The following is a 1,153,433-nucleotide window of genomic DNA, read 5'->3' as shown; positions in this document are numbered from 1 at the left end:
AGTGCAATATTTAGTTTGAAATGAAAAGCGTGCTACAAGCACTGCCAAGCAGTCGCAGCAATCAAATCAGTGGCTAGTGTCGGGCTATAAGATTGCTAAATGTGCGACGTCTCCGATAGAGACATACAGACTTATATTTACTATATAGACTTCGATGTGAATAGGCACATAAATCCTTGTCTACCCGGAGGAATGCATGGGTGATGCGAAGAGTCGCTCAGTGGGGGGATTTCCATAGTTTTTGTATGGGATCCTCCAGTTCAAGGGCAGACCTACTGTGAAGAATACTTCGAAACTTTAAATTTGGACTGCTTAGGACTAAATTCAGATTGTTTCATCCATTTGTAAGTGATAGTTCCAGATCTAATATCCTGCTGTTGTTGTTGAAGCGATGCCCATCTTCAGATATTTCTTTAAAATGCTATCGAGTTTACAGTCCTTGACCGAATAAAAACGGCGGATCCATTTTGGATACGCGAGAAATACTGTCGTGAGTACGATTCGGACCTATTGTATGTTAATGCTTTCTGCCGAGTGTAACGGTCCAATATTTATTTGGACGACGGTTCGCCGTTGAGGAAAACACTTATGATTTATGAGGTCCGATTTGAACCTATAAGTCAACCTTCCTTCCAATTTCCTTCTGAAATTTTCTGATTAAAATTTGTTTCCAAATATACTGATCAACTGACTGAACTATCGAGAAAAATGTATATTGCCAACTTCGGAGTATAAGTTCTGAGACCATTGAGATCTCATAAGGAAACTGTACTAAACAGAGGATGAGGTCTTAGACCGTTGAGATCTCAAAAGGAAACTGTACTAAACAGAGTATGAGGTCTGAGACCATTGAGATCTGATAAGGAAACTGTAATAAACGGTGTATGAGGTTTTATACCGTTGAGATCTCATAAGGGAACTGTACTAAACAGAGTGTGAGGTCTGATACCGTTGAGAGCTCATAAGGAAACTTTACTAATCAGAGTATGAAGTCTGAGACCGTTGAGATCTCATAAGGAAACTGTACTAAACGGAGTATGAGGTTTTATACCGTTGAGATCTCACAAGGAAACTACTAAACGGAGTATGGGGTCTGTTACCGCTGAGATCTCATAAAGAAACTGTACTAAATAATGTAGGACAGAGATTTCATAAGAGAACTGGCTGAAGATATGTAGTAAGTTATCTGATGACTGGCGAACCGTAAGATTTCACAAGATAACTAAAGAAAATAATGGACATTCAGGTCTATAGTCACTACTGCTGCGATCTCATAAGAGAACTGGAAGAAATCTGAGTCCGGTGATTGTTATGGCTGTGTTTTACGGTGGATATGGCTTAAATAAAGTACTGGAAATATCTGATGTTCTGTTTCACATCTCTCACCATTCCTAAAGCTTCATCCACAAGTTGGTACATTCAGTGCACTCGAACCACTTCGACATCCCCTAAATCCAGCACGTCTCTGCATTTAGATGCCGAGAATTACTCGGAAAACTACTTTACATATCGAGGTATACATTTGCGGTTAGCAGTTAAATGCCGACCACTGCTTTGCGTCTGGAATCAAGGATAATAATGCTGTTGTGTCGTTGGCACGAGCGGCACGGAGGAACTCCTGCTTATGATATTATAGCCGAGCTGAAAGCAGTCCAACGTACATATAGACAAGCAAGCATTGTAGGAGCTTGCGATTGAATCAACGCCACACAACTAAATCTGTATGTCTGCTTCACTCTCAGCTGAGCTGAGCTGAGTTGAGCATATAAATTTGTATAAATGCAAGGCATTACAAGTGCTGGCTTGGGTACTTTTTGTTTTAACAAACTGACGATGAAGTCCAATGTGCAACTACTGAACCGGAGCTAACGTTGTCAGTTGAAATGTGAATTCATTGAATGCATGAGTGGACGCAAAACAAGCGGCTTCAAAGGGAAATTAACATAAACGATGAGAGGGAGGGTGTAGTGTAAGTAACAAGGAAGAGAGTGTGATGAGAAGAGGCATGAGACGGGGCAGCCAGCTAAGGAGCTCGACGCAAGCAGCTGGTTTGCTATGCAAATAAAAGAGGATGAAAGGGCGCAAGGGCCAACAGCAGCCAAGCAAGTAAGTAAATGAAGAGTTTGGCCTGTGTGTTGGCGGCAATAACAGTTTGGTGAGCAACAGAAGGCGGTAAACGCCTAACGCCAGCATTGATGAGCTTATGCTACACTTTATCTACGTTATGAACCCCCAGCCGTAGTAGTAGTAAGTGTAATGATGAAGATTGCTTACAATTGTGTGAGTATGAGACTGACTATGAGTAGGAGTATGAGTGTGTGTGTGTGTTACTGTAAACTGTTTCAGTTAATAACTGAGTTACTTGCAACAACAACAACAATCTGAGCATAGCAGTACGCTTGTGTGTGTTAAAGTTGAATTCAATGAATGGCTGCTGCGGCGCTGTCACAAACACACAAATCCATATGCAAATCACACATATACAAGCATGTAAAGGAGGACACACGTGGGTACATTAGATTGCTGAGAAAAAGGCTATGCGGCATCGGTTTATTAAGTCACAGGAAGTGTATGTAAATAAAGTGAAAAGAAAACTTTATGCTATTGTGCCACATGGAAAATAACTTGCTCCATTCCTTTCCTCATACCAGTATATGCGCTACATATGCTACTACTCAGCTCACACACAAGCTTTCAGGAGGCAATCTGCTTATGCGTGTGTTTGTTGCTGTAAATTGTGGGCATCACTTCAAATGAACCAATGAACCGGTATGTTTGTGTGCACAAAGTGATTACTTATTAAAGGATTTGCGTACATTATTGTTTTACCATCGTTCGTTGGGCACGTGCGCTCACGCTCAGCAGGGTTGCCAGCAGACACACTTAAATCGTTCAATTTGTAATGCAATGAATTTTGAAGAGAAAACAATTGTGTAGGGACTTATGAATGGTAGTGGATCTTCGGTGGGTGCTTCCGCAGGCATCTTCAGTCATTTAGGGAGTGCGTTTTGATATTATTTAAGGAATTTGAGGGTTTCAGTTGCCTTGGCTTGGTTTTTTATTAGTTTTGGGTTTTTATAAGAAGCTTTTTCATTACAGAAATGAAATCGAAGCTTTGTTATCTCTGAGACAGGGTTTATCCAGGGTCCAAAACTAGCTTTATTCGGTTCTAATGGTATTCGAAGCGACAACTGAGTCTGTGTCACTAACATACTGAAGGCAGTCATCTAAAGCTGATACTTTTTTCTCTCCAAAATCGGAGTACTAGCTAAGACAAGTCATCTTAGGCCAAAACAGGAATCAAAGGGAAAAAAACATTTAAATCGTAGAGAATTTTGATCTTCTATAGTGGACTTTGAACTAGGTACCATTAGAAAGCTATATATATATAGGGAAGACCCATTTCGTGCCAAATACTGTAGATTATCGACGTAGAATAAGTTTTTACCAAAATCAGCTGAATAAGGGACTAATAGAAAGTCAGGACCGCCATCTATTATTATTGAACTTGAGGAACGGGTACTGGTTTCCGTTTTTATTGAACTTGTGGAACGGCTGCTTGCTCCAAAAAGTGATTATCTCAAAAACTGGTTCTCATAAATTTTATGGGGGATCTTTTGTAGTGGATTTTGTCTAGTAACCAATTTTTTCATTTTGTGGAATGGTTACTGGCTTCTGAGTTTATTGAATTTGTCTAACGGCTGCCGCAAAAATAATGTTTCTCAAAAATTTGGCTTTAAAAATTGTACTTGGGGATCTACTGTAGTAGATTTGGCCCTAGGTAACCATTCCTTTATTCAGATCACATTCGTCCAAAAAAAAAAAAAACAGTTTTATATGAGACTGATAGAGAGCTAGGTACACTATCTTTTGTTATTGAACTTGTGGAACGATTGCTGGGTTCTGGGTTTATTGAAATTGTGAAACGGCTGCTACCCCCTTTTCAAAAATTGGGTGTTATAAATTGTATAGGGATCTTCTGTACCCTTCTGTAGGGATCTTAGGTACCCATTCTTTTATTTAAGAAAATCACATTCGCTGGAAGGAGAGCTAATTCACTATCTTTTATTATTGAACTTGTGGGACAGTTGATGGTTTCTGGGCTTATTGAATTTTTGGAACGAATGGTAGCCCCAGAAATTTGCTATTGTCAAAAACTGTTTGGATTTGGAATTAGATACTCATTAATTTCTTAAGGAAAAGGACAACGCGACGATCACATTCGTCCAAAACAAAAATTTGCTTAGTAGAGGACTGATGGAAAGTTAGAACTGACATCTTTTGTTGTTGAACTTGTGGAACAGTTAATAGGTCCAGTGTTTTTGAACATGTGGGACTGTTTTTTGTATCAAAAATCTCTGTTTTTTTAGAAAAAATTATAGGGATACCGAATATTGTATGCTCCATGCAAAATATAGTGGCTTTCCTTGATATCGCAAGTATATTTATCATTCTCTCAGTATTATTAGATTTTTGTCTCTATTAAATTAGAACTTTAAAGTTGTTGTGGAGGGTTTTGCCGGAGTTTTACTCTAATCCTACTAAGCTACGATGCTTTGTAAGACATTGTATAGTATTTTACGATACAAATATCTCTCCCTACACCTTCTTATTTATTCTTCAGTTTAATGTAAACCAAATTTTTTTTTATTATGGCAACTCTATGCATTTGTGGTTACCCAACCAATTTATGCTTTCGTTGCTGTTAATTATCGGTCACCGCTTTGTCATTTTTTCCCATCAACTAACACTTTATGCAATCCAATATGCGCTCATTTACTTACGGGCATGTAGAAAAAGTATATGCTTAGGTCCAGCATATATGTATGACAACGTGTTACCCACACACTTTCATATTTAGAATTTGTACACATGGTGTCTATGGTCATTAAGCAGCTATATACACATAACTGTCCCCATTTAGTCCACTACATAAATGTATGTATGTGTGATTTTTTATATATTTTTAACCATAGTGCCTGGCACAGCAGGCGCATAACGGTAAGTAGATGAGCGAAATTAACGCTTTGTTGTTCAATGAATATGAAAGATGCTTTGAATTTTTTATGTCACTATATATATAGTATACATATACATTCTCTTTAAATAAACCCCGTTTGCTGATAATTACAATGACCATACTCCGCGCGTCGCTCGCAGCCACATCGCGTTCAACATTCTTTGAGTGCCCAAAGAAATGTAAAATAATCTGTAGCAAGTGCTCACTCCCTTCATGTGGCAACGGTATACACTAGATTTACTACCACTTTTTTAATTTAGCTGCCGCTGCGCACGCCCCACAACTTTACTATTCATGGCGGCTTCATTATGTCACTGCTTTCAGTTTTTTTAACATTTTTTTGTGATTTTGTCGTCGCCGCAAATTTCTATCTCCTCCATTTTTTTTGTGTGTTTTTGTTGTCAGTTCATGATCCTTCCCTTTATTATTATTTTTATTTCTCCACTTTTCTGTCGCTTTGCTTGGTCAATTGAATTGGCAGACAGGTCACTTCATCCGTCAGTTTTTTTTTGTGTTGGTGACGCGCCGGGCACAGCAGCGACACAAGGCTCACTTCATTGGCTTGTCGCCGCAGCGCCTTCTGGCAAATGTTGGTAATATATTTTTTTTCTTCATATTTATTGTTATCTATGGCAACTTTTTATTTTTTTATGCCATTTTATCACATTTTATTATATTTATTTTCTTTTTTTTTTTGCTTTGCCTAATGTGTGTAGGTGTCTGCTCACATATCCTTCAGTGGCTTGGCAGTCTTTCATTGCTACGCAAATAGCCATCTCTGTGGCAAGTTTAATTTTATTTAATATTCTAATGAATATCCATTTTTCCATTGCATTGCACACGAATGAATTTTAATTGAATTATATCTGCTTAAAGGGTCAAAAAGGAGTTGCCAATAAAGTGTCGGTATTTTTGTATTGAGAATTTAACGATTCAATTAAAGTTTAGTGTTGAGTTTACCTCGCTTGTCACTGATATAGCTTGTCATGAAGATATAGCATATTTATAGGAATCTACAAGAACAGTGGTTGAACGTAAAACTTGTGTTGAAGGAAATAAGAGCATAGTCTTCGAGTTGAGATTCCCATTGTATTTATACATATAGAAGAAACACGCTAGACCTCTCACTAAAGCTTATAGTTTAGGGATAATCGAATAATAATCAGACCCACATTTATAGCGACCCAAGGGTTTCTTATAGTATACTAATACTTTTCAATCAGTTTCAAGCCAAGATTGTTCCATCTCAAGTACATTTCGAACATTTACTTAGTTGAAAAGTTTGATGCTGGTAGATCATTTATCTGGTAATCGACTATATGAGGTATTTCCTAACATGACTAGTATCTTTCATACTGAATGTAAAGTCTTAATTGAAATCCTTTTAGAAGTTATAAGGAAATGAAAAATATTATAAGGAAAAATCGATTGAGAATCATGGAATTGTTTAAAGAAGACATAGCTCTTAAATCAAACAATCTATAGAAACTTATAAACGGTAGAAGAAGGTAAATAGATACGATAAATATAAAAAATACTTATGCTCGAAGAATGTCTGAACTATGGATCTGGGTTGAGATGGAAACCAAAGAGGCAGTTTTATACTATAAGAAGTTTTAAACGGAATTTATTGTATTATTATCCATTCAGTCAGTTTTGTCAAGGAAGAAAGTAACTTCATCTATCTTAAAACCAGCTTAATATCAGAATTACCGGTTGTATGGGAATATAGTTATTCTAGTTACTTTAAACCGTGTAAGATACTGAGAAGTCAAATCCTCTACCCATGAATTCTTAAAGTTCGTATTATGATCCATTCAGTCAGTTAACGACAAGGAAGAAAGTAACTTCATCTATCTTAAATCCAGCTTACTATCCGAACTACCGGTTGTCTGGGACTATAATTATTCTTGCAAAACTTGTTACTTTAAACCGTGTAAGATACTGAGAAGTCAGAACCCCTACCCATGAATTCATAAAGATTATATTATGATCTATTCAGTCAGCTTTGACAAGGAAGAAAGTAACTTCATCTATCTGAAAACCAGCTTAATATCGGAACTACCGGTTGTCTGGGAATATAACTATTCTCGCAAAACTAGTTACTTTAAACCGTGTAAGGTACTGAGAAGTCAGATCCTCTACCCATGAATTCATAAAGATCGTCCAAGGAGTAGAAACGTGAACGATAACGGCTGGACAGACAGAAAAGGAGAGCTTCATTGAATGGGAGATTTCACTAAATATATGATTGATTAATAACAGAAATGAAGAGTCTGATAAGATTAGTTATCGCGACCAACCCTTTAGCCTTTTCTAGCCATTCAAAGATACAAAGGTCTCATTTTATAAAAGGTCTTTTTAACCTCAATTACCCCCATTTAATACTACAAATCCTCCACTGTCCAAAATCTATGTAACTGTCCATTAAGTAGCGCAAACTACTGTCAGTGACATTATCTCTTACTCCAACATCTCTGTAAGTGAATTAGTGCAGAGAGTTAAAAATAAATTTGCCATTTAGTTGAGTGCAGTTGAATGAAATTTGGTTACATTTGCAGAAATTGATTTGAAACGAATTGAAATGGTATTGAAGTTATAAGTAGCTTCCCACACAATACCAGATAATGCTTTCCAGAACACTACTGCCACACTACTTCATCTCAAACTGGTTTTTGTACATATATACAAACACAATGTATTTTTTGCTTTACCGAACTATGGAAATTTGTTGTTTTTTACTGAAAATGTTTCTTTAGTTTTTGTTGCTGGTTTTTGTGCAAATAAAATGGAGAAAACTTCTTTTGTCCTCCAGCTCTTTTCATGCAACTTCCAATACTGTTGTGTGCTTTTAAAGCTGACCTGTCTGCAGCCTGTGCACTTTTCTGATAAGTTTGTGGACACACACACACACACACACACACACGCAGACATTTCACTTTTCGTTTACTTTACTGTTTGCATTTTTGCATATTCGTATGGTAATTGTCCTGCTCTCTTTCAATTTCTACCACATTTTGGTTATAAATTGGCTTAAAAGAAGTTGCTGTCTAGCTGCCTGTTTTAAACCGCAACAGGACACGACAGGGGTGTGGTGCGGAAATAAATTCGAGAATTTTATGTTGACGAGTACTAGTAAATGAAACTTACAAAGTTGTCGGTTTATATGGATTTTTTATTTACTGAAGTATGAAGAGGAAAGACAGAAATCAGTCTTTCGAAGCAAGGTGATGGAATGTTTGGAGTTTTGTGATGGATTGTGGAGTAGAAATCTGGCGTTAAAGGTTTTGTATTTAAATTCTGAGCATTTGTTAAATGCATAGTGGAGGCTGTAAGAAATTTTGAGTTTAGCAAGCTTAAAGCTCTCTTTTATATCAGAAAAGCTCTCAAAAGTTTGAGAATCCCCGTTATTTTATTGGTATTTCTTAATAACCTGGCTAGACCTCGACCGTCTTCCAGCTTATGCCTTCAAAAGCTCATAATTTGTCGTAAAAAATCTCAAAGCTTCTTTAAGAAACACTAAAAGTATTGTCTGATCTTGTATACAGATGACGCTGAGACTCTTCATCTCTTAAAAAGCATCAATTTGAGATTTTTCAAAGGTTAAATCATATAATTCCAATAATAATTAATCACTTAACAAACTGACTCTTAATTATTACGATTCTTGAACTTTATTTCACCTAAAAATCAATGTTTACCCAAAATTACACACTTCCACATAGCATACAATTAGGCGCACACACAAAGATATCGATACTTTAAGGAGTATTTCAATAGTTGCTATGAGAGATAGCATTCCAATACTATTAAATACGTTAACGTTTAAGGCAATCTGATATTCACGTTATTTAGGAAGCATTGAGAAATTCAAGCCAACAACCACACCACTCACACCAAAAAATATGTTACATATAGCTATTGGAAATGTGCGATGAACCTGATACTTTACGCTGAATGGGAAATCAAATTAGTGAACGATATAAATAGGCGTAAATGCGCAGCAATACACCGTTATAATATGCGCCTAGGCTATAAGTACACCCACAGTGAAGTGTGTACAAGGCATATTGTGTTTATGAAAATGACTGATAGCGCGTGTTGCAACTCCTACAGCACCGCAGGGCTGTGACAATTGTGAGCTTATGTCGAGTTTGTGCGACAAATATATTTTCCAGCGAATTGAATGTGTTGCTGTTGTGATTGAGTGAGAAGTTCCGTGTAGTTATTGACGCTGGGAACTAATTAGATACAAGTATGAATAGGTAATTTAGAGTGGTAAATGGTATAGTGAAAAGCTTATGAGGTTATAGTGGAGTTAGTGGTTATATATAGCCAGAAATTATACGATTATTTAGTTTTGTAAGTTTCCGTATAGAAAATAATATGGATTAAGGGATTATACGGTCGGTCATCCGGCAACTGACAGTGACTATCTGACAGTGGTGCTTTGACAGCAGATATCTAAAAGTAGGCATTCGGCACCAGGCATCTGACAGTAGATTTCTGACAGTAGTATTTTGACATTAGTCATCTGACAGCAGTGTTTTGACAGTAGCCACCTGATAGAAATCATCTGACAGTAGCTCTCAGACAGTAGTCATCTGACAGTAGTATTTTGACATTAGTTATCTGGCAGCTGACATTTGAGCAGTTATCTGTCAGTAGTCATCTGACAATATTCTTTTGATAGTAGTATTTCAGCAGCAATAATCTGACAAGAGATATCTGGTATTGTTTTGACATCTGACAGCTGACATCTGACAGTAGCTATCTGAAACCAGTTATCTGTCAGTAGTCATCTGACAATACATTTCTGACAGTAATATTTTGACATTAGTTATCTGACAGCTGACATCTGACAGTAGCTATCTGATAGCAGATATCCGTTAGTAGTCAGCAGTGTTTTGACAGTAGCCACCTGATAGAAATCATCTGACAGTAGCTCTCAGACAGTAGTCATCTGTCAGTAGTATTTTGACATTAGTTATCTGACAGCTGACGTTTGAGCAGTTATCTGTCAGTAGTCATCTGATAATATTCTTTTGATAGTAGTATTTGAGCAGTAATCATCTGACAAGAGACATCTGGTATTGTTTTGATATCTGACAGCTGACATCTGACAGTAGCTATCTGAAAGTAGTTATCTGTCAGTAGTCATCTGACATTACTTTTCTGACAGTAGTATTTTGACATTATTTATCTGACAGCTGACATCTGACAGTAGCTATCTGATAGCAGTTAACCGTCAGTAGTCATCTGACAATATTCTATTGATAGTAGTATTTGAGTAGTAATCATCTGACAAGAGACATCTGGTATTGTTTTGACATTAGTGATCTGACAGTAGCTATCAGACAGTTGTCATATTACAGCAGGATTTTCCTCAACGTATATTTGACAGTCACTTATTTGAAAATACATAAATGTATTGGCATGCATTGGGTGTTAGATGAGCTGTTTCAACATATCTAAAGGTGATCTTTGAAAGAGACTGGCTTCTAAGCATTTCTGAATGGAAGAGTTCACAGCATTTTCGGGTCTAACAAGGACTTTCGTGTTTACTAATGTAAGGACATCAACTAATCGAGTGCTAATTTACTCTCTCCACTTCGTAGACATATCCTGAGTCTCTAACTCATCTGTAGTAAATTAAGTCTTTATAAGACACTATATATCATTATAAAGGTTGATTTTTTAAGAGCTTGATAACTTTTTTAAAAAAAAAAACGCATAAAATTTGCAAAATCTCATCGGTTCTTTATTTGAAACGTTAGATTTGTTCATGACATTTACTTTTTGAAGATAATTTCATTTAAATGTTGACCGCGGCTGCGTCTTAGGTGGTCCATTCGGAAAGTCCAATTTTGTCATCGGTTCTTTATTTGAAACGTTAGATTTGTTCATGACATTTACTTTTTGAAGATAATTTCATTTAAATGTTGACCGCGGCTGTTGACCGCGGCTGCGTCCACAAAAAATAGTCTAAAGGCGTTAAATCGCATGATCTTGGTGGCCAACTTACGGGTCCATTTCTTGAGATGAATTGTTCTCCGAAGTTTTCCCTCAAAATGGCCATAGAATCGCGAGCTGTGTGGCATGTAGCGCCATCTTGTTGAAACCACATGTCAACCAAGTTCAGTTCTTCCATTTTTGGCAACAAAAAGTTTGTTAGCATCGAACGATAGCGATCGCCATTCACCGTAACGTTGCGTCCAACAGCATCTTTGAAAAAATACGGTCCAATGATTCCACCAGCGTACAAACCACACCAAACAGTGCATTTTTCGGGATGCATGGGCAGTTCTTGAACGGCTTCTGGTTGCTCTTCACCCCAAATGCGGCAATTTTGCTTATTTACGTAGCCATTCAACCAGAAATGAGCCTCATCGCTGAACAAAATTTGTCGATAAAAAAGCGGATTTCACATTTCGAACCGAACACTGATTTTGGTAATAAAATTCAATGATTTGCAAGCGTTGCTCGTTAGTAAGTCTATTCATGATGAAATGTCAAAGCATACTGAGCATCTTTCTCTTTGACACCATGTCTGAAATCCCACGTGATCTGTCAAATACTAATGCATGAAAATCCTAACCTCAAAAAAATCACCCGTTACCTAGCAGTTTAATACAGTGCTGAATATAAAAATATGCTCAAGCACGCGGATTCTTAGAAAATCACATTCAATAAAACAGCTAAATTCAAACTCAACAGTTTCCACCCACGGATTTTATATGCAATCTTTTTAGACGCAGAACACTCGTAAAAATGCTTTGCTTACTTACACATTCCTTCACACATTTTTATTTGCCATGTTTGCGCGTTATTTTTATTTATTCATTAACTGTCGCACATAAATTCCCATATATTTCGCTTAACTCTTTTCAAATGCTATATACATACATACATACATATATACGAGTATGTTTGTACTTGTGTATTTGCTTATACATTTTTCAAAAATGTATGCGTTTTCTTTCTGCCACGCTTCTGTTTCATATTCCATGCTTATATGCACACACACACTCAGCGCTTGCAGCAGTCAAGTCGCGTTCGTAAGACTTTCCTTTCAAAGGCCGTCGGGGCGTATGAGTGTTATTTTGTTGCCAGCAAAGCACGTGAATGTTGCATGTTAATGTGCAAAAACGCCAGCAGATAATGTTATAAGCATAAGTGTTAATATATTTAAAGCAATATACATGTGTTGGAAATTGTTTTTTCAGCGCGCAGAAATGCGGCTGTATGCTTAAGATTATATATGTAGACATGCTTATATAATGTAATGTGTTTTTAAATGCCAAGTGGAGGACATTAGGTAGAGATGTGTCACGTAGAAGAGGCACAATCGATTTTTTTAAGCATGCAAATTTTTTAATTTAATATTTTTTTGATAGAAAATTAAAGTTTAGAAAGTGAAACAAAAAAACTTGTTTATCAAAAGTGTGGACCTACCATAAATAATTTAACCCTGTAAGCAAAAAATTATAAAAAAAATTTGATGTTTTTTGAATATTTAAATCATAATATTATCTTAGGGATCAAGAAGTACGTTTTTAAAGTGAAATGTATAATAATCCTGAACTTTTATATTGGATAAGAACTATTTTTCGTATCAAATTATCCAATTTTGTTATATGTTTATTCGTAAAGCTTTCGCTAGATGGCGCTGTGGTAGATATTTTGATATTTTTTATGATTTTCGTCGAAAAATAGTTCTATTGTGATTTCTGAGAGAATAGAGAGAGATTCCTACTAAAAGTGATGGGTATACCAGTAATAAAGTAAGTTTAGCGTAATATTCGGAGCGGAAATTTAGTTAAAAAATCATTTAAACTTCATATTCTATACTATAAATATAAAGATTTATATTAAAACATCTTACAAATGCTCATAAACACTTGAAATATTTAAGGGAATATCCCCACCGGTATCAATGTATAGTGTCATCACGGGTTATAGCGATTTCGTCCGGTATATAGTAAAGGTCTCGAGAAGAAATATTTCTGTGTATGTTATTATATTAGGTTGTCAAATATGCGCTTTTTTGCTCTTTATTCAATGCTTTAAAAAAGTGTTACAGTGATCGGATTTAGCTCGTCGTTATATCCATCTAGACGGCAACTTCATAATACTCTCCTTGTAGAAGCCCCCCTTCTTATTTGCGAAGAACTCGGACAACCACTTTTCACAAGCCTCTAATGAGTTCAACTATACACCAATAAGGGCGTTCGCCATGGACAGGAACAGGTGGTAACCACTTGGCGGGCTATGTTCGGGCTATATGGTGGATGCGGTACAACCTCCCATCCGAGCTCCCGTAGCTTCTGACGAGTCATCAACGAAGTGTGGGATCTGGCGTTGTCCTGGTGGAACACTACACCCCTCCTGTTGGTCAATTCTGGACGCTTCTACCTGCTGCAAGCGGTCCAGTTGTTCGCAGTAGATGGTAGATTTAAGCGTCTGGCCATATGGGAGCAGCTCATAGTGAATGATTCCCTTCCAATCCCACCAAACACACATCAAAACCTTCCTGGCCGTCAATCCCGGCTTGGCCACTGTTTGGCAAGATTCACCGACCTTCGACCACGACCGCTTTCGCTTCGTCACCTTGTTACCAACCGCTTCAAAATGGGTCGAGTTTCAGCAGTTGATTCCCAAACCCAAAACCCAAACATCTAGCTTTTTTTTGTATCCAGCCTTCTGCAGATGGTTTAACTAACTCCCAACTCCTGGGCGATGTCACGAGATGCCACATGCCGGTCTAACTCGATGTTTTCTATGATTTAATCGATATTCGTCGTCACAGGTCTTTCGCCAGCTGGCTTATCCATGGTCTCGTTTTCACCCGCTCTGAATTGTCGAAACCATTCTTCCCAGGTCGAAGTGATAGAGTATCATCCCCCAAAATACCATTAATCTTACGTAACGTTTCCCTAGTGGATTTGCTTTTAACGAAGGAAAACTTTAAAATAGCGCGAATTTCGGGGTTAGTGAACTCCATGTGTACACGTCTTATAACTGTTGAACGCAATATCCAAACTAATAATGCATATCGTCGTTTTGTAGGTTATGTCAAGACCTTTCAAAGTTGTATAGTATTGCTAGACACGAGCTCTGTAGCACTTTATACATAATTTCCTGGGATATATGGGTACTGTAATCCAGGTTGTCCAGCCGTACGTCCAAGAAACGGTCTTGCAATGAGGTCACATATACTTCAGATTGATTTAGTGATAAGAGACACGTCAAACAGAAGACTTGTGTATAAAAGCTTATTAAATAGTATGGTTAGATAGGATTTTAAGAAACTAGACTATTTCTTCTATAGTGTTTACCAAAATGCTGAAAACCTAATTATGTAATTAGGCTTAATTGCTCGAAAAAGAAGTTGCTCAGACTACCGTAGTATAATTCATGAAAGATATAAGTATGAAAATAGCAATTAGAACCGAGTAAAAGATAATTACTACAGCGGTTAGTTCTTCATATCAGTATTTCACTCCAATTTATTCGTCTTCTAGAGATCGAGATTATTAAAAAGAAGGGCCTTACTATATGATAGAATTCTACAAACAGTTATGTAGAAGTATATCTTGATGACGAGATTCTTTCCATATAATTAGCTCCTAGGCGTCTCATTAACTTGATAGTTGCCTCTACATATAAATACCCAATCTTCAATAACCAACTAATTACTAACCAATATTGTCCATAGTTGTGACAGCTGTCAATTCAGAGACTTGACTACCTAAATGATATTTATATATCGAGAGCTTTGTGAGCTCAACACAAGAAATGAGCATTCATTTAACAACAAAAGACCCCGAAGATAGTTTGCATTCGACTGTTTTGACATTAATGTCGCATAGTCATGTCAAAACGTATGTCAGCTCTTATGGAATATTGTCTCTTACAGCAATACAAGCGTGAATATCAATAACGGTGCGTGCTCCACAAAACTGACAATTGCAAATTTCATTACGTGGACTTGTGCGCGCGCGGAAAGTGTCAAGTGTCAAGCGTCAAGAGCGAATTGTATGCAGCCGCGTCATGTCATGTCACAGCATACGGCTGTCAGCAATAGTCATATGTCATATGCATTTGAATGGTAATAAGTATATGAAACAAGTTGGGCAACTAAAGAAAATTTTATTTATAAATACATAGTAGTCAGCACAGTCAAGGTGCCAGTCATACTCTACAAGCTAAATTTAGCTATTAGTGCTCTGGTGGGTGCTTGAGTCCTATATAATTCATGTGCTAAAGTTGTTTTTTGCTGGTCATTATGACAGTCATTGCTCGCACCTCACAATGTAGTCAGTGTGGTGTCTTTGGATGATTTAAGCGTTGGATATGTGTGTGTATTTTTAGTTTTTTTCTTCATCTTCTTTGCTGTCGTGCATACATCAGTCATTCATTCATTGTGTGCTCTACAGTAGACGTAAGCATAAAGTACATCAGTCACACAGTCAGCTTTCAAATTTACTCATACATCAGTCATTCAGTCTTTCAGTTATTCAATCAGCACACACCGACTGCCAGGCATTCAGCGCAAGTTTTTAGTTTATTTTCCTTTTTTTTACTTTTTTAACCCGTCATTTGAGATGCCAGCAACCATGCATCTGCATATTCCTTACACATATCCTTTTTCATACTGCTCCTGTCACCGATACACCCACACACACAGACAATTCGCATTTAATTAAATACACGCAATTCGTATTTTCATTTCGAATTCTCTCGCTCGAGTGATACTATATTCGTTTACCAAACACAACGTAAAAGTACTTCGGCTTACATATCAGCTTCTGGTTGGCGACACGTCTGCCAGAATATCAGTGTATCAGCCATGATGATGATGAGTTGTATAAACCACGTTTCCTGTTTTTATTTACGCGTTGTTGTTTGTATTGTTGTTATTGTACAAAAAAGTGCTATTTTCTGTTTGTTATTGTTTTTGTTATTGTCTTCGAACATTCATAGTACATTACCGTTTTAATGGCAACAGCTCAAGTTTTATGAGAAAAGTTTGTCGTTTACTTTTGGGGCGCGCAGCAGCTCCACAACAAAATGCATTACAATGTAGGTGTATGTATGTATTATCGAGAGTGTGTGAAAGGTTCTCATATACATGAAACTGTTGTGGCTTCTGGTATTAATGAACTGCGCTTAAAAGAGTGTCGGAAAAAAATCTATAGTCTACTTCGTAGTGATTTTGATCCTTGGTTAGTGCTTTTTGAGCTACTTCTATAATTTGATATCAGTCTAGTAATTTAGTGTTAAGCTTCCTCTGCATTTTTGAAGCTTAATATGATACTAAAGCAAATAGGACTTACAAGTCTAATAGAAGTTAGCTGAAGCTAAAGCTAATAGAAGTTAAAGTCTGCGAGCTTTCACTGATCCCTTTTTTGGGTTTTAATAAAAATCACCATCGATTTAAGGCTGGCTTGTCTGGACATTTTTCCATAAATGTTATCTCTCGAGCTGTTCTACAGCTTATACGATACCTGTAACAGAGCATTTCACTCTCTCATTCTTTGTAAAAAATCAGAGAGGCAAGGGAAATATCGACTTGAACTTTAATGATTCGGATGGATTGTAGTTAGATTTCTAGAACAGAAGCTAATCGAAATTATTTTTAGCTAATAACTGCTTCATTGATTGGTTTACCTAGAGACTCTGTATTGTTGAAGAATGAACCGCAAGTAACATATGAGAAATTTGAACATTTTTATTAAAATCGTATACAATTTCACTTGTTCTCGTTTTAGTGATTTCACTATGAATTTATATATATTCTATACTTTCTGATTAGAATCAACTTTTTTATAATTCAAGATCAAATCAAAAAGAAGTGCAGAGAAATACATGGATAAATATATATTTTACTCTAATTCGTATACAATTTCACTAGTTCGGTGATTTCACTATGAATTTAAATGGATTATAGACTTTATGATTAGAATCAATTCCTTACAATATAAGATCAAATCCAGTAGGAATGTAAAGAAACACAAAGAGATCAAAATCGAGTGCAATTTCACTTGATGATTTCACTTGATCACGATGATGATTTCACTTTTCGATAATGTAAGCAACAGTTTAAAAGGTGAAAGCTTAATTAACGGATACTGGAAGGACAATTTTTATGACAGCAATATTCAGTTCAGTATTGAATTTTCAAAGAAATTTTAGACAAAAATTAATGATGAAAGCTCACACCTTAATACTTAAGGGGCCTATACCAGTGTGAGATTTTCAAAAAATCGATTTCTTTATTTTTTGCTTATTCGATAGTTTATACTTTCAAAAATATCGTGTGAAGGCGGTAAGGTCGTATCTTGAATAGTTTATGAATGGCAGCTTTCTAAATGGCGACCGCTTGTCGAAACTTTAAATTAGTTTTGCTCGAAACGATTTTTTTCAAAATTGCACTGGTCACTTATTACACTGATAAAGCTCTTAAGGGGTTAGGGGTAGTCAGAGAGACGAAAAAATTAAAAATTCAGAAATAAAGACTGACTTTATTTTTCCGTGAGCTTCCATAAAAGCTTTCGAATATCGACGATAATTATGAGTTCAAAATTCATTCAAATTCAAAGGGTTTGTTCTTTGAAACACAAAATATTTCTCCCTTATTCCAATCACATATTATTTCTCCATAAGAGAGACTTGAGTGATGAGAGGAGTTATGAAGCATTATTTAGGAACGATAGCAGTATAGCGAAAACTACCATATATAATATTAAGTTATCATTTGACTAGTATCTCCCATGATAGTATTCAACAGCTCGTTAAACTTGCTGAATTAGCATTATGAATCTTCTCTAGTCTGGACTCTTGGCCACAGAGATATAATAGGTAATATGAAATACATACAAATGATTATAGGTTTATCTCTTCATACTGAGAGAAACATATAAAATGCATTGTTCTTCACAAACTATACAGAGGCTAAGGATTAGAATTATTCAAAGTATTATTATTAGTTTAGTTACAGTTTGCGAAAAATTGATATTCCAAAGATTATTTTCGATTGTGCTTGTGTTTTCAGACGGGTACAGGAATTGGACACAGTTCATTATAAGAATATCAGAAATTGTACCAATGTATAATAAACACTTGTGGCCTGAATCTAAATGTCTCTAATGAAAATATTGCAAAACTGAGAAATAAAAAAAATGTCTGCATCAAATCGTTATTACCTCATAGAAAATGAATTAATTTACAGTTACGAGTATTACATTCCTTACCAATAAACCAAAATATACAAAAGCATTTAAGTGCAATATATTCTATATACCAGGTTATGTAAATTAAATTTGCATGCACACTAGTTTTAATGAATTTAAATGAAAAAATTGCTATTTCCATTGAAATTCGAAGCTAAAACCACATTTTGCTGTAACTTTGTAAATTTTTACATACTAGTATATTCTATTATTTAACATTTTTATGCAGAAATTCTCAACCGAATTTTAATAATTTCATTTCTCTTGCACTTGGCCATTTGTGGTAAGTGCGCTTTTTCAATTATGCTGCAGTTTGGCAGGTATTTCGTATGCCTTTTAGTTTCATACATACAGAGTTAGTTTCATACTGGCTGAAAAATGCACATGCTAAGCTTCTTACAAATTATTCAATTTCCACTCAAGTGTGGTATGTAATATACATATGTAAATAGAAGAATGTTGTGGTTTAGTTGGATTATTTGGTATGAAAAATTTTATAAAAATAAAAAATAAAAAAATAAAAGGAAGTGCTCTTTGACTTTTTGTTGATATCATTCTACTGAACAGATAAGTTTAGTTGAAGTTCGACAGCAAAGAATATGGTTTACCCTGTTAGTGCGTTGTCGCATACTTATATTAGCCGCTTTCGATTCGCCACTACTCTGCTAGCTTCATTTGAGTTCTATTCTCTTTTATTTATACTGAAAATATACAGAATAATCAATATTTCCCCCCCTTATGTATGTCAGTTTATTGCATTTATACCAGTTGTCTGTTCGATTCGTCACTTACGAATTTTTGACGGTTTATTTCATTTACTTAACTAAATTTCTAAATAAAGTCGTTCATTTTCATTTTGTTCATAACAATATATTATCAATTTGTTCATAACAATATATTATCAAACACCTACCTTATCTTTCCCTCTTATTCCTGGATTTTTCTAATTCAAAATTTCAATAGAAGATTTGGTGAAATTCCAAGTTGAAACTCTAAAAAAATGGAAAAAGAAGGTCAGTAACTATCGATAAATGAGATGATGGGATTTCTTTTCATGTATAAAAAAGCTCGAAAAAATAAAATAATACAAAATACTCGGACATCGATGGAAAAACTTAATATTTTCGAACCAGAAAAGGCTTTGAAAGTTTTATAAAAAATCTACAGGTTTCGTGAAATTTTTTATAAAGATATCCGTACAAGAGTGCAATATGGATAATAGCCTTTTCGCACATCAAAATTAATTAATCAATAAAAATTTTAATTGAGCAATCAGTTTTTGCCCTTTCGCACTGCCGGCTATACGATATATACGACAAACGATCAGCTGTTATAAATTTTTGTTTTTGCTCTTCATAAGAAGTTGGTAAGTTTCATCAGCTGATTGATATTTTATCAATAACCACAGCATTTATTTCCAGGAGTGACATCTACCGTCGAGTTGTATTATCGCTATTTTATTAATAAATACAGCCAAATTTCAAGCGTGAACAACAATTTACAATGTTGCATTCCATTTTCAACTCGATTATAATTCGATTAGAAATTATGAGAAATTATGAAAAAAATGAGATTTTTACTTAGTATAGTAAATCGATATAAATCAGCGCTTTAATCGAGCAGTGGTCGGTTAATTGATCAATTAACTTCTGTGCGAATAGGCTATACATTTTTACAAATACCTGAACAGATTTGACAGTTTTGGACTTTTCTTTTCGTTTAAAGAATAATCGGACTGCGATTTATTTTGGCACATGGCCGATGTGTTTATTAGATTATCCCTTCTATGCTTGCTATCTCTTCCGTATATGAGAATACTTCCAGTTCTTAAGTTTCCTGGTACTAGAGAACTAGTATTTGGTGGCCTAATACAATACAATTTATTCTGAGCCATATTAAAGGAATTCTATATTAATTGCTTTGAATATGTTGAATTCTATCGTAATTGATTTCAGCCTATCCAGATTCTTTCATTTTGTGATAACAAAAGGACAATGACTCGAACAAGGAGATAAACAACTACTGAGAACAATTATCTGTTAACTGTTTCAACGAGAGTTAAATATCTCTCTTCCGCCTTTTTGTCTTTTGAATTTCGCGGCTATGTATAAAGCGCTACAGAGCTCGTATCTGACAATACTATGTCTTGACATAACCTACAAAACAACACTCTGCATGATTAGTTTGGATATTGCGCTCAACTCTTATAGTCGTGTAAACATGGAGTTCCTTCCTTCGTTATCACTTCGAACTGCGGAATGGTTTCGACGATACAGAGTGGGACACCATAGATAAGCCAGCCGGCGGAAGACCTGTGACGACGAATACCAATCAATTCATAGAAAATCAGGAGATGTGAGTTAGTCACCAAACCATTTTAAACCATCTGCAGAAGGCTGGATACAAAATAAGCTTGATGTTTGGGTGCCGCATGATTTGACGCAAGAAAACATTCTGGACCGATACAACGACTGCGAAATGCTGCTGAAACGGAACGAACCCGACCCATTTTTAAAGCAGATGATGACTGGCGACGAAAAATGAATATATCAGGCAAAACTGGTCGTGGTCGAAGGCCGGTGAATCGTCCCAAACAGTGGCCAAGCCGGATTGACGGCCAGGAAAGTTTTCCTGTGCGTTTGGTGGGATTGGATCAGAAGAGAATCGTCCAGCCAGACGCTTAATTCTACCATCTACTGAGAGCAACTGCACCGCTTGAAGCAGGCGATCGACCAGAAGCGTGCAGAATTTGCCAACAGGAAGAGTGTAGTGTTCCACCAGGACAACGCCAGACCACACACTTCGTTGATGACTCTTCAGAAGATACGAGAGCTCGGATGGAAGGTTTTATCGCATCCACCATATAGCCCGAACATAGCCCGCCAAGTTATTACCACCTGTTCCTGTCCATGGCGAACGCACTTGGTGGTGTAAAGTTGAACTCAAAAGAGGCTTGTGAAAAGTTGCTGTCCGAATTCTTCGCGAATAAGGAGGGGGGCTTATGTGAGAGGGCATTATGAAGTTGTCGTCTATATGGAAACAGATTATCGAACGAAACGGCCGGTCCGATCACTGTAACACTTTCTATAAAGCATTGAATAAAGAGCAAAAAAGCGGAAGGGACATACATAGCGACCCAATATAAAAATCGCGCCGATTAAAAGGTTTAATTAAGATATTTGTATTCCCAGAATATGAAGGAAATGCACAAAATTTCAATCAATAACTGTTAGTGTTATCTATATTAACAACGAATAGGAAATACGCGCAATAGAGAAGTACAACGCCTTAAAGTATGCAACGGCAACAGTTATAAATGATTTTTTAAAATACTTTTAGGGTGAGTGAGTAAATAAATTGATACATTTTTTATGATGTCGAACAAAAAGTGTATTAAATTGCTACATCATAACACGACTAAGCCGGGGAATCTATTTTTTTAGACATAATTCTACTAAGTACCATTAATGCTGCGAATTATCGAACTATATTAAAAATCAAATATGTACAAATTCAGTACATTTACTACATAAATTGTACGAATTATACGCAAAATATTCAATAGACCCAAAAAGCGCTGCGGAATTCAAACATAAATTATGTGAAAAGCAAGCAACCAACAACTTCTTGCTTAAGTAGCAAACAGAAACTTATGGCATTAATAATTCATGTCGATAAATATCGCTTTAGAAGTTAAGACCATGCAAACATATTGCTTATGTTTATTTATTTATACCCAAATATATATATTTAATTTTTTGTCTATCGCAGAAAACGTGCGGCATTAGCATCCTTATCAATGCTTAAATGCCGAATAAGTCAAGCGTATGAAGGGGCCAAAAAAAATAGTAGAAGAAGAAGAAATATGCGTGGAAAATAAGAACAAAAAAAAAAAAATAAAAACAAAAACAAAGCGCCAAGTCGGAGTGGTGTACTAAAAATAAAATGGTGAGGGGCAAAAAAAAAGCAAATCAAATTAAAAAGCATATCAAATACGCGAAAAGCGCAAAAATCAATAGCGAAAAAATGTGCAGGAATTTCTTTTATATACTTATACTTTTTTTTTAGATTTATTTGCTTAAAGGAAATATTTCAATTTTATGAAAAAGCAGCGCGAATAAGGAGGCAAAAAAAGGCGGGTGCGATGATATTTTTGTTAAGGTTTTTTGTTGCTTCCTTGTTGTTTTTTTTCGATATTTTGTTTTTTTTTTGTTGTTTTTTATTTTTTTTCGATTTTTTGTTGCTTTTTTCGTTTTTATTTTTTGTTTTTTATTTTTTTTATTTCTTTTTTTTTTTTGCTTTTTTTGCTTTTTTTGTTATTTTTTCTTTTTGTTTTTTACTGTTTATTTAAAAGCAAGCATACAAAATCAGCAGCAGCTTAGCGCCGAAAAGCTGCGCGCACAAAAGGGAAAGAGCATAAAAGCAAATTGAAGAAAGTCCGAGGAAAGTAGCTTAAAAGGCTTTAAAAAAGACAGCAAAGGCTGGAAGTTGGGGTGATGAGCCTAAAAAAGCGCAGCAATTTTATTACTAACGATGGAACTCACGCGAAAGCCTAGGTATATACATATATTTTTGTATAGATGTATATACAAGGTGTGTTCAAAAAATAACGGGAATTTTTAAATAAATTTTTTTTTGTATTTTTTTGTTTACTTTGTCTGTAACAGTCGCTCAAATTAGACATCTTTTTATGAGCTTAGCGATTTTCGTTTGTTAAAAACTCACACGTCGTTGCTTGTTCGGGAATTTTTTTGCCCAAAAACAACATTCTAACGATGCCCCAGCCTCCATATACTCAGACATGAGGCCGTGTGATTTCTTTCTATTTCCCAAAAAAAAAGAGAACCTTGAAGGACCGTCGTTTTACAAGAAAGCGAGAAATCGTTGAAAGAGTCAAGGCTATTCCAAAAATTGAGTCTGAGAAGTGTTTCGAGGATTGAAAGAAACGCTGGCATAAGTGCATAATAACGAATAGGGTCTACTTTGAAGACGACAACATTAATGTAGATGAAAGGAAAAAAAATTTTGAAGAAAAAAATTAAAATTCCCGTTATTTTTTGAACACACCTCATGTAGTATGTATGTATGTTTGTATGTTTGTATGTCTGTATGCAAGTATCCAAAAGCACAGCTGAGTGCTGTCGAGTATTGGGCAAACAGCAACAGCGAAAAAGGCAAATAACCAGGCAATGAAACAGCTGAGGAAAAATAAAAGAAATTTCCTTGTATATGTGTATGTGTATGTGTGAGTGTAAATGCGTCTGTGTGTGCCAAATAAAATAGAATAAAATTTGTGTACAAAAGAAGAAACATCAAAAAGTTTTTAATACAATTTGAAGCGAGCAAAATGCTCAACTCCTTCAACCCCGACAGCGAGCATACACACAGAGACACTTAAATACAAACAAGTTAAAGCAAAAGTAACAACACAAAGACACACAGCCACCCAGTTAGCTGTAAATAAATATTGATGCGAATATAATCTTCAATATTATACACACAGACACACACACAAATACATTGAAGTGTACACAGAAATTAGTGTGATTGTATGTATGTATGTGTGTGTAAAAGTGCTCTCCTTGTATTGTTTGGCAAATCAGTAAATGACATTCAAATTGAAAAGGAAGATAGCGCTGCACAGCAGGAGTTGATTGGCGTCGGCAAGCAGCAAACAGCAAATACATCAAATACACAACAAAATACAATTGGTGTACTCAAAATAGCACAGTGAAATGCAAAAGCAAAAGCAAAAGAAGCCAACGAAATCAAATAAAGAAATAGAAGCGAAGACGACGCACTTTGGCCGCAGCTTACGGTGTCGGCGCCAGCGTAAGTGTATGTAAAAGGAAGCAGTCAACACTCGAGAACAAGTAACAGTAAAGGCAACAACAAAAACCAAAATGATTTACAATAACAATTACAACAACAAAACCAACAACAATTATAACAACAACATTCAATATAAGCCAGCAATAACAAGCAGTCTTCGATGTTGTTGTTACGTCAGTCACTACTGTCACAACGTCACCCCTCGTCAGCCGTGTGAGTGTCCTGGCTGCGCTGCCATCACCCCAACTGTAGTGCCTAACTGTAGTCCTCACTACGACCGCCAACGCTGTAAATTTCTTCATTTAGTCCCCCACCTCCATTGCTTTAGAGTTGTCTAGTCGCATCAGCCGCTGCTTGTCAGCCAACTAGTAGATTCTTTCTCCTACCACCGCGCGCTTTCATCTTTATCCCCAAATTCAGCAACAGATTTTCGTTTATCCAACCGCCGATGTTACGCAATAATCTTAATGGTGGCAGCAATAGCAATAGCAATAGCAATATAACAATAGCAACAACAACAATAATAGCGACAGCCGGTAACAACAAAGTGTTCCAATTCAAATCCCAATTTCCGAAATATTGAAATCTGTGTGTAAATAATTTAATTTGGTGAAATTTAAGCGCATAAACACAATTACAGTGAGACTAAATATATAGGAGCGCATGCCCTGTAGGAAATTTTTTTAGTAGTAATGCTAAGACAGCTTTATTAGAAGCTTGTTTGGTCAGAAATATAGTCAATGTTAGACTTGACTCAATCGTTTATAACTAGTACTTAACTGGTTGTATTTGGACCATATATATAATATCCCTAACCATAAATTATCCACACCCACGTAATAATTAGAAGATTATTCTAGAATGAAGTTAACCTCAATGAATGAATGAATTTTACGAATCCTTCCCGATCCAACATTTTAAAAAAATTTAATCAAGAAGAAGACACAGTTTATCTGACCTGAATTCCGAAATGTCTTTAAAAGAATGAAATAAATATATGTCAGATATATCAGTGTAGTCTCGAAATTGAGGACTGGTTTCCCACTTAACAAGGTTCAGGCTGTATAAATTATCATCGGTTCTGCGTGGTTACAATCACATACTCAAGCCTGGGACTAGTTGTTCTGAGAGAAAGCGCTAGGTGGGCCTGCACCCAAACAAACAGGCCCATCAACTTTTTTGTGGATAGCCAAGCCGCAATTAAGGCTATCCGCTGCGCCAATACGAAGTCTCAATGTGTCAGATCATGCAAAAAGGCAATCAATAGACTAGTGGGAGAAAACTCAGTTAGAATTATCTGGGTACCCGGTCATATAGGTATAGAAGGAAACGAAAAGGCAGATGAGTTGTCTTGCTGGGAACACAGTTTCCTTAAACTGCCCCAAACCTTTCAACTCTCTCAAGCGCTGTCTAAAGCAATGGATGCTGGGGGAACATCTCAGGTCCTGGAAATGTGCTACACGGGTTGTACCACAAAACTACTATGGGGTAGTGTTGACACTGGACAGACCAAAAAACTTCTTACTTTAAGCAAACGAGAATTAAGCTGATACAGCGGTCAGATACAGAGGTCATCACGGGGTACCTACCTATAAGAGGCCACCTGCAGAGACTTGGCATAGTTGAATCGGCTGAATGCAGGGCATGCGCGGAAGATGATGAGACACTAAAGCATTATCTCTGCGAATGCCCGGCCTTCTGTCGCTTAAGAAGAGATACCTTCCAAGGCTCCCATTACTCTAATCTAAGTTGTTCAGGTGACGCTTATCAGGGTACCTTCGGGGAGCACAATTGAGCACAGATCTAACCTCGACGAATTAAGAGTGGTAAATAATTACCGACTTTGGATTAGATACTTCAAGGAAACTGCACTTTTGAGAAGCTTTTGAAGACATGTTGGATGCCGCATAGAACTAAAATATAGAGCTCTTAATAATATTGCAGCTGGCTGGATTAACAAATATATCTTCTTAGCGATCTTTGGAAATAGATGTTTGATTTAGCTTTGTAAAAGACTTCGAACTAAGCCCCCGGATTAAAGTAACATACGAATAACATAGGATAAGAAAGGAATTTATAGAAAAACCGAAAAACCTTTGAAAGTTATAATATAATAAGACACTCTTCAGATTATTTTATACTCTAGCACGAAAGCGTCGACCAAATTACGTCAAATCCCTATTGATTAACCATGTGTGTAGAGAATAAGTTCTTTCCAAATCTCAATTCAATCAAATATTACTTCTGAAGAAGTTCTATTTACTCATCCACCAAAAAGCTCTCCGAAGCAGCTTCCTCGTTTTAAGCTTACTAGAACTCTTAAGTCGTTGATCTCACTGTCAATATACTCTATCTTAAATACTTTACATTTTCTGTAGCTGCATCTATTCATAGAACTAATTGAGTAAATTGAGACAACCTGATTAGATGAACAACGACCTTAGTTCAACAAACCTGTAAAAGACTCTTTTAAATTCCCAGAAAGAGGCATCTGCGAAAGCTTTGGACAAATACTTTAGTTCAGCACTACTTTAAAGTAATCCTTAGAAGTACAAGAATGACTAATCTGCGAAAGCTTGAAATAGCTGCTTAGCCATTTAACTTCTTTAGGGTCTCATCTAACAGAAGTTTAGTGGTAATTGTGATAACTCCCGACTTGATAATTACAAAGTTTCCGAAGCAAGCAAAATATGCCAAAATGTAATTTACAAAAGGTTTAGAAATGAATAGTTCGAAATATAAGTGTGGTTCTTCACATCATCTAGCTACCGAACGCCACATCAATCGATGAACTACGCCATGTTCGATACCATGAGATTCATGAGAAAACTTTTACACCGCCATTAGTTTAATTTGGAAGCCACACTCCTCGCACGCAAACGCCGAACTTCCAAACTTCATTTTATATGCGACTACATGAAATCGAGTTCGCCAACTCAGTTTCGCCTAGCTAACAACCTTTTAAGAAAACATTTTCCAAAGCACTTATAGTTTAATTTGTGAGTCGATATAGCGTTGGCATTGTTGTTGTCCCCGTTGTTGGCAAACACACGCAAAAACGGAAGACTCAATATGTCCGGACAAGCGTGCGCTTTTTTCCAACTGCGAGCACGAGCTGCAGTACTATCCAGTAATGCTTGACATACAAACCGCTTATGCCGCTACGTGCAATTGTTGGTAGCAATTGGTTTGGAAGGCCGGCTGAAAAACGTCAACGGGGTTGAGATTCTGATTTCAGCAGCAAATGCAGCGACAAATGACAACCAAACCGCTGCGAATAAACTAAGACCGCAGAAGCGCACTGAATTGCAGCACATTGCTTGCTTTGGCTGCTTCCTGTGCGCCTGCCAACTTATGCGGTTCCATAGCATGGCGGTCGTCCTACTTTCGCGACTGGTTGCAAAGTTTCCACTTGCACCGCCACACCGTCATAACAGTACGTGTATCCAGAAGCAACACATTGTACGCGTCGTACCACGACGACACAGCACGTCCGTAGACTCTACGAACGCACACGGTACTCCAATAAGTACCGTTACATTGTGTGCGCCTACATGTGTCTCGCACAGCACTGTTTGTCGCTGCTGCCAAGTGACGTTTGTTGTGCTACAGCGCGTCAGTAACTGCCAAGCACCGTTATGGCAAACCGACGCGTCCCTGCGCCACTTACCGCAATCTACTCCCAGAGAGACAGAGCGGCTACCAGAGATTTCACGACACCATTACCAAATTACGCCGTAGGGTACTAGTGGCGAGACGACGACTAACTTTTCCCAAACCCAGCCAACGCGACAGAAACTCTGGCGAAAGCAGTAGCAGCAAAAAACTCAAGCGAGGTAACCAAGAAAAAGAGAGAAAAACGAAGGAAGCAGAAAGCAGTGAGGGAAAAAAGCAAATTTTTAAAAAGCAAAAATGGTAGCGCAGCAAAAACCAAGCGACCGTACCGACGGCTGCGGCTGTGGGCTCTGACTGTGGTTCTGGCTGAGGCAGTCGTTGTATCACTTCATGGGCTGCCGCTGCACCGCAAGCGTCGCGAACGTGCCGTGTCGTGGGCGAGTGAAAGAAATAGTGAAAAAAGTGTATCCAAATAGTCATTTGAGCAGATAATTTTCAATGATTATGTGAAAATTTGTTCCTTTTTTGCACCAATTACACCGCACTGCCGCCTACACGAGTCACGAGTCGACTTCACAACGGCACGACGACATCAACGGACGCGTAAATGGCATGGTTGGCGTTCGTGCGACGGTGTGTGTTCGATTTCGGAAACGAGCCTGAGTGGAATTTGAAATGGCGTGAAAAGCGTTCGAGCGCTGTCAACAGTTTACATGGCCGTTTACAGTCGTGCGGAATGGGCACATTGTTGCTCAGCGCTCAGCTCTCGGCGCTCGACGTCGCGTTGGCCGTGGGTGGTTTCAATAGTAGATTTGCGATAAGCAAAAATTCACTTGGCAGCTGAAGAAAGGGTAACAAAATTAGGGATTACTGTTGGATTTATTATCATTTTATTTTAATATTTTATGGTTTAAGGGGAAAAGTTTATTGAAAGTTTTTGCGGACGGCGTTCGCTGGAGATGAGAGATGGATTTATTAAAATTTTGGTGTGGGTTAATAAAATTTGCTTAAGTTTATAAATGTGGATTTAATTTTTTTGATGAGAAGTTGAAGTTGATATGTGTTGTGAAGGAGTTGCTCATTAGAAATTAAATTTATTTCTATGGAACTTGACAGGACTAGAAAGACTATAGCTGCAAGATGGTAGTTAATCACTGGTTTACTGGATGCAGCGAATAGTTGTTATTGGAGACTTAAGTCACACGGGCTGATTTAAGAGTTTCAGCTAAAGAATCATAAAAGGTCTGTATGATCATCGCGTAACAGTCGTGTCGCTAATGGACTTCGGCCTTGTATCAATTGGGTTAGTATATAAACACGTTCTATGTGAACTCAGGTTCCCACGGTTCGGGCACCTGCAAAGGCTTTGGGCTCTACAAAAAACATTGATGTCATAGAAAGTCTGTATGGTCATCGCGTAACACTCGTGTCGATAATGGACTTAGGCTTTGTATCAATTGGGTTAGAGTATAAATAAGTTCTATGTGAACTCAGGTTGACATGGTTCGGACTTCTGCAAAGGCTTTTGGCTCTACAAAAAATTTTGGCCTCTAAACCCTATTTTAAGGTAAACATTTATCCTGCAATCGGAGATACTTTGGACCTTGGATTCGGTTGGATGTCGGAATGTTAGAGTTGGAGGGACATTACCTCCCCTTCAAAACACGTGGATTCAATCTCACGTTTTAACCAAGCTTTGCTGAAAGTTTCCGACCTAGGAATGACAAACCCAACTCCGAGGCCGTTCCTACTAAAGTTGGATCTGAGGAACAACATTACCTAATAGACAAAGCTTTGATATGAAGAAGTCTTTCTCCCAATGACCGTCAGCAGAGAGTCGTTGAGGGTGAAGATTAGATCCAGCAGTCGATCTGATAAAGCATTCCCACACATAGAATTGGCAGAGAAGGGGTTTTGAGAGATGAAAACATTACTCAGCCGGCCAGACTTTTCGAGTTCCATGGACTAGTCGAGAACCTTAAAGCCCTCAAGAGTGTAAGATATCCCTCAATGGAGCAGATGTTTCGGACAGTTGTTTCCGTCCGCCTTGCCGACTCTTTGCGAAGCTCGAAGCAGACACTACAGACACCCACACTCCTCTCATTCCTCTCCACACCCCTTTCTCATCTCATCATTTTCAACATCTCTTCTCTTTTTGGATAAACGCATTTAACACACCCGTTTACCCACATTAACGCACAAATTAAATTGTGTTAAGTGAATATTTTAAAACTTCCACCAATGACAGCGACAAGTGCAACAACACCAACTACATGGGCATACTTTTGTGTGAAACAAGCCCGGCGCTGTGTGTGCTGAAAAAAAGCAACAATAATGAACTTGTGGAAAACTCAGTGTTGTAACAGCAGTCAACTCAAGTACAACAGTAAACGCATATATATGTACATAGCTGATAATAGGCATAGCACTCATAGCAACAACAACGAGGACAATCCAAATTGTTGCGACAAGTCCTTGCAGAGAGAGAGATAGAGAGAGAGCGGGAAAAAGTGGGAAAAAATTTGTACTCACAATTGCCACAGTCAGTTTCGCAGTACCCTTATCAGCGATGATGTGATAACAAGAAGTGACAGCACTCAGCTGCATTCTGTTGAATAGTTTAGACTGACCAAAGTGGTTAGTAGGAATTTTTTGATTTCTAATGAAAATTTCTAGTTTCGCTGGACTTTCGTATGCACGATGATTAGGGAAATTTGTCGAAAAATTGAAGGATGACCTTCAAGACTCTTCCAACTGACTTTCGGATTTTTCGATTTTCCATAAGACCAGAAGAAATACCAGAATCCAGAACCAGACCATACAGAAATAAACACACGGATTTGGCTCTCTCTTGTTATAACTGGTGTTAGAGAGAGTTGTTATTTTTGTTGTTGTGGCAGAAAATACAACAAATAATTTAGAAGCCTGCTGCTGAGTTGACAGAGTTTGATCGTATCAAAATTCGGATCCGTTGAGGTTACTTAGATCAGACTATTGTGGAAACGGTAGGAGTCTTAGATTTTACTTTAGCCGCTTAGTTTATTTAAATGTTTGATTTGAATTCAAAAGCTTTAAAATATATTTATATTAACCGTCTGAGAAGTATAGGAACCTGGTTTATATGACGAACGAAATCATCGATTACGGTTAGAAATATGAATTAGAAATAAGACTGCGAATAAGCGAAACAATTTAGACTTTTCATTAGTTTCGATAACGGAAGGGAAAATTAAGGTCTTCGATATTGTTACAGTTATCTTCTTCAGAACATTTAGATCTCAAGTGGTCTGTAAGCTTATGAGTTATTAATATATGACAAGAATTTATATTTTTTCTTCACAAATTCAGCAAAATTTCAACCGGAGCTTAGAAAACTCGTTCCCTGTGACTTATTGGGTGCAATTACAACAACAACTTCTTCAATTACAACAACAATTTTTTTGGCATGAAACACCAAAAATTGCGACAAAACACTTGTACAATAAAGCAAAACGAGAAAAAAACACACAAAAAAATAGCAACAACAACAATGCCAAGTGACAAATTCAACAACAATACATTTGAATTTGCCGATAAATGTGTTATAAAGCAACACAGCACAGACTACAGAGACCATGCTTTTGTGCCTGTGTCAGACGCATAGACGAAATATATATTGAGTTTGTAGTTGTTGTTATTGCTAGCAATTGTCCTGCCTTCAAAAGCAGAGGCGCTTTCGAGGAAAGCCACTCATAGTGGGTATATATACAGAGAGACACATACAAAATTGGGCACTAGCACATAGAAGAGTACAAGGACACACACACTCTTAAGAGTGAAAGGACTCACATATATAGAAGAATACGATAACACATATATATATATATATATACATACATATATCGAAGCATACACGAGCACTCCACCTAAACACTTAGTCACTGTGCCACTTCACTTTGCATTCGACATAAACGTTTAACAGCCTAAAAGCATGCATAGATTTTTGAGTGCGAACACACCAATACACACGCATACATATACACTAATTTACTCGGCTTTGCGCCTAGAAGCATACATTCAAATTTTCCGCTAGACATTTTTGGTAGCTTTAACTGTATACCTTCTTGCGCTCACACTCTCTCACACACTTGTCTGTATGTCTATACCTGCGTGGGCACAATAATAAATGTCAGACACATTGCTTTTTGGTAAATGCCTTTAATACCTTTTGTATTCAATTCACCGACATAATCAAGTATTGGCAGCTTTTGTGTGCGTCTGCATTTGCCAGTGACAGCAACAGTACTTTACATACACCTACATACATATGTAAGCATGTAGCTGACTATAAGTGCTTGCGCGTAGCTGAGTGTTGTTGGAAGTGGCTGCCGCCTACGTTAAGTGTGAACGTAATAACTGCTAAAGTGCTGAAGTTAAAAGCTTGTCTGTATGTATGTGTATTTGTGCCAGCGCTGCTTTGATGCAGGTGTGCGTCGCTGTCTAGTGCAGGCAACAGCTCCCTTGACACTACGATTCGTTTAGCCAGTCGCCAAAAAGTAAAGTAGTAATTGAATTTTGATTTTGGATCCTTTGATTTTCCAAAAAACGCTGTAAATTTCCACAGTACCGTTTGACACACTAAAACACTTTCGACGGTGTGTGTGTGTGTGTGTGAATGTGTTTAACAAGATTTGATTGACAGCGCTCACTCACTCACATGCACCACCAACGCACACGTGGAGACTTAGCAGTCGACATCAAAGCGAAGGCGTGTTATACACTAACACGCTTGATAAAGTGTTTCGTAATTAATTTTTGACTAAAATTTACACCTTGGGTAAATCAATATGAAAGCTTAAGAGTTTATTTTTGGTATAAGAAACTTTTAAGACCGCTCAAAGACATTTTTTTTGACACGCCCCTTTTTATGAAAACTTAATTTTATAGCCTTTGATTTAAGTACACCAATTCTAGATGGTTGTTTTTGTTATATTTGTTGTTATTAGCATAATATCATTTCTCTCACACCCCTCCCTGGTATTCTGTACTTTTTCTCCATTATATTAATTGGTGTTTCTACTTCATTGATTCCAGTCTCGTTAAATGGCTGAGAGCCCAAATTCTAGATTTCTGCTTTTGTAAAATTTGTTGGATTTAGTCCTTTTTATCCATCCGAAGTTTTCTCTTCGATTTCTGCTTCATCTTGATTGGTGCCATATTTCATTAATCGAATCAGACCCCGTTAAATCTCTTCAATGAAGTCCCTTTCGAGATCGTATAGGTTCTCTCACTCAGGTTGGGGTGCACCAAAATTATATGGAACCCAATTTCAAGGTCGGACGTGAAGTCCGAAGTTATATGATACATAGTGTATGCCAATCCTCTTCTTGAATATAGATATTACCGTAGAGCGACTTGGTGAGCAGATTTGAATAATTTCGTTTATTCGAGATTTTTCAATTTGTCCGGAATTCAAATCCTCTTCTAGTCTTATGTTAAAGATTCCTATAATTGGTTTCGTATATATTAATTATTAAATATCAAGAAACATAGTCTTGAGGTCCATTGCACTGAAATTTCTCTCTCTTTTTCTTCTTCTTGACCGGCGTAGACAACGCTTACGCGGTTATAGCCGAGTCCACAACAGCGCGCCACGCATCTCTCCTTTTGGCAGTTTGGCGCCAATTATACCATGTGAAAACAGGTCATTCGCCATCTGGTCCTTCCATCGGAGTGGAGGCCTCCCTCTTCCTCGGCTTCCACCAGCGGGAACTGCATCGAACACTTTCAAAGCTAGTTCCCCAGCTCGTCCATTCGAACAACATGACCTAGCCCGCGTAGCCGCTGTCTTTTTATTCGCTGAACTATGTCAATATCGTCGTAAAGCTCACAGTTCCATCGTCTGCGATATTCGCCGACCATACATTTCCTGAGGACCATAAATCTTACGCAAAATGTTCCTCTCGAAAACTCCTAGTGTCATCGAATGTTGACATCGTCCACGCTTCTGCACCATAAAGCAGGACGGGAATGATAAGCGACTTGTAGAGTTTGGTTTTGGTTCGTCGAGAGAGGACTTTACTTTTCAATTGCTTAGTCCGTCGAATTAGCACGTGTTAGCAAGAGTGATTCAGCGCTAGATTTCGAGGCTGACATTGTTGGTGTAGGTTCCTAAGTACACGAAATTATATACGATTTCAAAGTTATTAATGCCAAGAGTGTCGTGGCCAAAAGTTAGTTTTAAAAAATATTCCCTTAATTCCTTAATATTCTTTCTTTAGTAGAACCAGCGCCATTTCAGAACTGCAGTATCAATTTCTATACAGTTCGAACCACTCCAAACTCAAGAAATATCTGAGTTCTAGAACAAAAGACTACATAAAGCTCTATTGAAACATAATCTGTGGTTCCGGCTGTTTATTTCTCTTTCCCAAATTTCGAATTTCTTTTCTATTTGAGATGAAGCCGAAGGAAGACCACGACTAGTACCTAAAACTTTGTCTAATTTCTTCCTCGTCAATTTCGACGAAATTTGGGATAACCTTTACTTTGTCCTTCCAATAAGTTCTAGATTTCACTATGGATCTTGAAAGAAGCATTTTCCATAAATTACCCCACCAAAAGACGCCGCATTTGTTTACAGAAAGATAAGGATCTCTACGACCTAGCGTCGTAACCTTTGGGTTAAACGTTACATTATACTATAAAACCCAACCAAAATGCTAATTCCCATCTAAAAACAGTTGGCAATGTCACCTTTACTACATCGCCCTCCCATCATTTAGCCATTTGTGTGTAGGAAATGTCTCACAGATTCTTATCAACTGTTTGTTGATTCAGTTTTGGTTGCCTTGCCTTGCCTTCTACATTTATTCCTTTCCTCGTTCCTTCTCCGTTGCTTCTCATTTCTTTGTGCTACTATGTTTTTAAATATTGTGCAGTGAACTTTTTTTCTTGCCACTAATTGTCGAGATTTTTTACCTTTGACCTGCTGTGTAAGCCGTCTTTTAAATAATCGCGCAACGCTTCTTTCCGCAACGTCTCGGTCAACAGCCACAAAGTGACCATAAAAATGTACTTCACCTTAAGTCTAATTTAATTTAATCTCTTGCAAAAGTAGTTTTTGCGTTCTTTCCTCTCTCTTCTTCTGCTGTTGTTTGTGTGAACTTTGTAGAGAGGTATGTATAAATATATATGCAGGTAGGACATTTTTTGGTCACTTTACAGCAGATTCAAGGGTGTTGATTAAGATAAAGTGAAATTATGGCAGGTGAAATCTGTATTTCATTAAATTAGTGACTTTAACATTGGCGAAAGGTAGAAAATGAGAAAAAATGTAGTTGGATTCAAATATAAATGTAACATATATTCGGAATATAGGCTGCTCAATATCCAACATGGATGGTTTCAGTTGACTCAAGCGCTTTAGAAACAGAGATCATGACAACTTTATAAAACCCTTCGTTAACTTAAAAAAGTTGACTGTCGTGAGTTTCACATCAACTCGCTTTGCATTGGAGGCGGATATATCTGCTTTTCCAGTATTAAAAGTCAAGAAAGAAAGATTATCTTGCATGTCGGAACTGTAGGCTAAAAGGTATTAAGCTGCCGATGGTTAATCTGAAATTTGGTTTATTAGTCCGGAGTTCTGAGACAACATCTATACAGATAGTGACTGAGTGTCCTCATATAAGGTAAAAGGTGGTCTTATGACGAAGAGAAACTTACTAATAGATAATCCCTATAAATATTTGCTAGTAACATTCACACATATTTACTTGAGATTATTTTCAATGAGTTTAAGGTAGTCAGAACTCTCTTTCCGACCTCTTTTTACGATTGAAAGTAGGGCCTTTATAAATATTATGACATCCAGTACATTAACGAGAAGAGTTTTAATATATTAAGGTTGAAATATGTAAAAGTCCAAAATAATAAATTTGTCTTCATTTAGCCGTCTCGTTCGACATTCTATTGTCACCGTCTATGCTATCATATGTCAGCTGTCAAAGTGACAGTTTCTTTCCATTGAAAATCTTGACAAAGGAAGACTTTATAATATAGTGTAAGGGGATTAATTGGGGTTCCTTTTCCTTCTCACTTTAGAATTACTCTCCTCTCTCGGCGAACAAAAATTAACTCTACAAGTCCCTCATCATTTCCGTCCTACTTTAAGGTGCAGAAGCGTGGACGATGTCAACATCCGGAGTTTTCGAGAGAAAGGTTTTGCGGAAGATTTATGGTCCCTTAAACATTGGCAACGGCGAATACCGCAGGCGATGGAACGATGAGCTGTATGATTTATACGACGACATTGACATAGTTAGGCGAATAAAAAGACAGCGGCTACTCTGGCTATGTCATGTTGTCCGAATGGACGAAAACACTCCAGCTCTGAAAATGCTCGATGCAGTACCCGCTGGTGGAAGCCGAGGAAGAGGGAGACCAGTTTTCATAATTGTTTATAGAAATCTTAAGGAGTGAACACTACTCGAAATCAAAGTGTAACTAAAATGATATTTTTAGTGGAAAGGAGCTTCTCTCTAACAAAGAAAGGCATGTTATTGTAGGGTTTCATAGCAAGTACTGCCATCCTGGTATAAGTTATTCACTACTCTCTAACGCTGGGCGAATCGAAGACAACTATTACTGTAGGAGTTCAAGGTTCATATTTTTCTTGCAACATTGAAGGTTGTGGCAATCGCTGATACTCTGACTACTGACAATTTTAGAAAATTTTCCTGTCAATACCTCTAACGATATCTAACAATCTTAAGACTTCAACTGAGGCATTTAGTACGCCAAAAATAATATTTACTGTGAAAATAAGTGAATACCCTACTCTCCTCTGAAATTTCCTTTTAACAAAACTTCACATAATATTTTGCCAACAACTTGACGCTTTCGCAGAAAAAGCTGCCATTTCATTTCAAGCAACACAATAAAATGGCAATTTCGACGGAAAATGAAATTAAACTAATAAATATATAAACTTTATATTGCAGCAGTTGACGCCCGCAAGCACGCACGCACGCCACGGTCGAAGTAGTGAAAAGTGGCCAAAAATACAAATTTCCTGTTAACTGCCATACAAACGACGACGAGCGCCAATGACACGAACGTGAGGTCAAGTGGCGACGTCAATTTCATGGCGCGCGTTATGGTTGCGCCAGCACCACCACCACTAACAACCAACCACTAAGAGGCATATTTCGACTTTACCCCTTCTCTTTTTAACCCCTTCAAGTGGGAGCGTAGAGAAATTAGAAAATTTACCAAGTACGCGTAATAGAGACGAAGCAACTTGATTGCGACAACGTGGACGGTTGAAGCTCGTAATTAGAATGTCTCTACGCTACGGCATGTGCCGTTATATGTAGCAATGCGACGGTGTGAATTACCTAGAGTAAAAGGTAAGACACTTGAGGAGCTACAACTAGCAATAGCATACACAGACATATACAAACTATGAAGCGCCGCTATGGCAGTGAGGTTAGGTTAGAAATTTGCATGTCGGAGGTTGTCGTGCCGACCGCAGGAAGCGCTTAATTAGGGAAAATTCAATCTGTATTTCTTGTTATGCACACTAATTCAAAATTTCGGTTGTTTACCAATGAATTTTGACTTACAGCGCGGTGAAGAGAAGCGGTGAAAAGTCGCGGGCAACATCATGCCGTGGCATATTTAGGGTTAAGGTGAAAAAGCGGTGACTTGTTGACTTAGTTATTTTCTATGCGTGTTGTAATTTAGACAAGGTAATGTGAAGCGCGCAAATTTTCAATTAAAGTCGGTGGAATATAATATATGCAAGGCAACAACATAGGCGATTTGTAAACTCATATTATTTTAGCATTTTGGCGTTTAGCGTGAAATTTTTGAAGCATTCCAACTTTGCGGTTAACTTTATGGGCGCCAGCACACACCTTCACTCCCACAAGGTGTATGTAAGACTCACATACAGGTATGTATATAGATGCTGCAATTTACTGTTATCAAATATGTTTGCATTGCTGCCGCTGCGGTCGTTGCCATGCCCATGTTGCGCATCTAAAATTTCTTTATTGTGGTTTTTTACCGCTCGCACTTTTTTCTTGCGCCACTTGCTACTTGTAATTATAAATTAAATATTAAAATTGTTCTGCGTATTCATACACACCGGAATTTTTAAGGTGCTCAAACACAAAGGAAATTCATTAAATTCTCTTCATATGCAAAAACAACATTTTTTTCGGTAATTACTGAAAGTGTGGAGGTGATAGAAGCTACTCAGTCTTAAGATAATGCCAAATGTAATCCTTTAACTACCAAATATTCCATTTAAGAACAAGTAGAATAGAGATGTTTAGTGGAAATACAAGTCTTATATAGGCTTTATTATTCTTCTCTGTGGAAATCTAAAACGAACTACTGAACTTACATATAAACTTTTACTAAGCTCTTCCAGCTTTTGAAGTGGAAGTACAACGAGAGAGCAATCATCCATTAAAATAGTGATGCAGCAATACTGGCGCCCAACGGCAGGTTCCAGCCTTCAAAAAATTGATGTTGTTAAGCTCACTGATCGATACAATTCTACATCTCTGATCTCTAAGCTTGAAAGCTAAGGATTGAGAATGATCTTTTAATGAACCGAAGATCATACTTCTTTATTTAGATATATTAGAATTAAGAAATCAACTCTATATCTTTCATACGTATTCGGTTAAGGTTCAATTCAGATGAGATTGCTGTCTCGCGACTGTATGAGGAAGCGGTACATTTCATGACGTAGTAATCGGTTCCATAGCATAGCTGTGATTTCTTCAGTTTCAAAAGTCTCGGTGACCCCCATCTATCCATCTCTAGTCAGTGAGATCTTGGGATCTGGCATATATTAAAGCCAGCTCAACTGGTTCTACTATTATCTATCTAGGAACAGAAAACAAAAATAGTCAGAGGAACTTTAAAATGGCAGCAAGAGGAAGAACGATTTGATAAGTACTTCGTAAAGTGTACACAGGATCACCATCATGTGAAATATTCATTTAACTTTAATAAAAAACATGTTTCGAAACATGGTTGCATCACCGTATCAATCTACCAGTAGAAGACAGAAACTAATAACTTTTTCTCCACGAAGATGGTGTGTTCAAAAAGTAACGGGACTTTATTTATTGAATAATTTGTCGCCATTAATTTTACCGCCTTCCCATATATTGCAAATATTTTGCACTTATGCCAGCACTTCTTCCAAACGTCGAAACCCTTCTCAAACTCAATTTTTGGTATAACCTTTGGCTCTTTCAGCGATTTCTCGCATGCTTGCAAAACGATGGCCCTCTCTTTATTTGTGGAAATCTAAAAACCCTATTATATATGGTCAGTTTCTTTTCAAAAAGGACTGAACGAAAGGTCTCATTGGCAAGGAAGACATGTAAATAGAAAGCTAAATAATTTTCTTAAATTTTTCTAATAAACTTTAACCACAATATCGACATTTTTTTTTATTAAACTATTCCAGCAATTCTGGCGTTAATATGGTCAGCGACACACACCAGAGTTCAAATTTATTGAGCTTTAAACTTGGTGGACGAACAATTCAATGACTCTGATGACTGGCTCATTTGTTAAATAGAAAAAATCAGAGTTTTTGAATTTATTCTGAAGTCTTCTAGACCCCTATCTTAGACGTCATGTGACCAGAATTGTGATTTTGTTGGGTCGACGTTCAGCTACTTAGTAAAAATGTCATAAGAACTCAATAAAGCTTTGAGCCTTTGCTATCATATCCTTCAATCCACCCATCCTTACCATCTACAGTCAAACCAAACACAGTTAAGAAATAAGAAATAAGTTATAAGGAAGGGCTAAGTTCGTGTGTAATCGAACATTTTACACTCTCGCAATTTATTTATTCAATTCGTAATATATATGATATAAAGTCAAATGAAATTTGGAAACCCTAATATTAGGTATATGGGAGCTGGGTGAATTTATGATTTTCGGTAAAAAATTTATTAGAAAAACTGAGATCCTATGTTCGACATATGGGGCCTTGGAAACATATAATCGGATTTCGATGATTTTTAGAAGATCAATGTCATACTATTATTGCAGTATTTGTGTTCCGTTCCAATATCTTCACTAGTGCTTACTTTGTATATTGTAAAGTAAACGACTCAGATCGACTTCAAAGTTCTGGTATATGGAAAGTTGGCGTAGTTATGAATTAATATTGCTCATTTTCAAAACATATCACTGGGATGGCAGGAAAATGTCATGAACCGAACCGAATTTCATTGAAATTGGTCGATTAGTTTCGGCTGTATTGACCAATGGCGATTATGAACTATATTCTGCAACATTGGTGTTAATTATGCTCAGATTTCAACTTCCGACAAATGGGTTTTTAATAGAGAGATGAATATAGAGAAGGTAGATTTTCTGGCGTGTTCTTTTTCGAGTACCTATTAGTCTTAGAAGTACATCTGGTTCTCGTATTTTTAATGAGATATCGTATCGATTAAGAGATGGGGGTCCAAAAATTATCGCTTCACCTCATTAAGTACCATAAAAGTGGGTATATTTTTGAAAAAAAAGGGACAAAAATAGATATTGTTCGTATGCAATCAGATGTACCTTTATAATATTGAGAATCAACTATTTTTGTTCGTATTTACTTTCAACTTTCCTGGCCAAAAATAAAATATACTCAAATTTAAATCGCCAAAATAACATATGAGGTCAGCAACACTGCATAAATATGAATTTTTTTTGTGAAGATTGTCAAAATATAATTCTGAAAATATTTTTTTTTTTAATTACCGAATTACAATTTTTCAACTAAATTTAGAAATACGTTTAATTTATTTAGCCGTCGGCTGACTTTACATATTATAAACATATATTACAAATTCTTTCCGCCTTTTACGATAATGCGACAGGTGAAAAGTAGCTAACGTAGACAAAGCTTAACTCTGCCCAGTAGTGAAAGAGAGAGGTACAAGTAGGTAAAGCGCTGATTTGGTACTAGATATTTTGTGACTATCACAGACTAGTTTAAAAATAGTTACATAATGGGTCAGTTGATATTTGTACCCTATTCGTCTTATAAAAAATAACGAAAAAATGTATTTGGTCTCCTGGAATTAGTTAAGCGTCCGTTCTAAGGTACTGCAGAAGAGGATAATTGTGCATTTGACGCTTCGTAGGGCACTTCAATGTTAAAGTAGATATTGCTTTGAAATAAACCAAGGACCAGTACCACCTCCTAATGATATAATTTTACACTAGTTTCTGCACCATCTCACTTTATCGCTGGGTCCACACAACTTTCCACGCAAATAACACAATTTTCATTTAAATAACTATCAATATTTATCTCGCAGGTAATGAGGCGAATTTTAGGTGAATTTCAGAATTTTTATTAAAGGCGTATAAAATGTGGGCAGATCGCAATTTCCTTTCACCCGATTTTGGCTTTCAGATGTAGCAAATGTCAAAAATAAATGTAGAAAAGCGCCCAGCGGCAAAACAAGTACCAACAAAAAATTAGAAAAAAAAAACAAAAAAAAAAAATCAAAAAAAGCAAAAAAAAAAATCATTAAAAACAAAAAAAATAAATTGCATCAAAAATTTTGTAAGAAGTTTAGTAAGAAAAGAATAAATAAGTTTCAAATTTATGTTCATCCTCTTATATATGTCTGTGTATGTGTGTCTGAGCGTGTAAGCCATTTGTAAGATTTTGTATTGGCGTCTACATCGTAAATCTGATTTTTATGCCATTTTCACTTAAAAGCAAAAATAAATGTGTAAAGTAAATTTGCTCAAGCAGACACACAAACATCTGTATGCTACAGAGATATAAATATGTATGTTTGTATGTATGTATAGGCGTGTAACTGTAAATCTTAGCTGCTTGGTTTGCTAATTGCACGCTTTGCAAATTTCTGTTTTAATTTCTATTTGATTTTCTTGATTTCTTTTCACAGTCAAAATATAGCTAAAGAAATTTTCTTTTCACACACACATACACATACATACATACACGCATATAGCTGTAATTAGACTGCCTATTGTGCTGATATTATATATGAAAGCCCAGTGGGACAGTATATAGGTTAGGTTAGGTTATGTTGGATATAGTAGAGGAGAGAGCAGCTCCAGAGCTATCATCGGAGTAAGAGGTTGCAAACGTAGAGACAATTATGATTCTTATAATATTCTTAGGAAATATTATTTTGTTCAGAGCTAACCCCTTCCAAAGGTCCAAAAGTAAAACAAATGCTGTTGAAATTGAGGTTTTTAGTATGCCATATAACACATATTAGGTTACCTTGATGTAGCTTTGTACCCACTGAAATACTTAACGCTTTCAAAAAACATCAAAAGTGAGGTTATAGCTTTAACTTGTGATAATAAATTTGAAACATTTAATATTTTTGGTATAGATCGCATCAGAACATAATCTAAAAGCCTAATGAAATTAATTTCACATATAAAATATTGTAATCATAAGTTATCTGTCAAATTTGCTTTAAGCTTTACACATGTTTCCTTTGCTGACACACTCTCTTCAATCCAAACAAAAATATTCCACTCTCTATGGAGATCTAGAACTGTTTTCGTAGACTTGAATTACCTTAACATTGTTACTGACTTATTTTTGAAATATGGACTTAAGTCTTTAAAGTAATCTATAAATGATTTCAAACCTTAAACCCAAAATTAAGATCCACAATGTGTATGTTAACATCATTTTTTGGTAGAAGGGATATTCATCATATCAACGTGATCTTTGAAACTCCAAATTTATGCTGTCTTAGATCCCACTGTCCTAGAAATTATATATTGAAAACTATTAGAACCTACCCGCCATTCAATACAGCGAACATTTCTATTTTCTATGATTATATACCAAATAATTAAACTTACGATCCACAATGTGAATGTTGACAAACATTTCAGGTGGAAGAGATATTATTTAGAGGTTCTCTCTATAACTCAAAAGTTATTCAGAAGAAGTTATTTATAGGCTTAGAACATTCCAGATAAGGGAACCTGAGGACGTCTGTTCTGAGAGATAGATGTTGTAAGAGATAGATATCGGCATTCGGTAAAAAGCACCTGACAAAGTATTTATATTTGCTATAATGACATACCATATATTTAACCTTACAATTCACAATGTGGATGTTGATAAACATTTTTGGGGGAAGATATTTTATTTTAACGTCTCCAAGTTTAACCCTTTTGAGAACAAATGATTTATAGGCTCAGAACATCATTGCTTTGGGTACTTCAATGTGTCCAAGAATGGCTTGAGCTTCATATTAATAATTTCAAGACCCTTCCGGAAGTGTACTAGGTTAGGTTTGTAGGCAGTTACCTGCAAAAACAGAAAATCTCACTTTTCACTTTTCATTGTGATACCAATAAAACTCCCTGTGGATCAAAGACCTTTAACATTCAACAAAAAGCTTAGAATCCGTTACAAATTTCTTAAGACGGCTAATGTCGATTCTAGCTAATTCGCTAGGATCGCCGAAAAAGTGCCTTCCGAGGTGTTTCAACCTCAGTCTGGCAAAAGCCGGACAATGAAGAAGGAAATGCTTAGATGATTCCACCTCGCCTTCCTCCATACAGCTTTGGCAACTTGGAACTGCCACGATTCCAAGTCTCAACGCATGTGTACCCATTGGACAATGTCCAGTAAGTACACCAATGATCGCGCTGAGATGGACCTTGTCCAGAGAAAGCAGTTGAAAGGCCCGCTTATGCTTCACAGAGGGTCAAAAGGACCTCGCCACTGCACATGTACTGGTAGTTGACCAGCGTTTGACGAGCCCATGCGTAGATAGGATCTAAGACACTGCTTAACTAGCCCAGAGGGTACTGTCTCGATTCGATGCCAGTATTGCCGCTCTGCTGTCGGAGTGAATACATACCTCTTTAAAAGAGGTCACCATACGGAGCAGTGCGTCCACTGCTACTTTGATCGTAGCGACCTCTGCTTGGAAGACACTACAGTGGTCAGGTAGCCTAAAGCTGGTGTTGATAGAGAGCTTTCTGCAGAGAACTCCCCCTCTGGAAGTGTACTAGTAGCAATGCAAAAATCACAAGATAGGAACTATCACCTATATTATTTTTGGACTCGACTTTTCCCAGTGAGTACTCCTGATATATATATATATATACTCCTGACAATATAGATGATTTCAGCTGTGGTTATGCTGATATGCTTATTCATCTTCTAAAACAAAACTTTCTAATTGGAAGACCTCTTAAAAAATCGAAAATTAAAATTTAGAAAGCTCCTTCATGAATTCTTATATATAAATAATTAACCCAAAATTGCCACATTTATTTCCCCAGCCTTGCCAACTAATTGAAATCCACGTTTGACACATGGAAAGAGCTGTTAAAAATAGAACGTAAATTATTCCTTCAGGGTAACATTTTCTATTCCTAAATATTTTTCTACTGTTGTTATTGTTGTTGTTGCTATACTCACTGTAGCACTACCAAATCTGTCGCCTTCCTTCAATATGTCATTAAAATAGAATTGCAATGTGACGTCTTCAAGCACTTTGTCGCAACACAATTGTGGCACAACGGGTATGGGCAGGGCGTGCGGTGAGCGGGGCAAGTTGATGATGTGCGAGGCACTGGCAGGGCAATGTATTTAATTAATGTGAAAATTTGCACAGACTTGCGGCTATTTTTAAGTTTGATCAACTTGGTTGCAGCGACAGCGATAGTGGCAGCGGTGCTAACAACAAGATAAATGCAATAACAATAACAACGGTGTAGCTATAGTGGCTGCTGTTGCTGCCAAAGTGGAGCGAATTGAGCAGCTCCTGGGCAAGATTTGCAGTTCAAATGGGCCTCGCAACAAAAAAGTACAGGGAAATGTTGCATATATGTGTTTGTGTGTTTCATCTGTGTGCGCCCAGTTGAGCGCGCCTGGGCAGTTCTAATTATTTGTAAATTAGTACATGCGGTCTCAACTTAACCTAACCTGTCCTAAGGGTGCGCCACTATGCAACTTTTATTGGTGTGTATGTGTTTGTATGTATGCATGTTTATATAAGCAACAGGTCAAATGCAGCCTTAAAGGTGATAAGTTAAATTAACCGTAAATTGCCTAAGCGAATTAAATTGGTTGTGTGTGTTGTTGTTGTTGTTATTCAATTAGAAATGTTTGTTGAATAACAAACCATATACTCACAAGGAGAGAGAGAGAGAGTGAGCTACGCACAAATTGAGTGTCGGCTTAATTAATTTAATGATATTACAAATTCGCAGGTAATTATTTAAATTTAATTGCAAAAGCTTTCTAAAACAATTTGTTTTGCAACTAATTCTTATTTACATAAATAAGCTTTTATGCTAATACATTTTTGGCATGACAACAAGCAACAACAACAACAACATATACTTCATACATATATTATAAAAATACACATATATATTATATAAACATATGTATAACTAATATGCTAACTAAAGAACAGCGCACAAATGCATTTTGCAAAAAAGCCTGCCTTTTGTTCACCTGCCTGGCATTATAAAGTCTGCTATTTATTTGCATTAAAGCCATACAAATATTTATAAATACTTTTGCACTCAAGCATTTTTTGTGTTGGCATGTGTTATGTGTTTGTTGCATGCAACACTCTGTATTTATGTTTGTTTGTATGTGTGTGTGTGTGTTTTCATTTGTTTGCTTTACGAAATCACTTTACTTTTAATTAAATAAATACAGTTTAATATTTCAATACATGCAGTGCATTGATATTTGTTTAGTTGTAATTGTGCTTTATTTTGTTGTTGTTGTTGTTATTGTTATTATTATAACTGTATACATTCATAATTGAATCGGTCAATTTCATTTAATAAATGTATGACTTTCCATTTTACAGTTGCCTGCGCATAAATAATAATTATTTATGTTATAAACGTAGCAGCAACAACTTGGCTTAAGTTGGATAAGGTGGCCATGTGTTTGAATTTATTAAAAAAAGTAAATAGAATTTTAAAAATATTTTTTGATATAGATTTAAACGTAAAATTTTAAGACCAATCAATATAAATTAATTTTTTTTTAATTTGTTTATTTTTTTTTTAAACAAGTGGCAATGCCATTCATTAATCTTTTGGTAAAAATGTTTTCTAAAACATCAACATTTTTAAATTACCGTATATAAAAGCTGAAATTAAAAAAAGCCTAGCAATATTTTTTCAGCATAAAATTTACCGTTTAAAATTATGATCAGTTATCTAGCCATTCTACTATTGTAGTGGAAAAAATGGTAAAATTTTAAATTGTTATTTCTCTAAGTGGCAACGCCATATATTACTGCATAGTAATTCTTAAAAATCAACAAATTTGAGTTATTTTATAGTGAAGCTATGTATAGAAAATAAAAATAGGTGGCAATATTTTAAAAGAGTGGCAATGCCATATACCATAGTAATAACATTTTTCATCTGGAGAAGAACCTGAGTACCAATTGGAGATAAACATCCAGGAAGGAGGAAGAGGCAGGAGGAAGAGGAGAGCGCTGTTGTAAACTCGGCTATATTCGTATAAGCGGTGACTACGCCAATGAAGGGGAAGACGTTTTTTCACTTACATTATAGTGAAGTTGTTATATTGAAGTTAAAAAAACGAGGCAATATTTTAAGCATATTTTTTCATCAAGTGGCAACGTTTGTATGTATATTTAATACCTCAATTACAAAATTTTTTGAAACATCGCCATTTTTAATTACTTAGAATCCATACTTTTTAAGTATATAATAGCTGTTTTATAGAAACGCATAAAATGTGGCAACCCTTGAACGCCTTGAACCCTTCTATTTAATATTTATTTAAATTCTTTAGACATTTTTGTTTGTAGAACGTAATAAAAGCGATGTTAGTTGCAATGAGGATCTTTCTATTCGATTTAATTAAGGCTGGAATACATGTAAACCCCTAAAACTCATTTTAATTTTTTATTTTAAAGATGATAAAATAATTTAAAATTTATCGAAATACAAGTATGGTATATTCTTATTAAGATAACACACAATTTGACACATATATTCGGCATAAAGTCCAATAGCATAACGAAAATCATCTTGTGTAGTATATTAAGGCTGAGGTAATTCCTTAACCGATTTCACATATTTTTACCACCAAGATACACTATATCCAAGACTATAAGCTTACTTAATTTTGCTAAGATGTCTCACATATTAACCGATATATGCGGAATATAGCCCGCCGTATTTTTGAAAAACCTATAATTAGGTAAATAGAAGCAACGGAAACTTATGACCCGACCCAGAGACACACTATTAGAAGAAAATTTAGAAATGAATTTAATTAAAATATCTGAGAGATTTACTCATATTTTCGGTTAAAATGTATTCTTAGGCACTGAGTTCAACATGTTCAATATCAGCGGCCTGGAAAAATTACAGTCCGATTACGACAATTTTTTCACAAGTGATGCCACAGATTTTGTAAATTATACAGTATTTGTATAATGTTTTATTTCGCTATCTTCATAGGTTCCTAATATATATATTATAAAGTGAAGAAATCAGATGGAATTCAAAATTGAATTATACGGGAAGCAGTCGTGGTTGTGAACCGATTCCGCCCATATTCCACTCGTGTTAACAGTGACACCCTATATATACCGTATTTCATTGAAATAGGTCGAGTAATTTCTGAGATATGATTTTTGACCCATAAGTGGGCGTCGCCACGTCCACTCCCCTTTTTTTAATTCTGAGTACAGCTTCCTTCCGACATTTCTTCTGTAAAATTTAGTGTTTCTGATGTTTAATGCACTTTTATTCATTTTCATATGTTCATATATTCATAGCATATGAAATTTATATACATACATTCAGCCCTTGAAGAATGCGGCTTTGGAATGAAAAATGTGGTAAATATCTTCAATAGAAATAAAGTACCACAACCAATGTTTAAAATTGAATTGTTGCCAAACTCTAATCCAATAAAAAAGAATGAAACACACCCAATATACAATTTAAAATATTTACTCCATCGTAGAATTACCGTTGAAGAACCTCATAAAAGAAATGGTCCGGTACAATGCACTAACTGCCAAGAGTATGGGCATACCAAATCATATTGCACTCTACGCAGTGTTTGTGTGGTATGTGGTGATTTGCACCCAACATCAAAATGCACTCTTAAAAAAGAGGATACAAATAAAAAATGCAGTAACTGTGGAGGAAATCATACTGCTAACTACAGGGGCTGCCCTGTATATAAAGACTTGAAATCAAAATTGTCACTGGGAATTCAAGCTCGTCGTAACCAAATGTTGAATATCCCTCGTAACGAAAATGTAGTAATTACAGACCAGAGTTCGAAACCTGGTAATTCTAAGGATATCCTTGTCCAGGGAAGCTATGCAAATGTGGTAAAAGGCAACGCTGTGCAAATGCAACAACCGCAAAATCCACCAGAGTGAATTATTGAAAATATGATTCTTAATCTGACTCAATGTATGACACAATTCATGTCTACGATGCAAAACATGATCCAAGATTTGATCAAATCTCAAAATCAAATGTTACAAACCTTATTATCTAAAAAATGAGTATACTAAATATTTGTATATGGAATGCCAACGGTGTAAACCAACACAAACTGGTGTTAATACGATTTCTGACTGAAAAAAAACATAGATGTTATGCTGATATCAGAAACTCATTTAACAAATAAAAACAATTTCTTTATAGCGGGATATAGACTTCATGTTACAAATCATCCAGATGGAAAGGCGCACGGTGGAACAGCAGTATTGGTTAGAAATCGGCTAAACCACCATACTTTAGAACCACATGCTACAGCGCAGCTACAAGCTACAACAATATCATTGAAAAATCGAGGTTCTGACCTCAATCTGACGGCTATATACTGTCCACCTCGTTTTAAAATTACAGACTGCGAATTTAAAGATTTTTTTGGAACGCTAGGTCCAAGATTTCTAGCTGGTATATATATATATATATATTTGGGTAGGAACCGCTTTAAGCGATTATAGCCGAATCCACCAGAGCGCGCCACTCATTCCTTCTTTTTGCTTTTTGGCGCCAACTGGAAACACCAAGTGAAGCCAGGTCACTTTGCACTTGGTCTTTCCACCGGAGTGGAGGTCGTCCTCTCCCGCGGCTTCCTCCAGCGGGTACTGCATCGAATACTTTCAGAGCTGGAGTGTTTTCTTCCATCCGTACAACATGACCTAGCCAGCGTAGCCGCTGTCACCCTATATATACCGACTTATCTTCAGATCATTCTCCTGTTCTAATAAAGTTATGCGAACAGCCCATGATAGTTGAGCCAAAAGTATCTCTAACATCTTTTAAAACTAACTGGTTGAAATATAGAAAATATATCAGTAGCCACATTAATATCGATTTAAAAATAAGTACAGGAAGAGATATTGATGAAAGCGTAATGGAATTCAATGATGTAATAACAAATGCAGCTGTCTTGGCAACACCTAAAAAAAAAGTTAAGGTTTTTAGAAACATGACTAATAATGAAATAGAAAAGCTTGTAAATGAGAAAAGGCAAGCGAGACGTGAATGGCAGTTAAGTCGTTCCCCTTCAACTCTGCGTCAACTGAAATCGGCTGCACGTAAGTTAAAAAAAGCACTTAAACGCGATGAAGAATACAATACTGAAAATTATATCAAGCACCTGTGTCCAAATTCTAGCAAGAAAAACTCCCTTTGGAAAGCCCAAAAGTATTTTAAGCCTCCAGTAGATTCCAAGATGCCTATAAGACAGTCGAATGGTAATTGGGCGCGCAGTAATGAGGAAAAGGCAAATTGCTTTGCAAATCACCTAGAAAAGGTATTTCAATCCAATGGACCAAAAAACAACTTCAAGTTGCCAACTTTGCCCAATATTGCAAACGAGTCAAGCGTGTCTATTAGGACGTCTACTTATGAAATTATCAAGATCCTAAAAGAGCTAAATCCGAAAAAGTCTTCAGGACACGATAATATTACTCCAAAAATGTTAATTGAGTTGCCAAATATTGCTATATCAGTGCTCTCTTTGCTCTTTAATGCAATTCTTGGTTTCGGGTACTATCCAATTTCGTGGAAAAAGTCGCAGATCATCATGATAGATAAACCTGGAAAAGACTTAACACAACCATCTTCCTACAGACCAATAAGTCTCTTACCATGTCTTTCCAAAATATTCGAAAAAGTTTTACTATCAAAAATGTCTCCTTTCCTCCACGAAAATAATATAATACCAACCCATCAATTCGGTTTTCGTACTAAACATGGCACAGTAGAGCAAGTGAATAGAATTACAAACGAAATCAGGAAAGCATTCGAGCACAGAGAGTACTGTTCAGCTATTTTTCTTGATGTAGCTCAGGCGTTCGATAAGGTCTGGCATGAAGGCCTTTTATGGAAAATCAAAAACGTTTTACCTTACGAATTGCATAAAACATTGGAGTCATATTTAAGAAATAGGAAATTTACGGTTAAAGTAGCAGATTTTATATCAGAAGAACGAGCAATAAGGGCCGGTGTACCTCAGGGCAGTGTATTAGGCCCCACTCTGTACATAATATATACAGCAGACATTCCAATAGCTAATAACGTATTGACATCCACTTTTGCGGATGACACAGCCATAGTAAGCCGAAACAAATGCCCCATTAGAGCATCAAGAGTATTAGAGGAGCACTTAACTTGTGTCGAAGAATGGCTAGCCAACTGGCGTATAAAAATTAATGAGCAAAAATGCAAGCATGTTACATTTTCTCTAAGGCCAGAAACATGTCGGACAGTTAAAGTATTAGTACCCCAAGCGAATGAAGTAACTTATCTTGGGATTCACCTGGAACGAAGGCTTACGTGGCGGAAACATATAGCGAGTAAAGTAACTTGCATGAAGTTAAGAGCAGCAAATTTAAATTGGCTTCTAAACAATTCTAAACTTAGCCTAGACAACAAAGTCCTGTTATACAATGCAATCATAAAACCGATTTGGATGTATGGTATTCAACTGTGGGGTACGACCTGTGCAACCAACATTGATATAATTCAGAGATTCCAATCTAAAATGCTTAGAACAATAACGGGTTCACCATGGTACATGCGTAATGAAAATATCCATAAGGATCTTGATATTCCTATGGTAAAGAAGGAAATAGAGGACAGCAGAAAGAAATATATTTCTAAACTTCGTGAACATCCAAACCCATTGGCAAACGCCTTGGTACATTCGAATCAAACTCGTTTAAAAAGAAGAGATCTACCTGCCTACTAAAGAGCAACGTTCTGCCAAAAAGCTCAAACACATTCTTGAGCTTACTTAGTTGTAAATAGATTTAAGATTTTAATACTTATTGTTAGGCTTTAAACAAAGCAGATTCAATAAATAAAGAAATATTGAAAAAAAAAAAAAAAAAATCATAATGAGTGCCTTTAATAACAAACATATTTATGTATATTAAAGTAGAACAGTAGCATCATTATCCATATTCTGTGGTATTGGAAATGCGTTGAAAGTAAAACTTAAGAATAATAATACAGTTATATACATACAAACATGCATATACTTCTCTACTTTTCAATATTTCATAGTTGTCAAATGTTTATCATACGCCCAGGTGTTCATACTGCTGCTCTATAACTTTCATGAAGTTACGCATACGCCATGGTGTCATTTAGTAATGAACAGAACAGTAATGGCGGAAATAAGTTGTGGATGAAGAATTATGTTGAATATGTGAAATTTAAAATTATGATTAATTGAAAACAGCAGGTGGCAACTCTAAATGACATATCTGATACTTCATTTGTAAATAAATAGGTAAAATAAATATAAATATATGGGACTGGAGAATATTTTGATATTAACTTAATAATTAATTTACATATTTTATAGAATTTTATTAATTAAAATTCTACTATTTATTAAAATATATTTTTTTAATAATAAAATTATAATTATAAAACAAATTTGTGTAATAAAAAATGTATAAACATTTTTTTTTTTGCATTTTTTATTTATATTTGGTGATATATATAATCTTTGGGAGCTAAAAACGCATTTTGCGCAAAATATATTTTGATAAATTAATACTTGAACAATAAAAATTTAAATCATAATATTTGTAGTATAATTCAGTGTGTTTTATTTTATTATTAAAAAAAAAAATATTTTTGAATAAAGGCTATATGTAACTGAAACTTCATTATCTTGCTTGTAAGATACCTGTCATACAAAATATTGAAAAAATAAGAGCGATGCAAACTAGGAGATATAAAAATTTAATTGAAATTTGAACAACAGCAAATCATGAAGACAAAATATCGTCATCATCATTAGAATAAAATTGATTTTCAAACAACTTTTATCTTAATTTTTATTTGATAAACTACTATAAACAGGCAGAGCACCAGTTGAGACTTGTAATATCTGCCATATGCGTGTATGCTTGTGTTTAAAAAAAATTTTATTTAAATTTCTTGGAAATTTTTAATTAAAAATTCATAAATTTATAAGTTTTAGTTAATGGCATAGGATTTGTTTCCTTGTTCTCAACTGAATTACTGCTCATTAAAATGCGCTGTACCCTACTTCTGCCGCTACAATTTACTTGCTCCTACTCACTGAATCTAAAGGCACATACATATGTATATGTGAATCTGAGTATATATTTCACTCTGTATGCATTTCCAATTTGATATATGTATATTTGCTATTTTTATGCGCCTTTGCTTTTCCCGGAAATGCTATTCCCTCTACTGAGCGCATACTACATTGCATCCCCTGACAAATCGAATTGTGTCATAGTTTTGTGGTTGTGTTTTGCATTCGTTTTTGTTGTACCATGCAAGCTGGGCAAACTCTTACAATTCACTCAACTGCAATTTTTATGCGCGAATAGCGCGCGAAACTTTATCAAATTTTTATGCGATTTTTTTCAAACTTTTTCTAGAAACTTACGTTCGCTTTTGCATATTTAACATGCGTGTTTGTTTTTGTATATATACATACATATATACATAGAATATACATGAGTGTGTGGGTGTGTGTTTGCAAATATTTTTCCAATCGCGCCAATTCCCACTGTCATTTGATTTATATGCGGCAAACTGTAAATATTTATGCGTCACACACCCGCACATACACAGAGACAAATGCAACGCTGCCAATACCTCTTGCTTGTTGTTGTTCTTGTTTTCAACGCCAACAAGCACACGCCATACTTCAGCGTACAATCAACCACTTTTCTAGACGAGTTATTGGGTGCGGCGAGTTGTTGCTGTTGTTGGACTTCTAAGTGCAACAACGAACAACTAAATAACTTGTCGTGAGGGAATTTCAGCAAAAAAATATTGAAAAAAGTGTAAAAAATAAGCATAAAAAATACAAAATTGCAAAAACAAAAATAAGTGCAAAAATAATCCGAAAAAATGGAATAAAAACAAAAAAGTTGAAGAAAGAAGAAGCAGCAGCGAAAACTACTGCAAACTAACAAACAAAGTATGCGTTGTTGTAAGGGAGTACACTGTATTGGCAGCCGCATAAGCAACTCTGTGACTACAAAAACTCAAAACAACAACAATAACAACATTAATAGCGCTGATTGTTGGCGGTTGGTAGTGGGGGTCCAAGTTGACACTTGGCAACCGCGAAACCAGTGAAGTGCATTCAGCGGTTCTAATGCGAACACAACGAGTTAAGATTGCTTCAATTTCCCGTACTCTTTACTGTTTTCTTTGCTTTTCGCATTACGCACACACATACATACATATATATTTTTCAAGTATTTATGGCAAGTAAGTAAGTGCGTGTGCGAGTTGGCGCGTGGCGAAGCCAAGCGGATGAGTAAATTTTTAAGGTGAAACCAATAGTTTACGAATGCCCGGTGAAGTCAATAAAAAGCGATGCATAAACAATGGGGAAACATGAACACGGTGAATGGAATAGGAAATTGTGAACAAATGGATAAAGATTTTATGTGGAATAAAATAAAATAAAATAAATTAAAAATTTAAATTAAATTAAATTAAATTAAATTAAATTAAATTAAATGAAATTAAGTTAAATTAAACTAAATTAAATTAAATTAAATTAAATTAAAAAATAAATAAAATAAAATAAAATAAAATAAAATAAAATAAAATAAAATAAAATAAAATAAAATTAAATTAAATTAAAATAAATTAAATGAAATTAAATTAAATTAAACTAAATTAAATTAAATTAAATTAAAAAATAAATAAAATAAAATAAAATAAATTAAATTTAAATTAAATTAAATTAAATTAAATTAAATTAAATTAAAAAATAAATAAAATAAATTAAAAATTAAAATTAAATTAAATTAAATTAAATTAAATTAAGTTAAATTAAACTAAATTAAATTAAATTAAATTAAATTAAAAAATAAATAAAATAAAGTAAAATAAATTAAATTTAAATTAAATTAAATTAAATTAAATTAAATTAAGTTAAAATAAATTAAATGAAATGAAATTAAATTAAATTAAATTAAATTAAATTAAGTTAAATTAAATTAAATTAAATTAAATTAAGTTAAATAAAATAAAATAAAATTAAATTAAATTAAAAAATAAATAAAATTAAGTTAAATTAAATTAAATTAAATTAAATTAACTTAAATTAAATTAAGTTAAATTAAATTAAATTAAAAAAAAATTAAATAAAATAAAATAAATTAAAAATTAAAATTAAATATAATTAAATTAAATTAAATTAAGTTAAATAAAATAAAATAATATAAAAGAAAAAAATAAAATAAAATAAAAAATTAAATTCAATTAAATAAAATAAAATTAAGTTAAATTGAACTAAATTAAATTAAATTAAAAAATAAATAAAATAAAATAAAATAAAATAAAAATTAAAAATAAATTAAATTAAATTAAATTAAAATAAATTAAATGAAATTAAATTAAATTAAGTTAAATTAAACTAAATTAAATTAAATTAAACTAAATTAAATTAAATTAAATTAAATTTGATTAAATAAAATAAAATTAAATTAAATTAAAAAATAAATAAAATAAAATAAAATAAAATAAAAATTAAAAATAAATTAAATTAAATTAAATTAAAATAAATTAAATGAAATTAAATTAAATTAAGTTAAATTAAACTAAATTAAATTAAATTAAACTAAATTAAATTAAATTAAATTAAATTTGATTAAATAAAATAAAATTAAATTAAATTAAAAAATAAATAAAATAAAATAAAATAAAATAAAAATTTAAATTAAATTAAGTTAAATGAAATGAAATTAAATTAAATTAAATTAAATTAAATTAAACTAAATTAAATTAAATTAAATTAGATTAAATAAAATAAAATAAAATTAAATTAAATTAAATTAAAAAATAAATAAAATAAAATAAAATAAAATAAAATAAAAATTAAATTAAATTAAATTAAAAAATTAATAAAATAAAATAAATTAAAAATTAAAAATAAATTAAATTAAAAATTAGAATTAAATTAAATTAAATTAAACTAAATTAAATTAAATTAAATTAAATTAAATTAAATTAAGTTAAATTAAACTAAATTAAATTAAATTAAACTAAATTAAATTAAATTAAATTAAATTTGATTAAATAAAATAAAATTAAATTAAATTAAAAAATAAATAAAAGAAAATAAAATAAAAATTTAAATTAAATTAAGTTAAATGAAATGAAATGAAATTAAATTAAATTAAATTAAATTAAACTAAATTAAATTAAATTAAATTAGATTAAATAAAATAAAATAAAATTAAATTAAATTAAAAAATAAATAAAATAAAATAAAATAAAATAAAATAAAACAAAATAAAATAAAATAAAATAAAATAAAATAAAATAAAATGAAATGAAATAAAATGAAATTAAATTAAATTAAATTAAATTAAATTAAATTAAGTTAAATAAAATAAAATAAAATTAAATTAAATTAAAAAAATTAATAAAATAAAATAAATTAAAAATTAATTAAATTAAAAATTAGAATTAAATTAAATTAAATTAAATTAAATTAAATTAACTTAAATTAAATTAAGTTAAATTAAATTAAATTAAAAAATAAATAAAATAAAATAAATTAAAATTTAAAATTAAATATAATTAAATTAAATTAAATTAAGTTAAATAAAATAAAATAAAATAAAATAAAAGAAAAAAATAAAATAAAATAAAAAATTAAAAAAATAAATTATTTTCTAAAAATATTTTTTATTACACAAATTTGTTTTATAATTATTTACTTATTTAAAGTTTTTATGATTAAAATATTTTTTAGTAAAATTGTAATTAATAAAATTTCAAATAAAAGAAATTAAGAAAGTCAGCTAACAGACAAGAATTTTGGTCATCGGGTGACTTGCAGATTCTTATAAGTTATATGTATATAGATTATATTTAAATTTGTGAATAGAACACACTTCAAAAATACTAAACTGAAAATTTGGATAAATTGTAACCCCCAAAGACTCAATTCGATTGGGACAACTGAAGAATGGTGAAAAATAACGAGACCGATGAAGGGCGTCCAGTACAACTGCAGCATTACTCAGAAGAACATTCACGAGACAAAAATTGAATAATGACTATTAATCGGAGAGTTTCACTTTCTAATTTTTGGATGAGCTTGGAGTTTTCCAGTAAGGAAAGGTTTCTACTGGAAAGCTAATGGGTTTTATAAGAAATGTTTCATGGTAAAAATGCAATCACTAGTTTCGATTGCCTTCCCAGGCCTATTAATAGCACACAACATGTTTTCGGATATACCCAGACTATAGAATATAGAATTTAAAAAGCCTTTGATAAGGGAATTTAAGAGAATATCTGCAAAAATGTTGGTAAACACACACACTTACTTCAAATCAAATTCATTAGAAATATACAAGAACCTAATTCAGCAATTAGCCGAAGTACATATGTATCTGGCATAACTCTCTTGTTTTTGGTTGTCTACTTCTATGTTTGGTAGTTTTGGCAAGTAAAAGCAACAACACAGTTATCGATTCGAAGTCAATAAAAGGGAAAATGTATCGGCAATACATTGAAACGGTACAATTGCTTGCTATCGCGTCATTATACCAGTCTATGAAATTTATACCAGTTATATACGAGATTTATACCAGTTATATTCGATTCGTTGTATTTTAAATTCTGATGTATTCGATACAGCTTTTAAAATACCTATAATACTAGGGTGAAGGAGGCTTTTCATTATTCTTTGAATATAGGTTTTCTGAGCTCATACATATTTGATACGTTCAAAGTAAAAATGTCGATATATCTTTTTCTTTATATTCCGAGATATGAAAAGAAGGGTTTTGAAAAGCAATGAAGTGATGTAAAAACTTAGAGTCTGGCAAATAACTATCAACTTCTAACGAGCTTCTCACTTAATTTTTGATTTTTGTCTTTATGCTCCGCATAATTCCTATTTCTAATATATATTTAACTCTATATAAATTGATGGTTAGAAAATAAAGAGCTTCTCTTAAATACTAAGTCAATTAATTTTCCAAAAAAAGTATGTATCACTCTTAAAAATTAAAAATTCTACAAAAAAAGCCTGCATTTTCTGCTTCTCTCCCAAACAATTTCGAAGCAATAAACCTATACACATCACTCCCCAGAGACTGCGGTTCACATTTCTCCAATTAATTTAACAACTTCATGCCACAATATTTCACTTGTTGGCACCCGAGGGACGGCATGCCAATATGTCCTGACTGCTGACAACAACTCAATAAAGGCAACGGCATAGAGCTCATACTTGTATAAGAATATATATATATATATATAGATAAGAGTATGTATATTTGTAGATAAGAGTATATATATATATTTGTAAATGAGAGTATATATATATTTGTATATAACAACAACTACAACATTGTATTTGTATGTACAACCTTGTCATTGTGCCGCTTCAAGTAACATTACGCGGGTGGCAGGCGCCTACTGTCACTTTTCTCAAATAACTCTCTGCTATCTCCCTTCCACTGCGTTGTGATTTCTACGAAAAAGTTTTTAATTTCACAACAAGCGCGAGTGAAATGTTTAAAGGTTGTAGCTCCAGCCATCAGCAATCGACAGCCTCCAATTTTCATAACTGACAACAGCGCCACTGCCACTAACACTTCCGCTTGCCTCCTTTTACTTGCCACATTCTTACACTTTCTCTTCCTCCCTCTCTATTGCGTCCTCCTTGCTGTTTGCTGTCAGCATTTAGCCTGTCTATAAAATAAATACTTCCAATAATTGAGTTATTGCTGTGAAGCACTTAGTTGTTCGACACTTTGCTTTGCCGACTTTATGTCTCGGGCTGCCTGGCGGCTGGGAGTGGTAAGGAGTGGAGAGTGTTGTCTCGACAGACAAAATTTTAGCACTTCTATGGCACAAAGCCCACATACTAATATACTTGTTTATGTGTGCGTGTGGCTGCGTAAAGTGCTTCAGCCACATATTTTTTGTGCATCAAGCATGGCGTTTACAGCGACTTACGCTTGTTCGCTTATTTCATACCTACTTAGGCACACATAGCAATAAATATTCGAACTTTACGCACACACATACACTCATACTACACATGTAAGTACGCTTGTTACTCTGCGAAAGCTCCGTTATATTGTTTCTATATCGCCACACTTTTTTTTGGGGCAAAGCAAGTACAAAGCATAAAAGAAAAAGGTAAAAAAAACTGAAACTCAAAATGAAATTAAAAAAGCAAAAATAGCAAAAGAAAGAAGGCAACCGAAAAATTCCAAATTTATTGATGGCTTCTGTATGCATAAGCTGGGATTTCATGTACCTCACGCTGTTCACAGCCACCCACAAACATATAAAAAACAGCTAGCTGGCGTTCTATAGCTGCTAGCGTTCATAGCGTAGTAAAAAACTCAAAGCTTTGTCGGAATATTTAATATTTTATTGATTTCTTGTATTTTTAGCACGAAGAGATCTATTATTTTCGCATAAATGTGAGCTACGGCACAAATGAAGTGTACAAAGTAGGAGGGAGGCAAAAGCTGGCGGCAGATGAGTGTGCGATGCCACAAAGGACAAAGTTATATAGCTTTCAGGGATGCATTCGAGTGCTAAGTTATCACTACATACAGGTGATTATAGAAATGTATAGCCTGGAGTACTAAAAATCTTATTTTAAAAAGATGACCTTAAAAGCTGTAAATCTATTTATATTTTGGTATCTTTTTATTGTGAGAAATATTAAAAATTATGTAAAATTAATTAAACAGCAGAAATTCAGTGAAAACTCTCGCAAAAAGAGAATATAAAGCATTTATGTGCTTAAAAAGCTTACTGAGCTTAAAAGCTTTTTATAAAAAATATTGAGAATTCTGTAAATTTTGTTTGAAAATAATATTAATAAGACATACAAAAACCCTAAAAACCGAAAAGCTAAAAAAGCTTAACTGAATTTTGGTGTGAAATAATCTTTCTTTAAAACATATAAAACGGTTAAAAGCATATAGCCAATAAAGCTTACTGACTTAAAGCTTTTCACCGAAAATATTAAGAATTTTATTTTAAAATAGTCTTCATTAGACATATAAAAAGCTAAAAGCTTAGTTAAAAATAATCTTTATAAGATATACAAAAAAGTTGAGAAAGCTTACTGAGATTAAAAGCTTTTTATTGGAAATATTGAGAATTTTATAAATATTAGTTTAAAATAATATTTACTAGACATAAAAAGTTAAAGATTATAACTAAAAAATTTTAAAGCTTAAAAAGCTTACTGAGCTTAAAAGCTTTTTATAAAAAATGTTGATAATTCTGTAAATTTTGTTTGAAAATAATATTAATAAGACATACAAAAACCCTAAAAACTGAAAAGCTAAAAAAGCTTACTGAGCTTAAAAGCTTTTTATAAAAAATGTTGATAATTCTGTAAATTTTGTTTGAAAATAATATTAATAAGACATACAAAAACCCTAAAAACTGAAAAGCTAAAAAAGCTTACTGAGCTTAAAAGCTTTTAGTAAAAAATTTTGAGAATTTTATGAATTTTGGTTTAAAATAATCTTTCTTTAAAACATATAAAAAGGTTAAAAGCATATAGCTTTAAAGCTTTTGACAGAAAATATTAAGAATTTCATTTTAAAATAGTCTTCATTAGATGTATAAAAAGCTAAAAGCTTAGTTAAAAAAAATACTTATAAGATATATTAAAAAGCTGAAAAAGTTTACTAATAGCTAACTAAAGCTTTTTACAGAAAGTATTGAAAATTTTAAGAATTTTTTTAAATAATCTTTACAAGATATTTAAAAAAGCTTACTGAGCTTAAAAGCTTTTTATTAAAAATATTGAGAATTCTAAATTAAACACACAAAAACACTAAAAATCGAATAGCTAAAAAAGCTTTCTGACCTTAAAAGCTTTTAGTAGAAAGTGTTGAGAATTTCATGAATTTTGATTTAAAATAATCTTTCTTTAAAAAATGTAAAAAAGTCAAAAGCATATAGCCAAAAAAGCTTACATACCTAAAGCTCTTCACGGAAAATATTAAGAATTTTATTTTAAAATAATCTTCATTATAATTATAAATAAATAAAAGCTTAGTTAAAAATAATCTTTATAAGAAATATAAAAAAGCTGAATAAGCTTAGTGAGTTTAAAAGCTTTTTATTGAAAGTATTGAGAATATTATTGATTTTAGTTTAAAATAATATTTATTAAACATACAAAAAACTAAAAGCGTATAGCTAAAAAATTTTGAAGCTTAAAAAGTTTACTAATCGTAAAAGCTTTTTACAGAAAGTATTGAAACTTTTAAGAATTTTTTTAAAAAGTAAATTAATTAGACATATCAAAAAGTTTAAGCAAGAAAAAAATAACTTACTGAGCTTAAGAGCTTTTTTTGGGAAATATAGAGAATTTTCTGAAGTTTGGAGAAGTATAATATTCCTAACCTAGCACAATTACCACTAAAATATCGGAAAACCTTTAGTAGAGAACTATTCAATAGACAGATATGGATTTAATTGTTCAGGTTTAGACTTCGGTACTTTAATGAACTATTTTCAAAGAGTCTATATAATTTTAAATTTTAATTTTCGTATCAAGGAAGCTTTCCTGCTCTACCCTAGTACCCACACACTTATGCATATTGTAAACCCACAAATAAATATGGTTGTGAGATTGCACTGAAGACACTGAAGATATTTAAATTCTACGAACCAGTTTGACTGTCTGACTTGAGTTGATGTACAGCTACTGCTGCTGCTTTCGCCCCTATTAGACTTCAACCCGTAGTCTTCAACTTTCACCTACGCAAACGTTTACTTACTTAAACGATATGAAAGCGTTTCCATGAAAGCGTTCTATGTACTTGTCTGCTCACCTGAAAGGGTAAATTTGTTTGCTCTCATTGATGCGTCGCAAATTAGGGATTTAGTATCTAATATTTAATGGGTAATTAAAGCTGTCATTTTGGCATGTGTGCACAATTTTCAATGAAGTATTTTCGTAAAACTAAATGAGCTAAATACTCAAATAATTGACTTATTTATTAAGACAGCTCAGACAGTTTACATAAGTGTGGGAAATATCAAACGGTTGGAAATTTAAATATTTGGTTTTTGTGTGGAAGCATTGAACAAGGTGGAGGGTTATTTTAACTATGTAATAAAGGCAATGACACATGGACTACATGGTTCGATATTTGAAGTTCATTTTAAATATAGAATCCGTGTTGAGTTCTGGACATAGAAGATCGTAGTCTGATATTGATTGAAAGCTCGAGTTCTTTATGAGACATAAAAGTGGAAATGGAACGAAAGTACCAGACGTTAGTACTTTATAAAATATCTGGATCTAGAAAGTAATTTCTTATGTACCGTTATAAGAAAATTTAAAAGAAAACCTATTTATATTCTCAGAAAGGTTTCTGAACTAACAGCATGTTTTTATCTAATGTTGAGTAATATCTGTAGAATACAGTATTTAAAAATCAGACACGTCGGTTGTTTCTGTTTCTAAGAACCTCAATGTTTTCTTGTAAGACAAATTATTGTTTTATGACCAAAATTGTTTCCAAAATTTTTCATATTAGAGTTAAAGCCGACGAATTAAGAAATGATCTCGAATTACACTAATCGAACTCAACTTAACCTAATATAAACTGTTCAAACAGTACGTAATTCAATTTAAACTAAAATAATCAACAGGTGCGTTCAAAAAATAACGGGAATTTTCGGTTTTTGAAAAAAAAAATGCATACATTCGTATATATTAATGTTGTTGCTTTCAAATGGTCTCTTCGATATCATGCACTTATGCCAGCGCTTCTTTCAATTGTCGAAACGCTTCTCAACACTTGAGTTTTGGGATAGCCTTTGGCTCTTCCAACGATTTCTCGTATGCTCTGGAAATAGGAAAATTTTATTGTATTTCAGGTGCATAACATAAAAAAATGTTTACAACTGATCTCTCCAAACTCCTAAAAAAAATTTTTTTAACACATTTCGTTCATAACAGTATCTGACTACTTACCTATATAGGTTTCAACAAGGTTAAATACTTAGAGGTAATATTGTTGTTCAATAATGCCAGCCTTGAAATCCAACGCAGAATCACTCTTGCCAACAGGTGCTACTATGGACTGAGTAGGCAATTGAAAAGTAAAGTCCTCTCTCGACGAACAAAAACTAAACTCTACAAGTCCCTCATCATTCCCGTCCTACTTTATGGTGCAGAAGCGTGGACGGTGTCAACATCCCGCTGGTGGAAGCCGAGGAAGAGGGAGACCTCCACTCCGATGGAAGGACCAGGTGGAGAAGGACCTGTCTTCACTTGGTATTGCCAATTGGCGCCAAACTGCCAAAAGGAGGGATGCGTGGCGCGCTGTTGTGGACTCGGCTATAACCGCGTAAGCGGTGTCTACGCCAGTCAAGAAGAATAATATTGTCGTTCTGTTTTGAATTATTGTCCAAGTACTACCTAGAATTTGGGTTCTAGAGCTCTGTATCCATCCCTTTCCTGTGATAAGTTTCCATAAATTTCCTATGATAGATTGGTTTTCGTCTTTTCTGCGTCAATACTAACTTGGGGTAATCTTTTGGTTCGTTACATAAGATAATTGTGCTAAGTGCTGAGTTTACTTCACTTAACTCTACCAGAACTTTGTGTTTACCTATTTACAAGACCTTTCGTTGATCTCTTTCCTGACTTTCCTTTTCATAAATGATTCCAATATGTTAGTGATCTCAGAAAATCCGAACTTCATATTAAGAAATAACTTAAAAGGATCGAAAAATTGTTTAATTTTCCATATTCTTCACTAGTCGGTATACTTTAAACATAAACTTTTTCTTGGGGTTCGTTTCTTATTATAAACAAGACCTCTTTAATCCAATTGATTTTTTTACTAATTCTTGTTTTGGTTTTTTCTTATGGAATAGCTGATTATCTACACTTTTAAAGGCAGTTATTTCTCTCATAGCTTCGGCATTACAATGTCTTATAGATACTGGTCTGACTAGATGTAGTAAAGTTTTTGGCATAAATTCCGTATTACAAGGACTTGTAGATCTTGGTCATCCAAGATGTTCTAAAGTTAACATAAAGCTTGCCCTTACTAAATTCTCGTACTGGATAATAGAACTGTAGACTATGTGAATTAGGACCTTTTCAGGATTTCACGACTAAACGATTCCAATATGATAGCGTTCTCAGTAAACCCGAATTTGATATTAGGTAATCCCTTACAAATATCGAAAGAATTTTCAATATTTTCCGTTTCTTAGCGGAAATCAGCAATGACAAATATTTGTTCAAAATTTCCATAAATGCTCGAAGGTAAATGATTCAAATATCACATTTTTTACTTGTAATGCCCATCTCATTGACTTAAATACCCAATCCCCAGACATTTGAGCATTTCACGAATATTGAAATAGGCTAAACAAACAGATTACGGTTACATAACCTCAAATCTTCTAATCAAATAATCTAAATGTCTTAATAACACACACGTTCCACTTATTGCGACGATAAATTTATGCAACATTAAATTGTAAGAGAATTAGATATTCCCCAAATAATAAATTAGAAATACACAAGTCATACACGCAAGACGGGGTCCACGACTACATACCGTTATACGAATACGAATAACTAACGAATGCAAGTCACTAATGTGAATGTTTGCCCACAATAAATTTATGTAGTACTCAGTACGAAATATTATACCACAGGGTGTATGCAAGGGTGATTTGCTTTGTGGCACGCTTGTAAATATATAGAATCTGGGAATACCAAAGGAATAGGCATACATATATAATAACGGTTTACCTGTGCCATATTTATGTTAAATATAATTTAATGGCCAACCATTACGAGATGTTAAGTGCGGATATGCTGCGTGGGTGGCGATGGGCTAAAGAAAGAGCTGAGAGAGTCGGAGCCACGCGTTGTTAAAGTACCCAGAACGAGAGCGTCGGAATTTCGTGTGGCTCAAGCAAATAATGTGCCAAAAAAATCTGGCAAACATAAATCGGTTATGCGTTGCTGGTGAAGTTGACGAGCAGCACACAACTTCGTGGAAACGAACGACAAGCGCGCCACGAAAAGAAGTCAGTGCCGATGACAGCGACGAAGGAATGAAGCGACGGACGAATGAAACGAAGCACTACGGAACAGGCTAGACACAACAAAAATCTGTGGGAGTTTTACTGATTTTTAAGTGAGTTTATGTTGGCAGATTATGACAATGATGATCTATATGTATCTATGCAGATGAGCAGCCTAATGCTCGCAATCATTATTTTATATGTTCGTAATAATTATGACCTTACTCATGATTACGCAATCTTTGCCTATGGGATATGATGCGACGGCTCATAATTTCACTCCACTCACACATTGGAGTTGATGAATGGGGTTGCCGCGTGGATTTTGTGTGCAAAAGTTGACGTGCAAGGGCTTAGTGAGCGAAATGTCTGGGCTGACTGACAGACAATTGCGTTAGACGCAATGAAAAAATCACAACAACAACAATCAGAGGAGATAGAAAAAAAGTAATAAAAGAAATTAAATATGAGTGAAATTGAAGGCCTAAGCAGAGATTTCTACCAATGTGGCGTCTGAACGTCCGTAGCCTAGTGGAAGTGATGGAGAGTAAGTAAGTAAAATATGCTAGCATTTTTATGAGCGCTGGAGTTTATGGTATGTTGATGAGGATGATGGGGATGCGTAAGTGGCAGATAGCATGAGACGTCGAAGTGTGGAAACAGCAGGCGCTGTAACAGAGTTGATTTATTTTATAGGCCCGACAACACGATTTGGCATTCACATAGACATTAATATCAATGGGAATGCTGGAAAAGCGGTAAGAAAGAGCTCTTACGTAATGATATACTTGGCTTTGCGTGTGTGAAGCGTCGATGTGATAAATCAAAAGAGGAATAAGTGAAATAAAACAACAACATACAGGGTGTTTGGAGATGAGTTTTCGGGAGATTTTGAGCGAAACAATTTTAAATTGGTTGGAATGACCTGAGATCGATGGGGAATCTAGTTGAGACAGAACCTCAATTTGGAGCAACTCATTTTTAATTGAAGCCACGAGATGACAGAATGAATTACTAAAGTGGTTCCATATAAGAAACGACAAGATTAGAAGAAACACCTCTACATCTAAAGATTAGTAGTGTAAGGTATAGCTGCTTCCAAATAGCCGTCTGGAAAATTCTTCGCCGCCAAAGTTCCTTTCAGTCGGTTTTTTCTCGAGGTCTGATAACAGGACTTTTAGAGGATGTAGCTAAGGCCTATTTATTAAAAATAGTCCCACGGCCTAGACGGTTACGTTTTCTTTGTCGCTAAATTTTCTGTCAGTCAGGTTTTTCTCGAGGTCCAAGGACAGGGAAAAGTCGTTGGAGAGGAGATCTGAAGAATATGGTGGACATAGCTTAAGGCCTCTCTGTTCAAAATAGCCCCCAGTCTGTAAGTCAGTCAAGAGTAGATCCGAAGAATATGGTGGACATAGCCTAAGGCCTAGCTCTCAGTCTGGGTGGTAATTTCTTTCCGATCAGTTTTTCGAGGTCTGAGGACATAGCAATGTCGATGGAGAATAGATCCGAAGAATACTCGTTTTTTATTGTTTTAAGACACGGTGTCTGTTTAATACGTATCCTCTGATATCTTTAGGGTGTCAGCTACGTTCAAAAACTTCAATTATGGGTATCCAAACCAAAAAAATATTTTTATATTTTCTTCTGTAACAGTCTCTTCTTCTAACGAACGAACTGTTCGAAATGCATAGTAAAATTAGGTCTAACTACTTAACATATGAACTTAATTCTCGAAGCTTTAAGAATAACAAACACAGTCACAGTAGATTCTACAGACTAGAACACGAGTCTTCAAAGCTAGAATAGACAAACCCCATACATCCGTCGAGCTTAAGGCTGCTTGACCCAATTCAAGCAGAAGAATTGATGTTTTCAGCTAATAAACTAATAATACGTCCCTATTATCGGACCCTTTATATATAGAAATATATATTTTAACGCTCGCAATACATACTTGACATCAAAGCTTATTTGTAATGAGAAAATTATGAATGCAAAAACAGGCCTCGCACAAACAATGTCTCGGCTCCGGTGAATGAGGCTGCTGACGCTCGCTGTTACATATTTTAATACATGCACACGAACAGCGACGTGTTTGGGTAGACATTCACCGCCAGAAGAATGGGGGCTGGCAATGTGGGTGGCATAAATATAAATATTTCAGAAAAACCAAAAGCAAGACAGGCGGCGATTATGAAAGTCACAGAGCCAGTAGTAACTCATTTGTAATATATATGAAACAGAAGAAAAATATATGCAAAAAAAAAAAAAACAAAAAGACGAACAGTAGTCGCAGTCACAGCAAATAAGGCCTGAAAGGCTTGCATACGAAACGAATGACGTGGAGGGATAAACAGAGCAGAAGCATACAAAGAACGGTATACAAAGCAGAGCGCGCACCCGAACCAAAGGACTGAGGGATAAAACCAACAAAAGCCATACAGCGGAATGTGCATTGGCGACGTAGACAGTGCCGACATCGAGAGTCACAGGCCGTCTTAGTTAAGGCTGTATAGCTTAGACAGTACCTTTGCTGCAGCCGTGATATGTGAAGATGTGGTTGCTGCAATGGAAGTGAAAAGCCGACGAACAAGTACGGAAAAATGCCAAAGAATGTGTCGCACAAGTAGGGGTACTCATTGCAGGAGATTGGGTTGCATGAATGCTGAAAGCAGGAAAAGAGTTGAAAGTGCTGCAGCACAGATGAAAGCGTTGGATGAGAAGCAAAGGAGTTGTCTGAAGTACAAAGTGGCTGGATGAGCTTAAAGTGTGCGGCACTGACTTTAATGGAAGGTAACTGGATTAACTTATATTATTTACAAATATGTAAGCTGGATGCGAAGCTTCTTTTACTATTTTTGTGGTCCATCCCTCGATCTTACTTGGAAAAGCTCGGATTCCGAAAAGCTTTTAGCAGGCTTGGGAGCTTTTAACAGAATATTCGGTATCCGTTCCGGTTACGACCCAAGACCCAAGTCTTGTGGGAACCGCTTTGAGCGTATAATAAACCGAGGGACCAGAGCTTTAAGCTTTCATCAATAAAATTGCGAGAAAGCAAGATCTCCAGCCTCAAACTACATACTACATATATATTCTCTTGTACAGTTCCGGACTTTCTGTTTTAATTTTGTGCTTTATGAGAGCAACATTAGCCTTTAAAATTTATAAAAAAAAAATACTGCAACAATGAGATAGCGTTCCGCGCATCTAACCCACCCCCGACCCATTGACGAACTAATTAGTAAGTGCGTCAGCTAGTCAAGCAGCAATTCAGCCAGTCTGCCAGCGCGTCAGCCAACCAACCATGTAGTCCGTTAGCTAACCTGTCCTTCATTCAAGCACTCGGCGAGGATAATTGTTTGTATTTTACGCTTGCCTAGAAAGCTAAGCAAATCTTTTGTTACGAAAATTTTCTTCCTCGTCTTCTTCTGCTTTTGCTTTTCATACCAACTTATTTGTTTTTGTTCAACATACTTTTCATACTGTTGGCGAATCTATTTGCTCTGTTGTTGTTGTTGACTTTCTTTTGTTATTTAATGTTGTTGTAGCTTTTGTCTGCTGCTTTAGTTATGAAAATGTAATTCTCGAACAGCTCCAGCAGCAGCAAGAGCCGGGCGGCAACAGTAACAAGAGAGTGGCAGCAATCAAAAGTGGATAGTCGCAGCAAAAGTGCGGAGTATGCGACGTCAATGGCGCCTGCAGGCAGACGGACGGCGAGTCTTGTGTGCGGTAAGGTAAGAGTTGCGACGTCAGTAAGACAGCCGGTTTGTGGCGGTGAAATGAAGCGGTCGGTGCACGTTAACTGGGCCGATAAGTAGACATTGCAGTCGGTGAGGGAGGTCAGTAAAAATACAAGCGCTTAAACCTATTTCTTTAATTTGTAGCCAGTGTCTAACGCTATAGTGAAGGTAGAACCTATGTGTCTTTGAACTAAAGGTTAGAGATTATGATGAAGGGATAAGTTCTTAAAAAGCTATTCCGAATTTATCATCAGTCTTAGAGTCAGTCTGAATCCCGACTTACTTTCGTATGGATCTACAGGCCTATAAACGTGTCCTCGAGTCCGTAAGACTATTTTTAGCAAACTTTATCTCCGCCAAATGGAAGAAGGCGAGGTGGAATCAACCAGGCAATCTCCTCCAATCAGAATGAGGTTGAGACATCTCGGTAAGCATACCTTCGTCGAATCTAGTGAATTTGCTAACCTAAACTTTGTGTGATCGGAAGAATCGGCCAATAGCCAAAAGATTATGTTACAAAGGCTATTAGTAGGTATATGGATGAAGCCATCTTAGAAAGGGATAATCAGCAAACATCAAGGTTTTATGAAGATCGGCTTTCCCTGGACAGACGGAACGGCCAGAATTTATAGCGAACAAAGGATTGACACGAACTGTCATTTATAGCTATACTCATTCCGAACTGTTGCTTACAGCTGTTCAAGTGGGGTTCTCTGCGAACCTTCTAACCTAATCTAACTTCAACTTTGTGAGATCGGAAGGATCAGCCAAAAACCAAAATATTATGTTACCAAGCATATTATTCATATAGTCACGGACGGAGCCAGATCAGAAAGTAAGGAACCAGATGATACCAGGTTTGATGAAGCGGAAATCAAGATGGGATTTACCATGACAGTCGGAACGGACCCCGACGGACATCTTGAACTGTTGTAAGTTGCTGTCCAAGTGGAATTCGCTGCGACCTCAAACGCAACGATCAACCTCCTAACCTAATCTAAACTCAAATTTGTGCTTCGGAAGAGTCAACCAAAAGCCAAAATATTATGCTACTTAGCGTAGTCGTCATATGTATAGTCTCGGATATCAAGACTGGCGCGCCAAAAAGAGTCGGTTCTACGCAATCGGGATGGATCCAAATTATGTGGGGAACGCTACTACAACAACAATGAATGGACGTTCTCAAAACAGAAGGCTCGGACCCGGATTTTTATTCAGACAAGGGTTCTTAATTCGACAGCAGTTCTCAAATCTATTAGTCGATCTTTCGCTACAACAACAACGACAATATGAGCATTCTTTGTTGACACTTTGAGGTTATGAGTACCCGACTTGAATTCTTTAGAGACGTTTAGAGAGCTCAATTTTAATTTCCTTTTTTAACGTAAAAGGATTCTCTAGAATTCATTTAGGACTTTTTGAAGACAAGCAGTAAAATGACGACTGTAGTCCAAGAATAACATAAAAATTCATAAAAATTTCGCACCGCTTATATAACTACAATGCCAACCAAACTGTTGACACCACCACACATATTTGTATGAAATGTGTACTCTCTGTAGTTACAAAGCGCTACTTGCAACATGCTTTTGCTATTGTTGTCTGTCGTTTATACATTGCCAAATGGCAATGGCGCCGCTCTGCTTTCTTCCCTCATTTTTCCTCTTTCATCTTCCTTTTGCAATTTTTCTTTATGCTTTCTTTCCACATATTTTTACTTAACTTTTACTGTTATCCATTTACTCTGCAACTGTTTAAATCTGCTCGTGTCTCGTGTACTGCTTTAGGTGCAATTGTGGCAACAATATGCACGGCAGTCGGTGGCTGACACACACCAGAGTGCCGCTTACAAGTGCAACGCCTCACACACATTATTAAAGTCTTAGCAAAACAATTTTGCTTTATATATTCATAGAAATTCACTATTCATTTAATGTTGACGATGATTATGTTATGTTATGCTTGCAGCATTGCTAACAACAACAGGCTAGGCTAACGATGTGCAACATTGCAACACAAGGCAACAATGTGCATACATAAATTTGTGGCAATATGTTGGGTGAAACTGCAGTGGCCGTGCTAAGTAAAGTATAAAACAAGAACAAACGTTAACTTCGGCTGTACCGAAGCTAATATACCCTTCACAGGTGAGTTTCTTTTAGTAACTATGTGTTTAAGCAAATCTAAAGACGTAAGAAAAAGTAAGTAAAAAAAGAAAACATTTTACTAATGCTTTTTAGCCGGGTTGTTTGCTAGAAACATTAAGGTTATATAGTTAACCGATCTGAATGATTTCTTCGGAGATTATATTATTATCTTAAGCAGTAATCCATGACAAATTTCGTGAAGATACCACGTCAAATGCGAAAATTTTCCATACAAGCCATTGATTCCGATCGTTCGGTTTGTATGGCAGCTATATGCTATAGTGAATCGATCTGAACAATTTTTTCGGAGATTAAATTATTTCTATGAAAAATAACTCACACCAAATTTCGTGAAGATATGTAGTAAAATGCGGAAGTTTTCCATACAAGCCCTTGATTATGATCGTTCAGTTTGTATGGCAGATATATGCTATAGTGAACCGATCTGAACAATTTTGTAGGAGATTAAATTATTTCTATGAAAAATAACTCACACCAAATTTCGTGAAGATACCACGTCAAATGCGAACATTTTCCATACAAGCCATTGATTCCGATCGTTCGGTTTGTATGGCAGCTATATGCTATAGTGAACCGATCTGAACAATTTTTTCGGAGATTAAATTATTTCTATGAGCAATAACTCACACCAAATTTCGTGAAGATATGTAGTAAAATGCGGAAGTTTTCCATACAAGCCATTGATTCCGATCGTTCAGTTTGTATGGCAGCTATATGATATACTGGTCCGATATCGGCAGTTCCGACAAATGAGCAGCTTCTTGAAGAGAAAATAATATCTGCAAAATTTCAAAACGATATATTAAAAAGTGAAGGACTTCGTATATATACAGACGGACATGGCTAAATCGACTCAGCTCAACATACTGATCATTTATATATATACTTTATAGGGTCTCCGACGCTTCCTTCTGGGTGTTACAAACATCGTGACACACTTAATATACCCTGTCTGTTCAGGGTATAAATATATTTATAACGGTAAACATATATACATATAGTATATTTTTGTTGTTTGTTGGCTTGAGTTGTTAAAAATTTACTATTTAACTGCAACGTTTTGTTACACTTTTGCAACAATAATATATAGAATATAAACATTATTGTTGTTGTTGTTGTTGCTGTTTGTTTCTCTTGCATTTGCTGCAAATAATGGAAAATATTTATACAAAACGTATGTAGTAGTTTTAAAAAAGTTATTCCGCTTGCAGCTATTAATTACTACGCTCGCACGTCTGTTTGCTTTTTGTGTTGATTTTAAACAGACACAGGCACACACTTTATTATTGTCACACACCTCCACCATAGTCAGTCACTCACTCATACCAGCACTATTTGCCTTTGCTGCTGCTGCTGCAACACCTTTTGCTTTTTTTGCCTTTTTTCCATTCTGATTATTATTATTTTACATTTTCCTTCTCTTTGCACTCGGCTGCATCCTTGCTTTCGTTTGTCATTTGCATACCTTGACACAAGAAAATGCCATCATCATCATCATCGTGTGCGACTGTAAATGCATGCAATGTGTCATTTGTTGTTGTTTTTCCTTGTGCCGGACGTCCTCGACAACGTTGATCTGGCACTGAGACACCTGCAGTTTGTTGCAATTATGCACGTTGCACCAGTATAGTGCAAGGGTTAAAGGCTGTATATATAACTGTATTTGGTATAAAAGACACTGTTTGTTGCGAAAACTATTCAAAAGATTTGCCGGAATCTTATTATGGCGCAATTTGAAACATTTTATTAGTGTTAAGTGTCCATTTGGGTCTAAATGGGGTTGCCGCAAGACGCACAAGTAGTTGGAAATATGTAAGAAAATAGTTGGTAATGCAAATTTCCGTTATTTTTTGGTAGACATTCTGAAGTAAAATGAAGTGGTTATTCTTTAGGGAATGGAATAGTTACCAGTGATTGAGTTTTCAAAGATTCTTCTGTAAGGAATCCAATAAATTTGATAGCAGTGATTATTGCATCAACTGCATCAGGTGCATGCATCAGTTTCTTTGTGGAATATCGTCAGAAGAAAGCATGCCCGATGATTGGAATCCAAGTGTACTCTGCCCTATCCACAAAAAGGGAAACCCCGCAATCTGCGCAAACTATCGTGGGATAACCCTCCTTAACATTACATATAAGGTCCTATCGAGCGTACTGTGTGAAAAACTGAAGCCAACTGACCAGATATTCACCAAGCGCCAAATCTTGGAGAAGATCCATGAAAAGAGGATCGACACACATCTCTTTGTCGATCACGAAAAGGAGCTGCCTCTATACCGCGATGTCTGAATTTGGTATCCCCGCAAAACTAATACGGCTGTGTAAGCTGACTTTGAGCACCAAAAGCTCCGTCAGTATCAGGAAGGACCCCTCCGAGCCGTTTGATACCAAACGAGGTTTCAGACAGAGTGACTCACTATCGTGTGACTTCTTTAACCTGCTGCTGGAAAAATAGTTCGAGCTGCAGAGCTAAACAGAGAAGGTACAATTTCTATAAGAGTGTACAGCTTCTGGCATACACCGATGATATTGATATCATTAGAAACAAAACCCGCGCCGTTGATTCTGCTTTTTCCAGACTGGATAAGGAAGCGAAGCGTATGGGTCTGGAGGTGAACGAGGACAAGACGAAATATCTCCTGTCATCAAACAAACAGTTAGCGCACTCGCGTCTTGGCTCCCACGTCACTGTTGACGGTCATATCTTTGAAGTAGTAGATAATTTCGTATAACCAACAATGTCAGCTCTTGCTAATAGGTGCTACTTTGAACTGAGTAGGCAATTGAAAAGTAAAGTCCTCTCCCGACGAACCAAAATCAAACTCTACAAGTCGATTATAATTCCCGCCCTGCTTTATGGTGCAGAAGCGTGGACGATGTCAACATCCGATGAGACGACACTAGGAGTGTTCGAGAGGAAAATTTTGCGCAAGATTTGTGGTCCTCTGAACATTGGCAACGGCGAATACCGCAGACGATGGAACGATGAGCTGTACGATTTATACGACGACACTGACATAGTTCAGCGAATAAAAAGACAGCGGCTACGCTGGCTAGGTCATGTTTTTCGAATGGACGATAGTGCTCGAGCTAAGTTTCCATTAAGAGTTTTTTTATATTATGAATGAATAATCTTTTCGAAATCTTGAAATGTGTCGATTTTCAGAAATTCAACCTCAACTATAGATAATGAGAGTCGTTTCCACTTTGTCAACTATCTCGATATTGTAAACTGTTGGCGCGTTCAAGTTTAAATATTCGACCAGAAATCTTATCAAAGAGATCCCTTAAAGACCCTTAGGGGCACCTGCTTAACTGAGGTTGAATGGCTGTTCCCCAGAGGGAAGAGGCAATCCTTTGTGAAGCCAGGATCACCCCCTTTTTATTATTATTAGGTATTAAGTTTCGACAAAGCGCGCTGACACTACTACAAATCAGTGGGGATTCTTTATACGCTATTTCGTGAGATCCAAGAAGTCTTTGCTTTGAGGAGAAGTGAACTTTGCTAAGGGCGAAGAGCTTGTTAGAATACCTCTTGTGCTAGTGACCGACCAGCGCTTGTCCAGTTTGGTCGACATCCACCTGTCCAGTAGTAAACCATATTAGGATAACGATGTTCCTACATGTTCGTATGCTACTGTGAGTGAAACAGTTGAGACAGACGTAACTGACCTTGCAAGCTCATCAACCTTACAATTTCCCGTGATTTCGCTGTGCCCAGGAAACCAGACCTGTCTAATCGAAAAGTAGAACGATGCCACCGATAGTGAAGATAAGTACTGCTAAATATGGAACTTCATTTCCTTCTTTCCTATAATGCGATTTTTTGAACTAATAAATTAAACAGAGACCTTCAATCATCTCCTATAGCGTTAGTCACTGTCTCAAAGCAATATCCGCATTACTTCAGAACTATCATAATTTCTTATCTACTAATGGATTTTATTCATAAATCATGATTTTTAACAGACCTGTAATGCTGTACTTGAATGAAATAGTATATTCCTCTTGAAAAATAAAATCCCTGGAAGTGGCAAGTACCAGCGACATGTAAGCTGAAGTGCGTAGGCTTCAACGAAAGGCAAAGAAGCTCGGTTCGGGCTCGAAGTGGAAAGTCCTAGTGATATGTGGGTTAATATCTACCAGACCTTCACAAACTGTAACTTAAGGTAAAGAAGCTAGGATCAGGTAGATTTCTAAAGAGAAATGTCATTGAAAAATGCCATATCAAAAGAGAAAGGCTTGGTTCGGTATTGATCAAGATTCAATTGAATAAATATCGAGAAGTCGAAGAGGTTCTCATGGTAGGATGTGGTACAAAAACCTGGATAGAAGAGACAGAGAGTTAGGACTTAAGAAAACTTCAAAAAAGCAACTATTGAGAATATTTAAGTACCCTAAGTCAACTTAAATGGATTTGTGAATAATTTGAGTATTCGGTTCAACATATACGAAACTCGACATTCAATTTTATCTTAGGCTCAACCTACACCGGAATAGTCAAGACCCTTAGCTGCATATGTGACAACCCATACCCACAGAGCAAAATATGTTTTTGTGTCCTATTAGTCAAAGACGTTTTTGACTAATCCGGTGTGGGTTGAGCCTTAAACAATATTTTAAGATCAAGGTTTCAAATGGCGACATAATGGTTATGGAGAAAATATGCCCAGATTTTGGCTAAAAATAAAAATATTTACAAGATATTAAGTCAACTTAGGATATTTTGAAAAAAAAAAAAATATATATATAGGGAAATAATAACATATTTCGCCACCTAATCACTTGGACCAGCCCACACGCTTTTTAAATGCTTGATCAGCCATTCAAGCGTGTGATAAACTGGCTGCCACACTGGCTAGCATGCTTTAAACGCATTTTCATTTAAATTTATATGCATTTCGCCTGAAATGCAACTACAAAATAAATTTTATAGCAACGCTTACTCACGCACCACATTAAATACGCAAAAGTTCAAAAGAACTTCGGCAAAATGTCAGCGTACTGTCGATTTTCGCTCGAATTTATTTACTTTTGAGTTTTAGCAAAAACTTGTTTATTTATTTTTATTGCAAAATTATTTGCTTTCGCCACACTAAAGCATGCAATTTGTACACTGGCCAGAAGTTTATGAAATAAAAAAAATCGCAGTTTGCCTGCATTAGACCAACGGCAACACACAAATATACAAAGGAAGATAAATACAAATTGACACACCCGCACTCCGCACTTCACTCCTCACCTAATGCCTCATTAATGTCTGTGGACTGTACACGACGTTGTGTTGAAGTGCTTCTTCGAGTGCTTATTTTATATCTAATTAGATGTGGCATTATTGGCTGGTCGCTCTCAATTCGTTGTACGCTTATGCCTACACACAGACACACATACAGTTAGCTTTAAGTAGTTGTAGTGTGTGTGTGTGTGTGTGTGCTATGCTTTATTACGCTTGTTTGCCATGCATTTTGCTTGTACTTTAGCATATAATTTGTATGTTTACTTGTACTTATATATTTATGTACACAGTGGTCTTAGTTTGACATTTGGGCCACTTTTTACGCCGGGGTTCATCAACTTTTCCTACGATTTGCCTTGTACCACAAAATAAACGAAAGTGCTGCGCAAAGGTATGGCAGAGAAGAGTACACTACATACGTACAAAGGTAACTGTGTACATTCTAGATAGTTAGTAAAGAGTTCAGGTAGCAGATATACATATGTAGTATTAATTAAATAAATTGACTAAACTGGAGTTTGGAGGTGTTTAAAGAGTATTTTTGGGTAAACAAATCGAAATTTCAATATTATCCTTAAATACCTAGTTCAATGGACAACTCAGACCTTATATGAGCTAAAAAGCACCGATTAGTTCATTAGAGTGCATTGAGTGACCACCAACCGATAAATCGGTATAAAAATGTATCGATTTTTTGTTTCAGGAAGCTATGTTACTATTGATTTATCGATAATTTAATCATCCAGCCGACTTTATATTTTGAAAATAGCACGTTCTTTGAACCCCAACATAAGAAAGTACTCAATAGGTCTTAACCTACAAAAACTAAGCTAAGATAGTAAATTCACTTTATTGACTGCAAAATTAATAAAAAATAATGGATATACTTAATTCCAACTTAAGGTCATCTAGAAAATCTCCAAATGAACCTAAGCTCAACAGAACAGTTAGGAATCTAATACTAAGAGTAGCTTACTTTTCCTAAATAAAAGGTATAGTTCTTTAACCTAACCTAACCATAGAAGAAGAATCAATAATCAACCATTCAGGAATCTGAATTAATGTTCCTTAGAAGAGATAGACTTGATAGACCCCGCCTAAACACTCTACATATATAGTTCTTATGAGTTCTAATGATTCAAGTTTAGATTTTTCCTGATTTTATACTCTACACGACCCAAATAACATCGGAAAGTCCCGAAAGTCTTCTAGAATATTTCCAAAAGAACATAATCTCAATGGTATAATTAGAATCCTAATAGGTCTCTTATTTCCCCTAAAATAAAGTTTAAAGTTCTGTACCATCCATAGAAAAAAAATCAAGAATCACCCATTCAAGAATCATAATTTAAGCTCCTTATAATATATAGACTAGATAGACCCGCTTAAACATTCTATATAAGTAGTTCTTATGATAAGCTGATATAGACATAGATTGTTCCTGATTTTATACTCTATCCTATCTCAATAAAATCCTAAATTACAGGTCCACTTCATCTAAAATAAGCCTTTAACCAATATACCAACATCGTAGGTCTTCAACCTTAGGCCGATTTGTAATCCTTTTCAGAATACAAGTTTAAACTGATCAGCTTCGTTCAACCTTCAATCCACCGACAAGAAAGAATCAAAATTTGTGTGCCTTAGAAGAGTTAAGACAAGATAGACACCCGCCTTTGCATTCCATATAGTTCTTATGATAAGCTGATGTAGACTTAGATTTTTCCTGATGAGATACTCCACACGACCCAAATAAGATCCAAAAGTCCGGGTCCGCTACAACTACATCTAAAATAAGCCTTCAACCAATATTGCAGGTCTTCAACCTTTGTGATGTGATATCTTCGTACTATTCCTTAATTTCAAGGCTATTTTTTTCAGTTCTCATTTAACAAAAAAATGGCGTCTTCCATCTAACAAAAGAGGGACCACTTAAGCCACTACATCTAAAACAAGCCTTCAACCAATAACCTACGTATTCAATCAAAAACCGATTTATTTTCGTTTTCAATCCGTCGAAAGACAGTCGATATCTTTATATTTCAAGACTAATTTTTTCGGATCACATTTAACAAAGAATTGGAGTTTGTCATCTACCTAAAAAGGGAATGTGGAAGACCTTAAGTCAAACTAATGATATGTTTTGAATGTATTATTGTTCTGGTACTAAGATTGTTTATTTAGTCCAGTTCAGAATCTGCAATTTACTCTATTAAACTCCGAGCCGCGCTAAACCTTCAATAAATAAATTTCCTTTAATATTTTATTTTGACAAACAATTATAAGGAAATGTCATTATAAATGTATGTTAATCGTTAAATTGTACTTACCACAACTTCTGAGTGATGACCCCAAGACTCTAGTAGTTACCGTGGCAAATTTGCAGTTAATTCGTTTATTATCACTATCGATCGATTTTTATGCTTTGAGTAAAATATGTAAGACTACTGACTATAATTCAGCGGAAGCTAACTGTAGAAACTGGCGAGAAGAGGACGAGATGGAACAATCTCATCATTTTCTTTTGGAATGTCCCGCCTTTGCGAAATGAAGACAGATATTTCTGGAATCTCACTTTCTTAAACAACCGCACGAACTAGCGGAACGAACCGCACGAACTAGTGAAAAATCTCTACATTTTTATTGTAGGTTCAGGGTGCTTTGTCGAGCCTTATTATCTAATTAAGAGCGGACTGTCTTTCATAGTCTAAGTGTGTTGCACCCCTGGGGAAATAATACTACTTACCTACCTACCTACTGTCTACAATTCGAGGACTTAAACGGACTTTAATAAATTTTCCAGAGAAATCAAACAACGAGACAAAGACTTCACTCAGACTGACAAGCTCTATCTCAAACCACAAAAGCTCAAGCTATGTTCCAGAAGAGTTCTGAAAGCGCTGATTAAACTCTTGATAGAATGATATTGGAAAATGGAAGAAAAAAATGCCTGATTTCTATAAAAATCCGAATCTTCGGATGAACTAATAGGCTGAAAACTATATTCAACCACACCGGCAACTATCTGGCGATTTTGCAGAGACTTTTGACTATGAAGACTGCTTAATTTTTAGAAAACATGATTAAATTAGATCAACCGAATTATGATGAACTTGATCAGGGTGATATGATTTTGTGTAGAGTCATACTTCATTTAGCTTGAAAATTTTACAAACGAGTATGAAGCAAAATGTTTTTACGAAAAAATAGTGAAAATGAGGTTAGATTGAATATGAAAAGAAAATAGTAAAAATTATTTTTAGAAAGTACTAACTCTATTCCTCCCTTTCTATAAGAAAATTGCTCAAATTTAGTTCAATGCAATGGCAACACTGTTCCCTCTATATGCTTGTTTTCCCCGCTGACCACAACAATAATGGCAGCACACTTTTAGGCGCTTTCTAGCACAATTAGTGTAAACAAAAACAAGAATAGATAAACAAACAAAAAATATATGAGCGCTCGTTTAATGAGCATTTAACAGCTCTTCGCACGCTGTCAACGAAGTGTCAGATAAATTGATTTATTGAGTTCTCTAGTATATTTGATCACCTGAAATGTGCCACTTTGTCAGCACTTTATACGCTCGATTGGAGTAGCGGTATTTCAATAGATATACTCGTAACGGTTTCGCGTATTTCTAAACGGTGAAATCTCAATTTTGAAAAGTTTTCACTCGATTTCTTACGATTTGTGCTCGACTGTGAACTCAACGGAATTACACAAATGACTGAGTGCATCGACGAATGGCCGGCGATTTTTAAAAGACTTATGTACTAGCATGTGCCCTTGTATTTTGGTAATGCTACAATTTGGTTGGTCTATGCATTGGTTGCTCGCCTTGTAATACATGCGGCGGCAGGCGGTAGGTGGCATGGTGGCATGTTGTTGGTGGCCGGTCGGCATTTGTGCAGCAACTCGTTCGTCGCTTGCAATTGTTATTATTGTTTTTGCGTCCAGTGGGTGGGTGTAGCAGCAGGTAGACAATGTTTTGTTGTTGTTTTTTTCTTCTCATCCACTGCACTTCCGCCGGCGCACAGCAGCCATGCCAAGCAACGTTTTCGGCAATTCATCATAAGTCGTCTGTCGTTAGCCATTAGTCGTGTGTTCGTTCGTTCGTCCGTCCGTTGGCGTCGTTTTCGGTTTTGGTTTTCGCTGTGAATGCGCTCGAGTGCATTGATTTTATATTTCCTTTTCGATGCGCTCTTCGGCTGTCTGTTGTTTGAGCGCATTCTGGGCGCTCTCTCGCCGAGAGCGAGACGACTAGCTTGCTAGCGGCCGGCGCTCAGGTCGTATACGCAACATTCGCTCGTTCGTTCGTTTGTTTTGAGCGCAAAATTGTGCGGTTATTTTGAATTCACATTTACCGTTTGACAAGTGGATTAATGTGTGTGCTTTTAGCTGAGCACTTGCAAATATGTGAATTGCATTTTGAGCGTTTTTCTGTTGTAGGCATTTATAATTATTTTTTTTTTATCATATTTGATTGCTAATGGACTTTTATAGTTTTTTTATGATTTGAATTATTTACGTGATGGTCTTTTTTAGGTCACAGAGCTAGAGATTTGTGTGTAAATATTAAATTTTGACAGCAATGTCGATTAATTCCGCGGGGAGTGAGCATCTTTTTTTTAATAATAGATAATAATGGATGAAACTGTAACAAATAATTTCAAATTGTTATTGGAAATCAATGGAATTACTTGAGAAGACAACTTTGCTTAAGACCCAGTAGAAATAATTCTCTAAATTGTGATTTGCGCCTATAATTTTTCCTACAAATTTTAGGCCAACTCCGAATAACTTATGGATTTTTCAAGAGAAAAATACAGCCGAAGGTCCGAATTCATATCCCGAAAGCGAAGAAGGATTTTGTAGCCTCCGAAGTGGGCTGAAGAATGCTGATACTGAAACGAAATAATTATAACCAAGCTTATGGACCAGAGATTCACTTCTCTACTAAATACCGCAGACGATGGAACGATGAGTTGAACGAGTTATACAACGACATTGACCTGCTGGTGGAAGCCGAGGTAGAGGAAGAACTCCGTTGGAAAGCTCAGGTGGAGAGCGTCCTCTTTACACTTGGGATTTCCAACTGGCACCGAACTGCGAGGGAAAGAGAGGAGTGGAGCGCTATCATCGATTCGGCTATAACTGGTCAAACGGTTTCAACGCCAATCACATACATATTATACATACAGCTCTGCTAGGGACCTAGTAGAAATTATCCTCTAAATTGTGAATTTTCGGCCAACTCCAAATAACTCATAGAGAAAGCGAGGAAAGTTTTTGTAGCCTCCGAAATGGGCATGAAGGGTCTTAGGAAATAAGAAGATAGCTGATACTGAAGTGACTACCAACGAAGCGTTTAATTGAAAAATAAGCTGTAGATATAGCTGAATCTTAATCGAAACGATCAATGACTTGCTCAAAAAGCATACAAACGTGGCCTGAGTGGAATTAGAGCCACACATGCCGACTATAGAAATCTAAAAGGAATGACATAAGAACCCTAGTAGGGGGTTAACAGGTCACTGTCTGATTGGGTGACATGCCCACAGACTGGTGATACCCTAAAATGATTACTGCCAAGCAGCTAAGAAGTAGAAGGAGAAGAAACTATAACACACCTTCTATGAGGATATAAGGCTCTGTAGAGGAAAAAATCACAACTTTCGGACGCGGTTTCCTCGATAATGTGGATGGCTCTTTAAAGAATGAATGAAGTTGCACAGAATGGTTCAAGGAGCAGTTAATAGTGTGAGGGGATCCCAGTCTCGGTGGTGTCACAAAAGGCCTTCCAAAGTCCTAGTTTTCCTCGATAATGTGGATGGTTTTTTAAAGAAGGAAGGAATTTGTGTAGGATGGTTCAAAGAGAAGTTAACAGTGTGAGGGGATCCCAGTCTCGGTGGTGTTACAATGAGCCTTCCAAAGTCCTAGGTTTCCTCGATAATGTGGATGGTTTTTTAAAGAAGGAAGGAATTTGTGTAGGATGGTTCAAAGAGGAGTTAATAATGTGAGGGGATCCCAGTCTCGATGGTGTCACAATGAGCCTTCCAAAGTCCTAGTTTTCCTCGATAATGTGGATGGTTTTTTAAAGAAGGAAGGAATTTGTGTAGGATGGTTCAAAGAGAAGTTAATAGTGTGAGGGGATCCCAGTCTCTGTGGTGTCACAATGGGCCTTCCAAAGCCTTAGGTGCGTCAACAGACAACCACTTAACCTAACCTATCCTAGCGTTGGGATAAACTTATATAATGTTTCAGTAATTATGATCAAGACTATAGACCAGAGACATGATCCACTTCTCTCAACACAAAAAAAAAATATGTTATTCATAAAAAAATGAAAAGGTGGAAAAGACTGTAAAAGCTGTAAATTAAGCAAGTAATTATTACCATATAGTATTAACATATCCGAGCTTAGTCATCCAAAGAATATGTTTAAGGTTAGGTATATTTTTCTGGAATACCAGGGATATAGGATATTCAGTAACAAGCAATTTAATCTCTCTTACTCTCCATATGTACAGATGAATTCTTAAATGAGAGCTTAGGCTCAATATGTGAAAGTTTGGAACAGTCTTAACTTTCCTCGAAGCAATATATTCTTCACAAATGAAGATTATCTCAAGCAGTCAAACTTTTTCGATTTCCTCTGTTGATTTGTTTCTGAGAACCTTACGATTTTATAAGTAAAAATCATCCCTTGAATATACTACACTTTTAAATCTTGGAGTATGGAATTTGAGGAAGAAAATTTCAGATGTTTCTCGAACGAACTCCACACCAGAGACCAATTATTTCATTAAAAATTATTTTTTATAGCAAAATGCTAGATGCAAAAGAGAGTCAATTACCTTAGAGAGCTATCTTATAAGACTTTAGATCAAATATCTCGAAGTGGTTCAGTTCCTCATTAATCCCTAAGGTTTGGCAACGATATCCTACACCTGGGTAGCTAACGATGTCAATAGTAAGCTTCATTGTCTAGGTGATATTGTTCGAATGGTGTAAGATGCTGTTAACTGAGATTAAGAGATTTCTTATACATAACGGAAAGATCAAATGCTGAGAAACTTTGTAATATTTGGAATTGTGAACTTGTGAAACAAAGAAATAACATCCACCAAAATCTCTAAGGAACTTACAGTGGCCTTAAAAAAGAAGTAAACTAAAGTCTTGGTGCTTCAAGTACTAATTCTATTGTGATGACTAGAAGTAGTTGGTAATGAAATTGTGTACTCTTAAATTCCAAAATCTTCTTAATGGGTACCAAATCGATATGGACCGAAATCTTCAAAAGAAAATGGCTGCCTCAGGCATGTTCTAATACGAGATCTAGAGTAATCACCCGGAACGCTATCTACTGGAATCCACAAGGTAGCCGAACAAAAGGCCGACTTGCTCTAAACTGAAGAAGAAATTTAGACATCAAAATGTTCTAGAGACTAGCACAAGATCGTAATAAATTGTGAGGGTCCTTGCTTCTGGCCTTCATAATAGCTTATTTATGGATGGATACTTGAATGATCAGAGATAGTTTTAAGACTAAATGATCAGAGATAGTTTTAAGACTGAGGATCTTCTAATTGAAAACAACAATAAACCGGATCAAAAACTGTAATTATTGAAGAGGAGAACTCATATTTATCTCAGACTCCTTCAGATTATTATTATCATGAGTAGATTATGTATGGAACTAATATAAAATTGGAATAGCGGCGATCTGAAGCATGTCAGATTTTCCGGTATTGAAATATAATGGTGATATAAAACATATTGATGTTCTTAGACGAGGACTCCAATATATTTCATAACTATTTTTGCACTAAATCGTTAATAAAAACTAACCATGAAAGTTTACAAAGCTTTTTTGAGCTTTAATGAAAGTTCAACAAGCGATTTAACGCGACCTCTTTAAGTAAGTATAAAAATAGAAGTGTTAACAGACAAAAACACTGCTGAAGCTGACAAAGTGCACATCCTGTCAATTTGTAGAATATTTAAATAGCAAAAATAAAACAAAATTTATTATTTAAAAGCTTTTTTTGCCCAACTGACACATCACACAACTGACCCAATTATGCATATTTCCTCGTACTTATACCATCCACACACATACCACTGCTTGCCGAATGCAAAAAAAACTCAGATTTCGCTGCATTACACAGCAGCAGCAGCAAGCACAATTCGCCAATAATAATTGTGACAACACAAAAGCCATTTGCCAAAATTAACTCAAACAAACTACCTGAATTTGTTATTTAAACCAAAATTGCACTTTGACCGCGAATGAGTGCCAGTGAGTGAGTGAATGGCAATGAGTGACTCAAAGAAGTGCAAAGCATGCGCAATAAATTGGAGCTCAAGTGGTAGATGGTGAGCGTAGGGTGAGTAGGGAAGGCTGGTAGGATGCAGAGTCCACCACAGAAGTCATCTGATTGTTGCGCCACCACTCACCTGTGCGGACGCTTAACACCTGGCGCTCAACAATTGAGTGAGTGAGTGTTGGCGGCGAGTGAATGAATGAGCCAGTGAGTTATCGCGTGAGTGAGTGACTGAGTGATGGATGTTACAACAGATGGACATGAACGTTATAAATTGGTGTGTGCTTGTTGTAATGGCGCTGGCTGACAAATGTGCGGAGGAGGTGAACACATGAAAAAGTGCTTGACAAGTGGAGGTGGTTGAGTGAGTGCATTTGTGGTGAAGAGTGAAATTGCGTGAGTGTGAGTCTCAAAGTGTGGGTGTGAGTACGAGTCCAAGTGTGAGTGTGTGGGTGTAACTCACCGGTCACAATGCCAGTTGTGGTAGGTGACAGCCGTTACCATTTGAATTATCGTGCGCCACATTGAACGATTAAATATTTATGAATGAAAAGTTGCGCTTCCACAATGATCGTCCTTGTTGCATGCAACATACAGATAAACATATATATATATATAGCTTTTTTGAGCAAGTAAAGCCTATTTGTTGCATTGCTTATATGTATATATATATGTGTTGGCCAACATTATTTTGACTCTTTGACTGACTGACTGACTGACTACCACAGTGGCGCGCCATAAGGCAACGTGGTGGGCTCATGGGTCGGTTGGTTGGTTGACTGTTGGGCTGTAATGGCTTAACGCTGACGTTGTCCGCTTTGAAGGTTGTACTGCTGTTATTGCTACTGTTGTTGTTGTTGGCTGTGGTGGCGCTTGCGGGCGGTAGGACTAAAACTACCTTACACATTATGCATATTTGTCACATATGCTATTCTAGGGAAATGTGTTTGTATACATATATATAAATATGGACGAGTGTGTGTGTGTTTGGGCACATTTTCGGACAGTTTAATGGTTTAACGTGCATACAGTTATATACATATATATATACTTTGTTTTTGTAACACATATATTACATTACACTGTTGGCTGCTGTGTACCGTTACCTATATGACAGTGCATATGAAATTGAAAATGCTTCACTCTGCCCCACTTTTGTTTTTGGAGCTGCTCATCTTTATTGTGTCAGTATTGTTAGCGATGCGTATGTAACGGTACATATACATATCGTTGTTGTTGTACATTTTTGTTGTTTTTGCATAAAATTTTTCTTGTTGCAGATTTTTGTTGTTGTTGTACTAATTTAGGTTGTTGCATGTAATTATACTCTCGCAACAAAAGTTGCTAAAGAGAGTATTATAGTTTTGTTCACATAACGGTTGTTTGTGTCACCAAGAAATAAAAGAGTTAGATATGGGGTTATATATACATAAATGATCAGGATGACGAGTAGATTTGAAATCCGGATGTCTGTCCGTGCAGGCGATAACTTGAGTAAAAATTGACATGTCTTAATGAAACTTGGAACACATGTTCCTTGGGCAAAATCGGACCACCGCCACGCCCATAAAATGGCGAAAACCAAAAACATATAAAGGAAGGGGCACATTTGGATGTAATTTTTTTGAGGAAGTTGGCGTGGCCCCCCAAATCGGTTATTTGTATATATCTCGCAAACCAATGAAGCTATATAAACCAAACTTTCTGCAGTCGGTTCTTTTAGCTATTTCCTTATACAGTCCAAAAATGAAAGAAATCAGATAATAACCACGTCCACCTCCCATACAAAGGTTAGGTTGAGAATTACTAAAAGTGCGTTAAGTCACTAACGAAAAACGTCAGAAATTCAAAATTTTACAGAAGAAATAGCAAAAAGAAGCTGCACTCAGAATTTTTTTACAAAATGGATGGGCGTAGCGTCGCCCACTTATGGGGCAAAAACCATATCTCAGGAACTGCTCGACCGATTCGAATGAAATTCGGTATATAATATTTTCTTGACACCCTGATGACACGTGTGGAAAGTGGATGAAATCGGTTCACAACCACGACTACTTTCCTTATAACTCAATTTTGTAATCCATTTTATTCCTTCACTTTACAAGGTACACATAAGGAACCAATAATGATAGCGGAATATAACTTTACACAAATAGTGCATATCATCTCTGGCTTCACTTGTGAAAAAATTGTGGAAAACGGACTATAACTTTTCAAGGCCCCAGATATCGAACATGTTGAACTCAGTGCCTAAGCGTAAATTTCAACCGAAAATATGGGTAAATTTCTCTGATAATTTAATGTAATTCAGAGGAAATTGTTTTCTTTTAATAGTGTGTCTCTATTCCAAAATTATAAAAATCGGGTCATAACATCTCCATATACCCAATTATAGGTTTTTCAATAATACGGTGGGCTTTATTCCACATATATGTATTGGTTAATATGTGAGATATCTTAGCAAAATTAAATGAGCGTATAGTCTTGGATATAGTGTGCCTTGCTGGTTAAAATGAATGAAATCGGTTCAGGAATTACCTCAGCCTATATATTATATACGATGATTTTCGTTTTTCTATTGGACTTTATTCCGAATATATGGGTCAAATTGTGTGTTATCTTAATAAAAATATAGCAATAAATTGCCAGAGTATAAAATGTTCGAGAGTATGAAATGTTCGGTTGCACCCGAACTTAGCCTTTCCTTACTTGTTTTTTGGTGCTTTTGTTGTTGTTGCATATATTTTTTGTTTTTGCATTTTTTTTATTGTTGTTGTATAGTTCTTGTTGTTATTGCCATATATAATTTCTCCTGTGTTTGCCGTTATGCTCAAATGTTGTGTCAAATTCGATAAACATTTCACATTTCGATTTCGTCGCCGAGGTGAAACAATTTCAAGTGTTATGCAAATTTCAAAACGAACGAACGAGCGCACGAACATATATGAAATATGTCAGCGCAAATGGAAATGGACGTAGACATGGGAAAACACTACATGTATGCATATGTGCCGGCACTTTTCATTGTAACTGTGTTTTTGTAAATTGTGTCGACAAAAAATATCGTCCATATTCTAGATTTTTCACACATATACTCTCTCTCTCACTGTGTCATATTACTGCAAATTTTATTTTGGGGTCAGTGAAGTTGAAACATTTCTGTTGGCATTTTAAGTGCCAGCACGTTCTTCATTTTTCATAAATTTGAGAGAAATCTAAGCTTTTTATACATAATTTATTTATTGTTTAATTTTATACGATTTTTTTCAGTCTTAAAATAGGGTTAACTGGGTCATGCAGGTGTAGTATGTATAACTATTTCTAGTCTTATGCGATGAATTCAAGTAGAAGAGTCGCCTTAAGTAAGAAACTTGCCGACTGAATTTTCCTAAGTTCGACCTGTAGACTCACTCTACCTCTCTTTTCAAGCAACCAAAGTCAAGACCGTTCTCTTTGGTCTTTCCAAAGGTAGATCTTTATATATCCTTGTACTAAATGGGATCCTATTCAATTCTAGTGGGTTCGCTTAGTTCGTTGAGTGACTCTATAAATCTATCTTCGAAGAATCATCTCATGAATAGATTCTTTCTTCGGTTTCTGATATTATTTAGACCATTTTGGGGAGCTTTTTCGTGAATTTTCAACTCGGCCCAAAGAGAAAGTGATTCTTTAACAGAGAAACATGTCTAAAAAATCGGAATTGGGACTTCTAACACTAGCATGAAGCGATTAGCCGAATTTTGAGAAAAGACGTCTAAACAGACTTCAATCAGACCCATTCGACGATTCTTTATCCACTCTAAAAATAAAAGCTTTGAAAGCTTTTAAAGCTTCAAAGCTCGGAAAGCTCATTCAAACTTTCAAACTTCCATCAGACCCATTCGACATTTCTTTATCTGTTCTAAAAAAACCAAAGGTTCTTTATGATGCCAAAAAAGCGTGTAGTGTTGCCCAAGGTTACTTAATAGCTCGGAAGCTTTACACAATTTACTTATTATTTCAATTATAGAAAAATCTCAAAAATCCTTGAAAGCTTTTTATACTGTTCAAACTTTCTTCCTTCAATTTTTAGAAGCTTAGCTAAAACCTCTATAATAAAAGCTTTAAGCTTACTTGGAAAGCTGCTTAAAGCTGAGCTCTCGTATCAGCTATCTGTATCCAGTGGCTTCAAAAACTCGTTACAAGTATTAATAATAATAGTAATAATTAAATTTTTACTCTTCACTAAACATTGCTGTAAATATTTTCCCGTAATTCATTTGCAATTGAACTTGATGGCGTTTTGTTATTGACAATGAACCAATGTAACCGACAAAAAAAGAACAACCATTAAAATATTTAACAGTTAAATTATGTAATCATCAACGAAGCTAATAAACGGTTGCTTTACAATTCCAACAGAAGCATTGAACTGTGAAAAGAGTTAGAATATGCCATTTTGATATGCTTGCAAACACACAACGCATTGTTATTGGTAAATTTAAAATAAACACGTTGAATTTATGCGATATTATTAATTTATGTCTATTGTATTCATTATTATTACATTTATGACCACATTTATTGTAGGTATGCACATTAGCTAGCGGTTGACCTCACGCGAAGGCTGCGGAAGTCAATCGTTGCTCAGCAGCTGAAAATATGATTATTCATAAAATACCAATGATTGTTGGGTGTTGGCCTTGTTGGAACAAATTTGGGTCGAAATGGATATCGAAGTTAGAAAGCTCAACAATACTTGGTGCTTGGGTTTTCTGAAGAAGATCTGGAATTCTATCTTTCCTGTGGAAAAAATTGTAGCCGAAAAGGAAAACGAGATTGAAAAGCTGAATAAAACTAGATTTCTGGTTATTCTAAGTAGAGAAAAAGGTTCTCTTCTTACATGCTTTCCCTTAGAATAAGATATTTTAATGAGTTTGGATTCGTCTTTATGAAATATAGATCTGAGAGGTTTATAACAATACAGCGTTTACAATACAGTGTTTACATATATTCTCTCTATCCCTAGTTCTCTCTATCCCTAGATTCCGATAGAAGGATTCCCTCAGTAGTATATCAATGACAAGACTATGTTATACTTTTTGTTCTCTGGAGTTATATATTCTCTCTCCAAATATTTGAGCGATTCTTTCTGATCGGAATTTTATATTTCTTACTTTTCGGAAGCCGAGTAAGGTTGTTTATACAGTTAAGGAACGAGATTATTTAAAAAACGTGTTAGGTTCTGTAACCTTGCTTAAGCATCCTTACTATTCTGAAGCTCTGTTTTAGTTTTTTCTCAAAGGATATATTAATCTGACAATTTTATTAGGTTGGCGATATTTGCCCTTCCGTTTTATTCAATTCTTTATAAAAAGTGTCGCCATGGACAGAAACAGGTGGTAATCACTTGGAGCTATGTCAGGGATATAAGTTGGTGCAATAAAATCTCCCATCCGAGCTCCCGTAGCTTCTGACGAGACATCAACGAAGTGTGTGGTCTGGCGTTGTCCTGGTGGAACACAACACCCTTCCTGTTAACCAAATCTGGACGCTTCTGGTCGATCGCCTGCATCAAGCGGTCCAGTTGTTCGCAGTAGGTGGTAGAATTACCATTCATACCACATGGTCTGGCCATATGGGAGCAGCTGATAGTGGATGATTCCATTCCAATCCTACCAAACACGCAACAAAACCTTCCTGGTCAATCCCGGCTTGGCTACTGTTTGGGATTCACCGGCCTTCGACCACGACCGTTTTCGCTTGATATTGTCGTATGTGATCCATTTTTCGTCGCCAGTCACCATCCGCTTCAAAAGTGGGTCGAGTTCGTTCCGTTTCAGCAGCATATGGCAGGCGTTGATTCGGTCCAGAAGGTTTTTTGTGTATCCAGCCGATGGTTTAAAATGGTTTGGTGACTAACTCCCTCCCTAACTCGATGTTTTTCATGATTTGATCGGTATTCGGGAGATATTTGGCAGCCTAAGATGTTCCTGGCATCCCAATGATATGTAATGAAAAAAGGCCAAATCGCTTCACAACCACGCCTTCGTCCCATATACCATACATTAGATAAAGTAAGCACTAGTGAATATAACGGAACAGAACTTTGAACAAATACTGCATTTATCGTAAGTTACAAGGCCCCAAATATCGAAAATGAGCACCTAATTTTTTTTCTCAAAATATAGGTAAGTCTCTCAGATATTTTGAAGAAATTCGAAGGCAATATTTTTCTTCCAATAATAAATGAGTGAAATCGGGTCATAACTTCCCCTAGCTCGTATATACCTATGATTAGGGTTTTCAAACCACCAATGGTCTTTTTACTATATCTATGCCGTATATGTGGGTGAAATAGCGTGTTATAAATATTAATAATTTTCTTTCTAGCTTCAATAACCAAAATTTCCTACAGGGCTAACTGTAAGCCAGCTGTTGACAATTTGACATTGCTTATCACTGCAATTGCATCTGCATTTTTTCCAAGGGAAAGCCAATTTTATTTTATTTATCAAGGGAAACACATACATACATACATACAAACATTTATGATTGCTGATATGTGAATTTTTTAGACTCTTTTTTTTCAAATAATTTGCGTTGCTTTATGACCTCTACCTTTGTACATAAATATATTTCTATATATCTAGCAAATATACATAGGAAATCACATGTATTATACATATTTACATATATATCTGTCACCTAGACCAATTGCCTTGCGCGCTCCCATTTATATCATTGCCAACGCTTCACTCAGTCAGTCAACAATATTGTTGTTCTTGTGAGTAGTAGTCGAAATCAGCATGCAACCATCATTTTAATAGCATACAATAACAAATTTATTGCGCGAGTCTATAAATATACATACCTGCATATGCATATTTACATAGCTGCAAAGGTATGTCTGTCTGTCTAACAAGGGACGCACACTCTATCATAGACCCCCACAAACGCCAGTGGCTACACGTTGAAACAACGGTAATGACAATCGCACGTCGGCACTTGGCGATATGCAGCGCGGTTCAAATGCTCATGCAACAGCAACAATGATAGGAAAGCGCATTTACGACAGTTATTGAGTCAGATAATTTAATGATATCACTTTATTGGTTGATGAATTTCCCCATGAACTCTAATGGTTATTTTAATGTATGATTTCGGTGGCACACATTTGGTGATACAGTTTTTGACTTCCGGGGTCTACTGATGCTCAAATTATTGGAAAAATCTGAGTTGAGTTGATAAAAAGAACACAGCGGTATTAAAATATAGAGTTACTGAAGAATAGAGAGTGAAGTTACTTCTTACTTACCCTTACTTCTTCAAGAAACTTACTTGACTCGAGTCGCTGTCATAACTTCCAGTTGTCTATCCTTTAAAAGCCAAAACGGAAGATTTAACTATATTTATATTGCTTCAGAAACCTAAATATACAATTGAACTGATCAATTTGATAATTTCTTCCAAATAATTTATAGAACACATCCATATAACCCTGATTGAGCCTCTATCTGAGGTCATTTCCCATCTGAGATCATCTCCTATCAATTTATAAAGCATTATTAACAATCTTCTTTCGTTTGATTTCTCTTCCTTGATCTTCCCTTTACAAAAATTGACAATCTGCCTTCTTTCCAAATCTATATAGATCTATATAGTCCCAACTTCTTAATCTAACCTAAAAATTGGCAAAGAGTATCAATGTACCGATTGAACTACCATTATAATAAATTTGGATTTTTTTAAATGCACCCAATGTATAAAAAATACTTGTTTAAGACTAGTACAATATTTGGAAATTTCTATTTTCACATCCACAAATATTGGCTTTATCTCTCCGATGATCAAATGAGCGCAGAATTTTCATTGAATTTTGAAATACATTGACCCAACAGTGTGGACAACAACATTCATTAGTAATTAGTTCAAAAAATTTTGGTGAAGTACATTTCATTTTCAAAAAAACAAAAACAATATAAAAATGTAAAATAAAACAATAGAACACAACAACCACAAACAATACAATACTTAGTAACACTCACCTAAAAAACAGGTAAACAAACTATTCAATGCTACCAAAATATCATCAATATTTTAATTGATATTTAATGTAGTGGGATTTTTTCAAACTAGCCGAAAATATTTTTTCAACCATTTTGGCACTCAACGAAATTTGTATAAAAGTAAAAAGCATGGCAATTATAAATTCAGTTGTGAATTTGATGGTTTGCGAATAAAGCCTGCTTAAAATAAATATTAAATACAAAAAATATTGTTAACAAAACTAAAATTCGACAAACAAAATATTTATAATATTTAAAATAACAAAAAAATCACTTTTCAAACTTACATTATGTCCAACACACGCGTCGCCCACTCATTGAACTCGCGCATCCTTGTACTACTGCTCCTCACGCTGTCATACGCTTGCAATACAAACGCACAATACGGTTATTATCCGGGTGGTGGTTATGGCGGTTACGGTGGCGGCGGTTATGGCAGCGGTTACGGTGGTCTTGGCTATGGAAGTGGTTATGGCGCTGGCGGCGGCAACGCTTATGGTGGCTACCCCGGCTATGGTGGCTATCAGCAATATCCCTCCTACTATGGTGGCGGTTATGGCAATACGTATCCGTGTTATGGTGGCTACTATTGTAGCGGTGGTTATCCTAGTTTTGGAGGTTATCCATTTTACGGCAATGGCATGAGTGAGTCTATACGTAGTGGTTGACAAAATGTAGTAGAATTTTTGTGCCATTGATTACTACAACCTAAAATCAAATTATGTAGTGTTCTGGACGTGTCTCTTTATTTGATTTTTTTCAGATACCGCATACGCCAGCAGTAGCGGTGGCGGTATGGCCAGCGCATCGGCTAGCAGTGGCGGTGGTGCCGGCTACTTTGGTTAATTGGGGCGCAGAGTGGCAGCAAACGCGACAATATTGCTAGCTTCGTTGCAGAAGTACAAAATTTATACTTGAAATTGTTCAAATTATAATTTAGTTTAAGTTAAATTAATTTAGTTTGTAAATAAGTTGTTATATTGTGCATTAAACTGTGTTGTTTGCTCATGCTCATGTTTAGACTTAGTATTGTAAGTGCTTTCATTGCATGTTGTGGCTAATGGATTGAATTCAATACATTTGTTGTAATACAAGCTGCAGTTGCAAATAAAGTTATTTTAAAGCCGATAATCATTGGTTGTTGTTATTTTACTAGTTTTAGAACACTTATGTTAACCAACGCACTATTACATTCTTTACTATTGCACTATTGTTCATTATTTCACTTCTGCTTATCAATATACAAACAACAAAAGCTTTCAGTTCACACAAGCACTGCTTATTTGTTAAAGAATTTACATTTCAATATTAATTTAAATCAAATTTACACTTTTCAATTTCAATCACTAAAATATTAACACAATTCGGGGCAAACGCGGTCTTCAACTGAAATTTACCGCCTTCCAATTGTCAAACGTTAAAGGAAGTAAAGACAAAAGGAAAGCGGCAATTACACAGTGGATGTAAAAAATAATATGCACATAACCTAAAATATGACAAAAAGCTCACAATTTTCAGCTTGTTGGAAATATTATTATATTCCTCATATAAAAGGGCGCCGTGTTGAAAATCCTAAACCGGATATTATATATTTAACCGTTCCGTTGATATAGTATACCTGCCACTGTCGTGGAAATGATATTTTCCAAACCAATTCCACGTTCAGCAGCCTTGACTTGGAAAGCAACAGAAATCCTTGGAAGTGAATATTTTAGCCTTCAAACTAATTTTAACCCGGGGATTTTTCCGGGCTAATTTGTTGACATTGACGATAAACAATTAAAATAATTACAACGTAGCAACAATTTAAAAGTGATTTATGAGTCATTGATGAGATAAGCTTAAAAAATAATACAAGAGTACAATGCTTAAACTAATTGAACATTTTTCGGCTGACAGAAAACAAATATTGTGTTAATAAATAAAAAATAATTAAAATACAGCCTTATAAACTCTACAAAATTTGAAAATCTGCATTATACAGCCAATTACACAGCATATGCCGACTAACAATAATTTATACTTACTCATATAAACCACAATCAATTCACAAATTTATAATTTAATTATATTTTACATTTTATTTTGTATTAAATGACTACAAAATCTTCGCTTTGGACAAATTCGTTGGTTAAAACAGTTAATATACATACATATGTGCATATGTACAAGCAACTTTATATTAATAAAATAAATTCTTCGAAATCTTATAATACTAAAAAAACTGCATTTGGCTAGGGATGTCTCTCTCTCTTTATCACTAATAAAGCTGTACATTCAAAATACTATTAAATAATATTGTAATATTGCTATTTATATGTACAGTTACATACATGAATGCTGTATAGACTGTGCGCGTGCGACAATTAACAAGAAGAAATAATTTAAAACGATTATTAACAAATAAATACACACTACATATCGCCCGCATCCTTCCAGCCATACTTCTGCTTCTTGCCCTGTTTGTAGTACTTATCGCCGTTACCATTTTTATAACCATTATAACCGCGACGCTCCTCCTCTTTCGACAGCTTCGGTGGCGCACAATAGCAGGTACGTTTCTGCGAGTCCAAATATGATTTGCAGCCTAGCGTTAGCGTGCCGGCGAAGAGCACTTTAGCCGCCGCTTTACAACCGGTTATGAGATATTCACTGCCAATAGACTTATCTATGGTTTCACAGTATTTGTAAAGGCAGCGTTTGAAATCCAAATCGCACAAATCTTTGTTGCTATTGCAGGTGTCATAGCAGATATCGTGCTCATTACAGCATTGCTCCATTTCGACCGCGGGCAAGTATTCGGTGTTGATGTGTAGGCCTAGGGAGCCACAGCCATTGGCGGTTGGTGTATACAGTTTATTCTGCACGGGACGCACGTCTGAAAAATATAGTGTTTGAGTTTGAAAATATAGGAAATGCAATTAATAAGGAAATATAAATATAGCTGTCACTTTTCAATGTTACACAGCGCCATCTGTTGGTGAATGGCTGAAACGGCTTCCATAAAGCTCAACATTGTTTATACAAGAATGATTACAAGAACATTAAGCATTAAAGTCTGCGTCAGATTGCCTAAATAAAAGATGCATTGCTTCAATGGGATTGGTACACGTATACCGGCAAGTTATTTACAAAAATTAGATTATATTTTTATATATTATATGCACAAACTGATGTTTTCATCTACAGTTTCACAACACTAAACTTTCCATCACTGGAAATCTCCAGTCGAAAGCTTTTATTAACAGCTGTTTGCGTATAAAAAGTTGTAATCAAAACAAAATAAAACTTTTTTCTTTTCACTTTCACATATTTATAGCCGCATCTGACGCACTTCACCATTTACTCAGTATAATACACTTAATTGCATGCTTTTAGCACTTTCCATTGCTCTTGTTTTCTACATCACTGCCAAAAACACATTACTTTACGTAATTTCCTGCTTTGCCCAGCAAGCCGGCATTCCATGCCATAACCATATTAACCATTGTGGTACTAACCTATTGGTTTGCCATCTGGTCCTAGACATTTGTATATGCAATTCTCATCCACCGCTGCATCGAACACTTCATGCACGGTGCGAAACTTCTTCGCAACCGTCACTAAATTCTTAAACACATCACCGAAGATTGCCTCCGCCGCGATGATAGCGTCTCGCAAATGTACCAAAGTGCTGGAGCCATAGCCAGAGTAGGCGTATGTGAGAAATGTCAGCACGTAGATGGCGATTTTCATGTACGGAAAATGCATCTTTAAACGTTAATACTCTTTCCGAATAGTTTGTAATAACTAAAATTCTTTTGATACGAAACCACGTACAATTTTCTACAAATGCGTCCAAAAATAGGGATGGCAACGATTAATCATTTGATTAAATTAATCGATTATTTTCATTCAATTTACGATTTAATTGCATCGAAACACCTTTTCTAATTACTCGACTATTACTCGAGTAATTGCAAAATAATCGCAAACAGCATTTTGAAATTTAATACATTTTATGCTCATCTAAGTTAGCGTACAAGGGTCGAAATTGGTCGCATCAGTCATTAATGACTGGAAACGGTGTAAATATAGTTAAATTCTAATATGTCAACGTAGTTTAATATCAACAAATGAATGTCTGGTAACACTGCATTTACAGTTAAGTCAAACGCATTAAAACGCCAGTAAAAGCGAAGTGTGGAAATTTTTTGAATAAAATAAGCAATAACTACGTTAAATGTTAACTTTGCTGCAAAAATTTAAAATTTTCTAATAACACATCAAATATGTTGCAGTATTTAAAATTAAAGCATGCAACAGTAGCCTGCAAATTGTGGTAAGTTGGAGCAATCGGTATTACATTTTAAGTTTCTTCTAGTTATATATAAATATATGTGTACAAATTAGACTCTTAAATCTAGGAGTAAAGACAATGTTTCCCTAAGTGATGATGACACTGACACCATGATTGAAATGCCGAGTTGCAGCAGCAAACCAATTAATGAAAGCCCTTCAGCTTCGAAACACTATTGATGCTTGGGAAGAAATGAAAACCGTACGGATTTTCAAAAAAGTATTGTCATCTACTTGGTACCTCAGTACCAGCTGAGCGGCTTTTCTCAAAAGCGGGTGCAACTGCGACCGAAAAACGCAATCGTTTGACAACAAAACGTTTATCGAAATTGCTTTTTCTTCAAACTTGGTTGAACAGAGAATAAAATTTCTTTACTTCAATGAATATAATTTCATTTATGCTAAGACAAATGAATTTTTAATACGATATTTTAATTTTATTTCCGTTTTTGTTTTTGTGTATATACCAACATAATTTGAATGTCTGAAATAAGAATATAGTCTCCTATATTTTATTGGTTTTATTTTTACGCAAAGTTGCAAAACATAAGGTCCAGACCCAATGCTGGCTGGCTTTACTTGCTTTGCTGTGAGAACTGTCAACACTGAATTGAACTATACTAGAGCATATGAAAAGAGACCAAATGAAGCTTTGCTTCAAGCGCTTGAAGTTACGAATAGATCTATGCTCTATTTGCCAGCGCTTCCTGGGCTTTTGACATTTGATATTGTAACTAGAGGTACCAGTTTGGGCGAAATGTACCAATTTCAATAATTTTTTTGATGCTACATTGACACGCAAATATTTATCAAATATGCGTTTGCCAGTACAAATAGTTAAAATGTAGAATATTTAAAATATTTGATATATGTATGTAGAAATTTACAAAGAGTTTATAATAATATAACATTTAACATGAAACTATTACCAAGTTTTGATTGACTTTTTGATTTACATAAAATTAAGTGTGTGGCAACAGTGATTGTGACATTATTTTGAAAGCGTTCAAAGCGCTCATTTGGTCATACAAGCATTCAAAGTACGCAAAGTCAACGAAAGCAAGTAAAGCCAGCCAGCATTGGGTCTGAACCTATAGTCTTTCAAGTAAGAGGCAATTCTTTTACTTTAAGATTGCTGTACATATTTTGAAAAATTTAATACCATTGTGCTACTTAACTTCAAATGTAGGCCATTTTCTCTTTTAGGATATGGCTGGGACTCTGTGATAGAGCATTATAATACAAAATTCGGCGCTGAAACCTGGTGGTGGTCTTTATGCAATTTAGTATTATTTGAAAACATTGGAACTAATCGATTAATCGATTTTTTTACATTAATTGCAATTAATTGCAATTATTTTTTTATATCTTGCAATTAATCATTTGATTATTTAATCGATTAAAAAAAATTTTTTGCCATCCCTATCCAAAAATACTGATGCAAGTAGACCGAAGTGTTGCCACATTGGTTTAACTTATAATAGAGTAGAAAATTATTTGACTACTTAATTAAAAATATTTTCAATTTCTGTCTTTATCTTTGCAGAGAATTCATTATAATTATTGAGGTTAGGTTTCAAAAGATGCTTAAAAAATTAATTGTTTATGGTATGCTTCTACTATTTCTTAAATTATTTGACTTCTCTTCTTTGCTTGGTTTTCCTAATTCTATGCTTATTAGATGGCATCACTGCTTAGCACAGCTGTTCATAGTTCTAACAGTTTTGGGTGCGCCGTGTTAGTTTGTTCATTGGCTTCAAAACTATTTGACATTTGAAAAATTAAATGACGCCGGAAGCAATTCTTAAAGAAAATAATTTGTAAATTTCATTTTGGCCTATAATTAGTATATATTTTTGTGGTAATCAATTGAATTTGTTTTAAATATATAAATAAGTAATTGTTGTGTTCAGAAAAGACACGTGAAGTGCATTCTTTGGGTAAAATATTGAGCTCTATACACCAGGAAACTTAGCAGCTCAGTTGGTGACAGCTATTGATATGGACTTCCTCTTGATTTTTGGTGAAGGTCTGCGCTTCCACACAAACGGAAATGAACATACTTGCAAGCAGCGGATCTACTTTGCATAGAGTAAATAGTTAGGGTAAGTGAAATACTCTTGTTTGGTGTGATACAAGAGCCAGCTCGCCGGCAGCCTCACTCCAACCTTCAAATGCATTTCTTTTCAACAAAACTGCTATATAATGCATGAATGTACATCCAGAAGCCGCTTCAATGCTCCAGTAGTATAAATTTAATATAAATCTTCGCTCACAAGCGCTTAAGCACCACAAATTGAGGTTAGTTCAGCAGCATGCCTCCATAATTTAATAACAACGCTTATCGTAACACTTTAAGCATATAATTTCCAAACCTAAAATAGCACCGCATTCACTAATGAAGTATTAAATGCAATTAATGCCATTAATTCCCAATATATACACAACACTTTATTGACCAGCACCAGCCGCAAACTCAGCGAGTTTAATGAAGGTCATTAATGCATAAATAAACATGTTAATATGCAAGTGCTTAAATCAAACGCAGCGTATTTATTTAGCCTTCGATTGATCCCATCCATCCACGTTTGTGGCTGTGAGACAGGAGCCTTGTTAAAGTTTACAATATTCCACATAAGTTGTTGAATGATTACAACAACACAATAAACATGTACTTCATTACGCGTTTATAAGAGTTTATATATATATATATATATATTTGTCGATATATATGTAAGTGAATACAAAATACAAATATTTACAATGTAATGCAAGTATGTACATATATGTCTGTCGAGGCATTAATCAGTTGTCTTATAAACATTACGGCAAATTGACAACAACAGCCATTTCTTCAGAAGTAGCTGGTTGTAAATTACCAAACTCTCGCTGGCATAATATACATTTCATTTAATCCGAAAACTTTTTTTTGTAAAATACACTGAATTACCTTGACTTCGTTGTCAATAATTGTAATCAAAAATTCCCGGTGAGAAATAATTAAATAATTCTACTTAATAGACCACAGGTCACACAGTGTATACCACTATATTAAACTAATCTAATTTACATTTTTTAGAATGACGTGGCATAAACTATATTACCAACAACAATAAAGTAATCCATCATGATTAATAAATAATCCTTTCTCACATTTGTAATGAGTTTACACTACTTTCGAGTATCGATCGCTTAACAGCTGTGTGAGTTCCTTGCGGGTCAAAACTATACTTAAATTAAATGTACATATGTTTCACTATATTTATATGTATGCATTGCATGAGTAATTGTTTTTGTACGAGCACAAAATTACGCGTTCTGGCGCAGCCAACTGGGTGCCTTTGCTAGCCATCGCATGCGTTCGCTGATTCACCCATTTTACGATTGGTTTTTATTGGAAAATTGGAGATATATACTAGTGAGGCGAATAAACATTACGACCTGCTAAAATGTGTTCACTCAAGATAGAGGGGAGGAGGAGTGCATCAGTGAGAAGCTACAAGGAAGCAAAATACATACTAATACACTGTAGATTTGTATGTAAATAGATGTAGGGGTAAACATTTTCTAGAAAGCTTTCAATTAGAATTAGTAAATTTAATTTCTTATTTATTTATATTTTTTTAGAGATATATTATTCTTAAATGAAGAATATTCTTTAGCTTGGAAAGTAGTTGGGAGCTACATACATAAGATCACTCTACGGAATCTTGCTTCCGTAAAGCTTAAAGTAAGCCTACTCCTAATAACGATTTACCTATATGAAACAAAGTTTCTTTATTAGAAGAGCTTCGTAGGACCTCTCCATATTATCTAAGTTTGAGATTAGTTTCGGATCAATATTAAATAAAGCTTTTCTAAAAGCAGACGCTCCCCACAGTCAAGCTACTGGGTGTAAATCTAAAATTCAATCTATCAGCCTTTCAGGGGACCTCCCTTGAGAGTTAAGAAATTATTGGAAAATAAGGTCAAAGGTCAAATTGATCATTGCAGCTTACTACTTCCCAGTAGACTGGTCCTTTTGGTAATGAAGTGATCTATCGATACTAGAAAACCTAAAAAATATTTCTGAAATAGTTTCAGTGGGGTCTCCAGAAATCAAGGCCATGTCAAAATTTTTTCAAGTTCTCAAATATTATAGCAGAACGGAGATCGTAAAAGTCTTAGACCACTTCCTGGGGACTGATGAACTTTTCAAATGTGACCCGAGGCTTAAACTTATATGCTGCCGAGACCTGAATACCCATTATTTCTTATTACCACATAGAAGAGGCGTAAAATCAATAGTAGCGGTTTTCGTATAAGTTTTAATTCTTAATGCAAACGAAATGCGGGTTCAAGTTGAAGGCTTAGGCTTCTTAACTGACGTCATACGAGTAGATCGAGTAGAAATTTCTCGCAACAACAACAACAACAAAAAATTATACTCTCATCCCAGAAAAGCTATGGTCCTCGACCTTGCACAACATTACGAAACCGTTATATTTAAACCCAAGCGACGGCAGCAGACAATTAGCAAGCCCATTAGCATGCCGCACAGCAAGAGCGCGTCAGTGGTTGACACAGCAAGTGGTAGCGACGGTATTACGTTCTACAAGTGCTACACAACTGTGGAGCTGCTAAGTTCTTGTACAACGGTAAATGGTAACAGCAGCAACAAGCGCGTACTTGTAAAATAAATACTTGTACTTGAGCTTTTGACGTACACATCGGTTGTGGCAAATGGCACTTTCCAGCTAAGCAAACAATGCGGCAGGTGAGCGCTACAAGCTCAGCAGAAACAAAACAAGAATCTTACAGTTATATATAAATACATATATATTTACAACTTTTAGCAGCGAAGCATTTGTTAAATTTTACAAATTTCAAGTTGCAATGAGCTGGCAGCACTACTCTGAACACCGCGCACACAGCTGATGCAATTGAAACAAGGCGCCGGCAACAGCGCCAACGATGGCAAATAAAGCAGAAGCAAGAAGAACTACAAATACAAAGTGCCTCCATATACTATATACATATATAAGAGCAACACTAAACACGAGCAAAAATAAACAAAATACGAGAAATGAAAAGAAAAAAAACAATATAAGTATATCATAAAATGATAGCGGCAAGCGGCAACGTGGAGCGGCATCAAAACACAAACAAAAACAATCGGCAAAGCATGCTTGCGGCGGCTGTTGGTTGTTGGTTGTTTGCTGTTGCTGCTGCCACTTATAAAGCTTGCCGTTTGTAGGCGCAGACGTGAAGTGCACGTACAGTGGTGTTCAAGAAAATGGCAACTTGTGAAGAAATATTTGATTTTTAGACTGACTTGAGTTTAAACACCGATGGGAGAGTTTTAAATAATATTTCTGAAGATATTTTAAGGTTAAAAAGGGTTGATGGCAATTTTGAGGAGATTTGAGATCGTTTAATGGGTTAAAAATCTTATAACGACGAAATTGTTTGTTCAGAAAGTGTGATTGGACCATAATGTCATAAAACTTAAGAGATTTAGGATCTCTAGTGTGAGGAAAAAAGGTCTGGAGACAAACATTTTCAAAACAAGTAAGGAAAGGCTGAGTTCGGATGACGAAAATCGTCATATATAGTATATGGGGACTGAGGTAATGCCTAAATTGATTTCAACACAATCTGTATCCAAGACTATACGCTCACTTAATTTTGCTAAGATATCTCACATATTAACTGATATATGCGGAATAAAGGCCACCGTATTTTTGGAAAACATATAATTAGTTTTATGGGATCTAGGGGAAGTTATGACACGATTTTAAGAATTTTTTTACAGCGACTCAGTATTTGAAAAAAATATATTCTCTATAATATACTCTCTGACATTGAAATATCTGAGAGATTTACCGATATTTTCGGTGAAAAATTACCCTTAGGCACTGAGTTCTTCATGTTCGATATCCGGGGCCTTGAAAAGTTATACTCCAATTTCGAGAATTTTTTCACAAGTGAAGCCACAGGTCATATACAGTATTTGTGTAAAGTTGTATACCGTTATCTTCATCGGTTCCTTGGTATACATTATAAAGTGAAGAAATCATATGGAATTCAAAATTGAGTTATATGGGAAGTAGTCAAGATTGTGAACCGATTTCGCACATTTTCCATTCGTGTCATCAGGGTGTCAAGAAAACATCATATACCGAATTTCATTGAAATCTGTCGAGTAGTTCCTGAGATATGGTTTTTGACCCATTAGTGGGCGACGGGACACCCATTTCCCATTTTTTAAAAACATATGAGTGCAGCTTGCTTCTGCCAGTTCTTTTGTAAAATTTAGTGTTTCTGGTGTTTTCCGTTAGTAAGTTAACGCACTTTTAGTAGTTTTCAACCTAACCTTTGTATGGGAGGTGGGCGTGGTTATTAACTGATTATATTAATTTGTATGGTGTGTAATGGGAAACGACTGCAGAAAGTTGGGTTTACATAGCTTTATTGGTTTGCGATATATTAATACTTATTTCGAGCCGGGACCACGCCTACTTTTCCACAAAAAAAATTATATCTAGATATGCTCCTTCCAAGTACGATCCTTTATACATAACTTTACTAGTATTTTGTTGTAATGTCATTGATTATCTTTTAAAGATACCTTAGAACCCTTTAAGCAATTTTTTAGTCATTTAAAACCACACCGCTACTATTTTCTTACCCACTACTGTACTTATTAAACGACCAATAGTGGACTTGTCAATGGCTTGCGGGGCGTATAAGTATCATGCGGCCGGCTTGCTTGTCGACAAACCGACTGACCGACCGACTGCGCGTCTGTTGCCTGCCAATCTTCAGCATTAGCGCGTAGTATCCAAACGAACTGGCTGGCTGGCTGTTTAGCGGCTAGTCGAGCGTCTGCAGTTTGTTTGGCTGCTGTGTGTGTTTATTATATACGCCTTCGCGCATCTTTCAGCTTCAGTTACGTACAAGACTTGGAGGCAAACGGTTCGCAATAGCGGCTGAACAAGCAAGTGAAGCAAAGAAATTTGTGAAAAATAAAAATTTTTGAAAGTAAAAAAACTGAATTTTTTGAAAGTTTAAAATATTGAATTTTTGAATGTAAAAAATTAAAATTTTGAAAGTAAAAAAATTTTAGTTATAGAAAAATATTGAAATTCTGAAAGTAAAAAAAAAAATAACTTTTGAAAGTAGTACTGAAAGTGCAGAAGTACTTGGAAAACTGTGTTGTTGTAGTGAATTGAAACTGAAGTGAACTTAACTGCAAGTGAATTGAAAACTTTGAAAAAAAAAAAAATACAAAAAAGTGAAAAAGTTACAAAAAACTGTTAAATAAATTGAATATGTGTTTTTGAAAAATAACTGTAAAAGGTAAATACAACAAACTAGTAACTAATTTTCGAAAATTTTCAAAATCAGAACTGTAAATGTTGTGCAGATACAATTCTATTTTGTATGTATGTTTACAAATTAGCTACGTGACTAGTTTGTATAGAACTTTGGCAGTGACTATAGCAATTATAAATGTTTGTATGTATTTTTATGTGCGTATAAACATTTATAAAAATATATTTTCAGTGCAACTGTTTAAAAAAAAAATCGTAAAATTTGATATTGCGAAATTTTATTTGAGGAAAAAAGTGTTGAGAGATGTTTTTAAAGATTTTAGGATGAAAATTAAAAAAAATTAAAATTAAAGAAGTTAAAATATTTTGTTAATATATTTAATGAATAGAATGTTTCTCTAATAATATTTTTTTAATATTTTAATAAAGAATAAACGATAAATTTAAAATATAAAGTATATTTTTATATATATTTAATGATTTTTGAAACTTTTGAATTGAGATTTTCGAAAAATGAGTAGTTTTTAAAAAGAGTTACCAATTGTAAGATTCTAATTGCTAATTAAAATTCTAAAAATTAATAGAATTCATAATTTTTATTACTTAAAAATAATAAATATTGAAATAAATAATTAGGTACAGTTGAAAAACAAAATTAAAAAAAAAAAATTTCTCATTTTTTTATTTTTTTTTGAATTTTTTTAGAAATACAGTATCAATAATATTAAATAATTAAATTAATAATAATCTTCTTCCAAATTAATATTAAATAATTTGTCATACTTTTCGTCTAATTAGTAAATTTTTAGCCTTTTAAAACTGATTTTGTATAGAAATAAAAAATCTAAAAATTTAAAATTTTTTTTGTGATTTTCCCAAATTTTTTTGTAGACATTTAATTGTAATAATTAAATATATTTTACTTAAAAAGTTTAATACAATATCTCTCAACAAATTTCCTGAACTAGCGGTAAAATATATATTTAATTATAAAACATTATTAAATTTATTAAAATCAATACTTGTGGACAATTTTCATTTTTTTTTTTTTTTGGTTATAACAATGGAATAAATCAAGACAAGCCAACGAATTTTGATCTTTTTATGCAATTAGTAATTGAACTCATCAATAAAATGCTCACTGGGTTCATAAACCAGAAAAATTGTCGTTAAAGTTGGTTGATTGCAAGCTTAGAACTTTGTTTGAAGGGTTTAATCTTCAAGTTTTCATTCTTGGAACTTTGTTTGAAGTGTTTAATCTTGAGATTTGCATTCGAGACTCGAAGTTAGTTAAATAAATAAGTTAAATAAGTTATGAAAATGTCCCGTTCCGGCGTATTTCAAAAATAAATTAAAATGCCTATGAGTTTAGAAGAAGATCAATAAGTAAGGGGAGAGAAGTACCTAGCAGTTTGGAAGAAGAAAAAGAACCGCTACGATCGCCAGTGATCGCCAAAGTGCGTCAGTTCACATAGCAATATGGAACTCTTGAGATGGCTATTAGCCAATCGAATCTACTAGATTATCCAAAGCGTTTGAGCCATTTCCAGCGCTCGTCAATGATTTTGTTAAGCAGAAAATTGTCGATGATCTTGTCATTATCTTGATATGCTCTAAAACAAAGAAGTTGTTCATATTGTAGTTCATCAAAGATTGCTGTCAAGAATCGAATGATGGAAACCAGTTACCGAAAGTAATTATTTATTAAAAATATTAAACGGTCAAGTCACGGATCAAGTGGCAAAGATTTTATATGAGACAAGTTTTGATATCCTGCATCATATCTTCCTCAAAATGATAACCTCTGCTTGGTAAATAGAAGGAAGACCTCGTTGTTCAATGACAGTCACTGATGCCAGTATATTTCATATCTGCGATCACTGTTGTATTTTCTTAATATTCTATCAGCGATATGTAGTAAGGCAAGTATCTATTAGGTCTACAACTTTGCTTCCGCGTTTTTTTTGTAAACTTAAGATTTTTTGGTATAAAAACGGTTACAAATGTCGATGAGACTCAGCCGCACTTTTCTTGGAATTAAAAAAGAAAAGCAAAAGTTCCCGCAAATGTCGAGAATTCGGCTCAAAAAGTGACATTTTCAGTTGGGAATAAGTTTGGGATGCAAACAGATCTCTACAAATATTTTGTTGGCTTAATGTTGACACAAATGTCCAAGATCGATTTAAAACGATTTAATCGACCAGTGTTTGACCCTAGAGACATCTATTGGAAAACGGCGGAAGCAAAGTTGTAGACCTAATAATTTTACTTCAATTATCAAGTCAACCTATTTTAGCCTTCTGATATAATATAAAATCATTATCTTATGATTTATGGATTATTAGTAAATGCTTTCTTTCGTAGATTAACGAAAATTTGTTTTTTTTAATTGTTCGAGAGTGTTTTAAGAATATTAGTGTTACTAATTTAATAAATCTAGATAAGTCTGAGATCAGACCCCTCTATATTTATATATTTTTGAAAAGGTTGTTCTCAAAACTGGATCAAAGCATTCCTTTCTTCATTGTGTTTGTTTCTCCTTTGGCTGGTTCCTCTAACTATAGCTAGATTTCTTAATAATTTCTGTTGTAAGGTTTATATTTTATACCAGTTTTATAACGGTTCTATATCATTGAAGTGATCTATCAATAAACTGAACAAACAATTTGCTTGACAGTCATTAAGGTGATATTTTTGAAACAACTGAAGAATAATAGCAGGTTCTTGGGCTTTTTCCACTTTAAGGTACCTAAGTGGTTTATACCAGTTTTATACCGGTTCTATATCATTGAAGTGATTATCAATATACTGAAAAAGATACGTTGACTATATTTAAAGCGATCTTTTGAAACAGCTGAAGAATAATAGAAGGTTCTTAGGCTTTAACAAACGACTATGGCGCCCTTGTTCAAATACTGGCCACACTTTAGTGCAGTGAATCCGCACCTGCCTCAAGTAACTGCTGTCATTAACTTGTGTTGCAGTTTTTTTTAACTCAAAGCAAGTGTTTGCCGCAGCTAAATGCAATAAGTAAATTTTCAAGCTCACATGGAGATTTGTAGATTTGTATGCCAGTGAATTGCGCAAAAATCTTTGTACCAACAAAAACCAAACAAAAAAACATGCCTTTTGCCCATTCAGCGCAAATTCAAACATTTCGCAAACAAAATAAGAAAAATAAACCGGAAATTCTAGATCATTAAGCGCACTTTTTGTGCACCGACAGATTTTCGCTCGCTTTTTGTTTTGTGGAAAATTGGAAAAAAATAGTACTAAATGTGGTAATAAGAAAAAAATGAAAATAAGAACAAACTGAAAATGGAAAAAGGGGAAAAATAAAAAAATAAATTGAAAAATTTATCACAAAACAAAAAAAAAATTGCAAAATTGAAATGAAAATTTTTCGTAATACAACTTTTGTTGTTTTTGTATTTTTTTCATTCATTGTTGTTTTTGTATTTTTTTCATTCGGTTTATTTTTTCCGTTTGCTTTATTTTTATTTTTTCTAATTTTCCACCACTGCTCGCTTTATGTTTTTCGCTATGTTCCAACATTAGCACGCTATTAGCGCTGGCAAATTGTAAATGCAGAGCGTGTGAAATTTTCGAAAATTTCGCTTGAACTTTTATTACAAAAACGCAATGAAAGGCAAATCAGCTGAAAAAAGATTTTCAAAATTGTAATTTTGCTTTTTCCGCTCGTTTTGGCAGCAAAAACACAGTAAAGAAAGTCGAAGAAAGAAAAGAAAAACCATTTGAAAATCACGAGATAGACATTGAAAGGCTTTAGAGAATATTTGGAAAAAATTTATAAATGTTACGAGAGCAGGGAAGTGTAGAAGAAGAAGCAGAAGGAGAGTGAGCGCGCAATTATCACATCCCACCCGAAGTGATAAATTCTTCAAATACAAGTCAAAGCAAACGGCACAAGTTATATTGTACCGCTATATACAGAGACAGACATATGTATAAGAGCAACAACAATAACAACAGTTAGGCATTTTTGAAAGAATATTTATGTGCATGTGTGTGTTTGCATAGACGCAACGTCTGGCGAATGTTGGTGCGGCTTGCACTGCACTCGAAACGTTTTAGCCACCCGCGCGCTATTACATAGCTGAAAATATACAAATGAACACACACATATACTAACAGATGCTTTGTCGTTTATTGTGTGCGGAAAATAGCTGTTGTTGTTGCTTTTGATTTTTGAAAATTTGTGAAAATTTTCGTACAAAAATTTATTTTTAAAAATTTCGCAAGCGCGTCGCTAATGAAAACTGTGAAACAAGCGCAAACGATACAAAAACAAAAAAATTTAAAGTACAACAACAATATAAGGAAAAACTACAACAAAATTGATAGCATACAAATTAACGTATGTGTTCAAACGAAGCGTGGTACAAGCAAATTAGATTTGAAAAAAATATATATATAAATACTAATAAAACAGTAAGCAACAACAAAATTTGCTAATAAGCAAAATAACAGAAGAAATCAAAAACAAAAAAAAGTTAAAGAAAAGCACAAAACAAAAAAAAATTGTGTGGATTAAAAATCGAAAATCGCACTTGTGTCAGCAGAAAATACGCTAGAAAAGTGGAAAAAATTAAAAAAAAAAAATTGAAAAAAATTAAAAAGAAAAAAATTTGCAAAGATAATAAAAAAAATTTAATTCTGAAAAAAATCATAAAAAAAAATTTCAAAAACAAAAGATTTGCTAATCACGCACACACAGCATTCGTACAACGTATTCCAGCAGTGACTCCTCGTTTTTTCCACATTTCACTTAAATTTTTCAATTTCATTAATTTTTTTCGGTTTTCTTGTATCATTTGGTGAGTTTGATTTGAAATATTATTATACTCTCGCAACAAAGTTGCTAACGAGAGTATTTTGGTTTTGTTCACATAACGGTTGGTTGTAAGTCCTAAAACTAAACGAGTAAGATATAGGGTTATATATATCAAAATGATCAGGGTGACGAGTAAAGTTCAAATCCGGATGTCTGTCTGTCCGTCCGTCCGTGCAAGCTGTAACTTGAGTAAAAATTATCTTGATAAAACATGGAAGACGTAGTTCTTGGCACCATAAAAAGGTTAAGTTCGAAGATGGGCGTAATCGGACCACTGTCACGCCCACAAAATGGCAATAACAGAAAACATATAAGGAGCTATACATAAATTAAGCTATTGAAGTAAAATTTGGTATGAAGGATTTGCGGATGTGTTAAGAAAACTTTCGTCGTTTTTTTAGGTGCTTATAGTCCAAAAATGGAGGAAATCGCCCTCCTCCCATACAAAGGTTATGTTGAAAACTACTAAAAATTATTTAATTTACTAAGGAAAAGCACCAGAAACCTTAAATTTCATTATAAAGATGGTACAGAAGAGCTGCAGTCAAAATGGTATACAAAATTGTAAATGGGGGTCCCGCCCACTTATGGGTCAAAAACCATATCTCCGAAACTACTCTACCAATTTCAATGAAATTCGGTTCATAATATCTTCCTAGCTTCTTTATGATATGTTGTGAAAATAGTCCAAATCGGTTGACAACCACGCCTACTTCCAATATACCAGAACTTTGAAGTCGATCTGAATCGTTTAATTTAATATCGGAACAGAACTTTGCACAAATACTACATTTATAATGTTGCATCGCCCTTCGAAAAATCGTCGAAATCGGTCCATAAGTTTTCAATACCCTATATATCGAATATGAGGACCTCAGTACTTCTAACAATTTTTTTACCGAAAATATAGGTAAATCTCTGAGATATTTAGAAAAAATTCAGAGGGAATATGTTTCTTCTAGTAATATGTCTCCGTGCCAACAATGAGTGAAATCGGGTCATAACTTCACCTAACTCCCATATACCTAATATTAGGGTTGTCAAATTTTCAATGGACTTTATACCACATACAAGCCGAATATGTGAGTCATTTTGTGTGTTATGTTAATAAAATTAAATAAATAAACTGCGAGAGTATAAAATGTTCGGTGACACCCGAACTTAGACCTTCCTTACTTGTTTTTTATATACTTTTTTCAAGTATATATATATGTTTGTTTTGTATTGCATTTTCATGAGTGTATCTCAAGCACTTTTCTTGATAAGCCGCATTAAAAAATCCATTAAATTGATTTTTCGCACTTTTCCATTAGCCATTATGGAAAATTAATCAAATGAATTTTTTTTGTGGAAAAGCTTAAAAGTGATTTTAATTGTACTTGGAAAATCAATTTTTTGTTAAAATGTTTTTTTTTTAAGTTTTCTCAAATATTTTCTTCTCTTTTTAATTTATTTTTTGATTTTATCATTTTAGTTTATTTTGTGCCTTTAGAAGTTTTTTGCGCAAAATTAATTTTTTAAGGTCACATTTCGCGGTTTCGGGAACAGTTGTGTTGCTCTGATTTATTTCCATAACACTTCAAAGTGAAATAGTTTATTTTAATTTTTCTTAAATGAAAAATGTGATTCTTTCATTAATTAATGTTTTTGGTAAAATATTTAGTATCAATTCTTATTTTATAATTCCCTTTAGGCTGAATAATAGGTCTGAAAAGAATGAAAAATTAAAAAAAAAATACAAAAAAATTGTCTGCGCTACTTTTTCTAGGTTCTGTCGTGGGATCGCTCTGTTCTCTTGTAAAAAAAATTGCCATTTGAAAGCAACAACACAGTTACTCAGTTAAAGTCAATGCAAAGCGTGTTGTAACACCTCAATATTCTGGCTGAATTTGATTATACCAGTCTCTTGCATTTATGTCAGTTGCTTGTTCGATACGCAAATCTCCAAAATTTGGCAAAACGCAAAAGTCCGGTGAATATTACAATGACGTGTTGAAATTCTCCAGAGTTTGTAGTAACATTTGATAAAAGTTATAGTTAGATAATCTCAAAACTCTCATAAATAATTCCATCTAATTTTCTTATAAAGCAAACACATCGTATTTAGTCATAGAATTATATAAAATCACTCCTCGTTTTTTAAAAAAACTTTCCATATCATTTCTAACGTCACATTGAAACTAAAATCCAACACATAATTAGTTGCGAAATTTTCACTGGAACCATGACATGTTTTTGACAAAAATAAACTTGGAATAAATAAAGCATGGGTGGGAGGATTGGCCCGACAGCAAAAACAAATGAAACAGAAAACGTTTCATGTGTTTCATGAGTGAACAAACGTGACATAACAAAAACAAACTTAAGATAACAAACACTATAAATTCACTAAAAATATAAAAGCAGCGTAAGAAAGCAAGAAAATACAACAATAAATATGAAAATAATAACTATTATAAATCATTGCAAATTGTGCGCAAAATTTTGCAGACGAAGTCAAGCAGAACTAAAAATTATATTCAAGATATTGTCGCTTAGATGATAGATGTTAGATATTTTCAAATTAAAATGCATTTAACAAAAGTGTTGCTCGAAAGCGAATATTGGGTATAAAATTAATTTTACTAATTTAAAGTTTACGAAAATGTTTTATAATTTCAAGTTTCTTTTCAAATATGTTTCAGAGAATGTGTTCTCAGCTCCCTAAAATGTTTTATGTACCTATGATAACCACTTTGGTTTAAATCTGTTACCATCGACGTTCCAAAATAGTCAAGAGATTGTTTCTGACACCAATATATCCAATATAAAACTCTCGGACTATAGAACTCATGCCTGCTTTAGGTTCGTTCATGTTGAGTAAACCATCTTTTCGGTAGCTCTGTGAAGATATCCTTAAATGGCATGAGATGAGCTGCGTTCCATCATCTGAAATGTGATGACTAGTACCACCAGAGTCAGAACTGTGTTACTTTTAAGGTTTTGATCATTGGTATATCACGTAAATCCTTAGATCTAGGGATACTGTGTTCTTATGGGTTACTTAGTTGACATTGATGTTAACGAGAATGAAAGATTTTGAAGATCATACATATCTCTTTAGGTTTTTGAGAAAAAAAGGTCTTCCTTAATGTTTTCGTCTAAAAAGTTTCGAAGATTATACCTATCTTTTTCGGTTTTTGAGAGAAAAGGTCCTCATTAATGTTTTCGTCTAAAATTCTCTCTATAGAAAAATCAGTGATTCAAAAAATATTTATAAATTTACAGTTAAATATATAATACATATGTATATCATTCCATATGTGAATAAATGAAATCATATAACTGAAATAAATCCCATTGGCCTCAAAATCCCTTTTTCAAAATTATTGGAAAGTGATTTTTACAGTTTATGATTGAAAATTATTTTGCTTTGAAATATATTTTCTATTTACCAATAAATATTTTAAAAATTCTAAAAGCCATAATGCAATTGGCCTCAAAATCCCTTTTCAAATTTCTTTACGTCAGAAATATTGAAATACCAATGTCATTCATAATTTTTTTTGAAAACGTTTGAGAATCGGAAACGAGCACAACTTATGAGCATATGTTGTAGTTGACCTCGAAACCCCTTTCTTTATTATTTAGGAAAGTAATGCCATATTGCAAGTAATTAAATATTATATATATAAGTAAACACCAATACAAATACCAATGCCAATATCAATACTAATATCAATACCAATACCAATACTAATACAAATAGCAACACCAATAGCAATAGTAATACCAATATCAAAACAAATACTTATACTAATACCAATGCAAATAGCAGTACTAGTACCAGTACAAATACAAATACCAATAGCAATAGGAATAGCAATAGCAATACCAATACTAATAGCAGTACTAGTACCAGTACCATTACCATTACAACTACCAATACAAATACAAATACATATATTCATAATCAAAAAACACGACCTGTTCTTATATTTCATTCAATGAATTAAAAATAGGCCAACATTTCTCTATAAAAGCGCCGTTAAACATGCCATATTTTGCACAATGGGTGGCCTAAATAAACGAAATCTGCAACAAACTTAAGAACCAAATTTATTTGGGCATGAGTAAATGTACTGAAGTGTTAATGACAGCTGATCCAATTACTTTAAATACAATTTCAATCTGTTTATCTATATATTTACACTTAAATATGAATATATTAAACGAGCGGTATTTAAATGCCTTCTTATGTTTATATAAATGAAGACCCCCACTAGTTGGATCTACTATTTCACAGCGGGTTAATATTTTAGCATGAAATTGCTCACTCAACGGCTGAAACTACCGCCTGTGATGTGATGACTCAATCGTCAAAAATTGTTTGGAAATATATTTGGATGAGGTAGTATGAATTTCGATTAGGTAAATAGATTGTGAGGAGAAAAAAAAATGAATAATGAATAGAAAGGTAAATAATTTCGGAAGAATCATAAAGTCCAAAGTTCAATTTGTATATATAATAAGCCTCGCTGAGAAAGCCTTATTATCAGAAGAAGAATTTTGAACGAGCTGTTGTAGTAGTTCCATTGAAATATCGAATACAGATATAAAAGTGTTGTAGGATATTTAGAGAAATGATATTGTCGAGGTAACATTCTCTGATCCAGACATAATTGTAGGTGATTTCCGGAACCCCTAATTTTTCAAAATAAATTTTAGTGATCACCTGAAGATATCCCTATTTAACATATAAATAGCCGTATTTGCAAATCTCGTTTGCTTCTTAGAAGGAGAAAATTGGAAGATGGACTTCTTCTACGAGAGTCTTTTTGCAGTTCGTATAGATCATCTTTCTCTGACCTCAGTAGTTTTTGGTTTCTTAATTAAATTATATAATCCAAACTATAAAATCAGTTCATCATATCGAAGTCATATAACTTCCATAAATAACGACTGATCGGAACATATGTTATCAGTTTACAATTGTTACGACGAGATTAATTTAAAGTAGTATTGAAAACATTTCTAAGAGATCGTCCCTTTTCATAGAATTGAACGAAGTTTCACTTATATTAGATCAAACTATAATGCGACTACTATTAAGTGAGAACTAATGGCAAGGGCAATCTGAGAGAACATGTTTGACAGCTTTATTGGAGTTTAAATAAATAATTTAATAATAGAACACAAGCTAATTTCGAGCTTTTTTAGCATATTACAATGCTAGATTACTTTGAAAATCGTTAGATCACTCTAAAAGTCGGATCACCGCGCCTTCTTTTGTCTTACAAAACCATTTCCACCTCCTTCCTAAACCGCTGCTGGCGTGCAGATTTGCTTCCGTTTCGGCATTTTTTCATTCATCTCATTTTATTTTTGAATTCCAACAGTAAACATGCTATTTTACAGTATTTACATACGCACATCTATAAGTAAAAATCTATAATTAAACCAAAAATTTTGGGTTATTTCTAAATATTCCATTCACATTTCCTCGCTCTCTCCACGTGCCAACACACTCTTCCACTAGCCCTTGCGCTGTTATTACGCGCCGCTTTGTACGAAAGTGAATTGGTGTCGATATATTTGTTAGGTGAAAATTGATAACGACCCAAATACACGCCCACTTTAGGCATTAGTAACACGTTTAGAATTTTCCAGTGCCGATCGCAAAACTCACACGTCAATCATAAGTGTAAGTAGCGAGCGGCGTTGATGCGCAGGGTGAGCGTGAATAACGCTGACGGATGAACGAACGGGCGCACTAACGGACGTTGTAGTTCATAACTGTTGAATTATGTGCGCTTTTCAATTTCAGAATTTTCACACAATTTCCATTTGCGCAAGCAGCAAATATAAAAATTCAAAAAAAAGATAATGCAAAACACGAAGCAAACAGGTAAAACACCGCAAAAGTGCTGCGAATCGCATGAAATCGATGATTTTGCGTAGATAAAGTGAAAGTTCAATAATAAAAAGTAAAGCGAATGCGGCGAGAGAATAGTGAAATGAAGGCAAAAAAGATTTTTTTTTGTATTTAGATGCTTTTGAAATCTACTTAAGACAAGTTAAGCATGAAATGGTTGTTAATAAAAAAGTGAAATTAATAGTGAAATTCAAAAAAAAAAAAAATAGTGAAATTGGTGAAAAAATAGTGAAATTGTTGAAAATATCAGTGAAATGAGAAAAAATGTTGATAGAAAGAGAACTAAGACTCTCATTTCGCTTTCAATTGAATTGAGTACTGAAGGTTAATAAATTTTATTAAATGCATTTCTCAATTGAATTTCCATGCAGATAAATCCCTCATTTCACACATTCACTTCTACATTTCCAACCCCACAACCAGTAAAAGTGTGCATCCAAGCACTTCATATGATTTCATTATGTCTTTTTGCACTTCATTACACCGTCATTTCGCTTGCACCCACATTTGTTTTATTTCTTTATCGATTTTTTATTAGTTTACATTTTTATTTTATTTCATTTCATTTCATTCCATAATGTTGACATAGTTGGTCTTGTACCAATTAACTGGAAAACTGCATTAGCTCATATCCTAGTTTTTATGAGGGCGTCGCTGACAAGGTGAAATGGCAAAAAATGTGCATTCATGCTACACACGGCATTTGTTGTTGAATGTAGAAAGGGGAGAGTAGATATGTAGGTATTAAATTACAAGGATCTAGGTCAGCGATGGTCAATTAAGCAATTATATTACATTTATATGGAAATATTCTATGGCAGTGAGCACTTAATTGTGGAGACCAGTACTTTTGCGACTCAGAAATTAAATTATTATTAAATAAAAAATATATATCTCGAGTGAGTTTAGTGCTTGAACTAATTCTGAAGCTTAATTCAATAAGTTTGAGTACCCCTGTAAAGATTTTTATTGATTTATATAAAGATTCTAAAATATTAGGTTGGCAAATATCTCCCTTCCGCTTCTTTGTTATTTATTCAATGCTTTATAAAAAGTGTTACAGTGGCCGGATTTAGTTCAAATATGCGCCATTTCGTTCGATAATCTGTTTCCATCTAGACGGCAACTTCATAATACCACCTCGTAGAAGGCCCACTTCTTATTTGCGAAGAACTCGGTCAGCCACTTTTCATAAGCCTCTTCTGAGTTCAACTTTACGCCATCAAAGGCGTTCGCCATGGACAGGAACAGGTTGTAATAACTTAGCGCTATATCCAGGCTATATGGTGGATGTGATAAAACCTCTCATCCGAGCTCCCGTAGCTTCGGACGAGTCATCAACGAAGTGTGTGGTCTGGCGTTGTCCTGGTGGAACACTACACCTTTCATGTAGGCCAATTCTGGACGCTTCTGGTCGATCGTTTGCTTCAAGCGGTTCAATTGTTCGCAGTAGTTGGTAGAATTAAGCGTCTGACCATATGGGAGCAGTTCATAGTGGATGATTCCCCTCCAATCCCACCAAACACACAGCAAAACCTTCCTGGCCGTCATGGTGTCGTTTTCATCCGTTCTGAATCGTCGAAATTCCAAAGACAAAAAGGCGGATATTTGCCAACCTAATATTTGCTCGTTAATAGTGCTATCCCTAAGGGATCTCATATTTATTTACATAAAATCATCATTTAGTTCAAAAGCACATCTCGAGATCTATGGGTCCAAATGGTCTCAGCGACTGTGACCATCGAATTCTAGTGAAGGTATACTGGAATACATTGTTAAAGATATCGTCCGGTATCGTTTTCTATCTGACTTCAAAAATTAGGTTTGGATTTTTGCTTTGATTTTCTTTCTAAGAAGTTTGCTAAAGCTTCGTCCCATATTACTGCTCCGAATAATAGGGTTTACGTTCGCTAGTCGATTTTTTTTAGTTTTTAACCCGATCTGGGCTTATAAACCATTCAGAAAGTTTCATGATCACCCTGATATACTTGAACCATACTTATAGTATCTGTTTTGGTATAAGATAGGATTATTAACAATATATATCCAGATCATACTTGAGTTCTAATCGAACCTTCCTTCAGTGCACTTAATGAAACGTACTGGGAAGTAAACGAGCCTTTGTACTCCTTTCCATAGATCTTATAACCAGTCATAAAAGAGGCCAAATCTCTAATCTTTCTCATGGTGGTCTATTTGTACAACTATCTGGTTCGAAGAAGCGTACTCGCATACAAAACCTACAGCATGTTCATCATGGCATTTCTGAGAGCCATCTGTTGTACTAAGACGTTGAGAGCCGGAAGTATTCGTATGCACCAAAGCCCTGAGTTGAGATTGTCCTATATTTGATATAAAAATGTAGGGAATTCGTATCGGCGCGAACCGGAATTACGCATGAAATTCGTTAAGATGACGTCAGCAAAAGTATAATCACTTGTTTTCAAAAATTTTGAAATACATCGAAAGCTCTCTTTTGAGCTTTCACAAACAATAGATGATTTTTGTCTTCCTTGACTCTCCAAAAGCTCCAAATATTATGCTTTAGATGCTTTATTGCGTTTTTTGGATGCATGAGCTTTAAAAAAGCTTAGAAGAAATATGGTATTTCAGCAACTTCGAGCTTTCGAGAAATTTTATGCTATGAAAGCTTTATTTTGCTCCGGTGAACGGCCGAGCCAATCGAATGGGGCTCTAAATTGAAGTGAGACTCTAAAGCAGGTTTCAAAATCATTTCCTTCGGGAAGAAGAATTCTTATCTTACAAAAATTTCATTGATTCTTCTGTACCTGCCAATCTCTACTAATTTTTTAAATCTTCGCTTCTCGACCAACTGTAGTGTGCAATGGAAATTTACTCCGTGCCGTCCATGCAATTTGATTGATGTGGGTGGCAACAATGGTGGCAACATTTAAGTGCTGCTGACACAAATCATACACAAGCCAAACACATATGCACTTTCACATGCAAATTAAACACAAACACACACACTTAAACTATTTACAATATTGTCTACATAAGCAGAAAAGAAAGAAAAGTAAGCTCATTTGAAGCATGAAAAATGGCGACAATGAAGTAGACATATGCAAATGAGACCAAAACTGGGTGGCATGCAGGCGGATAGGTCTTTGTGTGCTTTTGCACACATAGAAGAGGGAGCTCTGAAGAAAGTATGAGCGAAAATTGCAAACAGAAAGATATTTACTCTTCATTGAATGTGTGTGTGTGTAAGCTGCACCATTGAACCGTTGAGTGCCATCTGCTAGGGGTTAATTGAAAAAAAAAAATAAATTATTATGTCAATAGGTCACATGTAGACAATTGGAAATTTAGACCCGATGTAAATAAAAAAAAATATATAGTATAAATTGCAATATGTTGAGTGTCAATGCGCGTGCTACTACTGCTTGCACAATGCCTGCCAATGTGGCAGTAATGTGTGCCAGTGTGTATAAAAGCCATCTGTTCGTTTGCTCATTGAAAGTGTCGGCAGCATATTGCATGTGCTATCAATGTGTCTACAATTTAGAATGGCTTGTCAAATACACAATTGCAGTAGGCTTGGCAGGCAGGCTTTTGTCCTTACGGCCTCTCATAGCAACCTAAATTTAGTTTGACATTTGCTTTGTTACAAGTATACCGTTATCGAAAATAGACATTTAAATTGGAAAGTAGCAATTGGAAAATGTGATAATTTTTTTAAGATTTATTTGAGGTTATTTAGTGTTGGCATAGTTTGAAGAGATTATTTGTAGTTTTTATTTTATGGCTAATTTCGGTCAAGTATTTAGCAAGGGTTTAAATATATACATGTATGTATATCTATCTAGATCCGCTTAAAAATATGTACATATATATTTTTGAAAATCGGGTAACCCAAATTGATTCGAAGCCAAGCCATGAAATCCAGCGCAGAATCATTATTTCCAACAGGTGCGGCTTTGGACTGGGAAGACAATTGAAAAGTAAAGTCCTCTCTCGACGAACCAAAATCAAACTCTACAAGTCCCTCACCATTCGACGTGGATGACGACGACATCCGATGAGACGGCAGTGAGAATTTTCAAGAGAAAGGGTTTGCGAAAGATTTATGGTTCTGTGAACATTGGCAACCTCGCATACCGCACACGTTGGACGATGCACCGATGTGCTGTACGAGTTATACGACGACAAAGACATAGTTCAGCGAATAAAGAGACAGCGGCTACGCTGGCAATGTTATGTTGGTCGAATGGACGAAAGCACTCCAGTAGTGTTCAATGCAGTACCCGCTGATGGAAGCCGATGAAGAAGAAGACCTCAACTCCTAGCTGAACTGGCTTAAATAAAACCTCTCCAACATCTCGGTAAAAATGAAGAATCCGCGACAAGTGATTGACTTACTGCAATCACTGTGGCTCTTCTTTGATAAATTGACATGACGGAGGACCTCGAACCAAGTGAGGTGCGAAAAAGGAATAAAGATGGACAATTCTTATAAGAATTCTAGTGAAGACTTGGTTCCTAAAGTCTATTGTACATTCCACATAAGTTATGTAGAGATCATTTATGAGGTCTAGCACATGAAAAAAGTCGAGATTGGAGGAAAATGGCGACAGTTAACTGAACTCGGTAGGAAAGTCATTGCATTACTCGAGTATGATACAATCCAAATAGTAACGACACGGCTAAAAGTAATAAAGCCGCCAAAATCAAACAACCTTTGGCTAGGCTGTTGACAGACTGTTCTATCGAAGGTGATCGGAACCCCAGATTATGAAATAATATGAATAATAATCTGAGAGCTAAATCTCTAACATCGTCATGGAACCCACTAGCTCTTTAGACGACTTTGATCAGCTTCTTAGGTTACTGAAAGAGATAATTGGCTGGGCATTGTTTTAAAATATAAAGTCTTGAATCTAATCTAGGGACATCGAAATAATCAGTTTTAATATCGTTTATCCGAGTACTGAAAGTTTACATCGGTTGGGGGACTCTATAGAAAAATGTATGAATATATACTCGTTAACTTTCGTTAAATATGGGAATCTGCAATTTCTAAGCGATCCCAAGTAAAATCTCCATCTAGTGGTACCTATTGAAAAGAGAGGGATTGGAAATACCAATAGGGGAATTAACTAACATTCTCACAACAGTCGGGTCTACGTAACCATTCGGCGAACACTGCTTAAGAATGTCAGCATGGCAGCATTCTACAAAATATTGAAGACTTGTTTATACCTTCTAATAAAAATATTATCAAATTTCATTAACTAATCCATTACACAATTTCATATTTTCCAGCTACTGAACGTTTCACAAAAACACACTAGTAAATCTCAAACCACACTTTAAATAACAAAAGTCCGCACAAACACAACAGCATGTCGGCGGCAACCACATACACACGCCTGCGTAACTTGGGCGCGAGCACGAGCAACAAAATGGCACCCAACACCTCATTATTCTTTGATAAGAAAGCCATCAATAACGATGCCACAACATACACATTGAAACTCGGCGGCGCCGGCGGTGCCGCACGCCTCAACGGCACGGCCAACGGTAAAAGTGGCGGACACAGCGTCGGCTCCAGTGAGTCCTCAGATCCGCTAGAATCCGACTGCAGCGAAGAGGAGGAGGAAGAGGAGGCGCCACAACGTGTGGTGGACGATGAAGCGCGACGAAAAGCGCGCACAAATAACGCAGTGCATGAGGAGGAGGATGACGATGAAGACGAGGAAGATGATGATGAGGAGCTCGATGAGGAAGATGATGATCCCGAGGAGGAGGAAGAGGATGAACCCGATGAGGAGGATGATGGCAATGAGACTGATGACGAGGGTGATGATGATGAGACAGATGACAGCAGCAGCGTGGAAACAGCGAAAGGTGTACGCAAATATCATCTGGATGATTTTCAAATAATCAAGACTGTGGGTGAGTAAACAAATTTAATTTTAGCTAATTATAAAGATTGTATGTTGTTAATGTCGCATATAAAAGCCAATTTAAGAACTGACTGATATGATTTGCCAGCGCCGCAACGCCACACATGTGTTGCTGCCATTTAACGGCAATATTTATTGGTAGCGTCAGACAACAAATTTAATTTTTTGTTGCGCGAAAAATGAACATGAATCATTGTGGCCGAAGATGAAAGAAAATAAATCGGCTTATTCACAGCGTGCGCCGTTGCTGCTTGAGCGTAAGTGGCAACAACAAAGTGTTTCGCCTGCTTCTTCGTTTTCCATTTCGTTTGCGCGTTTTCCTTTTGCAAGCGTTTTATAGTGTTTATTTGAATTTGGAGTTGGTGGCGTGTGTTGAACTCGTTGATTGGTCCAGCTAATAATGAACGATTCTCCCTAAACGCATTGTGACTCATGATCACTGAACGACTGACGTGATGCGGCGAGCGAGTGGTTGCTTGCGGGTGTGCAAGATCGTTTACATTGAGGGTTAATAAAAAAGGAAATCGTACGCATTTCAAAATCGGTTCAGATTAATAGCGCGCAAGTATCGAAAAAAAAAGTAAAATTGAAAAAATATATTTTCTAAAAAAATTTTGAAACAAAATTCAAAAAAGTTTTTTACAAGAAGTTTTGAAAATAAGTTTGAAAAACAATTTTTGAAAAATAGTTTTGCAAAAAAAGATTCGAAAAAAAAATAGTTTTGAAACTACTTAAAAAAAGTTTAAACATTTTTAAAAACAATTTTGAAAGAAATTATAAAAAAGGTTTCGAAAACAATTTTTGAAAAATATTTTTTTTAAAAACAGTTTTGAAAATATTAAAAAAAAAACTGAAAAAAGTTTTGGAAACAATTTTTGAAAATTTGATTAGAAAAAAAAGTTTTGAAAATTATTTAAAAAAAAATTAAAAAGTTTTAAACAATTTTGAAAGAAATAAAAATAAGTTTCAAAAGCAATTTTTGAAATATAATTTTGAAAAATAACTTTTTTAAAAGCAGTTTTGAAAATAATAAAAAGAAAAATGAAGAAAGTTTTGAAAACAATTCTTGAAAACTAGTTTTGCAAAAAAAGGTTAGAAAAAAAAGTTTTGAAAATTATTTAAAAAAATATTTGAAAAGTTTGAAAACAATTTTGAAAAAAATTAGAAAAAAAAGTTTTGAAAGCAATTTTTGAAATATAATTTTTGAATAATTATTTTTAAAGAAAAATTTGGGAAAACGCTTCAAAAACAATTTTGAAAAGAAGAATTAAAAAAAAATATTTCGAAAACAATTTTCAAAAAAAAAAATTATAACTGATTTTGAAAAAAAAAGTTTTGAAACAGTTTTTGAAAAAAAGAGTTTCGAAAACATTTTTTGAAAAATAAAATTTTGAAAGAAATTAAAATAAACAACAAAAAATCGCAATAAATCTTACTTTCCTCCAAACAACCGAAATTCACTGCGAAGTTTAGCCAAACAATCGATCTGTTTTTTGTTGTTTTTACCCATTATTTATATGCTTAGTTAGTCCACTAACTCATCATGCGGCTTTCCTGTCTTTCTTGCCTTTTTTGTGTGTCTCTCCTGCCAATCCCGCATCACCTGTCTGCCCCGCTATGCTGTTGCCTGTCGAGTCACTCGTTCATTGATCACGAGCGCGTGGCTCATGGCGTGATACGCTTTTATTGTTGTTATTCTTGTTGTTGTTGTTTCCTCAAACTCGGTAATCTGGAGAACGTTTATGTTTCGCCAGCATTTGGCTTGCTGATTTTTATCAATCGACGCTAGTGAATTTATGAAATATACAACGTTGATAATACAACAACAACAACAACAATCGCCATTATTGTATTTCCTACCTCGCGCTCCGAGTTTTACTTGCTAAACTTTTTTTTTGATTTTTTTTTTTTTTTTCTTTTTGCTGGGAAAACACCGTTTCTAGCGCAATTTGTAAATATTTGCAGTCAAATTCGTGTTTACTTGTAAATTTGTGTGTGTGTGTGCGTGTGGCAGCAGCTTTGTTTACATTTACATTTTTTTCTGGGTTTCGTAGTGTTTTTGTTCTGCTGGACAGTTAGTTAGTTAGTTGGTCGTTTGCTTAGACCCGCCGGCTAGTGCGTCGTCTCAATGGTCGATTGGCGACGCAACATCCGCGCCAGCCGCAATTGTGCAAATCGTATTGCGGTCATTATGGCTGTTTGACCGTCACGTAGCACATGGGCACTGACCTACTGGCTGGCGGCGGTGTTGTTGGCTTTTGTGGTGTACAAACATGCATATGTACTTGTATTTATTGGGAAATTCAGTGATAAATGAAAAGCTTACACTATTAAATGCAATACTATATGCATGAAATATTTGTAAATACATATGTATATATGTATGCATAAATAACGGGTTTTATGGGAACATTTTTGATTAACTGAAGCGGTGAACTTCCTTTCGTCTCTTTTCCTATTTAAGATGCATATCCCATCCTTTGGTTCCTTCGTGAATGAAATTGCAACTGACGATCGCTCCTTTGGGATTGGTCCTTTATGGAAGTGAATGGAGAATGTCCTGTCCTCTTTATTCCCTTTAGAACCTTACCCCATCATTCCAATCTCCTGCGTTGTTTCTTTGTGTAACTCGGTTAAAAACCTGAAACCATACAGTTACTTTTACGTTAGACAAGACAACAGATGTTAGTGAAGTCGTCTCATAGACTGTATTATAATTGGTATTTCGGTATGAAATTTCTATAGACTTGGCGATTATAAGAGAACCAAGAATCCTCAGAGCTCAACAAGAAGAAAGAAACTCAGGATCATCTTTGGTTAATATTTGTATTTTGGGACGATTTGAAGCACTTGAGAATGTGCTTTCACTATTCACTAGCCTTTACTTCTAAATTTCAGTCTAAAAAGAGATATATAATACTCTACTTTCAAGACTTGCCTAAAAAAACAGTTTTAGAACTATGAAGTGTAATTTGGGTGCTAAGGACTTGGCTTGTTTTGGATCAGGAGAGATTTCGTTTTCTCTCCGGCCAGTAACAAGGCTTTTTTGAGAGATTTTGATTGCGAAATCGACTCAGAAGAGATTAACGGGAGGGAAGAATATGTCAGACAATTCAAAGATTATGCTTTCCAAAAGTTCGGAAACTAAATCTGTACCAAATTGTTTATCGGAGTTTGGGAGTTCGAAACAGCATCTGTTCAAACAATGACAACTCTTGCGAAGGTACCGCCAAGTCTAAGCTCGTTCCTACTACAGAGAGTTCTAAGTAACCGCAATGAATTAGATCAACGCGAGGGAAGTATCTAAATATGTCAGAACATTCGAAGATTATGCTTTCGAAAAGTTTGTACCATCTGTCTATCGGAATTTGGGGGTTCGAAAAGATAGTCTCTTCGAACACTGACAACTCTAGCGTAGGAACCGAACAAGTCTAAGCTCGTTCTTGCTACAGTCAGTTCTAAGTAGACGGAATGAATGATTTCAACTGGCCTGTCACTTCTGCAGTATTCTACAAATCTCAAGGTGAATGTTTTAAGTTCCTACGACTACAATTAAGTCTGAGAGTAAAATTATTCGAGGAGACCAATTAAAAACCTTAGATTCCCCAAAGTTTGGGTTAAAAATACGTGGTATTTCGGGTTTCCTTTTTCCATGTTATTATTAACTGTGACCCATTTCCAAACCACATTCATATTATACCGAGTTTAATGAAAGTACTGCAACATAATTGCAAACATTCACTTGTGCAATAACAACATTAAAATCGCCAGGCAGTTAAAACACTGTTAATTAACTCGCTTGCAGCTGAGATTTCATCACCGACGAAGAAATGAAGATTTGTCGCCTCATTTATTTCGTGCTGCACACAAACAACAAACACAAGAAAAAAAGAGTAGCAAATGAAATGAAATCACTATAAAATGCAATCACTGAGACGGGCAATTTTAATAGACCACAAATGACAACTGTGCGAATGCAGTTAACTGCAAGCAAAATTTATCGTTTTTATTGCTGTTGTTGGTTTTTAGTTGTTAGCCAAAGCGCCAAGCGCCAAGAGCTTTGATGGTAGATTGTGAAAGACCAGCACATAGTATATATGGTTGTATATATGGTAGATAAATAACCGCATTTAAGTGATGATGCAGTTGCAAATAAATTGCAACGCAACAGGCAGACGTTCAATCAGTTGTGGACCAATGTTTATAAGTACTAGTGTATATATATATCTAGGTGACAAACTGCGAATGTGGCAAAGCAACAGCTGTTGATGTCAACCACTGACGCCACGGGAACTTACTTGAGGGGTTATTTTGTTAGATGTGTAGTTTTCTATTAGTGCATTAGGGTGGTACAAAAAAAAAATATTTTTTTTTTATTTGAAAAAATAAAATTGTAATAATTTTTATATATTTTAGATCCATGAAAATATTCGAAAAGAACACTAATATTTATGTATTTTAGACGATTTCGAAAACTTAAATTATTTTTTAGAAATCGGATTTTCTAAATATTTTTCGAAAAAAAAAAAACGACTTTCACGATCTTGTTAATGTCTGTATGGGTCTGAGACCCTTCATTTCTTATCTTCACTTAATACAGTTGAACTTCCATAACTCGAACTGCTCTAACTCGAAGTTCTCCATAATTCGAACTATTGAATTGGCAATAGAAGTCAAAACTCATTCAAATTACCTTCTGTAACTCGGAAGTCTCTCTAACTCGAAGTTTTTTGTGGATTATGGTGGTTCGAGTTAGAGAAGTTCCACTATATTATGATCCTTTGAATTCCCTGCCTTATCTGTCAGCTGATTATACTGGTTGAGAACTCATTAGATATATTTACTAAGCTAGTGTCTTCACTGTCTATGATCTTTTAAATATTTTGAAGTTCCAGAGTGTTCGTCGGTTCTCATAATACCGTTAATCTTTAAAAAATTAATATCATCTGCAATTTGGTAGAGAAATAGTAGCTTTTAGTGTGTATTATTTTAGAAATGAGCAACCACAACAGTTTGGTCTAAAAAGAACAGTATATATTTGTTGGATTTAAATTTTAGAAAATCTTTTTTTTTGGGATCAAACCTTTAGTAGAGTCCCTAATAATACTAAATTTTATAATTACAACAAAAAAAATAAGTTTTTTATTATTAATTAATTATATTTTTTTATAAAATTATTATTATTTTTTAAGACTTTATAAATTTTTTTAATTTATTTCGTCCTTTAAAATTCACTAAAAATACGAAATTTCATAATTCCAACAAAAAACCTATTTTTCTATTAATTTATAAAAATATAAAAATTTTTTTATTATTTTTTTTCTTTAAAATTTTACTAGATTCTCTAATAACACTAAATTTTCTAATTCCAAAAAAAAATTTTTTTTTTCAAAATTTCATTATTTTAATTTTTTTTGGTATAAAAAATGACACACCCTAATGATAACACATACATCACTATAACCGCGTTAAGTAGTTGTTGTTGTTGTCTGGCAATAAAGCATCACACAGTGCGTTGCAGTGACAGGGCTACTCGTGGCTGTCTAGCCGACACGTCTGTCTCTTCGTCATCACCAGCCCACCAACCACCACTACGTTGATTTGATTTCTCCGCATTGCACTTTCTCTAAATGCGCAAAACTATTTTATTTGTGGCCATTAAAAGATCAAGATCGAGTCTAAAAGTTTCGCCACAAACGCAAAGCAAGACAATCAAATAATTCATTTAATTTTTCAATTGCTGTGACGGTCTGTCAACCAGCGGCGGCTGTGGTTGTTATTAGAAATAGTTGTTGTTGTTGCCATTAAAATGTTTTTGTTGTTATTTGTAAATTATTGCTTTTGCTTTTAAGTTGATTTTTTGTTCGTCTCTGTCACAGCCATAATTGCACTCAAACGTTGTAGTGTTGTTATTATTATGATTATTATGTCTACAGAGTATGCAATTTGGATTTAGTTGGCAACGCCGTCGGCAGAAAATGGCTAATTATGTGTAATTTATGGCGCAATATAATGAGTTTGGGAAGGCTTGCTTAGAAGGTGGGTTGCAGCTGGTTGGTGGGTTGTGTGATGCATTGCCTATACATACATAGGTGTCTACAAGCAGTTGCATGTTTTCAACTACCAACATATGTAGACGATTCAACGCCTCAAATTGCAAAACAAATCGTAAATTCTCAAATTTTCCAGGAAGAAATACCTGCAAGCTCTGCGTGTGTTGTGTGTGTGAATGAAAATTTTTGAAAACAACATGTAAAAGGAAATCCCCCTTGAGGCGTATAAAAATTCCAATATATTGCAGTCACCAATAGGTACAAGATGTACACAAACAAATGGAAACATAAAATTTGTTTTGGTGATATGTTGTTTATACAATTCATTGCGCACCCATACATATGTACATATATTCATATATACATATATTCATATATATATATATATTCATATATATGTATGTATATTCATATATGTATTTATGCCAGATTTATTAGATATCATATGCAATCATGCTGAAAGCAAACACGCAAAATGCGTGTAAACAAGCCAAGTCAAAATGTCAGATAAACAAGCAACGTAGCAAACCATTTTATGACTGAGGTTAAGCAGGAAATCATTCAAAATGTTAGCATCGATTTTGAAATTTCTTCAAAGATTACTGAATTTCCGCTAGCTCACACTTAAAAAATCATAGAACTCTTCTATTCATCATTTCTTGCCATCGCTATGTTACGAGTTGTACTACCTTGATAGGGAATTTAGAAATCAAGGCGTTTAGATGGTAAATTCCCAAATTGGTATACTAATTGGTTCTCTTATCTCCACTAAGATTATGCCAATTTATACCAGTTTATATTAATTACGAGCTTATACCAATTTTTTGTTCGATTCGCCATCAATTGTTCAACTCAAAAAGCTTGGGTAAATAGCTTCGGTATCGCAGTCCAGAGTCTAAGCAAGAAGTCAAGCTTCAAGAATAAGTAATACATATTTATATTATTCATTTTGCGACATAAACTCGAGTTTATTATCAGTTTATGTGTTTATTATTAATTATATATTTGTTTATAAAAGTAAATATGAACCACAAACTCTAGTTAATTAATTCTTCCGGTGTTTTTTTTTTATTGTTTGTAAAAAAAATTTATTTTGAGAGTTAATTTTGCGAGTTAAACTCGAGTTTCCTTAAAATTTTTTCGTGAAAGCTTCCTTAAAACACTAAAGATAAACTCGTGTTTCCTGAAAATGTTTGGTGTATTGAGAAATCCCTTATCACCAAGTGAAAGCTCTTTAAATTTGTAAAAGCTCTCTAGTTTTGTGAAAGCTCCGCCAAAAAAACTGGAGATTAATTCGAGTTTCTTGAACAGTTTTGGTGTATTGACTAATTTTTTTTTCATCAAGTGAAAACTGCTTAAATTGATGAAAGCTCTTTAATTTGGTGAAATCTGTGCCAAAAAACTGAAGATAAACTCGTGCTTCGTGAACATTTTCGGTGTATTGTGTAATGTCTTTTCATCAAGTGAAAGCTCCCTAAAATGGTGAAAGCTTTCTAATTAAGTGAAAGCTCCGCCAAAAAAACTGGATATAAATTTAAGTTTCCTGAAAATGTTTGGTGTATTGAGAAATCCCTTATCACCAAGTGAAAGCTTCTTAAAATGGTAAAAGCTCGCTGTGAAAGCTCCGCCAAAAATTCAAAAATTCTCTCAAGTCGAAAAATTGTAATTTGTAAACATTTCCAATAAGAATATCCGTTTATCGTCTCTCAATTATTTTAAAAACGATTGTAAAAATGAAGTTTTTGGAAATTCGATTTCCCAATGTTCAACATACGTCATCCACAATCTTTGCGGTACTTTCGAAAGCTATTCTACTTAGCTTTAAAAATTATTTTAGACTCTCTACATTTTCCTTACCAAATTTGCTTTGAAGATAATAATAATGTTCTCTATTTCTTCATTACCACGATCATTTGTTCAACTCATAAGAGCTCGATGATGATCACATTACTGTAATTATTACCAAACTACTCTGTTAATGAAGTACGTATTTGTATAATTTTCATTCTCACAATGTCTTCGACGTAATTATATTCATTCTTATTTGGCGTTTTGAAAAAGAATTCCTACGAAACGCCTAAACACAAAGTTGTTTGGATATTAACAAATGTTGTGAAACCCAACAAAAAGAAATATAATTAAACAAAAACAAGCAAAATATATCAACAAAACAAAGGTGAAAAGTAAACAAATTGAAGATTTTTGAGATTTTTATTATACAAATACAGTTATATTGTATATATTATATATATATATCAGCATAGCTACAGAGCAAAGAAGTGAATATCATTTTCGAAGTATTTAGTCATTACAAAGTGCTAGTATATGGAAATAATATTTGTGTTTATAGCAAAGTACTAAAGAAAAGGGCTTGCGGAAGTACCAATAGAATTTACTAGGACTTTCGAAACATTGAAACAACTTCCGAACAAGTAACACTATGGGAGAAGGAAAAAGAAAGACAAAGGAACAAAGAGAGAGAAAGAAAGAAAGAGAGAGAACTCGAAAAAAGTTGAGATCTAGCTTATCGAGATCTTCTTCAATCATATATTCTTCAATTAATCGTATAACTTAATATCATCAATATTGTGGCAACAAGTAATATATGATCTTTCGTCGTCCTCGAAGTAAAGCAGATTTTCCAAAAAAGATTATCACGAGGTTAAGTATGTCCTTTCAGGACATATTGTTGTTGATGTTCGATCACTAGAGCAGTTAAAAATACCAAAATTAAAAGATTTTCATGGTCAATTTATATGATAGGGGTTATAAACCTGTTACGACCCAGACTTGAAGAGCAACATTCTATTATTTCGATAAAAAGAGTAATAAAAAGAGTCTCATTATTTTTACAGTAGTGCACTTACTATATTTAAACTACTTTTTATTACTGTTTCCGCTGACTTTATGGCCACATTGTAATTAGTTCACGATCAAAACTTACAAAGCAAAATTGACTCTATAAAATGGAAAACTATTATTGATTTTGTGTTGCTGTTTTTATGGGAAATATGGGGCAAAAAATAATTAAATTTTATGACTTAGATTCAATGAAATCAATATGCAAACAAATTGATTCAGCGGCAAGTACACAAGTATTATTATTAAATTTTAAAATACACGCGTGCCCACAAAACGGCAAACGCGAAAAGCGATTACTCAATTTGACGTCTGCCAAAAAAGGCTCATTAAAGCGTCTTTGTGGTCGCAATCAGACGTCAATGAACTAGATTTTAGTTGAAATTGCGTAAGAAAATAATTAGAGGGTAAATACATACATTGAAGTATATATGGCATATAAAATATAGCTTGTTATTGTTGAAGCTGATAAAGGAGAGTTATTTTTCTGTTTCTCAAGAAATATATGGCTGAAAATTTATTTTTTGGACTTTAAAACAAATTCTTTTTTGTAAAATAATTTCCGGAATCTTCATTCAGCAGTTGTATATTGGAAAGCTTACACTTAATGAAAGCTCCTTAAACTGGTGAAAGCTTTTCCATTTGTCGAAAGCTCAGATTTAAGAGTAAAAACAAATATTTTTATTGAAATAGTGTTTAACGTTTAAAAACTTAATAACTTTGTGAAAGCTCTTACAATTGGTGAAAGCTCTTCCATTTGGTGAAAGCTCAAATTTCAAAGTAAACGCAAAATATTTTATGCAAATACTATTTTACATTTAAAAACTATTTTCGAAAGCTTTGTATGTTGATGAAAGCTCTTAAAATTGGTAAAAGCTCAAATTGAAGGTAAAGTGAGAAGGTCTTTCTTTAGTGAAAGCTCCAATTTGACAAATTTAAAGTTAAAATCTTGCATTTTAATATTATTGTTACCTTTAATAGTTGTTTTGGAAAGCTTACTGAATTGGTAAAAGTTTTATCAATTGCTGAAAGCTTAATATCCGAAAAGCAGTTTTTAATAATTTCCGTTCAAAATATTTGAACAAGCCCACTCGTAAGTAGATATATTCGTCTTCAACAACCAACATAAAAGCTCTTTCGCCATAAAAATAAATAAATGAAAAATGCGGAATATTCCACTGAACATAAGTAATAAAAATAAATATTTTTTTTTGTATAAAAATATAACAAAATTAAATTTATTGAATTTTCGAATTTTTTATAAGCATATACATGTACATATGTCTACAGCTCTATGTTCTCCCCCGTTAGTTTCCTTTATGAAAATTTCCATTTGCTAGCGCGATGGCAAAAAGTGCTCACGTGAACCGCAGCTGAGCGACATTTCTGACACATACCAACGCCATCGGCCCCCATCGCACCGAAGATGATATGTTTGCTGGTTTTCGCATGAAAACATTAATTTGAAAAATTATCATTGCCAAGTGGGTGGAACGTTGGCAGAAACAGAAATAATTTTTAATATTGTACAATCAAAATAATACATATGTAGCGGCGCTTGTACGCGAGCTTTTATTTATGGCGAGTGAAATACGCATTTTTTTGGGTCATCACATATATACATATATACATATATTTATTTCTGTCTGACACGCTGTCTTCCAGTTCAAATGCAATTATTGAGGGCATATAATTCAATTTATTTGTGTTAGACAATCGTAATTTTGAGGTGAAGCAGTCTAGAGTGTTTTTAATAAATGTTTATATGGATTAACTTTTCAAATTTAATTTTTTTTTATTTTTTATTATTTAATTTTTATTTTTTATATTTTTATTTATTTTTTGTTTACTATTTTTTTATTATTTCATTTTTATATTTATTTTTATTTTTATATATTAAAAAATGTATTATTTATATTTTCAACAGATTTTTAATTATTATTTTTCACACATTTTTATATATTTTTTATTTTTTCAATTTTATTTTCACATTTAACACCATATTTACCACCACATATTATATACTTTGCATGGGGGCAAAAATCACATCATTTCAGCATCAGTTCGTCGCAGATCAGCGTTCATGTTTTGTGCAGACAGCTACGGGCACTACGCCAACTGCTGACGATAGCTTCGATGATCTTGGAAAAATTAAAAATACGTAAAAATCTGTCGCAATTGATTTTTTCATTACAAAACGCGTGGTCAGACCTATTTACGTTTTTTATTATTTTTTTGTTTTTAAAAAAATATAAGAATTAAAATTTCACCTATAAATCAGTAGAAAATACATAAAAATGTGCTTCGAAATGAGAAACCATTAAAAATTGATTTTGAGAGTTGATTTTGCGAGATAAACTCGAGTTTGCTTAAATTTTTTTTGTAAAAGTTCCCCTGGATATTAATTCGAGTCTCCTTAAAATGTTAAGTACATTGAAAAATCCCTTATCACCACATGAAAACTCCTTAAATTGGTGAAAGCTCTCTAATTTTGTGAAAGCTTCGCCAAAAAAACTGGAAATTAATACGAATTTCTTGAATATGCTGCGAAATGAGAAACCATCACCAAAATACTCTGGTACTGAAGTACTGTCCAATGAATTTTTTACGGTCTCGGGTAACTCATTGATATACTCATTTCCTTGATATACTATTCTTCTATAGGAAGTTTGGACTTATGTAATTTTAAGGCTTCGTATATGAAAGCTGTGGAAGAGCATGAATTAAACAGTCTTAGAAATCTGTATTAAATATTCCTCGACAGAATTGCATAGATTTTCATCTAGTGATGGAATTTGATTTCACCGTTTCCGTTTAAAAATTAATGGAAGAGTTTGATCCAAGGCGCTATTTTAAAAGCTTTCACTAGTAAAAGCTTCCAGTAAGCTAAAGCTTTCATGTAGACGTTGACTGTATGAGAGTGGAAATCCGTCTGATCTTTGTCTTATTAAATCTTTTTGAAAAATTGGATACTATTTGAAAGCATTTGTTACTATAGTTGTCGAGACATTATTGTTTTAAGAAAAGCTTCTATGTTTCAGTATCACTATCTGGAAACAATCGCGTCTAACATCTTCTGGATAAACTGGATAGTAAAGACCACGGAAGCCTTTTGTTACTATAGTTGTCGAGACATTATTGTTTTAGGAAAAGCTTCAGTATTTTAGTGGAATATTTCAGTATTTCCAACTATCTGGAAACAACCACGTCTAATTACAAAAAAATTATCTAGATTTTGGTCTTTTGTTAGATTTCGCCAGAGACAAGGAATTAACGTTCAGTTAACGTTATATCGATTTAAGTTTCCCAACTCCCAGACGTTTCAGATCTCCGTTCCTCAGGCTCAGATGGAATTTAGGGATCGAATTTTTTTTATCGGGGGTCATCTAATACTAATTCCAATAAAAGTTGAATACTAAAATAGAGGCTCATATATTTTCAGTCTACGAAGGCTGGAGACTTGGAGACTTTTTTGGAATTAAAAAAGAAAAGCAAAATTTCTCGCAAAAGTCGAGAATTCGGCACAAAAAGTGACATTTTCAGTTGAGAATAAGTTTGGGATGCAAACAGGTCTCTACAAATATTTTGTTGGGTTAGTGTTGACACAAATGTCCAAGATCGATATAAAACGATTTAATCGATTTAATCGACCAGTGCTTTCCTCTAGAGAAATCTATTTGAAACAGAAGCAAAGTTGTAGACCAATAATTTAGTGCACTTTAACCCTTCCACGACAGAATTTTGGGTATTAAGGGTGTTAAAAAAAAATTTAAAAAATAATAAATAAATTCGAACAAGTTTCGACCAAAAAATCGTATAAATAATTAATAACCAAACCAAATTGTATTCACATTTGCTTAGCCACAAATAATATATTTTTTACGATTTCTTTTTTGTGTGGTAAGTGATTCTGCAATATTCAAGCGGTTGCCAAGAGTTGCGTATATATTTATTTTGCTCGGCTATTGGATCTTCATGCATACGTATTTATAAGTAAATATGTAATGTGATTAGATCTTCACTAAAAAAATTATGATTTTGGCATGAGCGATCACATCATTAGTCGCACAATCCAGACATTGCGACGACACTAATTTGTCTTGTCACACGCTCGCGTTGACAGTTTATGTATGTACCCAAACATATATGAGTAACTGTGAAGATATATACTCTTGTGCTGTGCTATGATTGCTGTTTTAAAGAGTAAATAAATAAATAAATATGACATTTATTATAGGCAGCAACAATGTTAACCCATTTACGCGTCATCTTTGATCATTTTCCGCTAAAAGCGTCCGCTGCCCGTGTGTGTGTGTGTGTGTCGAAATGTGCGTGTAGTGGCGTCTAAATTAGCAGACTAGCGCATCTAATACAATGTCGTACAGCATTAAGAGTGTGCGTAAATATTATTTTGCAATTTGAGCAGTTGTTTTTATTGCTTTGACGACTATTTGCCTTGGGTCAATGAAATGATTTTATGTCGAGGACTTGCTGTTCAAAATTTAATTCACTTTATGGTTGATTTTGACGATTTTGACTTCGTGGGTGTCATGTTTTGGGTTTATTTGCTTGGAAAGTTGTCAGCTATCGTTAATTTTCGCGAAACAAAAACTGGTATAAATTTTGTAACTGGTATAAAACTGGTATAAATTTCAAAAAATAGTATAATAAAAAATATCGAGGACTTGTTGTCCAAAAAATTCTTTCAATTTAAGGGGGTATTCTGGTGTAGAAGCGTAAATTTTAGGTAATATTTGAGAGGTCGTAAAAAAAGGCAATTAATATTTTTACTATCAATTTTTTTATTGGTTGTTTATTAACATTCAAAGAATAAAGAAAAAAATTAAAAACTAAAAACAGTGAAAAATTGAATAAATTATGAGCTGACGGAGTGGGGGCTTTTGAAAAATTTTCACGTGACCGTACCCATGATTTCGACCCTCCTAGCAATCTGAAACCAACAAAAAAAAAAAAAATTATTAATCAAGAATAATGTCGCAATATCCGGAACTAGGGAAAAGTTTGAAAAAAATTTTATAACAAAATGGCGACTGTTTAAAAAAAAATTTTTTTTCGACCACTTTTTTTGACTGTTTTGAATTTTTTAAAAATAGTAAAAATGAAAATTTGGGGATGGGCCTAGTTCCAGTTTTAGAAAAGCCAATAAAGAAGAGTCCATAAAAATTTCAAGTAAATCGGTTCAGTAGAACCTGAAAAATCGTGGGTATCGCACCGAAAAACACAGTTTTGAGAAAAACGCGTTTAAAGTTTCGGGTAAAGTTTTTTATAGTCTAAGTTCCGGCCGAACCAGTTTATGCCAGGTCAGAAAAATGCTTATATCTCCGAAAATAATTTAAATTTTGAAAAATCCTCTCGTATACATATTCTTGAATAGTTAAACATTGAAAATATGAAAAAAAAAAAATCGATTTTTTGGAATTTCTAGACCAGAATACCCCCTTAATAAATACCTATGAGGTTGATTTATAAGATTTTGGCTTCGTGGGTTTTGACTAGCGTTAATTTTACCAAAACAAAAACTGGTATAAATTTTGTAACTGGAAAAAATGGTATAATGAAGGATAGATGGAATAATAAACGAGTACTCTATACCTGAGACAAGATGATTGTATATTACTTCGCTTTGCCATTCTTTGGAGAATCAAATAACGAATAAGAAACTGGTATAAATCAAATATACACTCAATATCAATTAGAGATCATATATAAAACGATTTATCATAATAATTCATATGCTTACCAATAGTGTGGGAAGAGTTTATAATATATAACCAAATTTTAGAGAGTGGTGAATCGAATACATAACTGGTATAAAACAAATATTTGGCCAAAACATTGTTGTAAATATTTATTGAAGTATCCATTAATTTTTCTATATTTAATTATATTACATAATGCGCTTTAATTGGAAAAAAATCGACTAAAACCTATAAATAAATCAAAATCTCTTAGAAACCTTATAATGTATGTATATTTCCGTTTGTAATAATTGAGTTTTACAATATAATTATTTACCTTAAATGCAAATTGTATACATTTGTAAAACTAGTTTACCAATCATAGCTGTCATGTAAGAGCTCATGTGTCATATAGCAAATAAAAGACTTAAATCTTTTTGACGGAACATGTCTGAAACATTTTGAAATACACATTGAACAAGTTGACTTGATTTGATTGACAACTATCTATTATTTATATGAGAGATTATTTATTTTACAAAGGTAAATTAAAAATATTTATGAAATTGTGCAATTTCCGAGTTGAGCTAAAGTTAGTTTACAGAAGAAATATTAATAGAAATTGTTAGTCATGATATGTATGTTTAGAAATTGTATATTACGAGGGAAAGCTAAAACGGAAGTCTTAAATAAAAAAGCTGTAATTTGCTTAGTTTGTTAGCGAGTGACAAAAGAACAGTCAAGATTTGCTGACGGTGTCATGTCTAATGTCTTAGCTTTCAAAAGTAAATTCGTTTATTATGGTTATGGTTTAGAGCTTTCACTGAAAGCTGTTTATTTGAGGCGAAGGATGATTTAGTCCAATTCGTCTCAACTCTCAAATATTAATTTGGCCTATATGATGTATAAACCATTAACACAATGTTATGGTGTAGAGCTTTCACTAAAAGCTTTCATTTGAGTCGATGATTAGTTCAATTCTTCACCATTCCCCGTCCGTACCGTCAACCATTTGTGGCAAGAATATATAAACCACTTAAGACAACACAATGACCTTCATGGTAGATTTGATTTTTTAGATTATTTCATAATTGGAAAGCTTTTAGTGAAAGCTCCAGATACCAAAAGCTTTCCAACTCAAAAAGCTCCAAATCCACAAACTTTCATGCTAACCCTCTTAAATTCAATTTACAGTTAAATATGCATTTTACCGTTATGCATGACGACATACAACAAAAACACACACAACCGACGGAGAATGCACATATTCACGCGGCAAATATTTTAAAACGTTCAAATAAATTAATAAATAGCTATTTGATTGACGTGCATTGAACGTCTCGCGAGGTGGCGGTTAGTTGAACGATCGGCCAGTAAAGGAAAAAAAGTTGTCTGCGCTGTTTGCTTTTTCAACGTCTACGTGCATTGCAGTCAAGCGTTATAAAGACAACAAAAAGCAATGAGTTGTTGAAGAGTAGGTGGGGAGCGTGAAAGCGACTAAACGAAAACTTGTTATGCGGTAGCACGCATAAAAAAGAAGTTACTAACAACAACAACAACAACAACAACTTTAAACGCATGCGAAACTTAACTTGCGAAGCATGCGGCAAGTTTGCATTGCATCTGCCACAAACTGTTGCCGGCGGCAGTTCATCTCTCCAGACGCATTGCTTGCTTTTAAACAATTGAGTGAACAGTTTTGTTGTTGTTGTTGTTGTTTGTGTTATTTTTTTTTGCACAAAAGTTCCAACAAGTTGCGACAACAATTTTAGCATTTTACTTTACATAATATTGACAACTTTCTTCGTTGCTGTCGAAGTTGCCAGCGACAAGTCGCCAATAAAGTTGGAGTGAGTTGAAAATTGAAAGAAAATGCTTGTGTAAGCGTAGTGTAAATAAGTTTAAATATGCTTACTGGTAATAAAAATCACGCAGTGGCAATGTGCTCATCTTTCGTGGAAAGAAAGTGGTGATAAAAAAAGTAAATAGCTGTTGCTGCTTTAACCCGTCATTGACTAATCATGATTTTAAGGAATTTAATTTTTTGTTTTGTGTTTTTTTTTTTAATTTTTGAAAAATGCTGCCAGAAAAAATAAATTTTTTTAATGAAAATTAGTACTATTGCCTTAACCCGTCACTGACAGATTCTGATTTTATACATTTCTTATGGAAATATTGTCTGAAATAAGTACATTTTCTTAAGAATAGTAATATTGAGTCTATATATTTTACTAATATCTACATAACTATTCTCTACAAATATAAAAAGATGAAGAAATCTTTTATATTGCCTTGTAAATCTTCTCTTTCTCTTTTTTAATCACCTAGAATCAAAGAGAAAGATATAAAACTCTTTAAAACTTCAAACAAACCAGTAAATTTCGATTTAAAAAAACTGGTATAAATTTGGTAACTGGTATAAAGTGGTATAAATCACAAGAAATGGCATAATAAAAATGATATGTAATATTGAGTAAAAGATGAAGAAATATTCTTTTCTTTTAATCACCTAGAATTAAAGTAAAAGATATAAAACACATGAAAACTTCAACTAAAGTAAATTTTGATTCAAACAAAAGCAATAAAAAATGGTATAAATCTTGTAACTGGTATAAACTGGTCACAATACTTGACATAATAAAAATGATATGTAAAATTGAGCAACTATTCTCTACATAACTACAAATACAAAAGGATGAAGAAATATTTTATATTGCCTTGTAATTACTCTTTTAATCACCTATAATTTAAGGAAAATATATAAAGCTCTTTAAAACTGTAAAATGAAGTAAATTTCGATTCAAACAAAGACAAAAAAAAAACTGGTATAAATTTGGGATCTAATATAAAGTGGTATAAATCAAAAGAAATGACATATATAGAAGATTTGTAATATATAGTACATATATTTAATTAATCTCTACATAAATATCGATTTAAAAACTGGTATAAACACAAGAAATGGCATAGTATAGAAGATATGTAAAATAGAATATATACATATATTTAACTATTCTCTACATAATTATTCTCAACAGACATAAGCAGATGAAGAAATATTTTATATTGCCTTGTAATTACTCATTACTCATCTAGAATCAGAGTAAAAGGTATAAAACTCTTTAAAAATATAATGTGTAAATATCGCTTCAAACAAAAATAAAAACAAACTGGTATAAGCCGTAAGAAATGGCAAAATAATTGAAATATGACATAATAGGAGCATATGCTCTCTTTGAGAAAAGTTTGTAATATCTTAATTCGTTTTACAAATCCTTAGAGACTATCGAATCTAACAAAAAACTGGTATAAATCAATTATATTTGAATTAATGAGGCTAAGAAACTATACATGTTTATCAATAGGCTTGCCAATTATTTGAGTAGCGTCTATAAGAGTTGGTAACATTTAGTAGAGTGTTGAATCGAACACAAAACTGGTATAAAACACATATTTGGCAAAAACAATTAGTGTATTATAAGCTTTACACCATTTTTCGTATATTATGCCAACTCTTATTTTATATTGTCATTTCTTGTAATTTAGACCAGTTTATACTAGTTAACAAAATTATACCAGTTCTTTTGTTTTTAGAGAAATAATTGCGAGGTTGTAAAAATTTACATATTTTCTTATATTGAATTATTCATATATATATTTATACCAGTTTATACCAGTTATCCAAATTATACCAGTTTTTTTTTTTTTTTTTGTTTTATTTTAGAGAAAGAAAAGCAAGGTTGTGAAAATTTACATATTTTCTTAAATTGAATTATTCATGTATATATGTACATATTTAAAACATTTTAAGAGTTCAAGGGTTAAGTTGCATGAAGGGATTTTCACTTTGCTTCGTTTTGCACTTAAGCTTAATGCAGCGAGTATTTTTGTAATATACAAATATGGACAAAACACGCGGAAATGTTTATGTTAACATATATACATACATACTCATATAACTATATATACATACATACTTATGTATTAAAAATATATTTTCAAAATCATTTCCGTTCAATTGAATTTCAATTTGCTTTTAAACGCCACAGATATAATTTAATATTTCGTTTACCAGAAATTCACTGGAAATCCATTAATTAATTTGGCCTCATTTGCCACTTGCAACTGCAACGTCTCGTGCAATTAAGCAGGCATTTTTCATATCTCTACAAGCGTCTTCTTATATGTATGTGTGTATTTGTTGCGAGTGCAATGCATTGCAATTGTGGCAAATATTTGCAAATTCACTTCATGAAATTAAAATTTATTTTCCTTATGTTCTACACGCTTTTATTGTTATTGTTGTTGTTGCATAAAATGAAATTTATATTAAATTATAGTCATTAAATTGGCGACTTGGCCGTTGACGCCACACCGCCACTGCCGTCGTATTGTTTTTCATTGTTTTTCCAGCTTTTTCAGCGCGCTTAAGTTCATTCAGCCGTGAAATTAGTGCATATTTGGTTTTATTGCGGACAGTAAAATCATTTAATGCCGGCAATAATTTCTCAACTGGAATGGTCAATGGTAGTAGTATATGGAAGAGTTTATTTGCATAAAGCGCAAGCGGGTGCATTACATATGTATATATCTGAAAATATATATTCACCTCCATATAAATTATAACAATGCGAACAATATGTATCTGTGGTATAAATAATTTTTGCTTGGGCGCACGTTCAACTTGCTCTACTTTAGTGTTTCTGGTAATTTGACCGCAGTTCCGTTATGCGCATTTGTTTATTCGCACTATAAATGTGCAATAATTCTTGAATTATAATTTGTACAGGAAATTTCAATAATTTTTATTACAATAATTTTACCGCTGGTTGCAGATTCTTTTCAATTTGTAGTTTGTTGTAGCTTTGTTGCTGACGCTAGTGAACGGAAATTGATTTGAAAATCGAAAATATCATTTTACCTTATAAACATTCAGATATATGATTTAAAGCTATAAAAGTTCATCAAAGAATTCAAAAAAATTTGTTTTCCGAAAAAGCTCATGTAAAGCTCACTTAATTGGGCATTGTCTCATAATTAAAAATACTATTTATTTGTGTGTAGCTCATTACAACAATATAGAACAATTTATTTCCATTAATAACCTAAAAATTAACTGAATCTCACCTATAGCGTCTGATAATCTAAGTGGAATTCATGTTTTGAAAAAAAGCTTTAAATTTTGTTCGAAAAAGCTCGAGGGTTTCTTCTTTGCTTGTCAAAATTTTCAATTCGACAATTTTCCATCGAAGAATTCTTGTCCAAATAACTATTCTGGTCAAGAAAACTTTCAACTAGATCAAATTTTCAAATTAACCATTTTTTTACTTAAAAATTTTAGTCTCTATAACCAAGTTGGTCAAGAGAAAATGTAAACAACTATACAACAAAATAGTTTTGATTTTTTTTCAAATTACAACAATTAGTTATCTCTACAAAGTTAGTTCCCTCTCAGTTGATTAGAGAAGAGATGGACTTTTAGATCTCATATTTGAGAGTTAGAATATTTTCACTTTTTCATCAGTTTTCTTTGGCTCTACAATAACTATTCCCATATAAATTTCTCACTAACTCCAAATATATTTACAATTACTTAACTCTCAGTTGATTGGAGAATCCACTTAAACTTTTCTGTGGACTTTCATAGCTTATATTTGAGAGTTAAAATAATTTTACTTTTTCGGATGTTCCACAAGGCTCTACTCTAACTATTCCCATATAAATTTCTCACTAACTCCAAAGATACTCACAATAAGTTACCTTTCAGTTGACTAGAGGATCCACTTAAACTTTTCTGTGGACTTTCATAGCTTATATTTGAGAGTTAAAATAATTTTACTTTTTCGGATGTTCCACAAGGCTCTACTCTAACTATTCCCATATAAATTTCTCACTAACTCCAAAGATACGTACAATTTGTAATCTCTTAGTTGATGTGAGCATCCACTTCAGCTTTTCTGTGGACTTTTAGAACTCATATTTCAGAGTTAAAATAATTTTAATCTTTCGTGAGCTGCCTATGGCTGTGCTCTAGGAACTTCAATACTAGTTGTCGACTAACTCCTAAATATGTGAATTGTGGAGAACCTGGAATGAAACTCAATTTCAGATTTGTATTTTTTCGTAGGACTGCTCTGGGTTGAACGGCGTCATGAAGTAAATTGGTTGTGAAGCTCCTCAAACACAACAATTGTGTGGATTAAGGGGACAAAACAATAAACTCGAGTTAAGTTAATATTTATTGCATTTAATCAATAAACTCGAATTTGTGTTTAAATCTGAGTTTGTTATTAGCTTTCAAATCAGTTTAGGAGCTATATATCATTATAATCAAATGAATGATAAACTTTGAAATAGTGAATAAACTCGAGTTTGTGGTGTAATTTAAAAATTTTCTTATTTTAAATACACTTTGGAAGCTGTATTTGTTATATAAATGGTAATAAACTCTACAATAAGCAACAAACTCAAGTTTATGGCGTAATTCGAACTTTCTATTAGCTTGAGGTTTTGATTAAGAGCGTTATTGAATAAATAAATAAATTATGATAAACTCAGGAATAACCAATAAACTCGAGTTTGTTACATAACGTCAACATAATAATATGTTTTAAGTCTCTTTAGAGCTATATGTAATAAATAACAGGTGTTAAACTCGAGTTTATAGTGTAATGTGAAATTTTTTAGGGTTCAAGGTCTTCTCAATGTAAAGTATTATTAGGTTCAAGGTTTGATTAGGAGCGTTATTTAATAAATAAATAAATAGTGATTAACTCAGGAATAGCCAATAAACTCGATTTTGTTACATGACGTCGAAATACATATTATTATTTTTGAAGCCTCTTCAGAACCGTATGCAATAAATATCGAGTGTTTAATGATTAACTCCTTAATAAGCATTAAACTCGAGTTTATGGAGTAATGTGAAATTTTTATTAGGTTCAAGGTCTTCTCAAGCGCATTATTGCATCTATAAATAAGTAGTGATTAACTCAGAAATAGCCAATAAACTCGAGTTTGTGACTTTGTAATCTATAAATATCTGGAGTTAAGATAAAATCCGCAATAAGTGATAAACTCGAGGTTGTAGTAAAATTGTAAAGTTTTTATTAGTTTCTAGATCAGCTTAAGTGTCTTATTTCACCCTTAAATAAGTAGTGTTAAACGACAAAAAGTGCAATAAACTCGAGTTTATGTCACTTAAGAAGCTTTAAATAATCTGTGAGTCAGTGAGTGTTATTACTGAACTGCGCAACACTTACGGCTTTCCGCATATATTTTATCATTAAAAATTTTATAATTTTATTATAAATGTAACAATAACAAAAACCATATGCCAATATGCCAGCGAGTTAGCAAATTAGCACACGCAGTTAATTGCAATTAGAGGCAAATTGTAATCAAATCTCTAAGCATTTGCCATTGCAAATCATAAACGCAAATTTGTATGAAAATAAAATGCGAAGAGTCGTGTGAACATTAGCAGAACACATTGTACGGTATTGTAGTATACTCACATATATGTATAACTGTATGTAAGTGTCTGAAAGTGGGTGTGCCTCAAAAAAAAAATTTTTGCCACTTTATGAAGAATAATATTTCAAAAATTTTTGTGTGGCGCGTGTGGCAAGTGCAGAAACTTTGTATACGAATTTCCATAAAGCTTTTAGTAGCGGTCGCTGGCTGGCTGGCTGGATAAGTGCAAATTAATATGCGCTAATGTACATGCGCTCAAGGTTAAGTCAATCGAGCAAAAACAAATTTGAGTAGAAAATCAATTATGATGAAGTATGGACTGGCAGCGAATGCTGAGAAATTCTTGACTTGCTCGTGCTTGAGGCATTATGAATGTTAATATGTATGAATGGCTGTGTGTGTGTGATTTCGAAAGTGTTAGCGTTGTGGCATATATGCTAAACACTGGACCACAAAACGTGCCCAAAAGCGAAATGGAAATTTCACCAAACTCACCGCACCGCAATCTTGCCACATACATATGTATGTAGTATAATACTAATAGCATTGTTGCAGTTGTTGCATTTGTTGTTTTTGTACGCTAAAAGCCATTTAGTGCTGCACATAGTAAATGCAAAGCACTCTGTGATTACATATAAACCATATGCGCATGCCTGCAACAAGCCGTTAATGGCAATACACGAGCAAACAAAACTAACAACTGTTGTGTTGGCTGATCAAGTGAGCGATCACTCGTGCTAAAAGCGAATAAAAACTGCAAAAGAAAAAGCAAAAAAGAAAAAGAAAATAGAAAAAGAAAAATCATCATTTGCTTTCCCACATATAGTTTTTATGACCCACTCTTCTCCATTCTCCCTACGCCTACATATTTGCTTGCGTGTTTCGGCTCACATTTCACATGATCACGATCACCACATTTAGTTTTTCATTTGCAAAAAGTGTGGCGTTTTATGGGCAATTAAATATCAAATTTCAAGTTGAAGCATAAAAATAATTAAAAGGCAGAAGAAAATCATAAATAAAAGTCGGTAATGAAAACTGATTCACACGCAACTAATGGAAAAGGTAATTTTTTTTATTTCTGTTGAAAATTTTCGGTCCAAAATTAGTCAAAATGCGACTTAAACAAAAAGTTATCAGATTGACAGAAAAGCTTCCTAAAAAGCTCAAAGCTCTGATCAAAATATAAGTGCGTTCCTCATCGCCTGAAATCGGGACACAAAAAAATATTCGACGGTTCTTCATTTGAGCTTTTGACGAAAGGAAATCGCCCTACTTTTTCATTATCAATTTTAGAAGCCTCTTCAAGGGTTTTATACTCCTTAAATATTCGATGGTAATTCTTCTAGGAATAATCTTAGCCAGCAAGGTTTCGAAAGAGCCAGGAGTCTCAAAAACCTTGGAGATAGAATTTTTTTTGGAGGATCGCACTGCGACCTACAGTCTATTGTGCCCTCTCCTGTTTATCACAGAATGCCATCCAGTCCTGTAGCTCTTAGAAAACTTAGTAACGCTGCATGGCTGGTGGTCGCGAGACTTGCCCTTTGGGGATATAGAGACCTCATTGCCTGACTCCTTAACCCAGCAATCGCGTGACATTCCAGGAGCAGGTGCTCAGGTGTTTCCGCTTCCAAATCACAGATTCCGAGTTTGTTCAAATGACGCCTTAGTCTGCAGTGGTCAGTGTACAGTGCCACTAGTTGTCTCATTATGTTTATTGGGAGCGCAATAAGTTGCTTGAATCTCTTCCGGTTGTACCCCCCTAGAAACAGTTTGGTGTGGCAAAGTCCTTGCAGTGGCATCTTGTAACGATTCCTACTTACCAGTTCGTGTTCTAGTAGTCTATTTCTGAGAATTTGCGGACCAATAGCAATGAAGATAGCTTTTACTATTCTTTCGAGAAAAAAATTTCTACTGGTTCTTCCCTGCGAACAATCAATGATGACTTTTAGAACCAGTGAAGATAGAGTTTACAATTCCTTCGAGAAAAAATAATTTCGACGGTTATTCCTCTGTGAATAATCTTCGACTCTGTCATACTTCGAAAAAGCCCGAGTCACTTTTAGAAGCCTCGAAAATAGAGTATACTAGTCTTTCAAAAGGGATTGTTATGAAAGCTATGCGAACAATATTTGCCAGAGGTCTTCGGAAGACTCCAGCATTTCTATGGTCACTTATAAAGCTTTGAAGATGGTGTTTACTAATCCTTGAAGAGAAAATATAATATTTGAAAGTTATTCTCACTGAAGAATTTTTACCAAAAAGACTTCGAAAGAGCTCTTCGTTTCAATCATTACTAGAAGCTTTTTTTGGAACATTTTCTGACTTATAATACGATATGAGTTTTTAAATATAGTTAGTGTTGCACTAAAGATAAGTTTGTGAAAGACAGATCTAAGTCTAAACCAATGATAATGTTAAAACCTTCTCGATTACGAGATCAAAAAATATATGAGGATTATTTCGGCCTTAGAGCAGTTCTCCCACGATAGAAAGTGATGATCGTTGAGGGAACCAAGAATCAAGAACCAGTATTACCGTCCGAACCTTCTGAGCTATAATCCATATTTATAATAATTTCACTACTTTCTTCTAATAAAACTGTATGATTGATGATGGATTCGAAAAACATTAATTTGCCTCCATCTTTATATAAATACATTACATGTATACAATAATTCTATGTTCATTCCTCACCTTTAATATAATTTATTCCTTAAACATTAATTACATTTTTCTTTCTAAATTATTCTCTTCACAGGTACTGGCACATTTGGTCGCGTTTGTTTATGCCGCGATCGCGTGTCGGAGAAATACTGTGCCATGAAATTATTGGCGATGACCGATGTGATACGCTTAAAGCAAACCGAACATGTGAAGAATGAGCGAAATATTTTACGTGAAATTCGACATCCATTTGTGATCAGTTTGTAAGTAAAAATCAAATTATGAAAATACTTAAAATTAAAATCCACTCATCGTATAGGCGTGACGTGTAGACATTGCGATTAAATTCTTTGCATACCATGCTGTCTGCATACCGAATTCGTTGTGGTAAAACAGACAATATTGAAATGTTATTTTAATAAATATTTTGATTAGATCATACATACATTTCATATGTTTGTAAGTCTGTTTGGAAAATAGCAGATGGTTTTAGAGATTTCTTTCATAATATTTAGCAGAATCACCCCTTTTGAGTTCGACATAATGCAGATTGGTATGTTAGACCTCATAACAAAGATCTTTTCCTGAGTAAGAACTTCTTTTTTTATTCGTCAGATCTGTTAGGCATAGAAGCAAGTCTACAGATCACATAAAGCTTAATATCAAGCGTCTTATTGATCTTTCGGAACATTTCCGAGGTCAATTTTTGCGAAGTTTACATTATGAAAACAGCTTCAGATAGGAATACCACTCTATGAGTCGTAGACTTGCATCCCGACTACATAATAATTATGCTGCGATCTAACTGATGTGTTATAAGTTAGGAACGGATAAAGTAAACTATCTGTTTCCAAGTCAAGTTTAGCAGATGCTTTCCGAAATTGACTCAAATCGATAAATTAGCATCTGGCAAGTAATATGGCAGGTCTTGTTGTCTTCGAAACATAGTCGGCATTCCACCGAAGACCAAATTGATATCTGTCTTTTAGAAAGATGTTTGTACGTCCTTTTTCGAGGAGACCTACCTGATTTAGATCTTATTTTGTTTCAAGTATCTACAGCGCCCTCAAACTATGCAATAATCGGCCGTTCATTTATAAAAGTAGTAATTGAGCCCATAGACTTAATAGACTAGCTGGAAAAAACTCAGTTAGTATTATCTGGGTACCCGGTCATATATGTATTGAAGGAAATGAAAAGGCAGATGAGTTGGCTCGCTCAGGTGCAGCTGGGAATACAGTTCCCTTAAACTGCCCCAGACCTTTCAATTCTCTAAAGCGCTGCCTAAAGCAATGGATGCTAGGGGAACAGCTCAGGTCCTGGAACATGTGAAACACGGGTCGTACCACGAAACTACTATGGGGTAGTGTTGACACTGGACAGACCAAAAAACTTCTTACTTTAAGAAAAAGAGAACTAAGCTGTATCACAGGGGTCATCACGAGGCACCTGCCTCTAAGAGGCCACCTGCAGAGACTTGGCATAGTAGAATCGGCGGAATGCAGGGCGTGCGCGGAAGATGATGAGACACTAGAGCATTATCTCTGCAAATGCCCGGCCTTCTGTCGTTTAAGAAGAGATACCTTCCAAGGATCCCATTACTCTAATCTAAGAGAACTCAAACTCAGAAACTTCGTTAAATTAACCGAGTTGTTCAGGTGACGCTTATCAGGGTACCTTCGGGGAGCACAATGGGCCTAATAATGGCCTGGCTTGCGGTCAGGCTCTCTTCGCCTCTTTTTTCAACCAACCAATTGAGCCCACAAAGAGTTTCTGATCTTTCTAAGATCTGGAAAAACTCTTTTTTGCTAATAGATGTGTATCTTGATCGATAGTATCTTGAAACACATCGGAGTGTTGTCTTGCCTATATATGTTATAAGGCTAGACTTCTTCTAAGATTAGAGTATATTCTAATGGCCAGTGGAGTTTACGAAAAAAAATAGCTCTACGATCCAAAGCTTTATCTGGAGGAGTTTTCAGACATGTACCTTGACATGTTACGGTCTTATGCGATCCAGATTCATTCAGTATAGGGTTTTCAGAATTTTCATTATTCTTATTTTTAAGTGGTTTTTGTGTGGAATCAAGAAAGTGCGAGTGTTTTCATCCTTGAATTGTTGGTATTTGTTCTAAGTTCTTCATCTTCCTTCTTTCAGAGAATGGTCCACAAAGGACGACTGTTGTTTGTATATGATCTTCGAGTATGTTTGTGGTGGTGAATTGTTCACATATCTGCGAAATGCAGGACGCTTCAATAGTCAAACTTGTAAGTTTTTGATAAAATATATATATTTATAAACGTATATATGTATGTATGCATGTATGTATGTATGTATGTATGTATGTATATATGGAAGCAAATAAATATTGAATTCCGCCTTTTGTCCTAAGTAAATATGATTAGCCAATAAATAATACACGTGTTAATTTTAATAGCGCCTATACAAACACATACATACATACATATGCAAATGCATGTAAACATATCATTAATTGCAGCAATAATCGCCAAAGCGAAAATTAAACAATACCATTATAGTAACAATTAATTTCATATTTTATTAATAGCCAATTTCTACGCGGCTGAAATCGTCTCCGCCTTAGAATACTTGCATTCACTGCAAATTGTTTATCGTGATCTGAAGCCAGAGAATTTGCTGATAAATCGCGATGGCCATTTGAAGATTACAGATTTTGGCTTCGCCAAGAAGCTGCGCGATCGCACTTGGACGCTGTGCGGCACACCCGAATATCTGGCACCCGAAATCATACAATCGAAGGGTCACAACAAAGCGGTCGACTGGTGGGCGTTAGGTAGGTGGAACATTATATAGAACAATTACAATAAATTCAAATTTCACAACAAAAATAAAAATGAAAAATATTTGTTGTTGTTATTGCAAATCTACAAATATTTATATTATTTATTTTTAGTGCGCTTTAATTATTTAGCCATATGTTTATGCATATGTAAAGGGTGATTTTTTAAGAGCTTGATAACTTTTAAAAAAAAAAAAACGCATAAAATTTAACATTTAAAATTTGACATTTACTTTTTGAAGATAATTTCATTTAAATGTTGACCGCGGCTGCGTCTTAGGTGGTCCATTCGGAAAGTCCAATTTTGGGCAACTTTTTCGAGCATTTCGGCCGGAATAGCCCGAATTTCTTCGGAAATGTTGTCTTCCAAAGCTGGAATAGTTGCTGGCTTATTTCTGTAGACTTTAGACTTGACGTAGCCCCACAAAAAATAGTCTAAAGGCGTTAAATCGCATGATCTTGGTGGCCAACTTACGGGTCCATTTCTTGAGATGAATTGTTCTCCGAAGTTTTCCCTCAAAATGGCCATAGAATCGCGAGCTGTGTGGCATGTAGCGCCATCTTGTTGAAACCACATGTCAACCAAGTTCAGTTCTTCCATTTTTGGCAACAAAAAGTTTGTTAGCATCGAACGATAGCGATCGCCATTCACCGTAACGTTGCGTCCAACAGCATCTTTGAAAAAATACGGTCCAATGATTCCACCAGCGTACAAACCACACCAAACAGTGCATTTTTCGGGATGCATGGGCAGTTCTTGAACGGCTTCTGGTTGCTCTTCACCCCAAATGCGGCAATTTTGCTTATTTACGTAGCCATTCAACCAGAAATGAGCCTCATCGCTGAACAAAATTTGTCGATAAAAAAGCGGATTTCACATTTCGAACCGAACACTGATTTTGGTAATAAAATTCAATGATTTGCAAGCGTTGCTCGTTAGTAAGTCTATTCATGATGAAATGTCAAAGCATACTGAGCATCTTTCTCTTTGACACCATGTCTGAAATCCCACGTGATCTGTCAAATACTAATGCTTGAAAATCCTAACCTCAAAAAAATCACCCGTTACATATTTATGTATTTCTAATGTTGTTTCTGTTTGTGTATTTGTATTTGCAGGTGTGCTCATTTATGAGATGCTCGTGGGCTATCCGCCGTTTTACGACGAAAATCCATTTGGTATTTATGAGAAGATTCTAAGTGGCAAAATTGAATGGCCGCGTCACATGGATCCAATTGCGAAAGACTTAGTTAAGAAATTGCTGACAAATGATCGCACCAAACGCTTGGGCAATATGAAGGTGAGTGTGCGTGTGGCATAATTACTTAAGTGAGATTAGTGGTGAAAAAAAAACTAAAAATAAAAATAAATACTAAGAAAAGTAGGTTATGTTTAAAGCAAAAATATTGAGTTTATTTATGATTGTATTAAGAGAGTTTATCGGTAGCTTTGGTTGTGCGTGAAATGGATTGTTTAAATACAAAATTTAGTTTACGCATATTTTATACGGATTATTGGTGGAAAGCGAATTTTTATAAACTTTAAACAAAATATAATACTAAAAATAAATTTTTTGGAAGAAAAAATTAAAATATACTTTAATAAAATAAGAAATATTAGAAAAAAATTTAACATAATTAAAATTAAATAATTTTTGATTCCAGAACATTTTAATACAAAATGTGTGATTCTTAAAAAAAAAAATGAAATCTTTTCAATTTAAAAATTCAATGAAAACAATGTTGTTGTTTGGAAAAGAATTAAAAATTAATCTATAAAAATAGTTTTCCATACAATTTTTTTTAGATACATGTAAATTTAATATAATATTTTTTAGAAACCGTTTTTCATTTCTTTAATATTATTTTTCAAAAAATTAATTTTTTCTAAATCATTAAATTATTCGAAAAGTTAAAAAGAAAAAATTCTCATATATATATAATAAAATGTACAGTATTTGATTTTTTTTTACTTAAACATTACATTTTCTACCAAAATCTATTAAAATTTGAACATTTTTCCGAATTTTAAATGTTTTAGCACTAATTTTTTAATAAAAACATATTGAAAAATATAAGTTTTTTATTGAATTTTTTTTTTATGAAAAATTATTTAAAACAAGTAAGGAAAGGCTAAGTTCGGGTGCAACCGAACATTTTATACTCTCTAGAAGACCCGATTTTAATAATTTTTTTTTAACAGAAAACGATTAGAAGAAAACAATTTCCTCTGAATTACATTAAATTATCTGAGAGATTTACCCAAATGTTCGATATCTGGGTCCTTGAAAAGTTATAGTCCGTTTTCGACAATTTTTTCACAAGTGAAGTCAGAGATGATATGTACTATTTGTGTAAAGTTTTATTCCGCTATCTTCATTTGTTCCTTATGTATACATGATAAAGTGAAGGATTCAGATGGAATTAAAAATTGAGTTATATGGGAAGTAGGCGTGGTTGTGAACCGATTTCGCCCGATTTTTATCCGTGTTATCAGGGTGTCAAGAAAATATTATATACCGAATTTCATTGAAATCTGTCGAGTAGTTTCTGACATATGACTTATGCGTCAAAAATAAGTAGGAAAAAGGATCTGAGTGCAGCTTCTCTCTGCTATTTCTTCTGCAAAATTTCGAGGTTCTGACGTTTTTTGTTAGTGAGTTAACGCACTTTTATTAATTTTTTTATGGGAGGTGGACGTGGTTATTATCCGATGTCAACTATTTTCATGGTGTATGGTGGTGTTCGTAAGGGAACCGACTGCAGAAAGTTTGCTTTTCATAGCTTTATGGGTTTGCGATATAAATATATACAAAAAACCTATTTGGGAGCGGAAGAACCTGAAAAATTTTAAGTAAAAAATGTATTTCATTTTAAAAATTAAGAAAAAAAAATAAATTAAGCAAAAAAGAAATTTACGTAGACGAAATTTTTTTATACGTCATTCATAACATCATTTCCAAATAAATCTATTTTCACGTCATAAATAGAAACAATTAAAAATATTTAAAAAATACAAAAACAAATATTTAAGAATCAATAAAAAATGAGTACCATAACTCAGTTTCCAAATATATTTTTTCTGTTTTTCCAATTTTATAACCAATATTTGTTATTTTTTTTTCATTTTCTATGTATATTAAATTTTTATGACCCACCGAGAGACTCATGAGTTTTCTCAACACCTCTGATTGCTTATTGATTTTTGATTCCACATAAATACAACCAAAATTTATTTTGTTTGACTTGTTTATGCATTTTGAAAACCAAATAGTATTTTAATAAGCAATAAATTTATAAAAATTCCTAGCCTATATTCAAATTCATTTTTTAGCTAATTTTCTCAATTAACAACAAACATTTATAATTTTTTTCCATACAATTTATTTATTATTTTGATTACTTCAATAAATCGAATAGCCTTTTCGCACAGCCAAATTAATTGATCAATTAAAATTATAATTGAGAAATCAATGTTTGCCCTTCGCACTGCCGGCTACTCTATAATCGATCAGCAGTTATATATTTTTGTTTTTACTCTTCATAACAAGTTGGTAAGTTTTATCTATCAGCTGATTGTTATTTTATTAATTATTTCCAGCAGCGACAACTCGCAGACAAAGAACGTATATGTAATTACAAATACGTCTCTGTCGCAGATTTGCATTTCAATTTTAACTCGATTGAAATTCGATTAAAAATTAATGTAGAAAAATGAGATTTTTATTTTGTATGGTAAGTCGATCGAAATCGGCGCTTTAATCGTGCAAAGGCCGGTTAATTGATCAATTAGCTCCTGTGCGAAAAGCCTATAAGTCGTGAATTAATAATGAATATGCCAGTAATAAAATATCTAGTTTACATAATACTGGGTGGTGTTCAAGTAATTTCTAGTAGTCTAAAGTGACTTCTGTTACTATGTTTGTGATGTTTAAAGTCAAATATACTTATGCCCAAAAAATAAGGTGACATTGCATTTATTTTGAAAATTCTTTATTTATTCTTCCAAATCAATTTCATCCCCTCCCGATGCAAGGCACTTATGCCAACGGATTTTCCAATCTTAGAAACACTGGTTGTAGTCACTTTCCGGAATGGTCTTCAGTTCCGTCTTCGCTGCGGCTTGAATATCCTCTATCGTATAAAAACGGTGTCCCCAGAGCGGTCTTTTGAGCTTGGTGAACAGCCAGAAGTCGCACGGCGCCAGATCAGGTGAATACGGTGGTTGCGGAACGATCTGGGTTGAGTTTTAGGCGAAATTTTTTCCAAAAAATTCAATGTTTTCGGTACCAGTCGAGATTTGGCGCTTTTGAGGCCCAAAACACCCTTCAAAATGGTATTGGCTGAGCCTTTCGATATGCCTACTTCATCAGCAAGGTCTCTGATTGTTAATCGACGGGTTTTCAATACCAAATCTTTGATTTGTTGAACGTGAGCTTCGTCGGTTGAGGTTGATGGTCGCCCTGGACGCTCTTCGTCTTCGACACGTTCACGGCCGGCTTGGAACTCACTATACCACTTGTAGACATTTTTTTTAGACATAGCCTCATCACCAAAGGCTTTCTACACCATCCTCAACGTATCCGCAGCAGAAAATTGATTCCGTAAACAAAATTTAATGCAAATTTTTTGCTCAACGAATTTCGACATCGCAAAAAACGAAAAACTCACTTTTAGCAGCTCACAAAACGACATGTATCTCAAACTCTAATGAATATTTTGACATGAAATTTGACATAAATGTGACTGACAGTACTACCAACCTAAAAAAAAATAATTCTCCAAATCCTTCGACGCGCGCAGTTTAAATTTAAATGTCACCTTAAAAAATATACTGGAATTGATACTTTCTACATAAATATATCCATATATAATATTAATTGAATTCATTAAAAATTAATTATCCACTATAGTATACTATACCACACTTTTAATATTACAAATCACTAGTACAGCAACAACCTGTTGTTCTATCATTTAACATTTATAGCTCTTTCTTGTATTTCTGGTTTCCTTCTATCTCTATTCTTCAATGCTATATAATAATAATAAACATAAGAGTATAAACATTACGGAAACCTTTGAGTATGTTCACTTACAGCGTAAGTTATTGAAAACACCATTTGATTTGCTGCTGCTGTCAAACTGATATGGTTATTCGTAATTGACAGACATTGCACTGACATTTGATGGACAATTGAATGACTTCTTATAAAAATACGATCATTTGTTTATTTATATACGCTTTTGTTATGATTGTAGACATTACTTCTGCATATGATATAATTCAAATTGGAAAAAAATTTAATATATATAGCATACATATTTAGAAAATAGTTTTCAAGGTATATGAAAATTGAAATTCACATAAGCGAAACTCTGGAAAACGTTCATTGATCTTAAATTAGTGCTAGACTTGTTATAGAAAGCCCTGCAGATTAATTTACTGTAATGAGGTATCCCTAGAAAGAGAGGAAGAAAGGGAACCCCGAATAGTTCTTTGCGAGTGTTTTGGAAAAGTGTCAAGGGGTTCAGTTTAGGATTTAAGGTTGAGTTAAATACCCTTAGCAGAATTTTATGGAACATTTTTGTTCATTGGCTCCTTCATAAAGTTGTTGATTACTGGAAACTTGTAATGAACTTAATTAGAACGTAATTAAATCATCATTTAACTCATTTATTACAACTCAATGCAAGTGTTTCCCAACAATATCTTTATATAAATTATGTGAAAATAGATCGGAGAAATATAAATCCAGAGAATGTAATATTTGACTTAAAGCCATTTCAGAAAATAATTAAAAAACGGGTGCTAAATGAAAAATAAAATATAATTAAATTAATGATACTTAATGTCTAAAAGCATATTTTTTTAGGTGAAAGCTTGGTGTTAAGCTTTCAGATGAAAGCACATCCGAAACAAGGTTAGCACATTATTCTAGATGAAAGCTTGGTGTTGAGCTTTCAGATGAAAGCACATACGAAACAAGTTTAGCACATTCTTTTAGATGAAAGCTTGGTGTTGAGCTTTTATATGAAAGCACAGGCCAAACAAGTTTAGCACATTCCTTTAGGTGAAAGCTTGATGTTGAGCTTTCAGATGAAAGCACATGTCCAAACAAGTTTAGCACATTCTTTTAGATGAAAGCTTGGTGTTGAGCTTTCATATGAAAACACAGGCCAAACAAGTTTAGCACATTCCTTTAGATGAAAGCTTGATGTTGAGCTTTCATATGAAAGCACATGCTCAAAAAAGTTTAGAAGAGCTTAGTTTAGGAGATCGGTCTAAATTGAATAAGTTCTGTTTCCAAACATTTCTTATTTTGTTCGTTATTGTATATTCTTTGTTCTGTAGTACAAGCATCATATGATTTCACTTTCATAAATTTTAAATATTTTACAACCAAATGCTTTCTAATGATTTCTAAATTATAAATAAGTAAATATTTCGAAATTCCCCACACATTTCGCACCTAACTTCAATATACAATATATTATCGATCATAAAAATGATCTAAATTCATTTGCTTCACTTTTTAATTACCGTTTCAATTGCATATACAAAAGAATATTTATAAAAAGCGTTTTTTCTACAAAAAATCCCAAAAAAATTGTGTGGAATATTGGGGAACAAAGCAAACACATTTGTATTATGCAATTCATTTGCATTGTTTAATAATTTTTCACTATTTATTTGGTTGTTTTTTAATTTTTGTTTTCGAATATTGGAATATTTGAAATTTTTTCATTTATTTTTCTATTTTTTTGGTAAACAAATAAATTTTTTTATTTAAATAATAAAAGCAAATTGCAATGGAAATGTGTATTGCATTTGGTGCTTTGCTTTTGTTGTGGTCGTTGAGCATCATAAAAAAAAATCAGCAATTAGCCAAAAAATATGCGAATTTCAAAATTCGCACTTGCAAATAAACAATGAGCATATGTGGTGCTATGTATGCTATGTACTATGTTATGTTTTGCATATGCGTAAGCATGCAGCTTAACGTTAGCGGCCAAATGAAAAATTAGAAGACTTTTGGAGTTGCACAAATATGTTAAAAATATTGTGGAACGTGGCTTACCAGACAAGCAGGAACAGTTGGCCAGCAGCAGGCATGACGCTCGCATACGATACAAAAACACTAAAGCTACTAAAAATAAATTAGAATACAAAAAAAATATGCATATTAATTATAATATTTGCTCGTAAAATTGTATTGCCGCCATACGAGTTGTGCCGCTATGTGGTCGCCTACCGATTTGTTTACACAATAAAAATATGCGCATTTGAAATATGTATGTGGCAAGCAAATAAAAATATACAGTTATTTATAACTGTATTATTTGCAAATTATACAGACAGTACATAGAGGCAATGAAGCTAATGTTATGTTATGTGTTTTCTAGTGTTATGTGGAGAATGAAAGACAAGTAGAACAAGATAAAAAAATCCAATAATAAAAAAATAATGAAAATACTAAAAATAATAAAATAAAAATATATAAAACGAATAAAATATTATTCTAAATACCTTGAAGTTTAGCTACGTCTATAAATGAACCAAAATCAATGACACAGCAGAACAGTTATCATATGTTTATCACATGTCAGTATGTATTTTCCTTATCACCTCACGCGAATTTTAGTTTTGAAAATAAAAGCCTTGTCATTCATAATATAATATATTTGGCGAATAATATAGGTTTATATATGACTTTAGTTCAGTTTAAGAAGTAGCTTTATAAGTTTACAAAAGTCAATTGATTAAAAACTAAATCTTTATTGAATTTTAAATAAGGAAAAAATGGTGTTTCGTTAAGCGTCCTTTGGCGATTTAAAGAAGCATTTTAATTGATATTTTGTTTCTATTTGTTTGATACTTGTAAGGCACTAAAGACAGTCCTTTGTGATACCGCAAACTCCTAAAAATGCCCATGACACTCAAGAAACGACAAAGCGCATTGAGCCTTTCACGAATTTGTGCAGGCAACTAATTTGTAGTGGGAATACTTCCGCTGGTGCTTCGAAATTTGTCCTGCCAAGATATTTCCGCCGCAGTCTAGCGAAAGCTGGACAATGAAGGACACGATGACTCAATCTATCCTTCTTCCTTTTAACTTTGGCAATTTGCATCCGTTAGGATATTTAGCCTCACTGCATTTAACCCAGTGATGAGATCTACCATTACGGCCAGTTGAACCTTATTAAGAGCATATAGCTCAGTGGATCTCCTGCGATCCACCTTAGGCCAGAATGTTCTCGCAGTAGCACAGGTACGGATTGATGTCCAACGCCTACTGTGCTCATTCAACGACTATTGATCCAATGCAGAGAGGCACCAGCTTGTTCCCACTCTGATGAGATTGCAGCTTGGGTGCCCTTACGCGCAAACTCATCGGCTGTGCAGTTTCCAGCGATACCGCTATGGACTTGTGACCCAAACGAGTATTATATTAAAGTAGCTGGAAGCTACTGAAAGACAGGCTATGCACTCCTTGAATATCGTAGAGCGAACCTTCAGCGAGCGCTTGGCCAGGATTGCCGCTCTACTGTCCGAATGAATGCTCACCTCTCTGCCAGAGGTAGCGCATCGAATTTAAAAGACTATACTATACTAATTTTTTTATTCCGCTTCTGATATAATTTCCTAGGTAGACAAAGACCTGTGAAACTTCATTAATATTATATGAACTGAATTTATCTTAAACAAAAAAATGGAATTATTATTTAAATTATTTTCCGCCATGTGCAATCAGTTTTGATGGTTGTGATCAATTATCTGCAGAATGCTTTCATCATTTTTCCCCTATTTAACCGTCTAAGTATTAAATAATTCCCTACTTAAAATGAACTATCACATTATATATCATATTTCATTGTCCTTATTCTTTAATACACACATTTGCTCTATAAATGTTGACCTTTGAAATTCTTCTCGAAGTCTTCCAATAGTCTGCCGCTAAGCCTAGCCTTTCTACGTGTTCCTTTGTGCTCATTTTTATCTTTTTAAGTAAAAAAGATTCTGATAATTTGTTTTTTGAAGATTGCACATCTCAAGATATTATAGTAGTGACCTAAAAGTTTTCTTAGGATACTTTAGTAACGGGTGATTTTTTTGAGGTTAGGATTTTCATGCATTAGTATTTGACAGATCACGTGGGATTTCAGACATGGTGTCAAAGAGAAAGATGCTCAGTATGCTTTGACATTTCATCATGAATAGACTTACTAACGAGCAACGCTTGCAAATCATTGAATTTTATTACCAAAATCAGTGTTCGGTTCGAAATGTGAAATCCGCTTTTTTATCGACAAATTTTGTTCAGCGATGAGGCTCATTTCTGGTTGAATGGCTACGTAAATAAGCAAAATTGCCGCATTTGGGGTGAAGAGCAACCAGAGCCGTTCAAGAACTGCCCATGCATCCCGAAAAATGCACTGTTTGGTGTGGTTTGTACGCTGGTGGAATCATTGGACCGTATTTTTTCAAAGATGCTGTTGGACGCAACGTTACGGTGAATGGCGATCGCTATCGTTCGATGCTAACAAACTTTTTGTTGCCAAAAATGGAAGAACTGAACTTGGTTGACATGTGGCGCTACATGCCACACAGCTCGCGATTCTATGGCCATTTTGAGGGAAAACTTCGGAGAACAATTCATCTCAAGAAATGGACCCGTAAGTTGGCCACCAAGATCATGCGATTTAACGCCTTTAGACTATTTTTTGTGGGGCTACGTCAAGTCTAAAGTCTACAGAAATAAGCCAGCAACTATTCCAGCTTTGGAAGACAACATTTCCGAAGAAATTCGGGCTATTCCGGCCGAAATGCTCGAAAAAGTTGCCCAAAATTGGACTTTCCGAATGGACCACCTAAGACGCAGCCGCGGTCAACATTTAAATGAAATTATCTTCAAAAAGTAAATGTCATGAACCAATCTAACGTTTCAAATAAAGAACCGATGAGATTTTGCAAATTTTATGCGTTTTTTTTTTTTTTAAAAGTTATCAAGCTCTTAAAAAATCACCCTTTAGATACTTCGACCAGTTGTATAGCACATAAAATCGTTTTCTTGTCTAAATTTTGTAAGGCAAAGCATTGTGTATCCAACCTCTTCCTATACAACAGAGAAACATATCCGACGGACTCGATTCATACCCTTTTAGCTTTGTTCAAAACTATTGCTGGAACAATAACGAGAACTGTTTTTCATTCCTTGCTCTATAGTTTTAACTAAAAAGACATTTTCAGTTATATTTAAACCCAAAGTATTGGTATATAAATTTTATGAAACAAAGCTCTCGGTTATCAGAACAAAATATGAAACTTATATTCTATTTTAAAGCCAGACTCGATTGTGATAAACCTACTCATAATATCTACTAAGAATATTAAATTGCTTATCTTTGATTTTTGAATGGAAAATGTTTGTGCTAAGCTTAACGTTAGTGTTTCAACATCGCTACGTAAGCACTTCTACAATGTAAGCTCAATGGGTTCTATACATATGATGAAGTCGGTCAAAAAATCGAACATTTTTTATCCTTTTATCTGAAAGTATACGTTCTGGAGAATGTAGCAGCAGTAGAAGCGAAGTTATAGCGTTTTGCATCTTGCTCCGCTGCACTAGATATACTTTAAACGCAATTATCCCGAAATCATGTTTTTCCGAAAACGTCGTTGCGTTGACTTGGTTGGCTGAAAGAGTTTTTAACCGATAACAATTTTTATTTTTTTCATATTGTTCGCAATTTATTTTGTCTGTGTCCTTGGCCGATTTCATTTCATCGTTTAAATTTTCATATCACTGTTATGAATTTTCCAATATATTTCATCATATGAAAAAAGTAGCCTTTTTGAGAAAATCGTCCCCGTTTGCAGAAAAAAAAACTATTTTCTCATTTCAATGAATCGTTCAAGAACAAGGACTGTTTACCATATTAAATATTTTCTTGTTAAACTCGCATCAAACATACATTTTCTGGTTGTTTATGTAGATTCAAACCGAACCACAAGTTACGTTTTAAACAGTTCATATTCAAACTCAAGAAAAAAAATCAGAGATTTCTTAACATAAAAGATAAATTTGAGTGTAGTTAAACTTCAAATGTATTTTTAATTGACTTTTTAAGTTACGGGTGATATTTTGGACGTGTGATTTTTTGAACAAGGCAATACTATTTTCGAAGTTATTATTTTTGACAGCTGTTACTAATTGATTTATATTCCCTGTGTGCCATTTCATAATGAATAGATTCTAATGAACAATGTTGACAATTACTGCAAAAAGTGGTCGAAAATTGAGCCTCTCGGCTAATATCACTTTTAAAACCTAATGACAGATCCTTATTTTTAAGCAGTAGCTCTTTCGACTAAGAATATTAAGTGACGCTTTTCTTACATTCCGTTAATGACTTTATTAGCTTTCTTAGTGGTAAACTTTACTTATTGCTCATTAAAGTTTACCAAACCCAAAAAATTCCTTTAACTCGCATTAAACACTAATTTTTTTTTAGTTTATGTTGAGAGATCTGGGCTTTTATTGAAGTGTCATTTATAAATTTGACTCCACTAAGCACAAATGAGAAAAATATATGTTAAACTCCGAGTTTCTTAAACTCAAAAGTTAAACTCGTGTTTACTTTTTGTATTATTAGCTTTTCATTGCCTTTATTCTACATTAAGTACTTGTTAGTGATTGTGGAAACGCTGCTGAGTAGCGTATGTGTTTACAACACGTGTTCATATAAATTATTTTGCAATTTATTTTTTCTTTAAACAATTTTAGTACACGTTTTTTCACAATTAGTAATAATTAGTGATAATGGTTGTTTTAATAAAATGAATATAAAATCATTTTAAATAGGCTTTAGTATTAAGTGAGATTTATATGCTTTGAGAAGCAATAATAAAAAGCGTTTTATGTAAAAAATATTATGTTTATTCAAGTTAAATAAATAAATACCTAATTTCCGTAACTAATTTTTGGTAATTTTAAATTTAGTATATTTATTTAATAAGTAGTAGGTATATTTATTGTTAATTATTCAATTATGCTATTGTAGATAGATATGTTTGTATGTCTTTATATGAGTACCTAAAATGTAGTTCTTTCATTTAGCAAAACTGTGAAAGTGAATTTGCTCTAATAAAATTCAAATTTTTCTTATTTCTTTTTTCATATATTTTCAACTGTGCCACCTTCGAATGGGATTTTCGCTCAATGTACGACACGGCGTATGCGGCTGCCAAAATTTGTGCGCGTTCAAAACGATTTATTGACAATATGCAAAAATAACTAAAAATATACACACATGTATTTTGAAAAAACAAAATCGAAAAAAATTAAAAAAAAAATTAAAAAAATGAAACAAAATTGAAAAACTCTTTGTTAACCACACATGCGCCCGCTGTTGCTATTATTGTTGCTATTGCTTGGTATATTAGAATGGTGCCGATGACGTGAAGCGACATCGATGGTTTAAAAATTTGAATTGGAATGACGTCTACAACAAAAAACTAAAGGTAAGCAGCAAATTAACGTCTACAACAAAAACACATATGTTTCTAAACAAATTTGCATGAGTGTGGATGCCGCCACTTTTACCCACTCTCTCTTGCTTCCTAATCTTTATTTTCATTCATTTAAGCTGCACGAATTTTGGTGCTTTGCTTTGTTCTTTTTTTGTTCTTCTTGTTGTTTTCTGCTGTTCAAAGAAATTTTCATAAATCTTCTGCGCCAAAGCGAGCAAGCAAAGAGGGCGTCTACTTAAAATCGCTCGCGCGAGTAGAAAAAATAAATTTAGTTCCTTTTAATTAGATGAGTTTATATAAAATAAGCACAAATAAGTACTTAAATACAAATTTGCAAATTTGTGCCGGAAAATATAAATATAGCGCGAAAAAAATTAATTGTATAAAATAAAAATTTTAACGCTAGTGACTACAATAAAATTCAAATGTTGCAGTTTAATGGAAAATGAAAAAAAAATAAAAAAAAAAAATCAACTTTGGTCACAGCCCACACAATCAGCGCGCTGACGTACACACCTCTTGCCCAAATTCACTACGCGCATACGTGTACTACATAATTTTCGCATAGATCCACGTCACAGCAGATAATGCGGCCTAAGTAGACAGTGGTGGCTGTTGAATTGGGAACGGTTTAAGAACAAGTAATGAAAGTTTATTTATTAGACAAAATGAAAAATTGTATAGGATTTTGGCATTTTTTATTATTATTTTCTTAAACTCGAGTTAAATAAAAGTGGTGTTTAAGAAACTCTGAGTTTAATTTTAATTCATAAATTGAAAATAATAAACAGTTCAGGAAAATAAGTCGAACTTGATATCAAATGATTCAATTTACCTACTCAATTTAATTGAAGAACAAAGTTTAAACCTTGTAAACACCACAAGAGTAGTGTTTAAGGCGAGTTAATAAAATTATTGTATATTAAAGTTTGTGTTTGTAAATAGTCTTTAAAATTAAAAAAAAAAATTGATAAACTCGTGTTTAAAAGAATCGGTGTTTAAGAAACTCGAAGTTTATTTTGAAAAAAAAAAAAATGAAATTTGAAATAATAAATTCGTCGTCTTTGAGGCTCAATATTTCAATCAAACCCACCCATTTAATTGCAGAACAAAGTTCTCACTTCCTAAACACCAAAAAAGTAGTGATTAAGGCGGGTAAAAAAAAATATTGTATGTTAAATTTGTGTTTGTAAATAGTCTTTAAAATTAAAACAAAATCTTTGCTAAACTCGAGTTTAATAATAGCGGTGTTTAAGTCTTTGAGGCTAAATATTTCAATCAAACCCACCCATTTAATTGCAGAACAAAGTTCTCACTTCCTAAACACCAAAAATTCGGTTTAAAGGCGAGTTAAGAATAATATTGTATGACAAACTACGTTTTTGTGAGTAATATTTAATCTTAAACCAAAAATTTCGATAAACTCGTGTTTATAGTGCAACTATAATAAAGAAATGGTTTTAACCATTTTATTGGGTATAGAAAGACTACAAAATTTGTTATATTATACGATTATCTCAGCTATAAACTATACAAAAAAGTTCTATCTGAAGATATAATGTTCTAAAACTACGTCATTTTAGAAACGTAAAGAGCATGTGTAGTATAGCATAACCTCAGCAGCTGATAAAAAGAAAATGTATGTCATTTCATTTTACATTTTTACTATTGACTTAATTGAGTCAATTAGTTTAATTGAATCAATTAGTTTAATTGAGTCAATTAGTTTAATTGTGTAAATTAGCCTAATTTACTTAATTACCAATTCAAATTTTATGTTTAATTATTTATTTAATTGAGTCAATTAGTTTAATGTGGTCAATTAGTATAATAGATTCAATTAGCCTTGTTTACGGAATTAACAATTTTACATTTTAGTATAGGGCCAATTCTGTAAACATTTTGCTAACTAATTGACTAAATTAATCAACAAGTCACATAGTTTAATTACTTAAACTCATTTCATTAACTTTCATTTTCATTTATTTACAAACAATTTATCGTCACTTTTAACGCCACTGTACTCAGATATATATAATATAAATAAACTTAACTAAATTATTATTTACCAATCCACAAATAATAAATAAATATTTTCCCCATTTGTGTTGACATCATACGCTGATTTGCGCTAAGAATTAATACACCACCGTAATGTAGGCAAATTAAATTGCTATAAATCACTAAATTTGACATTGAAAATAACACTTTTCTAAATTCATAATTTATATGAATTCGCAGCAAAATCTATGATGCGTCTAAACATGTAATTAGTAAAAATATTTTTCCTCTAAATATAACCTGCTGTGCGGCTATAATTTATTGTAAATCATTTAAGTGCCTTAAGTGATTTTTTCCTGAGGTGTTGTTGAGCGAAATTTTCAAAAAATTTTCCACATACTTCACACGGCGTATGTACTTTGATTAATTTGTTTGGCAAAGCGCTAATCAATCTTTCGATTAGGAAATTAATCTAAATTAAATTAATGTGTAAGATTTGAAAAGAGTTATGTTTAATCGATGAATAACAAAAAACAGATTTTTTTTGAGAAAATAATTTGCGTTGTTATTTTTGATATTAGAGTTGTTTTTATGTTTTAGAAATTGGTTTTTATAAAAACTTTTATAGTAGGGTAATATGGGGTCATTTACAGCTTAGACTTAAAGCTGACCCTGATGGAAATATATTTGATGAAATTATGTGTGCTTTGAGATTTACTAAGGTCTAAGCTCCGTTCTCTTACCCAAATTTTGTAATAATCTCTTTAAAGTAGTATAACCCAGCGCTCTTCTAACACTATTTGATTATGCCAGTTAAATTTAATTATACCAGATGTTTCTTCGATTCACAACTCTCTGAGTTTTGGTATAACCAAATCAACTTATAAGATCTTGTCAAATAAAGAATAATGTGAAACCCTATTTACCGCGTAAAATCAATTTCATTACCATTTTTAATTGATTATAGGAGTTTATGTTATTTATAACAGCTGTTTGTTCAATTGGCCACTCTCTAATTTTTGGTATAACCAACTTATAGAGACTTTATCAAACAATAAGAAAAGTAGGTTTATGTACATATTAACAGCCTAAACACACTTTCTTTACAATCAACATTTGATTATACCAGTCTATATTTTTTATACCAGTCTCAATGTTGGATTCTCCGCTCGCTAAAGAAAAAAATGAAAAGAAAAGTAGGTTTATATTATATTAGGCGCGTAAAATCGCTTCTTAAACCATCACTATTTTATTATACCAGTCTGTATTATTTATACCAGTCTATATGTTCGATTCACCATTCACCGAAATATGGTAAATCAAGGACAGCTTTGACTTTATTTCTATTTAATATTGGAGAAAATAAAATTTGCCATTTATATTCTAAGAAAAACATATTTTCTTAAATCTATTTCTAGCCGAAACTAACCTTCTCAGTTTAAAAGTTCAATATCAACTTTGAAAGTAAATATACATTTAAAGACATGTGTTTTTAGTAAACATCTGTTAACTAATAGTAATTTTCCACGCGCAGCACGCACAGCAGGGTGCTTTTGGCAACTTTTACTATTTGTCAATACATTAAATGGCGGAGGGAGAGCAACAATATAGTATGGAAAAAGATATAAAACTCAAATGAAAATATACAAGATGAATTAGTAATATAATTGAGGGCTATATTTTCACAAGAAAATAAACAATGCTTGCTGTTAACTTATGTTATAATTTATTGGGTGATAGATAGCTGTTTTGGTCTAATATGCTTTGTCTGCACTGGCTCTCTCTAACTTCTCTAACATTTCACTACTTTTTCAAAACTATTAATTTTTCCTACTGGGTAGCTTCAGAGCGCGCTATATCACTTGCTCATCCCACTAATTGTCAGTTTGAGCAAATAATACTGCACTGTTTGGCCTTTTCGACCACTTTCGACTACTCACTCACTCGCTCAGTGCTGTTCAATGGCTATTGTTTGTTATTTATTGGCGGCTAAGCTGTTGTTAATGCAACTGCAATAAATCACTGCCAACGGTGAGCAACAAAAGCAAAATAAATCGACTACGATGTTGTTTTTGCCATGTATTTTCTAGATTTTCAATGTTTTGTAAAATTTTGGCGAAAATTAATTTTGAAAAAATTTTTTTTTTGTTTTTTTTTTTTTTGATGAAAAAAATATAAAATTTATTTATTTCCATAATTTGCTGAGTGGCGCGGCGGTAAATTAATAGCTCTTGTTGTTATTGTTCTTGCTGTTTTGCGAAACTTACAAATTGCTCTTTAATTTTTATGTTGTTGTTGTTGGCGTCAGCAGAAGCAGTGGGCACGTGCGTCAATATATAGCGCATAGATGTTGTTGTTGTAGTGTTTAGTTATGATTTTGATACTTTATTTTGCGAATGACGATCGTATGTTGAACAAAATTTATTCGCGCATCGTCGTGTGGCATTTCATAGAAATTAAAAAAACATTACATTAAAAATCATAAAAATTACAACAAAAAAGTACGAAAAATACAACAACAAAGCATAAAAATTACAACAAAAATATGAAAATGAAAACCAAAAATTATGAAAATAACAACAAAAAGGTATGGAAATTACAAAAAAAAAAATAATATTAGGTCTATAACTTTGCTTCTTCCGTTCTTTTTGTAAATTTAGGGCTTTTTTTTGTAGAAAAACGGTTACAAATGTCGATGAACCTCAGCCACACTTTTCTTGGAAATGTTGACACAAAAGTCCAAGATCGATATAAAACGATTTAATCGATTTAATCGACCAGTGCTTGACCCTAGAGACATCTATTGGAAAACGGCGGGAGCAAAGTTGTAAACCAATAATTAAACAAAAAATCGTCAAAATTAAAATAAACAAGTAAGGAAGGGCTAAGTTCGGGTGTAACCGAACATTTTTTACTCTCGCAATTTATTTATTTAGCTTTATTTATATTATATCATACACAATTTGACCCACATATACGTCATATATATTGTATAAAGTCCATTGAAAGTTGGAAACCATAACATTAGGTTAGAAGCACCGAGGTCCTCATGTTCGATATATGGGGTCTTGAAAACCTATGGTCCGATTTCGGCGATTTTTAAAATGGGGCTGCCACACTATAAACATAGTATTTGTGCAAAGTTCTGCACCGATATCTTCACTAGTGCTTATTTTGTATATTGTAAAGTAAACGATTCAGGTCGTCTTCAAAGTTCTGGTATATAGGAAGTAGGCGGTGTTGTGTAGCGATTTGGCCAATTTTCACAACATATTATTGGGAGGTAAGGAAACTATTACAAACCAAGTTTCATTGAAATCGGTCGAGTAGTTCCTGAGATATAGTTTTTGACGCATAAGTGGGCGATGCCACGCCCATTTTCCATTTTGTAAAAAAATCTGAGTACAGCCTCTATCTGCCATTTCTTATGTGAAATTTAGTATTTCTGGCGTTTTTCGTTACTGTGTTAACTCACTTTTAGTGATTTTCAACCTAACCTTTGTATGGGAGGTGGGCTTGGTTATTATCCGATTTCAACTATTTTCATGGTGTGTGGTGGAGTTCGTAAGAGAACCGACAGCAGAAAGTTTGGTTTATATAGCTTCATTGGTTTGCGAGATATGTATAAAAAACCGATTTGGGGGCGAGGCCACGACCACTTCCACAAAAAAATTACATCCAAATATCAGCAGTGGTCCGATTTTGCCCATTTTCGAAAGCAACCCTCTCACGGTCCCAGGGAACATGTGTTCCAAGTTTCATTAAGATATCTAAATTTTTACTCAAGTTATCCGTTGCACGGACGGACGGACAGACAGATATTCGGGTTTTGACTCGTCTCGTCACTCTGATCATTTTAATATATATAACCCAATATCTAATTCGTTTAGTTTTATGACTTACAAACAACCATTATGTGAACAAAACTATAATATTCTCTTAGCAACTTTGTTGCGAGAGTATAAAAATCCTGAAAATTACAACAAAAAAATTATTAATATTACAAAAAATAGCATACATTTTTTTTTGTTTTTCAATATTTCTTTATTTATTGAATCTGCTTTTACTTTAAGCCTAACAATAAGTTATAAAATCTTAAATCTATCTAAAAACTAGACAAGCTCAAACAAGTGATTGAGCTGTATTGGTGAAACGTTGCTCTTTAGTACGCAGGCATATCCCTTCTTTTTAGGCGTGTTTGATCGCAGGAATGTACTAAGGCATTAGCCAATGGGTTTGGGTGATCACGGAGTTTAGATATATATTTCAATCTGCTGTCCTCTACTGCTTTCTTCACCATAGGGATACCAAGATCTTTATGGATATTTTCATTGCGAATGTACCATGGTGAGCACGTGATTGATCTAAGCATTTTCGATTGGAACCTTTGTATTATATCAATATTAGTTGCACAGGTCGTACCCCACAGTTGAATGCCATACATCCAAATCGGCTTTATGACTGCATTGTATAAAAGCACTTTGTTGTCTAGGCTAAGTTTAGAGTTTTTATTTAAAAGCCAATTTAAATTTGCTGCTCTTAACTTCATGCACGTTATTTTACTAGATATATGTTTTCTCCACGTAAGCCTTCTATCTAGATGAATACCAAGATAGGTAACTTCATTTGCTTGAGGCACTGGAATATTGTTCATTTTCACTGATTAATTCATTCATTTTCAAAATTAAAACAAAAAATATGAAAATTAGAACAAGAAAAATATATGAAATTTGACAAAAATGAAAAAATTCATAAAAATATGAGAGCATGAAAATTATACCACAGAAATTAAGGAAACTGCAGCTGAAACCATGAAAATTTACAACAACAAAGCATGAAAATTACAACAAAAATCATGCAAAATAAATAATCAACAAATAAAATGAACGCAAATGAGCTGCGAAATTGCGCGCAACTTGCATCATTTCACCGCGCATACATTGTGTACATAACCTAATTAATGCAGCATATGCAACATTTTTTGTGTTCGCACTCATTTTATGAATTGTATATTTTTCGCACTTTGAAATAAAACGTATTTCGCAAGCCTATACTATTTCTATTTTTTCTATGCTTTATACGAACCAACTTATTTTTAGTTAACACACAGACGCTAAAATTAAAAACTAATAAATTAATTTGGTTCTTCTTTTCTTTCTTTGTCTCATTGCAGCCACCAATAATTCCCGAAGTCGCCTCCGACGGTGACACGAGCAATTTCGATGATTATCCCGAGAAGGATTGGAAACCCGCCAGAGCTGTAGACCAAAGAGATTTGCAGTTGTTTAATGATTTCTAAAATACATACATACATACATATATATGTACTTAGTTGCTTAAGTTTTGTAGTCTGTATTTATTTATTACCTACCTACTAATGTTAATTAAAATTAATTAAATTAAATAATGAAATATAAATTAAATAAAATTAGCGTAAAAATATATAAAATACAGCGAGACTTGTTTCTATTCTGCAATTTTTTTTCTAATAAGCGAAGAAGAAAAAAATATAAAATAAATAAAGAAAAAAGCAAAAAAATGCAATTAAAATTAAAAATAGTATACATTGTTAAATAAAATATATTTTAGTACAACCATTTAATATTGTTTATGAGCGCGCTTTCTTTGATCGAGTGGCGTCAGCTGTGGCGGATTTGCACCTAAGTGCTCTTTAAATTTTGGCAAGCATAGTAGTATTAAAAATAAAAAAAACTCAAATTAAGGTGATTAAACAAGATAGAACACGACAAGTTCCTTCAGTAAATTGTTAGTGTTAACTCGCTGAGTAAGAAAGAGCTAGAGAATCACTCTCAGAGCTCTACTCTCAAACTCCTGTCATTTCGGTGTTTCAGGTAGAATTGAGACTACCTACTCTCTAAGAGGTCTGAGATACTAAGAAGCTTGAACTACTCCCTACACCATCAATTTAAGTTTTACCGAATTTTTATATCAGACCCAATTGGCATCTGAGAGATCCTCTGAAGCATACTTGAAAGACTGAGGAGGGACAGTATAACTATTTAACAAATTTAACCTTTACTTCGCCAGCCTGCTTTTTCGGCTGGCTTCTTGGAACATATATTTAATTTCCATTATAAAATGTATACCATGTATGTATGTGATTGGTGTTGAAACGGTTTAGCCGGTTATAGCCGAATCGATGATAGCGCGCCACTCCTCCCTTAACCTCGCAGTTCGGCGCCAGTTGGAGATCCCAAGTGTAATCAGGTCGCTCTCCACTTGGTGCCTCCAACGGCACCTCGGCTTCCTCCGGCGGGTACTGCAACGAACATTTTCAGAGCTGGAGTGTTTTTGTCCATTCGGACAACATGACCTGGCCGGCGTAGCCGCTGTCTTTTTATTCGCTGAACTATGTCAATGTCGTCGTATAACTCGTACAGCTCATCGTTCCATCGTCTGCGGTATTCGCCGTTGCCAATGTTCTGAGGACCATAAATCTTGCGCAAAATTTCTCTCTCTCGAAAACTCCTTGTGTGGTCTCATCTGATGTTGTCTAAGCGTCGCGACCATAAAGCAGGAAGGGGATGATAAGCGACTTGTAGAGTTTGATTTTGGTTCATTGAGAGAGGACTTTACTTTTCAATTGCCTACTCAGTCCAAATTAGCACCTGTGGGCAAGAGTGTTTCTGCGTTGGATTTCTGACATTGTTGGTGTTGTTAACGCTGGTACCACATCCTGCTGGAAACTAGAGGCCTATGTGTTAGACATCCTACCTATTAGACGTTTACACATCGAATATTTCTATGTTTCTAAGAGATATAGATATGATAAGAACTCAAATCGGATCTAGTATTCTTATGACGGGTCAGACAAGTTTTCAAGTTTAGTTTTCGAAAGGTAAGCTCCATCTTCAAATTTTTTCTTCATCTACCAAAAAATTTATATAAATCCTAAGGTATTAATAGAACTCAAAATGTTTCTGTAAATCGTATGAATAATGATATATTTGATATAAAACCGATATAAGTTATAGATTATTATGTCGTTGTATCATGGTAGGGGTTCCCTAATACGATTATTTATCATTGGTATGAAAAATGAACCAAGTTTGCGAGAAAATGTGTGGAAGAGTTCAGAAATTCATTAGATCTATGTTAAGACGTCCTTTTGGTTGTGAAAGGCATAATCCTTCACATGTTCTTACGACGAGAACAAACTACTTTTCAACTTTAGTTTTCGAGAGGTAAGATCCATGTACAAAATGTTTTTTCGCCTACTAAAAAATGTATATAAATTACCGCCTAGATATTCGTAAAACTCGTGATACATATATGTGATATGAAAAGAGTTATAAGTCAGAGCTTACTATGTCATTGTGTCATGGTAGGGGTTCCCTAATAAGATTCTTTATCTTTAGTATGAAAAAAAAAAAATTGCCAGAAAATGTGTGGGAAGTTCAGATATTCGTTAGATCTATGATTAGGTATCCATTTAGTTGTGAAAGACACAATTCTTAACATAAACTGAATCAAAGAAGTCTGCAAAAAAAATCAATTCATTTCAAAAGACGTGACAGCCTCAAATCCATTTTAATTTGAATTCGAAAAGGATGAACTAATCTTTTAAGACAACTCTTTTTTCGGAATAATAAATAAATAAATAATACTGATGTCTTGGCGTAACTAATAACGGTAAATCTGAATCAGATATCATACATTTTGCTCGAATCAGAAAGGTAATGGAAACCAATAGCAGAATAGGAATCATTCTCTTCCAAGACAATACGAGTTCCCATCATATGAAAAAATATTCAAAACATCGAATTGATGGAGTATTCGGCTAAGGTTCTGACGTAGAAGCTGCCAATTTTCTTTTCTTTCCACCGGTTAAAATTTCAAGTTATCATAAGAATGCCTCGAAGAACTGGCTGATGCTCCCAAATGATTTTTTTACGATAATTCATTCATTCTGGGTAAATAAAACGTTTCGAAAATTATTTAAAATCCATACAAGTGTCTTATTATACCAAAGGAAGTTCGAACTTTTATCCGTTACAAAACATATAATCCACACCTAAAGCTTTCAAAGCTTTTCACAATCCACAAAAGCTTTGTTACGAACAAATGCAAAAGTGACAATGGCAAATTGCATACTTTTAGATATAATAAAACACAATTGGGTTGTGCAGTGGCGGCCTAAAAATGTATTGAAAAAGGGGCTTGTTACCACTAAACGCTAAAGTACTCAATATCGTATGAGCGTGCCAAGTAGGAATCATGGTAATGAATAGCCTTGCTGCAAGTGTAAACAGAACCAAATAAACACCCACCGCTCGTCGCAAACACCGGTTACTGTTGCCAACGGCATTTGTTTGCGCTGCGCTGGAAGGGGGTTGTTTGCTGCCGTTCATGCCGTACACGCGGCCAACCGTTAAGCCAGCGAAACAGTCAAATAACATGTAATGCGATATGTGCGAGTCGGTGGTTGGAGGCAATGGCTACTTGCTACATGCCGCTGAGTTAAACAAAACGGAATATTCTGTGTTTTTTTGTAAACCAACACAGCGTGTGTGAAAAACGTGATTTTGACGCTTGCTGACGTCATCTTGACGCATTGGCTACTTTGAGCAACCACGAACTGCACCACAAAGCAGTCGACGGCAGAAGAGGACGTGAGGCATGAAAAAGCAGAATTTGGGTTTTGTAAACAAATAGTGGAATTGTAGGAGAAGGTGGTAGGAAAATAAAATATAATTATATGCATAAATATGCTTTGTGCCTTCTGTAAATAAATATATAGTTGTGTGGACTTATATGGACATACTATGTGGGTATGAATATACATACATACATAAGTATGGATGGAAATATGTAATACGAGTATATGCTATCGGACTATGCAGATATATCATATAAGTATTTTCGTCGTATATACTATATACGAACCACCCGAAACTTTATGATGTCAACGGCACTTAGGACCAAAAGAGTCTTCAACAAAATATTTACATTCCTATTCATCGAGATCCTCCGAGCTCAACATTCAATTTAATTCGAACTTAATTCTTGTTAATATGATTTTACATAAATTCAAAAGGGTTCTCATAACTTGCGCCAACTAAGTCAGCTACACAATATATTAATATTCGAGAACTTACGCTGGTTTAGACAGACAATAGGTTTAAGAATTGTTGGCCTTTAAAGATAATATTTTTATAGAATAATAAGTGAATATCTGACATCATAAGATTTGTTTGAAAACTCATTTTTCCTTGATGAAAATTATTCCCTAGGCCTCTTCTCTTATTTGACATATATTTTTAGGGGATGTTTCTAAGAACGCATTGGTTTTTTTTTAAGATCAGTGGAGGTCTTTTCGCTAATTTGACATATATTTTTAAGGGATGTTTCTGAGAACATATAGACTGTTTCATGATCTGAGCACAATCTTTCTAGTAGTAATACTATTTATAAGTTGTTGCTCTAGATAATGGATTGTAGATAAATATTCGTGGAGAGGTGAGATATTTTCAGTCAATAATTGTATAAAAAATTTAGAGCGAATAGTTTGATAAGTTCAGTTAACAATTAATAGAAGATATAGAGAAAATAGTTTAATCAGACCACTCAAAAATATACACAAATCAGGAGCAAGATAGGCCTTAAGAACTCTTAGAAATCGATTAATCCTTAGACTTGGCCTCCTGATTACCTTTTTGGTCTATCTAATAAGAACTGAACTAAAAACCTTAATTGAGTCGATCTTTCAAAACTCGAGCTTAAAAAACTCTAACTCTTTAGGAAAAATTGTATTCATATTACCTTCGCCACTCGAGGAGCAAATCTTATAGAAATCCCACATATTTTAGAGCAGACAGAAAACTTTGAGGGCTGATAATTTTCGGAATATAATAAATAACCACCCCATACATAGAGTCAAAGGTCCGTCGACGAGCATATAAGGAATCACGATAGGCGTCTTTGTTTGTAATATAGGTTATATGGATTTTAATCCATGATCATGGAATGCTAACCTCACAAATAGGAACTGATTTTTAACCAAATATAGTCCGGGCTAAAATATTTGTCATCTTTACTTATACGACGACATTGACATAGTTCAGCGAATAAAAAGACAGCGGCTACGCTGGCTAGGACATGTTGTACGGATGGAAGAAAACACTCCAGCTCTGAAAGTATTCGATGCAGTACCCGCTGGAGGAAGCCGCGGAAGAGGACGACCTCCACTCCGGTGGAAAGACCAAGTGCAAAGTGACCTGACTTCACTTGGTGTTTCCAGTTGGCGCCAAAAAGCAAAAACGAGGAATGAGTGGCGCGCTCTGGTGGATTCGGCTATAATCGCTTAAAGCGGTTCCTACGCCAAATATATATATATATATACTTAAGAAAGTACTTAAGTCAGTTCCTCTAAAATATTTGGAAGGTTTACTGAAGCTTTTGATACAATTCTTTAATTTTTTAACCATTGTTAGGTCTTTATTGTCGGAAATGAATAGAAATAATATCGAAAATGCTCCTTATTAGTAGAAAAATTGTGGGACTTGTTACAAATGAACTAGTCAGAGCACTAGTTCTAAGTTAATCATATACCAAACCAAAGCTGCTTAGAGGAAAGCGAAGAGGAATCAGCCAAGCACTTCCTTTTTCAAGGACCAGCATTGGGTCGACTAAGGTCAAAACACCTCGGTAGGCACACCTTCGGCGAACTCAGTGAAGTGACTGGAATCGACATTAGCCGACTTAAGAACTTTGTAACAGAGCCTAAGCGCTTTGTCGAATCGTAAGGGTCTTGGCGATCTGTCAGGAGTATTTGTGTGTTACAAAGGACAGTCGATGCTGTCCAAGTGAGATTCTATGTAGATGCGGTGGTATAGTAGTAATTCACTTAGTTTGGTAAATATTATTTTTATCCAAATTATAACAATATGTGACTGGTTATTAATGGACTAGTTACCGCACTAGTCCTCATTGGAAATCATTTACTTTATTCATTGTTTTTCATTTTCTTTGGTGATTTTAACTGCATTCATTCATTAATGCGCTGTCAGGCAACTAATTATGCATTTGCCTTTGACAAGCAGCTCTAAAAACACACATATATACATACATTCATACATATGTATATGCAAGCGTATATTTGTTTCTGTGGACTTTCGAACCTTTGGCTGTAAAACTAACTGGTAAAGAGGAAATTCAACTAACCGAAAGCATTAAGTGTGGCACTGTCACTAAAATGCTTACTACTGGTAAACAAATATTGTCGTTTGCTTCACACACACACACATAGAACGAGAATGCAAACATTGCCACCTTTTGTGGTTTTCCACTATTTGCCACACAAACCAAAAAGCCACAAACAACAACAAAGGTAAAAATGAATAGTTGCTTGCGCTGACGATGTTTTCATTTTCTTTATTGTTGTTGTTGTTGTTGTCGATTTCATTTTCATTGCATTGTTCCGCAAACGCTCAAGCTCAATATGTAGGTTTATATGTCTGCCGGTTTTTGTCGGTTATTGTCGTCAGCAGCAGTAGCGGCAGTAGTGGCAGCAGCAGCGTTAGCGCAAGCAGGTGACAATAAAAATGGCACAACTGCCATTGAGGTGACACATGAGGAAGTCTGACCCGTTACACCGGCGCGCAAATGTAATAAATATCTTAGCGTAAGACAGCAGCAAACGCCTAAGCACGAGTCAAGGCTTTTTTCGGTAATTGACGCCACAAGTCCATGCTTTGGTGCTTTAGCAGAGAAGGGGCGAGAGGGTTGTGGTAATGCCACGTGTGTTTGTATGTATGTATTTAGATGTAGAGCCTTTGTTTATTGTTTGCTTTTAAAGCCCTTTTTAAGCGCAAATTACTTTTGATGCGCTGTTTAATTGTAATTTTATTTACTCTTGTAAACTTAATTGACATTTACAGTTAAAGGGGAAGGTTGTCGGCTCGGTTTATTGTACGTCATACATCTGTTTGTTATGACTACTCAGACAAAGTTCAAGTAATTTCTACCATTTCAAGGTGGCTCAGTTACTTTTCTAATAAAGCCTCTTCAATAGAAATCTACAGCATGAAGGAAACTGGCACCTAAAGCATATTTCCATCAATTATATGGTTCTAACTAGCAATTACCTTGAATGCTGATGAATCCAATAATCCCTCTTGACTTAATAACACTCATATCTTATAGTATTTAAAGAAAGTCCTACAGAAAACATTATTCTTCTTAGAGAAAGGCAAATTGATATCAAAATCCTTTTGAGCGCCTGGAGGTAGACTTCAAAACTGGGATCTTTGGTCTGAAGAAGAAAGGTCATTCATGATTTTGTGAAAGTTTTGCTAATCTGCATTATTTTTTTTATTTTTGAAAAATTCATCGGAATCGCTTGTATCTCGGATCCGTCATTTTGAATTTTGAAAAACCGACATCAGATTTGCAATCAGCGACCTCGAAAATTCCGGATTATGAGTTTCAAGCGAATCCGATGAATTTTGTATGTTGCTGTCCGCCATATTGGATTTCTGGTGTTCTCAAAACACTGATATGATGGGGAACCTCGGATTCGGATTCAGCGACTCCAAAAACATGTAGTACACATAGTAAGACCTTCAGGTCAAAACATAAAATTGTTTTTGTCATTGGAAGTTCTATCGTTAAGCCTATTAACTATGTTCCGAAACTATTTCAAGTCTTAACTAAAGTATACTGTATATTATACAAAAGAATAAGTATACGAGGGCTGCTATATATATTTCTGGCCTAATAATGAAAATAGGAATATTTATCAACGAAAATGGTTTTATTGTTTTTCAAAATATTCTCCATCAAGATTTATACACTTTTGCATGCGCTCAAACCAATTTTCTAAGCACTTTTTTTGAGCGATTGTCAAATTGTGCGGGATCCAACGAGAACAAACCCTTTTTACGGCCAGGTGTTCATGCAATATCGAATGTATGCTGGTGGGAGAAATACATAGGCATGCCTCTATCTGAAGGTCTTGCATTATCAGTTCAATTACGGCATCGATGTTTTCTGGCACAACGGCTGTTTTTGGACGACCTTCACGGAATTCGTCTTTGAGCGAGCGTCGGCCACGATGGTGCTATAGGATGGTGCTTCATAGCCATACAAAGATTTTAGTTCATCGATGCACTCTTGTCGCGATAATCCACGTCAAAAGTTGTGAAAAATGATCGCACGAAAATGTTCACGAGTTAATTCCATTTTTTGGCCGAGATGAATTTTTTAATTCCCTGTAAATAAAACAATTCACGATTAAATGACAAAACGTTCTGAGTGATGTTATGCTAAAAAATGTCAAACTTTCCAATGGAAATGTCAGATTGCACCTGGCAACACTTAGTGTTGCCTAGGCCAGCAATATATATAGCAGCCCTCGTACTGATTGATAAAAATAGAGGAATAAAAAGTAGGAATTGTTTCTAAGCAGGCTTTATATCGTTTAAAAAAATTAGTTTTAATACGATTTTATCTTATTTTCTTTAAAAAAGATTCCTAATGAAGTCTAAGCTTCTACGCTAAGCACATCTGCAACATAAAAACCAACTTGCAACTGGTCTAAATGTGAGTAAATGTTATTTTACAATTTTTAGCCTCTTTTATAGAATCAAAGTATAAATCATATAAATTTTTGGACTAGAAAAAGGATCTCAAACCTAGCGAGCAGAGAAGTGACAAATCGAAGCAACTATTTCAGTAGCTGAAACAGTAGTATTTCATCGATATTGCGAAGGATCCTGAAGGTTTAAAGCTAATACCGAGAGCATGGATTGAATAATCGACATAATAAGGATATTTTCCATGTTGCAAACATTGGACTAAGGTAAGAATTTTGCCTGCCTGTTAAACATAACTTTTTGTTATAGCAAAAGTATTAAATATTCAAGATATCCTTATGCCTTTTTATTCTATAGTGATTATTATGGCATCAAATTCTTACAATTTGCAGACCCTGCATTTATTTCTTCGTAGGCTAGTGCAGTACGATTGTTCATTTTAGTTTTGTCAGCGATTCACTTCATGTATGTATATCTATTGCTTTCATACTCAATCTGAACAACGGATTATTTTATTATTATCAATTTTCAACCGCTAAATTTATTTTAGTACTAAAAAAAATTTTACGCTTATTTAAAAAAAAAAAATTTGAACTCTGTATTTTTTATGTCTCTAATTTCAAATATTTTTTAGTACTCATATATTTTTAAGAACTTTATTATTTTTAGTACTCTCTTAAAATTCTTAAGAGAGCGCATAAGTACAAAATAAAAAGTTCTAAAAAGTATATGAGTACTAAATACATATACTTTTTAGCATAAGTTTATTATATAGTAATTGAGTTTAAGATTACTTTAGAACTTTCTTATTTTTAGTACTCTCTTAAAATTTAGTACTCATATATTTTTTTAGAACTTTTTCTTATATAGCATAAGTTTAGGAATTTTTTAGAACTTTTTTACTTTTAGTACTCTCTTAAAGTTTAGTACTTGTTTAAATTTTTAGTAGACATCGTTTTAAATGATATGATTTTTTTCATATTGAAGGATTTGATTTATTTTTAGCACACTCTTAAAATTTAGTACTTTGCTAGTATTTAAAAAAAGCTTTCAATATTTTTATAAATTGTTTCTAGTATTTTCAAATTTTAGTACAAAAATAATTTTGAAAAATGGTGTCGAAGATAATTGTTACTTTTATAGACAGGCAGTAGTAATAACTGTTATTTGGTAAATTATTTTTCAAATTGTTGAATATTTAGTTACTTATTTTTAATATTTTAGTACAAAAATTACAAACATTTTAGTACTAATTTTTCAAAATTATATTTTCTTCCAATTTCATAATTTTAGTCAACAATATTTGCCATTCTCATTTCAATATACTGTTATTCAAAGTTATTAAGTCTCTCTCTCTCATTCTCTCTCAGACTTAACAAAGCTGCTCAGCACAATACTCATCAATGAATTCCTTTTTTCCACTTCACCTTTTTGACAGTGCCATACTTCAAACAGAGAGTACAGAAGAGAGCGCCAAATTCAGGGTGGTGACGTATGCTTAACTGTGCATACTCTCTCACTCTTAAGGGGTGTTCATGAAAATACAGCTATGCAGCAGTAGTGACACTGGGGTGGACCTTGTTTGTATGTTATTGTGTGTGTGCGTGTGGTGAATTGATTGAGGGAATTCCTGCTACTAACTGCAGCAACAAACAACACACATACACATGCGCAGCAAAACAACAGCAGACACTTGAGGCGGTCAACAGCAACAACAACAACAACAAAGCAAGACTTTGACGTACGTAAACCAGCCACTTCACGGAAATGTCAATGCAAAGCATGAACACGACCAAGTACGAGGGCGCTCCGTTGACTCAGTGAGTGTCCTTACGGGCACGCAGCGCGCGCAATTGCAGTGAGTGGGAGAGACAACACTCGCTCTCTCTCTCATTTTTTTTGCTTTTGCATGCTTGTTGCAAAGTGTATGCTCTTCAGTGAGGCGGCGTGTGCGTGGGTTCGCGTAATTTCTACCACGATACCATGTAACCAGCTTACGATTGCTGCGATTTGCTTGCTCTGGCGCATTGGCGCTCGCTCACCAATGGCCAGTTGCAGTTACGCGTCGAGCTGAGCAAGACATCAGCATTGAGCCAGATAGCTTTTTTTCTATAGTATAGCGCATGAAGCAGCAGCTGTCGAACGCTTGAATGGCTATAACGGTTTAGCAGAGCAGAGAGTGCTGGCAGAGTGTTAGAGTGTTCGAGTGTGTGTGTGTGTGCTCGCGCCTTTAAGCAAACGTGTTTGTGCGAAAGTGTTACTTACTGCTGCTGCTCAAGCAAAAGGCAGTGTAGTAGAGTAAGAAGTAAGTGGAAGAAGAAGCAGCAGAAGTAAAGGCAGCGAAAAAAGGTGTATGGAAAAAATGAAAATTTCCAATTGAGATTTCTATTTTTTTTCTGCATTTCGCTCTAAAACACACTGCTTAGTCTTTGTATAGTAAAAGCAATTACGCGTGTGAAAACGTAAACGTAACGTAATGAAATTAAGTGCAAAAGTATACAACAAAAATTATGCGACAATTTCCGGTGTGTGTGTGAAAACGGTTACTAACGTGTAAAAAAGCTGCGAAGTCATTGTATAACCAGCCGCCGCAAATGGTGGAAAATCGCAAACATACATACATACATATATACGGCGAAGTAAATGTACGGAGCGTGCATATGTTGTTGTTGTAGTGAGTGCGACTGACACTTCGCATGGCCAGTCAGCAAGTTGGTTAGTAAAAAAATTGAAAAAATATTGAATAAAAGCGTAAAATATTAGAGAAAAAAATATTTTGCATACACTCAGGCGCAAAGAAGTATAGCTCTTACTCCAGCTTATGCAAAAAAATTACTAAAAAAATCTAAAAAAAATAAAATAAAATACTTTGCTGCAAAAGAACACTCGCTTAAACACGCTGGCTGCTTATACACCGCAAATATATATAAAAAACAGGTACAATAAACCACAAAAAAACGTCTAAATACTCGACTACTAACCAAACAGACTGACTAGCCAACTAACTAATTACCTACATACATATAATAGTTTTGTTGCCCATAAATACACACACTAACAACACAAACACACCTACATACACACAGTCATATTGTACATATCGATTTTCAACACCCAAACACCCGAAACCAAAACCAAAACCAAAACCAAACTAAAAAGCAAAGCAAAAGCAGCGCACAGTCAAGTAGACGACCCAAACAACAGCGGGCAAGGCAACCTTACGGCCCAAGCTAGCTGGCTAGCTAGTCAGTCAGTCAGCCTCTTTCATAGACAAAAAGCCGAAATGTATGGAACTCAACACAATATGCCACTAACTGTGGCAACAGCAATAACAACAATAGAGCGCACAGGAGTAAGCTTGCCACAAATGTTGTAGCAAGTAGCAAGGCAGCAAACAAACACTTAATGTGAGCGCCAATTGTTGTTGTCGGCTGTTGTGCATAAACAGGCAAACACACAGGCAGACAGACAGACAGGCAGCAAAAGAGAACGCAAACTCACCAATACAAAAGCATAAACACAAATACACAAGCTGTGTTTACGGTACTCTGTATGAGTGTGCTATTGTGTGTGTGTTGACGGCGGCTCAGCTCAGCGACAGTGTTGCATTTCGCACCCTACCACTTAGGCTTTCGTTGGCATAATAAGCGTCTAATTGCTCTCTAACTTTTCTATAATTTTTAATTGCTTAATTTTTGTGCTAAATTTATTTAAAAAATTACATAATTTTTTGTAATAATTAAATAAATGAATAATTAATTAAATTCAATTAATTAAATAAATTTTTTATTTAAAAAATTACATATTACTTTTTATAAATTATTTTTAATAGAAAAGTTTTTTAATTTTTTAAAATTATTCAATATTAAATTTTCAAAACTTTGTTTTCATTATACTCAACTCATTATGCTATTTCATTGCTTACAACTACATTCGCATCAGCTGCTCTGCGCTCATCGCCGTTTTTCGCATATTTGTAGCATACCTGCAGGCGCTCTATGGCGTTGGCGTTGAAAAATACCGGTTCCGCTGCTTGCATTATGATTTATTTGCGGCTTTGTTGAATTTGAGCGAAACAGCTGGTGTTGGATTACTTGCATATTTAATTTGGAACCGAAATTTTAAATTAATTTTGGCACTTGTTGGTGTTTAGTGATGTGTGAGAGCATATTATCGACAAAATTGTGCGAAAAAAGGGGAAAAATAAAGATATATTCTCTTATTTTTTATAGACATTCAATGCCCTCAGCAGTTTTGAAGAGTTCCCTCGAGCTTATATATTCTATCACCCGATCTTCCTTTAAATACAAACCGACGGGTTGTCCGGATTTCACTGTTCACTACTGTATATATTAATCCGTTCTCAACTCGACGAAATTAAAGCTAATTATAATATTGGCGGTATTGAATTTGAAATCCGAGTATTGTAAAGAATATTGCCTTCCATTTGAGCTCAACTTAAATTTTCATTAACATTTTGATAATTGCAATTCATTGCGGAAATCTAAAAGCGCAGTGTAATCCTACTTGATGCTTGAAATACTACAGAAATCTACCTAATATACTTTTTCAAAAATGTCGATTTTTGATATTCTCAAAATTTAGTTTTCCAACCAAAAGAATATTTAAATTTTTTTCCAAATTAAATTTACTTTGTACATGAACTAGTTATCTATACTACTATTATAAAGAGGAAGATTTAACATAGGCTATATTTATTGCTAGAATCTCAACTTTCTGGAAATATTTCCCAGGAGATGGTATCAAAAAGACTCCGTGATGGAGAATCTAAATGTGAAACTGAAACCCGTCTTGCAAGTCATATTCTCTTTCTCTATTCATTCTTTTCGCATCGCAATCGAATGCCGGTGAGTCGAGTAACGAGCGCTCGTAGCTGCTTGCTGAAAAAAAAATTCCAAAATTTTTCAAATTCAAAACAAAACCTCCCAAGTACGCTCTTGAGAGTCGGGTACGGAGCGTTTTGAAGAACAAAATATTAGAAATATACAAGATCGCACTAGGGCGTCGAGCTCTGAGCGTTTCCCACGTCTTCATAATGAGAGAGAAAGACAACTTATAACATTGGAAATGTTTGTTTAAACCCGTGGGAAACCGGTCTGCTAGTTGTTAATATGAACAACACCTGAAAATTTCAGAACAATCGGTAAAATGGCTTTCGAGAAATCATGCCCACCGAAAATAATTTCGAGATAATCGACCTCAAAGTTTCAACTGCACATTTTTCATGAATTAAATTATCCATTCAGGCGCGCTATAAAGGCCTATAATTTTGGTTCTATAACTCCAATCGCGCGGACATTTTGAAGGATATTCTTAAAAGTATACATTTTGAAAATATGACATAAAAGTCTCTAATTTTTCGACACCACTAGAGGTATATAACCCCTTAATGGTCCAATACGTTAATTTTCTAGATTGATGGATCGTTATGGCGATAGAGCTGAGAGCCAAGAACAACATTAACTTTTCTAAAAAAAGGGATTTTTTTATATTTCGATCTCATGAACATTACTTTCGAAAAAAAATGGAGCTGTCATCACAAAATCTGTACAAAAAAGTATTTTCCTCTAGTTGTTTGAGTACTTAATACGCTTTACATGGAAACCAAATTCTCCTCAAATTTAGTAAATATGTTTTGGAATACATTGTTTTAAGGGGTTACATGGGTTTCGTGGATTAAAAAATCTTTTTTTTTACTACAACGTACCAAGAATATTATTCTAAATTTTCAAGTCGATCCGTATAATAGTTTGGGAGCTACACCCTTTGGAAGATGTGCGCTCCGTGCTCAGGTGTTATTGTTATTAAAATTTTAAACGCGTTCTTCTCGGAACCGTGTTTTCAAAGTCGGTTGTCAAATGTTCTCGAAAATTACTCAATCGATCTTGATGAATGATGAGGTGTACGAGATACAATTTACTCGTGTTTGAACGAAGGATTACAACTATTTAAAAAAAAAAGGAAAAATGTCAAGCAAATTTGACCGAAATTTATATATTTTTTTTTTTAAATGTCTACCAAAATTCCAATTTTTACTTTTTTGTCTTTCCTTCGTTCAAGCGAAGAGTTTATGGCCTGAACTAAAACACTTATTTTTGTGTTTTCATGTTAGATGATCCTGTTAGGAGTTATGCTGACAACTCGGACGGACCTTTTTTCCGAGGAGTCACCGGAAATGACGTCACAATGGAGGACTTTTATTTTTTTTTTGAAAATTCCAAAATTTTTTTTTTAAATCTATAGCACAGAAAAAAATTTAAATTAAATAAATAATTTTTTACATAGAAAAAAATATTGAAAATAGGCCGTTTAGCCGACAAAACCCATGTAACCTCTCAAATGCTCTAAAACCTTCCAGCAAATGCTTGGAATAAAAATACTAGTCTTGCTCATATTTTTACCGGCTTAGGATCTTATAACCGAGTAAGACAGTTATTCTATTCAGCAAGTGCTTATTTTTTATTATATGCTGATTCTGTAAACTTTGGTTGATTATACACTGACTGTTTCTTAAATTCGAAAATTAACCAATTTTTTTTTTTTGAATAAAATTCCATAGGTTTTGGCCGAGAATATCTAATAGTATATTGAGCTAGACTGCTAAGATGGTACACTAAAAGTCTTATTTAAAATTATACTATATTTGCTGATATAAGCAGAATCTCCATATAGCCTAAATGTAGGCTAAACTTTTCTTTAAAATAGCAATTGTTTACTAACTATCTAATTATAACAATTTATAATCATCTAATGTAAAGTAGCGCTCTATAAATCATCAAGACGAAATATTGCCTTGATTTTATTTGCACTATAAGAGCTGTCAATTCCTTTACATATATGTCTTGTCCTACGCTTTAAACACACAATATAACTCAATAAACACTCGCTCGATGTTATTTTTACAATATTGAAAGCAATAAGAGTCCATCAGAATGCAATAACATTTGAAATTATAAATAGCCAGCAATTTCTCTGGTAAATATTAACAACATATGCGACTATAAATAGAAGCAATTCAACTTTGATCCCAGTCCAAAGCGCAGCAGCAGCGGCAGAGCAACAGCAACAGCAACGCAGACACCTTTGCAATTCTTCACAAGGTGCAATGTCTACACAGCGCTAAATAAAAGCTGCTCTCCAACAAGCAGAGCAAAATCATCTCAAACACTCCCACACACACACACGCAGTTGCATTGTTCACTTTAATTTCATTTAATTCTGTTTAAAGTGAGCGACTGTGATAGCGCGTATGCGAGGGAGAGCGGCGTGAGCGCGGTGCACCAGTGTTTTGTGAGTGAGTGAGTATGTTTTGTGAGCAGAGCGACGCTTTCTTTCTTGAAACAATTTGGCTGCCATTTCAAGGTGAACAAGCGCGCGCGCTCACATATTGTTTGAGTGTCTCGGTTGTGTGTAGAGAGCTGGTGAGCGAGCGGTGGTGGTTGTGGGAGGGAGGAAGCGCTGGGCGAGGCGTGCTGCATGTGTGTGGGTGCGAGAATCTCTGTGTATAAGGATGTGAAAACATTTATGGCAAAATCAGCGAGGCGCAGAGAGTGCGACAAGCAATTGTATAAATGCCGTTATGAGCATAACTGTAGTCCCCCACTGGGTGTGTTTGCTTTTTATTAGCGTTGCTCTCATGTTTCGGCATGCCACTTGCTCTTTTCAGCACTCAATAGCAATATAATTTGCTCTACGTGCGTATTTGTTGGTGTTGACGCCTACGCGCATGCGTGCAATATGCAGTGGATAATCTAATAGAATTCGGCGGAGAAAAGCGCAGTGGTGAATTTACCATGTTTTTTTTTAATTTTTTTCTCATCTTTTTTGCATTCTTCCTTTTATCAGTAGTTTGTTTGAAGCGCCTGACTTGAGCTGAAGCGCTGAACAATTGCAAAAGCAAAAATAACAACAACAAAAAAGCAAATCATGTGTTTGTCCCAAATTGTGCCATCTGTCCGTCCGTCCATTCACATGTCAAAGCTCATATGCATGTCCTCACTTCAAATGCCTCAATGTTGCTATTTGTGTTTGTCGATGTCGTCGGCATGTTTGACGTGCGTTTAAGTATGAAACATGCAACAACATGCCGGGAATGTCATTTGAATGTATACTTTTTGCTGTCTTGACATCGGCTGCTATTATCGCTGCCACCGCTCTGCACTCTCTGCCGCTGCCGCTGCCACTGCTGCTGCTGGCTTGTCAATAATGCTTTTTTTACGCTCGCTGTGGCATTAAGTCGCCTACGTGTTTGACTGCTGTGTGCCAGCCACCAACCGCCACAGCGCTTTCTACTCACCTCCACCGCTTGCTTATTCGTCTCCCCCTTCGCTTTTTGTTATGCGTTAGATTTTTGCTAGTTTGCATGCCACTTGTGACGTTCCAGTTTGTTGCACTTTGATGTCTGTTCACTGCCTTTGCCACACACACCAACACACATATTCAAACAACTATAATGTTGTTATTGTTGTTGTTGTCGTTTTTGCGCTAAATAATTGTGTCTAGCTGCGCGCCGCAACAGGGAATTTCAGCTCATAATTTATATGCTATGCTAAGTACGAGTATTTACTTACTTGTAAAAGTGCCGTTATAGCAATGTTGCACGTTCTAAAAATATATGCTTCACTTTAGAAATATATAGTAATGTATAAATATATATATATATCCTTGTAAGTGCATAGAAATTCAGGTTCATGCAGTCAAGCTCATATATTATGGCTTGCAAATGCTTTAACACTCACTTACATATCAGAAAACGAGGCATACTTTTGTGGGCTACAGTTACATACAGCCATATAGAAGTGCTTACCAGCACATATCATGTAAAGCTATATATATATATATATATATTTGAATTTGAAGTACTTAACATTCCGACCCACTCACGTACATTTACATACCAACACACATACATATATATACAGGCATACATACCTACATATATACAGACATTCATATAAAATATATATATATTCATATACAGTGAGACATTCGTATTTATCCTTTGTTCCTTTCGCATACGCGCTCGTCTTCTGGCTGTTCATTTGTTATTTGTTTATGTTCTTTATGTTGTTTAAAGGTAAATGACATTATTATCCTGTGTGAATTCCTTTTAAGTATACGTTCCATTGGCTGACGCCGCCATTTATTTTTGTCAATTTGTTTTTCTGAATTCGACTTTAATTTACCGTCTTTGACCTTCGTAGTCTAAAGAATATTTTATAATATTTTAAATAATATGGATTTTTATATTTTCTTCAAGTAAGGTTTGCGTTAAGATCATTCTACTAAGGAGTTTTGGTCTGAATTAGACTGCAGTGTTATTTATATTATTTCTCTTCTACTTATTTTTACCACAGACTAAATAAAGTATAGTCGGAATAATGAACTTACTGATTTAAATGAAGGAAAAGATCTAGGAAAGCTCTCTAAACTCTTTCAATGCCATCAAAACCCCTTACTTTTGATTCCATCATCTAAGTCATTCGATCGCTCTATATCTAATGAATCCATTCAATCACCATAGAACTATTTTCTCAAATATTTCAACAGCCACCTCTTTTACTATCCCTCAATTTCATTTTCTATATAAAACAAAAACAAAAAAAGGCTTTTCAAAAGAAATACTTTATCTCTTTCTATGTAAAAATCAGAAAAATTCTTCAGAACTTCGAAATTATCCTATTAGTTGAAATATTTCGCCTATAAATAAATATTAGTTTTAATCATTTGGAAGATTGATTCGTTTTATATATTTAACCCACGTTTTCACACAGCCAAATAAATTGATCAATCAAAATTTGTATTGAGAAACCTTTTTTGCCCTTCACACTGTCGGCTACTCGATAACCGATCAGTTGTTATATATTTTTGTTTTTGCTTTTCATAAGAAGTTGCTAAGTTTCATCAGCTATTTGATATTTTTAGCAGCGACATCTACCGTAGCTAATTTTTAACAAAAAATCCAGCCAATCGCAGGTTAAGAACATATATCTTACGTATTTGTCGCAGAGTTGCATTACATTTTCAAGTCTATTAAAATTCAATTAAAAACTAATGTTGATTTTTATTTAGTATGGTAAATCGATCTTAATAAGCGTTTTAATCGAGCAGAGGCCGGTTAATTGATCAATTAGCACCTGTGTTAAAAGGCTATAACTTGTAAAAGTTGATCATAGAAATCAAGGAAATCATTAAATTTGTACCAGATATGAAGCAACATCATCCAACATTACAAAATATCAAATTTTTCGTTCGCCTCAGTTTGAAAATCCCGAAGACGTTATGTAATCTTCCCTAGAATTCAAGACGGCGTACTAATTCTTTCATTACAGGCAAAACTTCTCAAAGTTTCTGAGATTTTCTTTCAATAACAATTATTATATATTATAAAGTGTTAGTAAACACTCACAGAAAACTTCGTTTGATAACGTTTGCTTCCTTGTTCGCTTTGAAAAACCCAAAACGTGGCACAATACGACAGAGCTATTTTAAAATACTTACACCTTCCGTTTCCTTTTTATTACCACAGGAACATCATTTAAAAACGAGTTTCTCAATTTTTTTGTAAGCCTTCGAGTAAAAGTAGAATGTTCTTCGAAGTTAGAGACAAATCACGAAGTGTAAAGCCCAAAGTCAGACATAGGCAGTCAGCAAAGATATAGAATTATACAGAAGACGGCTTTCGAACGGAAGATCACATTCGTACAATTTCAATGTATTTTGGGATAATAAAAATTGCTATAGACAAAATATATCCTTATATTCAGAAGCCTCTTTTGAGTTCAACCTTACACCACCAAGGGCGTTTGCCATGGACAAGAACAGGTGGTAATCACTTAGGTCAAGTTCGTTCCGTTTCAGCAGCATATCGTAAGCGTTTATTTGGTCCAGATGGTTTTTGGCCTAACTCGATGTTTTCCATGATTTGATCGGTATTCGTCGTCACAGGTCTTTCGCCGGCTGGCTTACCCATGGTATCGTTTTCATCCGCTCTGAATCGACGAAACCATAATTTCACAGTTCGAAGAGAATTTTGAAGAGTACCATCACCCAAAACACCTTTCATCTCACGGAACGTGTCTCTAGCGGATTTGCCCTTAACGAAGGAAAACTTTAAAATAGCGCGTCTATAACTGTTCAACGCAATATCCAAACTAATCATGCATATCGTCGTTTTGTAGGTTATGTCAAAACCTTTCAAAGATGTATGAAAAAAGAGAATTGCCAGATACGAGCTCTTTAGCGCTTTATACATAGCCTCGAAATTCAAAAGACACAAAGGCGGATATTTGACGACCTTATATATCAACGAAACCGTAAGGAAAACATAGACTAATTTCCACCAGAACCCCAATTACTAGAAAAAGATGTATTTTACTGAGCATTACAAACTCCCTAACCATTTCATGGTTCATTCTAGGAGAGCAGGCCTTTGACAATGCGTTAGTACTGGCGTTGATCGAAGTTTTGTGGATCTTACGGTCGATCTATTTATATACTCTTATGAGTAAACGGAAGGTTATCTGACAAGCTCATCATTCCCGCTGTTCCTGCAATTCCGTTGTGGTATGACATTTATATAAGTAGGTTCGAACGGATCTCAGTGAGCGCTGGACTAAAAATATTATCAGAGTAAGAAAAATTTCGCGAATGTCTCGAAGCTGATTTATAAAATTCTCCAGATATTAAAAAAACTAAGTTTCCCGTTTTCCATTCACGTTATCGGGACTCTATGCTTTGTACATATTTTTCATAACTCCATATTCGAACAAGTAGAATAATGTTATAATACAGAAAAACCTATATTTATGCAACCAAAGATAATTGCATTAAAAATATGAAGTATTGCTCGTCATAACAGTATTGCCAGCATTCATAATTACCCATATTATATAATAACCACACGCTGGCGCAGGAAAATCAGATTAATTGCAGGCTTTTTCATATACTACGCGCGCAAAGAAAATGTGAAAAAAGGGGAAGCGCAAGCAGCATGAACGCGGTATATAAAATATGTACATATGTATAACCCTTGGATATAATTCATACATAATTATACTGGCAAGTATAAATAGCTTTGTAAGTGTCACTTCCGCGAGTAAGGAAATTAAATGCTTGCGGTTTTAGCACTGTTTACAAATTTGTGGTTCTTCACCACAAACACAGCAAAAGCCTCATACACTGCTGTACACCCTGTACTTGCTTAAAGCGTGGACTTGTTGTTTGTGTGGTACACGCGCACTTGCGGTCTTCTCACGTTCGACACATTTTAATTCAATTTAACTGCTGGCAATTTAGCGCGTCAGCTTTCACTTTGACAGCCTACTGCGTCCGCGTCTGACATTACCGTCACATACTTACCGTTATATTTAAGCGTATAACTTTAACTTTAACTTCGGTATTAAGCCATGCTTGCGGTTGAAGACTTTAACAACTTTGGGGTTAACGACAACAACAACACATGCAAGCTTCAAACATAAATATTTATTTGAACTTTAGCGCAATAAGAATGACGTTGATATGTAGTCATTAAAGCCAAGCTTTGAACGAGATGTGTCACCTCATCTCTATAAGCAATTGTCATGTTGTCAGTGTTGTTGTATCTGTGTTGTGGGCAAAATCAAATGAAATTGTCTCAGTTAGCCTGCAGCATAATTGCCTTATTACAGGTACAACACAGGACATACAGGATGTGTATGACAGGAAAGCTGTCGTCAACTTTTAATGACCATCGAACACAGCAAAGTTTCACATGCGACGGATATGTCGTCCAACACAAATTGGGACGAACATAACTAGCTTCAGACATACATGCATATCTATAAATACTCATATCATATATCTATATATATGTACAGCTATAAATCCATTTATAAGTGTATATATGACTGACCGTGGGCGGGTATCTGCTCGCTAGACTTTCATAAATTACAATTCATTAGCTGACAATATTCGATTAATTCCATCTCTCTGTGCGTGGTTGTGAATAATTGCATTTTAAAAATACTTTATTTTGAACTCTGCCGTAATGAATTCAAGAAAAACGATAAATCGTATTTTTTTTAAGAGTTTGAAAATTATTCTGTAAGAGATCTAGACCCCAAGTTATTAAAAATTTAATTTGGACTCATAAAGATTCTATGACCGAAAGATTCTCCGAGGTTTGGGTCAAATTTGGAAAATTATATCTCTTAAATCCAATATGATATTCAGTGTTCTATACTTATCAACCCATGAATGGTTGATGCCTTTAGCTTATGAAAGCTTTGTCATCATTTTGGCTCATCATTACAGCCAATTTCCATATTTGCCTAGACTGAGGTTCAAACAGAAACTTTTGACGAGCCGAACCAACATATAACGTTTTTAGACAGGAGCTAATTGATCAATTAACCGGCCTCTGCTCGATTAAAACGCTTATTAAGATCGATTTACCAAACAAAATAAAATCTACATTTATTTTTAATAAAGTTTTTTTTTGTCTGCGATTGGCTGACTTTTTTAATAAAAAAGCTACGGTAGATGTCACTGCTAAAATATTAATCAGCTGATGAAACTTACCAACTTGATATGAAAAGCAAAAACAAAAATGTATAACAGCTGATCGGTTATCGTGTAGCCGGCAGTGCAAAGAGCAAAAACTGGGTTATCAAATAAAATTTTAATTGATAATTTAATTTGGCTGTGTGAAAAGGCTATAAGACACTAATTATGAGTTCTTAGCATTAAACGTCCATCGTTCTCTGCTGTACAATTGAGATCCTTCATGAACTTTGTCGCGAGGATCTGAATCGATCTGAATTCTAACCTAGTTTGATTGTTATACATTGAAATATATTACTAACAGATTCCTCCCCGGCAAAAATACCTAGACTTGATGTTCATAGCGGCCAAAACAAAAGTTGGCAAAAATAATATATTTCACGACTTGAAAAACTACAGTTCTCAATTTAAACTAAAATACCATTATATGTGATGTGAATTTCAAATTTATCAGGTGATTCGAAAAATTTAGTTGACCTTAATTAATTAAGTTTAATATCCATCGCTTTAAAATGAAACTTCATTCTTGAGATTATTTTTACAACTACTCTAGTTCGATCTAGTATATAATAATGAGAAATATGTGTTCAAATTGTATTTAAAAATTTGTCAGAAAAAGAAAAAAATATTTCTTATTTACTTTTATATACCATATACTTCAGTATACGTATATACCTAGAAAACTTTCCTTCTGTTGCTTAGAGCTCATAGCAATAAACGCCAACAAATCTATATTATACGAAAAATTTGATGAAGTAATTTAATAACTGTTATTTGACCACTCTCCACATGTTTAATGACACTTTCGTATTTCGTATATATCGATTAAACAATTATATTTAGTATACTGACTTGTCTTCAAACTATATGTGACCCTTAGAGCGCATTCGGAGTGAAAAGAGCACGAACGAGTAAATGAAATAATGTTATATGCATTACTTACGTCATTTTTATTCAACTGTTATACTCGCAATAAATTATATTTGCAATATTACTGGCAGTGAGTTTAAATATGAATGCAATTATTGCTTCTAGTAGATGCTTTATGAAATTCTATGAAAGAGAAACGTATTTTATTTTCTTTACAATTTCTTAAATATTTCTACATACGAAACTGCTGAGAGATGTATAGTTTTAGGCGCACTACTGAAATGGTTTCTAAAAATTATTCATAATGCAGTGTATGGGCTATATTTTTCCTTATGGGCGAAAATTTTTTGAAATATTTTTATAATTTCTAGTCAGTTTGTAAAAAAATTATTTTAAAATAAAAAAATATGTATTTGCTAATTTTTTTCCACTGAGAGAAGTATACCTTTAGGCGCTCTCTACTATTTTCAGCCTAGGAAAATATACTTTTAGGCGTAATGTCATATGTTTCCTTGAGTCACTTCCAATGCAATTATACTAATAATTTTTAATAATTTTTCATTTTGTTGATAATTAAGACATATTTCTCCTCTTGATGTGTAGCTCTTTCCAAAATTATGTTTGATAAATAGTCAAAAATGTAAATTATTAAATTTATAGAACGTTATATTTATGATAAAATCTTCAATTTCATATTCTTTTCATCTAACTGTGATTCTTTCCACCTTAACAACCACTCAGAATTTATATATATTTTTTATATTAATCATAACTTCAATTTACAACCCGTCACGTCGGTAAAATTTTATCTGCTCATGCGAGCAAGATTGCCAAAAATTCGTGCTTAACTCAGGCATTGACGCGGTAAAAATAAAGATTTAACTGCTCTTAGCAGCTGTGTATGGCTGTGCAGAATTCATTCGCCATTTTAAAAAGATCAAATCATTTGCAGTGTTTATTGAAAGCTTCTACACACCAAAAGCGACTGCTTATCAAAATATATGCCGAGCACGTCAGCTGCATGCCTCGATAAATATATAAATATGAGCGTATGCTTTATATCCTTTTTCACATCCTTTTAGCATTTAGGCTACTTACACATACATATATGTAAAGTTAGTGGTTAGCAACTCAAAGCATAAAATGAAAAATAAAACAAATAATAAAATGGGGAAACACAAAACAAACTGCCTAACTAGCAAACCGGCAAACTAGCTGACCACCAGCACGGTACATTTAACCGACCGGCGAAAGCTATGAAAGCCATACAGCGCGTCCCACCCAGCTACATCTTCCAGCAATTGAACACCTAAATCGACATGAATGGCGGGTTCCTTCTATGCGACCCCGCACCCAGCGCTCATTTGCTGACCGCTGACCGCACCCACAAACACACACCAACTCACCGACACACCAGCGCCCGCCACCAGTCATTACCGCCATTACAACCTTGACCGCTCGTCACTTGCGTCCCTCCTAAATTTAAGCATAATTCTGCTGTTTCCCTTTTCAATTCACTTACTTTTACGATCCGTTGAATTTAGTGCTTTCATATTGAAACAAAACAGGCTCTGTCTCTGGCTAAAATTTTTTTCTAAATTTTTTTTTAATGTATGAGTGTGTGGCTTTCATATCTACAATAATATAGTGCTAATTAATTAAGAGTCGTATACTATTTTGTTATATAATATGGTATATATAGTGCTGTAGCTCTTTAATAAAATACAAATGCGGTTGTTGAAGGCGGAGTCTTCTTGCTTGAGCCCGCTTGTGGTTGAGGAAATGCTGGCTAATTGAGTTAGTGCACGTCAAAAGATATTATTTGCTGACTTAGCATTTGTACTGCTTGGTATAGAAATATGTTTATTACAAATAAAATTATTATATAACTAATTTCATTTGTAACAATAGCAAGAACACCATTTTGTTGTAGTATGAGAGTGCGGCACTAAAAATGCAAAAGTTGAAATATTAAATGAAATAATGTATGCGAATGCATTATGTAACAAGTCGCCATTTTATTACAAGTAATTAGTGCTTGGTACAAGAAAGGAAGCAAAGAAATGTTTCTAATGTCTTTTAGTTCGACTTCGGAGACTTTTATAATGCTCAACTTTAATAAATAATACAGAAAACCCTCGAAAGTTGGTTGAAAAAAGTGCTATTACTATGAGGACTGTAGCTGCGAATCGCTTATCAGTTCACATCTTCTTATTTAATCGCCGAATATTTGTGTCCAACTGCCTAATCGTAGCTAGACTCTTTTAGACTCATCGTAGTTGGTTTATTAGCAATGGTCTTGAAGTAGTCCTGCGTAAAGTCAAATTTCTTCTATAAATAATATTATGAAATCTTCTCTCTCTCTTCTACCATTGCTTTGTAATAAATACAATCTTTTCTTGCTCTTACCTCTGTAGATCTACTTCAATTACTAGAATATTTTTCATTTCTTCTGATAAACTAAAAACGGTTTCATTTATATCAAAATATTTAGTTTAATCTTGTGAAAACTATTTCAGCTAATATCCTTTTCGCACAGTAAAATTAATTGAATACATTTGGATTATAATTGAGAAACCAGTTTTAGCCTTTCACACATCCGATTCCTCGATTAACCAGCAACGGTCATACATTTTGTGCTGTTTATAAGAAGTTGATATGTTTCATCTGCGGCTTGCTATTTTATAAATAAACACAGTCAAATTAAGGGCGTGGACAACAACGTTATTTTCAAAGCTATTTGTTTTCGATTAAAAATTAATGCCAAATTTTTATTTTGTACGGTAAATCGACCTAAATCAGCGCTTTAATCGAGCAAAGAGCGGTTAATTGATCAATGAACTCCTGTTTGAAGAGGCAATGCGGCACTTGAACTTTATTAATTCGAAAATTCGCTATAGGTGTAGGTGAATCGAAAATTTAGTAAATATTTTCCTCAAATGTAAATAACATAAGGTTGGCAAATATCTCCCTTCCGCTTTTTTGCTCTTTATTCAATGCTTTATCTATAAAAAGTGTTACAGTGATCGGATTTATTTCAAATATGCGCCATTTCATTCGATAATCTGTTTTCATCTAGACAGCAACTTTATAATACCTCCTCGTAGAAGCGCACTTCCTTATTTGCGAAGAACTCGGACAGCCACCACCAAGGGCGTTCGTCATGGACAAGAAATATCCGGGCTTTATGGTGAATGCAATAAAACCTCCCAGTCAAGCTTCCGTAGCTTCTGACGAGTCATCAACGAAATGTGTGTTCTGGCGTTGTCCTGGTGGAACACTACACACTTCCTATTGGCCAATTCTGAACGCTTCTGGTCGATCGCCTGCTTCAAGTTGTTCCAGTTGTTCGCAGTAGATGGTAGAATTAAGCGTCTGGCCATATGGGAGCAGTTTATAGTGGATGGTTCCTTTCCAATTCCACCAAACACACAGCAAAACCTTCCTGACCGTCACTCCCGGCTTGGGCACTGTTTGGGACTGTTGAGATTCACCGGCCTTCGACCACGACCTTTTTCGCTTGATATTGTCGTATGTGATCCATATTTCGTCGCCAGTCACCATCCGCTTCAAAATTGACCTGACACGGCTAGGAATAAGTACTTTCAGAAAGTGTATACACGACCAGGAGTAAGTACTATCAGAAAGTGTATACACGACCAGGAATAAGTACTTTCAGAAAGTGTATACGCGACCAGGAGTAAGTACTTTCAGAAAGTGTATACACGGCTAGGAATAAGTACTTTCAGAAAGTGTATACACGACCAGGAGTAAGTACTTTCAGAAAGTGTATACACGGCTAGGAATAAGTACTTTCAGAAAGTGTATACATGACCAGGAGTAAGTACTTTCAGAAAGTGTATACATGACCAGGAATAAGTACTTTCAGAAAGTGTATACACTACCAGGAGTATATACTACCTAGAAAGTATGTACACTACTAGAAGTATATACTAGTGTCCGACCGATACCCAATTTTTGACCGAAGCCGATGCCGATTAATCGGCCAGGTTCAAAGTATCGACCGATGTCGAATGAATTTTGTGGCCTATACTGGCCCCATCTCCTGGGCAATGTCACGAGATGCCACATGCCGCTCTAACTTGATGTTTTCCATTATTTGATCGGTATTCGTCGTCACAGGTCTTCCGCCGGCTGGCTTATCCATGGTGTCGTTTTCATCCGCTCTGAATCGTCGTAACCATTCCACCGCAGTTCGAAGTGATAGAATACAATGCCCCAAAACACCATTAATCTCACGGACCGTTTCTCTAGCAGATTTGCCTTTAACGAAGGAAAACCATAAAATTGCGAGAATTACGACGTTAGTGAACTACATGTTAACACGTCTATAACTGTTGAACGCAATATCCAAACAAATTATGCATACCGTCGTTTTGTAGGTTATGTCAAGGCCTTTCAAAGATGTATAGTATTGCCAGATATGAGCTTTGTAGCGCTTTATACATACCCGCGAAATTCAAAAGACAAAAAGGCGAAAGGGAGATATTTCTCTATAATTTTTCGTTTTAGTCTTTTAATATGATTACGAGTATAATCTCTTTATTTTAACGAAAACTGGTCTTTGCTAAAATACGCCTAGATGTAGGCAACAATGAAAGGAATTTTTCATGAAAGGAAGGCCACTAATAATACTAATACTCTGAGAAATATGGGAAAATAACTAAACAATTTTACTTTTTAGTGATAAGCTGCAGAATATTTCTTCAATGTTTTGATATTAAATGAGCTAAGGTATTTGAACTTAATTAATTTGGAATTTAAACATGAGAGTTGTTCAACTGAAAATGGTAATTTTTGGCTCAAATTAAAGTAAAATATATTTATGTTGCTGCCTAATAATATGACTATCACTTTGCATTAATTTTAATATGATTTAGTGCGCAAAATTTCTAAATGCGCCTAGAGGTAGGCAACAATTTTTGAAATAAGTTAAAAGAGGGTCATTTTATACCACTCTTACGATATTTCAACATTTTTTAGGGAATAATATGAAAGTACTTAAGTGAAATTGAAAGTATCGGACAAATATATTAATGAAATATATATAAAATCAAATTATCGCATTAAAATTGGTTATGAATTACTAAACAACTCTTACACACTTTAAAATTCGTTCTTATACTTTCAAAAGCGTGAAGCGTGTGAATTCCATCAGAGCCAGAAAAAAAATCCTATTTCCGAAAAGAAGAATAGCAAATTAAAGAAGGAAAGAAAGAACGAAACTCCAGACGCTAAGCGAATTACCCTTGATTATGAATTCCTTTTTTACGCCATTCTATTTTCCGCATAAACAGCATACAATGCTGTTGTTGTTGCTATTGTTGTTGTTGTCAACCAACAGACAACAACGACAGTAATTGGGTTTTTAGCAACTTCAAAGTACTCAACGTTATGCCGAAGATTAACTCACACCACTAGACACAAACAAGTGTTTGTAGGAGAGAAGGCGTACAAAATGTTACGTATACGCAGTGGCAAGCACGTACGTTAGACAATTGTAAAGTGACGGAGGCAACAAGCATGCAGTGTTAAAGCGTATTTGGTCCCTTCTTTCATGTAACCGTTGTGCCACTCTTAATGTTGAGCGACCTGTGAAATTAGTGGAGCGGTGTGTGGGGTTGACTTTGGCTTTCCCTTAGCTGTCGGTCCGCTTCAAAATGTCCAGTGTGAGTTGGAAAGAAATGCGTTTTGAAGCTTAGCACAGTGAATAGCTGCCATAGCAGATGAAGAAGTAGAGGAAATAAAATTAAAATTGCTAACATGAAATATGGCAGCGCTGTGGACTGTCAAGAGCTGTCAATTTGAAAAGCGGGTTTTTCATATGCGATTACTACTTCATACTCGTATGTATGTGTCTGTGTGTGCTTGTGTTTGTGGTTAAAAGCAATCAAAGCTATGCCGCCAATCGCAAGCGTTTCATTATAGATTGACAGTTTCAAGGCTTTCTCTCTCACAACTCATTGCCAGCACAAGCTTGCCTGTTTGCCTCCATCCATGCATTTGCGTACGCCTCACTTATTGTTCACTTAGCATGAATTCGTGTCAATCCGCGTTTTGAATTGAACGAAAAATGTGCGCTAAGCAAAAAATATGAAATGGCTGCCGCGCGAAATAAAAAAATGAAGAGAGAAGAGAAAAAAGAGAAAATTTTATGCAAATGCGCATTTCATCGCCGTTATTACATTAAAGTTTGATTACCATTTTGGGAATCCGCTAGCTACCGTTAATACGCGACTGTATAACGGTGCTGCGCTTTTGAATTGTTTTGCAGCGCACAGCACATTCCAACGTTATAACTTTCGGTTTAAGTGTTGCTCAGGTGTGTCTTCCATTTTGGTTTGGTGGTTGCTGTCGCGCAAATGGCGTTATCATGTTGCATGTAACGGAATTTCATTTGGTCTCGTTACAGTTATATATGTTTTAAATATATATTTGTATGTATTTCCATGTTGGTTGTTTGTTGGAGGAATTAAAGTATTATTTTGTTTGGCGACAAGGTGTCATAAAATTCAGCAACTGACTTCCTGTGTTCAACGTATCCACTTGAAAACTTTTTTATGTTAACAAGAGAGTTGTATAAAATGCTAGAATAACTCACGTTCGAATGTCAATTAACTCTATAATATATTTTCCCTACAAAGCAGTATAAAAATGCTAAAATCCGCCTAGATGTAGGCAACAATTTTTAAAAGAAGTTCTCTTGCAAACTAGAGATTTTTTATATTGTTAACAGAAGACTATATTTGGCATAAATACTCACTCTGATTTATATTCCGATTTCGATACTGAGGTGGCCAGATTTCTAGGCTTCAATGAACATTTTGAACAGAGTGACTTTAAAAAAAAAAAAACCAATTCAAAAATGGATTTTATATTTTTTGCTAAAAATATCGTATAAATAATTGGATCAAAAATTTTCAAATTATTCAATGCTAGAGTATATTATATTTTCCCCTAAAAAGCAGTATATAATTGCTAAACTAACATTGCTAAATCCGCCTAGATGTAGGCAACAATTTTTAAAAGAAGTTCTCTTGCAAACTAGAGCCTATTTATATTGTTAAGAGAAGACTTTATTTGACAAATATACTCTCTCTGTTCTATTTTTCGATTTCGTTACTAAGGTGGCTAGATTTCTAGGCTTCAATGAAAATTTTGAATAGAGTGACGTTTAAAAAAAAAAAACAAATTCAAAAATGGATTTTATATTTTTTGCTAAAAATATCGTGTAAATAATTGGATAAAAATTTTTTCAAATTATTGAATCGAAAAAATCCCACGTCACTCTGTGGAAAATCTATTTAGGAAGATGTATTTTAATTTTCAAATGAAGCGGTTTTATAATTTTTGAGTTATTGTGTACAACGTCTCGAAAAATCTGGTTTTATGGTTTTGAGAAAAACGCAAAAGAAGAAACAAATGTACTCTCAAAAAACAGTCCAATAAATTTTTCAATTGACTCAATGATGTCAAATTAATCATCCTCTGTTCAATAGAAAACCTGAAAATAATAACACAACCGGTAGTATTAAAATGAGGCGTTCTCAGACCTACTTGGATTCAAATAAAATGTCTCAAATAATTTTATGAAATGTGGTCGAGGTTTGAGCTCTTGATCGTATATAAAGTCGGGTAGTTCCAAATACTTTCAACAGACAGAAGTAAGTACGGACGTGTGAGCACTCCCGTCTTGAACTGATGTCATTAATGGAGTTGCATTATTAGTCTCAGGATAGACTATTTTTAAAAAGGAGTTGCTGGACTCATCAAGTCCAATTATTATTATTAAAAAAAAAAACGATAAATTTGCCTCCTGAAGTTCAAATTGGAGAACGTTATACAAGGATTTATTTGCTATCAGTTTCAGAAAATATTATTTAATGAACAAGTGGAACAGAAAATAATTTTGAGAATCATAACTAATTTTTTTATAAATTGCAAGATAAAAAATGCCTTTGTTATATGAATATATGATTATTTGGGAGTGAGTTTATAAATTGCCTACTCAGCATATTGAAATGAGATTAAAATTAATATGAAAGAAGTGCGTCTGTTACTGACGATTCTACGGCGTGTTCTTAAAACTTTAATTCTAAAAAAACGTAGATTGAGTTCAGAGTAGTACAAGATTTAGAATTGATTGGTGTCTTAAGATCCCATAAAAATTTAATCAAACTACGCTAAAACATCGAAATCGGGAAAAGAGACTGATTGAAATGGATTAGTTTTAAAAAAATTGAAATAGCAGGCCACTGAAATAAGAAAAAGTTATTAAGCTAACATTTTATTTGATTAGGGATATTTATCAGTATTGAAAGAATTATGTAGATTTTTTAAAGGAATATATAGGTCGTTGCCTAATTATATATGTACTTCTATCTCGACTTTTTTCAGCACTCAGATCTAGTTTTTAGTATATATTGCTTCCACAGCAGTTTAAAGATTTTATTTGTACTAGCTTCTGGATATTTTGACAAGGCATTTCAGTCCTATTAATAGTGTTTACTTCAAGTTCTTATAAAATACTATGATCAGTGCTTGGAATATTGGATTTTCTATATTTTCATAGGAGCCTACTTTAAGAGGACCCCCAATTATCGATTTCAAATTTTGACGATTTCTAATGGGCTGGTAAATGAACATAAATTATTTTTCAGGGTTGTAACTTGGCATACATTTATTTGAAGACTTAAAAAAGAAGAAAACAATTTTACATATTTTTTTTGTTATTGTTGTTTTTTATGATCAAACAAAAGCACTTCTTTTCAGCGGCGCATGTGATTTGCGCTCACTGGAACATCTGAATACAAAAATTCCAACGGGATTAGAAAGAGCACATGTTTGACTACGGTATGAACTAGGATTATTAAATTCGCACAAAAATTAACAAAATGGCGGACCTTTGAACATTTTTTTTTTTTGAAAATCGCCATTTTTTTTTTGCCATAAATCAAGTTGAAAAGTAAAGAACATCTTCACCGATTTGATTTATACTAGTTCATACCATAGCTATATATGTATAGAATAACCTATTGAAATTTGGATTAATAAGTTTTGAGTAACCTCATGCGCCAGTCGCTGTTTCGAGAAAAACTCGTTTAAAGTTTTGAGAAGCAAATTCTTGGGTATAAAACCTACCTACGTTCAATCAGCTATGCCATATCCATATAATATTCCCTCCGTTTCTTTATAGGCTTGATTTTCTTCGACTCGTTGGTCTCACGCAATATGCCGAAGGGGAATCTATGAAGGGAAGCTCTCTAATAAGAGCTAGGTACTTGTGTGGTGGCTCTCGCCGTCGCCTGTCGCTTCCACCATAAATCGGCTATATCTTGAAGAGTTTTTGAAATATTCATTTGAAATTTTAAAAGAACATTCTTGATAGGTTCGAATTAAATAAAAAAAATCGATTTTTTTTATCCGAGAATGGGGGTAGGGGGGTTATAAAATAACTTATTGATACTTACCAGCAGTTTTTCCATATGGAAAATGCAAACATTTGTCCAATACGGCCTGTTTAGAAGGAATTAAAGGAATGAAACTATTTGCTCTATGAAATTTATGTTTAATAACAAGCAGGAAATAACTCTATCACTTGATATGAATGTAAGAAAAAATAATTTTACCGTCATACCCCAGTCAAATAATTATATGCTGCGGACGAAAAACAACATTGATAAGCGGTGCGAAAGGATGATTCGACGGCTAGTAGTTGCGGACTTGATAAGCAGCGATCAAATATGGACCTAGTTAAGACAGAAAATCACAATAAATATAATTTTTCCAATTATACATGAAAATCAGTTTCTGAAACACACCTCCATGGCACCTAAACCAACGCTAAAGAAAGACACAATAAAGTACATTTGAGGTTTACAAATAAATACCAATTCAGGTCCGATAAGTGATAGAATACAGTCTTTAGTGACGAAAATTATTTAATTTGGTCGGCCCAGGTCATTGCAAGAAATATTGGAGACATTCGCACCAGGAACGACGATCCTACTACAAGCGATGTTTTGGAAGCGGTACCTTGATTTCATGGGCTGCATTTTGCTGCTGTGGAAAGCTATCTACATGTTTTATATTCACTCAAATGAATGCTAATATCAATGTAGATCTTTTGGGCAGCGAGTTAATAAAATTTGCTGGCAATATTTATGGCATATAACTGAACATATCGAAAGGATAACGCTTTAATCCACACGAAGAACATCTTTAACGACCGGAAAATTCTGGTATAACAATATGCAGCATTGAGTTCGAACCCAAATCCTATTGAGGATCTCTGGGGGAACCTCTCTGCTCCTGTTTTCCAAAACGGAAAGCAGTTTGAGACAGTACGTCACCTTAAATTAGCCATAAAGCAAGAATTTGCCAATATTTACATAACTATTATACAGTTAGTAGTTAATTCTCTGATTAAGCGGCTTAATTTAGTTTTAAAATATAAGGACAATTCTACTGACTATTAAAATAAACATTTCTTTCAGTTAAACTCAAATGTATAGGCTTTACTAGTAAAAATTGTAAAATGCACATATAATTTATTATTTACCATTAGCCTAAACTTCAACTTTGTTTTATAGTTTAAAAAATATTTTGAAATTTGTTAATTTTTTGTTTTTTATATCGTATACATTAATAATAACAAACCTGCATACTCAGAAATATTTTGCAATTTTGTAATCTTTGATTTTTTTTTTATAATTTCATGCACATATAATTATTTGACTGAGGTATAAATGTATAAACCGGCGAAACAAAGTAAAAATTTATTCAAAAAACTCTTCGAAAGCAAAGTAAAAACTCTTCACGCATCATTGATTAAATCAATTGCCATAAAACAAATAATTGTCATTAAAGAGTACATATAACAATTATCGAGAAGTAGTTTATCAAAAAGCAGAGCATTTAGTGTCGTATTACATGTAGTCAAATATGTGTGTAATTGCATCAATTACAAGTAGAGTGTATATATAGTGAATAGAGAGCATAACGCACTACAGCCGCACTAAAAAGCATTCACGCACAATTTAATTGCATTTAAAACATTTATAATTGAACAAGAGTACACACATGGCATGTGGCTTTATATAGAATATACATATATGGAAGCACTCATTCATTATAAAACATGTTGCTGAATGCCTTCTACATATGTGTCTGCTTGCGCACGCAATTGAAATTCATGCAAAGCGCAACAGCAGCAACAACAAAAATGGAAAAATTCTCCATATGTTCCTTGGCTACTTGGCCGACCATAAACCAATGCATATTTATTAGAACAAAATGGCTTATTAATGTGTTTAAGGAGGTCAGCATATACATACACATATGCAATGCATATGTGGTGGCAGTGCGATTGCCAAGCGATAAAAGAAAAATTACGCAAAAATGAGAGCATAAGCAACTTGCCTTGACTCGTATAAATCGTAATTACTAGCTGCCGACGCTACCGCTGTTGCTGTTGTTGTTGTTGTTGCTACTGCCACTCTTCTCGTTGTTGTTGCTGCCACTACTACTCTCGTTGCTGCTGCCACAGTCAGACTTTCAGTGCGCTTGCCGCAATTTCTTTCATTAAACATTTCGTGCGCCTGCCTCTGGTCAACTCCTCGTGCTTGTGCTCATTTTTGTTGTTGTTTACTTTTTGCTTTTGCTTTTGTACGCATTGAGAAAATTTTCGAGAATTTCGAAACAAACCAGCCGCCATCATTTATGCAAGCAAACGCTTTTGTCTCACACACACACATACACTGTCATCTATAAAGGTATTTGCTCGCCTGTCGTGTGCTGGCATGTCCTTATTCCTTTCGCACGCTAAGCCTTGCCTTGCGCCTACTTTGTTGCTGTTTATTTACAGCTAACAAAAATGGAAAATGGAAATTTTGCCTTTTCGATGTTTGTGGCATGCTGCCGTTTCATGCTACCGTTGCTACTACTGCCCAACAGCAACAACACCAATAGCTACCTCGTAAATTGCTGAATGTCATGTGCATGGCATGTGGTGTTGAAGTGGAGGCGTGGCAGGCAGGTACCTTTTTAATATAAATGTGCCATGCGACATACGAGTTCATTTTCAAAGCTAATCGCACGAGCACCAGCGCGCTGTAAGTGTTGCTGTAAACACATTTCTCAAAGCATCGTTTTAGGCGCACAGCACATTTTTCATTTCTTGCGTTTCTCAGACAGGCTGCCGTTTGCCGATTTGGCTCTCGTGTTATGCGCTTATTACACTGATGATTGCGGTTTGTTGGTTTTGTTGTTGTAGTTGCTTTTAATAATATGCAATTCCGTTGGTATGTTGTTGGTTTCTTTTAAAGTGAAGTGACCGGCATAATAATTTGTGTGTTTAGTTAATATAAATATAATGTGTTCTTATCAGGATTAGGTTGGCATGTTTTAAATTAAAGGGAGTACTTATGAAATTCCTGGTCAAGAGATGGGGGAAAATATAGAGGGTTTATTGCCAGTAGGCTAAATTCTTTCAATTTGTTTCTCATTGGAGTTGTTATACTCTTTTAATTTCCATAATTTTTTAAAATACTCATATTTCGATTTGTGTTTATACTTATATATATAGTCCTATTCAAATTTTTTACTCATATTCATAATAACACTCATATTCTGTTATGAAAAAAAAAATTCATATTATATAAATTCATATTCAGACTCATAGTCATCTTGATATGAATAGTAATATTTAAATTTATTACTTTTTATATTCATGCTCATACTTATTTTCTTACTCGCACTCGTATTCGCACTCATATTTATATTAACACTCACATTTACTCTCATACTAGTATTGATATTGATATTCATATTCTTATTCATACTCATATGCATATTCATATTCATATTCAAATTCAAATTCAAATTCATATTCACATTCATATTCATATTCATATTGATACTCAAATTCAAATTCATATTCACATTCATATTCATATTCATATTCATATTCATATTAATATTCATATTTATATTTATATTCATATTCATATTCATATTCATATTCATATTCATATTCAGACTCAACTTCATATGAACATCGAGATTCAAGTTTATTAATTTAGACATTATAATCATACATATTCCGTATTTATACTATACTCACATTCATATATTCATGAATACATCATATCTTAATTGTTATTCATACTCATAAGTATATTCTCATATATGAACAGACGTATTGAGAATTACTTAACTCAACGCATTGATTATTTTTTATATTCATACTTTTATTTATATTAATATTGTAATTCAAACTCGCATCTATATTCTTACTAATACATTTACTCATATTCGTACTCATACTCATATTCCTTATCATATTAAAAATCATATTTTTTTATCATATCCATAATTGATATTAAAATATTATATTAAAATAATTGTATATTCATACTCATACTCAGATACACATTCGTACTCATATTCGTATTCCTACCCATATTCAAAATCGTAACATTTTTAATCATACCCATAATTGATATACAAATATCAGATGGTACAATTTGGTATCCATACTTATACTTAGATTCATATTTGGACTCATATTCACATTCATACTTATATTTAAAATCGTGCTTTGTTTAAATCGTACTCATAATTGATATACAAATATCAGATATTACAATTTGGTATCCATACTTATACTAAGATTCATATTCGTACTAATATTCATATTCATACTCATTTTAAAATTTTTTATTTTTTTAAATCATATCCATAATTGATATACATACAAGTATCTTATGTTACAGTTTTATATTCATACTCATATTCATACTTGTACTCATATTCGTATTCATTATCGTACTCATTTTTTTAAATCATAACCATAATTGATATTCAAACATATTATGTTATAATTTTATAACCATACTCATATTCATATTCATATTCGGAGTTCGGAATATAAATAAATTAAATGATACCCATAATTGATTTACAAGCATCTTGTGTTACGGTTTTATATTCATACTCATACTCATATGCATACTCGTACTCATATTCATTATCGTATTAATTTTTTTTAAATCATATTTTATGCTACAGTTTTATATCCATATTTATACTCATACTCATATTCATATTCATAAAGTACACACACTCAAAATCATTTAAATTTTGTATACCCTTGAGCTTAATGTTACACATACTTCTTCCACATTCAAATTCACATTTTCTATAACCTCTTTCTGCTTATTCACACATCCGTTACTTATTTTTCAATTAAAGCAACATTCTTTTAATTCCCACCCAACCACACACACTCACTTCGCTTGCCTTGCCGTAATTTCGCCACGCCAAAACTTAATTGCTGCATTCAACTTCTGCCACAGTAATTTTGCAATTTTTTCCCTTCTTTCATTGGCAGTTCATTTATGCATATTTTTGCGCTCATTTCGTCGCACACACACACACACACATACACCTCGATATGTATTTTTTTAATTTTTTCACAGCGTACCACTACTTTCTTATTTCCGTCTTTCCGGTCGAATTTCCGTCACCTCGCCTTTAGGTTACCTCCTCAACGTCTCGCCTTCCTTCCGCCATTGCTTGCTTCCTTCCGCTGGAGTGCGCCGACGGCGTCTGCTGCTCGCATGCTTGGTGAGGTGGAAGGAATGTTATATAGCAATAAATATATTTAAATTGTATGTATGTATGTGTGTATATATGTGCGCTTATGTTTATGACATGCGACCTAGTTGCTCCATATACGCAAATTGACTTTCTTTCAAGTAGTTGCGCCAACAAATAGAAACACTTACACACACACACTCATATACTCATACTCATACTCATACTCTCCAGCACACACACTCATATTTTTTTATTTACTACTCATAAACGAAATTTCTGCCATTATATTTTCATTTTCATGCAAAAATTTTCGGTATCTACTCGGGCACTTCTGGCACTTGTGCTTGCTTTATTCAACGCTATCGCCACTTGTGCCACACAACTTCTTAAAGTCGGCGTCGTCATCTTAAATTTGCTGCTCGTCGCTTTGTGGTGTTTTTCCAAGGCACAGGCAGCCAGATAGATTTCGTTGCCACCATTATGCTTCGCCTCGCATTCCATAACTCAACGCGTGCATGTGTTGAGCGCATATACATATATATATATGTATATATATCCGAGTATATGAATATAAAACGGCGTCTTGTCGCTCGTTTGCCCTGCTTGTGAAATCCCTGTTGTATTTTTTTGGCGTCTGTTTGTTGGCTTGGCAGCTCATTTTGCAGCATCCGTATTTGATTTATCTTCCAATCGTTTAAGTAGACACTTAAGCTTTCGCTGGGAGTCAGCACATTTTTCGGCAGATTTTCTCGTTGCTGGCCTTGTTCATTTTGGCGTCTCACATTAAATTCGGTTAATTAAATTTATTAAAATGGTCCATTCATTATATGGCTTTGACACTCTTCTTTGCATGTTGTTCATTTATAATTATTTTCTTTTGTTTTTTGTGCTTTGATTGTTATAGAGGAAATTTAATTGAGTGAAGGAATTCGAGCAAATGAAGCATGATGCTATTTTTGGAAGGAATATATACAAAGAAGCTTAGAGAAATAATGAATCAAAGACACCAAGCAATGAAATGAAAATATCAATGGAATCTATACAGACATCTTAAAGAAAGATTTTGAGATATCCATAATAACTTAAACAGTTCTCCAACACTTTATCCCTGAAATTTAAGGTGTTCGGAAGAAAATAATTAGCTTCATCTATAACTCACATCTGCATAGCTCAGTATATATTAACAAATTCTCAGAAGTCTGAGTTTCGATCAAATGAAACTGGTTATCATGCTATCGTAGCGACAGTGAGAATTTCACCAATATGTTATAGATATTCCATATTCACTGCTCTCTTGGTCAGTCTCTAAACAGTTATTTCTGATAACGTTGGGTTCTTTAAATAAGTTTCTGTTGATTTATGTCTCCGATATATTATTTATTCTGTATATTATTAGGTCTACAACTTTGCTTCCGCCGTTTTCCAATAGATATCTCTAGGGTCAAGCACTGGTCGATTAAATCGTTTTTTATCGGTCTTGGATATTTGTGTCAACATTAACCCAACAAAATATTTGTAGAGATCTGTTTGCATCCCCAACTTATCCTCAACTGAAAATATCTCTTTTTGAGCCGAATTCTCGACATTTTCACGGAATACGCATGCTGCCAGAAAGAATGGTCAAAAGTAGTAGCTAGCGACAGCCAATATTTTGAATAACATTTATACAAACAAGTAAGGAAGGGCTAAGTTCGGGTGTAACCGAACATTTTATACTCTCGCAATTTATTTATTTAACTTTATTTATATTTACAATTTAACCCACATATTCGTCATATATATGGTATAAAGTACATTGAAAGTTGGAAACCATAATATTAGGTTAGAAGCACCGAGGTCCACATGTTCGATGTATGGGGCCTTGAAAATATATGGTCCGATTTTGGCGATTTTTAGAATGGGGCTGCCACACTATAAACGTAGTATTTGTGCAAAGTTCTGCACCGATATCTTCACTAGTGCTTACTTTATATATTGTAAAGTAAACGATTCAGATCGTCTTCAAAGTTCTGGTATCTAGGAAGTAGGCGTGGTTGTGAAGCGATTGGGCCTATTTTCACAACATATCATTGGGATGTAAGGAAACTATTACAAACCAAGTTTCATTGAAATCGGTCGAGTAGTTCCTGAGATATGGTTTTTGACCCATCAGTGGGCGACTCCACGCCCATTTCCATTTTGTAAAAAAAATCTGAGTGCAGCTTCCATCTGCCATTTCTTTAGTGTTTCTGACGTCTTTCGTTAGTGAGTTAACCCACTTTTAGTAATTTTCAACCTAACCTTTGTATGGGAGGTGGGCGTGGTTATTATCCGATTTCTTTCATTTTTAAACTGTATTAGGAAGTAGTTAAAAAAAGCGACTGTGAAAAAGCTTAGTTATGGCACGTTATGTCTTTTCGGTTTTCGCCATTTTGTGGGCGTGTAAGTGGTCCGATTTTGCTCATTTTCGAAAGCAACCTGCCTATGGTGCCTAGAAATAAGTGTGGCAAATTTCATCAAGATATCTTAATTTTTACTCAAAAAAAAAAAAGCATCGATCTGTTCCCATGAATATTATCTAGACCAGAAGACTGAGCTAAATATTTTCAGTATTATCTTTTTTATTTAAAAAATTGGAAAGGAGAAGATGCCAAATGGAACTGCTACACTAGTTTAAGGAAACAAGATAAGAATTAACAATGCTGAAGGCTCTGCAACTATAGCGAGTAAAACTATCTTAAACATTATGCATAAGACCGTGTGCTCACGAGCAAATTTTTATAGGTCTTCGAAGAGGAAGAAGAGAGGAGGTTTCTAAAAGGCCACAATCCACACTTACACCAGAACTATCGATTTAAGAAATATTTTGCGGATTCTTACATAGTACTATACATAGTACCCATCTGTGTAACAAATTTATGTAGGAATCTCTACAAGTCAAGACTATATAGTTTAAGTTGAATGAGTCGAAAGACAAATTGATTCGATCTTACGAACTAGCACAGCTTCCTAATAATTTCATGGATATTTCTTGGTAAGAGAATTTTCACAGAAGTCATGTTAGGACCTATACTAGGCATTCGTAGTGCATTCCTCTTTAATTTCTAGAACCTATACTAAAAGTGTATGTTCGAAATAATACTGTTAGGAATAACATATGAGCCAAGGCCCGGGAGCGATAAGCTTTTATCACCTAGATATACTGGTCTCTTATATTAAGAGAGAGATTGGTGTTGAGCCATTGTTTACTAATATGAAATCGCGGAGAGATATTTCTCAATAATAAGACCATTGACCATAGGACCTCTACATGATTCTCTAACTATAGACTAGTTATTCACAAGTATACTGGATGATAATCTTTAGGTCATATAAGAATATATAATATGTAGGAATGACCAAGCCATATCCGATTAGATTCCATTTACACCTTCTGCTAGATATATAACCTCTTACATGATTTGTAGCAAGAGTCTTGCTGTTATGCGAGAAATAGATGGTCTTACAAATTCCAAGCGAGCTTCAAATGGCTGATGGAATTTTATGACAAACTTATTAAAGGTGTTCGGAACTTGCCCGCCGAAGAACTCTGTAACAGTTTTCTTTAATGTTCCTCGGAAACTGATAAATAACCCTGGTTTTTCGAAGTAGCACTCATCCTAAAACTATACTACGAACGACATACGGTTTTATGGTTAACTGAAGTCTATAGTTAGGAACTAATTCTACCAACGAATGAATGTCACATGGGGCAAGTGGCTGATTATAAAGATGTATCAGTATACAAAATATATATACAATGTGGGGTTATAAACCAATTTCTGGAACCACTACTAAAATTAAAACTCTAATTAAACTGAAAAATATTATATCTATCTCAGAATTGTTATGATGATATCGTTTAATGTTGAATGTATGAGCAAAATGTTAGATGTAGGAAATAAATTCGATTGTAGTACATAAAAAATATTTCAGAAACAAAACACTCAAACCAAAAACAACAAAAATTAAACTAAAATATTATTCCAAACTATACAAGTCTACTCAATTTTCCAATCACTCAAATTAACAACCTCACATTTCACACACTGCACTGCAGCAATTGGCTAATCAATAACTATTTTTCAAATTCCATTTTGCAGATAAAGCAACGAAAAACTGAAGAGAGAAAAAGATGAAAAGCATCGAAATCAGTTTTTATGCGAAAGCAATTTTTTTGTTTGCGGCAAAACCAATTAATGCAGCAGCAATTGTGAGCGCTCGCCGCGGCATCAACTAAAGCGAGAACTCAAAGCAGTGGTGGTGATGAAACTAAATACAATTGCAGTATAACTGTAAGTACGGAAGCGAAAGAGAGGAAAAGCCAATAAAACGTCAGCGATATGCAATAACATCACCAGTAGCAACAACAACAGTAGCAGCAACAGCAATGAGTGCTACAGTGAAAAAGTAATTAAAAACGAACTTTAACCCATTTAACTATAGCGTTGGTGGTGGTGTTTACGAAGGCGTACAACGCCCACACATACGAGCCACATACCTACATATATACTCATACACACACTTGAAAGTGAAATAAATACAACAACAACAGCAAAAAAGAAAAATTTTAGCAAACATTTGAAAAGCATTGAAAGTTTGCTTAAAGCGTTCGCTAGAAACCAACCACACGGCCAGGCGGCGGCTAGCGTGTACAGAAAGTGCCGTTAGTGTTTGAAGAAGTTGCTGAGGCGTTGAGAGTGGCGGTGTGTGTACGTGTGCCTGTAGAAGTGTGTGCGTGTATGGAAATTTCAGCGTATCGTTGTTTGTGTAGTCGTAGTGTAGTAGCAGCAGCGCTGAAGCGGCATACGTGTACAGAGGAACAGCAACAACAACAAGAACACAAACAAGAGCAACAGAAAAAACTGGATTACTGTTCGGGGCAGCAACAACAACGAACAACGCTAACAAAATGCAGAAGGAAAATAATACGACAGCGGAAAATTGCCAATTTGTGGGGCCATATCGTCTGGAGAAGACGCTGGGCAAAGGACAGACGGGTGAGTTGTGTTGAGAAAAACAAAAAATAACAAACAAGCAAATGAAAAAAAAAAAACAAACTGAGTGTAAATGGAGTTAGTGCTTCGAAAAGGGAGAGTTCTGTAGTCACTCAAGACTTCAATGCATATACGAGATGTGTTCAAAAAATAACGGGAAAATTTTCGAAATTTTTTATTTTTTATTTTTATGACTCCGTGTGACCTTTTTATACTCTCGCAACAAAAGTTGCTAAGATATACTATCTAGTTTTGTTCAAATAACGGTTATTTGTAAGTCATAAAACTAAACGAGTTAGATATAGGGTTATATATATCAAAATGATCAGAGTGACGAGACGAGTCACAATCCGAATGTCTGTCTGTCCGTCCGTCCGTCCGTGCAACGGATAACTTGAGTAAAAATTGAGATATCTTGAAAAAACTTGGAACACATGTTCCTTGGGAATATGGGTTGCTTTCGAAAATGGCCAAAATCGGACCACTGCCACGCCCACAAAATGGCGAAAACCGAAAACACATAAAGTGTCATAACTAAGCTATAAATAAAGTTACAAAAGTAAAATTTGGAATAAAGGATCGCACTAGGAAGGGGCATATTTGGATGTATTTTTTTTGGGAAGTGGGCGTGGCCCCGCCCCTAATCGATTATTTGTATATATCTCGCAAACCAATAAAGCTATATAAACCAAACTTTCAGCAGTTGATTCTCTTACGTACACATTACACACCATGAAAATAGTTGAAATCGGATAATAACCACGCCCACTTCCCATACAAAGGTTATGTTGAAAACTACTAAAAGTGGGTTATCTCACTAACGAAAAACTTCGGAAATACTAAATTTTACAGAAGAAATTGCAGACGGAAGCTGCACTCAGATATTTTTACAAAATGGAAAATGGGCGTGGCATTGCCCACTTATGGGTCAAAAACCATATCTCAGGAACTACTCGACCGATTCGAATGAAATTCGGTATATAATATTTTCATGACACCCTGAAGACACGTGTGGAAAATGGATGAAATCGGTTCACAACCACGACAACTTCCCATGTAACGCAATTTTGAACTCCATCTTATTCCTTCACTTTATAATATATACATAAGGAACCAATGAAGATAGCGAAATAAAACTTTACACAAATACTGTATATGATCTGTGGCATCACTTGTGAAAAAATTGTCGAAATCGGACTATAACTTTTCAAAGCCCCGAATATCGAATATGAAGAATTCAGTGCCCCATGGTAATTTTTCACCGAAAATTTCGGTAAATCTCTCCGGTATCTTAATTTAATGTAGAGGAAATATTTTTCTTCTAATAGTGTAACTTCCCCTAGCTTTCATATACCTAATTATAGGATTTTCAAACTGGGTCAAATTGTGTGTTATCTTAATAAAAATATATCAATAAATTGCGAGAGTATAAAATGTTCGGTTGCACCCAAACTTAGCCTTTCCTAACTTGTTTATATTTTTTTTATTTTCTTATATTATTTTTCAAAAAGGAAAATTCCCGTTATTTTTTGAACATACATTTTGGTATGTATATCTAACACATACATATGTAACCACACATGCGTTGAACTGTAAAAATACACAGCGCTATCCATGCCAATTTCACACAAGCTCCTCAGCTGGCACTTTGCATTCAAATTGGTTATGGAATGAGCCGTGCAGACGGCGACGCAAGTGTGAAATTGGCGTTGGCTTGGGTATTTGAAAAATTGTGGCAACAATTGATTGTTGTTGTTATTGCATAAATTTCGGTTTGGCCACAGTGTATTGTACAAGCGTGCTTGTGTGGCAATTTGTTAAACAAGCAACTCCAAACGAGCACTCTCCACTTCACTTTTTTTCTTCCACACACACTACAAACAAACACATATGACTGTAAATTTATCTATGTTTTCTTGCTTACTGTCTTTCTAGGCTTGGTTAAGTTGGGCGTACACTGTGTGCTCGGTCGTAAGGTGGCCATTAAAATAATCAATCGCGAAAAGCTCAGCGAATCGGTGTTAATGAAGGTGAGTACACAACAACTCTACAACTCTTGAAAATCGAAGAAACATACCAAAAGCGGACGATGAGAAAAATAGATAATATCACAGCCAAATGTATGGCACAGCTGTAGACAGGCAGACATTTAGCTACATTCGTAGAAAGATAAATGTGCGCCTCGTCGGTGGCGAGCGTGTGCGTCACGAACGTTAGTGTTAACGATATAAGTCATTAGCACAGACACGCAAAAGTAGTTTTGAGCAAGTTTTGTTGTTTTTTTACGGCTGTCGCTGTTGTGTAATAGTCGGCGTTGTGCGCCAAATTAATGTCACGTATACGCCGTGTCGTGCGACTACTGGCTTTTGATAGTATGAAGGCGCAAATCATGTAGCGTATTTGCAAACATGCTGTGATCAAGTGGTTTAAATTGGTTTACATGGGGAATGATATTGCTGCCAAGTTTAGCAGACTACGATTTGAACAATTTTAAATATCTTTTTACAGTTTATTCTAAAGGATAATAGAAATATAGACTTGCACTTAAAAAAATACTGAACATAGATAGAAATAAGGGCCTGCAAAAAGCATAAATATATTAAATTTCCATTCCAGCTGCTCTTCTACTTAAATAAGCTAATTTATAAAAATGTTTCTGATATAAAAATGCCAAAACAAAATTTATTTTAATTTTTTAAATATTTTTCATATACAAAATTTTACTAAATGTAGTTTAGCGATTCAAAATTTGTAAGGTAGGGCTAAGTTCGGTTGTGACCGAATATTTTATACTCTCGCAATTTATTTATTTAATATTATTTAATAAACAATTTGACCCACATATTCATCATATATATGGAATAAAGACGATTGAATGTTTGGAACTCTAATATTAGGTATATTGGAGCTAGGTCAAGTTATCAGCATCATAGAGATGCAAGGAAAATATTACAAACCGAAATTCATTGAAATTGGTAGCGTATTTTCGGAGATATGGTTTTTGACCCATAAGTGGGCGGAGCCACACCCGCTTAAAATTTTGTATACCAATTCCTACCTTCTTTATAATGAAATTTAAGGTTTCTGATGTTTTTCCTTACTGATTTAAAGCATTTTTAGTGGCTTTCAACACCCGATTTCCTCCATTTTTGGACTGCATAAGGAAGTCCCTGAAGAACATGACTTCTGAGAGTTTGGTTGATAAAGCTTTAGTAGTTGACGAGATATGTACCAAAAACTTAGTACGGGGCGGGACCACGCCCACATCCCCAAATAAATTACATCCAAATATACCCCTTTGTACCAAAGTTTACTTTCATAGCTTTATTTATGGCTTAGTTATGGCCCTTGGTTGTTTTCGGTTTTCGCCATTTTGTGGGCGTAGCAATGGTCCGATTCGCACATCTTCGAAAGTGACCTTCCTATAGTGCCAAGAAACACGTCTACCAAGTTACATCAAGCTATAGACGAACAGAAAGGGTTTCTCTCTTCTTTAATCACTGTTCCGTAATTTTCCCTATTTACTGACACTAGCTGATATTATGAACTTGAAATTTATTACAAAATAGTCATCCAAGGTCTTTGATATTTCCAATAAAGTATATTTTCGCGTATAACTAAGCCAAGTACGTCGCAATTTGTAGTCAAATCGAACTGTAAATCTGACATAATAGGAAGATAACACAAATTTCATGAAAGTACCGATCACAGCGCCAATTCAGAAATCAAATACAGTACAAATCGATTCAATCACACCATAAAAACGAGTTTAATGTAGAAATCACCCACAGCGACATCTATGAATTCAAACAAAGAACGGATCCAGTTTTTTTAAGACTAACATAAATATCTGTGTATTTCGAACCCAATACGGACCACGATTTGAGAAAATCGCACAATAAAATGTAGTTTTACATAAATATCATTCACAGCGCCATCTATAGGTTCAAACTGCTAACAAAATTCTTCGTACATCACCTTTTTAATCAGAGTAGAGCTAGTGATACGCTTATTAATTATAATTTAGAGATCATAAAAAGAGCCGCTAAAGCACATAAAGTACCCTTGACCCACTGAATGATCACATAAAAACTGGAGTAAATGAAATGTTCGACCTCAAATAAGCATGGACATAGAGTAAGCTAAATGGAATCGATGACATGTGTTCGAAAGTAAACGGCTACCTTCTTCACTGCTAGGAGCCTAACACTCTCCACTACCAAATCCACAGCGACCCTATTCACGAATTGGACGTAGGAGAACAGTCTAGTCCTGAACATTTAAGTCGATAGCATTAAAATTCCGACGGCCAATAACCCCAACATTTCGGGTGTTGCACCTGTACTCCTTCACTCCCCACACGACCGCGATTGTAATCAAGGTACAGAGCCGCAACAAAATCCCCAAGTCGCTAGCTGGCAGCACCTGGGGTAAAGACAAATAAACATTGTTAGCAACTTGCCAGGCAAACGGCCGGCCGGTGCTAAACTACTCAGCCCCAATATGGTCGCCTGAATGCAATAGGACGCAGATGGGGAAGCTTCAGACTTGTCAAAACACCGCTCTCCGGACAGCTACAGAGTACCTTCCTGAAATACGTCGACGACCTACAAGACTATACCGGCAAGACTTCGGATGCGACAAACTATAGACAAGCACTGAACGTCATTCACAGAAGAGCCATTAACACCTTCATTGACTCCCTCCCCGTGAATGGCGTACATGGAGAAACAACAGCCCCTGTCGCAGACACAGAGCTCGAGTTGCCTCGCGAAACTAGAGTGACCCTTGCGCAAATTCGTTCTGAATATTGTAGCAGACTAAACTCCTACATATCCAGACTAGACCCTGACATACTCATCATATGTCCTGCATGCAAAGAGTCCCCGCATGACACTAAACACCTATTTGCATGCTCCCTAAATACTACTCATCTAACACCCCTTTCCCTTTGATCCGACCCTATTGAAACAACTCGTTTCCTGGGCCTAGGCTTGTCGCTTCAGGCAGGCTTGAGTAACCGTTACAACAACAACAACTACACATACATAAGCTCCTTTCTTTGTCACATTTTTCCTAACCAACTGAAAATATTTTGTTATTCTTGCCAAGCATTTGAAACATATTGGCCATCATTGAGTTTTATATATAACATTTCCTACATTTCCTCAGCACCTTTTATTATTTCTATAAAAAAATACCGAAGCTCAATCGCACACTCAAACCACCACCACCATCACCATCACCACCGAATAACAATAACAAACCCATCAGGCGCTATCCATTCAATTGGTTACTACATATGTCCAATTCTATTGTTTGATGCTTCCCATTATATAAAATGAAAATAGTAAAAAAATTAGAAAAAAATGGAATCAAATACAGTGTCCTTCCCCCAGTTTGCTTACTAACTGTTTAATGGTTAGCCTGCATGTTGGCCGAAAAATCGACAGCCTGCACGCGAACTAAATATTTGGCCCTCACACACACACACACAGGGGCACACACACCGCATATGCGGCCGCTTGACTGCGCCAGTTCAGCAGCGAAATCCTTTCGACAAATATTTTTAGTTCGGCTAGTTTTCGATTATCGCTTGTATGCCTCGTCCTTTTGTGTTCTTTTCTACAACAAACAAGCAAACATGTGAGTGTGTGTGTATGTATGTCTAAATGTGTTTATTGTTATTTGCAGTCGAAAGCCTAAAGCTTTTGTTGCTGCTATTCTCAAGGGTATACATATATGTATATGTATATATGTACGTATTCCTGCTTGCTCTGACTCTGGCTTTTATATTTAATATTTAATATTTGCTTTTGTTTTCGGTTTTTAGTTTTCGCTTTGTCTGCACTTTTTTGTTGCTTTTTTTTGTTGTTTTTATTTTTTTAGTTTATTAATGCGCACAGTATTGTTTGTGGCGACTTGCTGGTGTGCGAAGCGGATATAAATTTTCATTAGTGACACGTGTTTTCCCATAGTTGACTAACAGAAATTGTGGATAATAAAGAAGGGGAAATAAAAAAAATCGAAAAAAATATAAAAAAGGTATTTGTGGGTAGTGAAGTTTATTACGGGTTTTTTTTCTTACTAACTGGCTATAAGCGCCCAGCTTTGTGGTTAATGATCTTTCACGCTTAATAACTTTTAATTTAAATGGAATATTTTTTATGCCAGCGACGGAAGTATTTATATAACATTCAATTCTTAACATACAAATGTGATATATTTGTATGAAATAATACGAGTACTATTATATAATTTTTTTCCTCAATCCCTCATTGTAGTTCTTCATACCAGCGACTTCGTCTCGCTGTCGCCTTGCTTGTCGTAAAATCCTTATCAACTTTGATTATTGTGTATTTAGGTCACGAAGTCGTCATTTTTTTGAGTGCACATTAAACGTAAGCAGCTTTTCGATAACTTCATTTCAGTTGAAAGCTTTTCGCTGAAAAGAGAAATTGGTAGTTAGTGGAACTCTTTACATGTATGTATGTGAACAAATACTATAAGGTATAGACGAGCAAATATTTCTTAAGGTACTTACACAGCTATTCAGATATTCAATGAATACGAAAATGTAGGATAGAGTGTAAAGTGTAACACGATTATGGCTAAAATGCTTGATACTATATGAATGGATAAATATATACATATGCACCTATGTCTATCTATTCATAAACGATTTTAAAATTTGGGAAAATCGATATTTTTTTAGCTGTATTATCGTCTCATTCACGAGAATGCCCTCTTATTAATTCTGCTCGGTGGAATTCATATTTAAAGTATGCAGCAATAGTTAAGAGGCTGAAATTCGGTTGTCATGAATTTCCGATCAGCCTCACTAATTGCCACCCCTTATGCTCTCTGCTCTTTACTCGTTGTCAGGTTTGCAAATTATTCTGAACAGAACTTGTGGAACAACCTTATTACTCGGAACCAAAAACATTAAAATTTTTTTTGTCGATTCTAAAGTGTTTTTAATGGTCCCTGCTAACGTTAATTTGCTGAACAGTATATCCATTTCATTTACGATTAGGAATTTTCTATCTCAGAGAAAAAATTATTTTTTTACTTCCATCTTATCACATAATCATTTTTTTCAGCTAAGATTCAGTCTTTTGACTACTGCCCAATGTAGGCTAGGCTAGGCTTCAATTTATATCAAAAACTTTCTGAACCAAGTTCAAACCTACTTATAGCCTTTGCACATAGCCAAACTAATAGTTCAATTAAATTTTTTATTGAGAAACCAGTTTTTGCCCTCCATACTGCCGGTTACTCGATAACCGATCAGCTGTTATACATTTTTGTTTTTTTCTTTTCATCGCCGCGACATCCAACTCAATAACTCGCAGACAAAAAACATTTATATAATTACAAATACGGTTTCTTTCGCCGAATTGCATTTCATTTTCAAGTCGAATAAAATTAAAAAAAAAAAGGAATATAGATTTTTATTTTGTATGGTAAACCGATCTTAATCAGCGTTTTAATCGAGCAAAGACCGGTTAATTGATCAATTAGCTCCTGTGTGAAAAGGCCATTACTTACTTCATCAATTTAATCACTTGAGAACATTTATCTCAATTTACAATACAATAGAACATTTAACTAATTACACCGTTACGCTTAATGTACAATTAATGTATGAAAAGTAACTCATGCAATCCTGTGAAGTATGCTGAATGAGAAAAGTAAATATCATGTTTATTAGAGAAATGAAATTTGCATGAAAATAGCGTCAGAATATATAGCATATGGCCAAATGTTGCAAGTATTAGTAATATGTAAGCCATTAACAGATTAATGCCTGTGTTCAAAGTTGAGTTGTTATCCACAGTTGAGTTGTCATCGTTTTCATTTACGATATCTCTTTGAAGTTTTTATTGATACACTAGCAGACCCGGCCACACGTTGTTGTGGCTAAGGTATACATTAAATTAAGTTGGTCCAATCTTGGCTTCGGCGACAATATTGATTACTCGAGGTCGATGTAACGCAGCATGATGACAACTCACACTACTTTTAATTGCAAAGTGAGTGGTGAGGGTACAGGCAATTTTAAATAGTTTGGGATAATTGACTACGTCATCCTGGTTTGTGGCTGTGTCAACTCGATCATCGATATCTTTGTTTTTTTTACCACCAATATAGGTCATTCAATCAGTCATTTATGGTTATCATATTGAGGTTTCATGTCAGGAAAACTTCTCTTTCAAGTCAATGAAGTGACAGAAATCTGTTGGAAATGCTATTAATCCATCGAGGTGTCAACTGCGACCCTACCATTTCCAACTGCTTCTACAATCGCAATTTGATATTGTTGCAAAAACACTCAAATGTTAGTTGTTAATTTGCGATTCTTTATGTGTCACCACAAATTAAATTACTTTAGGCATGCGATTAGCCCGTCAGTAACAGTTGATCCAGGAGTAATTGGAAGAGTCTGGCGTAAATCACCTGTTAACAGAATCCTGGCTCCGCCAAAAACGTTTATTGACAATCAAGATCTTATAAAGTCCTGTGCAGTACCTCAAGCGACTTCTTGAATGTTTGGAAAATCTTCGTTATAGCGCTATTTTTGGCGATTTTGCCGACTGGTGTTTCATTCATTTGCAATTTAGGAGTAATTTCAAGGCCGAATGTGCCGTTTGTTTGCCTACTAACAGGTGTTAAGTTGCCCCTATTCCCGTTAACCTTGGTGGTTAAAATCAGTGAAATTGGTTCTGGAATCACATCAGCCCTTATATACTATATGTTATGATTTTCTATGGGACTTTATGCCGAATATATAGGTCATATTGTGTGTTATCTTAATAAAATTACATCAATAAATTGCGAGAGTGTAAAATGTTCGGTTGGACGTGAACTTAGCCTTTCCTTAATTGTTACAAATTGTTTTGGGCTATCGACACAACCTTATACAATTGAACAATAACAAAAATATTTTAACAAAGCAACAATGACAACCTTCAAAATATTATTTTTTTTGTTTTCTCATTTATATTTTTCTTGTCAACTCGAATAAAATTCTCTTATTGATATCTTCCTCGCAATTTTTACATATTTACTCACTTTCTAATCTTTTTCTGGTCTTCCACGAATATTTCAAGACTAAAATTAGCCAGATCGGTTTGAACTTCAACAACCAATAACTTCCCGATTTTAGAAAATTTTTAATTTTCTTCGCGGAAAGTTAAAAAAATTTAGGGGTGGACCACCCTTAACATTTAGGAGGATGAAAAATAGATGTTGTCCGATTCTCCACTCTAGCCGATATGCACGTTAAGATTCACGAAAATCGGTCGAGCGGTTTCAGAGGAGTTCAATAACGTACACCGTGACACGAGAATTTTATATATTAGATTTAGAAACCATTTTAGACAGCTATGAAATATTAATACTTTAAGCCAAATGGAGTATATTTCAACATCAGTTCCGCTCAATTAAGTAATATCTGAATTGACTCAATTAATTGACTCGTTTGAGCATGGTATTCATCAAACTAAAGACAAAATAAAGATTGAGGAATAGTTAGTAGTTCTGGAACTGTGGAATAATATCGTTATACATATTACTTGAATATTATTTTTGCCAAAATTCCATCTAGTATTAGTCCAATAATAATATTTATGATATATTAAAATAGACGTGTTTATTTTAAGCCATAAAGACCTATGCAATCAGCAATTAATTTTCACTAAAAATTAAATCAATAGTCAAATTAACTTAAGTCGACTTCAGTGAGCTTAATAAAAACTAGCAAACTAAAAGTTTTGATAATATTTCAAATAATTACACTTAATACACTTTTAATTGCATTTGTAAGCCTTTGCCATTGCATTTTATTTCATAAATCGGCTTGGAAATAGGCCACTTCCCTAAAGAGGAGAGGGGTCATTAGAGATTTGTTGGAATTACGCAAACGAGAAGCTAATTGAAGTTTAAGCTATTTAACTACTCGCTGGGGAAAATCAGTGTATTGAGTATAAAAAATATATTAAAATGACAAAAATATATGAAAATAGTTTGAAGGTGGGTGCGTAATGTGATATATTCGGAATAATATATAAAAACACATAATTCATCAATAAGATAACAAGCAGTGTTATAGAACACCAACAACTGATATATTGCCGTAAAAATTAAGTGAAAAAAAGTTGACTTTGTCACTAGTGTCTCTATCGTCATAACTCAATATATTGACTTAACTATTTCTAAAAATATACTATGCACATAATCGACTTGCGTCTATAGCTTTTATTTACTTAATATACTAGACACTTTCCTTTCTACCTGTTTCGTTGTTATTAATATCGTTTCTTTCTTTATTCCTTTTCTCACTTTTTCTAGGTGGAACGTGAAATTGCTATTATGAAATTGATTGATCATCCACATGTCTTGGGATTGAGCGATGTTTATGAGAATAAAAAATATTTATACTTAATATTAGAACATGTTTCGGGTGGTGAATTGTTTGATTATTTAGTGAAAAAAGGACGACTGACGCCGAAGGAGGCACGTAAATTTTTCCGTCAAATAATATCAGCATTGGATTTTTGTCATTCACATTCCATATGGTAAGTGTTATATAGTTGATATATCGAAAAACTGTTTTCTCGTTAATGGTGACAAAAAAATGATATTTATTTGTAGTGCATAATTTTAGTACAATTCGTATGTAGATCAAGATATGCGAAAAAAATGCCATTCAATTCTTAACTAAAGCGAGAACTAAACCATTTAAATTTTAATACTTTTTTGACTAATTTAGTACAAAATTTTCAGTGCTCAAATTTAATACAATATTTTTAGTACCAATTTTTTTAGCAATATTTTTAGAAATACAATTCGCATATTAAATTAAAACCCCAGCCGTAATTTTGCTTTTAGACCACACAATTTAGTATACAAGTTCAAATACTGTTTCATTGCTCAGATGTTTTAGTACTTCCAAGCACTTTAGTACAAAAAATATTTTTGAATGACCTTTTAATGCAAAACTTTCACTCTGGTGTACATTTAGGTGGTACTAAAGTTAAGTTAATTATTTTTAAATATTTTGAAAACAATTTTTTTTAAATATTTTTAGTACACCCAAAATACATATATCAAAATAGAAAAAAAAATTCGAACATTTTTTCAGTACAGAAAAATACTAAAAACAGAGTTTCAGTGTTATTTCGTTTTACACTTTTTTAGTACAATGATTTTAGTACACATGGAATGTGGCGTAAGCCATTTGGGAACAAAACAAATATTTTGGTTAAGACAAGACAAGACAAGACAGGACAAGACATGACATGACATGGCAAAAGACAAGACAAGACAATACAAGACAAGACAAGACATGACAAGACAAGACAAGACAAGACAAGACAAGATAAGACATGACAAGACATGACAAGAAAAGACAAGACAAGACAAGATAAGACAAGACAAGACAAGACAAGACAAGACAAGACAAGACAAGACAAGACAAGACATGACAATTCATGGCAAAAGACAAGACAAGACAATACAAGACAAGACAAGACAAGTCTTTTAGTACACCACTGTTATTAATTTTAGATCAAAACTTTAGTATACTCGTCCTAAAATACTCACAAAGACAGTAAAATTATTGAAAGAGATGTTAGACAAAAATTTCCATTGATTTTTTTTATTAGAACATAAGTACTAAAAAATTTTAGTACAAAATTAGTACCAAAATTTAGTAATTCAATTTTAATTTCCAACTTCATTGCATTTTATTGTCCTCAATCACATTTAAATTTGCTGCTCCAACAATTCCCCAAGCGTGTGCGGGTGCGACTTTATCACCAAATGGCGCTGCCAAGTCAACTTTCATGCCTAGCCAATTTGCCACGTCGCCAGGCATTAAATAACTTTTCCGCCTAATCCGCTTGCACCATCTAGACACATATACTTTACATTGTAACTGACATATGTATGCGCATAAATTTTTCATCACCACATTTATTATTGCTTCATACATTTGCAGTCATCGAGATTTGAAACCCGAAAATTTGCTGCTGGACGAAAAGAACAACATCAAAATTGCCGATTTTGGTATGGCTTCGTTGCAACCGGCCGGTTCTATGTTGGAAACCTCATGTGGATCGCCGCATTATGCATGTCCCGAGGTCATAAGGGTAAGTGTAAAATTCTATAGGTAACGGTAAATCCGTGCGCGCCACAAAACTGATGATGATGATGATGACGATGATGACTATGACACCAGCGTCCAACCAAACGCCAAAGTTCGGCGAGTTGAGTGTGTTTGGTTGGGCCATATTTAGCTGCAGAGATTTAGGCATATAGATTAGCAACAGCTTCATAGTGAAGCAACCCAACACACACACATACAGACAACTAACAGTGTTAATTGATGTCTTTCTATGTGTTCGTATGGGTGTGTGCGTGCAGTTTGGTTCTTCCGCTTTTATGTAAAGTTAAATATTGTCCCGCATAAGCTCGCCACTTTTGGCAACAGCTGCAGGCAGCCAGGCAGTCAGGCAAAGCAGCTCGGAAAGCTGTGCAAATACGTACGGATCTCCACCTAGTAGGTCTGTATGTATGTGTGTCTGCGTGTGACTGCAGTGCTGGTTGGGCAAGGACAAGTGGCTGGAGCCACTGCAGCATGCCAAATGAGAGCAAAAGTGGCCATGTCAGCGTGCTTCAATCTGTGCTAATAAGCAAAGCGTTGCCATAGCATGGAGATATATATTATTTTCATATATATAGAGGACAGTATATATATGTACATACATATAGAATTACCTCTATATAAACTAAAATCAGCTTCGTTGTTAACGCTCGCATACTAATACCTTTCCGATGATGATGCTAATGTAATGCTGCCGTTGCTGCTGCTGCCCATCAACGTTAACGGTAAATATTGCCAACGCGTTCGCTCAAAGTCAACTATCCCACTTATCTAACGGTGCACCTACGAGGTGTATTGCTGATATTTAGGCTGTTAATTAGTTAATTATCTCGTTGATGGCGTAAAAGTGAAGTATCGCGGATATGATTAAGAGATGAGTTCGCAAAGCGTTTAAAATAGAAAAAAAATTGTCGGATTGGCCAAATGAAAGGTAAAAGGCATTTTAGTAATTATAATTAATATGCAATATGAAATGAAATAGTTAATCGTAGGAAATACTTAACATTTTGACTATAAGATTAGTACGAGAGGCCTGATTGAGGCATGATTAGGAAGGAATATTTTAAACATCAAAAAATGTTTACCCAAGAGTTATAGGAAATGAGATTATGACAGACTTGTTCCTATACTTTATTTGAAATTCATTTGACAGCAAAATACATTGCTTTGTGACGTTATAAATAAAATAAGGAAGACTTTTCTATACGAATTTTGTAGTTCCTTTCGTTTTGACGTATCGTATCGCAACCTTATCTTTATACTTTATCACATAAGCCCCAGAGCTTTGCAAATTTCTGGCTCCTACGAAATGGAAACTTCTGCCAGTTTTTAACTGCGTTTTTGCAAGATTGGTTCTGTTTCAATTTATTAGAAGTTCAAAAAAAGTAAGACCATTACAACTATACCATTACAACTTTTTTTCTTACCACAAGATTTATAAAAACAAGTAAGGAAGGGCTAAGTTCGGGTGTAACCGAACATTTTATACTCTCGCAATTTATTTATTTAACTTTATTAATATTATATAATACACAATTTGACCCACATATTCGACATATATATTGTATAAAGTCCATTGAAAGTTGGAAACCATAATAAAAATTAGGTTAGAAGCACCGAGGCACTCGTGTTCGATATATGGGGCCTTAAAAACCTATGGTCCGATTTCGGCGATTTTTAGAATGGGACTGCCACACTATAAACATAGTATTTGTGCAAAGTTCTGCACCGATATCTTTACTAGTGCTTACTTTATATATTGTAAAGTAAACGATTCAGATCGTCTTCAAAGTTCTGGTATATAGGAAGTAGGCGCGGTTGTGAAGCGATTTGGCCTATTTTCACAACATATCATTGGGATGTAAGAAAACTATTACAAATCACGTTTCATTGAAATCGGTCGAGTAGTTCCTGAGATATGGTTTTTGACCCATAAGTAGGCGACGCCACGCCCATTTTCCATTTTGTAAAAAAATCTGAGTGTAGCTTCCATCTGCCATTTCTTATGTGAAATTTAGTGTTTCTGACGTTTTTGGTTAGTGAGTTAGCCCACTTTTAGTAATTTTCAACCTAACCTTTGTATGGGAAGGGGGCGTGGTTATTATCCGATTTCTTTCATTTTTAGACTGTATTAAGAAGTGGCTAAAAAAACGACTGTAGAAAGTTTGGTTTATATAGCTCTATTGGTTTGCGAGATATGTACAAAAAACTTAGTAGGGGGCGGGGCCACGCCCACTTCCCCAAAAAAATTACATCCAAATATGCCCCCTCATAGTGCGATCCTTCATACCAAATTTTATTTCCATAGCTTTATTTATGGCTTAGTTATGGCACTTTATGTGTTTTCGGTTTTCGCCATTTTGTGGGCGTGACAGTGGTCCGATTTTGCTCATTTTCGAAAGCAACCTCCCCTCCCATAATACCCTCTTTAGCAACTTTTGTTGCGAGAGTATAAAAATCCTGGTAAATAAATGATATCGATTTATGATATGTGACTTATAAATATCTTGTAACTCTATTCGGATTCGCCAACGATAGAAAGAAAACTATAAAACGATCAATGTGATGTGGCTTCCTATCACAAATATTTGATTCCCTAATAATTTTAGTTGAGATAATATCTTTGACACTTAGTCTTTAATATAAAAGAAACAAAATAAATTTAAGGGGTTAGGGGTAGTCAGAGAAAAAATCAGTAAATTTCTTTGCAATTAAATCATGTTATTTTACAAAAGCAACAAAACACAATGTTTTGACTTGAAGTCACGGAAATTTGAAAAAAAAATTATATAATTTCCAAAGTAATAGCTGTTTGTGTTGACCCAGTTTCAAAGATTCTTGCGGTGCCAATAAGTCCTTGGAGATTCTTCTAAAGTCAATAGGATTAGAAAAATTAGTTTTATAAATAGATAATCATAGGCCTAATCGAAGCTTTTTCGTTTTTTATTTTTTCAAAAATTAACAAAATGGCGGTCACTGGAATTTTTTTTTTTTTTTTAAATTATGGTCTCAATAAATCCAAAATTTTGAAAAAAAAGGTTTGATCAGGCACAGGATTATTATGTATTCTAAAAGCTGTATAAATTCATTAAAATCTACTGAGCGGTTTCGAGTTACTGTTATCACCATCACAAAAAAACGCATTTAGTTTCACATTAGCGTTTTGGAGTGCCCGAGCCGTTTTGGAGTAACTCGAAAAGTATATTTATATAAATAAAAGTAGAATAGGCTTTTATATGAAGTTTACATGGAGCTTGCGTCATTAATTTGAAGGTGTACATATGCATTATTTTTGACATGAGTTGGTTAGGGCGTGATCATATGGTCATCAATGCTCATGGTAACAACAGTGTTCCATACGGATTTTTCTGAAAGATGTCGGACTTTCATAGAGATCTCTAAAGTCAACAAATGATGGGATTGAAAATAGAGAATACGAGGTCGGTTGTATTGGAAAACCTAATAGGAGTTAGAGTTTTAACTTGAACAACGAAATTGTCAAAACCTAGGTGGTGAGTTCTTATGGCAAGTCAAATACAGAAAAATCTAAGTAATGTGCTTCTGAAGGGAGCTGAAAGGATTAACGAAGCTATCTAAGTAAAAAAATGCTACGGTTGAAAGTTGAAAACGTTCATTATTATTATAAAAACATCATATGCCTCGAAGATACCCAATATTAAGGACTTAATCACTCCCATTATAACCGAGACTACTTGCAATCATACATTTTGATCAAAAGTTTTAATAATCACTAGCAAGTTCGAAATACTTTAAGCTTTACTAAGCTTTAATATTATACTCCAAATAAACCAGATACCCAGTTGAGCTTTATTACAAATACAATAAAGAAATACGAAAAATTAAATCATCACACTGCACTACTATTTAAAATTCTACCACCAAGCACACTAATATATCTACTTCGACTCTCCAACTCCACACAACACATTCACACTCATTTCCTGTCAGGCCTGCTAATACATTTGAGATTTGAATAACTCAGATATAAAACAAACGCATAAATCTTCCATAAATGTCAAAGGAGATAAGAAAATTCAAAATAAATGTAAAATAAAAGAAACCGAAGGTGACACAGAAGCAGGGCATTTAAAAGCAACAAACTAAGGAATATTACGAAAATTTTGCATATAAAGATTACCGAAATATGCTAATCGAAAACTAGCGACCAAACACGAATGCGCGCTATGGTTGCTGCGGAGCGCGTGAACATGTGTTGCAGGTGGCTAAGGGTGGGGAGACGAACTTTGACAAAGGACGAAGCTGAGGCAATGGATTGCCACTGAGATATAGTCAAGCAGCGAAACGTAAGCGTACGCTCTTCTCCGGTTGCGAGTGAAAAATTTATAAAATCACAAATATTTACAAAGTCACGCCGGCAGGAAGGAAGTGCGGACGGGAAGTGTGTGGACCAGCGTTGAGCATACCGACCGCGCGCTGCTGACATTGACATGTAACGGCAAAATGCCAAACATGGTCGGCGAAGCGTTGTAAGTGGGGACTCATACACTCATCCATAAGTGGCACACAACAAGCGCATATTTCATATGTTGAGAGCCAAAGACGCACATACGCAAACACACACGCATGCTTTGAGGCCGGCCAAGCGGGTCATTTCTGCTGGAGGACAATACGGCTGCAGGCAAACAGCTACAACAACAACAATAAAAGCAACATATTTCTATAGCGAATTGATGGCATGCGACTGACAAGTGTAGCAATAGTTGAGTTGCTGGTTGTTGGCAGCTGGTGTTGCCAAGATTTGTGTATGCTGTTGCCATTCGTAATCCCAGTCAGCGAAAATTAACGAAATGTAATTCAGTTGAATGGGGAATATCGCTGACATCAAATGAAGCACTTTACGAAGTTCGAAATCTTGAGTCATATTTTCGAACTTGAACTTGCTTATATACGCGACTGTCAAATTTTCGAATTTGTTTAAGGATCAAAAATGTTCGACTACTGGTCCCCTCTTTTAAAAAGTCACCATAATAATTCCTAGAGTCCCATCCAGTGCTTTCGCTATTGGTCGAGATCTCTATTTTATTATTCAGGGAAGTGATCCAGGGGAAATTACTTCATAATCTCGAGTTCTAATCTGGATAATATTCTTCGGAAATTGTTATAGTACTTATTAGATAAACCAATTTACGGTAGACGACAAAAGGCCCAAACATCATTAAGTCCTAGGAGAGAAAATGTACATTGACTTCCGTAGTGAATATGAATCATAGGTTTCAAGACGAAGCAGACTGCGTTGAGATCAGTCTATGCTTAGTGGGTGCAATCCAGACCTCGAAAACACGAGATTTAAGGCATAAAAACCTACTTTTGATTCCGCAGTTTGGAGTACCTCATACCCATAAGCCTTCCCTTCTACACCTCGTGATCTTAAAATATAGAAGATAGCTTGTTCGGATCAAGTTAGTTGCCTAGAAGCCTGTCATATCTATAATTTCAGGTTTTCTGTTTTTCCGTCTCACATTAGGAGTTGAAGATTAATTGTTTTTATATGATCTCTGACACAGAGTCAACATAATACAGTTTACTGACTAGCGGTAGTACTTCAGCAATAGCGGGGAGGAAAAATTCCTTTCCCCCAATGGTTTTCCAATCATTAAATCGCCGATCTCTGCAATTCTAACCTCATTATCTCTTCCTCATTACCATTTTGCTAACTGGGTTACCCTGAGTATATTTATCCACAGAAGTATATTTGTAAATAGGCATGCATTTTGTGCTTGCGATGACAACGACAGGACAAAACATGTAAACGACATTCTGGGCCAGTCCCAAACTGTTAGAATAGAGCGAGAGAGATGGACGCTGGCGGCGTGCTGCGGTATGGACATGCACAAATGAGCGCGAATGTATGTTTGTAGAGCAATGTACATCAAAAGCATTTTTGGCATACGAGAATATATTGCTATCTGGAGAAATTCTAATACAAATGTCTAAACAATGCTCCAAAAGCCGGCAAGGGAAAACACTTGTGTGCTTATTAAAGTACAATATTAGATATACTATATGAAATGCTATATTGAAATATGGCTTGAAATACTAGATTTGGGTTAAGTGATATGAATTCTTTTTGAAAGCGCTGCGGTTAAGCCTATGTGTCAAGTTTTAGTAAATAGATATATTGCATTGTCATGAATACATCACATGTTCTTTAACGGATCTGTGATCAAACGCAGTTTTCTTAAAATGTTCGGTTCGGTGAAGAGCTATATAAGTCTCAGAGTCTGTTTTAAAGCAACCAAATCATATGATTGAGATATTTTTCGTCAAAGAAGGTATAGCCTCAGAGATTAATGATGATAATAATATTGTCAGAGATCTATAATCTCCGAAAACTTCTCTATCCAGGCAGAAAACTCTCGTTTAAATTTCAGAAATGAGACAGAAAAGTATTAATCAATGGTCTGGTCCTCTAATACCAGCACCCCTAATAACTATAAAGTATAGTTCTTCATCTGTTTCTAATTCTCTGATGTTTAGAACCATATCTTATCTCGACTTTCCAAAAACCTAGACCACCAAAATTAATATTGGTGATCGTCGAAGTTGTTTAAAAGAAGACAAGGTAGAACAGTCGAAATATCGTCAAGACTGTCCAACTTTTCCAAGCATAAGTTTGAAATATTTGAATTCTTAGACTTTTAATCATCCAGGTAAACTACCTTAAATTAAAAGTAATCATCTTAAAAGATTTGTGTAGAGATCAAGGCTTCTTGCCGATCCATGCGGATTTGGATCAAATTTTACGAGTTTTTTGACAGATCTATAACTTTCCTATTGTAAACTGCGTCACGGAGGATCAATTTTTACCATCTAATAGTACCTAACATTAGTATTTTATAATTAAAAAACATCTTCACCTAAAAAATGTCCACCACCGTCTGCGCAAACAATTGAAAAGAATCAGATCCCAAAAAAAAAACTTTTCTCCTCCATTTTGCATTTTGGTACGCAATAAAAATTTAAAACTAACATAGCCGTAAGCATTATTGCTGTCGAACATTGTTTTTGTTGTAGTAGGGATACGCTGCTCTTTGCCGTTATATATTATTATTATATATATTCAAGGACATTTGAAGCATGCTGAAGGACAATGCGTTGATTTTTTTTTTGCATTGAAATTGAGAAAATATTCTCCAAACGCGCGTATGGAAGAAGACAAGGGAACCTTTTTCCTTCACTGAAGACATGCGTGTGTGTGCGTATGTGTAATGTCAAGGCAATATTGTAAAATTAGTTTTTAGCATGGAAATTGGCATAAAGGACAAACAATTTTATCAGTTAAAAATATTTGAAAGACATTTATGGCATTTCGAATGGGTATATTGACATCGAAATTGATGAAATTGCTGAGTTGCAGAAGAGTATAAAAGGATAACTGGAATTTATGTGACATTAATATCAACTTTGTGCATAAAGTATTTTTGGGATATGATTTTGGTTGAGTATACAAGCATATAATGTTACTAGATTTAGTACAAGGTCGCAAAGATAACCTTTTTAAACGTTATTGGAATTATTATTGTACTATAATGATCTGTTTTGTTGGAGAATGGAAACGTTAGGGGTTTAAACGTTAATTGAACTAAAATATTCTTCTCTAGACAACTAACAGTTATGGTTTATTATATTAAGATGATAATATTGTGCTTCTATAGGCTTTATAGTTGCACTAAAGGCTAAGAATAAATGTCGAACATGCCAATTTATAATCAATTAATTTGGAAAACGGAAACAGTTTTTCAAAAATACAACAACGAATTCTGATTCCGAATAGACCCTGTCGCACGCAGTGAAGAAAATATAGTAGCTGTAACTGAGAGTGTCTACGAAGACCGTGTGGACAGTCGATTCGACGTCGTTCGCAACAACTCGGTCTTTTTTATGGAACGACTTGGCTCATTCTACGTCGAGGTCTTAAATTGAAAGCTTGTGCAAAAACTGAAGTCGCTCAACTTTCCAAACCACATCACTTCGATCTCTTGAAAAGTTCCAAGAAGAACCGACGTTTTAGAGCCAAATTTTGTTCAACGATGAGACCTATTTCTGGCTCAATAGGTATATAAACCAGAAAAATTGACTAATTTGGGACGAAGAGCAATCTGAAGAGATTCAAGAGCTGCCATTTCATACAGAAAAAAACATCATCAACAATGATGCCGGTGAGAACGTAACCGTCAAGGGCGACCGTTATCGCCCCAATATAGCCGACTATTTGATTCTTGGATTTGAAGCTCGTGTTCTCGGCTACACTTGGTTTCAGCAACTTCCACACATGGCACCGTTAGCCGGTAGGCTAAAACGCCACACATCGACCAGTTTTGGTCCTTTATGATACCAGATGGAATGCCGTCACTTAGTTAATGAGGAGTAATCATCTTTTAGGACGCTTGTTGCGAATTTCAAAAGGCTTTGTGGCTTCACCAACGAAATCTCTTGCAGCTTAACGTAATGTGTTGCCCCCAAGTGCTGAACCCGTTGTCTTCATAATACAGAACATTCACAGAAGAGGTGCTCCAGTGTTTCTCTGGTGCGGTATATTCTTCCAGCGCGTTTTGAACTTTTTTACCAAGTTTCTGTCTAGATCATCATATAGACAGTGTATAGGTCTATCTACGTTCATCGTATTTTCGGATGACAGTTTTACGCCTCGTTTGGCAATCTCGTCCACTATCTCGTTACCTTCTATGCCCTTGTGGCCTGGCACCCAGTGGAATTGAAGTCTCCTATTTCTGGCGACATCATCCACTGCTGTCCTACCACTCAAGACACTTTTGGCCGATAAGCTGAAGGAGGATATTGCCTTGATTGCCGCCTGACTGTCTACGTATATGTTTACTTTAAAGTATCCTGTTGGTGCGCTTAAGGATAGCTCAGCGGCTTTTCCAAAGTCTATGCGCGTGTCATTCGCCAGTTACCAGTCGAAATGCTCGAAAATCGGACTCAATGGTTGAAATATGTGAGACTTGGCGGCTTAAAAATAAATGTCAAAGAATGTTCTTTCGAATATAGAATCTTACAATTTAGTTCGAAAACTACTGTATTTAGGAAATCCACAACTCTTTTGAGTATTTATATACACATAATCTTATATATATATTTTGACTAGACAAATAACGACTTTCACTCTTGAGAAATATGCGGCATGTTACCAACCCTTCCGCTATAATTCAATTATAAAACTATTTTCACATAATTTATTTGCTACCAAACACTGTCATAATAAATAATAGATTAGAGACTATAAATTACTGCATGACACTACAAAAGCTCAAACATACCAAACTAAATAAAGTGGTGAATTCAAGCCATTATTTTATAGTAGCTATCTTTTGGCAACGACTGACGCTTGATCTAATATTCGTAGAAAAAATTTTCACTTTCGCGCATCACATTTGGTCGTTCCTGCCATCGTAGAGCAAACAATTAGTGTCAATGTTAATGTGACCCCATATAACTGTGTTTATTTTATGCGCTTTGAAATATGAGTCACGCATGCAGTGAGGGTTGTCTGACATTCCTCAGACCATTAAGCTTTTAACAACTTGTAGGATTTATTGTCAAGTATTTTAAAGCTAACCAAATTTGCGAGTACAAAAGCAAGCAAATGAAGTTGTGAACTTCACCCCAAAATTGTCTCCCCCAGACTACACACATAAATATATTTATGCGCTGTTATATTTATTCGCGATGCTCTAACAACCCCCATCTGCTTGGCGGAAACTGAAACTGAGTATGGGAAGCGGAAGCATCTTCATTAAAGAAACCTCCTCCTACTAAAAGATGCCACATAAATACTTATGAACATATGAATGTACGAGTATGTAGTATGTATTTTGACCCCCTTTACTCCATTATAAACTCACTATTTACTTTAGCTCCAAAAGGTCGCCCATAGCTGACGTCAGCTTGGAATGAAGTTAGAATAGTGAAATTATTTGTGCATTTCCGTTTTGTAAACATCGCAGCAAAATAAACTTTACTAAATTCCATTTCAATACACAATAATCTTTAGCAAAGCGTAGTATTTTATTGTTCAATGCGAAATTGAAATAGTAGAAAGTTCAACTATGCCGTGCGTAGCATTAGTGTGGGTCGGTTTCAGTTTGGAAAATACAGTTTCGTTTAAAAAAAAATAATATATAATAGATTTTCATTTTAGAATCATAGAACTGCGTTTGAATTATAACTTTTAGAGTAAAACGAAGAAATTTTTGAATGTTCGAAAATTTTCGAACTTCGAAATTTGGATAATATTTTTTCGAAATAATATTTTTTTAAACACATATTCGAAAACCTGTAATTTGTGCGTTTTCTGGGAATAGGAAAAGCTGTTTATGACCATATTAAGACTTAAATAGACTAATAAGTATTGTGTTTCGAAGTCAAAATTTTTTCAAAAATTATGTTCCGTCAATTACACAAGTTTTCTGGCTCAGATTTTGGGGTTTTTATCTAAAAGACTTATATATGTTGGAGTTTATTTATGATTCCGGGTAGAAACGGATTTAAGTATCCATTATTGGAATGATCCGGTTTGGTGGAAGAAGTACATTCTTTCCAAAGTTTCGTATGGGTTTCAAGCTCTTTTATACTTTATTTCCAATTCCTAAGGGCTAGTAAATCACGACGTATTTCGCTTTCCCTTTTGCGACTTTAAATTTTATAAACTATGGAGTGTTTAGCTATCCCAGTGCAGTGCCCAGCATTAATGTGGGTTGGTTTTAGTTTGGAAAAAAAAATTCTAATGTAGAAGATTTGCAACTTTCAAACATGGAGCTCCATTTGTAACGTAACATCTAAAGTAAATTCATGAAATTTTTGAATGTTCGAAAATTTTCGAAGTTAGAAATTTACATAATATGTTTCGGAAAAGTTTTTGCAAAATACTAATAATACTAATAGTAATAAATAATAAAAAATACGCAACATTTGAACTTCCGAAAATTTTTTAATTTCGAAATTTGGATAATATTAAAAAATATTTTTTTTTATTTTTAAAATATTCGAATATCTCTAATTTATGTGGGTTCTGGAAACAGAAAAACCTGTCTATGGCCATTAGACTAAAGTAATTTCTCAAAAATTATGTTTCGAAGTCGAAATTACAAGTAGTTAGAGATTTCGTATTGAATACCAGTTTAATCATTAAATTAAGGAAAAATTATAGGTTCTTTTGCTAGAGGATTCGAAAGCTCAGTCAACTTTTCTATCGTTTTTAGTCGTTGGTTGGTTAGTTCTCCAGGATTTTCGAAAATTAAAACTTCTGGGACAGTGCTCTGCAGTTAGACAAGGCTTCTCAAGAATCTTTGAGTCAACTTTCTCGAAGCTTTATCGATTCTGCTCGATCAATTTTGATCTCTCTAATACTTGAAGTGTTCACTATATGCCATTGGAAAAGACTAGAGAACTGAGATGGACTTCATCATAAACAAAACGTAGAAACGATCTGCCCTAATACTCACTCCAATATACTCCCATATATATTTCCTTTCTTCTGCAACATATTACCAGTCAGCAATGACAGAAAAATATATTATAATAGTGATGAGTTTCCAAACAAATCCTCTAACGCTTTATTTTCTTTTCATTACACTGCTGCTGAAACAGTTTTTATTGCATTACGATTTACTCTTCTTTTGTAGGGTGAAAAATACGATGGACGTCGTGCGGATGTTTGGTCCTGTGGCGTTATACTGTATGCGCTATTGGTGGGCGCATTGCCCTTCGATGACGACAACCTACGCCAGCTGTTGGAGAAAGTGAAGCGCGGCGTGTTTCACATACCGCACTTTGTGCCGCCCGATTGTCAAAGTTTATTGCGCGGCATGATTGAGGTGAATCCGGATCGACGACTGACGGTGAGTCATCAACACAAACACACACATACACACTTACATGCATACATATGTAGAAACATATGCGTCTAACGGCGTATAAAGTGTATGCGTACGACCAAGGGTGGTTGACACATCATTCCGTTACACCCCCGCAACCAAGCCATCGCAATAACAACAAACAATGAATTGGCAGGCAGTCAGTCATAAAAGCGACAATTGTTGACGGCAGCAGCACTGATTGCATTACAGACAGATTCATGTGTCATGTGTCATTTATATGCACATATGTGTGTGTTTGTTGTAATTGTTGTTGTTCTTGACTGGCTGCGCTGACAATTTCACGTCCGATTGCCATGTACATATATGCTATGTATGGAGCAAATTTGCATACCCACCCGAAGATGTGGCAAATTTTGTTTGCCTGTGTCACCAGTCAATTCCCAAGCGCGCTCGTTTGTCAAACAGTTCGTGCATTTGATTTACAGTTATTTGCATTTACATGCCTAAATCACTCTTTCAGCATTCTCTCCTCCCTACTTTCATACTACACGATGAAGAAAAAAAATATAAATCACACTTCTCTAATGCGAATTCGATTCGAATTTCAAGTAGCACTCTACTGCTTTAACTCCCCCTCTAACTTTCACTCTTTCTCTCTCTCCCACAGTTGTCCGAAATCAATCGCCATCCATGGGTCACGGCTGGCGGTAAAGGTGAACTGGAATTGGAACTGCCGATGATGGAGGTGGTGCAAACGCATGTCATACCGTCCGCCTCAGCAGTGGATCCGGATGTTTTAAATGCGATTTGCTCGCTGGGTTGCTTCAAGGAAAAGGATAAACTCATACAAGAGCTATTGAGTTCGAAGTAAGTACTCCATTCGTTTGTTGGAGGTTATGTGAATATGTGCTTGTTACAACACTTCGCTCTTGGACGTCGTCGTAAGCAGTGATTAACGGTGCTTGTTGTAGACGGCTAGGTTTATTATGGCACCATGTTGTGTTTATAGGGGCATACGAGTATAAAGGCTGAATGCCTGTTCGCGCTAATACATAAGAGACAAGCACATTAATTAAATATAATTACAATGTCCCCCATAAATTGGTGGGTGGAAGCTCTGATTGTTAAATATGATATTTTCTTTCGTAATCATATTTTGTATTATTTTTCCTACTCTCTTGTTCTTATTTCATTAGCCAAGTATCTTAACTCGGAATACCATGTAAGCAGATAGGTGCAAGACATAAGTTTCAAGATTCACTCACGCTGTTTGCTGAAGGTTTTAGCAAATTGTGGAATTGTGATTCTAAATTTCGTATCACGCAAAATTTCACTACTAGCTTACTTCTGCCCTTTTGTTCATTAGTTTTTGTGCAATTCAATTACGACTTCCACATCATAATCTTTATATATTCAGCAGAGGCAATAATGTCCCTGGAGGAGGTCTTATTCTCTTCCGAGAATCGAAGCGAACTTATAACGCGCCCATCTGACAACATACCGACCATCTTCAGAGTCCGCTCTTTTGAATCTCCTCTCGGTCGATAGATGGATGTATAATGATGTTGAGATGTCGACTGACCTTTTGACATCGAATTTACTCTGTATTCCCCAGCTCAGAAATCTAGATCTGAATCTAAATAAGTTTAGATTCGTCAACGGGAAACCTGATGACATGGTGACTATGAGTATGGTGACTATCCATGTTGAAAAATCTAGTCGAACACAGTTTGAGCCCGAGAGGGTAAACAAAAATGTAACTAGGCAAAGAATCAAATTGAACTCAAGTAATATGAAAAGGAAAGATATAAATCCAGTTGATAGGAATAACCGTTAGATTTTACTCGCTACCCGCTGCATCCCAGTTTGAAACCGAACTCTTTGGGATCCATTGCAACCGACCATATCTTTGGAGGAAGTACTAAATATTTTTAGTAAGTACCATACAAATACCAGCCATTGGAAGAAATCTAGCTACATGGACTGTGATTGGAAACGAACAGAGTGTGAATTGTGACTCTAATCCCCTGAAACCTCCACTGTATTGTTGTTGTTCTTCTGAAATTAGGCGTTCAGTTCGGGATCTTAAATCGTCAGTAAGATATCGGAAGCTCCATCTCATTGCAGATCTTACAAAATATTTAAAGTCGGCTTGTAGAAAATGACATAGACCTCATTTGATTTAAGAGTCACTTACAGAAGCGTATCTACCTTATTCTTAAAGTGCTTATTTCATCCTAAATATTATTTAGTTTGGCTCTAATAATTATTGCTTTATCAAGAACATTTTTGTAACCCCACGATTTGTTCAACCTTTCGACTATTTCTCTTTTCAGTCACAACACAGAGAAGGTTATATATTTTCTACTTTTGGATCGCAAACGAAGGCGTCCTGCCTTGGAGGATGATGATGAAATCGCTCAAAAATCACGTAGTGAATTAGATGCAGTGGATCCGCCCAGAAAACGACTCGATACTTGTCGTATAAATGGTACGAATTCGCCCAGCTATGGACAGATATCGGAAGGTTCACCACTAACGCCTAGACGGCAAGCTTTCAAGTAAGTAAATACTATAGTGCGTTGCTGCAGAGCTACATGCTTATAAACAGCTGACACAAAAAAACATGCGAGACAAGCTCAGCCGATTTCGCTTTTATTACTTCCATTAACTGAAAGCATTTACTAAACGTCAAATTTACGTCATCTTATTCATATATTTCTTGCATGTTGCCGTTGCTTAACTACGCACACACAAATACACCAACAAAAAAACAAAAAAAACTGCCACGTACAAACGCGCTGCGTCGCATTTCATTCTACAAAATCCATTTCAAACCATTGCTTGCGCTTTCATTCGTTACAAAAATTCCAAATCGTATCGAATCAACCACAGCTTCCGGTCCTACAGCAGTTCGCGTAATCACCAGCGTCGCTCGCCCACTTCGGTTTCCTCGGTGCGTTCCTCGTCATATCACAGTCCCACACGCTGCAATTCGCCCATTAATTCGGCGCAACAACAAGTGAATGCCATTTCACGTCCATCCTCGCCAGCGGCCCCATCCGCCGGACATTCGTCCCGACACTCAACCTATTCGAGTGAATGCCGCGAGCGTTCCGGTTCGTCACAACATCATCCGTCTGTAAGTCGTACACCCTCACACTCTTCGCAAAGCGGCGTGGAGGGTATTATCGGTGGTGGCAGTGGTGGTGGCAGCGGCAGCGATATTGTTGCTGTGCGTGAAGCACGTGAGGCCCGCGAACGTCGAGACTCACGCAGTGAACGCCAGTCAGCGCTGCAGGTGAGCTGTGGTGGTGTGCCCGGTAGTCCTGGTGGCGGCAGCAGTAGCGGTAGCGGCTCAACTGTGCATCATCGTGCCAATTCGGGACCGACTATAGCGATTAGCATGTTCCACGATCCGGAAGCGAATAGTGGTGAGTAATAAGTACATATACTAGAGTGTGAAATGTGTAGGCGGATAGTTTTTGGTAGGGATCTCAACCGAATATGAATTTTTATGTATCATATTTAGTACTATAACCGGACACGGGGTCCTCCAAATATAATTTTTTAGTAATCGGGTTTGCTAATAAGGAGTCTTGTCTTACAGTTATGAATCCTACAACATCGCCACTAATGAACAACAGCTCACCAGTAATGCCTGGTTCACCATGCAATGCGCCCGGTGGTCAGCTGTGGAAGACGCGTCTTACAAATATTAAAAATAGTTTTCTGGGTAGTCCACGCTTTCATCGAAGAAAGCTACAAGGTAAGTTAAAGAGCTGCACTCAAGATATAATTATAAATATTCATCATCTCTACTAACAGTTTCCGCGGACGAGGTGCATTTGACACCCGAATCATCGCCCGAGTTGACAAAACGTTCATGGTTTGGCAATCTAATCACCACAGAGAAGGACGAAACTTTTACGATTTTGGTAAAAGGCAAGCCCATAGCGACTGTGAAGGCACATCTGATACATGCTTTTTTGTCGGTGGGTACTATTTCAGATTGCTAGGGAAAGCTTTCAAGTTTGGTGATTTATTTTAACGTATTTTCTTCACTTGCAGATGGCAGAGCTTTCGCATAGTGTCGTCTCACCCACATCCTTCCGTGTAGAATATAAACGTAATGGCAATGGACCGGTCATGTTTCAGCGACATGTCAAGTTTCAGGTAAATTAGTCGGTCTATATTGTTTTGAATGCCTCGATTGAACAAGCTTTTCTTTTTCAGGTGGATATAAGCGCAATTTGTAAACAAGGAGATATATCGGATATGCTGTTTGCACTGACATTCACTTTGTTATCAGGTAAGTTACATTTTTGAAGGAGTTCAAAGTAAGTTTACTTGGTTTACTCAAACTTTACAAAGTGACCTTTGACCTCGAACTTTGCTAACACTAAAAATACAAGTTTGTTTGTATTAAAGCTTTAATGGAAACCCTAAAATGTATTTTCTGAAGATCAAATCCTTTGAAGATCTCTTATAGACCCAAACTTCAGACTGCGGAACTCCGAAAATGAGTCCCAAGGTCCCATCAGTACAATTTAAAATTGTATATTGCTTTTTTAAGGAAGCAAACCTCAAAGCTTTTACATTTAGCCTTCAGGCTTTTCTCAGTTGTGCAAAAATTTGTTGAAGACTGTTTATTTTATGTCCAGAGCTTGAAGACAACGCTTGATTGTAGTATTAACTAAAAATTTTCGTTCCATTCCAGGCAACATACGTCGTTTCCGTCGCATCTGTGAGCATATACAATCACAAGTGTGCTCAAAACGTTTCCCCGGACCGAGCAGTCCACCCACAGTGGCTACCGTTACGCAAGCCGTTTCGGAGAGTTCGTCATGTGGTTCGGTCTCAAGCGAACGTTTGTCCTATAAACGTCAAGTAAGTTACAATGGAATTGAATACAAATATTTGTACTAAGTAAATTTCAATTTATTTCTGCAGCAGATTGAGAATGAAATTGAGAATGATTCAATATTTGTTTTCAAATCGGGCAATGGCCGTCGTGCATCGACAACAAATAATAATAATGCACCGCCGGCGGATATTGTGCCCGCTAGTCCAATAGCAGTGCGCTCAAAGTAAGAAAAAGGAATTTACATTAGAAGAGAGAAAGTATGGCGTGAAAGAGAGACTAATATGTACATAGTTGTATTTGCGCTCTCTTTTTCTCTCCTAAACAATCAATTGATGTATTTTGATTTGTAAATACCTATTTTCTACTCTCATCACAGTTCCGAAACCGAGCAGCACGAACGCAATCGTGAATTGCAGAGTGATCGTCAGGCGACAACAATGTCAGGGAGTGCAATAGCATGAGAATTATTTCTCTGATTTAGTTACATTTTTATATAAAAGTAATTTTTTTCCAAAACTAAGAACAAACAAAAAAAAATGCAAAAACAAGAGAGAAGAAAATACACAAAAAATATATCGAACTACAGTCTTACAATTACGAGTTATACTTAACAATAGTAACATATAGCAAATTAAACAATTTAGTAAACAATAAATAAGATTAAAGAATTATGTAAGAACTACTAAGATTTGCTAAGTATCAATTACATTTATGTTGTAATGGAAAATAGTGCTTGTAATGAAATTATGTTGCTTGTAAACCAATAACTACTGAGTTATTATGTGCTTTAAAGCTTTCGGAGCTTTCATTATTATTATATAATATATTTGCATACTTACACAATTTTGAGCTTTCATTTGTATGTGTTTTATAACGATTTGTTATGTTAAGTTATAAAAAATTTCAAAAGCTTTAAGTACTACAAAAAGCTTTCGAATAAAAAAGCTTTCATTTAAATATTTTTTTGTAGTTTTCTAAATCGTACATTGTTTTAGGAATTTTGAATAAAGTTTTTTAAGTGATTCAGTAAAAGCTTTCACTGAAAGCACATACACAGCTTTTTGGAACTTTACTTGGTATTGAACGAAAATAATTTAAAATTTCAAAAGTCTTAAGTACTTACACCAAAAGCTACTACTAATTGTAACCAAAAGCTTCTCCACCTTACAAACTTTTCATAGCTTTTTAGAACAATTCATTATTATATGTGTGCATACTTAAAAAATTTTAAGCTTTTATTTGTGTGTATTTCAAAAGGATTTATTAAATTTTCAAAGGCTTTATGTACTATTAAAAGCTTTCGAATAAAAAAACTTTAATTTAAATATGTAGTTTTCTAAAATGTTTTAGGTAATGTACAAGCGAATTTTGAGTAAAGATTTTTAAGAGATTCAGTAAAAGCTTTCACTGAAAGCACATACACAGCTTTTTGCAACTTTACTTGGTATTGAACGAAAATAATTTAAAATTTCAAAAGTCTTAAGTACTTACACCAAAAGCTACTACTAATTGTAACCAAAAGCTTCTTCACCTTTCAAGCTTTTCAAAGCTTTTTTAGAACAAAATACTTTTTATTATTTTATTTACCATTTTCGTTACTGCTGTACTGAACGTAATGCAAACAAACATTGTTGCCGCCGAGCCGAAAATTTTCGCTATACCATTTTTGAAAAGAACTCAAAGCGAAATTGCGTAAGAAAATCATTAACTGTTGTAAAATTTGTAGCTTAATATGCAATAAGATGAAAAAGAGAATCTAAGAATCTAAGAAAGAATTGCAAAAAGTTAAAAGCATAGAAAAGATAAATTGATATTTTGTAGAAGTTAGTTGAAAAGCATTAGAAATAGTTAAAGCAAGAACACTTCAAAGTAGTTACACTCACAAACGAAAGTATGTACTTATATACAGCAACACATAGTATTAAAATAAAAATCGATTGAGATGAAAATAAAATAAGTAAAAACAACAAAAGAAACAAAAATGCATAGTTATTGAAAACAAACGAAGGCAAGTAAATGAAAAATGAAATATTTTTGATGAAAGCATATGTGCGAATGTGTAGCTTTTTTAGACAGAAAAGCACAGAAGTTCTTGTATTTCTTTGGAAATAAGCACTTGCATACTAACAGTTAATTTTTAATTTGCGTCATTGTGATAATTTTTATTAAATACGAATTTTGTAACGTTCACATTTTTTAAAAAGCTTTTACATGCCATAAAAAATATAGCAAAAGCTCTTCAGCGCTTTATTGCGAAAATAAATTTCGAAAATTTAAACAATTTCATTTCAAAATTCAGTATGTACTTATGCTATCAAAAATTTGTATTGTATGTATACTTTTACGACCAACTGTTGTATGTAAAATGTTTAGCTTTTTACAAAATAAACTTAATGACCGCCTAAGCATATATGTATTTGTAAATTGTACTATAAATAATACCAAAATAAACCAAAACTGAATTGTATGGCAACTGTTAGCAATATCAATGCGTATGGAGTTTGTTATTATTTGATTTTATTTGTTTAAGTAAAAACTCTCTCGCGTTTCGTACATAATGTAGATTGTCAAATTAAAGAGCGCATATCCGAGCTGAGTATTCAAAAAATAATAAATTGGTATGATAAATTAAAAAATAGTTTTATTTTTTTTTTATTCAATTAAAAAAAAAAAAAATATTTCCGATTTTTTTATGGCTCTCCAGAAGCATTCATTTTCATTTCTTAAAATTTTTTTAAAAATGACTACAACTTGCTTTGAAAAATCCACTGAGAGAAGCCATTCATCACAATGTTATGCCCGAGAGTGAATTGTAAGCAATACTTAGACTACCCTTGACCATAAGCGGACATAGTGTGATGTCAAATCCATCCTTACTTAAAACAAACAAACGATTTGTAACTAAAGATTAAACATTTTCCAATATCAGACTCCGGTCTATGGTGTACCATTCATATAGAAAAAGAAGATTGGACAAACAATTTCAAAAACCTATTTTAAATAGATGATAGATATTTTTCTCCTTCTCTACCCGAAATAGTTGCCGATACAAAAATAAGGTTACGGCATTCAAAGTTGTAAAATGTTTTAGTCTGAGAAGATATGGGTTTAACACCATACAATGGTTCGGTTATCTCTTCGTATTTTCGTCTTCATTCCTAAAACTAAACTAAAACCAATCTCTAGATTATATTCTCATCATGACCTTTAACTAGTTTATGGAAATCCGCGAGAATTACATATTTTCTCTGATTTAAGGGGTTATATACAGTTAGAATTTTCAAAAAATCGATTTTTTTTTTATTTCATTTTCTTAATGTACATATATTTAAGAATACACACAGAAAATTTCATATCGTTCCGGTGAATATTTTCAAAGTTACAAGCAAATGAAAAATTTGAAAAGGCATTTCAGAGTGCTTTTAAGTACAAGGTCCAAACTTTAAACGCGTTTTTCTCAAAATGGTGTTTTCAAAGTCGGTGAAAAACATTACTCGAAAACGGCTAGACCGATTAGTCTCAAATTTTAACACGACCTTCTTAAATATATTTTTTAGTAATTAATCGTCGATTTTTTCTCTCCGATAAATTTTTTTTTTTTTTATAAACAATTTAAGGCCGAAATTTCGGTGAAAAATCGATTTTTTTTTTGAGAAACCGCCATTTTGTCAAAAAATTTTATTTTGCTTATTCCTTCGATTAATTACTAGATTTAACATTATTTTAACGAAATCTTTTTGGTTTTTTAATTTCGGATGATCCAGTTCCGAGATATAGTGGTCACCGCAAAACGTCTTTTTTGAGAGGAGCTCCTGGAGATCAGCTGTAGCTCTTTTTCAAATAAATATTTTTACTAAAACTAAGTCCTAAAATACAGTTAAAAGATACCATAGTACATATGTGTATAAATTTTTGGATCAATAAGTTAAAAAGTTTTCTCAGAAAAAATTCTGGAAAATTCACTTTTTTTCGGCCGTCTAACTGTATATAACCCCTTAAGTCCCCCGCTTATTCTCTCAAATTATCGAATTTGTTATCAAATAAACGAAATGGGCTAAAAGTTTGAAAACATGTTGACTTTATATACGATGTGTAATGAAACTATAGCAGATAAGTTCACAAAGGAAATCAAGTGTTTTTAAGTGGACTGTGAGGTCGCTGAGAGTTATTCAAAAACCTTTATAGGGAGTGTTTAACAGACTTTTTTTATAAGAATATCTGTCTTAGATTTAAAGAAAAGAAAAAAACAGTCAGTCTGGTCGGCTTTAAAGAAATCAAATATACAGAGCATAAAATAGGTTGGGGCTTCTATTTACTTTATAAAAATATAATTTTTAAATTTACAATCGTTTATACAATTATATATAATTTCTATTCATAAATTTCAAATTCTTAAAATGTTCAAAAAAAGTTCAGCGCCGCTAAAATGAAACCCCCCCAATTATCAAAAAAAAAAAACACAAAAAAAGAACCGTCCAAATGCGTAAGAATAAAACAATAATTGATTATCAGAATTATCTATTGCAATAAAGCATTTGAGTTGCCGAGAAGGTATGAATATTTTTTTACACTGCAATACTTACGAATTTCCGCTTGCAATTAGGAATGGAATAAACAGAGAACAAAATGAAATATAAATATTGGAAATGTAAGCAAAGCGAATGTGAAATCTTATAAGCAGACCACATAGTGAACGCCTAGAAATACCACAAAAGAATAAAAAAAAAAAATAGTTAATACATTAGAAAACACGCCATTAAATAGTAAAAATGCAATGCAGAAATATAAAGAGCAAGCGAAATTCTTTGAGGCCGAGTGAAATATGCTTGTGAAAAATATGAAACTTAAAATAAACAATCATAAGTAATAATTATAAATAAAAGATTTCAATTGCAAATATGTGAAATTAAGATAAATTGCCAATACGTAAATGAAAACATTGCATAACAGGGCTATCTTATAAATAATAATAAAAAAAATATTATGTAAATACTTTTGTGTGAGCGATTATTGCAAAACATGTCAAATAATACAAGCAAATGATAATAAATAATGCAGCAAAAGTTGAACAGTGTCCACAAAGGTATTGTAATTATTTTTAAATAATTGCAGAGTAATAAATGGCGAATTGTTAGAAGAAAAGTTCAAATAAAAATTTGTTTGTTACAATTTTGTAATTTAAAACAATGCATTGTAAAACAAAGAATCCTTTCCAATTTCAAAAGCTATATTCAAAGTTTGGAACACTGGGATTAACTCTTAAATGCATTCGATCAAATTAATGTGTATCGCAGTGAGGTTTACGCATAGCAAGCGTCTTAAATGCTTACCGAAAATTATAATCAGTTGACAGTGACCCAACGAAGTGGTCGCAAGTCTCTATTTTGGGGCTGAACTCATGCATTTAAGGGTTAAGAACAGTTTTGTGAAGAATTTTATGAATAATATTTTCATGTAACACTTTAGCCATTTTATTGCTAAATATGCGTAGCAGTTTGGAAAAATTTTTTGTATTTAGTACTGTGTTGCAAACAAGTTGTCCAATAGAATCCCAGGATTATCTATTGTTTATTTTAATATACTGACAAATTAATATTCTACAATTAATTTGGATATCATATACAATTAACATTTAGATATTTTTACTTGTTAAAGCTCTAAACAAATGGTCACTTATAACGTTATTTTTGACACTTCACTGAATTTTTAAAGTGTTTAAAGGCATTTATATTTTTCTTTAGGATATTTTGATATTTCTTATAGCATAAGAAATGTTGGTAATTTTCATTAAGCATTAAAATTTTCATAAATTATTAATTTTTAAATTTTGCTTCGGAAGAGTTGACTATGGTAACTCGAGAACCCCTCGATGGATTTGTAAGAAACTTTAGGAAATTATTAACAGTTTTATTGTTATTAATTCAGCGAATGATTAAAGATTTTGCAAGAAGTTTAGAATTTTTGAAAAAAATGTGACTATGTTAACTCGAGAACCCCTCGATGGATTTGTAAGAAATTTTAGTATATTATTACCGGTTTTATTGTTATTAATTCAGCGAATAATTAAAGTTTTTGCAAGAAGTTTAAAATTTTTCAAAACAATTTGACTATGTTAACTCGAGAATCCCGTGATGGATTTGTAAGAAACTTTAGGAAATATTATTAACGGTTTCAATGCCAATAATTCAACGAAAGATTATAGATTTTGCAGTAAGTTTAGAATTTTTCAAAAAAAGTGACTATCTTAACTCGAGAACCCCTCTATGGATTTGTAAGAAATTTTATAAAATTATTAACAGTTTTATTGTTATTAATTCAGCGAATGTTTAAAGATTTTGCAAGAAGTTTAAAATTTTTGAAAATAATTTGACCAAGTTAACTCGAGAACCCCTCCATGGAATTGTAAGAAATTTTAAGAAATTTCTAACTGTTTTATTGCTAACAATACCACGAATGTTTATAGCTTTTGCAAGAAGTTTGAAATTTTTGAGAATAAATATTTTTGAATGAATCCTTTTAAGAACCTTTAGAAATCAATTTATTTACAAAATAAGCATTTTTAATTTATATTCTTACTAAAATATATTTTTTTTGCATATTTCTTTGTTCGCCTTAATAAGCTAAAAGTGCAATAACATTAAACTCACCGAAATATAGAACATTACAAATAAGCAATTCATGCAAAGAATCATAAAGAAAAGCTCATATGTTTTCTCACATCAAATAACGCTGCATTCAAATGTGCAAATGTTTAAATTGCATTTAACAAAGCATACATACTCATACATATATGCATTCAGTGTTCATATACATACCTAGAAAGGCAAATACATATATTCACCTATACATACAACAATACAGTTATGAATGAAAGCAAGCACACATTGTATAAATTATTTATTTACGAATACAAATATACAAGATCCATTGTGTTCTCATGTCGTAGACTTACTCATATACACAAACGAGAACACATATGAAAGCATACAAATAAATATTTGTCCATTAAGTATTTACGGCAATAGCATAAAGGCCATGGAGTCAATATATATTGTATATGAAAGTGCAGAGTTCGTAGCGCAGGTTTTTTAGTGTAAAATATTGAAAAAAAATGTGAAAAAGACAGTTAAATTGTACAGTATTAACGCTTAAGCATAGTTTAATTCATTTAACATAACATAACGTGACATAACATAACATAACGTAACATAAAATAACATAACATAACATACAGATTATTATTAGAATTATTAATTATTATAAAAAAATTGCAAAATTTGGTAAATCAACAAATTTGGCACTTTATTTTGGTATACGTGTAATTTTGTAAACGAAGCCAAGTAACCCACAACCTATATATACATAACCACATATTTGCATACAAACAAAGTAAATTTAAATGTATTATATAAAATTCAAACTAAAATGCCTCTACTAATATTTGGTTAATGCGAAAATTGCCACCAAACGCTTGTATTAAAGCTACAAATTTCCACTACTAACTCTCTCTCTCTCACCGCATTCTAAACGCTCCCCAACAAACACATAACTTATGCTTTATACCAAAAATTAAACATTAAATAAAGTCAGCTAAATTATTATATATACAAGTATATAATATATGAAAAATATACATAAATTATAGCAAACCAATCGTACAACTAATACAAATTTGTAATACATAAATGAATAATATATATATTTAATTATACACGAATACAAGCATAACTATATACATACATACATACATATATGCATTCATACAATACATATATACAAGAAAGCGAATTAAAGTCAATAATGAACTAACAGCATTGCCATTTATTCATTATCATCATCATCATTATCATCTACGCTAATGTCATTGTCATTGTCAATCATTATACACAATCATTATTGTCAGCATAATCAAGCATTGCATTGTTATAGCTTAACCGAAACCTCTAGTCTAGTCTCATGCATATAATTATTATTATATATATACAAACACATCTATAAATATATATATTTATAAATTCAAATTGTACTAATTGTTATCGCTTGCTAGTCTACATACAAAGAAATTTACAAAAATAATTGAAACGCTTTGCTTTGGTGGGTTGTGATTCGGTTTGAATGTGTGCTGAAACAGTAGGGATAAAGTCTAAAAAATCAAAAAATTCTTAACGCTTATATAACAAATTTCAAGATAGTATCTATCTACTCCTCTTTGTTATCGAGCTTTGAAATCGTAAAAAATGTTCGAAAGTTTACCTTTCTTCGTAGATCTAAAGTGATCTGACAACAGAACGTAAAGAATTTGGCCGAGCCTAAGATAATCAAAGGTCTTAACCGAAGCACGGGCCAGATCTGGGACGATCGTGGGCCAAACTACTATTTGGGAATTAAATTAGATTCTTCTCTTCTTTGTTACCGAGCTTTGAAATCGTAAACAATGTTCGAAAGATTACATTTCTTCATAGATCTAAAGTGATCTGACGAAAAAACGTAAAGAATTTGGCCGAGTCTGAGATAATCAAAGCTCTTAACCGAAGTACGGGCCAGATCCGGGACGATCGTGGACCAAACTACTATTTGGGAATTATATTAGATTCTTCTCTTCTTTGATATCGAGCTTTGAAATCGTAAAAAATGTTCTAAAGATTACCTTTCTTTGTAGATCTAAAGTGATCTAACGAGAGAACATAAAGAAATCAACTGAGACTAACGTAATCAAAACTCTTTACCGATGTAGTTGTCAGATCGAGGACGATCGTGAAACAAAATACTATCTGAGAATTGTATTATGATATTAACAAATGAATAAAGCTTTCTTCGGAAGTTCTTTCAACCTATCAAATCAACTCAAAATGGTTCTTCTAAACAAGTGTTTCAGATAACAAATTCAGTCAATTAGACAGCTCACTGATTGACTAAATTAGCGGACTATTTGAGCCACGCACAACAACTTTTTCAGCTCAACTTTTTCAGCTGCTTTAAGCTACACTTCTCCGAGACACACCCACTAAAAAATAATTTCTGTTGCATTCTTAATATTTTCCACTTTAATTTTACTATGTAGTTATCTCAAAAACAAAAAAAAAAAAAAAATATCTCTTTATATACTAATGCACCCTTCAATGCTGTTCCTGCCCTTGAAAAAATAACTATAAATTATGTAGTATCTTTATTGAAAGCAGTTGAACGACAACTGCGCCCTAACAACAGCATATAGTAACCCCAGTGAAAGTAGTATATAGACACATTACTTCGGTGCTAAACAAGTAATGTATTATTTATTATAGTAGAACGATGTAATGACGTATCATACAAAGTATTAATTAATTACAATACAAGCAACGCAGATGATTGAAGCAAGAAATGTAGACTGTAAAAAGCAAATAGAAATTATTTAATGGCTTTATTATGAAATGAATACAAAAGAAATACTGTAATTATGATAATGGTAATGATTACATATAGTAATGATTACAATTCTACAATTATTACCCCGAAATTTCATTGTGTGGTGAAAGATTTGTAATAATAATAGCATTGTGCTGTGTAATTAATGTTGATTTTGCGTATTTTCTAAGCTCACTCCGGTTTCTAATTATTGAATATTTGATTGAATTATATTTTGTAATTTAATTTCGTTTTACTTACAACAATACCAATGATATTTTGTATGTATGTAAGTACATATACTATTATATTTCGTAAGGCATATTTGTTATTAGGTTAAAGAAATTACAAAAAAATATTCATATTGTTTGCGAAATGTGACACAAATAATAATATTAACAATAATAATACTAATATTGATACATATTAAATGATATTGAGTAATGATTAATTGAGGTGGATAAGTGAAGTCTAATTATAAATAAAAATAATTACAAATATTAAAAGAAAGTGTTTTTAATTAATTTACTTTTTAAAGGCTGTTCGTTTTGGTATGCCGGTCAATCGTAAGTGGTGTTGAATCGTACAGTGTATTTTTGAAATGAAAAAGATTTTTGGAGAATCAAATGCTGGAATGTTTCTCGATCCGAACACATTATGAGGTTATGTGAATAGACCAGATATTTAACAATTCTCTGGTTTTCTAAAATTGTTTTTAAGCTGATCTCTAGAAAAGTAAGTACATAAGAACATCGATGGATTATTTTCAAAAATTTTGAGGAACCTTCGCAGGATAAAAATCTGAGTCAGTTCCGGTTCGTTAATTTTGATGTCGTGGGAATGTGAAGCGAACAATCTGTCCGTGCTTGGGAGTTACATAAACTAATTTCGTTTCTATTCGGCGCCTATTAAATACTGGAGTACTTGCAACTAGTTGCCAACAGAAAAGTATGTAATGAGCATAATTTTCCATTGTAATTTTATCAAGTATCTTTGTTAAGATGTTAATATTCTTGAAAGACTTTAACCATTTTATTGCTTACTAGCAGACCACTCCGGCTTCGCACAAACATTTCAAAAGCCAGTGTTCAAAATTTATAAGTTTTTACACAATTATACAAACTATCCCATACACCTGTATGTACTTTCCAGTTTCTTGCGTGGGTTCATTCTAAAAAAGTAAAATGAGGAAAATTCGAACATGAAATTATATTTTATTTACAATGAGCTAAAACTTGATTACGACCTCTAGTCTTTGGTGTCCGTTGTCTTTCTCACTAATTTTTAAAGCTCAGTGTCCGACGACCAAGTGCGAGCTTATATATTTCTAATATTTTGTTCTTGAATCCGCTGTACACGCCGCGTACTCGAATTCCAAGCACGTATTTGGCAGGTTTTGAACTTTTGTTCAGCCCTCGCAGCTGTTGGCTCTTTACTCGACCCTCTTGCACGCGATTGCGATGCGAAGAGAATGATTTGCAAGACGATTTTCAGTTTCAGATTAAGATTCTCCATCACGGAGTCTTTTTGATACCCACACCTGGAAACTATTTCCAGAAAGTTGAAATTCTAGCAATAAATATAGCCTATGTTACGCGGGGTGTAGAATGTAGCTTTCCAACGGTGAAATAATTTTTGAAATCGGCACAGTAGTTTTCGAGTTTATTCAATACAAACATACATACTAATCGTTCCTCTTTATAATAGTAGTATAGATTATGCGGAATGCGGATGTTGGGAACAATTTTCTGTATTCAGTACTGTTTTGAAATTTGTACAATAGAATCCAAGGACAGTAAATAGTTGTTTACTTGTTCTATGAAATGTATTGTAGAAATGTATTTATTTTAACAAAAAATCAAACAAAAATCTCTAAAATCATATACACATAAAAGTAATTTATAGTAGAGTATATGAGTAATAACTCTTCAAAATTCCAAACTATCGATTGCCTAAAACGTTATTCTTGACACTTCCTTGAAAGCTTTTAAAGATATTTATAATTATATAATTAAACATTTTTTCTTTCGGACAATAAATTTTTCTTCTTAAAATACAACTAACTTCCGAACATTTTTCAAATTACTTGACTATGGTAACTCGAGAACCCCTCGATGGATTTCTATGAAATTTTAAAAAAATTTTGGGAAATATTACTGCTAATATTTAAATTAACAATTCAAACATTTTCCTTAAGCTTTTTAAAACGTTTATATTTTTTCAGAAATAAATAAAAATTATAAAGTGTTAAGAGGCTATACCGTAAATTGTTTCAAAAGAAAGTAATCGATCGAAGTAATGTATCGAAGTTTTTTGTACATAATATATATATATTTTCAGCTACATTTCAAAATTTTTTTTTATAAAAATATTAAAGAATAACGGAGTTATATGCGGTGTTTGGAGGTGCAAAAAAATGTTCCCCAACTGTTGACATGATTCCGGCCGAATGATTTGCTGAAACAAAAATATTCAAAAAGATTATTAAAGTTGAAGATATTTCCTATACAATGACTCACAATTTATGAAAAATAACAAAAATTAACAAAATGGCGTAGTTCTGAAAAAAAATTCGTTTTTAGGTAAAAATTTGTCGCTCTTTAAATGTAAAATTGACAATTTTCAACAAAGTAGGTCATTGTATAGGAAATACCTTCAACTTTAATAATCTTTTTGAATTCAAGAATGCTCATTTTGAAGTCGATCGGTCAATTTCTCGTTGAGTTATGATGTCAGCAATTTTGAGAAATGTCGTTTCGAGAAAAACTCGTTTAAAGTTTCGACAATAGCGGCTTATGCCTGGGAACGTTGTCATTGAAAAACTATTCAAGATACGACCTTACCGCTTGCACAGGATATTTTTGAAAGTATAAACTATTGAATATGCAAAAAATAAATATATATTTTAAAAATATCACATTGGTATAACCCCTTTAAATACTCCAAAAAATCTTGCTTCCAGAGTATGTGGAAAAGTGTTTAATGATGACCTAATAATAGTGCTTGATACGCCCGATGTGAATGGTACAAGAAATAAATGAATGTGGTGTTCCAGACAAACAGCTGTTTTGTCGGTGATTGACAGCTGATCGGCAAAAGTAGCGCACAGTGAATATGCTCACAATTACACTTTCTGACATATTTTTGACAGTTGCTGAGTGCAGTGTGTTAAAACCAAAAATAAAGAAGAATTTACAGCGAAATAAAAATTTAAAAAAGAAAGAAGCATATATCTGTGGTGTGGGCTAAATTAAGAGCATCATTGATAGTAAAATTATGTGTTTTTTGTATTTTTTTCCAGTAAAGGCTATTTGTTAGACATGTGGATTTCAAGAAGAAATAAAACGTATATAATTTAATGTTATGGCCAAGAATTTAACTTTATTGTAGAGATTAGAGTTTGCCAACATGTTTCAAAAGGTAAAAAAAAACAACTGATTTTCATTTCATTTGATTTCATCGGCCTGAGTTTACTTTACTGAATTTTATTTTTTTTTATAATTTTTTAATTTTTATTTCAAATATTTTTGTTTAGTTATTATTACTTAAAAAAATATTCATGACTATAGTAATTGATTAAATATTGGTTTCTAAAATTTTAAATATTTTATATTTCCTTATTTTCCAATCAGAAACTTGACACATCAAATTTGAAAGGCGCCGCCGCTCTGTACATACTTCCACCGCCGTTCTTCACCATTACCATTAACCACGACATTCGCTCATACTAACAAATAAAACCAAAATAAAGCGATTTGTTGACATTTCTATTTTCGCATTCGCGCTGTGCCACATTTTATCGGCCGTTTGTTGTGCTCACGCAACATGCTTGCCATGCGGATGTGCCGAAAGCGTACTCATAATAAAAATTCCACTCACTCTCTCTCTTCATTTACGCTCATTCCTTCACACAGCTTTCACACGCTCCTGACAGCCGCTCGCATTTGTTGCATTAAAAGTTCCACATACCACACGTCCGACAACCGCACACACACACACACACACAGAGACTACCACGAGCAACTACATGGATGACGCATACTTTTCACAGCAGCTTTTCGCCACCCCGTAACGTGTTAACGGTTGAAATTTTCAAATTTTCGGACTCCGAAAAAGCTTCCGAGCAGTGTAGGTACGAACAACGAAATCAGAATTTGCCAACTTATGTTGTTTGTTGGTGAATCGTCGCGCCTCGTCGCTGGCTGTCATCGACAAAATTGTCGTCATCTTCGTTTTGGCTGCGACGACGACGACGACTACGACGACGGCGGTGGCGGTGTTGTGAGTGCATGAAAAAGAATATTCTGTCATTTGAGTGTTCAGTTCGAGACGGGTTTGCAATTTAACAGCACTGACTGTAACGGTACACAGTGAATAGCGCGTGTCACAAAAAATATAACAAATTCTCTAAATAGTTAGTTAAAATATTATATTTGAATAATAAATAAAATATATATTATATTTGAAAAAAATCGTGGTTTGTCTGTGTGTGCGTGTGTGAAAAAATTTTTTTGTGACTGCGGCCAAGGCAGCAGCAGCAAAGTGAAATATACGAATAGCTCTGAGGCAGACAAGCAGAAAGCAGGCGCCTATACTAGATACGCCTCGAGAGCTGAAAATATTTATATTAAAAATAAATATATTAAAAAATAGGTGAATTTCCAATTTTTCTTTTTTTTTATGAAAATTCTTTCAACGTTGTCAATGAAGTGTATATATAGTTATGGTGTTGAAGTGAAGTTGGTTGGAAGTTGTTGCTGTAACATATAATTATTTTGAATACTATATAGTATATGAAAATGCAGAAGCATTGGGATTTGTGATTTTGTAATAACTGTGGAACCACAACAAGGCTGTTGCAGTGAGAAAATTTGTAATCAAGAAGTGAGAAAATAAAAGCAAATAAATTTTGAAGAAATGTGAAGTGAAAAAGGTTTTGAAAATAATTTTTTTTAATTTTAAAAATTTTGAATATTCGTAAATTTATGTAAAAAATAGTGCTCTCAATCAGAAAAGAAATATTTTCTCAAAAACCAGTGTCTGTTGCAGAATTTTTCTTAAAAAAATCTCAAAATTCAACAAATAACTGCTTTTTCTCATAAAGTAAAATTTGAAAAATGTACAACCAACTCTCCTCCTTCCGCCGTCACGCGTCTTAGCAATGTCAATTCATTGGAATTGAGTCAGCTCGCCAAAATGCCAGCCGTAGTGTGCCAACAAAAAACTGTTTTGGTATGAGCTACTTTTATTGGCTTGTATTTGTACCGTTGGAGTGATATGCAGGCGCTGGCTGGTTATGTAAAATGCGAAAATCGAAGTTGATTACTAAGCAAGCAAGCAAGTATAGCCAGGCACAAGGCTGACACAACTGACTTCGAAGGCAAGGAAAACAATAACAAAAACAGCAACAATAACAATAACAAAAATAAATATTTAATGTAAAAGTGTACAACCAGAAAATGAAAATGAAGACAAAATGGCTATCCGTGGATATGAAAAAATACAGGTTATATGTGGTATTATTGAAATAATACTGCAATTAAAAGTATTGTGATACATTTAAATATATTCTTCACGGCACATAATATGATAAATGCTCAAAAAATAAATTAAAGCAAATATTAAACAAAGTTTACAATTATAATATTAAAACAAACATAAAAATATATAATATTATTAAAATATTAATTATATAAAAAAAATTTATATAAATAATAAAAATATAATGATATTAATGTTAAAAAATCAAAAATCCAAAAAATAATAACAGTTAATAATAAAAAAAATTAATTTTGTAAATTCCTCAAATTTTTTAACAATATTATGTAGTTATGAATATAAGTTCATTGTGATAGTGCAGAAAGTGCTCACCTTCTGTCGATTTCTATCAAGAACTATTTGTATAAGTGAAAGTTTTATCAGAGAAAAACCTAAGTTTTGTTCACTATATCGCTCATTTACATGAATAATGGCATAACTCAAAAAACACGATTTTTGAGTTGAGTATGCAGAAATGTGCGCAATTTCCCCGTCCATATTGTAAAAAAATTTCATTCCGATGCGTAAACCGTGAAATAAGAATGTGCCGTTACTCAACTTGTTATGTTACATTACTTTTTAACCACAACAACGACTCAGTTCAGTTGTGCCAGAATTGGGCATGGCTTTTTTTCAGAAAGAAAGACATATTTTTTGTTACAACACATATTGTCATAGGGTGAATTTCGTTTTATTTTCAGAAAGAACGACATTTTTGAAAAGGGAATTAAATGTTTCATGTTGCTTTTTTCAGCAATAACGACACATTTAACTTATGACTGCGAAATCGATCTATATTTTTCACAAATAACGACTTAATTCAAAGTGGGTCACATTTATGCCCAAGAAAAAGCATTAGTATCCTCTATTTGGTCCATTTATGCTCAGCATTTTATTCAATACACTTGTGGCATTTTTCTATATTTTCTAAATAAGAGACAATTGAAAACTTTAAACCTCTCTTATGAAGACTTTTTAGAGTTGTACTACTGCTGGGTGAAGAGTGGAGTTCAAATCCGAATGTCTGTCTGTCCGTCCGTCCGTCCGTCTGTGCAAGCTGTAACTTGAGTAAAAATTAAGATATCTTGATGAAACTTGGCACACTTATTTCTTGGCACCATAGGAAGGTTGCTTTCGAAAATAAGCAAAATCGGACCACTGCCACGCCCACAAAATGGCGAAAACCGCAAAAAACACATAAAGTGCCATAACTAAGCCATAAATAAAGCTATGGCAATAAAATTTGGTATGAAGGATCGCACTATGAAGGGGCATATTTGGACGTAATTTTTTTGGGGAAGTGGGCGTGGCCCCGCCCCCTACTAAGTTTTTTGTACATATCTCGCAAACTAATAGAGCTATATAAACCAAACTTTCTGCAGTCGTTTTTTTTTAGCCACTTCCTAATACAGTCCAAAAATGAAAGAAATCGGATCATAACCACGCCCACCTCCCATACAAAAGCGAAAAACGTCAGAAACACTAAATTTCATATAAGAAATGGCAGATGAAAGCTGCACTCAGATTTTTTTACAAAATGGAAAATGGGCGTGTCGTCGCCCACTTATGGGTCATAAACCATATCCCAGGAACTACTCGATTGATTTCAATGAAACTTGGTTTGTAATAGTTTCCTTACATCCCAATGATATGTTGTGAAAATAGGCCAAATCGCTTCACAACCACGCCTACTTCCTGTATACCAGAACTTTGAAGACGATTTGAATCGTTTACTTTACAATAAATAAAGTAAGCACTAGTGAAGATATCGGTGCAGAACTTTGCACAAATACTATGTTTATAGTGTGGCAGCCCCATTCTAAAAATCGCCGAAATCGGACCATAGGTTTTTAAGGCCCCATATATCGAACACGAGGACCTCGGTGCTTCTAACCTAATATTATGGTTTCCAACTTTCAATGAGCTTTATACAATATATATGACGAATATGTGGGTCAAATTGTGTATTATATAATGTAAATAAAGTTAAACAAATAAATTGCGAGAGTTTAAAATGTTCGGTTACACCCGAACTTAGCCCTTCCTTACTTGTTTATATAAAGAAAGTTCACTCCAAATGTAAACTAGTTATTTATTATTTAATAAAATAGTCGCAGAAATGTAGTCTACATTCTGGCTCATGATATTACAGTAGACTCTCGAAAAGTAAATTTTCAGAAAGTAAATAATCTCGGAAAAGTTAATCACCTTTAAGATTACACATGCACCTCGAAAAAGTAAATTTTTTAATTTTTTAATTTACTTTTCAGAGAGTGTGATAAAAAATTCGAAACGAAGCAAGCAGCGTTTTTTACGATGTTGCAAAAACACTTACTCTATTGTTTATCGCGTCTTTTTAGTAAATAAACTCTCCTACTTGATCCACCGGTTTAAAAATGAAAACGATGCAAATCAGGTGTCAGACTTTTTGAATTGTCGTACAAAAATGGTCAGAAAATATATAGCAAAAGAAAAAAAAAACAAAGGAATATTCAAGATTTTTTCTCTTCATAGTAAATACATATGTATGTATGTAAGTGTAAATATGTTTTTCACGTAAATCCATATGTTTTATTGAAACAAATAAATGAATGAATTTTTTAAGTTTAAAAATGCATTTAATATTATAAAAACAGATAATTTATGTATATATTTGGAAAAGTAAATTACCCAAAATACCAATCGATTTACTTTTCGAGAGTATACTGTATTAAAATATCTTCTTTCAAAGACACAAACCTGATCAACTGGTATGAAATAGAAATAGATTCTTTGAAATTGTATAATATCTTTCCTTATTCCGATCTTAAAGATGAAGTCAAACATATGGGGTTTTCAATAACATTTGAACGCTACAATATTTATTAGTAAACATTTCAGAATCATTATTTTACCATTTCTACATACAACATACTACATACTTTACAACGGCTGTAAAATAAATTGGTTTATTTAGATATCTTTTCAGTCCTGTGAAACCTAAATTACAAAAAAAAAATTAATAACTTTATACCCTCAACGAGGTATTGGCACATTCCCCAAAGCTAATGTTATATGGTTTAGCCACGTGAATTGATTTTTGTTCGAGTTGGATTTGCAAGTCTATCCATTTTGACTTGTTTTAAGAGTTTTGTACAATATTTTGCCGATTTGTTAAGAAACTGAAGCTTTACGTTCATATGACAATCACTTAGCACTATTTTTTCACATCTTTTGAACATACGGTTTCTATCAGATCATATTAGACAAGTGTTTCGTGAATTTAATGCTTCGCGATATTATTTATGCCCCAAAATTCATGAGTTCTTTATTAATCACCGTCTAAGTCTGTTTTTTTTTTTTTTTTTTGCATTGACAATGTTTATTTAGCACTATTTCCAAATTCAATTACCCGCTTGAAGAACAACAAAGCGGCGGGGGCCGATGGATTACCGGCCGAGCTATTCAAATACGGCGGCGAAGAACTGATAAGGTGCATGCATCAGCTTCTTTGTAGAATATGGTCGGAAGAAAGCATGCCTGACGATTGGAATCTTAGTGTGCTCTGCCCAATCCATAAGAAGGGAGACCCCACAATCTGCGCCAACTACCGTGGTATAAGTCTCCTCAATATCGCATATAAGGTTTTGTCGAGCGTATTGTGTGAAAGACTAAAGCCCACCGTCAACGAACTGATTGGACCTTATCAGTGTGGCTTTAGACCTGGAAAATCAACAACTGACCAGATAATTACCATGCTTCAAATCTTGGAGAAGACCCGTGAAAAGAGGATCGACACACACCACCTTTTTGTCGATTTTAAAGCTGCTTTCGACAGCACGAAAATGAGCTCCCTTTATGCCGCGATGTCTGAATTTGGTATCCCCGCAAAACTAATACGGCTGTGTAAGCTGACGTTGAGCAACACCAAAAGCTCCGTCAGGATCGGGAAGGACCTCTCCGAACCATTCGATACGAAACGAGGCTTCAGACAGGGTGACACGTGCGACTTCTTCAATCTATTGCTGGAAAAAATAATACGAGCTGCAGAACTAAATAGAGAGGGTACAATCTTCTACAAGAATGTATAGCTACTGGCGTACGCCGATGATATCGATATCATTGGAAACGAGACCCGCGCCGTTTGTTCTGCGTTTTCCAGACTAGATAAAGAAGCGAAGCGTATGGGTCTGGTGGTGAATGAGGACAAGACGAAATATCTCCTGTCATCAAACAAACAGTCAGCGCACTCGCGTCTTGGCTCACACGTCACTGTTGACAGTCATAACTTTGAAGTTGTAGATAATTTCGTTTATCTGGGAACCAGCATTAACAACAACAACAATGTCAGCCTTGAAATCCAACGCAGAATCACTCTTGCCAACAGGTGCTACTTTGGACTGAGTAGGCAATTGAAAAGTAAAGTCCTCTCTCGACGAACCAAAATCAAACTCTATAAGTCGCTCATTATTCCCGTCCTGATGTATGGCGCTGAAGCGTGGACGATGACAACATCCGATGAGACGACTCTTGGGGTTTTCGAGGGAAAGGTTTTGCGCAAGATTTATGGTTCTCTAAACATTGGCAACGGCGAATACCGCAGACGATGGAACGATGAGCTGTACGAGTTATACGACGACATTGACATAGTTCAGCGAATAAAAAGACAGCGGCTACGCTGGCTAGGTCATGTTGTACGGATGGAAGAAAACACTCCAGCTCTGAAAGTATTCGATGCAGTACCCGCTGGAGGAAGCCGCGGAAGAGGACGACCTTCACTCCTGTGGAAAGACCAAGTGCAAAGTGACCTGGTTCACTTGGTGTTTCCAGTTGGCGCCAAAAAGCAAAAAGGAGGAATGAGTGGCGCGCTCTGGTGGATTCGGCTATAATCGCTTAAAGCGGTTCCTACGCCAAATATATATATATATATTTCCAAATTCAACCAAAATGTGTAGGCAGATTCCTTTTCACTCTTCATAGCGTTATATTTCAAAAGAGATAGTAAATATTCGATGGTCTTCTACTTCCTGCTTAATGAGTTCGCCCTTCGTTAAGTTTCGTGGTGGCTGTGGTTGAAACCAAAATAAAGGTAGAGTGACTTCGGTTAGGCAGAGTGAAGAGAAGCGGATATACAGTATGGCAGAGGATTTAGATGGCCCTCGAACCCTAAAAAGGTGTTTAGTGTGTCCATACCACAAGTCCATTGGTACTGAAGGTGCATAGCAAAATCAGGGCGCTGATAAAGGCATTATATTGATACGTTGTATTCTTGAACACACGTGAGGTAAGGTTAATAAAACCACCAGTTGTCTTCTGTAATACATTCTAATAAATTATAAATTTTGCTAACAAAAAAATCAAAATTAATTTATACTCATTTTCAGAGTATAATTTTAACAGTAAGTTATGACAGACTGTAAATAATTCTAGAATTCATATAAGGAAGATATATAATATATATATGTATATTACAATTATTTTTAATAACAAAAAAAAAAATTAGATATGACATAAAACACAGCATAATAAATTAATAACGAATTAAATAATTAACTCTTAATACAATAAATCTCGATACAAAAAAGCAACAAAAAACACCAGCCAGAAAACCTTTAATTCTTTCTACAAGACGCAACGTCTTCATTCATTTGCCCAAACAACTAAAAATAATATCAGCAACCAAAACAAGAAATGCAATGCTTCACATGCGAGTGTGTGTGTATTTTGCTCAGGGGCACGCTCCTCCGCATTTCCTGCGCTTACAATTACCTACAACAAATTACAACAAATTCAATTCGTTTTGGTTTTCACAACAATGTTTGCAAGTGCAAATTGCGAGCGATACATGCCCGGCCAGGCCAGTGAGAGCGCCGCGCCGCAAGGTACTTCACACAAGTTGCCAAAAAAAAACCAAAAAAAATTGAAAAAAATTTAACAAAAACAAAAACAATAATAATACATGTGAACAAATACAACAACAAACACATGTGCTCAGGTGTGTTGGTGTGTGTGCAGAAGTGCAGCAGTGAAGCTATAAAATTTGCACCGACACGAAATTTCGTTTCGTCTACGAAAATATAACAAGAATTCAAGAGAATTCAGGAGAATTAGAAACATGCGCTTATTTTTAGAGGCGCGCTGCGCTGTGTGTGCGCTGGCGGTGTGGTGACAATGCGCGTTTTTTGATTATTTTCAATTTCTGGTTTTGTTGTTGTGTGTTTCTTTGGTTTTTTGTGTGCAACACTTACAGAGAGATTTTCGTAAAAAAAGCCACACGGCAAAAAAAGTCAAATCAGAAAAAATTGTGTCAAGGTGAAATGCATGCATGTACCACTGTGCATGTGTGTGTGTGTGTGTGTGTTTGTATATAAATATGCATTTGCAGCTAAAAAACGTATTACACAAATCAAAATTGAAATCAAATTTCTCAATGTGTGACAAAGTGCGCTGCTATAATGAGTACAGCTGGTTTATAGTTTTTGATGTGAAAGTGTGTGTGTTCAGCGTAGAGACTAACTAGGACGCGGTGATTTGATGGAGCATGTGTGCAATGTTTGTTTTGTTTTTTAATCAAATTGTGTTAAATACATTTATGAACAACATAATTATACTAATTATTTAAAAATAAAAAACAAAAACAAGAATAACAAGGCAAAGTGGACATGAAGTGTAAAATGAAAGAAGAAAAAGTAAAATATGAAAATTATTGAAAGTAATAGTATAGTTATATACCTTATAAATGCACTAAAGTTAACGTTTTAGCACGAGCGAAAATTCAAAATTCATAATTTTAATTTGAATATTTGAATTCAGACTTTCACGTATATTTTGCTCTTCAAAGTGAATATTGCATGAAAAATCGTTCTAATTGCTAGTTTCTAAGCAATTAACTTTAAATTGAATATACAGTGGTGATAGCTGTGAAAATTCTCTTTCATATGACACCAATATCATCAAAATCGGTACAGATTAACCGGAGTTATGGCCATTCAAAGTGCTTTGGTGCTTCACACTGATGCTCTGCTCAGCTGGGCAGCGGCAGCGCAGTTTTTCTCTGATTTTTGCAATTTTGACGATTTCTACCAGGCGACCAAGAATGTGCAGCAGGTGGATGCCGGAAAAAATCGTCTAGTACATGTAGATATGTATGCTCACAGAAATATATACATACATACATACATGTGCGTACGTATGTATGCAGCCGGCAGGTGTATATATGTATGAGCATATGTATATGGGTGGGACAACGTATGCAGCCGGCCAACGGAAGTGATCATGGCGGATATGGTGTCACCGGAACCGGAAATGCACCTGTCACCAACTTAAACCGGATATCGAACACCGGATGTAGGAAGCGGAAGTGACATATTGCCGGAAGTCGGTGCGACGGATATTTGCGACCGACAGGATGTGCCTAGGAAACCAAAGTACCGGAAACGGACAATTTCAAATATTAGCACTATTATTTCCTGTTTGATAGACACTTCCGGTAGCGGCATACCCACTTCCGTTACGAGACTTCCGTTTCCGGTCATCGACATCCGGTTCAAGTTGGTGGTAGTTGCATTTCCGGTTCCGGTTTCTTCACATCCGCCATGGTCACTTCCGTTGGTCGGACGCATCCGTTGTCCCACCTATATATACATATGCGCATACATATATACACCTGCCGGCCGCATACATATTTACGCACATGTATGTATGTATTTTTGCTGGCATACATATCTACATGTACCAGGCATTTTTTTCCAGCATCCACCTGCTGCACATTCCTGGTCGCCTGGTAGAAATCGTCAAAATTGCAAAAATCAGAGAAAAACTGCGCTGCCGCTGCCCGGCAGAGCAGAGCAGAGCAATAGCGGGAAGCACCAAAGCATTTGGAATGGCCATAACTCCGGTAAATCTGCACCGATTTTGATGATATTGGCGTCATATGAAAGACGCAGCTATCACATTGGCGTATTTTATTATGCAACAATGCAACCCTTACTGCAAATTCAATCCATTATTTTGTTAGTGTTTACTTACCACCACACAACTCAGTCATTTTTCTTCTTTATTATTATTAGTTAAACACTATGAGATCAGTTTTCAAATTGAAATTTATTGAAAATATTCCTTCATTAAAAATGGTTGTACAATTGTTTGTTTAAACAAAACTATAATGATTGTGTGCCCATATAAAATACATATACATATATATACGTGTAACTCAATAATGATTAATAATATAAATTCCAGCTACAATCTATTATTTAATTATAATCCATGTGATTGAAGTTCCAAGTGTCTTGGTGAACGAGTGGCACTCGATGTTTTAATAAAAATCTTCACGGTTTCCGGTCCGAGTGGCATGCAGCAATAGCAAGTACGCTGATTCTCTTATAGATCGTTTTCGCTGGTCACCCGCCGGGATATAGGAGCAGTACATCTTTCATGAGCACATACAAAAGCATTGCTCTTCCTTTGGTCAGAGCTTCTTCAGTTTCTTCTATGTTCTATTCGGAATCGGCCTTGAAATTGCCGTGATTATCAGCAAGTTGCTGGTTGCCTGGATAGCGTTGCTTCTTGTAGGCTTGAAAAATGGCGTCTATTGCTTGCGCCAACCCGCAGTCTATTAATGAGAAGAGAGAGAGACAGAGAACAATTAATCTTTGCTTTTCAGTTAATTTTCAATCAGTAAAAATTAAAAATCAAATTAAAATTTGTTTAAATTTTTTTTTTATTGAGGAAATTTGGAATATTAAATATTTTGCTAGAAGATTGTTGAAATGCTCTTTTAATATAATTTTCAATGCAAAAGAACATTTTTGTCGGAATAAAAGGATTTTAAAAACATTAACGTATGAACCACCCTGTACATTGGCTTATATCACCGACAGTTTCTAAAACACATAAGCAATTCTAATTGTTGTTGTTATTCTTGTATTCTTTTTTTTTAGCTTGCTCGTTTCCTAAAATATCTCAGATATCCAGGTCCTTAATTCATTGCAGAGCCTAAAACAACACTGTTGAATAAATGTTACTCATACGCCTGGGTGACATTAGTATGTAACTATTTTATATTATCTGATGTATAAGGATGACTTTAGCTCATGAACACTGTTATTCTATATAATATAGAATAATAGTATTTCTTATTCTAAATCAATTTACAAGCAAGTTGGTCTCTAAACATTTGCCATATCTAAAATGACTGCACGAGTTGAAGTTTCAATTAAATTTTATCTGCAACCACACGCCACACACCACTTGCCTTCACTTGACTGCAAACTAACAAATTCTAATTTCAACATCATTATCTCGCCGGCAAATCGACACCAATTCTAATTTGAGTGCCACTACAGCGCAGAAGAAACGACATGTGCCTGCGCAGCACAAGGCATTAGGTTAAAAAACGCAACTCAGCGATGTAACGGTATGTCTACAGGCTACATGTTGAAATAAAATATAAAAAAATAAAATAAAATGAAATAAAAAAGTGAAAAAATAACTAACCAGTCCAGGCTAAGCGCACCTTTTGCCAGCGAGCATTTGTTGCCACTGTAAGTAAGGCTGTGTGCACGACAAGCACATGAAGCACATGAAGCCATGAAGCCACTAGGCGTATGAGTTACTAATGAGCAACACGAGTGTGTGCCACACACACCAAGCAACCAAGCAACTGAATGACTAACTGACAAACGGACGAACTGACTGTTGAGCGCCAGCAACTTTGAGCGTGTGTGTGTGTTGTTGTCGTGACGCGTTACTTTGCGGTTGCAACCGACGGCTTTGTCGAGTTCATGGCAAGCCCCAACTAATACATGATGTTTGTTGTCAATTGTTGTTGCTGTTGTTGTTGTTATAGTTATTTAAATTTTTTTGTAGCACAGTTACTGTAGCGCACCACACGACCCATATTACTACGACGACGACGACGAAAAATTACAAATTACACGCGAGCATTGCATGCGTTTCGCCGCGAAAGTTTAGTTTCGAAAGCAAAAAAAAACCAAAAAAAAAAAACAAAACAAGTAAGGAAAGGCAAAGTTCAGGTGTAACCGAACATTTTATTGAAGAAATTTTATTAAGATAACACACAAATTTACCCATATATTCGGCATAAAGTTTAATAGAATAACGAAAATAATCTTATATAGTGTATGAGGGCTGAGGTAATTCCTGAACCGATTTCATTCATTTTCACCAGCAAGATACACTATATACAAGAATATATGCTCACTTAATATCGCAAAGATATCACACATATTAACCGATATATGCGGTATAAAGCCCACCGTATTTTTGAAAATAATTAGCTATATAGGAGCTAGGAGATATTTTGACCCGATTTTAATAATTTTTGGAACAGAGACACACTATTAGAAGAAAACAATTTACTCTGAATTACATTAAATTATCTAAGAGATTTACCCAAATTATCGGTTTAAATTTACCCTTAGGCGCTGAGTTCAACTTTTACGATATCTGGGGCCTTGAAAAGTTATAGTCCGTTTTCGACAATTTTTTCACAAGTGATGCCAGAGATGACATGCCCTATTTATATAAAGTTTTATTCCGCTATCTTCATTGGTTCCTAATGTATATCTTATAAAGTGAAGGAATAAGTTGGATTTCAAAATTAAGTTATATGGGAAGTAGGCGTGGTTGTGAACCGATTTCGCCCATTTTGTATCTGTGTTATCAGGGTGTCAAAAAAATATTATATATATATATATTTCATTGAAATCTGTCGAGTAGTTCCTAAGATATGGTTTTTGACCCATAAGTGGGCGATACCACGCCCATTTACCATTTTGTTAAAAAATCTCAGTGCAGCTTCCTTTTGCCATTTATTATGTAATATTTGGTGTTTCTGACGTTTCTCGTTAGTGAGTTAACGCACTTTTAGTAACTTTCAACCTAACCTTTGTATGGGAGGTGGGCGTGGTTATTATCCGATTTCTTTCATTTTTTGACTGTATAAGGAAACGGCAAAGAGAAACGACTGTAGAAAGTTTGGTTTATGTAGCTTTATTGGTTTGAGACATATGTACAAATTACCTATTTGGAGGTGGGGTCACGCCCACTTTTCCAAAAAAATTACATCCATATATTCCACCCCAAATGTGATCCTCTGTACCAAATTTTATTTTTAATACTTTATTTATGGCTCAGCTATGACACTTTATAGGTTTTTGGTTTTCGCCATATTGTGGGCGTGGCAGTGGTCCGATTTTGCTCATTTTCGAAAGCAACCTTCTCAGGGTGTCAAGGAATACGTGTTTCGTTAAGATATCTCAAGTTATACGTTGCACGGACAGACAGACATCCTGATTTCAACTCCACTCTTCACCCTGATCACTTTGGTATATATAACCCTATATCTAGCTCGTTTAGTTTTATGACTTACAAACAACCATTATGTGAACAAAACTATAATGCTCTCTTAGCAGCATTTGTTGCGAGAGTATAAATATGGAAAATTATATACAACAACAATGAAGGCAAAGCAAAATATAGCAAAGGGTTCGTGCGTTCGTTCAAAAGCAACAACAGTAAAATTAAAATGACTTGGATAGTTAACAGCAGGGCATGATGATGCAGCGACCACAAACCCATTCGGTTGCCTGCTTAGATTAGACCAAGCAAATACCCAACCACCGACTCGGTCACCACTTTTCCTTCAACCGAGTGTATTTTTGTTTGTGTTTGTGTCTGTGTTGTCTGCCAGTCTGCGGTGTGTCGTCCAACACTGCTGCCTTGCGTTGCGTTGCTAACAACAATTGACTCGCGCTGCTCTTTGGCCATGCATATTGGCTGGTGCTGGTTATTGTGTGCAATACAAAAGGCGCCAGTCAAGTTGTCGGCCAATGGCGGCGCTGCAACGTTAACGGTGAATATGAATTTTTATAGCGTTGCATGAATATTCTAATATTCTAAGTAAGAGTGCTTTAGAGCGGTTCAACTGTTAAAATGCAGTATAATTTTTGTGTGCGTAAATTGAATATCAAATTAATGCGTTTGGAATTAAGAGTTGAGTTGTCTTAAAATATTAGATCTTTATTACAGAAGGTTGCCACCTGCACATAAAAATTAAATATCAAAAACCCATAAGATAATAGAATTATTGTACCATAGCATTGGTATCAAACAAAAGAACTTCACGAAAGCTTAAATTTGGAAAATTATTTTTAGGAACGTTGCCACCTGTTTAAAAATTATGTTTCATATAAATTTTCATAATATAATTAAATTCTTGTATAACAATACTAGTATTCTGAAGAGGGCTCAGAAAAATTTTTACTGAAACTACTTTTATGTAAAGGTTGCCACCTATTACAAAAATGTATTATATTTGAAACCAACTATGATAATTGAAATATAACCATATAGATATCTAACTGAAGTGGTCTCAGAAATAAAATAATTGAAGTTATCATTCAGGCAGGGTTGCCACCTATTAAAAAATATTTTTTTAAACACAATTTTACACAATAAATTAAACATTACATTACTGTTATCAAACAAAAGAACGTGAAAGAACTTATTTTTGAAAATATTTTTAGAAGGGTTGCCACATTTTCCAAAAATTTTATCAATTAATTTTAGCAAATAATTTAATTATAACAATATGGATATCTATCTGCAAGGCTCCGGAAAGAAGATATTTGAAATCAGTTTTATACTGGAGTAAAAATATTAAAAATGTATTTTAGAAAAATGTAAACCATAAATAAATTAATAACAATATGGAAATCAAACTGAATATGTCAAGGTAAAGAAATAATTGAAATTATTTCTGTGTCAGGGTTGCCACTTATTAAAAAATTCAATTGAACGATAAAAAGGTTTTAATAATATGGATACAAAATTAAAAGGATTAGGGTAGCATACGGATTTTCATCGATTTTGTGTTAGCAAGGTTGCCACTATATTTTAGTTATTTTAATAAGATCTTATGAAATAAACGGATTTGAGTATCACACCGCGAAGCGTTATAGTTGGAAATATTTGGTGAAAAACTGAAGATGTTTAAGAAAGCTTATAACTAAAACAATTTTTAAGGAAGGGTTGCCACATTTTTTTTTAATAATTCTTTTTAAATAATCTTTTTTTTTTATTTTTTATAAAATTTGTCAAATAAAATTATTAATAATAATATATAAAACCATCATTCAGCCATTTTATGTACTTTCAGTTTAGATTTATTTAGTAGAGTTACCACGTCTTTCAAATATTTAATTTAATATTGGATATCAAGCAATATAAAAGTTTATCACGAAGTTCTTTTATAGTAGCTAAATAATGAACGCTTATTGTACGTAAAACAAAGAAATTAATCAAACGAATGCCATTATTTATTTGAACGAGACAAGATAAATGCTTGTTTAACAAGAAATAATTCAGCCACGGCCACAATTAGATCAATAAAACACTTTTCTTGCTTTAGCGCTTAGTTACAGTTACACGCTTGTAACCACGAGCAGCTAAATATGAGATGAGCAACAATAAAATGCCACAATATTGCGGTTTACACAAACAAACTATGACTAAGTGCTGTTACAAAAATAAACACAGGTACAATGGGCTTAGCGAAGTGGTGGCATGCATTCGATTTTGAATATGTATATTTATGAATTTGCCTTAGAAAATTGTTAGTGCATTTGAACTAGATGAATGAATATTGAATGATAAGTTCATATAAATATAAGCATTTTCTTTATTTTAGCATGTCTATGTCTATGTCTATGTCTATGTCTATGTGTATGTCTATGTCTATGTCTATGTCTATGTCTATGTCTATGTCTATGTCTATGTCTATGTCTATGTCTATGTCTCTGTCTATGTCTATGTCTATGTCTATGTCTCTGTCTATGTCTATGTCTATGTCTATGTCTATGTCTATGTCTATGTCTATGTCTCTGTCTATGTCTATGTCTATGTCTATGTCTACGTCTACGTCTCTATCTCTATATTTATCTCTATCTCTATCTCTATCTCTATCTCTATCTCTATCTCTATCTCTATCTCTATCTCTATCTCTATCTCTATCTCTATCTCTATCTCTATCTCTATCTCTATCTCTATCTCTATCTCTATCTCTATCTCTATCTCTATCTCTATCTCTATCTCTATCTCTATCCCTATCTCTATCTCTATCTATATCCATATCTCTATCTCTATCTCTATCTCTATCTCTATCTCTATCTCTATCTCTATCTCTATCTCTATCTCTATCTCTATCTCTATCTCTATCTCTATCTCTATCTTTATCTCTATCTCTATCTCTATCTCTTCTCAAAAAAAAAAAAAAAACACCAACTAACACAATTTTCAAATGAATTGTTTCTAAGCGCATTATATTAAAGGCAATTGAAGTAAAAGTCGTGAAAAACAATTGCGATTTCACAAATGAGTAGCTGCGGGCGCCTAGGGACTGTCGAAAAGGAAAAAAAAACAAAAAAGTAAAAAATTTGAAAGCGAGAAAAAAGCAGCAAACAATGAACAATTCGCGTTTTCACGCCACATTGTTAACGCTAGCACGAGCAAATTTTGATTTTTAGCCGGGAGCGTGTGGACGACTTACTACATAGCAGAGCTATATGGCGACCAGCTGATGATAATGCCTTGTAGCGCGCAGCTGTGGCGGCAGCAGTGGGGCGCCAACAACCTGTCCAAAACAAAAATGAAAAATAAAAAAATAAAAATACATAAAAGAGAGTACAGCACACATGTCGTGCTCTTGTGCTGCTTTCTTCGCGCTCGCACGCTTAGCATACGCGCTTTGTATTTTTTTACGTTGCAGTTGTAGGCTGCTAAAAGCAAATATTCGTTCACATGTCAACAAAGAAATTAAAACAAAACCAAAAAAAAAAAAAATTCTATATAAACGACATAAGATTGTCCCGTGAGGCATGGCGGGTGTAAGCGCGCGCAAGTAGGCGGCCTGTCACCTGCATGCTCTGTTGTCATCAACCGCAGGCAAGCCACCGCCAACTGCCGCGCCCATCATTTGTTTAGTTTGGCGATTTGGTGACTACAACAATGTCAACAACAACAATTTACACATATGTATGCACAGTATAATGGGTGAAAAGCCACAACGCTGCGTGATTTGTTGTTGGCTTTCTTCTATTTATTTTCGCCTTTCCTTCCTCTTCGTTTTTTGTCGCATTACTTTTGTCTAATTTCTTCGCTGGCTATTTGGCGTGTTTGCTTTGTCTTGATTGCGTTTGTATATCGCGGCATTTGTGCTTCGACTTGTCTGTCAAGGCGTCAATGGTAGCGCGCACGACGTCACGGCATGCCGACATTACGACTAAACGCCATTTGCCTTCGCCATGCTTGGCGGCTTTCTTGTATGAGTATGAGTATATTCATTTATAATATATATTTCTCACTTCGTCTCTCGAAAATTTCTTGCTTGGGTCTGCTGTCTCTCAGTTTATGCAGTCAACTGCCACTGGCGACCCTAATGCAAGTATATCCTATATAAAGTCAACTATACATATAATTGTCTACGTACATATATATAATATTTATATATTTTTTGATTTTTTTTTTATATATTTCTCTTTCCTCTCCTTTCTATTAGGAAAATTTCTTAAAAATATATTTCCTCACTTTTCTCTTTCGTATTATTTTATTTTATTGTTGTGGCTGCCTTTGTAATTTTTTTGTGTCTCTATTTTGAATTGACATTGCTTTTATAAAAGAATTTTATGCAGTCTAGCCACAATTGAATTGTTTGAGATATTTTTATGGGCCACTAACAGCAAAAATACACATTTCTATGCAAGCACTACGATCTATATGTAATATTTGTACACCTATGTACATACCTCGTATATGCATTTACGAATAGCCCGAGTGAAACCGCATTCCTGAAACAATAGCAATGTTAGTTTGTAAAATTTCCATTACAACAATATTCGTTTTTGTTTGAATCAGGGATTTTAGGAGGAAAAGGATGAAATCGTAAATAACCAGTAAATTTAACAATCCTTTCACAAAAAGAGGACGAATGTAAAAAATGTGTAACTAAGGATTTTAATACATTTCTGTTCATATTTGGTTATTATAAACAATATAGTATACAAATTCTTTACTTTATGTAATGAAACCAAATAGTGACCGATAAAGTTGAGAAGACAGTGGAGCTACATATGATGCAAATCATAGCAAAAAATAACATAAGTTGGACTTTTACTACAGATTTAGGTTTCCGCATTCCCTTATTCTCAGTTGACAGTGACCTAACGAAATGGTCGGAAGACTCTATTTTGGGGCTGAACTCATGCATTTAAGGGTTAAGATATATCTGCTATTATGACAAGATATAAAAATTAGCTCGTCGTCTACACTATTTTCAAATAATATTGAATAAACAAGCTAGTGAGAAATCGTTCTCAGAGTGAAAATAAAAACAAAATAGTAAAAAAATGTGTCTAAAAATCTCGCAAAATGCAGAAACTTCTAATGTGTGAGATACAGTTCATAAAACGGAAGACAGCGGCGAATAAATGAACATTGATTTTTGTACCAATGTTCGGATGGCGTGGCAAAAAATATGTAGCCATGGTAAAGCAACTACCAAATGTTCTCTCCTCTGCCAGAGTACCCCTACTTTGAAGCATCGTATCGTGGTACATTTTCTTTGCTATCTTAAGTTGTAAACGACATTTCAGTATTATTCGCTTGATAAGTAAAGGGTTTTTCAAAAGGAACGCTACACAAGTAGATCGATGGGAGAGTAAACGACATTATATTTTTTCCCCGCTCTTTCAACATTTCACTTCAGTAAGGTTTGTCATTTCATCATTGAAAGATATACGATCAAACAACGAGTCGAAATTTTTAAAATTGACTACCTTAGTCCGGTCAGTGGTCTCAACTTTAGGAGCGCTACGTCCAATTTATGGTCTTCATAATCGTGCTGTCAGCTGAGGCTCATTTCCATTTCATAAGCAAAATATGCGTTATTGATCAGGCAGCAATACACACGTACTCTATGAATCACCATTGCATCACGAAAAAAGTATAGTTAGGTGCGGCTTATGGGCCGGCGGCGTTATTGGACTGCACTTCTTCCGTGATGATCAAAGCCGGCACGTTACTGTGAATGGGCCGTTACTAGCGCTCAATGATAACCAAATATTTTTGAGACGAATTGGATGATATGGACTTAAACAATATGTGTTGAATGTCACAATCGATTTATTGAAAACCAAGTTTGGTGAACGTATTATCTCACGAAATGGCTCAGTCAGTTCGCCACCTTGGTCGTGCAATTGGACACCGTTATAGCGTTTATATACAGGAGCTAATTGATAAATTTAGCGGTCTCTGCTCGATTTAAACGCTAATTAAGATCGATTTACAATACAAAATAAAATCTCCATTTATTTTAAATTGAATTTAAATCGACTTGAAAATGAAATGGAACTCTGCGATAAATACGGTATTTATAATTATATATACGTTCTTTATCTGCGAGTTGTTGTTCACGTTACACTACGGTAGATGTCGCTGCTGGAAATAAGTAATAAAATAGCAATCAGCTGATGAATCTTACCAACTTCTTATGAAAAGCAAAAACAAAAATGTATAACAACTGATCGGTTATCGAGTAGCCGGCAGTGTGAAGGACAAAAAAGGGGTTCTCAATAAGAATTTTAATTGATCAATTAATTTGGCTGTTTAAAAACGCTGTTAGACTATTTCCTGCGGGGCTAGCCAAGCGACGATTGATCGAATGTATTTACACAGGAATAAAGTGTTTCATTGATATCCCAAATCGTGTTTGTGCTCTTATTGAAAACACCTATATATTACTAAGGCATTATAGAAATTAAATTTAAACGAAATTGTCCCAGAAACAAATCAAAGGATGCTTTTTAGACATATATATCCACTACTTTAAATAAAACTCAGAAAAAAACCGTAAAATTGCTAAATAATTGCCAAATTAGATCTTGGTCTCTTGGATTATGGTAATAACTTGGTTACAGTTCATGTTGCTTTCGTATGCTTGGGTGTTTTATATTGCATTGAAACCATTACTGTAGGTATGATTCTATCTTCCTTTTAAATAAATATGTAATTTCATGACCTACAACTGTTATTTTTTCGGATTTCAGGGAATTAAGAGATTCTCATCCGGGTTATTCGCGTTGAAAATATCCTATATATATTTCCTATGAGAAATTCTAGACCTTTATAACAAACCCTATATTAGTAAATGTATTGAGTGCTTTCTACTATTGTAGAACTTAAATATAATACTTTTTTGGACATATAATTTTAAAACTTATAGTGCAACAACAACCAACCAATCAAAAAACTTCACTAAGACACCAAAAAAAATATTAACTTTTCGTGTTAAATTAATTAAAATCAAAAATATCAACAAATTCAAATAATTTAGTATAAATTTTTGTAAAGAAAAATACATGTCGAAGTGAAAATATTTATTACTAAACATAAAAAAATACATAAATACGCCGTTATTTGTAGTTCAACGCAACAGCCGTAAATAAATCAATGCATATGCATATGCACACGAGTGTTGCCAACGAGTGAGTCAGTGAAACGACCGACCAAATAAAAGTAAAGCAAAACGAAAAAGTGAAAAATGAATTTGTGCAGAAAGATGTGAGTGAGCAATAAAGCAGCGGACATTGAAATAAGGTGAAATAGTGCTAAAGAATATCCTTCAAAACAACGACCAAAAAGTGTAAAATAGTTATTGTCCGAAAAGGTGGGGTCCAACAGCAAAGCAGCAAGGAAACAGCTTACGACAAAAAAGAAACGAATAAAGTGGCTCGTTATATGATACACGGAAATATACAAGTGAATGTGAACAAGTGTGCGACAACATATAAGTAAAGTTGCCTTTTATAGCGCCGGAGCGGTCAGTGTATATGCGGATACGAGCACAAAGGACAAGCTGTCAAAGCGCATTTTTTAAGCGCAACTCAACTCAACTCAACTGAACTCAAACTCATTGAAATAGTTTATTTTTATATGTTAAACGTTGCTGTTGTTGTTGTTGTTGTTGTTGTCAAGTGTCCTTTAAACGTAAGGACATAACAACATCAACGACGTCAGTGAGACAAGCTCGTATATTGTGAGTGCATACAGTGAGTGTACAACAAAAAATCAACAACAACAACAACAAAAATATTCTCATACGTGATTGCTTGTGTATATGTTGTTGTTGTAGTGTAGTGTACATCATACATATATATATATATATATATAAAGAGTCACGCGTGCATGTTGCAAATAAGCTGTAGGCCAATTAAGTCAACTAACAATACAAACTGCAACAACAAAAAAACAACAAAGTAACACATATTGTAAATACAACAACATTTGTTAAATATTATTATTATTTTTTTCCACAAAAATAATATGCAACAATAGCCAGAGTAGGCGCGCGCTGCAGATCAACCGTGTAGTGTAGTGTTGCCGCTGCAGGACATTAAGCCCTTGCATGCACGCTCCTCAACTCGTAGTGTCCAACTAACCTCGCGCGCATAGTTCGACACAGTGGCCTTAACATCAGCTTCAGCTACGGCAACAGCGGTGACTCAATCGCAAGTCTTGTGTGTGTGTGTTTGTTGGCTGGAAAATTAGCTTGCAACGCTTACTGGCATTAAGCAAGCGCGTGTCAACTGTCAATATTACCGTTACTGCAAACTGTAAACTGAAAATTCAAGGCGGCAGCTGTTGAAATTCGTAAAGGCAAGACATTGCAAGCCAACAACAAGAACAACAACAACAACAATTGTTGGTATGTATGAAAATATTTTAATTTACTGTTAATTATAGAAAATTATAGCTAGTGTAGGGTAATTTTTGAAGGTCAACGACGCTGCTTTCTTTCTATAATTATTTTTATAAAAATTTATATTTATTTTTTTGCTTGTTGGAGCCTTGAAAAATCTGAAATTTACTTTAATTGCCACAATTAGTGAAATGTTGAGCAACTAAATAAATTATATACATATATTTTTTAATTATTTTGTCCTTTGGAAATTCTCATTATAACTGGCATGACTCATATCATTTTATTCAAAATGACCTTCAACCTTTCGGTAGGTTTTTTATGGTTAAATTATTCACATATGTCGAAGACAACTCAAAACGAAATAAAAATCTCTTCATTTTGATAATACAAATTTATATAATGCAGAATTTCGCTTAAGGGGTTACATGGGTTTTGTCGCGTAAAAAATTACCTACTTTCAATATTTTTTTCCATGAAAAAAATTATGTATTTAATTCAAATAATTTTCTGTCATATAGCTACATATTTAAAGAATAATTTCTGAAATTTTCAAAAAATAAAGTAAATCTAATCCATTGCGACGTCATAACTCCTGACAGGATCATCCAAAATGAAAAAACAAAAATAAGTGTTTTAGGTAAGATCATAATCTCGTGCTTGAAATAAGGAAAGACAAAAAAGTGAAAATTGGAATTTTGGTAGACATTTTTCCAAAAAAATAAAAATTTCGGTCAAATTTGCTTGACATTTTTTTTAATAGTTGTAATTGAAAAAAAAAAATATAATCCTTCGTTCAAGCACGAGTAAATTGTATCACGAACACCTGTTAAAAATTTTTTGTTTTCGAGAAAATTTAACAAACGACTTTGAAAACATGGTTCCGAGAAAAACGCCTTTAAAGTTTTGAGTCACAATACCTAATTTGGTGCGCATACCTTTCAAAGGCTGTATCGCCGATTAACAATTATTCGGATCGACTTGAAAATTTAGGACAATATTCTTGAGATGTTGTGGAAATTAACAAGTAAAAAAAAAATTAATTGATTAACCAGTTTTTGCAGATTCGCACAGCGAGCTACTCTATAAATGATCAGCTGTTATGCATTTTCGATTTTGCTTTTCATAAGAAGTGATTGAGTTTCCACAGTTGATTGCTATGCCACAACCATTATTTCCAAAAGCGACATTTACCGTCGATTAGTTTTACGGCTACTGGACAACAACTCGCAGAAAAAAAAAAAACATATATATGTAATTACAAATACGTTCAGAGTTGCATTTCATTTTCAACTCAATTAAAATTCGATCAAAAACAAATGTAGAAAAGTGAGATTTTTATTTTGTATGGTAAATCGATCTAAGTCAGCGCTTTAATCGATCAAAGGCCGGTTAGATAATCAATTAACTGCTGTGCGAAAAGTCTATTAGACGGCCCATTTTACTCAAAATACTTGGAATACCATAACTTGGCACTTACGACAAAAATATATGCACTCAATTAAGTAATTAACCAATAATTACAGTGTACATTTTATTGTGAACAAATATTTCCTATGCTAATTCTGCAGAAAGATATATAATTGAAATCAATTGAAGAAAAATATTATATTTAAATTAAGGAGTTAATGGAATGGACAGTATATTTGAAAATTATGGTAATTTTTATTTCATTTTATGGTAATTTTAATTAATTAAGGGAACCAAAACCTCTCAAAATCCTCTTTAATTTATCCCATTGAAAATAGTTGAACATTTTTAACACAAGTCATCTTTCGCAAATCAAACCAAATCACTTTATATGTTGCTACGATATTCCAATTCCAATTTCCAATTCAATTCCAACAATGTGCTCAATTGAAACGTTAATTGCTTCAGCTAATTGACCAATGTGGATACTATATTTAGTATTTTTTAGTTTTCGGAATTTAATAGTAATGTATCCACAGGCTCAAAATATTTCTTACTAGCAGACCCGACCACACGTTTTTGTGGCTAAGGTATACATTAAATTAGTAAATTTTTCAATATAGTCAAAAAAATCGTACGCATAAAGAAGAAAACGTTAAATCCGGTATATTGATTGATATACATTATTGGGGATCTGTATTAAGCGTAAAGCATCATAGTTTATTAAACTTAAAATTTTTTAATCGTATATTGAAATGAGTATGTAACAAATGCGCAAATTTCATAATTGGCTCAATCTTGGCTTCGATGACGATATTGATTACCTTAATCACAGCCAGTCTTGTTCTATTGCAAAGTCGAGGTTAATTTATGTTACGAAGCATGATGACAACTCACACTAATTCTAATTGCAAAGTGAGTGTTGATAGTTCAGACAATTTTAAATAATCTGTGGGAGAATTGACTACGTCAGATTTTGTAGCTGTGTCAACTCTCCTGGAACGAAATTCCAAATTGTCACATTGAGATCATTGACATCTTTGTTTTTTACCACCAAAACAGGTCATTAAATCAGCCATTTATGATTATTATATTGTGATTATTTATAGCCTATGACCATTTCTAGGTTATCATCTATCACCATACCAAATTTCATCAAAATCCGTTCAGCCGTTTAGGCGTGAAAGAGTAACACACAGAGAGTTACTGTCGCATTTATAATATTAATATGGATGATATATGGGAAAATATTTACGATGGGTTTGAGCGACCAAAAAAAATTTTAAAAATTATTAAATATGTAAAATTAAAAAAATAATAATAATACAATTAAATAAAGTGCAATTTGAGCAAGGAAATTAATTTACAAAAATTAACAAAAATTTATTAATTAATTAACAAAAATTTCAAACAATTTCCAACACTTTGGCGCTTTTAAAGTGCGGAAAATATACAATTCTCAACATTTAATAATATTTTTTTGCTTAAAATTTTTGTTTTTGTTTCCTACAACAATTTTTTTTTTGTTTCCAAAAGCAAGTGCCAACAAATCACGTCATTATTCTCAAATAATTCACAGCGAAAGATCAACGTATTTGAGCGCTTATAAGCTAAAATATGTATATAAATACGTATATACAGAAAAATATATGTTCAGCTGTGAGTGCCTTCCAAAACGAAATAATTTTCTAAATATAACGTGAAAGCTGTGACCGGCTTTAGTCAAGCACTTGACAGCTCTTATGTGATATTACGATATAAATGAATACTTATATTATATAGAATGCTGGTCCAAGTATTTATTAAATGATGGCATATATTTGCAGATATATTTATAAATATATGAAATGCGCGACGTAATGGATTATATATATATTATATATACAATACAAAAAATATGCTACTGAACTCGAAACAAATCTCTCACAAAATGTGTTATGCTATATACAATATTTATGCGAAAGGAATATTCCTAAATTATTTGACAATTTAATATTTGCCGCTGGCCAAATTCATTGTCTATAGTATAGAAGAGCACATTTTCTTGTTTTTGTTGTTTTTTTTTTTGGATTATCATTTCTTTAGTCGTGTGCTTAATCAGCTGTTGCAAGCAATTTTAGACACTGCTAATGCTCAATAATTTTTTTTGAATGCTTGTCAGTAAATTGAATAGAATAAAAAGCAGTCACTGTGCCTTTATACACTATCTAGACTACTGCAAAATCGCGCAATATGACTATTACGCAAATCAATGAACATATTCAGTTAATTAAGTTATTAATTGACTCAATGTGTTTGCTATTCACACATAATCAATTTAGCTCAAGCAATTAGCCTTTGAAATATGTCTAATTTTTCGCTACGAAAATATACATTTATCAGAATATCATTTGTCAGTTTCGTATTACTTTTCGCTTCTGTGGTAATTGAGTACTAATTGTGTAATTAACTACTTACTCTCTGGTGTGGTTAATTGAGCACAAATAATGTCTAAATTGCTGAAATTTTACTCATTATCCAATTAATAGGAAATGGTATTACGTAAAACAGTTAATTGCTTTACAACTTTTCTAAAAGTTCGTAACATAAACCCAAATAATTTATTAGATCAACAACCATACCACAAATTTATAAATACTCTGATGTATGTAACCGAGTACATACAATTGGCTGCCGAACACAAATTGTTTGTGTGTATGCACACATAATTATCGCTCTGTTGTCATGCTGTTAGGATTTATTTGTCGCTATTTCGTTTTACTGCCGCCTTTGCAGCGCGTCCAAATGTCTGCCGATAGGTCTGTCCATACGTTTGACCTTCAGTCTGACTGTCGCATCGTAATTTTGGCTTGTTTTTTTTGTTAATTTTTTATGTTTTTTGGCATCTCTTATAATCTGTGTACAAGTATAAAAATAAATTGTATGTTTGCTGGCCGTTTGGCGAACTGTTGAGGTATTTAGGATGTGTTGTATGTACTACAAGTGTGGGGTGTGTAATGTTTATTAGACTTTTTTTGTTTGGTAGGCAATTTAAATTGTTTTATGAAGCGTTTCAGCGTATCAACTTAATAAGTAACGTTGATTAGCCCAGATATTTATTTAAATTTAAATTTGCTGATGATTACTTAAGATATTAAGTGCCATTATTTGAAGATATATGAAAATAGATTAGCAGATGTTTAAAAAATTTCAAACGCCTGTCTTAGATCCATAAACAATACTCAATTTACCATAATTTTTCTCAATTGAACTTTGCTATATCTTTCTAAAAATCTAATGAACTCCACCGAGTGAAAACAAAATCACATAAGCATCTATTCGATAACAAGCAGAGTTTCTGCATTTATGACATTTATAATTGTACCACAATTTAAAATGCATAAGGCCAATTAACTAATTAGTCAATAACTCAAACGAGTCAAACTCTATTAGTAATCAAATTGAGTGACATCTAAGTGAGAAGAGGTAAAGAAATATATTTAATTGAAATAATTACAAAACAAGTGATTTGAAACTTCCTAACATTGACCCAAACTCCAACAGGAATAAAAGGTGATGTTATATATATTTTCTCTAAATGGAGTATTGGTGAATTTTATATACATATTTGGCATAGGAACCGTTTTAAGCGATTATAGCCGAATCCCACAGAGCGCGCCACTCGTTCCTCCTTTTTGCTTTTTGGCGCGCAAACTGGAAACACCAAGTGAATCCTTCCATCGGCGTAGAGGTCGTCCTCTTCCGTGGCTTCCTCCAGCGGGTACTGCATCGAACACTTTCAGAGCTGGAGTGTTTTCATCCATCCGTACAACATGACCCAGTCAGCGTAGCCGCTGTCCTTTTATTCGCTGAACTATGTCAATATCGGCGTATAAATCGTACAGCTCATCGTTCTATCGTCTGCGGTATTCGCCGTTGCCAATGTTTAGAGGACCATAAATCTTGCGCAAAACCTTTCTCTCGAAAACCCCAAGAGTCGTCTCATCGGATGTTGTCATCGTCCACACTTCAGCGCCATACATCAGGACGGGAATAATGAGCGATTTGTAGAGTTTGATTTTGGTTCGTCGAGAGAGGACTTTACTTTTCAATTGCCTACTCAGTCCATAGTAGCACCTGTTGGCAAGAGTGATTCTGCGTTGGATTTCAAGGCTGACATTGTTGGTGTTGTTAATGCTGGTTCCCAGGTAGACGAAATTATCTACAACTTCAAAGTTATGACTGTCAACAGTGACGTGAGAGCCAAGACGCAAATGCGCCGACTATTTGTTTGATGACAGGAGATATTTCGTCTTGTTCTCGTTCACCAGCAGACCCATTCGCTTCGCTTCCCTATCCAGGCGGGAAAAAGCAGAACAAACGGCGCGGTTGTTGCCTTCGATGATCCAGCAATACATTGAAGAAGTCGCACGATAGTGAGTCACCTTGTCTGAAACCTCGTTTGGTATCGAATGGTTCGGAGAGGTTCTTCCCGATCCTGACGGAGCTCAACTTTTTCTTACACAGCCGTATTAAGGCAGCTCCTTTTCGTGCTATGGAAAGCAGCTTTAAAATCGCTGAAAAGGTGGTGAGTGTCGATCTCCCCTCTCTGGGGTCTTTTCCAAGGTAAGGTTTGGGGCATGGTGAATATCTGGTCTATGGTGGATTTTCCAGGTCTAAAGCCACACTGATAAGGCCCAATCAGTTCGTTGACGGTGGATGAATTGATAGACAAATTGTATGAACATATTGTTTGGTAATTAAACTTGTTGTAGTTTTCATGAATAGATTCTAATCTCGTTTCTGGCCTTCAGTTTCTGGAATATTTTCGGTTGGAAAAACTTTTGAACAGAACCACCGAAAATTATGAGGTCTCTATTTTAATAGTGATCTCAGATGTTTAAATAAATGCAGCATTGGTATGCCAAGTACCAAATAATTTTCTAATAATCCACATCCTTGCTCACTATGGAACCCTTTAACTCTACTCAAAAGAGAATATAGCAACCTATTCATAGAACGCACACAATTTGAGAAATTTGAAAAAAAAAAACACCTTCAATGACCCAACTGCATGCGATATCGCGCTATTAATAGCAAGCAAAAATATGAATCCTTTGAACCGTTCAACAAACAGCGTACTCAATTTCTATTTTGGCAATTTCGAAACTGTCATCAACAGAGTCGCGCATATGTGCCGCTGACTATAGATGTGTAGGTATGCAATCGCATGCAGCTAATAAAAGCAAACCACATGGGTGACTGCAGCCGGCTGATATACGGCAAATGCGGCGCTATAGCGCTTTGGGTGACGTCAGCGACAGCGTGAAAGTGAAAATCTCCGAAAGGACTTTCACTCAATTTCGACTTTTTTCGGCGTAGCGCCAGTGTGGCGCCACACAGCTGCAAGCATAATTTTAGGCGCTCGAACGTATGAACTGCAAATTGCTAAGGTTGACACACACACACACACACATACACACAAGCAGCTCATGCGAGTGGAGCTTATGGGTTATGCCATAAACTGACGCAACAGCAGGTGCCATATGTGTTATGAGGGGGTGAAGCGGGTCGCCCCTGAAGTGCAAATATTAGTAGAAGCGCCTGCCTGACATCGCCATCGCCGTTTGCTGTGCTGTGATTATGTGAAAAAATGCGCTGTGCCACACACACACATCTCCGACTTACTGCGCTTTCGGCGCAAATACCTCGTGTGTATGTGTGTGTTCGGCATAACGCCTAAAAGTATGCCAAGGGGCAAATGAAAACAAACGAGTCGCAACAAAAACAAATAAACTAACAAATATGAACTGGTGAATTGGTGATTTGTTGAATTGAGCTTTGCGTCCCAGCAAGCACACGTAAGCCTAGGCCGTGGAAGGCGTATTTTTATTTTCGTTTTTCATTTTTTTTTTAACTTTTTTGTGAGTGCAATTCACTGATATGAGAAACTGGACGGCAAGTAACTGTGAAATATGCGCTGCTTATGTTTTTAGCTGCAAAGGCTTATTATTTTTAGTCATTTGTACAGGTTTTCGTTTTCGTGGATTTCTCTTTTTAAATTGCAATTTTTCGTTGTCGGCTTTCAATGTTGATTTGTGCTTTGGAAATTGCGCTGGAAAGGCTGAAGCTAATAATTTGAAGTTGGCAGTGGGGAAAAGTAATTTGTTGAAGAAAAGTGATTTGTTGCAAGAAAGCAAGTTCGTTTTGAGCTTCAGAAGCTAGCACCAATGAGCTAAGTCTATAAATTCATAATCACAAAAGACTTTCAATGTCATGCTGTCTTAATATCGTTATATTTGGTTATAAGTGAATTATTGTCAAAATATGGTCATGGTCAATGAAAAATGGTACGAGATTATCAGATTTACACCTGCAAAAGGATGGTGGAACCTAACGCCTTGGCCATACACATCGGTGGTAAAGCCGATCAAGGCATATTGGTCTGGTGGCCAATAATGGAAAATAGATACGCAATAAAACGTATGGGAAGTTTACAAAGAGCAGCAAGTGTATGTATCAGCGGAGCTCTTAGAACAACGCCAAGTCAGGCTCTAAATTTCATTCTTTACTTGCTGTCTATTGACTTGTTTTGCAAGCAAATGACAGTTAAGTCTGCTATTAGACTGAGGGAATCTTCCCTACTTGTCACTTATAATCGGGGACTTTCTACGGATTTCCGAGAGGTGGTGTCTTTTCGGAAAAATTAGATACCAGAATCGCCTTTCGACTATCAGATCACTGCAGCGTCTTTCAGGCAGAGATTACTGCAATAAAATAAAAAGCCTGCTCGTGTTGGCAAATTGGGTGCTTACGACGAGAAATATATATATTTTTACAGACAGCCAGCGGCTTTAAAATCACTTAAGACCCTAAGGCTTTCCTCTAAAATAGTAAATGGAACTGACTTCTTACTACACGTTGAACTTGCAATGGGTTCCTGGACACAGTGAAATTCCGGGTAACCGTGACGCAGACGAGCTATCCAGATTGGGCACAACTTCACAATTGGATCCCAGTAAAGGGGATATTGGCATGCCGTTGACCACTTATAGACACTTTATCGGTAAGGAGGTCATAGACTGGAGTGAATCCCGGTGGAAAGAATCTTTGACTTGTAGAACTAGCAGGCGAACGTGACCTGATTGGAATAAAGGCCGGCTATTGAAATTTAAAAGGAAGGTCATAAGAACTCTTGTTGGAGTGCAAACTGGTCATTGTCTAATGGGAAGGCATACCGACAGACTGGGGCTACCAAATAATGAATACTGTAGGAGCTGCCAGGAAATAGCAGAAGAATGCGAAGAATCTTCTATGTGAATGCAAGACATTGTACGGGAAAAGAATCGCAACAATCGGACTCGATTTTCTCGATATCTGGGAGGTTGGCCACATTCGAGTTATTTTAATTTAGAAAGAACAAGCTGCACTTTCTTCCTGGAATATCAAAAAGCCTTGAATTATTGATTAACATTCGCCTGTTAAGTTTAGAAGGCCTTTAAGCGTTAAAAAATATATAAATCGGTGGTTCTCTCATGGCGATATACTCTATGCTATCATACTCTCAATTGCTAAAACAATGGTTAATACTTTAGCAAAGAGGGTCTGTGTAGAGCTCCTTACCATTTTCGAAATTTAAAACTACTTATCACTTGATAGTAATAACTTGTAAGATTTCAATTGCAATTTATTTAACAGGTGGGCCTTTGAAAGCTTCGACTGATATGAAATATTAAGTGAAATCGATTAATTGTAGCATTAAATCACACTCAAATATTCATGAAGATGAAAACCACGCGATGATTACCTGAAAAACTACTCGTTAATGCATGCTTTAAAGAGAATAATAAAAAAATCTCAAAAAGTCGCCACATTTGCATTTAAAAGTATCGAAAGAATGAACACTTGAAAACGACACCACACGGCGTATGAGTAATCTGAAATGTGATATGAGCCTGAAAGTGCACATACCACAAATTTCATCAAATAGAAATGCGACAAACCACACACAAGCACAGCGCACGCATAACGCACGCATAACGCAGACAGAGCAGGCAACACAGATTTACCGTAAAATTACAGTTTTCCTGCCTGCCTTATCGGGCATGCCTCCGAGCGCCGCCACAGGCGTAAAGTGCCACACGCCGCAAGCGCAACAGTGACTGCAGCTGCACACGCATACGTGTGGCTGGTTGATGCAACAGTGTGACTGCGCCGTGTCGTCGTGACATAAAATGCAACACTTGTATGCGCTGCTGTCGCTGTCGCACAATTGCCACTGGCTGACCTGTAAGGCACTGAGTTAATGTGATTGCTTGTGTGAGAGTGTGTGTGTGCGAGTGAAATTATGTATGTGTATGTATGTGTGCAGCAATGATAAAACAAATAACTTTATTCATGCAACGGCACACACGCACCTACATACACACCCGCAAGTTTAATGTAGCGTTTTGCGGTCCACTCACATTTTCATGCGCTTCACTAAATATCCACCAACGCTGGCTGTGCTCCCGGCTCGACGCTGGTCGTCTACTTGCAGCACTTATAATACAAATATTGCTTGTGTGAGCTCAACTGGAATAAATTGCAAGCTAGAATAAAGATGCACAGCAGATATGAAAGCCTAATGGCCAGCGTTGTGACAGCAGAGAGTGTGTGTGTGTGTGTGTGTAGGCAGTCTGCTTTATGTTCTGTGACTAAAATTAAGTAGTTCTGCAGCACTTTTTTACTCTTCTTCGCTAGTGTTGTTGGCATTTTCTTTATTTATGTGATTTAATATCAGTTCTGGATTGCAGTTGTAACAATTTGTAGTAATTTGCTAGGAAATTATAGTTGGCAAGCAAGTGAGTTGCGCTGAATAACTGAATATTTGTTACGTATACGACGTGGTGTGCGGTATGCAAATCATATATAATTTTAAGAAGAACTATATCTTAATGATATTTAAGGAGCAATGGAAAAAAAATTAGGCCATTTTATGGGAATGCGTATGTGATTCAATATACAAATATCTATTTTTCAAATTAAAACCTGAACTGAACTGAAACTTAGAATGGGTCAAAACTTCATGTTCTATAAAAATATTTTTTTAATTTTTTTTTTTAATTTTTTTTTTTTAATTTTTTGCCAGTATAGCATTTTCGGCATTGCTGTCAAAGTTATCGAGCACCTAAAATATTAAAATAATGGCTTCTGATCGTCACAGCTATCCTCACTGGGAGCAAAAAGAGGATGGTATTTGAGTGTATGAATGAATATCTTATAATATAGGATCTTAGAACTGACTACTATAACTACAATGGAGAGGATAGTCGATATATTTCGTTGGAAAATCAATAAAATGAAATATGTAGTAGATAACTGAGAAGAGCTTTTGGCTAGATACAAATCAAAGAACCAAACAAAAAATGTTTAAAAAGCCTTAATGCCTTATTTAAGGAAACTATAATGGTTTGGGAGCAGTTAGAGTTATTTAAAGAGTCAAAATAAAAAAAGTTTTTTCTTCAACATTGTAATAAAAAATGTTAAGAAAATTGTTCTGCTTCTTTGAAGTAATTAATTCATGAAGTTTTGCAGAAGAAAATATGCTCAAATTATATATAAAAATGTCCTGATATCAGTTCAATTTGATCAATTAAACGGCCTTGGCTCAATTATAGCCTTTTCACACACGAGCTAATTGATTAATTAACCGGCCTCTACACAATCAAAACGCTGATTAAGATCGATTTACCATATAAAATAAAAATATAATTTTTCTACATTAATTTTTAATTGAATTTTAATCGCGTTGAAAATGTCGCAGAGTTGTATTCCTAATTACAGAGACCGTATTCTTTATTATATATATATAAAAATAGCAATCAACTGATGAAACTTACCAACTTCTTATGAAACACAATAACAAAACAAGAAAAAAACATTAAGTTCGACTGAACCGGAGCTAATATACCCTTCACAGCTGCATTTCTTTTAGTAACTACATATGTGTTTAAGCAAATCTAAAGACGTAAGAAAAAGTAAGTAAAAAAAAAGAAAACATTTTACTAATTATTTTTAGCCAGGCTGTTTGCTAGAAACATTAAGGTTATATTGTTAACCGATCTGAACAATTTCTTCGGAGATTATATTATTACCTTAAGCAGTAATCCATGTCAAATTTCGTGAAGATCCCACGTCAAATGCGAAAATTTTCTATACAAGCCATTGATTCCGATCATTCGGTTTGTATGGCAGCTATATGATATAGTGAACCGATCTGAACAATTTTTTCGGAGATTAAATTATTTCTATGAGCAATAACTCACACCAAATTTCGTGAAGATATGTAGTAAAATGTGGAAGTTTTCCATACAAGCCATTGATTCCGATCGTTCGATTTGTATGGCAGCTATATGATATAGTGCACCCATCTGAACAATTTTTTTTCGGAGATTAAATTATTTCTATGAGCAATAACTCACACCAAATTTCGTGAAGATATGTAGTAAAATGCGGAAGTTTTCCATACAAGCCCTTGATTCCGATCGTTCAGTTTGTATGGCAGCTATATGATATAGTGGTCCGATATTGGCAGTTCCGACAAATGAGCAGCTTCTTGAAGAGAAAATAACAACTGCAAAACGATATATATACAGACAGACAGACGGACGGACAGACAGATGGACATGGCTAAATCGACTCAGTTCAACATACTGATCATTTATATATATACTTTATAGGGCCTCCGACGCTTCCTTCTGGGTGTTACAAACTTCGTTACAAACTTAATATACCCTGTTCAGGGTATAAATATATAACAGCTGATCGATTATAGAGTAGCCGGCAGGGCGAAGGGCTAAAGGTATTTTCTCAATTAAAATTTTAATTTATCAATTAATTTTGGTGTGCGAAAAAGCTTTAAGAGATTTGCACCATATTAAAGAGTTAACGCAAATTGATGGCGCTGGTCAGTAAATACAGGCATAAATATATATTTCTCACACATGTAAAGGCATCTAACAAGACTAAAATCAACTCTATATATCTATATAGTAGGCATATGACCTTAGAGAAATCTACTTGTATGCTTTAATAATAACATTCAATATCAAAGCATACTCTCTGGCTGCGACAGGCATTCAATATTTAGCGACACGACACTTGGTTCACAAGCCGCAAGCAACGCAATGGATGACAGAGACAGATAACAGCGGCTGTGCACATACAGCTTAAACGGTATTAAGTGTCGAAGCAGAGACCAAACATTTATGGAAACACCCATACAGACACATCCACATACATTAATACTACGTTATATCGATGAGTTGCTGCGCTCGACTGCAACGCCGCTCTTATGCGGTCATATTAATTATTCATGATGCACATCGAGATGCTAAAGTGCTGCCGAAGTGAAGCGTGCACTTGAAGTGACAACAACATGTGGATTTAGGTGTATGGCGAGAACTATAAATATGTTTATGTAGGCATCTCAGTTTTATATATATGCATAAATATCGAACAAGTGGATGCAGGAAATAGTCTTACATAGGATTATTTTGGTTTCTAATACTGTAGAAAGGACTTTTCTTGAACAAGCGCATTACACTAACTTCACTAAAGAGAAATATAGTCTATTAGTAGCAGTCTTCGATGATTTCAACCCTTAATTTAAACTCTATAAATACTATTACTGTTTCTAATAGACTGACTATCACCTATTCACCGCCTTTGGCGTACATCCTCTTCAACATTTCCTCATATACATAACATATATAAATACATACAAACGCCTTCCCGTCGTCACATTCATTGGGTCTTTTCGATTGCATGTGAGTCGCATGAAATTTATTATCTATTAAAACTGTCGCTGGCAGTCATTGCTGAAATTCTCGTAAAACTTTTAACGGAAGCTGTGACACAGTGCTTCCGGCTTGAGTGATAATATACATGCAATGACACACACACATACATAAGCACATGAAAGTCCATATATTGGAGCATTGCATGCAATTTCTATGCATAGAAGTTTGAACATTTAACTATAAATCACCATTTGAAAAGCACTATTCTCTCTTCATTAGTGTCATGCATTATTAAAACTATTTCTATCCCCTGTTTGGCATTTCTGTGTTCTTGACCTACTTTCTGGTCTTTAAAATACTTTTGAATTAATTTACTTCACACAACTTGCTCACTCACTCTCTATGTATTACGTTTGTATGGACTTTGTCGTAATTAGTTGAGTGGACGAGTGACTGGTCGAGACAAAGCAAGGTGCACAAGTATTTAATTGAGGGATAAATATAATAAATATATATAATTAGGCTTTAGAAAATGTCTAACTGAACTTTATGTAGCTATAAATAAATGGCATTTGTTTAAACTAGAGTTGGGGTACTTTATACAAATAGCACATAGTATATAAACAAGTATACTGGGTCCCTGAATTTCTTTCTCGATTTGGTTCACTTCTTTCAGTAACTTGAATATTCCTAACAATATCTTTACATATAACAAAGATATAGCCTAGATAAAATTAGATAATAGATAACAGCAAAAGAGATAAAGGGTAATGTAAAATAGATATTGGATCACAGATAATTGACAATAGATAATAGGTAATAGATGATAGAATATCATCTATATTATAATTGAGTACAAATAATATGCGATAGATAATGGACAATAGATAACAGATAACAGACAGTAGATAAACGAAATAGATATGAATGATAGAAAGTAAACATAAGATAATATTCAATGGAATATGGAAGAAAGATAATTTACAATAGATAATAGTTGATAGATGGTAGATAAGCCTAACTAGTAGTTAATACATATTAAAGAATTCGATGAAAATAATTAACAATAAAATAGATACCAGATGGATAATTGATAGTAGATAATAGATAATAAATAAAAATATATACTAGCAAATTGACAAGATAATAGCTAAAGCGTGATAGTTAATAGCTAATAGATAACATATTGTCCACAACAGATAATATATAACGCATTTTAGATAAATCATGGGCAATAGATAATTAACAATAGATGGACATAGATAATAGATGATTGATAGATAAGAGATAATTCGTAGTCAGATGGAGCAACGTCTGGAGAATACGGGGGGCGGGGTAAGATCTCCCATTTCAACGTCTCCAAATATTTTTTGACCACCTTTGCGACGTGAGGCCGAGCATTATCATGAGAATGACTTTAGCGTGTCTTTCCTCGTACTGTGGCGGTTTTTCTTTTAGTGCTCGGCTCAAACGCATCAATTGCGTTCGGTATCGATCTCCTGTGATGATTTCACTTGGCTTTAGCAGCTCATAATATATCACCTCCAGCTGGTCCCAGCAAATGCAGAGCATGACCTTGCCGCCGGGAATGTTCGGTTTTGCCGTTGACGTGGAGGCATGTCCAGGCTTTCCCCATGACTTTCTTCGCTTAGGATTATTGTAGTGGATCCATTTTTCGTCGCCAGTTAAAATGCGATGTAAAAATCCCTTTCGGTTGTGCCTTTGAAGCAGCTGTTCACATGCAAAGAAACGCCGTTCGACATCTTTTGGTTTCAAGTCGTAAGGAACCCAGTTTTCATGTTTTCGAATCATTCCCATGGTTTTGAGGCGTTTTGATACGGCTTGCTGTGTCACTTGCAACGATTCGGTCAATTCCTCTTGGGTTTGAAACGCTTCTTGGTCGAGTAGTGCTTCCAATTCAGCACTTTTGAGAATATTCTCCCTTCCACCATGCCGGTCTTCGACTTCATAATCACCATTCTTAAAACGTTGAAACCATTCGCGACATGTTCTTTCACTTAGGACAGCCTTACCGTAGGTATCCGAAAGCATTCGATGAACCTCAGCCGCACTTTTCTTGGAATTAAAAAAGAAAAGCAAAATTGCCCGCAAATGTCTAGAATTTGGTTCAAAAAGTGACATTTAATCCCTAGAGACATCTATTGGAAAACGTCGGAAGCAAAGTTGTAGACCAATATATTTTTATTTTGTATGCAAATCGATCTTAATCAGCGGTTTAATCGAGCAGAGGCCGATTCATATATAAAAGTAGACACGTAACTTTTTCTTTCGGTGCATCAGCATAAATAAGAGATCGTTTAATAAATCAGTACAGCCGCAATCGTTTTATGCGTTAATCGCTTTTCACAGCTTACTTCAGATAATCGTCAAACGTTGCATGCGAAATAAAAGCTAATTTCGCACATATGTTTGTATTTTCTGATATATTTCCGTGTTGTTATTATTGTTGTAACTGATTTTATTACAGCACGTACGCACGACTGACTAATGAAGTTGAATTTATTGCTTGCGCCACACCAAAAGCACGCTTATCACACATAAGAGATGTGTGTGGCGCGAAGAATGTCGGAAAACATAGAAAATCACAACCGAACTTGTGTAAATCGTAAAAATGTTTACAAGCAAAAACAAATTCGTTAACAAAACAGCGAAGGAAAACAACAAAAAAAAGAATCCCAATTGAGAATGAACAACAAAGGACACCGCACAGTCACATTTGGCAAAAACCCGAAGGCATAAACGCATGGTCCCACGGCGCGTCGCGTTATGCCACAAAGACATAAAGACAAATACAGTTATCTTTGTGCGCAACATAAACAAACAAATACATATATACTTAGACACCCGTCATACACTTGAAATATGCGTGGAAAATGGCGAGCAATGTGTGTATTAAGTTGGAGCATAAAACCAAATGTGTCCCGAAATATTTACAAGCAAACAAATGACTTCGAAAGTCTACGCTGGTATCGCTGTCTGTCTGTGTATGTATGTAGTGTTGTGTGTAACAGCGGCCCACAATTGGCAGGCGTGCGCCCAAAAGCGCTTAAATTGACACATTCCCACATACTTATCAACAAAAACTAAACGAAACAAAAATGGGAATATTTTGCCAGCAAAAACACTACGTGTAAGCAATTTATAACACCATCGAGACATTTTTCGGTTTTTTATTGTACTTGTCGTATCGCCATTTGGTGCTTTTTGCATGATGACAAATTTAATCTCATAAGAAAACACTTTCCATTCTAATATGCTTTGCCTCTTCTTGAGGAATGCATAATTTAAGGAATTGATAGTGCAGCTGAAGTGTTGGTGGTAATGATAAGAGATGATAATGAGGGCAACCCGAAAAGTTTACGGGGTGAAATGGAATTTAGAACACTTAAAAATTTGTTCATGAAATATTTCCCACATAGACCTAGGAGCAAACCCCTTTGACTTAAGCAGTTAGGGGTAGTCAGAAACACGAAAAGAAGAATTTTCAGTAATTTTTTGCTATTAAATCATGTCATTTTAGAAAAGTAATAATCTAGCATTATTACCCAATGTTTCGACTTGAAGTTACGAAAATTTCAAAAACAAAATGTATAATTTCCAAAGTTATAGCTGTTTGTGTTGACCCAGTTCCAAAAAAAGGTCTTTGGGGTGACAATCATAAGTCCTTGGAGATTCATCTAAAATCAATCGGATAAGAAAAATCAGTTTTATAAATAGATAATCCTGTGCTTGATCGACGTTATTTTTTCAGAAATTAACAAATGGCGGTCTCAGGAATTTTTATACTCTCGCAACGTGTTGCACAGAGTATTATAGGTTTGAAATTTACTAAAAGTGGCTTAACTCACTAACGAAAAACGTCAGAAACACTAAATTTCACATAAGAAATGGCAGATGGAAGCTGCATTCAGATTTTTTTACAAAATGGAAAATGGGCGTGGCGTCGCCCACTTATGGGTCAGAAACCATATCTCAGGAGCTACCCGACCGATTTCAATGAAACTTGGTTTGTAATAGTTTCCTTACATCCCAGTGATATGTTGTGAAAATAGGCCAAATCGCTTCACAACCACGCCTACTTCCTATATACCAAAACTTTGAAGACGATCTGAATCGTTTACTTTACAATATATAAAGTAAGCACTAGTGAAGATATCGGTGCAGAACTACTACGTTTATAGTGTGACAGCCCCATTCGAAAAATCGCCAAAATCGGACCATAGGTTTTCAAGGCCCCATATATCGAACATGAGGACCTCGGTGCTTCTAACCTAATATTATGGTTTCCAACTTTCAATGGACTTTATACAATATATATGACGAATATGTGGGTCAAATTGTAAAACAAATATAATATAAATAAAGCGAGAGTATAAAATGTTCGGTTACACCCGAACTTGGCCCTTCCTTACTTGTTTTTCTATATTTTCGGGAAAAAACCAAAAAAGCGGTTTTAAAACCGAAATTTTTGAAAAAAAAACAAAAAAATTCGATCAGGCCTAGGATTATTATGTATTCTAAAAGCTGTTTAAATTTATTTTAAAATCTACTGAGCGGTTTTCGAGTTACAGTTGTCACCAATTCAAAAAACATAGTTCCGAATGTGTTCGCACATATTTCAGTGTTTGAATAAAGAATTCGACTGGTCTTTAATTTAGATATTTTATAGAGTACAGTTATTAGAGTTGCCAAAAATCGACAGAATTAAGACTATACAAAACAATACAAAGTGTCATGAATGAAAGTAAGAAAGTTTTCCAAAAGTATTCGAAAATAATATAATTTAAATATATGTATTTTTTAATAGACTTTCAACCAGCTGAATGCAATACTAGGGAATAATTATGTTGAAAAAAAAAAATTAAGAAAATCTTAGAGAAAGTATTTGAAGTTTCCAAAAGGTCTTAATATTTTTTATGAAATGAAGTTATCAGCTAACGAAAAATGGAAATCTATAAAAAAAGGCTTGTAAAATATTTCTAAATTTTAGAAGTTCAAGGAATCGTTTGAAAATTCGAAATTATGAGTAGTGTTGCCACATATTGTAAAATTAAAAATATTCAAAAATCTGTGTGTATTGAGTTAAATAAATCTATAAAGTTAAAAAAATCGTGCAAAATATATTCATTGAAATTATTTCGCTTTACCGAATATAAGCTCCGTTTTTAAATTAATGCTCATAAGTAATTTAAACACTTTTCACACAGCCAAATTGATTGATCAATTAAAATTTTGATTGAGAAACGTTTGAAAACTGTCGGCTACTCGATAATCGAACAGCTGTTATACATTTTCGGGTTTGCTTTTCATAAGCAGTTAGTGAGTTTCATCAGTTGATTGCTATTCTTTTAGCAGCGACATCTGTCAGCATTTCATTTTCAAGTCGATTAAAATTCAATCAAAAAAAAAAGTAGATTTTTATTGTATATAGTAAATCGATCTTAATAAGCGTTTTAATCGAGCAGAGACCGATTAATTGATCAAATAGCTTCTGTGTGAAAAGGCTATTAGCTTGCATCTTAAGTGTCAAACAGCATGAAAATTAAATTTTTAAAATTAAATTAAAATCTATTCATAATATTTATAGTAAACTAACCGCCATTTTTATGTGAACTATTAATTTAATCGAAAGATGGAAAAAGAGTGCTAAATTCATAAAATTCATTAACAAAATAAAAAAAAAAAATTTTAAATGCTGCAATAATCCTGTTGACTCTGAGCATTACTTTTGTTGTTGTTGCAATTTGACTAAATAACTTTTCACTAGAAACTTTTAGCGCTTTTCGCTGTAAAAATTATGGCATATTTCATGGTTGCCAAAATAAATATAGAAAATTTATTATTTGACATGCAAAATTATTGTTACAGCGTGTGTTGGCTATTAGTAGCTATCGATGAATAATTTTAGATTTATGAAAGTGAATGAAATCAAGTAATAACATGAAAAATGTATGGAAAAAATATCAAAAATAGAGGAAAAGGCTGATTGCAACCAAAAATAATAAAATTTGGGAAAATTGAATTTTTCATATATATTTGAAATAAATAAATATTTAGATATTGTTGTTCTATACATGGTATGGCTTGCAGTAAATCCGTGCAAAAATATTTGCGTGTCTTAAATGCAACTAGGCGGCTATAATACAAATGTAGTATTGTCATAAATCAATCAAGCGTCACATTAATACTTAAAACTACATTGAATTTGGCGTTGAAAATTAAATATTTGGCATGTGACGGTATATGAATGCATATATAGAGAAGGAATGGTATATATTGACAGTAAAAGAGATAATAAAAATTAAAAAAAAAAAAACATTTAAAAAAAAAATAATAATTTTTAAAATTAAGAAAAATAATAATAATTTTTTAAATAAAAAAAAATATTTTTTAAAATAAAAAAAAAAAATTAATAAATTTTAAAAAAGGTTTGTTTGATTTTTTTTTTTCAAAATTAGCTACTATTAAACTAACTATTTGCAATATTGGCTCTAAAATATATTATTATCTAGCGACAAAAATCTATAAAAATTTAATTTAGCTGCCACAACCTAGCATAATCTGAATGAAGCCTTTCAAAATTCAACCCACAAAAGTAGAAACGCAAAAAAAATATTCTTCAAAATTGCTTCAAAATCATTAAAATGTGATACAAAATCATAATCTAAATAAATCTACAATATTTGCATATACAAAATATTTTTTTTTTTGCAATTGTTTTTGTTGCATGTCACATACAGCTGCTGCGCTTGTACTCACTAAATAGGAAGTGAATTCCCGACATACTAGAAATCACACTGTGTTCAGCAAATGTGCATTTGCAAGCATGCATATTATTGAAAAAGAGAAAAAAAACCAAAATAAGAAAGCAACAACAACAAAACAGATGTATGAACAAGCAATAATATGCTGCTTGACTTTGACAAACTCAGCTAGCAGACACAACTGGCAGAGGGCAGCTAATTTCATTCAGCAAAAAGGAAGCGAATGCAAAGCAGCCTTGTTACTATGAGAAGATATGTTGTTGTTGTTATTTGAACACATATATTTTTATTTAAATGCAAAATCAAAGCGCATGAAGCGCTGTTTGTAAATCGCTTTTATTTTTATTTTCACAAATATATGAATTTTGTTTTTATACCACACGCTAAAAGCAGCGCTGAGTGCCAACAAAATTCAGTATGTCATTAGCCATTTTGGTGGGGCAAGCAAACGAGTGCAAATATGCAAATGTATGCGCTAAAGATACTGCTCTGTAGTTATATATATAAATGTATATGTATACAATATGCTTCCTATATGCGCCAATTTGGCCATGCCACACCATCGCCTGCAACACCATTTATCTTGTATTTTGTTGTAATTTTTTTCATACATATATATATATATATATATATAGATTTTTTGTTGCACGACGTAAAGGCATTTCAGCCACCCGCAAGCCGAAATTGTTGTGTTGCGAATGTCACAGTCAACAATGCCATTTGTTAGTCAAATATTTTTATACAGTTATTTAGTTTTTCAATGTACAACAAGGGCTCACATGTGTAGTACATCCATATATGCAAATATGAGCATATGAATGGCAAATAAAAGCACCCTTTAGAGAAAAGTGGATCTGTTTCTGAAATATTCAAATTATTTTTATGAGTTTAAATGCCATTTTTGAGTTTATGATGAATAAAAATGTCACACATAATTTTATAAAAAAATTTTAAATCATGAACTATTCAATAATTTCAATAAAAATTATTAATTCTAAAAAAATTCCCCACAACACCCTTTATATAAATATTTTCATTAATCCATATTTTAAAATTCTTTCCACACACACATACATACATTCACCTAAGTATGTCTGCATAAAAGCGCGAAATTGTGTAATTTGCAGTTAATTCGTGTTTATTGGCCTGCTTTTCACTGGCAAGTCAAATGGCAATCGCTTCATTTGCCGTGAAAAACACGAAATTCTTTGGCTTTTTATTTGGTTGACTGCATGGCGGAACTGCAGGCGCTTCACGATTGTTTTGGCACAGCGCCTGCTATGCGTGTGTGTTGATGTAATGGTTTATGTGCTGCAAAGTACATGGATGTAGCTATAATTTATATACAAGTAGGGTTGTTGTTATATATTTACAAATATCATGCTGTGTTTCTACAAGTACCATTGATATTTGATTTTCTTTTGAATGACAAAAATTATGTAGAGATTGTTAATGAATAATTCTAAATTCTATGCAATTATAGTATAAGTAAAAAAAAAATATATTTCATTGTAGAAAACTCTACAAAAGCCGTTACTGATGTACTAAGTAGTATAGTTAATGCTCCTGGTATATTAAATCAGCTGACCTTCACCGTGATCTTGGTGTGAGTTCAGTAGTAAACGAAATAACCAAACTTGCCAAGACTCACGAAATGAGGCTTATACAGCATGTAAATGAAGAGGCATCCAGACTCATCGGTACTGCTGAACGAGAAAACCGACTGAAACGTAAGAGGCCTACAGACTTAGCAAGGCAAAACAGCAAATGAATTTCTCTAACATTTAGCTGTTAATTATTATTTGCAACTTATTAGAAATGAATTGTTGTTAGTATTTAATCATTGTATACTATGTAAAATTGTAAAAAAAACTTATGTCTATAAAAGAGATTATGGAATTGAAAGAGTAATTTGTACAATCTGAATGCTATCTTCAGTAAATAATTTCGTTTGAGCAAATAATTTGTCACATTTTAGAATATTAAATTAAAAAAAATTGATAAAAACTGTCATCAGCAACTCGTATCAACCTCACATATCAAGAAAAATGTCATGTGATATTTTTATACTCTCGCAACAAAAGTTGCTAAGAGAGTATAATTGTTTTCTTCACATAATGGTTGTGTCTAAGTCCTGAAACTAAACGAGTTAGATTTAGGGTTTTATATACCAAAGTGATCAGGGTGACGAGTAAAGTTCAAATCCGGACGTCAGTCTGTCCGTCCGTGCAAGCTGTAACTTGTGTAAAATTTGAGATATCTTAATGAAACTTGGAACACGTGTTCGGTTATAATATCTTCCTAGGTTCCCAATGATATATTGTGAAAATAATCCAAATCGGATCACAACTACGCCTACTTCCCATATACAAGAACTTTGAAGTCTGTCTGAATCGCTTACTTTACAATATATAAAGTAAGCACTAGTGAAAATATCGGAGCAGAACTTTGCAAACATACGGCATTTAAAGAGTGGCATCGCCCTTCTAAAAATCGTCGAAATCGGTCCATAAGTTTTCAAGACCCTATATATCGAATATTAGGACCTCAGTGCTTCTAACAATTTGTTTACCGAAAATATAGGTAAGTCTCTCATATGTTTAGAAGAAATTCACAGGGAATATGCTTCTTTTAATAATATGTCCCCGTGCCTAAAATACGAGAAATCGGCTCATAACGTCCCCAAGCTCCCATATACCTATTATTAGAGTTCACAAACTTTCAATGGACTTTATACCATATATAATATAATATATGACGAATATGTGGTTGGAATTGTGTTATATTAATAAAATTAAATAAGTAAATTGCGAGAGTATAAAATGTTCGGTTACACCCGAACTTAGCCCTTCCCTACTTGTTTTTTTTTTTTGGTTCAATAAGGATGTATTCGTGCACATCTTTTCATCATATGTTTCCATAGCTTCTGACCGTATAAAATGCAACATTAATGCGAATTGAGACTACATCCATCCCCCATTTATATTTTTTCTTACAAAGTCAGCAGTATTTACTGAAAATATTACCAAGCTTGGAAGATATTTAGTTTTTGAGGATCGATAATCTCTCATTTCCTGTATAACAATCTTACATAAGATCCAACAAATCGAAAGACCCATATGCAGACTATGAACGGCTTTTGAATTTTAAGATGAGTTCATATCAAAAGCATCCTTGCAGGTTGACCAATGCTGGACGAGAAGCCTCTGCTATTGGAAAAAATAATATTTAATTCTGGTCGGAATCTCCAATATTACTTAGTCTTTTAGGAGATTTTCTATTTTAAGCAATGCTCAACGACGGACGACAAAGCAAATATATCAGTTATATCTAGAATTTTTCGTTTTCGAAAACAAACTATAGAAAATATACTACAGTGGAACTTCCCTAACTCGAAGTTCTCCATAACTCAAACTTTTGAACAGGCAATAGCGTTTAGAAATTGAATTTCATACCAATTTCCTTCCATAACTCAAACTTCCCTAACTCGAAGTTCTCCATAACTCGAACTCTTGAATTGACAATAGAAGACAAATTTCATACACATTTGATTCCATAAATCGAACTTTTCGACCAGGGTATAATACAACACTTAAAATTTTACTATCGAGGCAGTATTTTAAAGGAGTCCCTATATATCGTATGAAGGCTAACAAAAACTATGATTTTACATTTTTTGGATTGCAAGAACCACCTGCAAAAAAATGACAGAATACATGATTTAATGAATGTTTATAAAACTTTATGCGAAGTAAATAAATAAAGCTGGGTATAAACCTACATTTTACAGCTTTTTCAAAGATTGCGTGTTTATTGAAAATTCTGTAACTCGAAGTCTCTCTAACTCGAAATTTTTTTATCTATTATGGGGAATCGAATTAGAGAAGTTCCACTGTAATTATTAATGATTCTTCCAAAATGCGATTATAATAAATTTACAACAACAATGTATTCAGTAAACTGTATAAGTAAGTTTATTTTAACCTTACAAAAACCAATTATGTTTAGTGAGGTCAACTGGGAGGTGCTTCTAAATGCTCATAGTGAAACTTGAAAAAAAAAATATCACTCCACGTTGGGTTCAATACTCAAAATTCTCAATTCTATCAGAAACGAATAAATATTTAATTCAAATTATCATCAATTACAAACCCAAATTTTCAATAAAGTTTTTTTTAAATCAAAACTTAGTGAATTCGACTGAGAATTAACTATTTTCGATAATAGCCACTCATAAAATAACACCCTATTTCTACATCGCTACTCAAAAGTTATTTTGTAGCTAATATAAAGGCCTACTTGTATCTAAAAATAATAAATATTTCAATGAAATTGCTATGGAAGGCATGATTAGCATAGGTTACGTATACGCACTGTCGCACAGTAGCAAGCAAAAGCAGTGAATGTTAGTGACTGCAGTGAATGAATACAAATGTGCTTGTACATACCTAAGTGTTACAAATTTATGCTTGGATGGAACATACAACATACAGCTACAACATATTTTTGGGAGTTTTCTAAAATTATATACGTTTTATATATTTTTGGCGTTGTAAACGTAAGTTGTATTTGTTAGTTGTTGTGTCGGATGTAAACCCAAAAAATGAGACACTACATAAAGAACACACTACTTTCTTACCAACCTTTTTTTAGTTCAGCAAACAATTTCCATAAAGCAAAAAAAGAAACTCAAAACTTCAGTTGACAACAACAAGCAAAATAATCACAAATATAAAAGTCGGTCCTCTGCAGTAATTTAGATGCCATAAAAGTGATAAAAAAGTGAACTCAGTGCAACATATTTCTTCATAATGCGCACTTGCAACTTACTACAACAACTACAAGCAGCTCAAGTTGACTGCGTTAAAGTTTCTCCATTTAACACAACACTTTCTCTTCGCTCTTTTAATAATCTTTCTCTTTCTTGCTTTTGCTAAATCTTTCACTTCTTCAGTCTACTAAATCTTTCCCAATGCACACAATTAGCTTAATTGCGGCAACAACTTCATTTTGTTGTTGTACTATGCGCTTAACGCCGATTTCAATTTATTAACCGAACTTTTGTGCTTTTCATACAAAACTCAGATAGATAACAGATTTATAGCGTTTGCTGGCGCCACAATGCACAAGTAAGTAAGAAGCGCCCTATCTTCCCTTTTATTTTTTTCTTTTTGTTTTTTGGCTTCAAAGCAACGCGCTAAGCGGCATGCGCTTCAACACTTGCAGAAATGCCCAAAAAAATGCGCGTAGAAAAGCAACAACTCGCGCATAAAAAACTTTTACACACCACTTTTAGCTTATGGCACTTCAAGGATTTTGAAAAGTTTTCCAACTGCGCGAGACTACAAACGATGAGCGTTTTCCTTTTGGTTAAAGGTAAAATGTAAAATCTAGCATATAAAAGGGTTATCTTGTAGGTAAAGGAAAATAGATGAAGAGCTTGGAAAATGTTGTTAGGTGAAGGGAGCAAATTGTTGGATATGTGTACTTGAAATTAAACTATTGAGAGTTGAATTGGAGTGACGTCATTTTAGCTATGCTAAAAGAGAGAATAATATTCTCAGATAAAAACTTCAACTGAACTGAACTAAATTAAAGTTACTGAACAGAAATAAACTCAACTCAATTGAACTCAACTCAACTAAATTCAAGTCAAATAGTCGAATCAACTCAACTTAACGCAGCTCGATTTCGACTTGACCTGAACCAACTCAAACTACCTCAAGTCAACTCAAATCAACTAAACTCAAACAACTCAACTCAAATCCAGTTTTGTTGAGTTGAGTTAAGTTGAGTTGAGTTGAGTCAACTCAACTTAACGAAAATCGACTTGACCTGACTCAATCCAACTCAACTGAACTAAATTCAAGTCAAATTGTCAAATCAACTCAATTTAACTCAGTTCGATTTCGACTTGACCTGACTCAACTCAACCTAACTCCAATTCAATACAAATCAACTCAACTCGACTCGACAAGAATCAACTCAACCTTTCAACTCAACTTAACTACTTTTATACCCTGAACAGGGTATATTAAGTTTGTCACGACGTTTGTAACACCCAGAAGGAAGCGTCGGAGGCCCTATAAAGTATATATATAAATGTTCAGTATGTTGAACTGAGTCGATTTAGCCATGTCCGTCTGTCCGTCTGTCTGTCTGTATACATACGAATTAGTCCTTCAGTTTTTAAGATATCGTTTTGAAATTTTGCAGATGTTATTTTCTCTTCAAGAAGCTGCTCATTTGTCGGAACTGCCGATATCGGACCACTATATCATATAGCTGCCATACAAACTGAACGATCGGAATCAAGGGCTTGTATGGAAAACTTCCTCATTTTACTACATATCTTCACGAAAGTTGATGTGAGTTATTGTTCATAGAAATAATTTAATCTCCGTAAAAATTGTTCAGATCGGTTCACTATATCATATAGCTGCCATACAAACCGAACGATCGGAATCAATGGCTTGCATGGAAAAATTTCGCATTTGACGTGGTATCTTCACGAAATTTGACATGGATTACTGCTTAAGGTAATAATATAATCTCCGAAGAAATTGTTCAGATCGGTTAACTATATAACCTTAATGTTTCCAGCAAACAACCCGGCTAAAAAGAATTAGTAAAATGTTGTCTTTTTTTTACTTAATTTTTCGAACGTCTTTAGATTTGCTTAAACACATAGTTACTAAAAAAATTCACCTGTGAAGGCTATATTAGCTTCGGTACAGCCGAAGTTAACGTTTTTTTCTTGTTTTTTTTTTTCAATCTATAATATTTATTTCTCCTTAGCTTACACAGATGAGATTAAAAATTCTAATACCAGTCAATTTTGTATTCCAGCATAAAAGTCTTACTCTCATAGCTGAAGGACGAATTTTCCTTGCAATATCTTATCTCACCATAATATATTAAATGATTTCATTAATTTATATTGTTTTCTTTCTTCTGCAGTCTTCAAAACTTATATCCTTTATCACACCTCTTTTCATATCCTCCACTGCAAGCATAAAAGCGAAAAAAGAAAAACAAAAAGCCAACAGAAATTACAAACCGTTGAAGGAATTAAAACTTTTAAATTGCTTCCTTCACCTACCGCCAAATGCAAAACTTCAAGTGTAAAACATACACTCAGCAGAATATATAGTATGCAAATCTGAACATACACTTCATATACTTGCAACACGAGTGCAACGAGAGTGTAAGAGTTCAAACTGAAGGTTCCCGCTATGACGTAGACAAAGCACATTTTTCTGCTGCTTCGACTTCTGCTTCTGCTTTTGCTTCTTCTGGCCCACCTTCTTTTACTGGTGCTGCTGCTTGTTCTTCTCCTGCTTCTTCTTGCATTCACCAGCATTTTAGCTGTTGCACTGACAACTAGCAAGCGTTGTTGTCGTTATTGTTGCTGTGCCACTAAATGTTTCACTTGCCAACCTCAACACACACACACAACCTGCACACGACACGTTGACTTTGCCAGCTGTGGCGGTTTCTAGGACATAACTGTATTATTTTTAGCAACAAAAGGAAATAGTAAGATGGCCAAGCCATGACATGGCATTGAAGCAAGCAAAACTCGTCGACGCTGTTGATTGGTGGAAACGCTGTAGTTCGTGACACTGATTGCATTGCTTGGCATTAGCACTAAACCCATAGTTGCTTCTGCTGTTGCTGCTCTAACTGTTATTACTGTGGCGCCAATGTGAGTTTAGCAGTAGCAGTGGCAACAGCAGTATTACTCTTGCACCATTATTTTTCCCCACTGGCTTTTCGCTTGGCACATTTCGATTTGCCTTCACTCGTGTGTGTTGTGTCAATGTGTTATTGTTGTTGTTGTTAGTATTGCTGGTGCCACTGAAAAGTTTGTTGTTTGTCCAGCCATCCATCATATGCGCAAATACTCGTACGTACATACATACATACATACATATATTACTCATACGACATGTACGCCATAAATTTCATGCTTTTCACAGCGCACAGCGTTTCAGCTTTTTCAACACTCTCTTGTCACACACGCTCGCCGCGCTGGCTCTTCAGCGCACACGACACACGCTCTTTTACTATTTACATAACCACTAGTAATCCATGCTTCCCTTTTTCAACTGTAGTTGTTGTTGTTTTTTGTGTTTTTTGTTGAACATTTACAATTGTTGCACTTTGCTCGAGTTTATTGCTGTTGTTGTTGTTGTTGTTGCAGCTTTCCGCATCAAAGTTTTTGTCACCCCAACGTCATGCAATTACAATGGCAAAGTTACTTCATTTATTTAGTTTTCTTTTATTACAATGGGGATTGTGTGTTGAAAGTGCAACACCAGCACATAATGGCAGCGCATGACAATCGATGCGAAGGTCAATTGCGCGCTTTGGTCGTTGATTTATACGCCACATATGTGTGCATAATTTGGTGGATTTATATAACTTTTCCCCAATGTCTTTTTGGTAGCTTATGTTTAGGGTTTGCGTCACATATATTTATAAAACAAATATATAAATATTGTGAGCGGATTATGTCAAAACACAAATAACATGTATCCTATTTGATAACTCTATACTTCTATTTCTGATATAATAATCATGAACAAAGTGATATTATTGAATAGAAACAATTCAAGGTCAATAGAAGATTTTAAAACTCATAAAAAGTTACATTTCAGATACATCTTAATTGAGTCAATTAGTGTGTTCCATGAATGTTATTGCGATCTATTTACTTAAAAAATAAATAATTCTTCTATACACGCTCAAGATTTAGCAAAACTATTTCTCTTCTCTCAATTAAAGACGTATTTCCAACATTTGTCGCATTAATTTAGTCAATTAAGCTCTAATTGTCACTTAATGAGCTTAGCTGCTATATAAAATATTTGGTTACATTTATGAATCGAAACAATTCAAAGACAATAGAAGATTTTGAAACCATAAAAAGAAACATTTCAGATACAACTTAATTGTGTCAATTAGTGTATTCTATAAATGTTATTGAGTTCTATTTACTTAAAAAATAAATAATTCTTCTATACACGCTCGAGATTTAGCAAAACTATTTCTCTTCTCTCTATTAAAGACGTATTTCCAACATTTGTCGCATTAATTTAGTCAATTAAGCTCTAATTGTCACTTAATGAGCTTCGCTTATATATATAGAATATTTGGTTACATTTATGAATCGAAACAATTCAAAGACAATAGAAGATTTTAAAACTCATAAAAAAGAAACATTTCAGATACATCTTAATTGAGTCAATTAGTGTATTTTATAAATGTTATTGAGTTCTAATTACTTAAAAAATAAATAATTTTTCTATACACGCTCGAGATTTAGCAAAACTATTTCTTTTCTCTTAATTACAAACTTTTTTCCGGTATTTGTCGCATTAATTTAGTCAATTAAGCTCTAATTGTCACTTAATGAGCTTAGCTGCTATATAAAATAATTGGTTAAATTTATGAAGATATGTAATTCAAAGAAGATTTGCATTTATACGATGTATGCTTTTGGTTTTAGAGTTGCCTATAATTTAGTTAAAATTATATTTGCACTAATACGCACAGTATTTCCCGAAGAGAATTGTTACTGAAGGCATTTTACATTTTCCCACTGTTAATTAAAATACTTATTGGGATTTAAATAATATTGATTTAACACTTTCGGTTTAAATTACCAGAACTTTTCTTCAATTGCCTTCTGTTTTTTATCCAATCAAACGCTAATTGTCAATTGGATAATTGAGCAATTAGTTAATTTAGTTACAATTAAGGGTAATTTGTCAGGTTGTTTTAATTACCAGAACTCTGCTTTTTTTATCTTCTATTTTTTCATTCAATTAAGCACTAATTGTCAATTAGTTAATTGAATAATTTGTTAATTTAGTAACAATTAAGGGTAACCTTTAAAGTTATTTTAATAACCAGCACTTTTCTTCTTTTGTGTTCAATTTTTCATTCAATTAAGTACTAATTGACAATTAATTAATGGAATAATTAGTTAACTTAGTAAAAATTATGAGCGAAATTTTAAGTTTTTATGTATAATAAGTAAGCTCTTCAAATTTTATACGTTCTTGTTTACAGTTATTAAAAATTTTAATGAAGGCAATTAACATAAAGATATTTTTTTTCTAACGAAGCGCATATGTCTCAATATTAAAGTAGGCACAAAAAGCTTAACAATTTATGTAAATTAACAAATCAATTAATTTTCTATTTATAATTGGAAATATGTTCTCAAAATTATATTTATATTCCTTATAAAAAAATGTCAAAGGCCTTAATGACTAAATAAATAATTTTATTTGTTTAACTATATTCATTTGTCGCTAAACAAAATAAATAGTCAATATAGAGGCTAACTAGCGCTCTCATTAAACTCTCATCATCGAACTATATATGTACAAACTCGTATATAATAAACTCTCATGTCACTCTGCTATTAAACGAAGTTTTTGTGACTCATTTATTTAATTATTACTTGCTGTTTAGTGGAAAAACTTTATGTGATTATAATATCATTTACACGACAACAAAATGTAATTTGGTATGCATGCACACAAAGGCGTTGAAATTTCATTTTAATAAGCTGCAGGTAAATTATGCACATACTATATGAGTATGTTTATCAGAGCAGAATTTTAACTGCATGGTAGTGCTGAATACATATATACTATAGGTACACTGAATTAAATATGTTTCATATTTTTAAGTGTGTGAAAATGCCCATATTGTTGCGTGTGAGATGGTCAAGGACGATTGATAGCAGAGTGACGTCATATGAGGGGAGAAAAATTGAGCTGCAATAAAAAAAACCATAAAGATTTTGGGATTTTTTTTAACTAAATCATTCTCGTAACGATAACCTAAAAAACTCACATTATTGCAATGATATTCAATACAAATATTTTCAAATTAACTCTTTAAAAAATTTGTCAAAAAATCAGCAGCAGTAAACCTCCATTTCCCTCCACTGAAATGAAATTGTCAATATCTGCCCTTTGCACCTGTCAAAAAGCTTCCGCTTCAATTACGCTCGCCTACCAACTAACTGGAACGGAAAAAGTACGTTGTCGAAAAAAAAGACGAAAACGAAACGAAAACGCTGCAAGCCAACTAAATAACAGAGCAAATGACAAGCAATAAAAAATTGACAACGAGTTGGCCAATTTTGACTGAATCACCAACGCTTTGATGGCCCAATTCAAAGTGAATTCCCTCGTTATTTGCATGCAAAATTGTGCGCTTTGCGGATGAGGGGCGCTCGCAGCGGGAGGGTGAGTGATAGAGAGAGAGTGGGTGAATGTAACAGAGAGCGGTAGATGTTGAAGAGCGAAGGGGACAATTGACATTCTAAGCTCGTGCATGGGGCAATCTGCGCGCAAAGCAAAGGAAATTGTTAACGTTTTAGCCAATGCATGACTTTGATAGTTGCAATTTTTGTGATTTGTGACTTTTACAAATATCGCCAACGGTATGCAAATATGTTGGAAATCAACAATGCAATTGAAAGTTGACATTTAATTTTATTTTTTGCTCTTTTTTTCAGTAAAGGAAACGAGTGAAGCGAATTGGTTGGTGTGTTTATTTTTTTTTTACCAAATTTAATCGATATATATGTATAGTAGGTAGGTTCGTATGAAGCGAAAAGACTGACTGACACTCCCGTTGATATTACCGGAGTTAAAGTTTACAGATGGATAGGAGAGTAATACGAAGTTCAGACTTTTCTAAGAGCCTATAATATCAAAAATTTGTACCACTTTAGGAAAGGTTATAAAACATAAATCTTGGTTTTGATTGGAGATTGCTAAACGAATTATTATTTTTACTCAATTATGGACCAACTTTATATCTAGTCTTAATCAACGTTTTAATCAAGCAGAGGCCGGTTAATTTATCAGTTAGCCCCTGTGTGAAAAGGTTAACACATGAGCTAATTGATCAATTAACCGGCCTCTGCTCGATTAAAACGTTGATTAAGATCGATTTAGCATAAAAATAAATATTTAATTTAATTCTAATCGACTTGAAAATTAAATGCAACCCTGCGACAAAAACTGCGATTGGCTGAATTTTTTTTTAAAATAGCATTAATACTACTAGACGGTAGATGACGCTGCTGAAAAATAACAATCAGCTGATGAAATTACCAACTTCTGATGAAAAGCAAAAACAGCTGATCGTAAATCGAGTAGCCGGCAGTATAAACGGCAAAAAAGGGTTTCTCGATTTAAATTTCATTTGATCAATTACTCTGCGAGTTGTTGTTCACGCTACACGGCGGTAGATGTAATCGATTATCGAGTAGCCGACAGTGTGAAGGGCAAAAACTGGTTTCTCAATCAAAATTTTAATTGCTCAATTAATTTTTCTGTGCGAAAAGGCATAAGTCTCTCACATAAAATATTAATTTTTCGTAAATTTTTTGCTCTGCCTCTTACTGGTTAATCGAAATTATGTATAAAGACATGATATATATATTTTACCCAGATCGGAAAAGGGTAGAAGAAAAACCGGATTTTTGATTTTTTCAAAGGAGTTAAAAAAAGTCAAAAATCGTTCTTTGTACATTTTATGACTAAAATATTTTTTTCTCTCCCATTTCAGCACCTCACTAATGTATAAAAATACCCCACATATAATCAATATGCATTGTTTTTCGCCCAACTTCGCGTCTCAATGCACCTTAGCAATTCACTTAACTGCTACTGCATACAAATTTAACAACTGCAATGACAATTTTTAAAATTGCTTTGTTCAGCTTTTTACCTCACTATCCTTCACGTCACTTTGTTGTTGTATGCTGGTGGAATTACTTTCACTTCTCTACAACACCGGGAGCTGTCACATGCAGCATTGCTACAATTGCAGTTCCGTGCTTCAGGGATAAACTGTTGTTGCTAGTGTTGTTGTTGTTTAACAATTTTATGCTCCTTTATTGGTTGTTCTTGAACGCCGTTAGCTTTAAGTGGGTTATTTGTAAATAGGGATTACCGTATCAGAATACGCAATGACGGTATAAGTGGTATAAACTGCAAATATCAGCTGTGTAAAGAGGGTGTTAACGTTAGTGGTGCGATAAAGGAACGGTGAAGTGGTAAACACTGGAGAGTATTTTTCTTATTAGCATACAGTTTAAGTTGGGAAGCATTATTGGTTTTATGACTATTCTTCGCTGGAGATTCAAAAGAAGAAATCACACATTATTTGCTGAATCAGCTGTTTGGACTTCATTAGAGGTGTTTTCGTTCAGCAAGCTTTAGAGAGTAGTGAATCGAACACACTACAACAGCTGTTCGAAGAAAGCTGTAGAGAGCGAGTAGAGAAATGACGAAACGAATACGGCTATTTTACACCATTTAAGACTAAAGACTCAAAGACGGCTATTATATAAGGTTGTCAAATACGTCCCGCCTTTTTGTATTTTGAATTTCGCGGCTTTGTATAAAGCGCTACAGTTATAGGCGTGTAAACATGGAGTTCACTAACGCCGAATATCAAGCTATTTTCCTTCGTTAAAGGCAAATCCGCTAGAAAAAAGTTTCGACGATTCAGAGTGGGTGAAAACGACACCATGGTTAAGACAGCCCGCGGAAGACGTGTGACGACGAATACCGAACAAATCATGGAAAATATCGAGTTAGACCGGCATGTGGCATCTCGCGACATTGATGGGTGTTAGTCACCAAATCATTTTAAACCATCTGCAAAAGGCTCGATACACAAAAAAGCTGGATGTTTTGTACCGCATGATTTGACGCAAAGAAACCTTCTGGACCGAATCAACGCTTGCGATATGCTGCTGAAACGGAACGAACGCGACCCATTTTTGATGCGGATGGTGACTGGCGACGAAAAATGGATCACATACAATAATATCAAGCGAAAACGGTCGTGGTCGAAATCGTCCCAAACAGTGACCAAGCCAGTATTGACGGCCAGCAAGGTTTTGTGTTTGGAAGGGAATCATCCACTATTAGCTGCTCACATATGGCCAGACGCTTAATTCTACCATCTATTGCGAACAACTGGATCGCTTGAAGCAGGCGATCGATCAGAATCGTTCAGAATTGGCCAACAGGTAGGGTGTAGTGTTCCACCAAGACAACGCCAGACCACACACTTCGTTGATGGCTCGTCAGAAGCTACGTGGGCTCGGATGACATCCACCATATAGCCCGGACATAGCGCCAAGTGATTACCACCTGTTTCTGTCCATGACGAACGCCCTTGGTGGTGTAAAATTGAACTCAAAAGTGGCTGTCCGAGTTCTTCGCAAATAAGGAGGGGAGCTTCTACGAGGGGGTATTATGAAGTTGCCGTCTAGATGGAGAGAGATTATCGAACGAAACTTCACATATTTGAACTAAATCCGATCACTTTTATATAGAGCATTGAATAAAGAGCAAAAAAGTTCATAAGTATATCTAACTCGTTTATGTCTACCAAAAAAACTAGAACCTTCTCGAACTCAATGCACACCAAGTAGGAAGTTATATCACACCCCCAAACCATAAACGTCCACAACTAACACGGAAATACCGTCCATTTCCTGCCAGCCAAAATAGCATTTGCTTTATGACCTACCATTATACCAACAGCCAGACTCCCCAAAACATTTAACATACTCACAGCGAAGTGCAAATTTGTCAGACCATCTAGCGCTTGATGTGCGCCATGACTTAGCAGTAAACATTAAAATGTTAATTTCAGCCGCAAAAATACACAAATACAACAACCAAAATGCAACTGACCAACAAACAGTTGACCGGTGACCTATTTTTGGGGACTGCATGAGTTGCCTACAGCTTAAAGTGTAGCAAGTAGTAATATACTTTTTAGATTTCTTTAACTTTGAGCTGCCACAAAATTCGTGGCAAATGCGCCGCTCCCCACAAAATATCAATAACTCAGTTGAATGCGGGTTGTTTTGCAGGGCATTGCGTGTCACAACAATCTCCAACTTGCTGACTTCTCACGGATTTCTTGATTTTCTAGATTTCTTCTTCTTCTTTTTCTTATTTTTTTATGATTTTCTTTTTTTTTTTGTTTGCTGACTTTAGTTTCCCAGTTTTATTGCTGTTTAGTTGGTAGCTCTTTTGCTTTTTTATGACAAAAGTTTCTTGGCTTTGCTCTATTTTGCTTTTTCCGCCCACCGCTATACACCCACTTGTTTGCAGTTGTTGTATTGACAACTTCATGTTGCTGGTAAGCAAATTTGATGGCGGTCGGCTTTCATAGAATTCAACGAAACCAAGTTTTTGTTTTCTTTTTTTTATGTTTCCTCTGTTATCGTTTTTCACTTCCGCCAATGCCGTCGAAATTTCGTAAACCTCACTGCTCAATGCAACACTAACTGCCTTTCGTTTCCGTTGCAATACTTTTTTCTTCTCGACTTTCTGCCATTTTTGCTGTCACCTCTCCATTTCTATTTTCTACTTTTCTGCAAAATTTCTGCCTACTTTTTTCTTGAGTCCCGACATTCATTCTCCCCCGCCTTGCTATTTGTCGCCTGCGCCTGTCTTTCATCGATTTCGCCTTGATAATTTGATGGCCTTAATTTGCTACTCAATTTCCACTGCTGAATTTGCCAAGTTTTATTCAAAACTTTTCCCATCACCTCTCTCCCCCACACCATTGTGACTCACTGTATATAAAATAAACAATGCTATTGTTGTTATTGTATAAGCTGGCTTTCTGCAATTCTGCGAAAGCGTAAATATTTACAAATGCATGAGATTTGTAGCGTAATCCCTTCATAATTCCCCACTTTTCATTTGAGCCAGCGATTATGGCTGCAGATTTCGTAGCATATTAAGACATCATTACTGAATTGCGAATTCCTCGCAGCGAAGTATGATGATTGACGAAATGTATGAAAAACGCATACAAATCGTATAATAAGTGCATTGGGCTTAATAGATTTGAGGTTAAGTTGGTAGCAAATATTTTGATAAGTAATAGATGTCGATTGAGTGATTAACACAATAGTGTGGGACTGTTAATAATATTTTAATTGAAAAACCAGTGAGTGCAATTATAAGGGTTCTTTTGAGCAACTTAAGACTTATAATACGAGAATTGATGCAGGCGAGTGCGAAAAGAATGCTCAATTAAGATTAAAGTCACCGATAGTATATTATAATGATGGCCAATTTTTATCAATTTTATGACTATTGGGAAAAAGTAAGATTATCATGGGATTGTTTAGAAATAGTAAACTAAATACCCCAATTGTCAAGGAAAAGCTTTGAATGAATTTTCGCAATTACACCATTTCGATTCTTCTTGAAGTTTGCGGCGGTTAATTGCATAGGCAAGGAATATTTTTGAGGAGTACATTCACAATAGACTGTAATTCTTAAACAACCGCCCGAATTCGATGAAATAGTCGAGTTTGTTGTATTCGTATACAAGAAATATATCTTCTTCGTATCCTTATCAATGAATTTTAGAGTAGTAATAGAAGAAGACGAAAGACTTCCGAAACGAACATATTAAACAAATTAAAATTACGGATCTTGTTTTTCTACTACGTTAAAGAAAATTGACAACAGAATTGTTCTTGAAATATATTAACAAAGACCTAAAGAGTGCCAGTCGAACTACATTTCTAAGGCATGGAAAGTGTATACATTATAAGTGGAAAGTTAAGAATAACAAGTAAGGAAGGGTTAAGTTCGGGTGTAACCGAACATTTTATACTCTCGCAATATATTAATTTAACTTTATTAATATTATATTATATACAATTTGACCCACATATTCGTCATATATATTGCATAAAGTCCATTGAAAGTTGGAAACCCTAATATTAGGGTAGAAGCACCGAAGTTCTCATGTTCGATATATGGGGCGTTGAAAACCTATGGTCCGTTTTCGGCGATTTTTAGAATGGGGCTGCCACACTATAAACGTAGTATTTGTGCAATGTGCTGCACCGATATCTTCACTAGTGCTTACTTTATATATTGTAAAGTAAACGATTCAGATCGTCTTCAAAGTTCTGGTATATAGGAAGTAGGCGTGGTTGTGAAGCGATTTGGCCTATTTTCACAACATATCATTGGAATGTAAGGAAACTATTACAAACCAAGTTTCATTGAAATTGGTCGAGTAGTTCCTGAGATATGGTTTTTGACCCATAAGTGGGCGACGCCACGCCCATTTTCCATTTTGTAAAAAAATCTGAGTGCAGCTTCCATCTGCCATTTCTTATGTGAAATTTAATGTTTCTGACGTTTTACGTTAGTGAGATAACCCACTTTTAGTAATTTTCAACCTAACCTTTGTATGGTAGGTGGGCGTGGTTATTATCCGATTTCTTTCATTTTTGGACTGAAACAAAACTGACAAAAAAAACGACTGCAGTAAGTTTGGTTTATATAACTCTATTGGTTTGCGAGATATTTATAAAAAACTTAGTAGGGGGCGGGGCCACTCCCACTTCCCCAAAAAAATTACATCCAAATTTTATTTCCGTAGCTTTATTTATGTCTTAGTTATGGCACTTTATGTGTTTTCGGTTATCGCCATTTTGTGGGCGTGGCAGTGGTCTGATTACGCCCATTTTCGAACTTAACCTTCTTATGGTACCCAGAAATACGTCTTGCAAGTTTCAGTAAGATATCTCAATTTTTACTGAAGTTACAGCTTGAACGGACGGACAGACAGATCCGGATTTGAACTTTTCACGTCACCCTGATCATTTTGATATACATATATAACCCTATATCTAACTCGTTTAGTTTTTTTAGTGTTGCGAGAGTATAAAAATCTCTCAATCAAATTAATTTTTTTTGTTAAAATGTAAGATTTTAGTAGATTTAGAATGCTTTAGTGATTGTTCAACAAATAATACGAAGCCATTAGTAAACCCTAGGAACGTTACATAGCTCCTTACTTCCAGAGAGATGAATATTATTAAAAAAAAATAGCTTCAATGATCTCAAAGCTCACAGATATTGAAAAAAAGTCGATACAACAAATGATCTTATTTGCTTTCTATCAAAGATTTTATTAAGTTCCATATATTGTACTATATTATAGAACGGCATTCAGTTTTGATAAATTTGTAAATATATATTAGCAATCGTTATAGTGTATTGGCCAAGGCACGATATTAGTGCAAGTCCTGTTGTGATCTTAGCCTCAAATAGTTGTTTCTCATCTTCTGAATAGTTGTTTCTAGTATTCTGCTATATCTCCCATAGGCTTTTCACACAGTCAAATTAATTGATCATTTAAAATTTTGATTAAAAAACTATTTTTTGGCCTTCACACTGCCGGCTACTCGATAACCGATCAGCTGTTATACCTTTTTATTTTTGCTTTTCATGAGTAAGTTTTTTTTTCATGGTAAGTTTCATCAGCTGATTGCTATTTTTAGCAACGACATCTACCGTCGTGCAGCGTGAACAACACAGGCAATGAACGTATATTTAATTACAAATACGGTCTTCGTCGCAGAGTTGCACTTCATTTTCAAGTCGATTAAAATTCAATTAAAAATCAGTGTTGATTTTTATTTTGTCTGGTAAATCGACCTAAATCAGCTTTTTAATCTAGCAAAGGTCGGTTAATTGATCAATTAGATTCGGTGTGAACTTGATGTTATTCATTTACTAAATTTATTCAAAATATGTTGCCTACCTTTAGGCTATCACTTTATATAGAATAGCTAAGAAATAAGAGAAGATTTGGTTAAAAATATCCTTCTTGATTTGGCTGTGTGAAAAGGCTATTGCACCAGATTCAAAAATAAATCCGTTTATAATAAAAGCTCCAATTGATCACATAAGAACTGGTTATGAAAAATGACAGAAATATAAACCAGAAAATATAAACTCAAGAAATTTCTACTAAACTCATGCATATACACATATAGGGCCACATACAGATATATAGAAATGTCTTGGAGTGACAAATGGCTAACCGATAAAAATTTAAGTGCCGTCGTTACGCGTCAAACGAAGACAGCACAAATACAGAAATAACCAATTGAGAGGCTACAGATGTTTATCTATAGCACAACAAGCAACAAAAAATAACAAAAGCAGTGTATGGCAAAATGAAAGCATGACGAAATCGACAATATAAGGAAACAGCTGATGACGACATTCACGCTAAAGCCATTGATGATTGTTTGTGCGTTGTGTTTTTTGTTTTCTATACCGTTAAGTGGAAACTCGCTTTGCGTTTCTTTCTTCTTTTGTTTTTTTTATCTTGTTTTGCTTGCAGCTGCAATCTTGCTTGCTTGCTTTGGAGGCAGCTTGCGCTGCTGTTATGCGCCTGGCTATTTTGGATTTCTGCTGCTTTTTGCCTGCATTGCCTTGATTTGAATGAGCGTGGGAATTGCAAGCGCTGCAGCTTTTTTGCCTGTTGCTCGGCTGCTACACGGAAAAACCAAGATTTTATTCAACTGCCTGGCTTTTTCGATGCTTCAAAATTTATTTTTGAAATTTCTTATGTGAAACATGCCAGCTGAAATGAGTAGGTTTCTTTACTAAAAATCAAGGCATTTTTTCGGGTAAAATACATGCATATATTTGAGTGTAGAATGGATCTAGAATCATAGAAATGTTTTCTTGAAAATATCGAATGAATAGAAATTGCTGTATGCAAAGAAACGTATGATTTTTCACAGAAAAGCAATTTTCAGTTGGAAGAAAACCAAACTTGCTTTACTCCATACTTCTTAGAATAGTAAGAAGATTATTTTTAACCAAATCTTCTAAAATTTCTAGGTTATAAGCAAAGTTAGCCTAAAGGTAGGCAACATATTTTAATTTAAATATAGTAAGTGAATAAAGTGAAGGTTTAAATTAATTACATGGGTTTTGTCGGGCAGAAAAGACGTATTTTAAATATTTTTTTTCTGTGTAACAAATTATGTATTTAATTCAAAAATTTTTCTGTCTTATAAATATACATAATTAATAAATACATATTTTAAGAATAATTTCTGAAATTTTCAAAAAAGAAATAAATAAAATTCCACTATTGTGACGTCGTTTCCGGTGACCCCTCAGAAAAAAAGTTCGTCCGCGTTGTCAACATAACTCCTGACAGGATCATCAAAAATGAAAAAACCAAAAATAAGTGTTTTAGATCAGACCATAAAGTCGTGCTTGAACGAAGGAAAGGCAAAAAATGTAAAATATTGGAATTTGGCAGACAAAAAAAAATAATAAAAATGTCGGTAAAATTTGCTTGACATTTTGTTTTTTTTTTTAAATAGTTGTAATTGAAAAAAAAAAAAACAAAATTTGACAACCGACTTTGAGAACACGGTTCCGAGAAAAACGCGTTAAAAGTTTTTAGTAAAAATAATACCTGACTTGGAGCGCACAACTTCCAAAGGCTGTATCTCCAAAACTATTATTCGGATCGATTTGAAAATTTAGATAATATTCTTGAGATGTTTTAGAAGTTAATTATGAGCAAAAGATCGATTTTTTGAACCCACGAAACCCATGTAACCCCTTAAGATAACTTACAAAAGTATAAAGAGAATCACTTTAAAAAATTGTATATGCAAAAATAGCTTAAAAGTAGGCAACAATTATTTTTAATGAACAAAGGAATAGACGTATACAATTAGGCGAACTTAGCATATCACTAGTAGTTACTTGAAATTTTGACTACATATGCAAAAAATATACGGTAATAAATATTACAATAAATTTTATTTACTTTTATGCATTCTTAGAAAAATTAATTATTGTTGTAGCTCTTAGATGACAGTAAGAAAGCCTTACAATAATAGTAAGAAGTTTTAGATGAAGCCTACAATTAGGCGAATTTAGCAAAGACATGTACCTCTTCAAATCAAATGAAATACAGGCAAATGCGGTTGAGCATGATTATTTCAATCAAGAAGCTTTCATATATTACAAGTATTGTTATTAATTATAATATTTGTTCTGGAAAATTATGATTGTAGTCTGTGTCTGACAATAAATAACTCTTGTTATAAAACTAAGAAAAGTTGTAAAGAAACAAATCAAAGCGAAATAAAGCACTCATACAAAAATACTCAAGAAAACACAGACACTTTCAGTGAAGCGCGAGGAACGTATGATACTAAAGCTTCACGCTATATGCTTTAACTTTAGAATTTTTATGGAAAATGCTGCACTACATGTTTTATTATGCTCGAGGCGTTGAAATTAATGATAATGGAATTGAAAAAGTTCTGAAGTTTGCACTGACTTGGAGGAATATTATGAAATGAAGGCAAGAGGAAAGAAATGTGAAGAGAGAGATATAAATGTGGATTATAAAATGCCAAATAAAAAATTTAAATTAATTACATTTACCAACTAAAATACATTTTCATAAAAAATAAAAAATAGTTTACAACATTGCTTCCGCCGTTTTCCAATAGATGTCTCTAGGGTCAACCGCTGGTCGATTAAATCGTTTTATATCGATCTTGGACATTAGTGTAAACATTAACCCAACAAAATATTTGTAGAGATCTGTTTTGCATCCCACACTTATTCTCAACTGAAAGTGTCACTTTTTGAGCCGAATTCTCAACATTTGCGGGAAATTTTGCTTTTCTTTTTTAATTCCAAGAAAAGTGCGGCTGAGGCTCATCGAATGCTTTCGGATACCTACGGTGAGGCTGTCCTAAGTGAAAGAACATGTCGCGAATGGTTTCAACGTTTTAAGAATGGTGATTATGAAGTCGAAGACCGGCATGGTGATGGAAGGGAGATTTTCGAAGATGCTGAATTGGAAGCATTTGTCGATTGAAACCATTACAAGAGATCGATACCGAACGCAATTGATGCGTTTGAGCCGAGCACTAAAAGAAAACCGCCCACCGTACGAGGAAAGACACAATAAAGTCATTCTCAAGCATGATAATGCTCGGCCTCACGTCGCAAAGGTGGTCAAAAAATATTTGGAGACGCTGAAATGGGAGATCTTACCCCACCCGTCGTATTCTCCAGACGTTGCTCCATCTGACTACCACTTGTTCCGATCGATGGCACACGGTCTAGCTAAGGAGCACTTCAGTTCTTATGAAGAAGTCAAAAATTAGATCGATGCTTGTATCGACTCCAAAGATGAGGAGTTCTTTCGTCACGGAGTACGCATGCTGCCAGAAATATGGTCAAAAGTAGTAGCTAGCGACGGCCAATATTTTGAATAACATTTTTGTAACCGTTTTTATACAATAAAGCCTTAATGTTACAAAAAAAACGGCCAAGCAAAGTTGTACACCTAATAAATAAATTACACGAAAATTCACAACATAATCGTAGCACCTTAATCCAATCCTTATTAAGCACTAAAACCAACACCCTCAACCATTCATCCGCAAAATAACTAATCCCCAAATGTGTAGAAGAAACCCACCCACATAGCTAATCAGCAATCAAAATGCGGTGCCAACGCTGCGTATGAGTGACGTGTTGGAAAATTGTTGGCGTCCCGTTGCGTGCAGTTACATTTATGACTGGCACAAACTAGAAAAGTGAAAAATTACTACAACAACTGCAACAGCAAATACATTAATAAATTCATGCGTTTGTAGGGAGGTGTATGTGTGTATAGTTACAAGAAACAGCAGAACTTTCAACAAGCCATACTACATGCGAATTGAAAGCGTCAAAATGGGAACTGCCAACAGCTGCAGGGTGTTAGCACTAAATCGTATAATTTTAGAACACATGAACACCTTGGCTACACATCCTCCGACACTAACGGCTAACTTGCCACAACGGCATGACGCTTGGTAAAAGGGTGTAAACATAAATAAACGAAAGGCATTGCAATGCCTGCAGCAGTGGCAGCAGCGATAACAGCTTCCCCAAGCGAAGGCACGCGTTGAAGGTGCGCAAGGAAGCACACAGACACTTATAGATACATATATGTATGTATATCTAGTAACTGTAGCGCCTACATGCCACGCCGTTGCATGTTGCATGAGTTACATGCGGCAAAAGCTGGTGTGAAAACTTTCGTAATGCAGAATTGCTGTAAATAGCAATGCGGAAAATAAAAAAAAAAATTGCCTAGTGTACTTATAATGGACATTTGTATGTGAGTGTGTGTGTGTGTACCTCAGACTGCATTTGTGTGCACATTTCAATTCGGTCCGACAGGTGTTGGCGCAAAGTATGTAATTAAATTCATTATGAGCGCGCGCTATGTATACAAATATACAAAAGTGTGTTTGTGTGTTTTTGTGACTTGTCTGTAGTCTGCATGACTCAATGCAGGCAAGTATAATTCTACATAATTCTAAGGCGATGTAAACAAAGCTAAAGTTATTTGAAAATTTTCACTTTACAACTAAGAAATTAGTTCATACGAGTGCATAATAAGCAAATAAAGAAATAAATGTGTATTATTGGCATAACTTTGAGCGCGATTGTTGTTGCATGGAAAGGAAATGTTGAAGTTTTTGTATTCTATAGCGCTCAGCAACAGTTGAATGGTTAGTGCAAGGTACTTTTATATGCTCTAAGTACTTATTAAAACTGATATTTCTTGCAATGGCGTAGCAAATCTAATAGCCTCTTAACACAGGAGCTAATTGATCAATTAACCGGTCTTTGCTCGATTAAAACGCTAATTTAGATCGATTTGCTACGCAAAATAAAAATCTACATTAATTATACCCTGAGCAGGGTATATTAATTTTGTCACGAAGTTTGTAACACCCAGAAGGAAGCGTCGGATGCCCTATAAAGTATATATATAAATGATCAGTATGTTGAACTGAGTCGATTTAGCCATGCCCGTCTGTCTGTCTGTCCGTCCGTCTGTCTGTATATACGAACTAGTCCTTCAGTTTTTAAGATATCGTTTTGAAATTTTGCAGATGTTATTTTCTCTTCAAGAAGCTGCTCATTTGTCGGAACTGCCGATATCGGACCACTATATCATATAGCTGCCATACAAACTGAACGATCGGAATTAAGGGCTTGTATGGATAACTTCCGCATTTTACTACATATCTTCACAAAATTTGGTGTGAGTTATTGTTCATAGAAATAATTTAATCTCCGAAAAAATTGTTCAGATCGGTTCACTATAGCATATAGCTGCCATGCAAACCGAACGATCGGAATCAATGGCTTGTATGGAAAATTTTCGCATTTGACGTGGTATCTTCACAAAATTTGGTGTGAGTTATTGTTCATAGAAATAATTTAATCTCCGAAAAAATGGTTCAGATCGGTTCACTATAGCATATAGCTGCCATACAAACTGAACGATCGGAATTAAGGGCTTGTATGGAAAACTTCCGAATTTTACTACATATCTTCACGAAATTTGACATGGATTACTGCTTAAGGTAATAATATAATCTCCGAAGAAATTGTTCAGATCGGTTAACTATATAACCTTAATGTTTCTAGCAAACAACCCGGCTAAAAAGAATTAGTAAAATGTTTTCTTTTTTTTACTCACTTTTTCTTACGTCTTTAGATTTGCTTAAGCACATAGTTACTAAAAGAAATGCACCTGTGAAGGGTATATTAGCTTCGGTACAGCCGAAGTTAACGTTTTTTCTTGTTTTTAATTGAATTTTAATCGATGAAATACAAGTCTCCGACAAAGAACTATTTGTAATTATATATTTGTTCTTTGTCTGCGAGTTGTTGTTCACATTACACGACGGTAGATGTCGCTGCTAAAAAATAGCAATCAGCTGATGAAAATTACCAACTTCTTATGAGAAGCAAAAACAAAAATACATAACAGCTGATCGATTATAGAGTAGGCGGCAGTGTGAAAGGCAAAAACTGGTTTCTCAATCAAAATTTTAATTGATCGATTAAGTTGGCTGTGTGAAAAGGTTATAATAATAATCATATAATAATTTCTCGTTTTCTCTTGTTCTTAGGCAAATTTCTCACTCTCCCTATTTGAAGTGTTTACTGGGTAGTAACGAGAAATAATCTCTTTCTTATGATTATTTCATTTATACTACTAATTCGCAAAACTACAAATAGCAATGATAATTTTTATGGGAAGTTAAGTCTGTTCTATATAATTTTATTTTCTCATGCAGAAAAATAATTGAAATAAACTGATCGTTAGTGGAAAACTACTTTTCTATGGTCTTTACTGATTAAAAAGGCTGTTGAAAAAGCTTATATAAAGCTTTGCATATATCAACATTTCATATGAAACGAAGGGCCATAAGTTTCTTTTCAATTCTTGGCTACCAACCCAAACTTATTTTCATTAAAGGATCTAATACTCTTAATAAAAGATAGTTAACAACTTTTTGATATTTTGTATATATTTGTCAGTGCTTCATACTAGAGAATATTGTCTGATTTTTGAGTGCCACAAAGTCGTGCACTATGCTCTATAAGCGTTGATATCTAAACTGAATGATTGTACTCCAGAAATACCGCGAATGGAACAAAATAAAATTCTAACGAATCTTCAAGCTCTTATATACAAAATATAGAAGTTTGAAAGAACTATTTTTTAAATAAGTGCTTGAGCAGAAAATTAAAAGAATTATCACTGAAGTACTGATGTAAATGGATTTAATTATGCCCGAATAGCCTTTTCACACAGCCAAATTAATTGATCAATTAAAATTTTAATTGAGAAACCAGTTTTTGCCCTTAACACTGTCGGCTACTCAATAATCGAGCAGCTGTTATACATTTTTGTTTTTGCTTTTCAAAAGAAGTTGGTAAGTTTCATCAGCTGATTGCTATTTTATTACTTATTTCCAGCAGCGACATCTACCGTAGTGTAACGTGAACAACAACTCGCAGATAAAGAACGTATATATAATTATAAATACCGTATTTATCGCAGAGTTGCATTTCATTTTCAAGTCGATTAAAATTAAATTAGTAGTTAATGTAGATTTTTATTTTGCATGGTATGGTTAATTGATCAATTAGCTCCTGTGTGAAAAGGCTATAAAATTAAAACAAAATGGAAGAAAAGAAACGCAATCTGATGAAATAAACAAAATTATTATGGATTGCTTTAGGTCATGAAATAAAAATAAAATTAACTTCAATATTATTAATAGAATAAGCTTATTTAATACTTCATTTGACTTTTTCCTGTTTTGAATTGAGTTATTGATATAAAAAAAAAATATTACAAGTAATTCTTTCATGTATACCATTTCACATCAGTATATGTATAAAATTCGAAATACATTTTTACATGCTTATTACTCAAACGTGGCAATGTGGTGGTTTTCTCCAATATTTACTGACGATCTGACATAATTTAGTTCATATGGAAATACCACAAAGGAAATGAGAAAATTTTAGAGTAAAATGTCCCAACATCTTTTGGTATAGAGAATATCATAAAATATGAATATTTATATTTTAATATTTATATTTATAGGTGGGTATAAACGTGCTTTAATAAAATCAATTTACGAAAGATGGCAGTCTACTAGGCACTGAATAATATTGATATAGAAAAAATCAAAATAATTCTAACTTGTTTGTATGGTACAATGGTATTAGCTTACCAATAATTAAAAAGAAAGAAGAAAAAGAGAAAGTACCAATTAAATAAAACATGCAACAGATTAAGCACACTAAAATAATTGAACATGAAAGTTGCATTTAAACACATTTCACCTTGACAAATCTAACAAACTAGAACCGCTTGTCACCATTTCACGACACGCTAATGCATGTAAAACAAAACGCTTAAATTAAATCTAAGCTTACATTTTTCTTGTTACACTTTCCCCACATTCGCGTACAAAACATTGGCAATAATCCGCACTTGCGAGCAATTAGTTGAGCCAACGACCGCAGGTGACAGTTAATGCGCACAGTGAAGACTGAAAGCAGCAAAGACAAAGTGCAATTGATTCGGAACTGCAGCCTGCATGTGTGTACATATATGTGTGTGACTTTGTTTTTGTGTGCATGAGGAATTAGAATGATTACTTAAATTGACATCAATTAGAATTGGACAAGCTTTAACTGACAAAGTGTAACAATTAGTGGGGAAAACCAAATGGGTTCGAATGTAGTCGATAGTAAAGAAGAGAGTACATGATAAATATGTAACATATTGAAGAAAAAATGGTTCGGATTCATTAAAAAATCGATTCTATGAATTTTTAAAATTATGACCTTTCACTACTGATCATATGCCACTTCTCTCAATCTCCATCTCCGAGTAAGACATCAATCACATCATCCAAAAAATGAATATAAACGACCCATAATATACAATAACCAAATGAAAAACCCCTGCAGTTTCTGCCTTCCCTTAGCTAAGTGACAAATGCCGCGATAATTTGTAGTAAGCCACCAGCCACCGGTGGCGTATGAGTAATGTAAAGCAGAAATTATTATTGTCATCTGTAGTTTATGTGCGTAAGCAAAGGCAGGCGTAAAGCAGTATCCACAACGAATGAATAATGATTATCAACAGCGGTGCAGCAGTGCGTGTATGTGCTAATGCGTCGTCGCACAGATAAACAAGTGTGTGCGCTTGCAGTGATAAGTAGTATGAATTATGAGTGATTATCGCGCAAAGACAATGCTCGTGACGCATGCAGCAGTGTTAATGTAGAAATGCTGTTGCTGCTGCGACACTGCAATGTTTATGGTTGATAAGTAAGAGTGGTAATGAGTTGATGCTTTTAAATTACGAACTTAAGGGCTTGCTTTGCTGTTTCTACGCACTTTCTTGGCATTATGACCAAAAGGTACTCAAGAGTTTAACATATAAAATAAATTAATGAGAAAGCTCGTTAAGAGCTTATTTTGATTTACGGAACTGTTTTTAGTAATATTTTACTAGAAGTGTGAGAAAAAATATAAAGATTGTCGAAAATATATATTGGCGCCTGGAAGTATGCAATGAATTTTTGAGAGTTGTAAAAAATCATATCCAGGACTCCATTTGGAGCTTATTTAAGAATATAACTGAAGTATGTAAGCGAAACATAACCTTTCTGGCAATTCTTAGACTTTAAAACTTTTTTTTAATTTAAATTTGAATCGCAGTGAATATTATTTATGCAAAAAAATAATATTTTTTACGATCGTTTACCGATGAATATTAGCTAGTGAATTATTTCCAGTCGCATTTCACTTGAAGTATTATATTATATTATCAGAAAAAGTATTGAATAAGGTCGAAAAATTTATATGCGCCTTGATGTATGCAATAAATTTTTGAAAATTGCATAAAAATTAAATTAAGAACTCCATTAGGAGATTAATTTAGAATATAACTGAAGTAGGTAAGCGAAACATAACCTTTCTGACAATTCTTAGACTTTAAAACTTTTTTTAAATTTAAATTTGATTCTCAGTGAAAATTATTTATGTAAAAAAATAATATTTTTTACGATCGTTTACAGATTTACGATGAAGTATGTAAGCGAAACATAACCTTTCTGACAATTCTTAGACTTAAATTTTTTTTATATCAAAATAAATATCATTAAAAATTATTTAAATATAAAAGAAATTAATCTTTACGCTCGCTTACAGATTAATATGACCTAGCGAACTATTTCCAGTAGCACTTTGTTTGAAGTATTGTCAGAAAAAGTATTAAAAAAGGTCGAAAAACTATATTCGCGCCTTGAAGTATGCAACATTTTTTTTTTAATTGCCAAAATTCCACTATAAGGTTAATTAAGTGTATAACTGCAATGTATAACAGAAACAACAATTTTTCTGGTACTTTAAAACAGTTTGAGAAGATTTAGTAAAAATATATGAATTGAAAATTATATATGTTAATATAAACAAACAAAAAATTAATTAATAATTTAATTTAACTTCTTTTTCGTTGGTAGCTTAATATAATCCAAGAAACTAGTTTTAGGAAATATTATTTCTTATAAGTAAATATTAATAATATATATAATAACAGTAAATATTAATATTATCAGACAAAAGTTAAAAAAGTCGATAATTTTTTTTGCGCCTGTAAATATGCAATGAATTATTGAAAATTGCCAAATTCCAAGTATATAACAGAAGTATATAATAGAAACAATAAATTTTCTGACACCTTAAAACATTTAGAGACAATTTAATAAAAAATATTTGAATTGAAAATTACATATGTATATATAAAAAAAAAATAATTTTAATTAATTTTAATTTTAATAATTTTTATTCGTTGATAGTTTAATATAATCTAAGAAACTATCTTTAAGAAATATTATTTTTTATAAACAATATTATCAGAAAAAAAGTTAAAAGAGTCGATAATTTTTTTTGCGCCTGGAAGTATGCAATGACTTTCAGAAATTTTCCGAAAAATTTATTAAGGACTCCATTTAGAGGTTCATTAAGGTTTAATTACTTCAGTTACTCATAGCAACAAATTCCTGACAATTATTAGACTTTAAAACATTTTTTGAAATTTAAAGTTATAGTTGCGCCTGGAAGTATGCAATGAATTTCTGAAAGTCGTGAAAAAATATATTAAGGACTCTACTTAGAGGTTTAATAGAGGTCTATTAGAGGCTTAATTGCTTTAGTTATAACAGAAACACAACTTTCTAACATTTCATAGACTAACAAAATTTTTTGGAAATTAAAAAAAAATTCTTGGAAATAATTTCTCTCGTCAAAATAAAAAAAAACATCCTCATATTAAATTGCGACACAAAAATGACGCTAAAAATAATTTTTAGTGTAATTCACTGCACTTCTTTTTATTTTTTTTGTTTGCTTAAAATGCAGACATAGCCTTCGATTTCTCTATCTAAGAAATTAATTGAAATACAAAATGGGGACGTTAGGCATATTTAAAATGATATAAATAAATTATATTACAAATATTTTCGCAAAACTAGTATTAATTCTAAAAGCTTTTAGGCAATTGTAACATCTACTTCATATATCCTTATAATATTAAACAAATAGTGGCCTGGATATCAACCCACATACAAATAACTATATCAAATATATAAATTTCTAAGTAAAATTTCCGTAAACAACATATAAATATTCATAAAACTACTTACCTACAAAAATAGCACACGTGCGTGGTCGATTATTGTTGGTTGAGCCTAACCACAGCCGTTTGCATTTCGGTCACGTATACGCACTGGCGTACCTGGAAGCAAAGCAGAGCATGTGTCGTGGTATAAGCATAAAAGGTTTAGAAAAATATGAAATTATATTTGTACACAGGCATTCTACTACATATTTATATGAAATGGCATATGTTTTAGTGCATGCATCTGTGTCTGAGTGTGTGTATGAAGCAATTACTTAAGCATTTACCACAACTACAGCAACAATATACTATATGTGAGTTGAGGTTTGTGGATTGTGTAGGTAAGAGTTTGGCTAAGAACAACGTCAATCAGTCGCAATTAGTATGTATTATTCATGATAGCATTTTGCGGCCGGAAATTAGTATTTATAGAAATGCAAGGGTTTTGGTTGAAATGTAGAGGAGCAATATATATATAGTAGGTGTGTGTGTTTTTAGTTGCTTTGGGAAATATTTTCACAAATAAAGTTTTTCATATTAATAGCAATATGTGGTAGTTGGTATGCTTGAATACACATTTGAATAAATTATGGAAAATAAAATTAAATAATAAATAGCTTTAGACAGCAAAATAACAGCAAAGGCAGCTAAAAATAGTAATATATTAGGAATTTAAATATTAATGAAAGTAAAAATTAAAGTAAATTGCTTGCGCTTTTATTCTTTAAAAATAATTCACTGCATAGTAATATCACAATGTGGCACCATTGGTGGTCTGCTTGCAACTATAAAATCATAATGTTCTGGAAACAAATGTTTTTTTTGTTTTCAAATATTTTCCAGTTATAATAATCTAAAATATTCCATAAACACATGAAAGAAGTGTTGCTTGCAAGCTCCAACGCCTCTGCATTTTATGCGCTGCTACAATTTCGCTGCATTCCAACTACTGCTGCAATTGAAGCAGTATTTTCTCCCCTTTTGCTAACTTTTTCACATTTTTCTTTTGCTCTTATACACCATTCTGCTCTTTGCTTTCAACTATTTCCAATCTATTTTCCATTGTTCTGTGAATTTCCCAAATATTTGTATGATTACGAGCAGCATGTTTAATTAAAATGAACGCCAGTAGCTTTCGATTTCGATAGGTGAACTATTTCACAGGGTGCTGTGTGGTTCAGTATATATGTATTTATGTAACAGGACGGGTATTTTGTTCAGATATCTGTAGGATATATGTATGATATGAGAGTACTAATTTCAAAAAGATTATTTGATTGGTTGTTTAAATTATTTCTACAGTGTTTTTTGTAGTACTGTGCAAGAAACTCTCCAAATTTGAAGGCTAATAGCCTTTTGCACAGCCAAATTAATTGATCAATTAAAATTTTAATTGAGCAAACAGTTTTTGCACTTTCTCACTGCCGGCTACTTGATTAACGATCAGGTGTTATACATTTTTGTTTTTGCTTTTCATAAGTTGGTAAGTTTCAACAGCTGACCGCTTTTTTATCAATAACCACAACCATTGTTTCCAACAGCGACATCTACCATCGAGTTGCATTAATACTATTTTAACAATAAATACGGCCAAATTTACAGCATGGAAAGCAACTCGCAGACAGAGTGGCATTTCATTTTCAACTCGATTAATACTTAATTAAAAAATTAATGAAGAAAAATTAGATTTTTATTTAGTATTCTAAATCGCTCTAAATCAGCGCTTTAATCAAGCAAAGGCCGGTTAATTGATCAATTAGCTCATATGCGAATGATATCTGTTTCTTCAATGGAACAATTTTTAGTGAGAAATCAATCAGAAAAATCCGAAAAAATAGCACTTCAAATGCGGATGAATTATCGGGTGTTATTATTCTTTAGGACCTCAATGACCATGTAATTGCCTGAAAGTAGCCTATGATGGCACCCCAGAATTTGTTAAAAAGTCATTCTGGCTCATATGTAGAGATCTAGAATCATATTTGAGGAAATCGTGCTTATAAATTTTCATCTTCATGCTATATGCGATCGTATAAAATTATAACGAGAAAGATACTCCGCTAGCGAAACGTTCCGTGAAATTAATGATGTTTTGGAACTCTATGACTTCGAACTGCGGAGGAATGGTTTCGACGATTCAGAGATGGTGAAAACGACAACATGGATAAGCCAGCCGACGGAAGACCTATGACGACGAATACCGATCAAATCATGGAAAACATCAAGTTAGAGCGGCATGTGGCATCTCGTGACATCGCCCAGGAGTTGAGAGTTAGTCACCAAACCATTTTAAATCATCAGCAGAAGGCTGGATACACAAAAAAGCTTGATGTTTGGGTGCCGCATGATTTGACGCAAAAAAACCTTCTGGACCGAATCAACGCCTGTGATATGCTGCTGAAACGGAACGACCTCAACCCATTTTTAAAGCGGATGGTGACTGGAGACGGAAAATGGATTACATACGACAATATCAAGCGATAACCCTGGTGATCGAAGACCGGTGAATCATCCTAAACAGTATCCAAGCCGGGATTGACGGCCAGGAAGGTTTTGCTGTGAGTTTGGTTGGATTGGAAGGGAATCATCGACTATGAGCTGCTCCCATATGGCCAGACGTTTAATTCTACCATCTACTGCGAACAACTGGACCGCTTGATGCAGGCGATCGACCGAAACCGTCCAGAATTGGCCAACAGGAAGGGTTTTGTGTTCCATAAGGACAACGCCAGACCACACACTTCGTTGCTGACTCCTCAGAAGCTATGGAAGCTCGGTTTCGAGGTTTTATCGCATCCACCATATAGCCCGGACATATCGTCAAGTGATTACTACCTGTTCCTGTCCATGGCGAACGCCATTGCTGGTGTAAAGTTGAACTCAAAAGAGGCTTGTGAAAAGTGGTTGTCCGAGTTCATCGAAAATAAGGAGTGGGTCTTCTACGAGTGGGGTCTAGATGGAAACAGATTATCGAACCAAACGTCGCATATTTGAACTAAATCCGATCACTGTAACACTAAAGAACCTTACCAAATATAAAATTTTATACTCTAACATAGATGTTATCTGATGGCTATACATTACCTATAAAATTGTTACTAGCTTTAAACCATGTATCATACATCACGCCACAAACGAAGCTTCCACCTCCATAAATCAACCGTAAGATAACCGATTTTTGCTATTTATATACAGTTTATACATTAATTATTCTTTTTTGTTGTTGTTAAATTTCACGTTTTTTCTTCCACGTCAACGACTAATGATAAATGAGCTAATAAAAGTGGTTGTGTTGGGTGCGCGGTGGCGTATGAGTAACATTTTAATTTCATAAATACTAAATTCATATTAAATATTTATAAAAATGTGCTGAGCAACTAATTTCTGTTCTTACAAACATTCTCAACATTTTATTGCTTGCTGAAGCGAATACAAACACATTCTTTTTAATTTTTTAACTAGCTCAAAGATTTCTAACCACAAAATTAAATAATTATTAATCAAGGCATATTTCATATTCTTGAAAACTGTTGATGCGTCCCAAAATACATTACGAGATGTCTTCAACAAATTCAATAAAACCAAATTAATTGCTTAAATACCAAATGACAAATTACAATGCACAAATCAATTATTTTCCTACCACATTGAGACTTTAAGAGAAAACCAAAATATTTTCAGCTCAAAATTCAGATTTCCGGAATTTCTACATTCTTGCAAGTCAAATTCGTATGAATTCTCAGTACTGAGAACAAATAAACAAAAGCCAATGCAAATACAAATAAGCAGCACAGCAAACACAATCACAAACACTCAATAAACATATCTGTAGCTATATGTGTGTATAACAACGTACTCTTGAAAGCTATGCGCCTTGTCATTTTGAGCATAAGATGCAATTTCGTGATTTATGCACACAAAGAAATCATTTGGGAGAGTCAACTGCTTGGTTGCTGCTGCTTGCAGCTATCAGCTGTCAACTGCATGCAAGTGAGCAAACGCTGAAGCACCGTGTGTCGCATGGTATTGTCATTGTGCGCAACTGACGAGTCGACAAACAGGCGAAATGACAAACTCACTACAGATCATAGACTTCTGCATACCTCTAAGCAGTTTCACATACATTCATTCATATGCATACTGCAGATGTGTGGAGAAAACAAAAGTTTTGCAGCAAAACGTGCAAGAAGTAGTAAGAAACGCAATGACAAGTCAATGAAAGCAGTAAGCAATCACACATACTCCTGAGGGAATTTTAAGTATGTCTTGGAGGAATAGTTAGCTAGCATATTTACCTTTGTTGAAGTATTTACATTGGTATAAATTCATATATTTTCGCAAAGAATTTCTGCTGTGTACCAGAAGACATAGATTTCGAGGGGTTTCAAGGAGTTTCGAGTTCTCACATAGACAGTCATTAAGTTGGATCTAACCTATCCAATGCAATATAAGAAGTACTGTAGATAGAGGTTGTTAAAAATTCTAAAAATTAGATTAGGAATTCAAGAACATTCTTTTCTCGTTTTATTAGTATGTAATACCAAGTTCGGCAATAAAATTTTCTGAGACAAGATGCTAGCTAGCTCAAAAAGCTTAATGCTCTATCAAACTCAACTTATACTTAAAAAAAATAACACAGTTTTAAATATGTTTTGATTCGGAAATAAAACGAAAAATAATTAAATTTCGAACAAACACTAGTCAAAGATTTAGCGTAAGCCATTTCGCACAGCCAAATTTATTTAATACATTAAGATTATGATTGAGAAACCAATTTTTGTCTTTTACACAGCCGATTGCTCGATTAACGATCTGCTGTTATTTATTTTTATTTTTGCTGTTCATAAGAACTTGGAAAGTTTCATTATCTGATTGCTATTTTATCAATAATCAGATCCAAATTACCAGCGTGTACAACAACCGTAGCACTTCAGCGCTTTAATCGAGCAAAGGCCAGTTAATTGATCAATAATCTCCTGCGTGGAAAGGCTATAACCCTTATGAAATGTTTGCCATGATTCACAAACTCGAGTTTATTGATCGTTTAATTGTTGAAAGCACTGAGGTCCTAATATTCGATATACAGCGTCTTGAAAACTAATGGACCGATTTCGACGATTTTTAGAAGGGCGATTCCACTCTTTAAATGCAGTATGTTTGCAAAGTTCTGTTCCGACATCTTCAGTAGTGCTTACTTTATATATTGTAAAGTAAATGATTCAGATCGACTTCAAGTTCTGGTATGTGGGAAGTAGGCGTGGTTGTGAACCGATTTGGACTATTTTCACGGCATATCATTGGGAAGCTAGGAAGATATTATAAACCGAATTTCATTGAAATTGGTCGAGTAGTTCCTGGTTTTTGACCCATAAGTGGGCGGAACCACGCCTATTTAAAATTTTGTATACCATTTTGTGTGCAGCTCTTCTGTACCATCTTTATAATAAAATTTAAGGTTTTTGGAGGTTTTCCTACCTGATTTAAAGTTTTAGTAGTTTTCAACATATGGTTATTCTCAGATTTCCTCCATTTTTGGACTGTATAAGGTAGTACCCATAAGAAACGACACCTTGATATATCTTTAGTAGTTTACGAGATCTGTACAAAAAGCTTATTAGGGGGCGGGGCCACGCCCACTTCTACAAAAAAATTACATCCAAATATGCCCCTTCATAGAACGATCCTTTTTACCAAATTTTATTTATGGCATAGTTATGGATGGCACTTTATGTTTTTTCGGTTTTCGCCATTTTGTGGGCTTGGCAGTGGTCCGATTTTCGAACTTAACCTTCTTATGGTGCCAAGAAATACGCCTTCCAAGTTTCATCAAGATATCTAAATTTTTACGGAGAGACGAACAGACGGACATCCCGACTTGAACTTTACTCGTCACCCTGATCACTTTATACTAATAATACGCTCTTTAGAAACTTTTGTTGCGAGAGTATAAAAACATAGAGTTTACAAGCAAACGATATTTCCTGAAACTCGTCTTAAACTCAACATTGGAGTTTATGAAAATACAATTTTGGTTTAAGCACTACTTTTGAGTTTAGGGATCAAAATCACTTTTTGAAAAATAATGAAACATGAAAAATTTTAAATTAAACTTAGAGTTTAATGATAAATACAAAATATTAAACTCGAGTTTGTTGGTCTAAGCAAAAGTAATACTTGAAAAGTGTAAAAATGCGTACATTTTTTAATCAAAAAGCAATCATTATCCGACTTCGAACTAATATGGGATTTGAACTTGATATTAGTCTTCATTTTACTGATAAAAATCATAGATACTGAAATGGAATATGTGAGTTTAACGTGAACATACAGAAGTTAGAGACATGAGGGCGTCAATTAAGCATTTTTGAAGTTCAAAATTTTGTGCTGAATCTCAGATATATTTATTATTATTATTTTAATGACATAATTAACTGTCAATTAATAACTAATTGAGTAATTAATTAATTGTTCTATTATATGGTAAATTGAAAGCAATTAGCAGCTAAATTGCTTCAAAATTCTTAACATTTTTATTAGAAGAAAAAATATTTAAAAAAATAATTTTATGAAATATATCAATACAATTATAATTAAATACAATTTAAATAATAAATTACTATTATCTCTTTTCCAGCTAAATTAAATTTGAAAAGAGTCACAACATAAACCATAATACACATGTCGGCAGCAGCGTATACTTAAAACCAATTTAAATTGCGTGACCGGACTGGGCTGTGCGGCCACTTCGGTGAGTAGTACAGAATGCCACAACACATTATAAAATATACATATATACAAACAAACACACACGCATAATGTGCTATATTTAAACTAATATACAATACACAGGAACTACACGCAACTGGCCTGTCACTAATTAAAAATAAAACAGGCACAACAGCGTGGTTTAATCGATAAATCGATGAATTTGTAGAAGAGTGAAATGAATTAAATATAAACTGCTAGGACATGGCATGCCTACACATAGAGTGGTATGTGTATGGATATGTACAATATATGTATGTATATGTATAGGCATTGACTGAAATTAATTACTTTGTGTAGCATACACTTGGGCGCCATGGCATATTTTGTTGAAAAACTATAAAAATAATAGCAATTATTGATAAAATTTAAATATATATTTATTATATGAAAGCCATATACATATCTCCAAAGGAACGCTCATTTTATATATTTATCAATTGATCAGCACGAATGTGAGCCATTAATTTGATTTTAACACATTCGGATGCAAATAATTAATGCGATATCAAAGCGAGAGTGACATGAGCACGATAAAGCAGAGAAGCATACTGGTATATAGCATATATAATATATGTTTGCTGTAGTGCCAGCACATGTGTTTGGCTATAAAACCACAAATGCGCACATTTACCACGACTATGCGCCTAAATGTATGCAAATCCCAAAAGTGGCACTATGACAACGCTATTTATGCGCTTTGTACACATATACATATATATATATATATATATATATATGTGTGTGTTTCGAGATAATTGTATTTACGCCATTTTGTGGCAAATATCAGCGGTTGTGCGACTGTCTCCCGGTCTGTCTACCCATTCGACTCTATACATTGACATTTTACGGTATATAAGTATATGTATGTGTGCCACTAAATTAGCTACCATTTCCTCTTCAACTAGTGCCTGCATTACTCCCACATTTATTTGCATTTATCTAGGCGCCTATATATTCGCATTAGTTTAGTCCGTCTCTCCATTGCACTTTTGCTCTTTGGTCTTTGGCCTGACTCTGCTTTATGACCTGTTCGGCTTAATATTTTAGTGCTTCGAGTGAAATGCTTTTGGTTTCACATTCAGCTTAGACGTAATTAATTGCATTGCTCTTTAAATTTATTACTCGATTGTATATTTACTAAACTTGCTAATGACCTTATGGCAATTATCACGTTTGTCTAGTGTAAATATTGGCTTGTGTTCAATGTTTGCTGTACAAATCTATATATATTTTATGGTTGTGGGCGTAAAGAGATTTTGAAAATTATCACGTGGTCTACGGTTATTTAGCAATGGCATTTGCCACGATTATGTGGAATATCTATCTCTGATATAAATGATATGGAGAAAAAGTTTCAAAGACGACATAAGAGACCAAAAAGGCTTTATTTGTAAGTGAATATAATAAATCATATATCCATAATAGACCAAAACACGGTTGACCAGAGGGATTAGTACTTAGTTTCCCCGAAATTTTCTACTGTCTAGTATCGGACAGGTAGAATTAATATATCCGAGTATAAAATCAATGAGCAGTGAGAGGTGACCATTGCTCTTCTTTGCGACCATCAAAAATTAGTTCAACGAGTTTGAACGTGGTCACACGTCCATTATTGATGAGTCATGCCCAGGTCCCTTTGATAAAGCTACTATACGACGACAAAGTCCGCGGTTTTTGATGAGCCACACCCAGATCCCGCCGACAAGGTTTTCCAAACGCCCTGTTCCCGCATAGACAAACCGTTGCTTAAAAGTACATGAGACAGCTGAGACATGAGCTGAACTGCTCTACTTCTTTTGTAAGCTTCGGCAAAACATGGATACCTTAATAGAAACCAGAGATCGAGCCTTAATGGAACTCGGGGACTTTAGGTCCCTTTGACTACTATACGACAAAGTCCGCGATGCCATATGGACAAGCCGACGGTTCAAATTGCACTAAACAGCTGAGACAAGAGCTAAGTCTAATCTGATAGAGTTTCTACGAGGTCGGTTTTTGATGAGCCACATCCAGATCCCGAAGACAAGGTGTCCCAAACGCCCTGTTCCCTCATAGACAAACCGTTGCTTCAAAGTACACGAGACAGCTGAGACATGAGCTGAGCTGCTCTACTTCTTTTGTAAGCTAAGAAGGATACCGTAATAGAAACCAGAGATCGAGCCTTAATGGAACTCTGGGACTTTAGGTCCCTTTGACAAGTCTACTATACGACAAAGTCCGTGATCCCATATGGACAAGTCGCCGGTTTAAAGTGCACTAAACAGCTGAGACAAGAGCTAAGTCTAATCTGATAGAGTTTCTACGAGGTCGGTTTTTGATGAGCCACATCCAGATCCCGAAGACAAGGTTTTCCAAACTCACTGTTCCCGCTTAGACAAACCGTGGCTTAAAAGGACACGAGACAGCTGAGACATGAGCTGAGCTGCTCTACTTCTTTCGCGAGCTTCGGCAAAATATGGATACCTTAATAGAAACCAGAGATCGAACCTTATTGGAACTCGAGGACTTCACTGAGTGTTGCCTGTTCCGACAAAAGCAAAGACTTTTCTATCGACCTGAAAGGTGATGACCAGCGGTTTTCTGGGATTCAGAAGGAGTATATATAACGACTACTCGGAAAAGAGCAAAAAGTTCACAGAGCTCTGCTACTCTGAATTATTTAGTCGATTCGACATCGAAATCACGGCCTCATTTGGCAAAGAAAAGAGTACTCCTCCAACATGGCAACACATTTTCACTGTCGCTTGCCAAAATGGATGGATTATACTACGAACTACTGCCTCATCCAATGTATTCTCCAATTTTGACTCCGTGCGACTTCTTTTAGTATCCATACATAAAAAAGACATCCGTTATGCAGAAATTGGAGTAGTATAATGAGGTTATGTCAGCCCTAAAGATCTACTCTATAGTCCTCCAGAAAACTAATTTTTTCAGACGTGTTATTGGAAATGAAAATTCGATGGGTCAAGAATATTGAGTTCAAAGGAGACTAAGTTGAAGATTAATCACATTTTTTCCAAAATTTTGGTTTTTCTTTATAGCTTAAGTACTCATCAGAGAGCGCTCATATACAAGCTAACGTTGTAAGCTAACTAATATTCAGGGAAATTTTTATGACTTGAATATGAAATACATTTAAGGCTATATTTTTGTTCTTATATGCTTTTGGTACAAGCAATTTCGGGCTTTCCAACAATCCAAAAAACTTTTACAAAAAAAAAATATTAATGCTGCCCACTTGCTTACCCGTATATGGGTCAACCATGCACACCGCAAACGTGGCATTAATGGCAACTCATTGTCATTTTCACCACACAAAACACTTAATGGCGACAAATTTTGCATGCACTCCACAAATTAAGACCGTTGACCGTCCGGCGAATGCGAGCGCCAAGGTGAGCGGAACGAAAGTTGAAAATGACCAACAGAATGGTGGACATTTCCGTGTCTAATGGTCATTGTGGCAGCTTGAGTGCCAACTAATATGGGGCTTTATATATGGCTTAATGCATTTAGAGGGGTGTGTACGAATGTGGAGTGGCAAATTAGGTGCGGATGGCTTACAGAGCAGAGCTGGCATGTGAAAGTGGGCAGCTGCACAGGTCACTCAAGTGAGTGAAACTGAAATTGTAGTTTACCGGAATATGCTCGTAGAAACTGCGGATTTTTGGTGGCAGCAACGAGTGGCAGAAATCAATAAACCACTTTACATGCATATGAGGTGTGTTCAAAAAGTAACGGGAATTTACGATTTTTTATTTTTTGAAAAAAACTTAGCTGAAAATTTTAACGCACTTCAGTGCATGTTTGTCAACAACTACATTTAAAAAAATAAGAAAAAAATGTGACTATTGTACGCTTCAAACTAGTGAAATGGTAAAATTCCCGTTATTTTTTGAACACATCTCACGCATACATCGCCCACGCGGCTTAATCCATTGCATAGCTTTAGTGGTATTAGAAATTGAAATTAACATTTTTCACCGCTCTGGCAAATGAGAAACGGCGGTGGCGCCACATACAATGACGCTCAGTCACACTGAGTATGGGTCGTATTGAAATCGATATGCGGCAACTGTTGATGCCCAATAAAGTTGAATGGAGGTACTATGAGACAAACACATACCCATATAACTGTAAAAATATGTATAGCTACACCGCAGGTGCCACCAACTGCGCTGTTAGCGACGACAGCGACACAATCGATGAATCGCCCGCTGATTGCCTGAAATGCCAATTGCAATTGTACGGCACATTTGTTGTTGGCACAAGTGTAAGACGGCATTATTGAGTGTGTGAGTGCGCGACGTGCATTTGCCATATTGAATTAATGATGAACGCTAAATGCAAGTGAACTAGTTGCTTCGGAGATCACGTAAGTACCTGCTGCAATGTGTTTGTTGTCGTATAAACTCTGTTGTAATGCTAGTGCTGGCCACAAATGAGACACTTCAACTTATTGTGCAAGTACGGTGTAATTGCACATTTCCCGCTATTGCATTACCAGTATTATATTTACTTCATTACACAGTACTTAAGTGCGTGGCATTAAAGCAGTTTATTTGTGTCTGTGTGTGTCTCGAAATGGGTTTCTAAGAATGCAGCGGAAATGAAATAAGCAGCTGCTGCCCGTTTCGTGTTTTGTGTGTGCGTTAAAATAATTAAGCTTTGCTTTTTAGGTCAACTGGCCAAGGTGAGTTGCTTAGTTTGGGTTTTAAGTTACCAACCGGACATGTGTTGCTTTGCGTTGCGTTAAGTACACCCCGGGGAAGGAATGGATTTCCCATTCGTTGAATAGCTAAAATTTGTGTATATTATGGAGAAATGCGAATTCAAATTGTGGTTATAACAATATTTAAATGAAATAAAATATTTTGGTAAAATAGGAATGCTAAGAAAATGATTTTGGAACATCTTAAGGGATATTAACTTTGATTATTCTTTCAATTTACTATATACATACATACAAAGCAGTGAAGTATCCATCTTGAAGTATAAATTCTAAAGAAACGGTTCTCGTATCAAGAATACATAATAGAGCAAAAATTAATTGCTGACTGGGTTATATTTTTTAAATAAACTACTCCTTCTCTCTTTCTCTTGAAGTGGCTATTTCTATTGGAACATTATTTTTATGGTCTCAAATACTTTGAATATAGTTCAGACGTTCCAATTGTTATAATAATAATATTTTGTATATTTATACTCTCGCAACAAAGTTGCTACGAGAGTATAATAGTTTTGTTCACATAACGGTTGTTTGTATCACCCAAAACCAAACGAGTTAGATATAGGGTTATATATACCAAAGTGATCAGGGTGAAGAGTGGAGTTCAAATCCGGATGTCTGTCTGTCCGTCCGTCCGTGCAAGCTGTAACTTGAGTAAAAATTGAGATATCTTAATGAATGACCCTGAGGAAGTTGCTTTCGAAAATGGCAAAATCGGTCCACTCCCACGTCCACAAAATGGCGGAAACCGAAAACCTATACAGTGTCATAACTAAGCCATAAATAACGTCATGCAAATGAAATTTGGAACATAGGATCCCATTAGGGAGGGGCACATTTGGATGTAGTTTTTTTAGAAAAGTGGGCGTGACCCCACCCCCAAATAGGTTTTTTGTATATAACACGCAAACCAATAGAGCTATATAAACCAAACTTTCTGCAGTCGTTTATTTTATCCATTTCCTTATACAGTCCAAAAATGAAAGAAATCGGATAATAACCACACCCACCTCCCATACAAAGGTTATGTTGAAAACTACTAAAAGTGGGTTAACTCATTAACGAAAAACGTCAGAAACACTAAATTTCACACAAGCAATGGCAGATAGAAGCTGCACTCAGATTTTTTTACAAAATGGAAAATGGGCGTGGCGTCGTCTACTTATGGGTCAAAAACCATATCTCAGGAACCACTCGACCGATTTCAATAAATCTTGGTTTGTAATAGTTTCCTTACATCCCAATGTTATGTTGTGAAAATAAGCCAAATCGCTTTACAACCACGCCTACTTCCTATATACCAGAACTTTGAAGACGATCTGAATCGTTTACTTTACAATATATGTATAAAGTAAGCACTAGTGAAGATATCGATGCAGAATGCACAAATACTACGTTTATAGTGTGGCAGCCCCATTCTAAAAATCGCCGAAATCGGACCATAGGTTTTTAAGGCCCCATATATCGAACACGAGGACCTCGGTGCTTCTAACCTAATATTATGGTTTTCAACTTTCAATGGACTTTATACAATATATATGACGAATATGTGGGTCAAATTGTGTATTATATAATATAAATAAAGTTAAATAAATAAATTGCGAGAGTATAAAATGTTCGGTTACACAAGAACTTAGCCCTTCCTTACTTGTTTTATTTTATTTTATTTTATTTTATTTTATTTTATTACCACAGGGCATATTTTTCAATATTTATAAGAGATTTCAAAGAAAATATTTACACCCTAAAGCAAGTATGCGAACAAAATTAAAAATAACCGCCCTTCATATGTCATTTGTGTTCAAAGTACCTCAAATAAAAGATTTCACTTAAGAGCGCACTCAAAGTAATAATTGCAACGCTCATATTCATAATACGTTTAAGCCTACTTATTCATACATACTTTTCATAAGCACTGCTGACATATTGTCAGTTGCATTAACATTTTCTCACACTCACACACATACGATTAATTGAGTGCTTGACCGATTTTCTGGCACTTCAAGCATTCAATTGCCGCATTTAATTAATACTTTATGCGCGATGGCTCGATTTAATGCGCTGCGCGAGTGTTGGATTTAAATTTACTACAAATATGTTTCTATAATATAAAACCTCACATTTATTTATTTATTTACTGAAAAAATGTATTTGCTTGTCTAACATCGCCGTGGTGCAACAGCAACACGCGTGACACTAACAAAAATATGCAAATTAAGTAATTACCCATAAAAACATTACTCAGTATCTATGTATCTATGTTTGTGTGTGGTATTTATTTTGCGTGTGTTGGCATTACGCTGCGCAAAAACAACGCTTATTTACATAGCATGTCACACTCGCCTGCACCGAGCAGCTTGTTGGCCAGAAATGTGTTTTGCTGAAAGCCACAAGTATTTGTGTTCTCTAGCATTAACCATAGTACACACAAACAAAAAGTCATTTAAATGGATAATTATTATTTTAATAATAACGCTACAGGCAATTATAATTACAGGAAATTTTTCTGGTCTAATAAATAGAAGCTATTTAAATTAAATATTAATTTTTTGAAAATAGTTGATAGTAGATGGTGTTTATTTATAGAAGAATATTTAGTTATTTATTTAAGTAATTTTTTATCCACATTTTTAGAATTTTTAATGAATCGAACACACAACTGATATGAGTTGAATGAATAGAACACAAATCTGGTATAAATTAAACCATTAAAAGACAAAACTGGCATAAATTTAACTAATTGAATACACAACTGGTATAAATTAAACTATTAAAAGACAAAACTGGTATAATTTTAACTAATTGAACACACAACTGGTAGAAATTAAACTAGCTGAACTCACAACTGGTATAATTGTTATTAATGAGCACATAATCGGTACAAATATAAAGAATATAACCCGAAACTGGTATAAGCTGTACAAATCGGACACAAAACTGGTATAAAATAATAAAATGGAACTAAAAACTGGTATAATCAAATATCTCATCGAATAGCATGTAATTATACCAACTTTATTGTTCACTTGTATCCTGTACCTGCTGCCTTAATATCAGATTTTGCCATTTCAACAAGCATAGCTAACTGAAAGTGGCGAATCGAATTGCTAATAGCCTAGTCAAAAACAATAATATTCGCTTAGAAAAAAAGGATAGAGAATGAAAAATCAAATTTGAATGTTTTTATTAAAATTAAGCTACTAGTAATAACTAAAGAATATTTCAAGCATAATTCTACACTATTTCTCTTCCTCGCCCTGATAATTTCCACTAAATTTATGTAAGTCTCAGTTACTTTATTTGGAAAATGAAAATTTTATGTAAATAATGTTGTTGTTGTTGTGAGCACACAAAGGTGTTGAATAATGTCTGAAGTCTACATTTCTTAGTACCATCGTGTGCGCTGGGGCGTATACGCAACATTTATATACGCCTACTAAAGGTGCAAACTGACCTGCATAAAATGCGCTCACCTGCATTTACTTTCTTTGCATTGCATTCTGCAGCGTCTCTGTATGTTTATATTGATTTTCCATGAATGTAAATAATGTTTAGTAGAGCGCGTGAAAATCAAATGTAAATTGCGTTGCAGAGAGTGCAAGAAACTCGTATCAAACTTTTGGGAAGACAAAACTTTTAATTGACACATTTTTTTCGTTGTATTTTCGGGTGATATTTTGTAGAGTAGAGAACTTTATGAAAAAGCTAAAATGAATAAATGCCAATTTAGCAGAAAGAGCAACCGCAAATAATGTATTTTTCGCATTTTCTTCATCGACAATATTGCTGGAAATGCGATTTTAATAAAAAGCGAGCACTACAGAGGCAAACAATATACTTTTTAGAGCACCGAAATTGAAGATGTGTGCTTTTGCTATATTTCATTTAAGAATATTAATCGATAATTTGATAAAATATTAATAGATGATTCGATAATCGAGTTATCAAGACAAAATATGCACAGCGTTAACCTTGGACTAAAATTTAATTTAAATTATAATTATAACTAACAATAATCGATATATCGAAAATTAAAATCGATTTTAGAGATAAAATAAACCCGATTTTTCAAACCAAATAATCGATAATTTCGATCTGTCGAAAATTAAAATCGATTTTAGAGTTTAATAATCGATAATCGAGTTATCGAGAAAAAATATACATATGTTAACGTTGGAAACACAATTTGCATACCAATTATCGATAAATTTTATCTAATGAAAATTAAAATCGATTTTAGAGATTTTATTTCAATAAAAATTAAAACCATTTTGCATACCAATAATCGATAATTTCGATATATCGAAATATAAAATCGATTTTAGAATTTAATAATCGATGAATTCAATAATCGATATTTTAATAAATTATTAATCGATAAATCCGATACTCGAGTAAGCGAGAGAAGATATGCATATGTTAACGTTGGAATAACAACGATTTTGCATGCCAATAATCGATAAATTAGAAGCATCGATAATCAATTTTAGAGATTTTAATGTAAATAAAACCCGATTTTTTCAAATCAGTAAATCGATAAATTTGATATATCGAAAATTAAAATCGATTTTATAGTTTAATATTCGATAAATTGAATTATCACGCAGTATTCACTTTCAGAATAATAATCGATAAATTTGATCTATTGAATTATAAAATCGATTTTAGAAATTTTATAAAAAAAATTAAAACCGATTTTGATTACCAATAATCGATAAATTCGATATATCGAAAATTAAAATCGATTTAAGGGGCTAATCATCGATAAATTAAATCATAGATGATATTCTATTTCTGAATATTAATCGATATTTTGATAAATTAATAATCGATAAATCCCAAACTCGAATTATTGGGAGACAATAGACATATGGCGACTATCGGCTGAAAATTACAACCGATTTTATGCAGTAATAATCGATAAGTTCCATTTATTAAAATAATCGATTTTTTCGTACAATACAAAATCGATAATTTATTATAAAACGATTATTTAATTTATCGATTTTTTATTATACGGTTCAAATTTTGACACAAAGAACTTTTAATAAAAACAAGGCTATCTAGAATTCACAAATAAAGTTATTCGCTTCAGTTTTAACTTGCTTCGGCAAATTATATAATAAAATAGGGCTTAACGCATAATACATAAAAATCTGTAAATATAAATACGGAAAATAAAACTTTTCTTCGTCGCTATTTACGTTCCATTTCTCACATGAGAAATAAATTTAAGCAGCAGTTAAAATACTTGACAGCATTTTAAAACAAGATACACAACACAAGCATACACACAACTGGACCAATTACCGTGAGCGCAGCACTAACGTTGTAAAAAAATGTGGAACAAGTTGGGCCCCCAGAGATTAGCAGGAGATAGTGTAAATGCAGAGTGGGCAAAATGAGAATTGGGAAGCTGTTTTCCACTCAAACACACACACACACATACACTTTTACATTTATTTGTGTATAAACAATAAAGATAAGAGAATACGTCTTGCTGAATTTATGTTAGCTTTGCATAAAGGGCTTGAGGGCGGTAAAAATCACAAACACATACACATACCGTTATAAAAGTAGTTGTGCTTACATTTTTCAGAGTGTGTGCTTGAGCACATTTCTTGCTGCTGAACGGTACAATTGAGAAGTCGGTCACACAGAGACTTGAGAATTGTCACCCTCCTTATTGCTAAGTTTATTCGCTACCAAGAAATGCAGTAAGCAAATAGAAATGCTAGAAAAAATTTTCGTTTGCTGCATTGCCTCAGGTTGCTTAGCCTGCTTGGGAGCGCACGTAGCCGTAGACAAAGCACGAGCATATAAATAAATAGCGTATAACTTAATTTCGCACAGACACTGCTTGACTTGACTCCACATTCAACTCCTACTTCGCTTATGTAGAGCAGCAGTCAAGTTGGCTAACACATACTTAGACATGCTGTTAACTCGTACGCAGCATAAGCGGCTCTGTTGCTCTGGCTAATGCACATTGAGGATTCAAAGTTGTAGCTACTCTTTACAAGACAGCTCTGGGCGGTGACATCATTATATCCCTACATCCTTATATCTGTACAGCTCTGCATCCCTTCCTCCCTATACACACTCTTTCAACCAAAACTCAATTGCCGCTGGTGACCACAAATGCAAATCGAGTTTGTGGCAACGAGAGTTGTTGCAACTTTAGCTATTTATACACCCATGTTTATGCTCACAAAGGCAATTAGGTATGAGCAACAACAATGACGGGGGGGGGGGGAATTTCTGTGTTAGGAAAATTGTATAAAAGCAAAGGAATTAAATTGGATGAGATTCAGTTACTATTTTTAGTAGCTCAGAGGCAATTTTCGCTCTCTCTAACAGCGTTGCTAATGAAGCACTTATGTGGAGGTCATACATGGCGTATGAGTGATATTTTCAGATTTCTTTAATTTTTATGTATTTTTTAAATGAAGGAATGGCAATTGAATAATTATTTTAAGAATTGAAAAAAACTATTAAATTTATGACTGAGTTAATCAAAATGTTCATAGTGGGCAGACTTTCTATAATACAAATATTTCTACTTTTCGGGCCAAGTTATGTGGTATAACCGAGTATGTTGAAATCGAATTTTTTGGGGTCTCTGATATCAGGTACCTAATGTAATGTTTGAATAATAAAAACTTCCCTTTGCCAAGTCAAAACTCTGAGGTAAAGCTCCCAAAAAAAAACTTAATTAAAATTCACTTAAAAATTTGGGTTCTTGAAGCTTCTTTGCCGGAAAAACTAAAGAAAACAAGTAAGGGAGGGCTAAGTTCGGGTGTAGCCGAACATTTTATACTCTCACAATTTATTGATGTTATTTTATAAAGATAACACAAGTCGACCCATATATTTGGTATAAACTTCAATAGAATAACGAAAATCATCATAAATAGTATATAGGGACTGAGGTAATTCCTAAACCGATTTCACTCGTTTTCACCGCCAAGATACAATGTATCGAAGACTATACGCTCGCTTAATTTAATATTACTTATAATTAGGTATATGGGAGCTGGGGGAAGTTATGACCCGATTTTTACCATTTCAGGTACAGAGAGAAACTGTTTCAGAGGGAATGAATTACATAAAAATATCTGAGGGATTTACCTATATTTTCGGTGAAAAATTACTCTTAGGCACTGAGTTGTTCATGTTCGATATCAGGGGCCTTGAAAAGTCATGGTCCGATTATGACCATTTTTCCACAAGTGATGTCACAGCTCAAATACAGTATTTGTGTAAAGTTTTATTCCACTAGCTTCATTGGTTCCTTATGAATACATTATAAAGTGAACGAATCAAATGGAATTCAAAATTGAGTAATATGGGAAGTAGACGGAGTTATGAACCGATTTCGCCCATATTCCACCCGTGTCATCAGGGTGTCAAGAAAGTGTTATATACCGAATTTCATTGAAATCGGTCGAATAGTTCTTGCCAAAAACCATATCTGACCCATAAGTGGGCGACGCCACGCCCATTTTCCATTTTGTAAAAAACTCTCAGTGGAGCTTCCTTCTGCCATTTCTTATTTAAAATTTGGTGTTTCTGACGTTTTTCGTTAGTGAGTTAACGCACTTTTAGTAATTTTCAACCTAACCTTTGTACGGGAGGTGGGCGTGGTTATTATCCGATTTCGTTCATTTTTGGACTGTATAAGGAAACGGCTAAAATAAACGACTGCAGAAAGTTTGGTTTATATAGCTTTATTGATTTGAAAGATATATACAAAAAACCTATTTGTGGGCGGGGTCACGCCCACTTTTCCAAAAAAAAATTACATCCAAATGTGCCCCTCCCTAATGGGATCGTATGTTCCAAATTTCATATCTTACTTTCATAACTTTATCTATGGCTTAGTTATGACACTGTATAGGTTTTCGGTTTCCACCATTTTGTGGGCGTGGCAATGGACCGATTTTGCCCATTTTCGAAAGCAACCTCCTCAGAGTGCCAAGGAATATGTGTTCCAAGTTTCGTTAAGATATCTTAATTTTTACTCAAGTTATCGCTTGTACGGACAGACGGACGAACAGACATCCGGATTTCAAATCTACTCGTCATCCTGATCATTTATGTATATATAACCCCATATCTAACTCTTATATTTCTTGGTGACACAAACAACCGTTATGTGAACAAAACTATAATACTCTGTGCAACAGGTTGCGAGAGTATAATGAGTAGTCAAGAACTCTCAAAAAAAAAGTATGACAAAATTTTATGTTATTAATGAAAAATTATTCAAATTTTATTCATTCGAGTTTTATTAAGTGGTTAGGTGGGTTTCAAAATTTAAAAAAAAAATAATGTATTATTAAATAGTGCAATATGTTTAAAATATTATCCAAAAATATCAAATCAATCTGAGTAATATTCTATGTAAGAGTTATACCCTTTGCAGGCCACGTCAGTATGAATGTAAAACTTAAACGTATTTAACTCAAAACTAAATTTTTCAAGTCAGCGGATATGATATCTCAAAAAGTTATGAAGCGTTTTTGAAATTTTGAAGATATCTTTGGAATATCATTATCTAGTTAATGAACGAAGGATTTATCAGGACTACAACTCTGCTTTTCCAATAGATGTCTCTAGGATCAAGCACTGGTCGATTAAATCGATTAAATCGTTTTATATCGACATTGGACATTTGTGTCAACATTAACCCAACAAAATATTTGTAGAGACCAGTTTGCATCCCAAGCTTATTCTCAACTGAAAATGTCACTTTTTGGGCCGAATTCTCAACATTTGCGGGAAATTCTGCTTTTCATTTTTAATTTCAAAAAAAGTGCGGCTGAGGCTCATCGACAATTGTAACATCGACATTTGCAACCGTTTTTATACAAAAAAAACTTAAATTTACAAAAAAACGGCGGAAGTTGTAGATCTAATATTTTATTTTATACTTAAATTTGAGGAAAAAAGTGAGTTTTTGGTTGAAATTCTGTCAAAAATTTAAATTTAATTAATCTCTTTTTTTCCTTCGTTCCTTAAGTAGATTTATCCATACATTATCGTAATAGTTTTATTTTAATGATTTTGGATTCTCCAATAATGAGTTATGATGTCCCCAGCAAGACCTTTTTTTTTTGAACACGTCATGGAGGATGAGGTGCCAACGGCTGAGTTAGCTGAATTTAAAAAAAAAAATCACAAAATACTGTTTAAACATGTATCTTTGATACGCTGAATTGTATAAATGAAATAGTTGATTGCATAGGTATATTTAAAAAAAAAATGTGAAAATTCGCTTGTTTTTAGCCTCTGAAACCCATCTAACTCCTTAAACACACTTTTAAGTATAAAAAAAAATCTTGTAATGCATTTTTGATATAAAATCAGGACAAATGAGTCTGTAATATTTTATAATTGATTTTTTGAAATTTCCATTATGTTTTTATTCACCTGAAAGGCGACTAAGGCGAAGGTTATTGACTTAAGCTCGCAATGTCTCCTTACAGTACAACCGAACCTATGAATTTTTGCCTCAGTTTCAATTCTTATTTTGAAGTCTCGCAAAATACAATATTCGCCATCAAAAATACTCTCTTCGCAGCTTAGTTTCCAACTAAGTTTCATAACTTTTTTCCTTTCATATAAAAAATATTCAAGTGAACTCCACTGCGTATACGTAACCGACCATCAAAAAGTACTAAACTTCAAAGTGAATATTTTTAAATAAATTTCTTGCGTCAAATCACTTATCATGTTTATGCTTCTACAACTTATTACAACAAAATAGTTTTCAAGTAATGCGCATAGTTGTCAGAAACTTTGATATATGAAAAATCATAAATGCATTATTCAAGCTAAGAAATGTAATGAGCATTGAGACGCCTTCGGTGTGAAAAAGCAACAACTGCTTTATTCATTTATTCATTTATCAATTTACTATTTTCTCTCTACCATTAGTTTTTTTTTTCTATTTTCTATTACTTTCTTTACCACACATTCCAATTGTCTAGCGTGTCACAGCGGTCTCTGCGTAAAAGCCACATACTCAAATGTATAAGTCTTGGTTTAATCATACAAATGTCATATTTTCACACATCACATCACACCAGCTGCACTGCTCTGCTCTGCACACGCTTAATTCCCTTTTCAATGTTGCACAAAATTCCAGCTAGCTATTTGCAAGCATTTCCAAGCATTTTCTTACATTTTTCATTTACCACATAATGCTGACATCAGTTCGCCACTACACACCACACTTCGCATGCAGTTCAAGTGCTCATTGTGGGTGTGTGAGTGTGTGCATTACAAACTGTACATTGTTGTCCGCTCTTAGCATCTTTATACTATGTCCTTTAAATGGTTCACAAGTAGAAGCCAGCAGCCAAGCAGCCAAGCAGTCGAGCAGCCTGCAGCATAATGCCTCAAGTATTTGTTGTATGTATGCATGTGTGTGTGTGCGTTGTGTTTATGCGCGCAAAGTGGTGCTTACTATCAAAAGCTGTTATTCAACGGCATATACACATACATACATATATACAAATATGCCATGACAGCACTCATACGCCCTGTCGCACCCGTTTGTGTGCTGTTCATTCAACAATTCGCCCACATTTTTCGGTTGATTTGCTTTTTTTTGGGTTTGCACTTTTTTTTATTTTTTTCTTCACATTTTTATGGTTGTTAGCTTTTGCTCTTATCAACCGCAAGCATAACAAAGAAATTGCTGAACATTATTTTTACAAAAATTCTTGATTTCTTTAATTCAAATTTTCGGACACCATTTTACATTTCAGCTGTCACGCTTTGTTTGTGTAAATTGCTTTTAATAACAGTACACTCTGTATGTAACATGATTATTATAATTTTCGCTCTTGTCACCGCTTTCAACAGGCATTATGTCGTTAGCTCATGCTTTTGCTTTGTATTTATATTATTCTGAAATGATAACTCCCTTTCACAGTAAAATTTCCATTAGTGTATCACAATGACTTCGTATTTTATTGTTATTATTTTTCATTTTCATTTATTTGTTGTCATTAAAAATGAATGAATTTGCGCTGTGGTCGTTTCTTCTGATAATTTTGTTAAGGGAGTATACAACTAATGGTTTTTCGTACTATGAGTTCATAGTGCAATTTAAAATTAATTTAATATCAGTTGATTAGTATTACGATTTGGATGGAAATTTAAAAATTTCCGTTATTTTTTGAACACATCTAGTACAAACGAACTTAATGGCAGTATATAGCTTTCGATGGATCAAAGGTCCATTCGATCATCTATTGAACCGATTTCTATGTTTCTGGTAGTGAATGAAATAAAACCAATCTCGTTTTAAAAATAGCTTTCAACATTCATATTTATACTCTCGCAACAAATGTTGCTAAAGAGAGTATTATAGTTTTATTCACATAACGGTTGTTTGTAACACCCAAAACTAAACGAGTTAGATATAGGGTTATATATACCAAAGTGATCAGGGTGAAGAGTGGAGTTCAAATCCGAATGTCTGTCTGTCCGTCCGTCCGTCCGTCTGTGCAAGCTCTAACTTGAGTAAAAAGATTAAGATATCTTGATGAAACTTGGCACACTTATTTCTTGGCACCATAGGAAGGTTGCTTTCGAAAATGAGCAAAATCGGACCACTGCCATGCCCACAAAATGGCGGAAACCGAAAACACATAAAATGCCATAACTAAGCCATAACTAAAGCTATGGAAATAAAATTTGGTATGAAGGATCGCACTATGAAGGGGCATATTTGGATGTAATTTTTTGGGGAAGTGGGCGTGGCCCCGCCCCCTACCAAGTGTTTTGTACATATCTCGCAAACTAATAGAGCTACATAAACCAAACTTTCTGCAGTCGTTTCTTTTAGCCACTTCCTAATACAGTCCAAAAATGAAAGAAATCGGATCATAACCACGCCCACCTCCCATACAACAGCGAAAAACGTCAGAAACACTAAATTTCATATAAGAAATGGCAGATGAAAGCTGCACTCAGATTTTTTTACAAAATGGAAAATGGGCGTGGCGTCGCCCACTTATGGGTCAATAACCATATCTCAGGAACTACTCGACCGATTTCAATACAACTTGGTTTGTAATAGTTTCCTTACATCCCAATGATATGTTGTGAAAATAGGCCAAATCGCTTCACAACCACGCCTATTTCCTATATCAGAACTTTGAAGACTGTCTGAATCGTTTACTTTACAATATATAAAATAAGCACTAGTGAAGATATCGGTGCAGAACTTTGCACAAATACTATGTTTATAGTGTGGCAGCCATATTCTAAATATCGCCGAAATCGGACCATAGGTTTTTAAGGCCCCATATATCGAACATGAGGAACTCGGTGCTTCTAACCTAATATTATGGTTTCCAACTTTCAATGGACTTTATACAATATATATGACGAATATGTGGGTCAAATTGTGTATTATATAATATAAATAAAGTTAAATAAATAAAATGTTTGGTTACACCCGAACTTAGCCCTTCCTTATTTGGTTATACAAATTTCCTTCCATAACACGAACTTCTATAACTCGAAGTTCTCCATAACTCGAACTCTTGAGGGGGCAACAGAGTGCAACTTTCATACAAATTTCCTACCATAAATCGAACTTTTTGGTGAGGACATAATACAAAATTTAAAATTTTACTATCGAGGCAGAATTTTAAAAGAGTCTCTCTATATCGTATGGAGTCGAACAAAAAATATGATATTACACATATGAATTACATAAATCATCTAACAAAGGCATGGGACATAGACGTCAAAAGCCAATAATAGCAAACTGCAACAAACAAAATTACAGAATACATGTTTTAACGTATGTTCATAATACTTTAAGCAAAGTTAATAAATAGAACAATATAAATATATATTTTACAGGTTTTTGAAAATTTATATGTTTTAATGAAAACTCTATAACTCGAAGTCTCACTAACTCGAAGTTTTTTTGTGGATTATGGTGATTCGAGTTAGAGAAGTTCCACTGTAAATTTATTTTCAAAATAAAAAGAAAGTCCAAAAAATTGCTCCATTTAATTGAAACTTGTCTTCGCCAGAATATATTCATTATAACTTCTTTATAGTCTTTTCGCACAGGAGCTAATTGATCAATTAACCGGCTCTTTGCTCGATTAAAGCGCTGATTTAGATCGATTTACCATACAAAATAAAAACCGCATAGTCTTTTCGCACAGGAGCTAATTGATCAGTTAACTGGTCTCTGCTCAATTAAATCGCTGATTTAGATCGATTTACCATACAAAATAAAAATCTACATTAATTTTTAATTGAATTTTAATTGACTTGAAAATGAAATGCAACTCTGCTATAAAGACCGTATTTGTAATTATATAATATATACATTCTTTGTCTGCGATTGGCTAGTTTCTTCAGAGGGAATTCCATTTCGTTTTAATTAACAGAACTTGCTTTGCCCCGAAGCAAAAACAAAAACAGTTGATCGACTATTGAGTAGCCGGCAGTACGAAAGGCAAAAACTGGGTTCTCAATTAAACCTTAATTGATCAATTAATTTGGCTGTGTGAAAAGGCTATTAACTTATGAGCGATTTCGATCTTTCGACTGAGATAACCTCTTTCTTCAGTGGGAATTGCATTTGGTTTTAATGGACAGAGAACAAGCTTCTCGAAGCAGCTATATACGCTTAAAAATCGATGTATGAGTATAATAAAGCGAAAAAAGTGTCTGAGTGTGGACTTTAAATTAGAATCGGTGGAATTGTCATAAAAAGAGATGTTGAGGTCCTCTTTAATATTAGAAAAATTATTTTTGACAACAACTTGGTTGATTTTTTTCGTACTATACCTTGCTGATGATTACAGAACTGAGTTTACGAATGGTAAGAAGCACACTTTCAGGAATTTACACCCCTAATCACTAAATTAGACTCCAAAAAACAGTTCAAATCTCTTCAAAATGTGTAGAAATGGTAACAGTTTCCACGCAAAACTTTATTCCTCATATAAAGCATTTATTTCCATGACAATGCAACGACAATATCAGAAGAAAAATGAAACTTGCAACTAAAAAGATAGCTCAAAAATTAAAAAAAAAAATTGAAGTCAACAAAAAGTGCTACTCCACAGATTATTATTAACAAGTTGCTTAATATTTCAACAACTACTTAAAAGAGCTTATTGCTTGCAAACACCTTAACAAGTTTTCCATAATTTTGTTTAACACTTTAACACTGCATGGAGTAAAGCCTTTACTACCACAACTTATATCAAGATATATATGCATATATTTATTTATATGTATTCATAAATTCATAGTTAATAGTTTTTAAAGCATGATTTAATCGCTTTCAAAACACCTAACATTTGCATAAGCTGAGTGTGGTTGTATGACACACAAACACTACAAACGTGTGTGCACGAAAGTACATAAATTTATGAAAATTTCAATTTAATTGTGAGCGCACAAAATCACCAAATTGAGTTATAAACCGACTTTTAATCCACTAAAATAATGTAGAACAGCAAAACTTTCATTTCGCACACCGCAAACACACACATAGCCACAATTGGAAAATCGACTGAGTGATTGAACTTTTCCCATCGAAGTTTATTTCGCCGTATTTATTGTTGTTTTGTGTTTGCTGTGGCTTTTGTGCGCATTTTTTTTATTGCCACAACAAACCGCCACTGACAGTGGCAGTGGCAACGGCAGTGAGAGAGTGCGATTGCGGCAACGACCACGACAGTTGCGCGCAATCACACAAACCAATCAAATTGTAAAATATTTATTTATATGATTAATAGTGCGATCTGTCGTTCTTTAAACGAAGAGCGAAGAATACAACAGAGCAATCGTTTATATATAATATATTTATTGAAAGTATATATATATACATATACTTATACTTAATTACTTAAATAATCGATATAAAAGTCTTGCGGACATTACAGTCCTCAATATTCTTTTGCTTGGTTGAGTGAGAAAATCAAAAATTGGAGAAAAAAAGTTTCTAAGTACTACAACTGGATTACCTTATATTCAATTCATTTTGAGAAATATGCTAACGACAAAGTTTATCATTTCATTGGGAGTCTAGTTTTATTTTTTCAATATATGAAAGCATATTTTTTGTATTAGAAGGAAGCATCGAGGTTATATATATATATTTGGCGTAGGAACCGGTTTAAGCGTTTATAGCCGAATCCACCAGACCGCGCCACTCGTTCCTCCTTTTTGCTTTTTCACGCCAACTGGAACAGACATCGCGACATAGAGGCAGCTCCTTTTCGTGCTGTCGAAGGCAGCTTTAAAATCGATGAAAAGGTGGTGAGTGTCGATTCTTCTCTCTCGGGTCTTTTCCAAGAGACCCTCAGGCCGTTTGGCGATGTTTCGTTATGGAGGCTCAATTTTTCGACTGTTGTGCCAGAGACACCTTCTTTACCCACCCTAGCGTTGAAATCGCCTAGCACGATTTTGATATCGTGGCGGGGGCAGCGCTCATAGGTGCGTTCTAGGCGCTCATAGAAAGCATCTTTGGTCACATCGTTTTTCTCTTCCGTTGGGGCGTGGGCGCAAATCAGTGATATGTTGAAGAACCTCGCTTTGATGCGGATTGTGGCAAGACGTTCATCCACCGGGTGAATGCCAGGTCTCGGCGACGGAGTCTCTCTCCCACCACTATGGCCGCTGTAGTAGATGTCACAAGGACCCACCTTCTTCTGTCCTTGTTCCGTCCTTCGTACATTTTGGATGGCGGTGATGTCAGCCTTTAGTTGTATGAGGACATCAACCAGTTGGACAGAGGCACCTTCCCAATTAAGGGTCCGGACATTTCAGGTACATTTAAACGTTTGCAGGGGTCGTCATCAAAGGTGGTGTCTCATCCAATACTCTGTTCGGTCTTTCATTGGGGAGGTTTTTTTAAGTGGTGGGTCCCAAACCCTACGCACAACCGCAGAAGCGGGCTTCGTCTTTTCACTTTAGCTCGCCTTCAAACGGATGTCTGTCGGCTAAGTGTATCTTCGTAAAAAACCCATCTATCATAGGGTCTTTGCACCAGAGACCTACTGTTTCCAGATCGTCATTTATATTGAGTTAATTGTGTATTCAAATATGGAGGTATCTCTCATACTATGTTAAATCAGACTCATACAATCATTAGATCATAGAACCTAACCTAGATTTTCCAAAATCTTCGGAAGCATAGTCGAAAGACATGGTCCTTACTTGAATATGCTGACGATTTGTTAAATAAATCGTTAAAATATCTACTTCTAAACAGAAAATTCGCTACGAAAATATCCAACAGTCACTCATTATCAACTGATATCAACTTCTTTACGACCTTTCCAGCAATATTGAAATGCCACAGTGTTATATCTCTATCATATTTCCGTCCACTCCCCAACCGACTACAAGAAATATTGTTTACCATACCTTAAGGCCAATACATTGTTGCTATTTACCCTGGTCTAGGCAATTAATCATTTAGCAACAGCTTAATGGCAACAGTCCAGCTGAACAGGCGACAATAACAAGATTGAGGTTAACCATAAGGGATGCAATCGATGAACAAATCAATTAAAGCCAATTTGTACAAATGGAAAGGAAGAAGACAAGAGTGGATATGTATGCACAGAAGGATACAATGATATATGGAGGAGCAAGTATGTGGATACATATGTCAAATGGTTGACAGCAAAATAGCAATGAGAAAATGGCAGAAAAAGCATTTCGATTTTACTAAAAAATACTTAAAATACTTCCTTCACATGTCAACTGGAAAACTTTCTGTAGAAATTTCGACATAAACTTCACTTAAAAACTTGCTCCATCCACACAGCATCAATATTTTATATAATTAAGTCCATCTACATATATAATATAAAAACCGTACACTGCGGTAGCCAAGAGCGAAATAATCTCACCTTTCTCCAACTCACTCGCCACGATGCCATGGCACATGACAGCCTTCCCCAGGTCTTATAACTCATTTATGCATTTACATATTGACAAGCACGCCCGGCTGTGCACGGATATCCTGACTGACCTGACAGGCTCAACGCTCAACTACGTGTAACTCATATTTAGTCCATCACTCCAGCTGTCAGGCTGTCATATGCAGCACAGCGTTACACATGCATACATACATATGCATATAAACAAAAATAAGTAAGAGATATGAAACTGGCGAAAAGGCAAACAGCATACTGCTGCCGCTGCCGCTGCTGGTCAGCCATTCAAGCGTGCAAAGAGTAATATTTCTTTTTAATTTTGGAAACTCGAGTGCTTTTGCATTTAGCACAGTTTCAGCAGACCGTTATATAGTAGTACGTGAGGTTGCGGTGTAAAGCGAGTAAAGTGGTGTGTAGTTGATTTGTAGGTTAGTCAGTAAAGCGGTGTATAGTAAATTTGAAAGTTGTGGTTTCCTAAATAAGATGAGTCGGAAATGTTTGCTGTTGTCAGTTTGAGTTAAGTGCTTTAGCTGAAACTATTTTCGTGGTTTGGCCATAACTGGATGTGGATGTATCTGACGTATATTAATACTTTTGAGAGTGTTTAGAAATTCATTAAAAATAAAATTAAATACACTGTAAATAAATACTGGTAAAAAGTGCATCACTGATAATTATCGTTTTATTTTAAAAAATGTCGATAACTTAAAAATCGATATATTTCAAAATCGCATTTCAATCGGAAAAAAAATCTCATTGTCACAATATATTCATATACATATGAATATTTAAACATATTTTCGATAACGCCTTTCAGAACATATTTAAAGAAAAAGCCTTAAAAATAAATCAAATAACATCATATGCTATACCAGTCAAATATTTGTTGAAAGATTTGTATTTCGATAATTTTTAGTTGATGTAATAAACGATATTTTAATCGCAATTAACAAAAATCGATAGTGCTATCGAAACTAAAAATTTTACAACAAATCTTTATATCAGCAATAATTACAATACAACTTAGAAAAAATATCGATAAATTCGAATGCAAATTCAATGTAACCAAATATCAATATTTCGAGCATACAAAATCACCGATTCTATTGAAAAAGCATATAATTATAAACGATATTTTAATCGAAATATAAACAAATCGATAAGGAGTTATCGATACTAAGAACTTTAGCTACGAATTTTTATATAGCACCAAATTCTGAGTTACGATAAGTAACCCTTAAATATATATCGATAAATCGAAAATTTATTAAGATTTATTTTTAAGAAATATTAAATTATATTTTATTTGTATAAGAGCAATGTAACCAAATATCGACATTTCGAACATAAAATCTCACTAATTTTATCGAAAAAGTAAATAAATATAATCGAGGTTTTACGCGAAATATAAATAAACCGATAAAAAGTTATCGAAACTAAAAAGATTAGCAATCAATTTTTATACAGCAATAATTGCATTACATATTGAAAAATATATCGATAAATATTATCGAACAATTGGAATGAAAATTATCTAAAATTTATTAAGATTTATTTTTAAGAAATATTATATTTTATTTGTGCATGAGCATTGTACCCAAATATTTATGTTTCAATAAAAAGTCACTACTTTAAACGAGAAAACAAATTAATATAATCGATATTTTAATAGAAATATATATAAATCGATAAAGAGTTATCGAAACTCAGAATTTGGTTAACGCATTTTTATAAGAGAACACAGTATCTTTCGGAGAAAATATCCATAAGTGTTATCGAAAAGATTAAAAGATATTGTCGAAATTTTTTTTAAATTTATTGTTAAAAAATTTTGAATTAAATTTGATCAGTAATTAAACCAACTATTTAGGGATCAATAATCAAAAAATCGATATAGCAAAAATTAATCGATATATTAATCGGGATATACTATGTATCGATAAATGTTTTACAAAATATTATCGAAAAATTTATGATAATCGATATTTTTATCGGGTTCAAAAATTTATCGATAAATCTTTTCCAACAAGTTATTGAAAACTTTTAAGAAAATTATTTTCAAATATTTGCTAGTAGATTTAATTTAGAATTAAAAATTATTTTTAATAGCAAATAAATCGAAATAGAAAATTTCAGACTTAGCCAAATGCTAATTCAAAACAATGATATGCAAAAAATACTTTGTGGAGCGACCATAAATACTCTCCCACCAAGCATCATTTCCAAAATAGCCTCACACACTCTGGTTTCATTTGTGTTGCGGTTTCTTCAACTTCCCGCAAATTAACTTAACTCTCTCATTGAACAGGAATCAAATAGCGCTACACGCGAAATTTTCGCCAAAAGCCGTTAGCTTATGTTTTCCAAACTTTCAAAGCATTTTTGGAAAACACTTCTCTACACACCACGAACACTCTGTTGTTTTTCCAACTATATTTGCGACTAAAAATTCAGTTATTTTTGTATTACTCACACCGCCACTAGACACTAGTTATGCACAGTTTGACTGCGCGAAAAGTTTTCGTATTTCATATTTCACCCTCAATTTGATGCTGCTCGCTTGACTAGCGCGCGCTGGCTGTCTTGATTTCGATTTTTTTGCAGCTCATTTTTCCTCCACTGTAAAACAGCAATATTTTCCTCATCACGCGGCAAAGTTCAAGTTTTCATTTTCACTTGACACACCCGACCCGGTCGACTGGCCTTAAATAAGAACCCACCCATCCACGGGCTTGACGTAATTCAATTTTGTCAGACGAGCGGGAAAAAGAAACTTTTCATGTTGTATTTTTATCAATGTTATTAACATTTTTGTTCTACTCATTGTAGTTGTTGTTGTTGTGCTTGTTGTTGATCTGTGAGTAGTTGTGCCTTGTTAGTTATTGCTTGTGTGTGTAGTCTCATTGCAATTGTTGTAGACTCATTTGTTTTTATTTGCCCCGCCTGGGCTTGTTTGTAGCAATTTTCGACGCTTGTGCTCTAGCTTGTACTCTTCATGTTACCAAAAATAATTACCAACAACTTGTTCTTAACTCATTATGTTACTCTTGTGTCGTTTTAACACCCTTCGCAATTTATGCGCGTACTACTCGTAGTTGTTTTGTGTTGTAGTTGCTCAAATAAGCACTTTGTGCACCAAATTTGTATTTCACTTTGACTTTTTGTTATGAAATTTGTGCAAGGATAATTATGATCCTTGTATATGTGTGTCTCATACTTGTTGTGCTGTGTGTGTGTGTGTGTGTGTGACAAAATGCTTGCTTTGTGTATGAAGAGTCTGTAATGTAATTGTCAGCACTTTGTGTGCTCTAAAAAAGATGAGAGTGGTTGCTTTTAAATATGTTTTAGTTTTTAGTAGTATTGAAGCTTTAGATGCGCTAAAGAGCTTTTAAAGAGAGGTTACATAAAATGAAATATTTTGTTTCAATCCTGAATTCTAAACTTTAAGCTTAGTTTCATTTTGAAAAGAGCGTTATGGATAGTCTACACTTTCTTTGTAGACTGTAACATAAATTTTCCATCTTCTTCATAGCTTTCACGTCAAAACGTATAACCTTACAATTGGATCCCAGTGAGTGGGATATATGCATGCCGTTGGCCAGTTGTAGACATTTAATTGATAAGCAGGTCATAGATTTAGCTGAATCCCGGTGGAAAGAATATACAATGATTTGCTCAACCAGCAGGCAAACATGGCCTGACTCGAATAAAGATCGTAAGTGCCGACTGCTGAAATTTAAAAGGGAGGACATAAGAACTCTAGTAGGAGTGCTAACTGGTCATTGTCTGATAGGAAGACACGGAGACAGACTGGGGTTTACCAAACAACGACTACTGTATAAGCTGCCAAGAAATAGAAGAAGAAGAAACTCTCAACAATCGGACATGGTTTTCATTGATATTTTAATTATATAAAAAAAATTGAAAGAAAAAAACCCAAAATTCGTCGAGATACGCGCCTGGTGGAGTGGAGGCTTCAAAAATATCGGTGTGTCCTTGTTGACGTGATTTCAACCCTTGTAGAGATCTAAAACACTAAAAACAAGATGATTCTTCATTAGTAAGGATGTCGTTATCAGGTTGCCCATTTTCAAAAACAAAAAAAAATAACGACTTGAAAAAAAAATTTTACCCGATTTTTTCGACCTTTTCGAATTTTTTAAAAATACTTCAAATCAAAATTTTTGGAAATTGAAGGCAGACACGATAGAGCATTGTATGAAGAAAATATATACCAAATTTCAAATGAATCGGTTCAGAAGAACTTGAGATATCATGTCAACCATCTCAAAAAAAGTAGTTTCGAAAAAAACGCGTTTAAAGTTTAGGAGACAATTCACGGCCGGCTCGGGCGCCACGTCACAAAATCGGCTGTATCTCCAAAAATAAGTCGAATTTTGAAAAATCCTTCCAAGGTCATATTTTTAAAAGTCTAAACTTTCAAAAATTCAAATTTTTTTCAAAATCCTAGACCAGAATACCCCCTTAATTAACCATTTCACATTCAAATGGTCTCTCTCTTCAATATTTCGGAAATCGAATGCTCTCAACCGACTACAGAGACACCTCATAAACTAACGATCGAAAATATGAAATCTCCTAAACTAAACGAACGCCGTGCCTTTGGAGTAAAACATCAACTCCAGTCTTTATTTCGCGGATATAAAAGACATAAATGATCTCTGAAACACATACATCTCTAATACATTCGATGTTATCTTTATAGAGTGAAAGCTCAGTTTCTTTTTCATTTTTTATTTTTGTTAGTAGACTTCCAACTTTTTATTGAGCAGTTTCTTAGTTTTCTCATATAAGCTCAAAAGCTCTTTATATGTTTTAGAGACTCCTCTCTTTATTGAATGCTTACTTATAAGTTTTGTCATCTAAAGAGAGAGAGAGATCTTTTTGAGCTTTGGACATATACAGTTTCGGCAAAATTTTTCCCAATCATCTCTAAAGTAATTAAGTCAATTAAAAAATCTAGGATAATGTGTATGCTTTCAATAAGTATGAGATGGAATATCTCTCTCTTTATGGTATACATATGATATTTAATCTGAAAAATGTATGAACGTTCCGTTATTATACTCGGCATATACCGCAAACCATAGAAATAAAGTTCGACTGGTTGAGCTTTTGAATGAAAGCATTTTAAAATAAGCTTAAAGCTCTCACAGACCGAAAACTCGCTTAACTAATTATTTTCAAAACATAAATGAAAGTATTACCTTACAAAGAAGATTTCTTACTTTATATTGCATTTACCAAGATCATAACCGGATTCACCTCAAATATGATAACAAGAAGAATCTCTCTTAATACTCATCTAACTGAGATTAAGTTCCAGATCTCTAGAGTACATAAAATATACCCCAATTATTGAAATACAGACTTTAACATAGGCAGACGATATATATTGAATCCTCCCTAAAATAATATTTTTACAACAAAACTAACTTTTTCTCCTTTCTCATCTCACTCTCTTCAACTCTAGATGCCATAACATGGGCTATTCCTCTGAGGCTGCCAGAACGAGGACACAACGCAGCAACAACGCCAACAAACAAATAAAAAGCAATAAAAACAGCCTAAATCGTGATAGACAAAACAACAACAACAACAAATACAACTGTTGTGACAACTATACAAGTAGCGACAGTAGCAGTTTGCGTTTATTGAGTTCAGAGGTGATCTTTCAAAGCAGTGCCGATAGCGACGACGAGAAGGAGGCGACGCACACAAAGGCGACTAAGTGCCGACGACAGGCAGACAACACAACGAGAATTATAGCAATCAAAAAGACACAAAAGCGACGAAAGGACGTAGAGGAAGCGAAAGAGGAAGCAGAGAAGGAAGGAGAAGCAGCTGAAAGCGGCGTCGAAGCGGAAGAGACTGAAAAGCAAATACAAATTGAGTGCGGCAAGCCTTGTGACGAGGGCGTTGAGACGGAAGCGGTTGCGGTTGAGCGCGAAGAAAGGCAGCGGTGTTGTAAATTGAGTGCGGCTTTTGTAAATAATTGCACAACAGCGGTTGATACTAACAATAACAACAAAGACAACAATAACAACAGGGAGACACACAGCACCGAGTGCGACGACGCTTGTGCAAACTTTCACCGCACAAGCAACGGAAATAATAATTGCTGCCACTACCGACAGCTATCGCGAGAACAACTGCCACAAACGCGTGTCGCGCTGCCACCTCAAGCGGAAGCAGCCGAACAACAACAGCTACACCAACAGCAACAGCAAACACAAACGCCAGCGGCAGACCGAAATGTCTGGTGGCGCACAACGAGCGCTAGTTTGTCGCCGCCAACGGAAACGGCCGCGAGGACGACTGCGTCCGCCAGAGACTTGGAACGTCCAAACTACACTGGCGTCAAGGCTCTAGCAGCGCGGAGCGGAGAGGACCAATGTCTGCAAGAGTTCTTGCAACAAGCATGCAGCGCGCTAACCGAGCGCTTAGCCTGTCTGCGCGATAATATGGGGTTTTACGGAGCAAACGAGTTGGATCCACAAGCAATGGAGAAGCGGAAAACGGTAGGCGCCGGTATGCGGACGCCAACGGAGCAACAGAAGCAACGGAAGCTTTTAGAGAGTAAGTGTCAGCCGCTGCAGATGGCATATAAGCGTGGACGCGAGCAGAAACAACTGACGGAGCAGCAACAACAAAAAACCAAGCAACGAACTGTTGAGCGACAGCAAGCGAAGCAGCAGCAGACGGGAGAACTGAAAGCACCCTCAGCAGCGCAGCGGAATGCGTTGACATACTGCCACCACCAAAAACAAAAACATAAACAACAACAGCAACACAACCACGACCACCAACAGCCGCAAACGCCGTTTCAACAACATCGACCACAACAACAACAGCTGTCAGTCAGCAACAAAAATCTTAAAAATCAACCACAACAACAACAACACCATTCCCCACAACAAAGACAGCAACCACAAAAATTGTTGCCAGCACAAAAAAAGTCACAAAAACCACAACAGCAGCAACAACAACAACAAAAACAGCGCCATCGCCTGCGTCGCGGCATACAAACGGTGGCCGCCGCCGCTTACGGCGCCTTCAGCTACATCGGTCACAACTACTATCATCTGTTGGGCAATTCGTTTAGCTTCTACGCCGTGTCCAGCGTTATATTGGCGCTCTGCTATTTGACAACAACAACAGCAGCGGCGCATTCGCCCGACAAGGCGCCATTCGATAAGCATCCCATGTAAGTAAGGGCAGGGTGAAAGTAAGCGAGAGGGGGTAGAGGGTGTTATAGTGTGGGGAGACGGCGCTAAAGGCAAAGCAAAGCATTTCTTGTAATACTGAGAGCACCCACTTACATACGCACCGGATATTGAAACGCACACATACATACATACACACATGGATATGGATATTGACCTTACACGCACACATATAAGCACACAATTGCTAAGCCAAACACACAAGACACACATTTTTACAGTTATTTTAGTATTATTTAATATATGTAGAGATGTAATTTCCATTTAACTACTTCCTAACGCCTAAATGTGCACTACATACTGCACTCTCGTACTCGACTCAAAGACATTTCGTAAGCGTCACAACTTGTTTTTTTAGTGTTGTTATTATTTTTAGAAATATTATTTAATATATTTTTAATTTTTTTTTTTTATTATTTGTTATTATTTTTTTGTTTTTTTATATTTTTTAATATTTTTTTCATTCTTTTATTATCATTTTTATTTTTATTTTTAATTTTTCTTCAATTAATTTAATTATATAAATTCCTTAACGAATTCGGCCTTTAAAGTATACGCTTACTACTTAGCCTATACCTACATAGTACCAAAAATTATCTATATTTATGTAGTTTTATTATTAATTAAAATTAGTTAAACTAAACTATTTCTTACAAATTTTGGTTTTATGTACATTTTCTTTTGATTTTTTTCTTTCTTGCAGTCAAAGCATCGATTGGTCAAAGTAAGTGCGCTATTCCAAAAGCAAAAGCAAACAATCAGAAAGTTAAAATTACGCTTAATGTTTAACAAAAAAAATAAAAAAATAATTACAAATTAATTATATTAACAAAGCAGCAATTTATTGCTTCCAAAATTTTTTAGCCAAATTGCGCATTTAACGCCAAAATTAAAAAGTTTAATATTAAAATTAATTTATTTAAAAAAAACGGCGCTTACTGCCCACTAATTAAAAAACATATTCCTTGTTATAAAACAGTTTAGTTTTTGTTTGTTCTGTTTAACGCCTAAATGTAGACTACATTGTCTTCGAAACCTATATACAAACTTGCATGCCAATTTTTGTGTAATTTTTACAGTGTTTAATTAGCTTTTATTGTTTAGAAATGCAGTTATTTTCAAGCTTAACTGATATGACTCAAAAACCATGATAGATTTAGCTTTGTAAAATCAAATCTGCTTACCCATATACATGTATATTGAAGCTTAAACTGAAATTTTGTTTCTCTAAGACATGAATCTTAGTTTACAACTACAATCGATATTCACATCGAATAATATACTTCTTCGATATCGACATATTATCATTATTTTATATTTCAGTCATTTTAAACACCTCCTAGATAGATCAACCCTATTAGGTTTAAGGTCATCGGTCAGTTAAAGTATGCCTTAATAGTTTATTTACTATAAGAAGACTACAAAAAAGTCTCACTACGAAAAATCGCATGTATTTAGAGAACCATATATGCGAGTTATAATTGTATAATTATTAAAAAAAAAACATCATTTTATAATCGGATATATAAAATGTAATCCCCAGATCTACAAGTATCCTGTATATACATCCACTAATTAATTTAAATTGGAGATGAAAATATTTTATGAATTTGTTAATAACTTTTTTAAGTATATTGAAACCCCCAAGATGAGTATTAGACCCACTTTCCGATACCATTTTAACTAAAGGAGTATGACTTCAGTCATTACATTTGCGCTTTGTAGAGCTTTTGAGCAAATTTAAAGTCTATAGAGGGCGCTGTAGGTCTAGCAAAAGTAAAAGTTCCTTCAAAGCTTTATACTTTCACTAGAAGAAGAATCTCATAGAACTTGTGATGGTTCCGTGCTGATAAAACAGCGGGAGATCACTGCAAGAATTGCACAGAATTTTTCAAAATCAACGAATAGTGTATTGATTTGTATACGAAAATACGAAGAATACCTGTTCTTGAAATATTTTGAAACGAAAAGCTAACCAATAGAATTCGCAACTATAACATAGATTTAAACATTTCAAGTATTTTTTTTAATCGAAAATCTACAAATATCAAGCAAATCCCTTCCATTTTGACCAATTAAGGGGTTATATACAGTTAGAATTTTCAAAAAATCGATTTTTTTATTTCATTTTCTTAATGTACATATATTTAAGAATACACACAGAAAATTTCATATCGTTCCGTTGAATATTTTCAAAGTTACAAGCAAATGAAAAATTTGAAAAGGCGTTTCAGAGTGCTTGGAAGTACAAGGTACAAACTTTAAACTCGTTTTTCTCAAAATGGCTTCTCGAAAACGGCTTGACCGATTAGTCTCAAATTTTAACACGACCTTCTTAAATATATTTTTTAGTAATTAATCGAAGATTTTTTCTCTCCGATAAATATTTTTTTTTTATAAACAATTTAAAGCCGAAATCTGGGTGAAAAATCGATTTTTTTTTTGATAAACCGCCATTTTGTCAAAAATTTTATTTTGCTTATTCCTTCGATTAATTACTAGATATAACATTATGTTAACGAAATCTGTTTGGTTTTTTAATTTCGGATGATCCTGTTCCGAGATATAGTGGTCACCGCAAAATGTCTTTTTTGAGAGGAGCTCCTGGAGATCAGCTGTAGCTCTTTTTCAAATAAATATTTTTACTAGTACTAAGTCTTAAAATACAGTTAAAAGATACTATAATATGTGTATAAATTTTTGGATCAATAAATTAAAAAAATTCACTTTTTTTCGGCCGTCTAACTGTATATAACCCCTTAATGAACCAAATATTCCTTTAGAACCTTAAAAATCAAAACGAACTTGGTCTCTATTGAAAGTTGTTTTTATTCTGGACAGAGCTCCCTCTCTAAACCCATAATACTACAAAGAGCAACTTGAGAGATTCACGAATAATCTAACATACACACAGGAGAAACTCATTTCTTTTTTAGTTTTATCAAAATGGTTTTTTGTCCTTCCTTTATTCCTGCATCTTTTCAAAACACAATATGTCACAGTTCGATTGTCATTGAAGTGCTCAATGCTACTTACCAAGAAATATTTATGTATAAATTTAAAAAATAAAGACCTTGCAGATATCCATTAAATATTAGAAAGCTGTACAGTTTTTCTCAAATTTTAGTTATATACAATATATACAATAGTCCATTTCGCGGACGCTTTTGATGTTTAGATGATTTCTTTATTAAATGCCAAACTGTATATAAATAAATTATATATGCATTACAATGTATTTTGGCGTTCTTTACATCGTTACGAAGTTTTAGCTTTCCGGTGTTTTTCTTGAATTCTACAAATTGTACATACATACATACATACTTTGTAGTACAGTATGTACTATATTTAGCTAATTGTACAAAAAACAGAGATATAAATACCTAGTTAAATGAAAATTTCTTGTAACTTAAAATCCAAACACAAAAAACAAAAAACAAAAATCAAACAAACGCTCGTATAATTTTAATTGGACGCAGTTCTCATCGTTTCCATGGATGTGGGCGACGTAATTGCGCGCTTAAGTAAGTAGCTGTAGACATTCATTGAATACAATAATTGCTTCGCAAAATACTGCTTTTCGAAAAAAAAAAAAATGCTGCAATTAAAATTAGATTTTCTCATTTAAATTATGCTCACCGCAATCACTTATAAATTTTGGCATTGTATATTCCTTTTTTTAAATAATTGCGAAAATAATTTCGAATTTAATACAATAAATAACTATTCAAATTAAAATTTAAGATTTTGCTTAGGCTCAAAGAGATTTTGTATGACTAAATATGCCCTTTTGATAATCAAAGTAAATCCAAGCAGGCTTAAAGTGCACTAATACGTCTTCAAACTTAGGTTAAAATCTCTCCAGAGATAAATCTCTTTTACGTGGATAAGTTTAAAGCACCCAGACTCGAATATCTTAAGATCAAAATCAAGCAAAGATCAGCAAAACCCATTTACACAATCTCTAATGTTTTGAAGGGTAAATATACCAGGTGAAAATTGCGTCATTTGAATAAGATAATTAAGAACCATTAGAAATCCTTTTCGCAAAAGAGTACTGAGATATTTTAGTACTATTCTGTGCACTACGTGAGCTTGGGAGCTATATATCCCTACTACTTAACCGATGTGATTTGCAGCCATAAACGATATAAAGAAACCCTATCTAAAATCACCCACCACATTCAACAACTTTAGAGTGAAAGCTCACAGAAAGTAGAAAGTTTCACAGTACTATTCCAGAGTTTTAGTTCTATACCTACTGCTTCCAAACTTGAGGTCGCCATTTGATGCTGTGAGTTCGAAATCTATTCATGGAATGGCCAAAAGAAAAGAATTTTATATTATTATGCGGAAGGGAACGTCCCCTTAAGAGACAATATCAATAGCTTTCACTTCAAGAGCTTTAGGCGAAAGCTCCTTAAAGTCATACTTAAGTTATAGGAAAACCTTTTAGACAATTTCGATTGTTTAAGTGAAGATATATTTAATTTTCAAAGTATATTAGACTCCCACTCATACATCTATATTTGAATATTAGCCCAGCACATACTTTCGCCCAAATAAAGACTTTCTGTCCGACTTTCATTCAAATTTCGCTACTCACTCGAGCTTTTGTGCTGTCTAAACTGTAAAACAGCCAACCCAAGGTGTAAAAAATAACAAAAACCGAACTTACAGCAGTAAATCACTGCATTTGCCACTACCATGAATACATTGCCTTCATTACTCTCTCATACACATTGAAGTAAATCATTTTAACGCACCTCATGCATTTAATTAATTAATTGCACCCACAGCAGCGTAGACTTCAGACGCATTTTGCATTAACAAAAACAACCGCAAAAGACTTTCCAAAAGAAAGCAGAAAGTTTTCAGTTCACACACAAAAAATGTAAACTACCCCTAAAAGAAGACTACGAAAATTAAAAAGTTTTGCCCAAAAGTATTTGATATGGGTTTTTCTGGCTATACAAAATTCATATACGCAATCTTTTAATGAAATGTAATGTTAGAACACACACACAACAAACCAGCGCTCTGCATACTACTTAACTATTTAAAGGTATTTGTTAGCGTGTAGCATATCACTAGCTCAGCAAAAAATAAAATTTCATATTTACTTTTTCGCACACATAAAACGCACCGTTATATTTAAAATCACACATACATATATACATACACCACATATACATAAACATAGCATACATAGATTACATAACTGCATTACCTACTTTGCTTAACTTGTCACTTTTTATATAATATAAAAGGATTTTCTACATTTTAGGTTATAAAATTTTTAACAATTTTTTCTATGTAACCATTACCTTGAAATTACAGTTATACCGTTTGTATTTTTTTCATTTCAATTTTGCTCTTTCTCCACTATTTCTGCCACTCTTTCTCTCTCTTCCAACACGTTTTATTTGCAGATTCGACGAGTCCAGCTCGGATAAGGAAATTTTGGACTTGTTGCTGGAGAAGAAACGTTACGATAAACGTCTACTGCCGCCAGTTAACGGTGAGTGTGCGCGCAGATACTTAAATTTTACTAGTTTTTGCCACTGAGTGTGTGTGTGTATCAACGAATGTGAATGCCTGTTACTTTGTAGTGCCCGTTTACTCAGCTGGGAAATTGTGCAAACATCATTGCTGGTACCTTACTTTTTCCAGTTTTTTTTTAATTTTTTTTCAATTTTTTTTCGTGTGTGCAAAATCCACAAACGTGTCTAAAGGCGTATACATATGAGGGCTCACTTGTGTGTAACTTGTTGGTTTTGCTTGCCACAACCGCAGCACATGTGGAAAAATGCGCAACTGTGCGGCACAAATGACCATTGGCGAGCAGTGGTATGGCAAAAATGTAAAATCAAGTTGTGAGTTACAAAAAAAAAATTGGAAAAAAGTTTAAAAGAAAATAAAAAAAAAACAAAGAAAAATATGGCAGTGTTCGGCAACTGTCAGCTGAAATTGAGGAAATTTTCGCAGGTCGTCAGTGATATGGCAAACTTTTTTATTTTTGATTGGCACATATGAAACAGTTCTTTCATATTAGCATGCAGTTTTAACTGCTATTGTCAGCAATCTTATTTGAAGGTTATGTTTGGTGAGGGTAAGCTTACTTTGTTGGGTCATCGAAAACCGTTGAAAACTCTTACTCAATATCACCGCCAATACCGAAACAATATGGTGGATACATTTTAAAAATTCGCGATATTGCATCCGTTATTTTCAATTTGAAAAACCGACCGAAACCAAGAAATCGCCTTAGCAAGAAGTTTCAATCGACTCCAAAGAAGTTTTAAAAACGCTGTCCGCCTTTTTGGTTTTCTGGGGCTATGTCGAAGCCCTGATCTGATGGGGTTAAATGGACCTCGGATTCGGATACAACGAATTGCACCACATAGTAAGACTCTCAGGTCTTGACAAAAAATTTTTTTATGTGGCTGTGTTTTTCAATGTGGGAAGTGCGAGTAAAAGTATCAGAAGATTTCAAATATTCAATAAATATGTGCAATGGAGTAGATCTCCTCTTTTCAGTACCATTTTAGTAAATATGTTATAATATCAAGTATTTAGTATAAGTTCTTAAGGGGTATTCTGGTCTAGGATTTTGAACAAATCGATTTTTTTTGCATATTTTGAAAGTTTAGACTTTCAAAAATATGACCTTGGAAGGATTTTTCAAAATTCGACTTAATTTCGGAGATACAGCCGATTTTGTAACGTGGTGTCCGAGCCGGCTGTGAATTGTCTCCTAAACTTTAAACGCGTTTTTCTCGAAACTACTTTTTTTTGAGGTGGTTTACATGATATCTCAAGTTCTACTGAACCATTGCAAATTCTTTTGAAATTTGGTATATATCTTCTTTAATTTCCAAAAATGTTGATTTGAAGTATTTTAAAAAAATTCGAAAAGGTCGAAAAAATCGAGTAAAATTTTTTTTCTTTTCAAGTCGACGCCATTTTTTTTTTTTTGAAAATGGTCAACCTGATATCGACATCGTTACTAATGAAGAATCATTTTGTTTTTTGTATTTTAGATCTCGCACCGAGTTTTTTGAAACCCCCACTCCACCGGCCTTTATCTCGACGAATTTTGTGTTTTTTTTTTCTTGCAATTTTTTTTTTATATTATTAAAATGTCAATAAAAAACATATAAAAAAATGGATAGTAAAATGTTTTTAATTTTTTTTATCTTAGTTTAAAAAATGACTTAAATTCATGCGTCTGGACCAGATTACCCACTTAATAGGTTTTTCACACAGGAGTGAATTGATCAATTAACCGGTCTCTGTTCGATTAAAACGCTAATTAAGATCGATTTGCCATACAAAATAAAAATCTCACTTTTCCACATTAATTTTTAATCGAATTTTTATCGACTTGAAAATGATATGCAACTCTGCGAAAAATGCCGTATTTGTAATTATATATACGTTCTTTGTCACGCTGCACGGCGTAGATGTCGCTGCTAAACAATATCAATCAGCTGCTGTAACTTACCAACTTCTCATGAAAAGAAAAAACAAAAATGTATAACAGCGGAATCGGCAGTGTGAAGGGCAACAACTGGTTTCCCAATTTCCCAAATTTTAATTGATCAATTAATTTGGCTGTGTGAAAAGGCTATAATGGTATAAGTCTATACTTCTTAAACTAAGAAGAGAAAAAAGCGGAAAAAGTAGATTTATTGAAGTAACCACCTTCTAGGTTAAACGTATTTTTATGAGCTTGGAGAATTTCGTTTGTTAAAAGCTCTCATTTCGGTACTTATTCGTCAATTCTTGATCAAAAATAAATACTGTGACGATGCCCTCCATATTCGCTCTTTGTGAAGATTTTCATCCAAAAATAAAGAGTACCTTAAAGAGCCGTTAAAAGAGCTAAAAGCTATACCAAAAATCGAGTTTGAGAAGTGTTTCGACCGATTGGAAGAAGCGCTCACATAAGTTAATAACATCGAATGGAGACTAATTTTAAGGAATCAGCATTATTGTAGACGAAACAATAAATTTTCGAAAATTACTGTTATTTTTTGAACACACCACATATGTATATTAAAATCAAAATATGAATTTCTGGAACAGTGTACTCTTAAAACAATAAAATATATTAGCGTCGAAACTAATGAAATGACTACTTCAGAAGTTTCCATACATTTTATAGATAGTAATGCTATATCTGGACCCCTACATTTGAATTTGACCATCAATTTATAGAAAAATTTATTTTTAATGATCACAGCTACTTATAAACAATATCTAGAAATTTTAACTGATATAGATACTAGACACATTTTTTTCTTTCCATAAACTTAAAGAAAAATTATATGAAATACCTTTACTTCCGTAGATAATCCCTCAGATTAAATTTAAAGCACTTAAATTTCTTTCAAAACCATTTTCAGACAATTTTTAAATGAATTTAAATTTTACAGATGAAGATTTTTGCTGTGGTTTATCTTCACCGGATATGGCTAAAGTCAGCAACTCAAGGAGGCCACATAATCGCGGTTTGTTCTATGAATTCCATTACAAAAAAGTTTTCGACAAAGCACTTTTACTACTATACCAAGCACTTTACTCTTGAGTTGTTGTCATAGAAAGCACTTAGGTTGAATATCTTATGTTTGTAGATTGGCGATTTCTACTGACTTTTATATGATTTTAATACTTAGAGGCTATGCTACGTTGGCTTATATGATTTTCTGTAATTGTGTTTAATATTTAAGTATTTTCTTTTCATTCGAAATGCAAAATTCGTTTCAAAATATTTTATTTTCTACATCAAATAAAAAAATTTAATTTTTTCATTATTAATTAATAATATCCCTTGCTTATATCAATAATTTCAACGCAGGTACTTTGACGGTGAATGTGAATGTGTTGCTGCTCAGCTTGGCCTCGCCAGATGAGAGTAGTTTGGTGAGTTTTTCTAATGAAATTTTAAATATTTTTTCTAAATAATTCTAACTAAAGTCAAATAACACTAATAAACCCACTATAAATCACCTTATTTGCCTCCATTAGAAATACGAAGTTGAATTCTTACTGAATCAACAGTGGAACGATCCGCGTCTACAATATGGCAACAAATCGCATTATGACTTTTTGAATGCATTGCATCATCACGACAGCATCTGGACACCGGACACCTATTTCATTATGCACGGCGACTTTAAGGATCCCATTATACCAATGCATTTCGCTTTAAGAATCTACCGTAACGGGACCATTACGTACGCAATGAGGTGTGTATTTGGGCGTTAAAAATAGTATGTATTTACGCTTGCTATTAAACTTAAAGCAGCAAACCAGCGCATTAAATTCCACACTTTCAATAATAAGGAAAGCAAAATTGCTACAGTGAAACGTCTACAATAAATGGCGCCTCTATGGCGTCAACAATGAAATGTTGGAAAAATGCAAATTTCTTCTACGGCTACAAGTTTGGCTTAGCAAACAAAAAGAAATGTAGAAGAAAATAAAAATAAAAATGAAAAAAAGTTATATAAAATATGAAAATAATACCTTGTCGCGAGTGCTATTTCATTAGTATGCGCACTGACCGAGTGCATGCGCCACGCGCGCAGCATTGGTGCGGCTATTGTTTGCAGCTCTGCGACATTTTTTTAGTCACGCATCAAAAAATTTTGAATAAATAATTTCTCAGCGTTTACATACATACATATATATATCTAGGTATATATAGAAATGCAAATGTTGACATTAGTTACAGCTGTCCGCTAGGACGTAGCGCTATGCTACGTTTGTCGTGCAACCTGCTGTTGCAAGTTTGATTTAATATTCGTGGTTATTTGTGTGCTTAGTGAGCGACACGCACATTTGAAGCTTTAAGCAGGAAAACTTTTTTTCTTTGCTTTCCTTTTAGTAGAGAAATACTTGTAGTAAAGCACAAAGAGAGCATTTGTTTATAAGTCGCAAATGTTTATAAATGAAGGGTTCGTGATTGAAAAAAAATAACATGAGATAAAAATTAAAACCTCAGCTTGACTTAAGAAGTTTGGTGAGTTTCAGAGGCTTAATACAAAGGCATATTTACAATTATTTTTTAATATACAAAAATATATTTCTTTTAAACAATTCTGCGTATCAAAGATACATGTTTAAACAGTGTTTTGTGAAATTTTCAATTAAAAATTCCCAAAACTCAGCCATTGGCACCTTATCTCCCAATGTCCAAAAAAAAGGTATTATGGTGGACACCATAACTCATGATTTGTTCATCTTAAAACCATAAACCTAAAATATTTCGATAGTATATAGATAAATCTAGTTAATGAACAAAGAAAAAACAAAATATTGAAATTTGAATTTTCGACAAAGTTTCAACCAAAAAACTCACTTTTTTGGTCAAAATTTGGGCATATATTGATTCAACAAAAAAAACTGCTATAATAAAAATATAAAAAAATCCTTCGTACAATAATGTTATTCCAAAGATGTGTACAAACTTTTTGAGATATCGTGTCCACTGACCTGAAAAATTGTGTTTTGAGATAAATGCATTTAAAGTTTTACATTTATACTGACGTGGTCTGAAGGGTGGAACTTCCATAGGGTATATTTCTTCTAATATTACTCGGATTGATTTGATATTTTTGGATAATATTTTAAACATATTGCGCTATGAAATAAGTCATTACATTTCTTTTCCAAATTTTTAATTCCATCTAACCCCCTAAAAAGAAAGAAGGAATAAATAGGCAAAAGCGGGAGCCGTTGCCAACAGATAGGCATAATCGCATTAGAGGGTAGAGTGTAAAGTAATTTTTTTAATTCTCGGAACTAAGTGTTAATTAATTTAAATTAAAATAATAAAATAATATAAATTAATTCAAAATTAGCGTTTTAGTTCGAATTGCAAAAAATTCTTTATATTTTTTTACATTTGGTATATAAATATATACATATAGATATGCTGACGTTTAAGCATTAACTTTACATTTTTGAAACATATTCAGAATTATCGAGGAAAGGTGGAACAAATATGTTTTGTGCTATATCCCTATGAGGATACTCTTATATGTATAAGAAGATTTAGTATATGGATACCAACTTATATACCTAAGACTAAGAATTACGAGTTCACACCTTTAATTTTGGTTTCAAATTGAAATTACTCCCCTGGACTTCACTAAAGCTTCACTCCAAAAATCCAACAAAGTCATAAAAACTGCACAGAACTGCTTTGGTTCTTTGTGCAATAAAGTCTGTATAGGGATACTTTAGGAAATTATCATTTTTTGAAGGCCTTAACCTCTTGAAATCCAACGCAGAATCACTCTTGATAACAGGTGCTACTTTGGACTGAGTAGGCAATTGAAAAGTAAAGTCCTCTCTCGACGAACCAAAATCAAACTCTATAAGTCGCTCATTATTCCCGTCCTGATGTATGGCGCTGAAGCGTGGACGATGACAACATCCGATGAGACGACTCTTGGGGTTTTCGAGAGAAAGGTTTTGCGCAAGATTTATGGTCCTCTAAACATTGGCAACGGCGAATACCGCAGACGATGGAACGATGAGCTGTACGATTTATACGACGACATTGACATAGTTCAGCGAATAAAAAGACAGCGGCTACGCTGGCTAGGTCATGTTGTACGGATGGAAGAAAACACTCCAGCTCTGAAAGTATTCGATGCAGTACCCGCTGGAGGAAGCCGCGGAAGAGGACGACCTCCACTCCGGTGGAAAGACCAAGTGCAAAGTGACCTGGCTTCACTTGGTGTTTCCAGTTGGCGCCAAAAAGCAAAAAGGAGGAATGAGTGGCGCGCTCTGGTGGATTCGGCTATAATCGCTTAAAGCGGTTCCTACGCCAAATATATATATATATATAACCTCCAAAGCTAATCTCCAGAAAATTATATTAAATATTCCTAAAGGATAATACATCAATGAAGATTAGGTTAGAGTGGCTGATCTCCTGTGCCACAAGAGATCTCACTTGGACAGCTAAATACAGTACTTTGTGATGCCGCAAACTCCTCAAAATGTATACCCAAGACACTCAAGTAACGACAAAGCGCTTTGAGCCTTTCACGTATTTGTGTAGGTAGCTAATTTGTAGTCGAGACACTTTAGCTGGTTCTTTGAAGTTTGTCCTGCCAAGATATTTTCGCCGCAATCTCGCAAAAGCTGGACAATGAAGGAGAAAGTGTCTCGATGCCTCAATGTTATCAACGAAACTCTATGCAAAATACTGAGCTCAATTATTGTGCAATATTTTTTAAATAATAGGTCTAAGTTAGACTAGAATAAAACTATACTACTGACAATATTTCGTTCAAAACAAAAGAGAATAAACCTTACGTCCAACTTCTTCTGTTCCAATTCTACAAAAAAAAACAACCCTATTGAAGCACCGTGTATTAATAAAATAAAACAATTGCTAATGCTTCATAATAGTTTTTTTTTTCTCTGAATCAACTGAATGTTTCAGCCAGAGAACAGCTCAATAAGAAGTTTTCTGTATAGACATACTAGTATATGAAAAACACCATGTCGTATGAGTAACATTTTTACATGAAAACTCTCTATTGGAAAATAATGATAAACTAACTAGATAATAATATGTGCGGCATATATTAAGCAATAAAAAAATAAAAAATAATAAAAAATTTATTTCAATATATAAAATCATGATATTATGCTGCATCGACAAACTAGAATAGCATAAGTCGGGTTGAGATGCACAGTAGTTCAATGATAAAAAAGTAATTTCCCCTATTCAAATGCAATATATCAAAAATAATATAAGTTAAATAAGCTATACATATCTGGATATTTGTACGAACTTTTTGGACAAAATCTATTATTAGATTGTAAAAATTTCAATTTAACTTAATTTGAGTTAAGCTTTTATTTAAAGCAATTTATATTATATATTTATATATATATTAAAGCAATTTAAATTTAAAGCAATTTTTAAATTAACATTCATTACTTTATAAATTTCTACAGACGCCACTTAATCTTATCCTGCCAAGGTAGCCTACATATATTCCCGTTCGATGATCCGAAGTGCTCCTTCTCAATGGAAAGCAGTAAGTAAATAAAATACGATAGAATATATTCAAATAAACTAAATACTGAATAATAAACTGGCAAACAAGCGCAACGAAATAAAATAAAAATGAAAAGCAATAAAAATATTTACGCTCTCGTCAAAACAATTTTTCATATTTACCACACTACTACCAACAAACGCACACACACACAAATACACTCAAATATTTCCATATTATTTTTTAATGCATTGGTTGGTGCGTTCAGGTAGAAGCGCTGTATTGTTTGTTATTAATTAAAATTAGCGCAGCAATAAATAGTAAATTGCCAGCTTTTGTGTAGCAAGCAAAAAGAGAAAAAGTGAAAAATAACAACAACAGCAAAAACAAATGAGAAAAATGAAAAATAAGCGTAAGCAATGTGCTGCTGGATCAATTGAAAGCCGCCTTTAAAAGGTGAACTGGGAATGGCAACACAATTCATTTTCTCATTTATACGCAACCGACAGCGCCACGTCACGTCACTGACTACACCATCACACCCCCTTCCAGCATACAAACCAACTCTTATTGTCTGCAGTAATATAGCAGCTTAATAACTATTATAGATGAGCGGTGGTGCGGCAACAAGCGCGTTGCTTTTGTTTGCGAAAATATATTTTTGTCTGTCGCTTTATTGTTGCTTTTTCTGAGCCTATAAGCAAAACGACCGACACGTATAATAATGCCAAGCAGTAAGTCTGACAATTGTTCGTTCGCCTCCTTTCGCCTTTTCTTACTCTTATTTAACGGTGCTGCATCCATTGTTTCGCCGTTGCCATTCAGCTGTCTTTTGCCGTTGTGAAGGCGCTCATTAATGAATTGCGTTCGTAATTTCTGTATTGTCCATCATATTATTTTTGTTGTTTTATTTCGTGTTAATGTTAAGCTGAGAGACATTGATGGTGGTTTTAATTACTATAAAGAATAAAGATTTGTACTTTTGTTGCAATTATAGGAGAACTGGGTTTATGTCATTGTGATGACAAGTTTTTCATGTTGTGGTCCAGGTCTCATAATCCTAGAAGTATACTAATCCAATCAATATTTGAAATTTGTCTTTAAGAGTCTTATAAGAGTCTTCAACACGATTCATAGAACTTTTTTTGGTTTTCAAAGGAGATAAGAGACGGGGTATTAGACAAGTCAATATAATGGAACATGCAAGAACTTGTCGGGAGAGTTTTCAATATATTGCAGTCGAATCTGAGTATATATTCCTGATAGTTCAAGAAAGCATAGGACAATTTTGAAAACATCTATTAGATATTATTTCGGAACTTTGAGGATCAATCAGATCTCTCTCTCTCTCTGTATATGATATTCCAGAGACCTCAGGAAACATCCAGTAATTCCCAGAAATTTTGTAAAGTGTGGACTTCTTCATGAAGAACACCTCAAATTTCATTAAAACAAAATTTTATATGTCGTCGATAGGATATGTTGAGTGATATGGCCAGCTGGCTGGGGATGTATTTCTAGTAAACGGATCGGACATTAAATAGATTAATACTTTGTGCTTCTTTTGCAGCCGACATAATTAGAAATACAGTTGAACTTCCATAACTGGAACTTCAATAACTCGAAGTTCTCCATAACTCGAACTCTTGAATTGGCAATAGAAGTCAAACTTCATACAAATTACCTTTTGTATTTTGGAAGTTTCTTTAACTCGAAGTTTTTCTACGGATTATGGGGTTTCGAGTTAGGCAAGTTAAACTGTATTTATTTTTATCCAAATCATCGGGTTTTTTTCTTTGGAACTCTATTTCTTGTGATAACTCCGAAACCTATCGCACAACTTAACTTTCCCAGATAAACTACCCTTTCATTAAATGCCTAACTTATTGTAAACCACTGAAAAACTACAGCTCCAATAACTCATATATCTGACTAGGTCTTGAAAGAATAAGTTTACCACCACTAAGGCTCAACCCACAACGGATTAGTCAAAAACGCCTTTGACTAATAGGACACAAAAACGTATTTTGCTTTAACCCAAATCAAGCGAACATGCGTTTTTGTCTCGTCTTGTTCGGTGTGGTTTGTCACATATGAAGCTATGGGATGTTGCCTTATCAGACAAATAATTACGTCTTAACTAAACCGATGAGGGTTGAGCCTTAGAACACTCACATAACACGGGAATTTGTCTCAATTTTATTTTTCAGCTGACTGCTTCCAATGTTCATTGAAGTCTTGGGAGAAGATATACAAACATAATCTCTGTTAACTATATAATATAATCCACCTTACCACGAAATTTTTATCACCAGAAATATTTTAATTTTATATTAAATAATATCACCAACACCTTTCTCCTCCACAGTTTCCTATGAGGAGGCGCAAATTAAGTATGTTTGGAAGAATGACGAGGACACGCTGCGTAAGAGTCCTTCACTAACCACATTAAATGCGTATTTAATAAAAAATCAAACAACACCCTGCGATCAAAATAGTTGGCGAGGTGAGTGAGTCGAGACTGATTATTAACAAAAATATTTATTATAATTAATAAAAATGTATATTTATTTTTGTTAAACGGATAAGTAGTTGCTAGAAAATATATTCGGAAGTGAAAATTATTTCTTGTATAGTGGTGTCTTTATTGTTTGTCTTTTGTTAACTGTCTTAAATATGTATAAATATTGATATTATTGGTTTGTGTGTCGGTTTTTTATGTATTATATGTTATTTAATTTTATTTTTATTTAGTACTAATATTTAATTTAATTATTATTAAAAGTTAGTGCAGTGTTTTATTTTATTTATTAGAGGGAATGTGATTGTCTTTAATTCATAATTTTGATGCAAGCTTTAAAAAAAGGCTCCATAACTGAAAATATGAAATTTAAAAGAATGAGACTCAGCCACATAAGTTTATCGATTTATCGGCCAAGAATTTGCCTTCTATCACTAATCTCATGACTTATGCTAATAGCTCAACATTTACACTATTTTCTAATTTTTTTTTTTACAAAAATAAAGTTAATTCTTTCGTTCTATTATAATAAATACAAATATATCGTCAATAATTAATTTTCTAATCATTTGTCATACCCCTTAATGTACTTCAAAAACTTTTCACTGTAAGATGTTTTTAAATATATATTTCCCCTACAGGGATAGCTGTCATATAAGGTATCAAATCAGCTGTCAAAGTAAACACGTGTGTTTGATGCTTTATCAATGCATTTTTGGCTTAGAATTTCATTTCATTTACAATTACAATTTCACTTAGGACTGGCAAAGAAGTCAAAGTAAACATTTAAGTTTCTATTTAATTTCCTACAGGGATAGCTGTCAAACCATCTGTAAAATTAAATGTGTTTGATGCTTTATCAATGAATTTTTGTCTTAGATTTTCCTTACATTTTCCTAGCTGTCAACCAACTGTCAAAGTTAACACGTGTGTTTGATGGTTTCACAATGAATTTCAGGCTAAAAATTTCCTTATATTTTTCTACAGAATAGTTGTCAAACAACCTGTTAAACCAGCTGTCAAAATAAACAGTTTTTCTATATATTTTCCTACAGGGATAGCTGTCAAAGCAAACACGTGTTAAATGCTTTCGCAATACTTGATGGTTAATCAGTGAACTTTAGGCCAAGAATTCCTTTACATTTTTCTACAGGTATAGCTGTCAAAGAAGTTGTCAAACACGTGTTTGATGACCTCACAGTGAATTTTAGGCTACAAATTTCCCTATATTTTCCTTCAGGATTAGTTGTCAAACAACCTGTCAAACCAGCTGTCAAAGCAAACACGTTTTTCCAAATATTTTCCTACAGGGATGACTGTCAACGTAAACACGTGTGTTTAAAGCTTCAGCAAAGCATTTTTGGCTTAGAATTTTTTTTATATTTTCTACAGAGATTACTGTCAAACAAGCTGTCAAAGTAAACGCGGGGCTTTTATTAATGAATTTTAGGAATTTCTGTAGCTTTTCCTGCAGGGATAAATGTTCAATGCGATACCAAACCATCTGCCATGTCACAAATTTTTAAATTTTTTTGGTTTAGAACTTACTAAACGGCAATATTTTGGGCTCGTAGGGTTTATTAGGTATTTATTTTTTTTATAAATTAAAAAATATTTAAATTGAAATTTGACATACCTTTTAATTAATTTTTGAACGTTTTTTTAGTAATATAAATATTATCGCCGTATTTAGATTATTATTTACTTTTAATTTATAATATATGGTCTGATAAATTAAAAATTTTATAATTGCTGAGTCACCCTGTGCTCCTAAGTTTTATATTTACTATTTGTTAAATGTATGTGATGTCCGATTTAAAAATATTAAATATTTAGTAAACCAAAATGAACGCTTATACTCTTATATAAATATACTCTACCATATTGCTAGTTGAAAATGCCTGCATAACTCGAAGTTAGTAGACATTTTGCTTGAAAAAATATAGTAAAACAAAGAGAGTATTGCCAATTAGTTAGCAACAAAAAACTATAATATAAACTCTATTTAACAAGCAAAAACACTATATTAATAATCAAACCACTATATATGAATGCCAACCAACCAATCAATCAACTAAACAATCAACCAACAACGTAGGGAACTACAGCTGTCTTAGGGTCGATTTAATATTTACCAGAGATCGTGCATTCTATTTCACCACCGTTTTTATACCTGGCATTATACTGGTGACGTCATCATTTATAACATTCTGGCTAGAATGGAATGCAGTTCCGGCTAGATCGATGATAGGTAAAAATAATAAAATTTAAAAATATAAAAATAAAAAAACAAAGTTGCCAACAACCTATCACAATTTACAAAAACAAAAAACCTATAATTCCCATAATTCTCAAACAGTTCATAAAAAAAACTTTCAAATAAATAAATTAATATTATTTATTAAATATGCAACTACAAAAATACTTGTTTACGTTTATAAACAAATTAGCAACAAAATTTTTGTTTGTATGTAGTATGCCAGCTAACTCTTTTACATATTCAAAATTCAATTTTGCTATAATTTTGAATGCTCATACTGGTTATTTGCTATAATATACATGCTCACCACCCTCAAATTCACCACAGTACAATTCAGCCATGGTAAATGCTAATGCCAGTACATTTCGAATAATCATTTGATTACATTATATTGTAGTTTGCGTATTTTATTTTTCAATTCGTTAAATTTTCATTATAGTAATTTCGTAATTATTGTAATATTTGATGAAACGTAACTTACTTAAATTTATAGTTGCGCAATTCATTTAGCAACAGCTGAATGCCAATTTAATTGAAAAAAAAAATTATAAAAAATTCCCCATCGACTCCCAAACACAATCAATGAAATCCTTTGTAAGCGCCCATCAGCCATATCTGCATTCTAGCGCGCGTCCCCATACCATAATTTCCCCGAAATGCCTTTTTTATCTACATAGCCTCAAAATATTTATATAAAATTTATTGCAATATATTGCCACACATTTTTTTTATTAATTTCTCCAGTAATTTGCAGTAAATGTTGCATCAGATATTTAATTTGCTTGCTAGCATTATATTATTCACATAAGCTCGTGCTATTGTGGAGAGAAAAATACTTATTTCTAGCCTTTATGCAACATTTTTTATTGAAAACATATTTTTCCAGCAGTCTTTTCTTTTTTGCATTCTCGTAAAAATATTTATTACAATAGTTAAATTGAAAATTTCTTTAGTTCATTGCCAATAAATTGAGCATACTCATATTCACACAGAAAACCGCGAAAGCCTTTTACTGCATGCCAAAAATTATACTTAGAGTAGAAAACACCAAATATTTCTTTAAAAAATTGCAAATCCCATATACCCAGACATTTTTTATTATATACCGGTATCCCGAATGCCCAACGAAGCTTTCAAGAAGGATTAGATAATAAGTATGTAAGGTAAAAGAAGCTTTCACGTAAGCTTAGGTGAATAAGTATGCAGGTAAAAGCTTCTTAAGACATTTGCATTACAGAACAGGTATTGAGAGAGTCACTAGTATAAAGATTAGTATTAAGTTATTTAGGGATTTAGTCCCAAGCATTACATTTAGTTGGTGATAAATGAAGTAATATGAAATACATATGTATTTTAAAATCAAAATAAACAAAAGCGTTCGCCGGTTTAGAAATTAGATTTGTGTAAATTATGTAAGTTGTCACATTATTTCTGTGACAAGCAGTCAAATTTCGATAATATGAAAAGAGCTTTCACCAATGAAAGCTCTCATAAAGTAAATTGACACATTATATTATTATATTATATTGCCACAAACCGTTAAATGTTGGCAAACTAAAACGAGCTTTCACCAATGAAAGCGCCCTTAAGTTCAAAGCTCAAATAAAGCTTTCACTACTTGTACGCGTCTATTGCATAACTTTCACTATCGACTTCTACTTGTCTGTAACATACTTAATGTGCTCGTACAATTATTTAAGTTTCTTGTCTCGTCTGTCGTCGTCTCATACAATATACTCTAATATAAACTAAGTACGTGAATAGTTTGTTCTAAATGTTCTACGTCTATTACCACTGTTATATAAATAACTAATAGTTTTAGTGAAAATCAAATAACTATAGTTATGTGAAAACCGAATGCAAGCTACATACCTAACTGAATAGTTTAAAATATAGTAAAATATTAAATAATTTTGCCTAAAGCCAAGTTGGCCAATTGTCTACTATGTTGTATTGTGTATTTATTTTTCCCCTAAAGGTAATTACAGTTGCCTAGAAGTCGAGTTGACTTTTACCAGGGATCGTGCTTATTATTTCACCACTGTTTTTATACCCGGCATTATATTGGTGACATCATCATTTATCACATTTTGGCTGGAATGGAATGCTGTGCCAGCCAGAGTTATGATCGGTATGTAAAAATCCAAATACGTTTAGTTAGACATACTCGTACATTAAATAAGAAATAAGGATGTGTATTTTAAAAAGTGTAAGTAGGAAATTAGCGGTCATAGTAGAGGGTAGTGTAAGTTAGTTGTACAAGGTTGCGTGCTGAAGAGTATAGTATATAGAATACAGAATAGAATACAGAATATATAGGATAATATAGTCTCAAAAATTATATTTAATATTAAAAAAAGATAAAAAAATATTTAGCTGTAAATTGGTAAGCGTCATCATAAAAAAAATCTTGAAAAATTCTCCAGAAAAATTAGTAACTGACAGAGAGCTTTCTGAACATACCACATCACTCCTTTTTGTTTCTTAACGTTAATTAAAAAAAAAATTGCTAAGTGAAGAGCTTTCGCTACACATATATGAATATATATGTATATATATATAAATAAAGTACATATATGTTTTTACTACAAACCTTTGAGCTTTTCGAAAAGTTATTTGAAAAGTTCATCATGCTTTTCCTAAAGAGCTTTTAGCTTTTTAACAAATTGGCTTTAAGCTATAAATTGGATATTCCAAACCTCATTATGCTTCCTCTAAGAGCTTTGAGCTTTTATAAAAATTGGTATTAAATTAAAATGCGTATATTCCAAACCTCAGTATGATTTTTGTAAACATCTTTGGGCTGTAAGTTGTAAAATGGCTATTCCAAAGCTCATTACTATTTTCTTAAAGAGTTTTGAGCTTTTCAAAAAATAAGTTGGAGAGTGGATATTCCAAAGTTAATTCTGATTTTCCTAAAGAGCTTTGAGATTCTCCAAAACTTGGCTTTAAGTTGTAAAATCGATATTCCAAAGCTTTTTTTCCTAAAGAGTTTTGAGCTTTTCAAAAAGCATGTTGGAGAGTGGATATTCTTTCATTCTGATTTTCCTAAAGAGCATTGAGATTTTCCAAAACTTGTCTTTAAGTTGTAAAGTGGATATTCCAAAGCTTTTTAGGATTTTCCTAAAGTTTTTTGAGATTTTTGAAAAGTAAGTTGGAGAGTAGATATTATAAAGTTCGTTGTAATTTTCCTAAAGAGCTTTAAGCATTTCCATAATTTGGCTTTAAGTTGTAAAATTGGTATTACAAAACGCATTATGCTTTTTCTAAAGATCTTTGACATTTTCGAAATGTTAGTTGTAAAATGGGTATTCCAAAGCTCATCAGTATTTTCTTAAACTTTGAGCTTTTCAAAAAGTAAGTTGGAGAGTGGTTAAGTTAATTCTGATTTTCCTAAAGAGCATTGAGATCCAAAACTTGGCTTTAAGTTGTAAAGTGGATATTCCAAAGCTTTTTAGGATTTTCCTAAAGTTTTTTGAGATTTTTGAAAAGTAAGTTGGAGAGTAGATATTATAAAGTTCGTTGTAATTTTCCTAAAGAGCTTTAAGCATTTCCATAACTTGGCTTTAAGTTGTAAAATTGGTATTACAAAAGGCATTAAGCTTTTACTAAAGATCTTTGACATTTTCGAAAAGTTAATTGGAAAATTGCTGTTCCAAAGCTCATTGGGATTTTCTTAAACAGCTTTGAGCTCTTCTAAAACTTGGCTTTAAGTTGTAAAGTAGATATTCGTAACCTCATTCGGCTTTTCCTAAAAAGTTTTGAGCTTTTCCAAAAAAAACTTGAGAATGTGGAGCTTTTTCAAAAGAGCTTTGAGCTTTAAGCCATTTATTTCTAAGAATATTAGTTAAGAGAGTTCGCTGTAAGTATTTGTGGATATTGAGTGGCCTTAATAAGTATTAATTTTCTAATAGAGCTCAGGCAATTCTTGCATACAAAGGAGAAATGAACAAGTTAAACATTTTTAGAGCTTTTGAAAAAATATATATATTTTTTAGTGACTTTATTACTATATATATAATGAAATGGCAGTCAATTTAGCAACTGATATGCTTCCAATCAGAAGATGTAGTATTTTGAAATAACTTAGAGTAGCTTGATTGAGAATGTATATATTAGTACTGTAGCTCATATTTAACTATTTTATAAGTATGTAACTAGTTACTTTAATTCAAAAGGTATGTATTTTGTGCTAAAATGTTGAGTATACACTGGAGTAAGTAGTTGTTTAGTTAGTAAAGAAAAATCCACAACCCGTAATATAAAAATTGGTTAAATTCCCAGTTTCCTTTATTACCATATTTTTTACTTCCAACAAAATTTCAACGCAATAACAGTATATATGAGCATAATCACATAATATGCATGCGATTTTTTCAAGCTTTTAATATAATATTATGCATTTACTGCTATTATGAAATAAACCACACATACACATGCAAATACACACTCAATTTCATTTTTAAACTTTCGATATTTAATATTTCAGCATAAAAACTAGTTTAGTGCGTATGTATATATTAAAAAAAAATTATATGATTTTCTGCCAATTTTATAAAATTTAAAACCACAAAAAATTCTGCAAAAAATTGCATAAAAAAATTGTAATTTGCCACCACAAACACCACATCAGTAACAATATAATTAAAACTTCAACTTTTTTGTACAAACATATTTATGTCTGTCATTACTCACGTCAGGTCAATAAAAAAATGTGTCAGAGTGTTTACCACAACAACTTTCATCAGAATATACGCTCTTTGAGCAGCATTAAAACTCAATATACCGTAAGAGTGTCGACGAAATTGCACGTGCGTACGGCAAGTGTAAGAGACTTAGTGCTGGCACGTTGCAATTCGCAAGCAAGGTGCAGTAGCATTTTCTAATAAAATGGCAGAATATTTTATCACTTTGCCATATTCGAAGTTTGCTCGTTTGTTTTCCACACAAAAACAAAAGTCGAAGTAATTTCAGCAACACCTGCAAACACACACATACGCAGAGAGACTCACACACTCGCTCGTAGAAACTGTCAAGCCACGTGACACGTTGCCAAAAGTGCGTTAAAGCAGAGTTGAAGCAAACTGCAATCAAGCTGCAAGCTAACGCGCAAAGTAAACGTTAAACCTTATCTACACGCAGTAAAAGCATTAAAAATGCATTTGTGCTCAGGAAAATGCAACGCTGGGGTGCTTTGTGAGCTGCCAGTAACAGTTCTTGCTGGCTTACTGCAAGCATAAATAAATTTCGTCGCTAAGTCGCTAACTAGCGCGCCGTCATTAGACGCGACAGGCTGCCAAAAGTTGTCACTTTGACGTAAACAAAGCGAAATTGTAATTTTATGTGGAATTCGGAAATGACTGGAGAGTGGAAATGCAGACATTTTGCTGAAAATTTTATATTTGTGCATATTGAAGTTACCAAAATATATTTAACAAGATTGTGACTTCCCTGTGATAACTTTCAAACGTTAATTTAATGATTAGTAAAATAAAAAGTTGCATAATAAATTCGAATATGAACAAACTCTACTCTAAAGTTGTTTAAAATAATAGCAAAAACACCCATAACCACCATATGATGTGATGTGGTTAAATATGATTTGGTATGAAGAGATGATATGGGTGTGATGATATAAAAGTTGAGAAAGTTTGACTTAAAAAAACTTGAAAAATGTGTGTCCCTAAATGCGATGTGTTGTATTTGGACATGATGAGAAGCGATAAATTTTCATGTGACATCATTATAGTAGAGGAATATACCAATACTAGAATATGATAAGGAGTTAATGTGATATGATGTTGTAATGTGAAAGATATTGATGTGATGTAAATTGTTATACGAGCCCATGAATTTGAAAAATATTTGTCAATAGTGGCGATGATGTGATATCATTCTAGTATACAGTTATGAACAATATGATCATACATATATATACTAGACTGCGATAAAGTGTAGATGTGATATTATGTTATGATATGAAATGTATTGATGTGACGTTTGTGATATCAAATTATGTGATTTGATTTGAAGTACAATAAGTGATGTATTGAAATGTATTGAAAGTGATGATTTTGAATTTATGTAATCTGATATGAAGAAATAGGTGACAGGTATAATAAAAATACATCCGATATATTGTGTTTTTATATGAATTAATATGATATAATATCATAGGATATGATGTGATGGGATTTATATAAAATGGCATGATCAGATGGGAGTTATATAATATGACTTGATGTGATGGTGGTCATGTGGCATGGCGTGATGTGATGAGAGTTATATGATATGATGGGATGAGAGTCATTTGAAATGATGTGATGGGCGTCACATGTGATGTGTAGTAGAAATATTTTGTCCTCCGATTTGATAGACCTGATAGAATATATCACACAATCACATATCATCGGGCTTCATGACATGATGGAAGGAGAGTTATATAACATGACATGATGGGATAGAGGTCATATGGTATGACATTATGTGATGGGAGTCATATGATGTCAAATTATAATATCATGTGATGTGTAGGTATATAATATAAACTAGAAAGTATTATATTTTATCCTTCGATTTTATAGACCTGATATAATATATCACACAATCACATATCATATTACTTCAAATCATGAGATTGTAGAATCTTTTCTCCAAAATTTGTTATTCATGTGATTTGTTATAGAGAGCTGATATACGTATTTGACTGGCAGTGGACAAATTTTAATGCATTTGACGTGATTTGTTGCTAAAATCGTGTGGAATCGGACGAAAAAAACCGTAGCAATAATTGCAGGATAGGACTCCCTTACTTGAAAAAATTCTGTTCTCAGCATCTTATAAAGCTACCTTAAGCCAGTAAATCGCAGAAGTTTTGTAAAATTGTTTCAAGAATATTCTTTTATTTCTTTTCACTTTAGTTACCCGCCAAAATCCTTGAACCCACAATGAAAAAGGTACGTACGTGTTTTGAGTGCACAACACTTAATTCTCACTGCAATTGGCAACTTCCTACATCCACACAACCATGTGTAAGTGCTCTCGCGTACTTTTAGAACAATTAAGCACTCGCAAATGAGCTAGAAGTTAGCTACTGTGTTTGCATTAGAATGTATACGCCACTGCATGCAGTGCCAGAAAAGTAGCAGAACAGCTGCACGAGCAGCATAATTACCACAATACGTCGCCCAACACTAGCTGCCGCAATCAAGCTGAAATTAAGTTAAATTGCCAAGCAACACATAAAGCACAAACAATTTCAAGCTTTGTGTTTTTCAAAAGAATGAAAAAATCGCAAACAAAGCTTATTATGTTTGCTACTCATACTGACACCTTCGCTGTGGCAACTTGCATAGCATTGTAGTGCTTTCAACTTGCCACTCGTGGCCAGCAAAGGTATGCGTTTAATATTTATAAATTTAGTTCTGAGCTTAAAGTAAATCTACTTATACACTTAAATGACTCTAGAGGCTATTTACTGTAGCTGAAAGCTTTTACTTAGCTTTCGATGTGCTTAAGTGAAAGCTCTAAACAACTAAGTAAATGCTTTATCATTTGCGCTGCCTTTTCCTTCTTCCCTTTATGTATTATGGTCCATTTATTACGGAAATAAATTGTGTCTGTACTGGGAATTTGAGATTTTGTCCAACAACAACTATACGCATTCATATAGTTAGAAGCCAGTGCTTTCGCACGGAAGCTATAAAACATGTTGCATATTACTCTGACTAGCAGCGCTTTATGGTTGGGAAAGGAAACAGCAAGCGGTGAATGGGAGTCCCGTACCACTACCAATAATTTGTTTTACAATACAGAAAAATACTCCAATTTGATCTAAAAATTACGTAAAAAAAATCAATTTCCGTAATTTTCAATTTCGTGACATTTCGTAGATAGATTGCCATAGGAGTATTAGTCAACTAAAGTACACCACTTTGAATGATAATATACATTCTAAAAGGAAGGCTAAAACTAAATTTATTCCACAGAAATATCGACGGACAATATCAACAAAATCATTATGTAGTCTCCACAAGTTGTTTCTCTTTTTTAGAGCCCTTAGTATAGAAAAAATGCAAGGCAACAACTCAACTATGTTTTCAACCCTTAGATGTCGATGATCCAACTATTTTTCTTGAAAATTCTAAAACAAAATTAATTTCCCAGAAATATCAACGGACAAATCTACAAAATCATTCTGCAGTTTCCACAGGTCTATTCTCATTATTTTTAGACCCCTTAGTTTAGAAAAATGGGATTTAAAATCTCAAGGCTTCTTCAACAACTCAACTATGCTTTCAACCCTTGGTTGTCGACGTTTCAACTATTTCATATTTCGTATTTCTTTAACAGTTGCGGTCAAATATGACACGAAAGTTATCACTGGACAACCGAAATATAAAAAACAGTTATCTTTGTGGCTTCTGCAGAAAAGCAAACCATTTGCGGCCGGAACTTACTACTAGCCACGCAACAGAGCTGCGGTTTCCGCTGTCAATAAACATATCGATGAGTAAAACTTGCAACATATTGTTGCATGTTTATTGATAACTATGAAAAATAACATGAGAGCACTTAACTTTTCTGTGCACATGTGATATCATATGATATAGGATAACACAGATACAATCAAAATAAACGGCAATGAACCGGCAATATGCTTAGTAAAAGCAAGAAACCATGGAATAAATGTTGCACGCTCTTTCATATTGACATTTACAAGGTTTATTTAACTGATTACGTACAAGCTAAGTAAATATTTATGTGAATTTCAGATACGTACTCGTATGTATTTTGTTGCTGAGGGGAATTTAATGCTCATTCTAGAGAGATAAGTCTGAATGTTAACATAAAATTGTACAAATATACAAATCCAGTTGTGAAATATACTATACATTATTGTTGTACTTTCGTACACATCCCCTTTAAATAAGCATATAAATCATATAAATGCATAACTGAAGCTAGCTTAAAGGATGTTTGATGTTTGTAGAGAGAATGCGAAAATTTACGTACAGATTTCTGAGTGCATGTGAATTCTTGAATGTAAAAGCAAGCATTCTCTGATTTTGAGAAGAACGTCAAGGCTACTTTATAGGTATTCAATATATGCAGAATAAATGGTATACTGGCGAGTTCCATATCAAAATATGTTGAGAATAAACTGATATGAGACTACACCAGAAATTTAACTTAATAAATATTTTTTTACCTGACTCTAGAGAGACAATACTACTGAGTATAAATTTCTATTTTGTATAATGCTCCGCGCCATTTGGGAAGTTTTTAGGACTCTGGGGATCTCCCGTATTTAGCAAAAAACCGAATGTTGAATGTTAATCAAATAATTGACAGAAATTAAATGAAAACGTGAAGTCATTGCTTCGGACAGTTCCATAATTCACCATTTCTTACATGTAGTCCATTGGCCTAAATCTCTCGTTACAATGCATATTTTGCTTTATCAATCACTATCGTCCAATCGACGACAATGGAACAGATGTTCCATTGCCCGACCGTGAAGAAATTAGAATAGCAATTACCTGCTTGAAGAGCAACAAGGCGGCGGGGGCCGATGGATTGCCGGCCGAGCTATTCAAATACGGCGGCGAAGATCTAATAAGGTGCATGCATCAGCTTCTTTGCGAAATATGGTCGAAAGAAAGCATGCCCGACGATTGGGATCTCAGTGTACTCTGCCCAATCCACAAAAAGGGAGACCCCACAATCTGCACCAACTATCGTGGGATAAGCCTCCTTAACATCGCTTATAAGGTTCTATCGAGCGTACTGTGTGAAAGACTAAAGCCCACCGTCAACAACCTGATTAGACCTTATCAGTCTGTTTTTAGACCTGGAAAATCAACAACTGACCAGATATTCACCATGCGCCAAATCTTGGAGAAGACCCGTGAAAAGAGGATCGACACACACCATCTATTTGTCGACTTTAAAGCTGCTTTCGACAGCACCAAATAGAGCTGTCTATATGACGCGATGTCTGAATTTGGTATCCCCACAAAACTAATTCGGCTGTGTAAGCTGACGTTAGCAACACCAAAAGCTCCGTCAAGATCGGGAAGGACCCGCCTTCTGCTTTTTCCCGCCTGGATAAGGAAGCGAAGCGAATGGGTCTGGTGGTAAACGAGGACAAGACGAAAAATCTCGTGCCATCAAACAAACAGCCAGCGCATTCCCGTCTGGCTTCCCCGGCAATTGAAAAGTAAAGTCCTCTCTCGACGAACAAAAACTAAACTCTACAAGTCCCTCATCATTTCCGTCCTACTTTATGGTGCAGAAGCGTGGACGATGTCAACATCCGAGGGGACGACACTAGGAGTTTTCGAGAGAAAGGTTTTGCGGAAGATTAATGGTCCCTTAAACATTGGCAACGGCGAATACCGCAGAAGATGGAATGATGAGCAGTATGTGTTGTTCGACGACCAGCGAATAAAAAGACAGCGGATAAAGATAAAAAGACTAAGAGATGTCAAGGAAAAAATGATCAAATCCGGATTCCGAAGTACTGTTTTTCTAAGTTTTGGAGAGCGAAATATTTCTCAAATATATTACTGATGAGTTTAATTTTATCAAAATCAGCTAAATCTAGTCTAGTCTTGAAACTTTTATACAAACTTTATGGGAATGTTGATTTTATTCAGTAATTTGACACTTGACGTTTCTATTAATGAATGAATAAATTGCAAGTTCTGATAAAAAATTAAATAGAAAACTTTAAAGAGTGGAAGTATGTATAATAAAATGTTCAAGTGGTGTTTAACTAGAGGTTTTTTTGAACCAAATACATCCCTAAAAGAGTTTTATTAGAATAAAATTAAATATAAGAACACAAGGAAATTTATAAAACGCAAAACCATCTTATTTACTCAAAAATTCAATTTGAAACTATTCATAAATAAGTAGTTTAAAGTACATTACCTTTGTATTAGTGTAGTAAGAAGCAAACAAATTTAAAAAATTGAGAATGCCAAGCAGAAAACGTATAAAATAGAGAGAAAACAAAGACAAGCGAAATAACCTAAATGCTGAAAGTAAGACAAAAATATGCAGCATTTCGTTAGATAATGTAGTTTAGTGAGTAGTTAGGGACATAGTTGCAGCGCAACACAACGTGGTCGTGAGACCACCTCCACTGCTTGGTACTCAAATTGCGCATAAATAAATATTAAGATGCAGATGAGTGTAAGCTTATGGTGGGTATCAACAATGAAGGAGCATGCATTAAGTCGTAAATTTAAGAAATTTAGTTGAAAGAATTGCAGAAGCTGCAATACAAGAAGTTAACGACTTTGAAGATATGAGCTGTGTTGTAAAATATTGCTGGAGATTTTGGAGGAAAGTAATGTATCTATGTATGTATTTGTTTAAATTAATATTTATGTATTTAGTTATTGAAAATGCAGTATTTTAGTTATAAGTAGAGGATAAAGCATTTTTATGAAAATAAAAATATTTAACAACCGCACATAAAATATATAATAAATGCACCTAACACTGTTGAATGCTAAAAATATATATACACTGTTATTTTACAAATCCTAAAGTTATTTTCATCAACAATTATTTTGTTATATTTAAAAATATATTTAATTTTTTTCTCAAACTACCGTAAAAACTCATACTAAACTCACTTAAATGGCTGAAATATTAAACTAACCACATTAAATAAATACTATATAGCCAAAAACACCCTCCATTACCCATGAGATCCAACTCCAAATCCTGTAATATTATACCTACCTATATATATCAAACTCTCTAAATTAATTGACTTGCTGCTGACTAATATTTTTTTTTAATTTTTGATTTCCACAAACAACAAAAACTAGGTGTAACAACAATGTTGAATTTCTTTACAACATCCAACGGTTTCCGCAGCACACTGCCCGTCGTCTCCAATCTCACCGCTATGAATGTTTGGGATGGCGTCTGCATGTGCTTCATCTACGCCTCGCTATTGGAGTTTGTATGCGTTAATTATATGGGTCGCAAGCGGCCACAACATAATGCTGTCTATCGACCTGGCGAGAATCCTGTCACACAGGTAATAAAATCACAACTCACATATATACCATACGAACAAACACACACATCCACCCACACACATACAACCATATTGTTTGTCTGTCCCATTACTGTCTCTCTATCTCTCTCTTTATATGTGTATTTCTAACTCTCTCTCTCTACATTTATCCATTCATCATTAAAATCCACAAAGCGCAAACACTATCTATCTCTCTCTGTCTATGACACCAATTGCGCAAAAAGCAAAAACCGGCTGAGAATTAAATCATCCAATTTTTTTCTTTATTAACGAAAAACATTATTTACGAAATTTTAACAGTTAAAATAAAAGTGTATTGCTATGCTAACGAAACAAATGGGTTTAGTGTTATAGTATTTAACAAAATTTTAGCGAAAAAATTTATTCCAAAATATTAAAAATTTTAGAAATATATTTTTTTTTTATATAAACTAACCACAAAACAAATGCCATACCAAGCAGCGTTCATTCTTTACTCTCCGCTATAATTACTAGTATCATTTTATATTTTATACCTTTTCCTACTATTTTGTTTTAACACTTTTTAACACTTAAACTACTACTTTCTATTACTACACTTGCTATATATATTGTCAATTAAAATTAATATTCATCAAAGTACCATTTATTAGCGTATCTAAACCTGGCTACGTACGCCTGTTTCTCTAATAATATGTCTTGAAAATTATGCCCATATTTCACATACCTTTCCTGAGTTTCTAAATCATCTACAGTACATTTGAGAAGTATGCGTACATCTGAGTATTTTACTTTAGGCTTGCTACTCAAGCGTTTTCCATTAAATTTTTTTAACTATATCTTAAAAATTTAAACTATAGCATATTTTCTTGAACTATTTTATAATTTTTTTATAAAAAAGAAACATCGTTACAGCACGTTTACAAAACATTTATTAATAGTTTATATTCTTTTTTAAGAAAAATATTTTTTTTTTACTTTTTTCATCTATTTAAGTTTAAATTAGTTTTTCATGAGATTTTTTTTTTTAGTTAATATTTTATCAAAAAAAAATTTTTTTTTTTCAATAAAAAAAATAAAATAATAAAAATTATTTTTTTTAATTATTAATTATTTTTTTTTATTTTATTTTTTTATTTTTTTCAAAATTTATTTTTATCAAAACTTTTTTTTTTAATTAAAAAAATTAAATAATAAAAAATAAATTTTTTGTTAAAATTTTTTTTTTTTAAATAATAAAAAATTTATTTTTTGTTACAATTAAAAAAAAAATAATTTTTGTTAAATTTTTGTTATATTTTTTTTTAATAAAAAAATAATAAAAAATTTATTTTTTATATTTTAAGTTTTTAAATTTATATTTTATTTTTTAAATTTTTTGTTATATATTTTTTTTTAAATAATAAAAAAATTTATTTTTTGTTAAAATTAAAAAAAAAATATTTTTTGTTAATTTTTTTTTTTTTAAATAATAAAAAATTTATTTTTTATCAAAACTTTTTTTTTAAATAAAAAACAAAAATTAAATTACAATATATTTGGAAAAAATTTTAAAATTCAAATTTTTTTTGTAAAACTCATACATTACTACTATCTGTGTCTCCTAATTTCTTCCATTCCTTTACACAACAAAACTCAAAATGCATATATTCATCTGTTTATTTGTATGTGTATTTTATGTGATTATGCCAGTCTTGTACGATTTATTAACATTATTAAACAAATGTCATGTTTGCATAACTCCAAACTAACTTTGGCCAACAAAATTCCATTGCTATGTGTTTTTAATGATTTTTAAACTTATTTTTTTTTATATTTCTTATAATTTAATAAAATTTATTTTAGTGTCATAATACAAATTAACAAAATAATTGTTGTTTATACAAAAATTTTGTGATTAGAAAATATATACTTAACCCTTAGATAACTCCAAAAAAATATTGTAAAGAATTTGGTATGTGTATTTGAGTTAAAAATAAATAAAAATAAAATGCGTAAAAAAAATTAAATAAAAGATAAAAAAAAAATATTTAAAAAAAATCTAAAAAAATTAAAAAAAAAAAATTTAAAATCTAAAAAAAATTAAAAACAAAATTTTTAAATATTTTTTATATTATTATTAAAAACATAAAAAGATGAAATAAACATTACCAAAATTTTAAAAATATTTTTAAAATTATTAAAAAAAAATTAATTAAAAAAATATCCAAAAATTAATAAATAAAAAAAAGATTATTAAAAAACAAAATTTTACTTAATCCCATTTTTTCATAATTCTTCAAACAAAAATTACCAATATACCAGATTTTTTCAAATCCAACGGTTTACAATCTACTCAAAAACCATTTACGACCCACTTGTATAGCGTTCCCACCCCCCCAAAAATATAACTGTAATCCCAAAATTGAAACGTTGCACGGCAGCTCCGTTAGAATGAATGGAAGTTGAAAGTAACAACGTGTAAGCCAACAACAATCATTAAAATAAATTATGAAGTATAAGCAGAACTAACATTGTTCCCAATTTTCGTGATTAAACGCAAGACAAGACATGCTCAAAAAATAAAAATAAACAATTAATCAAGCAAATCAGTCGACCATTCAGTAAACGTAAGCAGAAACTGCATATGCCACAGTGTGCTTACAATGAACAAAAATCTAATAAAACATCAAAAAAAATTAATAGAAAAATTAATACAAATTTTCTACCCATTGCAAATGTACACAAGCTGATTAAAAAAGTTTGCTATGCATTTAGAAAATAATATTCAAAAAAATATTTTTTTTTATACAACTAGTGCCGAAATTTCAGTTTTCAATTCAAGTTCAATTCAATTCAATTTTAAACAAAACCAAAAAAAAAAACTTAAAGTGTGTTTTAGTATGAATACTAGAATTATTTTGTGTAAATTTTTCCAGCGTCTTCCAGCGGTTCTAAGCAGGATTGGAGTAATTCTTGCAAGTCCTTTGGTAAGCTATTTAAAAAAAAAACCCAAAAAAAAAATTCTAAAAAAAAATATTTTAAAAGTACAACAACAAATTAAACACTCATGCACCACACAACAAAAAAAAAAAAGAAAATAATAACACTGAAATGCATTTGGAGTTGAACAAAAGAACAACAAACTGACAGTGTTAAAAATGTTCAATCAAAAATTTTAATTATTTTCAAAAACATTTAAATAAAAATTATTATTCCAAAATATTTTTCAAAATTTCGACTTATTTTTCAATTTGATTACGAAAAAATCGTAAATCGATTTCGAAAATTTTAACATATGTATGTAGAAAAATAAAAGTTTGAAATTTCACCAAAGGTTTGTTGCTTTGTTGCTTCAAATTAAATTCCAGTTTATATGTTTTTGGCAAAATCTAAATTCTCTCTTCAAGCGCCACATCACCAAATACAAACTAACTGCCACAATCATTGCTTTATAATCACCAACAGCAACAATATCAACATCATCTACGAAAATCGAACATCTGGTAACTCCATCATCGTTCTTGTCGTCATCATCATACTCATTATCATATTTAACCTTCTCTCAGTCTTCATAATCATCAGCAACCTTCAACGAGACATTCACTTCATCATCGAAAGCGCGACAGTTCGCGCATCATCTATCGTCTCATCACATATCATATTCGTATCACCTCTCACCTCTCACCATAATCCATTCATCACAACAACTTTGGCACTTAACTTCCTCAACCTTCCTCAGTGAAAACAAAAAATGTACAAAGATAATCCTGTACTCCACAATACACCACTGAAACGGCATGTAATTTTCGCCACTGATTTCTCAATATTAAAAAAAAATTAAAATCTTGTTTTCGTATTAAAATTCTTCAGTTCAATGCTGGCAAGTACCAGCAACATTTTTTCTTTTTATTTCTCTTTTTTTTTTTTGGTTTCCAACATTTTTGAAAAAACACTTCGTAGTTGCACGCTTTCAATGTCAAGCTATGCGCTTCTTCTACTCCTGTTGTCAGTTCACATTTTTAGCCTGGCATTATGCATTGTTGCATTTTGTATTTATCGATTTTTTTATGCTTTCGATTATCGATATTTCGATATATGTTTGAACAATTGTTTTATTTGGTTTTATTTATTATGGCAATGTTTTGGTTTTATTTTACAAAACTAATTACTCCTAATCATTTAACTGGTCTCGTTTATGAAACAATTGTGTTTGTATTTGTTAAAACTTTGTTTGTTTTTGTGTCACACATTAAATAATGCATTTTATAGGTTATAAACGAAAGAAAAAAAATATATAAAAATAATAATGAAGAAAGTCACGTCAAAATATGCCTTGAGTACAGCGTAATGTTGAAGAAAAAAACACACTTTAAGGTCACTTATAATTGGGAAAAATGTTATGTATTGAAAAAATTTGTAATGAAAAAAGAAACTTAATTGCATAAAAATATTGCAAAAGATTGGAGCAGCTGGAGAAAGAGTTGTCTGCGAAACTGCTGAAACAACGCTTTTTAGCTTCCACTGTATTTCTAGCTGCGTATATTTTTCAGTTTATAATATTTTCAACATATTTGATTACTGCTGATTATGATTTTTATTAGCTTTGTTGTGGTGAAGTCCCTTATGAGAATGTGTACAAAAAGAAACGAGATATGAAGTGCATAAGTCGAAATTTTATAATTTCGCGCTTTATATACCTTAAGCCATTCAGGTCTTGTACATAAAAAAATACTCAATTACAACTTGTTTTACGAATACCTGACAAGTAAGTGCTTCAGTCTTCATATTTTTTCAACAGTATCTCAAAATAAAATATTTAAATAATTATATAAAAATTTGTATTGTAAAGATTCGCAATTGTTTACTTTCGTTTACTTCATGAATCATAAGTTTTTCAGTTCAATATTTTCGTAAAAAATAATATTTGTTTATTATAATATTTGAATTGTTCAAATTGGCTGCTAATCTTGAGTTTATGGCCGGTTTGCATCCTTAATTTGCATACTGTGGTAACACGCTTTTAAATATAGTACACGTAGTGAAATAATAATAATAATTTTTAAGTAGTGATAGATCGTGGGAGTTGTCTTTAATATGTGAAACAATAATAATAAGAAAACAAAACATTTTTGATACAGATCAATCAATAGTTATCGATAAGCTATAATACGGTTGGCATATATTCGATATAGCCTTTCGATATTCAGGCCAATTGAACGATTTCTCTGAATGCGAGTAATAAACTTTCTGAAAGGTTAAAATGCTCAGCTCAGAAGTGAGAGCTCTTAGAAAGAAATGAAGCTTATTTCTTGATATAGAAAACCTTTATATTCAAAATATTTAATAAAAATCGATATTCTTATTTGAAACTATCGATTTTATATTTTTTAGATATTTAGGCGGTATCTCTTTTACTTAATAAGACTCTTACTGCTATAAAAAAAAATCGACTAACAACATTTTGAATATATCGATATTTTCATTCGATATATCGATTGCTAAAATATAAAATTAAAATAAAATTATTTAAAAATTTTCTGTCGTATTTGGGTCTCTCCCACGATCTCTGATAGCAGACATATGCTTTTTGATATCAATGAAATGTAGTTTGATATTTTTTAGAAGCGTGAGTTCGTTAATTAGCAATGTAAATATAAATACTTCAATAGAAATATTTTCATTTAAATTTTAAATAAAATTAAACAGATTTTATACTAGAATCTGAATTCATCAAGCTTTTTATTATACCTTAGAACTTGTTTAGGAAGCCCCTAATATATTCAATTAACAAAATTTTCACTATACATATAATATTCTTTATTAATTGGCTCAATTAAGTCTAAATTATTCGTTAATTGACTCAATTAATTGTAGATAATTTGCTAATTGACTCAACTAGGTGTAGATTTGTTAATTACTTAAACTTAGTGGATATAATTTGTTAATTAACTCAATTAAGTAGAGATAGTTTGTTAATTGACTCACTTAAGGGGCTATTTGAAATACTAAATAGGTTGAGAATATCAAAAATAATCTCAAAAAAGGGAATATATTCTGATATATTTGGATATAACTCACTTAAACGTATCAATCATTATTTCTTAAATGACTTGAAAAGATCGACTTAAATTCCGCATAAGAAATAATTATAATAACATATCTGTATGAAACCGTACACTAAGTTAAACATATAATGACTTGATGACTTGCAACCTTAAGCCGTTCTGATAGTTGTCAGAGCTACTAAAAACTTATTAAACCCCAATTAAGGTCGAATAATGACAGTTAACCTTAACAAAACAAAAAAACACATCTGACCTGATATGTATCTAAAATCAATATGTGTTTAACCTGTGTTCAGACCAACTACTAACATCTCTAACCGCCCTCTATTAATGCTTGCTAAGTAACTAAAACTCTGCAATCGAATACCACCATCGCCGACCATATACCTGAAACCATTTGCCCACTCGAAGAGCTTCTTAATCCACCGAAAATAATAAAATCTCTGCTGCCTTACCACAAATTTACACCAACAAATATTGCCCAGTTTTCAGAGCGTTTGCAAATTCATGCAGCCACAAAATCGCCGCTTTATTATGTCATTGAACTCAAATTTCGACACACAATCAATTGTATGAAAACCATTTCAAATCCAAATCCCAATTGTATATGTACGTGTACCAAGTAATAGTACCAAAATGTAGGGTATAATCGAACGAGAATTTCATGCTGCTTTGTTGTCTGAAAAGGCCACAATGGGTGCATCCAGCAGCACTACAACTGGCACCAGCATACCCGTCACGCCCACACCGATGCATCCCTACCACACGGACCTATCGACGGCCACCACACAAACCCCATTACCACCATCGCCACCACCACCACCAACCGCGACAGCAGCATACGGCATGAGTACCGTTGATGCACCGCGTATACGCTGGGAGGAACAACATGGCGGCATAATTGGTGTGGCAATGCAAAATTTACGTGCGCGTTCCATACGTCGACGTACGCGCTCACCAGGGTCGGCAACATCGGCGTCCAGCTCTTACGCAGACACGGAGGCTGGACGCAGCAAGACACCCACCACCACCACCATGTCCACGGTCATCGAGCCCGTGTACACGGAACCCACCTTTGACGCCGCTGAGTGCGGAGCAAACATGCCACCACATGAGACCACAGTGACGGTTGAAGTGGAGCCAACACTGCCAGCGCCAGCAGTGCCGACACAGCAGCGTCGTTCCATTTCTACAAATACACCACCGCTAATACTAAGCGGCAGTAACAAGCCGCCAGAGGATGAAAGTGCCTCTGGTGTTACCGAACCATCGGTTGCGAATGCCGACACAGCGACAGTGGAAATGCCGACGGAAGATGTGAGGACGGCCGCACAGCTGGATACACAAGGTGTAGCCGATGCTAGCGGACATTTACCGGTGAAGCCACCGCGTCGCAAGCAATCGCGTTCCAGTTCGCCAGTACCATTTTACGAGCAGGTGGGCCAGCCGGAAGCCGCCAATGGTCATGGCTTGGGCGCTATGAACGCCGAAACTGTAAGTGTAACATTAAATAAGAATTTCCCATTCACAAACAAAAAAAGGTCAAGTGTTCTGCGACTCGCGCATGCTAAAAAGTTTCTCAAGTACTAACCCGAGCGTATTTACGCGCGTTAAGACGCTTAATTTGATTTCTGTACCCTTTAAAGACTCAACTGAAAATACGCAGGTACATACCTCAATAACCCCGCTCATTAAAAAGTTTGAGGTTTACTTTTATCTCCTCGTTCCCCAACAAAATAAAATATGCGCGTCAAGCGCCATTTTGTTTGTGTGTTTGTGGCATAAAATAGAAGCAACTAAATCCACTCGCGCTTTTGTTGAATTTCATGAAGCTTAAACAGGGATATTAAGTGCTTATCCGCTAAACAAAGAATATAAACAATGGCGAAGTATAATAATGTAGCATAGAATTGAGTACAAAATAACTGTAGTAGACGACTAAGAATAGCTTGTGGCTGTACAGGTAAGCTAATGACAAAAGTAGAAGAGTAGCACATTGCAACGATTTAGCTGATTGACAAGCTCTCAAGTGGCATTTTATCTTGCTTAGTTTTCTCATTTTTTGTATAGACCTTGACATATTATAATGAAGCATTGTTTTGAACAAAGAAACCCGCTGTGCCACGAAAAAATAAATAATTCAGAAATAAAAGGGTAGTTAACATCTACTTATTATACTGAAAACAATAGGAAAAGTTCAAGTGAGTACAAACTATTCACCAGAAATCCATTAACATTGAAGCACAGAAACGTCAAGACCTCGGGCAAAAAGAATACCCAAACAGAGCGTCCTTAGTCGATCCCTAAGAGAAGCTTCGATCCCACGACAGTCGGAACCGAACGGATCTACATTTTTATCCGGCTAAGAACTGCCAAATTGACAGTATTCCTCCAAAATATTTGGCGAATGTTTTATGCCGCTACAACAACAACAACATAAGCTTTTGAAAATGCAAATGAAGCCTCATAAGGCCTTTACCGAGACTTCGATCGCTTTAGGTCTATAAGTCTTAAAGTCAAGAAGTTACCGAACATAAGAACATAACAACTCAGTGTTGTTGAAGTTCTTTATAAACTTTAACCGTAGTATCTTCAAAGCCAAAAAAACACAGATTGCCCTTTAATAGCCTTTTCACACAGCCAAATTAATTCATCAATTAAAATTTTGATTGAGAAACCAGTTTTTGCCCTTCACACTGGCGACTACTCGACAATCGATCAGCTGTTATACATTTTTGTTTTTTGCTTTTCATAAGAAGTTAGCAAATTTCATCAGCTGATTGCTATTTTTAGCAGCGACATCTACCGTCGCAATCGCAGACAAAGATCGATCAAATCTACGTATATTACAAATACGGTCTTTGTCGCAGAGTTGCATTTCATTTTCAAATCGATTAAAATTCAATAACAAACTAGTGTAGATTTTTATTTTGTATGATAAATCGATCTTAACCATCGTTTTAATCGAGAAGAGTTTGGTTAATTGAACAATTAGCTCCTCTGTGAAAAGGCATTAAGTGGAACATTCAAAAGTTCTTCATCAGTGGCACACAAATATCAAGATATATATATTAGAATAAAGTTAAAGTTTAAAGTCAAAGCACCTTGAGGGTTATGTATATGTGAGAGGTAAAGCTTATGTAGATTTTGTGATCCGGAAACCTCCAACTACCAATTAACAGTATTTAAATTTTTGGCTAAGAATAAAAAGGAAGTCCGAGGGGCTAAAGATTACTATTTCCATAAAAAATAAACAGTTTAAATGAATTTGCATCAAAGAGTCCGCTGAGAAGAACTTTGTGTCATTCTATTGAAGTCACTTGACTATCATGTTCATTAAATGATTTTTGGAACACTCACGAGGTTAGGGTTTTACAATAGCCATATTCGACAAAAATACAAAAAAAAAGGAAACAGTGTTCTTTGGAGTACGTCAGAACTACGTTTAAACATTGGACTTATCTATCAAAGGAATAAAAAACGAACATTACATATCCAGCATTGCCCACGGTCATTCAACTTTTTTTTTGTACTAGGTCTGCAGTTTTAGTCAACTTCGCCGTATTTAGTCAATTTATGTTTCCTTATCTCGGTTCATAAATTTATTTATAGAAGACGGTAGAGTTAAAGAGAGTATTAGTTAGAAAATATAATATTTTTTACAATTCCATAAGGTAAATTAAATAATAAAAAAAATTAGTAAAAAAATTCTTATTTTTTTATTAAAAAAAAAAAGTTTTAAAATATAATTTGTAGAAAATTTGGTGTATGTTATAAACAATTTAGAAACTCGTAGACTTAGTTTTATGAATTAAAATTCAGTATAAAGTTATAAGCAATGTCCGCCCGTGAGTAGCTTTAGCAATTGTTATTATCTTTTCGGTTTGTATATTCAAATTATTGGTTTACTACTTCCGCTTCAACAATTTATTTATGCATAATTTAAATTTAGAAATATTATTTTCCACCATAAGACATTTAATATATAATTATTTTACTTTATAAATATTTAAACATTAATCTATCAATTTTTCTAAACTTTTATTTCAATTCCAAACTTTTAAGTGCTTCCCGCTTCAATTAAATGAAAATAACAAAAAAAACAGTTTCTGCTTCCCAACAATGCATTAGAGTTATTAGCTAGCAAGTAAAATGCGACACTGTCAGCCACACACATACATACATACAATGTTGCCACATACACACAAAACTAACAAAATCCATCTGCCATTCCTAACTAGACACCTACTAACATATATAATCACTCATCCAATCATGTGGTCACGAAGCGCTCACATAACTTTGAATTTATTTAAAAAGCTTTTTGCGCCAAAAATAAAAAAAAAATATTAAAATTAATATAATTTAGTAAATTGATAGACTACTAATTAACAACAAAAATTAGAATGCATATTTTGTTGCAAATGTTTATTCAAATCGCGTTCTAACGCCTTCAAACTAATCACTCACCGCCGCCGCTCAGTTCATATCAACAAATTCGTAAAATAACTAACAAGTTCAAATTGCTTTCGTTGAATAATTTCGAATTCGAAACTCCTGTATATTCTATGTGTATATGTTTGTCAAATGAAATTTTGTTAAAAAATTTACAACAAAAATAACAAAGTTAATTGCTTAATTATAAATTAACTCTCTATTTCTCATCTCCTTAATGCTAACTTCACACATAATACGCACAAACAGCCGGTAAGTATGAGCGATGGTTTTGGGAAAAAACATAATATATGAGGCTTGAGACGATCCTATGGTTATTGCGCCTTAAAGTAGATTACTCTATAAACCCAATTTTCAAAAACAGAACAGAGGGTATAACAAAATGTTGACAAATCCGAACTTACGTGAACCCTCAAACTATAAAAAAAAATCAAATGGACCCTCACAATGAAAGCAAACCAAAACCTCACCTGACCCCTCAAAATGTAAACAAACCTGCCCGTGACTCCGCAAAATGTAAACAAACCTGCCGTCACGTGACCCCGAAAAATGTAAACAAACCCGATCACGTGTCCCCCAAAATGTAAACAAACCGTTAGCCGAGGTCAATGACCTTTGACAGGGGTTTGTTTACCTTTTGCCCGAGGTCAATGACCTTTGGCCGGGGTTTGTTTACCTTTTGGCTGAGGTCAATGACCTTTGGCTGGGGTTTGTTAACCTTTTGATCAAAGTCAATGGCCTTTGGACGGGGTTTGTTTACATTTTGGTCGAGGTCAATGACCTTTGCCTGGGCGTTTGTTAACATTCAGGCTGAGGTTAGTGACCTTTGGCAGCGGTTTGTTTACATTCTAGCTCAGGTCAATGACCTTTGAGGTTCAGGTTGTTTTTGTGAGTTCGCGTGAGGTTGATTTCATTTATATTTTGTGGTTAGGTTTGTTTATATTTTGTAAGATCGCTAGGGATTGGGTTTGTTTATTATTTATAGGGTCACTTGAACTTATGTTTGTATATTTTTTTGGTCATGTGAGATTAGGTTTTTTATATTTTGTGTAGTCACTTGAGGTTAGATTTGTCCATATTTCGTGGGGTCACGTGAAGCAAGTTAAATTTATATTTTGTAGAGTCAGGTCTCTTAAAGTTGGGTTTGTTTTTTTTATTTAAGGGGTCAATTGAGGTTAGTTTTGTATATATTTTAGGTGTTCTGTGAGGTTAAATTTTTTACATTTTGTCGAATCACTTGAGGTTAGATTTTTTTTATATTTCATGGGGTCGAGGTAGGTTAGACTTTTTATATTTTGTCGAAACACTTGAGGTTATGTTTTTTTCATATTTTTTGAGGTCCCGTAAAGTTAGTTCCATTTATATTTTGCAGAATCAGGTTTGGTTAGCTTTGTTTATATTTTGTGAGGTCGCTTGAGATTTGTACTGTTTATATTTTCTGTTGGGTTTGTTTATTATTAAGGGGTCACTTGAGGTTAGGTTTTGAATATATTTTTTGGTGTCACGTGAGGTTAGGCTTCTTATATTTTGTGGAGTCTCTTGAGGATAGGTTAGTTTAAATATTGTGGGGTCACGTGAGGTTAGTACCATTTATATTATTTATTTTGTAGTGTAAGGTGTGGCGAGATTTGTTTAAATATTATGAGGTGGCTTAAGGTTGGGTTTGTTTATTATTTATGGGATCACTTGAGGTTAGGTTTGTTTATAATTTGCGTACTGACGAGGATCTACTTTAAGGCGAAATTTATTATTCTATAAGCATTACACTCTTTATATTAGAAGAAATTTTAAACGCTGCATGTAAATATAAGTTTTTAATCACATAATAATAAGATATATTAAGTAACATTTCTTTCAATTTATTTAGTTTTTTTACACATCCGTTATGCTTTGTTTATTAATAATTATTTTGCTTAGAGCTATTCACTTGACCTTTTTATTTGATTAAATACATATTAAATTACAATTTGATGTTTTGTAATAATCAATTCCTATTTTCTCTTAATTTCCTCGTTCGCTGCTCTGTTCTACTTGATACCTTCGTTTATGCGTTTGTAAAATTTTAACTAATTTCGAATTCAATTAAAAAACCTGCTTTGAATTTTGATATGTATGTAAATATATTTTGGTATTCGCCCTTTTCGATTGTTTCGATGTTAAATTTAAAACTATAATAATTAAAAAAAATTGTCCAAATTCAAAATTTGTAACAATGAAAGTTTTTCAAATTTACCGCCATCTATCAGGGTGAGAAGCGACGTGATGTTCGCGCTCCCAACGAGATTGTCGCCTGTACGACTTGTGGCGGCAGCAGCAGCCCGTGCACGCACTCGGCCAACAATGGATGCGCAACAGAGGTAAAATACAAATAATAGAATATAAAAATAACGGTATTGTAAGTTCATAAAAGTAAAGTAAAATTTTTGATACAAATAAAAATATCAAAGCTCGACGTATCGAAGCTTGTGATCCGCTTTAAAATATAGTTTAATATAGTGAATGCACACATGTTGGTTCTTGTTGTTTTCCATGCATTCCATTTTGCATTTTCATTCCGAACTGCGTGCAGTCTGCGTCAAATTTGCGCTCGAAATTCAAAATTCGATTAGTCCCTTGCGGGTGGCAACGTGCATCAACGTTTTTGCCACCGAAACATCAAATCGGATTTCACCATGAAAAATTTGTGCGAATTTACTACACAAAAGCGAAAACTTGTTAGTAAAGTAGAAATTTTGGTCACGTTTTTGTCATGTGCAGAAAATCATTCCCCGGCATGTATTTACAGTAGGGTAGCTGACCTAGAAGTGCATATATTCACGAGTTCAAAATTTCACGCGTGCATGATGCAACTTTCATGGTTGTCATGTGTGTAATCCAAATATATTTTGAGAGATTTAAAGTCCCTTAAACTCAGTGAGTTTACGAAATGATGATAAAGTGTGAATATTCAACCAAAATATCCTATTTCGACTTTTATGTCGGTTTAGGTTTATAGGTTAGGACGATATTTATAAACCACACCTTCACTAACTGGAGCGTAAACAAGAGGCTACAAAAGTATGTCCTTCTTTGGCCGAGGACGGGAATATTTTTTTATCGAATCATAACCCCATTTCAGAAAACTATACTCTCTTAAGGAACAAACTTAAGTATGTATCATAAAACAGATTTCCGAATTATCTTTTTAGCGAGAGGTCCCAAATGTGATTTGAAACCTCTCGATATTTGATTCTAAGGCAAGCAAATATAGGCAAAGATAGTAATCATAAGCTGGATTGGTTTATTCCTTTAACGTAGAACAGTGAGCCTCTGTTGTTGTTGTAGCACATAGATAAAAATAGGATAAAAATTCGGTCCTTTTCTAGAACCAACTGTCGATGGAATGGACCTTAGAATCTTATTATTATTGACGAAATGTGCTCTGAGTTGACCTTTTACTAAAAGTGTCTCTAAGTATACTACAAAGCTATTAGAAAGATTAAGGTAAAACAATCTTCTAGGTAAATTAGGTTTAGACAATCGAAATCTCTAAAAAGGGCTTCATATTAACTGACCATTCATAAGAACAGTAGACGATTTTTTGTTAGAAAAAATAATGAAGATCTCTTAAGGGAACCTCTACCGATTCATACATACATCTACTTGTTCTCGAAAGCTCCTTCCCGGTAGGACTTTGTTTTCCTTGATACTATTCAAGCTCTTTAGAAGGGAAATATTTTTTTTTTTTTAACCAAACTAGCAATGTCAGAAAATTTCGAAAATTTATTCCAAGACAAACTCAAAATGATTCTTAGAATTGAAAAAAAAAATCACAACAAGTTCCGCAATCTCTTTATTGATAGATAAGTTCTATGGAGATTGAATTATGTCCAAAACTAGAAAATAAATAGTCTGAGGCAGATTTTAATTGAAGAAACCGTTTATAAAAAGTCTACAAGATAGTTCTTTTATTAAACTATATAAAAAAGCAACCTAACATCAACGAATTACTGCAATATTCAGTAGTATTTACTATATATGTTATTTTTATAAATATATCAAGCAAATATACTATACAACTCTATATCTTCCAGACTTGCTTCGTCCAAGTACGCAAAAAGGAACCGCCACATCCTATACGTATAGCAAAAACAATCGATGTCATCGCTCGAATTACATTTCCAACCGCCTACGCAATTTTTCTAATATTTTTCTTCGTACACTATAAGGGATTTTCATAAAAATTAGTGCAATGGAAATCATTTAGACAACTTAAATATAAACTAATATACACACTTACACTTAAACACACATTTACATACGTATACATACATAAATGTAAACATTCACCAAAACACACATATTTACACACACACACACACACACACATAAATTCACAGCGAATTAGCAAATTTAATTAGTAAAATTAATTAGCGAAAAAAAGTTCATAGCATTATTGAAAATAAAAGAAACAAGAAAAAAGTACACACATAAATGATATTCTATTATATAAGGCAAGTAGAAGGGAGTTGAGAGAAGCTATTAAAAATTTATGAAATGAAATATTGAAATGTAAAAAATATGTAACGAAATCTATAATATGAAAAATCGACGCACTGATAAAGAATAATATAAAATTTAATAGACATTTCGTTAATTCTCTTTGATGTACTATATATTATTTATTTATTGTTAAAGATCACACCTCGTTTGTGGTGAATTAAGAGATTAGAGAGAGGGATTAATTGATTAATTAAGCTAAAGAAGAGGCATAGATTTAGTAGATAATAAAAAGCGAATGTAAATAAAGAAATATTTATTTAAATGATTTATTTTACTTTTATTATTTTTTTTTTACTTACTCCTTCGAATAATTCTAATTACTGATTTTTTCAAAACATTTACTGATAATTCCCAGATAGATAACCACATATTTATCTGTTCTCAATTACATAGATCAAAACCATGTGTAGTGGTATCTAATAACTTACAAAATCAGACTTTTAGGAAGTGAGAAAAATGACAGTTACTCTCAAGAAAGGAACCTTCAAAAACATCATAGCTCTTTAGGACGAATATAAAAAAATTTTTAAATGAAAGACCTCATAACTGCAAATGTAATCTTACTCTTTTTGAGTCGAATTTTAACCGTTAGTGGTGAGTTGTTTAGTCGAAAAGATCGAAACCAGTATTGTCGTCTACCACTCCTGCTTTTGTAACTGTTATACAAATGAAAACTGGTTTAGAGTGGGACCTTGTTGAAAAGTAGATACAGAGACACCCTTTCTTCATGCTGATACCCTTTAAATAACACCTGTCGATATTGCTACAATTTATGATGAAAGATGACAGACCACGTGATCATTGGAGGATGATTTGGAATGTCTGGAGGGTTTTTATGAAAAATAACACAGAGGAAAACTTTTCACTGGGCTACGACTCTCTTCATAAATATTTTTAGTACTTTTCCCGAATCTTCAAAGTGAGAATCAAATCGAAGTTCAACAGAGTTTGCTTCCTTTTATAAAATAATAAGAGCAAACCTGTCTTGAAAAAGTAAAGAATATTTGGGGAATAATGAGTAGAAAGAACATTAGTAAAAATCAGGATCAAAATCAACCAATATCCGTACACCAAATTTTATTCAAACGATCTGCAAATCAGAGCATTAAGTTCTAGGGAAGACAAGATAACGGTACTTTTGGAACCAGCTGTAGTTTTAGACTTATGAGAAATGTCCTATACTATCAGCAAGTATCTTATAAATAGCTTTCGAGGTCTATATTTTCTTCATTTTCCCTAAAGGTATTTTATTTTTTTAAATCGAAAAAGTATAAGTTTTAACCATATAAAAAAGTGCAGAAAAGAGATACGAAGCTTGAACGCAAAATAAAGAAAGTGATATATGAATGCAAGAAGACAAAATAAAATTTATTTCAACTCAAATAAAAAAAAATAAGAAACACAAAAAACGAAAGAAAGAACCGCTAAGCAACTAAAAACAAACGAACAGATATTTATGTAAATTTAAGCGAAAATAATTACTCAAAGCCGCATAAAAACTTTTGTCTGACCACAAAAAAAGAAAGAATAAAATAAAACAAAAGTTCAGTTCACATTCTAAATTAAGCTAAAAACCCCAAATTCTAAGTAAAATGTAGTTAAAACCCGTTATAGTAAAAAATAAGTACATTGTGTAATTAAAAAAAAAAAACAAAACATACAACAAAAGTAAAACTAAAGTTTTGACTGCCTTTTTTAAATTAAAAACCAAAAACTATATGTATAAATAAATATGAAAGAAAAATATATAATAATTTAATTTTATTAATATAAAAAGTCATTGCTAATAGAAAAAGAGAACAGATTTTGTTAAGTAGTAAAATAAAATAGAAAAAACACTAAATATATATTTAAGCAAACCAAAATGAGCAAAATAATAAATATTTACTCGCTCGCAAAACACAAAGCGATATTCAAATAAAAACCGAAAAACAACAAACAAAACAAACTTAGTTATGTATTATATAATGAATAAGTAAATATATAGCTAGCTATATATTTATTTACAGCTTTACTGCTTCAAAACAATAAATGGGAATAGAAGTAAATTTAGAAAATTCAGAGAAAATCAACTCTGTACAGTGCTAATTATGACAGACACCATGACAGTTTGAGTGTAAACTCAATAAAATGAGAAGATATAAATTTAATTGACATGAAAATGTGTGCTTTGTTGGTTTTTGGTTCACCTTAGCTTTCTCAATCTGTTCTAAAATCATATGCGAATAATTTTAGTTCAAATATAACCTCAATTATGACTCTATATAGTGTTTATTAGTTTTTTATACTCTCGCAACATGTTGCACAGAGTATCATAGTTTTGTTCGCATAACGGTTGTTTGTGTCACCAAGAAATAAAAGAGTTAGATATGGGGTTATATATCAGGATGACGAGTGGATTTGAAATCCGGATGTCTGTCCGTCCGTCTGTCCGTGCAAGCGATAACTTGAGTAAAAATTAAGATATCGCAATGAAACTTGGAACACATATTCCTTGGCACCCTGAGGAGGTTGCTTTCGAAAATGGGAAAAATCGCTCTACTGCCACGCCCACAAAATGGCGGAAACTGAAAACCTATACAGTGTCATAACTAAGCCATAAATAAAGTTATTAAAATAAAATTTGGAACACAGGATCGCATTAGGGAGGGGCACATTTGGATGTAATTTTTTTAGGGAAGTGGGCGTGGCCCCACCCCCAAATAGGATTTTTGTATATATCTCGCAAACCAATGGAGCTATATAAACCAAACTTTCTGCAGTCTATTTTTTTAGCCATTTCCTTATACAAAAAATATATATAAAAATTAAGATATCGCAATGAAACTTGGAACACATATTCCTTGGCACCCTGAGGAGGTTGCTTTCGAAAATGGGAAAAATCGCTCTACTGCCACGCCCACAAAATGGCGGAAACTGAAAACCTATACAGTGTCATAACTAAGCCATAAATAAAGTTATTAAAATAAAATTTGGAACACAGGATCGCATTAGGGAGGGGCACATTTGGATGTAATTTTTTTAGGGAAGTGGGCGTGGCCCCACCCCCAAATAGGATTTTTGTATATATCTCGCAAACCAATGAAGCTATATAAACCAAACTTTCTGCAGTCTATTTTTTTAGCCATTTCCTTATACAGTCCAAAAATGACAGAAATCGGATGATAACCACGCCCCCCTCCCATACAAAGGTTAGGTTGAAAATTACTAAAAGTGGATTAACTCGCTAAGGAAAAACGTCAGAAACACTAAATTTCACATAAGCAATGGCAGATAGAAGCTGCACTCAGATTTTTTAGAAAATGGAAAATGGGCGTGGCATCGCCCACTTATGGGTCAAAAACCATATCTCAGGATCTACTCGACCGATTTCAATGAAACTTGGTTTGTAATAGTTTCCTTACATCCCAATGATATGTTGTGAAAATAGGCCAAATCGACCTATTACAACCACGCCTACTTCCTATATACCAGAACTTTGAAGACGATCTGAATCGTTTACTTTACAATATATAAAGTAAGCACTAGTGAAAATATCGGTGCAGAACTTTGGACAAATTCTACGTTTATAGTGTGGCAGCCCCATTCTAAAAATCGCCGAAATCGGACCATAAGTTTTCAAGGCCCCATATATCGAACATGAGGACTTCGGTGTTTCTAACCTAATATTAGGGTTTCCAACTTTCAATGGACTTTATACAATATATATGACGAATATGTGGGTCAAATTTTGTATTATATAATATTAATAAAGTTAAATAAATTGCGAGAGTATAAAATGTTCGGTTACACCCGAACTTAGCCCTTCCTTACTTGTTTTTATAAATCTTGTGGTAAGAAAAAAAGTTGTAATGGTATAGTTGTAATGGTCTTACTTTTTTTGAACTTCTAATAAATTGAAACAGAACCAATCTTGCAAAAACGCAGTTAAAAACTGGCAGAAGTTTCCATTTCGTAGGAGCCAGAAATTTGCAAAGCTCTGGGGCTTATGTGATAAAGTATAAAGATAAGGTTGCGATACGATACGTCAAAACGAAAGGAACTACAAAATTCGTATAGAAAAGTCTTCCTTATTTTATTTATAACGTCACAAAGCAATGTATTTTGCTGTCAAATGAATTTCAAATAAAGTATAGGAACAAGTCTGTCATAATCTCATTTCCTATAACCCTTCATTACTTGTTCAAGTGTAAATTACTCTTTTTATGATCGTGAGAGAGGGAACACTCAATTATAAAACTAAAGAGTAAAAAATTATTGCTTCTATCTCTCTACACAGATTTTCGGAGAGCAAGAGTTCGAGCTGTTTTTAAGTATTTCCTTTTCGTATCTTAATGTTTAAGTTATTCACTGAGATTTTTTATTTTGGTTCGGATTTATTAATTTTTATGGACTACTTTCGATTATTTATTAGGCCGAAGGAACCTCGAAAAATTCAAAAAATGTTTGTTCGAGTAATAGCACATTTTACAATACTTATTTGACATTAGCTTTCCTACTTTTTCCAAAGCACACATTTTCAAAATTTTTGTAAAACAAAATAAACACTACAGTTACCGAATAACTAACAAAACGAAATACAATTCAAACAAAACATAAAGAAGAATTATAGAAAAAATATGCAAAATACATATCAAAGCCTCATAATTTTATAAAATTTACTTTTGAAATATGCGAGTACTTCGCTAAGCAAAAGCATCATGCTAAAGAGAAATAATGCGTTGAACAACGGCAAAATGTAAATTGCAAACAGTATTCTAAAAATGTATAAAAAATATAAATGAATAAATGCACGCTATAAAATTATAAAAAGCTTGTCATACAAATTCTTCACATTTGAAAAAGTTGTCGTAATTTATAATGCAGAGCTTGAAAGGAGACTTCTTTTGAAGAATTTTTAAATTTTGTATTATTTAAATTATTTCATTTCATTTTACTCGCTATTTTTCTAAAGAGATCTCATTAAATATGGAAGATAACAATCTTATAGCGTGATATTTTTGTTCTTATTTTGAAATAAAACATCGGTCCCATTGGCCTCCAATAAGTTACCCGTAATGAAAAATCCATATGTATAACAGAAGGTCGAGAGCTTCTTTAGAAATGCTTTTTTACATGAAAATTATTGAAGAAATTTGAATCCGATTTAATGAATTAATTGCTCAGTGCTAAAGATCTGATTTTAAATTATACCTTCGTTCTATTCAAGTCACACTTCAGACCTGTAAAAAATTAACAAAACTATATTAGTGAAATGGCCATAGATGATCGAGGAGAACTTTCTAAGATATCAGCTCGGGGAGTGGAGTTGTTACTAAAACATTTACGTAGTGATTCTCTTCTGCACAAGATTGACAGGTTGAAGAGAAAAAACGTTCAAAACTATGGACAAGTTAGTAAAAATATATATCTTTTTTAGTAGAATTGCGGTTTACTACTGAACAGATGGGTCTCGACTGAACTGTGCAAGCGCTCTCAATCACTAGCCATTGCGCAGTTGCCAGATCCTTCTAACCTAAGGTGAATCGTTGGAGGTCTACCGAGCTCTCCGCTCTTAGTAAAGTTCACCTCATCTTAGCCGTAGGGGTTCTAACTGGTCATTGTTCCATAGGAATCGAGGTTAAAAATCTTACGGATGCTAGCTATAGAAGCTGCCTAGAGGAGGTGAAATGTCCCCCCTGTACGAGATCAAGAAACATATTTCTCGGATCTCACTTTTTGGAGCAACCCCGCGAATTAGCGTATATAGAAGTGAAAAATCTCTGCAGATTTGTAATCTTAATACCTATGCAAGGGGGATCCTGGCTTCATAAAGGACTGTCTTTCATAGTCTACGTGTGTTTTCCCCATCGGGATCAGCCATATAACCTAACAACGTAACATTGTAGAACATTGTTCGATAGAAATCCTTATGGGAAATTTTGAGCAACCAACTGACCTTGTAATAAACTTTTATGAAGCTTTAATCATATTATTAAAAGTTTTCAGAAGGTAATTTCGATTTTGAGTAAAAAAAAAAGTAAACATTTATCTTTAAGTTTTGAGATGTAATTGGTTATCTGATTGATCTTTTTTTTTAATACAAATAATTTTGAATTTTTTCTATCATAAAATTCCCCATAAAATTTGATTTTTCATAACAAATCGTGCAAATTAAGAAAAGTAAGTCCGAAAAACTGGACAATGAAAATACTGTATGGCATTGATGAACTGTAATTTTAAGCTGGTGATAAATATTGACGAATGTTTCAAGCATAAATGTACGTATGAGATTCTCAAGACATATATATATAGCTGCACACTCACACACAAGCTGAAACACTTACAAAATATTTAAAATCAAATATTTTAAGCTTTCTGAACAGCGAGAATGATATTCAAATAAATACCTACATACATATGTATATGATTTAATAATTTTAAGTATGTATTTATATTTGTATATATATTTACAGTTATATACAAATGTAATCATATATATATAAATATATACATATGCACACAATCTTTGGCCACCGTACAATACAAACAAACAAATTTATGAATCTTTTGCTTACGAGAGTATGTATTTTTTCGAATGAACTTACGCATATAAATATGTACTATTTACTTAGCTACACGCTGTGGCAGTTATATATTATATGCAAATATTTAGCTATACACTATATATATATATTTATGTATGCAACTTTAACGCTCTACTTGTTAAATAAGCGTTTGCAATTCTTTTTTTAATAATTAATTTTACACAATGTAAATCTATTAATATATGTATGTATTTATGTATAACTCTATATATTTATAAAAGCGATTTACTTTAATACCAAAAATTTTGCTGAAAAGACAATCTATAATAAAGAAAAAATATACATATAATGCAGTTATTCAGCCACTTAAAAATAGTTTAAACGTTATTTTTTATTTACAAATTGCATACTCTTCACTTTGGGCCCGTCCAAAAATAGATAATAAACAATATAAAAATGATAAAAGTAATAATTCGAAAAGAAAACTCACCAACACAAGCACAAGCATGCGCAACATCTAGCCTGTTATATAACACGCCCACAAAATTAAAAATAAGTACACAGTCATATACACCATTTAGTATTTATGACACATTTTCTTTAGAAATACTTCACTCAGTAATCCACATCCACAAGTTGCCAACCCGTAGTATTAAAAGCTTTAATGTTTATTTAGTTAGTACGAAAAATGAAGCCTTGTTAATGGATTTGAAAATATTTAAAATATAAACACCAATAAGTATATGTATATGAATGTTATGAATACTTTTAGATTGTTAGGCAGCACGAATAATAGTAAACGAAGAAGCGATATTCAAAAGAAAATTTTTTAATGAATTTGTTAATATACATATTTTATATTATTCCAAAATCAAACGCGCGTTATTTTAATTAATATATTAGCAACCAACTAGCACGTCAAAGTTAAACACATACGCGAAATTACACTGAAATTGCTGAAATCGCACATAAGTTGCCCTACAAGACGTGACCAAGATTAAGTACTAATAATTGTAACAGAAATAGTGATTCAAATAATCGCATATTAAATTTCAAACAATTACATATGCGCCTTTTAACGTTTCCATATTTAATTGCGTTGCCAACTGCATTTTTATAACACTTCACTGTAAACATATGTTTTCGAACTTGACTTTCACAATTTTTGTCAAGAAATTATTAAATTATTTGTTTCTTATCTTTTATTATTAACAATATTGTAAACACTTTTAAACGTAACGCGTAAATGTCAAAGGAAAACTTGTTTAACACGGAAAATACACTGCATTACCAACAAAACATGTGCAAGTTCCATCATGCATGCGCATGTATTATCCTGACCGAATCAATGACTTAATTTAGCTGCAAATGTACTATCAACATTCTCACAAGCGTGCTATAGTGCATACTAACTATTAGTTACTAATTTGTAATTTATTTCGTTTAGTTTTACACTTATTATACAATATTTATTTGCGAGGCAGCCGGCTGCCAGCGGCCCTCTCCAGCACAAGCAACACAAACACTTATATTTCCATAATTCACTGCACATTTTATAGCAAACGACTGGCACACATTCACTACACTATTATTTAAACGTTTTTTGTTGTTTTTACTATTTTTAATTCGATTTTTAACAAAATTCCGTCACTTCTGCACATTTTCAACCGACGCGAATAAATGTGATAGCAAACTGAGCGCAATGCAGTGCTTGTTAAACCGGCGCTATTCAAACTGTTTGTGTTTACAATAGCTCTCAAGCTACAGTTGCGTGCTTTTCAACTGTTGCTTTCAAGTGCAATGGATTATTTGAGTATTCGAGTTTTTTTTTGATATTTTAAATAAATTAATTTTATTTAAAAATTATTAGAGAATTTTGAGATTATAGAAATTTTTTTAATATTATATTAAAATTTTAAAAATAAAATTTTGAATTTATAATATTGTATGACCTAAAAAAATTTAAATTTAATTAAAAATCTTGCCCTTTTATTTAGTTAACATTTTATATAATTTTTAATTTATTATTATTATTTAAAAATCACTAAAATAATTTAAACAAAAATATATTAAATTGAATTTATATTTAATAAATAAAATTAGTAAAACTTACACACACTAAAGCACATCACTTAAGCAAAAATGAAGGTGAAGAAGAGTAGCTAAAATGTGGTGTAATAAAAAATTATACACAAAGCTGAAGGCAATTTCATTATATGAAAAAAAATATAAAAATGCATAAAATTCAATAGCGTTAAGGGTATAAAAATTAAAATTATTTAATTAATAAAAAACTGCGTGCTAATTTAAAACAAACGTTGAAAACTTAAGCGTGTTTTCAACTACAAAAGGCTTTAACACTTAGAAAAATCGTTGTATATATAAATCATATTAAAAAAAAAACAACATAAATAAAACACACATTATTTAAGATACTACATACTTTCGAAAATAAAATAAACAAAACTCAGTAGCTACATAAAATTATAAAATAAATTTTTTAATATATTATTAAATTAAAAATAATTAATTTGCTTATTATAGCGAAATCATGCATATTTCATCGTAATTTTACAAAGCACAATTATAAAAAATAATAAATTGAATTAAAACAATAAAACAAAAAAATATTACATTATACATATTATATATTACATATTATTTTTATTTCATGATTATTTAAACATTTTTTTTTTTAATAAAAATATCCAAAAAAAATTAAGCGAAATATTTATTAAAAACAATTTTTTTTTCTAAAAACACAAAAAATAATATTTAATAACTTAAAAAAAAATATTTTTTTTATATAAAAAATGTGATTATAAAAAATAAAACTAAAAAAATTATAATACATTTAAAAAAATTACTTTTTTTATTTGATTTTAATAATTTTAAATTTTTTTTTATTCTATCTATCTATTTTTTTTTAATAAATGATGTTATTTAAAATAAATTACGAAAAATTAAAAAAAAAATATTTTTTTTTAACACAAAAAATAAGATTTATTAACTTAAAATAAAACATTTTGTTTTTTAAACAATAAATATGAAATACAATTTTTATTATCAATGCATTTTTATTTAAAAATGTCGCATTGTTAATATTCTAAAGTAGCTCTGTAAGCAAATATGAACAAATAAGTTCATAAAACAAATTTTGTTAGCAGTAAATAAAATAAATAATGTTAAGTTTTACCCCTTAAACAAATGCATTATTAAGTCATTGAAAACAATATTATTATATTTTTTACCAAATCAACGTTGTTATTTGTTGAATATGTATATTTATTTGATTTCACATTTAACAAACACAAAATATTAAATTAATTTAATAGTAAATTATTTATAAAATTATTTCTAAGTCTAATTACAAAATATTAGCGCTACAAAAGCGAAATATTTGCAAACAATTTCATTAAAAACAAAAACAAAAAACAAAAAGTGAATTATATTAAATAAATTAGTGAAAATTACGAACATATGGGCAATGCTAAAAATCAATTTCAATTTCAAATAAAATTCTCATCGATTCAATAGTTTGTATGTATGTCACGCATATATTTAAAAAATAAATATAGTAAAACGGCAACAAAAATTTATAAATCTTGTAAATAAAAACAACAAAAAAACCGAAAAGAAGCTTGGCATAATTACAAAAGAATACATATTAATAATAAATAAAACTGAAAAACTATGAATGATTAATTAAAATGAGGAAAATAAAATCGTCTCAATAAAAATACAAAATACAAAATGAGTTTTATTTCATTTGTTGTTAGGAAAAAATAATAATTTTTTTTTAGAAAAAAAAATTATAAATTGATAAGATATGGTTACTTAATTTTATAATTATTCTTTTTTATTATTGATTAAATTTTTTCCATACTGACGCGATTTAGAAATATTTTCAATTAATAAATTAATAAACATAAATTTTTTAAATAAATTTAATAATTTTTTTATTAATATTTTTATTATTTTTGAACTTTTAATATTTTTTACAATAAAAATAAAACTGATGAAATATGAATAATTAATTAAAATTAACAAAATAAAATCGTCTCAATAAAAATCCAAAATTTTAGAAAAAAAAATTCTTTACTAATAAAATATGGTTACTTTATTTTATAATTATTTTTTTTAATATTTATTTATAATTTTTTTCATACGATGCATTTTAAAAACATTTTCAATTAATAAATTGATAAAAATAATTTTTCCGTTATTTTAAATAATTTTATTAACTTTTTTAGTAATATTTTTATTCATTTGAGCTTTTAAAATTTTTTTTTAATATTATTTATTAAATTTTAGCTTATTAGTCAGAATAAATCGGCTGGTAGTCCATCATTATGGAAATAAAGTCAAGAGTTTCAATAAAAAAAATCATATTTCAGTCTAATTGCTCTTATAAACCATAAATATGTAGCAAACATTTTTTAAAATACATTTTTTTTAATTTGTAGATTAAAAATATTCAAAAAAGGTTTTCAAAAACATTATTCCTAACATACACTGATATTTTGAAAAATTTCATATACATTTTTTTATACAAATTCAAGCGTGATTTTTTCAACTTGCATTGATATAAATATTTTTTAAAAATAACGATTCTTGTTTGCTAAAAGACTTCACAATTTTCATATACCGTATATTAAAAAAAAAATTATGTAAAAACTTTTTTTTATAAAAATAAATGTGGCAACCCTATTCAATAAAATTTATTTTATTTTCGGTTTAAATAAAGTTTTTGTTTTTATTTTTATTTTAAACGTTTTTAAATATTCGGATTTGGTTCAAATATGCACCGTTTCGTTCGATAATCTGTTTCCATCTAGACGGCAACTTCATAATACCCTCCTCGTAGAAGCCCCTATCCTTATTTGCGAAGAACTCGGGCAGCCACTTTTCACAAGCCTCTTTTGAGTTCAACTTTACATCACCAAGGGCGTACGCCGATGCGATAAAATATCTTCTGACGAGACATCAACGAATTGTGTGGTCTGACGTTGTCCTGGTGGAACACTACACCCGTTCTGTTGACCAATTCTGGACGCTTCTGTTCGATCACCTGCTTCAAGCGGTCCAGTTATTTGCAGTAGATGGTAGAATTAAGCGTCTGAACATATGGGAGCAGCTAATAGTGGATGATTCCCTTCCAATCCCACCAAAAATACAGCAAAGCCTTCCTGACCATCAATCCCGGCTTGGCCACTGTTTGGGACGATTCACCGGCCTTCGACCACGACCGTTTTCGCTTGATATTGTCGTATTTGATCCATTTTTCGTCTCCAGTCACTATCCGCCTCAAAAATGGGTCGAGTTCGTTCCGTTTCAGCAGCATATCGCAGTTGTTGATTCAGGACAGAAATAGCGCGAATTTCGGCGTTAGTAAACTCCATGCTTACACGTCTATAACTGTTGAATGCAATATCCAAACTAATCTAGACTTTTCACAGATATATAGTATTGCCAGATAGCGCTTATTAGTTGGCAACCCTGGTGGAACAAGAAAAAAATACAAAAAACTTATAAATCTTAAAAAGTTATATAAATTTATTTTGAAATACATTAACCCAACAGTGAGTCAGTGTCGACTTTTTGACCCTTAAACCAACCGGTATATGCAGCCATCACTACATTTGCTATTTCATACTAAAAAAAATATTTTTTTTATTTACTTTTATTTTCATTTTCACTTGATTTCCGTACGCATTTCTTATCTTTCTATGTTGTCAGATAATATAATTTTAATTTATTCACGCAAGTGCACATGTGATCATTAGAGTCCCGCCAAAAATTTAACGGTTATCTCACCGATACTATCCCCTACAATTAAATATACAAACATACATACATATATATATGAAAGTACATCTATGGTTATAAGTCAAGCCAAGTCAAATTATTGAAATAATTAAGGTCAGCAACCGCAAAGCAGGGGTAGAAATCTTTAAACGACAGCAGAGTAAACGACCGACAACAGGTTCAAGCCATTGAACGTGAACATGAAGACACACAAACAAGCATAAAGCAAAAATATGCACCCTCGTTGACCGAGTAGAACGCGCGTTACAGCCGTTACAAATATATATATACATATGTCGACAGCGATCTTTAATTGCAGCGCGACTCGCCGACTTGTGAGCTCAAAACGCGCACAAAAGGACAAGTGCATTGAGACTGCGCGAAACAGCCAAATCATATGCATACATACTTACACGTATTATACGACCTGTCTTGATTACCTTGCCTTGGCGCAACCTGTCTCTCTGGCAGCGGCTGCGACTGCCTGCCGTGCTGTCTGCCGTCGCTATGCTGCTGTGCAGTTGTTAGCCGTTGCGTTGATCGTGTCTTCTTGTGCGCCTTTTTATATTACTCTCCAAACATACAAACATATGTCTGCCGGTTCGTCGCGCTCATTGATCTACTGCACCTGTTTGGCGCACGAGCTAACAGTCTGTTGCCGCGTCAAGTGGCGGTAAAAACGCGGATGGTTGTCAGGTATTTGACTTCAATTCGCGCTATAATGTGTTTTATAGCAAGTAGTTGTTTTTGTTTTTGGAGCGTGCTAACGAACTTCTAAAGAGGATATAAGAAGGAAATATTAGATTACCAAAATATTGGTCATTTGATATGGAAATCATTCTGCAACACGATTTTCATACCTCATTATGGCCATAATTGATCAGGGAATAATATTATAGGACATTATTTTCTAAAAATTCTTCATTCTTCGACAAAAAAGCGTGGAAAATGTTTTATAGGTTCCGAACGTGATTGCAAATACTTATTTTATGTTATTCTGAATAATATAACCAAGGAAAGGAAATCAGAGTCTGATTCAGAACTTGACCTCTGACTGACTATTGGACTCTGTAAATTATATCCAAGTAGATTCAGTAGATCCAAGATCTTACGATGTTCTGGATGATAGAACCAAGGAGAGATAGCCAGAGCTTTATTCAAAACTTGACCTCTGACCTAGTATGAGATGGGCTCTCTTAGATCCATGTAAATTCAGAACTCCATATTAATACGCAAGGAAAGTGTAGTTACGAAAGGGCCTCAGTGTCTTCCGAGACTGTGTTAGGTGATATTTTGTCATAGCGGAGTGTCAAAAGTACAGTTCTAAATCTATAATCCAAAAGATAACCACTTGAAACGATTTCAGAGTCTAAAACGTTATCGACTCTTGCATAAAAATATATATTATTTGTCATGTACTGTATATGAGTAATAATAGTAATGAATCTATCACTGAAGTGAGCCATATTCTGCACATCCCGATAAATGTTCTGCCTTGAATTTAACAAAAAGATTTCCGGATTTGGTCAAACTCGGATGAGATAGACTTATAAGAGCGTTCAAGTTATTTTAAGGGGCAAAATTAAGTCTTGAGCCAAAGCAAGTGTTTTAGTCGCATTGATCAGGTCATTAGAACCCGAGTTACTTCATGAAGTCATACCGATTCAAAAACATAAAACATCATCTCAAAAATCATTTCCAGAACAAGTTTTATCCGCCTTTTTTGATACCCTTAATCTACAGACTTCTTTTATGATCAGATTCAAAACTATATAATCCCTCGATTTCTAGAGACCTAATTCTAAAGCTTCTCTTTTCTTCCGACCAAAGATTTTAGCCCAAGATATTTTTCACACTTTTTTCTTTAGCGACTTAAAATTATTTTTGAACACCCTTAGCTCAGCCCACTTGTACTCTTACATTAACATTTTTGACAGGCAAACGGTAATTCATGCTTCATGTTTTCGAATGTCATTATATTTTTGTACGTTCATTGTATAGTATATATGTACGTCCATATAAAAGCGAATTGTGTTCAACGTTTCAACGCTTCCACACGAGCGCCATGGTAAACAGAAAAATTATTTCAACCTTGGCCAGGTGATGGTGGTGGGGGTGTTGATTTCTATATACACGCACACTCGTTGACAAATATAAAAATTCCGTAGTTATTTCGTAAAAAATGTGTTAGCCAATGGCTCTATTCCAGCAATGCGAGGGCAATCGTAAACTCTACTCGCCACAAAGTTCATGTGTAATTATGTTAATGAATGATTGATTTCGTGTCAGGCGCATTCATAATCGCGCAAGAATGTTGTTTGTGTGAGAAAATCACAACCGACATGGAAAAGAAGTAGTCTAATAACCACTAAATTAGAATGGGGTTACTAATGTAGGTTTTTTTATAATCCTGGGAGAGGGGATAGTTGCAACGATTAGACGATATAAGGCATAAAGCTTAAGAGCTTACGAAAGCTTTACTAAATGGACGAAAAAGAGTGTTGAAAGCTTTTTAAATAAAACTAGTAGCTTGAAGTAAAACACCGGGCTCTATGATAAAATGGTTAAAGACACAAAAGACCTTAATGCATATTCATAGTTCAATCTCTGCTCAGACCATTTTAATGAGGAAACTTGTTTAGAAAACACCTGGTGTATAAAAAAGAGTCCTCAAGACATTTCTGCCATAAAAAGCTTGTAATAGAATCCATTGCTCGTTCAGAATCACTTTAAAATGTGGGTTGTTTCTTCGAAGATCAACAAGGCGCGCAATTTAATATGGACAAAAAGCTCAGCCAAGTAACTATCAGAAGCCCGAGACAACAGCCAAGTTTCAACAGCTGAAAAGTCTTCAGACAAATGCACTTATTTTCGACACTATGTGACTTCTGCTAGTTAAAATAAGTATACAAAGAATCTTATAGAAGCCAGCATGTTAAACGGGATTTTTTTTGATTTTAGGGATCTAACCTTCTTCGAACTTTAAACCACTGAACTGACTTCTTCAAAGACTTCAAATAGACAATAAAGACAATTTCGAAGGGACAATGGTCAAATTCTTGTTAAGGTTTTGGAAATAATTTCGGTTCCTTCCTTCTAATAAAGTTTTATATATAAAGTTGTTGGAGATGCGATCGATTCTTTGTTGGAGGCTTCGATATTCGTCAGAACAGTCTTCTTCGAAGACGTCAAATAGCAAAATGATAGGTATTTACCCCTAAAAACTTAAAAAATGAATAATAACCTTAGGAAGACAAATTCAGGGGGTCATTGGTCTATTTATGGTACGAATTTCGCCTTCCTTCCACAATACTTTATATATAGATAGTTATAAGTTCGGAGCTCGTCTATTATATTGCTCCTTCATCGGTCAATGAAACTAATGTTGACATACTCGAGATCTTAGCTTGGAATTAGAATAATCTATGAGGCAAATGTGTACAATATTCAATATAGATGTGATCTGTACAACCAAGAACAGCTAGGTTAGTATCAGACATCTTTATATAGTAGATTAGGAACCAATTTATTAGAACCTACTTTATAAGAATCTCCACTAGTTCATTTTGGGAGCAGAGTTTATTGGTTTTTTCCAAATTTCGACTCAGTTGGGTATTCCTGACAAGACCCTTAAGATTTACTCAACGAAAAAATGGCAAGATGCCGGTTAAATCAACGAGGAGGATTAACTAGAGGACGGTTTTTGTTACAAGCGCGAGCTACAAAGTTACTAGTTGGTAACTATTCCACCCCCAACACCCCTATTATATACCACATAACTACATACATATGAGGTCAAACGGCGTTCACACAAAAGGTGAGGGAGGGAGTGTGTAACTTAGAAAACGTGGTATGGGTAGGTAAAGTTGTTCCAACCGGCAGGTGTTTATGGACGAAAGGTGGTGTCCGAGCTCATATAGAGATTAAAAGGGGTGTACTAACAGTACTAACGGCAGTTAAATTACGCTGAAAATGTAGTAATTTTTCCTCGACGCATTTGAGTTTACAAGACGACCATTAACGGTAATCAATCATATATGTAGAGACACAAACGCACGCAATTACATACTCATATTCAATTTTTATCATTTTACTCTTCAATCTAAAATCAATTAAATGCAATTTTTACAACAACTCAAATTTAGCAAATCGCCGACTAATTGCTTCCCCAGCGAGCAAGAGAACGCATAAGCTTCTACGATATTTATTATAAGCTGGACTACAACGTGTTACAGAAAGGTGTTTACTTGTATGTATGTGTGTGTGTGTGTCTGTACCGCCCCTCCTGTAGCTGTGAGTACAAATAGTCCTGCCTGAAACGCATTAGGGAAATGCATGGAATTTGTACATAAATTTTTGATTTGCTTGTGGTTATTGGCGCCCATAACAATCGTCGCCAACGCTGAATAATTAACGAAGTATACGGGTAAATAATTACTTTAATATGCATACACTTACAGACGCACACACACACAGAGACGCAACAATGTACAACGATTTACATTTGCTTATGGACAACAAAAATAATAAAAATAGAATAATTCGTGACCATTTCGGTCCTGCGTCTTTGAACCCCACTTCAAAACCTATGTTATCCTTCCGAACCTCACCCTGTATCCACTCAAATACTTCAAACTCCATAACTTCATTTTTCAACTGCGCTGTCGATGACTTGCTGACGTTCTTTTCGCAGTTATAACAGCACCGCATTCCCAACCAGTCGTCCCTCTCACGCTTTTTGATTACTTACACTTCGTTTATTTCATATTTATTTGTATTTGTAGTCATGTATGTCCATGTCAATTAGACCAACACATGCAAATCACACAAATGTGGACATTTCATAATTATGTGGGCGCTACTTTGACAATTTCAATCAACAAACCCAGCTACTAGATATATGTACAACAACAATAACAAAGCGAATAAACGTTATAATCCCATATAGCAATGATTGTTCACTGTGTTGTGGCACTAACATTTATTGGTCTACTTTTGTGGTGACAAATAGTTAATCTAATGGTGTTCTTGCCCATCAGTCAGGCAGACGCAGGCATTAATTGTTTGGGATTTGTTTTTTTTTTTATTGTTGTCACTTAAATTACTTTCTTAAATAGTCATAGTCAATAATTAGTTAGTGGACATTACCATGCCAATTACATTAAGACGATTTGGGTGCTTCAAATTGAAGTTTACGAAGGTCGCTGTGCAAGTCGTGGGTGGGGGGCCAAAAAGACGGAAGAAAAGATGTGAGAGAGAAATCTTGAAACTGAAAATATGTATTACTAGAACCCCAGATTTTTCGATATAAAAGTAGTCTCGGCGGGAGGACCTCAAATCCCATGCATTCTTTGATCTGTTAGAAACAAAAAATGTATAAAAGTCCGAAACAGGCACCGATTAGAGGCCTAACTCCCCTGTACGATACCATAATAGAGACCCTGAAATAGATCAAATATTATCATTCATATTAAGCTTGAAGATAGAGGTTTAGTATATCTTAGGTAATAATTTTTTCATGATTCTTCACTCGAATTCCAAAAACTATATTCTCAATTAAGCTGTCTTAACACATCTGGCGATTAATTATACCCGAAACAGATGTCTGATCGAGCTCCTTCTTCTTATTTATAGTATGCATATAAGATTTAATGATTCGGCTATAATCGCTTGAAGCGGTTCCTACGCCAAATATATATATATATATATATATATATATATATATATATGTATATAAGATTTAAGACACTTGGGAAAGGCCGATAGTTTTATGAAACGCTTTTCATATCGAAATATCCTCGAAGATTTCTCATTGTCTACCGTGGAGCGACTACTATTTTACTAAAAAACTGGATCACCCCTTCAGCGGAACCTGAACCTCTAATCATACCAGCTGATGGGCCACAGGAACTAGATTGGTGCGGATGTTATGTCCTCAAACTTTACTCCACCGTACATAGGTCCATTGCTTTATAAGCCTTACCAGCTGATGGGCCTGGGGAACTATATTGATTCGTATGGTATGTCGTCAGACATTACTCCACACTCTATAGGTCCATTACGTAGAAAAATTTTTAAATTGTATCGCTATTCGAAGTAGAGTAATTTGATTATCAAGTCCAGGTTCTAAATTGATCACAACACATTAGAAAATCCAATCTTAAATTTATATTTAAGATTCTATAATAGGAGTTCACTACAGCTCAGTATTAGTAGATCTCCAACATTTCAGTTGCATATTTAGCAAAGACCTTCTTAAGTATATTCATCCCAACAATGCTGAAAAGATTATTCTTCAATTTGATCATCCCTTACACCATCTAGTACCCCGCCGGGGCAAGTAAAAATGAGAAACATTCGAAAGAACCCTTTCTCAAGACGTCTATAGCAAAGAGATATATTCCGACTCAAGATAGCTCAGTTGGCATTAGCGATGAAAGCTGAAGGTACGATCTTCGCAAACTCTTTAGAAACTCTAAAGTAAAGGAACGCTTTGATTTGATGAGGTTGTCCGAATGGTAGACGATACTTCAGAAATTTTGTTTCAACACGTGAACAGCGAACCCGAAAATACCATTATTTATTGGAAGGATCCGTCAGCACTATAAATACTTGATAGGACTAGCCTCGCAAAGTAAAGATTAAAGCGACGAAGATTGTTGTTCGATCTCGTTCATGAATTCCTTTCTGAACAACTATATTCCTTGATCATGTATCATGAATGCGCCCCACACAAACTCCAGTACAAATTACACTGAACATAATATTGATAAATTCATGGTTTATCTGCGACAGCTTGTAAGATCGGCACGAGCCGATCATCTTTACAGCAGTTACTTTGCGGCAGCGCCTCACTGCTTGCCACCTGCTGTCGGCGATCAGCTCAATGGTCTCCATGATAGCCGACCGACAGACTGGCTGCAGCGCACACAAAAACAAACACAGCATGCTTAGCGACTACTTATTATACATCCGCAAATTACATCCAATCATGATTACATATATACAGATATATGAGTATTGGCGGCATGCAACGTGTTTATATTTTTATGTAGTCCATTACAGCAGGTAAATGTGGCAGCCGTTGCCAACAAGCAACTTGTCGCCTGTTTACTTTTTAATGTGTTTGTTGTATGTTTTTGTACTGCACAATGCATCTTGCGCTTACTCTGGCTTGGCTGTGTGGCCGCAGTCCTTTTCATTTCACTTTGCTCACGCCTTCGCCTTTGTCTCCGCCACAATAATTAACAGCTGTAGGCGCGTTGCACTTGACGCGCCGTCTCGTCACATCCCTTAAATTGCATTCATTATATTCGTGTTTAACAATTAGATTTTGCAGGAGCGAATTAACTTCGGGTTTTATATGTAAATGTAAGTAAGAATATATTATGTTGGTTGGGGAAGTTAAGGCCCTTTATTAAATCGTATAAGGACCTAGTTAAAAGTTAAGAGAGAGTCTGCTTACTTTTAATTTTTATGGACCTAGGATCCATAACAACACTTCGAACTCGGTTCTTTGATTGGAGCTCCAGAGTTCTCCTTACTTTTCCTTTTCAGAGACCCATAGACTCGGGAAAAATAATAATCCATATTTGTTTCTTTCAAGCAAATACAGAACTCGAACCCTTGGCTAGAGATTTAGAGAACCATTTTCAACTCTATAGAAAATAAGGTCGTCTTGGAAAGATATAATGCCACGGTGTATAGTTATGGTGTAATTCTATAAAGGTCTATCTATACTCTTTATAGATAAGGTGTTTCTAGAGAACCTTAGATAGCACAAGCTTTATGATTAGATTAAATACGATTGGTTGAGAATATTTATTTTCTTAGAAAGATATTATTAGCATCGTAAGATCTATACGATCTGTATGAAAACTTTAGTAAAGTCCGATTATGGCTTCCAAAACCAACGATCAGAAACCGATCGAATAAATATATTGTATTTTATTATTTGAAGTAAAAAGCAGATATAGGAGTGTTTAAGATTTATAACTTGGATCTATGTATACCCGGATATAGCCACATAGTTCTCAGTAATTACATTAGTATATGTATTTGAGGTGCACCTGTGCTATTTAGGGGACGAGTATCTGAGACATGGAACAGTTCTATGAAGCTCCAGCTCTCAACCGACTATATCAGGCTCACCAGGAAATATTTACCATTTGTCATAAGAACTTTACACTGGAGTCTCTTAAACAAAAGTATAAGCCTCCCGACTTCGGTATATTATATTATTCATCATTTCATTAAATGAATAACATCAGGCCTGCGACTCCTTGTGATAAATAGGACTACATACTTTGCGAGACGGAGTCCAGCTAACGCCGGGGGTTTAATATTTCGAAATTCCTGGGCATTATCTATACTACTGAGTCTCTTTTCAATTATACCGAACCGATCGTTGTATCATGTTTTCATTCTTCCCCTCGAGATCATGCAAAGGCGAATATTCCATTGAGGGGAATGGAATAGGGATGAAGTGGGATGGAAGATGATCCTGTAAAGGTTCTGAGCAATAAGATTAACCCGAGATCAGACGAGACTTTGAGTGATTGGGTTATTCAAGGGATGTTCTGCATTAGAGACCGCAAATGCAACTCTGCGCCGACTTCTACGTAATATCTAGTAATTTCAACCACAAATGTGAAAGATTCCACATCAAACTTTTTAGAGTAGAGAAAACTTGCTTCCATCATTATGTCAAGAAAATCCGGTAACCGTCATTTAAGGAGAGTAAGAACAACAGAACAGCATAAGAAATGTTCGAGAAACTCAGCTAAACTACTAGCAAGCGGCAAGCGTCATGGCTTTAGCAATATTATGAAACTAATATTTCACTTTTTGATTATTATTGTATATTTGTATGTATAAGGGAATAAATAAACTCGTGCTAGATACGTGATATTTGCTTTTTTATCAACTGCATAAAATCTTATATAACTAAGTACCCCATTGCGCGAACAAAGCTACAATTGCATGTTAGCGCGAGCGTGTGGAAAAACAAAGCCAAAGCAAATACAAAACCAACTACTCAACTAATATACAAGTGAATTGACTAAGAACAAATACACATACTCACACAGAGATACTAAGGAATTAACAAAAGCCAAGTAAAGAGGGAAAATCATACAATTTAAACGCAGCGCATTGTTGTTGTTATTGTGACGTTGGCAACATTTCACTGCCATTTTGTGTTGGCAAACGAAAATCAAGCGTACAAATTTTCGTAACACTTTTTGCTGGAAAAACCAATGCTTCAACTTTGTTACGTTAGTTCTGAAATGTATTGGTGGCTGATGAAATGAATGAGCTAAAGAAGCGCTACTTGCAACATATTGAGATACACACTTACTCATTCATATGAGTAGCAACCAAGAGTAAGGTGTGGCATTCTTCATGCGTGCCATACTATAACAACAACAACAAAAGTATAAATTTTCCAACCACAACAACAATAGCAACACTCAACATACACTAACAAATTATTATCAACTGTCAGATTACAGTTAGACAATGATTCGTATGCCGCACTGGTGTGTGGTGTATGGATTTTAATGGGAAATTTCGCTTGAGTCCATAAATTATGGGTAATTGGCACACTTTTCCGCGCCGTAAGGAATTTCGCTTGAACTATTTTGTTACGTTAATTGATTTTTCATTTGCTATTCTATATAGCCACAATTTTCAATCCTTTGCATATTCTTTCTTATTCCTTTTCACTACTATTTCCTTAACTGTAGTTTCTAAAAATAACCAATTTACTTTATTTATACTTTTATTGCATACTTTTTTGTATCGTGCCAGTCATTATAAATATTTCCAGTCGCAATAACAACAACAATAGCAGCAGGGAGTTTGCAAATTCCTTTGGCGACACCTAACCATCGTGCCACAATTGGCGCCACACAACCGACACGGCATGGCACGACCATTGTGAACTTGAGCAAATGCACGGCTCAAACCGTTGACACAACGGTATATTGATTAATCTTTTACAAAGCTGGAGCAGTTGTGGTTGAAGTTTGTCAAAAAATATTGCTGTCAAAAGTTTTTGTGGAATGACATTATTGGTTGAAGGCAGTTCAGGAGGCTTGTACGGATTTTTTCTCATACTGTAGCATTACTCTGCTGTGAAGACATGCTCGCATGGCAACGAACTATGATGATTCGGTGGATAGTTGTATAGGTATAGTGGATGTTGGACGACGCATCTAGGCTCACAGAAGGCCCAATGTGAAACCACCAGGACTCGGTCAAACCTCCACGTTATCGAAACAGACTCAAAATTGTACCCAGACAAAGCCTATAATCTCGGCAGTAGCATGAACATTTTGTTGTATATCTTATGCCGATAAAACAATAGCAACAAAAGACTATAAAACATACGAAATTATGAAAAAATGTACTAGAAACCACATCATATCCGAAATCTCACTGATTCAAGACAGCTCGAGACTGCCAAGGAAGAGATAGTTGCAATTTTTACCCAGCGATGTTTCGGTTAAAGTTGGTGATGAGGAGTGAGAAATGTTAAAATATCTTACTATGCTGAAATACTATTAGATTTCTCAAGATCGTTGATTCCAAGGATCTAACGTAAGAACGTCTATTAGACTATTAAACCGAGACAAAAGAAGAAAGTATTATATGCTACGATTTGCGAAAAGAACGTGCAATGGTGGCATTGAAAGGAAACACGAAACAAACTCTGATCGATTAACAGGATTACATAATATCCGTTTCCATTTCTGGACTAAGTAAGTTACAAATGTCAATAGTTGAAAAGGTTTATATCTTTCCAGTCTCATTGTTTCTCTACAGATATGTATATCATTATAATATGGTGGGTGAAGAGATCACTTTTTAATATCCTACGATATTGATAGACTCGATACTTAAACTATAGACTAAAATTCTTTCAAATTTATTGAGTATGCTTTAGGTTAAGTAATAAATGAAGAGTCTGACGAATTTGAAATCTCTTCCCTGGGGGTTTATACTGGCAGAATACAGTCGTTGGTTTGGACGAATGGCGACATCTATCGGAACTAACTCTTTGAACTTTACTTCAGAGTGAAATAGTATATATACCTTTATGTACCTTTGACTAATAACTAAGAAATTAAGATATATTTCTTAGAAATAAATCAAATCAAATAGTCTGGTTTAAATAGTTACGAGTATATAAAAAGCTGAAGGGCTGAATTAATTTGAAAACTGAGAAAGAGCTCGAAACCATTACCGAACAAAGTATTGACCTTAATACAGATCACCGAGATGAAATCTTCATACAATGTTGTGGTTACAAACCAGTTTCAGGGCGTAGCTAACATTTTTACAGTGAAAGAACGGTTTTGACCCAATTTGTTCGAATTAAAACCCAAAAATTATACTTTTTCATTTCTAGAACTGAGTATCGAAGTAATTCTATTTCTTGCACAAAGGTCCACTATATGTATATGACATCTCCCGTTTTCGATATTACCATTGAAAGTCTGAAATATAAAAACCAAAAATGGATCTAGAGACTTTTAAAGAGTATATTAGCATGTCGAACCTGAATACGAGTTTTCGAAGAACTTTTTTTGAGCCTTTTTTCGAGCGATTGTCAAATTGTGCGGGATCCAACGAGAACAAACCTTTTTTACGGCCAGGTGTTCATGCAATATCGAATGTATGCTGGTGGGAGAAATGCATAGGCTTGCCTCTATCTGAAGGTATGTTACATGACGGTCTTGCATTATCAGTTCACTGTTGCTGTTTTTTGCTGACGACCTTCACGGAATTCGTCTTTGAGCGAGCGTCGGCCACGATTGAATTCGTTGTACCAGTTTTTCACAGTGCTATAGGATGGTGCTTCATAGCCATACAAAGATTTTAGTTCATCGATGCACTCTTGTCGCGATAATCCACGTCGAAAGTTGTGAAAAATGATCGCACGAAAATGTTCACGAGTTAATTCCATTTTTTGGCCGAGATGAATTTTTTAATTCCCTGTAAATAAAACAATTTACGATTAAATGACGAAACGTTCTGAGTGATGTTATGCTAAAAAATGTCAAACTTTCCAATGGAAATGTCAGATTGCACCTGGCAACACTTAGTGTTGCCTAGGACAGAAATATATATAGCAGCCTTCGTATAATGGTTGAGTATGGAGCGGATGGAGCCTCAAGAACTCGGAAGACGAAGGTCTTATATATGGTTTCTCATAATCAAGAGCTCATAAGTTATTAAGTGAAAACTCTTTTTACTTTTCTAAAACATGAATTTAAAAAGAATCGCCTCAGAACAGCATAAAGTTAACCAAAATCTTACGTAATTTATTGACAATACACCCTAATGTAACGTACCATTGCTTTGCCTTTTGGGCTTTACGTAAGCAAAAGTTCCAAACAAATTTCTCAAAAATTCTCACACATTACCACTGACCAGTTTTTTTATTTTCCAATACTCTCACGCCACTACCCCCTCTGCCTTACAACATTTACATTTACATATGGCAAATGCATATCGCGGCGCAACGATCACCGCGCACCGTATTTCACCTGGCGCGCACCTGACATAGCAAAGTAGTATGGAAAAACAACAACAATAACACAGCAAAAGCATTTGCGCCCCTAAAGCATTTATTTGCTTGTAAATATATCTGTATGTATATATGAGAGCGTGTGAGCGCGCTGATGGGTTTATTTTTATAGCGCTGCGTAAGCTTCGCAGCTGATGATGGTAATTCCAGCAATTACGCCAATACCAAACAGTCAACAGCAACAACAACAACCACACTTGGCTATAATAATTGCCGGCGCTGGCACTATCAGTGCAACTACTATTTACCACCACCACCACCATCACCGCTATCACCAACAACATCAGCAGCGACAATAACAACAACAACTGCAGTATTGCATGTTGTCACTCATGCCACATGCCACATGCCGCATGCCACATTGGCGCATTTTTAGCGTTTTTTTTAACAATATTTGTGCGATTGTTAGCGCAACCTTTGATCAAATAAAATGGTGAATATGTACTACTGTATATTTGTAGGTGTGTGTTTGTATATATGTATGTTTGTATATTTATCTGTTAGTATCTGTTATTTGTATACCAGTGCGCGTTCAACGCCCGCGTTTTTTCGTCATTTTATTTACTTTTTTTATTTTTATACCCTGATCAGGGTACGAAGTTTGTAACACCCGGAAGGAAGCTTCGGAGGCCCTATAAAGTATATATATAAATGATCAGTATGTTGAACTGAGGCGATTTAGCCATGTCCGTCCGTCCGTCTGTCTGTATATATACGAACTAGACCTTCAGTTTTTAAGATATCGTTTTGAAAATTTGCAGATGTTATATTCTCTTCAAGAAGCTGCTCATTTGTCGGAACTGCCGATATCGGACCACTATATCATATAGCTGCCATACGAACTGAACGATCGGAATCAATGGCTTGTATGGAAAAATTTCGCATTTTACTACATATCTTCACGAAATTTGGTGTGAGTTATTGTTCATAGAAATAATTTAATGTCCGAAAAAATTGTTCAGATCGGTTCACCATAGCATATAGCTGCCATACAAACTGAACGATCGGAATCAATGGCTTGTATGGAAAACTTCCGCATTTTACTACATATCTTCACGAAATTTCGTGTGAGTTATTGTTCATAGAAATAATTTAATCTCCGAAAAAATTGTTCAGATCGGTTCACTATAGCATATAGCTGCCATACAAACCGAACGATCGGAATCAATGGCTTGTATGGAAAATTTTCGCATTTGACATGGTATCTTCACGAAATTTGGTGTGAGTTATTGTTCATAGAAATAATTTAATCTCCGAAAAAATTGTTCAGATCGGTTCACTATAGCATATAGCTGCCATACAAACCGAACGATCGGAATCAATGGCTTGTATGGAAAACTTCCGCATTTTACTACATATCTTCACGAAATTTGATGTGAGTTATTGTTCATAGAAATAATTTAATCTCCGACAAAATTTTTCAGATCGGTTCACTATATCATATACCTGCCATACAAACCGAACGATCGGATCAATGGCTTGTATGGAAAATTTTCGAATTTGACATGGTATCTTCGCGAAATTTGACATGGATTACTGCTTAAGGTAATAATATAATCTCCGAAGAAATTGTTCAGATCGGCTAACTATATAACCTTAATGTTTCTAGCCAACAACCCGGCTAAAAAGAATTAGTAAAATGTTTTCTTTTTTTTTACTTACTTTTTCTTACGTCTTTAGATTTGCTTAAACACATAGTTACTAAAAATAAATGCACCTGTGAAGGGTATATTAGCTTCGGTACAGCTGAAGTTAAAGTTTTTTCTTGTTTTTTTTTCGCCAGTGTAGATGTGTTGGTGCAACCCCCGCTCATACTGACCGTTAGCTGTTACCTACCTATAATGCTATTATCTTCTGCTTCGGCTTCTTCGACTTCTTTTTAGTCATAAAAACAACAACAACAACGCTAACTTGAATTTACACATAGCAGCTATACACTCATGCGTCTCATATATGCATACATACATGCATACGCCTTCAAAGTGTTGTTGCGTTGACGATGATAGCGATGTTGGATAGCGCACATTTTGTTGTTATTATTGTTGTTGTTTTTTTTTACTTTTTCGCTTCAAATTGTTTGTTTTTTGTTTTTGTTGTATTTTTTACTTTTTTGTTGTTGTATTTTAGTTTTTGTTGTTGTATTTTATTTTTTCTGTTGTTTTTGCATGTTTTTGTTGTATTTTATTTTTGTTGTTGTAATTTATTTTTTTTGTTGTTGTTTCTTATGTTTTTGTTGTATTTTATGTTTTTTTTTGTTGTTGTTATTCTTTTTTCTTTGTAATTTTGCGCTTTTTATTCAAGTTTTTGTGCTAGCAAATAAAAATTCAGTTAGTCACTCGTCGTCAAGGATACGGTGCGTTTCGTTCCTTTCGTCGATTGTTGGTGGTCGTCGTATTTGCCGTTAGCTAGTCAGCCAGGCCAACACTTTTCGCTATAATTTTTTAGTGCTACTGTTGTTGTTTGTCTTGCATGTGAATGTACATACATACATATATTCGATTTTTCGTTTTGTAAGTTGGGAAATTAGTTAGGCGCCACCAATCCGACACGCAGTCATTATTAACTTCGCGTAGTCTTAGTTACCGAAAAGCCAAATCAAAACGCCGCTAATACACACAAAATACCGACTACTGAACAAATTACCGTTAGAGCGAAAAATTGCACAGGAAAAAATAGTAAAAAAAAAAAATTGGGAAAAAATTTTTGAATTACTGTTATAAGCGGCCAAAAAGTAGGGGTATTTTTTGTTGTTCCAGTGGAGTTACTACTAACATTAATCACGAATACTCGTATTATATATATATAATATACATATATGTATGTACATTTGTATATGTAAGCAGCTATAACCTTAGTAACGGAAGTAATAGTAGCAGCAGCGATAAGCCGACGCCACACCCACTACATCATACGTCATTGCAGTCAGCGCTAGTTTAAATGAAAGCGAAGAGTAGAAAAGCAGAGAGAAAGCAGCAGAAAATAGAGCGAAAATTTACAAAATTTCAGCGATCCTGTTCAGCGGTGCAGCGAACGACGCTGACGGAAAAAGTAAGTCACAGGCCAATAGCAACAAATCTACATATCATATATGTATATATAATCGTATATACATATATATGGATATATATATATACTCATGGATATATATATATATATATACATATCTACAGCGCTGCATTTTCCACCAACTCGAAGTGAACGTTAGAAATTTTTCGACGTCAACGGAAATTCCACACACACACACAGACCACATTAGCGCTCGGCTGAAATAATAACAACAGCAACAAAAACAAAATTATAACAAAAAAAAACAACAACAAAAATCAACTTTATACGATTTTTTTTCTACACGCCTGTCATGCTTTTTTGCTCACCTTACTATACACCTTGCGGCTGACTCGGCTGTTTTCTAGCGCTAACGTTCGTCCGCTTCCGGTTAGCGGCTCAAATGTTGTTTCGATTCCTGCTACAACTACAAATATCAGCTATATGTCGGCATACAAAACACCACCGTTTCATTGCCAGCGCATTCCGTACTTGTCTAATTGGCTCATACTCATACTCAGGCAACAACAAAAATACTTGATGGCAGCAAAAGGAAAGGAAAAATCCTCCCTCGTTCGCGTTGTGCTAACACTTAGCCAGCCTGCGTGTCAGCGTGCCAGGCGAGCCGGCCTAGCCTAGCCTAGCCGGGTCATGCATTTCGAATTCAGTTAGTCAGTTAAACGCATACGCTCGCAGGGCTAACATGTAGTCCTGCGCCTACAACGCAACATCAATTTGGATCAACAGTTTTACGTTTTATTCATTTTTTGCTTTCATTTTCGCTGTGCATTTGTTAAGTTGAAAACTATTATTATTATTTTGTCGTACGTACAAAAAGTGTTTATTATTTGTGCCGAAGTGTGAAATATAACAAGTACGCAGTGGACTTTCGTTTTTTCATTTATTACGATTTGTTTGAGAAGGCGGTACAACTCTTTGAATTTCTACGTTATATAATATCTAAGCTGTGTACGGGTACCATTTTTGGGTTCAAATTGTTTTTTTGGGTAAGTTTTGGCATAAAAAAAAATAAAATTAAAACTAAAAAATATAATTTAAAAATATTTTATTTTAAAAAAATTTTTAAAGTTAAAAAAAATTTTTTTAATAAAATAATTTAAAAAAATAAAAATTTAAAAATATAATTAAAAAAACTATTTTTTTTTTATAAAAAAAAAATTGAAAAAAATATTATTTGATAAAAAAAAAATCAAAATTAAAATTGTCAAAAAAAAATTATTTCTATTTTTAATATTAATAATATTGGTTTTTCAACAAACTGACATAAAAAACAAAAATATTTAAAATATACATTTCATGTTGAAAACAAAACAAAAATTTAAAAATATTTTATTTTAAAAAAATTTTTAAAGTTAAATTTTTTTTTTTAATAAAATAATTTAAAAAAATAAAAATTTAAAAATATAATTAAAAAAACTATTTTTTTTAATAAAAAAAATTTGAAAAAAATATTATTTGATAAAAAAAAATCAAAATAAAAATTACCAAAAAGAATTTAATTCTATTTTTAATATTATTAATATTGGTTTTTCGACAAGCTGACATAAAAAACATAAATAATTAAAATATACATTTCATGTTGAAAACAAAACAAAAATTTAAAAATATTTTATTTTAAAAAAATTTTTAAAGTTAAATTTTTTTTTTATAAAATAATTTGAAAAAATAAAAATTTAAAAATATAATTAAAAAAACTATTTTTTTTTAATAAAAAAAATTTGAAAAAAATATTATTTGATAAAAAAAAATCAAAATTAATATTATCAAAAATAATTTATTTCTATTTTTAATATTAATAATATTGGTTCTTCGACAAACTGGCATTAAAAACAAAAATAATGAAAATATACATTTCATGTTAAAAACAAAACAAGTATTTAATAAAAACAAATTACATTAAATATCATTAAAAAAATTAAAAAATAATAATAATACATTAATATCAAAAATTTTTTATTTTTTATAAATATATTTAAAAATTTAATATCTCATTATTATAAAAATAAAAATAAAAAAATATTAGGTCTACAACTTTGCTTCCGCCGTTTTCCAATAGATATCTCTAAGGTCAATCACTGGTCGATTAAATCGATTAAATCGTTTTATATCGATCTTGGACATTTGTGGCAACATTAACCCCACAAAATATTTGTAGAGATCTGTTTGCATTCCAAACTTATTCTCAACTGAAAATGTCACTTTTGGAGCCGAATTCTCGACATTTGCGGGAAATTTTGCTTTGCTTTTTTAATACCAAGAAAAGTGCGGCTGAGGCTCAACGACATTTGTAACCGTTTTTATACAAAAAAAACTTAAATTTACAAAAAAATGGCAGAAGCAAAGTTTAATAATTTTATACAAAATATGGCAAACTTATTGAAGTCTGCCTCACTTGATACGGTAATTAGCTGTTTGAGCATAAATAATTAAGATCATATAACTAAATTTGGCATTTTTAATAGAATTTTGACAATTTTTTTATTCTTAGTTTAATAATACAATATTTCTTTAGAAATATAGCTCTATTTACTATTTTTATTTAAGTTATATATCCATTAAAATATTTCCATTTTTTTCAAATAAAAATCGCATGCTAATTCTTGGCACTGGGAGAATTCACAGTTGACTCTAATAATACTCTGTGGTTCTTTGGGTGCCAAAGCTTAGTGTGTCGAACAAGCTACAACTTACTTAAACATTAACTGCGTCTCAAAACATTTTGGAACTTTGAGATCACAATAAACAAGATAGATCCATAGATAAGGTGTTTATTTAGTTAAACTTTCATAACTCGAACTTCTATAACTCGAAGTTCTCCATAACTCGAATCCTTAAATTGACAATAGCAGTCAAATGTCATACAACATCACTCGAAGTCTCTCTAACTCCAAGTTTTTTATTTGTGAATTGTGGCGAATCGAGTTAGGGAAGTTCAACTGTAATTGAAAATTGCTTTAGCATAGACACAATTGAATATATGTATACTGAAGATACTCACTCCTAGCTTATTCGATTTCTTTAAGATCATAACAACCTGACTCGGAGCTTAGCTTTATTGCAATAAACAGCGCAATATTACAAGAAAAATATTCAGAAAGATCATGGTTCTTAACTGTTGTCAACTAGCTCAATTTAGCTGGTGGAAGCAGTCAGTATATTTAAAAATTCTTCAATTCAATCTTCATTTATTGCTCATACTGCCTTAAAGTGTTTATACTTCTTGTATTGGTTAAATTGTGGTTTATATTGACACTATTGTTGGACAACCGCTCTTTGTTCCAAATTATGTTACCTTTGATCTTCCAGATTTATAATTTTTCGACGAATCCACTTTGCTTAGGATCATTATAAAACAGTAGTTCATTGCATAAGAATCGGAATCGCTTAAGCGAACTAATCGAATGTGATTCGGAACAATCTCAAAATCTTTCCTCTCGTGATTTTGTTTGAGACTACATAAGATCCCAACCAGATATATATAAGTTCTTTATCAGCGTATTTGCGGAGATTGTTTTACTGTTTTTATGAATATTTCTAACCTACAGCCATCTAAATTTTATATATCTTCAGTTCTAGAAAGCAATCCGTGTATGAGTAAAGCTTTATCTGTATATCAGACCTATAACAAGTATAGCGGTCATCATCTATATCCCTGGTTAAATTTCAACTCCCTCGCTACTTTGTGGTCAGTCATAGAAACAAAATTTTTTGCTTTACTACTGAAATAGAATAAAAATAGTTATAGTTACACTACAGATGGTTTTATATTCAAAAATTAGTGACAAAGTTCGGCTTGTTCTAAATCTCCGACTAACTTTAAATCTAGAACGTTAGTATAGCTTTTCTTACCCAAGAAAATATCTATAATATCAAGTACAAGAGTTTAGAAACAGCCTAAAACGAATTTTATATATTTTATAGTCTCAATCATTTTCAATTTCTACCAATTCTAAATATTTACATTTAAACATACACAAAACCATTTGTATATCACTTTAGTCATATAAAAACGATGATTCAACCAGAGGCAATTCTTTATTGTTAGAAAGCACGCGATAATAGCGCAACTCTTTCAATAATACACAAATGACAGTTGTCTTACCCACTTCGATTGGTAGTAATTAAATACGCTTTAACAGTTATATTTTATTGATTTGAAAATTTCTTTATTTATTTTTCACACATACATCACATTTATGATATATTTGGTGCTATAAATATTTGGCGCGTTTCACACATCTAGTATAAAATACTAAATTATATACTATATATGGTCATGTTATACTGCCAATTACTTAACCCTAATAGCCACTTGCATTGAATTGCCCCAAACATTACTAACACATTATGTACCTCATTCATTATATACACCTTTACACATATAACCAATACAACAGGACATTGCTGACACAATAAAGCTTTCGGCCATTCTTCCACTGAACTCAACAGATTTGCATATTAAATCAGCTCGGAAATGTAATTACGTGACCATAATTCACATGAATGAATGTCAAATGGACAGTGGAATAGAAAATGCCAGTAATATAAGCTGGGAATTTACTCATTATATTATTCGCATTTACTATGCTGGGGAATTAATACCTTTTAGTTATATTTACTTGTATAACACTGTCTTTTAATTCGAATTTTATATTTAATTTTTCCGAAATTTTGTGTTTATGAGGAACTAACAGAAGTTTTCAATGATTCTTTTATGAATTCAGTTTTTACTTGGACATTTCTTTATGAAAACAACGTACTTTTACTACGAAATGCTGTGAAAGCTCCTATGGTACGCTGTAAAAGCTCCTTTAGAGCTTAAAAGCTCCATGAAAACTCAAAAATGTTTTTTTAGGGCCTTAATAAAATACTTGAGTGTGTTTATCAGATTATGTTCCATGAAATAGAGAAATAAAAGTCAACGAATCAACTAATACAGAGTTTCCATCTCTCGAAATTAGTTCTATTTATACCGGGAACCTAAAATCAGAAAAAAAGGATGTCTATAAATATATTTGATGGATTTATGGATGATCTGGCAAACAGCTGAATGATAAAGTCTATAATACCCATGGTCTTCACGTAAGTGAGAGAGTTAAGCAATTAAGTGTGACGAGGTGGAGTTCAGTGCAATAGTCAGGAATCAATATCATAGCTAAAATTATATCTATATATCTAAAATTATAGAAAAATATTGGTTCATTTATGACTAGCTAAGGCTCATGTGGAGGCTCCAGTTTCAGTATCAATAATTTTAGCCTGTATTATACTGAAGTTAGGGGGATACGGGCAATCAAAGTCTTATCCAAAAAAAAGTCTAGTCTAGGAACATTCCCTTATTCAGGCTAAATTAAAGAGAGATGAAACTCTGTTAAATACATCTAATAACTTTAAACTCTTCAGATTCTGTAAAAATCTAACAAGCTGCTGAAGCTTTCGATCTCTACTTTCCTCACAAGCGACGTTATAGAGGACTTGATTGACCTCGGACTTTAAATCGAACTACCATAAGAGACATACAGTTTAAAGTGTTGAATATGTAAAATATAGAGAATCCTCTGTCTTTAACGATATATATAAATATAAGAGAGCTAAGAAAAATTTGATCGTTTGAACCCGAAAAGCCTGAATGGTGGTCCATATGCCCTACAAATCATTTACAGATTTATGGAAACAAAATTTCAATTCCTAAAACTGGATTCCACTGAACTCAGGCCCACTTTAAATCCCCGAAACACGAATTTCACCACAGAAACTACAATTACGCCATAAAATTACGCTATACTTTCCTCTTTTCTAAGTGCCCCTGTATTTATGCTGTAATTTAGGTATTGTTTTTCGTATTTTCTAATTTTTTTTTTGTTGTCGTAAAAACTAACCGAACATTTTTCGTAATAAAGCACACTGATTACAAGGCATAGGTATAACATACGTACACTCGCGTGCAATTGTAACGGTGGTAAATGCAAAATAGGCAACAAACACCATATGAAAATATGTTTTACGGGCTCCGGTACGTACAAGTCACGGAAATTCCGTGCATGGCATATTTGCACGTCAGCACCAGCACAGGTGAACGCGTTTGGGTCGCGACTGCCAGTTCAACTACCAAATATTTATATGCACCATACCCTAAAAGCAGCGCCTTGCTGCGCGGGTACTGAGGGTAGTGAACAAAATTTCTATTTGAAACAGCAACAACAATCTTTACAACGTATACACCCCACACAAATAACTGTATATAGTTATATACGAATATGTAAATTGGTGTGCACAGGTGCCACCATGCTAGTATGAGGTGGCTTTAATGTACAGGGATAATTTATTTTATCGCTTGCAACAAATCTAAATTGATCGTTAGGCTACCAATGCGACGTCAAATGCCAGCGCCACTGCCAGTGCAACCAGCCACCACCGCACATTCTACATATATTTTATATAGCATTACCGTTATACCGATGCGACGCCAGCACATTGTATGCAGCAATTTGAACGCAACAAAACGAATTTGTGACAACAATTGCATGAATTTTCCATTTATATCGTTTTGTTGTGGTTTTTTGATTACTTGTGTTACTTTGTTTTCCAAGAAAAGCTTTCATCAATTCTATGACAAGCTTATTAAATTTTTGTTGAAATGGAATGAGTAATAATAAACAAATCTACATGGGTGTATAGTGAATGCAATATGTACTAAGGATGGCAAAGTGGCAGGTGTGTGTAAAAAACAAATCGAAAATGCTTTAATTGTCTTCGTAAACTAATGGAGCTTTCACAAACAGAATTGATGAAAGCTGCCACATTTTTGTCATATGACAAATAGCAGTGATTTCTAACAGACAACAATTATTTTTAAGAAACAAGAACAAGAACAAAAGAAAGCTTTCATTACTTAGAAAGAGCTTTCGAAAAAAAGTTTAAATAAAATTAATTCAAATTCTTTAAGCTTTATAACTGGAACGTTTTTCTGTAACAATAATGTTGGTGAGAAGGTGACGAGAATACTCAAAATGATTTAATTTTTGTGTTTAAAAAGCTTTCACTTGTGAGAAAATGCAATAAAATATCAATAATTATACGTATGGATTTTATATGTTTTTATATATATATCTAAAAGTATATGTTTTTATATAAGAAATAAGTTCCAATACCCATTAGTTCTAAGAAGCTTTCATTTAATTTGAAAGCTTTCACAAATGAATTAGTTATTTCAAAGTTTTTTTTTTGATCATTATGTCATAAAAAGCTTTCACTACATAGAGAGTTATACGCATAACCTTTAGTTCTAAGAAGCTTTCATTTCATTTGAGAGCTTTCACAAATAAATACGTGATTTCAACCTTTTAGAAAACTTTATTTCATAAAAAGTTTTCAACAAGAAAAGAATTACGTATGATCTCATTTTTAAATACTTTAAATAATATTATTCCTAAATAATCGAGTAAAGCTCAAGCATTCCAATCGAAATCATAATACTAATTTATCTTTCATTTCATTTCCAGTTGATTTATTTTGCGTACACTCAACCACACAACTTCAACATGGCTGCCCAACAGAACTCCACGCTCATCTACGACAATTTGGATGAGTGTCCCTCGCTGCTAAAGGAACCCGAAGAGCTGAGCAGTTATAGCCCGATCTTACCATTGAAACGTCAAAATAATGCTGTGAAACAACACTTCAAACAAGCCGATAACAATAACAATAATAATGACAATAAAAATTCGAATGTTAAAGAATTTCATAAATATCGGAAATATGCAAAGGGTCGCCATCATGGCAACTATGCAGCGAGCAGCTGTAGCACTAAGAGTAGCAGGAGTCGCACGATATCCTTAAGTGGCGTCACTAGTACGGAGGTTAGTTTAATAGAGGATTCTATATATTATTGTTGAGGCTATTTAATTATCGGAACTTAAGCGTATTGGCGAGCTTTTTTAAAGCTTTCTTTGGCTTGAAGAGCTTTTTGCAAGCTTTCATTGACTGACTTTTATTAGACCGAAAGCATAGCTCATATTTATATATGTATATATATAGCTTTCACTGGCTTTTGGCATGTTGGAGAGCTTTTTGAAAGCTTTCATCGACAAACATTTGTTAGGCCGAAAGCATATATCATAAATTAATAAAATTCTAAACATTTTTGTTCTCTCTCCCTCTCACTCGCGCGTTATCTCCAGGAACAAGGCCACAAAGAAATACCCATTTGGCTAGGCGAGGAACCACGTTACGTGTCCGGCGTAAATAAGCGCACCACCTGCAATGACATTATTAAAGCTTTGATTGATGATGAAATCCGTAATGGCGACAATCACGATTTTTTTGCCAATCGTAGCAAATGTAAGTCAAGACAATAAAACAAAAGCATATCTGAAATATTTTAATGTGAATTTGTGTGGGTGTAAATCATGTAACGAGAGTCCAAAGGAGAGCAAGAGACAAGAATAGTTTTATAGTTATGACTTTCATACTATACCGCTTTAGCTCACACTCTACCTCTAGATATTTGCTCTATACCTCTGCCTCTCTGTATCTCTCCTTCTCTCTCTCTCCTTCACTATTGCCTTTAATAATAAGTATTTTGATTTCGAAATGCAAATATTTACACGAACTGCTCACTTTCATGTTTCATCAAGATAGCATTGAAATGTAAAAATAATCCCCCACAAACAAAAACATTAAAATAAATATAAATATATGTATATAAACATAAAAAATACTATATACTAATTACTATTGATTTCTTATATTTTTTTGGCATTTTTCCTTCCACCGCATCTACAACACCTACACTTTTGGCACCACCCTGCAACGTTGGCGTGTCGTGACTATGGCGGCTACTTGCTTGTTGTTTTACTATTATACACATGGACTACGCTTCCGGTACTTTCCTCGAACTATGGACTTACTTCCGTTTATACGGACGCCGGATGTGTGTGGGGTTGCACGACGCTATATATGATATATACATATGTATGTATAATATTTAATATATATGTAAACTATGTGCGAATAGCTGGCGCAGCATCGCGTGACTACAACGATTATGTTATAACTGAAAGTTGGCGCGGTATCGAGCGCAGCTACGATGGCAATATGGCAATTTTGCCCGTTTGGAAGGCCTGGAGTCGTGTACACAATGAGGTAATACACTTATACACGAACATTTGCACGTTATTCTTACTTACGAAATACACAATATATATATACATATGTATATACATATTTTATATCTGAGCTTTGATAGTCCTGCTGTAGTTCTTCCATATTGTTACCTGTCCATAAACTGTGATTATATAATGCTGGCGTGCTTGAGGGGCCAAAAATTAGTGGCGCCACACGCAAAATTACGTACGATATATAAAAAGAGTAGACGCGCTATAAAATTAACAACAACAAAACTCAAAAGGCAATGCGTCGGGCGTCGTTAGCTTTATTTAGGTGTTTTACCGTTAATAATTTTATTGTATATGGCTTTGATATACTAAAATGGAAAATATGATTTGAAACAATCAAGGAGTCCTTATTAGGCCCTCATCAAGTTTTCTGGGTTTCAAGAAGCCACCCCTAGTATAATACATTTCCAAAAATCCTATTCCGATTCAAGAAATTATCCATTGTCCAAGTCCAATCATTTTACAATGAATGAACGATAACCTTTTATCGAGCTAAAATACCACCGTTTGGAAACACATTGGGTCTCTGAAAATTCAGCAACTAGATGATTTATGAAAGTTTTAACAGCAATCATATCTTCTTCTTCGTCTGTTCGAAGAACTAATAAAGCGATCTCTTCCGTCACCAATGAAAAAACCACAAATCATAACTTGGAACCCAACTTTTAGAAAGTCCAAAGGTTTGTGTGTTAGCAATGAAAGACTATGTTTCAATCTCTGACATCGAAACATTCCCTTCATCTTTGCTCAGATATCTTCCTATATCATATGGTAGCTTGGTTGGTTGGTTGAAAAGAGAGGCACAGGGATCTATATATCATTTAATCTACAAATTCCTCAAATATTTTCAACTTACAAACACGCTGTATTCTAAGATCTAATAACCATTTCTTTCTTCACAGATCCGCCTTAGCCTCAAACACCATAAAGATGTCGCCGAACCAGTACCACCAAAACAGAACGGCAGCTGGTTGCAAACGCTACGAAAATATTTAGCCAAACTGCTGAAATTTCCGAAACGAAGTAATAAAATGCTGCCACCTGCTATAAACAAGCAACAAAATGTACTGCTACCCATCAAAGAAGAAGAAAGCGCCGATGAGATCGTCTTCGTACTATTACCCGATAAGAAATATGACAATACAGCAGCGTCGCCCAAAACCAGTTTACTTACACATACTGCCTGCAATACGAACGATCCCATAACAAAAGCTGAGATGCTGAAAAGAAAGCTCTACAGTCTTTCGGAGACACGTGTGTCCATGCGCCGCAAACGACGCGGTAGCAAAACACCAAAGCGCAAAAATCCACAAACACGCGAAAAATTACCGCCTCAGATGCAAGAACTGGCAAATAACTGTATACGCCGACGCAAAGATGCGCCTTTACGGCATTCCATTCGCCATAAGTTGGCGCAGAAGACAAACGAAATCGATACGCTCTACAAACGTGAATATGTGCTCACACAGCGTTTAACACATAAATGTCAGCTTTACAAGCTGCACAATGAGCTCTATGCCAAGGCGGATCAACGTCTGGAACTCTCTATTGGCCAGATACAACGAAATGTCGAACAGTATGCCGAACAAATCATACAGACCGAACAGGAATTGCGTGAGTTGAAGCATGAAATCAAGCAGGACATATCGATTGTGAATAACCTCAAGCGTATGGCTTTGAATACGGCGGAGAATGTGAATGAGTGTGGCATACCCTTCTTGCCGAAATTGGTTGAGGAAGTACAGCCTGTAGAGCAAACGCCGAATGGTGTGGCCAATGCGGAAATGCAATTTGTTGATAATATTTATGAGTTCTGTGACAATAATGCCAGCATGTTGGTGTGAATTTGAATATCCTCACAGGCATAACAAATGCGAGTTCATTTTTGTTATAATATGCCCACAATGAGAAATAAAATTCCAGCTTATATATGATTTCTGTATTTAGGCTTAAACCCTACTCATAAACACAGAGTTTACCAATCGTAAACACGACTTAAACACCAAGTTGTTGACATTTAATAAGATTCTACCCAGTACCCAGATTTGGTATAAATATTGAAAGTTCAGTTAAAAACTACTCTCTAACACGGAGTTTACTCTACATAAACTCGCCTTAAACACCACTTTTTTTGGTATTTAAGAAAATTCTACAACATTTTATTATTCAATATAGCCAACGACTCCATTTGACAGTTCGAAGTCGTACACACTTGGAAAATTGCCAAATATCAATCAGAGTTTCTTAAACACTCATTATAAAAATAATTATTATTTGTTATAAAAAAATATTTTTTAGAATAATTTAACATAAACTTATTTTATTCCACGTACTGCCAAGATTTTTAAGAATATATGGTAACACCGTTTGTGCCTAAGAAACAATTTGACGGATTGTTTTACAGTGTAATTAATATTCAAATTCTAAAATTTTTATTAATCATAATTTATTTAAAATTATTTAAAGTATTTTTCAATAAAAAATGTTATTAACCTTCCGACAATATTCGTAATTAAGTCATATTATTATCAAAGAAACCCACTACTTGTTACTAAATATATAATATAAAGCTAGTTTTAAGTATTGAGAACTGATTTAAAATAAGTTGAAATAAATATTTACAAAACAAAAATTTATATTTGTTTCACTTAAACCCATTCTCTGAGTATACAGTTGAACTTACATAACTCGAAGTTCTCCATAACTCGAACTCATGAGTTGGCAATAGAAGTCAATTTCATATAAACTACTTTTCGTAACTTGGAATTCTCTCCAACTCGAAGCTTTTTTGTGGATTATAGTGATCGAGTTAGGGAAGTTCTTTTTAGTATTTTAGACAAATTTGTTAAAATTAATTCCGTTTATGCTGATAGGAGTAATTTATTGAACAGCTGATTATCAATTTGTGACCCAAATATTAAATACGTTTTTCTTCCCTGTTCTCTGTTTTGATGTATACTCACGCTTTTTGCTTAATTCCTTGATTCTTGAAAATTGACTACCCCAATTCATATACAGAAGCAACTCGAGAATCGTACCGCATCGAAAATTACTCTCAATATCACACACTTATTGAACTCATTCCACTGTTTAGAGATCATAAATACTTCACATCTATCAAAAAATTAAACTATCGAACGTTACAGGTTGATTTAGGGAATTTAGCAATTGCCAGCTTATGTATGTCCATTGTGACAGCGCCTTATGACAACTATAAAAACCTAGCTGGATGTTTTGACTATGACAGCTGATTTGACATTTATCCGTCTAGGTATTTATATGTCCCTAAAGTGCACATAGAAGACCACTAAATTCAGGATATAAATAAAACAAAATTAGGTTTCCAACTGGGCAGTCATTACTAAACATAAATGTCAAATACATGTGTTGACTTTGACAGCTCTATTTATTGATAGTTATTACTCAAGGGAATTCTATATTTCTAAAATACACGCAATCTTGCCTTGTATTCACTAAAATTTTGATATGAATAACAAAGTTTTTCCGGACTAGAAAAGAACTGATCTGTAAAATATACAACCGAGCCTTTTGAGCAATCCTTCAATGGAACTACTATCTTGCTCTCATGAAAATGTTATTATAGACTTGACAGCATATAAATACTATTGATGTCATTCACTACATGTATCTAGAATATCATGAGAGCTACCAAGTTCCAAATATTTTAAATGTAACTTAAAGCTTGTTGGCACTTACAGAAGCTTTTCATTCAGAAGCTTTTATATGCATATGCTTTTATCGATTACTTTAGTTAACATTATTTAGTTAAGACCAAGAACATTTAAAGTTTTGGGTGAAAGCTTTCATTAGAGCTTTTTAAAACCTATGAAGCTTGAAAAGCTATTGAAGCTTCGAAGATATAAAGTAGCGTCATACACAGTGAGAAATTATTTTCACTTCGCTTCATCACATAACTTCCTAAAGAAATGCATATAATAAAGATTTGGTTAGCTTTGTGGGCGGTTGAGAGATATCCAGACCCAAATATACTTACGCAAAGGCATATCCATTTCTTTTGTAATGAGTAAAACGAACCATATTCTTTTTAACATTTTCTCAAATATGCGCATAATAATATTTATTGTTACATTTGTTGTTGTTTTCATGTTCTTTGTTGTTATCATCATCATCATCATCATATATAGTATATATATAATTATTGTTATTATTTTATTCTCTTTGGTAATAGTACTTGATTATAATACAATAATTCTCCATAAATATCGACGTCTATAATTATTGCAATATTTTTTGCTTACTCTTCAATATTTTTTATAATTTTTTTGTAATTATAATATAATTAACGCAGAACTCAAAAACGCATACAATATAAATATATATATATATATATTTTTTTATTTACATAACAGTATATATCATATAAATATTATGCTTAAGTATATGTATGTTGATGCATATGTAGTACAAATACAAAACTGGTATGTACGCACGTTTTAGAAATGTGAAAATAGTTTATGTGAATTGAAAATTTTATTGCCAACTGAATATATATATACATACATACATATATAGTATGTTTGTTTGTTTGTATGTAGATGTTTGGTAAGGTGAAGCAATTTAATATTTTAACATATTTACACTTTAATTTCGTTTATTCATAAGAGTGTGTCATATTATATATGTTTCTTATTTATAATAGTTTTTATTAAATTTTTTTTTGTGAGTTGATTCGATACATTTTTGAAATGCTTGATAGTGAGAACTAAATGACAAAATAATTATTTCGAAAAATCACAATCTTCTTTTTTATTTTAATTTTTGGATGACGGAAATTATTATACTTAAGACAAAGTGTCGTCGTGATATTCGGTTGAAATATGATTTTTTTTAATTATTTATTTAAATGAATATTATAAATTAAAATAAAAAAATATTTAACATATCGGAGGTAAATTATAATATATTAATATAATAAAACTATTATTTATACTTCAGTGGAACTTCTCTAACTCAAATCACCATAATCCACAAAAAAATGATATGATATGAATCATAGGTAGTACGCCTAGAAGTATACACTATCTGATTTTCAATGAAAAATAAAATGAACTTCATGTTACGAAAGTGATAACACATGATTTTTTTACGATTAAGGAAATATATACATATATGTACAAAAATAAATTGAAATTTTTTTAAATTAATGTTAATTTAAATTAAAAAAAAAAAATATTTTTTATTGCAACATTAATTAAAAATTTATATTTTTTTCTTGTTAACCTAAATAATATAAATGAAAAATATTAATAATTAAAAAATATATTTTTTTTAAGAAATAAAATCTCATTAAAAATTACTACAAAGCGAAGTGATAATGAGAACTAAATGACAAATTATCTGGAAACAAAATTGATATCTATATATACAACAACAGTACTTTTATGGAAGAAAATAATTATCATTTTTAAACATAAAATATATAAAAAATATTTTAAAATTATTATTAAAATTATTATTAAAAAATTAGTTTAAAAAGAGTTTAATACAAAACGAAAAACAATTAAATATATGGGGCATTCTCTGGAAGAAAAGCCACTTGAAAAAAAAGTTCTTTATTTTCTTTGGCATATATATATCTTATAGTACATGTAAAACCTAAAATAAAACATATGGTTTTAGGTCTATGTAACGCGGGGTTGCCATATTATAAGGGGTCAAAGTTTTTTGTAAAAATAACTTTAAACTAATGAACAGATTTTAAAACACCATGTGACTTTTTTGTACAGAATTTCTCAAACTTTGAAACTGTATATCGTAAAAATTTTTAAAATTAATATTTCATAGCAAAAAATGAAAAAAATTTTTTTTTTGAAAATTTTAACAACTTATGCCCCTTCGAAAATATCTTAAAATGTTCCTTATTTCATCATCTTTTTACCCCCCAAAGGGAATTTTGGGACAGCAATATTTGTATGATATAATAATCAGAAATCAAATATTTTTAAATATAGTCCTAAGACGTCTAGATTGAAAAATAAATATATTTTGTAGAAACCAAATTATATAAAATAAACCAAATATTATAAAATATTAGGTCAAAAACTTTGCTTCCGCCGTTTTCCAATAGATGTCTCTAGGGTCAAGCACTGGTCAATTAAATCGATTAAATCGTTTTATATCGATCTTGGACATTTAACCCCACAAAATATTTGTAGAGATCTGTTCGCATCCCAAACTTATTCTCAACTGAAAATGTCACTTTTTGAGCCGAATTCTCGGCGTTTGCAGGAATGTCTCTAGGGTCAAGCACTGGTCGATTAAATCGATTAAATCGTTTCATATCGATCTTGAACATTTGTGTCAACATTATCCCAAACTTATTCTCAACTGAAAATGTCACTTTTTGAGCCGAATTCTCGACATTTGCGGGAAATTTTGATTATCTTTTTTATTTCCAAGGAAAGTGCGGCTGAGGCTCATCGACATTTGTAACCGTTTTTATACAAAACAAACGACAGAAGCAATGTTGTAGACCTAATATAATAAATCTTGCTTTAATTTTATAAAACTAAAATAAATAAATTAATTAATTATTATTATAAAAATTTATAAATGATTTTAAAAATAAATAAATTAATTTAATATGAAAAAGTATGAGATGAAGATAAAAAATGTATATTAGAAAATTGCTTAAAAAAGTTTTTTACATTTTCCAAAATTAATTCTTTGAATATATAAAAAAAATAGAATAAATTAATAATTAAATTGAAAAACACTTTTTTTTTAATTTTTTGCAAAGCAAATTGCATTCATTTTTAGTTATAAATTGCTATGTACAAGATTTAACTATTTATATAGATATATTTATTTAGGAGATATAATTCTTTTTTCTCAATTATTAAAAAAATTAAAAAAAAAAATAAATATTTTAGTCTTTTTGAAAAAAACTACAGTCACTTTTTTGCGAAATTTAAAAAATTGTTCAACTGTTGGGTTGAGGTTATGATTTTATGGTTTAAGCGCCTAAAAGATGCAAATAAAAAAAAATTTCTATTTCAATATTATGCAAAAATTAATGTTAATTATTTTAAACATTAAGAATTACAGATAACAGTTTAATAACCCATTTTTTAATAAAAAATTTGTAAAAAGTCTTCAAAAACAACAATTTTGATAATTAATGTGCCTAAAAGATGCAAAATAAATACGTATTTTAATTATCATGGAAAACACCTTTTAAGTATTAAAAAGAAAAATATTGATTAAAATTTATATGATTTTTAAAGCATTTATACAAACTAATTTTAGAACTAAATAAAACGTTAACAATAATGTAATAATAATTTTATATAAATTTAAATTTTAAGTAAAATGTTTTCGATTAAGTAAGAAAAGAATATATATTTTTTTATGGTTAAAAAAATCTAATTTTGCGAAATTTTTATTTTATTTTAAATTAACTTTGTGTATTTTTATATATTTGCTAATAATTCTTTATATATAGTATATTTGTATAACTACATGTTTGTTTACTGTTATTTTGTTTTTTTTTTTTTTAATATTTATATAGTTTTTTTTCATATTATTACAAAGCAGGTAACAATTTCTACACACAAAGTACACAAATCACGTTTAAGTGTGGTTATTATCCTTTTGATCCTGGGAAAGTAGGCTACATTATAAAACTGTAAAATTTTACAAAAGAACCTCTGAAGCTTTTCACAAAAAATCACAAACATTTTGCTAAATTTCAAATTTCACATTAACTACTAGCTTCATTTAGCGAATTCAACTTGGTATTTTACATGCTTGAAAATCTCAAAAACAAAAATTTTAAATTCAGTTAAACTAGTATAAATATTGCTAGACTTTGTTAGTGTATTTGAGTTGCATTTTGTTTTACAAAAAGTTCACTTTTTTTGTGAAAAACTAATTTATTAACAAAATGGTAAAATCAAAGCACTGCGAATACAGTTAACAGTGCACACTACTACACACACGCATATATATAAATATGTATTCATACAATCACATACATAATGCATAGATAACTAGGTTCGGTATGTGTTTAGCTGCTAAGACTACTACACGCTAAACTATGCTTAGTGTATTTATTTATATAATTTTGGTTTTTGGGTAATTTTTGGTTTCGGTTGATTCTAGCGGCCTTTGAAGGGCTTACATGTTTCTAAGTATAATTTCACAATTGTTTCACTTCGATTATAGGTTATGTTGTGGTAATTTTTTTTTTTTAATATAATTTTATTAATTGTTACTTTGTAAATATGTTAAAGCTTTAATTGCATATAAATACTTTTTGTTAGGTTATGTACAAAAAAATACAAACAAAAATTAAAAAAAAAAATTTAAAAAAAAAATTTTTTAAATAAAAAAAAAATTTAAATAAAAAAAATTTTAAATAAAAAAAATTTAAATAAATATTTTTTTTTAATGCGCAAAATAATTAATTTTCTAAGCAATTTTTCGAAAATTTCAACAAATTAACTTAGCATTAGTCTACGAACAATTTTTGTTTGCCATATAAGTTTGCCGCAAAAACAAAGCTTCTTTTCACATTATATATTTTAGATAACAAGTTTTTTTTAGCTCACTCTTGCATACATTTAGTTAATTGCTTTCTTCAAGAAAGCCTTTCATTACTTGTACTTTTCCAAATTTCAACATCTCTTTCACTTTATTATTTAATAATATATAATTGTTGTTGCTTTTTAGTATATATATATTCTGCATAAATAGTTTTACTACTTGCTTAAACTAACTGTACAATTTCTTATTTATCTAAGTAACTATGTTTTATTGATGCCTTTTCCTTTCAACACATTCGCTCTTCACCAATATTCCTTTATAGACGCCTTGCATTACATTCAATTGTTTGTCACTTGGTACTTGGTTAGATCCAGCAAATGCTCGTAGAATAGATCCTCATGCGGCGTCAAACCGATCATTATCCAACCACAGATGGCGCCAATGCTGCGTGTCACCGATAAGCTACTCCAAACACTCAATACGCTGTTGCTATACTGCTTGGAAGAGATGGAAAATATATCAATAAAATTTTTTGGATACAAATATAATTCGAAAACTAGAATTCCTAAGATTTTTGTGTAAATAATTTTACTAATTGACTCAATTAGTGTAAACAATTTATTAATTGACTAAATTAAGACGCATAATGATAGTTAATGACTGCTTATTTTATAAGAAACGGCTAGTTGAATCAATTGTCAATTTTTGTCGCAGCTCATTAATTGAGGCAAGTGCAAACAATTTACTAATTGACTCAATTAAGACGCATGACGATTTTTAATGACTACTGTTTGTATTAAAATAATCTGCGTGTGTCAATTCTCAGTTGTTGTGGCAATTTCCTTATTGAGTCAAACAACATTTAGTGTACACAATTTACTAATTGAGTCAATTAATACATTTAAAGAATTTTTATAATTTTAAATTTCAGACTATGTAGCAGTTTGAGTCAATTAGTGTATACATCTTTCAAATTTACTAAATTAACTGTCTAAATGACGCTACTAATAGAACGCTTCATTCAAGATTATTATTGTTTGTATAAAAAGGGTAATATATTTATTAATTCATTAATTCTTGGAAAATTCTGAGTTAAACTTTTGTCTTTATTAACTTACCATTTCTTCTTGTGTTAGCGTCACATTCGTATTGTTAGTGTAATAGAGTCGTTCATCAATCGAATTGGAGCATAACGTTAATATTATTGTCGCTATATAAATCATTGCAATGATTAGCCAACGAAATGAGACGAATTCGGTGGCATTGCTGAAGTCCCAACGGCAAATGTCCATGCTGGAAGGAAGAGAGAAGAGTTGTGTTAAAAAAATTTATAAAATAATTTACGCTAAATTAGAAATAAAAGATATTAGGCAAAATCAATTTAAAGGTGTTATAATTGCGGCATCATTAAGCTCTATACAACCTGGTAAACCACTCAATTTGGTCCCAAAAATAATTTTTGAATATCGAATTCCATTTAAACCACTTCTTTCATTTCCTGAGTAGTCTGAAGATAAGGAAGGATCTCAATTAAGGGTTTCTTATTCAATTCCACCCAAAAAAATTAAACCTTCGCATAACCCTAAATGTGTCACCATTTCCTAGCTAAACTTAACCTCAAATTTTTACACCCAAACTAGATTTCCACTTCATAAATACGCACTGTCATGTAATTAATCTGAGAACTGAAAAACGTGTTAGTGAATAGCAGAAATAAACTTTTTAGTGCGTAAATAATATCTCATAAAAAGTTATTCATATTTTTCGCACAAAAGTTTCAAATTTCTATGAGTCTAACGATGACATTTGACATTTCATGCCGTCATCATAAAAGTCTACATATACTGACATATATAAATAACTGAACGACTTAGACAAAAACAATACCGCTGTGAATATGAAATATTCTAGTTATGAACATTATAATAGTTGTACAATAATCAAATAAAGCCTCTGGCATACAGCCACAACTTTGAGCGGAGATAACTGCCCAGTAGGAAAATACAAGAAATCGAAGATAGATATGGTTCTAGTAACCTATTGTGCGTTCAAATTCATGATTTTCTTTTCTATAGAAGCAACTTGCGAATTTAATATCTCATCATGAAGAAGTATCAAAAAATCTTTCCTTCAGGCTCAACACAAACCGGATTAGTCAAAAACGTCTTTGACTAATAAGACAAAAACCGTAACAAGTGATCATGCGTTTTTGTCTCGTCTTGTTCGGTGTGTGTTGTCTCATATGAAGCTATGGGATGTTGTCGTATCAGACAAGAAAAGACGTCTTGACTAGTTTAGTATTTTTTCATGCTTAAAGAATTATATTTCTTTAATTTTTCTCTTCTATGTAGTATAATTCTTATAAATCCCGACCTAAAGCTTGAACTGACTCAACTTTCACTTTCCTACAGGGTACAGGTCTATGTGGGAGTCGTACTACGAACATAACTGTAGGATGTTTCGCACAAATAAGAACAGTTACAAAAGCATACAAATGCAACACATGCAGAGCACAGTTGACATTTAAAATATAATTTATACAAAAACAATAATAACTGTAAACATCACACAGCACTGCATTGAAAAGAGCAACAAAGAGTCCATCATATGCACGGAAGTGAATTGAAAGGGCGGTATGAAAGGAAGAATACCACAAATGACGAAACTGTAAAATGAAAATATTACACAAATATACAATTTGTATATATTGTATATTCACATATCTTTATATACTATATATATATATATATACATACATATATATATATATATATATGCATTAATATATAGCGTATGCAGCCACAGCTGCAAATAATTTATGCTGGCAAAAGTTGGCGTGTTAAAGGTCAAACTATTTTCCAATGTTGAACTTGTAATTTTTACACGCTGTAAAAGTTTTTAGCAAAAAATCATAAATAAATGCACTTGTGGTAGTTAGAGTGTGTGGGAATGGCAATCTCACACAAAGAAAATCATGCATGCTTACTGAAGCACTTGCTTTCTGAAATACTCTGACAGAATTTAATTTTTAGTTTCGAAGAATAGTGAAAAACTCTAATACGCACACTTTGAGCATCTTTTCAAGATTTAAGACACTAGGCAGTACTAATAACTAACTAGTTTGCGAACTAGTGTTAAAAAAACCACTTCTAATTATAGACTGTGGAATATTTTATTGTAGAAAACATATATTTTTATAATAAAATCGAGGAAAACAAATTCTGTGGGAATTTTCGGAAAATTTAGACCAATATACAGACCAGTTATAAACTAGTTGCAGACTAGGGTTAAATAAAACACTTCGAATTATAGACTGTGGAATGTTTTATTGTAGAAAATGTATATTTCTATAATAAAATCTGACAAAACAGGTTCTGTGATCATTTTTGAAAAATTTAGACCAATATGAGGAGCCAGTTATAAACTAGTTACATAGTAGTATTAAACGGACCACTTCCAAAAAGAAATATTTTTCTAATAAAATCTAGAAAACTGATTCTACAATCATTTTTGGAAAATTTGAGCAAATAAAAGGGACCGTGATAAACTAGTTGCGGAATAAGGTTAAACAAACCACTTTTGATTATAGACTGCGGAACAATTTTATTGGAGAAAATGTATATTTTTATAATAAAAACTAAAATAAAGGCTTCTGTGGAAATTTTTGAAAAAAATTTATAAATATAAATGTTCTGTTATAAACTAGAAGCGGAGTAAGGTTAAATGGACCACATCCTGATTGTTAATTGATAAAACATTGCAGAAACAAAATACTTTTATAGTGAAATCTAGCAAAACAGACATTGTGAATATTTTTGGAAGATTTAAGCTAATGGAAAGGACCAGTTACAAACTAGTTACGAAATAATGTCAAACTAACTTCTTCGGACTATAGCCTGTAAAGCAATTATGTTACAGAAAACAAATATTTTTATAATAAAATCTAGCAAAACAAATTTTGTGACCTTTTTCTAAGATTTGAATAATCATAAAGGCCCAGTTATAAACTAGTCAGGATCGGGAAGGACCTCTCCGAGGCGTTCGATACCAAACGAGGTTTCAGGCAAGGTGACTCACTATTGTATGACTTCTTTAACCTGATGCTGGAGGAAATAATACGAGCTGCAGAGCTAAATATAGAAGGTACATTCTTCTATAAGAGTGAACAGCTGCTGGCGTACGCCGATGATTTCGATATAATTGGAAACAACACCCGCGCCGTTAGTTCTGCTCTTTCCAGACTGGATAAGGAGGACAACACGAAATATCTCCTGTCATCAAACAAACAGTCAGCGCATTAGCGTCTTTGCTCCCACGTCACTGTTGACTGTCATAACTTTGAAGTTCTAGATAATTTCGTTTACCTAGGCACTAGATAATTTCGTTTACTCAACGCCAATAATAATATCAGCATCGAAATCCAACGCAGAATCACTCTTGCCAACAGGTGCTACTATGGATTGAGTAGGCAATTGAAAAGTGAAGTCCTCTCTTGACGAACAAAAACCAAACTCTACAAGTCCCTCATCATTCCCGTACTGCTTTATGGTGCAGAAGCGTGGACGATGTCAACATCCGATGAGACGGCATTAGGAGTTTTCGATAGAAAGGTTTTGCGGATGATTTACGGTCCCTCAAATATTGACAACGGCGAATTCCGCAAACGATGGAATGATGAGCTGTACGAGCTGTACGGCTAGGTCATGTTGTTCGAATGGACGAAAATGCTCCAGCTCTGAAACTGTTCGATGCAATACCCGCTGGTGGAAGCCGAGGAAGAGGGAGACCTCCACTCCGATGGAAGGACCAGGTGGAGAAGGACCTGGCTTCACTTGGTATTTCTAATTGGCGCCAAACTGCCAAACCAGAAATAAGTGGCGCGCTGTTGTGAACTCGGCTATAACCGCGTTAGCAGTGTCTACGCCAGTCAAGAAGAATAAGTTATAAACTAGTTACAGAGTAGTGTTAAACGGACCACTACAAAAAAAATTATATTTTAATAATTAAGTCGAGCAAGACTGATTTCGAGAAGATGTGGGGTGTTGAGAATATTGTTTTTTGCTTTTCTTGGTTTTTAAAAGCTCTAAGGGGAATAGCACAGGGATATCAAAATCTTCAGCAATCAAAATCTCAACAATGAATCTGCTGAAATATACTAAAAATAAATAAATAAAACTGATCCATTTTCAACCAGTTATACAGTTAGTTTTATGTTGTCCTCTTTAGAATTCATTTTCAGTCCGAATTTCCTACTGGGTTGCTTTAACCAACCACAAAGATAATGCGTGTAGGCGGAAGAAAAGCATACAACTGCGCTTCTATATATTTACTTAAGTGAATGCGGGTGGTTATGCACTAAAATGTCAACGACAAAATGCGCAATGTAACGCAAAAGCAATAATGGCGACAACAACAACAAACTCATACTTTAACCAACCACCCAGCAATGAGCTCACTACCCACACACCTACATGCATACATATTTATTTTATTATGAACGCAAAATAGCAGAATTTTCATTGCAAATGTCAAAGGCGCTAGCATGACAGCACGTCAGTTGCAACAACAACAACAACCACAACGTATACGTAAACAAATATTTATATTTATTGAAAGAAAGCAAGCACAGTGTTTGACGTGATGAAATGATAAATAAAAGAAATAAAAATGTCAGTTGTATGTGTGTGTGTGTGTGTGTGTGCGGCACTTTAACATAATTACTTTCGTTGTATATTTCACACAAGTGTTAAAAATAAAATGAAATAAAAAAAATATATTTGCTTTTGCATTAAATTAATTTTCGCGAGTGCCGCAAAAGCACGCCCACAGACTTACATACAAACACACACACATACGCCCACATTTGCAGTTACAATTCCAAGCATGCGCTAGCACTCAGCACACAACACACTTGAATAATGCTGCAACAACAACAACAACAGCGAAAACTTGTATGCACCCAACAACACTACAAGCACGCACCGCATTCATTTTCATCGCCTTAACGCCTGCTACATTAGCGCGCGCACGCTCACACGCCTACGCCTACACTGATGACCGTGAAGAAGTATTTGAAATTTATGATTTATTATCTGCTGTAATGCACACACACACACATAAACACGCTCCCAGAGGCAGACTCACGTATGTATGTGCGTATGGCAACCTTAGCAAAAACTTTCCAGTACTTAATGGCGTAAGTTCAGTTAGAGCAGCTCATGAATAAATCGCATGCGAGTGGCTTGCGACCGCCTACAAGCTGCCACATCAATTAGTAGCGGCTAATAGTTAGCAAGTGAACTTGTAATTTGCACTTGACTGCTGCAAAAGTTTGCTGATTTTTCCTTACTTCGCCTAACTTAATTTACATTGCTTCACATTTAAATCTTAAATTATTGATTTTTTTCGTCGCAAAACCTTGCATTTTTCTTTTAGCTAAAAGGTCAATGTGTTCTTGAAATTTATAATACCTAGCGCATGCTAGCACGCTCGCCATAGGTAAGTAAGTCTTTGTGGAGATATATCTGAATATATACTATATCAAAATAAATACAAATAACTATTGAATAATGCACAGCTGCAATCCATTTGCGGAATTGCTTGTCAATGCTCTTACGGCACTCATATGAATAATGAAAATATAGAGCACATAAGGTTACACACATATAATACGAGTACATACAGGTAATAGCAAGCTACAGCATACTGCAAAAACTCTTAAAAAATGTTAAATTAAATCCTGAGAGAGGGGCAAGAAAGATATACATACATATGAATAATTATATCACTACTGCTGAGGTTCACTTAAACTTTTTTATATTCAGAATTTGGCCTCCAGAATTTATACTTGATTTTGCTGTAATAAGCCTCAAACCCGTTTTTCTTCTTCTTGACTGGCGTAGAAACCGCTTACGCGGCTATAGCCGAGTCCACAACAGCGCGCCACGCATCTCTCCTTTCGAACAACATGACCTAGGGGAGCCGCTGTCTTTTTATTCGCTGGACTATGGCTATGTCGTCGAACAACACATACAGCTCATCATTCCATCTTCTGCGGTATTCGCCGTTTCCAATGTTTAAGGGACCATAAATCTTCCGCAAAACCTTTCTAGCGAAAACACCTATTGCCATCTCATCGGAAGTTGACACCGTCGACGCTTCTGCACCATAAAGTAGGACGGGAATGATGAGGAACTTGTAGAGTTTGGTTTTTGTTCGTCAAGAGAGGACTTCACTTTTCAATTGCCCACTCAGTCCAAAGTAGCACCTGTTGGCAAGAGTGATTTGCGTTGGATTTCCAGGCTGACATTGTTATTGCTGTTAATGCTGGTTCCCAGGTAGACGAAATTATCTACAACTTCAAAGCTATGACTGTCAACAGTGACGTGGGAGCCAAGACGCGAATGCGCTGACTGTTTGTTTGATGACAGGAGATATTTCATCTTGTCCTCGTCAAAGCAGAACTAACGGCGCGGGTGTTGTTTCCAATGATATCGATATTATCGGCGTACGCCAGTAGCTGTACACTTTTATAAAAAATTTTACCTTCTCCCTTTAGCTCTGCGGCTCGAACTATTTTTTCCAGCATCAGGTTAAAGAAGTCACACCATAGCGAGTCACCTTGTCTGAAAGTCTAACATTTTGGGACCCATAAAACTTCATTATTAAGTAATCCTTTTTAAAATTGAAAGTAGTTGAACCATAAAACAACATATGACAGGCTTTTTGCCAAACAAACCTATTCTTCAAACCTCTGCTGCTTTCTAATTGGATTCGTGACTAGATAAGTGATTTATTCTCATTTCAACTCAAAACGCTAGTCCATTCATCGTTACGAAAGTTAACAGTAATTCTATAGGCCAAACAAAAATACTTCGCCACTTGACTTTAAGTTAGCTTAGGTCAAGGGTTAGATATGCACGACTTCACAGAATCTCACTTAGATTGCTTGAACTGTCCCTTGTGACACCCAAATACTCCTAAGAGATCGCAAGACACTCACGATTCGAAATAAGCGCTTGGACTTTATTACAAAGTTATTAAGTCGGCTAATGTCGATTCCAGTCGCTTCAGTGGGTTCGCCGAAGGTATGCTTACCGAGGTGTTTTCATCTTAGACTGGCAAATGCTAAACATTGAAGGAGAAAGTGCTTGGATGATTCAGCTACGCCATCGTCCAAGCGCCATTGGCACTTGCGTCTGGCTTGGTCCCTAATCTCACAGCATGTTTACCTATAGGACAATAACCAGTAAGCACACTAATAATAGCGCGGAGATGAACCTTGCCTAGAGACAGCAGCTGAAAGGATCGTTTTCGGTCCACCGTCGAGCAGAAAGACCTCGCAACTACACAGGTATTGGTTGGTTGTATGTCCAGCGTATGGCGAGATCACGCGAAATGGATTGAGCGCTCTAACCACTTCGACGTCAATGTTTCTAGGAACCATCTCTTGCAGCTGGCTCTTGGTCTTTATAACTCACTTTCTCAGCAACCGTATATATGGATTCGTTCCGATTATGTAGATACATTTGTCAGGGAAATGGATATTCGACCCCAATACTCATACCATCCGTTAGTTCCAGTGCTAGCTAACACCATTTACATGAAAGTTCCATACTTTCAAAGCCAGAAGATCTGATGATATTTAAAACACCATTAATGGTAAGGCATTAAAAAGTTCATACATCCCCTTGTGCTATCTCATGTGGTATTCAGATGAGTCGTTAGAATCTTTTAAAGATAAAATCTTTCATGCTATATGATAGTCATGAAAATAAACCTATAAGGCGTTAGAGTTGTTCTTCGAGAAAACTCTTTTCAATTTCATATTCAATCTAATAGAGAATATTCTAGATTACACATCGAAATTTTACGCTGATTCTGTGGCAAAGTTATTGTATACGACAACGAAACTATGGTTATCCATAAGGAAATAGTTCTATGGTATGATAGCACAGAATTTGGGAGTTAAGAAGCTGTCTAAAACCTCGTTTAGTATCAAAGATATTCCTCCTCATATTCCAATTCTGTATAAAGAGGTATCCATAGATCTAAAATCAATATTTCAAAGTGCAAACTGGGTGTCAAAGTAAAAAAATATATGGAGTTTATATGTATATATATATATAGTACTAAGCAAACTAGTAATTCTAGTCTATTAAAGAGTAAATAACACATTTGTCAATAAGTTTTCTTTCAAGGTCTGAATCTGGTAAATATACAGATGTGAAGTAGATTTTTCAGATCCTTGACTTCCACACAATACGTTAAAACTCATTTGATAGGAATTGGGCAGATTTGATATGAATTTCGATCCGCAGGCTTGTCTTTGTCCAAACATAATCAGTTTTTCGAGTTTCAATAGCTAAGAAGGCAAGGCTTCGACTACTGTAGCCTTACACGTTTTTCGAACAAGAAGGTACGCTGCCTACCTTCAATGCAGCCACGTTGAAAGTTCACACTACAACCGGAACGTTAAAGGTCAATTCTACAAACGCTTGAAAATGTGCAACGTAGTACATAGAGTAAAGTACTCGCCCGCCCGTGTGCGTATGTAAGAACAATGGCAATCAGTCAGCTGGCTGGCTGGCGTTGGCCTTCGGAACAGATGTACAAGCAATTTACGTATATTTTAAAGCGGTGACGTAGCCATAACGGTACTGGTATGCGGGCGCAAGTATGCAAGCAGAGAGGTTGAGTGTGAATTTAGTTGGCCTTAGTAGTATTGAAAATAGTGCATAAGTGCCAGCAGAGCATTACGTGAAAGAAAATATATATGCGACAGCAGCACGCAAAGTCACAGCGTTTACACGTGCCTGCGCCTATTTGTATGCAGTGAATTGCAATTGTGAGCTACATGTGTCTCAAGCGTACACAATTACATATATATATAACGGAGCATATAACGGATTTTTCGCTGTTTTTATCTTTTCTGCACACACCCACACACCCACACACACACACACATACTCACCACTTTCCTAGACGCTTTTTAATATTTGTGGTTTTATTCTGGTCTGAAGGTTATTATTAAAAATATGCTCGTTATACCTGTGTGTAACAGATCTGTTAATAACGCCACAAAGTACCAATTTTTATGTTTAGCCAACCAAACAGTTATTTTTATGCCAGCTTGGTTATATTTACATGCGCCTGTGTGCCGATTTAACTCACAATCACTTTATTATTAGCAAAAAATTTTATTTTTTTTTGTTGTATAGTATTTTCTCTTGCCATTTTTCTATATTTATTCGCTCGTTGCTGCTCATTGCACACATGACTTGCTTCATAATTTCCACAGTTGTGGTTGCAAAAATGTATATATTGTATAGTATGTGGGGATATTATTTATGCAGATATTACAGACAATTACATACACACACACATGAATCGTGCTTTGCACACATTTATTATTTTCAAAGCATTTTATGCTTACATTGACGTAAACAAATGGGCAAATAATATATCTAACATGCTTCATCTTTATCATTTTCTATCGCTATGGTAATTGCGAGGAAATTTTGCTGAGGTGTGGTGGAATTTCGAGGTATGAAGTGGTGGATAGTCTGCTGATATCTTTCCTGAAAGTCGGGTCTAAGCGGTAGGAACGAATCCTAATTTGTATCCCAGTGAGGACTGCCAACCATACAGTATTTTTCAAGCTATTTTTCAATAACATTTTCTGTCAGGATAGGATAGGATAGGTTAAAGGGTAGATCTCCGCAGATGCAGAGAATCTCACTTAGCCAGTTTCGACTGTCCGTTGTGACCCCTAGATAACTCCAAACGGATTACTAAGACCCTCAGAATGCGACAAAGCGCATGGGCTCTGTAATAAAGTTCTTTGGTTCTTTGAAGATAGGCCTGCCGCGGTGCTTTAGCCTAAATCTGTCTGTCTGGACATTGAAGGAGGAAGTGCTTGAATGATTCCTTCCAAAGCCACCATTAAAATCATTATGCTCCCAAGAGCGCCTACACTGAACATTGCTTATTCAATCCCGACGGGCTTTATAAAAATACCCGATTCGAGAGATGACTTCAGTTTATCACGGTAACGGTTCATAGAATTCTCCAAGCATAAAGCATCTAAGCGTGTTAGGGACTACTTTTCAGATTTTACCGTCTTTTGCCATGTAAGATAGTGGAAATTATCGAGCCTTTGCTAATTTTAGTATTCAGTTTGATCGGGCCACTGTATCTCCCTGCCACCACACAACTTCTAGAAATGTATGTCGTTCACGACTTCCTGCCACTCTTCATCCATCCATCAAATCGTTTTGAGGAAACCAATTAAACCAACAGAAGTATTTTTAGATAATGTTATATATATTATTCAGTTCATCTTTCCTTAAAAGTCCAAGTCTTGTGGGTCTACCATAACTCTAAAGTAAATTTGTTGCAAGCTCTATATTGGTGGTGATGCACGAGCTGAGGTGTTCCACCTAAATCCATTCCTTGAAATCCGAAAGAAATAGGTGACGCTATAGGTTAGTATTAAGGCCTGTTCTATTGACGTTGTAGGTGACTATAGTCCACTAGCTTTGAAAACATGTCTAGTCTAATAGAAACTCAATTTCAACTTCTTTAGAATCCTTTAGATTTCATATTCCAGCTCCTTCGTTCAACTTTCCGTCCTAATTCCGATCCAATACCTGACAGTCAGCAACTCATATCTATTCTATATAACAACTACTTGACCAAGCAGCTAACCTCACAAAAATACCTTAGCTGCCTTCAAAAATTTCACATTATTTCCATCTCAACACAAAGCTCAAGTACTACTTACATTCCAAACCAATTTATATTACTAAGCACACAATTCCATCTCCTACACCAACATCCAATTAATTTAGTTATTACAAAGGACTTACCGATCAAAAACCGAAACCATGCATACAATTGCCAAACAATAGAATGTATTCAGATAGATCCCAGCGAATGTAGCATAATCCTTCACGAAGCTGAAATTTTGCTGCGTGTCAGTTAACATAGATTTATCAACATCACTACCACCGCTGCCACCATCCACCAAAGATGAGGCGACTGTAGACGCCGCGGTTGTTGCGTCCGCCTCCTGCGTCGCTTTCCCTACAGTCTCGCCCGCAAGACTGAGTAAACGCGTCCAATCGACGGGATGGCTGCTCAACACGAATAGCAAATGCGCCAAAGCTAGGCCAGCTAGCAAACCGTGGCAGATATTCGAGATGAGTATCCAAATTCGTTGAATGACGCAGGCCAATTGTATGTTCGACGTGATCTCACGATGATGCCTAAAACGAAACGAGAGAAGCGATTGTAATGAGATAATGTTTAAATTGCATATATGTATGTAAAGCATGTAAAGTAGGAAAAAAGAAGATAAAGCAAGCAATTGGCTTTTATGGCCGAAATGTAAATATTTGTTAAGCAAAAATCGGCATGGCTCTTTGGGGAGCAGTTTACATTACATAGCAATATATGTATTTGTTTGGGGAGACATTTATATAAATAGACTTTAGGTCCTTGTAAAGTTCAGCTGGGATTTATTGCAGTAAAATTTTTTTTTTTTTAATTTTTTGGAAGTGCATAAGTAGTTTTAATTTTCTTCGGTCATAGAGTAGCTCATTGTGCAATAAGGGTATTCCGATTTAGCAATCTGTTTCCTACCGACATCACATTGTTCGGAGCTTCCGACCCTGTCTTAGGAATTTGGCAGATTACGTTCGTCCAATCCAAAGGCCTTACACTCTCTCAACTAACGTCGCTTCACCTTCGCTAGAGTAGCCCATCATTGAATAAGAATATTCCGATTTAGCAATCTAAGCTTCCTACCCACATCACATAGTTCGGAGCTTCCGACCCTTTCTTAGGAATTTGGCAGAGTACATTCATCCAATCCAAAGACTTGACACTCTTTCAGCTCACGTCGCTTCACCTTCGCTAATACTTCTCCAACTTCCTTATTGACTCCTTAATTCAAACATCTCGTACTGTGAATTTGGTTTCATCAGCTTTCTGGTTTTCTGGATGACTTCAAAAGGACTTTAATTTCATGAATTCGACCCTATCTTCAAAGCTTCAGTTCATCACTGCACGATTTTCTCGAATTCTTTAGCACCCGCTATCTGTACTTGGTTCTGGAGATCAGCCAGATACTTCCTTCTCTATTTTATCTACTTGTGGCGTATATGGAAACGAAAATTATGGAGATCTTGCTGATTCGTGGGTAGTAAACCTCACAACTGAGTATCTCTGGCACCACAAATCTTACTAGGTGTGCTTTACAACTACCCCACCTTTTTGAGAAAACCATTGAATCCAATCGAGGTATTTTCGGTCCCCTTCAGCCGCGTCTATTTAACCGGAATGGACCCGGATCGAAATTCATTGAATTTTCTTAGCAGTCGATATCTGAACTTGGTTCTGGGGCCAACTTGAGACTACCTAATCGAATTTACCGTCTTGTAACGTGTATGGGAACAGAAAATATCGCTAGCTTGCCAATTTGAGCCTTTGACCGGACGGCTGAGTCGCTCTCCCACACATATCTTACTAGAAATTCGTGTCCTTACAACTTCTTTCCATTCTTCATCCATTCATCAATTCTTTTTGAGCAAACCACTGAATCTGACCTTACAGCCGGGTCTACTTAACCAAAACGGACTCTGAATTGTATATGGGCTTGACAATTCTTGCCGGTAGCATTCCTCAAAATATTTAAGGAATACAACAACAATAACTACAGAGATCCCTCTTACAAGAAATCCAAAAAATCATACATCTTTTGCAAAGCTCGCCTTCAGGGTCACATTATCTCATTCTAACGGGTGATTTTTTTGAGGTTAGGATTTTCATGCATTAGTATTTGACAGATCACGTGGGATTTCAGACATGGTGTCAAAGAGAAAGATGCTCAGTATGCTTTGACATTTCATCATGAATAGACTTACTAACGAGCAACGCTTGCAAATCATTGAATTTTATTACCAAAATCAGTGTTCGGTTCGAAATGTGAAATCCGCTTTTTTATCGACAAATTTTGTTCAGCGATGAGGCTCATTTCTGGTTGAATGGCTACGTAAATAAGCAAAATTGCCGCATTTGGGGTGAAGAGCAACCAGAAGCCGTTCAAGAACTGCCCATGCATCCCGAAAAATGCACTGTTTGGTGTGGTTTGTACGCTGGTGGAATCATTGGACCGTATTTTTTCAAAGATGCTGTTGGACGCAACGTTACGGTGAATGGCGATCGCTATCGTTCGATGCTAACAAACTTTTTGTTGCCAAAAATGGAAGAACTGAACTTGGTTGACATGTGGTTTCAACAAGATGGCGCTACATGCCACACAGCTCGCGATTCTATGGCCATTTTGAGGGAAAACTTCGGAGAACAATTCATCTCAAGAAATGGACCCGTAAGTTGGCCACCAAGATCATGCGATTTAACGCCTTTAGACTATTTTTTGTGGGGCTACGTCAAGTCTAAAGTCTACAGAAATAAGCCAGCAACTATTCCAGCTTTGGAAGACAACATTTCCGAAGAAATTCGGGCTATTCCGGCCGAAATGCTCGAAAAAGTTGCCCAAAATTGGACTTTCCGAATGGACCACCTAAGACGCAGCCGCGGTCAACATTTAAATGAAATTATCTTCAAAAAGTAAATGTCATGAACCAATCTAACGTTTCAAATAAAGAACCGATGAGATTTTTTTTTTTTTAAAGTTATCAAGCTCTTAAAAAATCACCCTTTACATGGCAAAGTCTAAGCCCAGTGTAAATTCCATAAATCTCTTATCTAGTCACTGTCTAAGGGATACTAAATTCTTTTGCAAAAACAACAATAACAAAGCATACTAACAACTAAAAGACGACAATCAACCACAATTTTACGCAACCACAACAATGAGCCGAACAAATCGAACACCCACTGGGTACCGCTATTTCCAATCGTCAGCAAATATCAACTTCACTTGCTGGGACGGTCATTGTGTCGACAACAGCACGTCTGGCAGCGTAGGCGTATATGTACGCAACACAAGCACACACCGGACAAATCAAATATCCAAGGAGGTTTCCCACACGCTAAGGTCATTAGGAAATTTTTGCCGACACGCAACGCATAAAAACCGACGACCTACAAGGCAGAACTTTCGTGATGTAACCGTATGTGTATGTATCGCTGTGTGGGTGTGTGTGTGTGTGTGCGGAATACTTGTAATTTGACGTGAGCGTAAGCGTTTTTTCGACGCAAATTTTCGGTTATTTCGCAAATGAGACACATTTCAACGTTACAAATACAACAACAAAGCTTAATACACCCACACACTTACACCAGCACAATGGCAGTACAACGCCTGAGTGCTTTATGTGTATATTTTTGTATATTTTGCGTCGCTTTTACATTTTCATAGTCTAAAAATAGCTGGCAGCCTTTTGCAGTTGCTGCCAAAAATAAACTCGGCTGTTTGGAATTCATGCATAACATAAGCCCACAATCATTTTTGCTACGCACTTTTGGGTGGGCTTAGTATACAAGTACAAACCATGCCGCGAGCGATTTTCTCGATAGCGAGATAAAATATTTTTTGTTGTTATTGTTATTAATAAAGGATATGGCGTAGTTAAGAAAAGGTATGTGGAATTTCTACAAATTGGCTAAATATAACTGTAAAAACGAGCATATCTAGGTGTGCGTGTGTTCGTGCGTTTGTAGAATCCAAATAAGTACAGTTTACCAAATTAATTTTTGCGCATAAAAAGATTGTATTTTATAATAAGAAATTTTCTACAATCTAACAGAGCTTTTATGTTTGCTTCGCTATGCAATGAAAGGAGGCTACAAAGCAGCTACTGAATAGCTTAGATAACCAAGAAGCTTGGGTAATGCCATTGTGTGGAGAATGCTTGCAATATTAATTCATTGCCACTGTTGTACTATTATTGCTGTTAGCAATTTTTGAGAGCTTTTTTCTTTATTTTTTTTATAAATATCACATAATATGTTAACCCAAATCCTTACTTAACAGCTTCTCAGTATTTCTTAACACTGTCTGTTTATCAATAAAGGCATAACTTTGATATTCAAAACGGTCGTTAGTAATTTTTCAAAGCTTTTTGCATAAAAGCTTATAAGTAGCACTTGCATACTTTCAATGAATTCTTACTTGAAAGCTTTACTCTAAGTCGATCTCGAGAGAAATTCATTACTTCATTAGTACAAAGGAAAGGGTCGTTAGAAATTTTTTAGAGCTTTTTCCATTAAAATATATAAATAAAATATAATAATATCAAGAAAGGCATAACTTTGATATTCAAACGGGTCGTTAGGAATTTTCCAGAGCTTTTTGCATAAAAGCTTATAAGTAGCACTTGCATACTTTAACTGAATTCTTACTTGAAAGCTTTATTCTAAGTCAATTTCGTGAGAAATTCATTACTTCGTTAGTAGAAAGGGTCGTTAGATATTTTTTAGAGCTTTTTCCATTACAATTTATAAATAGTACTTACATTTTTAAACTTAATCCCTACTTGAAAGCTTTTGGGTATTACTCTAATAAAGTCTTTTTTATCGTTAGTATTTTTTGAGAGCTTTATGCATAAAAGCTTTTAAGTAGTACTCGCATTAAAATAAAGTCCGTACTGTAAAGTTTCTTAATAATACTCTAAAAATTATTAAAAAAATTTTGCGCGATAAATTATTTATTTTTATGGCCTAAGGTGTCCTTTGTAATTTTTTGGGAGCTTTTTGTATTTTTGAGCTAAATCCTTACTTAAAAGCTTCTGGATATTACTGCTTTTAACAAGAAATTTGTTATTTTAATATCCGAAAAGGTCGTTAGTAATTTTTGGGAGCTTTTTGCATAAAAGTTTCTAAGTAACACTTGGAGATTTCAACTGAATCCCTGCTTAAAAGCATTTGAGTATAACTTTAGCAACGTCTATTTATTAAAAAAGCAATTATTGCGATGTTCAATTAAAAGCTGTTTTAAGCTGCATATAAAGCTTCAGCTGATGTTTTTTTATTACTTTTTTTACTTGAAGCATACTATTTCCGGATAATTTATCACACTAAAATTGTACATACGCAACTCCATTAGAAAACAGAAAGACTGCTTGAAAGCTTTTGAAAACCGTAGAAAAGCTAAAAACATATTTTACTCAAAAGTGAACATTTAAACTGTTTATCAACTGCTTAAAAGGATTCTCATCTTGACTGAAAGCTCAAAGCGTAGTGAGATATTGATAAATGATCCGAAGCAACTGAACTGAAATATCCGTTGCAAAACACTTTTATCATGTTTGTAATCCATTCCAATCTAAGGCCACGTAAGCCTATAAGCTCAAGTAGCCTTATCAATTAATTTACATATGCGAGCAAAATTATATCTAAAATAAAATTTATATATTTTAGTAAATCTAAGCGATTGCTTAATCAATTAAATGACGTTAACAGGCAGATAATTGGAATTGTATGTAAACTGTCAGCAAAAATATAGCAACAAAGGTGCCCAGTTGAGGTTGCGTATACGCCATGTCAACTAATCATATGCACGTAATTAGAAATTGAGTTGATGCTAAGCGCGCTTGACAATTGTCAACTAATTTATTGAGCTTTCCGAATAGAACACGTGGTAAACAATTCAACAAATATTAATCATAAAATAACTGTACTATAGAAATCGCTTTCAAGCTTCATCCATCAATAAAGCCACCTAACAATAGCCAATATATTTTTATAACTTGCCGCAAAACTTAAAATTGAATTCCAACTTATAGTTTAGCTCGCTTTAGTCCACATGACATTTGCCAATAATAAAATGTCGCCACAGATTTAGCTTGCAGCTAGCATCACAAATAAACCACACACCCACCCACACACAAAATGTGTGCTAAATGTAGTTGCTGTGTTCTTTTCTATTTCACACTCACCTTCCACACTCGGCATCGAGTAGACAACGCGTATCGCCGAAACTGCTGCTCGCCCGCAACATACCCGCATGCTCCAAACCGCCAGCCAAGCTGCCGCCCGCGGCAGACAAACGATGCGCACCACCGCCACGTCCATTGCCAACGCCGCCACCACCTGGACCACCACTGCCACCGGCGCCACCACCGCCACCCACACCGCCAACACCCACAAACGAATGTTTATAATAGCAGTGCTCAACTGGTCGATATCCCGATGACGTCTGCAGGAACATTTTGTCAATGTGTGCGGGCGTATCCTCGGTGGGGGAGACAACCGGTGTGAATGGATTGTAGATTTCCTCACCCTCCGCGGGTACAATGTCATCGGAAAGCTCACGTAGTATGGAGGTGAGACCGCCAGCTGAGTACAGTTTGCCTGTAATGGAGAGACGAGTGTAGAATTAACAAATGAGAAAGAGAGAGCATGAAATGTGGGGAGCATATAAAAGAGATGAAAAACAAGAGAGCACATTAAGAGAGTCGCATATATTATGTGGGTTAAGCGAAAATTAGCTTATAAAATTATTAAAGAAAACAGTCCTCTTCTCGAATCTAGAGGATAAAACAGTTTGAATTTGAGTTTTATCCAAGTGATTAGTTCTCCAATAGACTAATTCCTTCTTATAACCTAATATGGACTTCAAAGATTTATTAGACTTCCGGTATCGGGTCTTTTGGAGTAAAAAAACTCATAACATTATTCGGATAGTAGATATTTTCTTATACGAAATGAGTCGAACCAATATTGGTTTAATATTACGCAGTTCTAGATAAAGAAATATAAATATAAAGAAATTTTTATCTTATGTGATCTAAATGATGTCTAGAGAACTTCATCTGCTTCATCAACTCGAGCTCCATGGTATTCGCAGGCTTGCTTGTAATATAGGGTCATGAAAAGCATGAGTTTCCAACTCTTCAAGAACATCGTCGAGGTCCAGTTGAGAGCCGGTCCATGTTGCCGAAATTAGATGACTCAAATAAATGACTGCTTCTTTCCACACATGTAAGGAATATCCTCAAACCTGCAAACCTGCTCAGCTCTTGCCCTTTCCATCATTTATAGACCTGTACCTCTATATAACCTCAACTTTTTGTAGCTTGAAGCTTACATTAGTGTATTTATAAGACCATGACCGGATCGATCTGTTTATTAGAAAATTATTCATGGAACCCAAAAACAATGGAAGCTAAGGGATGTTTTAATCGTCAAATGACTCTCTTAAGACAAACGCTCTTCTGCAGCTAATGACTTTAGGAGCATGGAATTAATTATATACTACAACTGACTTAAAGCTTTCGACTTTCTTTCACGATTTCATTGTTGTATTCACGTTTCTTTAAGAAGCTAATGCAATCTAACTAATGCTACAAATACATGCTCTTTCACAAAAATACGTTACAGTCAATGGGATGGGGAATAGAGGACGAGCTACCTTCCCACAGGCTACAAATTGTGAGGCTATTAATAGATTTGTATTGTATTGTGGCAATAAATAGTGAATACGCGAACATACGAACTTCCGTTTCGATTTGGTAGTTGGGGAAATGTCGCAGTTCATTTATGAGTACAACGCAAATGACACTTAATGACAGTTCATAAAGTGGGAATGTGAAGTATAGAAATGTTATATGAATTGCAAGCTCCATTGTATTACTAAGTGGATTCCTAATCCACAAGAAGCAGGAGATGCCAACTCTTCAAGCTACTGCATTCCCACTTCTCAACTACACTGTACTTAGTTACACTCCAACACCCAAATACTCACTTATTAAATGCCCACGCTTATCCCGTTGTGATTTCGTCTTTCGATGCACTCTCCGCTCATCATAATTCTGATCGATTTCCAACTCGCCTGACAACGAAGCGTCATTCATTTCCGAACATTGCTTCAAATAGCGCATCAACGTCTCGTTCGCCTGTCGCACTTCCAGCTCACCAGCGGCGATTAGTTTGCGTTCACGCCGCCTACGCGATTCCGATTTGCTACGCTTGCGACGCGGACTCTTCTCCAGACTACTGCGCGAACGTACCGAACGTTGGGCGGGACTCGCCTGTGGATCGGACAGTGACTGGAGCTTACGCACTGTACCGCTACCGCCAGCACCACCACCGCCACCACCGCTTGCTGCACTACCGCTACCCACACTCAGTGCGGATGGCGTTGGCGAGCTATGCTTCAACTCACGATCCATGAAACCCAATATGCCGCGATGAAACGACGCGTCCACCTCTTGTGTGCGTCGCGCCGGCGATTGTGGTGAATGTGTGCGACGATGACGGTGTCCGTGTGTCACCGTAGGTGGTAGCTGTTGCAGCGTTTCACGTAAACTCAACGCATCACCAGATGAATTACGACTGCTGCCCGGACCGCCACCGTTAGGATTTGGTGCTGTGGGCGACTCGAGTTGTGTGGCAGCCTCATCTTTCGCCGACACACCACCAACGTCCGCCGCAGCTGTCATAGACGTGTTTTCACTATTTGCAACGGGCTCCAACTCTTCGTCCTCCTGCGGTGGCGGTGAATGACCATTTACCAGCAGCACAGTTTGTTGCGATGTTGTGGACTGACTCAAAGAGGTTGTAGCCAACGGATCCAATGTATCCGTGGAGTGTGTACGTCGCTCATGCACTGTGGTGACAATCACATTAGCACAGATTGCTGTTGTCGCGCCGTAAGTGTCATCCTCGTTGCCGTGCTCATCAACCAGTGCGGTTGGAATCTCAATGGTTGTTGAAGTTTCTGCTCCAGCAGTGGTGGTGACGGCGGCGGTGCTGGCGATGGCGGCTAATTCCTGTGCACCGGTTTGTGCTCGATTGGTCCGCGCCTGACCACGACGCTCACGCACTGGCGATTGAATTGCGTTTGAATGCGTTTGCTCTGATGTTGGCGATTGCTGTTGCTGTTGCACTAGCACAGCAGCTTGTGCGTCGTCGTGCTGCGTCGTCCAGCTCGTCGACGCCGTAGTCGTATTTGTCGTTGTGTTAGTTAACGCATCCGCTACTTGTGTTTGTAGTGGTATCGTCGTCGTTGTGGTTGTTGTCATCATATTATTGCTCTGTCGGCTCGGCTGTTGGCGACTGCCATTGCTGCTGCCGCTGCCACCATTGGTTGTTGTGTTGTTGCTATTACTATTATTACTATTGCTGCTGCTGCTATTTTGGCTCTGACGCTCGTGCCGTTGATGACGCGAATCCGAACGTCGATGGCGATGACGATGCACCTTCGGGGTGGTTTCCATCTCCGCGCTGGTTCCAGCAACGTGCAATGCGTTGCAAATTTCGTTCAGTTACAACCTACACACAGCGGTTTTGCTGGCGCTTGCGTCTTTGCTGCTGTTAAATTGCACTGTTATGCAGATTTAACGGGTTTGTGGTTTGTTATTTCCTTTTCTTTTTTTGTAGGTCCGAATGTGCTTTAGATTGATATAGGAAAAGCTTTCAGTGCATAAACAGCTGCTGCTCGTGTGTCTTTCAAATAGTTTTTACTGCCTTCACAGTGCTGTGCTGCTACTTTTTGCTTTTGATGGTTTGTTGTTGTTACTTTTCTTGCATAAAAACGTTTTTTGTTGTTTAACTTTACTGTTTTTTATAAAATCAGTTATTTTTGTATATAAACAACGCAGTTCCTTTTCAATACTTTACTACTCCAAAGAGCTTTTAATATTTTACAAATTTTTTTTGTGTTATTTGTTATTTTTGTTGTTGTTTATGAAATTATTATTATTGTTGTTTAGAATTTTTGTCTTTATTTTTAATATTTCTGTTATTTTCCTTGCTTCAAATGCGTTCCAAGCAGCTTCGTCCTTCAATTTTTATACAACAAATTGTAGTTGTTGTAGTAGTTTCAAAAATTTCGCACTTTTCAATATTTTTTTCTTCAAAATGTAGCTTACTAGTACCTTACAACAATATTTTCCACTAGTTAACGCTTTCTTTATTTTTGCTTTCTTACATTTTTGTATGTTCTTCAAAGCAATTTTACGTTGTTTTGTTGCCTTTCTTGTTATTTCAGTTAAAATTACGCTTGTTTCTCATTGACCCACAAAAAATCGAATTCAATCGAAACGCTCCACAAGCTGTTTTCTAATACTAACCAACAATAACGTCCGTTTCCTTACCTCTGCTGCGTCTGCTTGTGTGCTTGCTTTTTGTTGTTGTTATTGTTGCTTTACTGTTTGGCCACGCGCCTACTGCCACTACTTATTGATTTTATGTTTAATTGAGTTTTGACATTTCATTTAACTGTCAGTTCGCGCTTTTATCGCTCAATCAACTTGAACTCACTTGTATTTGTTGTTTCTGTTGTAGTAGTATCTTCACGTTTACTTCCTGTGCTTGTTGTTAATATTACTTTCACGCTCGTACTTTGCGTTTCCTTGTATGCTTTATTTTCATTTATGTTTTTTTTTCAACAACTCTTTTGGTTTTGTTTCGTGTTCCAGTTCGTTTTGACCTAAATAGCATTTCTGGGTAAGCTAAATATTCAGTATTTCAAATGTTTCAAATGCCTAACAAGCAGTATGCATGCACTGCATACATTTATCCTTCTATTTCTATTTTCATTTTCCTCCAAAAAAATGCAAATTAATATTATTTTACGCTCTTTACTGCCATATATTCCAGTTTCAGTTTCACTTAATTTGTGCTTCTTCTTCTTCACGCTCGCAACACTGTTTAGTATTTACTTATTTACTTCCTGCTGAATTGGTCACAACAAAGCGCGCACACACACAAACACTACATAACACTACACTTCATTTAATTTACAAGCGTTTCACAGTACAAGCGTGTTTATTCGCGACGCGTTCGCTCGCGTTCACGGCTACTAAGCGACTGACTTGACACTGCTTTGCTTGCTACCCAAATTGGCTGTTGTTCAAAGGCTTTCTCTGTCACAGTAGGCTCTGTCATGACTTGAGCTTGTTGTCGTTGCCTGCTGCCATGAACAGCTTGACTATGCTGGCTTGCGCTGACACTCAGTCCACTTTCTCTTCCTTCATAGGTTGGCATTTGACTGTTGTTGTATTCAAAGCTTTATGATGACGTCAGTAGTGCTTATCGCTGCCAAAGCAGTCAACCAAGCAACCAACCAACCACAACCTTAGCGAGTCCACACATACAGTTAGTGGGTAGAGGGTGGAGGGTAGTTGGCGTACGCTTTGGGGTAGCATTGTATAAATGTCACTGCTTACAACCACGAGTATTAATTTCATTGGTTGTGGAATAATATGTAAAAAAACTGCAGAACACTCTTTTTAAACTGTTTCTTCTCTTTTGTTTGAGACTACTATATAATTTTTATTATTTTATTTTAAAAATTTACCGTGCAAAGCTTCATATTAAATAATGCTAAGCGCATTTTAGAGCGTAGTGTAAATAAATGAAAATCTTACCATCGTAGACTCTCGCACACATTCGTACATATTCGTACACACTCGTATATATTCATATAATACTCGTAATATCACTTGCTCCGCATATAATTTCAATGTTTTGTTATTTTCTTTATCTCTGCTCTCCACACTACACCCCTCACCTCAATATGCTCCTAGCCAAACCATACTCTGTACCGTCGTGCTGCCTCTCTTTCACTCTCATTATTTATGCTCGCAATTAACTGTTTACCTAAACGTTTTACAACTTTCTCTCTTGCACTTGTTGTTGTTACACTTTTTACAGCTTTTTTACAAAATTCCTTTTTCATTTGGCTCCCTTTTGTGTGGGCGCAATTTCGGTAATTACTCCCAAGCACACTCTATTTACTTTATTTGTATAAGCTCACTTGTGTTTCTGCATAATTTCAGGATAAAGTCTATTTTTAGCACAATCGCTTTCCCATTCGGAGAAGTCCTGTTAAAATTACACTGAACGAAAAAGATATAAGATAAAACAATATATCCCTTATCTGTTTGTATCAAGATTTACCTCTTTATTCTTGACTCCCCAGTAACTCAGCGATCCATTGTTAGACCTTAGATATGTGTTTTTATTATTCCGACAATTTCTCTCACAACATCCAAAAAATATTACCTTCTTAGAATATCTGCATTACCTCAAATAGGTTTAAAATCATAAATAATGAGACGATCTTGGATTTTTATAACATACCAGTCATGGAGACTTTACAGCAGTAGATGTACGCTAATCCCATTAAGTATAATATTGACCATAAGGTTAAGGAGCGTATCGAGATTCTCTTCAAGCAGTTCCATGCAGAATGCATTCTAAAAAACCGTTTATTCACTTGCCTAAAACAGAATCGTCTCCGAAGAACATCAAGAGGTCAGTCCAGCAATAATCCTACGATATACGACATATCACTGCTCCTCCTCGACTTCGGTCCAGAATATAGCGCCTTTGAAGTAGCTGAGGAACTCGCATTACCTCGCGAAACCCGAATGATACCAGCGCAATAGCGGTCTGGGTACTGTAGGAAATTAAATGCTTACTTATCCGGTTCGAAACATTATTATTCTTCTTTGGCACCACAACCGTGGGTTGGTCTGGGCTGAGAACACAAAGTTTCGTCAGTTGCCTCTATCCCTTGTGAAGTCACGCCAGTTGTACATTCCAAGTGCAGATAAATCCCTGTGCACTTGGTACTTACATTAGATGCGTAGGCACTCTTGGTTCCATTGTCCACCCATGTGTCCCAAATCGAGAGATCTTTTCACGGAGCATCATCTTCCATACGTACAACATTACCTAGCCAACAAATTTGGAGTCCCTGTGTGACACTAACTACCTCTTTGTGTGGTCACTGAAAGATCTAAAACTCCTTTGCCTGTGCTTTGACCCCGCACGTTTTCTGGGCCATCCATTGAACGACTTCGATGACTGTGAACCTACCAAGCAATCAGTGCGAGACGCGACAAATTACTCAGTTGTTTAAGGCCAACCCTCACCGGATTAGCCAGGACGTCTTTTCATGTCTGATACGACAACAGCCCATAGCTTCATAGGTGACAACCCACACCGAACAAAACGAGACAAAAACGAATGTTCGCTTGGTGTGGATTAGAGCAAAATACGTTTTTGTGTCTTATTAGTCACATACGTTTTTGATTTATCTGGTGTAGGTTGAGCCTAAGTATTTAGATAGCATTAAATTGAGCGACATTTCATAATCTCCTGGAAGAGTGCAGTTGAATGGCTTCGACCTGCAGATGGATTCGTTTTCCAACCTTATATTATTGAAACATGGTGAGCTTTTCTGAGATAAGATGAGAAAGATGGAATACTTCGACTACCAATGTGGGATTAATGATCCATAGATGTCTTACAGCCCGTGAAGGTTGCGTTATTTGGCTGAGGAAACACCGCCAGGAGACGAACTGCCTTACAGCCCAAAACATATTAGATACAAGCAGTCTGATTCCAGTCATTACGCTCCGTGTACTAATACCGTTCAGCAACTTAAGCTTTATATACAAAATATGTAGCTATGTACTTGGTAATCTTTGCTTACAATTTCCAAATATTTTTTTGATATTTGTTTTTTTTTTTTTTCATTTCTTTTTTGCCACCTTCTGTCGTCACTGTGCGCATATAATACTATGACGTCTCCTTACTGAACAAACTATATGAAAAGCAAAGAGAAAGAGTACACAATATTTAAAGTGCTCTTTATGAGCTTTAAGTACTCTTTAGAAGGTTGCGTTCAATTTTACGAAGCTTTTGTTGAATCTGAAAACTGTTGGAGGCGCTTGAATTTTGGAATTTTTGTTTTTTTTTTTGTTCTTCTCGCTACAAACAATACAAAAGACACCAGTAGAAGCTGTTAGTGCGCATGTAGCGCACATTTTTGCATGATGACGTCAATCGGAAAAGCTCAGGATATAATAAATCAACAAATCCACACAACAAAGAAAAGCAACATAACTGCAAAAACTCGCACAGATATGTATGTGTGGATGTACATATATACAAATGGTTGGCAAAGGCAACACAGCAAAAACAAGCGCAGAAAAGACTAGATGCTGCCAGCCAAGCTTGGCAGGCATTATAAACAGTTGTAGCAACAACAACGAAAAGCCGGCAGCAGTAGTTGCAACAATAACAAAAACACATTGATACAACAACTACACAAGCTTCCTCTATGTTGTTTTTGTTTTTGTTTGTGGTGCAAAAGGAATAAGTGGATTTGGTTACTGACTGGTTTTGGTTGTTTTAAGTAACAAAGCGAGAATGCAGTCACCGCATCAATCGTTACAGCGCCACAACAATAACAAAGCGTTCGCTGTAGGGCTGATGATGAAGTGAGATTAACGAGACGTGGGCGGCTGCTGCAGAGACGCTTGGTGGATTGTTGGTAGTGTAGGTGACTAGTGGGTGGCTATGCTGCTTGTACTTCTTTCGTGCGGGTGTTTTTGGTATTGCTGATGCGCAGCAGCCAACAACAAAAAGTGTTCGCGACTGTATTTAATTGCTTTTGAGACATTTTCAAAAGGTCAACAACGCCAACGCAACGATTTTTTTGGGGGGTGTCGCTAGCAAAAAACGTTAAAGCAAGAAAATCGCAAACGACTGTTATGCGAGCTGCTGGCATGTTAATGATGTAAGCAAAAAATATAAGAAAAAAAAAATATTTAAACTTTTGCAAAGGTCAAAGTGGCAAAGGCAACAATAATATACACAAATGCATGCCACGTACCCAATTCTTCGACAAAGTATGCCACTAAAGCTTATAAAACTCGCTATTTATGAAGTCACACCGCGTCTTCTAGATGCGTGTTGAGCAAGCCAAACGCCAAGTGAAGTGCACGAAAAATATAAGATTTTTTATTACACTTGATGTCATCAACACAATTTCGCCACACAGATTTATTGTACGTATTTGCAGCCGGCTTGCCGCAAGCCTGATTTGCTGCGTTGGCTGTGTCACGCAATTTGTGAACGCGCTCCGCAACTAGTTTGCTGTGTTGGCCAAGTGAGTCTGTGCCAACACTAAATAATCACTATCCGTTGGGCACAAGACACGCATTTGTTGTGACGTCACACACATACATTATAAGACAAACAGTGCGGCAGCTCATTTACACACACACACACATAAGCGCGCTCACAGCGACACAGCGGATGCCTGCAAACAAAACGCTGACGTCAGTCAAGCGCACACATTTCGCCCTAAAGGCAAGCAAGTGCGGCTAAAGCCCGCATTTGTTGCAAGGCACCAATAAAGAAAAGAAAAACAAAAAAAGAAGCAGCATATTAGCAAAAAAAAGGAAAACAAAACGGTAAAAGGCACACTCAGCGTGTCATAAAATGCCTGAATGCTTGAGTGCCTCAAGGCAGTCAAATGGCTGGTGTAAAAGTTGTTCAAATGTGTCAACGATAATGCGCGTGACACGAGCCCAAAAAAAAATCACAATACAAAAATAAATACAAATACAATAAAGCAAGCGCTTTTGACACAAAAATGTGCCACTTTTAATGTTTTATGCAAAAAATGTGCGGAAAGTCTGCGGAAGAAATGAGGCCAAATGGGAAGTGAAAGAAAGTGGTTACAAAATGTGTCCAACGCCCACTGTCAAAGTAACTTGTAACAAGTAGCTTCAAAATAGTAAAAATAAACCCCTTCCAAGACGGTCTTATCATTTTGGACTCAAACATCCGCACAGAATAATAACAATAACCCATGAAGCTTTCAACCTCAACAGACTTTATGCTTTTATTATATTAGCGAGGTACTCATTAATTTTGTTCCGATACAGCAAAAATCTCTGAAAACCTCCCGATCTGCTCAATGAATACCTCCAGACCACCTTTACTGTTCCTCTTCAACGCTTCAATTTAAGTTTTAACCTGATTCCTTCCATTCGATAAATATTCCAAGAGCTAGAAGATTCAGATGTCAGTCATACTTCAAGAGTACCAATTATCCAAACACGAAAGGTAGAAATTCCTCCACAATTAGCCTTACCGCCTCATCCAAACGACTATTTTAAGAAATCTACAGCTGGGGTTACGTCATGGACCTAACCACTTCCATTCGTCAAATATTCCAATATCCAGATGGTTCAGACGTCAGAGATACTTCAAGATGCCCAATTATCCAAACTCGAAAGATGGAAATTCTTACGTCAAGGACCAGAGCACTTCCATTCGACAAATATTCCAACATCCTGATGGTTGAGATGTCAGTGATACTTCAATAGTACCAATTATCCAAAACCGAAAGATGGAAATTCCTCCACAGTTAACCTTACCGCCTCATCCAACGGATTATTTGAAGAAATCTCCAGCTGGGCTTACGTCAAGAACCAGAGCACTTCCATTCGACAAATATTCCAACATCCAGATGGTTCAGACGTCAGAGATACTTAAAGAGGCTCAATTATCCAAACCCGAAAGATGGAAATTCCTCCACAGTTAGCCTTACCGCCGCATCCAAACGATCATTCTAAGAAATCTCCAGCTGGAGTTACGTCAAGGACCTGAGCACTTCCATTCGACAAATTTTCGAACATCCAGATATTTCAGATGTCAGTGGTACTTTAAGAGGCCCAATTATCCTAACCCGAAATGGAAATTTCTCCACAGTTAGCCTTACCACCTCATCAAATCGATTATTAGATCAGATTAGGAATCACCAGCCGGAGTTACATAAAGGGTTCAGTCCTGTTAAATTGTTTTCCAACTGGAAATGATAGTCTACGATATTATAGCAGTACTTATCATGATAAAGATAAGCTTTTATAGACCAAATCTGCCTGTCACGGACTATATAAGCTTTTTCTATAATCCCAATCTAAAGACTGAGCTATGCAGTTATAATTTAAAGAATGGTGAATTAAAGGTTAACGACTCCGCTACTGCTTGCGAAACGGAAACAAAACCTGTAAGACTTCTGTGGAACACAAGAAAAAATATTTTCGAAATTTTTGGTAAATGATAGTGGTGCTTCGGTTCCAAGAGTGCTTGCAAAACTTTAGAGTCTCTTCAGAGGACTTCGCGCAATCTGTCAGATGTGGAATAAAACAGATTTCCATAGAAAATCCAGAACTTGCAGTATAGTTGAAGGTTTTGAAATAATCCTAGTATGTACGTACTCCAAATTATTAAAATATATATTATTTAAAAAAAATATGCACAATATGATATTCACGAATTCATTGTACATTTAGTCATTACTGTCACTGGATAACTGCTGCGGTAATGTAGACAGCCGCTTTTCCGCACTTTCACTGTCCAGAGGAGAATGTAAAGATGAATTTGATGAGGAACTATGTGACGAGGTAGTCCAAGCCTGACGACGCTGGCGACGATTGCGACGAACCAAACTAAGCACGGAGCCCACGACTGGTGCGCCCATGGAAAGCGAGCTGCGGCGTAACTCGGCTGAATGACACACTATAATTAAAGTTATTGGTAATTAAAAGTATGAAATATACTACTAGCAAAATACCTGAAGCCGGTCTTGCAGACTGTTCGGAGACGCTAGCTTCACTGGCTGCAGGCTGAGGAGCTGTTGCCGGTCTATGCGTAGCGGCAGGCACAACCGCCAACGATGACGCATTCGATTCAGCACGTGAAGAGTCTGAATACAACTCACTCGAGAGCGATGAAACCTCGCCATCTGTTGAAGAGTTTCCACTAGACTGTTCAATCGTGACTGTGGCTTGTGCGACCACCGTTTCGCCCAGCGGTATGCCATCTAAAACACGCAATGTGGGCACACTGCGTTGTAATGTGGTGCGATAGAGTGGATTGTGTATAACGGAATTGCCTTGCAACTCTAATTCCAACAAATTTGGACAGAGTCCCAAGAATGTGAGTAGACCCAAATCACTGATGCGATTATTTTGCACGCTCAGACGCTGCAGCAACACCAAATCGGTGAGTGGATCTACACGCTGTATCATATTGCCATCAGCGATGATTACACGCACAGCCGGCAGTCCACTAGTGCCATCAAAACTATTCAGCCCACAATTACTCACATTCAAATAGCTCAAATGCAGTAGACCATAACCGAGATCACGCAACGAACAGAGCACACTGCCACTCAAGTCAAGATGCTGTAGGCGTGGCAGGAAGAGCGGCAAACTTGCCAAACTGATGCTGTACGAGATGACACGCAGTCGCACAGTGTCGACATTATGCAAATCATTGCGGCCAGTGACACGACGCTGTGTATTTGAAAATAAATCTTAGTACTTATAGAAATTTTGCTCCGTATTATTGACCACTCACCAGTAATTCATCTAAAGACGGCTCGGGCAGTTGTGGCGGCAAGTTTATTGGTACTATCTGCACAACCGGCACCACCGGCCAATAGTTCTCCTCCTCCAATGCGGCAATTTCACGGTCAAACGCGCTGAAGTGTTGCAACGGTCGCACACGTACCGGATTCGGACTCAACGCAGGCAGTCGTCCGACATGCGCTGGCGTCGGCGGTTGCTGGCCCGGTGGCTGTACACGTATTTCCACAGCGCCAGCTGGCAGCGGCTGCATTGGTTCGCCCACCGTCGGTACATCACCAACCGCCTCAGCGGAGTAGGAGTTCTCCGGTGAAGATTCATCGTAGCCAATGGGTGCCTCTAAATTTGGCATTGCTGTGATGGAATATTGTGAAACCGTTGTGTTGCAGCATTTATGTGGCACTGCGAGGAATCGCAATTTTTTCGGCTTATTGATCAAACTTGCGCTCAAGTGTTGGTGTGTTGGCAAGGACAATTGCGGAAGTGTGAAGATGTTGTGAAGAAACTAAACAAATAAAGAAGACTCTGTGTAATATGTAAACACAAGGTATGAGGTGAGGAATCAAGTATTTAAAGGAGTGAGTATTTAATAAATAATAATATCTGATAATTAGTAATTATATTTTAATTATATGTAAATTCAATTCATCAAAATTTCAATTTCAATGCTTGAAATGTTGTTTAATTAACCAGCAAATATTTGTTCAAAACATATAAATTCAATGAAATATTAATGGAAAACTGTATAACACATTCATATCAGGCAATACTTACATGATTGATTGAGCATTTTCCAAAAATATGAGCACTCAATTGCCGTAATCTCACGCATAATCTAGCATTATCTAGTTCTATTGTAATCACATTACATTTACATTTGCGACAGCACATTTATATGTAATTTCAACACATTAACAGTTATCAGTTAACACCTATAAATTGGTAGTATATAAGTAATTATCAGTAACAGCAGCTACCCGTTAGGAAATTTAGTACTTAAAATTGTTGTAAATTACATTTTCAATTCAGCAATATATAAGTGAGAAAAAAATGAGCTAAAAGAGTTTTGTTTACCAAAGTTTAACTCTTTAGCTTCATATTTATGCAATTCAGCGCACTTAATCTTCACTTATAGTATGCCAAGTAGGCGTGGTTTAACACTTACTATATTGTGCAGTCAATTTCTAACGGAATTCTCAGCTCGATAACTTCATGAACACTAGGTTAGGTTAAGTTAGTTTTGTAGGCAGATCTCTGCAAAAAACAGAAGATCTCACTTAGACAGGCTGGCGCTGTTCATTGTGGTACCAATAAAACTCCCTGTGGATCAAAGACTTTTAAGATTCAGCAAAACGCTTGGAATCCGTTACAAATTTCTTAAGACGGCTAATATCGATTCTAGCTGATTCGATGAGATCGCCGAAAAAGGGCCTTCCGAGGTGTTTCAACCTCTGTCCGGCAAAAGTTGGATAATGAAGAAGGAAATGCTTTTATGATTACACCTCGCCTTCCTCCATACAGCTTTGGCAACTTGCATCTGTCATGATTCCAAGTCTCACCGCATGGATACCCATTGGACAATGCCCAGTAAGTACACCAATGATCGCGCTGAGATGGACCTTGCCCAGAGAAAGCAGTTGAAAGGACCGCTTACGCTCCACAGAGGGCCAAAACGACTAGTAGTTAACCAGCGTTTGACGAGCTTATGCGTAGTCTGCATGTCCTCGCACTTGCGCAGGTGGATCATGGACTACCAACGCGTTTCCATTCCGACGTCAATGTAGCTAGGGTACCCTCCCTTGCAAGCTTGTCCGCTATACAGTTACCAATGATCCCGCGGTGACCGGGTACCCACACTAGTCGGATCGCAAAATAGCTGGAAGCTATTGATAAGGATCTAAGACACTCCTTAACTAGCCCAGAGCGCACTGTCATCGATTCCAATGCCAGTATTGCCGCTCTGCTGTCGGAGTAAATACATACCTCTGTAAAAGAGGTCACCATACGGAGCAGTGCGTCCACTGCTACTTTGATCGCAGCGACCTCTGCTTGGAAGACACTACAATGGCCAGGTAGCCTAAATCTAGTATTGATAGAGAGCTTTCTGCAAAAAACCCTGACACTCATAACTCAAAAATTATTAAATAAAATTAAATTTCATTTATAACTAACCATCTTGTATACCACCCGCGTTTCTCTCTCTCATTACACCCATATGTCCTACTGGGTTACTATTACGATTACAATTATGGGTACGAGCTTACTTCTGTAATAATTACGCATATGTGCACCCACGAAACAATCACGTACACCATGTAAATACATATATTAAAATAGCACTTTGTTTAAATACAGTTAGCTGGTGCTCGCTAATGCAAATACGAACGCCCACAAATGCATTAGAATATTTTGCGGGCGTTTTCAATAGACAAACCCACCACATTAAGTTACAGTTACATTATGGATTTTACGCAATGTAATTGCTATTTACTTGAAACTAATAATTTCGTGTAAATGAAGCATGACTGGGTAGTTCTCGGTGCCGTTATTCATTTTGATTGATTCGAAGCAGTGATTGAGTGAGATTTTTGGAGCGACTTTGGATTGAGATTTGATGTCTACAGTGTTTCCATAAGTCAAGAACTAGACTAAGAAAGGAGATATATTTTCTTGTGTGTTCGTTTTATATAAACGTGGAGATCTCCTTAGGTAACTTCATCCTGAACTAAGAATAAATCATTTTAAATCGACCTTCATTTTTGATCCTGAGTTCTTAAACTAGATGGTGTTTCATAAACTTCGAATCACATGATCTAGTGTTCACACCAAAATTTGAAAATATACCAGAGACGAGAAGAACTATAATATCGGCTTGGTTATTCAGGGTTCCAACAAATATCATAGATTCCATATTTTTTTACTGGATATGGAAAGAAAGACCGTCTTCGCACACCATATACAAGTCAAAGGTGTAAGATCGATACTTTATAAGAGATACTTACGAATATAAGAAGAGAACTTCCAACAGTTATGGGAGCGGAACTCTAAAGAAAATAGTTTTGGTACTTTCGCAAAACTGGGATTATTTCAAAAGAGCGCTGTTATAAGGGTGCGGTACTGTACTGTCCAATAAAAAAATATCTATTATTTTTTGTGCAAACATTTTCTATAATTTATTGCTCATTACGTCTTATATGATGAAAAATGTGATTTTTAGGTATATAAATCTAATAGGTTGGAAAGTAAAAAATCTGAAATGACTCAACTAAATAAATTATATAACAACTACTACAAAGATATGAGTAACAATTTGTATTATATAAATAAAGACTACACAAAATTCTCAGGTTTCTCTTTCTTAAGTGAGGACCGCATACAGCATATTCACCATATACGAGTACATATCTCTGACCAACACTTTTTTCTGGAAATTATCTCCATCAAAGCCCATTAGTTGGTGCAATTACACATTTTACTACCGCACATCCAATTTAACGGCTCTTACTCCGTGTAAGTATACTGAAATAGCGCCGCTGAGGGTGCACGCACCGGCACCAACTGACTCTGTCCATTCGGATTGCGGAAAACCATATAATCACGACCGTTAATCAAACGCCGCATGCCACCCGCACCACTGGCACCTTGCAGCTGCCCATTGCCCAGCAGTACACCAGCACCACCGCCAACACCGGCGGCTAATGCGCCAAAATTCGAGCCACCAGCACCGATGCCGAATTGGCCAGCGCGTCGCCAACGATGCAAGCTGCTATCCTTACTCAAATGGGTTGCTTCATGCTCATGGTGATGACGATGATTGCTGCTGAAGATACTCTGATACGGCGGTGGTGGTGTAATGGTCGACTCTGTGGGTGATGCGGTCAGACGTTGCTTGTCACTATCCGTTTCCAATTGACGCAGCCAACGTGGCGCACGCACTGACAACCCATTTGTGGTGCGTCCAATGCCATGACGCGCCCACTTGTTACCCTCATGACGGTTATTCAGGTAGCGGAATATAAGTTCGGTGAAGAAAACCACCATAGCAGTGGCAAAACCGGCGAACATAATGTAGTAGGTCATCATGAGATCGGTATTGCGCAGCTGGCGTTCCGTGCCGGCTAAATTCTGTGGACAGATTTCAGCATTTGGTAGATCTTTAGTCGACAGGTATTTAATGATGCCGGATTCCACGAGATTGAGGAGTCTGTGATGTAAGAAATAAGGTTAGTTGGGTTAGTTCGTATAGTGAGAAAAGAGAGTAAGCTTAGATTGCTTAATCCATTATGTCTAAGGCCGTTTTAATCGAGCAAAGGTTTTGGCAAGGCAATCTATGAGCGTTTGTTTGATCTACACGGCCTTGCGGCGTCCCTCAAAAGATGGTTTGATAAGTTTAAGAGCCCACGGAACAGTCGAAGCACTGGATTTTATCCAACGAACCTGCGCCGAAAAAGGCGAAGGCAGTCTTATTGATCGGACCGGTGATGACGACCGTTTTCTGGGTTTCAAAAGTTGTGATCAGGGTCTCAGGGGTCTACTATACCGAATTATTGAAGATAACAAAGTGTTCTTCCACAACTACAATGCTAAATGTAAGCTCTGTTGAGAAACTGTACCCATTTTTCCACAATCAGTATCCAGAATATTGTCTGGACAACATTTTAAAGAGAGCTTCATATTTATGAGGCTTTATTCTCAGGTCGAAATCTATGAATCCGAGACTTAATCTATAGATATAGAGATTATTTTAACCCTCTGTCCAGTAGGCTACCTAGACTGATACTTTCAGATGAAAAGCTTCTTCTTTTTACAAAATAATTTTACAGTTTCACTTACTTTGGATCGAAAAGTTCACTCAAATTGGAGCCCATCGGATAGGCGAACGAACGATTCTTCTTCAAAAACGGCTCCTTAGCCATAGCGAACGGACAGTGTAGCTTCTCATCATTCATGCTTATGGTTTTGCGATAACGATAGTCGGCGTAGAGCACATGATTAATAGCGGGACGGTCGCGTACGAATACATAGCCATCCTTTTCAACGAAATTCTGCAAATTGAAAGTATCGTTCGAGCTCTTCGAGAATACGGCGTGACTATTGCGTATCATATTGGTCAGCATGGAGAGGCTCTCGTTGGTCTAGAATTATGAAAAATTCAAAATGATTGGAAAAGTGCAAATAATTGAAATATAATTTTATATTTTTTTACTATTTTAATTGCACTAAACACAATAATTAATATATAGCTTTTAATTACATACACATAGGAGTACACACACACATACTTACATTCCTTATCGCATATTCTACGCCGCCACCGCGTGCCGATACAAAATGTTTATTCTTATATAGTATATCGCTAACGGTATTATAGGGTAAAGTAAATTTAGATAGCGTGAGAAAAGCTGTTAAATTGGCCGTGTAGAATGAAGTCAATATCGTAATGAATATCCACCAGGTGGCAAAGAGTAAGCGTGTTGAATCTGCATTGAAGGAAATATGAAAAAAATATATATTTTAATACTCTTATATGAAGGTATGTATGTATGTGTATATTTATATTTGGCAAATATGAGAATAATTAATTTATGTGTAAATGTAATACAATATTTTTTATTATTTTATTGTTGTAAATATTTACAACGCCTATTGATAAATGATTAACACACACGTGTGCATAGGCAAGTTACATTATTTTTATTGAATTTAGACTTCGGTGTAATGATTTATGAGTTTCGTAATAATTATGAAATCTCTTGCGTATAAATACAATCAAGAAAATGGTTGTAACTACTTTTTTATGGCATGTAAGCGAGTTTTACACGTGTGCGACAGGACGTATGAGTAACATTTTAGTGATTATTTTTCGAAAATCTAACTTATGAAAGTGGATAGGGTACACATTTATATTTAAATCAAGGACTAACAACTTCGACAGCTTTTTTTAAATATTTTAGAAATATTACAACAACAAGAATAATAAAAAAATGTTATATGATTTTTTCAATATATTCTGGGTCGCCTTTTTTAAGGGGCTTTACCAGGCTGGTTACACAAAAAAGCTTGATGTTTGGGTTGGCCGCATGATTTGACACAAAAAAACATTCTGGACCGAATCAACGCCTGCGATATGCTGCTGAAACGGAACGAAATCAACCTATTTTTGAAGCGGATGGTGGCTGGCGACGAAAAAAAAATAGATCACATATGATCCAGACGCAATTCTACCATCTATTGCGAACAACTGTACCGCTTGATGCAGGCAATCGACCAAAAGCGTCCAGAATTGGCCAAGGGGAAGGGTGTAGTGTTCCACCAGACAACGCCAGACCACATACTTCGTTAATGACTCGTCAGAAGCTATGGGAGCTTGGATGGGAGGTTTTAGCGCATCCACCACCATATAGCGCGGTCAATCGTAGGTCATTACATAGGAAATATGTATATTTAACTTTAATAACCCTTTTTTTTTTTTTGGTTTCAGAAACTAATTCGGCCGGAATCACGTCAGCAGTTTGGGGATTTTTTTTATCCGTTATTTTTTTAAAGAAAAAATGTTGAACGGTTGCTGAAAATATGCCTTATTATGTGCAAAAAACTTCGAAACAATCGATCGAGTACTTTCTTTGAAAAAAATGCACGTAAATCGCCTATTTTTTCATGGGTTACTCTGGTAAAGCCCTTTAATACAAGATCTTTGAGTATTTAAACACTCCGTGTTTAGGAGATAAATTACTTCATAAAACTCGAACCCGACGATTTTGCTGACATAAAAACAACGTGACTTATCAGGAGAGCTCGCGTTTTTTGCTACTTAACGGTATAAATCTAATACTTTACCTAAAAAAATCATATTACATATCCCCACTCACCCGCAATCGGTGACAGCGTACTGCCCTGCTTCATCAATGCACCATAGACAAACCAAGCGCAGTGACCCAGCGAGTAGGGTTTCTGCTCCTTATCACCAGTCAAGCGATTACGTAATATAATGAGGATATAAATGATGGGTCCCACCGCCAACAGTGAAATGAAAATTAAAATCCAAACCCAGAAGTCAAATGGTGCCATTAGACCGGATCCGGTGGCCGATTCACGTGGACGCTGCATCACCATAATCCATTCACCTTCATCCAAAGTGGTTGTTGAGTAGAAAACGAAGCTGTGTTGTTCGCTGAGTGTGGGTATGAAAGCGGCGGCTAAGTCGGCTTCCTGAAAATAAGCGATTAAAGGATGGTACCAGGTGAAGAGGATTCAAAAAGAAGGAAATCAAACATATATTTAGATCACAGAGAATTCCGAATTGATAGGATTTCTCAGTTCAAAGTATTGGAATAACCGGGTAAGATCCATAGAAGGAGCTTAAGACCAGCCCCGCCGGCTGCTTAGACCCCCACAAAGGCATTCTCCCACCTATCTATAACCCTCTCATTTACTCACCGAGTTATTCAGCATCTTTATAAGACTCTTCTCATAATCCTCCCTCGAACCAATGATATTATCTTCGGGCACCACAACTTCATAGGTGAATTCTAATTGCTCCTGCAAGAAATCGATCAGCTCAAACGCCACACCCTTGCCCACTCTTGTATCATTCTCCATAACTGTATAGCTGAGCGGATAATCCTCCAGGGTAGCAATTATCAATTTTCTACCCTTTATCCATTGTTTCAACTTATCGGTTTTCTCTTTCTTAGCAATGATGGTTTTAACCGTTTCCAGTGGTGCATCATCCAAGGATGGTTCGTCTACAGCCAAATCCGGCGATATTGTAACAACGCTGCCATTTTCATCCAACTCTATGAGGCCCTCGGGTAGGCGTGTATTCGTTAGGTTTGTACATGAGAGACACAGCGCCGCCGAGAGTATTAACTCGAAGCCGGTCATTGCAAGCGTGCAGAACTTTGCTTAAAATTTATTGTTATTAATTTTTTTTTTGTTTTTACTTAATATGTGTTACTGATGTTGTTAGAATTTTGTTAAACTTAACGATATGCCACGGTGAGTTTTTATATTTACACATAGCGGCGAGGTTCAGCAGTCAAGAGACATGCACTTGGCTGTTTTTCAAGGTCAATTGAAAACTGAAAGTTTAAAAGCACTTTTTAGGAACATATTTTTTTTGCAGATTCACATTAAATATTACACAATTTGTAATCACTGGGTGATTTTTACGAAAATATTATATTTATGTATACTCTCGCATGTTCCACGGAGTATAATAGTTTTGTTCACATAACGGTTGTTTGTAACAGACAAAACTAAACGAGTTAGAAGTAGAGTTATATATACGAAAGTAATCAGGGCGACGAAACGAGTTAAAATCCGAGTTTTATGTCTGTCCTTTAGTCTGCCAGTCCATCTGATCAACCAAATTTTTTGGTAAAATTTTTCTTTGGAATCTTATTATATGTATATTACGAAATTTAGTGAACTCAGATAATATTGACGCCAACCTAGTGTGTTAAATTGTTAACAAAAATTTCCAGAGGCACTAAATTTTATAGTAAAGAGATTACATGGAAATTGCAATGAATTGTTTTAGTACAAAATATTGATATCGAGAGTGGCACCTCCCAATTCTGGGTCAAAAACCATATCTCAGGAGCCGCTCAACCGTAGGTAATATTTCCCCGAAAATGGGCGAAATCGGGTCACGACCACACCTACATTCTATATAATAGGTAGATTATAATTTTTCAGGACCCCAAAATCATGAAGATATCAGAAGCATTATTTTTCAAAAATGTGTAAAAACGGGTGATTACCTTCTCCTAGTTTCCACTTTCCAAATTTTATTTTTCAAATTTCGGTGAGCTTTATATCGTATATATCGGTTAATATGTGAGATATCTCAGCAAAATTGAGTGAACGTAAAATATTTGATATAACGTAGCTTGTTGGCTAAAATTAGTAAAATCAGTCCAGGAATTACCCCAAACCTCATATACAGTATATAATATTTTTCGTTATCCCATGGGACTTAATGCCCACTAGATATAAGGGTAAATTGTATATTAATTATTTTATTTTATTTTATTTTATTTTATTTTATTTTATTTTATTTTATTTTATTTAATTTTATTTTATTTTATTTTACTTTATTTTATTGTATTTTATTTTATTTTATTTTATTTTATTTTATTTTATTTTTATTTATTTTATTTTTTGTTATTTTATTTTATCTTATTTTATTTAATTTTATTTTATTTTTTGTTATTTTATTTATTTTATTTTATTTTATTTTATTTTATTTTATTTTATTTTATTTTATTTTATTTTATTTTATTTTATTTTATTTTATTTTATTTTATTTTATTTTATTTTATTTTATTTTATTTTATTTTATTTTATTTTATTTTATTTTATTTTATTTTATTTTATTTTATTTTATTTTATTTTATTTTATTTTATTGTAATTTAATTTTATTTTATTTAATTTTTTTATTTTTATTTATTTTATTTAATTTAATTTATTTTATTTTATTTTATTTTATTTTATTTCATTTTATTTTATTTTATTTTATTTTATTTTATTTTATTTTATTTTTTGTTATTTTATTTAATTTAATTTATTTTATTTTATTTTATTTTATTTTATTTTATTTCTTTTATTTTATTTTATTTTATTTTATTTTTAGTTTATTTTATTTTATATTAAATTATTTTCTAGTTCAAATGTTTCTTTTTTCTCTTAAACACTGTATTTCTATATTTTTGGTTGCGTTTACATTTTTTCACACCTTTCTTTCTTTAAAAGAATTTATTTCAGAATTTGTTTCTCAATTTTTGTTTAATAATACATTTTATTTTTCTTAGACTCATTCTAAATCAATCACTACCGAACTCACTTGTATTATATAGAATATTTTTATATATATTTTACATATATTTTTCTTCGAAAAATCGAATAAAAATGAAAATTCTATTACAAATATTTTTTCCCGCTTTTTCAACCGCTTTTCACCAACGCGCGCCATTAACTGTCCTATGGATCTGTGGATGAAATCTAAAAAAATATAATTTCACTATTGTCATAAAAAATTATAATCCACTAGGGCACTAACACAAATCTAATGACAGTCAATACAAAGACAAACACAAATTATAATAATAATTTTTATGCATGCCCCACACACATACAAAAATACAAATAGAGTGTATGTATGTGTGTGGGTGAGCAAGGCAGTTAAAACATATAAATCAATGTACGCATGCATGTGTGTGTGTGTTTGTTGGTGGGCAATGTAAACAATATTACGCGGTCAGCAGTCAGCGAGCGGTCATCGGTCAGCGAAAGTACACCAAATGCAACGAAACGTGCTATAATGAGTTCCCCCATGCAAGTGTGTGAGTGTGTGTGTGTGTTTGTGCTCATATAACAATAATGCATTAATAACAACAAAAGCAAACAGAAATGAAATAATGAACACACATATATGAAGCACTACATGTGTGTGTAGTGACCACACAGACCACGTCCAAACTATTTATACGCGCGCTAAAAAGTGCTGAGTTGCTCAGCTGCGTTAAGTCGTCAAGCGCCAGCTCATGGCTATGGCCACTTTCCGTTATCTAAGCGAAAGCGGACATTTTGAAACAATTTATTTAGTTTGCATGATGTGGCTGGTTGTCTTCGCTGCGGTTAGTTAGGAGCGAGTTACAGTTGTCGTTGTAGTAGTTGTTGTACAGTGACATTGAATATTTGTGTTTGTACACATGTGTTGTGTACATTGTTTAGCCATAATTTGGAATTTAACATTTTTATTAGCCACTCAATAGTAGTAGCAGCGGAATAGTTGTTAACGGAAACATAAAAGTTGCCTGTAAGCATGTGTAATGAGCTCGAGTGCGGCGGAGCGCTTTGTTGACAATTTGACAGTGGTACATGATTATTAGCTGATAATTGATGATATTTTATTATAACATATGAATTTATTTTGGTGCGAATGTAGCTGTCAATGCTTCGAAATGATTACGATCGCATTAAGCGTAATGATTGCGTCAAATTTTCTTTTTAGAAACTAAGCAGCTACTCACTTTGATGTAAGATAAGGCTCGAAATCGGTTTGGGAGAATGGAATGATAAGAAAGGAAATAGTATTTTTATAGTTAAGAAGGCCTTGGAGTCTATATCCGGCAAATAAATGGACCTTATAATTCCTATCAGCAATTCGGGGCATTTTTTTGATAAAAGTCATAAGAGTTACGGTCCCTGCCTTAAATATTAAAAATATATATTTTGAAGTTCTTAAAGAATCTCCCTAGCCTAGCTTCTCAGTTTTCATAATTTCCATTCGCTGATTCCTTTACTTCGGTTCATTGTCGCCAGAGCTTTTATGGTCGCGAACGCAAAGGCTTTAAAAACATATAATTTTTACCAAATTTTCAGGATCTTCTAAAGTTCTCAGGGTTTTTCTAGGAAAGTGTAGTTATTCCAACAACATCTGTCTTCAAACTTTCTCAAAATAGCTATAAAAAGTATTGAAGAACTCTCTGTGATCGCAAATATGTAAATGTTCTGTCGATTTCGGCTAATTAAAGCCGACTGCCTCGAGATCAGATAGAGAAAATTGTCTTTGTTGAGGCTTATATATTTGTCTACACACAGGTATATTCCATTTATATGTTTTTTGATGCTTTCTCACACCACTGCGAGAGCATTTGCATGAAATTCGGAGCTTACGTGCCCAGTGAGGAACTAATTCTTTTCAGAATACCACAGTGCCCACTATTTCAACCTCTTTATTTATGCTTGAAGAATTTGTATAAGTTCGCCGATTCTTTTCAGAATACCACAGTGCCCACTATTTCAACCTCTTTATTTATGCTTGAAGAATTTGTATAAGTTCGCCGATTGTGCTAACACTCAACCTCTCTCACAATTTCGCTCTATCTCAATTTCTCTCTCTCTCACTCCACTTCTATCTCTCTATTTTATATCTGTCTCCCTCTCTTTTTCTCTTTCTCGCTCCATATCTATCTCTCCCTCCTTATATCTCTCTCTCGCTTCATTTCCATCTCTCCCTCTTTATATCTGTCTCTCTTTAACTCTCTCACTCCATTTCTATCTCTCCCTCTCTCTCTCTCTCTCTCTCCCTCTCTCTCTCTCTCTCTCTCTCTCTCTATCTCTCTCTCTCTCTATCACTTTCTTTCTCTATTTGTCTCTCTTTAACTCTTTCGCTTCATTTCCATTTCTCCCTCTTTATATCTGTCTCTCTTTAACTCTCTCACTCCATTTCTATCTCTCCCTCTCTCTCTCTCTCTCCCTCTCTCTCTCTCTCTCTATCTCTCTCTCTCTCTTTCACTTTCTTTCTCTATTTGTCTCTCTTTAACTCTCTCGCTCCATTTTTCTCTCTCCCTCTCTTTTCCACTCTATGTCTCTCTCTCTCCGATCAACTTTAGATCTTCCTTCACAACAGAGACATAACAGATCACACGATATTGATCAAATATTTTCGTTCATTGTCTTTCCACATATCCGGCTCTAAGCAAAAATAGTTTTTAATCTCATAATAATTACAAAAATTCTAACCTAAAAACAGCAGATTTAAATAAAACAAAATTGACCTCCAATAATAAGCACATCTCTAGTCTACATTAGCGAATTGAAAATTTCTTCCGCTGCACATAACAGCACTTTATATACTTTAAATGCCACATTACATTACGATTTCCACTCTCACTCCCCCCGCTTTAAATTGCATTTAAATGTCGTTTAAGCGACATTAATATTTAAAATGCACTGACCGCTTCGTAGCCGGGTCGGGTGAGTAATTGATCGACGCTTTGAACTTAACTCCGCTGCCTGGCTATTTGCCGTGCAATTAGTGTGTAATTCACACACACACACACATTTACATGCATTTAATGAGATATGTGAATAGGATATTACGCGCTTACACGTAACAGTTGCTGAACATGCTGCTTGCTGGGCAACTGTTGATTTTAAAACTTTTCAGTAGATATCAAATGTGGGTGTAATGTAATTTTAGGGCTTAATTTAGACTACTAAGTGAAAGAAATACCACAAATTCTGACCAAAATGTGTCGAGATAGAATTTAAAATTATTTATTTTTTCAGTTCCACCTCAAAAATTTCATATGCGAACTGAGACTTAAAAATCACCCCACCCTAATATTAGCCTTAATATATGAAAATAAAAAAAAATGTATATGTATGTATGTTATATATAAATATATTCAAGCACTCACAACAGTTAATGAAGCAACGCTTATAACTCTCTCATGTACGATGTGGGTTAAGTAAACATACCCGCGCGGTGCTACATGTCGTATACGTAACATACAATGGAAAAGCGCTACCTATTCAATGTATGACATTATTATTTGTGCGTAGTGTGTCCCAGGGGACTAAATTCAGTGTTATAACTGTATTATTATTACGCATATGTGTAAGTGTAGGGATCTAACAATATATCTCTACAGCTACAGGCTTCACATAGGTATATAGTATACTATATATTCCAACATATTAATCCATTATTATTTTTTTAGCTAAAAATTCATGTGTTAAGCTTACGCCTCCTGGCTCTAAAGCAAAATTAAAAATATTCAAATACATATATTATAAAATCTAACAGTATGCACTTCGTAATCTCACATGAAAAATCAAATCAAGTTCAAGTTTAATGGTACCACGCCGTCTCTTGCGGTTTTTAGACTTATTATACAGATGTATGTACATACATACATATATGCATTTTTCCACATATACAGCTATGTTTACATGCCTACATTATGTGCACATGATTGGAGTGTGGAGGAACTTGTCATGCGGTTTTTTTTCCTATTTGGCTCAAGGTTAGCAAAATGAATGTTAATAAACTCAGTTGCTTTGTTGCTATGCCATTTCACACCACTGTTCCTTTCTTCCTTTTATTTTGTGATTTTGTATACAGTTTCCCGAAGAAACTGTTGTCGCCAAATCAGTTAGCAATTGTATTATAAATAATTAATTTGGTTGTTAATTTAAATGACATTGACTTACTTATGTCTATATGTGATTGTGGCCACACAGAAAATCACAAATAATCTTATATGAATGTAATTATGGAATATTTTTTGAATTTTAGGTTATGTAGATTTAGGTTAAGGTTATTTTGAGGTTAGATTAGGACCGCAGAAAGCCTCCTTGTTGCATATAAATAAGTTATTAAAGACATTATTAGGTGGTCTAAACATTCGATATAATTAAAATGAAAATCACAAAAAGATATACAATTTTTAATTGTTCAACGTCAAGCTCAATACTTTGAGATGGCTTGGGAGAAGACTTGTTAAATTCAAAACTCGAGAAGCATTAAGTCTAGTATAAATTTCCATCTCTCTAATAATAATAGACGATGAGCCATCCTGTCAAAAGGAAGGAAGGTCTTCCTCTTCCAAACACTATAAAAACTGAAGAGCTTGACATGATCTAGACAACGTAGCCGCTTTTTTATCGCTGAAGTATGTTAATGTCATTGTATAACTCGAACAGCTCATAGTTCCATCCCCTTGAAAATTGCTAGTGCCGTCAAATCGGATGTCGACATCATCCACGCTTCTGTACCATAAAGCAGTACGGAAAGGATGAGTGATTTGTTGAGTTTGGTTTTGGTTCGTCGAGAGAGGATTTTACTTTTCAGTTACCTACTCAGTCCAAAGTAGCACCTGTTTGGCAAGCCGGATTAATCGTTAGATTTCAAGGCTGATAATGCTAGTTGCAATATAAACAAAATTATCTACAATTTCAAAACTATGACTGTCAAAAGTGACATGAGATCCAAGTAGCTAACGGGCCGACTGTTTGTTTAATGACATGAGATATTTCGTCTTGTACTCGTTCACTACCGGACCCATATGCTTCGATTCCTTATCCTTATCCAGAAATAGCATAACTAACGGATTGTACCTTCTCGATTTAGCTCTGCAGCTTTTTTTTATTTTTTCCAGCAATATATTGAAGATGTCAAACTATCTCCGTCTGAAAACTAGTTTGGTATCGAACGGCTCGGAGAAGTGCTTTCCAATCCTGACGAAGATTTGGGTGTTGCTTGACGTCAGTTTGCATAGCCTTATTAGTTTTGCGAGCATGCCAAACTCAGCCATATCAGCATAAAGGCAGCTCACGAGTAACAGCTTTAAACAATCGACAAAGATTTCCAAGATTTAGCGCACGGTGAACATCTATCTGATCAGTTGTAGATTTTCCACACATAGTACGCTCAATAGAACCTTATATATTGAGGAGACTTATTATAATGATTTTACTGCAGGATCTAATCTAAGGTCACTTTTAAAACATGAGTTCTATTGTCTCCAAATACGTACAAAATCTTCGGACAACGTTTTTTATGTTCGGATTTTGTAAGCTCAGCTCAAAAACTGTGTTCGCTGGACCTCTAGCAATTACAAAAACGAGTCTGGTTTAAGCGTAGCCATTTATACTCTTCATAAATGTTCTGATTTTACGAATGATGCTTTCAATTGTTCAGTTTAGATTCCAAATACTTTTAACATGGAGACTTCTAAGCGGATCATACAACCTCTATGCAGGGGTCAAGTTAACTTCATTTTGTAAAAGTAGTTTCCAAAAACACACATTCAAAGGCAAAATTCGAGGCGAAGAAGTGTTCTAACGATTACTTGTGGAGATCTTTCAATTGATTTTTTTTTAATTAGATGAGCTGAAAGTTAAAGTGCTCTCTCTGCGAAAGTGGTGTTCTAGAGAGACATACCACAGTCTCTAATTCTTGGTAGTACTTCCTTGAGCTTGTAGGCATTGCTTTTATCTCAATATACTGACTGTCATGCCCAAAACTCGTCAATAATCATAGTGAGGTTAATAGTCAAATTAATTTAAAACATAAAGTTTATAATTGAGGAACCACTTTTTGTCTTTCGCACAGCCGGCAACTCAATTACCGATCAGCTGTTATATATTTTTGTTTTATTAACAATCTCAACCAAATTTCCAGCGTGGACAACCAACCTCAGAGCTACATTCCAATTTCAACTCGATTTGTATTCAATTAAAAATTAATTAGTAAAATTAGATATTCATTTTGTATTACAAATCGATCTAAATCGAGCAAAAGGCCGATTAATTGATCAATTAACTACTGTGCGAAAAGGCTAATAGAATCATTCTCATTGTCTATTCTAATTAATGAACTCTGCATGAGATGAGGAATGAGAGTTATCTCATTCTGAGTTCATTATTCTACCTTAGCAATCCCTTGAAGCGAACGTGAGATATATGCAATGTATAGGAGTAAACTCCCTTCTAAAAGCCTCTAATAAGTCCACAACTGTTGATTGTTTGTAATTATCTTAAATATGTATGCCAACATATAGGTTTATAAATGCTAATTCCACGCAACAACAACAATAAAAACGACCATAATTTTGTGCACAATTGTGTAATCATAATATTTATTATTCATTTGCGAAATTATAATCTCTTTTAATCAAATTCCATTTGTATGTATATGTGTATATATATGTGTGTATTGTATGTGTATATATAATATATAATTTTAATTTGATTTGCTTAGCCATCGATGAACAATTATCGAATTACAATTTCTCCAAGCTTTGACATGCAGACGTGTAAATATATTATTATGTGTGTGTGTGTGTGTGTGTATATGTGTAAGTGAGTCGTTATGTATTTATATATACTCTATATATATACAATAAAATGGCTCTAATGGCGCATCAATTATGCAATTTATCGAAATTAATTCATTTCAATAAATAGAATTAAATATAAAATCGTAGAATTAGACTTAGAATTTAAGAATTTCGAAATGTAAATACAGACATACATACATATATATGTATATGTATTTACTCAGTGCTGCTTGTTAGCTGAATATTATTTGGTCTCATTTTAATAGGCGTAAATATAAATATCAATTTTCAAGTTAAATGATTTTTATAAAAAAGCTTTTGAAATTATTTTTTTTTATTTTTAGTAACTACTCTTTTTAGATTAAAGTACTTAATCAGAAACTTTGAATTTCAAAAATTTGTAACATTTTTGAAAATTTTCTTTCAAAAATAATGAATATTTTTTTTTTCGATTTCCTGAAAGTAGTTGTAATTTTTGTATTAAATTTTCTTTTTTTTATCTACAAAGAAGATTCTTTATAATTTTACAATAAATATTATAATTTCTGCAAAATTTATGTTTTTTTAGACTAATTGGTCATTCAATTCCATATAAAATAAGCTCCATGCAAGTTATTTTGATTTCGGTGTGAAAGCTCAAAGCTTTTAGAGCAAGCTTTAGTTAGGCAACTTTTAATAGTAATGAAGAAATACTTTAAAAACATTGTAGAATTTTATTTTTATAAAAATTGCACACCCATTGCTGTTAGAAACAATTTTTTTAGTATGAAACCTCAAAGCTTTTAATAGCGGAATTTAATAAAAAGTTGACAACTTTTCCAAAACTTTCATATGCTAGGCTTAAGCTTCAATCATGCTTTAAAGTTTACATAAAGTGCTCAAATTAGTAATTATAAAAGCTCAAAGCGTTTAATAGCGGAATTCAATAAAAAAAGTTAACAACTTTTCCAAAAGCTTTCATATAAAAAGCTTCAATCATTCTTTAAAGTTTACATAAAACTTTTCCAAAGCTTTCATATGCAAGGTCTAAGCTTCAATCATGTTTTAAAGCTTTCAAAAAGTGCTAAAGTTAGCAATTATAAAAGCTCAAAGTTTTCAATAGCGGAATTCAATAAAAAAGTTAACAATTTTCCAGAGCTTTCTTATACAAAGCTTCAATCATTCTTTAAAGTTTACATAAAGTGCACAAATTAGCAATTTTTAAAAACATAATTTTTACAAATCTTTTGAGATACTCAAAGCACAATTCAAAATGACACAAATAAAATGAATTAAAAATAGTTTAGCATTTTAGTATTTAAATTGCAGTTTTCATGGGAAATATAGATAATTTAGTATGAAAGCTCATGGATAGAGCTTTTTCAAATGAGCTTTTACGAAAAAAATACAGCAATAGTTTAAAATGTTTACTTGACAAGTCTCTGAATGAGTTTCTGTCTATAAAAAGCTCCGTTTTAATACTAAAAGTCGAATTTTCATATTCATAGCTTTTGAAAAAGTTTTAGAGTATGTCACTAATATTTTAATCTTTTAATTAACAGCTTGTTTCATGCAATATTAGCATTTTCAAAGAATCCAAAGCTTCTTAATACAGTGTTTTCAATATATATAAGCCTGTATATATTTTTTTATGCGCTTAGAAGCTTTCGAGTTGAGGAAGCTTTTAGACCAAGCCCTTTAATACTTCAATACGCCAGCATTTTCACCATTTTCATTGTTCTCTACAAGTGCTTAACGCAGAACTAAACTAATCTCAATGTATAAATAAATAATGGATGAAGAATCTGCGCACTGCCTTGTCGACCAGCAGTTAAACTACAAAACTAAATAATTTTACATGACATTACAATAATTTATAACGTTATATATGCTTGTATATATGTATATAGAATTGTATGCAAAAGTGCAAAATATATATCATTTCTTTTTGGAATAGTAATCTTAGAATAGAAAAAAACGTAAGATAAAGAGACTAGCAATGCTAATTGAAGCGTAGCCATTTTGACTATCCACACAATGCTGCAACAAACCAGGACGTTATTTGTATTTTTCTTATACTGCTTTCTCCAGCGCCTAATTGCCATCTAAAGCGAGACTGAGACCACCACCGACATCCCTAGACGGCGTTATTTTCTCCAACTTCAGTATGAGCGCCGTTATGACACAAGCGCCAGCCTCCTTCGTGAACCACGTCATGTCTTTGAGCGACGCGCTCGATGCTGAGCCGCCACTAATGCTGCCCGCGCCACCGCTGCTGCTACTGCTCTGTTCAAGCGTCAGTCCGCTACTCGATTCGTGCGGTTGCAACAAGTCAGCCGACGAGCGACGCTCCAGCAAACTAAGCGCCGCCGCTGCAGCGCTCGATGAGGCCGCCACCGCGGCGTTCACATTCATTTTGCTGCTATTCGTGAGGCAGAGCGACTGACGACGCACGTACACTTCGAAAGCGGTGCCGATGCGATACGAATGCGCGTTGACATTGTATTTGTGTTGGCTATTCATCGACACGATGCTGGCGGCATTGGGTGAGAAGTGCAATTCCAGACGCGTGCCGGGCTCATCTTTCTGATTGCCGAGGCTGGTGTGCGATTCACAGCTCGACTCCAGCGGCAGTGGTTGCCCGTGATCGAGTATGGCGCGTATTTTATCGACACGCGTCATGTAGTAGAGCGGCAGCCAGTCGCCGATGTCGAGCGAATGCTGCGCGGCGGCCGAGTTGACCGTTTGTTGATTCAACTTGAAATAGACCCAACCGTGCAGCTTTTCCGATGTGAAAGCATTGCAGTGCGCGCAAAAGCAAATCGGATCGGTTAGCGGTTGGAAGAAGGATTGCGGCAAAACGAGTGAGGCGCGAAATTGTTGCACCAACTTCAGATACTCGCAATCCTTGCGTTCAATGGAGGGTATCGACTGTAGCGAATCGAATTGTGAGGAAGCCGATGCGGAGGAGAGTGCACCAAACGCCGACGTTAATGGTTGACTCAATTGCTGGTAGCGTAAACGCAACAAATCATGTTGTTGTTGCAACAGTAACAAGTGATCCAAATTATCATTGTCCTCGAGATCATCGTCATCATCATCATCGTCGTCATCATCATCATTGTCATCGTCATCATCATCGTCCACATCGACTTCTTCAACGGCGCGCTCCGCTGCCGCATTCTCGTGTGAGCCAACATTACCAACAGTTGGCTCCAAGTTGCCAACGGCCGCCACGCCACCACTAGCAGCAGCAGCAGCAGCATCTAAAGCGCTGGCAGTTAAATTGCTATCAGTTTCGAGCGCACGCTCATTAGCTGTCGGAATATCGGGCAAACGACTCGCAACGGCGCCAGGTATACCAACGCTACTGACCAGCATTTCTAAAGCGTCCAAATTGTTGGCGGAACGCTGATCGCTAAGTAAATTCTCCTTGGAGCTGCAACGGCGCAGTTCGCTTTGCAGTGACATACCGCCAACAGCGCCGGCCTCTTCCAACGCCTCGTAATCTTTATTCGTATCATGCACGTAAGGAGCAGCTGTTGTTGTGGCGGTAGTAGTAGCGCTGGCGTTATTATTCGACGCAGCTGTGTTTGTGGATGTAGCGGATGTTGAAGCCACGACCGTGTCACCAATAGCGCCACCTTGCGTGCTGGAGTTAACCGATGCGTTCATGGCGTTTTGGAAACGTTGCGTGCTCTGACTGCGTTGTATGTTGAGATTGGTATTGTGCTGTAGTTGCAGTGATTCACGTAGACAGCTGCAAATACTTAAGAATTAGCGGGATAGCTTGACAATAACTGCTTTACATACCACGAAGTGTTAGCGGCATTCGACTCAACAGCGCGATTTTGCTCCAGTGTACGATTTTTAATCGAAATATTCAACAATAAATTCTCCGATACGCTTTCCATCACCGAACGATTCCTGTTGAGGATGAAGAACAAAATAGTAGGTTAGGTTAGGTTAAGTGGCTGTCACAATAGTATATACATAAAAATATGTAAAAATCCTTCTTTACTCACATCGCCGCATTACTGGTACCGCTGCCCGCAGCTACACCGCCCACCGCACCGCCAGATGTCTGCATTGCCTGCTGCTGCTGCTGTGACAGCTGCTCCGTTTCCTTTTCATGCATCTCCAAATCGGCCTTTTCACATTGCGGCACACCGCCATCCTGCTCCTGCAAGTTGTCATACTCCAAAGCGGCGGCCTCCTCAATAATCGGCGTGCTATTGCGACCCACATCGTTGCTGGTAATCAGTGAAATCTTCTCACATTTACCATAGAGATCGAAGACTGGGTAGACGTGATTGGGCAAACCGGCAGCCAAGTCCTCCAAATTAATGGAACCGACCATAATGACTGCGAAAGAGAATTTGATAAAAAAAATTTAAACAAAAATGTTTGCCGCTCACTCACCCAACATGCCGACGTTCGAGAGTGTCATAGTGATGACTGTGCCCGGCTGTATTTGTTCCAGCGCTTCGCCATATTTCGACGCTATCTTCTGACCATTTATATTGATGTAATCGTGTGTGGCCACCCAACACGGACGTTTGCAATGCAAAATTGAGATCGGCAATTGTGAGACACTCGTGGGTTGCGGGCACGCCGCAACAACGCCGACACCGATTGTGCCCTTCCATTTGGGATTGACTGCGTCCACTTTGATCTGTAGTTTAAGAGCTTATTTACCAAATATTCATATGTTTTATTATAGAAAACTCGCCAACTCACACTAATGCTCTCGCCCTTGCATAACGGTTTGCCTACAAATACGACGCCTTGATTGTACGACTGTACGCGCATAGCGGAACGATGTTCATCCAAGAGACGCACATGTTTGCCATGTAGCTCGGAGAACTCGTAAGTTTGCATCTCCGAATCGATTGATTCCAACATCGAATCCTGCTTGTTGAGCGGATCAACACCAAAGTCCAGTGAGTCCTGTAATCTCAAACTACAGGGGCGCAGCGGTGATGTCGGACCTTGTGAAGAGATCACTTGCACAGCCATGGTGGAGCCTTGCAGTTCAACAACGACGTAAACATCCTAGGAAGAACGAAAATATAGACTAACTGTAAATATATTTCCAATATATGCACGAGCGTTACACACATTGGGCACATTCTGAAACTGTATATTCATGTCCTCGGAGTTCAGCAGTATGCGCAGCGTGCGTGCCGGCGTCAACTCGAGCGCCACACGATCACCAACACGCAGCCACTCCAACGAAGCCATTGAACGCTGTAGCAACGTGGAATTGTGACGCACCTCATTGCCGGAGACATACCAAACATTGGCAGGAATGCGTTTAATACTTAACGGTATATTTTTGCGCACATAGTCGTCGGAGAGATTCAAATCGGTAACGCCGATATTGAGACAACCTACGAAATACAATAAAAAGTTGCCGGTATTTGAAAACCTTTGTCCAAACAACAGTTACAAACCTGCGAACAACGAATTGTGCGAGATTAATTTGATTTCGAATGGCGCACCCACACTCAACGGATGCTCTGAGAAGACCACACAACGCGAGAGTGCCGCCGAAGCGCCCGTAATGCGTGATGCCACCGTCCAACTTTGCGAGAGCGTCACATTACCCGATATGCAGGTCCAGCGATGCTTCAACTCCGACGTTGCCGGCTGTATAACCGAGGTGGCTTGACAGCTTTGTGAATTCTCGCTGGTCGCATACGGTGCACGTATGTCTGGCTGCGATTGTGTGAGCGTCACTTGCGCACACTGCCCATACAAATCGATCACCGCCCACACATTGGGCATACGACACTCACAGGCTGGTCCCTGATCGACGCCATCTATGAAGAAATGCACATAATCGCCGTTACGCATGACACCAACACGTGTGCCCTCGCCCAAGCTATCCAAATCGATCAGCACATTGGAGCGTATAGTTTTGCGATTATGAAATATCATAGAGCCACAGAGTATTATCATATCGTTGGCGTCCAAATCGGTCGCATTGGCGGCGAGTTGTATATCCTCGGGACGTGTGCCCGTCACACCGATCTCGATGTTGCCCGACCAGTGACGCACCATGGTATCGAGCACAACCTCGAAAAGTTCACGCTGACGCAGCGGACGATTACTGAAGACAATGGCATCATTGAATTCGGCCAGCGAATTCGGACGGGAGGCGGTGAGACCGCCATTGGAGATGCCAGCATTTTTGCCTAAAAAAAAGAAATAAATAGTGATAATGAAACACTCTCCAAGTACTGATTTCCAACCCTCCATCCAACTCACCATGTATGGTGTGGAAGCGCAACGGTGGCTCACTGTAGAGCGTTGTATTCGAGATGGTGGAATTTCCCGTATCCGGACTGCCACATTCAGATGTATCAATTATGCTAGCCTGCGCCGCCTGTCCATACAGATCGATAACACCAAAGACGCGTTCCGGCACATTGGTCGCTGCCGCTCCCTGATCCACGCCATTCACCCAGAAATGTAACGTACCGTCGTCCTTGCGCACCACACCCACGCGATCGCCCACCTGCAAACGGTCCAGATTCTGCCCATATTGCTCGATCACTGTAATGCCATTGTGCATAACACCATTGCCAGTCATCATCCAAGTGCCCGAGCTGTTGGGGAATCAATCATTTTACAGTTTGAATTTTGAAAATATTTGTGTAGCAATGTTATTGTAGCGTTTCCTACCGCACATTGGTCATGGTGAAAGGAAAATCCAGCTCTTCAGCGCTATGCGTGGTCACACCCATCTCCACAGATCCAGCCCATTTGGTAACAACACGCTCGAGACGCACTTGGAATAGTTCGTTTGGACGTAGGGGACGACGTGTTAGCACAACGCCATTGTTGAAGTCATCAGATGCGCTGGAAAGGTGAAATACGAAAAAATTATAAAATTAGGTTAGAAAAAACTGATTTGAAAAAATCTACAAAAAAAATAAACACAAACATTTTACAATCTATTCGAGATTATATTAAATTAATTATTTATGTATATTTATTATTTATTCCGCGGCTTCCACCAGCGGGTACTGCATCGAACACTTTCATAGCTGGAGTGTTTTCGTAGCGTAGCCACTGTGTCTTTATTCATTTGGAAAAAGCAGAACTAACGGCGTTTGCTTCTCTATTTAGCTCTGCAGCTCATATTATTTTTGAAGATTGAAGAAGTCGCTGAGTCACCCAGTCGGAAGCCTCGTTTGGTATCGAACGGCTCGGAAAGGTCCTTCCCGATCCTAACGAAGCCTTTGGTGTTGCTCAACGTCAGTTTACATAGTCGTATTAGTTTTGCAAGGATACCAAACTCAGACATCGCGGCAGCTCTTTTTCTCGCTGACGAAGGCACCTTCAAAATCGATGAAAAGGTGGTGTGTATCGATTCTTCTCTCGCGGATCTTTTCAAAGATTTGGCGCATAGAGAATATCTGATCCATGGTGGATTTTCCAGGTCTAAAGCCACACTGATAAGGTCCAATCAATTCGTTAACGGTGAAGAGACTTATACCAAAGTAATTGGCGCAGATTGTGGGGTCTCCCTTTTTATGGATTGGGCAGAGCACACTGAGATTCCAATAGTCAGGCATGCTTTCTCCGACCATATTCTACAAAGAAGCTGATGCATGCACCTTATCAGTTCTTCGCCGTCGTATTTGAATAGCTCGGCCGACAATCCATCGGCCCCCGCCACCTTGTTGTTCTCCAAGCGGGTAATTACTATTCGAATTTCTTCATGGTCGGGCAGTGGAACACCAATTCCATCAACATCGATTTGGGAATCCTATCTCCATCTAGAAAATTAAAAAAGTAACTGTGTTTCATGCGTCAAACTTACTTCGGTCGCAGCGCTGTGCGTCCGCTATGCGTGACCGTAGCATGTGAACCACAAATCGGATGGAAGGTTAGACGATCGTCATTGCGCTGCGTATTTGTGCCAGATAACGTTGATTCACCCAAAGCGGCCGCGGCAGCAGCCACTGCTGAATTAACTTCACCTTCGGGACTAAGCAAACTCAACACGGGTGTCGGTGTAGCCGAATTCGCCGTAATAAGCGCATTTGTAGCACCAATGCTATCGATTGCCGTATTGCCGCTAGTTAAACCCGAAGCGGCGGTGAGTATCAGATTATTACGGCGTGTTACTAAATTTTGCTGTTCGCGCTCATCTCGATCCACAATCGTCACTTTCGTCGTCATGCCATAGAGATCTATGACACCCCACAGAGTTTGAGCGACACGCGTTGCAGCCACACCCTGATCCTGGCCATTTATATAGTAATGTAAATTGCCGTTAGACTTGCGCATCATGCCCACACGATCACCTGAATCAATATTCAAAAAAAATGCGCATATAAATATGTTACTGCAACAACAACGCATAGCAATTACCTTCACGTAGTTCATCCAAATTAAATTCGCCGTACTGACGCCGTGTGCCCTTGCCATTTGTGAGTATACCACAGCCAGACATCATTATAGTGCCGCTGCGCATATTTGTCATTGTCGCTGGGAAGTGTAGCACCGATGGATTGTGCGTCGTCACACCTACTTCTATGGAACCGGACCATTTATCCACCAACTTATCGATGCGTATCTCAAAGAGCTCATTATCCTTCAGCGGCCGATGTGTCATTACCACGCCATTATTGAACTCATCTAACGGACGTCGACGTTCCGCGCTGCGACAATGCGGCGAAAGCTTGACAAGCGAACCGCAGCGTGTGTGGAAACGCAATCTATCTGTATCGTAAAAATCGCCAACGTTTTGCAGTGTTGCGGTATTATTCGCAATCACTGCCGCCGCCGAAGATGATAACGGTAAAGCGCTATGCAAGCCAGTTTGTGAAATTGCGGAAATGGCAGCGGCGCCTGCGCTGCCCAAACTCGAAAGAGCAGCATTAATATCTGAGTTCGTGCTGAAGGTTGATACCAAACCACCGCCACTGCTATTATTGTTGGCTATGCAGGCGTTGTTTGTTGTTGGCGATGCCGTTGAAACTACCGTCACATCCACACTCATCGGCACATCGATATTCTGCACAATTTGCTGTGCTTGCTGGAGAGCTGTTTCGGCGTAGTCCTTATTAGAAAAGAAATTTAACGAAAATGAGATTCTAACCTCTTTGTGAAAAGCAAAAAAAAATGTGGCATCCACTCACCCCCGAGCCGCCCACATCCGTAGGACACAGTGACACTTGCACACAACGTCCATACAAATCAACCAATGCCCACAACGTTTTGGGCATATTGCGCGCTGCCACACCTTGTGGCTCGCCATTCACATAAAACACTAATTCATTGTTGGAAGTGCGCATAACACCAACACGATCACGCTCACCCAATGTCTCCAAGTCGGTGCCATAGAATTCAATTAGGCAAACGCCGTCTTTGCGCACATCAATACCAGACATTACCCATGTGCCATTACGCATTGCGGTAGCACAAGAGGGCAATTCAAGCTTCTCTGGTGATTCGGATGTAACACCAATTTCAATACTGCCGCCCCACGAATGATTCTAAAGTAAAAAGTATGCATAGTAGCTATAATTGGTACTATTCCACAGGCGTGAAGCATACCAACCTTCTTCTCAATCACCACTTCGAAGAGTACATCGTCTGTCAGCGGTTCGGCGCTAAATACCAACGCATGACTAAAATCACGCACAGAACGCGCCGCGGTGCGATTGCCATTCGAAAGTGTTATACGCCGTCCACAACGATGATGGAATGTTTGGAGCGCTTGTAAATTGATGGCATTAGCACCTGCTGTGGTACCGATACCACCGCTGCCGGAGCCACTCAGGCCAACGGCACCTCCACCGCCAGTAGCCATAAAATGCGCACAAATAAATCAAAAACTAGTTTAACTAAAGTTTTTTAAATTAGTTAACAGAGTCTCTTTGAAAATATACAGCCTTTGTTGTCTGCCTAGGCACTGAAAGAATCGATCGTTTTCGCCGCACTATATCAGTCACACTGACTCCGCCCGTTACGCAGAACACACCTGCAAACCAATATAAACGGTTGCTAATCTTTGAATTTGCAATGAAATATTCAGAAAATTTTTTCTCTCGTATATTTACAATTTAAAATTTGAATTTTCTTTCAATTTTCACGAAAAGTGAAAATTTTGTCTATTCTACTATTTTTCTTTTCACACACAGGCGCAGCAGCGTTAAAGCAAATTGGCGTTGACATAAAGATGCGAAAATGGCATAAAGGAATGTCTGCTAATAAAACAAATATTTACGTATATGATGTGGAAATAATGCAAAATGCGAATTTGAAAATCAAAACAAAAAGTGGTAATTTAGGAAGATTGGAGCAAATGAAATACAGGTACTGCCAGGCATAAATAGATTGAAGAACATTTGATGAATTGTTTGTTATTTGATTGCAAGAAATATAATATAGATTTAAATAAAATTAAATTTTTATAATTCTACAAACTTACTTTATATTTGAAATATACAAAATATACAAAATATTCAAAATAAAAATTACATTTATCTTAAATTTGTTGAAGTGAAATTTTTATTTGTGTTGTTTCTGTAGTTTATTGTGAATTGCTACGTTTGACCTAATCAGCTGTTTTTTTGTTTATTTCGCTATATTTTGTTGTAGTTGTTTTTTATTACTGAGTCTGATATTTGTTATATTAAATCTATACATATAATTTGAGGAAATTTTTAAATTCAATTATTTATATACTTTGAAGAAATTTTTAAATTCAATTAAATGTTCAATTTAGCAACGAAAAGGCTGCTACAATAGCTATGCGTTACCGCTTCTTTAGGTATTCCTACACACAACAGTCGGGGTTAGCTAACCAAAAGAGTCCAGTTTATATACGGCCAGAGACTGCCAGCAAGTGATACTGCCAATTCGCTGTCATTCCTCTAAATTATTGTGGAAAATGGTTTTCTGTCGCCATAACAACAATAATAATAATTATTATTATAAAATAATAATGTTCCACAGTCAACTGCCAGGAAACTACTTACTGCGTGCATTGTGTATAAACAAACTGATTTAATACTAGCAATTAGCTTTTTTTTTAATTGTATGGTTATAAAATGTGAAGGATTTATTCGACAACAGCATTACACGTTCTTGGAACGGTGAAGTTTTACATTTTATGGGCAAGGAGCGTCACATATCTTAGCATTAATGTTTTTTGTTTTTTCGTTTTCAGAGAATATCTTACAATCATAGAATTTGACAGTTAGCATTCCATTTACTAGTTTTACAATATTATTGCATATGTTTTGAATATCATTTCTAAGTTTTATTTAGTTTTTTTTAGAGCGTACATATTTTTATTTTTTATATAGTAGTATACTTATGTATGTATGTCCATCATTGCAATCTCTCTCTAACTGAGCTTTGACGTTTACTTAGTTTGAATTGTTACAAATTATAGTTACTACATAGTTCATATTAGATTTTAGTTTTCTTTTAAATTTTATATATTTTTGTTTTTTTTTTTTATATGAAGTGGAATTCTAATGTGAAGTTAAGTTATAAAATGTTCGGTATGGTTTGAGGAAAAGTCTGTATATGTATTGACAATACATATGTTGGCATAAATTAAAAGTAGATATAGTTTATTTTATATAGTGTATATTTATATGTATGTATATTATTTTCAATGTCACATTTGCTTTTGAAATATGTTATCTTTGCAATGCAACGATTTTTGCGTGCTAAATTGAAAATCATTTTATAGTACACAATAGTAAGTTGCAGCATTGTTGGTTTTGTGAATTTTTCAGTTTAAGTTTAAGAAAATTACTGCTGCTTATTCTAGTTATATTTGTTATTTAGTGTATGTTACATTACTTAAGTTTTACACTTACTTGATTGCAAAGTATTTTATGTTGCGTTAAATTTAGTAGTGGAAAAGTAGTGTTAAAAAATAATAGCAAATTAATGTGAGTTTGAATTTTTAATAATTATTGTGTTTTATATATAACATAACCTCAATCGTTGCTGTTTTAGCGTTGCATTGTAAAGCATATTTACTTACATATTTTTAGTGATTTCGGAGAATCTACAAATTTAACTTAAACTAACGGTATGTTTTTCAGTTTTAGTTTTTTTTATTAAAGACAATAAACTTTAAATTCGCCAATTTTTTTTTCAATTTATAGAAACTAATTTATATTAATTTGAGCCAATTTTCACTTTCACTTTTTAATTAATTTTTGCTTTTTTAAATTTATTTTTGTTTTTTTTTTAAATATATATATTTTTTTTTTTTGAATTTCTTGCTTTTAATATTTTAATTTCTTGCTTTTAATTTTCAAAAAATGTCTCCAATGTTGTTTTTTTCATTTATTTTTCGTATATAGTGTATACATATTAAAACCGTTATTCGCATGATGAATACATAGTACATAGAAAATTTACATACATACATATAGACGAAATTAATTAATTAATAAATAATTCGTTGGTACATTAAAACACCAGCATTACTATTTTCTAATATGCAGAAAATCGAAATCTTAAACGACATAAAACATTTTTTTTTTTTAAATTATTACGTATGTACGCATATGAGTATGTATAAAAATATAATAGCGCTAGAACAAAATATGTAGTACATGTGCATATATGTATGTATATATGATGAATACCAAAATAAATGTGTATTTAAAAAACATACTTAAAAACAAGCTACAGTATGTATTGCTGTGTTGAAATTAAACTAAGTAAAAATACGTGTATACAAGCAGTATTATACGAAACAAAAAATCAAATGTTTTCAAAACTAAATTGCATAAACATAACACATACGCGTATGTATTCTGTGGAAATTAAAGATTTTAAAATTTAATTAAATTTGTAACTGTGTCTCATGTGTGTAACAGTTAATTGTAGTGCTGTTACAAACAACAGTTAATTGTATAGTTCCGTTTCAAATTATGCATATAATTGTATTAAATGTAAACGTGCTGGTGAGGATTAACCAGCTTGTCATTTGGCGGTGCGTGTTGAAAGCAGCGTGTTAAACTAGTGTAAACTAACGCTTGTTAAAGGTGGTAATAAATTTCAATTTAACATAAACTATTCACGACAATTGACGCACAGTTTTGTAATGTAGTATTCAAAGCGTTGGTTGTTGGGTTTTGCATTATACAATTAAAGTTTTTTTAGTTGTTATATATGTATAGCGCTACGTTTATGGCATTCTGTTGCTATTTGTTCTGTCATTTAATTTCACTTATTTGGCTTTAATCTTTGTTAATTACGCTTTACATGTATGCTTTTGTTATTTATTTCTGTTTTTGCTTAATATTTTTATTGTTACTTTCTTTTTTGTTTAGAAAAAAACACTTAATTGTTGCTAAACTAATTTGCACACTTCTCTGCATTTATTATTTATTGTATTTATATGTATGCATGTCGGTTTATTTATCATTTCCATTTACAAAAAAATTATTACGGTAAATTTGCATTATTGCTTTTTCGAAAAGTCAAATATTTTTCATTTCATTTTGGATTTTTATGTTTAGCAAAAGGATAAGTGTGCTTTTCTTTTTCATGTTTTTTTTTTCATTTGTTCATTTGTCATTTTTTTCTTTTTATTATATATAATATATACACTACATAAGTGCTAAATTGTTCCTGAATTTTGTTGCCACATATGCGCTGCATAGAAATTTTTCTAGCGACCTCTTTGAAAATCTCACACAATTTTGTTTTTTTTTTTTATTTCCCCTTCTCTAACTTGAACTCACACGCCGCAGCAAACCAAAAAAAAAAAACATCATACGCTTGAATGTGAGATTACGATGTCTCACCTTTACCACTGTCATCAGCCGATTCATCCGCGGTGCCATTATCTTTACGTTTCGTGTTTGTGTTGTTGTCTTCATCAAGATCATAGTCATCGTCCTCATCATCATCGTCGGTTGGTAAATCATCTTCGGTTTCCAAATCATAATCATCGTCATAGAAATTTGTGTCTAGCGTAGGTTCTGTAGACGTTTTACGTGCTGGCTTAAGGCAATAATCCTCAAGTGTCATCGGCACAACAATACCCTCTTTAATCGCATCCGCATTTGCAGCCTGAGCCTGTTTACGTATAATGCTTGGATACTCATTATCCTTGCCCTAAAAAAATGTTAATATTTCAGGTTACAACGCCAAAAATATATATATTTGAGATTGCGGAAACAACATTTACCTGCGAATCACGCCACCTCCGATACATAACGGATGCATCAACATTAGCTGGTGAGTATGTGTTCGGCTCATTCAGCAGCGATATGACTGACAGCAATATGGTGCGCACATTTTGTGTTGGATTCCATCGTTCACAAGGCAGTTCACCGCTTTGTGGATCATCTACCGGTGGATGTAATATGGAAATACAAAGATCACCATTTTCATATACATTTGGATGCCAAACTTTTGTCAGGAAGCGTATAGATGGCGGTGAATATGGGTAATCTTGTGGGAATTTCATGTGCGCTTTGAAATATCCACCCTGATAGAGTGTATCGGGCGGTCCAAATATTGCCACCTCCCATTCAAAGAGATTATCTTCATTAAGCAACTTAACACGGAAACCTTCAACCGGTTCTTCTTGCAGTGATTTGTATTCAAGCGCTAGTGCACGTACTGCCGGTCTGCTGGGCGTACTAGTGCTGGCTGAGTTTAAGAGATGCGAAGTCATCGTCATTGTGTTAGACGATCTCGTCGGATTCGATGTGGATGCTGTATTTGCGGACATTTGGGGCAGTTGATAAGGTTTCTCTGATTTATACAGTTTAAGCTTGATATTTAAATGAGTTGTTTGCTAAAAATAAAAAAAAATTAAATATACATAATTATTAAAAAAATCCATTAACGAAATACTCTATACATATGCGCGTAAATGAAATTACGTTTAAGCTTTTTTTTTTATTAACAAACACTTTTGAGGGTCAATGCTCCGTGCCTATCGTTTATTAGCCGTAAACGGTGATACGTCAAGGTGAGCATGTATCGTTTAAAGGGGCCAGAGGCACAAAGCAATTTACTGTGATATAAACACAATCTCTTGTATCAGTGCAGGATTTTTGTGCAGTAGTTTGTGCTTGGTCCTAAAGTTTTTTTAGCACAAAACTGCATATATTCTTGTGATTAAATAATTCTGTTAACTAGGCGCTCCAGTAACGGCAAAGCTAAAAAAAGCGGCCTTAAACAACAAAAAATAAAACAAATCACATTCACACACACACACACACATATGCATTTTGCAATCTGGAATAATTCCTTTTTACACGATTTGTTTGCACCTCAATAATTTTACAAACGACATTGTACATACTTATTTCTATTTGTTAATTGTTATCGCAGTTATTTACTGCAAAAAAAAACTCACTTTTAAAGACTTTTCTGGTTGCGCTTTTTATGAAAATAATCTTCTTAACTATAGGCTACTGTATTTTCGTGTGAGCAATGAACAATGATTTTTTTCGCCGATTTCACTTTGCTAAACTCAGACATGGAGTTGACAGTGTTGCCAAACAAATGTTATTTTCACTTGGCAGCACTGCCAAAAAAAGTGTTGCATTTTGCTTTTATCCTGTACCAAACTCTGTACTTTTTTAAAACACAAATTTTCCCTCAAATCAACGGAAACAATTTATTTATTAGTTAAAATATTTGTATATAAGAATGTTTTAAATTAATAATAAATACTATTAGTTATTGTTAGGGGGTGTTAATTTGTTTTCATTAATGTTCCACTCTAAGAGCATAGTTTTATAAGCATTAACTAAAATTACTAATAAAGGATTACCAAAATAGATATACAAATAAAAATCACTTTTCAAAATAAAATAGGTTTTTAAACTAGATATCAAGTAAAATTAAATACATATAAACATTTCAAGAAGCAAACGCAAACACGTAGCATTTCCAGCTGCAATTATATTACATTGCATCAAAATGGAAACGATGAGCTTCTTGCAGTTTTTCTTGCTTATCCTCACGCTTTTCCTTAATATACAAGACCAGTATAATGAGCACTATGACCAGGCATGTACCACCCAGCGCCACTACGCTCATCAAAATTAATTTGCTGGGTGTAACGAAAAGCTGTGCTTTCCAGTGCTGTGGCTCGCTGACTGGCTTTGGTACAACAATAATCTGTGAGTTCGGTATAACTTGTGTCCAAGTACGCGATTTGCTGCCCAAACCAACTGTAAGTGAGTCAACGAAATTGGGTGTACGTCCAAGTCCAAAAATGGTATAAGGCAGTTGCAAAGCGAAATAAGCGGATTGTGGTAGTTGAACGCTTGAACCTTGTTGCTGATCACCCTCTTGTGTGGTTGTGGAATAGGTGATGCGTGGACCGGGTAGATTCGTGCCATAAGTACGACGCTTCCTACCTAATGGTGTTGTTTGTGTAGGATTTTTATTATTTATAAGTCCCGTAAGAACAATCACTTTAACAAAATTTGCATCATAGTCCAGGGTGTTGCGAAATGCCAGTGGCCGGTATTTGCCTTGTTTCGTTTTTTCGATGAGTATAACATCAAGGACACCTACATATAGAAATATTATTATACTTTAATATATGTATATATAAGTATGTGAAATACATACCGTCTTGATAGAAATCGTAGAATGCGCCGGCGACAGTTTCATTACCCATTGGACTTAAGCCATTCCATTTAACTTCAAAGGTACGTTTGAGCGGTTTGTTACACATTTTACATGGCACATTCTCTAAAAGGAAGGTTTGCATGCGCTTTGGGCCGCTTATAGTATGCAGTGTTATAATCAAATCTGGATAACCATCCATATTAAAGTCTCCACTTCGTGCTGTGATGGTTTTCAGATAAACATCTGATTCAATTGAGGGCACAAAGCCCCATAATACACCTTGTGGATCCTTGAAATTTACATGAACATCGCGGAAACTTTTACCATCGTACACCAAAACTGTTGAGTTTGAGCAATCTTTTTGTATGCACACGGGTAATATAATATTCTCGACGCCCTCTAACTCAAAATCAGCAAATACTGCTTGACCCAACATGTAATTCGATGAACCAATGATATCAATGTCGATACTGTGATTATAACTAAAATCTTCCTTTTCTTCAGTACGACCATACCACACCTCATAGTTCTTTTCAGTTTGTACTATAAGGTCAGCTGTAAAGTCACCGTTAAAATCTAAATATGCATTGGCATTAGGTATACGTATAGATGGATGAGTTTGTTCAGAACCACTCGGTACTGCTTGCGTACGCTTTTCTGGGGTTTTTCGCTGCGGTTGGAATATCCAGAAGGCACGTTCACCATTTTCATCCAAGCCGAACAGATCAATGATCATATCACGATTAAAATCCAATGCCAAAGGCTCACCCTGTGTGATTAAAATTGGTTTTTCTGCAGTAGAGCAATTAATACCATCTGGGCCGCCCCAATTAACATGTATATTATAAATATTTTCCTTGGCATTTCGTTTGGGCCGCAGCGTTATAAGCACATCCATTAAAGCATCGCCATCGAAATCGCCTGGTACTACACTAGTGATTTCATGCCCATCGAACATACAATAGGGACCACGTCGTAAAAGTGGTTCCGTATAAGCACCTTTGTAATGCAGAAATAATTATTAAATTAGTTATTACAAAAATATATATGTATGTATAAAGGTAAATTACCATAAAGAATTTGCAAGGTACTCATTTGATCTCTTATTAAGAAGACATCAGTCAACTCATCAGAGTTGAAATCGCCAAATGCTGCAACAATACCTTCCTTTATATCGCCAAATACTTGCTGCGTGATATCACTGCATCTGGACAATGTGATAAACGTAAGCAATATTGCAATTCTCACACACTTTACGTTAAAATACTGCATTGTTTATGATTTTTTACATTAAACTCTCAGTATTATAAGTAAAAGCTCATTGTCTGCTAATATCGATCTCCAGTGATCAATATACAGAATTTTGTTCTAGTTTACACTTTCACCCAACAAGAAAGAATTGTTTTCGCTGTGTAAAAAGTAATTACTTATTGCTTGTTATTGACTTTATTATCTTTGGTTAAATTTATGTACTAATTTTATTAATTATGAAAAATTCAGCGAATAGTGAGTCAGAAGATAATGAAAGCTAAACAAAGCATAATCTGTCAGCTGTCTGTATGTGCAGAGTTGCTTTTCTGTTGGTTTATTAATTTTACTTGTAAGTAAATTTTTTAAAGAAATTAGAATAAAAAACAATAAAGACTAGATAAATTAATTATTTATAGCATAGGTTAGCCGTTAAAATAATTTCGTGGACATCAGCTGTAAGCTCAAATATATGTATGTAAGCGGATAATTGAGAAACCACTTCAATTTTAACGACTTCTCTAAAGTCTTCATATTGCCTTTTCGCACAGCCTCACGTATAAAGTATCCCAAGTAATTATAACATTATTTAGAAAATTCCTTAAACTTATTATTTACTTATTGAACAACTCCTATTTATCCGTTTTGTTTTGACCACGTCGTAAGTCTGCCATTTTTTTACATTCATTTTAAACTCATTCTTCTCACTGCCCAACAATTTACGGTCAAAATTTGCCAACATATACTATTTTGTAACTGTAAATTGTAAATTTTTCCAGGAAATCGTGCAAATATTCATTTAAAATGCTACCGAAACTTAAAATATCAGCATTTCTCTTAAAGGTAAGTGGTTTGCAATGATTATTTGATGATCTGATGCTTTTGAATCTTATGAAGTATGGCTTTTTTACATGACTACAGCGTCTGGAGCGCATCAAACAGCAGTGCAGTGGCTGTCTCTTTGGCGAGCTATATGGAGAAGGCACTGTGTTACTTATGGGATTTAATGTTGAATCCACCATAGAACATCTGAATTACGAACCAATTCAATTCAAATTCCCTGCCGAATTAGACTTGTGCGGGTTGGTGAAATTCGGAGACTGCACCGATGCTGAGGCACATTTAAATGAAATTTTAAAGGACGTAGATATTACGGATAATTCCAATACTATTACAGTGTGAGTTGGGCGCTGCTCAGATTTCTGAACAGTTCCTAATGGCTACAGTTCTAGATAAGATATTTTTGTAAACTATACTTTACAAGTCTCTCATCATTCCCGTCGTACTTTATGGTGCAGAAGTGTGGACGATGTCAACATCCGATGAGACGGCACTAGGAGTTTTCGAGAGAAAGGTTTTGCACAAGATTTATGGTCCCTTAAACATTGACAACGGCGAATACTGCAGACGATGGAACGATGACGACATAGACATAGTCCCGCGAATAAAAAAACAGCGGCTACGCTGGCTGGGTCATGTTGTTCGAATGGATGAAAGTATTCGATGCAGTACCCGCTGTTGGAAGCCGAGGAAGAGGGAGACCTCCAGTCCGATGGAAGGACCAGGTGGAGAGGGACCTGGCTTCGCTTGGTATAACCAATTGGCGCCAAACTGCCAGAAGAAGGTATACGTGGCGCGCTGTTGTGGACTCGGGTTATAACCGCGTAAGCGATGTCTACGCCAGTCCAGAAGAAGAAGATATTATCGCTAAACATAGAAATGTATTCATCAATTGCCCATTATATAAAAATCCAGTGTCCGTGTGTATGTTCCGAATGAACTCAAAAACGACACAACTGATATTCATGAAAGTTGGCATATACATGTAATTTGGTCTAACTTGGATGATAGGATAGTTATTATTCAAATTAATCGTCTCCACAATTAATAATTAACACTTTATAATTTCTGTACTGTTGTTTAAACTAAAAATGAACTGATTGAGAGTGTCTTCCCAGATATACTAAATAACTATTTAAATCATGACTAGTTTAGTAATAGGGCAATTTTAGCAGCGAAAAATGTTGATGTTGATCTGATTAACTACCAGGTACTACAATTATTACCAGATGATTTAATGCCATTTAAGTCTATCGATGCTACTGTAGAAGAAAACGAGACAGTGAATTTCCCAATTGAATTTTTAAATTCTTTAGACTTATCAGGAATGCCACCACACAATCTACGATTGAAAATTGGACCACCGATTATTCTACTGCGTAATTTAAACCCTCCTAAACTATGCAACGGCACACGTTTGGTGATCAAAAGAATTACTGGAAACGTTCTTGAAGCAACTATTTTGACAGGAAAATTTTGAAGGAGAAATTGTTTTGTTACCACGTATTCCGATGATACCATCCTATTCTCCCATACCATTTAAAAGACTACAGTTTCCCATTCGTTTAGCTTTCGCTATGACTATAAATAAATCTCAAGACCAAACAATGTCTATTTGCGGATTTGACAATGTCAATGCCCCATGGGCAATTATTTGTATTAACAAAGGATCGATTCACCAAAAATATTGTACATCGATTGGCGCTACATTGAACATTAACTGTGGTTTATTACGATTAAAGACATTTAGAGTATACATATATATATCAAATAAAAATATTTTAAGTATTTATTAAATATGTTATAAAAATGTTATGTTAATTTGTGTTAAATTTTGTCTTTCAAATACTTCTTGAATCACTCATCGACAGCAACGCGTGGCCGGGTCTGCTAGTAGTTGTATAAACAAGGTATCAACAAATTAGATACCAATGCGTTTAAATACATAAAACGTAAAACTCTGGGCACACCTTCCCCCCTTAAAGTATTCCGAGATGCCGATACCAACTACCATTTGAAGTTTTCCATTGGACTTAGAATGACATCATATGGAACACTATGCGAGAAATACTACGAACCAAATCCTGTTAATAGCTGAATTAAATTGTCATCTCAATAGCCCTCCGACGCAGAAATTAATTATTACTGTACCAGTCAATTAAAACTACATTTAAAAATATTAAATATAGTAAAATGAAAATAATACATATACATATAAGAAAATATAAAAAAAATTACGAGTTCGACCCGTCAGTCTTCTACATATTGTAATTAAAATGCCCAAGATGTATAAATTCTTGAATTATTTGTAAACACTTAAACGCGAGCAGTATGTTCAGATTTCTGAACAGTTCCTAACGGCTACAGTTGTAGATAAGATATTTTTGTAAACTATACATATACAGATATCATATTATGAATATTTATATGCATTATCGCTAAACATAGATATGTATTTATCAATTGCCCATTTCTAACAACACTAGAAATACATGTTCGGGTATATTGAATAGAGATTGTAGTATAATACAAATACTGTAATACTGTTTATTGTAAAGGATCACAATTGATCCTAAACTAACTAACATATAAGAGATTGCTATGTTATGCTGTCGCCGTTGAGAACACTTAAGATTAAGTTATGTGTACATAATGCAGTAGATTAGGAATAAGATATGTACATGTATAACACAACTATGTGTGTGTGTCACATACATGAATTAGGCTAAGAATATTCTATAAATAAAGGAGCTCTGGGAAACCAGAGCTCGAGTACTATTTTGAAACCGAACCTCAACCCGTCTTATTAAACAGGCACTCTAGTAGGATTGCGCGCATCTGTATTCATAGTAAGCTGGAAGAGGTGCCTTATGAAGTTATGGAAGCGGAAGAATTGTATCGCGATTTTTGCTTCACAAGACTGAAGAAATGCATGCGCTACGTAAAATGCTCTACGGCGGCAGTTTAGCCTTTTGTTTAGAATCTAAAACAATTTATGTGACAAGCGCGGGTGCGCAAGGGCGTGGTTTTACAAATGAAAATATTAATTGCAATATTATAATTGCAATCTGAAAAGCAATAAGCCCCGGCACTGAGAATATTAATTCTTCATAACCACTCGGTACTAATTGCGTACGCTTTACCGGGATTTTTCGCTGCGGATGGAATATAAAGTAGACGCGTTCACCATATTCATCCAAACCGTACACATCAGTGATCCCATCCAAATTCAAATCCAATGGCCAAAAATCACGAAGTGTGATTAAAAATGGGTTTTCTGCAGTCGAGCAATTAATACCATCCGGGCTGCCCCAATTGATATATATATGTTTAATATATTCCTTGGCATTTCGTTTGTGTTTCAGCGTTATAAGCACATCCATTAAGGCATCGCCATCGAAATGTCCTGGTACTGCACTAGTGATTTCAAGACCATCGAAATTACAGTAGGGGTCATGTCGTAAATAAGCACCTTTGTCCGTATAAGTACCTTTGTAATGCAGAAATATATTATTAAATTATTTATTACAAAAATATATTAAATACCATATATAAAGATACATTACCATATTTAATTACCAAGGTACTCATGTTATTTCTTATTAAGAGGACATCAGTCAATCCATCAGAGTTGAAATCAGCAAATGCTGCAACAATATCGCCATATATTGGCTGCTGCCTGATAAAACTGCATCTGGACAATGTGATAAACGTAAGCAATATTGCAATTCTCACACACTTTACGTTAAAATACTGCATTGTTTATGATTTTTTTTATATTAAACTTTCAGTATTTTAAGTAAAAGCTCATTGTCTGCTAATATCGATCTCCAGTGATCTATATACAGAATTTTGTTTTGTGTACACTTTCACCTAACAGGAATTGTTTTCGCTTATTTTTCACTGTGAAAAAGCAATTACTTATGTCTTATTGTGTTTATTCCCTTTAGTTAAATTTATTTACTAATTTTATTAATTATGAAAAATTCAGCGAATAGATAGATAATAAAAGCTAAACAAAGCTGAGTTTGTCTGCTGTATGTATGCGCCGCAGAGTTGCTTTTCTGTTGACTTATTTATGTAACTTTTAAGTAAATTGTTTAAACAGATTAGAATAAAAAAATAATAATAATAACAACCAAATTATTTAATTGTTGCTTAAGTTAATTGTTGTTGTAATCAACTGTAAGCACATAAATATGTAAACGGATTATTGCAAAACCACTCCAATTTCAATATCTTCGCAAAAATCTTCATATTGTAAAAGTTATAGGCCTGTTCGAACTGCCTCACATATAAAGTATCTCATATAATTCAATAATTATATAGAAAATTCCTTAAACTAATTATTTACTTATTGAACAACTCCTATTTATCGGTTTTGTTTTGACCACGTCGTAAGTAAACTTGGCAGCACAATGGCCAACTCATCCACTGTCATTATTTTACATTCCTTTTAAACTCATTCTTCTCACTGCCCAACAATTTACGGTCAAAATTTGCCAACACATACTATTTTGTACCTGTAAATTGTAAATTTTTCCAGGGAATCGTGCAAATATTCATTTAAAATGCTACCGAAACTTAAAATATCAGCATTTCTCTTAAAGGTAAGTGGTTTGCAATGATTATTTGATGACCTGATGCTTTTGAATCTTATGAAGTATGGCTTTTTTACATGACTACAGCGTCTGGAGCGCATCAAACAGCAGTGCAGTGGCTGTCTCTTTGGTGTGCTATATGGAGAAGGCACTTTGTTACTTATGGGATTTAATGTTGAATCCACCATAGGACATCTGAATTACGAACAAATTCAATTCAAATTCCCTGCAGAATTAGACTTGTGCGGGTTGGTGAAATTCGGCGACTGCACCGATGCTGAGGCACATTTAAATGAAATTTTAAAGGACGTAGATATTACGGATAATCCAATACTATTACAGTGCGAGTTGGGCACTCTAGTAGGATTGCGTGCATCTGTATTTATACATAGTAAGTTGGAGGAGGTGCCTTATGAAGTTATGGAAGCGGAAGAATTGTATCGTGATTTTTGCTTCACAAGACTGAAATGTAGTCTTGAGCTCTATACACAACAAACAGTCGAGGTAGTGGTGGTTTTGATATATGTATATTGTTTATATTTTCATCACAAGAATTATTTATTTCTAGGCGGTACGAAAAGAAATGCATGCGCTACGTAAAATGCTCTCCGGCGGCAGTTTAGCTTTTTGTTTAGAATCTACAAAAATTTATGTGACAAGCGCGGGTGCGCAAGGGCTGGGTATTACAAATGAATCGTTAATTAGCAATGTTATAAGTGCAGTCAGCAAAGCAATTAGCAGTGCAGATGAGAATCGTGAGCAAGTCGAAAAAGGTGGCAAAAAGAAAGTGCAAAGTGCGAGTGTGTCATTAGCGAATGTATTTGGAGCACTAGGGTGCGCTTATGAAATATTACGAATTAATGTGCTACAGTGTAAAACACGCGAACGCAATCCATTAGATAGTACGAGTGCAAATAATCAAGCGCCACCACCAGCGGTGGCGATGTGTGTGAAGCGAGAAGAAGCAAAAGTATGCATGCCACTGGAGGTGGATGCGATGGCGATGCTATGCAAAAACACGAAAGTAAGTCGTTTGTACGACATACTTATCGAAAGTATATGTCGCTCATTGCGGCTATTCGAACAAAGCATGGTCGAGCGTTTAGAGAATACCACTGAAACACCACAATTGCTTAGACCTGCAGGCTACCACTTCTTTCCTCAGGTTTGTACATGAATATGTAATATTTTTGTGTATTTCAAATCAACTGTATATATTTCTTAGGAATTTGGACATTTCTTGTCATGCTCGTACTTGGACGGTGTATCGGATGATGAAACTAGTGTACAGGATAAACGTAAGAAATTACATCGGCATTTTGGTTTACCCGTCATACGACCGTATTTTCGACGCGCCAATCACTGTATATTCTATGATGAACTTAGTACACCCACACCACTGGTGAACACACATGTGGGTTTGCGACCTAGTGGCATTACAGACGGTAGACAATATCTTGTGCAGGGAAATTATCATTACTACCATTATCTACAGCAGCAAATGCAGGATAAAGGTTGGGGTTGCGCGTATCGTTCGTTGCAGACGATTTGTTCATGGTTTCTACTACAGGGTTACACCGAAAAACCAGTACCAACACATCGCGAGATACAGAAATATTTAGTAAATATTGGCGATAAACAGCCCAATTTCGTTGGTTCAACCCAATGGATCGGTTCGACGGAAGTTAGCATGTGCCTTCAAGGATTTCTGAACGTCGACTCCAGAATACAACATGTTACTTCAGGCGCCGAAATCGCTAATCTGGCTTCCGATTTGGCCATGCATTTCCAAACACAAGGTACACCAATTATGATCGGTGGTAGCGTGTTGGCACACACCATCATCGGCATCGATTACTGCCCGCAAACGGGGAAAGTGAAGTTTTTGATACTGGATCCACATTATACGGGCGCTGACGATTTACAAACGATACAGACGAAAGGTTGGTGTGGTTGGAAGGGTGGTGACTTCTGGGATAAGAAGAGCTACTACAATCTGTGTATGCCACAGCGACCGATTATGTTTTAAAGACACCAGTGCGATGATTGCGTATGTTTTCAAAAGTTATTGTTTACTCATTTTGTTTTTTTTACGCGTAAAGATCCGTTTCCAGGTTTAGTTTGTTAACATTTGCATTATTTTCACTTTTTTGTTTGCTAATTTTTTGTGCATGTAAAATTAGCAAATTGTATGTTTGGTAATATGTACGTCTTATTTTTTTATACGTAATAGAAAAAATATTCTAACAAGCCAGTACGCGCAGCATTTGTAATATTAAGCACACATGTACGTACTTTTATTAAACATTATTTACTATACATACAAATATTTCGCAAACGCTTTTCAATTAATTGTCGAGGAATTATCCGCCACTCTTTGAGTAACGTTTCCAGAATCGTTTTACATCGTCATGTCCGTTTTTGGTGACCACCATTGTGCGCGTACGCTCATTCATGTGTACCAGCACATTAATGGATTGCGCATAGTCACGTAGCGTTACGAAGTCAGCTTGCGACAAAAATTGGTTGTAGACCACACCCTCTGTGTAGGTGAAACGATTACGCTCTAGTTCCCACAATTTAATTTGATCGACAACGGTTGGAGGTAGTGGTGATTTCGATTTAATCGCCGATTCAGTTAATTTCATGTTCGGATGCGAATACTGTTCCAAATAGCTTACAATTTGATCTGCCGTTATACCGCCACGTAGCGCTTGGCGCACGGAGTCGCGTGTTAGCACACCAACCACTAAGTTGGGGAAACGATAGAGAAGTTCCGTAAACAGTCCAAGCACGGCTACTTGTAGCGGTGAGTCTGTGTAAGCATATACGCGGTAATTTGTTTCTACTACGATATAACCACTCTCTTGCGCTTTGTCCTCCTCATTTATGACTGCTGGTACAGCTGCATGTTTGTTAGTTACATTTAGTGCCAGCCGCGTTGGGTAGAAACGTCCCTCTTTACGTTTACGTTGAAACACAAGCCCAAATTCACGTAGATGTTGTAGAAAGGTTAGCATTTTCGGACTCATACCTTCTGAGCTATAGTCACGTCCTAATGTGGAGAAACTCAATTGAAACAACATTGAAAGACAATCTGGTAGCGAGAGTCCACGTTCTTCACAGGTGTCTAGGTATTGCAACATGAAGTGCCACACCTGCGATTGTGTGTCAAGTAGCAAAAATTGAAATCCTTGGCGTGTAATGGTAATGCCATCGCGTTCATCACGCTTCATAAGATTAGCGTGTAGTAGTATACGCACTGCATCTGGACTGATACCTTCACTATCTTGCGCCTTGTTTGCACTACCAGTGCCTACCATATAATGTAGCACGCAACGCCAACGTGCCATAGCGTAGGAATCTAGAAAGGCTATATCGCGTGGTTTTGAGTCTTTCTCCAGCGTATGTGACATTGACCATGGTTTTCCACCGCCCAGCAAAGCTATTTTCAAATTCTTTTTGAATGTTGCGCAAAGTTCCCATGCTGATAAGCCACCAGGAATAGCAGTAACACGCCAAACGTTGAGTTCAGTCAGACATGCTGAGGATGCAGCCTGCTCTCTGTAAAATATAAATGTATTTAAATTTTCTGAAATAAAATTGTGCTACAAACTTTGCGTAATGTTGTGAACCCCAAGACGCGACCACCGCCTGTGGCACTGGTTGCTCTACAAAAAGTATGCGTATTACAAATTGTCGTGCGATTTCTGGTAGTTCTCTGTACACGGCCAAGCAAATTGTTGGGTAATTATACAATTTTTCCAATGTTTCTGCTGTTCTCGTGCGCAAATATTCCTGTAGGTCCATACACTGTAAATTAGCCGGCTTTGGAATTAGCGCATAGGTGGAGGTGGTAGGACCCGAACGACCAGCTTTTGCATCCGACATATTGATAAAGTATATGTTTTTGGCACTTTACCACGAAGAATACTTATTTTAGCCGGCTAATTTATATTTTGCGCACAATAAACAACTTTTGCTTTAAAACAATTGGAAAGATTATTGCAACTTCTTTGTTTGTTAACTATTCACAATGATATAATAATTGAATTAAATGAATTGAAATGTGATTTATGAGCTGCAAGAAATTTGTAAGATTATTGGTTATATTATTTATACGTATTTAATTTCTTTTGATTTTATTTTATTTTTATGTTAATTAAGTTTAAAACTAATAATAGCTTCATTGTTAATTGATTAATTGCAATTAAACTATTCACAATAGTAGCTTAAGAAGTCCGAAAAATTTTGACATTTGTTGTGCGCGCTTAATTTAATTTTGTCGGCTTTGTTTTTGAAAGTTTTCATTAAATAATAAACAATAAATATTAAATAATTAATAATTGTTATGAATATTTCACATTAAACAATAAAATGAGTGCAAGCGATGGAGTATTTAACAATTTACGACAAAAACTCGATGTACTGGGGTACACACAAACATTGCCGTTGGCTGGTATACCCTTGGTTGCGGCACTCTTTGAGGATTTGGTTAAATCGACCGAAAGCCTAAGAGATGCCAAGAAAAAAATTGTCGACCTATTGGAGGTAAAGCATTCAAGGATTTTTTCCAAAATATTTTAGTCGAATTACAGTTGTAGTGTCTCCCCGCCGTTGTCATGGTTAACAACATTTCTGTGTAGTGGCAAAACATATGAAATCATTTCGTCTTTTTCTTATCACAGGAAAAGTCTTGTTGGGAATTGGGCGTAGAACCATACAAGTGTGATAATTCACGCCTCTTGGCTGAATGCAATCAGCTGCATCAAGAAAATTTAAAAGATCGTGAGGATTATGAGCAACGAAATTTTGGTAAGTTGGTGCATGGTAATCAAAGAAATACTCACTAATTTATATATATATCTACATATATGCCAGAATTAGGTCAGAAAATACGTAATTTAGTTACGGATAAATTTCACCTAGAGGAGCAATGTCAGCAGCTGCAGCAGCAACTGTCTACACTGTTAGCCAAACAACAGAGCGCGGTAACTGGGCCCAATATGAAAAATGTTAAAGATAAAGGTAAATTGACTTTCATTTTATTAAAATATAAATTAAATCAATAAATTTGTTTACGTAGCCAAAAAACCTTTCATAAGTACGGTGCGTTCAGGTGAACGCATTCCACCACTTCTTGAAGCTGCTAGTAGTAATATTCGTTGCACCAAATGTAATAGCCAAACTACGCGTTCGCATGCGGGACATGATGCAAATGTTGGAGTTGACAAAATGCCCAGTGTAGCGTTAAAAAACGAAATCGACCGATTGGAGGATAGGGTAAAGAATTTGACAGACCAGCTCGAGTTCTATAAGCGGAAGGTATTTATCTATTTACATTTAATGTAATGTTATTTCCATAATATCGTTTTCTTTTAAGATCGAATCACGTGACCGTGAAATTCGGCGTTTAAACGAGTTACTGTCTGGTGGTCGTCCACCAGCTGCTCTAGCCAAGGATTGCTGTTTTAAAGATGTGCGCGGTATGTCAGAAGACATTGAACATTTACAGCGTGAAAAGACTGAGAGTTTGAATAAGGTACGCGAGTATCAAGAACAAATGCATGAAGCCATGGAAAGAGCGCTTTCATTGGAAACGCAAAATAAGCAACTGCAAAAAGAGCTTGAAGAACTCAAGGTCGCAGCTTTGGCAGTGGAAACGCAGGCAAATACCGAAATAGCGCAGCGTGAACAAGAGTTGGAAGACATACAAAATGAGTTGAAAAAATTGCGCATTAGACAAGATAGAGGTGGTGATAATAGAACACAAATTGGACGCCGAACTGGAGGGGCTGGAGTTGGTGATTCCGTAAATAATAGTAATGACGCAGCGGCAGTGGCCAGTTTAAATGCTGACAAGCGTCGTCTAAATGAACGCATTAATGAACTGACACAAAGGGGTATGTAGGCGGAATGAATTTTGCAACTTTAATTTGATTGATATAATTTCAGATGCTGAGTTAAAAACTGAAAATGATCGTTTGCTAAAGAAATTATCGAAACTGAAAACGAAAATACATGGCATGCAAAAAGGTAAAATGATGTGATTGAATTAATATATTTAACGTATAGATGATAAGATATCATTTCAACTAGAGCTACAAGACAATGTACAACAAAAAGAACAACGCACCGATGAAGAAAAAATAAGACTCAAGTCTGAACGGGACTTTTTCCAAAAAGAATATTTGCGTCTTATAAGTAAAGCTGGCTCGGATAAGGTAAATTAAATTTTTTTATTAAAAAAAATATAAATAACAATTTATTAAAAAAAGGAGAAAAAATTAATAAACAAATACAAAAAATTATTTATTAAAAATAAAAATAATAATTTATTAAAAAAAAATTATAATTTATTAAAAAAATAAAAAATTATAATTTATTTAAAAAAAAAAATAAAAAATAATAATTTATTAAAAAAAATATAAATAATAATTTATTAAAAAAATATAAAATAATAAATAATGATTTATTAAAAAAATAAAATAATAATAATTTATTAAAAAAATTAAAAAAATAAAAAATAATTTATTAAAAAAATAAAAAAAAAATTAAAAAAATTATTTATTAAAAAATAATTAATTAAAAAAAGGAAAAAAATAAAAATTAAAAAAATTTGTAAAACAATACAAAAAATTATTTATTAAAAATAAAAATAATAATATATTCAAAAATTAAAAAAATAATAATTTATTAAAAAAATTAAAAAATAATAATTTATTAAAATATAAAAAATAATTTATTAAAAAATAAAAAATAATTTATTAAAAAAAGGAAAAAGATAAAAATTAAAAAAATTTGTAAAACAATACAAAAAATTATTTATTAAAAATAAAAATAATAATATATTCAAAAATTAAAAAATAATAATTTATTAAAAAAATTAAAAAATAATAATTTATTAAAAAAATTAAAAAATAATAATTTATTAAAATATAAAAAAAAATTTATTAAAAAATAAAAAATAATTTATTAAAAAATAATTTATTTAAAAAATTTAAAAACTTTGTGTTATCAACAGGAAGTGGAGTTTCTACAATCTCAAATCAAATCTAAAGATGATGAACTACGTCTTCTGCGCGCCGAGCTCTGCTTGCGCCAACAAGAACGCCTAATGCCAACAGTTAACACTGCCAATGCAGCTACAGCCACTGCCACAATGACGCATTGTGATTTCGCACAAGCGTCACTAGCTAGCGCACGTTCCAATCAGTCCGCCAAGTCAACGAACAGCGCTGCTAGCAGTGATTGCGTACAGGCAGTGGTCTTGCGTGCCGAACGCGAACGTGATTGCGCACGCGCAGAGCTAGAACGGGTGCGCTGTGAACGTGACACGTTGCGTGAGAAGCATGTTTCACTGCTGCAAACACAATCGTTGGAAACACAAAAATCACAAGCGCACATTGGTGAGCTGAATGCGCGCATACGACAGTTGGAGCGCGAAAAGCGTGAGTTGCATTCGGCGCGTGCGCCACATGAAACACACATTGCATTGCTCAAAGAGGAAATCGATGAGCTGAAGCGGCAGATTTTCGCTTTGCAAGAGGAAAACTCGAAATTGCGCACGCGCAACAGTCAATATAAGTAAGAATTTGGTGCTTAGTTGCTGATGGTTAGTTTTAACTTTTATTTTTGTTTTTATAGAATTTTGAATGAGCAAACCGAACGTACTCTCCAAGAGTACCAAAGTAAACTTACCATAGCTGAGCGGCAGCTGCAAACAGCTGATACGCGTTTAAACGATTTAGGCACGAATCGTGAGACCACACATCGTGAAGCTGCACAGCTGCGCAATGAAGTTGCAGCGCTAAAGAAGACCTATGTCTCGCTGGAGAGTGAGAAAGATCAAATATTGGTAGGTTCCACTAGAAAATGCACTAAATATGAAAATTTTTATTTAATTATCTTTTTTTTTATTTATCTAGTCACAATTAGATGCTAAAACAGAGCGTGCTTATCAATTAGAATTTGAGTTGAAACTTTGCAAAGAAAAACGTATAGCGTTGGAAAAAGAAGTCAAGGAGTTGGAGGAAAAATTAAGGTAAGTGCGTTAGATTTGAAAATAACAATATAATAAACAGGGATATTTAATTTTATAATATGGTACTTGATAAAGAAATATAAAAAAAAAACAAGTAAGGAAAGGCTAAGTGCGGGTGCAACCGAACATTTTATACTCTCGCAATTTATTGAAGAAATTTTATTAAGATAACGCACTAAAAACTATATTTTATTAAGATTGTGTGTGTTATAACGTACCCATAAATTCGGCATAAAGTCCAATAGAATAACGAAAATCATCATATATAGTATAAGAGCACTGAGGTAATTCCTGAACCGATTTCACTCATTTTTTAGCTAAGATATCTCACATATTAACCGATATATGCGGTATAACCGTCCATCGTTTTTTTCGGAAAAATTAGGTGTATGGGAGCTAGGGGACACACTATTAGAAGAAAAATATTCTCTCTGCATTAAATTAAAATATCTGACAGATTCACCGTTGATTTCGTTGAACAAAATTAGACACAAAATTCTTCATGTTCGATATCCTTGAAAAGTTATAATACTATTTCGACAATTTTTCCACAAGTGATGCCACAACTCAAATACAGTATTTGGGCAAAGTTTTATTCCGCTATCCTCAATGGTTCCTGATGTATATATTATGTTGGCAAATATCTCCCCATCTGCCGTTGTCATGGTGGAATACTACACCCTTCCTGTTGGCCAATTCGATCGCCTGCTTCAAGCGGTCCAGTTGTTCGCAGTAGACGGTAGAATTAAGCGTCAGGTAGCAGCTCATAGTGGATGATTCCCTTCCAATCCCACCGAACACACAGAAAAACCTTCCTGGCCGTCACCGACCTTCCACCACGACCGTTTTCGCTTGATATTGTCGTATGTGATCCATTTGTCGACGCCAGTCACCATCCGCTTCAAAAATGAGTCGACTTCGTTCCGTTTCAACAGCAAATCGCAGGCATTGATTCGGACCAGAAGGTTTTTTTGCGTCAAATCATGCGGCACCCAAACATCTAGCTTTTTTCTGCAGATGGTTTAAAATAGTTCGATGACTAACTATGTTCTAACTCGATGTTTTCCATGATTTGATCGGTATTCATCGTCACAGGTTTTCCGCCGACTGGTTTCACCCGCTCTGAATCGTCGAAACCATTCCTCCGTTACTGTTGAACACAATATCCAAACTAATCATGTGTAGCATCGTTTTGTAGGTTATGTCAAGACCTTTCAAAGATGTATGGTACTGTCAGATACGAGCTCTGTAGCGCTTTACACATAGTCGCGAAATTCAAAAGACAAAAATGCGGAAGGGAGATATTTGAAAATCGAATATTATGAAGTGTAGGAATTGATGGAATTCAAAATTAAGTTATGTGGGAAGTAGGCGTGGTTGTGAACCGAATTCGTACATTTTTCATCTGTATCATTAGGATGTCAAGAAAATATTATATACCGAATTTCATTGAAATCGGTCGAGTCGTTTTTGAGATATGGTTTTTGACCCATAACTGGGCGACGCCACGCCCATTTTCCATTTTTTTTTAATCTGTGTGTAGCTTCTTTCTGGCATTTCTTCTGGAAAATTTAGTGTTTCTGACGGTTTTCGTCAGTGAGTTAACACACTTTTAGTAATTTTCAACATAACCTTTGTATGGGAGGTGGGCGTGGTTATTATCCGATTTCAACTATTTTTATGGTGTGTAAAGGGGTACGTAAGAGAAGTGACTGCAGTAAATTTGGTTTATATAGCTGTAGTTTAATAGTTTACGAGATATGTACAAACATACTATTTAGGGCGGGGTCACGCCCACTCTCCCAACAAAATTACATCCAAATAATTTTTTTTTTTTGTGATTATATGAAATATTCGCATAGAATTCTAAAATACAACTTTTATTTCATACATTTTATTTCAAATGGCACACAGAAATCTCAAACACACAATAACAATGCTTCTTTACTTAAACTACTAGTTATTACTTCGCATTAAAATATGATTTCTTGACGAACTTAAATGTTTAGTTGTTTACATAAATTTTTATTTTAAATTTATAAATTAATTTAATACAATATTTTATGTCTTTCATTATGTTTGATTTATCCGTGCTAACCGAAAATGTCTAAAAACCATCTAAAAAAATATGAAAAGAATCGAGAAATATTTATAACAGTAAATTTATATATAATTATAAATTAGTGATAATACGTAAGAGTTTACGTTTATGTAGGCAAACATGCGGGCATGCTGAGAGCAGTTGGCAAGAGAGCAGGATAGTTGAGCAGAGGGAGTTCGGCATGCATCGATTAGACACATTTATAGTTGATAGCATTTTAAAAATTAAGAGATTTAAATACATATACATATGGATCTTTATATACACATATAATTGAACCCAATTAAGTGCTGAATAGCTGAGTAGAGTAACTATTTTCAGAGTAACACAGAGTTTTTTTTATAATTCGAAAAATATATAAGAGGATAGCTGATAGTTTACTTTTATAAATAGGATTGGTTGCAGCAGAGTTTACAGCATTTCAATTAGCGACTTAAATCTAATATATATATATTTACATACATACAAACATACTTAGACATTGTTAGTTTTAGAATTGAAAGTTGGGAAAATTAAAATTTGTATTAAATTTCGTATTTTCACGTTGTTTATTCAAATACCTCGCTAATCCCACTGTGGGCGCATTGCAGCGTGTTATGCGCGCACGTCCTACATTTTGATCCTCTTCGTCATCACCTTCAGCCAGCGTATAGCCCGGCCGACAGACACATTTCGCTTTAGTATCCAAGAATCGTTGTGTTTGTGGACCCTGAGTATGTGTTTTGAGCGGTTCCAACCATTGACCCGGTCCACATGGTCCTCTCGTATATAACTTATAACAATTACCATTTAATTCGACCATACCCGGCGTTGATTCGCATGTATTCTCATCTTCGGTGCCGCCATTATCGATATTCGAACATTGTTGATCGAGATTCCAAATGACGCCAGAACAACCGCATATGCCGTTATAAGAAATGCCATCAACCGAAGGTCGTGCGGTGAAGTCGAACACGACCACCTGATGCAGTGAGCATGGCCCTTGTGAGCCAATGCGATAGCATGTATTCTGATCGGGGAAATACAGCCGACTTTTGCCGCAAAAGTTGCGCACACAATTGGTGGCATTAATCAGAAACTCGTTGGGTCCACATGGGCCCCTTGTATACAGCCGATAGCATAGCCCATCATTCCACGGCACATAGCCGTCTTTGCATTGACATTGTGCACGCGGTATATCTGTCGCAGTGTTGGCGGCCGTAAAATTGTCCGGTAGATTGAAAATGTGACCCGGCGGACAGGGTCCTGGTGTGTCTGTAAATATAAAATAGGCAGATTTAGCGGTTGTTAAACTCAGAATAGATAGAATTATTCGTAATTATACTCAATTCGTAGCACATTTGATGATCCTCATTGTAGTGCGGCAAATGCCGATGACAATCGCAACGTCCACCAGGTAGAAAGAGCTCACCGGGTGTTGAGCAAGGACCTTTGGTGTAATGCTCGTGACAGGTCTCTTCTGGATCGTAAAAATAATCAAGCAGTTCACCTTCGGGTTCACACTAAAAATAGATTCGAAGAAGAGTCATATATTTCTCATAAGCTTTAAGCTCTACACTTACCTTACACTCGCCCAGTCCATCTTCATTCAATATCAGTAGTTTGCCTTTCACACACGGTCCTTTCGTGTACTGCGCATAGCATCTGCCATCTTTCGCCCAAAAAATCATGCCCAAGGGACATTGTTTGGCCGGTTTGCAAGTGCCCCAACGATTGTTGGATCTGTGAGTTGTATAAAAGAGAGACGATAATAGACGAAAATAATAAAAAAATGTCTCTTTGAACTGCTTTTGATATAAAATTGCAATGATTTGTGACGTCATAAGCTAAACAAAGTTTGACAGTTCATTGACAGGTCCTTTATTATGACAGTCCGAGTAGCAATGTAATCTCCAATATTCTTGATTATATCTAATAAATTTTATATTAATCACTCACCTTCGACCACTACTGATGGCCGCACGTTCCTCCGGTAATGGCGCAAAGTATGCACTATGTTCGCATGGACTACGCTTGAAAATCTCATGACATTTATTTGTCTCCGCACTTAGCGCGGTGCCCGGCGGACAGCGACATTCAGCTGCTGGTGCATTGAGGCGCGCCGATTTCGTTTTACCCACATTCGGGGCGGGGCTCAGTTCCATCGTCTCCGGACACGGATAGCCGATTGTGAAGATTTTGAAACACTGCTTAAGTGGCGGCCAATAGAGCAATTGCCAACCACCGGGCATGCTAGCGCAGGGATTCTTCTCTGGATCACTCCAAGGCGGCGGTACAATCGCCGCTTGTGTTGTTTTACTCAGTAGTAATGTGAGAAAAGCAATTAGGCTGAGACCAGAGTGTAGAACGGTCCAACAGAGTAGCAGCTTTCGGCGTTTCATTGTGGGATGATGTGTTTTCTTAATTAAATAATAATGGACTGAAATGAAAAGGGAAGACTTATGTAGTAGGAAAAGTCTCTGATATTTTTCTTAGAAGTCGAGATTAAAAAATTAACTGGATGAGGAAATAGTCATGGTAGTTTACTAGAATCCATTTGCTGACTACTTTTAGATAGTTAACGTCGGGGGATCATCAGCAATTGTTAGGAGCGTGATTCCTAAAAACGTAAGACCCTCAAAAAACAAAGGATTCGCAGGTTTGGATCACAGGTCTCTATAATAAGAAATTATAGATGAAAAAAAAGCAGTTCTTCCGCCATAACAACGCACCGGCTCAAACCTCCGCCATCGCCACGGCTCAATTCACGGAATTAGATGACGTATTATGTATATTTGACCCCCTGTGATCCCTTTAAGTTTCCTAAACTTTTCGAAGGGTTACTCGAAGGATAGAAATTTTTGTTGAATGATAATAATATTTCCTCACGGGACCTATTTTGCAGATCTCTAAAAAACGTATTTCTCTGACCGGTAGAACAAGATTTGAGTGGCTCAAGTGTTGGAAAATATAGTAATTTTTCTCCAAAATCGTCGTTTTCTTCAATCTTACCCCATCAAACTCGAACTTATTTTCATCAAAATTAGAAATTCACCATTTCTTGTCATTAAAATGGGTCTATATCAAAATTGAGGTGAAGTAGTTGTGAATGTGTGTCTTATGTTATGTCATTTACCTATATGCGCCCTTGGCGTTGGCACTCTTCATGGTTCAATTAATTTATTTTTCACGCTATTGTTTAGCTCACCACTCAGCAACAATGAAAATTTTAAATAATTTTCAGTGATAGTTGAACTAATTTACTTTTCGAAGTGATGCTGCACTTTTCTCAACATGATTTGGCGTCTTATGCGTAGAAATATGTACGAAAATTAAATTAAGTCATAGAGTCAGACATAATGAGTAATCTCATCTCAGTACACATTCGCACTGTAGCTAATTTTATTACAAAACAGGTTATGGGTTTTGTGTTTTAATTATATTAATATAATTAATATAACGGTATATATATATGATGAACTTTTAATTTTATTTTTGTTTTTTTTTTTTTTTGCTTTTGAAAATAAAACAAAAAAAAAAACATTAACTTCGGCTGTACCGAAGCTAATATACCCTTCACAGGTGCATTTCTTTGTCAAATTTCGTGAAGATACCACGTCAAATGCGGAAGTTTTTCATACAAGCCCTTGATTCCGATCGTTCAGTTTGTATGGCAGCTATATGCTATAGTGAACCGATCTGAACAATTTTTTCGGAGATTAAATTATTTCTATGCACAATAACTCACACCAAATTTCGTGAAGTTATGTAGTAAAATGCGGAAGTTTTCCATACAAGCCATTGATTCCGATCGTTCAGTTTGTGTGGCAGTTATATGATATAGTGGTCCGATATCGGCAGTTCCGACAAATGAGCAGCTTCTTGAAGATAAAATAACATCTGCAAATTTTCAAAACGATATCTTAATAACTGAAGGACTAGTTCGTATATATACAGACAGACGGACGGACGGACAGACAGACAGACATGGCTAAATCGACTCATTTCAATATACTGATCATTTATGTATATATATACTTTATAGGGCCTCCAACGCTTCCTTCTGGGTGTTGCAAATTTCGTGACAAACTTAATATACCCTGTTCAGGGTATAAAAAATGCTCTTTTGTTAAATAGACATGAGGTCAAAATATAGTAAATTAAATATTTTAAATTATTTAACACAAAATTATGGATTTAGTTTAACTCAGTCTCTCAGAGACTAGACGAGAATTAAGCTTCATATGCGTATAAATCCACACACATTTACAAGACTCTTTACAGTCTGACGTCAGTACATTTTCGCATCGTGCCAGATCACGCTTGACCGGTCGTTAGCCATGACCTAAAATGTTTTTGGTTGCCAAAAAAAGAGATGAATGATAAGAGGATGGCAATAAAGAGCACAAGCCGGTAATAATAATTTGGGTTATAATGTGCATAACAGACGATAAAGCGAAAAATGTGCAAACCACAGTGGTTTGATGTGTGAGAAAAAGTGAAATTTTTTATTCACTTGAATGTTTTGATCTGTTCGCATAGTTGATTAATTGCTTAATTAGTTGAAAAATGTAAATAATATTTTTGGATATTATTGGTTGATAGGTTAGGTCAAGGTGTAAATCTCGGCAACTGTAGAGAGTCTCATTTAGATAGCTTCGACAGTCCTTTGTGAGATCGACAATACCCTTATAATTCAACAAAATGCTTGGAATCTATTACAAGGTCCTTAAGTCGGCTTATCTCGACTCTTGTCTTTTCGCTGAGTTCACCGAAGATGTACCTTCCGAGGTATTTCAACCTTAGTCTGGCGAATGCTGGACAATGAAGGAGGAAGTGCTTGGATGATTCCTCTACGCCTTCCTCCAAGTAGCTAATTTCACTGTATGTGTGCCTATTTGACAGTGACTAGTAAGCACACCAAAGATTGCGGCGAGAGTTTAGTCCTTTCTATCCTTCAATATTCGAATGTCTTTATCTTTTGAACCACTTATAATCTTCTTTCTCTCAAGCTGTGTATACCATAGCGTGTAATTCATAGAGTATTGGAAGAGATATTACCAAAAATTAAGTGGTTGAATTCTTATTTTTGTTGTTGTAAGATTCATATTCTTCATAGATTTTTATAGAAATTCGCAAGGGTACCCTAATAAAATGAAATTATACGAAAATGATCCGTCCAAAGAACCTCCTATCAGCACGGACAATTCTATATAGACTTTCAGGATTGATTTTGGATTTGATCTTGATCTCAAGTTAGAAAAAAATCTTTACATGTCGGAAGTTATGACTTTGAATTCTACTTTCTTTTGTCCGGATCGCCATTAGACCCAACCACTTTTTGTTATAAAACACACATGCAAACCTACTAGTCCAATATAGAATTTTTTGGAACAGCGAACCAATACGTGTACATCTATTAATAAGTGAGATCATAAGAATTGCTCTTTAGGTCACTTGAAGCTTCTCCAACAACCGACTCAAACTTAGCTCAAGTAGCGTTGGTGAAATTACTCAAATATAAAATATTCGAAACTATTACTAAATCTCATAATAAATTCGATTGTTATCGCTCTCAAAACCGTTTATGAGCTACTCATTTTGACTTCTGTACGCGAAAAAACCACAATAAATAAGATAACGCAACAGCTACGCCAAGAGTTGACAGCCGGTAGCGAGCGGTTAGTTAAAAGCTTCCTGCCAGTCAAAGTGTTACACAGTGTAAAATGAGACTGCCACATTGCGACGCAACGGATATTGCTTTGCAGCGCCACAAATCACTCTCGTCACCGAGGCAGTCAAGAGCGTGTGCTATGGAGCTTTCTTAACGCCACGCATAATTTGCGGCATTTCAAAACGCTTAATGTGAACGCCGATCGTGTTGTTTTACAAGCTTTGACTTGAATTTTGTTGTTTTTTTTTATTTTTTGTTTTTGCAATAATCGCAATAACTTTATTGGCTTCATTGCAGCAATTTGTGCATTGCTTTGCGCTTTGGCTCAAAACACACACAGTTGCTTGCATTTACTGCTGTTGTTGTCGTTATTGTTGCAATTTTTATTTACAAGTATCAATTTCGCACTCGGGGCATGCGCCACCGCAATTTCATTATGCTCAATAAAAATTTTTTTGTTTATTTTTTGCAGAATATGTTTTGTGTCTCAATTCGTTTTTTTTGTGTTTTTTATAATTTTTTTTTCATAATTTTTTTAATATCCAATTTCCAGCACGAAATATGCTTTGCCATTGTTCGCTTGAAATAGTGCGCGAATACGAGTAGAGTCAACACAGAACTTGTCAGCAACATACAGCTTTGTATTTGTATTCATTTATTTGTCTGCGGTTTTATCATGGACCTCATTTGAATGACCCATATTTCTGCGAAAGCACGCAATCGCTAACATTGAAGAATCATATGTGTAAATAATTGTATGCTTGTTAGTGCTATAAATAACCTGTATCGACTTTTACTTTATTAAACAGACATATTTGTGCGTGTTATTCATGTCTACGGGGTTCAAGGTGAGGCAAGTGCGACTACAGAAATTATTAGAAATTTCGTTATTGCTAACGAATTTTATACAAATTCCGCTTGTTCAGTCTTGTACTTTTTTGAGGATATCAAATTGTTTATATGGTGTGTTCAAAAAATAACGGGAATTGTAAAATTTAAAATTTCCGCGGATTCGGAGAGTTCAATTGTCAAATTTATATTACACCGGTCAACAAAAAAAAAAAATTTTTTGGGTTTCTGTTCTCATGCTTGAATTCTGATTCTAGACATTGGAAAACACTTAAATATTATTCTTTAGTTCTTTAAGTTTGCTTTGGGCTGATCTACATTGATAACTATATATTAATTTATTTCATAAATCAATGATGGCAGCACTTTGATTAACCCGAAAGTAAACAGTATTATTATTTGTAAGAGACACAGTAGTGAATGTTAACCTGTTTATTATAGCTGTACAACAATATTAGTGTATTACTCAGTTAAAAAATGGCATGAAGTCAGTGTAAAAATGATTTTGATTCATTCTGTTTTATTTGCGGTGAATTTATTAAAGTTAGAAGTAAACAAGTAAGAAAGGGCTAAGTTCGGGTGTAACCGAATATTTTATACTCTCGCAATTTATATATTTAACTTTATTTATATTATATAATATACAATTTGACCCACATACTCGTCACATATATTGTATAAAGTCCATTGAAAGTTGGAAACCATAATATTAGGTTAGAATCACTGAGGTCCTTGTGTTCGATACATGGGACCTTAAAAACCTATGGTCCGATTTCGGCGATTTTTAGAATGGGGCTGCCACACTATAAACATAGTATTTGTGCAAAGTTCTGCACCGATATCTTCACTAGTGCTTAGTTTATATATTGTAAAGTAAACGATTCATATCGTCTTCAAAGTTCCGGTATATAGGAAGTAGGCGTGGTTGTGAAGCGATTTGGCCTATTTTTACAACATATCATTGGGATGCAAGGAAACTATTACAAACCAAGTTTTGAAGTATTGAAATCGGTCGAGTAGTTCCTGAGATATGGTTTTTGTCCCATGAGTGGGCGACGCCACGCCCATTTTCCATTTTGTAAAAAAATCTGAGTGCAGCTTCCATCTGCCATTTCTTATGTGAAATTTAGTGTTTCTGACGTTTTTCGTTAGTGAGTTAACCCACTTTTAGTAATTTTCAACCTAACCTTTGTATGGGAGGTGGGCGTGATTATTATCCGATTTCTTTCATTTTTGGACTGTATTAAGAAGTGGCTAAAAAAACGACTGCAGAAAGTTTGGTTTATATAGTTTTATTGGTTTGCGAGATATGTACAAAAAACTTAGTAGGGGGCGGGACCACGCCCAATTAAAAAAAATTACATCCAAATATGCGCCTTCATAGTGCGATCCTTAGATAGACATTCGGATTTGAACTCCACTCTTCACCCTGATCACTTTGGTATATATAACCCTATATATAACTCGTTTAGTTTTGGGTGTTACAAACAACCGTTATGTGAACAAAACTATAATACTCTCTTTAGCAACTTTGTTGCGAGAGTATAAAAACTATGACAGCTGCTAAGGTATGAGTTTGGCGATTTTCGTTTGTTAAAACCTCACACTTCTTTGCTTGTTCGGGAATTATTGGCCGAAAACAATACTGTAATGACTGTCTCCCAGCCTCCATATTCGTCAAACATGACTTCGTGTGATTTTTTTCTATTTCCAAAAATAAAGATAACTATTAAGGGCTGTCGTTTTACAAGCATACGAGAAATCACTGAAAGAGTCAAAGGCTCAAAAAGCACCAAAAATCGAGTTTGAGAATTTTTTTTACGTTTGGAAAATGCACTGGCACAAGTGCATGATATGAATTGAGGACTATTTTAAAGATGACAAAATTAATGTATACGAATGAATAAATGTGAAAATATAAATTTTTTTTTTTCGAAAAAACGAAAATTCCCGTAATTTTTTGAACACACCACGATATCGATAAAACATATCCGTAATTATTACTCTTACCTTGAAGTCTAATGCTTCCAATAAAAATTCAAAAGTTCGGTCGTCTAATTTATGGCAAAATGGTTGATCTAGAGCCCACAAATAAGACCTAACTTCGACAATTTATTCTGGCAGTACAGAGATAGGAGTCGAATATTTTACTTTCAGGTGATATTAAATATTTATTTGAGTGTATAAAAAATTTGTCTTGGTATTTTGATCCAAAATGATAGCTATTCGGCCAATCTTCAGAATCATATTTTTCAAGAGAGCTTCTTTGGGCGATAGGGATTCTAGTCAATCGCTAGTAAAGTGCGTATGTATGAGCATTTTAGCCCTCAAAAAAATATGAATGATCGATGTTTAGAAAAATCCTAGAATGTTCCAATCCCCTAAATTGCAATCGACCCGGGAAAAATAGTTCTCCAAAAAGTCCAAAGAAAACAACATTAATAAAAAATTTCCGACCCCAAAGAAATGTTAACCGTAATAAATTCAAACTATTTTCCTAAAAAGAAAAATATTTCAAATATGCATCCTTCCATTGTTAAATCCATTAACTGGTTTATTAATTGAATGAAATTGAAATCGTAACAGGAAGAATGTTTGACATATCAGTACATACATACATATCTATATGATTCACATTATCCACAATCATCCTACAGCCAAATACAATCAAATGGCAGGCAGCGCAAGAAAAATTGCATAACTGTAAATAAATAAGGCAAGTCAAGAAAGTGGGCAACAGCAGCAGCAAGCCGCCTGCCGCCAACCACCACATGTGTCGCACGAAGGCAACGAGTGCAGCACTGGCTCATACTACAATAATAACAACAACTCCATGGTGCTGCACTCGCTTTGTAAACAAAAAACCGGCATTTGTTGGCGTGATTGCGAGCGTCTCACTCACTCACTCGTCGGTTGCTCGGCTTGCATTCGTTGCGCCTGCAACATGCTGCAAACAGCTGTTCGACACCCGGTGTAACGGTTAATTAGCCGTGCCTGCTTGACTTCTTTTCGCTTGCAATTATGCGCTGTTGCACCAACATGTGCGGCACACATGCACATATAAAAATAAATACAGACTTGTATGTGCGCTGGACCACTCTCACTGCTGCTGCTGCAGTCAACTAACCACCCTTGCCCGGCAGAAACTTGGAAAATTGTTGTTGTTGACTATTTTCGCTACACTGCAATTGCTTGTTAGCGTATTTTTTGTTGTTGTTGCAACTATCATTAAAAGCCGTCGATTACGTCGTTGTCGTCGCTGGAAAAGTTGTGAAAATTACTTGTAATTATTTGTTATTTCATTGCGATTTATTTTTAATTTGTACGCGGCGCGGGGTGTAGTTATACAGCATTGTAGGCCAACAGCATGCTGCCTTATTTTGGTTTAGTGGGTTACTAATGCCATCGTTTGCCTTATTTGTTGCTTGCGCAATATTGTGGTTATTATTGATGTGTAGGATAACATTACAAATCGGTTGGGATGTTGGAAATGCAATTGAAATGATGCTCTTATGGGGGTTATTTAGAGGAGATAAACTATAATGTCATGCTGTTTTGGTGTTTTTATTGTATTGGCGTGGCTGAGTTTGGATTCTTGTGTTTTGATTTTTCAAGTATTTAGTTCTACCAAAGCTGGAATCTCCCACTTCTATTTTATATTGTATTCTATATTTAATATTCCGATTAAGAGCAGAAAAATATTTTTAGTCATTTTGAATATCAGTTGGAAATATGTATATATGTATTATATTACTTTCACAAATTTGGTCGAAGAGTTCACAATTGGTTTCCAGTTCAGTTCAGTTTATGAGCATACCACAAAACTATTTGAATTATGTTTTTTGGTTCCAAATGAGAGATCGCCACCTTTCTTTTCTCAAATAAGCAGTATTAGTACTGAGCTTCAATTTAATATATGTCTAGATCACATTCTTGGTCGTTCTCTATGTTGGTGGTCATTTTGAGATTTTACGACAAAAACAGATTCAATGACTGTTAAATTAACTTCAAAGAATCTTTTAAATCATATTCTTGGTCGTGCTTCGTTCTTTTTTTGGTGGTCATCCTGAGCTTTTATGATCAATAAATAATTCAACGAGTTTTAAATCAACTTCGAAGGGTCGAATTATATTTGGATATAATATTTTATTGGATACTTTTAATCGAAAATTTAAACCACTACTCATCGAATAGTATTAAAGTCTCTCAGTCAGTTCTTTAATACTTTTTATATATAATATATTATATCTGGGTTCAAAGTCAAATGAAGCTCTGAAGGAAGATTTTTAATAAATATCACACTTTCCTATGAAAACTCTATTAGAAATTTATCACTATCAAAAATTTAGCGTAGACATAATCAAATTTATTTTACATTTCTATACATTTAAATTGATCTCAGGGGTTTTTTGCTTAGAAAAATGTATTTTCAAAACTCAGAATCTGTTTCAAAAATAACTTTCTGAAACTATTGTCACTGAAATACTCCATATTTTACTCATATGAGTCGGATACTGTAACAATCTTGAAATATATATGAAAATAATAAGATAACTTATTGTAATTTGAAAGAAAGTTCGAAAAGTATGCTCTACCAAAATCGGTTTTTCGATAGATCACTAAACAGTGTTCTCAAGATGTAGGTATATGATAATGTTTAATTCTACAGTTCGGTAATGGGTTCTAGACCAAAAATTGTATAAAAACCCTAACAATTCCAGAATTTTCTGCTAAGGTCATAATTGATATTAGGCAACTAACTTAACTATGAACGAAGATTTTTTAATTCAAATTGTTATAATTATTCTTCCGTCAAACATTGTCGTTATTACACTGAATTTAAAAGTATGAAAAGCAGAACTTAGGCGAACTTAGGCTCAACCCACACCGGATTAGACAAAAACGTCTGTGACTAATGAGACACAAAAACCCTTTTGTTTTCTAGCCCACACCAAGCGAGAATGCGTTTTTTGTCTCGTCGTCTTCTGTGTGGGGATGTCGCATATGAAGCTAGAGTCAGACAAGAAAAGACGTCTTGACTAAATCGGTGTTAGTTGAGCCTTAGTTTATACTCTTCTACGTTAAATCCATCGCTATGAAAGAATATCACTACTGAGTTGTATTTTGTAAACAAAAGCAGCTTATATAACTAAAGCAATTATACTCCACTAATTACTTAACTAATTTCCATTACCTTTTTAGTCTTCCAACACCAACGAATATTGCGTGTCTTTAGTTCTGCAAATTATATTTATTCTCCGCAAAGTTTAGTGTTTAGCTCGTTTCCGTTGAAATTTCACTTTTTAGAACAAAATGTTGGCATTTCTTTTGCTTTCGACGACTTGAACAATAACTCGCTTAGCACTTTCACGACACTACACACACCTGTGAGCGCACATTCTTGAAGTTCTTTATTCACAATGTCACTATTTAGTTTATTCTTTTATGGAACATGATATTGAATGTCTACAAGGTATTGCCTATACAGTCACAGCACATCGCACAACACTCACTACATTTAACAGACGGTTATTCAACTCGTTCACTACACAACAAATACACTGAAAGCTGACAGCCGCTTAGTTCATAAACTTTGTATGAGGCAAAGAATGAAGTGAATGCGCACAGGTAGCTGAAATCTGGTAGAAAATGAAGATGATAAAGAAGGTAAACATAAGATGATATGCAGCAGAGAAAAGTGACTGTGTGAATTGAAGCAACAGCAACAACTTCACAGATAACTAATTAATAAGTAGCGGCATCAGACGCAGCATCAGCAACTCCTCTTTATGGCCTTGAATTTCAGCTCGTTTTTATTGTTTCTATCTTTTATTGTCGATTTTATTTATTTTATTCAGCCACAATCGATCTTTTTTTGTTTGTTTGACTGACCAGCTTGAATACTTTTGTGTGAATTGGTGTTGTTTGAAATGTAACCGCAATTAATGAATTCGTTTTCTAATCATTTAGGCATTATTTTTATTTAACTTGTGTATATTTTGAAGGGAATTTAAACATATAATTAGCCGATGAATTGAATTTGTTAAGTACATTTTTGTTGAGAAATATTTTTTAAATTTATATTTAATTTTTTTATTATTTATTTATTATAATTTTATATAAAAAATCATCTATTGGAAAAATAATGAATTGTTACAGGCCTGTTATATATATTATAATTTATATATGTATGACTTTCTGGATAAAAAAAAGTTTTTTAATTTTTTTTTTAATATTTGATAATGAAGATACATATTTTGAATGCTTCAAACTGACAAAAATTAATTGATATTTGAAAAACTCACAAAAGTCTCTAGGTTTTGAATGTTTTTCTGTAATAATTTCAAAACCGATATCAGTCTGTTCCAAAAATAAGTTCCTTAGACCCACACGTTCGTAAATTGTAACAACTTTGAAACCTATGGGTAGCTTAATGAAATTTTTATGAAAATATGAGATATCCACGATTATCCACAAAAACGTTGCAATTTCAAAAAACACAAAACTCATCCAGAACTCTTTTTTTTCTTTTCAAAACAATTGAGGCATCATCTCATTCACTTGGAATATATTATGAGATCTGTCTACAAATAGAACTGGAATCTCATATTTCTCTCACTTTCATCTCATATTCATTATTAAAGTCGGTTATATTTATTTCTTGAGAAAAAATATTAATTTCTTATTATTTTTTCACACACATTTACATTTTTTATTAATTATTAATTTTAATTTAATTTATTTTTTATTTTATTTTATTTTATTTTGTTTTGTTTTATTTTATTTTAATTATTTTGTTTTATTTTATTTTATTTTACTTTATTTTATTTTATTTTATTTTAATTTATTTTTATTTTACTTTATATTATTTTATTTTATTTTAATTTATTTTTATTTTATTTTAATTTATTTTTATTTTACTTTATATTATTTTATTTTATTTTAATTTATTTTTATTTTATTTATTTTATTTTAATTTATTTTTATTTTATTTTATTTTTTTTATTTTATTTTATTTATTTATTTTATTTTAATTTATTTTATTTTATTTTGTTTTATTTTATTTTATTTTTAATTTTTTTATTTTATTTTATTTTATATTATTTTATTTTAATTTAATTTTATTTTATATTATTTTATTTTATTTTACTTTATTTTTTATTTTTATTTTATTTTATTTTATATTTTATTTTTATTTTATATTATTTTATTTTATTTTTATTTTATTTTATTTCAATTTCATTGTATGCCTTTCCAAATATGATCTCTTATTGATTTGTTGCGCGTTAACACTTCATTTGTTACCATTTCTTCATTTTTATTTTATTTATTTATTTTATTTTATTTTATTTTATATTATTTTTTTTATTTTTATTTTATTTTATTTTATTTTATTTTATTTTATTTTATTTTATTCTAATTTTATTTTATTTTATATTATTTTATTTTATTTTATTTTATTTTTTTATTCTATTTTATTTTATTTTTATTTTATTTTATTTCAACACTTCATTTGTTACCATTTCTTCATTTTACTTTTCTTATTTCTTTTTCCACAACGAAACTGTTTTAAATTTGAATACGAAATATACGCGATTGAACCTTTTCAAGGTTAATAATAGCTTTGCCATGCAAATCGCAACTAATGGTGAATTCCAAAATAGGCGTTTGCGCCTTTTAATTCGTTGCAGTTTCAAATTTGATGCGATTATTTTTTCAACACTTGCACAAATGATTTGTTACGCTTTTCGAGGTCACCGCATATTGTGGTCTAATTTAGCAACGTAACACTAAAATTTGATTGATATTTATTTATTTGACACAGAAATATATATTTTAGCTTTTAATCATATTAGTTGGGTAATGCTCGAGATGATTTGGTTAAAATTCAAATATAATTTGTATTACGACACAGGTCACTTGTACCAAGATACACTCTAACTCATAAACTATACTTTATATATAACTGTATAGTTTTACAAAACAATTTTTATACCGAAAACTGATGTTTTATCCAACACAGTCCCCGTTGGTCTTATGATCTTTAACGATGTTTGCCTGCCACTGCGCGCTATTAAAATTGTTCACTTGCCAAATTAAATACTTTGCTGGCAAACAAAATATATACTCGTCAATCACACCGCAAGTCGAGCCACACGCCACCGTAAGCCACCAGCGCCGAATTTGATCTGTTTGCCCGGCGAGTAGTGAAGCATTTACAGTCAACGCTCAGCATTGCACTCAAACACGCTCTCATTTACTTACATGCTTTCCGCTACGCTCAATTGACTTCCAATCAGCTGTGAGCATTTTACGAGTGGAAATACAAATTTATGTGTTTTTTTTATTCAAATTTATTTAGTTTCCATATGCTTCATTGTATTTCGTCTATAATGATTTGAGTTAATAACTATTTCAAAGAAATTTCCAATAACTCTCACTTCAAATTACACTCAGAATTTTTATTTTCTGTTTAACAACTCTACTCAAGGAGTGACTTTTCACTCATTTCACTCTTTTAAAGTATTTTACTCAGCGTTTATTGTTTGCTTGTCAACAATTCGTCCGTTGTTTGTTGTTATGGTTATATTTATTTTTTATGATTGTTTTAATTTTTATTGCCTGGTTGTCATTGCTTACCGTAAATCTATTTATTTCATAAATACAAACCTATTTTCACCATATTTTGGCCGTATTGGCTATATATTTACTTTGTTACTTCTGTTGTTGGCTACGCATAATTTGTAAGCCTTATTTGTGGTCGTTTACTGTAAATTAGTTTCGTATGCAAATTTGTATTTATAGGCTGCATGTTGGTAGAAAACGAGAGCACAATATTTTCCGGTAGTTAAGTCATATGCGGGAGCACAGTTTTCAGACGTTGTAGGTGTTTCTGCCCCTTTGAATAAAATTTGTTAACTTGGGCTCTTAGCAGGTTTTCTAATACACTTCAATGATCTTGTGAGAGAAACTCCTATTGTAAATCAATTAAATTATTGATCTTCATCCGTAGTCCTTTCCAGATTTGATCGTCATTCTTGGTCTACGGACTTATAATTTATATTTATCTAGATGATCCCTGTATTTGTTATATTGGTATATGCTAGTTATAACTGTTGACTGTTGACAGTCATAACTTTGAAGTTGTAGATAATTTCGTCTACCTGGGAACCAGCATTAACAGCAATAACAATGTCAGCCTGAAAATCCAACTCAGAATCACTCTTGCCAACAGGTGTTGCTATGGACTAAGTAGGCAATTGAAAAGTAAAGTCCTCTCTCGACGAACAAAAACCAAACTCTACAAGTCTCTCATCATTCCCGTCCTTCTTTACGGTGCAGAAGCGTGGACGATGTCAACATCCGATGAGACGGCACTAGACGGCGAATACCGCAGACGATGGAACGATGAACTGTATGTGTTATTCGATGACATAGACATAGTCCAGCGAATAAAAAGACAGCGGTTACGCTGGCTAGGTCATGTTGTTCGAATGGATGAAAGTGCTTCAGCTCTGAAAGTATTCGATGCAGTACCCGCTGGTGGAAGCCGAGGAAGAGGGAGACCTCCACTCCGATGGAAGGACCAGGTGGAGAGAGACCTGACTTCGCTTGGTATAACCAATTGGCGCCAAACTGCCAGAAGGAGGGATACGTGGCGCTAGTTAAAATAATGTTCGGCTTATCAATAACTTATCTGAAAAAGTTCCAATAACTTGAAACAAAAATTCTCAAGAATTGTTTCAGAAGATATCTAGATCTATCATAACTTGACGGACGAGACATGTTCGAAATTGTTTCCTCTAGTGGAGAACTCTTAGGAGTAACAACGATGACCATCTCATGAAGAGAGCTAGAACTCAAGAATTATTTCAAAACATGTCTAGTTCTATCATAGCTTAACAGGCGAGACATGTTCAAAATCGTTTTCATGAGCAGAGAACTTTTGAGAATAACCACGATGACTCTCTCATGAAGAGTGTGACGTGGAACCAGCTCTGCCAAGCAGAAGCTAATTCGACTCCATGCATAGTTGTAAGGTATTTAAGGACTCGGAAGATTTTTGTTACAGCTCTAGTAACCTCGTATTGTTATTTGCTCCTAAAATATTAGGATGTCAGTACCTTTTATGTTCAGTGAATAACACATACAATATTTTAATTCTTGTGGAGTTTTATTGGATATTCTTCGACAAATTGAGGGTCATACCAGGCGCCTATGAACGGCTGATGGATTTTTCAAGAAGTTATTATAATTCCAGCTACTTTTAGTTTCTATTGCGGATCTAATAGATTGTGGATCGTTAGATTTTATTGTCAACTGAGAACTGACTGTTAACGAGAGAGCTCAATCGTTCCTGAGATAATATATTATATGGTATAGTGTAGTCCTGAGATCTATAGTATATAGTAAAGTAGGGTAGGTAGGTACATATAATGGATTTCAGACGACGCACCTAGGACTTTAGGAGGCCAAATGTGAATCTATATGAAGTTGATCAACTAAAAAGTTGCTTGTGTTGCACCTCCGAGATATCGTCGAGAAAGCCGTGTTCGATTGTTGCTATTATTTTCCTACAGCAGTCTCTTCTTCTTCTACTTCTTGGCAGCTTCTACATTCATTGTATGGTATCCCCAGTCCATAGGCGTGTCTTCCAATTAGACAGTGACCTTCTCTCACTCTTCTTGTGTCTTTCCATATATAGCTATATTAAATAGCTCTGAGTTAATAGTCAGCTGTTTTTTCTAATATCTAACAAAATCTACTCTCAAACGTCACTACTGAGTTGTCGGTCTTTCTTGAGCGCAATTGTCTTCAAATTTATTAATTATTCATAAAGAATTTTAACAAGTAATTGTTACTTGTCCACTTATTCTGCTGTACGCAGTAACTTTAGTTGGGGTTTTTGAACTTTATATTTATCTTCGAAATCGCTGTAAGTTCCATACGAACTCACATACACAAATACTCGTACAATGCGTGACTTTTTCGCCCATAATATTACGGCTTTTATTTACCTTCGTAATTAGCACATTTGCATAAAAGTCAACGAAAGAATGAAAAGCATCTCGGACAATATGATTTGCTGCGAGAAAGATGAAAGCAAAATGTGTATAAAAATTAAAAGTGCCACTTTTGAAATTGCATTGAAAAGGAGTTTTTACCATCTGCAATCGGTGCAAAGCGTTGCTGCTCACACCAGTCAACAGTACACATTTTGTAGAACTTGTATTTAGCTTTGTGCTTAACATTAAACGCTTTCAATGGACTGTGGTTGCCTTGGATTTACGGCTGCATATCCCCTTGACTCACTGCGTTTTACGGACGTACCTATATTTTCGAAAATATGTCTGTCTGTATATGTATAAATATGTGTGTGCGTACTAGCTTTGTGCTGGCATTGAAGAACGTGTTTGGCATATCGACAATGTGCGACCTTTCATTTAGCAGCACATTTCCATGGTTCTTATACTAAAGTTAAATAAATAGATAATTTGCATAGTACTCAACTAAATATACATATGAGTTTATATATAGAAATGTACATTTGACTTGCTGACGACATGAATGAATGGTCGTGTGACTATTGCTGGTGAGCTTGTATATATACATACAAACATATTGGTATTAGCAACCTACCGAAACCAATAATAATGCGTTTTCTGATGAATTCTGAAAAATTAAGTTGGGAATTCAGCGTCTCTTCGTCCCAATTTATGCATATATATATTTTTTTCTTTATATATATACATACATTAAAGTGAAATATATTAGCTTTTAATTTATTGCAAACTCGTTTGTCATTGCAACCTCCTCGCTCTCTGCCACTGTAATTACAGGTTTATTTAGTTGTATTATTTATGTTGATATTATTTCTTTTTCGCTGCGACTTTTTGAAATATTTTTTCCGCTTAATTAAAAGGTAGGTGTTATTTTGCTTTGTCCTTGAATGCATGGTGTTTTGGAGTAAAATGTGACCTCGTTGACTTAAGAGGTTTTAAAAGAAAAACGATTTTTTTTTCGAATAATGATATAGCGCTCGTTGCAACAAATTACATTATGCACATATAACGGTAATTATTATTTTAAAAATCTCATACATTGACATTCGTATCAATGGGGCATGGGAACAGTATAAATGATAATTTGAGTCAAATACCGCTCTCTGCTCTTCTTATCATCCTTGGACTAGTTTTAGACCTTCACACTATAATAAGCGCCATGAAATTTTCAGCGCCACAACATGTTCTCTCGGGCCACTTTTTCCTATAAGCATCATATGTAGTTTTCTGTCTGCCATGCCTCCTTTTTAATCCAGGTTCCAAAACATTAAAAATTTACAGTAGAACTTCCTTAACTCGAATCCCTATACATTATAATCCACAAAACAACTTCGAATCAAAGAGACTTTGGAGTTGCGGAAGGTAATTTATATGAAATTTGACTTCTACTGCCAATTCAAGAGTTCGAGTTAGGGAAGTTCAACTGAATATAGATATATTAGATCTACAACTTTGCCGCTTTTCCGCCGTTTTCCAATAGATGTCTCTAGGGTCAAGCACTGGTCGATTAAATCGATTTAATCGTTTTATATCAATCTTGGACATTTGTGTCAACATTAATCCAACTAAATATTTGTAAAGATCTGTTTGCATCCCAAACTTATTCTCAACTGAAAATGTCACTTTTTGAGCCGAATTCTCGACATTTGCGGGAAATTTTTCTTTTCTTTTTTAATACCAAGAAAAGTGCGGCTGAGGCTCATCGACATTTGTAACCGCTGTTATAAAAAAAAAACTTCAATGTACAAAAAACGCCGAAGCAAAGTTGTTCGAGTCCTCCCTAACTACTTTAATCTTATTTTCCAAATATCCATAAAGAGTAACTTCTTCTTTATAACCTATTCTACCATCAGCTAAGTAGAACCGAGTTCACCAGATCGACCTGATAAAACTCATTCAACTTCTTTTCATAGTGTAGATGATCGGTTTCGATTCAGTTCACTGACATAGGTTATGTTAGGTTAGCGATACCAGATGGAGGCCGTTGCGTACTACCTGAGTAGTAGCCATCGTTTAAGATGCCAGCGCTTGTCGCGAATTTTAAGAGATTATGAGGCCTCCTCCAACTTATCGTACTTCGGGGCCCTTAGAAACCTAAAGCGTTGTCTTGCTAGCGCAGGACAAACGCACAAGAGATGCTCAGCTGTTTCTTTGGTGCACTGCTCTTGGCACTTTCTGCATTCCTCCCGATCTGACAACCCCATTTTGTATGCGTGCGCCGCTACTAGACTGTGAGCAGTGAGCATGCCAACCGATGACCTACGCCCTTTTCTATCGAGTGCTAGTAGGAAAGTTGTGTATTTTCAATGTACCTCTTTTCACAAATTCTTCCAACGCGTTTTGCTTCTACTTGCCACGCAGCTGTATATATCGTCGTACAGACAATGCATGGGTATGCCAATGTCGATCACGTTTTTGGGTGACAGCTGTACACCAATCTTGGCAATCCTGTCTACGATTTCGTTGCTTTCGATGCCCTTGTGGTCTCGCACCCAGTAGAAGTGTTGCCGGATATTTCTGGCGACACTCTCCACTGCTTCTCAAAACACTTTTGGGCACTATTCGAAACGAGGTTATTACCTTCATTGCTGCTTGGCTGTCTACGTAGACATTTAATTTAGAGTTGGTGCGTTGAAAGCTAGCTCCGCGGCTTTCCCAATAGCAAACACGTATGCCTGAAATATACTGCAATGTTCCGGTTCATTCAATGTTTTAAGCCTAACTCCGAACAGTATATCCCTGCACCAACTCTATCATCCATTTTCGAGCCATCCATATAGATGTTTAAGTGAAGTTCTCTGACATAAATATTATCGATAATTTAATAATCGACATCGCATTCGTGCTAAAGATCAGGCAAAATATAACCTAACCTAAATTCAAAGTTCTATACATTCTCCAATTCAAATTATATTTTTGTGAAACTTTTAACCTCCTAAAGTCCATAACTTGCAGTTTTTAAAACGTGAAAAACGTTTAAAAACAGCAAAAATTTACCAAACGTGAAAAGTAAGCAAATTAAACCCTCCACATATGTATCCTATAACTTATTATATTCCAAAAAAATTTTTGAATTTTTGAAAAATATATTTTTTGAAATATCCATAGCTACCTACTCAAAACATAAGCATACTTTTTTCTTAACACGCTCTCTAGTAATCTTGTAATTCTCGTCAGGTTTATCATATTCAAATTACTTACATGCTTTGTATCTATCGTATAAATTTCTGGTTTCTTCTACCAATAAAATAAATATCTATCGATCATCATCATCATTTGGCTCTACGTCTCCAAGCTACTTTGTCTTTTGCGGTCTCTCCCTAGTTTCCCAGTCGGAGCTTCTTCAGATTCTTCTTGTTCTGCCGATGAATGCTTTCGTGTCCAATACCTTTTTTTGGGCTCTTGAGTCATCCATTTTAGTCATCTTATACTTTGGGTTTTGATAAATCGCACCGCATATTCGCCTTGAATTAGCTGGCCAAAGTTCGCTATTCCATCGTACCCTCCATTCATCAGGTTCGATTCTGGCTGCGCCGAAAATTTTTTTGGAGAATTTTTCTTTTTTTTTCTATCTCTCGATATCTCGAAAAAAATTACGAATTTGAAAAAATCTTTAAAACAAAGATCTTTTTTCAAAAGTCTACAATTTCACTAACATAACGTACATTTTCATGAAATTTTCAATGTTTTAAATTTGTTCATTTGCAGCTATACTAACTAGCAACCACGACGACTTTTCAAAAATGTATCACTTCATTTAAAGCACATACAAATAATGTACTCACGTACTTGAACTTAAACAAAGCCAACAAGATTTATAAACGTTAAAATAAACATAGGAAATTAAATTAATTACAAGGTATAGCAAAAGTTTAACAGCTGTGTTCCGGTTTTAAATTAACCTGTCATTTACATTGCCAAGAAAAAACCGAAAAAAAGAACAACAGCAAAGCTGTAAAGGTTATGAAAAGTGTGAGTACTCGTGCAATGCCCTCTTTGCTTAAATGCAAATCAAAATAAATAGTACAATTACAAATAATAAAAATCATGTAAACTCTGCACTGCAAATGGTTGCGCATGTCTTTGACATAATTCAAGGCACAAACACCGCCGCATGCGTACCACGCCATTTTTGCTAGTTACTAAATTGTAAGCATGAGTGACAGACAGTACAAAAATGTCAATATATATATGAGTTCATACGCGCGAATTAGCACAAAAGGAAATAGTGATTGTCGATTATTGTGAGTATGCAGTGTGTGATATCACTTCGTCAATGAGTACTTGCAATGGAAATCGGGCGCAGACCATAAAACAATTTTTTGTTTTTAGTTTGTAAATATTAGCGAAAAATTGTATTATATACTGGAAGGTTTAGGCCGAGTTTCTTTTATTTTTTAAATTTGTTTTTTTTGTTAAAATTGTATTAATTTATAAATATTAATGTGCCTTAATTTTTTTTTCGAAACAATATTTCCCTATATAACATGTTCTATCTGCCGCTCTCGCCTGTTTTTATGCTCTACTTTACACGAACACACACTCCCTAAAGCCTATTGACCGAACCAAATGCTCACTCACCTGTAGCCTAAAATTTAATTCAATCCTCTATTTGTATATAGACTACACACAACGTTTGACAAGTGAGGGCGGATATGTGCGTTGGCTTGTCTTTCACTGAATGGGTAACTAACCATGCGTGACACCTCTTCAACTCTTGCCCGATTTGTAATGTAATTAGCATAATTTTGGAGTGAAATCCACATATGCCAATAAATGGTGCTTTTGATTTACGGTTTGTTAGCCCGCATTTGGCCTCAACTCACCTTGATATTGAACTTTTGCGTATTTACCTTTGCTAAATGTTTGACCGATTTACTTTTATGTTATAGGCGATAAATGTAGGGTTTGATAAATCATATAGATATATATTTCGATGATATTTCAGAAGTTTCATCTTAAATTAAACTCATAATTTCAACTAATCGATTGGAGTATGATTCTAATATTATTTCAAAAAGCCTATCGGCGCCAGCTACTTAACTTATCGCCAAAAATAACTTATTTATAAATATTTTCGTTTAGCTATTTTTGAATTTGTTTTCTGATTTTACATTGTCTTCAGTCTCCTTTGCCCCTGAACTCATAAACACATAAACATCATATCTCGAGAAAATTCGCAATTTTTGAAAAGTTTCTATATCAAAGACCTTTATTCAAGTATCAAAAACTTTACTGATTTAAAAGATATATTCATGAAATTTTCAACATCTTAGAGCTATTAGCTTGCAGTTTCTTAAATGTATTTTTTCAAATATGATTTTCAGTTTAAACGTCGAAAAATCTTAAAACTTATTAAAAGTTGGTAGTTTATACCCGATGACTGTGGTTTTATAACACATTGTATTTCAAAGCTATCTGCGTAAAATTTTGGCAGTGATTAGTTTAACGTTTTTACTTTTGAATAAAACAAACTTTATTCTGGAAAATTTTTGAAAAAAAATTGAAATTTTCGAACCATTTTTTTGAAATTTCGAAAGAAATTTTGAATTTTCGAATAAAAAAATTTGGAAAAAATTTTGAATTTTCGAAAAAAAAATTTTGAATTTTCGAAAAAAAAATTTGAAATTTCAAAAAAATTATATATCAACTAAATTTAAAAAAAAAAAATCATTTTTTATTACTCTTAACTTTTTACTAAAAATCTAGATCCCACTATTTATAGTTCTCAATGACCTCTTATAACACATACGAATTATTTAATATAAAAATGCCTAAGCGAAAACCAAGTTGCTAAAACTTTTACTGAAATATCTTAATAATCAGTAGTCTATCCTATAAAATCAGAATCACATCTGCCTATCTGCAAGCCTTGTAATTCTCGACCGATTTATAATATACTCAAACTACCGTTCCACATTATAACTTTCTGCCATTTACTATTCTACTTCCTCCACTTAAATAAATATATAAAATTTAATGTATGTGAATTTTGTTATTGAGTAACTGTAATGTAATAACAATCAGCTCCTAACGCCGGCGCCAGCTTACCAGCTGCGCCCTTTGTCACGATCATAGTAAACACAGTTTTACAAAAATATATCTATTTTCTGCCTTATAACCTTTTGTTGTTAGCAGCATTCAAAGTGGGTGCGGTGCAATTTTCGTGAACTACTTATAAAAATAAAATAAAAAAAAAACAAAAGCAAACAACATCACTGGCACTGAATTTTATTTTGTCATATTTTCACTTCATCTTTTCCCCCTGCCATTACAACCAGTGAAGTGTGGGTAATTTTATGTATCCATTCATCTAATGACACAATTGAAATTTAACTCTCGCATAACTTTTGCCATGCTAAATTACCTTTACCTTAAATGTGTGTACTTCCTACAAGTGATTTGCGCTTATTTTGTTCGTATTTGATTTTGTCTGCTTCTTCTGCATTCAATTGTGCCTGCATTGTAACTGTTGTTAATGGTGTTGCATTTAACTGTCTTTGCTCCCATTTATAATTGTATAATCGCATAATTTTATAGCATTGACGTTGGTTTATACCTTGGTTGTTTGCCAAAAAGCATTGATTGACACATTAGATAGTTGAATTGTTTAATTTTCATATCCAATAGAGGTATAATTTTAAAACTTTATTGTAATTGCTATATTCGTTATTTTTTGGACAGATTGAAAGTTTTTTTATCACTAGTATAAAGAGTATTTCTAGTTTTTAGAATATCAAATTTTCGAAATTGCAGTAATTTATAGTTCTTAGGTAAAACAAGAAAAAACGTTAACTTCGGCTGTAACGAAGCTAATATACCCTTCACAGGTGCATTTCTTTTAGTAACTATGTGTTTAAGCAAATCTAAAGACGTAAGAAAAAGTAAGTAAAAAAAAAGAAAACATTTTACAATTCTTTTTAGCCGGGTTGTTTGCTAGAAACATTAAGGTTATATAGTTAACCGATCTGAACAATTTCTTCGGAGATTATATTATTACCTTAAGCAGTAATCCATGTCAAATTTCGTGAAGATACCACGTCAAATGCGAAAATTTTCCATACAAGCCATTGATTCTGATCGTTCGGTTTGTATGGCAGCTATATGCTATAGTGAACCGATCTGTACCATTTTTTCGGAGATTAAATTATTTCTATGAACAATAACTCACACCAAATTTCATGAAGATATGTAGTAAAATGCGGAAGTTTTCCATACAAGCCATTTATTCCGATCGTTCAGTTTGTATGGCAGCTATATGAAATAGTGGTCCGATATCGGCAGTTCCAACAAACGAGCAGCTTCTTGAAGAGAAAATAACATCTGCGTTTCTGCATCTGCATTTCAAAACGATATCTTAAAAACTGAAGGACTAGTTCGTATATATACAGACAGACTAAATCAACTCAGTTCAACATACTGATCCTTTATATATATACTTTATAGGGCCTCCGACGCTTCCTTCTGGGTGTTACAAACTCCGTGACAAACTTAATATACCCTGTTCAGGATATAAAAATTACAAAAAAAAAGCTTCTGTATCACTTCGGTTGCTAAGAATACCTGCTTAAGTATATGATTCAAATTCATTTCTTAGGGGGTTAAGATAGTTTAGCTCCCTAAAAACTCTAACCCAAAAAGCCATTTCTTTCAATACTTTAAGCCTTTTGACTATCTAGATCATTCGAGTACGTTTCTTGAGTCTTTAGTGATCATTAAGAAGCAAGTTCGTGTCTTAAGTCTTTCGTCCATCAATATAATACGAGTTCGTTACTTAAGTCTTTTGTTTTTCAAGACATTACGAGTTCGAGAAAGCTTTAGCTATCGTCTTTCCTTTATCAATATAATCCGAGTTCGTTCCCTAACTCTTTTTTTTCAAGACATTCCGAGCTCGAGAAAGCTTTAGCTATCGTCTTTCCTTTATCGATATCATCCGAGTTCATTTCCTAAGTCTTCAGTTCAACGAGCCGTAGCGAGTTCGTTTCTTGAGTCTTTCCTTTAACTTTATAAAAAACGAGTTCGTTATTTAAGTCTTTCGTTTGTCACAATCCCAGCAGAAAGAAAACCAAAAATAATCAATTCGTTACTTACTTCTATTTAATTTCAGCCAATTAACTGCGAAAACACGTGAACGTACTGCCGAACTGCATGAAACCTCAACGGAAAGCAAAAGTTTGCGCCAACAAATTGCTGCACTGAAAATCAGCCGAGACGAAGCTATTGCGGAAAATGGGTAAGTCGAATGCGCTACGAAGCAGAAACAACAAATTTTAGACTATTTAAAGTTTAAAGTTGAATGCATATTGTGATGTTTTAAATTTTTTTTGTTGGTTATTATGAGCAAATTAGCCATCAGCAGGTTTTTTTTTATAGTGCAAGCCATTACAAAGATTACGTCACTTTGGGCGTAAAAGGTCGATTATTATTTCTTGTATACGAACACTTTAATGTTATTTATTTTGCAACATGCCGCTTTTGTTGCGTTGGTGTGTGAACTTGATTTTCTTGCCCAACAATCATTGCTAACATGATTAATATTGTCTCTATAGCTTCATAGTTAATGTGATTTTCTTTTTTCTTTTTGCCTCATTTCCAGCCGTCTGTCAAATGAACTGGCCGAGCGTCAAGCAGAGATTTTGACACTTAAGAAAAAACTGAAAGACTCCGATTTCGAAATCGAACAATTGAAACAGCAGTTGCGTCAATATGTGGCGGAGGTGAAGAAAGCGGAGGATTTGTTAACGCATAAGGTGGGTGTAAATGCATAAAAGCTATATATTGCTATATATCATTATAGTGGGGGTATATTATAGATATAGGAGAGTATATTGTGAACTCATAATAATAATTTACAGTTATAAAACTATTTTTTTCTTATAATAGTTGCCCTCAAATATCAAATATTAACAAACCTTTTTACAACCATAGATATCAGCTGTTAGAAGGTCACTTAAATTTTGCAGAATAATCTCAATATTCTAATCAAATTTATAGGTGAAACTTAAGAAAACAATTTCCAAAAGTTAAGTGTTTTTCAATAAGAGCAATACAAAAGTTTGTTTTTAATTAAACAAAAACTGTGAAATTTTGTATTCCTGTGAAAGTTCATTCCATGTCATTATATATGAAACTCATTCTCTTTTGCATGACCACTACGGGCACGCTTGCAGAAGTCCAGACGCTAAACCCAATTTTCGGCGATTTTCAAGCATAAATCGGTATTCGATATTCGTACGAAGTTCATCAATCGTTGATGAATTGTTGGCATCGACCATAAACTTGACGTAGCCCTACAGAAAATGGTCTAATGGCATCAAATCGCACGACAGAGGCGGCCAATTAACTGGGCGCTTTCATGAGATAACACGTTCACCAAACATGGTCTTCAATAGATCGAATTTGACATTCGCCGTGCGTCTTGTGGCGCCGTCCTGTTGGAACCACATATTGTCCAAGTCCATATCATCCAATTCGGGGCAAAAATATTCGGTTATCATTGAGCAGTAGCGATTCTCAATCACTCTAAAGTGCCGGTCTTGATAATCACGGAAGAAGTACGGAACAATGACAGTGGCGGCCCATAAACCGCAACAAACCGTAATTTTTTCGGGATGCAATAGAGTACGTGTGGATTGCTGACTGACCAATAACGCATATTTTGCTTATTGACGAAGGAATTCAGCCAGAAATGAGCCTCATCATAAATTGGACATAGCGCTCTTAAAGTTGATAGTAAATGTTAATAATTTCAACTCGTTGTTGGATCGTATACTTTTCCATGATGAAATGGTAAACCTTACCGAACAGAAATCTCAAAAGAACGCGAAAAAATATGGCTTCGTTTGCTATCCCTATCGGTCTACTTTTGTTGCTACCCTATTGAAAAACCCTTTATAGTTTGATATTATTAGAGTGAATTAGAAAATTCCAAGAAATTTATTTTTGTCACTTCACTGTGGGTTTAGCCTTACCTTTTCAAAGTGAAATATAATATCAGTCCTATTCTGTGCACTTGACAAAATAACAAAAAAATTTAAAATTTTTTCAGATTTTTATCAAGTAAGAAATTGTTTGGTATTCTGTGACAATTTTGATAAAAGATAAATTTCCCACAAGTGTGGGAAAAAATAATGTAAACAGAAACAGCTGATTTCTGTCCAATTATATTCGAATTGAATTGAAAATTTAATTGAATTATTTTATTACGTAAGTTTTCAAATGCATTCCAATATTTGTTATAAAATAGTTAATAATTTAACATTAATTTCACAGTAAGTCCTTTGCTCTCTGGCTAGATGTGAAGATTCTGAGAATATTCCATGCTCCGAATTTGGACTTATTTTTCATTTTTTATTTATTTTGATTGTCCTGTTATCAGTTTATCTATCCGGTTTTTATACCGATGAGAAGGTTATACGGCCTTTACTCGGTCGCCAGAACCTCGTTTGATAACCATACAGAGGATGCCGCGTAGATGAGGTTGATAATCGGATGGCAGGGGCTATATATTCGCTTTTCGAACCCACATCCTCCGGAGTCTTTTGCTCCTCCGCTGGGCAATATCTATATCCATATGTATATAAAAATTTCATGTCGCGTTGTTTGTCCGGGATTGGAGTTTTGGTATATTTATCGTAAACCACTAAAGCTGACGGAGAAAATGGAAAGTAGTTAAATAATTTCAATTTATCAAATATACCTTATCCACAGCAATGCGTGGTCCGGTCACTACTAATATTATATAATATAATGCATATACATACATACATAGGTTCTTTGTAATAGATTTAAAAATATTTGGAATGTAATTTTGATTTAGTTGGTTTAGCTTCAGAAAAGTTCCTTGGGGACTACGAAATCTAAACTTTGTTCATTGTTGGCAAAAATGTGCTAAGCTGTAATCGAATGCAATATATGTACATATAGAGAAAACAATTTCGTCAAAGTTACCCGCATTATCTTCATATTTTTAAACATAAAAGGGAAATATAAACTTCCTAATATAAAAACGGCTCAATAACGCGAGCCATCAACATGTTCATATTTTTCCTCTTTGTATAAAAATAACGACAAAAGTAAAATATCTCCTTTACAACAAATTCATTTTCACAACTATCCACAACGAGATATTTTATTTGTCAAGAGCATTTTACTTCTTAACAACTTATCAGGAAAAAAAGCTTTTTATTTTAGACACAGAATACGAAATGCTTGATAAATTTTAATTTTTTACAAATTAGACATTTGTTGAATTTGTAAAGTGCACAGAATAGGGCTGTATATCTCAAGATTCTCTTCAAAATTATTAAATTAAATTATTGGTGAAGTCTGCCAAAATATTTTCCAAAATTTTATTTTTAAATAACTATTGTGAATTAAAATATCCAAAGACATTGTTTTCGCCTCGCTATTCATTATTTACTTATCCTTACGCTTTTAACATAGATTCTTATCGAAATTAGTGGATGAAGTTTAAGAAAATATGATCCAAAACTTTAATTTTCGAAATTACTATTGCGAATTTTAATATTAAAATTTATTATTATTTTTTTTTTAGTCGCGCTTAACTATGTACTCAGCCTTATTTTTTCAAATAGCAAATAAAACTAAAAAAAATCTATTTATATACTTTCTACTAAATCTAGGAGAAGGAACGCGAGGAAATGCTCGAACATTATCGCAGTCTGTCACATGACGCTGTCGTATTGGAGGGCAATAATCAAAGTCTAGAAGTTGAAGCTGCCGAGCACAAGTAAGTACACACTTTCATAGCATTAAATCTCTAAAATCTATTAAATTTGTTGCTCTTTTACCTAACTACTAACTTAACGTGTAGCTAATTGACAAAATTTCTACTTACTTCCTCTTTTTTACATTATCTTAAAACACTGCCTGCTTGACTTGTGTAGATGTTGTTGTTGCTGTGCGCGACAAATACGTTAATTACTTGATTTTTATCATACATATGTACGTATTGTATGTAAGCGCAGAAGACATTTGTATAGTTCTTAGCTCTCTAGCTCTGTATGTAGTTTTAGTTATCTTGATTTACGCACACGTACCTGTAACGTAGCAATGATTTGGTTACAATAAGAAACCACGAAAATTGATGAAAAAATTCAACATGTTGCAAGAATTTACCGCTATTAACCCCGTTTTCTGTTAAAGACGACAAATCACTGAACTCGAAGATGAAATAAAAGCGTTGAAGAAGGAAATTTCTTCGCGCAGTGCACTTATTCAGCAATTGGAGGATAAGGTAAGAATGCAATTTAGTATAATATCAATAAAAATTAATATTTTTCAAGTTTTTTTTTTATTAAAAAAAAAATTTTTTAAAATTAAAAATTTAAAAATTAAAAATTTAAAAAATTTTTTTTTTCTTAAAAACAATTTTTTTTTTTAATTTTTTTTAATATTTTTTTTTTTATTATTTTTTTTATATTTTTGTTTTTATTTTTTTATATATTTTTATTTTTTTTATATTTTTTTATTTTTTTTTTATATTTTTTTTTTTCAGCTATCGGCGCTTAATACACAAAATACCAAATTAGAACATGAACTAGAGGATGCTATAGATGAACAACACCTGCTGAAGGTTGATTTGGCCGCACGCAAGGAGCTTTGCGATAAATTGGATGTGGAACGCGACAAATTAAATGCCGAATTAACCGAACTGAATGAGATAAAGCGCAAGGTATGCAAAGAAGTTAGTAATTTACACACTTAAATACTTTCACTAAACACGCTCTTTCCCAGCTTGAACGTGACAATGAAAAGCTGCGCGCCGATTTCGAAAAAACCTCCAACGGACAGAAAGTCTCCTCCGAAACGCTTGAAGAACTCTTAACGAAAACGCGCCGTGATCTGGAAGAGCAAATAAAAGTCGATAGCAAATTGAGTCAGGAATTGGTGCGTCAACGGCAGCAAAACGATGATTTATTGGTGTGTAATGCGAATATTTTTTCACTAAAATAACAAATAATTTTAATTGAAATAACATACACGTTTTTTTATACAACTAACAGCGTGAGCTAGACACCGAACGCCAACGTCGCCATCAACAAGAAACGCTAGCGCAAGAATATCAAATACAAAATCAAGAGCTGCGTCACAATCTCACCGATGATCGTTTTCGTCAGGCGCGTTCACGTGATCAAAGTCCACGCTATCCATCGCAGACGTTGTAAGCATGCATGCGTTCTCTATTTTAGCCCAAACATAACTTAGTACTTAACAATTTGAAAATGCATTTAACTTTTGTTCCGTTTTTTTACTCTTAATTAATTTTTATAAAAATGTCTTGCGTTTTTCTTTGTTTTTTTTGTTTTTGTTTTTAGTACAAACAAAAAATACATAAAATAAAGTGTGAACAAGCACAAAAACTGAGCAAACTATACGCAGATTTCATAAAAACCACAATAAAAAAAAACAATTACAAAATAAATCAGCATCGCAGCTATACTCATACATACATGCATATAAGTTAGATGAATAAGTTGTGTAGTGCACAAAGAAATATTTCAAACTTCGATACAATCGAAATTAGAAGAACCAATCATCTCCATCATCATCATTCATTGAACTCATCGTCTTCATCAATTTCGACACAATCTTCTCGCAGTTGTACACGACAGTCGGGATAGTAAAGTGTCACCATATTTAGATAAGTTTTGAACATACATGGACAGCCAGTAAATTCTGGTATCTGCTGGTATTCGCCGCCATAAGCGAAACTTAGGCGTCCTGTAAATTATGAAATAAACCATATATAAGTTGGTTGTGAATTATGCTGGTAAGTGGTTTTTAAATTCAAATTTTTATATCAATCTGTGTGTATTTCAACATATTTTAAGCCAATTGAAATTAGTCTGCCCCATTAGTTTGTAAGAAATCCCATACCTTATACGAAATATTAGGAGAGACCATAGAATAAAAGTGGTCGAATGATCACGTGCTGTCATTCGAATAATTTGGTGACGACGAATGTGTGAGTCGCTAGATCCCGCAATATGAATCCCAGAAAGCAATAGACATCACCTTTCTGACCGATGGAACAGTTGACACCTGCTCTGAAAAAAGTTCGCGGATATAGTCCAATGTTTCGACTTGGTCTCTTGTGTGACTCAGTGGATCTATGTTTCGTCGACTGTCATATCAAGTTGCAGAAACTCCTTCGGATAGTACTTTCTATAAAGCGGTCTTACGGTTGCGCTTGTTGTCCGAAGTGAGCAAACGTGGAACGATGAGTTCCCATAGATTTCTCAGCTATCGACGATCCGACAATACGAACTCGAGGACTTCTGTCATGTTTTTCTCTGTGTTAGCCGTTTTCTAATACAATATATAGAGTATGTCTCCGCGAAAGAGTAAAGGGCCACAATGAGATTCCTTCATTTATCAAGATCTTTTGCTAGCCTCTTGATTTGACTCCAACTCTTTTGGACCTTGGATATATCGATGTCCTAATTTTTATCCAGGTTAGAGCTGGTTGGCCTGTGTTTCGACTACCGAAAGCCCGATCCAGCCCCATTTTCTTTTGAGGATTTCGGGAGAGATGGAAAAGCGAATATACAGCCTCTGCCACCTCTACTCACCTCGGCGTGTCTACCTCACCGCCGCGCCCCTGTTTACTTAGCAAATGAGACTCTGAGGACCAAAATCAAGCCAATCGCTTGTAGGCTGCAGTCGATACCTCCGAACCATCAGAACCGAATAAATAGCTGATAAACTGTCAATCTTAAACCCATCTTAACGAAACCACAGGAAGTAAGCCTCGGATAAAACAAACGTCCACCAAGATAATGTTTTCGGACATGACCCAGTAAAATACAGACGAGCGACCATTTTGAAACTAGTTGAACGATTTCTTTTTGCCTGTTATCGCGCTCTTTGGTGTGACTGTACAATATTTCTTTCAAAAATCGAATCTGCTGAAGTCGCCTAGAGAAGGTACTATACATTCTACGACTACACCATCTCTTAAAATAGTAGCGCCTTCGGACAGTGGGTCTTAGGCTCAACCCAACCGGATTAGTCAAGAAGTCTTGGCTAATAAGATATAGAAACGTATTTTGCTCTACCGTAAACCAAGCGAACATGCGTTTTTGTCTCGTCTTGTTCGGTGAGTGTTGTCACATATGAAGTTATGAGCTGTTGTCGTATCAGACAAGAAAAGACTTCTTGACTAATCCGGTTGGGTTGAGCCTAAGTACTTACCTAACCAGATCCTGATACTCATATCTCAGAGTCGAATTATTTTCATTATCAATTTACTCACCCCTTGGCGTGTATTCGTGCATACAATCTGCTGCCTCATTTTGCAAATTCGCTGCTACCAAATACGTATCAAATTAGTGAGAAATATTTAATGAAGCTGGAATTAAAAAAATACCTTCGTTTCGTGCGTAGCAACAAGGATCGCAGCTCTCATATTGCTCCATAAATTGTACACGCGTCTGCGGCTTGTACTGTGGTAGTTCTTGTGCGCATCTATCTTCCTCTTCCGGCATTTCTTGATGTGGCGGCATAGTGGCATTAAAGCGTGGTGTTCTACGTTCCGCGTAGTTTTGATAACGCGGAATTTTTGATACCGTTTGCATGAACTTGACTGAGCCATCTTGCCAAGGTGACGTGTTGCAAGTGCTTATCGGTTGTCCAGGTATGAATTTTTCATCCTGCTGCCATGGTAACAAGTAGTTCTTCTCTTCTGCCTCCTGTTTTGGTTGCGCAATGAAAATTTGCCTTTTCTCCGTATTAATTTCTACACGACCACACCACTGTTCATTATTCTGCAGATTCATTTTAGCATCGTACTCTTCATTGGCTTCCTCACACAGAAATTGGTATTTATTTTTCGTGTTATCTGGAGATGAGCAAGGTGGTTTGTTGTTTCGTCGTGACTCATCACAGGTACAAGTAGATTGCGTTGCGCTGTTCTGCGCTTCTTCCGCTAATATTTCACTGCATACTTTTGGCAGCGGCACATATTGTGGCGCACAACGATCTTCCTGTCGCTCGATAATCGTTGCCGAATACTGTGTGCCGGTCGAGCGCAAAGTTATGCAGCTTTTAGATAAACTCTCTTGTGGTAACGGTTTATAATTGTTCGCCGCAATGTCGGACTGCAGCGCAACAGCCAAATGGGAGTTGGCAGCCAGTTGTCGTACCGGTGAATGTGTGTATTGATCGCCTAGCTTCTCATAGGGGATTTCACTACCACTTTCGGCTGCGCATGAACACTGACATGGCGACGGTGAGGCGCAAGCTGTCTGCCTGTTGCATGCTTGACACATATAAGCATCTCCTGCATTCGCAACACAGTTGGCACGTGGACTGGTCCTTTTAGGGCATTCCTCTTCGATTGGTGGGAAGCACGCTTTACCATAATCGGTGCATAATGCTCGAGGTTTCATATAGATTTTTGGTGTTTCCAGACTTGGAAAAGGACTTAGTGGACTTGCAGCTGCACCCATGACGCCAGGTGCATCCGATCTAGCAAAGCCTGTCCCACTTACCGTGCCAGCATATACTTCTGGTTTTCTACCTGGACTACTTCCTATTTGCTCTTTCTTCGGTGATCGTGTTGATTGTGGCTCCTGTTCTCTTTTACCTTCTGGCTTTCCCCCTAAGCGTAATATAATATCAGATTACTTTAAATGAAGCAACTATAAAGTCGAATCAAATTACCTCTACCACTTGGTGCACTTCTACCGCTTTCGTCTGTATCTTCAATTTTAATTTCTGGAACTTGTGGTACATTTCCCATTGTTTGCTCGTCTCCAATCAGACCTCTATCGGAAATAGGTCCCTTTCCGGTACGTGGAGTGCTAGCCGCAGGGCTGTCTGGACTCTCCATCTTTACTTTTGCCTTATGACTCATGTCATCTGGTTTTTCTGTATCCGCTTTGAATTTCATATCTGTGGCGGAAATCTCTGGTTTTTTAGATGATAAACCCGTATCTTCATCCTGCATTAACTTATCTTCCTGCTTAAATTTTCTTTCACCGGTGTGTTGTGCATCATTTCCAACTCGCTGATCTGAGCTACTAATAACATCCCTGGGAGTCCTTTTTCTATCAAGTTTTTCGCTAGATATATACTTATCTTGGGATGTGGAGGGTGAAAATGCCTCCATTTTAATATTATCGTCCTGTTCCACACCACGAGCATAGCGTCCCGAACGTGGTGTGCCATCTGGAGTGTAAGCTCTACCGGGCACAGCACTAGGTTCATCGTAGATTTTACGTGGTTGTCCACGAGAGTCGTACCTTTGCTCTGATTTAATACCTCGCTCGTAGTCACGTGCGGAACGTGGCGTGCTCGTAGTGAATTTCGGATCATAGCGTTCATCACCTTGTCTTGATCGGCCATAGTCGTCTGGAGAACGACGTTCATCGTATGTTCGACCATAGCTCCGGCCGGGTTTCCCTTCAAGTCCATAAGCTCTATATACTTCTGATCTCTCCTTGTCAATTGAATCACGTTGTCTACCATCGCGCCCAATTCTACGTTGTCCATCTGGCCCCGTGCCGCTAGCAGTCCGATCTCTTTCATACGATTCTCTTAGTCTTTCGCTTGGTCTCGTCGGTCTTTCTCGTTCGGTACGTCGCTCACGATCGGGACTTTGAGATGGCGGAATATCACGCACTGTATTTTTTTGTACCGGCATAATATCGTAACTACGCTGTGGTGATACGCGATACATTTCTCTATAGCCTCCGACAAATGGCGACTCAGTAGGTTCCTGTATGATTTTATGTCCCTCAACAGGGTAGGTATCACCAACGCGATAGTCATCATAAACTTCTGTTATAGTTGGGACACCAGCATGCCAATCATCTTCTTCAGCTGGATATTCCGCATGCCTCAACCGTTCATCCCACGTTTTATCATCATCAGCACCTTGTCCTTTGTCTTTTTGCTTCTTTTTGCCCTCACTGTCCACTGGCTTACAAGGCTTATATGCAGTAATTGTCATCTGTTTCAAAGAGCGTTTTGTCTCACGTGAGTACTCACGACATGGTTTCGGCATCTCATACATAATGCATTCCTCTCCTGACTCCGACGACGGCCTGTGACGTCTCTCCTTCGTGAATGTTATCTCCAGCAGTTTTTCTTTGCTCTTCATTTGCCGCGCCTTCTCCGAAGAGTCAACACTGCCCGACGATTCACTCTCCTGACGTGGCTTACGCTCGCGCACCTGACGCTTTTCATTCGCTTTACGCGCGGAGACGTCGTCGTATGTTTTCGAACTGCGCTGCCTAGTTTTCCCTTCGCTCTCGTTTTTACGACGCGTTTTACTACGCGAGGGTTCACCACTTCGTTCAATATCGACAAATGTACGACCGTCCTTCGGTACATCGACCGTCAAGCGCTCCTTATTCTTAGAATGCCTTGGACTGCCATGTTTATTTGGCGAATGCTTTGCGGAGCGTGAGCTGGTAGGATGATAAAAATCTTCTGTATTTAAGTCACTCATACGCCTGCCATATATCACTTTTTCCTTGTGCTTGGCTGGCTGGCACTCACCATAAAGTGGACAAGGCGGCAAACAAGGTATGCATGGCTGACAGGGCTGATAAGGTTGGCACGGCTGACACGACTGATATGATGGCACGCATGGCGAACATGGTTGATTCGCCACCGGCACTACACATTTATTCTGCGACGGATAATTGTAATGGTATTCATCTCGACAGTATTTGTACTCCTTACACGGCGTCAGACCCTTCTCCACATAACTGTTCTTATTACATAGCATGCCATTGTAGTTGCCAACACTATTGTAGCGTTCGCAATTTTTCGCGCAATTGCAGTCATTGCAACCGCCAGCGAAACGACAATTTTGCAAGTGATAAACATTCAACGCCGTCTGACCATCGCCCGTGCCGCCATAGTCGAAGGCATAGCAATTGGGCGGCGCCGTATCGAGCAACCCCTTCGACTTTAAATCGGCCAGATTGGTGCCCGAGTAGTTAATGGCAGCGCTGAGTTTCGCCTTAAGATTTTGCAAGTTATCCTCAACAGCGCCACGTTGCGTATCTTTCTGTAGGCCAATTGTGCGCATGCGCGGCCGACACGAAGTCTGTTCGTCGCGCGCGTAACGCGGTGAAGTGCAAACGAATTTATGTTGACTTGAGAATTTTTCAATTGTGAACTCTATATTTTTGGCAAACTGTGTATCGATTTCTTTCAATTTATCCAACGGTTCGATATTCGTGTGCAGATCGTTCTGTATGGCAGCGTTGCGCATCAACGGATGCGGACGCGTTCTGAACATTAGTTTGTCCCTTTCCCGTTTCAATTTGGCAATTTCATTATCAATTTCATGTGCCAAACGCTTCAACTGCACCGAGGTGCGATTGACGGCGCGTTCCAAATGCGATTTATCACGGCAAGTTGTCAACAAGGCGCCACTCTCCGGTGAATTGCCAAATGTTTCGGTGGCGGTGTGTTCCGATGCTGCCTCTGGTCGTTGTGTTTTTGAGAAAGCGCTACGTTTGGCGTGCTGTTTCTGTTGCTTACGCGCTTCCTTCGCATTCGGATGTGGAAATCGTTCGCGCACTACAGTCTTATGACGTTTGATGTAACCGTTGTGGCTGCGTTCGGTTGTATAGCTTTCCTTGCGCTCAAGTTCTATGCTGTCCCCTGGAGAAAGCTAGTTAGTTCCTTAAAATAAAAATATGTATAACGGCTTACCCCTGTCTTTAAGTTCCTGATACCGAAATCCCATCAACAAATGCAATAAACTTATTTTTGCTTTCGATATATCCAAGAATTTTTAACAAATAAACGCTAGATATTCCAATAATTTCGATAAATTTCACCAATTGTCTGCTTTCCAATAAAAGTATAACGAATGAAAAATATTTGATTCAAAAAATAATTTTTGCTGCTAAGATTGTCTCCGAACCGAAAATGTCTAACATAAAGAAACCGTACAATTTGCCGCTAGATCAATGTTACCAGGTTTGTTAAAAGTAAGTTGTGATCCGATCTGAGTATTGAAAAATAGCAGTTTCGTGGACTGGTAGATCTCTTGAAAATAAGTGCTTATGTGCTTTTGTGCGAATCGGACCCCTACCCTTAAGTTTTCAGATCTGTTTTGGATGAGCCACTCCCAGGTGCTCTGATACTACGAATGATAATGATCTCTATTGACAGACTGTCGATTGAAGATGACCGAGATAGCTATGACATTAGAAATTCGACATTAAACATTGGACAACATGGGTGCCGCGTTAGCTCACTCCGGACATTAAGCGCTACCGTGAGACCACTTTACAGCAGTGGTTGATATTGTTTATGTGCAACCGGAAAGAATTTTACGACGTTTCGTGACCGTCGACAACCGTTGACTGGATCCACACACCAAAGTCCAGAGAACAGTTGGACATGAGAAAATTCTCAGATACATACAGCCTTGTTGGCTCACTCCGAACAACAATCGCAACAGTGAGATCCTTCACAACAGTGTTTGATGTTGTTTAAGCTCAATTCGAAAAAGTTATTACGTCTTTTCGTGACCCTCGACGAAATATGGATCCACACATGGCACACCAAAGACCAAGGAACAGTCGAAACAGTGGACTTCATCTGGAGAACCCATTCCGAAGCAGTCGAAGACTCTCTCCGCAAGCCCCTGGAGCTCGACTATCGCCACGGTCAAAGTGGTCAAACTAGACTTCGAACTGCTGTCCCATCCCACTTATTCTTCAGATTTGACCCCGTACGACTTCGTTTTGTTTCCAAACTTTTAAAAAAAATTTAAAGTGGATCAAAGAAACTGGAGTATCGCCGTGATAATAGTGATAAATGAGGTTTTCTATAAGTTTTAAACCACCTTCAATTGACTGTCGAGAGGTTTCAGCTCAGGTTGCTAACATTACCTGTATAGAGGCGGTCACCACCGAAAGGTATACTCCATTAGATCAAACTCCGCCTCAGTCCTAATCCGAGATCACGATTAACAATTGACTTAAAACCCCAAACAACAATAACAACACATGATAATTTTTAAACACGTTTTACGGTAGCATTTTATTGAATCCAGAATTCAGTAAAGAGATTCTAAAAAAATACGATACATTTATAAATATAAAATAATTCACAGTTAATACATACATACATACAATAGAATGCAGTTCATATACATAATATAGAATTCTTGTCTTCACAATACATCTCGCTTAACGACCAACCAATTTGGCAGGACCAATTTGGTATACGTAAGTTATGCATCGCCCACAAGCATATCTGAGTAAATATATAGTATAGTAGTTAATATGTGATGTGATGTGTGTTGCTCAAGTACCATTTCGTTATTATCCAATATACATACTTATGTATATGTATACATGCATATGTATGCTTCTGCTTTGTTTGCCTGCCATACCACTTAATGTTTAAATTAATCTTTAGTTTAAAGCTTCATTAAATACTCATATACAAGTGCCTTTATTCATCGTAGTATATGTTAGCTCTTCATTTTATTAAAATCAAATGTCTGAAGTGTCTTCAGTTTTGAGTGATTTTTCGGATTGGCTTCTTCCACCTACAACGTTACTTTCAAAGTCGTTGTACAACACTATACGATAGTTTTCGAAAAATATATCTCTCATTACTTTCGAAAATAAATTTTTCAGAGTTGTCTGAAATCTTTTTTGTTCTCAAATCTACAACTGCGCTGTGCTGAAATAATTATTTTGAGTAATTTTCGAAACCAAATATTGTTTGACTTCTATATCGTTCTGAAATGCCAGAAACTTGTAAAGTAAGTCTTCAGTAGCATCGAAACCTAAAAATCCGTTACAATAAATGCCATTTGAATCAAGAAAAGGCGGGGTTTCGGGCTAATTTGAAAGTATTCAGCCACAATCGGCAAAAAATTCGACACTCGAGATCTTATTCTAAAGGTATTCCATAGAGTAAACCTCGCTAAAACGCGTCAATAGCTTTTGAAGGTCATGTTGTTGCAGGACCTCTGAACTGTGTTCTTTAAAACGCACTTTCCCCGAAAGAAAATTCGCAAAAAATGATAACGCCTGTGTCTACTTCACACGGGAAAGAGGACTTTCCTCGATCAGAGGACTGGAACTAAGGACCAGTTCAGTCCGAGTTCTTTAATATAAGTTCTAGGTTACTAATGGGTTATAATTGAATAACTGTGAAGTGATTTCGACTAAGAACCTAGTTGTTTACTCATCTTTGTCAGACTCATTTTTATATATAAATAGTCGATTCAATTTTTTCAATATTCTTCAATTAAGGGAAAAGGTAGAATGAAGAGTTCTACATACGCATTTGAAATCATCTATACATTTGTTAGGTAGCCAAATCAAGAAATCTTCAAAACTCTTAGCAACATTTCTGTAAATACAATATTTGTCTCGTGAAATAATTTAAGCAACTCTTCCTTCACTCATATATTCAGCTTAACCAAGTACCTTTGTAAATGATTACGTTTCGTAAGTCAGTGTGTGCAAACATTTTTACTTTAAATGCTATTTATCGCGAAATTTCAAGCAAATTTATCTTTTATTAGTTTCTATTATAATGAAAAGTTAAAGTTATGCACAATGCTTAAAGTTCAAAGTGAAGCGGCAAATGATTAAAAGCCTTGCTGCAATTTTTAAGTAGCTTTTGCTAGCGTTTAGTCTAATTTGTTGCCTACCTTTAGGCGCATATGTGCATATCGAGTCGAATTAATGCTATAAGCTGCCAATAGCTGTTTACAGTTATTACTAACTATATATGTAGATCCTTTAGAAAGTATTAGATCCATTTTTTTCAATGATATAATCAGTTATAGTCGTGTTTTGCATTTTTTTTCAGTTTGAGTATCTTGTCGCTTTGCTGTTTCGCGCACTGCGCTTAACCAACCCCTTCATATATTTTTTCTTCTCTATATGGTATATTCTTTTTCAAATCTATTTTTTATATTTTTCTTGTATGTATGTATATATAAGTATATATATATATTTTTAATATAGGCGTATCTTTGTGTATTTGCATTATAATTTTTACATCAATTGCTTTGATTTTCTTTTGTTTTTTAGATATATATATTTTTGTTTTTGTATTTAAGTTCTTTTATTCTTTATTGGTGGTTAAATTGCAAGTTTAGTAATTTATTGCACAATTTCAAAATAGTTGGCTGCAGTTGAAGCTGATTTTTGACAAAAAAAAAAACGAAAAAAAATAAAAAAAGTAAAAAAAAAAACAAAAAAAAACGAAAAAAATATAAAAAATAAAAAATAAATAAAAAAAATAAAAAATAAATAAAAACAAAAATAAAAAAAACATAATATTGAAGCGCGGAAAATTTTTAAAATCTATATGAAAAAAATATTTAATCTACAATTTTGAGGCTTAATTATGCATTTAATGAATGAAAATCAATAATTTTTTATTCATATATGAAATCATATATGAAAGCAAGCGCCTTAGCACTGTCTAGCAGCAGCAATTTCCAAAATCTGCGAGCATATCTTTCTAATTTTTCATCTTGAATGTTTTAATAATTTTCCTAAAGCAGCAACAAAAGCGAATTTAATTTTCAAAAACTACAAATCCAATTTTAATATTTGTAATCTATTTCCATTACTCCTACCACACGGCTACAAACCAACACTGTACGCATGCGGTCGTTGCCAGCTCTCATTTCCTTCTTCTTCCCTTCTCTACTCCTTTCGCTTTCTCTATCTTCTCCTTTCTCTTTCTCTCTCTTCTCCTTAATCTTTCTCTGTCTTCTCCTTTCTCTTTCTCTCTCTTCTCCTTTCTCTTTCTCTCTCTTCTCCTTTCTCTTTCTCTCTCTCTTCTCCTTTCTCTTTCTCTCTCTCTTCTTCTTTCTCTTTCTCTCTCTCTTCTCCTTTCTTTTTCTCTCTCTCTTCTCCTTTCTCTTTCTCTCTCTCTTCTCCTTTCTCTTCCTCTCTCTCTCTTCTCCTTTCTCTCTATTCTTCTTTCACTTTCCCTCTCTAACGCTATTTCAACCAAAAAATTTCGTGCTTTCTATACATTTAAGTTTTCACAGTGCAGCTTATAGTTTTCAAATTTCTTAAATAAACATTATATGACTCTACATTGTACTTTACAACAACTACCAATAGCAGTTTTCTACGTTCTTGCGTATGCTGAGTGCTTTTATTTTGCTTTGTAAAAATATAAGCAAGCCTTTAGCACGCCTTAAACTGTATTTTTTTCTTGTTTGTCATTTAATAGCGACCCAAAAATATTTCTCATGTTTTTTTTTAATTTTTTTATTTTCATATTTATTTAAGCAACTCGTTTTTGTTTTGTTGGATTATTTTTTATGGCAAAAATATTACTTTATCATATTTTTTTCGAATTTTGTTTTTTTTCGTATTTTTGGACTGTTGTTTGTATTGAACTTTTTTCGAGTAGCACGCTCACACAATATTAGCGTTTCTATTTTTTTTTTTAATTTTTTTTTTATATATGTATATTGCATGTGTTTGTATATGTGTGTTAATGTATGCATGTATATAATCGCATAATTTGTAATGTATGTGTAATATGCTGTTGTTTTTATATTTAATTTAATTTATTACTAAATACTAATAATAATAATTAATAAAAATAGCAAATTGCTTTGTATGGGCGTTGAACGTACGCTGACCGCCCACATGTGCCCCACACACAATCATATACATAACAATGAAAATAATAATTGATAATATTTTAATATACATGCAGCCACACTCCAGTGTACGCCACGCAAATATAGTTCGTTGCTGTGTTTTTTTTTTTCATATTGCATAAAATAAGTATAAAAATATTTTATTTAATGAAAAATGATTTTAAAAAATGTGAAATGAAAATTTTATACTCGTATACAAAGCAAACAAATTACGGATATACTACAATGGTGTTTTAACTGTACACCAATTGTAGCATGTGTCTTTGCGTACAATTCCCACGCACTTTTTACATTTATATTCCCCCTCCCACCACTTAAGTGTTTTAACTGCACACTTCACTGCTCACTCTGACTCTATTGTGCATGTGTATGCTCCCCCAAATGTGTGCTCCTGCTGCTTAATCACTACTAATTAATTAACATTCAACTTTTAACGTGCCACAAATCTTATATCCCCCGTAGCAGGCGGAAAAAATTAGAAAAAAATAATATTACAATACAAAATACAAAAGAAAGTTTAAAATAAATATTCGCGCTGTTTTCCGGGTGAGACATGTACCATTTTTTCTTCCTCTCACATCACCTCTCACCACCTTTTGCTCACAAACTGCTTTACTGCTTCTTATGCTTAGCAGTAGTAACTGTTGTTGTTGTTGGATTAGCAGTTTTTGTTGCGGCCGCAATATAGCTTTCCCTACGCGTGCTAGCCGTGGCGCTGCCGCTACGATTACTAGTGCCGCCCACACTTTTAGGCGTTGCTGTGCAGGACACTGCAGGCCTTTCATCAACTGTAGTGAGGAAAACAAAAATTAGTATTTTAAATATTGTACAATATTATTGTACAATGCGCAATATTTAATTACCACTTTTCCGCCGATTATCGCGTTCGCGTTCCTTCTTAGCTGCTGCAACAGCGCTCACCACTGCCTCACTGTTGTTGCCAGCGCCACACGTTTCGTCACCATGCTCATCAATCGTTTGCATCACATTCACACCGATTGCACCCAAAGTTGTTGTACTTGTTAGATTAGTTGTAGCTGCCATTGCGGGTGTAGCCTCTTCTTCCGATTCATGTGTACTAGTTGGTGAATCCTTCTCCTCTGCGATGCGTGGCAACATCTCACCCGGTGCTGGCAAAGCAATATTGGTGGGTGTACTAACAGCTACGGCTGACTGTTCAGTCATATTCAACGCGCTACCACACGCCATTTGAGATTCATTTGTGGCATCTGCATTACCAACTGTTGTGCCGCCATTACCGTTATTATTGGTATTCATATTAACGCCACCACCGCCACCGATGCATGTAAAACTTGTTTGCATTGTATTTATTGGTGGCAGTGTGGTAATTGCCGTGGACGATGTGCTAGCACCACCGCCGCCACCTACACTAGTGCCAGTGCCAGTGCTCGGACGCCAGACGCCGCCGATGACACGCTGCTGTGACTGCTTGATTGGTGGCGAGCAGCAGAGTGGTGAAATTAGTGTACACTTCGCCTCAGCGCTACGTGGATGTAGACGATCGGGTGAGAGCGCACGACGCAGCAACGGTGAGCTGGGCTCACCACTTTTGGTGCGCACAAAGCCGCTTTTCTTCGAACCGCTCGCCATGGTTTGCACTGTGGGCAGCGAGCTGCCTGGACTGTACGACTGCGTGGTGTTCGAAGCGCCCGGTTGATGTCCCACTATCGGGAATGCGAGTGGTGATGGTGAACGTGTGGGTGAAGCCGGTAGCGGTGAGGGTGAGGGGGTGCGTGCCAATGGCGAAAGTGGTATGTGACCAACAGATTTGCGGCGATTTGGTGGTAAAGCGCCGGCAGCGCTGGTGTGTAGCGACTTGACAACACCGGCACCACTACCGGCATTTGGACACACGCCCACAGTGTTATTGCCACCACAACCACCCGTATGCAATTTGTGCTTGAGGCCATGCAATGTCGATGGGCGCTGATAGAGTTGTGGCACCGATGTGGGTGATACTGCAATGAAGTATTTGAATTAGAATATTGTTCATATCTTCTTTTATAAGTTAACTCACCTGGTATATTGCCACCAATAGCACCACTGGGCACTGTAGCGCCCGTACCGCTTGCGCCATGCACAGGCATTAACACACCCGTGCCACTAGTTGCAATCACCAAGCCTGCAGACTTCGCTGATGTACTGCCGAATGTTGGCTGCGTTTGTGCACCATTGCCACCGCAAGTTGGTGTATTTGGTGCCGATGAGGATGGCGATGTGGATTGCGATGAATTACCAGCGGATTGACAGCAACTGCTGCTGTGATACGATGAGTCCATCGGTGATAAGTTGCGTGTGTTTACGTTGCCGCCAACGCTGGCGCCACAAGCAGCGCTAACGACAGATGCGACTGCAGGATTGGTGGGAGAACCGACAATACCCGCAGCGATCTGGGTGAGGAAAAGAGAAAATTTATTTATAGAGTACTGCTATCAATTCTCGAACTGACTCACCTGTTGTATCTCGGCCGACGCACGTTTATTGCTGATCCGTCGGAATAGTGAAGTTTTGCGCTTCTTGTCGTGTTCCTTCTTCGTCTGTTTCTTCTGCCTATTCACACCCTTCTTGGCCAGCTTACTTTGCATTAAATCACGTTTGCGTCCACCACTCTGTATGCTCGTATGCTCCAAAGGCGTGGCACGCAAGGTTACATGCTCGCCACCACTCAACAACAACTGCAAAACTTGTGTGTGATAGAGCCCCTGCACCAGTTCGCCATTGACGTGTGTAATCAAATCGGCGGGACGTAGACCAGCCTCAAAGGCAGGACTACCCTCCTCAACGGCCATCACCAGATGATGCATCGTATAGAAATCAGTGTCGCCATAATAGACACGTATCGTGTGCACGGTGAAACCAAAGCCACGTGGACCACGTCTTATAATTATAGGCGGCTTCAAGTTGGTCACCAGTGGTGAGAGATCGCGACATGGTGAAGTGTCACGTGAACTTGCAGTGCTCGAACCACCATTACCACCGGCACCTGCACCGCTGCCAGGCGATTGTATGCCAGCTGCAATGCCACATAATTGCTGTGCCAACTGCTGATTGTCCACCGCGCTGGACATCAACGACAACCCCAACGCCGATGCGGATTTGACAATCGAACGCGAACGATGTTTGCCCAAGTGACCGTCCATCGATTTGTGATGATGCTGCAGCGCAAGCGGCGATTGCTCGCGCGTGTTCTCCGCCGACGATGAGCCGCCACTCACCGTCTCATCCTCGATGGATATAGAGAAACGCGGTAGTATGTCGCGTGCGCACACACCTTTGCGTTTGCGATGAATTTGCGGTGAGAAATCGTCACTATCCGTGGCGGTTGAGGATTCGGGTGTGCTGCGCGACGTAGCCGCCGCCGCCGCAACAGCGGGTATTAATGATGCATGCGGGTGAGGTGTTGCTTTAACCAAAGCGCCGGATGTGGCATGCGTTTCAGCGGCCATTGCAGCTGCTTGGGCAGCAGCGGCGCTCACAATCGTCGCCGGCGGTGTAGCTGGTGTGGTAATTATGGCCGTTGTCGTTGCCGGCATGCTGTGGCGTTGCGTTTGACGTTCGCGCTGTTGCAAATAAGCGGTGCCGCTGCCGGCGCTGCTGGCCGGTGAAGCCGATGGGCTGGAAATGGAGGATTGGCGCAGGAATTGATTGAGCAGACGTAGTTCGTTGTCGTTGCCAATGGTGATGTTGTGCAATAGTTCGGGCAGATATTCAGCATCGGGTGTGGATGGCACTTTGAGGCAACCGGATGTAAGCTGTGGATGGTGAAGAAAGAAATATATCAAATCAATAATACCACCTAATTTTCGGGTTTTAACGGAATACTCACATCCAATTTGCGCAGCTGTGGCGTTGTCAGCAGCTTATTCGCTATAAAATCACTGCTCATGCTTGGCGAGAGCGCCGAGTTATTTTTACATTTCACCAAAGCCATAGACGAGTCCACGGTAGTGCTGCTATCGCAGACAGTCGCATTGGCACTTGTGCTTACAGCGGTAGCTAGCGCATCTGTCTTGAATTCGACTTTTTTCGACGAGTTGTTGTCGGTAGTGGCGCTCGATGCAGACGCTGAAACTGAGGCTACACTGGTGCTTGTCGGTGTTATGGTTGTGCTGGAACTATTGGAGGGCACGCGTGACCAGGAGTAGTGTTGTTTGCGATATTGCGGCGTTAGGGAGGAGAATGAGCCAAAAACTGGTGTGTCGTCGGTGTCGTCAGTATCCTCACCAGCCAAATCGTGATTGTAACGATCCATACGTGCTGCGAGTAAATCAAGGCATAAAATATTAATTTTAAATATGTATGTATATGAGGTCAACTCACTATCAAAGTAACTCGTATCGTCATCGGTGGACAATTGTGGCACAAATTCCGCCTTTTGTCGCAACAGCGAATTCCAATCTAAACCTATGAAATATATATGTTCCTTAACCTCTAAAGCACCACCTTGTGTGCCCAAACGTTCGCGCGGATTTTGCTGCAACAATTGTGTTATCAGATCCTTTGCCTCCGGCTGCACATCCCAATCCTCACTATCCGGCCACTCAATATCATCGTTGACCGTGTGCGCAAATAGCTCTTCCGCTGTCTCGCCGAAAAATGGCACACAACCAATCAGAAATTCATATAATATAATACCCATGGACCACCAATCGACCGGTTTGCCATACCCTTGTCGTAATATCACTTCTGGCGCTATGTACTCGGGCGTACCGTAAACCTGAAATAAATTAAGAAAAGTATTCGTAAGATAGGAAGGACAGCACGGGGAATGTTGAGAAATAAATTGAATTCGATCAATTTGGAGTCCGTTCCCCCGACAGACGGGTTGTTGGTGTTGTTGTTGTAACGGTTACCCAAACCTGCTGAACCGATAAGCCTGGACTAATTGTCATCGAAGTCATCTAACGGGAGGCTCAGGAAATGAGTTGTTTCGATGGGGTCGGACCAAAGGGAAAGGGTTGTTAGGTGAGTAGGGTTAAGGGGGCATGCAGAGAGGTGGTTAGTGTCATGCGGGGACCAACAGTCAGGTCCACCCAACCTGTACGGACCCTAATTTTCATCCGGCGAAGGACTCGGCAGCATTTATTATAATGTTTTTGTTTTCTACAGTTACAACGACAACAACAACTCTAAATACCAAACTCACCTGCTTATCCGAGAACTGTCTGGTCTCCGAATCAATATAGCCTTCATAGAGATTTGTGGCCAACGACATTAAACCCATTTTCGATAAACCAAAATCGGTGAGTTTTATATGTCCCAAAGCCGTGATGAGTAGATTATCAGGCTTGAGATCGCGATGTACAATGCCATAACTGTGCAAATATTCCACCGCTAATACTGTTTCCGCAAAATAAAAACGCGCCATATCCGGCGGCAATGGACCGATATTCTTCAATAGTGTCGCACAATCACCACCCTCCACATACTCCATTACCAAGCATAAATGCTTTTTCGTCTCGAAGGAACAGTACATGCTAACCACGAAGGGATTGTCGGCAAACGACAGAATATCACGTTCGGCAAACACCTGCTCCACCTGATTACGCAAAATGAGATTATTTTTGTTGATTTTTTTCATGGCAAAACGTTGGCGCGTAGTCTTATGCTTAACCAGGTACACCGCACCGTAGGCGCCATTTGAGATCAATTTAACGATATCGAAATCGTGTTCATTCGGTATCGGCTGTGCGGTTTGTTGCTGCGCCTGCTGCTGCTGCTGCTGTGCCGTGGTCGTTGTGGCAGTGGACGTGGCACTCACAACCGCCGTACAGATTGCCGATGCAAATGAAGGCATCGGCATGTCGGGACCACCGGCTACCGGTGTTTGTGGTGGTTGCAGCGGCAGCGGTGGATGTGGTGTGCATGAACCGCTATTTACTGCTTGTGCATCGCCCGTGAGTAGTGTATTCGATGAATTGAAGTTGGCTGTCACACAGGTGAGTGGTGAATTTAGGAGCAAGGGAGTTCGTTGTTCTTGCGATGTATCCGCTACGGCGGTAATATCGGCGGCTGAGAGATTACCCTCACAGACGGCCTGTGTGTCCTTCATTTCCTGTTGCATTTCAGCAATCGGATCGCGATTTAAACCTAACTTATGTATGATGTACTGTGGTATGTCGGCTTTGATGCCTTGTATTGCTTTGGCTTGACCCTCAGCAGCCTCTAATAGTTGATAAAACTCCTCCGGATCGAATTCCAAACATTCGAGTAAACGTGCTGGGCGCGATATGATTAAAAGTAACTTTTTAATCACGCCGGTTAGCTCAGCAGCCGCTTCGGGTGATTTATCTTTCGTTTCTAACAGTAAACGTTCGAGATTCTCACTCATTTCGTAGAAATAACGCGAAGTTATTAGTTTCGCTTCGGACTTGTGCAAGCAATCGCGCGCCATTTCAAGCACTTGATGATGGACGAAGCTATAAAGGATAATATATAAGGTTTATTATTCATGTATCATTAATAAATATATGCCACATTCAATTCTACTCACCGCACAATTGGCTGCGAGTCGCGGAAACTATTGCACGCCACGCTCTTATTCTCATTTATGAAATGCTTTAGCCGCTCCTCCATCTGTTGCGTGGCCTTCGGAAAGCGTTCCTTATACAACGTATTCATCATGGCGATCTCGTTGTCCACGATCGGTGAACGCGATGGACTTGAGAGCGAACGCGAGCGTGGACGGTGAAAAGGCGACATGCGCCCAGCAAAACCAGGCGGGCAATTATTATTGCCACTACCGCTGCTATGGGTGTTAGCGTTGGGGGTGCCAGCTTGCGGTGGTGCGCCTGCAGGCATTTTGGCGGCATTCGCTGGTGTGCCGGGCGCTGCAGTTGCCGCGCATACCTTGCCGCCAGCACATAAAACATTACTATCCACACAACAGTTGGGACAATGGGGGCGCGCGGCTTGCGGCTGCTGTGGCGGCTGCGCATTGGCAGCGACATTTTTGTTCGACTCCAGAAAGTTTGTGCTGCTATTGCTGATGTACGTGCTGTTCGTTGTTGTGTGTGGGACGGACATTGTTTTGCTCGTTGTAGCTATTGCCGTAGTTGCAGGTGTGGGTGTGGATGGTGTGTAAGCGCCTGTTAAAAGCGCGCAATGTTTCTGACAATGCATGCGCGGCGCCGCAGCTATGGCTGCTTGTAAATGCTCTACACAACATGTAATGGCATTGACGTCCGGTGCAGCATCCTCGCCGCCGGGTGGAATGTTTTGTAGCTGATGGAGCGCTTCCTGGCTGGAGCACTGTGACTGCAGGAAATATATTTTTTTATAATAAACACTTTAAATTTGTATATTTGTATCAAAATAAAGTTTTTTTTCATTTACTCACCGACAAATTTGAACTACCAGGCGTAGTGCCATAACCCGAAGAAGGCAACGATGCCACGGACCAACGTCTGCCATCGCCGCGACATGAAGCAATGCGTTTTATGGGCGCAAATGGGAATTGCATTGGCGAATTGATGCGCGGACTGTCGACCGGACTCGCAGAATAGGGCGAATGTGAACGCGGCGAAGCATTCGCGCATGCATTTATACCGGCTGTAACTAAACTCAGACGATGATGTGCCACACCGCTGGAGGTGCCGCCAACACTGCTACCGCGCATCACAACGCCATGTAAATGGTGTTTACCAATACCTAAGCCCACACCGCTGTTGGAACGCGAGATGTTCAAACCGCTCGTTGTGTTGGTGGGCGCATTCGAGCCACCCGCTGCGCCGGCGGCGCTTACAGCGCTCGGTGAAGAGTGACAATGATGCATTGTCGCATGCGCTTGCACATTGCAAGTCGTCGACGAATGTGATTGCGAGAGCGCATGCGGACCAGGCGTGAAGCAGTGTGAAGAATCAGCGCCACCGTTACCGCGCAGATAACTGCCAGTAAGGCAGGGTGCTGACTTACCCAACGAAGAGTTACGCATGCGCACCAAATTCGATGTATCTGAGGAGGAATTAAAGCATAATAAAAGCAATGTAACCAAAAAATGAACACCAAGAGCTCCAGCAGTACTCACCATTGCTCGACGAGCGCATGGAGTAACCATGCTGATAGGAGATCTTACGCAACAACGCATTATAGCTGCGTCCCGGTAACGACACTGAGCTGCCCGATAGCCCGCCCGAAGACGACTTGGTCAAATTCGTATTGCGCAGCAGTGAATGCGATGTCGTCAACGATGTTGTGCTTATGTTATGCTCACCGCCAGACACCTTCGACGAAGTGCTCAACATATCCAACCCCGTCGATGACTTGGTAGCGCCTACACTCAATTCCTGCTGCTTACTGCTGACACGTGGACTACCGCCTGCGCTACCGCTGGCGCTGCCACCACTGGCGCCCAACTCTTGATCCGAGTCATCGAATACCAATGCGCGCGCCGAATAACTCGACTGTGGACGCATGCGCGCCATCGAAGCAGCGCTCAGGTGACGTTTTGCAACGGGACTACCCGTTGAGGACGTCTTATTGAAGCTACCCGGTGCGGAGACGACGCTCAAATTACGACTACCCGGTGGACTAATCGTGGTAGCAATACTATCGTCTGGCAGAAATGCAGCGCTCAACATATCACGTAGCGATGTGGCATGCGCAGCACCAGCAGCTTCAACGCTGCATCCATCAGCGCTGCCAGCGCTCAAGTTGTTGGCGCCGCCATCACAGCGTTTGTGTGGTGTTGAGGTGGAGATTTTGCCACCAATGCCATCACAGCTACTAGCCGTTAGGAATGCTGTAGTGTTGGCGTCCGAATTTATTGTTGTTGCACTGCTGCAGGTGGTATAACTGATTGTTGATGCGGTTGTTGTTGCGATTGCCGATGTGTGTGCGGTGGTGGTGGTGGTGGGGATGTTAGTGGTGTTGATGGTGGGTTGACTTGTGTTTGTTGTTGTTGTACGCGTTTTTGGCTCTTCACGACTCATTTTCACGGCCGTTTTGTAATTTACGCTCGTTGCTATTGTAATGCTAACTGTCCGTTGTCAGCGCGTGTGGCTGGCTGGCTGGCTGTCCTTTTCCCTTAGTTAAATCGTTTTAATTGTATTATAGCACGGCATTGCTTCTATGTGGGGGGTTGTGTGTGTTTGTAATTATGAGTGTGATGATCGTTTAGAAATATTATACGTATACGAGGTATTACTAATATTCTATACTATAGGATTTGTTGTTGTTGTTGTTTTTTATATTTAATTTAATTTCTACTTTCTTATATTCCTTCGCTTTGAATCGTCAAATATTTCCGCCTTATGGTGAAATATCGCAGAAATGCTCTGTTTAAGTGATAACATTTTTTTCTTTATCTTCGGCACGGTATTGCAAACATCATTTTAGGGAACCTGAAAAATTTTGAAAAATATTGAAGTTAAAATATATGAAAGCAAATGTGGTTTAGTAAAAATTAGAGTGGTAAAATGAATACACTTAAAATTAACTATCATAGTTCCCTAGTATGTACTCAAAAGGCCACTCAAAAAATGCTCGAATATAAATTGTGACGTCAGCAAAACAGCTGATACTGTCAACTACAAATTCTATGCCTCAATTATACTATTGTTGGTACTTATAAAATAACTGAAAATCGTGTCAATATTGTTAACTACGTTAAACGTTACGTTATAATTATAACGGAGTGTTGTCGCATAATTTTTCGCTTTAAATAACTTGCTTTTCGCTTAAAATACCACTTTTACAGACTCAATAAATTATAATAATTAAGTCACATGTGAGTAAGTAATTTTATGACGTACTGGTACTGGAATATAAATACAAATACAAATACAATAAATATATATATGTACGTGTAAGTATACTTAAACAAAATATAATTAATTAATCTTATTTAGCAGATGTTATTAGACATTAGAAGTGTTTTATATTTAGATTGATAAAAACGCTATGCAAACAATTGCAGCCCTGGCCAGCTGATTATATGTTGGCGTGTGTTTATGTGCCCAAAATGTTAAACATTTTAAATCAAATGTCAAATAGGACAGGACACTTGATAAATTAATGATTATTAAGACAAAGTCAAAGTGGTCTTTTCTATGTCGAGATAAGAAAATTTGCAAAGCTTTACACAGAGTGACGCATTTCGGCGCTTTTGACTGGATTATACAAAGGAATGGAGAGAAACTAAATATAGGATTTTTATGAATTTTAATATTTATACATTTAGATGGTTGTGTCGTTTTGTTTTCAACTCAGAATTTACCATATACAGTTGAATTTCTATAACTCGAACTTCTTTAACTCAAAGTTCTTCATAATTCGAACTCTTGAATTGACAATACAAGTAAAATTTCATATAAATTACCTTCCGTAACTAAAATTCTCTCTAACTCGAAGTTTTTTTGTTGTTTATGGTGATTTGAGTTAGGAAAGTTCAATTGTATGTACTATATTTGTATCTGTGCCGGTGTAGTATAGCACCAAGTATTTTCCCTTGATTCTGGAAGAGCATATAAACTGAGAGAGCCAGGCCTGGACAACAAGGAGTTTGTGAGATGAAAGTCTAGGTTCAATCCTGCATACTAACTCATAAGAACTCGTAGGAATCCGAATCATTGTAAGTAAATATTGACCTCTGGACCCCGTTTTGAGGTTTATAATTAAATATTGTTAACTATTTATTTCAATGAAATCGATCTATTTTGATAGAATTACTACAACAATTATATTACTTATATATGGCTTTTTTTGTGGATATTGAAAAAAATCTTTGGGCTAATTATCGAAAACCAATATTATTAGAAAACGAGTCGGACCATAGTGAATGGAGTTTTAAACGAGTAGGCTTGAGTTAGCCTTCAAATATGTAGTGAATATCATGCGGGAACTCTTTTCAAACAGGGGGTCCATGTCAACCGGTTCTTCATTAGCGGAATTAATCCAGACATAGGATTATCTAAAACTTTGGTAAGACCTTTCCGAGCCGTTTGATACCAAACGAGGTTTCAGACAGGGTGATTCACTTTTGTGTGACTTCTTGAAACTGATGCTGGAGAAAATAATACGAGCCGCAGAGCTAAAGAGAGAATGTACAATATTCTATAAGAGTGTACAGCTGCTGGCGTACGCCGATAATATCAATATCATTGGAAACAACACCCGCGCCGTTAGTTCTGCTTTTTCCAGACTGCATACGGAAGCGAAGCCTATGGGTCAGGTGGTTAACAGCAATAAGAATGTCATCCTGGAATTCCAACGCAGAATCACTTTTGCCAACAAATGATACTTAGGACTGAGTAGGCAATTGAAAAGTAAAGTCCACTCTCACCGAACAAAAAATCAAACTCTACAAGACCCTTATCATCCACGTTCTTCTTCATGGTGCAGAAGCATGTACGATGTCAATATCCGATGAGACGACACTAGGAGTTTTCGAGAGAAAGGTTTTGCGTAAGATTTATGGTCCTCTGAACATTGGCAACGGCGAATACCGCAGACGATGGAACGATGAGCTGTACGATTTATACGACGACATTGACATAGTTCAGCGGCTGCGCTGGCTAGATGAAAGTATTCGATACAGTAACCGTTGGTGGAAGCCGAGGAAGAGGAAACCCTCCACTCCGTTGGACAAAACTGCATGGAGAAGGACTTGGCTTAACTTGGGGTTTCCAATTGACGCCAAACTGCTTGTTATCTATTCGCTTATCGTTTTCAAGGGCTCTTTGGACATTCCGGAGAGGTTGTTAAGATTATAACTGATTACTTCGGAATGATTTCAAAGAACAAAGTTTATCGCTTCGATGATTGTCGGGAATGAACTAGGATGTTGCTGTCAACACGACTGTATTCCAAAAAATTATTTTGAAAATTACATTAAATAAATTTGATTTGATGGATTCACAGCAGTGCTCGCTTTTCAATGTTCAATTACCTATTATTTAATACACTTTATATATACCGGTTCAACAGTTCATAGATCACTTCGATTTTTTTATAGATAGATTTTTTGCTCCGTGAGCCTTTGCTTAGGATTTGCCTCAAGCTAGTATAATGAATGGAACCTAATGCTATTTTTGATTTGAATTTATTTTGAAATAAGTTTTTTTCCGCTTCAATAAATGCGACGAACGAACACCACAATTTAATGATTTTGGTAAATAAGCGTCACAAATAGTTTTTTTTTTATTTATTTAGTATTTAACACCTTTTTCACTACTAATTTGCGTACTTGAAACCACTGTACTGACATCTGTACATACAAACAGTTGTATATTATGAATACCGCACACTTTCCGATTTTCAAATTCGCACTTAATTATTTTTATAGCATTGAGATTTTAATAGAGATTTGTCAGCTAAAAATTAAGCAAATTATTTGTAGCAAGACATAATAAAATACAATAAACACGCGATTTTTGGAATACAATAAAAGCATATAAAGCTGTTAATTAATATTATATTTGATAATTTAGAATGCACTTAAAGACATACTTTTTCTTCGGCAAATGAAATGTATAAACAAACGCACTCCAGTCAAGTCAAATAGATTATAAATGTATGCATATGAATCAATCAAGCCACAAATATCTACGTGAATACGCGAAATTGCATAAATATTTGAGAGATTTTTTTTTAAACACAACACTCGCGAAGTAGAAAATAAGACATACACTCATGCTAAAGATGCGCGCTGACCGAACGAACTAAGTGACTTTCCATTGCTTCCTTCTAATTTATTTGTTTGGCAAATACATGCATACTAACGAGTATATCTGTATGTATGTATGTATGTATATGAATCTGTAAATATACAAATGTACATAGTATTATTTATATATATATGGTGGCAATTGAATGAAACAACACAGCCCAAAAAAAAAAAAAAAACAACAACGTCAATATGTAGGTTTGTAGGCATGCGCGTGCAGAGGCGCGCGGAAATGTGCTGGCCAATAAAGCAATAATATAAGCAAGCGCTCAACCCAAGTATTTATGTTCGTACGTGTGTCTCTATGCATGTGTCTTTGTATATGCAAAAAGCGTAGGGACAAAACTGATTACACTTCAACGCGACAGTTGGCTTAATTTCCCACACGCATACTACAATAACAACACACTGAAACACCTACATACAAACAAACAGACTGCTCGGAAATTCTTAGCAAGAAAATTGATTTGCCACAACAGGCCAGACGGCCAGTGAATGACGACTGCATGCAAACACCCACACACAATCATACAAAGAAACATACATACAAACACACATAAATATATGTATGTATATGCATATACAATACTTTGTTCAGGTTTAGCGTGCCAAATATTTTCCAATAATAACAAGAAATTTTAATGGTTTTACCAAGTCAGATATCGTAATTGGCGGGCAGGAAAATATGATACACTCGCACAGACATTTACATACACACACGCACTCAAATAAATGTATGTATGTATATATGCATATCCTTGTATGTAATATATGTATGTATATGCAATTTCCCACACACATTTTCAAGCAAGAAAGAAAGCTTTATTGCAAATATATAAAGAGGGCATGAAGTCAATGTGAAATAATATTTTTAAAATTATTAAGGAAAAAAAATTACAAAAATATTTCATATGATTCATGAGATATAAACAAAGCGGCGTAGCATATTAAGTGCCAGCACAACAATAACAGAGAAAGGAAACGAAAGTACTCCAACATACGTACAGACAAACATACACATCAGATAGCTATAGGTAAGTGTCATCATGTGGGTGTTGGTAGAAGACACAACAACAATAACGAATAAAGAAATTATTTCGCTTGAACAAAGCCATATTATGTACATACATATGTAATATACTCCCCTCCCCTACATATATGTATATTACATATGTATGTATGTATAAAGTGTTATAACAATCAAAAGTAGACAACGACTCCGTACAGGTGCGAGTTGCGAGAATTGCACTAAAATTGCAATTAACAAGGAGACTTTGCGGTTGGAAGTGTACTCAGTGTATCAGTTGGCTCGTATGAATCATATCCAGTGTTAGTATTTCAATGTTTTTTGCGGTTGAAAGTCAATACTCGTCTGCAGCATCCGCGAGGTTATAGTTTTGCAGTACAAGATGTTTGGCCGAGCTTTTCACCCATAATAGAAGAGTTGGTCTTAATATTATATGACATTAGGGCAAATCTAAATTACGATTTCACTACCGATCCGGATTATAACATTAAATGAAGAAAAAATTGGAGATTATCTTCTATTTGATGTCTTAAGAATATGTATTCTTGAATAAATCCGATCAATCTGAGGATCAAAAGCCTGACCTTCAAGGCAGGTGGTGGGACAGATCCCACTTCGACAGCTAAAGGTGCCAGTCCGTTGGTATGCCAGAAGACTACTAGGTATGGATCGCAAAGAAGACCCTTACGTATCGCCGAAGCTCTTTGAGTCGAACACAAATTTAATGTATAATCCGGCAAGTTGTTGTTGTAACGGTTACCCAAATCTGCCTGAACCGACAAGCCTAGACTAATTGTCATCGAAGTTCGAAATCCGCTTGGCAGTCCAGCAGGAAATGACTTGGTGTTTTCGCCTCACCTTCCTCCATACAGTTATGACAGTTTGCGTTCCCCAGGATTCCCAGCCTCATCGCATTTATACCTATTCCGCAGTGTTCTGTGCGTACTCCCACCATTGAGTAGACTTCAATTGGTTCGCAAAGATGTGGTTAATACCAGGCAGGAACTCTTTGCAAGCAGGGATTCCATGACAACCGGTTCTACAGTACTGTATTAACACAATTTTTTTCCTGCCAAGGGCTTTCATTTTGAGAATCTAACGCCCGAATTATTAAGTAGTGACTTTTCCACTACCTTTCTTCGTACCTTAACCTCAGTTTTTAAATGTTTCATGAGTTTCAACGATATTTACATATAACTGTTCAAGGAATGTCACCTCGACAACAGTTTTCAATAAAACTTAGAAAGTATTTATGCATCTAAAAACAACACCAACAACAACAAAATAACTGTATAAACCCAACTGAGAAAATTACCAATTCGAGTGATGTAAGAACAGCGTGACATTAGCAAAAAAAAAAACATGCAATCTTAACCAGTTCGTTCCGAGCAACACTCAATAACATTTCCGAGAAGAAGAAGCAATCAGCAGCACTGTGGATAAAAAAAATCGTATTGTAATTTTATGCAGCGATTGAATACAAACGGTAGCAAAGTGTCATGTCCATAAACAAATTTATATATTTATGTATGAGTGTCTGTATGTAAATAACCTGTGTATAAATGTAAATTTATGACACATTTCAAGTTTACAAATGCTATTGCAGAATACTGATGAATGTTGCTGACTTTTTATGCAACATACTCTTCTTATGGGTTAACAAAGAATTGATTAAATTTGGAATGAAGCAATGATTTGTGACTCAGCCTAAACAAATACGCTACAAACTTACTTTGTACAAATTAAACAAAAGATTAAAGAAAGAATACACACGAACGCGGAAATTATGGGTCAACTTCGCGCTTTAGCATATTTTTATATTTTCGAAAGTGCAGTCAATCAAATTAGTTGCTCACAACTAGTTTCAACCGCTTATCAAACATCTTCACTCTGTATGGTTATTTTAATAAAATATAAATATGTGTTTTGCCACACTCTTTTTATAGTTTTATAACGGTCACGGGAGTGTCAGAAGCAAATAAAAGTAAAAAATATTAAATAGGAAGTCAACAAGCATACCGATCAGCAATCAGTCATTCGTAAAAGAATAATAAAAACACATGTAAATTGGATTATAATGAATATATACGTGATTGTGAACCTGTAGGAAATTATTAAGTTGAAAAAATAATGACTGCAGATTCGCCATAACCTCAACTAAGTAATAAAAAATGTTATATGGGAAGGTCTGATTACATTTTTAATGCGTAAAAATATGTTTGTGGTTAATTTTTCAACAAACAATAATACTAAGTAAGAAAAAATTTCATTTGAGAGAGTCTGATTAATTTTTCTTTTTTAACTTTTTTATAAAAATATTATTGTGATTTACTTCATTTTCATAATTATTGTTATTTTTTTATTTTAAAACTTATTTTCTTTATTACCAGTTCGGCAGCAATGAGACAACAGACTACTTAGCTTTATATACAAAATAAGAAATAATTTCTAATTGGAAGAATACAGCACCAGCATGTGGCAATAACACCAACTGCGCAGCTAATAGTTAATTTCATTACCTGTTGGGGTTCAGCACCTTATCAGCGTACCAAAAATAAATGCGCACACAGTATACATATATATATATAAAGAGTACAACACTTTGCTAAATGCTTACATGCATGCAATCGAAAATCACAGCTCCCTATTAAGTGCTAAGTAATGAACTCCTACAAAGGAATTAGTGTAAAACATTATCTCATTTTATACAATTTCAATAATTCATACATAGCAAGTGTTAACTCGTGAGTATCATACACGCTGTGAATGGAGAACGCGTGCTACGCGAGATTTATTAAATGATGAGAATATTTTCAGCAGATAGGCTTTATTATAAAATACATGCTAATGAGCATTGGTATTTAAATTCTTTTTATACATACATACATACGTGAATATGTAAATTTATATGCTCTCAAAGTAGTGCTGACCTCTGCGTCAAGTCATTGTGCCAAAAACAATTTCGTTTCCGTTTTTATACAATACCTTAACGGTGAGTAACCGCATTGATTGGAAAACCAAAACACACAAAAACAAGAAGAAAATAAAAATAAAAACAATATCATGACAAAGTCTCTAAGTCACATCTTGTATTTGACATCCTACTCGACGCTCTAGGCAGTGGAATACTTTGCAGCTTTGTGGACACTAATACGCGTGTGCCCGCACAAAACATACATATCATTGAACTAACGTATTGTGTTATACATATGTATGTAAGTATGTATGTCTATACGATTTGCTTCCACAATAAACAAATACACTTATCTCAGCCGCCGTGGCGAGTCAATGAAGCACAGTTGTGTACGCGTATGAGTATTTTGATTTCGTGCGCTCTTTTCTTTTTTTTCACAATTTAGCATTGCAAAATAGAGGTACTCACATGATAATTAAATTCACTATTGTTTGTTTTATTTATCAGAGCGGTTCACTGAAATGTAAATACAACAAACCGATGAGCACACAAAGTAGGCATACACATGCACATATGCGACTGAATAACACATTGTTGGCACCTATGTATGCAAATACATACATACAAACATAGGTACGTACAAGTAGTAGATGTGACAGATTAAATAGTGCCCAAGTCATTGCGGTTTATTGACTTAAAACTGTCTCGTTACACCTCGCTTATAAACAAGACCAAAGGAGGCGGCATTCGTGGGACGTACACGACATATGCTAAATAAAACGGGGTGCTGCTGATTTGTCAACCGGGGAGATGGTTAAACAATGTGGCGTCGTAGTGAATTTGAGTGTTGATGTGATTGCATTTCGTGATGGAGGGCATTTGACCGAATTATTTAGTGGTTAAATAAGAATGCTAAACCATAGCAAAAAATAGTGAGAAGACATATGCGAAAAAAGTGATACACAAGAATGTCGTTTAGACAGGCTAAATCTAAATCTATAAATATATAAATATGCATACGTATGCAGCAGACAGTACATTCGAGTTCATATTGGTAAAACTTTTATAATGAAATGCGTGAAATCAAATACAAGTATTAATTATTATTAAATAAAAAAATAATAATTTTGATAAAAAATTAAAAATTCAAATTAATGCATCTTGAAAAATACTTAAGAATCATGCAACAACTACTTTAAGTTCAAAAATTCCTGAAATTTGCTTTGGAAGATGCAGTTGAACTATTTTTTGTTTCTTCTGATTAGTTAGGCAAACCATTTATAGTGCAAACTTAATGACCAAATACGTACATAAACATTTATAATATATGTACATATTACATCCCTACATATGTATATACAAAAGTACATGTGCTTTGATAATACCTAGCAATTCAACTACATTTAGACAAGTTCAAATCACATTGCAGCAATATACATGTACATAGTACCTATTATATTATACTAGCTATTACTGTGCGTATGTTTGTATGTCCCCGGCATCGTCATTCACGCTATAATTTTCGTGTATATAAAATAAAATGGATAATAGCCGTTGGCTAATTTGTCATATCTCTTTTTTCGACTTTTATACGCTATTCTAAGTGGTTTCTTTGCGGAATTGCCTCAAATTTTGACCAGACATACATACATATCTAATTTGTTCATGGTCTTTCCTCAGCATAACCGCTTTATGATCTTATTTTGTTGCTTATTTATTTATCTTGTGCTGCTTTCAGCTACTTACATTTCTACCTATTATATTTCGCTATAATGGGCGCGTGCACACCAATTACAAAATTTCATAATATACACAAATGTGTATAAAACTACACGAAATCGCTGCAATGTGCACACTTCTTACAGCTTATTTATATACAAGCGCAGATATTTGCTTCACATTTTTCTACACATTAACCAAAAAAATCTAATAACTTATAGATGAATTCCAAAAGAAATTCGGAAGCTGTAAAATGCACACTTTTTGTGAGCAATCACCACCAAAATGTGTGAAAAAAATAGAATTTATAATTCCTTGCCATTCATATGCATATGTATGACTATTAGATCCAAGGACGCCCCCATGCAAGGAGATCAATGAAGGCCGTGGCCACGTACCGACCGTCATCGACGCTTTCGGCAGCCGAGCACAGGGTGCCTACACCCTCCTACTACCCACTATTGCTTCAAATACTTAAATACATATGTATAATGAAATGTTTATGTACTTTATGAATAATACTTACGATTTTCAATCAGATGTTCAGTGCATACGTTGCTTTTATAGTTAATACCACAGAAATATGTTTTTTTCACACAACGCACACCTAGCACACGTTTGTTGAATTTTCCTGAATTTATTGGCTTTAGTATATACGGATGTTAAAAGCTTTCCTCCACAGAGGAAATATGCTAAGTTCCTCCAGTTAATTTGAATAGCTTCCTGAATTTTACCTTACAGCTATAAATGCCAATTACTTCATTTTTTCCACCGTTTGGTGTAGGTCTTGTCTAGGTATGTCGTTGGAGTTTCTATTGTTTCTGTTGTTGTTGTTGTTGTTGTTGTTGCTCAACAGCTATGTTGTTAGTGGTTGATGTTGCTATTGTTGTTCGACTGGTCACTGCTGCTGCTGATGTAGAAAAATTTCTTTTGCTACTACTTTTTCACTTCGCCTTTTCCACACCTTCACTTTGCAAATTTGCACTTTTTGTAAACAAAAACAGTAGTGCACCTGCATTGCTCACTTTTTGCACATTTCTTCGTGAATTTAACAAAAAATATTTGGTAAAAAATTCCATGCGAAAATTTTTCACTTTATTCACCGTTGGAAAGACTTCTTGCAGAGTTCGCGAACGATTCGTTATACAGTGTGAAAAAAGTTAACAAGACGGAATACTACGAAGAATGAACCAAAATAAAATGTCAAATATTAGCGTTGTCGTATCGAAATTTTATTTGCATTGTCAAATTCATTCCAATAGTGTTGCACAAATAAGTACCGAAATTTTCCTATTATGCACACATAAACTCACAATTTATATGTATGTATGTATGTATGCGTATAGTTGTTATGAAGACCAAACAAAAATAAACAAATTAGTAATATTATCGATTTTAAATATTTCAGAAATTTTGTTGCATGCTGAAATTATAAATATTCTGTTTGTTTAATTTGATATTAGTCGCTACATACGTTAAAACGAGTTATGTAATTAGCTTTTACATATTAAAGAACTTTATTTTTAAATTTCATTTTTACAATTTCTAATGAGTTAATGCTTCCATTTTCAATATTATTTTGCAAATTGTATTATTTATTTTAATAATTTGATGTTAGTTTTAATATGTATGTATGTAATATCTTTCTTTAGGTCGGAAAATATTTTTTTTTTATTTTGCATCCACATTCAAACAAGTCTCTTGCTTTTGAAAGTTATTTTAAACTAAACATACTACAATAACAATTTCGTACATTAGATTTTTAATTTGGTTGTAAATATAATTTCGAGTATACGCTCTGAGCTACTTTGGCTGAGAGATTCAATATCCAGTTTGCGAGAAAGTGTTTCGATTTTGAAATAAGTGTGTGTATGTATGTTTGTGTTGATCCTTCTATTAATTGTGTTTTTTTTATATAAGTTGTGGGTTTGTAGGTAGGTTTCGAAAGAAGCGTTCACTAATTCAATGTTTATACTATAATTATTTATAATAATAAGAATAAAAGCAAATTTATTATTAAAATAATTAAGATATTAAATAAACGTTAGCCATAATTAATGTTTGCACTATGCGAGGTCGGCTGATAACTGCTTGATAAATTTCGCTGCTGTTGTTGTTGCTGTACCTGCATAGACTGTATTTGAGGCTGATACTGGTTAGCAAGCTGTTGTTGAAGTAGCTGATGATGTTGTTGTTGCTGCTGTTGTTGTTGTGGTTGATGTGGCTGCGTTGCCATTAAATGATTTTCATGACACCACTCAACAAAATCATCGATAAGCACCGGCCATGCTCCTTCTGAATCATAGTTACTCATATTGTCATCAATGTGTGTAGCGAAATCCAGCAGTAAATTCCAGGTGTCTTTAGGTATGGAACGTTTATGCTTCTCCTACGATTTGATATAAGTTAATATCAATATCAGTTAAATATTATTATAGTATTACATATATTTTTTGTTCAATTACCTCTAAAAACCTACACCACAGATCCAAGAATTTAAATCGGCTACTCAGCACAATCTTCCAGTAGACAATGGCCATATTTAAATCGATGCCCTTCTGTCCAGGATCCTTTGCATAGTTGAAAGTAAACTGATAGAAGTCCTTAAATTTAGCTATATCATTTAACTCCATTTCCAGTTGTGGCAATTTCGCTTTGAGCTTATCTACACTGTCCACACCGAGATCTGCCATACCATTCACAAATTCATCATGTTTGAATTCACATTGCACTTCAGCGCGAAATTTCCAGGCAATTATTAGTACCAATTTTGATTCAGGACTCAGCGCCAGATCATCTAAGAAACGTATAACTCCATCTGCGTTAATCTTCTGGGGTTCACATGGATCGCGATAGCGCAGGAAGAGCTGTTCAATACGTTTGCGATCTAATTCGCGATAATAATATTCTGGATTTTGAAAATAATTATCACTAGCTAACTCCAACTTCCAATCATTTTGTTGGAGGCAGTATATAGCCGTTTGCTCGCCCGTCTGTGTTAGCGATATGAATCGTTTCACTTTATCTTTTTGTGTGGACTTCAATTTATTCTAAAATGATGGGTATTGTATAAAGCGAAACTATTGTTAGTATCATACATGAACAATTATGTAAAACAAAAAAAATTGGCAAACACACTGACAATCAATACCAAAGCAAGACTATTTGCTATTTTATGCGCGTACGTATTATTTAACAAATCGTTTGAAACACACAAATTTCTTATTGGTTTCCCAACAGAGCAGCCATTCTCATACGGCGCTTGCAAACAATTTATGCATATTAGAACTACAAAAACAAATGTAGCATTTTGCTTTATGATTATGAGTATTACACAGTCAGCCAAGGAGCCATTTGGGTATGTTAACAAAAGCTAATAGTTATTTTAATTTGCAACAAACAGTGAACGAGCATATGAATTCCATTGCTTGTCAGCTGCAAATGTCTTGCATTTGTTGCCGCCCCGCCACCCCCTCGTACATTGATCCGTTGCGTATGCAATAAATGCACTGCACTTATAAACTGCACTCAATTTGTACTACACACTTACCATCTCGCTGCTACCAATTGTTTGAAAGTGTGTCGTGGGAAAATTTACTGTTCCAACGTTTCAAAAATTGTCTTATCCAAAAAAATTAATTTCCTCGCCTGCTTTATTTCGACTTTCTTTCGTTTGCTATTTTTACGTTTCGTTTTGCGCTGCCTTTTCGCAGAGAACGTTGAATATTTTTTTTGACATTCTCTGCTGTTTGCTGCGCATGCTACCAGACCTACAAATCTGCCAATTGATATTTCAATGGTAGATGTCGCCTTACGGTAGGTCAGCTGTCAATTAAACGCAAATTCTTTAGCTTGTGCATACGTAAATATTTACGAATTTCTGGTGCAAAAGCAATGGCAACTGACAATTACTGGCCGACGGATGTTTAAATGGCTTGGGAAACAACTGTTTGGCGCGCTTAAATCGCAAGTTGAAATTTTGAGTCGCCATATGAGCAGTGCTACTGAAGAACTTATTTTATATTAATATATTAAAAAAGTTTCTCCAGCGCAAAAACTAAACTTAGAATAAATAATCGTACGCCAAAATTTCTCAATTTAAAAATGTTTTGTATTTTTATTTAATATCATTAAAAACACAAACTAAAATTTATTAGAACCTAGTTTAATTTAAACGTAGTTTTCGTTATTTATGTATGTATGTATGCAGCAAACTTAGCTCTATATATGACGTAGAGCCAAAAGGCTCTGCTCCTAATGGTTGCTGCCAATTAGGTCGTCAAAGCTGGCGGTAACGTTGATTTTGTATGCGGCGACTAGCGCCATGTACATTTACATATGTGTTTTGGATTGCGCCATGAATGTTATGAAATAAATGCAAAATATAATGAACAAAAAATAATAACTAACAGTTGAAGAAAAAAATACGATTTTACAAAATAAAACTAATTATACAAAAACAAACATTTCGTAAAAATATTTGTGTTTTCATTTCTTACTCGCGAGACAATAAATCAATTGTTTGTTTGTTGTTGCGTGAATTTTAACACATTATACATTGAAATGGCCAATTTAACGATCGATGGAAGCCAAATGAATACATATATATAGTGTGTGTGGCGTTATTTTCTACTGTATCAACAAATCGTCGTGATTTAAAATAACATTTTCTCCAACATTTTGCTGAGTTTCTCATGTGCATAACGCATTTTTTGATATAGATCCTTGGAGCAACCATGTTGTTTGATTGTGGAGAAACGGTAAGTACGGAAATTCTTTTCGTGATCCATGTATGTAATGGCACTCATACGCGGACACAAAATAATCTTCATATGATCGGAGAAATTCAACTGCAATATAAGAGGTGAGCAATTTAATAATGGATTCAAATTAATTTTTTTTTAATATAATAAATAATTAATATTTATTTTAATATAATAAATAATAATAATAATTAATATACTGCATTTATTATATGCAGCGACGTTAAACAATTTACAAACCTGCAGTGAACCATTGGTCAAATGCATGACCACTGCGCACGTTGTGCGAAACCATGAGTGCAAATGTGGCATACGCGAAATCTGATCGCTTTCGAAGTTCACATTGTTGGCGCCAGCTTTGACAAGATGTTCGGTCATGTAACGCTTGAAGTACGTGAGCAATTTCATTTTCTTATCCAAAGATTGGCAGTAGTCGGTGGTGGTCATGTAGGTTTCCTTGCCATCTTTGTCAATGAAATGCACATTGCTGCAAATAAATAAATAGTATATTAATATTTCACGATTTCTTTCAAAGTTTAACTCTTCTTTCAACTCACATCTGGTTGGGCAACAATATGAGTTTCGTTGTGTCATTAAACATTACACCCATGCCCTCGTCGCACAACTGATAACCAAAACCATATTTGTCACTGTAGTCCACCCATTTCGACACCCAGAAGAGTGGTTGCGCAGCCGGATCTGTGTTTTCATCGCCCAAATTGCGAGGCAGCAATCTCGGCTACAATTATTTAAAACATAAAAATAATTCCATTAATGTTATACAAATTGTTTATTAATTTTAAAAATCACCTTAGCATTAATCAGCTCGGTCAATTGTTGATGCAGGCTCTCAATGTCAGCACGATAATCTTCATTGTGTCGGAAAACTTGTGCCGAAGCTGTAATGGCATCGTGCAAATTATTTTTAAGGAACGTATGTTCCAATCGCGTATCATCCTTTATGCCGTTCAATTCCAATAAAGGCTTACGAAGTCCCATGGCATCGACAGCCAAAGCCTCGTTAGCTTCGAGACGTGGTGCCATGGTCAAACAAGAGCTGGGCAAGAACATCGGCACTGGCGAACAACTGAGAAAGTCAAAGTTCAATAGTCTGCCAATGGTTGGTCGCAATTCCGGTTTTGATTGCAACATCGCGACAATCATATCAGCCGCAGACTTACGTAGATAACTTGGTACTCTATGCAAAGAATTTAGAATTAAATTAATTCAATGAGTTTAATTACTTTTTATCAGAAATGAATATGCAAACCTGTATTGACACTTTTTGATTTTCTCATATGTGTCTTTTAATGTTTTCGTTTCGAATGGCGGTTGACCGACCAGCAGCGTATACATAACACAACCAATCGACCAAATATCTACTTCGAAGGAATGTCCTTTCTTATTGAGTATCTCCGGCGCAATATAATTGGGTGTGCCACACAGGGTCTTTTTGCGTTCACCTTCGTATTCGACGCGCGTCGCCAAACCAAAATCGCCAATTTTCACATGTAGTAAGTCATCCAAAAAGAGATTGCCCAATTTGAGATCACGGTGGATGATGCGGTGATCGTGCAAATATTTAACACCCTGTATAATCTGATAGATGTAATATCTGCATTCGTATTCGGTTATTGTTTTACGTCGTTTCTGCAGCTCCATCATGGACTAATTGCAAATTGGAAATATTTTTTAATTCGATTTAAATAAATTAACTGAAAAACTGACTTACCCTCTTTTTGCAAAGCTCCAAGACAATGTAGATGTTGAAATTGTCCTCAAAGAAGCTGTGAAACTTAACAATATTCTCATGACTCAAGCTTTTATGTATAGTGATTTCCTGAGACATTTTCTCCTTTTGATTGTGTTTCAGCATCAATTTTTTGGATACAATCTTGCCGGCGTATACATTGTTGGTCTCCACATCAACAATCTCATAGCATTTTGCAAAGCCACCCTATATAATGGGACATATTTAGTATTTTATGGACATTGGCAACTCTGTATGAAAAATCTTGAGGATTCGCAAACTAAATCCTTCAAATTTAGAGCTGAAGTGCAATTGGAGAATGAGGGTGTACATTATAATGTGACTCCAATCTAATTAATGTGCCTTAAATACAGTGATCATAATGATGACTGCCTGACATAATAAGATTATTTTATGTAACATACAAGTTTGCCGACAATCAGCAAGATTTCCTTTGCATGAGTACTTACCTTTCCAAAGAATCGCATACGCTTGTAAGTGGACCGAGAAGTGGAATCATAGAGCCTCTCTGGTATATCAGACGTTTTATCATCAGTCTTTTGTGCCATATTGTGCAAGGTTTCAGCTGCTGCTTATTAAAAAAAAATAACACACACACACGCTTGCACACACGTTTACTGCACAGATCCTCCGTAACTAAACCTAAATCCGCTACCTTTCGTTGTCTTTATACACACAATATTCCCCGGCAAGCGTTGGCTATGCACGAAAAATAAATATGTAATATTTGCGCGAAACAAACTAAATTTTAGCGTAAAATATATACAAACAATGACGCGCGCTCGCTTTTTTTGCCGCAATATACCAATTGGCCAACGTTTATACTTAACCAGTTTGAAAAATCAACAATCAATGAAACAAGACAACCTCGATAATCGAACGAATTAACGATCAACTATAGCGCACAAACGAGCGAAGAAAGTGTGCTTAGAAAAATATGATCGTGGAGGATAATGAAAACCGTTTGTGCAGAATTTTCAAAATTCTTTTCGAATGACTTTTGCACTACACATATATGTGTTGTCCTGCTCTCTCTTATGTCAAGTAGGCGCATTTCAATGTTGTTTGATCTGTGTTGTGCGAAATTTTCGAAGTTCTTTTTGTTACACAACCATTGTGAATATACATTCGACACAGAGTTGATTTATATAGTGCGATTTCACTTGGAATTTCTGTAGGTGTCTTTAAATATTATAAATATAATTTGTTGGGCTTTTATATATAGGTAATAATAATAAATTGTACATTTTAAAAATAAAAAATATTTTTTTTTATCGATATCGAATCCACTTACGTGTGATCTCTATAAATTAATTTGTGTTGAAGGTTCATAAAACCACTTTTTCTATCTGATTTGAGTATGTGACATAGACCAAGGAATCTGTCTAACAACTGCAACTCTAGTATTCCGATCGGAATAATTATAAGCGCTATTGGTTAAACTAGACGTTAATTACAAAGTAGTCCTAGCAGAGGGTTTTTCTAAAGTTTTTTCGGACATATCATTCCTCTTTTTCCAACTCATAGGATTCAACCTTTTTCATGTACTCAGGTTTAATTATTGCTTAAACCAAAATTAATTACAAGAGGTCCGAGGGTTTTCGGAAGTTTCTTCGGACCGAGTACTTGTGTACTATCTTTCATATATTTCAACCTTCTTCATGCCTATGCTCTCAATATATTCGCGTAGTAATAATAATATTTGTTCAGCAACATACTGTGGAAACTCATCCAAACCTGAAAACAACTTGCAAAATTTGCAAAATATAGCTAACCAAAGTTATTAAAAACAATAATTTTTACAACTTCAACGCATTTGCGCAGCAACATACTGAAAAAACCCAACCAAACCTGACCGCTTGCTAAAACTACAAGTTATGACCAACTAAAATAATTAAAAACAATATGGTTTTACAACTTAAACGCATTATTATTCTTATTATTTTTAGGTTTATTTTTACTTTTTAAATTTTGAATATGTTTTGTATGTATCTCAGATCTTATTTTTTCTTGTTTTTTTTTTTATATATATTTTTTATTTTAAATTAATTATCAAAGTTGACGCGCGTTAGTTTTATTACTCCACAGTCTCACGCTATCAGTATATTTAACACTGACTTGATTAACATGCTTTCCTTACATTGTCATCATCATCACCACCTTCATTATTATAGTTATTATCATTATTTTATTACCATTACTAAATACTAAATGTTCCAAATATGACTATATGCTTTTGTTTACGTTCAGTTTGCAGTTTTTTTGTGGCATTGCGCTGAATCCATGCCATATATGTAACATATGCTGCCACTATAACGATCGCTTTTGTATATATTGTAGGTATACCGTGGTAGTTAAGTCTGTTGTGCTATGCCCAATACACTACTGTTGGCTTACGCAGCAATTCAACTTTTTCGCCTTCATTATTTTTAATGGTAACTTATTTTTAATCATTATGATTTTTTTTATAATTAAGAAGCAAATTATAGTAATTACTATTTTATCGTAGTAGTAGGAGTTCTTGTGTTCGTATTGTAATTATTTAATAGTAATACGTTAAATGTACTTTCATTCATTATACATGTTTTTCTTTTGTTCCCGCAGTTTTTGCTGTGAATTATTATTTTTAATTTTTTAATTTTTGTTGTTTGACTGTTTGATACGTCTTGTGGTAGTTGTTGTTGGCATTGCAAGCTTTTTATATAGGTTTTATTGTTTTGCTTTGGAATCTGCTGTTGCTGTCTTTGTTTGTTGTGGTACTTGAGTTTCATTATAGTTGATCTTTTTTTGTTGTAGTTGTGAAATTAAACCCGGTTGCATTTTGCTTTAATATCATAAATTTACGCGTTTTAAAGATAATTTCAGCTGAATCTTGTCGAACTCGTACATGTGCGTTGCAATCGTAACCATTCCACGAATTCATCCAACATAACAGGCCCTAAAATCACAACAAAAAAATTCAAATTAGTTACAGTTATTATTTTTTTGTATTACATAAACAGTATTGACATACAAGTGTTTTCACAAGAACATATTTCTCTTGACAAAACACTTACTTGGCATACTGTATGCTGTACTCACATGCACCATCGATATCGTAGTTCGTTAGTTCATTGTTAATTGTGCGCGAGAACTCGAGTATGTTGCACCACTGATCTTTATTAATAACTTTGTACTTTGATTGATCGAGGAATTGCGCGAAATACGGGTAAAGCGGCCAATGTTTGCCGAGCAGCAGTGCTAACATTGCTTTTGCTGTAATTATATCCATGCTACGCTGATCGGAATCCTGTAAGATATAAAGCAAATATTGTTGTAGATATTTTTTCACCTCTGAGGTCTTCTTTATAATATTTTTTTTTTTTTTATTTTAGCTTAACATTTGTTTTCGTTTTGCTATTAATAATAGACGTATGTACGCACCTTGGCAAAATCGTAGGCATATCTGTATATGCTTTTGAAGATATTTGGATCGTTGAGTATACTTTTTAAATAGTCTAATTTAGATTGCATTTTTGCAGCAGAATCACATTCCAACTCGGTGAGGCCCTTTAACCATTCACAACGGCTGAAGAAGCCCATTTGTGTAGCGCCCATTTTGTAGGCTAGCACAAGCATCACAACATTTTCTGGTTCCACACCAATATCATCGCAGAATTTTTCCATGCCATCGGGACCTGTATGTGTGCAATTGGCAATAAATAAATTTAAAATAAATACAACACAAAACTATATATTGAAATTATTTATTGGTAATGTATCATTTACCCAGCGTATCCGGCTCATCGGGGTTTGTGTATTTGCAAAACCAGTCGACACAACGCTTTTGGCTGAAACTGTCTTCAGCCTTGATGTGGCGTCTGCAAATAGAAAATTTATTAATTTGTAAACTGCAACACAATTCAGTTTGTATACAAATATTACTTTTCCATTTATTTAAAAATGAAGAGAGGTCAATGCAAAATATACTAATTTCCGTTTTATACGTGTGCGCGTAACTAAATGGGCAAAGCATAAAATTAAAAAAAAAAAAGAAATATTTTTCTTGCAGCTGATTGTTATTATTTTAGCATTTTCGTATACACTCATAGTTGTTGTTGTTGTTGCTTGACGTCTCCTATAAATAGCCACACTCTAAGCAATAGCAATAACAAAACCAAACAGCGCAAACGAACGTACGTACAACGAGCAAGCAGAGCAAAAAAAAAAAAAAACAAAAAAAAAAAAACCGTCAACACTATTATCGATGAAGAAACTTGTGGAAATTGAAACTAATAAGTGCAGAAAAGTCAAGAAAATCTGCTACACGCGCAAAACCAAATGATATCATGTGGCGCTACCTCAGACACGTATTGCAATTTAAATAAGCGCATATTTTTCAAAATATGCATTTTCCTACACATTTCACAACACATTTAAATATATACTGCATTATTTCACACTCAACACATTAACTTAGCAGTTTAAGCTCGGTTTTATATGTATTAGCACTACCTGTTTGTTAGATTAATCTTTGGTATTTTTAACTTCATTATTGCGCTTTTAGCTGCAACTCTTCCACTTTCAAAATTATGACTAACAAATTTAATAGCAACGCAGTTCTATCACACCACGACACCATGACTGTTATCAGTAAAATTACAACAAACAAAAACAATTTTGCAAAAAAAAATATACTGATAAAATGCAAATTGTACAGACAGTTATCAATGAAATTGATATGGAAATACTATAAATACAGGGTATACAGTAAAGAATATAAACACTTTTACTTTAGATGCATTTAATGATTTTTCACTTGTGTCTTACACACTCACATCACTCTGGATGTTACACTTTGTTACGAAATTTACTTTTAATTTAAAACATTTACCTGCTGGAGTGTTGTGTTGTCGCATAGCCACCGCGTGGCCGTTTGGAAGTTGTACGCTCCTCTTCGCCGCCCATATCGTGATTGGAACGTCGTTTACCGCGGGGCATAGCAAACACTTTGTGATAGTTTATTATTAGCGTGCGCGCAGATTTTAAAGGAACCACCAGATATTTATGTTGATGAACACTTTACTTGTAACTATGCTCCAATTAAAGTGCCGATAAACTTTATTAGTTGACCGGTAGCTGCTATGACGTTAAACACTAAATATATGTAAGTGCATGTATCCTTAAGCGCGTATATAGCAATATAATTTAAGTTGACTGCCTCACTTTTAGTTAAAATATATATAATCTTGCAACTTCACTTTAGGCAATTACACTGCAATATATAAAAAGCATAATTAGTAAAAAAAAAACAAACAGCAATTCAACTTTATTTGGTCTGCTTTTAGGCTTTCAAGCATTCCTTTAATACGCACACGGATTTTTCGCACAGCTGGTGGTTGTAGTAAATGTCAAACAAGCGCCGTAAACAAAAGCGCCGCTGGGTAGGCCGACTGCGAAGAATTGAAGAGCGCAACACAACGTTATGCGGAGCAACTACAGAGCAAACAACGTTGACACAAGCTAAAAAGAAAGAGAATTCATCAGCAACATATCTCAAGCCAATGTGTGCAAATAAATATATATGTATTTCATTTAAGCACTATAATTTTTCGTATATGATGATGTCCATTCCCACATTAATATGCCATGCCACGCTTGCTATCAAACACCTTTAGTACAACAAATCGTAACAATGCACATTTTCGCACAACACAACAAGTTTGTAACTATTCCCAGGAACGTTAACTTTGAAGCGTAGGTGGAGCTAATGAATTTGATATTTTGCAAATTCCAGAGCGTGCGTATATCCCATTACAGATATACATATGTATTCCTCGCGACATCACCGGCAAGCATACTAGACATTCCATACATATAGCAATAGTTATTAACTGAATTTTGACACTTTCTTTTGGTGTGCCAATTCGCAGCACATCCTGCCCCAACATTTATAAACGATTTGCTGGTTCCATTTTTCGCTTACTCCCAATATTTTACGCATACACGCCACCATCGTCTTGCTAACTCTTCAAGCGTCCAATGCGTCGACATTGTCGCCGATGCTGTAAATTTGCATGCGGTGCTTTCATTATTCTGGCTGCGGCTTCAACGCTTTTTTTTTTTGCAAAGCACCGACGGCACGGACTTATTTTTTATTTACAACTTATTACACAATTAAATAGTCAATCAATTATAAATCATTTATTACCCGATTAAGTGATGAAACTATTTTATAATGGCAACAAGAATTTATCTTTTTGGTGTTTTTAGATTTTTGTGGAATGAATTCGACCACAGCTCGGAGAACGGTTTGTGTGTGTTCAATGACTGCGAATTTGACAATTTATTTTTATTGAAATCTGATTGGCATGTGCTGTTTGTTGTTGTTTGAAAACTGGAGTTACTGAAACGCACTACCAATTCAATGAACAAAAAGTAGTAGAATTTATTTTGTTAATTAACAGCGATTTTATACGCTGAAATATTACTTGATATTATTATTTGTATTATAAATATACAAGCAAATGTATTATAAATTAAACTGAAATCCGAATTGAATGGAATAAAATTTTATTTTCCAAAAGACTACAAAATCTTGACGCATACTTTGAAATGCAACTCTGCCTCAGTCAGTAAAACTAAAATATTATGAGTGCACTGAACACAGCCATATAAACAAACGAGTTTTTTATTTATATCAAAAAGTGTTTTATTTATTTTCAATACAATGTCGGCATATGATAATGTTAGAGTTGGAAAATTGGTGTTAAAGGGTGAAAAGCCGAAGTAAATAATTCATAATATTCATGTATTATCTTTGAATAACAACTAATGTTATAAATTTAATTTGTAGAAAGTCAAAGAAACACAAACGTGACAAGGAGCACAAAGACAAGGACAAGGCCAAAAAACGCAAAACTGAGGTAGATGAGGATGCACTACGGCATGGCGGCTGGTGGTTGGCAAAAAGTACACCAGAAATCACTGGCGCAGTGGCAATAGAGTTTGGCGAACGTGCTTACTTAAAAGCGCTGGATAATGGACTATTTACGCTAGGTTCGCCGCACAATGAAGGCGAAGGTCCGGACCCAGAAGAAGTCTTTACAGCATTTTCCATAAACGAGACAAAGATATCAATTAAGTCTGGTTATGGCAAGTATTTGAAAATAGAAAAAGACGGTATGGTTACGGGACGTTCAGAAGCGGTTGGCAGTATGGAACAGTGGGAGCCAATATTTCAAGTGAGTATATGATAATTATGTAGTAGTCTTAAGCGACTAATTTTCACATTTAACTATTTGTAGGATGGTAAAATGGCTTTGTTATCTGAAACCGGCTTTTTTATGTCAATCGATCCAGAAGATGATGCATGCGTAGCGTTACGCAGAAAAGTGACCGAACATGAAATTTGTAATATACGTTGTAATGCACAACGTGAAGCAGAGGAGGACGAGGAACCTAAAGAAGAAAAGGGCGACCTAACAGAAGTGGAGAAAAATTATGTGTATGTTAAGAGTTAATTTGAGTGTTTGTTACAAATTTTAGAATTAAATAACAATTGTTTTTTTTCATCGTACTCTAGCAAAAAGTTTCAGAAGTTCCAGGACAAAAAGTTGCGCATCAATAAGAATGACATCAAAGAACTCGAAGTGGCAAAAGAGCATGGCACTTTACATGAAGCTTTATTAGATCGCCGTAGTAAAATGAAGGCGGATCGATATTGTAAATAAATATTTAGAGCAATTATGAAAACTTCTTAGTTGAGTGGTATTATAAAATTGATGTATAGCTCACAAGGGTTATTTAAGTTGTGAAATAAATTAAAATGACGAAAAGTACATCATTAAAAAGTCTACATTTGATTGTAATTATGCAAAAAATTGAAAAATGTGTTATAAACCAAGTTCAAGGTAAAAAATAGATTCATGATTAACCAATGCAGCACACCACCGTCAACACGACAGTTGATCCTATGTAACCGGATTTCTATCCGGCCAAGGATTATACGCATTATCATAAATGCGAAATGTTTTATGCTATTACAATAACAACTACACTATGGATGTTCATATCCGGGTCGATTAGTATTATAGTATATGTATGTAATTGTACAAAGTCGGGGTGTTTTCGTCCATTCGGACAACATAAGCTAGCCGCTGTCTTTTTATTCACTGAACTATTTCAATGTCTTCGTATAACACTTACAGCACACTTACATCGATCCATTGTCTGCGGTATTCGCCGTTGCCAATGTTCACAGAACCATAAATCTTACCCAAAACCTTTCTCTCGAAAACACTGTCGTCTCATCGGATGTTGACATCGTCCACGCTTCTGCATCATAAAGCAGAACGGGAATGATGAGGGTGATATAGAGTTTGATTATGGTTCGTTGAGAGAGGACTTTACTTTTCAATTGCCCACTCAGTCCAAAATAGCACCTGTTGGCAAGAGGGGTTCTGCGTTGGATTTCAAGGCGGCCATTGTTATTGGCGTCAATGGTAGTTCCAAGATAAACGAAGTTATCTATAATTTTAAAGTTATGAATGCCAACAGTAATGTGGGAGTCAAGACGCGAATGGGCTGGCTGTTTGTTTAATGACAGCAGATAATTGGTCATGTCTTCGTTCACTACCAGGCCCATTCGCTTCGATTCCTTATCCAGACAGGGAAAATCAGAACTAATGTAGCTGTTGTTGCTTCCCATGATACATATCAATATCATCGTCGTACGCCAACAGCTGCAACTCTTGTAGACTCTTATAGAAGGTTGTACCTTCCCTAATTAGCTCTGTGGCTGTTATTATCTTCTCCAGCACCAGGTTAAAGTCACACGATAGCGAGACACCCTGTCTGAAACTTTCTTTGGTATCGAACGGCTCGGAGGTCCTTTCAGATCCTGACGGAGCTTTTAGTGTACACATTGTATATATCCTCAGCAAATAACTGAACAAATTCTCCATATAAGAAATTTGTTCTGATTATTGCCACAAATCACAGTTTTTCAAGACAATGTAGGTAAAAGATGACTGTGATTTGCAGATAATGCACGATTGTGTTCTCTGATATTACAGTTGAACTTTCATAACTCGAACTCTTGAATTGGTATAGAAGTCAAATTTATTACAAATTGTCTTAAATATTTTTTTTTTTAGGATTTTGGTGATTCGATTTAGGGAAGGTTCAACTGTATTTGAAAATTAATACATTTTGTATTTTATTTTCGAGGATTTAGGTCATGGCAAAATTAATTTTTCGCAAAAGAGAAATGTGAATTGAAAATATTGCACAAGTTTGTTTTACCAAAAATACTTTGGTTTGAAGCCAATATCGTAATAAAATTTAGTGACTCATTGCGAATTAGTTGCTATTTCTGAGTAATGACTACTTGATATTGTTATTAGAGTATAGCACCTATTACAGGCTGGTTTGCCATTAAGGAAACATCTTTTTTGAATTTGTTTACATTTTAGCGTAAATAACAGAAATCGGCAATAACTGTATTGGCTGCTGAATTTTCTTACGAATCTTACTTATATGTACTATCATCATACTTAAATTCTTCCACAACTTTTTTATAAAAATAAACTGGTTGAACTTTTAATTTGTTGTATTAATTTTTATTTTAACATAAATAAGAGTATTGCAGAGGCTTATTTAAAATTATAGTAATTCATATTTATATTGCTTGCATTTTCAAAAGTAATTGAAAATATTTAAGTATGATATTAGCGACACTAACACAGCGCACACAAGTACATTCAAAACAAATAAATAAATTGATTTAATTCAAAAATCTCAAATTGTTATTTGTTCAAATAAATGTACAGATTTGAATTCACTTGTATGCAATTGTTGTTATGAATACTTAAAAGAATTGAAATTTACTTTACGCCAAACAACTTACAAATCTAAAACATACTTACTGGTTGCTGGAACCAAAAAAGGGATGTAAAATAAAGTCATAGTTAGTGGGAAGAAAATGGAGGTGTTTGCATAGTCAGTCATAGTTAGAAGTTAATATATGGTCAATTTAGTTTGTGCACCAGTACTCGTTCTCAGTCATGTTAATTGTGTAAGTTATTAAGTTAAGTGCATTCATGGTTGTTGTAGCAAGCGATATTTTGGCTCGCTTTACGTTAAGCGCGTTTGTACCCTACCGACTCTGGTCGCAGCATTATAACATGACGTTATTAAACATTTAAGCGTTTAAAATGGGTACGGTAGTAGTCGGTTCGGGTGGAAGGGTATATACATGGACAAGTACGAAGCATAGCATCTTTTTCAATTTGGTATGCGAAGTATATTTTGAATTTGAATACGGAAGCGCAGACGGAGTTTGATAGAAGATAGTTGGACGCGTTCGGTTTCGAATATGATACGGTTACGATACGTTTTTGTCTTTCTTTTTTTCAGTTTGGCTGATTTCTTGATTGATTTGCGAAATATTGTGCGATGAGTATGAAAAGCGGATATGTGCGACGCAATGGTGGCAAACGAAAATAAAAGGCGGAGGACTGAGTACATATATAAAAATGTTGGAAGTTTTGGAAAACGTGTTTCGTGAGCGTAATATACATACGAAGTACGATTGAAATATTACAAACGGAGGACATGTGTAACGTGACTAAATTGACATACGATTTTGCGCTTACTTAGTCCGCCGTATGTGAGTTGCAAAAAACGCGTATATGCAGCAGGAATGAATGTTCGAAGTTTGCTTTATTCTGTTCTTTTAGTCTGCGTAGATAACACACAAAACGAAGCCAATTCGTAGTTGCGAGGTTTGGAGCATGGATAATGCGTAAACGCGAGCGAGCGTGTAAAGGCGTGGATTTGAGGCTGGAAGTGTAGAATATAAAATACGTCGTATATGTCGTAGTTTGAAATATGTTTGTGTAGATAAGTTTAGCGAAAAATTAATATAAGGTATTATAAACGAAAATGCGAAGTAAAATCAATACATCCAGATAATTTTACGAATACTGTAAGTATATATAGATATTGAAGATATTTATTTCAAAGTTATATTTGATTTGCGTAGTAACTGTTGTCTCGAATTAGCTTATAAATAGCGACTAAATTTTGGTAGCGGTAGACATTTTCTACATATTATCATCATCTCCATCATATCATCATCATCATCATCATCATCGTACTTTTCTCGGTCGCATGATGTCTATTATTTGTTCTACATTTACTTATACCAATTAATGAATTTTTGTTTTCTTGATTCTTTTTGTTTTATCTAAAACACGTTGTGTTTTTGTGTTGTATTTCGATAGCCCTTACATTTCTAAAACGAATTGCAGTTTTGCATTTCTCAAATACTCTTCTTGTTACTGCGTACTAGTAATCTCCTAAAAAAATTTATAATTGCGTTGTTGGTCCTACACACACGCGAGATCCAACATTCACACCTCATGCTACCTTCTCTCTTAAACACATTATTATTTTTGTTTTTTTAATGATTACTTTGTTCTCTCCTTAGCTTGGAACTAGTTTAGAAGCGATGACCGACTGGTGAACGCGATCTGAAGCGTCCTCCACCTTGGCTGCTGCCACCACTGCGTCCGCCACTTCCGCTACCGTAGCCACCACTACCGCCGAATGAGCGTCCACTATCTCGTCCACCGCTGCTGCTACCGTATACGTCGCGTCGATTGAAGCCACTACTGCCGCCATCACGACTGCTGTAACCACCTCCTTGACGGCCACCACCGCCGGAGTAGCCACGGTCGTGGTAACGTCCACCGCCGCTACCGGAGCCACGTTGGCGGTAACCACCGCCACCACCACCACCGCTATTGCTACGGCGGCCGAAGTCTCGGCGGCCACGGTCGCCCATACCACGACGACCTTGACGTGGCCGTCCCTTGGAGATTTCTACACGTAATTGTGAGCCCAACAATTCTGTACCATTGAGCACGTCACAGGCTTTCTCGGCATCATCACGATGCTCGAATTCAACAAAAGCGAAACCTGGTGGATTAAAAGCAATCCAAACAGAATTTAACTTGCCATACTTGGTAAACTCTCCTTCTAGGTCATCCTTCTTCACTTTATCGGTTAAATTACCGACATAGACGCGTGTGCCTCGTTGATCACCCATTTTCACTGAATTTGTTTAACTTTTCTGACTGTATTTGACAAAATTTAATATATTTTTTCACTTTATTTTCCTGCTGCTTCTCGTACACTCGTTGCTGCTACTTTGAATGGCTTCAATCGATTGAATCGGGTGTGTATAATATTTTCAGTGCTTCGCTTGCTTGAAAAACAAAATGTCGGTTTTTGGCTTGGTTCGCACACAGAGTTGCTTCGATGGAACGGAAATGAATTGCAAATATTAAGCACATTTTTCCGAATTGTAAAAGATTCCGTTAGGCTATTCACAAGAATATGCGGCAGTTTTTAGATTTAATTAAGATTTTGTGTATAAAAATAAAAATTAACGCTTAGCGTTGTCAAACTAAAACTGGAAATGCCGATTTTGCAGTGAGTAATTTTATTTTTATATATTTTTAAGTAATATTATGTATATAAACATGTTAAAAGGGTGTTGCAAATAAATATGTGTAAATTGTAATAGATTTTCCGCGTTTTGCATTGTGAATATTCTATTCCAAACATTTCAGTTAATGTAAATTTCAAAAAAGCAGTATTCGATAACTAACGATTAACGTTTATCGTTTTCAGTCGGTAAAGCAGTCACACCATTACTATTATTTTCCGGTGCGCTTCAATTCATTTCCTTTCATTTGTGTGCAATAAGAAGTGAAAAATAATTCTAAGTGAAATCTAATTTTGTTTCAACATTAAAATATAAGTGTTATTCATATTCATTTCAACATATTAGTTAAATCTTTTACATTTACTGAAGCCTGCAACCACTGTGCAAAGAGAGCGTTACACTTCCTACCAACTGCACTCTGACTGGGAACGTGAGAGACGCTAACTGCCACCCAAAACCACCCCCTGCCGGTGCATTCGTATACTGGTCGTCGTAAATGTGGCTTCATGCCGTGAATATGTCTGTACAAGCATGGACAAAGTGTGTAACCAGCAGATGACTTGCTGAGGTACCAAAACAAGCGCATGCAGCGCACAGTTAAAGGTATGCTACTTTAGAGGAACAACCACCGATTGCATTCAATATAACCCATTCCTTTAAAACAGATCCTTTTCCAACACTGGCAGTTTTTTGTGCAGCGCCACCACCACCTTTGCCGTCAACACCAACTGCGTTATAAACATAGCCACACAACATTCACCACCCCCTTTATACATATGTATGTGTGCGTGTTGTTGTGTCTGTTGTCGTCGTTGTTTTGCCGGTCTGTGTTGTTGCAGGATATCAACTTCGGCAATAGTGTGGCTATCGCGCAGCGCCGAAGCAATGTTTTCATCACGTTTCGTCGTCACTGACTCTGTCTCGACTCTGGCACTGGCTCGGATTTATGCTTGGCGTGCATGTTGTATCCTAGTCGATGTTAGTAAGTTGCCGCAATTGGACGTGGGTGCAATTCGTACGGATAAAAACGGTTATTTTCGGTACTTTACACGGTATTAATACGCGTTGACGACGGTATGCCGAAAGCATTGATATACAATTCTATGGTAGAGTGCGTCGCATCGTGTCTTGCATTTTGATGATGCGAGCATTATTGGCAATTAAGAATATTAAATATTTTCTTGTTAATTTTTCGCGCGTCGGCGACTTTTGCGGATTGACAGTGTTGACTACAACTTTCGCCTAGACAATAACTCGTACAATACAACAGAATTTGTGTAGTGCATAGAAAATTGAATATTTTGACGAAAGCGTAAATCGCTGCATGGAGAGTGTTGCTAATTGGTAGCGAAAGACTTTCAGCACAAGTATTTGAATAAAATAATTAAAAGTGCAAAAACATATTTGATGAATAAAAACAAATTAAAATTAATAATAAATTGCTAAAATTATTAGTATTAATTAAAATAACCAAAATAAACAAATAATTGTTGTGCATAAAAAAATATGTATTGGCATTGTGCGTTGCCTGTTTTGACAAATTAATAAAAATAAACAAAGTAAAAAAATAAAAAAACAATTTCGAAAAAGTGCGGAAAAACATGAAAAAGTGTAAATTATTCGTAACCGCGTAAATAGCAGCAAAATAAAAATAAATAAATTAGTGATAGTGCACAACTGAAAAATTATAAATTATAAAAAAATTTTAGTGTTGGCAAAAATATTTGTGTGTTAAAAAATATAAAGTAATTTGTGCTTTAGTGAATTTCTACAGTCATCTATAATACATACATACATTCTTCCACAAAAAAAAAAAAACACAACACGCTGGGATTAAAGTTATTGCAGATCATTTAACACAGGTGAGCTATGACAAATTTATTTTTAGTGCAAGTCATCATTTGTATTGTATTGCATTGTATTGAAAATTTAAAAATTCTAAGAATGTGCAAAGTTATAAAGTAAATTTAAACGAGCTTTTTTTGGATTGATTTTCGAGGTTAAATTAAAAAAAAATCGCAATTTTTTGTTTAATCTTTTATATATAAGACAAACTCCATTCATAAGTGCTTCCATATTCTAAAATAGAGAGGAATAATAATATAATAGCAATATTCATTTTATTAAAATTCTCATTTCGCTTTTCACTCCGGATGTATCAGAGTGCTATATTGCTAAGATTTAATTAGATTAAAGACGAGGTGTCGCTACGAACTTTGGTCTTTTGTAGGTAGTACATAGGTAGGTAGGAGTGCTTTCCGAGCTCAATTCGCGCTAGATGGACCAGTTTGACTAGTGTATCAGACTAAGACCAATATATTCTTGCTATTATCACGATTCATTTCTACGTTCGAATCATTTGATAATAAAAATCTCTAGATAAAATTACTTATTTCCGGGTTTGCTTTACGTGGAGGGCCATTCAAGGTTTGGTATCTGATAAATTTCAAGTGTTCTATGTCTGGTTTGTGTTAGAGCTGGGCATTCACAAAGAAGGTGAAAGACTATTTGCAGTTTGCAGGTGCGATATATGTACATATGTATGTCGTTATAGGACAGATGCTCTGTTTGTATATTTTTCCTGGATCTATTGAATATAAGAACTTATTCCATTCAATCAATTCTTATTCTATAATACCCAAGCCATATCTGCTTTGTTATTTTACATTTGGTTATATATTTCCATCTGTTTTGAGCAATTTATTCGAAATGTGTTTAAAGCTCTCTCTTGGTAGTTCCTTCTGCACCCTACCCTCTTATCATAGCATTCCATCTATTCCAGTTGTATTCGGGAAGTTTAAAAGCACGTTCGGGGAATCGAGATGTTGATGCTCTGGCGTCTCCGTCCCAATATCGCGGTATTCTGTCGATCATACTTAATTTATGTGCATCTGACATCTTTACCAGCTTCTGGAGATCATGATTATCTGTTTTAACCTTTTAAGAAATAGCTTTACTTGACAACCTCCATACATTTACAGTTTTCCAGTCTTGTTTCCAGTCTTGTTTGTTTTTCTTTACGTAGCCTTCTGTAAGGATTTGTGTACCCAATACAAAGATTCGTTCCGTACCTATCAGCTTAGTGAGCTTCGCTTATTTATTCAGTTGATCAGCAATCATTTTTTCTATGTCTTGTATCTAGGGATCCATACAAGATTTACGTGATATCGCCTTGCTGTATTGTTAAGCTTGTCTACGCATTGATTTCTGATAATAATTTTGGCTGGTGTGTCGCTTGACTATTGCTAAATATGACATTTCGTCGTTTTTGTGATTTCGCTGTAAAATTATATCTAGCGGACATCTCAACTCAGCAAATGCTTGGAAACTGTCCATGGATCCTATAAGAATTAGGTTATCGGTTCCGCTATTGAACAGACACCAATCCATTCCGTTGTTTTCTTTCCTCCGTATGTTGCTTCATTTTAGAAGCTCAGAGTTATTAAGTATTCAGAATTAACCTCTTGATATTTAGAATAGTTCTGAATTTCTAGAAGTTCGAGCTCTTTGTAATATCATTCCTAGGATATATTTCCTCAGGTATTCCAGACACAATTTGTTTGTTTTTTTTTTAACACTGTATGTCGCTACCTCTTAGAAGCTCGGAGTTATGCCCGTTTCTTTTGTTATCTAGAAAAATTCCGAATTTCCTGAAGTTTGACCCCTTTGTAATATCATAATATGGAAAGAGTGTCTTTGGTATCTCCATGTAGGATCAGAAACCGTTCTCAAATAAGTGAGGAATGCCAACAAATTGACAGTTTGGGTCCGTTGGGCAGCTCAGCTGCAGCTTTAGTGGGTGTTTAAGGTTCTTCAGTATATAATTTAGAATAAGAATGTTTTTTCTAACATGCAAGCATATCAATATTCTCTAATTTATTGTTTACAACAACTGACAAGTTTTTAGGAAATGCTTACATATGCACACTTACATATAATATTTGCATGCATACATCTACATGCTGTCACTCATTGTTTACTAAGTAATAGAGAAATAAAGTTCGACTGCTATCCCATTAAAAGTTTGAATGTCTGAATAGCATATCAGTGTGACACATCCTTACCGAGATGTCCACTTTCTTCCGACCAAATTAAGAAGAAGCAGATGATGAAAAACATATGCGTTACAAGCCAACATTAATGCTGCGCTGTGCTGAGAGTACCAGCGTAGAGTAGAGTATGTAAAAATAAAAATAAAGAGAGAAATATGCGCTTAAAAGTTGACTCAATTCATTACGAACATGACTCATAGAAAAAATAATTTATATGTATATATATATATAGTGTATGCTAGTGTATAAGTTAGTCTCTAATAAATGTGCAATGTTGTTGTATTCGTATGCAGTGTTTTTTGGCGCACGCTTCACTGCAATCACTGGCACACTATGCAGTTTGGACGTGTCCAAACTTTGTCATTTATGCATGCAAGGCAATTAAATATGTATATATGCGGATATAAATTGTGATTTGCATATGTGTGTGTGTGGGCTGACGGTTGTTTGTCTATTTGTTTGTTTGTTTGTGGAAATGCACTAATAAAATATGCCGGCTAGCTAGCATTTATATTCGTATTCAGGTCAAAGTGAAGCACAATTTATATAGAGTGCTTGCTGAGGGAACACAAACACAAAAAACAAAAACAATGAAGGGCTCAAAAATTATAATTTGTCGAAAAATAAACAAAAAGTTGAATTATACGTGTATATTTATATGTAAATGCAACTGCAATCATTTCTGATTTGCTTGTTTGCAGACATTTAATGTTGTAGTTGTTGCTTCTACTCAAGCAAGTCCTCCTTAGCTATTTACTTGCGCAAGTTGCTTGATTAGTTGGTTGCAAGCGCAAGGGCGCAAGTCGTGCAAGAATCGCTGAATACAGTGGACCGTCGTCTTTTTAAATATTTTCTTAAGCGTAGTTGTCAAATCAGTTGTCAAAGCAAACACATGTTTTTGACATTTTTGTTCACTTTGCTTTGGTGAAGTTTCACGCAAGGATTTACGTTTGAAAACCTACTCGATTTAGTCAGCTGTCAAAGTCGGGTGGGTGGGTTACGCTTTCACTTTCAATGACATAAGATTGCAGTGTGGCACTTCCTAAAAAAAGCAGTGAGAGCTCTCCTGCGTAAAACTGAAGATCGAGCCAGAATTACCGGTAATTGTAAGCGTTTGTGAACTCACTACAATATCAATCCTTTTCAGTACAGAGAGATTCTAGCAGAACTGCAACTCCTTTGGGACGATCGTTTAGTGTTCATATAACCGCGTGTTATTAGCAAATTAAAGCCAATAATGGTTAGGTTAGGTTATGTTAAGTGACTGTCAAACGAAGCACCTAGGCCTTTGGTAGTCCCATTGTGATACCACTGGGACTGAGATCCCGCACAATATCGAGTCATCATTGAACCACCCTGTGGTCCTGATAAAGTGAAAAAGTTCACACAATTTGGCATGAGCAACTTCGCCCACATCCTCGAGAAAACCGCGTCCAATTGTTGCGATTATTTTTCTGTACAGAGCCTTGCATCCACAACGAAGGTGTGTAATCGTTTCTTCTTATTCTTTTTCTTGGCAGCTCCTGCAGTAATCATTGAAAGGTAGCCCCAGTCTGCTGGCGTGTCTCTCAATCAGACAGTGTCCCGTTAACACCCCTACAAGGGTTCTTGTTTCATTCCTCTTAAATTTCAATAAGCGATAAGTACGGCTCTTATTCCACTCTGGCCACGTTTGTCTGCTTACGGAGCAAGTCGTTACTTGTATCCATTGTGATTCAGCCGTATCTACTGCATGTTTATCGATTAAGTATTTGCAGGTTGCCTCTTTATCGGCCTCCAACTGCAGTGTGGTGCCCAATCTGGCTAGTTCATCTGCCACACAGATCCCAGGGATGTCCTGGGACCCATTGCATTGCCCAATAATGGTTACTGTAAGGTCTTTGGACGTTAAAGATTGATCGTTCCTGGAATATCTCATTGATTAATTAAATGTGAGAAACGTGAGCTGCTTGTAATCTTTAATTGTTTTGGTATTAAATTAACTGAGAAAAGTTCGGCTCCCTGATACATATAAAGGGTATTAGAAAAGGGACGCTACAAATGTAGACCGATAGGGATAGCAAATGACTCCCGCTCTTTTGACATTTCACTTCAGTAAGGTTTGCCATTTCATCATGAAAAGATAAACGATCCAACGACGAGTCAAAATTATTAAAATTTACTACAGAAATTCGGAGTCAGTGGCCTCAACTTTAAAAGCGCTACGTCCAATTTTTAATGAGGCTCATTTCTGGCTGAATTCCTTCGACAATAAGCAAAATATGCGATATTGGTCAGGCAGCAATTCACACGTACTCCATGAGTCACCATTGCATTCCGAAAAAATTACGGTTAGGTGCGGCTTATGGGCTGGCGGCGTTATAGGCCCATACTTCTTTCGTGATGATGCAGACCGGTACGTTACGTTACTGTGAACGGTAATCGCTAACGTTCAATGATAACCGAATATTTTTGGCTCGAATTGGATGATACTTGGATAATATGTGATTCCAATAGGACGGCGCCACAAGCCACACAGCGAACGTCACGATCTATTTATTGAAAGCCAAGTTTGGTGAACGTGTTAACTCACGAAATGGCCCAGTCAATTGGTCTTCACACATTTACACTGTCGAAATTGAACTTCATCAAACGGTGTCTTACTTATTGTATGACCTTTACGGGTGGTCTAGACGAAATTGTTCCAATATTTCGAGTTCGGATTTTTTCTCTTATTCTTTCTACCAGGATTTTCAAAGTATTTTATAATTAACTATTATTTCTTCTTGTAAAAGCTTCTTTTATAATTTTTTTTTATATCCAGACCATATCTTCACTGATAGTTCTTTATGAGATACAGTTTAGGGGTTAAGCAGGAAATGAAAGAAGTGTGATTTCTTAAGGTAAAAAGAGATCAATTCTATTATAAGGTAAAGGAAGGTCAACTCCCAAGACATCCCATAATTTGTAAAGATCTAATGAAATGATGTTGGTTAAACACGGTCGTTGACCCATGAACAGTATGAGATCTTACCGAGACCATAAATCTAGTAAAAATACAGAGATTTCATGAAAAAACGTTGTTTGTAGCGGTTTCTGAATATCTAAAATCATGGCACAAACCTTTCAAGGGACAAAATTATAACAGGATGTTGGAGCGATCTCTGAATATTTGAAATCTTGGCTCAAATCTTTCAAAATACGAAATTATTCTATGTCTATATGTCAATGTCTATGTCTCTAGGGTCAAGCACTGGTCGATTAAATCGATTAAATCGTTTTATATAGATCTTGGACATTTGTGCCAACATTAACCCAACAAAATATTTGTTTGCATCCCAAACTTATTCTCAAAACTGAAAATGTCAGTTTTTGAGCCGAATTCCCGACATTTGTGGGAAATTTTGCTTTTCTTGTTTAATTCCAAGAAAAGTGCGGCTGAGGCTCATCGAATGCTTTCGGATACGTACTGTGAGGCTGTCCTACGTGAAAGAACATGTCGCGAATGGTTTCAACGTTTTAAGAATGGTGATTATGAAGTCGAAGACCGGCATGGTGGTGAAAGGGAGAAGATTTTCGAAGATGCTGAATTGGAAGCATTATTCGACTGAAACCAACACAGGAGATCGATACCGAACGAAATTGATGCGTTTGAGCCGAGCACTAAAAGAAAAACGACCACAGTACGAGGAAAGACACGATACAGTCATTCTCCAGCATGACAATGCTCGGCCTCACGTCGCAAAGGTGGTCAAAAATATTTGGAGACGATGAAATGGGAGTTCTTACCTCACCCGCCGTATTCTCTATCGTTGGCACACGGTCTAGCTAACGAGCACTTCCGTTCTTATGAAGAAGTCAAAAATTGGAGTGATACTTGGATCGACTCGAAAGAATTTCATGAGAATCTTTTTCGGTGTGAAAACTTAATAATTATATTATACAAAATTCAAACGTTTTTCGAACACGAGCGGTGCAATCACGCGCTCAACGCACTACACAGCTCACACGCCCGCCACCCCACCATAATTGCATAATTTCCACTTAACAAATCATAAGCCTTATGTTAATCAAAGATTGTTTTTTTTTGTTAACACCACATTAACGTTTAGACATATTTTAATTAATATTTCAATTTCCTGAAAATTCCATTTAATGCTTGATGACTTCAGCTAAACGCATTCGCCGTCGTAATGCGAGTGTATATTACCTATGTACGTGTAGGCTGCTGCCGCCGCCAGGCAGTCATTATCTCGCAAACAAAAGGCATACATTCCACACATGATTGCCTCGTTAGGCAGCACACACGCACATACATATAGTAAATAGCCTTGTATGTGTGTGATTTTGTATAATATAAACTGTAATAAAGCGCGCCCAACTCTTGAGCGCTCAATGGCGGCAGATTTGTTGAGTAAGTAAATCAGTTTGATGTCAACTTCTTCTTCGTCGCATATATGACGTGACATATCAAAGATGAAAGTGAAGGAAATTTAAATTTTTTTGACAGGCAATCGACTTGAATGATAGGCGCACACATCAATTTATCGGTTGACAGAGGCGCGCTTGTATGTATGTGTGTGTGTGTGTGTACGCGAACTCGCGCATTTGGCAATTGCCAGGACACACACACATGCATTCTTGTTGTTGTAGGTGCTTGTTGTTGTAGTTGCGTGAACTACAAGCCTGCTGTGTGTTCAAAAGAAGTGAAATACATATGTATACAGTCATCAGCCTTTACTGCCTTCCGTTACTTTGTGCCTCGTTACATATTTTATTGCACTCACACCACATACAGCGCGCGCCTCCAAGGACCCCACCCAACTCCAAGCTCCCTTAAAATGTATATATGCCAGTGTTGTTATGCCTCAAACCATGTCGCAAGTTGAATAGAGCCTGCAAGTTGGTTGGCTGAAAAAAAAAATGAACACTAAAATGAAAATTCACAAATTTGTTTAGAATCGCTTTCAGCATCATTGCGTTTTCCTACAATCATTTACACACACACACGCACACCTTTACATACATATATGAACTAGTAGACAACTCATACCCTTGAGTTAAAAACATGGATTATTGTGGCTTGGCTTGGCATAATGGTTATGGTTGCGTATAAATTCCATGCCTTCAATGCACCTTCCACACGCAGTACGTGTCTCTGTCCGCCCGCATGTAATAACTGTATGTCAGCATATGTAACTAAATCGTTTTAAATATAATATCCCACGGCTTGTAAATGTCATAGACTTCTCAACATACAATTTTGAAAAAAATATATATATTCACATGCAATTTGATTCACATCATGACTTCTAGTGTTAGGCAGTAAGTGCGCTTTCATTGCTTGTAAGCCCTAAAGAGTTTTTCTTATAATAAAACATACTATCTGTATGTGCAGGTGGGTTTGGTTGGGCGTCTCACTTAGTAAAGCTATGATTGAGATGATGGCTTATGCATGCTTGAGGTAATTCCTTGTTGTTTGCCTAACTTGAAAACATATAAAATTTTTTAGGTTAGGTTGGAAGTGCCTTTTTGGGAAATATGCTTCCTTGAAAATGTTATTTGTAATTATGATGGTTTTCTATGCATTTCGGAAGCCAATGAGTTTATGAAAAATAACTTCATTTATATAAACTAACTGTAATAGCAAAAGTACATCTTTCAATTTTCACCCTTGACCGTCCCACAGAAATGGTATTATGGCGGCGCTTTGTTAATAATTTCGAAGAAAAAATAAAAAATTGTGTGTAATATTATTTATAAAATCAATTATTATTAACAAATACTTTATCAATTAATTTCGATAATTTTTTTAATTTTCGAGTTTTTGGAAATACGGCTGTCCGGTAACTCATTCGCTTGTAAAAGAAGCTGCTTGACCTCACTTTCAGATTTTGAGGTTATGAGTGGTTCCGAAGTCCCTTCCTTCGAACACAGGAACATAATGTTTTGAAGTAACTTCACTAATATAGACAGTCCGACTCAATCCACAAATCCACTCCACTTTATACCAAGAGATATTATCAGTGGTCGACTTTTTCGATTGTGAGCTACTTGAAGGAAGTTATACTGGACTTAGACCATTCAATAATTTCGGAAAAATAGTTATACATGTGGTTTATAGTCCAGTCTCTACCCGTGTTGGTCTTCGCTACAAGTAATAGAGTTTAGATATAGCACGATCTCCAAGGGAAACAGACTCAGGGTTCAGTTTCTTACACGAAATGATCTTTTAGGATATATAACTCTATTCAGTTCCGATTTTTCAATCCTCTCAGCTTGCTATATATTTATTATTTGAAATTCCGTTGACGATAAAGTAGTCCGAGAGTATTCTTTATACAAACATTGAAGATTTATGTGTTGGTAGCAACTTCACTAATACAGACAATACAGACTTCTGCCAGATCTTAAGCGGCCTTTGGTACTAGTAATAGAGTTTAGATACAGCACGTGCCTTAATGGAAGCGAAACAGGTGTTCAGTTTCCTAGATTCTTTTCGGGTGAATCACTTCATATAATTTCAGTCTCTCAAACCTTACGGATCGGTATATAACTAATTATTCATTGAAATTGTACTGATGATAAATTAGTCGGAAAATACATTTACAATTTTATAGAGTTATATGTTCTTTTTACCAACAAATAATAGCTGAATGAGCACTTGAATGAAATACAGTTGAACTTCCCTAACTCGAATCACCGTAGTCCACAAAAAGCATTCGAGTTATGGAAGTTGAACTGTAGTCTTAACGAAAATTCTAAAAACGGTTAGCTTAACACGAACATTGGGTTCTATGGTTGTCTGATCCGCCAGAGGTGTCTATAGTCTTATATTTGCTAACTTGGTCCTTCTTCTAATGCAAAATCTCTTGAGGTTGGGTTAGGTCAAGGGGTAGATCTATGCAACTGCAGAGAGTCGGACTTAGATAGCTTCCACTGTCCTTTGTGACAAACAAATACTCCTAAAGAATTGCCTCATGACTCGACAAAGTGCTCTTTAGTCGGCTAATATCGATTCCAGTCACTTCGCTGGGTTCGCGGAAGGTGTGCCTACCGAGGTGTTTTATCCTTAGTCTGGCGAATGCTGGATATTCAATGGGGAAGTGCTTGGGAGATTCCACTTCGCCTTTCCCCAAGCAGCTTTGGCTACTAGCGTCGGACTTGATCCCTTTTATAAGCACACCAATGATTGCGGCGAAATGAGCCTTCCTAAGCGACAGCAGTTGGAAGTACTGCTTTCGGTCCACCGCGGTCCAGAAAGACCTCGCTACTGCACAGATGCTGGTTGTTGTCCAGCGTTTGGCGAGCTCACTCGAAGTCAGTGTGTCCAGGGCTCTAGTGGACCCAACCGCTTCCACTCCGATGCCAATGTTGTTAGCGTACTCTCTCTTGCAAGCTGGTCCGCCAGCGATTCCGTGGAAATGATCTAACACATGTCCTATACATGAGGTATTCTCATTTAGAACCTCTAAAGTTCTATGCCGTTAGCTTTTATTGGTGATACTGATATACATATATTTTATTATTTTCCGAACTTATTAGTCGGTTTTTCGATGCATCGCTAGTTTTTATTGGTGATATCTACATATTAAAGTCTCTAAAAGCCGGTACTCTTCTGAGGCTTGAAACGGTTATTTTGTTTTTCAGCATGCAGAACCTGTTTTTGTTGTTAGACTTCGGTTAATTGTGAAAATTAAATTTGTTGTTGTTATCTATATCTTTGTTGTTGTTGTTGTTAGAAACATTATTGGCATAAAATGAGATTTTTTCGACACAACCTAATGCCAAGACGCTCTTACTTTTCAACTTAAATTCCTTTCAAATTAAATACCTTGTTAAAACTAATGTAACATTTCAATAGACTTTCTCAACTCTTTGGAATGTGAGGATACACATACTATATAAAGGGTGATTTTTTAAGAGCTTGATAACTTTTTTAAAAAAAAAAAACGCATAAAATTTGCAAAATCTCATCGGTTCTTTATTTGAAACGTTAGATTGGTTCATGACATTTACTTTTTGAAGATAATTTCATTTAAATGTTGACCGCGGCTGCGTCTTAGGTGGTCCATTCGGAAAGTCCAATTTTGGGCAACTTTTTCGAGCATTTCGGCCGGAATAGCCCGAATTTCTTCGGAAATGTTGTCTTCCAAAGCTGGAATAGTTGCTGGCTTATTTCTGTAGACTTTAGACTTGACGTAGCCCCACAAAAAATAGTCTAAAGGCGTTAAATCGCATGATCTTGGTGGCCAACTTACGGGTCCATTTCTTGAGATGAATTGTTCTCCGAAGTTTTCCCTCAAAATGGCCATAGAATCGCGAGCTGTGTGGCATGTAGCGCCATCTTGTTGAAACCACATGTCAACCAAGTTCAGTTCTTCCATTTTTGGCAACAAAAAGTTTGTTAGCATCGAACGATAGCGATCGCCATTCACCGTAACGTTGCGTCCAACAGCATCTTTGAAAAAATACGGTCCAATGATTCCACCAGCGTACAAACCACACCAAACAGTGCATTTTTCGGGATGCATGGGCAGTTCTTGAACGGCTTCTGGTTGCTCTTCACCCCAAATGCGGCAATTTTGCTTATTTACGTAGCCATTCAACCAGAAATGAGCCTCATCGCTGAACAAAATTTGTCGATAAAAAATTTCGAACCGAACACTGATTTTGGTAATAAAATTCAATGATTTGCAAGCGTTGCTCGTTAGTAAGTCTATTCATGATGAAATGTCAAAGCATACTGAGCATCTTTCTCTTTGACACCATGTCTGAAATCCCACGTGATCTGTCAAATACTAATGCATGAAAATCCTAACCTCAAAAAAATCACCCGTTACTTACATACTTACACTACACACCCATATTGTATGTCTGTATGTCTGTAAAAATACCACATTGTAAATATGTATAAATACAATCAAGTAGATGGGTTAGAAAAACGTGTTACTGTTTCCGCTCTTTAACTGCATCATCATTTTAAAATTTAACCAACGAAGCGTACGCGTACGCACCAATACACCAATCCACCATTACACCAAGGCATACCAAGACACACAGACACTGCCAAATAGACACCGTCAAATAGACAAACAAATGCCAACGAACGCAAAAGTAAATCTATTCCTTAAGCTAACAAACTTGTGTGATAGCAAAAAAATACAAAAAAAAAAATAAAGATTGTAAAAAAAACGAGAATCAAAAGCAATAGATATGTATCTACCCGCCGCCGCGCCGCCCAACGCTCACTTAAGTAATCTAGAAAAATGCGCTCTAATCTAAATTAACAAGCACTTGAAATCCTTGAATTCTCCACTCTTGATAATGCAAAGTAACGGAGAGGAGCAAGTAGTATAAGCAGTAGCTCGATAGATGGCTGACTGGTTGGCTCGTTGGCTGGTTGATTGTGTGAAATGGCGTGAGTTTAACGCTGAGTGACAACGGTCGGAGACACATTCAATATGTCAATGTAAATAGTTTTAGGCACCATTTCCTCATTATAGCCCCCTACTCCAGTGGAGCATTGGTAATACCGTTAACTTTAGTACCGTTTTAACTCCACCGCCAAGTGACTTACCCCTGAATGGCTGCCTAGTCTAGCTTTGGGTGGCTTGTTGTTGTTGTTGCAGGGCAATATATATGTACATAAATAAACACGTGCAGTACCATACAATAGCAACAACAATAACAACAACAACAAAATGTGTGGAATGTATAATAAAAAAATAAGAAACATTGAAATGTTGCAGACAACAAGTGAAAATGTAAAAATCTCGTAATTCTAAGTGAAATTCATTTGAAAAGTTTACATTTTGCTTCTTTCGCCATTTCGTGTGAGAATCCTTTTATAGTCCTGATTGTTTGTGTGTATGTATATCGTAGAACTTCGCATGCCACGCTTGCTTTGCCTGTCAAGTAACGGCTTTGACTCATACACACACACCGATGACAACAAACCATGGCAGCAACAAAGTGCCGAGCTGTGAAGTGTCTGTGGGTGTGCCCACAGGCAGTCAAGGCGTACAAGCATACTGTGGATTCAAGTGACTTGTAACTACATGTGTAGGTGTCTTCAGATGCTCATGGTCACACAAACATACATCCAAGCACTCATATATATGTGTATATGAGTAACTATGTGTTGCTGCCTGCCTGCCTGCTTCTAGGCACAGCTTATAAAGCGCACCTCACGTTTATATCAACGCTTCTAGTTTTTTTCCTTTTTTCATTATTTTTTTTGTTTTTTACTACTTTCCTACGGCTGCCATTCAAAGTCCCATAAAAAATGTGAAGCAGCAAAAAAAAAGTTGGCGGTAAACGAGTACCCGTTGAAGCACTGCACTAAGTTACTTGTGCCATACGGCTCAGCACTGCTTGTCGCCAAACCTTCAACTTCATTTCACTCCTTTTCACGCCATGCCACGCCACATCACTTCATTTAATATTACACCTATTGGCGTCCAGGCGCCCACTGACGCTGACACTTGCAAGGGTTAGCAGAGGACATGTAAATCCGACAGTGCCAACACCAACGACGCGTCGTCATCATCATTGTCACTGGCGTGCATTGGCTGGCGCGCTTACCTGTTCTTCGTCGTCGTCGTCACCGAAATATAGCGGTGTCAGTTGTGTAGAGAGAGTACAGTGACTTGCAAAAATGTGTTGTTAGTGGAGTTATGTAGAATTGGTCAGAGGAGATTACTATTAGGGAAGGTGGAGGCTTCCGCAAAACTTTTGACATTTTTTCAATGATTTACAAATATTTATCAAGCAAAGATGGTTCGAAACACGTACCACCTGGGCTACCATGGTAGATAGTCACTACGATCTCGTATTGACAGTCCGTCACTTCACGTTTCTTGAGATGGCTAAGGCAACAGGCTTCTCAAAAGATCTGATGATGTGAAGTAAGTTATCGGACCGATGAGTTCCAGGTTTGCTCATTCCGGATAATAAGCGCAACTCTGAGACCACTTCTCTGATAAAAATTAACACTGTTTCCGCGGAATCCGAAAGAGTTTGTGCGCCAGTTCGTGATTTTGGAAGAAACAAAGGGATCCTTGTTCCATATACACCAGAAACACCCAAGCAGTCTTTTGGCAGTGCTCTTCAACCGGCGAACCTAACCCGAAGAAGGCTAAGACCGCGAAGATCGAGCGAAACGGTGATGGCTCAGTTTTTGTTGGGATTAACGAGGCGTGATCTACATCGACTGCTTGGAGAAGGGCGAAACGGTAACATAGCCTAGTAGAGACCGAATTATTGCGTCGATTCGATGACAAATTATAGGAAAAACCGCCTTTTCGGCGAAAGAAAATACTGAAATTCGGCTCTGATAACGCGTCATCTTCTACATTAGATTCGTCGGATTCGGTTATCTACTACTGCTCCATCCTTTTCCATCCACCTATTGGCGTTCAGTATTTTAAAGTTTTTGAGCCGTGTGACAGCTTATTGCTGGAAAGAATTTTGTATTTTGTCAGACCAATTAAGAGAAGAAGAAATCTTTGAAGCTAAATGGAGGCTATCTAGGCAAAAAATCGTGATTGTTCCTTAAGTTTTCGTTTTCTCTTTTGTAGTATTGGATCATCCTGGTAAGTGTAACTTTTTCCAACACTTATAGTTTGGTAGCAAACGGGTTTGGAACCAACTATTGAATTGAAAACGGTTTTATTCTTACATTTGTATTCTTAATTTCGAAGTCTCAAAGAAAATTGGATATTTGGATCTGTATATTTCTTCTTCTTACATAATCTTGTGACTATCTTCCATCTTTTCCAACAACTAGTCACATTTTTATGCGTCACTGTACCATGCTCTGCACCACTACAACCAACCATCTATCTCTGTCAACATGATATATTTGTTTGTATGTTTATTTGATATTCTCTCTGTTATCGGCTGTCACTGTGCTCTGTGTGGTCTATCCTCTATTTTTTTTTTATTTTTCACCAGCACTACTCAACTCTATTTTACTTGTAATGAAGCTGGCTTGCGCCTCAAAGTATGTGACAGTCTAGCAGCATACTCTTACAAACATGCTTGTACATATATACATACTAGCACATTCATATGTATGTGTCTAAGAAAAATGCAGCACCCAACGGTTGCACCGGTGTCTTTGCGCACATTTTTGTCGCCTTCAGCGGTTGCTAAAGCTTTGCACGTCTATCATTTTGTTAGCACAAAATGATGTAATACATTGTTTGTGTTTATTTATATAGTGCTTTGTAGTCATTTTTAATATTTTTCAATTTTTTCTTTTATTTTTTTTTATTTATTTATATTATTATTATTTTTTCAATTTTCTTATATATTTTTTATTTTTTTTTTATTTTGCTGATTTTTATTAGTTTTTTGGCAGCAAACTAACATGAGACGTATGTTTCCTTCAGCAAAACCATGCAATAAGCTGCACGTAAGCATTTGCTACAATATATTTCGTATGCTTTTTTGCGACTCCCACCTGTCAGAAATTGCATGGCGTGTATATATGTACATATATGTATATATATTTTACTTCCAGCAGGTTTGGCAGTAGTTATTTCCTCTTAAAAATATATTTTTTTTCACACTGCATACAACAAAGCGTTGTGTTTAAGTGTTTTTTGGTCGAGTATTTAATTTTGTTTTTGTAATTTTTTCAATTTATTTTTAGACATACATACATACATACATACATATATAAATAAATATATTATTTTTCAACTTCTCCCACATCCACGTTGGAAATGTTTTATTTTTACGCCGAAAATTCGCGACAAACTTTTCGTGCCACATTTTTGGGACACATACAAGCATGCAACCACATACTTGCACATAAATATATATACACATATGTAGCGTTTTGCTATTACAGCTGCAGGTGGCGCTTATTGCCACCCTTTTTCATTTAATTTTTTTATTTTTATTTTTTTGTATTTTTTTTTGCATTTTTCATGCATTTTTTATTTATTTATTTATATTATGTCTTGTTTTTTAAATTATTCGCTGTAACTATGCACCATAAATAACGGCGAAGATATATACCAGAGAACTGCAAAACTCACTTTTTCCTTGAATCAGCTCATATATTATATACATACATATATGCATTATTATTGTTTTGTTGCTTATTTAAACATCCGCATTGGGTTGTTGAGGTTGCGCGCTCGCAAATTCTTACTCGCTACTTGCTGTCGCTCTTGATGTTTCTATTTCTTGCAGACGTGCTTACAAACATATTTACTCATTTTTGCTGTAGCTCTTGTTGTTAGCCGACACAAAGTGCATATTTTCTTCCTCGGTTTCCAAAAAAAAAAAAAACAAAAAAAAATTAACTTCGACTAAAAGCGTAAACGCCAAAGTTTCATGTTCACCTGACTTCGTAAATGCTTATGTGTGTGTGTGTGTCTGTGTGTTTTATAGTTGACGGGTATTTATTCAGTTCGTTTAAACCATAAAATTTAATTTTTAAACATACAGTGGGGTAATGTGGTAGTTAATGGCTTGATTTTAGTGTTACAGTTCGATAACCTTATTTGTTTAGTTTTCGCGACATCTAGCGGTATTTTTAAATTAAAATTATTTAAAGACAAGATCTAGAACCTCTTGGTATCAGAAAAAACTGGCGTTCACAGCTATCCAAGCGGTTTCCTTCATGACCTTTGACCCGAGGATCAGTCTCGAAGCTCAGTTTCACAAAATACAATCAATTGAGCTCTTATATCAGTGTCGATTGTGATTATACGAAGGTATACAAAATGTTTTCAATCATGTAACAACCTTAAATTCGCAAAATATATTATATTTGATATAAAACACGAGATCGAACCATTCTTGTCAACTAATACTATTTTGAGGAAAGTCGGAATTGTTTCTCTCGACGAATGAGGTTTAATCAGGATCAACATACCTGGTTGATGACAAAATTGCATTAGTCTGTGCTTGAGGCAGAGATTTGAGTTTTTGAGTGGAAGATTCTTTAATGGTTTTATGGATCTCGGAGAGATAAATTTCCATATCGGGTACGTCAAAGTAACCATTGTATAAATTGGGGTGTTCGGTTTCTTGGAAGCACGTTTATCAATGCCCTTTCCATTTTAATCATAACTACTGGCTTTCTCTATCAATTGTTATATAATCTTCGGAGAGATGAGATCATTTATAATGAATATTGGCTAGTTCGTTAGTTGAAAGAGCTCTCTCGACGATCCAAAACCAAACTCTACAACTCGTTTATTATTCCCGTCCTGCTTTATGGTCCAGAAACGTGGGTGTTGTTTCAAGAGATAGGTTTTGCTGCTTATAGTCCTCCGAAAATTGGCAACGGCGAATACAGCAGACAATGGAACAATGGACTGTACGAATTGTACGACGACATAGACATACATAGTTCAAGGAATTAAAAAGATAGTGGGTAGTTCATGTTGTTTCAACGAACGAAAGCACTTCAGCTTTGAAAGTGTTTGATGCAGTATCCGCTGTCGGCAGCAGAGGAAGAGAAAGTCCTCCACTCCGTTGAAAATGGTGAATCAGGTGGAGAGTGACCTGGTTCCTCTTGGTTTCACCAATTGGCTCCAAATTGCTCTAGGAAGAAATAAATGGTGTGCTATTATTGATCCGTCTGGCTTATTCTGTCTTCTTCGAACATATAACATTGAATGTTAGCTATGAGCTTACAAAATAACTTTAGTTAAGTCACTTCTTGCCAAATTTGAACTGGGTGAGTTTCTCGCTGTTCCCAGAACATTTGAGATCCATCACCTCTCTATAATATTTATAACAATAATTTATAATTAAACGGTGCTTATGCTTAGGACTAACTGATTAACTAGATATAAGCAACGGTGCTTTCATAAGCTCTGTTTCGAGACTGTCCTTAATCTCATTTTCCTCATTTTCTTCAGCTGCCAGATGATAGATTAGTTTAGGTTAGTTTTGTAGGACAATAAGCCGCATATAGACCAATTTTGGTGCTTTGCGATACCAGTTGGAGTGCGTCACGTAGTCAATGAGAAGTAGTCATTCTTTAGGATGCCTGTGCTTGACGCGAATTTCAAAATGTTATGTGGTTTCAGTAACGAAATATCTTCCAGATTATCGTACTGTGCAGAACACAAGTGCTGAAGCCGTTGCCTTAACACTGCAGGACAAGCAGAGAAGAGATAAATGAGATAACAAATTATGTTCATTCTCAAATGTCTACTCGGAATATTTCTTCCTGCCTCTCTCTCGCAATTATTGTTATAATCAGGATCCTAAGTTCTAAGGTGGAAGCTTGAGCTAGATGAAAACGATAGACCTCTTTGAAAAGGCATCCTGTATTGTGTGTATATGATAAATAACCGACTTGAGTTCCTCTGAAATTGACGTAGTTGCCTCTTAACTTTAGAAATATGTGCATAAATGTGGTCAATAAACCAAAACTGCTTATTTCAATAATATTTCTTTGAGCGCTGACTTGCCACAAAGGTAATCAAATAGTCAAACGCTTTCAAGTTATAGTTTCAACACTAAAAAAATTTATATCCAGCAATCTTTTATATCACACATGCAGCATATGCACCACTGTACGGACACACACGAGCGCCAAACGGTACTCTACCACGGTAAATGGTGAAATGGCAAAATCGTTTGTGTGCATATTACACTTTCGCTTTTATTGCGACGTTTTCGGTAATTTACAACGTGCAACATTGGTGAACCGAACAACACAAGCGCAACAAACAAATGTTGAGCATATATGTATTATATGTGTATATTTGTGTGCCTTAGTATCTTCTGAAAATTCGAGTTACTTGCTAACTTGCCGTAGCTCACCGTAGGATATGTATATATGTACTTACATACTTATATATGTATATGTGTAGCGAATGTGGCGCATTGAGCGCATCAAGCGTACTTTCAAAGCAATACTCGGTAACAACAAAGAAATGTTTACGGCAACAGCAACAAAAAAAAATAACAAAAAAAAAAACAACAACAAAAATCAACAATAATATTAAGAGCAGGCGAAAGTGGTAAAAACATTGGTGGTAACAACAAGAAATTGGCAGGGAATATGGCGCGTACCTCACTATATTACGCCTTGTTGGTAGACTACAGTTTTGTATATATCTATGTATATATTTACATGAGAGTGTGTATACACATGTATTTAGTATGTATGGCTAGCGGCAATAGCGGACGCTCTGCTGTTACTTCGTAAGCTTACAGCATCATATTCTTGTACGATATATGTAAGTATGTGTGTGTGTGTGTGTGCAAGCAAGGATATGCGCCCAAAACCACCCTTTGGTAGTTTACTTAAATAACGAAATCAACAAACACACTCGCACACATGCTTACAAATACAGACAGTGTAAGAGAGAAAATGCAAACACATACAAACAAACAAACATATGCATGTGTGTGTGGCAAGAAGAGTAAAGGATAGAATGCAAGGATATACTACGGTGTATTAAAGCAAACGCGTATAAATATATTGGGATAAATGCTCATTTGTGTCTGTATAGATATGAGTGGATGCTTGTGTATGCATTATACCACAAAAATATATGAGCATGTGTGTGGCAGCATTCTTTTCGTCATCAGTTTGGCGTCGCTACTGTTTCTAATAAAAACAAGCAACAGCAGCAGCAGCAGCTGAAGAAGACGAAGAATTTCAATAAAAAATATGAAATACTGCAAAAATGGACAAAAGCAACAGGAAGTAAATTGAGTTGCTGAAAGAGCAGCCATAACAACAACAACAATGAGGAGCGGCAAAATAAAATTTAAACGCTGTATAACACAATCACATCAAAAGGAATGTGTAGTTAATCAAAGACAAATTGAATTTCTTTTTTCATGCAGCAAAATCCACCACAGTCGCTATGTATAACAGTATATGCCATATGCTATGCTATGCTAATGATTATAGAATTTGTAGCAACAATGTGGCTTTTAAATATTTTTTTGATGAATACACTATGTTGTTCTCATTTAAATATAGCTCTTAATTTGATTTTCTTATGACGAAAAATAAAAATTTGTATTTTTCTTGAGCTCACTTAACCTCAAATAAAATCGCGCTTTGCGGTCACCCAAATTAGCATTTCATTTACGCGTCTCTTGCTGTGATAATCTTACTCTAGCAGAGAGTTGAAGAATAATATGGATTAACCTTTAGCTGTAGATGATGACTACATCAAATTAGGGGCCTTTAGCGATGTTTGAGATTAAGATTCTTGGAAGGTTTGATGATAAATTTTTGGTACAGATGTATTTACATGTCGGTATTGGGGTTCTGAATTAATAGGAATAATGTCACATATTAAATCTAGGCATGTTTGAAGTAAATGGGTTCCATGGTATTTCTTGGAAGAGCGACTTCAGATTGTTTTCATGATTTCAGGCCTTCTTTAGTAAAGTTGAAAACATCTCTCAGGAGACCACTTACTAGGCATAACCTAAATTATTTTTATCGGTCTTTGAACTTATTTTAATTGCTCTTCAAGCGAGTTGGCGGAGCATTTGGATTAAGTTTTAACCTGTCATATAATAAAGGGTCCTTTGGTCTGATCTTACGTCAATGTTTCCAGATGTGCAAAATTTCATCTGTAATATATAAGACCTTCGATACAATGATTCCAGACTATAAAACATAAAACAATAAAAAATTCTTGAGTTTTTCTAATTCTGAGATCTATATAGGTTAGGTTAGGTTAATCTGGCAGGCAATAAGCCACACATAGACCGATTTTGGTCCTTGGCGATACCAGATGGAGTGGCGTCACGTAGTTAATGTGAAGTAGTCCAGATTATCGTACTGTGAAGCCCCCATGTGCTGAAGCCGTTGCCTTGACACTGCAAGATAAGCACACAAGAGATGTTCCATTGTTTCTCTGGTACCTTGTTCTTGACATTTTTTGCATTCTTTTTCTGCATTCTTCGTATTCTGTGTGTCCAATCTTGTAGGCGTGCGCCGTCACAAGACTGTGACCAGTGAGTATGCCGACCATGTTCCTACATATATTTTTATCGAGCGCTAGTAACAACCTCGTGTATTTCTGATCTACCGCTTTGCACATGACTTTTGCGGATTTGAACTTTTTTAACAAGTTCCCGTCTTGTTCAACATATAGGCAGTGCATGGGTTTACCTACGTCGTTTACGCTTTCAGATGACAGTTTTACGCCTCTCTTGACAATTTCGTCCATTGAGATTTATATAAATGGACATGGACATGGTCTTGAGGAAAGCATAGGCTTAAAAAAGAAGAAATAGAGCAATGAGGTAATAAGTCTTCAAATTATTCTCAAATTGATCAGTTCCATAAAATCGGATCTAACGCGATCTACACATTTTGTGGATGAGATCTTGATATATTAGCTTACATTTCTTGTGCGTCTCTTGAAACTTTCAATCCTTTCCGAGAGATTTAGGAAATTTCTGAAGCATATGTAATTTACAGAAGATAGAACTAACATCATTTGGGATATCAATGAAATTCTTTATTCCTGTAAAAGTACATTCGATGCCATTATGTATGAAATTCGATTTCTTTTGCATGGCCACCACGGACGCGCTTGCAGCAGTCCAGAACCTGAACTCAATTTTTGATGGTTTTCAAGCATAAATCGGTTGATACTGCGAAAATTTCACGTTCAACATAGACCATAGACGTGACGTAGCCCCTCAGGAAATAGTCCAACGGCGTCAAACCGCAGGACCGACTTGGCTTGGCTTGTGGCTTGTGGCGCCGTCCCATTGGAACCACATATTCTCCAAGTTCATATCGTCCAATTCGGGCAAAAAATATTCGGTTATCATTGATTACCTTTCACAGTAACGTGCCGGTCTTGATCATCACAAACAGACGCCGCCGGCCCATAAACCGCACCAAACTCTAATTTTTTCGGAATGCAATGGTGACTCATGATGGAGTACGTGTGAATTGCTGCCTGACCAATAACGCATATTTTGCTTATTGACGAAGGAATTCAGCCAGAAATGAGCTTCATCATAAATTGGACGTAGCGCTTTAGAGTTGAGGCCACTGACTCCGAATTTCTGTAATAAATTTTAATATTTTCGACTCGTTGTTGGATCGTTTATCTTTTCATGATGAAATGGCAAACCTTACTGAAGGGAAATGTCAAAAGAGCAGGAAATAAATTGTGTTTGCTGTCCCTATAGGTAAACATTTGTAGCGTCCCTATTGAAAAACCTTTTGTATGTAGTATTTTCTCAACTAAAATGGTGGAAAAAATTAAAAAATCTCTGAAGGTTAGTTTTACACTTATTTTATTTTTTCAGAAAACTTTAATTCATTCTTATGAATCGGTATCCGGTGTCAGCAATCCTTATTGAACTGTAGCAATCCGAAGATCTGAAATTTCCTTAATATTTTGGCTTATACCTACATGTCTCTTGTCTGCATTGTAGGTTTATTATCTCTGAAATCTTCTGAAAAATTATTTAAAAGTTGAGTCCACTTAGTGATCATAAAAAAATCCGTTAGATGACGCTGCCATCAAACTTTTTTTCAAATTATAAATTTATTGTTCAATTTGTTCCATAACTCGAATATATACCAGTGGCTCGTGGAGAAATATGTTGTCCGCCATTTACCGCACCCACGCTGTCCGCACATTGTCATTTCCGTTGGTAAACATGCAATGTCTGTTGCCTATTTCGCGCTACAGAAAATCCAGGAAATATTCAATGGCGAAAAAATAAGCGAATGGAATACCATATTCTCAATGCACAACAGCATTTCTTTACGGTTTTCGCATTTTGTTTGGTTGCCTTTCGCTTTGCTTGTGTGCTGTGCTGTGTACGCAAACAGTAAGCGTTACGGGTACCGTAAAATGTGTGTTGTATGTATGTGTGTGTTTGGGTGGCGCGGTGCGCATTGTCGGTAAAATTGCTCTACTGTTGGCGGCTAAAGCGCTGTCGTATACACCGTTGTTACTGTTGTTGCTATTGCTGTTGTTGTTACTGTTGTTGCTATTGCTGTTATTGTTATTGTTGTTGGCTTTATTGCTATGCCTTTGTTGCCACAATTTGACTGTACGCGCGTATGGAAATACTTGAAGTACGCACGGAAATCCGGAAACGGCTGTGAATTTGTGAATGCGCGCATTTGTGCGGTTGTTGTTGCTGTTGTTGTTATGCCACTTGACGTGCAATGCCGCTATCCGTTCGCTGCCCACTCATCCACTTATGATCATTGCATTTACGTTCGCTCTCTAGCGCTGGCTTTGTCTTAAATGTCGCATAGTCGTCGTCCTCGTTCTTGCTCTTCTTGTTGTTGTTGTTGTTGTTCTACTCTTCGTCTGGCATTTGTCGCGGCTGCTGCTGCTGCTGTAAGTGCCATCGTGGTGTGGCGTAGGGCAAGTGCAAATTGTGTTGTCGGTGTGTGGCAACTGTGCCCTAGTGAGTATTCGACGTTTGTTGTTGTTGTTATTACAATTGTTGTTGCTGTGTGCCCTAAGCGCGTTGGCCAATTTGCGCCGCTTAAGCAGCTTTGCTTCCGGATTTAAGTGCAAAAGTGTAAAATTCTCAACTCGAGCAGCGGGCTTGGGCACAAATAAGCCAAGCGAAAATTGTACTAAAAATAAACCGAAAAATGAAAAAATCAAAACACAAAAACAACAACAACAAATATAAGCAAAAAATCAAAACAGTAAATGCGCATGCAGCGCCGCTGAGGAAAAAAGCAACAGAATCACGCTTGCAGCTAAAGCGCAAATAACAGCATTCGCCTGCCATAGTCCTCCACTACGCCTTACCCCTCTTCCTCTTGCTGCTCACCGGTCACACCACTCGAAACACCCTGCAGCGTGCTGTTGTCGTACATATTACTGTTAAACTACACACACACACACCGAGTCTCGTCGCCTCAAGTTAAGTCATCGACGTCGCAATGGCAACGGCTGCCGGTATGTGGCACACTACCACTGTGTGGCCTTGTGTGTCGCAGGAAGTGCATAGTTTTAGTTTCTTGAAATAAATACGACTCACACTTGCATACACACACACACACATATACATATAAATGTTGGTTTTTTGTCGCCTGCAACACTTTGCATTCTATGGCAGAAGTTGTTTGTAACTTTATTGTGGAAAATATTTTCGTTGAAATTCTCTCGCCGAGTTACTTGCATTTGGCGAATGAAAAGTTTTTGTATGCAAATATACCGAAAATTGGTGGCTGGGTGAGAAAAACGAGATTTCGCTTTATTTTTCTTTACATTTATTCCTCTAAATGGTATGTCGCTCGTTACAACGGTAACTTACACGTACATACATATATACATTTTAATACAAAAATGCATGTGTTGGCATGTATATGTGTGTGTTGATTTACATACATATTTTCCAACCATTAAAATGCAAATAATATTGTAACAGTTGTTGTTTTGCTAAACGAATAGGATATTTCAAGGAAATGCTTTATATTTGATTGAGTATAATTTAAGTGTATGCATGCAGTGTATGGGAGTGTTGTAAAGATTTTTAAGCGGATTTGTGTGTGTGCGCAGGAAATCTTAAGGGATTAAGTTCGACTGTTTGCTAGATGGCTGGCTGGCTGCACTCGTTGGAATTAATATTTTGCGCATAAATAAATGGAAAAAGGCAATCAAGTGTGGTGGTGAAAAATATGATAGAAAAATTGTGTTAATGAGAAATTTGATTTATTGAAAATATAAAATCGAATATATGTGAGAAAGTGGAAGTTTAAATCAATACAGTTTCCAATTAATCTGAAAAAGAAACAATAAACATCAGAATAGAAAAGAAAAGATTTAGGCATTGTTATTTTATAAAACAATATTGAAAACGGGTGGGTTTCAAAATTTCAAAATTTGAAAAACAAAACAAGAAAAAACGTTGACTTCGGCTGTACCGAATCTAATATACCCTTCACAGGTGCATTTCTTTTAGTAACTATGTATGTGTTTAAGCAAATCTAAAGACGTAAGAAAAACTAAGTAAAAATAAAAGAAAACATTTTACTAATTCTTTTTAGCCGGGTTGTTTGCTAGAAATATTAAGGTTATATAGTTAACCGATCTAAACAATTTCTTCGAAGATTATATTATTACCTTAAGCAATAATCCATGTCAAATTTCGTGAAGATACCACGTCAAATGCGAAAATTTTCCATACAAGCCATTCATTCCGATCGTGCGGTTTGTATGGCAGCTATATGCTATAGTGAACCGATCTGAACAATTTTTTCGGAGATTAAATTATTTCTATGGGCAATAACTCACACCAAATTTCGTGAAGATATGTAGTAAAATGTGGAAGTTTTCCATACAAGCCATTGATTCCGATCGTTCGGTTTGTATGGCAGCTATATGCTATAGTGAACCGATCTGAACAATTTTTTTCGAAGATTAAATTATTTCTATGAACAATAACTCACACCAAATTTCGTGAAGATATGTAGTAAAATGCGGAAGTTGTCCATACAAGCCATTGATTCCGATCGTTCGGTTTGTATGGCAGCTATATGCTATAGTGAACCGATCTGAACATTTTTTTCGGAGATTAAATTATTTCTATGAACAATAACTCACACCAAATTTCGTGAAGATTTGTAGTAAAATGCGGAAGTTTTCCATACAAGCCATTGATTCCGATCTTTCGGTTTGTATGGCAGCTATATGATATAGTGGTCCGATATCGGCAGTTCCGACAAATGAGCAGCTTATTGAAAAGAAAATAACATCTGCAAAATTTCAAAACGATATTTTAAAAACTGAACGACTAGTTCGTATATATACAGACAGACAGACAGATGGACATGGCTAAATCGACTCAGTTCAACATACTGAACATTTATATATATATATATACTTTATAGGGCCTCCGTCGCTTCCTTCTGGGTGTTACAAACTTCGTGACAAACTTAATATACCCTGTTCAGGGTATAAAAATTTTGTCTTATTAAATAATGCAATATATTTAAAATATTGTTCAAAAATATTAAATTAATCCGAGTAATATTCTAAAAGATGTACCCTTAGGAAATTCCGCCTACCATCCACGTCAGTACGAATGTGAAACTTTAAACGCTTTTATCTCAAAACTAATTGTTTCAAGTCGGTGGACACGATAACTCAAAAAATTATGCAGCGATTTTGTTCAAATTTTGTACACATCTTTCGAATAACATTATCTAGTTAATGAACGAACGATTTTTTATATTGTTATTATAACTATTTTTTCGAACCAATATATGCCGAAAATTTGACGAAAAATGTGAGTGTTTTGGTTAAATTCTGTCAAATATTCAAATTTCAATATTTTCTTTTTTCCTTCGTAACTAGATTTAGCCATATACTATCGAAATATTTTTGGTTTATTGTTTTTAGAAGAACCAATCATTAGTTATGATATCCACCGCAAGACCTTGTTTTGGACACGTCATGGGAGTTGAAGTGCCAACGGCTGAGTATTCGCAATTTTTAAATAAAAATTTCACAAAATACTCTTCAAACATGTATCTTTGATACGCGAAATTATTTAAATTTAATAAACGATTGTATATATTTAAAAAAAATTAAAACTACCCTTGTTTTTAGCCTCTGAAACTCACCTAACTTCTTAAGACGTGGGGCAATACTTTTTTCGGAGTTCGGCTTTTGACAGCTCTTTGATACTTGATTTATACCACTTTGGTTTGCCATTATTTCGGAACAACGTTTCTAGTTGACACAAGGCCCCAATTGCTCCAAAAATTGTTCGAAAATATGACCTCTCGGCTAGAGTTTTATGCGAGGCAGGGTTACTTGCCTGAAATTATTTTTGAAACATATAAGCAAATCCTTATCTTAATAATAAAGCTAAATTCTTGGCCCTAAAATTAAATTATATGCGTTTTATTTCTTTTTGAAAACCACAAGTCTAAAAAAACTCTGTATTTGTTCATAAAGAACAAGCTAATTTTTTAGAGTTTAAAATTTCTGAAACACCTTTCATTTGATACCACTTTGTAATATTGTTTCGGTTTTAACAATTCTTTTGCAAAAAAATAAATCCAATCAGATGGCAACTCCATTTGATTTTTCATTGGGGAGGTTTTTTGTATGTGATGCGTTCTAAACCCTACACACGCAAACGCAGAAGCGTACTTCACTTTCTCACTTTAACTCATCTCCAAACGGTTGTCTGTTAGCTGGCCAGAAGATACATGGTCTCAAACCGAAAGTCGTGAGCTGCATGAAGAATCCTAGCCACTTGGTACACGTGCTTCTTGGCACCATAGAAAGGTTGCTTTCGAAGATGGGCGAAATCGGACCACTGCCACGCCCACAAAATGGCGAAAACCGAAAACACATAAAGTGCCATAACTAAGCTATGAAAATAAAATTTGGTTCAAAGAAACGCACTATAAAAGGGCATATTTGGATGTAATTTCTTTGGAGAAGTGAACGTGGCCTCGCTTCCTACTTTTTGTATAAATCTCGTAAACAACTAAAGGTATATCAGCGAAACTTTTAGGAGTCATTTTCTTCAGGCACTTCCTTATACAGCACAAAAATGGTGAAAATCGGATTATAACCACACCTACCTGCCATACAAAGGTTGTGTTGAAAACTTCTAAAAATTCAGTAAAGGAAACACCAGATACTTGAAATTTCATCATAAAGAAGGTACGGAAGAGCTGCATTCAAATTGGTATACAAAATTTTAAAGGGCACACCGTGTGTAATGTCTTAAAAAAAGGTGATTTTTGGAATTTTTATTAAAAAAATACTTCATCAATTATTTCAAAATTTTAAGAATATATTCATACATGTTTCAAGAATATACAGTGAAATTTTTGAAAAAACAAAAAAACGCGGCAAAAAAAAGGTCCTTCACTGCTGCAATGATTCCGGCCTTCTCCGTGGATGAAATCTAAAAAAAAATTCTCGTTAAACTAGATAATATTGTCTGTAAAATGACCTACGATAAAAAAAATCAAAAATTGACAATATGGCGGCGTTTAAAAAAAAATAGTCGAAATTTTGGTCGTTTTTGGACTGCCAAAATTCGATTTTTTGATCACATCAAAAATCGATAGGTTTGTACGGAGAACTATATACAGAACAAGTAAAAAAAAATTCGATATAATTGGATCATTTGTTTTTGAGTAATTACTGCAGCTCGAGAAAAACGCGTTTAAAGATAAAATGATCGTATTCAAAAACTATTTGAGATATCGATTTTTTTGAAATTTCACACTAGGTGTGCCCCTTAAATTGGTGTGGTCCCGCCCACTTATGGGTCAAAAATCATATCTCCGAAAATGCTCGAACAATTTTAATTAAATTTGTCTCAGAATATTTTCCTGACATCCCAATGATATGTCATGGAAATAGGCCAAATCGGTGCACAACCACGCCTACTTGCTTTATACCAGAAGTTTGAAGTCGATCTGAATCGTTTACTTAACAATATATAAAGTAAGCACTAGTGAACATATCGGAACAGAACTTTGCATAAAAACGACATTTATAGTGTGACATCGCTCTTCTAAAAATTAAAAAAATCGGACCATAAGTTTTCAAGGCCCCATATATCGAACATGAGGGCCTCAGTGATTGTAAATAAAAATATCTCAGATATTTTGAAGAAATTCAGATTCGTGCAGATAAGATCGATGATCTTTATTTACGAAATTGAAATTGAAATTGATGAATTTATTTGGACAACTACATATAAACATTATACAATTGAAACTAATTAAAACATTTGACAAGCTTTGTTTTGTATCCTTCATAAATTGACATACTCTGGCGCTCTTTTATTTAATAGTTCAATTGGAAATTTTTATAAAACACGCTAGTTCGAGGTGATGTTGAGCACCGAACCGGCTGCGAACATGACTGAAACATATCGGCTGCCTCTGTAAAAGCCTCAGCTAAGTCTCGCAGCATACAGTGCACGTTTTTAGTAATGGGCACACAGATTTCCCTTCTACTCTTTTGCATGATAGGTACGCGATACTGACAAATCGCATGGAATTCAAATTCACATTTATTGTCATTCATTAGAAGTTGTGTGTCTTTTAATTGTAAAACAACTTCAACGCAATCTTCATTGTTGGTATCTCTTGGATTATTGTTATACCAGTTAGTGTAGGTTAAAGGTAGTCCAGTGGTGTGTGACACAAATACTCCTTCTTTTGCCAAATCATTGCCGTCAATCCAAAGTTGTCGTAGCCTAACCCGTTTGGATAAAATATATTCTTGCAGTGCCAGTAATTCTTCATGCGATTCAATGGTCGCCAAATCACCGCCAAGTTTGCGACAATAATCGGAAGCTGCAAACCAGTTCATCTATTCAGAGATTTGTTTTCATTAGAAGTAATAATTGTAAATGTATAGTACATCACACTCACCTTCAATAAGTCATTGATGAAGTAGTACTTTTTACCGATTTGTATAAAGGGATCTAAAAGTATTTTAAATGCATTTGTATTGTATAACGGTCTTAGTATTTAATATTTTTTTACGTTCTTACCGGTTTCAGCAGAGTCAGAACTGCTCACGAAAATAGCAACAATATTTAGAAATATTAAAGAAATTTGTATAAAATGCATCATTTCAGCTTTAATGATTTTACTTGAATGAAGCACTTAAATGTTAGTGTAGATGCGCTCTACTTTACTACGGTGTAGCGCAAATTCTTTATAAGTACAGAATAAAAAAATAAAATAAACGATAATAGCATATGTAGAATAAAGCATAAACAAAAAATTGCATGAATTTCATGTTGCGAAATTTGCAAGCAAACCCACTAATACAGGGTGTGATACCTTCAAGTTTGGTATAAAAAATCATGTGCTTTTTATACTCTAGCAACGATAGTTGCTGAGAGAGTATTATAGTTTTGTTCACATAACGGTTGTTTGTAAGTCATAAAACTGAACGAATTAGATATGGGGTTATGTATATATACATAAATGATCAGGATGACAAGAGGATTCGAAATTCGGATGTCTGTCTGACAGTGCAAGCGAAAACTTGAGTAAAAATTGAGATATCTTAATGAAATTTGGTACACATATTCCTCGGCACCCTGAGGGGATTGATATTGAAAATGGGCGAAATCGGGCACTGCCACGCCCACAAAATGGCGAAAACCGAAAACCTATAAAGTGTCATAACTAAGCCATAAAAAAGTTATGAAAGTAAAATTTGGTACAGAGGATCACATTAGGGAGGGGTATATTTGGGTGTAATTTCTTTGCGAAAGTGGGCGTGGTCCCGCCCACTGATAGGTTTTTTTTATATATCTCGGAAACCTATACAGCTATATAAACCAAATTTTCTGCAGTCGGTTCCCTTACGTACCACAACACACACCATGAAAATAGTTCAAATCGCGTAATAACCACGCCCACTTCCCATACAAAGGTTGGGTTGAAAATTACTAAAAGTGCGCTAACTCACTAATGGAAAACATCAGAAACACTACATTTTATCAGAGAAATTGCAGAAAGAAGTTGCACTCATATTTTTTTACAAAATGGAAAATTGGGCGTGGCATCGCCCACTTATGGGTCAAAAACCATATCTCAAGAACTACTGAACAGATTTCAATGAAATTCGGTATATAATATTTTCTTGACACCCTGGTGACATGTGTGGAAAATGGACGAAAACAGTTCACAACCACGACAACTTCCCATATAACTCAATTTTGAACTCCATCTTATTCCTTTACTTTATAATATATACATAAGGAACCAATGAAGTTTGCGAAATAAAACTTTACAAAAGTACTGTATATGATCTGTGGCACTGCACTACTTGTGAAGAAATTGCCGAAATCGGACTATACTTTTCAAGGCCCCAGATATCGAACATGAAGAACTGAGTGCATAAGAGTAATTTTTCAACGGAAATATCGGTAAATTTCTCAGATATCTTAATTTAATTCAGAATAAATTTTTTTTCTATTGTATGTCTCTGTTCCAAAAATTTTTAAAATCGGGTCATAACTTCCAATGGCTCCCATATACTTAATTATAGGTTTTTTTTTTAAAATACGGTGGGATTTATTTCGCATATATTAGTTAATATGTGAGATATACCTTGGTGGTGAAATGAGTGAAATCTGTTCAGGAATTATCTCAGCCCTTATACACTATATGTATATGATGCTTTTCCTTATTCTATTGGACTTTATGCCGAATATATGGGCCAAATTGTATGATATCATAATAAAACTATAGCAATATGTTCGGTTGCACCCGAACTTAGCTTTTCCTTACTTGTTATTTGTTAGATTTATAAATATATTTCCGAAACCCATTCACTTACAAACCGAAAACTACACACACGTACGACGAAACATTGTTACTTAACCCAGAAGTGAGATTCGGTGCGCCGTTTCTGTTAATGTTAAACCCTGTATATATAGTAGTTCAAAGAAAACAATAAAAAATAACATATAATATTTAAAAGCAATATAGAAACAACGTTAGCGATAAGCATGCATATAAAATAGCTTAAGGTCAGAGAGTCAAGACAATCTCTCTATTTATCAGTATTTTCAAATAATAAAAATAATTGGTTTGTACATTAGCAAATTAATTTTCAATTTATAATCACACACATTTTCAGTTATTAATAGCACAATATTTCTATTTCTTTTTAATAAATAATGCACAAGAGATTAAAAGCACATTACGGCTATTACAAGTTTTGAAATTTGAAATTATTTTTCTAAAACATATATACTTTTTTTGTAAAGGCATGATGTATTTCAAACAAACCAAACTAAAATTAAACTAAAACTATTGAGACTCTACAAAATTCTGTGGGGCATTCGACAGACCAACTCTGACCACACGGAAGACCAGTTCATCGACGGTGGGCTGTCAAGTGGAGTTCATCTCAAATAAGTCTTGACATTGAACTGGTCTATATAACCATTTCATTTTATATAATTCTCAGTTTTCTAATAGTCATTTACTGTATAAATTATTTGGACTTGACTTGAATATGTACTTGCTGTCAAACCATCATTAATTATACTCTCGCAACAAAGTTGGTAAGACCCAAAGAGATTAGAGTGAAGAGTGGAGTTGAAAAATACTAAAAATGCTTTAACTCAGTAAGGAAAACCACCAGAAATTTCATTATAAAGAAGGCACAGAAGGGCTGCCCTCAAATTAGTATACAAAATTTTAAATGGGTGTGGCACCGCCCACTTATGGGTCAAAAACCATATCTCCGAAATTACTCGACCGATTTCAATGAGATTTGATATGTTACAAAAATTAATGAAGACGAAATCGGTTCACAACCACGCCTAATTTTCATATACCAGAACCTTGAAGGCGATTTGAATCGTTTAATTTATAATATGTATATGCAGTAAGCACTAGTCAAGATATCGGAACAAATCACCGAAATCGGACCATAAGTTTTCAAGGCCCCATATATCGAATATGAGGATCTCAGCGCTTCTAATCCTTTTTTTACCGAAAATGTAGGTAAGTCTCTCAGAAATTTTGAAGAAACTTATGGGGAATATTTTTCGGCACATAATATGTCTCGGTGCCAAAAATGGGTGAAATCGGGTCATAACTTCAACTAGCTCCCATATACCTAATTTTGGTTTCCAACTTTTAATGGATTTTATACCATATACATACATATATGACGAATATGTGGGGCAAATTGTGTTTTATATAAATAAAATTTAATAAATAAATTGCGAGAGTATAAAATGTTCGGTTGCACCCGAACTTAGGCCTTCCCTACTTGTTAATTCTTATAATCTAATAATATTGTAAAAACACCATTTTATTACCAATTTGATTGAGGATATATAAAATTTGCTTCATTAATTATTTTACAAAGAAAAAGAAACACTAAAAAAGGTGGCAACCCTATTATAAATATTTCATTATACATAACTCTTAAAACTTAGTTTAACAGCCATGTATATGGCAATAATTGCATTATTTTTGAATTTTTATTAAAATAAAAATTTTAAGCAGATGGCAACCCTTCGGAAAAAATAATTTTAATTGCGTGCTTTCTGATATCTCTTTTGTTTGATATTGATGCTGTAATATTAGTCTTATTTGACGAATTTTATTGAAATAAAATTTTTAAACGGATGGCAACCTTTCTCAAAAATAGTTTTAATTGGTAGCTTTTTTAAACTTCTTTACTTTGACACCCATTTTGTAATAACTCGCCACTTTTACGTACTATTTTATTGAATATTGTTTTTCAAACAGTTGGTAACCCTACTCCAAAAAGTTTGTAATTGTAATTCTTCAAAAATGTGTTCGATTTGATATCCATATAATGTGTTTTTTCAACTTGTAAATGTTTCTGACTTTAAATTTATAAAATGGTGGCAATCTTATAACTTTTTTGTACTGAACAATTCGAATATTACGCCGAAAAATTATTCAAATTGGTTCTGCCTTCACTATGCTGAATATATTGTTTTCAAAGATGGAAGAACTGAGAGCATTTACTTCCTCTGTACTCATTTCCGATATAAGTATTTCTCTTTGAAAGAGACTTTCGGTATGTAATATGTGTCATAAGTGAGAGCTATAGAGACATGTTTTTTATTGCTGCGTTATCCCATACCTATTCCACAATCGATCTTTGAGATGTAAGAGGTTAGGTTAGTCAGCTTGTCAGGGTCTTTAAGACGATTGTCTAACTAGTAATTCGTAAAATAAAGGCAAACTCTCAAAACATGGGAAAAATTTGCTTTACAATTCTCGAATAATTAATATGTCGAGATAGCACTTAAGGGGAATTATTTATTTATTTCTCTTCAATATTTCTTTATTTATTGGATCTTCTTTGTTTAAAGTTTGTTTGTTGTTGTTAGGCTTTACAATAAGTATTCGATCTGTTTACAAATAAAGAAGCTCAAGAATGTGGTTGAGCTATTTCGGTAGAACGTTGCTAGTAGATCTTCTTGTATTTAAATGTGTTTGATTGGAAGAATGTACCATGACATTAGCAAATTGGTTTGGTTGTTCACGATGTTTGGAAATATATTGTTTTCTGGCGTCCTCTATCTCCTTCTTTACCATAGGAATATGCTAAAGAAATGGTTTCAACTTGGTTTTTTATGTTTTCTTCGGATATTCAGCTTAAAAGTACGATTGCTCCATGGAATTGAGAAGGTCAAATTGCTTGAAAGGCTTGTACTTTATGCTAATTCGTTGGTAGATCATGCTTCTAATAAGCAGAGTATTAAAAATGGAATATTTTATGAAAAAGTTTTTAAATAAACACGTTGAGAATTACAAACAAGTGCCACATAGCCTGAAAGAATTCATATTTAATAAGTGACATGCGCCTAAAAATATGCAATTTTATAATTTATTCAATATAAAAAACGATTTGGCGTATAATATTTTTTTCAAACAATAAATACCGTTATACGGAAGTTTTTTTTTTGCATTCAACTTAACAAACTCTTATAATTTATAATTTATTTTTTGTATTTCTTCAAATGTATGTATGTATGTTTTGATTAAGCTTGACAGCAATTCCCTTATCTCATTCTCATTTCTGTAACTTACTCATAACCTGTAATTATTCATCCATGATCCTTAAAGAAGGCCAAAAGTATTAATTCGTTTGCACACAAAGTTGACAGATTTGATCGATTAGAGTTGTCTTCATAACTGTCTGTCAGAATGTATGTACGGTTGTAAAATATACATAAATACATATATATTGGATACATTGCATAAGTGAAATATACAACAATTTATCATTAATTGAAAAGGATTCACTTTAAATTATATCGCAACTGACTTATATTGTCTGCAGTGAGCGAATCATGAGCGGAAATTGTGTGCGCAAAAAAAAAAGTTAATTAAAAATTATGCTTCGCCAAAGGTATTAATACCAATGAAATGCACATAATACGTTAAACTCACACATCCATAGGTATATTTTTATATACATACATACATACATTTGCCGTATTTAAGCATTTTAAATGCAATATGCTGCGCAGGCTCACACACATACATACATGCATACAAATGTGCAGCATATGAAATTATGTACTGCTGCCTAGGTGTATATTTCTCCTGCCTAGTGCTTCTTTATGCGTATGTATGTATGTGCGTATGTGTGTGTTTGTTAATTGTAGCGTAAAATGAAACTGATAATTAAATGCAATTCTGTTCGTTGGTTGCTTGCTTGCTTGGTTGGTGGGCAATGTGTTGAGTGCAATTTCCAATTGGCAAATGAATGAATATTTAAACAAACAAAAAGCGAAGAAAAAAGAAAATAAACAATAGTAATAAAAACAACAAAAATTATAAAAAAACAAAAACAACAATGAAAACAACCAAAATAAAAAAAACAACAAAAATGGAAAAAAATAAATAAAAATAATAAAAAAACAAGTAAGAAAGGGCTAAGTTCGGGTGCAACCGAACGTTTTATACTCTCGCAATTTATTTGACCCATATATTCGGCCTAAAGTCCAATAGAAAAACGAAAATCATCATATATAGTATATTGGCTGAGGTAATGTGAGTATATGCTCACTTAATTTGGCGAAGATATTTATAAGCTATTAGGTATATGAGAGCTAGGGGAAATTATGACCCGATTTTAACCATTTCTGGTACAGAGACTTACAATTAGAAGAAAACGATTTCCTCTGAATTAAATTTAGATATCTGAGAGATTTACCGATAATTTCGGTGAAAAATTACCCTTAGGCGCTGAGTTCATCATGTTCGATATCCGGGGCCTTGAAAAGATTTAGTCCGATTTCGACAATTTTTTCACAATTGAAGCCACTGATGATATGCAGTATTTGTGTAAAGTTCTATTTCGCTATCTTCATTGGTTCCTTATGTATATCTTATAAAGTGAAGGCATGAGATGAAATTCAAAATTGAGTTATATGGGAAGTTGTTGTGGTTGTGAACTGTTTTCGTCCATTTTCCACACATGTCACCAGGGTGCCAAGAAAATATTATGTACCGAATTTCATTGAAATCGGTCGAGTAGTTTCTTATGGAATGAGATGGAATTCAAAATTGAGTTATATGGGAAGTTGTCGTGGTTGTGAACTGTTTTCGTCCATTTTCCACACATGTCACCAGGGTGTCATGAAAATATTATGTACCGAATTTCATTGAAATCGGTCGAGTAGTTTCTGAGGTATGGTTTTTGACCCATAAGTGGGCGGATCCACACCCATTTTCCATTTTGTAAAAATATCTGAGTGCAGCTTCATTCTGCTATTTCTTCCGTAAAATGCAGTGTTTCTAACGTTTTTCGTTAGTGAGTTAACGCACTTTTAGTAATTTTCAACATAAGTTTTGTATAAGAGGTGGGCGTGGTTATTATCCGATTTCTTTAATTTTTGGACTGTATAAGGAAATGGCTAAAAGAAAAGACTGCACAAAGTTTGGTTTATATAGCTTTATTGGTTTGTGAGATATATACAAATAACCGATTTAGGGGCGGGGCCACGCCCACATCCCCAAAAATATTACATCCAAATATACCCCTTCCTAGTGCGATCCCTTATTCCAAATTTTATAACTTTATAACTTTATTTATAGCTTAGTTATGACACTTTATGTGTTTTCGGTTTTTGCCATTTTGTGGGCGTGGCAGTGGTTCAAAAGCAACCCTCCCACGGTCCCCAGGAACATGTGTTCCAAGTTTCATCAAGATATCTCAATTTTTACTCAAGTTATCCGTTGCACGGACGGACGAACGGACAGCTAAACATTCGGATTTTGACTCGTCTCGTCACCCTGATCATTTTGATATATATAACCCTATATCTAACTCGTTTAGTTTTATGACTTGCAAACAACCGTTATGTGAACAAAACTATAATACTCTCTTAGCAACTTTTGTTGCGAGAGTATAACAAAGAAAAAATACAAAAAAAAAATAATAAAAGTCACAAATAAAATAAATAAAGTCACGCGTAACGGTAAGCCATACGTTTTTTTTCATATTATTATTACGTTTTATTTAATTTCGCTGTTTAACTGTGCAAATACTGTTATCTGACTCCGATGGCATGACCAAAAAAAAAACAACAACAACAAAAAATCGACGACAAAAAATTGACCATTTTTTTCTTGCTGAAGTCAACTAAATACTCTTATTTAGCATTTAGCATATTTCTGTCGTCTGTTGCAAGTTAAAGAAAATTACGCGATTTTTACGCTAAAGTATTCAATTACCAACATTGACCAAAGTAAAGTGTAAAGGGTTAATCCTGCAGCTACGCGCCATTCATGCTTATTCAAATGTTGCGAACTCGTATTTACTGTTATTTATGCTATATACCCATATATATGTATAAAAGTAAGTATATATAAATGCATCCCTGGAATGACCAACCTTGCAACGCATAGCCGTGGAATTAGTATCGAAAATGGCAGCATGGTTGTTGTTTTTTTTCAACTTGCTTTTGCATATTTTATGCCTTCATCTCTTTCATTGCTACTTCCTGCATTCCACGCCATTTTAGCGCGGCATACTTGCGCACCGCTGTATATGCGTGTTGCAATGTGAGGAGAAAAAGGAGTGAAAGACACAAAGTGTATGCTTGTAACTTTAAAAGGGCGCTTGCAAGCGCTACTTAACTTTTAAAAGGATGAGTTAGTAACGTTAAACGAAGTAGTAAATGGTGGGCGGCAGTCGGCTGTGCTGGGTGTGGGGGGCACAGTGGCAAAGTTTGTTGCAAAACTGGAAAAGAAGTTCACTTTTACTGTAATTGATTGCATCTAAGAAAATTTAAGGAAAATGTTAATGCATGCGGAACTTGTTTGGTATCGCTGCGCTGAAACTTGCAAAGTAGCTTGCTTCAACTTGTTTCTTTAGTATCACTAAAAATGTACAGCAGACCTTACCGGCTTACTGCCAATTAAAAATGTCATTAGTACTAAATTTATCAAGTTTTATAAAGAGATTTTGAGATCAGGAAACATATTTTAGTATAATGCAGTGCATTCGTCAAACCCGAGTTGTATTTCAGGTTTTTTCGCAGCAGTTATGACTAACGATTTGGTAAAAACTGACTTTAGTCAAACTAAGATCTGGTGTCAGCTTTTAGTCCTATACTCAAAAGTACCTAGTTTACAATTTGAAAATTTATACTTTTATGTTTACTAAACTCCTTGTCTTTTGTTCGAAAAAATTTGCACTGTTGCCAATTTTCACGCAGAGTTACTTTCTTGCTCTTGGTTCTTGTATGCCCTCATTATTTATACTTACATACCATCCATTAAACAGGTAGCCATAGAAGCTAAAGCTTAAAAAAAAATATTTCAAGAGCTCATCTGCGATACTGTTGGCTGTTGAGCTTCTAGTCCTAATTGACTTGAAGAAATATGTTAAGACACTTCGCATCCCGTTGAGTCTCTTAGTTACTTCCAAATGTATACATGTACCCATAGAAGTTCAAGCTGTAACAAAGTTTTTTTAAGGAAAGAAGCTCGATACTGCGGTCTGTTAAGTTTCTAGGTCAAGTTGTTATCAAGAAATATGTCAAAATACTTAAAACTCCGTTGAGTCTTTTAATTATTTCCAAATTGGCAAGACTAAGTGGTATACGGAGTTTAATGAAGTATGTGGACTACAGTGAGTTCCTTGTTAGCTGAATAATGTTCTTTAAGCTAAGACTGTAAATTCGAGATAATCCACAATTAGCGATTTAAGTTTTGACAGTTTTAAACGCTTTTGAATAACCTGAATCGAATTAGCTGTTGGTTTGAAAAAGTCTCGTTGGTCCTCGAATTAATTTTCAGAGGCTAAGAGCATGATTCACTTTGGTTTCACTAAATTTACTTTGTGATCATATATATATACTAGACTTTGGAGCCGTACAATCCGTATCTTTAGTCAGAAGAATCCGTTACTATAAGTCATGAGTTTCATGAAAAAAAAGAAAATGGATCGTCCATGCTTAAACCTAATCCAACCGAAACAAGAACAATATTGAAACCCCGTCTGTATGATGTTCGAGTCATAGTTGAAAGGAAATTCAAAACTATACATTATAGGTGTTAGTCTATTAGACGCCGAGCATAGTGAAACGCTTCTGGTGGACATTGGAACTCTCGTGTGTTAGGCTATCTAGTACAAGATTATTCAAGGTCTGCAGAATAGATACTTGAGGTATACAAGTTCGATAGACGAAAAACACAGAGGTCTTCGTGGAAATTCTATTATTTGTGAGATGGGTTTGGCTGTTCGAAAAAAGGTCAGTTTTTCTACTGAACGCTTATCCGATCTTTTGTGGACACAAGAATAGTTTCTGGTGAACCATGAAACTTTCGGTAATTGGGGTATTTATTAAACGACTCTTCAGTAAGAATCGCAGAATTGGTATAATACATTGTAGAATTTGCGATATAAAAGTTCGAGAGAAGAAAAGCACTGAGGTTTCATGGAAATTCTATATATAATTTGTGGAATGGGCTTGGATGTTATTCGAAAGAAAGGATGGCATTAAACGGCTTGTCCATTTATCGGAGCTTCTGTGCACTGAAAGAAATCATGGAGACTCTTCTCGTGTAACATGGAACTCTCATGAATTGGAGTATCTAGTATACGACTCTTCAATAAGGTCCGCAGAATTAGCACAACTAACGTCGGGGGATTATACATTGTAGGAATCTAGGTATATAATTCCGAGAGAAGTAAAGCACCGAGGACTTTATGGGAATTCTATTATTTGTGGGACCAGAATGTTATTCGGCAAATGGAGCGACTTAAAAAGTTTATCTACTGGATGTTTAACCGATCTTCCGAGCTCCTGTCCACAGAAGGATTGAGGGAAACCCTTTTGACGGACCATTGAAGTATCACGAATCACGGAATCTAGTAACCTACTCTTCAATAATGTCCATAGATTTGGTCCAACTGACGACGGGAGCTTAAACATTGAGGGACGCGCAGTATGCAAATCCGACAAAAGAAAAGTACTGAGGTTTTCATGGAAATCATATTATTTGTATGATGGATCAGGAAGTTATTCGAAAAAAGGAGGGGCTTAAAAAGTTTATTTACTGGACGCTTGTGCGATATTCCGAGCTTCAGAAATTAGGGTGTCTAGTGGAAGGCTCTTTAATAAGGTCCACATATTTGTCACAAGTGGCGACTTCAGGTTATACATTGTCGAACGAACTCCCGGTAAACAAGTCCTAGATAAGAATAGTGCAGATGTCTTCTTGGAAATTAATGGACCTAGATGTTACTAAACAAATGGAGGGAATTATGTATTTTAGAACAACGCCCAGTGACTATAAATATTCTATGAGCAGACTTTTAGATTCATAGTTAAGGTCTTATATTTGCCTTTCATGGCTATCAAAAGTTTTAGCAAAATTTCCAAAGAATCAAAATTAATTCTTAATTACTTCAAACTTATTTGCCACACTGCAAATGCATATCGGCAATCACGGTGTACGCCTTGTAGATATCCGAATGCATACAATACGCCTTTTATGTACTTTGAAGCTTAGTTAAAATGCAGTGAACACAGCCAGCAAATGCTTAGTTGTGGCTAAAAGTTGTTGCTGACTTTGCTTTCCCCCCACACGTACAAATACAATTTATTTGTTTGTATGTATGTAGAGAAATGAATATTTTGTACACAACTCTATAGTTGTTATTGCTTTTGCTGTGGTTGTTATTATTGGTGTTGTTGTTGCTGTTGATTGTGTTGGTTCTTTGCAGAAAAGAATTTTTCTTTAGTTCTGTGTTTTCTCTTTTTTGCTTTGGTTGGCTTTGAAGTGTGCTTTGCTTTAGCGTAATCGCCGGCAACCATTAACTATGCAAATACGAGTATACCACGGTATGTAGGTATGTATGGTGGTAGTATGTGCATCTGAACGCATTCGTTGCGCGTTCCATTGGCTGGGCGCACGTTCCATCGATTCTCTTCTAAACTCTGAAACTCCACTTGCAACTGACTTTTCTTGCAGTTTTGCGGTTGTTGCGGTTTTAATGTTGTTGTTGTTGTTGTTGTTATTTTGTTGCATGTTGCAAATAACTTTTGTTTTGCCTTGTTGTTGTGGTTGTTGGAAACAAGTGTAACAAATTTAACTGCAGCTTTTAAATTCCACATTTTCGGTTTTAGACTACTCTTTTGTTGTTGTTGTTGTTATTATTTTTTCACTATTTTTTACCACTTTATTTTGCTTACTTATTCGCTGGCTGAGTGCTTGCTCGCTTACTTGCCGCCCGCGTTATCCGCCACTCTCATGTCCCATGTTTCCATGCACGGCTTCTTTTAATTAAGTTTCGTCGCTAGCGAGTAAAACATCGGCGGCAACGTGTGTGTGTCGTGTCGCGTCGTGCAGTGTTGTGTTGGTAACCCTATACGAGCGCTTTTGCGGCAACCGTGTAGCATGGTGTTGGTGGCCCATCAGCAATTCTCTTCAAATGCGCGCCGCTCAAAGGAAATCAATTAAAAGGTAATTGTGCGGTAAAAGCTATCAGAATTGGCTTAAATTCGGTGGCATTGCGATGTCGTCGTAGCGCTCGCGTTTGTTGCGAAAAGTGCATTCTTCGTGTTGTTGTGCTCTTGTGTCTACATTTTTTTTTGTGTGTGTTGAAGTTTTTACTTAAGTGCAAAGTTCAAAGGAAGATGCATAATAAAATTTCGCTTTAGCCGCAATTAGGGCAATTGGTATTTTGGTGTACGAGAGTTGTCGAAAAAATTGTGAAAAAGTGTTTAGTAAATAAAAAGTAGACATGTTGGAGAGTTGGGGCGCCATATAGAAATATCGAATTATTTCTTATTCAGTTTTTGTTGTCTTTGCGGTTATTTCGGTACTTCTGCCTAGATTTGTTGCGATTAAATAAATGTCATTCTCTCTCTTCTGCATGAAACCGAATAATATTTACTCTCTTCATTACGTATATATCGTCGGCCTTTAAGCTATTGGTTTTATATATGGTATATTGCACAATAATTGTGTGAAACCGCTCCAGTTCCAACTATCAGGATCTTTAGAGAATTATCAGAATAATTTCACTTCGGGAGATTGTAAAAATGAAGGTCCAATTGTTTCCGGACTCTTTAGGAATGCGAATGTATACTTTACCAGACAGCCAGTTAGTACGATCAAACCAGTTAGACCTTCGGTCAAAGAAAAAGAAAAATATATGTAACTGTCGACAATAGTTATATTCTATAGTAAAATATCAAGAGGCGCACGAGTTGGCTCGTTCGGTGGCAACCGGAAAGGCAGTAAGGCCTTTTAGCTCATTTAAACAACACTTAAGGCAATGAATGCTAGAGGAAGTTCTCAGGTATTGGACTCCGTGTTACTTTAGAGTAATATTGACAGTGGGCAGACCCTAAAAAAAACGTTTAGGAAAGAGAGAATGTAGTAATTTCGGGCCACTTACCTCTAAGATCCCACTTGCAAAAACTTGGTATAGTGGAATCGGCAGAATGTAGCGCATACCAAGAGGATGATGAGACGCTAGAACATTATCTTAGTAAATGTCCAACCATCGGTTAAGAAGAGATGTCTTCCACGGCTGCCAAAACTTGGGCCTAATGATGATAATGAATTGCGCTTTGACTCCAACTTTCAATCAACCAAGACTCAATTCATTAGTTCATTAATTAAATTGAACCCTTCCTTTGAAATTAGGCCACGAAGGTTCCATCAATCCCACAATGAGAATAGCATTCCCATATAACTACAGGCTAGGTTAGGTTAGAGCACTTTGAACCTTTTACGAATTTGTACAGGCAACTAATTTGTGATCGGGACAGTTTAACTGGTTCTCCGAAGATGTTTCACTCGCAGTCTAGCTGTGAAAGCTGGACAATGAAGGAGAAAGTGTCTTGATGTCTCAATCTCCCTTTCTTCCATGCAACTTGGGCAATTTGCATTCGTCAGGTTGTTTAGCCTCACGGCATGTAGTCAGCCCAACGCCTACCGTGTTCATTCGACGACTACTGATCCAACGCGAAGAGGCTGGAAGATACTGGGGCACCAGCTTGTTCCCAATGTGATGAGATTGGAGCTTGGATGCTCTAATGCTCAAGCTCATTGGCCTTGCAGTTCCCAGCGATAACGCTATGACCTGTCCCAATCTAGTCTTATGTATATTAAAGAAGATATAATTTATTGATAGAGAGGCTAAGCACTCCTTGACCAGCTTTAAACGAACAGTCAGCGAGCACATGGCCAAGATTACCGATATACGAGTGAATGCTCTCCTCCTTGATACATAATAAGAACTTGTATAATATATTAGACGCAAACAAAAAAAGCTTTAAACTGGAAACCACAGTTCACGGTTAGTTTGACTCTTTTGATTGATTGGGAAGTACGTGACAAACCTGATTAACTCTAATAGGTTTACTTCGAGGACTTCACACAACTCAAATTTAAAGGAATCTCAAAGTAAGCGGATCAACGTTTCTTTAAATTATCCCTGCTTAAAAAGCGCTGGTTGAGCTGCTTAAAAAGTTGAATGAAAAGCTTTTTACTTTCAGATATTCAGCATAAAGGTAGACTGATTTTTTGTATTCAAATATTCAACTCACTAAGTATCTCCCCTTTACTTGTAAGCGGAACTAAGCTTTCCGCATACTTTCACAATTCACAACCCAAAATGTTGCTATAATAAATCATTTACAATAAACACACGCACACACATAAGCCCATATGACTAACGGAAAACAAGCAAAAGTAGCGCCTACAAAAGTCATTTAAATTGTAAAACTACACACATACAGTTGAAAACATTGCGCTAAGCTCGCAATTGCAGACGAGCTTTACTCAAACTTCCGAGCTACTTACTTACTACTTACTGTGCGCCGCTTGGCTCGGTTTGACTTGACTTTGCTGGGGTCTTCAATAGCAATTATTTCGCAGGGCGGCAGCAGGTGGTAGACTAGGCGAGACGCAGCAACAGCAGCAACAACACATTTATCAAGTTGTGTGAGATGAGTGCGCGGTGACATGGGCTCGATCTCTGATACACATTAAACAACAACAATATGAATGTAGATGTAGAACAACAACAACAATATGAATGTAGTTGTACAACAACAACAACACAATTTTAGAAAGTTGACAATTTTGTTTTTAGCAACAGCTCTGGTGAAATGGCTTTGGCAATATTTATCTTTGTCTGTTGTTACTGTTGTTGTTTTTTTGTTGTTACTTTTGTTGTTGTTGTTGTTGCTGTTTGCCAATTTTCATGCTATTACCTTGCCATTAGCATTGTGTCGTACACGCTACAAGCAATTGTCAAGCATTACATGCTGTCTCACTTGAAAATCGCTCACATAAAACAGGGCTTCCTCATCGCTTGCGTCTTCTGCTGCTTTTTCTTCTTCTCCAACTACACACTTCTACAATTTCATTTGTGACTCCGTTTGTTCGCTTCTTCGTTCGTGGTGAATTGCATGCGGTTGTTGTTGGTGTTGTTGTTGCTCATTCATTTGCTCGCTTATTTAATGCATTTTGTCGTTAACAGGATATCAAATGACAATACGTCAACAGCAGCAGCAGCAGCAGCAGCAGTAATGCAACAACAACAACAGCAACTATAAAAGAACAACAAGTGCAAAAACTAAAAACAATAGCAACAACAAAACATTTTTAGTAAACAAAGCATATTACGACAAACGATCGAGGCAAGTGTCGTTGTTGACGCTGACGTTTAGCTGCCGCGCGCCAGTGTGGCAATGAGCGTGTGCGTACAAGTGGCGCGACGACGCATTGCTTGCCATTTGATGCGGCTTCAACAGTTGTAATTAGTAGTTTTGCTGAAATTATTGCGTTTTGTGTCAGTCAGCGTTGCCGTGTTGCCTCACACACACTCTCTTACATACACACATATACAAACGCTCATTTATTCCCAGCCTTTCCCCCATAAATAAGTATATATGTATGCCGTCAGATAGTTGTGTGATTAACTGCTTGACTGCTGCTGCATGGCTTGGCTTGACTTGGCTTTTGCGTTGATTGTTCGCTTAGTTGGCTTACTCTTCGGGTGGCACTACAAAAATTTTACCAAGCTTTGTAATTGAAACTTTGCGCTTTCATTTAATACAATGTATCGTTGTGCTTACATATACTTACACATCCATTTGTATTTAGTTCTACTTACATAAAGAAATTGAAGTATTTACCACAATGAGCTGAGCTGAGCTGCGTTTACTTTGTACAGTGCGAGAAAATTTTGTGTGGTAAAAGTTTATATTATATACTAGAAGGTGGAGAAAAGTATTTATTTATTCGTCAACATTAATATTGTCGCCTTCAAAAGGCTCCCATTTCGATATTATGCACTTCTGACAGCGCTTCCTCTAATCCTCGAAACACTTCTCAAACTATATTTTTCAAATAGCCTTTAGCTCTTTTAGCGATTTTTGCTAAGCTTGTATCTTTGAGGATCTCCTTATTTTTGGAAATATAAAAGAGTTACTTGGACTCATGTCTGGCGTATATGGAGGACTGACCAAAGTTTGCCATCATAGCATAATTTTCGAATATATTACCAACCAATTTTACTATTATATAAATATATATATTTGGCGTAGGAACCGTTTTAACTTCTACTATGATCTCCAAATTTTCGTAAAATATTCCTCATACGCCGTGAAGATCACGATCACTTCATTCTTATTACGCTAAATGGTGGGCAAGAGACATTTTAGGAAACATTACTGAAAGCTTGTTTGAAGTGATCCACTGCCAGACCTAATTTTGTTACATTCTGACAAAATAACATTAATTCCGTTTCAACCATCACGTTGACATGATCGCCTCGATGATCTTGTCATTTAATTCTCAAGTAACTCTCTCTCATAGTAGATTATCATAGTACTTTCACTAATACTCATAGACACTTATAATTTAATATAAATACTTAGTATAGTATATATATATAGAGTCCTCTGCATAACTAGAGACCTATTGTTCTGGCAGATATATTTCTCGTCTGAAGAAAACTATAATTCTCAACTTAAGTCAAGTTGTAAGAAATGTATAGTCAATTTGAGGACCATAATTGAGCCTTTCACGAATTCGTAGAGGCAATTAATTTGTAATCGGGACAGTTCAACTAGTTCTCCGAAGTATGTCCTGCCAAGATGTTTCAGTCGCAGTCTAGCGAAAGCTGGAAAATGAACGAAAAAAGCTGGCAAAAGTAAGTGTCTCGATGTCGTCTTAATCTCCCTTTCTTCCATGCAACTTTGGCAATTTGCATTCGTCAGGATATTAAGTCTCACGGCATGTAGCCCCATTGGGCAGTGGCCAGGAAGGACTCGGCATTACGACAAGCTAAATCTTAATAAGATCAAATAGCTCAGTGGATCTCCTGCGATCCTCCTTAGGCGAGAATGATCTCGCAGTCGCACAGGAACTGGCCATTGTCCAATACCTACGGTGTTCATTCGACGACTAATGATCCAATGCGAAGAGACAGGAGGTGCCATACATTTCACAAACGTTTGAAAAATTTATTTATTCAATGGATGCTGAAAAATAATCTCGCTTCTAATAGAATATTTAAACTCATAATCAGATTTCAAGTACAGGCCAATTTTAATTTAATTTCCAAAAGAAGGGTATATATTTCAGCGATGTTCTGACTCTTGACAGTTCCTCAAATCTATTTCTGTTTTAAATATATTTTGGACGGACTTTTATTATACATTTACAATATATCGATATGTTTATCCTCTTCGGTATTTTCCACGATTTTAGAAAAATTTCCGTTCCGAATTTTTTAAGCTCTCAAGTTATCTCGTCCTTGATGATGATGACCTTCGGTGTATGTAGTTATTTATATCATAAATCCTGTACGGATTTTATATTTTGATAGCGCTATGAGATCGATCTTCGTTCCGATGTTTTCAAGCTCTCGAGTTACCCGTCTAACCAAGCCGTGGTGCTTTTGGTCATTGATAATATTGATCCTGTACGAATTATATATTAGAGGACTGATTAATTGGTAGAAAACTATTAGAGATCATCAGATTTTATCACCAGAGCTTTAGAAAATGAGCTGCATATAATCAAATGATTCACTGAAATTCACTAAAACTTGGAGAGTAGGGACTTGTAGAATAAATTATTTTATAATGAGCTGTCTTTCTCATATATTTGCTGATTTAAACTCATATTTGAAATAACTTAATGAGTAAATATTTAGATACAGTATAACTTACTTCACAAGAATTGAGTTATTTCAAACTCCAAAAATATTTACCATGTACCCTCTTCACATAATATCATTTGCTGTTGTCTTTACATACTTCCATTTTACCTGTTTTCAACAGTTGCTCACGTTGTTGTGGTATTATTTCAGCTCGTTTTTAGAAGTTTCAATTGCAACGTCAATTGGTATGAGAGAAACATACTATTCATATGTGAATATGAGTGCGAGTAAAATGTTCCACTAGTAACAACTATAACAGTAACAACAAAAGTAATTCGCAACAAAACAGGGATAAGTAGAAAGCTGCTAAAGGCAGTGACATTGTGTAAATTAAAGCATTAAATGTAATAAAATGATGGAAGGGCAACAAAAAAGCAAAAAAGCAAACGGTAATTTAATACAAGTGCGACTGCTCGTTATAAATGTAGCTGAGTGCTAGCGCTTGTATTTATGTGGAATCGTATAGTAGTTGTTTATTGCAGCTTTTTGGCATTGCTGGTGGCAAATACGAGGGTGGGTGAATATAATTATTTGGTTTAAATAATTTAATAATATAAAACAGGAACTTTTGAAAAATTTTTTGCCGACCTAAATGTTGAGTTTTTTAAGAAATTATTGAGTAAGTTCTTTTAAAACTCTAAGATCATTTAGAATTATAAAATAGAGTTTACATCTTTCATGGAAATTAATTCATAAAATATGATTATGAAGTTATAGTATGGTTATAGGCGTCTTAGATATTTTTAATATGGCTGCCAGCTATTCTCAAATACAAATATTACTTTTTTAAGAGATTAATATTTTCTTATAAATATAACTAGTATATTTAAGTGATTTTTAGATAGGGTTGTCAAGTGTACATATAAAATATAAATATAATTAAAATAAATACGGAGGAAAAAATGATATTTTGCTATTTATAAAAGTCTTTTTAAAAGCATTAAGAGGTTGGATGGTTTTCAAAGTTTGAAAAAAAATAATAGTGCAATATGTTTAAAATTTTATCAAAAAATATAAAATCAATCTGAGTAATATTCTAAAACATATACCCTTTGGAAGTTCCGTCCATCAGTACAAATGTAAAATTTTGCAATCTCAAAACTCAATTTTTCAAGACGGTGGATACGATATCTCAAAAAATTTTGAAGCGGCTTTGTTCACATTTTGGACTTTGGAATGACATTATCTAGTTAATGAACGAAGGATTTTTTGTATATTGTTATTATAACTTTTTTTTTCGAACCAATATATGCCGACAAAAAGTGAGTTTTTTGGTTAAAATTCTGCCAAAAATTCAAATTTCAATATTTTCTTTTTTTCCTTCGTAACTAGATTTATCCATATACTATCGAAATATTTTTGGTTTATTGTTTGTAGATGAAGCAATCATTAGTTATGATAATCACAGCAAGACCTTTTCTTGGGACACGTCATGAGAGATGAGTTGCCAACTGTTGAGTTTTCGGAATTTTTAAATAAAAATTTCACAAAATACTGTTTAAACATGTATCTTTGATACGCTGAATTGTTTAAATGAAATATATAATTGGATATATGTCATTATAAAAAAATTGTAAAAATACCCTTGTTTTTAGCCACTGAAATCCACATAATCCCTAAAGCATATTTCTTGGCATGGTTGAAAAATTTTATAAAAAAAATATATGAAGTGGTTCAATGAAAGCTTATTTGGTTTTAATCTAGTGTTGAAAATGGTTGCCAACTAAATGAAAAATTCACAAAAGTAAGATAAATATTCAAAAAGGGTTACCATACATCAAAAAAATATTTTTTTGCATTTACATTTTTTTTATTTTTATAATTGTTATAGTTTTTAGGAAACGAAATTTTTTTTTTCATATTTTTTTTAAACATGATTGCGAAATATTCTGAAATTAATCAAAAGCTTAAGGCTTAAGTAGTCTGCTTTACAGGCTTCAAAAAATCGATTTTTTTGTTTTGTTTTAAATCTCTTCCAGAACTATCCAAGAATATGTCTATATAATTCCAGAGGCCAATTTGATATATTTTCGAAGCTAGAGCAGTTTTAGTGGCCGAGTGTCGAGCAGGCGCGAATGCTCAGGCAGACTTTAAAGCGCGTTTTCTCGAGTTTTCATTTTCACAAGTGTAAGAAAATGGTGCCGACGATAGCAAAAAGAATATATGTCCGATCGAAAAAAAACCAAAGTGATCTAGCTTCAGTATTAATTTATCTTCTATTTGAACTAAAAAAGTTGGACAAAAGTATCATTTAAACTACTTGTTTTGCAACTTAAAGTACATTTTTTTTCTTAAAAAATTGTATTTTTTTTCAAACTTCGGAAAAATTTGGAATTTTTTAACTTCTTCGGTATTTTTTTAGTTCATAAAGAAAAGAAACTGATAAAAATTTAAAAAAATTTGGTTCGACTGTTTCAGATGCATCGCACGACCTTCATCACCGGCACCGATTTACGAGTGCAGACTCCAGGCGCTCCAGAAAAATACTTACAACTTTGAAAAAATTTCAATATTTTTTAATAATAAATATTGTTTTTTAAGCCTTAAATATAGTACACTATCGTCTTAAAATTCCGTTTACCGCAATCATTTCCTTCCCTTTCAAAAAAAATTGCTAAAAAAAACGCTTTTGTTCGGCTTCTAAAGCAGACTGTCTTATACATATGAACATATTTTTAAAGGGTTGCCAACTATTTTGCAATTGCAGTAAAATTAAGGTATTCCAATATACTTGATTAGTAAAATTAAATAATATTTTTAAAGGGTTGCCAACTATGGAAAAATTTAATATGTAAAATAAAATGAATTTTAAAATATGGTTACCATTCATCGATAAAAAACTTTAATTTTTTTTATAAATTTTTTAATTTTTATATTTTTAAGGAAGTTTTTTAAACAAGTTTGCCACTATTTTGAAGTTATATTAAAAGTGTAGTAAGTTTTAAATTGGACTTGTCATCAGAAATAAATTTATTGTTCCATATTGTTGGCAACTAATCTACATTAAGTTTAAAAACAAAATTCGAGTATGCTTAAAGATTTGAAATAATTTTTATTGTTGAAAAAGGCTTGCCAGCTAATCAAAAAATTATTTAATTTGTTGTCAAGTCGAACTTTATCAATTTAATAGCTATGGCCATAGCATTTTAAAAATATTTACTCATCAGCACTTCTAATTTTGTACCCAATTTTAATAAATTTTAACCCACCCTCGTATAAATAATTAATATAAGCAAGTGCACACATACTGCTCTCTTATATACCATACCATATCCACACAATATTAATTTATTTCGCATTTATATCATTGTATTGTTCAGAGTACGTGCGTACACGACTTGAGCGATTTAACGCAGCTTAGTGATGTACACATACATACATACATATATGTATATATACTTTCATGTATGCCATATTAACACTTTAGTTTATTTTTATATAAAAAAATATTGAAACCATTATTTTTTTGCGCTCTCACTCTCTCACTCACACTGAATCTCTTGCCACTTTTGTTATTTTTACAGCGTATTAACGGGACTTAAATCATTGTAAGCTGCTATAGACGGCTATGCGCCAGCGCCGTGTGCTAACATACTCGCCGTATAACAAGCAAGCAGCGTGTGTGTGACTGCGTGAAAATCGTTAAACGTACATCAAATGAATTTTAAATGTTAAAACAATCACTTTTAATCTAAAATAAAGTGCGCGGATAAAGTGTGAATGCAAAGTGAAAAATAATAAAAGCGAATTAAAAAAAAAGTAAATATACAATAAATGTCGGTGTATAAATATAAATATACAAATCTGCGAGTGCGTTAAATAAAACGAAATAAAATTACAAAAATAAAATAAAATAAATAAAAAATAAAAAAGCAAAGTGAAATAAGAAATTACATAGTGGAGTGGCGCATGAAAATAAAACAAAAAATAGAAATAAAATTAAATACATAAAAACCAACGACAATGCTGTGCGCTTAATTCCATTCGTAGCAGCAAAATCCACGCCTGTCATTTCACGAGGATTAACACATCACAGACGGAGTGGCAGTCAGCACAAACTCACATACAGACACTCACCAACGTATAGGCGCTTACAATGAAGGTGTCTGCAGGATAACTACGAGTGAGCGAACACACACAGTGCCACAAACATATAAATTTAACGCTTAGACAAACGCGCCTTCGATTTCGTAGAGCGGAAATTGCTCGCTTGTCACAAGGTAAGTAGTAAGTAGGTTAAATAGAATTTATATGCATGCGGCTTCAACAACAACAACAAACAACAAATACATGTAAGAACACATATTTAGTAGAAGAAGAAAGAAACCACTTCAAGCTTCATACAAATATATTCAGCCGGAAGACAATGGCACATTGCTGTGCTTGCCCTTTAGTGATTTTTTTCCTATAATTTATTTTTTGTTTTTATTGTGAATCGTGCTTTTAATAGCAACTGAAAGACTGCCTACAATTGTCGCCTTCGTGCTGTCTGCAGGCATTTTGCGCTTTAGCTTTTTTCTATAATTTTTATTTCGCCGCATAGGCAAGGCATACGCACTCATTCACTCACCTCTCGGCAGTTTCATTGCTGCCAAGCGGATTAGTCGCTATTTATTTTATCTATCTATGCAACCACTCCTTCCCCTCTACTTTCTGCACATATCACACAGTCTTATTTTCTAAGTATCTTAACTCATTTAGCGCCGTCGTCGTCGTCGTCTTCGCTTGGCTATTTTTATTAGACTTTGTGACTACCAAATTAATGTCCACTGCAGTTTGCTTGCGCTAACTGTCTATAACTTCTATATATCTCAATACAAAAAAAAACAACAAATAAATTAAATAAAAAAATATGCAGACATCTGTACTTATTAGCTGGCTTGCCTCACTGGCTGGCTCTGGTTCTGACTTAGGCTTCGGGTTTCGTCTGTAATTATTTGTCCTCTCTCTCTCTTTCTCATTCTCTCCCCTGCGCTTAATACTCCTGCTTGCCTTTGATGTTGAATTTTGGTAATTGTTTTGTAGGGCTTCCGTAAATTAAGTAATTTGACTGTCGAAAAAAAAGATACAAGCTGCAACTAGAGAGAGAAAAAGTAACCACTGGACATTGAAAAGTAATTAATTTAGTTATTATCTGTCTTAAGCTGTCTTACGTAGGTTACGCTGAGGATTTGGAGATTTTGGAGGATAAAAGTCGTAAAATATAGCTTATTTACTATTGTGGTACTATTTTAAATTTGTAGGCATTAAAGGAACCTTATTTTATTTAAAAATATTTCTAATATAAGGTTCGTCTTAATAAGGCTCACCTTGAGACAAAAAAAAGTTTTTGTCAGTTTCTCAAAGCTATGAAAGCTCTTCTAGAAACGAAATAATTTAATTCTAAGATCCGTTATAGATAGGGAGAAAATATTAGTATTCAAACTTAAGCTGGTAACTCAGATCCATGCTCAAGCTAATGACATAGCTTTAAATTTCTACATCAAGTAAAATACGGTCATTCAATTAAGCTTTGCGAAGGCTTCAATGAGTTTATTTTTATTACTATTCTACTAACGTCCGGTTATAATACTGATTGTAGGAAGATTAGCAATTATTTGAAAGAGTATATTAGAAAATCCACTATGTTTGAATATTATTGTCATGGATACAGATAGGGATTTCGTCGCTCGGTGTTTTATATAATGGTAAAGAGAGTGATGTATAGAGATTGAGATTTTATGTAATAATAAGCTTTGTATTTATAGGCGGGAGATATTAAGAGATAAAAAGAGAGACAGAGACAGAGATATAGATAGAGATGGAGATAGAGATAGGGATAGAGATAGGGATAGAGATAGATATAGAGATAGAGATAAAGATAAAGATAGAGATAGAGATAGAGACAGAGATAGAGATAGAGATAGAGATAGAGATAGAGACAGAGACAGAGACAGAGATAGAGATAGAGATAGAGATAGAGATAGAGATAGAGATAGAGATAGAGATAGAGATAGAGATAGAGATAGAGATAGAGATAGAGATAGAGATAGAGATAGAGATAGAGATAGAGATAGAGATAGAGATACAGATAGAGGTAGAGATAGAGGTAGAGATAGAGATTGAGAATGAGATAGAGAGAGAGACAGAAATAGAGATAGAGACATAGATAGAGACAGAGATAGATATATAGAGACAGAGACAGAGTAGAGATAGAGACAGAAATAGAGATAGAGACATAGATAGAGACAGAGATAGAGAGATAGAACAGAGACAGAGTAGAGATAGAGACAGAAATAGAGATAGAGACATAGATAGAAACAGAAATAGAGATAGAGACATAGATAGAGACAGAGTAGAGATAGAGACAGAGATAGAGATAGGGATAGAGATAGGGATAGAGATAGATAGGGAGAAATAGAAAAGAGAGAGACTGCGATACAACGATACAGCGAGAAAACAGTTTTAGTACTAAGGTTGCTCTTTGTTTTTCTTGTCGCCTGTTCAACCACTTATATGTAGAGTATTTGATCTAGTGATGAGCGATATTGCTATATTTGATTCAATGTGATTTCAGTGATTGCTATTTTAAACCACTGTATATTGCTATTGCGATCGCAACAAAAAAAAACGAATTTATGAGAATTTTTTTTTTATTTAACTAATCAATATATTTTGGGTAGATTTAACTGCTTTCGTAATCACCGTACCCAAAATGATCGAAGTCTCAACTAAAATTGTTACTGTGATCATTGAACTGTTATTGCTACTCTCCCAGCTGCTATTGCTACTTTCCAAACTGCTATGGCTACAGTAATCGAATTAGAATTACTAAACTTCTATAGGTACTGTGGTCGAACAAAAGTACTGAACTTCTCTATTGCAACTGTGATAGAACTAAAATTATTAAACTGCCATTGCGATTGTAATTCACGGTTATTTAAAAATTGGTAGCTATATGCGATCTTTCAATCATAGTGAAAAAATCTCCGTCAGTGAAATATCGCTCATCACTACTTTGATCCGTGTAGCAGTACTGGATAAGTCGAATGTCCAGCAAATATGGATTGTTTTAGGTTAGAAGGCTGAACTTTGGAACAATAGCCCCTTGGGATCCCACATAGACATCTAGTCTCCAATCCTATATAAAAAAAAAATATATTTCTATTATGAATATATTTAAAACTCGACTTGTTATTGAGCACCAAAAGCTCTCCTTGACGGGACTAACGGCTCGAATAAGAGAATATATTACTTTGAATTTCCATTCCCTTAATAATGATAATGAATAATAAATATTATGCTACCGGAAAGTTTAACAGCTTCAATGAACCATTTTGTATTACTATATGTATAAATGTTACATGTGGCAACTCTAGCCCAAATTACTGCTTAATTACCAACAGAGGAAAAGTAAATCTTAATATTTAACGCCTTAAAATCCTCATGTATTTAAGTGCGCCGCAAGCGCTGCCATCAAAATGTAATAAACTCCAACTAATTACAGTTATGTTAAGCCACAAATTATGATTACGAAACACACACACACACAGAGACATGCTGACACAATTTACAGGCATTTACATTTTCACTTTTCAGCAACAACAATAGCAACAAATTTACAAGCGCTCATTTAAATGCTCATATATGAAATATAAATTAATATATAATATATTTCCAACATTTTATCAACAACTGACACAACAGTAAGGTCACTCCGACATTAGTAAACCTAAAACGTGTGGACTACACGTTTCGTTCGTATATTCATTCGTTCGTACGCTTAATCTAATTACACTATCTCTACTCGTAAAATGAGATTTACGACGTGCAAGTGTTATCTAAATAGTTATTATAAAGCGCACAACAACACCAAACAACAATATTTCTGCACATAAATATGCCAATTCTTGTTTTTGTTATTGCGATTTTTCTTTTTTTTTCCTTTTCCTTTTCGTTTGAGAATTTAATTTAAATTTGAATTTATAACTCCCTATGGGCTATTAAAAAGTTAGCATAAGCTAAACAATAAGAAACACCGCAACAACAACAATTTGTGGGGAGTGAGAGAGTCAGGGATAACACACCACACCCCACCACATAAAACACACAAAATGTGCGGCGTGAAAATATGGCGGGAAATTGTCCCGTTATACTATTTTGTTGCTCTACTTTTATTTTTTTTATACTTCGTTCTCGCTAATTCGTGTGTGTGTGTGTGTGTTCGTGGTAATCGTTGCGGCGGGTAATTCATAATTTCAATTGGCTTATTATTATTTTCAAACGGTTTATGAGATTAGAGTGCGCACCATAAGCAATTCAGAAGAAATTACGCACAAAGTCATTGGCAAAATTACACTGTCGAGTATTCGTATAATAAATAGTTGAACTGTTGGCGAAATTTAAATGTACGCGATGTGCGCGGAGAAGCATACATTTGGGCGCGCATACAATATGTATGCATAAAGGGTGTTTTCATTGACTATTTTGTCTTTTTTATGATTATTGGAGAATATTGAACCGAAATATATGGGATTTTATATTGTTAAGGACATTGATTTTTGATCTGATCGTGTCAGTATTAAGAGAACGAGCCACGGGGAGGCAAAGAGCATCATTGAGAACCTGGGAGAGCGTATGGGAGTCTATGAGAACTTTGTAGAGCAAATGAGAGACTGGAAGAGCCTGGGAGAGTAGGAAAGAACTTTAGAGACCGGGTGAGACGACAGCTTGGAAGAACGTCTAAGATTTGGCTAGGACTGCTTAGAAAACGGTTCAGAGGCGGTGAGAACTAGGGAGATCGCGTGAGAAACTGAGAGAGCTGATGAGAGCCTGTGGGAATGGGTAAGAACTTGAGAGAACGGGTCAGAGTTGAATAAATTTTGGCAGAGTGAGGGAGATGCGGTTAGGACGGTTTAGAAAACGCTATAGAGGCGGTGAGAACTTGGGAGATGACGTGAGAAACTGAGAGAGTTGGTGAGAGCCTGTGAGAATGGGTAAGAACTTGTGAGAACGGGTCAGAGTTGAATAAATTTTGGCAGAGTGAATGAGAAAACGGCTGAGAGGCGGTGAGAACTTGGGAGAACAAGTGAATGACTCGGACTTTATGGACACCTAGGAGAATGGGTAGGAACATAAGAGAGCATGTGAGAGTTGAATACAGTTTGGGAGAGTGGATAAGGTGTTTTTAGGAGGAGATCGAAAACGTCTGAGAGGCGGTGAGAACTTCGCAGAACAGATGAGAGACTGGGAGAGGTGGTGAGATTGTGGGAGAATGGATAAGACCTTGAGAGAGCGGGCGAGAGTTGAAAATAATTCGGAAGAGGGGGTCAGATGTGATTAAGACGGATTATAAAACGGTGAGAACATCGGATAGCAAGTGAGAGACTGGGAAAATATGTTAGAATTTAAGAGAGTGATTGATAGTTAAAGAGAAGTTTGGGAGAGTGCGTAAGATGAGCTCTGGATGAGAAAATGCCAAGGGAAGCACATCTTTGCTGATTCTGCTACCTTTACAGGAATTCTTAAGTTGTGGATAAGAATTTTTGAGCAAATACCTCAATCATAAACACCCTCTATAAGTTTTCGAACAATTGTGAAAACTCATCTCAGAAATAAACATATGTCTGTGCTGATGAGCATATTTGAGTGCGCGCACAAATAAATGAGAGTTCTACAGAGGGAGTGCGGAACACTACAGGAAAGGAAACAGAAAATGCAATTTCAAGCGAACAACAACACACTCTTACAGCTTCAATGTTGCAGCAGCAACTACACGATGACGACAACGTATATAATATGCGTGGCAAAGTGGATTCGGGCAGATTCCAGTTAAAAGATATGCGCCGCCATGTCACACATACTGACTGACTGTTGCTACTGTTCGATGCTAACGCAGTTGTTGGGTTACTGTGTGGCATAACTGTTGTTGTTGTTGTTGTTGGCAGTGGTTATGGCGGTTGTGATAGCCACTTACGCTTCCGCGCAGTCACTAGCCAAGCTGGCGCTGCCGTCAGAGTCACATTGGTCTCCCGGTAGCAAGTATTCACGCCAACGAAGATCAATGCGACGCACAGGTACTGAACACTGCAGGTTATATAGGCGAAGCGGTGAAGCACCATAGCTACTCCAACTAAGTGAAATATCGCGCTGTCCCACATGCACACAGCCTATACACATGTAGCGGATACATGCATATGCTGTCTGTTGGTGTGTATGTATATGCACTTATAAATGGTGTTCATTGCCCGCTTGTCGTAAGGTTAAATAAAATATTTTCGTAATAAAAATAAAAATTTAATTTACTTCCATATAAGAGCCGGCGTAAAAGGTTGCGTTGAGGTGTGTTACACGATAGTAGGTGGGGCGCCGGGATATGCCTTACAAGTGCTTGAATTGCTCGCTGGCTCGCACTCGAGGTAAACACGATGGATACGGATGTGTTTCGCTTAACGTTAAAGCTGTGAACATAAATTGAAAAAAAAGGACTCAAGCGCACATACATTCCAATTAGTTGGGGGCACAGTGGGTTGAAATTGATTAAAATTTAAATATTTTTTATTAATTTTTTTTTAGATAATTTAAATTGTGTAGAGTCTAAATTTTACAAATTTGATACAAAAAGTGCTTATAAAAAGTGCTTATGCTCGTATCTGGCAATACTATACATCTTTGAAAGGCCTTGACATAACCTACAAAACGACGCTATGCATGATAAGTTTGGATATTGCGTTCAACAGTTATAGATGTGTATAAATGAAGTTCACTAACGTCGAAATTCGCGCTATTTTAAAGTTTTCCTTCGTTAAAGACAAATCCGCTAGAGAAACGTCCCGTGAGATTAATGGTATTTTGGGGGATGGTACTTTATCAGTTCGAACTGCGGAGGAATGGTTTCGACGATTCACAGCGGGTGAATACGACACCATGGATAAGGCAGCCGGCGGAAGACCTGTGACGACAAATACCTATCAAATCATGGAAAGCATCGTGACATCGCCCAGGAGATGAGAGTTAGTTACCAAACTATTTTCAACAATCTGCTCTAGGCTGAATACACAAAAAAGCTTGGTGTTTGGTTGCCGCATGAATTGACGCAAAAAACCTTCTGTACCGAATCAACGCCTGCGATATGCTGCTGAAACGGAACGAACTCAACCCATTTTTCAAGCGGTTGGTGACTGGAGACGAAAAATGGATCACATACGAATATATCAAGCGAAAACGGTCGTGGTCGAAGGCCGGTGAATCGTCCCAAACAGTGGCCAAGCCGGGATTGACGGCCATTAAGGTTTTGCTGTGTGTTTGGTGGGATTGGATCCGCTATGAGCTACTCCCATATGGCCAGATGCTTAATTCTATCATCTACTGCGAATAACTGGACCGCTTGATGCAGGCGATCGACCACAAGCGTCCAGAATTGGCAACAGGAAGGGTGTAGTGTTACACTAGGACAACGGCAGACCACACACTTCGTTGATGACTCGTCAGAAGCTACGGGAGCTCGGAGGGGAAGTTTTATCGCATCCACCATATATCTCGGACATAGCGCCAAGTGGTTACCACCTGTTCCTGTCCATGGCGAACGTCCCTGGTGGTGTAAAGTTGAACTCAAAAGAGGCTTGTGAAAAGTGGCTGTCCGAGTTTTTCGCCAATAAGGAGGGGGGCTTCTACGAGGGGGGTATTATGAAGTGTCGTCAAGGTGGAAACAGATTATCGAACGAAACCCCCCTACTAAGTTGTTTGTTCATATCTCGCAAACTACTAAAGCTATATCAAGGAAACTTTATAGAGTCGTTTATTTTAGGTACTACCTTATACAGTCCAAAAATGGAGGAAATCGGATTGTAACCACGCCCAACTCCCATACAAAGGTTATGTTGAAAACTACTAAAAGTGGGTTAACTCACTAACGAAAAACGCCAGAAACACTAAATTAGACATAAGAAATGGCATATTGAAGCTACAATCAGATTTTTTTTCAAATTGGAAAATGGGCGTGGCATCGCCAACTTATGGGTCAAAAACCATATCTCAGGAACTACTGGACCGATTTCAATGAAACTTGGTTTGTAATAGTTTCCTTACATCCCAATGATATGTTGTGAAAATAGGCCAAATCGCTTCACAACCACGCCTACTTCCTATATACCACAACTTTGAAGACAATCTGAATCGTTAACTTTACAATATATAAAGTAAGCACTAGTGATGATATCGGTGCAGAACTTTGCACAAATACTACGTTTATAGTGTGGCAGCCCCATTCTAAAAATCGCCGAAATCGGACCATAGGTTTTCAAGGCCCCATATATCGAACATGAGGACCTCGGTGTTTCTAACCTAATATTAGGGTTTTCAAACTTCCAATGCACTTTATACTATTTATATGCCGTATATTTGAGTCAAATTGTTTGTTATATTAATAAATTTAAATAAATAAATTGCGAGAGTATAAAATGTTCGGTTACACCCGAACTTAGCCCTTCCTTACTTGTTATTTTTTATGATTTGTTTTTCATCTACTTAACGGTATTAAGCTCAATTAAAATTATTTTTGAGCTCAGATTTCAACTCTTCTCTCTCCATTGCCAGATTGTTCACAAGATTTCAAAAAAATAAAATTATTCAGTTTTTTGAACATTTTCCTTCCAACTCTCCACTAGAAGATGCATTATTTAAAGAACATTATTAAATTTTCTTTGAAGCAAAATCTCTTTAGGCACATTTTAAGATCTGCTGAATTTAATATTTATTTTCTTTTCAGTGCTATTTCCACTGATATATTTCATAAACAATTTTTTCTATTTTTAAAGATTTTTTTATCATTTTGCTCCACTGTGCGCACCATCTACACACACCCACACTGCTCAGCTCATGCATACCAGCATGCGTAAAGCAACTACGGATGCGTGGATATCTACTGAATTTCCTACTACTTACGCGCACACATGCTTAAACAGCTACGCTGAACCATGCCATACAAACAAATGTTACTCATACGCCCCGACCAACACATGAAGCTTTCTGGCATACCATACAGATGTGTATGTGTGTATTACGCCTTTGTAATGAGCGCCTTTTGCCTACCAACATTTTTAAATCTACAGTTTCTTGTTGCTGTTGTTGTTGTTATTATTATTATTGTAACAGTGCCAACATTAGCCGACTGTTGCAATGGCTTCGTCGCTGGCCTATCTACTTTCAGCGCCTTTTGCGCTGCCATACTTTCCACCCCACCGCTGGGTGAAGTTTATAATCCACTACGGCGTCGGTTGTTTACAGTGTTGAACGCACCTCATTGACGCCTCAAGCCGCTTACGTGCGAGGCAGAGTGTGAGTCAGAGTGTGGAGCAAAGGTGAGGTCTGTGCGCTGCTTGCGTGGAGCTTGCTACCCGCTGCTGGGGCAATGTGAAATGAGCATTCTTCACTTCCGGGCTGTCGAGTTTTTGAAATTGTACGGAAGGAATTTGTTATTATGAGATTATAGCAGTGCCGTTAGTATCGACGTGGCGCAACGTGTGCCGTTCTGTGATAGCATGAGCTTAAGCGTAAAAGAAAGTCTACAAGTGCGTGGGGGGCTAGTCACGGACAAACTTCGATATGGCTTTGGCGACAGGTGAAACTGTTGCGCGCTGGCACACACATTCACACACACACTTGCCTGTAGATTGTCGGTTGTGAAATAAAATTGTGTATGAAAGTGGAAAGCACGAATAAATAAACGAAATGAAAACTCAAATTGAAACTGTGAAATGTGTATTTAGCATATTTTGTGTATAACGGAAATTGTGGCTAAAGTCGCCTTAGCGGTGCCAACTGTGTGCTTTGACTTTGGCGGCGCGGCGGACAAATGGACGTCGTGGCGGCCTAACGGTAGTGACGAATGAGTGCGTGTAGCCAAATGAATGCGTGCGCTCACTATTCAACACTCGCTACACGCGTGTGTCAGTAACTTTATTTCCTCTGCTCCACAGCTGTGGCAAGCTGTGTTTGGTGTGAGGCAGCGAAAGAATATCTTAATATATATTTTTTTATTTATCTTCTCCGAATTCATTTAAACGTTTGTTAGGCGCAGACAGGAAGTGTGGCTGGAGGACATAAGGTGGGGGTTGGCTGGTTGGCTGTGCCCTCTCACTAGCCTAGATATATGGAAATTAACATTTTTTGCACTTTATTTCAATAAACGTAACAAATTGGTGGGCATTGTGTGTGGATGTACTGTGAGAAAAGACTGGGGAATAATTGAGATATAAGCTTAGGAGAAACTAGATGAAGAAAGGCAAGAAAGAGAGATTAGAAGAATAATTCAAGAGCCTCTGAGTGTTCAAAGAAGGTTAAGAAAGATTTTCATGAAATTTATAGTCTTAAAACTTCTTTTTCCCTGATGACCCTGTAAAAGTGATGAAAGGACCTACAGTGATTCTTCGACAGTGTAAATTTAAAAGCTTTGAGCACTAAAGATAGAAATTAAAAGGCTATGTACTAGAAATATATCCTCGCATGGTTGCTCAGAAGAATTTTGAGGTGTCTGGAGTACAAGAATAACGTTCCACTTAGTAAAGAATATCCGAAGAGACACCAAAACTAGAAGAAAAGCTCGCCGCAGTTCGATTTTCAAGATTACAATTTGAATTATTTTGAAATATAAGTGGAGGTAAAGATTGTTATTGTCAATATTTGTCGGAAGTTAATAGCAACTAGGCTTTACTGAACCCATATCAGCTTTTTGGGATCTTGAGATCTTGAGATCTTATTGATCTTTATTGGAAACATTTTCAGTATCTTTAGTGCTAAACTCAGGACATCTTTTTGAAGAAGTCTACTATTCTTCATGATCATGAGATCTTATTGATCTTTATTGGAAAGATTCGCTAGCTTGAAGAATTCTTTGGGATTTTGAGATCTAATTTATCTTTATTGGAAAGATTTTAATCTTCTTGAACTCAGGACATAAATTTTGAAGAAGTCTACTATTCAGGATTTTGAGATCTTATTGATTCTTATTTGAAGGATTTTCTTCTTTCGTGTTGAACTCAGTACATAGTTTCGAAGAATCTACTATATTTTAGGATCTTGTGATCTTTTTGATCTTCATTGGAATGACGTACAGCTCTTTAGTGTTGAACTCAGGACATATGTTTGAATAAGTCTACTATTCTTTAGAATCTCTAAGAATCTTGAGACCTTATTGATCTTTATTGGCAAGATTCTCAGTTTCTTTAGTGTTGAATTCAGGACATTCTTTTGAAGAAGTCTACTATTGTTTATGTTCCTGAGATATTATTGACATTCGATGGAAAGATTTTCAGCTTCTTTAGAGTTGAACTCAGGACAACTGTTTGAAGAAGTCTACTATTCTTTAGGATCTTGAGATCTTATTGTTCTTCGTCGGACAGATTGTTAGCTTCTTTAGTGTTGAGCTTATGACATTTTTTTGAAGAAGTCTATTAGGATCTTGAGATCTTATTGATTGTTTTTGATCTTCGCCGGAAAGTTTTTAGATTTCAGGAATGAGTTTTAAGAATTATGTTACCACCTAGGTTGAATATTATATGAATATTGTCATTCTTTAGGATCTTGAAATCATATTGAACTTCATTGGAAATATTCATAGCTTCTTCAGTGTTGGACTCAGTACATATTTTTGCAGAAATCTACTATTCTTCAGGAGATCTTATTGATATTCATTGGAAAGATTTTTACCTACTCGGAATGCGTTTCAAAGGGCACCAAAGCTTATTTTAATAACTTAGGAAGATTACAGAATATTTTTGGATTTGAAAATGTATAAAGGGTTGCTTCTATATGCTATACGAACCCGGATTTCAGCCTTTTTTTTAGATTGGAGCTCTCAGCCCTGATCAGTAGTTATACAGAGACTCTTCATCTATTTTTTTATATCTTCTCTACACATAAATATCTGCCAACATAATTGAAGCTAATTTTTCTCGCTCTGTATCACGCCAATTCATCCTCATTGCCCAAGCACCCAAACAATTCCTTTCAAAAATATTCTAAATTAAATTGAGAGTAACTTTGTATGGCTGCAGCTGCGTAGAGGTCAGTAAAATATTACAAAAGAAAAAAATAAAAATAAAAAGAAAATCCCAAAGCAAAGCCAAATAATGCCATACGCCACACTCCATACACAGGTGTGCTAAACAAAAATTATCTTCATTTCCTACCTATTTGCCTTTCTAATGACCTAAAAGTATGCTACGCAATTTCGAGTAGGTGCTGAATTAAGGCATAATTTGTCTTTTTTATGCGACAACAGGATTATTTGAGAGTTAATGCCATTTTATTTATGACTGAAAGGCAATAGATGCATTAAAAACCAACGGTGGTTAGGAGGTGCGCCGTGGAAAGGTAAGCTACGTGCCTGCCGAAATGAGTGCGTGAATTTAATTTAAGAATCTTTCTGTGCGTGTGTATTAAAATATTTTATACCTCTATGTGTGTGAGTGCGTGCTATAATTGCTCGTGCATAATGAAAATCGTTTTAATTGCAGGTGGCAATAAATTTTTGTGTATTCAGTGGCATGCAAATAAAAAGAAATTATCTCATTTTTTAAATTGCAGCTGGAATGTTAATTGGTAAAGAAAATCATTGTAAATTAAATGATTGCGTACAAGCGCATACGTTCGTTGGTAGTAAAATGTATGTATTTTTGCATGGAGAAAAAAATTAAAATTAATTTTATTTATGCGTTGATTTTAAGTGGTCAGCGTTTTTGATTTGTTTGGTGAAAAATAAGTGAAGTAATTAGCGCTCATTTAATTTCTGGCCGTGAAAAAATTCTTTAATAAGCATAATTAAGATACTTGTGCAAGTTGAATATTAAATTCCATAGAGTTGTTGTGCTATTAGTCATTATTTGTTTGATTAATTAGTGATCGAGGATTTTCAAAAAAATCCAATGCATCTCAGTCTCGATCTCGCATAAGCGGCGCATTCCGTGATAGCCTTTTCGCACAGCCAAATTAATTGATTAATTAAAATTTTAATTGAGAAACCAGTTTTTGCCCTTTACATCGCCCGCTACTCGATAATCGATCAGCTGTTATACATTTTTGCTTTTCATAAGAAGTTGAAGTAAGTTTAATCAGCTGATTGCTATTTTATTATTTTTCCAAGCAGCGACATTTACCGTCGCAGACAAAGAACTCCATTATAATTCGATTAAAAATTAATGTAGAAAAATGAGATTTTTTTGTATGGTAAATCGATCTAAATCAGCACTTTAATCGAGCACAGGCCGGTTTATTGATCAATTATTGTTGAGATGATTCCATCTCATCTTTGCCAGGCAACTTCTGTAACTAATAGCCGATACAATTTTAATGACCCCTAAAACTTACTACATACTACTGAGGGCTTACCTTGGGTCGGAAGAATATTGCGACCGATAAGCGCTCAGCTGAAGTCCAACTGTTCAGTACAAAATCACAAGAGAATATGTCCTCTTACTTAAACAATTTGAAAAATTGGAAATGGTGTTCACAATATATAAGATTCAGTTAAGGAGTTAGAGGTAGTTTTAAATTTTTTTTAAGTGTAATATCTTAAGAATATTATCTGAAATTTTGAAGTTGATCCGATACTTACTTTTCCAGTTATTCGACAAATAACAAAGAGCGCTCGGGCACTCCATTTTTTTTAGAACTAATGACAACTGTAATCGCTCAGTAGATTATACTGAAATTTATACGGCTTTTAGGACACATAATAATCCTGGGCTTGATCGAGACTTTTTTCTTTTCTCAAAAATTCTCAATTAACTGTTGATTTTTTCCCGAAATCATTTTGTTAGTTTTTGAAAAAAAAAAACAAAAAATTCTTCCATCAGGCTCAGGTTTTAAAGCTAATTTTCTTATCCGATTGATTTTAGATGAATCTCCAAGGCCTTATAACTGTCGCAAGGACCCTTTTTTTGGAACTGGGTCAACACAAATAGCCAATAAAAGAAAGAACACACTTAGAATATAAGAACAGCCCTTCGTGAAGTCCGCTAATCTGCATAGGACCCGATAAAATTTTTAATAGGACAATGACCCCTACAACCAAGGAAAGATTATTGAGGGCGAAGACTGCTCTTGAGATCTTATGGTTTACCTTTAGTTAGAAGGATATTGCGAATGATTAGCGCTTGCTCAGTTCAGCTGAAGTCCAACCGCCCAGTAGAAAAACACAAGAGGCTAGGTAGTGCTCCCACTTGTTCCCATTCCACTGTAGGTGAGACAGACGTGCCTGGCTGCCATCAACTGAAAGTGAGGTTCACCAGTCTCGACCGCGTATTCAGCACATTGCTACAATAATATCGCCGCTTTGCTAATGTGAAGTTCATGATACGAAAAACACAAATGTGTGAATTTTTTTTTATTGGATTGTCGTTCACATGATGTTTAAATTAAGACTGATTAACATAGTATCAGATTTGGCTAATAGTAAAAATATTGAACATATGCTTTCAAATATAATAATAATCTAAATGTCAGAAATGAAAATACTAATTTTTTTCAAGACTTTTTTGGTCTAAATATGATACTGAATGGTCAAAAATAGAGAAATACTTTCATAAGTCATTTTATATAATTTCAATAATTTATGTCATTATTAAGTAAATGCCATCGTAAACGAGTGAGTTGAGATTTTCACGACAGTTGAGTTCACGTATTTACTTTCTTTAATTTATTTTTAAATACAATACTTTTATCATATTGTTTTTCATTAGCCGTCTGAGAATTACAAATGTTTGCAAAAGAAAAAGTGAGCCGCCTAAAGGTATGCTAAAATAACTGACAAGATGAGTTGTTGTTGGTTCAAACTAATATTAATTACAAAAGTGAAGCCTTAAAATATAGTCCCTACAAAAATATGATGAATAAAATATATAATTAACGCGCGGACAATACCAAATAAGAAAAATTATCCTAAAAGTATGCATCTATTGACCTTTGATACCCGCTGGCTCCAAAATGAATATCAAAATTTCCAATTTTAATAAAGCTTCATGACTTTGTAATATTTTTCTGAAAAAAACACACTTCCTATTGTTCGGAGTATCAAACCCTGTGACCACCGCATATTTTCGGCTCATTAGAATTTCAAATTCTAAAAGAAAAAATGCTTGTCATTTAATAGTCTATTTTAAGGCGGGCCTAACCATTTGGGCTTACTAAATAGCAGCAAAAGTGTTATACAACGAAGTAACGGTACATTTATGTGCATTCATACACATTTGCGGTTTGCTTTAAATATCAATTACAAAATATTGCATGTAATTAAAAACAATTTTTTCGGTCTGTTAAAGTTTGAGGCGGCGAGCTGGTTTCTTTGCTGCTGTTGTTGGCAAAGCAATTTAATAACCCAAAACTTGATGACTTTCATGACTTGCCGAATTCATTGCTGCCGCCGCTGCCGTCCGTTGCACACATCACGCTGTCACGCTGGCATGGCTTGGCCAAGGCTTTAATTATCGTTAAAAGTGTTTGTTGCGTTTTTCAAGCAACATTCGACACTTTGCCACTACTACATGCACACTAACTAGTTCGTTTGTCGTTTGCTACTTTCGGTGGTTGGCTTTCTTTTGCGCTCTTTCTTCTGCTGCTGTTACTGCTTCAAGCTTTTTAGCACTTTCGGCCTTTCATTTAAACACTCTCTGCTGTCAACAACAACGCCTCAACGCCCTCAAATATTTCCTTAATAACACTTTTACAAAAAAAAAAAATACTGCAACAACTAAGAAATGAGTGGTGATGGGTGAGAGCGGCGAGTTGAAGAGTGTAGAAGGTTTTAGTGAAAGTGTATTGCTTGTCAGCATGCCCATTTATTTACATAAATATTTGCATGTATACACAATCACGCCTACACACTCTCCAGCATATCCGCTACACAGCAATGGCCGACTTCCGGTGTGCCCCTTTACATTTCCATACTCCACAATGACTTTAATTGCCACATTGTGTGTGCGTGTGTGTGGCAGAGTATGAGTGTTAATATTGCTTTGCTCGGTGTTCTCTGTTTGCTTTCCCTCACAGCAGAAATCACGCCATTAACAACAACAACAAACACGAATTTCATAAGAATTTTATAAGCGAAATTAAAGAAAATTGCCGACGCGCCAACGTTTAACACTGCGGCGCAAACAACCTCACTGCTGCAGCTCCTAACCTCACCTGCTTGCTTGTCGGCCGGTCGGCCTGTCTGCAGACGGCGCCTATTTTTCGCTACATTTTCCCTGCTTTACTTTGGGGAATTAATAAAATATTTTTGTTTATATTGTTGTTCTTGTTGTTTTTTCTTGTTTTTTCTTGTTTTTGGTGACGACGTCTGGCGTTGGCAGTGGGTGGGGCGTGCGTTTGTTGTTGAAGCGCAACACAAGAAATATTTTCATATACGCGCACAAAATAAATAACGAGTAAACGCAATTAACAAAAATAAATGTATGTAGTGGTGAAGGCAAAAACAAGTACAAAAACAAAAACAAAAGTGAAAATACATTTGCATCATGCTGAATTTAATTATGACCAGCAAGTTTTTGTTGTTGTTGTAGCAAAGCGCGAAATTGTTGGTCATAAATATTAGCGGTGGAAAGTAGCGAATACATGCATGAAACGAGTATTTTGATTCAATTTTATTTATTATGAAATTTATTTTTTTAATATATATTTATTCTATTTTTTAAAATTACACCAAATTCTCAAATGGAAGCATTTAACCTGAAATTTAATATTTTGAAACAATATTGACTACCATCGAATCGTGTTATTTTCTCAAACGAACAAACAACTGGCATAATCGAAACAAAAATCTGCGATTTAACTCAAATGGATTAGATTTAGAAACTGGTATAACTGATTACAACATTCAGATATTCACATGCTATGTTCTACGCGTTCTTTTTTTCGAATAAACAATTGGTATAACTTAAATTGACTAGAATAATAGACTGGTATAACAGAAATAGACACAAAAACCCGATAGAAGTCAAATAGAGTAGATTTAGGAACTGGTATAACTTTGTATACCACTTTAATACGATATCCACATCCCTGTTCAATTAATGTCAAGTGGATAAATGTATAGTACCTATTCCTTTCTCAAATAATCAACTGGTTTAACTCAAACAGGGTGGTATAAACATATAGAAGCTGCCTTTGTTTAGCCTAAACCTCAGATTGTCGGTAATCGAGAAAAAATTCCCGACATAAGACAAATGTATTGGGTTTAAGAACTGGTATAATTGATTATACCACTTTAATTAGATATCTACATGCTTCCTGTTATTAAATTTGTAGCTTTGAAGTGGATAAATTTATAGTACGTGTTCCTTAATCAAGCGATCAACTCAAATCGAGTCAAGGAATTCCAATATAAGTCAAATAAACTAGGTTTATGAACTAGTATAACGAGTTATACTATTTTAATAAGATATCCACATACTATGTTCTATAAAAGTCAAGTGGATAAATGTATAGTACGTGTTCTTTATACCTAAGACAGACTTATGGTTTCCATACTATAATAGGTACTACAATAAAAGCTCTAGAAACCATGAACCAGCATAGTGACACACATGTAGTATATTGTACTATGTTTACATTCATCAGCTGATACAAATAAATTCAAGCAAAATGTAATTATGAATAACAGGCAGGAAAATTGATCCTAACTTAGTAATAACTTCAGGCAATCTTAAAATATTATTATCAAATATAATTATTATATATTATTACATACATATTACATATTTTTCACATAATTTTTTTCAAATTTTGTTTTTTTTTGATGTCAATTAATTTTGAATTTAATTTATTTTCTGTATGTCAAAATGTCAGAAAACATATGATTGTGGCAGAAGAGCTTAAAGCTTTCGGTGTGTTCAATGCAATCCATTGTAGTACATTTCACAACACCACAAAATTTCAATGGTTTCTAGAACTCTATTGTAGTACGGAACACCATTTGCTTTCAAACAAAATTCGGAAAACCGGTGATACACATATGGTTTCTGAAGCATACTACAATGTATACTACATGTCTGTCTCAGGTATTAGATACTCCTAGATATTGGTATAATGAAAGAGAAGATATCACAACAAGTAACCATTATGAATCGAGTAGACCAGGTTTGTACATCGAATAAGAAACTGGTATAATTGGTTTATATTCTTTTTAAAAGAAATCCACATACTCTGTTCTATTGAACTCAAGTGAATAACTTTATAGAATGTGTTGAACAAGCAACTGGTATAATTCAAACAGATTGGTATAATTAAAGAGAAACTATATTTTTGTTTTGCCAAAACGTAGAAAGTAAGAAATCGGAAGAAGTAACCGGTATTTGATTTACATAGACTAGTGAATCGAACAAAGAATAACTAGTTATACATTTCTATAAGATATCCACATACTCTTTTCTAACCAAATCTTAAAAAGTAGGAAATCACAAAATGTAACCGGTATGAGTCGACAACACTGGACTAAGTGCTTCGAACTAGAAACTGGTATAACTAGTTGAACAATTTTTATAATAAAACCTACATACTTTGTTCTATTAAGGCCAAATAGATAAATTTGTAGTACGTGTTCCTTAATCGAACAAACAACTGGTATAACGCACAGACTGGTATAATTAAAGAATGGAGGCTCTAAAGAGCTAAGGTCCCTACCAAACCTTAGAATGTAGGAAATCAGAAGACTAGTGAATCGAACAGGCAACTGGTATAACTGGTTCTACCATTTTACTTAGCTAATTTTATAATCTCTTCTATTCTGTTATTCTCCTAAGATCTTTGGCATAATTTTTCAATAAAACGTTGACTTTAATTAACGAAATATTTGTCGAAGCTTTGGACTATTCAAGTTTGACCCTTACCTCCAAATAACGGTAAATATTTGGCCTATACAACTTGGCCATGCTGAAATGGAAAATCCAAAATTGCCTCTTACAAAATAAATAAATTAAGCAAACACACCAGTAAACATAAATATAAAGAAGCACATTTACAGTTATTCATTTTTCAACGTCGTAATGTTTTTTTCTTTTTTTATTTTTTGTTTAACGAATGCCGCCGACAATTTCGTGTTTCGTGCAAATCGGGTAACAATAATAAATTCTCAAAACTATTGCGTGGCCGCCTCTGTTGTTGACAGCGTTTATTGATGTTTGCTTGTCCTTTTTTAGCCTACCATGCCATATTACTGTTGTTGTATTGTAATTGTTGCTGTAGTTGTCCTATTTGGTTGATTTGGTTCGTGTTGTTTTGTGTTCCTTTGATTTTTGTTGTTGCCGACAGCAGGCAATTTCCAAGAAATTATAGTTTTCGGTTAACCACAGCAATCAATATTAAATTGAGGAAATAACACGAAATACTAAAATCCATAAAATACTCGTGATGCCAGCAATCTGATTAAACACGAAATTGGTGGTCGAATGCTTTGTGGTGGTGTTGAGCAAAACTGAAATATTTATATAATACTTGCTAAGGATGTGGGTTTATATGTGTTCTCTTATATATATATATTTGTAAGGGAAATAATATGATTTATGTGTAGATATATGTGGGTGTCTGTGTGTGGATGTATAAGCCTGCGGTGTAAATAGAGGTTAAATACGTTAAATATGTAATTAATTAAAATAGAGGCTCATTAATAATTATTTGCTCCTGTTTCTATTTGTACTGTTTTTGGTTTGAGGTAAGTGAGGAACATCTTCTACTTATTTTGCTTCATATCATTTTCCAATTTTCTCAATCAATATACTTGGTCCACAGAGAAAAATGTGGGTCGGGAAAATATATTACACTTTTCCTTCTTTCTAGTATTTACAGATCTTAAATCATATGATTTACCTTAAACATTTTACTTATTGTTGCTTAAAAATAGTTTTTGCAAACCCTACTTTATAATTTAATAGCACAGAGGACGTTGTGCTTTATTCGATTTCCATTAAATGAAAAATAATAAGAACTACTTTTATGAATACATAAATATATAAATGTCATACAAAGTCATTGTGAATCGGGAATCTTTCTGTCGAAAAATTCATTTTACATCCTAAAGGTATGCTACGTTTGAACAACTTCTTTACTTGAATGTGAAATGATAGCCTATGACAGAGGTCAATATTATTTTTCTCGCTCCGTAATTGCTTTTTCACTGATTAAGTAACGTACTTTTCTTCCGACTTAAATTTTCACATTCCATCGAAAAGATATCGATATTCTTAAGAATTTTTCAATTGAGATCTTTGAACTTTGTGAATCCTTAGACATTATAAGTTTCTGAATAAATTCAATTCCAACGAAGGTTAAATTAGGTTAGTCTGGTAGGCCAGAAAGCCAAACATAAAATATAGCATAAAAAAAATATTTTGACTTTTATGAATATTCACAAAGATCTCTCACAAAGTCATTGTGAATTGAGAATATTTTCGTCGAAAAATTCATTCTACACCCTAAAGGTATGCTACGTTTGAACAACTTCTTTACTTGAATGTGAAATGATAGATACTCTGGAATTGCTTTTTCACTGATACAGTGGTGTACTTTTCTACCGACTACACTTTTCACATTCCATCGAAAACTTATCGATATTCTTAAAAATTTCTGGGCTGAGAACTTCTAACTTTGGGAATTCTTAGACTTTTTTAAGTCTCTGAATAAATTTAATTCCAATGAAGATTAGGTTAAGTTAGTCTGGTAAGCCAGAAAACCACACAGAGACCAGTTTTTGGTTATTTGCGATATCAGATGGAGTGCCGTCACATAGTCAAAGAGGAGCAGTCATCCTTTAGGATGCGATATATCTAATGATATCTCTTCCAGATTATGGTACTTGAGGATCCTAAATGCTGAACGAGTGAAAGTATTCAGAGTTTTATACCCCGAGTGTTTAGCCAGCTATGTGTTTTTGACTTCGTCGAGCTAAATTTCGATAATTTCCTAGATAAAATGTAGTTTTAATTATGTAATCATCTTTTTACATAGATTGACCAAAAGGTATGCATTGATTAGGAGCTCAATTCTTCATCTACAGTATTCGAAAGTTGTGTCAGTTAATACTTATAACCCTAAGTTTATGTGTCATGTTTTATAGTTAGCTCCAAAAAGCTTCTATGAAGCTTATTCTTTTTCGTATTATTAGAACTTGGATAAACTACTGATAAATAAATTATAATAAAACTGGCAAAACTAATGTTCGATTGTAAAATAATTGCTAATAATTTGTTATAATGTTGTATCTGAAGAGTTTTTTTTTTTTTCAAAAGCGTTAAAAGTTTCAAAAAAGCTATTTTTAAGTTTGCTTAACAAGTTATAAGTATTTTAGAAAAAAATACAAATAATTTCCCTTAAAAACCTTTTTTCCATGTCAACCCATTTTCCTTAAAGCTTTTAGATAGAAATACGTAGTTTTCTAAATATCATTTATAAATATTCACAAAGCTTTGAAAACCTCAAAAAGCTTTCCGTGATCGGACGAAGAATCACAATCAATTTTGGTTAACAAGTTATAAGTATTTTGAAAAAAAAAACAACATATTCCTAATGCTCTGAAAATTAGATTTAAATTATATAGGTTAGGTTAGGTTAGGTTACTCTGGCAGGCTACAACGCCACACATAGACCAGTTTTGGTCCTTTGTGAAACCAGATGGAGTGTCGTCACTTGGTTAATGAGGAGTAGTCATCCTTTAGGATGACAGCGCTTGTTGCGAATTTCAAAAGGCTTTGTGGCTTTACCAACGAAATCTCCTCCAGATTATCGTACTGTGCAGCCCCCAAATGTTGAAGCCGTTGTCTTGATAATGCAGGACATTCACAGAGGAGGTGCTCCATTGTTTCTCTGGTGCCTTGCTCTTGACATTTCCTGCAGCCTTCACGATCTATCAGCCCCATCTTGTAGGCGTGCGCCGCCACAAGACAGTGACCAGTGAGTATGCCGATCATCTTCCTACATTTGCTTCTATCGAGCGCCAATAGAAATTTCGTGTACTTCTTATCTACCGCTTTGCACATAACTTTTGCGGTTTTGCATCCCGGTGTATTCTTCCAGCGCGTTTTGAACTTTTTACCAAGTTTCTGTCTAGATTATCATATAGACAGTGTATAGGTCTATTAATTTTCATCGTATTTTCGGATGACAGTTCTACGCCTCGTTTGGCAATCACGTCCACTATCTCGTTACCTTCTATGCCCTTGTGGCCTGACACCCAGTAGAATTGAAGTCGCCTATTTCTGGTGACATCATCCACTGCTGTCCTACCACTTAAGACACTGAGCTATGCCCAAAGGTTCTATACTTAAATTCTCCTGCTGCCATAAGACGCTTCGCCGATTTTGCCGCGCTGTTTTCAGCGAAGAAATCTATAGGCGGCAGGTTTAGTATTATTTCAAGAGCCGCCGTTGGGGTGGTTCTTAGTGCTCCCGTTATGCAAATAGCCGCAAGCCGCTGAACCCTTTCCAATGGCTTTCGATACGTTGATTTCCGTGCGCCTGTCCACCACACTAGAGCACCGTAGAGCAGAATTGGTCTAACCACTGCTGTGTAGCACCAGTGCATAAGAGAGGGAGAAAGCCCCCAGGTTGTACCCAGCATTTGCTTGCACGCATATAAGGCATTGCTGGCCTTTCTTACTCTCTCCTCTACATTGTACTTCCCCAGCAGTTTGCTGTCCAAGACTACCCCCAGCTACTTGGTACGGTTCTATCCCATTTAGCGAGGGGTGTCTCCATGAGGGAATTTTGTACTTCCTCGTAAAAACAAGCAAGTCAGTTTTCTCCTCATTCAACCCCAAGCCTGCGTGAGTTGCCCAGTCCAGTACAGTACTGAGAGTGGTTGTCATGATATTGCTAGTAGTGTGTAGACACTTGCCCGTTATTAAGATGGCAATGTCGTCCGCATATGCTACTATCTTAGGGGCTTTGCTGTCCAACTTCCTTAATAGTTTATTCAGGACTAATGTCCATAGGAGCGGAGATAGCACCCCACCTTGTGGGGTACCTCTGCGGACCTCCTTGGTCATTCTGGCATCATTCCATTCTGCTATTATCCTTCTTGAAGTCAAGAGGCTTTTGACCCACCATTGTATTGCAGTCTCAACGCCTATTGACTCGATACTGTTCAGAATGGCTTCCGTTGACACGTTGTTAAAAGCTCCAGAGATGTCCAGGAAAGCTCCGAGGTCATATTCCTTATATTCCAAGGCTTTTTCGATGCTGAGTACCAGCGAATGGAGTGCAGTCTCTACGGATCTGTCTTTTGTGTAAGCATGTTGCGCTTTAGACAAGCTGCCAGGAGGCGCTGCATCTCTGATATGCGCATCTAGTATTTTCTCTAGCGTTTTCAAGAGGAAGGAAGTTAAGCTTATGAGTCTGAATTCTTTCGAGTAGGTCGGGTTGTTTTTACCTGCCTTTGGTATAAACACAACCCTAGCCTCTCTCCATGAATGCGGTACATAGCCGAACCTCAAGCACCCCCTGAAAATCGTTTTTAACCACGGCACAACTAGCCATTGAGCTTTTTGCAGCATGGCAGGAATAATTCCATCCGTACCGGGTGATTTAAATGCGTCGAAGGACTGGATTGCCCATTCTATCCTCCGTTCTGTTATAATATTTTCGGGTACACTTACAGCCCTGTTCCCTTCGTTAATGGGACTAGCCGTGTTCTTGCAGCCCGGGAAGTGCACATTGAACAGGTCTTCTAACGAATCCTTACAGTTATCCGTCCACTCCCCGTCCTCTTTGCGAATTAGACCGAGCGGGGCAGGGCTTTTGGATAGTAGCTTCCTGAGCCTCGCTACCTCGTTGGTCTTTTCCAAGCTGCTACAAAAGTTTATCCAGGACTGTCGTTTGGTCCTGCGCACCAACTTTTTGTAGTCCCTTAAAAGACCCTTGTACTCGTTCCGACAGTCCTCACTTTCTGCTAGTTTGGCCCAGTGGAACATATCACGTACCATTCGTCTATGCAATCCGAGCTCCTTGTTCCACCAAGGAGGCTTCGTTTTGCGATTTACTCGTATAGTTGGACACGCGGAATGAAATGCTTTATTGAGAGCATTTGTTAATAAATTCACGCCTGCCTCTACTTCTTCATGAAAATTGAACACGCAAGGTCTTAGTCTTTTGTGCTCTAGTATTTGAACATAGAGATCCTAGTTTGTATTTCTGGGATTTCTCCTAACGTCTACCTTAATTTTCGGTTCAGATGTTATAGAGAAGTAGATGTACCTGTGGTCAGAGAAGGACGGTGTACTTAGCACTCTCCAATTCTCTACCATTGCACATCTACCGGTATAGAGTGTTATGTCTAAGACGTTTTTTAAGGTGGGTCCTATATATGTAGGCTCCTCTCCTCGGTTAGCTATCACTAGACTTAAATTATATAATTAAAGCTTAAAATTTACTTAATGCAAGACTAAGTGTATATAAAAATCGAATATATTTTATATCTGAAGAGCTTTTTTTTCAAAAAGTTTAAAGTTTAAAAAAGCTCTTCAATTTTCGATAACAAGTTACAAGTGTTTAAAAAAAATAAAACGATATTTGCTCTTAAAAAAAAGCTTTCTCCAGCTAATTTTTCCTCAGAACTTTCAGATAAGAGTACATATTTTTCTAATTATTATTTATAAATAATTGAAAACCTCAGAAAAGCTTTCCATGATCGAATCACAATCAAGTTTGGTTAACAATTTATGCGTATTTTGGAAACAAATAACATATTCCCAAAGCTCTGAAAATTAAAATTAAATTAAATTATCTAGTTAAAGCATACATTTTGCTTCATGCAATAAAAAGTGTATGTAAAGCTCGAATATAATCTAATATCTGAAGAGCTTTTTTCTCAAAAGCTTCAAAAGTTTCAAAAAAGCTCTCCAAATTTGATTAACAAGTTATAAGTATTTAAGAAAAAAAATAATAACGTAAGGATAGTTCCTCTTACAAAGCTCTTTTCATGTCAGCATATTTATTCATGAAGCTTTTTTATAGGAGTTCATATTTCTCCATTTCTGATTTATAAATATTCACAAAGCTTTCGTGAAAGCTTCAAAAAAGCTTTCCATGATCGGATGAAGAATCACAATCAAGTTTGATTAACAAGTTATACGTACATATTTTGGAAAAAAATAACATATTCCCAACAAATTAAAATTAAATTAATAAATTCAAGCTTAAATTTTAGTTAATGCAAGAAGAAGTGTATATGTACAAAAACCTAATATAATCTTATACCTGAAGAGCTTTTTTCTCAAAAGCTTCAAAAGTTTCAAAAAAGCTCTTCAATTTTGATTAACAAGTTATAAGCATTTAAGGAAAAAATAACAACAACGTAAGGATAGTTCCTCTTAAAAAAATATTTTTATAGCAGTTCATTTTTTCCTTAACAGCTCTCAATCAAGAGAACATATTTTTAAAATTATATTTTAGAAATATTCACTAAGCTTTCCTAAAACTTCCAAAAAGCTTTCCATGATCGGATGAAGAATCACAATACAGTTGAAAAAAGTCAAACGGGTTTCTAGAAAGCTTTTTCGCTTCAGTATAAATTTTCTTTCATATAATAAATTCCAATATACTGCCAATGAAAACCTCTTAATGTTCAATTACGGTTACCTAAAAGCTGTCTGCGTTGAACAACACACTTTTCCGCCATTACAATTAATTATATTTTCGCTTCCAATTGCGCACCGCTTAACAACGACATGACCAACGTTATGAAAGAATTTAGCGTTATCGAACTTTGAATCCCCCATACACACCTCGACAATGCAAAGTTAAATAGTTGCACAGCATACACGGTTGTAGTATGTGTTGACATAACGGTATCTATGTTTGTTTTTTTCGATTTTTTTGTTTCCCGCCGCCGCCGCCGAAAATTAAATATCAGAGCTTTTACAGCTGCGCATTCCCTTAGTGTATTGCCACTAAATTGACTTTTATGCAATAGCAACAACAAAAAAGTAAAATAAGAACAAGCGAAATTACAATGAGCGGCGGAGTATGGGGAAAAAAAATATTCTGCAAAAATTTCGCGCTTATCCGGAATCACGGCCGTTTGGGGAATGCTTTTAGCACAACTTACGCTTCATACATATTTATTAGACATTGTTAGGATAAAGGCGTGCAAAAAAATGTGCGTGTGTGTGTGTGAATTTATTCATTTATGTACCCTCTCCAGCGAATTGACCCAAATACAGTCATAGACATAATAATAATAATCCCTAGTACTACTCGTTTAAACATCAAACACAAACAAAGCGCCGGATGATTCTCATGGCGTTCAAGTTAACATAACCGCTAACAGCAACAACAACAAAAACAAATATGTTGGCAAATTGCTAAGCCAGCAGCGCAAACAATAAAAATTGTAACACACATAAAACCAACACCAAAATAGTATAATAAAATATGTAATATACACACACATGTACACATGTGCACATATTTTGCACGCAAGTGTTTGTGTGTGTGTGTGTTTCCTTTGTGCAAACTGGTTGGCGGAAGGATGGCAAAAAATTATTATTGACGTTTGACGGAATTGGTGCGTATTAAAGTGGATATTTTGCTGTCTGACTGCATACAGGGTGCGACATTAGCAAGTGTGGAAAAAAAGATTTTAGAAAAGGAGTTTTTAGAAAAATGTAGCCTCAGAAAAATGTGTACTTAGTTCAATTAGCAGTAGGTTAGGTAAGGTTAAGGCTTAGATCTCCGCAACTACAGAGAGAGAGTATCACTTAGATAGTTTCGACTGTCCTTTGTGACTCCGGCATGCTACTGATGGATCATTAAGACCCTTATGAATCGACTAAACGCTTGGACTCTGTTATAAAGTTCTTAAGCCGGCTAATATCGATTACACTCACTTGGTCACTGGGTCGAAGTTGTACCTACCGAGGTGCTTTAACCTAAGTCTGGCGAATGTTAAACATTGAAGGAGGAAGTGCTTAGGTGATTCCTCTTCGCCTTCCTCCAAACAGCTTTAGCAACTAGCGTCTGGCTTTTACCCTTACCTCGACGCATGTGTGCCCAGTAAGCATATCAATGATTGTGAAGAACCGAGCTTTATTAAGCGGCAACTGCTGGAAGGACAGTTTTCGATCCACCGCGGGCCAGAAAGACTCGCTACTACACAGGTGTTGGTTGTTGTCCAGCGTTTGGCGAGCTCACTCGAAGTCAGTGTGTTCAGCGTTCTAGCACAAGTAGACCACGGACTAGTCACACGCCTCCACTACGGCGTCAATGTTGCTAGGGTACCCTCTCTTGCAAGCTGGTAGGCTATGCAGTTTCCAGCGATTCCGTGATGACCGGCTACCCACATAAGTTTGATTACAAAGTAGTTCAAGCTACTGATAATGATGTTAGACACTACCTTACTAGCTTAGAGCGTACTGTCATCGAATCAGTATTCTTCTATCGGAGTGAATACACACCTCTCTGAAGAATGCCGCACTTCGAAGCAGTATGTCTACTGCTACCATAATGGCAACTACCTCTGCTTGAAAGACGCTGCAATTGTTTGGTAGCGGAAAACTGGAGTCAATTCCGACAGAAAATGTATACTTTATCCCTTTAATAATGGGTTTCATCCCCTGTAGTTGGACCTTAAGTTTTTTTTGAGAATCCTTAGCTTTGAAATGGTTTTGAAAATTGTAGTTGGATCTTATGATTTTATAAGGATTCTAATTTTGTTAATTTTGATACTGAAGAGCTGTAATCGCTTGAAATTAATGAAAATAATGTGATTCCATGTTGCAAAAGTCAAAGCTTGGAACTTTTTACTTGTTTCAAGTGAGATTTAAAGATAGTTTGCGAATCACTAAGTGATGGGAAGGTCCAACCGAAACGTCATATTTTGGGATTCGTCAGCTAAAAAGCATGTCTTTGTTGATCACATGTGTGAGATTCCTTTGCCCAGGAGCTTTGGAGTTGAACCCCCAAAACTTATTTTTTCAACAATGAGTACCGTTGGAACAAAAAGTCATCTGAACTTGGTAATATCTGTCTATAAACCTAATATTTTAACATTGGCGAGCTGGCCTTCGTTGGCTCACTATATATTACGCGTAGAAAGTCTCAGATAAATTTGGGAACCTATGAAGATACTTATGAGAAAACGGTTTACTCACGAAGAACAAGTCTTTGATGTATAAATTCCAATCGATAATGTCAACTCAGAATTAGAGCTCAAAGGTAGGAGTCAGGAACGGTACATAACCTGTACAGACCTTAGTAAAGCTTACTTAATCTAACTTTTACTAGCTTTATTATAATCTTTAAAGTGTAGACGTAGGATTCGTTGCGATCTCCTAAATGAGTATTTGCTATTTGGTAACCGAATATCATCAATAGGGGTCAAAACGTCATATAATATAGCTAAGTTGGGATTTATACGTCACACCAACATGTGTTCAAAAAATAACGGGAATTTTAAAATTTTAAATTTTACGAGATTGAAGAGTCCAATTGACAAATATTTTAAAGACATTTTTTCAAAAAAACGAAAATTAGCGTGATTTTTTGAACACATGTCGTATATATATTTTTTTTCCAAGCATCCTTTACTCAGTTCTTTTTGTACTCGTCAATTGATGATGATTTTTGTATCAAAAAACTTCAAAAAAATATATTGAGAGCATTAGCTAACGGTCCTTTTTCAAATATAAAGAAAAAAATAACACTACAACCCATCATGACACACCCTGTATATTATGATAAGTACACTTTCACGGTCTGTAAGGTCTAGCAAATGGCTATATGTCCCGCTGGCGTATATTTGCACGCATGCTGATAGTCCTTGCGGGCACCGACAACAATGTAGCATCAGCAACGACTATTTATATACTTGTAACTCTTCGAGCAATTTTATTTTACGCATATGCGTGTGTGCGTGATCAAACGCAGAAGAAGAAGAAGCTGAAGATGAAAAAAAAAAACACATTTTTATTTCGCAATTTCCCAACACACACTAAAGAGCTGTAACTGCTGTTGCCAGCAGCGACGGCGCAGTATACTAACAAAAACAACAAACAAGCGTGTCATTGCCAACAGAGAGACAGTCAGTCAGTCAGCTGACTGGCGAGTGGCGTCGCACGCATTCGTGCGAAAGATATGCGAAAGTGCTGAAAAATTGGTTCATTAACATTTTTATGCTGACAGTGAGGGTAGAGATGAGTGAGTGAAGTGTTGAGGGGGTGCATATGTGTATGTATGTATTGTAGTAGGAGGGTGATGAGTTTTGGTGGTGAGGCAGAAAAGCATAGTTATTCATTGATATGCGCCATATATGCTGCTCATTGCAATGTCTTTGCACACATTCCTAGCTCGTTGCCATTTTTTTTGTTTTTTTTTTTCTGTTTTTGGCTTGCCATTAAAGCGAGAATCTAAGCAAAAAATAACAAATCAGAAAATTGTTAGGAAATACACACACTTACAAATCTACATCTATAGTTTACAAAATCAACGCTAACGTCTTTGCTTCAATGCGCCAACAGCTGACGTTATCACAGTCGCCATCTCGTTCGTACGTCGTACGGCATGCGTTGCGTGTGCAAATAACGAGTAGAAAGAATATGTAAATTACTGTGACACACATATTTATCTGTCTGTATATGTGTATGTGCATGCAGGAATTTGATGCGATACTTTTACTTACGAGTTGGTGAGCAGATAAGCTGACTGAATTGATAAAAATGCAGAAAGGCGCGCACGCCATATAATCACACGCATACTTACAGATACTCATATGTATATAATTGTGCTCTAGTTTGTATAGATATATTTCCTTTTTTTCTCAACATATTAACCGCTTTGCCAACAGCCTGCATGCAACACATTCAAACAGTTACGTGCAGTATGTGCCATAAAAGGCGCACAGGCATTGACAGCGTTTGGCAGTACGCACAGATGTCTCACACTCACATATACACATGTATGCATTTATTTTTTATACCTTGGCAACAAAGTTGCTATTGAGAGTATAATAGTTGTGTTCATCTAACGGTTGTTTGTATGTCATAAAACTAAAAGAGTTAGATATAGGGCTATATATTAGGTTGGCTAATATCTCCCTTCCATACATAGACAGACAGTCATAACTTCGAGGTCGTAGATAATTTCGTATACCTGGGAACCAGCATCAACAACACGAACAATGTCAGCCTCGAAATCCAGCGCAGAATAACTCTTGCCAACAGGTGCTACTTTGGACTGAGTAGGCAATTGAACAGTAAAGTCCTCTCTCGACGAACCAAAATCAAGCTCTACAAGTCGTTTATCATTCCCGTCCTGCTTTACGGTGCAGAAGCTTGGACGATGTCAACATCAGATGAGACGACACTAGGAGTTTTCGAGAGGAAAATTTTGCGCAAGATTTCTGGTCCTCAGAACATTGGCAACGGCGAATACCACAGACGATGGAACGATGAACGATTGACATAGTTCAGCGAATAAAAAGACAGCGGCTACGCTGGCTAGGTCATGTTGTCCGAATGGACGAAAACACCCCAGCCCTGAAAGTGTTCGATGCAGTACCCGCCGGAGGAAGCCGAGGAAGGGGAAGGCCTCCACTCCGTTGGAGGGACCAGGTGGAGAGCGATCTGGTTACACTTGGGATCTCCAACTGGCGCCGAACTGCGAAGGAGAGAGAGAGGTGGCGCACTATCGTCGATTCGGCTATAACCGGCTAAACGGTTGCAACGCCAATCACATACAATATCTCCCTTCCGCTTTTTTGCTCTTTATTCAATGCTTTATAAAAAGTGTTACAGTGATCGGATTTAGTTCAGATATGCGCCGTTTCGTTCGATAATCTGTTTCCATCTAGACGGCAACTTCATAATAACCCCCTCGCAGAAGCCCCCTCCTTATTTGCGAAGAACTCGGACAGCCACTTTTCACAAGCCTCTTTTGAGTTCAACTTTACACCACCAAGGGCGTTCGCCATGGACAGGAACAGGTGGTAATCACTTGGCGCTCCGGACTATATGGTGGATGCGATAAAACTTCCCATCCGAGCTCCCGTAGCTTCTGACGAGTCATCAACGAAGCTTGTGGTCTGGCGGAACACTACACCCTTCCTGTTGGCCAATTCTGGACGCTTCTGGTCGATCGCTTGCTTCAAGCGGTCCAGTTGTTCGCAGTAGATGGTAGAATTAAGCGTCTGGTCATATGGGGGCAACTCATGGTGGACGATCCCCTTACAATCCCACCAAACACACGGCAAAATATTCCTTGCTGTCAATCCCGGCTTGGCCACTGTTTGGGACGATTCACAGGCCTTTGACTACGACCGTTTTCGCTTGATATTGTCGTATGTGATCCATTTTTCGTCGCCAGTCACTATCCGCTTCAAAAATGGGTCGAGTTCGTTCCGTTTCAGCAGCATTTCGCAGGCTATTTTGTATATAGATGGTTTAACATGGTTTGGTAACTAACTTCCATTACCTGGGCGATGTCACGAGATGACACATGGCGGTATAACTCGTTTTTTTCATGATTTGATCGGTATTCGTCGTCACAGGTCTTTCGACGGCTGGCTTATCCATGGTGTCGTTTTCACCCGCTCTGAATCGTCGAAACCATTCCTCCGCAGTTCGAAGTGGTACAGTACCATCCCCCAAAACACCATTAATCTCACGGAACATTTCTCTCGCGGATTTGCCTTTAACGAAGGAAAACTTTAAAATAGCGCGAATTTCGGCGTTAGTGAACTCCATGTTTACACGTCTATAACTGTTGAACGCAATATCCAAACTAATTATGCTTAGCGTCGTTTTGTAGGTTATACCTTTCAAAGATGTATAGCATTGCCAGATACGAGCTCTGTAGCGCTTTATACATAGCCGCGAAATTCAAAAGACAAAAAGGCGGAATGGACCAACCTAATATATAAATTTAATCAGGATAACGAGACGAGTTCGAATCCGGATGTCTGCCTGTCCGTCCATTTGTCTCTCCGTCTGTAAGTCATTCTGTTTGTCTCTCTGAGCTAGCGATAACTTGAGCAAAACTTGAGATCTCTTAATGAAACTTGATACATATGTTTCTTGGTTAGTATTGCAAATGGGAGAAATCTGACCATTGTCACGCCCTGAAAATACCGTTAACGGAAAAGCTATAAAGTACTATAATTAAGCCATAAATAAAAGTATAATATTTGGTTGGAAAGATAATACTAGAGAGGGGCATATTTGTATGCAATTTTTATGGAAAAGTGGGCGTGCCGCCGTCCGCTAATATATTTGGTGTATATATCTCGAAAAGTACCAAGGCTATATAAACCAAACTGTACTAAAGAGATGTGTGGACAGTATGCTTCTCTTTAGTACCAAATCATACATCATGAAAATGGAAGATATCGGGTATTAACCATGCCCAATCCCATATGAAAGTTATGTTGAAAAAGACGTTAATGCAATAACGAAACACGCCAGAAGCACTAAATATTACAAAAAAGAAAAGTACAAGAGGGCTGCTATCAGATTAGCATAAAAAATATTAAAATGGGTGTGGCGTCGTCGAAAACCATATTTCAGAAACTATTCGACCAATTTCAATGAAATTCGGCACATAATATTTCCGTGTCACCGAACTGTTACGCATGGAAAATGGACGAAATCGGTTAACGACCACCGCTCTTTCCATATTACTGAATTTGGTAGTCCATTTGATTCGTTCATGCTGCATTTGAAGTGTGACATCGCTCACTTAAAAATTGTCGAATTCGGACTAAAACTTTTCAAGGCCCTAGATCTGAACTTGAGGACCTCAGTGCCTATGTATATTTTTTTTTACCCAAAAAAACGGTAAATCACTCAGATTTTTTAAGGGGTAGTCGGAGACACGTAAAAATGAGAATTTTTAGAAGTTATTTTTTGCTATTAAATCATGTTATTTTACAGAAGTAAGAATATGGCGTTATTAGATAATGTCTTGACTTGAAGCCAGCAAATTGAAAAAAAAATATAATTTAATTTAATTAAGAGGCAATCATTTTCCTCTAATAGCGTGTCTCTGTATCAAAAATTAGTGAAATCCGATCTTAACTCTATACCTAATATCAAGATTTTCAAACTTCAGGTGTATATATCGGTTTATATCTGATATATCTTAGCAAAATTAAGTGAGCGTATAGTCTTGGATATATTGTACCCTGGTGGTGAAAATTAGTGAAATCGGTTCAGGAATTACATCAGCCCTCATACACTATATATAATGATTTTCATCACTCTAGAGGACTTTATGTCGAATATTTGGATCTAATTGCGTGTTATTTTAATAAAATCATCAAAAATAAATGGCGAGTGTCAAAAATTTTCGGTTACACCCAAACTTAACACTTCCTTATTTAGTTATTTTATCTATGTATGTATATCTACTTGTATAACCTTCTTGTTTGCGTTCGAGCTGTGCCAAGGCTAGACGCTGTATAGCTCAATTGCACCATAAGAGTGCCACTACTAAGCTATAACATATCAATGCGCAGCGCTAGACAGCTATCCATGCCACATGTTACATATATAGAAATGTATATATATTTACATATTTATGTTTAGTTTGTGTGTATGTGTGGCTCAGCACGTACACACGCATACAATGTAATACATTTATTTACATACAATCATCTATTTGCCAGCATTCACTTGCCTTTACATGTATATATATGTATGTCCGTAGCTGTATATGCTTGAATGCATCGAAAGCGCCATCAATACACATACAAGCACACATATTCACCTACATATGTATCTCTTCGCAGTTTGTATGCTTTGTTGCTCTGTTTCGCTGTGTTGTTTTTGTTTGTATTTTTCGTGCCTTTAAGAAATTCAATCAAGTATGCTTGCGCTATGGCTTGGCTATGGGCAAAAAGCACACACATCCACACCCACTCATAGTCTCTTTCATATTCACTTGTCGGCACGCACGCAAACACTTTGATGGCGCATCATGAATATTTGCATACGATCCGTACTATACGCTCAAAGTGTACAAACTCCTCAACGTCCTCCTCCTCATCGTAGCATGAGCTCGTATGTAACTTATTTACTCCTTTAGTCCAAATAAATGTATTCCAATTCTATTTCTGTGAAATTCTATTTTACTAAAGGATAAAGTTAGCATAAGCAATCTGAGGGATTTGTTAAGTGGATTTTAAGATTTTGTTTAGGCTTAGTTTAACCGGGCATCTTGTATGCCTTTGCATTTCAGGTTCCGTATTTTAACGTATTTGTATGCGTGTTTGTGCGTGAGCGCACTTGAGTTTTGAGTATGACGTAAGCTTGACCGGTGGTCAATAGGCACTCATATAGAGAGAAGTGTCATGAAATACTAGTTTGAGCTTATACGGATACTGATATAATAATGAAGTTAATATGATGACTTTAAGTCGATTTGTGTTTGAGTTCAACGTTTGAGAGTATGTCTCTTTAAAGACTACGACAGATTAAATGACTTGAAAGAAAAGATATTTTAAACCAAGGTTATCTTAAAAAGGTCTCAATAGATATCCAAGGGTATGGGGAAGGTATACCCACAAATAACTGGAGAAATCTATTTTATTGGTCGGTACTGGATCGCATAGAACATCTAAAGTCTATAAGATTTGTGGATAACAGCTGTCATCGGTTCAGCAAGCATTAGTGACTAATGAATCGAACAAAACCGAAAATACGTAACGTGTCATAACTAAGCCATAAATAAAGCTATGGAAATAAAATTTGGTACAAAGGATCGCACTATGAACGCGTATATTTGGATGTAATTTTTTGGGGAAGTGGGCGTGTGCCCCGCCCCTTACTAAGTTTTTTGTACATATCTCGAAAACTACTTATACTATGTCAACCAAACTTTTTAGGTACTATCAGTCCAAAATTGGAGGTTTATAACCACGCCCACCTCCCATACAAAGGTTATGTTGAAAACTAATCAAAATGCTTTTCTTCAGTAAGGGAAAACACCAGAAACGTTAAATTTCATATAAAGGTATACAAAATTTTAAGTGGGTGTGGCTCCGCCCACTTATGGGTCAATAACCATATCTCCGACCACTCGACCAATATCAATGAAACTTGGTTTGTAATATTTACCTTACACCCCAATGATATGCTTTGAAAATAGGCCAAATCGGTTCACAACCACGTCTACTTCCTATATACCAGAACTTTGAAGACGATCTGAATCGTTTACTTTACAATATATGAAGTAAGCACTAGTGAAGATATCGGAACATAACTCTGCATAAATACTGCATTTATAATGGGGCAGTCCCCTTCTAAAAATTGTCGAAATCGGCCCCATATATGGAACACGAGGACCTCGGTGCTTCTAACCTAATATTAGGATGACGAATAAGTGGTTCAAATGGTGTATTATATAATATTAATAAAATTAAATAAATAAATTGTGAGAGTATAAAATGTTTGGTCACAACTGAACTTATTCCTTTCTTACTTTTTTATTTGTTTTTGATAAAAATTGGCATTTCAAAATATTGTCATTCATAATGATAAAACTGGTATAAAAACTGGTCGAATAAAGGTCTTATATTTTAGTAGTCGTCTTCGCTTCGCCATCTCTTTACTCGGTGTCTTGTAACATAACGATTTAACTTAGTCTTCCCTGAATATGTTGGATTTAGCGTTATTAACGAACTTACATATTTCTTGGGAATCAATTGATCAAAGTATTGGGTTCAACTAATTAAGTTTTTAATATGAGTATAAAGAAGCCAACATTCATCGATCGTGAGATAACAAAGATTTCTGACCCATGTGAAGATAAGAGAAGAACGGGAGAACTGTCAAACTGTCCTTATGTTAGACACATAATTTGATTTAGGGTGGGTTTTCTTCGTATATGCGTCTTTTGTGAACATTTTTTTGAGAACTTAAGATTTTGCTGGCTCTAATACTTAGAGAATTAAATTTTAAGGAGAAAATTATGGATATCGCTAGACCTAAGTGTGGACGTCATGAGTGCAATGTTTGAAGTTTTGAAGTAGTTAAATGAGCAAGTCAGTAACGGTAAGAATGAAAGCAGAACTTAAGTTGTGTTGCAGTACGCAACCGGACGGGTCATAGGTTGCAGAAAGTGAAAGGTCTTAAAATACAAGGTTTAGCTGTGAACAACCAATAAGCAGTACCGGACAGCGCTCAGCGGTTAGAGGGGATAGTCTACAAGGTTTAAGGATGTACTGAATTCCTCATATTGCCCTCTCAACACTCTAGCGATATGGCGGAATCCAATATCCATACATGCTAACATTCTTTGCTTTAATGCATAATCAGTACCGACACTGCAGCGGCGGAGCTCCCAGGGAGACAACGGTATCGCCTACTTTCTTCGAGGAAGTCTACTACTTCTTCTTCTTGACTGGCGTAGACACTGCTTAAGCGGTCCAAGTGAAGACAGGTCCTTCTCCACCTGGTCCTTCCAACGGAGAGGAGGCCTCCCTCTTTCTCGGCTTCCACCAGCGGGTACTGCATCGAACACTTTCAGAGCTGGGGCATTCTCGTCCATTCGAACAACATGACCCAGCCAGCGTAGCCGCTGTCTTTTTATTCGCTGGACTATGTCTATGTCATCGAATAACATATACAGCTCATCATTCCATCTTCTGCGGTATTCGCCGTTGCCAATGTTTAAGGGACCATAAATCTTCCGCAAAACCTTTCTCTCGAATACTCCTAGTACCGTCTCATCGGATGTTGACATCGTCCACGCTTCTGCACCGTAAAGTAGGACGGGAATGATTAGGGACTTGTAGAGTTTAGTTTTTGTTCGTCGAGAGAGGACTTTACTTTTCAATTGCCTACTCAGTCCATAGTAGCACCTGTTGGCAAGAGTGATTCTGCGTTGAAGTGACATGAGAGCCATGACGCTACTACTACAATGTGTTTATTCATCAAGGGACAGTAGTTAGTGTACTTATAACTATCGGGGTAAATCTATCACCTCGAATAGGAGTAAATTTCAAAATGAATCTAAACGTGAAGATTAGAAAGTTTCCAAGGGGTAATCATGAATCAAAAGGTCCCTTTACATGGCGGACCTGGACATGCAAAATTCATATAACGTTAACACGAGTTCCTTAGCAGAAACCATAAGAGGCCCTTTGCTCCCGTGGGAGATACAGGAATGAATATAATAATACTGAGAGTATATTGACGCTACAATTTATTGTAGGATGTCGTATTTTTGTGGTGTGCAAAGACTCTAGCAACACCAGACACATCCCTGTAACTGCGAAAAATCTCAAATAACGCCCAAAAGTATGCTTAGAAGTACCATAAATTTCCTCGCAGTATGCAAAATATGTATGTATTTCCCAAGAAAACCTTTATTCAACAACCATATCATATAACAATCAACCGACAGCACTTTTCCCCCACATTTTCAACTACATTGCAATTAAAATCTTATCAATTACTCTATCTCGATATCGACGTGTGCAGTTAAACAACAGCATTTTCCATTATGCTTTCACTTTACAAAGTGTTTGCCTTTGTTTTACATATGAAGCAGCAGCATCTTACAGTCAACACACAAACGCTGGTTGAGAAGAAGCATCTATAAGACGACGAAGAAGACAAAGCAGCAGCAGCGGCAACAGTCAGAGTACGCAATTTTCTTGTTGTCAGTTCACTATTTGCATGCGATAGAATGCATATTTGTTTGCGCATGCATGGATAATGCTGGTTGTTGTTGTTGTTGCTTTTATTGCTTTTGTTGTTGTTTTTGCTCTAGTTTTTGTTATTGTTGATTTTGTTTTTGTTAATTTCGTTAACATTGTTATTGCTATTGCTATTGCTGAGGCGATTACTTTTGCTGCTGCTGTTGCTATTGTTGTTGTTGTTGTTGTACACTTTCCTATTTGCAATGAATATGCGTAAGAGTTTTCGCTATAAATCTGGTTGTTGATATATGGATATGTATAGGTGTGTATGTGTGCCATGTGAGTGCTTGCAATCGCTTCATATTGCATTTATGCATGCTGGTGTGTGTTTCATGTTGCATCTATTGCTGCTGCTGCTGCTACTCTCTGCTTGACTTCCTTCTCTCTCGCTCGTCTAATGGCGACGCGTCGCCTTTGGGTTCCACAGCAGATTAAAGGCTACAATGCGCACAGCTGGCACCAGGCATTTTGTTGTTGTTGTTGGTTTTGTTATTATTGTTGTTTTAGACTGCTTTCGCTTTTGTTTTCCAATGTGTTATGCTAGTTTTATGTTTTGCTTTGGCTAAAATTCTAAAAAAAAACTAAACTAGTAGCACAGCGTTGCAGACTTTCAGGCGTCATGGCATGGTAAGCGCTGTTATTGCTAACGCACATTAATAACACACACAAACAGGCAGTAATAATAAAACACACACACACACATACACGAAATTCTCACAAGTATAGCAAATACTTCATTATACAGCTGCTTTGCATTGAAATAGGTACGCTTGCTTGTATGTGAGTAGTTCCCATACTATTTCTGTATATTTATGTATGTGTGCGTGTGTTTGCTATTATTTGTTGTTGACTTTCGTTTATTTTATTCTCCAGTTTTAGTGCGTGCTTTTGTTATTCAAAAATTTTCGAATTTATTTATTTATTTTTTTTTTTTGTTTTTGCTATGCGCTGCGTAGGAGCCACTCACACTCGACGCCTGTCAAAGTTTTCGGAATTTCTGATTAAAAAAAATTACAAAATGCATAAATCAAAAATTTAAATCTACATAATGTGTGTTATGCGGCTGCTCTTCAATGCTTTGTTTCGCTTCGCTTTGTTTCTTTGGGTATTGTTGTAGTCTTTGTGGCGCCATGAGGTGCGTACTTTATGCAAAACAACTTTATTTAGATTAAAATATTTTTCACTCAAGCTTTACGGCTGCTGGCCGGCGCCCACTGGCTCGTTCGGGTCGCTGTGTGTCCTCGTGTCGTCATCGTTGTTATAAAATGCAGGGATTTTAGCTTTTGCTGAAGTTCATTTAATGTGTGTCAACATTGAAGTTCACTGCAGGTCATGCGTTTGACAGATTTATTACATTTTTCCGTAAAAGTGTTGCATACATTTGGGAGCAGCTTACGCAAAATTGTTGTTGCACAAAAAAAAAAAACAAAAACAAAAGAAACTTACTTGTCAGTTGTGTTTGCATTGAGGCATGTGCGTGTGCGTGTGTGTTGTTGGTTGTTTGGGGATTTAAGTGTAAACAAAAGTCGATTAAATGGATTTACGTTTTGTTTTTCTTTCTGATTTGCCGAACATTTCGTCTAATATACACACATATGCATATGTGTCCATGTGTTTTTTCGAAGCTATTTTCCTGGCAAGCTTTGGCGCTGGTGTGATGGCAGGTGGCAAATAGTGCTGGAGTTGTACATTGAGTTGTTTAAGCAAGTTCTTGGAAGCAAGGAAAAGCAAGTGTCAGGACAGGCAATCAGTGAGATTGGCTTTTTGAGATATCCAGCTAAATGGCAAGACAAGTAATTATTTATAGTCGTACGCGTATGAAAAAAGTGATATGCGTGGTGTTTTTTATCTGTCTTGAGTGTGTGCTGTTTGCTATTGCCGATTAAAAAGATAAATTGTTGGAGTTTCAAATTCGTTGCCTACCTTTAGGATGTGCACTGAAAAGGTATACAAACTCTTCTAAATTGGCTCTGAAGTAGTATAAACTCGATTTACTAGATATATAATATGATTTGTAGGGATTTCGAATCTTTATATCGCCTCGATGTCAATAGAATCGGTAAAAAATGGTTCGAAAAGACATTGAAGAGCATAAATATATCCACCATATTAAGTATGTTTTGTTTGTTATTGCCGATTAAAAGGATAAATTGTTGGTGTTTCAAATTCGTTGCCTATCTTTAGGATGTGCGCTTCGAAACCGAAATTTTCTAAATGGCTTCGAAAGCAACAAAAGCTCGAATTTTGGAATACTTTCATTAAATCGGTTTTAAGATATATGATCTCTAGAGCTTTCAAATTTGTATATTGCTTCGGTATCAGTCGAATCGGTGAAAAATGGTTCAAAAACCTTTGCAATGTCTTGAATACTTCTACTTGTGCTGACTTTTCAATATATCGAAGTTTTTTTGAGGCATCTTCTTCCATATTGCAGGATTACAAGTGTCTGGTCCGGACAGTTATACGATAGCGCGTGATGTTTTGTTCCAAGGCCTAAATTGAAGCGGGATTGTCTGCATAGACTTTAGACTCTACATATTCCCACAGGCAAAAGTTTAATGTTCCGATCTTGTTAGCCAATCGACCGGCCCATAACGTGATGTGGTCACCGAAGTGTTCTCTCAATAAATCCATTGATTCATGCGATGTGTGAAAAGTCGTCTTGTTGAAACCACAAGTTATCATGGCGCGAAAACAGTCACTGTAGACGGCATAATTTTTGAAGAAATACAGATCGATGATTGCAAGGGTCGACCACATTAAACCACATCAAACCCTTGTTTTATCTGAATGACATGGCAGCTCTTGAAACTCTTCAGGTTGTTCTTCTTCCCAAATGCTGCAATTTCTTTTGTTTATATAGCCATTTAGCCAGAAATGGGCCTCAGCGCTGAACATAATTTGGCTCGAAAACGTCGGATCTTCTTGGAACTTTTCATTCCATATGTCAGTCTGAGTTGCTGCGAATGGCGCCGAATCGACTTTCGACGGTCTTCGTGTACACTCTAAGCTACGACTGTTATATTTTCTTCACTGTCCAGCACGTGGTCAATACGAATAATGAAAGCTGGGTCTCCCGAAGCCTGATGATGTTGCGAATAGTACGCTCAGTAGGCCGATTATGTTGACTAATTTGTAAACGTTGTACAGGCACAAGTCTCTTCATGATGAAATGCTAAACAATACTGAACAAAAATAACATGACATTTTGACACGACTCATGCATGATCTGTCAAAAAAAGGGTACTAAAAAAGTACCTATATTTGGATCACTCGTTATATGACTGTTACGTACCCGTTATCAGAATTGTTCTATATGATTACGTATGTATGCTTAAGCTTTGGTGTCCTATCTAGAGCTTTTAAAATACAGTCTAATCTAAAAAGTCTCATAAAATTAGATTTTTATTTATGATTTAGGCTTCATTTGCTGTGTTAAAATGGCCTTTCATATAAGTTTGCATCTTTTAGGCGCATTGCGAATATTAATTTTTATAAAAGTCTATTTTTAGGTGCGTTTACGATATTATTATAATAATTGCTTATTTATTTCGCTGCATTAATTTAACGCACACTAAATAGCATACAACAATTGCTAAATGTCAAATACCAGTTCAAAAGCTTAATTTAACAATTACACTTGCATACAATTAGGCGCAAAATAGAACAAAATACTCGCTTATAATTTTTAACTTATTTTTAATGCACTCCTGAAATTTTATATTGTATTTTAATTAAATAAAATATCTACAAATAAATAGTAATAAATCCTGCTGAAAAGTACAGCATACATTTAGGCGTTGAAATTCTTTTTAATACATTGTTACGGATTTACGGTATTATAGCAATGTCAAACTATCAGCTACAGAGAATTAACAATAATTTGTACAATAGTTTTTTAATTATTTGCATTTCCAATAAATAAATAAATATTTTGTCTAACGGCAATAACTAATCAGTTGGAAAGAATTTGCATTACATTTATTCGCATGTATGTACAAGTGAGCGCTTAATGAGCATAATAATGAACCCAATCAGTAACATATTAAAACGGCGTTGCAACAATACAGCTGCGTGCATAAATTAGAGTCGAAAAAAAACTAGCTAGAATTCAATGTAAAAAGCGGTCGTTGTGGCACGAAAAGCGCCCGCAGCGATGCTAGTGAATTTCGCGCGCCAAAATGTGCTTGTTTTTTTTGTGTAAATAATTGTTGAAAAGCTGGTTTATTTGCTATTTACGCGGTATTTGAAACGCGCGCGCTCACACTCACTCTACCACTCTATCACTCTCTTACTCTTCGCGCCATAAACTAATGCTGTTAGGCGCCTAAATGCATACACCACTAAATCGCATTAAGCCATAGCGCACAGCCACACACACACACATACACACATACACAGATGCGCGCGTGGCGAGCTAATCACATATAATTTGCACTGGCTGCGCAATAAAATATTAAAATATTTCGTACTGATTAGTGGATGGATCAACAAAATTTGGTTGAGTAAATAATGTGCCAGTGCAGCGGTTGAGCTTAATGCACATAATGAGCATATCACACCACAACATAGCATATCTGTCTGTGTATGTTTGCCAAAAATGTGCAAAATTTCCCGTTAATTTTTTTTTTTTGGCATACAGCTTATTAGCAAATATGTAGTTTGATTTGGCGCTATGCAAATTTAATTTCGTATTTATTTTTTTTGTTTGCCACACTGTATGCTGAGCTTTATCTACTATTTACTTCAAAAATCACACTAATTGCCTAGTAAAGTGCTGTATTGTTCTGTGTAAGCACTTGTTATTAGTTTGGCAATCTCAAATCCGTCGTTATGCCATAAATCAAATTAGTTTTTGGTGGAGAGAAAAAAATTATGCAGAATCACTATTGTTTTAGAACTTCTGTCAAACAAGCTTTTATTGGCTTTGGCGCATATGAATTTGTTTGGAGTTGAGTTATGAGTGGGTTACCCGGTAGGAAAGGCATACATATTATAGAAAATTAATCATTATTTAGGCTAATATATATGAAAAGCTCATTAGACTCCCGTGTTCCAAGCTTATATAAGTTTCCCGGGTTGTTTAGACAAATTTTAAACAAGTCAGAGTTCTTTTCATGAAAAATAATCTGTCAGCGATAACTTTTTCTGTTTCTTCTGAAGACGATTCACATAAGACCTCCCTTAGAACATAATTTATACTTAGAAACCTCAATGTGTTCATGGTACTAATACAGTGATGATAGCAGATACATTAAGCCATATGCCACAGAAGCAAAGAGCTCTTCGACGGATTCGGTGAAGCGTGGTTCGGATGCCTAATCGATATGTAAGAAAACCTCGAAAGACTACCAAGCTTTCAAGCTTGGAGCTTAAGATTTGTTTGAGATTGTTTAGACAAGATTTACTGAAGTCAGATTTAATTTCATTAATAATAATGTTCACAGACCTTTTTCTCTTTCGTCTGAAGATGATTCACATTAGACATTCCTTAGAACATAATTTATACCTTTAAGATTGAGCTTTAAGGATTCGTTGTCTGAAAAGCTAAAAATCCAATCCCTTTGTCCGACCTTTCAATGTAAATTATGATGAGACGTCAGTATTTTTTTTATTTTGGTATTAGATAGACTTACATACATAAATGTTTCCTTCATAAGATTCTTCTCAATTCCATGTATCGAAGTATAAAAATTTCTAACAAGCACTGGAAACGAAGCCTCCAGTTGTTCACTGTACAAGTACAGATGTGGATTTGTTTTAGCGTGATTACCTGCCTATGTAAGACCTAACCTCACGTGTATACAAAAATACAATGCGTTGATCAGCGCCCTGATTTTTGCTATGCACCTTCTAGTACCAATTGGCGTGTGGTATGGACACACTTATGCCACCTTGGTAGGGCCGAGGCCCATCTAAAACCTCTGCCGTGCTTTGGGTCCGGCACCCGGTTGGTTGCAACTTCACACCGAGAAACCAAAGGCCTTCTGCCTGCTTTTAAGTTTAGAAACCACAGCCACCACGAAACTCCCCGAAGGGCCGTAACCCAATGGGCAGGCGGAAACCGAAGGCTCCTGAGCTCCTGCTCCCCATGACACCAGGTTCAAGTCTCTGGTAAGACCATGCAGCCGAAGCTACTTCCAGTTGAGCCTATCCATACTGCTCTGCACTGGTAGACAATTGTGGCTTGAACACAATTGTCCTTAATGAAAGGAGTGACCAGTTCCTTAGGAAAAGCTATATCAAAAAGATAACATAATTCCGTTCAAGCCATGAAATATATTATCTAGCACGCATAGATAACAGACTGAGTATCAGCCATTAGCATCAGTCTGATTATCTATTTGTGCATGTTTGGATTTTAGTCGCCTCTTACGACAGGCATACCTTACCTCGGGCATATTCTCGACCCAAACCCGCAGTGATTACAGATAGTTGATAAATTAAGTCATACGCCACAGTAGCAAAGAGCTCTCCGAATGATTCCGGAAAGCGTGGATTGAAAGACAAAAGATATATATCCCATTTTAACCAAAAACCATTGCTAATGCATATTTTCGTGATCATCAATGATAATAAAGCGACTATTGACTGCCTTACTCGGTAGCGAGATCCTTTTAGTCCAGAGTGGAGCTCAAGTGTTCGCGGAACTACGTGCATTTAAAAAAGTTCACCTTGTTCCACCGGACACTGTGGAATAGGCACACATACGATGAGGCAAGGAGTCCTGTCGGACGCAGCTGTATGGAGGAAAGCAGGGGGAACAATCAAGTAATTTCCTTCTCCACTGACTCTCGCTCGCAAGAATTAGAATTTAGGCGAACCTTGTGAACTTGCAGGATTAGACATTAACCGCCTCAGAAAATTTGTGATAGGCTCAAAGCGCATCGGTGATACTTAAGGGTCTTCCATACGTAGGAGTCTTCTGACATCAGAACTTACTGGCAACTTTAGCTATCCAGGTGGGGTTTATCGTGAACCTGGAGGAAAGCAGGGGGAACAATCAAGTAATTTCCTTCACCACTGACTCTCGCTCGCAAGAATTAGAATTTAGGCGAACCATGTGAACTTGCAGGTTTACACATTAACCGCCTCATAAAATTTGTGATAGGCTCAAAGCGCATCGGTGATACTTAAGGGTCTTCCATACGTAGGAGTCTTCTGACATCAGAACTTACTGGCAACTTTAGCTATCCAGGTGGATTTTATCGTGAACCTGCTGCGAAGGTCAGCTTTTTTAATCTAACCTAACCTGACTGGCTTGAGTTGAGCTGTCTATCTTTGGTTTGATTAGTTTTTATTTTTTCCCAAGAATTTGTTTTGTTTCTATAAGGAAGTGCCGATTCTTTCAGGTATTCCTCACTTCTCACTCTTGTCCACAGTATTCGATGTCTTCTTCTTTTGTCTAGCTGTTTTGCTTCCCTTTTACAAGTTATTACTTGAGATTTCGACTTTGTCCGCATTCGGTATCTCATTTTTAAGTCTTTATCAGGATGTTCCGCTGATAAGAAATTGAAAAGAAAAGAAATTTGAAGCATTTTTGGTATCTTTTACTGTTTAAGATCTATGTTAAAACGCTGACTTTTTCTTTCATATAGATTGTCCCTCGAAGCTACTTCGGAGAGCCAATCATTTTAGATAGGAGTCTCTCTTACTATAAGTATATCCTCACCATATCTTCACCCTATCATAACTTTAACCTTTAATCTTGACGATCTCTCCGAAGTTGCTGTTATAAAACTTGTTGAATTCAATAACTTTATCAAAGCCACAGGTTGGTTCATAGAGGACAAAGGTAGTATGAGGGGATTCTGGTCACGGTGTAGTCACAAAGGACCTCCTAAAGGCCTAAGTGCGTCGTACGGCATTCACTTTACCTACCTACCTACCTTAAAATCTTTTTTTCCATTAACCCACGGGCTCCAAATTTTAAGTAAGATTGCCTTTCTAAAGTCTTGTCTAATTCCAGGTACTGATACTTAATTAAGCAATCATATGACCAAAATATTGGGTTTCAGAACTAAAAAAATATTTCTTATATTTCTCATAGGGACTGAGTCGTTAAGCCGATGGCTGTGTCACTTATATGTACTTATTATTACAACAAAATTCCGAAATGAAAATGTGTGTGTGCGTGTATGTGTTCGAATATTTGGCTGTGTCTTATCTTTAGGCATAATAATTAAATTAATAGGATGACAAATGTGGTCTCATCCTAAAATTATGCAAATTACTTGATGTGTTTACAATGCAAGACACATGCAAAGGCAGCCGATTGAATTAAGATAAGTAAATGATAGACAGAGAGGTAATGAGAGGCTGGGACACAGCGCAAATGGAGACAGGCTGTTACTACAAGCTTTAATAAGTGACAGAATAATATAGCGATAGATTGTGGATGAAATGAAGAGAGAGAGAGAGTGAGGTACAGAAAGTTGCAATAAAGTTAAAGTAAAGCTTGATTAAATCCAAACAATATTAGACAGAACTTGAGCAGGAGTATAATTGTGTGTGTTGAATTTTATGTGCTTGCCGTGTAGCACCGTTAGAGGTAGTAAGAGCTGCGTTGTGGGCGTTGAAATTCGAAGTGGCAATAAAACCAATCATGGCTGACATCAAATTATTTTTTTGGTTGCGTGCAATAAGCGTATAGCAAAAATAAAAATTTATGAGCAGAAAGCCTGCTAAAAATGGTCGAAAATAAATAAATACAAGTACGACTGTGTATCAAATAACAAACACACGCATGTTACGCCTAAATGCATGCAACATTATTTTGCCATAAAGCGGATTAACAGCAGTTGGAAAAGCATTTAAAATATAGAGGATGTGTACGCAAGCGAGAGAGGGGTCACAGTGGCGTTGTGTGTGTATGTGTGTGGCAAATCTCTGGCGCTGATGGTGCCTACGCTTAGCATACTTTTAGGCAGTGAAACGCTCGCACGCCAGCCACACCATCAACCAACCGAAGCACGCGCGCCAAAAAGTGATAAATGAATGGCGCCGCAGGCACGCGTGTAACAACACAAAAACCAATTTCTCGTCTTATTGATTTTCGACGTCAAATGCGTCAAGCGCACAGTGAGTGTGAGTATGAAATAAGTAAAACAAAGCATTACTATAATGAGAAAGGAAAATATACGGCGAAAGTAAAACAGAAAAAAAGTCGAAGTAAAACAAGCGCAAGCAAAGCAAATATGAGAGTAAACTTTATTTTCCGTAATCATTTTTCGCAGCATAATTTCAGGCGCATAAGCATACAAATGCGCGCATTTACATGACACGTCAATATATACATACATATATAAGACAGCAGAAGTGCAGAAAAAGCGTAGCTCTGTGTGTGTTGAAGCAATGATAAAAAAACTACGGCGCATAACAAATTTCAAACTCAATGACTTGGCATACCTTTAGGCGCAGCGCTGCGAATGATTAGCAAACAAAATAAATACCCAGTGTATTTGTTGTATTTTCGCAATTTTCCGCTTGAATTATGTGACAACAAATTATGGCTCTGCCATTTCTGGAAAATTTTAAAGCAAGCAAGTCAGCAAACGCTTTACTCATTTGGGAAATTGAAAATTTGCGCAAAATTATTACAACCAACGGCTGATAAACAATTGAGCAAGCAGTTGTAGAGATTTTCGTAGAATTACCAATAACACTGAAAGCTGCAGTGTTGAACTCGCATAAAATTTAGGCAAGTACAACATCTTTGGCGTCTCTGGCAACAGCGCAGCAGTCAAGCAGCTGCATTGCAGTTGAGTGCCGTTTAATTGGAAGTTAAAGCCCCAAAGCTGTTTAAGCGCCTAAGCGGTTTGACGTAGTTAGTTCTGTGGCGTAAAATTAAAGGAGCAAAAAAAAAAAGAAATCACTATCATAAATCAAAATTTGAAAACTCCAACGCCGGTGCGCCTAAATATATGCTGTCTGCTTGCCTGCCAGCCTGCCTGCCTGCCTGTCGGTAAGTCTGCACGCCTATATGTAGGCCAGCTTTTTGTATCGGTGTGCTTTTCTCCAGTGCTTGTGTGCGGTAGTGAAAGGCTTATGTTAATGGTTGGGCTGGCAAAGCATAATACCACTTGAGTACGCACATAACTAGCGGCAGTTTAAAATAGCAAAGTATGCGGTGCATATTTTGTGGGAACATGCTTTTATATATACAGGGTGCTGGTAGTGGGTAGTATAGTATTGCCTAGTGAAGTGGTCATTGAAGGAATTAAGTGTGTTTAGTTATTCATTATCCTCCAAATTGCTTGGTTTAGATAGCATTTGAGAGCTGCATAAAGAAGTGTATATAAATTCCTTATGAATAGGTTGCTTGATTTCGGCTAAAGTAAGAAAGCTCGACAGAGCTTTAACGGCAAAGTCGAGATAGTACCTGAAAACCACCCCGCCAGTTCCATCTCAACGTCGTTCCTGGAAAGCTTTCAGTGTGATTTTCTTCCCAGATTTAGAACTGAATTTTAAGTGGAGCTCGAAGTCCAAAAATTCCAATACCGCAGTCAAATGACTAAATGGTTATCGAAAGCGAGAGATAGTGATCACCTCACAGACCTCGAACCAAAGTTCAAGTCAAGCTTAACGTCCAAAGATAGTCATTCATATTCAGAAGAAACCTCTCAGTGCGATTCGAATCGAATTTTAAGTGAAGCTGAAAGTCCAAAAATTCCAAAACCTCAGTCAATTCACTTAATAGTTATCGAAAGAGAGAGATAGGGATCACCCCATAGACCTCGAACCAAAGTTTAAGCGGAGCTTAAGGCCCAAAGAGAGTCAGCCATATTATCAGAATATCTATTAATTAAATTTTTATCGATAGGGAGAATGAGGAGTGAGGTCTCTTACATAGATCCGAGCTCAAGTTCAACTTGGAATCCAAAGAGAGTCATTCATTGGTAGTATCTTCAACAATGGACTTAGTATATATCGAAAGAAAGAGAAAGGGATCACCTCACAGACCTCAAATCGAAGCTCATGCAATGCTTAAGAGCCAAAAAGGACGTTCAGGCCCCCATTAAATTAATTTAATACTTATCGATGGGATAAAGCGGAGTTAGATCACATACCACGAACCGAAGTTGAAGTCGAGTTTAAGATCCAAAGATAGTCATTCATATCGCCAGTATTTCCATCGATTGAAGAGAGAAGAGAGCAAGGGATCCCCTGACAGACCTCAACTTGAAGCTCGTGCAGAGCTTAAGATCAAAGGGAGACTTTCATATTATCAAGGTCTCAGTCAATTATTTTAGAACTTAACAATAGGGAGAGTAAGGAGTTAGGCCTCATACCTCGAACTGAAGCTCAAGTCAAGATTGCTGAAAGCTCAAGTCGACTTTAAAATCCAAGAAATTATTGTGAAATATCTAGTATCACGAACTGTATATCAAGTCGAGCTTTAGATCCAAAGCTTGATATAAAATCATTCAATCAATTTAATAACTATTGATAGAGAGGTTCAGATGTCAGGTCTGCTACTTCGAACCAAGGCTGAAGACGAGCTTACAATACAAATAGTGATAGTTATATGAAGAGAACAACTCAAAGCTCGAACGGAGCTTAAGATCCAAGAAGTGATGGTAAAATTTCTGGCGTAACGAACCGTAGCTCAAGCCGAGATTGCGATCCAAAGGTTGGTAGTCAATCAATCAATCATATTTTTAACTATTGATAGAAAGTATCAGGAGTTAGGTCTGCTACCTCGAACCAAAGTACAATTCGAGCTTAAGGTCAAAAGAACGATAGATCTTGGTTAAATGAAGATTATGACTCAAGGCTGTAGCAGAGCATAAGTTCCAAGTTAAGTTCCAAGGAAAGATGATACAACTTTTAAGATCATCAAAAGTAGCTCAAGTCGAGCTTACGATCCAAAGCTTGATAGACACATTTTCAGTATATCAGTCAATTTTACTACAGCTTGTGATCTTTTTGAGAATTAAGACGAGCTTTGAAGCGGGATTCACTCCAATTTTCCTGCAAATAAATATATTTTCTTCAATTATTTTCCTCGCCACCCATTATGCACTCAACTACACGCAAGTACTATATGCTAATACTACTTTAATAGTTCATAAGCCAGAGTGCTATGTATTACTACATCACACGCATACATAGATGATTTCAAGGACTCCATTAGATGAATTGAGCATGCAGTTGTAAACCAAAGCATGCAAATGAAGATGAAGATGAAGTGTGTGGCGTATCGGCTGGTGGTAGCTACCACGAGAGTAAGAGCACATACTCATAGATTGGTACGACGGCGACGAGGACGAGAACGATGAGGATGCTCATGGTGCTGGTGTTGTTGGCAACAACAACAAGCGCAACGTTTGGCCACAAGCGTCTGTGCCTCTCGACCTCATTACAAGCGAGCGATGCTAAACGCATGGTCAGCTTGTGCAGTTGCACACACACACACACATGCATATATTTATAATAACTATCTCGACTAACACTTGGCCTTTATAACGCTACCACACTGCTTTAGTCAACTAGTTACTCACTTACTTACTAATTTACTTACTTACTTACTCACTCACACATTTACTCAACACACACACACTTGTAGAGGCAGGTTTGTTTGTTGTTGTTACCCCCAACTAAACTGACTTCTCCTCCAAACCACTTCACGGCACACAGTCTCTTAGCTTTATGTTGCAACAGCTGCTACAATTCAAGTCTCACGTATAGCTGCGGGTTTGTGTGCTCAATAAATCCTGAAAATTAATTATGTACCTCAGGTGAGATGTGTGTGAGTGGCGCACGCAAAACACCTGTATGCCGCCTTAGCTGCCTAACTTGGCACACACCAACAGCTGCTGTGTTGCCTTGTACTTAGCCTCCGGAGCTATGTTTGGGCTAGTTTGTTGTTAGTTTGAGTTTGTTGTTGTTGTGTATTGGTATGCTGTCCAGCGCTACGTTAGATGGTATGCTATGTCTTTTATGTGTTTTCCATGGCCATAGTTGGGCTTAAGTTTGATATATGTGCCGCCATGGCTGTTTATCATATCTGCAATACATCGTTTTAGGGCTCCGTTGGTTCTTGAGCATGTTTGGATTTATAATGATGACTGGATTTGTTTAACTGATAAGCAAAGCAAGACAACAAATACATTGAATGCGATGGTGTATGGGTATCAGTGGGGTCTGTGAGAAATTGTGGTTGGTGGGTGAAGGTGATGTAAGATTATAGAACTTTAGTTAGTCGAATACTAAGTGGTTAGTACTTCGTGACTCGATGAGACGTTGGACTTCTTTTCAAGAGAAATCCTTGTGATCTTGGGGTTGAGCTTTTCTCATCTATTAATGTCACTATTTTTGTTCTATAACCTGATTGCTCAATTTCTTTATTATGTAAGGCGAAGCATGTCAAAAAATCTGTTTTTAAACCTTGATCTATAGAGAGAGCACTGTATTGTGAAATCGTGAAACTCTTTAATCTATAGACATTTTATTTCTTCTGTACTTTTTCAGGATTTTACATCCAGTCTGGGAACCAAAGAGAGTTCCGTCTGCCAAGATACACGAAAGTCATTCATTAGTGATAAGTATAGGTAGCATATACTTTCTAGCAAGTTCTAAGGTCTAAGCATCCGAAAATTTGATATCTAGTTCTTTTAGGGTAGTACTTACCAGTACTTTGGGTTGTACCAGTTATTGATGGACCACATAAAATCTTTGAGTCAGTTTGAGAAGCTTTGTCTTATAAGATATCAACTAGTACTTTGGAAAATATTATTCTATATACTGATAACCCATAAATTTCGTTTTACTTATTTAATATACATTGATATTTATTTTCAGGGTTGCCATCATTTTCAGATTATCTTGATTTTTATGGATTGCAAAAATCATCCACGAAAAACGAAGATCTACACGGTTTACACAGTAATCGAATGAGAAAATAATAATCTTATCCAGGTTTGCCACAAATATGTAAGTTATCTTAAATTTTATGCTCTACAATTATCGAAATTAAAACCCTAGAACAACGTGATCATTAATGTCACTTAGCAAACCTGAAGATATTTACATTCAGGGTTTCCAAAAGTTGACAATTTTAAGGCTTACATATATGTATATGTAGATCAAAATCAAAAATAATATAATTTATAAAGAAATCTAACAATATGAATATTTTAGATCATATCCACCTTCAGGGTTGCCATGAGTTTGTGAATTATCTTCAGTTTAATAGGCTACATAGATCAAAATCTAAACAATAGATCAACATGGGCTATATGTAACCTAACAGTCCATATGATACTATTATCTAATAAAACAAGATTGATATTTACGTTCAGGGTTGCCAAAGTTTGAGATTTATCTGAATTTTTATGGGTTACAATGATCAAAGTAATATCAAAGGTTAACATGGTCCATTATGTAATCTAATAAACCATTTGTGCTCAAGTATTATCTAAAAATCGGGAATATCTACTTTTAGAGTTGCCACATGTTTGTGAATTGAATGATAAAGAGAAAAGTAAAATATTCTTTCATAAAAGGGATTTAGGTGAATATTTCCAGATACAGATAAAGGAGATACATTATATTAGTGTCCAAGTCATTCCAGCTCTATCTTTAAGGGGTTAGGGTTAGAGGGCTGCTATATATATTTCTGGCCTAATAATGAAAATAGGAATATTTATCAACGAAAATGGTTTTATTTGCATGCGCTCAAACCAATTTTCGAAGCACTTTTTTTGAGCGATTGTCAAATTGTGCGGGAACCAACGAGAACAAACCTTTTTTACGGCCAGATGTTCATGCAATATCGAATGTATGCTGGTGGGAGAAATGCTTAGGCATGCCTCTATCTGAAGGTATGTTACATGACGGTCTTGCATTATCAGTTCACGTACGGCATCGATGTTTTCTGGCACAACGGCCTTCACGGAATTCGTCTTTGAGCGAGCGTCGGCCACGATTGAATTCGTTGTACCAGTTTTTCACAGTGCTATAGGATGGTGCTTCATAGCCATACAAAGAATTTAGTTCATCGATACACTCTTGTCGCGATAATCCACGTCGAAAGTTGTGAAAAATGATCGCACGAAAATGTTCACGAGTTAATTCCATTTTTTGGTCGAGATGAATTTTTTAATTCCCTGTAAATAAAACAATTCACGATTAAATGACAAAAAGTTTTGAGTGATGTTATGCTAAAAAATATCCAATGGAAATGTCAGATTGCATCTGGCAAACTGCCAGGGCCTAGGCCAGAAATATATATAGCAGCCCTCGTATTCATGATTTTCAAAAAATCATTTTTTGTTTTTTTTTGCATTCCCGTTAAATTTTTTTTGAGTTATTCGAAAATAACACAGAGCGCTCGGGCACTCCAACACGCTAGTGTGATCCCTTAAATGCGTTTTTCTCAAAAACTATTAGGTCTACTACTTTGCTTCCGCATTTTTGACCCTAGAGACATATATTGGAAACGGCGGAAGCAAAGTTGTAGACCTAATATGTTTTTCAACTGATGACAACTGTAACACGAATTAGAATTCATAATTATCCTAGGCCGGATCGAAGTATTTTTCTCTTTTCAAAAATTTTGATTTTTTAAGACCAATTAATTGTTGATTTTTTCCCTAAAATCTAGAAATAAATTCCTGAGGCCGCCATTTTGTTAATTTTTGAAAAAAAAAATAAAAATAAAAAACAAAAAAGCTTCATTCAAGCACAGGATTATGTATTTGTAAAACAAATTTTTCTTATCCGACTGATTTTAAATTAATATCCGAGGACTTATAATTGTCACCGCAAGGACCTTTTTTGGAACTGGGTCAACACAATGAGCTATAACTTTGGAAATTATGATTTTTTTTTAATCTTCGTGACTTCAAATCAAAACATTGTGCAATAATTCCATATTATTACTTTTGAAAAATAACATGATTGAATACCAAAAAAAATTACTCAAAATTGTCAAAAGTGTCTCTGACTACCCCTAACCCTTTAAGGCCAGAAAATATTCTGTTTTAATATTACTAAGAAATATCGACCTAAAAATCTTAATTTTTTTTTTAATTTTTTTCGCGCTCAAAAATTTCTCACAGGGTCACTATGTATGCCACTGCGACCGACCGACTTTCATACGCATATGAATTTGCTGTAACATGGAAATTTGTTACAGGCGTCAAATTTTAAGTAAATGTTGGCAAATTGCTGCCGGTTGTTGGCCAATGCCAACAACTGACCACCGAGCAATATACAGACATACACTCATACACCAATACATAAATATACAAACTGTCCGCAACTGGAACGCTCGTCTGTTAGACGACACCAAGTAGTCAGACTGGGTGACCAACTTTTCTCAATTTTTGTTTTTTTTTTAATATTTTCAGATGCTCACTATCTATCTATGCTCTGATTGGCAGTTGTTAGTAGAGTGTATGGCATGCTGAGGTTTTGCTGCCAAGTGGTTGCATGCTCTATTTAAAGTTTACATGCATAGTTTATGAATTCACATACTCATACTCATACTCATATAAGAGAGTGTGTGAGTGTGTGTGTATTTGTTTGCTTTACTCATACGCTGTGTGCAGCAAATGCCAAACCAAGTTCATAAGCAAGCAAAATCTAATGCAAATGCTCGCACACAAATTGAAATAAGTTTTCGAAAAGCTCTATTTTCATGCTTTGCGGTGGAAAAGCGCAAAAGAGTTTCGTTTCGTTCCATTCCGTTCATTCATTCGTCCAACTAAAATGGTATTTATGATTGACGAGGAGTGTGCGTGTGCGAGTGTGTGGGTGTTGAAAATTTGTGGATACTCAGCTCGTTGCTTCTATTGAAATTGACTGCTTTGTTTTGATGGGTTTTTTCCGACTTTTTCTTCATCAACTACTTCTAATATTTCTACTTCTTCTTCTTCCTCCACTTCCTCGTATTTCATATGCTCCCATTATTACATTGAATGGCAATGCGTCCTCGTTAGTCAATTACTTACTTGCATATTTCAAATATTTGTGGGTGTGTGCGCCCCCTCAAAAGCCCCTCTTCAGTATGCAACGAATTCCCCAGCATGCATGCAAGCAACTCTGTTGTCATATTTGACGGAAAATGCGTTTTACTTGTCATTTGCGCCAACCGTGCTGTCAGTTGGCCCCGCTTATTGATAGCTTTTGAAGGCGTGCGCTCAACGTCATGAATGCAATAAATTTGCTACTTGGCTTCACATCATTTTTGTGAAAGAAAATTCTTAAATTTCTTGTTTTTGTTTTCTTTCTTGCAGTAACCAGCAACCGTTGCTCCTTCGACTTCATTAACTTTTCCAAAGTGATCGATGTTAATGTGCTTGGTATGCATGCATGTGGGGAGCTCATATATATATATGTACTTATTGCTAATACCTTACTATTAAAATATTTTGACTTAGACTAGAGTTCGTTCGAGCAGCATTTGACGCAAATGTAGCAATGTGGCAGTGTTGCCTTGTTGAGTTTATGCTTGTTAAAGCAGCTGTTGTGGCCTTTGGCTGCAATCGTTCAATTTTCACTTATCGGTCTTCTATAATATTATATACTTGTAGTACTAAGGTTTTTATTGTTTTTTTCTAATTTTTTTCAATACTACTTTGTTGTTGTTGCTGTTAAAAATTTGTAAAGAGCTACTAAAACTTTTCGGAAATTGTTACAATGCATTTTTGTGCTGCTAGTTTCGAGTGGAAATATTGTGTAAAAGTTTTAGAATATTTTGGCAAATGGGAAATCAAAGTTGTTGCCAATAATGTTTGGTTGGAGTGGAAAGTATAGAGAGCAGCAGCAGCCTACATATGTGCATATTTGCTTGAAATAACTTTGTATTTTAAAGTAGGTGAAATTTTGAGAAAGTTTTAGAAAAGAGACTAGTTTGACAACTGGTCCGAAAGTCAAGTGTAGAGGATGAGTCCTGTTTTTTTAGCTGTAGCAGCTTTTTCAACCATTTTTATAACTGTATAATACTTTTTAAGCTACTTTAGTTTTATAATATAAAAAAAATATATATTTCTAAATTGTTGGCAACCCTTTTCGAAAAATACAGAAAAAACAAATAAATTCCGAAAACCGTTCATTTTGATGACCATTTGATAAGAAAGAAATTCCATTAATTATTACCATTTTTATCGAATTAATGTTTGGAAATAGGTGGCAACTCTTTTCGAAAATATTTTCAACTGTAAAGCTTGCTAAACTATTGCAGTTTGATGTACTTTCCGTAATAATAATATAAATAAAATTAAATTTTTAAATAGGTGGCCACCCTAATCAACAAATATTTTCAACTGCAACTCCTTTTAAAGCTCTCAAGTCTGCTTGTCCATACGGCTTTTTTGTCTTAAAAATGTGTTACTAAAAATTTCTTATAATTTATGAATTATTATTATATTTATCGAATTAATGTTTTGAAATAGGTGGCAACTCTTTCCGAAATATTTTTTTTTTTAACTCTAAAGCTTACTAAACTACTACAGTTTGTTGTTTTTTTGTAATTAATTTTGTTGAATTAATTTTTTTAATAGGTGGCAAGCCTAATCAAGTAATATTTTCAACTGCAAATCCTTTTAAACCGCTCATGCTTGATTCTTCATATAGTTAAAAATTAGGACTTAACAATTTTGTTATTACAAATTTTCATATAATTTCATTATTTCTTATTATTTTGGTTGAATTAATATTTTGAAATAGGTGGCAACTCTTTACGAAAATTTTTGCAACTCTAATGTTTCTTAAACCATTCCAGTTTTTTGAATTTTTATATTTAATTTTGTTGAAATAAAAATGAAATTAGGTGGCAACCCTTATCAAAAATTATTTTGAACAGCAAAACCTTTTAAATCTCTCAAACCTGATTGTTCATATTTCCGTTCTGTCGTAATATTAATATTTTTTGACTAAAAATTTTCAATTAGGTGGCAACTACCCAATCTGTTTTGCTTTTAGTCCCCGAATTTTATAACAAAATCTATTGAATTCATAAAAATACCATCTAAGTAAGTTTGTTCAAGTTAAAATCATCAATTCTCTCAATTCACTTTGGGCCTCCAATTTTCATCCAACCCTGTCCAGTTTACTATGTGGTTCATACATCAAAATATTAATTGCTTACTCTTGCAAAAAAGTATTTGAGTGTTGATGTAGTGCTTTACAATATCCGACATCAGAAATAAGCTGCAGCAGTTGTTGCATGAAGAAAAAGTATTATAATTTTTCGTAGAAAAATTTTCATTAGAGAAAGCAATTAATTAAAACTTGTAGAATATAGTTATTACCACGTGCTGTAGATTATTATATACATGCATATATTTAGTAGAGGTTTTCATAATTTTAATACATGGATTGGTTTAATTTATTTTTTTCCTTATTATGGATTATATATATTTTTTTTGTGTGGTGGTTCAATGAGCTTTAAGGCTGCACTGTGGAGGTTAGGTCGTCGTTTTCGTTTAAGTAGCTGTTTGCGGATTTGTTTTACGGTTCAAGAAATCACGCAATGCTTGGGGGTTTCCTGGGAACATGTCCAGAGTAACTTTGCTAAATTTAAACAAATCCCACAGAGCTTAAGAGAGTGATTTATAAGGACTGGGACTGGTTAAAAATTTATGTAAAAAAATTTCCACTGTACAAATCTTTATTAAATTGTCAACATTAGGTTAGGTTTCGGGGTTAATCCCACGACAGAGATCACAGAATTTTAACTTGGACTGTTGAAACACATGTCCTTTTTGATGGCAAAATGTCTGGATATGAATCAAGAAACCTTGATGTATAAATTTAAGCGGATCTCAGTTTAGAGAAAGTTGGACAGACGAAGAGAGAATGTCGAGAAGTTTCGACCTCACCTTCTTCTCAATTGTGGAAGCTTTATTTTTAAAAAGTTTAAACTGGTCCATTATTATTGATTAACAAAAAGCTTTGAAGCTTTCAAAAGCTTTGAGGATACTCATACATTTTAGAACAAGTTTGTGTTATAACAAGTAAGGAAGGGCTAAGTTCGGGTGTGACCGAACATTTTATACTCTCGCAATTTATTTATTTAATTTTATTAATATAACACACAATTTGACCCACATATTCCTCATATATACGGTATAAAGTTCATTGAAAGTAGGAAATCCTAATATTAGGTGTATGGGAGTTAGGTGAAGTTATGACCTGATTTCACGTATTTTAGGCACGGAGACATATTATTAAATGAAAGATATTCCCTCCGAATTTCTTCAAAATAGAGAGACTTATCTATATTTTCGATAAAAAAAAGTAGAAGCCCTGAGGTCCTCATGTTCGATATATGGGGCCTTGAAAATTTATGGTACGATTTTGACGACTTTTAGTAGGGCGATGCAACACTATAAATGTAGTATTTATGCAAAGTTCTGTTCCGATATCTTCACTAGTGCTTACTTTATATATTGTAAAGTAAACGATTCAGATCGTCTTCAAAGTTCAGGTATATAGGAAGTAGGCGTGGTTGTGAACCGATTTGGCCCATTTTCACAACATATAATTGGGATGCAAAGCAAATATTACAAACAGAATTTCATTGAAATTGGTCAAGTAGTTTCGGAGATATGGTTTTTGACCCATAAGTGGGCGGAACCACGCCAATTGGAAATTTTGTATACTATTTTGAGTGCAGCTCTTCTGTATCTTCTTTATAATGAAATTTAAGGTTTCTATTGGTTTTCCTTACTGAATTAAAGCATTTTTAGTAGTTTTTAACGTAATCTTTGTATGGGAGGTGGGCGTGGTTATAATCCGATTTCCTTCATTTTTGGAAATGCATGAAAAAAACGACTCCTGACTATTTCGTTCAAGTAGCTTTAGTGGTTTACGAGATATGTACAAAAATCTTAGAAGGGAGCGGGGCCACGCCCACTTTCACAAAAAAATTACATCCAAATATACACCTTCACAGTGATATCCTTCATACCAAATTGTACTTTAATAGCCCATCTTCGAACTTAACCTTCTAATGGTGCCAAGGATCACTTGTTCCCAGTTTCATTAGGATATCTCAATTTTTACTCAAGTTACAGCTTGCACGGACGGACGGACAGATAGACATCCGGATTTGAACTTTACTCGTCACCCTGATCACTTTGGTATATATAACCTTATATCTAACTCGTTTAGTTTTAGGACTTACAAACAACCGTTATGTGGACAAAACTATAATACTCTCTTTAGCAACTTTGTTGCGAGAGTATAAAAATTCAGTTAGAGTTTTGCTATCGTAACAGAGAGTATAGTATGGGAGAGTGAGAGCTTTAACTAACACTACATCCTAGTCTATCCAACTCATTCTAAACCAAAGCAACTCAGTACCTGTGCTGAAAAATCAAATTAAGTAATTCTAAGAAATTTTTGGCAATTAGAATTCTCCAGCAATTATCGATATCTCTGCATTGCCATCTCTAATAATTGGGGAGAACACATTTGTAAGTTTCTAATGGTGCTCGTTTCTGCACTTTGCTTCTAGCTTTCAAATATGCATGGTTATTTACTGGCAATTATTGCAGCCAAATTTGGGCAATCATAGCGCTTACATTGCATTCCTGGCCAGCAAGCTTTTATGTTTGTAAATATCGAAAGCTTAGTAGCGCTTATACATATTGATTTCAATTTGCACCGCAAGCAATGATTCGATGAGGCTGCAAGTAAATTATTGGCTTGGAATTTTGCTAGAAGTTTTTCGATTTTTTTTTTTTTGAGAATTTTACACTAACTCTTTTCGGCTTAACTTTTGCACTACGATTTTGTGGTTGCAAACATGAAAAATATATATTTTCCGTCTAAGTTGCTTAGAAATGGTTTTTATTTTAGTTATTCAACAGTTTTCTCTGCATTTTATTTGCAAGTGTTTACGGAAAATTCCTAAATTAAATTTTCTCTGCTGTGAAATTTATATAAAAATGCCTAAAAAGTTAGTTGGAAATTCAAGCTTCTTGGCAAAAAGTCATCTTCTCACTAAACACAGACACACACACACATATACAGATTTATATGAAATAGTAATAATCTTAAATAATAACAAACACTAATGGCTAACAAATGAAATTGAAACAATTTCGGTTATATGCACGCATAAATTTTGTAGTGCAGGCAATCTCAGGTTACGATGTATCCGAAATGAAATTGAAATTTTAATTATACTACCAGCAACACAACGAGTAGTACATTGACAACAATGTTGCAACAAAACAACAGTAACAAGTTTCGTCAGTTGTCAGTGGCAAATTGTTACAAGTGGTGAGTAATTCTGTGGCATTTCATTAAAACAGAGAGTTTGTATGGTGTTTTCATGCTAATTTTGTTGTACTTGTGTATGTGCTATGTGAAAATGATATTGGAATTATATCATAATAATTGCGGAAAATGTATTTCAATGGAAATTTTATTTCCATTACCCGAGTATTGCTTCATTACGATTCTGAAAACCACTCTGTGCTGGGTGTCAGATTTATTTCTCATTCCTGATTTTATTCGAAAGTTCTTCAAAAGAGAAAGAGATAGTAAAGCTGTCTGAGTGTTATTTACTGTTATACTAAAATAGGAGAGTTGAGATTACTAAAAGCAGATGGTCAAAAGGGTTTCAAGCTCTATACTAATGGTCCTTCCTTAAAATTTTGTACGAACAATGATCACCAAGAAAACTAAACTAGGGAATGAGACTCAGTTGGAGAATTGAAGCGTTGACCAACCGAGTTGGATACTTAGACTGCATTAAATTGTAATAGATTCAAGTCTTGAGATTGAGAATAAACTGATACTGGTACTGACGCTGATAAGCTCTATACAAATGGACCTTGAGTATTCTCCTTCCATAAATCATTGTATGAACAATGATCACGATGAGAACTTGACTGGGGAATGGACTCAGTTGGAGAATTGAAGCATTGAGGTATATTCATAGACTGGATTAAACTGTAATAGATTCAGGTCTTGAGATTGAGAAGAAACTGATACTGGTACTGAGGCTGATGATGAAACCAATATCGAGATTAAAGGTGAAACTCAAACTGTGACTAAATCCGCATCTGAGATTGAGATGACACGGAAACAAACTCTAAAGCTGATAATGAGAATTTGACATCTGGGAAAGTTGAGAAAACTAATAACAATTTCGTGAACGAAACTCGGCTAGAGAATTAAATTGAGATGAAGAATGAAACTGAAATTGAAGCCGAGTAAGGATTAGACTGAACTGAGACCTGAAACTGAATTTAACTGTGATTGATTCTGATCCTGAGATTGATGAAAAGGTGATACTGAGGCTGAGAATGAAACATAAGGTTGAATCTTAAACTACTACTACTGCTGAAGCTGATAGTGGAGTTGGTTTAGAAAACTAAGACCAATTTCGTGAAAGAAACTTGACTACAGAATTGAAAAGAAGAAATTGTCTAAAGAAGAAGTTGAGGGAGAGAAATTAGACGAAGCAGAAGCTGACTGAAGATTAGACTAAATTAGACTTAGAATTTTAAACAGTGATGGACTCTGAAAGTGATACTCTGAGACAAAAATAATAATGGTATTGAGGTGGAGAATGGGAATGCGAACAGAATTGATACTGAATCTCAAGCTGTAAAGAGATGGATATTAAAACTAAAAGTATAATGAGATTAAGAACAAAGTAGAGCTTGAGCTACACTCTAAAATTGCAGCTGTAGCGTAGATTGGCTTTTAATTTTGAAGATGGCTAAGCCACTGTGTCATAGATTGAAAGTGATAATAGTGGAGTTCGATGCAGAGTGAGATTAAAACTCTCTGTGATTGAGGCAAACATCAAGACTGAGACTGTACTTGAGATTAAGAACTAAACTGTTTCTGGGAAAGAGGCTGGAACAACCCAAAAGGCAATAAAATACAACTTAGTTTCAAACCATAATTTATCTCGAGGCCAGAGCCGAGTCTTCGATCGAGAGGAAGAGGCTGGGATGAAGCATGCGACATTAAAATAATATTCGGTTTCAAATCAGAACAATGTCGGAGAGCCTAGAGTCGAGTCTGGGTTTGGGGAGAAGAGTCCGAGACGAGGCTTGTATTAAAATAAAACTTAGTTTCAAACCATAATTTGTCTCCAGGTCAGAGCTGAGTCTTAGATCGAGGGGAAGAGGCTGGGACGAACCATGAGGCATTAAAATAATATTTGATTTCAAAGCAAAACTATATCAGAGAGGCTAGAATCGAGTCTGGGATTGGAAGGAAGATATTGAGAAGAGTTTCGGACCCAAAGACACTAAAATAATACTGAGTTTCAAACCAGAACTGTGTCTGAGAGGCTAGTGTCGAGTCTGGGATTGGAAGAGGCTGAGACGAACCCCAAGACACTAAAATAATATTTAGTTTCAAATCTGAACAATATTTGAAAGGCTAGAGCTGAGTCTGGGTTTGGAGGGAGAGTCCGAGAAAAGGTTTATATTAAAATAAAACTTAGTTTCAAACAATTTGGTCAGGCCAGAGCCGAGTCTAAGATCGAGGGGAAGAGCCTGGGTCGAACTATAAGACACTACAATAATATTTGGTTTCAAAGCTGAACTATGTCTGAGAGGCTAGAGTCGAGTCTAGGATTGGGGAGAAGAATTCGTGAAGAGGCTTGTATTAAAATAAAATTTAGTTTCAAATCATAATTTTTCTTCAGGTCAGAGCTGAGCCTTAGATCGAGGGGAAGAGGCTGGGGCGAACCATGAGGCATTAAAATAATATTTGATTTCAAAGCAAAACTATATCAGAGAGGCTAGAATCGAGTCTGGGATTGGAAGCAAGATGTTGAGATGAACTCTAAGACACTAAAATAATATTTAGTTTCAAACCCGAACTGTGTTTGAGAGGCTAGAGTCGAGTCTGGGATTGGAAGAGGTTGAGACGAACCCAAGACACTAAAATAATATTTAGTTTAAAATCAGAACAATATCTGAGTGGTTAACGCCGCGTCTGGTTTGGGGGAAGAGTCCGAAAATAGTCTTATATAAAAATAAAACTTAGTTTCAAACCACAATCTGGTCAGACCAGAGCCGAGTCTAAGATCGAGGGGAAGAGCCTAGGTCGAACCATAAGAAACTAAATTAATATTTAGTTTCAAATCGGAACAATGTCTGAGAGGCCAGAGCCGGGTCAGGAATTGGGGTCTGAGAAAGCGGTTCGGATGTACCAAAAGACAATTCAGAACTAAGTAGTCAGACCCCAGTCTGAGATCGAGTTAAAGCGTCTGAGATGAAGTAAAGACTGCTAAGACTCAGTTCAGAATTAAATTTAATACCGCGCTGCAAACGAGGCGCTAACTACACTGTTTATCATTCCACATACTTATGTAAAAGAGTAGAATATGTAAAATTATATGCATGCCCTCCAAAACAACTCGACACAGCCACACAACAGAGAATGATAAGTTTAACCAACTAAGAAGCGGAGATGATGCTTGTAACACTTAATATATGTACCCGGGCACATACGAGTATGCATTTATGCATAAATACATGACGCCATACGTACACAGCAACAGATGTATGCATGCAAATGAATGGCAGTGTGATTAGTTTTGCAAGCACTCGGATGTGCATGTGTGCGCATGTGCGAGTGCCTACACACTTCATGGCCGCAATATGAGCTGCGAATAGTTAGTTAAGTTCCCCGAACGAATTGCCAACCCAGAACAAATTAACGCCAACACGCAGACGCAGTCAAGTCGGCGGCCAACCAAGCGCCAGCAAAGCGCAAATGAACTCAAAGCAACAGCAGCGCCGCTTGGTTTTTACCCCCACACCCCGCATTACCGCAGGTGTAGTTGTTGAGCCACTTGCTCATCTCCGGTGAATACATTTGCTTTTAAGTCATTGCGAAACAGTGTGGAAAAAAAAGACAGTAGTAGAAGAGGAGCAGCAGATAACGCAAGGATATTATTAAATGCGGCAACATTTACGACTTCGTATGGAGATTTGCGCAGAGCGACTACTTGAGCGTGTTGCAAGTTGCAAGTGGAAATTGTATAGAGAGCTTCGGGCGCGCGGTAAAATATGTCGCTGTAAATATTGCAAAATGCAGAATGCAACTCAACTTTCAACTGCATAATGACACTGTCAGCGACGCCAGCGACGAAGCAAAAGTAGCGCAGCGCGGCAGGGATACAGCGGCACACTCGGGGGGCTCTTGTAGTGCGAAAGACATTTCGCAAGACAAAAACTTAAATGGAAATAGCAAAATGGAAATGAATAAGAAATAAGCGCAATGACATAACTTTTGCGCAAAAAGCAAGCCAAGCAGCCAGCAAGCAAGAGAGAGGTTAGCACTTTTCGCACACCGCATACCGCCACCCACCCACACAAGACGCCACTTCAATACTTGACTGTGTCGCTGTTTCGAGTAGCATGTTGACTAAATGAAGATTGTGCATGCAACATGCAACACTAAATACCGTTGGGGTGTTTGTCGACGCGCTGCCATCATTCATCAACAACAACAACAACTTACGTATGCTTTCAGTTTATTACTTGGTTGTTGTTGTTGTTGCAGGTGCCTTTAAGTAGACAGCTGGCAGCATAGACGAGTAGACGACGGTTAGGCGAGTAGACGATAAGATGAGCAGACTTACAGACAGCAAGGCGTCGCAAGCATGAAGACAAAACTACTTTGACAGTTAGACAAACACCTATCTATAGATATAGATATATATATATATATATATATATATATATATATATATATAAGCAGACCGACCGACCGACGGACTGACAGTCTAAAATAGTTAAGAGCTTTACAAAATTGTTAAGGCGTTGAGCGTGGCGAGCGAAAGTTGAATTGTCATGTCGTTGGCGTTTGTGTGTGTAGCTGTTTGTCGTCCATAAGTTGCTTTGCTTGTAAACAACCAACCAACCCGAGTGAGTGCAGTTGTGCGCCACAACTGGGTGTGTGTTTAGCAATGCATAAGTGCCTATGGTTGGTGGCGCTGTGCGGCATTGCATGCAACCAAGCTAGTTAACATTAGCAAGTTTTTAAGTATCATTTTGTGCGCGCTTTGTGTGTAGTGGTAACGGCAACGTGTTATGATTAAGTTGATCAAATGGTAGTGCACTTAATTGAAATGAAATGCATTTATTCTAAACTATTCTCGATATCAACTAATACAGTTAGAGCTTAGTATCACAATGCACCTAGGCCATCAATTGATATCCACAATACTTACCTACCTAGAGCTTACTACGTACTGCCCTTCAATTGGAAACAAAAATCCAGCAAAATTTCGACTTCGCACCTTTAGTAACATATTTTGTATGATAGTTCAAATATGTGCCATTTCGTTCGATTATCTGTTTCCATTTAGACTTCATTGAAGCCCCCCTCCTTAAGAAGAGGGCGAAAAACTCGGGTGGCCACTTTTTCACAAGCCTTTTTTGAGTTCAACTTTACACCACCAAGGGCGTTCGCCATGGGCAGGAACAGTTGGTAATCACTTGGCGCTATGTTCAGGCTATATGGTGGATGCGATAAAACCTCCCGAGCTCCCGTAGCTTCTGACGAGTCATCAACGAAGTGTGTGGTCTGGCGTTGTCCTGGTCGAACACTACACCCTTCCTGTTGGCCAATTCTGGACGTTTCTGGTCGATCGCCTGCTTCTAGCGGTCCAGTTGTTCGCTGTAGATGGTAGAATTGTTTAATTCTGACCATATGGGAACAGCTGATATAATAGTGGATGATTGGATGGATGGATCCCTTACAATCCAACCAAACACACAGGAAAACCTTCCTGGCCGTCTGTTTGGGACGATTCACCGGCCTTCGACCACGACCGTTTTCACTTGATATTGTCGTATGTGATACATTTTTCGTCTCCGTTTCAGTAGCATATCGAAGGCGTTGATTCGGTCCAGAAGGTTTTATGGCGTCAAATTATGCGGCACCCAAACGTAAAGCTTTTTTGTATATCCAGGCTTCTGCAGATGGTTTAGATTAGTTTGGTGACTAACTCCCATCTTACGCGCTCTCAATCTTCGAAACCATTCCGCCGCAGTCCGAAGTGAAAGTGTACCATCTCCCAAAACACCATTAATCTCACGGAACGTTTCTCTAGCGGATTTGCCTTTAACGAAGGAAAACTTTAAAATAGCGCGAATTTTACCTTCTTCTTTGAATCTCTTTTTCTGTTATCCTACTGATTCCTACTGAATCAACAAGTTTGGCATTGTTTACAAGACAGAAATCAGAGCTATATGACAACCATAATTTTTATGAGTCTAATTGTGATTTTGTTCGGTCGATTTTATTACATTTATGACAAAAATAGCTTATTGGACTCACAAAGTTAGAAATTTGTAATTATCACAGTTTTTTGAACTCCTCTATTTATTTTGTGTGAAAGCTAAACCATTGGATATGTTAAATATGGAGATTAAGTTATAATTAATAGACGAGTGGAGAATATTGCAAATATAGTACTATCAAAGTCCTTGATAGAAGAAAAGAAGATCATCGGGAGCTTCTTCAGCTACTTCGTCGGTTAATGTTAAACCTAAAACCATGCCTTATAAAAGCTTCCCCCTAAAAGAGAGCTGAAAGCTGATGTCTGATTGACCTAAAACCTTAATTCAGCTTTGGACAAAAAGTAATCCTTTGATTTCATTTTTCATTGATTCATCAAATATAGTTATATCTCAGTTCTTTACGAAGAGAATGGACTGTATACTGCATGGAAAATTGGTGCATTAAGACAGTCGATATCTTCCTCAACTGGTTTGTGTGTCAATGTTGAACCTAAAACTATTCCTTATTATAGCTTCTACCTAAAGAAAAGCTGCTTTGTGATTAATCCAAAGAGCTTACTTTAGCTTTTGAAAAAATGTTATCATTTGAATTGATCTATTGATTCAGCTTTTTGATTAGTCTAACCCACAGCAGTTTATCTTCAACAGGATAATATACCGTTTGAGCTTTTTTTCGTAAAATATATATTATAACCAAAGAAGTCTATAAAGAAAGTACATAATCTGAACTTATGATCCTCAACGAACCTGAAATCTGTACTTAAAGTTAATATAAAGCTATTTCTTATGCATTTTATTTTTGCTTAAACCTCGAATTATCTTTGAAAAAGTTCATTGAGCCATATAACCTCTATCCTTTGCGAAGTCACGACAGTTGTACATCCAAAGTGCAGACAGGTCCCTATGCACTTGATCCTTCCATTGTATGCGTGGGCGCCCTTGCTTTCGTTGTCCACCAATGGGTCTCAAATTGAAGAATCTTTTTACTGTAGCATCGTCTACCATACGTACGATATGGCCTAAACAGCATATTCTTTGGATTTACGCTTAACTATATCCATGTCGGAGAACAGTTATCTCGAATGCTCCAAGTACCTTCTCATCTCTGGTTGTCATCTCCCTGGTTCACCAAAAAGACAACCTCTTTCGCTTTTCTTACTATGCTGGAAAAAACGGCGCTGACGGCTTTGTTGGTAAAGCATATGATATCAAAATTATCCGTATACCGTTACTGGGGTATTGTGCTTTTAGAATAGATAGTGCTACTGCGGTTCAGATTAACGGCATGTATGGCTTTAAAAAATACGCACGGCAGGGAATCAACCTGTCTAACACCTCTTCTGGTATTGAACTGCTCGGACAGGTCCCCTCCGATTTGGACGGAGCTAATAGTTGTGCTCAACGTGATTCTACATAACCGTATGAGTTTTGAAAGGATATCAAATGTAGACATGGCGTCGAATGGCTTTGAAGTTGACGGTTACGGGTGTCGATGTGTGTGTGGAGGGTCTTTTTCATGATTTGACGTATTGTAAAAATCGGGTCTGTGGTGAATTTGCTTTAGAGGCTAGAAGTTAACGAGCAGAACGAATCCATCTTCAATCGTGTTCTAGTATCATTCATCCATAGAGTTCATAAAGTCTGGACAGACTTCAAACCTTAATAAAAAGCTCTTAAAAAGCTTCTCAAACAAACAAAATAAAAATAAGTCAATTATAAGCGCTTATGCCCTTCAAAATGCACTTTCTTAATTGCTGTCGAGCTTTTCGAAACTAGCCGCTAGTTGATCGTCAGCAAACTTTCTGTAAAGGAGACCGCCTCTTCAGCGCTGCCTTCGCAACAAAGCTTCCATAAATATCATAAAAGTAAAGCCAATAAACTACACATCGCCTAGGAAATGCAACTTTCAAAATGCTTGTAAATTTATTTTAAGTTGCTTAACGCAAAAGTACACTTTTTCAATTCTCAAATAGACGCAAGTTCAAATGCCAAAGGACACCCAACACACACAGGCAATAAGTTAATTTGGCTGAAGAGAAAACTCGCTCTCTCTCTGTGTTGGTTGTTGTTGTATGCAAAACTTAATAAATTGGTTTAAGCCGCAAATGCAAGACTTTTCCTTGACTTTTTCTCCACAGCATATTATGGATTATTGCATGAAATGCAACTCAACTGTGGCACCGACTCGGCGTGCAAGTTAGTGCACAGAGCACAGAGCACAGAGCGCTGTGGCACTTAATAATTTAGCTTGAAGAAAACTCCGTCAATTGAAGCAGCAAAACTTTTCGGCCTGGCAATGATTCCTGAAGCAAATTTCTGTTGGTGTGTGTGTTGTTGTTGTTTATTTGTATGTATATGTCTTCTGTGTGTCTCGTAAAGTAAAATTTATGCTTGCCACAACACACGAATGCACTCAGTCCCTAACGTCGCTTATATTCAATCTTCGTCTGCATCTATGCCCATAAATTGTTGACTTCATTTTAATAACAACAAACACACACATGCCTAACTGTATATGAGTACGACGCTTACAAGTTGCCTCGCTAAGTTTTCGTGCCAAAAAAAGAAAAAAAAAAGTGGTGATAGCGCTGGCAAAGGTGACGCTGGTGAACCACGCAAATGCGCCGAAATATGCGCATATCCTTAAACAAGTGTTCAAAAAATAACGGAAATTTTTTCACTGGTAATCAACGAAGCCGAAAATCTCCGAGCAATGAGTTTGAAGCGAATCCGAAGAATTTTTCAAAAAATCGTCAGCCATTTTGAATTTTGGAAAACCAACACCGGGTTCGTAATCAGCGGCCCCGAAATCCCTGAGTAACGAGTTTGAAGCGATTCCGATGAATTTTTGAAAAAAAGCGTCCTCCATATTGGATCCGCCATTTTGAATTTTGAAAAACCAACACCGGGTTCGTAATCAGCGACCCCGAAAGCCCCCGAGTAACGAGTTTGAAGCGATTCCGATGAATTTTTGAAAATAGGATCCGCCATATTGAGTCCGCTAATTTGAATTTTGAAAAACTGAAATCGGATTCGTAATCAGCGGCCCGAAAACACCGGAATAACGAGTTTCATGTAAATCTGATGAATTTTTCAAAAAAGCGTCCACCATATTGTATCAGCCATTTTGAATTTTGAAAAACGGTCACCGGATTCGTAATTAGCGACCCCGAAACCCTCCGAGTAACGAGTTTGAAGCGAATTCGTTGAATTTTTGAAAAAAGGGTCCGCCATATTGAATCTGCCATTTTGAATTTTGAAAAACCGACATCGAATTCGTAATCAGCGACCCCGAAACCCTCCGAGTAACGAGTTTGAAGCGAATCCGTTGATTTTTTGAAAAAAGCGTCCGTCATATTGATTCTGTCATTTTGAATTTTGAAAAACCAACACCGGATTTGTAATCAGCGGCCCCGAAAACACCCGAATAAAGAGTTTCAAGCGATTCCGATTAATTTTAAAAATCACTGTCTGCCATATTGGTTTTCTGGGGTCATCTCAAAATCCTGTTGAGGTTAAATGGATCTTGGATTCGTATTCAGCGATCCCAAAAACATGTAATCCCACATAGTAAGAGCCCCAGGTCATGACAAAATTTTTATTTTTATTGTAGCTGTAATATATTTTCAAAAACCAAAAATTCCCGTAATTTTTTGAACACACCTCACATATGTTCCTTGGTGCATGTATTTACTTATTTGTTGATATGTGCGATAATTCTTAGCGACAGTCGTTGCATGTCTTCAACGTTGTTACTGCACACACAAACTTCCTTCAGTGACTGTGACTTTCGCGCTTTTACCTTTGCCGCCACCGCCACTAGCAGTCATATGCCATATATGCCTGTGTGTGTGTGTGTGTCGCGTTATTTCACCTCATTTTCGTGGCTGCCACTTTTGCTCCGACTACATAAATATGAACTTTTGCCGCTAGCTTGCCACGTCTCCACTAACTGACTAGTCTCCGTGCCTGACAATCTTTCGCCGCGTTGCCGCGTCGCCGCTTTGTGCTTTCACGCTCGCACGCTGCACTTTAACGTTCTTCATTTTGCGCTTTCCTAGTTTGCTTACCTTTACTTGTTATTGTTGTTGTTGTTTTTTTGTTGGTTGCATATTCACTCCGCAGTGGGACTCAGTTCTTGACTTCCCATTGCATATGTTCACGTTTCGTTTCACATTTCCTCACAATCATGTTATTTTGCATGTTCTGTGCATGTGTGGGCGTGTTTATGTATGTATGTGCATGTATGCTCAGGTGTGTCTCTGTGTGTTACTCATGTGTGTGTGTGTGTGTGTGTGTGCTTGTGGCATAATAATTTACTCGTAATTGCTGTTGTACTCCAGTCTATTAAAATACGTCCCTTGCGTGCCTGTAAAGCCAACCACCGTCACAACCGATTTTGAACACATACATACATACATATACGGACATAAATATTAACATGCATATATTCATGCATACAACACCCACACACATTCAGTACACACCTACCACCAATAATGCATGATTTTTTTTCTACATTTACACTGTCTACCTTGCTGTCTGTCTTTGGTTTTTACTCTACACACACACACTCATACATTATTCCTCAAACATATTCTGTCTCCACCTCTCTACTGCTCACTCTGTATTTCTTCTTCTCCGCATATGCGCCAGTAACATATGCAAGCAAGCACCACTACATTAACACATGCCATACATACATATATATCCTCCATTCATACTTATTTGATCCGACTGAGCCCCGTCTCAGCTCCAGTGAAGTCGTTTAAAGTCGTCTCAACTTCACTTTGTAGGTGTAAATTTTGTTTTGCGAGATTAGTAGGGATTATATTTGCATGCTAAAAACTCGCCCTTTGGTATGTTTTAGGGTTTCCAGTTTTCCCAGTTCTCTCAGTTTTTTTGCTGTTTTTGTTGTTTTTTGTGCGTTTATCTTATTCTCTTTAACGGCTAAGCTTATGCAAAGGCGTATATGCTCTGGTAATATGAATAAATGATTGTGGCATTATGGAGTTTTTTCCACTCAATTCTTCTTTGAAAATTTTTGTTGAATATACATATGTGCATTAACGGTATTTCGTTACAAAATGTAATGTGCTTTAATGCAAAATGTTGTGCTTTTTGTTGGCGTCATGGTTCAAGTAGTAATAAAAGGTGTTGGGTTTGGCAGATAAACTAAGTGGGTTTAATGGCATGAGCTGTCAAGCGCTTCATCTGAGAGATGGTGTTGAGGGGTTTGCAAGTAAACGCTTTAATTTTTACCGAAGTTCGACATAGTTCGTGTAGTTGTTTTTCGGAAAATATTAATCAAACAGCGAAAAAGCATCATTTTTTGAAGCTTATTAGCATGCAAGGGCAATTATCTCGGTCCAACTATGTGTAGAATAAGAACAGTTTAGAGATCCATTGTCTTCTTTAATTTTACTACTAGATTATTGGCCCTCCAGCGAGTTTTCTAGGTGCTGATCCTAGACTTGGGCTAGATTTAGTAAGGTCTTCGACCAAAAAAAGTCTCGTTTTTATCATATTGTAGTGATTTTAAAAGGTTATTGCTCAATCTGGGTCAACAAATAATTTAAAAATACTGACCATCTTGCTTGGAAAAGGACGAGGTAACATTGCGCTAGGTCTTGTGAGGTCGGGGTTCCCACACAGAGTTTAAAATACTATAAGTATAAGCCTTTTCTGGTCTTACACAGAAATTTTTAAATTTTATTCAATATGAAAGTTGAAAGCTTCATGAGGACGCAGTCTAAATGCCTGGAAGAAACTGTTATATTTTACAGATTGATGGTAGGCTTCAACCAAGTCCACAATAATATCGATATTATATCTGTGGAATTGTTCCACCATAATTGTTTTCTTTCAAAAATATTTCGAGATTTTTAAAGAAGAAGTACAAACAAAAATCTATACGGTTCCAACTCAATGATCTCGCTAATCTTGGAATCCAATTCTTCCACAATAGTTCGAGCTTTTTTATGGAGGAGTACAAACAAAAATCTATGTTTACGGACCCAACTCTATGATCCCGATGAGGAATTCACTCCAACTCTGGAAGCATTGTATTCATAATCTCAAAAAATTTATCTTGATAGAGCAACCGGAGGTATGACACGTGGAGCTTGGGTCTTTTCAACGACATGTTGTCTTGTAGGTGGTATTCGTAGTTAGCACAGAATAGACAGGACTAAATCGACATAGGTGGCAGAATCTGTTTTTCTTTTTAGTTCACTATTTTATAAGCTCTTTATATAGGTTCTTTCTCTTTAAGACTACTTTTTCGTGTCGAATTATATTTATGATCAGTGTCTGCTTATCTTAGAAGGTTAGATTAGATTAGTTTAAAGGGCAGATCGCTATGTCTCAGGAGTTACCACATAGACATGTTTCCGGTCCTTTGTAAGGCCGCAAGCTCCTGGATGCCAAATACCTTCAAAAGCTCTTCATAAAGTTTCATTTTCTTTATGACTGGTTTTTAGTGTCGATTTATATTTATGATTTTTGATTTTAAGGCAAATTTTCTGAATCACCATTTGTACGTTGGTAGCCTGATGAATGGGACTTAGCAGAGCCTGCTTGTGTTGTCATTAGGTTGGTTAAGTTAGGTTAGGTTAAAGGACAGATCCCTGCGCCTCAGGATATCGCACTTGGACTGCTAAAGTCTCCAGTCATTTGTGATGCTGCAAACTCCACAAAATGGTTGCCAAATAACCTCAAGAGACGACAAACCGCTTTGAGTTGAGTTTGAGTTGTTGAGGCAACTAATTTCTATTTGGGTCACTTCAACTAGTTCTCTGAAGTTCGTCCAATATGTTTCAGTTGCAGTCTAGCGAAAGCTGGAAAATGTAGGAGAAAGTGTCTAAAAGTCTTAATTTCACCTTCTTCCATGCAACTGCGGCAACTTGCACAAATACAGTAGAAGACAGCCTTCATGAAGGTTTCAAAGACTATTCATCGTGTTGTTTTTCATATTCTTATAGCCGGTTAAGATATTCATCTGTTTTCATTTTAGATCATAAGAGAAGCTAAGAGAGGTTCAACAGAGTTGGGATTCAGGACTTTATGTTCCTCAAACGGAATTGAAAATATTTTCTTATTTCAGAGGAACACCGACCTAATTGGTGTTGCCAGTTTGAATTACCAAGCTTCACAAATGTTAGTGGGCTGAAAGGACTGGCCGCTTTTATTTAAGAGCTCTGATAGTAAACTATTTTTATGACGTCACGGTTCAGTTATTTTTCGTTTTCTATAAATTTGTATGTATATGTAGATGCAGCTAATTTAAGTTAAGTTCCACATTATGCAAAGTCAACTGCCGCCAACAATGGCAAGGAAATGAAGTTAAACTATAATAATAATCATGCAATTTTAACACTAATTACACAAGTAATGCCAAATAATTACTTTCTCTGTCATTACATTTTTCATTTACAACGCATTCCAACTTAATTTGCCTTGCAGCATGCCACAAAAAGGAGCAACACTTAGTTATTTTCACTTCTTACTGCCACATGTACTATATATTAACTATACGCGTAGCAGTCATTTTTTCCGCATTTGACTTCGCACTTTCTCACTCACTCTCTCTCTCCTATCTCTGTTTCTCTCTCTCACACTCTATTTGTATATGCCATTAAATTCGAATGCTTTTAGCATACATATATAGAATACTCCGCAAACAATGAACAATAATTACATTCCAACTCATTTAGTTTTATAAAAAGCCGGCAACACCACACACAAATGCACACGCCGCGAAATTATGCAGTACAAATGCCACGAAATGACTCGTAAGACACCGCCAACAACACACACACAGTTAAATGGTTTTGTAGTTAGCTAACTAACTAACTAACTAACATGTTGTTGTGAGCAGCTGCCAAGCATTGTAACATTTCTCACAATAAACAGTTATTCATGCATGTATAAGTGAGTGAGTGAGTGAGTGAGTGAATGTGTGTGTGAGTATACTCCATGGCATAGTAAATCAAAATTTGTTGAATCCACTAATTTGCAAAACTTTTTCTGTACAACGCGGCGGAATTGTATAAGTCAGTTTTTTTATAACGTTAGCATTAGCGTTGCTTGTTGCTGCCACGTACATACATATACTTGTATGTGCCATGAATGCACTCATACCACCTGTTGTACCGAGACTGCCGGAGCTGCTGCTGGTGCTTCTACAGGAAAAAAATTAGTTGTACAACTTGGCGACACATGCAACTTCGTGCTTCGTATGCCACACAATGCAAAAATGCACGGCTAGCACAATTTGTTGTGGCACCCAGTGTGAGTGGCCACAAGATAGATAATAGGAGCGCAGGTGGACTGGCGGGCAGAAAAAGCGACAAAGCGCAATGTGGTTTATGAATATGTTACAGCGTTGTGCTTTTGGAATTTCGGGATTTTCATATCTCGGGATTATTTTTTCTTCGACATTTTTCAGATAAAACCAGATGGAGCAATGTGGTTTATGGATACGTAATATCGCTGTGATTTTGGAATTTCGGGACTTTAATTTATCGGGATCTTCAAATTTCGGGATTTTTCAAATAAAGCAAGAAGCGCAAAACTAATACGGCTGTGTAAGCTGACGTTGAGCAACACCAAAAGCTCCGTCAGGATAGGAAGGACCTCTCCGAGCCGTTCGATACCAAATGAGGTTTCAGACAAGTTGACTCGCTATCGTGTGACTTCTTTAACCTGATGCTGGAAAAAATAGTTCGAGCCGCAGAGCTAAACAGAGAAGGTAAAATTTTTTTTAAGAGTGAACAGCTACTGGCGTACGCCGATTATATCAATATCATTGGAAACAACACCCGCGCCGTTAGTTCTGCTTTTTCCCACCTAGATAAGGAAGCGCGTTTTGGCTCTCACGTCACTGTTGACAATCATAACTTTGAAGTTGTAGATAATTTCGTATACCTGTGCACCAGCATCAAGACCGATAATAATGCCCGTCTTGAAATCCAACGAAGAATCACTCTTGCCAACAGGTGCTGCTATGGACTGAGTAGGCAATTGAAAAGTAAAGTCCTCTCTCGACGAACTAAAACTAAAATCTATAAATCCCTCATCATTCCGTCCTACTTTATGATGCAGAAGCGTGGACGGTGTCAACATCCGATGAGACGGCACTGGGAGTTTTCGAGAGGAAGATTTTGCGGCGAATACCGCAGAAGATGGAATGATGAGCTGTATGTGTTGTTCGACCACATAGACATAGTCCAGCGAATAAAAAGACAGCGGCTACGCTGACTGGCTCATGTTGTTCGAATGGATGAAAGTGCTCCAGCTCTGAAAGTATTCGATGCAGTACCCGCTGGTGGAAGACGAGGAAGAGGGAGACCTCCACTCCGATGGAAGGACCAGGTGGAGAGGGACCTGGCTTCGCTTGGTATAGCCAATTGGCGCCAAACTGCCAGAAGGAGGGATGCGTGGCGCGCTGTTTTGGACTCGACTATAACCGCATAAGCGGTATCTAAGCCAGTCAAGAAGAAGAAGCAATGTGGTTTATGGAAATGCAATCCAATTGTATTTTTGGAACTTCGGTTTTACAGATCCCGTTTTTCTTTAGCAATTTCGGAATTTTCGGTTCGGTTTCTTTTAATTTTGAAATTTTCATATTTCGGGATTTTCATATTTGGGTTTATTTTTTATTATTATCGATATAGAGCAATGTAGGACTTTTGAAATTCTGAAATTTGGGATTATTAATAGTGACAAAGAGCAATATTGTTTAAGGAAAGCAATCCGGTTTAATTTTTTGGAATTGCGGGATTTTTCTCTTTCGGGATTATTACATTCGGGATAATGGTTTTCGAGATTCGGTTTTGTTTAAAGAATTGCAATCCCACTGTATTTTTGAAATTTCGGGATTTGCAGTTCGGGACTTTTCTCATTTCTGGATTATGTATTTTGTATGAATCCCAAAATCTCGCGATCCCAATACTCTCTCTTGGAGTCTATGAGGTTCGGAATACCGTTTTCAACTTCCATACATATGCCATTTCGGCATTATATGATATTCAATTGGAATATGAATCCCGAAATCTCGGGATCCCGAGACTCTCTTTTGGAGTCTACGAGATTCGGAATCCCGTTTTCAGCTATCTTAGATATGAAAATCACTCATTCTGTATGTATACAGAGTTGCATTCGCGAGAAATGTGGCGAAAAAAGCAGCTCGCGAAAAATAGTTCTATAGAATGGCAGCCGGCAGTGGTGTGAAAAATAAAATGCAATGGCTACAATTGTGGCCACACATAGTAGTTGTTGGATACATACATACATACAAAAGACCAGATAAAAGACACCTAGGGACTAGCGCAAGCGTGGGAGTATGCCACCATATACAAATGCATGTAGATGCTCCTCCGCACAGTCAAAAGAAGACAACCAACCGCAGAAACAGCTGTCTGTCCGTCCGACTGCCCGTCTGTCTGTACCGCGTTGAGCTGGCAAGTGCATGTGACAAAAGGTATTTTTGCACACAACTCTCTAGGAATGTAACTGTAAATGTACGTATGCATGGTAGTGAAGTAAAAATATGTGGTCACAGTTATAAAGCGCGCGCCATGTGTATTTAACGCGCTGGCACAACTAAGCGCTTTCGCCGCGAAAACCAACAACAATAAAAGAAGCTTAGTGCACATGACGTTACAACCGCAAAGCCATTATGGCCGCCCAACCACATCTCGCCGTTGAAGCGTGCGCGTGCGGCAGACCACTCGTTCTCTATTTGGCGGTTGCTATCTTTGCTTTTTTTTACTATTTCGCTATTAAATTTTTACTTTTACTTTTGGTGCTTTTTTTCTGGTACCTTTGGTCTCATCTTTAAGTAACATTTTTATTTGTTCTACGAATTGGAGATAAATATAACTGTTTGTTGGTTCGAGGAAGTGAGAATACATTTTTTACTGTAGATCGCAAGCATTGAGAGAGATTGAGAATTTCAGCCTCAAGCTCGAAGCTTAAGGTATCTTTCCAAGAAGCTTAGCTTAGATAAAAAAGAGTCTGAAAATATCATGAGAGTAATCGGCCTTTATATAAAGCACTAAGAGATCGCCTTGGAATCGCCTTACAGCTCCGACTTTATATTGCCAAATTAATTTCATTCTGCTGGGGAAATGCTATGGGGTAATGTTGACACTGGACAGAACAAAAAACTTGCTTCTTTGAGCAAATGAGAACTAAGGGGTTATCATGTGGCACCTATGTACCTCCAAGAGGCCACCTGCAGAGACTTGATATAATAGCATCGGTAGAATACAGGGCGTGCGCGGAAGATGACGAGACATTATAGCATTATCTTTGCGAATGCCCAGCCTTTTGTCGGTTAAGAAGAGATACCTTCCATGGCTCCCAATACTCAACTCTAAGAGAAATTGGGCAGCTGAGATGGAAAAAACAAGCATGATCAAATCGACCGAGTTGTTCAGGTGATGCTTATCAGGGTACCCTCGGGGAGCACAAAGGACCTAATGATGCAAAAGTGTGGCCGCTTGCGGTCAGGCTCTCTTCGCCTCCCTTTTCAACCAACCAACCAAGTTCATTCTGACTCCAGAAAAGGGAAAACATTTAAGATAGTTTTTCTTAAGTTTCTACTCGACAGCGGGTTAAAAGACTTGATCACGTTCTCCCTTTGAAGAATTATATAAAACCAAGTTCTTCTTCATGTCTTGTTCTTATCTACCTGGCTTCTCAAACGGCTGGTCTCCTTGGAGAGTTTATGTTTCGTCGATCCTCCAATCGACTATCGAATATGTGATAGTCGGAGCAGTTATATTTTACAGAACTCTTATCCCAAAAGTTCCAAAAGCTTCTAATCGAATATATAAGTCTCCAGAAGTTTAGAGGATATATGTATTAGAAGAGGACTAGTGAGAGAGAAAGCGTAAGAACGTTCTTCGTCGAGAGAACTTTTCAATTACCTACTCAATCTTGAGAAGTATGGGTTCTAGCTGGATTTCAAGGTTCGGAGAGCTTTTAGCAAATATTCCATATTGGATAATTCTAGACTTCGCTGGTAAATTTATGTAGCAAGGGCATCTTAAGAGCTAAACGCCATTACCTTCACCTTTTCCGCTCCACTTCCATGCCACACTTTTGCCACCACTTTACTCTGTAAATTTTCTCACTTTTATTAACGCTTATTTTAATCCTTTTTTGCCCATTACATTTTTCCACAGTTATCTTTAGTTTTATTTCCTTGACATTTTTGCAAATCTTTTTTTTTGCTCTACTTTTGTCAGGGGTCTCATATTGTTCCGTATTTTTTTCCTCCTTTCTGTGCAGTCAGGAGCTTCAATGCTGCACAATGAAACTAATTCCACACGAAAGTGTTAATAAAAGTTAAGTGCATCGCACTTCATGCCGCCACTGTCCATATAACAACAACTAGTAGGATTGCAAGCAGTACAGTACATGTATATGAAAAAAGCATGCAGATGATGAGTCCTCTTTCTTTTTTTCACATGAAAAGTGAAAAAGATTGCTGCAAATGCAACTATATATGAATATACTTCGATGAATGCCCAGTAGGAAAAAGGTACTGAAGACCTTTCTATTAAAGCTTACTAAGAATGGCTAATAAAGTTCTCAGTTTCGGAGTTTCTAACAATTAAAAGAGAGCTGAAAGCTTTGCATATCTCGCTAAATATACTGAAGTCACGAGGTTCGACCAGGTAATGCTTTCTAAACGCATATGTGGTTACCACTCGAAGTTTTTTTTTGGGTACCTGGAGACACTATGAAAGTCCATGAGTATTTGAAGATTCTTCACTTATGAGATTTCGAAGACGTTGTCATTGTCAGTCGACTTTTTTAGAAAGTAGGTGGAGCGGATATACTGGTCTTGGATTCGATGACGGTACGCTGTAAACTAGTTGGGGAGTGTCTGACGTCTTTATCAATAGCTTCAAACTATTCAATCCGATTTGTATGGGATTGTTTCCAGCATTTCCCCGGCGGGTACTCGGGGACCGCGGAATCACTGGAAACTGCAGAGTGGAAAAACAAGAGAGGTACCCTAGTAATATTGACACGAGATTGGAAGCGGGTTGCCAGTCTGTGGTCCCCTTGTGCTAGAGAGCTGGACATACAGATTTCGCGTGAGCTCGCTATGGAGAAAGAGGGATTAGGGTTCCTGCCAGACGCAAGATGGCAAGGCTGTTTGGAGAATGGCGGGGAGGAATCATCCAAGCACTTTTATTTCAATGTTCTTCGGGGGACCCAACGAATTGAGTGTAATTGACATAATCTGGCTTAAGAGCTTTATATAGTTATAGAGTCGAAGCGTATTGTAGTGTCGTGAGGGACTTTTGAACCTTTAGTAGTATGCGGGAGACACAAAGAACAGTTGAGAGCTGTCTAAGTGAGATTCTCGAGATCTTTCCCTTCCTCTTACATAACCTAACGCCTAGCATACTCTCGAGCTAAGCTCTCTAAATCAACTCTTTAGGATCTTAACTGAAATTTTGTGAGTTTTTTGAATATTAGAACAGGGAACTTGAATGCGTTTTGAATTACTGAATCCAAGCCTATGATTCCTACACGGTATACACACATATTATAATGCATTTTGCACTCCTCTCGCACCAACCATCTTCACACTTAACCAACGCCAGTGAAAATGAGTAACAACTGCACTTCGTGTCGTTCGTGGCGCAGACAAGACAAGAAAAGTGTCTACTATAAACACTTTGGTGGGCTTGAAAGGCCGTACTGAAATCCATTTGCAATGCCAATGCATTGACAGTAATAAAAGTCACTTATTTTAAGTCATTTCAAGTTATCGAGCACAGATAATGAACTGCGTTGGAGGCGACTCATACATATACACACTCACCCACACATAGAAAGGCATACGAAGGCATGCGGCTCTTCAAAAGTGTGTGTGTGTGTGTGTGTGTAGTCCCGGCAATGCACTGTCCATTCGTGTCGTCTACTGTAAGTAGTCGGAGGAGTAGGCAAGACTGCATGCAGCGAACTTGGCAGCACTGACGCACAAACTAAGATGCACCGGAAATGACAGAAATGCCAATAATGAGCAGCATTAACAGGGCCGGACAAAGTTTTGCATTACAGTCTTCAGTTTTTATTCACCAGCTTTTCGTTTTTTTGTTGTTGTTGCATAATGATTTTTTAATGCCTTATAGGCAACTTTGGGGAAAGTAGTAGTTCGTGCATTTGTTGTTGTTGTTGCACTTATTTATTTACTGTACTCTACTTGTTCTTAAAGCGTAAGTAAATGTAATTTAAAAGTGGTATAAATGAAATGCTGCCGCTGCCGCTGCTGCCGCTGCCGCTGCTGCCGCTGCCGCTGCTGCTGCTGCTTGTGTAAATAAATCATTAAATATTCGTAGTGAGAGCGCGCGTACAAAATAAACCAATTAGTAAAGTGAGATGTTTGTCGGCGTATTGGTATAGAGTGTGCAGCAGGACAACGACTTAAGTTCATTAGACTATTTTTTAATTAAATATTCATTATCAATTTGTTAATTTTCGTTTATTTTTGCTTATTTTGTGTGCAATTGTATTGGAGAGCAGTGCAAAGTGGTTTGTTGCTATTCTCAATTAAGGCGATATTGCTACTTCTAGAATGTGTCTCAAGCCCAAAGAAGAGATAAAAAATAATATTGCAGACGACAATGTGTTACTTGGACAATCAAATTCCATTTAAATAAGTATATTTAAATAATATTAGCTATTTTTGGTATTAACTCATTAGTCAGTGATTCGTAAATACATTCCATAATAGACAAGTATGATGACTTAAGGGGATGTAGTTGGAATACGCAATATTTTCTGATAAGAAAGGCGGGTCAGCTTGAATGGAATGTATTTTTAAAAAGGCAATCTCGACAAAGAGCTATATTCTGTGTTGGAAATGAGATGCGAAAGTGACTTAAGTCTGAGGAGACCTATAAAGGTATGGATATTGAAGAGAGACCTATTCTATTTGTACCCAAGTTTATTATAAGGAAGAAGAAAGTATTCCTGGATTTCCGTTCGAGCAATTCCATATTTACAGCATATTTATCTGCAACATACTGCATTTCAATGATCAAAATCGTATCGATTATACTGTAATTGGTTTAAAGCTTGCTACACTCTAGCAATTAATAGTCGTGTTCGATTCGCCCTTTCTCTACTCGCTATGTTTGGATAGTAGCTTACAGAGTCTCCCTACCTCGTTGGTCTTTTCGAAACTACTGCAAAAGTTTTTTCAGGACTGACGTCTGTGCTTGTGCTCCAACTTTTTGTAATCGCTTAGAGATCTTTATAGTCGTTCCAACAGTACTCGCTTTCTGCTTGCTTCGCAGAGTTGAAAAATTCACGTACCCGAGCTTCTTGTTTCACTAAGGGTGCTCCGTGCTCTCACCTTCCTCTAGCTCTTCATATGAGTTAACAAAGCACGGTTTTGCTTACCAGTATTTGCCTCTAGAGGTCACAGTTTGTATTTCTGTGATTTCTCCTAACCTCTTTCTAATTTTTGGTTAACATTTAATGGATAAGTAGATGTATATACATATCTATGGTCAGAGAATGGCGGTGTATTTAGCACTCTCCAGTTGCTTACCATTGTACTTCTACTGGTATAGAACGTTATATCTAGGACGTTTCTTGAGGTGGGTCCTACATAGGCAGGCTCCTCACTTCGATTGGCTACCATTACATTTATTTGCAGAACAAAATTTAGTAGAAACTCACCTATTTGATTGATGTCGGTGCTGTCCCAGTTCGTGCGATGGCTTTCACCATCAACATCTGCTTCCTTCTGCTGAGTATAGCTACCTGTCTTTAAAACTCCGCCGCTGATACCTCGTCATGGTTTGGCAATTAAAGGAATGTAAGGAGTCTATACTCATCCCGGACTAACTTTACTGTCACAACCATCAAGTCATCTGTGGAGAGATTAACGTCAACATAGGAACACAGATTTTTGTTCACCAGTATCACCGTTCTTACCTCGTTAATAACGTTCAGGTTGTATGTGTTGTAGTTTTATGACTTTAGCTCAACGACCACGATACCCGATGCTTTCCATGGTTTCTGGACTACAATTACGTCTTCGCCCCGCCTTCGAGCACCTTTTCAGTAGAGAAAGTTGTGGACTTTAAGTTCCGAACTTATACGAAGAAGTCTAAAGTTAATTCAATGAATCAAAAGTCGTCCGACTCCGACTTTCACCAGAGCCAACAAGATAGTGCCGTGGCTACATATTGAAGACATTATGATTGCCAATGTGTTTCCAATTTTCCAGGTTAAGAAGGACCTCGGCGGGGGGCACTTCTACTTTTGAGGAGGTCCATATGGAGTACCCTCAGGTCCTGGTTTTGTGTCATCAGAGTACAGAGTAGTTGCCGTCTCCATATCCTATAGAAATCGAATCGAATCGTAACAAATTGTGTCTAACATCTTCTCAGTAGGTAATATAAGCTCACCGATTGTGCCGGAGTCATTGCTGTACTTTGTAGCGTGTTTTTTACACATTAATGTTACGTAATAAAGAACCGAACTTCTGTCGAAGAAGCGTTTCATCGAATTGAATATTCACCTTGTACTTATTTTTCGCTGAAAGACTTTAGCTTCGTAATTGTTGACTAGAGTGTTTCTACGTCGGCTTAGCCGAACTAATATACTTTCAAAATTAAAGGATAAAAATAAATTTCAAACCCTTCATAGGGTTTTAATAAACTTTTAAATCTTTTTAGCACGCTTTTAGGCGTTTTCCTTCAGATAACCGGGAACTACTTAAACAAGCAAAAAATCAGCTAGTTTTTAGATTCCGCTAATTATATTGATTTGCAAATCAGTCGAAAAAGAGCATACGAAGTGCGCTAATTCAATTTGATTTTCGAAAATTAGAATTTCCAAACGAAATTCGTACAAAATTTATCACTAGCCAATGGCTATATAATAATACAGATTGTATTATTTCAATTTGCCAAAATGCCGTACACAGGCAAAAACTTGCAAATGTGTTTATTATCCACTAACGACATGCGCATAAAATGCATTGTAACCAAAAACTCAATATATGTATACACAAGGGTCCACACACACATGCGCATAATTGAAAAGCCCCGCAGTTGTGTCGTAATGCTCGTTAATGTGCCATTTTGAGTTGTTTGTGTGTGTGTGTGCTCGTGCTCACAACAAAATGCAATTTTTATAACAGATGAGCTGCATTATTGCATTACTGTCATACAGTTCGACGCTGGCATTGTTGTTGTTGTTGGCGGCCGCGGCAGTTGGATTGCTTGTTGATGGCGCTTACAAAATAGGGTCAGCGTTGTTGGGCAACATTTTTCCGCCTTTTCATTGCTCGTGCATTGATTACGTGCGACGCCTGAAGCAATGCTTGCCACTAAAATCGCCGATACGACTGGCATTTTCAATTTGTAGATTGCGCAGCTGCCGCGCGAATGCATACAAACTCAAATGGCAGTACGATCGCCTGCTGCGATTTTCACACACACATACACCCATATATATGAAAGGCATAGTAAATAGCGTTTTTATGCGCCTTACCCAGCCAGTTGAGCTAATTTTTGGACCGACTCAACATTTATGACCCTGACTTGACTTGCTTGGATATTGCTTGCATGGTCACTTCCGCTGCGGGTCATTATTATGAGCGCATGGAGCGTAGTACGAAGCGTACGCAGCGCTGACATTGTTAATTTTAGCGAATGCGCAAAAACAACAGCGAGTCTGCCAACACACGCACACACTAGCGAGCATTTGTAGTTGTGGCAACATTGTTCAATATTTACGGCAATGCAATTTTGAGGCAACAAATAACGCATAACAAACACAACGAGATTGTACGAACGCCACTCAACGCACATTGGCTATGTTGTATTGTACGAGCGGCGGTTGAACAGTTGGAACAGCTAACGGTTTCGTGACATGGGTCATTAGTTAAACATGTACACCGCATTAGCCGGTGATACTTAATAATGGGCAAGCAAACACATAAAATGACTGAATGGGCTGACTGAATGGGCAGGCAGCGACTAAATCGAATGCGAAAATAGAAATCTAAGTACGAAAAGTAGCCTGTAGGAAAGTGAACTGTTTAAAAACTAGAAAGATTCAAGTGAACTTTGAATCACTTCTCGTTCGCTTTCGAGTGCCTTCCTAGTAGAGTGAGTTCCAAAAGCGGCTTTCCACAGTTCCGAAGTTATACGAAGTAGTCCAAAGCTCGTGAATTTACGAACGGAAATTAATGATCCAAATGGTTGTGTCTTTCAAAGTAGACCATAAGTTAGAGCGTTGACCTCGTGACCCCCACATAATTCCAACTTATATTCTTTGCAATACGAAAATGAGTCGGTCAGAGATCCTACATTGAATAATTTTTAAAAAGTGAACCCTACGTTTTTAGACGTTCGTGTTTGAGCTCCTTTTCAGGAATTAAATGTCTATAGTTCCGAGTTTATACGAAATAGTCAAATATTCGTTAATTGACGAAAGGAGACTAAAGGAAACGGCTGTTTCTTTCAAAGTAGACCGTAGGTTAGAGAGTTGACCTCGTGACTCTAACATGATTCCAACTTATAACCTCGCAACACGAAAATATAGTCGGTCAGAGATCCTTCGTTGAATTATTATCGTCTTTACTCGTTCGTGTTTGAGGTCCTTTTCAGAAATTAAAGTTCCGAAATTTACTTTCAAGAGCTCCTACATTGAATCATTTAAAAAAAGTGAACCCTACGTTTTTAGACGTTCGTGTTTGAGCTCCTTTTTACGAATTAAAGTTCCGAAGTTTCATGTCTATAGTTCCAAGGTTATACGAAATGGTCAAATGTTCGTTAATTGACGAAAGGAGACTAAAGGAAATGGCTGCTTCTTTCAAAGTAGAGCGTAGGATTCCAACTTAAAACCCTCGTAATGCGAATTTATGGTCGGTCAGATATCCTTCGTTATTTGAGTTGAGTTTGCGATTCTAGAGTTCCAAAGTTATATGAAGTAGTCCAGAGTTCATTAATTGTCGAAAGTAGACGGAAAGTAAACGAGCCAAACGATTGCGACTCTCAAAGTTGTGCTCGTATTAAAGACATTAAAGTTCCCAACGCGTTCGGGTTCGAACTTCTTCCCAGAGGGGAATGTTCCTGAAGTCCAAAGATCGTCAATTGATGAATAAAAGCGAAAAAGATCATCCGGTTGCGATATTCAATGTAGCCGATAGGATAGAGCCTTTATATTGAAGACATCATACATAGTTCCGAAAGACCCTCCAACTTGCAGCGCTCGCTATACGAACATATATTCACGGCTGTATAGTCGGACGGACATTCTTCACTGGACTCTTTTCTAGGAATTCAACACAGACAGAACTTTGTCTTCATATTGAAGAAATTAGAGTTCCAGCTGTGTTTCAGAGTTCCAGCCCTCGCAACAGAAAATATAAATATTTTACAGACAGCGCAGTCGATCCGAGACTCTTTGATGAATTCTTTTTAGAAAAAGACGAGATATTTTTGGAGTACCTTATTACATATATACTTCCATATTCCACAATCAGTTCACTTTTACCTACAAGGGGTCCATTCGGGCGACTGAATCCTCCTGTGAATGAGTTCGTTGAAATCTAATGCTCGCATTCATGAACAAAAATTTACGCGTTGAAGTGTTCTCGGTTGTGTGTGTGTTGCGTGTGCTGAAAATTGTAGTAAAAATCGTGGGTGCGGCGTCAGTTGGACGCACAAAAGTAAATTCCCATTGTAATGCCTATTGGTAAAGTATTTGGAAATTAGATAATCACCCATTACAATGCGGCAATGAAACATAGTTACGACACATGCAACATGCAATATGCAACATGCGATTGCCATTCGGTAAATCCAATGGTCGATTTGCATGCTAGCGATTGACTGTTGACCGGTATGGGGTTGGGTCAACACTCGTGCAAGGTGTCAAATGAACAAAAGGGAATAAAGGAAACCAAAGAAGGAATGATTTTCTAATTACATTTTCGATACGAAATTTTAGATCGGATTGTATCGGAACTAATATTACGACTTGTTGTGAGATCTTTCGAAGTCCGTTTTGTTCTACCATTCTGTATGTTGTTTGAATTCAAAAAGTGTATGACATTACTTCCAATACCCCTGAATTTCCTGTATCACCGCATCTATCGGTAACGAGTTAACAGTCCCAAGATAGCAGGATCTCAATAGACAATCCTCTAGTCTTCTTGGATAGACTTGGATATCTGAAGCAATCCTAATCAAAAGGACGGAACGCTCAATATATCTAAAAAAAAATCGATCCTTTTACCCTGAAACCCGGAGTTCTCTATATGGATCTTTGTCCTATATTCTTATTTTTGTTAGCTATTTTATAGAAAGTGACCTGGAAACGAGGATGAATCGAACGACTCTTCAAGTTCTAATGCGACTTTAACGGTCAAAAAGATTCAAGATTCCACAAAACCCAGTTCTCCTTCCATGAGTCCACAAACCCGAATAACCTTTTCAATTTATAACACCAGTTTGGTTCGACATCCGCCCACTGTATGCACCTACCGCATATGCTTCCATTATGCGTTGCGGCCTGCGTTTATCGATCGTTCGGAAAACACCCTGTAAATAGGCATGGCAAATATCAAACACCTATTAGGTTGCGGCGGTGATGTTGGCGGTGTCAGCATCAACATTAGCACGGACTACAGCAAACGACAATGCTATAGCAATGAAAATGAGTTTAGTGCAACAACAACAACAGTAATGAACAATAACATAGGTAAAATGGTAAAGTCGTCAAATAGCCACAACATCACATCAAACATGCAACACGCCGGAAAAACAGTGCAACATGCAACGGCCTACCACAGCCACGACAACGGCAATTGACGTCTACCGCACATACACACAATCAAACGAACAACAACACGGTACGGCAGCTACTCCAGTACATATCTATGCGAACGGCAATCAATGTCCATATGAGCATGTATACAAACACAAATAACACTTTTTCCAAACACATGTTCAGATTAACAATTGTTCGAGATTTTCGTTTCGCAACACTTGGTCTGAACAGGGAGGTGCACACAGTGTGCGGTTGTTGGCGAAAGTCGGTGGCGTTGGTTTTTTGCTGATTCCGGTGGCAATTTATAATTAGTTTTAGATGGATTCGGTAGGCAAATATTTCGGAATTGATATCAAATACTTACGGATCCGTTAGATATGCTGTGGGTTTTGTATGAACAACTTAGCTCACTAACTGTCTGGAAGGTCTTTCTACAGATTTAATATTGTCAGTGGCTCTTGTTTTACCAATTACTTGTATCTTATCAGTGTCTATGACCTGTTTTATGCTAAATGACCTCGTTCAATCGAGGAGATCTTCAAAATTTCCCAATTTGTCCGTCGTTTCCTGGTCAATTTCAGTTCCGTACAACCAACTGCCATGGAAACGAGCTGATCAACGAAAATATCCGTAAGATCCATGAAATAGGTCTTCAATAGGTACGTCTTTTGAGATCTGAACAGAGGTCCGTAGTAGTCACTCTAAATATATACGAATAATGGGTTATCGGACCAAATACGTTTCGGCTTAGACTTTTGATCAACGAAACCGACACAGTTCCCATTCTGTAGACCGATTGCTGAATCGGAAATGGTATTAGATTGAGTTCTAGGTTCCGCAGTCGTTTTAGTCCCAGCGACCTTAGAAGTAAAACCGACCTTTTATTGGGGTTCCATTCTGTAGATCGAGGGTACAATCGTAATTACTCTGAAAACATGGTTTAAGATTAAGTTCTGTATTCCTTAGTCATCTTAATCCTAGCGAGGTTAGAAGTGAAATCGACCTTTTCTTTGAGTGTCCATTCGGTAGACCGATGATGGAATCGTAAATTTCTCGAAAACGTGATAAAAGATTGAGTACTAAGTTCCACAGTCGTCTTAATTCTAGCGTACTTAGAATTAAAACCGAATTTTATTTAAGTGTACATTCAGTAGACTGACCGTTGGTAGAATTTATCGAAAACATAGTATAAGATTAAGTTCTGTGTTCCTCAGTCTTCTCAATCCTAACAAGCTTAGAAGTGAAACTTTTCCTGGAGTTTCCATTATGTAGACCGATGGAAGAACCACAAATTATTCGAAAACGTTGAACAGGAATATGTTCTGGGTTCCTCAGTTGACTTAATCCCAGCAAGCTCAGAAGTGAAACCGACTCGGACGAAAGATAACTTCTATTGGGGGAGAGCATCTAACGAGTTCTCGCAGGCCTCAAACAACCATAAGGCTGCCATTCGGGGACAAGTCGGGCTTACGTAATCGGACTGGAGAATTGGATCCGTACAAGGACATTATTTGAGGTATATTTTCTGTTACTGTAACAATAAAAATTATAATGCTGCGGTCGCATCGAAGGTAGACATCTTTGAGAACTTCAGTGTCCTGACTTCTGCCTACGCCCTTCTCATTAAGTCCAACAATTCTAGATAGACTTGGAAATTGAGTTCGCCAGAGTTCTATACCAATGTGCACCGCCTAAACTACCTATAGGCTTAAAATTTCCAAGAAAAATTCACACCCACTGTTTCAACTATTTAACAACTCACTCAATAGCACCGGCCAACGCTGGCAACGCCACCTAAATGCTTGTCATTTGAGAGCATTTTCCATATGTCCATTTGCCGTAGCCAACGTAGTAGTTTTTCACCTTCCATCAAGCGAACAACAATTGAATTTGGTCTAATGCATTTGCTGCGCTTCAGTTACGTCTCAGATCGATTAAGTACTAGTATGCCGACGTCCCTTACCGCACATGCCGCACATAGTGGCTCGCCTGTGTTCATCCAACGAAATTGCAGTCTGACACGAAAATGTACGAGAGGTCCGTTACATAGCAGTATTTGCGTGCTTCTTTTTTGCAACGGTAAATATATATGTCTGCGTATTCTTCAAACTGCCAACGTGTGCATGTCTCACTTTCTGTGACTATCCGACAGCACGCTAGCATAGCCCGTGGCGTACACATACGAGTATCTACATGTGTCTATGGGAGCACTTTGTTCCTACCATTTCAACGTCCCTTGTCGACGACCTTCATCCCTTGACTTGACACACGAACACACGCTGCAGCGTTGCAATGTCAATGCCCCGGTCGCCTGGACGCTTTTAGTCGCCGGTCGCCGCTGATACGCTAGCCTTCCTGTCGCACTTCGTGTCGTGTCGTCTGACTGCCAACACATCAGCGGCGCTGCCGTTGCTGCCTCTGCTGTTGCGTGCATATTCGCTCATTATCCTGCCGAGTCCTTTTCGTGACACGCAAACACACACACACATTGATATATGTGCATAGCTGCATGATTGTTTGGCAATTTTTGAGGGTTGCTTTTTCGTGTGTGTCTCTCGACACCACGACACCACTCCACCACTCGCTGCACCTCCGGCCGTATCGAAAACCTTCAGACGCAGCAATTCACTGTGAGTGCTGTGTCTCTATGAAAATCCTATTGAAAATTCGTTTTGGTTGTTTTCTCGTTGTTGTTGTTTTTGTTGTTGCCACAACTGTTGTCTACTAGTGCTACGACTACTATTTGGTACACACTCGTATGCAGAGCGCTGGAGTTAAGTGCTTGGTGGTGGCGACGGCGGTGTTGCATGTTATGCCAAAGTGTTTATACTGTACGGTTGTTGTTGTTGCTATCAATGTTTTTGTTGTTGTTAAGGTTGTGATGTTGATGTTGGTGGTGGTTACTATGTTGTGGTGTTGGCGTACGTAGAGGCTTACTTTTATTGTTATTGCTGCTACGACTGCATGCTCCTATAGTAGTTGTTGTTGTTTTTGTACTTTTAGTTTACGGTATGTGCTATGCGCTCTGTTCTGGATTGCAGAGACGGTTTTAAATCCGCTTGACAAGGTGGAAAATGCGTAGTGCACTGCTTTGATAGTTGTCGTTTGCGCCACAGCTTGCACTCCTCGTGCGTCGTGCCATTAGTGGTGATGTGCTCGTCCGTCCTTGCGCTCGCGTGTGTTTGTGTCTCGGTGTGTGCGTGTGCTCTGGCTCGTGCTGTGCCGATTTCTAGCGCATTATTTGGTAGTTTGTGGGATTAACAGCAAAATATGCGTTTTTAATTAAAATTTGCGCATATTCGCTTGTGTTCAGTGGGTGTGAGATATGCCTGGCTGCCAGCATCAAGCTTAGATTACAAATATGTGTTAATAAAAAGTGCAATTCTCGTGGAGTGTTGAGTTTTTGATAAATTAAAAATTGAATTGTGCACTTTTTTATGGTGTTGATGTGTGTTTGGTGGGGTGAGTGTTGAAGTGGCTTGATTTTTTTGAATTTCGTCTTGAATCTACTTAGAATAAAAATATTGCCAATATTTGTGATGATTGCTGTTAAGAGTTTAGCATTTTCGCTGGTTGTTTGTGGGATATGATATGTTGCCAAAGTGATTTTGATACATAATAACATACACATTTATCAGTATACTCGTTATCTATTAGTGACGAGCGTGATTGTGATTGAAAAATCGCTTATAGCAACAGCGATCAATTTTTGTAAATATCAGTGATTTAAAATCGCTATTGCAGTTAAGTAATTTGAGTTCGATCACAGTAGCTATAGAGAAGTTCAGTGCTTTTGTTCGATCACAGTACATATAGGTGTTCAGTAATTCTAATTCGATCACTATAGCAATAACAGTTCAATAATTCTAATTCGATCACTGTAGCAAAAGCAGTTCAGTGATTCTAATTCGATCACTGTAACAGTATCAGTTCGAAAGGAGCAATCACTGTTTAGTAACAATATCAGCTCGAAAGTAGCAATCACTGTTCGGTGTAGCACTGTAGTAGAAATTTTAGTTGTGATTTCGATAATTTTGGATACGGTGATTACAAAAGCAGTTAAATGTACTCAAAATCTATTAATTAGTTAATAGTGATTACAAAAGCAAGTAAATTTTGTAAACAATAAAAAAAAATGGAGTACAATTCGTTTTTTTTTTGTTGTGATCGCAATAGCAATAAAAAATCACAGTGATTCAAAAATAGCAATATCGCTCATCACTATTATCTATATCAGCAGACTTCGAAACAGCTGAGAGCTGGAAATATAAACTGTCTCAATAGTCCAAGTTACTAACTGAAGTTCTTTATTTTTAACGATATCTAGGAGCTTTCTAAAGGATACAAACTCACTTCTCCCTTTTTTAGTTAATTTTTTGATAAACCTACAATGGCTTCCAAGGCACAGTGATATACATATCAAACGTGATTTACAGTGATATGTGAAGTGGATGAACTAGCGAGATTAGGCATCACGTTAGAATTAAACTCCGATAAAGAGGGAATATACATGTTTCGGGCCACTTGTAGATATTTGACCGACAAATATGGCATCAATATGGCTGAGTCTCGGTGGATTAATCCCTGACTTGCTCAATAAGTAGACAAATGTGGCCTGAATGCAATAATAAGAGCCGCACATGCCGACCATTAAAAAAAAGGGGACGACTTAAGAACTCTAGTAGAAGTGCTAACAGGTCCGTGTCTGATTCGAAGACATAGACCGGGGACACCATACCATGTTTGCTGTTGAACCTGCAAGAAATTGAAGAAGATGAAATTGTAAAACATCTTCTATGTGGATGCAAGACTTTACGCAGGAAAAGAGTGACAACGATCGATAGCGATTTTCTTGACGGAAGCTGCTCTTATAGAACTTGTTGAATTCAATAGCTTTATCAAGGCTACAGACAGGTTCAGAGAGGACATGGTATGGTGAAGGGATTCTAGGCCCGCTGATTTCAAAATAGCCCTTCTCAGTCCTAGATGCGTCGTCTGACATCCACTATACCTAGATGATGTGTCTAAACAGTACGAATTACGAACAAAAAACAAATCGAACTTCGAAGAAACAAGTCTTTAACTTTGTAGCATTTGGCTTGGCTTTTACTAATCCAATCTAATTAAGCAGTCCCCGCAAATTTTAAAGATCCCTAAATAATTATACTCTGTGGACTATAACTAAAAGACACAATTTTTAACGTTGCTATTAAGGACATCGAATGTGTTTTTCGTAAATCATTATCACTGAATAAAAAAATGAACTGATAAACTAAAAATCCCACATTCCCATGGCATTCGAAATGAACCAGGTTTTATATTCGACCCAGGACTGTTGATTCAACTACATTTTCCAAATTATTAGCGAAATACTACTACGACAGCAACCATAATGTACATAATTCAATAGTTTACTTGATCTTTGTCTCAAAGTCTTTGGTATAATGCGTCTTTAAAAATGTATTATATGGGACCCATATTGTTTAAAATGTGTTTCAAAACGAATGCTAAATTTGTCAAGTAAATCCTTAAACAAAGGTAAAATTAAATGTTGGAATCGTCGTCGGTAATCAGAGACACCACAGAAATTCAATGAAATTCCACTACCATAGTAGAGCGGGGATAATAGCCTTGAGCTCGCTGACTGTACGCTTCATGCTGGTGAAGTGATGCCTGTCCTAACTATCAGTGACTTCGGATCACTTCGCAATTAGACTCCTTTCAATGCTTGACCACAGCGGAATCACAGGATTTTTAGCAAGGGTGATGAGCCTGCTATAGGATAGCTATGTCAGTCTCACCTACAGTGGAATGGGAATAAGTAGGAGCACAACTAGCCTCTTATAATTTACTGCTGAATGGATGGACCTCAGCTGAACTGTGCTGAACTGAACTGAACTGAGTTGAGCTGAGTGCTGGTCACTCAACAGCACTTGTTTTGTCGCAAGATCCTTCTGACTCAAGGTAAATAAGGCCGAGGGAACTCTTCGCCCTCAGTAAGGCCAATCTTTCTGTAGGCATAAGGAGCCTAAGTGACCATTGTCACATTGATATTCACACGATAAAACTAAAAGTCGCGGACGCTAGTTGCAGTAGCTGCTTGGAGGAGATTGAGATAGAATCTTCCCAACATTTTCCTCTGCAATGCCTCGTCTTTGCGTGACGGCGTACGCCAGTAGATGTACACTTTTATAAAAAATTATACCTTCTCTATTTAGCTCTACGGCTCGAACTATTTTTTCCAGCATCAGGTTAAAGAAGTCACACGATAGCGAGTCACCTTGTCTGAAAACTCGTTTGGTATCAAACCGCTCGGAGACGTCCTTCCTGATCCTGACGGAGCTTTTGGTGTTGATCAACGTCAGCTTACACAGCCGTATTAGTTTTGCGGGGATACCAAATTTAGACATCGAGGCATAAATGCAGCTTTTTTTCGTGCTGTCGAAGGCAGCTTTAAAGTCGACAAAAAGATGGTGTGTGTCGATCCTCTTTTCACGGGTCTTCTCCAAGATTTGGCGCATGGTGAATATCTGGTCTGTTATTGATTTTCCAGGTCTAAAGCCACACTGATAAGGTCCAATCAGTTTGTTGACGGTGGCCTTTAGTCTTTCACACCGTACGTTCGAAAGAACCTTATAAGCGATGTTAAGGAGGCTTACCCACGATAGTTGGCGCAGATTGTGGGGTCTCCCTTTTTGTGGATTGGCCAGAGTACACTGAGATTCTTTGTTCTTCAAGCGGGTAATTGCTATTCTAATTTCTTCACGGTCGGGCAATGGAACATCTGTTCCATCGTCGTCGATTGGGGAATCGGGTTCGCCATCTCCTGGTGTTGTACTTTCACTGCCATTCAGCAGGCTTGTCAAGCTGTTCATACTCACGCATTTCGGCCTCTTTTTTTTTTTGTTTGCAAATGCGTCTCGCATCCCTCTTCAGCTCTCGGTATCTTTCCCATCCCGCTCGTGTTGCGGTCGATCGCAACATTGCGAGGTAGGCAGTCTGTTTTCTCTCCACTTTGAGACGACAATCCTCATCATACCAGCTGTTTTTTTGACTTTTCCGAAAGCCAATGGTTTCAGTTGCAGCTGTACGTAAGGAGTTTGATATGCCGTCCCACAGCTCCCTTATACCGAGATTCTGATGAGTGCTCTCAGCGAGCAGGGGTGCAAGTCGAGTAGAAAATCGTTCGGCTGTCGGTTTGTTGACGTGTGCGCTTTTCTACACAGAGGCGGGTGCGTATCTTAGCTGCTACAAGATAGTGGTCCGAGTCGATGTTGGGACCACATAAGACAATAACTTAAAATATCTTCAGTTGTCCTCCATACTTTTTGTTTCCAAAGTTTCCAGGGATCTATATTCGCAACGGTGTCTTAAAGCCAGCACTCGCTAAACTCACAGAAGAATTTAAATTCTCATCTTTAAACAACGTATTTTAAAAGAACACTTTAAAGCGAAATTAAATTACGTAATTCATTTTATGCTCTATCGCCGGTAGTGATGTATAAATAAAATACCGACACTTCGAATGAATTCCAAGTATCGCGGAAAATCGCTGAAAACGCTGACTTATTCAACTTAATGTTAACTTTTTTATTTTTATTTTTATTTCCATTTCATTATTTTATTTACTTAAGTTGAAGCGCATAAAATTCCTGTGTTTATTAAACAACTAAAATAAAAAAAAAAAAATATATACCCCAACATACAAACATACAAACAAATAAAAAGCAAATAATCGTCTTAGTACACCAACAATGCTAAATATCTAAATTCTTTTGATTCGCCATTCTTTGCAGTCAACAAAAACTTGGTCCTGGTCTTCGCCACAACGACTGTCAAACATACATACATACAAAGAGCGTGGGGCAGCACACCAATCATCATGCATTCACCTGGAAAATACGCACTAATTTTCAAATAGTTGGCAATAAAATCGCTGAATGCGAGGAATGCAATCGCTGCGCACGCCAAATTAGTCCACATTTTTTTGTGATACGCTACAGCAGTCAACTACCACACTGGCAGTGCATGCGTCTTCAGTCTTCACTAAACACACCCACCGCCACACTGTGGACTATCACTTTTATCTGACTCTACTAAAAGTGTTTAGTTACCGCGCAACGAAAACTTGCTCCTTTGCCAAGGACGTTTCTGCGTTTCACTCGCGTCGGTACGCGCGTACGACGCTCGTAAAGTAAGTATTTTTTACGATTTTTAATTTCACTTTATTCAACACTCGAACTTTTGCCACCACCACTTACTTATGACCACCTCTACACACGGTTGCTTTTACCTCAAACTCAAGTCTCTAGCTCCCTACCTCTCTTCATCGTCATCACACTCTCTAAAGCGCTATCTTCAACCTGGTACGTACTTTTGCCTCGTTTAGAAAACTAAAAATGCGTATATTTAAAGTTTAATGAACTGTGTAAAAAACGCTAAGGAATGAAAGTTGTGTGTGAGAAAAAATATACACAGCGAAAGAGAGAGAGAGCGTGGAAGAGCGGTTGTGGGTGTGAGTGTTGGAAAAAAATTAAAAATAACTTCGCATTATTAAAAGTTCTTGGCTGGTCAGCGATGCTGCAGCTGATGAGGGCGCAAACTTTTAATCATTGACATCTCGTTTAGTTTGAGTTTGGTGAGAGTCGGCGGCCGCTGTGGTTGTCTATATTTTTTGTAGTATATCGTTGCGGCTGTTGGCCTGCATGCTCGCTCTTTGATGTGGAAATATTTTAAGTAATGCTAAGTAGTAGTCGTCGTCTTTGCTTTTTTTCAATAAACAGCGCTTTTTTTAGTTACGAACTTAAACTTACCTTTGCTTTTATGGTAATTATGTGTACATTGGAAAGTCAGTGAAAGTCAAGAAATCAAGTGTTGCAGTTGCACTGCATTACTTGGGCAAGGTGGTCTCGCTTTATTCAATACAGAAAGTATACTCATACTTCTCAACATATTCAAGCAGTAATTTATGGACTTGCTGAACCTTGAAAAGCTTTGAGCTTAAAGCTTCATTGGCTCCAGATTTTTTTAATTAGTGATTTAATGACTTAATTTATTATTTTCGAGCGTTTTCACACAATTAATTCATTAATTAAGTTATAGACTTGCTGAACTTCGAAAAGCGTTAAGCTTAAAGCTTCATTGGCTCAAAATCATTTTAATACTTGTACTTCTCAACATGCTTATGAAATAATTTATGGACTTTCTGAACTTTGGAAAATCTTTGAACTTAAAGCTTCATTGGCTCCAGATCAATTAGTGATTTAATGACATAAATTATTATTTTTGAGCGTCTTCACACAATTAATTCGTTAATTAAGTTATGGACTTGCTGAACTTTGAAAAGCTTTGAGCTCTACTGGGTCAAAATCCATTTAATTAATGACATTAATAACTTAATATACTATATCCTAGCATTTTCATTGAACTGTTTTCTTTACGTGATAAATTTTCCCCATAGTCACAGGATATAAGATAAATCTTTTAAGAATCGATGAAGTGAAATGAGCATTTTCGCATACATTTTTGTCTACTATTAAGTCTCTAGAATATAAGACTATATAGGACTTCAAAATTTGAACAAAACTCGTTTAACCCTACCTTTCGAGTCCATTTTTACATCGCTCGATGGGTTGTTCAGCGATTTTCCGAAGTCCTTCGGAGTTCCCAATAAATATAAAAACCTATCAGGCATTTAAAGCTTCAAAGGTCTTGGAATCTATGACTTTCTTGCATTCCTTAGGATGTTATATCCCAAAGCAGGAAAATACGTTAGGACTATGTAGGACTTCAAACCTTTTTTATCAAAATTCGCTACCCTGTCTTCCAAGCCCTTTTTTATTTATAATCTATATGTTCTTCAGCTATTTTTTGGAGTTCTTAGAAGTTCCCAATAAATATAAATACTTATCATGAATTTTGAAGCTTCTTAGGTCCCGGACTCCAAGACTTGCCAGCATTCCTCGTGCGGATGTAGTCCAAGTAAGAAAAATACGATAATACTATATAGGGCTTCAAAGCTTTTATCATGACACGGGCAACCCTGCCTTCCAAGACCTCTTTTTTTTGCAGTCTATGTGTTTTTTTTAGCTATTTTTCAGAGTTTTTTCGAAGTTCCCAATAAATATAAATACCTATCCTGTATTTTAAAGCTTCTTAAGTCCCGAACTCCAATACTTTCCAGCATCCCTCGCGCGGATGTAGTCCAAGTAAGAAAAATACTATAAGACTACATAGGGCTTCAAAAATTTTATCATGACAAGGGCAACCCTGCCTTCCAAGACCTCTTTTCCTTGAAGTCTATGTGTTCTTCGGCTATTTTTCGGAGTTCTTCGAGGTTCTTAATTACTACAAATACCTTTCAAACGTTTTAAAGCGGCTTAAAACCTGGAATTATTGATTTTTTTAGATTCTCCGAGATGGTATACTCTAAGGAAGGAAAATCTCTCTATGAACTTATAGAACTGGGCTTAAGAAACTCTTGGAACCCCAAAAATTCGATGATTTTTTTATACGCGTGTTTAAAAACTTCTTCGAATAATCTAACTGACCTATTTTTGGACTCAAAAAAAGTTATGTTCCCGTGAACACGCGAGTATTTACTGACAACCTTTCTAAAAGTATTCATCCATGAGATTATTTGTTATATTGCAGAAATATCTGATTGCATCTATCTAAATCAAATCTTTATTACTATTTTTCCCACCATAAATTACAACAAAGCAACGACAGCCAGCCTTTAATTCAAATGAATGAATTTCCAAAACACTCACAAAACAATAGTCCATACTAAATTAAGCTGCATGCGATATCCACTCGGCTTTTAACTGTAAATGCCACAATTTAAGCCCACTGCAATAACGGTAAAATTGTCAAAAAATTGCTGAAATATGTCACAGAAACTCATAACTTTCGAAAGAGCAATTGTAAAAGGGAAAAAGTATGGCTGTCGTATCGCCGTCGTGTGTTTGTTGGTGTGTGTGAAAAATTGTGCCAAAAAATGTACAAAAAATGCTCAGGCCAGCCAAAAGTTAAAATTGAGTGCTCGACCACCACTCATGTCCACTTTTGGTGGCAGCTATGTGGCACGTTTGTGGCGCATTTACTACATGCGTGTAGACATAGCGATGTGTGGGTGGGTGTTTATCCAGTAGTTGTCGGTGGCACTCATATTTGTGGGCATTTTTCAACATACTGGAATGACACAAACAGTGACGGCGATTCGTTGGGGGGGTTTGGTTATCCTTTTTATCCCAATTGCTTACGATAGCTGAATTTGAGGGATTATCAAGCTAGATTTGTAGAGTTGAGACTTTGAAGGATCGCCAATCGTTAAACATAGTCTATCAGACTGTTTAGTATTTATTCGGATTTCTTTCTCTCTGCCAGGAGGCCCGAAAATTCAAATATCCGTGTACAAAGTCTCTTGAAACAATTCTCTCTGTAATTTGATAAACCCTAGAGGTTTCTGGCCTTCCTGTATATTCTATCTCAAGAGGCAGTAGTATAGCAATACAAAACTATTGTTGGAAAAAACGATCAGTGCTTTGGAGGTTGGGAATATTTATGCCCTAGTCCTAGTTCTATGGATTCTACTATTAGGTTCGAAGCGCCGAATCGTGGGAACCGAAACTTAAAACATTTCCAAACTTTGATGTCAAATGTTCGAACATTTTAGCGACTTTTTTCAGAAAATACGTCGTACGTAGACTAAGGTGGACTCTATATGAACATATGGATAATATAGGACCTGAAGACATCAAATTTTAAATCTTAAGTATAATTTCTTCACAAAAGAAGCAGCTTCGATGAGTACATTATGGAAAAATATTCAAAAATATATATCCTTAACCTTAATGTATTTGATAGATATTAATAAGAGAGAGATAGTGAGAGAGTTACTCCCAGAGAGCGTGCCATCCACTTTATTAAATTTTCCTTTATCTCGAACAATTCAAGGAGTTTAAGGAAGTGTCTTATGGACATAAGACCGCAGGCTATATTTTCAAACAATTTCTCTTCATTGAATCGAAGTTCTCACCGCCCCTAATAGGTCCGCCACTGCTATTTACAACAGAAAGTCACATACATATGTAAATATGTTGCATATATAGCCATATAACGTACCAAAGGCGCGTCAGATAAACATTTTGTTCGTTAATTTTCTTTTATTTTTTAATTTCGACTACACTTTGTTCGTATTTTTATACGTTCGTCAGCATATGAATATATTATATGCAGGTTGCGGTGCTGTGAGTATCCATTTCGACGTGATGCAGAAAAATTTCTGCAAATTGTTTTTTTTTTGCCTTTGTGTGTGTGTAGGCACTTGTGTAGGGCTCTCGTTCGCTTTTTGAAATCGCTCAATTTCTGAGTGTTCGAGGTTGAATTTTTCGTTTTTTGTATGCCTTTGTCGTGTCTCCCATTTGATAACCGCTTTAGTTTGTAGTTAATTTTTTAATTGCTGCAGTTTTTACTGTTTGTTAGGTTCGTTTTGTTGCTAACTCTCGTAACATTACCAGGTTCAACAAGTGCCATAGAAGGGAATGTAATATGAGGTCTAAGGTTGGGTTAGGTTGTATGGCTGCTTCTCAAAGGGAAACATACTTAGACTATGTCCTTTGTGAAGCCTGGATCCCCGCTAGATTAGCAATTAATAGTCGACAAAGCGCTCTGAACCTACTACAAATCTGCAGAGATTTTTAACTTCAATATTCGCTATTTCGCGAGCTTATTCGAAAAAGCGTGGATCCCAATGGGACAATGGCCACTATGAACCACTACCTTAGAACAGAACAGAAGGATCTGACGACTGCTCAAGTGCTAGTGACTGACCAGCACCTGCCCAACTCAGCCGAGGCCCATCTGAGTATGAGGTCCAGTAAAAGAAGGATCTGACGACTGCTCAAGTGCTAGTGACTGATCAGCGCCTGCCCAGCTCAGCCGGAAAGCCATTATTTTTGCATAAAATCGATAGGTTTATTTAGTATAGTTTATATGATCAGTGCCTCATTTTGCTCCTGGACTTGTTGACATATTTTAATAATACCATTCTCATTGAAACCTTGGTTCCTAGTGGTAAAAAACTGCGACAGTTGATTTTGTTGATTTTCACAAGCTTCACTTCTGGTGAATTTTTCAGGAACCATATCATTCACCATAGACAATAACTGTTAGTACTTGGTGACCGGTCCGGTCCACGGATGCATAAGAACCTCAAAATCAAACGGCTGGAGCTTCTGGCGAGTCACTATCATTGTATGTGATCTGTCGTATTCTGACTATTTTAATAATATCATTCTCATTGAAACCTTGGTTCTTAGTGGTAAAAAACTGGGACAGTTGATTTTTTTGATTTTCACAAGCTTCACTTATGATGAATTTTGCAGGACCCAAATCATTCACCATAGATAATAACTGTTAGTACTTGGTGACCGGTCCGGTCCAAGGATACATAAGAATCTCAAAATCAAGCGGCTGGAGCTTCTGGCGAGTCACTATCGTTGTATGTGATCAGTCGTTGTCATGATGGAACTCAAGTCCTATCATATTGTCAAAAGCTGGTCACTCCTGTGCAATTGCTTTCTTCAAACGGTCTAATTGCTGACAGTACAGGTCAGAATAGAGAGTTTGATCGTAGTTTAGCAGCTGATAATAGACTAGATATAGTATACTTTGGGATCCCACGAATCGCATTGCAAAACCTTCACGACCATCAATCCTGGCCGCTTGGCCGCGGTTTGCGTCGGCTCACCAAGATTTAATCACCAGTCGTTTCGATTGACATTATTTTTTTGTTCAATTTTTTTGTAACATTTTTTCAAAAAAATAATTTCAATATATATTTATAAAAAACTTTATTTATGTAAATAATGTAATGTAGCGCTGACTCTCAAAGCTGTAAAGCTTAATATGTCGACTTATCTTCCTAAGCATTATATTAAGTTGGTAAATATCTCCCATCCGTTTATTTTGCTCTTTGTTCAATGCTTTATAAAAAGTGTTACAGTGATCGGATTTAGTTCAAATATGCACTGTTTCGTTCGATAATCTGTTTCCATCTAGACGGCAACTTCATAATACCCCCTCCTAGAAGCCCCTCTCATTATTTGCGAAGAACTCGGACAGCTACTTTTCACAAGCCTCTTTTGAGTTCAACTTTATACCACCAAGAGCGTTCACCATGGACAGGAACAGGTGGTAATCACACGGCGTTATGTCCGGGCTATATGGTGGATGCGATAAAACCTCCCAACCGAGCTCCCGTAGCTTCTGACGAATCATCAACGAAGCGTGTGATCTGGCGTTGTCCTGGTGGAACACTACACGCTTCTGGTCGGTCGTCTACTTCAAGCAGTCCAGTTGTTCACAGTAGATGGTAGAATTAATCGTCTGGTCATTTGGGAGCAGCTCATAGTGGATGATTCCTTTCCAATTCCACCAGACACTCAGCAAAACCTTCCTGGCCGTCAATCCCGTCTTGGCCACTGTTTGGCACGATTCACCGGTCTTCGCCAACGACCGTTTTCGCTTGTTATTGTCGTATATGATTAATTTTTCGTCGCCCGTCACCAACCACTTCAAAAATGGGTCGAGTTCGTTCCGTTTCATTTCTAGAAATTTTTTTCCGTCAAATCATGCGGCACACAAACATTAAGCTTTTTTGTGTATCCAGCCTTATGTAGATGGTTTAAAATGGTTTGGTGACTAAGTCCCATCTTCTGGGCAATGTCACGAGATACCACATGCCGGTCTAACTCGATGTTTTCCATGATTTGATCAGTAGTATATGTCGATCTTTCGATAAGTCGGTCTTCCGCCGGCTGTCTTATCCATGGTGTCGTTTTCACACTCTCTGATTCGTCGAAACCATTCCTCCGCAGTTCGAAGTGATAGAGTACCATCCCCCAAAACACCATTAATCTCACGGAACGTTTCTCTAGCGGATTTGGTTTTAACGAAGGAAAATTTTAAAATAGTGAACTCCATGTTTACATGTCTATAACTGTTGAAAGTAATATCCAAACTAATCATAGCATAGCGTCGTTTTGTTGGTTATGTCAAGACCTTTCAAAGATGTATAGTATCGTCAGATACGAGCTCTGTAGTGTGTGCACATAGCGACAAAATTCAAAAGACAAAACGGCAGAAGGGAGATATTTGCCAACCTAAAAAAACTTTATTTATTTATATATTTATAAAATAATTTATTTATGTAAGTAATGGAATGTATCACTGTCTCTCAAAGCTGCAAAGCTTAATAAGTCGATTTTTCGTCCAAAGAAAATAAAATTTGAAAAGCTCTATATAATTTCCATCATAAAATTTGATAACATTTCTTATCTTTATTATACCTTTCGCAGTAATTAAGTTATTTTAATTATATACCATTCTCACCTTGTGTTTAATCACATTGCAAGTGCATAAAATTTCTATGATATTTTGCCAATTTACTGGTACAGCTTTCTCTTCACATTTTATTTTAAGCAATATTTATATATTTTATACAATTTGCGCGCATTGTTTTGGGTGCTCTTCAATTTTCATTGCTTTCCACATTTGTATGTATTTCCACTGATTTTTTTCCATTCACAACGCTTTCTTTCACATTTTTCCACAATTCGGGTTCTATGCGCTTTTGAAAGCTACCGGGGGAAAAAAAATTGCATGTCTAGCGTGCTTTTTGTGTGTGCGCCAAACTTCGCTTGACATTTCCATTTCCACTTTACATCATGCCGACCGCCAGCGCCACCGGAGCCACCTTCATCACAGTCGCCATTCAGCCATTACAGTCAAGACCGTTGCGGAATTTTTCCGTTTCCACAGTTTGTTCATCCGTGTAACTGTTATTTTTCCCGATATTTGTCTCTCGCATTTGTCGCATTCTATCGAGTTTTCCAAACAGCAGTGTTTGGCAAAAAAGAATTATATAAGCAAATTGCAAAAAAAAAAAAAATTGAAAAAAGGCATTGAGGCAAAAAAATAGTAGCGAGCGAGAGAAATTGCCAAAAAAGTGTGTTTTTGAAAAAAGGCATATTAAAAAATGTGCTGCACTTTGTCTGCGCTTTCTATGATTTCCTGTCTCTCTTTCTCTTTTTGCCTCTGCTTCTGTCCAACAGTGATGCCGCTACACTTGACACTGCTTCAATATTTATCGCCACTGTTCACTGTTGTGTGGCTCAATGGATGCCTCTATTGCGCTTGGCGAAATGTGTTTAGTTATGCGCGCTTGGACACAGCTGGACATGGCGCTTTTGCTTTTGTTTTTGCCAAACGGAGATTTGCATGCCTTTCAACTCTACATAGTCGTACACATGCCGGTGTAAATTGCAACCCTGCAGGGAAGAAGCGCGCTCTCACAGTACAGGGCATGAACTGGTTAGTCTAATCTGTAGTTGAGCAAGATTTCACAAAAATTCTACCAGTTCGTCTCTAAGATTCCCAATCTGAAATTTACATGGGTTTAGTATAATTTAAGGGGCGAGTTACCGCTGTAGTTCTCCTGACAATCGAGGATTTGTCTTCGCAAAAGGCTCAGATTTATACGCGATTGGGAACTATGACCTCGGCAGAGAGCCCTTTAATTATTAATGAATACCGCAACAAAAACGAAAACTTTACAGACGAAGAGAGTGGTGACTTCTTATAATTGGAAAGTTTTACAAATAATAAACAAAAATTTCAATTTCTCTTTGCTCTCTTTCTTTCGGCCCCTTAAATACGAAGTACGAACTATCAACTATTTCGCTAATTAATGTATTAATTCGGGACTATAGGATAGTTATACAGAAATTTTTGGCCAACACTTCCGGGAACGTGTCGATCGCTTTCGATCGAGAGTACTAACGTTCCCATTTGTTCTTCTCTTAAATCATTTAGATAAACCCCCCGAGAGATCGGTTATAAGGGGCTCTAGTTTTCTAGTAACTAAACATGTATTTTAGATACTCGAAGACAGTACCTATAAATCCATGAATCCGTCCTTTGAAAACTAGCATCGAATCCAAATTTTCTCCACCAGTAAGAACAAGCTCTAAGTTAACTGATTTTTGAAACGATTTTTAATACTCAAAGACAGTACCTACTAGACTATGTTCTCTAAGGCTTGATTTCTTCACTTGAAAACTGTCATCGAATCCACTTCTCTCCACAAGTATGGACAAGTCCTTGGTTATCTGCTCTTTGAAACGGTTTTTGATACTCAAAGGCAGTACCTACCTACGACTATGTTCTCTAGTGCTTGATTTCATGTCATATTCTTCTCCAGAAGTGAAAACAAGTCCTTAGTTTCCGGTCTTTGCAACGATTTTTGATACGCGAAGACAGTACGAACTAGATATTGATCTTCTAAGGTTGGATCTCTTGACACCGTCCTTTGAAAACTGGCATCGAATCCAAATTTTCTCCACAAGTAAGGACAAGTCCTTCGTTAACTGGTCTGTGAAACAGTTTTTGATCATCAAAGTCAGGTTCTGATCTCTTGATTCCTTCCTTTAAATTTGCCATCTAATCAGATTTGGCTCCACAAGTGAAGATAAGTCCGGTCAAGTAAGATAAGTAGTTTCCGGTCTTTGATACTCGAACAGTGTCTACTCTAAGGCTGGATCTCTTGATTCTATCATTTTGAAAACTGGCATCCAATTATATTAATCTCCTCAACTGAAGACACATCTTTAGTTCCCTCGTCTTTGAAACGGTTTTTAATACTTGAAGAGTACTTTAAGTCTTAACCAATCATATTCGTCTCCACAAGTGAGGACAAGTCCCTAGTTACACCGTCTTTGAAATGTCTCGAAAACAGTACCGACTAGACTATGACTTTCTAAAGCAGGATCTCTTGATTCCTTTCTTTAAAAACTGGGATCGAGTCCAAATTTTCTTCATAAAGAAGGATTAAAAGTCGAACTTGAAGAGTTTACATCTAAACAATCATAGAATTTTACAGAAACCTTTTCCAAGAAATCCTAAAAATTTACCATCGAATATTGTAAGTAACTAGGCATTTGTAGTTCATACTAAGGAGAGGTGGACGATAGACTTATGGGGGTGTAAAAAGAGAGAGAGAACAGCTTTCAAACTGGAACAATTTCCTACAGGGTCTGTACCACAGCGAACATCATTTTTTTAGATTTTTTGATTATTTGTTGCTGTGTGTTTGGTATTGTTGTTGCAATTATTTTCTTTTTCTGCTAAAAAATATTTACCAATATTTTGCAATGCTCCTGCTATTGGGTTACATTGAGAATATGAGTATGATAAATGTGCTAAGGGTGCCGCGTTTGGCTCGCGGGCAATGCCACATGCAGGACTCGTAACGATCGAGTGTTGCAGAGCTAACCGCAGTGTTGTTTGTCTACTCAATGTTGTTCAAGTGCGACGACAAATAGGAAGGGATATTTACATACATATACATGAGCGAATGCAGGCGGAGGAGTGTTATGTATGTAAATGCTATTTGTTTATGGGTATTTGCGAAATTTAAGAATTTTCATTGACTTATTTGATTTTTGAATTTTATATTTATGTTTAGCAGTGTGTGTGTGTTGTTGTGCTTGTTTGGCATTGTGGGAAGTGTCAATATTTGCCAGTCGATTTACATGGTCGCAACGCTACTTTGCACATTATACCGCTTATGGATGAGCATGAGCGATGTGTAAATATGTATGAGAAAAGAAAATTGAGAAAAAAAATAGAGAAAAATATATTTTGACAAAATATTAAGTTTCTGTGGAAAAATTGTATGCTTGAAAAACGGGAAATGAAAAATTAGCGCTGCTCTCATGGTTCTTTGTATATACATATGTCTGTATGCAAGCGAATGTCCTGCAGCCAGAAATCGAAAAAATTGGTGTATAAAGTAAAATGACACTAAAAATATGAAGTGAAAAATCTCATTTCTCCGCATGCCAAATCACGAAAATTATTCCATTTTTGCACTTAAATACGCTGAGCGAAGAAAAAAAATTGCCAAAAATAAAAGAAGAAAAAAATATTTCAAATAAGTCAAAAAGTAATTGGCCGCCAAACGATATGCTACTGTAGTTGTGTGTGTGTGTGTATGTTGCGAAAAAGCATTAAGCGAATATGCGTGTGAAAAGCAGATAATAACAAATATGCCCGCTTGAAATATGGCGCTTGCAAGAAGACTTCCAAATACATACATACAAAGGCGTGTGTGGGAGTGTGTCCGACTGGACTGTTTCTCCCTCTGTGTCTTCTTGTGTATTTGCTTGTTGTTGCTGTTGCTGTTTGTGTACGCCGAAAAAGCATTAAATATTTTTCCCACAATTTTTCCTCATTTATTTTTTGATTTCCCCACACTCATTTGGTTCGCAACAAAAATTTTATTTGTCGAATGCTGAAAATTTTAACGATTTCCAAATAATACTGTGGTGAGAACGGTAAAAATAGAAAAAAAAAACAAGTAAGGAAGGGCTAAGTTCGGGTGTAACCGATCATTTTATACTCTCGCAATTTATTTATTTAACTTTATTAATCTTATATAATACACAATTTGACACACATATTCGTCATATATATTGTATAAAGTCCATTGAAAGTTGGAAACCCTAATATTAGGTTAGAAGCACCGAGGTCCTCATGTTCGATATATGGGGCCTTGACAACCTATGGTCAGATTTCGGTGATTTTTAGAATGGGGCTGCCACACTATAAATGTAGTATTTGTGCAAAGTTCTGTTCCGATATTTTCACTAGTGCTTACTTTATATATTGTAAAGTAAACGTTTCAGATCGTCTTCACAGTTCTGGTATATAGGAAGTAGACGTGGTTGTGAAGCGATTTAGCCTATTTTCACAACATATCATTGGGATGTAAGAAAACTATTACAAACCAAGTTTAATTGAAATCGGTCAAGTAGTTCCTGAGATATGGTTTTTGACCCATAAGTGGGCGATGCCACGCCCATTTTCCATTTTGTAAAAAAATCTGAGTGCAGCTTCCATCTGCCATTTCTTATGTGAAATTTAGCGTTTCTGAAGTTTTTCGTTAGTGATTTAACCCACTTTTAGTAATTTTCAACCTAACTTTTGTATGGGAGGGGGGCGTGGTTATGATCCGATTCCTTTCATTTTTGGACTGTATTAGTGGCTAAAAAAAGCGACTGCAGAAAGTTTGGTTTATATAGCTCTATTGGTTTGCGAGATATGTACAAAAAACTTAGTAGGGGGCGGGGCCACGCCCACTTCCCTAAAAAAATTACATCCAAATATGCCCCTTCATAGTGCGATCCTTCATACCAAATTTTATTTCCATAGCTTTATTTATGGCTTAGTTATGGCACTGTATGTGTTTTCGGTTTTCGCCATTTTGTGGGCGTGGCAGTGGTCCGATTTTGCTCATTCGAAAGCAACCTTCCTATGGTGCCAAGGAACGTGTGTTCCAAGTTTCATCAAGATATCTCAATTTTTACTCAAGTTACAGCTTGCACAGACGGACGGACGGACGGACATTCGGATTTGAACTCCACTCTTCACCCTGATCACTTTGGTATATATAACCCTATATCTAACTCGTTTAATTTTGGGTGTTACAAACAACCGTTATGTGAACAAAACTATAATACTCTCTAGCAACTTTGTTGCGAGAGTATAATGAAAAAAACAACAACAAAAAAACAAAAAAATGCAACAACTACAAGAAACAACAAAAACTCAAATAGCCACAACAAATACTAAGAAAAAACAACAACAAAATCAAAAAAAAAATACAAACAAAACAAGAAATACAAGAACCAATAAAAACAAAAATGATAACAACAAATACAAAAAAATCACAACAACAAAAATACAGACAAGACAACAAAAACAAAAATGATAACAAATACGAGAAAATTACAACAACAAAAAAAAATCGAAAATCAATTGTTATAAATTTCACGGTATCTTTTCGCAGAAAATTTTAGAAAATTGCCAATTGACAATAAATACAATCTCAATACATTACAACAACAACAATAGACATATATCTACAAGCAGGAAAGACTGTCTGTAGCACATAATCCACACAGATATGAATAAAAACAATAGCAACCAAAGGAGACCAACGTTGAAGCATGGCTTATAGCGCCTTTGACAGTCAGCTGGCCAGCCGCTTATCCACAAATAACCACACGCGGCACTCACCACCGTCACTACCAACCGTCGCACCCTTATACTATGTCCGCCTCCTTTCCATCGCACCGTCGTTGCTATTGTCATGTTTACAGCGCAATTATTTTCACGGCGTTTGCAGTGATACAAAAATAAAAATAAAAACAACAACAACAAAACAAACAATATTATAGTGTGTCTGTCATCGTCCAAAGTGTTGCCGTTATAGTCTTCGCCTTCTGGTTGTTTCTGGGCGTGTGGCTCAAAAGGTGTAGTTATTCGTTAGTTGATGGTTGTTCCTTTTTTGGCCGGCGCACAATAAGAAATAAATGTGTATAAAATTGGCAATTCTCATGTGTCGCATTCACGTGTGGGAGAGGAGGAGGGTAGCTAGGGCGAGGCGGGCGTTAATATATTGTTTGCCCTTGGCGGTGTATGTGTTGTTGCTGGTGTGTGTGTGTGATAGGCACAATTTCTCTGTGCGCTCGTAAATCGTTTTCATATAATACACCGTTATATTAATGTGTATTGTGTTGACTGTTGTGGGAGGGTTGCCACTTTAATCGGAAATTTATTAAATTGCTTGGCACGGAACACCATTGTTTGAGGACAGCATTTGAGCGTCAGATACCCGTTTGTTTGTTTGTAGGTAGAAAGGCTATTAAGAATTGAAATTAATTTTCAAAGAATAGTTTATTTAGTGATTTAGCGCCGTTATCTAAATCAGCATCCTATAGTAGGAAGTTCCAGCTCGAACGAAAAGACTGAGATGAGCAGCTATTCGTGACCCGCTCAGTCAGACCCAGAAGAAAGCATATAAGTATATAAAACTGATACCCTGATACCTTGGTTAATTATAGGTCCATATGGTCTCGAACCCTTTTTCTGTGCCAGCTGAAGTTGGATTTGAGATAAAGACGTTTCGTCGACTTGTGAGACGTATTTTCTGTTGTACACTAGAGACCTAATTGTCATCTTTTGATCGACGAAATAGGAAGGAAAATAAGTTCTTTTGATACCCAGTTTATTGTGGGCCCACAGCAGAAGCTCTGGTTCCAGTTTTGCTTGTCAAAATTCGAAGTCGACTTGTGAGGACTTACTGTGTCTTCAGTAGTATACTAGAGACTTAATTGTCATCTTCCAAACGTGAACCAAACACAAAACCTAATGGATCCAAACTATTTTTAAAAAATCCCAAGGTAGAAGCTCTGGTTCCAATTTTGTTATTCAAATTCGAAGTCGACTTGTGAGGCCTTACTGTGTCTTCAGTAGCCTACTAGAGTCTGATTTTTCAAATTCGAAATGAGTCTCCTCTAATCCCAGCGGGAAGAGTCGAAGGAAAACATCGATAAAGTGACAATCTATATTTTTTAAGATAGAAGAAACTAAAACCTTTCAAATTCCCTCTTAACTCCTGACCGAAACATTGTCTTAATATTAAATTGTTTCTAATAGCTTTTGGCTCCCGAGTATATTTTTGGCATAAAAGGCTTTTCATAATATCCGTCGTCAACTTGGAGACTGCTTAAATGTTAATGATTCGGATAATAGAATCAAGTGTCCAACCACACAACTGACAGTTCGAGAAAATTGTCTTGGACCTGTCTAAAATATTTTCTAACCAATTTAAAGACTTCGCTTCTCAATTAATGATCTCACACTCATCCACCACACTCTTTACTTCATCAGAGCAGAATCTTCAATTCACTTAAAGCTCAGCGGTATAACTGCCAGTCAGCAAACAATCTGGCAAGTCTCATTTTTATAGATTCCTCTGGGAACTACCACAATGCAACCACCAGTCGACAAGCTGGTTTGGGTGTTTATTGGATTTTCAAGCTCGTAAATTGTTTAAAGGCACTGGTTGTGAATGAGTTTGGAGTCGATTGTCGGCCGCAATGTCAGAACTAACAGAAATAAAATACAATACACAATGGCAGCGCAATGAAAAAACGACGGACGGTAGTCAGTGAAAAACAACAACAAAATATTGTATATTTAAAAGCATTCACCAAATTACCACCAAGAAGAAGAACGTTAAGCGCCAATCGACCGTTGGACAATTGAAAGCGGTAATGGAAAAAACCCGGTGAGAAAGAGCTGTATTCGGAGAGAGGTTGGAATACTACGTTTATACTAAGATAAGGCTATTTATAATGCCACTTTTTCTTAAATTTAATACTTATGTGGCTTCAGAGAATGGAAAGAGATCTTTCCGGAGGTCGCCAGGTTCTTAGTACAAAAGAACTGTTTATGACTGCAGAACAGCAGTTCTCAGAGATTCCCCGTCTGTCAAAACAAGCTAACAGCAGTGCATTTTCTTGGGTTCTTAAGGCTACAGATCGGTACTTTCGTCCTAATCACACGAAGTTTCGGTTTGAAGCAATACCTTTTGAGCATATAGAGCTTTGTAAAGATCGGTAACTTGAAGTCATCTTCTGGGTTGGAGCTCTGGATGAGCTGACAAGTAGGATTCACATCGGGTGGTTTCCGAACCAAGTCTCTATCGATCTCCGATCACTAAATTTTCCTACAAGGTAGCTCCGCGCATATTTCTGTGCTCTGAGGCCTTACAAGTTATACAGCAGATATCAGCGTATAGAAAGGCATTGTGTCAGCGATAGCGGTATAAGAGGTACTTGGACAACTGTTACCGGGACTAACGGCATAATCGACGAACTGACAATGCAGACAAAAAGATTGGTATAGGAAGTAAGAAAACTGGTATGTCTTTCGCGTTGAAAGAATGCAGAGTTAACGGTACACAAATCAACCCCGCCACATTGCACAAAATACATATGTACGCTTGCAGTCATATTTACTTATACAACAGCAAAAACAACATCAATTGACGGAAAGGTAAACAAGGCTCTGGATAGTGTGAAAGAGAGTGAAAATGCAATAAAAACAATAACAACAACTTCGATGAGAATTTTTACTGGCAGCCGAGGTTGACAAAGTGATGGGTAAACGACGGACTGACGGGCCGACGGACTGACGGGCTTCCAATCCAATGCTGCACAATAAACCAGAGCAATTTGCGCCAAAAGCTGCGCAGCGTGATATAAAGTAAAGAGTTCATACGAGTGTAGCGCGGAGCGGACGTTGGCGTTGACTTGCCGTTAAAGGAAATTGAAAAGAAGCCAAAGTGATGAGTACAGCATTGACGGCGACGGAGGAGTGTTGATGGTGTGGAGTGACGCATGCGAGAAAGTGAATTAAATAGCATGACATAAAAATTGCAAACACAAAAACCAAACAAAAACAAGAAAAAACGTTAACTTCGGCTGTACCGAATCTAATATACCCTTCACAGGTGCATTTCTTTTAGTAACTATGTGTTTAAGCAAATCTAAAGACGTAAGAAAAAGTAAGTAAAAAAAAGAAAATATTTTACTAATTCTTTTTAGCCGTTGTTTGCTAGAAACATTAAAATTATATAGTTAACCGATCTGAACAATTTCTTCGGAGATTATGTTATTACCTTAAGCAGTAATCCATGTCAAATTTCGTGAAGATACCACGTCAAATGCGTAAGTTTTCCATACAAGCCCTTGATTCCGATCGTTCGGTTTGTATGGCAGCTATATGCTATAGTGAACCGATCTGAACAATTTTTTCGGAGATTAAATTATTTCTATGAACAATAACTCACAGCAAATTTCGTGTAGATATGTATTAAAATGCGGAAGTTTTCCATACAAGCCATTGATTCCGATCGTTCAGTTTGTATGGCAGCTATATGCTATAGTGAACCGATCTGAACAACTTTTTCGGAGATTAAATTATTTCTATGAACAATAACTCACAGCAAATTTCGTGTAGATATGTAGTAAAATGCGGAAGTTTTTCATACAAGCCCTTGATTCCGATCGTTCAGTTTGTATGGCAGCTATATGATATAGTGGTTCGATATCGGCAGTTCCGACAAATGAGCAGCTTCTTGAAGAGAAAATAACATCTGCAAAATTTCAAAACAATATATTAAAACTAAAGGACTAGTTCGTATATATACAGACAGACAGACAGACGGACAGACGGACATGGCTATAACGACTCAGTTCAACATACTGATCATTTATATATACTTTATAGGGCCTCCGACGCTTCCTTCTGCGTGACAAACTTCTTACAAACTGCGTGACAAACTTCTTACAAACTGCGTGACAAACTTAATATACCCTGTTCAGGGTATAAAAAGTTGCATAAACAACAACACAAGCAACGGCAGAGTAGTGTAGAGAGGGAATAAGCGCGCGCTGATTGAAAATGAGCGTTAACGGAATACCGCAAAAAATCAAGAAAATGCAATAACTTTTGCTTTGTTATCGATGTCGCTGGGAATTTTTGCGGTCAAATCAAGAAGCAGTTGGAAAAAAGTACAACAAACGAGGGATCAGGACAGCAATCGCACACAACAAAGCACGTAAAGGACGCGCAATTGGTGGAAGCCAAAACAATTATATTTTTTGGCTTTGGCAATTTCGCGCATTCAACCAAATATCGACGACCGCGACGATGACGCCAGCGGTTGCGCTGCATTGACTGCGGCGCGCACAATATTTATTTAACGCAACCACTTGTACTCGACAACAACAACAATGTGAGCCAACAACAACAAAGCGCGCCACAAATCGCAATAAAAGCCAAACAAAAGCAAAAACAATGGCGGAAATGTTGAGCAAAGGCACCACAAAATAAAGCGAAGAAATTAATAAAATGAGAAAAAATGGAAAAAATCAACAAAAAATTGAAAAGAAAAGAAAAAGCAACAACAACAAATGAATGGCACAATTCGTATGCACGAATGAGCGCATGATTGAGTGGCTAAATTTCTGCGTCAACCCTTTTGCGCGGCATGAATACACACCAACGCAAGCCTTTCCCCTGACGCGCGCCACCGCAAACCGCAGCGCAGCGCCATTGAAAGGCTCGCGCGCGCGCCCGAAAATTTCACGTAATCAAAATCGGTGCTCTGCCATTGAGGAAATTTTGGGGTTTCACAGCAGCGACCATTTGTTGGGCTCGTTACCCCTTTTTGCTGTTTTGTTATTGTTGTTGTTGTTGTGCGGTAGTCCGCATACTGCTGCGCGGACAATCATTAATTTGGCATAACAAAACCGCCCAGCGGCGGCACATGTCTGCACAACAGCAGCCGACACGTCGCAACCGTGCGCTAGGTCTCTCACTCTAAAGGGCGCTCATACTTCGACCTACCGCGTACCATATCCCTGCTGTCGCGTCATTGTAAATGCCTTCATTATTTGCAAACCTTTTTCATTTTTCGTGGCTAGAGTTGGGGTTCACCACCGCTATTGTATGCCCATTTGGACCCTATAAATGTTGTTGTTATTATTGTCTATCTTGTTTTTACTGTTGTTGTTGTTGGTGGCGGCACGAGCTTCCGTCCGCTGATTTGCTGCTTACTTTATTCCTGTTTTGTTACCTGTAATTTGTGCTGTTTCGCCAGTTAAATATTATACTCGCTTCTAATGTGTATGCCATTGGTGTAACGGTAAATTTTGAATTTCGGCAGTGACTAATGCTTTGTTGCCATTACCGTTGGTTTTCCTTTGCTGATTTCAAACAGCGTTAATGAGTGCTGGTCGGTTGTTTGGACGTTAGCCGTAGCACATGTGTTGCTGCACTGTGAGAAATGCTATTTAATAATGACGAATAACGGATAATTCAGAAAGAAGGTGGTGGGAGAACCATCATTAATCTTTGTTAGTTGAAAATAATTTAATGGAATTTTAAATTACTCGTAAAAGGTGGAAAATGTGGATTGCATTTGGTTAATTTTTTGCTTGGATTTGGTAGCTAAAAGGTTGTACAGAAGAGCTTTAGAAGAATGTGAAGAGAAAGTTTATATTGAGCCTGTGCTAACAGTTTTTGTATATATTTGAGTCAATGTCCACTAAACATAAGGGATCATATTTTTTACAAGCCCGACACTTCACTTAACATAACCCATAATTTGCCTACTTGAACCACGATAGAATTAGTGAAACCCTCCTCCGACATTCAGAACCAAGTAAGATTTGAGAAATATGCGATAAGGTACAACAAAAGCGATAGGGGCCCCTACTTCCAATGGCTCTAATATAAATACTTCTTATGTCTTTCATTTTTAAATACATAACAGTTATTTGAGGTACAATTCAATTTAAGTACTTGGTTCAGAAGCTCATATTTCTGGTCAAACAAATCTCAGCTGTAAATTTTGTCGAGCTTTCATGCGCCTTTTGTGAGCTTTCATCATTTCATATGAGTTTTCACATATTTTAATCGCTTTGGTTCCTAAAGTTACGGTGAGAAGCTTTTATTCGTTAGTTGTCAACTCACTGCAGAGCTTTTTGTGAACTTTCATCATTTATTATGAACTTTAATCAGTTTTTTTCGAACGCTTTGTTTCACATTTCTAAAGTTAGATTGAAAAGCGATAGTTGTAAGCTTACTTCAGAACTTTTTGTAGGCTTTCAGCATTTCTTATTAGCTTTCATCAATATAAATTCACTTCGATTCAATTCATCGCATAAATACACATTCCTAAAGTTACGCAGAAAAAATTTCAAGTGCTAGTTGTAAGCTTATTTCCGAGATATTTGTGAGCTTTTGTAATTTTGTCTGTCGCTTTAGTTAGCATACCAAAAGTTACGTCCAGAAACTTGCAGGAATCTGCAATAGTTGTAAGTTTACTCCTGAGCTTTTAATAAGCTTCCAGCATTTCTTATGAGATTTCATAACTTTTATACATATTTCTGTCACTTTGGTTCACATTCCGTAAATAAGGTTAAAAAGTTTCCAAGCGATAGTTGTTAGCTCATTTCAGCGCATTTTTTTAGCTCTCATCAGTTTTTTGGAGCTTTGTTCAATTTAAGCTTACTTCAGAGTTTTTTGTGAGCTTTCATCAGTTCTAATGAGCTTTCAACAATTCTTATAGTTACTCTGATAAGCTGTTTTGTGGTATTTGTAAACCTACCCCAGAGCTTTTCATGAACTTTTTTTGAACTTTCATCATTTCTTAAGAGCTCTCACGTATTTTTTTGAGCTTTCATCATGTATAATACTGATAAATTTTTAAGTGATATTTATAAATTTACCTTAGAGCTTTTTATGAACTTTCATCATTTCTTTTTTTTTTGAGCTTTTATTATTTTTAATTTATGCTGTTAAGTTTTTATGCGATATTTATAAATTTACCTTAGAGCTTTTTATGAATTTTCATTATTTCTTCAGAGCTTTCACGCATTTTTTTGAACTATAATTATTTTTAATTTATACCGTTAAGTTGTTATGCAATATTTATAAATTTCCCTTAGAGCTTTTTATGAACTTTCATTATTTCTTAAGAGCTTTCACGCATTTTTTGAACTATTATTATTTTTAATTTATACTGTTAAGTATGTATACGATATTTATAGATTTACCTTAGAGTTTTTTATGAGCTTTCATCATTTTTTAAGAGCTTTCTAAATTTTTTTGAGCTTTCATTATTTATAATTTATACTGTTAAGTTTTTATGCGATATTTATAAATTTACCTTAGAGCTTTTTATGAACTTTCATTATTTCTTAGGAGCTTTCACGCATTTTTTTGAGCTTCATTAATTATAATGTATACTTTTAGATTTGTATGCGATGTTTATAAACATACCCAAGAGCTTTTTGTGAAATTTAATAATTTCTTAAGAGCTTTCAACAATTTTTATGTTTTATGTTGTTATATTTTAACCTTTTGTTTGCTTTCATTTGTAATTATTTGTTTTTTTGTGTTGCGCGCATTCCATTTCAACTGCTGAATTTTTACAACATATTACCTGTCCAACAACGCTCCCAACTGTAACAAAATTAATATTAAAATCAGTTTTAACACCCAGCATTTTACAGCGTATATGAGTAACACATTTATAACCATTTTATATGCAAACTCGCATGTATATGGGTGAAAGGGTGTGATATACACTTGTGTACAAATACCAAATTTTATGTCAACACTGATAAATTACCCAAAGTGCACAGGTGGACAGAAATACATTTTTTTTTCCAACCAACCAACGATCCAACCAGTCAGCCAGCTCGCCAGCCTGTGGCAAATCACTACAACGTGGCTCAGCTGCCACACCAACTGAGCACAATTAAAATGCAACCAAAACTGTACAGATTTTCTAATGAAAATTTTCGGGTTATGTCATGGCAAATATACACAAAAACAACAAATATATGCATATATGTATATATGTATGTATGTATATATAGTGCTATATATATGCAAATAAGTATGGCTTAAGTAAACAAACATATTTATGCAAATCGAATTGTGCTGGTGTATGTGTTTGCCAGGCGCCCACGCGCTGTCTCAATTATGCATACAAATAAATATTTCCAACTCATCTACATTTACAACACACACACACTCACACACTCACATGCTCACACATGTGTGCATACATTAATTTAAGCAAACAGCGTCTAACTTGGTCATACTAAATTCTAGAGGTGTAAATTGGGTTAAAGGCATGCCTCGCTCTTATTACTGTTGTTGTTGTTGCTGTTTATACAATAATTTTGTTTTTGTTTTTGTTTTTGGTTTTTGTGCATTTTATTGTTGTTGTTTTACATTACGTTTTCGAACGCTTTCGCCGCCTGTTTGTTTACGCGCTGGACTGTGTATAATTGTGTGTGGCATTTATGCGCGAGCAATAGCTGGTTGAGTTGCGTTGAGTTGAGTTGAGTTTATGCGCTGTGGAGAGGCTGCTGGCGGTTGGCTGCTTTTAATGGGATTTACGGTGTGCGCCATGCTGTATGCTATGTAATTATGTATGTGTGTGTGTGTGTGTGTGTGTGTGAGTTTGCTGGGGGTAGGGACCCGCAGTGCCACGGCGATGAGTTGGAATATTTTTTTAATTACTGCTCATTAGCGCCGTGCCAATGCGCCGTGAAGTAGACACACGCACACTAACTACAACAAAAACAACAACTTTTAACTTATCGATATTAGAAGTGGAGGCCTGCGGCGTCGTTGTTGTTGTATATACAAATTTGTTGTTGCACGCATTTACGCGTTTGCTGCCTGCTGCCTGTGTTGCCATATTTGCTTTGGCGCTTATCTTTAGCGACATCTTAAATCGCCAGCTGTGGTGTGTTAATGGCAGTTGTGTTGTCTTGTTAACTCGCTTCAATGTTGTTGTTGTTGTTGCTGTTATCGCACATTTGCCACAGCTATTGTTATTTAGTTAGCGCCGTAGTTGTTGTTGTTGTTGTTGCAGTTGTCATTACTCTAATTATAGCTGTTGCTTGATAACTGTTTTCTCAATTTTGTTGCTGTTGTTGTTGTTGTTGCCGTTTTGTAGCCACATTGTCTTGGCAGATTTTATGAGCGAATGAACAACGCCTCAGCGTTTTTTGGGGCGCTAAATGTGCGTAGGTGTGATTTGCTAAGTGTTTCTGCTGTCGGTGTTTCTGTTTCTGTGTGTATTTCTGTTTCTGTTCCTGTTATTGTTGTTATTGCTCGCTTTGTTGCGCTTTTGTTTTGTTTTGCTATTGTTGTTTTTATTGCTTCTGCCGCGCCAATTGCTTGGTTTTTGCTTTTGTTTTTGTATTTTTCGCCAACACACTGTGGCGTTTAAGTTTTAATTAATTTCATTTATTCTGCGCTGGAAATGAAATCAGCTTGTTGTGTGCTGTTTGGGGGTGTACAAGCAGGCAAGCCGTTATTGCGTTTTAATAAAATACAGATTTCTATTGTGACGCCATATTTTTGAGAAATCAAAGTGTGAGGGAATTACTTAGACAAAGGGTGAAATTCTCTAAAACAGCACCATCTAGATCTTTAATTAGACTTCGGAACAACTTAACTCTTGAATTTTTCAATCGAGATGACAATTATTTTTCACGGACTCACCGCTATTCTTGTGTACCATTAATTCCCTCAAATTATGTTTTAAATGTATCCGCTTTATTGAATTCGGAATTATAATTTTCTTTGGGGTTTTCTCTGCTTAAAATACTCCTCGGTGGTTCACTAAGCTTAAAATGGACTTCAAGTCTTTAGTACCCAATTTGAGACATCAGGTTTTCGTCCTGAGAGCATTTGTATTACGTGCTTTTTAAATTATTTTTAAAGTTACGCTTTCATGTGACTGATGAAAGCTTTCTCCAGAGTTTTTGCGAGCTTTCATCATTTCTTAAGAGCTTTCAACAATTCCTAAAGTTACGCTGAGAAGCTTTCATGCGATTTTTGTAAACTTATCCTAAAGCTTTTTATGAGCTTTCATCAAGTATCTCTGCTTTCAACCTTAAACACTCTAAAAACTTTACCGCTGTTTTAAAATCCAAATGTACTCGGACGACTCAGCACATAATTCTCTATGGGTTGCTTTATGATGGCTTTCTGTGGTCTTTCAGTTGGTTGGTTAGTAATTTTTTGTGATGTTTTGTCGAAAAGTTTCTGAAATTTTCTGTATTTTCATGAATAAAACGAAATACTCAAGAAGTCGGATATTAGGCTCCCTATTCTATGTAGCTGTATGTTTAATTTAAGGGAAGACGGATTATGGGTTATGCTAAAACCGAGTAATAGTTGAAATATTATTTTCTGGCGACGATTGTTTTCATTTCGTTGGTATGAGGGATCCTTTGAGCTCTGAGGAAACAGTAATCTATTCAAACCTGAAAAAAAATTGCTGAAACGTCATTTCGTTCAACTATGAGTACAACGAAGCCACTTTATTGTTCAATATTTGAATTAGTTATCTTCAATTTCAACAGCGTATTGTCTATATGAGAACTACACTAGATCGCAACACTAGATCAACTGAGATCAACAGAAATTGTTACTGAGTACAGACTTTATATACTCGGAAATATATAAGTATTTTAGATTAGTCATGGAAAAAGAAAAGATTCTGAGCATGGATCTGGATTGAAGTTATACGGATTCGTTTCAGTTTTGCTTTACCGAAGTCCTACAATTGAGTTGAGATTAGTAGGATAGTTCCAAGACGTTATAAATGATAAAACGGGTAGATTGTCTTTAAACTATATTCCAAATTTTGAACAACCAAATTTGTTTTCTGCTTAAAATTAGATCTAATATCAATTAGCTGCGCCTCAGTATAACATTTTGTAAAACATAAGATATCATATATACATACCTCATTCGTACTAAAACACTAGAACACATAAGATCATATAAGTAATCCTAAGAAAACTCAACCAGAGACACAGCATGAACGAAAAATGCCAGAAATCCCAGTAAAAACCATAGTAAATATCAATTGTTCGTAGGCAACGAAGAGGAAATCTCGTCCCAATAGGGTATCTTATTGAAATGCCGAAGCAACTAGCAAAAAATGAGCGATAAACTAAAACAATAAAAAAAGGCAAACAAAAAGCCAACAGAAAAAAAGAAAACACCAAGAAAAACAAAAAAGGCAAACTAAAGCTGTAAAGCCATAAAATGGACGAAGTAAAAAGGCCGCCTACAAAACATAAAACAAAATCCACCCACTCGGGACAACAATTGAGGTCAAAGCAGAAAAAGGAAATTAATGAAAAATTTGTTTGGCCGAAAGAGTTGAGTTGAGTTAAAAAGGATACGTTTACATGACTAAATACAAAGTAACAGTTTATAAAAAAAAAGAGTTTAATGAAAATAGATAACAAAGGCATTTTCCGGTTGTTTCTTACTCGGACTTTTATCTTAATATACTACAGCGTAGATAATCCTAACAAGTCAACGCGACGCAAGGCAAAGTCAAGATGTGGGGCTTGTAGCTTCGAGTGTAAGAAAAATGAAGTATCACTGCGCGTGTAAACTCAGCGTAGTTGAAAAGGTAGATAGATAGCGGGAATGCACACAAAAAAAGCAAAGAAGAAAGACAAATGTTAAAAAAGCTTAAAAAATATTGCAGGTTTCAAAGGAAATAACTTATTTACGCAAGCGAAGCAGGAAGTTATTGTTGGCGCTGTTCGGTTGTTGTAGTAAGAAAGGTGGGGAACGAAGTAAGCAACATAATTCCGTTTAATGCCAAAGTTAAATGCGGAAAATAAACTTGCAATTTTGTTAAGTTGCACGATAAGACAATTGCCATGCGGGTGACATAAACTCCTAATGGCAGGTACAAATATGGCAAAAGGCTGTTGAAATCTGTAAAATTTTAATGCGCTACGAGTTGAATAAACTTTGTCTAGTGAATTGAAATTTGTGGATCTTAATTACCTGGCGAAATTGTTTTGGAGGGATGAAGTTTGCTGATAATTAATTGTTTTTTTTTTTTTGTTGTAGCATGGGAGATATATCAGAATTGATGTGAAAGTAAGAGAGATTTAAGGATTTACGGAAAGGTAACTTGCATTAAGAAAGGGCTACATAGGCTGTAGTGAGAACGATTGCGCTTATATATAAAGCATATTATTGCAGTTGTGGCAATGATTTTATAGATGGGAAGCTAGAGCTGATTCCCATTTTCTTGGAATTGATAATTTTAAGTGAAAGTTTAACATTTTTGAGGAGGAAGCCTGGAAAAGGTATCGAATTTACGAGCTTAGATTAAAAAATTCTATACATACTACATATTAGTCCCATTTTAAGTGAAAGTTTAACATTTTTGAGGAGGAAGCCTGGAAAAGGTATCGAATTTACGAGCTTAGATTAAAAAATTCTATACATACTACATATTAGTCCCATTTTAAGTGGAAGTTTAACATTTTTGAGGAGGAAGCCTGGAAAAGGTATCGAATTTACGAGCTTAGATTAAAAAATTCTATACATACTACATATTAGAGCCATTTCTGTTATTTATATTTCTCAAACAGCCACTGCCAACATCACTTGGTAGTCCTCAAATGAGCTTGGAAAATTTGCATTAATTTTTTTCACAAGCTTATTTAAAACTTCAAAAAGATAATATATTATTAACTAAAGCTTTTAATCAATCCATTCTCGAAAATATTAATTTTTATTTTGACTTCAAAATTTCATAAACAAGCTATATATATTTTCAGTAGTTGGTCCTCAGTTGGATATACAATATTTCTCGTTTGTTCGGAATAAGCGCTGAACAGTCACTTGTTCTGTCGAAAGATACTTCTGACCCAAGGTAAATCGCAAGAGGTCTAGGAAACCTTTAGTAAAGTTGATCTTTCATTAGTCATAGGGTTTCTAAACCATTGTTCCATAGGGATGCCTGGAAGAGGATTGGATGGAATGGTATTTACGAGTTCCAGTCATAAGTTTATTGTATCGCACTTTATAGTTCAACCTCGCGAATTAACGGATATAGAGTAAATAACCTCTGGGAACCACTGTTTGGACGATTCACCAGCCTTTTCGCTTGATATTGTCGTCGCCAGTCACCATCCGCTTCAAAAATGGGTCGAGTTCGTTCCATTTCAGCAGCATATCGCAGACGTTGATTTGGTCCAGAAGGTTTTTTTGCGTCAAATCATGCGGCACCCAGACATCAAGCTTTTTCTGCAGATGGTTTAAAATGGTTCGATGACTAACTCCCATCTCTTGGGCGATGTTACGAGGTGCCACCGGCCGGTTTTGATCGGTATTCGTTGTCATCGCCGGCTGGCTTATCCATGGTGTCGTTTTCACCCGCTCTGAATCGTCGAAACCATTCCACCGCAGTTCGAAGTGATAGAGTACTATCCCTCAAAACACTATAAATATCACAGAACGTTTCTCTAGCAAAGTAAAACTTTAAAATAGTGCGAATTCCGGCGTTAGTGACTCCATTTTTACGTCTATAACTGTTGAACGCAATATCCAAACTTATCATGCATAGCGTCGTTTTGTAGGTTATGTCAAGACCTTTCAAAGATGTATAGTATTGCCAGATACGAGCTCTGTAGCGCTTTATACATAGCCGCGAAATTCAAAAGACAAAACGGCGGAAGGGAGATATTGGCAACCTAATATTTATAAGTACAGCTCTAATGTAAAGATCATCTCATATGAGTAATGAGATTTTTTTGAGATATGTAGAAATCATCATTTCTAGAAAAATTTATTTCTAGTAAAGACATAAAATTATATTAGGAAAACTTAGAGAACGACGAAACTAGTTTAGGTTATAAACAAAATGTCTTAGATCACAAAACCAGAAATTCGAAAGACTTGAAAGGAAAGACTTCGAAAGATTTGGGGACTTGATGGGGTTTTGTGGATCCAAACGAAATAATGGTGTTATTGTTGTTGTAGAGACAGTAAACAAATAACTTTGTTTAGTGTTGAAGAGTTCTTAGTACTTGAAGGGAACAATTTCGTGTCTGTTCCATTTACATTAACCAGGCTATCTTACAGTAAGTACCCGGAAATTGTCATCTTAAATGGATAAAAATATTGAACAAAAAGTTTGTGTGAAATTTTGTGTTTCAAACGATATTTCTTGTGCCAAAATGTTTGGATATGTTGAAAAAAACATTTGGTGATTCAACCATGTCGAAAACTCAAGTTTACGATTGGTATAAATCGTTCAAAGAGGGGCATATAAAAATCGCAACGCACACAAAAGGATGACTAGTTCCTAATGACGCCGTAAACAAACTAAATGACACATAGCAATAAAAGTTGACAGAATAGTGGCTGACAGTTGTACCTGGGGAAAATAAATTTTCAAATATTCTCAGAGGGAAAATTTAAAATGAGAATTTCCGGGTACTAATCTGACAGAAGTAAAATCGGAATCGATATTGATTACTAATTACTTATTGATTAAGCGAAATTAAACACCACCGGCTCAAGTGAGTTTTCAAAGTTTTTTTTAGGGTATATGTACAGTATTTGTCCAATAAATTATGTACGAAGAGAAAAATGTTTTGCCATATCAATATGGAACTCTTGGGATTGTCGCGTTCCTAGTGATGCTATAATAACTACTAGTGAGCCAATAGAATCTACTTGGTCGTCCGAAGCGTTTGAAGCAAAGCGTCCCGGTTGCACCTGTTCCTCCAGCGCGCGTTAAACTGAGAAATCGGTATACGGAATTTGCGTAATTTATTGTACAAGTACTGTATGTCTGGTTTATGTAGTGTACTGTAGATAAAATGAAAAGGCTTTCAACAAGGAGTTTGTAGAAAGAAGAAGAAACATCACTCCCTTCTCCAGTGGCTACAGCTGTTACAATGGTCAATAGAATTATATTTTATAGCTTTCGAATGTACTGCTCTCCATAGACACCCTACGCAAGAGAATCACTCACAAAATAACAACTTGACGACAACATTTGCTCTGTATACAGAGTTGTTAGATGTATAGTGTCCCCTCACTCGCTAGCAATCCAACTTCATATACGCTGCAATATTACTGTTGCCATTTCACCAAAGAAAGATACATAAATATGCAAACACTAAGCACTGGCAGAGAGTCATAAAATTGCACAAAATTTATTTGTATACACAGATCTCTATATATACATATAGATATATAGAGTTATATATAGATGTATAGCTATATAGCAAATGTATTGTCTGTCTGCTTTGTTTACAGTTTTATTGCTGACAAATTGTCATTTTATGGTTGTACAGCTCAATGACTAAATATTTCACAGCAGCAACAAAAAAAAAACACAACAACAACAATAACAAATTGCACAAAGTGCTCTTGTAGTTATTGCATTTGTTTTTATACCCTGAACAGGGTATATTAAGTTTGTCAGGAAGTTTGTAACACCCAGAAGGAAGCGTCGGAGGCCCTATAAAGTATAGTCTGTATATATGTATATATGTATACGAACTAGTCCTTTAGTTTTAAGATATCGTTTTGAAATTTTGCAGATGTTATTTTCTCTTCAAGAAGTTGCTCATTTGTCGGAACTGCCGATATCGGACCACTATATCATATAGCTGCCATACAAACTGAACGATCGGAATCAAGGGCTTGTATGGAAAACTTCCGCATTTTACTACATATGTTCACGAAATTTGGTGTGAGTTATTGTTCATAGAAATAATTTAATCTCCGAAAAAATTGTTCAGATCGGTTCACTATATCATATAGCTGCCATACAAACTGAACGATCGGAATCAAGGGCTTGTATGGAAAACTTCCGCATTTTACTACATATGTTCACGAAATTTGGTGTGAGTTATTGTTCATTGAAATAATTTAATCTCCAAAAAAATTGTTCAGATCGGTTTACTATATCATATAGCTGCCATACAAACTGAACGATCGGAATCAAGGGCTTGTATGGAAAACTTCCGCATTTTACTACATATGTTCACGAAATTTGGTGTGAGTTATTGTTCATAGAAATAATTTAATCTCCGAAAAAATTGTTCAGATCGGTTCACTATATCATATAGCTGCCATACAAACTGAACGATCGGAATCAAGGGCTTGTATGGAAAACTTCCGCATTTTACTACATATGTTCACGAAATTTGGTGTGAGTTATTGTTCATAGAAATAATTTAATCTCCGAAAAAATTGTTCAGATCGGTTCACTATAGCATATAGCTGCCATACAAACCGAACGATCGGAATCAAGGTTTCTATGGAACACTTACGCATTTGACGTGGTATCTTCACGAAATTTGGTGTGAGTTATTGTTCATAGAAATAATTTAATCTCTGAAAAAATTGTTCAGATCGGTTCACTATAGTATATAGCTGCCATACAAACCGAACGATCGGAATCAATGGCTTGTATGGAACATTTTCGCATTTGACGTGGTATCTTCGCGAAATTTGACATGGATTACTGCTTAGAGTAATAATATAATCTCCGAAGAAATTGTTCAGATCGGTTAAGATCTAAGACTAAGAATTAGTAAAATGTTTCCTTTTTTTTTTACTTATTTTTCTAACGTCTTTAGATTTGCTTAAACACATAGTTACTAAAAGAAATGCACCTGTGAAGGGTATATTAGCCGAGGTTAACAGTTTTTCTTGTTATTGTTGTTGTTTGTTGTTGCTATTTTTTGCGAGCATTTTCGAGTATTTATTAGTAGCAACTCGCTGCTTGGTGCGATTGACCAGGCGACAGTGGCTTAGTTTTACAGCTCAATTTGTATGTGCAAAAACATAAGAAAAAACAAAAACAAAAATGTGAAGAAAACCACAAATATTTAGCACACAGAGCAATGTTAGTGCTATAAAGATATAGCTTTGTTTGTATGAGTGTGTGTGTGTACACTCGTTAGTGACAACAAAATGCCTTGAAACCAATGACCGCATCTCGATGTGGTGAATCTGGTTAATACTGGCGTCTGCTGAGGCGCCTTCAACTGAGTGTATGTGTGTGTGGTTAGTGTGGGTGGGCTTCCATATAAGCATATATATGTATGTGTGAACGCCAGTCTGTCGCTCTTCATTGTGTACCAACTTGTAGAATTTATTGCTTTTATTTGCATTATTATAAAACCAGTGCGAGTATTAGAAAATATTTGTCTTTTCAACACTTTGCACGCAAGAAGACACACACACACAATGATTTTATATATACAAAATTGCATATGAGTGTGTGTGTGTATATGTGCAGTCATTGGCACATTTGTCTATGCGCCTAAAAGCTTGCTAATATCATACGCTTGATTGCATATATGTGCATGTGTTAGAGTATGTGTGTGTGTGTGCAATACAAGTGTTGCCAGGCAATTTTATTGCGGTCGATTCACAGCTTTCACAGATTCAAATCACCGCACAGCTAAGTATTGCTTGTTACAAGCAATCGCCTTGTAAGTGCAAGCCAGAGAGACACACACACTGCAAGCAAGCTGCTTGCCAATTCACTTGCTTGTAGGCATGCCTCTATCTGTGTGTGGATGTGCCTCTCTCTGTGTTAGCCATTATACGGTTGACCCATGTATGCGCTATGTTCTGCTGGCTGTTTGCCAAAAAGCACCATTTGGCTGCCTCGACTTCCTTTTTAGTTGTCTTCTTTTCCTTTCTTATTTTTTATTACTCATGATTCAGCATTCACTGCTTATTCAAATTTTGGCGCAAATGAAAAAAAGGTCTAAAAAAAACAAAAAAAATGTTTGTAGGCATAGCAAATAAAAAAAAGAGTCAAAGCAAAGTAGTAATATGTAGAAGACGCGCTAGATATCAAAGCGTAATAAAGACTAAAGGCATCGATTTTACTGCAAAGTCATTGACTTTATCAGTCGTGTCAGTATGTCCTTTTCTTTTTATTTTTTGTTGATTTCACTTTCTTTTTTATGCGCGTTTCACAAAGCGGCGGATGTTGGCAGCGGCAGCAGAGGAAGCCGTTTGGCGCACTTTGATCAATGAAAAGTTTGAAAATTAGCATATATTGTTGTGCAGAGCAGTGTGCGAAAATGTGTTAGCTCAAATATGTGCAATGATGTTGGCATTAGGAAAAGTATTGAACAGCGCTGATTAGTTATTTGTCAAAGGGGGCCTGGGATATGGCTGTATGCAGTTATTCGTAGCATACTTTTAGGTTAAATATATATTTTTCAGATATTTCATAAAAAACTTTGCCTAGTTTTGGGCGTGAGACTTTCAGTATGTATTATTTTCACACATCCATTGAAGGTTGGTTTAAGTTATGACTCATCCATAGTGTAACTAGGTTCAATATTAATAAGAATGCTAAAAAATCTTTTAATTCCTAATTTTGGATGTCAAAGATGTAACTAATCTCATCACTTCTATTTCGAAATTCGATAATCTAATGACTAATATATGTATTCTCTACTACAAACTATAGGAGAGCTTACACTCGACATTAATCTCATTAAAAATGTATCGCAGTCACTTTGTTATTCTTCTTAGAAGTCAATTGTGGTACTTTGTGGATAATGACTCTGATTTGTATCAGCGAAGGTACCTTGAACTCTTATTTGCGATTAATAGATCTTCACTTTTCCAAAATGTTCATTCATGCTGTTCCTCAATAAATCGTATGCCAATTAGGTTGTTCTACTAGCTATCATTCATTTCCTTGGAAATTGATTTCTACATGGCTAAAGCAACTGATTTTGCATAAAACTAGTATAAACTAAGTTCTGTATAATAAATCGTTGCTTTAAAGAATTTTCTAATTTCTTTCACCTTTGGTATCATATTATTTAAGCTACCCTCATAGTGTCAGTCGATATTTAGGATTCCGGATGATGTCGAACGTTACAGGTGCTCTCAAATAATTTTGAACGATGTCAGACAATATTTTAGCCTTTTCACACAGGTGCTAATTGATCAATTAACCGTTTCTGCTCGATTAAAACGCTGATTAATATTGATTTACCATACAAAATAAAAAATATATATTGAATTTAAATTGAATTTTAATCGACTTGAAAATGAAATGCAACTCTGCGACACAGACCGTATTTGTAATTATATACGTACTTTGTCTGCGATTGACTGTTCACGCTACACGTCGGTAGATGTCGCTGCTGAAAATAAATAAAAAATAGCAATCAGCTGATGAAACTTGCTTCTTCTTCTTATGAAAAGCTAAAACAAAAATGTATAACAGCTGATCGATTACCGAGTAGCCGGCAGTGTAAAGTGCAACAACTGGTTTCTCAATTAAAATTTTAATTGTTCAATTAATTTGGCTGTGTGAAAATGCTATTTGATATCAAGTTATCCAATTAACCAAAATTTAACCACATAAACTATTCCTCTGAGTTTTCTCCTCTCCTCTCTGAGCAACTCAAGTATATAAGAAGAAGTTCATGTATCATGAAAATTGCAAATATCACTTCATTTTGGTTAAAAATTGTGTAACACTTCAAATATTTGTTTTGGAAAATATCTTCTAAGTTAATGAAAATCAAATTGACAGTGCTAAATAAGTGAATTTAGAGATATGTGTAAGCAAATATTTATTGCTGAAGCAGAAAGCATCAAGCACTTTAGTGCAGCTTAAGCTTAAGCAACCAACCGTGCTTGTCTTTCGATATACTTTTGAAACAAAAATATATTTATGTGAAAACTCATATGCAAATATTTGTCATTCTGTGTCAAATTTAAAAGACATCAAAATCCATGTGGGAAGGCATACAGTTATACAAAGTTCGGCAGCAAATATTTGGTTGATTAACCCTGTTGGAATAAATACGAGATTAGATTTATTGATATTTTCATGAAACTGATGACAAATGTTTATTGTTTTTTCTTTAAGCTTTCTTTTAAGTGCTTATAAAGATTCTAAGAAAGCAGTGGACCAAGTACGTAAATATCTATATCCATGCCTAAAGTCAAGTTTAATTTGTTTTGGTAATGTCTGCTGTCTCTCTTGGCCGCCTACCTCTCTAAGATCTCTTTCCTATTTGAGGCTAGTATCGTTTTTCAAAAGATCGACTTTATAAGAGCTCTTTGGATTATTGCATGTATGACTGTAAGGTCGCTCTTGTTACGGATTGATAGCAGAATGTTACAGATACTCTTGGAACCTGTTCTGCTATAGTTCCCAATACTAGAAGAGATATTTCGTGGCTACTTTACCTTTAGGACAGAGCAATTGTTTTGGAGGGTTATGTCGTGGAAATGTTCTTCGTCTCCTCATGGATTTATCAGATATCGTGAGCTGTTGTGCTACTTTTTGGAACCATTAAGAGGTCAGGAATGCTTAGGGACCTTAGTACCACCTCAGCGAGCTTTGGACTATTGCATATAAGACATATTTTTTGGACAGATTATTCATCTCTTAATTGATTCGCCAGCTTTCATGAATGGCTTTGATTCTTATGGATCCATAAAGAGACCACGCATGCTTGGTGGACTTAGTACCACCTCAGCGACTATTGGACTATTCCCTCCCTCTGTTCCCTCTGGTTAGGGATGATTTTTTTATACTCTCGCAACCTGTTGCACAGAGTATCATAGTTTTGTTCACATAACGGTTGTTTGTGTCACCAAGAAATATAAGAGTTAGATATGGGGTTATATATACATAAATGATCAGGATGACGAGTAGATTTGAAATCCGGATGTCTGTCCGTCCGTCTGTCCGTCTGTCCGTGCAAGCGATAACTTGAGTAAAAATTAAGATATCTTAATGAAACTTGGAACACATGTTCCTTGGCACCCTGAGGAGGTTGCTTTCGAAAATGGGCAAAATCGGTCCACTGCCACGCCCACAAAATGGAGGAAACCGAAAACCTATACAGTGTCATAACTAAGCCATAAATAAAGTTATGAAAATGAAATTTGGAACATAGGATTCCATTAGGGAGGGGCACATTTGGATGTAATTTCTTTGGAAAAGTGGGCGTGACCCCGCCCAAAATAGGTTTTTTGTATATAACTCGCAAACCAATAAAGCTATATAAGCCAAACTTTCTGCAGTCGTTTCTTTTAGCCATTTCCTTATACAGTCCAAAAATGAAAGAAATCGGATAATAACCACGCCCACCTCCCATACAAAGGTTAGGTTGAAAATTACTAAAAGTGGGTTAACTCCCTAACGAAAAACGTCAGAAACACCAAATTTTACATAAGAAAAGGCAGAAGAAAGCTGCACTGAGATTTTTTTACAAAATGGAAAATGGGCGTGGCGTCGCCCACTTATGGGTCAAAAACCATATCTCAAGAACTATTCGACTGATTTCAATGAAATTCGGTACATAACACTTTCTTGACACCCTGATGACACGGGTGGAATATGGGCGAAATCGGTTCACAACTACGTCTACTTCCCATATAACCCAATTTTGAATTCCATCTGATTCGTTCACTTTATAATGTATTCATAAGGAACCAATGAAGCTAGCGGAATAAAACTTTACACAAATACTGTATTTGAGCTGTGACATCACTTGTGGAAAAATTGTCAAAATAGAACCATGACTTTTCAAGGCCCCTGATATCAAACATGAAGAACTCAGTGCCTAAGGTTAATTTTTCACCGAAAATATAGGTAAATCCCTCAGATATTTTAATGTAATTCATTTCCTCTGAATTTTTTTCTTATAACAGTTTCTCTCTGTACCTGAAATGGTAAAAATTGGGTCATAACTTCCCCCAGATCCCATATACCTAATTATAAGTAATATTAAATTAAGTGAGCGTATAGTCTTCGATACGTTGTATCTTGATGGTGAAAACGAGTGAAATCGGTTTAGGAATTACCTCAGTCCCCATATACTATTTATGATGATTTTCGTTATTCTATTGAACTTTATGCCGAATATATGGGTCGAATTGTGTTGTCTTTATAAAATTACATCAATAAATTGCGAGAGTATAAAATGTTCGGTTACACCCGAACTTAGCCCTTCCTTACTTGTTTTTAATTATATTGGAATTTACAAGGATTTCATTTGGTTAATAGTATCTCTACGACGATCTAACTCTGTTTGGATCGGTAAGTTAAAAGTAGATGGTTCGGTCCGGTTCGGTTCGATTTTTGAGTCTTGCAAGTGATAGAACCTGGATATATGAGCGATCAAGTATTGGCAATTCAAATGCATTTCCTTAAGATCTACGGAGGATATTATATATTGTTGAAACGACAACACAGAAGCTTTTTGGTCGTGAAAGCTTTCTAAAGATCTTCTGTAAAGAATTTTATAAAGAAGCAGATGAAAAATAGCCTTACCATTTCCTTAAGTTCTACAACATAGGAGCTTTTTCGTTGTCTAAAGCTCTTCTATGAAGAGCGTTTTCATTTCCTTAAGTTCTACGGGGATATATTGTTGAAAACACAACACAGAACAACTTCTGTAAATAAGCAGAAAAAAATAGCTTTTCCATTTCCTTAAGTTCTACGGGGATATATTGTTGAAACCACAACACACGAGCTTTTTGGTCGTGAAAGCTTTCTAAAGCTCTTCTGTAAAGAAGCAGAAGAAAAATAGTTTTTCCACCTCTTTAAGTTCAACGGGAATATATTGTTGAAACCACAACACACGAGCTTTTTGGTCGTGAAAGCTTTCTAAAGCTCTTCTGTAAAGAAGCAGAAGAAAAATAGCTTTTCCACCTCTTTAAGTTCAACGGGAATATATTGTTGAAACTACTACACAGAAGCTTTTTCTTTGTGAAAGCTTTCTAAAGATCTTCTGTAAAGAAGCAGTAGAAAAATAGCCTTTCCATTTCCTTAAGTTCTACGGGGATATGTTGTTGAAACCACAACACAGAACCTTTTTCGTTGTGAAAGCTTTCGAAAACTTTCTTGTAAAGAATTCGAAGAAAAATAGCCTTTTCATTTCCTTAAGTTCTACGGGGATATATTGTTGAAACCACAACACAGAAGCTTTTTGGTTGTGAAAGCTCTTCTGTAAAGAAGCAGAAGAGGAATAGCCTTTCCATTTTCTTAAGATATTCGGATATATATTGTGGAAACCACAACTCAAAGCTTTTTTCGTTATGAAAGCTGTCGAAAGCTCTTCTATAAAGAAGCATAAGAAGGAGAGCTTTAGATAACTTCAAAGCATAACTTCACCTAACAACTTAAATTAGTCCCAGAGGGTTAATTGCTTTGTAGTTAGATGGCATAAAATAAAATTGGAATAATCCAATCAACAACTAACCATGATATATTTGCATGAATATATAAAATAACAATAACAAAAACATAGCTCCTTTAAAACTAAAGCGCATAAAATAAATAAATCCAGCAAGTAAACAATAGAGACAACCAACGACGACACACAAGCATACCTCAAGCTACATGTATGCTTTTCACAAATCATATAATTCGCACACGTGCATAAATAACTTGAAGCACAAAGCAAACGAAAACACACATGCATGCCTGCATAATCCCCATAATCCCCTTAGGTGCATTCAATCCGCATTGCTTTCACCTCTGCTGCGGCGCTGCTCAGCTCTGGCATGCTCAAGTGCCATATCCAATTCCATTGTGCATTTCTTGGCAATCTCACACACATTTGTTAAACATCATGCTTACACAATTGTTTGGTCAGTTTTTGATTTACTTAACAATTTCGTTTGCACTTGTGGAATCTGTGTGACATGCCATATAAACATCGTCGCTCTCGCTTTGCATATAACATAGAAAGTATGTGTGTGTTGGTGTGTTGGCCGTTTTGTTTAACAACTGAATTTATAACCACTTGGAATTAAAATGTCAATAGATATCAATTTTTCAATTGACCATAAATAATTTAATACAAACTGGTGATTTTTTTCTTGTTTTTGCACACATACACCGAGTAAAACATGATTAATTGTGTGAAAACTGTATTGCTTCGGCTGAAGTGGCAAAAAAAAGTGATTTTATTTAAATTGTTCATTGTGACACTTTGTCAGCAATATATACATACATACATACATATATATCTATATACATATCTATATGTGCAGTTATGTGTCGCTGTGTTTGCTTTTAGTAATTTGCTAGTGCAAACAATTGAGTGTTGTAATATAAAAATTAATGATTGTTAAATTGAGTTAATAAAATTAAAAATAAAAATAAAAAATAAGTGAAATGAAAAAGATTGAATGAGTGCTTGGCAAATGAAATTGCTACATTTAAGTGACAATTTATTTGCAATAATTTTAAGTGATTTCGTTTATCAATTTATTTATAAGTGGCAGTGCATTTCTTCTACAGTAGGAAGCTTTTGCGAGTGGGAAAATAATAAAATGAAAATAATGAAACGAGTTGTTTAAAATATAAGTGATTTCGTTCAAAATCTAGAAAATTAATAAATATTAAAATTTTCAAACAAACTAATTAAAACTAAAATTTCGCAATCAATCAACTACAAGAAAATTAGCAAATTTTAACAAATGACATGAAGGATATCGAATAAAACAAATGCTTCTTGATACTCATGAAAGTATGAAATTTCGAAATTATTCTAAATTTTGGAGAACTAGAAATGCTCAGTCTACAGCGATTTCATATTCTAAGTGCTCAAAAAATGTGTGTAAGATGAAGTATGAAACCTTTCGATTGTTCTAGTGTAGAATGATTCCTGTTTGTCGGCAGTTTTTACCTACAGAGCGAACAGTCTATAATTCTCACTTCAATTGACTGCGAAAACGACGAAAGAATATAAATATGAGGTCTGTATGTGATTTTTTGATAATTTTGTATTTTTTACTACTAAATTATGGGTTATAATGGGTGATCCAAGTTGAGGTAGTTGTTTCAATAGCATTTTTTTGACAGATCACGCGTGAGTCGGGTCAAGCTGTCATGTTCTTTTTGTTCAGTATTGTTTGGCATTTAATCATGGAGAGACTTACGCCTGAATAATCGTTTACAAATTGTTCAAATTTATTACGAAAATTTACGTTATATAAAGAATGCGTTTCACGCGCTTCGCTCAATTTATGGTTACCGTAATTGGTCTACCCAGGGTACTATTCGCAACACCATCACCCATCATGAGACCCAGCTTTCATTATTGGATAATATACGACCCAATAGATCACGTCCTAACTGAGAGCGTACACGAAGACCGTCGAGAGTCGATTCGGCGCCGTTCGCAGCAACTCAGACTGACGTATGGAACGACTTGACGCATTTTATGTCGAGATCTTAAATTCAAAACTTACAAAATATAACTTGTGAAAGAAGTAAAGACCTTCCCATCACTTAGCTCTATGGGCTCTTGAAAAGTTCCAAGAAGATCCGACATTTTCGAGCCAAATTGAGAGAAACAGATTCAAGAGCTGCTATTTCATCCAGAAAAATAACGGTTTGGTGTGTTTTGTGAACCGGTGGAATAATCGGTCCAATTTTTTTAAAAAATTAGGACGGTAAAAACATCGGCGATCGTGATCGCGCCATCATAATCGACTATTTGATGCCTGAAATTGATGCTAGTGTTCTCGGCAACACTTGGTTTGAACAAGAAGGTGCCACTTCCCAGACATCGCATCAATAAATGATTTTATTGAGAGAACACTGCGGTGAGCAGTTAATTTCACATTTTGGGCCACCAAGATCGTGTAATATCAAACCGTTAGACTTTTTCCTGAGGGGATGTGAGGACAATCTCGTTTCGATTACGGTCTCGGAAATGCTCGAACGAGTCATCGAAAATTTGACTCAAATAATGGATTCATGATATAACTCTTAACCTGAAAAAAAAAAAAATTTCGCCAAAAAAATGTTTACCTTAAATTTATCAACTGATTCTAGTTAATTTGGGCGCGGTGAATTCAAATCTGTAATCAGTTTGTCTCTATCAGCTCTAGTTGCTTTTCTATACCCTCCACTTATTTTTTCAGGTCATAAGTTAAGTTCAAAGAAGCAAAATTTTGTTTTAATTTTGTCGGGCTGTATAATATTTAAAAAATAAATGCCAAAATGTTCTTGCAATTATCATTTGCATTCTCCAATAAATTTGAATTTTTGTTGTTTTTTCTTTAAAAAAGTGGTGAACCTCGAAATGGTTCACCCTTTACATGCACTAGACCAAGACAAGATTTATACAAAACTCAAGCTAATGATGTGGATTTAATTTGGAGGTTACTTCAAAGATTCCATAGCAGAGTAGAGCTCAGTGCCTGGTATGGAGAAAACAGTTTAGTTGCTTACGAAGATTTAAGCATATTTTCTGACCATTCTAATATAGCAAGACAAACATTTTCCTTTTCATTAATGAAACTAATTTATATGAAGAATATTTCGTATTATAAGAGATGTCATTTGAATTATGAAATGTTTTAGTTTAAAGGCAACCTAAAATCTGCAGCTCTCCACTTGTTGATTAAAGTCAATATACATGTTTATGAAATTAATCAAAATGGAAATTCTAGCATTTTGCGGGACCCATTGCACTTATTTGCTAACAATTTCATAATATCGAATATTTGGTACCAGTATTTGGCTTTGTAGCCATTCAAAACTATATTGTAAGTTTGATATGAACGCCACCAATGTTTGCTTAACACTGCATAGCATCTCAAGTGCAAGCTTTAACATGAAATGCCAGCTTTCTCATCTCTATACCTTGCATATAATGCGCTTACAACGTTATGCTCATGCAACCAAATCTCATATAATCCAAACACAAGTAGGTGCACAAACAAACTTAAGGTCAACAGTTAGTCAAATCTATTGAACGCTAATGTTATACAATTAACCGCAATTGCAACGACAAGAACAACTTCAAACGGCTTTGCAACAGTTGAGAAACTATTATCTATTAGACAGTCTGCTATAGTCTCAACTAGGCGTAGATCACATAAAGCAATCGACTTGGCTTAATATGCTTGAAGTTTGAAGTGCAGCAACACGAACTCCAGCCAACTAATGGCCAAATAAATAGACAAAGCAGCTACAATTGTTTAATATGCTTGTATGTGATGTGTGTTTGTTTGTGTTATACTGGTTTACAGTTACTACATAATGATTGACTGTGCATTAGTTGGAGCAGTAGACTAAGTCATTATGCATTAATATTACTTGATATTTGTAGACAAAGGCGGCAAGTAACTAACGTACTTTGGAAAATCGGCAAACACATGTATATATTAATTGAAAAGCACTTGTGGGTGTGTGTTTGTATGTGTGTGTTTATATAATTTGATTGGCTGTTTGTATTTATTAATGCTATTTGCTTTAATGGTCAAAACTTTACAGACTTCGGAAAAGCAGTTGAACTTATACTACACTTCACTTCACTGCTTACACCGAAAAGTTCATTCACACAAACACACATACATAATACACATCCATTTCCGTTCGCTTCGTACACACACTTGTGCTGGACGTACAGGGCGTATGATGAATGGCTGTATAAGCAGCGAACGCCGGCGACCAGTCGACATTTATGCATATTACAAATTACGCTGAGGCACAAGCAAAACTATATAACAATAATAAAAACAACAACAAAAACAATAACAACAACAATATCATCCATCACAACAACTATGTACGATTACACGGCACTTTAGTTGTTGAACGAGTACGCTGCGTAGAATGAGCGTTAAATTAATGAAATTGCAGGCGATTTCAATTTTACGCCACTGCGAAGCGTACTAACTGTAAATGATAGCATATTCATATACATATGCTCACATATATATTATATATACATATGTATATGTATAGCGCATAAAGCCAACAAACAGGCACTGACCGACCGACAATCTACTGACACACAGAGCTGATAAAACGCAAGCAAAACGAGAGCCAAGCAGCCATGTATGCTGTGCTGTGTCTGTCTGTATGTGTGTGCTAGCGCAGACAGCAGCAGGAAATGAATGAATTTCAGTTTTCTGTAATTAATTTGTAAATATTGTATTTTGGTCCAAGTGGGACAAGGCGTTATTACATGGCAACCGAAAGAGTTGGTTGTTATTACTATTTTTGTTATATTTTATTTTTTCACTTTTTTTGGCTTGTTTCTCGTTCATGCGTTGGCCGGTCATCAGCAGCAGGCAAAAGGACAAGTCAAATTGGGTACAAATGTACGATGTATACATATATATATATATATATATGTATGTGGAAAAAATTATGTTGTGAGTCTGACACAGCATAACTTGGTGTTAGTTGGATAAATCCGGGTTTCCGAAAAAAGAAATTTCGAAAATTATTTTTTTTTTTAAGTTCGAATAAAAATTTTAATAAATTTTGTACCATTTTTAATAATAATTTTATAAAAAATATTCTGACATACTTCTCTGCATTTAAACCTATTTACCTTTAAAAAAAGTTTTACTTCTGAAAAAATATTATTTTCAAGCATCTCAAGGTTTAAAATGCTGATTTGAGGTATGAAAGTTCATTTTGAGTTACAAATTTTCTGTATCCCTCTTCTCGACATTATTTCAAAATCGCTTAAGCCAAAGCTAAAGCTCAAAATGTTATAAATACTGAAAAATTACCTCTCAGTCTCTTCATTAAAAAACAAACTTCATGTAGACTTCATTCAAGAGCACACAAGCCTGATAATATGATGTCTCCTTAATTATTGCGTTGATGTTAAGCTTCTAAATTCAGTTAAGTATTGCGAAAGACCCTTATAGCGTTTTCAGACAGCAGCTAATTGATCAATTAACCGACCTCTGCTCGATTAAAACGCTTATTAAGATCGATTTACCATACAAAATCAAAAGCTACATTAATTTTTAATTGAATCTTAATCGACTTGAAAATCAAATGCAACTCTGCGTCAAAGATGTACGATATACGTTCTTGGTCTGCGATTGGCTGAATATTTTTGATAAAAAAAGCTACGGTAGATGTCGCTGCGAAGAATATCAATCAGCTGATGAAATTTACCAACTTCTTATAAAAAGCAAAAACAAAAATGTATAACAGCTGATCGTTTATTGAGTAGCCGGCAGTATAAAAAGCAAAAAGGGGTTTCTCAATAAAATTTAATTTATTAATTTGGTTGTCTAAACGCTATTAAAGTGTCTCTTTGTAGCTTAGCATAATATGCTTTGATTTGACAGATTGTGGTAACTACAGCTAAAGCGACATCTGGCGGACGAATAGCTTTTCACTAGATCGCTGATTGGTTTAATACAAGGAGAGCCTCAGGTTAATAGATTTTATATTTTTGTAATATATTATATTACATATAAATGGTGAACCATTTCGAGGTTCCCAACTTTTTTAACAAAAAACATAGTAAATTCAATATTAATGGAGAGTGTTTACTATCATTTGAATGAACATTTTTTGACATTTATTTTTTTAAAGATTATCTCTTTCAAACGTTGGCTGAGGCTACATTTCAGATGGTCCATTCGTTGAGTCCAATTATCGATGACTCGTTCGAACATTTCGACTGGTAACTGGCGAATGATACGCGTGATGTTCTGCTCCAAGGCACTGTACTGAATCGAAGTGGTATTGTCCGCATAGACTTTAGACTTTACATATTCCCACAGGAAAAAGTCTAACGGTGTGATGTCACATGATCTTGATGGCCAATCGACCGTCCCAAAGCCTGAAATTATCTGTTCAAGCAAGTGTACTCTCAATAAATCCATTGATTGATGCGATGTGTGGGAAGTGGCGCCGTCTAGTTGAAATCAAATGTCACCGAGATCAGGAGCTTCAATTGCAGGCATCAAATAGTCGATTGTCATGACGCGATAACGGTCGTCATTATCGGTCATTTTTTCCACGGGTAATTTCTGAAGAAATATAGATGATTCCACCGGCCCACAAACCACACCAAACCATTGGTTTTATGGTTGAAATGGCAGTTCTTGAATCTCTTCAGGTTGCTCTTCGTCCCAAGTGCGGCAATTTTGCTTTTTTACAAACCCATTGAGCCAGAAATGAACCTCATCGCTGAACAGAATTTAATTCGAAAACGTCGGATCTTCTTGGCGGAACTTTTCAAGAGCCCACAATACGAATCACATGTGATCTGTTAAAAAAAGGCCATTGAAAAAAGTATATCTATTGGGATCACCTGTTATTTAAGCAATAAATTCTTCTTGAATATTGAAATGAAAATATGGATCTTCTTTGATTGTAAAAAGTATCTTTCTTCGTTCGTTTGTACAGATTTTTGTGATTTTTCTGCGGCAACTGTTCTGAATAAGTCACTAATGAGTACGGTAGGTGGCGCTGTGGTTCTTATATTTAAAAATTATTTATTTAGAGCCCTATTTTGTTAATTTATAAAATATTTACTCGCTGGAATCAAGTTAATTCGAAAAAGCCTTTAGAAAGTCAAGTATGTAACAACAAAGCTTATGAAGTTGAGAATTATTAGAATTCGAATTTTTCGAAAATTCAGAAACTACTCCGATAGATGGAGTCCTTCATCAAATGTTGACATTGGCAATGTTCTGCCTGCTTTAGCATTAATAAGTGTTTATTACAAAGAAACCTCAAGCTTATTCAACAACCCTCGTCTATACATATCTACCTATCTGCCTACCAGTTATTGTATTAATAATATAACCGAAAATATGAACTTCGCGTTGATTGCGCGCATGAAGGTTGTGCTTTTATTTCCCTTATTTATTTATTGTTTTTTTTTTCTTCGCTTTATTTCATCTCCAAATTGCTTGTTAAATCTCGTATTTATTTCATTTGCACGCTTGAATGGCTTTATGGCGAAATATCAATGCTTATGTGATTTGCTCCGATTACTGCCAGTTGAGTGACAAAATTACAAATAAAATTATTTAATTGCTTTAGGTGCGTTATAATTATGCAATTAAATATTACTTAGAATTCAGCAGCAAATACTTACCGTAGGCAATATCAATAGGAATACAAAAACAAAGCTTACAAAAGGAGAATAAAAGTGGAATAACAACTGTAATTTAATACGCCTCGTGTTATTAAATTATAATCAAAGATTTGTGTTGCAAACGCTTTATTTAATCGTCAGGAATTTATTTGTGCATAAACATATTTAAGATGTCTTAAAGACAGTAACTGTAAATTGGTTGTCAAATTTAATTCGAATTTAATGAATAATTGAGTTTTGTGGGCATTAAGTAAACATTGTCGTTTGCTTGCTTAACACCTAGTTATATTTTCGATTATCAGAAGCTTTAATTTTTTATTCGAAGTAGCAAGCATACTTTCAGGCGTTTTATCCAGCTATGCAAATTTCTTAGATAATCATCGCATATTTGCACTTCTCAAACGAGTAAAATAAATAATTGTTGAAGAAAAACAATTCGATTTGCATTCGTTGAATTTCAACAACAGCAGTCCGTAGAATGTTTCTCATTAATTTCATTTCATACATTTTCGACTATGCTACCTCAGTCTCAACCAACCCTACATATGTATTATACAAGTATAACATACAAATGTTTTTTTTCTACATTTCCAACGTTTTGACACAAGAAATTTCGTTTGAAACACAAAATTTCACAAAAACCCTTCGTTGAATATTTGTATCCATTTAAAGTCAGAATTCCCGGGTACTTATTTGACAGAACATATGCCATCTTACTGATTCATCTGCAAAACAGAGCAATTTATCACCAATTAGTTCTCATAAACACTGCTCCACTGTCTTCCCGAGTGACTTTTCCAACTCATTTTAATAATCTTGATATTAGAAGGCATTATTCTATAGCGGTATTAGCTATAAACGACCGAGACCCTTTATTAACATGCCTTTTTGTACCTATAAAAACCTAAGAGATTAGGGTCAAGTTCTAGATGGAACGGCAAAAAGTGAATCATTATTTTACACTACTATCCACTCGTGATCCGAATATGTTCAGTACTCCAATACCTCCTTAGTAGTTATATGCTATAGATTTCGTAGATTTTTCAGATGTGAACTTCGATTACATCGTGAGATTATTTCAAATAGCTGTATAGTCTTTTCGCATAGGATCTAATTGATCAATTTGTTAATAATATTACTATATATGTACATTAATATTACTCAACGGTAGATGTCGATGGTGGAAATAATGGCAGTGGTTATTGAAAAAATAACAATCAGCTGTTAAAACTTACCAACTTCTTATGAAAAGCAAAAACAAAAATGAATATCAGCTGGACGATTATATAGTAGCCGGCAGTGCGTAGAACAAAAACTGGTTTCTCAATTAAAAATTTAATTGATCAATTAATTTGGCTGTGCTACGAGTAAAAGGCTATTATCTTTGAAACCTTTAATGGATTCAAAGCAGCACTGTGTTAGTAAGTATAAGCCTTCTTAAGATTTCAAATGTGTCGTTATTAGTTCCAACATATGAACCGAATTTGAGAACGCAAATTTCAGAGCCTTTTGTTTTTGAAAGTAACTTCAAAGTCAAAAAGGATATGGGGATTGACTCGCTGTTCTGGGATCTTTCAAAAGGCGTCAGTTTATTATCTGGTAGATATGTAGGTGGGTAGGAGTGCATATTTTTTGGGGGGTCAATTAGCACTAGGTGCTCTTTTTTTATGCACTCATCGTAGACCTTTATATTACTGCTATCTCGTTTCATTATTCCTTTCAAACCATTTTGTGCTTTCCATGAAGCTACTTATATCCTATATGCTTTTGGTAGACATCTATTGAAGGTTTGATATCTGATGGATTCCAAGTGTGCTGTGTCGAATCTGCGATAGGGCTGGGCATTGACAGAGTAAATGGAAAATTGTTACCTATTCCCTTATAGTTCGCAGTAGTGGCAAATGTTGTAGTAGAGCGTACTCATCTTCAACGCAAGTTCTCCAAATGGTCAATGCCTCGTAATAGTAGGTGAAAGGCTGGAATTACTTTTCCTGTATCTATTTAATGAGTCTCTAGTTCTTGCCTTGCTATATCTGTTTAGTTATTTTGCATTTGTTTGTATATTTCCATCTGTCCTCACCGAATTGTTTAAATTATGTATTGAGCTCCCTCTTGATCGATACTAGCGGACATGATATTAACTCTGCCTCGAATTCGTCTAGGGAGGATCCTGTCTTTGCCAACTCGTCTGCTGTTTCTTTACCGGGAGGGAACCCAGATTAAGTCTACTTGAAGTTTGTCTTCCCGTGAGCTCAATGCCTGCTTTGAGACTGCGCTGGAATTAGTCTTTGACGACGACAGGGTCAGGCCGTCTGGCTATATGTGTATTTAGTTGCTTTATGTATCGTCTCGTAGTTATTCAATAGAGCTTCATAGGCCTTCTCTGTGCCCAGTACTTCCACTTGGAAGATGCTAGTTTGAATTTGGTAGACGGATAGAGAGATGGGAGAGGTCAAGATCATCAGACCACCATGCCTACTTCGCAGTCCATTTTGAACTCGTTGTTTTGGGCTTAGATGGTATCCTGCTCCCTTAGTCATCCATTGCCGTCTAGATAGTATCCTCACCTGGAGAAGTAACTATTGAAATCCAACTTTCGGAGAATGTAGTCAGATTTGTTATCATTTGCTTTGAGTTGGTCAGGTTCTTTCCATAGTTCTTCCGGTTCCTATTCCCTAGCTCCTTAATTCTAATAGCAGAACGTGCTGCTTGCTTATCTGGACTGTAGACATTTTTTTTAAGAGATTAAAAATGTCCTATCACCGTATTTTTTTGTGAGATTAAGCTGGATTGCTATGAAAACTAACGGTTTGCCTGTTGATTGTTGAGTCACATTTCTAGTAGGTGCTTTATCAGGCTATATACTTAACTACAGTGTGAAAATTGAACTCTAATTTACCATTGTCTACTTTTTATAACCAAAATAGTCTATTACTCACACTGTTAAGCTACTTTAAAAAACGGGTAACCATTAAGCTCTTCAGCATACCACAAGTCCGAATACTTTGGTAATGAAAAATTTCAAAATTTCTGGTACTTACATTATTTTCTTTCTACACAAGAGGCTATTATGTCTGCGTCCACTAGTTTGATGGGCAAAGACGACAGCGAGACGCTATTAAAAGAGCACTCGGTGCTCAATTAAAATTCTTTAAATTCTCTCAATGGCAGCGACATCAATACGAGTACACTTGGTAGCAGTCATTCTGAGAATTCAAGCAATTTTTTTCCAAACAATTCGTATGCTTTGTATATATTTATTATATGTGCTTACTTTGAGCTATGTATATTGACTGTAAATACATATCTCTATTTTTATTCAATCATTTCTATTGTCCTCTATTATTGCATTGCAAGGGACACGATTGAAGAAAGAAAAGAGAGTATAAAAAAAAGAAATCAGAACACTTAGCCGACAAGAAATCTACTTATTTTCGCTAATAAATTACAAATCAACTTATAAGCTTACCCATTTGATATTTATGCGTTTACATACTTACTTACTTACTTGTTTGCTTTCTTTCTTTCTTTCTATCAATATTATACTTGCAGCGAAACAACACTGACGAACGAGCTAGTGAGTTCTGGAGAGAGGAAGTGACGTGGAGGCAACTTTCGACAAAAGTTGAAGCTGCAAAGAGATTTTTGGTTATTTACGAATTTCTGTTGATTTGTTGATTTCGTGGATTGAAAGTTTGTGGCATTAGCAAATCAGGGCAGGAGACGATACGACGACACAACGAAGGCGCCGCCAACACAATTGCGAACAAGCGAACAACCAAAAAAAAGAAAGAAATAAAAAGTCAACACAATCAAAAGAAGTGATAAAATACAAGCAACAGCAGCAGCTGAAGGAAGAAGGAAGAAGGAGAAGATTGGTGAAGAGAGCAACCGAAAGAGGGAGCAAGAGAGTGGGACGAAAGCGGCGGCTTTGTGGGTGGAAAGTTTGCCCAACAAACGTGGCCGCGCCAGCAAGCAAGCAACAGTAGTTGAAATTTTTGTGGTGGCACAGCACAAACTCAATTTTAGTTGGCGTTAGCGAGATACTAGTTGCAATTGTTGTTGTTGTAGTAGTTGTAGCGGCACCAAAATCAAATAATCAAAGCAAACATTGAGGCTGTAATAACAAGACACGATCTGGTGGACCAGCTGCAGCAACAGCCGTTACAAGCCAGCATAATACTAAATGTGCTAGCAACAGCAACAGCAGTAAAGCAACAACAACAGCAGTAAAACAACAACAACAACAATTCACAGAAACTACAACAACTACACTAAAACTAACAACAATGTTGGCTAGTAAAGCCGTGCGGCAAGATGAGCAAAGACGGCAAAGATCAAAGTATTAAATAGCCAAAGCAGTTGCAGGCTTGTTGCCGAAGAATAGAAGAAGCAATTGCTGTAGTAGAAGCAGAAGAAGAAGAAGCGCAGTAAGTAGCAACACAGCAACAACAAGTCAGGCTGGTGGCTTACGCAACAAGCAAAATAAGCGTTGCAATGAAGTCGACGACGGCAGCTTGGTGGCAGACGAGAGACAAACAGACAACGAGCGCTTTTCCAGCAATAACAACAACAAAAACACGCACAACAAACAATTTGTGCAATATTAGAGCTTCAACAGCAGCAACAACAACAACAACAGCAGCAGTAGCGTCAAAGGAGCAGCGAAGGATAATGTGCACGAAGGCCGTTGAGACGCATCAGCAGCAGCAGTCGCACGAATGCACGGATGAGCAATGTGATGACAGTAGAGACAACAAAAAACAACAACAACAGCAACAACAACAACAACAAGAAGAGTTCAAACAGTTTAATGCCAATGACTGCGCGGTGGAAGATGTGCCAGCGCAACGAAACCCGAAAAAAGTATCAGCAGCACACAACAACAACAATACACTCGTGCACGAAACGATGAACCGGCAGCAGCAGCAGCAACAACAACAACAGCAGGAACAGAAACAGAAACAGCATCAACGAGGGAAAGCGCGTGACAAAAGGCAATGGCAGCAGTCAATGTGTGGCAGCGACAGTGGCTGTGGCACACGCTGTCTTCGTGCTGGAATCAAGTGGAAAATTATAATATCAACAATAATTTTGCTATTATGCCGCACAAGTGAGTACAACAACAAATGTCATACTACATACATATATATTTCCATGCACACACACATACATACATACATACAGTGGAATATAAAAGAGAAATAAAACACAATGCTCCGACTGCATAAAAGAAAAAAAAGTAAATGAAAAGGGAAAAAAATGCACAATACAAAAATAACAGCAATAAAAGCAGTAATAATAACAAAAGCATCATTCAACAACAACAACAACAACAATACCATTGCATATACTCGTATAATAATAACACACGTAATGACAGCACTTGAGCGTAATAATAAAATAATACACATGCTGCCATTTATACACTTACACACACACATACATACAAACAGACATACATATATATACATTCATAGAGGCGTATGTGCTCGTGTTGTTGCGTGTGTGCTTGTGTGTTGAAAATGCAGCTCGTAAGTTAAAGAAAACATAAGTAAATTGAGTGATGCGTTGAGTGATGGCAAAACACATATAATGTCGCACATATCGGTTAATGTATTTTGCTTGTATGCAATACAACGGTGGTGGGCATTGTGATAGGTACACTTGGATTTTTTTTTGCTACATTTTTTATTTGAAGATTTTGAAATGTCATAGATAATTTATACTTTTGTAGTTTCGTATATAGTAGATGTTCTGAATAACTTGTACGATCGTACAAGACATACTTTGAGTAAAAGTTAAAAAGACATTAAGGGGTTACATGGGTTTCGTGGGTTCAAAATATCATTTTTTGTGTTTTTTGTTTTATTAATTTCTACAAAATCTCAAAAATATTATTTCAAGTTGATCCGAATAATAGTTTCGGAGATACAGCCTTTGGAAGGTGTGCGCTCTAAGTCAAGTACTGTTGTTACTCAAAACTTTAAACACGTTTTTCTCAGTACCGTGTTTTCAAACTCGGTTGCTAAATGTTCTCGAAAACTACTCAACCGAACTACTGCTGAAATTTTGCACAGATGTTCGATATGCGATTTACTCGTGTTTGAACGAAGGATTTTTTTCAATTACAACTATTCCACACAAAAAAAATACAAAGTGTTAAGCAAATTTGACCGAAATTTTTTTTTTTATTTTTTTTTTTTGAAAAATGTCTGCCAATATTGTCCTTCCTTCGTTCAAGCACGAGTTTATGGTATTAACTAAAACACATATTTTTGGTTTTTTCATTTTGAGCGGACACACCTTTTCCGAGGGGTCTCTGGAAATGACGTCACAATGAAGGAATGGATATTTCAGATATTATTCTATAAATATGTATCTATAAGACAGAAAATAGTTTGAATTAAGTAAATATTTTTTTTACATAGAAAAAAGAATATTGAAAATAGGCTTTTTTACCCGACAAAACCCATGTAACCACTTAACAAAGTGAGGGAGATCTTGATGTTTAGGTAGATCACTTAATTTGACTCACCAAGGAAAGGTATTATAAGTGAAGGGTCGGAAGTTAATATATAGTAAGGTGACTCTATTATAACGGTATTATTTAAAACTAGCTAAATTTCTATACCTCGAGTTCATATACGGAAACTTTTGTTGCTCATTATCGGCAACTTCTCTTTCAGAGTTGCCCATTTCCTTCAGCGAGACGACCCGATTCGGCTTATTTGCATGCATTTCCGCTCATATAACTTGCCAAATTCGCTACAATTATTCATTGGCTAATCTTTACTCTTATTTAGGACGTTAAGAACAGGATCACAGGGCCCTTGGTCCTTCCTCACCACAACCTCGCCAACAAACTGCTTGTTGCTTCAATAAAAGTCTTTGCGTATGAAGAGGTACTTACTAGCAATGCTAGAAATGCCATATTGAAGAGATGGCATCCCTTCTTATTACTCGAGAATTCATACTTATAACAATTTCGGTACAGAGAAATACTTTATCTTCAAAAAGAGTAATTTGAAAGTAGACGAAGCCAGGATAGGCAGATAAACATTCGGAAATTCAGACTACTGGTATAACGCAGGCAACTTTTTTACAAATCTCACAAGCTTAAACTACACCGACGTACTTCCTACAGATTTATTTGAGTTTATTTGATTTATCTAAATATAACTGAAAGATTAATAAAGATATATTTTAACTTCTGACACCAGTCTCCACATACTATCCCGGTCAATTTCATTTGCTGAAGTCCAGACCTGGAACCTAATTTTCGACAGTTTTCAAGCATAAATCGGCCGATACTGCTGCAATTTCACATTCGTTATTCGTACGAAGTTCATCAATCGTCGCTGGCTTGTTGGTTTAGACTATAGACTAGACTTAGCCCCACAGGAAATATTCTGAAGGCGTCAAATCGCACGACTGAGGTGGTCAATTGCTGGGCCATTTCGTGAGATAACACGTTCACCAATAAATCGATTGTGACATTCGCTGTGTGTCTTGCGGCGCCGTCCTGTTGTCCAATTGTCCAAGTCCATATCATCCTATTCGGGCCAAAAATATTCAGTTATCATTGTGTGGTAGCGATTCCCATACACAGTCACGTGCCGGTCTTGATCATCACGAAAGAAGTATGGCCCAATGACACCGCTGGCCCCACTCAAATTTTTCCACTAGACGCTCAATTGTTGATCTGACAGGAAGATTTTGAGGACCATAAGTTAGGCATCGCGCTTTAAAGTTGAGGCCATTGACTTCGAATTTCGGTAGTAAATTTTAATAATTTCGACTCGTAATCTTTCCATGATGAAATGGCAAACTGAAGAGAAATGTCAAAAGAGCGGAAAGATATGGCGTCCTTTGCTGTCAATCGGCTAAAACATTGAAAAAACCATATAAGAATATTAGAATTTGTGCAGTTAATACTACTTATATTATGAAAACCTCAAATCACTAATATGCTCTTTTCCACTTGAATTTGATATCTCTTCATTTGTTCTACTGTATTTTCATGCCTGCATATAGTTTTCCCAGCGATTTTCCATAATTTTAGATTCAAAAAATTATGATAAAACAAAGTATACCCATTTCAAGGCCCGTAGCTGTACATATGCAAACCGACCTCCAGGCAAATATGTCAAGCAAATAAATGTGTATTACATACATTCACGTCTGTTGTTTTACCATCTTGCCATGCATTTTTGGGCAATCACAATTGCAATCATTACCTAGCGAGTAATGGGAGTGTGCAAATACACACACATATGTACATACACATTTATAAGTTTGAGTGTATGTTTAACATAAATATGTTATATAGCACACTCATAAATTTTGCGGTGTTTATATTTTTACTTGTCTGTAATTTGTTGGTGTTTTTCATAAAGGCATAATTAAAAGCTTGTCACTGCTGTGTTTTGTTATGACAGTTGGCCTGTTAAAGGGTGCCTTAGGTGGTTGAGTGTAGTTTTAGTTAGTTGGCCTAAATGTTTTTTGAATGTACAAATATGTATATGTATATATGTGTATCTAAATGGTTAGAGCGCCTAAAAGTAGGCTACATAATTTATTGCTTTTAAATGTAGTTGTAGTAGAAGTTTATTTGTTGAACCAACAATGAAGAATTTTCGTATAATTATTTATGTACAAGGAATAAGTTTCAAGGAGGAACTTAGTAAACTTCTATTTTACAGTTTTAATTTGTAGGTGTGAAAATATAATTGTAGATGTGGGAGATTAATTGTAGACTATGTACTACACTTTATACTAAAAATGTATCATGGATCTCCTCTAGCTCTGATATAAACCTACTGTGTCTTCCAATTTAATCACCCATTATTCATTGTAGCTGCACTTATGAGTACCCAAACTTAAGCGTGTTTATTTATGCAGCTTTTTAGCTGTCGCTCTTAACTTAATTGAAGTTGAAAAGTTTCTAAGCTCACACATAAAGCGTAACTTTTGGGATTACTTACTTCGATATGTGAGCTTGTTGAGATATTTATCAACTGTTGCTGCACAAAATTTTCGAATTTTCGAATATAAGCTGTGACATAATGCTGTTGATGAATAATACAGTTATTTGCTTAAACATATTGATAGCGTAAATTTTTTTTTCGTCAAGACGTCGACTATGGAAAGTTTGGTATGGGAACTTCAACTCCATTGGTTTTATAAAATTTTCAATTTCAAAAATATATTACAGTTCCTGCGTAATTTTTGAATTGAAATAACAGATAATGCCCAAGTCCTTTATATCGCCTTGTAAAATAACACTATACTACACTCGACTGGGTATATGTAGGACCAAATAATTTTTGTCCGAGAGATTGATTGCATTTGTCATATAAGCTTGAACGAAAAGTTGTATAATCCATTGAATTAAGATGGAAAATGTAGATTTTTGCCATATTTTGGATTTTTTGGAGCTATTTCCTGTAATTAATAATATTAATTATTAAAAAAAAAATCTTTTTCGAACTTCAAATCCAAATATTTCGATTTTTTAGGTTAACTTTAAAAATCGGTGAATATATATTTTTTTCTTATTACTCAAATATTACTCGGTCCAATACCCAGAAAAATTATTCCCGATCATTATAATTATAGACTAATTATGACCTCAAGTTTTTTTTTCCATATCTATCTTGGGAAACAGGGTAATTACCCGACAAACTCATCTGGAATCAGACAGTTATATATACAAACAATACCTAATCTTAAAGACCTATTTATATATATTGGTGTAACTTCTTATTTTGGAAACCTTTATGAAACTTTCATCTTCGAGAGCTTTTTTTGCCGTATTCAAAAACTTTATTTCTCTAAACTGTAACACGTCAGATCTACTTTTTATTTTGGGAAGCTTTAGGAAGCTACCATTTTCGAGAAGGAAAAAAAATGTTTCAGATTATTATCTCATAAGAATACAGTTCTTCAGCTGGTCGAGGAACCTTTTTTATTTGCCGTCTTCAAATACCATATTTTCTCTAAGCTTTATCACGACAGATCTACTTTTGGATAACCGAGTGTTCTCTTGTTCGAAAATTAGTTTTTGCTCACTGTAACCAAAAATGGTTTATTCGGTCAAAACTTTAAAGTCTGAAAATCGTATATGAGGTATATGGGGTTAGAGGAAATAGTAGCCTAATTTTGCGCCTTTTTGGCACAGAGGCACACATTTAGAAGTAATTTTCAATAGAATTAAAAAAAACCGCAAACTACGGTCCTCATATTCGATATCAGGAACCTTGAAAAGTTTTAGTCCGATTTCGGTGATTTTTATACGGATTATGCCACACTAGAAACTGGCGCTTAACTTACATACATATATATTATAAAGTCAACGAATCATTGGACTTCAAAATGGTGATATATGAGAGAGTTAGTTGTGTATTGATTCCGCCGTTTCCATTTTAAAACTATAGCATTGGAATGCCAAGGAGATGGTTCGAACCAAATTTCGTTAAAATTTGTCGAGTAGTTTCTGAAATATGGTTTTTGATCCAAAAATGGGCAGAGCCACTCCGATTTTGTTTACAAATTTGAGTGTAGCCCATGAAATTTATTTTTAGTAGTTTTCAAAATGACCTTTGTATGGGTGGTAGACTTAGTTATTACCCAATTTCCTTCATTTTTAGACTATATAAGGAAGTGCCTGAAGAAAACGACTCCTGAGAGTTTCGTTGATATAACTTTAGTAGTTTACGAGGTATGTACAAAAAACTTAGTAGGGGCGTGGTCCTGCCCACTTTCTCAAAAAAAAAATACATCCCGGTGCGATCCTTTGTATCAAAATTTACTTTCTCAGCTTTATTTGTGGCTTAGTTATACGTAGCTCTTTATAAGTTTTTGGTTATCGCCATTTTGTGGGCGTGGGAGTGGTCCGATTCCGCCTATTGCTATGTTGCAGTTTTTTAATACCCTCAGTCAAGAGTGGGTAATAGTAGTATCAACTCTTATAGGTCTAAGAGACCGAGAGTGCGTTATTTTGAGAAAAATACCGAATGGCCAAATATCTTATGAGTTATCACCGATACGAATTACCTTACGACGGATCACTTTAAACTCTGAAAGCATAGTTTCAATGTCGGTTCTCTTAAACTCTACTTGCCACAGTTCCTCATACTTTATTTACTCGAAGCAGCGAAGGGTTAAAGTAGCACTAATTCTTCTCTAGGAGTAGATATTTCTTATCAAGACTACATATTACACCGTTAAGTTTCTCCTCTGCCTCAAACACTGCGCTAGATTAATTTAATAAATTGTCCAAATGTCGCAAAGGGCACGTGTTACTTTTCATAATTTATTATCCCCAGCTATATTAAAACCTAATCCCAGCTCAAGCATGGCACAACTTAAAATAAATATTAGCTATAAGAGGCCACGGACAAATTACGTTAAGACACACTTAAAACATTTCAAGAAAATTGTATTACAATAAATTTTGATTTATTATTTCATAAAGTAGCAGAGATACTTAATAAAATTTTACAACAACAACAAACATTGAGTCAGTGAAATAATGCCAGTCACGTCGCATCACTCAGCAAGAGCTTACTGGCTACTACCTGGTGTAGAGCAGAGTACGCGTTGGCACACTTATGCTTAATACCTATACTTATATAGCACGGAATACGTTTGAAATTGCGCTCAACACCCTGTAAGCCAACTACAATTACTCATAACAACGCGCTACGTGCTCGTGTATTCATAAAATCTACCGATGACAAATGCAACACGAAACACACGGATATATATGAGGTTTATATAGAGGGTATATATGGCAAGGTACCTTGGTAGCGCGCCATTTGACACACAAACAATAGAAAAATCGCGCAGCATCCAATGTAAAAACAGAAGAAATAACGGACCGCAGCAGCGCAATAAAAGCCGTCCAAATGAATAAGAAGAAAAAAACAGAAATGAAGAGCAATACAAATAAACAAACGAGCGTGTAAAAGTAAAGGCAAATAAATTACGACAATTTATAATTTTTGCCAGCTTTTCCTTTTCACATTTCGCCCACAGCATTTGCATTAAATCTTTTTCATATTCTACGACACCATTTTATCTGTGAGCTCGCTTCTCTGCTTTTCTTTTTCCTTCCTTGTTGTATTGTTGTTGCTATTGTTATTGTTCATCTGTTGTCTCTTTTTCTTTTTCTCTTTTCATGCTGCGCTTCATTGCCGTATGCCGCCGTCATTACCTTTATCTGGTGGCCGGGAATATTTTGCATTGTCTGCATTGTCGTCGCCAACAAAAGGTCACGTGCTCGCCATACGAAAGGGTCGTCTCATGTCCCCGAGCTCATTCACTGCCCTAAGCGGTGATCTACACGTACAGATACAATTCAGCGGTGAAGATGTGGCTGCAGCCGGCAATGGTGTTGTGGTGGGCGTGGCAGGCGCAGGAGTTGGGGTTAAAGATGGCTGGACTGAAGTGGCGGCTGATGAAGCAAACGTGCGGAGCTCGACAACAACAGCAAATACGGCGTCAACAGCTACAATGACAACAACGACGACATCACGCACAACACATCCATTAGATGGGTTGGGCTACCGTCAAGTGGACGCCAGTGGCGTTGGTGTGGGCGTTGTGGAGAATACCATTACAAGCACTTTGGTAATTAGTAAAATCATTGATGATTTTTTGGATGCAATGGATGCGTCGCCGTCCTCGTCTGGTAATGATACGTCGCATATGCAGCATGCACAGTTCAATAGCAGCTTAACGAGCAGTTCGAGTGCGGAAGTGACAACGCCGACAGCGTACAATGACACCCACAATCAGTCAATGCCGCCGCCAACGAAAGTGTTGCAACGTCGCCGCAAAGAAGTCGTGCAGAACATACCGGTCTTCCCCGATCCGCGCCATAATGTCACACAAATCTCGGTGCCCTGTCAGACGTTTACACGCGGCGGTCTGTATGAAATGCAGGTCGTAACCAATTTGAAGACCACCGCGCCTGTAGCAGCATTGAATGGCAGCCACACTCATGAACCATTGCCCACCATGACCACCACAACACTGATGCCGGTCATCGATGAGCGCCTGCGTCAGACGCTCGATGTGCGATGGCCGAGCGCCGATATGCAAGTGACGCCGACACGCTTGCGCACCTATCCCGATCAACCGGTGGAGGTGGTGTTGCGCTTCCCCGAAGTGAATTGTGAGCGCGCTTGGCACGAGAGCAACTCGCTGGATTTACCGCAATTTTGGTTGGAGCTCATCTATTGCGGCAAGCAACGCAGCTGCAGCGATGTGTCACCACAGAATGTTAGCAAATCGAGCATTCTGTATATGGAGCAAGTACGCGGTTATCCGAAGCATAAGGTCGTGCAACTGGGTTGCGAACTCTTCGGTTTGGCCGGCAATTATGCCGTGCAGTTGCGTCCGATGGTGCTAGCGTCGAATGTGCCCATCACACGTCGCTTCCTCAGCGTCGATTGGAGCGATAAATTTGTGTTTAATGTTTATGCGCGCAGCATCTTCCCTTGCGATCCTCACACGGGCATCGGTGTGTTGTACGAGTATCCAGCTTGTATACTTGAGCAGGGTGATCGTGTGCGCGTTTTCGCTAAGCTGCGCGCTGATGTGGCATCACTGAAACCGCCCACTACGCTGCACTATGTTGCCGAGCAGCGTGTGGTGAAGAGTCATCATTCGCTCTACTTCAGCTGTGACTTGTTCACCGAGAAGTACGTGGAGTACTGCTTCGTCTATGTGAGTCAAGCGATCTCGGGTGCTGTCGCGGATGTGCGTATGGATTGTGTGCCCACATTGCCAGTTAGTGGTGAGTAGTATTTAGATATACTATCTATAGCAGCTTCTTAAACATTATAAAAATATATAAACTTGGACGGAATGATACGGATGGTGAGGGTTTTCTAATAAAAGTGTTTAGAAAATCCGTGACAATACATAAAAATCAGACTGATATTTATCCTTTTGTTGTTATTGGAAAGTGTCAGTGGGAAGTCACTTACTTTCACCAAAGTAAAATTCATTTGTCTCCCTTAGATCCGTGGGTTTTACGAACGATATTACTTTAACTACTAGTCCGACTGTAGGGATCTAAAGTTGAGGACGCTTAGTTTTTCATCTACTCTTAAACTTGTGGATTCTAATTTTAAAATTCATACAATCTAATTACGGATGGTTTTTATAAGAAGCGATACATTATGAGATTAGACACAATTCTGCAGATTTGTTACCGAATCTTGAAAATTAGGCTTATAAAAATATAAAAGATTTATAGATTTAGAAAAGGGATATTTTTCATAAATTTAAAGATTTTTTGTCGAGACAAGAAACCATTTCCCATATAATTTATGGCATTTCTTGGAAACAAGGGAATCTAGAATAGTCCAAATATCTGTTTATCCTAAACTGTAGATTATAGTCAAAAAGTGGTCTCTAAGAATAGATTGTTGGATCCATAGCAAGTCTATATGTTTGTTTTCTGGAGAGCTCACCTTATTATCAATGTGGTTTGAAGGATGTACGTTTTGATAACAGTTCTAAAATGTAAGAACATTTCGTTTGGTTAGAAATGGTCGATACTGTTTTTGAGATTTTTTGTGGTCATTTTTAGTAATGTTCTAGTTCAATTCCGTTGTTATTCAACGAATCTTAATTTTTAGGCATTATTCAAGAGGCTTTGCAATCACATTATTGATTATTGAGACAATTATCCTGATTCTTACTCCATAAAATAAAATAATTTCCATGATTTTTTTTTTTCGATAACGACTTTACTTCGTTGTTCATTACGAAGTTGCTATTGCTGTTACGAACAAACTAAAAGTTGGTAAATATATCTTAATCATACAAATTGATAATACTAAACCCTTCAAGAGTTAATTGTGACTCTTCTGGATTTCGGAGACTCTCTAAGGTAGAATATAAACAAGATATCAATATTCAAAAAAATTTTCGAATACTTTTTTATTTCAAGCTTTCCTTATTTTTTTCAATATAAAGTTGCTTTTGGGGTTCTTAATAATTGTTATTAGTGATGCTCAACCTACCAAGTGTTAGTTGTAACTCTTCTGGATTTCGTAGACAATCTAACGTAAAAGGTAATGGTTTAAACAACCTTTCCTTCTTTGTTCATTTTGAAGTTGCTTTTGGTGATACGAACCAACTAAAAGTCAGTAAACACTTCTTAGTCATTCTAATTGATGACGTTTAACTCTCCAAGTGTAAATTGTAACTCTTCTGGATTTCGGAGACTCTCTAACGTAGAATGTAATGATTTCGATGTTTTTTTTTTCAATAATGCAATCGTATTGTTGAGATGATTACATTCTGATTGATCTATGTATTTGCATAAAACTGTTCGATAATTTTTTTATAAAACAACCTTTCCTTCGTTGTACATTATGAAGTTGCCTTTATTGATACGAAAAAACCTGGGACCGCTAAACACTTCTTAATCATTGTAATTGATGATGCTGAACCTTCCAAGTATTAGTTGTAACTCTTCTGGATTTCGGAGAGCAACTACTTTGTTGCGATAACCCCTGATTGATCTATGTATTTTCATAGAATTATTCAATGATGTTTTTGTATACCGACCTTCCGTTCGTTGTTCATTATGAAGTTGCCTTTGGTGATACAAATATACTAGAGTTCGCTAACAACTTCTAAATCAATGTAATTTATGATTCTGAACACTCCAAGTGTTATTGTACCTCTTCTGGTTTTTGGAGACTCTCTATAATATAATGTTATTGAGATTTTTTTCTAAAATATTCATATAAGTCAAGTGCTCTTTTCAAATATTTATTGTATTCTTTAAGCAGCTTTCTGACACGACATAATTTGCCAAAAATATTTTAAATACTCATCATCATCTAGTTGTTACCCAGTTCTGACAAGTATTCAGCAAACATCCTTTGTTTGCAACATAATCCGTGTTGCATTCACTAACCTCTAATAGCTGTATGCACTAAAAATAGCGTGCGCTGCTGCACACTAAGCGCGATGAGAGCGCAATATCGAGACTCGAAATATGTCATATCTGATATAACCATATCAGATTGCATACACTATGCAGCATATTTGTAAAGTGATTAGAAGTACATGCATGCATGTCATATGCGCTGTCACCTACACACATGCGCTACTAACTGTGTGACATTAGATTACAATATTATTAGCTAGTGAATAACCCATTGAGTACTCGTGACATAAGCAAATATACACATACTCATACATGACTCAGATGCATTCGCGTTCCTAATCACTATGCACCTACTTGTGCGCTTGTTGTCAGTTCGTTGACTAAAAGCGTTGAGTATTTGCAACAATGTTGCTTATTTGTTTTTGCAACAAACCCTCTCACACACACAGAGATACCTACATACGCAGATGTGATGAGACGTCCATGTAAATGGCAACGAATTTAGGTCATTATGGACAGAGTCAAACAATGAAAATTGCTTGCAAATACTGTTGTATGCATGTGTGTGTGTGTGTGTGGGCACATATTATTATTGCTATCCAGTTGACAGTTCGCGAATGCAGGGCAAGCGCACAAATACGCGTATAAGCCCTTGGAGGCAAATTGACAACGTCAACGTCAGCGGATAATGGAAAGTCTACACACATATACATTGAAATAACGGTATCTAACAACACATATATGCATTGTATGTATGTATGTAATCACTCATTCGAGTGCTTTCATTCATATTTGTTCGCATGTAACGCATTTGATTATGTTGGCCTCGAGGGTTGATGATATTGTTAAGATTTGTTGGCGTTCTTGTTGTTGCTTTTGCATTATATGCACTCTATTGTTAAATGATGTAAAGCTGCCAACATCAACGCAGCGCCATCAATACAACAATACATTATTTTCCCCAGTTTACTTGTCTGCCACATTATGGCCCGTCGTTACTCTTGGTCTGCCACACTTGTCTACATATTTAGATAGCCGTCATATTACAAGCGCATTGCGGCATGTGCGGGGGTTGTCAGGCAATTCCGTATAATTTACTCGCATTCTAAAGCATCGCGATTGAATTTTCGGGATCCCGAATTTTAATAGCTTAAGTTAGGTTGAGGGATAGATCTTCGCAACTGCAGATATTCGCACTTAGATAGATTCAATGTCTTTTGTGATACACGATTACTCCTGACGGATATCTAAGACCCGTATGATACGACAAAGGGACACTATTATAAATTCCTTAAGTCGGCGAATGTCGCGTGCAGTCACTTCACTGGGTTCGCCGTAGATGTGCCTACCGTGGTGCTTCAACCTAAGTCTGGCGAATGCTGGACATTGAAAGAGGAAGTGCAACTAGCGTCTGACGTGATTCCAAGCCACCACACCAATGATTGTCGAGTGATGAGCCAGGCCAGAAAGACCTCGCTACTGCAGAGGTGCTGGTTGTTCTCCAGTGTTTGGCGAGCTCTCTTGAAGTCGGTGAATCCAGCGCTCTAACACAGGTGGACCACGGACCACCCACATGTTTCCACTCCGGCGGGAACAAGCTGATCCACTTTGCAGTTTCCAGCGATTCCGCGGTGGCCGGATACCCATACAAGTCGGATTACAAAGTAGTTCGAAGCTACTGATAACGATGTTATACACTCTCTCACTAGCTTAGAGCGTACTGTCATCGACTTCAAGGACAGTATTGCCGCTCTGCTATCGGAGTGAATACACACCTCTTTGAAGGATGCTACCTTAATGGTTGCCACCTCTGCCTGAAAGACGCTGCAATGGTCCGGCAGCCGAAACTGAAGTAAATTGAGAGCTTTCGACAGAAGACTCCACCGCCTACCTTCCCCTGAGCTTCGAGCCATCCGTGAAAAAGTTCACTGCGCCTCTTCTCCATTGGCTTCTCCCCTCCAACATAGCCTTTGAAGGTATGTGCGCAGTGAAGAAACCGCTGGGGGATGGCACCGCGTTGCAGTGGTCTACGTCAGGCATTCACGCTAAGTGACAGAGGATTTCAGAGTGACCGTCTTTCGGACCCTTCATGTACCCAGCCTCAATGAGGGTAACAGCGACCTTTGCCAATATGCACCAAAGCTACTACATCCACAGGTACAACGTTTGAAATGGCATTTAGAGCCATGGTTGGTGTTGTTCTCAGAATCCAATGAGAAACAGAGAAAAGAAATCCCGAAAATTAATAAAAAAAATTAAGTGAAAAATGAACTCCGAAAATTTTCGGGATTTCGGTATAACTGTTACATTTAAGATATAAAATTTCGGTATTCACATAACTAACCCTACTTGACTGCTCTGATGTGTCCCATTAATCGCACTTGTTAGATTGTTGCACCGTTCATGCTACAGCAGCATTTTTTCGTGCGTTCCTCTGCCCCATTCAGCGCATATCGATAGCAATAACAAATAATGATAATAAAAATGTGTACCGCATATATCGTATTTAACATTAATAATGCAAACATTTTTCTTCTACTCTTTTTTATTTACTGCTACGCTGCTGCCAACACATCACATTGTCAACCAACCCGTTACGCTTGTTTTGCTGCCGCCTACTGTGCTGCTGTCATCTTCTTCGTCACGTTTCTAATCACATTGCATGGCTGAATCGTTTTTACCGCTATGCGTCTGCCCAACGCTTAATGCTATAATGCCACAACCGCTTGATCGCTTTATGACAGACTCCGACACTGGTGGCTGGGGACCGTGGAGCGAATGGACACCATGCTCGACGAATTGTCTGGGTGGCACGCGTAATCGTTATCGATTTTGTGACTCACCCCCACCGCGTTATGGCGCTAAATTCTGTGAAGTAAGTACAATTCAAATATGTAACTAAACGCGAGTAGAAATAGTCGTACAACTTATAGTTAGTCAGCGCTAGTCATGCGGCCAACCGACCGACCCACCAAACCAAACAATCGACCAAACAACTAAACAAACAATGAGTTAACCAACCAACTGATCCAGCGACCAAGTGACAAAGCCACCCCTTAAATGACCATACTTACCGCTGCTGCTGCTGCTTGCAACCAAGTGTGCCGGGCGTCTCTGCTGCCGTATCAGCGCATCGTTAGACCACTTTGCCGCTTGGCCAACCATTGGCAAATGGCATTCTGTGGTGCATAATTTAAAACTTTTCCCGCGCGCGTTTAGTTAAGTGATTTTATTTTGCTCTACTCGCCACTGTACACACACACGCACCCACACACTTGCGCTCTCTCACTGTTTATATTTATTTTGTTTTTGTTTTTGCTTTTGTTTTCTGTTTGTCGGCATCTTTTGTAGCGCTAAACGCATCACATTACCGGCATTTGTTGTGGGTAAACTTTTAAAGCACGATAGTCTACTTAGATTCCAGCGGCAGCGGCAGTGGCAGCTGGGTTGCAGCAGTTCCCAGGCAGCGCGCAGGTTTTGTCCCCTGTCCATTTTGGCTCGTAAATCGTAAATTTATAGTTGCAATTTAAGTTATATATTTAAAGTTTAATGGCCACAATCAGTGGTGTTATATATAATCCAATAATTGGACACTTTGGCGTTGTTCTATTGTTTTGGTAATGAATGGCGGGGGTTATTTGTGTGCGCTTAAATTTAGTGGTGACTGGTTGTTACGCTGATAAGCAGAAACAATGAATTTCGGGAATATGTATATGAAAGATTTAAACAGGATTTAATATTAGGGGATTTTGAGGAAATGGAGACGCATTTTTATAAAATTTCTAAATTTATAAAAGTCCTTAATATGAAACAGCGTCGTAAAAGAGATAAAAGATTTGCACCGAAAATGTATTTTATTTATGAAATAATTGTTTAAAATCTCCACAAAATTATTCAATATTTCTTCTTTAATTATTTTTCAATTTGAATTCATTTAACATTAGGCGTGTTTTATTTGACCACCAGAAGCTAATAGCTAAATCGTGGACAAATAAAACGCATTTAGCTTATTTCATATCTTCGCTTAAAAATGAATTGTGTTGGCAATGCTTGCCCGAACTCTCAGGTGAAATGTAATTTATTTGAAAAAAAAAAGTTGAATTTATAAATCAAATTTCCTTTTGTTTACCGCTTTTCTATAATATTCTGAGCTTTTAAGGAATCTACAATTCATTATTAGATCCGGGATGGTCTAAATAAAAAAAGTTAAAGTTCGATAAAAACCCAACTATTGTGAATGAAAAAAAACGATGAACTGGCAATGCCTCTAGTTCAATATACAAGCTATGATAGCTTATTCCAAGCCAACATAATTATGTTGGCTAAGTCTTCCATACCAAATAAGCTAATAGCTTAATTTGCTGGTCAAATAAAACACGCCTATTGTTGGAGATCCTAAATGTAGGCAACATACTACCTATGCTTGTTTTTATAAACTCCTCAATACGGAACATAGAAGTGGTATCAGTAGGATAACAAAACCCAAAAGAAAACGCTTGGTATTTACCTTTGTTTTAATATTTATATAAAATTTAAAATTTAGAACAAACGCACTATTTACAATACCTATATATATGTATATATATATTTGGCGTAGGAACCGCTTTAAGCGATTATAGCCGAATCCACCAGAGCGCGCCACTCATTCCTCCTTTTTGCTTTTTGGCGCCAACTGGAAACACCAAGTGAAGCCAGGTCACTTTGCACTTGGTCTTTCCACCGGAGTGGAGGTCGTCCTCTTCCGCGGCTTCCTCCAGCGGGTACTGCATCGAATACTTTCAGAGCTGGAGTGTTTTCTTCCATCCGTACAACATGACCTAGCCAGCGTAGCCGCTGTCTTTTTATTCGCTGAACTATGTCAATGTCGTCGTATAAATCGTACATCTCATCGTTCCATCGTCTGCGGTATTCGCCGTTGCCAATGTTTAGAGGACCATACATCTTGCGCAAAACCTTTTTCTCGAAAACCCCAAGAGTCGTCTCATCGGATGTTGTCATCGTCCACGCTTCAGCGCCATACATCAGGACGGGAATAATGCCGACTTATAGAGTTTGATTTTGGTTCGTCGAGAGAGGACTTTACTTTTCAATTGCCTACTCAGTCCAAAGTAGCACCTGTTGGCAAGAGTGATTCTGCGTTAGATTTCAAGGCTGACATTGTTGGTGTTGTTAATGCTGGTTCCCAGATAAACGAAATTATCTACAACTTCAAAGTTATGACTGTCAACAGTGACGTGGGAGCCAAGACGCGAGTGCGCTGACTGTTGGTTTGATGACAGGAGATATTTCGTCTTGTCCTCATTCACCACCAGACCCATACGCTTCGCTTCTTTATCTAGTCTGGAAAACGCAGAACAAACAGCGCGGTTGTTGCTTCCGATGATATCAATATCATCGGCATACGCCAGGAGCTGTACACTCTTGTAGAAGATTGTACCTTCTCTATTTAGTTCTGCAGCTCTTATAATTTTTTCCAGCATCAGGTTAAGGAAGTCGCACGATAGTGAGTCACCTTGTCTGAAACCTCGTCTGGTATCGAACGGCTCGGAGAGGTCCTTCCCGATCCTGACGGAGCTTTTGGTGTTGCTCAACGTCAGCTTACACAGCCGTATTAGTTTTGCGGGGATACCAAATTCAGACATCGCGGCATAAAGGCACCTCCTTTTCGTGCTATCGAAGGCAGCTTTAAAATCGATAAAAAGATGGTGAGTATCGATTCTTCTCTCTCGGTTCTTTTCCAAGATTTGGCGCATGGTGAATATTTGGTCCATTGTAGATTTTTCAGGTCTAAAGCCACACTGATAAGGTCCAATCAGTTCGTTGACGGTGGGCTTTAGTCTTTCACACAATACGCTCGACAAAACCTTATATGCGATATTGAGGAGACTTATACCACGGTAGTTGGCGCAGATTGTGGGGTCTCCCTTCTTATGGATTGGGATTGGATTGGATTTACAATACCTAACTATTCAAAATATTCGTCTGCTTTTAAGTACACCTGAATATTAAGTTGCCTATATCTAGACTGAAATTTCATTATTTAATCTGTCTATAAAAAGAGTAAGGAAACTCTGCTAAACTAGAAAAAATCGATATCTTAAGCTTAAGCTTTGAAGGTTTTTGACTCTTTTATTGTCTTTTAAGGGGTTAGATGAGTTTCAGAGGCTAAAAGTAAGGGTATTTTTTTTTTTTTTTTAATATTTGCCATCATATATCATTTAAACAATTCAGCGTATCAAAGATACGTATTTAAACTGTATTTTGCGAAATTTTTATTTACAAATTCCGAAAACTCAGCCGTTGGCACCTCATCTCTCATGTATCCAAAAAAAAAGGTCTTGCGGTGGACATCATAGCTCATGATTGGTTCATCTAATCACAATAAACCAAAAATGTTTCAATAATACATCTATTAGTTAGAGAATGAAGGATAAAAAGAAAATATTGAAATTTTAATTTTTGACGGAATTTTTACTAATTTTTTTGGTCAAAATGTCGCCATCTATTGGTCGAAAAAAATGGTTGTAATAAAGATATAAAAAATCCTTCGTTCATTAACTGGATAATGTTATTCCAAAGATGTGTGCAAAATTTGAACAAAATCGATTCATAACTTTTCGAGAAATCGTGTCTACTGACTTTAAAAGTTGTATTTTGAGATAAATGCGTTTAAAGTTTTATATTTGTACTGATGTGGCCTGATGGGCGGAACTTCCAAAGGGTATATCTCTTAGAATATTACTCGGATTGACTTGATATTTTTGGATAATATTTTAAACATACTGTACTATTTACGACTGTTTTTTTTTTTAATTTTGAAATTTCGAAACCCACCTAACTTCTTAAGTGTGGCAGTTTCTTGCTAGACAGGAATATCATAATTTAATCCAAAGAGTATAAGTTTAATATGATTATTAATTAAGGATGTTATTCTCATTGTATGTTATTTTATATATCACGTGAGGAAAATAATTTCTTAAAAAGAATTCCTAAAGCTTGAAAACATTTCTGGTAAATACGTTTTCTTTATGCCGATATACCCTTTATACCCTCCTTTCGGCGGTTGTTCCCTTCAAATGTTATTAATGAAGTCTCAGTCTGATGGTTACTCAGACTCGTTTTAATCAGTTATTTCTTTGCAAAGCTAAGCTTCAGTATTTGGTCTAAAAATCAAATCTTTCTTATATAACAATAATATATACGGATTGTTTTTGAATCCGCTGATGGCTCCAGATATAAGAAAACTATTTTCTTGACGGTTTCAAAGAGACCCTTCCAACTATAGCCGTCTCAATTGGTGGTATATGTATGTATGTATCATTGGGAAAGAAACAAAATCTAATGAGCTCAGACCTTGTGAACTCCTTGAATTGAGAAATTGTTTCGATGGGAATATCGTCTTAAATTGTTTTGATTCTTGAAGATTATTTCACATGTTTTGGCTTGCAACAGCACACCTTTTCTGCTCCTGAGGGCTTCAAAACTATTCTTTAGTATTAAGGAGTGATAGTACATATAGTAGATCCCTCGAGAGAGCTCTCCAACTTAATTTTGTTTGTATTGAATTATTCGTTCAAAGTCTTCAAATTTTAACATAAATACCGACCATTTCGACGTCCACAAATTTTTAGCGAGTTTTGATTTTATATATACATATATCTGTCATCCAGTTTACCTACCTCTGAGGTCACCCTCGTAACGTAACTCAGTTTCACATTCAAATAACCAACGCAACGGACAATATATTTACGATTTTAATTTAAGTTACTCAAGCAAATGAACTAATTACGCTCTTGCACTTAATTGCCAACGACAAACTGTGTTGAGCCAAGAAAAATGGAAATTTCACAAAGCAGCAAAGTTTTACAAAAACTTATGACGCCATAGTTAATTACACGCTAAAACTTCGGTTTTTCAAGCTTCCGCTTGATACCATTAAGTGGAGGTCACTGTACCGCCAAGAAGAACAAGAACAAGGCGGCTCATAAATAGCGCCTATACTTTTCTAGAGAGTTGAGAAAACGCATAACAAAACACTTTGTAAACTAGTATAAGTGTGTCTGTATAAGGAGGTTGGTTTTGGTTGGCGTCTTGGCGGCACAGGGTGGTGCTATTGAGGAAGTAAGTAATCATAAAGATTATAAACTCTGTTGAAAGTGATTACAGCAGTCATAGTAGTGTCTGTGGTACAAAACAAAAGTGTGGTGAAGTGAGGGGTAAAAAGCAACAACAACAAGCAGCAGATTGTCTTTATCTTGAATGAAACCAGAAAAAAATGAAATAAAGAAATGTGTAATAACTCTACAAGAAACACGACAACATCGAGTGCGAAAAAACGCAAAAAATCATAATGCATCTTATGTGATTTGCGTGTGTGTTGTGAGCGCAAATATTTTACTAGGTAAAAGTAACAACAACAACAGCAATAACTCATTGTTGCTGAAAATGAGTTTTTTGCGTGCGAAACAAAAGCCTACAATAAAAACAATGGCAAATGATAAGGAGCAACTGACAAGCTTAATATATTGTACTTTCTACACTTACTGGTGTTGTCGTTGTTGTTGTTTTTATTTATACTCTCGCAACAAAGTTGCTAAAGAGAGTATTATAGTTTTGTTCACATAACGGTTTTTTGTGTCACCAAGAAATAAAAGAGTTAGATATGGGGTTCTATATATATAAATGATCAGGTTGACGAGTGGAGTTGAAATCCGGATGTCTGTCCGTCCGTATGTCCGTGCAAGCGAAAATTGAGATATCTTAATGAAACTTGAAACACATGTTCCTTGGGACCGTGAGAGGTTTGCTTGGGAAAAATCGGACCATTGCCACGCCCCCAAAATGCCGTAAACCAAAAACACATAAAGTGTCATAACTAAGCCATAAATAAAGTTAAAACAGTAAAATTTGGAACAAAAGATCACACTAGAAAGGGGCATATTTGAATGTAATTTTTTGGGGAAGTGGGCGTGGCCCCGCCCAAATCGGTTATTTGTATATATGTCGCAAACCAATGAAGCTTTATAAACCAAACTTTCTGCAGTCGATTATTTTACGTCCCCACCACCCACCATGAAAATAGTTGAAAGCGGATAATAACCACGCCCACCTCCCATACAAAGGTTTGGTTGAAAATTACTAAAAGTGAGTTAACTCACTAACGAAAAACGTCAGAAACACTAAATTTTACAGAAGAATTAGCAGAAAGAAGTTGCACTCAGATTTTTTTACAAAATTAAAAATGGGCGTGGCCTCGCCAACTTATGAGTCAAAAACCCTATCTCAGGAAGTATTCGACAGATTTCCATGAAATTCGGTATATAATATTTTCTTGACACCTTGATGACACGTGTGGAAAATGGATAAAATCGGTTCACAACCACGACAACTTCCCATATAACTTAATTTTGAATTCCATCTTATTCCTTCACTTTCTAATATATACATTAGGAACCGATGAAGATAGCGAAATAAAACTTTACACAAATACTGTACAAGATCTGTGGCACTATTTGTGAAAAAATTGTCGAAATCGCACTATAACTTTTCAAAGCCCCGTATTTCGAATATGAAGAACTCAGTGCCCTATGGTAATTTTTCACTGAAAATTTCGGTAAATCTCTCAGATATCTTAATTTAATTCAGAGGAAATCATTTTCTTCTAATAGTGTGTCTCTGTACCAGTAAAGGTTAAAATCGGGTCATAACTTCGCCTAGCTCTCATATACCTAGTTATAGGATTTTCAAAAATACGATGAGCTTAATAGCTTATAAATCGATTAATATGTGAAATATCTTAGATATAATGTATGGTGGTGATGAAAATGAGTTCAATCTGCTCAGGAATTACCTCAGCCTATATGCTATATATAATGATTTTCGTTTCTCTATTGGACTTTATGCCGTAGATATGGTTCAAATTATGTGTTTTCTTAATTAAAATATAGCAATAAATTGCGAGAGTATAAAATGTTTGGTTGCACCCGAACTTAGCCTTGACTTACTTTTTTTTGTTTTTGTTGTACACTATATTACATATTTGTTGTTGTGGCACTACATTTTTGCTGTGTTAAAAATGTTGTGGCGACGCCAGCTAGCGCTACGCTTTTATAATAGTGGAGCTCGGCCTTTTGTTTTTGTTTTTCCTTTTTTCTCTTTACATTTCCGCCCGCGCAGTGTTGCATTTGTCTATATGCGGAAATTATAATTTCGCGCCTCGCCAACGCAATGCTGTGTGCTACGGAGCCATATCAAAAGCTGTCAGTTGTTGGAGTGCCAGAAGGCGTGAGGTGGGGTGGGCTGAGGTGGTTAATAACAAAGCGGTATCAGTCGTGTATATATGTATGTGGGTGGCGCCTGAGCGTTAAAGGCCTGTCATAAGGCGATTTGTATGGACCAGCAGCAGTAGCAGCACCGGCAATGATAGTTCTTTGACGCATTGTTTTTGTTTTGCGAGCGCATAGTGCGGGCTTGCGGTTAACATTGTTATGTTGTACGCTTATTGTTGTTGTTGACTGTTCAAGGTACACATATATAAAAGCTTATTTATATTTATTATATATGTATATGTATATGTGTATTTATGTATGTATGTGTGAGTATATATTGGTGCTTACTCACAGATAGTTTATGTGCCTTTAGGGAAGGTGTCAGCGTTCCAACACTTGAACTAGATTGTGTTGGGAATTTACGGCGTAACGGTTTTTTTTGTTTTTTGCAACAAACAACAACAAGAACAACTACAACTAGTTGTTGAAGTCGTCTTTTAGCCATAAACCAACACACATACCCCCACATACACCTACAAAACTTGTTTTATTCTTCCACCATAAAATAGAGTTTTTAGGCGCACAGGCATCCAAACACACACAGTTGGTGGCACAAAATCAACAACACCAACATCAACAATGATAATATTGAAGACAACATCTTTGTTACGCTTGAGGGCAATGTCTGTCTATGCATGGCAGCAGCTCAAAGCGGTCTTTTCTACGCTACGCCTCGGCGCTCATAAACGGGTGTTGCTGAGTAGCGCGTATTACAACTTAATACAAATAGACAGGCATACATATATGCTTACATATATGTTTATCATTCATATATATATATATATATATATCTACATATGTGCGCCTTAAGCCTTTTGTGTGCCGTTGTCTGCATGTCAGCATTGTTGGCGTCGGTGGAGATATTTAAAATTATTACGAGAAAAGCTGTACGAAAGTTTTCCCGTAGTTTTTAGTGCAAAGCCATGTTCGCGCATATCAGTGCAGTGTTGCAGCGCCGAGAGCAAGTAGTTCAAACTTTTAAGTGGCTATGCCATAAATGGTCGGCGCACGGTTGGACGGACAGTTGAAAGGTGTTACAGTGTTCAAGGAATTTCATTGTGACTACGTAGAATTTCTCAATAAATAGTTTTAGGTCTAATTAGGCTCGCATCATGCAACTTTCTAGATATTAAAGGCCTTGTGCATTAAGCTGATTATTCAAATGTAGTCATTTAATCATCCTCAGTATACTTTAAAGTATTTAAAACGACATCTTCTTCCTTACCAGAAGGAGTTGGGATGCTTGAAATATTGTTCATATCCAGACGTGACGATTCTTTGCAATATTTCTGCTTCTTCTCTCCATTTGCCCTTGGTTAACATAGTTGTAAAATAAAGTATTGTTCTAAATACTCCTCCGTGCTTTCGAGTTTGCAGAACGGTCATGATAGTATTTCAACTACAGAAGCCGTATTCCTATGAAACATTCTCCAACTCCGAGATGCTTTATCTTCAAGCTTACATCCAGACAGAGCTACCTTGCCTTTATATGTCATTCTAAGAGTTTTAGAACCATGGATATTGCCAGCAAAATGAAATATTGACCTCTTTTCATCTTCTTCTCCTCAATGTGATCTTCCTCAGAATCTATACTACTTAAAGATCCACACTTATTACATCTTCCCCTTCATTACTTTATCAAAGAAAAAATTATTGCTTCTATTTTACCAAGTCATGTGTCGGTTCCTTATAAAAGAAATCCTATAACCCGACTAATGAAGTATTACTATAGGCGACGAGTGAACATCCGAAACAACCGGATCATTAGTTCAAATTCAGACGGAAAGTAGTATATAATAGAAAAAGAATTCGCAATCTTTACCGGCTCTCGGGCAACCCTGTGAGTTGATTTTTATATGAAAGGCCTTCTCCTAAAAACCAAAAACTGTTTTAAGTTATCCATAACACCGAATAACCAAGAGACTTCCCAGAGACTGTTAAAGAATTTCTACATAACTAACAGCTTTGAAAATAAGAATTGGAGATCCAAATTGCCAATTTTGGATTGATCTCGCCTGGATCGTCCCAAAACGGAGATAGCGATAATATCTTGTACCAAATACACAGTTACCGAATACCCAATTACTTCCCTCTAGAGCTCTTTTACATACATACGTATTTGTTAAATCGAGGTTCCTTGTTTATAAAGAGACCTATTCTAGAAGAATCCCGAAGATGAAGTCCATCAATGCAGAGTCACATAACCCTTTCATTGACTAAACACTACGCTTGGAGTATTGTTTTGGTTCAGCGGGTTTTAATACCCCTTAAAATTTCAACAGCTCAAAATTAAAAATATTCTTCTTCTTCTTCTTGACTGGCGTAGACACCGCTTACGCGGTTAAGACGAGTCCACAACAGCGCGCCACGTATCCCTCTTTCTGGCAGTTTGGTGCCAATTGGTTATACCAAGCGAAGCCAGGTTCCTCTCCACCTGGTCCTTCCATCAGAGTGGAGGTCTCGGCTTCCACCAGTGGGTACTGCATCGAATACTTTCAGAGCTGGAGCACTTTCATCCATTCGAACAACATGACCTAACCAGCGTAGCCGCTGTTTTTTTATTCGCTGGACTATGTCTATGTCGTCGAATAACACATACAGCTCATCGTTCCATCGTCTGCGGTATTCGCCGTTGCTAATGTTTAAGGGACCATAAATTTTCCGCAAAACCTTTCTCTCGAAAACTCCTAGTGCCTCATCGGATGTTGACATCGCCCACGCTTCTGCACCGTAAATTAGGACGGGAATGATGAGAGACTTGTAGAGTTTGGTTTTTGTTCGTCGAGAGAGGACTTTACTTTTCAAATTAAAAATATTAGAAAGTTAAAATGAGACCTATGCTTCACTAATTGTATCAGAGTTCCTTAACTATCAAAATTTTTCTACACATTTTCCGTTCAACTGCTCTCTCCAAATGAACTACAGTGCAACTAATAATACGCCAACGCATTGCTCGGAATTTGTTGAGTCCCACTTGCCACTCTTTGGCGGCGGAGCTTTTAGGTGGTCGCTGAGAGGCATACTTGACATGTCGTAAAATTATTTTGAGCTTGTTTTTAGGCGCATATAATTGAGTTGTGAGCAAGCGTGTGAGAGCGGCGCTTGAGGATATGTAAAGTGTACGCACAAAACACTTACTTGTGCACATATGTAGTATTTAACCAGCTGTCTGCTCAGGCTTGCGGGGAATTTTCGTTAGTTACGCTTGTGGCATGTTTGCATGTGTAGGCATTTAACCCGAATAACGGCATGTTGGCAACACACTGTTGCCATATGTAGACACGTACAAATAGGGAAGTGACGCAGAATGTTGTAGAATGTCAACTTGTTGCATGGTTACCAAGTAACGCTGTCTGGCTTTGTTGCTTTTGTTTGTTCAATAAATCAAAACAAATTTTTTAGTTAAAATATTTTCAACGGAAACGTTGACGTTTGTTGAGCGTTGCTAATTTCACGTTAAGAACAGCTATAATATATAATATTTGAGCATATTTTCCAAATTTAAGAACAAAAGAGTATTTAATTGACCACAAAGTGACGTGCTTCCAAGCAACTTTGGACCTCAACGAAAATGCCACCCAAGAAAGGCAAAGGTAAAGGCAAGAAGGGCAAGAAAGAGGAGAAGAAAGATCCAAATAAGCTGACCAATGTGGATCGCGCCTTCTGCGAACTCACCATAACTGATCTGAATCAGAAGCTCGCACGTCTACGCTCACATCTCGCCTCGTTGGATGACAATAATATCAATCTCAAGGAGAAACTGCGTGAAATCGAAGAGGATCACACGGATGTCGCAGCGCATTTGGAACGTACGCTCGGCGAACGCAACGAAACGATACACGAGTTGGAGGAGCGGCTCACAGAGATCATCAAGATACGCGAGGCGGAGAATGCGCAATCGGCAGAGAAAATCAGAGAACTGGAGGCCAAATACAAGTCCATGCATGATCAGCTGACTTCCGAAATTAAGCTACTCAACGGTAAATTGAACTCGCTCGACGAATTTCGCGTGCAACGTGATTTGTTGCTCTCGAAATTCGACGATCAGGAGACAGAGTTAAAGGAGAAAGAGCGCGCACACATCGAAATGATGTATGCAATGGAACAGAAAGCGGTAGTGGAAAAGGATGCGCTGAAGAAAGAGGTGGAAACTAAGCTGCTGCAGGTATCAGAGGACTTCACACGCTCCAGTGAGATACGTAATGCCGGCTATACGCGACGTTTGATACGTGAGAATATCGCACTGCAGAAAGAAATCGACATCTTAGTGCTGTCGCAGATTAAAATGCAGCAGCAATTCAATGATCAGGTGGTACGCCACAAAGAAATGGCCGAGCAGTATGCATCAATGGATCAGCTGAAGAAGCAGCTGATACGCAACTCGCAGAATAAGATTAAAATTATAGAGAAACTCACCGACAACTACGAGAAACTCAAATCGAAGTATGTCGAGGTAGCCAAGTATCGCAAGTTATACGAAACCGCGGTGAAGCGCGATATCTGCGAACGTTTCAACTTTAAGGATATGTCAAAGAAGATGCGCCACTTGGAGCAACGCATCGAGGAGCTCAAAATGGAGAAATCACGCTTCATAGCGATGCATCAGCAGCATGAAACGGAGATACAGCGACTGCGTGATATCATCATACAGATTAAGAGCACCGTACGTTCGGCCATCGATGCTATTGATAAACCTTGTGGTGACAAACATGCAGTACGCGAGAGCATGTCGCAGGATGCACTACGTCAACTGCGCCGTCATGATCTGCTCACCGAGCTAATGGATATTGTCAGCAGTCACTCCGACAAATTGCCACCCACACCGTCGGCGCTGTCGATTTCACGTACCACCTCCTCGGTCTATCGTCCCGGCAAAATGGGTTTCATGCCACGCAGCGCCTCCTCACTGATGGAAATCTTCAAGCGTACCGCGCATAAGGCTGCCTCCACGGATGTTGTCGCCACCGAATATCAAATACAACAGGTTGAGAGTAAAATCATCCCAAAGGCGCGTGAGCTGGGTGGTCAGAATCTGTTCGATGTGGAAATGGGTTCCACTTTGTATGTATCATCGTCGCACGAGGCCATCGAGGCTGTTGTGCCGGTCGAGGATGAGCAAGTTGAGGGTGAAGATGAGGGCGAGTCAAGCAGCGCCGATTATGGTTCTTCTGTTGCACGCGCTACCACCAAACAGTCTGCAATTACCACAGCGGCAGCTGAAGTCGAAACGCGCACGACTGAGCGTCTCTCAATGAAGGTGCCACGACGTTCCGAAACGGCCGAAACGGCAACGCAGCGTGGCAGTGAATCGGCTTCACGTGTCATTTACGATGTGGAGTATGACGAAGGCGATGAGGAATTTTCGATAAATTTATTTTATTAAAAATGTTTCAAAAATATAATTTTCTATGTAAAAATTTTGATGAAAAAATTATTTATTTTATATATTAATAAATTTATAAAAAAGAAATAAACGGCACATCTGTTTTATTAAAATATGGTCGCGGAATTTTACAATTCAAAGTATTTATTATTGTAGTTTTAGTACAATCTTTAATTAGATATGTTCTCTCGACCCAAAATTGTGTTGATATATTATAAATTTGTATCTAATTTGTATCTTTTCTTTTTGTTTTTGCTTTAGGGTCCCTCTGTGGAGACCGAAAAATGTGGCAACGCCATCGCCGATACTTGGGATTGCATTTACGAAAGCAGCGGCACCACCTTCACCGCTGCTAACCGCACCGAAGTCAGTCAGGAGATCGGACCTGGCTGCCGTTGTGGCTGCATCGTACATTTGGGTTCATCAAAACCGAAACGCATTTTAGCTGGCGCCACGCAAAGCTGTCCGGGACGCTCTTTTTGGCTCATACAGGTGAGTGGATTGAAAATTTAAAACATATTAATTTAGAATATGTGCGCAAAGGTCTGGGACCCGCGGGTTCTCTTATATATTTCCACCTCAGTAGCTTGAGATTTCCGGAATCGGACGGAAGAGTTTTAACCTCTGATCCCACAGGTCAAAAATAAATTTTGTTCTTGAAAAAATAATATTTTATGATTCAAGAAAGTTACTACGCAGAGGCATATACCGATAATATCGTTCCTCCAACTATTCGTTATCCTTTCACTAGCATTTGTCTTGTGTTCGATTGATCTTTTCTCGAAAAAGGCCTTAGGCTCGCTACATACACCTTCGTTGTTACTAATTTTCATACTAACGAGCATTTTTATGGGCTCTGGGAACCCTAAAAAGTTGTTGGGTGTCAAGTCCTGAGTATTCAATAGACGCGGAAGTAATTCGAAGTCCATTTAATATTCCAAAATAATGACGTCATAACTTTATCAACTGATTTTTAGTTCTCTCATACCGAGTACGTTGATTTATTCCGTATATATATTCTCTGCTGTATCTAATAAACTGTTAGTTGATGGACTTGTTTCTCGTGTCTTTTGAAGGTTGGGTCTAACTACAAGAAGGGTTAAGTCGAAATGACACGAATGTTTTACATGATACATGCTTCCGATGATATATCTAGGAGGTTCTTAAACTTATTCTTGCTCTATTCTTTATCGATTGAAGGATTATTTTCAGAGACTTACTTAAACTTCTGCAAAGCGGATCAGCTCGCAAGGGAGGGTACCCTAGCAATATTGGCGCCGGAGTGGAAACTAGTGAGTAGTCCATGGTACACCTGGGCTAGAGCACTAGATTCACTGACTTCGAGTGAGCTCGCCAAAACGCTGGACAACAACCAGCACCTGTGCAGTAGCGAGGTCTTTCTGGCCTGTAGTGGATCGTGCCTCACTAGGCACATCTTCGACGAACCCAGTGAAGTGACTGGAATCGACATTAGCCGTCTTAAGAACTTTATAATAGAGTCGAAGTGCTTTGTCGTATCATAAGGGTCTTAGAGAACCGTCAGCAGTATCCGGGTATCACAAATGACAGTAGAATGTGTCCAAGTGAGTTTCTCTGCAGAGACCTACCCCTTAACCTAACCTAACATAACCTAAACTGAAACTCACTCAAATATACGTGTAGTGTTCAAAAAATAACGGGAATTGTAAAATTTAAATGAAATTTAATGAATTTTTGGCCAAAAGCAATATTGTAACGATTACCCGGCCTCCATATTCGTCCAACATGACTCCGAATAGGTTTTTCCTATTTTCAGAAATAAAGAGATCTTTAAAGGACCATCGTTTTGCTAGCATACGAGAAATCGCTGAAAGAGTCAAACCCTATCCCAAAAATCGATGTTGAGGGGTGTTTCGACGATTAGAAGAAGCACTGGCATTGGTGTATGAAATCGAAGGGGGACTATTTTAAAGACGACAACATTAATGTAGACTTATGAATAAATATTTTTTTTATAAAAAACGAAAATTCCCGTTATTTTTTGAACAGACCTCGTATACTTCTCACTTTATGAAGAAAAATGATATTCTTGAGAACAAAGAACTTGGAGCCTCTGCTATATTTCTCTTCAGCTGAATTCTTTGCTCAAAGTCGTTATAAAAAATCACCAATTACATAATCCTGATTTCCATTTCCATCATTTACTTAACAACTTAACCAACTTAACTAGCAATAATTGGTGTACCTCAAACGAGCCATTTAGATTAGCACTAGTTCATAATTTTATATTACACATAATCCTTAGCGCATATTTTTGAACCAACGCCAAAGCTTACTTATCTACATGGCAACCATAAACACTTACTATCACACATATCCACACATTCATATGTAAAAGTCGATAATTCTATATATGGCTATATACAAATATATGCATGCTAATGCACTTAGGGCATTTATCAGTTCTTAAATTGTCCATTTCATATGATTATCTATGCACTACATTGCGCTTTGCTTCACTTCACTCTACCTCCCTCCCACCAGCATGCAGTCAGTAGTCAGTAGCATCAATTTACTTAATTAAAAAACATAATCGCTCCACTTTGCCATCATTTCATTTGCCGCCACTTAAGTTGCGAGTTTGTATGTGTGCCTGTGTGTGCGTGTAGTTATGTGTGGGTATTTGTCCCAGTGGCAATAAACGAATATTTCCCGCTTTACTGCAGCAATCGCACGCTTTTATATATGCCCTACGCTCGTTTGTGTGTGTGTCTGTGTGCGTGTTCTTTATGCACTCGCATATTTGTTTCATAAGCGTATATGGATTATGACGCTGCAAAAGGCAAAAAAACGAGAAAGAAAAAGAGCAAAATAAACGAGCTGTCATCTGTATACTCCTTGAATGTCTCAATTCGCCATTTAATCCATTGACTTTCACATATCGATGTAGTGATATCGTAAACTTCAATTACCAAATGTTAATGGTGTTCGCACTGGAATGGTCAGTAGGAAATTGAAGGCGTTAGTGGGGAAATGAAGTGAGAATTTTTGTTTATTGAATATTTTAAAATTATATTAAATTTTACTAAATTATTTTTTGAAAGTTCTCTTTGAGTTAGTATCAATATATATATTTTAGAGTTGCCACCTTTGCTTAATATGTATTTTTTTAATTTGAGTAACCTTTTTTGCTTTCTTAGTATGAGTTTATGTTTATTATAAATTTTTAATTAAGTCATATTTTATTTTGCATATTTTTCAAAACAGAGTTGCCACCTGTTAGCACAAGGAGATGGTATTTAAGGAAGTGTTTCTAAAAAAATATAGCGCATCAGAGTTATAAGTTTAAAATATGATATTCAGATAGTTAAATTTTTTTTTGAACGGGGTTGCCACATTTTTTTTTAATTATCACAATTTACAATTCAAGTTTTATTTTTTTATATTCCAAAAAATTTAAAAGACAATTTATATATCAAAAAATTTATATTCAGACGTGAAATAATTATGAACGAGGTTGCCACATTTTTTTTATTTACTACAATTTACGCATGATATCAAGTTATTAAATTTTTTATATTCCAAAAAAGTATAGAGTTAAGTTTAAAAAATTATATGCAGATATTTACAAAATTTTTCAAACGAGATTGCCACATTATTTTATTTATTATAATTTAAGCATGATATCAAGTTTTATTTTTTTATATTCCAAAAAATTATAGAGAGCTAAATTCATAAAAATTTACATTCAGACATGAAATTATTATGAACGAGGTTGCCACATTATTTTATTTATTGTAATAACATTCAATAATTTATAAAAAAACTATGAGTGAAGACTTTTTTCAGGTAACATAATTTCTTTTAATTTTTTGGAAATATTGGTTGAGCAGTGTTTCCATATTTTTATATAAAATACATTTTTTTTTCAAAAAATATAATATTTAACAATTTTAATGGAACAAACATTTTTTTTAATTTTTTGGAAATATTGGTTTAGCAGGTTGCCATATTTTTCTATAAAATTAATTTATTTTTTTCAAAAAATATAATATTTAACAATTTTAATGGAACAAAATTTCTTTAAATTTTTTTGGCATATTGGTTTAGCAGGTTGCCATATTTTTATATAAAATTTATTATTTCTTTTTGTCAAAAAATATAGTATTTAATTTAATTATGATTTTTTAACAAATTTTGCTGGTTTCATAAAAATATAATTTCAGTAAAATTTGCAAATATATTTAAATAATTTTTGAAACAGTGGCATCCTTATTTTATATTGTGGTTTATATAATCCGTTTAGATAAAATGTTCAATTTTCTTCAAATAATTGTGTATTCAGAAATAATTTGAACAGTGTTGCCACCTAAATACATTATGTAATGTAGTGAAAAATTAGATTATTTTTATTTTTTTAATTTTAATTGCTTTTTTTTAATATTTGTAATTTTTTAATTTTAATTAATTTTTTAATATTTTTTATTTTATTTTTATTTATTTTTTTTTTAATTTTAATTGCTTTTTTATTTTTATTTTTTGATTTTTTAAGTTTTAATTCATTTTTTAATATATTTTTTAAATTTTAAAATTTAATTTTTTTTTATCCTTTTTCGTTTTGAACCAGTACCGTAACATTTTTTCAATATACTCATTATTCCAAATATTTTATGAATAAAACCGGATAGGAATTTTTGAATTTTTCTCTCTTGACAGCTGTTTGATTTCCAACTATACACTTCCCTACATATGTATATACATATATACACTTACATATATGTACATCTGTATAAATCCAATGCGACATATCGCCCATAACAAAGCGCACAGCGCGCATTAACTTTAAAGGCTAAAATAAAGCAGCTACAATTTTCAGTGTCGGCATTCAGCCAACAGCAACGCAGCAGATAGCAGTGAATCCAATTTGAAGCTCTGTTGAGTTGTAAAACCGAACAATTTTTCGCCATTTACAAAAACACGCATGAATACACGAGCACAAACACACACACCATTACATATTGCTAGAATTATATAAATGCTCGCACGGTTGATATTTTCTAGAGCATTTTTCCCCCCACACACTAAATACACACACACACATACCAGAACACTCATACGCACTGACACCTTTTCATACAGTTCAATGTATGTATGTGTCTGTGTTTGTATGCGAGTGTATGGGCAAATTGTTGAAAATCCAATGTTAATTGTATGGAAAAGCGTCATTTTAACGCATTGCAATTAAGCCGTAACAACAACAACAAAAACAAAAACAACTTCAATAGTGGTGATAGTCGCAACAGCAGCACGTGCAGCAACGCTGACAACGTGATAACGCAACCGTACGCGCGTGTTACGTTACGCCACACACCTACAAATATCCAGCAGCAGCAGCAGCAGCGAGAAAAAAATGCGAAAAAGAGATAAAGTTGTAGTCAACTGAGGCTCGCTGTGCATAAAACCAAATGAAAAATTCAAAAGCAAAAATGTCTAAAGCAAAAAAAAAAAAACAGAGCGCAAAAATAGAGAAAGTAGCAGTAAACTGTTAAGTAAACGTCTGTCGAGTGTTGGCTTCAAAAGTGGCACACGAACTCGTTCAAAAACCAATATTCAGATGCATTCGAGGGGCAAAAATGATGATAGTTCAGTTCATCTACGGCTCTTGAGCGTTGCTGCTCTTGGGGTGCATAGTTGAAATTGAAATGAAAAAAGAAGCAACAAAAATAAACGCAATTCTATTGCTTAGTGGGCAGATAGTGGAGAGCTAAAATGTGGCGTGGCATAAGGGTAAGCGCTTCAACTAAAGACTCTGGCTTGAGTGTATGTAGCGCATAGCATTTGTTAAGGTAAATTTGAAGGGTCTTGAGTGAATGGGCATTTGGCAAATAGCTTCTACTACATACAAATTTAGTAAGGTGAATATTTAGTGATGATTACCCAGTTGGAATTTTTAGAGAGGATTACTATTCTGATATTTTTATGATTTTCTTTTCATGCACTGAAGCTTTATGACAGTATAAAGTTGATTAAAAAATCATCGAAATGAGTTAGCTAATACTACAGGTATTTGTTGTTGTAGTTGGTTCTAGGAAACTATATATGTAGTACAAGAATTCGGGCACTACTACTCTCTTAAACCGATTTAATACATAATTATTTATACGATTACCGCTAAGGTTCTGAGGCAGCATTTGTACAGCTTTCTCCCAATAATTATCTTAGATGGATTCCATTTTCCAAAAACAGTAGATTTGTGAGATATTTTGGGAGAATAATATTTTTTCATACTTCATAAAGCAGAACCGCTTATCTGTCTTTATGGTATTTCGAGGAATCAAAGAAGGTAGAAGTAAAGCATTATCTCCAACTCAGCTTTACTTCTACCTTATTTAGTTAGCCAACTCATATTCAAATGATATCGAAAGTTTACCAATAAATTTCAGCAGAAGTTTTCTAAGAAAAATATTATCCAGCTCAGTAGAGAATCTCTGTAATGTTGAGAATTAATCGAAAGTCCTATGACATTGAAGTGAATTGTTGAATAGTACTCAGTAAGAATCTCAATCATCACAGATTACCAAGGATTGATTAGCAATTGGGATCTGTGCAATTGCTTATAACCTAGTTCCATTCAGCGTGATTTTAAAAATCTCAAAGTTAATGAATTTTGTAAGCGTTATCTCCGGCGATGTCTCTGCTGGTTAACGAAACTATTAATGATAATATACCGAGTAAATTATTGGTTTTCAGTTAGTAAGCAGCAGTTAGCAGGTACTTTATTGCATTAAAACATCCAACGAAGTTATAAAATAAGTTCTCACCAACAATAGACAGCAGCTTAAAGTGTCGGACGTCTTCTAAGCAGATCTTTTCTGTACTAATATTGTCTTTTAAAATGTCTACCGAATTAGATTTTTCCAAATTCAGTATTTTAGCTTCATACAATTTTTGAAGCCACATTCCTCTGTGTAGTAGTTATACTCGATAGGTCATATTCGGTAAAGGTGACAGTTAGCTCAGAAACATATATATTACTTGACTCCTATTCTTTTCAGAGCTGTAAATGTTACTGAATTTTGTAAGCGATAGCTCTGGCGTTGTTGGTTAGCGATACTATTAAGCGTAATGTAGCGTGTAAATTATATCGTTTCAGTTAGTAAGCAGCGGTTAACAGGAAGTTTATTGAGATTTGACATCCAACTAGGTTATAAATGAATATTTTTGAAGCTTAGCAGGGGCTAATATAAATGCTTAAGATATGGTTTTAAACCAATAATTAATTATTCTTTGCGAAGAAACCTTGTAATGTAGATACGGATTACTTATTTTTAGGGTTTCGACTATGCTAGATAGATAGATGGCTGTCTGACTGAAGACATATGGAATTAAGAAAAACGTTTCCATATCATATAGTAATGACCTTTCTTAAAGCACCATATATATTTGGCGTAGGAACCGCTTCAAGCGATTATAGCCGAATCCACCAGAGCGCGCCACTCATTCCTCCTTTTTGCTTTTTGGCGCCAACTGGAAACACCAAGTGAAGCCAGGTCACTTTGCACTTGGTCTTTCCACCTCTTCCGCGGCTTCCTCCAGCGGGTACTGCATCGAACACTTTCAGAGCTGGAGTGTTTTCATCCATTCGTAGCCGCTGTCTTTTTATTCGCTGAACTATGTCAATGTCGTCGTATAACTCGTACATCTCATCGTTCCATCGTCTGCGGTATTCGCCGTTGCCAATGTTTAGAGGACCATAAATCTTGTGCAAAACCTTTCTCTCGAAACCCCCTAGAATCGTCTCATCGGATGTTGTCATCGTCCACGCTTCGGCGCCATACATCAGAACGGGAATAATGAGCGACTTGTAGAGTTTGATTTTTGTTCGGCGAGAGAGGACTTTACTGTTCAATTGACTACTCAGTCCAAAGTAACACCTGTTGGCAAGAGTGATTCTGTGTTGGATTTCAAGGCTGACATTGTTGGTGTTGTTAACGCTGGTTCCCAAGTAGATGAAACTATCTACTACTTCAGTAGTAGTTAGATACTCAGTAAAGGTGACTGACATGAATTCTTTCCAGAGTTGTATAAATTTTAATAAAATTTGTAAGCGATAGCTCTGACGGTATCTCTGTTGGTTAGCGAAATTATTGAGCATAACTTAACGAGTAAATTATTTGATTTAAGTTAGTAAGCTGTAGTTAGTAGGTAGTTTATTGCGTTTTGTCATCAAATGAGTTCATAAAAGAAGCTACAGATAGTGAAATACTACGCTGGGACTAATATAATTGCTTAAGATATAAACGTATACCAATAATTAATTATTCTTTTCGAAAAAACCTGTTCAGTAATGAGCAATAACGATTATACTCAAGCAACACAATCTATTCAACACTGCATCTCAGATCAAAAGGTATATTGTTCCCTACTGGTGGAAATCTGTATACATCAAAGCTTCACATCAAACAACATTGTATTTGTGGTTAGTGATAAATCTAGGTATCAGAAATCGAGGGACTTGCTTTAAGAAGCTCGGCATTCCTTATGAATTCAAAATAGAAAACCCCTATTTCTATATCCAATATATCCACAATATTTTCTAATATTTCTATTGATTTCTATTATTCTGTAAGTTATGTTTTTGAAACCTCTCTTTTTGTTGTCGTTATGACTTCCCAAAAATCTGTTGATTTTACTCGAATTTCTTAAAGTTATATAATTTTAAACATTTCCATAACTACTATCCCATAGTTTCCCAACCGGGCATCACAAAACGCCACAGGGAAAGCAACCACATGCTCGCCCATGCCAATGCATACAAATGGGGGTCAACCCGCAATAATGGTAAATTGTGGGTGAAATTTGTCCATACGTGATAGTGTAACTAAATATACACAGAAATATGAGGTCGTGACGGCGGTAGTATGGACGATTGCCATACACAAGGTAAATAAAAACACAAACAGACCATCCATAGGTGTGTGCGCACGTCAAGTGGTCGTTGACGAGCAAAGAAGGTGGTAAATGTGGGAGTGTGGTGTGTATGTGAAAGCGTGCTGCTTGTGGGTTAAAGTTCACGTTAAAGTTTAAGAGTGCAATGACACAACTGCCAATAATCAAACAAAAGTTGATAAGCATAAATGACGTATATATGTACATATGTTTGTATGTAAGTAATTGGTTGAAAATATATAGACGTGTGTGTGTGTGTTTGCACACAGGAAGTTACCGGCTGCGCTGACATAACGGTTATACTCGCATGTGTTGTGCGCAAAATAGTATAACGGCAGCGGCAGGAAATGTTATTTTTATATGTGATTTTTATTTGGTCAACCTGCTGTGCCGTAGCGCCGTGAAGTATGCTTTACTTTATTTTATACTTGTGCCTTATAGTACACAGTATAGTGTGTGTGTGTGTGCTTTTTAACATCAATGAACTTCACAGCGCTCGCTGCAATGACACTACGCTCATTTGTAGACACACTTATGTGACACACGGACATCCATACTTAAATGCAAGAGTGGGTGGGTGCGTGTGTGGCCATGAGTGGATTTGTTGATTGGTACTATACTTGAATGGTAGTCAAACATTGAAGTTGATGTTGAATAGAGTGCTCAAGTGAGCGGAAAAAATGCCACAGATAAGGCAAAAATGTATGAAAAAAATTGAGAAAGCAAGAAAGAAACGCAGAAAATTGCGTTGAAGGTGTGCTGAGTGTGTGTGTGTGTGTAGTGCACATTTCATTTTAGTTCGTACTTTCTTCTTTACTGAATTCTCTCAGCTCACTCGTTCACTAGCTTTACACATAAAATGAAGTGTTTGTCGAGCTGCTTCGAGATGAGGACGGAAATGATGGAGATGATGATGTTGTTGGTGTTGCTAATGATGAAGTTGCTGATATTGTTGTTGTTGTTACTATTACTGTTGTTGCTGATGATGTTGTTGCTGATATTGCTGGCGTTGCAATTGTTGTTATTGTAGTAGTTGTTGTTGCTCTTCCTGTTGTTGCTGCCGATGCGCTTCGTCATTCGATGACATTGACTACATTGTTGACATCATAACGGTGTTAGTGCAAGCCAACAGCAACAGCAACAATAACTGCAACAGCAAATGCTTGCCTCATTGTCGTCATGCCGCTGCTGTTGCTGCTGCATGCCACTCAAAAGTGTGTCTTTTCGAAAATTGCTGCGCATTTCGCTTTCTTTTTTTTATGTGACGCATCATCATTCCGCGTCGCTTTAGTTTGCCACACACTTTACGACAAAATGCCAAATTCACTGTCACGAATTGCTCTCTCATGAGTGCTTGCTAGCATGCGTGTGTTCTTTTTTTATTTCTCGCGCTCATATAGCAATTTTCGGGTTGGAAACGGTGCGAAAATAAAACGCATTTGTTGTAATGCGTGTCGTGTGTTTGTGTGTGAAATTCACATTAAAATAAATTGCTACACATTTTTGTTTCCTTCCACTATTGCTAACTGTTTACTTTTGTTATTGTAAAAATAAAAACAATTGAGTGTGCTTGTGTTTGTATACAAAGATATACAATTGGATGCCTGTGCATTTCATGGTTTCAATATATGTGTTGCATTCCAAAGAAAGTTTTTAAATTCTTATTCTTTCATTAATGACTTCATTTATTGATAGTTGTTAATTAAGTGTCTGAATATGTATAAGTGTTATGAGTCATTTGCTATGTACATAATTGACCTAATTTTTATTTCCCCATCAAAATTTGACAGTACTCTCTCTCTCTCTCTCTGCTTCGGAAATAACAAGTGCCGATATCAGCCTTACAATATACTAGTGCGCTAAGAAGGAATAAATATAATTAACATAATCAATATTTCTTTCATATTAGTTACGAAGCGATGTTTTTAGAAGAGCAGTGCTTAAATAGCTCGATAAAGTATTATCTTGCATGGAAGGACCAAAAGAGAATTTCTGTCTAGAGAAAATCTTATGATAGATACAATGAACTTGTATTCTGGCGACCATGGACTTCGGTTATAATTAGTCAAATACTTTTATCGAGTGATCGTTCTTTCGATCTTTAAGTCGGTGCCTATCCCTAAGTGTTCCCAAAACTGGTCAAATAATTGCTACAAAACACATTTAAGGTTTCATAAACTCGAGTTTATTGGCCATTCTAATGTTGATCAATAAACACTAGTAGTTTACTTTATCAGAAAGGTTCCTTTAAATGTTTTAAATATCTTTGGAAATGCAACCCTGTTTTTGTTACATAATCGTTTCACAATTTATTTTCTCTCAGACATAAATATAAATCGCAAACAAAATAATATGTTGAACTAAACATTCATTAAAAATAGAAAAAATTAAGGAGCCATACCAGTGTAACTCATGAAAAATTAGGCGATTTTCGTGATTTTTTTTTTAAAGAAAGTACTGGATCGAATGTTTGGGGGTATGTTGTACACAAAAATATTGAAAAATAACGGATTTATGTACTGTCTTCGGAGGTACCAAAAAAAAACAGCTCCCCAACTGCTGACATGTTTCCCACCGATTAAGTATTTGAAACAAAAGAATTCAAAAAGGTTATTAAAGTGAAATGTATTTTCTATATAATAAGCAACGATTTTTGAAAAATATCAAGACTTAAGAAAATGGCGTAGTTCTGAAAAAAAAAATGTATTTTTAAGGTAAAATAATTCGCATTTTTTTAAGCCAAATTGACAATTTTTAACTATTCTGTCAATTTTTCGTTGAGTTATGATCTCAGCAATTTTGAAAAATATCGTTTCTCGAAAAACGCCATTAACATTTCAACTATAGAGGTTTATAGTTGCGTTCGTTCGCACTTTAGAATGCTGTTATTCAAAAACTAGTCAAGTTATGACCTTGCCGATTTCACAGGACATTTTAGAAAGTATAAACTATCGAATAACCAAATAAAAAAATCAATTTTTTGAAAGTGTCACACTGGTACAGCCCCTTAAACTAATAAATCGCATAAAGAATATTAAACTCAAAATTTTTGAAACTCAATTTCGTAACATCAACATCCTACCACACTTGTAGACAACATATATGACAATATTCTGAAGTTTTTTTGACTTCTTAGGTTCTTATCGCGATCTTAAAAATAAAAAGTACACACAAAATTTTATAATTAGACACAGAGTTTCTTAAACACTTAAATTTGAGCAATTTATAAATACATCTAAACACTAAAACCTAAACTCAAGTTTATGTCACCACATTAGCACTCAATTAAGGTTTTAAACAATTATTTTAGTGTCGAGCTGGTGCAAATGCTTGATTTCAATAATGAGACATCTGTGCTCTAATAGAGCTGTCCACAGGTTTAATTTCACAGACAGCCTGGAGAAATTTGATTCGACTGGAATCTGAGGGTTAGATGTGTAACATGTAATATGTGAGAAAGGAGAGCTTTGAAGGGTCTTAGGGATATTAACTAGGAAATAAACACATTCAGGTTTTAGAGGGAATGAATGTGTTTTTCATGATGGAATAAGAAGGAAAAACTTAGTTTTAGATAAATGAAGACGAGTGGAAAGCATAAAAAATGTTCGATTAAAACATTCTGTAATTAAAATAGTTTCCTTTAAATTGTGGATAAATAATATAATATGATTCTTAGAAAATAATCGCCGAAGTAAGTTTAAAAGATTTTCAAGAAAGAATATGGGTGTTACCCATTAGCTTTGCAAAGACACTAATAAATTATGTATAACTTATGGTAAAGGAGTTCTAATGGTCACAAAAGTAAATTACAGTGAATTTGGAGCTTGATTTACTTAATGTTAATGAAAAAAATTCAATCTTTTTAAGCAAATAATTTTCTCTCAAACCATTTTTTGTTAATAATCCCATTACATTGTTTGTCTTGATAAACTTAAATTTTGTTACAAGACCCATTCCATCTTCCTGGAACGCACCATCATTCGTTTGCTCACTTGGTTAGCTACCGACTGTGCATGTTTGTTATGCTGGATTTGTAGCCTTTAGCATGGCACTGCGGGTTGTGCCAACAATCCGCTATAAACACACAGACGCACACCCATATGAATTCGCAAATATCATCTTTCTTACTTTATTTTACACAAACAAGCACACGCATACATAACATACTATATTCGCATTCGTGTAAGCTTGTTTATTTCAGCCGTTTGTCCTTCTTTCGCAATTTTATTGTTATGACGCCAACTGCTTTAGCGCCAATAGCAATGACTTTGTTTCTAACACGTAGCAATTGTTAAGTGCTCATACCCAGCAACGGGCAGCACGTACACACACTTACACCAAAGTAGAAGCACAAACACATACACACAGACAAACATACTAGTGTCCAGCACATATTATTTTTATTGTCACCCAGCCCCAGCGCGCTTCCTGCGAAAAAATGGCAACGTATTAAGATAAAAAACTTATATTTTATTGCATGGCACTGCAGCTGGCTGGACACAATAATCATCGACAGTAACAGCACACTGGGTGATTGTTTGTTTATTGTTGTTGTTGCTTTTGTTGTTGTTGTTGCTGTAAGTCATTGTCACGCTGGACAGCATTAATTTAGTTTTATGGCTGTATGAATTTCCAAGCGTCCCGTTAGACAGCTGGGGAGTGAGTGTGAGTGCGAGCGAGACAATCAAATAATAAATAGATGAACTGACAGACAGTTCGGTAGACAGTTGGCGAGTGGGGTTCGGTGTCGAGTTTGGTCACTTGTGAAGCGCTTCTCCTTGACTGACATTCATATTTTAGAGTGATACTATTTGCTGTGGAGCTTTTCAATTTTGTTGCAGCATTGAATTTTACTTAGTGTATAAATTCATGCTGGTGCGCTTGGTATCAGCTTTGTAGTAAATTGCGATCAAATATTCATAAATTATGATTCGACTCTTAGTTATGATGTAAGCTTAGTTTGACTTATAGGTGGTAATCAATCGTTGTCTTTTCTAACAATTTTTTGGAAGTTTGATCTATAATACCACTCAATAATTCTAGAAGATGAAGATGATATATTACTCCGTACAACTTAACGTAATTCCAATACCATCAGCAGCATACTGAGAAGCATTCTGAGTGCCTCTACATAACTTACTCATATTAAAGGATCGAACATATGCATTGCCATTGCAACAAGTAAGATATTACTAATGAACTGTCTAATTCTGTTAACTTATACATTGCGGACTGCTTCATCGGTTATTGCCTTTTCACACAGCCAAATTTATTGATCAATTAAAATTTTGATTGAGAAACCAGTTTTTGCACTTCACACTGCCGGTTATTCGATAACCGATGAGGTGTTATACATTTTTGTTTTTGCTTTTCATAAGAAGCTGGTAAGTTTCATCAGCTGATTGCTATTTTTAGCAGCGACATCTACCGCCGTGTAGCGTGAACAGCAACTCGCAGACAAATACAAATACGGTCTGAGTCGCTGAGTTGCATTTCATTGTCAAGTCGATTAATGTAGATTTTGATTTAAATCGATCTAAATCAGCGCTTTAATCGAGCAGAGGCCGGTTAATTGATCAATTAGCTCCTGTGTGAAAAGGCTATTAGACATTGTATGAATTTAGGTCTATATTATATATTCAATAAGGTCGTGAGACTAGTCACGAAGTCTAAAAATAATACTAAGAAATCAGCAAATCTAAAAAAAGTCATATTAAATCCCCGGAAATTAAATATGAGATAAACATTTGCTTCGATTTTGAAAAAAAAAAAATTGCTCAAAATATAATAGTAGAAATCATAGGAATATGAAGGGTGCTCCATTTTACAATTCCCCACTTTTTGAAAGAAAAAAAAACCAAATGTTTTCTTCGAGGCCGAAGTGTTCATACAGCTCGTCATTCCAACGAATCCGGTACTCACCTACGCCCACGCGTAGCGGGCGATAAATCCTTCGGAAGACGTTTCTCTCGAACGCTTCTAAGGAGTGCTCATCGTACATGCTTCCGTACCATACATCAGGACGGGTATGATAAGTGACTTATAGAGCGTTACTTTGGTTTTGCGAGAGAGGGCTCTACTTTTCAATTGCCTACTGAGCCCGTGATAGCACCTGTTGACAAGAGTGACCTCCGATTGATTTCGTGGCTGACGTTGTTGTTTGAGTTTATGCTGGAACCTAGATAAACGAAGTCTTTTAATACCTCGAAGTTGTAATTGTCAATAGTGACGTGGTCTTCTTACCGCTGAGACCCTTTGCATGATGACAGGAGGTACTTCTGCACCTGACCCTGTTATTGCAGCCGACAATGTCGATGTCGTCGGCATAGGCCAATAACTGGTGATTCTTGAAAAGGATTGTGCCAGTACGATTAAGATCTGCAGCGCGAATTATCTTCTCAAGCATTAGGAAAAAGAAATCGTTCGATAGGAAGTCGCCTTGGCCGACACCTCGTTTGGTATCGAACGGCTCGGAGAGGTCCTTCTCTTTTCTGACGGAGCTGGTGGTAGCGCTCAATGTCATTTTACATAGCCGTATAAGTATTGTGTGTATCCCAAAATCAGATATTGCGGCATAGAGGCGATCCCGTTTTACGTTATCGAACGCAGCTTTGAAATCAACAAAAAGATGGTGCATGTCGATCTGTTTTTCTTGGATAAGCAAGTATCATTGGTAAAAATGGGCTCTTGATGATAACTTGACTGAGTTATTACATCTAGAGGCCTATAATATTACATATTAGACTTTATTTGAGTCATAACTCCGGTTAAGCACAACCATTTACTTGACGTATCTCATTTTATAGATGTTTGACAATTGTTTTTTCTCAAGATATGCTACAACAATTATTATTCCGTTCAAGAAGTCTCGTTAAAGGTGTTTTCAGAATATATGTTTGACAAAGCTGACCGAACGGTAGATAAATAAAATGGTTTTCAATGAAAAAAAAAAAAATATTTCTAAAATTTTACGGGGTGTATATACGAAAAGCTTTCCGAATGAAAATTCTCTAGGCTACTAAAACTGTTTAATATTTGCTATCTCAAATTACTTAAATTCGTTTTTATACTCCCGCAACCTGTTGCACAGAGTATCATAGTTTTGTTCACATAACGGTTGTTTGTGTCACCAAAAAATATAAGAGTTAGATATGGGGTTATATATACATAAATGATCAGGATGACGAGTAGATTTGAAATCCGGATGTCTGTCCGTCTGTCCGTGCAAGCGATAACTTGAGTAAAAATTAAGATATCTTAATGAAAGTTGGAACACATGTTCCTTGGCATCCTGAGGAGGTTGCCTTCGAAAATGGGAAAATCGGTCCACTGCCACGCCCACAAAATGGAGGAAACCGAAAACCTATACAGTGTCATAACTAAGTCATAAATAAAGTTATGAAAATGAAATTTGGAACATAGGATCCCATTAGGGAGGGGCACATTTGGATGTAATTTTTTTGGAAAAGTGGGCGTGACCCCGCCCTCAAATAAGTTTTTTGTATATAACTCGCAAACCAATAAAGCTATATAAGCCAAACTTTCTGCAGTCGTTTTTTTTAGCCATTTCCTTATACAGTCCAAAAATGAAAGAAATCGGATAATAACCACGCCCACCTCCCATACAAAGGTTAGGTTGAAAATTACTAAAAGTGGGTTAACTCCCTAACGAAAAACGTCAGAAACACCAAATTTTACATAAGAAATGGCAGAAGAAAGCTGCACTGAGATTTTTTTACAAAATGGAAAATGGGCGTGGTGTCGCCCACTTATGGGTCAAAAACCATATCTCAAGAACTATTCGACCGATTTCAATGAAATTCGGTATATAACACTTTCTTGACACCCTGATGACACGGGTGGAATATGGGCGAAATCGGTTCACAACTACGTCTACTTCCCATATAACCCAATTTTGAATTCCATCTGATTCGTTCACTTTATAATGTATTCATAAGGAACCAATGAAGCTAGCGGAATAAAACTTTACACAAATACTGTATTTGAGCTGTGACATCACTTGTGGAAAAATTGTCAAAATCGGACCATGACTTTTCAAGGCCCCTGATATCAAGCATGAAGAACTCAGTGCCTAAGGTTAATTTTTCACCGAAAATATAGGTAAATCCCTCAGATATTTTAATGTAATTCATTCCCTCTGAATTTTTTTCTTATAACAGTTTCTCTCTGTACCTGAAATGGTAAAAATCGGGTCATAATTTCCCCCAGATCCTATATACCTAATTATAAGTAATATTAAATTAAGTGATCGTATAGTCTTCGATACATTGTATCTTGGTGGTGAAAACGAGTGAAATCGGTTTAGGAATTACCTCAGTCCCCATATACTATTTATAATGGTTTTCGTTATTCTATTGAACTTTATGCCGAATATATGGGTCGAATTGTGTTGTCTTTATAAAATTACATCAATAAATTGCGAGAGTATAAAATGTTCGGTTACACCCGAACTTAGCCCTTCCTTACTTGTTAATACTAGAAATCTTTAGTATATATATATATTTATTGATTTATTTATATGTATATATATTAATCCGTGTACGACCTTTCACATATATGTACATATACATGTGTATATTAAAACAATTATTTGTTTTGCACAAATATTTGTTTTGAAACTGAAAATTTTCGCTCAAAATGAATTAATTTTTCCACGAATTTAAACAATTGGTTGGATTAAAATAGTTTTTCCAAATAACTGTATGCATAATACATGCATATATATTTATATGTATATACATATTTACAAATATATATTTATTTTCATATTTAAATACAACAGCTTTAAAACTCGCTTGACCCACTACACTTTTCAACACTTTCACCTGTCCCATACAAGCGCACATAAATGAGCATACACACAAGTATTGTATTTGTATTTGTTTTTGTACATATGTATATGTATACGCTCAATAGGTCAAATATAATAAAAGCCACCTGAAACCCCGGAGTGTTATCGTTTTAGGCCACTTGTTGAATTTATAAATTCTATGTAAACATACAATATTTTGTATGTCAAATTTGTTTTGACAGCACACAGCACATTTTTCATTCTGCTTTATTATTATTACGTTTTTTGCTGTTGTTGTTGTTGTTGGTTTTATTATTTTCCTTTTTATTTAGCTGCCATTTTGTGGCTTGTGGGCAAATCATAAGTTGACCTTTTTCATATGTACGTTTCATGCTTTTTCATCCTTTTCCGACACTTGTTTTCTGCCTTTCGCATGTTTCTTATATGCAGTCAACACATGCGTGTGATTTTGTTGCGAAGATTTGGTCGACACTTCAGACTGAGTTGCTACATGGTTTGCACTCTTCTTCTTCTGTTATTTTTTCTATTTTTGCTGCTTCTACTTTTATATTTGTTGCTTGTTCTTCTTTTGTTGCTTCTTCTTCTTCTGTTGCTTGTTCTTCTTCTTCAGTTTAATACACTCCTGACTAGCTTACCCACTTTGCAACTCGTGTTTTGTGTTTTGAAACTTTTTTGAAAAAGTTGTGAGTGTGAAAAAAACTTTTGTAATACTAGTAAGAAATAACCAAAGCTATTCGCAAATACTCAGGTCTCTGTGTGTATATGTATGTGTTTCTATTCATATGTGTTGTTGGCATATAAGTCCTGATAGCATCCTGTTCAACAAGCTCATATACATACATATATATTTTCTATAGGCAAAATTACAAAAGAAAACTTTATTCATTTTCTCATATAGTCCATATGTATGTATGTATGTCTGTATATTTGCACCACTTTTCTATGTATACGCCTCTGAATAAAGTGTGTCGATAAATCAAATGAGTGAGAGACAGTAAATAAATTATGAAAACTGAAATTTGTAATCAGCACAGTAACTAGATAAATCTGTATGTGTTATACATATATACATAAAAATATCTAACTAACTGTATATGCATATATGCTCTTCGCTGTGTGTTTGTCCGCAGCAATAATACGCAAATAAATGTGTGTGGCTTTGCTAGCAAATCAAACTAGATTTATCACACACACACACAGCTATACACACATACACACATATAAATATATATATCTACATACATATATACATACATATCTACCATTTACAGCTATGATAAATGCGTTTATACTGACAAAATTTATTGCTGTTGCTATTTGTTATTCATGTTGTTGTTGTAATAGATTTTTCTATGCACACGCATACAAATGTAGTACAAAGTTCAATCAAATCACTGACACTTCTAAATCGAAATCACACACTCATCGAGTGCAATCTGCAAGTGCGACCACAAAATAATCACATATTGGACACCTCACCGCAGCGCCGATTGTAATTGTAGATATCTGGTAACAAATGTATGGAGGCGTGTTGTTTTGGCTGCGATAATTTTGTTCATGTCAAAACCACAATTCATTGTTATTTAATATATTAAATAGTTTGAATGTGAAATATTTGCAAAATTCAGAAAATTATTACAGTTGCTTGTGTTATAGATTTTTTTTTTCTAACGGTGGAAAAATACTATAATATGTAGTTCGAAGGCATAAAATATATATTGACATACCTAAATCAATTTTTTTAATAGAAAATACAGAAATTGATTATTAGGGCATTGCTTGAAGCCAATAGTTTCAAGACGATTTGACAGATAATTAGTATTCCCTATTCAATATGAGAAGTGTATTTTCGATTTTTGTACAAATATTTATTCATTCGTCTGCATTGATATTGTGGCCTTTTAAATATTAGCTACCTATGCCAGCGGATCTTCCAATCGTCGAAACACTTTTCAAACTCGATTTTTGGGATAGCGTTTGGCTCTTTCAGCGAGTTCTCATATAAAACACGATGGCACTTAAAGGTTCTCTTAAATATTGGAAATAGTGTAAATTCACATGGCGAATAACAAACTAAAATTGTTAAGTTCATAAAAATACGTCTAACCACCTTAGCGGCTGCTACAGTCAAAGCAATGAATACTGCTGAAATTAAATGTTATCGCAGTCTTTTAATTCCTCATCCTGGGGTACAGTGGAAGACTTCACTTCTAAGATAACCTTAGAAACGAAAAATAATGGTAGAACAGTCTTAGCTAAAATATGACTAATTATGGTCACCTCTTTTGGTCGTTAGCGATTTGACATTTGGCTCTGTTTGAATAATTTAGTAGAATAAAGTATAATTGAAGCATAAGAGTGAAAAAATGAAACTCTTGAGATTCTTAGAAAATCGTTACCATTACCTTTTTGGTCGATAGAAAAGCCATCGCCTTTTTCGGAGCAAAAAATATTGTTTGTATTGAAAAGATATCTCTTCACACACATCGAAAGATTACCACGGTCACGAGACCATATGAATTTAATTATTAGATCATTTAGACAATATTCAGAATATCTTCTCTCACGATGATAATCAACGTCAAAACGTCGATCTCAAGTTACATCTTGATACCATAGTTAACCAAGACACCTTTGAGACATCTTTTTATTCCTCTGTTTCGACTGTTCTTCGCTTTCTGGTGTGTACATTGAATCAATATGTCATTGATAATCTCATTAGACGGAATTTTATATACATTTAATATACTACACGATGGTAAAGTTTCTTTCTGTCGGCTCGCCTAAGTACTCATCGGATCGCTCTCTTGTGTAGTTGAGCTTTAAAACGTTTTCATTAACAGAAGATTATCCAAATTGACCACAATCATGTTCTTCCTCAGTGTAATATTTTCCTTTTTGAGATTTATATTAGAACTCGTATTTCTCTGCCTCAAACCAAAGTGTAAGCTCTCTTTTAATCTCTAATTTTCTCTTTTCTTTTCTGAGACGATTTCTCTATCTCAGAATGTAATATATTTCCTTCATTCAAGAATTTTGAATAGCATATTAATTAAGAGAGCTTTAATAATAACATGTCTAAACTACTCTTGGTCATCATCTGCATCGGACAATTAAGAATCCAGTAATTTTCCGCATAATATTCATCTGTTTAGTGCATATATTTTGAATTAGTTTCTATCTCAAACCCAAAATAGCTGGTGAACTCAACGATATGCCTTCCAAATTATTCTTAAGCTACCTGTTGGCATTTCCTCCTCCACTGTCCAGCGTTTGCCAGACTGAGGTTGAAACTCCTCGGAAGGTCCATATTTGGCGATCCTAGTGAATTGGCTAGAATCGACATTAGCCGACTAAAGAAATTGGTAACGGATTCCAAGCGTTTTGCTGAATCGTAAGGAACTTTGATCCATCGGGAGTTTACTGGTATCACAGCGAACAGCGCTCTAATATGTCTAAACAAGATTTTCTGTATTTGCAGAGATCTGCATACAAACCTAACATAACCTAATTTAACTGTTGGATGATAACCAAGCCGCGATTAAGGCTATCCGCTGCGCCAATACAAAGTCTCAATGCGTCAGACCATGCAAAGAGGCAATTAATAGACTAGCGGGAGAAAACTCAGTTAGCATTATCTGGGTACCCAGTCATGTAGGTATAGAAGAAAAAAAGGCAGATGAGTTGGCTCGCTCAGGAGCAGCTGGGAATACAGTTCCATTAAACTGCCCCAGACGTTTCAGTTCTCTCAAGCGCTGCTTAAAGCAATGGATGCTAGGGGAACATCTCAGGTCCTGGAACATGTGTCGCACCGCAAAGCTACTATGGGGCAGTGTTGACACTGGACAGACCAAAAAACTTCCTACTTTAAGCAAAAGAGAACTAAGCTGTATCACAGGGGACATCACGGGGCACCTGCCTCTAAGAGGCCACCTGCAGAGACTTGGCATAGTAGAATCGGCGGAATGCAGGGCGTGCGCGGAAGATGACGAGACACTAGAGCATTATCTCTGCGAATGCCCGGCCTTCCGTCGTTTAAGAAGAGATACCTTCCAAGGCTCCCATTACTTTAATCTGAGAAAAATTGGGCAGCAGGGATGAAATAAACTCAGAAACTTCAGGTGACGCTTACCAGAGTACCTTCGGGGAGCACAATGGGCCTAATAATGGCCTAAGTGCGGCCGCTTGCGGTCAGGCTCTCTTCGCCTCCCCTTTCAACTAACCAACTCCCGGCTTACATAAATCATGTGAAATATTTCTGAAAAATATATCGAAAGGATTAAATATTTATTTTAATGATCGGGTGCACAAAGGTTACTAAGATTGGAGTATAAAACGGATAATATTTCCAAGAAAAAAAGTTTAGTTGATCTGAGATAGTAATCATATTCCAGTTCCGAAAGTTTGAAGAACCCTTATCTGTTTGGATGTACTTTTTGAACCTTCTTCCTTGATAATTTACTACAATCTGAAGAAAAAAATTGGAATTTTTTCTCTCCGCACATTTTCCAACCCTAATCTAATCTAATCCGCCATAAAAATAAACCACACTGCACCCATACAAATGCTCGGCTATTTATTATTACAGTTTTTAGTTGAATTATTGCTGTTGTTGTTAGTTAATAGCAGAGTTTTGCATACAAATGGTCGAGCACAAACAGCCGCATGCATTTTTAATGAAGTGAACAACCGTAAAACAACTCCAACTTGATACACTTAGAAAGGAAACAACAAGAAAAACACGAACTGGCACGTAGAATTTCATATGCAACAGCGGATATACTATATACGCATACACACACACACCCGAGCACATCCGGTAACTTATTACAACAAAAAGCATACGTGTATATTGCTAAGCCAAAGCGCCCATATGGACATAGGAGTTTTACCTAGGCACGCAAGTAAGCGTCTAAAGCCTGTAGCTCTGCAAGTGGTAGGTGGTACTAACTGCCGCGTTGCATATGCGCCATATTTTATACACCCACTAAATAATGTTGTTTTTTTTTTCTGTTTTTGCTATACACCGGCACACAGCAACAACATACAACAACAATGTGTGTGTGTTTTATTAACATTTGTTTTTTGTTGTATTTTATGGAATTTTTCCAGTTTTTCGTACGTCAAAGTTTTACGATTTCATGTTTTCCGCTACTCTATGTATACACTCTACACTCGTTACAGGTGGATGGCGAGCAGAATATTGCGCTGAATTTGAACTTTTTGCGTTTGCCCTGTCCGGCGCAGTACATCAAAGTACGTGACGGTCCGTCGCTCTCATCGACGTTGCTCATTGAATTGAACGGCGGAAGTAATTTAAATATGCCAACACAAATAGAATCGAGTGGCGCGCAATTGTTGTTGGAATTCTATGCTGGCGAGCCGTCGAGTGATGTGCATGCCAACGCCATTGGCCATGACAACAACAGCAAAAGCAAAAGCAAAAGCAACAGCAGCAACAATAACACTGTGGTGGGCAGCGTTAATGCCGCTTGCACCGGTGGCTTTTTGGCGAATGTCGAACAAATTGGTGAGTGGACTCTATGTCTTTATATGTATGTATATGTGTGTGTGTTTGGAGTGGTATGTGCCAGTGAGCTTGTATTTGTTTTAATATTTTTTTCCATTTTTTTTTCATAAACCAAGTTTATTTTATGTTTTATTTGATTTTCTTTCGCTTTGGTGTTTGCACGTAAAGCGTATTAAATTAACGTTTATGCATATACTCGTATATATAGATACTAAGAGACGGTTACAGTTTGATAAGTCAGTGACTTTTTGAGATTTTGAGGTTAAAATGCGTTAAAGATCAGCTAATAAAGCTGTAAAATAAGTAGAGATATCGCATTTAGTATACTTCTCAGAGCATATCTTTTGTTTGGAAAGATATTTCTCCAAAAATATCGAAAGTTTTCCAAATTATTGAGTGCAAAAGGCATGGTCCCAACACCTGAAATTATCCATAAATGTTGGTCCATTGTAGCCTTAGATCATTTTGAAGATATTCTGCATGAAAATACATGAGTAAACTATGATCTGGAACTCCTCTCTCATGAAGATAATCAACGAAATCCAAGCTCAAGCCTTTGATATAAAGTTTACAAGCTGTAATGAGAACGAAGTAATCGAAGATATGAAAATCGAAATCTAAAAGGTCTTGAAACTTCAATTTGTTGTAGACTAGATCATTATTTCTTAGTCTTTTCAAGACTAGTCATATTGCTTTTTAGTTCAAATCCAAAGAGCTCTAACTCTATAGACTACGTTGATCTCGATAACATCTTAAACACAGATTTTTTTAGTTTTGAACAGTATATGATAGAATATAGATATAGTAGGAGTTATTGCTTCTTTGATAACAATGTCTTTGTAGTGAGATTAGGTCACCAGATAATGATTCTCGAAGGATAGATGTGACTATATCTAGATCACTGAAGCAATTGTAGACAATACTATATGTTCAGTTACCCTAATTCAGATCAATCCTGTATCTGTATCTGTATGTCATCAGATAATGAATCTCGACGGATAGACAAGATCTAGATCACTGAAGCCATTATAGAATTTACTATATATTCAGTTACCCTAATTCAGATCAATACAGAGTATTTGACTTCTAATCTAAAAACTTCGATAGAAATAGGTCTCAGAAAATCTAATTTTTAAATAGCGATAATAATTAAAGCCAACTTTAGAGACGAAGACAAAAACTATTGCTTAAAAATATCTCTAAATTTATCCCAGTGCTAACTGTATCATGCCAAAAGTGTCTTAAAAAAAGCAAAAAAAAATTATGTGTTACCGATTTATCAAGACGCCCTCAAATCTCAACATATTTCCATATAAATTTTTGTATTCATCCATAAAAATGTATTTGAGGCATTCATCTAAACCTCGCATAACTTTATTTTTTAAGCAACATTCATCTATGTTGCCACAAAGTTTACGGCGCAGCGTGGTAGAATATTTGAAATTTATCGTAGTTTCTGATAGATGTGCGCGAGTTTGTTGCAATTATGGGATATTTTTTCGAATTTTAAAAACAATAAATATTTTAGTTTCGAGGGGTTAGCTGGTAAAGTGTGATAATTGAAAGTATGAGGGATGTTGCCGTATAGATTTAGGTGCGCATTTCCATTCAATCAAGGTGCTATAATTTTTACGGCTATATTATCGTCACGTTCTACTTGGTATTCAAGAGGGAGTAGAAAGGTAGCACTGACTTTAAAATCGAATTCTTTAAGATCTTAATATTTAACCCTTAAATGTATGGCGTACCATATATGGTACATGAGATTTAAGGCAATTAAATCTTTGTAAATCGATCAAATTAATCTGTATCGCAGTTTTGTTTTACTCACGGTTATTTAAACGCTTTCAGAAGCTTATACTCAGTTGACAGTGACCTAACCAAGTGGTCGGAAGTCTCCATAGTAGTGGCTGACCTCATGCATTTAAGGGTTAAATACCCCTCTTCATTGGTAGAAACTTTAATTAATTACAAATTCTTACCAATGAGATATATACTCCTCGTGAACAAATAAAAATATCTACCAATATTGGTTATATGGCGAGTTAGCGAGTTTTACTAGAAAATATCTCCTTAAAATAAGTAAAATTTTCTGTGAGACTGATTTTGAAAAATTGCATTATTTCTATGAATTTTTTGGAAATGATCTTATAGCACAATGAATTTCAAATCTGTTAGATCTAACTGATGCATTTGACTGCCATGTATATAATTCATATAATTGTTTATACAAAATAAAGAAAATATTCTCCATGAAAGTACATAAGTAAACTTTCATCAGAATCTCTATGAAGAAAATCGTGGAAATCCAAGACCTAGATTTAATGTAAAGAACTGAAGCTACATCGTGACACTCAATAAAATAAAGGGACTCTCGAAACCCTTATAGCCCAGGGTGAACTCGATCATTCCTAGGCATATCATATAACGGTTGTCTTTATAACCTGAAATAAATCATAAGTTTGTAGAAAGTGGAACAAAATTTATATCGGATCTATGAGAAGTAAAGTCAGTAAATCATTTAACATAGAAACGTACTCCTTGTTGGTTTTGAGACTCATTTATGGTCTTCCATTGAACCAATATATGTATTTCCGAAATAGTTTTGAAGAATGCATTCAAGTGAATAGTCTTTGGCTAGTTAAAAATACGAGTTTATTTCAATTGAACCGAGTATCGATCGACATTGAAGACTCGACAATAAATCACGACAAATAAGATACACATGTCTTAAACAACTTCGTAATTGTAACTAGACACAATTCACTTTTCTTTTCACCACTTTTCGACGTTCCCTGTTCAATTTCATCATCTGTATATAATAACAGAATCAACATGAGTATAATTCAACAGAATCTCTATAGAGATAATCATCGAAATCCGAGCCCTAGTTTTCATGTAAAGATCTCAAGTTACATCGTAAGACTAAATGAAATGAAAGGACTTTTGAAATCCTTTTAGAGTGAATTCCTATGTTTTTATAACTTGAAGCACATCATAAGTTTGTAGAAAGTGGAGCAAAATTTATACAGGATGTATGTTCATCAGTGAAGTCAGTAAAACTCATCTAACATAGAAGCATAATCCTTATGAGTGTTGAGAAACCTTTGGAACCTACCATTGGACTGATATTTGTATTATCGTAATAGTTTTGAAGAATACTTTCGATAGACCGGCAGACTGACATTTGTCAAGTTATCATAAAGGTCTTTGAATTAATCGTAATTCATGACAAATAAAATGTTTAAGACTTCAGCGACTTCTTAATTATAATCTGACACAATTCACTTTTCTTTTCACCAATTTTCGATGTTTCCTTTTAAATTTTATCATCTATGTACTTCAATATCTTAGAAGAGCTTATTATATATCACCAAAAAACATTTGTTTTAAATATTTAGCAAATAAATAAATAAACAGTAAACACAAATAATTATTGTCAACAGTATAAATTAAAGAAATTAGCACATCGTGAAGGTGAACTCTCTACAAATTTTTGCTTCCTTTCCATTTATAAGTAAGTCCCCCAACCGGCATCACTGACAAGAGTATTTGTTTTACGCTACCTTTTTATCATACACACTCGGCAAACTTTTCTTTTTTCGCTGTTTTTTTTGTTCGCTGTTAGTTTAATAAAATAAGTCTATTTGTAATGTGAATGCGACAAATTTCTATCCACTTTTTATGCAATTTTTATTTGCAGCTGTTTTATATTTTTTGTTTTTGGTTTTTGCTTTTATTCGCTCTTCGCCACAATGTGCTTTCGCTTTCATGCTAATGATGTTGACTTTTGCATATTTTCTACAACTTTACTATATAGTATATATTTGTGTGACTTTTCACTATGGTGGCAGGGCATTTTTTCCCACTTCTTTTTTTCAACACACATTTTATTCTATTTTCTTTTCCCTTTTCCATTCTATGTATGCATTTTGTCACCGCCAGCAGTGCGCAATGAGACAACAACAACTGTGCTGGCCGCAGCCACCAGCAGATTGTCGGCAAAGAATCGCAACGTTTCGCAGAAGCCAAAATTTAGTCGTTCGAAATTTACGTTGGTCCACTTGAGTGCGGTGGTCTTTGCCAGCATCATTATCTTGATCAGCGCCTTGTTGGGTAAGTACCGTAAAAAAACCACAAACGAATGCGGGCCAAAGCGTAGCGGGGAGGGAGTAGCGGTGTGAGGTTGGCAATGAGTGTTTCCTCAGTTTGCTCAGTGCAAGGCAACAAGCCAAAATGTTGAATATTTGTATCTACTGTAAAAGTGAGCAAATTTAGCATTGAAAGGGAGGGGGGGAAATAAAAGGGTTGCGTTTGACCGCAAAATAAGACCTACTTGCATATTGTACATAAATACATATATACGCATTAATACAACTGTATATTATATTTAAGGAGGTTAAACATTTTCTGTAATGAGTAAATAGTTGTGTGGGTAGCTAGAACAGTGGTACAGTGGTTTAGGCTGAGTCAAAAATTGAGTGGAAAATGATTCCAAAAAATTTTAGAAAGCTTCCTTGTCATCTTTATCACAATGTAGATAATTGAAAAAAAAAAACAAAATTCAATTATAATTCCAAGTCCAATTTAACATTCACTGAGGATTATATAGCTTCAACTTCAGTTATAGCTAATAACTGAACACCATCTTTCGGATCTTGCCACCGTGAAATATTATTCAAAATGTTTTTTCCATTTTCTGATATTACTTTATCTCCTATTATATTTTACAGTAGATTTTTAGAAGTCAAAAATTATATTCTTAACATAATTTAATTTCTTAATGTCTAAAGTTTGTCCTTTTCAATATAACGCGTTTTGCGATTGTCAAGAAGTCTGTAATCAGCAATACCCTTGCAGTGAATTCATTCGTTCAGCTTACTTTTTTCTATTGTCGAACCCATTCCAAAGTTTTCAAAAGCAAATATTTGAGAAATCGACCTGTAACACTACCTATCATACCTTGAATTAAAGATGTAAGAGAACGTCTAAGTTAAAAATAACTACAATTTCTGTACAAAAGCAGCGTCAAAACGATTAAAAAAATACTAATTTAATCTTCCTTATAGTCGTTTCGCACAGGAGTTAATTAATCAATTAGCCAGTTTTTGCTCAATTAAAGCGCTAATTTAGATCGATTTACCATACACAAGAAAAATCTTATTTGAATATATTAATTTTAAATCGAATACAAGGGGCTGTAAATTTGGCTGTGTTTATTGATAAAATAGCAATCAGCTGATGATACTTACCAACTTTCTACGAAAAGCAAAAAAAAAATGTGTATAACAGCTGATACTTAATCGAGTAGACGGCTGTGCGAAAGACCAAAACTGGTTTCTCAATTAAAATTTTAATGTATTCAATTAATTTTGCTGTGCGAAAAGGTTATTAATGTAAATAGTGTACTTTCCAAATCTTAAAAATCATTTCTAAACAAATTTGTTTGCCAATTGACCAGGCCTTCGTCTACCTTATCACCGCTTGTACATTATCGTAAAACAATCGGGTTCATTTTAAGACAGTATCGAGTACTAACGAGGGTTCCCTACATACTCCGGTTTTCAAACTAACGGTTTCTTTGCTATAAAGCTTAAGGTCTGGTCTATTAGATTTTGAAATACTGGTCTATTAGACTCTGAGATACCGTGCAGATCTTATTGTGACATTTTCTATTTCCTTAGTGGTTTGGTGGTGTTTTCAATTACTGTTTTGGTCGGCCGTTACTCTCATTATTAGTTTATGTCTTGATACCATTCTGATTTATTTTAGCAAGCCCTAAAAGAGTCGAGTTGATTCCGAGTGGGTACCGGTGCTCTTTATAAGTTCTATTCTACTTATTTCGAAAAAAATTTATTTACAACGCTACAACGGAAATCAATTCGTCAGCGATCTACTTAATTTCAGATTTTTTTTCTTATAAGATACAAATTCCCAACGGCCAGTAGACGCAGTAGTTGAGGTGGACCATAAGTTGGTTAAAAATTTAATTGGACCTTTTCAATAATTTTATGAAGACCCTACATGTCAGATCTTAACAAATCTTCTTACTAGTAGAAATACAATTCTATATTTTTTAAAAAAATCAAGGACCTAAAGATTTTTTGGTCAATTTTTGACAGAAACATTTGTAATATGACCCACTGTCAACCATCGTTAGAGACCAACTGGCTAACACAAAATTTAATATCACATATTTTTCCCCATAAATATTCGCCATTTAAAGCTTTTAAGCTCAAGCTATAAACGAAGCTGATAGCCAATAAATTCGCCAATGTTACATTACAGTTGTACGCCTACTACCCACAACGCTGCCAAAAGTCGCTACTTAATTTGTACCATGCTGAGCGCGCATTAACTGGCTGTCAAGGAATTTTTAGATTATTGTAGCACTTGATTTGCTTTCGTCGGATTTGGGTAATGCTTCAGCGGCTTTAACAGCTATTAGTGGCTTTACAGATCATTTTAAAACACCTACAAAAATATATGCTACAAGAGATAGCCAACCAAAGCCGCAAGCCTTAAGCGGCAGTTAGTAAATTCCTGGGCGGCTAATGTTTCCACTTCCTCATTTTAGTGCCGCTTGGCTTACTTGAGCGTTGTACTCGCTATGGTTGGCAAGCAGTTTTGTGGACTTTCAACCTTTACGAAGAAAATAAAAATCAGTACCGTTATCGCTATTTGCGTTCTTTCATTGCGACTTCTTTTCTCTCAACTGGTAATATTTTTAGGTGCGCAATATGTTGTACGTTATCGCAAGTACCATTTGGCAGTGGCGCGTCGTCGTGATGAAGGCTCACGCCTGCATACGCCACGCGCCTCCATGAGCTCACTGCAAGGACCGCCATCACGCGCCATTTCGACTACCACACTGCTATCGGAGGTCATCTATTTGGTGAAGATGCGTCCGAAACATCAGTTGCGTCATTCCATATTGCGGGAGAGCGTCGATGCGGAGAATTTGGCGCGCGAAACGGAGTTCAATGACCCGGAAGAAGGAGAAGAGGATGCCAAAACGACGACACGCATGGTAAAATGGTAAGTGTGTGTGTAGTTAGTGACCGAAGAAATCACATAAAAAGTGAAGAATGAAAACTTACAAGAAATCGTAAAAATCTGACAAACTCTTATCGCTGACTTCACTCATTTTGCATAACTGTTTCTGTTGCAGCGATGAGGAGCGTGGCAGCTGCAGCTCGGTTGTCACTTTGCGCAATGAAATCTCACAATCGCCCGAATCTGTAAGTGGCATCAGCCGTTCGCCTTCATTGGAGGATGCCTTGGGCTCCACTACGGGCGCCGGCGAGACCAGCGGCATTTTTAGTGGCACGCTGACACGCAAGGACAGCGGTAAGGACACCGAGTCGATCATTTCATCGGGCATGAGCTCAATTTGCGCCAGTCCGCCTATACGGCATTCCGGTCGTTTCAACCGTTACGGCCCCTCGGGCACATTAATGCCACAGTCAGCACAACGCCTGGACGAGACGACGCTTAGCGATCGCGACTCATTGCGTTCGTCACTGCGCGAATATGTGTCACGTTGTGCGAGTGCATCGCTGACAAATGTGAGTTTAGACTAATGAAGGTCACTTATTTCGTGCAACTCAGACAGCTTTGAAACTAACTTTAACGATATAATTTTCATTTAATTTATGCATTTCAGGGCTGCTATTCACCTGCTGCAAGCGTGGTCAGTACAGCCACCATACGCACCACCAATCCTAAGGAGAGTAAAGAGAAACAGAATCGCAAAAAGTTACTTGCCAGACCCGGTTCCGAATTCTCACTGGGCAATCAGGAAGAGCTCGAGCTCGATTACTACGATTATAATGTGATAAATGCCGGCGCAGCACCGGGCTCCTATTTGGGTATGGATCCGGCGCAACTGATCTGGGTGCCACCGCTTGAGGTGATCACCGATCTACGCGATGAGGATGATAAAACACCGGAGCCCATGCAAGACGAGCCCGATGAGACTGAACCGCTCTATGAAGAGATCAAAATGCCGCGTTACGGTCATTATTTGAGCGCGCGCAGCAACACCGAGTCGAGCACCAACACCAACAGCAATACAACACCCTCATCCGATGAGCTCTCACCGCTAGGCAGCCATCTGCATTCGAAGGCTTCTTCGCCCACAGCCGAAATGAATCTGAAGAACACATTGCTGCAGCAAAACATATCCTCGAATGGTGGCGGCAGCAAGCAACCCACACCATACTTTTCACGCAAACAACGGCGCCATGCCAAACCGCATTCACGTTCCACCTCATCGCTGCGCAGCGGTGGCGGACGTGAGGTTGTCATACAAATGCAACAGTTGAGTGGCACCAAATCGGCACGCAATATACGCACTTCACCCACAGTATCGGTGGAGGAGGCGCAGCAGAATGTTGAGTCGGCGCGTGACTCGCCTGTAATACCCGCTACTTTGGTCAATTCCATCACCGACTCGATGAACGAGTCCATGACGGGCTCCTATGTGGAGAAAGAAACCTTGGTGGAGAAGCAGACATCACCCGAGTTAAGTGAGGGTCTTCTAGGCATAGACGATATACAATTTGCCGATGAGAGCGAAAGCGATCATGATGTGTCCAAGCAAAAGTCCGGTAAATACGAGCAGGTGAAGCCGAAAGTGGTCTCCTCAATAAAGGCGCGCTTGCAGCACTCCTCAACGGTGGCGGCCAAATTGAAGCGCATCAGCGCCGATAGTGCAATATTGGAGAAACGCGGCGGTCTAGTCAAAGAGCCAAGCTCGTATCGCATCGAAACGAATGTATGAGTAATAAGTAATTGGAATTATTTTGTGTGAAGAGCTGAGCTCACAATGATTTGAGGCGTTATATTTACATACATAGAAACCTACTTGATAATGCATGCATAAATCAACACATACATACATACATATATATATACGAGTATAATATAAAATGGTAAGCGTAAATTATTATTATGTTATAATACTAATACTAATACTAATAAGGGGGCGAGCTATAAGTTTAGCTGGCAATTTGTTCCATTGATTATTAATTATAGGTATACGTTTCGTTTCCTTTGCCATGTAAATACATAATGATAACAGTAATTATTAAACAGTAGCTGTGTAGGTTTAAAAGCAACAAAAACAAAAACAAAAATAACACTGTAACAGTTTAAAGTATATGGGTTATGTGTATTGTACTAAAATAGCGTAATATTGGCGTTTTCTAAGTAATCACACTGAACGTATTTGAATACCTTGTGACCAAAAAAAAATGTTTTCAAACATACAAACATACATATTACAACTAATATCTGATAGTAGCTATTAAATGTCTGCCGAGTTTATTGAAATTAAAAAATGTGGTTTGTCGTGAAGTGGAGGCAAAATTGAAAACGAAAATTTAAAGTTGATTACGGCAAACATATCGTTCGTTAATCTTTCAAAACTCGTTAAGTCGTCTTATCAACTTATCTATATACTTTTCTCAAACTCGAATTATTTTTCAGTAAAAACCTTTTATTTATTTTTTCTAAAATAATATCATTATTATTTTGATTATCATCCAAAAACTTTCAAGATTTTCAAACGGATCATAACCTATACTATATCATCCTCAAACTATTATGAGATCGATCACAATATTTAAAAGATGTAAACCTAGGCAAAAAAAAAAAAAACATTAAGAGATCTCCAACCATCTCAACACCTATACTATATAATCCTCAAACTATTGTGAGTTTTATAAAAATATTTAGAAAATATAAACCTAACCAAAAAACATTAAGAGACTTTACCAGTATAACCCATGAAAAATTAGGCGATTATCGTGAAGCGAATGCTTCGAAGTTTTTTCGACATAATAAGGTATTAGGTCTACAACTTTGCTTCCGCCGTTTTTTTTTTTTTTTTTTGTAAATTTAAGGCTTTTTTTCACTTGCCTCACCGTACGTATCCGAAATCATTCGATGAACCTCAGCCGCACTTTTATTGGAATTGAAAAAGAAAAGCAAAATTTCCCGCAAATGTCGAGAAATCGGCTCAAAAAATGACATTTTCAGTTGAGAATAAGTTTGGGATGCAAACAGATCTCTAAAAATATTTTGTTGGGTTCATGTTGACACAAATGTCCAAGATTGGAAGCAAAGTTGTAGACATAATATATTTTCAGCATATACCAAATTGACAATTTTCAACCAATGATTTTATAGTAAATACATTCAAGAATACTAAGTTTTAATTTGAAAACGATCGGTCAATTTATCGTTGAATTATGATGTCAGCAATTTTGAAAAATTTCGTTTCGAGAAAAACGCGTTTAAAGTTTCAACTATATAGGTTTATGGCGGTCGTTTTAAATCGCGGCCATCCAAAAACTATTTTTGAAGGGATATAAACAATCGAATAAGGAAAATAAGTATCGATTTTTTTTAAATGTCACATTGGTATAGTCCCTTAATATTTCTCCTAGTCATATGAATCCTAGCTTTAAATTTCCCGTCTCTATAATTTATCAGGTTATAACTCAAAGACTATATGAGATTATCAAGGGTATTAATTTCAGTCGTCTATCTGTTTTTCTAAAATATAAACCGACTATTTATAAAGCATATTTATTATACACCCCTCTGCAATAGCACAGAATCTCCTGGAGATTCGAACGATGAAATTTTCTTTTGCTGTTGTGTAACTTGTTCGACAAAATTCAAAAATTTCAAACGATTGAAAAATAGGTGTCGACGAATTCCTAGTCGAGTTGAGCGATTGATCGACACTTACAATAGCAACAATATTCGATAGGGGTGATATAAAGTGTTTTCCAATAAGAGAAGTATGGAAATAGTATAACGGCGTCAAATCGCACGACCGAAGCGGCCAATTGGCCACTCGATTGCGACATACGCTGTGTGACTTGTGGCGCAGTCCTTTTGGAACCGCATATTGTCCATCCAATTCGGGCCAAAAATATTCAGTTATCGTTGAGCGGTCAGACAGGATGATTATGACGACCATAAATTGAACGTAGCGCTCTTAAAGTTGAGGCCACTAACTCGAATTTCGGTAGTAAATTTTAATAATTTCGACACGTTGCTGAAATGGCAAACCTTACTGAAGAGATGTGTCAAAACAGTGGGAAAAATATGGCGTCATTTGCTATTTCGGTCAACTTTTGTAGCGTCCCTTTTGAAAAACGCTTTACTTGTTCACTATTTGTCGGAAATTTGACTAAATCATGTATCTCAACTTAGTACTTTTATCTTCTCATGCTCAAAATTGAACCATTTTTCGACATTTTCATCCAGTTATTTATACTAATTTGATGGTTAATGAATTTTCTTTAGAAATTTTATTCGAAATATTTTCTTTAATTAAGGGAGAACAAAATAGTCGAAGAGAAACTTAAAAATTTATATTATAATTCTCGAAAAATCATAAATATACATTTTTTGTCCCCTACACCGTATTACTAAACGCTTAACTGCTTCTGACGAAAAATTTTAGAACAATAATGCAATTTTGGTGATGATCCCAATTCACACTCAGTAATATTTTGAAGTTTTTTTCTTCAGAACTGTTAGTTGTAGATGATAGATATTTCGTATCAGAGTTATGTTCCCAATTATGTTATCAAGAATAAATATAATGGATTGCCTATAGGAGCCAATATTTAAGTATGTTCTTTACGGAGGGTTGTATTTATTTAATGGTTATGCCGAGAACTTTTACATTGATATTTAGTATCATAGAGAGATATCAACAATTTCGTAATATTTTTTAAAAATTATTTGATTTTGAACTTAAAAATATATATTAATTGTAAAAATACTCTACTCAAGCTACTTTTCAAAATTGCCTCCACTTTTCACCGCAATAAAAAGAATTTTCTTGCTAAATTTCCTGAAAAAAAAAAAAACAAAAATGAAACGATAACCTAAACAAATCTGTTAAAACCTGTACTCACTTACTTCGTACCTATTTGTCCTCTACGAAAAGTAGTAATTAGTTGATAAATAACGCACTTAGGTGTAGACTTTTACAAAATATCAGCAAACCAAATTCAAATATAATATATAACTACATTTAAGAGAAGGAAAGTACTTTAAAAAAACCAAAAAAGCTAAAGAATTACTTTAATAAAACGAAACTTTATTGAGATAAACTGAAAAAAAAAAAGAAAATGAAGGTATTAAATCTAAATAGTGATGATAAAGAAAGCAGAAAATATACGAGTCATGCAGTTGGAGAATGAACAAAACTATTAACAGTTTATATAAACGTTTGGAATTTATAAAATGTGTTTCAAAATTAGCGCGAATTTAATTTTTATTAAAATTTAAAGTAACACTACGCTTAATGTGCATTTAATTGTTTGGTAATTAAAATTAATTTATTAAATTTAAATTAAAAAAAGGGTAATTTGAATATTCATGTTTTAGCAATAAAAAGTCTAAAAAAATATTTTTTATTAAAAGAAATTAAATACATTCTCAAAAAAATATTTTTTTAACTTTTTTTCAAAAATTTTTTTTTATTTATTATTTCTAAAAAAAAATTTTTTTTTTAATTTTTTTTTTAATTTTTTTTTTAATTTTTTTTTTTTAATTTTCTAAAAAAAATATCTATTGCCTAAAAAATAACCTTCTAAATTTTTTTATTTGTTTTCTATATTTTTTTTAATTTTTTTAAATTATTATTTTTAAATTTTTTTTTATTAAAATTTGTTTTAAATTTTTTTTCTAAAAAAATTTTTTTTTTATTTTTTTCTACAAAAAATATTTATTTTAATTTTTTTCAAAATTTTTTTTTATTTATTTTTTCTTAAAAAAATATTTTTTTTTTTATTTTTCTAAATAAAAATCTATTACCTTAAAAATAACTTTCTAATTTTTTTATTTTGTTTCAAATTTTTTTTTTTAATTTTTTAAAATTATTATTTTTTAAATTTTTTAAATTATTTTTTGTTTATTAAAAAATTTGTGTTAAATTTTTTTCTACGAAAATATTTTTTTTTTTTAATTTTTTTTAAATTATTTTATTTCAATTAATTTTTTGTATAAAAAAAAATTAATATCATTATTATTTTTTTATAATTAATTTTTTTGATCGTTTAGTGACAAAAATTATAAAAACTTTGTTATAAAAAAATTAATTTTCTATCAAATAATAATAATATTAAAAATAAAATTGCTTATATATTATAAACATTTTCCCTTTAAATTTTTTTTTAACTCGATATTATTTTAATTTATCTCAAAAATATTAGCGGCCTTGTGATTTTGAGTTTATTTATTAAAAATAATGCATCAACTCTACGTAAAAACCGTTCTAGTCAATTTTATTTAATAATATTTATTGAAATAAGTTACTCTTAATAAAACTGTGAAAAGCTTTTAATATACTATAAAAAAAAGGTTATTTAAAACACTAAATAATACAAAAAAAAAAAAATAAAAATAAACTAACTATTAGCGATGTTTTAGTGTAGCGCGTTTTTGTTTGTTTTCTCAAAAACTAAGTTAATTAGTTTTTAGAAAATTGCAATATTCGCCATATATATTTTCACTCATAATGAGTTTGCTTCAATAGCCGAAAACAAATATTTATTTCATAGCCATTAAGACCACCAACAAGCTATACATTTGTATGCGCAACAGAAAAATAAGCATAAAAGTTGTAAATAATTTTCAAAAATACACACAAATAACAAAAACAAAAAACAAGAAGAAACAGTATCAAATAGTAATATGTATAACTACAATACATACCAAAGTACTATAACTAATGCAGAATAAATATTTATTGATGAAATAAATTATTAAAATTGTTGTTTTCTATTGTATATATACTGAAAGTTAGCTGCTATAAAAATTATAGCAACCAATGAGCTTTTAAGCTTTTGAAAATGTCTTAAAAGCTTTCTAAGGTTCTTGCGAAAGTTTTGCAGTTAAAGCAGAGTGGACTTTGTTGAGAGTTTGTCGGTGCTGTTACTGACTGAAAGCTTAAGTATACACCTAAAAAGCTTTTATGCTTTAAGAAAAGCTTTTTAGTACACAGTGGTGCATTTATGTGCTACATAGCTTTGTCAAACAACTTACGTTGAGTGTCTTGAAGAAGCACAACATTGTATAGAAAAAATAAGGTTAGGTAATCGGAATAAAAATTTTGTAAATTAATAATTCAAAAGCACTTGTATAAATCAAATTAATAATATTTTAATTAATCGAAAGATGACTGTCATGAAAATTAATTTTAAATTATCTCAATTACATCTATATTTTTGAGAGAATAAGTATTTAACTCACTGATGAGTAATATAACGATTGAGGAAAATATATGATAAAAACAACATTGACTACATACTCCCACATGCTGTTCGCCTGGTACCTGTAGAATAATGTGAATACCTATAAATTAAAAGGACCAAATGAGCTAATTTAAATAAAGGAAAATCCACCATAAGGCATCCAAATCAAAACTACGAAAAATCTACTTAATTTAAAACTAATAAATAAAGTAATTTTATATAAATTATTATTGGTGACGCGGTAACTCTGAAACTTCGAATTTCGAAAGTCCTGTTGTTATAAAATACAATCCACTCCGGCTGCAGCTGATTGGTGTACGAAAATGGCGTGATCAATGCACTTTTCTTATTCCATTTCGCATGTCTTCTGCACACCTGTTAAGTGGCATGTAATAACAACTGATCTTTGTGCGTTGCTGGAGCGGGTATGGTAAAGAGGAGGTGGGCAAAAATATGTTTTCATGTAGTATTGGCTCTTCTATGGATTACGTGCGGCTAGTATTTTGTGAAACCAAAAAAAAAAAAAAAAGATTAACGGAAAACCAATAGACGTGTATGCTGCTGTGTATGATTATAATTTTTAGAAAAATAATATTTATTTGATGTAATTTTTGTATTACAGATTACTAGGAGTCCAGATGAGGTAAGCAGCCATCATGACAAGTGTACCTGCATACAATTTGCAAGTGTAACACAGGAGAACAACTTCTATGAACTGCGTGTCTGTTACTTGGGGAAAAAGAGGAAGGGGGTAAAGAGGAAGGACTTTGGAGAAAATACATATGTTTCTATAATATAGGCTCTACTATAAATTCTGCGCGCCTAATACTTTATGTATACCACATAAAATTTTAACGGAATACCCACTGTATGCATATGTGTTCTTATTTATAATTTGTTGAAAAATCATATTTATTGAATGCCAATTTTATTCTAGGAGCTCAGGAACACTAAGCAGGCATCAAAGCAAGTGTATTTTGATGTTATTTTGTACGTGCAACAATACACTAAATGAGTCTCATACAAATGCTTGCTGTGCGCCTGATTTCATAGGCGGCGTTTATGGATACATTGGAGGTGGTCGAAAATTTATTTTCGTGTATCAAATAGGCTCTTCTATGATTTATGCGCGCCTTATACTTTGCGAAAATAAATATTTTAAATTTAAACAGAAAGCATTTTGATTGTATTTTAGCGGAATTTATGCAAAGGTGTGAGATGATTTAAAATTTGATGTTTTACATTGGAATGCGGTTATATTTTGTTGTTTCTTTAATGAGCTGTCGAACGCAGCTAAGTAAATGGGAATATGATAAAAGGAAGAGAGATATCACAAATTTACATGAGGTGGTGTCCTGGTACTTATGTGAAATTTCATCAGCAGTATTTGTCGGAAAAGAGGAGGTGGGCGAAAAATATTTTCATGTAGTTCTATGAATTCTGCGCAAATCAAAACATCATACGAGAACTCCCTTGAAGAAAATAGCAACAAAAATGCATGTAGGTACAATTTCTGTGCGCCTTGTAGAATTTGTCAAATTTGCTAAGCATACGCAGTCAGCGCAACAAAAAAATTACGGCCGATTTTTTTTCGACGACAGAATTTAATTACGAAAAGTTCACAAAAGTACCAGGCGCACAGCATGCACGTGGAGATCACTCGCGCAAAATTTTTCTTTCTCTACCTTTTATCACATTCGCATGCAGGTACAATGTCATTTATCATTGTTGTTGCGACAAAAAATGTGAGGAATGTTGGTGGATGCTATTTCGTCAGCTGATTTTTGTTTACCTAGAAAAATGCAAAGAAGCAATAACAAAATAACGAATATGAAATAACAACACAATCATATGAAAATTTATTTTCCACAACTCACTGCACTAACAACAATACACAGCCGCATTCCATTGTGCAAAAACTACACAGCGTGCACACTCGGTAAAGGTTTGCGTGCTGTGTCGTCTGATCGCCTAGTACCCAGCACTAGGCAGCATCGTCAGGCAGGCGTCAAATTTACATGACAGCAGAGTTCTGTCGCCGGCAGCGACAACAGAACGACAATTTATATATGAAAAATACACAAAAGTACCAAGCTCCCAGCATGCACCAGGAGGTGACTCGCGCGCAATTTAGGTCTCTGTGTTTTTCACATTCGCATGCAGGTACAATGTGTCATGGCAAACACATTGTTGTTGTGACAAAAATGTAAGGAATGCCGGTGGACGCTGTATTATCAGCTGTTGTTTGTTTACCTAGAAAAATGCATAGTAGCAATAAGAAAATGAAGAATAAGAAGTAGCAACAAAATCATATGAAATTACTATCGAAGAAAACAACAACCAAAATGCCTGCACCCACAATTTTTGTGATGGTTGCTTGCTGCTTCTGGGCGCCTGGTATTCTGAATGAAATTTGTGCCTGGCGATTTTTGATTTTTCTGCAAATTACAACAACAACCACAAATTGCTTCTGCTTAAATATAAAATATTTATTCTATTATAGTATTAGTCGCGCAGAATTCATAGAAGAGCCCATAAATATTATAATTATCATGCAAACATATTTACGCCCACCTCTTCTTTACCTACAAATGCCGCTGTGAAATCTGCACCAAGAGGTGACTCCCGCACATTTTTTCATTCTCTACCTTTTATCACATTCGCATGTAGGTACAATGTGTCATTGCATCATTGTTGTTGCGACAAAAAATGTAAGGAATGTCGACGGACGCTATTTTTGTTTACCTAGAAAAATGCATAAAACCAATAACAAAATAACGAAAATGAAATAACAACACAATCATATGAACATTTATTTTCCACAACTCACTGCACTAACAACAATACACAGCCGCATTCCATTGTGCAAAAACTACACACCGTGGACTTTCGGTAAAGGTTTGCGTGCTGTGTCATCTGATCGTCTACCCAGCCAGTACCCAGCCATTACCCAGTATTAAGTAGCATCGTTGACACAAAAACAAATAGCGCAAAAAATGTCAAGCAACAAATAAAAAAACCTCACACAGCGCAGCCGAAGTTCTGCTGAAGCACGTATGCGAAGGTGACTAAACCAAAGTAAACAAAAATGCATACACTAACAAATCTGTTAGTCCGACATACCTTCCACAATATTTTTGTCTACCTTTACATTGTTGTTGCGAAAAAAATGTAAGGAATGTCGTTGGATGCTATTTTGTCAGGTGTTTTTTGTTTACCTAGAAAAATGCATAAAAGCAATAACAAAATAACGTATATGAAATAACAAAAAAATCAAATGATCATACGAGAATTCCCTTAAAGGAAGCAACAACAAAAATGCATGCAGGTACAATTTCTGTGCTGCTTGCTTGCTGCTCTTGTGCGCCTGGTAGAATTTGACGAATTTACCATGATTACGCAGCCGGCGGTAACAAAAAAACTCGGGCCGAATTTTTTTCAGCGACAGAATTTACATACGAAAAGTGCACAGAAGCATCAGGCGTCCTACAAGCACATGGAGGTGACTCGCGCACAATTTTATTCTCTGCCATTTATCCCAATCGCATGCATGATGCAGTGATCATTCGACATTGTTGTTGTGACCAAAAATGTAAGGAATGTCGGTGGACGCTGTATTATCAGCTGTTTATTGTTTACCTAGAAAAAACCAATAACAAAATAACGAGAAGCAATTAACAACAAAATGAAAGGGTCATAGGGAAATTTTCTTGAAGAAAACATTACCAAAAATGCATGCATGAGCATTTTTATGATGGTTGCTTGCTGCTTCTGGGCGCCTGGTAATCTGAATGAAATTTGTGTCTGGCGATTTTTGATTTTTCTACAAATTACAACAACAACAACAAATAGCTTCTGCTTAAATGTAAAATATTTATTCTATTAAAGTATTAGGCGCACAGATTTTGTAGAAGGTCCCATAAATATTATAATTATTATGCAAACATATTTACGCCCACCTCTTCTTTACCTACAAATGCCGCTTGTAAAATCTCATGAAAGTACCAGGCGCACAGCAGCACATGGAGGTGACTCATGTACACTTTTTATTTGTGGTCTCTCTACCTTTTATCATATTCGCATTTTTTGTTCACAACTCATTACACGAACACAATATGTCACCGCATTCCATTGTGCAAAAAATACACACGATGCACCTTAGCGTCTACTTACATTCCTTAAATTATTTGTGCCAACAACAAAGTATAGGTAGATTAAAGCATTGTGGAAGGTATGTTGGACTAACAGATTTGTTAGTGTATGCATTTTTGTTTACTTTGCACAGTTACCTTCGCCTTCGCGATCAGACGACACAGCACGCAAACCTTTACCGAGTGTGCACGGTGTGTAGTTTTTGCACAATGGAATGCGGCTGTGTATTGATGTTAGTGCAGTGAGTTGTGGAAAATAAATTTTCATATGATTGTGTTGTTATTTCATATTCGTTATTTTGTTATTGGTTCTATGCATTTTTCTAGGTAAACAAAAATAGCGTACGTCGACATTCCTTACATATTTTGTGACAACAACAATTATGAGTGCCACATTGTACCTGCATGCGAATGTGATAAAAGGTAGAGAATGAAAAAATGTGCGGGAGTCACCTCTTGGTGCAGATTTCACAGCGGCATTTGTAGGTAAAGAAGAGGTGGGCGTAAATATGTTTGCATGATAATTATAATATTTATGGGCTCTTCTATGAATTCTGCGCGACTAATACTATAATAGAATAAATATTTTATATTTAAGCAGAAGCAATTTGTGGTTGTTGTTGTAATTTGCAGAAAAATCAAAAATCGCCAGGCACAAATTTCATTCAGATTACCAAGCGCCCAGAAGCAGCAAGCAACCATCACAAAAATTGTGGGTGCATGCATTTTGGTTGTTGTTTCCTTCGATAGAATTTTCATATGATTTTGTTACTATTTCGTATTCTTCATTTTGTTATTGCTTCTATGCATTTTTTTAGGTAAACAAACAACAGCTGATAATACAGCGACCACCGGCATTCCTTACATTTTGGTCACAACAACAATATGTTTGCCAAATGGCACATTGTACCTGCATGCGAATGTGAGCAACACAGAGACCAAAATTGCGCGCGAGTCACCTCCTGGTGCATGCTGGGCGCTTGGTGCTTTTGTGTATTTTACATATATAAATTGTCGTTCTGGTGTCGCTGCCGGCGACAGAATTCTGCTGCGCAGTCATGTAAATTTGACGCCTGCCTGACGATGCTGCCTAGTGCTGGGTACTAGCCGATCAGAAGAGACAGCACGCAAACCTTTACCGAATGTGCACGTTGTGTAGTTTTTGTACAATGGAATGCGGCTGTGTATTGATGTTAGTGCAGTGAGTTGTGGAAAATAAATTTTCATATGATTGTGTTGTTATTTCATTTTCGTAATTTTGTTATTGGTTTTATGCATTTTTCTAGGTAAACAAACAACAGCTGACAACGTCCAGCGACATTCCTTAAATTTTTTGTGACAGCAACAATTATGAGTGGCACATTGTACCTGCATGCGAATGTGATAAAAGCAGAGAAGGAAAAATTGTGCGCGAGTCACCTTCTGGTGCATGCTGGGCGCTTGGTGCTTTTGTGAAATTTGACAAACGACATTTCGCAGTTTATGATTTATGGCAGAGCGCGCTCTGCCACAGTGGTGGCGCTAATTATGAGTATAGCAGAAAATGCTTAGAAATTTTTGATTTCCCTTAAAAATAGTAAATGAAACACTTTAGTTATAATATTTTTAATTAAATTGCTTAAACATTTTATTTCATTTAATGGTTTCTGTTTTCTTTTTGTTTTTAATTTCGCAAATCTTATTTGTTTAACATACATAAGGAAGTGGTGTTTTATTGGAGGTTTTGTGGCGGTGAGAAGATTTGGAGGAAGGTGTTTAATAAAATATTTTATGATGTGCTAAAAGTATATAAATTTTTATATATTTTTTTTGGAAAGTATATTTTATGAAATTTTAAAAAATTGGTTATTAATTTGTCTATTGTTGTTTTCCTTTTCTAAAATATAAATATACAATTTGAAAGGTATCAATGGAAAATTTGTTGTAATTACAATTTATATATAAATTGTTAGCGCGCCAATACGAAACTGACATTTAGATAGATTTTGTTAATATAATTTGTTTAACTAACATTTATTTATTTTAATAAAATCGCTTAGCTAAGTAGTTTTTTTTTTTAATTTGCTAAATGACACATGAATACATACTTAATAATAAATTTATTTAATTAATTTTTTTTTTTTGTAGAGGCTTCTAGGTATGCACAAAAATATTTAAATTAATAGCAGACATTTATTTAATATTTTATTTTATTAAACATAATTACTGGGAATGTCATTTCCTGCCTTACATATATAAATATATTTTTTATGATTTTTTTTTAATATGCAGTTGAGTTCTTTTTTTATTTAACCTTTATGCTTAGTTTTCTTTAACATTTTTATGGCAAATTTATTTAATAATTTTTAATTCCGTGATTGCATTAAATAATATTTACACAAATGTTATATGTATTTTTAAGTAATTTTATATCGAGATTTTCATAAAATTATTTTTAACTAAATATATATATTTTTCTTTATTTATTTATTATAATTTTAATTTTGAAAATTTTTTTTATTTTTTTAAATAATTTTTTATTTAAATAATTTTTTTAAATATTGTTTTTTTAATAATTTTTTTAAATAATTTTTAGTTTTTCCATACAGTTTCTAGTACTTAATTTATTATTTTTTTTTTTATACTTCATTCAATTTCTTTTGATTTTTCCATTATGTCATCTACTTAAATTCTTTTTTAGCTTTCGCTGACCCCTACTGAGCCACCTGCAGTGGCGTATTATTGCTAATTAAAGCCTTCTTACCATTTCAAGCTACGCACAGTTTTCTAGCCTACCCACACACTTCGCAAATGCCAAGCATACATTTTTTTCCAATTTACATTTAGTTACATTTAACATTTAATTATATCTTAACCTATTTTAAGTACATTGCTGCATTGCTTATAGTAATTCAAAAATTTTCACTACATCATTTACTAAATTTTGTATATAAAAATGTGCAGTAGCTTTAAATGCTTAAATTCTTTGATTATTTATTGATTATTTGCCATTGAGAATTCTATATTTTATGAAGACCAATATTTTATGTTAGTTAATTGAAAAAAGGGTGCCGAAAATACATACATACAAAAGGAGTTTACTTTATTATAACCTCAAAAATTTTATAAAACCATTTTTTAGGTACTTAATCATATAATTTTTTATATGTAGTATCAATTTTATGCAACTTCATGTATTTATATGTACACATGTAGCTGTAGTTGAAGGTATGCAAGTTTATAGATTTTAAACAAAATTTATCTTTTTTACTTAAAAAATATGTTTTTTTTGGAATAAATGTTTTTATAATAATTTTATATTTATTTATATAGTTTAAAGCTTTTCGAGTTTGGTTTTAGTATTTAATTTTAGTAAATGTTGAATTTTAAGCTGATTTCTTTTTTATAAAATTTAAAAATTATTATTTTTTGTTGTTTTTTTAGTTTTTAATATATTTATGTAGCCGCGTTGAGTGGTGTTTAATTGTTTTCGGCAATAATCTTGACTTAATAACAATTATGTATATGTAAAATTTAAAACTATAGGCTTTAATTATTACAATTTAAGATGAATATTTATTAAAAAAAAAATAATTAAATAAAATTAACATTAATATTTTAATATCTAAAACAAGTATCTTCGGAAGATTTTAAATTTATAGAATTTAAAATTCTCTGAAGAAATCAGCTATAAGTTAAGGAGCTATACCAGTGGGACACTTTCAAAAAATCGAATTGCCTTTTTTGCCTATTCGATATTTTATGCTTTCAAAAATATCCTGTGAAGGCGGCAAGGTCGTATCTTGTATAGTTTTTGAATGATAGTGTTCTCAAAAGCGACCGCTCACAGGTATAAACCTCCGTAGCTGAAATGCGTTTTTTCTAAAAATGAAATTTTTCAAACTTTCTGACAACATAACTCAACGAGAGATTGACCAAACGACAAATTGAAACTGAATAATCTTGAATATATTTACTATACAATGACTTATGATATTTTGGATTAGTTGAAAATTGTCAATTTAGCAATTAAAAAACGACTTTTTTTACCTTAAAAAACCACATTTTTTCTAGAATAAATCCATTTTGTTAAATAATTTTGGATATTTTTCAAAAATCGTAGGTCATTGTGTAGGAAATACGTTCAACTTTAATACACTTTTTGCATATTTTTGTTTCTGCCGAAATCATGCCAGCAGTCGGGAAACTTTTTATTTGCATCCTCCGAAGACAGCACATAACTCCGTTATTTTTCAATATTTTTGTCAAAAAAAAAATATTAAAATATAGCTGAAAATATACATTTTTAAGTACAAAAACTTCGAAACATCCACAGAGTACTTTTTTAAAAAAATTTCACGAAAATCGCCAAATTTTTCATAGGTTACACAGGTGTAGCCCCTTAATTGAGTATATAACACATAAGAATTTTAATGTCTTTTTAATGACTAAATATTGGAAATTAAAAAAAAGTTTTTTAATTAAAAATTATATATATAAATATTCTAAAAATAAAGGCGTGACCATTTCAAGGTATTATTAGTTAGGAATTTTTTTTTTTAAATTAAGATTTTACGAGAACTATTTTTACTTTTAATAAAATTATAAATTGTAAAGTTGTTAGGCAGTTGGTGGAGACTAGAGAGCAACAAAGTACTATTTTTTCCATGCAGAGCATTATTTTTGTAAAAAATATTTTTTTTTTGAGGAAAATTAAAAAATAAAAATTTAAAAACCATGCTTTTTTATACAAAAAAAAAAATAAAAAAAAATTAAAAAAAAAAAATTAAAAAAAAAAAATTAAAAAAATTAGCTTTTTCACCAAAAAATCATGAACAGTGGAATTTTTGTTTTAAAAAATTCCCCAAAAGTACTGTAGCTGCTCTGTTAAACTTTTTGAGTTTAGCTGAAAAAATCAAAATGCGCATAGATAGAAACTAAAGGTAAATAAAATTATTTTTAAAGAAAAAACAGAGAACAGTAGTTGAAATCTAAAAAAACAAAATCATATTTCTAACGCAAATTTTTACCTATTAATGCGAAAATAAACTATGAAAAATATAACAAATATTTTATGAAGACTATAAACACACACAGGAACTATTAGATTGTATATCTAAAAAAATGTAAAATTTAGCTTTGAACTATCAAACATCTTTTATATAAAAAGAAAATATAACTATCTACTTGCAGTTTCTAATTTTTTTTATTTTAATACAGTGTGCTAAAATATTTCATTTGGAATTAAAATTTATAATTTTAGAGCTCATTGAAAAAAGGCGCTTAGAAATTGAAATTGTATTTTTTGCGCTTTAATATTTGCTAAGCTTTTCTTAAACTTTACAAAGTAAAAGAGAAACAATGGAGCATCTCTAGTGCACTTGTCATGCATTATCAAGGCAACGTCAGCGCCACTTGCGGGACTCACTATGTATATGATAATCCGGAAGTGGTATCGTTAGTGAAGCCACATAACCTTTCAAAATTCGCGTCAAGCGCAGGTATCCTAAAGGATAACTACTGCTCGTGGACAACTAAGGATCGCAAAGTACCAAAACTGGTCTATGTGTGGCTCATTGGCCTACCAGTATAACCTAACCTAACCTTCTTATGCTTTATGTATTTTCGAGGAAAGACATGGGTTTACATTTAAGTTTATAATTAATTTATAGGCATTTTGAAATTTATATTAGATATATTGAATATTATAATGCTAATAATTACTATTAGTATTATTAATTCACTATTAGTGCTACTAAAAATTAATAATTGAAATATTTCGCTATAAAAACTAATTTAAATTTGTAAAAAAAAAAATGTTTTAAAACATAAAAAAATTAAATGAAATTATAACTAAAGGCTACTTTTAAAAATTATGAATTCATCTGTTTTATTTATCTTATACAATTTAATTATAATTTTTCTTTATTTTTAAACAAATAAATTATTCAAAGCACTTAGGTATAGTGTTGTTTGGACGGAGTAAGAAGCTAGTTTAAGCTGCGGAAAACATTCGTTGAGTCTAAGTAGTAAGTAAAGTAAACCTATATATAATATAACGGTATTTAATGCAATATTCTAGCGCGCTGTATTTACATAATTCACAGTAGGTAAATCTGTATGCAGGTTGGTTGGTGCTTAATCAAATTATATATATATAATAGAAATTTCCTACGAATTAACATTTCACATTTCATTAACTAAAATTAATTCATAAGAGTTCTCTTGTTTATATACAAATTATATATAACTATATATCTAACATTTTTTTTTAATTTATCTACAACTCTAAAGGTTGTTAGTGCTTCCACCGTTAGTAAGTTAGCTCTACTTATGAGTACTCATACTCGTACTTGTGTTAGTGTGTCACTCACAGTTTTTTTTTTTTTTTTTTTGTTTTTATTTGGGATTCTCTCTGTGTACCTCGGACACATGATCGCGCGGATCGATATCTTGCTCTTCCGTAAATTTCTGTATAGAAAGTTGTTCAGCGAGTTCGGCAACGCGCAATGAATCTGAAGCTGCAGCGTAGACAAGTAGAAATTTAACGTTAATTTTTGTTTACAAATTTGATAAAACAACAACTTTTCGTATGGCTATACTTACGTCTGGGCGGCCTGGGCTTTGTTTGTAGACTTTTGCGTGCTTGATCGCAGAGACGGAATGCCTCCAGAAATTCGTTGAGATCCACAAAGCCATCTTTATTTATGTCCATCATTTGACACATATTCATTAGCTCTTTCTTGGAGCCAGCCGATGGCATATATTTGCGCAGCAAATCGATAGCTTCACCAAACTCATCCAAGGATATGTGACCTGTGTATTTTTGAGTAAAAACGAATTAAAAAATAAATAAAATTTCGTTTCAAAAAATAGAAATTTTCAAGGTATTGCACTACACACCCGAATGATCTTTGTCCAGTATGTGAAATATTGCTTCCAGACTGCTCTTATTTTTGTACAGCGCATCGGTGACACTTGTAGAAGCTTCAGCTTCTTCGACCTGAAATTGGTAATTTTTTATTTTAAATTATTGCATTTGAATATTAAATATCAACTTAATAACCACTCACTATAACATCTGTCTCCAGTAACTCCAAGGTCATCATATAGTTTACAATATTTGGGTCGCTTGGTGAAAATGACGGCGCTAAACGGTCGCGCATCAAACGCCATGGCAGCGACATTTGCGTCACACGCTCCATTGTGTCGCACCACTGTGAGACTGTCACACCGCCTAGAATTATAAAAAAAAACAACAGTTATCTAGAAAGCTAAATTTATTTAATTTTTTGCATTTTTTCTTACCCGTATTATTGGGATCCAATTTCGCAAACTCCCGTTCTAGTAATTCACTGCGGTCGCGTAATCGCACACCCAACTCACGTAACGCTGAGCTCTCCACAATACTCACACGCTGTTGGAATGATAGCCGTGCTGTCTTCGATGCCGCTGAGATATATTGCACAAATTGTGTATCCAATTGTGGACCGAACTTTAGGTAGGCGCCTTTATTTGAACCAACCGCATAGTAATTGGATGCTGAGAAAATTGTTATCACCTGTGTGTGGGGGATATGAAAGTATATATATTATATATTTTGACTCTAACGCGATTTTTTATTTTAATAATGGTTTGTATAACATTGAGAATGTGCATCTTAAGCCGAAAACTTTGCCTACATTTTGGCGTTCCTCTCAAGTTCCTCTCTATATATGTACACCCTCGTTATATTAATTAAATTAAACTATAAATTTCGTGTCAAAATATTTGAACTGAGTTGCAAATTGTCCGAAATACTTATGCTTACCTGCCCATTGTGTGTGAATTCATGTCCATCCGGTTTACATTCGTGTGAACGCACAAGGAATTTAAATTTGTATTTTGCTAGGAATTTTTTGGTTACATCGGGACCGAAATAGGTGCCAGCACCACGTAATGAATTCGGCTTACAGCCTGCGTTGATTTGAGGATCGCTCCACATTATGTCGAAGATCTGGAAAAGGGCACGAGTTATATTATTATATGTATAATTGTATCAAGGAACTTAAAAGGGAAAAACTTGTTTATAGTCAGTCCGCAATTAGTTTTAGTAACTCTTAACTTCTATTATTGAAATTATCTTTTAAGGGTGACTCTTTCAAAAAAATCGATTTTTTTTTCTTTTTTGCTTATTCGATAGTTTACACTCCCAAAAATATCTTGTGAAATCGATAAGGTCGTATCTTAAATAGTTTTTGAATGACAGCGTTCTAAAGAGCGACCACTCGGTATAAGCCGCAATAGTCAAAACTTTGAATGCGTTTTTCTCGAAATGACATTTTGTTCAGAACTATGACATTTTGTTAATTTTTCATAATTTTTAAAATCTTTTTGAATTTTCTGGTTTCAGTTACTCATGCCGGATTCATATCAGCAGTTGGGGAACTTTTTTTTTGACACCTCCGAAGATAGCACATAACTCCGTAATTTTTCAATATATTCATAAGAAAAAAATCTTAAAATATAGCTGAAAATGTACATTATTATGTCCAAAAACTTCGAAAGATTCGATCGAGTACTTTCTTTAAAAAAAATCGCCTAATTTTTCACTATCGCCTTTTATAACACTGTTATAGTCTCTTAAACTCATTCCTTCCTCGTTAGAATAGTAGGATTGCTTCCATTATAACTAACATTTTCTCTGAGTTTAACTATAAACCCTTAAAATTATTATATAAAATCAGTGAAAGTAGGAAATATTTTCCATTATATTAAATTTTATATACACAATTAAATATCTGTATATCTCACACAGTCCACAATTACACAAACACACACCCACAATTAAAACCGCCTAAATGTAGGCAACGTTTTCTTAAACTAAACTAAAATGTTGCCTACCTTTTGGAGAGATTATTCTTGTTTTATAAAAGCTTAAATATTCGATTTATATTTTTATACTCTCGCAACATGTTGCACAGAGTATTATTGTTTTGTTCACATAACGGTTGTTTGTATCACCCAGAAATAAAAGAGTTAGATATGGGGTTATATATATATAAATGATCAGGATGACGAGTGAAGTTGAAATCCGGATGTCTGTCCGTGCAAGCGATTACTTGAGGAAAATTTGAGATATTTTAATGAAATTTGGAACACATATTCCTTGGCACCCTGGTGAAGTTACTTTCGAAGATGGGCAAAATCGGTCCGCTGCCACGCCCACAAAATGGCGAAAACCGAAAACACAAGTGTCATAACTAAGCCATAAATAAAGTTATGAAAGTAAAATGTGGAACAAAGGATCGCACTAGAGAGGGGCACATTTCGCTGTAATTTTTTTTAAGTGAAAAAACTGTATAAACCAAACTTTCTGCAGCCGTTTCTTTTAGCCACTTCCAAATGAAAGAAACAACAATAATCCACCTCCCATACAAAGGTTAGGTTGAAAATTACTAAAAGTGAGTTAATTCACTAACGAAAAACGTAAGAAAGACTAATGTTACATAAGAAATAGCAGAAGGAAGCTGCACTCTGCATTTTTTTTTACAAAATTGAAAATGGGCGTGGCATCGTCTACTTATTGGTCAAAAACCATATCTCAGGAACTACTCAACAGATTTAAATGAAATTCGGTATATAATATTTTCTTGACACCCTGATAACACGGACAAAAAATGGGCGAAATCGGTTCACAACCACGACTACTTTCCTTATAACTCAAATTTGAATTCCATCTGATTCCTTCAATTTAAAATGTATACGTAAGGAACCAATGAAGTTAGCGGAATAAAACTTTACACTAATAGTGCATATTAGCTCTGGCTTCACTTGTGAAAAAATTGTCGAAAACGGACTAAAGGCCCCAGATATGGAACATGTTGAACTCAGTACCTTAGGGTAAATTTTAATCGAAAATATGGATAAATGGGTAAAAGATAATTTAATGTAATCCAGAGGAAATTGTTTTCTTCTAATAGTGTTCTGTTAAAAAAACTATTAAAATTGGGTCATAACATCTCCTAGCTCCCATATACCTAATTATAGGTTTTTCAAAAATACCGTGGGCTTTATTCCGTATATATGTATTGGTTAATATGTGAGATGTCTTAGCAAAATTAAGTAAGCGTATAGTCTTGGATATAGTGCACCTTGCTGGAGAAAATGAATGAAATCGGTTCAGCCCTCATATACTATATATGACGATTTTCTTTATTCTATTAAACTTTATGCTGAATTTATGGGTAAATTTGTGTGTTGTCTTAATAAAATTTCTTCAATGAATTGCGAGAGTATAAAATGTTCGGTTACACCCGAACTTAGCCCTTCCTTGTTTTTAACTAAACTTTTTTTTTTTTTTCAATATTTCCTTATTTATTGAATCTGCTTGTTTTTAAGCCTAACAACAAGTTATAAAATCTTAAATCTATTTAAAAGCTAGACAAGCTCAACCAAGTGATTGAGCTGTATTGGTGAAACGTTGCTCTTTAGTACGCAGGCATATCCCTTCTTTTTAGGCGTGTTTGATCGCAGGAATGTACTAAAGCATTAGCCAATGGGTTTGGGTGATCTCGGAGTTTAGATATATATTTCAATCTGCTGTCCTCTACTTCTTTCTTTACCATAGGGATACCAAGATCTTTATGGATATTTTCATTGCACTTAAAACAGCCTACCTTTTGGCGCAGACATTCTTGTTTTATAAAAACTTAAATTTTCGAAATAGTTTAAGCTTTTGAATTTTTTTTAATCAATATTTTAAAGCAATTATTTTGTATCAAATAAATAACCATTTAATGCTTACTATCTTCCCTTCTAAATATATTGAAAAAAATATTGCAAGTAATGCATAATTCGATTTCTAAGTACTACATAAAAAGCAATTGATCAAATTCACACTTAAAAGCACAAACAAAATCACATTAAATAATAGCTGAACGCTTACGTAAGTGCAAAGTGTGAAACTCCATTTGCCGCGAGCATAATTTGATAAATGATTGTGATAAATTTTTACAATGGCTAACCATATTTGTATATAAGCATGAGTGCTATTGCGAAAGCCCTAGACAAACAGAAATGAGAGGCAAGTGGAAAAAGTTGCACACATATGAAAGCAAAAGCAGTAAACACATAAAAACTCAGAGTAACTTTCGAAAGTGGAGCAAACAACAGTTGCAGTTAGCCAAAACTACTTGCATATGAAGCCAGTAGGCCATTGACTCCCACAGCCAACTGGCCAAATAAACGAGGTCGATTACAAAATTTGTTGCTGCAAAATACGAACGGAAATGCGAAACAAATCGCTTACAATGGCTTTTCGGCACGCATCAAACGGCATTACGCAATTAAAGCTAAACGAGATTAATGACGGAGAGTAAAGTATATCTGTTGTGCAGTTGTCGGAAGGAAGTGCTCGGTAGTGTAATAAAAATTTGAGAAACGGAAGGTTACGTTTCATTCTACTTAATCAACTTTCATTTATTAATATTAATTGGAACAATTGAAAAATTATATAATATTTCATTTAAATTAATAAAAAGGTGTTTTATATGACGCAGGTTACTCATACGCAGTGGTGGCACTAATATATGAAGTACTCAATACTCTACTACATTCAATGACCGAACTAAAAAAATATTGATGTTATTTTTACTCAAAATAACATATTATATACTCAGAATCGTGTTCATAAATATTCTAAAAATTTAACGAGAAGAAATTCTAGCATTTTCATGAGAAGAGTGTCCAAAAAAATTCACAGAAAAATATGTTGATGTAAAAAAATTACATATGTTTTATCTCAGCAGCGCAATTTCACTTTTTAAACAAATACCAGGTAATTTTTTCAGCCAGCATACCCCTTTGCCATTTATTATACTCTCGCAACAAAGTTGCTAAAGAGAGTATTATAGTTTTGTTCACGTAATGGTTGTTTGTAAGTATTAAAACTAAACGAGTTAGATATAGGGTTATATATACCAAAGTCATAAGGGTAACTAGTAGAGTTGATATCCGGATGTCTGTCTGTCCGTCCGTCCATGCAAGCAGTAACTTGAATAAAAATTGAGATATCTTGATGAAACTTGGTACAACTACCATAAGAAGGTTAAGTTCAAAGATGTGCGAAATCGGACCACTGCCACGCCCACAAAATGGCGAAAACCGAAAACACATAAATAGGTATAACTAAGCCATAAATTAAGCTATGAAATTTGGTACAAAGGATCGTTCGAGGAAGGGACATACTTTCGAAATCGGATTATAACCACGCCCACCTCCCATACAAAGGTTATGCTGAAAACTACTAAAAATGCTTTAATTTAGTAAGGAAAACCATCAGAAACCTTAACTATCATTATAAAGAAGGTACAGAAGAGCTGCACTCAAAATGGTATACAAAATTTGAAATGGGCGTGGTTCCGCCTACTTATGGCTCCAAAACCATATACCCGAAATTACACAACCAATTTCAGTGAAATTCGGTTTGTAATATTTTTCTTGCATCTCAATGATATTTTATGAAAACAGTCCAAATCGGTACACAACCACGCCTACTTCCTATATACCAGAACTTTGAAGTCGATCTGAATCGTTTACTTTACAATATATAAAGTAAGCACTAGTGCAAATATCGGAACAGAACTTTGTAAAAATACTCCATTTAAAGAGTGGCATCGCCCTTCTAAAAATCGCCGAAATCGGACCAAAAGTATGCAAGGCCCCATATTTCGAACATGAGGAACTCAGAGCTTCGAATACATTTTTTCCGATAATACAGGTAAGTCTCTCAGATATTTTGAAAAAATTCGGAGGGAACATTTTTCTTCTAATAATTTGTCTCCGTGCCAAAAATGAGTGAAATCCGGTCAAAACTTCCTCTTGCTCCCGAACTCCTAATATTAGGGTTTTCAAACTTTCAATGGACTTTATACCATATATATGCCGTATATGGGTAAAATTTTTTGTTGCATTAATTAAATGAAATAAATAAATTTCGAGAGTATAAAATGTTCGGTTACACCCGAACTTAGCCCTTCCTCACCTGTTTTTCACCTAAAAACGCATTTTCATGGAAGCACAAAAAGTTACTCATACGCCATGGCACCACGCACCTCAAGCAAAACATGTGGTTTGAGCGAACTTCAAATACATAAACGTGCTATGCGTGAGCTGCTACGCGTGAAGCACATATAAATCAGGCAGTGGCAAAAAATATTTTGCTTTGAGAGCGAATAATATTTTTTTTCATATACGAGTACACAGTTTGTTTGCGAGCACACTGCAGTCTTTGACACAAGCGTACAAAGGCAAGTGTTTGCCTCTTGGTTGCTTCCATTGAACGTGCGTGCGTGTCATTTACACAGCAATAAAAATCCTTTGTTGGCATTAGCAAATAAATAAAATGTTTAATACAATTGACAAAGTGTGCGCTTACTTTGAAGTCGTCTTATTAAGCGCTTTGTGGTGTGAGTGAGCAGGTGCTGATGAGGTGGGAAGTGTTTATGAAGGATGCTTTAGGTGATTTTGAAGAAAATCAAGATTGAAGTCAGTGTTAATTTAAAATTTCTTTAGCAGGTCATAGATTAGCTACTCAGATATACATATTTACTTCAAAAATTTACTCTGAACCCATATACAGATATTTTTAAATCTCAAAATAATCAAAAATTAAAAATGTGCCCAAAAAAGTACCAAAATTCTATCATAAAACATATCTTAAAATTAAAGCCTCCTACGAACTGCCATATTTCCATTTATCCAAATTATGAAAAAATTTTAAATTCATTAAATTCATGCTTCAATCTCCACTCATACCACTCGTTTCTTAATTTGCGCTCATTCATAATTTAGACGGCGCCGCAACACACACACACGCAAAAGCCGCGTCTACCATTCATTAAATATATATTGTGCTGAGAATGTGTCTAAGAAATTTACAACAACAAAAACGTCAGCAATTTTGCATGCCAAGAAAGCCACCACGTCTACTTGCGCCTTGACAATGTGTTTGCTTACTAATTTCTCTGTGCGCACAACTCATTTTTTATATTTGCTGCCGCTTTAAAAGCTGTAATTATATAATGGCACTAATTGCTCGCCTTTCTGTCGTACACAGTGATTCCAGTGAAATCTGCTGAAAGCGGGATTATGCGCCTAAATGTATACTTGATTTAGGTCAAAATGTCGCCAAGTTACTTTTTTGCAAGAAAATTCTTAGAAAAAACATTTTTTGTGTGGCAACATTAATTAGAATTGTATTGACAAAGCTGTGAATTTGCTTAGTCGGTGTTTATTGAGGAGTAAATAATGAAATGAATGTTACTTGTACAGTAAATATTTGTATTAAAGGTATAACAAAATAACTCATACGTCATGGTGGACCAATAAATTTATGTTGGAAAATATATGTACATGTTAAAGCTAAACGAAATTAATGATGGAGAGTAAAGTATTTATTATGTTGAAATATATTTCAGTTATTGAATTTGCATTTGAGATGAGTATATTTGAATATAAAATTTTTCATATGTGAATAAAGGATCTTTGAGTAAAATATTTTTTGTATTTACATATAAAGATACAGAAAGTTGGAATGTGAGTCGCATATCAAAGATACGTTTTGAATTAAAAAGGGGCTAGAAGGTGAAGATATCTAAGCTACAAGCTAAATAGAAATCAATAGAAAGATAGGTGGAGGGATGAAGCTCCGCAATTGCAGAGAGTCCCACTTCGACAGCTTCGACTGCCCTTTGTGACACCCAAATACGCCTGATGGATCGCCAATACACTATTAGCGTTTTTAGACTGGAGCTAATTGGTCAATTAACCGGCCTCTGCTCTATTAAAACGCTTATTAAGATTTAATCGACTTGAAAATCAAATGCAACTCTGCGACAAAGACGTATGTTATGCGTTCTTTATCTGCGATTGGCTGTATTTTTTGACAAAAAAGCTAGGTAGATGTCGCTGCTAAAAATATCAATCAGCTGATGAAACTTACAACTTCTTATGAAAAGCAAAAACAAAAATGTATAACAGCTAATCGGTTATCGAGTAGCCGGCAGTATAAAAAGCAAACAGGGTTTCTCAAAAGAATTTTAATTGAGCAATTAATTGGGCTGTCTAAAAACGCAAAATGATTCGACAAAACGCTTGGACTCTATTATAAAATTCTTGAGTAGGCTAACGTCGTTTCCAGTCACTTCGCTGGGTTCGTCGAAGATATGCCTACCGAGATGTTTTAACCTTAATTTGGCGAATACTGGACATTGAAGGAGGATGTGCTGGGATAATTTCTCTTCGTCTCTTAAGCAGCTTTGGCAACAAGCGTGTGACCAGTAAACACACCCATGATTGCGGCGAGAAGAGCCTTCCTAAGCGATAGCAGCTGTATGAACCCCATTCGATCCACCTCGGGTCAGATAGTCCTCTCTATTGCACAGCTACTTGTTGTGTCCAGCGTTCCAGCGTTAAACAGTGATTCAATCCCAAATAAGGTCATCAGGTCGAGGTTATTAGATCGGCAATAGAGATTGTTCCATCGTCCGCCCTTCGCTCATGGAAATAATGATTTTATTTGGTTTAAGATATTATTAACCGCCTGGCGGTTCCTCCAGGAACCAACCGCTATGTTTGTAAAATTTTCATGTATAAATATGTATTATTAAATATTACATTGCGTGACCTTTTGCTTTGATATATCCGTTAAATTTTAGTTCAGTCGCCACTTTAGTGTGAGCTTTGTAGTCATATACATTTTGACTTGAATAAGAGTGCATCAAAAAATAATTTCAAGGACAATTTTGTACTTTCAAGTGACTAACAATAATGACGAGTGAAGTGGTTTTAGGAGATCGAGGATGATGGCCACATATCAATAAAATATGGATTTTTGTAAAAATATGTATTTAAAATGTATTTCTCTAATGAGCACCTAGTAATTCCTCAAAGGACCTCCCAATAAAATACCCTGTAAAATCTAAAATAATAATTTTTAAGAAAAATCGTAGAACAAATGTTGCTTGTAACCGAAAATTATAATACATATCAAAATTTTTAGTGAATAGGAGTTATCAGGCTTTTAAGGGTTAATACAATAGTACCTAAGACGGCAATTTTCTTCACTAAATAGCTTCACTAAATCACTTTCTAAAACCATGTCCAAAATTCTAGAGTATCTTCAGCATATATTTGTTTTAATATGAGAGTATATATTTTCAAACTGGAAATATTACATTGGGAGTTTAAGAATGATTTTTTAACTCATAATATTCAATATATTTCAGAATATTCATAATATTCAACAAATTGATCAACTAACCCCATGATACAGGTAAAAATATTTTAAAATTTTATATCCATCTAATATCATCAAAACTGTCAACAAAATGATTTTCTTTCCAAACATTCTTGTCATTTCAAAAACTCCAAAATGTTTCCTCTCCTACAAAGGTAAAGCAAACTGCGAAAATTTCGTTACATAAAATAGAATACAACATTGCTGATCTCTTTGCTGTTCTTTTCTTTCTGCGAAATGTACATTTGCGGCACGTTCGCGACGTTGTTGCAAGCATAAAAATTTACATTTTATGACAATGCCGCCAACTACTCAGCACACACTGTTAGTAAGAATGTTACAACAGCAATAGCAACAACAAAACAACAGAAACAACATGTGTACACACCAAAAGAATGTTTGAGTATCTACTTGAGACTCTGCTACAAGTAAGTGTGTACAAACTTAGTTAGTTTGTATTTTGTATTTGTAGCAGTCCAAATGTTGGTTAAATATACCCAAGTGCATTAAGACATTCACACATTAACGCCAAAACATACGCTGACACAAATTCGCACGCAACATAACGGTGCATTACGTAGGAACTATCTCGCGTACGTGTGCGCCGAGACACCGAGTTGTGTAGCAAATAAGGAAACTGCGGTTACTTAGGGGAATTTGAGAAATTACTTGCAGGTAGTCTCGTTGCGCAGGCGATTTGGCAGGAACTTACTTAGAAAGACGTGTGAACGCACTCAAGGTTAGTTTGCACGTAAGACAAACGACGTGGCCTGGCTGTAGTGCGTCACGCATGTTTCAGTGACATTGTTGCACGTACATTGCTGCGTCATGTGGGCAACCATGTTGCCTTTGTTGCTTTCTCTATCTCTCTCTTTGTTTATTTTAATTTCATGTTAATGCAAATACAAATAGAAATCTGTAGGCAAAATACTAAGTTTGATGACCGAAATCCGTATGTATATATGATATACTCGTATATTTGTAAGAAGTTTCTAGTATTTATTTGTGGGTCAGCAGCACGTCCGCCTGATAGTATTGTTTATTTAATTAACAAGTTTTGTATATGTTGCGTGCTGCTCTTGATCTTAGTATATTCAAGCTAAACTTTCTGTGGCTTTCATAGTAGATTTATCCAGGATATTTGCTTCATTGTCGTGTGTGGATTATATACAAATCTGTCTATTTGTTGATTTATCTGCATTTAAATGAGACTAATGTGATTTAAGAGATTGTTAAGACACACTCAACAGGTAATAAACACGAGTTTAAATTTCTTGTTTTGCACAAAAGTCACTTATTCGCAGTTAGATCTGTCAATTTTAAGTCAAATTTTGTTTTTTCCATAAACTCCAAAAAAATTTGTTTAAGGCGTGTTTAACGAAAAGATCTTCCGCAATAAACTCCGTGTTTGTGAGTAGTGTTATGTTGCAATTACGATCATATTTTTCTGTTGCAATGAAATACCTGAAGATAAGCCATCTTATAAGCTTCTTATAGCGTTTTTAGACAGCCAAATTACTTGATCAATCAAAATATTTATTTAGAAACCTTTTTTTGCCTTTTATACTGCCGGCTACTCGATAACCGATCAGCTGTTATACTTTTTTGATTTTGCTTTTCATAAGAAGTTGGAAACTTAATCAGCTGATTAATATTTTTAGCAGCGACATCTACCGTAACATTTTTATCAAAGAATACAGCCAATCGCAGACCAAGTACGTATATCGTACGTATTTGTCGTAGAGTTGCATTTTATTTTCAAGTCGTTTAAAATTCAATCAGAAATAAATGGAGATTTTAGTTTGTATGGTAAATCGATCTTAATAACCGTTTCAATCGAGTAGAGGCCGGTTAATTGATCAATTAGATCCTGTCTAAAAACGCTATTAAGCCCATTACAAAGCTGTCAAACAGATTTGAGTTGTGTTGCTTAACATCGTAATAAAACCGAGTTTGTGGTACACGAATATACATACATATAATTGGTACAAATGAGGTTGATAAAAGATCAGATAATTATTAGGTCAAGTAAAAATAAATCCACAACTTTCTCAAAATGTGGTTTTCGTAGTCTCTATTTCGCGTTGTATAAGTGCGATCGGGTTATGCTATATGCCGTTGGAAATATAGTATTTTGTGCTAATGAACCATTTAACGGTCAGGAAGGTTTTTTTATGTGTTGGTGGTGGGTTTGGTTGGCAAGTATCTACTATGAGCTGCTAACATACGACAAAACTCTTACTTCGGACCTGTACCAAAAAAGATATAATGTCTGAAGGAAGCAATTGCCCCCAAGCGGTCACCTTTGACCAAGAGAGAAAGAATAGTGTGCTATCAGGACAAGGCCAGGCCACACACGTCTATAGTGACTCGCCAGAAGCTTCGGGAGGTTGATTAGAAAGAGCTTACGCATCCACCTTATAGTCCGGAACCGGAAACAAATGAATACTTCCTGTTACTGTCTAGTGATTTAGCTGGTGAAAAATTCGACTCAAGAAAAGCTTGTGAAAATCGACTGTCCCAGTTTAGGCTAATAAGAACAAAACTTGCTTTAGTGGCCCTGAGTGTGACAGTATGAAATTATCAACAAAATGGCAACACGTTGGCGAATAAAACTGTGAAGATTTGACCAAAATTAGATTATTCTAACTATGTCAAAAAAAACTATGTTAAAAATATTATTATGAGGTTTTAATAAAACCAAGAGTTCTTTCAAGCACTGAAAAAGGTTTATGTAGATTGAAGGGTTTTAGTTACAAATAGCAATTAAATATAACCGAAATAGAATGATCGGTAAAGACATATTCTAAAAAATCAAATTAAAAAAGTTTCAATTTGTATAAGCTTAGCATGAGCATAGGATCCCAATGTTCACGTTGAGGTTATGACAAATGAAAGAACCCTTTAAAGAACTAAAAATCCATTTAAAGTTTTGGATCTAGATTTTTGGAGACTTTAACTCGTCTATGATTGAAATTCTTTCTTCTAATGGAACAATAGAAAAAACAAAAAGCTGTTCACATAAAAATTATTTCGGCAACTTCCAGTTTGGCAAATAAATGTTTCGTGCATTTTATGCGCTCTACTACATGTCACTCGACGGACATTTTCACATTTTCACATCTTCATCTACTCAGCTCATAAAACGACACACTTGGAGTTTGCGTTAATAAAGTGGCACATTTGCGTGGCACATATGTTTGGCACAAGCACGCAATAGCTTGGCAATATTGCTCAAGTCAGCTCAGCTCTGTGAGTGCATCAGCTTGTCGCACTAATGCCTTTCCGCTTTTGCAATGTTTCCAGCGAAAACTGCTGCACTTTAACTATGCAACATGGTAAAGGACTGGCAGAAGGATAATATGCTTAAGTACATAGATATTTCCTGCTGCCACACATATCCTTCCTGCTAGCGTGAACTTTCATGCAATTTTATTTTCAAGCGTTTCTTATTTTCCTACCTTTTTTTTACTTTTTTCAGAATTATTTTTTTTTTGCTTTGCTCTGCTTTGTCCTGCATTGTGGTAGGCGAAACCGTTGGCTTGTTGGATCGTTGCATTGTTGCATGACACTGCAAGCAGAAATGAGAGCATGTCAGTGCCAATGACATGCAGGTTGTTGTTGTTGTTGTTGGCGGCGGCATAGTTTGTATTGTGGCTAAAGTGTGAAAATACTACGAGGGTAGTTTATTGACATGGCACTTTTGGAGAGTGAATACTATTTTTACATTTCATTTTCCTTGGTCGGTGATTTTTTTTACTACTTTTTGGATAAGTTGTCTTGAAATCCAATAGTTTATTTCGTTGTAATGATCTCATTATTCGTCTCAAATATTTTGCCGAGGCGCTGTTTAAAAATTTTAATAGTCGCTCATGATTTAAATCATAATAACCTATCGGAAACAGCTCACAGCATCATTAATATAATTTCTACAGAGCTTGTGTATTTGCTTCTCGCTTCTTCTCAAAGAGTCTTCTCGAAGAGTTTTCTACAAAACCGCGAGATCATTACTTATTATACATATATCAAACAAGATACTTTGTATTGCTCGTTCAGCCGATGAAGACTTCTGTATTGACATTTAGTTGGCATCTCAAGCTTTATTAAGATTCATAGTGCTACCATGAAGATGAAAAGATATTTTACCTTGTCGGATCAAGATTCTGGTTATTGAATTTTCTGGTTAATATTCATATTTTGATCCAAAATATGAAAGATCCCACAAGATACTGGATACTAGTCACCTATCCATTGATTCCCGTTGGCCGTTTGCAAATTCATCATAGTTTTCCTCCAATTTTTTTTTTTAATTTCGAAAGATTGGTGTGAGATAATAAGATGATCTGCACTCTCGGATACTAATCTATTGAAGATTAGTAGTAGTAATAGCGATTTTCGTTTCCTTAGGTGCTTAGATTTATCAAACTACCCTCATATATGAAAGCCCTACTTGCCTACATAGTTGCTTATTGCTTAGGGCGTGCACCTACGAGTAAATGCACTGGCCACTCTACACTGCAGCTGACAGCACAAATTCACAGCGTCCATGCCGTGTCGACATGACACGCAGATATGCCCTAAAAGGTGCATGCAAATAGCCGGCTTTCCTTGCTTCGAGTGCTCTGACATCCATTTGCTTCTTTTTTGCTAGCATTCTGCCGACAAATATTCATGTGTGTATGCGCTTACTTGGGCTCAGGTGTTGCAATGCTTCTGCATTGTTACTTTCTGGTCTGGCCTTCGCTTGCGGCCTAGTCCCCTGACCGACTATTTTGTTTGCTTGTGTATTTTGCCATTTCTCTTTTTTTCTTTGGCTTAATTATGACTCTACATTGCAAATTATTTCAACAATACAACTGGCAAAGCCTGTCACTTCAAGCTATTTATGATGAGGTACGGAAGTGAAGGCACATTCTTGGGTTCATATACATATGTACAGACTTATATGTAACTTGTGTAGGCTTAGGACACTCCTTGTCTTTAGTTTTCATAAAATTTAGGTGTAAATAGGACCCCCAGAGGTGATCTAGTTGTTGATGACCAGGATATATTGAGTTTGTGGAGGGAACACTTCTCCAGCCTGCTGAATGACAGTGAAAGTTCAACACCAGGAGATGGCGAACCCGATTCTCCAATCTACGACGATGGAGCAGATGTCAAAAGGAGAGATGCGTGGCGCGCTGTTGTAGACTCGGCTATAACAGCCTAAGCTGTGTCTCCGCCGGGCAAGATGAGGAAGAGTATAGAAATAGCTTCAGAGAGAATAGCTTTTGTAGAGAACTATCAATCTTCATATATTTTCGGTACAATCCTGGAGCAGTAAAGGGTGCTCAGGTTTAAAAAAAGGTATTGTATGGTCTATTACTATAGATAACGTGATAAAAAATACTGTCTAGAACTGAAAAGTTCCGAATTGGATATCATGAAGCATATACTTCTCTAAAAAAATAACCACACAGCATGCTAGCCCTAACCAATCACGATGGCTTACAATGAATCTTCGAGAAGAGTGAGAGAATTTTATCGGTTAGTGTAGGCGGATACATACTATGTAGTATACTTCTCAGATACCACATCATATAATATATAGTATGGACAAATCGAAAAAGAAGAGCACAGATAATTTTACACCCGATACCAACGAATACTTTGAAGGATGGATGAAAAGCTACCAGTAGAAATCATGAAGAAATTCTTATCTTTCAATTTATCGAAACGCTTTTGGGAACTTTGAGCTAAGAAAATATAATAATAATGGCTAGTGATATCACACTGCTGGTGAATTAGACTAAGGTTCTTTATCCACATTTGGCAGACCGGGTACCTTAAATTGGTTAAATGGTTCACATTGGTGAAGATAATAGGTAAGGAATAAGAAGATCAAGAAAGTGGGCTCTAAGTTTATCCATTTACAGAGACCTCTGTTAGGCAAAATTTCCATTCCTCAGTTTTATCTTTAATATAGGCGATATCTTTTTAGACCTGAGAACACACTGAAGGTCGTTTTGAAAATATTTATTATTGGTGACAGCGTCTTTCTTTTCCCTATTTTTGTTTCCATTTTCTAACTCAAAGTGGAGAGTGGATTTTTAATGCTATGTAGTATTTCTTGAACAGTTTTGTACACCGGCAAGCATTAAACTTCAACGCAGCTCTATTCATATCAAATATATTCACGTGTACACACAACATTGTACAAAAAAATCTCCTGTCGCCAATTCATAGTTATAACCAGACTAACCCTTTGTCGGCACGAAACCGCAAAACCACAAATTTGCAAACAAACAAACATAAACTCGGTTTCTACTTTTATCACCTCTCACCAACTTCCACTATTTTGCATACATACACACACATATATATTCAAAAAGGATTTATAGCACCTTCTGACTGCATTTCCGTTACGGAAACTAATTGTTGTGCATGACTTTTGTTTTCACTTTTGCGAAAAACGTGTATATGTATGTGTATGTGTCCGTTAACAAGTCTAGTTATTTGCGTGCATATTAGTGTGTGTGCTTTTGCAGTGGCGTATAAGCGTACATGTTGACATAAGCCTTGTTATTTTCTTAACCCGAATGTCAAGAATTATTTTGGTCACATATTACGAATGTATGTATGTGGAAGTGCGTGTATGCGCTTGTGGTGCTTGAGAATGCCTTTGACACAATTCTTAACTGATTTATGTGTAAAGTTTAGCATTCGCTGTCGACGTACGGTGATAAAGTATTTGCAAAGTAGGCTAAGTATATGATTGTATGACTGTTGTAATATTGTAATGTTGTAAGTTAGAATTGTTTTGGTTTAAAGCGACAAAAAATGGGCTAGTTTGAGGGCAGTGGGCATTATGGAAGTGATTGAAGAGGAGTAATGAAAGTGTGTATTTTTAATAAAATATATATATTTTTTAAATAATTAACATTTTTTGAACATATTGCCATTTTTTTATAATTGTAAAAATAAATAGGAAGACCCTTCTGTATTTGAGCAGAGCTGAGCTATATAACTGTTTTTTAAGAGTAGAAGATTTCCTCATATATATCACTCTCTGAAAGTCAAATGGGAGTCCGCTACCCGTACTCGTTCTCCCTAAGTCCAAAAATGTGCCCGGCAGTAAAAATGAACAATATTCTAGTGCCTCAAGCGAATGAAGTTACCTATCTTGGTATTCACCTAGATAGAAGGCTTACGTGGAGAAAACATATATCTAGTAAAATAACGTGAATGAAGATAAGAGCTGCAAATTTAAATTGGCTTTTAAATAAAAACTCTAAACTTAGCCTAGACAACAAAGTACTTTTATACAATGCGGTCATAAAGCCGATTTGGATGTTTGACATTCAACTGTGGGGTACGACCTGTGCAACTAATATTGATATAATACAAAGGTTCCAATCGAAAATGCTTAGAACAATCACGTGCTCACCATGTTACATTCGCAATGAAAATATCCATAAAGATCTTGGTATCCCTATGGTAAAGAAAGCAGTAGAGGACAGCAGATTGAAATATATATCTAAACTCCGTGATCACCCAAACCCATTGGCTAATGCATTAGTACATTCCTGCGATCAAACACGCCTCAAAAGAAGGGATATGCCTGCGTACTAAAGAGCAACGTTTCAACAATACAGCTCAATCACTCGTTTGAGCTGGTCTAGTTTTTAAATAGATTTAAGATTTTATAACTTATTGTTAGGCTTAAAAACAAGCAGATTCAATAAATAAGGAAATATTGAAAAAAAAAATGGGAGTCCGCGAGAAGAACCTCTAGACGAAGCTGAATCTATAATCCTAATATACACGGTCATATATATGTTAGAAGAAATAAGAAAAGCTATAAGAACAATAATATATTGGAAGTAAAAACCGTCCGATACTGATCGGAGCTGATTATGGAAAGGTAAGGTTTTGAATTAGAAATTAAAAAAAAAAATAATTCAAGATAGTAAATTTTTGGGGAAAAATGTAAGGGTTGTAAATTTTCAATACCGTCTCAGTAAGGCTTTAGAAATATTTAGTAAATTATTTTAAATCTAGAACCAGATAAAGGGAGATGGTACAAAGATTATTCTTCGAGAAAGTGAATTTAAGCACTGGACCTATTTAAAGCACCTCTAACTATGGTTGCCAATAGTTGCCCTGAAGCATGAAAGGTGATCCCTTTTAACTTCCAAAGAATTATTGAATGGAAAAACAAGTAAGGAAGGGCTAAGTTCGGTTGTGACCGAATATTTTATACTCTCGCAATTTATTTATTTAATTTTAATAAAGTCCATCGAAATTTGGCAACCCTAATATTAGGTATATGGGAGCCAGGTGAAGTTATGACCCAATTTCACCCAAATTTTGTACGGCGACATATTATTAGAAGAAAATATTCCCTAAAAATTTCTTCGAAATATCTGAGAGTCTTAGATCTCTCAATGTTTAACGTTCTGGCATGTAGGACGTAGGCGCGATTGTGAATCGATTTGGCATATTTTCACAACATATCTTGGGATACAAGGAAAATTTCTGAAATTGGTCGAGTAGTTTCGGAGATATGGTTTTTGATCTATAAGCGGGCAGAGCCACGCCCATTTAAAATTTTGTGTACCAATTTGAATGCAGCCCTTCTGTACCTTCTTTATGATGAAATTTCATATTTCTGGTGTTTTTCCTAGCTGAATTAAAGTATTTTTGGTGGTTTTCAACATAACTTTTGTATGGAAGGTTATTATCCGATTTTACCAATTTTTATGGTGTGTAATGGGATACCTAAGGGAAGTGACTGCAAAAAGTTTATATAGCTTTATGGGTTTGCCAGATATACACAAAAAATCTATTTGGGGGCTGAGCCACGCCCACTTCCCCCAAAAAATTACATCCAAATAGCTCCCTGCCTAGTGCGATCCTTTATACCAAATTTTACTTTTATAACTTTATTTATGGCACTTTATATGTTTTCGGTTTTCGCCATTTTGTGGGAGTGGCAATGGTCCGATTTCACCCATTTTCAATACCCACCTCCATGTGTACCAAGTTTCATTAAAATAACTCAATTTCTACTCAAGTTATCGCTTGCACGGACAGACGGACTGACATCTACTCGTCCCCCTAATCACTTTGGTATATATAAACCCATATCTAACTCTTTTATTTCTGCGTGACACAAACAACCGTTATGTGAACAAACCTATAAAACTGTCTTTAGCAACTTTGTTGCGAGAGTATACAAATTTGGAAAGTTTGGAAGGAAATTTGTGGGTTATTCGCCAGAAAATATGTATATAGATAGACAAATTTGGACAAAAAGCTATATACCTCTGGCTCAATAAACTTTTTTTGACCCTTGGCATTAATAGATTGCTCTCTACATTGTTGTTTCTCCACATTATTACGCTTTAGCAGATTTGCCAATCCACTCTCTCTAGAAAAACACAACCGATTCAATCATTGTCAGCCACGCTTGACAACACACATCACTCATACGCCCTGGCGCACACACACAACAACAGGAGACACATGAAAAACCAAACACCAAACAGACAAACAGACTAAAGCAAAACAAATGACCGCGTAATATATGCAACTGCAATCAGCGCAGATTGCATATCAATCAATCACACACACCTGTTACACAACGACGCCTTGAACCTTATACTCGTGGCTGACCCGCAGGATAATTAATTTGCATACATTTACAATATGCCACGTATACAATTTACATAACCAATTTGTTTAACTGATTTACTAATGTTTTGCCGTTGGCTCGGCTGTCACACACGAGTAGCATTGCAACGAAGTTGAGAGTTGCAGCAATCAAAGTCGCTAGAGTGTTGAGCGCATTGCTATACGAGTATATAGTCAGCTATAATAATAATATCCAATTAAAATTCAACTGCAGTTTAACAGAAAAAAATCACAACAACAAAGTTGGTCATATGCAGTGTACTCTTTGTTGTTGTTGTGCTCTACAGCACTCTTTCGTTTGAGGCCAAATTTATGCAAACGTTTATGGCATTCTGCTATTTGCTATTTTTTCTTTATTTCTGGCAGTGGCAAGCAAAGTGCAGTGTCTGCTTTAATGCAAACGTCGCTGCAAGGCGCTGGCTGCACTCTTTATTTTATTAATATTGCTTGCTTGTTGCACACAGATACAAATGCTATAAGATTGCAATTGTATGTTTGTATATATATGTGTGTGTGTGTGTGAATAGCATTCCGTTTTCCACGTGAAACCATAAAGTTTTATGAGCGCAAATGCAAGAGTTTTGCTTATAAATTACCTGCTCATAATGCGACACGCGTACATTTTTACTTCGACGCGGTGCTGCGGTGTGACTCAAGCATATGCTACGCCACAGTTATATACATAATTTGTGCATTATACCTGCATTTATATGTATATAATAGCTTATATTTATATATGACCGAGTGCTCGTGTAGACAAAGAGGTTAAGTGGCTGTCAGGTATACATACATATGTCGTTTGGAAAATATTTCACGGTAATGTCTTTTTTAATAATGTGAAAGAGTGGTAGTTTAAAGTGAAAATTTTTCAAAATTTTCTAAGAATTTTAAATTCGAAACTTTAAAAAATAAAAAAGTTTGAGTTTTAAGCTTTAAAAAGAAAGAAATTTTAATTTTAAAAATTAAGAAATAATCAGTTAGCGGAATTTATAGTATCTAAGTTTTTCTGAGATTTTTATTAAAAACTAGCAGACCGATCCGGCTTCGCACGGATTTTAACATACATTTTAAAAGTTATACGTTTTTACACACTTATACACACTCTCCCATACATTTGTATGTACTTTCTCGTTTCTTGCGTGGGTTCATTTTAAAAAAGTAAAATGAGGAATATTCGAATACAAAATTGCATTTTATTTGCAATGAGCTAAAACTTGATTACGACCTCTAGTCTTTGGTGTCCGTTGTCTTTCTCTCTGATTATGAAGACGTTGGGAATGCTCAGAGCTCGACGTCCTAATGCGAGCTTGTATATTTCTAATATTATGTTCTTCAAGCCGGTGCACACGCCCCGTACTCGAATCTCAAACGCGTACTTGGTAGGTTTAGAAATTTTGTTCAGCAAGCAGCTGCGAGTGGTCGTTACTCGACTCTCTGACACGCGATTGCGATGCGAAGAGAATGAATTGCAAGACGATTTTCGGTTTCAGATTAAGATTCTCCATCACAGAGTCTTTTTGATACCCTCATCTGGGAACTATTTTCAGAAAGTTGAGATTTTAGCAATACATATAGCCTATGTTACTCCGGTAACTCGGGTAACTCGGGAATGTAGCTTTCCAATGGTGAAAGAATTTTTAAAAACGGCACGGTAGTTTTTGAGTTTGTTTATTACCAACATACATTAAAATCTTTCCTCTTTGTACTAGTAGTATAGATAATATAATCCAATGTCATATACATATATGCATCATACAAAAATTTCAGAAATGAGTACAGTTAAGTTAAGCCATTTCGTTTAACGATATTCTTTTTCAAAACTTCCCAGTATATCAAATATATGAAGCTTAACCTCATTTATCTACATACATATATGTATTTCAAAAATCGACTACGGGACTGTCTACTGTCACATCATAAGAAACTGGGCACTCTCATATTATTTTCGTATATTATTTAAGGTCATACTAATGTCCTATAAGGCAATATAAAGGTCACCAGATAGTGCCCGAAGGGATTACATGCCGTTGTTTGGAAGAAGATGAGATTGCAATGTCTATACGCTTTCTTCTTCAATGTCTAGTTTTTGCTAGATTGCGGCTAAAACATTTTGCGAACAAATTTGTGGAATACTCAATGCGTTTTGTCGACTCTTGACGGTCATCCATTTATAGGAGTTTGCGCCGTCCCAAAGTACTGCCGACCTTAGCTCTCCAAGTGAGATCTCTTGCGGCTCTGCCACAGAGATCAGCCCTATAACCTAACCTAGCCTAAATTTGCATCGACATCTGGGCTAATAAAAGACCTATACTAATGAAACATTCCGAAGAACGCTTAATAAATATTTTGATATTAAAAACAAAATAGATGATATTGTCGAAATCTTATTATATTCTTCCTGTAACTAGAGTACAGAATAATGATTTTCCATTCTATTATCTCATGAACTTCTACTATTATAACAAGTGGGATTATTTAGTGAACCCGTTATGTGTTCCATACTTCGTCTTTAAAACTACAGTACCAAAGAGCGAGGAAATTGTTCTATGGATAATACATATGTATATCGTTTCTAGAGTTTCCAGCTTTGCTGGTTACTTTTGAAGGGATAATATGGTGCAAAAGCGTGGACGATTTCAACATCCGATGAGAAGGCACTAGGAGTTTTCGAGTGGAAAATTTTGCGCAAGATTTATGGTCCTCAGAATATTGACAACGGCGAATACCGCAGACGATAGAATGATGAGCTGAAACCCGAGGAACAGGGAGACCTGTACTCCGATGGAAATACCAGTCAAGACTTAGTAAATTAGAGGAAATTGCTCTATGCATTCCCATACTGGAGAATATATCATTTATACAAGTCCTAGCTATCCTGGTTGCTTTTGAAGGGATAATACCATACAAACATTTGCGAGTTTGAGTATTGAAAAACTATGATATCGGTCAGTAATTCTATCAGTTACCCATCTACATATGGATACACCGATTTTCATCAATTGTATATGTATATCTTAACTCTTTCCAATTAAAAATGCTATCGTTGAAATTAAAAAAAAAATACATTTTGCTTTAGATAGTGACGGCAGAAAAAACTTGATATTCCAATATCGAAGTAGCAAAAACTGTGGATTATGCACCAAAATTGAATTTCGTTTCCAATTTTTCATCATTACACATGCTGTTCCATTTTTTTTTTTTTCAGAAAAACTGAGCTCAAGCCTCTAAAGCATTTTAGTAACCAAAGCATCGAAGAAAAAACTAAACATGTGTCCAAGGCATGCAACTACCAGGAAGCAGTAAATTTAGCCAGTATTGCATTGTAACGGATACAACACACACACAAAGAAATAAATACAAACACACATATACAACACGTTCCTTGCACTCGCACCACTGACTGGCATTAGAGGAAATCGTGACTAATTTCTTGCGGTAGAAGGTAACACAAAACCATGCGAAGCGCGCAACTCAATGTGCCGCAGCACTTTACAATGCAACGTGCAACGAGCGTTCTAGATTATGCGACGAGGCTTGCTCTTGTTGTACATATGTATGTATGTATGTGTTTGCACTTTCTTCACTTTCGCTGCAGTCATTAAGGAAGACGTGGAATTCCGCATGCAGCGTACATGCAGCAGCACTACATATAAGGGAGCTATGGCGCACGGGCACGTCCATATAATGGGGTAATACAATTAAAGTTTACTGCAAGCTCACTTACATATACATATCTAAACATAATGTAAAATGTTTTAAAGTAAAAAAGGACAAATTCTTATTATGCTTTTACTTTAATGTCTCGTTTATAGCGAAGTTGAGTAAAAATTGAAGAAGAAGACACAGTTTGAGATTTTACTTGCTATAAATGTTGGCTTATTGCTTTAAATGTACAATATTATTGAGGTCTTATCGAATAATATTTCAGTAAAAATTCAATAATCGTTTGATAATCAAAATGACAACAAGTAAGGAAGGGCTAAGTTCGGGTGTCACCGAACATTTTATACTCTCGCAATTTACTTAATTAATTTTATTAATATATTGGTCTACAACTTGGTTCCGCCGTTTTTTTTTTGTAAATTTAAGTTTTTTTTGTATAAAAACGGTTACAAACGTCGATGAGCATCAGTCGCACTTTTCTTGGAATTAAAAAAGAAAAGCAAAATTTCCCGCAAATGTCGAGAATTCGGCTCAAAACGCGACATTTTCAGTTGAGAATAAGTTTGGGATGCAAACAGATCTCTACAAATATTTTGTTGGGTTAATGTTGACACAAATGTCCAAGATCGATATAAAATGATTTAATCGATTTAATCGACCAGTGCTTGACCCAAGAGACATCTATTGGAAAACGGCGGAAGCAAAGTTGTAGACCAATAACAAACAATTTGACTCACATATTCGGCATATATATGGTTACAGCACATTGAAAGTTTGAAAACCCTAATATTAAGTATATGGGAGCTAGGGGAAGTTATGACCAGATTTCACTCATTTATGGCACGGAGACATATTATTGGAAGAAACATATTCCCTCTGAATTTCTTCAAAATATCTGAGAGACTTAACTATAATTTCGGTAAAAAATTTATTAGAAGTACTGAGGTCCTCATATTCGATATATAGGGTCTCGAAAACTTATTGACCGATTTTGACGATTTTTAGAAGGGCGATGCCACTCTTTAAATGGAGTATTTTTGCAAAGCACTGGTGCTTACTTTATATATTGTAAAGTAAACTAATCAGACCGGTTTGAAAGTTCTGCTATATGGGAAATAGGCGTGTTGTGAACCGATTTAGACTATTTTCAGAAGATATCATTGGGAAGATATTATGAACAGAATTTCATTGAAATAGGTCGATTGGGAGATATGGATTGTGACCCATAAGTGGGTGGAACCACTGGCATTTAAAATTTTGTATACGAATTTTGGTGGTACCCTTCTGTACCATCTTTATAATGCCATTTAAGGCTGTTGGTGGTTTTTCTTACTGAATTAAAGCATTTTTAGTAGTTTTCAACAAAACCTTTGTATGGTAAGTGGGCGTGGTTATATTCCAATTTCCTCTATTTTTGGACTATATAAGGAAATGCCTGAAAAAACGACTCCTGAGAGTTTCCTTAATATTGCTTTTGTAGTTTGCGAGGCATTTGTTGCGAGAATTATAAATATTCACAGAGTTTTTAACCCCTTTAATATCGTCGAGCAAATTGGACAGAATATAATCAGATTTCTCAAAATATATCATTTAAGATTTAAGAATAAAGAAAAGAAATTCCCAATTTCTGCCTTTCAGATAACGTATACACACTTTCCTACTTCATTGTTATCAAAAAAAGGCTTACGGAGATCTATGGCAGCGTTATATCTAAAGAATTTTATACTAGAAGTCCCCCGTACCTATCATCATACTAATATTAAACTCTTCTTTTCGATTTTTTCTATTTGCCATTTGGAACCCCCTCCACACTTAATTAACAGTTATAATAACAAAATTTAATTGTTAATTTTTAATGAAAATAATTTGCACTTACCTGTTTCCATTCGACTTTATCGATGCCATCCTCGCCAGCCATCTCAATAGGTGGTCGCAAAATCGAGACATACTGTGCGCCAAAAGTAAACAACAACCAAGCAGAAACAGTTGTACGACGCGGTGTCCATGTGCCAGGAGGTGGTAGCCAGAGATATGTTGTAGTAAGCGCCACAGCGGAAGCGTATCGGAAACGTAAGTGGTACGAGTTGTAGGCGGCAGCGAGACAATTCGAGCGGAAAAAATGGTAAAAAAGAGAATTAATAGTTAACGAATGAAATTAAGAGCAGAAAGACCTGGATAAATAGTTGAATGGGAGTTGTTGTTGTTATCTGTTGCTTGGTTAGTTAGTTAGGTTATTGTGGGTTTGTATTTTAATTAGTATCTTATTTGCTTGATAGGTGAAGCCGAGGAAGAGAACGCGAGTGAAAAAGATATAGAGAATATATGAAGCGGATCTTGGAGTAACTAAAGAGCTAAATAAATGCTTGAGGTTAGGAAACAGGAGAGAGTGGGAAAGTAATACTTAACAGTATGAGCTATCGTGAAATATTCTTGTTAGGTTAAGGTCAAGAAGTCTCAAGTCTAACAAAGTCAGTATGATTAAATCTCAAGACTTGCTGAAGACTTGAAGCCACAAGTATAAAGTTGAGTACTCTTCCTAGTGCTTAAGCTAACACCTTCCTACACCAGCACGAGAAGATTTAAACGAAATAATTTCTCTTACTCCTACTGAAGTCATTGAAGCCTTTATTGTGAAAAATAGAAAGAAAAGAAAAACTGCTAGCAATTACAATTTGTATCAATTGCAGCTTGAAAAAGAATAGTACAGAGTAGTAGCTAACTGCTAACTCTTTGCAATGCATTTCAAATGAGTTTTTGATTGCTTTCGCTTACACAACCCTCAGTCAAGCCAAGCCGAATGACTTTAGCAATATACTACATCCATACACAACAACACTACTATTATACTATACTATACTTCTCATCGTGTTGCCCTACATATAATTGCCACCCTGTTGTCCGCACTTTTTTCTACTCTTATCCATTTAGCATGTTCGTACAACATTACTTTGTTGGCATTTAAGTCGAGTTCAGTTTAGTTTATTTGCTCATTTTATTTCCTTATTAAATGTTTGCATGCCAAAGCTAGTTAGGTCTGCACGTTTTTCATTCAATTTAGCGGTAAGTGCCCGGAAATGCGACAAAATGCATGTGGTATGCTTTTAATGTCAGCAGATAGTTAGTTAGAGTGCAAAATGCAACAGTGAGGAGATACAAATATATATGTATAAAGTTCATATGTATTACAGAAGTTAGAAGTTAGTAATTTCATGGCGCTTGTGAATAGTAATTATTTATAATATATATATTAATTCATAAGGGATATTTTTTACATTTTGTATTAAAAATAATAGCTATCTGTTTATGACCGTAAGGAGAAAGATAGGAGATAAAGGTAACCTAAGTTATAGATTATGTGAAAATATTTAAAATACCAGATTATATTATACTCGGTAGAACATTTTAACTCAATCTCATTATTTATAACTCATTTATTATTCGAAAAATCTATTTTAATATCAAAAAAAGCTCGGTAAACTTTCAAACCGTTGATAAGACGATTTCGGATGTTATATGGCAGATGCGTGGTTGTTAACGGATTTCAATTATTTTAGTTAAAAAAGTAAAGTCCAAAAATCTTCATAGCGTTTGTCCTTAAGTAGTAGTCTCGAGTGAAAGACAGGATCTTGATCATTTAGAGTCAAATGGCTAATATTCTTTTTAAAATATCAAGAAAAAAATTAGTGTGAAATGTATGAAATTGAAGCTTCAAAAATATTATATTAACCCTATTATGTCATTATTATATTATTAGGTCAAAAACATAAAAATAATTATTTTATTTTAAAACAAAGTGAACTATATAATTAAATAAAGTAAGAGAGTTATTTAAAAAAAAATTTCATGAGAAAAGTGTTTAATTTAATGTGTGCATATAAGCAACATCCTGTGACTAATGAACCCGTATACATAGGACTTTGAAATTTTTATCACTTCATATTTGAGTTAAGACTAAATATATATCTTTCCTAAGAAAATGTTAGCTCCGCCCATTTTAATTCGGGCATGAGCGGGTTAAGGGGTTACCCCACCCTGAACACAAGAAAATCGGATGGTTTTTAGGAGTTTTTTGACAAAACTATATAAGGTAGGACTTGTTTACATTTATTGGTAATTTAATATATAGCTTAAGCTTTATAAATATTAAGAAAAAATAGTTTCAATTAAAAATGGCAGAGATTTATGCATTGCCGTGGATCAATTTTTCCCGAGGGCTCCTTGATGGTGTACATGATTGGCATTTAAATTTTTGTCTGAAGCAAGTAAATAAACAATTTTTCTTAAAAAGTGATAAATTTTGAACAGAGTGACGACGCCGTTTCTTTTAAACAAATTTTTTTACGCAAATGAAAACACTTCAAAAGTTTACCTTATATTCTGGGCTAAAAACACTGTAAAAAAAAATTGGATAAAAAATCTGTCAAACTATTCAATCGATAAATCCCACGCCACTCTGTGGAAAATCTATTTATGATGATGTATTTTAATTTTCATGACAATCGGTTGAATAATTTTTGGGTTATCGTGCACACCGTCACGAAAAATGTGGTTTTGAGAAAAAAATGTATTATCGGCGCGCTCCCACCGTATTGGGTTCTAATGATCATAACTTTCGTAATAATTGAGACAGTTTTTTCGGAGACATCTCAAAACTTCGTTAGAATATAGACTTTGAAATTAATCATAAAAAAACAATATATTTTTAATTTCAGTGTGCGTAAACCGTTAAGTAAATTATTCGAAAAATTCTAAATATTTGCAACTATTGGAAGAAAATAGTAAGTTAAAACAGTTTGGCGCCTATAAGTATGCTAAATTGGAGAATTTGAGCTACTTCTAAAAATGTTTTAAATTGGAACTTTAAATTGATATAATAATTTGAGATATTCATCACACTTCTGTGGACAATTTAAGGTATATACTGTCAAGCAAATAGCCGGAAATTCTCATTTTAAATTTTCCCGCTGAGAATATTAAAAAAAAAAATTTTCCCAGGTGATGCTGACCGTTTTCTTCGATATTCGTAGTGTTGTTCATTCGGAATTCTTACCGGAAGGCAAAATCGTCAATAAAGAATATTATCTTGGCGTTATGAAGCGTTTGAGAGAGAATGTTCGTCGCAAAAGACCAGATTTGTGGCGGAACAACAGTAGGATTTTGCACCACGTTAATGCACCAGCGCACAAAGCGATCATTGTGCGAGTTTTTGAACAAAAATACAACAAATATCATCGAAAAACCACCCTACTCTCCAGATATGGCCCCGTCTGACTTTTTCCTGTTTCCAAAACTCAAATTACCACTTCGTTGAAACCCGTTTTGAGAGCATTGAAGGCATCGACAACGAGAAGTGAAGGCCATCCTGGAATATAGCTTTAAAAAGTATTTCGATGATTGGATTGTTCGTTGGGAGAAGTGTATTGCCTCAGAAGTGGCCTATTTTGAAAGGGATATAATAAATTTAGATGATTGATAAGTTGTTTGTGTTCATTTCAAATTTCCGAGACCTTATTTGACAGAATATATGTATATAAGCAAGCCACCGATCTCAGTCATAAATTAATTTCATGAGTATAAAATTGGAAAAATATTTATACGTCAAGTAGGCTGAAATGAGATACTTAACTACTTATTTCAAAATGATGCTTAATTCCACAAACATAATAACACTCGAAATTAAAATTATCCATTTCAACAACTTGAATATTCATCATTAAAAAATTGTATGCAAATATTACTCAGAACATGTACGACCGCAGCCATGGATTAATGAATAGTAAAATACCGCGTATTTAAAATTCAATTTCTCAACTATTAATACACATAATTGGTAAGCCCATAAGGAGCTTATGCACATACATTTACAAGATATAGTACAATAAGTGTCGGACTGCAACGTGCCATTAACTGCTCCTTGACATTGTATAAAATTATCACTCATACGTAGTGGCGCACCATGACTACATGACTATATGCGTATAATGATGATGATGTTGATGTTGAGTATGTGGCATATTAAGCGTATTAACTCATACGTTAAACACTGTAGCTACATGTCATTAACATTTTTGCTACTTTTTCTCTGAATTCTTCCTCTTTTCATTTCTCTTTATCTCTTTGCTTCTCCCTCAATTTTCCCGCACTTTACAACACTTTAAAATTAACAACACACCATTTACATTTTGCCTTCGACGCATTGTCAACCTTATCTCTGTGTTAATTGAAGCCGAGTAATTGACATGACAATGCCACTGAGTTCATTAAGCCACTGCCAGTTAGCACAAAAAAAAAATGCAAAAAAACACGCAAACCGGCATTAATCGAGTAGCTTTAATAATAAAAAACACTGCAGGACAGCAGCGCTGCGGTAAATACGGTGAAAGCTTGCTGTTGGGTTAAGGTAAGCATTTAACAAGAAACCAAAAGCAACAACAAAGTTGGCAAAAGTGATAAAAATCGACAGCGAGACGCACGCCAGGGACTTCATTAACATACAATTGCTAAATGAGTTTGACATTTTTTTCTCGGGTTTTTGATTGTTTTTCACTCGCCAACCACTGTCATTGGTTTTTCGCTTTCCCAAAGGATGCTGTTGTCCTTTATCAGTATGGCTTTATATTTAATCTCGCTATATTTGTCATGCACAAATGACTTTCCGATGTATAAATGTTCGTATTTGTGTGTGTGTGTGTCATTTGAAATTGTTGAACTCACCTTGCCGCGGTCGATGCTCCTGATCATATCCAAATCCGTTGTGTCCGATATGCCGCCGTGCACAATCAACACCCGATTGTTAACGATGGTGCCCAGCGGTAGCCAACGATAGACTTCTTCAATCATTATCATTAATTTCTCGGCATTGCGCTGTGAAGTAAAAAATAAAAGACAAAGAAAAATGAAAGAAAAGAAAAGTCGAAAATATAGAAGTATATAAAGACTAGTATAGTATGGTATATAGTATAATATAGTATAGTAAATTATAGTATATAGTATAGTTCGATAGTAAGATAGTAGACACTTACCCGATACTTCTGTTGCACCTCGCGTATGAAACCGTAACGTGCATTCATCACAGAGTCTTCATGATTGCCGCGATTCAAATGCACGGCACCGGGAAAGGCAAGAAAGCAGACTAACAGCAGCAGGAAGACCTCAAGACCCTTTTTACCACGATCCACAAAATCACCATTGAAGATATAGGGATTTTCGATTGAGGGAAGACCATTCTAGTGTTACGATTTTGTAATGAAAATAGTTTATTTGTTAAAAGCCTTGAGCTTCACCGTGTATTCCACTCACCTTATAGAGAATCACCAACAGATCATCCAGTTTACCATGTAAATCACCAATGACTGTCACCTGTTTAGATATCGCCGTTGATGCTTGATTGAGATTTGGAAGTCGTTTTAGTTTATTTGCAGCCTCTTTTAGTATACCACCCACATATTTGGCCAATAGGCGATCAGACTATGTGGAAGAGAAATATAAGCAATACTAGTTAATGATCCCAGTTTTTGAGAAAAATGGTGTTAGGTTATGACTAGATTTATGTTAAACCAATAAGAAAAAGACTGACGATACCAAAATTTGCCAGATGAATATTATGATTCGTCAAAGGTTTACTATATATATCCTAAAAATCATACGAACATTGAAGACAATAAACGTCCACTTCTTTGGATAATGGTACAATGAAGTTGAACGATAAGCTGAGATTCTAAAGATATCAGAGGGAAGTTTGTGGAATATAATTCAAGAAATTGAGAGCCGAACTCACAATCGAGACATTGAACTGAGCCACAGTTCAATAAAAATTACTTTGTTCTCTGGATCTGGATCCTAGGAACTTTTTCCCCTTCTCAGATCTAAGGAAATACTCAAAATACTCAAGCTCGGGAGTAAACTCAAAAAAACCTACATGCAAATTTATTATACTTCTTACCGTAGCAGAGCTAATGGATTAGAAACGCGGAGATCCTCAAAAAGTTCCAACTGAAAACTGAAGGTACTGAGAATCGAACTCACAATTGGGACAATGGATCGAGTCTCAGATCGAAGAAAAATACTATGTTCTCTGGATCTGGGTCTTAGGGTCGTTTTCCTCTTTACAGACCTCAGAAGATGCTCGGAATCGACGGTATTTCGCGGGCGTCAACTCACAAAAGTCTACATGCAATTTATTATATTCTTTACCGTAGCAGAGATAATGGATTAGTAAACCCAGAGGTCCTCAAAGAGTTCCAACTAAGAACTCCAGAAATTGAGACTCAAATTCATAATCGGAACAATGAACCGAGCTTCAGATCAAAAAAAAATGACTGTGTCCTCTGGATCTAGGTACTAGTGACTATTTTTTTATACTCACATCTCAGAAGATGCTCGAAATCAACAGAATTTCTCGGACGTAAAATCAGCAAAGTAGCCTACATAGAATTTCTTATATTCATTGCGGTATCAGAGATAATATGATTAAGAAAACCCGAAGGTTCTCAAGTAGATTCAACTGCGCGGTTACTATTTAAATTCTCTCTTAAATTAATTATTTTTGTAAAAATTAATACACTAAATTACCAAAAAACGCTGGTACTCACCTTTTTCTTGCGAAAGACATCAATCAGCGACACTACGTCCCTTTTGGTTAACGGAAACTTCAAATGTGGTCCATCATAGTTCTTATCCGAACGATATTCGCCATCATCATTGAAATCTGACTCATCGAAATAAACATCTGAAGCTGTAGTTTGTGTTGTGACATTTTATATGACACAAGCAATTCGCAAGCGTTTTATACACACATACATACATGGTACAAGGAGCGTAGTTTGAGGGAAATGAAAAGGATACAGATATATATATATATATGTATGTATATATAATATGAGCAATATGAGAGATTAGCGTTACAAGAGTTGCTATCTTAAGGAGCATAAACTACTATACAATCGTATTTACATAATATTATCTACTTAAGTTCTGATAAGGATAATAATACAGGTATTATGTATGTCGCACAGCCAAACACATGTAAATATTAATGAGGATTATAGGCTTAAGTCTACTATGAGCACTTGTTATACAGCTACAAGTCAGTGAGATTTTCGCAACACGCGCTTATGGCTGCACACAATCGCATTATATTTGCTTTTTAAATAAAGTTGTAATTATGTAGCTCACACACACAACAACAATTGTTATACACGTGTTTGCTTAAGTATTATCTTCTAATAATTGCAAACTAATTTTATACAAACTTATATAATTGAGAGTCTGTGTTAGCTTAAATGTCTTAAGAGTATGCTGTTTTGTAACAATTACCTAATGACATCTCTGAATCCCGTTGCATCGACGGACGGTGGGCACCGGCAACTTCGGGAATGTGTGTGAGCAGTGCATTGAAGAAGTTGTATAACTGTAATGAAATATCAAGTGGATTAAAATACATATATCAGTAATTACTTTGAAATTGAAATATTAATAACAAATTAAAAATTAATATTAATAATTAATTAAAAATAAATTAATTAAATAATTTACAGTTTTTTTATTTTTTTTTATAAAATTATTTTTTTTTTTATATAAAATTATTATTTTTTTGTTTGAACTAACACTAATTTTAATATAAAGAATTTTCATGAATGAACTATCTAAAATCAGCTATGACCTGCCTTCGGAAAACAAGAGAATTCTAACAAGTAAGCTGGCCTTAAACAGACACAAAAAATTTACACCTGGACAATAAGCTTGATAACGTAGCGACATATGCGACATCTAACGTATCATCCACATGGCTGGAAGGCATCTCTTACATGTTCGACTACTTTTAGACAGTCGATTGAAGCAATGACACCTACTGTTGAATGCCAGAAGCTCAAGAAAAGCAAGTACTCTCTTATAGAAGTCCGGATTTGGGGCCGATTGTCGCAATTTTCAAAGCTTAAATTAGGTTTCAAACAATACTTTCTCTCTTACAAAATCGGTTCCTTTTCATAACATTATTGAATTGGGTGGATATTTCCAGATTTGATCCCCTTCAGGATCCGATTTTCTATAATAAAATTTATCCCAAAGACTTTCATATAAATAGTTTCAGCGTGGGTCCACTAATTATGAGCGTCTAATTGAGCATCTATCCAAGCCGTATAAATTTTAGAGCTAACCAAGCGGTTTTGTGAATTGAGTAGTTTTTAGAAGCAAAAATCCCTAAAGGTGCCGACTGGTAATATATACCATAGCGTTGCGACTGCAACATGGACAGACGAGAAGTTGTTAGCTCATGTTGATGCCGGAAAATCTAGCCAAAGTTTGATTCTATCGTTGGGCATTCAAAGATAAACTCTTACCAAGAAAGGGAGTAAGAGCTGTATCAAAGTATATAGCGACGTTTATCGACGATCAATCTGGATACGATCAGCCAGGGGTCTTAAATGGTCTAGTTTCGCACAGAGCTTGCGGATAACTGGCCCCTTCATAATAAGATGGTATTTCTTGTGTAACGGGGGCTATGTGCAAGTGAACCTGATTTCACCTATACTCGGGGGTTCAAATTATGAATTCTCAAAAGGAAGAAAAAATAGTATATTGGGATCCTATAAAAATGCTGAAAGAAAGAAATGCTGAAATGTTCCGAGAAGAGGACAGCGTTTTCAATGAGCTCTAGAACAGAAAATGCAAAGGCAGAAGTTAAGTTAGGTATACAGGCAAAATTTAGAACTAGTACGGGTGCAGATAAACATAGATCCAGGAAGTCAACAACGACAGCGGTAGTCAAAATAAGGTACTGTAGCCAGAATCAGGCTTACAAGCAGAAGATTTCTGCGACCCAGTCTAGTAGTATAATATATTTTTGAGCCTAACCTCAAACTTTTGCGATTGCATGCAGCTAATTTGTGTTAGTTTAATGAAATAAAACTCAAATGTATAAATATAGCAGGCCAAGGCCAGAAACTGACCGTACCGGCGGTTACTGATGACTCAAGCGACATTGAAACTGAAATTTTTCTACTTTTTAATGATAATAATTCATAAGTAAGCTGGCTTTTTTTCCGTGCAGTACAAAGTTTACAGTACAAACTAGCAATTTTCTGACGAGATACGCTCAATAAAAAGCATAAAATATTTAATTTCAATGTAACGGTAAGTACTTTTCGAGTTTGCGATAAAGAGCACGCGAAAATGAGTTGCTTGGGCAGAAGGATGCAACAACATACCATATATACGTATGTAATATATAATATATAGTGAAGCATCAGACGTGGTCTCCTGCAGTTTTTGGTGGTCAGTAAATAAATTGCCGGTTCGTGATTTCACTATTTTTATGACAGCAATTTTCTTTCGTAAATCATGAACGAAAAACAAGCACACACAAGGATCACACCATTACAAGTAGACACACACAAAAACGAACATGAAATCATATATTAAAACTAAATTGAATATTTGTAACATGAAATTAAATTAGAAATGAACGACGGTCAGCGAAAATAAATAAGGCGAACAACAACAAAACAAACACCAAAAAATAGAATTATGGTCACTTGACCACAGACGCTGGAGGCAAGGGCAGTGTTAGCGTGGACAAAGCGCGCACCAACAAAAGTGGTGACAGAAAGTAGAATGAAAAGCAAAAGAAAAGCTAATATTAACTAAATGAAAAATAAAAGGAGACGGGGTGTAGTACTACGCTGCAGAAGGTTAGCGTCAGACTCGGGGGACCGCAATTAAATACAGTGCTGCATGCAGCAGAAGCAGCAGCAGCGGTGACCACATTTAATTATGTACTGTTGGCACTGTGGCGACTGTGGGGAGTCCTAGCACACTCATTTAGCGCTGCACTACAACAACAACTGCACACCAACAACAACAACAAGACTGCGTCCTGTAATTGGCGCCTTGCGCTGCTGTGGCAAGTGGCAACTCACTCACAATGCTCGCTTCGCTTAAACAACTAACTGTAATATGGCATTATTTATGGTGTGGTTAACGGTGCTTGCAGTTTGCTCTTCTTCACTTCTTCTTTTTGATTGTGTGTTTGTGTGTCTTTTTATAATTTTTTGCGTTTTCTTTTTGGTTTTTTTTTTTTTTTTGCTGACAACACAGACAATGCGAAGGTCAAACGTGTTGCGGGGATCAGCTGCAAGCGTGCATTGTAAGTGGCACAGACTAAGGGAGCGTTGTGTAAATGAAATATGCAATGGAATTAAAGAAGTGAATAATTCCCAAAGCAGTTCTCTGAATTACTCGGTTGTCTGTTGTAGCAATGGTGATTATAGAAGACAAAGAATTTCATTAAAGGAATGAATGAGTTTAAATAATAATGGTGATAAGAGAAAACCAACTCAGACTAAGAACAATTATAAAATAGCATAAATAAAAATACTTTGAAATGTACTGGGATAATTCTAAGTTATAAAATAACAAGTAAGGTATTGGTGTAAGTTTATTATAACAGCACTATGGGGACTAAACTATGATCTAGACCGATTTCATCACTATATTGTGATTATTAAGGCTAGGTTTGTACTAAAGAACATATTTCCACGAAATTTCGACAAGATAACACTCAGTTTGATCCATATATTCGACACAAAGTCCTCTAGAATTACGAAAATATTTATAATACACTAGCAGACCGCTCCGGATTCGCGCGGGTTCAAACAAACATTTCAAAAGTTATAAGTTTTTACACACTTATACAGACTCTCCCATAACAATGTTTTTATACTCTCGCAACAAAAGTTGCTAAAGAGAGTATTATAGTGTTGTTCACCTAACGGTTGTTTGTAAGTCCTAAAACTAAACGAGTTAGATATAGGGTTATATATACCAAAGTGATCAGGGTGACGAGTAAAGTTCAAATCCGGATGTCCGTCTGTCCGTCCGTGCAAGCTGTAGCTTGAGTAAAAATTGAGATATCTTAATGAAACTTGGAACACGCGTTCCTTGGCACCATAAGAAGGTTAAGTTCGAAAATGGGCGGAATCGGACCCCTGCCACGCCCACAAAATGGCGATAACCAAAAACACATAAAGAGCTATAACTAAGCCATAAATAAAGTTATGAAAATAAAATTTGGAACATAGGATCGCATTAGGGAGGGGCATATTTGAATGTAATTTTTTTGGAAAAGTGGGCGTGACCCCGCCCCCAAATAGGTTTTTTATATATATCTTGCGGTTTGCAATAAAGGTATATAAACCAAACTTTCTGCAGTCATTTCTTTTCGCCGTTTCCTTACACAGTCCAAAAATGAAAGAAATCGGATAATAACCACGCCCACCTCCCATACAAAGGTTAGGTTGAAAATGACTAAAAGTGCGTTAACTCACTAACGAGAATCGTCAGAAACACAAAATTTCACAGAAATGATAGCAGAAGGAAGCTGCACTCAGATCTTTTCACAAAATGGGAAATGGGGGTGGCATCGCCCACTTATGGGTCAAAAACCATATCTCAGGAACTACTCGACAGATTTCAATGAAATTCGGTATATAATATTTTATTGACACCCTGATGACATGTGTGGAAAATGGATGAAATCGGTTCACAACCACGACTACTTTCTTTATAACTCACTTTTGAATTCCATCTGAATCCTTCAATTTATAACATATACATTAGGAACCAATGATAATAGGGAAATAAAACTTTACACAAATACAGTATATGATCTGTGGCATCACTTGTGAAAAAATTGTCGAAAACGGACTATAACTTTTCAAGGCCCCAGATATCGAACATGTTGAACTCAGCGCCTAAGGTTAAATTTTAACCGAAAATATGGGTAAATCTCTCAACTAATTTAATGTAATTAAGAGGAAATTGTTTTCTTCCAATAGTGTGTCTCTGTTCCAAAAATTATTAAAATCGGGTCACAAAATCTCTTAGCTCCCATATACATAATTATAGTTTTCGCAAAAATATCATCCGCTAGCTCCCATATACCTAATTAAGGGTTTTTCAAAAATTCGTTGGGCTTTATTACGCATATATGTATTGGTTAATATGTGATATATCTTAGCAAAATTAAGTGAGCGTATAGTATTGGATATAGTGTACCTTGCTGGTGAAATTGAATGAAATCGGTTCAGGAATTACCTCAGCCCTCATACACTATATAGGACGATTTTCGTTATTCTATTAAACTTTATGCCGAATTTATGGGTAAATTTGTGCGTTATCTTAATAAAATTTCTTCAATAAATTGCGAGAGTATAAAATGTTCGGTTACACCCGAACTTAGCCTTTCCTTACTTGTTACTTTACCGTTTCTTGCGTGGGCTCATTTTAAAAAAGTAAAATAAGGAAAATTCGAACATTATATTATATTTGCAATGAGTTAAAATTTGATTACGGCTTCTAGTCTTTGGTGTCCGTTGCCTTTCTCTCTGATTATGAAGCCATTGGGAACGCTCAGAGTTCGACGACCTAGTGCGAGCTTGTATATTTCTATATATATATGATCCGTACTAGACTCTCAAGCGCGTACTTGGGAGGTTTTGAAATTTTGTTCAGCAAGCAGCTGACTTCGACTCCCTCACGCGATTGCGTTGCTAACATTACATTCAAGCTCAGTTACTTTTGCAACCATATTTTACATATTGTGTGATATATACCGTATTAAGCCCACCGGGGCTTCATATGTAGAAGTTCACGCAAGTGAGGAAAGTTTCTGATTGCCATTCACTTGGGAGTGGCCAGGAACGATTCTTTTGCATATGACTCAAGCAGCTCACGACTTCCGGTTTTAGACCAAGTATCCCCTGGGTAGCTAACAGACATCCGTTTGGAGGCGAGCTAAAGTGAGAAGGCGAAGCCCGCTTGTGCGGTTGTGCGTAGGGCTTGGGACCCACCACATAAAAACGAATAACCAGTGAATAAGAAACACAGGCCTCGGATGAGAAACCCCCCTTTTGATGACGACCACGGCAAACGTATAAAGGACTATGATTTGAGGGCATGCACCTGGAATGTCCGGACTCTTAATTGGGAAGGTGCCTCTGCCCAGCTGGTTGATGTCCTCATACAACTAAAGGCTGACATCACCGCCGTCCAAGAAGTGCGATGGACGGGACAAGGACGGAAGAAGGTGGGTCCTTGTGACATCTACTACAGCGGCCATATAAAGGAGCGCAAATTCGGTGTTGGATTTGTGGTGGGAGAGAGACTACGTCGCCGAGTCCTGGCATTCACCCCGGTGGATGAACGTCTTGCCACAATCCGCATCAAAGCGAGGTTCTTCAACATATCGCTGATTTGCGCCCACGCCCCAACGGAAGAGAAGGACGATGCGACCAAAGATGCTTTCTATGAGCGCCTAGAACGCATCTATGAGCGCTGCCCCCGCCACGATGTCAAAATCGTGCTTGGCGATTTTAACGCCAGGGTGGGTAAAGAAGGTGTCTTTGGCACAACAGTCGGAAAATTCAGCCTCCATGACGAAACATCGCCAAACGGCCTGAGGCTGATCGACTTCGCTGGGGCCCGAAATATGGTTGTCTGTAGTACCAGATTCCAGCATAAAAAAATTCATCAAGCAACGTGGCTGTCCCCTGATCGAAACACGCGCAATCAAATCGATCACGTTGTGATAGACGGAAGACATGTCTCCAGTGTTTTAGACGTGCGTACGCTCCGAGGACCAAACATTGACTCGGACCATTATCTAGTAGCAGCAAAGATACGCACTCGCCTCTGTGCAGCAAAGAACGCCCGTCAACAAACACAAGGAAGGTTCGACGTCGAAAAGCTGCAATCACAACCGACAGCCGAACGATTTTCTACTCGACTTGCACTCCTGCTCTCTGAGAGCACTCATCAGCATCTCGATATAAGGGAGCTGTGGAACGGCATCTCAAACTCATTGCATACCGCTGCAGCCGAAACAATTGGTCTCCGGCAACGCCAAAAAACCAGTTGGTACGATGAGAATTGTCGTTCCGCAGTGGAGAGAAAACAGACTGCCTACCTCGCAACGTTGCGATCGACCACAACACGTTCGGGGTGGGATAGATATCGAGAACTGAAGAGGGAAGCGAGACGCATTTGCAGACGTAAAAAGAAAGAGGCCGAAATGCGTGAGTATGAAAAGCTTGAAAAGCTGGCCGACATGGGTAATGCTCGAAAATTTTATGAAAAGATGAGGCGATTAACAGAAGGTTTCAAGACCGGAGCATTATCATGTAGGGACCGAGAAGGTAATCTGGTAACGGATGTCCAGAGCACACTGGGATTATGGAGGGAACACTTCTCCGACCTGCTCAATGGCAGTGAAAGTACAACACCAGGAGATGGCGAACCCGATTCCCCAATCGATGACGATGGAATAGATGTTCCATTACCCGACCATGAAGAAATTCGAATAGCAATTACCCGCTTGAAGAACAACAAAGCGGCGGGGGCCGATGGATTACCGGCCGAGCTATTCAAATACGGCGGCGAAGAACTGATAAGGTGCATGCATCAGCTTCTTTGTAGAATATGGTCGGAAGAAAGCATGCCTGACGATTGGAATCTTAGTGTGCTCTGCCCAATCCATAAGAAGGGAGACCCCACAATCTGCGCCAACTACCGTGGTATAAGTCTCCTCAATATCGCATATAAGGTTTTGTCGAGCGTATTGTGTGAAAGACTAAAGCCCACCGTCAACGAACTGATTGGACCTTATCAGTGTGGCTTTAGACCTGGAAAATCTACAATGGACCAGATATTCACCATGCGCCAAATCTTGGAAAAGACCCGAGAGAGAAGAATCGATACCCACCATCTTTTTATCGATTTTAAAGCTGCCTTCGATAGCACGAAAAGGAGCTGCCTTTATGCCGCGATGTCTGAATTTGGTATCCCTGCAAAACTAATACGGCTATGTAAGCTGACGTTGAGCAACACCAAAAGCTCCGTCAGGATCGGGAAGGACCTCTCCGAGCCGTTCGATACCAAACGAGGCTTCAGACAGGGTGACTCACTATCGTGCGACTTCTTCAATCTATTGCTGGAAAAAATAATACGAGCTGCAGAACTAAATAGAGAGGGTACAATCTTCTACAAGAGTGTACAGCTCCTGGCGTATGCCGATGATATTGATATCATCGGAAGCAACAACCGCGCCGTTTGTTCTGCGTTTTCCAGACTAGATAAAGAAGCGAAGCGTATGGGTCTGGTGGTGAATGAGGACAAGACGAAATATCTCCTGTCATCAAACAAACAGTCAGCGCACTCGCGTCTTGGCTCCCACGTCACTGTTGACAGTCATAACTTTGAAGTTGTAGATAATTTCGTTTATCTGGGAACCAGCATTAACAACACCAACAATGTCAGCCTTGAAATCCAACGCAGAATCACTCTTGCCAACAGGTGCTACTTTGGACTGAGTAGGCAATTGAAAAGTAAAGTCCTCTCTCGACGAACCAAAATCAAACTCTATAAGTCGCTCATTATTCCCGTCCTGATGTATGGCGCTGAAGCGTGGACGATGACAACATCCGATGAGACGACTCTTGGGGTTTTCGAGAGAAAGGTTTTGCGCAAGATTTATGGTCCTCTAAACATTGGCAACGGCGAATACCGCAGACGATGGAACGATGAGCTGTACGATTTATACGACGACATTGACATAGTTCAGCGAATAAAAAGACAGCGGCTACGCTGGCTAGGTCATGTTGTACGGATGGAAGAAAACACTCCAGCTCTGAAAGTATTCGATGCAGTACCCGCTGGAGGAAGCCGCGGAAGAGGACGACCTCCACTCCGGTGGAAAGACCAAGTGCAAAGTGACCTGGCTTCACTTGGTGTTTCCAGTTGGCGCCAAAAAGCAAAAAGGAGGAATGAGTGGCGCGCTCTGGTGGATTCGGCTATAATCGCTTAAAGCGGTTCCTACGCCAAATATATATATATATATATATATATAAGCCCACCGGAAAATAGAAAAACCTTATCAATTATCCATTTTTGAAACAGAACCACATTATTATAACGAAATTATACCCTCCGAATTTATATAAATATCTGTGATATCATAAACGACCTTGAAAACTTATAGCCCGAATTCGACAATTTTTAGATGATAGATACCACACCTCCGAAATAGTATTTATGCAGAATTTTATGCTGATATCACTGGTGCTTGCTTGATACATTATAAAGCGAAAGATTGAGATGGAATTCAAATCTGTGTTATATGAAAATTAGGCGTGGTTGTATAACGATATCGCTCATTGTCAAACTGTAATATTAGAATATCAAGAATATTTTACGAACCGAATTTCGTTGAAATTGGTCGAGTAGTTCTTAATATATGCTTTTTGACCCAAAGGTAGGCGTCGTCTAATTTCCATTTTTTATACCAATTTATGTACAGGTTTCCAGTACCATCTTCATTATAAAATTTTGTGCTTCTGGCATTTTTCGTTGGTGAGTTAAGGCACTTGTAGTTGTTTTCAAGATAATCTTTGTATTGAAGACGGGTGGTGAAGGTGGTTTTCACACTGTTTAATGAAATACCAAAGGAAAATATCGCCAGTTCCGATATTTTTGTAAATATATATAAAAAATAAAAAAATAAAATAAAAAAATAAATTTAAACAAAATTGTTTTTCCTTATATATATATTAATAGTTTTATATGATAAAGCACTGAAATAAAATCGTGTGCAAAGAGTAATAAAACAATATTTTAAAATATGAAATAAATACCGACAGTAGGAAATAATTGCATTGCATGCAAAACTACAAAAGAGTGATAATTTACGCCAAATAGTAGTAAGATCTGCATGTATGATATATATGTGAAAGCGGAAGGTCAGCTTTGCGGTCCTTGCAACAAATTGGTTTATGATTTATGGTTGTATGAAATTGTTGACATGCGAAAGTAGATAAAATCTAACACAAAATTGCGATAAACGCATATATACTTAGTATAATATATGGTTTAATAAATATACTAAAAAATATTTTCTACTTTTTTTTTTAATGACAATGAGAACCAAGTTAAAGCAGATACCTCAAAAATTTTGCATTAAACATAAGAGCACAAACTGCTCACCTTCCTAAGAATATATGCTCTTTTATGTAGGAAACAAAATGCAAACCGCACAAATAAATTGTTTAACACAAGCAATTAGTAGAAACCACAGTGCAATAAATGCCAATAGATGGTAGACCCGACCGAACGAGACAGACCGTCTTCGTTTTATGTAAACATAGTACACACACACGGAGGTATTTCTATATAAGCACTTATGTATTTTGCTATTTTGGAGAAACACTGCAAAGCCTTTGCTCAACTAATTCTGCGGTTTTTCTTAGCTTTTATCGCCCGTTTATTTTCGAACATATTTGCGGTCTTGCTGCTAAATTTAATTTATTGACTTTCGAAACAGTAAAAGTGCTAAATATTTTTACGCGAATTTGAGTGTTACGTGGTTGGCTGGTGTGTTGGGATATTTTTAAATAGATATTCACTTTGTGAATTTACGAAATGTTTTCTTGAGAATTATTGAAATGGGGGATGTTTCATAAGTTTCTTCATTTCCTCCACTTTCCACAAAATACGGATTATATATTGATTGACAAAAGAAAGAGTGGGACAAGAGGGAAAAGTGTGATTAGAAAATGTTTTTCAGTGTCAGGGATAAAAAATTACAGAGGAGATTAAAATTTGTATCTTCATTAATGAATTTTTGGACATTTTCAAGCACATTTTGGCCCTACTAGGACAACATGTCTCAAAAACCGTTTTATTGCTTAAATTATTGAGAAATACGTCTTACTTTGAAATTATTAAGATTATATATTCCAGAATAATTATTAAGTTCTTATTGTAGAATAAATTATAAAAAATCCCGCAGATTTAGAAAACCACTAAGTGCTGAAAGGGTTAAACCTAATATTCTACTTTATGTTTTTTCAACTATATTTATATTGTACTCACCTCCACTTGATCATTTTCACCGGCATATTCTAAATTTGTAAATATAGTCCATGTATAACGACGACGCATCTCCATGCGCGCTCTGTATTTTCGATACCATCGTTGGATGAGCAAAGCTGCTCGCAAAGCTGAAATTGAGAGAGAAGAGAGAAAAATTGATTAATGAAATAAAACAAATGATAATTAAGAGATATTTGATTTGTGTATATAAATTATAATTTTCTTTTCTTTCTAATAAATATATCTTACTAATATTACTTGGTTCTTAAAACTGAAAATTTTGAGCTCCCGAAGTCTACCTTAGCAACAGGTAAAGAGAGGTAGATTGACTTTACTTGACTTATCAAACTTACAAAAACTTGACTTATCACTTTACAAAAATTACAAAGCTTTAAGTGGAGGCGTTATGAACCAACCCAACGTATTTAAAATCAAGAATACATATAGTAATGGTCGGAAACCAGCTGTGACTTGCTGCAGATGTTGTATAGAATTATTTTCAAGTAAAAAATTACTCGCGGTGTTCTGAGGAGAAGCGAGACCGTTACCATGGAAAAGTTCCCTTTTAAGTAACATAAATGTAACATAACTGAATTCTCAACTGAGTGCAAGGAATAGACTGTTGGAAACTTGACTAAAAATTTATTGTTGGAATCTGGACAAAAATCAAAGTGGACTATCTATACTCTAGATTTCAGACCAAAAGTTAATTAAGCAAACTAATGTACTGGACAATGGTTAAGGACGTGTAGTACAGTCCTCGGCAGCCTTAAAAGAGAACTGTACATACAGATGGCTTTAAAAAATTGTAATATTGTAGGCAGCTGGTAGACAAGGAAGCAGATCTGATCTAAAGATGAAGGTATGAACAGTGGAATCAAGTCTAAAAAATACGTCTTCAATCGTTCACTTTGCTTTTGAGGTACCAATAATGAGGTTATTTTGAGACTAATATTATGGATGCAAATAAAGAAAAGAATGGATGCAATTTATAGTTCGAGTCAATGTATGATGTTCTGGACAATGGATAATGACGTACAGTGGCTCCTCGGCATTCTTAAAAGAGAACTGTACCTACAGATGACTCAAAACACTTTGAATGTTGCAGGCAGCAGGTAGACGAAGAAGCAGAACTGATCTAAAGATGATCAAAGTAGAGACAGTGGATTCAAATAATTATTAAAAATTCGTCAACACTCCTTCACTTCCATTCTGAGGTACCAAATTGAGACTCGAGACTAAAACCATGGAAGCAAATTAAGAAAAGAGTGGATGCAATTTATAGTCCTAGTCAATATATGATATACTGGACAATGGATAATGACGTACAGTGGCTCCTCGGCATTCTTAAAAGAGAACTGTACCTACAGATGACTCAAAACACTTTGAATGTTGCAGGCAGCTGGAAAACAAGGAAGCAGAACTGATCTGAAGATGATCAAAGTATGGATAGTGGATTCAAGTAAGTATTAAAAATATGACTTCTATACTTCAATTCGATTTTGAGGTATCAAACTGAGACTTGAGACTAATATCATGGATGCAAATAAAGAACAGAGTAGTTTCAATTTATAACACTAGACTATAAACAATTTTTCAAGGACTGAGAATCGTTCTTCGATTATTTTTTAAGTGGCATCTGCTGGCGGAGTTGATAGGGTAATGCTTCTCAGAGAAAATAAAAATTACTTTCTATAATACAGTGTGTACGAAAAATGTTGCATTTTAAGTAAAATTTTGTGCTGCGAAAAAAAAACCTTAAAAAGCGTCACTTAATATTTGGCGCATGACCAAAGTGTCAGCGAAATTTCGAAATAATAAATTTAGCTTTCACGACTTCAGTTCAACTTTGCAGCAAATAGAAAATGCGTGTAATTGAAAAGTGCAACAACGCAATATACGCAGCAAAACATAAATAACGCAGGTTGACAGCGCACTTTACGCAGAGTGTAGTTGAATATTTAAAAGTAAAGTAGAAACTGTAGAAAATTTCGAAACAAAGTTTTTGCAAAAACAACAAAAAAATACTAGAAAAAGCGCCAAAACAAGCGTCTGCAATAATATATTTATGGAAAAGACACTCGTTGTCAAGCTTATCAAGACACCCTCACGCTCGCTACAACGTCAGCGCTGCGCTACACAAATCACTCACTTGCTCACACCGTACAACAACAACAATGCATATTTATTGCCTGCACCCTGGCGTAGAGCTCGAATACTTAGGCAAGCAGGAAAATCGCAAACTCAGCGTGATTAACAAACTTCTTGCTCGCGCACTAAGCCAAGCGGTCGGCACCCAGCGCACTCCACCGGCAACGTCTCCTACATCGCCTGCTTGCCATTTAATTTATATGTTGCATGTACGTTGACAGGGATAATTGAAATTTGAGCACTTCGCTGGACCACGCCTGCAGTGACAGGCAAGTTTTGCAGGCGTTGCAAGCGTGTTGCAAGCAGACAGCTGATCAGGCAGTTAGCGAAATGAAAGTACTCTTGCATATTTCTATATGTGCGAGTGCGTATTTTATGGCTTTGTTGTTGCAATATTGCATTGGCGAAGGAGTGCCAGCTCTTCTCTCGGGCACTAGTTATAAAATTAATTATAGATAAATTCCTTTTATAGCTTGGCACCAATTACATTACAATCAGCTGTCCAATGTGGGGCGTGGCGGTGTGCGTAATTGAATTTTTGTGTAAAATCATAATGGCATTTATTCCGTAAATGAAAACTGTTTTCCCCTTCGGTTATTGCTTTCACCGTTTTGTTACAAATTATATTAGAAAAGTAATTTTGAAATATTTGATAACTTTGATGTAGCTATAATAGTTGTTTGGTTGAAGTAGTTACGGGTGTACAGAGTATTAGCTAAGCTTCTTTGAGGGTGAAGGTCATGAAGCTGTAGAGTAGTTAATGGAGGTTCAAGTGAGGTGAGATTAGGGTCTTTTCGCCATTTGGTATATACGTGGATGCATTAGTAAAAGAAAAAAATGTGTATTTTAGACATTATTCTCCGTACTGCCCTTTGAACTAATAATTTAAAAAATAAGTTTTTATAAGGCTCGAAAATTCTAACAAAAGTTTTAGCATAATAGTGATAAGGTTGTATTATATTTCAGATAATGAGTTAGGGATGCTCAATGTTCAACGATAGTAGATATTATCAAATGCAATAGGAAAACTGACGATTTATAATTGGTATATTATGCAGAATTTTAAAACCTCGAACTCATAGTGTAATGATTCCAACTCTTTATTTGAATTATTCTCGACATATAATTATGCACATAGATATATATTGGGTTATCGGATGATTCAAAACCAAGGGTCAATTAAGTGAATAATATTGTATGAGTACATTTATTAAAGTACACTACTAGTTTTAGGGCTAGTGAAGGTAAGATTAGGTCAGGTTAGTAGGCAGATATCTGCATAAGCAGGAAGCACTTGGACATTTTTGAGCGCTGAACTTTGTGAAATAAAAAAAAACAAACTTCTAATAGATCAGAAAGACCCTTCTTCTTCTCTTCAAATTTCTTGAGTGGGCTAATGTCAATTCTAGCCAATCCAATATGGACATTGGAAGATGATATGTTTATATGATTCCACCTTGCATTCCTCCAAACAGCCTTGACAACTCGCATCTGCCAGGAACACATCTATGATAGCGCCGAGATGGACCTTCCTTAGAAAAATCAGTTCTATGCTCCACTGCGGTCCAAAAGGTTGTTGCAACACAGGTGCTAGTTCTTGTCCAGCTCTTGGAGAGCTTATGCGTTGTCTATATGTCCAGCGTGCGCAAATGGACCATGGAGTGCCCACCCGCCCCATTCTGATGTTAAATGTTGTTAGGGTACCTTTTCTGGCAAGCTTGTCCGCTTTGCAGTAACCAAGGATTTTGCGGTGATCGGGTACCCACACAAGTCGGATAGCAAAATAGCTGGAAGATATATATGAGGATGTTAGAAACTCCGTAATCGATTTCCATGTTAGTATTGCGAAACTCTACAAATCGCTTATCATTCCCGTCCTGCTTTACGGTGCAGAAGCTTGGACGATGTCAACATCAGATGAGACGACACTAGGATTTTTCGAGAGGAAAATTTTGCGCAAGATTTATGGTCCTCAGAACATTGGCAACGGCAAGTACCGCAAACGATGGAACGATGAGCTGTATGAGTTATAAGACGACAAAAAGACAGCGGCTACGCTGGCTAGGTCATGTTGTCCGAATGGACGAAAACACTCCAGCTCTGAAAGTGTTCGATGCAGTACCCGCCGGAGGAAGCCGAGGAAGGGGATGGCCTCCGCTCCGTTGGAGGGGATCAGGTGGAGAGCGACCTGGTTACACTTGGAATCTCCAACTGGCGCCGAACTGCGAAGGAAAGAGAGGAGTGGCGCGCTCTCAACGATTCGGCTATAACCGGCTAAACGGTTCAACGCCAATCATATACATACATTGCGAAACTGGTGGAGTATTTAAGTTTTTTGTTTAAGATTTTTAGTTGCCTGACCACAGCGGTATCGTTAAAGACTTCAAAGTCGATAATTTCGCAAGAATTCAAAGAACCTCTACTTCAATCTATTCCTTCTGGAAATGCATCGTCGTTTCCCCTATCTTATTACGTTCTTTGCGAGACCTCAGTAAGCATTGATCAACCACGAGCAACTATCCTTTATACTGCTTGCACATAGCAATATTAATCACGCTGCAATTGTTTTTACAGTTCTGACTGAAGAATGGTTTCTATATTTATATCTACATGCAATGAGAATACAAATTTGGTCAGATGGAAATTGTGAAAGGCATATGAAGGAAAGCGAGATATAAGTATCCAGACACATTATTCTCTACTGTGCAGCGATCGCTGAAATGAGATTGAAACCTTTCGTTAGGCAAACCTTCGAAGAACCATGGGATCAAGAGTGTATTTAGGATCCATACTTAGAGGATATTAGGATACACTTAAGACAGGCGCTCTTAACAATCCATATCAAGCAGCGTCCAACCTATGATATTTTTCTACTCATTACTGCATTATTTGTGCTGATATGACAAAAAAAATAAACTTGAATTTCCACAATATTTACATACTTGCAGCTGGATCCTGTTGAGGTTTTGGAAACAAACAACCCATTACATTGATTTTGATCTTAAGTTTTGGTAATAGCTTGCATTGGTTATCCATGAATGTATGTTGAATTAGCGTACGCAGATGCCACAGAAATGCAGCAGCAGCTGAAGCAAGCTGCACATAAAATGCCAGCAGCAAATATGAATAAATATTATTAAAGCAAGATTAGACTAGCAAATCACATACGAACACCATCGGCACTTTTTTATTAGAAAACGATTGAGAATATAAATTAATTTTTCTTTTTTGTATTTATGTAGCTGCAACAGATTTACGCAGATCTCCCGCGAAATTATTTATTTTTTTTGTGAGTTTGATGTACACAACTTTAGTTTTATTGCGAGACCTGCTGGTACTGTTAGTCGCTTAAGAGACTACTTTTGGTTGTGTTAAAAATGATTTGTTTGCTTTTCAACCGAAAAATTACGCCTTTGTTGATTGCTATGCACACATACTAATAATCACACTTCGAAGTTTTGCAGGATTTACCACACAAATACACAAGCATTTATAATAAATGTGGTTTTAGTACACGCTGTAATGTAAATATTTAGAAATATAAAACGAAAATTCAATTGGTCTGTCAATTACTTGAGAACACGAGAATATAAAAAAAATCAAATTTTCAAACTATTTTTCACTTTATATTCTTTGTTATTGTAAAAAAATTTGTCAACAATTTCTTGTTTTTTCTTTCCTTTCTTTTTTCGAAAAATTCGAAAATTTACAAAACAAATTCTTTATTTATTTTCTTCGCGCGTTTATCTTCACTTTAATGAGTGCCACTCGTACTAAATGTTTATCTGGCAGTATTAATTATTTTCACTCGGTGTTGAAGTACAACTTAGCGTTGGAAATTACCGCACTTAAGTCGTTGAAAAGCGCCATTCAACTGTTCAATTCGTGATAGTTGTTTTGTTAAACAAGTGTTTATTTGCCTTTTAACAATGCCATACTGAAAAATGTTGTCATGCCGTGCAGTGTTGTAAAACGTTCGAAAGTATGCTATGCACACATACACATACTTATGCGTTAATAGCTTGCCACCCACAAGCGGTTGGCTGTAAAATGTATTGGTGCACAATTGTAGTAATATTGGCTGTTGCTGTTTGCCTTTTGAATAGTTGGAGCGTCGTCATTGTCTATGCAAAGTATAACAGCAAATGTAAGAGCAACAATGAAATGTTAAACACCCTTTAATGAGGTAAGTAGAGACGGCACTTAAATTTTCTATAGAGACCTACTCAGATGCACACATAAAACACACTGCATGTACTGTTGGGAGATTTCTAACAATGCTGGGGTCTCACTCTCTTTTTCCGGTAGAACATCTACTGAAGGACTAAGTAAGAACAATTGCATAAAACACAACTCATCGAATTCTATAAATATTTTTTTGAGAAATCTCTGAGCATTTTTTTTGCTTTTAGTTCCGAATGCGATTGATATAGAGTGGACAAAGTAGAAGTGGTCTTAGAAATTCTTTAGTTTCAGAAAATTTAACCTCACAATAAATATAAATTTTACCGAAAAATTAATCAGAGTTCTAAGACCTCGCTAACAATAGCATCAGACTACTTCACCATTAGAGTCGGGTGCCGGGTCACAGCGGAGTTCTGATGAACTTTCTCATAAGAACGCTTCAGCCGAAATATCATGAGATTTGGAACGTGCTGGTGCTCCATTCTCCCCTTCACACTGGCACTGACTGGATCAGTGGACCTCGTACGAACTCGTTAGACAGTGGTTAAGGACCAGCATCTACGTGACAGCGAGATCCTTTTCAGAGTGGATCGTAAGAGGTACACTGAACTACATGCTCTCAGCAAAATTCAACTCGCCGCAATGGCAGGGATTCATACTGAACACTGTCCAATGGTTTCACATGTTCGTGTGGGATTTCTTAATATACTTCAGGCTGCAAATTGCCGATGTTACATAAAGCAAGACGAGATTGAAATATCTAGACACTGTCTCCTACACAGTACAGCTTTTGCTGTAACATTTTTGAAACATCTCAAAAGCACTAGTTACGGCGAAGTAGATGAATTGATACGTCAAGATATTAACCGCCTTAAGAAATTGTTAAGAGTTACGAAGCGCTTTTTCGACGTTTGCCAATCTGTGTTATCCATATTTAGGAGTTCGCGGCATCAAAAAGGACTGGCGATTTTAGTTGTCTAAGTGAGATCCATTGGATCAGTCCCTTAACATAACCCAAGTCTGGTAAGAGTATCGAGTAGAACGAGAATTTCATAATATCGACCGATAAGTCGAGTCCAGTCCAATTTTCTTAACCCCAACTTCGCCACTCTCTAATTATTATTCTATTATTATTTTACTGTTAGAAAATACTAAAGTAAGTTCTGGAATATTTATTAGGTCTACAACTTTGCTTCCGCTGTTGTTATTGTAAATTTATTTTTTTTTTTGTATAAAAACGGTTACAAATGTCGATGAGCCTCAGCCGCACTTTTCTTGGAATTAAAAAATAAAAGCAAAATTTCCCGCAAATGTCGAGAATTCGGCTCCAAAAGTGACATTTTCAGTTGAGAATAAGTTTGGGATGCAAACAGATCTCTACAAATATTTTGTTGGGTTAATGTTGAAGATCGATATATAAAAAATCGATTTAATCGACCAGTGCTTGAGCCTAGAGACATCTATTGGAAAACGGCGGAGGCAAAGTTGTAGGCCTAAGTTAATATGAAACTCTTGGAAGTTGTTGTTGTAACAAATATTGAAAATTTATTTTAATTTTGGGGAGATCGTCCTCTTTCACTTTATTTTTAAAAAGCGACAGCGAATATTATATCAAAAAAAGTTCCTAGTAGAAACCTTGGTTACTTAGGAACATGACTTGGAATATTTTGTCAAATGACCATCCACAGTTTTGGTCTGTTATATAGTGTTCTGTAGAATTTCAGACCAAAATTTTCAAAAAATTAATTTCTTCAGTCTTCCAAATTTTGGGTATTATTAACCTCCAGAAACTTGTAAAGTCACACATTTTTAATATAACATATTGTAAGCATAATGAATGTGGGCGTCTAAGCGCCTTAGTGCCTCCCCTCGGTAGTTCTACTAATTTATACTACTACCTGCACTACGCCCACCACTACTACCAGCAATTGCTTTCAACATTCATCAGCTGACAAGTTAAAAATTACCTTACATTTGTGGTGGCCCCATACATATTTATACATATACATATAAATATTTACTATGTATATGTGAGTAGTATATGCTGCGTGTGATGGTGATGTAGCGTCTCAACCCCATACAACCTGACAGTGACCTTCTTTCATGCAATTTATTTCACTTCATTCATTACATGTGCATGTATTTATTTATTTATAGCTGTCTTTGCGCTTCTCTATACATTTGTCTGCTCATTCTTCCATTGTGGTCCCACTCTGTTAGGCTTTTCGACGTGTTCGTGTACAAGCCACACTGCCTCCGCTTTACCCTGTTATATTTGTAATTCTTACAACAGCGATTATTACCTAATGAGTTGGGGGGCGAATGACATACAATCAGCTGTGGTAAGGCATTGATGAAACACTAATAAACGACGTAATTCGGTCGTACAATTAACAAATAATGATGGAGTAGTACAAAGAATAATATTTAATAATTTATTATCGGGTTATCGAAAATTAATTGATGAAAACATGAAAATTTAAGTACGAAGTGCTATCTATAAATACCAAAGGGATCCCCCAATACTTAAAATAATATGAGATTAACAACTCTTATGGTGAACTTTGGTGAAAGAATAGTGAACGTTTCCAATATACCATCCTCAGTAAATTTTCAATAATATTGTAAGACAGCACTTCACTCTTTACAAGTCAAAATAAATAGTTATGAATGCATACTTGTAAGAAGAACCAATATCTTCGCCACTTAATTTAATGTTTTAGACACTTTACTGACAAAGTCAAATCCAAAGTCAACAGTAGCTACTATAACATAACACTTTAGATTATCAACTACGACCTTAAGTAACTAATTCATGAATGTGTTTCTTCAAAGTTTATATTTTATGGCTGTTTATATACCATTCTTCTGTAGCAACACTAGAAATTCTTCTAAATACACAAATAAACTAAAGTATCTAAGTAAACTTAGAAAAGCTTAAAAGCAGCACGAGGTTGTAAAGAAAATTCAATTGTCTACAATAAAGTAGGTAAACGCAAATAAATTGGTTTAGCAAAAAGACAAATAAAAGAAAATTACTTTGGTAGCATGCGATGAGTAAATCGCATGACATTTCTGTGTATTTTTTGGTTTAAATGTAACAAATGTAACACTGGAGATGCCAGCAATTCGTAACAATCCGACAGATTTCCATTGTATTTTACCACGTTCTTCGTATATATTGCACCTGTCGTAATAAACTGACAGACACTATGGGGAAGTGTGTAAGAGTAATACGAGTAGTATACTCATATTGTAAACTGTATGGTTGCCATGTGTACCAAAACAAATCCGAGAAGAAGAGTTAAATACTCTGTTTGTATGAATTTTTAGAGCTAGGAAATTACAAGATTTCAACTGAAAATTTCTGGTTCAAATCGAACTTGGATAATTACTATTTTACAATTATAGTTTGATGAATAAAAAGTCAGAAAAATATTCTATTTTAGATAATTGGAGTATACAAATCTCCACGAAAATTGACAGTTGACATATTATAAAACACTATCACGTTATGACAATGACAGTTGATGGTGTTGAAAAAAGATAGCTAGTTGACTAGTCGGGGATTCGATTTCTAGTTATTGTGAATTATATACCCAGTTTCGCAACCTCCGATAAGTTGTCGAGAAAACCTGGTCCGATTTTTTCATGTACAATGTTTTGCATTCACATAGAAGATGTACCACAGTCTCTTCTTCTTCTATTTTTTACCAGCTCCTACAGCTGACTACTGTACATTGTTTGGAAACCCCAGTCTATCGGCTTGTCTTCCTATCAGACAATGACCAGTTAACACTCCAACTAGAGTTCTTAAGTCCTTCCTTTAAAATTTCAGTAACCGACACGTACGACCTTTATTCCAATCAGGCCACGTTCTCCTGCTAGTTGATCAAGTCACAGATTCTTTCCACCGCGATTCGGTCCATTCTATGACCAGTGAGTATAGAACTGGATTCAAAAAATCAACTTCGAGTAAATGAAAGAATGAAAATCGTGACAGGCAGTTTCGCTAATCCCAAGTGGAGTATTTTTTTATATATGAATAGTAGTTTTACTCTAGGTTAGGTTAGGTTGTAAGGCTGTTTCCCAAAGGGAAAACACATGTAGACTTTGAAATATAGTCCTTTGTGAAGCCTGGTTCCCCCTTAGATTAACAATTAGGAGTCGACAAACAAATCTGCAGAGATTTTTAATTTCTATATTCGCTATTTCGCGAGCCTGTTCTAAAATGTGAGATCCAAGAAATCTCTTTCTTGATCTCGCAAAGGCGGGACATTCCAGAAGAAAGTGATGAAACGATTCCAACTCACCCTCCTCCATGCAGCTTCTACAGCTAGCATCCGGAATGTTTAACCTTAGAACGTGGATCCCAATGGGGCAATGGCCAGTAAGAACCCCAACGACTGAGGAGCGGTAAGGTTTACTGAGGGCGAAGAGTTCAGTAGACCTACCGCGGTTTACCTTAGGCCAGAACGAACTTGCGACTAAGCATGTGTTGATAACTGACCAGCGCCTACCCAGCTCACCCGAAGCCCATCTGTCCAATAGCAGACCGCAATAGGACAATGGAGCTCCTACATGATTCCATACTTCTAATAGTGGGTTCGTCGTTCCTGACCTTGCAATCTCATCAGCCTTACAATTCCCCGCGATTCCGCAGTGGCCAGGAACCCAGACTAATCTAATTGAAAAGTAGAATGATATTAACCAACCCTGAGCGGATGGTCAATGAACTCAGGGCTAGTATCGCGGCTCTACTATCCGAGTGGATCGCCACCTCCCGAAGCAGTATATCCGTCGCTGATTTAATAACAGCCACTTCCGCTTGAAAAATGCTGCAGTAATCGGGAAGCCTGAAACTAAGGTTGATGCGAAGCTCCCGACAGCAAACTGTCTGTGTCAAAATAATTTCAAATTAATATTTTAAGTGAAAATAGTAGTTTTTCATACGAAAAAAGTCATTTGGTTTGATAGTTTAGTTTAGTCACTAACCATTTCATTTAAATAAAGGAGCCGGAAGGGAAGATAAATAAACACAAAAACAACTAAACAAACAACTCTACAAAGCTTTCACAACTAACTAAGCATCAATAGCAGCCGTTGTTATACCCCCGCTGGCAATGATTTCTCAACATTCATTAGTGCGTGTAATTAGTGTGATTCTTGTGTCCTGCCAGCCTACGCAACAACTACATGGATACATACACACAGACAGATATGTACATACAAACTTACACTCAACATATTTAGCTTTATTTCCCGCTGCTTTATTATGATCTATGCAATGACAGTGCGGGATATGTTAAGTCATTGAGCTTATGTTGAAAATATACATAAACGCGCATATACATATGTATTCCAGCGAGTATATTTGTTTACTTTCATTAACATTTGCCTACTTAGTTATTAGTATAGTGTTAAATTGCGCTGAAGGTGCCGGAACTATGTATATGTATATGTAAATGAGAGAACTTAATGCCAAAAGCTGAAATGAGCAAACGTGACTCGTTAATTGTAGGGCAATCACTGTTACGGAGTGAGAGAGGTCAGTGGTTGGTCTATATAATGTCGCTTGACATTTGACCGGCCAGCTGTTGCATGAATGTGCTAATAATTAGTAGTTGAAAATTCAAACTAATGCACTGTGAGAAATTTTTAAGGAAACAAAGTGAGGTCTGTTTGAAGTAGATGCTTAAGGATCACATAAGATTTAAATACTATCCAAGAAATAAGAACTTTTAATGTGGGAATATTTTCTCAAAAGCTGGTCGAAATACCAAGTGACCCAAATAATATCCATTTACTCACGGTAGAACTCATCTTGACCTATGTGGCTGTTCTTTGATGGTTAACCATCCAATACGAAGGGAATTTCAATCACAATCACGATACGAAGGGAATTTCAATCACAGAGGGCGGTATGAACAATTTATTTCTAATTTAAGTAAATTCTAATGAGACTAAAATCATTAAAAAACACAATTAATTTTTTTCCAAATTTGATAGATATTATTTACCAAAAAACGGAAAATCACCCTTCCATTTCTCACACTGCTCGCCCACTACAACTACACTCGCCTAGCACTAATCAAGCTATTATATTACGTTACTTAAGCAAATTTTCCCTGCTTGATTGGTCTTTCATTGGGGAAAATTTCGGACATCAGTTGGCAGATCGCTTACGAACAACGTCAACTAAATTTAAGGCCTAATGAATTAGTAATTAAAATTGGCTTCAAATGTCAGCGAAATGGGGTCAATAAGCGGCGTAGAAAGACGTAAATAACAACGCGGCAGGATGGATGACGCGCAGCAAGGCAAAAGTTAGGCATCACACAGCGAAGTAACGGAAAGGAAGCATGCTTTAAGGCGCTGTAAGGTAGTGGCGTAAATGTGGGTGGGTAAATTTTAAATGAAATCAATATTTAAGAAGCAGCAGGAAATTAAAGAATTTAAAGTTTTGTTAAAGATAGATTAAGGCTAGGTGTGCCTACAAATTTTAGGCTGATGACGCTTTAAAGCTGGAGTAGATTTCGTTTAGTGAGGTAAGTCATTTAATTATTTAGAGATTTTAAGAGTTAGATAAAATAAATGTTTCAGGCTTTTGTTATGTTATGTTATGTCATATTATGTTATGTTATGTTAAGTTAAGTTAAGTTAAGTTAAGTTAAGTTAAGTTAAGTTAATTTAAGTTAAGTTAAATTATGCTAAGCTAAGTTATGTTATAGTTATGTTCTCTTCAAAATTAAGTTTACGTTATGTTATGTTAAGTTGTTAAGTTATGTTATGTTAAGTTAAGTTATGTTATGTTATGTTAAGTTAAGTTAAGTTAAGTTAAGTTATTTTATGTTATATTATGTTATGTTATGTTATGTTATGTTATGTTATGTTATGTTATGTTATGTTATGTTAAGTTATGTTATGTTATGTATTGTTATGTTATGTATTGTTATGTTATTTTCAATAAAATGTTGTACTTTAACTATGTACTTTATTTTTTATTTTCTACATCTTGTTTTATTACTTAAATTACTTAACTTCCACACTAATTGCCGTGTATTTAGACAATGCCGATTGCCCTAAAAATGTAAGCACTAGGGAATAACAAAAACAAGAAAAATAACAACCGCAGACAACTTTAAGCAGATTGGGCAATCGTAAAAAAGCACGACAAATTCATTTATGGCCCAGACAAAAGCCGCTAAAAAAATATATAAAAAAAATAACACACAAAAGCAAATGTCAAAACACATTGGGACATTTATTCAAATTCAAAAGAAGTCAGTACACAAGTACACCTGTCTACGATTGTTTAAATATTTAAATACAAAACACGCACATGTACTTGGCTAAAGTGTTTAGGGAGCTCAACAATACAAGTGTGCTGGGAATAATTTGGAAATTGACTGTTAAAGCGCTTAAGAAGAATGCAGAGGTTAAAATGTATGGTATATTTTACAATTTAAAGCAATTGAAAACATTTTTGAAGTATACTTTTAGGCGGTTATTATATTATTATGTTAGAATGCTGTTATAGAAAGCGGTTTATTTGGGTAAATAGCATGTAATTGTAGTAAAAGAAGAAAATAATATTTTATTTAACAATAAAAATAAAAAAAACAAATAAATATATAGAAGAGCGAGAGGAAAATTCAACAAAAAATATATAGAAGAGCGAGTAGAAAAAATCAAACGTTGAACTCCTTCAATTTCTGATTATTGCATCATTAAGATGTAGAGCACGTCGGCATATTTACAGCTGCCTTCACGCAAAATAAAAATAAATTTGCCAATATGACATTGACCTTGATGAATTTCAGTGACGAGACGCATGCATGTCTTACAGACTCAGATATACATGTTAATAGATATGTATGTACATATGGATTGGTAGACAGTAAAGCTGCTTGGTAGGGCAGACGTCAAAATATGAAAAATAAAATAAATATAAAAAACAAAAAATACATAGAAAAAACACAAAAAACAAGTGAGTAAAGAATTTTATTATCAAATTAGCATTTAAACACAGCAGGCGTCAGATCAGGTTGCCAAGCGCAGTTACTGCTTGTTTGTATGTAACAACTACATTCACTTGCTTCACATGCTTTTTGTGAAATTCTGTGAAAAAAATAAAATTTCCACTTTAGTGTCATCACCTAATAAGCTTGTCTGCATAACTGACAAATACAGTAGCTATACACATCCACCCACTCAAGTGGCAGCACTTCCATGCACAGCTAAATACTACTGTGTCAGTGTCTGTGTTGCCTCTTAATTTCGAGCATGTGAAAATGTTGATTAAATTTTTACTGCACATTGTGCGCGAAAAACAGTTAAGCATTTCTGAAAATGCATATATGTATGTAGTTGAGCGTGGCTGCATATTTACATATACAAAGTAACTGGTACGCACGCGAATTTGGCAATTACTTGCAGCTGAACTTTTCGCCTCTTCGTCAGAAAATGTCAGAAGTTAACTTAAGTTTGCACATTGAAAGCCAAAAGTTGGCGCTACAAGTGTGGGGAATGCAGTCAATTACAGTTAAGTGCCTTAACTGCTTTTGGCAACACTGCCAAACTAACGTAACGGGATATTTTGCATTAAGTGACTAATATTTGAAGTCAAGTGAAGTTAAGTTTTAAAGCAGTAAAGTTATGAAGAAAATTACATATATTAGGTAGGCAAATATCTCCCTTCAGCTTGCTCTTTATTCAATGCTTTATAAAAAGTGTTATAATAGAGTATAGGAGACTTAGTTAAAATTTGCGCCATTTCGTTCGATAATCTGTTACCATCTAGACCGAAACCTCATAACACCCCACTCGTGGAAGCCTACCTCTTTATTTGCGAAGAACTCGGACAGTCACTTTTCACAAGCCTCGTTTGAGTTCAACTTTACACCACCAAGGTCGTTCGCCATAGACAGGAACAGGTGGTAATCACTTGGCTCTATGTCCGGGTTATATGATGGATGCCATAAAATCTCCCATCCGTGCTCCCGTAGTTTCTGACGAGTCATCAACGAAGTGTGTGGTCTGATGGAACACTACACACTTCCTGTTGGCCAATTCTAAACGCTTCTGGTCGATCGCCTGCTTCAAGCGGTCCAGTTGTTTGCAGTAGATGGTAGAATTAAGCGTCGGGCCATATGGGAACAGCTCATAGTGGATGATTCCCTTCCAATCCCACCAAACACACAGCAAAACCTTCCTGGCCGTCAATCCCGGCTTGGTCACTGTTTGGGATTCACCGGCCTTCGACCACGACCGTTTTCGCTTGATATTGTCGAATGTGATCCATTTTTCGTCCACAGACACCATCTGCTTCAAAAGTAGGTCGAGTTCGTTCCGTTTCAACAGCATATCGTAGGCGTTGAGTCGGTCCAGAATGTTTTTTTTGCGCCAAATCATGCGGCACCCAAACATCAAGCTTTTTGTGTATCCAGCCTTCTGCAGATGGTTTAAAATGGTTTGGTGACTAACTCCCCTCTCCTGGGCGATGTCACGTGATGCCACATGCCGGTCTAACTCGATGTTTTCCATGGTTTGATGGTATTCGTCGTCACAGGTCTTCTGCAGGCTGGCTTATCCATGGTGCCGCTTTTACCAGCTCTGAATTGTCGCAACCATTCCTCCACAGTTCGAAGTGATATAGTACCCAAAACACCATTAATCTCACGGAACGTTTCTCTAGCGGATTCGTATTTAACGAAGGAAAACTTTAAAATAACGTGAATTAGGCGTTAGTGAACTCCGTTTTAGAAAGAAACCCATATTTTTTTCAATAAAAGGCTTAAGGCAGAATTGAACGTCAGTAAGGTTTTTCTATTTGTTTGGTGGCATCGGTTTGGAATCATCTCATTCGAAACTGTTCTGTCAACAGTTCAACCGTCTGAAAGAAGCCACTGCCCAGAAGTGGCCAGCTATGATCAATAGCGAAGGCATAGTGTTCCATCAGGACAACGACAGGCCACAGGCATCGACAGTGACCCGCCCGTAGTTCCAAGAGCTTGATTGGGCGGCTCTCATGCAACCACTTTATAGTTCGAACCTGTCAAACAAATGTGTACTACTGGTTCCTGCCTTCCTGCATCCATGTCAAATGATTCAACTCACCTTCATGGAATACAAAATTTACCAATTCTCTCTACCACTCTTAATCCCAACCACTAACACTGTCAATCAATTCTCAAAAGAGCTCACAACTACATAGTTTCACATATAGTACATTTTCCTATATAGTATATTGAACATATGCCAATATTCAACTCAAACGTATTTCATTTTATATGCAATTAACAAAATCGACAGATCTGCAACGTTGCTAACTCGTAACTGTAACTGTAAATGATAGCGTCATGTTTTTTGGAGTGCGTAATCATGTGTAACACATTATACAGGCAAATAAAGTAAAAAGCATTACCACTTAAGGGAATTAAGCGTGCCAATAAACTCGTCTAATGGCACTTACTGTCGCATATGTATGTACATTTAAATGTTGTTGTTTTTTTTGGATTTTGACAAGACAAATGCAGTTAAAAGCGAGCAATTTGGTCATAAAAATTTGAGTACAGATGCACATTTGTGTAAAAAGTACTAGTACCAAACGAACATATGAGTGGCTACAGTGAGAGAAAATGTAAAATATTTGAAGAGTTTTTGTAGTAAATTCGGAAAGTAATCATATGTGTTACCTTGTGGTAGAAGGTATATGGAAATTCAAATAATAACGGGAGAATTTAATTCAGAGATCTTTCGTAATCTTAAGGACCTAAGGAGTGTACGATATAACTCCTTACATTAGCTATGGGAAACTACTGGACAAAATATTGGCCCGAAGCCCTATCATATTACTGAGTCGGAATAGAGATGTTCTTTTCCCAAGTATGGCAAGCCAATAAAAATTTAGTTACGAAAAACTGATTCTTGACGAAACTGAAAAGCGAATGGGTCTTCGAATTTATCTAGCACTAACCTTTTGCAGTCGATCTAGAAGTATATAGATTTTTCGATGTATGTCTGTCGACATCGAAAATAACTGATAAAAGGGAATGCCTACGACAGACTAGAGTTTAAGAAAGCAGGGCAATAACTTAAAAATATATTAAAGTGGAGACATAAACGACCTCAAGGCTGGAATTGAAGGAACCAATAAGTGTCTTATACCAACTCCTACCAAGATGAAGGAGTCCGAGAAAGGAACAGAAATAATCGGAGTTATATTGAAATCGATCAAATTTTGTAGATGGGAAAATCCTTTGTATCAACAGAAGCTGTTTGTATGTAACAGATATTACAAGTAAAGTGAAAGTTATTCCTCGACGGAGCCTAGGGCAAAAGAAAGAAAGTCGTCGAAGTACATGTACGTCAAGTACATAACATAGTAGAAGAATCCGAACAGACAATCTTGAGTCAAAGCTCAATAGATGGATATCTTTCTATTGAACTCTGCTTCTATGGAGAGCTTTAGAGTTCTGGAAACAAAACAGCTATAGAGAGAGTGATTTCCCTGAATCTCAATTCAGAACTCTGAAAAGTGTATATTTCAGCATTCGAACAAACCACCTTTGATTTAAGAAACAACCTTATCTCCACAGAGAGATTTCAATCTATTGAATTCTGATTCGATGAGTTACAGCTATGCTGAAACTGATTTATATTCCCAATTTCTGCAAGAACTCGAAAACTTCCAATCTAGAACTCTGGAAAGTGTACATTTCAGCAACCGAACAGACAACCTTGAATAAAACTTAGGTAAACAGAGGGATTTCTTTCCAGTAAACACAGATTCTACTGAGAGCTTTAGAGCTCTGGAAGGAAAACAGTACACAGAGAATGATTATTACTAAACTCAGTTTTTGAATGAACTCGGCACCATCCCACTCTAGAACTCTGTAAAGTATACATTTGAGCTTACACATCAGCATGCTTCAACGTACTAAAATCGAAAGCATTACCAACTTAACGATGAGTAATAATTGCCAAATTATATATCTATTTTATTATGTATACTAAAGCATATGAGTTTCTACATACATATAAACATATGAATATAAACCAATAAAGTGCCAATAATATTTGCAACATCAAACGAGGTAGTAAACTGCAAACAAGCGCATAAATCAGATATTATATATTTACATACCACCCTCTACAAACGCCACACAGGAACAAAATGTCAAACGAGGACGTCGTAATTGCATACTTATTGACATGAGAGCAAATACATGCGAGGAAATGCATTCCCAAGAGACTGAAAATATTTGAAATAAATGAAGCAACAAAGACAACAAATTCCAGTTATTTGATTATGACAGTTTAGTTGCGCTTTGTGAATACTTGCAATGAACTCGTTTTGTGGCATGTTGCAATTAAGGGGAATAATTATAGTTCATAAGCGCATAGTTCAATGAGATTATTCAGATGAAGTTGATGATCTGGATCAAGTGCAAATGAGTCAGTGGACATTAAGGAGAGTCGATAGTTATATTCATTGAAGAAATAAGCTATAACTGTAAATTATACGCTGCTCTTAAACTAACTATTATAATAGAGGTGATTAAACTTGTATTCTATGACAGCGAAAGAAAGTGAGACAATATAGAATTGATGGCTCTTGGAGTGTCACATTTGATTTATATGAATTTGAGTGCTTTCTCTTTGAGTATTTTCTTATCTCACGATGAACTTGTTGAATGAAAAGACATGATTATGGCAATATGAGAGTTTGTCCTTATACAAAGTGTGTTCAAAAAATAACGGGAATTTTAATATTATATTTAAAAAAAATGTTATTAATGTTGTAGCATATAAACCAGTCCTCAATCGATATTATACTATAGCTTCATCCAATAGTCAAGATACTTCTCAAACCGAAACGTTAATTTCTTTAAAAATGCTAGGAATAAAAAAAACGTTTGTTCGGCGGCCTTCTTAGACGTGTCTCAGGTTTTTGATAGAGTTTGGCATTCGGGTCTACTGCTCAAATTGAAATGCATGTTACCCAAAAAATAGTGCGATTTAATTGCTTTCTACCTAAAAGATAGATACTTTCGCATAAAAGAGAGTATGCATACTCAAACTTGCAACCGATAGAAGCGGGTGTTACCCAGGGAAGCGTGTTGGGGCCAATGCTTTATTTGCTTTTTACAAGTGATATCCCCACTGATTGAAGTTATGTGACAGCGAGATTTGCCGATGATACAGCCCTGTTAACAGCTGGAGAGTCAACCTCAGTATTTACCCTTCGAGTGAAGACAGCAGTCAATTAAATTAAACGATTCAAAATCAATGCACGTAGACTTTACTTAAAAAAAAAACGTCATACCATTCCATTTATATAAATGGTACTCCAATACCACATCACAATAATGCTAAGGACCTAGGAATCACCCTAGATGCTAAGCTTCGCTGGAAAGAACATGTCAAGAAAAAAACGGGTGAGCTTGATTTAAAATTTGCTAAGTTTTACCATCAAGTCGGTAGGAGATCCACGCTTTCAATCGCAAACAAGCTGTTTATATATAATCAAGTACTAAAGCCAATTTGGACCTATGGAGCTCAACTATGGGGTTGCTAAAGTCAAAGATGTATTGCCTGCATTCAGCGCTTCCAAAATAAGGTACTAAGAAGTATATGGTATGTTAAATCTCCTCCTTGGTATGTTAGATCTGGTGGATTCAGGTAGTAAATGAAATAACCAAACTTGCAAAGTCTCACGAAATGAGGCTTAGACAGCATGTAAATGAAGTGGCATCCAGACTCATAGGAACTGTTGAACGAGAAAACCGACTGAAACGTATGAGGCCTTCAGACTTAGGAAGGCAACACTTCTCAAACTCGCTTTTTGTAATAACCTCTTTCGATCTTTCAGCGATTTCTCGTATGCTTCTAATCCTCTTCTAATCCTGCTTCTAATTGAATCCAATGCGAGAGAATGGGTTGATGCCTCATTAAAATAGTATAAATACTTTCTTCTATCATACAAGTTTTGTATTAAAGACTTTAGACCAGTTTTAATAGTATGAATAGTCCATAACTTGAATTTAAGTTAAACCCTCACATATTAATTTTTTCCGGAAAAAAGAACGAAAAGTCTTTGCGCAACTGTTAGAAGACATTTTACAACAAGGTTGCAGCGTGAGTGTTGTCAGGCTTGTTGAACAACTGGTATAAGTCAACTGGTATAATGCATTCGATTCGCTACTCTTTAACATTTAACTTATTGGAGGCAACTACAGATAATTAGTTAAATATTTTGAATAATATTCTTAGTATGACTCACCAGTTCAAATCAAATTCAGCACTTGCCACTTTTGGTACCCATCTCTCGCATATTATTAATGCAAAACTTAAACCATTTGCACTCTTCTAATCTACACCATCATCAAGAAATTAGATTTTCATGCGCAAATGATGCGTTTTGAATTTAAAAGCAATTCCAACATACATCCTTTTTCAGCAAATGTCAGAAAATGAATACATATTTGAGCGTATCAAATTACTTGAAAGTCCCAACATAAGCGCCATAAATCACAACAATCCAACAGCGTATGAATCCTTTCAGATTTACCCAAAAGGATTTGCATGGCGAAGACAACCAAATGGCGCCATAAAATTGAACTAGAAAAGCAACAAATACAGTACAGTGTTGTAAGCAAATAGCTATGCATCAGTGCTGTCGCTAAGCGTGAAAAAATGCTGTGTGGAAAAAGGATTGGTATCATATTTTTTCCAGAAAGCTCAAAGCATTGCATGACATGACAATAGATCAGAGAGTACATAAATAAACGAGTACACGAACACACAAATACAAATACAAACAAGTGCAACGAAGGAAGTAAATAAGTATGTGTAGACTGCATTGTGTGCCTGGTATAGAATAACGTGCTGTGATATTAAAGCTTTTGCTGTCACTTTGCATCAATGTCAACGACAAACCAGCGCGCACTGGCAGTTAAAGTGCGGAGGAAAGTGCAAAAGTGGACAGTGAAACGTTTAGGGAATGTGGAAACAAGCGAAGCCTCATGGTAAAGGCTCAACAGAGAAACAAAAGGAGCGACAAAATGTGAAGGATGAGCTGCTAACAATGAATTAATAAACAGAGTGTCGCAAGGACCAATGGCCAATCACGCTTAGAAGCAGGAAGAGGTGGTATAGGAGAGTAGCGAGTCAAAAGCAGAAACTCACAAGAAGTAAGTAATTGAAGTAACAGCTTTAGAGAGTTCACAACTAGGGAGCGGCGAGGTCATGTGACGACTGCACAACAAAATGTTAGATTGCCGGCGCTAATTGATGAACAGGCGAGCTGAAGAAGCCATGATTGGCAGACGAATGCAAAGTGAAGTGACAAATAATGTATGGAACCAAAAATATGAAAGAATAAATATGATAACAACAGAATTAAGCAAGAAAGCGTGTAGAGTAATAAAAAATCTGAAAAGAAGTAGAAGAAATTGAGGCAAAACTGCATATTTCAAGCAAATGGAGTAATTTGTTGGTTAAAACATAACTTAAGTTGTAGTTTCTGAAGTTGTTGTTACTATAACATTTATTATGTTCATCATTTCTGTTTATTTGCAAGTTTGATCTCATCTCAGCATTCACCAAACATTTGTAACTTTTCTCGTTTTCTTTATTATTATTGTTCATTTTGTTGTTCTTTCTTTCCTTCAACATATTTCACATTACCTTGCACTTATTGCTGTACTAATGACGAAAAAGAAAATGCATTACAAGAACAAGTGGTCGGCGACTATAATGCGCATACTTCAAATGATTTAGAAGATAAAATACCAAAAAATAAAAATAAAAAAAAAGGAAAATGAAATCCTGAAACTGCCCAATATTAAGATGTCTGACTGTGACTATGAAAATCATGCTCATAATAAGTATTGTTGACTGACAAAGTTGACCGCATGCCAAGAAACATATAAAGAAATAATAAAAATGAAATAAATTTGCGAAGCTATAAATTTTGACAGCTCTTCGGCCGCTTGTGAATGAGTGAGGCGCGCTGAGTCTTTTGCCAAAAAAGCCATTGCTGTCATCCATCACTGATGACTGTGGAAGATGAAAAATGACAGCGGTCCAGCAATGAGTTGATGAGTAATGCGGGCAATAAAATGAAAATATTCATGTTGATACATATGGGGCATTCTCTGGAAAAAAAGCCACTTGAAAAAAAAAAGTTCTTTATTTTCTGTGGCAATGATATATCTTTGCTTTGTTGCCATACTGTAAGGGGCCAAAGTTTTTTGTAAAAAAAATTTCGAACCGCCATAACTTTAAAACAAATGAACGGATTTTAAAACACCCTGTGACTTTTTTGTACAGAATTTCTCAAACTTTGAAACTGTATATCGTAAAAATTTTTAAAATTAATTTTTCATAGCAAAAAAATAAAAAAAAAAATCTTTTTTGGAATTTTTAACAATTTATGCCCCCTTCGATTTTTTTCGAAAATATCTTAAAATGTTCCTTATTTCATCACCCTTTTATCCCCCAAAGTGAATTTTGGGACAGCAATATTTGTATGAGCTACAAATAAAAAACCAACTCAGAGCATGATGAAAAATCATTGATTTATGCACTATTATTATCAGAATTTAGCGTAACCCAGGATTAACGACGTGGACGTAGCAGACATTTAATCCCTTTTTGTTTCTTTTTATTTTTTAATATTTTTTTTAATTTTTTTGTATTTTTCAAATTTTTATTTTTTTTTTTTGATTTTGTTTTTTTTTTTGAAATTATTACGTACTTGATTCTAATCTACGTAATAATTTAATTAATTTCTACGTAATAATTTTGAAAAAGATGATACCCTCTACATCAATGCTATATACTTTATCTAGATTTCGATTCGATTTCGTATCTTCAGCCATAATTTTAAACACTACAGCTTCGAAAAGATAATGATCGTATAGTATAAGATTAGTGTTCTATGTTCCGAAGTTCTGAGAAGCTATAGTGGAGGTCAGCTAGTAATAAATCCAGGAACATATTCATTTTAACAGCGGCGAAACAAAATAATGGCGGCATTAGGTTCAGAATACTAAAAAGATGCCTAGGATCATCTGAGATCCAGTCGTTGATAAAAGTAAGAAGACGAATATTATATATGGATCATTATTTCAAAAGATTTGAGGTATCCGGTAGCAGTATTTATAGTTAGCTTGAAGATAAATGGGATCAGACTCTGAGATGGCAGTAGGTATAATATTCTAAAATGATAAGGATCATCTGAGATCCAGTCGTTGATAAAATTAAGTAGATGGATAGGAGATATGGATCATTATTTGATAAGATTTTAGGTTGGATACCAGTAGCAGTATTTATAGTTAGCTTGGAGATAAATGTGATCAGATTCTGAGACTGAAATTCGAAATATTATCAGAGAGTCTTTAAGAAGAGATTAAACTGCAATATAAGTTCTTTGGTCGTTATTGAATTATTAGTTTCTGAATATATCTTATTGGAACTATAATTTGAAACTATGAAAGTTGGAACTCTAGAACGATGTCCACCAGGTTGGTCAGCCAAGTGTCGTTGTGCTGGTCAAGCAAGAAAAAACGTTGTCAGCTAAATTTATTGCAACATCTACAAAAAAGAGCTACAATTTCCAAAACTACCGCCTAGTTGTTGAGCAAATAATGAAGTGAACTTTTCGTGAACTAACCGTACAAAACATACAAAGTATTTTATGATGATACGTAAGACTGAAGGCAAAAGTAGTAAAAAAGACAAAGTTTCACGACAACTACAAAGATATACAAACAAGCAAATTATATAGATGCCTACAGTATTTCGTTACTTTTGGGCGGCAAACTTTGGCGTATGCAACTTACAACAAAAAAATGAAAATAATTTGGCCATTTCTTATGTTGTTGCTGATATTTCATGCAGATGGCATACTATACTCATATATAGTCAGTAGATTATGTTGATTGAGCATAAAAGTGTATATATACATGCATATAAAAACTATTTATATTTCTGAGTGTGTATATATTATACTCAGTGAAGTGTCTATATCACAACGTGTTCCAATTCATCAAAATTTCACTCGATTTTTTTTTCGCTTATAAAGCCATACATATTAATCCACCTTCTTACAGACATTTTACATAAATTTTCTAACCATACCAAACCCTATTTACCGTTCTAATTTATCGCAAATATTTACCCCTCTCTCTCTATCTCAACGCCTCCCACATTTATGTTGTTCAACGAAGTGCGAATTGAAATCAAACGATTTGTAAAAGTATGTACATTTTCATAGTAAATCAAATGCATTCTGCATAAGGCTTTGGCATACTATATGCACTACGCTACTGAAAACTACAAGGAATTGTATGTAGACACACATAAATACATGCAAATTTCCTCGCATTCGATTTTCAAGTTTAGTGCATACATTCTTCATCCATTCGACATGCAGTGTCCTGTACGATTTGCTTGTCGCTGTAAAAGTTTACGACTTTTTTTTAGCTTGAACACAACGTGTTTTTCCTAACGGTGATTGATGCATTTTAGTGCAATGTTTTAGTGAAAAAACAAAAATCAAAAAATATATGACACATGAAGAACACTCAAATGCACTGAATAAAACGGAATGCATAAAAGTAAAGTGCGCTAGTAGTAGTATAAAGTGTCTGGTAATGCAAAATATTTATTTTACAGTTATAAAAGTGACATATGCAATATACTCGTGATAAACTTGACTTCAGTAGAAACGAGTTAAGTTGCTAAGGAAATTTAAATAAAGTTGGAATGAAATCAATGCACTGCGCTTCAATATAGTCGAAGTTTAATGAGTATTTTTTGGCAAAAAAATTTTAACTGTAGGACTATTTTCGATTTTCTGGCGAACTTTTTGTTGGAAGTGATTTCAACTCAGACATTATTAAAGAAATTTGGTTATAAGGCAAAAAAACTGATATTAATTCATGAAATTCTTTGATATATTTTGAAAAAAAAAATCATAAAACTGAACATACATTTATGATCTCAAATAAGGTTTGGATGAATAAGTCAGGAAAGTTTTTTGAAAAATTCTATCAAATAAAAACTGTTCATCAAATCTACAATTTTCGAAAAAAAATTAACAATTGCCAACATAAAAACACAGAAAAAAAAGACAGATTAATTCTTAAAGCCTCGAACTTCTTTATTATAATATTAAGGAGCTGTACCAGTGTAATATTAAAAAAAATCCATTTTTTTTTCTTTTTTGTTTATTTGATAGTTTGTACTTTCAAAAAATATCGTGTGAAAGCAGTAAGCTCGTATTTTGAATAGTTGTTGAATGTCAGCGTTCTAAAGAGCGACCGTTCGCAGGTATAAGCTGCTATAGTCGAAACTTTAAACGCGTTTTTCTCTATTCTATTCATTCGGCTGGAATCATGTCAGCCGTTGGGGAATTTTTTTATGGCACCTCCGTAGACAGCATATAACTCCATTATCTATAATATAAAAATGAATCGCAAAATGTGTTGCTAAGCGCATAACTCGAGAACCGCTGAACCGATTTCGCAAATTCATTGTTTAGAATGTTTTTAGAGGTACCGGGATGGTTTTTACGGAGAGAAAAATTAGAAAAATTGCCTGAAAAAGTCTTAAATCCACAATTTTCTAATCACTCCTATCACTAAAAACAATTTGTGTCGTTTGCCTCGAAAAAAGTAGAGAAGGGCCAAACCGATCTGGCTAATTTCAGTTTTGAAATATTTATGAAAAGCCAGGGAAGGATTAGAAAGTAAGTATATATCGAAAAATTGTGAGGAAGATAACAAAAATATGATTTTATTTGAATTGACAACAAAATTATAAAAAAAAAAAAACAAAACAAAAAATAATAATATTTTGAAAGTTGTCATTGTTGCTTTGTTAAAATATTTTTATCATTGTTCAATTGTATAAGGTGTCGATAGCCCAAAACAATTTGTAACAAGTAGGGAAAGGCAACCGAACATTTTATACTCTCGAAATTTATTGATGTAATTTTATTACACACAATGTGAAATATAGTCCAATAGAATAACGAAAATCAGCATATATAGTACATGAGGGTTGAGGTAATGCCTGAACCGATTTCCATCATTTTCAACGCCCAGTTATAATGGGAATAGGAGCAACTTCACACCTGTTAGTAGGCAGACAAACGTCAATTCGGCCTTGAAATTACTCCTAAATTGCAAATCAACGAAACACCAGTCTGCAAAATCGCCTTTAAGGACTTTAAAAGATTTACGCGACAACGAAAACATAAAATATATAATATATATATATATATAAAGAGGAGCTTATTCATCGTATTTTTGCTGACATGAAACCATAATATAATAAACATAAATGGCTGATTGAATGACCTACATTGGTGATAAAAAAACAAAGATCTCTTTGATCTTAATGCGGCAATTTAGAATTTCGTTAAAGGAGAGTTGACACAGCTACAAACCAGGATGACGTATTCAATTATCCCACAGACTATTTTAAATTGCTGGACCATCCCCACTCACTTGCAATTAAAAGTAGTGTGAGTTGTCATCATGCTGCGTAACATAAATCAACATCAAACTTTGCAAAAGAACAAGATTGGCTGTGAAGAAGGTAATCAATATCGTCACTAAAGCCAAGATAAAGCCAACTATGAAATTTGGTCATTTGTTACTTTCTCCAATATACGATTAAAAAATCAAAGTTTTACAAATTATGATGATTTACGCTTAACACAGATCTACAATAATGTCTATCAATCATTTTAAATTTTATCGGCTATAACGTTTTCGTCTTTATGCGTAAGAATTTTTTCTCTGCATTGAAAGATTTACTAATTTAATGTATAGTATACCTTAGCCACAAAAACGTGTGGCCGGGTCTGCTAGTTTTTCAATATTTTTGTAAAAATAAAATCTTAAATTATAGCTGAAAATATACCTTACATATTAAGTCCAAAAAGTAGCTGTTAACAGAAAAGCTGCAGAGGCAAGATGCTTTCCATATTTAACGCAGCAATAAACAGAAAATGAATTTAAATAAATAAATAAAATAGAAGCAAAAGCAACTTGTGGAGGAACGAATATATGTGTGAATATATAAAGGGCAAGAAATGAAGCCAAAAAGTTCATAAATATCATGGATATCATGTATATGAGTTAGCGGCTGATTGGGAGGTTGAGAATATAAAAGGGTGCAAGATAGGGGTTAAGGCTTGCTAACTGAGCCTTAAAGAATTCCAAATATTCATGCGAATAGTACATAGTCGAGTTATCTATACAAAGAAGCGTAATTAAGTATATTAAGCTGATATTCCAGATTAATGTGATGTATATACTTATAATATGAGTGCTTTAAAGCTAAATAATTCAATGAGAAGTTTTGCAAAAATCTAATTATTGAGCTTTAAAATCAGATTTCACTCAATATATGTAATGTAGTTTGCATCAAATTACAAATTCAGTCAAAAAGTTGTCGCTAAGCTTTAGAGTCACTTAAAATAGGTATCCTCTATACTACATGATGACAGTGCGTATGAGTAACATTTTAAGTGTACTAAACGCCATCGACCTAAATGTTGCTATTACCTTATCTAACAAAACAAAATACATACAATACAAACACTGAGGTCATATTAAAGGCTGGCAAGCGAAAAATTGGGATTGGCAGGTAAACAAAGGTAAATAATACCTGTGGATATAATATACACATCCAACTATATAGCACATTGAAAGATTTTATAAACTTCTGCTGGCAATACCAGCAATCACAACTGCCGCAGACAGACAATGAATTGAATGCTGGTCTAGACATACATACATATTTCTGGGTATATGTTTTCATTAACTTTTGTTTAAATTTCGATACGTGGCATTAAATTTCAATTGTATTCCTTATATATATATGTGCATTGGTATGCCTGCCGCAGCATTTGGGTCCCAAAACGTTGAAAGCCAACGCACGTCGCTTAAAGCAACACAAAAAAAGGGTTGCTTTATTGAATTCGGCGAATTCTAAGAATTTTACACTGCTGTCACAGCATAAATATTTATTGTTTATTATTTCTTTGGGATTAGCGGCGGTAAGGCTTCAAATTTATAAGGATTATATGATGAAGTGTGTGTGTGTGGGTGTAACTGCGGGCGAATTGAATATTAAATCAATTTATTTTATATCCGAAAAAGCGGTAGTAAATCAAATATGACATAAGAATATTTGTGAAAGTGTTGTACAATTTATTTGCTGATTTTTTAGGGAAATATATAGAAATATAAAAATTATAAAAAAAAAAAATATTTAAAAAAAATTAAAAAAATATTAAAAAAATTAAAAAAATATTTTTAATTCAAATAAATAATAAATAAAAAAAAATTAATTAATTAAATTAAAAAAATATTTAAAAAAATTAAAAAAAAAATATTTTTAAATTAAAATAAATTTAAAAAAAAATAATTAATTAAATTAAGAATTGAATGTAATTTATTTTTTAATTTAATTAATTAATTTTTTTTTAATTTATTTTAATTTAAAAATATTTTTTTTTTTAATTTTTTTTAATTTAATTAATTAATTTTTTTATTTATTATTTATTTGAATTAAAAATATTTTTTAATTTTTTTAAATTTTTTTTTTATAATTTTTCTAATTTTATTTCCCCAATGAATTACATTAAATTCTTAATTTTTACTCTCTACTTTATAAATTCTCTTTCACTTTTTAAACAACACATAACTCCATCCAAACCCCCTATTCCTTACTCTCATGCATACACAAAACCCCACCAAATCTTTTTAATGCTTGCTCCCATTTCAGGTAAACCAGAAAATTTGCCTATAAAATTGCTATAAATTCCATAAACTCAGCTCTTATTTCTCGGAAAATTTCTTGTACAAGTTAAAGTATGCAAGCAGCCGCATAAAGCTTTTCGAATGGCCAATAAATGTGGGTAATAATTGGTATTTGAGGATAAAGGCGAGTGGAGAAGGAAAAGTGTGGAAACACAACACTCAAGTTAACACATAGATAAGACATACAAACCTATAATGGCACGCATAATGGCTAACCGTAAAAACAAGAAATTCCGTTCGACGTTATTGCAATGAATAGTTATTATGAATATATGCTGATAAGGTATGTGTTAGAAGGTAAGACTTTCTTTTTTGATTTTCATGTGACAGCATACGACATGCCTGAGATTTTATCACACATTCTTATTATTAATAAAGTCAGGATTTTATGTTGAACTTACGTTTGGCTATCAACAAGGCAAAGGTGGTTAACGTATACTACAAATAAATTGGCGGTGCTGGTAACTGTTATTTGTTAATGTTTCTGAACAGTAGACATAAGCTTAATATAATAATCAAACGTTATGTCGGAAAACAGCACTCTAATCTATTTTTAAAACCATTTTCTTCCTTAACTGTAGAGTTGTAAGAGAGAGACGGAGATTATTTCAGCATTAGTTTTTGAGGATATTCCCACAAAAACTGTGAAAGAATAATTTGAAGGCGTCTGTCAAACTAATTTTTGGTAGTTTTCGGTTTCATGTCATTTTTGGTATGAGCGAAAGAAACAACCTTCAACGAAACTAAGATATGCCGTCGAGACTCGAAGTAGAATAGACATATGTAACTCAGAAATACTTATTATAATTTACGAAATGTAGTTCAAATATGTACGAGTATTTGCCTTGCTGGTCTTAACTTACAACAACTCTTACCACAAGTTAGAAACAAATAACTACAAATGGAGATCTACATAATCAAAAACGAACTGTACTCTGACTAAGTAGTGGCAACTCGGTAGCATTCCTTAAAATTATGTATTATGTTATGACAGATAATTTCAATCGTATCGTTCTGTTGGAAAAAGCTGAAGTATAAGATATACAGCCGTTAAAAAATAATTAAGAACGATGCGTTCGCAATCATATATGCACATCTTATATCGAGTATAGCTTCATTACTTTAATTTTTTGTGCTTGATATGTTGTTGTATTCACTACCAATGAAATGCATTCATTCATGAAGTATCTGAGAAAAAATTTTTGAATTCTAAAAGGACCATTAAATTTTGAGTGAGAAATATACTTAAGAACGATTTGGTTTTTGTTCACAATTCTGAAATTCGTATTCTCTTTGATTGTCCAACTGGTCAATTAATATAAGAGAAAGTGTATTGTGTATTCCTGACTGCAATTTACTACATTTAAAACGAGTAATTAAGGCCGTAGTCTGCTTTACAGGCTTCAAAAAATGGATTTTTTTGTTTTGTTTTAAATCTCTTCCAAAAAAAAATTAAAAAAAAAATTAAAAAAAAAATTTGGTTCGACTGTTTCAGATGCATCGCACGACCTCCATCACCGGTGCAGATTCCAGGCGCTCCAGAACAATACTTACAACTTTGAAAAAATTTCAATATTTAATATAAATATTAGTACACTATCGTCTTAAAATTCCGTTTACCGCAATCATTTCCTTCCCTTTCAAAAAAAAATAGCTAAAAAACGCTTTTTTTTGGCTTCTAAAGCAGACTACTGCCTTAATGTTAATGGACCTAAGATGGAGTGCTACAGGCATCCAACGTGAAATTTCTGTTCACCTAAAAAAGCCAATAACAAAAGGAACAGTTCCACTTCGATTCGAAGATGTTGGCATTAACTGTAGACTGGTACCTTGTCAGGTCTTGGACTCAAAATCAGTGGCGTTATATTTTATTCAGGAGTGAAACCAATATGAAAATAGTAGGTAGAGATGTTAAAAAGTACGTGCCGGGGTCAAAATGTGCAGCATTAGCCCCTGGCTCTTCTCACCATACCAACCACCAATTGTAGAGTTCGCTGGGTGGCTAAATAATGATGTGCAGCTGTTTTACAATGAAAAGCCGCTGTGGAGCCAATTTATGTTATTGAGGTTAGTAGGTATTCAATACAGCTCGTTCTGATCCTCCAAAATGCAATGCTGCCGAATGCTGATCAGTGATATGAAGATTTCAACAAAATAATGATCCAAAGCATACTTAACGGGTTACAAAAAAGTTTTTTGAAAAAAAATTAAAAATAGTGCTTAAGTACTTTTCAACAGCTGCAGCTTAAGTCTGCTTGTATTTAAAGCTACAGCTTCGAGGTTCACCTCGTTAGCTCGGAACAGATATGTTAAAAATAATGATTATTTCTAGAGCTTCAGTCATTCAACGAAGTAAAGGTAGTACTATTAAAATAAATGTTATTCGACTATAACGCGGAAAAAGTTGCAGCAGGTATAGTACATATGTACGTTGAATATTGAAAAGATCATGATTTGTCCGAACTATCGTTTCAGGTGTTTCCAAAACAATATAGATATTAAATGGTGTATAGCTTATGAAACGTATATGGAGAACATCATAAATTTATTCTTCAAATAGATTCACATACACATAAAGCGGTGAGTATATCAACACCCCAAGATTACCTATGCAATGCTATGCTATGTTATGTTATGTTGTGTTATGTCATATTATGTTATATTATGTTATGTTATGTTGTGTTATGTCATATTATGTTATATTATGTTATGTTAGGTTAAGTTATGTTATGTTATGTTATGTTAAGTTATGTTGTGTTATCAAAGTCACTAGTTTTTTAACGAAATTTTACGGAATATTATCAGCATCACGTCATATCCACTTAATATTGATTTTAAACTGGTATTGATGTGATATTTTTTAAGGAAATGAAAGCTACAAAGCTCTAAAATTATTTATAGTTTCTATCTTTTTCAAAATTTTCGAATCTTTGTTTCAAAATTTTCGAAAGAATCTTTGTTAGAAAGAACCGGGTATGGCTTTAAACGATAATTGTGTTTTAAATAAGATGGGAGGAGATACACCTTGAGATATCAAAAAGTTAGATTCAATCTCATTGAACTCCTCATTTTTAGTATATCAAACAAGGTTTCCGTAGGTTCTAGTTTGAACCTATTGAAGAATCAATAAAGGAATCATTGAATAGAAAATTCTAACTCATTCATACAAAATTAACTACTTCATGAAGTAACTGACAAGCAGTCATTTAAATGTTTCCAGTTGGTTATTGATAGATAGAACGTCTAATATTAGAAATGAATTATAAATACTCACTTAGCTCTTAATTTCATTAGCAACACATTATTGAGGCGGTGAATATATGTATTTCTCCATCTATTTATTTTATTTATTGACTCTATTTTTATACATTTATTTATAAGATAAGCTCAACAGTCTATGTAAACCAGAAACTCCCCAAAAACTAATTTTCATTTTACTAATGTCACTACAACAAATTATTTCGATTTCAATTAACGCAATACAAGCTTGATACAATTGTAGCTAGAACAGCAGAATTATAATTACAATGAGCACAACCTTGCCTTACATAAGTATACAGACTCAAGGCACCGGAAGAGTGAGGTTACTGCTGAAATTAGTAAATTGATGAATAAATAATGCCGGAATGAGTTGTTCGTTTTCATATTATGCAACTGACAGCGCTACGATGAGTTAACAATTCAATGAATTGGCAAATTTGCATTGGACTCGTGCTTAACCTGTGACGGATTAGTGAAGCAAATGACAATGGGTGAAGAAGAAATGGTGGAACAACTTGTGTGGCACTACAGATAAATACAGATATGTTTGTATATAGCGTGCCTGTGACTGACAATGCTATGTTAAGTAAAATATCCATGTTGTGTTTGTAGTTCCATAACAGGTATTAGCATGCGTATCTCATTCTATTATGCTTTAGGCACAGATTACCGATTTTCTCAATTGAGCTTTCACTTTAAGTCATCTAAACACAACTATTTATCATTTCATTCACGCATACACACTTATGTAGCCACCCACACTTTGATTTAATTTATGCTTAATTCATGCAACCCACTCATTTGAATGCCGCTCTGCTGCTGACATTTAGTCCTCTTATCATTTATGCGTGCGAACAACGTCATTAATGTACAAATTTTTTGTATTTATTATATTATTTTGTATTAAATTGTAAGTTTTTTTGTGCGCTGTAGCTTTTTTTTGTTGTTTTTGTTATGTTCCATTAGGCCGATTTCGTTATTGACACATTAAAACCATTTATCGATTTCGGTTTTCTCATTTTTTGAGCTTGAATGCTTTTTGCGCTTAATATGGATGCCAGTCAGCGCATTATGCTGGTAAGCTTTATGTAATCTAGTAGGTACTTACAAGCGCACTGAATTGTAGCTTTTAATTTACAATTTGGTTTAGCTTTCATTGACGAATGAGGTAGCACAGGCCATTTGATTAATTTTATATGATTTATTGTGTCATGTTGTATATTATTTCTTCTATATGTTAAGTTATGCTCTTAAATTTAAGTTTAAGTTTAAGTTTAAGTTTAAGTTTAAGCTTAAGTTTAAATTTATGTTTAAGTTTAAGTTTAAGTTTATGTTTAAGTTTAAGTTTATGTTTAAGTTTAAGTTTAAGTTTAAGTTTAATTTTAATTTTAAGTTTAGGTTTAAGTTTAAGTTTAAGTTTAAGTTTCAGTTTAATTTTAATTTTAATTTTAATTTTAATTTTTATTTTTATTTCAATTTTTATTTTAATTTTAATTTTAATTTTAAATTTAAATTTAATTTTAATTTTAATTTTAATTTTAATTTTAATTTTAATTTTAATTTTAATTTTAATTTTAATTTTAATTTTAATTTTAATTTTAATTTTAATTTTAATTTTAATTTTAATTTTAATTTTAATTTTAATTTTAATTTTAATTTTAATTTTAATTTCAATTTTAATTTTAATTTTAAATTTAAATTTAATTTTAATTTTAATTTTAAATTTAATTTTAATTTTAAATTTAATTTTAATTTTAAGTTTAAGTTTAAGTTTAAGTTTAAATTTAAGTTTATGTTATGTTATAATATTTTATGTTATGCTATATGTTATATTATGTCATGTTATGTTATGTTATGTTATGTTATGTGTTATGTTATGTGTTATGTTATGTTATGTTACGTTATGTTATGTTATGTTTACAATGGGATCGAATTTCATTTTTCTGTACCCAAGCGAATACAATGGGAGGGAATGGGTTAAGCAATTTTTTTATATCGGTAAAATGTATTGCTACTCTAACCACAGCTCAATAGCTCTTAAAATAAATAAAACAAGTAAGGAAGGGCTAAGTTCGCGTGTAACCGAACATTTTATACTCTCGCAATTTATTTATTTAACTTTATTTATATTATATAATATACAATTTGACCCACATATTCGTCATATATATTGTATAAAGTCCATTGAAAGTTGGAAACCCTAATACTAGGTTAGAAGCACCGAGGTCCTCATGTTCGATATATGGGACCTTGAAAACCTATGGTTCGATTTCGGCGATTTTTAGAATGGGGCTGCCACACTATAAACGTAGTATTTATTTGTGCAAAGTTCTGTTCTGATATCTTCACTAGTGCTTACTTTATATATAGTAAAGTAGGCGATTCAGATCGTCTTCAAAGTTCTGGTATATAGGAAGTAGGCGTGGTTGTGAAGCGACTTGGCCTATTTTCACAACATACCATTTGGATGTAAGGAAACTTTTACAAACCAAGTTTCATTGAAATCGGTCGAGTAGTTCCTGAGATATGGTTTTTGACCCATAAGTGGGCGACGCCACGCCCATTTTTCATTTTGTAAAAAAATCTGAGTACCTTCATCTGTCATTTCTTATGTGAAATTTAGTGTTTCTGACGTTTTTCTATCTTGTAGCAGCTAAGATACGCACCCGCCTCTGTGTAGAAAAGCGCACACGTCAACAAACACAAGGAAGGTTCGACATCGAGAAGCTGCAATCACAACCGACAGCCGAACGATTTTCTACTCGACTTGCACTCCTGCTCTCTGAGAGCACTCATCAGCATCTCGGTATAAGGGAGCTGTGGGACGGCATATCAAACTCCTTACGTACAGCTGCAACCGAAACCATTGGTTTTCGGAAAAGTCAAAAAAACAGCTGGTATGATGAGGATTGTCGTCTCGCAGTGGAGAGAAAACAGACTGTCTACCTCGCAATGTTGCGATCGACCGCAACACGAGCAGGATGGGAAAGATACCGAGAGCTGAAGAGGGAAGCGAGACGCATTTGCAGACAAAAAAAGAAAGAGGCCGAAATGCGTAAGTATGAAGAGCTTGACAAGCTGGCCGACAGGGGTAATGCTCGAAAATTTTACGAAAAGATCCGGCGACTAACTGAAGGTTTCAAGACCGGAGGACACTCCTGTAGGACCCCCAGAGGTGATCTAGTTATTGATGATCAGAGTATACTGAGTTTGTGGAGGGAACACTTCTCTAGCCTGCTGAATGGCAGTGAAAGTACAACACCAGGAGATGGCGAACCCGATTCCCCAATCGACGACGATGGAGCAGATATTCCATTGCCCGACCGTGAAGAAATCACAAAAAAGACAAAGAATCTCAGTGTACTCTGCCCAATCCACAAAAAGGGAGACCCCACAATTTGCGCCAATTACCGTTGGATAAGCCTCCTCAACATCGCGTATAAGGTTCTGTCGAGCGTATTGTGTGAAAGACTAAAGCCCACTGTCAACAAACTGATTGGACCTTATCAGTGTGGCTTTAGGCCTGGAAAATCAACAACCGACCAGATATTCACCATGCGCCAAATCTTGGAAAAGACCCGTGAATAGAGGATCGACACACACCACCTTTTTGTCGATTTTAAAGCTGCTTTCGACAGCACGAAAAGGAGTTGCCTGTACGCCGCGATGTCTGAATTTGGTATCCCCGCAAAACTAATACGGCTGTGTAAATTGACGTTGAGGAACACCAAAAGCTCCGTCAGGATCGGGAAGGACCTCTCCGAGCCGTTCGATACCAAACGAGGCTTCAGACAGGGTGACTCACTATCGTGCGACTTCTTCAATCTATTGCTGGAAAAAATAATACGAGCTGCAGAACTAAATAGAGAGGGTACAATCTTCTACAAGAGTGTACAGCTCCTGGCGTATGCCGATGATATTGATATCATCGGAAGCAACAACCGCGCCGTTTGTTCTGCGTTTTCCAGACTAGATAAAGAAGCGAAGCGTATGGGTCTGGTGGTGAATGAGGACAAGACGAAATATCTCCTGTCATCAAACAAACAGTCAGCGCACTCGCGTCTTGGCTCCCACGTCACTGTTGACAGTCATAACTTTGAAGTTGTAGATAATTTCGTTTATCTGGGAACCAGCATTAACAACACCAATAATGTCAGCCTTGAAATCCAACGCAGAATCACTCTTGCCAACAGGTGCTACTTTGGACTGAGTAGGCAATTGAAAAGTAAAGTCCTCTCTCGACGAACCAAAATCAAACTCTACAGGTCGCTCATTATTCCCGTCCTGATGTATGGCGCTGAAGCGTGGACGATGACAACATCCGATGAGACGACTCTTGGGGTTTTCGAGAGAAAGGTTTTGCGCAAGAGGTATGGTCCTCTAAACATTGGCAACGGCGAATACCGCAGACGATGGAACGATGAGATGTACGATTTATACGACGACATTGACATAGTTCAGCGAATAAAAAGACAGCGGCTACGCTGGCTAGGTCATGTTGTACGGATGGAAGAAAACACTCCAGCTCTGAAAGTATTCGATGCAGTACCCGCTGGAGGAAGCCGCGGAAGAGGACGACCTCCACTCCGGTGGAAAGACCAAGTGCAAAGTGACCTGGCTTCACTTGGTGTTTCCAGTTGGCGCCAAAAAGCAAAAAGGAAGAATGAGTGGCGCGCTCTGGTGGATTCGGCTATAATCGCTTAAAGCGGTTCCTACGCCAAATATATATATATATATATATATATAAGCGAATTAAATGGGTGGGAATGGGTTAAGCAATTTTTTATATCGGTAAAATGTATTGCTACTCTAACCACAGCTCAATAGCTCTTAAAATAAGTAAAAAAAATGTATATCATGATAATCCAAGAATTTTGTGTGAAAGCTTTAAGTTCAAGTAACTCAAATTCTATGCGCGCATACAAGTATAAGCAAATAAGCGCACACCTGCAACAGACACTAACATGCTCACTACACACACATACCTACATTTGTATATGCATATATCCATGTAAGTGCACAGCTATGTGACAAGCATGATACGTGTATAACAGCTTTTCATGCATTTTAAGTGGGTAAGCGAATATTACTCATACGCCGCGGGGATATACACCGAGTGAGAACATTGTACGCAGTAAGTAGGTACTTGATTTACAACATATGTATATACAAAAACAAACACAGGCATGTTGTTCGTGAGTAAATAAATTTCAATAATAATAAATTTCTGGTACTTTAAAGCACAACAGCAGACAAATAAATTGCATATATGAAGTGAAAAGTGAATTTGCACTGAGCATACACGTACGCATTACCGTTATATATGTATTTATTTAAATGAAATGCGCTTGTTAAAGTAAACGTGTGCGAAATTTATAGCGCCTTTGGCATTAAATATGCCTACACGTGCATAAATGCCACAGCAGCAAATGCAGACAAGCAGGCAACTCTTGTATGGTATAGGTGGCTTGCTGCCTGAAATATAAAAACACGCATAAACATATGTATGCCATAAACGTATAAATATTTGTATGTTACGTGTTTATTATTACTGTCACAAACACTTGCAGCCACTCACATTTGTCTAACCAAAGCAATGACAATTGGAGTGGCGTTGTGCTGAAAACTCATTAAGTGCCTACCATTCATGCGCCTATTATAATCGCCAGCATTTCAGGTTTTATTGTTATTAGAGGAAACTAGCACTTGCTGAGATTTGTGGCATGCCACAAATTGCAAATTTATTTGTATTGATTGTTGAAATGTTAATGATTTTAGTGGAGTTATTGTTTTAATTAAATTAATTGCAATGCTTTTGAGTTGTCATATTTGAAATCAATTTCTAGGTGATCTTTGTTTCCAAAATTATATGGAGTTGCAGGATTTATGATTTATTTACATTTGAAATAATGGGCAAGAGAGATTGCTGAAGAAAAAAATATATGTGTAAATGTATTTCAGACGATTTTCCCCTTAATTTGCAATGTTACTCATACGCACTGTCAACCCTTTCAAGCATATTAGTGTATTATTACTATAAATGTCAAAGTGAAATACTGAAAAAATACAGAAAAATGCAGTATATGCAGCTGAATTTAAATTTTTTCTAAATTTACTTTAAATTCTCAATTTTTTTTTTCAGGAAAAACTAAAAATATACAATCAAAGGAAAAAAAATTATAATAATTTTCCATGAATTGTAAATTTTATTCTATTTATTATGTTTAACATTTTTCATTTGTTCTCTCTTCCATTTAGCAAACCAAACAGCTGATTTGCATTTCAAAGGCCGCCTGATAAATACATTACTACAAAAAATATTATAATTCTAGCTATAGACTTTGTGCACCAGTGTGGAAAAATACAGAATTAAGCAGAAAAGGAGAGCAAAATAAAGCAATAATAAAGAAAGGTAAAACTTCGAAGATAATATTAATATGCGTTAAAAGTAGTTGTGTTATGCTTTGACGCATAGAAGTTACCGCAGCTGCTGCTATTTCGTTGAGAAAATAAAGAGATAATCCGTTGAGCTGTTTTACATTTTTTTGTATAATTTTAGATGAAACGTATAAGTAAAATAATAAAAAAAAGTAGAATAAGTAAAATTTGAGTTTAAGTTCAAATTTAAGTGTATGGATAAGTTTATGTCTAAGACTAAGGCTAAGTTTGAGTACATGTAAATATCGTTGAGTTTTGTATTATATTAGACGACTTGAATAAGTTCAACTATAAGTTTAAGAATCTAAGGATAAGTTTATTATACCCCGAACAGGGTATATTAAGTTTGTCACGAAGTTTGTAACACCCAGTAGGAAGCGTCGGAGGCCCTATAAAGTATATATATAAATGTTCAGTATGTTGAACTGAGTCGATTTAGCCATGTCCGTCTGTCTATCTGTCTGTATATATACGAACTAGTCCTTCAGTTTTTAAGATATCGTTTCGAAAATTTGCAGATGTTATTTTCTCTTCAAGAAGCTGCTCATTTGTAGGAACTGCCGATATCGGACCACTATATCATATAGCTGCCATACAAACTGAACGATCGGAATCAAGGGCTTGTATGGAAAACTTCCGCATTTTACTACATATCTTCACGAAATTTGCTGTGAGCTTTTGTTCATAGAAATAATTTAATCTCCGAAAACATTGTTCAGATCGGTTCACTATAGCATTTAGCTGCCATACAAACCGAACGATCGGAATCAATGGCTTGTATGGAAAATTTTCGCATTTGACGTGGTATCTTCCCGAAATTTGACATGGATTACTGCTTAAAGTAATAATATAATCTCCGAAGAGAATTGTTCAGATCGGTTAACTATATAACCTTAATTTTTCTAGCAAACAACCCGGCTAAAAAGCATTAGTAAAATGTTTTCTTTTTTTTTTTACTTACTTTTTCTTACGTCTTTAGATTTGCTTAAACACATAGTTACTAAAAGAAATACACCTGTGAAGGGTATATTAGCTTCGGTACTGCCGAAGTTAACGTTCTTCTTGTATTTTGTATAGTTTTAGGCGAAATGAAAAATTTTAATTTTAATTTTAATTTTAATTTTAATTTTAATTTTAATTTTAATTTTAATTTTAATTTTAATTTTAATTTTAATTTTAATTTTAATTTTAATTTTAATTTTAATTTTAATTTTAATTTTAATTTTAATTTTAATTTTAATTTTAATTTTACGAGTTTAAGTATAATTTTATGAAATATTAACAATGAATAAGAACAACTATGAGTTTAAGTTTAAGTCTAAGTCTATGTCTATGTCTAAGTTTATGTATAAGTTTAAGCCAATGGCTACGACTAAGTTTGGGTATAACCTTAAGTCTAAGTACAAGTAATCCGTTGATTTTTGACCTGAATAAGTATACAAGTTTAAGTATAAGTACAAGGGAGAGGGCTAAGTTTAATTTTGAGTATAAGTTTATGGCTAAGTTTACGTATATTTTTAAGTATAAATAATCCATTGAGTACCCTTTACATTTTTGTATAATGTTATACGAGCGGAATAAGTATAAATACAAGTTCACGTTTAAATTTAAGTCTAAAGTTAAGACCAAGTTTAAGTATAAGTATTGAGTACAAATTTAAAGTTAAGTAAGTATGAGTGCTGCCACAAGTTTATGTTTAAGTTTCAGTTTACGTCTATGAATAAGCATAACTTGAAGTCTAAATCTAAGTATAAGTATTCGTTTAAGTATAAGTATGAGTATGAGTATACATTGTATCTGATGGCTATTAACACAATTATCTCTCCAAGCTCCAATATAAAACATCGACATTTAACAATTTGAACCCATCACCAACTACTAACCACATTACTACAACCCCCTGCCACACCCCACTTTTACAGCGCCATTCACCATTCACCACCCATTCGATAGTCGCACTTAACGCTCCGCTATTTCAACATCATTTCATTTGCTTCTTTACATTCAATTCAATTTCCTCATTTGCTTTGCAATTTCCCCAACTCAAACAAGTCAAACAGCGCTGCAGCAGCACACTCACACCGCTTGCATAAAAATTGCCGCTAATGTAAAGTCATATTTCCATTAAGCAACGTCAAATTGCTGAACAGCGCAAACTCAATAAGGAAGTCAGGTAAAAAGCGATAAATATTAATAAAAAATTTACGAAAAATCATGCATTCATTGACTTGCATAAATGCCTTGACTCGGTTAACGCTTCGATTGACATCAAAAACTGATAAGTGTACTCACACTCATACTCATACTCATTGCTGGTGGCATGCCACATGCTATATGCTACAATTGTCGCACACTCACACACTGCAAGTCATTTAAGGTCGGTAACATAAACTTTTATCTTGTTCAAGGGTATGGTGAAAAAATATGTTTGAAGTCTCGGTACGAATATGTCAATATATGTATATGCTTTTGTAAGCGGAAATATATAATATGGTTTGTATCACTTGTCCCCCTTTCCCCCTTTGACATCAAAGCAGTTATTTGCCACAAAATTTATCTATGGAGAGTAGAAAGCATATAACCTAAAAAAATCATAAATATTTTAAGAAAACTGATTTGCATTGCATACTTTTAGGGTTTGTTGTAAATATAATCATGTTTTATGAAATTTACGGCTATTTTTGGTTGCTAAATTAATTCCATATAAATATGATAATAAAATATGCTGCCCGAATCCTTTTCTTAACAAACAAGTAAGGAAGGGCTAAGTTTGGGTGTAACCGAACATTTTATACTCTCGCAATTTATTTATTTAAATTTTTTAATATAACAAACAATTTGACTAACATATTCGGCAAATATATGGTATAAAGTCCATTGAAAGTTTGAAAACCCTAATATAATATGGGAGATAGATGAAGTTATGACCCGATTTCACTCATTGTTGGCACAGAGACATATTAGAAGAAACATATTCCCTCAAAATTTCTTCAAAATATCTGAGAGACTTAACTATAATTTCGGAAAAAAATTTAATAGAAGTACTGAGGTCCTCATATTCGATATATAGGGTCTTGAAAACTTATGGACCGATTTTGACGATTTTTTTGGAAGAGCGATTTCACTCTTTAAATACAGTATTTTTGCAAAGTGTACCGATATCATCACTAGTATTAAGTTTATGTATTGTAAAGTAAACTATTCAGACCGACTTCTATGTAAGTTCTGGTATATGGGAATGAGGCGTGGTTGTGAAACGACTTGGACTATTTTCACAACATGTCATTGGGAAGCTAGGAAGATATTATGAACCGAATTTCATTGAAATTGGTCGAGTAGTTTCGGAGATATGGTTTTTGACCCATAAGTCGGCGGAACCACGCCCATTTAAAATTTTGTGTACCATTTTGCAGCGCCTCTGTACCATCATTATAATGAAATTTAAGGCTTCTGATGGTTTTCCTTACTGAATTTAAGCATTTTTAGAAGGTTTTCAACATAACCTTTGTATGGGAGGTGGGCATGGTTATAATCCGATTTCCTCCATTTTTGGACTGTATAAGCTAGTGCCTAAAAGAAACGACTCTAGAAACTTTCGTTGATATATCTTTAGGAGTTTGCGAGATATGTAGAAAAAACTTATTAGGGGGCGGGGGCCCACTTCCCAAAAAAATTACATCCACATATGCCCCCTCAATGATCCTTAATACCAAATTTTATTCCATAGCTTAATTTGTGGCTGAGTTATAGCTATGTTTTCGGTTATTCTCATTTTGTGGGCGTGGCAGTGGCCCGATTCGATCTTAACCTTCTTATGATACCAAGAAATACGTCTTCTAAGTTTCATCAAGATATCTCAAATTTTACTCAAGTTACAGATTGCACGGACGGACAGACAGACATTCGGATTTGAACTCCACTCTTCACCCTGATCATTTTGTTATATATATAATCCTATATCTAACTCGTTTTTGGTGATACAAACAATCGTTATATGAAATATAGTTTTGTATTACTCTCGTAGAAACTTTGTTGCGAGAGTATAAAAATATAAAATAATATGAATTCAAAGTCACTAAATTAAAGAAAAAAAATTGTTTGGAATTTTTTCTGCCAAATATTGATCTCAATTACAAATGTATACTGACTACGGGCTAACACAAAACTTTTCAACGCACGTGACGCATTAGCAACATGAACACTTCAAAGCTACTAATTCCACACAGCAAAAGAGGAGAGGAGAAAAAAGCCAAATTTAATTGACAACAGGTACGTGCCTACAGTTTCTACGCAATTAAACAACTTTCAAAGCTTTTCAGGCGCTGCTGTCTGCAAACTTTTCAGCACACAATTATAAACCAAATACATTTGTTTGACATAGACACACTTGGTTTGGGTGCGTGAGCTAGACACAGTGCAGCGTGGGCTCGAAAGCTAAAAAGTGAAAATATAAAGAGAGTAAAAGTGAAGCAAAGCTGTCTCACTTATAGCACACAAAGCACTACTGCCTATCGCCGCAAACAGTTTTATGAAGAACACACACATATACCGGACCAACTATATATACATATATTTCTAACATTTGACAGATATGGCAAAAGTTGGTCACATTTCTATTTTGCTGAATTTGAAAATTTCTCACAGTCATTTATTAGCAATTTGTCTTCACACATATGTATTTATAACTGTCCTCTCCCCATGTATCTGTCGTGCTGTCTATAATATTACGAAAGTTTTCCTGACAAATTGACACTTAACTGTTAACTACTGACAGCTATTGTGTTAATTTACTCCACTGATTGAAATATCTCATTCATATATGTGCATATGTGTTGTAATTATATCAATTATATTTATTGTTGTTGTTGTAGAAAAAGTGTTTCCAATACGTAGTCGTCTTCATAATAGCTTTTATTGAATTCAATCGCTGAAACAGTTGGAGTCCGCAATTATTTTCATTAATATAGATTACCACAATTTTGTGTTGCAATTAGTTAATTATTAGCTGGGGACAAATACATGTGTAAACATGCGATGTTATCTAACTATAGAAGACGCACGTGACGTATGAGTTATGAGTAATATGAGTAGGAATATTATTTTGATTTAATCTGTGGGAAAATATTAGTTTAAGTCACAATAAAAATAATTTTCTTAAATAATTGTTATGAAAAGTTTCTAAAATCAAATATAGAATAAAATTGAGATAATAAATTTTGAAAAAATTAAACAAAATTACTCTAAGGAAATAAAACAAATTGATTTTTTGTATAAAGTTTTCCTCTCTAAAAACACGAAAATATTCAAATTTGTATAGAATCTTAGAGAAAATATTATTTTTATGTCATCAAGCTTCATATAGAAGCATATAGTTATTCTGATTTACTGCGCAATATACAAAGTAGAAATTCTTCCCTGAACAATTCTGAATGTATGTAAAACGGTTCATATATGCATGTATTTAGTATAATTATCTATACTACTATTATAAAGAGGAAAGATTTCTATGTATGTTTGTAATGAATAAACTCAAAAACTATTGTGCCGATTTCAAACCCATTGGAAAGTTACATTCACCCCGAGTAACATGGGCTCTGTACGCGCTTGAGGGTCGAGTATGGAGCGTGTGCAGCGGCTTGAAGAACAAAATATTAGAAATATACAAGCTCGCACTAGGGAGACGGAGCTCGGAGCGTTCCAAACGCCTTCATAATCAGAGAGAAAGGCAACGGACATCAAAGACTAGAGGTCATAATAAGTTTTAGCTCATTCCAAATAAAATATAATATCATGTTCGAATTTTCCTCATTTTACTTTTTTATATGAACGCACGCAAGAAATGGGAAAGTATATACATATGTGTGAGAAAGTATGTATAAGTGTGTAAAAATCTATAACTTTTGAAATGTTTGTTTGAACCCGTGCGAAGCCAGACCGTACTAGTCTTATTATAAAAATATTATCAATGTTATTCAAACATTAAAGAGAAAACATTTAAACAAAAAGAGAAACCAGTTTTTGCCCTTCGCACTGTCGGCTACTCGATAATAAAATTAATTACAAATATGTTCATTTGCATTTCATTTTTAACTCGATTAAAATTCCATTAAAAACAAATGTAGAAAAATTAGATTTTTATATTTTATGGTAAATCGATCTAAATCAGCGCTTTAATCGAGCAAAGGCCGTTTAATTGATCAATTACCTCCTGTGTGAAAAGGCTATAAGAACACCGAAAATTCCCCTGGATAATATAAATATCGTTAGTAACTTCAAAAACTGCTAAATGTATTTAAATTAAGCTAATATAATATTAATTTGGGCTGAGTAGGCAATTGAAAAGTAAAGTCCTCTCTCGACGAACAAAAACCAAACTCAATAAGTTCCTTATCATTCCCGTCCTACTTTATGGTGCTGAAGCGTAAATGATGTCTACATCCGATGAGGCGACACTGGGAGTTTTCGAGAGAAAGGTTTGGCGGAAAATTTATGGTCCCTTAAACATTGGAAAAAGCGAATACCGCAGACAATGGATTGAGCCATAGTTCAGCGATAAAAAAAACAGCGGCTGGGCTGGCTAGATCATGTTATTCGAATGGACGAAAATGCTCCAGCTCTGAAAGTGTTCGATGCAGTACCCGCTGGAGGAAGTCGAGGAAGAGGAAGACCTCCACTCCATTGAAAAGCCCACTTCACTTGGCATTAACAATTGGCGGCAAACTGCCAAAAGAAGAAACAAATGGCGCACTATTGTGGACTCGGCTATAACCGCGAAATCATCTAACATCTATAACTCGAAGTTCTCCATAACCCGAACTCTTGAAGTCTCTAACTCGAAGTTTTTTTATGGATTATTGTGATTCGAGTTTGAGAAGTTCCACTGTATACATATTTATTTTTTTTTTTCCATTATAGAAAATATTTTAATTTAATACTTCAATTTAGTTAGTTAAAAAATCTTCAATTTAGGTTATACATTTTTCAGAATACTCAAAACACAAATCAAAGTGTATGAAAAAATCTCTGCTCAGTAGCGCCAACCTGCATGAGCTGGTATGACATGACGTATACGCAACCTACAGCCACAACTGAACAACTGTCATGCATGACTCATTAATCAAGATGACGTAGTCGCTATGCTACAACGAACTACGTACATACATTCAGCGTCACTACGTGTCTTCCGCTTTCATAATTTTCAATTTTTCCGATTTTTGTTTTTGGTTTCAAATTTTCTTAATAAACACCAAAAAATATATTATTAATAATTTTATATTAATAGAAACTGTGTGTACTATAAATATAAATCTATTAAAATTTCTATGAAAGGATTTTAGCTAAAAATAGCTAAAATTGTGTGTTATAAAAGGTAATAAAAAATTTATGAATAATATATATTATTTCCTATGGCTTCACGTGAGAGCAAAGGCCACAGTTACTAGTATGAAAATACGCTGATGTTCACTTCCGTCTTTTATATATATTTTCATTTAATTTTAGCTAATTGTTGGCTGAAGTGCGTGCGGCGTACTATTTTATTTATTTTTTATTAATATTTTATGCTAAATAAATAGCATTTCTTGCACTTTGGTTAACCGGAATTGTAATACAATACTTCCAATATTGAATAAATATTTTATTTTTTTACAAAACAACAAAGAAATTCAAATACCAAACACTTAACAAAGCCATGACGTCTGTTTGGTAGCGTCAAAATGCATATTGCAACGTCTCACATGCCACTATATTATTACAAATTTACACATGTAATATATACACTCAAACTGTCTCAACTCATTCACTCTTTGCACTGTATTTTTTCGAAAAAATATTTATTATAAATAAATATACAGCAAAAGTATAACAAAACAACAATGACTCACTTTTTTCGGTCTTTGACATGCTCATCGAACGTTCCGTTTTGCGCCAATGCCGGTACCACGTTTTCGATTGGAAGAACTGCAATAGACTGGAAGTTGCGCTGCGTTGTCCGCCATCCGTGCTTTGTTGCAACAGTTGCTGCTGCTGCTGCTGCTGTTGTTGTTGCTGTTGCAATTTGCCTGTTGTTGTGGTTGTCGTTTTTGTCGTCGCTGTGGTTTTCGTATAGACGGTCATGGTCTCCATACGTTTGGCGACGCGTTCAATTTCGGACGAACGACACGACGAGGTGTCCTCCAACGAGGAGCTGCGCCGCTTCGCGCCACGACCCAAACACACACAGCTACGCAGCATTGTGCTAGGGACCACTAGGGCTAGTGTGAGTGTGGGTGGCTGTGTGTGTGTGTGTGGGAGTGCGTAAGTGCGCTTGTTATTGTCTTTTTTTATTGTTTATTTACTTTATGTAGCTATGTGTTGTGGGTAGAAATATTTGTATATTTTTTTCTTTATTTTTGTAACTACTTATGGCTGCGTTTCGTTGTGTGTGCACTCATTTATGCCGCATGGTCATGAGTTGTGTGTGCTTTTCTGGTTCTTTTGTTGTGTAATTTTCTTGTAATTCTGGTGTTCTTTACAACTTTTTTGGTTTCATGTCACTCTTAAGTACTAGTGAGTGACGTTTGGTGGTGCGCTGCTTTGATGGCCGCGTGTAGGAACAGGTGGGCGCTCTTGTGGTCAACTAGGGTGTAAAGACACCTGCGTGCCGTTGACCGGCCGTTGTTGTAGATTGCGCGCGTGGGCTCTTCGCACTTACATTTCTTTATATATTTTTTTCTTTTTTTAATTTTTTATTATTTTTTTGGTTTCTTTTGTTTATATGTTATGGAAATAAAGCTTTCTCGCACCTGTTTGATTAATTTTAATATAGATTGTATTGATATTCACTTCTAGGGCTTTACTGGTGTGGGATTTAAAATTTTTGAAATATACTTTTAGAATTTTTTGAAATATTTTGACATCAAGCCTAAAATATATAAATAATTAATATATAATAATTTAATAAAAAATATTATAAAATTTATTTAAAATAAATTAAGCAAAAAATTTAACAAGAGTACACTTAAAGTATGGTTCAAAAAGTTAGAAATATTTTAATTTTAAATTTATAAATTATAAAAAATTTTATAAAAGCTTTTTATAAAAGAAGTATTTTTATTATTTTTAATTTTGAATTTATGAATTTTATATTTTTTTTTATATAAAAGTCCGACACTTAAACGAATTTTGACTTCAAGCCTAAAATATTTAAATAATTAATATATAATAAATTAATAAAAAATATTTTAAAATTTATTTAAAATAAAATAAGCAAAAAATTTAACAAATTTATACTCAATGTATGGTTCAAAAAGTTAGAAATATTTTAATTTTAAATTTATAAATTTTAAAAATTTTATATAAGCTTTTTATAAAAGAAATATTTTTATTATTTTTAATTTTGAATTTTAAATTTTTTTTTATAAAAGTCCGACACTTAAACGATTTTTGACTTCAAGCCTAAAATATATAAATAATCAATATATAATAAATTAATAAAAAACATTATAAAATTTATTTAAAATAAATTAAGCAAAAATATAACAAGAGTATACTCAAAGTATGGTTCAAAAAGTTAGAAATATTTTAATTTTAAATTTATAAATTTTATATAAGCTTTAAAAAAAAAAAATATTTTTATTATTTTTAATTTTGAATTCATGAATTTAAATTTTTTTTATATAAAACCACGACACTCAACCAAATTTAATTGCGTCATGAACCACTTGAAATATATTTCACTGTTATCCTTCAATTTTCCCACACATTGTAGTTACTAAAGTACATTTTTGCGAACACTTAAATGCATGTGGTTTTTGTAAATTGTATGTAGAATACAAAAACATAGTTTCAATTATGGTCGGCTTACAATTTTAATAGCATTCCGCCACATGTCAGAGGACTCTGACACTTTGGACGCGAAAAAGCCAACACTACTATATATTTAATTGACATTTTTGATAGAAAAAAATGTGATTTTTTTATGTTTTATTATTTTGTTGTTGTTTTTATATGTATTTAAATAATACAAGTGGATTAAAGTGTTTGAAGCCAGCAACCCACAACACGATGGATATTTTGTATACAATTATGTCGAAACAAACATATACATATGTATATGAAAATCATACATATATACACAGCTTTAGCCACTCATGTCGTCCAATCCATATGTCATTAACTATTAATATATAAGCTGAATTATATATACTATATATACCCATACACAAAGTAAATTTAAAATTAATTTTTTATTTAACGCATTGACGCGGCAATTTAACTCTTGTCATTCCGGTAGATAATCACTTTGCCATATTTGTGTCAATCACTCACTTTGCGGTATTTAACTCATTAATTATTCAGTGTTGCGTTGGAAGTATTTATTGTCGGCTGAAAAAGAAAAAATATAATTTTTTTTAGTGGAAAAATAATGTGAATTTATAATTATCTTACATATACGCATACTAAACGTAATTTTTTTGATAATAATTAATTAAATTTAAATAGATCTGTGACAATATACTAAAATAGGTTAGCTTAAATTAAATTCATGAAAAAAAATTCAAAATAAAATGTTCGAGACTGGAATTTTATTATACCTAACAGTTCTTTAGGAACGAATTTTAGATTATGGAAAATAGATCCCAAATAGATATAATTCTATATCTGCTTAAGTCGACTTAAGCTACTTTAACATATGAAAAGATATGTTAAGATTTTACGCATATTGGCGTTATTGCATCGGAAAGAAGTTTTTGAAGTTTAAAGAGAATTAAAACCTATTTACGAAATACGACAGGTCAAGATAGTCTTAATGGTCTAGCATCATTGAATATTCATAGGGATATTGATCTGTCAGTTGATGAAATACTAGAAGAATTCTTTCAAAAACCAAGGAAAATACAACATGGAATGTGAGATCCCGCGTAATCCTCAATTAATCACTGAGCTTCAGCGATACTGCTTGTACAAATGTAGAGGAATTTCGAATTATATGAATAACAACAAAAATCTTGTTTGCTTATAATTTGATGTGGTTTTTTTGATCAATAACCTCATTCCAAACCCATATCAACAAACATATATTTTTCTCTGAGTTTAGGGGGTGTTAAAAAATCGGTCGGATTTGGTTCAAATATGCGCCGTTTCGTGCGATAATCTGTTTCCATCTAGACGGCAACTTCATAATACCCCCCTCGTAGAAGCGCCCTCCTTATTTACGAAGAACTCGGATTCGCCAAGGACAGGAACAGGTGGTAATCACTATATATATAGGCTATATAGTAGATGCAATAAAACCTCCCATCCGAGCTCCCGTAGCTTCTGACGAGTCATCAACGAAATGTGTGGTCTGGTGTTGTCCTGGTGGAACACTACACCCTTCCTGTAGGCCAATTCTGGACGCTTCTTGTCGATCGCCTGCTTCAAACGGTCCAGTTGTTCGCAGTATATAGTGGAATTAAGCGTCTGTCCATATGGGAACAGCTCATAGTGGATGATTCCTTTCCAATCCCACCAAACGCACAGCGAAACCTTCCTGTCCGTCAATCCCGGCTTGGTCACTGTTTGGGACGATTCACCGGCCTTCGAACACGACTCTTTTTGCTTGATATTGTCGTATGTGATCCATTTTTCGTCGCCAGTTACCATCTGCTTCAAAAATGTGGACGAAGCCACGTCCATTTTCAATTTGTATATCGATCGGAGTGCAGCTCTTCTCTACCATCTCCTTTATAAAATTAAATGTTTTTAACGCATTTCGTTAGTGAATTAACGCAATTTTATTAGTTTTCAAAATAACCTTCCCAGGCCGGGAGAAAATACGGGGAGCAAACGAATAGATTCGCTGGAGAAATGCGACACAGCCGGAATGACCACACCGGTTCGTAGGTAGAAACATGTGACTAATGGTTCTTTTGTTCGAGCGCATCATATAAAGAAATACATTTTGAAGCTTTTAAGGACTAGTAACCGTTTATATAACCTTAATTATATATAAATCACTATAAACCTAATTAATGTCCAATTATACATTAAAGGTATTGTGTTGTGGACTACTTCATTCCCAATTATACCCAATTGAGACTACTATAAGTGTACTTTCTTTGAAGGTTATAAAATTTGTTGCATGGTTTGTATAGAGAGTACAAACAGATTCTACTCAGACAAAGGATACAAAAATTGTGTTCATTCATTCTGAATGAAATATTGTATATAATAATAATGAAATACTGCCTAATATGACCTAATTCTACACCCAGCTCTCACTAGTTATTTGTGTAGCAAAACTTACCTAAAAACCGTTTTTAACTCAAATTACAATCAAGAGCAATGCAATTAAAAAATTAAAATAATTAATTTTCCACTAACAATCAAATAATCAATCTCAATTAAGTTCTATACCATCTATTAAGTGAACACTCCAATAGCTATATTCCTGAACAATTAATTATTTAATTAGTTATTGACGCATCCGGCGGCAAACTGCAACTACCGCAATGAATACATGGTAAGCAAAGCACCGCAAAAGCCAAATAAACACACAAATTGAAAATGAGTTTACTTTAAATGGCAAAATAATCCCATAAAATTCGAAAATTGAAATCGTTAAAACAACGACAAAAATATAAATATAAAACCAATGCAACCCTTAATTTATACACACATATACACACAAAACTCTACACAAACATTCGTAATACATAAGCATAAATACCTTTTTTGAATTTTTTACACCATTAACCTAGAAAATTATTTCCAACAACATTTTTGGCGCACCACTTAAAAGTTACCAAGTTAAATAGAACATAACAGCGCAAGGTATGAATGGTGGAAAAAAAAATCAATACAACTGCCAGCCAAAGCATAAAACAACAAAAGCAGCGGTATAACAATGAATATTGCTACAAAATTTCGAAAACATTTGGAGCACAAATTTTATAAATGTACGTTTGTGTGTAGGACTGTGGTTGCGGCATGCGAGCGGCTAAGGCAATGCTTTGTTTGTTGGAGCGCACATAAAAGTTGAACGCCAAGCTTTTGAGAAAAGTTTCCAGGTGGCAGCGCGTAGAGTTTATCGGCGTTTGAAACGGACAAACATAGTAGAAAATTTCCGATTTCACGGAAAAGGTGAAATAAGGATTATTAAGTTGCTTGAAACAAGCAAGCAGTTGGCGGCTGATAAGCTTTAGCGCGAAGAAAAGCGCCAAAGTGCCATGAAAGCAAAAGTAAAACATTAAATGCACGCCAACGCATGGCCATAGAAAATATGGAAACTCACGCAAAAGCTAATTTAAATACGCGAACAATGCGAGGACAGTTTGATATAAAAGTAGAATCCTTAATGGAATACTGCTTAAAAGATGAAAGTAGATTACCCAAATTAGTATTCAGTTTTATTTAGAGATCAATCAGTCGATATTTTTTAACGAATATACTGTCGAGACTTAAAATCTGGTAAATATATAGGATGGATGTCGATCTCTCGGTGTAGTTTTCGGGTGACAATTGTAAATATTAAGTTCTCTCGTTTGAAGGTCAACCTTTACGGTTAAATCAGTTCGTTGTTGATCTGTACTCATTCGAGACCATGTTATAGACCCTGCAATTTAGTTTATCTCACTAAAACATTCTCATAATTGGGTAATAGGACATTACTTCCATAAGAATTGGGTTGAAGATACGGATTTCTTATCTTCTCTATATCTTTCGCCGATCATTTCGTTCCGAATTTCGGAGAAGTCCTAACTCCTCAAATTAATACTATTCCTGCCATCATTCCAATCCCTTTATTATAATTTTTACAGAAACTGTCCATGATTATCTTCTGATAGACTTTTCGGAAGCTCTCCCATCGTAAGCTCCACCAAATTACATATTTCGGACTCTTTTTCCTACTTTGGACTGTTCTCTTCCCCTATCTTCTGCAGAGTTTTTGACTCCGCTGCAATAGTTGGTTTTTCGAACTCTCTGAAATCTGAAATCTAAATATCTTCTCGGTAGACAGGTAGGAAGGAACTCGAGGAATACGCCCCTGATGCTTTCTTATGTCGACTTAGAGAGAGAAAATTGAGCAGCGAGATGGATTGCTGTTGTTGGATGGATCAGACGGTCGTCCAGCTTTAACTATAATGATGTTTAAGACGCCAGAGCATTCCGTTTTCGGAAGTTACTGTCGTATACCTCAATTTTCTAATGGTAGAACGAAAGAGGTATATCTTGCCATGAGTATCCTTTGAGGAAATTTTTGATATGATACAGTAATAGGCTCATATATTGGTTGCCCGCAATCTGAAATAAATTTTGACAGAGTCGCATTTCTGACGAGACTTCTAGAAAGTTAAAATAATGTCGAAGCTTACAGTAAAAATACTTTTTCATGTAACTGTATCGATATCCAAACACTAAAATCCGCCATCATTCACGCATTCATTCATGCCGTCACTCACACAGCGTTGACGGCACGATTTTCGCCTTTCCATCTTCCGGCTACTTTTTCAGCCGCTAAACGGAAATGCGATTAGCATCGCGCGGCCACGGCACATAGGCACATACCACTAAACAATTTTTTTCGAAAAGTTATTTAAACTGCCGGTTTGTGTCCTTTCCAAGGCATAGGCGGCTAGTTAATAGACATGGCTACGAATTTAGGTTGTGTTTTGATTGAATGTCTGTCCACCTCCTGCCGCTTTCTATAGTGAGTGTGCGTTGGCCTTACTTTGACATTTGCATATTTTCTTCAATTTTATTTTCACACGTTTCCTTTTTTACTTTCTTTTATGTCGCTTGCAGTTTGTTTCTCTTCTATTAATTTTCGAAACAAGTATTTTCGCGTAGAGCCATAAATGTTCTCATTATGTTCGCTGCGCGCTGATTAAATGAGCCAAAAATAATTGAAATAAAAAATGAGAATTTATGCGCGCAAATAAATTTATGTCGGCGTCTGCGTCTCGTTGCAGGCACATAAAATACGGCTGTCGTCTTAGCGCGGCAGCAATCAGCACTTTAAGTGCCTATGGTACTTGGATTTTTGATATACCACTTAACTTTTGACGTAGAATTTTTTGGTTAGTACTTTAAACCGTGTTTTATGTGTGGGTGTTTATAGGTAGTAGGTGAATCGAAGGCAGTCAATTTCGTTGATGTGTTCAGGATTTTTGCGATTTAGAGATTTTTAATTAGAAAATTAAGCGTAAGAACTCAAGCTAATAATCCTAAAAGAGGTAAGGACCTCGAGATACCAACTATATGCAGACTAGAGGCATTCAAACATGCTTTTGGCCCAGTTTCGACGGTTAATGGGCGTATTGAGGGATTTTTTTCGTGTAGGATCTACATCTGGAAGTTTAACAGTCGAGGGGACAATCGCTTTAGAAAAATAGCTCTACAATAGAATCCAATATGTGAATAGAGATCGGAAGACAAAATAATGCATAGGTTTTCCATATGTTACTCTATGTTCGAATATAGTGGGACCAACGCGTATCATCCTCGATGTAAAGCTGGCAAGATCCAAGGCCTTATAACCAAAGTAGGATCTCAAAAGTTGTATTGATTTAGGCAAGGTTCTCCGGAGAGTTCCAGAAATAGTCCTACGGTTAAAGTTTTTTGTAAAAAATGACGACTCTCCGAACCACCGGCTCCGAAGGACAAATTATTACACTGACCATTCCTTAATCAAAGGTGGATCTCAAACATTAGATACCCAAAATTTTATAAAAAACCTGACCAGTTGTAGATCTTAAATTCTTTCTTTCAAAAGACGAGTTGTAGATCTAAACTTACGAAGCAATAAGGCAGCCCGTAAATTCTTTCTTTCAAAAGATGCCTAGGACTGTTCGAACCACCGGACAGTTCTAGATTTAGTCATACTGTTTATTTTTCTCCCAAAAGATGACTAGGACTCTCGAACCACCGACTCCGAAGTACTGATTGATTCACTGACCATTCCTTAACCAAAGTTGGATCACAAAAGTTGGATCGAGTTCTAGATCTAGTCCGACGGATGAATATCTCAATTATTAAAGTGAATCTTTCAAAAGATGACTAGGATTCTCCGAACCACCGATTCCGAAGGATCAATTATTTCACTGATATTTCCTTAACTAAAGTTGGATCGAGTTAGCCAAAAGTTTTCGAAAATCGGACGAGTTCTAGATCTAAGCCTACGAAGGATTAAATCAGCCCTTAAATTATTTCTTTCAAAAGATGCCTAGGACTCTACGAACCACCAACTTCGAAAGACAAATTATGTCACTAGACCATCCCACCCTGTATTGCAATCAGCGCAATGTCAAGCACTAACTAATATCCCAGCAAAGTAGTTTCCCCACGATAATTCTCACATAAACAACAGCAACAACTATTATTCACATGTCAATGTACTCACCGCGCTGCTGGGCAACAAACTCATCAGCTCAGCTAAATGACCAAAAAGCCAATAAGCCACAGGCATTGTCATTGTCAACGCCATGAACGTCATCAGCGCCCACAGAAACAGTGGAGCACCGCAACGGCTAATGACTTTATCACCCATTACCATAGTTACGATCAATTAAGTTAAATAAGCGGTAATGCGACTGCAAAAGCAGCAGCGACTGCATTTGACTGATAGTCGGATCCACGAGCTGGGTTGCTCGGCAGCAGAGTTGTTATAATCATAGCTTTGCGGCTGCATCATAAGCACTAGTTATACTCGTATCTATGGTGCACATTGCCATTGCAATTGTTTTTGTGTTTGGTTAATTGTTTGTTACGAGCGCAACAAATGACAGCAACACCAGCTGGTCTATGCCAAAGTCAGTAGACGCTCAGTTAAATACTCGCTGACGCATTTAAGTGTCTGTGGATAGCTGCTGCTGCTGCTCAGTTAAGTATTCTATATGGCAGTTTGCGTGCGCTAAGCCGCTGGTATAAGCATTTAATGCGGGTAGCAATTATTCTAATCACTTAATTTACTAAAGACATATGAGATTTTGAAGCTGGAGATTTTACCGATTTTATTGTGGTCATATAAGAGGATAGGGTTAAAAAAGCTGACAAATCATTTGTTGGTCTTATAGCCTTTTCACAGAGGAGCTAATTGACCAATTAATCAATTCCTTGCTCGATTAAAGCGCTAGAACGATTTATCATACAAAATAAAAGTCACACTTTTCTACAATGATTTTTAATCGAGTTGGAAAAAAAATGTAACTATGCGAAATATCTGTAATGCTACTCGACGGTAGAGGGCGCTTCTGGAAATAATGGCTGTGGTTATTGAGAAAATGGCAATCAGCTGTTGAAACAACAAGTAAGGAAAGGCTAAGTTCGGGCGCAACCGAACATTTTATACTCTCGCATTTTATTGATATATTTTTATTAAGATATCACACAATTTGACCCAATTTGAAAATCCTATAATTAGGTATATCAGAACTAGGAGAAGTTATGATCCGATTTTAACCATTTCTGGTACAGAGATACACTATTAGAAGAAAAATATTTCCTCTGAATTAAATTAATATATCTGAGAGATTTTCGGTGAAAAATTAATAGTCCGATTTCGACAAATTCAGATTTTCACAAGTGACGCCACAGATCATATACAGTATATCTGTAAAGTTTTACGCCCATTTTCAATTTTGTAAAAAAAATCTGAGTGCAGCTTCCTTCTGCAATTTCTTCTGTAAATATATATATATATATATATATAACCCTAAATCTAACTCGTTTAGTTTTATGACTTACAAACAACCGTTAAGTGAACAAAACTATAATACTCTCTTAGCCACCTTTGTTGCGAGAGTATAACAGCTGAGCGATTATCGAGTAGCCGGCAATGCCAAAATGGCTGTGCGAAAACGCTATTAGCCAAAATTCAGACTGCGATTGATTTAGTTGCTGCGTTTTGTTAAAGATGTTTATTCGACTGTTCCACAAGCAATAATTCTCAACCAGTTTATAGATTCTTTCATGATCTTTACATTTCTCACATATATGTAATGTGCATTACTCAAGGATGCTCAAACATTAGAAAAATATAGGAACTAGTAATAATTAATTTAGTGGAAGTAATAAAGGCAAACAAATAATCATAAAGTTAGTTGGAAAGTGTTCTGTGAGATTTTCAACTACACCGTCATTCCATATATTTAGGATAAGGTCATGTAGTTCATGGAGCATTTTTATTTCTTCAGCAGAATTCGTTAATCAATATTAAGGAATGCAGTCGTAACAGGGTGAAAGTCGTAAAAATGACATTGTGTCCACAAAGGTTTCTCATTATAAAATAAAACTGATATTTGGAGCTCTAAATGTTGTTAACTTCGATTTTTTGAGAAATGCCTGAAGCCTAACAAATCGTATCAATCTTTGAAATTGTTGATGGGCTTGTAACCAATAATGAAAAAATTACAAAATTTCGGTTCATCACTTTTCTTAGAGCATCAACAGCAGAAAATGTAACTTAGTACCAATCACTATTAACTGGCTTCTCTAAGATAACGTTAATTTTGATGAGCTAGTCTCAGGCTCTCCACTGAGTTAACCTTTCTAAAGACCGAAATGAGTGTAGCAATAAGATATTTCCTGACTTTACTAAAATCCAGTCTGAATCATATCTACTTTTTCAGATTTTTTCCTCGGGATTGCCAAATCTCAGTTAGTGAGCAGAATTTTAACCTTAAGACAGAAAAAGATACTAAATTAAAACAATCTATATTGATTATCTTGCTATATTGAAAGGAAGTAAGGAAAAAAGGAAAGGAATAAGATAACCGTTTTAGTAATATTTTCTTAGTAAATCCTTAGTGAACTGGTATTGACAATTACGAAAATATCTATAAATCTGGAAGTTCTTATAAATCCGGTAGATGGCGCTAGGTTCAAGTTTATTTTAAAAATAGTTTAATGAGTCTTGGAAGCATTTGACAAAGACATATTTCTTAATTTACCGAGTGGGTATTAGACAGCATACCGTCCCCTGGTTCTACAGTCAACCAGGCAACACAAGCGAGTGTTATTATTATTATAACTCATTTCAAAATGAGGAAAATATATTTTAAATATATAAGCTCTTAATTCACGCTCTTGTACGCTGAGAACACGCAACAAGCAATCGAAACGAAATGAGAGCAACAAGAGAACAATTAGGGAGTAATTTTTCTTTGTTTTTATTGCTGGTAATTAAACCGCTATACCATATGTTAGAAATCTACATTTGAATGCGTGAACCCTAACAAGTCGCTACTACACATAAGAGCAGTGTGTCTGCCACAAAAATTGGTATTTGAATTCCGACAGCGTTAATTGCTTTTTTAATTAATTCCGACATTTGCGATTATTTCGATGCAAAGTTTTAGTGGGTGACACATGCACAATGCTACTAAATACAAATACGCCGACTTACAAGCACATAGAAATATTTGTAGGTTATGTATTACATATATAGATACAGGTATATGACACCTAACACATATCGCAGCAGTGAGCTCATTTAACTAAATATGAAACCAAGAGTAAACACACACATACCCACAATTATGCGACTGCCAAGCGACAATGTAATATGTAAATTTATATGCAGACTAGAGGCATTCAAACTAGGTTACCTTTATACGTCTACACATTTATGCCTAGTATTTGATGGGTGAGAAAATCAAATTTCCGAAATACATTAAATGTGCAAGTTTTTTACGGCCGACTCATGCCAACATAGTGCTTGTGTGAACATAAAATTAATGCAACGCACACACGCAGACACACACTCTCGCATAGCGACACACTTAACATAACGTCGATGGCGCTGATAGCGTTTTTAACGCCTTTAAGATGCCTAATTTAAATTACATGGAAAATATATTGTATAAAGTACGACATTTTGGTAAAATTTTGCCGCAAGTCTTGAAAAGCTAATGGTAAAAGCATTTAAGACTGCGCTGGCACAATGAGCAGTGGATGTGGCGCCACAAACTAGGTTAAGCGCTATACGCAAGTACTAAGTACTTGAGACTAGTTGTTGTTGTTACACGTATATGAATGGTGATTAGTAGCGAGAAGCTGTACAACAAGGGTGGTGTGTAGAGTTTCACGCATCTAAGCGCTTTCCCGAATACTCGTATGTTTGTGTGCCTGCCTGTGTTAACACGCATGCTTTTCGAACACTGCATAAGTTCAGCGTCAAAAATCGTAGCTGCTTTCTGCGTTTGCACGTACCTTAAGTGCTAGTAGACGCGCGCTAATGAAAGTACTTTACGCTTACTTAGATAAGTCTGATGAGCGTTCAACGCATAAATGCTTCACACACACCATGAAAGTTTGGCTTAATTAAGGTTTTTTGTTGCTTTCAATGAAAAGCTGAGAGTTGCTTGTGTTGGGGCTCTAATTATATTTGACGACATTTATGTTCGAATGAGTGCTATGAAAATGTACATACATATATATTTAACAGATAACGAATAGGTAAGTGTGTCTTATCAGTCGGATTTTACATATCTGTAATGATGTGTGATATTGGATAGGCTTTAGCATCATAATAAAGTAAGTATTTTTAATTTGATCTCAACAGGAACTTCTTCTCAGTATACGTATGTATAATCATATTCTGTATTTGATGAGCTATTCTACGAACTGCATGTCATTTCAGTCATTTAGGAATTATGTAGAAGTATTTAGGATATTGTGTAGTAAAAATCAAGAACATGAGGAAGTAATTTACATTTTTTACATTAACAGAGGAATTTTGAGTTATCATTTAACTCAACATTTCTCTGTTAATATGATATTCTTTAACTTTACGATGCATATAACAGTTAAGACCAAATTTTCTCTTTGAATCCATGATATGGAACTTAACAGTGCTAATGGTATTCTTGGTTAACATTGCTCTGTTAATTCGCCATTTTGCATCATAAGAGAGCTAACAGAATTTTTGGTTAAAATTTCGCTGTTAATTCATATTTACGGAACTTAACAGTGGACACAATATTTTATGCGGAATTTCTCTGTTAATATGATAACAATTATAATTCCTGTACTATTTTCTTTCTTAGCCAAAATTTCTTTATAAATCTGGGAATTTATAACATAACAGTGCCAACAAAATTAGCTAACATTTCTCTGTTAATTCCTGATTATGTAACTTAACTGTTCTAACATATTTTTGACTAAAATTTCACTAGTAATTCAGGTTTATGGAACTTAACAGTGGACACGATATTTTATCCGGAATTTCTCTGTTAAAATGATCTTCTTTAACTGTTTGCTTTCTTGGCCAACATTTCTTTGTAAATCGGGGAATCTATAACATAACAGTGGCAATAGAGTTTCGGTCAACATTTTTCTGTTAATTCGTGATTATGTAACTTGACGGTAATAATTGAAATTTTGGCTAACAATTCTCTGTTAAAATGTGATTCTGTAACTCAACAGTGCATACGATATTTTGGCTAAAGTTTTTATGTTAATATGATATTCCTTGACTTTGCAGCGTAAATTATCTTTTTGGAAATTGCTCGTAAATCTGTGGATCTGTAACTTAAGGGGTAACATGGGTTTTGTCGGGTAAGAAAAGGCCTAATTTCAATAATATTTTTCTTTGAAAATTATTGATTTATTTCAAACTTTTTTCTATCTTATAGATACATATTTAAAGGAGAATTTCTGAAATTAAAAAAAAATTAATTAAAACTGCTCCATTGTGACGTAATTTCCGGTGACCCCACGGAAAAAAGATCATTTAAAATGCAAAAACAAAAATAAGTGTTTTAGTTAAGACCATAAACTCGTGCTTGAACGAAGAAAAGACAAAAGAAGAAAAAAAAGAAAATTTGGCAGACATTTTTCAAAAAAAAAATCGATCAAATTTACTTGACATTTTGTTTATTATACTCTCAAAACAAAAGTTGCTAAGAGAGTATTATAGTTTTGTTCACATAGTGGTTGCTTGTAAGTATTAAAACTAAACGAGTTAGATATAGGGTTATATATTTTAAAAATGATCATGGTAACGAGACGAGTCAAAATCCGAATGTCTGTCTGTCCGTCCGTCCGTCCGTGCAACGGATAACTTGAGTAAAAATTGAGATATCTTAATGAAACTTGGAACACATGTTCCTTGGGACCGTGAGAGGGTTGCTTTCGAAAATCGGACCACTGCCACGCTCACAATTAAGCGTTATAACGAGGTTAGCGCTATAACTAGGTTGCTAGAAAATATTCTTGATAGGTTGCAGAAATTAATAAGCCAAAAACATCGATTTTATGAACCCATGTAAACCCTTTAGAGAACCAACTGAATCTTGGCTAACATTTCTCTGTTAAAATGCGATTCTCTAAATTAACAGTACATCGAATTTTAGTTAACATTTTATCATTTTTACATGGAACTTTAGCCTACCAGTAACTAACAGCATTGAAGGAAAGCATTTCTCTATTAAAATGTGATTCTGTACAGACTTCTATTATATAACCTTAAAAACGACTAATAAACGTCAGAATTAAAGAAAATATGTTGACCGAGATATATTTTATCTAATTATACAACAGGTATTGTACTTTATTATCTTTCTACATAAAATTTTAGTATCCTATCAAAGGGTATTATCATATACCCACATACTAGCCAATATTTTCAATTAACATTGTCAAGGGTCGTGCACATATCAATCCAAATTTCAATATCTTGTTTTTAATGAAATCGCATGATTTGATGAAAGACTTGAGGTTAGAAACTTTAATATGTAAATCACAGGCGGCTACAACCCGGTTGTCTTTCAAAAATGAAAACGCTTTATATTCAAAAATGTATCAGCATTTCTGATTACAGAGCCAAAAATATGATTTACCAAAAATATTTCCATTTTCTACCATTCGCTCTGTGCCCAAACTCCAAACACGCTTATTGTTCCAAATAAACCCACTTCGCACAATATTATTTATGCCGGTTGTGCATTGATTCATATTCCTGTGATTTAGTATTGTGCGCTGTATTAATACCACGATTAAGCTGGATTTTCACAATAGAATATAAATTGAATTAGTTATTCCCAAAGCATAATTAAACCCAAATGACAAGCACTTAATGCTATGCACTGAATATTAATTGAAATGGGCACTGAAATGCAAATTATCTGTTAATTAAATTTATGTTACCGCTGCTTAATTACAAATTTTAACATATAAAACAATGTGCAACAACAATTTAAATTGTTGTGGTTTTGGAGAGATTTACTAAAATTTATACAATAAACTTAATTGGAAATGGTTCAACAAATTTTAAGCATGACACCATGGCGTATGCGTAACATTTTTTGGTATTTGATTATTTTGCATGGATTTTTGTGCTGTGAACTAAATAATTAATTAGTAAATGTTAATTTTATATAAATAAAATCAAATTTAATACAATTATTACACTGAATGAATCTATTTTCCGACATACATATGTGACTACAACAAGTCAAATATATATAAATATCAAACTACACAGGTCAGGTAGGACTTTTTGGTAGGAAGCTTTGACTATATAAGACATTTAAGCGCCAACAATTCATAATTGTGATATTGCAAGAAGCTTTGTAGCAATAATCAATTTTATTTTCTTCTAATAGAAAGCATGTAATCGGAAACAAGTGCTTAAAAACATTGACCTGGCTACTTCACATTAAATCTGTCCCTTTTAAGCAACTATTGCAGTAAAATACTTAACCAAAAATATATATACAACATTGTTATCAAATATTTACTACAAACCCAAAGAAATTGAAATTAAGTTTGTGACAAATGTTGTTCAAATTTGTTGCGGATACGAATGTGGACCGACAACATAAGATATTTATTTATGTTGAAGTGTTATTACTCACTCAATATAGTATGTAAACACTGTATGTGGAGCACACGCAAGCAATTAAATTGACAGATTGTGTAAATAACAATAAGTGGAAAATGTCTATGCGTAACTGCAAATGGGTAACAGTAAATAATTGGAAATACCCAGTAAAGATTTTGTGATAAATAAGGAGACTGCAAAATTATATTATGTTTAAGAACTTAAAAAACGTTTTCGAAAAAAAATAAAAAAATGAAATATCCTATATTATTAATCATTAAAAGACTCAAGTCATAAATAATCAATTTCGACATTTTTGTGTAAATAATAATCCGCCTAAAGGTAGGCAACGATTTTTTAAAAGTTTGTTGCTATCATGTATATTCAAAATAGCACACATATTTGCAGAAATATTGAAAATGTGTTATAAATGAGACCAACTCAATTAAAATAAGTAAGGAAGGGCTAAGTTCGGGTGTAACCGAACATTTTATACTCTCGCAATTTATTTATTTAACTTTATTAATATTATATAATACACAATTTGACCCACATATTCGTCATATATATTGTATAAAGTCCATTGAAAGTTGGAAACCCTAATATTAGGTTAGAAGCATCGAGGTCCTCATGTTCGATTAATCGGGCCTTGAAAACCTATGGTCCGATTTCGGCGATTTTTAGAATGGGGCTGTCACACTATAAAGGTAGTATTTGTGCAAAGTTCTGCATCGATATTTTCACTAGTGCTTACTTTATATATTGTAAAGTTAACAATTCAGATCGTCTTCAAAGTTCTGGTATATAGGAAGTAGGCGTGGTTGTGAAGCGATTTGGCCTATTTTCACAACATATCATTGGGATGTAAGGAAACTATTACAAACCAAGTTTGGCACTTTATGTGTTTTCGGTTTTCGCCATTTTGTGGGCGTGGCAGTGGTCCGATTTTGCTCATTTTCGAAAGCAACCTTCCTATGGTGCCAAGAAATAAGTGTGAAAAGTTTCATCAAGATATCTTAATTTTTACTCAAGTTACAGCTTGCACAGCCGGACGGACGGACGGACGGACAGACAGACATTCGGATTTGAACTCCACTCTTCACCCTGATCACTTTGGTATATATAACCCTATATCTAACTCGTTTAGTTTTGGGTGTTACAAACAACCGTTATGTGAACAAAACTATAATACTCTCTAGCAACTTTGTTGCGAGAGTATAAAAAGCATTAAAGCCTTGAAAACAGCTTGAAGGGTTACATGGGTTTCGTGGTATCAAAAAATCGACTTTTGGCTTATTAATTTCTACAACATCTCAAGAATATTATCCTAATTTTCAGTTTTCGATCCGAATTTTTCACAGGTGTACAAGTTACAATTTACTCGTGTTTGGACGAAAGATTTTTTTCAATTTCCACTATTTAAAAAAGAATTAAATGGCAAGCAAATTGTACCGAAATTTTTTTTCGGAAAAATGTCTGCCAAAATTGCAAAATTACAAATTTTACATATTTTTTGTCTTTCTTGCGGTCAAGCACGAGCTTATGATCTTAACTAAAACACTTATTTTTGTGTTTTCACTTTGGATGATCTTGTCAGGAGTTATATTGACAACGCGGATGCACCTAAGAACTCATCCTTTTTTTTGAAATTTTCAGAAATTATTCTTTAAATATGTATCTATAAGACAAAAAAAAGTTTGAATTAAATAAATATATTTTTTTACATTACAAAAAAATATAGAAAATTTAACCGAAACCTATGTAACCTCTTAATGGTCCGGATCAGTTCATTCATTCCATCTTAAAGCAAATTTATTTTGGAATAGTTTCTTCAATTAAACGATTTGTGGGAGAAAAAATTCATTAGAAACCTAGAAACGAGGTTATATTAATTAGTGTGTATTAAATATGCGCCCAAATGTAGGCAATGATTTTTTAAAAATTACAGTTTTATTATACGCATTGCATACATTTAGGATAAGAGACACTTCAACAGGTGAACTAAAAATCAGATTTTATTACTAGAGTATTTTAAAAATGCTGGTAAGCCTAGGCTAATATTTTCTAAAATAATTTTATAATATTTTTAAAAATAAAATTAACTTTGATTCAATAATATATTTAAAACGGGAAAATTTCAATGAAATCTTCATTTTAAGATTAAATTCCAGACGAAAGCAATTTATTAGCCTTTATAAATTTCCTTTCAATTGCGAGTTGGGATTCCGCTATTATATAGTATTTCTCTGGGTTTGAACGTAAGTTGCTCATTTCTTGTTTATTTAGTGTGGACAAACGCCTTCAAGTGTGCTTACTATTTATGTACAAATTGTATATACATAATTGTAACAACATATATGGGTAAATTGTTAACATACATACATACATCACTTATACATATATACATACACACTTACATACTTCTATACAAATGTACACACATCAACTCATACAATTTATACGCAACCAAATTGGAACTCAGTCGTATACAAGGTCGTTTGCGACCATGTGAATTATGCAATGTGATTAAGCCAAAGCTCTCGGACAACAGCAACAATAAAGAGAGGATATGCATAATTTATACCGCCAGCCAAGAACTGCAAAAAAGAATTACGAAATCAGCCCGAAATCAACTGGTTTAATGCGAAGTCCTCGGGCGTTGATGAACCACATGCTTTGAGGTCGCATACAACTATTATTTATATGTTCTCTTACTTGTTAGCCTTGCTAGTTCAGCTTACTCAATTTATAAATCATAAGAATTTCAAGTTGGTATGTGTAACGGGAGTAAGAAATTATCCACACGACCGCAAATGGTAGTAAAACTGTCAAAAGTTCAAACAAATAAAAGCGGAAATTAACTGCTTGATATTGCGTAATTGTTAAGCGAGTGGTGGAGAGAGTAAAATACACTACATACGAAGGTCAAAAATATGTGTATATGCAATAGTCTCATATGTGTGTTAATGTACACTTAGCAATTACTCAATTCCTTAGGGATTGAGACGCGTTTTGGTTCAAGTTCACCCACACGCGCTTAGCTGGCAATTACGATTTTTGTTGTTACTATTTTTTTATTTTTTTTTTTTATTTGTGTAATATACTCACTTCCATGCGCTTTTTGGCAAACGACCTCAACCGCTTCCGCTGCCACACGCGCTCTGCTGTTGTCTCGCGGTTGTCTGTAGCGCTGCAGAACTCATGAGCTCTACGCTGATTTCAATCTTCGTCGGTTAGCGCGCCTGCACATAAACACAGTCACATATCTCTGTTCCGCACATGCTCATGCTGGCCCGTTAAAACCAGTAAAACCTCAATCTCCGTTTCCTTGAGGACCCATTTCGTCGAGGATGTGGCATGACAAATGCCAAATGCCCACTCATTCACAATGACTTTCTCACACTTATATCATTGTTGTTTTATTGCCAAGTTGTACTGTTGTTATTGTAAGCATCGCACACTTTCCTCAAATCAACTTCTGTGGTAGGTCAGTGTTATGTCGGTGTACTGCTATTTGACCTGCAGGCATGCGGCATCGGTCACATATAACTCATACATACTATATACAATTTTTTTCTAAGTTTTTTCCTCTGCGTTTGTGTATTTTCAATTTAAAACTTCAAAGCAACTGGCAATTTCCGTCGACTCTCAGTGGGATTAAATTCTTGTGAAAAGTTTCAGCCAAATTTTCTTTTCATTATAAGATAACAGTGCTATTTATTTGACAATCAAAAAAGCCAAGGAATGAAGGCGTAACACGTACTTGTTAACAGGCTCAACGGAAGAGCAGAAGCGAAATATTCTTTGGAAATAAATTTAAAGAATGAACTTTAATTTAAAGCCAAAGAAAAGTTCAAATAATCAAATAGAGTACTTTTTGTTCGACATTAGAGACTTGTAGTAAACTTAAAAATGTTATCAAATTTCATTCATGCATTTGAAAACCAATTTCAGTTAAATCTCTTAGGTGAAGCACTCACTGATTAGACCAATATTTATTCAAATCTTCCAATTACTTTTTATAAGTCTGAGATGGTCCATAGTTTCAGTAGTAATTTATTTTATATTATTTCATTCAAAAAGTCCCCATGCGGTATTTCAGGTTCGTATTAGAGCCTGTTCCCTTAAAGAAAGCTCCCTGTGACGTCTATTCTACGTTCGTGTTTCAAAATAATCGGATCTGCCGGCATAGTCCTTGACACTCAACATAAATATATTCTAAGGAGTTCTCAAGAGATGTGGAGACCAGGTGTTATCTTTCTTAGACTATCGCTGTCAATTCGAAGCAAAATATGTTTAACCCTTTAATGTTCTAGGCATCAACAAGCTGTTGTTTCTTGCTAAGTGTTTTGTCACATTAGTGTGCCTTCTCGGTAACAAATGTCTGAGGAAAACTGTATTGAACTAGGAAAATGTTATCGATACTGTACGGGGTTCAAATGGACCGTTCTGGTCCAATTTGAAAGCTGAGTGGAATGGATGTATGGATCTCATCCCTCGTCAGAACACCAAACATAGTTATTCTCAAGAACACCAAATTCATAAATCAAATTTGTATTTAATATATAGTCAATTGGCACTTCGTTTTTATAGCTTATATAGCTTTTTATTCTACTTCTTTGACACCATAACCGTAGGTCGATCTGGAACGAAAACAGAAAACTTCGCCAGCTGCTTTTATACTTTGCGAAGTCACGCCAGTTGCACATCCCAAGTCCAGACAGGTCCCTATGCACCTAAGCCTTCAATTGGATGCGTGGGAGTCCTTGTTTGGTGTTCACCCATGGGACTCGAACCGACTCGAATCTTTCCATACATAAAATTCATGCCACATCATCACATTCATGGCCTCGTTGGATATTGGATGCGCTTAACTATTTCCATAAGATATATAACTATATCCGTAAGATCTGTGGGTCCGTTCGTGTCAGCGAGGAGTACCGAAGAAGGTCATGGTTCCATATTCCTCGGTACTCCTCGTTCACGCGAACATATCCAAAGATCTTACAATTCTCTCGAATGCTCCAAGCATTACCTTATCTCGGGTTCCCATCGTCGACGTTACTGAGCCCTACAATAGCTATGATTTATGAGAGAGGGTAGATCCCTTTTACCTGCCGATAACAAAGTAGCATCTGTTGGCAAGAGTTTGCCCTCCAGGCTTAGATAGTTGGTGGCATTTATTCTGGATCTATTATCAGTACAAAATATAGTCTTTAGTAAAAGTTTAATTATCTTAGTGATATATTTGATGAATCTGTAGTTGGGGTAATGCTGTTCAAGTCGGAAACAGATTAGATGGATACTTTTTATATCAGATTTTTCTAGAACTAAAATTATTTCAATTGTTCGTTTAAACTTGATTTTTTTTAGTATTGAGGATGGGTTTCATCTGTAAATCAATTCTTAGTAGGAGAGTTGGAGAATGTGTGATATATAAGGTACTTTCTTCAGACATTTGTTGGAACAAGGAAATGTGTACAACAAAATCAATCAAGACCCAAGAAACCCTGGGAGACTCCTATACATGGGAGCCCCCTATACATGAAAAATGGAATATCCGAACAGCTCTCTTTAAGAACAAATTAAGAACACTTAATGATAATCGAGGAAGTACTCGAAAAAGTGGATGCTTCTGTCGAATTGTGTAGGCAATTATTTAAAAAGAAAGTATTAACCTGGATAAGGAATGACTATGTAAAGGATAGAATGAAATTAGAGAAGAAAATGTTGAAATATGAGAGTTTCAGATCAAAATCATTGTTAATACATTCAAATTCATTGATTTATCCAAAAACAAATATGAATAAAATAAAACAATAAACCAGATATTTTGACTTGCGCTATTATACAGCTAAAATAAATATTATTTATTACTTCGTGCTGAAGAAATTATCAAAATAATATTTATGAATGAACCAAACAATTTAATTTGCCTGTACCAAAAAGTCTATATATTTTCCATATATTTACCTAACATTCCTCGCTAGTGCCACAGCTGGCTTGTTAAACTGCTGATATGCGCTTTCCTAGTCACTAAATAACGCGTCGCCCACATTATTTTGAAATGGCGAACCAAACAAAAAAAGGAAAATAAACATATTTTTACAACGCTGGAAAGTAATAAAATATGACTGTGTATTTAAGCGGCAACCTGCGGCATTTACGAGCAGTTGGTTAAACTTTTATTTTCAAATATTTTTAATATACTATATGTATTTTTGTTTAATATTCTATAATTCACATGCTATGAGAGTAGTTTTTCAATTTGCCGCAAATTGGCTGTGAGCCAACAAACATGTTGCGGGAATCTGCTTAAGCGAAATTTGCTGAGCAAATAAACTGTGAAGCGTTTTGAAAAAAATTAAAAAAAATAATAAAATGTTGTTGCTGCACTATATATAGCATTTAATATATAATACTATGTATGACATAAAAACGTCAGCGCTTATATGTATATTATTTTCAAATATTACTCATACGCGGCGTACGACTATTTATTGCTCTTTTAGCCAAGTTTACATGCAATAAACGTGTTCATATACATTTCATATATAAACAAACATATATATTAAACCAATAACTCATGCTAAATTTATTTGATTTTATTTTTATATTTTGGTATGCTTTTTTTTCAAAACAAAAACTAATAAGCATGCAAATGCACGTTTTTGTGTCTGAGGTATATATTTTACCAAATACATATGTATGTGGCAACACATGCTGCACCCAATAGAGTTACAGCTGACAATATGTGACTTTTTAATATGCATATATAATCTTTTTCTGCTACTACTACTTCCTACGCTACTTTACATATTCGTAGACGTCTTCACTAAGCGCTGTGTGTCAATAACAATAGGAATTTCGCATATATTTGAAGTTTTGGAATACGTGAGTGCGCATAAATTATTTAAACTATTTCTAGTGATTTTCTATTGCAGACGGTATTCAACGAACTTGAGTTTGAGAGTTGAGTAGAACTGCGGCAGCTGGCTAAAAATTTAGTTGGTGTCTCCAGTGTTTAATCAATTGTTGCAAAAGAGTGAGTATAAATTATTTCGAAAATGTGGCAAAACTTTTTTTAACTTTCAGTATTTTATTCAATAAAATTTTCAATATATTAAAGAACTTCGAGAAGTCGAGAAAACATTTTTTATAATTTATTGAAATTAAATAAATAATGAATTTATGAAATCAAGGCAATAATATGTGTAGGGGAAGTATGAAAATATTCCATATGTGTTCAAAAAATTACGGGAATTTTAAATTTTTTTCGATTCGAATATTTTTTAAAATAAGAGTTGTTGTTGTAAAATTGAAACTAAATAAATAATGAATTTATGAAATCAAGTATTCGCAAATAAAAAATGGAGGGTGAATATGTAGATATTCGAGATGTGTTCAAAAAATAACGGGAAAGGATTCGTAAATAAAAAGTGGAGGGTTTTCATGCGAAAATATTAAACCATTAGCCCGTGACAGAGCTTCCCCTAGGACGTCTTGAAAAAAAAAAAACAATTTGCGATGTTCACTGTAACTCGGCCGGAAATTATCCGAAAATGAAAAACCATAAAAATTTAGTTAAATTTTAAACAAATCTTCCCCCCAACGTTCTCTAATTATTTTTTTTTATTTAAAAATTTTTGGCGGCCATTTAAAGTGTGAACCGTTATTTTCGACTAAAATTTCCGTCATTTTCAGGGTGAGAAACACCCTTAATGTTAAAAAAAAAAAAATTTCTAAACGTAGAGGGGAGGTATAAGAAAATGTGTTCAAAGTTTGAAATGAATCGATCGAGTAGTTTTCAAATGGCAGTGAATACGGACTTCGAAAAAGTAGTTTTGAGAAAAACGCGTTTAAAGCCGTAGCTGTTAGAGTTAGAGCGTTAAAGGCCCCAAGACTAATTAAACAATAACTTAGATCGGATTAAAATTTTGAGGACATATTCTTCAAATATTAAACAATAAGATAAAACAAAAGAATCGATTTTTAAATAAAAAGTGGAGGGTAAATATGTAGATATACGAGATGTGGTCAAAAAATAACGGGAATTTTAAATTTTTCGAATCGAATATTTCTTAAAATAAGAGTTGTTGTTGTTGTTGTAACAACTTGGTTTTTGCTCCAAAAATATGGAAAGTTAGTTATACAACCCATTCTCTTCTGAGAACACACAACTTAACTGAATTGTTTGACACCGATTAACAAAGACTTATCCAAATATTAAAGATTATCTAATAAATATGTATAGAAATGTTTAGTCGAACAGAGGCACCTTTCACAAGTTTCGAAGACCGAAACGGTGCAGTTCATACCACTCTGAGCACACTCCACTTAACACCGACTGCAACACTTTGGAGTACTAAAGCACTTTATATTACCGTTATATATGTTTGAGGACTAGAACTGAAATTTATATTGAATTAAAATGTTTTACTCCATTTAGCAAAGACTTATCGAAATAATAAAGCTCTTTGATAAATAATATTAAGAATGCCTAGCCAAACAGAGAAACCTTCCCCAAACTCTCAAGACTTGAACCGACTCATACTTTTTCCGGCTAAAGACTTTTTACTTGGCAATTAGTCTAAAAATATTTTCAGTATTGGTTATGCTCTACTAAAACAACAATAAATCATTTTTTATTCGAGTTCCAAATTTTCAGTAATCCATTAAGAATCCTGAGTATTTTTCAACTTATTCTAAGAATACCCCGTATGCGTATATATAAAACTTCAAAGATTTAAATACAGTGAAAAAAATATTCAAAATCCTTAAAACACTATAACATTATTACACAATTTAGCGGTGCACTCAACCGTGTTAAACCCGCAACCCTAACGATTTTATTGAAATTCATTATGCTCAATAGTCTCGATTTTCAATTTCAACGCCCACACAACGCGCAGTGGCATGGAAACTTAATTCCTAACCAAATTTAAAATAACAACACTCAATGCAGTTAGTTAACCACATGTGGGGGGACTGTGTGAGCTATGTTAGTTATGTGCCTGCGAAGCTTTAGTGAAAGCACACAGGAATATATGCGCGCTTCGTTGCCAGTTCTCTACATACCTTTGTTTTTGCGCCAATCACCAATTACTCCTGAGGGCATTAGTCCAATTCAACTAATAATATTAGAGAGAGAAAAAAAGGTGCACTAGAAAGCTCGCAACTTGCACAATAAATTGCAAACTTGTTGCTGAAAAGTTCGTTTGTCAAAACTTTATTGCAAATGTCGGTGGTGTTGCTGCTGCAGTTGCATGTGTCAAGGTATACGATATCTATACTTGAGAGTAGGTATGTGTACATGTGTAGCAATGTATGCTAAATAAATCTGTGTGCCAACCCTCCCTCACATGTGGGAGCATAGTTCAAACGATTGGGATTGTCATACCGACGATTTCGAAACAATTGTTTCGAGCTGCTTTTATAGTAAGTGTATGTATATCTGTACAGTTGTGAGTGTCTATTCATTTATCCCCCGTATCCTTGACTGCCTTGAACTATTGGGTTTTGCTATTTTCTGCTCTGCTACCATTTGCGATTTGCCAGCAGTTTTTATGATTTTTTTTTTTTACAAATTTCACCCTTCAATTTTTAATGCCTTGAGTAGGGTCCGCAGTGACAGTGATTCCCTTTATTAGCAACCGATGTCATTGACTGTGTTTGTTTGTAAAAATTATGGTCATTTATTTATGTCTCAATGCTTTCTGGTCTAGTGTCTCTTCTTTTATTTTCACCAACCTTCTCAAAAAAATTAAATATTTTTATTTTAAATATTTCAACTAAATATGGATTTGTATGTGTCAAGTTTTCTGTCTAGCAAAGTTTAAATAATTTCCGATCTATCTTGACAAATAGATTTCAAGCTACATATTTTCATGCCCGAATTCACTTGAAAGGTTAAATAATTCCCAACATGTCTAAACAGTCTTGAAAGACGGATTTCAAGCTACATTTTTTCATGACCGAATTCACTTGAGGTTATGTCATAACTTTCCGGGTAGTGATAATTATCTGGAAGTCTTAAAGATTCTATAATTTTTAGAAATCTCATACATATATGGATCATAAAATCAAATTCATAAAATATTGCAGGCAAAAGCTTCCGATAGATGGCGCTACGGTCGAGTTTTTTCTTAAACTCTTTTTATTTACCAACTTTTTATTAGATTTCTATAAAACTCCGCTCCTAAAGTTATATTAATACATAGCTTTCTTAGGGAAATAGGTAGGTATTAACCCAAAACTTAACCGACCAAGTTGGAGTTAAATAATAAGCTTGAGATTTTTTGGTCATGGAGCTTTTGTAAGCTTCATAAGATGATTTTTTTTTTAATTTTTTTACGTTCTTTAATATATTTTCCACTTTATCTATAAACGCCGATTCTTTTGTAAAGAAGCTTTAAGCTCTTTCTAGTAAAACAGTTTTTCTAAGTTGTGGTATAATATTATCTCCACCTTAATGCTTTAATTTATGAAGATTGACGCAGTCTAAAGAAGTCAAGTACTGTACAGTGATTGATCTAGAAAGCTCTGAAGTCGAATTAATGAGGCTAGTCAATTCAATTTTTTTCTTTTAGTCCAAAAAGTGATCTACTGACACTAGTTTGCATTGCACTCGTATATATTCGAAGCTTTAAAGTCCCCATTCAGTCGGACAACTTTCGTATTCTGTTTTCAGCTATATCAGGATAAAACTCTAACTTTTCCACGTAATTAACTTCCACTGATAGAAGTAGAATAAGCTTCAATCACTTTACAAACTCACTTCACTCAATCAGTCACTGAAGACTTTCTACTCTCAGATCTACCTGATTGCGTTTACCCCACATTTACACACACGGCTTAATGAAATTTTACAATTTATCAATAATTCCACAACGACAATAGAGTCAGCGCGAGGGTAATTTCGCCTTTTCAGTTATCAATTTATATTGTTTATTGTTGTTCGTTGTTCGTTGCTTTTTATGTTGCCACTGGCAAATGACAGAAAACTTTTAAAGCACTCAATTTTCATATGCATCAGTTTATTTATTACATTTTAACACCGTTGTCATCACGCCAAATTGACTGTCATAATTCAATTATGGCCATGAATGTGTGAGAGAGAGTAAATGTGCGGTGTTTGTGAAGTGAAAATTCGCCGAAAGATTTTACAGTAAATTGCAAAAATTGCTCAAATTACATTTCCAACTTTCCCTTAGCCACATACAACATAGTTAGTTATATACAAGAAAGAAAGTGAAAAAAAGTAGAAACCAAAGGAAGTGGAATTGCATTTTGAACTTTGCTGGCGTTTTTCGCAAACGCTTGTTCAGCAAGAAATTCTACTTAGTCGTGGAGGTGGCGACCGACTGAAGTGGCAATGCTGGCGCAGTGACAGCTGCTCTTATGAAACCCCATATTTTAATGTTTTTCTTACACTTTCCCGCCGCCGCTAAATGTATGCTACTAAAATGATAAAAATTGTGTTTGCTTTGAATATCTCGCAAAAAGTGTTACAAAATGTATTATAATATACTTATTAGATTGTGTTGTAGCTTTTAAACAGGCATAACCACATTGTAAAATGTTTTGCTGTCATTCGGCAAGCGGGCGAAAAAGCAGACGCCTCCGCAAAGTATGCAACAAAGAATTACATGAAAGATTGTCGAGTGATTACGGTTGTGCGCTTTTTGGCAAAAGTACGGTTAAGTGAGAAGTAATGTAGAAAGGAAGGAAAAACAAATTAAAAAAGAAAAAAAGATGAAGATGTAATAACTCAAAAAATAAAATGATAAAAAATAAGAAAATAAAAAATAAAATAAAATAAAAAAATAATAAATAAAAATAAAAATGAAAATAAAAACAAACTCGAATGACATATTTATGTACAATTCGTGTTTATGTCACATTATGTTGACTTCTTTGCTTGGACAGCTTTGCAAATATTTAAGAAATATCTTAACAATGTAAACCGCTTTTAAGCTGATGTCGATGCCTTAACACATGTCTTTCAAAGCTGTGCCAATGGTAAAGAATTATCTGTAAGTGCTTAAGTGGTTTGTATTGGAGAACTGTTGTGTTGGCCGATAAATTTCTTTTTCCAATTTCGACTTGAGCATATTTGTTTTGTACTTTATAATATCGACAATATATTTGTATAGCTATCTAGCTGTTTATTGAATAAAGTCTGGTTATTAAGAAAAATATGGGCCATAGAAGGGGGTTATGGATAAATATTTTAAGCCGAGGGTGAGGGCTTTTTATTTTTATAAAACTTTACAAAATTGCAGTATAGTATACCCCTGGATGGAATTGTTTCGTGATTTAACACTCAACAACCTTATTTCTGAAATCAATTGGTATACATATTTATTGATTTATCATGATTTTAAAGCACATTGTCATGGAGGTTCTGATAACAAACGATACTCTTCAAACCAGAGTCGAAAAAAACTAATGTTTGATCATCCTCAAGCCTACCTTGACTCAGAACCGATAATTCAGAATATACATATCTAGGAGAATACTACTACTAACTTCCGTAATAATTGATCTATATAAAATTTTTTATCTCGAGGCTACGTTATTATCATTTTAGTTTCAGAAATGATAAACGTTTCGAGAGCAAACCATTGACCATAAAACACATATTCATGGATGAGGTAAGATTTCCGACTAACGATTCACAAAACATTCTTAAGACCAAATAGGTCCTAATGAGATGGATTAGAGTTGCATTTTGAAAATTTTCTTCTAAATATATCTCACTTAATCCAATATTGTTTCAAAAATCTTATTAAAGTTGAACTAGGTACCACTACACTTTGATCTTAGCCATAAAACCGAGAAGCGGAAGTGGCTGCTATATTCCTGCCCTTCGGCGTTGGATCAATGATCGTCGAATGAACACGGTAGGCGTTGGACTATGACCAATACCTGTGCGATTTTGAGATTGTTATGGCCTAAAATGGATCACAGGAGATCTACAAAGCTATTTGCTCTTAGCAACGTTCAGCTCGTCATAATAATAGGAGTTCTTACTGAACACTGCCACATGGGGCTATACGTCGTTAGGCTAAATATACTGTCGGACGCAAATTACCAAAGTTGGATGGAGGAAGATGGGATTGAGACATCGATATTGGGAGGACGAATTTCGGCGAACCAGTTGAACTGTCCCGAATAGAAATTAGTTGCCTCAACGAATTCGTAAAAGGCTCACTACATATGACGAGTTTTGAGGGAACTTAAGCTATCAAAGGTTCACAAAACATTCTTAAGACCAAATAGGCCCTAACAAGATTTTGAAAAATTTTATCTAAATATGTAAGATATATTAATCCAATATTCTCTCAAAAATCTTGTTGAAGTTGAACTAGGAACCACTACACTTTGATCTTAGTCATAAGGCCGGAAGTAGCTGTTATACTCCTGCCCTTCGGAGTTGGATCAATGGTCGTCGAATGAACACGGTAGGCGTTGGACTATGACCAATACCTGTGCGATTTTGAGATTATTATGGCCTAAAATGGATCACAGGAGATCTACAAAGCTATTTGCTCTTAGCAACGTTCAGCTCGTCATAATAATAGGAGTTCTTACTGAACACTGCCACATGGGGCTATACGTCGTGAGGCTAAATATACTGTCGGACGCAAATTTCCAAAGTTGGATGGAGGAAGATGGGATTGAGACATCGATATTGGGAGAAAAAATTAGTTGCCTCAACGAATTCAAATGCTCATTTTGTCCTCTCTTGGGGGTATTGGGTATTTATTTTGTAGAGTTTGCGGCATCACAAATGCGGCTTAAGCTATCAAAATGGATGCCCTGTGGCACAGGGATCTGCTATTTAACATAACCTGGACTAAGAACGCAGTGAAAGAACTTATAAAACAGAAAAGGTGCGACCTTCGACATCACAAAGTTTAACTGAATAAATTTTCCCTGATTTTAGACAAATATTAGTTCCGCCATCCACAATGTGCTTAGCCAAAGCATACTTAGGCATTTAGTATTACGAAAACAAATCCAAAATTACAACAAAAACTAATCGAGAACTATTTGAGTAAACTAATTACATTACTTGTGATTTTCACAAATGATTTTTAAAGTTTTATTGCATTAACAGCTTTAAGCGCCTGATTGTAGGCAGCAAATGCGCAAGGCAGTCAATACAAACAAACTGCGAACTCATTTGCAAATTATTGGAAAATTAATATTTAAATAAATTAAGGAAACTTCGGTAATATTTAAAGCAATTTGCAATTGCAAGCAAGCAAATATAATTTTTTTACAGTAACAATGGCAAAATTTAATATGTATAACACACGTATACATATGCGCCACATATGTGATCTGAATGCCGATTCGCTCAGGCGTGAAATTAATGCACGTGTGCAGTGCAGTGTTTTTGTTTGCCAAACAAATTAGGTGAATTTTATGCGCAATTTGACTGTATTTAATGATGGAAATTATTTTCACATACACAAACATTATTTTGCATGCTACACTAAGTAGCAACAAAAAGGATTTCTTGTAAAACACAATTAAATGCATGTTTTCGCAGAAATGCCGTTTTATATTTGCTTAAGTCTTTTCCATGGCAGCTGAAAAGCAGACACACTTTAATTCCAATAAAATTATTCACATTTGTGCGTCTTATAGCACATGGCCAACAACTAACTGTATACCGTTAACTGAAAATTTAAAAACAACAACAAATATATATACCAGTAAGTGTATTGATCTTTTACAATCGCTTTATGCGCCCCATTAAAAATCTAACAACGTTTAAAACAGCTCAATTGCTGTCAAGTGTTTGTGTTTGCTTTTTTTTTTGAGAATTTACTCTCAACCAAACTTATTTGTTCGACATTCACACTTAAGCTGTAGAAATTTGATGCCTGTTTGTGAGGTGCACGTGCTGGTGTTTATAGAATACAAAAACAACAACACAAAACAAAAATTCAAAACAACCCCACCAATTTAACAGTTCAGGCGTCTGGCTAGCGTTTATTCAAGCGCAACATTCAGTGAAGCATACTTTTTGGCGCAGTCACAACTTGATCATTACAAACGAGTCCATGTATATATGTATTTGCCGTAATGTATGAATAAAATATGTTCCAATATATGGGTGTTAGTTCTAACACGTTGGATCTCCAACTGTATGGGGTAACAACAAAATTTATCAAGTTTTTTTTTTATATTCTGGCAACATGTTGCACGAAGTAAAATAGTTTGGTTCACCTAACCGTTGTTTGTGCTACAACACATGATTTTGCTATTTTTGTCTCTACTTTTAATTCTTTTTCACTCCTTATGCACCAACTACCCTGTTTAATGTTTTACTTCCTTGCAAAATGTTATCCATACAAAAATTCCCATAAACACTTTTAACAACAACGATATGATAGAGTGAAGCAGTTAAGGCTCTTATTGTCCACCAATAATATTTACACTATGACAGGTTGCATGTTGAATGCTATAAACTGTATGTAAATATATGTGTGTTTAAAGTTTACCTACGTGCCATGGCAAGCCACAGAAATATTACGAGCAGATTGAATGCTTATTTTCTTATTTTACTTGTTTGTATGAAATTGAGATTCACACATATAGAAACTGTTATTTTTAAAGAGCCATTGTATACATATACATACATACATTTACATACATAAGTACGTATGATTGTAAATATAATTGCTTAGCCAAGTGTAAGGAAGAATGAGGAAATGGAATAAACACCCTTCGCTGAATCGTTAATGTGTTAGAAAGTAGACTCTTTTAGAAAAAATTGCCTTCAAAATCGAACTAATCACAGGTCACATTTACTCAAATGACACTGTCAACAAACCCAACTTCACCTGATCCTTCAAAGTATCAGCAAACCCAACTTCACCCGATCACTCAAAATATCAGCAAACCGAATTCCACCCATTCCCTCAAAATATAAGCAAAAACAACTTCGCCCTTTTCCTCAAAATATCAGCAAACCCAACTTACCCCGATCCCTTAAAATATAAGCAAACCCAACTTCATCCGATCGCTCAAACTATCAGCAAACCCAACTTCACCCGACCCATCAAGCTGTCAGAAAATCCAACTTCACTCGATCCCTCAAAATATAAGCAAACCCAACTTCACCTGATCCCTCAAAATATCACCAAACGCAAATTTCACCCGATCCATCAAACTGTCAGAAAATCCAACTTCACTCGATCCCTCAAAATATAAGCAAATCCAACTTCACCCTATCCCTCAAACCCAACTTCACTCGATCACACGATCCCTCAAACTATCAGCAAACCCACCTTCACTCAATCCCTCAAAATATAAGCAAATCCAATTTCACTCAATCCCTCAAAATATAAGCAAACCCAACAAAAATCAGGCAAAATTTAAATAAACCTCGCCCAAAATGTAAACAATCCCCGGTCAAAGGTCAATGACCTCACACCAAAAGGTAAACAAACCCCGGCCAAAGGTCAATGACCTCACACCAAAAGGTAAACAAACCCCGGCCAAAGGTCAATGGCCTCGACCAAAAGGTAAACAAATCCCGGCCAGAGGTCAATGACCTCGCCTCAAAAGGTAAACAAACCCGGCCAAAGGTCAATGACCTCACACCAAAAGGTAAACAAACCCCTGCCAAAGGTCATTGACCTCGACCAAAAGGTAAACAAACCCCGGCTAAAGGTCAATGACCTCTACGTGGTCACGTGGTCGGGTTTGTTTACATTTTGAGGGATCACGTGACGGAAGGTTTGTTTACATTTTAAGAGATCACGTGAAGGGGTCTTGCTTACATACGGGGTCACGTGATCGGGTTTGTTTACATTTTGAGGGATCATATGACGGAAGGTTTGTTTACATTTTAAGATGTCACGTGATCGGACTTGTTTATATTTTGAGGGATCACGTGACGGAAGGTTTGTTTACATTTTAAGAGGTCACGTGAAGGAGTCTTGCTCATATATAGGGCCACGTGATCAGATTTTATTTACATCTTGCGGGGTCATGTAATTCCGATTTTTTTTCATTTTGAGGATCAAATTGTAGCTAGGTTTTTTATATCCTGAGGGATCGCTTGAAATTGGATTTGCTGATAGTTTGATGGATCACTTGAGGTTGGATTTGCAAATTGTTTGAGGGATCGGGTGAAGGTGGGGTTGCTGATAGTTTGAGGGGCCAGGTGAAGTTTGGTTTGCTTATATTTTTAGGGAATGCTTAAAGTTCGGTTTTCTGATAGCTTGATTGATAGGGTGAAGTTGGGTTTGCTGATAGTTTGAGGAATCGCTTGAAATTGGGTTTGACTATTTTAAGAGATTGCGCAGAGTCGGATTTGCTTTGAATTTAAGCGATCCTGTGAAGCCATGTTTGCCCATATTTCTCATATTTCAAGATTCGCGCAATAAAATAAATATTTCTAATTTGGTAAACTAAAAAATGACCTTTCACTTTCAAAATATATCTCAATAATCATATTTATCTACTAATTTGTTAAATTTGTATTAAAAATACTGAATTTTAAGTACAAGAAATTCCCAGCTAAGTAGCTAAATTTTAATCAGCTCTATCAGCTCCCTCGCAGCACAACATCCACCACATTAACTCAAACTCAAACTTTTAAGCTTGCAACTCATTTACGCTCGTCTGTGTTTTTACTTTTCTACAAATTCTACACTCGTTAACAAATATTGTACCCTTGACGTTGTTAATTTCAACTTCAAAGGATTATGTTTTTAAACAAGCATAAGTAACATGGCGCACACGAGTTTATGTATTTATATGTACGTATGTGTTAATCTAATATGAGCACACCCCAAGACGACTGTCAGTATAGCGCTTATTTGAAAGATATACTGATATGCTTGTGTTTGTTTGTTATTTATGTTATCTACTGGTGTCTCCACCTCTATCTATGTCTCTCTCTCTCTCTCTCTGAGATGACTATCAAATATGAAATTTTGAGTTCATAAAAAACAGTAATGACATACTCGTAGATAAGTAAGTTCTTTTAAATAAGAAATTTATCTTAAATTCCACGCTTTACGACTTCTCAACTAAAAGTGTCTACTAAATCATCAATCCGTCATAAGCTATATGCTTAGAAACCTAGAGTTTATATTGTTAATAAGAGAGAGAAGTCATAGCTATTGGTAATACATCAGTGCCGCCGAACTTAATTGAAACTATTCTGAGAGAAAGCCGATGAGTAACCATGAGACTGACTGATGATGATGAGATTGGGATTAGGTAATGTGGTATATAGGTACGGTATACTGCTTTACGATTATTATATTTATAACACAAAGGTATTCTTTCAATAGACTAAGTTAATATTTTATATGTCTAACTCTTTAACCGTCTATGTTTTAAGCTCAAATATATATTTATAAAGACTTTAAAAATATAAGAGGAACTTAATCCTAGAACGTATCTAAAGCTCTAATAGGACAATTAATCCCATGCACAACTCTAGTGTTGGTCTGTGCTGTCTAGATTTTTGGAATGTAAAAAAATAGGTTCAAACGATATCACTTTTTCAAGAACTCCACTTACTGAACTAACATTCAAAATAGAAACCAGGCATTTTTAAAATATTCCAAGAAATTAAGATGATTTTAGACAAGTGCTTTACACTCAGCGGAATATATCCCTCCAATTTTTTGCTCTAAATGGCAACTCTATCCCACAGCAGAACAGACATAAATTATTTGCAGCCTTGCTATTTGCAATTACCAAATGCCGCGAATATAAATAGAGCGGTCACTGAGCTGAGAAGTTTATTTAATTGTGCATTGTTTGTAAGTACGGAGTATACAAGTAGAGTATTTATTTTCAGTGAAAGTGCATTCAGTTATGTGTTATTGAAATTCTTGGGTGGGAAGTGACTTAAGGAAGGGGATATTAAGGCAGTAACTCGATTATTTTTGATACGGTTGTTTCTTCTGGAGTTTGAACTCTATTTGCCTACAATTTATTCTGTCGCAGATATATTGAAATTATTTAAGGGTTTTGAGAGTTAATTTGTTGGTTTTTTAAGATAAGGTCGGATCAATACTAAAAACTAGTAAAAGAGACTTTTCTACTCAATTCTTTAGACGTAACACATTAAATGTGATCTGATATAAAAATATACTAATGTTTAGATACTCGCATATGTTCAATAGATTTTCTTTGCCAGTTCATACATATACATATATATGTATATAGATAAAAACCAGCTGTGTGTTGACATACTGAAAAATGAAACTTCAAGTGCAGTAATATAATCCAAACACAATACAATCCAAGACCAAGCAACTCATACGAGACAGATTTATATATATCCAAGAACTATCAGCAAAACTGGGCAACTAGGAGAATAGTTTCGATTTTTCAGTGATAAGTGGAACGACGGTAAGAACAGCCAGTTATATTCCAGAATAATATGCGTACGCCTTGTTAAAATACGAACGGGGACCTTACATAACATAAATATTTGGCCATGAACTGTGATTCAAAAACCAAAAAAAGATAAATAAGAAGATTCGCGAAATTGGTTGAGTTTGATATAGGTAAAAGTACAGATATATGCAGAAAGCAGGTGACAGCTGTCAATCAAACGGACAATAAGACGGATCAACCTATTTAAAAACTACAGCATTGGAAACAACGAAAATACTATAAAAGTCAGAGTTTTAAAATATGCCAACCATACGCTCCAGATAGATCTTTGCATTCGAGTGCTGTTCTTTGTCCCGTATAGTAAATCCGCAAGAAGAAGAAAGGATGAGTGTTCTGACCAAAGGTAGGGTAGTTGATGGTGTCTCCAAACCATTGGAGATATCACGTGTGGTATGAAATGCTTATTTTTGTCATCGGTCCATTTAAACTACCCGACAGGATATAGAACACTTTAATTTTTTTTTAATTTTTCCATTTTCAGTTCACCTAAGCGATCTTCAAAAAAAGGAAGTTACTATGTTTCGACTTTATTTCCTTGCCTTGGGAATCATTGCGTTCGCGGCGGCAGAACATTTATTCTGCACCTTGACATGTTTAAATGAAGGAGCGCAACATGGCGCTTGCGTAAACCCGCATGGAGTAAGTAAACTTAGTTGCTGTACTCACTCGGTTATATTCTTAAGAATATAACCAAAACTATTATTGCAGCGACTGGGCGGTGACTGTCCAAAAACCACTAAACTGCTTAACATGAATAAGAATAAGAATGGCTACAAAAAATTTCTACTAGACAAGCATAACAAATTGCGCAACTCCATTGCTAGTGGACAAGTAGCTAATCTGGCGACGGCGAATAAAATGGGTGAAATGTTTTGGGATCGCCAGTTGGGGTTTCTGTCCGTCTTTAGTGCGAAACGTTGCAGTCTCAGCGATGATTATTGCTATCGCACTGGCTTACTACCGAATCCTGGACGTGTTGCGAAAATTTTTGAATTCTCTAACACAAGTGAGGTGAATCCAACAAATGTGAAATTGAAAATCGACGAATGGTTTAACGAACTCAATGAAACGGCAAAAGAGATAAAGACTATATTTCCACCGCATGAGGAGTAAGTTGCAACAAATATATTTAAAATATTTTTAAAATATTTTGTCTTAATTTTTGCCTTTGCCTAACTTATTTTCGCAGCAAAGTTTTGAATATTGCACACATACTTGAAGAGGAAAATAATCGCATCGGTTGCGCCATGTCGCATTGGCGCAAAAAAGCTGACAATGTAACAAAACTAATTTTGGTCTGTCTCTATGCCACGGATGTGAAAAGCAATTTACCATTGTATTCTATGGGTCCACCAGCCAGTAGATGTCGCACAACAGAAAGCATTTTATATAGCAGTCTATGCAGTATTAATGAGGAATATGATTACTCCGAAGGACTACCGCAATTCATAAATTCACAAGCAAAAGTTACAATAAATATTGCAAGCAGTACGAGAGTGTAAACGAAGAAAAGTTTCAATAATTCTGTTCGTTTCGCCACTTGCCGCTGCTTGCTATGTTTTAAGCTCGGCAGTGAAAGCTTTATATGTATCAAAATAAATATTGATATTTATGAGTCTTCTAAAATTTGTTTCTTACTCGTTTCAATGAAACTTTATCGATAACGGGTGGTAATGGATGGTGCTCAATCACTTCGAACTGCGGAGGAATGGATCACATACGACAATATCAAGCGAAAACGGCCGGTGAATCATCCTAAACAGTGGCCAGTGTTTAGTGGGATTGGAAGGGAATCATCCACTAAGAGCTATATGGCCAGATGCTTAATTCTACCATCTACTGCGAACAACTGGACCACTTGAAGCAGGCGATCGACCAGAATTGCCCAACAGGAAGGATGTAGAGTTCCACCAGGACAACGCCAGACCACATACTTCGTTGATGACCCGCCATAAGCTACGGGAGCTCGGATGGGAGGTTTTATCGCATGCACCGTATAGCACGGACATAGCGCAATGTGATTACCACCTGTTCCTGTCCTTGGCGAACGCCCTTGATCGTGTAAAGTTGAACTCAAAAGAGGCTTGTGAAAGGTGGCTGTACGAGTTCTTCGCAAATAAGTAGCGGGCTTCTACGAGGGGAGTATTATGAAGTTGCCGTCTAGATAGAAACAGATTACCGAACGAAAGGCGCATACTTGAACTAAATCCGATCACTGTAACACTTTTTTTTATACATAAGAGGCGAACAATCTAATTTACAACCACTCGCCAGATCGCATCAACGGTGAGCAAGTTGTAAATTTCTTGCAGTAGGTGGCGCTGTAGTCAAAAAATGTTGAATTAGCAAATAAGTTCGCCATTGCCGCAGCTGTTTAACTGTTTACCTTGAAAAATTAATATTTAATAAATACACAATAATGCACTTGAGTAAGGGCGACTTGCATTATTATTTAACGACAAATGGTTACATTAATTGCATCATTACTTGCTTCGAATTCTATATGCCTATAAAAGCAGCTGTTTAAAAAGTATTTTAATTAAAATATACATTGATGTACACACCGATTGAGAAAACCATAAAGGCCTGGCTGAGTTCAGTTTGAATTTAGCTGAGCCAACAAACACTTCTCTAATTGCTACCTTTACGAAAAAAACAATATAGAGATCTACCTACTAAGCCTGTGGAGAATACGAAATATTCTAATGTATATTGTAGCAATTCTTGTTTTGAATATATTTTTGCTTGCATACGAAGCTGTTGCTAATGGCGACATCGAGTACTGCAAACTCGGTTGCGCGGACCCAGGCAAAAAACATGCCGTTTGTGCCAATAGAAAGCAGGTGAAATATGAATACAGTTATTTAAATCACTTATGTATATTTTCTAATGGATATTATTTTTTTGAAGAAACTGATTGAGAATTGTCCAGCTGATACTAAGATTATGCCATTAGATCAACTCCAAAGTATCATATTACAATTGCACAATGAACGACGTGAATTTGTGGCAAGCGGCAGAGATGAAATGCTACCGCCCGCAGCACGTATGGGTGAACTGTTTTGGGATGAAGAATTGGCCGACTTAGCTGAATATAGCGTTAGACGTTGTCTTATCAGTGATCCGCACTGTTACACGACACCAAGCTTACCCAATCCAGGACGTAGTGCAACTATATTTAAGTACGAGGCAAAAGAAGACACATTTGCGGAGCTGGTGCCGACACGCATAATCGAATGGCTGGAAACGTCGAGAGAATGTACAGCGGAAATGGCAGCTTATTTTCCAGAGAATCCAGAAGGGTAGGTACTATGCTCGTACGTCTAAGTTACGAATTAGACCGACGAAATACAGCTATACAGCTTAAACTTTAATATTTTGTATCAAAAACGTTCCCCGTTTCTTTTCAGACATGTCGAATTCTTCGGTCGTGCCATTACGGATAGTAACAATCAAGTTGGTTGTGCGGCATCGGAATGGATAAAGAAATCAGATAAATTGTTTCTATTAGTTTGTCTTTACACGAATGACGTCGAATCGGGTAAGCGTTTGTATAAATTTGGTCGTCCTGCGTCGCGTTGTCTATCGGGTACCAGTAGTCAGTATAAAAATTTATGTAGCAGCAAGGAAGACTATAACGTCACAGATTCGGATCATGCACGTAGAAGAATGCCGGACATGAGTTCTTTTATCACGAAAAGTGGTCCAAATTACGATGCACCCGAGGGAAGTCTTTGGCAATTAGTCATGTGAATAGAAAGTGGAACACAAAAAGTTTGATATTTCTTATAAATCGCATTATATATTTTATGTATGTTATATTTGTATATTTCAAGAAAGAAATTGTTTATACACAGACTACAGTTTTTATGCTATCGATCACTACTTCTTTAAAATATTGTTTGTTTATTTTCGAACTAAATTAAGTAGCGGAAATGTAGGTAACACTCCAAGCTAACACCTAAAACCTAAAACAAAATCTCAATGTGAGTCTTATACCAAAATAGGTTCTCTCAGTTCGATTGTTTTTTCCGCGGGAAGCGCGGACATATCTGGGGAAAAACATTAGCTTGGCAAATATCTCGCTTCCGCCTTTTTGTCTTTCGAATTTCACGGCTATGTACAAAGCGCTACAGAGCTCGTATCTGGCAATACTCTACATCTTTGAAAGTTCTTGATATAATCTACAAAACGACGCTATACCAAATACCAATCAAATCATGGAAAACATCAGGTTAGACCGGCATGTGGCATCTCGTGACATCGCCCAGGAGATGGGAGTTAGTCACCAAACCATTTTAAACCATCTGAAGAAGACTGGATACACAAAAAAGCGTGTTGTTTTGGTACCGCATGATTTGACGCAAAAAAACCTCCTGGTCCGAATCAACGCCTGCGATATGCTGCCGAGACAGAACGAACTCGAGCCATTTTTGACATAGCCATGGCCATGGCGACGAAAAATGGATCACATACGACAAACGGTCTCTGTACGACAAACGGTCATCGTCGAAGGCTCGGTGAGTCGTCCCCAACAGCGGCCAGGCCGGAATTGACGGCCAGTAAGGTTTTGCTGTGGGATTGGTGGGATTGGGTTGGAAGGGAATCATCCACTATGAGCTACTCCCATATGGCCAGAAGCTTAATTCTACTAACGACAGCGGACAACTGGACCGTTTAAAGCAGGCGATCGACCAGAAGCGTCCAGAATTTGCCAACAGGAAGGGTGTAGCGTTCCACGAGGATAACGCCAGATCACACACTTCGTTGATGACTCGTCAGAAGCTACGGGAGCTCGGATGGGAGGTTTTATCGCATCCACCATATAGCACGGACATAGCGCCAAGTGATTACCATCTGTTCCTGTCCATGGCGAACGCCTTTGGTGGTGTAAAGTTGAACTCAAAAGAGGCTTGTGAAAAGTGGCTGTCCGAGTTCTTCGCAAATAAGTAAGGGAGCTTCTACGAGGGGGTGTTATATGGTTTCGGTCTAGATGGTAACAGATTATCGAACGAAACGGCGCATTTTTGTACTAAATCCGATCACTGTAACACTTTTTATAAAGCATTGAATAAAGAGCAAGAAAACGGAAGGGAGGTATTTTCCAATCTCAATTATACTATTAATTTGAAGGTGGTAATTACTAGTGACTCAATAGCACTGTTGCTCAAGTCTTAATAATAATTGAACACAAAATGTCTAAACACAGCTGCTCAAGTGTTTATCGTGTTACCGAGTATTAAGAAGTGAAATTCAAGACATTCAATACTTTATTGCTGTTGCTTGTAAATGCGCAAAATAAATAAGAAACGCATTTCAATTCAAGTCAATTTCATTTAGATACAACTGTAGTAACTGTAAAAAGCTTGAGTTCAGTTTTCATTTGACTGGGCCAGCGTGCGCTACACAAGTCTTCAAATCATATTGAAATTGCTACTAATCGAGCGTGAAATAAATTTAGTTAAAATGTATATATTAGTAATGCTTATTTTAAATATAGTGACGATGGCAATTGATATGGGTTCGAGTACCGAAATCGATTATTGCAAACTAAAGTGTGCGGATCCGAAAAAAGAGCATGCCGTTTGTGCTAATAAAGATAAGGTGTGAAGAAAATGCTTTTAAAGGTTCTTTGAACTCACTTCAAAAAATATACTTTTTTTCAAGAAACTGATTGAGAGTTGTCCGACTGATACTACGATACTGTCATTAGATGAACTCCAAAATGTCATACTACAATTGCACAATGAACGGCGTGAATTTGTGGCAAGCGGCAAGGACGATATACTGCCGCCCGCTGCACGTATGGGTCAACTATTTTGGGACGCAGAATTGGCCGCTTTGGCTGAATACAGCGTTAGACGTTGTCTTATCAGTGATCCGCACTGTTACACGACACCAAGCTTACCCAATCCAGGACGTAGTGCAAATGTTTATAAATTCGAAGCGGTCGAAACTTCACGCGCGGATTTAATGAAGTCACGCATAGTTGAATGGCTGGAAACAGGCAGAGATTGTACAGCGGAAATAGCAGCGAACTTTCCAGAGAAACCACCGGGGTAGGTTGTGCATATACACTTTACACACTTATTCATTTGGATGATAATCATCATACGCTCTGAGATACAACGGATATACCCTCAATCCCATTCAAATATGTATAACTTATCTTTAGCCAAGTTAAAGTTAATTGTTTTCTTCTACTTTTCAGACATGTCGACTTCTTCGGTCGTGCCATTACGGATAGTAATAATCAAGTTGGTTGCGCAGCATCGGAATGGGTGAAGAAATCGGATAAATTTTTCCTTTTAGTTTGTCTATACACGAATGACGTCGAACCGGGTAGACGTTTATATAAATTTGGTCGTCCAGCGTCGCGTTGCCTAACGGGTACCAGTGATTTGTACAATAATCTGTGTACCTCCAACGAAGACTATCAGATAGCTGATGCTGAACAAGAACGTAGAAAACTTGCACCCTATAAACCATTACACAAGAATGGTTCGGATTACGATGCACCCGAGGGCAGTCTTTGGCAATTAGTCATGTGAATAGAAAGTGGCATATAAAAAAATGATGAAACGAAGGAATTGAATTTCAGTGCTTCTCTTTTTTATATTATTTAAAATCTAAGAGATCTTATATATTTGAACATGTATATACTATAGTATATTGGGTTTGAAATAAACAGATACAGTATAGTACTTATTTAGATAGAAGTGTATTACTTTTACGGAATTTGACTTAAGGGCCTATACCAGTGTGAAATTTTCAAAAAATCGATTTTTTTTTATTTTTTGCTTATTCGATAGTTTATATAGCTATAGTCGAAACGGCATTTCTCAAAATTGCTGACATCAATTTGGCATTAAAAAGACCTTTTTTATCTAAAATACAAAAAAAATTTTTCAGAACTACGTGATTTTGTCAATTTTTGATATTTTCCAATAATCGTTGATCATTGTATAAGAAATATCTTCAACTTTAATACCCTTTTTGAATTTTTTTGTTTCAGCGACCCATTCGGCCGGAATCATGTCAGCAGTTGGGGAACTTTTTGTTGGCACTTCTCAAGACAGCCCATAACTCCGTTCTTTTTCAATATTTTTGTTAAAGAAAATCTTAAAATAAAGCTGAAAGTATACATTATAATGTCCAAAAAACTCCGAAACATTCGATAGAGTCCTTTCTTTAAAAAAATTTAGCGAAATCGCCTAATTTTTCATGGTTTACACTGGTGTAGCCTCTTAAAAGACTTTCTTAATAGATTTCAAATAAAATTTCGTTGAATATTTAGAATAAGATTATTTTAGAGTCTAGGAATCTAAAAACCCATGAATTTTAGTTAATCACATTCATTGAGAGAAGTATAGAATAATAGCATTGAACCGCTAGATGGCGCTGGAGTGCAGATATTCATAAATTCCTTATATAAACCCCAGTTTCATTTGTTTAAAGCTTAAATCTGAAGTGGCAACTCTCACAGCAAAGTAAATTATCCCTCCAAATTCAGTATGAGCGGTTGCCGGGTGACTAAACCATCAAGCGTACCTTCCAACACTTTAAAGTGGACATTTCCATTTAAAAGGAGCTTACGTCATTTACTATTTGAATAAATATGTACCTAACTAAATACATAATGCCACACAACGTCCTTAAAGGTCATGAACTTTAATCGCTCGCCGATCAAAAAGCGCGCTCGCAGCATTCAATGAGGGCCAACAAAATATTTAATCCCTTAAAGTATGCTACATTTATGTTAAACTACTTAAAGGAGAAAAATGCGAGGCGAGCAGATGCTGCTTAAAGTATATATTGAGTAAAAGGAAACCATTGAGAAAGTAGAATGAAAGAAGATTGATAGAAAAATAAAGTCTGCTGAGGCGTACAAGTTGAATATAGAGAGGGAGAGTAACATAGCGCGCTTTGACTCAATTTGTATAGTAGACTGTACATATATTTTAATATTTATATAATACATATTTATTGTTATTGCAGCGCAGTAAAACATTCAATAGCAACAACAGCAGCAGTCTGCTGGCAGAAACCAACATTTTCAGTTCAACACATTTGTAGGTATGAGTGTGTCTCTGAGTAAGCCTGGAAAATCGATTGTACTTGAAATTGACATAGCGAGAAAATCATAAACTAGCCAACAACAAGAACAACAACAAGAACAACAACAATAATGCACTCAAATAGCAATATGCGCTAAGTGAATGAAAATCATTTGCAGAATTTTGACGCAATACAGCTGCAATTGAATGCCGTTTAAGTCGTTCATGGCTCATGGCTTACGATGGAAGGCGGAAAAAGCATGAAAAGAAAAGCAGCAAGGGAATTCATAGTTGATTGTGTTTATTGTTAAAGAGCTGCAGCAAAATGCACGGTTGAATGCGCTTAGCTTGATTATGGCACATGTGTCTTTGGTAGTGAATGTTTTTGCTTTGTTGTAGATTTTATTATAGAAAAAAAGTTTTAAGCGTAAATATTAAAAAAAATATTTTTAAAATTAAGTATAGAAGGCTATATCTCAATTATTACTTGCTAAAAGCCTACTTTTTACTACTTTAGATTCAATTCAAACTATTATCAATTTTGCTTTAATAAAGCATAGTAAATTTTTTGCTGCCTTAAAGAGCACTCATAACTTATTGAAATATACAGATAGTCAGGCGGCGCTCCTAGCTTTGTCGACGCCACTGACTAACTCCAGCGTAGTCCATAACTGCAAGAAGGCATTGAGCACTCTGAAAGACAAAGTACAATTAGACTTGGTCTGGGTTCCCGGCCATAGGAACATCTTCGGTAACGAAAAGGCAGACGAGTTGGCAAAAGCAGGAGCCGTTTTAGACGAATCCGAAGCTATGCCAATACCATGCCCGCTAGGAACGGTCAAAAGAGAGCTCAACATACAATTTGAACAATTAGCAGAGAACAGATGGAAGAATACAACAAAATATAAAATAACTAAACAGATATGACCAAAATATGATAAGACTAGATCTGAGGTATTATTAAATAGGTCCAGGAAAAGTATTTTCACACTTACAGCTACTCTAACGGGTCATTGACCATTTGAAGAACATGCAATGAAAATGGGCATACCCTATAATAACATTTGTCGAGGCTGTGAACTAGAGGGGAATAAGGAAACAATATTCCACTTTCTCTGTGAATGTCCAGCCCTATCGCAGATCAGACACAGGACACTTGGAGGCCATCAGGCAACAAGCCTTGAATGGATATCCATTAAAAGCATATCGGACATAAGTAGCTTTATCGAAAACACAAAGTGATTTGAACGGAAAGATGAAACGGGAGAACAGTAAATGAAAAGGTCTACGAATAGTGCATCAAAATGGCACATCTAGTGCTAATTGGGCCATATAATTATATGGCTGCACTCCTACCTACCTACCTACCTACCTAAAAATTTTCCGTGGGTTATTTTATTCAACTGTACATAGTTTTAACTAACATAACCCAACTTTTTTGCCTACCATATTATTTTTTATGCTCACGAAAACCAGCAGTAATCAAAACTGACCTAATTTAAAATGTCAACTAAGCTTAACCAACTTCAAGTAAACAAAAAAATTAAACTAATCACACTTAATCCAACATAATTAACCTAATACAACCTAAAAAGTGCTGTAATCTAACTTAACTGTAATTATATTGCACCTAACCTCAAATATTATTTAACGTAAATTAACGCAACAAAACAAAATCGCTGTTAAACTAACATAAACTAACGATAGTTAAATTAAAATAATATTTGCACGGACTTAATGCTAAAAAAAAATAATAAAATAGCAAAATTGCTGAAAGTGAACATATAGCCTACCACATACACCTATTTAGAAGCGTTTCAATTTACCACACGAATGCAATACCAACGGCTAAATCGGCGATAAACAAATGTTTTACACAAAAAAAAAAAAATTTACAAAAAAAAGTATTCGTAAACACAGAGAAGTAATTGAGCATGGAACAACAAAAACAGATATTGGTTTAAAAAATTGGAAATCACACAACAATTTAGCACGTGCGCAACTGTCACAACTGTCTAACACGCAGCAGCTTTCATTGTAGCATTGCGACAAGTTGTTTTTTTATTTATAAATATATGCTTGTGTATGAGTGTGTGTGAGTCATTGTACTGTTATCGCAGCAACTCAACTACAGCGACAATCAAGGTATGTCACTCATACGCCATGGCCTGTCAAGAGCATATTGACATTTCGTTTGTATATGTTCACACCGTGTCGATCAATGTGCAGAGCGGAGCTGATGCTACTGCTGATTTTGGAAATAACACAAGCGAAAAATGTCAAATTGCAATAGATGGCATTAGGCGATAAGTGTATGTGATTGCAGCAACTCATGGAGTGAGGGGATAGAAAACTTATTTATAAAAAAATAAAACATTTGTTAATTGAATAATTTATTTAAACAAAAAAATATTAATTAATTGAATAATTTATTTCAAGAAAAAAATATTAGTTAATTGAATAATTTATTTAAAAAAAATATTTATTAATTGGCTAATTTATTTAAAGAAAAAAATATTTATTAATTGAATAATTTATTTAGAGAAAAAAATATTTATTAATTGAATAATTTATTTAAAGAAATAAATATTGATTAATTGAATAATTTATTTAAAGAAAAAATATTTATTAATTGAATAATTTATTAAAAGAAAAAATATTGATTAATTGAATAATTTATTTAAAGAAAAAAATATTTATTAATTGAATAATTTATTTAAAGAAAAAATATTTATTAATTGGCTAATTTATTTAAAGAAAAAATATTTATTAATTGGCTAATTTATTTAAAGAAAAAATATTTATTAATTGAATAATTTATTTAAAGAAAGAAATATTTATTAATTGATTAATTTATTTAAAGAAAAAAATATTTATTAATTGAATAATTTATTTAAAAAAAATATTTATTAATTGGCTAATTTATTTAAAGAAAAAAATATTTATTAATTGAATAATTTATTTAAAGAAAGAAATATTTATTAATTGATTAATTTATTTAAAGAAAAAAATATTTATGAATTGAATAATTTATTTAAAAAAAATATTTATTAATTGATTAATTTATTTAAAGAAAAAAATATTTATTAATTGAATAATTTATTTAAAAAAAATATTTATTAATTGGCTAATTTATTTAAAGAAAAAAATATTTATTAATTGAATCATTTATTTAGAGAAAAAAATATTTATTAATTGAATAATTTATTTAAAGAAATAAATATTGATTAATTGAATAATTTATTTAAAGAAAAAATATTTATTAATTGAATAATTTATTAAAAGAAAAAATATTGATTAATTGAATAATTTATTTAAAGAAAAAAATATTTATTAATTGAATAATTTATTTAAAGAAAAAATATTTATTAATTGGCTAATTTATTTAAAGAAAAAATATTTGTTAATTGAATAATTTATTTCAAGAAAAAAATATTAGTTAATTGAATAATTCATTTAGAGAAAAAAATATTAATTAATTGAATAATTTATTTAAAGAAAAAAATATTTATTAATTTAATAATTTATTTAAAGAAAAAATATTTATTAATTGAATAATTTATTAAAAAAAAAAAAAACAAATTTTGAAGTCTAATATGCTCTTCAGGCAATAAATAATTTATTTTCATGATCATTGTTTTTCAAGTGATAACAAAATTTAATTTATTTTTTATAAACAACATTTAATCTTTTAATATTAAAATTTATAAAAATAAAATTAAATTTTTCTAGTTTTCTAAAACCTTTTTCTCCAGCAACCCCAAGCATAAGCCTGTGACCAGACATAAAGAAGCAATGAAATGACATAAGTCAACCACTGAGCTCAACTGCCCACTAAATAGCGCCTAAAAGCATGCTAAATCGAGCGTAAAAGATGGCCACGTTGTTATTACTGACAGCCACGCAATTAAATTAATCCTTAATGCGACAACTTCAAGCAGGGAGAGAGAGAGAGAAACAAATGTATTTACATTAAATATGCAAAGGCAACAACACAAGTAGCATTAATATGCTATTCATGTTGCTGCATTGGAACCGTTAAGTACTGTTATAGGCTATAGATATTGAAGTTCCTAGTCATTATATTATAAAAGAACAACTGATTAATATTACTGTAGAGTCTAGTTCTGATTAACACACTTTCTAGAGGTGAGTATGTAACTAGTTTGAAGAGTAGTTCCAAATAGTCGTAGAAAAAAGTTTTTCCCACTTCAATAAGATTTAAAAAATTTCATTGTAAATAACTTACTTATTTTGGAAAAAAATTTCAAGTAATTTGTTAGTAACTAGTTATTTTAGCACCAGTTTCGGAATGGGTTTTGAAAGGAATAAGGGTTTGAAAAGCTCCCACCTACAATGATTTCACTCTACTCAGAAATGTTGTATGTATATTGTACATATTGAGTTCATCACGCACCGTGAGATGTTAAACAGGGAAGCAAAGGAAGTAGTCTTGAACTAGTATTGGTTGGGTGAGTTTGGAAATTAATTTGACAGCTTCCTATTGTGAACAAGATACTTAAGAAGTGGTTCTTTAACTTTATAGAAACAAATTTATGTTTAACAGACCAGGCTTGAGGCTTAAAACTTCAGCTTAAATCTCGGCACGGCAAAGCTTTCACTTAAATTTTGCATGGAACAGTAATATTTACTAAATATACATCGTAATTACTTTGGAAGAATACAAACTAAACCAAAATTAAATTTTAAGCGACCTGTTCGCAACTAGTTATCAATGGAGTAGTTGTTGAACGCATCATAAATGAACTAGTTTTAAACTAGTTGTTAAGAAACTAAAAGGTAGTTCCACGAAGTTTAACGAATGCTTTTTTCGTACAAAAATAGTGAATTTTAAACTATTTTCGAACATTAGAAAATAATTAGTCTAGAACTAGTCTAAGCCCTATGAGATCTGAACATTTATAGGAGGAACGACCTCTGCAATATTCTTATTTTTTAAATGTACATTTTACTCCTAAAATATACTAATGCTTAACTATCATTTAGTCTCGAACATCTACTTGTGATTTCACCTATTCAGGTATCAACTGAAAGCTGCAACAAACCTTATGCCACTAGCCACACGTTTGCTTCACTCTAACCATCAGCACGGATTCCGGATTGGTTTATAGTGCGTGGCAAGAAATCGTTGTTTATAATCGTATTGTACATAATACTCCCAGAAAACGCCAAATGTTTTTGCCACATTACGTTCTGTTTTCATCAACACTGTTACCACATCCTTTTCGATTTCTCTTCCTACAAGCTTTACTACGCACTTTACTACTCGTTATGGCTGTTGCTATTTTTATCTACGCAGTAAATTTCTTTTTTATCTCCACCCACACTAGATAGATTTCTTTCTTTCTTTCCATTTCTTTGTTTTCTTTTTTCGCTTAAAGCGCTTACCGTAGAGCAGTAAGTTACATTAAGCGCTGCTAAACGCATTCCCATTGCTCACTTAGTGACGCGTTCTAAGCGCCATTTTCAATGCCAAAAGCTAGTAGCACAAATCATAGCTGCTGCTTATTAGCGTTGTTGTACTTATTTATTTGTTTTTGTTTTTGGTTCTTGCTGGTGATAATGGCTTTTTGAGTGTTACTTTTTCCTTCAGCAAATGCGTCGCTAGCAGCAGTTATCATACAAGGCTATAAACATAGATTTCGCAAAGTTTGGCGATTAGATCTAATTAGGATGGATAACGGTGGAGTAAAAGTGGTGGAAGCAGACTGGCATCCATGATGAGCGTTTTGCTGTTTTTGCCACAGAGGTCAGCATGTATTGAATATGAGATTAACGAAGTGAAGTAGTATTTTAGGCAGCCAGCGAATTAAAACGATAGAAAAAGAAAAACTTACAAAAAGTTCCCCTAAAAGCACTTAAACACAGACGCTTGATATAAAAATAGCACTGCAGAAATCTCAAAAATCGTTGCCTACATTTAGGTGCGTTTTAGCGAAGACACACTCACATATTCTCGAAGTGTTTGGATTTATAAAAGAGGTATTCTCACTTTAAATTAATTCTGCAATCTGAGGAGTAATTTACTTTAACATAAATCTTAAGACAGAAATTTAAAAAATCGTTGCCTACATTTAGGGTCGTTTTAGCAATGGCACAAACTCATATTCTAAGAGTGTCAATTCCCTTTTTAAACGTCTTTTTACTTTAATTTTTTAACTCTAATTATCTAAGCTGAAGAACAATCGCCTCTAACACAAACTCAACTGCATAAATTTCTAAAATCGTTGCCTACATTTAGGAGCATTTTAGCGAAAACACAAACCCATATTCACAATACGTAGGTTTTCTGTATTCTGAGTTATAATCGACTCCAATATAAATCGTACTTGTTGAATAATTCATAAAACCCAAAGCAGCCAAGTTGATAACTAAATCCGCTAGTATACTAATTGAATTAACAGTAATTCTCTAAGAAAAACTTTCTTCAACTGCTAGCCGCTGCAACATGGTTGACTTCATACTCTAACTGTTGCGTCTGTTTTTGATTATTTGAGCAACAAATAAATTTGCATACATTACTGTTACATTGATTAAAACGCAAAGGATGGTGCAAAGAAAAACAAAATCACGGTGCGACATGACAAAGTCAGACTGTCCTTAATTTAAAATATACAAAAGAGTATTTGGTAGTTGATTGTTATAGTAAGAGTGACTGCGAGCTTGAAAGGGTTGAGAATTTTAAGAAAGTCGGAACAGCATTTTGGAAGTTATTAAATGTAAGGAGCACATATACAAATATAGGGTGTTCTTTAAGAGTTAAAAAAAAACTATTTTTGATAAATTTAAATAAATTCCTAAATTTTAATTCGCTTTATATCGCTCAAACATTTTCGCAAGCAATAATAATTTTTTTTTTAATTCAACAAACTGCCTTCTAGTGAATGATTCTGCTTTCTTTTCTGATACAAATTTTTATAGCTTCTCAAATAAATATATATTTATTTCATATTATATTTGCCATCAACACGCCATTGATTTGTTTAAGAAGCGCTGCATTTTTTATAGCTCTCCATTTAATAGTCGAAAGTGGCAGAAAATATTATTATAGCATATTGAAGATTGTGTTAAAATGATATAACGGCACGCTCTGCTCGTTTCGAAATTTATTGTGTTTGTGCAACTTCGATAAGTAAAACACACGGCAACAACATATGTTAAGGCGAGAACTCAAAAATTAATTTCGCATAATTTTACCAATAAATATTTGATAATAAAATGGTGTGCTTGTCTTCCTAGAGCTGAGTATGTTATATTCAAATATATATAAAATATGAAAAATGTTAACTCTATTATGGTATTTGAATAAATTTTAGAGCTTCTAGTTTAAAATGGTTTTATAAAAAATATTCTTTAGAATGTAATAATTCACATAAATTAAACATTGTAATATCTGTATACACTGAGAAGAATTCAAACCCAAATGAGACTAATCATTGAATCCGCAGCGAATTCGATTTCGATACGATAAAGATTTTCGATCGAAAATTTTCACGCAATCATTCATTCCGTCGGTAGACTGCTTTACCATAAAGTGAGAACGTTAAACTGTTTTAGCGACCTTTATCGAGAAATGCGACAAATTTGATAAAGAAGTTAAAAAACTGACGTCCTTGTTGAGTGAACTTAAAGTTACTTAGATATACCTTGTATGATTTTGTCATGTTGTTGGTTCCAAACATAAAATCGGTTTAAAACTAAAATTAAACAAGAAAAAACGTTAACTTCGGCTGTACCGACTGTACTTCACAGGTGCATTTCTTTTAGTAACTATGTGTTTAAGCAAATTTAAAGACGCAAGAAAAGGTAAGTAAAAAAATAAAACATATTACTAATTCTTTTTAGCAGGGTTGTTTGCTAGAAACATTAAGCTTATATAGTTAACCGATCTGAACAATTTCTTCGGAGATTATATTATTACCTTAAGCAGTAATCCATGTCAAATTTCGTGAAGATACCACGTCAAATGCGAAAATTTACCATACAAGCCATTGATTCCGATCGTTTAGTTTGTATGGCAGCTATATGCTATAGTGGACCGATCTGAACAATTTTTTCGGAGATTAAATTATTTCTATGAACAATAATTCACACCAAATTTCGTGAAGATATGTAGTAAAATGCGGAAGTTTTCCATACAACCCCTTGATTCCGATCGTTTAGTTTGTATGGCAGCTATATGCTATAGTGGACCGATCTGAACAATTTTTTCGGAGATTAAATTATTTCTATGAACAATAATTCACACCAAATTTCGTGAAGATATGTAGTAAAATGCGGAAGTTTTCCATACAACCCCTTGATTCCGATCGTTTAGTTTGTATGGCAGCTATATGCTATAGTGGACCGATCTGAACAATTTTTTCGGAGATTAAATTATTTCTATGAACAATAATTCACACCAAATTTCGTGAAGATATGTAGTAAAATGCGGAAGTATTCCATACAACCCCTTGATTCCGATCGTTCAGTTTGTATGGCAGCTATATGATATATTGGTCCGATATCGGCAGTTCCGACAAATGAGCAGCTTCTTGAAGAGAAAATAACACAGCTTCTTGAAAATAAAATTCAAAACGATACCTTAAAAACTGAAGGACTGGTTCGTATATATACAGACAGACGGACATGGCTAAATCGACTCAGCTCAACATACTGATCATTTATATATATACTTTATAGGGTCTCCGACGCTTCCTTCTGGGTGTTACAAACATCGTGACAAACTTAATATACCCTGTCTGTTCAGGGTATAATAACTTTAATAACCCACAATATATACACGAGATGCCTTTACACATTTCCTTTTATCCAGTTTTGTCCAGGATCGAAGAGCCTACACCGTTTAACTATTGTGAAATTTCTTCCCAAAATGTATTTATGTAATTTACCTAAGGCTCTTTGAGCTTTTTCTCTATTTCGGAGGTTAATTTTATTTCGCTTTTGTGAGTGTGTTTCTTGTCTGTTGTCTCTAAAATACGTATATAAAACATAATTTAGTCCATCATCAGTACTTATTTACATAAACACTTCTAAATGGTTTATTTCTTTAACATTTGCGCAAACCCACACACAAACGGATAGATTTTGACCAAAATTTTCGATTTCACGGATTCAATGATTTCGAGATTAGCGACATCTATTAGCTGCGGAATGTATTTTATCAAGTCGGTAAGTGAGTTCACTTTCAGTTTCACTTCGGTTTCAGTGATTTCAACCTAAAATTTTTCGATCGAAACGGATTTTTATGTTAACAAAAAAAAATATTTTATGGACTTGCCATATTTTTTAAATAAACATAAATTATTTGAAAATAGTAATATTAACTTACGAGAGTCGAATGTAAATTAATAAAGCTGTAAATGTGCTCAAAAATATAATTTGAAATTTATATGAGTTTATACGTGGTTGCCACCTTATTAAAAAATTAAATAATTTTTTTATGAATAAAGTAAAGATAAAAAAATTAAATAACTACATAAATGAGAGCAATTGGAAGGTTTACAAGAAAATAAAATTGTATGGTGTTGCCACCTTATTTAGAAAAATATGAAATAAATTATTATAATAATGCAATTATGAACAAAATGTGGTGCCGAAGCGCTTTTTATTTATTTATTTTTTAATTATTTTAATAATTTTTTGCTTCCGCGTACAGGTATTCCCGTTACACCCATAACAAGATTCATCAAAAAATGTATGTTCATTATAAAATCATATATTTTACGAACCAGGAGCGGAAGGATGGATAGAATACAAAACTTCTTCAAATTGTTATTGTTATTACGACTATTTTATGGAAAAAATGTAAATAAAAATTTTAAATTTAAATAAAAAAATAAAAATTATATATAAAAATAAAAAAAAAATAATAAATATCAAATAAAAATTTAAATAAAAATCGCATATAACATGAAAAAAGTTAATTAAAATTTAATTAAATTTAAATAAAAATTTAACTTTTTAATTAATTAATTTATAAATATTAAAAAAAATTTAAATAATTAAATATTTATTTTATTATCAATTTCTTTCTATTTATTAAACTTAAAGTAATAAAATATATAAATTTAAAAAAAAATCCTCACAACTTGGCAACCCTACGCAGGATTCATATTTTTGTTGTGTTGCTCATACGCCACGTCGAACACATCGAAATAAATCAAGTCACTTCATACGCAGCCTAAAAATGCGCAATAAAAAATATAAAAAGAAACATCAACCTACAACAGTATGTGCGCAACAACACGTGCTACATGCGAGTGCCGCACGATAAAAAAAAATAAAAACAACAACAACAACAACAAAAAAGTTACGCATTTATGCGCCTAAGCGCACACTTTAAGTGCCGCATAAGCAGCAAAGCAATACACTCGCTAGGCGCATTTGCTTACAAAAAAATCCATTTCAAAGCGATTTCAAAGAGAGAGCACAATAAAACAGATAACAACAATAACAATAGCTATTATAATAAAAATAAAAACATTCGCCGAGGCAAACAAAAATTAATTCAAATTCGTGCGAGTTTTATGTAAATTTACTTTTATCCCAACAAGAGAAGAAAAAAAAAACACTTTTACCGCTACACAGATGGGCGTCAAAGCAATAACAACAACAATAATAACAACAACAACATCATAGCAGACAAACAGCTGAAAGAGATAAATCGAAAGCGATGACAAACTGAAAAAATAAAAGCAATAACAACAACAACATAAAATAAAGACAACAAATAAGTATGACTTGCGAACACCGCAACTTTAGCCGTTATTTGTAAACATGTATGGGTGTTGGTGTGTGTGTGAGTGCAAAGCTTTGTAGCTGAAAAATTAAAATCTATATAAACGTGAAACTTGCTAGCTGGCACGCGTGTGCTTTTACTGCAGTGGCGTGGCCGCCGCCTCTGCCTTTGTCGCACTGCGCCGTTTTCAGTGTCATAGGCATGGCCGAAATTTCATTATCCAGCATTTTTGCGAGCGTTAAGGTAAACAATAAAAAAAATTGCCAATAACGATGATGAAATGACGGCGTTGCGTAGGTGGGCAGTGCGCAACAACAACAAAAATAAGAAAAAACCAAAAAAAAAAAACCGACAGCAAAATCACCTATCGGTATGCATGAACAGTTAAAGCAAAAGGTAAATTTTGTTGTGATTGGTGTTGTTTTTGTTGCTGTTGCGGTTGCGTGTGCGTGTGTGCGGCGCGTTAGTGGTCGCCTATGACATGAAGTCAATAAATGAATGCATAAAAAATAAGGGATTCGCGTGCTACATTTCACTCGCGCAAACAACAATGTTGGCAAACAACACAACGGACATACATACATACATACATACAAACTAGTACATACATATGTACATACATATAGTTGCTAGCAAACACAGGTGAGCTTGTGTCTGTTTGAGCATTAGTGCGTGCCCTAGTAGTTATGTCAAAACCAATTTGCCTAAGCTGTAGCGTCTGGCTGCGCTGCAAAGTGGCGTCGCCGAAGTATTAATTTAATTATTTAATATTATTAAGCAATATTAACAGCACACGAAAGCTTTGAACTTGGCTACGCCGGTACTTGCTTGGTACTTTGAATGCTAATAAAGGTGAGATTGGTGGGTGGAGCGTGTAATAGATAAAGATGGCTGAATAGAGAGATTGAGAAAAACTGTTACACAAGATTGAAAAAAAAGCTTCACATTAGACTTAAGGATAGCTTAAATAAAATTAAAAAAAAAAAATTAAAAATAATTTTGAAAAAAATTATATTAATTATATTATTATATTAATTAAACGAAAAAGGGAAAAATAAAGAAAAAATTTTTACCAAAAATTTATTAAAAAAAATAATATTAAAATAAGAGAATGGTGTCTTTTCTGATATTTTAATATTATTTTTTTAATAAATGTTTGGTACATTTTTTACTTTATTTTTCTCTCTTTCTCTTAAGAGAAAAAATTTTAAAATTAACCAACATTTCTTTAAAACCTTTATCCCTACCTTTTATCTACCCACTCTTTTACCGCCTTACAGTGTGTGGCAACAAAATAATCGCTTATGCATTTAAGCAACAACAAAAAAAATTGTTTTCAAAAGGCCTAAAAGCAACCGCCTTTGTCATTGAGCTGTCACCCAAATATTAGCATCCATCAATCAAATGGCAGTGAAAAGGCAAAAGTGTCGTAAGTGCGCAGGTGAAAAGGGATATTCAGGTTGTATCGAGTTGTTTGCTATCAATATATTTATAAATGTCCACAAAAAGTGAATATATATTTTTTCCATACTATTTTGTGTGCAGAGTAATTATTTGGATTATTTTTTAGAGAAAAAATATATTAAAGGATGTAAAGTACCTTGTCAGCGCTCCATATTGATATTGATGATTGATTTCACAATAAAAAGGTTAAAAATTAGATCTATTTATGAGCAATAAAATTATAATTTTTTAAGAATAAACAAAAATAGTTTTTGCATTCGAATTTTTTTACAAAATGGTTTAGTCAACAGAAAATAAATTAATATATTAAATACTTCGATTTTTGAAAATAGTGCCAATACTAGTCAACAAAAATTTGTTTTTTTCCAAAAAAAATGGATCACTTTTTCAAAATAAATATAAATGTTCTTTAAAAAACTTGCTAAGAGTCAAATGAGACGAAAAATATACAAGTAATTCATCATTTATCGGTTGTCATATTAATATTATTTTTTATCATATTAGTATAATCGGCATTGTTTTTCGCTAAATTTAATGCGCCTAATTGTAGGCAACCCTTAGAGTATTTTAGAGCTGCTGGTCTAGCAGAGAGAATTTTTCCCCATTTTAGGTTGAATATATAACAAACTCTAGGTCAAATTGATAATCATATGATAGCAATGATTCTTCGATCTTTATATTCGACCCTATTCCCGTTGTCGTTGTTGTTTTAACTGTCGGTGCCAAGTCGTTGTCGTTCTTATCGTCGTTTCGTTCCTAAATTGGTAATCTTGAAGTATACGTAACGCCAAAGAAAAGTAATCGAAATTTGTACACACATTTTATATAGTATACTTTAAGGAGCGTTTCCAATAAAAATCTTCTTTTTTATGTAACGAGATACATATTTTAAGCAGTTCTTAATGGATTTTATGCTATCGTCTATTGCACTTACGTTTATCTCCTGAATAATTCTAGTCTTCTATCTTTATTTGATTTTTTTTTATTGGAGATATGTTGGAAAGATGGGTGAGCCAAAAGAAGTAGTGGTGAGATCTGGTTTCTTTCTTCTAAACTATGTGATACTTCCAGCGTCTCTTGCTCCTCACTTCCCGCTAATCCGACTACTCTACCTGGTAGTCCAGCTAATTACAACAATCTCCAAATAAATTGAATCCTATCTCTTTTCTAAAATCTTTGACGTATGCAGGATATTTTTCCATTTCAGAAATTAAAATTTTAAACTGTTTCTGATTTGGAATTTTAATCTTCACTTCAATTATCCTATTTCTATGTCGCTCTCAATTATAGCAACGACAAAGAACGATTGTTATTACGTCGATACTATACTCGTTTCTAATTGGGGAATCTCAATTTATTTTCGATGAATGTCGATAACGCCAACCGGAATGATAAATAAGCGTTCTTATTTCGTTTTAAAACGATAACGACAACAGGATTAGGGCCGATTATAAGCATATTAGACAGCTGTCTTCACTGAAATGATATAATGCACCTAATTGTAGGCAACATTTATCTGTATTTTGTATTATGAAAAGTTTAGCCTACTTCTAGGCTGATTGTTAAATTGAACATAAAGGTCAAAACTGTAAAAACTGATAGTAATTACCAATCAGGCCTTTATTGCTCCAAATATAATATATTTGTGTAATTTAAATTAAGAAAATTAAAAAATATAAATATTTAAGTAATTTTGGTTCTAAATTTGATTAAGTAGAATCCGAAAATTTCTAAACTATACAAGAACAAATTTTTGTCTCTATTTTGGAAGTTAAAAAAAATTTCTTTAGTCTTTCAACTAAAATAATTTTCGGCGATAACCTTTGTCAACGTAGACAAAAAAAATTTTGAATTCCATTCCACTTCCCACTCATACATATTAAAGTCAGTTACAGCGAAAGAGCAGAAGAAAAAAAGTAAAGCCTCAGCAAAAAGCCTTTAATTAACATTTTGTTTATTTGCTGTTTTTTTTTTCTTGGTGAAAGCCACGCAACATTTGTTTACTTGTTGGCCACAATTTTGCAGTACCTTTGCGTTGTAATTTATAAGCCGGTTAACAATATAACTGAAATGTGCAATAAGCATCGAGTAGTACTCAGCAGCCGTTGGGTATGCACTGCCAGCAACAGCAATGAGCCTTTTGCCGATTCCGTTTGCTTCAGTGAATTTCAATATTATTTACATTTTCCGTTACTTATGCATTGCGCTTGCCAATCTCAATTATGCGCCCTTTTTCATGTACAACGATAATTTACATGCTCCTTTTCCGTGCACACACACACACCTACCTTTACCTTTTTCTTGTCTGTTGTATTGCTTTTGGGCAGATTTTTATTTTTATTTTTTTCTGGAATTCTTTGAGCACCTTTTCGGCTTTTGTTCACCATTACTCATACAACTTCGCTGTTTATGGGTGAGTAGCGAAACTTAAGTACTTTATATTTTATCCGTTGGGCGGTGGCAACACTTTGTATATATCTATGTATGTACTTATCTCCGTAAACATTTTCGGTGTAAATGGCGCTTGCGGTTGGGCTGAGCGTGGGCGTTTCGGTGTATTAAATCATACTTTTTGCCTATTTTTATTGCTATTGGTTTTTGGAGATTGCCACACACTTTCACAAACGAAGCCACACACACACACACTTAGATTATATGTATGCCCTTGATTATGTTGCGTCTAACACACTTGCGAAGTATCTACTACATATTTATGCCATAACATATCTTTGGCAAGGGAATTTTGTGTGGCAAAAGTGACTAACGAATGGCGCATAAAGCAACGCTAAAAATAGCAAAACACAAAATCATATACAAGCGTAGAAAAAGGTGTGATTAAAGTAGATTTGTATTTGGGGTAATGGTTTAATAGTTATGATGGGTAATAAAAAATCGGATTTACCAGGAAAAAATACGGAAAGTTTGGATATATTTTAAGAGCTGTGAAAACCACAAAGCAATAAAGAGATCAAAATTTGAGGTGACTCAAGCAGGAGAGTGAATATTTGGCAGTACAAATTTTTAGAAAGCTGGAGAGGAGTACAAATAGGCAATTAGTTGGACTCATTTCGGTCTATAACTGGGGAAGATAAGTGAAAATTAGCGATAATAAATACTAGTCCATATACGAGTAGACGAAAAAGTAATATTTTGGTCGAGCGCCTAAATGTATACTAAGTATTTCGAAATTATATGGCTAAAAAGAAACTTTAGTGGAATAGAGAAATAAAACTGGAGAAGATAAGTGAAAATAAGCGATAATAAATTCTAGTCCCTATAATAATAGACGAAAAAAGTAAAATTTTGGTCGAGCGCCTAAATGTATACTAAGAATTTTGAAATTATATTGCTAAATTGGAATTTGAGTGGGCGATGTGAATAAAACTGGAGACGAATAGGGAAAGGAAATTAGTTGGATTCATTTCGGTTTATAACTAGGGAAGATAAGTGAAAATTAGCGATAATAAAAACTAGCCCGAGTAGACGAAAAAGTTATTTTTTAGTCGAGCGCCTAAATGTATACTTAGAATTTTGAAATTATATTGGTAAATTGGAATTTGAGTGGGCTTGATAAATAAAACTGGACAGGAGTACAAATAGTCAAATAGTTCGATTCATTTCGGTCTATAACTAGGGAAGATAAGTGAAAATAAGCGATAATAAATACTAGTCCATATAAAGAATAGTTGAAAAAGTAATGGCGCCTAAATGTATACTAAGAATTTTGAAATTATATGGCTAAATTGAAATTTCAGTGGGCTAGATGAATAAATTAAAAAATTATTAATAACAGTTAAAAGTTCTGACTGTCATCTACTTTTTATATAGGCAAAATTATAACACCTTAAGAGCAATATGGCCAACGTACGTTCAATATAACTCAAATAGACAGCTTGAACTTTTGAGTATGAATTACAATTCACTCTATTTGTTATGAAAATATATTTGATCAACCCAACTTAACTTAACTTAACACAAGAACAATATTCGGAGATGAGAACTGGAGATATTCCTAATCTAGAGCTTATTTTTCTCATCCCTTGATAAATCTTTTATTTCGAATTTAATTCATTTAAAGAAAATAATGAACGTCATAGTCTTTATAAATCTTCCGAAAGCAATGGGCGAATACGGACCGCTGCCACGCCCACACAATGGGTAATTTCGAGGTAGAGAATCACGTTAGGGTAGGGAATTTTTGGATGAAATTTTTATGGGAAAATTGATTTAGCTCCATCGCTTATTAAGTGTTTTATATATATCTCAGAAACTAGTAAAGCGATGTGAACCAAACATTCTGGAGTCATTTTCTTTAGGTACTTCTTTTTCTAGAATGAGAATTAAAGAAATCGAATTATAACCACGCCTCCTTCCCATACAAAGATTATGTTGAAACTAAAAGTTTAACTAGAAACCCCAAATTTTATGCTAAAAATTGTAAAAAAATTGGTATGAAAATGGACAATGGGCGAGGCGCCGTATCTCAATTGAACTAAAACTTTTCAAGGCCCCAGATTTCGAACATGAAGAACTCGGTGCCGAAGTGTAATTTTTTACCACAAAAATCGGTAGATATTCTAAAGAAATTCCAAGGTGGTGTATTCAAAATCAGATCAATACTTCCTCTAGCCCCCGTATACCTGATATACCGATTTTCAAACTTCCGGTCGACTTTATACCGTAGATATTGGTTAATATGTTAGATATCTTAGCAAAATTAAGTGAACGTAAATTCTTGGTTATGACATAGGTGGATGGTGAAAATCGGTTTATGCCGAATATATGGATCAGATCAAAAATGAATAAAATTAAATAATAAATGTACGAAAGTTTAAAATATTCGGCTACAACCGATTTGTTTCATTTTTTTAATAAATTAATTTTTTTTATTCCAATTCAGGCAGCACAGGGTTAAAATTTTTGAATCGAAACATATTTCTGTTTATAATTATTTTTTCATAGATAAATATTAATTAAAAAATGCATAAATAATATTTAACACACGCTATATACACTCACACAAATAAATAAAAAAAAATGTAAAAATTAAAAAAAAAAAATCCAAAAAATAAATCGAAAATCAACATTTACGCAAATTTAATATTTAATGTACCATAAACCAAAATCGCAACAGCGAGTAAAAACTTTTCAAAAATACATATTTTAATTACCTTTCCAACTGTTGTCCAACGGCTGGCTGTCTGCCTGTATATACATATGTACATGAATGTATGTATGTAGTCGCGCCGCAGACAATTTTCAACACAAAAATGCTTGAGTGAATTTTTTTTTTTTTGCTTTCTTAGCCTATGAATTGGGTACTTCAACGAAATTCCCACGCACACACAAAGTTGACGACGACGAAATATTTATGAATGTTCGCGCTACATCGCTACATTGAACGCTTTGCATTTAATCAAAATAAATACAAAAAACACACGCGTCGCAATGTGTGCTTGTATTTCTCCAACATTTGGCGTGCAATTCTTGCCACTTTTTCTATTTTTTACTTTTCTTACAACAACAACAAAACAACAATTTACACAACACATATGGTGCGGCTATAAACTATGCAGCAGAACAGCAGGCGAAAACACACACACACACGCACCGCGGCATTGCTTGCAAAAGCAGATTTTTCATAATTCTCAGCAGCTTCACATTTTTTCCGTTTCCAATGCGGCTGTTTAATGCTGTTGCTTGCTGCAGCTATTTTTACACAATTTCCACTCAAAAATTGCTAAACATTCGCATTATTGTTGTTTGGTTTACCTTTTTTATTTTTTTTTTACCTGTTGTTGTTGTTTTTGTCATTTGTCATAGCTGTGCTTGTGTTTCTTTCTTTTTTCTTGTTGCTGTTTTTTTCTTTTTGTTGTTGTTTTTTTGCTCTTCTATTTAAGTATATTTATACATTTAATTGTTGTCGTGCGTTGGTTTTAAGGCGTTGATGACGGTGGGCAAAATGAAAATGTCGTTTGTGTGTGTCTGTTCGGCCTTGCCGTTGACAAGTGGGATGTAGCGTGTGAGATTTCCAGCATATTTTTATTCATATTTTTTACGCTAATTATTTTATGTAGCTTTTTTTAATTTATGAAATTTATATTATTTTGACAAATTTATAAAAAAAATATATTTATATTTTAATAAATTTTATAAAAATTAAATAAATATTTTAAAGTAAAAAACTAAAATTTATTAAAAAAAAATTCATTAATTTTTTTATAAATTTTTATAATTTTTTTATAAAATAAATTTTTTTTAAATAAAATTAATTTATTTTTTAAATAAATTTTATAAAAAAAAAAAAATATTTTTATTTTAATAAATTTTAGTTTTTTACTTTAAAATATTTAATTTAATTTTTAAATTTATTGTATAAAATTTAATTTAATTTATATCGTTGGTTATATATTATTTGAATCTTTCCAACAATTTATATTAATTTTTTATTTACAAATTTATTTAATTTCTTTAATTAACAAAACTCATATTATTTTTTATAATATTTTTTTTTTGCTAATTTTTTTAATAATTTTTAGTTTTTTAGAATTTCAGCATATTTTAATTGATATTTTTTTACGGAAATTATTTTATTTAAATTTTTTTAATTTATAAAATTTATATTATTTTGATAAAGTTATAAAAAAAATTTATTTTTTTTTTAATAAATGTTAGTTTTTTACTTTAAAATATTTCATTTGATTTTTTAAATTTATTGTATAAAATTTTATTTAATTTATATCGTTGGTTATATATAATTTTAGTGTTTCCAGGAATTTATAATATATGTTTATTAAAAAATTTATATTATTTTTTATAATAATTTTTGTCTCTCGTTAATAAAATTGATATTATTTATTTTTACAAATTTTTTAATAAATTTTAATTTTATTATTTAAAAATATTTAAATTCATTTTTTAATTTATCATATTAAATTCGATTTACTTTTTAACATTTTTTAATTTTTTTAATATTTTTAACATTATTTAATTATAAATATTTTGAAAATTTATTTTTCTAAATATGTATTATCAAAAATTTATTTTAAATATATTTGCTTAAAATAATTTAATTTGATTTTTTAATTAATATTTTATATTTATATTATATATTTTTATTTTATTTATTATCATAAATATTATATTACACAGTTGAACTTGCTTAACTCGAATCAATCTAATTTACAAAGAAAATCGAGTTAGAGAGATTTGCTGAAGGTAATTTGTATGAAATTTTACATCTATTGCCAATTCAAGATTTCGAGTTATGGAGAATTTCGAGTTATAGATGTTCGAGTTATTTATTTATTAATTTTTAATTTTATTATTTATTTTGAATTATTTTTTATTTTAAATTAAATTTATTTAAAAAATTATTATTTTTTTTATTTGAGTCTTTCCAGCAATTTATAATATATAATATTTTTTATTTAAAAATTTTTTTTTAATATTTTTAATTAATAAAAGCTATAATTTTTTTACGCTGTTTAATTACATTTATATTATTTGTTTTTATTTTTTCAAATTATTTCATTTAACAACTACTAATAATTATTTTTTATTGCTATCGTTAATATTTCTTTCGAATTTCCCGACTATGTATGTATAAAACGTTACATACGAGCTCTGTCAATACTATGGCAATACTATATATCTTTGAAAGGTCTTGACATAACCTACAAAACGACGCTATGCGTGATCACTTTGGATATTTCGTTCAACAGTTACAGACGTGTAAACATGGAGTTCACTAACGCCGAAATTCGCGCTATTTTAAAGTTCTCCTTCGTTAAAGGCAAATCCGCTAGAGAAATGTTCCGTGAGGTCAATGGTGTTTTGGGGGATGGTACTCTATCACTTCGAACTGCGGAGGAATGATTTCGACGATTCAGAGCTGGTGAAAACGACACCATGGATAAGCCGGAAGACCTAATTAAACCATGGAAAACATCGAGATAGACCGCCCAGGAGATGGGTGTTAGACACCAAACCATTTTAAACCATCTGCAGATGGCTGGATACACAAAAAAGCTTGATGTTTGGGTGCCGCATGATTTGACGCAAAAAAACCTTCTGGACCGAATTAACGCCCGCAATCTGCTGCTGAAACGAAACGAACTCGACCCATTTTTGAAGCGGATGGTGACTGGCGACGAAAAATGGATCACATACGACAATATCAAGCGAAAACAGTCGTGGTTGAAGGCCGGTGAATCCCAAAAGAGTAACAAACAGTGGCCAAGCCGGGATTGACGGCCAGTAAGGTTTTGCTGTGTGTTTGGTGGTATTGGAAGGGAATCATCCACTATGAGCTGCTACCATATGGCCAGACGCTTAATTCTACCATCTACTGCGCACAACTGGACCACTTGAAGCAGGCGATCGACCAGAAGCATCCAGAATTGACCAACAGGAAGGGTGCAGTGTTCAACCAAGACAACTTCAGACCACACACTTCGTTGATGAGTCGTCAGAAGCTACTGGAGCTCGGATGGCAGGTTTTATCACATTTACCATATAGCCCGGACATAGCGCCAAGTGATTACCACCTGTTTCTGTCAATGGCGAACGACCCTTTATGGTTTAAAGTTGAACTCAAAAGAGCCTTGTGGCTGTCCGAGTTCTTCGCAAATAAGGAGGGGCTTCTACGAGGGTGGTATTATGAAGTTGCCGTCTAGATGGTAACAGATTATCGAACGAAACGGCGCATATTTGAACTAAATTCGTAACACTTTTTATAAAGCATTGAATAAAGCGCAAAAAAGCGGAAGGGAGATATTTGACAACCTAATATTTAGTATGAGCTTTCATTTTTTTTTTAATTATTTAATTCAAAATTATGTATTCTATAATTTATTTTATTTAATTAATTAAATTGAATTTTTTAAATTATTTATTTTTTTTATTTCTTTATCATTTAATATTAAAAAAATATTTATTTGTTAATTTACTTTATTTTTAATTTAATTTAAATTAAGCACCGCTTCATATTCAATAAATTAACAAATAAAAAAACATAAACAATAGATAAACACAATGCACACTTACAAATGAAGCAATAAATATAATTTATGCAACTTTTAAAGCGCTTAAGCACTCTCCCCGGCACACAGACAAGCAACAAATTATTTATTTATTTATATTTAATGAAATGTCAGATAAAACCGCAACAACTGCACTGCATAAATGACACTGACACTTTGTAAACACGCCGCCGATTGCACAACAACAACGATAACAACAAAAAAACACAAACAAAATTCACTTTTATTTACAATTTCTAATAATATTTATCAACAATTTCCGCGTCCGCGGCGACACTTTCAAACACGCGATTGCACCGTTATTCAAAAGCACACGTACACACCTACAACACAACTGTATGTACAATATATGAATATACCGTTTACATATGTACATATGTTGTTGTTACACGTTTCTAGCGCTACGTTGTAGCTGCGTCGAACACGTCCGCGCCGCTTTAAATGCCATGGAAAACTGATGCCAAAACGCTCGTTTCGCATGGTTTTGTATTTGTGTGGGCCGGCGAAAGCAGCAAGGCGGCGATTTGCACGATGAAGTCTGCATGTTTGCTTTTGTTGGCGCTCAGCTGCTGTCAGGCACTGTTAAGTGTGTGTATAGCAGAGCTGTTAAGTTAACAGTAATCCTTTATGTACACCAGTGATTACAACAACATTGGCAAGTGGCGCTGCGAGCCGTGAGTGTTCACTTGCGCTGAACTCCCACAGCCACGGGTGGCACGTGTTTGTCGTGTGCCTGTAAAGTTAACACATAGACGCTGTTAATTAACAGTTGTTAGCAGGAAAATGTAAAAGTTTTAGTTTTTATATGGTATGTATAGGCATGTTGATAAGGGTTAATAAACAGTTGAATGTATCTAGGTGAGTACAAGTGTTTGTATTAGGGTGAGCCTAATATTAATTTGTAATTTAATTAAATCGCAAAATTTTTTTTTGCAATATTTTTGACTTTAAATGTTATTTGAGAAAAGTTTTTTGTTTCTATAACAATAAGAACAAGTAAGGAAAGGCTAAGTTCGGGTGCTACCGAACATTTTATACTCACGCTATTTATTGTTATATTTTTATTATATTCGACCCATATATTCGGCATAAAGTCCAATAGAATAACGAAAATCATCATATATGTATATCGTATAAGAGCTGAGGTCATTCCTGAACAGATGCTCACATTTCACGTATAGTCTAAGACTATACGCTCACTTAATTGGGCTAAGAAATCTCACATATTAACCGATATATGCGGAATAAAGCCCATCGTATTTTTGAAAAATCTATAATTAGGTATATGGGAGCTAGGGGAAGTTATGACCCGATTTTAATATTTTTTGGAACAGAGACACACTATTAGAAGAATAAAATTTCCTCTGAATTAAAATAAAATATCTGAGAGATTACCCTCAGGCACTGAGTTCTTCATTTTCGATATCCGAGGCCTTGAAAAGTTATAGTCCGATTTCGACAATTTTTTTTTTAAAGTGATGCCACAGATCATATACAGTATTTGTGTAAAATTTTATTCAGGTACCTTCATTGGCTCCTAATGTACATATTATAAAGTGAAGGAATCAGATGGAATTCAAAATTGATTTATAAGGGAAGTAGGAGTGGTTGTGAACCGATTTTCCATTCGTGTCATCAGGGTATCTAGAAAGTATGTACCGCATTTCATTGAAATCGGTCAAGTAGTTTTTCAGATATGGTTTTTCACCCATAAGAGGGCGACCCCACGCCCACTTTAAATTTTTTTGACAAAATTACACTTTCTCCATTTTGTCGTCGTGGCAATGGTACAATTCCGCCCATTTTCAATAGCAACCTTCCTACGGTCCCCAAGAGCATGTGTACATAGAGTATAAAAATCCTAGTGAAAAATTCTGTAATAATGATTCAAAAAAATTTATTTAAAAACCAAAATTCATATCATGAAAAATATGAAAAAGTAAAAAATTCGGGTGTAACGGAACATTTTATTAGAAAAGACACAGCTGTTAGCTTTTAAGGAATTTACTTAAGGAATTTAAATTTAATATGCTAATGTTATAACGGGTGATTTTTTTGAGGTTAGGATTTTCATGCATTAGTATTTGACAGATCACGTGGGATTTCAGACATGGTGTCAAAGAGAAAGATGCTCAGTATGCTTTGACATTTCATCATGAATAGACTTACTAACGAGCAACGCTTGCAAATCATTGAATTTTATTACCAAAATCAGTGTTCGGTTCGAAATGTTTTTATCGACAAATTTTGTTCAGCGATGAGGCTCATTTCTGGTTGAATGGCTACGTAAATAAGCAAAATTGCCGCATTTGGGGTGAAGAGCAACCAGAAGCCGTTCAAGAACTGCCCATGCATCCCGAAAAATGCACTGTTTGGTGTGGTTTGTACGCTGGTGGAATCATTGGACCGTATTTTTTCAAAGATGCTGTTGGACGCAACGTTACGGTGAATGGCGATCGCTATCGTTCGATGCTAACAAACTTTTTGTTGCCAAAAATGGAAGAACTGAACTTGGTTGACATGTGGTTTCAACAAGATGGCGCTACATGCCACACAGCTCGCGATTCTATGGCCATTTTGAGGGAAAACTTCGGAGAACAATTCATCTCAAGAAATGGACCCGTAAGTTGGCCACCAAGATCATGCGATTTAACGCCTTTAGACTATTTTTTGTGGGGCTACGTCAAGTCTAAAGTCTACAGAAATAAGCCAGCAACTATTCCAGCTTTGGAAGACAACATTTCCGAAGAAATTCGGGCTATTCCGGCCGAAATGCTCGAAAAAGTTGCCCAAAATTGGACTTTCCGAATGGACCACCTAAGACGCAGCCGCGGTCAACATTTAAATGAAATTATCTTCAAAAAGTAAGTGTCATGAACCAATCTAACGTTTCAAATAAAGAACCGATTATGCGTTTTTTTTTTTTAAAAAGTTATCAAGCTCTTAAAAAATCACCCTTTAGTTACAAGATAGTTCAAGATGCAACTATTCATGCTCCACGCTGAAGCTCTTCTATGCTCTGCCGGGATACCGGAACCGGAATCGGATATAAGGCATCCGGAACCAGAAATTGGAAAGCCAGAACCGGATATGAGGTGGTCGCATATGGGCATATGATGTTACCGGAACCGGAAATTGTGTTACGGGAACCGGAGAAGGGGCGACCGGATATTGAGTGACCGGTACCGGAAATTATGGTAAGGGGATCGGATATGGGGCAACCGGATATTGAGTAACCGGTACCGGATAAGGTGGCCGGATATGGGATAATGATGTTACCGAAACTGGAATGAGTCAACTGGAACTAAATATGGGATAACCATATATTCTGATATATGATTCCGTTCGTTTTCTAATCGTGTCATCAGGGTGTCTAGAAAGTATTATGTACCGAAAATTTGGAAACAAATTTCATTGTCTTATTAAATAGTACAATATGTTTATAACACTATCCAAAAATGTCCGAGTAATATTCTAAGAGCTCCCTTTGAAGTTCCGCCCATCAGTACCAATGTAAAAGCTTAAACGCATATATCTCAAAACTCAATTTTACAAGTCGGTGAACACGATTTCTTGAAAAGTAATAAACCGAGTTGGTTCAAATTTTGCACACATCTTTGAAATAACTTTATCTAGTTAATGAACGAAGGATTTTTTTATATCTTAATTACAACGGCGAAAATTTTACCAAAATAGTGAGTTTTTTTTGGTTAAAACTATTGACATATTTTTGGTTTATTGTTTTTAGATGAACCAATCATGAGTTAAGATGTCCACCGCAAGGGCTTTGTTTTTAGACACGTCGTGGGAGATGTGGTACCAACGGCTGAGCTTTTGGAATTCGCAAATAAAAGTTTCACAAAATACTATTTAATCATGTATCTTTTATTTGCAATATATGATATATGCGTATATTTGAAACAAAAAATAAATCAAAAATTTTAAATACCCTTGTTTTTAACCTTTGAAACCCACCTAACCCCTTAATATAGAAAATGTATTCATTTAAATATTAAATTATTCAAAATAAATATTATTTAAAATGGCTTTTAAAAACTATCGTTTATAAAGTTAAGTATCACCCTAATACGTTCATCATTTAGACATACATGTATGTATGCTTGTATATCACGAAGAAATATTGACAGATGAGAACATAACATAATGATACACCAACAGCTGTACAATTAACATTAAATGAGAGAATCTTATAAATATAAAATTCGTAGCACACTTTAAGGCGCTTCACGTGAGCAGATAACTTAAAAAGCATGAGAAGACATATTTAAATATTCGCTATACCTTTAATAGCCCATTGAAAAAGTTCCAAAATAATTTGAGAAAGTTCTTGATCAGTTAAAAATTCGGACTCGCTCCGATTTTGCAGACCCTACGATATAGCTTTGAAAGCCTTTTGCTGTTGTTTATGTATTATAAACCGCGTGAAAACAAGTAAATTATCCGCGAGATCACATATCCTGGACGGACCATAGCGCAAATGATGTTAGGTGTTTAGATTTAGATTTGTTTAGATTTTAGATTGGAAATTGAGAATTCAAGGAGGTCATTAGTTGTTGTAGCGGTTACCCAGGCCTGCCTGAAACGACAAGCCCAGCCTAATTGTCATCGAAGTCATCTAACGGGAGGCCCAGGAAACGAGCTGTTTCGATGGGGTCGGACCAAAGGGAAAGGGGTGTTAGATGAGTAGGGTTTAGGGGGCATGCAAAGAGATGGGTAGTGTCATACGGGGATTCTTTTCATTCAGACATATATTGAGTATGTCAGAGTCTAGTCTGGATAGGTAGGAGTTTTAACTGTGTGTGGGTCACTCTAGTAGCGCAAGGCAACTCGAGCTCTGAAAGTTCTTTATACCATTCGTGCTGCTAACACTGTTTGGATCGTACTTTTTTAGCTCGCTTTGAGTGCTTATTTAACTAACAGTACATCATCCACTGAGAGAGAGAGAGAGAGAGAGAAAACAAGCGAAGTTGTCGATTGCCCACTCCCACTGGAGCCGGTTCTACGTTACCAGACTTGATCCGGATTTTAACCGGTCAAGGGCTGCCCTTTCGACGATCTAACCCTATTTGGAACGGTAAGTACAAAGTCTAGCTGTACATTGCCTCTCTGTGAATAAAATACTACACTTCCACTGCAGCCGGTCCTACATTACCGGAGTTGACCCCGAGTACAAAGTCTAGCTGTACATTGCCTCTCTGTGAATAAAATACTAATTTTTAGAACACCTTCTCACATACGTGGTGTGTTCAAAAAATTACGGGAATTACGAAAACGGGTAAAATTGAAAATTTCACGGTTTTGGAGTCAAATTTATTTACTGTTATTTTTTGAACACACCTCGTACTTTAAAAAATGATTTTTAACAACCGTTATCTAATTGCAAATTCGTCGCAATAAATTTATTTAAAAAAATATACGTTTATACACATTTTCACTAATGAAATGACTTCTTAATTTAATGGTATCTTTGGAAGTCTTATTACATAGTCTATATATGTAGAATTTCAAAAATAATTAAATAAAATTTGAAAAACACGGAGAAAGCAAAAGAAATAAGTTTATGATTAAAACTAAAAGTTATTCATGTAAATACATATATTATATAAAATTAAGTATTTCGGTTACGACGCGTATACACGTACGTAATTTCAAAAAAAAAAAAATTAAAAACCAAAAATATTGAAAGCATTATTTTTCAACTTTGCACACTATACTTGTGCACTACACTCCAGCTGCTGTAATGTGACGCGTGCGGCATGGAACATGCGTCGCGATGCTTTATATATCCATTTCTCTAAATTCTTTTCATCACGATAATAAACTGTGCGTATACCCGACTGTATGATTAGTTTCGCACACTCATTGCAAGGCATCAGTGTGGAGTATATGGTAGCACCGCGTAAAGCTGGTGATTGTGTAGAGAAGATGGCATCCGATTCAGCGTGTATAACATAGGTGAGTTTATTATTTAGCTTATTCCCTTTATCCTTGCACCACGGATACGGCTCGTCTGTGTAATTTGGTGGAAAATGATTGTAACCGATGCCAATAATGCGTTGCTTACGATCCACAATGCAAGCGCCCACCTTCGTTTTCGGATCATCACTGCGCAGGGAGGCGCGTAGTGCAATATTCATGAGGAATTCGTGATCGGTTAAAAGTTCATTATTCCCCACACTTACAATACGATTTTTAGCATCGACTAATATGCTTTCTTCACTATTTTCCGAATTTGCAAGTGCACTGATTTCAACGTGAAATTGTTTATTTGTTAAAAGATTTACACAATCTTCGTCTTCATATACGCCAAATGGTGAAGGGGAACGTGAACGAAAACTGGATGAGGTACTGTTCGAATCAGTAGGTGAACGAAAACAACTGTCGCTGCTATTGCTGGTATTTAAGGAGATGGACTTTGGTGAGATCGACACATCACTGTAATGCTCTGTCATTGTGTATGTATATGTGTTTGTGGCTAGAATAAAAAAATATATTTAATTTATTTTTTTAACAAAAATTTAATTGTTTATGAACGCTGCATTATTATTATTTTTTTTTTTTGCATATTGCTTACTGAAAGCAAATCGCTTGTGTTTGAGGACTTCTTATGTGCTAGGTATGTAATAATATTAATTATATTAATGCAAACAATTCACAAATATTTAAAATTATATTTACCAGTAATTAATTTATATATTTTTTTAATTACAATTATCTTTAATAAACCAGTTTTGCATATTTTCGATAGTTGCGTGTTTTTTGAACCACCGCGTAGTATAGTTAAATGTAAACAAACACTTAATAAATGCAAACCAACCTGGAAACCCCCACAACAACCCTGCCAGTCAGGCCTAACCACTTTCCCCTCATGTTTCTTCAATTACTAACACCAACGCACACGTTTGGGTTGTTTTGTTTTTGTATTCGTACGTGTGAGGGGAATAGTGGTTAAAAAACTCACAAGCAGCTATGCTGGCCTATGGCAAACTCACCACTTTTTTACCACTTTTGTGGGTTTAAAAAACTTCGGTTTAACCAACTTTTTCACCACCTTTGGCTGGTAGGGAAGCACGGCTTATACACACATACACATACACAGCTTTTTTAGTTAACAAAAGTAGCGCTTTGTCAAAAAAAAACATTCATTTCAGTCAAGTTCTTACAGTGAGCAACATGCGTTTAACTTGTGTGGTAATATTTATGATCGGTATAAACTTGCATAGCCACGTCACTTATGCCAGAAGTAATGAGCCAAACAGCATAATTTACTTTATCAAAGCATTTCAATAATTTATTTATTTTTTTGCAGCGCGCTATGAAGAATTCGATTTACACTATTGCCAGAAAAATGCAGCTGCAGAAGCTGTTAAATATGCAGCACCGCTGACGGATGAGGTCACTTGTGCAGCTTACTGTAAACTACGCGAGTATCCACACGGCGGTTGCGATTGTGTGACAAAGAAATGTGTTTGCGCTAATATGAATTTGAATTTCTGCGATTTTCAAAGGATTCGACTATTTATATGAACCTCTTAACCTATATAATGTAAACAAATGAATTCAAAATTTATAAAAAACATGCAATAGTTGTGCTTGTACGAGTATAAGAAAAAAAGTATTTTGTGCCTTTAAAGTTTTGCAAGTATATTTGTTGTAAATTTCAATAAATTCATTTCATTTCAATTTACAGTATTTTGAAATAACTTCAATTAATATATGCATATGTATAAGCCAATGTAATATAAACAATACTTCTGCCAATAGAATTTGCTTAATAAGTAAATACTAAATTCACTAACTCCTTTTGTGAAACAAAATATGCAAAAAAAAAAAATCAAGCAGTCCAAATAAGAAACAGCGCAAATGTATTGTAAATTCTAGACCGAAATACTATTAATAAACTCGTTTATATGTGAATGTTTTAGTTTAGTACTACGATTGTTTTTTGTTTCGATTTACTATTTGATTATTATTAGGCTGTCTTTAGTGGTATGGGATTCTGCTTTAAATGCAAGTAAATGGAACGCATACGCGACACATCCTTGCCCGATTTGTTCACTTTCGGATTGAAATCGCACAATTTTGCAATGCGTTCCCATTCGGTGCCCGGCTCCAGTGGACCACCATTTTCAAGCGCTGCGGCTTGTTTTTCAGCATTACGTGATGCAGCTTTGGTTTTAGCAATAGACTCTTCTGTTTGACGCAACCAATCATCTAATTCTTGCTTAGCTTGTTGACGCAATTCTTCTTTTTTGCGTTCCTCCTCTTGATCCTTCTCTTCGAGTCGTTGTTTTTGTTCTTCACGCCATTTTCTTATTTTTTCTGGTTCAATACGTGATGGTGGTGGGCCTGAAATACCAACTGGTTCATTCGATTCGCCACCGATCATTTCAAAGCTACCAGTAGATGAGCCGAGTCCACCACCTACCGCGCTGGGTGCAAGATCATCACCACCGAGTAGACCGTTGCCATCACTGCTGGCCGGTGCGCTAACATTAGTACTTGCAGGTGGTACTATTTCAGATTCAAGATCACCGAGCACGGATTGCTCACGTGCTAAAAACTCCGCAGCGGGATCAACTTCTTCTTTAGGTGCAAAATCATCACCGAAATCCATTTTGTAGTAAAGCAGCTAACACTGGAGAATCAAGAGAATAAGAATTTGGGGCGTATTGTACTTCATTTACTATATGAATAACACGTAGTCAAATTTAAAGCTGGCACTTTGTCTTGACTAACGTAAATTCTGCTTTATACGTTGATAATTACCTCAAGTATTAATTAGGAACGGATTTTCTTTATTTTATCCCCACTTGGTTGAGTCAGCACAAATAAATTGTAAAAAAAAAGAAAAGTAGCAGTAAATTTCTCCCAATCAATGCGTAAAAGTTTACTATTCTTCTTTAGCTGACAATTGTCAATGAAAAACGTCAGATTAGGCAAACGAGCGAGTGAGATAACACTTGCCAATCAAAAAAATTCAAAACGAACAAACCTGCACAGCAAAGGCATAGCGCAATACTTTCCTCGATATGTTTGATTGCACAAATATAACACTTGAGCTATAAATACATACATACACTTTACACAAAATTCTTACCTTAACACAACTTTGAAATGCCTAAATTTATTTGTATAACAAAGAAATTAATTACACTAAATTACTTAAACACGCGTAATACGCGAGAACGATTTGTCGACCACTAAATAGGCGGGAAAAACAATCAGCAAAACAAAAGCACGGTTGCATCGTTTTGTCAAATTATAATTAGCAGCTGATGTCTTCAGTACAGAGAGACTTGAAGTTTTAGAAATCGCTAATATGTGCGCAAGTTTTAAAATAACTAATTACGCAAATATTTTATTATTTTAACTTAAAACAATTGTTATAAACTACAAAAAGCTAACGTATATAAGTAAGCTGTTGATAGATATATCGAATAAGTTATACAATGTAAGTTCAGTACGTTTAGTAAGTAATTATATTTAACTAAATATATATAATAAGTAATAATAATGGTGTTCTTTAATATAACTATTAGTTGAATTAATTGCTGCCATATTCTTAGAAGTTAAATAATAGAGAAAACTTAACAAATAATAAAATTTTATAAGAAATTACCAAATTTACAATTAATTTACAACCCTGCAATGCTGTTCGCTTTCCATATTTTGACATTTCTCCGTCATGCTTTGACTGGCAGAAAATACACACTTTCGGACTAGCTAGCCTCGGTCGAATTCGGAGTGGGAATGTTTTTCTCAAAATGGCGCTCGGTCAGTATAACGAGTAGACAGAATAGATGACGCGAAAAAGTGAAAATTAACAACAAAAACGGACTATTTTTGTAGAAAATATAATTGCAAAGTCTACGCAAGAACATTCTTAATAGCGGTGAAGTGAAGTTTGTTTAGTGAAACAATAAAAAGTGTGAAAAAATTGAAATTCTACATAAAGTCAACGTAACGAGTTGCAGGAGAACGCGACGAGTCACGCAAGGCGACAGCGTTGGGCAACGGCGCACAGAACGACCGGTCGAGCCGTTTTGCCGTGCAGCCACAACAGTCGTAATCCAGCTAGATACATAACGCAAGACAAAGTACACATTTGTGGTGCTCCACGGGTTTGCGAATACTGAGCGGGTGTCGGTGTAGTACGGGACAAGTAAAAAAAAAAATCCCCAAACTAGAAGTTTTTCGCACTGCATGAATGTTACACCAATCGGAAGCGAAGCAAGTGCGTTTTGTTTTTGTATTGTTGTGGGGAAGTATTGAGACATAAACGGCATTGAAATTTTAGATAAAGCATTATTATGTACATTTTATTCAGCTTTGAAGTGGTTATGCAGTAGGCTCGTAATTTATTGTGTTGGAAGTGTGTAATATGATTTTTAATAGCGCCGTATGCAACTCGTCAAAATGTAATTTTTTGGCGCTGCATATGTACGTATATATATGTAAATATATATATATATATTTTTTTTTTGTTTTCGTATGCAAATTTTTTCTGCTTTTTAGTTTTTAAATGCAAACCCACAACAATAGAATGTTTCTTGCTGATTATTTTTTGTATGCTTATATCTAATCAATTTCGTTCAATAGTCTTAAACACACATTTCTACAAAAACGTTTTGTACAACAATATGGATCCCAATTCAAGCCCCTGGTCTTATGCTTACAATCGTATTGTGCCATCTGCCTCCAGCACTGGTTCGGCAGAAGATTTCCAACATCCACACTTGGCGCCTGCCCAATCACTATTTCTACAGGCAGCACATTCTGGTATAGCAGCTAGCTTTAATGCCGCAGCTGCAGGCAGCGGAAGTTTTGTATCACCATCACCAATTGGCGGATATAATCCAGTCTTTCAACAAATCTACCATCATGCGGCTGCAGCTAGTGCACAACCAAAACCAGCTCATTACGCCTCAAGTGCTGTAAATACACCAGTGCGTCAAATACAAATACCATCAACGTTGGATAAACAGCTGACGAATTTTCAAAATCAAGCCGCTGTCGCTGTTGTGTCTTCAGCTGCCGCAGCAGCAGCTAATAATGCTGCTTCAAATTATTATGGTGAAAATTCCTCATCGAGCGGTGCTTCGCCATCGCCTACAACATCCGCAATTACATCAACAACGCTCAGTTGGAATGCGCCGATGATATCCAATACATTTTTGGCCATGCAACAACAACAACAGCAGCAACAGCAAACACAACAACAACAGCAACATCAACAACAGCAAGCGCAACAACCACAATTGAATTTAGTGGCGGAGAAGGTGGTGAGTAGTATGTTGGGGAGTTTGGTTTTATGTCTGTAAACAAAACCTTTATATCTGATTAATTTCCGGCCTCAGTTTTTTTATTGTTTTAAAACTACTATTATAGTTCATGTCTTCTGAAACTTTGAACAACAGTGTAAAGTGTGGGCTGTATGCTATTCTACGCTCTTATAATCAAATTCTAAAGTGCTTTATGCTTAATAATAATAGTAAGGACGGCTTGTTAATAATGAAAGTGTATTAGAATCATGATTTTGATATTTTTTTAACTTATGCGCATGCAATGTGAAATATAAAGCAAATGTAATGCATACAAAGCTCATTCAAATTTATTAAAAAAAAAATATTGATAATCTAAGTAAACCTTTACATTTTCGAAATTTTAAAGAAAGTTTAAAAAATCTGCACACAACTTAGTAGATTCTACACGTTTTAAGCTATATTTCACAACAGTTTATGCAACTATTTTTGAACGAAAATCAAAACCTCCTTTTAACGCATAACAAATCTTCGCACAAGTATGCCTACATACATATCTTAAATCATAAAATATAAAAAAATTCATCGAAAACTCAACTTATGTCTAACATCATCTACAGTCACAAACACATATAACTACAGTCCAATAAAATCAATTGAATTCTTGCAACGCATGTGTTGCGCATTTTCAGCAAATCAAGCAGGAGAAGCCATCCGATCTAAAAGCATACAATGATATACTTTTATATCAGACGCAACTACATCAACAACAACAACAACAGTTGCAGCAGCAACAGCAACAACAACAGCAGCAAGACGATATCAATGCTACAATTGACAATGATGGTGAAATGTATTGTACGATTGATGGTAAAAATTACAAAATTATACGCAAAGGTCAGCAACAACAACTGATACAAGTCGATCAAATACATCCGAACGATGTAAATAGTCCATATGCTGCCGGCAGCACAACACCAGCACTCACAGTTGCTGTCGATAATGCTGTGTCACCGCATGTGATTGTCTATAAGACAGGTGGTGGCGGTGGTGGTGGTGGTGCTGAATCGCCGGCCTTGCGTCGCAATCTTGCAGGTGCCGGCTCACCAGCTTCAGCCACTGTTGCTTATTCGTCTGTGATACAAAGTACACCGCAACAACAACAACAGCAACAGCTGCAACAACAACAACACCAGCAGCAACAACACGTTTCAGCGTGTTGGACGAAAATCGAAGATACCAATGGGTCGGCAGACGGTGGTGCTAGTACGGAAGATGTGAAAAATGTCTTGCAATTACAAGTGAAGCAAGAGAATCGTCAATTGGGTTATGTCACCGATAATGATGTGGGTGAGAGTTTGATATTCAATTTGCCACCGGGACTTGAAATTAAACAAACGCTATATAATCCCAATACCGGTGCGCCCATTGGTAATTCGACGGTGTTGCAACATACACAACAACAGCAGCAACATGCACAAGTGCAAGCGCAACAACAGCAGCTGTTGGCACAACAAAATTTGTTCAATAATCAAAAATTGCAGCAACAGCAGCAGCAACAACAACAACAAGTCGAAAAGCAACGACGCCAGCATATGGTGGCGAATATGTTGGTATCGCCTACGGCGAATACGAACAATCAACAACAACAACAACAGCAGCAGCAAACTAGTTCCTCCCAAGCGTCACAGATTCAAATCATACCCAAGGTTTGTATTTTATGATTTTCGATTTGTTATATTTTCTTGAAGCCTTTTGTTAAATTGTTCCCTGCATTCTATGCATCTTTTATGTGCTTTATTGTTAATTTTTTCTTATTATTTTATTTTTTATTTTTTAACTTTTCGCTAACTTTTATTTTAAGTTTACTTTTTTCCTTATTTACATTTGCTTTTAACATCTAACACACACACAAACGTACTAACACCTGACGCACTCATCATGTTTCATTTTATATATGTATTATATATATATAAATTTTAAATTGCGCCTTCTTGAAGTGCGTATGCAATGTTTCTCCATGCGTTGAGTTCGGAAAAGTTATAAAAAAGTCATCATTTCAGTTGTAAAACTAAAAATATGCAAACGGGTGTAAATGTCACATGCAGTTTTTCAACTAAAAGCAGTTGTATTTGTAGAAAAACATGTATTTATGTTGCTGTTAACAATTGGTTAATATTATTTCTAAGAAACGAGACAATTTCATTGTATAAGTAGTTTGTCAGACAGACTTTTTTCATTTCATGTTCATGCGTGTTTATTATTTGTTGTTAATTAATTCAAATTCACATACATACTTTGTTCGAAAATAAGATTTTTGAAAATTGCAATTTTTAAAATTTTGTTCGAAAATGAAGTTTTTGAAAAAATTAATTTTTAAATTTTTTTTCGAAAATAAGGTTTTTGGAAAAAACAATTTTTAAAATTTTGTTCGAATATAAAATTTTTGAAAAAATCAATTTTTAAAATTTTGTTCGAAAATAAGATTTTTGAAAAATCAATTTTTAAAATTTTGTTCGAAAATAAGATTTTTGAAAAATCAATTTTTAAAATTGTGTTCGAAAATAAGATTTTTGAAAAATCAATTTTTAAAATTTTGTTCGAAAATAAAATTTTTGAAAAAAGTCATTATTCAGTGACTAACAAAAAGTGAATAATTTTCGAAATTTTTATAAAAAATATTTAAAAAAAAATTGCGCAATAGTTTCCATAGCTAAATGCTTTACTAATATAAAGTGTACATGTTCATAGAAAATTTAGAAATTTCTGAAATAGTATGCAAAATTCGCATTTCGCATCGTTAAAAATTTTAATATTTTTTTCACAAGCCACACATTTGAATGTATAAATTTTAGTATGTAAAAATTTATCCGAAACTATTTATTTCCACCTTGGTTTTTTTTCCCACAAATCTTCTCCCTACACTTGGTTTCGTGACAGGAAATACCCTACCCAGTAATATAGACAAACAAAATATACCTATAAATCTAAATAACTGTTATTTATATATATCTAACCCACACACTATTTTTTTTATTTCATTTATTTCCTGTAATATTTGTTGTATTCCTTTAATGTTGCCACCTTTTAACTGTGCTCATCTAATTGATTTTTTCATTTCTGTTTAACAAAAGGGAGTGAAACTAAACAAAACGAATTGTATGTATTTGAACCTGTGACGTTTATTACCAAAGCTTTTGAGGAAGTTGCGTATAATAAGAATGCTGCTATGATAAAAATAAAATATAAAAACCGTTTTTTGTGGCATTGTGAAGAAAAAAAAAATCGTATGGAAATACTATACAACTGATTATGGCTTTTTTGACATTTCTACTTGAACTCTATGTGACCCCAAAGCATTGGCAATGTTTTAATTAATAATTCATCATCATCATATTAAATAAGCATTTTGAGTTCAAATTTGTGTGTTAAATATATTAATTATTGTATAAAATATGGAGAAATATTGCAGTGCAAGAGTGAGAGTTTCCAGTGAAAGCGTTCAATTTTGGTTGTTTAAGTAGTAATGTGTGTTGAAAATTTTAAAATAAATATTGCCTGCTCTTTGTGTGTCCCAAAAATGTTTAATGTAGAATTACATCTGTGTTTAAAAATTTTTGTAAATGAAAATTATTGGCATAAAATCGTTAGTTAGCGCACTTTTATAGTGTTGACCTTTTATTTAGTTAAAATTGGTTGCTAAACACAAAATTTTTGAAATCGCTTTTTTATGCCCTCTATAATTTGTTAGTTGTAATTTATTGTTGTAATTGTTTTTCCTTTACACGGATTTCCTTAGTAAAATATTATTATTATTTTTTGTTTAATGTTTTTTTATATTAGTTATTTTTTTTAATATTTAATTTTTTTTTATTTTTTAATTTATTTTTTTTTTAGTTGTTAATTTATTTTTTTTTAGTTTTTAATTTGTTTTTATTATTATTATTTTATTTTTTTTATTTTTATTATTATTTTATTTTTTTATTATTATTTTATTTTTTTTTTATTATTTTATTTTTTTTTTTATTATTATTTTATTTTTTTTATTATTATTTTATTTTTTTTATTATTATTTTATTTTTTTATTATTATTTTATTTTTTTTATTATTATTTTATTTTATTTATTTTTATTATTTTATTTTATTTATTTTTTTTTATTTAATTTTTTTTTTTATTTTATTACTATTTTATGTTTTTTTTTATTATTTTATTTTGTATTATTATTTTAATTTTTTATTATTATTTTAATTTTTCATTATTATTTGTTTTTTTATTATTATTTTATTTTTTTATTATAATTATGTTACTTTTAATTTTTTTTAGTTTTTAATTTGTTTTTATTATTATTATTATTTTTTATTATTATTATTATTATTATTATTTATTATTATTTTTTTTTTATTATTTTTTATAATATTTAATTTTTTCCATTTTTTTTTTCAATATTCGTAAAACAGCATTCATTCGTACTCCTCGCTTCTACCAATCCTATTAATTCATTTAGCAAATACTGATAGATATTTTCCAGCAAAAATATTGCATTGATATCTGAGCGCTGCATTTTTCATATATTTCATGAATATAATTTGTATTTATACGCGATTATCAATTATTTTTCGTTATAATTTCTCTTCTCATATTATCTTTATTAAACGATATGAATAAAATTTATTAAACACTATTTGCAATCACTAAAACCCTCTTCAACTTATTTTTTCACCATTGCAGGTTGAGGTGGAACCGCCGAAACAGCTGCCTGCGAAACCTGCCAAAACTCCGCGCAAACGTCAACCCAAAAAGACGCTCGTCACGAATGACTATGCGACGGTGCGCAGTCCACAGCAGGATGTGGTGCAACATCAGCAGCAACAACAGCAGGCACAACAACAGCAACAGCAGCAACAACAACATCATCAACAGCAGCAGCAAGCGCAGCAACAACAACAACCTACCTACTATGATTTCAATAGTAAATGGAATACGCCGTTGAAGATCGAGAACAATACACCGTCGCCGGTTGCGCAAGCGCCCGCCATTAGCATACCGACGTATGTGAATCCACATACTGCACAGCAGCAGCAACAGCAACAACAACAACAGCAGCAGCAACAACAAGTGCAGCAGCAGGTAGCCGCGCAACAACAGCAACAACAAATACCGCAACCAGCGCACATGCAATCATCGCAGGCGCAGTCGCAAGCGCATCTGACGAATTTAAGTTCGTACTATTCGAGCACATTTCCACAGCAAATTGCTTCACAGTACACGGCATGCATGCAACAGAATGCAGCCGCAGCAGGCGCCATACCACATACGCTTTATAATCTCAATCAACCACAGCAGCAGCAGCAGCAACAGCAACAACAACAAGCGCTGCAACAGTCACCGCCACAGCAGCAGCAACCACCTACGCAACAGCCACAGCAGCAGGCGCAGGCACAACTACAACAACATGCGCCACAACAGCAGCAAACTCAACAACAACAACAACAACAGCCCAATACAGATGCTCCCACAGCAGCTAATGATCCGAGCAATAAAGTGATTGTGCCCAATATCGAAGAGGAATTGGATTTCCTCACCGACGCTGTAGCGCCCAAGCAGGGCTATGCGAACTCTTCAACGAACTTAAACAATAGCAATGGACGTAGTGCCACCAACTTCGGCATACGTCATCCCCAAACGGAGGCACAAAGTGTTGTTGGCACACCAGCGGCTAATGCGCTCACCAATAACGGTTTGCCACCATCGGCGGTGGCAGCGGCGGCGGCGTCGAGCGCAACGTTAGGCAACAGTATTGTACCGGGTAGCGAGCGTAGGCCGGTTGTGGGCACTTCGATTGGCGAGAAGAAGACACAGTTCATGGACAGCTATTTGAAGTTCCTGCAGGGCGAACGCGACGATTCGCCACCACCGGCTGTGGTGAAGAGTGGCCGCAAGGTGAACTACCAGCGCTCGCCGAGCGGCAATGCGGCGAAACGTACAAAAACCGGCAATGGCAATAACGAGGAGGCGGCAAGCGCAGGCGCGGCGGGTCCAACGAACGAGCAGCAGCAAGCAAATCAGCAACCAACAGGCGTGGTGGACGAACAAAATCCAGGTTTGTCGGCTGATGATGCGCATCGTATTAAAATACTCTCACAAACGCAGATATTGCCCAAGAAGCGACCACAGGCGCATATGGCTGCGGCGGCGGCAGCAGCTGCTGCTGCAGAAACCTCAGCGGCAGCGACAGCAAGCACAGCATCGGTTATACAACATCCGGCTGAACAGCAGCAGCAACAGCAACAACAGCAGCAACAGTTACAACATCATCAGCAACAACAGCAACAGCAACAGCAATCATTCCGCCCCTATGGGCAGCCACATCCAACCCAAGCGCAACAACAGCAACAGGCGCCACAACAACAACAACAACAGCAGCAACAACATCCACAACAACAGCCGCAACAACAACAACAACAGCAACAATACTGTGCACAATTGGGGTTTAGCGGTGGTGGCGGTGGCGGAGGCGGCAGCAGTCAAGGTATGTTGCCTGACCAACAAAATTCCTCCAGTACTACCACTACTAGTAATACGATAGCACCCACCGCTGCCGCTGCTGCTGCAGCAGCTGCCGCTGGCGTAACGGCCGCCGGTCATCATCATCCTTTAATAAATTTTCTGTGGCCTTGGCATTGATGAGCGCGCGACTGTGCGTTGCTGTGTTGCAAATTTGCTGACTGACTATTCATTCACATTAATAAGTTAGCTGTTGGCGCATGCGCAGTCAGTAGCTGAGATGATGGTGAAGACGAAAAAGCATACGAAAGTAATGTGTATCACAAGCGCGTGGTTGTGGTGAGATAAAAAAGCTCACACCCACCCACACACTTCGCACAAACTATCTCTCCTATCTCTCTCTCTCTCTCAGTCTCTCTGTCTCGACCACCACAATTTGAGTGGATTGACAAAGACGCTGCTGCACCAACGCGAACGTGTACACCCATGCTCGTTCGCGCGCAAAAGACAATTCGCGTACAACCAAAAAAAAAAAAACAAATACAAAAAATACAAAAACAAGAAAGATAAAAAAGCGAAAGCAAAACCAAGCGTATGGTTGAATATTGAAGCGTTCTAATTATCGTGTTAATTAAACATGAATGCAAATAAGAAATTATTTAAAAAATAATCATAATAATAATAATGATAACTAAAATCAAAATTAATGGCAGCAAAAATGATTTGTTACAATACATACATATATAATAGAAAGAAAACAAAAAAAAAAGAAAAGAAACAAAAAAAAAACAAAAAAGATACCAGTTGATAAAATGGAATTAAGTATTTTTTGACAAAAGAATGCAGCAAAGAAACTAAAGTTCTTACTAAAAAAACATTTTGTGTTTTTATTTCCCAACCCAGATGGATAAAGCCTTTCTATGCCAGCGTTTTTGGGATGTTATTACCTCATTTACATTGCTCACTTTAAACGCTCTAGCCAAAAATGAAAAAAGAAAATGAAATCGAAAAAAGCTTACATCCTTCAATTTGGATTGGTTCATTTTATTGAAGCATAAATCATACAGCGAGCTTAACGTCAATACAGAGTGCGCGCGAACGAGCGTTTGGGGCGGAATTTGTTTTTTTGAAACTGTTTCACTTAATTCACTTGCGTCAGCGAGCAAGTCACCACAGTCCGTTGATGAGACCACATGCAATGCTCAGTCGCCCTCATGGCCAAAGCCACCATCGCCAACATAATTAAACACATTCATCCTTAATTCACCACTTGCACTTTCACTTGCTTAAACATGCACACACACACATTCACATTTCAATTCAAACATTTATTGTTAAGCAATAACATGCGCACTCTACTAAAGCACCTTTAGTCTACTAAGTTTTTTTGTTGTAAGCGTTGTAGTAACTATAGACGGGACTTGGGTTCAACCCAACCCCAACGTACATATTTAGCTCTAACCCACCAAGCGAACATGCGTTTTTGTCTCGACCTGTTCGGTGTGGGTTGTCACCTATGAAGCTATGGGCTGTTTTCGTACCAGACAAAAAAATACGTCTTGACTAATCCGGTGTGGGTTTAGGACCTTAAGTAGACATAACATTTATGATTTAAGAGACAGGAGCGCAGTTAGAATGACTTTAGGTGGATATTTTGAAGATTTTTTGGTGATTTTAAGGTTAGTTTGACAACAGTAAGAATATTTTCAAAATATTTACTCTTTAATAAATGTTCCTAAGCTTTAAAATATAAAATTTTACATTACTGTTTTTATAGAAATACTTGAATCTACCATGAAGTTCATGAATCTTTCACATTCAAAATCAGTTGTCTTAGTTACTCTTAAAAACATTAAAAATCTTTAAAATATAGTATACTAGAATACGATATCGTGCTGAGCATAATATAAGCGACCCTGTGTCTTTGTTTGGCTTAGAACTCAATTATTTGCAGTAGTGGAGCGAGTCCTAACTCTCAAATAATGCCGAAAAACTTAATAGGCGCCTTAAAATAGAGTATATTTTTGGTAAATTACAACAAAAATGTTGTTGGATCTTCAAAACGCAATTTAAACAGTAGAAACTAATTCAAACGTTAGATACTCAGTCTATTACCCAGAAACGCTAGTCGCCCTGTCTAGTAGCTCACTTAATCATATTTCATTTTCTATGTATACATAGGTTGCCCAACAGGATAAGCGTTTTGATCACAACGCTCAGCTTGTCATAAGCGATAACTATATGTATATAATATATAGCCAACATAACGGGAATTCCACAAGCACACATTGTCCATAACTTCATAGTAACACCTTCACTCCAAACACTGCTAACCATCATACCTAACAACAGACTCACACACACTCATATATATATATATATACAAACAAACAAACAACCAACCACCCACCCACCTAACCAAAGCTCAAGAACACACTCAACTTACTCAACACACCCTCACAACTTACTCACCACATCTCCACAACACTTTGTTGTTGGTCCTTACCAATTTGCATTACGGCTTGACTTGCCTCGTCTTTTAGATCCACTCACATTGCCGCCACGACGCGAGCAAGGTCTACGCAAAGCGAAACAGACGAGCATGCATGCCATGTACATGAATACGGGCACTGCAGGTGGTGGCGCTAGCGGCAGCGGTATGGCGGAGAATGAAGATCAAGAGCCCGATGAATTTGCGGATTCCGATACGGATCCGGTGTGGACGCCACAAGATGATGATGTAAGTTATTGAGTGTGTGTGTGTGCGTGTGTTCAATGTGTAGCTTAGAAAAATGTTATACAAATATTTCGCTTACAGAGCGATGAGGGTGGCAGAAGTTATCGGCGGAAGACATCGCGTCGCAATAAGAGTGCACCGCGTAAAACTAATTATCATCAACAGCCGGAGCAGCAGCAGCAGCAACAACAAACGTCGCTTAATCAAGTACAACAACAACCTCAGCAACAACAACAACAATTGCAGCAGCAGCAACAACAACAAAATGTTGATGGTTATACACCGAATAAGGCGAATGCATCATCTTATTCGAATGCCACACACGATGCGGACAATTTTAAGGTAGTCACAAAGCTAATTTAATGATTAGCTTCTTTAGGTTAAGGTTTTTCAAGTACTCTCTTTTCGAAGATAAGAGCTAAGCTCGATTTGATTGTATAGAAATATATACGAAAGACTTGGGTTCCGAGACCGATGATATCAGCTCCACGACCAAGCCCGCTTTTCACATAACCTCCAAATTCAAAACCAAATTCAATTTTCTAATAGACAAGTGAAGCTTGGAGAAACCTAAAAATGAAGCTTAGTTCAGCAAAATGTTATTTAAGATTAGTTAGTCCCTTTGGTTAGTAGTATATAATATACTTGACCTCTTTGTACTCAAAAAGGTTATGATATCACTTCCATGACCACGCCCACTTTTCAAATAACCTCAAAATTCAATTTTCTAATAGACAACTGAAGCTTTGAGAAACCTATAAGAGTGAAGCTTAGCTCAGAAGAATGTGTTTTGAGTTTAGTTAGTCGTTTTGGTTAGTGCATCTAGGCTTTTGAGGCCTCCGAGTACTCAAAAAACTTATGATATCAGTTCCATGACCACGCCCACTTTTCACATAACCTCAAAATTAAATTTTCTAATAGACAACTGAAGCTTTGAGAAACATATAAGAGTGAACTTTAGCTCAACAAAATGTGTTTTGAGATTAAAAATAGATTTAATGAGATCTTAACTACTCCTAACCTCTAATATTGCCAAAATTTTTTCCCATTACCTCCCACTTCATCTTATAACCATTATGGATTTGGTATAAATATTTTTAATCACGAAAATTTGGAGACTTCTTAACTTAACTTCTCCTAACCTCTAATATTACATTGAATTTCTTCCCTCGACTTCCCGCTTATCAATTAATCTTATATCAATAACCAATATTGATTTGCGATCAGCATTTTTAATCATAAATCTTTGGATACTTTTTGAGGGTCTAACGATTTGCAGATTATCTAAAATTCGGTTCTACCCGACATTAGAGCCTCCTTACTTAATTTCAATGCCTCATTACTAAACTTCCACCTTCCCCACAGACCGGTGATTTCATTGTACTCCGTTCCGATTTGGTCAACGATTGGCCAATCATCTGGCAAGTGGACACACAATGTATTCTACAAAAATATGAGCCATTCTGTCAGAATGGCAAAATGTTCTATCGCAACATGTCAATGGTAAGCCAGAAATACTTTTTCAATTAATAGAAAACTAATTACATTTCTTGCTCTCCAGTATTCATCATGGAATCTCGACTCAAAGAAGCTATATGTTAAGGCGCCCGTACGCATACAAGTGCAATCGCACAAGGAGACTATTGTGGAGTTTATGCGTTCCGAGCTGTTGGCCGACGATACAGAGCAGTTTATTGAGAAGATTATGGAGGATTATTTGCGTTATCGTGATAATTTCGAAATTTACATACAGACAATGATATCACAGGTGCTGGATCCAAGCTTTTTCTCGGAAATAACCAGAGAGAAGGGTGAGTAGGCGTTGTAATAGTTTGAGGTTAAAATCAATCATAATTTTTTTATTCACCACACCTACCAGATGAATACTTCTTGGGCAGCGTACGCATTATCGATAGCATTATGGATAATTGTAAGCGTAAATTGCTCTCCATAACGCCATGGACGCGCAGTATTATCGTTTCGATTGAAACATATCCGAAATGTCATGTATTCACCGAGTGGGGACAAAATAATTTAACGCAGAAAAATTGTGGTGGCTGCCATCAGCCGGGTATATCGGTGCGTTTTCTGCTCTTTGGCAATCCCTATCATTCCAACACGATGCAGGCAGTGCCGGTGGATACGCGCTTGGCTTGTGAGAAGGTAGGACTTTTGGAGATTTTAATCTAATTTTATTGAATTTTAAAATTTTTTTTTATATATTTTTTATTCACCACTCCACCAGGACATACTGCTGTGTCGCATTTGCGCTGCACGCGCTGATATATTCCATAAGATCGCGCATGAAAAGTACAATTTGTATGTGCATTGTTCGCGTCGTGTTGTTGAGCAACAACAAGAATATCCTGGCAAATCGTCAACGGAGATTTTGAACGATCTACTAGCCGAACACAATTGGGTGGATGAGGTGGGTGTCTTCACTTTTATTACAGTTGCTATAACAAATTACTAACCGCTTTATTTTACAGTTATTCCGCAATATGCGCAACTCGTGGGCCGAGGTGGAAAGTTTAGAACGTCAAAAGCGTTTTCGTGAAGTCTCACAATAAAATTGAAAACTACTGTAATATTATTACAATTTAATATAGCTACGCAACAGCAATGCTGGTATTTGGTGCTCATTATGCAAATGCTGAATAAATTTAGCGTCTGAAAAGTTGCCGTGCAATAAACAGCCTAGAGCAAGCAAAACGAAACGAAATTCCTTATACAATTCTAACTACATAGCAGCAAAAAAAGTGCAGAAACAAAAACTAAAGCAAATAAAAATAATAAATGTTAGCAGAAAAATAACAAATATTCTTGTACCAACTGTTATTAGCGCGTCAAAACAACAAGTGTACGCTCGACAGCGTTTATATAAGCGCTGTGCAGCATACAAATATACAATTAATATAAAAAAATATAAAATATCAGTTACTAAGTACACAAATACATAAAATACGTATACATATATAAATATATATACAGTTTAGCATACAATATGATTTTTTTTTAAGTGCATAAGCATAAGTTAACCTAAAAAAATGGTTGACAACAATTATGTGTAGTTTATATTATTTTTATTTTTTTTTTTTTTGTAATAAGCTTAGTATAACTGTAATTCATATTATATTATTTCATTTCAAAAAATGTGTTACTGTGCGCAAGGCTTGGTATATTGCGCATAACTTGCTGGTTTTTGCGGTAGAAAAGTTGTTGTTTTCTATAAATGTAGATTTTATTTAGAAATTATTGATTTTAGTTGTCCATTTCGAAGCTAAATTTACTACGCTACTAAATTTAGTTTTCATAAAAATATGCTTATATGTTTTCAAGTGTCATTTCTTAGTGTAAAAAAAATTATTAAAAAGCAAGAGTATATCAAATAAGTGAAAAAACAACAAAAATTACAAACAATTTTATTAATTAATTTTTTAAATTTTTTTATTAATTTTTTTTTATTAATTTTTAGTTTCAAATATATGTAATTAATTTTTTTTAATTTTATTTAACTTTTTCCATTAATTTCTTTTATTAATTGTTATTTTTTATTTATTTTCATTTTTTTATTAAATAATTAAATAAACAGCAATACATTTTTTAATTTATTAAACTTTTTTTCTATTCCAATTTTTTTAAAATAAATTTAAATATTTTTTAATTAATTTATTTTTTTTATTAATTTTTTATTTCTTCTTCTTCTTGACCGGCGTAGACACCACTTACGCGCCGAGTCCAAAACAGCGCGCCACGTATCCCTCCTTCTGGCATTTTTATTTATTTATTTTAATTTTTATTAAATAATTTTCATATTAATTTCAAATCCAATCTTTGTAAAATAATTTTTTTAAAAAGTTATGAGCATATCAAATTGATTGGTAAAAAAAAAATAACAAATACAATTTTTTTCTTTATAACTTATTAAACTTTTTTCTATTTAATTTTTTTTATATATAAATTTAAATATTTTTTAATTAATTTATTTATATTTATATTATTTTTGTTTTATTTATATTATTATTTTTTATTTAATTTCGTATTCATTTCAAATCCAAGCTTATAAAATAATTATAAAAAATTAGAGCATATCAAATTGGTTTGAAAAAAACGAAAAAATTAAAAAAATAAAATTATTTTTTTTACATAATTTTTTCTGTTTAAAATTTTTTTGTTTTATAAAAATTTAAATATTTTTTAATTTAGTTATTTTTTTTAAATAAATTTTTTTAAATTTAATTTATTTTTTTATATTTTTTTTTTGTAATTCATTTTTTTTTTTAATTAATTTTTTAATAATTATTTTTGTGTTACTTATTTTAATTTTTTTTATAACTTCTTTATTAATTTTTTTTTTTCATATTAATTTCAAAACCAAGCCTTCTAAAATACATACATTATTAAAAAGTTAGAGCATATCAAATTGGTTTGAAAAAGTAGCTGAAAAAAATGGATTAATATAAAAAACATTTTTTCATGACTCAGAAAAAAAATTATGAAGAAAAACAAAATGGAAAAGATAAAAAAATTTTCAAATTTTTCTTAAATTAAAAATTTTTTAATCATGATTAAATTTTTTTTAAGTTTATTTTTTTAATATTTTTTTTTTTTATTTAATTTGTTTTATTATTTTAAATGTTCTTTATTTAATTTTTTTATTAATCTCTTTTTATTAAATTTTTTTATAATAAAAAAAATTTCTCTATAATTTAAATATTTTTTTTTATTTAAAATTTTTTAATCATAATTAAATTTTTTAGGTTTATTTTTTTAATAATTTTTTTTTATTTAATTTGTTTTATTATTTTAAATTTTTTTATTTAATTTTTTGTATTAAATTTTTTATTAATCTCTTTTTATTTAATTTTTTTATTGTTAATAATTTAATTTTTTTAAATTACTATTTTTTTATTTTTTTTTTAATTTTTTGTTTTATTTTTTTTTTTAATTTATTTTTGAATATTTATTTTATTAATTATAATTTATTTTCATATTAATTTTTTAATAATTATTTTTTCACTTATTTTCATTTTAATTTCAAAGCCAAGCCTTGCGTACAATAAATATATTTATATAAAAAAAAAAGAAATTTCCACCGCATATTCAAATTAAAATTAGCACTTCCATAAGTCTATTTAGTAAAGTAATGTTTAAAAATAATATCGTTTTTGCTTTCTATTACTTGCTAATATTAAATATTAATTCTCTTTCTTTAATTCTTAAATTTAATTTCTTAATATTAAATATTAATTTTCTATGTTATATATTGTAACTAAAAAACACACAAACTTTGAAAGACACCAAAAACGCCGCAAAAGCAAATGCGCGTCAAGTGTTGTGACATATTTTAAAAAATCTTCTTATAAGCAATAAAGCCAATCACTAATTAATGTTTTATGAATTGGCAAATGTAAAAGAAACCAAAAAATATGCATAAATATTAATAAAAAAATTTAATTTTGTTTTTTAAAAACAAATTTTTTCGCTAAATGATAAAAAAATTTTGAATTTTGGGGTTAAAGAATTTATAAAATTACATGAAATATTTTTTTAAGTTAATATTTTTTAAGTATACTACACAAATACACACAAATGCACATATACACTAGTTGAAACACCCTGTAAATAAATCACAAATAACTAAATAAAATTACAGCAACTAAATATTAGTAAGCAGTAATTAAAATTAACAAACAACGAATACGATTCACCGCCAAACAAGTAATTATGTATTTTTCTCTTTTCTGCTCAAACGCTTGACAATACACACCATACGAGCAATCTGCTGTCAACACCAATCACTAACTATATCTATTAAATATACTACAATCAAAAACTGCTTTAGCGCAATTACTGTGGCATGTAACACTTGTAATATACATATATATAGAAATACATGCAACAGTAATTTAATACTATAAATATATAAATAAATAATTAATTTGTTTTCTTTGTTTAGACGCTATTTGAAATCAAAAAACTTAGTAACCTTTATATTAAAATATATAAAAATATGTAATAATTGTAGGCTGTAGCTATTGCACACACTGTGTTTATATTAAATGAATTTAATTTTTAAAAATCCCTTGCTCCCAAACAATTTCACATATTTTTTATTGTTAATTTTACTTTATTTGAATTTATATTATTGTAATTTAGTTGTAAGCGGTTACATTGAAATTGTATGCGACAAGAAATGATGAAATATATAAAAAATTAATACAATTAAAATAATCTATATATTTCATATACACAGAGAACCACTTTTTGACACTACTTTCTCTATGACAAAGCGTGAAAAATAGCTTCACACCTCATACTCGTAAACGTCAAACACCGTACTTACTAGGCTCACAAAAACAAAACAAAAAATACAAAAATAAAAAAAATTTAATTTTCAACTAATTAATTTGATTACATGCAAATACTGTTATTATAAAATAATTATTATTCTTTTGTACATAATTTGCTGTAAATCACATTTTTGTAGTTGTTGTTTATTTTTACTATTAATATTTCTCTTTTTTATTTTGTTTTTAATTCATAATAGGTACCTTTGTTAGCTTCTATCGTTTTTTCACATAATAATTTAACTCACTCATATTCAATTCTGCTAATTAATCACTACCACTACATATATATACATATATATATAACAACCATATATAGTTATAAATATAGTAGCAAATATTCTTCATTAACTTTTACTATTTTCTTATTTCTTTTATTAAAAAATTTAAATACTTTCATTAATAAACGCGTAACACCGTAGCGAGTGCTCCAATTAATCAACAAATATATAATTTAATATAATTATCAACACTATTAATGACTTCACGCCTCGCGCTATAGACACTACACGGCACACTATATTTTAAAATAATTAAAATCCACTATATAGCGCAGCTAAACCACTTTCTAATCACTAGAATGTATTTCAAACACGGTTGTGACTGTCTCAGACAGCAACTTAATTGAGTCAATTAGCGAGTTTAATGCTAATAATTACATTTATAAAGAAAAAAATCACTAATTGAGTCAATTAGCAAATAATTTACACTAATAACTGCTGTAAATAGTAAAAATAATCACTAATTGACCTATTTGAGTGGCTGTCTGAATCAACTTAAATCGCTTAATTGAGTCAATTAGTAATTTTTTTACATCAATATGTGCTATAACAAAAGCAAACACGATTTTACAAAATTAAGTGTGTGTCTGAAGCTGTTTAATTGAGACAATTAGCAAATAGTTTACACTAATACACAAATAAACACTAATTGACTCAATTGAGTGGCTGTCTGAAACGTCTTGATTAAGTCGATTAGCAAATTATTTACACTAGTATGTGGTATAGTAAAAAAATCGTTAATTGACTCAATTAGAAACTCTCTGAAGCACTTATTATAGTTAAATTTTTTATGTACAATTATTTTTTTTAGTGGAATGCTTCTGTGAGCAATTGTTTGTAATACAATTTATGCAAGCTTCTTAGAAATATACTACTAATCCTTCTACAACTCTCTTTAAAGACAAACTATTTCCACTACAGTCTACTATACACCATTCTACCTCTCTCTCTCTGTCTCTCTCTCTCTCTCTCTGAGACACTAACTTCTCTCCCTGATAAGCTGACTTTCTCTCTCTCTCGCCCTCTCTATCTCTTTCTCTCTCTCCCTCTCTATCTTTTTCTTTCTCTCCCTCTCTATCTCTTTCTCTCTCTCCCTCTCTATCTCTTTCTCTCTCTCCCTCTCTATCTCTTTCTCTCTCTCCCTCTCTATCTCTTTCTCTCTCTCTTTCTCTCTCTGACCCATTAACTTCTCTCTCTGCCACATTGAATTCTCGCTTTGACCTATTTAGTTCTCTCTCTATCACACTAACTACTCGCTCTTTGGCACTCACAATTACTCACTAATACTTCAAAACGTTTTCAAGCATATTGTACTGCTGTAAATCCAAAATATTGCCAATCATACGCCTTTTGAATATGGGTAAAGTGCGCTCGGTCAAAATATCCAATTCGTCTACTAACTCAGCGGCGCTTTGACTTTTTGTTGACGCTGTTTTATTATTATTATTATTATTGTTGTTGTTGTTATTATTATTTAGCCGCTTTTGTTCTCGTTCTTTTCCTCCCACTTCGTCGTTAACATCATCTGTATCCGAACAATCTGAGGCCGATGATGATGACGAGGACAGCTCTTGTATGGCCTCGGAGACTTTATCCAAATCGGGTATTTCATTCGCATTCGATACGAAAAATGGCAGCGCAAATGCCGACATGCAATAACCATAAACGCCAAATTGTCGCAATTGCTCGCGGAATATGGCTTCGGGATATAGCACAGCGGGGTCCAACTCGTAGTCGCGTATGCACTGTGCCAATGTGTCGTAATAGATTTGCATGAATTCATTGAAATGCGCATCTCGTAGCGGTTTCTCGGTGCAGGCGTACAGATAGTGCACCAAATCCAAGATTGGCGGTGCGTAGCGTGAAATTTGAAAGTCAATCAGTTTGGCCTTGACGGCGGTGTGGCGTTCTTTGTTGCTGGACTGCAATAATATGGTGTTGTATATAATTTGTATAAATTATAAATTCTTATTTTCGCTTTTGTTTGGGAAACGTTTTTTTCGGTCTGTGGATTATATAATTTGTTGTTGCTTTACTCTCTTTTTCGTATCAGTAGTCCTAGGACCATTAAGAGACTAGTTATTAGTTGTTGGTAAGTTCATATTGCCTGTCAAACTCGTGTTTATTGTATATATTGGTGTTTAGCGTTAAACTCTACTCATCAACACCGAGTTTACTATCTCAAAAGTGTTGAAAATGAACTCAAACGTCTCTTGAGCATCTCAATGAGAACAGTTAATCATAAACTCAAAACATTAAACTCGAGTTTATGTTACAAATATAAATTTACATAAGTCAAAGATGTTAAAATTAAACTCGAAAGGTCTGTTAAGCATATCAATGATCAAGACAGTTGATCGTAAACTCAAAACATTAAACTCGAGTTTATAAATATAAAAAAAATTAAAAATCCCTCCACCTCACACGCGTTTCCCAAATTCATTTTGCGCAGTAAAATTGTCAACTTACATCGAATTTATAGAGTATGTTGTTGTTCCAGAAATCACCGTGACATATAACCGAGTAGGGCGCATACGCTGCGCCATTAACCGCCTTCAAACAAATCTTAAGAAAATTATCCTCAATTTTTTGCAGCGCACGCAGCACCTCGCGCATCTCTGGCGTATGCTCACCGCTCAACTGCAAGTCCGCCTCCAGCAAGTGACGCGTGCGGCGCACATGCTTCTTGCCAAACTCCACTGACACCTCCTCCATATCGGCCGTGAAGAGATTATCATCCATTTGCGCGACCAACGCGGCAAAGCGCTGCGGCTGACGCGCTTGCAAAACAAATGACATTGCGTGCAATTGCGCGAGCGCACGAAATGCGCACACCACCAAATCATAAGTGGGTAGATTGCTGCGTAAGTTGTTTTCAAAATCCGCGGCGGTTAAGTCCTCAAAAATTATGAACTCAGCGTCGTCCTTCAGCGATGCGTACAACATCTGCGGCGCGGCGTTGAATTGTGCGCGCTCCACCGCGTTAGCTTGTGACGCGCTCAGCGCGGCAAATTCGCTAAACACTTGCGCGTACATGAACACTTCACGCGTGTAGACATCCTTGACGCGCATATGTGTGCGACGCGCTGGGCTCGTAGGCGCGAGCTTCAGTATCGTGTGCAGCGCGGGCTGAGCTGGCGCGCCTGTAGGCGTTATGCACACTTTCAGCACGGAGCCAAACGAGTTTTCACCTGGTCCACCTATGGGTTGTACAGCCAACTCGAAATCGGCGATGGCATAGCGTTTGGCCAACTCACGGTAAGCGTTCAAAACTTGCGGTGAAAGTGTTTCACTTTGTTGTTCCAGCAACGCGGCGTCGCCGTCAACACTTTTAATCACAATATTTTGGTTTTCTCTGCTCTCCAACATGCTGACGCAGTGTTTACAAATGACTTAACAAAACAAATAAAGTAACACAACAAAAACAACAACTTGTAATTATTACGTGCGCGCTTCTACGAAAGTAAGTAAGAAGAAATGTTTTCTTATTAAACGCGCGCTTATGTTACGCTGTTCGCTCTTCCGCGTCGTCCGTGTCCAATTGACCGACTGATTGTGCCAACTAGTCGTCTGCAAGCTTTTATAGCAGTCAGTATGCACATATGTGGGCACGCGCTTTGCGCTCTACGTTCTATTAGCTCTACAACTGCATGCCGGCGATTTGCTCCCGCGCTCTCTACTGCACTCAATAGCGCTCGCGCATCATAACGTTGACATTCACGTGCTTTTAGCAGCAGCGGAAATCGTTTCGTTTTGCTTTTGTCAATGTTGTTATAGTTGTTATTGTCGCTGCCCCCACTGTTTGGGGTAGCTAGGGCGCTGTTGCATTCGTTTCGGTTGCATTTAAGCCGCTTCGTTTCTTCGTTGTTGTTGTTGTTTTTGTTTTGGCGCGCTGCTTTGTATTGCACCCGGTTAATTTGCAAAAACAACAACTAACGATCACTTCAGAAGTCATTGAACCCTAACGCCAAATGTAAAATGCAACAACAAATGCAAAAGCGCGTGGAGCTTTTGCTTAGATACTCGCCATAATTACTGTTTATGATTCGATCGGTATTTTCTGCATTCGCACACAGATATGTTTACATACATATATTTTTAGGTTCAAGGCTGTTCAAGTGTGGCTAGATAAGTGAATCGTTTGAGTGGTAAGTTTTAAGGGTTCATTAACCTGTTTGATTGGGAAAGATACTAGGTAAGTGGTTATTGTTTTAGCTAATTTATTGCTGTTCTTGAAACTATTTTAATTTTTAAAAGCTTAATAAAAAGCCAGGACCGGTGTGAAACCAAATTTTTTTAAGATCTTCTAGTAAGTATCCCTATTTGATGAGATTAGGGCGATTAAGCCAACATATAGGCATAAAACCTATTTTATAATCTCAAACAAATCGAAAAAGGATATGGTGAATCGGAAAGAAATCTAAATAGAAGGCATCTGGAGGTCGGAAACCTCGAAGAGTTAAAAGATAAACATCTGAAATGTTCGTAGGAGTCTTAAAAATATCTCTACTCGGATGTTAGTCCCAAGAGATATCTATCAAAAATCGCTGAGCTTTAAAAATTTGCTTGAGCTTTCTTCAAAGCAATTAAAAACCCTTTACTAATGTAGTCGATTGTACTGAGTACAAGACCGGATGACCGCATGAGTATGTCCCTAATCTTAAGGAGAGTTTTTTGCTGTACAGGTACAGTGAAATATAAGAACTATGAGGATCTTTTTGGTACGATATCATACCACATTTGTAGAAGACTAACAAGAACATATGTATATCTTCGAAAGTAATAAGGTGGCAACCAATTGGATATGGTGTGGCCTCGATCAAGCTGAAAATTTCCTCTTTTATTAATTATATATTTCTGATTTAAAAACATAAAAGACTAACTCATACATGGCTTTCGTGTTAACCTTGCCTTGGGCCTCGTTCAACTGATGAAATTTCGAGGTTTCTTGCTCATTACGATTGATGATAGAGAGCCACATAAAGGATCATTAGATTTCTAAGTCATATCAAAACAAATTTTCGAAAGTTGGGTCATGGGCAAAGGGAAAATGGCGATCAGATTTGAAAAAATTAAACCCTAGACATTAGTACCAGCTATTAAGCCCTTAAAAGTGCCATTTAAATCTCGAGAATCCGAATTATTAAATAGTTCCTAATATTGGTCGTGGTGTTAACTCTTGAACCTTTTGGATCTGAATTTCATATCAAACTATACTTCATATGTCCTCACTATCATTGGCATCGGTTCACTTTGCAAACAGACTAGCTTGAGTGCCTGGTCACACCGGACTCGCTGAAAATTGCAAGACTGATGAGCCTACCTAGCCTAGCACCACTATATCCTCTTTTAATTCACTTCTATGTATATGGATGGGCTACAATTAAAGTGAGCAAGCGCTGGACAGTCAGTAACACTTCTTCAGTCGCAAGATCCTACTGGCCCAAGGTCTAGGTCTTCGCCTTCAATAAAGTCAATATGTTCTTAGTCATAGTGGTTCTAGCTGGCCATTGTCACATCGGAATTTACGCGGTCAAATTAAAAAATGTTCCTAGACGCTAGCTGCAGAAGGTACTTGAAGGAGAATGAGGTAAAATATAGAAGCATAAAAAACCTCTGTAGATTTGTGGTAGATTCAAGGCGCTTTGCCGATTCTTAAATTTAAGAAATAAATTATTTGTCATCACAAAGCACTGTCCTTAATAGAGTAAGTGTGTCCCCTTTGGTGGGAGCTGCCATTGAAAATAACCTAATCTAATCTTTACTCCAACTGGACTTCAGATGACTTAGAACATCTAAAGGGAGGGGTATAAAGCTCATTTATAGCATAATATCTACTCTTTGACACCTATTTCCATTAGGAACTAGGCATTAAACAACTGTCGAATTTATTGGAAGAGGTTATAATACCTTCAGAAATCAAATTATTTTTTCTCAGTGTAATCAATAGTTTAACCACCAAAAAAGAGGTGAACCATAAATTCTGTTTTCACATTAAAAATATATAAATGTGCAGACATGCATGTCTCGTAAAATGTATTAACAATTTTAATGCGGAATTGAGCAATTTGCCACTGCAATAAATATTACTTACAAAGCTTTCAATACAAACAGACATTGCTAGTTTATGTGTGTGCACAGGTGCAGGCATATTCTCTAGGTATGCGAACAGAAAGAATCCCCCCATTAGATAAACACACACACCTTTAAACATATATATATATATATATATATATATGTATGTATGCGTATTCTCACGGCTACTAAATAATGCATCAATAATGAATTCGCGGTCAATGTTCTGGCTGAAGGTCGTTTCTAACGCCAAAGCTTACGGTCAGCAGAATGCATTATGCACATAACTAGCTATCTGTTGGCAAACACACATTCACATTTGCAAAAGTGCATTCGCGATTTATTAGTCAGCTAATAGTTGTGTGGTGCACGTTGTGCAAAAGCTTTTTTAAATGCAAACATACATACATACAAAAGCATGCACTTGAATGCGTTTATTGTAAAGGTAATGCAAAAGCAAAAGGGAAGTTGGTGTTGGTTGGCCGGTGTTTGTCCACACCACTGTCACGGCAATTGCATTCGCATTTGTGCTTACCAATTGTATCCGGATGTGTTTGCTTTTAACTCAGCTGTTATGTGATACATATATATTTATATGTAGGTAATTATATAAACATATATATTACAGAGAAGTAAATTTATTTAAAACTTCGCACGAGTTTAAGGGGTTAGGGGTAGTCAGTTTTTTACATTTTCGCTTCGTGTAATATCGTAAAAATATTCTCTGAAAATTTGAAGTTGATCCAATAATTACTTTTCGAGTTATTCGACAAATAACAAAGAGCTCTCGGGCACTCCAAAACGTTAGTGTAAAACTTGAAATGCGTTTTTCTCACAACTATGTTTTTTGAACAGGTGACAACTGTAACTCGAAAACCGCTCAGTAGATTTTAATGAAATTTATACAGCTTTTAGAATACATAATAAACTCAGGCCTGATCGAAGGATTTTTTTTTTTAATTTCGATTTTTTTAAACCATTTAACAGTTGATTTTTTCCCGAATGTTTCCTGAGGCCGACATTTTGTTAATTTTTGAAAAAAAACTTCGATCAGGCCCAGGATTTTCTATTTATAAAACTAAAACTAAACTTTTAGATGAATCTCCAAGGACTTATGATTGTCACCGCAAGGACCATTTTTTGAAACTGGGTCAACGATTACGACCTCAAGTCTTTGTGTCCGCTGTCGTTGTCTCTTAAGCGACGAGAATGACTTGCAAAACGAATTTCAGTTTCAGATTAAGATTATCCATCACGTAGTCTTTTTGAAATCCTCACCTGCGAGCTATTTCCAAAAAGTTGAGATTCTTGCAATTAATATAGCCTATATTACTCGGGGTGAATGTAGCTTTACAATGGCGAAATAATTTTTGAAATCGGCACAGTAGTTTTTGAGTTTATTCATTACAAACATACAGTAACTATGAAGGCAATGTCTCAATGAAAGCCCAGGATTCAAATAATATATAATAAAATAACAAATATACTGAAGATGAGACGAAAATTGCTATAACTGTCAAGTCTGCGGGGTTGTGCTCATAGTTGATTCATAGACGAAGAAATGAAGAAGACGAATGCCTACTATAACTGTTACCCTACTCTAAGAGACCACCTTCAATGAAATTATAGAATTTATTCTAGGGATTGGATGGAATAGTGACGGATCGATAAAAACGGAGAGAATTAATAAAAAAGCTAGTGGATCCTCGATCTAAGTTCTACGCCTTCATCGGGAAGTCTCCGAAAATCTTTCAGTCTTCGTTTCAATGTTCCGAGACCATCCTACCATAAACATAGTTGGAGAATCGGCGGCAACTAAGCCGACAGAATCAGAACCATTCATCATGAAAAAAACTAGAATGCGAAAAGGGAAAGAGACTGTCCTCAATCACTGAAAAAGTACAAAAATATTAGTAGAAGACTTTAAAAACCAAAAGTTCAAACGGGTTAAAAATGTAAACCACAGACTGAGGTGCCGGTGGAAATAACAGATAGAGATCTCCTCAAGTAAGAAACTATATCAAAAAGAAAGTTCATCTTTTGATCGATATATATTTAAAGAGAAAATATTGTCTTGGATATGTAGCTGACCTCTTTAAAAAATCCATCAATCATAGGCGATCTTAAGAATATTTTAAATTTCTTTAAACCCCTGAAATTAGAGATATGAATCTTCCTTTCTTATTGGAATCTTAGAGTTGGTCTTTGTTGGTCGAGAGAGGACTTTACTATTATTTGGGCTACTCATTCCAAAGTAGCACTCCAAGAGAGACGAAATTATCTACGACTTCAAAGTTATTACTGTCAACAGTGACGTGGGAGCCAAGACGCGAGTGCGTTGACTGTTTGTTTGATGACAGGAGATATTTCGTCTTGTCCTCATTCACCACCAGACCCATACGCTTCGCTTCTTTATCCAGTCTCGAAAAGACAGAACTAACGGCGCGGTTGTTGAGTCCAATGATGTCAATAATCATCAGGAAAATATTTCTAAGAGTTGAAGATAGGTAAAAAAGATATAGTAGATAACGAGTTAGAGAAAAGAGAGGTAATTTTTTATTAAAGACAATAATTTCTATTACTCGTTTCTACTTCCAGTTGAAGTAAAATCTAATTGTCAGGTTTAATTTTCGATGGGTATTCTAAGATATGAAATTTTGCTTTCTATATCCAGCAGTCGTTCGGATGAGCTTTGGAGCTTGTAGCACTCTACATTTGTCATATGAGTTCGAAACACATGAAAATACTATTTATAGAATTTGAGTGCTTTTACCCTAAAGTATAAACTAACCGTTCTCACTCTAAAAAATGCTGTCTTCATTCTATTTCCACCTCAATCGAAACTCGAACACAGTGGAACGTGCGACCAAGGCAACAAATAATGTATTGTAGGTTGTTTTAGCCAACGTGCAAGTTCACCGACACAACAGAGCGCTGCTTAACAACAACAAAATGCCCCGTCAGCCATTTTAATTATGCAATGCATTGCAGTTGAAGTGCTTTCCACGCTAAACTGAATTTTGTAAAAATAAAAATAAATCAAAATAGTAGAAACAAATGAATGCGACTATAAATTGAGAAATGTTATCACGACAAAGCGCGCTTGATAATGCATGAGTACGAGTACGAGTACGAGTACGCCACTACAACTGTACTCATATGTCTGTTTGTCTGTAATGTGAGTAGTGATTGTAGCGTAGAAATTTTATCTCATTCGCTCGAATAAAAATGCGTTGATAAGCACTTTTCAACCTCAATACACCGCGTGCTACGGAAATTTGTGCATAACACCAGGCAACGGTAAAGCGTTAGGAAACAATTAAATTTTACAAATATTTGAGTCCAAGGGCGGTTATTGGCTTAGGTGCAGTGATATTTGGAAATTCACAATCTACTCATTTTTAAAATGACGCTGTATACTATTTAATTGCACTGATAATTAGCTTCCGCATGTGTTTAGAGAATGTCTATATTTATATTTATATATTTTTGAAATTGCATTAGGGTGATTCGAAAATTTAAATTTTATATTTTTTAAATATTAAATATGGTTAACTGTTGTTTTTGGCGATTATCTGCGATTTGTTCGGGAATTAAGTCTACTTACACGAACATGGAATAATTTTTAAACAATGCTACTCAACTCAGAACCTTCTTAATTCATTTGGCCCCAATAGGCTATTCAAGCTTTACTACTACTAAAATGCAGGAAGAAAATTAGTAAAATCTAAACTAAGTGCTTAGGAATCCTCTTAAAAGTCCTTCTAAAATTTAAAGGAAGCTTAAGCTTAATTCTCAATTTTTTGTCCTCTCCTTATATTACTAGAAGAGACTGTAATTGAGATTTTAAAAACCGATATTTTTTGGTCCACACTAAATATTTTTTGAGAAATTAATTCATATAAAAAAAGAAAAAACGTTAGCTTCGGCTAATATACCCTGCACAGGTGCATTTCTCTTAGTAACTATGTGTTTAAGCAAATCTAAAGACGAAAGAAAAAGTAAGTAAAAAAAAATAAAAGTTTTCCACGCAAGCCATTGATTCCGATCGTTCAGTTTGTATGGCAGCTATATGCTATAGTGAACCGATCTGCACACTTTTTTCGGAGATTAAATTATTTCTATGAACAATAACTCACACCAAATTTCGTGAAGATATGTAGTAAAATCCGGAAGTTTTCCATACAAGCCCTTGATTCCGATCGTTCAGTTTGTATGGCAGCTATATGATATAGTGGTCCAATATCGGCAGTTCCGACAAATGAGCAGCTTCTTGAAGAGAAAATAACATCTGCATAATTTCAAAACGATATCTTAAAAACTGAAGGACTTGTTCGTATATATACAGACAGACGGACGGACGGACATGGCTAAATCGACTCAGTTCAACATAGTGATCATTTATATATATACTTTATAGGGCCTCCGACGCTTCCTACTGGGTGTTACAAACTTCGTTGCAAACTTAATATACCCTGTCTGTTCAGGGTATAATAAAAAGTTCGAATTTTAAATTTTTTTTCTATTATAGTATAGTTAATATATATTATAGTTCCCTCTTTATACAGCTTCTTCATTTTCTAAAAAGTTTCTAAAATCCTGAAATATAATCTAGAATATATCGAAACACCCTAATATAAGCGTACACGACGCATGTGAGAAACTGCGTATTACTCATACGTCACGGTGTTCGATTTCGATTAATTGGTGTGAGCTATGTTGATAAGTTTAATGAACGTAAATTAGATTTGAAACACAATTAATTGGGTCAGTTTTCTATGCAATACTTTCTTATGTTTATAAAAATAAACATATACATACAATAACTAATATAAATAATTTAATCTGATAATCAAAATCTCATATGAATGGATTATGGATTAGACGAGGCAATGATCTACATTTTCTTCCAGCTAATATGTAGATGTGCTATAGATGCATGAGATTATTAGAATTTCATAAATTTAGGGAGACGATTTCTCACTTGGTTGTCTTATCAATACTATTTAAAAGGAGTAAATATTGAAACAAAGTTCAAAGGGCTTATGAACCCCTTAAATATAAGAATATATTTCAATTGGTTGACTTACCAGTAATTTGAAGTATATTCAAGTTGGTTGCTGTAAGAAAATAATAATAAATTAATAGTAATAGTAATATTAACATAAAGAAGTGCGAAAGAGTTAAGATCGGGTGCAACCGAACATTTAAAAAAAATATTCAACAAAAATTCAATATTATTGGATATAGTGAGAGAAAAATCAATCATTTATTCTGTCGAATAAGTATCCGAAAATTTGAAATAACACAAAAAGAACTTATCAATCATCTAAATTTATTATATCCCCTTCAAAATAGGCCATAGGTAATACATACATAGGCTGAGGTAATACACTTCTTCCAATGAACAATACAATCATCAAAAGCTATATTCCGGGATGGCCTTCAGTTCTCGTTGCGAATTAATATTGATGTCTTCAATGCTCTCAAAACGGGTTTCAACGAAGTGGTAATTTGAGTTTTGGAAACAGGAAAAAGTCAGACGGGGCCATATCTGGAGAGTAGGGTGGTTTTTCGATGATATTTGTTGTATTTTTGTTCAAAAACTCGCACAATGATCGCTTTGTGCGCTGGTGCAAAATCCAACTGTTGTTCCGCCACAAATCTGTTTTTTTGCGACGAACATTCTCTCTTTCAAACGATTCATAACGCCAAGATAATATTCTTTATTGACGGTTTTGCTCTCCGTTAAGAATTCCGAATGAACAACAGCACGAATAACGAAGAAAACTGTCAGCATCACCTTGATTTTCGAATTGCTTTGGCGCAGTTTTTTCCGGTTTTGGCTAATTTTTGTCGCTTGATTCCGATGATTGTTGACTTCTTTGCATGGCGTACTCGAAAACCTATGTCTCGTAACCAGTTATGATGTGTTCGATGAACGTTGGATCGGAATTTACGCGCTCAAGCATGTCTTCATCCACCTTACTGCTATTCACTTTTTGAAGAAAATTCAGATTTTTGGCACCAATCGCGCTGCGACTTTCCGCATACTCAAAACATCAAACAAAATATGACGAGCGGTTTCCTGTCTCCCCATTATTTGGGCTATTTCTCGCAATCTATAATGGCGATTTTCGAGCAACATTTCCTTTATTTTGCCGAAGGCCGTCCTGAACGTGGCAAATCGTTCACTTCTTCTCGCCCCTCTTTAAACGATTCATACCAATCGTAAATTTGAGTTTTCGACATGGTTGAATCACCAAATGTTTTTTCAAGTGCAGCCAGGTCTTTTCAACGGAGTGGACATATTTCTCTTCCTCGGCTTCCACCAGAGTGTACTGCATCATATACTCCTTTACATTGCCTAGGCAGAGAAGCCACTATTTCATGATTCGGTGAACTATGTCAATATCGCCGTTTGACTCGTACTGATCATCGTTCCATCGACTACGGTATCCATCGTCGCAAATGCGCAATGGACCATAAATCTTTCGCAAAACCTTCTTCTCGATGTCGGTCTCATCGGATGTCAACATCGTCTACGCTTCTGTACCATTAATCAGGAGTAGAATAATCAGCGACTTGTAGAGTTTAGTTTTGGTTCATCGAGTGAGGACTTTACTTTGAAATTACTTAGTTCAAAGCGAGGCGGATTCTGCGTTGGATGTCAAGGCTTACATTGTTTTTACTGTTAATGCTGGTTTCAAGAGAGACGAAATTATCTACAACTTCAAAGTTATGACTGTCAACAGTGACGTGAGAGCCAAGACGCGAATGCGCCGACTGTTTGTTTGAAGACAGAAGATATTTAATATTCTTTCCTCGTCACTACCAGACCCACACGATTCGCTTTCTTATCTAGTCTGAAGAAAGCAGAACTATCGACGCGTTTGTTGTGCCCAATGATATCGATATCATTCGTCCAGGCCAGCAAATGTACACTTCTGTTAAGATATAGTACAGATTGGCCACGAAGAAGAAAATAATTATATTCGGTATGTGGGATCCCACTGAACTGTTATTTTATAATCAGACCGCATTATTATCAGGAAAATATTTCAATAAGCCGTCTTACAAACTGACCAATGTTTTTTGAATAGAATCAGCCAGATCACTGAGATTTTCATAATCGTTATCCGGAAGACTGGGAAAGTTACAGATCGATTTTGATGAGATGTGTCACACTTTGGAGAAAAAAAAAACGGAAATTGATCGAGAAGGTTATAAGTTAGGTTATAAGAATTTCAACTAAAATGGGCAGTCCTTTGACTTTTATTGTATTTATTTAACTAAAGGATCGTAGAAGCGAATGTCCACGAATTAATAAGCGTCTAGTCTAGAGGTAAAGAGGACCAACTACATTCAATTTAGTGCTTTCAAAACCCGATTCCAACAAAGAACGTCATTAAGCAACTATAACTCCGTTATACAAAGTAGGCCGATTCAACAAAATCAAAAGGAAATATATTTTCTCTACAATTCATATTTCTGTACATTTACTTCAAGTTTAAGAATTTTTTTAGCACAAAATTCATTATTGATTTATAATATAGAATCATTTGGAAAAAGTTGCAAAAATCTCAGTTTTGTTGATATGTTGAAGACGAGCACCTCACGTGAAACTGCAATCAAGGCAGAGGCGCAAGCGCCAAATTCGTGCAATGAAAGCAACAACAGCGTGCAGATGGGCAAGGAGATAGACGAGAATAGCATGCATAGACGAAGCAGCAGTCGTAAATACGATCGACATGATGCTGGCCATTATGAGGACAATATGTCGGAAGATGAGAGTGACGATAGTGCCGATCGAAAAATGACAACAACACGAAAATCACGTAAAATACAGGTATGTAGCTACTGAAATTATTTCGTTTTGTGCTGTAAAATGATTCGATCTAAATTTATTATAATTTTTAGCCAACGGATGCATACGACTATGACGGCGGCGTGTCGGATTGTAGCCACTGTCGTAAACATCGTATGGCCCGAGCGCGACGCAACCGACGTCGGAAGTCACGTTCACGCAGTCGTCGTCGCCGTCGTTAGATTGTCATTGTGCAATTTGATTTTGATGAAATTTTGTGTGTGAGAGTTTTGAACTAAATTGATTTTATTTAAATTCATGATGCGAAAATAAAATGGAAGTGTGTTAAGGACTTGTTTGTTTGATTTTCGAAAATTGTGTGGACCGTTATGTAGTTTCTTATATGGAGGGAGACACCCGGTTTTACGTTATCGGATTTGATTTGGACTTTATCTGACCAAAGTTGACTCTTAAAAATCCGGAAATCTTCTGATTACGTGGACTCAAATGCCGTAGGAACTCTGGTTCGGTTGTGAGATCCATTTTTAAAGCCTTTGTAATGGTAAAAATTAGAGATCATATAAGGGTATGTCCAATAAAGAGATGTTCTGACGAAGCAAAATAATAGTAGGGATTTTGAGAATATCGGAGTTAAGCCTGGATAAGAAGTTCAGTATTTAACAATATCCAGGTCATAATTTAGTAAAACTTACTCGAGCTCATGATCTACAGTAGTCGAACCCAGTTCAGATTGATGGGGTATGCGAGGTTAAGTAGAGAACTCAAAGAGTTCTTGAGGAGTATTTATAAGTACAACGAGACTTAAATCACCAAATGACAGCCTTGGCCAGATAAAATACCGACGTCGAAGCAAAAGTATAAGAAGAGACATAACCTCAAAAATATTCTATAGATTAACTATTTAATATAGAGGAAGACGAACAGGCATCAACCAAGCACTTCCTCCTCCAATGTTCAGATTTCACTAGACTAAGGTTAAAACTCCTCGGTTAACCTAGCGAACACACACATTCGGTTAACCTAGGGAATTGTCTTGAATCACTATAAGCTGACTTAAGAACTTTGGAAGAGTCCAAGCGCTTTGTCGAATCGTGATTGTCGGATTCGAATCGTTACTCGAGTATTTGGGTGCCACAGAGGGCAGTCGAAACTGTCTAAGTGGGATTATCTGCAGTCGTGGAGGTCTACCGCTTGACCTAACCTAACCTAACCTAACTTAACTATGGAAAAAATTTTCAAACAAATTTTCAGAAATTACAAATTGTTGGGATTTTATTTCATTTTGTATTCAATTCATTGTCTGTAAAAGGTCCAGTGTTTATTTATTGCTAATAATATTACATTTAAGGTTAGGTAAATAAATGGAACTTTCAATTTCAGTTTCCGAACACACTACCATTGCAAATATTAATTGCGTTTCAAAGCTAAAATAAACGAAAGATATAAACACAAGTCAAGAGTTCTGCAAGGTCGCACACACACACATGCTGGGTGTAGTTTAGTTAATTTCATTACAAAATAGTACGTTAACGGTTATAAAAGAATTCAAATTTCTCAAATTGATATGTTGTCCAATTCGAACGCTTAAGATGCGAACCATTTTATGAGCCGCACATAACCTAGTGTGCGCTTCTGTGGCTAAGAAAATAAAATACAAAAGGTAGCATGAAATAATTACAACTAAAATTATAAGACAAATGAGCTGTCAGCAGAAAAGAAAAGCGAAATGCGAAAAGAATGCAGTTTAGAGACATGCACGCACGCAGACACACACACACACATACATATACACAACGTTCAAACTCCACCATTACACACTATTCGTTCGAATCGGCAGTGTTCGATTTCTCTTCCGAAGTCTTTGAGGATGAATCCGTTGAATGTGCAATATCAACAATGTCCACATTATCGCCCACCGAAGCGGTATTGGCCGCTTCCACCACCGAATAACCGATATCAGGTGGTGTACCCTCGGGATAGCCCAGATAGTAGTCGGCTATACGACCAGCCTCACGTAAACCACTCAAGAAGGCACCATGCACCGTGGCGGGGTAGTTGCGTATGGTATGCTCGCCGGCAAAGAACAAACGTGGCAGCTCATCTTGCTCCTGATTGATATTGCTATTTGTCGGATGCGGTGGTATAACGGGTGAAGCGAGTAGATCATAATCGCTACCAGAAGAACCTACAGAAACGAAACTGTACGAGCCACGTGCCCAGGGATCGGCACGCCAACGTGTGACGACAGTCTCTTTGGGTTGTGGCACTGAACCATTGCCGAATATGCCTTTGAGCACAGCAATGCAGCGACCAACGATGACATCATCTGAAACATTCTCCATTATGGCGGCCGATTGTCCAGCGACTAGCGCGAGTAGCACTGGCGATTGCGAGATGCTCCAGAATAGAAAGAGTTCGCCTACGACAAAAACATGATTTTTATAAAAAAAAACTTTATGAAAATAATAATTTTCAAATATTCACCGCGACTAGCTGTTGTGCTGCCCACATGTCCAAAGAGATTGGTATTTGGATCCCAGAAGATGCGATCAAAGCAAAGCACAACTTTATTCAAATTACCAAAACCCAAACGCTGTATGGCCGATTGCTTCCAGTCGGGTAGCGGTGGCTCAAATTTAACCGTGTTCGCCTGTTGAGATTGCACTTTTGTGGTGGCTATTTTAAGTACACCCAGGGTAAGCGTGCAGAGCGCAATGTCTGCTTTGTATGTCACCGACGAGTTGTTTGTCTTCAAGTTTTCCGTGACGATTTCCACACCAGTGGGGAAATATTTAATCGTTTTCACAGCGGTATTTACGCGTATGTCCAAACCTTCCGTCAAAGCAATCGGTACACAAGAGTAGCCATTGCGCACGGTCGTGTGATTGCCGATGAATTCGAAATCATCGTCTTGATCCCAATGCTTCAGTGAGAGATTGCTGAGTGGCGTGGCATTGGCGAACTCCAGATTCGCAAAGTGCCAATCAAGTATTTGACGATCCTTCGCTGAGAGATAGACGTCACTGGAATGGAGTATTTAAAAGAATTTTATTAAAAATATTTAAGCAAAGCTGCATTACACACCTAGGCGGATTGCTTTCGAGTTCTTTGAGTTTGGCCTCCAATGTTTCTTCTTCTTTCTTCAGCTCTTCGTACTCTTTGCACGCTTTGGTCCACTCAAAATGTGTGGAACGTATTTGAAATTCATGCTCAATCCATGCTGTATCGCCATCACCACTACGTTGCGTACGCGTTTTGAGTAGTTTTGCATGCGTTTCTTTGTAGTTCTTTACTTTAGCGGTTAGCTCCGCGATGCGCGTTTGATTATCTAGCACGGCACGTTGTGCCTCAGCCAGCAATGTCAAGTGTTGAACTTGTTTTTCTTTCACTGACTTCTCCTGTAGCTTTATAATCCATTCGAGTGCGCGTCCCAATGAGATGGGATCGTCGTTGGCGTAGTTGAAGTCCAGTTGGTGTGAAAGATAACTGGCGGACTCGAGCAGACGATTGAATTCGCGTTCAACCATGTCGTCCTTGTGTTTGGGCACTGGTTTGCCACATGCGCCATATAATGGACACGCCTGTCGTATGGGCACCATTTCCATGCCAATCTGTTTACTTAGTATAGTCATAGGATTGCCCCAAACGCCGGTGACAACCATAGCACCCAAATCGGCAATATAGTTGTTTTTACGAAAAGTGGCTATGCGCCCACCCACGCGATCACGCGCCTCCAATACAATTACGTCCATACCGAATTGTTGTAGCTGCTGTGCAGCTGCCAACCCTGAGATGCCTGCACCGATAACAATAACTTTACCCAATTTCTTTGCGGGGATGGGACGTAAACGTTTAAATATGCCGAAATTTATGAAACCATGTCGCTCCAGAAATGAATGTATACGCTTTACTAAATTTGGATCACTATCAAACGGTTGTTCCATATCCTTTATGGCATTTTCCACAATAAGCTGTTGCTTTGGATTCTCAATCCACATTTGTAAGAGCCGATTGCGTATATTGAGGAAAACACGTTGCGCCACTAAACCAGTTTTTGTGATATCAGGAAAGCAGGCAGCTTCATTGGAGGTCATCTTGTCAAAAGGTAGACGTGACTGGAAAGCAGCACCCTCTAGACCAGTCAAAATTTCTTTATAAGCTTCTGCGGCAGCTGCCGCTGCCTCACGCGGATCAGTGATCTCTTTGGGGAACGGACTACGTGCCGTTTCCGATTTGCGCGTTTTACTGCTCTCCGAACGGCGTTCGCCGCCACCAGCTGCTGATGAGCTGGAGGGCGTACTGGGTTTGTCACCTGAATCCGTATTGCCACTGGTCGGTTTGTTGTAGTAATCAACCTGTAATTGAGATATGTACTTGCTTGAACTTACACATTCTAATACATTTGTATTGTTTGTTAAGCCCTAATTGTATTACGTGTGCGCGTTTGCAACTGTCATTCGTTACAACAAAGACACATAAAGAGCTTTTACAGCTAGCACTTTATTACAATACCTTTGGTTTATTTCGTCTGCTGGTGCGTCGTTCATCGCCCGCAGCACCACCTTGTGCATCATTGGAATCATCATCGTATTTGATTTTATTCGGCGTTCCACTGCCAACAGCACTTGCGGGTACCTTACGTTTTGGTGACATTTCCTCCACGTCCGAATCATCGCTTATCAGCGTTACACACTCGATTGTTTCCGTATTTGTGCCCAAGCTGCTACTACTTGTAGCCGTTGTTGTTGTACTGCTATTTGTATTTGTATTATTGCTATTGTTATTGTTGTTATTGCTGCTAGCACTGTTGTTGTTAGTGTTTTTCGCCAATAGCTGCTGATGTTGTTGGAAGACGCTGCCGGTGCCGGCGACACTGCTCCCGCCCATTACAGCTGCTGTCGCCGCCGTTACTGCTGTAGTAGTTGACGCTGCTCCCGATGTTTGTGTGGGCAGCGAAGACACGCCGGTGCTGACTACATTGTTTTTCTCCATTTTAAACGTTACACTCTCTACTTTTTACTAACGCACACAGTTTTTATATCTCTTACGCATGTTTTTAACACTTTTCTAGATTTTCTAAATATTTTTTCCACCAGTTTTTGTTAAAACTATTCGAGCGAAGTTTTGTTTATGTCTCGTACGCTGACGTGCACAGAGTTGCAAATAATAGTTTAATATTGAATGAAATGTTTATTAAAAGCAAACCCTAAAAGTGAGTCTTTAGGGAGTGTGACTTTGCTAAATGCGATGAAGCACTTAGCGCACTCTACAGTGGAAATGTTAATATTAGAAAATTTGAAGAATTCGCTTTTTCGTTTCTAAAGAATAAATACAGATGGCGCTAGGAACAAATAAAATTCTAAATAGTTTACTTGAAAAAACTAAAATATATTTGATGCCGTCAATATGATTAGTTTTTTTATACCACAGCGTAAAGAAATTTGTGTTTCTTTCTATGTGTGTCACCCTGTTTAATAAATGCAAATATTATATATTCTTTTGAATTGCAAATTTTGGCAAACATAAATTTAAAACAATCAGTAAGCGTGCGCCACCCCCCATTGCGCTACTGAAGTGTGATCGCGTTGCTGATACATATAAATACATTAATCTAGGCTTAGCGCCAATGGTGGTGGCAGTAGCAACAACAAAGCAACTCTAGGTCAATAGAAATTTTGAAGTCGGTCTTGCAATATCAGTCCTAGTATACTCGTTGTGCCCGCTGCGTTGCTAAATTAAAAATCCACCCAATTAAGTGTGAGCATTTATCATTCCACTGGCACATACATACATAGATACAAACATCAGCTCAGTGAGAATGAGTGGCGAGCGTGCGTGGTTTATGTCACATTGCCTGCATAATCCCAGTCATTTTGCGGCCTACCCTTGCGATCCTTTTCTTCCTTTTCAATTGCGCGCCACATGCAATGCTTAAATTTTAAACTTCAAAATCAATATTGTGTAAATTTATTGGTTTTTAAATAATTTAGAATTAATGCATCGGTTATTGTGCAATTTATCGACTTAAGCGTATAATGCATGCTTAAGCTTGTTAGTATTTTAATTGATTGGAATTGGCTGAGGAATTAGATGACAATGGAGGGATTTTTAAATTGATCAGGAAGAACTATAATGCAATGGGTAGGGAAATACAAATATATAATCATATTATTATGAGTTTGTATATGTATAAATGTATATAAAAAAATTAAAAATAATCGAAAATTAATTGAAGCCCAAATTAAACAACAAAAAAGGGTGGACGACAACCACAAGGAATAAAAATTGAAAACTTGATTTGGTCTGGTCAAAAGAGGAAAGAAAGAAACCCAATTTAGGAATATCACAGTTACGAGTAGTTCTTGGAGAACTGTAGAAAAAAATGTGAAGATTCCAAATCTTCATATGCTACCTTTAATATGCAAAGTAAGCTATATTTCATCGCCCCTCATGCAAACATAACCTCACATACCTTTGAAAATGACAAATAACTGAATTTTACCATCTCTAGAATATGAAAAGGGAAATAACCAAATAAACGCGAAAGTCTAAAAATGAGTTCTAAAATGTCTCTAATATCTATTTCATGTATCTTTATTGAAAAAGTAATTGAGATGTGTTAAAAAAATAATGGGAATTTTTATTTTTTTGAAAAAAATATTTATTCATTCGTCTACATTAATATTGTCGCCTTTAAAATAGTCCCCATTCGATATTATGCACTTATGTTAGCGTTTCTTCCTATCGTCGAAACACTTCTCAAACTCGTTTCTTGAGATAGCCGCTGGAGCATTCTGCGATTTCTAATATGACCTTTAAGGTTCTCTTGCAGTAGATATACTGCTTCGAAGTGCGGCAGAGAGGTGTATATTCACTCCGATAGCAGAGCGGCTTTACTGCCCTTGGATTCGGTTACAGTGCGCTCTAAACTAGTAAGGGAGTGCCTAATATCCTATTTTAAAATCCAACTTGTGTGGGTACCAGAGAACTGCAATTATTCCCTTTTTTGAGTCATTGGTTGAGTAACACAAAAAGAAGTATTAGTGCATATAAGTCAAAAATCATCAAACACAAAGATCCACTAAAACACATTTACGCACAGCACACAAAGCGAGAACATGAAAAATGAGTAAGTTTCTCTTCATACGTATCGTTGAAGTGCTCAATTGTCTCATGAGACAATAATTCAGTCAAGTTAAACAAAAATGAGCCATACCACCAAAATAACACCAATAGTATAGCTAAATAAATAAAGTGATACGAATAGGATCAAAGTAAAACTGACGAAGGCTGTGCCGCCGCTAGGCAAAAGTGCCCTGCGGGAAATGACTAACGATGTGTTTTGTTCTTTGATGTCGTGTATTACATTTAATGTTTTAAGTTAATTAATGACAGTAAAGTTAATACTTTTAGGTTCTAATATATTTCTTTTAATAGTAATGTATTGAAAATAAATAAAGACGCACGAAAATGCATGTTCAATGATATAATGAAACATGTAATGTGACAAAGTTCCTACTGGGTATCTTTACTTTCGTGCTCAGCTACGAAGTCACAATTCCACTCATGCCGATCAGTGTAGCGAGCTCATTCAAGTTTATTTTCATCGTGACCAATGAACAAGTGAGTAAAATGAAATTTTTAATATACGCTCGTTTGAGTCATAAATTGACGGCACATATAAGTGTAGAAATACTATGAGTTTTTTTTGGTTTGGTGGAAATGAGTCTTTGTCATTTTTGATATTTGTATTAGTACTCATTTACACCAATTTGTTTGGCTCATGAGTTTGTGCACTAATTTCATTATTACTCAATGCAGATCTCTGGTGGGTACCCGGTCACCGCGAAATCGCTGGAAACTGCAAAGCGGATCAGCTAGAAAGAGAGGGTACCCTAGCAACATTGACGCCGGAGTGGAAACGTATGGGCAGTCCGTGGTCCACTTGCGCCAGAGCGTTGGACACACACTGTCTTCGAGTGAGCTCGCCAAACGCTGGAGAACAACCGGCACCTGCGCAGTTGCGAAGACTTTCTGGCCCACAGCTACTGTCACTTAGTAATACTGATCTCTCCGCGATTATTGGAGTGCTTACTGGTCATTGCCCCATAGTCACACACTGGTGAGACCAGGGATCAAATCAGATGCTAGTTGCCAAAGCTGTTTGGAGGAAGGAGAAGAGGAATCATTCAAGCACTTTCTTCTTCAATGTCCAGCATTCGCCAGACTTAGGTTAAAGCACCTCGGTAGGCATGTTTTCGGCGAACCCAGCGAAGTGACTGGAGTCGACACTAGCCGACTTAAGAACAGTGTCCAAGCGCTTTGTCGCATCATAAGAGTCTTATTGAGTTCGGAGTTTTCCGGCTGTCACAATGGACAGACGAATCTGTCTAAGTGAGATTCTCTGCTTCTGTGGAGATTTATCCTTAACCTATTCAACCTAGGGTTCTCTTTATTTTTGGAAATAGGAAAGAGTCACATCGAATAATTTTTGGCCAATATGGGTGCTGGGGCATTATTACAGAAACGTTTAAGATATAACAGATGCAAATAATTGATTTCATATAAAATGTAAATAAATACAATCTTAAATCTACGAAAAATCATACATATGTATGTAAAAGCATACACCACGATAAAATTTGGATCTACTTTTAAATGAAATGAAAACACTAGTGCACATGCGCCGATACATAGCGCGCAATTTGCATATTAATTTTTTGAAATGAAGAGCAAATAACAATGCTTTGAAATAAAAATAAAAAATAAATAAACATTAGAACCCGAAAACTTTAAAAATCGAAAATCAGTACCTACAACAACAATAACAATAAATAACACCACCAAATGCCGCAAATTTGAGTGAAATGCGCTAACAATGAATCAAACGCTACGACCGATTGGGTGCTTGAATTGGTGCCTACACAAAGCGAACGAGTTGCCTCAGAAATATATACATACATACATATGTATGTACATATGTGTGTATATATTATATTTTATTATATTTAAAAAGCTATGTGCTCTAGAATCGTATTGCGCAAGTCGCGTTGATCAAAGGGTGCGCACCATCAAATTGCGGAAATTCGAGACAGTCATCTGCACACTCAGAAAAAATAGCGAGCAATGTGTGCAACATTCGTCTAACAATAACATTAACACTCAAAAAATACAATAAAAGCAATTATTGCCACTACGCCTTCAAAGCCATACCAGTACCGGTACAAGCCTATGAAGACACACACACATACATAGTTACAATATATAAGAGTCCGCATCTGCACTACACTCCTTACTTGGCACAAACAAAAGCCGAAATGTGATCACGAATCCTTGATAAATTTCCTAACAGTCATAGAAAACTAGTATTGTTGCTGGGAGTCCTTGAAAACTGCGAATTCATCAAAAGCCTTACGCTGCTTGGCCTTGCCTAACAACAACGCTAATTTTTCGGAAATCGTTGTATAATATGAAATTAGTGCGGTGTGCTTGTGGCATATGGCGGTGTTGTTTTTACCATTGTTGCTTTTGCTGTTGGTGTATAGTTTTTGTTGTTAGTGTTGCGAGTGCCAAAGGGTGCTGATTGGCAGTAGAAACGTCAGCGAGTTGATTGCTGGTGAAATGGGTTATGTTGCCGCAGGACTATTGTAGTTGATGCCACAATCGTGCAATTGTATTTATTTTGACTGCACAGTTGGCAGTGAGACCTTTTAAAGTTTATAATTAATTTTAAATAATAAATTCATATATGTAATTTGAGACATTAACAAATTCAACAGTGGACTCTTCCTTACGAACCAAAGAACCAAGAGGAGAGTAAACTCAAACACGCTAGATAGAAGTCTTAAGGTTCCGGAGCCTCTAGAGACTTCTGTATCCGGAGAATTCTTCAATTATTCTTCAAACCACATTTTCATCTCTTCCACTATTCTCTATTCTTTCTTCTTCTTCTCTTTTTCAGTAGAAATCTTTCTTTCTCAGTAGAAATAACCGTTCTCTTGACTGTCGGGTCAATTAATTGCATCGAACTCGGCTTTAAATATATTCAACAACAACAACAAAAACTTGAGTGGAGATTCCTATTTTTCTTACACCGAGTAAAGTATGAATGCTTCTTCAGAAATATCGTTTATTGTTATAGTCACTAAAATATTATACCAGCTGTTTATTCGACTCACAACTTTCCAATGACTGGCCAATCCAAATTTTTTTTTTTCGTTGTGGAAGTTCATTTGCTTTAAATCGATTTTTTCGACTATGAGTTGCAAATTTTAAAATTTTAAAATAGCTAATTTTCGATTATACCAGTCTACTTGATTTATACCAGTTTTTTGTTCTACTCGCTATTTTAAACGGTTTGGCTTATCGAAAACACTTCTTCTTGAATTATGCCAGTTTCTTTGAGTTATACCAGTTGTTTGTTCGATTCGAAACTCTCCAAACTTTGAAAAACAGCAAATAGATGAGTGTGTAGTATTGTTTATGAGACGTACAGGTTTCTTCATGATATAGAACTCTCCAAATTTTGTAAAATTTGAAAATAGTTTCTCTTTGATTATACCAGTGCATTTGAGTTATGCCAGTTCTAATAACTTTCTTTATCATTATTAATGTTTTTTCATATCGAAAATAGATTATATTCGCTTATGCCAGTCTATTTAAGTTATACCAGTTTCTATTGTTTCATTCGAAACTCTCCAAATTTTGAAAAATAATTAAGAAATCAGTATGTATTAGGATAATATCCTTTTTTTAGAGTATTTGCTTAATTTTTAAACTCTATAGCAAAAAGTGGGAATAGGTTTGTTCGATTTGCAAATCTCTTCAGTTTGGAAAACTGAAAACGGCTTTTTATACGAGTTTTTGTTTTCGTTATACCAAGTGTTAGTTCAATTTGAACTCTTCAGAGTTAGTCCAAAACTAAAAACAACCTATCATTCATTATACCAGTATATTTGTGTTATACCAGTTCAATTGGAAAGATTTGGAAAGCAACTATTAGATGTGTGCGTAAGTTAAGAGTACTTCCGAATGATCGAATACAGTAGAACTTCCATAACTCGAACTTCCATAACTCGAAGTTCTCCATGACTTAAACTCTTGAATTGGCCATAGAAGTCAAATTTCATACAAGTTACTTTCCGTAACTCGGAAGTCTCTCTAACTCGAAGTTTTTTTTTGTGGATTACGGTGATTTGAGTTAGGGAAGTTCAACTGTATATACCTAATAGACTGAATATGGTGAATTCTGGATTAATTTCAAATGCTAAAGTAGGCAGATATAGACAGCCGAACCATCTCACGATGCTGTCCTGTAAATTCCGCTCAGTTGAAAATAAAACAAAGAAAAATTTAATAAATGCAGAATTTTTTTTGCTCCGAAAAGATTACTCAATCAAGCTTTACAAAGCAGGAGAAGTATGAAATAATTCATTCTGCCTCACTTAATCGCCTACTTTCATTTACAACTAGAATATAAACTTATTATTCAATATTTTGAGCCATAAGTAGAACGTAATAATCGAAAGTTGAAATGTGCATTGAGGCGCACATTTGACGAGGCACAAGTGGTGCTTGGCGAACAATTATTGGATTTACTTTACATAACTGGGATTCTTTTTCCAATGCTCTTGTGAGCAAATATATTTTGAAACTCCATTGTGTGGCAGAAAATGGTGGATAAAAGCAGTAAATTTGCGCTGAACAAAAGCGGCACGCACACAAACACACATACTTGCATATAACTCTGTAATAGTTGGTAGTTGAGCGAGTTAAAAAAAAAAACAACAAAAACCGCGTATAATCCAGCGCGCTTGCATACCGTTTGCATTAATCCGCCAAACTTTTGTGCATATAGCAACAACAACAACAATGAAATGCGTGTAGTGGCGCAATATAGAAAGGGTAACTCAGCGTTGGTAAATCCGGTTTAATTTTTCATGCGAAATTTAACACTGCAGCCGTTTCGAATTGCCGAAAACATTTCGAACATACATACATACAAACAAGCACTTGCTTGCGAAACCACGAAAAAGCGTTCTGCATACAGTTAGGGTAAACCAATCTGGCAGTTATAAAAACTGTTATGTATGTGTGTGTGTTTGTTTGTAGTAAGGAGGCAAAAGGTTCCTTCCTCACCATCAAAGTATTTTGTCAGCGCTGCAGTCAAGGGGAAATTATGAATTAATCAAAATTTCAAATGAGAATTATGAATAGCGCAAAAAGCAAAAGTGGTGGTGGTAGATAGTAAATGATTACTAACCGAGTAGCATACTTTGTGGCGTATTGAGAAAATAAAAGGGGTGGCAGCAGCAGCTTATTGGCTTGCGCTTATGTAGTTATTAGGTAGGTAGCACGCGAAGCAACAGCAATAGCAGCATGCCACATAAGTTTATGCAGTTTTGATTGCTAAATTTGTGCGCTGCTCTAATTACAGTGTATAACGGTAGCGGTATAACGGTTGTTTTGCCCACACATCAAGCAGGCAGGAAGAGATAGTGGAGTTTGTAAGTGCCTGTGTGTCTGTATTGGAAAGGTTGTAGTAGAATGTGTATGCGCTTAAAGTGGAAGTTGAGCCACAAAAACGCGAAAAATAACAAAAAAAAAAATGTGTGTTCAAAAAATAACGGGAATTTCAAAAATTTAAATTTTCAAAATTTTTTTAAATTATTTTTATTATTTTTGCTTACTTACTTACGTGCTCCTCTTACGTGGTGACCTCTTTTAGAGAGGTATGTATTCACTCCGACAGCAGAGCGGCAATACTGGCATTGGAATCGATGACAGTACGCTCTGGGCTAGTTAAGAAGTGTCTTAGATCCTTATCAATAGCTTCCAGCTGTTTTGCGATCCGACTAGTGTGGGTACCCGGTCACCGCGGGATTCTTGGTAACTGTATAGCGGACAAGCTTGCAATGGAGGGTACCATAGGTACATTAACATCGGAATGGGAACGCGTTTGTAGTCCATGGTCCACCTGCGCAATAGCGCTGGACATGCAGACTACGCATGAGCTCGTCAAGCGCTGGTCAACTACCAGTACTTGTGCAGTGGCGAGGTCCTTTTGGCCCTCTGTGGAGCGTAAGTGGTCCTTTCAACTGCTTTCTCTGGGCAAGGTCCATCTCAGTGCGATCATTGGTGTACTTACTGGACATTGTCCAATGGGTATCCATGCGGTGAGACTTGGGATCGTGGCAGATGCAAATTGCCAAAGCAGTATGGAGGAAGGCGATTTGGAATCATCTAAGCATTTCCTTCTTCATTGTCCAGCTTGTGCCAGACTGAGGTTGAAACACCTAGGAAGTCCCTTTTTCGGCGATCCTAGTGAATTGACTAGAATCGATATTAGCCGTCTTAAGAAATTTGTAACGGATTCCAAGCGTTTTGCTGAATCTTAAAGGCCTTTGATCCACAGGGTACCACAATGGTACCAATTGGTACCACAATGGACAGCGCCAGGCTTTCTAAGTGAGATCTTCTGTTTTTGCAGAGATCTGCCTACAAATCTTACCTAACCTAAACTACTTACGTGCTTCCACTAGCGTGGCGATTTTCGTTCATTAAAAGCCCACCTTTGTTGCCTGTTCGTGAATTCTTGGCCAAAAATTGTTCTGTAACGTTGACCCAACCTCCATAGTCATACGAGAAAATGCTAAAAGACCTAAAGGCAATCCCAAAAAGAGAGTTTCAGAAGTTTTATGACGATTTGAAAATGCGCTGAAAAAATATCGAATGGGGACTATTCGGTGTCAACATTAAGGTAGGCGAAAAATTAAATATTTTTTTCAAAAATCGAAAATTCCCGTTAATTTTTGAACACACCTCTTCTGCATGCATTGTTGTTGCACGTGTGTTTTTCGTGCACAAGTGAGCGTACGAGCGAGTTTTCGCAGTCAATTAAAGCACACAGCTGATGTTTTTCCCGTGAAGCATTGTTATCCTTTCGCGTTCAACTTTTTTCCGCAGCATTGTTTGTGTTAGTGTGCGCGCAAGCATGCATAAATGAGTGTGTGTGATGCGTGCTATTTGCGCCTGTGGCAAGGATGCGCCCTGCACTTAACGCTGATGAATGAAATGTGTGCGGTCGGCTTTGCGCCGCGCTAAGCCAACTAACCTTTCCAGTGCAAGTGGGAAAGGTGGTTGCTGTTGCTTATACGAAGTGAAGTGCAGTGAGTCGAGGTGTGTGTTGGGGTGAAGCGGGGTCAGGCGCGCAAAAAGTAACACATTAAACTACCTTCTGTGGTTTTAAATATTTTGTAACAACACTCATACACACACTATATATGTATGTATGTATATATGCGAGGCATGCATTATTTAGCGGCAAGTTAGCGAGCGCAGGGTGAATTGCATTTTGTTGTTTTTTTTTTGTTTTCATTTGCCAGTTTTGTTGTTTTTTGTTGTTCACTTTTCTTTACGCTATTTTAATGTGTAAAATTAAGTGGAAAATTAATGGGTGGTCGCACACATGTAAAGCAGGCGGCCACATGTTGTAAAAAAATGCGAGCAAAGCATATATAGACACACACACACACACACATACAACATCCAGATTTACTATCGTTTCGCTAAATTGCGGTCACAGCCACCAGATTTTTTTTTGATTGAATGCAAGTAACGAAGTAATGCGTTTTAAAATCAGGTTACTCCCGTTTAATTGCGGGCATATGAAGTGTGGCTTTGCAGAGACGGATGAAAAGGGTGGATTTTCTAAGTGATTTTTGATTGCGATATACTTTAATTCATTTAGTTAACAATAGTTAGATTTTATCTTAATATATGCTAAATTTAATCTGAATTCAGAGTATTCTTACCTCATAACATTTTCTAAATAGTCGAACAGCTGCAAGAGCTTCGTAACGTCCGAGTTGATGAAAGGCGCAGCTTCTTTAGTGGAGCTTTTAGCAGTGGCAAACTTTATCAGGGGAAGCCTTGAGGGAACTACTTCAACATATACTACAGTGAGTTAAAGTCTAATGAGGCTATCATCTATGTATTTATGGCTAAAACAGTCAGAAAAACCTGGTTTTGTGCTTGTAAAAACGTAGTTTCGAAGAAAATATGAGACCAGACTTTCGTTAGAATGACGATCATGGTAAAGGGTCTACGATGGCTATGCTTTTATGTTCCAAACAATGAATTGAATTGAGTCCGAAGGTAGTCGAAGCTGAGTGGTTAAAGTTTGTGACAGACAATCGTCGGGTCGTCGGTGCAATTATTAATCTAATCATAGTCGTTCCTCTACAGGCGATGGCAAAGGCCGGACTATAAATATTTCTGCTATGAAATATTAAATCTATGAGGAAATTGAGCATGGGTCCGAACTTTTTTTCCGACGACGAAACTGTAGTAGAAATTTTCTGTGAAAAGGAGAGCAAAAAATATTTGTTCTAGCATCGCCCAGTAAGGCTCATCTTTCGGCAATCATTGGTGTGCTTACTGGTCATTGTACAATAGCCACACACGCGGTGAGGCTTGGAATCAAGTCAGATGCTAGTTGCCAAAACTGTTTCGAGGAAGGCGAAGGGGAATCATCCAAGCACTTCCTCTTTCAATGTCCAGCATTCGCCAGACTTAGGTTAAAGCACTTCGGTAGGCACATCTTCGGCGAACCCAGTGAAGTGACTGGAATCGACATTAGCCGACTTAAGTACTTTATAATAGAGTCGAAACGCTTTGTCGCATCATAAGGGTCTTAGAGATCCGTCAGTAGTATCCAGGTGTCGCCAAGAACATTCGAATCTGTCCAAGTGAGATTCTCTGCAGTATGCGGAGACCCTTTAACCTAACCTAACGTCGCGCTGCAGCTCTGTTGTTTCAGTATTAAGTTATAAGAAAAAAACTCCAAAGATTTTATATTTTTCAAGGTTCCGAACTCATCTTCATTCTCCAATGAATATAATTTTGAACTGATTTTACCAAATCCTCTTGTCTATATATTTTCCATAGATGTGAAAAGGAAGTATATGTGGCCATAATTTGGCATACTGTGGAAACCTGACCTTGAGTTTAATCTCAGTGGATTGATCCAGTGGCTAAAATATCGATGCTGCACCATTCTGGAGGTCTGAATATCATCTGACCGCATTAAACGAAAACTGTCTTCAGTTAGATGTCCCTGATTTAAGTGAACTAGGCTATTACTCTGAATTCTGGGAGAGTTTCTGAGACGTTTTTAGTAATTTCAGAGTGCGATAGTTTGATACACCATCTAAAATGTCCTTGCCAACCTCTTTTTTGGGAATGTTCGGACATTGTCTTCAGATAGATCACGCTAAATTGAGTAGAATAAGCTATGACTCTTTTGAAAAGTGCTGGTTAAACTTTACTAATGCTAAGCTGCTGCTGATTAAAGTTTCAGGAAGTTTCAAAACGGTTTTTAGAGTTTTATCAGAACTATTATATTATCGTGTTCAAAATTCATTTCAAGTTCTGAAACCGCTTCCTGAGAACTGGTGAGGCGACCTTGATAGAGAAACCTCTGAACAAAGTCGAATAAGTGACATGAAATACTCTGTGAACCATTCCCCAAAACTACGGAACAAGTGAAACTTTATTCTTTTCGGCAATTTATAATAGCTAACCATCAAACAATAGTAAATTTCATATACAAAAAACCCGGTGCTTAGAAACGACATAAATTCAGATTTGCAACGCCTTTAATTTAGTCACGCCTAATTTCTTTATTTTTGCTCAAATGACAAGCGAAATTCGCAGCTGCTGCCAAAAACGCAAGGAAACCAACACAATTTCGCACGCCAAACGAGGCAGCGACAGCGCGCGGAACACTTTGAACTTGACACCGATCAAAAAAAAAAAAACAAAAATGGGCGTGGTATGGCAAAGAGACAGCGCGCCGAAGGGATAATGAAATTCCCACTTTTTATTTTGATTTGCACTTTTATTTTTTAAATGGATTATTGCTTTTGTATTGCTAGAGTTCCGCCTATTCGTTTGAAATAAATTTTGCGACATTTAGCCATTGTGCCACTGTTCGGTCTTCGCTTTAGTTCGGTCTCTATTGTTCCTCAAAAATTTCAAAGTTTGCCGATGGAATAACCATAAAAATTTTGATTTAAAAATATTGTAAAAATGCCATTTTCGGTGTGGCATGAGAGCGGTGCGCATGTATATCGGGTGTGAAAATCAATTTATTGCGGTGTCTGTCTGGCCGAGAAGATGTCGCAAGAAACTGTGGCTGGCATGGAGTTTGAGGTTATATGCGCTTGTAGTACGTGTGTGTCGGAATATCGATAAAGGAGCATGTGGCGCTTGCTGTGAACTCCGCACAGCGGGAGCGACTGTGACAAGTGACCCATTTGCCGCTGCAAGTGCATACTTAGATTTCTTTGTATGTATATTTATGTATGTGAGAGTTTAAAGTAATTTTCTGGAGGGCGTTGGCAGACACTTTGTCTATTTGGTCGTTATACGTAGTATGCAATGTGTTTAGCGGTTCCAGTCAGTTTGGCGTGGGCGTAGACAGGGCGATGTTTTATGTTCTTTTAGGCGCCACTGTTAGTCTCTCTCCCAGAACGACAAGTGTTAGGCGACAAACTATAATGATTATATTAGAAACTATGAGAAACCTAAAGAAGAAATCACACTGTGTCTTCTTGACAAAATTAAGTTGAATTCTCTGTAATTGAGCATGATTATAATGCTTACACTTAAAATACTCTAGTTAGACTATTGGCTCCGAAATAGTCATTACTTGAAATTTTTGTAATAAAGGATCTGAGCTCATTGTATGTATGATTGATTGTTTTTATTCTAGCGAGTGATTTTCTGAGGAACCCTTATCTAATACCACCATTTCTTTGTAAATTATAATATTTTATGTTACACACTATACAAAGTTTAGGAGACTTGAAAGACCCAAACCAGATAAAAACCAAGTTTTGATATTCATTTATAACTTTAGATCGATTCAAGAGAGAGAAATCATGAAACTGGTTCGTCTTACTTTAGTTTCCTATAAGCAATACCTAATAACTGAGGGGTAAGGAATGGTAATAACGATTCATTGGTATTTTTTCCTGATGAAATTATGATCCCAAAAACTATGCGTTCCTATACTGGGATGATTCCATCAGATCAATGTCTCTGTAAAAGTATCTTGTATGGAAGTACCCATGTTGAAATTAGACGAGGGAATTGGTGCAGAGATAATGAAAGCAAGAACTAGTTCCGAGGGAAGGCTTCCAGACATCTAAAATGTGAGATTCATCAGATAATATACATTAAGTCTCGTTTCCTAGAAACGATGTTCCCAAAAACTATGCGTTTATATACCGGAATGAAAAAGTATCTTGTATGGGAGTACCCACGTTGAAATTAGAGGAGGGAATTGGTGCCGAGATAATAGAACGAAGAACTTGTTCCGAGGGAAGGTTTCCAGACATCTAAAATGTGAGATTCATCAGACGATGTTCCCAAAAACTATGCGTATCAATACTGGGATGCACTCATCAGATAAAAGTCTCTGAAAAAGTATCTTGTATGGAAGTACCCACGTTGAAATTAGTAGATAGAATTGGTATAGAGATATCGGATCGTGGGATGGTTTCCAATCATCTAAAGAATATGAGACACTAGATAATATTTCTTTGACCCCTTTCTCTAAAGACGACGTTCGCAAAAATCATGCGACCCATTACTGGAATGACTCCATTAGAAACCCTTAAACAATTTCCTGTATTGATATACTTATTAGTTTAAATTTGTGGATGGAAATGATATAGAGATAATGGAACCAAGAACTAGTTCTGTGGGATGGTTTCCTATCGTATTTTAAGCTGGTATCTGTACTAACGATCGTTGTTCAAAGATGAAACTATCATGAACATTATTTTGCTAAATTTTGCGATAGTCTGAAAGTGCTTATAGCAACGCCGTCTTTAAAGGTTTAATCTTTAGCAGTCTTTTAAAGCGTGCAAAGTTTAACACCCATCAACAGACATTTACGGACCTGGTCTTGATTGGATTCTTGGACTTTGATGAGAATAGAATAGATTAAAATCAGATGATGGACCATTTAGCTAAACAAGTAGCAAATAAGGCAAGAACGGCTCTCTCTGCGGATCCATACATAATTAAAGAAGATTTCTAGGTGAGGAGAACTCAGAGCTAAAGAGGTCAACAACCTACCAACAGGGAATTACGGACCTCTGAATTGCATTCTTGGACTTTGATTAGAATAAAATAAAACCGGATGACGGACCACTCAGATAGGGAAGTGACACACTAAGAAAATAGGACCCGAACCACTTTCTCCAGCGGATCCATACATAAAAAAAACAGATCTTTGGAAGGAGAAAAGGGCTCAGAGGTAACAATAGTGTCTTCATACATTTGACCAAAGTCTAATCAACTTCCTAAGGAAAAAGTAAGGTTATGTGTATCTTATACTTTTCTTCTTGTTTATTGGGTTCTACTCATATTTAATTTAAAAATTGTCGATCGCAATAAATTGAGTAAAGTCATTGTAGTATGTGCTTTGATACTTGTCTCAAGTATATGCGCCGGAAAACGCGCAGCAAATTGTCGATAAACAAAGTCTTTAGCCAAATGTACCTTATTTCACTTTCTTAAGACTGGTGGCCCAATAGTACTTTCCGCTTTACACAGCGCACCAATTAATTGTTTTAAAAACCTTTCAATTTCATTGAATGTTGCCGAAAATTTCACCTTTACTACCCATCAATGACTTTCTGCGCGTCTAACTGACCCTAATTGCAGGCCATAAAATCGAAATGAGCACCACAAATCGTAGTTTGAAAATTTTTAAAGCAGCAGCCAAGCTGCTAGCAAATTGAAAAGCAAATAAACACATGCACGCAAGCAAATATGAAGGGAAAAAATCGAAGAAAGAAAGAAATGTTGGTGAACAAACAAAAAAAAAAACAATAAACTAATGTACGGCACATTTGCGCAAATCACCAGAATGCGATGAGCTTCAGCGCGCTCACTCGACTCGAGTGAGCTAAGCACACGCAAGCTGGCTGGCTGACTTAGCGATTATGGCTTTTTTATGCTGCGTAAAGCAGGCACACAGGCAGCACATACAGCAGCTGTACGTGGACGCGTTGTGGCGTGGCATGGCATGGCGTGGCTGGGTCATTCAAAGATTCAAAGAAAATGCGCTCAAGTTACCAACTCGCCGCACATATGAATGGTACATATGTAATATGGCAAGACATATGTAAACATATAGAACTGCTTGCAATTGTCTCTGTGTGTGTGTGTGTGTGTGTGTGCATTTCATAGACACACGTAATGAGATGCTAATCTAATTTTCTTAGCAAACGCGCCAGTGGAGCGCGCACACAAATCACCATTGTCGCCGAGCGACCAACCAACCGCCTTGCCTTGCCAGCGCGCTTGCCTGCAATCGACTTCTTCTTCTTCAACTGCAACCGACAACCGACAACCGCCAACGGAAAAGGGAAATAAAATTTTATTAGAACTAACAGCAGCCACAGCGGCAACATTAAGATCAGCAACTACAAATCTGTGAGCGCATACGTAACACACAGCGCACATTGCACAGCAGTAATCAGAACAGAATGCGCGTGCGTTAAATAGCCACGAGAATACGAGCCACGCCATGCCAATACGCCAATGCCACAAACCAACCCAACCCAGCCCAACTCGACGCAGCACTCAGCCATAGACGCATCCGCAGTGGCGCAGCTACTACTCAGCTTTCAACCGCCACTTAGCGGCAGCGGACGTCTATGCCGCCACCACCACCGTCACCAGATTCAACAGAACCGCGCTACGGTAACCACAAAACGCAGCGAGCAAAAGCAACAACAACAAAAACGAAGAAGCAAAAACACATAAAATCGCGTTGAAGTGCAGTTTGAAAAAGTTGTGCATTGCATGCAACATTAGGTTGCACAGCATCGGAGCCCGGCAGTAACAAACCGTTTAACCGGCTCAGTTCAAGCCGTGGCTGCCGTGAACGCGTCGCCGATACAATTGTGGCGATAAGCCGCCCAGCCGCGTTGTGTCGCTTTGGTTGTTGTGTTGCTGCTACAATAATATATGTTGTTATTGTTGTTGTTGCTGTGCACTCTCGTGTAAGCGCGTAATTGCCATAAATGGTCTAATCTGTGTATCGCACAGTTCGTCGCGTATTTTGCGCTAGTTTTTCCCGCGCCCTTTACGCTTTTCCAGCAAAAGTTACAACCATTCTTCAAGCCGACGCGGCAGCTAACGCCCGCGCGCCACTTGCAACGCGTATGGAATTGGCAATGAGTTTGGTTTCAAAGTTGCTACATGCTGCATGTAGCATGTTGTTGTTGTTGTTGAAAAGCGGCATTGCAACCGTAAAAAGCTAACGAAACTGTCGACAATTCGAAATTGTACGTAAGCACACGCGGAGGCGGTACTACGCTTGGCACGTAGTTAGCGGTGCGCTCGCACGCCTAATCGCTCTGAGAAAAAGGGCTTTTATTCGAAGATGCTATGATGATATAACGACTAAAGGAAACTATATATTTTATTTGCAGTTATGCGCCTACATATATATGTACTTGCATCAGATATGTGTGCTATAACTGCTTATGAGGAATTTTTCATATGTGCGCTGATGACATCTTGAGGCTGTTATTCTAAGCTACATGACAGTTGTATTGTGCTAGAATTCTATAAATACGATGATTTCTATATCCCTATGGTCGGCTGAATGCGCAGCTGAGGTGATTAGCGTGGCGCAATTGGTAGTTAGTTTGTGTATTGAATGATTCTCTGAAGACAATCTAATGACTGTATCATAGTGGTTCGAAAGAAAAGATTTGAATTAAGTTATAAATAAATTCATTGAAAAGTATTTTCACTTGAAAATGACAGGAAATCATAAAGGAAACTCATAATATCAGCGAAACATGCTTTTGAAAAACTTTTGGAAAATTTTTAGAGCTTTTAAGCTTTTTATCCTTTACAACTTATTCCTTTATTGGATAATTGACATAGTTTCTACTTCCATTTGAGATATTCAGCTATAAATAATCTGATGAATGGCGGTTCTTACAAGTTTAAAGTCCAAACAAATTGCAAACGGCTTCATCAAAGCAGCTTTTTTATATAATATATACTTGTATTGCTTGACTAGGTATTAAAAAAGCTTTTGCCAATATTTCATATTTTTCCAGTCGGAAGGTGATTTTAAGGGTGATTTTTTAAGAGCTTGATAACTTTTTTTAAATCGGAAAGTCCAATTTTGGGCAACTTTTTCGAGCATTTCGGCCGGAATAGCCCGAATTTCTTCGGAAATGTTGTCTTCCAAAGCTGGAATAGTTGCTGGCTTATTTCTGTAGACTTTAGACTTGACGTAGCCCCACAAAAAATAGTCTAAAGGCGTTAAATCGCATGATCTTGGTGGCCAACTTACGGGTCCATTTCTTGAGATGAATTGTTCTCCGAAGTTTTCCCTCAAAATGGCCATAGAATCGCGAGCTGTGTGGCATGTAGCGCCATCTTGTTGAAACCACATGTCAACCAAGTTCAGTTCTTCCATTTTTGGCAACAAAAAGTTTGTTAGCATCGAACGATAGCGATCGCCATTCACCGTAACGTTGCGTCCAACAGCATCTTTGAAAAAATACGGTCCAATGATTCCACCAGCGTACAAACCACACCAAACAGTGCATTTTTCGGGATGCATGGGCAGTTCTTGAACGGCTTCTGGTTGCTCTTCACCCCAAATGCGGCAATTTTGCTTATTTACGTAGCCATTCAACCAGAAATGAGCCTCATCGCTGAACAAAATTTGTCGATAAAAAAGCGGATTTTCACATTTCGAACCGAACACTGATTTTGGTAATAAAATTCAATGATTTGCAAGCGTTGCTCGTTAGTAAGTCTATTCATGATGAAATGTCAAAGCATACTGAGCATCTTTCTCTTTGACACCATGTCTGAAATCCCACGTGATCTGTCAAATACTAATGCATGAAAATCCTAACCTCAAAAAAATCACCCGTTATAACAGATCACCTTTGCGCTAGTTAAGCGTTCAAAAGATTTGTCTCTATTTTTTAAAAATCTTAAACTTTGTATTGTGAAAGCTCTGCGAAAGCTCCAGTGAGCTTTGGTGAAATCAAAATAACTCGTATGCATGAAAACTTCCATTGAAATAGTTGCAGAGTTCAAAAGGAAAACATGTGGATGGAAGACTAAACTACCCTATCCTATTAGATCTAGATATTTTATTCTAACCTAATCTGTTATCTTATATTCATCAGCTACCTATCACCTACATTATTTGCATTTCTATTCTAACCTACCATATTCTTTTTTCTTATTAGTTAGCTCCTTTCCTTATCTACTTTTTTCGTGTGCTATCCTAACCAACCCTATTCTAAACTGATAATAGTGTACTCTTATCTTATACTAACACATTTTATTTTATCTACTTACTGTACATCAAAATAGAATGAGAAATATCTCCCTTCCGCATCTTTCTCTTTTGAATTTGCAGCTATGTAGTATAAAGCGCTACAGAGCTCGTATCTGGCAATACTATACATTTTTGAAAGGTCTTGACATAACCTACAAAACGACCCTTTGCATGATTAGTTTGGATATTGCGTTCAACAGTTGTAGACATGGAGTTCACTCACGCCGAAATTCGCACTATTTTAAAGTTTTCCTTCGTTAGTTAGGCAAATCCGCTTGAGAAACATTCCATGAGATTACTCTATCACCTCGAACTGTGGAGGAATGGTTTCGACGAATCAGAGCGTGTGAAAACGACACCACGGATAAGCCAGCCGGCAAAAGACCTGTAATGAGGAATACCGATCAAATTATGGAAAACAACGAGTTAGACCGACATGTGGCATCTCGTGACATCATCTAGGCGATGGGAGTTAGTCACCAATACACTTTACACCATCTGCAGAAGGCTAGATACACAATACAGCTTGATCTGTCGCATGATTTGACGCAAAAAAACCTTCTGGACTGAACCTGTGAAATGCTGCTGAAACGGAACGAACTCGACCCACATTTGAATGGATCAAATACGACAATATCAAGCGAAAACGGTCGTGGTCGAAGGCCGGTGAATCGTCCCAAACAGTGGTCCCAAACAAACCAATGCCAGGAAGGTTTTGATTGTGTTTGGTAGGACTAGAAGCGAATCATCCACTATGACCTGCTCTCAAATGGCCAGACGCTTAATTCTACCATCTACTGCGAACAACTGGTCTGCGTGAAGCAGGCGATTGACCAGAAGCGTCCAGAATTGGCCAACAGGAAGAGTGTAGTGTTCCACCAGGACAACGCCAGACCACACATTTCGTTGATAACTCGCCAGAAGCTACGGGAGCTCGGATGGGAGGTTTTATCGCATTCACCATATAGCCTGGGTATAGCGCTAAGTGATTTCCAGCTGTTCTTGTCCATGGCGAACGCCCTTGGTGGTGTAAAGTTGAACTCAAAAGGGGCTTGTGAAAAGTGGCTGTCCGAGTTCTTCGCATATAAGGAGGGTTACGAGAGGATATTATGAAGTTGCCGTCTAGATGGAAACAGATTATCGAACGAAACGGCGCATATTTGAACTAAATCTGATCACTGTAACACTTTTTATAAAGCATTGAATAAAGAGCAAAAAAGCAGAAGTCAAGTAAACATATAAAGAGATCGTAAATATTATAGGGTTTTAAGCCGATAATACCTATTTGAACTCCTTTGAACTAAACTCAAAGTTTTGTTTACCTTAGATTATCTAGTTGATATGAAAATCAAAGCATAGATCTTAAACTTGATACGCTTTAACCAGAGATCTATTGAATGAAAGGATATCCTTCGAAATACAATTTTGGTGAAAACGTGGGGTATTTGTCATAATATCAAGCTCCATTTGATTGTCAAATTATCACATTTTATTTCGTTCAGTTTTCTCCTACATTTACGTAAAGTCTACTTGTGATGATCTGAAAAACAAATCACTGTGAGATTATTGGCATGTTTCTCAACATTTTCTTTGTACATATATGTCACTGGAGTCAACGTTTTAAAAATGTATATAAATTTTATTCTAACTTCTAAGAACGCTGCTTGAATTCCCATCATATTTAAAATATATCAAGGCACGTTTACGTTAGCAACTTTTAAAGCTTTCAGAGCTTTATGTTCTTAAAAACCTGAACTTTTTCCTTTTCATACAAACTAAGCGTTCCGAGAGCTTTTTCAAGCAACACGCTGTGACATTAATTTAAGAAATTTAGATATTCTACAGTTTATTACCAATTAAACTGTCTTCCTAATACAAATGTAAAATTGGCTGACAATTTTTTAATGAGCAATGTTCAAAAGCACATTACCAAGCAATAAAGCTCACCTGACCAACTTAATTAGTAAGATTACAATTTTTATGCGCTTTTAAAATATTCACTTGTGAATGAAAACGGCGATGAGGAGCAATAATAATATTTTCTGAAATTAATAGCACACACTAACATATACTAAGCGACTAAAAGGCAGCTGCTCATGATTTTAGTGCGCAAATGAAATCACCAAATACCAAAAAAGTCAAAGAAATATTTCATAACTTGGTTGACAACAGTACCAAAAAAAAGGTACTAAAATGTAATAAAACAATGGCCATAAAAGCCAATCACCTACCAATGAATCAAATTGGTACGAAAAACAGTAGCTCATTTGCCGCCAAATATCGTCAAAGCGATTAATTAAAAATGCTAACAAATGTCGAACACCAAATTGTTCAGAACTGTCGCATTTCAGGCGGCATAATTTGAATTTTGTTTCGATTTTTTTGTTGTTTTTTGTCTCTGGTTTTTTACCTATTTCATTTCCAATTTATTTAATTCAAATTTGTGTCTCTGTGTGTGTTGTGCGACAGATAAAATGGTAATGAAATGGTGGAAATTAATATCGGCTGGAAGAAAGGTTGACAGTTATCAGCAGATGTGACAAAGCGGACAACTTAACAACAAACAACAGCGGTCAGAGGTCGAAAGACGAGCTAGATACGAGTATGTGACTAACGGCGCAGACATGCTGTTACAAGCAATATTCAAATGGCTGGACAGTTGGTGGGAGACAACACAAGTGCAGCGCATTTGAAGGCAGTGGATAATAAGAAGCGCAACGGAAACGGTGTTACGGTCTAGGTGTGTGTACCTCGCTGTGCCCTCGTATGTTTGTTGGTAAGTGAGGACAGATTGCCTGCGCATTTGTTTGACATTTAGACAAACGGACGACATTGACAATGAAGCGGAACGCCAGATTTTTAATTAAATTCATTTTTAATTAGAAATAAGCAAACAATAATGGTGGAGCTTAAAGTAATTGAGGAGTTTTCGATTGCACATCATTGAAGGAAGGAGAATGTGGAGATTCTAGGTGCCACCTAACGTACAATTGTGTCTCTTATAATAATATTTTGAGTTAAGAATCTCGATAAACTGTGGTTCAGGAGAGTCGACCTCAGATTTTGAATAAGAAGAAATGTAGAACTGAGTTGTTCTTCGATTATTAGAAAGGCATTTAGTGGATGACGGTCGAGTCCATGTGGCTTGAGTGAGAAATGGAGAAAGAGAGAGAGTTCAAGGAATTGTTGATATTATGAAGATCCTAGAGCTTTTCAGCACTTAGCATGGTATGATAGAAAAGGAATCCCGATAAACTGTGCTTCAGTTGGGTTAATATCAGATTTTAAAAGAAGCTCAAGAACTACGATAGTCGTTCTTCGATTACTATAAGGGTAGTTAGTGGATAATAGTCGAGTTTATGTTGATTAAATGAGAAATCGAGCGACAGTTCAAGGAATGATTGGTACAGAGCAGATCTCAGAACTATGCGATGTTAACAAGAATGAATAGACTCTTAAATTTATATTTTCATGTGTGAATTCCAATAAACTGTGGTTCAGATGGCTCAACCTCCGATGTTAACGTGGATGATGGTCTAGTCTAATATTTAAATTAAGTCAGTGATTGTGATTCTTCGAGAGAGATTTCAAGGAATGATCGGTACAAAAAGAAGAGCTCACAACGCAGCAGAGTAATCTATTTTCATATCTTCCCCACGACAGTCGCATACAAGTGATCGAAAAGGATCATGTTTTTCATACGACTCAGGACTGTTGACTCGATAGCATTCTTAATAGATATTTGGATAATGTTTTTCGCCGTTACAACAACAACAACAATATTTCCATGTAATGAAGATCGGGAACTTCACAGTCTGTCTCGAAAGGCTCTTTTTTAAAGCCTATCCTTTAAACCTAAGTCTAAGTAATCGGAAAGGATCCTGGTTTTGATACCACTCAGGACGGTCATTCTTAAAAAATTTTTGGATACTATTTTTCGCCGTTACAACAACAGTAACAAAGAATTCACTTGTAATGAAGACCTGTAGCTTCACAGTCTGTCTCGAAAGTACACAGTTCTCAGACTCTGCTTTTAAAGCCGATCCTTTAAACTACAGTCGGGCCTAAGTCATCGAAATGTATACTGAGTTTTATACGATCCTGGACTCTTTATTCAGTAGCATTCCTAAAATTATTTTGCGAATGTTTTCTGCCGTAACAACAACATTGTCATGTAATGAAGACCTGGAACCTCCCAGTTTGTCTCGAAAGAACGCAATTCCCAGCCTCTGTTTTTAAGCCGATCCTTTCACCTACTATAACCTAAAATTCGATTCGGGTATTCTTGTACAGTTTACGCATAATATATAATATCGGCTACTGAATTCCCAAGATGCTGCGCCTTCCAATAAACACTTGGCTCGAAAATCCGCCAGTCACCTTTCCTCGAACTTAAGTCCTTTCCACTTGAGCTCAACACGCAATAAATACCTGTAGTACGCTTGTATATTTCCCAACTACACATACTTAGTTATGAATACTCGTAATGAAATTATTTTAAGCCTTAAAACTAACAAACGAACAACTGCCGCAATTTGAATTTGAAAAAAAAGAATTCCCAAAGCCAGCTAAAGATTGAGGTTTTAAGTAGCATTCGCCAGTTCGGCAGATGATTATCTGATATTTTTTTCATTGCTTGGCTCACACATGAAAGGTTTCGACAATCAATGCAGGATCAAGATTTTGATTTGGGTAACGCAGTTGCTGCGGCACACATTTGCTGCCACATATCTATCTAAATGTTCGTTCTTTCCTTCTCTGCGTTCCACTGCCAGCTCGTTTGGTGCCTTAATACCCTAATATTTTTTAATTTTTTCAATTTCTTGACTGTCATGCTGCCCTTGCTCAATTGCTGCTATGTTTTCTTTGCTTCATCTAACCAAAAAAAAATTTGTTGTTGCTTTGTGTATTGAGAGTGATCTGCTGTAAGAAATAACCAATCCAATTATGATGCAAACACACGCAACACATATGCGCTCACATGTAAAGATCAGAGACCGCAATTGTCTGCACACCCGCTTTCTTGCTTTCCAAATTCACTTTGCTTTGTTGCCACTTTCTGTGCGTCGTTGTTGTTGTTGTTGTTGTTGCTGAGGTGTATTCTCCGTGCGTCTTCCAATTATTTGAATACAAAGCCTGGCAAAAAGCGTTTGCTGAAGCGAGAAATCCTTTTTGTTTTTGTTTTTTTTTTTTTATTTTTGTTGTTGTTTTTCACTCTCGTCCGCTGTCGAATTCCTTTACTTGTCATTTCTTTTCAACGCCGCTCACATGGTCCCTTTTTTTTATTAATTTTTGGATTTGTTCTCGTTGTTTGATCCGTACGCGTCACCTTTTGTGCCACATTCGCGTTGAAAATTCCTGCAATGCGCTGAAACTGTCGCTCTATTTCTCTGAATGACAGTTTCTGTTTGCTTCACCTTGAGTCCACTCCACTCCTGGCTGCTATGCCATCAAATGCTTCTGTTTCAATGCCAGCTTTTTGTTTCTTTTTTTAGACTGAGCTCTAGCTCTAACGCATGATTAGACATTTTTGTGTCTTAGCGGCGTTGACAGTTGACAGCCGCAAACAACGCGAGCTGACATTTCTTTGGCGGTGACTTTGGTGCGTACGCGAGAGGGAGCGACACACATGAACATTCCCGATTTCCATCTTCACTCTTCCTCCTCACTTTTATGCCATCATACAGCGCCTTCCCATTGTACGGGGCCCTTCAAAGAGATCGTCCTCAAATTAATTTGGTGTGCGCAAATTGTCATTTGTTGTGGTTGCTTTCTTTGTCAGCTGGATTAAGTGTATTGAAGTAGCAAAAATCGGTTATGTTCCAACCATTGGCTGGCGATAGGCAAGATTGTCTAATTCTTTGTGTCGCAACATGAAATTTGATTAATAATTGGTAGATGCGTATCAGTAGAAATGCAGGTAATTTTGATTGACATTTGCGCGCTACTGGCGAGAAATTGGATTAGGTTGGTGGGGCATTTGGTGCTGGTTCAATGTACTTAGATGTCCATATGTATGTCTTGACTGATTTGACTTCAATGAATGTAGTAAGTAGTTTGAAAGGGTTCAGTTGCGTTCCCACAAGAAAGAACTCTTTCATACCTCGAAGAAATTTGTGTTGCATTGATAGTTTATTCAAAGGATTAGGTCTGACTTTTTAGCTCTTAAAACACTGTAATGTGAAAGGTTTAAGCAGAGAGGGGGACTAAAGTTTCGCTTATTCCAAACTGATTCAGATAAACCACATAAAATACAGCTTTCTATATTATAGAACAATCTTACATAGTGTCTACTGTATGACCGCATCTTCGGAACATGATTGGAGGGTGATAAACCATCCATGAAAATTACAAAATTCGAATTATCATAATATAGAAATAGATTGGATAGATACTATGTATGTTTTGGGCCACTTCGGAATAACTGATGATATATTTAGGATGATTTTATTCAGGTTAGTAGTATACTTTCAAAGCTGCAGGAAGCTACTTGTTCCAAACGGTGCAAATTATGATTGAATTATCAAATTTCAGTTGAAACATCAAGGAAACGATGAAATGGTCTCCGAGAACGCGTAAATCCCTAGAAAACATGGTCCTTTCTAGCTTTAGTAGTTCAAGGTGAATCCTTTCGGAGACATCACATACAAAATTTTTCAAAAGAAGTAAACGAAAATGTTTGCACCATATGTTAATAAACCCGAAATAGTCTAAGTGGAAGGAAGAGAATACCCGATAATTCTGCAACATAATATTTCACATGAATATAGTCTAAATTAATGACGTTGTTCTTATAAATAATACCGTTTTCGATACAAAAGTAAGATCCATAGATCTTCTGAGTGTTTCTGAATATGGACAGACAAAATATATGCCGAAGAAAAAGACTTTCCTGCTAGCTGCAGAAGCTGCTTGGAAGAGGACGAGGTAAAAACCTCCATACATTTCCTTTTGGAATGACGCGCCTTTGCGTGATCTAGGCTGAAAATCCTTCGATCTCACTTTTTTGGGCACCTCCGACAATTAGCGGATACAGAAGATGAAAACCTCAGCAAATTCTAGTGTTAGGTTCTAGGCGCTTTGCCGATTCATAAATTTAAGTGAGGGGATTGAATTTTATGGCAACACAAAACGCAGTTCCTAATAGTCTAAGTGGGTTTCCTTTCTAAGGAAACCTAACCCAAGGGGTTTAAATCTTAAATTATTGGGCTTGGTTGAGATTGGGCCATTTAAAATTCAAGCTTCAATAGCTTTTTTTTGGTATAGAGAACCCTCTCCTTTATAAAATCATTATACTACTTAGGTCTGTTATAAGCTAACCCCAGGAAAGTAAATAAAGCTCGATGTTTAAATTTTGCAGACTTTCAGGCATTCTTGGGGAGGTGAAAGAATGAGCATAGGCTGATTTAAAAGTTTTAGAAATCATAAATAAACTGATTAGTTTTCTCATAAAATTCTTCAAGTTATGCATAACTCGATTTGAGTAACTGAAATAGTTCTAAAGGAAAGCTCCTGAGAATTTGTAGCATTTTATAGATCACTCTCTCTCTTAACTTTTATTTAAGGTCGATTATAGTAGATTTAGTAGACGAAATAGACGATTCAACGTCTCCTCTATATTTTTCTAATATCTTTAAGTGATATTAAGCTTTTTAAGGGCAAAAGTATGTGCCGGTATATTACCTTACATTTACGCGGTATTTTATTCAGTAAAAATTTTTTTTTGCTGTTAATAGAAATTTTGTTTTTAGCTAGCAATCGGAGAAGCATTTTTGCTATTCAATCAAATCGGAAATAATACTTCCGTTAAAGAAGATTCAATTTTATAGTTCCGACGGTGTATAGATAGATCTGCACTTTTATGACTTGCTAAGTGAAGATAACAAAAGCGATTATCTAAAACTCAAAATCACTACAGAAAGATCGCCGAAAAGAGTAAGGCCAATAAAACAGAAGTCAAGTAAAACAGCGAATGATAAAATCATCACTCAAAAGAAACGAAAGAACTGAATTTCCGTTCGATTTATAAGAGTAATAAACAACAAAAAGAAGAACAAAACACAGCAAAAAAGATTTATGCCTTGCCAGACTTAAGTTTGTTTACAATGTTGTTTTGTACTTAAACTTTTACAAAATACAATAAACCAATAAAAATTAAAGTTGGATGAGTACAAGTGAAGTATGTTTGTTTGGCTTAATACCACAATTAGTGTGTACGTAATCCACGAAAAGAGCAGCGATAAACGTACTTAATACTTATTTCTTGCCATTTTATCACCCGTACCTATCGCATATAAAACTTAAACACCGTTACAAAGCTATAATAAACTATTTGCTTATACTTAATAATGTGGCAGAGTGCCAGAGCCGATATACAAATGATTACGATACCGCAGAGCAAATGTACAACGAAATACAATTTTTGACTCTCCAACGTAACATTAAAATCAACATCAGCAACACCAGATCAATTAAGTGCCTCAAATCAAATAAATTACAGTCGGTGAGTAAGTGCGTGAGTTGGTGTATGGAACGCAGACGAGAAGCTGCAGTTGAAATGAAGTGAAATATACGCACATTTATTTGGGTATGTTGGGCACTTTTTCACTGCTGACTGCATATGAACCGAACCGGTGAAATGCCCTTTTTCCACAGAAAAAAAAACAAGAAAGAATTAAGTAAAAACAAATGAGTCTGTAGAAATCAAATGGACGTGCATACACAAGAATGTGGTTATAAATTTATTTTCATGCCCCTTTTTTCGATTTTTTTTGCTTACAATTCCATACTGTCTTATGCACGGATCGAGCGTAGTTGCATGCAACGCAACACGTCACTACTGCTGCTCCTTTGGGCCAGTTTAAAGAGATTTGGACTAAAATCGACGCAAACAAACAACAAATCAACCTGAAACATTTCTTTCTTGTTGTTGTATATTTCGAATGCCATATTTTTTGACCGAAAACAGAAAATATTCGTGAGTCCACTGTACACAGTGACCGGTATAGTGGTTTTCGTTGTATCTGCGCAAGCGCATCAATGAGTCTCAAATAAATTATTGTCGAAAATGTTGCGTTTCGAAATTAAAAAAACTGAAAAACAGCATCATATAATAAAAACAACAACAAAAGCGATGGAGTAAAGTAAAGGCAAAAGGTAAAACCAACAACGCCTTTGGCTGTCAGCAAACATTCATGAACTTTTTTCCAGCAACAACAACAAAAACATACAACGCACTAGCAGTCGGAGCGTCGCAAAAGGATCACTATGCCCGTTCATTACAATCCCAGGTAGGTTGGTAGCGTAAATTTGATTGCAGTTATTAAAAGTCAGCGATTGGCATTCGATATACAAATAATCATAAATTGCTTGCAAATAAAAATTAATGAAATTAAAACAGCTACATACTACATGTGCTTGTTGGCACCTAAATATATGGTGGGTATTAAGGCAAGCCAAGAAGTGTTGCGAAGGTGAGCAATCAATTTTGGAAAATTATTAAATGAAATAAAAAGTAATGCTTGATATTCAAGGTTCCGAATTGTATTAAGTTATTGATAACAAGCAAAACTTATTGAGCTTTTGACAGAGCTTTGAGAGATAAGTAGAAAATAGAACAAAAAGTGGATGAAAGAGAAAGATAAGAGAATTGCTCATTTGTTTGAACTTTTGTAGAGCTTTGGAAAATAACTAGAAAACAGGATAGAGCGAGGAGAGAAAATAGAAAGAATTTTTCAAGAACATTTGGGGAGCTTCGAGCGCTGACTAGGCGAGAGAGTGAGAGACTTAGGTACTACAGGTAAATCACGGAGGTCCTCTTAAGAACTTTCTATAGTTTGTCGCTCAAATATCAAAGATTGGTTGTCAAATATCCGCCTTTTTGTCTTTTGAATTTCACAGTACAGAGTTCGTATCTGGCAATACTATACATCTTTGAAAGGTCTTAACATAACCTACAAAACGACCCTTTGCATGATTAGTTTGGATATTGCGTTCAACAGTTATAGAAACATGGAGTTCACTAATGCCGAAATTTGCGCTATTTTAAAGTTTTCCTTCGTTAAAGGCAAATCAGCTAAACAAACGTTCCGTGAGATCAAATCATTGAAAACATCGTGATATCGTCCAGGAGATATGGGGTTAGTCACCAAACCATTTTAAACCATCTGCAGAAGGCTGGATACACAAAAAAGCTTGATGTTTGGGTGCCGCATGATTTGACGCAAAACAAATCTTAAAAAATCTTCGGGACCGAAACATCCTCTGCGATATGCTGCTGAAACGGAGCGAACTCGACCCATTTTTGAAGCGGATGGTGACTGACGACGAAAAAGAGATCACATACGACAATATCAAATCGTGAATCGTCCCACACAGTGGCCAAGCCGCGATTGACGGCCAGGAAGGTTTTGCTGTGTGTTTGGTGGGAGTGGAAGGGAATCATCCACTATGAGCTGTTCCCATATGGCCAGACGTTTAATTCTACCATCTACTGCGAACAACTGGACCGCTTGAAGCAGGTCGAATTGGTCAACAGGAAGGGTGTAGTGTTCCACCAGGACAACGCCAAACCACACACTTCGTTGATGACTCGTCAGAAGCTACAGGAGCTCGGATGGGATGTTTTATTGCATCCACCATATAGTCCGGACATAGCGCCAAGTGATTACCACCTGTTTCTGTCCATGGCGAACGCCTTTGATGGTGTAAAGTTGAACTCAAAAGAGGCTTGTGAAAAGTGGCTGTCCGAGTTCTTTGCAAATAAGGAGGGGGCTTCTACGAGGGGGTATTATGAAGTTGTCGTCTAGATGGAAACAGATTATCGAATGAAGCGGCGCATATTTGAACTAAATCCGATCACTGTAACATTTTTTATAAAGCATTGAATAAAGAGCATAAAAGCGAAAGGGATATATTTGACAACCAAATATCTATGTATGGTATCTGAAGAAGCGGTCGTTAGTTCAGTCGCACTGAATGTTTGATTATCAGATCGTAAATCGAGGCATTAAAGGGCTTTTGATTAAAATTATATACAAATAGAAGAAGTACCATTTTTAATCCAAATCAAAAATATATTTAATATGGGTTCAGTGTTATAAAATATCCATGGTGTAGAGATGTGGCTTACAGTGTCTAATAAAACTTATAACGTCGGGTGAGTACAGAAAGGGTTTGTATTGCGTGGAGTTTTCAAAAGCTTTCATTCGCTTTTGGAAGCGAGTTAATCTGTCATCCGGCAAAATAATATCGATAACTTTCCGCAAATGAAATAGAAACTTCATAAATTAATTCATCTAGCTTTTACTAAAAGTACACATCTCTTTATAGTTAAAAAATTGGAGATTTCTATGAGACAACGCGAATATGATGAAAGATTCCACCCTATATTTACAATAAATATATTTAGTTTATAGTTTATGATTTTGCTTGGTAGACATGTCGATTTAGCCATCCGATAACTCTAAACTTCAACGATTTATTGGGATGGATTGTCAATACATCCAGCTGAGACATGAATGTTAAAAATGATCAATCACATGAGTATCTCAGGCTCTTCATTTTCAATATTTACTTAAGCCTCTCTTCCCTGGAGTCTAGAAAACCTAAAAAACAACAAATTTAGCAAGTATACAAGATGCTCTTTTAGTGACTTTACATTCTGTAACCAGTTTGTAGAAACATTTAACAATACCTTTGCAATATTCTGTCATAAGGCGAATTATATTTGAATTAGATACGGTCATATTCATAATTCTTTATCTGAAACAGTTCAAACTTCTTCCTTAATCGCCTGAAATATTTGAAAAACATTTTCCACAACTTAGCCTTGTGAAGAGGTAGACTAAAGCAACAGTATTTTTTAACTGCAACTAATTAGTGGAATCATAAACTATAGAACTCCGAATGTTGTCTCCCAACTGTCTTCCACACTTTTATTGCCGTGAGAAAAATGCTTCAAGGTTGTATTTCCTCACTCTTGTGCATATTTCCATAAAAAAAAACAATCAAATGAAAAAGCAACAATCACTTGCACTAATCAGCGATTTCACACAAATGTCAACGGTTCAAACGGCCGGATATTGTTAACAAAAAGTCAAAACCAAAATCACCGAAAGGACACAAATATCAACATAAACATACTGAGAGACAAGCATATGCTAAGCAGACAATGCGATCAGCACTATTGCCTAACAAAGGACTTTAAGCGACCATAAAGGACACAGAGCCCAGCAATATAAGTATTTGTGTGCAAACAGATGACAACAAAACAAGGATTAAGCGGGCTAAATCCAGAGGTGGGAACGACAGAGCATACCATGAACGATTTCCATATAAGCGGCTGAGTACGAAGGTGGTCTGCATTACAAAGCGAAAATGAGGATCAACAAACGTTTTGTGGCGAGCGCGACGATTGTGTACGAAAACCGCAGGATACAGCTGAGCATTAAACCAACGTTGAGGTTGTGGAGAAGCGATCAAGAGACATAGAGAAGGATATACACATACATACACAACAACATTTCTGTGGTTATGGCGAGCGCGGGGTACATAAATAGAATTGGTGGGTGCGTATAACGAGACAGCAAATAAAAATTTATGGCTTTGCTCATTAAACGACTTTGTTGAAATTCCTTTCGTGGGACATAAAATATGGGATAACAACTGCGGCCGAGTCAGGAGCATATGTCGCGCTAATGGGCTCATTTTATGTGGCATGTGTGAGTGTGTGTATGTATGAGTGTGCGCAGCGGAAAACTGCTTAGATCATAACTACGAGATTTTCTTTGCTGAGTTAGAGAAATGAACAACAAAAAAGCAAAAAACAAAAATAAAAATCATTTTACGGCAACTTAATGAGCAGCTGAAGCCAGTCAATTGCCTTTAACTATAAATATTTTGGTTTGTTTTCGGCAGCAGTTGGCTGCTGTTGCCGCTGACAGGACGCTGTGGTCAGCGCTTGAGTGAGGAACACACGTAATTTAATATGATTTCATAGAAAATAGGCAAGTAGCCAAATGTTATGAAAGATCACTTTGCGGCGCAGGATAAGCGTATCCTTTGCTTTGCGTAAGCGTTGAGTGGTAAACAAATGATTAGCAGGAATTTGAAAATTTTGAAAATCTTAAAATTTATGTGCGCATAAGGTGCTTATTAAGGAATTGTATTTAAAAGGCAGTTATTTTTTGTTGTTTTTTTGTAAGATGTGTCAAAAGGATATTTATAGTGCATACCTTTGTGGTGATAACAGTTGCGCTGTAAATAGAGAAGAGAAAAAATGAAAAAAAAATTAAGAAAAAATTAGTTAAAGTTAAAATTTTTTTGTTTATTATTTTATGATGAGACCCTGAACAGCTGCAGTGTAAAGAAAATATGCAGTAAATGTAAATGTAATGTAATTTTATATGGGTTTGATTAAAAATATTTGGAGAAATATAAACTATATGGAAATATACAAATATAGGACTATAAACATAGAACTATGCACACGAAAGGCAGCTAATGAATTTAAGATACTAATTTGGTATATAAAAAATAGGGTTGCCAAGTGATAATTATTTTGTATTAATTAATTTAATTTTAATTTAAAAAGTTTTTAAATTTGTTTGCTTTATATAAAATGTTTTAAATTTTTTGATTTTTTATAATTTTTATAATAAGAAAAGAAGGTTGCCGTATTAACTTTATGCTACGAAATATTAGTACACATGTAAATCCATTTTGTTAAACTAAAAATAAATTAAAATCGAATTCTAGGTTTAATGTAATTTATTTTTGAAATTATAAATTATAGTTTTATCAGATAGGGTTGCCACATATTTTTATTATGTTGACTTAATGAAGATCGAGTTTTTAAAAGGAAAAGTTTTCTAGTTATTAATAATTTTAGGAAAATAAATAGAGAATTAATTTTTTTAATTTATTAAAAAAGGGTTGCCAGTAATTTGAAATTTAAAAACTAAAATGTTTCTCAATATTTTTTAACACAAATAATTTTTTTTTAATATAAACAATATGGAATTTAGTTTAAAATATATTAAAAAAAATATTTTATATTTTATATTATTCAATATTCAAGCTTAGGGTTGCCACAAAAAACTATCAAATATGGAAATTTGTAAAAATATAACATTATATGTGCAAATTTATTAAAATATTTTTTCAGAGTAATAAATAGATATATTGTAATAAAAACATTTTTCAGTTTAAAAAAATGTCTATAGGGTTGCCAATTACTTTTTTGCAATTATTATTTTATGAATTCTTAATAAATGTTAGTTAATTGACTCGCTGATTAGTCTGAGCTTAAAGCTTATTGGTACAAGTATGATTTGTGTTCCAAAAAATAGATTTTTAAATCTTAAGATCGTTTTTGAAGACTTGAAATATTAAATAACCAACAGTTCCAAAACCAGTTAGTTCCAAAAAATGTAAAAAGGGATTTGTTTTATTCATTAGATCCACATTCCTTAATCAGACTAAAGATAGATTCCTTAAATAGTACTAATGACTTACCATGTCAAAATACCAAAGCAAATATCTTCTTCTTAAGTGGCGTAAAAACAGTGTACGCAGTTATAGCCGAGTTCACAACAGCGCACCATTGGTTCCCTCCTTTGGCAGTTTGGCACTAATTGGAAATCCGAAGTGCTGCCAGGTCACTGTCCACTTGGTCCCTCCAACGGTGGAGGCCTTCCCCTTCCTCGGCTTCCTCATGAGGCTACTGCATTGAACACTTTCAGAGCTAGAGTGTTTTCGTCCATTCGGACAACATGTTCTAGCCAGCGCAACCGCTGTTTTTTTATTCGCTGGACTATGTCTATATCGTCGAATAACACATACAGCTCATCGTTCCATCGTCTGCGGTATTCGCCGTTGCCAATGTTTAAGGGACCATAAATCTTCCGCAAAACCTTTCTCTCGAAAACTCCTAGTGTCGTCTCATCTGATGTTAAGTTAACATCGTCCACGCTTCTGCAACATAAAGCAGTACGGGAATTATGAGGGACTTGTAGAGTTTGGTTTTTGTTCGTCGAGAGAGAACTTTGCTTTTCAATTGCCTACTCAGTCCAAAGTAGCACCTGTTGGCAAGAGTGAATCCTTTGAAAATATTATTTAAATATTTTTCGTACACGAGTTTAGTTCTCGGATCAATAGTATGTCTTGTCATTTGTTTGGAAAGTTACCCTTCCAGATAAAAGAAAAATATCTATTAAAATTGGAAAGTATATATAGAGATCGTCTTCCTTCAACTTCGAACCCACTATGATTCCCAGAAACTTCAAATTTGAATTTGCAAACACATTTTAAACAGATTTTTCTTATCTTTTATGGCTAATCCTTTGCGGGGAAAAAAACTAACGAAGACGAAAAATATCCAAGAATCATTAAAATAAATACGAATTATACGAGGCAAGCAGTTAAATCCGTATTTGTGGAGGGAAGCGCTTGCGAAAGGGCAATGATTTCAATGCCCGATCGTATGAATGGGGTGTTGCCCGCATGATGCGTGCGCACACGCCTTTCCGTTCATTTATGATGCATCAAAATACTAAAGCAAAAACAACAACAAAAGTATATAAAAATTATGAAAAAGCATTTATAAGTGCCGCAGCACTGCCAAATCAGCAGCGCACAGAGTCTACACTTTCCTTACCTCTGCTGGGAGTGCGCGCATGTGCAATCACTTGGCACTACTCTCCTCAACACACTAACTAACTAACTAACTTCTGCTGCTTACTAACCAGCAGCCACGCAGTCAGTCAGTCAGCCAACACTGCTGCAGTGCGATCGCTGATCGCATCAATTTCAAAGGATACGCTTCGCTTGTTGCCGCAATTTATGTGCCTACACGCCTCCGGCGACAATGTGTTGTTGTTGTTGTTTGTTGGTAGTAGCAGCTTCTTTTGCGTTCTTCTTCTTCTTCTTTTTTGTGTGCACTTTCGCAATTCAGCTTCTTATCATTAGCGCGTTGCTGGCCTTTCTTGTTTTTGTTGTTGTTGCTGTTGTTTTTGCTTTTGCTTCAAATTGGTAAGCGCTTGTGTACCGCCGTGTATCCTTTGCTTACTACCTTTGCGCGCTACTTACTTCGATGTCCTGCGGCTACTCTTCAGTTGAAGTCAAATATTTGTGTCTTTTGTGCAGGCATTAGTCGAGGCGGCCAGTCTTTGCACAGAAGACGCGTAGCATGAGGCAGCTGAATTTGCTTGCCGGCTCATTGGGAGTTGATGCGTCATGGGGAAATGCGTACATGTCATAATTTTCGGGCGAAGATGAAAAGAACCAATGAAGCGGAGAAGAGATCTGTTTGCAAGTACGGGTATTATTGGTAGGGGAGTGGATTTTCGGGTAATAAAAATATTTATATATAAATATAAAAATGAAAGAAAGAAAGTGTATTTGTATGCAATTCGTGATTTTAGTAAGACAACTGATATCGATTTTCATATGAATTAATTTTACGAGTTCAACTAATTCTATGTAAGTTATACTTTGAAGTAGGCAAGTCGGGGTATGATGTGATCGTCGAAAAAGTCGAAAAGAAATATTAATTAAAGAGTAATCGAAGTGATCGGGTTTGGACACGATCGCAGACAAGATCCTCCAACGACCCTTCAAGTTCAATTAATTCTATTTAAAATATACTTTGAAGCTATCAAGTTGAGAGATGATGAAAATTGTCTAGGAAGTCCAAATGAAATACTGATCGGTTGAGTAATCGAAGAGGTCGGGCTGCAGGACGATCTCAGACAAGATTCTCCCAAGATCGTATTAAGGAAGCTTTCTACTCTCCTGTATTGTCTTGTCTCTTGTCTTGAATGTGTAAGCGAAGTAATCAGGTTTGGTTACGATCGCAGACAAGATCCTCCCACGATCTTTTCAAGTTCAATTAATTGTATAGAAGATATACTTTGAAGCTATCAAGTTGAGGGATGATGAGATCGTCTAGAAAGTTCAAATGAAATACTGATCGGTTGAGTGAACGAAGTGATCGAGATTGGTTACGATCGCAGACAAGATTTTCCCAAGATCGTATTAAGGATCGGTTGAGTGAGCGAAGAGACCGGACTGGAGGACGATCGTAGATAAGATTCTCTCAAGATCGTATTAAGGAAGCTTTTAACTAAGTCATTATACCGTTAAAAATGCTCTGGGCTTGTCTTGTCCCTTCTGCCTCAGTTCTAAAACAGTTTTAGAGCAACGATCTACGGAAATTGTTAAAATAGATCAGTGTATACTGAAAATACCTAATTCTTACGAAGCCGGAAACTGCACAATATGTTTGTTGTTATAGAATTTCGGTGGTCACTTCAACATTTTTGTGTTAAAAAAAGAAACTCTCTCTATCCAGAGTTTAAGCAATACGCCTCTTACATAGAGTTAATACGAACAACGCTTCGAATATCCTACTTCCTTTAAAAATGTTCTTTTATCATAATAAGGTATATTCTTCCTGTTAACACTCAACGCGGCCTGTTCACACCTTTCCTTTTCGTGTCTCCGCCTTGCGTCTCATTTTGAGATTTTTCCATGAAGATAGAGTAAGCAAGCGCTGTAATCTAATATTTTTTGGCAAAGCAAATGTTTATAAGAAACATGCTATTCATATGGCTTAAATCTTCCGTTTTGGTTTTAGTGTGCTACCTACTAACGGTTGTTGTGTTTTTGAAACAAAGTTATTGTTTTGACGAACTGTAGGGATATTGGCAAGCCACTGTGGGGACATGCCTCTTAAAATATGTGGGTTTAACTCCATGTTGAATAATTCTTTTGGTTACTCTTCTTAATAAATATTTTCATGGGCGGAGAGGTTTCATATTAAAAGTTGTTTCCAAATATATACAATTTAACAAATCGGAAAAAGTAAGAATGATATTTCAAGACCTTCAAAGTATAATCTTTTTGGCTATCAAATGATTTTGATTAATCGCTGGAGTTTGACATTAATTAGAAAAAAACTGAAATAAGTCAACTTCCTTAGCCTTAACGGGATTTAGTCTCAGGTTGCGGATAGGTAATGGGAGTTGAAGAACTCGATTTTGATTATTGATCTGTGCTCGAGCTCAAATAATTTTGGTTAAGTTTAAGAATTGAACTAGCTTCCTTAGTTTAAATGGGATTTAATCTTACGATGAGGATAGGTAATGGGACTTGTAGAACCTGATTTTTTGAGCTCGAGTACGATGTAATATATTGATTAGAGTATTTTTAATATGATTCTTAGATCAGCGTAATAACTGGTCTATATATTCTTCCAAAGTTAAGGACTAACATTTCCGAAGAATGTGGCAGTTGAAGTTTTAGCAGTCAAAAGACATCTCTGGGACTAAATACAAATAGAGAAAAATATATACTGTTCTAATTTCAAGAAAATTGTGCATGATCTCAATTTTCTCTTTGATTTAGGCTTCTTAAACTGTCCGTTGATTTTTGGGCACCATTTTTTGGTTTTGTGCCGTCTTTTTTGTGGTTGTCAGTTGCTTCTGGTCGAACGGCGAGTTGTAAAAATCGTACCTTGTCAGAGTTTGGTGATCTTTTACGTCAAAAATTCGAACCATCATGGCTTTCATAAGACTGTGAGAAGCCTATTTGCCAGTAATCTTATACTGAAGCCTGAACCAACATCGTGCTCGCGAGTTTTGATAATTATTAATGCTTTTGATAGAGGAAGGGCATAGAACAAACGAACAGCTTGTAAATGTTATAGCGTTAAAAGTACAATCAGGGTGGTATTCAAAGCTGCTAAGGGTCTTCGTAATTATATTGATCTATAAAACAGTATAGTTTGGACTGTATTTTCGAGAAGATACTATATTTTTTCTTTTTCAGCAAAACTTCGTTCCTAACAAATTCTGTTCTGAATTTTTTTGTATCTCATTCAAAGTGTGACTTAACTCTCTACCACTTTAAACCACTTTCAATTTCGAACAGTTGCCAACACCCTCACCCACCTACCCACAAAACTAATATTTATGCATTTTTATTTGACACCACATACTTGTTTATGCTTTATCATGTTCCTTTGCGCTTAACAAATAAATTTGTTTAACTTGACAATGAGCCAAAGTGACAACTATTAACCCCTTAGTGGAGGCATCAGTATGGCAACAGCAAAGGTTAAAGCCAAAGCAAACTAACTGCACTTTCTAGCAACTAGAACAAATACAAATTAGAGCGAAAAGAAAAAAAGCAAAATAAAATAATAAATGACACCAACAGCTGTTATGACTGTTAACAAAGCAATATTGAATGTCACTTGGACGCAGATAAAAGGCGAAAGAAATAAATTTACAAAACAAGCCAAAATAAGTGAAAACCAAAAACATTACGGCGTTACAACAAAACAATGATGACTGCAATATTTTACAATGTCAATTTTGACATTTAGAATGCAGAAGGACGGACTGAATGTGAGTAAAGTAAAATAAGTTAAGTGTGCGCCCAATACTTACCGCACAGTCAAGCTGACCAGCGTCAAGGTATAAGGGTCACAGTTATGTGCATATGTATGTGTGTTTGTTTTTGTATATTTACTAGTTCATTTATGGCATAATAGTTCAGCGCGGATAATATGAATGCTTTATACACACAACAAACACCAAATATATGCGGCTTACACACATGCCAACAATGCGCTGAGCAACCACAAAATTTAACAACAAAACCCAAAATAACCAAATACAAATAAAAATTGTAATGCACCAAATATACGCTTAAATATACAATACAACAACAACAACTACATGCATGCATGTGAGTGAGCCAGCGAACAAAGCGTAAGGTAAACAAGGCATAATGTCAGTCTCAATTCTATGGTGAAGAGTGAAAGCCAAACCCCAAAAATGAATGGCACATAGTATTGAAAGCGCGCAACGCAGGATCAACGCTCAGCAAACAGACTTGTTTGTATGTGTGGTGCAGCAGAGTTATTGGGCACATAATGAACACTACTGAGCCTGGACTTACGCGTACTTAACGCGTTATTCAAAACAAGACAAATTCTAATTTATGTGCATTGTGCGTGGCAATGAGACAACGAGGCAACAACAAAAACAACTTAAAAATGTAACAACAACAACAAAACCAACAAGTAAGGAAAGGCTAAGTTCGGGTGCAACCGAACATTTTATACTCTCGCAATTTATTGCTATATTTTTATTAAGATAACACACAATTTGGCCCATATATTCGGCATACAGTCCAATAGAATAACGAAAATCATCATACAAGGTTTATGAGGGTTGAGGTAATTCCTGAACCGATTTCACTAATTTTCATCACCAATATACATTATATCTAAGATAATATGCTCATTTAATTTGGCTAAGATATTTCATATATTAACCGATTTATCAGCTATTAAGCCCATCGTATTTTTGAAAATACTATAATTAGGTATTCTCATTTATTCATATATAAGGGAAGTTATGACCCGATTTTAACCATTTCTGATACAGAGACACACTTTTAGAAAAAAAGATTTCCTCTGAATTAAATTGAGATATCTGAGAGATTTACCGATATTTTCGGTGAAAAATTACCATAAGGCACTGAGTTCTTCATATTCGATATCTGGGGCATTGAAAAGTTTTAGTCCGTTTTTGATTATTATGATTATGATTTATAAATATTGTATACCCAATTTCTTTGAAATCTGTCGAGTAGTTCCTGAGGTATGGTTTTTGACCCAAAAGTGGGCGATGCCACGCCCATTTTATATTTTGTAAAAAAAAAAATCTGTGTGAAGCTTCTTTCTGGTATTTCTTATGTAAAATTTAGTGTTTCTGACGTTTTTGATTAATGAGTTAACCCACTTTTAGTAATTTTCAGCCTAACCTTTGTATGGGAGGTGGGCATGGTTATTATGTTATTATCATTTTTGGACTGTATAAGGAAACGGTTAAAAGAAACGACTGCAGAAAGTTTGGTTTATATAGCTTTATTGGTTTGCGAGATATATACAAAAAACCTAATTGAGGGCAGGGCCACGCCCACTTCCCCAAAAAAATTACATCCAAATATGCCCCTTCATAGTGCGATCCTTTGTACCAAATTTGATTTCCATAGTTTTATTTATGGCTTAGTTATGGCACTTTATGTGTTTTCGCAATTTTGTGGGCGTGGCAGTGGTCCGATTTTGCCCAACGAAATCAACCTTCCTATGGTGCCAAGAAACAAGTGTGCCAAGTTTCATCAAGATATCTTATTTTTTACTCAAGTTACAGCTTGCACAGACTGGCGGACAGACGGACATCCGGATTTCAACTTCACTTGTCACCATGATCACTTTGGTATATATAACCCTATATCTAACTTGTATAGTTTTAGGTGTTACAAGCAATCGTTATGTCAACAAAACTATAATACTCTTTTAGCAACTTTGTTGCAGGAGTATAAAAAGAGTGAAAATGAAACAACAACAAAAAATACTAAAAATTAAGAAAACAAAAACAACAAGACAGTACAAATAAAACAACAAAAAATACAACAATAACACCAACAATTGTATGTAATAACAACAACAGCCAACCAAAAATTAAAGAACTATCCACCATCCCACACTCAAGGAAACAACTACTCAATGTCATGCTGACCGCTATACCAAAACAAGTCCAACCGCGCCGCACCACGCCAGGCAAAGCAACCTTCACAAAAATTCTCTGCCACAAAAGGTTTGCCGAAAAAATATTACTCACTTTCTATACATTCCCCCTTTTTTCGTTTTACCGTGCGCCGCTTTGGAGGAGGAAATAAAAATTAATGAAGGATCCCTTAGAATTACTCGCGGAAATTTGCTGAGCTATCAACAAAAGCCATTCAGCTGCACCTAAGCACACTCCGTCGTTAGCTGGGATTGTGGCATGTACGCTGCTGCTGCTGCACTATATTTGACACCCCGCTGAATGTGCCGTGGTATTAACTGTAATTGTTATTAAGCGCGTTCGTCAGTGGTCGAGCACTCGACGCTTCTTCATGTGATTACAATGCTATACTACTTATATATGTATACTATAGCTACAGTCTCGTGTTGTTTTTGTTGTATTATAATAGTGTATTGTAGGTGGTTGAAAAATTTTTGGTTTTCGAAAATTATTTTTAGACTGTCGGCTTTATTCCCATTCGACACACTTCGTTAAATGAGAGTTGTAGGTGTGTTGCACGAATATGTACCATCATTGAAGTTAATAAATCTTCTTAATAAGTTGTTAGGTTAATTTGACATTTTTTGTGCGGACATACACATCGCTCTAAACATGCATATAGAGTACGTATGGGGTTGATTTTGAAGTTATATTTCAATTTTGTTTTGAGTTGACTTTATAAAGAGCCGCTTATAGCGCTAGATTATTGTCAGCCGCTTTAGCCGCTTTCAAGGTCAGTTACGAAATAGTGACCTTATGTGGTTTTCGGTAACTCGATATGTGGATGACCCACCGGTTAATCGGTTAGAAATATTCGAATTTTCATGGTCAAGTCAAAGTTTTACAGATAGTATATAAAGAAGAATTTTGAGATTACTATTTAGAGTACTGAAAGCAAGCTTCAGGAATCATCATCAGATTTCCATAGAGGATCAAAGACATGTATGTGAACTCCTAAAAGACCCAGGGTGTATATGATTCTATGATCTCCTGAAAGATAGTTGAAGATCTAAGACATGTATTGATCTATGATCTTTTAGAAGCGAGTTGAAGAAAAGATAAAAAACTGTTGGTTATGAAGAATATATAAGTGTCGAGTGCATCTTCACCGAATCACAGCGAAAATCAACGGGTGTAAAAGTTCTGAAAGCAAGCTTTCGCAACCAACAACTACGCAGCATATTTCATTTTTTGAAACCTTAGCGATATCGATCTAAAAAACTTGTATACTACTTTTTCAAACTCTTGTCATATTGATTGTTTCGGTTGGTACTTTCATCAGACTTTCACAGAATAAATTTCACAACCCCTGTATTATTTTTTTGGGAAGCCCATCAGAGATTTATTATTGGATTTTTCTTAGTGTTGAGTACTATTATTCTAGAATTTGTTACTATCCTCCCTTCTTGAGCCTTCTTTACTAACTGTGTTTCTTCTACATTCCATAAAGACGACTATTTATTTTTCTCCTACTGGAATACATTTTAGAACTCTTGAATAATGAATATTCCTCATTTTCGTATTTATGTGGAATAGACTCTATGGTGTACGGAATCACAGAACTTTCATTAAAGCTTTCAGATGAAGTGTACTTATTAAGGTTCGGTTCTTCAGTTAAGATAATACTAAAGGCGGATGATAATGGATAACCAGAAATTATTTACTTTCTCTTAGAGGAGACTGATCGTAATTCCTCTCGAACAAATTATTGCGTTAGAGTAGGGCTAATAGCGTTTCAAGGCAGCCAAATTAATGGATCAATTAAAATTTTTATTGAGAAACCCTTTTATAGTGCCGGCTACTCGATAACCGATCAGCTGTTATACATTTTTTTGCTTTTTATAAGAAGTTGGTAAGTTTCATCTGCAGATTTATATTTTCAGCAGCGACATCTATCGTAGCTTTTTTATCAAAAAATTCAGCCAATTCGAGACAAAGAACGTATATCGTCCGTCTTTGTCGCAGAGTTGCATTTGATTTTCAGGACGATTAAAATTCAATTAAAAATAAATGTAGATTTCATTTTGCATGGTAAATCGATCTTAATAAGCGATCGAGCAGAGGCCGGTTAATTGATCAATTAGTTCATGTCTAAAAACGCTATAAGGCTATACTATAAGGTATAATGATTTCTAAATTACATTATGAACGTGCGAAATATGAAGAAGGGAAAGTTTGCAGCAATAAATCAGATTCTTAGTTAAATCTATGTTAGAAATTCGAGACGCCTAGACATATTATTTTGTCATATACAAATTTTGGATCCCACTTGGTGTATTGACACTCAGCTTCCTTTAACATCTCTTCAAATCTTTAATAATTTAAAATACACATAATTCTTATAAAGTTTCTTCGGACCTTAGCAATATTTCAGAAGTTTATATCTTCAGATGACAAATTGAAACCTTAGGATGTATTCTGGTTTAAAAAAAACTACAGAAACCAATCAGAAAACTTGTTTGGAGGAGTTTATTGAGAAACTCAGGTATTGACAGGATTACAGTATTGGTTTGTGTATTATTTTTAAAACGGTTGAGAATTGCAGACCAGGTTTCAACAAAATTGTATGCTGCCTTGATACTCTTTATAAGTAAATGAAATAAGACAAGTAAATGTACTACAGCAAAAGAGTATACAGTACCCTTGAGTGCCAGCTACAAAACCACTTAATGTTTATTGGAAAATTTTGGTGTCATCAAAGTTGGAGCAGCGCAACGAAAGTAAATTTTCGAGGCGAGACGGGAAAATTGTATTTTTGAGCTTTGAATATATACATGAATACATATTAATATATATAGAGGTATTGATTAGCGTAAAATGTTCACGAAGAAATACAATGCTACGGCAATTTGCATAATTTCACATGCAATGAGCAATTCAATCAAAAATTAAACACAAAAAAGTCAAATGACTGAAAAATTTTTCAGAAAAAAAAAAAACAAAAATAAATATATGGAAGAAAGTTATAAAGGGACCGCGGCATAATTTGCATTTCACTATATTGAAAATGCATATATAAATATTTTGAAAAAAAAAAAAAAACAAAATTCAAATTGAGCGCAGCGGCGGCAGGTGGCGTGGTTCACAGTTGCATGTGCATACATAAATATATTTGTATATATATCTGTAGTTCAAGTTCTCCACTACCTAATCTTTGAAATCAACTGAAGCAATAACAACAACAACCAGTGCATGCTAGTTGTGTTGCATTCCGCTGCTTTTTTGTTTATTTTTTTTTGATTTTCTATGTTCTTTTGTGTGGCCGTCATTGAAAGAACGCCATGCGCCTCACATTCGAACCACTTGTCGTTTGTCGCATTTAACACAAAATATATTACAGCGCTGAGTGTGTACTACCATTTTAGTATGGCATTTTCTACATTTATTTGCATTTTAAACTTTATTAGCCTCACAAATGTGTTAATAAAAACGGTGCAAGACAACTACTTACATGCCACTTTTGTATATTTGTGTTGCATGCCTGTGGTGTCGCTGGACAAAAGCTGTGTTTGGTTGTTTACCAAATTCTCTAACAAAAAGCTATTTTTTGAGTACGAGTATTGTATAGACCCTTTCTCACCGCTTTCCTGTGGAAATCAATGCTTTCAGCGTACTTTGTTCGACTCTCCATACATTTTGGGTTCATTCAAATTTAAAATAAAGCAAATAAAAAAGTTTGGTATTTTCTTACTGACAAGCTTTTACTCACTAGCCACATTGCTTGCTGGAAAATAAGCATTAATTACCAAACATTTTTGTCAATTGTGTCAATTTATGTGGCAATAAAATCACTTTTATTGGTATTTTTGAAGTGTGAAACAAAAGACATAATTATTCAAACGAAAATACATCAAGATGGACAAAATACGACTCATACAAATAGTTACAATAAACAAGAAAAAAAAATTTAAAAAAATTATAAAATAAAAAATTTTACAAAAAAATTAAAAAAACCTACATATCCTCTCCATTTTCATTGACATTTTTTGTGGCTTTAACACTTCTTGTTACTCAGTTTACATGTAACGTCTTGTACTAAAACTTTTATTTGTTTATTTTTTCTATTGAGAAAATACTCAACAGCGTGTCTCAAGTTGCTATAAAATTAGAGCAAATACATGTGTCAGACAATTATTCGAAATTCCACTGACATTAAAATGAAATTTACATATGTATATATAGTTAGTTATAATAAAAATATTTAATTGGAGTGTATTCGAATAGTTTTGTATAGCTCACTAAGGTGCATAATCACTGAAACTTTGAAAATTTTTAATTTTGTGGCAAGTAAAAAAAGCTACAAAAATTTTAGTTACCTTTTAATTGTCAATCATTTTTATGTGAAGCCCCTTTCCACTTACATACATACATATCTATATTGTATTACAGACAGCTGATAGATTCCTTTCACTATTTTTTAACAAGTGAAAATAAGTACAATTTTTTATAGGTAGGTCAGATTTCTTTAAACATTTCTCATAAAAAATGTTGTATAGTTCGAAAGTATAACATAATAAGTTGGGATATCATACAGCTCGAGGAAAAAATGACGCCCAAAACTCAGGTGGAAAGATCAAGTGGATGTAGACCTTGCGAAACTTAAAATCTCTAACTGACGCCGTCGTGCGCAATGCAGGGACGACGGGCGAGGGCTTATAGGAGCGGCTAAAACCAACAATTGATGATGACGATGATTTGATCCAGTTTTATGACTTCGAGATTTCAGTTTCTTTACTTTATTCTTTATTATACCTAATATAACTATCTCCAGCTTTTTAGTTATTATAAGATATTATTTAATCAAAAACTCTTGGTCATTGAATCCTGTAATTTCTTTATTCTTCTTTTAAACATCTTGAAAGACAATTCTTAAACGAGCGTCTCAAAACAGTACTTTCTTTAAAATAACTTCGATTTTGGAAATTTGACATTTTAAGTTAAAGCTAGCTTTCCTTGTAGAACTCTACCGACATTGTAATCAAATCAGAACGTATCTATAATATGTCCGATAATCCCAAAAATTTCACTATTAGTAGCATCTTATCGAACTCTTAGGAAGCAATCAGTTAATTTTTCGAACTTCTGACTCGTTTCTCGCTCTTGAGAGCCTTAAAAACTTGTTAAAGGTCTAAGGCGTGTATCGATCTATGATCTCCTGAAAGCTAGTTGAAGACAGACCATGGGACAGGCCATCGATCAATGATCTTCTAAAAGCAAGTGAAAGATCTGACTCATGATTTGCTCTTAGATCTCTTACAAACTAGTTAAAGATGCTTTCGATCTATGATCTACTGGAAACTAGTTGAAGATCTAAGACGAGTATCTATTCTATGATCTCTGGAAACGAATTCGTGTATTGATCTATAATCTCTTGAAAGCTAGTAAAACAGCTTAGACGTTTTCCATTGAAAATTATCTGAAAGCTAATTACAGATCTTAGACATATATCGGTCTAAAATCTCCCGAAGGGTAGTAGCATATCTAAAACAGCTATGGATCTAGGATCCCTTGAAAGGTAGTTGAAGACCTCGTCTCTTGCTATTAATTGAATATCTAAGGTATGTTCTGTGAACTTCTTAAACTTTGTTTGATGATTTAAGGTAAATGTATATCATTCTATGATCTCCTGAAAGCTAATTGAAGATCTATGATACTTATGTATTGAGTTATGATGATTTTATAAAAGCGAGTTGAAGATCTGATTCCTAAAAACTAGTTAAAGAAAAGATCTAAGTAAAGATCTATGATATCTAATTGAAAAAGTCAGGAAACTCTTTGCTATAATGAACGTGTAAATCTCGTATTTGCTATGAAGATTGAGGCACTTCCTATAATCTCAGACATATAACATATAACTATTTCACAGAATTCTGTGGATCTTCATCGAAGCAAAGGCAAAACGAACAGGTGTAAATTAGTTTCTGATTTTGGAGCACAAAGAGTAAAAACTGGTTGTAGTCCAGAAAAGAACAGGTGTACGGTCAAACAACCGACTAAGATATCACAAAGTAATACTATTATCATAATACATTTCTATAAACAACTCTATCAATGGCGCGTATTGAGTATGCTTTTATAAGAAATTTTAAATTTTTGTTGAAATTTATTTCTTAATGCTTTTACGATTTTATGTAAATCCGTTTTATGACTTTATCGTTATTATTTATGATAAATACGAAGTATGTTTAACAACAAATGTTGCAAATATAGCTATTTAAAGTGTAAATAAAGACCAGCCTCAGCCTAAAGTTGAAGGCCTAAAGCCCTCCCAAGTGTCTTACTGCGCTTACAGGTTTTCGGCTTTGCTCAGTTATTTTTTTCTTTAGTTGAAAATTTCCATTGTTCGCTCATCACTTTTGTGCGTATTCAATATTATTTATACAGTCTGCGGTAATACAATTGGATTAACTTTTGTTATATGCAAATTTTTTCATGTTTTCTAATGATCGACATTTTTTTTTTGTTTTCAATTTTTTTATTTTTTTTTTTTAAATTTTTCGTATACTCGGTATGCTGAAATTTAACAATTTTTTTGTGTTGTTTGCGCACAGTCTTTCATTAACTTAATTTTTTGACAGTTTGTCGTTGTTTTATGAAAATTAATGTTATTTATGAATTTTGTCTTGAAACGCGATCGAATATTTTGGCAAGACACCGCAACGCTTAGCACCGCTCTAAATAAGCTTGCTGTTTAAGCTTTCAACGCTCGAGTTTTACACTCTACACTTCTTCAATGTTTTTGTTGTTATTTAAAGATATTGGTTTTGTTGTTGTTATTTAAATATATTATTTTTTGTTGTTGTTATTTGTTGAACTCGTTTTCGTACGTCGTCGCGTCTCATTAAAAATGTTGGTGTAAATTTTTTTGGCAACAGTTGCCGCTTCTTGTTTTTATTGAAATATTGAATAATAATTATTGCTTGTTTATATGTTTTCTGATGTTTTCCGTAGTATTTTGCGGCGCGATTACTCTTCATGACAACTTTAATGGGTGAATGGTAATTTTATACAAAAAACTGCATGTTAAATGCAAATTTTATTGATTTTTTCGGCAAGCTTTATGCACTCTCAAGCGCTTAAAGGCGGATGGTGGAGTGTGGGCAGTTGGTTTTAAATACTGATTTAATCTATATAAGTATCCATATCAAATTAATAATTATTTTTGTTTGTATGTATATTTCAACAAGCGAATTTGAAGAAAAGAAGTGGTGAAAATATCTTTAATTGTTAGATCTGGTTTCGTGGAAGTGGAGGTCTACATTTGTACAATGTAGTAATGTGAGCACTGTTGGTGAATCATGAAATTCAAATGGTTCTGGCGATCAACTTGGAAACATGGTTGTTAAAAAAACTACATGGATCAGTATAAGAGCTTCTTGGTTCTATGGAAATATATGTACTTCTTTGCTTTCTTTTTTATGTATCCACTAGCTAGTGTTTATTTTGATTGAATATCCGTAAGCTTTTGCTAACGTTTTGCTTTCCATATGTCCATAAGTGTTTTCCAATAGCATATTGTCCAAAAAATTTTATTGCAGACTCTATAATAGGATCGTTCACACTTAGATTAGGTTAGTCCGGATCACTGTACCATAGAAGATCCCATTGCGACAGCTAAAGTCGCCGATCCTTTGTGATGCCGCAAATTTCTGGATGGATGCTTCTAAATGGATGCCCATGACCCACAAGTGACGATGACAATGCGCTTCGAGGCTTTTACGAATTTGTTGAGTCAACTAAACTGTATTTGGAACAGTTGAAGAAGTCTCCGAAGTTTCTTCTGCCAAGTTGTTTCAACCGCAGTCTAGTAAAAGCTGGACAATGAAGGAGTAGGTGTCTCGATGTTTCAATCTTATTCCTTTTCATGCATTTTTGCAATTTGCATCCGACAGTATCGGTCAGTGACCTGTAAGGACTACTACCATTACAACGAGCTGTATCTTGCTAAGAGCAAGTAGCTGCGTAGATCTTCAGCGATCCAACTTAAGCCAGGACTAAGGTTCTTTATAATGACTATAATGACTAATATTTTCCCATTAGGGAAGAAAAACGAGTTGGACCAGCGAGTGGAGCACCATCAGTGTAAAGTTAACCCCACCAAATCAAACCTAACCTACTCTAGAGCTACTATACTTTCGAGCGGATCGAACACAATTTTTAACATAATCATATATGAAAAAATAAAAACTACAGCGCTACTGTTGAACCTTTCGAGTTTTAGCAGATTTTTAATGTTATAATTTCAAAGAATTCTTGCATCAGCACAATGCGCACTTTCAGCCGCTAAATACTCAACTTTGCTTCGGATTTGCGCTTGGCAACAACCAAATGCATGAGATTGTCTTGCTTTTCTTCTTTCAAAAATTGATGATTGGGATGCGCTTCCGGTTTGAAATCATACAACAATTTCAACAGCCTATTGATGACCTTTTCACTATTCTGCCCCACTTGTTCGTCAATTTTAGCAATTTTTTCTTTTGTTGTATTCGCCAATTTTCTCTCCAATACTTCCAAGCCTTCATTAGCATGTGTCGTAAGTTTGTTTAACTTTTCTTCGCGTTCGGTACCGTATTGCTCGACTTCTTTATTCGCATCATATTTTGCTTTCTTGATGAGTATAGTTTTGCGTCTTCTCGCATCGTATATGATTTCAGCCGCTTGTTTTTCGGCGTGTATCAGATGTGGCAGTGGTGTTTGGCTGGGTTTCATGATGCGTGGCGATTACAGCGAATTTATATGGATTTCAAATTTGCCAAATTATTTGATTTGTATGAAATTTATGTAAAAATTATTATAATTTGTGCTACAAAATATGTTGTGTTTTGTTTGTTGACAAAAATGCTTGGAAAATTTTTAACAAATCAAATGTAATTTTTTGTCGGAAAATTTCAGTGAATTATTTGTTTATTTTTTTGTCGAAAAGTTAAGCATATTTTGATTGAGTAAGTATTAAAAAAATTGTTAGAATATAAAAAAAATACTTCTGAGTGTTTTTTGGGAAATTTTAAATCAATTTGCTACCTTATTTAACTCAATATTTCATCTCACTAATTTTATCTTAAAAACTTCTTTCACTTTTTATCTCAAAATGTCTTTCAGTTGAAAAATAAACTCAAATGTTTAGATATTATTTTTCTAACCTTTCCCTAGCTAGATAAATTATCTCTACTCAAAAGCAAAGACTTTTCACTTATTAAAGATCTGACTCACATAGTCTAATATTCACTCAAACACTCAACTACTAACTCAGATAACATATTTTGAGTACCTAATGCACATAAACTCAATTGAGTTAACATAAAAGTCATCTCAGATAACAGCTCAATATGATTATCTCTGAATATGATTAGCTAAATATACTACAAACTCACTCACACTCATTTTAATTACTCATAATGAGTTACTCAAATGAAATTGTGTTCTTCAAGTCAACATTGAGTTAATTTCGCTCTCAGATAAGCACTCAATTTTCAGATAAATAAAAGTAACTCAGATACTAAATGATATTGCTCAATATTATCTACAATGCAATGAATTTTCTCCATATAGATAATTTCTCAACCACTCAAAACTTACTCAGCTACTTTTTGTGGTTATTCAATGACTCCGCTCATTTACTCATTAGATATTCATGCTCAGCTAACCGGTCTGTTGAGCAGGAGAGCGTTGTAAAAGTGATCAACTGTGAGTTGCTGGTCTCCACTACTCACTGAGTGCCTCTGAGTATTTCATTTGAGAGACAAATGTGGTAACGATTGACGATGCAGCGACTACAGCTCTCAACTTGGTCAGCTGGTTTTTCGGTTGTATGCATATTTCATCTGCTAACAAGTTGGTATCTTGGCATTTAATTAGACACTATCGCAAGGCAGGTAAAAAGGCGGTGACGGCGTCTACTTACAAGCGCAGTACGTAACATATATGTAGACCTATATGTAATCTTGGCAGAGTTGCAGTGTAGCAAGCTGTAAATATTTAATGCTATGCTTTTTTCACTTCGTTACCTTCGCTGAACTGAATTTTTTTCTGTCTAATTGGTTATTGCTTGGCAGTTTGATTGATGTTATGCCATGTAATGGCTTTGTATGCAGTTTATTAGTTCAAAATAAGCAAAAACAAAATTTTAGATTTGTTTTTGAAATTAATTTATGTATTAAATGACGCCTCTAAACTTAGAGAAACACCCTTTTGTAGTTTTCTCATTGACATTTGAACAACGCTTTCATTGAAAAAAAAGCACAAGTGGAAGCTCAGCTACATGTAAATATGTATGTATACATAATATGTCGCCAACCCACCCATCAACATGTTGATATACACGAATTTTTGTGGCAACAAGTGTCAGCGACATGTACATATGTTATATGAAATCGAAATGTTTAAAAACATATTAACTTTCGAAAGCTGCGGCTAAACAGCTAATAAAAGACACACGCAAACTGTGAAAAAAACAAAATTAAAAAAAATCACCAAAAAAAATTTTAAAATAACAAAAAACATACGAAAAACTTCAGAAAAAAATTGTTTGTAAAATACAAAGCACTAAACAGATGACAACATTCCATACAAGCAAATCGTCGAAAATAAATTTTCGAGCTGTCAGAAAGCAGACCAACAAAACCACAACAAAAGAAAGATGTTGTCTTCAAGAAACTTACAACCATATGCACAACACCAGACATACAAACATACATACATACAAATCTACAAACAGACAGACAGACATGTTCACAGGCATGCTTGTGTATGGAAATGTGAAACTATAAATATGTCTGTTTATGTGTCCGTCAGCTTTGCGAACAACAAGTGAATGCTGGGCGTGTGGAGCAAAACATTCAAATTAAAGTTGAACATTTTTTGAGGCGAAAAGTGGGTGAGGCAATTAAAAATTGATAGTTAGGCGAGCATTTGTGGGGTCTTCTTGGTGGCTGATTTAAAAAAAAATTAAAAACAAAAACAAATTTTTTTTCTGTCAAGTGCAGTAAAATAGCTTTGTTTATTTATTTTGACTTGGCACTTTTTTAAATATTTTTATTTCTAAAATTAAAAAAATTGAATATAATTTGTAATTTATATGACAATGAACAAAATAGATAATTTTTGGAAATTGTATTGGATTATTGAAAAAAAAAAATCTTTGATTAATTTATATTAATACAGTCAGAAAAATGTTTAAGGAATCCCGGTTAAAAAATACAAATAAACGTCTATTTGAAAACATACATAGTCGGAGCTTTCATTCTAAAGTAGGTGAAAGCTTTATAAATAAGAAATATCGTGAATTTTATTATGTTAGTGTTGTTGTAATTTCATCAGAGCTTTAATTTCAAGAAACAATTTATTTTAATGCTATAAATTTTTCAGAGCTTTCACTTAAAAAAATTAATGCTATTTCGAAGAAGTTTTATTCAAACAAGTATTTAAAAGCACTGAAACCCAATGCTTTCAATCTAAAAGTTTCAAATTGTACTCATGTTATTGTTATAATTTCGTTGGAGCTTTCACTTTAGAAATATTCATTGATCTAATTTCGTTGGGTTTTACGAAAATATTAAAATGAAAGTATTCCGTAGAAAACCAAGAACTTTTGGTACTTCCGGACTCTCTAACTATTCAAACCAGCAATTATGTATTTACAATCAACCAAAGCCGGAGCTTTGACTTTACTTTTTATTTAAAGGTTATAACTTCATCAAAGCTTTCACTTAAAACTCTATTTCATATTATAAACTCTACTTAAGGTACTGCTATAATTTTCCGAAAAGATATTACTTCAATGGCAGTTTTGCTAATGAAAGCTGTATGTACTATCTTCACAAATTCACTTATTTTACTGCGTTAAGCTTATGCAATTGCAAAGCATGCTACAATTGATTTGCAAGCTTGCATTGATCACAAAAGTTTGAGTGATCAGGTCGAAGTTGTGAGTGGCTTTTTTGGCTTAAAATATTTTTTTTATTGAAGGTTATTACTTAAACTTAAAATTTTTGTTTTATACAATATTTATTTTTGCACTCAAGTATTTTGAAAAAATTGTTTTATAACCACCTGAAAGGTAAGACAAATTTTAATGTTTTCAAATATGTGATAGACTAGAACTTCCAAGTCCCACGGAGTTCCGTGATGGGAATGCCAGCAGAATCTTTGTTAATGAGCCCAAAACAAATTTAAAAAATAAAATCCTGCCCATTTTTTGCCTTTTTTTAGTGTGAGTGAAATATCGCGAGAGGAGCTATTTTGGATTTGGTTGAGCAAAGTGAAAAGCGAAAAAACAGAAGCGGTGGAAAAGCAGGTTATATCAATTTTTGGACCAGATGTTGACAATACCAAAATTAAAGATCATATAAAAAAGCTTTGCTTCCAATTTCAAACGCGATGGAGCAAATCTCACCGTGATAAAGCAAGATTTATGCATGACAATGCTATTTGGCTAAGTTCAAAAATTTCTGCTGTTGATTTTGCTCTTGATCACGCACCATCAGCTTCAAAGCAAATACCTCAACGCGGAAGGCGAGAAAAATAGTTTGTTGAAAGTGCTTCGAGTACACAAAAACGGAAATGCAAAGAGTGAATATCAAATGTAGCTTCGGAACAATTAACTATGGCTATCGCAATGTATCTGAGATCCTGTGGAAAAAGAGACTCAGCAAACATTGTCAAAGAGCTGTCCCTTCAAGAGGTACAGCTATAAAAAGAGGAAGGGTAAGCATTACTAAAAAGAAAAGTCTTACACTAGATCAAGCACTGGCCATGATCGTAGACGAAAATTTATCAACTGAGCAATACCGTGGCATACGATTGCATACGATACCATACAGTCCGAAATTGTATCCATGCTCTGACCTCGTTAAGCAATCAAAATTATTGTGCTACCCAAGCCTTGTTACTGTTACTGAAACATATGCCGAAATCAATTTGCAATCCTTAATAGACCACACGGTGAAAAGATTAATAGATGCACAATATGAAAAAAGAAACAACATTATCTTTTTATTTTTCTCATTTGCAAAGAATCATCGAAAACTAAAGTTCGAAACTTGAAGAATTTTATAGAAATGGTTGTATGTGGGTGCTTATATCAATATATCGACAAGTTTTAGTTAGAAGAGAAAAAAAGAAGAAATTTTGAATATTAATGTGTAAAAAATTTGTCCCCAACTAGTGTTTTTGAGGGTAGTTAGGAACTAATCCCCTTTGACACCAGTTGGAACTAGTTGTCTTTCACCATATTGAAGCTTATAATCTCCTTAACGATCGTGCCAAATTTCAAGTTCATATCTCTACAACTTCATATAAAAATTAATTTTGAGATGCTAGATTGACTAAATCTCACACTGTGCGTTCTAGGTGCGATGGTGTTTATTAATGCAAGTGACTATTTGCTTGACTTACATAATTGATATGGTTTCACTGGAGCTTTCACTTCAAGCATAATAAAAGTTTAACTACAAAAATAAAGTATTCTTTATTGATAAATTTTCTATAATTTTACTGAAACTGTTGCTATGAAAAAAGATGAGAATAGAAATAGTAGTAGAAATAGTTCCCTAGAAATAGTGATTTTCGGTCATTGTAAACATTTCGAAAGAGCTTTCACTTTAAAGCCAATGCAAGCTCCTTTTCGATGAAAATTGTGCGAAATTTTTTTTATTTACATATATCTAAATATACATGTATCTATCCTATATCGTTGAAATGAGTTCCAAGGAGCTTTCACTGTAAGGAAAATGCAAGCTTTTCGATAAAAAATTGTATTTAAAATTCAAACGATCACATTTGTATGCCTTTAACCAATACATATGTATTTACAAGCAACGTCAATATCAGGACGTATTAAGTACTTCTAGTAAGAAAAGCTTAAAATTCGTACGAAAGCTTGTGCAATATAATTTAGCAAGTTCTACTCACCACAAATTAAATAAGAAATATCTGCTTTTTACTGTAATGTTGCATAATTACTAATTAATTTCAATTAAAATTAGTTTTGTATACAAACTCAAGTGCACATATCTTTTTTAGTATAAGTTTATAGTAGCACATCTGCAACTGTTTATAAGAGAGAAAAAAAAGTATACACAATATTATTACAACCGAACTTAATTTCATGCAACACTGCAACATGCCACTTGTTCGTTGTTGTTATACACAATTGTTGTTTTTTGCCAGAGTTTATAACATAAATATTTTTGAAACACAAATCATGTGTGTGTGGTAACGTATTATAGTTTTCATTTTGCCAAGTGGTGCTCGCATACATACATACATACAAATCTACATCTCGTATATAGACTGCTACATATTTTCTTTTTAGACTTTCCCAGCAACAGCTGCCATTCTTCTCACTTTGTTTTCACATCTTCAGCTCGTTTAACGCACAAGTTCTCACACACGCACTCTCCTGTATGCATGTAACTAATAACTTACACAATGCTGTTGCTGCTGCAACGAGCGTCGGTTTATTGAATTTACGCATGATTTGCTTGCACTGCTGCTGTTGCTTTTAATTGTTTTCAGTGTAAGCAAATATTTTTCAACACAAGCATCTACATACAAGTACTTTATGTTAGGCCATTATGTGCAACATATTGTTCGTGTATTATTGTTGTTGTTGCTTTATTGGCATATAAACAATAACTAAACGAGCGTTATCAGCAACATATCATCAGCACACAAATTAATTCATCGATTTGATTTGTTTTTATTTGCTTAGGAAAATTGACTAGCAACAATTTTTCATAGTGTTGCAAGTGTGTTGAGTGATCTCTAATAATATTTCGGCAATATTTTCATTCTAAATATAGATTTTGTACGAGTATTCATTTTGATTTTTTTATACTTGAATAATTTCAGAAGCATTGTTATTCTTATTGCTTACAAATATCTATTTGTTGCATGCCACATTAAATTATTTATTTTTACGAAAATTGCAAATTAGTTTCTGCAGCTTAATTATGCCAAAAATTCTAAATTTATTTTAAGTAATTTTAGGATAATAAGAAAATAACTCAGTTGAAGTGGCAAGTACTTTTTGAGAGGATGATAGCAAAATAGTTGCTTGGATTTTATTTTATTTGCAAAAATAATTATGCCATAAAATAAAAATGTTTTTAGGATTTCGAAATTAAATTTTCGAGATCCCGAAACGATTTCGGGATTTATGGGATTATATTTAATACTGACACTATTCTTATCAAAGTTGTACTAAACACTAAAATTTTGAAAATTCTGGATTTTGGTATTACATTTCGGGATTCCAAACCGATTTCGGGATATATGGGATTATATCTGATATTACAAACACTATTCAGATCAAACAGGCACTTTGATAAATACAATACCTTTCAAATATTCGGAATTTAATTTTCGGGATCCCGAAACGGTTTCGAGATTTAAGGAGTTCTAGACATTACTTAAACTATTTTGATCGAAGATCTACTTCCTTTATGTAAACCTTACAAATCATTAAAATAAAATAGTTCAGGAATTTTTGAGGTTATACAGCTGTGCGTAAGTATGATAAGACTATTTGTTTTTCAAACTTCTTCTTCTCTAATAACTGATCTGAAAATAAATCTTCTTCAGTACAATTTGTGATAAGATTTCAAAATCATCATACACTTTTGAAATTTCTTGTTTTGAAATTTTAATAGTAGAATTTCGAAAGTTCCCGGGGTTCATATAAGCATTTTATGCATCTTATAGACTCCTAGGATAGTCTTGAAACAGGTTGTTTGGTTTTTGTTACAAAATATTTACTGAACATCCTTAACCTCCAGAAACACTAATAGTTCTTACAAGATTTAACAGTTTTTAGAAAACCAATTAATATATTGTTGTAAATTGTGTGATACTGAAAAATTATAAAATACCAAAAACAGTATAGGAAGCCGATACAAATATTTAGAATATATTTTTTATATTTTAATTGATGTTTTGAAACTGATAATGGCACCCTTTCAGCACCCTTTACAACTGAAATCGAAACATTATTAATCAACAATTATTCAACGCATTTCGATAATTAACTTCAATTGGCTACAAAAACTTGGCACATTTTACGAAATTTCACGAAATTTCTTCCTCAAAAATAAGCAAAAACAAAGCTGGGCAATAAATTGTCACAAAAATGCTGCAATCAAGCCGCCTCTGCTGCCATTTAAATTATTGACTTATGAGTTTTTAATATGATTGATTATGGTGAGGGCAAACAAGTGGCGATACACAGGCAAAAATTTTGTTTTAAAAAAATATAGTAGGAAGAAATTTAGAAGAAAAAGAATTTAGAATGTATCTTCTGTAAAGCTCAATACTTAGTAGGGCATCTACTTTACTTAGTTTGAAATAAAATTAATACTTTGAAATTACAGTTTACTGCAAAAGAGGTCTTATTGCTTTCATTTTATAAAATTTTCGAGAATTCTAGACTGTTTAGACATGACATTAAAGCCCAAGAAGCTTTTTAAAAGCTTTCAAACGTCAGCTATATAATAAATTTTTTTCATAAACCTGAGGAGAATTACAAATGAGTTTACTTGTGGAATGAAAAATGCTATATTTCCCACTCAACAGCAATTTTTTAAAATTCGAGCTAGTTCTAAATGACTTTTAGTAGAAATTAATACCAGAAGCACCCTGTAAAGACTTACATATTTTAAATGGACTTATTTATGTACCTAAAAGTATTTCCAGTATTGTAAGTATTTAATTGTGAGCAACATTCGATAGTTACGCTTTCTACACCGTTCCAATGTTGTCGCCCTAAAGTGACTAATAAAATGTCAATTTGTCACTTGATGGCAATTAAAGCACTGCACAGCGTAACGAATGCGTTGCTAACACCACTGTGAACACAATTACTATAACCTATATATATATATATGTTGTTAGTTAACGTTGTTGTTGTATGTTGCACACTTGTACCGTTACTCACTCGTAAACATTTATCGGTTGACACTTTGCTTGGCATTTGCTATTGCACTCGTTGTACTTGTAGCACTTGCTACATGTGGCAAAGACAAAATGCCATTTTATGACATATCAAAAGTAAGTATTAAACAATTAAATGCAATTTATATTCTCATATACGACATACATTAATACTCATATATTGTAATATGGATGCTTAAGAAAATTTTACTGTACGAAATTTTTCTCCAATACACCTACAGTGGGTGCTTAAGTCTTATGTAGTGAATAGCCCTGTAGGAAATCTGATAACATTTTTGTTTTTGATATTTCGATATAAATTAAATAAAATTTTACCCAGGTCACGTCCCTTTACACCATTCTTTAAAAGTTTTTCTGCGGCATATGTATGTACCTATATCGAGACAAGTCTGTATTCCTATGACTTACATAGTTTAGACTTTCACTATCCAATCGGTTTGAGGTTAGAGTGTATACTGCAAAGCAGTAGCAGTGATGATTGTGCTTTCCATTTCTTAGCTTACCAGTTTGAGCTTATGTCGAATGAGCTTTTAATTGCATATACCAATGAAAAAAGTCCATGAATTGTATTCAACGGGTCATCGTGTCCCAAAAATCTCGAAATTTGCATTTGAAGTTTTTCATTTTACTTTTGACAGTCTTCTATTATGGCAAATATAAACTTATTCGTGTTTTCTAAATCAATTTAGTTCCAAAGCTGATCGTCCTCGAAATAGATGAATAAGAAGTACAAGAGCTCGAATCGGAAAAAGTAGAAACATCTTCGACGTCCGAGTGGAGGTAATCTTAGAATCGAAGTTTGTTTAAAGAAAGATACAGAGACCTATCTCTATTATATATCTATATCAAATCCTATTTGGTTCCCTGTGAAAAAAGAGGAAAGAGGAAGGGAAAAGTGAAAGGAGAACCAAAATTGACGGATATAATGTTTAGCTATGTTCTTGTCAGGTAATGTTTGTTGAAAGACTTCTGTCGGTGGCTGGGAGAATTTAAGATTGTAGGTTTAAACCGAGTATAAAGTGTACTATTAACCACTTTAAGAGTTCTAAGATAATTTTTTAAGTGATCTCTGCATTCCTCTTGTGGTATTATCTAATAGATCTTGAACTCTTCTTTTCTTTTGTGAGATTGATTAATTTCTGTGGCTAGTTATTATAATAAAGATGAAAACATACCGTTATTAGTTTTGGTTTCCGATAAAATAATGGAAGTGATACCACAACAAGAGACTCTGGAAAAATTTGGCAATTAACTGCAGTTTCCTAATAGCTCTACTGAAATGTACTGTGATGAAGTTTATTTGTAATCGAACCTAAAGCTAAATTTTATTCAAATTACAATTGAGTCAATTGAAACGGCTTCAATAAAGTTTTCAAGTTTAGAGTTATCAAAAACAAAGTAAAGGAGAAGAAATGAGAAGAAATGGACTAACTAAAGCTTCGTTCAAACTGAAAAGGTATAGTCTAGTTTGTTGGAAATACCTCGCACTTGTTTGAGATGCGGCCCGATATTGAAACTTGTGTCCAATTTCCTACAGGGTAGCTCAGTATGAGTACACTATATGCAAAAGTCATATATGCATTTGACTACTATGTATTGTTTTTGATCAATTGCTGCATTGTATGCATCCCTACCACTAACAACAACAACAACAACAACACACATGCATTACAATAGCGTAAATCAAGCTAAATTGGTTTTTAAATGACACTGAGTGTGGCAAATAATGCATTACGAGCATTTATGTAATCAAATGCAACAACAACAAAAACAACAATGGACGATCAAAAGTTAAAAACCGCAACGATAGCAACAACAGTGAATAAATTGCGACTGAAAATGCAATAAAAGCAACAACAAGTAGACACATTGCAACAGCTTGCTGTTATTAATTGGTGCATAATATGCAAGGGATCGATAACAACAACAATAACTGTGCAAAAACAATAAAATAAAATAAGATATAATGAAATAGATTTGTCAAGCTTATATAATTGCTAGGGAAATCCATATTCACTTAAGTCGTTAAATAAAATGTTAAGGTAGTTGCCACCCGGCAGTAAAATATACATATATATGTATATGTAAGTATGTCAATCAGGTGCTGAAGGAGTGATGCAGATAATTGTTGTTGGGTTATGACATATACTGTACATAGAGTTTGGTTTGAGAGGGTGTTGGCGACCGCTGATGTGCTGCAGCTGTGCGGCTTTTCAATGTGTTGCTAATTGCTTAGAGATATAAAATTAAAAGTTAAGGCAAATTGAAGTTCCGCGGTTTGGGGAGAGAGTGGTAGGTGTGCAATTTAGACGCTGCAATAATTACACGCTGTAGGTGGTGGGATGAAAAGAAAAGTTTGAGGAAAAGTTCGAAACAAAATGGCGGGTTGAAAATGAATTTATTTAGTTTTATGTTGAAACTTTTTTTAATATTTTTTTTTTCAGATGGAGCAAGGTATGAAAAGCTTTCAAGGGAGAAAATCAAAAAATAAACAAAAAAATGTTGCGAAATTTCTTTGCGGCAGCAAATGAATTGGCTGGGAGAAATTAACGCTTGATTAACAGATTCAATTGGTGGTGAGTGTAGAAGGGTGCGGGTTTTTGGATGCACAAGAAGAAGAAGAAGAGACAAGGGAAGCGAAGGAGAGTCAGAAAAGTTGACAATTGAAAGTTGAATGCGTAAAGGTATTGCTGGTAAGGCCGTTAGCGCTGAGATTTGTGCGCTGACTTAGCGCAAATTAAGTTAAGGCGAAGGGTATTCTCAGTTTAGACGGGGGTAATCATGGCTTGAGGTCGCTTAAATGGCGCGACAACTTTTTCACGCACAATTACCAACTGCGTTGGAGATAAGTTAATTGCATTTAGGTGAGTTTTGACAAAGTTGTCGGCAAACGATGGGCACGAAGTGATGAAAAGTTATTTTAATTATGACACAGAATATTTTTTCGAATGCAAAAAAGGCAGAAGGTGTAAAAGCAATGGTATTTACTTTCAATAATAAAAATAAAAAATAAAAAAAAAATACAAAATTACCGTTACACAAATTTGTCAAGCGCGTAATTTGCAAGGAAACTTTGTCAATGAAGAGCTGGCAAATTAGACGGCCAAATGAAGTGGAATTTGCATAAAATATTGTAGAAAAAGTTTTGCAGAATTGCTACAGATGACAATATCACAATTATAAAATGTTGTTAGAGAATTTCATTAAGCATTGAAATCTCGAGTAATTTGTTTGGGAATTATGAGTTTGCATGCGGTTAGTCATTTAGCAAGTAATTACATACACACAAGCATAGAAATAGCATCAGAAATGAGGGTTTGAGTTTCACTGATAACTTATTGTGCACTCCCATTTGACCCTCTACACACACCCTGGTGATTAAGCGTAACTTTTTTCTTGGGTAATTTAGTAAGGTGGGTTATTTTACCTTTTTCATATTATGTGAAAACTTTTATTAATGCGCTACGGCGCTAATAATGTGTTAATGATTAGAAATTCAATTAAAAAATTCAGGAAATTTTAGAAATTCATAATTTTTGGAAATCTTAATTTGGCGTAAATTTGCACACTTGGCTTTTGGGGTGGGGTAATTTCAATAAAATGTACCCTTGTCAAGCAAAAAATCTCAGAGCATGCATAAATAACGGTACATTTTTTAATTGATTTATAAAATTGGAAGAATATGAAAATAGGTAATTATGGCGCCTTTGGAGATTCATATGCCTTACTTCTATGTTGCAACCTTGTTCTAACTGAGGCACATTGTTATAAGGAAAGTACATTCTCTGAATTTCAAACAACTATTTCCAAGAATTTTCGGTCGAAAGTTATAAATGTGGTTCTCATATTCGGTATCCGGCCTTACAAAGTCTAGGTCCGATTTCGACCGTACTGGTCCTACGAGCGCTCAAACGTCAAGCTATTTCACCTTCAGACTCGTTTGGGTGTCGAGTCACAGCGGAATCGCAAACAAGTGTAGAGCAGAAGTGCTCGCAAGAAAGTGGATCTGTGTCTCTTAATCAGGCTGGGAACGAGCCGCAGTTCCCTTGTGCTCTTGGGTTCAAACGCTGGATCCATGGAACTCTACCGAGTTTCGTAAGAGTAGTAGCAGCAATATGTAAGACTGCGAAATATGCAAAGGAACGAAGAGGTTAGGAATCCCGTCGGACACAAACTGCCATAGAAGGAAGCCACCTCACCTTCATCAAGTATCAATCTCGAAAAACTGAAATTGAAATATCTGCGTAGTCCAAAAATTGGCGAACCCAAGGGAACTGACTGAAATAGACATAAGTCGACTCAAAACGCTTGGACGATGATATATAGGGGTCTCTTTGCGATATATAATCATGAGTATTTTGGCATCACAATGGACTGACATCTAGAGCTGTCCAAGTGTGATCCCTCACGACACTTGTCGCGAGTTTCAGCCTCTGAACCTAGCCGAACCTCACTATACTTTCAGCGAGTTTGAGCCTCCGAACCTAGCCTAATCTTGGTGAGCTCTGCCTCCAATGTAGTAATGTGTAGCTCGATTTTGCCCATTTGCAAAACCAACGTCCGCAGAGTGCCATGGAACATATTTTGGGTATGCCTGACTGGCTGCAATAGAGTACTATCCCTCTCTCTCCAAGCCATAAATCGGTTTCATTCATCGAAATTGAATTACATTTAAAGGAGATATCTCGAGTGGAATAACGGAAGAGGTCTCTATAAATTATTTGGAATTTGAGCAACGAAAAACGAACTCCGCTTAAAAATTCTTTTGCTCTTTCGGTAGTCAATAAAGAAGAATACTAACGGGTTTTAATGAAAGCCTTTCTATAAGGTACAGTTTATTCTCTAACAACACCAATAATATTTCTAGTGGAAGCAAGATCTGTTCCCACAACAGTTAACTTTCTAACTGTACACATGTTCAATAAATTCTAAAATAATTAACTTATACGTTAAATTATATTGTTGAGACATACGAGAACATATGCAGCATATTCTCAACTCTGATATTTTATGAGAAACCACCTACTACCCATCATTATTATTATCACGACGTAGAATTGTAACTGAGAAAACCAAATCAATTTCTTCTTTCTATGTGGCAAGCACCAATGAATCCGGTTTAGAGGCGGCAACAAAAACAACAGGAATACATTTTTAACAAACGCCACTAATAAGAACAAATCAGAAATAAGAACAACAATAACTATAACCAGAGCACAACCGTACGATACTTAAGCAAATGATTAAATGGGCTGAAATTATAAGAAATCAAAAATAAATCAAAAAGTGAATTAACGAAGACACACAGAGATACACATAAATTTAAGTATGTATAGGTATGTATATATAGAACGCCAAGGAAGCAAACACTTCTTTGCTACTTTGTAGCATGAACACCAAACAGCTTGCGCACCGTAAATTGAGTGTAGAGTTCTTTTTCCGTATCTTTTATGGCAATTTTTCAGTGAATTTGCTTACCTTTTTTTTCATTTCTCAAACAAGTAGATTGTTGGCTCTTTTTTTAATTTTATTATAATTCGATATTTTTTCGGGGGCGTAACTAGAAAATTATTAGTTTGCTTAAGCAGTTGGGGGGAATGGCGTGTGGAATCAGCCAGCAACGCGCACCGCAGTAAGTCAAGCAGCCGTAGTCCGTAAGCGGATGAGGCCAGGCAGTCAGTTCGTCGTTGAGCGATTGCGGTTTGCTTGGGTCAGCCTCTATCTACGAAGCAGAGAAGCCGAGCATTGCATGCGATAACCAGAAGATGCCACAAAGTGCACAACACAACAAACGGAGGTAAGCAATCAGTAAGGAAGTTGTGCTTGGTTCTCATCTAGTTCATTATAAGTAGCCATGGCTGGCTGACAATAATGCGGCTGGCAGCGCTGGTCGAGCGTTGTGTGGCAAGCGATAAGGTGGTTAGGAATTATAAAAAATATGTGAGAAATTATCAGCGCGCAGAAATAATCCGTTGGACCTCTATGCACATATCTAAGCAGTTGATACCATGTGCGGGGTTTTATGGTTGATGCTTGGAGAATTCTTCACACATAACGGATATACAGTTATGTTCGGTAATGTGTGGGAGTTTCGATGAGGAGATGTGCAGAGGGAATCCATAGATCTGATTCAAAGAAATTATATTAAACTCTTTCAGGAGACCTTTAAGAAGGTAATCATCTCTCGGAAATTCTGTGCAGGCCAGAAAACATATACGATATTTTCGAGAATAATGTTTAACTTATCAATAGTAGAGATCTTAGAGCTTTTGTTGAAGCTTTCACGGTTTTTTCTGAGTATCTCTAATACTCCCTTTTTCCGCTTCCCATAGCAGACAGTGAAACATTTCTCAATCAGGGATTACTTTCAGAACTCATTCGGTGGAACTCAAGGAGTTCGATTCATAATCCTTAGGATCTGTAATACTCTAGTTTTCCGATCTCCATCGCAGACAGTGAAACATTTCTCAATCATGAATCATTTTCAAAACACTCCGCGTGGTCATTTGCTGAAACTCCAGGAGTTCGATTCCTATTTGGTGTGGTACTACTTTCTACTGGACTGTAAAAGGAAACCGAATTTCTGGATGTCATATCTGTCATATTTTTGAGGTTCATAGAAACATCATATGTACGTGTCATCTCTGGGACTCAGCGAGTTCGATGGATAATTGATGTAGTTGTGAATTTTACGACAGTAAAAGATAATCCGAATTTTTTTCTGGAAGTACTGGGAAACTGTATATGTACCTGCCATCTCTGGGACACAACGAGCTTGAGGGATAATTGGTGTGTCAGTGAAGTCTTGTGGACTGTAAAAGGAAACCCGAGTTTTATGTTTGGAAGTACAGAGAGACTGTATTTATAGGCATCATTCGAGGAACTCAACGAGATGTTTCTGGAAGCTCGGGGACTCAATGAGCTCGAAGGAAAATTGGTGCGACTCTTAATTCTAAGGGTTTGCACTGGAAAATTCTCCAACAGAACTGAAAACCCCCATCAGGATGTAGTTTTCAGGTTTCTTATTAATATATTTCATCACAACATTCTTTTGGAGTGGAGTGTTGAGGCACAGAGAGATATTGATGAGCTTATGTTCATACGCGGATAAACGTTATCCGGAAAAAAAGTCCAGGAACTTTTGAGATAGAGGTTGTTGGATGAGTAGACTCACTTCAAGCTTCAGTGAAGGTGTCTCAGTTGGGATTTTCAAATGGACTTATTATATATAACAAAAACTTCTGTCCAAGATTTTTTGGGGATATCTTCAGAACATAAATCATTGATGTCAATACCCCGAAGCGTTCAAAGGTCAACTTAACAGGAATGAGTCACCCATATTTTGCCGTAGCCTGTTTCAGGCTCTCCATACTGCAAAGTCTTGTACTATCTAGTACAAATAGTAGGATTTTCTATGCCTTTCAACAATGTATGTTTTTGTACACATTACGGTGTCGTGTTGTTGCTGTAGTTTTTATTTCTTTATAGATTTAACTCGACTATGATCCGTTGTTATGGCAGTTGATTAGTGCCTTATAACACGGCAATCAATTTAATAAGCAGTTGATGCAGGCCGCCAGCAAGCACACGGCATAGCGTCAAACATAAAAAAAAATAAGAAATAAAGAAAGAAACTGCTAGTTAACAACAACAACAAGCAGAGCGCTAAGAACCAACTTACACACATATGTATATATGGATATGTATGTATATGAGGAGCTGCATGCATGCAACAGCTTCCAAGCGTAATGGCAATTGAGAATCCGTAGACTGATTACCTCAATGCTGCAGTGAACGGAGGCTGAGCTGCAATGTGGCAAGTTCTAAGAGATGTTGTAAGAAAAAGCTGCATGTAAGTGTGTATATCTATGTGTTTGTTGTGCTGTGTGAAATGTACGGTATATGTATAACGAGCTGTCCGTCCGTCCGTACGACTTTGGTAGATACGAACACTAGCTATGTTATAACGGCCTAGAAGAGTTGTTGGCAAGGTGATTACGCGCATGCGCAACAGCAAACACAACAACAACAACAACATTTGCTCGCATTCATTGTTCGCTGTTGCGTTGTCTGCTTAACAAGCGCATCAACAATTTTGAGGTTATGTTGATAGCAATAACAGTTACAACAACAAGCAAAATAAAAGTTGCAAGCGCAACAACAAAAATGGTAAATAAGCAAAAAAAAATTACAAAAAAAGAGTAACAACAATAAATTGTTATAAATGCGGCAGCGCGCAATTTGGTTGGAAATTCTTTTGCTTGCAACATGCAGCTTCCTGCTCTCTATATAGAAATATCATGTCTGTGTATGTGTTATTTCTCTCAAGTGTAGCTGTTTGCTGTGCATGTGCGGCTGTGAAGTTGTGGCATGCCACTAATGGCACGTACAAATTTGATTAGTTGTTGAAAAGACTTGCTAAATGCATAACTCTGAATTTATGTAGCCATCGCAGCAGCAGCGACAGCAACAACAAAAATAAGTGGCTCAATTGGTGCAGAGAAGCTTGGTGCGGCAGGTGATGATGTGCAAAATCGTGTCGTCACACATGTTCGACAAGGACACCCATGGCGTTAAGCGTTGCCAGTTGCCGGACGGCAAATAGATGTGGTAATTGGCGAGAGTGGAAGATTACACGATGGCAAAGGTAAAACAAACTAGCATAAATGAGAAATAAATAGTCGAAAAATTGTATTAAATGGAGTGGAGAAAGGTAAATTGAATAAGTTATGATTCTGAAATAGATTGAAATAATTGGTCATTTATTTATGTATAAAATTAAAAACATAAAACAAAGTAAATAATTCTAAGTGAAAATAAATTGAATTAAATTTGCTAATTGAATGACAATTAATTAACTTAATTGAATCAGAATAGAAAAATTTCATTAAAAAATTAATTTCATATCAACCAAAATAAATTAAAGTTTTAAATGTGCTAATTGAATGACAATTAAGTTACTTGCTAATTCAGAATAGTACAACTTAATTAAAGCAATAAAATTTAATTAAAAAAATGAATTAAAGTATTAAATTGAACTCGAGTTATTAATTGAGTGGCAATTAAGTTAATTTGTTAATCAAAACAGATGAAATTAATTAAAAGAAATTAAATTTAGTTCAAAAAATTTAAATTTAAGAATTAAATTGAATTATATTTTTTAATTTAATACAAATTAAGGTAATTGGTTAATCAGAATAGTTCAACATAATTAAGAGAAATAAAAAAATTATGTTCAAGTATTAAATTTTGGTTAAATTTGTTAATTGAATGGCAATTAATTAATGTGAATGAACCAACTTAATTAAAACAAATTGAATTTAGTTCAACCTAATTAAATGAAAGTATTAAATTTGTTAATTTAATTACATTTTAGTTAATTGCTTAAATATAATTGATCAATTTAATAAAATTAAATCATATTTAGTTCTACCAGATTAAAAAAAAGTATTAAATTTGATAATTGAATGACAATTATGTTTATCAGAAAGAACCAATTTAATTAAAAAAAAAAAAATAAATTTAGTTCAACCAAAATGAATACTTGCTATTAGAATGCCAATTAAGTTAAGCAAATTGAATGGTTGTTAATTGAATGACAATTACGGGAATTTTTATAGGTAATTGGAGAGTAAATTAATCATGTCAATCTCTAATATGGATGTTTAAGCAATAAAGAGTTCGTAATCACTTAGCATCACTGCAAAGAGATGTAATGTGATCTATGAAGACTGTTAATGTAACAGTTATGTCATGGTGGGAATATGGGAATACTCCACCGTTTAAGAATCACTGTAATCAGAATTAACTCAAACAATAAAAGACAAAGAATATTACTTAATAATGTTGTAATTGTGATCACTTTTAAATCACAATTTGGAGTCAGTTAGTTAATTTAGTGTTTATTGAATTTAATTGTTATTAAATTAACTAATTGAATTCAATTAAATAAATTTAAAAAAGTTAATACCTCTTCGAAATCAGATTAAATTTTTAATATTACAATTAATTGTTCAATAAATTAAGAAAACCTAATTGAGCGGCAATTAGTTTAAATTTAATTAAAATAAAATTAATAAATTTAAAAAAATTGCTTTATATGAATTGTATGTCTAAATGAATTACATTTTACTTATAAAGTTAAATAATGAACTCAATTTAATTTTAATGTTTCACAAATAAGATAACTTAATTTATTTAACCCGTGTGAGAATATAACACGGGTATAATTAATTCACTCTGTATACTATATATGGAATAAATATATGTATATAAATAAATAATTTACATATATATATCTGTTAATTTAGTCAATTGAATATGAATCTAGTAATAAAGTAGGACTGCAAAGAAACATAAAAAAGAACAGAATATTATGGTGTTTCAATTTCTTCATGCATCCAAACTGAAATAATATGAATTGGTATAAAATAAAGCGAAACGAAAGCATTTTCTGGTAACAATCAATAAATTTCCGAAGAAAATTGAGCCAAAAAGATTTAATGAAACTGCTATTTCTAAATTTCGACATACAATAACACAGCAGGGGTCCTTCGATTAAGAATCACTTTTACAAAATTTGTGGTTGTCAGAACTCGAGCAACGCATCGCCAGCAAAGAAAGTGGGATTAAGGAAGACAGTTTTGAGAACAACCCATACAAATACATAAATAATTGTAACAAATGTGAAGATTTCTTTATATTTTGTAAAAAGTTAGTGCTTCACTTGACGCTCACGTGTCTACCTTAGCAGTTAGATACAACTAAAACAACTGTATGTTGCATGCAGTTAAGTATGTGGCAAGCCAAATACGCAGGTACGAATGCGCGGCACGCAGCAGCTGCAAGACAGTTTTACATACATACATATGTACATATGTGAGTGTTTGTTTATACAACAAATAGCAAATGATCCTGTTGTTGCACAGACCACCAATGTTGGGTTTTCTTATTATGATTATTTCAGTTATTTTTTTGTTTTTGTTTTGGCTTTTGTTTGCGATTGATTTGTATCCTTTTGCTACACGCTATGGCTTCTTAGCCGCCCCGCTGCTCCTTTTGGCAGTTTCTTTTGTTCGCTTTCTTATTTTGCTGCACAATTAGTTGTTGTTTGTTTGTACGCATCATAAATATATGCATGTCTGTATGTTTGTTATTGTTTGCTACATTTTCTATTCTATTGCGCTTTTGTTGCCAGTCAATGAAAGTAAAGTGCTGTGCAGATAGAAGAAGAAAACCAGAAATCAATTTTGCATGGTCAAATTGTAGTCAATTTTTGGTTTGACCATTGTGGATTTCTTGAAAAATTTCCAAACAAAAAAATTCTCATTGTGCAGCTACGCATGATTTGTGTGTATGTTACAAGTATGTATGTATGTGTGTGTTTGTGACTCGCCTCTTTTGTTTTCAAAATATTGCTACGCTGTATTTTGCCAACAGTGAAGATTTTCTTCTTTTGAATTTACCACCCAGCAGATTTTCTACAGTCCTTTTGCCATTCTTTACAGATTTTCAACATGTGAGGTGCATCGCCCCATGGGAGTAGCCGGTGTTTATTGCTTCCTCAAGCTGACGTTGCAGTGAGTGTATGTGTATGATAGATATCTGCTGCCACTACTTCTAGCTTCTGCAGCTACTCACACACACACACACACAAACCACTACCTTGACATACACACCCATATATAAAGAGATATTGAGGTGTGGTCCCCCGATCGCGCTCTCCTGCCGCGTAGCAAATGGCACTTTTTGCCAAATTCTTCTAATGATTTGACATTTTACTTTGTTTATTAGGTGAAAACATTTAGAAGAAGTGTATGAGAATGGAAAATTTAAAAAAAGACTGAAGAAAAGAAGAAAAAATAACTGAAAACGCTGCATAAAACACTTAATTGGAAAATAAGAATTTCATTTATTTATATGAAGTGCATGATTTGGAGTTTCAATTCGAAGCGTAAAATCATTGCTTTCAGTGTAAGTACTTTGGAAGGTGGTCCATTTAATTGTTTGGTGGTCTCATGAGAATCTCTGCACTTCCGTATGTTTTTTGAGACATGTTTTACCGTAGTGTACCTTTAATTAATTGTAGGCGACCAAGGAATACTGAATCTCTTGAGATTTAAGTACATGGAAGTAGATTTCATTAGTATAACTGTATATTTTCGGAAACAAAATTATTTAAAATCTTATATTATAAGTAGAAACATCAAAAGACTTAATTTTCACTTTGCTTTCTGTGGTAGTTTGGTCCTGAGAACCATACTATTTATCATATCAAGTCATAGAAGTTCTCTCAGATTTCCTTTTGTGTTAGTATCACATATAACTTGTAATTTCCCTGTCTTATAAGTATCTAACTATATTAGATAGCTATCCTCCTAACTATATAGTCTTTAGAAGTCCTTAAAGAACTCTGAAATACAGCCGATTTTTTAGAGTTATATAATGTAAGAATACTCACTCTTAAGTATACTTTAATCGATAATATCTTATTCCTAAAAAATATATACGTAACTGAGAAAACGCTCTATGTGTGTGTCTATAATGGAATAAGCTTTGTAATTGAATCTCAATAGATGTTAGTTTTATTGATTTCCCAGCGCTTTTTGTGTCTATCTTAACCTCGCCAAGAAATCAAAATATTTCAGCTCAAAGCGTTTACAAGAGTTAAGCCCATATTGGACTACGGATATGTTGGTTTATGCAATTTAATACCTTTAAGGCTTGTTTTGGGTTGAATAATGGTTTGAGAAGGAGTGTCATTTCGTCTTTCGCCGATTTAAGGGTTCATTTGGCTGTCCTTCAGTTATTTACATTCGATCACACTACTTAAGGGACTTACAAACGGGTTATACAACTCAACTGATAAGTGGCTAAGAGAGTTTTAACGTTTCGCAGGGATTCCATTATGATTCTCCTATTAATTGAGCGTTGGTTGAGTGCAATTCTTGCAATTCTAGGGATCAGTGTCCAATGTGTGTTCAAAAAATTACGGGAATTTAAAATTTTTAAAAACGAAGGATAAGTTTAGGGGAGAAATTCATAACCAGATTTTAAGGGTTTAATTAAGGGAGCTGTTCGTGGTTGAAAAATATTAGTGCGATAAAATTCAGGTTCTATGGATGGTTTACAACATTTAATGTTTCACATGTTTCATATTATCTATCATAATTGGTCTCTAAAGAAATGAATTAGACACTTGCTTTCGAATTTATGCCTTAAAATATCTCACAAACTATAAAACCTCGTGTGGGAATATCAAAAGCGCCATTTTATGCGACTGTGTTAATTGGGTGCAGATTGATAGCTATAGTATATAAAATATGGCTGGTCATAGTTGTTGCTTACACTGCTATTAAATTTTCAAAAACTTGAACATTTTATATTTTTTCATAATAACTAATAAAATTAATGGTTTCGATATCAACTAGTTGGTCATATACTCGTAGTAGACTTCGTGTACATGCACATAAATATACACGTATTGTGCGAAATTGCTTTAACGGTCAATCAGATAAGTCAACAGTGGAAGATTTACTTGTTGCGAATACAGTGGTGGACATATAATTGGAGCCTGGTCTTATATGGCTTTGTTGTTTGCGCTCTTTTGAGTTTCAAAATAAAATTCGTAAAACTTCTTATATTTCAGTGCACACTACTGTAGCTATAGTTAAATCGAAAACTAGCCACAACCACTCATATACAGCCACCATCAGCACCTCTAGCCGCATAGTTAACAACGATATTGATGGCAAATCTCTGCCGGTACACACGAAAAGCATAGCTTTGAGCGAAAAAATGGGCTTCACTCTATAATGCCGCATACATCAGATGCCGTGCAGGCTGCTGTGGCATTATTAACTTTGCGCGAATGAACTGACGAAAAATGGCAAGACGCCGACATAGTAATTTGTAGGCCACCGCGCGCAAATTGTACGACCGTAGTTAACGTTGGAAAGCAAAAAAAAATAAAATAAACAAAATTGTGTTATAAATATGATTGTCGTTGTTGCTGTTTTAAGTAAACAATGATTTGAACGCGAGCATATAATTTAGTTATGAAAAGTTATCAGACGCAGTTGATAGTTAGGGGAATAGGCAAAAGAAATATAGAACAGTAGATTGGAACAGTTTTCGTATACTTTCGGAAGAAGGAAGTTAAGGTTCTGAGAAATCTGTAATGTTCTAACTTCAGAAAACAGCTACTGTCACTCAGTAAGGTTCGTCTCTCCGCGATCAGTGGTAAGCTTACTGGTTATTGCCCAATAGGCACAGACGGTGAGGCTAGGGATCAAGTTAGACGCTAGTTGCCCAAGCTGTTTGGAGGAAGGCGAAGAGGAATCGTCCAAGCACTTCCTCCTTCAATGTCCAGCATTCGCCAGAATGCACCTCGGTAGGCATATCTCCGAACCCAGCGAAGTGACTGGAATTGACATTAACCGACCGACCGAACTTTATTATAGAGTCCAAGTTAGGAGTTTTCCGGGTGTCAAAATGGACAGTCGAATCTGTCTAAGTGAGATTCTCTGCTTCTCCGGAGATCTAACCCTTAACCTAACCTCTAGCCCTCAAGTCTAGTTAATAGATTAAGACTCCTTTTTATCAAATTCTATAACTAAGATAATGTTGTGATTTCCAATGTATATTTTATTTCTCGAGATGATGCTACATGGGAACTGACTTCTTTGGTTATACGATTATAATCTATCTATATTTTTAGTTCCTCAAAGAATCTTCAATCATCAGAAGTCTTAATATTCAATATTAGAACGAATGGATCGAGACTTTTCTGGTGAAATTTAGGTGCCTGAAAGATATTTCAGTGATTTGAGGTCTCATATACAGTATTGGAACGAGATAGATATAGACTTTTTATTGTTTTTAGGGTTCTTAATGATACTTCAATTATCTGAGGTATTTCTTCTGGGAAGACCTAATTTACTCGATAGAAAATATCAAAATTCTAGAAATATCAGATCGCTTTGGAGCCTCTCATGGGTACGTCTTCACTGAAGTACAATTTTGAAGAAGTTACTTGCGGTGTGGCATAGTCTAAGGCCAAAAAATTGCCCAGGTCTCCAAACTTTCATCGAACACTGTGCGCCTGCGCACTATTAATGGCTAGTAGGGCATGCAAAATGTTTATTTGAAAGGGAAAAGGTTTTATCTACTATATTGATTGGCTGCAGTGCATAGCCGATCCTTTACTTGAATATACTGCTTGATCTATAGCACCAACGCTATTATATAAATATAAGTATAGAGTATAAATGCATGAATAGTAACCCACTGAGACGCGTCCATCATGCAGCTCGTTTACGCTTTATTTGCTTAAGATTTGTGCCGCTTGTGCTGTCCTGGCAGCCGCCTGT

General features: G+C 35.1%; 39 protein-coding genes and 4 long non-coding RNA genes across 84 annotated transcripts; 19 read left to right on the top strand and 24 right to left on the bottom strand.

The window, feature by feature from the left end:
- The first annotated feature begins 91,362 nt into the window (after positions 1–91,362).
- Positions 91,363–92,971, top strand: LOC105210757 (keratin-associated protein 21-1). 2 transcript variants are annotated; one of them, XM_029038011.2, is made up of 2 exons: positions 91,363–92,493; positions 92,576–92,971. In XM_029038011.2, exons 1-2 carry the CDS (start codon positions 92,139–92,141, stop codon positions 92,599–92,601), a joined length of 381 nt encoding a protein of 126 aa, XP_028893844.2. In that variant the 5' UTR covers positions 91,363–92,138; the 3' UTR covers positions 92,602–92,971. The 2 variants fall into 2 exon arrangements, with proteins under 2 accessions (XP_028893844.2, XP_011180203.2); XM_011181901.3 differs by having other exon boundaries at positions 91,377–92,493; positions 92,612–92,971.
- A 938-nt stretch (positions 92,972–93,909) lies between these two features.
- On the bottom strand, positions 93,910–95,710 carry LOC105209102 (group XIIA secretory phospholipase A2). The gene is made up of 2 exons (XM_011179302.3): positions 95,349–95,710; positions 93,910–94,726 (listed from the first exon to the last, which is right to left on the bottom strand). The coding sequence occupies exons 1-2, from the start codon at positions 95,596–95,598 to the stop codon at positions 94,263–94,265; spliced, it is 714 nt and encodes a 237-aa protein (XP_011177604.2). The 5' UTR covers positions 95,599–95,710; the 3' UTR covers positions 93,910–94,262.
- Positions 95,711–97,970: 2,260 nt separating this feature from the next.
- Positions 97,971–167,766, top strand: LOC105209112 (cAMP-dependent protein kinase catalytic subunit 3). Of its 3 annotated transcripts, none has more exons than XM_054229002.1 (8): positions 97,971–98,291; positions 119,558–120,190; positions 145,050–145,218; positions 147,114–147,223; positions 147,526–147,771; positions 148,897–149,078; positions 160,226–160,303; positions 167,487–167,766. In XM_054229002.1, exons 2-8 carry the CDS (start codon positions 119,638–119,640, stop codon positions 167,610–167,612), a joined length of 1,464 nt encoding a protein of 487 aa, XP_054084977.1. In that variant the 5' UTR covers positions 97,971–98,291; positions 119,558–119,637; the 3' UTR covers positions 167,613–167,766. The 3 variants fall into 3 exon arrangements, with proteins under 3 accessions (XP_054084977.1, XP_054084978.1, XP_011177612.1); XM_054229003.1 differs by lacking the exon at positions 97,971–98,291 and adding an exon at positions 98,348–98,487; XM_011179310.3 differs by lacking the exon at positions 97,971–98,291 and adding an exon at positions 102,923–103,527.
- Positions 167,767–177,931: 10,165 nt separating this feature from the next.
- Positions 177,932–241,006, top strand: LOC105209093 (serine/threonine-protein kinase BRSK2). Its single transcript, XM_029038448.2, has 16 exons — positions 177,932–178,806; positions 209,046–209,942; positions 211,875–211,969; positions 220,293–220,519; positions 221,944–222,094; positions 233,793–234,008; positions 234,655–234,854; positions 236,324–236,548; positions 236,883–237,421; positions 237,598–237,756; positions 237,816–237,982; positions 238,059–238,163; positions 238,224–238,299; positions 238,708–238,877; positions 238,941–239,077; positions 239,231–241,006. The coding sequence occupies exons 2-16, from the start codon at positions 209,855–209,857 to the stop codon at positions 239,313–239,315; spliced, it is 2,640 nt and encodes an 879-aa protein (XP_028894281.2). The 5' UTR covers positions 177,932–178,806; positions 209,046–209,854; the 3' UTR covers positions 239,316–241,006.
- An 11,470-nt stretch (positions 241,007–252,476) lies between these two features.
- On the top strand, positions 252,477–405,694 carry LOC105209051 (uncharacterized). 17 transcript variants are annotated; one of them, XM_054228840.1, is made up of 18 exons: positions 252,477–252,652; positions 272,257–273,538; positions 330,076–330,189; positions 357,382–359,115; positions 359,838–359,858; positions 364,567–364,655; positions 367,576–367,650; positions 367,998–368,062; positions 368,168–368,388; positions 372,125–372,207; positions 374,537–374,674; positions 376,788–376,940; positions 378,928–379,080; positions 388,799–389,013; positions 391,911–391,961; positions 395,682–396,533; positions 401,714–401,851; positions 403,568–405,694. In XM_054228840.1, the coding sequence occupies exons 4-18, from the start codon at positions 357,392–357,394 to the stop codon at positions 403,712–403,714; spliced, it is 4,125 nt and encodes a 1,374-aa protein (XP_054084815.1). In that variant the 5' UTR covers positions 252,477–252,652; positions 272,257–273,538; positions 330,076–330,189; positions 357,382–357,391; the 3' UTR covers positions 403,715–405,694. The 17 variants fall into 17 exon arrangements, with proteins under 17 accessions (XP_054084815.1, XP_054084814.1, XP_054084816.1 ...); XM_054228839.1 differs by having other exon boundaries at positions 252,477–252,891; XM_054228843.1 differs by having other exon boundaries at positions 252,478–252,891; positions 395,727–396,533.
- Positions 405,695–432,203: 26,509 nt separating this feature from the next.
- On the top strand, positions 432,204–443,767 carry LOC105209046 (uncharacterized). The gene is made up of 5 exons (XM_054229717.1): positions 432,204–433,018; positions 439,535–439,891; positions 440,213–440,372; positions 441,049–441,176; positions 442,111–443,767. The coding sequence occupies exons 2-5, from the start codon at positions 439,574–439,576 to the stop codon at positions 443,050–443,052; spliced, it is 1,548 nt and encodes a 515-aa protein (XP_054085692.1). The 5' UTR covers positions 432,204–433,018; positions 439,535–439,573; the 3' UTR covers positions 443,053–443,767.
- Positions 443,768–449,649: 5,882 nt separating this feature from the next.
- LOC105209039 (ras guanine nucleotide exchange factor glfB) lies at positions 449,650–472,530 on the bottom strand. The gene is made up of 5 exons (XM_011179194.3): positions 469,452–472,530; positions 467,644–468,058; positions 461,608–462,006; positions 450,856–451,030; positions 449,650–450,231 (listed from the first exon to the last, which is right to left on the bottom strand). The coding sequence occupies exons 1-5, from the start codon at positions 470,923–470,925 to the stop codon at positions 450,076–450,078; spliced, it is 2,619 nt and encodes an 872-aa protein (XP_011177496.2). The 5' UTR covers positions 470,926–472,530; the 3' UTR covers positions 449,650–450,075.
- A 6,278-nt stretch (positions 472,531–478,808) lies between these two features.
- On the bottom strand, positions 478,809–480,241 carry LOC105210747 (dynein axonemal assembly factor 1 homolog). The gene is made up of 3 exons (XM_011181889.3): positions 479,882–480,241; positions 479,094–479,817; positions 478,809–479,038 (listed from the first exon to the last, which is right to left on the bottom strand). The coding sequence occupies exons 1-3, from the start codon at positions 480,239–480,241 to the stop codon at positions 478,809–478,811; spliced, it is 1,314 nt and encodes a 437-aa protein (XP_011180191.2).
- Positions 480,242–483,037: 2,796 nt separating this feature from the next.
- Positions 483,038–487,797, bottom strand: LOC105210737 (glutamate receptor ionotropic, delta-1). Its single transcript, XM_029043617.2, has 5 exons — positions 487,327–487,797; positions 486,759–487,098; positions 485,176–485,369; positions 484,723–485,024; positions 483,038–484,093 (listed from the first exon to the last, which is right to left on the bottom strand). Exons 1-5 carry the CDS (start codon positions 487,771–487,773, stop codon positions 483,391–483,393), a joined length of 1,986 nt encoding a protein of 661 aa, XP_028899450.1. The 5' UTR covers positions 487,774–487,797; the 3' UTR covers positions 483,038–483,390.
- A 9,195-nt stretch (positions 487,798–496,992) lies between these two features.
- Positions 496,993–506,705, bottom strand: LOC105209031 (neuralized-like protein 4). 2 transcript variants are annotated; one of them, XM_054229048.1, is made up of 14 exons: positions 506,589–506,705; positions 506,087–506,532; positions 505,665–506,021; positions 504,895–505,585; positions 504,341–504,827; positions 503,197–503,373; positions 502,780–503,120; positions 501,963–502,706; positions 501,628–501,899; positions 501,247–501,561; positions 500,929–501,181; positions 500,532–500,871; positions 500,320–500,433; positions 496,993–500,266 (listed from the first exon to the last, which is right to left on the bottom strand). In XM_054229048.1, exons 2-14 carry the CDS (start codon positions 506,336–506,338, stop codon positions 498,601–498,603), a joined length of 6,009 nt encoding a protein of 2,002 aa, XP_054085023.1. In that variant the 5' UTR covers positions 506,339–506,532; positions 506,589–506,705; the 3' UTR covers positions 496,993–498,600. The 2 variants fall into 2 exon arrangements, with proteins under 2 accessions (XP_054085023.1, XP_028897376.1); XM_029041543.2 differs by having other exon boundaries at positions 506,087–506,509; positions 506,589–506,693.
- A 1,096-nt stretch (positions 506,706–507,801) lies between these two features.
- LOC105209022 (ubiquitin-conjugating enzyme E2 R2) lies at positions 507,802–512,036 on the bottom strand. The gene is made up of 3 exons (XM_011179168.3): positions 511,883–512,036; positions 510,701–511,315; positions 507,802–510,627 (listed from the first exon to the last, which is right to left on the bottom strand). Exons 2-3 carry the CDS (start codon positions 511,247–511,249, stop codon positions 510,301–510,303), a joined length of 876 nt encoding a protein of 291 aa, XP_011177470.1. The 5' UTR covers positions 511,250–511,315; positions 511,883–512,036; the 3' UTR covers positions 507,802–510,300.
- A 172-nt stretch (positions 512,037–512,208) lies between these two features.
- On the bottom strand, positions 512,209–514,583 carry LOC105209013 (T-cell immunomodulatory protein-like). The gene is made up of 3 exons (XM_011179157.3): positions 514,182–514,583; positions 513,112–514,110; positions 512,209–513,050 (listed from the first exon to the last, which is right to left on the bottom strand). Exons 1-3 carry the CDS (start codon positions 514,381–514,383, stop codon positions 512,437–512,439), a joined length of 1,815 nt encoding a protein of 604 aa, XP_011177459.1. The 5' UTR covers positions 514,384–514,583; the 3' UTR covers positions 512,209–512,436.
- A 5-nt stretch (positions 514,584–514,588) lies between these two features.
- LOC128921790 (probable Ufm1-specific protease 2) lies at positions 514,589–517,177 on the top strand. Of its 3 annotated transcripts, none has more exons than XR_008471094.1 (3): positions 514,589–514,711; positions 514,779–515,202; positions 515,281–517,177. XR_008471094.1 is itself a non-coding variant. In XM_054230108.1 (3 exons), coding segments are annotated over exons 1-3 (327 nt in total). In that variant the 5' UTR covers positions 514,739–514,831; the 3' UTR covers positions 515,542–517,177. The 3 variants fall into 3 exon arrangements, 2 of the variants coding, with proteins under 2 accessions (XP_054086084.1, XP_054086083.1); XM_054230108.1 differs by lacking the exon at positions 514,589–514,711 and having other exon boundaries at positions 514,739–514,833; positions 515,139–515,202; XM_054230109.1 differs by lacking the exon at positions 514,589–514,711 and having other exon boundaries at positions 514,732–515,202.
- Positions 516,962–519,489, bottom strand: LOC105209006 (T-cell immunomodulatory protein-like). The gene is made up of 2 exons (XM_011179145.3): positions 518,766–519,489; positions 516,962–518,689 (listed from the first exon to the last, which is right to left on the bottom strand). Exons 1-2 carry the CDS (start codon positions 518,956–518,958, stop codon positions 518,193–518,195), a joined length of 690 nt encoding a protein of 229 aa, XP_011177447.1. The 5' UTR covers positions 518,959–519,489; the 3' UTR covers positions 516,962–518,192.
- A 158-nt stretch (positions 519,490–519,647) lies between these two features.
- LOC105208990 (probable Ufm1-specific protease 2) lies at positions 519,648–522,129 on the top strand. The gene is made up of 4 exons (XM_011179119.3): positions 519,648–519,809; positions 519,888–520,304; positions 520,369–520,965; positions 521,026–522,129. Exons 1-4 carry the CDS (start codon positions 519,771–519,773, stop codon positions 521,827–521,829), a joined length of 1,857 nt encoding a protein of 618 aa, XP_011177421.1. The 5' UTR covers positions 519,648–519,770; the 3' UTR covers positions 521,830–522,129.
- LOC105208997 (general transcription factor IIH subunit 4) lies at positions 522,067–523,831 on the bottom strand. Its single transcript, XM_011179132.3, has 2 exons — positions 523,417–523,831; positions 522,067–523,364 (listed from the first exon to the last, which is right to left on the bottom strand). Exons 1-2 carry the CDS (start codon positions 523,689–523,691, stop codon positions 522,164–522,166), a joined length of 1,476 nt encoding a protein of 491 aa, XP_011177434.1. The 5' UTR covers positions 523,692–523,831; the 3' UTR covers positions 522,067–522,163.
- A 223-nt stretch (positions 523,832–524,054) lies between these two features.
- Positions 524,055–560,907, top strand: LOC105208946 (centrosomal protein of 135 kDa). The gene is made up of 17 exons (XM_011179057.3): positions 524,055–524,351; positions 524,489–524,615; positions 524,682–524,828; positions 524,887–525,125; positions 525,184–525,703; positions 525,756–525,836; positions 525,900–526,024; positions 526,825–527,387; positions 527,448–527,658; positions 527,729–527,844; positions 555,618–555,743; positions 556,107–556,260; positions 559,156–559,262; positions 559,679–559,769; positions 560,031–560,207; positions 560,270–560,455; positions 560,539–560,907. The coding sequence occupies exons 1-17, from the start codon at positions 524,178–524,180 to the stop codon at positions 560,698–560,700; spliced, it is 3,306 nt and encodes a 1,101-aa protein (XP_011177359.1). The 5' UTR covers positions 524,055–524,177; the 3' UTR covers positions 560,701–560,907.
- On the bottom strand, positions 529,744–544,641 carry Fbn2_0 (uncharacterized). Of its 6 annotated transcripts, XM_011179046.3 has the most exons (7): positions 544,444–544,641; positions 541,642–542,086; positions 531,884–532,364; positions 531,508–531,667; positions 531,270–531,447; positions 530,506–531,199; positions 529,744–529,962 (listed from the first exon to the last, which is right to left on the bottom strand). In XM_011179046.3, the coding sequence occupies exons 3-7, from the start codon at positions 532,324–532,326 to the stop codon at positions 529,938–529,940; spliced, it is 1,500 nt and encodes a 499-aa protein (XP_011177348.1). In that variant the 5' UTR covers positions 532,327–532,364; positions 541,642–542,086; positions 544,444–544,641; the 3' UTR covers positions 529,744–529,937. The 6 variants fall into 6 exon arrangements, with proteins under 6 accessions (XP_011177348.1, XP_011177324.1, XP_028901181.1 ...); XM_011179022.3 differs by lacking the exon at positions 529,744–529,962 and having other exon boundaries at positions 530,334–531,199; XM_029045348.2 differs by lacking the exon at positions 529,744–529,962 and having other exon boundaries at positions 530,334–531,199; positions 541,642–542,079.
- A 176-nt stretch (positions 560,908–561,083) lies between the features above and the next one.
- On the bottom strand, positions 561,084–567,445 carry LOC105208957 (uncharacterized). 2 transcript variants are annotated; one of them, XM_011179069.3, is made up of 5 exons: positions 567,212–567,445; positions 564,200–567,160; positions 562,905–564,137; positions 562,791–562,844; positions 561,084–561,256 (listed from the first exon to the last, which is right to left on the bottom strand). In XM_011179069.3, the coding sequence occupies exons 1-5, from the start codon at positions 567,243–567,245 to the stop codon at positions 561,084–561,086; spliced, it is 4,455 nt and encodes a 1,484-aa protein (XP_011177371.2). In that variant the 5' UTR covers positions 567,246–567,445. The 2 variants fall into 2 exon arrangements, with proteins under 2 accessions (XP_011177371.2, XP_028898088.1); XM_029042255.2 differs by having other exon boundaries at positions 562,791–562,841.
- Positions 567,446–571,936: 4,491 nt separating this feature from the next.
- LOC105208968 (microtubule-associated serine/threonine-protein kinase 1) lies at positions 571,937–591,644 on the bottom strand. Of its 2 annotated transcripts, none has more exons than XM_011179076.3 (11): positions 591,043–591,644; positions 580,219–581,533; positions 579,532–580,145; positions 578,686–579,449; positions 577,339–578,611; positions 576,513–576,909; positions 576,019–576,449; positions 574,646–575,944; positions 574,210–574,582; positions 573,035–574,150; positions 571,937–572,959 (listed from the first exon to the last, which is right to left on the bottom strand). In XM_011179076.3, exons 2-11 carry the CDS (start codon positions 581,120–581,122, stop codon positions 572,784–572,786), a joined length of 7,347 nt encoding a protein of 2,448 aa, XP_011177378.2. In that variant the 5' UTR covers positions 581,123–581,533; positions 591,043–591,644; the 3' UTR covers positions 571,937–572,783. The 2 variants fall into 2 exon arrangements, with proteins under 2 accessions (XP_011177378.2, XP_011177384.2); XM_011179082.3 differs by lacking the exon at positions 591,043–591,644 and adding an exon at positions 584,640–584,799.
- On the top strand, positions 586,066–591,450 carry LOC128921628 (uncharacterized). Its single transcript, XR_008471057.1, has 2 exons — positions 586,066–589,098; positions 589,305–591,450. It is a non-coding gene; the product is annotated as an uncharacterized LOC128921628 (long non-coding RNA).
- Positions 591,645–592,477: 833 nt separating the features above from the next.
- On the bottom strand, positions 592,478–594,207 carry LOC105208911 (DCN1-like protein). Its single transcript, XM_011179010.3, has 3 exons — positions 594,067–594,207; positions 592,982–593,566; positions 592,478–592,905 (listed from the first exon to the last, which is right to left on the bottom strand). Exons 1-3 carry the CDS (start codon positions 594,067–594,069, stop codon positions 592,561–592,563), a joined length of 933 nt encoding a protein of 310 aa, XP_011177312.1. The 5' UTR covers positions 594,070–594,207; the 3' UTR covers positions 592,478–592,560.
- On the bottom strand, positions 594,067–598,056 carry LOC105208858 (serine/threonine-protein kinase polo). The gene is made up of 7 exons (XM_011178927.3): positions 597,500–598,056; positions 597,012–597,236; positions 596,550–596,947; positions 596,090–596,477; positions 595,837–596,018; positions 595,520–595,766; positions 594,067–595,366 (listed from the first exon to the last, which is right to left on the bottom strand). The coding sequence occupies exons 1-7, from the start codon at positions 597,596–597,598 to the stop codon at positions 595,172–595,174; spliced, it is 1,734 nt and encodes a 577-aa protein (XP_011177229.1). The 5' UTR covers positions 597,599–598,056; the 3' UTR covers positions 594,067–595,171.
- Positions 598,057–599,794: 1,738 nt separating this feature from the next.
- Positions 599,795–602,060, bottom strand: LOC105208870 (DCN1-like protein 5). 3 transcript variants are annotated; one of them, XM_011178948.3, is made up of 5 exons: positions 601,924–602,060; positions 600,819–600,910; positions 600,474–600,727; positions 600,132–600,339; positions 599,795–599,988 (listed from the first exon to the last, which is right to left on the bottom strand). In XM_011178948.3, the coding sequence occupies exons 1-5, from the start codon at positions 602,028–602,030 to the stop codon at positions 599,912–599,914; spliced, it is 738 nt and encodes a 245-aa protein (XP_011177250.1). In that variant the 5' UTR covers positions 602,031–602,060; the 3' UTR covers positions 599,795–599,911. The 3 variants fall into 3 exon arrangements, with proteins under 3 accessions (XP_011177250.1, XP_011177259.1, XP_011177267.1); XM_011178957.3 differs by lacking the exon at positions 601,924–602,060 and adding an exon at positions 601,545–601,700; XM_011178965.3 differs by lacking the exon at positions 601,924–602,060 and adding an exon at positions 600,975–601,180.
- On the top strand, positions 602,057–604,870 carry LOC105208896 (protein FRG1 homolog). 2 transcript variants are annotated; one of them, XM_054229744.1, is made up of 4 exons: positions 602,057–602,196; positions 603,886–604,273; positions 604,337–604,536; positions 604,615–604,870. In XM_054229744.1, exons 1-4 carry the CDS (start codon positions 602,174–602,176, stop codon positions 604,760–604,762), a joined length of 759 nt encoding a protein of 252 aa, XP_054085719.1. In that variant the 5' UTR covers positions 602,057–602,173; the 3' UTR covers positions 604,763–604,870. The 2 variants fall into 2 exon arrangements, with proteins under 2 accessions (XP_054085719.1, XP_011177287.2); XM_011178985.3 differs by lacking the exon at positions 602,057–602,196 and adding an exon at positions 603,659–603,818.
- A 3,158-nt stretch (positions 604,871–608,028) lies between these two features.
- On the bottom strand, positions 608,029–609,323 carry LOC105208904 (RNA-binding protein Rsf1). The gene has a single exon (XM_011178998.3). The coding sequence runs from the start codon at positions 609,142–609,144 to the stop codon at positions 608,536–608,538; it is 609 nt and encodes a 202-aa protein (XP_011177300.1). The 5' UTR covers positions 609,145–609,323; the 3' UTR covers positions 608,029–608,535.
- A 1,927-nt stretch (positions 609,324–611,250) lies between these two features.
- On the top strand, positions 611,251–868,013 carry LOC105210728 (uncharacterized). 3 transcript variants are annotated; one of them, XM_054228976.1, is made up of 13 exons: positions 611,251–611,408; positions 661,273–661,968; positions 713,210–713,341; positions 756,276–756,673; positions 804,228–805,788; positions 812,953–814,482; positions 819,342–819,472; positions 832,570–832,800; positions 855,254–855,599; positions 859,548–859,715; positions 862,331–862,637; positions 862,771–863,167; positions 863,266–868,013. In XM_054228976.1, the coding sequence occupies exons 5-13, from the start codon at positions 805,173–805,175 to the stop codon at positions 864,382–864,384; spliced, it is 4,845 nt and encodes a 1,614-aa protein (XP_054084951.1). In that variant the 5' UTR covers positions 611,251–611,408; positions 661,273–661,968; positions 713,210–713,341; positions 756,276–756,673; positions 804,228–805,172; the 3' UTR covers positions 864,385–868,013. The 3 variants fall into 3 exon arrangements, with proteins under 3 accessions (XP_054084951.1, XP_054084949.1, XP_054084950.1); XM_054228974.1 differs by having other exon boundaries at positions 859,545–859,715; XM_054228975.1 differs by lacking the exon at positions 661,273–661,968 and having other exon boundaries at positions 859,545–859,715.
- Positions 639,309–640,234, bottom strand: LOC105208847 (C-type lectin 37Db-like). Its single transcript, XM_011178915.3, has 3 exons — positions 640,071–640,234; positions 639,949–640,001; positions 639,309–639,886 (listed from the first exon to the last, which is right to left on the bottom strand). The coding sequence occupies exons 1-3, from the start codon at positions 640,150–640,152 to the stop codon at positions 639,356–639,358; spliced, it is 666 nt and encodes a 221-aa protein (XP_011177217.1). The 5' UTR covers positions 640,153–640,234; the 3' UTR covers positions 639,309–639,355.
- On the top strand, positions 830,267–832,326 carry LOC114803630 (cilia- and flagella-associated protein 157). Its single transcript, XM_029038309.2, has one exon. It carries the CDS (start codon positions 830,497–830,499, stop codon positions 832,306–832,308), a length of 1,812 nt encoding a protein of 603 aa, XP_028894142.1. The 5' UTR covers positions 830,267–830,496; the 3' UTR covers positions 832,309–832,326.
- Positions 868,014–870,185: 2,172 nt separating the features above from the next.
- On the top strand, positions 870,186–871,347 carry LOC128921608 (uncharacterized). The gene is made up of 3 exons (XR_008471039.1): positions 870,186–870,440; positions 870,510–870,755; positions 870,825–871,347. It is a non-coding gene; the product is annotated as an uncharacterized LOC128921608 (long non-coding RNA).
- Positions 871,348–880,066: 8,719 nt separating this feature from the next.
- LOC105208828 (serine/threonine-protein phosphatase rdgC) lies at positions 880,067–971,229 on the bottom strand. Of its 3 annotated transcripts, none has more exons than XM_011178894.3 (14): positions 970,326–971,229; positions 923,558–923,685; positions 912,950–913,043; positions 912,226–912,341; positions 910,934–911,101; positions 910,657–910,860; positions 910,349–910,498; positions 905,511–905,582; positions 881,828–882,013; positions 881,326–881,578; positions 881,091–881,254; positions 880,921–881,020; positions 880,624–880,833; positions 880,067–880,538 (listed from the first exon to the last, which is right to left on the bottom strand). In XM_011178894.3, exons 1-14 carry the CDS (start codon positions 970,672–970,674, stop codon positions 880,417–880,419), a joined length of 2,316 nt encoding a protein of 771 aa, XP_011177196.1. In that variant the 5' UTR covers positions 970,675–971,229; the 3' UTR covers positions 880,067–880,416. The 3 variants fall into 3 exon arrangements, with proteins under 3 accessions (XP_011177196.1, XP_011177188.1, XP_011177206.1); XM_011178886.3 differs by having other exon boundaries at positions 912,226–912,368; positions 970,326–971,227; XM_011178904.3 differs by lacking the exon at positions 970,326–971,229 and adding an exon at positions 928,651–929,414 and having other exon boundaries at positions 912,226–912,368.
- LOC128921482 (uncharacterized) lies at positions 929,414–962,526 on the top strand. Its single transcript, XR_008470921.1, has 3 exons — positions 929,414–929,894; positions 952,709–953,040; positions 962,263–962,526. It is a non-coding gene; the product is annotated as an uncharacterized LOC128921482 (long non-coding RNA).
- An 881-nt stretch (positions 971,230–972,110) lies between the features above and the next one.
- Positions 972,111–1,035,979, bottom strand: LOC128921459 (uncharacterized). Its single transcript, XR_008470903.1, has 3 exons — positions 1,035,008–1,035,979; positions 1,031,131–1,032,036; positions 972,111–972,807 (listed from the first exon to the last, which is right to left on the bottom strand). It is a non-coding gene; the product is annotated as an uncharacterized LOC128921459 (long non-coding RNA).
- On the top strand, positions 993,157–1,007,923 carry LOC105208820 (antigen 5 like allergen Cul n 1). Of its 3 annotated transcripts, none has more exons than XM_029045065.2 (4): positions 993,157–993,272; positions 1,006,158–1,006,315; positions 1,006,385–1,006,785; positions 1,006,866–1,007,922. In XM_029045065.2, exons 2-4 carry the CDS (start codon positions 1,006,193–1,006,195, stop codon positions 1,007,176–1,007,178), a joined length of 837 nt encoding a protein of 278 aa, XP_028900898.1. In that variant the 5' UTR covers positions 993,157–993,272; positions 1,006,158–1,006,192; the 3' UTR covers positions 1,007,179–1,007,922. The 3 variants fall into 3 exon arrangements, with proteins under 3 accessions (XP_028900898.1, XP_054085180.1, XP_011177177.1); XM_054229205.1 differs by lacking the exon at positions 993,157–993,272 and adding an exon at positions 1,004,954–1,005,033; XM_011178875.3 differs by lacking the exon at positions 993,157–993,272 and adding an exon at positions 1,005,635–1,006,019 and having other exon boundaries at positions 1,006,866–1,007,923.
- Positions 1,008,266–1,009,559, top strand: LOC105210723 (scoloptoxin SSD552). The gene is made up of 3 exons (XM_011181852.3): positions 1,008,266–1,008,519; positions 1,008,587–1,008,978; positions 1,009,087–1,009,559. The coding sequence occupies exons 1-3, from the start codon at positions 1,008,382–1,008,384 to the stop codon at positions 1,009,427–1,009,429; spliced, it is 873 nt and encodes a 290-aa protein (XP_011180154.1). The 5' UTR covers positions 1,008,266–1,008,381; the 3' UTR covers positions 1,009,430–1,009,559.
- On the top strand, positions 1,011,009–1,012,388 carry LOC105208811 (scoloptoxin SSD552). Its single transcript, XM_011178863.3, has 3 exons — positions 1,011,009–1,011,280; positions 1,011,344–1,011,735; positions 1,011,888–1,012,388. The coding sequence occupies exons 1-3, from the start codon at positions 1,011,143–1,011,145 to the stop codon at positions 1,012,225–1,012,227; spliced, it is 870 nt and encodes a 289-aa protein (XP_011177165.1). The 5' UTR covers positions 1,011,009–1,011,142; the 3' UTR covers positions 1,012,228–1,012,388.
- A 4,444-nt stretch (positions 1,035,980–1,040,423) lies between the features above and the next one.
- Positions 1,040,424–1,044,285, bottom strand: LOC105208795 (deoxycytidylate deaminase). Its single transcript, XM_011178837.3, has 2 exons — positions 1,044,125–1,044,285; positions 1,040,424–1,041,499 (listed from the first exon to the last, which is right to left on the bottom strand). The coding sequence occupies exon 2, from the start codon at positions 1,041,474–1,041,476 to the stop codon at positions 1,040,733–1,040,735; it is 744 nt and encodes a 247-aa protein (XP_011177139.1). The 5' UTR covers positions 1,041,477–1,041,499; positions 1,044,125–1,044,285; the 3' UTR covers positions 1,040,424–1,040,732.
- On the bottom strand, positions 1,042,806–1,043,955 carry LOC105208782 (clathrin light chain). The gene is made up of 2 exons (XM_011178816.3): positions 1,043,794–1,043,955; positions 1,042,806–1,043,662 (listed from the first exon to the last, which is right to left on the bottom strand). The coding sequence occupies exon 2, from the start codon at positions 1,043,639–1,043,641 to the stop codon at positions 1,042,997–1,042,999; it is 645 nt and encodes a 214-aa protein (XP_011177118.1). The 5' UTR covers positions 1,043,642–1,043,662; positions 1,043,794–1,043,955; the 3' UTR covers positions 1,042,806–1,042,996.
- A 426-nt stretch (positions 1,044,286–1,044,711) lies between the features above and the next one.
- On the top strand, positions 1,044,712–1,058,937 carry LOC105210715 (probable serine/threonine-protein kinase yakA). 4 transcript variants are annotated; one of them, XM_054228827.1, is made up of 11 exons: positions 1,044,712–1,045,261; positions 1,045,627–1,046,309; positions 1,046,981–1,047,997; positions 1,051,018–1,052,389; positions 1,055,337–1,055,533; positions 1,055,612–1,055,872; positions 1,056,896–1,057,033; positions 1,057,092–1,057,341; positions 1,057,410–1,057,693; positions 1,057,776–1,057,958; positions 1,058,020–1,058,936. In XM_054228827.1, exons 1-11 carry the CDS (start codon positions 1,045,231–1,045,233, stop codon positions 1,058,098–1,058,100), a joined length of 4,497 nt encoding a protein of 1,498 aa, XP_054084802.1. In that variant the 5' UTR covers positions 1,044,712–1,045,230; the 3' UTR covers positions 1,058,101–1,058,936. The 4 variants fall into 4 exon arrangements, with proteins under 4 accessions (XP_054084802.1, XP_028899226.1, XP_028899265.1 ...); XM_029043393.2 differs by having other exon boundaries at positions 1,051,018–1,052,818; positions 1,058,020–1,058,934; XM_029043432.2 differs by lacking the exon at positions 1,046,981–1,047,997 and having other exon boundaries at positions 1,051,018–1,052,818; positions 1,058,020–1,058,937.
- A 4,381-nt stretch (positions 1,058,938–1,063,318) lies between these two features.
- Positions 1,063,319–1,065,719, bottom strand: LOC105208803 (uncharacterized). The gene is made up of 2 exons (XM_029038522.2): positions 1,064,631–1,065,719; positions 1,063,319–1,064,083 (listed from the first exon to the last, which is right to left on the bottom strand). Exons 1-2 carry the CDS (start codon positions 1,065,528–1,065,530, stop codon positions 1,063,442–1,063,444), a joined length of 1,542 nt encoding a protein of 513 aa, XP_028894355.1. The 5' UTR covers positions 1,065,531–1,065,719; the 3' UTR covers positions 1,063,319–1,063,441.
- A 9,949-nt stretch (positions 1,065,720–1,075,668) lies between these two features.
- On the top strand, positions 1,075,669–1,076,395 carry LOC105208763 (uncharacterized). Its single transcript, XM_011178794.3, has 2 exons — positions 1,075,669–1,076,085; positions 1,076,157–1,076,395. Exons 1-2 carry the CDS (start codon positions 1,075,834–1,075,836, stop codon positions 1,076,283–1,076,285), a joined length of 381 nt encoding a protein of 126 aa, XP_011177096.1. The 5' UTR covers positions 1,075,669–1,075,833; the 3' UTR covers positions 1,076,286–1,076,395.
- A 1,228-nt stretch (positions 1,076,396–1,077,623) lies between these two features.
- Positions 1,077,624–1,081,228, bottom strand: LOC105208755 (possible lysine-specific histone demethylase 1). The gene is made up of 4 exons (XM_011178782.3): positions 1,080,577–1,081,228; positions 1,079,149–1,080,419; positions 1,078,549–1,079,087; positions 1,077,624–1,078,483 (listed from the first exon to the last, which is right to left on the bottom strand). The coding sequence occupies exons 1-4, from the start codon at positions 1,081,054–1,081,056 to the stop codon at positions 1,077,882–1,077,884; spliced, it is 2,892 nt and encodes a 963-aa protein (XP_011177084.1). The 5' UTR covers positions 1,081,057–1,081,228; the 3' UTR covers positions 1,077,624–1,077,881.
- A 48,170-nt stretch (positions 1,081,229–1,129,398) lies between these two features.
- Positions 1,129,399–1,129,824, bottom strand: LOC105210707 (V-type proton ATPase subunit G 2). The gene has a single exon (XM_011181827.1). It carries the CDS (start codon positions 1,129,822–1,129,824, stop codon positions 1,129,399–1,129,401), a length of 426 nt encoding a protein of 141 aa, XP_011180129.1.
- Between the last annotated feature and the right edge of the window lie 23,609 nt (positions 1,129,825–1,153,433).

This window comes from Zeugodacus cucurbitae, chromosome 4 (genome assembly GCF_028554725.1).
Source record: "Zeugodacus cucurbitae isolate PBARC_wt_2022May chromosome 4, idZeuCucr1.2, whole genome shotgun sequence".
Lineage (NCBI taxonomy): Eukaryota > Metazoa > Arthropoda > Insecta > Diptera > Tephritidae > Zeugodacus > Zeugodacus cucurbitae.
This window is presented reverse-complemented; position numbering and strand designations above follow the sequence as displayed.

Excerpts from the sequence above, each read along its gene's own strand:
- LOC105208911 (XM_011179010.3), bottom strand. Across the intron at positions 592,906-592,981 it reads TGTGGTGTAGGTTTTTAGAG|GAGAAGCATAAACGTTCCAT; the intron begins GTAATTGAACAA and ends ATCAAATCGTAG.
- LOC105209031 (XM_054229048.1), bottom strand. The coding sequence starts at position 506,338 with ATGGCTACTGGCGGTGGAGGTGCCGTTGGCCTGAGTGGCTCCGGCAGC. Across the intron at positions 501,562-501,627 it reads AGTTTCAGAATGTGCCCAAT|GATGTTTACGTCGTTGTTGA; the intron begins GTGTGTAACGCT and ends CGTTCTTCCTAG. Across the intron at positions 500,434-500,531 it reads GGTACCAGTAATGCGGCGAT|GAATCGTTCGGTGATGGAAA; the intron begins GTGAGTAAAGAA and ends CATCCTCAACAG.
- LOC105209102 (XM_011179302.3), bottom strand. The coding sequence starts at position 95,598 with ATGCATTTTCCGTACATGAAAATCGCCATCTACGTGCTGACATTTCTC. Across the intron at positions 94,727-95,348 it reads ACCAGATGGCAAACCAATAG|ACGTGCGTCCCGTGCAGAAT; the intron begins GTTAGTACCACA and ends TATATTTTTCAG.
- LOC105208870 (XM_011178948.3), bottom strand. The coding sequence starts at position 602,030 with ATGCCCCGCGGTAAACGACGTTCCAATCACGATATGGGCGGCGAAGAG. Across the intron at positions 600,911-601,923 it reads ACAACACAACACTCCAGCAG|ACGCCACATCAAGGCTGAAG; the intron begins GTAAATGTTTTA and ends TTCTATTTGCAG. Across the intron at positions 599,989-600,131 it reads CTACGATATCGATGGTGCAT|GGCCTGTTATGTTGGATGAA; the intron begins GTGAGTACAGCA and ends TTGTGATTTTAG.
- LOC105208896 (XM_011178985.3), top strand. The coding sequence starts at position 603,760 with ATGTCGGCATATGATAATGTTAGAGTTGGAAAATTGGTGTTAAAGGGT. Across the intron at positions 604,274-604,336 it reads AGTGGGAGCCAATATTTCAA|GATGGTAAAATGGCTTTGTT; the intron begins GTGAGTATATGA and ends AACTATTTGTAG. Across the intron at positions 604,537-604,614 it reads GAAGTGGAGAAAAATTATGT|CAAAAAGTTTCAGAAGTTCC; the intron begins GTATGTTAAGAG and ends ATCGTACTCTAG.
- LOC105209039 (XM_011179194.3), bottom strand. The coding sequence starts at position 470,925 with ATGGAAACCACCCCGAAGGTGCATCGTCATCGCCATCGACGTTCGGAT. Across the intron at positions 468,059-469,451 it reads TAAGCGTGGGCATTTAATAA|GCAAACTGTACTCAGCTGGC; the intron begins GTGAGTATTTGG and ends TCTCCATTACAG. Across the intron at positions 451,031-461,607 it reads ATGGTTTCGGTTTTTGATCG|CATGGACATTTGCCGTTGGG; the intron begins GTAAGTCCTTTG and ends TCTTCCTTCCAG.
- LOC105208990 (XM_011179119.3), top strand. The coding sequence starts at position 519,771 with ATGCTACCGAAACTTAAAATATCAGCATTTCTCTTAAAG. Across the intron at positions 520,305-520,368 it reads ATACACAACAAACAGTCGAG|GCGGTACGAAAAGAAATGCA; the intron begins GTAGTGGTGGTT and ends ATTTATTTCTAG. Across the intron at positions 520,966-521,025 it reads GCTACCACTTCTTTCCTCAG|GAATTTGGACATTTCTTGTC; the intron begins GTTTGTACATGA and ends TATATTTCTTAG.
- LOC105208858 (XM_011178927.3), bottom strand. The coding sequence starts at position 597,598 with ATGGCACAAAAGACTGATGATAAAACGTCTGATATACCAGAGAGGCTC. Across the intron at positions 595,767-595,836 it reads ATATTGTTGCCCAACCAGAT|CAATGTGCATTTCATTGACA; the intron begins GTGAGTTGAAAG and ends ATTTATTTGCAG. Across the intron at positions 595,367-595,519 it reads TGACCAATGGTTCACTGCAG|TTGAATTTCTCCGATCATAT; the intron begins GTTTGTAAATTG and ends CTTATATTGCAG.
- LOC105209051 (XM_054228840.1), top strand. The coding sequence starts at position 357,392 with ATGGGCTATTCCTCTGAGGCTGCCAGAACGAGGACACAACGCAGCAAC. Across the intron at positions 379,081-388,798 it reads GCCAGCCAGAGTTATGATCG|GTGTAACAACAATGTTGAAT; the intron begins GTATGTAAAAAT and ends AACAAAAACTAG. Across the intron at positions 396,534-401,713 it reads GCGCTATGAACGCCGAAACT|TTTTTCAAATTTACCGCCAT; the intron begins GTAAGTGTAACA and ends TAACAATGAAAG.
- LOC114803630 (XM_029038309.2), top strand. The coding sequence starts at position 830,497 with ATGCCACCCAAGAAAGGCAAAGGTAAAGGCAAGAAGGGCAAGAAAGAG.
- LOC105208904 (XM_011178998.3), bottom strand. The coding sequence starts at position 609,144 with ATGGGTGATCAACGAGGCACACGCGTCTATGTCGGTAATTTAACCGAT.
- LOC105210737 (XM_029043617.2), bottom strand. The coding sequence starts at position 487,773 with ATGACCGGCTTCGAGTTAATACTCTCGGCGGCGCTGTGTCTCTCATGT. Across the intron at positions 485,370-486,758 it reads TACGCTGTCACCGATTGCGG|ATTCAACACGCTTACTCTTT; the intron begins GTGAGTGGGGAT and ends CCTTCAATGCAG. Across the intron at positions 484,094-484,722 it reads AGTGAACTTTTCGATCCAAA|ACTCCTCAATCTCGTGGAAT; the intron begins GTAAGTGAAACT and ends CTTACATCACAG.
- LOC105209093 (XM_029038448.2), top strand. The coding sequence starts at position 209,855 with ATGCAGAAGGAAAATAATACGACAGCGGAAAATTGCCAATTTGTGGGG. Across the intron at positions 234,009-234,654 it reads ATCCGGATCGACGACTGACG|TTGTCCGAAATCAATCGCCA; the intron begins GTGAGTCATCAA and ends TCTCTCCCACAG. Across the intron at positions 237,757-237,815 it reads TCATCGAAGAAAGCTACAAG|TTTCCGCGGACGAGGTGCAT; the intron begins GTAAGTTAAAGA and ends CTCTACTAACAG.
- LOC105208763 (XM_011178794.3), top strand. The coding sequence starts at position 1,075,834 with ATGTTGAAGACGAGCACCTCACGTGAAACTGCAATCAAGGCAGAGGCG. Across the intron at positions 1,076,086-1,076,156 it reads GAAAATCACGTAAAATACAG|CCAACGGATGCATACGACTA; the intron begins GTATGTAGCTAC and ends TATAATTTTTAG.
- LOC105210715 (XM_029043393.2), top strand. The coding sequence starts at position 1,045,231 with ATGAATGTTACACCAATCGGAAGCGAAGCAA. Across the intron at positions 1,047,998-1,051,017 it reads AGATTCAAATCATACCCAAG|GTTGAGGTGGAACCGCCGAA; the intron begins GTTTGTATTTTA and ends TCACCATTGCAG. Across the intron at positions 1,057,694-1,057,775 it reads CGCGCTTGGCTTGTGAGAAG|GACATACTGCTGTGTCGCAT; the intron begins GTAGGACTTTTG and ends CCACTCCACCAG.
- LOC105210707 (XM_011181827.1), bottom strand. The coding sequence starts at position 1,129,824 with ATGAAACCCAGCCAAACACCACTGCCACATCTGATACACGCCGAAAAA.
- LOC105210728 (XM_054228975.1), top strand. The coding sequence starts at position 805,173 with ATGAAGTCGACGACGGCAGCTTGGTGGCAGACGAGAGACAAACAGACA. Across the intron at positions 814,483-819,341 it reads GCCCACATTGCCAGTTAGTG|ACTCCGACACTGGTGGCTGG; the intron begins GTGAGTAGTATT and ends GCTTTATGACAG. Across the intron at positions 862,638-862,770 it reads ACGACACGCATGGTAAAATG|CGATGAGGAGCGTGGCAGCT; the intron begins GTAAGTGTGTGT and ends TTTCTGTTGCAG.
- LOC105209046 (XM_054229717.1), top strand. The coding sequence starts at position 439,574 with ATGGCTGCCCAACAGAACTCCACGCTCATCTACGACAATTTGGATGAG. Across the intron at positions 439,892-440,212 it reads GTGGCGTCACTAGTACGGAG|GAACAAGGCCACAAAGAAAT; the intron begins GTTAGTTTAATA and ends CGTTATCTCCAG. Across the intron at positions 440,373-441,048 it reads TTTTGCCAATCGTAGCAAAT|CTGGCGCAGCATCGCGTGAC; the intron begins GTAAGTCAAGAC and ends ATGTGCGAATAG.
- LOC105209022 (XM_011179168.3), bottom strand. The coding sequence starts at position 511,249 with ATGTCCGCAAATACAGCATCCACATCGAATCCGACGAGATCGTCTAAC. Across the intron at positions 510,628-510,700 it reads GGAGGTGGCGTGATTCGCAG|GGCAAGGATAATGAGTATCC; the intron begins GTAAATGTTGTT and ends ACATTTTTTTAG.
- LOC105208997 (XM_011179132.3), bottom strand. The coding sequence starts at position 523,691 with ATGTCGGATGCAAAAGCTGGTCGTTCGGGTCCTACCACCTCCACCTAT. Across the intron at positions 523,365-523,416 it reads GGTTCACAACATTACGCAAA|AGAGCAGGCTGCATCCTCAG; the intron begins GTTTGTAGCACA and ends TATATTTTACAG.
- LOC105209013 (XM_011179157.3), bottom strand. The coding sequence starts at position 514,383 with ATGCAGTATTTTAACGTAAAGTGTGTGAGAATTGCAATATTGCTTACG. Across the intron at positions 514,111-514,181 it reads TACCTTGCAAATTCTTTATG|GTGCTTATACGGAACCACTT; the intron begins GTAATTTACCTT and ends TGCATTACAAAG. Across the intron at positions 513,051-513,111 it reads CTACGATTTCTATCAAGACG|GTGTCCTTGATGTTATACTC; the intron begins GTATGTATTTCA and ends TTCTATATGTAG.
- LOC105208828 (XM_011178886.3), bottom strand. The coding sequence starts at position 970,674 with ATGCTGCGTAGCTGTGTGTGTTTGGGTCGTGGCGCGAAGCGGCGCAGC. Across the intron at positions 881,579-881,827 it reads AATTCACACACAATGGGCAG|GTGATAACAATTTTCTCAGC; the intron begins GTAAGCATAAGT and ends CCCCACACACAG. Across the intron at positions 881,021-881,090 it reads TACTGGAGACAGATGTTATA|GTCGAAGAAGCTGAAGCTTC; the intron begins GTGAGTGGTTAT and ends TACCAATTTCAG.
- LOC105210757 (XM_011181901.3), top strand. The coding sequence starts at position 92,139 with ATGTCCAACACACGCGTCGCCCACTCATTGAACTCGCGCATCCTTGTA. Across the intron at positions 92,494-92,611 it reads ATTTTACGGCAATGGCATGA|ATACCGCATACGCCAGCAGT; the intron begins GTGAGTCTATAC and ends GATTTTTTTCAG.
- LOC105208811 (XM_011178863.3), top strand. The coding sequence starts at position 1,011,143 with ATGTATATATTAGTAATGCTTATTTTAAATATAGTGACGATGGCAATT. Across the intron at positions 1,011,281-1,011,343 it reads TTTGTGCTAATAAAGATAAG|AAACTGATTGAGAGTTGTCC; the intron begins GTGTGAAGAAAA and ends CTTTTTTTCAAG. Across the intron at positions 1,011,736-1,011,887 it reads TTTCCAGAGAAACCACCGGG|ACATGTCGACTTCTTCGGTC; the intron begins GTAGGTTGTGCA and ends TCTACTTTTCAG.
- LOC105208968 (XM_011179076.3), bottom strand. The coding sequence starts at position 581,122 with ATGAGTCGTGAAGAGCCAAAAACGCGTACAACAACAACAAACACAAGT. Across the intron at positions 580,146-580,218 it reads CATGCGCTCGTCGAGCAATG|ATACATCGAATTTGGTGCGC; the intron begins GTGAGTACTGCT and ends ATTCCTCCTCAG. Across the intron at positions 578,612-578,685 it reads GACTCGCAGCCAATTGTGCG|CTTCGTCCATCATCAAGTGC; the intron begins GTGAGTAGAATT and ends TATCCTTTATAG.
- Fbn2_0 (XM_011179022.3), bottom strand. The coding sequence starts at position 532,326 with ATGAAACGCCGAAAGCTGCTACTCTGTTGGACCGTTCTACACTCTGGT. Across the intron at positions 531,448-531,507 it reads ATGGACTGGGCGAGTGTAAG|TGTGAACCCGAAGGTGAACT; the intron begins GTAAGTGTAGAG and ends ATCTATTTTTAG. Across the intron at positions 531,200-531,269 it reads TCAAATGTGCTACGAATTGA|ACACACCAGGACCCTGTCCG; the intron begins GTATAATTACGA and ends TTATATTTACAG.
- LOC105208946 (XM_011179057.3), top strand. The coding sequence starts at position 524,178 with ATGAGTGCAAGCGATGGAGTATTTAACAATTTACGACAAAAACTCGAT. Across the intron at positions 524,616-524,681 it reads TTATGAGCAACGAAATTTTG|AATTAGGTCAGAAAATACGT; the intron begins GTAAGTTGGTGC and ends CATATATGCCAG. Across the intron at positions 559,263-559,678 it reads GTTGAAGCTGCCGAGCACAA|ACGACAAATCACTGAACTCG; the intron begins GTAAGTACACAC and ends TTTCTGTTAAAG.
- LOC105208755 (XM_011178782.3), bottom strand. The coding sequence starts at position 1,081,056 with ATGGAGAAAAACAATGTAGTCAGCACCGGCGTGTCTTCGCTGCCCACA. Across the intron at positions 1,080,420-1,080,576 it reads GCAGACGAAATAAACCAAAG|GTTGATTACTACAACAAACC; the intron begins GTATTGTAATAA and ends TCTCAATTACAG. Across the intron at positions 1,079,088-1,079,148 it reads CTCGAAAGCAATCCGCCTAG|TGACGTCTATCTCTCAGCGA; the intron begins GTGTGTAATGCA and ends ACTCCATTCCAG.
- LOC105210723 (XM_011181852.3), top strand. The coding sequence starts at position 1,008,382 with ATGTATATTGTAGCAATTCTTGTTTTGAATATATTTTTGCTTGCATAC. Across the intron at positions 1,008,520-1,008,586 it reads TTTGTGCCAATAGAAAGCAG|AAACTGATTGAGAATTGTCC; the intron begins GTGAAATATGAA and ends ATTTTTTTGAAG. Across the intron at positions 1,008,979-1,009,086 it reads TTTCCAGAGAATCCAGAAGG|ACATGTCGAATTCTTCGGTC; the intron begins GTAGGTACTATG and ends GTTTCTTTTCAG.
- LOC105208803 (XM_029038522.2), bottom strand. The coding sequence starts at position 1,065,530 with ATGTTGGAGAGCAGAGAAAACCAAAATATTGTGATTAAAAGTGTTGAC. Across the intron at positions 1,064,084-1,064,630 it reads ACATACTCTATAAATTCGAT|TCCAGCAACAAAGAACGCCA; the intron begins GTAAGTTGACAA and ends ATATTATTGCAG.
- LOC105209006 (XM_011179145.3), bottom strand. The coding sequence starts at position 518,958 with ATGCAGTATTTTAACGTAAAGTGTGTGAGAATTGCAATATTGCTTACG. Across the intron at positions 518,690-518,765 it reads TACCTTGGTAATTAAATATG|GTACTTATACGGACAAAGGT; the intron begins GTAATGTATCTT and ends TGCATTACAAAG.
- LOC105208847 (XM_011178915.3), bottom strand. The coding sequence starts at position 640,152 with ATGATGCATTTTATACAAATTTCTTTAATATTTCTAAATATTGTTGCT. Across the intron at positions 640,002-640,070 it reads TTCTGACTCTGCTGAAACCG|ATCCCTTTATACAAATCGGT; the intron begins GTAAGAACGTAA and ends AAATACTTTTAG. Across the intron at positions 639,887-639,948 it reads TCATCAATGACTTATTGAAG|ATGAACTGGTTTGCAGCTTC; the intron begins GTGAGTGTGATG and ends ATCTCTGAATAG.
- LOC105208957 (XM_011179069.3), bottom strand. The coding sequence starts at position 567,245 with ATGGGATTTCGGTATCAGGAACTTAAAGACAGGG. Across the intron at positions 564,138-564,199 it reads AAGTGCACCAAGTGGTAGAG|GGGGAAAGCCAGAAGGTAAA; the intron begins GTAATTTGATTC and ends TATTACGCTTAG. Across the intron at positions 562,845-562,904 it reads TTGCTACGCACGAAACGAAG|CAGCGAATTTGCAAAATGAG; the intron begins GTATTTTTTTAA and ends CGTATTTGGTAG.
- LOC105208795 (XM_011178837.3), bottom strand. The coding sequence starts at position 1,041,476 with ATGACAGAGCATTACAGTGATGTGTCGATCTCACCAAAGTCCATCTCC.
- LOC128921790 (XM_054230108.1), top strand. Across the intron at positions 515,203-515,280 it reads TATCAGCATTTCTCTTAAAG|CGTCTGGAGCGCATCAAACA; the intron begins GTAAGTGGTTTG and ends ACATGACTACAG.
- LOC105209112 (XM_054229002.1), top strand. The coding sequence starts at position 119,638 with ATGTCGGCGGCAACCACATACACACGCCTGCGTAACTTGGGCGCGAGC. Across the intron at positions 147,772-148,896 it reads GGTCGACTGGTGGGCGTTAG|GTGTGCTCATTTATGAGATG; the intron begins GTAGGTGGAACA and ends TTGTATTTGCAG. Across the intron at positions 160,304-167,486 it reads TCTACAACAAAAAACTAAAG|CCACCAATAATTCCCGAAGT; the intron begins GTAAGCAGCAAA and ends GTCTCATTGCAG.
- LOC105210747 (XM_011181889.3), bottom strand. The coding sequence starts at position 480,241 with ATGCCAAATTTAGAGGCACCCATTGGCTACGATGAATCTTCACCGGAG. Across the intron at positions 479,818-479,881 it reads CGTCTTTAGATGAATTACTG|CGTCGTGTCACTGGCCGCAA; the intron begins GTGAGTGGTCAA and ends TCAAATACACAG. Across the intron at positions 479,039-479,093 it reads GTCTGCAAGACCGGCTTCAG|TGTGTCATTCAGCCGAGTTA; the intron begins GTATTTTGCTAG and ends CTTTAATTATAG.
- LOC105208782 (XM_011178816.3), bottom strand. The coding sequence starts at position 1,043,641 with ATGGATTTCGGTGATGATTTTGCACCTAAAGAAGAAGTTGATCCCGCT.
- LOC105208820 (XM_011178875.3), top strand. Across the intron at positions 1,006,316-1,006,384 it reads CTTGCGTAAACCCGCATGGA|CGACTGGGCGGTGACTGTCC; the intron begins GTAAGTAAACTT and ends CTATTATTGCAG. Across the intron at positions 1,006,786-1,006,865 it reads ATATTTCCACCGCATGAGGA|CAAAGTTTTGAATATTGCAC; the intron begins GTAAGTTGCAAC and ends TTATTTTCGCAG.